The 1,153,433-nt window shown below is 46.1% G+C and overlaps 3 protein-coding genes across 10 annotated transcripts in view; 1 reads left to right on the forward strand and 2 right to left on the reverse strand.

The window, feature by feature from the left end:
- Positions 1–8,439: 8,439 nt before the first annotated feature.
- Positions 8,440–691,878, reverse strand: UNK (unk zinc finger). Of its 6 annotated transcripts, none has more exons than XM_085616970.1 (16): positions 691,626–691,878; positions 569,027–569,236; positions 511,508–511,684; positions 511,111–511,241; positions 497,130–497,265; positions 418,199–418,316; positions 334,024–334,108; positions 293,655–293,797; positions 220,709–220,912; positions 164,740–164,805; positions 139,323–139,497; positions 130,630–130,731; positions 125,074–125,262; positions 69,400–69,581; positions 51,755–52,012; positions 8,440–23,504 (listed from the first exon to the last, which is right to left on the reverse strand). In XM_085616970.1, exons 1-16 carry the CDS (start codon positions 691,721–691,723, stop codon positions 23,349–23,351), a joined length of 2,430 nt encoding a protein of 809 aa, XP_085473096.1. In that variant the 5' UTR covers positions 691,724–691,878; the 3' UTR covers positions 8,440–23,348. The 6 variants fall into 6 exon arrangements, with proteins under 6 accessions (XP_085473096.1, XP_085473095.1, XP_085473100.1 ...); XM_085616969.1 differs by having other exon boundaries at positions 418,190–418,316; XM_085616974.1 differs by lacking the exon at positions 691,626–691,878 and adding an exon at positions 690,198–691,618.
- Positions 691,879–764,533: 72,655 nt separating this feature from the next.
- H3-3B (H3.3 histone B) lies at positions 764,534–767,068 on the forward strand. The gene is made up of 4 exons (XM_085616977.1): positions 764,534–764,766; positions 765,591–765,723; positions 766,305–766,458; positions 766,565–767,068. Exons 2-4 carry the CDS (start codon positions 765,596–765,598, stop codon positions 766,691–766,693), a joined length of 411 nt encoding a protein of 136 aa, XP_085473103.1. The 5' UTR covers positions 764,534–764,766; positions 765,591–765,595; the 3' UTR covers positions 766,694–767,068.
- Positions 767,069–779,215: 12,147 nt separating this feature from the next.
- The window catches only part of LOC146810068 (uncharacterized), a 431,592-nt gene continuing 57,374 nt past the window's right edge, over positions 779,216–1,153,433 (reverse strand). The window contains exons 1-16 of one of the 3 annotated variants that reach the window (XM_085616979.1): positions 1,152,276–1,152,394; positions 1,133,053–1,133,163; positions 1,127,617–1,127,692; positions 1,125,595–1,125,751; positions 1,088,860–1,088,905; positions 1,025,629–1,025,687; positions 1,021,208–1,021,243; positions 958,736–958,788; positions 866,483–866,615; positions 865,500–865,696; positions 863,974–864,019; positions 863,820–863,885; positions 863,043–863,102; positions 800,860–800,942; positions 779,938–780,032; positions 779,216–779,554 (exon numbers count right to left, since the gene is read on the reverse strand). In XM_085616979.1, coding sequence (XP_085473105.1) covers positions 779,520–779,554; positions 779,938–780,032; positions 800,860–800,942; positions 863,043–863,102; positions 863,820–863,885; positions 863,974–864,019; positions 865,500–865,696; positions 866,483–866,615; positions 958,736–958,788; positions 1,021,208–1,021,243; positions 1,025,629–1,025,687; positions 1,088,860–1,088,905; positions 1,125,595–1,125,751; positions 1,127,617–1,127,692; positions 1,133,053–1,133,149 — 1,239 coding nt within the window. In that variant the 5' untranslated portion in view covers positions 1,133,150–1,133,163; positions 1,152,276–1,152,394 and the 3' untranslated portion in view covers positions 779,216–779,519. Of the gene's footprint in view, positions 779,555–779,937; positions 780,033–800,859; positions 800,943–863,042; positions 863,103–863,819; positions 863,886–863,973; positions 864,020–865,499; positions 865,697–866,482; positions 866,616–958,735; positions 958,789–1,021,207; positions 1,021,244–1,025,628; positions 1,025,688–1,088,859; positions 1,088,906–1,125,594; positions 1,125,752–1,127,616; positions 1,127,693–1,133,052; positions 1,133,164–1,152,275; positions 1,152,395–1,153,433 lie in introns of those variants that run through there. The other 2 variants (XM_085616978.1, XM_085616980.1) reach the window with 2 other exon arrangements.

Genomic DNA, 1,153,433 nt, shown 5'->3' on the forward strand with positions numbered 1-1,153,433 from the left:
ATCTTTCGTTGTCGAATGTCCATTGTTTCAAGGATAAGCTCGACAGAAGGCATAGAAACTGAGGAATGCCTCGAGATTTTGGTCTCCAATGGTTTTGGAACTGAAGGTTTCGGGGCATATAAATGTTTTTTGCTTGGTACCGAGGTAGATGTGGTCGGTTGCCGAGTCGGCCCTGAATGTTGGTTGAAGACCTAAGCATGCTCTTGATCCGAGGACGTCGATACCAAGGCCTTAGCCTCAGTGGGCACTTTTGGATGACGGGCCCCAAGACGGGGCATCCTAAGTATGTTTTTGGGTCCGACCATGACAAGATAGTGGTGGTGGCCCAGTGACCTCTAAGTTGGGGAAGGGAGAGTGTTTTAAGGTCTGCTTGGGTTGTGGAGCAGGGTCCTGGGCGATAGTACTCCTGCTCTTCTCAGGTGGCAGGGGGCACTCTAATTCCTCCTCCATGTCGGAGCTGGAGATTTCTTCAATAGAAAAAGCCCCTTCTTGTTTCACAGCAGGCTCCTCTTGGGCGGGATTCTTCCCAAAAATGTCGGGAGTGTCATCTTCACTCTGACAAGACATCTGCCACTAACGAGTCCTTCGGTCACGGAGAGTCCTTTTGGAACAGAAAGACTTGCAAGCATCACACTCAGCCGTGCAGTGGTCGCGTAAGAGGCAGAGGTTGCACACGGAGTGATGATCAGTGTGCAGATATAAGGAGTGGGACTGCGGGCAAAATCAAAAAGGTGTTTATTCCATCAAGAACATATCTTCTACTGCAACTGGATGCGAGATCGTAGGCAAGAGATGGGCGGCGCCCCAAAGAGTGATCGGTTGGTGATCGAACCGACAAAGTTGTAGAGCAGCACATTAATGGAAAAGCACGATCAAGACAAACTATACAGTTGGAAACAGGAAATGACGGAAGTCTTGCACTGAATGGAGTTGAACACATAGGAGCGGCACGCACGTCTGAACCAGACGCTGGAGAGAAAACAATTTAACAAAGGAGTCGATGCCCATGCGCATTATCACGAGAGGAGGATTCACTTGATCTCATGACTTGAAAATCTTCTTCGAATCCAACACTAGATAGCAAGAGTATGCTGAGCATGTGCATCTACAGCCACACATGCCATCGAACTTGAAATTCCTTGTTAATAAACAGGCCATTAGTTGTGTGGACTGAACAATGAATGGGTCCACAATCATCCCTTTCTTGGAAACCAAACATCCCATTGTAGCCCTTGACTTTCTCAGGGTAACAAAGTGGAGCAGTCAAGGCCTACAAAGGGGAGGTGGTGTGGGCTAGTAATCATCATTCACTGGAAAGTCATAATAACAGTCAATAAAGTATTGTCCAGTCTATGGCTCTTTAGTACATTTATTACACACAGACCATTTAATACTACGCAGTAATTTACAAATATTTTTGGAAATCCAGATATTTGCATATTGTCTCTCTCTGAGAATTTTCCTAAAGGAAAAGTCACAGTCTTCTCTTATGTGCTTAGAACAAACATTCTATCTTCACACGGTCAGACAGTGCACCCTCCGTTAATTTCTTAGTATCTAATTCTTCATTTTCATTTCTTTGTCTCTTTGGCATTAGCTATATCAAGGGTGGCGTGGTCCAACCAAGTTATCAGTTTGTACGGGAGAAACGGTTAATCAGCTGTAGTACTCTGATCAATCACAGGCTTGGTTCTTTTTGCTATTATTTCTCATCTATTTTCCCAGTTAAATTTAGTCTTGACCTTTTCCTACACAATACAACCTACAGTTTGCTGCCTTGATGTACCCAGATGCTGAAATTAACTGCCTACCACTTCCAGTTAAGAATGTTATATACTGTCACCAGTTCTCTCGAACACGAATGTATCTACTCTGTCTCAATATTTGACTCTGCCGTGGTTGTGCAGTGACTTGTTTGTTACCTACTAAGGTATGTTTAAAATGACAAATAAAAAATTTTAAAAATGTGTCTTGATCTTCTAGAATTCTATTTATTTTTAGGAAAAATGATTTAGTGGAAAAAAGGAAACACTGTTCTATTACTCTTAGGGTTCCCAATTTTATGGTATTTATTTTTTTAGATATTTTTGTCTGCAACTATCTGTTTTATTTTTTGCTCTTTGTATCTTTATTCATCTGTATTTAATTTACTTAACTGTAGTAACTATCGTTCTAGTGGATACGCTTTGTATCTGCTGATTCCTCACCTACAGAACAATTCCCGGGCGTCAGACTGGATCCGGAAACTTCAAATCTCTTACATAACCGGTGGGGGGTGTTGGATTTGTATAGGTGCTGAAAATGGCATGAAATTATGTCCTCAAAGCCATATAGCACCCACCCCAGCGCAACGGCGTCAGTTTTCATCCATATGTCCAAGCCTTTGAGGCAAACAGACTAACAGAGTAGCGCAGTATCAAAACTGATTTGGGATCCTATTAACATTCCCTATAATATTCCATTAAACAGGAAGTCTGGCGAGTTGGCAAGGAATCTGTAGGTAAACAGAGTATACATCAGAAAGACTGTTACCACAGGGAAGTAACTTTTTCTTCTGATACATACTTCTACCTGTAGATTCCACACCTGTACAATAAAGTTCAAAACTAGTTCCCTACCTTGGAGGAGGCTTGGTGCATAATTATATTAGGCAAAGTGGCCATCCCTGCGCACTTCTGAATCAGGGCAGCAATGTTGAGCGAAATTCTGGAGAGATGCCCACATTGCATCCTTACATATCTCATCAATTGAAACTCCTCTGGCCAATGCAGAGGTAGTAGATGCAGCCCTGGTAGAATGGTCTCTAATCCCTTCTGAAGATTCCTTGTTGGTCAAAGAGTAACAAGTCTTAATGCAGAGAATAATCCATCTGGATAAACTCAGTTTTTGTACTGCTTTGCCTTTCTTGGCACCACAGTGTCAAAAGAAATGTTTGACATTCAGCCAAATGTGGTCGGTGTGGGGCTGGTAATTGTAAATGTAAAGAATTTGTATAGCGCATTAAACCAAGAGGCATCATAGCGCAAATAGTTGACAGCCATCCTAGGATCCAACCTGTGCAACCACTCATCCTACAAAGGGGGTTGGAGGATACAGATTTGCTAATTCCTTCAGAAAATGCATCACAATGGGGGAATTTAAACAAGGAGGGCTGGTCTGAAAGACAGAGGAACATCAATAACACAGCCAAATATCACTTGAGAGTACCTACCTCACAACCCTTCTGAGCAAGGGAAAGTGCTAATTGCTAACTGCGACAACTTAACCTGAAGGGGTTTACTTTGTTGTTCGCACAAAAAACAGCAAAGTGGCTCCATCTTCCAGAGTAAGTGGATTTATGGAGAGGCAACGTGCTGTCAAGATTACCCCACCACCTCTGGTGGTAGCTGGAAGGAGGTCTATCTCCATGCATGAAGGTGGAGGTTCTGGAGATTGGGGTGCAGATCACCACCTACCCCCACACCTCAAACAGGAAAGAAGGTCCAGTCTGAATGGCACCTTGTGCCGGACATATGGAGAAGCCCTGAAGGTCTGCAAACCACACCTTCCTTTTTATTTATTGGCATTTAGAAATGAACAAACATTCAGCAATTAAGCATATGCTGCCAAGCATTACAGCTATAAAATGACTTTTATAGCTGAACAAACGAAAATTGTAACCAAAGCAGAAGCATCACATTTGACCGAATACATATGTGAGATTCAACATTATAAAGTAACAATCAGGGCACTAGATAACATAGGCGGGTTATATTACAGCAGTCAGCGGGGAGGGGTTGTATGAAAGTGGCACTGAGTGATGACAAAGAGTGACTCATGGGGTCAAAACATGATTAGTAGTGGACTCCTGGTGGGATTCAGTGGAAACCTCGGGGTCCTGGGCAGTATCTGAACTACGAGCTGCCAGCCAAGCCAAAAACGGACTCCAGATATCTTTTGTCCTAGATGCCTGTGGCAGTAATTCCCAATATATGTTTAACTGTTCTTGGCAAAACGTGGAGTCCAGGATCCAGGCCTTAATGGCGGGTGGTTTGCGTTTACCCCAATGCATCGCAACCCGCCGCCTAGCCAGGAGTAGCAGCATGGCAAGTAGCCTACGATGCCCCAGTGGGGCCTCTTTAACATATCCTAGGAGGCATAGTTTGGGAGAGGGAGTTAGATGAGTTGCTAGAATCTCATTAATAGATTCAAGAACTTCTTTCCAGAAGTGTTCTATGCCGGTACAGTTCCAGGCCATGTGTAGAAATGAAGCATCTGGAGATGTACATCTCCAGCAATTCACCTCGGGACAGATCCCCATGCGCTTAAGCTGCAGAGGAGTTCTGTAGATGCGGTGTAAGTACTTAAAATGTATATCTACCACACTTTCCTTGATCAATCTGGGGCTATGAGAATTACGTTGGCTCGGTCTTAACAAATCTTCCTAAAGAACGTGAGGAATCAAGAGTATAAAGGGGGTGGGGAACACATATAGTGCAGCTTAAAGTTCCACCTTAACTGAAATGTGTACCCCCAAGTCTCCCCTCAACGGATACTGGAGGACACACAACTGTTGGCATGGAGCATTTCTGAAGAGACAAACAGTCCACCTGAGGGCTTCCCTACTGGGCGAAAATGTTCTGAACTACCCCAGTAGAAGACGCCACTTTTGGTAAGCAAGATAAAGTTGGCTCAGGCCATCAGGTCTCACTCAGAGACCCTGTAGGTGATTGTTGGTAATCCAGCTCTCTTGTCGGGGAGGCCCACACCACAGTCTCAACACTTCCAAGCAAAGGAGGCGATACCCTATTCCCCCTTGTTAGTTGATGTAGCATATCACTGTTGTGTTGTTTGTCAGCATTTAGACGGACCAACCTTGGATGGAGAGAAGGCCTTCAGCATCAGCCAAATCGCCCTGTCTAACAAATTGATATGAAAAATCTGGTCTTCCGGAGACCAAAGACCCTGATCTCCAGATCCTCCAGGTGAGCCCCACCCTGCGGTGGTCATCTGTCACTATTGTTGGCACGGTTGGAAGGGGAGAGGTGGTCATCCTGCAACTCATTATACCACCAAACCACTTTTGCAGTTGTTAAGTCGTAGGAGATTACATGCTGCCCCCATTCTGTAGCCACTGCTTGTGAAGACACCACTGCAAGGCCCTCATGTGCCAACCTGTGTATGTGAATAGAAGAATACAGGAAGCCAGCAGACCTAGAAATTGCAGGACTACAGCAGTCCTAGAAATGGCAGGTCTCTCAGAACTGGAACTTGCTCTGTTGGAAGAATGGGACCATTTCCAGACTGTCGACAATCGTCTAGGGTGGAAGAAAGGCACTGAGAAGGGTGGTGTCCAGTACTGACTATATGAACTGGAATTATTGGGAGAGCTTCAGAGGTTGGATTTGGGTTAATTGATTGAAAAGCGCAGATCAAACAGCAGGTATACTGTTGACTGCAGATGGCACACCATCAGTTGCAGTGTCTAGGTTTTGATTAGCCAGGTGTCCAGGTACTGGAAAATGGGGATGCCCAACTTTGAGGTGAGCAGTAAACACTGCCATCACCTTTGTGAAGACTCAAAGTGCCAATGTTAATTGAAACGGGAACGCTGCAAACTGGTAGTGCCTGGAACCCACTACAAATCACACATACTTCACTTCAGATGTGGCTGTAGGATTGGGATGTGTAAGTACACATTCTGCAGGTTGAGTGACACCATCCAGTCTCCACCTTCCAACATCAGTAATACTTATGCAAGCGTCAGCATTTTTAACTTTTCATTTCAGAGGAAGAATTTCAATTCTCTGTGGTCCAGGATTGGATATAGACAGCTGTTTTTCTTCAGAACAAGTAATTTTCTGGAGTAACATGGTTGACCCCTTTCCTGCTCTGGCACTAGTTTCACTGCCCTTTTGCAAAGGAGTGCTGCCACTTGGTGTTGCAAGATGGTAAGGTGGTCTGAAGGGTGAGGTGCGGGGGTGGGGTAAGAAGGCATGGGGAAATGAGGGGCGGAGCCCAAAGGAAAGGATGAGTTTAACCTCTTTCTTCCATTTGGGGGACCCACTGGTCTGAATAGTCTTCCCGGACGAAAGAAGGACACTCGCACTAGGCCTGCATCCCTGGTGGTGCACAGGAGGGGATGGCTTGCTGGGTGGATCGGCGGCCCTTGCCTCTGGCTCTGCCCCTATACTGCTTGACCAGTGAATCTTGCTGATGAGATTGGTAGGGTTGGCGAAAACAATCCCCTGAAGAAGGCACGAAACACCAAAATTGGTGGTAATCTCTGAATGGGGGAAGACAGTTGTAGCCCCAGGGAGTGGGCTGTAGCCTTGCTGGTCTTGAACTTTCCAAGGTGGGGGTCAGCCATGTTACCAAACAGGCGGGCTTCGTCAAACGGAAAGTCGGTAAGGTTAGCCTGAAGATCAGTTACAAAATTAGAAGCATGTTAAGGAAGCATGGTGTCATATTTTGATAGAAGTGCCCATGGCGTGCTGTTGGAGAAGCTGTGTCCATCCCAGACTTGATAATGTGTTGTGAGGCTTTCTGACCATTTTAAATAACTTCTTGGAAATGGGACTCATGTCTCTGGAATGCTTCGTGTCATCATCTGGGCCATGTCCCACGGTGCATGGATGTAGTGTGCAAGGAGGCAGGTGGCATTTAAGACGTTTTAGGCCATGCTGCCCAAGGAGAAGTTCTAGCAGCAGTTTTGATTCCCAGTCTGAAGGGACCGTTAGGTAGGTGCTAGCTGATTGCTCTGAAGGACAGGAGGCTCACATAACATTCTAGCAAGAAGTGTTGTGATAGGAAAGATGGGTCACCCAGGGCAGGTCGATATCTGGATTCTAATACTTATTGCGCTTCATGTATTTAACAACTGAGTAGTGGGAGGACGGCAACCAGGAACATGGCCCAGAATACCAACTTTTCCTTTTGTATTAGGTGAGAGCAATGAAGAGCTCGGCTTCAATTTCTTAAATGTCCTTTAGGTGAATGCTCTGACAAAGATTCACAAGAGCGTGAGTCGTGGTCCAATCCAAAGAAAGATAAAATGGGGATCAGTGATCAACATCTGACTCTGACAGTCCCTACAGAACATAAAGCCGGAACGCTTGGGTGGTAACAGCACCTCACTATTAACCTTTTTTTGTGAGGAAAAACTCACAACTTGAGAGAGCAAGCTCTGGATCCGCTTAGAGGGTGAGGAAAAAAGGGAACAGATTTTGCATTGCTCTGGGTGCTATATGGCTTTGATGAAGTCATCTGATGCCACTTCCCAGGTTGATGCGAAGCCAGCGCCCCTGGTGACATAAAAGCTCTGATGTTCTAGATCCAGTCTGATGCCTGGGGATGGTTCTATAAGTGAAGAATCTGCAGGAAGAAGTATCCATCAGAAACCAGTATATTTCAACCCTTATTTAACCCTGAAATGTACATTTACAATTCGATTTTTTATAGGTTTAGTGCTGTAAGAAGCCAATAATGCAAAACTAATATGTGACACTTCCATTACAGTAGCATTTTAGTACACTTGTAAATGTTTAATGCTTTATTAGGAAAACGTGTACCTTTATAGCAACTCCACTGGGTGTCAATCTGCACAGTTATTGGTCTAACAGTCATGACCATTGGCTTAAAAGAGCACTAAAGAAATTCTAATTTCAGTTTCTTTTTTAAATCATATTTAAAAATAAAATAGAAAGATGCTTTTCTTTCTATGTATCTATAAAAATCAGTAAAAATTGAATACTAGGAGCCTTAACTGCAATAGCTTTTCAAAGAGTTATGGCATTTGTGTAGTTTCTTCATTTAAAGAGAAAGGTGAATCTTAGATTGTCAGGGATATAAACTTCTTGTCATTTGGTTGGTAATTTAGACTACAATGTGCTGCATTTTGATTTTTACTTTCTCTCCAGACCAACTGCCTCTCGAATCGCTGTATTGACTGTTCAATTTTCAACACTAATTTAAAGTATTTGTACCAAAAGCGCTGCCAAGGTCTTACCTGGCCAAAACCATTTTGAGTTTGCTGACGTTAGTTTTGCTTTTCTGTTAGTAACATCAATTGCTTTCTTAAAGGCAGTGCTATCCACAGTCTAGTGTCAAGCTGCTTCTTAGCTCTTATAGCCACATACTTGTCAAATAAGTAGGCTTCCCATTTGTAGGACTAAAGAGAACTTAAGAATTTAGAGAGGTGGAGCTGGGCGCAAGGCATGTGCTGCATGCCCCTTCATTTTCTTTAAATACTTATGTCTTATGAAAGAGTATCTGGTCTTAGTTTCAGTGAAAGTAACCAGACACTAAACAAGGCTGAGTACAAGGGAAAAATGGTGAATATCAAAAGAATTTTTACCATGGCTGCAGGATAAAATGCATATCAAAATAATTATGGCCAATAAATAAATGATTCAAAAGGGAGGCATTCCTCCACAAAACAGAGAGAGGCGCAAACACAAGTCAGGCTTGGGTATTCAGTAACATTTTATTTACCAGAATCCAAAGATAGTTCCTTCTTTTAAAAAACACAAAAATTCACATATATAAAATCTTTAGTAATTAAATTCAAAGTTCTCACATTCAGGTTAAAATATGCTGGTTTCTAGAGACTCCAGCTCCGGATGTTGTGGGAGTTGCACATTTGAGGACAAGAAACGGAGAGCACCAGAAAATAAAACCACAAGTAAAACAAACAGCATCTGGCCACAGAAACCTTTTTACAAAAACAGATACTATGACAGAGGTGAGAAAAATTAGGTTCAGTCAATAAAAAGGCTCAGCAAAAATGAGAACTTCACAGAATGAGATGGAATTAAAGGCCATAAACCGAATAGGACGGTTGCCAATCAAGCAGACTCACTCGGTGCCACTCCTGCTCAGGGGGATAGTGGAAATACTAAGGCAAGCAGGCAGGAAACAAGCAAAAACACTGATACAAGCATCTCCCACTCCTGCCTGTAGGAATTGAGAATGCAGAGGTGAGCTTTTCAACTCCTAGGTGGGAGCACATGGAAATACTGTGCTATCTGCAATATACATCTTCCATTTGTGTCTTTGAGAGAGTTGGAATCCTTTAAGACAGCCATGGAGCAAGCATGAACGGTTAGGTGAGCATCTCTGAATGTAAGGGAACATATTGAACTGAGAAATCATATTGATCTGAGCATCACCTACACCTGGCATGGATGAAAAATACTGAGGTTATTTTCTTCCACTCCTGGCTGGGGAGGACATGACCACTGAAGATGAAGTCAAGCAACACTGTATGTGTAGACCCTCCTGGAAAACAATTTATATTAGTCTCTGGTACCTCCCATGAGTAAAAAGCAATCAGGGGATATGCCCTCAAGTCCAGGTTGAAGATAGAAGGGAATACAAGCCTTGTTTAAATCGGTCAGCCTGGCCTGGGAGACCTACCTGCACAAGCAGAGCCACATAACAAACTGGCCGAGGTGCTTAGATAGAGTCAGTCAAGCTGGAAACAACAATAGAAGGCAGGACCAGAAGGCCAGAGACACATCAGCTCGCACAGTTGAAGGCAATAGGTCGCTTCTGGTTCTGCAAACAACTGTATGTTGGATGGTACAAAAGAGCAGTATTCCCCATAGTATATGAGTCGGTCAAGGAGATTTCCCCTTTTTCTGAATTTTCGAGACATACCGGAAAACAGCAAAATACTGGGCTTAAAAAGTGATGGTTATCCATGAAAGTACTTAGCTAAGAGCAGTAAGATGACATGGTTTTCATGCCAAGAGCAGGTCTGGGACATCTTGATGAGTTCAAGTGCATTGTAAAGCATTCCCTGTGTGTTCCTAAGAGGATGTTTACATGTGGGAACAAGACCTTTAGTGCAAGATGCCCCTGAGAAGAAAAAGGCACAAATGACGATCCGGTAGCCTCAGGGTTTGTTGATATTAAAGCTGTTTTGAAAATACTAGCGGAAAGCAAGAGTGAAGAAGGAAAATTACCTACTTGTAATCCCAGTTTTCCACCCAGGGTATATTTGTTGAAATCATTAGCATTAAATATCTGTGCCTAAATGTGGGATTCCAGAAAGCTTTACAAAGAAAAGAAAAATGGATTCCAATAAAAAGGCACCATTTGCTTTTACTTTATAAATGAGCCACACAGACATTAAATTGTTTTTTGAAGGATAAAACATGTGACATTGTTTCAATTTCCGTTCTTTAAAAAGGAAAATATGACAACATAGACATGAAAAACTACACTGTCAGTTTAAGACACTATGGCTGACCCACTACGCACAGTATATAGTAAAGTTACATTTGAAAGGCACTTAACTTTCCAACTGAGTGCTGATCTTAAAAATGGACATTGTGACCATTACGGGAAATTGGAAAGGTTGTTTATGAAATTAAAAGGCGATGCAGAACTAGGATTACAAGTAATGTTTCATTCTCCATCCTGGGATTAACTCCTTCATAAAACACTGAATTGATGAGCAACATCATCCTCGACTCTTTGGGGTAGAGGAAAGGGGGAAGTCAGTGAATAGTGTATTGGACAGCACATTAGGGATAGTTATATTGTAAATAAGGTCCGCAGTTTCACATTGAAACTTGGTCCACTTGGGTGTTTTCTCCTAAATCAGGTTCCAGGAAGCAAGACCTTGGCTGCACATGTTTCTAAGGTAGCTGCTCTAAATATTAAGCCATGAAGGATATTTTGGTGGACTCCGGTAGCCACTTATTCTCTGGTGGAATTGTTGCGGGACAATAAAACGGGTTGTTTCAATGTTGCTAAGTTTGTGCAACACGCACCATAATTGACAAATAATTGCTTAGATTTCCTCCCAATAAAGGACCTTTTATGAATCCAATGGACGGAACAACCTTTCTGATGTGAGAAATAGTTGAAAAATATGGTCAGACCAGAAATAGATGCATTTACCTGGAAATCTAATGCCTTACGGGGGAAATGCGAATGACAGTAAAAGCCTGTAAATGGCTTATCCTACAGACTTGATATTATAGTAACCAAAATTAGTTTTTTACCTTTGGTAACACTCTTTCTAGTGGATACGCCACGTAAATACAGATTCCTCATCTTCAAAATATCCCAAGATACCAGACTCGATTCAGGGAATTCTTTAGCAATGCTTCTGCGTGCCCATCAGTGGTGTCATATGGCTCAGCTTTGACTAAGTACTGCCCCGAAGTAACAGAGAGGTCCATATATAAGCACCAAACCTGCGTGATGACATCCATTTCTTTTTCCTTCTGTGCCCTCCCATACGGAGTGTAGAACAAATTATCTGAGACATTGTGCTGAATCCTAACTTGGAACCTTTTTAGGTGGTAAAGGACACTCCACAAAAAAGAAGTGGTGAGGGGGGCACCGAAGACTGCAATTAGATTATCCTCCTGGAAGAGTGTTACCCAAGGTGCATAACTTGTTCTAATGGTTACAATCAATAGCAGATTTCTCACCTATAGAATAAATACCACAGATGTATCTCCCAAATGTGGGAGTGGACTCAGACCAAAATGTCCTGCAGAAGTGAGCAAGCAACGTGACTTCCTGCCGGATCTGTAAAGACAGTAATGTTTTGTGGACGTATGCACTGACAACCACGTCGCAGCCTGGCAGATGTCTAGAATAGGTACATCTCTCACCAAAGTCGTTATAGCAGCCTTGGCCCTGGTGGAATTTGTCTGCAATCTTTCAGGTGACTGCTTTTTGGCTTTTGCTTTTGAATTGCAGAGCGTAATACAGATGACTACCCATCTGAACGCGGTTTTCTTCTGCAGCGCTTCGCCATTCTTTGCAGCAAAAAAACACCCACAAAGAGCAGGTCATACACACAATGATCCTCTGTGCGGTTGATGTAGCCCCTCCTCCTCCCTTGAGAGTAACAGTGGTACAAACAATTTTGCCAGAGTAATCAACTTGCCAACGTGGGAGTGATGGCTTTGAGTAGAAGGTCGCTCTAGTCCTCAGCACCAGTTTGTCTAGAAAGGAGGAGGATCAGAGGGCAGATGGATCACAAAGTCCTGCAATACAGTGTGTTGACATAATGGGAAAGACCATCTTTATTGTTAGCAGCCTTACAAAACAGCTGTGCATATGGTCAAGTCATGCACATAAGAAATGTTAAGACCAAATTCAGCACAACAAAAGGTTTTGGGGAGAAACATGTAAGTCAGACCCAGCCAGTGACTGAAAGACGATTGGTCATGTAAATAGCGAGGCTGAAAGGGTCGACAAATAACCTTTCACTGCACCTAATGAACGTGTTACTTACCTTTGGTAATGTCTTATCTGGTAGAGACTATCTAGCCACAGATTCCTTACCTTGGAATATTCCCCAGGCGTCACACTCGATCTGGAAAATATTGAGCAGTACCTCTGCATGCTGGTAGTGGGTGTCAAACTGCTCCGCATTGGCGCTGTAGGCATCATCCCCACCAGATGTGACATGCGTGGCACCTATATTGGTGCCACCCCCAGTTCATGACTATTTCTGCACCCGAAGCACGGAGCTACATAGGAAGGTTTCTTCAGCATGATGATTCTAGGGCCTACAAGAACATGGTTAGGTGGAAAGTCCAGTTCACAGAATGGGTGGTTCAGTAAAGGGTCTGCGGCTAGATAGAGTCTCTCCCAGATAAGGCATTACCCAAGGTGAGTAACTTGTTCATCTGATAGAGACTTCTAGTCACATATTCCTTACCTTAGAATAGATACCAAAGCAATACCTCCCTGGAGGTGGGCCTGCAAACTGGCTCAGACCAAAACCCCTTGGAGGACCTGACTATCAAGGCAGAAGTGTTTGGTAAACATGTGCAAAGATGCTCACACATTAGGTTGGCTCAGGAACTGCACAAGCTAATGCAGTAGCTGCCACTTTTACTCTGGTGGACTGAACCCTCAAGCACTTGGGACTTTGCTTCAAGTACAATCCATCTGAAGATTGTCCTCCATTTCTGCACTGCTTTCCTCTTTTTTGCTTCAGTAAATCCCACAAAGGGTGTTCATCCACCCAGTGTTCTCTGGTGAGATCGATTTAGAATGACTGTGCCCTTTTAGGATCCAGACTGTGGAGTCTCTCTTCATCCTTGGAGGGGTGAGGCGGAACAAAGAAAGTCGGCAGTATGATGTTTTGGCCAACATGGAAAGGTGTCACCAGCTTCGGCAGTACAAGGCATCAGGTCAGAGAACCAGTTAGCCTAGAAGAAGCTGGTATGTGGAGGGTGAACAGAAAAAGCCTGTAGCTCGCGGAACCTCCTGGCCCTTGTGATGGCCACAAAGAAGACTGTCTTGATTGCCAGAAGACATAGAGGGAAGCTATGCATGGTTTTAAAGGAGGAACACATAAATTAGGTTAAAGCTAAAATAAGATCTCATTGGGGCATAACAAAAGGTTTAGGAGGAAACATGCTAAAGACCTTCCAGGAAATGGGTGATTTAAACAGGGAGGGTTGTTCTGGCAACTTCAAGAAAAAGCTGAGATGGCCTAAAAGATACCCCTTTTAACTGTGCCCAGAACACAACCTTGCCGCGCTAAGGACAGAACAAACACCACCCACTTTGGACAAAGTGCAGAAATAGGTTGATGTGTTTCTCAGTGCATCTGGCCACAAAGTTGTCTCAATGGCAATCAAACAGTTTTTGTTGGACGCCTGGCTAAAGGGATTACCTAACAGACTTCAGGAGGAAGATCGCCAAGCATGAAGGTGGAGTGTGTACAGGTTCCGATGTAGAGCTCTCCCCTCCCATGTTGCTGCAACAGGAGATCGTCCTGGAAAGGCAGCCTGATCTGAGGACAGATGCTCTTGCCCAGGAGTCCTGGATACCATACTCTCCTCACCCAATCCGGAGCCATGAAGATGGCATGGGCCAGGCTGTTTCTGATCTTTTTCAGAACTTGGGGAAGGAGCGATATAGGAGTCCAGTATTCCAGTCTAGTCAGAATGAGCCTCCGAGCAAGAGCTACTTTGGGAACTCCAGGGCAGAAGTACTGACATAACGCTTTTTTGGCAGTGGCAAATAGATCTAGCCAAAGTTCTCCCCAGTCCTGAAAAAGACCTTGAGGCACCTCCGGGTGCAGATGCCATTTATGGCCTGTGAGACATTGACAGCTGAGTTTGTTTGCTCTGGCATTTAGAGATCCCACCATGTACTGCATGACCAGAAACATTTCCTGACTTTCCAGCCATGTCCCAGGGGCACAGAGCCTCCTGGCACAGGGCCTACGACCCCACTACATCCTGCTTGTTGCAATACCACATGGTGATAGTGTTGTCTGTGTACACCAGGACAAGCTTCCCTTTGATGGAGGGCAGGATAGCTTTCAAAGCCAAGTGAATCTCCCTCGGCTCTGGAAGACTGATGTGGAGCTGGAGACCAGAGGCCTCTCATCGCCACTTCTCCCAAACGGCTGCCTCAGCTCAGAAGTGATGCATCGTCACTACTTTCAACTCTGGCATGGGAAGAAGATAGAAGGGGGGGGGGGGTCTACCACAAACCTAATCAGGTTCTGTTAGCCACCACTGCAGATCTTTCGCAGTCTCCTTCAAAATCTGTATCAGATTGAAGAGATTTTCCTGATGCTGTACCCACTGGGACTTCAGATCCCACTACAGAGCACACATGTGATCGAGCGTTCTTCCCCTGTAGGAGGCCATCAGACCCGGCAGTCTGAGGTAAAAACATCAGGATCCTAGCATGAATGTTCTGGACGCTCAGCTCCAGAGGACAGGGGTGGTACTGCACTGCATCCAGATTAGCTCAGATGAAAGGGAGCATATGAGGAGGAGTTGGTGCGATTTTGGCATGCGGATAGTAAACCCCTGTGAATGAAGGAGGTCCGCTGTAGTCTGAAGGTGGGTAACGACTGCCTGTGGCGAGCCCGCCTTCAGCAGCTAGTCATCAAGGTAGGGGAAGATTGGTACCCCTGATCTCTGAGCATATGCTGCAACTACCCACATCACCTTCATGAACACCTGAAGGACACTGGTGAGACCAAAGGGGAGCACAACAAACTAATGATACTGACCCGCTGTAGGTAACACCAATGGGCCTGCACGGCAGAGATGTGAAAATAGTCATCTTGCAGGTCAAACGCTACCATCCAGTCTTAAGAGTCTAACACAGACAGAGCCTGGATATGCGTAAGCATCTTGAATTTCTTATTCTTCAGGAAAGTATTTAGAGGGCACAGATCTAGGGCAGGGTGGAGACCTCCGTCCTTCTTTGGCATCAGAAAGGAGCGGGAATAGCATCCACAACCTACTTTTGATGCTGGCACCCTCTCAATGGCTCTTTTGACCAAAAGAGTCTGCACTGACATAGCATGAAGAGGTGGTCCTTCATCCGAACTGAGGACAGTGATAGGGATGGCAGATTTTCTAGGAGTGGAAGGGCCTTACCACGCTGGACAATTTGGAGCACCCACTTGTTCAATGTTATGGCTTGCCACTGAGGGCAGGTGGTACCTGATCCTGCCTCCAGAAGGGTGCCTGTGTTGCTGAAAGAGTACATTAAAGAGGTTTGGAGGCTGTGGCTGGTTGCGCAGATCTCTGGCCTTGGTTCCAACAGGATCTGTGAGAGCTGCGCCCATAGCAATGAAAAGGCTGGGAATCCCGTTGGCCGCTGTGGATCTGCTGGAAAGCATGCGCCCAGTAGTCTTTACCATAGCCATGGAAGAAGCAAAAGGAAGAATGCGGTTGGCATTGGGCCATGAAAAGCCCCAACGACTGGGCGGTGATCCTACTCTCATTGAAGCCGAACAGGTGAATGACACAGAAGGGCAGGTATATAAGGGATGACTGGAGATCATCCCGGCTGAGTTCCACCGACGAAGCAAGGACCCTGCCCAGTGAGTGTCATGTCCATCCTGCATTTGATAGCAAACTTTGCTGTATACCGACCATCTGTGATAGCCTGGTTCAGGATGGCTCAGGCTTCCTCAGACTATACGAGCACCTGCGTAATCGAGTCTCACACAGTGTGGGTTTATCATCCCAAGAGGCACCCAGTGTTCATCCACACCAGTGTAAGGCTGTCGGAAGAGAAGATTCTCTTTCCGAAGGTATCCAGCCTCTTGAAATCCCTATGTAGTGAAGTGAAAGGGAATGCATCGGGATTTACTTTGGAGCTTGAGGCCTGCACCACCAGGCTCTCAGGGGTGGGGTCTGGCTGAGGAAAGCCGGGTCCCTAGGAGAGGGGTGGTGCCAATGGACAAGGGCATCACAGGAGAGCAGTAGGGGTACTGTGTAGAATACCCACACTAAAGCATCTCCGTCAAGAATTGGTCTTGACTTACGCAGAGAGTAGCTGGAGGGTGAGCACCTCAGTCACCCTCCTCACCACCATTGGAATGGATGCCCCCTCCTCCACACCCACACTAGGAGGAGCGGCCAGACCAGTGTCTGGTGAGGTGCCACAAGCTTCAGCTAGCTCCACTTACCAGTTGTCATCATCCAATGGGGCCAAATGGTATGGGGGGGGAGGGGTATAAGGATAGTTCTAAGAAGCCTCAGATCTACCTCAGTCAAAGTCCCCACAGGGCCTGTGAAAGAAAGGAGGCACTGTCTCTGACTCAGAAGGTTATTTGGGTCTAGTTGACGCCATTGGGAATGGCAGCACGGAGTCAAACTTCGGCAAAGCTCTTGAATTTTCGATCGGAGTCAGTCCAGATCCAGGAACAAATCCAAAGGGCCCGACTGGAGCTCAGGGTTAATCAGCTGGCAAAAATCCAGTTGGAGTACCACCTTGATCCGTGGGGCCCGAAAGCGCTCCAGCGGGATCAGTCCGCCTAAATATGAGGTACATGGCTTAATAAAACTCTTAGACAAGGGTTACTGCGCTTCCAAGAAATTCAGAGGCGCGGAGTGGACCCAGGCTCCGGCTCTGTAGGGGGAGTGCTGCAGCTGGGTCTCGAAGAGCGTGATGACTTCTTATCTTTGTGGGACTTACACGACGAGGAAAACAACTCCAAGAGCGGGCTCAGGACCTTTCACGTAATTGGGACAGGGAGTGGTGCAGAGTCTTCAAATGTCTGGCCACCAGTAGCCTTCTCTTGCTCCTGAATCACCTTTGGGTTCATGATGCGGCTGTTGGGACAGTTCCTAGAGTCGGTGTCTGGCTCCAGTCAAAAATAGTCAAAGGAGAAGGCAGTCTGTCACAGACATTTGCTTGTGGCAGGCCCCACAGAGTTTAAAACCCACTGGTTACTTAGAGGACATCTCTAAGGCACACTGGGAGCAAAATGCTCAAAAGAATTTTAAAATAAGTAAAACACAAAAGTGGTCAAGTAGTGACTGAGTTAACTCTTCCGGATCCGCACTGTTGGTGCAAAAAGAAAGGAATGTAAGTCAGCACCTGGGGGTGGCGCCTATATAGGCACTGTGCTGGTCACATCTTGGGTGGATGACACCTACAACAACGAGCTGTTTGATGTAACCTACTGGCACACAGAATACTGATCACAATTTTCTGGATCCAGTCTGACGCCTGGGGAATATTCCAAGGTTAGGAATCTGTGGTTAGAAGTCTCTATCTGATGCAAGGTTTTGCTGCACTAGCAAAAGAACAAACAAAAGAACAGAAGATCTAGCCTGCAAGGGGTCAGTCTTTCAGGCACCATATCAGACAATAAATTTGGCCACAGTGTCCAACACCGATTTTGTGGATGGTGGTTTGGCAGCGAGGATCACATCCACCACCTTGTCCGGCAAGTCAATAGCATTTAACTGCAGTTACTCAATCTCCACACATGGAGGTATAACTTGTGGAATACCTTCCCTGTTATGGAGATAGGAGGTCCTCCTGAACCAGAAGAGTCATCAGAGGGCAAATGCTGAGCAGCTCTGGTACCACACTCAACTGTCCCAGCCTGGGACGATAAGAATGACTTAGTCCTGGTCAGTCTTGATCTTTCTCAGAACTCAAGGGTAAGTAGTGGTGAAAAAGCATACAAGAGTCCTTCTTCCATTCCGGACAAAATGCATCTCCTAACAAGTGCTGTGGGGGAAACGCCAGCTCACAGAACTGTTGACACTGCACTTTTCTCAATAATGGCCTCAGTAGTCAAACATTCTGCGCCACTTCGCAATTAAGGCGCCCTTTGTGGTTTACCAGATGATGCCTGCTCAGTTAATTCGGTCTGGCATTCAGCAACTTGTCAGGTGGTTGCAGACCAGGAAGATATTATGCTGGTCAGCCACCGCCAAAGGCACAGTGCCTTCTGACACAGAATCCAGCACTCTACTTTGCCCTTCTAATTGTAATACCACATGGCGGTCTTATTGTCCTTGAGGACCTGCACCAGCTTTTTTTATGGACATCAGGCAGATTAGTAGAACTAGATGAATCACCTAAACCTCCAGCAAATTGATTTGGAGCAGACGCTTCTCTGGAGACCAGAGGATTCTGATTTCCACCTCTCCCATGCCTCCCCAAAGCATCTGAGATTTGTTGGTCACCACTGTGAACTGTGGCTGGGGGAGGGAGATTGGCTGGCCTGAGGTCAGTTTGGCGTTGGCTAGCCACCACTGCAGATCCTGTGTTGTCTGCCTCAAGATTTGAATGAAGTCGGATAGGCAGCCCTGATGATGGACCCACTGGAATCAGAGGTTCCACTGCAGGGTTCTAATGTGCCTCTTGACATTCAGGGTGAGGAGGATACAAAAGGTCAAGAAGGCTCAAAGCATTCCTCACCAAAACCCAGGAATGATCCAGAAATATAGGGATAATCTCCTAAATATCCTGGAGGCACTGAATCAGAGGAAAAGCCTTGAATGCCAACATGTCCAGAACTGCCCCTATGAATGGAATTATCTGTGTGGGTCTCACATGGGATTTCGGCTCCATGGTGAGAATCAACGATGTCTGAAATTATATCATCAGCTTTAGCAGCCGATCATCAAGGGAGGGGTATGTGTGTACCCCGACAGCTCAGGATGGGCCGTGATCACCATCACTTTCATGAACAATGGAGGAGCCAAAGTGAGGCTAATGAGGGGCATTATAAATTGAAAGTCTTCCTGGCTCATCTTGAGCCGTAGATAACGCCTGCGAGCCTGCAGGGCAGCTGTATGGAAATACATGTTCTGCAAGTTCAAGGTCCATTCAGTCTCCCAGATCTACAGCTGATAGGATCTAAGCCAAAGTGAGTATTTTCAACCTGTCCTTCCTCAGAGAGGGATTTAGTAGGCAAAGATCCGTCCTTCTTTAGAAAAATTAAGTAATGCGAGTAGCATCCTCCTCCTCTCCGAGACTGGTACACCTTTGGACCACAAAAGGTTGACTTTCTACAGAATTGCTAAGTGCTCGTCCAAAAAATTGCTTTGGTAGGAAGATGGGGTGGGGAGGAAATGAGAAGCAGGGCACAGACCTTTTGGACAATCTTTAAGACCTCTCTGATGTGATAGGTTCTGCAGCCAGGGACAAAGGCCATAGTCTTTCTCAGGCATGTACCTGAGAAGGAAAACTAAAGCAGCTTGATAGTCTTTACAGCAGGGGAGAAACAACTGGAGGATTGCTGGATGATATGGTTGTGACACGTCTGTTCCCTCGAAAGGACTGAATTGCTGCTGAACAGGGTAGGAGCCTCTGAATTTCCTCTACTGGTGGGCAAATTGCTTGGTTGATGTCAAAAGCTCCAAGGACTGCTGTGGCGCAACCATCCTTGGATCTTTCTATGGCCAAATCAGCCTTTATTCGAAACAGCCTAAAGCTGCCAAAGGGAATGTACATTAAGGGTGCTTACATGTCTCTTAAAAATACAGTTAATCACATCCAGTCTTGAATCCTGAGCACAACACTGGTGCCATTAGCTCTGTTCCGCTAATGCACTGTAGTATCCAGGCCAGTTTGGAGAATGTTCTTGGCTGCATCCAGACTAACTGGTATAGCTTGGATTAGTGATGCCTGAGTCCCCTTGGAACAGTTGGCAAGATGTTGCTGGCCATGTCCCAAAATGCATGACGGAACCTGCTCACAAGGAAAATAACGTTAATAGATTGGAGCGCTAGGCTGCCAAAAGAAAACAGTCTGTTTCTGAAAGAATCAATGATTTTCAATTTCCTGTCTTGAGGGTTGGTCGGGAAGGAATCCGGATTAACATTTCATGTTGAGGCCTGACAATCAGGGTCTCTAGAGTATGGTCCTTAGTTAGGGAGTCTTGGGTCACCGATGGCTGGACTTTGTCGTCTAGTCACAGGCTGGCTCACTGGAGGTAATGAGCATTGCTTAGGACATATAGCCAGAAGGGCATCAGTAACGGCTTCATTAAATGGCAATATTGCCTCAGAAGTAGCGGGACTTGGGTGAAGAATCGAAGTCAATGCAACTACCACTGCAAATGAGGTCTTTCTTCCGCCGTTGGTGGACCAGGGGACAAGTCTAGATCAGGGGACAAGTCTAGATCAGTTTGCAGGAGATGTATCTAGACCCCTGGTGTTCTGTAAGTCCACATACAGTGACACCTTAGAATAAGGAGGGGGGAGCAACCAATACCCTTCCTTGATCATCATCAATGTCTTGAGGGAGACTATGTGCCCTTTGCACTGGGCCCAAACAAGAGCCAAAAATAATGTGAATCATCTGCTGACAGGGCCCAGAGCCAGGGTAGGACGGATGCAAGTTGTTCTGTCTCCAGGCTAATAGGAGCAACTACGTGCTCTACCTCCCCGTCAGCCATTGACCTTAATTTCTTTGGTCTTTTCACCCTGGTATGAATTGTTCTGGGGTGTTCTACTGCTTCTGGCTATCAGTACCAATTAACTGAACCAGACCTGCAGTAGTGCTCAACAACTACAGCTTTTAAACTACACTTACGGTCCTGATGAAGTGCCATTAGACCCGTTAGGGGCTCGACAGGCACAAAACATGTCGACCTATAGCACCACTTTAGCCCTATAGTACCATCATATCCTATTACTTTTAAGCAGGCTAGTGCTCCCACAGAATAAACACATCAGTTGGACTGCCCTAGACCTATTTTAACTCACCTCTCTCACTGCACTACCCAGCCCACACACCTGCACTCACCCTACGGCTTCATCAAAAGATCTCCGCAAAAGAGCCCTATTCGCGGGTGCCCGTCGGGCATTGCAGCACCGGCCCGACGAGAAGCATGCCGTATGATGAAGCATGACATCCCTCGGGGTGTGTGAGGGCACTACTTAAAACAACCTCCCCTTCCCTAGGACTGCACATTACTTTGATAATTAATAATCATCTGCTGGTACCAGCATCTGGGCAGAGGCAATGGATTTCAATTGGGCTGTATAACCATTGGTTGTGCTTTTGTAATTTCATAATGAACACAGGCCTGGATTGAGTGATTTCCCTTTAAAGGCTGTTCGGGATCCCTTACGTAAGTGGAGATATTTAGTGTTTATGAATGTCAGTATGTTCCCATGAAGGGAGAGGGGGGAGTATTTGGAGACATTTCATAAATCAGAGCCGTAAAAACACATAAAATGGATATGATGGAGAAGGTTTTTGTCTCACAAAGGCATCTTGGCCAAAACAATGCTCAGTTCTTTCTAGTCTCCAATTTCCGGACATCTAAAGATGATATCTACTTTCTCTCCATTTAGTCTCTCTGGTTTCCAACCACGCAGTGCAGACCATGCTCAATTACTTTAGCTTCTCAGTATAATCCACTCATATGCAAACCACATAACTCATACAAATACAAATTAAGTTGAAAATATTTAACTTGGCTGTCAATGAACTCTAGGATTCTGTGGCAGAAACCAGGAGTAGAAGCAGACTAGAATACAGAATGAATAACAGCAGTGTGTGTGTGTGTGTGGGGAGGGAGGGGGGTTGTCCTTGGATGATCCAATAACCATGCTTTGTATGAAGTCTGAAACCAGAGCTCCCTAAACATAATTAAAAAACAATTAAATTTTTCTAATCACATGATTTTAAAACTACCCCAATCTTTATCAGTGTTCTCATTCAACAAGAACGATGAAGACGGAGGATTTGCTGCAATTACTTTTAAATTTAAGATGTGTGAAAAAGATAAGTGTTCACATAATTTTGCAGAGGCAGTAGTGTGCTTTGTTCCATTATCTCTAAACGTGGGTAATGGCACACAGATGCTGCCACCATGCCTTGGGGTTAATTCCCATGTTTGGGAAAGTGATACCACTGAAGTCATTGGAGGTTTCATGGGGGAGACACCCCAGTTAGGCATATGGGGAAGGGAGCCATTGATTTGATTATTTTTTGGGGGGCCTTAAGATGATGCTAAAGAGAGTGAGACCCTCAAGATGAGGGTGAGAGGTGTGGGACTACTTAGAGTACCAGGCCTCACTACCACATGTCTATTACACTTGGACCTATTGAGATGATCAGATCTAAACCAAAACACTGCCCTGTAATCCCAGGACTGAAAGGGAGAAAGTGGAATGTAATTTTAAGCTTATGGCAGCAATACTTTCAAAGGTTCCACTCATTCTCAGTTCTACTAATCATAAGTTTTGTGCTTGTCTTGCTTCTCTGGATTTGTTTGCACAATCGGATTCCATTTTATGTGCATATACTCTCTCTGCAATAAAATATGTACATGTTGAAGCACTGACACAGCTAAAATGAATAAAATCCTTACAGGAGGTCCATCTACAACTTTTCATAGTAGTGTTCATAATTATGATGGGTTAGACTGGTACAATAACAGACACCTCAAACAGTAGAGAACGCACCACACTTGATTGAGATCTTGACTTGGCACTTTCAAAACGGTCACATTTCTATTTTCCATATGAAGCAATATACACAGCAGTCGGGGGAGGGGGTAAAGAGAACTGCCAATGTTCTCACATCAAGATTTTTTTGGCCATGGTTCGGAACTGCTTCTTGTAAAGTCAAATAACTCATGGTTCACCTGTGTGCACATCTCAAGTTCCTTGCAGTGGCAGTGGAGATATCATCTTTTCAGGCCTTCTGCGAATGGCCACTGAGTTGTACTGCCCAGAAGAGGAACCACCCAAAGCCAACATGCAGTTACCTCATATGAAGAAAGCTAGAAATCCATTTACACTTTAAGGAACATCTCCAAAGAGTAACTTCAGCCTTAACTCGTATGCACTGGTTCAATCCGACTTCTGGAAAACAAATCAAAGGGTTCTTTCAATGGGAGTAACCGCTCCCTAGCTTGTGATATAAGTAATCACGTTTCATTGGTCTGAAGGTCAGTCACTACTTCTACTACTGTTCCTTAATGTTGCAAAGTAAATATGTTAAAAGGGGCCTTCTCAGGCAATGAAAAATGGAAATATTCTTTTTAAAAAGTGCATGTCCACAAAGGGTCCTCTGTATATATGTACAAATATAAATTGCATTAAGAGCTGTCCTTTATGTGGTCCTCTGGATGTCCCCAGGGGTCATGACTGGGCAGCATGTGACCGGTTGGGGTGGCAGATAGGGCAGTCACTGTCCTCGGCACACTGGTCACACAGCACGGCATGCTGGCAGGGTAGCACCACACGGTTCTGTTCCTGACACTTAAGACACTTCACTGACTGCATCTGGAACACTGCCTGAGGGAGAAGAGAAAGATGACATCAAAATTCTGCTGGATCCAAGAGTAAAAGAGGACTGAAACAGGAATGGTCAGGGTGTGTCCTGTGTATTAAAAAAAGAGAGCAGGGACAGGAGAGCGATTAAGTGTAACAGCAATAATGAGAAAAGACAGGGAAATGGGTACATCAAAGCCTACCACAGGTATTTGCAAAGGAGAAAAGTCAGACTTTGGTCTTACCTGGGAAAAAAGGCGATGTAAAGGGGTCAATGGAAGACCCATGTTTTGAGCAGGATTGAGCAACACTGAGTAGCACATTACAAGTGTGGTGGTTTTGGGCCTGGTATATGGGAACTATAACTAATGCATGCTTCAGTAATTTCTGGGAGAGGGGGAATTACCTCATATTGCAAGGTAAGGGGGGGAAATGTGGTAATTGGTGTTTCCGTAACTACTTTCACGCTTTTGACCGATTTTACCCCGATTTTCAAGAAGACATTTTTCATGCCTTCAGCAGGCAACATTTCATGGTGAAACATGTGGGAAACAAAGTCTTCCTATGGATCCTGTAATCTCTACGGGTATTAAGCACCTGTTCCTTGAACCATCAGGATTATAGGGGCACTCAAAATGAGGCCCTCAGAGATTAAGAAGAGGGTCCAAGTGAGATAAAAGAGAGCAATGGGGAGGATACAAGTTGAATCTGAGCTTAAATGGGTTAGAGCAACAGGAGGAGATCCGTATGGAGCCCATCTGGAAAAAGAAGCCTTAAGGAATGCCAAAAGAACTGTCATTCACTATGACCATCATCCCCATATGATGTGCAGCCACACATTAGACAAATAAAGATGTGTGTGTGTAAGCGTGCTCACACAATGCTTCATTAAGCAACTGTACTTTTTAGGCCTCGCGCCTGCGAAGCAGTGCTCGCGCAGCACGAGACCTTTAGTGGGTGAAAAACGGGGTTTCAGTACTGACGCACAAGTTACTTACCTTCGGTAACGATATATCTGTAAGAAACATTAGTTAGTTAGATTCCTTACCTTAGAATATCCCCAGGCGTCAGGCTGGATCCGGAAAGATTTTTCGTCAGCAGTACCCCTGCGCTTCGGTAGGCGTCGTCTGCGGCTCCACGTCCGTCGTCGGCGTCGTGATCGCCGCGATTACGTCGTCAGAGTACTTAGGTGCCGCCCTCGCGCGCTGACGTCACTTCTGTACATAGCTTTCCGCGCCAGGAACGCAGAGCCATGCAAGAAACCGACACTGGTGCCATGAAACTAGGGTCCTGAAAGGGATGACCTTAACCCTAGATATCGGTTCGCAGAACGGGGAGGATGGGTGGGGCGGTAAGGAATCTAACTAACTAATGTATCTTACAGATATATCGTTAACGAAGGTAAGTAACTTGTGCATCTGAAAGAAACACGTTAGTTAGATTCCTTAGCTTAGAATAGATACCCCAGCAATACCAACCCTGGTGGTGGGTCTGCGAACCAAGATCACACCAGGAAGTCCTGGAGAACGGAACGGCCAAAGAAGCCGTCTCTCCGGACTTGGCTGTCCAGGCAGTAATGCTTGGCAAACGTGTGCAGCGAGGCCCACGTAGCTGCCTGACAAACGTCCTGCAGAGGGACTCCCCGTCCCAAGGCAGTAGGCCGCTGTGGCCTGAGTGGAATGGGCCCTCAGCCCCACAGGAGGATCCTTCTTAGCCAAGGATTAACAGACCTTAATGCACAAAACGACCCACCGAGAGATGATTCGCTTGTGCACCGCCCGTCCCTTCTTAGCGCCCACGTAGCTAACAAAGAGTTGGTCGTCCACCCGGAACTGTTTTGTGCGGTCCAGATAAAAGGAGAGCGCACGTTTTGGGTCCAGACGGTGGAGCCTCTCTTCCTCTTTCGAGGGATGCAGAGGCGGAAAGAAGGTGGGCAAGTTAATGGACTGCCCGATGTGAAAGGCAGGAACCACCTTAGGAAGAAAAGAAGGACGAGTCCTCAGAACAACCTTGTCCGGAAGGACAGAAAGGAAAGGAGGTTTCGATGAAAGAGCCTGGAACTCACTCACTCTTCTGGCAGAGGTGATGGCAACCAGGAAAGCGGTTTTAAGAGTCAGAAGATGGAGAGGGCAATTATGGAGTGGCTCAAAGGGAGCGCACATCAGGAAAGTTAGAACCAGATTCAAGTCCCACTGAGGGATCACAAAAGGAACTGGAGGAAACGTGCGTGATGCCTTTCAAGAATCTATTGACAACAGGGGACTTGAAAAGAGAAGGCTGATCAGGAAGCCTCAAGAAGGCTGGAACAGCTGAAAGATATTCCTTGATGGTGCCCAGAGCAGAGCCCTGCTGGGCCAGGGAAAGGAGAAAGAGGAGAACCTCAGAAAGAGGGGCGGAAAGGGGATCCACAGCCTTTGCTGTGCACCATGCCACAAATTTGTTCCACCTGCAGGCGTATACCGTTTTAGTGGAGGGACGCCTGGCTGCCAGAATGACATCACAGACTTCAGGAGGCAAGTCATATGGCATCAACTGCCGCCGCTCAATCTCCACGCATGGAGGTGGAGGCTGGACAGGTTCGGGTGCAGGACCGTCCCCTGCTGCTGCGACAGAAAGTCCTCCTGAAGAGGCGGTCAAATCGGGGGATCAATTGACAGACTGAGTGCTATAGGCGGAAAGGCGTATAACAGACCGCAACTCCACTCGCGACGAAAAGCGTCTCTGAGCGAGTGCCGCCTTGGAAATTCCAACTCGCAGAACTGATGACATTGCGCATTCTCTTCGGTGGCGAATAGATCTAACCAAGGCTCTCCCCACTGCCGAAAGAGACCTTGTGCCACGTCTGAGTTTAGACGCCACTCGTGATCCATCATGCACCAACGGCTGAGTTTGTCCGCCCTGGCGTTCAGAGAGCCCGCCAGGTGTTGAACCACCAGGGTGATGCCCTGATGTTCCAGCCATGTCCAGAGGCGCAGAGCCTCCTGACAAAGGGTCCACGACCCCACCCCGCCCTGTTTGTTGCAAAACCACATGGCGGTGGTGTTGTCTGTGAACACCTGCACTACACTTCCCCGGACAGAGGGAAGCAATGCTTTCAGTGCAAGCCGGATCGCCCGCAGCTCCAATAGGTTGATATGGAGTCGGGACTTCACCGGAGACCAGAGGCCTCTGATCTCCGCCTCTCCCATGTGGCCCCCCTCATCCCAGGAGGGACGCATCCGTCACCACTACGTGCTCCGGTTGGGATAGGGAGAGGGATCTGCCACTGACCCAATCGCGGTCCGTGAGCAACCACTGCAACTGTCTTGCAGTGCCCTCCGAGATCAGGACGTGGTTGGACAGGTTGCCCTGATGTTGAGCCCACTGGAACTTCAGGTCCCACTGCAGAGCCCGCATCCGCCACCTGGCGTGATGTACCAGCAGGATGCAGGAGGCCATCAGACCCAGCAGCCGTAGGGCCATCCTGACCGAAACTCGGGATAAAGGCTGAAAGATCGTAATCAGAGCCTGAATATCCCGAACCCGCTGTTCGGGAGGATAGACCCGAAACTGCGCAGAGTCCAAAACCGCTCCGATGAAGAGGAGCTTCTGGGAGGGACCCAGATGTGACTTTGGCACGTTGATGGAGAACCCCAGCGAAAGCAGGAGGTCGGCCGTAGTCTGGAGGTGGGAGACGACTGTTCGGGGCGAGCCCGCCTTCAACAACCAGTCGTCGAGATAGGGGAAGACTGGAACCCCTAATCTGCGCAGATGAGCTGCGACCACCGCCTTCACTTTCGTGAACACCCGAGGGGCACTGGTGAGGCCGAAGGGGAGCATGGTAAACTGAAAGTGCTCGTGGCCTACCGTGAACCGCAGGTAACGCCGGTGAGCCGGCAGGACGGGGATGTGGAAATATGCGTCCTGCAAGTCCAACGCTACCATCCAGTCTCCAGGGTCTAGGGCAGACAGAACCAGAGCCAATGTCAGCATCTTGAACTTCTCCTTCCGGAGGAAGGCGTTGACGCTTCTGAGGTCCAAGATAGGGCGTAGGCCCCCTTTGCCCTTCTTGGGAACCAGAAAGTAGTGGGAGTAACAACCCCGTCCTACTTCTGGGCCAGGAACGCGCTCAATGGCCCCCCTTGGACAAGAGGGCCATAACTTCCTCCTGCAGAAGTTGCAAGTGATCCACCGACATGCGGTGGTACTGCGGTGGCATGGCTGGAGGGGTCGCCTCGAAGGGGAGGGAGTAGCCCCTTCGGACGATTTGCAGCACCCACCTGTCCGAAGTGATGGTACGCCAGTGGAGCAGGTGATGGCGAACTCTGCCTCCCACTGGCGTGGAATGGGCTTGAAAGCTCGGACTAGGAAGGCTTTGAGGCAGATGCTGCGGGAGCGGATGTGGACTGACCGGCTCTCTGTCCCCCTGCTCCGCCACGGCTCTGCTTTGTCGCCAAAAAGGCGACGGTCATCAAAGGGCATGTCCATGAGAGTGCTCTGGACCTCCCCTGAAAAGTTTGTGGACCTCAGCCAGGCGTGAAGACGAATCGCCACCGTCATTGCAATCGCTCTGCCCAGCGAGTTCGTGGTGTCAAGTCCACATCTAATGGAATACCGTGCTGCATCCCGCCCCTCAGCAAGAGCCTGGGCGAGCCGTGTCCTGGCCTCCTCTGGACACTGGGGCAGCACGTCCGCCACCGTATCCCACAGAGAGCGGGTGTAACGGTCCACAAGGCATGCGGTATTAATGGACCGCAACCCAAGACTGAGTGAGGAAAACAGTTTCTTACCAAACTGTTCTATCCTTTTGGATTCCCGGTCCGGACGGGAAGGCGGTTTGGGACGTGGAGGCCTGGATAACCAGATTCTCAGGGGTGGGGTGTACGGACAGAAACCAGGGGTCGCCCGGAGCTGGGCTGTGGCGCCGGGCCACGTTCCGATCCACAGGAGAGACTGTGGAGGGCTTGGACCATGTGCCCATCAGAACGTCGGTGAGGGCCTCGTTAAACTGCAGCAGAGGCTCCGAAGCGCTTATTGGCGGTTGAAGCACCTCAGTGAAGAGGTTAGTCCTCACGGCCGCTGCAGGGAGCTCCAGGCGCAAGGTCTTGGCCGCCTTGCGCAGCACCACAGCATAAGTAGCACCCTCCTCCATAGCCACAGAAGGTGGAGAGATGAAACCAGTGTCAGGCGAAGCGTCTAGACCACTGGCCTCCCCCAGCTCATTTGCCCAGTCCTGACTTAACTGGCACTGCTGTGCCAGAGGGTCCTCAGATCCCTCCCAGCCTCCCCTTCATCCGTGTCCTGATAAACAGGCAGAAATGACGGAGCCGGGTCATAGGTGAATCCCCCACCCATTGACGCCGTAGACGGCACCAAGCGGCGCCGCTCCAACACCAGACCCGGGCTGAAACCAGGGACGGCGGCGTCCGAGGGCGCCGGGAGCGACTCCATGGGGGTCGGAGCCAGCGGAGTCGTGAGGTCAACTGGCGACGACCGGGATCCAGTCCTGGATCCCACGGGGTCCTGTGCCGTCGGGACCGAAGTCGACAGGCCTCGACGGCGGGAAGAGAGTCCTCATGGCCACGAGGAAGTCTCGAATCTCTCCCGAAGTCGCATGAAGCCCAGGGACCGGAGGGTGTGGGGCCGGATGCGATTTCTGTGGCTCCGCTGGAGCCGCACGGGTGGTGTCACCCGAACCCTCGGCCGAGTCGCGCGACCGGCAAGGGGAGTCAGAAGAGCGATGTCGTTTCTTCGACTTCTTTTTGTCATGCCTCGACTTACCTGAGTGCGAGGACTTGGATCCCGACGAGCGGTGATGACTGCGGCTCTGCGACCGGTCTCTCGATTTCCTCCTCGACCGGGACCTCGAGCGACGCGGAGCCGACTGCCGGATCTCAAGGAGCTTGCAGGACCGCTCCCGCCTAGCTTTCGACGTCAAGGCCCGGCAGTCGGGGCACGACTTGTCATCGTGGTCGGCCCCAAGACAGTAGAGACACCGATGGTGGGGGTCGGTAACCGACATCGGTCGGTGACAGACGTCACACGGCTTGAACCCGGGCATCCCTACCGGCACCAGGAGTCGAAGTCGACTCGTAAAAGATGAACAAAATGTCCAAAAGGTTAGTCAAAAAATTACTAAGGGTGCGCTCTTCCCGGATTTTGCTACTTCTATCATTACATCCAGATATATAATGCAGCAAGTAACATTATACTTACAATATGCCAGTACTATTGGCTTTGTGAATGGTTGTTAGTTACATAACATAAATAAGCAACAACCATGGCTTCGTAGTATAGCATATTGAAAATGCTTCAGTTCTAAAATGATGAGACTATGAACAAACTATAGCAAGTCTCTTTGAAGGTTCATCAAAGGCAGTGAAGGGGGGCACTGCTGCAGAGTTAAGATGTATTTTTTTCACCCTGTGGGCCGGGTTAAAATGGAGAGGCCGATAGCGACCCGTCTCATCACCTGATTTTTAGTCGGCACCAGCAAGACATGGCCCATTTAAAGCCATGTGTGCAACACTTTAAATGGGGATAATAAGTGCAGGTACTCATCAAATTAAGTGGCAGAGCTGGGGGCAGGACATGATTAAATAAAGACACTACTGCCATCTGACAAGTATTCATTTTGCCATTGTTGATGGTCTCAAATTTCCTGTATGTGCAAATTCCCCCTGCACTGTGGTCAAGGCATATATAGACAATTCATATCCTGGAAGGTCAGAGCAGGTACAATTGATATTGTAAAGACGTATAGATACTTAGGGGTGATATTTGACAATCACGTCTTTTAAATTACACCTTAAAGATCTAAGGGCCAAGGCTGTGACATTGATCCATGCTTTTAAATGTTTAAAGAAATCACTGAACTGTCAATCATATGAGTTTATTCTTAAAGTAATCAAAGCCAAGTTACAACCAACCCTCATTTATGTTTCCCCGATTACTAGAGGAAAATATGTGAATGTGCTTGACTTACTGATTGTTAAGGTTTTTAAAGCAACCTTTAGAATTGCCAGGTCAGTGTGTCAAGCAGCAATTGGATTGGAATTCGGTCTCCAAAGACAGTGCCTAGTATCAAAAGGATCTTTCCTAAAATGTATGGCTGCATTGTCAACATCAGCCCCTGCATCTTTAGGGAATATTTGTTGGCAAGAAATTGATAAATCTGCTTACACGGTTAAATGGAGAGCTTATATTTTAACTGCCTTTCGAGATATCGGCCTGCAAATTGAACTGCCAGCTTTGAAAATGCCCAACTATAAATTCATTCTAAAAAGGCATATTAAAGTTGAATCGTTTAAATTGGATAAAATTGCATTAGCTGAGAAAAACTATGCATGGTACGTGATCAATTCATACCAATCCCCGCGTGTTCAGCCGTATTTAAATGTTTTCTTTTCCGTAAAATTAAAAAAAATGTTTTTAAGGCTACGTATGGGTATAAACCCAACAAAGGAGGGCACTCGATCTTGGATCAAACAGTGGCCGGATTCTAATTGTAGATTTTGCGGATGGCCACAGGAAACTCTTGTACATATAATATGTGTATGCCCGGAGCTGATTAATCTTAGACGTTTCGTTTTGAGACCTTATTTTCTGATGAGTGGCGTGAGATCTGCCCGACAGGCATTAATCATGTCATTGTCTGGTGAATCGGTTCCATTACTATGTCCACTGGTAACATTTTTAATGGCAGTTGAAAAATGTCTAATATAGGGCAGATCCCCTCTAATTTTATGGCCTTGGTGCTATTAGTTTTAACGGCTTATACATTTTATTACTTAATAATTTTTGTTGCGACGGTATTAATTCGAAATGTAACAATAGCTGGGTTATCATCGCAGCAAACTGATGCATTTTTTGCTCAGTAGCACTTTGAAAGGAAGGGGAAATGAATGTTTATTGGTCAGAATATTTCTCTGCTATATCCATGGAAATAGTATGTAATGCACACCGTCACTTTAAAATGTATAATGTGCAATAATATTCTGTGATTAACGATGCAAGCTGGCTAGATTTGGGCTTAACGACAAGTTTTTGAATTGTATTTATGGGACAGTTTTTTGTATTATGTGATGAGATGATCTTTTGTTTGTAATGTAAATCTGTTTTTCTTGGAGACATAAGATGTTGTGATTGCAATGATTTTAATTAATCAAGCAATAAAGATTATATATACATAACCTGTCTTCTTCTATGACCCTCTCAAATGTGTAAGCCATCCATCTCGTTTAAAGGGACATGTTATGTTTCGACTAAGCTTTCTAAGTCACAGGATTTCCGGTAAAAATGTACGAGGTTTAGAAATGTTTATAATCTGCTCAGTGTGATTTTAGTACTATCATGACCTTGGCCAAGTACTGTTTGATCTTGGGCTCTCGCTGTTTGATTAAGGACCAGCAGTGTTTGATTCTGTGCTGATGTGTGTTAAGCAAGGGATGTATGATCTTGCGCTGGTGCTGAGTAAAATTGGATCAGTGAGAGGCTAGACTGAGCCCCACTATGCTGAATTGACTCAGTGCTTTGAGAGCTTGACTCAGTCATGCATGATTTTGACTGTACTTTTGCTGTCCAGTGTTTGGTCTTGGCTAAGCTCTGTGTGATGTTGATTCAGCATCACCTGACCTTGGGCCATCAACTAGTTGAATTTGGCCAAGCAGTGTCTGATATTGGTTCAGTACTGTGTGACCTTGACTCAGTGTGTAATCCTTGGACAGTAATGTGTGTTCTTGGCTCAGCACTGTGTGATCTTAAGCCATCCTGGCCTGATCGTGAGCCATTGCTGTGATATAGGCCAGTACTGGATGATATCTGGTCCAGTCCTGTGGGGTGTTGGCTCGGTCCTGTCTAATCTCGGCTCAGTCATTTCAGATCTCTACCCAGTGCTTTGTTCCCCATAGAGGCCCAGCCAGTTCTTTAAATGGGCTGCTACCGTCCGGTACGGAGTACCAGCACTTTTGTCTGTTCTGAGAGGGAGAGTACCAGCACTTCTCAAGAGAAATATAATCCTTTTAATTGGAGAGTACTGGTGCTTCTTGGAAACAAGCAGGTACTGTGTTACAGAGTACCAGCACTTCTATTTTTCCATTTCAAGCACTGGGCACAGCCTATAAAAATGTAAGGGTTAGCTTACAGAAAGCAGCACTCCTTTCCTAATGGAAAAAACTCATGATGTAGATGGGAGATTGTTAGCTTCGAATTATATTTTAACCCCTTCAGCGCGGCGCGGATTTCCGCGCCACGCTGAAGATTCCGTGCGCGGGCGGGGCCATGACGGAACGGTTCCGTCATAAGCACAGCCCAACCGACTAGCATGACGGAACCGTTCCGTCAAGCGCGTCGAAGGGCTTAAGGCTCTCATAATTTTCTCTTCCTTCTGATAAAAGTTAACTGGAAAATAAAATTATTGAAACTTACCATGTCTAAAAGTATCCCCAAGTATTCCCTCTCTACTGCCATGTATACAGTGGGCTCTATTGTTGTGAGGTGTTATGGTCCTTTCACCTACCGTTACTACCATGTAGGGGGTTGCAGGGGCAGTTCCTACAGAACAGCTTCAACGCACATACACACATCACTGCATTGTCAAGTGTTTAATTTTCGCTAGATAATACCTGTACACCTCCCCCACCTGCCTCCCAGTTTTCAAGTGATCCTCATTTGACGGTCTCCATCCTCAGTATCTCCTATACACACTGGGCATATTCATGCAGCCCGCTGTGTGTCTGGGGGGCGTACCACACCAGACCGGGCCAAAGGATCCTCAAATCACTTTGACAGATTAAGAGCTGTGCACATTGGTCATCATTGTGGGTGGTGTTGGGCCTGCACAGTGTTGTAGCCAGCATATGTGACCCTAGGACCTAGGGTATTGGGCGTTGGTGAGATGGTTTGTGAAGTTGGGACACTGATATACTTTGAACGAGTGCTGTTCCATAGTGGGGCTCTGCTTTGTAATACCAGGCCTGCGCCTTGTGATACTGCCACAACGCTGTGTGACCTTGGCCTAACTCTGTGTATTTAGATGGACTGGGCCAACACAGTGTATTGAGATTGATCGTTTTAATAACATTATGTACAGAGAATTGTTTTTACACCCCATTAAATGCTGAGAAGCGCCGCTTTGATTACTTGTACAACTCTGGTCTATTTGAAGAGCCTTTGTTCTTTTATGGTTCATTCCAAATGGAGAGTTATTATAATTACTGTTTGTGCACATTTCCTATCCAGTGATGTTCTGTAGACAATATATATATAAATGTGGATTATTTCAGGCCGTCATTGTATACCAAGCATAGATATTGTGATAAAATAAGTTATTTTTGCACCAGATGTATCCTCATGACAGAAAAGCATTTGAGTTACCCAGATGCACTGATTGTTTCAGTTATTGTTATGAACTTACACTATAACTGGCATTATAATGAGTTGGTTTATTAAAATTGAACAAAAATGCATCTCTGATTCTCTATTGAATTTGAAAGCCACCTGCAGAGGTTGACCAAACTGTTCCAAGAAGATGTAGCTACACAGTGTGAATGAAGCGTGAAAGGATGCCTTCCAGGGCCCAACCCTCCTTTACACGGTGACATGGAGAACGGTTTAACTTTAGATATGCTAAAGAGGGGTGTGAACACCTGCTGGGAAGAGGCCCCAACCCAGAAGAGAAGGAGCCTCTTAACCCTCAGTGCAGCCACGCCCTCCCAGCAGCAGCACTATTGAGTTTATGGTGAGACACCTCCATGCATCAAGTGAAAGACTTCAGAATAGCAAAAATGAGTTAAAGCAATTTCAGCCCATTCCAAAACACATGATTAATGTATTAACATAAACTGGTTAACTCCTTACAAAAAATGAAATGAAGGCGAAACAATAGGTTATGCTTGAGGTTCTGCGTTTTGTGATATGTGCAGCTTCGGTTCTTATTTGTTTGTATTAGGCACAATGTTCATACATTATCTTGCCCATGAGCGCACACGTACTCGTAGGCACAAGAGCAAGCAGACGTGTACACACAGCATTCCTCACTTTTTCTGTAAAATACATTCTGAGAATGTCCCAATGCTCACACTGTCATTTCCACTCTCACACAAAAGGCTCACAGCAGGATTAAAAATGTTGTTTTTAATTCTTACCTCCCACAGCTTTCTTTGTTCCGACTCGGAGCCGACCGCCTGGCCTTCCAGTGGGTGCACTACTTAACACCTGTGATTTACAGTACCGGGCCTGATTGGACCCTGTTCTGTCACTCACAGTGTGATCCTGAGCTTGCCAGCACCTGGACACACTAACATAATGTAAATGAGCCGCTCCTGAATAATTCAGCAGCGGCTCGGCATCAATTACAATACAAATAGCTCAAACTCGCATGAATGCGAGACCTATTGCATTGCAAATGCTTGTTTTAGTTGATGTTCTACCAGCCCCTATTAACTTGATGTGAATTTGCTCAACATATTGCCAATTACACTGCACTGTGCCAGCTCTCACTACTAAGCAATATGAAAAGGTTCCTTTCAGAAAGCTACTAAAGATCAGCAGTTTTAGTCTTCGTACTCTTGCATCTGGCTGGTGCATACAACCTAATCCACACTCAGCAGCTACAGTTAGTTCTGAGTTTCCAATGAATAGGCAATATTTGTTTTGCTTTTAACTTTGGCCCATCAATACAAAATTTTCTAATCTAATAGGAAAAGTGGCTAAATTTAAGCATGCCAAGTTCTGAGCATGTACCAGGGGAGGCGGGTATAGGGTTAAGGGGGAAGGGGTGGTTTAAAGAATGAGATCTATCCCTTTTAACTCACACTGTTATTAATTCTCAGAAAATCCGCAATTCAATTGATGTAAATGAAGACAAGCCAATGGAAGAGAAGCTTTCCTCCAATGTTGATTTCTGGATCTACAAAATCTGCACGTTCTGATTGGCTGGTCATGACAGAAATACAAGAGTTGCAACCACCATTAATCAAAGCGATGCATTGAGCACTGTACTGCAGGGGGGTTAACAGAGAGTAGAAGGGCAGAGAAAGCAAACCCGGATGACCAGCACAACATTGAAGACATTAATTTAATTTTAATATCTTCTTCAATCGAGCCAAGATTTATGCCTCTTTTCTTAAACCTCTAATCCGTCTTTTCAAATAGGCTCTACACTGAGCCAATTGAGCCGATCCCTGTCTGAGTTTTCTTTCTAATCTGGTTTGAGAATAGAAAAAGTCATTTACCTTTGGTAATGTACTTCCTGGTGAATACCCTACCTAACAGCAGAATCCTAACCTTTTGAATATTCCCCAGGTGTCATACTGGGTTTGGGAGTTTTCAAGCAGCACTCCTGGGTGCCAGTAGGTGGCATCGCGTGGCTACAAGTCTATGTCGGTCTGCTCTGGAAGTGGCGTGCGGGCCATATATAAGCACCTCCCAAGCATGCCAATGTAGTGGCTTTTTAGTCCATACACAAGGTAGTGGTGGATAATGAGTCGCACAATCACTTGAGCTATTTGGTTCAGATAGTGGGGCAGTTCAATACAATAAATATATCCAACTGAAACACAATATAAGGAAGGTGCCAATCGAGGTCAGATATCCCACTACCAAGGATATCAATTAAACAGGCCACATGGCCTGTAATAGAAGCAAGAGGGGAAGACCCCGACACTCTTCAACTAATTTACACACAATACACATTCGTTAGAAATTAATCACACACACTATAAGTACCAAGTCATAGAGAGAAGAACCAATTCACATGGGGAATATCAGAAAACCAACAAATATATGCTGTGAGTTTAGTTTAATGGTTTTTAAACACAGAGCATTTCATCTAGCATATTGCATCAAATATTGAACAGAACATCAGACAGAGAAAAATATCTCCCTTGTTATCATGTATGTCCCAAATCTTGCAGTTCTTGTGAATGCTAAGTTTTGACACGTAGAGGGTTCTCTCTGAAACAGCCAACGCGCGTTTCGTCACCACCGTGACTTCCTCAAGGCTGTAAGGTAATAGTAAAGCAAACATTGAAGTGTCCTGAAATTAATGCCCAAACTGCTGTAACAGTCCTTTATAGAAATTGTTTTTCTTTAAATGAATTTAATTTAAAAATTCAAATACTGAAAAAAGCACTGAACGTCATTGACAAGAAGACTAGTTAAAAACAAGTCCTATATACAATGTCACCCTCAGTGTGTGAACCAAAAAGTGAATAATAAAGACATGCAAAGAAAAGAAAAGGAGTAATATGTGAAGCATAGAACAAACTCCAGTTTTAGAAGAAACAGTGATTCCAAATAGTGACACAGTCAGACTGACCGGAAAAGTGTTCATACCTACGCAAGAAAAAGTAGGTAAACCAGTCAAAGAAAGATAGAATCTATGAATCCGTGTTCACTTCCTGAATAAGTTACAGAAAGACGGCTCCATTATTAAGAGACCAAGAAAGACAAAGAGAATTATAGATCAAATTCTTGTATGTTGTTATATCACCTTCAGATATGATGTTTGCATAAATGTTAGCAATGGCTATGGTAGGCCCGATCCCCTATATATCTCCGCGGTCCCCAGGGAGTGATTCGATGAATCCAGATATCCACTAGCTCCTAAAGTTGCAAGAGTCGTGGCTAGAAAAGGAAAGAGAGCGCAGCAGTCCTCGCAATATTAGATAATTCAGTCTAATTAGCAATTAAAGAGCTTAGGTATTCTAATGTCTATGTCAATGGCCATTGTCTTTCTTGGTCTCTTAATAATGGAGCCGTCTTTCTGTAACTTATTCAGGAAGTGAACACGGATTCATAGATTCTATCTTTCTTTGACTGGTTTACCTACTTTTTCTTGCGTAGGTATGAACACTTTTCCGGTCAGTCTGACTGTGTCACTATTTGGAATCACTGTTTCTTCTAAAACTGGAGTTTGTTCTATGCTTCACATATTACTCCTTTTCTTTTCTTTGCATGTCTTTATTATTCACTTTTTGGTTCACACACTGAGGGTGACATTGTATATAGGACTTGTTTTTAACTAGTCTTCTTGTCAATGACGTTCAGTGCTTTTTTCAGTATTTGAATTTTTAAATTAAATTCATTTAAAGAATTTTTTTTCTATAAAGGACTGTTACAGCAGTTTGGGCATTAATTTCAGGACACTTCAATGTTTGCTTTACTATTACCTTACAGCCTTGAGGAAGTCACGGTGGTGATGAAACGCGCGTTGGCTGTTTCAGAGAGAACCCTCTACGTGTCAAAACTTAGCATTCACAAGAACTGCAAGATTTGGGACATACATGATAACAAGGGAGATATTCTTCTCTGTCTGATGTTCTGTTCAATATCTGATGCAATATGCTAGATGAAATGCTCTGTGTTTAAAAACCATTAAACTAAACTCACAGCATATATTTGTTGGTTTTCTGATATTCCCCATGTAGTGGCTTTTTAGGCTGCCAAGCCCCCAGATGGAGAGACCAACAGCAGACGGGTTCTGACCAGTGTGCAGATCTCTATACTTGGGACCGTCTTAGATTGAAGAGTGTCCAGTTCATAAATAGGGAGGGTGAGTGAGTAATCTGCATGTTAAAGTAACCACCAGAAAGAGTTTTACCGAAGGTAACTTGTTCTACTGATGGATACTTTTAACTGCGGATTCCTCAACTTTTGAATAGATACCGAAGCAGTACCTACCAGGTGGTGAGTCTAAACTGGCTCAGATCAAAAAATCCTGTAGGACTGAGCAGACAAAGTGACCCTCTGCTTGGACTTGGCTGTCCAGAAATTAGTGCTTCATGTTCGTGTGAGTGGTACAGTAAGTTTGTGTCCCAGTGGAGCTCAATTAGAACAGACCAATCAGTACAGTGTATTAATCAATAGTATCTAATCAAAGTCAGACACCACCATATAGTCTTTCCAACAATGGATGTGCTTTAATTACATCATAGTATTTGAATTAATCAATTTATAAAGTACAAAACAAATCCTAAATGGATATATTCTTTAACCCCTTCCTGCGGCGCGAATTCCGCCGCAGCGCTGGGGGGGTTTGGGGGCTTGACGGCGCCGTTGTGCTCATGACGGAACCACGCCGTCATGAGTCACGGGTGAGCTGTGCTCATGACGGCGTGGTTCCGTCATGACTCCACCCACTTGCGCTAATCGCCCGCACAGGCGGCGAATTAGCGCCGCGTGGGAGGAGCGGCCGCCAACGGCCGCGGCATGACGGAACCACTCCGTCATGAGCACACGGCGCCCGTGGCTCATGACGGAGTGGTTCCGTCATGAGCGGGGAACGGGTTAAAGAACAGGTGCACAGAAGAGTGAGGTGATAGGTGGATGGGAAGGATTGGGAAAAAGGACAGTGGTGCGTACATATATACATCAATCAGATAATTGCAAACTATCCTGACAGTGTTTACTGTCCAATCATTAAATGGCAAGTCATAACACAGTTACAGATAAACATTCTCTGTCGTATATGTCTGACAAAAATATAAACAGAAGTGTTGATGAATATTGTAGTTCTTTAAAAACGAGAAAAGAACTCACAGCAAGTGATTTAAACAAAGAGGTCTGGTCTGGAAAACTCAAATAAGATGAACAAGTCGAAAAATGTCCTTTAACTATGCCCAAAGCAAGTGCTTGCTTGACAAAAGAGAACACAAAGAGCAAGACTTTAAATAGTTTGGCTTGAAGTGAGCAAATCTACAGAGTATTGCATCACTCTACAAAATTGTTCCAACAGCAGCCATATATTGATTCTGAGGAAGGACACCTAGCTGCTTGAATGACAACAACTACCTTGGGAGGAAGGTCATCTGTCACCGTTCAATCTCTAAGCATACAGATGAATTCTGTGCAGGCCCGAGTGATGACCCCTGCCCTGCTGCTGCAACAGAAGATCCTACCAAGCGGAATCCTGATCAGAGAACAGATTCTCATGCCTAGGAGTTCCAGGTACTACACTCTCCTTGTCCAGTTTTGTGCACTAAGATGATTAGGGTCTGGTCGTTCCTGATGATCTTCAGAACTTGGGGCAGGAGAGGTAAGGGTTAAAAGGTGAACAGGAATCCTGAGCTCTACTCTTGGTAGAATGAGTCTCAGAAAGAGAGGAATGTCAATGGAACTCAAATGCTCAAATTGATCGCTCTCTGCAGTGGCGAAGAGATCAAGGCAAGGTTCTCCCCATTCGTGGACGAGACGGACATTCCTGCACCTCAGGGTCTGGTTGCCATTCATTATCCGCTAGACAATGATGGCCGAGTTTGTCTACAATGGCCCTGATCCCGCCGGGGATGGGTCACCAAGAAAATTCCCTGGTGTTCTAGCCAATTTCATAAGCATATGGCCTACTGACACAGGGTTCACTACTCCACCCCACTTGTTGCAGTACCACATGCCAATGGTGTTGTCCATGAGCACCTGCACCAGCCTCCCTTTGATGGATGTTATGAAGGCTTTCAATGCCAATCAGATGGCCCGCAGCTCGAGGAGGTTGATGTGGTGCCAGGCATCTAACGGAATCCACCTCTCCAAAATTGACTCCCAGACCCAGAAGCGATGCATCGATCACCACTGTTAGCTCTTGGTGGGGTAGGGGGAGGGGTCTGCTGCTGGCCCAGTTGCAGTCCAACAGCTACCACTGCAGATATTTTGCAGTTTCCTCTGAATAAGGACATAGACAGATCCCACTGCAGAGCCTGCATATGTCATCTGGCATGCTTTACCTGCAGGATACAGGGCTAGGAGTCATCTTCACTATCATCCAGGACAGAGGCTGAAACATAAGGATCATATCCCAAATGTCCTAGAGTCTCTTCTCCTGGGAAAAAGCACAGAACTGTACCTTGTCCGGAGCAGTCCAATAAAGGGGAGCACCGGCGGAGTCAAGTGTGACTTCGGCACATTGATAGTAAACCCCAATGATGTTAAGAGGTCCATTACAGTCTGGCGGTGGGTGAACACTGCCCGAAGCGAATCCGCCCTCAGCAGCCAGTCATCGAGGGATTGGGCGCAAAGAGACTGGAACCCCTGTCCTCCAAAGGTGCCCTGCAACCACCGCCATCACGTTTGTGATGCCAAAGTAGAGCATAGTGAACTGAAAATGCTCCTGCCCCACTGAGAACTGCATGCAACCCCTATAGGTCTGCATGACTGAGGTGTGAAGTCAGCATCCTGCAGGCCCCAAAGCTACCATCCAGCCTCCAGGGTTCAGGAAGGCGTTGAGATGGTGAAGATCTAAAATAACAACAAAGACCTCGTCGTCCTTTGGCACAAGGAAGTAGCGGGAGTAACACCCAGCTCTTACTTCCTTGGCTGGAACTCTCTCTATGGCTCCTTTGGCCTAAATTGTCTGAACATCTGTTGTGAACTCCAAAGTCAGACTCCATTTTTAAAAACATTAAGTTAGCCTGTCTGTCTTTGGTCCAGTCAGCATGTCATTATCTTTTGAAGAATTTGTGAAAATGTCATCTTCATCTAAACACTGGTGAGTTATTACATTGGGTGACACAAACTCTTTATTATCTACATTTCAAGGTTTGACAGTAAATATGTGAGGTAAAACATGTAGTACTGTTTGACGTATTTTCCTCTTGCTGGTTTAGACCAGTTGCATCTTGGATTTTGGAAAATCCATACTAGATTTTGAAATGCAGGCTAAAAGTCAGTAGTCAATATCCTATATTAACCCCAGGAATCGACCATTAACGTGGAGAGGCCTTCGCACTAGGTTATCACAAGAGGTCATGCCAACTTGCATCTACTCTTATGCCAAGTGTCAAACCAATGATTAGAGGAACTGATCCCAGCTGTTGTAGGTTTTCCTGCTGAAAGGCACACTCTCTTCCAAGCTGATAAACACAGCTGTTCCGCTCTGAATAGGTATATAGTGACTGGGTCGCAAGAAACTTTCGAGGCAAGTTAGCTATTCCATGCTTTCATAGTATAGCGCATAGAAACAGCGTTAGGATAGTGGGCTGCTAAGAACACTCTAAAACATACTAGAACTGCTCATTTTATTCCAGCTGCTAGCAACATGCACAAGTGCTGTTTTGATTATATTTTGTGTGGCTATAAACCATGTACTAAGCAACAGAATAAGACTGTTGACATAAACATGTTAAAATATACAGGGTCTTTCTAAGTGTTATGCTTGAGAGTGTCCTTCCAAGAACGAAATTGAGTCTCAATTACCACTGTTTCCCTGAACCCTTCATGGGACTGTTAGTAATCCAGAAAACACAAACACCACACTTGCAAGAATGCTCATTGGGTTGTGTGGGTTGCAGTTTAAATAGACTTTGTTACTCGGTGATGGTGCACTGAAGTAAGCACTTGCACTCGTGGGTTAGGAACCCAAATCCTACAGACCTGGGCCCTAGAACCCTGGGACCGCCAACACTTCCCGCCGCAAAACGGACGATGGCCCTCCTTAAGCCGTCCTGAGGGAGGTTGGGTTGAAATATATGGGAGGGAATAAGCCCAGTGGGCAATTTGCAGGACCCACTTGTCCAAAGTCATTGTTTGCATCCTGTGAGAATGCCAGATCTTGCCTCCGACATAGTGGCCTTTTGTCTGGAAAGACAAACTAAGGCTGTTTTGCCGTTGCAGAAGCTAGGGGGAAGGGGTGTGAGGGAGAGGGCCTGGGCAGAAGCGGCTCCTCCATGTGGGCAGAGGAGTGTCGCCCCACTGCTTTCTAGCAGTACGAGAAGTAGAAACATAAAATGGTATTATAAATACAATTTTATGTTTCTGCTTCTCGCACTGCAAGAAAGCAGAAGGGTTTGGTTGGGGGCGGGCAGGTCTGCTCGAGGTAAGGGGAGGAGTGGCAAGCCCAATGCTGTGGGCCCTGACTGTTTGGTCAGCCCTCTGGTGCCGACCAAACCAGTCATGCGCACTCTGCATCTTCTCCATGTAGGCTGCATGCAGACTACATGGGGAAAAATGGCCTCCCCATAGACGCCTGTGGTCGGCGTCCCAGCCAATCACAACGCTGCCATTACAGCGTTGTGATTGGCTTAGGGGAGGGGAGCGAGGCTGCCTGCTTCCTCTTCCGTGGGACCCGGCTTGGAACTGAGACGGTGCGGGACCCGGGAAGGTAAGTTTAAAAAAAAAATTAACCTTCTTCGTGCGCGAACCCCCCAACCGCGAGTCATGTCGGCCGAGACTGGGCTTGGGGATGGGCTGCTCACCGGCCCCTCTCCACATTTGTCTGTATGTGTCACTGTCTCGGCCGGAAAAGGGCTGTAGAGTCTTCTTGGCTGGGTGCATAGATGGGTGCTTGCTGCATTGAAATACCCTGTCATAGCCATGTGGAGAGGGGGGATGGAGAAGGCATTATTGATGGCGAAACAGATGCATTGGAGCCGACAGGCCCAAGGAGTGCACTGTGGTCCTGCTTTCTTTGAAGCACTAGAGAGTTGAGCCTGCTTACTCGACAAAGAGGAGAGATCCGTTGACTGCACTGTCCATTAGGGAAGATTGGACATCGCTGGAGAAGCACCTAGATCTAATCGAGACATGTCTGCTTAGGGTCACAGTGGCACCAATTGCCCGACTAAGACAATCTGAAGTAAGAGGGGCGCAAGTCTTCCAATACAGCAGGTAGTACCTGGGCACCGGGGTCACAAAGGGCAAGTACATAAGCCCATTAGGCAGCTGACCTTAACAGACCTTAATGCGAGGCTGGTGTAGAAGAACATGCTTTTTCCAAAGGTTTCATTAAAAGGCAACAGGGGCTCAGTAGTGGTCTCTAGGTTAGACGACATCAGTGAGAATATTAGTTTTCATCTCCATAGTAGTCAATTGGAGGTCAAGAACTTTGGCCCCCTTCAAATCACGACTGCAAAGGAGGCACTTTCCTTAGTAGATGGCTCAGGTGGAGAGAACAGACCTGTGTTTGAAGAAGTATCCCGTAGCATGTGTTGTGGCTCATTATACAGATTATCTTCAGTATATGGTTGATCAAACTCATTATCTTCATCATAGCGGTATCAGAATCTGTGCCAAAAAGATTGTGAAGTATTTGAGCCCTTCCTTATGTTAAGGAAAAAGAGTCAAAATCCGATGGGTTGCTGAAAGGCTGGGGCCCAGTGGGATAAGGCCTCAGTTTCGATCGATGTCGAAGCGGAGTCAGCTCAGAGTTGGAGAGTACTATCAGGTGCACTTTGTGGTCCAGCATCGATGCTCCGAGGTCTGTCGTGGGTTGTACTGCATGACCGATGTCAGCCCAGAGTAATTACCAGTGGCTGAGATTAATTCGAGCATTCCAACCATCACTTATTTGTATATTTCAGATGTGGATTCCGTGCCTTTTCCATCACTGGAACCAAGCTGCACCAGACTGAGGAGCCCAAATCAGGGAGAAGCCGGTCTTGGGTTGCTTGTGTTCTGGTTCAGGGAAGATGTGGCCTGGTAGCTCAGTTTGGACTGGTCCTATTTTAGCAGTGTCATGACTGATTTCTATGTGGCTCGGTCCAAACTGAGGTAGCATGGTGTGAAAAATGACGATGGACTGGGGTGTTGCCCAAGTAATTACCAGCAAATGAGATTAATTCAAGCATTCTATCCATCACTTTTTTGTATACTTCAGTGCCATGCCCAGAGTACGACGAGTATGCCCAGATGTGGGTCTCGTTGCCACTGTGCCACTGGAATCAAGATGCACCTGACTCATGAGACCAATATGGGTGAAACTGGTCTTTGGTTGCTTGTGTTCCCATTCAGGGAGGATCTGGTCTGGCAGATCAGACTTGACTGTTACTATTGGAACAGGGCCAAGACTAAATTGTATGTGGCTGGGTCTAAACTGAGGTGGGATGGTGTGCAAAAATAAGGGACTGGGATTCAATCCTGAGTAATTGCAAATGGCTGAAAATAGTTCAAGTTTTCCATCCCTCACTTGTTTGAATATGCCTCAGACCGGTGTCAGCACTGAAGCCCATGCAGGGCGCAAGACTGGTCCGAGATTCCAGCTGGCACAGTCTCAGTCAGATGTCCTTGCGGTTCAATGGGGCACGAAAACCCACCATAGGGAGCTGGCAGCGTGCTGAAGAGACGCAGCATTGTTTTGCAGAACTTATGGATTTGCTGTGGAGTCACTGAAGGACCTGGAAACTGAGGCTGCCTCGGAACGACACTGAATCGACTCTGAAAGAGATATGGGGCAAGAGCAAAACCGAGAGGCGTGTTTAATGCCCTTGAGCCATCTCAGGAGTGCAACAGTGGTTGGAAGGGGCCAAGTACCACTTGTACTTCTTTTTTGACTGGCCAAATGGTTTCAAAAGCGATAAAGATCTGCCTTCTCTTTAATTGGTCATGGTGTGGAGTTTTCCAGTGTTTGGCAACATACAGCTTCCCCTCACAGTCCTGGATGGTCTTTGGATGAGTCAAGGCGTAGTTGCTACAATCCTTTGAGTTGTGGTCCGATCCTAAGCAGAAATGTGGTGGGGATCTGTCACAGACATATGCTTGTGAGAGTCCCAACAAGGCTTGAACCCTGTGGTTTGATGGGGTGACATTTTCCCTTGCACACTGGTATTAAAAATGTCTTCATTTTTGGAAAAGTAGTCTTGTGAAGAGACGAGGGGTAGTTCTGGAACTGCCTCTGGTGAGGCAGAAAGAAAAACTGACATTAGTGCGCATGGGTGGTGCTTATATGCGGCTCCGCATGTCACTTCCAGAGTGGAACAATGTAGACGTGGAGTTGCGTGACGTCAACTTCCAGCACTAAAGGGCCCTGCTTCAAAATGTCCAGATCCAGTCAAAAAGATGAGGAATCTGCTGTTAGAAGTATCCATCAGAAAGAGCATTTTAAAAGAAGTTGATGGTGCCCCTGGCCATTGTGGGGTAGCACAGAACAATATTCACTACCTAGGGCAAATATCTTGAAACTGGGGGGTGCGCACCCCTTCCAAGGTTTTGTGATGCTATTATTAGAGGGGTGGACGTCCTTTAGCAGTTAGAGAAGCCACAAGGTGTGGGGAAGGTCTGAAGGTTTTAAAAATAGAAAAAGACAACTGCCTACTGGGGACCACGTAGCAAGTGCCCATGGTACAGAGCAAGGATAGGACTTCATTGTGATGACGACGACCCTGTCTGCTAGGGCCTCAGATTAGTGGCACAGGGGAGCAACTTCTGCCTGCTGCAGCATGGCAACACATTTGTCCCAGTGAAGAGAGACCTACCCTAATAAGTCCAATATTACACAATAAAAACTTTAGCAACAGATCTCAGATCTGTTTCTTTGAAAAACACACAAAAGCAGCACATTTCAAAGTTGATGCTGTATTAATCGAGAGTGGCAGCATATCTGAACTATGTTTCTTTACCAATAGCTATGTTTACAATAGTTTGTTAAATAAAGGATTGTAAACACACTGAAAAGCAAAAATTAGAAGCAACTTTGTAAAGAAAAGCAGCGATGAGATCTGCTTTTTCTGTCCTCCAATAGATTCTGCCTCTGCTGCAATGAGGTTGAGAGCATTTGGCATGAATCTCAATTTACTGTCTGTTGGAGGGCGTCAAATTCGCTGAACTCATCGCCCTCCAAACAAGGGACATACCTCCCATTCACTTCAAGGGGCTCACATCGACAATCATAGTGACAAATTTTACAGCGGATCCTGCAAGAGCCTACGATGTACCAAAAAATTGTTACTTGCTTGTAGACCTAATCCTACATCGTAATGATCTTGACTGAACGACTCATCTTCTTCCCCAGCACCTTTCTGCCATGGGGATAAATATCAGCAATGTTGGTTCATTAGTTCAAATATACTTACACGTCACAAATAACTGACTCTGAGATGCAGCAGAAGCATCTAGGCTCCTTAAACACACCAGCAGTCTTTTATACTATGCTAATGTAATGACTATAACTCAACCTTTTGCCCTCATTTAACACTTTTTTAGCAGCAGTTCGGTTTAGGATGCTGCAATGTAGTTTTGTAATGACTTTTTTTTTTCAGTGGACTGTGAACGTGGGGATTATCTAAATGGTCACTTTATTACATCTGGATATGACAACTGTGTGAACCCTCTTTGGAAATAATTGTAGATTAGGTGCTCCAGTGTTGCTGCACTCATTGGGGAAACAGTATAATGTTTATGACTATCAATGAAGATCCTACGATGGTGCATTATATTTCCAACACCAAAATTTGCTTTGAGTGACATGGTTGTATGGGCAGTCTGGGTGAGGGTAATCCATATTCAAGTAAACTGCTTGATCAAACCTCAAGCAGTCCACTCTCAAGAAGGATGGGACAATTGAACTTTTTTTTAATACTATGATTAAGAAATTGGGTAGCTCTATGGATGGCCAATGATCGAACTAACTGGTATTCCGGAAACAACTCGAAAGAGCTTACCCGACATATCCATTTTCAGAACAGGGTAGTTAGCTTATATGTTTACAATGTAAACTAGCAAAAATGGGTGGAAGGGTATCAAATGCACTGAGTTGTGTAGAATGACAGTAAGTAAATCAGAATGCTCAAGGATATAGATAGTGGCCACTAGCTGTTACCAACTGCAAAGACACGGGCACACATATAGCGAAACAAAAAGTTAATCGCCTGAGCAAGAAATGTCCATAGTAATCAAAACAGTCCACACAGGTAGTCTCCACAGAATTCTTCTTCTGTTCTTTATTTTCATACGAAAATGTTCAACATGGATGTGATTTCTAGCCAACGCGTGTTTCGTCTATGTGGAGTGAGCCACAGACTTCTTCAGGGCTAGAAACATTAAATACGAAAAAAGGCCCAAATTACAATCCAAGAAATAAGCTAAATTATATTAATCGCAGAAAACAGAATTCATATTTGGAAATTTGTGATAAGGTCGATGAGCAGAGACCCATAGTTAAGAACACCCTCAAGGTGTTGAGAAAGAAAGAGTGAAGATGACATATGTTGGCACGTGAATGTACAGACAATCCATCTCCATGCCTACCCAAAAGGAATGAAACAATTCTCCTAATTAAAAACACACCATTGTGCACCAGGTTGAATAAAGACTCAAAAAACAAAGAAAAAGTGATCAGTGATGTATAACGAACAGGAAAGGTAGGTGAGTGAGAAAAATACATATAAAAGGATATGAGAACACAACCCATGCGTTCCCTTAGCCATGCAAGAGGGATTCTCATAAACTCACCAAACTGTAATAGAGCTTGGTCACAACCGTAGTATGTGAAATACTTTAAGGGTACAATATCCATAACTCCAGTATAGTACATCGCGTAAAAGGCAAGACCTATACCAAAAATTGGAGGAACGCACAGTCACGGTCAAAGTATCTAGCGAAAGATATATAGTCTGCACACACTATTCATTACATTGCACTACTCTGTATATCTAAGTGCTAAGACCAAAAACCATACGCACACGAGTTGGTGAACAATCTCCAAAGCAAAGTGCTAAATTTCCAAAGTAAGTTCATAGGTCATCGGTTGGCATTCATGAGATCTCTTAATAGTAGTGGCAAGAATTACATATATTTATTATCTAAATGTCGAAATAAATCAGGCCATAGTGGTAACAATAATCTGACAGACAATAATGAATCATAAACCGTATAGGCTATTATGTACATTATAAGTAACAATAAGTTTCTCTGTATGTGTAGTGAGGGATCGTAGCCCCTCATCAGCCCAACATAGTAGTCCAATATCAAGCGCAATAATCACAACGGGAGGGTTAAGACAAGGTGTATAGTAACCTCGAGGAATTACTAAATAGGCATGTCAGCACTGCGCTGTCATGTGATAATAATCAAAGGAAATGATGGACGGAGTGTTGAACATTGCAAGCACTCACCCCCAGTCAACTGATCTGGGTTTAATCCATCACCGTTCTTTAGCCCACTCTGCAACCCCAGTTCAGACATGGCCATATGCAAATCAGTCTGACCCTGTGCCTCATGGGAACAGTCCAGCCCGAACTGCCAAGCCATGTCTTCCCTGGACCGGAAACAAGCTTCCTAGGACCGGTTTCTGGCATTTCAGCCGTCTTCAGCCAGGCTTGCTTGAATCCAGTGGCAAAGTGAGCAAGGGATTCACGTCTGAGCATACCCTGCCAACTTATGGCGAACAAAGCAAAAACCAAAGGAAATGATGGACGGAGTGTTGAACATTGCAAGCACTCACCCCCAGTCAACTGTTCTGGGTTTAATCCATCACCGTTCTTTAGCCCACTCTGCCACCCCAGTTCAGACATGGCCATATGCAAATCAGTCTGACCCTGTGCCTCATGGGAACAGTCCAGCCCGAACTGCCAAGCCATGTCTTCCCTGGACCTGAAACAAGCTTCCTAGGACCGGTTTCTGGCATTTCAGCCGTCTTCAGGGTCAAGACTGATTTGCATATGGCTGGGTTCAAACTGGAATGGCATGGTGAGCAAAAAAACGATGGATTTAGGCCCAGATCTCTGTACTGGGGTGAATGTATGACATTGTTCTGCATTCTGTCCATCAATTGTTGTTTTTGCCTTTGTCACCCCGAGTGGGAAGGGTATGCTCAGACGTGAGTCCCGTGCTCTCCATGCCACTGGAATCAAGCTATCCTGGCTGACGAGGGCTGAAAGCCCGAAACCGGTCCAAGGATGCTTGTTTCCAGTCCAGGGAGGACCTGGCTTGGCAGTTCGGGCTGGACTGTTCCCATGGGGCACAGGGTCAAGACTGATTTGCATATGGCTGGGTTCAAACTGGAATGGCATGGTGAGCAAAAAAAGATGGATTTAGGCCCAGATCTCTGTACTGGGGTGAATGTATGACATTGTTCTGCATTCTGTCCATCAATTGTTGTTTTTGCATTTGTCACCCCGAGTGGGAAGGGTATGCTCAGACGTGAGTCCCCTGCTCTCCATGCCACTGGAATCAAGCCATCCTGGCTGACGAGGGCTGAAAGCCCGAAACCGGTCCTAGGATGCTTGTTTCCAGTCCAGGGAGGACCTGGCTTGGCAGTTCGGGCTGGACTGTTCCCATGGGGCACAGGGTCAAGACTGATTTGCATATGGCTGGGTTCAAACTGGAATGGCATGGTGAGCAAAAAAACGATGGATTTAGGCCCACATCTCTGTACTGGGGTGAATGTATGACATTGTTCTGCATTCTGTCCATCAATTGTTGTTTTTGCATGTGATAATAATCAGCACAACAAGCTAGTCAGACGTGAAACGCGCTAATCATAAAGACAGGGATAAATCAGTTGTCACAAAAATCCCAGGTTAGTTTTCTGCCCGTAATGCTATCAGACCTTCTCTGAACTGTAGCTTGCATATTGTCAATTTAACGGGTCTCTTACGAATACTAAACCTGGGATTTTCGTGACAACTGATTTATCCCTTTCTTTATGATTATCGCGTTTCACGTCTGATTAGCTTGTTGTGCTGATTATTATCACATGACAGCGCAGTGCTGACATGCCTATTTAGTAATTCCTCGAGGTTACCATACACCTTGTCTTAACCCTCCCGTTGTGATTATTGCGCTTGATATTGGACTTCTATGTTGGGCTGATGAGGGCCTACGATCCCTCACCAGACATGCAGAGAAACCTATTGTTACTTATAATGTACATAATAGTGTATAAGGTTTTATGATTAATTATTGACTGTCAGATTATTGTTACCACTATGGCATGATTATTTTTTAACACTTAGGTATACATATTTAATTCTTGCCACTATTATTAGGAGATCTCATGAATGCCGACCGATGACCTACAAACTTACTTTGGAAACGTAACACTTTGCTTTGGAGATTGTTCACCAACTCGTGTGAGTATGGTTCTTAGTCCATAGATATACGCAGTAGTGCAATGTAATGAATAGTCTGTGCAGACTATATATCTTTCGCTAGATACTTTGACAGTGACTGTTCTTTCCTCCAATTTTTGGTATAGGTCTTGTCTTTTATGCGATATACGATACTGGAGTTGTTATGGGTATTGAACCCTTCAAGTATTTCACATTCTATGGTTGTGACCAAGCTCTATTACAGTTTGGTGAGTTGATGATAATCCCTCTTGTATGGCTAAGGGAACGCATGGGTTGTGATCTCATATCCTTTTATATTTATTTTTCTCACTCACCTAACTTTCCCGTTCGTTATACATCACGATCACTTTTTCTTTGTTTTTCGAGTCTTTATTCAACCTGGTGTACAATGGTGTGTGTTTTTAGTTAGGTGAATCGTTTAATTCCTTTTGGGTAGGCATGGAGATGGATTGCCTGTACATTCACGTGCCAACGTATGTCATCTTCACTCTTTCTTTCTCAACACCTTGAGGGTGCTCTTAACTATGGGTCTCTGCTCATCGACCTACTCACAAATTCCAAATATGAATTGTTTTCTGCGATTAATATAATTTAGCTTATTTCTTGGATTATAATTTGGGCATTTTTGTATTTAATGTTTCTAGCCCTGAAGAAGTCTGTGGCTCCCTCCACATGTTTCCACGTGTTTGCTAGAAATCCCATCCATGACGAACATTTGCGTATGAAAATAAAGAACATAAGAAGAATTGTATGGAAACTACCTGTGTGGACTGCCTTGATTACTATGGACATATCTTGCTCAGGATATAAACTTTTTGTCATGTTTACTATGTGTAGGCTCCTGTGTATCACTACTGGCAAATTGTAAGGAAGGTAAAAGAAAATCATTTTATTACAGAGGAGCGTTAAACTGAAAGCAAGGACTATGAAAGTCAGAGGCACTATCTTGAAAGTAACAGCAACTCACAGCATCATGCTCACTTTCCTTTGCTGTGTGAACACAATTATGCACCTACAATTGTTTATTGTGTTATAATAGGTTGGCCAGGCCCCTTATGTTGTGTAGCCTAAGGAAGTGCCAGCAAGTGTTTGTGGAATTAAGTCCTTTGCAAATTTCAGTTGTCAGTGAGCTGTGGGCAAGTGTTAATAGGTACTATGCCTTAGAATTAATGTCTTCGCCGATAGCATACAGAGCCTTTACAGCGCCATGAAACCACCCGGTGTATGTGCGCTTTATAAATAATTTTTAACATTAACATGCCACTGCAGATGACTGGTAGGAAGGGCCCTGGAGAAGTTCTCAAAAGTCCAGAGTATCTATTGCTAATTCCAGCAAAGACTGGACCCAGATGATGCAATGGCAATTGCTTGTTCATTTGTTTACACCAATGACAGGAAAAAACAAAGTGTGGAGGGAACGACAGGGAAAAGGGAAACCGAGAAACAACAGATATAAGGACGAACAAGGAGCAAAGCGGAATAGTAAGAGGGCATTAAAAGAGACAAAACCATCTAACTGACCTTATCCACGCGCTCCAAATTGGTACGCAGCTGTTTCTGGATGGTGTAAAGTGCTGAGAGTGGAAGGCCCTCCACATCAATGAAAGAGCGATGTATAGTTGAATCCGGCCCTGCATGGATGCTCTCTAGCTCCTCCTGCAGCTTTTCCACCTGCTGTTCAAGAGCATCCCTCTGATCCCGGGCTAATTCACACTCCACGTTTGCCGTGCTTGCCCGGTCATTGGCTTCCTCAGCTTCTTTTTCCCAAGCATCACAGGCCTGCAACAATAATCCAGGTATGAAAAGTGGCCTCTGAATACTTTGTATTCACTGAAAACAGTTCAACCAATGACACCACGTCCCTAAAAAGCACCCCTGTGAACTGAAATAATAACCCCCAGGTGCTCCGTTGCAGTGTCACCAGCACCCTAACATGATGATGTACTCTGGGACAATTAAACTACAATGTCCTGGAACGATGTCCCAACAGTTCTCTCGAACAACTCCCCGCTAGCTAAAATGAGCTAACTAAAAATGACTACTTTTAGTCCTCAGCCCCTCATCCTCTAAACTCAGGGCAAGTCCTTCAGGTCAACAATGGAAAGGAAAATCTATTGTGACGCATAAAGGACTTTATTTGCATAACAGGCACTTCTGAAAGGGCACCTCAAGCACTCCATCTCTTTAAATGTCATCAAACGAGTAAGATATTATTGTCAGATAATAATAAGCTGCTTAACTTCAGATATGTTTATTGTGGGGTGAATCTTATTTAACCCGGAATTTTTAATTATGTATCTTCTAACTAGGCTGAAGACCAGTTGCAGAAAAGTTTAGCTATACGAGATTAAGGGCGGCAATTGGTGCTGTTGGGGCCTGAATCGTGGATCCTCATGAAATCACTTGAAGAAATGGCAAAGTGGATCAAAGCACCAGAAAACGAATGAAGTCAAGCTTATCCTAATTTCCCTGCTCCAAAGAGGCTACGATGAAAAGAAGACATAGCCGAACAAAATAACCATTCGCAAAACCAATAAGTATGGCTTGTATTGTGATTTACAAGTCACATTCATTGTCTATGCCAATGTCTGTCTGTAGGAGGAGGGAGAGACACTGATGCACTGATCACAATAAAGCCAGTAGATGTGCTGCAAGGATATAGTGGTAGAGGAGATCAGCTGGCACTACATGGGAATGGCGCCATTGAGTACACCTATTCTGTGTGCAGTATCCCAGCAGCAGAAGTGGGAAGCCACTGTATTGCCATTTTAGTGTCAGGTTAACAGTTTAGTGATGTCAAAAAATATAAAGTCAAAATGCTTTAACAAAGAACATTGAACTTTTCATGGCAAACTGCAGGGACGGAAATCACAGGTGTGTTCCTCTGCCCTAAGTGCCTGACTGAAGTGTATCTGGTATCCTGACATTTTAGGTTGAGCCTGGGCAGCGCATGCGCTGCTCAGCGAGGCTTGCTGTATTGAGGTATGGAATAGAAGCTTCGCCCATCTTTTCAAATTGCTCCCATTACGGGCCTTTCGAAATTGTTGCTTTTGATTGATAAATAGGCTTAGTTTCAATCAATCAATCAATCAACTTTATTCGATCTAAATCAATGAGACCATAAAAGCACATAAAAAAAATACGTAAAAAGTCCCACATCATTTACAAGACATATTTTAAAATCAGTTCGTTCATTTTAATAAAATAATCGTCGATTACATCATTTAACTCCGCTTGAAATTTTATACATACAATCAGAAAGTGTATAAAAAGAGTATACAGGAGTGTCAAAAACCTCAATCTGGGTCCGCCAACAATTCCTATTCTATTCACTTGCATTGATTTGTAATAATTAAATTATTCATAAAATCCATATTTTTAATAATTGTCATATGAAAGGAGAGTTAACTAAATGACGTATATCATTTAATCGCTTGTCTATTGTCATATAGGCTTAGTAATCCCTCCTTGGTACCGCATTGTCTGCAATTACAACCTCCCATAAGGACTGGACTTTTTTCTGGTATTGTTACACGGTCTGCTTTATCTAGTCTTTGAGCAATATTTTCTTTAATGATCTTCCACTATTCCACCCACGATGTGCTTTCCTACAAGGCAGCACAGCGCCCGCTTTTATATTTTTAATTGTAGTGGCTGCGGTTCCGCTTTACCTATAACGGCTGCACTTATTTAACTTGCAACGTGGTCCGCTTTAACTATAGGGGACGAGCTTATTTGATTAATCTATAGCGGATGCACTTATTCATTTAATTTTCCAGTGCTGTACGCCTTAACTTTAGCATCTGCACAACAGAACCTTTTTTTATTTAAAAAAAAAATATTGGGTGAAAGCTCTGGATACCACGCTTTCACATTAATGTTGGCCTTGCCCCTTTCTTTAGACGCTACTCACTAACCGATATATGGCGAGCAGCATCTAAAGGAAGGGGTGCGGCCAGGATTAAAGTGGTCTCACATTTGCGAGAGTTTGAGCTATTAGCATTATAAATAACAATGTACTATTATGTGTATTGGTTTTAAAAACACATACATAAAAGGCATTATCATTTACAATGCCATTAGCCTAAACTCTCACATAGGCGAGACCTATTGCATTGAAAATGTTTGCTATTTTTGGCTCTGTCTCTCACTAATCTTGCATGCGAACTGGTCTAAGCCTGTCCGATAATGAGACGTTGTAGACTTATCCTGTGACCGTAAGGGGGCACCCAGGATGCCTTTATTTAAGACACAGAACTACTGTTCCTGACATTTGGTTTAGCTTTGAGCGGTGGTGGCAGCATACCTTGCTTTAAGATTGTAGTAGGCTAACCAGACATTTTTATCTGGCTAAAGTGAAGGCCTGTTTGCCCACTTGTGTAAACTAATTCTTCTTACACACACTAATGCAAGTGCGTTAGTGTGTGGGGCCTGTGTGGTACATACATTTGTGTGAAATTGTGAGCAAAATTAATATAGGCCGTGGGATCAATTCAGATGCCTGTAGTCTAGCTTTGCACAAATTGGAGAGAAAGGACTGTGCTGCCAGACAGCTTATTCCTTACATTCCTGTAGCAAGAGGGAGAAGACAGACACTGAAGCGAGGGGCGTGACCACAGGGCCCCTTTAGATAGCCTATGAAGCTTTCTGGGGAGCAAGGAGCAGCTCATTAGTCTTCATGAACTCTGCCATTTGGTGAATAGAGGAGTGAGACTGCAGACTCTGTTGTAAAAGCTGAGGCCTGCACATTTGTCTCTACCCAATTCCTCTTTCATTTGGGTTGGTGATATCCAGGTGCAGGAGACCAAGTTACTTACCTTTTGTAATAGCTTTTCTATCCAACTGCTCATTCTTCATCCCTAGAATATTTCAAGCCACCGGACTGGACTTGGAAATCTTAAAGCAATAAATCCAATGTTGTTAGTTGGCATGGTCTGACTCTGCGACAGCCTTGCACTGCTCTAGAAGAAATGTAACAGAGCACCATATAGGTACCACTCCTGCACGCTGATGTCAGATTCTACATTGTTCTTCTGTACCATCAGAAGCAGATCAACTCAAATTGCTCGGTTTTACCACCCGAAAGCCTTACGCACTATGGCAGCAGTACCACCAATCATCTATCCTGCAGTGTGCCAAAACTAACTTAGGACCTTTATAAGATGTGCAGATATATATATATATCCAAACGAAATTGCTCCCACATCCTGAGATCCACACAGGTAGGTTTTTATTCTCCCTTTTATAAGAACAGAAAAACAGATTTGACGAGACACGCTCACTGTAGCGACAACATGAACTCAAAGAACCAGAATTACTTGTGAGTTACGCCCACTGGGCGGGATTACAAGGTTATAACCAGGTGAAGAAACAGTCTTGCTTTGGAAAGTATCGCCATAATTAAGGGAATCATCCTGAAACGCGTCGGCGAAATGATACTATTGACTGTTTGGTTCTTGCTTCGGAGGCTGCAGTTTCAAGCACAATAAAAGGGAGAATAAAAACCTACCTGTGTGGATCTCCGCTTGTGGGAGCAATTTTGTTTGGATGTATGAGCGGCTGGCCCCCGGCCGCTGGAGAGCCCCTCCGCATAGCAGCGGTCCCTGAGAGACAGAACTGGAAGTCTCCGCCAATTTGGGAGGTAGTGCCCGTACTTGGAACACAAAATGGCAGCCTTTGGGAGCGGGACTGTACAGCCAACCCACTGTGGTGTTTTAAGAACAGAAAAACAGATTTGACGAGACACGCTCACTGTAGCGACAACATGAACTCAAAGAACCAGAATTCCTTGTGAGTTCCCCCCACTGGGCGGGATTACAATGTTATAACCAGGTGAAGGAACAGTCTTGCTTTGGAAAGTATCGCCATGATTAAGGGAATCATCCTGAAACGCGTCGGCGAAATGATACTATTGGCTGTTTGGTTCTTGCTTCGGAGGCTGCAGTTTCAAGCACTATAAAAGGGAGAATAAAAACCTACCTGTGTGGATCTCCGCTTGTGGGAGCAATTTCTTTTGGATATATATATATATATATATACACATACACACACACACACATATATATATATATATATATACACACACACACACACACACACACATATATACACACATATATGTATACACACACACACACACACACACACACACACACACACACACATATTTAGGAACACATTTCCATAGGAAATAGATTTTTTGGTTAGCTAATAACTTTTGCACCGTTTGACGAATCTTAACAAAATCTACCACAAAGTCTTATCCACCTGATTCTCCACATGCAATGTACCATATGAAAATTAAATACCAGTGCAGCCAAAAAGGCGGATGTGGCAGAAGCTAGATCCTGTTCCAGAAAGCGTGCTTTAGTGTAATCCGTTCAGTAGTTAAGGTTAAAACATTTGTATATCCCCCACATCCAAAAGAGTTAAGTTAGCTGAATTTGTAAAGAGTATCTTATCACCTAGTAGGGTATCCAGATGCTGGAGCAGGTGTATAGGTATGGGTCTGCTGGAGTGGTGAGTGAGTAGCCCACTGGTAGCTATTTGAAGAGCCAGGTCTTCAGTTTCTTGCAGAATTCAAGAAACGAGGATAGGCCCTAATGTATAGAGGGAGATCATTCTAGGTTTGGGTGCGCTGTGTCAAAAAACTAGACCCCCCCCTTTCTCCTTTTGTAGATACGAGGGTGTGTGTGCGAGTGAGAGTTAGAGCATAGGAGTCTGGGGCATTTGTGGAAGCTTAAGCCAGCTATTAAGGTACACTGGTCCTATGTTGTGCAGTGCCCTGTATGCGTGCGTGAGGAATTTGAATAGGCAGAATTTGTGTATAGACAGTGAGTGGGGCTCTCAGAGGTGTGGGGTAATATGGTTGTGACGTGGGAGGTCTAGGATGAGTGTTGCTACGGCTTTCGGGACAGTGTGAAGTTGATGGAGGAGGTGGTTAGAGATTTCAGCGTATAGTGCGTTGCCATAATCTAGTCTGCTTCTGATGAGGGCTCGAGTAGTTCTGGGGAATCCATTTGAAGATTTTTTTAAGCATTCAAAGTAAATGGAAGCAGGAGGAGCTGCCTGTGTTTACCTGTGTTGCCTTGTTGAGTTTGTCGTCTAAGAAGAAACCCAGGTTTCTTGCGAGGTTGGTTGGTGTGAGACCAAACTTTAAGGGCCACAAGGTGGAGCCCCAGGGGGAGTTCCTGTTTCCAAATATCAACACTTCCGTCTTGTTAGAGTGAAGGTTCAGGCAGTTGTATTTCATCCACTCTGGTACGTTTATAATGCATTTGGTGAAATTGGTTCTGACCCCAGGAGAGCTTACCATATTCCTGATCCCAACCCAAGCCGCGAATGCACCTGACATCTTACTTTACATAAAAAAACAGACAATCAATGAAAAAAAAAAATCAAAGGTTAAAGTGACGTTCTAATTAGGGATTGCAATAATATGTGACTTTGCATTTCATAAAACCTAAGAAATCCACTGAAAATAATATGGTTAACGGGACGTTGCGGGTATGTGAAAATATTATATAAAAGACACTGTTTTAAATTAACAAAACTGAAATTCAACAGCTCTAAAGTAACTAACTTGCGCCCTTGCCATGCACTGCTATTTACCTCCCATATAACATCGTTCATAACAAGTTGTATGACATTGAAAATATCACTGCAATAGTTGAACTTATATCATCGATAACACTGTGCACTGCTGGGTGCAAGTTATAGTTACTTGACATAACTATAAGTGGTGAATTTTAGTGGCTTTGTTTAAAACAGTATGTTTTAACTGACATTTAACTTTAGGTTTGCCCTAAGTATGTATCTATCTATCTATCTATCTATCTATATATATATATATATATATATATATATATATATATATATATATATATATATATATATATATATATATCACATACACACGCACACGTACTTCTTCACGGCGTTCAATTTCAAAACCCCAAATGCAGCGGCACAGCATGGAATACCCGCATCCAAGAGGTCTTGATTTGATTCCTCTTTATTTATGTTTCAATTTTCACGTGCTAACTCCAAGAAGCTCACAAGAGCACTAAATAATTAAAATAACATGACCGATGCGTTTCGGCTGACACCTTCAACTGCATTGTGCAACAATTTATTGCCAGTCCTTCCTCCACTTTGATGACCCATGTAACACTAGAGCGGCAATTTCCTTCATTCCACATTGGCAAATCCGTCCCACCATGTTTCTATCAGTATAGATCTAATCACCAAACAGTCCATTTCTTTTAAAAGCATCTCATTTCCATGTGAGTATTATGAATTTTCACTTCAACATAACTATTGTATGATTCCAAATTGCACATTCATTTATAGTTACATTATTAACTACTTCCTTAATTTAAGCAAGAAAAGTATAATCGCAAACAATACCTATTTGTTGTCATAAAACATTCATTTTATGAAAATGTTGCTTGTATAAATCAATGTATATGTGCCCTCAAGGATCTTTCAGGAATGATTCTTATAAAAATCTGTACTTGGTATTCAGGTGTAAACTGTTATTTCCAACTCGTGCTTCTCTCTATACATACACATACACATAAGGCACACGACACAGCTCCTTTCACCCTCGGAGACACCCCCCTATCCAAACCCATAATGAGTGCTATGTACCTGTTCCACACCCTGTCCATATAAGGATGGTCTATCCTACATTTGCACAAAAGTGCAGCAGTTTAGTTTAATTTTTCATCTCATTTTTGACGTGCACAATGCTTGTTTCCAAGTGTTCTTATAATATCAGTACACCCAAGTACTAAGGATCATGCACTTCTCCATTACAAAAGTACATGATGCACGCCATTAGTTCAAATATTCAAAAATGCATCATATTTATAAGGTGCTCAATGGTTTTTGAGGTCCCATGTGGCGATAACGAAAAATGACAGCTGCAACTTTCTGCTCCGGTTGCGGCCAGCCAATTACAGCATTTCTATTGGCGTGCATATTGTCGTAAAATAACTGCAAATTAGTTGCGATCGTAGATGTATCAATTTGGATTTAAATTAACTTCTCAGAAACTACTGAACGGATTTACACCAAAAAAACAAAAAGTGAAATCTGCGAACCAAAACCTACCTTTCTACTAAATTCAGCATTGTTCATGCAGTTATCGTGTCAAAGACTCTAGGGGAATTAACATGGGAAACACTTTTTTTGACCCCCCCCTTTCTTCGACCCTGCTTGACAGATCACCCTGAAACTTTCCGTGCAAAACTACAATTCTTAGTGCATTTTTGGGGGGAAATTATGTTATGATTTGTCAAACGACGCCCAAGTTAAAGGCAAGTCAAAAAAGGCTTTTTCTATGGAAACACGGTCCTAACTAGGACAACCTACTGGCAACCGCAGTAGGTAATATATACCATCATTTTTTACCTTCCCAATAATTGCAATGCATGGTAAAGGCACACATACAAAGCCAGTTCCTTTTTATGATAAAATAAGTGTTAAAGTTTTATACTGTTTATTTGCTTTCCAACTTACCCAAACTTATTTAACCAAGGAGAAGGGTGGGTTTTTGTAACTTCAATGAAGATTTCTACGATGCAGAACAAGGACCAGTAAGTAACCTTTTCTTCTGCATCATAGAATCTTCACTGATAGTCATAAACATGAGAATAGAATAGCAAGTTTAAAACTTTCTTTCGAAACCGGCTGTTGGACAGCTTAAAGAGAATTGCTTGAAAAAATACTGGAAGAATGTGTGTCATAGATAATATAGATTAAAAATACTCTAGATGGATTTAATATGGGTTCCTTTTAGCATCTATTTAAGTGTCAGAATCCAAGAGATAATTTTTTGTGAATTGGTTATTTTCATTTAGCTCCTTTACATATGTCAGCTACTAGTAAATATCTAATCCAAGCTCTAGTAGCTGCTTTCCCTCTGATAGAATGAGCTCTAGGTTTGCCAGGCAGTGGTCTGCTAATTGATTGCGAAAGTTATACATGAAACTCTCCGTCTAGCTATGGATTTTTGGGTGTGGACCTGCCCACTCTAATCTGATCGCAATTAATGAGAAGTTAATTTGTTTCCCTTATTTCCTTCATTTTGTCTAAATAGAAACAGGGAGCCCTTCTGATATCTAGAGAGTGTAGGGCACGTTCTGCAGGTGTTGAATGAAGGTAGGGAGAGTAATAGTCTGATTAAGAAGAGAATTTTAAACTACTTTAAGGAGGAATAAAGTAAGGGTACTCATTAAAACCCTATACGAGTAGAAAATAGTGTAAGAATCTATTTTAGATAAAGACTGCAATTCAAGGATTTATTGCAGATAAAGATTGTACTTCGCTTACTATTCTATCAGAAGCGATAGCTATTAAGAAGGCTATCTTCAATGATAAATGCTGCAATGTAGCCTTGTGTATGGGCTCAGAAGGTGAGCCATTTTTGATCAAACACTCTTTAACTCCCAAGGTGGGGAAGGAGGTCTAATCCAAGGAGAAACTTATTTTTAAGATAATTAATTTGGAGATGTTCTGTATGCTGTAATGGCTACCAGAAAAACTTTTACTGATGAGATTTGAAACTTTGTTTGAGATAAATTAATAAACTAAGATAAATTCACTTTTAGTGATAGGATTGTGTGCTGCTTCTTGACACCAAATACAAAATCTCTTCCACCTTAAGGAACAACAATCTTGTGGAGGGACGACTTGCTTCTTTTTTGATCTCCATACAGTCTTGTGAGAGATTTAAGTGGCGATACTGTCTTACTTCAGCAGCCATGCAGCCAAATTCAATGATGCAACAGCTGAGTGAATTCTCGTTTGCAGGTCCAGACTGTACAGCAGCCTATTGTGTGGTTGTATAGATATTTGTATCAAGCGCGGGTACCACCATGGTCTCGGCCAATCTTGAAAAGTGTACATAAATGCCTTCAGTAAAAAAGCATTAAAAAATGGCTTCAACCACTTGATCAAATGTGCATTCCCTAGAGTTCATTGTTCTGGTAGTCTGGATGTATTTCTTTTCTGCTGTTGCAAAGAGGTTTATCGAAGGTGTTCCCCAGTCTTCAAAAATATTGTTTAAAACTTCGTCCTGCAGTACCTATCCATGAGCACCTTCGTACCATCTGCTGAGAAAATCTGTTTGGACATTTATTTTCCCTAGACTGTGTACTACTGTCAGATTTACACTGTTGTTCAAAGCCAATTCTAGATTGACTGAGCCTGCAGCAAAAGTGTTCTTGATCTGGCGTCTCCTTGTCTGTTTGAATAATGCATGGTGGTGGAGTTGTCTGTTTGTATTTGAATAGTCAATGATGCTTTCAGAGACATGAGAAGGCTTTGCGAGTTAGATGGTCCGCTCCGAGTTTAAGGTAGTTCATGTGGTACAATTTATTTTCCCTCTGTACACTGCCCCTGAATTGTCAGATCTTGCAGATGAGCTCCCCATCACACAAGGGAGGTATCTGTTACTATAATTTGAGATAGAATGGTTTTTGAAAAATTGTCCCTATAAGCCAGTGATTGTTTTGCTTCTATTTTCAGAATTAGGTTATCTTGTCAACTATTTTCTTTCTGACGTCACTGGTCCTCTAAACGTTGTTGGAGAGTTCTCATAAAACAGAAACTCAGTTTAGAAAGGCCTTGAAGACCTGGATCTTCGGATCCTCAGATGAAATCTGCTCATCGCTCATATCGGGCCCGTTCTTGTCACCTAACTCTCGCCCACACAGCGCCAGGATGCTCCTTTCAGAGTGACAGTAGCGCTCTATAAATACCTATTCAAATACACAACAGTGCAATCAGGCCAATATGTATGCAAGAAGCCATAAAGCCTAATAGGGAGGTTATCTGCTTGGCAGCTGGGTATGAAGTTATTTTAGGACAAGGCATTTGTTCTGGATAGATGAAACTCACTTTATCATCCGAAGGAAACGTTGTTGCCTTTATGGTGTCCCCATTGCTTTTAGGTCAGACTATCTTTGAACCAGTGTTGCAGTTGGCTTTTGTTTGTTGACCTGAAGGCCTAGGTTGTTGGTCTGTTTTATGACGGAACCATGCATCCAATTATATCGCATGCCTTAACAGTGCAGTCTTCACCATGACTGCGTCTTTACCGCACATGCCTTTATAACAAATTTAGTTCAGCCATAAAAATACCCAGCCCTGAAACCGGCTCCAAGCCCTACAAAAATAACCAGACCCCAGCCCTAAAATAACCCAGCCCTCTGCCCCAAAACTGGCCCATAGCCCTGAAAACGACCCCAACCTTAAAAACACCCCAGACCCCCGCCCTGATCCCTAAAACTGACCAAACACTAAAAACTACCCTGACATCTCAGCCCTGAGACATTAAACCTAGACCCCAGCCCAAAAATGTACCCAGCCCACTCATCAAGCCGCTTCCTGTTCCTTCCATTCTCCCCGCCCATCCACTCTGAATCTAGAGAGCTGACTGCCTTTACCACGCATATATGCGTGGTAAAGGCAAATGCTTGTTAACGTTTACTTGGTAAGGGAAGGCGTGGTTTTGTCTGTGTTGTAAATGTAGTTTCCGTGTTTGTTCAACAACTTTATTGTGGTTATGTAATCCCGTTTCACTTTCTCCTGGCTACGAGCTTTTAGCACCCAGTTGTCCAGGTGGGGATACATTAATATTAATTTCTTCTCAAGTAGACTGCTACCACTGCCAGACATTTAGAACAAGTGTGTGAAGCTGATTTTAGGCTTAGGGGTAGTACGGTGTACTGATAGGGACTAGAAATCGGAGGAATTTTCTGTGGAGTTGAGCTTTCGGGGTGTGGAAAAATGAATTATTGCACACAATTGTTTTTGGCGTAGATCTGGATGTATGGGACGTTGGGCTAGCATTCAGAATTGTTCCCTCTTGATACATTTGTGTATCGTAGATCTAGTGTCGGTCTGAATTCTTGTTTTTGACCGTTTTCTGAAGTAGAAATTATCAGCAGTAAATTCCTAGACCTTTCAGATCCAATGGAACTTGTTCAATCACCCTTTTTATCAACAGAATTGGAGTTACTTTCCTGAGTTTATAAAGATGGTACTTTGAATTTGGTTTTGGTGGAAATGGAGGTGGAATGATCTTGAAACACAAAGTAGCCACTATCTTCACAAACCTGACACCCGCTTGTCTCTTGTAATTGAAACCTACTATGCCACGTGCAAGGGTACCGCTCCCCCAACTGGAGGGGGTAATGAGAGGTGGTTAGGGTGGAATGGAGATGCAGGGGGTATTAAGCAGTTATTGTCTTGCGCCAGAAGAGTGCATAATTCTAGAAGGAGGCTTTGATGAGGTTCTTTTCAGCTTTGATGCCCATTGCTGGAAAGGATATTGTGGACTCTGAGGGTATTATTGTTGCTGCTGCAGAAAAGACCAGCGAAGAGTGTAAACCCTGGGGGCATGGCTGAGAAATTAAACGTAGCAGACATTTTCTAGAAACGCTTCAAAACCGGCCCGCAACATACTTCATGCTATCGCTATGGGTTATTGCCTTTTGTTCCCGGTGTGCTAGCTATCCCGGAGATGCCGCAATTGATCCCAGAGAGACCTTCTGTTGCTCCCTCGCGGCCGCACAGATCCCAAGCCTGAAGCAGCCTACCTGAGTGGTGTTGGAAGTAGGATGGCAGCCTGGAGTAGTGTGAGCCTAAGATCGCGACCCTGCTGCTGTGAGCAACGCTTGCTCTGACTTCTGCCAGCTGGGCATGAACTGTAGAGACTTCCCAACATGAGCGCTATTCTTTGGCGTACTTCTTGCGCTGCTGCTGCACCCTCATTGCTAGCGATACGCAGGCTTGCTACCTGGGCACATCAATGAGACCTTCCTGTACTCCAGCCGTCAGACTATCCCCGCAGATGTGAGGACTGTGCAGACCCAAGAACTCTTGAGAGCCTGGATGGTATGCCACACTCAAGAGCGCCACAGAGCGGGTAAACAAATGGCTGTGAATCCCTTAGCACATATCCTTAGGTAGATAGGGGTGATCTGGTCCCATCTGATTCAGGCTTAATCCGCCAGGATCTACGCAACACTGTCAAGAGAGAAACCAAGGTGGAAGGACAGATATTTGAAATAGAGAGGACACTGTGAATGCGCTAAACTCCATGGTGACCTGTCTTGTGACGGAATCCAAAGATCTAGCCTTTTGAGTAGAAGACGTTGGTGGCCACTTTCGCTGGAACAATCTTCGATTCATAGGCTTTTCAGAGGGGGATGAAGGAGTCAACCCCATTCGTTTCCTGTCTCTGGCCATTATCTCGAGACAAGCACTCTCTCTGTATTTCGTCCTTGAACTAGTGCATCAGGGCCACGACTGGATCTGCCTGCAAGATTCTTTAGCTACCATGATCGGGACCTGGTCTTGAGTAGGGCTGTAACCTGAAAATAAATCAAATATATTTCTCAAAACATCATGTTTTTTCCTGACTATACTAGACTGCTGCAAAAATAATCGAAAACATTTGATTCAGTAAAACAAAAAATCAAAGCAATGGGGCTTCAATACAAGCCACTCTTCCTGGTGAAGCTTAAAGTGATTCACCATTCCAAATCTTTCTTCTTTGACTCTCCGGAACAAGCGTGAGGTAGGGTGGAGAAGCAGCCCTTCCGATAATATCTTCAATGGCAGGAAACTAAGACATTGGAACAGGATGTCTCAAGGCAAATGTTTGACTGAGGGATGGTGCAGGGGGGGGGGGGGGGGGGGGGGAAGAGAGAAATTCTCTTCCGAATGGGAGAAGGCGGGACGACCAAAGTAAACCGGTGAGAGGGTGGCATGTTGGACTGGCTGGGACACTGGGACCAAACGCTACCCTGAACTGACCCTCTGATAACAGTCAAGTCTGGAGTAGCTACAATTTCTCTCTTGGCTGCACAGATTCTCTACTTGTGGGCCTGGATGCGACTAAATCTTGGACATATATGTATTGTCTGCCATCACCGTTTGTGAAATTACTTAGTTAGGATTTTCAGTGTTAGCCAGACAGCAAATTGAGGTCCGGGTCACAGGATATCGTCCCCAGTTGTTCGACAGGTACTTCATGGTTCAAAGTATGGAGCAGAGGGATGGGATTGTTAAATGTATCTTGTTGGTGGTATGTTTGTCAGATACACTTCTCAAGGCTGTGATCATTTTCCATGAGATGTTGTCCTAATGTATAACACAACTGGTCCTCTACGATACCTTACTTCGGAAAGTCAATGGACTTCTAAACAAGATTAAGTCCGGTGTCACCCTCAAGAGAGCTAAACAGCTTGGGGGAAGACATACTTCTGCTTCAGGAGACACTTGCTAGAGAGTGACTACAGATGCCATAAAAATATGGCTTGATTGTGTACCACGCAGAATTCCACAAAAGCTCCAGAGGAGTCACTACCCTTGTTAATGCACACCTTCCCTTCCTGACAGACCACATCAAGGCGGACAAGACTGGGCTGTTAAACTTGGGCAGCAGTCACATTTAGAGGATCCCCTTTGATGCTTTTGTTCCATCTCCCCCCTTCACATCTGACACAAACCTTCCCTCATTTTAGTACTGCCCTATTATCTGCACTGAAAGGTCCCCTGATAGCAGGGAGTGATTTCAATGGCTTGGCTGATGTGATCCTGCACAGGACAGGGCCACCATCCTCAACACTGCCCACTCGCAGTATACTGGCTCATTTTTGCAGAGCCTTGGATCTCTGTGAAGTTTGGCAACAATCTAACCATACTCAGCGGAAATACACATTTTTCTATGGTGTCCATAACGCGCTGCAGTTCCATGATTATTTCTTTGTTCCATATACTTGTCTCAACCGCATAGGTGACTATCAAACTTCATGCACAGCGTCTGTCCGACTACGCTCTGGTAGAACTCCATATCCAAGGAGATTACCCTGGGTCCCCACTGCTGTGGAAACTAGATACTTGGTGGTTGACTAAAATACACTTCTTAGACAAGCTAAGAGCAATATCCACCTGTTACTTCCAAAAAATACTCGTTCTGTGGGCTCATCTGGAACCTTGTGTTGGGCCTATGAGGCGGTGGACATGTGGTGAAATAATTTCAAAGTTAGCCTACCACAAGTGAGATTTGTACCATTGAACCTCGAACCAGTGGCTGATGCTGAGACGGATTATACACAAACTGGCTCTCCGATATCCCTTCACAGACTTACTATGGCCACCCAAGAGCTGTGACATACTCAACTAGATGAGGCAAAGGAAATATGGCAATCCTCCGAAAGTAAGCCATATGAACTGCACTGGCTCAGCCGCAGGGACAATAAATACACCCATTACTCACATCGCAGATGTGAACAGGACTATTACATTAACCAGGAAATTCAAGGGACGTTTGCGGCTTATGCTTCTCTATATGCTGACCCCTCTTTTACACCATCGACTAATGGTCAGGACTTCTGCACATCTCTACACTATCCGCAACTAACACCAAGCTAGCGCATCACATTAGATGACTTACCACTGGCCAGGTAGTACATGCCATTTCCCAGCTGGCAAAAGGCAAATCTTTGGCCCCTACAGCCTCCTCATTGAGTTCAAGTGCCAGGCTTCCATTCTTGCCCAGCCTCTGCTGAACTTGTATGTGGAGGCCAGAGCCTCAGTTTCCCTTCTCTGCAACCTTGAGGAATCCCATATAATGGCTATACTAAAGGTTGGAAAATCAGCACCCCTGTAATTTGTGATTTAGTACATCTAGACTAGACTGTTTTTTTGCCACATCGTTTACCCCAGACATAATACGAGTTGCCTCCATAATGCAATATTGATTGATGGCCACTTGCAAGGCCCACTGGTTTTATTGTTAATAGACTCTGAGAACACCTTCAATAGCCTACCTCTTTTCCCTTTTGGAGTACCTGTGGTATGGACCCACATATCACTCCTACATCAAAATCCTGTATAATACACCATCAGCCTGTGTCTGACAGGGCAGCGTCCTCGCCCTTCCAACTACGGACAGCTACGTGGCTGAGGTGCCCACAGTCACCTCTGCTTTTCACCTTCGCGGTCAACCCTTAGCACATTTGCTGAGACTGAATGACTATTTGACAAGATTTAAGTGGTGGGACACATATTAACATAGGGCTTCCCTCTACGCAGATGACCTGCCATTTTATGTGGATAAACCTGCAGTGTCTGGCCCTATCATAATGGACATCCTAACTTATTTGGCAATGACTCTGGCTTGTAGGTCAACTGAAGCAAGACGGAACTATTCCCACTGGGACACATGGGAAAGACGCTCAGATGGGCAAGTCGGACAGGCTAAACTGTTACTTATTCTGGTTTCTATTACCTGTGGGTAAAAATCATAGATATTTGTGTGACATTGCTTAAGATGGTTACTCTTCCTATAATTCTATACCTACTCCAAGATTAGCCCTTCTATCTCTTGAGGACATTCCTCACCACCTTCAACAGACTACTTACCATGTTTATGTGGGGGGGGGGGGCACATAGGGTGGCTTTTGGAAAATGTTGCACGTCAAGTTACGATGGTGGGTTGGCAATGATAGATGTGACCTCATACTATGAGGCATCCTATCATCTGGTTCTTAACGGTTGGCTTCACATTCCCACAGATCCCATTTGTAAGCTGGAGTTGCTGCTACTGTGAGAGAAATATCCCCAACACTAACTGCATTAAGGCCAACTGCCCCACCAGCTGCCCTGATGGTTCTAAGACTCGGGCAGACATCTCTCTGGTGCCTGGAATGGGAGGGAAGGATTATGGAAGAAACCCCTGAGGCATTGCACCCACCTATCGCAGGTCACCACCGCCTTTGAGTGGTTTGGCAGGAGGGACTGCCTTGGCATCTCCTTCCGCAGCCACATAGCTAACCTCAAAGGGATCTAATCTTTCAGGACCTCCAGGCAGAATTCGCGCGAAAGAACTCCAAATTTTTCCTGTATCCATTACTTTCACAATGTATGTGCATCTGACATGTTTATTAAGCACACTGTTCTTAATATGAATAGCCATGACAGCTACAGCCAGGTAATACACATTCTGAATGTACTAGTAATGTTTCTCTCGCCTATACTGGGTAAATGTTGTTGCACCTGCTATAATCTAGTAAACAGGAAACTTTTTTTTTTTTTAAAGCAGGTTGTGAACTCCTACACTGATAAAATAAGTGATACCTAGGTTTTTAATGCTGTTCCATTCTTCGAGGCCAACTGCTTTCAGAAGCTCCGCCAAACTTTTACATTTCCTCCTCAGTGTATTGTACAAACGGAGATAATCCTGAATCATGATTTTTAATTGTGCCTCAGGTTTTTAGATTGTGAGTCGCAGCCATGAAGATCGTTGAATGGATATGCCATACATTCAGCATATATGCAATATCCAGTGGCTGCTAGGTCAGCTGAGTCGACCGCAGCAATAACAATCTGGTTAGCTAGCGAGAGTATTTTCTGCAGCATTTCAGTAAAACCCTGCTGACGGGTTTGGCAATTGATGTATGAAGAAACACATATCTTCACATATCTCCCTTTGGTAGTGACCAAGGAGAGTAGTAGCACTTGTGTTTTTAATATGCGTGGCATTCTGCATACAATCTGTCACGCTCAGGAAGAGATGTTTCTGGGCCGGATGCATGTCTCTAGGTGGTTTTGTTTGATTACCACAGAGAGTGATGTGGCTCTGTAGCAGTAAAATGCAAGTTAACACTACAAATCCACTGTCCTGTTTACTTTAAATATGTTGTTTATTTTCAGTTTACTGGCAGTATGCAACTCCAGCGCCCCAGTCCTGTACCTCCACAGTGCACTTCGCCCACAAGAATCCCAGCCCTTTATCCAATGCAGTATCCTCATATTATATCCCTCGACCACCCTACCACACAGGGTCACACTCTAGTGTACTCCAATGCGTTGCATTCTAATGCACTCCTTCAGTGCCCCACTCCATTCTCTTTCATTGTAGCACTCTATTGTTTTCGTACTGTTCCATGTTACTGCCTTCACCTTCTTGTGCCCAAACACTGAACTTCTTCAGTGTGCCATCTAATTTTCTGGCATTCTTTCCCTCCAGAGCACTCCATGTCCCATACCAAGACTCAAACACCTATGCTTCACTTCTTTGGCTCCCCAGCTCTTATCTCTTTGGTTTTAATGCACCATACCTTTTCAATGTGTTGGTTCTGTACCTGTTTGGCCTGTTTCCAGGACTCCTCCCATTGTTTGATTGTGCTGTTGGACTCCTCTAATTCCTGGCGTAGCCTTGTAAGCTCAGCATTACCCGGCCCCGACAGAAACGCAGGCGACGTACTCGGGGAAAAGCTGCCGGAAGCAAAATGTTCCCATATATTGCTATTCATTCCATTCAGACCTGAAAAGACAGATGTAGAAAGATATCATAGATGGTAAACAAAGCCTCCTTAGCATTGTGTAAGAGAAGACAGGCCAAGATGCAGTGACAATGGTCTGCAAGTCTTAATAAATCAAAACAATGGTGAGAAGAGGGGCATTCAAGGAGCCACAGATATTGATATACAGATAAAAGGAATATATTACTTACCCCATAAGCATCTGTTTGTAATGTAATGTAAAGGGCACGTGTATAGCGCTTGGTTACTTCAATTAGTGTCCTCATGCTCTGCCCCACCAAATTTGACTGACTAAAAATACCAAACTATTAATTCTGAATAAAGAGACACGTTTTCACTTTCTTTCGAGACTTGGCAGTGGCTGAAATGGCCAGCAACTCCACAGTTAGTTTGTTCCATGCTGGTGATCCTGAGAAGGAAAAGGACCTCCCTCTGGTTCTGGAGCACTGGATCCAAGGGATTGTGGCCAAAAAAGTGTCGGCTGAGCGAAGGCATCTAGACAGAGAATAGGGAATAATCCTTGCTCTGAGGTACCCTGCTCCAGACTAACGGAGGGCCTTATGTACCAGTACCAGGGACTTGAAAAGAATCCTCTTCTTAATAAGGAGCCAGTGCAACTTCCTTCAAATGTGAAGACACGTGTTCTCAACCGGAGAAACAAGATGGTGCGGGATGCAATGTTTTGAACAATCTGCAATTTATTGGTGAGATAGTTCAGAAGGCCCAGGTAGAATGCATTGCTTTAGTCAAGCCTCGATGTTATTAGGGCCTGTACTGCCTGTTTCCTAGCTAAGAAAGAAAGAGAATGTAAAAACTTTCTTAGCACACGCAGCAGTCCAAAACAAGTCTGCTTCTCAATATTGACCTGAGGTACAAAACAAATGTAATGCCTAAATTCTTTATTGGGTAAGCCTGGTGACCTGGAGGATCAGAATAAACTGGCCAAAATGATTTTCAACGCTAAAGGGCCTTGACATCAAAGAAAAGTAGCTCAGTCTTTTCTGCATTCCATTTGAGCTGGTGGTGTGTGTTAGCCACTGAAAATCTGCTGACAGACAGGCTCTGATTTTTTCACCCGGGAACACTCATAGCTGCCAAGGTTTCAGATTGGCGAGGTGGTTCAGGAAGAGGTGGCGTCAGAGGGCTTATACTCATATTTTGCACTAGAGAGGGCTCACAGGGTTCCAGCTCGACCCCCCTCCACCTGGAGGCCCACCGCTTCCAGTGGTACCCAGTCTATTATCTTATAAGGACAGAGAACTGGCGCGAGCCCGTAAGAAGGAGCCACTGGTAATAGCACAGTCAGATTCTTTCCTGACTTCTCCAGGGAGGTCCAACGACAGAGATCATCTTTCTTGGGGAAAAGAAGAAGCTGCCTCAGATGGAGATCCAGTATGCAATGGTTTTTCTGGCCTGGCTGAGAGTGGTGGCCCCTATGGGTGCTCTATATTTTAGCTTTCCGCAGGAGGCTTGGAACTGGATTGATCAGCAGGCCAAAGGAATTGGCCCACAGGAACAGCGAGGGAAGAAGGACACTCGGGCACGAGGTGGACTGTCGCGGCCCCATCCAGAGCTCAGAAGCAACAGGAGCAAGAAAGGGCTATTGCGGCCGTGGCGTCATTGAGCAGGCCTGGCTCCAGTGGGGCTTCATCCCCTACAAGAGAGGACAACAGAGACTCTGATTCGAACAAGCCAGGAATTACCAGTGGTCACACCTGCTACGGCTGATTAAATTATCTGACTCATGAGCAGCAAGTATTAAAAAAATAAGAAAAGCAGGGGGGGGAGGGGGGGGACTCACCCGAGCTGAAAACACTTACATATGGAACAGAGCACTGGTTGGGTGAGGGGGTGGCAGGGCCATGACGTCGGATCCACCTGATGCGAAGAGGGCAAACTCTACCCCACATGCCTTATAATAGGGCATTGTTTGTGAATGTTTGGCCGAGAATAGTTTTCTTACTTGCCCTAGGGAAGGAGAGTTGGGGGTGTTTTAAGGTTATATTTAGGGGAGGTACATATCTCAGAGACCGGAAACCAAAATGCGGTGACCTAGTCCGCAATCCCACTCACAAGGATGGGAGGTTGGGGGGACGCCCTGGCCCACTGACAGATGCACATGACTCATATCAATGGCTGGTAATCCCATATACAAAATAATATCATGGAACATTAGAGGCATGCACATCATGTCCAAGCAGTACAAAATGTTATCCTACTTAAATAAGCGGGAATCCACATTGCCTTACTACAGGAGTCTCACTTGTCTCTAAAGGAAGGTAAGGCGCTTAGACATAGATGGCGAGCTCAATTATTTCACACATCGTATTCTGCCTTTGCTAGAGGGGTCTTGATTTGGGCTAGGGCAGGAGTCCCTTACCAGTTTACGGGGGAACTGATCGACCAGTAAGGTCGGTATGTGGCAGTGAGGGGGCACTTAGATGGTTGTGATATAGCGATAATGAGCATATATGGCCCTAATGCAGATCAAGAAGTGTTTTTAACTAAGCTCATGGGTGCATAGCGGCGTATCTCCCACACTCGGTAATTATTGGGGGTGACTTTAATTGCATAACTGACCCTGGGAAGGATCGCTCGCATCCGCCTCTGAGGGAAACAACAGTAAGCAGAGTAGCTAAGATATTTAAATATTGGCAGAATAGATGGGGCTCATTGACTCCTGGAGGTGCCTTAACCCCAAAGAAGGGACTACTCCTTTTTCTCTCCGGTATATGACTTACATATACGACTGGATACGTTTTTGTGTTCCCCAGATTTACATGCACAGGCACGAATAGTTGAATATCTTACACGGACTCTGTCGGACCATAATCCGGTCCTTCTTTACTTAAGATGGGGACAGATACGCCAAAGAATACAAACATGGCGCCGTAGACCCGAAGCTTTAGAAGATCAGGTGTTCCTTGAGGAAGTAAGGGAAGGTATTGAGACATATTTTTACACAAATGCAAACACGTCTGGGTCCCGAGTCACAGAATGGGAGGCATTCAAGGTGTTTCTTAGGGGCAAATGCATGGCAACTTCAATAGGGGCAGGACGTTCCCTTGAGACGGACTTTGAGACGGCCGACAGGGCGCTACACGAGCTAGAGGTACGAAGGCATGGCCATCCGGAGGAGGGACATGCATTATTGGAAGCCAAGGAGGAAGTGGCCAAACAGACAGAGAGACTCCACAGTTATGATTATAAAAAATATATGGAGCGCACGCATGCATGCAGAGAGATAGAACTGGGGCATTATTGGCCTGGCTGGCCAACCCAGCCAAGAGGGGCTCCCTGATCCTGGTGATCGAGCATATAGAGGGGTGTATGCTGTATCGGCAGGATGATATAAACAGGAGGTTCCTGGATTTTTACACTACCCTATGTAGCTCTCGAACTAGCCCGGACGCTGACATCATTAGGGATTACCTGGCAGATATACCGCTTCCCACCCTTGAGGCTGAGGAGGCGAAAACACTAGGAGGCGCTATAGATGAACAGGAAAAAAGAGTATCCATCAAGGGTTTAGCTAGGGGTAAAACACCAGGAAGTGATGGACTGCCAGTGGAATTCTATGCAGCGTGTATTGAAGAATTAGCCCCCAAACTGACGGAGGTATACGAGGCAGCACTGTAGGAGGGTATACTCCCAAGCTCTACTCGAGAAGCGCTAATAGTTCCCAAACTCAAACCAGGCACGGCCACGATAAATGTGAAGCCTACAGACCATTATCGATGCTATGAGTTTAAAATACTAAGCAAAATATTGGCCACGAGGCTCCAGCCATTAATGACAGGTCTAGTCCATCAGGACCAAACAGGCTTTATCCTGTGTGCTACACAGCACTTAACATTCGGCAGTTAATGGCCATCATGGCAGGAGGGGGTGAAAGAATAGAAGAGGAAATGGTCTTCGCGGTGGACATAGAGAAGGCCGCCTCAGTGGGAGTTTCTATATGGTGTGCCAAATAGAACGGGGCTTGGGCAGGGTTTTTCTGAATGGGTACAATTACTTTACGCGCGACCAATGGCAATAGTTAAAACAGGGCAGACGATATCAGAGGGCTGTAGAGTCGAGAGAGGGACCCGCCAGGGATGTCCCCCGTTGCCATTACTATCTGTGTTGACGATGGAACCTTTGGCTTCTATGGCCAGATCAGAGGTACATTATCAAGGGATTCGACGGGGACATAATATACATCTCATAGCCCTTTATGCTGATGATCTCCTGTTTTTTATCAGGAGTATAGAGGAGGGTCTGACGGGAGCCAGAGCAATGATGGAGAAGTTTGGAGAAATGTCTAGTTTAAAAATCAATTGGCAGAAATCGAAACTATTCGCGTTGATAATTAACACAGCTCCTCCGATTGGATTAGGGGCCCTCACATGGGAGCCCAGACGTCTTGAATAAAGTAAAGGTATATCATTCCCAAGAGGATATATTCGAAGGGAATTTAAGTAAGGCACATAGATCCTTAAAGACCAATATGGAATTTTGGAAGGGCCTCCCACTGTCTCTGGCGGGAAGAGTAGCTCTCTTAAAGATGGTAGCATTACCGTGATTACTGTATTTCTTCACGGTGCTCCCAATATGGATCCCTTCTACCGGGCATGCAAACTTGCACTCTATCATGACGTCCTTTCTATGGGGCACGGGCCAGAGACGAGTGGCACTGAGAACGATGCAGCGCTCAACAGAGGAGGGTGGGCTTGCAGTCCCAGATTGAGATATGATCTAGCCGCCCAAAAACAAAATCGGAGACGAGATGGGTGGGTGACCTTCAGTCCCAGATACGGGAGGTGTATCCGCTCTCGCCTGATTTAGAAACATTGTGGAAGCTACTTTTAAGAATAGACAGGGCTACAGATGTAGACTCAGATGCGATATTATTGGCAGGCGCTGCTGAAGACGATGTCTTTGAATGACACACACCAAATTCCCATACTCACCGGAATTTCCCATTGCCATTTTAAGGATGCTCCCACGAGGGGCAGACTGGGCAGGTATCGAGGACTGGATGGAAGCAGGGGCAATGAAGATAGGTGACTTATATAATGGGGGAGACCTTCTCCCACTTGAGGACTTCAGAGAGGGCTATGGACTACCCCAGGGACACTTCTTACTCCATGCAGGGATAGTGGGGCGATTCTGCGACACTGGGGGAGGGGATCAATCGAACCACCACAACACGCGACTGGCAGATATGTGGGCACAGGAGGAGGTAGAATTAAAGCAGTTTCCTGCTTATATGAAGTCCTGAGTAAGGACTCGACACAACCATTGGTCAAAATAAGAAGTAGATGGGAAGAAGATCTGAATGCTCCGCAAGAGGGTAAACCATGGGAAATCATTCTAACAGGAACCACCAGAACCTAGAGTAATGCTCGCTTTAGGGTTATTAATTTTTTCATATTACACAGAGCGTACCTCACCCCAGGAAGAATCAATACATTATTTCAAAGAGATGATATGGGTTGCCCGAGATGCGGAGAAAAGGAGGCAGAATTATTACATATGCTGAGGGCATGCCCTGAATTGCAGAATGTTTGGGCGGAGGTTACTGCCATGATAGGAGAAGTAATAGAGCGCCCAGTTCCAAAAACGCCTGTGAATTGTCTCCTGGTATTGTTTCCACACAACTGTGGGTCACTAGTAGGTTACAAGTTTAGCTTTGATCTTAGTTAAGCGGGAGATCACGCAACACTGGAAATCTCCCACAGGGCCCAAGATTACTATACGGAAGACAGAACTAGAGAAATGGGCAGAGTGTGGGGTGGGCTCCTCAGAAATACCAGAAGGGGGATTGGATCACTGGAACGAGCCAGAGCATGGGAAACACTGGTGGAAAGCCTAAAGGAACCGGAGCTCACATCAGGGGAAGCAGAGAAATCCGGAACGTCAGGATGAGAGGGAGGGGAACCCAGACCACCCCTAAGAAGGAGAGGACTAATTGCAGCCTAAGACCGATATCAGAACTATGGAATACCTGAAAACATGAGTGGGAGAGTGAAGAGCTGCAACAAATTAAGATATAATGATTAAAACGGGCTGAATGGGATCAGTACTGGTGGGTGGGAAGAAGGGAGTTGGGGGTTAGACTTAGGTTTAGATATAAGGGAAATGCATCAATCCAGAATAACTTTGTATATTAAATGACTGAATACTAGGCATAAGCAAACTAAAAGACTGTGATATTAAAATGGAATTGTAATTATAATGGAAAAGATTTGGCCATTATGTATGTGCACAAAACCCCAATAAAATTTTTAACAAAAAAAAATGAAAAGTGGGAGAACTTGGAGTAGGAATATAGGGTTAGTCCTGAGAATAACTATTGTTATGAACACAAAAGAAAGGCTCCTCAAGTGTTAGAGCCTGTAATTCACTAATACGCCTCAAAGATGTAATAGTTACAAGGAAGACAACCTTCCATGAGAGGAACTGTAAAGGGGAAGTGTGTAGATGTTTGAAAGGCGGGCCCATGAGTCTGGTAAGGACAACATTAAGTTTTCAGACCAGGACCTGAGGAACCCTAGTTGAGATGACCTTTTGAAGGCCTTTCATAAAAGCCTTGATGATAGGGGTTCTGAAAAGTGTACAGTACTCCTTCTTCTGCATATATGCAGCAATAGCAACTAGGTGCAGGCGTATCAAAGGGTTGGTTAGTCGGATTGCTGTAAACGAAGGAGGTAGCATATAATAAACTGGAACTCTGGTTTAAGGGTGTCTATGTGCTGTGCAATCCAACAGCGGACAAACCTTTTCCACTTGGCAGCATAGCAGGCTAGCGCAGTGGGTGTGTGGGCTTACATTAGTCACCCCCTGCTGGTCTTTAAATCTCCGAGTCGGTTGTCCAGGACATAATGACTGCTCCTAGTCAATTCAAAACAACTACCTCACTGAGCATTACACAGTCTGATGATTGGACTAAGCGAACAAGTTACTTATCTTCGGTAACGATGAATCTGTAAGAGACATATATTATTTATAGAGTCCTTACCTTAGAATTACCCCCAGGCATCAGACTGGAGCTGGAGAATTTATCTTCAGCAATACCCCTGCGTGTCGGTAGGTGGCGTCGGTCGAATCTGCTTCCGTTGTCGTGGTCGTTGGGATGACGTAGCTGTGCCTACTTAGATGCTGCTCCTGCCTGCAGACGTCAGTTCTGACACGACTTTTCACACCAGAAGTGCAGAGCCATGAAAGCCACTGACCACTGTTGCTCTACAACTAGGGCCCTGTAAGGGAGTCCCTATCCCTAGAAGTCAGTTCGCAGAGTGGGGAGGATGGGTGGGGCGGTAAGGAATCTATAACTAGTATACGTCTCTTACAGATAAATCGTTAGCGAAGGTAAGTAACTTGTTCATCTGAAAGAGACTAAGTTATAGATTCCTGATCTTAGAATAGATATCCCAGCAATACAATGCCCGGAGGACGGTCTGCGAGCCAAGTTCGCACCACAAAATCCTGGTGGACAGAACGGGCAAAGTAGCCGTCCCTCCACACTTGACTATCCAGGCAGTAATGTCTGGTGAACGTGTGCATAGAAGCCCACGTGGCCGCCTGGCAGATATCGATGAGTGGAACTCCACGCGACAAAGCAGTGGTTGCTGCCATAGCTCTAGTGGAATGAGCTCACAGCACTGATGAAGGTTCCTTTTTAGCCAAAGCATAACAAATCTTGATACAAAGGACTACCCATCGAAAGATGGTACTCTTTTGCACAGCCTACCCATTTTTGACACCAAAATAACTAACAAAGAGTTGATTTTGCACCCAGAAATACTTTGTGCGGTCAAGGTAGAAAGGAAAGACAGCACACATTTCGGGTCCAGATGGTGGAGACTCTCCTCCTCCTTGGAAGGGTGCGGAGGCGAGAAAAAGATGGGCAGAGTAATAGTCTGTCTGATGTGAAAAGGAATGACAACTTTAGGTAGGAACAAGGGTCTTGTTCGAAGCACCACCATGTACAGATGGATTGAGAAGAAAGGGGGCTTAGAAGAAAGGGCCTGGAGCTCACTCACTCTGTGAGGAGCCTGAGAGGACAGTTGTGAAGAGGCTTGAAGGAAGCGCACATAAGGTAAGTTAAGACAAGGTTCAAGTCCCACTGAGGCATAATGAAAGGAGATGGAGGAAAGAGATGAATAATGCCCTTAACAAACCGACTTACAATTGGGACTTGAACAAAGAGGGCTGAGCTGGTAGCTGAACAAAAGAAGAAATGGCTGCCAGGTAGCCTTTAAGAGTGCCCAGAGAAGAGCCCTGCTGGGCCAAAGAAAGAAGGAACAAAAGAACCTCAGAAAGAGAGGCAGAAAGGGGATCCACAGCCTTTCCTGTGCACCATGCCACAAACTTGTTCCATCGACAGGCGTATACCGTCTTAGGGGAGGGATGCCTGGCTGCCAAGATGACATTACAGACTTCGGGAGGAAGGTCAAAAGCTGTCAACTGTCGCCGCTCAATCGCCACGCAAGGAGGTGGAGGCTGGACAGGTTTGGGAGGAGGACTGTCCCCTGCTTCTGTGACAGATGATGGTCCGGAAAGGGCAGTCTGATCGGAGGATAGATGGCCATGCTCAGGAGCTCAGTTTACCAAACTCTTCGTGCCCAGTCCCGAGTCACAAGAATGACTTGGGCCCCGTTGCACTTTATCTTCTTCAGCACTCTGGGCAGAAGTGGTACAAGCGGAAAAGCATACAGGAGGCCGCAGCTCCACTCGCCATGAAAAGCATCGACACGCAGAACTGCTGACATTGTGCGTTCTCTTCAGTGATGAATAGATCTAACCAAGGCTCTTCCCTACTGCTGAAAGAGACCTTGTACCACCTCCGAGTGAATACGGCATTTGTGATCAAACAGGCACCGATGGCTAAGTTTGGTCGCCCTGGCGTTCAGAGAACCTGCCAAGTGTTGAACCACCGGGGTAATGCCCTGAAATTTCCAGCCATGTCCAAAGGCGAAGAGCCTCTTGACAAAGGGTCCACGACCCCACCCTGCCTTGCTTGTTGCAGTACCAGATGGCAGTGATGTTGTCCGTGAACACCTGCACTGCCTTCCCCTTTGAGGGAGGGAAGGAATGCCTTCAGTGCCAAGCGAATCGCCCGGAGCCCTAACAGGTTGAAATGGAGACCGGATTCTGCCAGAGACCAGACTCCTCTGATGTCCGCCTCTCCCAGGTGACCGCCCCATCCCAGAAGTGATGCATTGGTCACCACGTGAGGTCTGGTAGGGGAAGGGAGAGGGATCTGCATCTGACCCAATCCTGGTTCATCAACCACCACTGCAGTTCTTGCGCAGTCCTCTCAGAGATCTGGACTTAGTCGGAAAGATTCCTCTGATGCTGCGCCCACTGGAACTTCAGGTCCCACTGCAGAGCCCGCATATGCCATCTGGCATGACCCATCAGCAGGATGCAGGAGACCATGAGACCTAGCAGCCTCAGGGTCATTCTCACTGAAATCCAGGATCGAGGCTGAAACATCAGTATCATAGCCCGAATATCCCAGACTCGCTGCTCAGGAGGATAGGCCCGAAACTGCACTGTGTCCAGAACAGCTCCGATGAAAGGGAGCCACTGAGAGGGAGTCAGGTGTGACTTCGGCACATTGATCGTAAACCCCAGAGAATGCAGGAGGTCATCCGTAGCCTGGAGGTGGGAGACGACAGCCTGGGGCGGGCCCGCCTTTAACAGCCTGTCATCGAGTTAGAGGAAGACAGGAAACCCTGATCTGGGCAGATGAGCTGCGAACACCGCCATCACTTTCATAAACATACGAGGTGCACTGGTAAGGCTGAAGGTGAACTGAAAATGCTCGTGGCCTACCATGAACCATAGGCAACGCCTGTGGGCTGGCAGGACAGGGATGTAAAAATAGGCATCCTGCAAGTATAACGCCACCATCCTCCGGGGTCGAGGGCACACAGGACCTGAGCCAAGGTTAGCATTTTGAACTTCTCCTTCCGGAGGAAGGAGTTGAGAGCCTTGAGGTCCAGGATAGGACACAGGCCTTTGTCCTTCTTGGGCACCAGAAAGTAGCGGGAATAGCAACCACAACCTACTTCTGATGCAGGGGCCCTCTTGATAGCTTCCTTGGCCAAGAGAGCTGGAACTTCCTGGCAGAGAAGCGACAAATGATACACGGACATGCGATCGAAAGACGGTGGCATGGAGGTAGGAGTAGTCTAGAAGGGGAGGGAGTAGCTCCTTCCACCTATCTGCAAGACCCACCTGTCTGACGTGATGGATGGCCCTGGAAGGTCTGACTAGGAGGATTTGGAGGCTGCTGCAAGGGGGGGGAAGGGTAGACTGGCCCGCCTGCTGGGTCCCATGTCCACGGCCAGACAGAGGCTGGTTAGCTTGCGTGGGCCAGTGGCTGGACTGGGTCAGACATGATGGGGTGCCCCTTCCGTAACCACGAAAGGCAGACTGTGGGGGACAGGAAGAAGCAGTGAGGCCTAAGGATCTGGCCGAAGCCCGAAAATCCTTAAAATGCTCGAGCGCCAAGCCCGCCTTGTCACCAAAAAGGCAACGGCCATCGAAGGGCATGTCCAGCAAGGTTGCTTGAACATCCCATGAAAAACCAGACGTCCTCAACCAGGCGTAGCGCCGAAGGGCTACAGACGTGGCAATCGTTCTGCCCATAGAGTCGGCAGTATCCAGTCCACCGCGGATTGTGAATTTTGCTACATCTCTTGCATTCACCACTTCCTGGGCGAGAATGGCCCGGGCCTCCTCCGGGCACTGAGGAAGCACTTGTGCACCGTATCCCAGACTGCATGGGTATAGATTCCCTATCAGGGGTGCAGAAGGGAATGCGCACTTGGAAGAAGAGGCTTGGACGAGCACAGTCTCGGGGAAAGGGTGTTAGGAGAGGAAAATGGGATCACCTGGAGGCAGCGGAAGGCAATCGTCTGTTCCACAGGAGCCCCTGTGCTGGGCTTGGACCAAGTGCCCAGAACGACGTCCGAGAGGGCTTCACTGAAGGGCAAGAGGGGTTCAGAGGAAGTTGCCGCCGGTTGAAGCACCTCGGTCAGGAGGTTAGTCCTGACTGCCATAGTAGGGAGCTCCAGGCCCAAAGCCTTGGCTGCCCTACGCACCCATGGTAGGGGGGAGAGGCATGCCAAGGTCTGGGGAGGTATCCAGACAACTGGCGCCACCCAATTCCTCTGTCCAGTCCGGTTCTTCCAGCTGGTCTGTTACAGGGTCCAGCGACCCCTCCCAGTCCTCATCACTATCCTCAGGGTGATAGGGAACACTTGGGATGAACAAGGAAACAAAAGCCCCCTTCGGCATCTGTTTCGATGTCGGCCGACGTCGATCTGACTCAGAGTCCATCTCGGGATTGAGAATGGGGACGGCGTCAGCTGGGGGTGTCGGCATCGGCACCAGGGAAGGTTGAGTAAGGTGGACCAGCGTCGATCCGGATCCAGGCCAGGATCATGGGGACCCTGTGGAGCAGGGGCCAGAGCTGCCGGAATTGAAGTCCCAGGGCCGCCGACCGGTTCCACGGTGCCCAAAGGCACGCCGGCAGAGTCGGGCTGCCCAAAGATGCGGCGGAGGGCTTAGTAGAATGTACGAAACTGGGCTGGGGATGCCCCGGGTCCTGGAAACGGGGGGAGGCGTGGAGTCATCCCTGAGTCAGGCATCAGAGACGGAGCCTTAGAGTGATGACGCTCCGGGTCCTGCGTTGTGTCACCGTACCGATGGGGAGAAGGCAAAGAGCGACGGTGCTTCTTCAGCTTCTTCTTGTGCTTAAACTTTCCCAAAGAGTGCGAAGACTTGGACGAGTTGTGGTGGCTCTGCGACCGGTCTCGAGACCTTCCCCTCGAGCGAGACCGTGAAACGACACAGAGCCGACTGCCGGGCCTCCAAAAGCTTTCGGGACCACTCCCGCAAAGACTTTGGATTCATGGCCCGACAGTTGGAGCACGACTTTGGGTCGTGGTCGTGGTCGCGCTCCAGGCACCAGAGGCGTGGATATGTCAGGGACATCAGTTTGCGACAGGAGTCACAAGGCTTGAATCCGGTTTGACGATGGGACATCCCTCGTGCACCAGGAGTCAGAGACTCGAAAGAAGACATCGACAAAAGTAAAAAAAAGTTCAGTCAAAAAATGACTAAGAGGAAAGCTCTCTCCGGATCTTCGCTAGGGTGGCGTGGAAAAAGAAAGGACTGAAGTCAGCGTCCAGGGGCGGTGTCTAAGTAGGCACCGCGACATCATCCCGGCGACCACGACACCGACGCGGAGTCGACCGACGCCACCTACCAACACGCAGGGGTATTGATAAAAAATTCTCCGGATCCAGTCTGACGCCTGGGGGTAATTCTAAGGTAAGGAATCTATACCTAACAGTCTCTTTCATATTGCTGACTAGGAACACATACTCTTACTCTAACCTACTGGGGAATAATGACAATATTTGAGGGATAATTGCGCTCTGACTGGCTTGATTATCACTAATGCACCACAAATACTCCTTGAAGGTCAGAAGTTCAGAAAAGACTGGTAACTGATCACCTGGCGGTGCACCAGGGACTGGTTGATGCTCATAACAGCACGGCTAAACAAATTGCCGATGTAATTTTGGTTAACATACAATACTTGAAAGTGAGCTGAAAACAAACCTCTCACCTACCCTTTTTATAAAAATAAAAAAAATTGAAGAAACAAATAAAACCAATAAAGATTACAGAGAGGGCCTACTCACATCTAAAAATCAAAAAATTCCAAAAGGATTTGGGATGGATTTCCTCGGAGAAAATGTATCCCTACACATCTGATGACTATAACCCCGAATTAAATTGACAAGGGCGGCTCAAGTTATTCTACATCATACATATCGTTGGTCTAGTGACTCTGAAGCAAGCACCAATGAACTGTTGAAAACAATTTCAAGAAGAGACAAAGGGAGGTGGAAAGGACAGAACTTAGGGCAACCCCACCATCAACAATGGTGTCCTCCCGGACCATGGAATTATTCCATGCCTCCTTACCATCAACTGATGCCACAGTTCCAACCACCGCCACTGCTTTTCCTTGACCCCACTTTTTATTTTTTAGAGCAAGGCTGGGTTTGCTCCAGAGGAAAAAGAAGAAATCAATCACATGTGCACTGGAGCCCCCCGCCCTCCCGACGCAACACGTGGAGCATAAGCAAGACAATTCCTCAACCAGGGATGAGCAACGAAACAACCACATTGTAAATATGAGCAAACTGACCTTCACTAAGACAGAATTGAGCCTTCTCAACAAAAGGGTTAGGATTTGTACCAACCTATCAAGGGGGTTATTCACATCAACCAGGAACTTTCCATATTCTTCAGGAAAATTAGTCTATGGTTTTTCTTCTTCGAGAAAGAAGATAGTGCCATGATGGACGGAATGACGAACACCAACCTATGCAGGAAATCCACATTTATGCCACCCCCACACTTGATAGCCTGCAGAAGTGATCACCTTCGAGAAGACTGTGATGAAGGACATCAACTCTAGAATGACGACCAAGCAATCAACTTTTCAAAATCACTCCAAGGATGACCAACAAGTTCTTGAGGCCCTTATGAAGAACAATCTAATTACTATCAAACCAGCGGACAAAGGAAGTGCCATTGTCATCAAGGACACAACCTCCTACAGGGACGAATGCCTGAGGCAACTAGCAGTAAGAAGTGCTTATCTACCACTCAAAATAGACCCCACAAAGATGGTGGTATGGAAAATTTACTACGCTAATCGGAGAGGTGAAGGACAATCGATGGGTGACTGCCAAGGAGGTAGATTTTCTGGTCAACACTGACCCGACCATGCCGTACTTCTATGTACTGCCGAAAATCCACAAAGATTAGAGGCAACCACCAGGCCGCCAGATCATCTCTGGGATAGGGTCTCTCCTGGAGCCTCTTTCTCAATTTGTAGATTTCTTTTTAAGACCACTGGTTCAAGAGAAGGCCACCTACCTACAGGATACAAGAGACCTACTACCTGTCCTCCAAGACACAGAATTCAACACGGAGACAGATTATCTGGTGTCTTTTGATGTAGAATCTTCGTATACCTGCATCCCACAGGATCAAATCTTATCCGCAATTGAAGCTCTACTCGGATCCAAAGAGCTAGAAACCATAACCCCGGTGCCTTTCATCATGCAGTGTGCCACACTCACAATGAAAGAAAATTTCTTTCAGTTTGAGGACACCCTGTTTTTTACAGATATCTGGAACTTCGATGCGCAGTACATTTGCACCGATTCAAGTGAATCGAGACAGAATCTGTCCTAACCGCCACGAATCCCTTCCTCCAAAATATCCATCTTTGGAAGCGTTACATTGACGATATTTTAGTGATTTAAGGGGGCCAGCAGAAACAACAGATGTTTTCCAACAGTGGCTCAACACTTGCAATGCTTTTCTAAAATTCCCCTGTGAATATAGTCAGAAACGCCTCCTGTCCTTGGACCTGATGATCTAGGTCTCGGCAAGTACCTTACAAAGAGAACTGTACAGAAAACCGATGGCTAGAAACGCTCTTTTAGCCTACTCTAGTTACCATCCAAAATCTCTCCAAGATAATTTACCATTTGGTCAATTTTTGAGACTATGGCATAATTGCTCAAATGTCAGCAAATACATGAGCCATGCAGATGACCTACAAAGACAACTGCTAAATTGACAATACCCGCAATCTTTGGTACGCAGATCTGCAAAGAGAGCCAGAAACAACAACCGGGAGGCACTCCTGGAGGCTCCACCAGCCAAGGAATAAACCAACAGACTAGTTTCTGTCAATACCTTTAGTAATAAATTGGATCTCTAATTCAGGGATCTATTAATAAAAACTGGATGATTCTGAACAAAGGATCACTATGCCTACCCAGACTCATGTTTGCTTTCAAACGGAGAACAAACCTCAAAGACAAATTGGTACACACTACACTGCGGATCTCAGACATGTCCAAACACCTGTGATCCCACAAACTGCTACTAACATCACTCAATACCTCTTCAAGAGGGAACAGCGCTGGGTTTTCAGATTGCATACTGTTAACCAGGGCCTGAACGATGACATTACTTGGTTTAGTCTCACACCATACTGAAACATAATCAAGACTTTGCTACTACCTCACAAAACAGTAGTACCATCACCTAACACATAGCATGGCACTTGTGTGAGCACCTTGACATAATAATCGTTAATGAGATCACCTGCATATACTACCATGGCAGGCTCACACACCTTGTTCTTGATTAGGTGTTTTAGACTTCTCACTTTATTTCTATTTGCATTGTGAATAGACTGCAGTCTGCACTCTAGAAGTCTTAGATAGACCTAAACCTACAAAATATTGATTTTGCCCACGTGTGGTGTATTCTTTGACAGTGCCCCTAAATAATAATCATGCAAGAAATTACCTTTATATTTAATCTAACGGTCCAACACATTGTATTCTCAAATATGGCAAGATCAGTCCCTAATTTTTATTTTTTTAAACAGATTCCAGTGTTAATCTTCGTTATTCCCTGATACATTTGTGCGAACACGATACTCACTACATATGTGCCTTTCAGAAAAATTTGGCAACTTGCTGTAACTACCAGCCCCATGAGGCACTCTTATGATCCATCACGTTACCTTTCCATAGTTCCTTTTCTTTGGCCAGCTATTGGGCTTTCAAATGGGCATAGGCAAACTTTTGACAGCGGTGTTGGTAACTGCAAGGTCAGCCAGGCGCCAGCTAACCTCCTGTGGCAAACTTCAGCTCCCTGTGCATCTCCTGACATGTAGTATGATTAACTTTTATCTCGTCTGCCCCGGCCAACAGTCAAGGGGATAACAGTCATTGCTACACAATGCAACTGGTATTTTCGTTCACCCTGGTGTCAGCAGACCACCATATATGTGATCGGTGTTTAATTCAATTTTTGCTTAAATTGTAGCCGGTTTTCATAAAAGGAAACAGGACTGTATTTAATATATTTATTTACTTATAAAATGTTTAAGAGTTAACAGTGGTTCCTCAGAACACTGCACACTCCCAAACAAACTTTTTTTTTCACATTCACAGTGAATGGGTTACCATCTCATTTGAGAAGTCAATACGCTATCAGGTGCATGCGACCAAAACTATGGTCCCAAACCACTGATGCATAGTTTTCCAATCAAAGTTTAGAGGGGATCACCTTTACTGTCAGCAACAAAGGCACTCTATAATTCACATTTGAACTCAATGACATAGTAAGATCGCAGAGTATGATAATGTCACTGATCAAGCGACAAACAAGGATAATGATCCATTTTAGGATCATAGCTAGAGATGAATCAAGGAAGTGCTGGGCTACATAAAAATAAAGAAAATGTTACTTACCCTGCTAAGCATCTGTTTGTGGCATGTAGTGCTATAGATTCACATGCCGTACTTACTCCTGCCATCTAGTGTTGGGTTCAGACGTGAACAACTTGTTTTTGTTAAAAAAAGAAGTCTTTTGCATCATGAGGTATAGTGACTCCTCCGTTAGTCGGCAAAGCGCATGGGCATCAACTTCATAGTTGGACTGTTTTTTCCCGCACAACGAGTGAGGACGGAGATGGAGCATGAGAATGCATAAAGATGTCCAAGGAAAGGAAAAAGAACAGCTAAAAAAGGAAAAAGCTACCTGCAACATTCAGGGGCCTTCGAGGAGAATGGCAAATGTGAAATTACAGCACTACATGCCACGAAAAGATGTTTACAGGGTAATATTTTCTCTTCTTGGCATGTGTAGCTGAAGATACATATGCTGAGCATAGAAAGTAAAGCAGGTCCTCCTACAAGGCAGTGGCTAACCGAAGCTCTATAATGGCTTAACTCAACATAATGGTGTTTGGTATCAAACACCTTGCCTTAATAAATCCACACTGACGCCAGGGTTGGATTTATTATAACATGCACCCAGAGGGCCCCTTAGAGGTACCCCCTGAAACCTACCAGTCATTTAGTGTGCTGGCTGACTGGACTCTTCCAGCCTGCCACCACAAACTAGTTTCCGACCCCCTGGTCAGGAAAGCCAACGCTCTCAGAGGTAAGAAATAATGCCCGCTGCAGTGAAAGGTGATCACACCTCCTCTAGCAGGATGGCTAATGAATTAGCATACCTAGGCCAGAGGTTTCAAATCCTCTGCCGTCTTTGATATGGACCCCGATTTCCTCCAGAACTGGAGATTGCCACTTCCTCCCTGGGGCCCATTTGGCACCAGAGCAAGCAGGTAAATGTACGAGTTACTTACCTTACCTTCAGTAACGATGAATCTGGTAGAGACGATTCTAGCCGCAGATTCCTTCACGTAGAATTATCCCCAGGCGTGAGACTGGATCCGGAAACTTTTTTGCCACAGCATCCCTGCGCTCCAGGGGCGGGACGGTATCACGCGACTCCGCCCAGGCGTCGTCCGCGTACGTGACGTCAGCGAGGTCACACAAGGCCCGTCCCGGCGCGCCTATGTCATTTTTTTCCTCTACATCAGATGGCCCTTCTTAATAGTGTGCCTAGCCTGATAGTGCAACACGCCTACCAACTAACTCATCTGATAGTCTACTAGCCGCAGATTCCTTCACGTACAATTATCCCCAGGCGTGAGACTGGATCCGTAAACTTTTTTGCCACAGCATCCCTGCGCGCCAGGGGCGGGGCGACATTACGCGACTCCACCCAGGGGTCCGCGTACGTGACATCAGCGAGGTCACATAAGGCCCGCCCCGGCGCACCTATGTCATTTTTTTCCTCTTCCGCGTGCAACGCGGATCCGATCCTTGCTACGGGCCTGTTAGGGCCCCCTTTTTTCTTCCATTTCTTTGGGGAACATTGTGCGAATGCCTTCGGGCTTTAAAACTTGCACGTCATGTGGGCGACAGACCCTTACCTCATTTGTATGTGGTGTTTGGGGGAGGATCACGGCACCACAGATTGTTCGGCGTGCCAACAGTTGGAGCCAAAGTCGCAGCGGGAGCGCCGGATGAAACTTCTCTCGGCGCGCCTCTCCAGGTCGTCGTCCTCGCCCTTCTCCGATGTCACGTAAGTGTCGCAGTTTGTCCCCGGGGGTTGGTTTCCGGCCTACCAGGGGCGTGGACTCTCCGCGGGTGATGCGGCCCCGCGTGTCATCCTATCCACCGTTTCCCGGTGTTGGGGCGTCGACAGTCCGACTGGTTCGGATCCAGGCTTGGAGGATGTGGTGCTGTTGGGGTGCGGCTCCTCCGGGGCATCTCCTTCAGGCCACGGCGTCTCTGCCTCGCCGCAAACTCCTGCGGGGGTTCCTGTGGTGTCGCGGGAGGTCACCGGGGCTCGGGTCGCATCCCCAAGCCCCTCTCGGTCCTTTGAGTGGGTGGTCCTGTGTGAGGCCGAGGTGACGCAGCTACGACGCCGGCAGCAGTTGGACTGTGAGGAGCCACAGGGGTCGGTGGCCCCTCCTCGTCCCATCTCCGGGTCGAGGCCGAGGGAAGACCTCTCGTCCCTCCCCGGGCCCCTCTCGTCCCTCCCCACAGGCGACTGCCTCGTCGGAGGTTGAATCGTCCCTGGCGCCGCCACATGGGTTGCGAGCGATCTTCGCCTCATTCTGGGCCACGGCTGGCGGAGGGCTTCGTGCCACTCCCCAGGCCCGTCTCCTTCCCCCACGCAGGTGGCTGCCTCGCAGGGGTCGGGTCGGCGTCATTCCGGATGGCCGTGTCAGCCGGGGCATGGAACAACAGGCTGCCATCAAACGGAAGGTCGATGAGTCGCTCCCGAATATTATCAGGGAATACTCCGTCCCGAAGCCAAGCATGGCGACGGAGAGCGACTGAGGAAGCCACGGGCCGGCCCCGCACCTTTGAGATGTCCAGAGCGGAGCGGAGAATAAACGCTGCAGGCTCCCGGCCATCCAATGCATGATGCGGTAAGTCCACCAGGCCAGACTCCTGTGACCCTGCAGATCCCAGAGACTCAGCCGAGTCCCACAAACAGGATGAGGCCCTAGCCAGCACACACAAGGTGTTAAGGGTCCACAGGGCCGCGCTGGTCGAGGCGAACATGTTGCGTCCCCAAGAGTCCAGCCAGCGGGCCTCTCGGGACGGCAGAGTCAACAGTGGCGGCAGGGAGGGAAAAGCAGTCCGCAAAAGGGGGCTGGCGGGAGGTGCCGGTGCAGAAGATGCTGAGGCACTGGGTCCCCTGAGGCAGGACGTCTCCAAGCCCCTGTCAAGGAAGAAAGGAGTGAACCCTTAAAGGGAAGTAAGATTTGCCTCCCACCAGAGCCCTGGTGGAGGACCTTCAATAGATGGTCCGCTGGAAAGTGAGCCACCGGTTCACCCAGGTGCAGAATGCTCACAGCCGTGGAAACCGCGTGAGCGAAGGCCGCACCCGCCTCCGTAGGGCCCCGCGGTGGAGAAAGCAGCTCCTCCGTGGGTGACGGCTGCAAACTAAGGCGGCCGTCCCCGAGGCCAAGCAGGGCGGGCAAGGGCTAGACCTGGAAATCAGAAGGAGCCGAAGAATGAAGGACCTGCCGCTCTTCCGACGCACACCTCTGCCTCAGGAAGGACGCCAGTGAAAAAGACACCACACGGCGACCAGTCTCCGGGGAGGACGACACCAATATACAGCCTGCCTCCGGAGAAGGAGCGTCCGAAGACGAATCCGCGGTACGACCCCTGCGCGGAGCCGTAGAGTCCGCTGCTCGAGGTAGGACGTCGGCACTAGCCGGCGTCACCGGACGAGGTACCTCCAAGTCACCCCGCACCGGAGAGGAGACCGGAGTAGAGCTGGAGCCGCACCGGCCTCGGGGCGACGCCGGAATGACGCCGACCCAACCCCTGCGAGGCAGCCACCTGCGTGGGGGAAGGAGACGGGCCTGGGGAGTGGCACGAAGCCCTCCGCCAGCCGTGGCCCAGAATGAGGCGAAGATCGCGCGCAACCCATGTGGCGGCGCCAGGGACGATTCAACCTCCGACTCGCCCTCCGACGAGGCAGTCGCCTGTGGGGAGGGACGAGAGGGGCCCGGAGAGGGACGAGGGGTCTTCCCTCGGCCTGGAGATGGGACGAGGAGGGGCCTCCGACCCCTGTGGCTCCTCACAGTCCAACTGCTGCCGGCGTCGTAGCTGCGTCACCTCGGCCTCACACAGGACCACCCACTCAAAGGACCGAGAGGGGCTTGGGGATGCGACCGGAGCCCCGGTGACCTCCCGCGACACCACAGGAACCCCCGCAGGAGTTTGCGGCGAGGCAGAGACGCCGTGGCCTGAAGGAGATGCCCCGGAGGAGCCGCACCCCAACAGCACCACATCCTCCAAGCCTGGATCCGAACCAGTCGGACTGTCGACGCCCCAACACCGGGAAACGGTGGATAGGATGACACGCGGGGACGCATCACCCGCCGAGAGTCCACGCCCCTGGTAGGCCGGAAACCAACCCCCGGGGACAAACTGCGACACTTACGTGACATCGGAGAAGGGCGAGGACGACGACCTGGAGAGGCGCGCCGAGAGAAGTTTCATCCGGCGCTCCCGCCGCGACTTTGGCTCCAACTGTTGGCACGCCGAACAATCTGTGGTGCCGTGATCCTCCCCCAAACACCACATACAAATGAGGTAAGGGTCTGTCGCCCACATGATGTGCAAGTTTTAAAGCCCGAAGGCATTCGCACAATGTTCCCCAAAAAAATGGAAGAAAAAAGGGGGCCCTAACAGGCCCGTAGCAAGGATCGGATCCGCGTTGCACGCGGAAGAGGAAAAAAATGACATAGGCGCGCCGGGGCGGGCCTTATGTGACCTCGCTGATGTCACGTACGCGGACCCCTGGGTGGAGTCGCGTAATGTCGCCCCGCCCCTGGCGCGCAGGGATGCTGTGGCAAAAAAGTTTACGGATCCAGTCTCACGCCTGGGGATAATTGTACGTGAAGGAATCTGCGGCTAGTAGACTATCAGATGAGTTAGTTGGTAGGCGTGTTGCACTATCAGGCTAGGCACACTATTAAGAAGGGCCATCTGATGTAGACACTAAAAGAAGGGTTTCTCCATCCTGTTTTTGGTGAAAACAGGAATTCTGGGTCATGTCCACTCCCCACAGTCCATTGGCTACTACCTTACACTCCAATACAATTCAGTATTTAGGTGAACTCCTGACACCAGGAATTTAGATTGGTCTACCTGGGAACAAAAGGAGGACAAAGAAGAGCCTACAATGCAAGAACTGTGGACCAGCTCTGAAATTGTGGCCAAACCATGCCTGGCACCTGATCTCCTGACAATTGCAAGAAACGACTCATTCTGCCACTGAACAGCCTCCCCAAACCCTTGGAGGACTGTCCAGTACTTCACCAAGCAAGCAGCATCTCATTGATGTGGAGGAGCCATCTCCCTGCAACTCCCCCCAGGTGACTGAAGCCAAGTGAGAGGCCACTGACTCAAGCGACCCACCAGAAAAAACACCCAAGCCCCTCTGCCTGGGTCCACGTAAACAACTGTGTCTTCGTGCCCCAGAGACCCTCAAGAGCTCGGCCCCTCTTTGGGTTCTGCCGGACTGGTCCTCCAGTCTCCACTTGCAGCCTTTTTTTTTGCAAGTACTTCTCCATTGACATTACTGTGCAGCACTCAAGGCTATCAATGTGACAGGCACCTCTGCACACGGACTCACTAGCACAAGTAAAACCGAACTGCTGGTGGTTTCTTCGACCTTCGCCCAAGAGCACCTTAAGTCCAGGAAAAGAACCCTGAAAAACCATTTGCAAGTATTTCTATGCAGTGAATGCTTCTTTCATAGGATAATATAACTGTGTTCGAGGTTCATACCTCAAAACCGTTATTTGAGCGTATTTTTTCTAATACTACAAAAATCTATAACTCTGAAAGTACTTACCTGATTCTGATGGTCGTGGTATCTAAAATTATATAAAAATCTGTGTTATTTTTCTAAATTGATCTCAAGTTTCTTCTTGAGTGTGTGTCTCATTATTGACTCTGTGTGTACAACAAATGCTTAACACTACCCTCTGATAAGCCTAAACTGCTCAACCACACTACCACAAATAGAGCACCTGCGATTATTCATTTAAGCCCTGTAAATCAATAAGGGTCGTCTGTACTTTTTGCATGGTGTGCCTGTACAATGGCACTACCACATAAAGGCCAGCTTCCTACAGTTGTCCACTCCTGGAAGGTACTCAGTTAGGAGGTGGACCTTGTGATGAATCACCCACCACCAATTGGTCCTGTGCCAACCTTGACAGCTGGAAGGAGTGCGTGACTACATGTTTCTGAAGGTAGTACATGGCAGTCATGTTGTCCGTCTTGATCAGGACTATTTTTTTATGAACACGGCGGAAGAATGCTTTGAGAGCAAACTGGACCACCAACTACTCCAGAAAATGTAAGTGAAAGGTCTGTTGGAGGGGAGTCCACAAACCCTGAAGTGATGTCCTGTAGATTCGTCCCCTCAGCCCGTGAGAGAGGCATCCGTGGTGATAGTCACTTGTGGAAAAGGTCTAGGAAAGTCCTGCCACGCAACAAATTGTTGCTGTTCCACCACTCAGTAAGCGATGGTTCTTGGCCTTTACCAACACTAGATCTTCCCATTGACCCTCGCTTGTGACCACTGTGCTGGCTAGGCACTCTTGGAGTAGATGCATATGTAACCAGGCATGTGGAACTGTGGCGATGCAAAAAGCAATCATGCCAAGAAGGTGCATGACTGTGCATACTGTTGACTGGCGATCCAGCTGAAAAAAGAGGTAGCAGGCACTGAAATGTTTGTACTTGTGCAAGACTGGGGTAAGCCTTTCCAGTGACAGTTTAATATTTCCCATTTCAAGGGTTGTACCTGTAGTGGCTGAGGATGGGATTTGCCCACATTGATGGTGTAGCCCTCATTGTGAAGGAGATCTATATTCATCTGCGTGTGAGCGAGACACTAGTGCTTACTTGCACTCTTTGACGAGGTAAGGGAACACGTGGATACCCCGCCTCTGTAGATGTGCAGTGATCACTGCCAGACATTTGGTGAAAACTCTGGGCACAGTGGTAACAACAAAGGGTAGAACTTTGAATTGAAAGTGCTGGGCACTAACCATGAATCTGAGGTAGTGCCAATATGCAGGGTGGATTGAGATGTGGAGATAGGCTTCCAAGTTGATTGTGATCATAAAGTCGCCTTGCCGCAGAATGGTATGACATCTTGGAGCATGATCATGTGGCAATGCTCTGACAGAATGTACTTGTTGAGGGGGCCAAAGTCTAGAATGGGCCCAAGAGACCCATCTTTTTTGGTACTGAAAAAAACCACAGACAGCACATCCCTGTGACGCGTTGATGAGACGGCACTATCTTTATGCCTCCTTTGAGAAAAAGGGCACCCACCTCCCATTGGAGGAGTTATTGGTGTTAAGGGGAAAGGGAGTGTTTGCATGGTGGGATGTTTGGTGGTGTGGCAGTGAACACCAGTCATTAAAAGTGCTCTACAATGGCGAGGACCCACTGCTCTGAGGTGATGGTGTGCCATTGTGAACGGAACCCCTGCAAATGCCCCATGAGGTGTTGTGTGATTGGGGTGGTAGGAGGGGGGGGGGTCACTGCTTTGGAGGGGTGGCTGTCTTATCCGCTCCACCTCTACCCCTGTCCTTGGGATTGTTTCCCCTGTATGTACCCCTGGAGTAATCTCGGAATGCTTGAGTTGCTGTCTCCGATAGGAGGTGGAAGCCCCAAGGAAGTAGGCTTTGGCACCGTTACGAAACTGTCTGGAGAAAAGTGGAACGAGAGGGTCGTGACTGGACAGCGCTCATTGCTTTGGCTGCATCAATGTCCTGTTTAATTTTCTCCAGCATCTGATCGTGTGGGCCGGACAGGTATTCTTCACTGAACAGCATGTTGATCAGATGCTGTTGAACTTCTGGCTTAAAACCTGAGATACAAATCCAAGCATGCCTTTGTATGCAGACACTGGAGTTTACTTCCCTGGGGAAAGTGTAAACCGTGTCAAGTGCGCATTTAATTGAGATGGTGGAGAGGGTCTGCCCTTCTGACACAATCACCTGAGCCCGCTACCTCTACTGATCATGGAGGTGTTATAGGAACTCCTAATTTTATCCCATTTGGCATGATCATACCTTGCTAACAGCGCCAATGAGTCGCCGACTAGGAGGTAACTTTTACCCGCCAGTGCCCTCGGCACTGGCTCACTTACAGGCAGCATGGACCATCAATGAGTCTGGGGGAGTTGGCTTGTAATGGCGAGGACTTACACTTGTCAACCATCGGGGTGACAACTGTGGCCTTCACTAGCTCTTTAAACACCTACTACGTTGGCTTAAGCATGCCCTTAAGCATTGGCAGGAATTGGGTGGCCCACTGTGTGTGGGAGAGCGTTTCCACCATGAGGTCTTCCTCTTCAGGTATGGAGTGTAAATCCACCTTGTGGAAGGTGGCTGCGTTCTGAATAATCTCATGGTAAGAGGTGGTGTCCTCAGGAGGGGAGGGTATAGGTCAGGGTCATTGGGCCCTGGAGGGATCACTTCGTAATCATACCAGGGGTCATCTTGGGGATCCTGATCCTACTTGACCTAATAGGAATCTAAGGGTGGAGGGCTTCCCTCCCCTATAATGAATGGGAAGACGTCCCGTGGCGAAGAGGGCGTTTGTGGTGGAGGAGTTGGTAGAGGTAGTAGTGGTGGCGAAGGTAGATGCGGTGGGCGAAGGGAATGAGGAGCTGGTCCTGAAGGCAGTGGTCTGGTGCCCCCATCATGTCTTATTTTACTGATCCTCAAATGTGAGATGTCTTTAGCGAGGAAGAGTCTGCTGTACCTGTGGTGGAGTAAGTACAACAATTGGTCCTGACCTCTTTAAAACACTCAGAGTCAAAAGACTTGAAAAATCCATCAAATGAGTCATCAGAAGACTTAATGGATTTTTCGAGTCTTTTGCCTCTTTGGGTATTTTAAGGATGCACGTCAGCTCCAATTGTTGTACTTACTATATTGTTCCCAGGTCCTTTGACACATTCTGGGAGTACCCCGTTAGTATATAATGGGCACTTGTGGTGGAGGCTTGGCAATAATCTTGCTCGTGTGAGGGAGAATAAGGATAAGTTACTTACCTGTAATCCTAGTTCTCTTCCAGGGGTATCCTCATCAAAGTCATAAGCACATGAATATTCCCGCCCATGTGCGGGACCCCGGAAACACATCACATATATGTGAAAACCATATATGTAGCTATATATCTATATTTTTTTTTTTTAAACACACAATGTAGCCTCCCTTAGACATGCTGAGCAATGTTGCAATGAATTCTCATGTACATAAACATATTCCAATAAAGCAGGGAGAAAGAAAGTCTTTGAAAACTGCTTTAAAATACAGCAGAAAAGCACAATCCTGCAAGGAATAATGAAAAACATTGCCAGCACAAGGGCTGCATTGTAGAAACATTATGTGGGTTAGCTTTTCAGCTTTCTACAGTAAACACTCAGATAAACTGGCACTGTGCCTTTAAGGCAGCCATGACCCCCAGCTTCCCATCATGCCTCAGGAGTGACAGTTAGGTCAGTTGTTCTTTGCGGATATCCGCAGACCATTTTTCAAAGAATTGCATGTATCATGTTCACTTGCCCGGGGAGGCGGGTGGGTTGCTTATGACTTTGATGAGGATACCCCTGGAAGAGAACTAGGATTACAGGTAAGTAACTTATCCTTCTCTTCCAGGGGATCCTCATCAATAGTCATAATAATAATAATAATAATAATAATAATAATAATACCGATATTTATATAGCGCGAACAGCTACCTCGCAAGGAGGTGTCCCGGCGCTGAGTAATCATTTTTTTTCCAGGCAAAAGATGGGCGGAGAAAAGGGGAGGGAGTGTTTAGTTATTCTGGGAAAAGAGCCAAGTCTTTAGCTGCCTCTTAAAACTGGCTTCCGTTGGAGCCAATTGGATGTTGGCCGGTAGAGCATTCCAGAGTATCGCCGTGCAGGCAGAGAAGGATCTGCCTCCGAGTCTGGCTCTCCTGGCGCGGGGGATAGAAAGCTGGTGTCGTGAATTAGAGCGCAAACATCTCTCCTGATAGTATCTGGGGAGTCTAAGCTTTAAATAGTTAGGACAGGTCCCCTTTTGGGCTCTAAACGCCAGAGTTAGAGCTTTAAACTTGATTCTGCAGGCTACAGGGAGCCAATGCAGATCGCGCAAGTGCGGAGAGACATGCTGTTTAAAAGGGATGTTTTTTAGCAGTCTCGCAGCCGCGTTCTGCACGATCTGCAATCGTTGCACCAGATATTTGGGTAGGCCAAGGTAGAGGCCGTTTGCGTAATCCAGTCTGGAAGTGACTGTAGCATGGACCACCGTCTTGCGACAGTCTTCAGGCAGAAGGGACAGAAATTTGCGTAGGTTTCTTAGTTTATGGAGACAGCACGCAGAGACCTGCTGTATGTGTGGAGAGAAGGAAAGACTCTCATCCCATCTTACTCCCAGATTTTTCGCATTGGTGCTGGGTAGAGGAGGGAAACCCATTTCGGAGGGCCACCACAGGCTAGGGGGGGGCCGAGTATGTTTGCCAAAGAAGATGACCTCCGTCTTACTCGCATTCAGTTTGAGTTTGTTTGTATTCATCCAATTGGCAACATCTCGCAAGCATCCCTTCATATTGCTGAAGGCTGCCTCTGAAACATCCGAGAAGGGGAAAATTAGTTGTGTGTCATCGGCGTATGAAATCGCCTTGACGCCCCATTTAGCAATAAGAGAAAAGAGTGGAGCCAGATAAATATTAAAAAGTAATGGACTGAGGGCCGAGCCCTGAGGGACACCACACCAGAGGGGTTTGGGTTTAGAAGAAAGGGGGCCCAAGGCTACTTTCTGGGTGCGATCAGTGAGATAAGATTGTAGCCAGCCCAGAGCCTTATCTTCCAGGCCTGAATTTTTTAGCCTTAGCAGTAGCCTCCCGTGATCCACAGTATCAAAAGCGGCAGATAGATCCAGGAGCACCAACATAGCCGATGCTCCTGAATCTAAAGACCACCTGATCGACTCAGCCACTTCTATCAGAGCGGTCTCGGTGCTAAAGCCCGCCCTGAAACCTGACTGGGTTTCATGCAGTATGTCTCTTTCTTCTATGAACCTGTTTAGTTGGCGTTGTATCAGTTTTTCAAGCATTTTGCCGGGGGCTGCCAACAGGGAGATTGGCCGGAGATTGCCAAGATCATCCGGGGCGCCATTTGGTTTCTTTTTTAAAGGCAGGAGTGTGGCATGTTTCCAGCAATCGGGGAATAGACCTGTTGCAATGGATGTGTTCCAGATATGTAACAGTGAGGTGGTAATTGAGTCCGACATCATTTTCCAGAGCTTGGGCGGGCATGGGTCATCAGGAGCCCCTGATTTACATTTTTGTAGTTCCCTTTTGGCCTCGGCGAGGGAAATAGGATGAAATTGAGCCAAGGCGGGGAGGGATGCCACATTATCATTTGTGTCGGACATGATTGTGGGCTCGGGACTGGTGAAGGTGTCGTAGACTTTCTCGATCTTTTTATCAAAAAAGACCGAGATGTCCTCGCAGAGTTTCTCCGACGGAATCACTTCAGTTTCAATTGCCCGAGGTTTAAAAAAGGATTGAACAATTTTAAAAACTTCTTTGCTAGATTGCTCAGCTTGCTGAATGGAGGACATAAGCACATGAATAGAATAGCAAGCCCATCCCCTCATCCTGCGGGCAAGTGAACAGAAGTACCATCAAGATACATAACAGCCATAAGACCTACACAGACTCCAATAGGTCAGCATTGAAATAGATTCCTCAAGGAGGCCGGGCCCACTTGGGTATCTGCCCTGGAGTCCGAATCCAGACAGTAATGCCTGGTAAACGTATCTACAGATTTCCAAGTTGCAGCCTTGCAAATCTCGGCCTTCGGTACATTGTGCAGAAATGGAACCGTAGCAGCCTTGCCCCTAGTAGAGTGAGCTTTAGGGGAGGCAAACAGAGGCTTGTTTGTTATTTGGTAGGCCAACTTTATGCAAGATACTATCCATCTCGGAATTGATCTTTTAGAAGCTGGGAAGCATGTTCTAAGAGAGCCATAGTTTACAAACAATTGATCAGCTTTTCTAATGGATTTCGTTGCATCCAAATAAAACTTAAGAACCCTCTTGAGGTCTAGCGAATGAAGAGACCTTTCCGCTGGAGTGGTAGGATTGGGAAAGAAAGAGGGTAAAGAAATCATTTGATTAACATGGAACTCAGACACAACATTGGGCAGGAAGGAAGGGTGAGTTCGCATAACCACCCTATTATGGTGGAAAACCGTATAGGGTTCTTTAGAACAGAGCGCTTGTATTTCACTCACTCTGCGTGCTGATGTAATTGCTACTAGAAAAGCTGCTTTCCAAGTAAGGTGTTGCAATGTAGCCTTATGAATGGGTTCAAATGGAGGGCCCATCAATTTAGACAAGACTATATTCAACTCCCAAGGAGGAGAAGGAGGTCGGACAGGAGGATAAACCTTCAACCCCTGTAGGAAGTCCTTGACCACATGAAGTTGAAAGAAAGAAGGTTGGTTAGGTGATTTACGATATGCTGTGATGGCCGCCAAATGTACTTTTATGGATGAATACTTCAAACCACATTTGGCCAGGTAGAGTAGATACGGCAAGATTACCTCCTCTTGCCCGTTAACTGGACTCCAACCAATACGGATACACCACAAGTAAAACCTTTTCTACTTAAGAGAGTATGAAGTTCTTGTGGAAGGTCTCTTTGACTCCCTTAAAATGTCCATGCAGCTTTGAGGAAGGTTCAAATGTCCGTACTGCAGGACTTCAGGAGCCATGCTGTTAAGCTGAGCGAGGGAAGGCTGGGATGCAGAATCTTCCCTCCCATTTTGGTGAGAAGGTCCGGCCTGCACAGAAGTCTTCGATGCGGGCGAACCGAGAGTTGCAACAGGTCCGGATACCACCATTGGCGAGGCCAGTCCGGTGCTATGAGTATCATCTTCATCCTGGATCGCAGGAGTTTGGCCACCACCTTCGGAATGAGAGGGAGGGGTGGAAAGGCGTATGCAAACGTCCCTGACCAATTTATCAGAAGGGCATTCCCCCTCGTTCCTGGTCGGTAAAACCTGGATGCGAAGGTGTAGCATTTTCTGTTTTGATCGTCTGCAAAGAGGTCGATGAAGGGATGACCCCATTGATGGAAAATGTCCTCCACCACTTTGTTGTTGAGCACCCAGTCTTCTTGCTCTTGGAAGTGATGACTGAGGGCGTCTGCTCGTACGTTCTGCTCTCCCGGCAGATGGACTGCCGTGATCGATAGGTTCCTGGCTAGCAGCCAGTGCCAGATCGCCTAGTATTCGAGAGACAGAGGGCGAGAGCGTGTTCAACCTTGTTTTTGTTCAGATAATACATGGTGGTTGTATTGTCCGTTTGTACTAGGATCAATCCGGATTGAATTGACGGCTGAAAAGCCTTGAGGGCTAAATGAACCGCCCGCAGTTCCAGCATATTGATGTGATACGTCTGTTCTCTGTTGGTCCATCTGCCTTGAGTTTGCAGATAACCTAGATGTGCTCCCCAGCCCTGAAGTGATGCATCCGTGATCAGGGATTGCTCTGGCAAAGGTTGGTGAAAAGGGACTCCCACCAGAAGGTTCTGTGGTTGCAGCCACCAGAGATGGGACTTCTTTGCTGCAGGAGAGAGGAGAATCCTGTCGTTCCACTGACCCGAGGATTGATCCCATTTGTCATCTAGATCTTGCTGCAACGGTGTCATCCTCAATCTGGCGTTGGGTATGAGAAAAATGCAGGAGGCCATCGAGCCCAGTAGAGAAGCCACCTGTCTCACTGATGGCTGATGAGTTTGAAGGATGATGCTGCCTTTGTCTCTCATTGATGACAGTCTCTCCACCGACGGAAACACTTTTCCGAGGTCGGAGTTGATATTGGCGCCCAGATAGTGGAGTGATTGAGTCGGTTGAAGGATCGATTTGTCCAGATTGACATGCAGGCCTAAGCATTTCAAGGAGATTCATGCAGATGTGAAGGCGTTCCTGCACCATGTGAGAACAGCCATTCGTCTAGGTATGGATACACAAACAGGCCTTGGCGATGTAATGCTGCTGCTACAACTGCCATGTATTTCGTGAATACCCTTGGAGCTGACTTTAGGCCGAAGGGTAAAACTTTGAACTGGTAATGTCTTGTTCCCACCCTGAATCGCAAGAACTTGCGATGTCGTGTTGTGATTGGAATGTGAAAGTATGCATCTTGGAGGTCCACCAAACACATCCAATCGCCTTTTTTTGTAGATGTGGGAATATTTGATGGAGCGCCAACATCCGAAACATTTCCTTTTTGATGTATTTGTTCAGAGCACGTAGATCTAATATAGGTCTGAACATGTTCGGTTGGTCTTTTTTCTGCACAAGGAAGTATCTTGAGTAAACTCCCTTTCCTCTCTGTGCGGGAGGGACCTCTTCTATTGCTTGTTTCTCGAGAAGGGTCGACACTTCCTGACACAGGAAATCTAGATGTAGCTGACGAGAATTTACCGGAAGAATGTCTCTTGGGGACGCACAAAAACGTAGTGCGTACACATTTTCTAGTATATTTAGCACCCACTGATCTCTGGTTATGTTGCGCCACTCTTGAATGTAACTTGCTATACTTCCTCCCACTGGAGTGTGCAACGGTGCTAGAGGAAGCAGAGACTAATTGCTTCCCTGGAGTTTTTGTTGCGGAGGACTGCTGTTGATGTCCTCCTCTTCCCCTTGAGGAGAGTCGGCCTTGGGATTGGGATTTACCCTGTTTGTTTTGCGACCATTGAGGGGTTTGAACCCTCTGTTGGTTACCTTTCCGATTATACGGCCTGTACCACTTCCTAAACTCCTTTTTCTTCTCCAGCCCCACCGCTTTTAAGGTATCCAATTCGAACTTCATTCTCGCCATTTCTTCTTCTGTGTGGGCCCCAAACAGTGAAGTGCCAGAAAAAGGGAGATTCAGTATACGCTGCTGTGCATCCAGTTTTAATTCTGTCAGGCGCAACCAGGAAGATCGTCGTGCACATATGCCATGTGCATAAGAGTGAGCTGCCAAAGATACACCATCTGCTGCAGTGCTGATTACCTGGTTGGCCACCAGAGCACCTTCCTGAATGATTTCAGAGAAGTCCTGCTGATCCTTCTTTGGAAGTTTGTCTCTAAAGCTTTACAGTGAATCCCATAGGGAGCTGTCGTAACGACCCAGCAGGGCCGCAGCGTTGGACACTTGTAGAGAAGACGCTGCCGAGCCACAAGCCTTCCGTCCCCAAGAATCTTGTGCTCTACTCTTTATCCGGAGGAGCGGAGGAGGAAGATGCAACTGCATGCGTCTTTTTCGCTGCTGCAATAATGACAGAATCCGGAGGTGGATCCGATCTAAGGAAAAGAGCATCCGATGCAGCTGGCTTGTATTTTTTTATGATCCACGCTGGAGCTGCTTTAGCCGATGATGGGGCCAGGAAGACATCCATTACCGGCTCAATGATCCCAGGGACCAAAGGGAGCAATGGTCTAGCCGCAGACTTTTGATGGAGTCTCGAAAATAATGGACGTTGTCGTCTGAGTAGTTGACATGGTGATGCCCAGCTTCTGAGCTCCTCTGGTGAGAACCTCATGAAAAGTGTTCACATCATCAATGGGCGACACTCTGGAAGGGGGACTATCCGTCAGGGTAGGTGAGTAATCTGTCTTGGATGAGTGTGTCGAAGAGGACGACCAAGACGGTGTACGCCGTCTTTTGTGATGCCCCTGAGTCGACCTGTGTTCATGGGATCTGCCTCGGTGTTCTCTGGTCTGCGTGGTGGGTGATCTGTCCACTTCCTGCACAAGATGCTGTAAGGGAGATCTGTGCAGTGGGTTGGGGTATTCTGCATGCCGTTGAGCGTGACCTGTGGGTACTGTCTGCCAATGATGAAGAGGTTGCAGCCATCTGGGAGAAAGATGGATGGAAGGAGATCGATGTCTTCTTGGAGAACCACTTGGCGGTGATCTTGTAGGCTCCTGTAAATGAGCAGAAGTACTGCGTGATGACGCAATCGTCTGGGGTGAGCTCCGAATAGAGTGGGAGGACTCTCTGCGGCTTCTGGAGTGCGATCGCCGTCGCGAAGAGCGATGTGATGTCGATGGAGAGTGTCTTGACATTGACTGGCTCTGTGTCACCATTACTGGTGAGTCCCCAGAACCTGATCACCTCCTCGACCTCTCTGTGTGCTTCGACGTTGTATGGCGTGACGTCGAATGCCTGGAGCCCATAGACCTCAGGACACTTCTTGTCGTCGACGGAGATCGAACGACGTTTGGTATATTTCAGCCTTGGTCTCGACGTCGAATGCCTTGTCGTCGGCAAGGATCTAGCCTTCGACGTCAAACGTCGCCTGGACGACGACGGGGGCGAGGAGTGTCTAGCCTCAGGTGATGAGGCGTGTCTCGATGTCGATCATCGCCTGGTTGACGGCGACGGAGATGTATGCTTCGACGCCGATCGCCGTTGACCCCGCGACGGCAGAGCCTGTCTCGACGTCGAACGCCGCCTCGACAGCGACGACGATCTGCCTCTCGACGCTGGGCGAGCCCGCACCAGCGGAGAGCGACTCCTCAACGCCGATCGTCACCGGGTTGACGACGGCGGAGGATTCAACGTACATTTCTTCGACGACGACCGGTGTTCTCTCAACATCGAACCAGCCATCGATGGTCTTCTCGTCAACCTTTTCGATGCCGATGAAGGGATTTGAGGCACCGAGCCCGACGCCGATGGAGAGCATACTGGAATTTTAGATGGAGTGGATGCTCTCTCCTTCCTCTTCATCGGTGACCAGCCTCTAGAAGGTGATCTTCTCTTCTCAGCCAGCCCATAGATGCGAATCCTCTCCCTGTTTTCAGAGTTCTCTTGGACAGCAGCTGGCAATGCTGGCAGGTTTTAGGATCATGATCAGATGGCAGGCATAAAATACAGACAGGATGAGAGTCTGTTTTAGCCTTCTTCTTGCCACAGAATGGGCAAGGGTAAAAAAGAGTGGGCATTTCTGACTAAAAAACAATGCTCAACTCTCTAAAAAACCGTAGAGAAATACTCCAACACCAAAAAGACATCGAAGTAAAAAGGGTTTAACACAAAAATTGAAGTATTTTCTGACAGAAATCAGAGAAAAAATAGAGCTGAAGTAACCAGGGTCCCGACAGAAGGAGCCGGAAAGAACAACTGACCTAACTGTCACCCCTGAGGCATGATGGGAAGCTTGGGGTCATGGCTGCCTTAAAGGCAAGGTGTCAGTTTATCTGAGTGTTTATGTGGGTTAGCTTTTCAGCTTTCTACACATGTTTCTACAATGCAGCCTTTGTGCTGGCAATGTTTCTTTCATTATTCCTTACAGGATTGTGCTTTTCTGCTGTATTTTAAAGCAGTTTTCAAAGACTTTCTTTCTCCCTGCTTTATTGGAATAGGATTATGTACATGAGAATTCATTGCAACATTGCTCAGCAGGTCTATGGAAGGCTGCATTGTGTGTTTTTGTATATACATATGGATATATATATAGAGCTACATATATGGTTTTCACATATATGTGATGTGTTTCCGGGGTCCCGCACATGGGCGGGAATATTCATGTGCTTATGACTATTGATTAGGATACCCTGGAAGAGAAGCAACCTTTTTGGCAGAGAGTCCAATACTGCCTGAATGTCCTGCAAGATGCGAAAGCTCCTGGCTGTCGTGGACGGGCGACTGGGTGCCGCAGTCTGTTTTGGCTTCGAGGCGCTTTCGATGCGTATTTCGGGTTCGAGGAATCGTTCTGTTCCAGGGTTGATTCACTTGAGTGCACCAAGGGCACTCTTGGCATTGAATAAGGCCATGATTTATGCTGATGGCTTGGCACCTGAGTCGGCCCCCGAAGCCTTAGCTCGGTGACTGCCATGGCTAGAAACAGTGGCGGCCCGAAGGCTGTGTCCCTAAATGTGTGTTTGAAGCCCGGCCCCAGGAGGAATGTTGTGCGCCTTGGTATAGTGTGGTCATCACTGCGGGGGTCTTCTGACATTGAGATGCAGTCAGCTGCAGATCTGGGTTTTTGGAGTCTGAGGGGAAATTGGTCTCTGGGCTGAAGGCTGTTAGGCTGTTGCTTGTCCGATGTTGTCGTCTTCCACCCCTTCGACCTCTTCCTCGAAAATGTTGTGTGTATCCCCATTGCGCTGTTGTTCCATGGCACGCTGTATGTCCAGCAGTACTTCGAATGGCTCTATGGACAGTATCAAAAAGGTGTTTTTTTCCATCACGCTGTTAACATTCTTGAGCACAAGACTCGATGAAAGGGGCCAGTCAGGGTCGAGGCCCCGCACAGGTATCAGGAATACTGATGACGCATAACCAAAGCAGTAAACCATGATGGTGACAAGAAACGGAGGTGCACCGAAGGACTGTTCAAGGGCTTCCGGGAGCAGAGTACTTGAGAGGCCCCGATGAAGATCACCATGCGGCAAAGTACGTCCGACCCAGACTGCGGAAGAAAACAATCAAATTATCGAGTCCATGCCCATGCGCATTGCCAACTAAGGGAGGAGTCACTATGCCTCATGACTAGAAAATCTTCTCTGACCAAAAACAAAATGTACACGTCCGAACCCAACAATCTATGGCAGGAGTATACGCAGCATGTGTATCTACAGCTACTCATGCCATAAACTCATATTTGTTAGATGCGATACAGTGCCTGTACTACAGATCGTGATAGTGAGTAGCGAGTTAGCAATTTAATTAAAGGATAGTTGGCTTCCAGACCCATGTCATCTGTTCTTATATCTGCCGCCTTATGAAGAAAAGACTGTCAAAGGTATAGAACCCAAGTAAACAAACACTGGAAATAAGTTTGGGCATGGAAATGCACTTACATAAATGTTTCACTTATTTTATTTACTTTTAAATATTACTATTTTATGTGCTTGTTTTGTGAATGATTTTACACAAAATGAACAATGAATTGAAAAAAGCACTGAATTAAACGGATTTAAGGCGCACCTGACTGTTCGGGCAATAGGTATAGAATAACCATGTGCTGGGAATAGGACAGTGAAGTAGCAACATAGAAATTCCATAGGATGGTTCATGCAGTGGTTCAGGGAGATTTAAAAAAAAAAAAAAAATAAGGAAAATGTTACTAACACTAAGTATCTGTTTGCAGTGAGTAGTGCTGTAGAGTCGTGTGCTGTGTATTTACTGACAGCCTCTAACACTACAACATCCTTTCCGTTGAAGGATATGCTGCAACTCCCCCTGTAGTCCACAATGTGCATGGGCTTTATCCTACATCATTTTCCGCTCAGTGGGAGAGAGGTGAAAGCTGAGAGTGGAGTGAGTTTGCTGTGACGTGCTGTGTGCATTCTATGTTGTTTAAAGAAAATAAGTGTGAGGAAAGTAAACATGTGTCATCACTGCACACTTCTGGAGAGGGTGGGCATACGTGAACCTACAGCACTACATGCTACAGACAGATGATTACAGGATAAAGAACATTTTAAGTTCATAGCTTGTGTTGCTGCAGATGACCACGCTCTACAGCAGCTGTGAAGCAGGTTATATAAGCGGTGGCTAGGGGCGGATGATGCAGACGTTTGGAATAATGTTCTTAACACCTATTGGCCAACTGTAGCCTGTTGGTGAGCTAGAATGTCCACAAAGTAGTGCTATGTGAAAGTGTGTGGTGTTAACCAGGTAGCTGTCCTGCATTTATCTGCTAATTGGATGTTACCTTGAAAGCTATGGCTACCCACTTTTTGCGTGCACGCTCTGGAAGGTCCAATGAAAGCACGTTTGATTTTGTTGTAGCTAGGTTAGATACACTTGGCAATCCATCTGGCAATACTTGCCTTGGAAATCAGGTAACCTTTCTTAGGCTTAGTAAAAGCTACAAAGAGTGGGCTAGTTTTACACAAGGACTGCCAATATAGTGTCTGCTTCACATCTAAGGTGTGTAGAACCCATTCAGCTACCTAATCTGGTTGTGGATATAATACAGGTAGCTCTATAGTCTTGTTTATGTGCAAAAGGGAGAACACTTTGGCAGGAAGTTAGGATTAATTATAAGGACCACTCTATCCTCATGCACCTGAATGAATGGCTCTTCAATGTTGAAGATATGAAACTCGATATGGTTGAGCAAGTTATGGCTATTTAGGAACATGTTACTTATCTTCAGTTATGCCTTATCTGGTAGAGACTATGTAGCTGCAGATTCCTTACCATTATCCCCTGGCATCAGACTGGATAGGGAAATTTTTCTTGAGCAGTACCCCTGAACACCGGTAGGTGGCGTTGTTCTGCTCCGCGTAGCATTAACTGCCCCAGAAGTGACAAGCGCAGTGCCTATATAGGCCCAACCACAGCACGCTGATATCAGTTACTTTTTACGCCAGAAGTGTGGAGCCACAAAGTACACTCACCACTGGTGTGGAATACTAGGGTCCTGAAAGGGAAAAGCACTGTCCCTAGAAATCTGTTGGCAGAGCAGGGAGGATGGGTGGGTTGGTAAGAAATCTGCAGCTAGATAGAGTCTCTGCAAGATAAGGAGTTACTGAAGGTAAATAACTTGCTCATCTGACAGAGACTTCTAGTTGCAGATTCCTTACCATAGAATAGATACCCAAGTAATACATGCCTGAAGGTGGGTCTGCGGACCAATTTCACACGAGGGAGTCCAGCAGGACCGAACAGGCAAAATGCCCATCCCTACAGACCTGACTGTCCAGGCAGTAGTGCTTGGTAAACGTGTGAAGGGAAGCCCACATTGCCGCATGGCAGATGTCCAGGACCTGAACTCTGCGTGCCAACGATGTGGTTGCAGCTTTAGCTCTGGTGGAATGAGCACGCAAACCCTCAGGTGGTTGCTTCATAGCCAATGTGTAGCAGATTTTGATGCAGAGCATGATTCATCATGAGATGGTCCTCTTCAGTACGGCCTGTTCTTTCTTCGCTCCGACATATCCCACAAAGTAATAGTCGTCCACCTGGAACTCTGCTGTTAAGTTAAGGTACACAACAATGCTGTTTTTAGGTCCAGTCGGTGAATTCGCTCCGCTTCCTTGGATGGATGAGGCGGAGCATAAAAAGTAAGCAGAGCGATGGATTGGCCTATGTAAAAGGAAGTGACCAGTTTTGGTAGAAAGAAAGCTCTCGTACGAAGCACCAGTTTGTATGGGTAGGTGTTCAGATAAGGCAGATAAGGAGGCTTGGATGACAACACCTGAAGCTCACTGACCCTCCAGGCAGATATGATAGCCACAAGAAAGGCTGTCTTGATTGTAAGGAGCCTGAGTGGAGAACTATACAGGGGCTTAAAGGGTGTGCACATAAGGAAAGTGAGGATGAGACTTTGGTCCCACTGTGGTAAATATTTCTCCTTTACCGGGACTGAATTTGATACAGGAACATAGTAAAATAGCTCAATAAAATGAGAGGCAGAATCCGTGGTATTAGAGGTTCGGAATGGGCTTTATTCCATTAATTCGATTATAATCGGTTGCTCCCAATGTTCCGTCACCACGAAGGTTCAGGAAGTGAAGCACATACTTTATTGACAAGAAGTAACTTTTATAGTACATACATTATAATGAAGTGAATACAGTAGGCGTAACAATTGATAAGGACATTGACGTTTGGTCTGCGTAACCGAAAATGGGTGTAATAATGAGTAAAAAGGAACATGATTGGTTATGATGTAATACATAGGTGGATCTATAAGATAATACTTGGCATAGATGCGCGCGCAGCAGTATGACGTGTAATTGACGTGTAACTAGGGGGTGAAGGGGACTTGACATTTAGCTCTACATGTGGAGACAAGAAGTCTGGGGGGTCAAGTCAACCTAATCCCAAATCATATCTAACATCCTATGTTTAAAGAACTATGTTATCCATAAAAGAAGGACTCTCGGACAGAATCTATTCTATACTGACTGTGCGTGCATGTACAAGCGTCTAAGTGTCTACACTAAATGCGAGGGGGTAGGAATATTCCATGGTAACAGGGCTATGAATTACTTGCATGAGGACAGAGAAGATGGGCCTTTTTGCTTGGTAACTGGAAGAATGTTTACTTAAACTACTAGGCAGGAATGCATCGGCTGAGGGGGAAGCAGATAATTCGAAGGTGAAATACAGTTCTTGGCAGAGAGTAGGCTGATGTCAGGCTTCGTGAGCCGCGCAGAGAATGAGACAAAGTTCATGGTCACAGATGCAGGCTCGGACTGGAGCTTTCAGAGGCAGAAGGCAAGAGGAGTTTTGATGACAGAATCAGGGCCTACTTGCCTGGACTGTAAAGTGGCATAAGTGAACCATATAAAGCCGGTGGCCTTTCATATTTAGGAATGGAATATCCGGCCTATTCATGGCGGATCTGTCAAAGGACATGTTGACGGTGGACGCACATGTATTTGCGTCTTCATAACTGGAACTGGAGGGAACATACATGTACTTGTGACATGCACATGGAACCGTTGGGGTCCAAGATAGGGGACATAACTGACCAGAAAAATCCATATTTCCACACCACTGGGGCATAATAAAGGGAAAAGGTGGGAACAAATGCTGCAATCCTTTTAGAAACCTATTTGCAATATGGGAATTGAAGAGGAATGGATGGTAAGGCAACCGCAGAAAAGCTGAAATAGCAGAGAAAGCCATTTAGAGTGGTCGTAGCAGAGCCCTGCTGAGCAAGAGAAAGGATGAAAACAGGAACACCAGAAAGGAGGGAAGAGAGGGGATCGATCTGTCTTTCTGTACACCATGCCACAAATCTTCCCCAACAGCAGGCGTAAACCGCCTTGATGGAAGGATGCCTGGCTGCCAAGATAATGTTACAGACTTCAGGAGGAAGGCCGAAAGCTATTAACTGTCATCACTCAATCTACACGCAAGAAGGCAGAGTGTTGACAGGTTCTGGTGGAAAACCCTCCACTGCTGCTGCGACAGAAGATCCTCCCGAAGGGGCAGCCTGATTGGAGAACCGATGGCCTTGCTCTAGAACTTGGGATACCAGACTCTCAAAGTCCAGTCCGGAGCCACAAGAATGACTTGGGCACAGTCATTCCTGTTCTTCTTGAAAAATCGGAGGAGGAGTGGTACTGGCAGAAAGGCGTACAGGAGGCCTGAGTTCCACTTGGGCCGAAAAGCATCTACGAGTGAGCGCCGTCTTGGAAACTCCAGGGCACAGAGCAGCTGACACTGCAAGTTTTTGTCTGTGGTGACTAGATCTAACAAAGGCTCTCACACTGTTGAAAGCGACCTTGCACCACCTTTGCATGGTGACGCCATTTGTGATTCGCTAGGCACCTTCGGATGGGTTTGTCCACTCTGGCGTTCAGGGAGCTCGCCAGATGTTGAACCACCAGGGAAATGCCAAGACGTTCCAATCATGTCCAGAGACGCAGGGATTCTTGACAAAGGGTCCACGACTCCACCCCTCCCTGCTTGTTGCAGTACCATACGGCCGTGGGGTTGTCTGTGTACACCTGCAGTAGCCTTCCCTTGATAGAGGGTAGAAAGGCTTTCAATACCAGCTGGATTACCCGGAGCTTCTACAGATTAATGTGGAGTCCGGATTCTGCCAGAGACAGAAACCTGTGATCTTCACCTCTCCCAGATGGGCGCCCCATCCCGGAGGGATGCATCTGTCAATACTGTCAAATTTGGTTGTGGAAGAGGGAGAGGTCTGGCGCGGACCCAATCATGGTTCTTTAATCACCACTGCAGATCGTACGCAGTTCCCTCCGAGATCAGGACTATGTGAAAGAGATTCCCGTGATGCTGTGCCCACTGGACCTTCAGGTGCCACTGCAGAGCCTGCATATGCTAATGGCCATATGTCACCAGCAGGAGGCCAAGAGGACCAGCAGCCTCAGTGTCAGTCTCACCGAAAGCCAGGATAGAGGCTGAAACACTGTTATCAGCCTGAATATCCTTTACTCGCCATTCTGGAGGATTGGCTCGAAAATGCACCATGCCTAGAACAGCCCAGGTGAAATGGAGCTTAGAAAAGGGAGTCAGGTCAGGTGTGACTTTGGCACATTGATAGTGAAACCTAATGAATGCAGGAAGTCTGCCGTAGTCTGGAGGTGAGAGACAACAGCCTGGGGCAACCTTCAACAGCCTGGGATCAAGACAGGGGAAGACCGGCACCCCTGATCACTGCAGATGAGCTGCAACCACCACCGTCACCTTGGGGAACTCCTGAGGGGCGCTGGTAAGGCCAAAGTAGAGCACGGCTAACTGAAAGTGCTTGTGACCTACCATGAACCGCAGGTATCTAGGACGGGCAGGACAAAATATGCGTCCTGCAACTCCAACACCACCATCCAGCCTTCTGGGTCCAGGGCAGCCAGGACCTGAGCAAGAGTGAGCATTTTAAACTTTTCCTTTTGAGGAAGAAATCAAGAGAGAGCAGGCAGACAAAGACCTCCTTCCTTTTTGGGTACTACAAAGTAGCCAGAATAGCAACCAAGAGAGTAGCCCCTTTGGACGATCTGCAAAACTCACCAGCCCGACGTTATATACTGCCAGTGGGGAAGGTGATGGCGGGTACTGCCCCCCTCCCCCACTTGGTGCCCATGATGGTAAGAGGGCAGACTATAAGGATTTGAAGGCTATGGCTGTGAGGAGAGTGGTGGATTGGCCTGAACTCTGGCTGCCCCACCTACGGGGTCAGTGGGTACTGTGTCCTCGGCCACGCAGAAGCAGGTAAGCGTGTGTGCCTCGGTGACTGGGCAGATAAACACATGGCTGGAATCCCCTTCTGTGGCCACAAAAGGAGCGAAAGACGGATTGGGGGTGACGAGGGGCTATGTAAAGGTTCAAGAACCTGGCCATAGCCCTGCTGTCCTTACAGAGTTCCAGCACAGAATTCCCCTTATATCCGAGGAGACAGAAGTCATTAAAGGGTATGCCCATAAGTGATGTTTGGACATCCCCAGAAAATCCAGTAGTCCTCAACCAGGCCGTAGGGTCGCTGTCGACAAAAGAACTGAGTCGTTGGTGTCCAGTCCACTTATTATGGTAAACGTAGGGTCATCCTTACAGTCAGCAACAGCCTGGGCCTCCTCCGGAACTGTTGGCAGCACCTGCGCAGCCATATCCCACAGAGCGTGGGAACAGCAGCTCGAAAAACATGTGGTGTTCACAGAGCGCAATTCCAGGCAGGTGGAAAAAAACATTTTCTTGCCTAAATTGTCCATCCTCTTTGATTCTCAATCTGGTGGTGCAGTTGGGAATATGCCAGGATTTGTGTGGGAAGTGGGGTAGGGTGTTCTGTGAGGAATTTGGTGTCCCTTGGAGCAGGGCGGTGGCGGTGGACTATTGTCCTGTTCACAGGAGCCCCTGTATTGTGCTTAGACCAAGTCTAAAGTAGGACATCAGTAAGTGCTTTGTTAAATGGGAGAAGCGGTTCTGAAGGGAACACTCCCGGTTGAAGCACTCCCGGCAAGACGTTCGTCTTGACAGCCACTCAGGGCAAACTAAGGTCCAGGACCTCAGCCACCCTCCTCACATCCACTGCAAATAAAGCTCCCTCTGTGGCCACATTATGTGGGAGAAACCATGCCAATATCGGGAGCAGTATTCAGTTTGCAGGTGTCCACCAAATTCTCACACCAGTCCATGTTGATAATATGTCGCTGGTATTCTTCAGGGTCCAGCGACCCCTCCCATTCCTCCCCTAGGCCTAACCCATAAAATGAGGCACAGGCTCTGGTCTGGAAGGCATTGCTCTCTTCGACGTCAGGCTACCCCTCTCTAGCTCAGTGTCAGGGATTTGAATGGGGATGGGAACAAGCTGGCCAAACATGAGGTGCATAGCCTCATAAAATTCTTTCAATTGGGCAGGGGTCGCATTGGCTCCCATGAGTAGTCAGGCCTTGAGTGACGATGGTCGCTTGTTTCGTCTGCTGACGGACGAGGTGAAGTGGAAGCACACTTTGACTTCTTCCTCTTCTTGTGGCGGGACTTACCCGAATGGCCCGATGACTGAGTGCAAAGAGGATCTTGGACTCTGCGATCTTCCTCTCAACCAGGATCTGGATTGTCGCGGCATCACAAGTAGAGTCGCCAGGAGCTTGAGGGATCACTCCCTAAAGGCCTTTGGGTGCATGATGTGGCAATCAAAGCAGGCTTTCGGGTCATGGCTGAGCTCGAGACACCAAAGGCAAACAAGGTGCAGGTTCATCCACGACATCAAACGGTGACAGGCGCCACAGAACTTGAAGCATGCCTTCTTTGATAACATTCCTGCCACACCAGGAGGAAAAAATCTCAAAACACTTCGATAAAATGACAAAAAAAGTTTGTCGGAAATTGACTAGGGGGTAGCTCTTCCCGGATCTGCACTGACTGGCGCGGAAATTTAAAAAACTGACATCAGCGCACCGGAGAGGTACCTAGATAGGCACCATGCAAGTCACTTCTGCTGCAGACGATGCCACGCGGAGCCAAAAGATGCCACCTACTGGAGTGCAGGGGTAATGCTCAAGAAAAATTGCCCTGCCAGCCACATTTCCACCTGATTTATTGAGAAAGGTTGGAGACGCACCTGCACCATGAGCACCCATGCTAAGGACAGGTGAGGGACTATACCAGACTATTGCAGGTACCACCAGTGACTCCACCATCCTGCTAGCCTTGGATCACTGGTTTTGTATCTAATAAATTAGTGGAGAGGGTTCATTTACAGGACAGTCTTTAACGGAATTGAAACCCTTCACCTAAAGCCACACAGAGGCCCTACAGGACATTTTAGACCATATGCATGCAGGAGGGGCGTTCTTGCCGCAATAACGTCCGAGTGGTGGGCCTCCCGTAGGGAGAGGAAGGGCGAAGCCCAGAACTCTACGCAGACCGTTGGCTCAAAAATGTCTACTGCCAGGGACACTGTTGCCACACTTCGTGGTTGAAAGGGCGCACCGAGTGAAGTCCCACAAACCTCCCCAAGGGGTCCTACCACAACCGCTCCTTTTCAAGCTCCTCAATTACAGAGATAGGGACACGGTGTTATGAGAAACCCGTAAGATCACAGATCTCAAGGTCAGCGGAGGCTTGATCATGGTATTTCCAGACTACACGGTGCAGGTGCTGAGGCGCAGAAGCACTTACACAGCCGTGAAACACCAGCTTTGCAAGCTAGAACTCACATACTCCCTGTTGTTCCCTGCCAGGCTGAGGGTAGTGGCGAAAGGCGTGGTCTGCTTCTTTGGTTCACCTGCCGAGGTATGGGACTGGTTGGAGGAGTCAGGACTGTGGACAAGACCCAGACCCTCTGCAGCGGACCCAATCAAGGCATCTGGCAGAAGGAATCGCCGGTGAGGGAGACGCGGGAAGCCCGGAAATATGATTTTAGCTGCAACGGCCCCGAATTCGGAACAGAAGAGAGTGGAAAGTCAAGAAGCCTTGGAGGTTGCTGCAGCACTTGAGACAACGATGCACCAAGAAGGCCGGGATGCGAAATCCTCTGCATCAACGATGGCTAGCGGCTCGTTGACCCCCGGACCTGACGACCTGGACAACATGCAGCTGCCCGATGTCACTCCGCAGACCGCAGATGACATTGTATGACTGAGCATAAACTCCATGAATCGTGAAAGAGACTGCCACACAAGTAGAGACTTTATTGACATGTTGCGCAGAGATACTGGTTATGCATGTGTGTAATGTTGAATGATGGTACCTGAGCTGGTGGCGCGCACACTCCACACGCAAATCCGCAACCAACAATACACGCAACTTGCGAATATATACCCTTGCACACCTGCTGGGAAGGCAGGTGGCAACACTCCGACATAAAGGGATAGCACTCGTAGTCAGGCACACACCACACATCCCCCTACCAGTCACTACACTGGAATAGTTATTGCCATTGTTGGGCATAAGTTTGGACGGACGTCTCCGCAGAGTTCGTCCCCAATAGTTACAAATGTTATGGTTTAAGCTTTAGCTTTTGGTTCAGCAAAGCCAGCCCGGGGTCCCCATATGCATCACATATTCAGTATTGCACTGTCCGCCCCAGGTTCCCCTGAAGCGTGCAATAGCCAAACATGACACAAGTTAACACAATCATGTGGAATATACGTGGTATGCACGCACCCGCACGCAGATACTCAATATTTTCATACCTACAGCGTCGCTCAGCTGGCATCGCCTTGCTGCAGGAAACGCACATGTCACACACTGAATTGGAATGGTTGTGCAGGCGGTGGAGAGGCCAGGTGTTCGGTACCACTTACTCAGCGCATGCGCCAGGCACACTGATATGGATAAGAGTGGGAGTCCCTTTTGTTCACAAAGGGGATAAAATATTGATAGGCTCCATATACGCCCTGAACATAGACCAAGCCTCTTTTCTCATCCGCTTGTCAGGGATACTGGCTCAATGGAATGGAATCCCTTGGTTGGTGGGAGGAGACTTCAGTGCTCGGCGTAGACCTAGATAGGTCATTCCCACCCCTCAACAGAATCCCTGCCACATCCAATGAGCAAGCCCTTACAGACATGCATTGGGCATTACTAGATATATGGCGCACCCTCAACCCCAGGACACGGGTTTATTCGCATTATTCCGCAGTTCATGGGCTTCATGTGCGACTCGACAGGTTGGTGGGATCACAGTCGTTCCTCCCCCTAGTTAAAAAGATAGAGTACCTAGGCCGGACCCATTCCGATCATAACCCCCTGTTAATGTAGCTTGGGTGGGAAATGGATCGTCCCCCAATTCCCACGTGGCGACTCCAGTCTAATGCACCGGAGGACGCAGCATTTCGCTTGTTTCTGGGAACGGCAACTCTCGCATATTTTTAAAGAATGAGAATACGGCCAGCAGCACGCTAATAGAATGGAAGGCATTCAAAGTAACGATTAGAGGGCACTGCATGGGAGCCACGAGGAATGTACGCAAACAGTTGTCTGCCTCCCTTACAAAAATAGAGTCTCAATTACTGCTGTACGAGCAGGAGGGGGAGGGGACGAGCAGAGACCCGCGGCGCCTGGAAACACTGCGTGTGGAGCACGCTGAGCAGCTAGAGCACCTCCGATGCCACAACTACACAGCACACACAGCTCGTATGCACGCCACTGCTGACCGGGCAGGCCGACTGCTCGCTTGGCTGATAAGACAGGAGCACACCTGCGTTCCGATAAGGGCACTAAGGACAGCCACAGGGCTTATGCTATATACGCAGCACAAAATACATATGGCCATGACGCAGCACTATATTCAGCTGTATCAGTCCCAGGGGTGCTGCAACGAGCAGAGCCTGGAAAAGTTTCTGGGCTCCTTACAACTACCTACAGCGACGGACAAACATAAGGTAACACTCAATGAGCAGATCTCGTTAGAGGAGATCAGAGGTGCTATAAAGTCCTTAGCCTCCGGAAATCACCAGGGCCGGATGGCTTGCCGGCAGAATATTATAAGGCGTACCGAGAGTCACTTGCGCAATGACTCCACACTCTATATACCACCACTGTGGAGAGGCGGCAATTTCCCCTCTCCATGCGAGAAGCGCATTTGGTGTCCTTATTAAAGCCCGACAAAGACCCTAGGGAGATGGGTTCCTATAGACCCCTTGCCTGCTCAACACCGATTACAGGATATTTGCAAAGGTGTTGGTGGACTAACACAGGTGGTCCCCACATTGGTTCACACGGACAAGAAAGGCTTCATACCGTCTCGTAGTACTTCTCTCAGTCTGCAGCTTTTTGTTCTTTAGAGTGGCGACAGACGCCGTACAGGAGTGGCCGAGGGCCGGATGTCTTATATTAGACCTGGAGAAGGCGTTCGACTCCTTAGAATGGGACTACCTGTTCGCGACACTTGAGAAATATGACTTAGGTCCAGTGTTCCTTCAAGTAACGCGCCTGCTTTACACTGGCCCAACTGTGGGGTCTAAATAGGCCCCTACATCTCAGATGCTATTACAGTACGGAGAAGAACAAGACAGGGTTGCCCTTTATCCCCCCTTCTCTTCGCACTTGCAATAGAGCCATTAGCAGTGGCAACACGTACCCAACTGGGAGATGCCACACACCAGGTGTCACTCAATGCCGACAATCTTGAGAAGGTCGCTAGTAAGCTGGCGCAATTATTGCGGGACTTTGCCACACTCTACGGGTTAAAGGTAAACATTGATAAGTCCTGCATATACTCATTCAGCGAAGGGAACCGTGATCTGGGCATTACCATCAATGATAGAAAAGTGCAGTGGAGAGAAGACCCGTTCCGCTATCTGGGCATCCAGATCTGCCACCAGCCGAGAGACCTGTTTGACGGGAACCTAGGTAGGGCACTGATGGCAATCAGGTCACAGATGCAGTTCTGGGGCACACTTCCACTTGCCGTAACGGGTAGAGTGGCACCAGCCAAAATGGTAATCCTCCCAAGGCTCTTATACTATTTCACAAACCTACCTGTATATATCCCAGCCTCCTTTTTTGCCACATTAAAGAAGCCGGTAAGAGACTTCATCTGGGGCAGCACCGGACACACAGTGACACTAAAAAAGCTGTACTTACCAACGAACCAGGGAGGTTTAGCAGGTCCTTGCTTTGAACACTACTACTTAGCCGCTCAGCTACAGTGGGTAGCACATTGGCTGTCAGACCGGCATCGCACAGACACAGAGACCACACAGCCGCCCTACCTGCTGGAACAGATTGTCAGACCCTTCCACCCCTGTACAAAGACGAGGCCTCCAGAACCCCTGTTATTTACTGTGGCATATAAATGCTTTCGCAGGACTCTCTATATAACTAAGGGCATTATTCCTTACGCGCCAGCGATACCCTTAGAAGGGCTCCCTGAGTGGTCAGGCAGTGCTCACAGCACAGGCAATCAGGGGATGGCAAGAGAGGGGCATCCAAAAACTCGGAGATCTATATCGAGAGGGGACACTCACACCATATACATCTTTGGTAAAGGAGGAGAGGCTTCCACCAGGGCAGTTCCTAATACACCGTTCACTGACAGCCAAACTCACGGCCAAATGGGGCGACATCCCCACAGAGCCACGATCACACCTCACCATGCAATACTTACATGTTATGGGACAGGGTAGACACCTCACACATTGGTTCGCAGCCTCGCTCGGAACCCACGCAGCGGTAAGCCTGGATTCGCAAATCCAGTTATACATAATTCACAGGGCATATTTCACGCCTGCCAAAATCAATCAGTATTTCAATTGCGAGGACGCAGTGTGTCCGAGATGCAGTGAACTGGGAGCTGATTTGATACATATTCTTTGGAGCTGCGCCCGGATCGGTGCATACTGGAGTGAGGTAGCTACTTTATTACACACCTGTACTGGGCGTGAGTTGCCTTTTGAATGGCCAACGTACTTACTACACAAATTCTGTAGAACACCTAATACCAAAGTAACGTCCAGGTTCCTGGACTTAGGAATGGTGGTAGCCAAGAGGTTGATAACCAAAAGGTGGAAAGCACCAGATGCCCCGCATGCACAGGCATGGCGTAACTCATTGCTAGCATGGGCCAAAGCGTAAAGCCTCGCCATCAGCCGCGAAGAAACCTTGGGTCTGCGCCAGGATCCTACTGCAACATATTGGGATGCGCTCTTGGCTGAGCTGCAGCAGTGTGCGGGTGGGGTCATAGGGGACTCCTCTGCTGAGTAACCTATAGGTAGACACCATAAACACGTGCCGCAATCACGTATACACCACACACTCTGCTAGAAACTATACACTGGTTGAACTAGTGCACAGGTATGGATGCCAAGGCAGGGAGGGAACGAGCAGTCAATAGACATAGAAACAACACACAAGACCTATGTAGGTAAGTGGGAGGGGTGCTACGGGCTAGGCTCATGTTTTAAATGTTCTTTCTTCTTTGTTAATCTATTAGTACTGATTGGACACTTGCACTAACCTGCACTTCCTTTTTTTGTATTTAAACAAAACCAACTGCAAGCAGTATATGGTATGCAATGATAAGAATGGTAAACAATGGTAACGTTTCTACACTCGTAGCAGCCATCAAGATATGCCAGGTAAATGTAAAACGATCCAGGATCAAAATAACGACCATATTTTAACCTGTAGTGTACCTGTGACTTGCTAATGTACATGCACCATATCAAATGTGTTTGCAAAAAGAAAAGTAATGTCTGTACATGCAAATTCTGAAAAAACTGCAAAATTCAATAAAATAGATTTAACAAAAAAAAAACAAAAGGAAAGTCGAAGGTGTTTGTCTGTTGCTGCTCTATTTCCACATATGAATGGGAGAGTACGAAGTCATGGGTGCATAAACTTGCCTTGCTGCTGCGACAGTAGGTCTCACCATAGAGGCACCTGATCGGAGGACATATGCTCAAGCCCTGGAGCTTTGGATACCATACTCTCCATGCCAAATCCATGGCCATTAGGATGACTGGGGCCACGTTGGTCCTGATTTACTTCAGAACTCGAAGCAGAAGAGGTATCGGCAGGAAGACATACAGGAGTCCAGAGTTCCACTCCAGGCAGAATTCATCTCCCAGTGAGAGATGCCTTGGAAACTCCAACACACAAAAGCATGGACAATGCGTGTTCTCGGCGGTGCCGAATAGATCGAACAAAAGTACGCCTCATTTGAAGAAGACATTTGGCACCTCCAGTTGTAACTGCCACTTGTGACTGAACAGGTGTTCACAGCTGAGCTTGTCTACCCTGGCATTTAAAGATCCTGCCACGTGCTTTAACTCTAGGAAAATCCCTTGATGGACCAGCCATTTCCAGAGGCACAGGGCACATTACCCTACTCTGCCTTGCTTGTTGCAATATCACATGGCGGGGGTTTTGTTCATGAGCACCTGTATCAACTTCCACTTGGACGGAATGAAGCCTTTCAATGCCAATCGAATAGTCTGCAGCACTTGGAAGTAGATATGAAGCCGAGCCTCCGCCGGAGACCTCTGACCTCTACCTTTACCTCTCCCATGTGGCCTCCCCAAACCAGAAGGGATGGATCACTCACCATTGTCAATTCTAAGTGGGGTAGGGAGAAGGGTCTGCCGCAGGCTCAATTACGATCCAGTAACCATTACAGCAGATCTTTCGCAGTTTCCTCTGAAATCTGGACGTGGTCGGAAAGGTCCCCTTGATGTTAGGCCCACCAAGACTCCAGATCCCACTGCAGAATGAGCATATACCACCTGGCATGCTTATTCAGCAGGATGTAGGAGGCCATTAGTCCCAGGAGCTTTAGCGTCTACCTCCTTGAAATCCAGGACAGAGGCTGAACGATTAGGTCATAGCCTGAACTCTCCTTTTTAGGGGAAAACATAAAACTCAACCGTTTCCAGAATGCCTCTGATGAAGGGGAGCATCTGCGAAGGTGTCAGGTGTGATTTTCGCACATTGATTGTGAACCTCAAAAATGACAGGAAGTTTGCCATAGTCTGAAGGTGGTTGACGACCACCTGGGTTGAGCCCACCATCAATTGCCAGTTGACAAGGTAGGGGAAGACTGAGACGCATGACCTCCGAAGATGTGCTGCCGCCATCACCGCCATCACTTTTGTGAGCACCCGAGGGGTACTGGTGAGACAAAGGGGATCACAGTGAATTGAAAATGCTCCTGTCCCACCACGAACAGCAGGTCATGCAGGTGGGTCTGTAAGACAGCTATTTGGAAATAGGTGTCCTGCAGGTCTAAAGCAACCATCCAGTCTCCAGGGTTGAGGGTAGACAGGTCTTGGGTCAGAGTAAGCATTTTGCATTTGTTCTTCCAGAGGAAGGCATTGAGAGGGCTTGGGTCTAAAATTGGACGAAGGGAGTAGCAACCACTATGCAATTCCGATGAACACACCATCTCGATCGCCTCCTCGACCAAAGGGACTTGCACTTCCTTCTGTAAAACAGAAACATGGTTCTCTGTCAGTCGTTCTAAGGAAGGTGGACCGTAAGACTAAGGCATACCCCTTCTGGATAATGTGTAGAACCCACCTTTCCGATACTACGAGTTGCCAGCCCGTCAAGAATGTTTGGCTCTTACATCCAACCGGGTGTCTGAGTTTTACTAAGACAATGCTAAAAGAATTTGGCTGGTGAGGCTGTGGTTATTGGGGGATGTGGGTGAGGTAGTCTGACTGGCTCGTTGAGCTTGACCTCTGGGTCAGTGGGCGCCACGCACATGAAAAAGTTTGAGCACCTTGCTTAGGTTGTAATGGTTTCAGGAATGGGGTGCCTCTGCCGATACTGCTAAAGAAACAACAGAGTTGATGAGACTGGCGAGGCGGAGCTAAAAAGCTCAGGAAGCGTCCTGTGTTCCTGCACTTTTTGAACCTCCCCAGAGTGGAAACTGCCATGTCCCCAGAAATGTGTGTTTCATCTAAGGGCATGTTCATAATGGGCAACTGAACATTGTCTGAAAATCCCATCAACAACAGCCAGGCATGGTGACAAATGAAGACAACGCTGCCAATGGCTCGCCCGATCGAATTGGTGGTGTCCAGTCCACAATGAATTGTGAATTTGGCCGTGCTACGGCCGTCTTGTATAGCTTGAGTGAGGACAAGTCCTAGGTCTTCCGGGACACCTCAGAGGGGCTGAGCCCCAAAAATTCCAAAGAGCATGGGAATAGCAGCCCAACAGGCAAAATGACTGATGAACTTCAGGGACAAACAGATGGAAGAAAATATCTTCTTCACACAGAGTTCTACACTTTTGGACTCACAATCGGTGGGGGAGCAGTTGCATAAGTGTTCGGATTAGTTCAACTAGTTGATGCCTGTACTACTAAGCTCTCGGGAGAGGGGGTGCAGAGGCAAAAATGCAGGCTTGCCTGGGGCAGCCCGGTGGCATTGTGCAATTTGGGGGTTAACCGGGGGGGCCAGAAGGAGGATGGCCCAGGCCCCAAAAAGGCTATCAGAGAGGGCCTCATTAAAAGGTAATAGGGACTTGGCATTGGTTTACCCTGGCTGGATAACTTCAGTCAAGGCATTGATTTGCACTTTTAAGGTAAGGAGCTGGAGGTTAAGATATTTGGCTGCACTCCGCATGAACATCACAAAAGCACCCTCTTCAGTGTCAGGGCATGGGGGTGTGAGGAGGCCTGAGTCAGGAGTAGAGTTAAGGTAACTGGCGTCTTGTAGGTCATCATACCATTTGTCTTGGTGGGAGGTTTAGCCGATTTCTTCACCTGTATCATAATTGTCAGAATCTGCACCAAACAAGGATGTATTGTGTGGAATTTCCCTGTTCAGGTGGGACGTCAAGTCATGCAGGGTGTGGTTCAAAAACAAAAGTGCAGTCTCGATTGAGGTTGTTATGCTGCAGATTCAGAGTCGGAGAGCACAATGGACACCTCCTACTCCAGCATAGATGGAGTCGGCGTTGATGTTCCGGGAACTGCCATGGGTTGAAGAGCTGGAGAACGTATGGGCAGCAGAAGTGACCTGCTGACAGGTTTAGAGAGTCCAACTGGTGCCGTGAGCATTATTCACACCAGTGGTAACCGAGATAGAAGGCTTTGCAGCTGCATGGGGCCTGCAGCCAGAGGGAGTAAGGTGGGATTCAAAGAGTTAGAGCATGGTCTTGCAAAACTCTAATCTGCCACGGTGTCAGAGAAGATCCAGAAACTCAAGTTGTACCAAGGACAAGTTGAGGGATTGGCTTCAACGTAGACCAATTTCTGGAGCGAAATCAAGAAGCATTGGACAGTCAGTGTGCTATCTCATAAATTTGAAAGAAACAAGGAGAAGATTTGGAGCGCGAAGACGATCAACCCCAGGATAGACCCCTGTGGCTCCTAGATGGGAAGCAGGATCAAGACCGATGTTTGGACTTAGACCGGCCACGATGTAGGGTCTCCTGATGTTTGGTGATGTAGAGCTTTGCATCCTGTATGGCCTTCGGGTTAATCGACGCGCAGTTACTTAATGTCTTGGATTTGTGGCTCGACCCCAAGGAAAACTGCTGGCACCGGGCAGACATTTGCTTGCGACAGTCCCTACTCGGTTTGAATCATGTAGTCTTAGTAGGTGACATTTTCCTTGCACACTAATAGAATTTTTATCAAAAAAACTGTCTCAAAGAGATGAGAGGTAGATCTGGTTCTGCTTCTGGTGGCGTAGAAAGAAAGGAACTGACATAAGCAGGCAGGAGTGTCACACCTATATGGGCCCTCATGCTATTTTCGAAGCAGAACGGAATCAGCTTGGAGTGGCATTGTGCTACCTAGCGGCGCACAGATGTGCTGCTCAAAGGTTTCTGGGTCCAGTGTGCTGCCTGATATTCAAAGGAGAGGAATCTGCAGTTAGAAGTCTATCAGAAGTCTATCAGAAATGATGTTCCTGTGAAAGCATTTTAACACATCTGTTTTAGTTGGAGGTGGGATTTCTTCACATTTATGGTGAACCGTAGGTGTTGGAGCATGGTCATGGCTGTTTGAGTGTGTGCTAGCCATTGCTGCCTGCTGCTTCTCTTGATCAGACAGTTGTCAAGGTATGGGCAGACAGGACTGCCAACTCTTTGGAGATGTGTGGCCACCAAAGCCAGGCACATGCGTGAACATCCTGGTAGTGACTCGAGGGGTGGGAATTTGAATTGGAAGTGCTGTCCTCTTACCACAAACTAAAGATACCGGTGATGAGCAAGGTGGATAGGGATATGAAGTAGGCATCCTTCAGGTCTAGCACCATCAAGAAGTTCCCTTGGCAAAGTTATGGGATGACATCCTGAAAGGTTGTTATATGAAAGTGCAGAAAGAACGAACGGTTCAGTGGCCTCAGATCTAGAATGAGCATGAAGTGAGGAAGTACAGCAACTAGATGCCTATTCCTTGTTGGTGCTGCGGCTTGAGCCCTAATGAGCGCTTCTGGAGGAGGGCTTGAACTGCATCGAAAAGGGTGAGATGGCCTTGGTGGCATGGGCAAGGCAGAATCCTTTGCCAGAGCTACCTCTAACCCTGCCTTTGTTGATGTTGCCCCGGTAGCAATCCCTTGTATATTCCTTGCCTGCATGTGGCTAATGAAAGGCCTACTGATGGGGCTGGTAGGATTGCACTTGGTCAAGTGGTCTGGTCTTTGCCCCCACCCCCAGGTGGTAGCCTGTGAAAGGTCCCCCTTCGAGAGGCAGATTGTAGTGCATCCATGAACTGCATTTCTGTCTCAGTTACCTTTTCTAAAATGTTATCCACTTGGGATCCAAAGAGATGTTCCCTATCGAATGCGATGTTAAAATGTTGTTGTATCTTCACCTTGAACACAGAGATGGGTAGCCATGCATTGCAGCAAAGCAAGATACTTTATTAATATTAAGAGACACAGCATATGCAGCATCCAGTGCACAGCAGAAATTTGCAATGGAGATAATGTTCCCCTTGGCTACAAGCCCCTCTCCCCTCTTCCTATAGGTCTCAGGAGGTGCTGCACCAGTACATCCATTTCATCCCAGTGAAAACTAGACAGCAAGTCGATTAGGCGAAATGCCAGTTGGTGGCTGCACTGACTGTTAAGTGTTTGCCAGCAGTGTCCAGGTGCTTGCTTCCCTTGTCTAGCGAGGGGAAGGGGGGGGGGTGGTCTAGATGGCTTGTGTAGAGGTGCTTTTCCATGCTGTATGTACCACTAAGGAGTCTGGGGGGGTCTTACCGCAAATGTAGGGTGGGTCATGGAGAGAGTTTTTGAACTTCTTTTTTTGGTTAGTGTTTAGAAAACCTTTACAGGGTTCTTGTTATCTGAGGCTAACTTTAGTATGCCCTTGAGCTAGCGAGGAATGGAACAATGCATTCAGTTTCGGAGAGGGTCTCCATCAGGAAGTCATCGTCCTCCTGCCATACATACATGGTGGTGAACTGCCTTCTGAATCACAGCACGATACACAGGGGTACCATCTGTTCAGGTGGCTTTGCTGGCTATGACTCCAAATCGGTGTAATCATGCTAGGGGTAATACCCATTCCTATAGGCTGGTTATAGGGGTTTGTCTTCCAATAGGGCTTAGCTGGGTTTTAGTAGGAATGCACTGACAGGTCATGTGACTCTGGTGGTGGAAGGTGAGGGAAGTATGGGCATGATGGAAGAGGTGGAGGCTGTGACTGCCTGGGCGGGGGTGGTTAGAGTGGTGGGCTTGTGGACTTGTCCTCTTTTTTTGGGCACCAGAGCTCTTACTTGAGGTTAGTCTGTGGTTTTTTGGAATCCGCTTATGGTTGTCCCGAGGGATGATTAGTGGTGATCTTGCCAGTCTCTAGGAGGATGAGGGGTGCTTCTGTCTGGCATCAAGCTCCTTTGCCACCTTTTGTAGGTTGGGTGCCTCGTAGTCCTCTGATCTTGGTGTCAAAGGGGCCATCAATGCTGACTTGGTCCTCAGGTTTGGAGGGGATCTCAGTGTTGTCTTTGATTCTGAATAAGGGTATTCTGTGTCCTTCTGAGAAGGGGAACAGACTACTACTGTGGCTTGGTGCCCTTCTTCGAAAGCCTGCTTGGCTCCAAAGCCTTCTCTGGTGCCGGACAGAGTCTGATGGCGGCAGAATCCAGGCTCCATGCCAAACTCCCAAGGAAGTGGTACTCTGCCCTGGCCTGAGGATGTTTAGAGGAATAGCTTTGATATGCCGGAGTGATACTCATGCTCCTCTGAGATGTCTTTGTTTGGGGATTAGGACAACCTATCTTGCTCTTCTGCCTTGAATGTACTAAAATACAGCATCTCGTAGATGGGTGCCGGTTTGGCTGCTAAGATGCTGAAGAGGCCTACCTCTTCTACCTAAATGTCAAAAGAGATCTAGTTCTAAAAACATGTCAGGGTTCTCAGAGGATGTCTACTGTGCTATCTTAGTGTAAGACCAGCGCTGTCCCCTTCAAGATTCTTGGGTCATTTTGCAGCAGAAGACCAGACAGAACTTTTAGGATGCTTCATGATTGTGAGACGGACAAAGGTTGCAAAGGCCAAGGATATTTTGCATTGCACCTTGGGCAAAATTGGATGCATGTGCTTTCCATCACCCGCTTCCTATATTCATTCTCTCAGGCTAGTTCGGCAGGAACAAAAGGGCACTCTGTAAGTCAGCAGAGACGAAGGGATGTCAACGCGGAATAGTTATGATCAATGCAGAAGTGAACCTATTTGTTGGCCGGAAGAGCTGCCAGATAGGAGCTGGCCACTTGGTGACAGATAGCGGAGACTTCGGTGCGATTATCACATCTGTCTCAGAGCAGTCACAGGACACGTCTTAAGTTGTTTGAGCCCTAGACTACATTGTAAGAGAATAAAAAGCATGTATATTTACAGCCACACATGATACAAACATACAATTTTGAGGTGCTCTTTCTTTCCTAATCTCTAAGATTTCAAATGCTGTTTTCCTTGCAACTTTCCATTTCTATAGCAACTCAAAACACTTAGATTCCTAATATGATAACAATAGCCAACTACATGGATCAAGCAGTCTAAGAAAGCACCTGGGTACTCCTTCTCCAACCTTCACCACTCTGTGCACTGCATGTGTTGCTACATCTAATAGTTGATTTCTTACCCAATGATCCATGTGAACTTGATGTTCCGAGGAAAGTGCTATCCGATTGGCTAGGTTGTCCCTGGTGCTGTGGAAGGAATTGGGAAGAGAGGCTGACAGGTGGGGATGGTGAAGCAGAGTGAAAGGAGGCAGAGCTTCCAAGCGAACCTGGAATATTTACAGGGGCAGAACTCTGAAGTAAACTGCCACCTGCAGGGATTAAAGAGGAATTAAGTAGGAGTGAACATGAGACAGAATTAGCATAGATGAAAGATATATATACCCAGACAGCAAAAACAGATATTAGGTATACAGGTATATCGGGGAAAAGGCAGCAAGTGAGCCAGGGAAGTAAAGAGAAAAAGTGGATGGGGGCGGATATGGTAGAGGAATTGAAAGGATTGAAGCAAATCACGAAAAGGAAATCAGAAGAAAGAAAAGTGAGGAGATACAAGCAGAAGAAGATATGTTGGGTAACCAGTAGAGACAAAGGTGAGCCAAGAGGATATGTGAGATGAGAAGAAAGAGAGAGAGAGAGAGAAAAATTTAAGTTAGCTCCAGAGTCTGAAATACAACAACACTCACAATCTAGGATAAACCAAATAAAAATATTATTATAAAATGTATGTTATTTATAGTGTACCCAAAACACACATGCACTCACCCAACACACAAACATGTACATATTATAGGTCAACAGTAGCCACTAAAGTATGCAACCCATTTTGATTTGCAGGGAATAAGTTTCAGAAATGCAAAAAGATGACATGGAAAGCTGGTTTATGCTATGCAGCTATAAGGTGTAGAGGAGCCTCACTGAATGGAAACCAAAGTTTTGAGTACCTGAAGATTTTCATCATAATTTCAATTCTAAGGCCTTTACCACATCTCAACAAATGTTTTGTAAGAGAGGAGATTGCCTCTGAGGCCAAGCAAGAGAGGCATTAAATGTCCACTTATCAAGAAGTATCTAGGATACTTGTATTTTATTGAAATGCTAGAATCAGTGTTGTAAGCAGTCCTTGTAAGAAATCAACATCCTCCGCTTGGTCACTGTCCATATCATCCACAGCCAAGGCATCTTAATCTGAACTGAATATTTCCAAACTGAAGAATCTTTGTGACCTGGAGAGAGGATCACATAATGGTTCATCATTAGAATTCACATTCATCTTCTACTTAGAAACATCGATAACGTGTTGGCCTTATAGGCTCTTCGGCCAGCGACAGAGTTGAATCCATGGATGGCATTGTAATCAACTTTGAGACTGGCACTGAAGAAGGGCCCAAATGAATGGGTGGGATTCCCTGGCCATACTGCACTTTGCCTTAGCCACAACGATTGGAGCCCTAGAAGGGACTGTGTACAGCATTGGGAACAGAGCCTCTTCAGCCACCAAACCTGCAGGAATGTACCCCCCTTCTCCCAAAATCCCTGGGAAGTAGCCCAGAGGTTTGCACTGCTATCCTGAAAAGGTAGAGCATAGCTAGCCTGAAGGGCGGCTAAAGGACAAGGTAACTCCAGTCTCAACTTCTTAGGCACATCATAGAGGTAGAATCCAGCACCCAAGAATGATGCCGGGACTTCAAATGGTCTGGAGAACTGGACCACATCTTTGAGGAAGAAGATTTATCCTCCCTATGGTGCTTCTTATGCTGTTTGTGGCAGGATCGATTAAGTAGAACATTTCCTAGTAGGTGACTTACCTTTGGGAGAGGGTACTACCAAACACAACTTGGTCTTCTGATTCAAATTCAAATTCAAAAAAAATTCAAAATTCTGGTCCATGGAGGCACAAGAGTCACAGGTTGTAGTGGCATACCCCAACCCTAAAGCCACCACAAACAATAGCTGGGGGTTACAAAAGCGACATCTTATATCAACGTGTACAAGCTTGAAGCCTGAAGTCTTTAAGGAGACTTTCATGTACTCGACTGTTGAAAGATGAAGAAACAGTTGGTGAGACAAGCAATTCGCACTGAGCCAATGATGCACAGAAAAAAGGAACTGATGCAAGTGCAGTGGTTGGTAGCTAATCTGCTCCAGTCATGTCTAGAGGTAGTAGCAGTTCCAGTTGCAAAGCAACAACTGGTGGTATTGAGGAGATATTATTAGAAAAACTTTTTTAGATCAGTCTGAAGCCTAGGATGAGCATTCATAAGAAGAGGAATCTTGAGGAAGATGTATTCATCAGAAAACCCCTAACACAACATGCCATGTCTAATGTGTCTACCAGTCAGCCAAAGCTACTGCATTCAAATACTTTATTGGCAGAGGGGTACAATCTATAAATATTTAATTCATTAATGGAAATTAATTCTCACCTGCCCTCCAAAAAAGGCAATTTGTTAGGTATATCACCTTTCCCATCACTCTCTGCAGAGCATCAAATAGTGATAGGGACAATAACATAGACAGCTATCAGAGGAGTATAACCTAGAAACCCTTTACAACAAACCACCTCTTCGTATCAACCACCACTTTCTCCATCTCCAGGGAAATGCCTCGTCTTGCCCATATCTGTACACCACAGGAGTAAGAAGAAAGTTCTGTTGCACAAACCCCCTCCTTTTTCACCTCCTGTCTAACCTGCCTGCCTCAACCCATAAAAGGTGGATCTCTTGAAGTAAAGCAATATGCATCCCTCCCGTTTTAGGTAAAACACTATATCACTCTCCATCCCATACACATTCCAATTTAGACATTCATAGCTGTTTACGGGAGGGCCTTAGCACACCCCAGAGCCTTTAAATCATCATTCCCAAATAGCATAATAGCTAAATTTAACATGTATACCAGGATTGATCCATGTGAGACTCATTCAACACGTGAACCGTTTTTAATAGAAGATAAATATCCTAGATTGTATGCCTGCCTTTACTTGACACACTAACTATTCTTGTTATACATATAAATCTGCAATACACAAAACCCTCCTTGAGGTGAGTTTGTGAAGTAGAGCAAACCGATCCCTTAACATAAAATCAAAAGACAATAAATAGCTACCAAATAACAGACACCTTCTACAGGATGGTAGTCCGTTGATGCTGCGCACTACCTAGCAGCCTACTCCAAGTCAAGGTAAAAAGTAGAGGTGGTAATGGGTGGCATATTCCTAAAAGTAGATCCAATGGTGCCAGTACAATAGGAGGAGATCAAAATCACCAATAAATGCCCCAGGCCCTACAATAAAATAACAAGAGACAAATGGACACCCTTTATATCAGTCTCCGTATGACATAACGCACAGCGACTTGCAGTAGGCTACATTTAGCTCCTTCTGAGCAGCACAGTAACAACAAATTCTATGTGCAGAATCCAAAATCATGGGGGTAACCAAAAGATCCATCCAGTGAGATCCCAAAATGTTGTCTGTTTCACCTACTCTACACAACATATTCTGCATTTCCTACCTTTGTAGATAGCTCTAATAACCTCAGTGGCTCCTCCACAATCGCCGTTCGATCCTTTAGGATGTGGGTCTATTTATGTTTCTTATCCCCCCTCTTAAATCTTGGTGGCAGATGAGTTCTTGGGAACGTGGCAGGCAGGATGGGCTCTCACATCCCGCTTTTCTCACCAGTTGCTGCCTGCTGCTCAAATGCCCATAAAGAAGGTGGCTTTACCAATCATCAGGACATTATGCTTGGCTGAGAACAATACAATGTATTGGATAGTCAGTTAGCATAGTTTGCACTTGACCTCGAGAAACAATCATCATTGCTGTTCGACTGCCACAGTGAAATCTGGGAAAATCAAGAATTTCGCATCATCAGTGGTGTAGACACCATTCTTGCAAGCCCTTAGCTGCATGATGTTGTGGTCAAGGTAATACAGTAGTTTAGCTATTATCAGTTATAAAAGGGAGCAGGAGAGGGACAAGGGCCCTCTGAGAAGGACTCAGTAAGACCCATCGGGCCACTGTGGTGTTCTATCATTCCATGTGGAACTTCTGTTCGCTCAAAGGTATGGATCTCTCTCATAATCCACCAATTCTAATATTACTTCTGGGGGCCTTTCCTTTAGTGTAGTTTGCTCTACATTCTAGGAAAAAAGCTCTCATGCAGGCCCATTACCTGACTATAAATGCCTTTCACCTTTGACTGGGCAAACAAACATACATTGGTCAGCTTGCAAAAGACTAACATCTACAACTGTACCTATTTGTGATTCAAGGCCAGTGTGGGAGTTTTACAAGTAGAATGCAGTCCAGATAATTGTTACAGTGCAAGCAAACAACAGCTCACACAGAGGCTGTCTTGGAAGGCTCTAAAGTGTTATTCTACATAGATTCCTCTAGTGCTTGATCTTTGTTGCTTTAGCATGAGACATGGGGAAGCAGGAGACTGAAGGGAGTGTCTGGCAATCATGATGAGATCGAGAACCTTAAGGGGCCTGAAGTTTAGTGCATGACCATCTGCAGACTATAATTCAGAGAACCCATTTGAAAAACTTCTGCATGGTAGGGTAGCTTGCTCTAAACAAGTGAATTAATGGAAAATATTCTAGGTATTGGGCTAGCGATTAAATAAATGGTGATACTTTAAGTAAGGCTGGCCTCTCTTTCACACATTCACGAATGTTCTGTATGCAGATTCAGTACTTTTACATTTTGAGTTCCAGGGACAGTATAAGACTTCCTTAGAGGAAATTTAATCTAGCTCCAGCTGAAAACAAAGCCATGAATGAGGCAGCAGATGGGCTTAGGAATGAAACAAAATTCTAAACACACTCCAAGGGACAAATTATCTTTAGATCAAGAAACAAAGCAGACAAAACACAATCTGTCACCAAAGGGTGTCCGGCATCAGCCTGGCTTTAGCCATAGAGAGGACCTGGCGAATCTGCAGATATTAGTCTAATGGGCAGACTCTAAAAAGGAAAAGCTATCTCAACAGATAATTTCATGTCCTGTTTAACTTTCTTTCAAAAGATCTTCACCAATGAAAAATAAACATGGCACATGCATTAAGTACAACCAATGGGACAACTCCAAGTATTTTCATTACTTATAATGCCGATTAGACACAAAAATCAATGTTGTTTGTTTAAGCGAAAAGACAACTAAATTAAAGGGAGCCAATGCAAAAGGATAATAGAAGGGTATAATAAAGAAAAGCAATCTGCTCAGAAAAATATATCACAAGAGACAGTACGTATTTATTGATAGTAACAGTTAAAATATGAATAAGGTGACAGAAGTTGGCTGTGAGAAGAAGGTGGGAAACGTCCCTTACAGGCTCAGAGTATAAAGGCAGATGAAGACAAGTCCTTTACTGGCCTACATTTGGAGATAATGCAATGGAGTGGAAGATGCTTAAAATAATCTGCTCTTAATATGAAAATAACAAGAGGGACCTCATTGTCAAGGTTTCTTGATTGTTCAATGTCATTTCTTACCCTATCTTACCAGTTGTGCCGGATCTACCCTCTAAAATGCAATACATTTATAAGTAATGCTGGATCATAAACTGGATAATTATGCAGTACAGCAGCAAAGGAATCACAGGATTCACAAACTTGATCAAAGCATTCAGAAAATAAACCAGTCGATCGATGATTACCTGCACACTTACCTCTCATGATGCCACCTGAGTGGGGGGCCGGACTGCTATCAAAGGACTTCTCCAGAGCAGCGACTCCAAACTCATTGAGGTCCAAGTCATCCAATGCAGACTCTGTGGGAGGGGGCAGAGACAAAGGGAACTAAGAAATTTTCAGGGGGTGGACAGAAAAGAAAAGGGAACAGGAGAGGAGTCAGCAGAGGAAGAAAATAGATTAGACAGACATTGAGAAGAAGGGAGGACTGAAGAGCTCTGACGAGAGAGGAGAGAACAGACCAAAGACAGTGAGCAGAAATTAGGGGGAATGATCAGCAACAGCAATCATGGACAAAAAGGAGAAACAGAGAATGATGGAGAGGCCAGGGCTAATCTGGCCGGCAATGAGAAGGAAAGAAGAGATCAAACATGGACAAAGAAGGGAGGAATAAGAGATTGATGGAGAGTCCTGGACTAATCTGACAGGGAAAGAGAATGATAAGAGATCAAAGATGATGAAAACAACAGGAGTGAAAGTAAGGAGGAATGGTCAGAGAGAAATGAGGAGGGAAGAGCTCAGAGAGGTGGTAATGGTGCTCAGATAACAATCAACGAGGCAGGAACGGAGGAGAAAGTAGACAGTAAAGAGGGGAGGGATGAGAACAGTCAAAACTCAACTAGGAAAGAAAGGAGGAAGGATCAGAGACAAGAAGGGGAATCAGAATCAGACATCGAAGGTGACAAAAGGGAATGTGATAAACAATGAAAGAGAAGGAACTATGAAAAACACGGAAGAGAAAGAAGAGATCTTTGACAATGGGGAGGGACTATGAACACAGAGAAATTTGGAGAGGCATAAAAAAAAATATCACAAGGGGAAAGCTCAAGGCAGAAACTAGAACCATGAGACAGGAGGAGAGGTAAGAACCCTGAACTAATGAAGAGGGATCACACAAGGATGGAGGGTAGGGTAAATCAGAAAGACAATTAGTAGGGAAAGGAACACATCTGTCGGGCAATGCCACAACTAAGAAAGGGCAATAAGACAGTGAGCCAGGGAGAGAGATCAGAGTCAAAGAAACAAAGAGGCAGAGTTGCTGACACCATCAGAGCTACCTTTAGTGTGGTCAGGTTCTTGAGCTAACAGCTCTCTGTATTCCACGACTTGAACATTTTTCCCATTATTGGTATGGATCTACAGGTCACAGAATGCAGAGCACCTGTAAACGACTGTGCTAATGGTGATCATCATCTCCTTTGCAGAGGATCTGAGGAAAGGGCGACCCTTTCAGAAGTCACACTGCCTGTCATGTTGTAACACATATTACTGGAAAGTAGTGCCTCAGAGCACTAGTAGAAAAAAGCACACAAAACATCAAGGTACTGGGTACCAATTCTAGGACAGTTCTTTCAAGGCCAAAATTTTGGACCTGCAGAAGGCCTCGAATAGCACATAATTAAAGCTGGCAGGACAAGAGCAGAAGTTGGCAGGACTAAATTAGAGTTAAAGGGCAAAGACTCCAACAGCAGATGTAGGCCTGGGGAGTTGCAATACACTGGTTCAATGATCAAGGGTCCTTTTCACACTGACAGAAAGGACTCTGGAAAGGACCCACCTAACAGGAAGGGGCTGGTTCCAGAACAGCAACCACTTGAGATAAATGGGATGGCTAAACAGAAATGGAGTTAATGTTTGGTGGTCATCATAGAATAGAGTTTGAATTTGTTTGACACATTAGTATAGAGGTACATAAAAAGCTGAACTTTCACAGCTGAGTCTGCTATTGGCTCTGATCCATAACTATATAAGCATGTATTTATCCATGTATATAGTAATTCTATAGCATGAACCTAGCCAAAAGGCAGAGGAGCACTGTAAAGGGTCAAAGACAGGCAAAAACAACCAGTGATACGACTGGTACCTGGGTTATGGGCGAGTAATGCATTGAGATGTAGTGCTCTTTAAAGAGGTTAGTCTTGATCTTTTTCCTAAATTGGAGCAGCGTTGAGGCGGTCCTGATTGCTATCTGGATATTGTTCCAGATCCTGGATGCATAAACAGAAAAGTCCTGTAGTCTTGCTGTTTCTTTTTTACACTTCTTAATCTGCAAGATGATGGTATCCTAGGTGCGGGTGTTTTGTGGATACAAAAACAGAACTGGCTCAAGGTGCCCATGGTAATTGGTAGACTATTAGCAACTCTGGAGAAAAATAGAAGACAAATAATAAGGTAGGCGGGTGGGGGATGGGTGAGGATGTGATTGAAGAAGATGTCTTTTCAAATAAGGCAGTTAAAGGCCTAGACGTTGGCATGTGCAAGAGCGACGCACATGTTAACTCCCTTGACCAATAAGAACAAGTTACTTACCTTCGGCAAAGACTTATATGGTAAACACTTTATATAGCTGCAGATTCCTTACCTTAGAATATTCCCCAGGTGTCAGACTGGATCCAGAAGATTTTTGAGCAGTACACCTGTGGCGTATTCCAGCTCTGCATGGCGTAATCCTCACTAGAAGCGACAAACGTAGTATCTATATAAGCGCCACCTCAGGGTGTTGACGACATACTTTCATGACTCTCCATGCCAGGAGCGCAGTCACAATGAGCAGTGACCACTGGTGTGATGAACTAGGCCTGGTGTTCCCTACACAGTAGTTGATTCGCAAAGCAGGGAGGATCAGTAAGAAATCTGCAGCTAGAGTCTCTGCCAGATAAGGCGTTACCAAAGGTAAGTAACTTGTTCATCTGATAGAGACTCCTAGTCGCATATTCTTCACCTTAAAATAGAAACCCAAGCAATACATCCCAGGAGGTGGGACCGCAAAATCAATATTAGAAACTTCTGCAAGACCAAACAGGCAAAATGCCTGTCACAATGGACCGGACTTTCCAGGTAGTAGTGCTTGGAGAACGTGTGCAGTGAGGCCCAAGTTTTTGCATAACAGATGTGCTAACGCAGTGGTCGCAGCCTTAGCTCTGGTGGAGTGAGCAGATAGTCCTCGAGCGGCTGTTCCTTGTACAATGCATAGCAGATCCTAATGCACAGGACAAGCCATCGTAAGATGGTTCTCTTTTTACAGCTTTCCCTTTTTTTGCTCCCACATAGCCCACGAAGAGTTGATTGCCCACCCGGAACTCTCTTGTGGAGTCAAGGTAGGACGCCAATGCTTTTTGTGCCCAGGCAGTAGTCTCTCCTCTTCTTCAGAGGATGAGGTAGAGCAGAGAAAGTAGGCAGGGTGATGTTCTGGGCTACACAGAATCGAGCCACAACCCTTGGGAGGAACGAGACATGCGTCCGCAGAACCAGTTTGTCTGAGTAAAAGGTGCTATAAAGGAGGGTGCACAGAGAGCGCTTGCAGTTCACCGACTATCCTGGCCAATTCTATGGCCATCAAAAAGGCAGTTTTAATAGTCAAGAGCCTGAGAAAGCAATTGTGCAGAGGATCGAATGGCGCACATATAAAAAGAGTGAGGACTAGATTGAGGCCCCATAGAGGCATGATGAAGTGTGTAGGAGGAAACAGATGCTGCAGGCCTTTAAGGAACCTAGCCACAATAGGTGAGAGAAGGTTGGTCCGAAAACCACAAGAATGAGGAGTTGACAAAAGGTAACCTTAACTGTGCCCAAAGTGGAGCCCTGCTGAGCTACAGACAATGCAAATATGAGAAGTTGTGATAGATGCAGGTAGATGGTCAACGTTATGGGAATCACACAATGACAAACTTGTTCCCACTTGAGGCGTATACCCCGAGCTGGCCTTTGTTAAGATAGTGCCCTGATGCTCCAACCAAAGTTCCTCTCGAAGTGGCAGCCTGATTGTAAGAACGATGGTAAAGCTCAGCAGCTCGGGATACCAGACTCTCCATGCACAATCCAGAGACAGAAGAATGACTTTGGCCCAGTCGTAACTGGTCTTCTTGGGAACTCTGGGCAGGATAGGTATTGGTGCCAACAAGAGGTCTGAGCTCCACTCGAGACGAAAAACATCTCTGAGCGACAGGCCAGTGATCCACTTGAGACAAAAAAGGATCTCTGTTGTAGAGTCTGCTTGGAAACTCCAGCAAACAAACTTGCTGACATTGTGCACTCTTGGAGGTGGTACACAGATCTAACCATGGCTCTCCCCAATCTTGAAAGAGTCCTTGCACCACCTCGAGAAGGAGACTTCATTTATGATCCGCTAGGCATCTGCGGCCGAGTTTGCCCATTCTGGCGTTCAGAAAGCCTACCAGGTGTTGAACCACCAGGGAAATGCCCGGACGTTCCAGCCATGTCCAGAGACGCATGGAATCCTGACAAATGGGTCCACAACTCCACCCCGCTTGCTGCAATACCACATGGCGGTGGTGTTGTCCATGAGCACTTGCACCAGTCTTTCCTTAATCAAAGGAAGAAAGGCTTTCAGAGCCAAGCAAATCGACCAGAGCACCAACAGCCCAGACTCTGCTGGAAACCCAAGGACTCTGATCTCCACCTCTCCCAGGTGACCATCCCAGCCTAGGAGTGATACATCTGTCACTACAGACAGCTCCGGTTGGGGGAAGGGAGAGGGTTCTGGCCTTGACTTAATCGTGCTTCGTTAGCCACCATTGCAGATCTATTGCGGCCCCCTCGTAGATCTAGACAATGTCAAAGAGATTACCCGATGCTGTGCACACTGGGACTTCAGGTCCGCATATGCCAGTGGGCATGAGCAACCAGCAGGATGCAGGAGGCCCTGAGGCCCAAAGGCTTCAGAGTCAGTTTCACCAAAATACAGGATACAGGCTGAAACATTAGTATCATAGCCTGAATATCCTGGACTCGCTGCTCAGGAGGATAGGTCCAAAACTGCACTATGTCCAGAATTACTCCAATAAAAAAAAGAGTATGAGAAGGAGTAAGGAGACTTTGGCACGTTGATAGTAAACTCCAGCGAGTGCAGGAGGTCTGCCGTAGTCTGGAGATGGGAGACTACTGCTTGGGGCTATCCGGCCATCTATAGCCAATATTCGAGGTAGAGGAAGACTGGAAACCCTCACTTCCGCATATGAGCTGCAACCACAGCCAGCACTTTCATGAACACCAAAGGGCCCCTGGGAAGGCCAAAAGGAAGCATGACAAACTGAAAGTGCTCTTGGCCCACTGATAAAAGCAGGTAACCCCTGTGGACAGCTAGCACAGGGATGTAGAAAAATGCATCCTGCAAGTCCAACGCTACCATCTAATCTCCCGAGTCATGGGCAGACAGAACTTGGGTGAGCGTGAGCATTTTGAACTTCTCCTTTTTCACGAAGAGGTTGAGAAGGCTCAGGTCTGGCACCAGAACGTAGCATAAATAACAACAAACCTCTCTATGGTTCCCTTGGCCAAGACAGCCTGCACTGGAGCAAGGAAAGATGGTCCTCTATCTACCGATTGTAAGAGGGTGGTGGGGTAGTCACAGAGAGGAGGGAGTAGCTCGTTTGAACGATCTGTAGAACCTAGCGTTCCGATGTTACTGTCCACAAGTGGGGCAGGTGATGGCGTATCCTGCCTTCAACTGGATGCCCTGATGGTCGGAGGGCAAACTAAAGAGGCTTTGAGGCAGTGGATGTTGAAGAAGAAGTGGACTGACTCAACTGCTTGCCACCTGTCCAATGCGGTCTGTGGGACCTGTGCCCTTGCCATGAAAAAGCCGTGGTGGCGTGGCTGGAGTCCCTTTCTGTGGCCACCAAAGGGGAGGGAAAGGCCAATTGAGGTTGACTAAGGGCTGTAGACAAGCCCTAGGACCTGCTGTCTTTAAAGCACTCCAGCACCAAATCTGCCTTCTCTCCAAAGATGAGAGCCGTTGAAGGGCAGTTCTATGAGGGAAGACTGGACATCCCCTGAAAAACCAGTCGCCCTCAGCCAGGTGTGGCGCCGCAAGGCCACTAAGGATGAAATCGCTCTGCCCAGCGAGTCCCATATAGTATGGGAGTACTGGCCCGAAAGGCATGCAGTGTTCATCAACCGCAGTGCTAGGCTGGCGGAAAATTATTTTGCCAAAGTTGTCCAGCCTCTTGTAGGGCTTGGACCAGGCCCCAAGTAGGATACCCATAAGGGCTTCATTGAATGGGAGAAGAAGCTCAGAAGGGGCAACTCCAAGCTGAAGTACCTTAGTCAAGACATTTGTCTTGATAGTCACTGAGAGCACTGAATGTCCAAGACTTCAGCCACCCTACACACCGCGATCGCAAAAGAGGCAAGAGAGACCACACAAGTGTTGGGTGAGGTGTCTAACCCACTGCCCTTCGTCAGTTCCTCATACCAGTTGTCCTGTTCCTGTTCTTCTTCAGGGTTCTTCTTTCATGTCCTGTTCTTCTTAAGGATCCATAGACCCCTACCATTCGTCTCCCTCTTCAGGCATGTCAAATAAATAAGGCACTGGGGCTCTGGTCCAGGAAGGATGGACCCAGTCGGCTTTGAAGTCGCTTTAGCTCCTTGTCGGATTCGGGAATAACGATGGGGGCAGTGCAGCCTGGGGGCGTAGGCAGCAATGGAACTGGAGAGGAGGCTGAGGAAAGTCTTGGCCCACGGATGCTACTTTAGATCCAGCATGGGATACTTGGGCCCAATTGACGAAGAGGGTGGACCTGCTGGTGTGGATCAAGTTGTGCTCCAGAGGGGACAGGTCGGCAAAGATGAGGTGTATGGCCTCAAAACTCCTTTAACTGGGCTGGGGTCGCTCCGGATCGATGAAGTGTAGAGAGGACCCGGGTTCAGGTTCTCGCTGGGCTTGGAGTGTCGATGCTTCTGCGTCTCATCAGAAGACTTAGACGAACGAAGCGAAGTTGAAGACCTCTTTGACTTCTTGTGTCTGTGGAACTTACCCGATGACTTTGAATGTGAGGACGAACGTCAGAAAGGGCTTTGTAAACGGTCCCCTTTTGAGCAAATTGGACCTTGAGTGTCACGGGGTCGACTGACATCGGATGACGAGGTGCTTAAGGGTTCACTCACTCAGCGCCTTGGGATGCATGGCACAGCTGTCCACGCAGGTCTTGGATTCATGGTCCTGCTCCAGACACCACAAACACACAATGTGGGGGTCTGTCACCAACATCGCCCTGGGGCACGCCCCACATGGTTTGAAAACTGTTTCTTGGGAGACATGTTCACACCAAGGGAAAAATCTCCAAGAAGTTCAACAAAAAAAAAATGACAAAAAACGCCAGTCAAAAAGTGACTGACAGGTTGCTTGGACCGGGTCAGCGCTACCTGGCATGGAAAGAAAGGAACTGATGTCCGTGTCCTGAGGTGGCACCCATATAGGTACCGTGCACGTCACATTTGGTGCAGACAACGCCACGTGCATCCGAACACCACCACCTACCAGCGCAGAAGGTTACTCCTCCAAATGTTTCCGGATCCAGTCTGACGCCTGGGGAATATTCTAAGGCAGGGGTCTCTAACCTTTTTTGTACTGAGTGCTACTAATATTATTAGTGTTGTATAATCTCAATTTTGTCATATGTATATTCATTTAAACAAGCAAAAGCTTTCACATTTAATAAGCTGGGCTGCATACAGGTGAGCTACTTAGACGTAGATGGAGAGCTACAGTAGCTCACTAGCTACTGTCTGGAGACCCCTGTTCTAAGGTAAGGAATCTGCAGCTAGAAGTCTCTATCAGATACCAGCCTTCAATGCTTTTCCCTGGCTCTAAAAAGTGCAACATGTCCACTTTAAGAAAAAGGGCTAATCTTAAGGACAAATGCAAAAATAACAATTGATGGACAGAATGCAGAACAATGTCATACATTCACCCCAGTACAGAGATATGGGCCTAAATCCATCGTTTTTTTGCTCACCATGCCATTACAGTTTGGACCCAGCCATATGCAAATCAGTCTTGACCCTGCACACTGCTGTAACACTTTTCGCCCTAAGTGGGATGGGTATGCCCAGACGTGGGTCCCTTGCTCACTGTGCCACTGGATTCAAATCCAAACTGGGGTGGCGTAGTGCACAAAAGAACGATGGATTTAACCCAGATCTTTTGACTGGGGGAGAATGTTTGCATTGTCAGCATTCCGTCCTTCATTTGTTTGCTGTAACACTAATCTTAAGGACATCATTGACTTAAACTCCATACAATTACCCTGACAAACAAAGACCCACGCCCACAGTCTGCGCCAAAAGAAACCTCTCATGAGCAGCTTATAGTATTTAAATGGGAAACAATCCACTGAACAGCTACAATGCTGTAAAAGGAGGAGACCAATATTCGTTCCACCCTACATGCTCTTAACATTTACAGGCTCAAATAATTCTAAGCTCACTGAAGAATCCAACTGGACCTGTACAATATCATTAACATTACTGCAGCTACCTGTAGGCAATATACATTATATCAAACATTAAAATACGAACTATTTTTAAAACTCCACTCACAGTATAGGCCATTTTCAGTAAACAAACTCCTGCTTGCGCACACAAACACAAGTACACATACTCAGTCTCTCTTGCTCCATCACACGCTTTTTTTTGTTCACCTCTCAACCCATAGACAGAGACCATGCTTTCTTGACCACTACACATTTGTCTCAAGAAGAATTCTCTCTCTGCACACAGGGGATTGTCTGTAAGAGGGAGAAATTCTGATTGGTGACCAGACAAGTTATAAAGAAAATGCATTTCCGTGCCATGACATACAATGAAGCTCTGGCATTTTTAGTTATCAGTTCTCTTTCTTGAGACATTGAGAATTCCTTCGCCCCATTACCTATGACAGACTCAACGGTGTCGCTAGTTGGGTAGAAGGGAAGCGCGTTTGCATTCATTCCTGGTATATTGCTGATCCCGGCTGGACTTGGGGGAGTTGCTGCAAGGCTGGAGGTGATGCTGGAGGAGATGCTGGAGGTGAGTGGGCTGCCCAGAGGAAGAATCCCTAGCACATCCTATAACAGGGAAACATGTTCAGTGAAAAAACAAAGAAAGCCCATTATCGACTGCTCCACCCACCTGCCTCACTCAGCTGTCACACTTTTCTCAACTAGCAATGGAAACATGAAGTTGAAGATTGCACAGTTGATCTTATGACTGAAGGTGCAGAAGGATAATGAGTACATACATTTATTTACTCTTATGTCTCAGCTTTTCAGTCCTACAAATGTAAAACCCAAGGCACGATTTACAACTGGAGATGCAGTGAAACATATACTTATATACAATACTTATTTATGAAGATTCCCTTACTTCAGCCTTATGGAAATGTCTAGGTTGGCAAGCAAAAGCACAGAGATCCTTATTGTCTATTAAAAAATAAGTGAAAGAAAAGGAGGGGCCCATCTAGATCTCATTTTTCATAACCACCATTGTTTGAAAAGCCAAGTCTTTGGCTGTTGTAGAGTTCCTTTAGCTCAGTCTTGGCACTTTTGCATGTTAAAGTATGTATGGTATATTTATAAATAATTCTCATCCCCCGTTTGTGATCCATACATCTTTCAGTCCCTACAAGCCTGGGCTTTGGCTGTGAGAGACCACTTTCCTGTTAACAAAGCGCTATGTTGCATTGATCTTCAGTTTCTAAATGTCAATATTGCGGATACCACACAAGAGACTTGTTTACCAGGTCTGGGAGCTATGGCGCCTCTTTTGGGGTTGCAAAAAGTTTTGTCTTTGATACCATTAAGGGCCTTCCCCAAGGTGACTGATACCTCAAAGAGCCTTTCTTCAAAGAGGGTATACGAAGGTGGTCATGGAAGTATTATCAGTGGAATGACTGTGGAAATGATGTGGTCAGCAGCACAAAGTTCCAACTGCATACTCTTCGTGGGAGAAGGGGGTGTAGACAAGGGATCCAAATCATCTGCATAAAAGATTAACAATGGCCACGAACAAGGTCAGCAATAAAAAGTTCAGCTGAAGCATGTTTGGTAAACTTTTAGGTAGCGCTGTGGACAAATTGCTCATAAGGGCCATGTAAATGCTAAGAGTACAGCTCAGGTTAAGACCTCTTAACCTTTACCCCCTTATGTATGTCCTGACAGTAGTCAGGTAGTCTGGCTAAGTCTGCTGAGCTGTTTGTGATATCTTTGCTACAGAAGGATCTGTGTCATTTCAGAAATACTTGATGAAAAGCTATGGCATATATCACATTCCTCAGTTTTAGCTGAAGTTTCTTTTAGTAAGCACATACAGGAGCAGATCCTAACAAGTAATCTCTGTGCGGCTTCAGTCTTGGGAGAAAGTAAACCCAGGAACACAAACACCTCCTGAAAAGCAAAAGATTCCTTTTATCTGTAGACAATTCTTGAAAGTCTCAAAATAATTACCATTCATTTGTAGAAATTCACACAAACATATAGCTAATGCACAGGAATTCCTAAAATAGGACTTGTGGTAGATGGACTTTAAGTCTATAGAAGCCAATGGTCACAATAGAGTGGATAGGCTACTGTATTAAATGCTTTTCTTTAATACTGCTTTGTTGAACATAATAAGCATTCCTGGCTGAGGGATGGGGAGTAATTATATGGCAAGTGAAGCTATGAGAGATTCAATGTTAAAACAGAGGTTGTTACTTGGGAGCATCATTGGCTCTTTGACGCACAATGATAAGAACAGGTGTGTTGTGTGTAGCGCACCTTGGTGCAAGTTTACATGGTCCATGTTTGTACACTGAGTGATGCTGCAAGTGAGCTTATGTAACGTAACATAAGTGATTTTGGCCTCAAAATACCTATAAGCTTTCTGTATTATTCTGTGCAAGCTAACAAAATGTTGTGTGCGCAAAACTAACCCATGGCTTCTGCTGTAGGTTGCTTCTGCTAAAGGGGTATTTCTCATTATTTTCGTGGATGCTAACAGCGGATGCAGAGAGAGCAGCTTCTCCATAAACTGACCAATGGTTTGAAAACTAATAATAGTAATGCTTTGGAAAGGCTTCAAATGTAAGAACTGTTTTCAGCTTGGTGGTGCAAAGATTGAGTTCTGAGTGAGTAGACCTCCAATTGCTCCATAGAAATAGTAAAAAAGAGAAAGACATATAAACACTCACTAATTAGAAAGGGGGAGAGAGAGCCCTGTAGCTAGGGGGTATGTTGTCTGTTGGGACACTGAACATAGTACCCTCTGGTAAGCAGAAATGAGGGGGTATTGCATGGAATAGCAACAGGCTGTGTGCAAAGGTGATGCTATTGGCAAAAAGTAATTTTTAGAATAACTTGTTAGGAATCTGTGATGAATAATGGGTGGGTTCTATATTTTATGTGCTTTAAAAATAATCATTACCACAGAGGTATTTCATTATTGTGATAATTCTTATGATTTACATAGGAATATAGCACAAGATGAATGCTATTATAAAATACCACATTTTTGTGTATATCAATCTTGGGGGTCCAGGGTGGAGTCCATTATCTACAACCTGCAAGAATAAGAGATTCTCTTAGATGTTGGTTATATTCCAAACACCTTTCACACGTGTAAGTATGCAACCTAAAGGATGGATTGTGAAATACATGTTCATTTTATTTTTTTCACATAGACAGACACCGCTTTGGGGAAGCTATGGGACTCTTCTAGGAGTGTCCTCCGAAATTGTGATGTTTTAACAGCAGGTTGAAAAGGGTTTGCAATAACGCTGAAAGATAAAACTTTGACCCCAGAGAAGATTGAATTCTAATCTGTCAATTGTTGGGAGTATACATGAATTCCAGTACCACCTCAAATGAGTCACCACTTTAATATGGCCTTAGTGAAGATTCTTTTATCCATGTTCCCACAAGGGGAAAACTCACTACTAATAATAACCTTGACTGAAATTGCGTAGATTAGATCAACTGATCTACTAACATCAGGAAAGGGTTCCTGGTTTCCTTTTAATTCTAATCTGATCTCACCCATAAAGTGATTGAGTATTCTGCAGGAGTTACTAACAGTCCACAGTGCCCAGTCCCATTTACAATAGAATGTCTATACTTGCTGCTAATAACCATTTTACGAAGCATTCAACATCTGAGATGTTGGCAGCCTGTCGGCCAAATGATAATGTGTAACTAAATGCCCATTAGATGCACTTTTGGCAGCCAGTCATTCTGGTAAAGAGATTTCACTATCTATACCATAGTTGCCATTTTGAAGTTCTCAGCCTAATACAAATATATTTAATGAGGAAAGGTCCAAAATTCTGCAGAGGCACTTTACTCGTGTAGTAAATAATTCCAAGTAGTAACCTTTCCCTAGGTCCAAATTAAGAATACATCTGCTGCCGGAGGTGCGTCGCTGTGTTCTGAATGTATGGGAGCCCAATGACTATAATGCGGCTCAGGCTCGGTGGGCGGCCTTGGGGAACATGATCGCAAAGAGAGATATAGCGCAGCTTTGGGGTTCCCAACGGCCTCCCACCGTGTCCGTATGTAAGGAGAACATGGACTGGTGCATGTTCAGGGAGAAAACTGTGTATGTGGCTCGTGGTAAACCGGGGGCATGGGGTAGAATTTGGGGGCAGTGGAACGTGTATCGCGGGTCTATCTGTGCTCCCCCCCTGGTGGATACGTCTGGGGTTGCCTCGTCCCCCTGATCCTTGAGGGTTCCTTGCCTATCTCGTACTTCGGAGTACAGATTTGGTTCTCCCGTGGCCCCCCCCCCTCCCTCTCAGGCCTCCTTTTATTGACCGCCCTCGGGTGGTCGGGTTTGGATTCCCCCGGCTGTGGTTCGACGCCCATTTCAAGTCGTTTCGCCTTGCTTTTTGTTTTTCTTTATTTTTGTTGTTATTTATATTAAAAGTGTGTATCCTGACTTCCCTTATGTGCATTCTGATCTACTGTAATATAGCGGAGCCCCTGTGGGCCAGTCATTGTTTTTTGATCTGTTTGACCACTGTAACTACTAGCGGCCGGCCCTGGCGGTTGTAGGCCCGTGCTTGTAACCTTTTCTCTGCACAATAAAAAATTTAAAAAAAAAAAAAAAAAAGAATACATTTTACGAGTTAGAACTGGAATATACAAGTTTTACCTTTTTCTGACTGAATAAGCCTGACTGATTCTGTACTGTGCAGAATGAATGTATAACATGAGTTAGTACCATTGTTGTTCCGTACATGCTGTAAAAAAAATGAGGATCGTTATTATGGAGGTGTGACATTTTGTAAACTGCATAAGGCATATCATTATATAATACTTCAATCTCTTAACTCTAGGGGCTGACATTGTTCATGTGCGGAAGGCAATCTTCTATGATAGATGCTGCAATTAAGCCTTGTAAACGGGGTCAAATGATGGGCCAATCAATTTGGCTAATACCAGTTTCAATTCCCAAGGGGGAGCTGGAGATTCACTAGGAGGAAATACCCTCTTCAGACAACCTATAAAGTCTCTGAAGAATGACAGATGAACCTTTATCGAGGCAAATTTTAATTTTGATTGAGCCAGAAGCAGCAAATATGGAAGAGTGACATCTAGGCAGGTGATGGGGTCACAGCCTTTCTGTTAACACCAGATATAAAATCTCATCCATGTAAAGGAATAAAATGCCCTCAGTGAAGGGCACTCAGCTTACTCCGATATGAACATGCATGCCTGAGATCTGGTCAAGACTTCTGTTTGCATGAAAACCTCTTGTGTGGCCTAAGCTACTTTGTAGAAGGTCCAGAAACCACAATTGCCTGGACCAGTCCGAAGCAATAAAGATCATTGTTGACTGACAATCCCACAGTTTCAGGAGTACTGCAGGAATCAACAAAATTGGAGGAAAAGTGTAAAAGGTTATCCGCGACCAAAGAAAAGGATATTGCCCAATGTCTTTGGCTCCAGTATTCTCAAGGAACAGCCTTGGCATTTTCTGTTTTCTGAAGCAGTGAAAAAAACTAACGGTGGAACGCCCCATGCTACGAAGATTCAATGTAATATTTTGTCTTCCAGGACCCACTTGGGATTCTCTTTGTAGAATCGACAAAGTAAGTCTGATTGATGGCTGTGAGCTCCTGGCAAGTGAATTGCTCTCAGAGATATTCCTCTGGCCAAGGCCTGTGTCCAGATTTACTCAGACTCCAGCAAGAGAGATTTCGATCTTGTGCTGCCCTGCTTGTTCAGGTGTTGTACTGTTGATGTACTGTGCACCTCGATGAGGACCATGCTCACTGCTAGAACAGACAGAAATGCATTGAGAGTCAAGTGGGCTGCTCTCAAGGTCTTCCTATATAGATCTAAATAGATTAAACAATTTCTAAATTTTTCACCTTTGTCCGTGCACTGCCAGAATCCCCAGATTCACTTTCTATCACAATAGCGAGGCATGTGACAATTGCATGTAGTGTTGGTTTCTGTTGAAACAGGAGTCCTCAATTGAAATTCCCTGCCTTACACCACAAAGAGCGTGATTACTTTGCTGCTAATGTGAGATATTGTCATCCTAATTGCCATATCTCAACCCACACCTCAAACCCTTGATCTTCTAGACACAGTTGGACTGGTCTTATATAACCCTACATTTGGAACAATGAATGGAAATGCCTAAAGCCATGAAACCCAGCACAGAGGAAATTTATCTTGCAGATGGACTGCATGTCATTAGGAGATGGCATTTGTCTCAGAATGACAAAACTATCTTCACTTTAGGGAACATTTTATCTAGGCTTGTGTCTAGTGCTGCTCCCAGGTTTATTAATTGAGTTGGTTCGACTTCTGTAGAATTATCTGCAAACCTAAGCGGAGGGGCAATGGTTTTGCAATGTTATTATGTTGCTGTACCTTGCTGTGACTCTGTATTTTTACCAGCTAGTCATCTAGGTAAGGATAGACTAATATACTAATATCCCTTGACATCATAAATGGGCTGATACTACTGCCATGTATTTTGAAAAGGTGCAAGAAGCTGACTTCAGACCAGACTGGTAATGTGCTCCTACTAGAACACATTTCATACTTTCTCTGCATTTTGCAGATGGGAATGTGGAAATGTGCATCTTGGAGGTCTATTATGTGCACATCCATTTGCCCTGCTTGTGGTGAGGAAAGATTTGAAGGAGGGCTAACATACAAAACATTTCTTTTTTGATCCACTTGTTGGTGTTTGGTAGATCAAATATTGAACTGAATTCCCTCTTTGGCCCTTTCTTTTACAAGAGGCAATACCTGCAGTACAACTGGAATATACAAGTTTTCCCTTTTTCTGACTGAATAAGCCTGACTGATTCTGTACTGTGCAGAATGAATGTATAACATGAGTTAGTACCATTGTTGTTCCGTACATGCTGTAAAAAAAATGAGGATCGTTATTATGGAGGTGTGACATTTTGTAAACTGCATAAGGCATATCATTATATAATACTTCAATCTCTTAACTCTAGGGGCTGACATTGTTCATGTGCGGAAGGCAATCTTCTATGATAGATGCTGCAATTAAGCCTTGTAAACGGGGTCAAATGATGGGCCAATCAATTTGGCTAATACCAGTTTCAATTCCCAAGGGGGAGCTGGAGATTCACTAGGAGGAAATACCCTCTTCAGACAACCTATAAAGTCTCTGAAGAATGACAGATGAACCTTTATCGAGGCAAATTTTAATTTTGATTGAGCCAGAAGCAGCAAATATGGAAGAGTGACATCTAGGCAGGTGATGGGGTCACAGCCTTTCTGTTAACACCAGATATAAAATCTCATCCATGTAAAGGAATAAAATGCCCTCAGTGAAGGGCACTCAGCTTACTCCGATATGAACATGCATGCCTGAGATCTGGTCAAGACTTCTGTTTGCATGAAAACCTCTTGTGTGGCCTAAGCTACTTTGTAGAAGGTCCAGAAACCACGATTGCCTGGACCAGTCCGAAGCAATAAAGATCATTGTTGACTGACAATCCCACAGTTTCAGGAGTACTGCAGGAATCAACAAAATTGGAGGAAAAGTGTAAAAGGTTATCCCCGACCAAAGAAAAGGATATTGCCCAATGTCTTTGGCTCCAGTATTCTCAAGGAACAGCCTTGGCATTTTCTGTTTTCTGAAGCAGTGAAAAAAACTAACGGTGGAACGCCCCATGCTACGAAGATTCAATGTAATATTTTGTCTTCCAGGACCCACTTGGGATTCTCTTTGTAGAATCGACAAAGTAAGTCTGATTGATGGCTGTGAGCTCCTGGCAAGTGAATTGCTCTCAGAGATATTCCTCTGGCCAAGGCCTGTGTCCAGATTTACTCAGACTCCAGCAAGAGAGATTTCGATCTTGTGCTGCCCTGCTTGTTCAGGTGTTGTACTGTTGATGTACTGTGCACCTCGATGAGGACCATGCTCACTGCTAGAACAGACAGAAATGCATTGAGAGTCAAGTGGGCTGCTCTCAAGGTCTTCCTATATAGATCTAAATAGATTAAACAATTTCTCAATTTTTCACCTTTGTCCGTGCACTGCCAGAATCCCCAGATTCACTTTCTATCACAATAGCGAGGCATGTGGCAATTGCATGTAGTGTTGGTTTCTGTTGAAACAGGAGTCCTCAATTGAAATTCCCTGCCTTACACCACAAAGAGCGTGATTACTTTGCTGCTAATGTGAGATATTGTCATCCTAATTGCCATATCTCAACCCACACCTCAAACCCTTGATCTTCTAGACACAGCTGGACTGGTCTTATATAACCCTACATTTGGAACAATGAATGGAAATGCCTAAAGCCATGAAACCCAGCACAGAGGAAATTTATCTTGCAGATGGACTGCATGTCATTAGGAGATGGCATTTGTCTCAGAATGACAAAACTATCTTCACTTTAGGGAACATTTTATCTAGGCTTGTGTCTAGTGCTGCTCCCAGGTTTATTAATTGAGTTGGTTCGACTTCTGTAGAATTATCTGCAAACCTAAGCGGAGGGGCAATGGTTTTGCAATGTTATTATGTTGCTGTACCTTGCTGTGACTCTGTATTTTTACCAGCTAGTCATCTAGGTAAGGATAGACTAATATACTAATATCCCTTGACATCATAAATGGGCTGATACTACTGCCATGTATTTTGAAAAGGTGCAAGAAGCTGACTTCAGACCAGACTGGTAATGTGCTCCTACTAGAACACATTTCATACTTTCTCTGCATTTTGCAGATGGGAATGTGGAAATGTGCATCTTGGAGGTCTATTATGTGCACATCCATTTGCCCTGCTTGTGGTGAGGAAAGATTTGAAGGAGGGCTAACATACAAAACATTTCTTTTTTGATCCACTTGTTGGTGTTTCGTAGATCAAATATTGAACTGAATTCCCTCTTTGGCCCTTTCTTTTACAAGAGGCAATACCTGCAGTACATTCCCTTCCCCGTGAGGAGGCACCGGTTTAATCGTGCACTTTTTTTAAACAAGACAGCCGTCTCTCATCTACTGGACAAGATAGTAGCTTGACTAACTTTGGTTAAATTGGAAGTGGTTTACCCTTGAATCGAACAAAGTAGCAATGCTTGACAACAGTCAGCATGCATCTGTCTAGTGGGATTTGTTTCTCACTCTTTCTAGGGAAAGATACTGCTCCCCATACCGGAGTAGCAAATTGAAAGGTGGAAGGCTTGAGGTGTCATTGACAGGTGTTGGAGGCAGAGCTTGTGCAGCTGTTCTCTTCGATTCCTTCTTGTGGTATTGATAACTTCAGCCCCATTACTGATGTTGCTGCTGGTAGGGTCAATAAAAGGACAGAACCTTCCATGAGTAGTAGCACCCATCATTATATTGACTTCTAGAATTTCTTATTTTCTTCTAAACCTACTGCTTTCAATCGTTATTCCTTATTTTTTCATCCTATGCATCTCTTCCTCTGCGTGCTGGCCAAATGAAGAGGAGCCAGAAAAAGGTGAGTTTAGAATCTTCAGTTGAGGGCCTGGGTTTAGTGATGTCAATCTTAGCCATAGCTTGTGTGAGAGTGATGCTTTGCAATAACCCAGTGGTGCTAGTTCCACTGCATTTGAAAGAGCACTGATTACCTGGCTGGAGACCAGTGATCCCTTTTACACAATTTCCTCCAGGTCTTAAATGTGAGGGTTTAGTAGGGCATGGGAAAAAGATTTTAGTTCAGGTTAAATTTCTCATTCACAACAGCTGAGTGAGGCTGTGGGTGCTAGCATTTTTGTAAATGCATTGATTGTTGTCACACACATTTTCTTTAATTCTGCCATGCCCATCCAATTGCTCTTGCTGCTCAAAGGCACAGAATTTTCTTGTGTGAAGCATGTTTACGCATGACCAATGATTCTATGACAGAATTAGCCTTTCGTCACTTTTGGGATGATCTGGTTCTTGATGAGGACACGTATTTCTTAAGCCTGCTTTCATTTGACCAAAATGTGAAATGTTTCTTCTACTAATTCTAGAAAACCTGGAACCAAAGGGAGAAGCATCTCCTTTATCACTGACAGAGGTTTGAGTGATTCAAGAGGAATGCTTATGTTTGTCACTCTCACTAACACATCATGGAAGGTGATATACTTGATGGCAGGGCAGCGTGATGTGGGTGTACAAGAAGATGAAGGATTCTTATCCCTCGACAAACGTTATAATGGAAGTGAAGGAGATTGGTGAAGTGGGATTTCTATGCCTTTTCCATGTACGTGTTGTACTTCTCCCACTAGTGGAATGACGGTTCTGAAGGAAGGTATGAAATGGGCACATAGATGCAGAGTGAGACATCATCGGAGATGGACAAGGTGAATACAGAGGTCCAAGAGGAACTTGAAAAGGGTCTTTGGTTAGCAGTACACATCTTGGTGAACCCAAAGGTTGTAGAGGTATCACAACAGCAGAAGAGAACCTAAATCTTTTTTAGGGTGGGTGTGAAAATGTCGACGTTGAAACCTCCAAATCGGTTTTCCCAGGACTGCTGTGAAAGACATTGACGCGGCTGTAGCCTTTGAGGAATGTTACAGCGATGTTGATCAAATGGATTGTATCAACTGCTTTGAGCTTCAAAGTTGCTGGTGATGATGTGTGCCTAAATCTCGATGACTTTGAGCAGTGGTGGTCAGGATGTCATGGTGGTGTCTACAACGATCCTTTAAATGGTTAGCACGTTGGTGTTGATGGTCTCAACAGCAATGCACTGGTCTTTAACTGCAAATTCGTTAGTTGGTGGTTAGAAGGGAGGCAATACCTTTTTTCGTTGTTCTCACCCTTTACTGTCCCTTGATCGCCCTTCTATGAGGTTCTTAGGCAATATATTCACTTGGCTAATGAGACAGGCATGTTATCGGGAGGTAGCCTAAGGGCTTCTATTCCTCTTGGCCATTAGGCCTTTCAGCTTGCCACTAAGTCGTATGCCTTCTCTGTCCTCAAGTGCCCTTAACATATTTTAAATTCACACTCTTTTACTGAGTGAGAAGAGAGCGGGGACACCACACGGACCTTCTGTTGATCTGAAGCAGGTTTATTCCTCCCACATGTGGGGCACTTCGCAAATAGAGATGACAATTTAACAGAAACATGCCCAGAAGAGCAAGAAGAATGCTTTACACATTAGGTAGTCTTTACAAAATGTCGAGAGAAAACAAGTAAATTAAGTTTCTGTGAGAACATTCTCTCAGAAAATAGAATTAAAACACCCAATGTTCCCCCCTAGATACCAGTTACAAGGGCCAGAAAAACAAAACTGACTTAGTGAGGTGAATGTTAGTACAATATATCATGAGCAGTAGAGGTTCCTGGAGCCTTAAAGGGACAGCACATTTTCAGCACTCTCAAAGGAAGCCTATCAGTCTGCGAATGTATTCACCGCTAATGCATATCCAAGTTGTTTTTTTGTCCATAGGTGGTGTAATGTAGTCTGAGCGAGGTTTCATTTTGCATTCTTTTTAATGCCTTCAATTTGTAAATCCTAGCCTGTGACAGGGTTTCAGCAGCAACATTCAACATGTTGAATTCTTCACCCTTCCTGCTGGATTATACACAAAAGACAGCTAAAGATGTGTATTTGGTTCCTCATTGCAAATATATTACTCTAAATTAAGATCCTACAATGCAGAAATAGCATTTTCTCCTCTGAATCCATTTGAAAGTACGATAAAAAAGTGTGTTGCTTGGGCAGACAAATGAGGCCTGTTTCTATTGCATTTCAGATCCCTTTACTTAACATCCCTTTTGTTATGATTGTGTGGCGCTGCTGGCAAATTGTTTAAATGAGAGTCTTAAAAATATAGGGGAAATGTGAAACGTTTAGCATGTGAGAAGGAATGTGCTACTTACCAGTATGCATCTGTTCTTGGCATGTAGAGCTGCAGATCTACACACTGTGCTTAGATCGCCATCTGGTGTTGGGCCCGGATGTTTGCAGTTGTTTTTCTTCTTGGAAAGTCTTTGGAAGTCACGAGGTATGTGCGTCCTCCTTTGGATCATACTGCGCATGGGCTCCATCCTCAGATTGTTTTTCGCCAGCAGGGAAATGATGGAGCGTAGTGATAAGCAGTGAAGATGCCCATGTGTGCTGTATCTAAATAAGATAAACTGGAACAGATAAAGGTAGCCGGGGAGGCGGGTGGGCGTGTGTAGATCTGCAGCTCTACATGCCAAGAACAGATGCATACTGGTAAATAGCATATTCCGTTCGAGGCATATAAACTGCAGATTACACACTGTGCATAGATTATATAACAAATATAATATACTCGCTCCTAGGGGCAACCACCACTATCTGCTGCAGTTGTTTGAAACAGTGTTTTAAGAACAGCCTGGCCCACACTAGCTTGTTTAGTTCGCTCATCTACACAATAGTGTTTAGTGAAAGTGTGTGGTGTAGACCATGTAGCTGCTTTGCAGATAGCAGCTATGGGGATGTTCCCTAAGAATGCCATGGAAGCCCCTATTTTACATGTAGAGTGGGCTTTAGGGGGAACAGATAGCGTGCGTTTTGCTTTGTGGTAGCAAATCTGTATGCATTTAACAATCCACCTAGCTATCCCAGATTTGGAGATGGGGTTGCCTTTGTGTGGTGGTGAGAAAGACACGAACAGTTGTTTGGTCTTACGAAAGGGTTGTGTCCTTTCGATATAGTAGAGCTCTTTCTGCAATGGTCTGTGGCTGCGAGAAGAATACGGGCAGTTCCACAGATTGGTTTAGGTGAAAGGGAGAAATTACTTTAGGGAGGAATTTTGGATTAGTGCGGAGAACAACCTTGTTATGGTGCATTTGCATAAAAGGTTCTTGAATGGTGAGTGCTTGTATCTCACCGACCCTTCTGAGGGAAGTAATGGCTACAAGAAATGCAGTTTTCCATGTGAGGAATTGAAGTTCACATTTGTGTAGCGGTTCAAAGGGAGTCCCCATTAGTCTTGTGAGAACAAGGTTTAGGTTCCACACAGGTGAGGGTGGCACTCTGGGGGGAATTATTCTCTTGAGGCCTTCCATGAAGGCTTTTATGGCAGGTACTCGAAAAAGTGAGAGATGTTGCCTGTTTTGTAGATAAGCAGCTATGGCTGCAAGGTGCAGTCTAATAGACGTGTAGGCTAGGTTGCATCTTTGTAGGTGTAATAAATAGCCTATGATGTGTTGAATGGACACATCTAGGGTATCGAAGTTATTGTTGTGACAATAGATCACAAAACGTTTCCACTTGGCTGCATAGCAAGCTCTAGTGGTAGGCCGTCTAGCTTCTCTAATGACGTTCATATAGTCAGGGGGAAGATTAAGATAACCGAATTCTAGGATTTCAGGAGCCAAATCGCAAGGTTGAGCTGAGCTGGGTCCGGGTGCCTGATCTCTCCATGGTTCTGGGTTAAGAGGAGTGGAGAGAGGTGTAACTTTTGGTGCGGGACTACACATAGTTCCAGCAGTGTGGTGTACCACGGTTGTCTGGCCCAAGTTGGAGCTATTAGGATGAGAGTGAGGGAATGTTGCTGCAGTTTGCGCACCACTAATGGAATGAGTGGAAGAGGCAGAAAAGCGTACGCAAATCTGCCTGACCAGTTCATCCATATTGCATTGCCTTTGGACAATGGATGTGGATACCTGGCGGCGAGCTTGGAGCATTTGGCCTTTTCGTGTGTGGTGAAGAGGTCTATTTGTGGATGGCCCCAAATTTGAAAGTAAGGGTGAAGAACTTGTGGATGGAGTTCCAACTCATGGATTTGTTGTGTTTGTCTGCTGAGCAGATCGGCCATAGTGTTCTGGACTTCTGGGACATGTTGGGCTAGGAGAACGTTTTTTGGGGTATGGCCCATCTCCATATGCTCTGTGCTAAATGAGAGAGCTGTGGAGAGTGTGTGCCGCCTTGTTTTTGTATATAGTACATGGCTGTCATGTTGTCCGTGCAGATTAGGACGGCCTTGCCGGAGACATGGGTTTGAAAGGCCTTCAGGGCTAAGAATATGGCTAGTAACTCTAGATGGTTGATGTGGAGTAACTTTTGTTGAGGTGTCCACCTGCCCTGTGTGGTGTGATGTAGTAGGTGAGCTCCCCAGCCAGAGAGCGATGCATCCGCTGTCAGTACTATCTGGGCAACCGGGTCCAGGAACGGTCGCCCTTTGGAAAGGTTTTTGGTGGTCCACCACTGCAGAGAGCGATGGGCACGACCGTCTACCAACACCAGATCTGTCAATTGACCCTGGGCCTGGTTTCATTGGCACGCTAAGCACTCTTGGAGAGGACACATCTGGAGTCTTGTGTGAGGTACTATGAATATGCAAGAGGCCATCATTCCTATAAGTTGCATGAACACTCGAGCTGGAAGAGAGTGTTCCGGGTGAAATTTGGCACGTAGAGCCTCAATGTTTGCTATCCTGGCAGGACTGGGATAGACTAGCGCTTTTGAGGTGTCTATGGTGGCACCTAGGTATTGTTTTACGTGGGACGGTTGCAGATGGGACTTGGTATGGTTTACTGTGAAGCCCAGGTGGTGAAGTAGTTGGATAGTGGCATGAGTGTGTTGTACACACTGGTTGTATGAGTTGGCTTTTATGAGCCAGTCGTCTAGGTATGGGAAGACGTGGATGTGTTGTCTTCGCAGGTGTGCTGCCACTACCGCTAGGCACTTGGTAAACACCCGTGGTGCTGTGGTGACTCCGAATGGGAGCACTTTGAAGTGATAGTGTTGGCCGTCCACTACAAATCTGAGAAACCTCCTGTGAGCCTTGTGAACAGGAATGTGGAAATAGGCGTCCTTGAGGTCTAGGGTGGCAAGGAAGTCGTTTTGGGAGAGCAGGGGAAGTACCTGCTGGAGTGTGACCATGTGGAAATGGTCTGAGTGTATATAGTGATTTAGGGGTCTGAGGTCCAGGATGGGCTTTAGAGTGTCGTCCCTTTTTGGTATGAGAAAATATAGGAAGTAAACTTCCATATTTTGTTGGTGGGCAGGAACTAGTTCTATCGCACTCTTTTGTAGGAGGGAGATTACCTCCTGCTTTAGAAGTGACAAATGTTTCTGTGACATTCGGCGTTGTTTGGGTGGAATGTTTGGGGGGTAGATGTTAGTTTGAGGCAGTAGCCTGACCGAATTATCTGTGTTACCCATTTGTCTGAGGTGATAGTAGTCCAGACAGGAAGGAAATTGTGGAGTCTGCCCCCGATTGGAGTGGGATGGTCTGGGGGGAGTGGAGGGAAGTCATTGAGCAGGGGTGGAGGCAGAGCGGGAGGTGTTAATTTTGCCTCTACCCTTATTGTTGTTACCCCTATAGCCGCCTTTCAGGTAACCCCTAGTGAAGGTGGATTGGGTAGGGGCTTTATAGGAAGTGGAGGCGCTGTCGGAGGAGTAGCCTCTGGAGGTGCTTCGAAAGGAAGAACGGCGAAAGGAGCGCCTGGGAGGGTGTGACTGTAGGGCTCCCATAGACTTTGCCGTATCGGTGTCCTTTTTCATTTTTTCCAGGGCAACGTCAACGTTTGGGCCAAACAGATGTTCCTGGTCAAAGGGGTGGCTGAGGATGGAAGCCTGCACCTCGGATTTGAAACCCGAAATTCGTAGCCAGGCATGCCTACGGAGGAGGACGCTGGTGTTAATTGCCCTAGAGGCGGTGTCAGCTACATTGAGGGTGCAGCGAATGGAGGTGTTGGTGATGGTTTTACCCTCCTGTATTAGCTCGTTGGCTCTATTCCTGTATTTGTCAGGGAGGTGTTGCATTATGGCTTCTAATTCGTCATAATGTGCCCTGTCATATCTTGTCAAAAGCGCTTGGGTGTTTGCAATGCGCCATATGCTGGCAGCCTGGGATGCAGTTCGCTTGCCAGAGGCGTCTAGTAGTTTGGACTCCTTATCAGGTGGTGGTGCCTCGCCTGATGCCTGGGAGTTTGCACGCTTCCTTGCAGTGGAGACTACTAGGGAGTCTAGTGGTGTGGACCCTCTGATGTAGGTGGGATCTGTAGGGGCGGCCTTATACTTCTTCTCGATGCGAGGGTTGATGACCCTGGCTCTGACCGGGTCTTTAAAGACCTTCGGCGCCTGCTTGATAACACCCTTAAGCATGGGCAGAATGGAAGTGGCCCTGTGTGTAGTGTCAAAGGTATCTAGGAGGAAGTCCTCCTCCACGGGGTCTGTATGGAGATCAACTCCGTAGTAGTGTGCAGCCCTATGGAGCAGTTGGTTAAACCCCATAGTGTCTTCTGGGGGGGGACGGTCTTGAAGGGTAAAGGTCGTCCTGCGGGACTTTAGGGACGTCTGGGATGTTGTAGTCGTCCCATGGGTCTGGGGAGCCTGTAGGAGTGGGGACCCCTGTGGGTTGGTCATGGGGTCCGTCCCCTGTGTCGTCGTAGACATCGTCATCATCCTCATCCGGAGAGGGTGTGGGGGAATGATGAGGTGGGGGAGGCGGAGGAGAGGGAGGAGGAGGTGGAGGAGGGGGTGAAGGTAGTCTAAAAGGGGAGGTAGCCAAGTCTCTTCTCTTTGGAGGTGGAGCTGGGACAGGCTTGTCCAGCGGTCTCTTTTTGATGCTGAGCATCAAATGTCCAGTTTTAGGGTCTTTGACAAGTGTTTTTTGGAGTGGATCGGGCCAAAATAGTTCCTCTGTGAGGGGCCGATCCGTCGGCGCCGAAGGTGTCGGAGCCGTAGGTTTTTTAGTCTTGGAGTCGGCATTCGTTGTTTTGAACTGTGTGGCTTAGAAATGTCCGGTTGTTTCCTCGGTTCCGAGATGGCTTTCGGCTTCGAGGTGTGGGTATCGAGGGCTTTGGATTTTTTGCTCGGTTCCGGGGATGGTGTCGGTACCGAGGAGCTAGTGCTGGTCTTCGGCGCCGAGTGCTTCGGTGTGGAGCTCGGCGCGGAGGAGGCCATCTTCTTTTTCGGTGCTGGTGCGGAGGAGTGTTTCTCGGCACCGACGGCAGGCTGGCTCGAGCTGCCAGAAGGCTTGATGGGCTTCTTTACCAGGCCCGAAAGCGAGGTATGTGAAGCAGTGACTTTGGTCGTGCCTAGGCCCGAGGGCGAAGGTGTGACCGAAGCCTTTTTTGATGCCGTTGAGGGTGGGGTGTGGGGATCGATGTTAGTACTCACGCACCTCTGTGCCGGAGTGATGTCCTCGCAATCTGAGTCGTCGGCTTCGGAGGCGCTGACGAGGCCCTCTTCGGTGTGCTGGTCTTCGGGAACATCGACACCTTCTCTGAAGATGTCGTCGGGGAATGCAGTCGACGAGTGTGCCATGGTTCTCCTCGCCCTTCGGTCCCGAATGGTCTTTTTTGACTGGAAGGATTTGCAAGCCGGACAGTCTCGTGTTCTGTGGAGAGGAAGAGGTTGCACACCTCATGGAGATCGGTGTGGGGAAACTTTGACCCACATCGAGGACACTTCTTAAATGGAGTCCATTCCATGAGCCAGGACCGGAGCTCAGGTAGGCCCGAAGGCCTTCGTTGACGACCGGAATCGAAGACTTCGAACGATGAGTCGCGTCGAGTGTTGGAGATCGCGATCGAAATAATACCGCGGAAAGGGAAGGATTGCGTGCCGATTAGAAGAACTGAAAACGGTTCGGAACCGGAGCGCGAAGAGCATATCCGAGCCCGATGGCGGAAAAAAACAATCTGAGGATGGAGCCGAAGCCCATGCGCAGAATGATCCAAAGCAGGAGTCACATACCTCGTGACTTCCAAAGACTTTCCAAGAAGAAAAACAACTGCAAACATCCGGGCCCAAAAAAGTAATAATTTTGCTAAGCTTCACACAGAGAAACTCCCCTTCACAAAGATTCCTTTTTCATGATAGAGAGGAAGGGTTGGACAGACAAGCCCCATAGGCTGCCATTACGTGTCTGTAAATGGATACCTTGCCTTTAAGGAACCCTCCAGAGACCCTCGGTATCCCATGATGCACAGCAAAAGGCCAGTTACTTTCAGCTCTTTTTGAAAGTGTATAAAGCCAGGCCTGCTGCATTCAGGATAGTACAGTTTCATCCATCGGGGAGGAGGGCGGGTTGCTTATGACTATAACAGAGATACCCCTACTACAGAACTGGAGTTACAGGTAAGAAACTACTCCTTCTGTAGTAGGGGATCTCTGTGTATAGTCAATCATGTGAATAGAATGGCAAGCCCATCCCAAAAAAAAAAAAAAAAAAAAAAAAAAAACAGCGGTGGAAGAAACAGACAAACCCACTACTGTGCAAATAGATTCCTCAGCGAAGCCCGCCCAACCTGAGCATCTGCCCTGGCATCAGAGTCCAGGCAGTAGTGTTTAGCAAAGATATGGACTGACTTCCAGGTGGCAGCCTTACAGATTTCTGCAATAGGGACATTACGGAGTAAAGCCGCTGTAGCCGCTTTACCTCTGGTAGAGTGAGACTTAGGCTTACTAACTAGAGTCTTGTTAGCTTTCTGATAACACAGTTGAATACAGGCCACAATCCACCTAGAGATGGACTGCTTGGAGGTAGCAAGACCAGTCCTGACAGATCCATAATTAACAAATAATTGATCCGATCTACGAATCTCCTTTGTCTTATCTAAGTAGAATTTCCACACCCTTCTCACATCAAGCGAATGAAGGGACCTCTCCGCCGGAGAGGAAGGATGCTGAAAAAATGTGGGCAAAGTAATTGCCTGATTCACATGGAACTCTGACACCACCTTAAGAAGGAACTTTGGGTGAGTTCTCATGACAACCTTTGATGCATGAAACACAGTATAGGGCTCTTGGCAACAGAGAGCCTGGATCTCACTCACCCTGCGAGCCGATGTTATAGCTACAAGGAAAGCTGCCTTCCAGGACAGATGGGCTCAAAAGGCTCCTTCATTAGTCTAGACAGCACCACATTAAGCGCCCACAGAGGCGAAGGACGCGTAATGGGAGGAAACACCTTCTTCAAACCTTCCAAGGAGGTTTCTGAAAAGCATTTCCTATACGCAGTTAACGCTGCTAGGTGAACCTTAATGGAATGAAAATTAAGGCCAGATTGAGCCAAATGTAGTAAGTATGGGAGAATGACATCCTCCTTTCAGGATGTAGGGTCTGCATCTAGACGCGCACCAAATGCAAAATCTCTTCCATTTGTATACGTAGAAAGTCTTTGTAGACAGTCTTTTCGCTTCTCTTATTATCTCTTAATATCTCCATGCAGTTCCGAGATTTAAATGTCCATACTGCACTAGCGAAGGTCCGGTCGACACGGAAGACGAAGATGTGGCAGGAGAGACCGGTGTAGGAGGTCGGTGAACCAACATTGCCGAGGCCATTCCTGAGCAATGAGGATCATCTTGGCCCGGGACTGGGACAGCTTGATCAACACTGTTAGGATCAGGGGAATGGGTGGAAAAGCGTAGAGAAAGCGGTTAGACCGGTTGATCCACAGTGCATTTCCCAGCATCCCCGGTTGGTAAAACCTGGAGGCGAAGTCTCGGCAATTGCTGTTGTCTGCGGTGGCAAACAGATCGATTTCTGGAGTGCCCCATCTTGCGAAGATTTCTCTTAACACCTCGTCATTTATGATCCATTCGTGATTTTCTTGAACGAGTCTGCTGAGCGAGTCTGCCTGAGCATTCTGCACACCTGGCAGATGAGTCGCCATTATCATCAGGTCCCTGGCCAGCAGCCAGTTCCAGATCATCTGCGCTTCCCGAGACAATGAGCGCGATCTTGAGCCCCCCTGCTTGTTGGGGTAATACATTGTTGCTGTGTTGTCCATCTGTACAAGCAGGTCCGTCTGGGACCACGTGCCCTGTATCTGGAGGTGGTCCGAATGCGCTCCCCAGCCGTGGAGAGATGCATCTGTCACAATGGTCTGAGTCGGTATCTCTTTTTGGAACGGAATCCCTCTTCAGGGACTGGACAGCGTGTTGCGACAATTGGATCCTGTCCTCCCAACTCCCTCGTTTCTGGTCCCACTGATCCTCCAAAGATTCCTGCAGAGGCCGCATGTGGAGGCGTGCATGTGGAGTGAGAAAGATACAAAAGGCCATGGAACACAGGAGAGAGGACACAGTCCTCACCATCGGCGAGGGAATGGACATGAGAGCCTGAGCCTTCCGAAGGATTGATAAGCGTCGCTCCTCCGAAGGACACACGCTTGCCTTGAGTGTATCGATGGAGGCTCCCAGGTACTGCAGACACTGAACAGGAGTCGGGACAGACTGACAGATTGATGTGTTGACCCAAACGATTCAACAGAACGGCCGTCCTGTTGAAATGTAGCTGCGCTTCCTGAAACAAGGCGGCTTTGATCAGCCAGTCGTCCAGGTACGGATATACGAACACCTTGTTCTTCCTCAGGTGCGCTGCAACCACTGCCATGCACTATGGAAAAAGTCCTGGGCGCAGCTTCAGGCCGAATGCAAGCACTGTATATTGGTAATGATTGGTGCCGACTAGGAACCGCAGGAACTTTCGATGCTTCCTTGCAATGGGTACATGGAAGTACGCGTCTTGCAGATCTATGGCGCATAGCCAGTCCCCCTGATGCAGCTGAGGATAAATCTGGTGCAGGGACAGCATGCAGAACTTTCCTCTGCGAATCCATTTGTTCGCTTGTCGCAAATCGAGCATGGGTCTGAATTCGTTTTTGTCCTTTTTGTGTACGAGAAAGAACCTGGAGTATAGACCTTTCCCCCTTTGAGGAGGAGGAACCGGTTCTATCGCCATTTTTCTTAACAGGGTATCGGCCTCCACTTGAAGTTCGCACAACATGTATTGTGAACAAACTGGTGGAATCGATGGAGGAGGGCTGATGAAACGTAGACAGTATCCATTGCGAACAATATTCAGCACCCAATTGTCCTGATTTATCTTTCTCCACTCTGCCAGGTAATTTTGAATGCTTCCCCCCCACCGGAGTGGTAACAGAAGAGGGGGAAGTAACCTCTCAGGGCTTAGAATCAGCGGGGGCCTTGTTCCCCGATGTCGACTGCTAGTTACCCCTGCCTCTCTGACGCCTCTGAAATGGTTGCCGTTGAAACTGCTGCTGCTGTTGCTGCTACTGTCCAGCCTGACGGCCCTGTCCGTGTTGGAACCGCTAGTTAGAGTAACGCCGTTGGTAGGGGTGGAAACTCCTACGCTGCTACTTTAGGCTTTTCCAAGCCAACAGCCTTGAGGGTCTCAACTTCAGCTTTCATTCGAGCCATCTCCTCGTCCGCATGGGAACCAAAGAGGGTGAAACCCGAGAATGGGAGATTAGTGATGCGCTGCTGGGCCTCCGGTTTCAAGGAGGTGAGACGCAACCATGAATGGCGTCGCAGAGTCCCACCATGACAATATCCATGGGCTGCAAGGAGCGAAGTGTCCGCAGCCGCACTGATAATCTGATTAGAGACCATCAGACCTTCATTGAGAACCTCCTGGAAATCTTCATGTTTGTCTCTAGGCAGGAGTTCTATGAACTGTTGAAGGGACTCCCACAAGGAGCGGCCGTATCGGCCCAGGAGGGCAGTAGAGCTCGCTGCCTTCATCGAAGTGGCTGCAGTGCTGCAGACCTTCCTCCCCACAGAATCAATAATACGGCTTTCCTTGTACAGTGGAACTGTGGTCGAAGGGGCTGTAGCGTGCTGCTTCTTCGCCGCCACCACTATGACTGAATCCGGGGGGGAGATTCGCCCGAAGGAATGCAGGGTCCGAGTCTGGGGGGCGGTATTCTTCTGAAGCCTCGAGGGTGCCGATTTCATTGAGGCAGGCGTCAGGAACAATTCCATCGCCGGTTCCTCCAACCCGGGCACTAAAGGAAGTAGAGGCCGAGAGGCTTGCTTTCGCTGTAGTGTCTCAAAGATCACCGATGTAGGGGCAGGCACGGATAGTGCAATGCCCTGTTTCACCGCTCCCCTTACTAGAACCTCCTGAAACGTGGTAATGTCATCAACAGGTGACACTCTTGGAGGTGGAGAATCCGACAGGTTAGGAGAGTATCTTCCTCCAATAGAGGACTCTGTATCTCTAGTATATCTGGAACGTGACCTCTCGTGATGACGACGACGGCGAGATCTGGTAGAAGACCGGTGCAGGCTGCGAGAGCGATGTCTTGGCCTGGATCGAGATCTTGGCCTTCTTGGTTCCGACGGGATCACTGGCACAGGTGGAGCCACCGGTGGCCGAGGAAGAGGCTGAGGTGGAGGAGGAGGAGGAGGAGGATGCGGCGGCTCAGGCGTCCTAGGCGACTGATGAGGAACCACAGGCTGAGCTGGTTCCGGTGACCTGGTCGGAGAATAGGTCCTGGAATACTCTGAGTCCGAGGTAGAAATTACCCTTCTCCGCTTGCGGGCAGGCCTCGAAGAGGAAGCTCTGGAAGCGGTGCCCCTGGATGGCGAACGTCGATGTCGTCGCGATCTTGAACTCTCAGAAGAGGAGAGGCTGACCACAGAAGGTGACAGGTCTCTCGACGTCGAGCTCCGAAGGTACCTCCTCGACGTCGACCGTCTCCTCGACATCGACTTTCTACGTGATGTCGACTTTCCACGTGACGTCAAACTTCTTCTCGTCGACTGTCTTCTCGACGGTGACTTTCTGCACAACGTTGATCTTCTCGTCGACGGCGATCTGCGCGTCGACGGCAAACAGCGGTGTTGCTTCGACAGCGAGCGCCAATATCTCCTGGACCCAGACCGACGACGACGATGATGTGTCGACATCGTCTGTGACGTCCTCGACGTCGACCTCGTCCGAGGTCTCGACATCCTTCCCCTGGACGCTGATCTTCGACATCGTTTAGACCCAGACCCCTGGGTCGACGAGGAGCATATCGTCGTCATAGCTGGTTTCGACGTCGACGCCTTAAACGTCGACCAGGACCAGCCTCGTTTCTGGGCCTTTTTTCGACTGGGGAGCCCCCCTGAGGCCGGTGCCCAGATGCCCCACCTGCAGCCTGTTGTCTTCTCTGTTCAAGGCCCTGAAGGCGTATCTTCTCCCTGTCACGCAGGGTCTTCCTGGAGAAGGAGTTACAGCTGATACAGGAGTCAGGTACATGAGATGTAGGAAGACAGAGTATACAAACTCTGTGAGAGTCCGACTTGGCCTTCTTCCTGCCACATTCTGGGCACTTGTCAAACAAAGATGGCATTTTGACAAGAGAAATGTGGGCTAACTGCCCCAAAAAGACAGCAAAAGGAAGGTAAAGGCCCAAGACGTCGAGTGAAACACAAACTAATAATAAAGCTCAATAATTTGAAGATATACAACAAAAGGTAGAGCTCAATGCTCCAGGGTCCTGCTAGCAGGAGCCGGAAAAAAGAACTGAAAGTAACTGGCCTTTGGCTGTGCATCATGGGATACCGAGGGTCTCTGGAGGGTTCCTTAAAGGCACAGTATCCATTTACAGACACATAATGGCAGCCTCTCTATCATGAAAAAGGGATCTTTGTGAAGGGGAGTTTCTCTTTGTGTGAAACTTAGCAAAATGAATAAATTTAATTGTTACCTGGCTATCTTTTTCACTTCAGGATGAAGTACTGGCCAGCGTAGCCTTGTTGGTTTCAGGGTGCATTATTTGTCTTCTATTTTCTCTTAAGTGTCTATGCAGGATTGCAGAAGAGGACAACTTAAGAGACTATTTCTATTGAAGTGCTCGGAGGTCCACGCACATGGGCGGGACTATTCACATGATTATGACTATACACAGAAATCCCCTACTACAGAAAAGAAAGGCAGAGAATAGCCCTCCTGAATGATCTGCTAGACCCACTTGTCCAATGTTATGGAACGCCAGTGGGGAAGATGATGATAGATTTTCCCACCAACTGGAGTGGTGTGGTTCTACAGAGTCCGACTAGGAGTCCCTGGAGGCTGCGGCTGCCAAGGTTAGGGTGGCTGACGACTTCTGGTTTCCATTCCTAGGCCGGAATGAACCCCATCCACGTCCCTGTCGCAGCTTGAGAAGCCTGCGAAGAACAGTGGCCGGGATAGGGCTGACGCGGCTGGAAACCCCTTCCGTTACGACAAAAGGGGCGAAAGGCAAGACTGGTCGTAGCTCGAGAGTCCTTGAACCTCACTAGGGTCGAATCTGCCTTTTCCCCAAAAAGACGGGTTCCATCAAAGGCCATGTCCATCAGATTTGCCTGGACATCACCCGAAAAGCCAGGTGTGGCATCTCAAGGCCACTGTTGTGGAAATTGATCTGCCCAGCGATTCTGTTGCATCAAGGCCACACCTTATGGTGAATTTTGCTGCATCTCCTTATCCCGAACTGCCTGAGAGAGCAAAGCCAGGGCCTCCTCCTGGACTTGAGGCAGCACTTGCGCAACCGTCTCCCAAAGGGAGTGGGAGAAACGGCCCAATGAGAACTCGGTATTCACCGACCGCAATGCCAGGATGTAGGAAGAAAACATTTTCTTCCCAAATAAATTCAGCCTATTGGATTCCCTATACGGAAGAGCGTAAGGGAACGTGCCCTGTGAGGTGGAGGCCTGCACCATCAAGCTTTCTGGGGTGGAGTGTTGGCTCAAGAACTTTGGTTCTCCCGATGCTGGGCGATGGGGGCGGGCAATTGTCCTATTCACAGGAGCCCTTGTGCTAAGCTTGGATTATGTGCCTAGAAGGACATCAGTAAGCGCTTCATTAAAGGGCAAAAGGGGTTATCTGAGGGGGAAGCACCAGGCTGAATCACTTCAGTCAGGAGATTAGTCCTGACCTCCATTGAGGGCAGCTCCAGTCTAAGGCCTTCAGCTGCCCTCTTAACCACCATGGCATAAGATGCCCTCTCCTCCATAGCCACAGTTGGCGGAGAGAGCATGCCAGTATCTGGAGAAGTGTCCACCCCACTGGCTTCCCCAAGTTCCCCATACCAGTCCAACTGATCTGCAGAGTCATCCTGGTGTTCAAGAGGGTCCAGAGCCCCTCCAATTCCTCTCCTGAGCCTAACACACGCACAAAGTGTTCAAGCGACAACATAGAATTCCTGGGTTCAATCAACGAAATTGGCGTTGAGCGACATCATTCTGACTCCGTGTCATTGGTGATAAGGATGGGGCTGGCATCGGCGGCGCTGCAGGCACAGACTTCGGGTCCGACGCCGGGGGAGGTCGGGGTGGCACGACCAGCATCAACCTAGATCAGTTATCAGATCTCCGAGTCCCTACCAGCACCGTGGCCGGAGCCGACGGCATTGAATAAGAAGGGCCCCTTTCGACCCCGCAGGCCCTGAAGGCTCACCAGAGGGGTCAGTCTTCTCAAATACGTGGCGCGTGGCCTCGTAGAACTGTTTGATCTGAGCGGGAGTTGCTCCGGCTCCTGGAAAAGGAGGAAGGCGAGAAGTCGACCCTGGCACCGGCTCAGAGGTCGAAATAAGAGTAAATTACATATTTAATATGCTTTAACAAGTATTTCCCAACTATAAGGACAATGGTACAAGTCCTCTTGGCTGCTGCTAATACACAGTCTAGATGTGATCACAGTTTTTCAATACTCAAGGTTATATTTTTGTCCTAAAAGCGCTAGGCACTGCTTCTGCTACAGTTCAATGGCACTTAATGTCCCAATGTAGGTCTGAATTGCTGGGACATACAGTTGACAGGTTATAGTACAAACTTGGCTTCTAGAGCAAAGATTAATCTAGACCAGTCTTCAAAAGTACCAAGCATTACCATCAGAAGCTGGAGTTAAATGTACCTAGATGTAGGCAGGATATCTAGAAAGTGGAAGTCTGTTTGAATTGTAGCAGAGCACAGAGTACCTGCTTGGGCAATAGCAGAGGTATATGGAACCATTTATGAGGGACGTGCACTCCTGCAGAAGCCAGCACACCTATCTAAGCCATAGCAAAAGACAACTCAGATTGTAGCAGTGGACAGTGTAACTCAAAATTTAACTATGGAGACCAGATCAAAGATTACGCTTTTCTTTAATAGCAGAGGACATAATACCTGTTTGGGCTGTAAAAGGGGTTGGTCTTGATTTCTGTGCTCCACTGAAAAGGACTTCATCTTTGTCTAAAGTAAAAGCAAACAAATCAGTGAAACCATAAGAAAGAAATCTTTTAAAAATGCTTAACAGACACTTTCTTACCAAAGTAACTTTAGTATGTGTAGTACTTGGTTATACATGTGTTATAAATATATCATTGATAGAATACCAGGTGCAAAGTACTTTAAAAAACACAAAAAAAGGTTGGACATGCACTGGATCAAAGCACCCCTCTCTTTAGTCTCTCTTATTGAGCTAAAGTATAATACCAGGTCAGAGTTGAATGGATTAGAGGGTAGGCTGCTTGGCTAAAGTAACTACAAGACTAAGATACATAAGTTGTTATTGTAAGTAAAAATTACTCAACATAGCAACCTGTATTTTTAGCCTTCTAGTCACACACATGAAAACTCCTAAAGAGGATGGAAGAAAACGAGTTACTTGCCTGTAACTTCAGTTATCCAATATTGGTATCATTCATAGATTCACATGCTTATAATCATCCTCGCTGACGAGGTGGGAGTCTTGCGGTACAATAAAATATATATACATAATAGTCATAAAAAAATTACACAATAGGCTAGTATGTACAATAAAGTTACTACATTAGCCTATCTTAGTCCTTTTGCAAAAAGAACCAAATTTGGGACACAGCCAATCAGGCTGCAGCGCCCTCTTAGAACACTTCACAGAGAGGCAAACCCTCAGATTTTCATAGCACAAGTGACAATAAGTATGTATTAGCAATGAGGTATGCCTCTCCGGGGAGGAGGGTGGGTCGCATGTTAATCTACGAAAGATACCAATACTGGATAACTGAAGTTACAGGTAAGTAACTCGTTTTCTTATCCAGTATTGGGGTATCTTTCATAGATTCACATGCTTAGAATCAGAATAGTTAGCAGTAGAATCGTTAGTTATATAGCGGATGGTGGGTATCATAAGAAATACATAGATACCTCGTAATACCAATACAGTAATTCATAGCAATAAAATAGAAAAGAAACACAATAAATCTTGTATTAGTGAACATGTAATGACATAATCACCTCCTTACAGAGGCTTACCTTATTTAAAGAGGTTTCGTAACACTGCTTGACCAACAGCCGATTCAGCCTATGAAGCCAGATACAGACAGTAATGCAGTGTAAAAGTGTGCACATTTTATCAGGTCGCAGCACGGCAAATCTTCTCCAAAGGTACTCCGGCAAAAAGAGCAGTAGATGAGGACACTGCCCTTGTGGAATGAGCCTTGGGTTTTATAGATAAAGGATGTCCAGCTTTATTTAGAATGGCAGAATTGGATAGTAGATGCAATTCACCTTACAATAGTGGATTTTGTCACAGCTGTTCCTGGCTTTTGACCACCATAAGAAATAAACAATTGATCCGACTTTCTGATGGACACAGTACGTGAAATGTAGAATTTCAGACACCTTTTAACATCCAAGGTAGGTAAAGTCTTTTCAGCAGAGGAAGACAGATTTGGAAAGAAAGAACGCAGTAGAACAGGCTCATTAAGATGGAATGTAGAGGGAACCTTCGTCATAAACGTTGGATTAGTTCTGAGGAGGACATAATCGTTGGTGAATTTCAAATAAGGTTGTTTAGTAGTGAAAGCCTGGATTTCACTGACTCTCCGAGCAGTGGTTAGAGCCACTAGAAGTGCCGTTCTCCAAGAGAGGTACTTGAGTTCACCTTTGTGAACAGGCTCAAATGGATGCTTCATGAGCTGTTGTAACACCAGATTAAGCCTCCATTCTGGAGGAGGAGCTCTGACGGGTGGAAAAGTTCTGAAAAGCCCCTTTAGAAATTGTTTGATCAAGCGATTAGAGCAAAGGGATGAAGCTCCTGCAGAACGTCTGTAGGTCGATATGGCCGCTAAATGTAACTTAACTGATGTAAACATAAGACCAGATCTAGATAGCGAAAGAAGATGAGGCAGAACTTTATCTGGAGAACATCGTAAAGGATGTAAATCCCTGTCACTGCACCAGTCACAGAATCATTTCCATTTCACAGCATACGTCTTTAAAGTAGCTCTTGCCCTAGCAAGAATATCTCTACAATCCTGAGGTAAATCTACCTCCATGAATTCTGTGAATCCAGAAAGCATGCATGAAGATGCAATTGGACTGGACGACGATGAAGAATCTGGCCCTTGCTCATTGATAACAGGGTCGAAACTGCAGGAAGGCGGTATGGTCTGCGTTTGGACAGTAGGAGAAGCTCCGTAAACCAATGCTGACGCGTTCACCGCGGAGCAATGAGAATCATGCAACATGGTTCCATCTTGAGCTTGCGTAGAAGTCTTGGGATCAACGGAAAGGGGGGGAATGCGTAAGCAAAGATCCCTGTCCATCTCATCATGAAGGCGTTCCCCCACGAGCCCTTCTCCGGTTCCCAACTGGCAAAGCATGGGCACTTCCGATTGTTCTTGGAGGCAAAGAGATCCAGATTTGGTTTGCCCCACATCCAAAATTTGTGTTCCACGACTGATTGATCCAACTCCCATTCGTGACAGGACTTCGAAGTCCTGCTCAGAGTGTCCGCTAAAGTGTTGTGAATTCCCGGCAAATGTTCCACCTTGATCGTGATATTGTGAGACAGCAGCCATTCCCAAATGCTTTGGGCTTCTCGAGACAGAATGTGTGAACGGGTACCTCCTTGCTTGTTCAAGTAGTGCATGCAAGTGGTTTTGTCGGTTCTGATAAGAACCGTTGAACCTTGAAGCCTTGGGAGAAAGGACTCCAAAGCCAGGAAAATGTCTCGAAGCTCCAAGAAATTGATATGCATTTTCGCCATCGCAGCGGACCACCTTCCTCTTACGCAAAGATCTTGAAGGTGTGCACCCCACCCTTCTATGGAGGCATCTGTAGTGAGGATGAACTCCGGCATGGAAGGAAGAAAAGTGAGCCCTATTGAGACATTCTTGGAGTGCAGCCACCAAAGCAGGGCTTCTTGCATAACTGGAGTTATTTCCACTAGGTCATCGAACGACCCCGAGATCTGCAGCCACTGACTGTCTAGTTCCTCTTGGATCGACCGCATCCTTAGACGGGTGTGAGGTACCAACAGAATTGCTGAGGATAGTATTCCAAGGAATGATTTGATGATTCTCACAGAAGCAAACCTTCTTCTTTGGAGTTCTGATGCCAGAGAAATCAGACGGGACTGCCTTTCTTTGGACAAGAATGCCTTGTCCTGGATAGTATCCAACACTGCCCCTAGAAATTGAATCCTTTGAGAAGGACAAAGAACTGATTTATGAATGTTCAGGGACAGTCCCAGGGATTGAAATAGTTGGAGGCATGTGGACGTTGCTCGAGAAGCCTGCCGAAAGGAAGGAGCCTTTATTAGCCAATCGTCCAGATTAGGGAATAAGTGTATGCCTTGAAGTCTGAGATGAGCCGCGACTGGGGCCTGGAATTTCGTAAAGACTCTTGGGGCTGAACGTAGGCCGAAGGGGAGGACTTTAAATTGGGAATGAGCACCTGCCACAGTGAAGCGAAGGAATTTCCGATGTTTGGGGTGAATGGGGATGTGGAAGTATGCATCCTGAAGATCCAATGTTGTCATGAAATCTGCATGGTCCACAAGCTGAAGGATTTCTTGAAGCGTGACCATGCGAAAAGATTTCTTTAGAAGATATTTGTTCAGCTTTCTTAAATCCAGGATAAATCTCCATTCCCCTGACTTTTTCTTTATTAGAAAAAAGCGGGAATAAATTACTTTCCCCACCTGAGAGCGAGGCACTCTTTCTATCGCTCCTTTCGAAAGAATGATTTTTGCTTCCTTCTTGAGAAGAGCAAGATGAGGAGGATGTTTCTTTAATGGTGGGTGAGGAGAAGGGATACTGACAAATTTCAGGGTATGCCCAAATTTGAGAATATCCAAGACCCACATGTCTGTGGTTAACTTTTTCCAATTGTTGAGATGTCGGGATACATCCGGAATCCTGTAAATAAGGTGTGGCAGAGCTGCTGCAGGTGCTAACATTTTTTCACTGTTTTCTAGCAGAATCTCTGCCTTGAGACCGTCGTCTTCTATTCTGCTGTCTAAAAGCGGCAGCTGGAGGGTTCCTGTAGGACTGCTGCTATTGATAATTATTTCTTCCCTGATTGCCTTGGTTTTGGTATCTATGATAGCCACCATGAAAGGAATAAGATACTCTGCCCCTATCTCCCCGAAAAGTAGCCGTCCTATATTGTAAGGTACCAATGGCTCTGGCAATGTCAGTATCTTTTTTGATGTCTTGCAAAGCCTCATCTATAGGTTTCCCAAATAACATATCGCCATCGAATGGCATGTCCAAAATCTTTGTTTGGACCTCAGGCCGAAAGATGGTACATTTCAACCATCCCTGACGTCTGAGGACCGCTGCTCCAGCAAGTTGACGAAAGCCCAAGGAAGCTAGGTCCATAGAAATATCAATTATTTCTGATGCAGCCCTTTCGCCTTCAAAAATATTTTTCTTTGCCTCCTGCTTCTTGTCATCAGGTAAGTAATCTAGATATGGACAAATATCCGACCATAGTTGGCGGTCATATCTCCCTAGAATCGCCAGAAAGTTTGCAGAACGAACTGAAGCACCCGCCATGGTGGTAAAACGCTTACCAATATTATCAAGGCGCCTCCCATCTTTATCTGGCGGGGCTGTCACAGGAATGGATGGATTCCGAGACTTACGTTGAGCCGCCTGTGAAATTACAGAGTCTGGTCTAGGATGTCCGGACAGGCAAGCAGGAGCATTATCTGGTGCTCTGTACTTTTAATCGATTCTAGGTAGAATAGCAGGGACTGAAAATGGATTTTTCATTATTTTAGTTCCTTCTTCCCAGAGATGATCTATTATAGGGATAGAACACATGGACTTCCTACTAAAATCGTAAAGGAAACACTGTTTGCTTCACAGATACAGGAAGATGAAACCGGGTTGCTGCCCTCTCCATAATTGCATGAAAACCTCCAATATCTTCAGGAGGGGAATCTACTGCGAAATACACTCACGGAAGGTCTTAAGTCCAAAAATAAAGAACAAAACGCCGCATGATGCTGCATATACCGTGCACACCTCTTCAAAGAATTAGTACATCACTAAGTAAGGAGATTACGAGTCCATCAGCCCACCCTTATTGGCGGAGCTTCGTCATTTGAGACTCTACGGGGTCAAGGTCAGGGCCCACACACTCGAGCCAACCGGCTCTACTGGGTACCCGTCCCAATGATCTCCGAATGGAAAAATCTCCTGCCAAAGTGTGCAATAATATTTAGGAGGATTCAAAAAATTGCAGTGCTATAACGTGATAGTGCTTTAAAAATGACTACGTGGTCAAAAAATATGTTTATTGTGAATTGACCAGGTGTCATATCTAAAAACCAAATTAGTCTGAAAAAAATAAGACTAATTCCTGACTTGGTCTCTTAAGGTCGACATGTTTCAGCCGATATGGTTGTCTAACCCGGCTTTCTTCAGGACCTAATAATGATGGTACTCAAGGCTACCGCAGGAACAATTTGGTAAAATAGTGTACACAAACATTGAATCTCAAATTTTAATCATGATATTATCATCAATATGAGTGTGTGGCCATAGCCACCCTACCAGACTAGCAATGTTTTTGCTTTAGTACTGTCACCTTATCTTCTTTCCCAGCGTTCTGTGGGAGAAAAGCCTCACCTCACCCGGCTGATTGCTCGGTGAAGGAGGCACCGCTCTATCCGTCGAGACCTCGAGCTTGACTACGGGCAGTCTGGGAGGTCACCATCATTATTAGGTCCTGAAGAAAGCCGGGTTAGACAACCATATCGGCTGAAACATGTCGACCTTAAGAGACCAAGTCAGGAATTAGTCTTATTTTTTTCAGACTAATTTGGTTTTTAGATATGACACCTGGTCAATTCACAATAAACATATTTTTTGACCACGTAGTCATTTTTAAAGCACTATCACGTTATAGCACTGCAATTTTTTGAATCCTCCTAAATATTATTGCACACTTTGGCAGGAGATTTTTCCATTCGGGGATCATTGGGACGGGTACCCAGTAGAGCCGGTTGGCTCGAGTGTGTGGGCCCTGACCTTGACCCCGTAGAGTCTCAAATGACGAAGCTCCGCCAATAAGGGTGGGCTGATGGACTCTTAATCTCCTTACTTAGTGATGTACTAATTCTTTGAAGAGGTGTGCACGGTATATGCAGCATCATGCGGCGTTTTGTTCTTTATTTTTGGACTTAAGACCTTCCGTGAGTGTATTTCGGTGTATTCTGGGGATTGAAGGTGCTGTAGTTCTTAAACTAGTTCCCCTAGGACCCTTTTGTAGATTATTGTGAAGGGGAATCTACTGCCTCAGGAACTGGTGAAGATGGCGTAGAAATCAAGTATTCGTCCCATTCATCCACAGTCGTGGGCGAGTTTGGTAATTCCCCATCCTCAGCAACAGTATCGTCATCATCATCCTGGACTAAATGTTGCACCGGTAAAACATCCTGAGGTTCATTGATAGGGGCAGAAGGACCTGCAATCTACAAAACAGGAGGCGTAGTAGGTTGTGTTGGAATAGGCGCTGCTGGTGGAAAGCGTGTATGATAATTCCTTAACATAGCCGTCAGGTCCTGCATCAAGGCAATAGGCATTTGCACCATAGGTTCCTGCTGAAATGAAGTCTCTTGAGGACCTTGCAGAGACTCACAAGGCTCATAGTATTCTTCCTCATCCTCTTCATACTGATATTTAATCTGGAGTTGAGAAGGGTTACGTGCTGGGCTAAAAAGTCCATCATCATCTGACTCCTCCAGATAGTGACTAGGAGGCAAGGGCGAAATATGAGAAACGTCCTGATAATAGTTTCTTGAAGATGGGAACGACGACGATAATTTTGATGTCAAAACTGGTGTGATCTGTAAAGATGTAGGTCTTTTACGCTTCAACGTCCACGATATATACATAGACTGAGTCAGCACCAGCCGAAATAGCCATAACAGAAGCCACCGTCGAAGTTCTCATCAATCACATCGTCGACGGAAAACCCATCGTCGACGATGCTGTCGTCGAAGCCGCTGCTGTCGTTGACGGGAGTAGTATCGTCATCGATGGTGGACTCCTCGACGGGAGTTGAATCGTCGATGACGAGGTAGGCGTCGAAGAGAAATGAGTAGTCGTCGTCGTTGGTGGTGGTATCGTCGGTGGCGACGAAACAGGCAATGATATCATCGTCTATGGTGCAGTCGTCGACGAAGTGATCGTCGACGGGATGTTCTTTGTCGACGACGAGGAAGCACTCACCGTCTGAGGAGATTTCGTCATAGACGGTGCTTTTTTCGACGTCGATGGGATCCTGACAGACTCAGAATGAGTTTTCTGCTGTTTTGACGCAGTTTTCACTGAAATCTTTCCTTTATCTCCAGATTTCACCTCTGAAGCTGTTTCATCTCAGCTTCTCCCACGGTTACAACGAGGTACCAAAGAGGACATGAAAAACCTGTCCCGGCATCAAAGGAGGGAGCCATCACAGACACCTGTCCAGCTGCCCGAGGGGGAGGAATCTGTAAGCAAGGTGCAGGCGGAAAAGAAACACACACACCTTTCATTCACAAATTAAAAAGGGGTCCTGGACAAAATCAAAAGAGCAAAGAAGAAAACGGGAATGAAAGATACGAAATTCATTTCATTTCTGGATCATTGAAGGCGGTGTGTACGGAGCAAACAAAGGCTTGTGCAATAGCAGAACATGACTCTTCCAGAAATCTCAAACTTTCTTACGTTACGTTTTAAAAGCTCCTCCAGTTTTGCATTTTGACCCTGGCTCCTGCAAGTCTTGGTACAGGATGGGGTTGCAAAACAGTATTTGGATGTAAAAAATAGGCCGCATCTACAAATATTCAGCCGAGATGTAAACCGCCCTAGGTGATCACGTTTCCAACTTCCCTCGACTCAGAGCCTTAGAAAGGGTATGCCGGTGGGCAGCGCTAGACAAACATCAAAGTTGTGGGTACTAAAAACGACAAAATAAGCCACACGCATGCGCTCTTCCTAGATTGTGCCTGCTTCGTGCGTGGTCGACGCTAGGTGCTTCACTGGGAGGACAGACGGGAGAGGTGGAGTCCAAAGGAGAATTCCAAAGCCAGCCAATAGCATGCCTCATAGTTAAAGACACTGCTACATCACTGGTTCTCTCTCCAGCAACGTTGTTAGGTTCACCCTCTATGTAAATGAGTACCACTTAGAGTGATTGTATGAAAACCTATGTCCTGTACATGTGGCATGGCTCTGCTGCTGGAAGACCACGGTTGGGCACCAGTGCTTTAGATGAAATCCCCGCAACATTAAAATTACATAATATATTCCCTTATAGGCCCCATGATAACAATTCTCCGCCATGAATGCTTAAAAGGGAGTCCAGCCAAACTTCAAACATCCACACACAGTTCCTAGAAGGCGCATCCGGCCTCTGAGCAGACACTGGGATTCGGGTTCTAAGCCTCAGGCTGGGCCCAGTCTCTGGAAAAGGGTAAGGAATGCGCTGCCAAGTGGAGGTTTCGCTGGACAGGAGTTGGCAGGTTCTCCGCGGGATGCAAGTCAAATCTGCCCATTGTTCCAGGAATGCGGCCACATTGTGTGGTGAGCTGCTGAAAAGAGAAAATAACACTCTGCTATTCTGGGCCGAATCCTAAATCATTTCCAGGCTCCGCCGCTAGCACGTGGAATGCTGTGCCGAAGCCACCGAGTTCCTGCCGCTGACCGAGGCACCCACAGGGGGCCCTGAAGAGGTCGGCGCTATAGTATAGTCTGGGCACCCTACACCCCGCCCCCCTTTGGGAGGGCAGGGACTCCTTTTGGAGTCCCCCCCTACTTCCTGCCTGGTCGTGACGCGAGGGGCGTCACTTCCTGGGCGTCTGGACCTGGGGGAGGGTATATATCCCTCCCCCACCATGTTGGCGACCTCTGCCCTTGGATCGCCTGTAAGATAACCCACCCATTACATAACGGTGTATGTAATAAACCTGCAGCAATTTTACCCAAACAAATATCTGTGTTGTGTGTTTATTCTTGGGAAATGTATACATTGTTGGAGGGGTGTAAAAGGATGCCAATGACGATACTATGCAGTCTGCGTGGATGTTTGTTCAAAAACAGGTATCAGTGCTGGACTGAACTCTCGACTTAAGGCTGGTAGGCACCTCGTGTGATGTGCGACACTTTCAGCAAGCTTTGGATTTCAATTCCATTTCCACCGCTCTTTTGCATGCTGGGAATTGTAGGCACGTACATACAACGTGGGCACCCGAAAAATACAATCCCCAAGACAAAAGAAAAGTTGCTTACAAAGCCAGGATTGGTTGAAGGTGACTTTTGACCTAGAGCTACTCACCAGCCCTGTAAAGCTGCTTTACTTCACTGTCACTGGTGAATGAGCTGGGCGATACCAGCCCCAGATTTGTGGCGCCTCTTGGTTCCCCTTCATTTGTGTTTTCTTGACCCTTGAAATCACTTCCCTCCTGGGTTGCATTTTATAAGGGAAACATGGGAGCACAGGTGCACATTATCCCAGAGAACCTGTGCGTAGTACGGCCGGGACAGCGCCCTGGGAGAAGGAAAAATTGGCATTTGTTGTCAGAGCGGGTGGGGGGCGTTGGGGTGTGACGGCAGGGGCGGTGAAAGCAGGAGGTATGAGGAAGTTGGAAGGAGGGCAGGGGGGTGATGGGGAGCGAACAATTACGAGGAAGTACCTTAAACGCTGATTACAAAGTCTTTAAAGGCACCCAATTGAGACCATTGGAGGAGCGGCTGTTTGGATAACATTAAGTTCGGAGGCTTCCTGCTGCACCCGACGAATATCGGCGCCCCGGGCCTTGACCCAGCTCTCCATGCTCAAGGCCAGCCTTTTGAGCCAGCACTCTCCTGCTAAAACTTATAGTTAAATATTGAATACTGCTGAAAAGGGCTGTACTGTACAGGGGTGCAGGACTAAGTTCCTGCATTTTAAGCTCTACACCAGGGGAGGAAAAGGTGTGTACCTGGCGCCCCTCACCCAAGCCGGCACTTCAACAAATCCAAGAGCAGTAACCTGCCGACGGCCTAATTAGTTCAATGTACAAACATCTGCAGGGATTGTGCACAGCTACTGCGCGCCCTCCAGGTCATGTGTGACCTCCTGCAGCTGTGACCTCAGGCTGTGTAGTCAGCAGAACTTTGCAAGTGAATGGAAAACTGAGAGCCCCGGAGACTGTTTGCTAAAAGCCAGGAGTGGCTGACGGGGTCACGTGACGGGTGCTAGGTTGTTGTGCAGCATGAGGAAGGATTAGTTACTTACCTGTAATCCTAGTTCTCATCCAGGGGTATACTCATCAAAGTCATAATCTATGAATAATCCCCGCCCATGTGCGGGATCCCGGAGCATATAGAAAAAACCATATATATACATATATATGCATATGTGAAAACATACATGCAGCCTAAAATGTTTCAAACATGGTAATGCTGTAAATTACATAGGTTTGCATAGCAGTGCCCCCTAACCCATAAGGAAAAAGGGAAGCACCAAGCCAATTGTAACACAGCACTGCTTTATTGCCATAAAGCAAACTTGTAATTGTAGGCATTCGCCTGTAGGCTGCAGTAGAGTATAAAGAAACAAGAAAAACTGACACCTTGCCTTTAAGGCATTAGAGTAGGGGGACCGTGCCTTTAAGGCCTGCAGGAGACCCCCTGCTCCCATGATGCACTACAGGTGGCAGTTGGGCCAGTTCTTTTTGGCGGTGCATTCGCACCTGTACATATCTGGATTCCAGAAAACAATACCTTAAGGATAACAATGCTCGTCCGGGGTGGTGGGTGGGTCGCTTATGACTTTGATGAGTATACCCCTGGATGAGAACTAGGATTACAGGTAAGTAACTAATCCTTCTCATCCAGGGGATACTCATCAATAGTCATAATCTATGAATAGAGTAGCAAGCCCATACCCAAAGTCTCGCGGACAAGCATCATAGCATTTAAGACTTGCAGTCACATCACATAACATAACCGTCACGCAAACAAGTTCCTCAAAGAAGTCTGCCCCACCTGGGCGTCGGCCTGTGCGTCTGAATCTAGGCAATAATGGCGCGTGAAAGTATGTACTGAGCGCCATGTCGCCGCTTTGCAAATCTCAGACATGGGAACGTTGCGAAGGAGAGCTACAGTCGAAGCCTTCCCTCGAGTAGAGTGTGCCCTAGGTCTACCCTGCAAAACCTTATGGGACAGTTGGTAAGCCAAGGCTATACAGGAGACAATCCATTGCGAAATTGACCTCTTGGAAGCAGCCAGCCCTGTGTTAGTGGGCCCGTAATTAACAAAAAGCCTGTCGGACTTTCTAAGTGAGAGAGTCTTAGCCAGATAAAATTTCAACACCCTCCGGAGATCAAGAGAATGTAAGGCTCTCTCCGGGGGAGTGGTTGGCTGCGGGAAAAAAGTGGGCAACGTGATCACCTGGTTAATCTGGAAGTCCAAGACCACCTTGGGCAGAAAACTCAGATGAGTTCGGAGCACCACTCTATTAGCATGGAAAACCGTGTAAGGTTCCTTGCAGCAGAGGGCCTGAATCTCGCTCACCCTGTGGGCAGAAGTGATGGCCACCAAGAAGGCAGCCTTCCAGGTCAGGTGTTGCATGGATGCCTTATGGATAGGTTCGAAAGGGGACCCCATCAGCTTAGAGAGTACAATGTTGAGTTCCCAGGAGGGAGAAGGAGACCTCACTGGTGGAAATACTTTCTTAAGCCCCTCTAAGAAATCCTTAACCACTGGCATCTGGAAGAATGAGGTCTGGGTAGGAGATTTCCAATAAGCTGTGATCGCAGCTAAATGGACTCTTATGGAAGAATATTTTAACCCAGACTTCGCCAAGTACAGTAAGTAGGGGAGGATAACCTGTTCTTGACCCCGGATCGGATCAAGGGCGTTATCCCTGCACCAAATACAGAATCTCTTCCACTTGAAGCCATAAGACTTCCTGGTAGAGGGTCTTTTCGCTTCACGGAGGATGTTCATACAGTCCGGTGGCAGATCTAAATGTCCATATTGGACGAATTCAGGAGCCATGCTGTCAACCGGAGGGAGGGGAGGTTGGGATGGAACACTCTCCCCTTGTCCTTGGTCAACAAGTCCGGAAGGCAAGGTAACCTCCGGTGTGGCACCTCCGACAGCTGGAGTAGGTCCGGGTACCACCATTGGCGGGGCCACTCCGGGGCTATTAGGATCATCCGAGTCCTGGCCCTGTAGAACTTCTGTATCAGAGCTGGGATGAGGGGGAGAGGAGGAAAAGCTTATAGCAATGTCCTGGACCAGCTGATCAAAAGAGCGTTCCCCTGAGACCCCCGTTGGGAGAACCTGGAGGAGAAGACGGGGCATTTTGTGTTTGTCGCGTCTGCAAAGAGATCGATGTCCGGTACTCCCCACAGCCGGAAGATCTCTTGAGCGATGCCTTCGTTGAGCACCCAGTCGTGCGCTTCGACGAAGTCTCTGCGGAGGCCGTCTGCCTGCACGTTCAGGGTCCCTGGCAGGTGGACGGCGACGATCGACAGGCCTCTCGCCAGAAGCCGTCTCCAGATGGACTGAGCCTCCAGCGACAGCACTCGAGATCTGGTGCCTCCTTGCTTGTTCAGATAGAACATAGTCGTGGTGTTGTCTGTCTGAACCTGCACATGGTTGGTGTGGAGGGATGGGTACAGGGATTTGAGCGCGAGATGAACCGCTCGGAGCTCCAAGAAGTTGATGTGATAACTCTGCTCGATATCGGACCAGAGACCTTGTACTTGAAGCTGGCCCATATGAGCACCTCAGCCCTGCATGGAGGCATCCGTTACCACTGTCTGTGTCGGTGGCGCTTGATGGAAAGGAACGCTGTGAAGTAGATGGGAGCGTTTCATCCACCACCTGATGGAGTCTTTGGCTGCTTGGTGAAGGGAAAGAAGATCGTCCCATCGGCCAGACCTCTGTGACCACTGATCCTCTAGGTCTTGTTGCAGAGGTCGCATGTGAAGACGTGCATTGGGTACAATGTAAATGCACGAAGCCATCGACCCCAGAAGAGAAGACACTTGCCTGGCTGTGGGAAATGCGGTGTTGAGAAGCTTGCGGCATTTCTGAAGCATGGATGATAACCTCTTCTCCGAAGGACACGCGCTTGCCTTTGCGGAGTCCAGAGAGGCGCCCAGGTAGTGAATCCGCTGAGTGGGATTGAGGACAGACTTCTTGTAATTGACCTGTAGACCCAGTGAACGTAGCAGCCGGAGGCAAAATGATAGATGACTCCGGAGACGAGCCGGCGTTGAACTTTTCAGGAGCCAGTCGTCCAGATAAGGGTAGACGAATATCTTCCGCTTGCGGAGGAAGGCAGCCACCACCGCCATACACTTTGAGAATGTTCGTGGAGCGGATTTGAGGCCGAATGGCAGGACTCTGTACTGATAGTGCCGACGAGAGACCTGAAATCTGAGAAATTTTCAATGCTTCGCTGATACAGGGATATGAAAGTAAGCATCCTGAAGGTCGATGGCGCACATCCAGTCCCCCTGGTGGAGATGCGGGAAGATCTGGTGCAGGGCCAGCATTCGGAATTTCTCTTTTCTGACAAATCCGTTCAGGAGCCGGAGATCGAGAATGGGTCTGTACTCCATGACTGCTCCTCGTTTTGGAACTAGAAAATACCGGGAGTACACTCCTTGATTTCTCTGCCCGGGTGGAACTTCCTCTATGGCGTTCTTGGAAAGGAGTGTGGCCACTTCGTCCTGTAAAAGTCGTTTTTGGATTTGAGGGAGTGCCTGCCTCCGTGGTGGTATCTGCGGAGGGGGAGACTTGAACCGCAGCAAGTAGCCATGCTGCACAATATTCAGCACCCATCTGTCTTTTGTAATTGATTCCCACTCTGCCAGGTGAACACTGATACTTCCTCCTACCGGAGTGGCGAACGAGCGCGGAGGAAGTAAGACCTCACTGCTTCGAAGGCTGCTTGGTGGAGGATTGCTGCTGTTTTGCATGTCCCCTCCCTCTGCCGCGGCCCCTTTGCTGGAACTGGGACCTCTGTTGATTTTGGGAGGACCATTGGGGTGTTTGAATGCGCTGATGGAATGCACGTTTGTCGCCCTGACGAAAGCGCTTACGGAACTCCTTCCGCTTTTCCAGCCCCAGAGCCTTAACCGTATCCAACTCCGCCTTCATCTTGCTCATCTGGTCGTCTGCGTGCGCCCCAAACAAAGACGACCCATTAAAGGGGAGATTGAGAATCCTCTTCTGCGCATCCGGCTTGAGGCCCGTTAGCCTCAGCCAGGCCGATCGCCGTGAACAGACGCCCTGCGAGTAGCCATGCGCGGCGAGATCCGAGGCATCAGCAGCCGCGCTGATGATTTGGTTGGCTACCAGCCCACCTTCCTGGAGAATTTCTGTGAAATCCTGCCGGTCCTCTCTCGGCAATTTTTCAGCGAACCTTGTAAGGGAATCCCACAAAGAACGATCATATCGCCCTAGCAGGGCTGAAGCGCTAGCCACCTTCATGTGCGAGGCAGAGGTGCTGCACATTCTTCTGCCGTAAGAGTCCATCAGCTTGCTGGCTTTCTCAGGGGGGAACAGAAGATGACACTGAGGCCGAGTGAGCTTTCATGGCCGCCGCCACGATCACCGAGTCCGCTGGCGGGTCCGCCCTCAAGAACAAGGGATCCTCCGCAGGGGCCTTGTACTTCTTCGCTATTCGGGACGGCACCGCGCCCACCGTAGCCGGAGTAAGGAACGTGGCCATGGCAGGTTCCAACAATCCTGGCACCAAAGGTAGCAGAGGTCTGGGTGCTGACCGGTGGTGCAATGTATCAAAGATGACTGAAGTGGGTGCCAGAGGGGTGTGCAATGTGATGTTCAGTTTTTGCGCACCTCTACCCAGAACGTCGGAGAAAGTGGTGATGTCATCCACCGGGGAAACTCTAGAAGGAGGTGTAGAAGAGAAGGTCGGAGAGTAGTCCCGGACCGAGGACCTTGTAGATGAAGAGCCAGTATACGATTTGCTGCGTCGCCTCTTGTGGGGGCGGTCGCTGTGGTGAGCCCTGGACCGTGACCTTTGCTTTGACGGAGATCTTGGCCATTTGTGCGTGGATCGACGGTCCCTGGAATGAGACCGACGTGGGGGAGGAGGCCTCGGGCTCCCTCGAGGAGACTTACTCCGACGCGGAGAGAAGCGGGATGGAGAATACGTGCGGGAGTATTCCGATCCCGGACTCCTACATGTGCCAGCGCCCACATCGTCCAGCCAGCGAGGTGACAGTCCGAACCTCTCTTGAGCCTTAGGCGACTTCTCCGGAGAGATCTGCACAATGTACAGGCCTGGAGACGATGACCGCTCTTCTGAAGTGACTTGTCTCTCCGCGGGCACTGCGCCTTTATCCTTCGACGTCGACCCCCTCGACGTCGACGACGTTTGCGTCACCATAGGTGCCAAGTGTTGAGTCTGGTGTTCAGACCTCGACGGCGGTCTCGACGCTGAACGCCGACGGCGTTGCGGAGACATAGACGCTGATCGCCTTCGCCCCGGTACCTGACGTCGACCGGAGGACCTCGACGTCGACCTGGTGACTTTGACGGCGACCTCCCTCGACGTCGACTGGGCGACTTAGACGTCGACCTTCTACGACGTCGACCTGGTGACCTCGACGTCGACCTTCCATGGCGCCGAGTGGGGGTTTGTCTGGATGTAGAGCGACCCACTCGCGGCGAAACGTACGTCGCCGCCTCTCTCGACGCCGAACCCCTCGAGGGCGGCGGAGAGTGTCTCGACGTCGACGGAAGCCTCGACGTCGACGGAGACAGTACAGATCTCACCGGACTAGCAGCCTTCGAGCCCGAAGGACTGCGCCTCAACTTACTTTTACGCGGCGGAGAATCTCGACGGTGAGATGACCCTCTTGATGCCGAAGTCGTCCTCTCGTGTGATGACGGTACCTTCGACGTCGACGACGAATGACGTGCAACCTTGGTCTTCCTGGAGTCAGGAGAGTTGGTATGTCGCCGTTTTTGAGCATGGGTAGCTGAAGAAGGTGGTCTAGAAGAAGAATGATCGTCCTCCCGACGGCTTCTTTCCTTCTCCAGCTGGGCATGTAACTTGATGCGCTCTCTGTCCCTCAGAGTGCGCTTGGAGAACTTCTGGCAGTGGGGGCACCGGTCAGGAGTGTGTTTAGATGGCAAACACACGATACACACCGAGTGTGGGTCTGCCAGTGCCATCTTATTTCCACAAGAAGGGCATTTCCTAAATAAAGGAGGCATACTGACTGGAAAAATGTCGAAATTTTACAGTACACCAGTAGAAAATGCCTTCAGGAACCAGAAGCTGTCGAAATTTTTGACAAAAAAATCAAATCTTCAAAACTTTCAGTCAAAGACTGAAGAGCTCAAGTTCCAGGATCCTCACAGAAGGAGCCGGAAAAAAGAACTGGCCCAACTGCCACCTGTAGTGCATCATGGGAGTAGGGGGTCTCCTGCAGGCCTTAAAGGCACGGTCCCCCTACTCTAATGCCTTAAAGGCAAGGTGTCAGTTTTTCTTGTTTCTTTATACTCTACTGCAGCCTACAGGCGAATGCCTACAATTACAAGTTTGCTTTATGGCAATAAAGCAGTGCTGTGTTATAATTGGCTTGGTGCTTCCTTTTTTCCTTATGGGTTAGGGGGCACTGCTATGCAAACCTATGTAATTGAGAGCATTACCATGTTTGAAACATTTTAGGCTGCATGTATAAGTTTTCACATATGCATATATATGTATATATATATGGTTTTTTCTACATGCTCCGGGATCCCGCACATGGGCGGGGATTATTCATAGATTATGACTATTGATGAGTATCCCCTGGATGAGAAGCAATTATACATATATTTACAGTACTGCTGTTTCCTCCGCTTGACGTAAATAACAAACTATGCTGAAAATGCAATAATATTGCCTATGTGTCCTCGTGAAGACTGGATCATAGATCTGTATGAGTGAAATGCCTTGATGTGCATGGATTCATTCGTCCTTCCGTTGCTTCCCTGGGAAATGGATCCAAAAATAAACAATCCCGGGAGTGGTGCGCGCGCGCCACAGGAGACGTGCTTTCAATTATCGCGCCTGTGTCTGCGCACGATAATTGAAACCACACTGCCTATTGGTGTCTATTACACACACCAATATGCCGTGGGCGGAGCAACGCGCCCGCATTTGGTCAATTGCGTGCAGTCTTTTATAAAAAGATGCACACAAAGGCCGATGGGGTAGCACAAAAGGAATCGCACATGCACGAACGTGTGCGATTCCTAGGTCAGTGCTAAATCCCCGTTTTTCACCTACTAAATGTCTCGCTGCGCCTAAAAATCAGTATGGAAATAACAGAGAAACTCAACTAAAGGAGGATCAATACCCATGCTGGCGAGCAGAATCCACAATTTTTGACCTCTTCTCTCGATCCAAGGCCATACCTGGATCCATAAATGATATTTATAAGGTCCCTTGTTTAGCAAAAATGATTGTCCTCCTCCAAACAACGTTGTTTATCTAACTCACCTATGATCTCTACAACAATTCAACAGCTATAATTACTGTAGAAATTATAACTTACACCCTGGTCATGCAGTGTTGCCATCAATTATTTCCTTTCAGATGTCGCATTGATGTTATCAATGATGTAATAGAACATGTCATGGGCGATCTATTATGTGATGCCATAAGCAGGCACGAGTTATAGTCACTTAATTTTAACTGGTGAATCTGTTTTTTGTTGTTGTTTAAAATGCAACATTTTAACAAGCATACTAATCTAATGTCATGGTAACCGTTGTTTTTTTTCCCAAAGAATTTATCAGTATAAAAAAAAAAGCTAAGAAAGATATTATACCACACCTAACTATAACATCACTTTAACCTTTGGCTGTTTTCAGTGAATTTCTAGAGCATTTTAAATAAAGTTATTATGTATCACCATACCTAACAAGTTCTACATCTAAACCTCTGTAGGCGGCCAACCCCCCAACCCCCGCCACGCACGGCCTCTGGCCATGCACTGTGTGGGATTTGGCTCCGTGGACTAAGGCCCCGTTGCAGGCCAACTCCGTGGTGTTGCAGCAACCAAGGCACCGCCTTTTTTTTCTTGCAGTTCTACTGTGAAATGACTTGGGGGCCATGCTGAGTCCCACGGTAGTACTGTGGATAAAAAACAATGTTTAAATTGACCCGTGAGTGTGTCCCTCATAAGGGTCAGGGTACCTCTTCCCCTTATTTTTATTTGTTTTCTATAACACAGGGACCTCCCCAGACCAGGGCCAAAAACTTAATTTTTGAAATATACATATATTCACTGAAAAAACCATAGGTTTCAGGCACGTTATAGTTAGTTGGACATTTCACTCGTACAAAACCATAGAAATTCCGGCGTTATAGTTAGTTCAGCTAACTATAACTCGCGCCCCCGCAATGCACTGCTGATGAACTCACATATTACATCATTCATGACATGGTCAGTGACATCACTGATGACATCTCAAATGACATCACTGATGACATCATCCACGTGAAAATCTGATGCACCTCCTCACACCTGAATATAACCTTTGATACACCCACTCTAAAATACAGACTATCATTTTCGAAAAAATAGACATCAATACCATTTACTAAATGCGCAATGACTGATTCCTAGGTCTACAAAGGTGGGTGTATCAAAGGTTATATTCAGGTGTGAGGAGGTGCATCAGATTTTCACGTGGATGATGTCATCAGTGATGCCATTTGAGATGTCATCAGTGATGTCATCAGTGATGTCACTGACCATGTCATGAATGATGTAATATGTGACGTCATCAGCAGTCGATTGCGGGGGCGCGAGTTATAGTTAGCTGAACTAACTATAACGCCGGAATTTCTAAGGTTTTGTACGAGTGAAATGTCCAACTAACTATAACGTTCCTGAAACACATGTTTTTTTCAGTTCATTTCTATGGTTTTTTAAATGCTAATTTCTAACTATAACGTGCCTGAAACCTTTGGTTTTTCCAGTGAATTTCAAAGGTTTTTTAAATGCTCATTTCTAACAATAACGTGCCTGAAACCTTTGGTTTTTCCAGTGAATTTCAAATGTTTTTTAAATGAAAATTTGTAAGTCTAATGTACCTCAATCCTATGTTTTTTTTATAATATATATATATATATATATATATATATACACACACACACACACACACACGCACACACACACACACACACACACTCACACACATTAAAATAAATTGTGAATAATTCTTAGTTAGGAAAACTATATTCTTTTTTTTTTTTTTAAATACTAAACAGAAGTCGCAAACCCTTCGTACAACCTACATGATGGCTGCCCGCATTCCGGTAGCCATTTTGAAAAGTCGCGCTGTGGTCGCGACTTCGGCGTAATTTGTAAAGTATGAACTATCTTTAAATTAATTATAAATAAAAGTTTTCCTTTAAGTGTTTGTCTAAATTTATTAATAAAAGTATTTTTAAAGTATTATTTTCAATATAATCGACTACAAATTATTCGATTATTATTGGATTCGGAGGTTAGGAGGGATGGCCATTTTGCTCGATCTGTTTTGCAAGATTTTTTGGTCTAGTCAGGTGGACACCCTCCTCCGGGTGTGGTACGGCTTGAGGATTCTATTCAAAAGGTGAGGAATCAACAGGCAGAAGTATCCATCAAAAGAGCAAGTTACTTACCTTCGGTAACGCTTATTCTGGTGGATACTGTATCTGCCTGTGGATTCCTCACTGTCCCACCCGCCTCCCCGTTGTCCACCCGTTTCTACCAAAAAGATGCTTTTACTGTTTGGCATGAATGTTTTTAATATGTCTTAATCATGCCTATGTTTTAATAGTGAGAAATGCTTGATCTGTTGCCATTTCTTTATGCCTTTATTGGTGGTGTGTGATAACTCCTTCGGGTGTGATGTCTTCATCGGGGCACCCTTGTTTTGGAATAATTTTGCGGCTAGTCCGGCCGCGAAGATGTCCCGCCGTTTGCAAGTCGGATTCGAGGTGCTCGCAATCGCGGGCACTGTGTGGAGCGAAGGAGGCCTCACTGCTGGGATATTATTGGGAACAGGACAGCTACTTCCCGACTCATTTCCACCCACATGGGTAGAAACATTGTATTTACGTTCCCACTTGGGTCAATTATTTTACAGAGTACGCGGTACCCACTGGGGTTGATGAAGGATTTGATTAAGTTTGGGCAACCATTCTATGGACTACACTTACCAGGATGCCATGCGCCCATTTGGGCGGGACTTTGAATAAATTGCCATTTCCGCTGAACACCGCTGTCTCCGCGTCTTTGTTTGTACCCCTGATGAAGAGCAAACATATTGCTTGAAACGCGTCTGGCGATTTTGGAATTGAGGTGTGGGGAAAGCTATTACTGTTGCTGCTGGCAGTGGTGTGTGATAACTCCTTCGGGTGTGATGTCTTCATCGGGCACCCTTGTTTTGGAATATATATATATATATATATAGTATACTATGTATACATGTGAAAATGTGTCGGTCCACCTGTTTACCTCGGTGGCACGGAAAAAATGGGTGGAACTGACGTCAGCACGCCGACGAGGTCCTCTTATGGCTCCTATGACGTCATACGGTGTGGTGAGCAGAGCCGTGCTATTATGACATCGGCGTTGACATGGGAGAGCTAGGAAAGAATTTCCGTGGAATGCTGGCGCAGGGGATATTCACCTCAGTGTTCAGGCTAGTCCTTTGGGAGCAACTGTTTATGTTGCCATCCAGAAACCGAAACCAGTGATCCGAGGGCAGAGGCCCTGCAGATGGCACACGAGATGGGGAGCCCAGTCGTGTGCACCGGCGGGGCAGCGAAGTGACATGCACCACTACCCACAGAAACGGTAACGAGGGCACTGAATAACACAGGATCATCTCTTTGTATCTGGCAGGAACAACAAGGGTAAAATTCCCTTGTTCCCAAAATGTAGAATTAGTGCTACAATGGTCTTGAAGAGGACCTACGATGGATTCCGCTTCTGCCTTCCGCACACTGGAGGCGCCACATGGGTCACGCGGTACGGTCATACTGCGGTGGAACGCACACTCGTTGACCTCTCCTGGCACTGCTCCACACTTCGGGGACAATGCTTTCCATTAGCTGTGTTTTCTGATGACGTCTTGTGCCGGCCCCGTCCAACAGCAGAACCCCTTTAGATCCAAACAGACTCTTCCACTCTCTCACCGGAAGTGAAACCAGGCCACGCGGACACTTTCACATTACAACAGCTGGGACTGCACTTTCCGGTAAAAAAAAACACATTCCTTCCTCCTAATTTATTAAAAAAATGACTCACTGAAGAACAGGGGCCAGCTTCGATCGGTAAACAGCTGTTACAACGACTTTTTTACTTTGCGATACCATTACAACGCATGCATTACCAAGCATGCGTTGTACATCGCAAAATCATTCCTACGCATTTTTTTAGAACGCATGGTCATTTACCACGCATGCCTTTACAACAAATTTTGTTGTAAAGGTATGTATGGTAAATGACCATGAGTTCTAAAAAAAATGTAGACGATCCACGTTGTAAGGAAACAGAGGCTGTTTCCTCACAACGACGTGCACCGCCCCTCAGAGACGACATGAAGCAGGAACCACGAGAAGAGGGGACCATGAGGAGTGAAAGGTAAGGGGGATTGTGCATGGGGTGGGGGTTACTTTTCTAGGGTTTAGGGTAGTGCAGTGGTGTTTGGGTAGTGTAGGGGGTCGTGCTGAGGGTAGTGTTTTAGGGATTAGGGTAGGGCAGTGGTGTTTGTATAATGTAGGGGGTCAGCTGGTGGTAGTGTTTTAGGGTTTAGGGTAGTGCAGTGGTGTTTGGGTAGTGTAAGGGGTCGTGCTGGGGGTAGTGATTTAGGGTTTAGGGCAGTGCAGTGGTGTTTGTGTAGTGTAGGGGGTCGTGCTGGGGTAGTGTTTTAGGGTTTAGGGTAGTGCAGTGGTGTTTGGGTAGTGTAGGGGGTCGTACTGGGGGTAGTGTTTTAGGGGTTAAGGTAGTGTAGTGCTGTTTGGGTAGTGTAGGGGGTCCTGCTGGGGTAGTGTTTTGGGGTTAAGGGTAGTGCAGTGGTGTTGGTGTAGTGTAGGGGGTCATGCTGGGGGTAGTGTTTTAGGCTTTAGGGTAGTGCAGTGCTGTTTGGGTAGTGTGGGGGTCGTGCAGAGGGTGGGTTTAGGGTAGTGCAGTGGTGTTTGGGTCGTGCTGGGGGAGTGTTTTAGGGTAGTGCAGTGGTGTTTGGGTAGTGTAGGGGGCATGCTGGGGGTAGTATTTTAGGGTTTAAGGTAGTGCTGTGCTGTTTGGGTAGTGTAGGGGGTCCTGCTGGGGTAGTGTTTTAGGGTTAAGGGTAGTGCAGTGGTGTTGGTGTAGTGTAGGGGGCATGCTGGGGGTAGTGTTTTAGGGTTTAAGGTAGTGCAGTGCTGTTTGGGTAGTGTAGGGGGTCCTGCTGGGGTAGTGTTTTAGGGTTAAGGGCAGTGCAGTGGTGTTGGTGTAGTGTAGGGGGTCGTGCTGGGGGTAGTGCAGTGGTGTTTGGGTAGTGTGGGGGTCGTGCTGAGGGTGGGCTTAGGGTAGTGCAGTGGTGTTTGGGTAGTGTAGGGGGTCGTGCTGGGGGGAGTGTTTTAGGGTTTAGGGTAGTGCAGTGGTGTTTGGGTAGTGTAGGGGGCATGCTGGGGGTAGTATTTTAGGGTTGAAGGTAGTGCAGTGGTGTTTGGGTAGTGTAAGGTGTCGTGCTGGGGTAGTGTTTTAGGGTTAAGGGTAGTGCAGTGGTATTGGTGTAGTGTAGGGGGTCGTGCTGGGGGTAGTGTTTTAGGGTTTAGGGTAGTGCAGTGGTGTTTGGGTAGTGTAGGGGGTACTGCTAGGAGTAGTGGTTTAGGGTAGTGCAGTGGTGATTGGGTAGTGTAGGGGGTACTGCTGGGGGTAGTGCTTTAGGGTTGGGCAATGGTGTTTGGGTAGTGTAGGGGGTCGTGCTGGGGGTAGTGTTTTAGGGTTTAGGGTAGTGCAGTGGTGTTTGGGTAGTGTAGGGGGTCATGCTGGGGGTACTGTTTTAGGATTTCGGGCAGAGCAGTGGTGTTTGGGTAGTGTAGGGGGTCGAGCTGGGGTAGTGTTTTAGGGTTTAGGGCAGTGCAGTGGTGTTTGGGCAGTGTAGGGGGTCGTGCTGGGGGTAGTGGTTTAGGGCAGTGCAGTGGTGTTCGGGCAGTGTAGGGGGTCGTGCAGGAGGTGGTATTTTAGGATTTAGGGCAGTGCAGTGGTGTGCAGTGGTGTTCGGGCAGTGTAGGGGGTTGTGCTGGGGGTGGTGTTTTAGGGTTTAGGGCAGTGCAGTGGTATTCGGGCAGTGTAGGGGGTCGTGCTGGGGCTGGTGGTTTAGGGATTAGAGCAGTGGTGTTCGGGCAGAGTAGAGGGTCGTGCTGGGGGTGGTGTTTAGGGTTTAGGACAGTGCAGTGGTGTTCGGGCAGTGTAGGGGGCCGTGCTTCAGGGTTTAGGGCAGTGCAGTGGTGTTCAGGCAGTGTAGGGGGTTGTGCTTGGGGTAGATTTAGGGTAGTGCAGTGGTGTTTGTGTAGTGTAGGGGGTTGTGCTGGGGTAGTGCTTTAGGGCAGTGCAGTGGTGTTTGTGTAGTTTAGGGGGCGTGCTGGGGGCAGTGTTTTGGGGTTTAGGGTAGTGCAGTGGTGTTTGGGTAGTGTAGGGGGTCGTAGTGGGGGTAGTGTTTTAGGGTTTAGGGTAGTGCAGTGGTGTTTGGGTAGTGTAGGGGGTCGTGCTGGGGGTAGTGGTTTAGGGTAGTGCGGTGGTGTTTGGATAGTGTAGGGGATCGTGCTGGGGTAGTGGTTTTGGGGAGTGCAGTGGTGTTTGGGTAGTGGGGGGGGAACTGCTGGGGGGTAGTGTTTTAGGGTTTAGGGTAGTTAAGTGGTGTTTGTGTAGTGTAGGGGATAGTGTTTTAGGGTAATGAAGTGGGGTTTGTGTAGTGTAGGGGGTAGTGTTTTAGGGTAATGAAGCGGTGTTTGTGTAGTGTAAGGTGTCGTGCTGGGGATAGTGGTTTAAATGTAAATGTAAATGTATGTGTTTTTGTAAAGCGCACTGCTGCCGAGGCGTCGTGGCGCTGTAGACCGCTGGGGAACCCGTCCTGGCTATCCCTGTGAGATGGTCCCTCCTGGGTATCTCCAAGGTGATACCAGGCATCCCCAGCGAATGTGGGGGGCCGTTGTGGAGATGAGGCAAGCTAATGCCCAGAGTTGCCGAGTGTGATCCCTGGTTAGAGTGGGCACCGAGGCGAGAATTATCGAGTCCGCTGGCCCTGGTCCACGACCCTGCCGCATCAGGAATTGAACCCTGGTCCCGGGCCGCCCTCTGCTTCCGGGTCTGCCGCCTCTAACCAGTGAGCCACACTGGTTAGGGTAGTGCAGCGGTGTTTGTGTAGTGTAGGGGGTCGTTTTAGGGTTTATGGTAGTGCAGTGGTGTTTGGGTAGTGTAGGGGGTCGGGCTGGGGGTAGTGTTTTAGGGTTTAGGGTAGTGGTATTTGGGTAGTGTAGGGGGTCGTGCTGGCGGTTAGTGTTTTAGGGTTTAGGTTAGTGCAGTGGTGTTTGGGTAGTGTGGGGGTACTGTTGGGGATAGTGTTTTAGGGTTTAGGGTAGTGCAGTGGTGTTTGGGTAGTGTAGGGGGTCGAGCTGGGGTTAGTGTTTGAGGGTTTAGGGTAGTGCAGTGGTGTTTGTGTAGTGTAAGGGGTCGTGCTGGGGGTAGTGTTTTAGGGTAGTGCAGCGGTGTTTGTGTAGTGTAGGGGGTCGTGGTTTAGGGTAGTGCAGTGGTCTTTGGGAAGTGTAGTGGGTCATGCATGGGGTAGTGTTGTAGGGTTTATGGTAGTGCAGTGGTGTTTGGGTAGTGTAGGGGGTCGTGCTGGGGGTAGTGTTTTAGGGTTTAGGGCAGTGCAGTGGTGTTCGGGCAGTATAGGGGGTCGTGCGGGGGTGGTGTTTCAGGGTTTAGGGCAGTACAGTAGTGTTCGGGCAGTGTAGGGGGTCTTGCTGGGGGTGGTGTTTCAGCAGTGTAGGGGGTCTTGCTGGGGGTGGTGTTTCAGGGTTTAGGGCAGTGCAGTGGTGTTCGGGCAGTGTAGGGGGTCGTGCTGGGGGTGGTGTTTCAGGGTTTAGTGCAGTGGTGTTCGGGCAGTGTAGTTGGTGTTGCTGGGCATGCTGTTTCAGGGTTTAGGGCAGTGCAGTGGTGTTCGGGCAGTGTAGGGGGTCTTGCTGGGGCTGGTGTTTCAGGGATTAGGGCAGTGGTGTTCGGGGAGTGTAGTTGGTGTTGCTGGGGGTGGTGTTTCAGGGTTTAGGGCAGTGCAGTGGTGCTCGGGCAGTGTAGGGGGTCGTGGTGGGACTGGTTTTTCAGGGTTTAGGGCAGTGCAGTGGTGTTTGGGCAGTGAAGGGGGTCTTGCTGGGGATGGTGTTTCAAGGTTTAGGGCAATGGTGTTCGGGCAGTGTAGGGGGTCTTGCTGGGTGTGGTGTTTCAGGGTTTAGGGCAGTGGTGTTCGGGCAGTGTAGGGGGTCTTGCTGGGTGTGGTGTTTCAGGGTTTAGGGCAGTGCAGTGGTGTTTGGGTAGTGTAGGGGGTCGTGCTGGGGGTAGTGTTTTAGGGTGTAGGGCAGTGCAGTGGTGTTCGGGCAGTATAGGGGGTCGTGCAGGGGTGGTGTTTCAGGGTTTAGGGCAGTGCAGTGGTGTTCGGGCATTGTATGGGGTTGTGCGGGGGTGGTGTTTCAGGGTTTAGGGCAGTGCAGCGGTGTTTGGGCAGTGTAGGGGTCGTGCTGGGGCTGGGGTTTCAGGGTTTAGTGCAGTGGTGTTCAGGCAGTGTAGGGGGTCGTGGTGGGGCTGGTGTTTCAGGGTTTAGGGCAGTGCAGTGGTGCTCGGGCAGTGTAGGGGGTCGTGGTGGGGGTGGTGTTTCAGGGTTTAGGGCAGTGCAGTGGTGCTCGGGCAGTGTAGGGGGTCATGGTGGGGGTGGTGTTTCAGGGTTTAGGGCAGTGCAGTGGTGTTCAGGCAGTGTAGGGGGTCTTGCTGGGGGTGGTGTTTCAGCAGTGTAGGGGGTCTTGCTGGGGGTGGTGTTTCAGGGTTTAGAGCAGTGCAGTGGTGTTCAGGCAGTGTAGGGGGTCTTGCTGGGGGTGGTGTTTCAGCAGTGTAGGGGGTCTTGCTGGGGGTGGTGTTTCAGCAGTGTAGGGGGTCGTGCTGGGGGTGGTGTTTCAGGGTGGCAGTGGTGTTTGGGCAGTGTAGTTGGTGTTGCTGGGCATGGTGTTTCAGGGTTTAGGGCAGTGCAGTGGTGTTCGGGCAGTGTAGGGGGTCTTGCTGGGGCTGGTGTTTCAGGGTTTAGGGCAGTGCAGTGGTGTTCAGGCAGTATAGGGGGTCTTGCTGGGGGTGGTGTTTCAGGGTTTAGGGCAGTGGTGTTCGGGGAGTGTAGTTGGTGTTTCAGGGTTTAGGGCAGTGCAGTGGTGCCGATCGTGGTGGGGCTGATTTTTCAGGGTTTAGAGCAGTGCAGTGGTGTTTGGGCAGTGTAGGGGGTCTTGCTGGGGATGGTGTTTCAGGGTTTAGGGCAGTGGTGTTCGGGCAGTGTAGGGGGTGTTGCTGGGTGTGGTGTTTCAGGGTTTAGGGCAGTGCAGTGGTGTTTGGGTACTGCTGGGGGTAGTGTTTTAGGGTAGTGCAGTGATGTTTGTGTAGTGTAGGGGTAGTGTTTTAGGGTTTAGGGTAGTACAGTGTGGTTTGTGTAGTGTAAGCGGTCATGCTGGGGGTAGTGTTCTAGGGTTTAGGGTAGTGCAGTGGTGTTTGTGTAGTGTAGGGGGTCGTGTTTTAGGGTTTAGGGTAGTGCAGTGGTCTTTGGGAAGTGTGAGGGGTCGTGCGGGGGGTAGTGTTTTAGGGTTTATGGTAGTGCAGTGGTGTTTGGGTAGTGTAGCGGGTCGTGCTGGGGGTAGTGTTATAGGGTTTAGGGCAGTGCAGTGGTGTTCGGGCAGTGTAGGGGGTCGTGCTGGGGGTGGTGTTTCAGGGTTTAGGGCAGTGCAGTGGTGTTCGGGCAGTGGTGGGGTCGTGCGGGGGGTGGTGTTTCAGGGTTTAGGGCAGTGCTGTGGTGTTCAGGCAGTGTAAGGGGTCGTGCGGGGGGTGGTGTTTTAGGGTTTAGGGCAGTGCAGTGGTGTTCTGGCAGTGTAGGGGGTTGTGGTGGTGTTTCAGGGTTTAGGACAGTGCAGTGGTGTTCGGGCGTTGTATGGGGTTGTGCGGGTGTGGTGTTTCAGGGTTTAGGGCAGTGCAGTGGTGTTCGGGCAGTGTAGGGGGTTGTGCTGGGTGTGGTGTTTCAGGGTTTAGGGCAGTGCAGTGGTGTTCGGGCAGTGTAGGGGGGTCATGGTGGGGGTGGTGTTTCAGGGTTTAGGGCAGTGCAGTGGTGTTCGGGCAGTGTAGGGGTCATGCAGGGGGTGGTGTTTAGGGCAGTGCAGTGGTGTTCAGGCAGTGTAGGGGGTCGTGCAGAGGGTGGTGTTTCAGGGTTAAGGCAGTGGTGTTCGGGCAGTGCAGGGGGTCCTGCTGGGGGTGATGTTTCAGGGTTTAGGGCAGTGCAGTGGTGTTCGGGCAGTGTAGGGGGTCTTGCTGGGGGTGAAGTTTCAGGATTTAGGGCAGTGGTGTTCGGGCAGTGTAGGGGGTCTTGCTGGGGGTGGTGTTTCAGGGTTTAGGGCAGTGGTGTTCGGGAAGTGTAGTTGGTGTTGCTGGGGGTGGTGTTTCAGGGTTTAGGACAGTGCAGTGGTGTTCGGGCAGTGTACGGGTGTTGCTGGGGCTGGTGTTTCAGTGTTTAGGGTAGTGCAGGGGTGTTCGGGCAGTGAAGGGGGTCGTGCTGGGGCTGGTGTTTCAGGGTTTATGGCAGTGCAGCGGTGTTGGGGCAGTGTAGGAGGTCGTGCTGAGGCTGGTGTTTTATAGTTAAGGGCAGTGCAGCGGTGTTTGGGCAGTGTAGGGGGTCGTGGTGGGGGTGGTGTTTCAGGGTGTAGGGCAGTGCAGGGGTGCTCGGGCAGTGTAGGGGGTCTTGCTGGGGGTGGTGTTTCAGGGTTTAGGGCAGGGGTGCTCGGGCAGTGTAGGGGTCTTGCTGGGGGTGGTCTTTCATGGTTTAGGGCAGTGCAGTCGTGTTCGGGCAGTGTAGGGGGTCTTTCTGGGGGTGGTGTTTCAGGATTTAGGGCAGTGCAGTGGTGTTCGGGCAGTGTAGGGGGTCATGGTGGGGGTGGTGTTTCAGGGTTTAGGGCAGTGCAGTGGTGTTCAGGCAGTGTAGGGGGTCTTGCTGGGGGTGGTGTTTCAGCAGTGTAGGGGGTCTTGCTGGGGGTGGTGTTTCAGGGTTTAGAGCAGTGCAGTGGTGTTCAGGCAGTGTAGGGGGTCTTGCTGGGGGTGGTGTTTCAGCAGTGTAGGGGGTCTTGCTGGGGGTGGTGTTTCAGCAGTGTAGGGGGTCGTGCTGGGGGTGGTGTTTCAGGGTGGCAGTGGTGTTTGGGCAGTGTAGTTGGTGTTGCTGGGCATGGTGTTTCAGGGTTTAGGGCAGTGCAGTGGTGTTCAGGCAGTGTAGGGGGTCTTGCTGGGGCTGGTGTTTCAGGGTTTAGGGCAGTGCAGTGGTGCTCGGGCAGTGTAGGGGGTCGTGGTGGGGGTGGTGTTTCAGGGTTTAGGGCAGGGCAGTGGTGCTCGGGCAGTGTAGGGGGTCATGGTGGGGGTGGTGTTTCAGGGTTTAGGGCAGTGCAGTGGTGTTCAGGCAGTGTAGGGGGTCTTGCTGGGGGTGGTGTTTCAGCAGTGTAGGGGGTCTTGCTGGGGGTGGTGTTTCAGGGTTTAGAGCAGTGCAGTGGTGTTCAGGCAGTGTAGGGGGTCTTGCTGGGGGTGGTGTTTCAGCAGTGTAGGGGGTCTTGCTGGGGGTGGTGTTTCAGCAGTGTAGGGGGTCGTGCTGGGGGTGGTGTTTCAGGGTGGCAGTGGTGTTTGGGCAGTGTAGTTGGTGTTGCTGGGCATGGTGTTTCAGGGTTTAGGGCAGTGCAGTGGTGTTCGGGCAGTGTAGGGGGTCTTGCTGGGGCTGGTGTTTCAGGGTTTAGGGCAGTGCAGTGGTGTTCGGGCAGTATAGGGGGTCTTGCTGGGGGTGGTGTTTCAGGGTTTAGGGCAGTGGTGTTCGGGGAGTGTAGTTGGTGTTTCAGGGTTTAGGGCAGTGCAGTGGTGCCGATCGTGGTGGGGCTGATTTTTCAGGGTTTAGGGCAGTGCAGTGGTGTTTGGGCAGTGTAGGGGGTCTTGCTGGGGATGGTGTTTCAGGGTTTAGGGCAGTGGTGTTCGGGCAGTGTAGGGCGTGTTGCTGGGTGTGGTGTTTCAGGGTTTAGGGCAGTGCAGTGGTGTTTGGGTACTGCTGGGGGTAGTGTTTTAGGGTAGTGCAGTGATGTTTGTGTAGTGTAGGGGTAGTGTTTTAGGGTTTAGGGTAGTACAGTGTGGTTTGTGTAGTGTAAGCGGTCATGCTGGGGGTAGTGTTCTAGGGTTTAGGGTAGTGCAGTGGTGTTTGTGTAGTGTAGGGGGTCGTGTTTTAGGGTTTAGGGTAGTGCAGTGGTCTTTGGGAAGTGTGAGGGGTCGTGCGGGGGGTAGTGTTTTAGGGTTTATGGTAGTGCAGTGGTGTTTGGGTAGTGTAGCGGGTCGTGCTGGGGGTAGTGTTATAGGGTTTAGGGCAGTGCAGTGGTGTTCGGGCAGTGTAGGGGGTCGTGCTGGGGGTGGTGTTTCAGGGTTTAGGGCAGTGCAGTGGTGTTCGGGCAGTGGTGGGGTCGTGCGGGGGGTGGTGTTTCAGGGTTTAGGGCAGTGCTGTGGTGTTCAGGCAGTGTAAGGGGTCGTGCGGGGGGTGGTGTTTTAGGGTTTAGGGCAGTGCAGTGGTGTTCTGGCAGTGTAGGGGGTTGTGGTGGTGTTTCAGGGTTTAGGACAGTGCAGTGGTGTTCGGGCGTTGTATGGGGTTGTGCGGGTGTGGTGTTTCAGGGTTTAGGGCAGTGCAGTGGTGTTCGGGCAGTGTAGGGGGTTGTGCTGGGTGTGGTGTTTCAGGGTTTAGGGCAGTGCAGTGGTGTTCGGGCAGTGTAGGGGGGTCATGGTGGGGGTGGTGTTTCAGGGTTTAGGGCAGTGCAGTGGTGTTCGGGCAGTGTAGGGGTCATGCAGGGGGTGGTGTTTAGGGCAGTGCAGTGGTGTTCAGGCAGTGTAGGGGGTCGTGCAGAGGGTGGTGTTTCAGGGTTAAGGCAGTGGTGTTCGGGCAGTGCAGGGGGTCCTGCTGGGGGTGATGTTTCAGGGTTTAGGGCAGTGCAGTGGTGTTCGGGCAGTGTAGGGGGTCTTGCTGGGGGTGAAGTTTCAGGATTTAGGGCAGTGGTGTTCGGGCAGTGTAGGGGGTCTTGCTGGGGGTGGTGTTTCAGGGTTTAGGGCAGTGGTGTTCGGGAAGTGTAGTTGGTGTTGCTGGGGGTGGTGTTTCAGGGTTTATGGCAGTGCAGCGGTGTTCGGGCAGTGTAGGAGGTCGTGCTGAGGCTGGTGTTTTATGGTTAAGGGCAGTGCAGCGGTGTTTGGGCAGTGTAGGGGGTCGTGGTGGGGGTGGTGTTTCAGGGTGTAGGGCAGTGCAGGGGTGCTCGGGCAGTGTAGGGGGTCTTGCTGGGGGTGGTGTTTCAGGGTTTAGGGCAGGGGTGCTCGGGCAGTGTAGGGGTCTTGCTGGGGGTGGTCTTTCATAGTTTAGGGCAGTGCAGTCGTGTTCGGGCAGTGTAGGGGGTCTTTCTGGGGGTGGTGTTTCAGGATTTAGGGCAGTGCAGTGGTGTTCGGGCAGTGTAGGGGGTCTTGCTGGGGGTGATGTTTCAGGGTTTAGGGCAGTGCAGTGGTGTTCGAGCAGCGTATGGGGTGTTGCTGGCGGTGGTGTTTCAGGGTTTAGGGCAGTGGTTTTCGGGCAGTGTAGGGGGACGTGCAGGGGCTGGTGTTTCAGGGTTTAGGGCAGTGCAGTGGTGTTCGGACAGTGTAGGGAGTCTTGCTAGGGGTGGTGTTTCAGGGTTTAGGGCAGTGCAGTGGTGTTTGGGCAGTGTATGGGGTCGTGCTGGGGGTGGTGTTTCAGGGTTTAGGGCAGTGGTGTTCAGGCAGTGTAGGGGGTCGTACTGGGGGTAGTGTTTCAGGGTTTAGGGTAGTGCAGTGGTGTTTGGGCAGTATAGGGAGTCGTGCTGGGGTGGTGGTTTAGGGCAGTGCAGTGGTGTTCGGGCAGTGTAGGGGGTCTTGTAGGGGGTAGTGTTTCAGGTTTTAGGGCAGTGGTGTTCGGGCAGTGTACTCTTTCAGGTTTTAGGGCAGTGCAGTGGTGTTTGTGCAGTGTAGGGGGTCGTGCTGGGGTAGTGTTTTAGGGCTTAGGGCGGTGCAGTGGTGTTTGTGGAGTGCGCAGCACATGCGCTGCATCGCTAGGCGAGACCTAAAAAGCATTGCACCAAGATGGCTGCCAACACTTCCTGGATTGAAGTGTTGGCAGCCAATTAGAGCCAAACTTGTGCTTGTGTAGTTAGGTCCCGCCCAGATATATAAAGATTTATTTCCTTTAATATCTCTAAAACTACTGAACGGATTTACACCATTAAAAAAAAAAAGGTTGCTTTATGAACCAAGCACTACCTTTTTGCCAAATTTGGTGTAATTCCGTTCAGCAGTTTAGGCTGTAGTCGTGTCTAAATTTTCCAATGGGAAATAACATGGAGAAACATGGAGAAAATCCGTTTTGGAACCCTCCTTTTGTCTCGGCCCCCGCTTGGCGAATCATCCCGAATCTTTCAGGATAGGAGCTGACCGGAGCAGGACCAACGTTTTGCAAATTTCGCGAAGATTCGTCAACCGGCACCAAAGTTATTGGGAAAAGAAAAAAACGCTTTTTGAATAGAAACAAGGTCCTAACTATAACTAGGTAAAATATATATAGGGGCATGATGTTTTTTTTTTTTTTGTTGGGGGGGGGGGGGGGGGGGGGTGTTGTCTCCCTATCCGAGCCTCAAAGGTCCAAGTGATCCGTTTCCCCAGAGCCAATTTGTTTCTTAATTGGGACGTCATAGGCCGCCCCCAGAGACCCCCTCCACCTGTGACACCCAAAATGAAATAATAGATAAAATAATAAATGCGCAGCAGTAGCTCCTTATGTATTATTCACTGCTGCAAGGAGCACAGCCCCCAAAAAATCAATGTTTTGGTTCATGGTAGTGCCCCTAGAAGGGGCAGACACTGCAAAGCATTTTTTCAATGTTGTGGAGGGCTGCAGGGAGTTCAGCAGCCCCCCAACACAAAACAAAATAAACAAGTCACCTGGGTCACGGAATCCATGACCCCCCTAAAGCTGTGTGCTTGTCAGCTGGAGTGCAGGGACCATTTGTGGTTGCTTCTTTGGCTGCACTTTCTGGCCTGAAAAATGTTGGGGGAACGGTGGAAATGTTTAGTGTCCCCCCCCAATGCTTTATTGATATGATAATCACTATTATTAAACATTGCAATGTGTGAACTTACGAAATACATGTAATTGTAGTTATTGGTGACTTTAGGTCGGCCTTACTTAAAATGACACCCTTTATATTGTTACAAGACATAGTCAGCCATGCATGGTGGGAGTCTGGAGGGAGGGGGCGATATGGGCAGCAAGCCATGCCCTGTGCCCAACCCCACGCTGTTGCCCAACATGGGGATAGGCACCCAATGTTACGTTTACGTTAAATAAAACCACAGAAATCCACTGGAAAAAAACAAAAGGTTAAAGTGATGTTATAGTTAGGATCTGCAATAGCTTACTTTACATAAAACAAATCTTAGAAATTCACTGAAAAACCAAAGGTTGAAAGAACGCTCTAGTTATGTGAAAACTTCAGTTAAAACATACCATTTTAAATGAACAAAGCCAAACTGAAATGTATCCGTTTTCTGTATCTCAAGTAACTATAACTCTTGCCCTAAAGTAACTATAACTCTCACCCTCCCCATGCATTGCTAAATATCTCACAAATTACGTCACTCATGACATGTTCTATGACATCACTGCAACATCTAAAACAACATCATTGATAGCACTAGCAGGGCAAGAGCACGAGTTAGTTACTTTAGGGTACACGTTACAGTTACTTAGGATAACTATAATTGGTGAATTTCACTGGTTTTGTTAGGTGAAAATGGCATGTCTAATCTGACATTTTCACCTAACTATAATGTCCCATTAACCTATATATACACATATATACTATAAAAGGATTCTCTGGAAGAGGCTGATGTATTGTTAGAGATGTAAGAAGCAAGAAGGACGAACGCCTCACGAGAGACCATGGAGGTAATTAGGCATAGCTAAGTCAGCAGTACCCTTTACAGCAATGATGCCATTTTGTCAGATGAAATCCTGCTCTCCACGATGAGCTCTTTAACATTTTCTTTTTCCTTTGCAGCACTGATGACATTAGCAGATGAAGTTATGCCCGCCGCAATGAGCTTCTGGAAATCCTTACTTTTTCCCCTTTGAAGATGTTAAACAAATTGTTCCAATGACACTTAATAAAGGAGCCCTAAGACTAGAAACAGCTGAAGGACTGTCTGCTCTTAATATGGTGGAAAGTATCGAACATATCTTATACAAGGAATTCACACATCTACCATTTCTGGGAGAGCCTTTGTCACAGAACCCACAATACTTTTTTTCTTCATGAAAGAGAACCCCATAGAATCAAAAGAGAGTGTCTTTAAGGCACTGTGGTAGCGACTTTGCTGAGCAGTTCTTTACTTTGCTGTGAATAAAAGAGCACACAGAGGGAGGAATGTAGCCATAACTGAACAGGAAGGCTCGAGTATTGGCAACCCTGAGGTACCTAATTATGAGTATGTAACCTTTATGACTGGCAGCCCCAGTGACCATGAGCACCGGAAAACAAGAACAACAAAAAGTGGCAAATTAATATGCATTGTAGTTAGTAAACTGAAAAAGTAATGGGGTGTGTCTCATGGTTTGAAGAATGTGCTTACTTGATCTAGGGAGGTAAGCCGCTATCTTGTTTTAAGGTTAGTAGAGTCAGTCACATAAAATAGGGCTTTCTTGATAAATTGGCCCTCGAGACTCTAGGCTGATGACTCCTCACTCAGGATGTACCAAATGTGATGAGTGGGGCAGACCACAGTTTGGACCACAGCAAACTGCAAGTACACAGATCTAGCTTTATCTGTCTCAATGACAACTAGGTCCTGCATCTCCACAATGGTAGCAGGGTCAAGTGCCAAAATGGCCAGTGTCTACATGAGGCTGACCAGATACACCTTACATGGGGTGCTGCTCTGGTGATAAACATGAAAAAGCAACGGCAGAAGAGTTGGGGGATGAAGTTGTTCTCTGTGTGAAACATTGATACTATGCCTTGTAACTGATATTTCAATTAAAATAAATGGTAAAGGGAAGTATAACAATAGGTGCACCAACAGTGTTTGCAAAGCATTTTCCATGAACACATTTTCCAATAGCAATTCCTCTTACTCAGCCACTACAATAAAGTTACATCACTTGCATGGAGATAGAGGAAAATGTCAACATCTCACTTTTAAGGCTGATGAACTGAACAAAAACTGTGACTGCAGATATCAGGGGAGAACGGACAACTGCCTTTAACATAAGATAGTCGAAAATCCTGATGCATCTTCAGCTACTGGCAGCAAACTACTTCAAAATTCCATAACATTACCAAGGGGATTTCTGGCTTTGTTCTTAATGATGAAATCCTTCCCAGTAGATTGCAGAACAGAGAAACCTTTGGTTTGTCTTCTTTCATGGCCATAGAATCAAAATCTGGACATTAAAGGTAGTCTTAAACAGTAAGGACAGAACTTATTCAACAAACACACAATTGCAAAGCACTTTGATTTAAATGGCATCTATTTTTTACTTTTAATAGCTGGACGTCGAGATGTACCAGCTAACATATGTCAATAGGTGTCTTCAACCCGGAGCTGAGAAGGAGTTGCTAAATTCAAGGATCTAAGGTCTCAATCTCCATAATTAAGAGCAAACTGACTCCTGACAATTTCAGGACTGTAAACTAGGGTTCTCATGCACTTGCATTGATCTATGAATGGTTGTGGAGAGAAGTCTTAGTATGACAGAAAGACTGGGCATATGGTTGAACACAGCCTCTTGTGTATGTTGATAAGCGAATAGTTGTAGGGGTAATAACACCAGTTATTTGACCCATTATTGAATGAGGCGAAATCCAATGTCACTTGTCCATGGAAATGGGAAAACCCCTAACCCATGCATTCAGTAATAGAGGAAGAGGCACCTGGACAAGTGCTATTTTTTGTCAATATTCAATCATATCCATTAGCAATAAGGGTAATCACTGCGGAAACTGGTAAATATTACGGTCAAGAACTCGTTGTTTCTCCAAATTTTATTTGGAGTGTTTCGTGCTCATAATAAAACACTCTTGTTGTGCAGCACAGCCAACACGTGTTTCGCCCCCTTTGTCCCATGAGCCGAGGCTTTTTCAAGGCTGAGATAACCAAAAACAGTGAGCAAACAGCATTCAACAAATACCAAGAGTAAAAACCCAAGACTGAAAGTATGACAATTTTAGAGATATCGTACATTTAGCATCACAATTGTCACATTGTGCAACGGAAAAACCCGTGCCATATTCAGCAGTAAATGACATATATATGAAAATAGGGTAACAACAGAAAATATAATAAAGAAGAAAAAAGATTTGAAAAAGATGAATTACAAACAATGTAGATACGAAAAAATAAAGTCCATAACATGCATCCATATATATAATATGAAATGAATTATCATATTAAGCAACGAACCAAGAGCAGGAAATATTTTTGGAAAAAATAATAATAGTCTTTAGGATAATATGCATAAATCGGGCACAAATGGCAGAGATTACTAGAAAGAAACCATTATTGGCTAATGTGTATAAAGTCAAAATATTTAGGTCAGTACCATAATTATAGCGTAGAACAAATACCCAGCATTGAAATTCAAATGAAAGAGAGCAGCGTAAGTTTTCAACATTTAGTACAGCCAACTAGTGACAATTCATTATTTGGATACAGAAATGACTATTTATCCGTACAGTAATTCAAGTTTGGTAACCGTCTACATACGTACATTGAAGCAGTGTAAGTATCGTCAACCATCAGTACAGTCGAAGGGGTCCAATAAAAACCAGCAAAAAAGGAGGACATAAGACTTTAGAGTTTTGCAGTTTCAATACGAAAGATAGATAGCCATCCATCACCAAGGGCACCTTATAGCTCAATGTATAGTATAAAGAGTCCTTACACTATTAGAACATGTTCCTTTATTATAGATCTCATACTATAGTTGCAAGTCAGTATGTAGGGCATCAAGCACTAATGGCAAACTTAGGTCCGTGACTATTAACACCACGTGTCTGTGTGTGAGGTTGTAGAGAAAGGGTGAAGAATGCTCTTACCGGATGGTCCGAAGGACTGCAACTATAGGTATGTATGATGTCAAGGGTCTAATAGCAAACTGCAAGGGGATGAAAATCCAAAAAAACACAGTCGGGCAAGTTAGAACAGTATCTAGATTAAGAGCGCCTAAGATACAATGTACTCGATATTAGAATCGAGTTGACCGATAAGTCTATCGGGTTCTACCTACAGTGAATCAATAATCGCACGATTATTGATTCACTTTAGGTCGGACCCTACCTCTAAAATGTTAATTTTTTTTTTTTTTTTAAACCGTTTATTACAAGACTCAAAAAATATACAAAGATGGGCCTACAACCTTCCGGCCGGCCGCTAGCAAACAAAAGGAGCATACGATACACATTTATGAAGCACGTGGTGCTGCGGAGGAGCATGCACAGGAGTTAACAGCGTTGAGAGCCACACCATCCGGACCCCACTACACGGTTTCATTTTAAACTTAAAGAACAACAAGAAAAAACAAACCCACAAGGCAATCCACAATCGGAAATAGCAGCATGTGCTCCCCTGGAGGGGGGACCCTAAGCATCCGCAGGAGTCTAAAGAAGGGGAAGAGATCAGGACTAGGGCTGGGTGAACCCAATGCCCGGTACCGGGGGGATGAGTCGGCTAAGGGGACGGGGCAGGCGACGGATCGGGCAATAACGGCGGAGCACAGATTCCCCCGCGGTAGGCGTTCCAGGGGCCCCATACTTTCACCCATGTCCCAGGCTTACCTCTCGCCACATACACCACCTTTTCCCGAAACATGCACCAATCCATATGTTCCTTCCAGGCCGAGACAGTCGGGGGCCTCTGGGATCCCCACAGTTGAGCAATATCGCGCTTGGCCACCATATATCCCAGAGTCACCCACCACGTCTGCAGCGCCGAGTAATCGGTAGGTTCCCACACATTCAACAGGCATCTCCTCGCTTCGGGCAACAGCGCCACATGCGTAACCACTCGCAGCACCTCATGCACACCACGCCAGAACCCCTCCACCTCCGGGCACTCCCACAAGATATGCAGAAACATCCCCAAAGCACCACACCCGCGCTTACACAACCCGTCCACAGCATAGCCCATACGTAGGAGCCTTGGCCCGTCATGTAGACCCTGTGGAGTATCTTGAGCTGGACGAAGCGAAGGCGGGCCGGTATGGCCACCTCTTTCGGGGAGGCCACCGCGGAGATCCAGTCCTCGTCGTCCAGCTCCAGCCCATCGGCCACCCAAGCCTCACGAAGGGCAGTCAGCAAGCCCGAGCGGTCGTTGATCAGTTTTTTGTAGATCAGTGAGATCGTGCTGTCCGGGACGTGTCCATCCAGCACTCTATCCTCCAGGGGGGAATACTCCGGGATGGAGGCAACGTCCGGGAAGACGGAGCCCAGTGCATGACGGACCTGCAAATACCGAAAGTACTCACTGCCCTGCAACTGAAATTCCGTCTGCAGCATCTCGAACGTTTTGAATCCTCCCCTCGTCCAGAGATCCCCCACTTTGCTGATGCCTATTATGTCCCACTTCTCGAAGCCCTTCGAGGTCCACAGGGAGCCCAACCGCTCAGACGCGTATAGTGGTGAAGCCCGGGTCAAACGGTCCTTCCACCCCATAGCTACATTGGCCGCGTGCCACACTCGCACCATGACACGCGTGGGGCCCGTTAGGCGAGCGTCGGGCGCGCTGGAGTAGAGCGCTCGATTATAGTCACCACCTGGGAGTAGCACCTTATACATTTCGAATGCCGGGTTTAAGGCGGGCCCGTATAGGCCGTGATTAATTGCAGCTAGCTGGGAGGCCCAATAGTACCGTTTAATATCCGGGAGGGCAATCCCCCCGTCATACCATGGGAGCGTCAGCTTCGCCAGGGCAATACGCGGCCTCCCGTCCCAGAACAGGCGACGTTGCAAACTCTCCACCTCACGGAAGTAGCGCGCCGGGACTAGGTCCATAGTGTTCTGCAAAGCGTACAGGAAACGCGGCAACGACATCATCTTAAACAATGCCGCCCGGCCGAGCGGCGAAAGCGGCAGGCGCCGCCAGCGCGCGACGTCCTCCTTCAGGCGCTGGAGGGGGGGAAGCAAGTTCCGATTGTAGCGGGCCTCCGGGTCCAGAGTAATGAAGACACCCAGGTACCTGAACCCCCGCGGGGCGATCTGGATCGGACAGCCCCGCGGGAGGTTGGGAGCCTCCCCAGAGAGCACATACACACATGATTTAGCCCAGTTGATGACAAGGCCGGAGTTGCGACCAAATGAATGTAAAACATCAACCAGTACTATCAGTGATTTACGTGGGGAGGCTAGGTACAAGAGGATGTCATCAGCGTATAGGGATACGCGGTCCTCATACTCGGGGGTCCAGCGGAGACCACGGATAGAAGGATGCCACCGCAGCCACTCCGCCAGGGGCTCCAAGGCGAGCGCAAAAAGGAGCGGCGATAAGGGGCAGCCCTGCCGCGTGCCCCGGCCCAGCTCGAACGGAGCCGATACTCTACTGTTCACCACCACCTGCGCCAATGGGCCCGAATACAGCAATTTGACCCAACTGATGAACCCTGGGCCAAATCCAAACTTCGCAAGCATCGCCCAGATGTATGGCCATTCAAGCGTGTCAAACGCCATTGTGGCGTCTAAGGACGCCAAAATGGCCGGCTCCCGTATGAACGGGACACGTGCGAGCACCCCATGCAAACGCCGCAAGTTAAGGGCTGTGTTGCGATGGGGAATAAAGCCGGACTGGTCCTGATGCACCAAATCGCCCACCACGCCGACCAGCCGATTGGCCAGTACCTTGGCGAGGATTTTGGGCTCCGCATTCAGCAGCGAAATGGGCCGATAGGATGTAACCCGGTCCCGAGGTCTCCCCTCCTTGTGGATAACCACGATTGTGGCCAGACGCTGGTCCAATGGGAGGGAGCCCACCGAGTGGGCCGCCAGGAACATAGCCCGGAGGTGTGGTGCCAGCGTATCCGGTCGCCACTTGTACAACTCGATAGGGAGACCATTCGGGCCCATGGCCTTGCCGGAAGCGACCGAGCGTATGGCGAGGGCGATTTCGTCGGAGGTGGGAGCGGCGTCCAGCGACACCCTGTCCTCCCCCGAAAGGGACGGCAGCGCGATATCCCTGAGCAGGGCACGGGAATCCTCTTCAGAGCAGGAAGACACCGGGGTATACACCCCACGGAAATAATCCGCGAAACAGGAGACAATTTCTTCTGGCTCAGTTACACACACACCATCCGTTTTCTCAATCAGCGGGACCACACGATTCGCTCTCTCTTTTTTGTCCAACCACGCTATCAGTTTACCAGCCTTATCACCCACATCATACAGTCGCCCCTGTTGCTCTCTACTGAGGCCCCTGGCCGCCTCCGTGACAAGGGCCCTATAGGCCGCTTGCTTGAGTTGGAGGACATGTAATGCGGCATCCGTCACCCCACCTTCTAGATTACCCTCCAACTCGGCTATTTCAGCTTCCACCCGGGTCACCTCCTCCCGCTCGCGCCTCCGTGCGTGGGAAATAAGGGATAGGGCCTCTCCTCGGAGTACTGCCTTGAAGGCCTCCCATAGTGATACAGCCGAAGGCACGGACCCCACATTCTCGTCAAAATATCGCTGAAGGGATTTAATCAAGTCAGCGCGAATGGTGGGGTCGCGCAGGTACCAGGGATTGATCGGGACCACCCTACCCTCACCCCTCGGAAAGACATCAAAGTGTAACAAGAGCGGGGAGTGGTCCGAGATACCCTGTGCCAAATGGCGCACCTCTCCCACCCTCCCAACATAGGCCGCCGGGACAAGGACATAATCTAGTCGTGAGAGACTACCATGGGCCCCCGAGTGGAAAGTGTACTGCAGCTGCGTGGGGTGTTTTAAACGCCAGCAGTCCACCAATCCCAATGTATCCAAGAGGCCAGATAGCCACGCCTGTGCCCGGGGGAGGTCCCTAGGGGGGTGACGATCCACAGTCCCAGAAACCACCGCATTGAAATCCCCCCCCACCACTAGAAGCCCCCCCGGAAGGCCAAGGAGAAGGCGCCCCAGGTCCGCAAAGGTGGTCGACTGCAGCCCGGGTGGGATGTATACTGACACAAAGACAACCACTTTGCCCTCCATTCTTTCCACCAAGACCGTGTAACGTCCCCTGTCATCGTCGAGCACCTCATCAATCTCCAACGGGAGCGAGTTCTTCACCATGATGCCCACACCCCTTGAGCCAGACGTGAAGCCCGAGTGGGCCACTAGGCGGTAGCCACGCCGATTCATGGCGCAGAAGGAGTTGCCAATGAGGTGTGTCTCCTGCAGAAAAACTACATCGGGCGAGATTCGCTTTAAGAACTGCAGGACCACACCTCGTTTGATCCTGTCCCCCAGTCCATTCACATTCCAAGACAACAAAGTTAATTCCCTACCCCCCATCATATACAGAAGCCATCATTCGTCCCCCCGAGAGCACTTTAGAACTAACACAAAAAAACTTTTGCCTTGTGGTGAAAACAAACAACACCCCATCCCTACCCACCCACCCCAACAAAACTCCCCCCTCCCTGCACCCCTGCATGAGCCCGAACAGCCCCCCCGACGTGCAGTGTGCCTGTCGCCCCATATATAGTTAAACTAACTAAATCCCCTAGAGGAGGAGGGAGAACCCCCAATAGACCCTACACAACCTCCATAGGAGGGGAACTTACACAGACAGACGCATAATCAGAAGTGGCATCTTTTCCGTCCAGAGCGAGGCCTAATATTAAACCCTCAGTCCCGATCCAGTGGGCCGTCTCCCCCCGCCGCCCCCCCCCGCCCCCCCGATCACGATCCCCAGACAGAGTATCCAGCCAGTCCCCGGCCGCTGCGGGACGATCAAAAAAGTGCGTGCGACCTTCCACCTCCACTCGCAGCTTGGCTGGGAAGAGCATGGCGTATTTGAGGTTTAGGTCCCGAAGACGGCGTTTGACGCCTAGGAAGCTCAGTCTCTGCTTCTGGACCGCTGGGGTGAAATCAGGATAAAAATTCACCTCCATATTGTCAAGCTTAACCGGTCCATGCAGTCTGGAGGTTTACAGGATAGCGTCTCTGTCCCGAAAATTGAAAATCCGGGCAATGAGAGGTCTCGGAGGGGCTCCGACCTTCGGCCTTCCCCCGGGAACCCTGTGGGCCCTCTCCACAGCGAAGAATTTACTCAGCCCCCGTGGCTGGAGATGGGTAGCAATGAGGTCCTCCACAAAGAGGTCCGCCGCCGCCTCCTCGCGCCCCTCGGGCACCCCGATGATGCGGATGTTGTTCCTCCGGGCCCGACTCTCGGAGTCCTCCAGGCGTCGATCCATAAGCGCACTCGCCTGACTAAGCCGGCGCACCTCTGTTTGTAGGGCCGCCACATCTGTCGTAAGGCCCGATGCGGTGTGGGCCAAAGAATCAACTCGGTCGTTGGTTTTGGAGAGATCGGCCCTCACCAGGCCAACATCCACGAGGACCGAGTCGATCTTCTGCGCCAGTGTATCGAACCGCTGGCCCACCGAGGCCTTCATCTCGGCAATGGCGCCCATGACATCTCGCAGAGTCAGATCCGTGGGCAGGTCCGGGGCATCAGGAGAGCTCTCAGGGGACTTGTGCGGTCCATCGGGAGATCCCTTCTGGAGGGTATAGCGGTCCATACTGTTGGCCTGATGGACGGCGCCACGCCGGGTCGATTTGATCTTTGCCCGGTCTCCATCTTGTTTCGTGGCCATGGCCACCAGTCTCCCAGTCGCACCAGCCACGTCGTGAAGGGCAGGCAAGCAGGGCCACGAGCTCCGGGGGGGGCCAACACAGATCAGCGGGGTGGATCACAGCCGGCAGGCAGGCAGGGTCTCCCAGCGAGGCCACACTAACACAAAGAGCCCCGCGACCCAACCCCGCAGAGACGGCAAGGGGGTGCGAAAGCGAAAGTGCGGGGTACGCGAGTCGCCAGGCCCTGCCTGCCGCTGTTGTTCGCTTTGTCACTGGATCACCCCTCAGCGCAAATCCGGGGTCCGGCGAGGAGAAGGCCGCAAACCTCAATCGGTGCTCACTCCGGTGTCCGAGGTCCGATTTGGAAACGGGAAACGGGTGCCACCTCAGCTCTGGCTCACCAACACAGTCCCCTCATCCGGGACAGGATAATTTCAGGATAATCGTAGGAGGTTGCGGAGGTCCTCGGGAGCCTCGCACCTACGCGGCCATCTTGGTTGCGCGCTAGGCTCCTCCCCTCCTACCTCTAAAATTGGCATACTTTTGGTCTTGGGATTTTACACTTTTGGCATTTGTTGAATGCTGCTCACTCACTGTTTTTGGTTATCCCAGCCTTGAAAAAGCCCCGGCTCACGTGCCACAGGGGTGAAACACGTGTTGCCTGTGTTGCACAACAAGACTGTTTTATTATGAGCACGAAATACACCAAATAAAACTTGGAGAAACACGAGTTTGCAACCATCTGGCACATGCATCAATAAAGACTTTTGCGATTCCTTAATTGCGATTTGTAAGGAATCCCAATTAAGCCTATGCATGTAGGAATCGCTATAAAAATAGCGATTCCTGCAAATTCCTTAATTGCGACTCGCAAATTGTGAGTCGCAATTAAGGAATGCCGTCCCATTCATTCCTATGGGCCTCCAGGCCCATAGGAATGAATAGGAGATTGCATGAGCAATTTGCGAGTACCAGTAGGTACTCTCAAATTGCTCATGCAATTTCAAGGGTGCAAGGGTGTCAAAATGACACCCTATTGCACCCCTGAAATTGATCTGTGCACATATGTTGCGCACACACATGCTCTAAGGGCATGTGTGTGCGCAACATGAAACTTTGAAAAATGCACAAAAGTGCATTTTTCAAAGTTTTTGCAAATTACCATGAAGTTCAACTTCATGGTAATGTGCTCCCCCTATTAGCGAAATCGCTAATTTTTTCACTTTCATGCATTGCATTTAAGGAATCTATTTGGGATTCCTTAAATGCAATCGCAATTTAAGGAATCGCAATTTAGAGATTCCTTAAATTGCGATTTTTGCATTTGGGATGATGCATCCCAAATGCAAAAATACCGGTCGCAAAGGGGCAGATTCTGAGAATCTGCCCGTTTGCGACCGGTTTTTACATTGATGCATGTGCCTGCATATTATTTACCAGTGTCTGCAGTGATGACCCTTATTGCTAATGGATATGATTGAATATGGAATATACCGTTTTTCTCCCCCTGCTGCCTCCCTCACCAATAATTCGCGTGGATGCTGGATCTTCCTACCAGGTTGCACGAAGTGCTTTTACCATCGTAATGGCTTCAATAGGCGGAAGTGTGACGGAGACAGGATTCTTCTCTACTGCACAGTCCCTCTACCCACCGGGTCGCAACTTACTGCTTTACCGATGGGGAGTGCTACGGTGCTGCTTCCCCATCGTACCTGCTTTCCTGCCTGCAGTCTGCCAACCCGCAGAATTCTCGCTCCTATCTCACGCTGCTGCCTCGATTTTCACCATGCTGGCAATCCATTATGAGGTTCTCTGCCTTGATCCTTTCTGCTACGACCTGGGAGCCCTTTACAGGTACGGGGCGCGGGAGCTACGCCAGGTGGACTGACATCGCCGATGCCCCCGGGATCCGGAGACACTGCATTCTACTTTTCCCTGCCCCCTGCCTCTGACTATGGATCTGCACACCCCCCTTTGACTCCCCCCCCTCTCTGCGTTTAATTTTTACTCCCCGGTCCGTATCGGGCTCTTTTTGTCCCTCTGACTCTTCAGCCATTTTGTTGTTTACTATCAAATATCCCTTGGACCTGGACCCACTATCTTGTTTTTACTTTTGTTACTCCCCTCTCCCCTCCGCTCCCACTCCGGCGATCTTCAAAGTTTATCCCCCTCCCCTGGTCTGCCTTTACTTTATCCTCTCCCTCCTATACCCTCTCCAGCTTCCATAACATTACAGTTGTGCTTTTCTTCCTATCTCCCCTCTTCTTAATTCTCGTCCACCATCCCTATTAATTCCACGCTAGTCTCGCTCCCAATTACTATCCCCTGAACTCATCCCTCTCGTCGCTATGTTTTTCTTTTCCCTTGAGGTAACTTCTTTCTCTTTCTACCTGCTCTGCCCATATCCCCCCCCCCCCCGGGTCTCCCCCCCCTCCTACTCGTCTATCCGTCTAGCCTTACCCTGATTCCCCCTTCCCCCTCTCTGCCGCCCATAATCTCTGCATTCACTTTGAAATGTGCTTGTTTAATGTATAAATGATGATTGTTGTTCCTTGCCGTTTCTCACAATGTAAAGCGCTCCAATACCTTCGGGTCCAGCCAGTGCTATATAAAACTCAATAAACAATGGACAAAAAATAGTACTTGTCCAGGTACCTTCTCTTCTCTTGTGTATGTTGTTTCAGAGAATCCAAGATGGAGCTGTTTTTTTTTTAAATGGAGTAGCACAAGTGAGTTTTTCAGAGGCCAACAGTAATTTGCTGCCAGGCGCTCAATCTTCAATCAATCAGCAGATTTGTAGAGAGCTTCTTGTCACCTGTGAGGGTCTCAAAGCACTGGCAGGGTCCAGCTGATTAGCCAGGTCTTCAAGGACGTTCGGTGCTCTGAAAGAGATGGGGAGGTAGATGGGTAGGTCCGTAGAATATAGGGTAGCTCCTTCCATGTTTTCGCTGCTAGACAGGAGAAGGAGTGACCTGCACATCTGCTACGTCAGATGTTGGGGGGGCGGGTGAGGATTAGAGAAAGGGACTCAGAGCAAGGTGTCTGGTGAGCTGATGGAAGTTCAGGAGCTGGTTCAAGTAGGCAGGTCCGCAGTTGTGTACGGCTTTTATGCATGGGTCAGAAGCTTGAACTAGTATCTTTTCTGTACAGGGAGCCGGTGGAGTTCCCCGAGGTAGGGGGTGATGTGGGTTTTTTGTAGGGAGATACCGGATGAGTATGGCTGTGACATTCTCTATGCTCTGTAGTTAGAAGTGAAAATCATTACTACTATAAATATTATACTGATTTGTAAAGCGCATGGCTACCCAAAAGAGTTTTCCAGTGAAAGGTAAACAGAGATGACAAAAAATAAGAAAGAATTAGAAAAGCCACGTTTTCAAGAGCTTACATACGAAGAGATTGCATGATCTCAAAGAGGCAGGCACAGATCCACAGTTTAGGGTCCAAAAAGGAGAAGGACGACCTTGTCGAGCCTTACCAAACAAAGATTCTGATTACTGGAGCAGAAAGGCCAACTGGGACAATAGGGTGCCACTAGTGACCTGAGGAAGAGTGGACCAGAATTCGCCAAGGCTTTAAACACAACATAGTGCTTTAAATTGAACTCGCTTGCTAATGGGAGTCAAAGAAGATAAAAGGGTGAAGATTGTTTAGGAAGATGAAAAAGCATACCAATTCTGAAGTACCTGTAGGCGTACAAGTGCAACCTTCAACGTCCCCAAGTAGAGAATGTCACCACGGTCGACCCTAGAAATGATTAGTACCTGTACTCCGGTCTTTTGAGCTGAAACCAGTAGGAGCCAGAAAAGTTTCCTTTGCAAACTCAGAACATCAAAACGGGTGCAGGCTACCATAGTAATTTGATGATCCATAGAGAGCTTGTCGTCTAGCCAAAAACCCAAGTTAATTACCCAAGCAGGGGTAGGAGCAATACCCAGAACACTAGGCCAACAATGAGAGCTCCAAGATGGAGAAGATATGAAAGAATAGCCTCTTCTTGACAAGTAAGATGATTAACATTTTTCTGGGAACACCAGATGCAGAATCTATTGCCTTTGAAGGGATAGGAAGTCCTAGTACATGGTCTCTTGGCTTTTCTTAGCAAAACCATGCGTTAATGAGGAAGGTTTAGGTCGCCATATTGTATGAGTTCAGAAGCCATGCAGCAGAGTTCAGTGAGGGAAGGTTAAGATGTTGCCTTTGAACTTCTGAAGATCTAGAATCATTCTGGCTTTCAAGTATGAGAATTCGATGATCATGGTTGGCAGAAGGGAATTGGAGGAAAGGCATAAGGAAATTTGCCTGGCCAGTCAATCCATAGGGAATTTTCCAGTGTGCCCAGTTGGTAGACCCTTAGGCAAAGCCTGTGCATTTTTTGTATAACCCACTGGTGATTTTCTTGAATGACTCAGCTGTATGTGTCCGCCTGAGCATTCTTGATATGGACCACTGTAATCTTGAGATCCCTGGAGATGATGTTGCCAAACATTTGATAATTTTTTTTGTCAGAAAATAATCTAAAAATACTCTGCGCTCAGAGGGATGTTGAGTGAACCAGCTTAAAAAAAGCTTTAGATTAAATTTAGGAGAAAGAAAAACCTTAAAAAAGACACAGCTCAAGGGCGTGACCACCAAAGGGACCCATGAGACGCATCCTACCTGAGCTCTGGGGGAGACGGGCTCCCAACAAGTTAAAATTGCCCCTTTGACTCCCCTCGGATCCTCACAAAAGTCAATGGAGGTGGGGGAAGCGTCTGCTTCATGAAAAGGGCAGGGGTCTGGCCCCCAGGACACGAGGCGAACAGAGGGAGAAACTCGGGATGGACTCCCCTCCGCCACCAACTGGTGAGGTGAGATGGCTGCTGCCGTCAGTGCGGGTGGGGATTCTAGTGCGGAGGCCCAGAGTTTGGTGCTACCGCTGGCCCACTGAGTTTGGGGTCACCCCCCTAGCTCTTTTGCTTCCAACGTCTTTGTATGTGACAATGATAGGCAGATGTGGCACAGAAGATTATTGCGGGGAGTGCTGGCAGTTTGCCCGGCTGCCGAGGCCCTTGCATGTAGAAAGGCAGCAGGGAGGGGCCGCACACCACGCCTGTGGCTCACCACTGTCAGAGGTGGGTGCTGGATTGCCGACAAAGTGCCACCTTGCAATAAGAGGCACCTTTCCCCATCGGCCTGCCTGCACGGGCAAGGGGGAAAGCAGAGAGATCTAACACCTCCTGCCCTGAAGAGGGTGCCGTTGGAGCACAGGAGGCCAGAGGAGGTCAAAGGAGCAGATTGCACCCCTAGGAGGCTGGGGGACCCCCTCTGAGGTAGAGAGTCCGCAGGGAGCATGCTATTGGAGCTGTTGGTTTAGGGCCTAGAAGCACACCTCTCACAACACCACACGCAGAGCTTCGCGGAGGCCCCTGTTTGCCTTGGTAGAACCCTGTGACTGCTACAGACAGGATTCTTGCCTGTGTTGTGCATAAGCTTTGGCACCAGACCCGCAATTGCAGGCATTCGTGCGAAGGAACAAAAAGGGCGCTCCATCAATGACCTCCTAGGGGGTACCAGACAGCCACTGAGTCCCTGCTGACATCCGCTGGTAACGCTGCTCCCCAGGGTGGCCTGTGGAGGAGCATGGACTACTGCATGGTCACCCGCGGTGACATTCGAACAATGATGGCAGCCTTCTCAAAGGAAATAAGTCTCCTGCAAAAGGCCTTTTTCAAATCTGAGCGAGCTGCATCATGTGGTGCAACGACTCGATTCCCAGGTCGATCAGCGACTGCGGAGGGCGCTCATGAGAGAGATGAGATTGACGCGGCTGAGCTCGGCTGATGATGGCAGTGGCTCACCGATAAAGTGGAGGATAGAGAATATCGACCACAGAGAAATAATATCCGGATCTGGAGTATTCCAGAAGTGGTACCGGACTCTGAACCGATGGCTTATTTCCAAACCCCTTTGGATTGGCCCATTGAGCTAGACTCCACTCACAGGGTATTCAACATATTCCAGTCCAAGAATAGGCTCATCAGGGTCCATCATTTTTGACGTAAGGAAGAGATGAGGACGACCAGACAGAGGGAGTCAATAGGCTTATGGGGTCCACCTTGATGCTATTGCAAGACGTGTCTAGCCAGACTCTCGCAAAATGAAAATCTTTGAAAATTGGACTGACTTTTTGTGAGCTCATAAGATTCCCAACAGGTGAGGGTTCCCGGTCCAACTCCTCTTCCAATACAAAGATCGATGGATCTCTCGCTCTCCACCAAGCAGGAGGATCTGGACCTCTTTCAGTTGAGTGATGTCCAAGACACCAAAGGCAATTGCACTGAATCTCTGCAGCCAAAGTGGCAATGACAACAAACCTGAAGATTCAGACACCACGTGGCACAATGAGTGGCTCGAGAGCATTAATGTTCCCCTGGAGTGTCCCCCCTACAAGAGGAGCCCTAAAGTTGCTGTGGGACTTAGATGGAGAGGCCTACAGGATGGTTCCTTCAAAGCACGTCAAGTGGATCATTAGTGGCTTTCTGCCGATATGGTGCAGTCACTGGGAGCTGTGGGTCAAGTATGGCTCTTGTGGACGCATTTGGCAGGTCAATAGCTGTGGTGCGGTTGGGGTATGCCTTTTTTGGTTCGGGATGGGGCCGTAGGACAACATAATGAACCTGAGCTATTCTGCAGTTTGAGGGTCAATGGGGGTGAGGAGGTGGGGGGAGGGGCAATTAAAATGTAGTGCAACAAGCCTAAGTATGGTGGGTGACCAGTTGATGATACCCGGGAAGAGGGAGAGCAATCTCTGGCATTCTTAGGGCATGCAGTATGCAGCAGGCTTGCTCTTTTGGGTCCCTCCGCCACTCCAATGGACCTTTCTTATTATGTTTTTGGTTGCTGTTAATTTTTTCGATATATGTTAGGCCTGACAGCTACTCTATGAGGGGCGATATCCTTTACAGGGCAGATCCAGGGTGTGTGTGTCATACTGGGACACTTATGGGTCAATCACAAGGCTCTTATCACGCTATCACAGACTCAATGCAGGACAAGGGAGGGGTCTTGACGGTGGCTACATTGAATGTCCAAGGCCTAAACTCTCCAGTAAAGCGGAAATCCCTACAGAGGGATTGGTTACACGTAAAGCAGATAGAGGTGGCATTCCTGCAGGAGACACATCTTCTGGCAGGCGACGTTAGGAGGTGCTGGTCCCGATACTTCCCCCATCAGTTCCACTCTAATGCATGCATAAAAGCCAGGGGGTGGCTATACTAGTGGGTCATACGGCATCCTTGCAGGTGCACATGATTAAACGAGATGCATACAGAGTTCCTGGAACTACATACCCTCAATACGGGATGGAGAGTGGCGGAGTTACATGGAAATGTAGAACATCTTACAAGTATTCACAGACTGTTACACCATGTTATTTAGACGCAAAGCTAGAGATGCCACCCTACAGGAAGCCTACCTCACTGAGCTGTGCTTTCCAGATATTGAGGCCTCTCTTGGTTAACACCTCGACAGCCCCATTACTGAAACAGAAGTCCTGCTAGCTGTAAAAATGATTCCCAACAAGGCACCAGGGCCAGATGGCTTTCCAAACTCATTTTACAAAGCCTTTGCAGGATTGGACTCGGGCCCCGTAGTTCCTGATCTTCAAAACAATGGGCAGGATGCTTGTTTCTGGTCCAGAGGGACCTGGCCTGGCAGTTTGTGCTGGACTGTTCTCAAGAGGAGCCGGGTCAACAATGATTTGCATATGGCTGGGTCCTAACTGGGGTGGCATAGTGAGCAAAAGAACAATGGATTAAACCCAGATCTGTGACTGCGGGTGAGTGTCTGAAAAGTTTCAGCACCCTGTCCATCATCTTACTGTGTTTGCATTGTACGCCTTAAGTGGCCAGGGTATGACCAGATGTGGGTTCCTTGCTCACTTTTCCACTCGATTCAAGCTAGCCTGGCTGATGAGGGGTGAAACTCTGAAAGCGGTCCCAGGATATTTGTTTCTGGTCCAGGTAGGACCTGACCTGGCAGTTTGGGCTGGACTGTTCCCCTGAGAAGCAGGGTCAAGACTAAGTTGCATATGGTTGGGTCCAAACTGTAGTGGCTAAAAACAATGATGGATTCAACCCAGATTTGTGACTGGGGACGAGTGTCTGAAAAGTTTCAGCACACCTTCATTCATCTTATTGTGTTTGCGAGACTCCGTTCTGCCATGTTTGCTGCAGTACCACTTAGTAGTGGCACTGTCTGTGAGAACCTGTACCAGCCTACCATTGAAGGATGATAGGAAAACCTTCAGTGCCAGATGACTGGCTTGCAACTCCAACACTGTGATAGGGAGACTGGCTTCTGCTAGAGTCCATTGTCCTCTGATCTCTACTTCTCCCAGATGACCTCCCCAACCCAGCAGTGACATATCTGACAGCACAGTCAGCTCTGTGTGGGGAAGGGGGGGAAGAGTGTGCCACTGGTATAATAGCAGTCTAGCAGCCATCACTGCAGATGGCATGCAGTCACCTCCGAAACATGGATGGCATCTGACAGGTTTCCCTAGAACTGGGCCCACTGGGACTTAACATTCCATTGCAGAGCCTGCCTATGCAACCTAGTGTATTCAGGAGGCTAACAGGCCAAGAAGCCACAGAGCTGCTCTCATCGAAATCCAGGACCAAAGCTAAAACATAGGGATCATAGCCAGAACGTCCTGGAATCATTGCAATGGAGGGAATGCCCTAAACGCCATTATGTCTAAGACAGCTCCTATAAAAGGAAGACTTTACGAAAGGAATCGGGAGCAAATTGGGCTCATTGATCATGAAACATCAATGAAGTCAGGAGGTTTATCATCATCTGGAAGTGGCCTACGACTAACTTTAATGAGCCTGTCTTCAAAAGCAAGTTGTCCAATTTGGGGAAAACTGGTTTTCCCAACCTCTGAAAATAGATGGGGACAACTGCCATCACTTTTGTGAACACCCGAAGCACTGGTGAAGCCAAAGGGGAGCACAGCAAACTGAAAATGTTCCTTGCCTACTTTGAACCGCAGGTAACGTCTGTGGTACTGCATGATGCATACATGAAGGTAGGTGTTCAGCAGGGCCCATGCCAACATTCAGTCACCTGAAACCAGGGCAGATAAAACATGGGCCAATGTGAGCATTTTGAATTTGTCCTTCTTTAGCGGGCATCCAGAGGGAGAAGATTCAAAATAGGCCAAAGGCCTCCATCCTCCTTTTCCACAAGAAAAAAAGAACAGCGCATCCCTATTTCCAACTGTGGAACCCTCTAGATGGCTCCTTTGGATAGTAAAGCTTTCACCTCATTAGCAGAATGGACTGGTGTTACTCGGAGAGCCATTCTGGTATGGGAGAGAGGTGTGGAAAGGCAAAAAGAAACAGCATGGCATAGCCATGCTGAATTGTTTGTAGACCCCCATCTGTTGGATGTGATAGACAGCCACTGAAAAAGAAAGTACTGGATTCTACCTTCCACAGGGTTGTTGTGCATCAGTAATTGCAAGCTAAATTGGCATAGAGGCTGTTGCAGCAGGAAAGGGGGCCTGGGAGGACTGATGCTCGGGATAACCTGTATGCAGCCTGCCAGATCCACAACCCCAGTCACAAAAGAACTGGGTGATGGCAGAGGGGGATGGGGGGACTGGCACGGTCTGTTCGCTAAACCCCTGGAGTAGCTTGGGAATTTCTTTAACGGGTAAGAAAATTGCCTGGAAGGCATCGAAAGACAGGAAGTGTGTGCTGTGACCTACTCTTCTTAAGGCATTCTAAGGCAAAATCAGCTTTTTCGCTAACTGGATGTGAGCCATCGAAAGGCATATCATAAGGGAAGCCTGTACTTCTGCTGAGAAACATGTGGATCACATCCACTCATGGTGATAGAGTACCATATTGGTGCTAACTGCTCACTCCAGAAGTATCAAGGACAGCACAAATCACATATTTGAACACTTCTTGACCATCACAAATGTCTGAGCCAAGGAGGGCCTAAGTTCTTCAGTGCCCGCCGGCAAGATCTCGCTGGCCATGTCCTAGAGGGTGTGCATATTCCAGCCCAATAAACAAACAGGCGCCAATGGTAACCTAACCAAGGAGAACATAAGTTTTCTAAACGCCTTAATCTTCTCCAGCTCCCTGTCCAGGGTGGGGGAGGGGTTGTATGAAATGAATTGGGTTTCACCTTGCTGGTGGAAGCCTAGACCAGCGGACACTCTGAAAGTCGGATTCTATTTCAGGAAATGAGGGTCACCAGGAGCTGATCTAGGACGTCTGGCCACCTATCTATTCAGTGGCGGACATGAACAGGGCTTGGACCTAGTGCCCAATAAGGTGTCAGTAAGGGCTTCTTTAATTAGAAGCAAGGGGTCAGATCAAGCTGACCCCGCTTACAAAACTTCTGTAAGTACATTTGTCTTTACTTCCACTAAATTGAGCTGTAGGTCCAGGATCTCAGTTACTCGTCGAATTACTAAAGCAAAGGAAACACCCTTTTCCATTTGAGACCCAAGAGGAACATTCAACCCTGTATCAGGAGAGGTACCTTCAGTAAGGTAACGTAAATCGTGTTATCATAATGGGGAGGTAAATAATCTCCATCCCTGCCATCGACATCTCTGGGTGGTGGGAAGCTCCCGTGTGAGTCAGAGCCAAACACACAGTGGAACCTCTAAGGTAGTGCAAGCATAGGCTCAGACTCAATTTGGATGGGAACTGGGTGCATTGTAGCAGATTGAGTGTGACCTTGGATTCTCCTCCAGCATCTGCTTTGATGCAAGAGGGACTAAAATGGGTCTCGGAGCTAGGGTGGAAGTCTACACCCGATTTGGTGCTGAATCCGTGATGGGCCAAACAGCTTCAGATGGCACGGAGGATGGATCCGCTAGCGGTAATCTGAATGAGAGCTCCTGAGGATCCTTGGGGCAAAAGGTGCGCCAGGGGGAGCCTGAAGAGTGACAAAGATATGCAGCAGTGTCACCGATGGCCCGGGGAACTTGGGTACATCGAGATAAACCATCAGTTCCTAATAGTAGATCGGGAGCAAGATCAATTGGTACCTTACGCCCTTGAGGCTTTTCATTTGATAGAGCGGCAGGATGGTTGAGTCCCGCTGCGGTTTCTTATGTTCTTATATTTCCACTTGGACTTTGACCAAGAAGAAGACTTTTTGGTGGAGCGGTCTTGGGAGCAGGACTGCACCCTCGGCTTGGAGTGGGATATTCAAGCGGCAAGCTAATTCTTCCAGTATTCAGTGACATACAGTCCAGTATCACCTTTGGATGCATGAGGCCGCATTCATAACACAATCTGAAGCTGTGCCCCAAATCCAAACACACCTTGTGCGGGTCTGTGGCCAACATCTGTTTTCTGCAGGAGGTTGCCAATGTATGAAGTTTAAGACATTCTAATATAAATTTAATTTTTTTTTTTTTAAATCTATACATACAATACAGAAACATTTTATTTGCTGGTGAGGTTATCAAAGCACGGGTTCCATTACAGAGTTTACATTATTAGTTTACTTTAAATGCAAAGCATTGCAAATAGTACCTAATCCATATCCTGAACGCCATAATGACAAAGGTCACATACACTCTCCTTTCCCTGCGGCTTTTACCATGCCGCTGTCATGCAATTTAAGGGCAAACATTTTTGTCGTACTAACATCAAGAATCACTGAACTCCATGATCAATATTAGGCAAATATTTGAGGATTCTTAACTGAACATGAGGTTAATACACCAAATGTATTCTTATTAATACACAATTCAGAAGCCATAATAAAAATGAACTGTCCGACTCTTGTATTAAAAACTTTATAGCTGAATAGACGACCATGAGATAAGAGTTTTCAGCTTTAAATTAAATGCATGTAAAGCATAGGTAAAAAACTGGAGTATTGACTTTTCACTTTCAACTTTAAAGATTTCCAAATGCATAGTCTTAATGAATTTTCGTCACTAAATAACAACCAATATACCCAACATATCACGGCCGCCAGATTCTGTACCTGATCTAACTATCCCACACTCTAATCTTATTGCTTCAACTGCAGCAAGGGTATTTAAATTACAGCTTTTTCTTAAACCTTGACCCTCCACTTTATCTAAAAAGCCCTTTTCCTGATGTATATAATTTTCACTGCATAAAGCAGGGTTGGAGGGACTTTTGCTCAAGTGTAAAAAAAAGTCTACGGCCACCAGCATTATTTAAAGCTTGTAACCCACTGACCTGAGAGGTTGCCCTACTAGAACTGAGTTATGAGGTAATTTACAAGCAAGTTGCTAGAGAAAATCTTTCCTAAATAAAAATAGGATGTCACAACTTCCAGTTTTTCTTTCCAATATACCAATATTCTTTATAGGGCTTTCCAAACCTGGATTTCTCAAAAAATACAATTTTATTCTTGGAGACATTTATTTTTAAGATATGAGAAATCGCAAACTGATGAAGCAGGGATTTATTATTAATGCCCTTTGAGGTTAAACTAAAAATTATGAGATCATTGGCATATAATAAGCACAGGAAGGGGCACCTCCCTATTCTTGGTGGATCTTCTTTAATACCATTAAGCTCTTGAGGCAAATCCATACATACAGCAAGAAATGAATGGCCACCTGAAGATATCCCTTCTTTAATCCATTAGTTGTCACAATTTTGGAAAATAGTCCCAGCCTGAGTAATTTTTTCCATAATGTTGACCGATCCACCCGACAAAGTCCATGGAGAAATCTATAAATGCTGCATAGACCGGTTGCTCTTGAATAAATGTATATTTTTCAGTGATCAATTGAAGCATAGCAACATTACCAAGAGCACTATAATTATACATAAACCCAGCTTGTTCAGTAGAAATTAGATCCCCCCTCTTCTAGTGTGGAGCTGTTTCAAGATACTTTAAAAAAAATCTAACCAACCAAAACAAACAGCACTTTTTGCCTATAGTTTTTCAGTTGATTTCTTTGACCCTTTTTATTAAATGGGACTGTGACACGTCCTGTCCAGGAGGCGTGAACACTACATTGTTGATAGCAATAGCTAAATACTAGAGTTAAGAAAATATACCAGAGCTTGGCCTTTCTTCTTATTATGGAGAAGGGGATTTAATCTCCACCAATTGCCATGGAGAATCTCATATCCTAAAGAAATCTTTCTATTTTTACTTTTACCAGGGGGCCAAATTTAAGACGCGTTTTACAAGGAATATTCTAAAGGTGAGGAATCTGGGTTTAGAAATATACATCAGAAACTCTGTCTGTTAGTGACTTTGGGATGCAGGAATACCAAGCCATTATATATTAGCCCCCTAAAAAATGCAGAATGACATTGAAGAATTGGCGCATTCACACCAAGTCTAGAGGTTTTTTTGTATCCGTTATCACCTAGCCATTTCAATTGCTTTCAGTTTTTAGCTGGTGAAATAGCTAGGAGAGAACAAATGGGATTTTTGTAGCTTGGATGCAACTCCTAAATTGGTCGAACAACGAATGACAGAATTCTTGTAAATGAGCCCCATGTGGAATATCTAGGCTGTGATTGTATGGTTTATGTTCTCGCTAACGTGTTCTGAACAGTGTGTGGTATAGCATGATGGAGAGTATTGCTGCAACAAAAGTAACAGTTAACTGTGGGTATGAGGATAATTGTGCCTATTCTTCTTGAAAATACAGGATTTTATAGCAATCCAATGTTTTATATGCATATTTTTCCAAGAATAGAAGTCTGCTAACCTGGCTTTTCAAACTCTTTAGGTAATCTGCTGCCACTTGGTCTTCTCTCTCAAAACCTGGAGCTTTCTTGTAGTTGCCAGAGGACGCCCCAGATGTTTCTGAGGGGAGGCAGACGCTCTCCCAGCTGTGTGGATTTCCACGTAGGCTAGGTGGTGACCCACAAACATTTGAGGGACTGCCAAAGCTGCTGGTGCTGCACAACATCTGAAAGGAGACAGAACAGTTGCTGTAAGGTGTTAAAAGGAACCCTGAAGACAAGTCAGGCCCATATTGGCAAGTATATAAGGATTAAATCTGAGACAAATCAGAATGCTACATTAACAATTTTTTTCACCTCTCACCACTGCCTTCTGAAATGTTAAAACAGATTTTGAGGCTTCAAATAGATCTTTCACAGGTGGTGCATTTTTGCCATTTGCTGGTCGGAAAAGTGGTACTCTGAAATCTTCCATTGTTAATGTATATTTTAGTGAAATTATTTTTATTGCTCCATGTCACAGGATGTAGAGTAAATGGTATGTGAAAAAATAACTGTGCAAACTTGAAAAATATTGCTACGAGTTTTGACGTAAAAAATAGATTCCTTGGTCCCTTTCATGTAAAGGTATAACAAAGCTTTTACTTCTTCTACCTGCAGTAGAAACTTCTGTGCTGAATATTTTAAAGTGTTGGTCTTTTTTGTGTTTAGGTTTCAACATGTACACACTGCCTAAAACATATCAATATACTTGTTTACAATTACTTAAACCCTAGTGACCACATCTCTAAACTGCAGCATTCGGTTCACTCGTCTAAAGGGATGTAAGGCATGTTTTTTTAATTGTAAGGACAATAAATACCATGTGCAGATACGCTCCCACTGACGCAGATGGGAACAGTAACCTGTTTTCTTCTTGTTGTGTCATAAGAATGAAAATGAAACACTTGACTCAGGGAGAACCTCTAGTATCACAGCATAGATGGTTCACATATAAAACAAGACTCTTGATTGATCTTTCATTATGTTTAATTGCTCTAAAAACTCGTGTGAACAGACCCACAGTTACCAAATGCACTTTCCCTTTGCGTAACAGAGAGCTTTGCAGGGTGAAGGACAGGATATATTCATATCCAACAGTTCATTGTATAACTTGAAGGGCCGTTTTTGCTACACAGTATTTCCAAGTTTAAGTCAGGAAAAATCAACTTTCTTTGGTCCTCAAAGTTCAGCACGTTCTTAAAGGTAGCTGCCCTAAGTGCAGTATTCACAGATTAGCCTGTTAAATAGCCAGCATTGTGGCCATCCTGCTGAACACCACTCGGCCACCATAAAGGGCTGTCTTAACATTTTACTTGCTTGAAAGGGCACATCTCAACCCATGACTTTTCCACTTCACTGCGAGAGGTCTTCACGACCTCCTTCAAATGACGTACCTCAGAAGGGTGTGAATTCAATGGCACCAAATGTAGGTTGTTTAAATCCTACTGTCTTCCTGCTGCACTCGTTTTGTTACGCTATCTATATTATCTGCAGCATTTTGTCGAATTTCAATTCCTTTTCTGCCATGACTTTATTAAATCTCCAGCTGTTAAAGCCAACTTTGCATTTCACAGCTCTCAGTTCAGGATCCATTGTTAGGACTGTAGACCTAGACTTGCCAACTTCCGCTGCAGGCAACATGCTGTATTATGTTGACAGCCTACATGCAAGCAGGCAATGTTTCCACTCCATTTTCCAGGCTACCACAGTCTCTTCTGATGCTTCTCCTTCTTATTCAGAGTGTAGGTGTGGATGGGAGATGGATCTCCAGATTTGAAATATCAGACACTGTAGCTTACTTCTTTACCCCATTACATTGCTGGATTTGTTTGCAACAGTAGTAACAACAATTGAGTACCTTTCCCTAGGAAGAGTATGTACATGTGCATCAGCTCCTCCATCCTCCGGTGTACACCATTCTCCTGTCTGAGACATTAAAACCCAGTCAAGGAAGGCCATCTCTGTGTGGAATTGAGCAAAGACCACTAACACCAGCAAATGTGCTGATGTAGACAACTAAGCCCTACCAGTGCCCATCCTTACACACTAACTGCATCAGACAACCTACAGTTCCAGTCACGCATCTCTTCTCTGGCACAAATAGCTTGCTAAGCACTGACCTCTGGGCACACATCTCCCCACAAGCACCACGGTAAGTCGCCTTAATGCAACAGAAAACTCTAAGCCAGACAAGAGAATTATTGCACCTTATTTCCCTAACTGCATTCCCCAGGGATGCCACAAAAGGGCTGCTGCCTCCGATTGGGGAGATGGGGTCAGTGCTGACTTTTGCTCTCATAACTCTGCTCCCTGTGATTATTCAGGGATACCAGGGTTTGACTCTGCTAACAGCAAAAACATGAGATGCCAAACATGGCACTATATTTGAGGGGCAGGGTATGTTTACTTGCTTAAAGTTTGCAAGGGCTGCTTCAGGAACCGAAAAGTGCAATGGTAGAAGCGCAATCAACTTCTCCAAACATGCCTGATCTCAGACTGCAGGCAATGTTTTACATTCTTCTGGAGCTCACGATTTCCAATCAGTGAAACAAGTATTGGGCGGAGGAAGCATCAAAGACCCACATGTTGATAGTGTTGCCTGATCTTAGCTGCCAAGGGTTCCATAACTAGGGCAAAAAGAAGGGTAGATAGTGGGCACCCCTGGCGCGTGCCCCGAGAGAGGAATATCGAGGATGAAATGTGTCCATTGATCAAAATTTTCACTGTTGGTGAGGTATATAAAAGCCGGACCCATGATATGAAAACGATGGGAAATCCCATACACTGCAAGATGGTGAAAAGATAATCCCATTCCATCTAATCAAAGGCTTTGGAGGCGTCTAGGAACACCACCACCAGCGCTAGCTGTGGGTCTACAGTCTGCAGGATAGAGAAGAGTGTCCTAAGATTGTGGGAGGTAGCTCTTACGGGGATAAACCCAGCCTGTTCTGGGAGGACCAATTTTTCCATCAAAAGGCTGAGACGGTTCGCCAGTAATTTAGCAAGGCTTTTGCATCTGTATTTATGAGAGAAAGTGGTCGGTAAGATTCGCAGCGGTCTGCAGTTTTGCCCGGTTTTAGTAATTATAGCCTCCCTCATCGAGGCAGGTAGGATCTGAGTTTCTTGGGCCTCGAAAAAGACTTCCTTCAGTACCGGGAGCAGCTGATCAAGGTAAGTTTTATAGAAATTAATGGGAAGACCATCGGACACCGGCACTTTTCCTGATTTCATTTGCATGATGGCCTCCCGCAGCTCATCATCACCCAAGAGTTATGTCTTCTAGGTAGGGAGTGAAGTCAGGGGGAGAGTCGCTTTGCGAGCTGTATAGGTCTGTATAGTATGTAGCAAATATGTGCAATATTTTAAGACTATCCCTATGGCGTATCCCGTCACACTCTATCACATCCAGGACGTAGCTGGAAAATCGAGGTTGCCTAATAGTATTCGTCAGTGCTCGATCAGGCCTCTCGCCTTCCCCGTAACGACGGGCAGTAAAATATTTGCCTCTAAATTTAGCTTCCCGTTCTGCAGTAGCAGTGTAGTCCGTGAGTTTCTCGCGGAGCATTGCTTTTTGGGCACCAGAATTGGCGTTCCACATGTATGCTTAAAGTTGTTTGATTTCAGCCTCTAGGCGTCGCAAGTTTCTCCTAATATCCGGAGCACCCCAAAGCTTTTGGACATACATGCACCTCTGACAGTGACTTTAAAAGCCTCCCAAAGTGTATCTACATCCTCAACAGAGCCTTTGCTCCTAGCAAAAAAATCTGCTATTTCTTCCCTTATTTCAGCTTGAAAGACAGTGTCCAAGAGCGCTTCCGGTATGAGCCTCCAACATCGCGGGGTGGCAATTGAGTTAAGGGGGGTGATTTCTAGGTACACCGGCGCATGATCTGAGTATGTGCGAGCCAAATGTTTAGCAGTTTGAATCCAAGGGGTCACCCCACGTGAGCAAACCCAGTAGTCCAACCGCAACCAAGTTGTGTGTCCTGCTGTATAAAAGGTGCCTTCCCCATCAGCGGGGTGTACGTAACGCCATGTAACCACAAGACCATGCTCCGCAAACAATCCAGACGGGGCCTCCCGAGCATTGGTTTAATGGTGAGGAAGGGGGTTAGACCTATCCATGGATGGGCATATAGCAATATTAAAATCCCCACCCCATATGACATGTGTGGAGCCTATCTTTAGTATGCGTCCCCAGAGAGCGGTAAAGTAATCAGGGTCGTCCACAGTAGGATCATTACTATAAGCGTGAGTGATCGATTGTGTGCCCAATGTACCCCAGAGTATGCAACTGCGGCCGGAGGGGTCGCTGTACGTGCCTCCCAGTATGAACGGTGTATTTCTTTTAACTAATATAAGCGTGCCCGTGAGTACGTCGAGTAGGAGGAGAACACTCGTGCAGAGGCCCACTTACTGCCATAGCAGGAAGGACGTCGAGGGTCCAGGTGTGTTTCTTGGAGCATGGCTCTCTGTATTTGATAGCTATCTAAATACGCCAGTATTTGTCTCTGTTTCTGAGGGTCACGAAGGCCCCTGACATTCCATGTGATTAATTTGATACAAGGTTGGTCAGTTTGCGTTGCCATAACAGGTATGATGAAGCATTATGGAGAGTATGTTGTCGTCAAAATGTACCGTGTCCACTCACATAATATCCGTCAGGTCTAGCAGCAATTGTCCAGTATGTAACAGAGCAATGAAAAACATTCCCATCCCGTCCCCTCCCCCCAAAACAAAAAACCCTCAGTGAATAAGCATCAGAACAATCCACTAACAACAATGCCACCCCCACCCACAACAGGGAGGACCTGGCTTGGCAGGTCGGGCTAGACTGTTCCCATGAGGCATAGGGTCAAGACTGATTTGCATATGGCTGGGTTCAAACTGGAATGGCATGGTGAGCAAAAAAACGATGGATATAGGCCCAGATCTCTGTACTGGGGTGAATGTATGACATTGTTCTGCATTCTGTCCATCAATAGTTCTTTTTGCATTCCACAACGGCACCCCAATCATGCCGGCATGTTGTTGCCCACCCAATACCTCCCAACAACGTGGCCAGATTACTCTAACCAGATTAGGCCAGCAGAGCGAGGAATAAACACAACAATAAAAAACAGAAAAGTAAAAGTAGCATGAGGGATCGCCCATGGGGGGCGGGGGCGCCAGTGGGCAGTATTCCCTTCCCATATCACAACTCTAACTGCTTTGCAGTCCCCAGGTGTCAGAACATTTGGGGTAGAGCGAAGTGGGGGGGAAGGGTGCTTGATGATGTATCATTTAGATCTACCAACAATAGAACAAGGCAATTTAAATATTCAGTTATAACCACAGTCAATATTCAAAGCCTACAAGCCACTTATTTGTCCGTGACCAGCCTGAAGGAGAGCAGTTCGATCAGGAGAGGTTAACACAGTCCCCATCAATGAGAGGAAAGTAATGCGCAGGGTAACAGTGTCGCGTTACAGCATGGCGAAGTCCACCAAAGGCGAACATTGCTTGTGACAGTTGATCACAGCTCAGCCAACGGATGGTAAAGGAGATCTGGAAGTGCGGTCTCGACGCGGCGAGCGTTTAGTGGCAGTTTTTAGAAAATCTTCCACTTGTTGCGGATTTGTGCATAAGAAGTGCTGCCTTGGTGTGTAATCCGAAGTCTCGCAGGATACAGGAGGGCATATTCTATTTGAGCCTTGCAAAGTTTCTGCTTAACAGTAAGGAATTTCCAGCGTGCGTCCTGTACTGCCAGAGTGAAATCTGGATAAATGGTAAATGCATTGCCTTCAAATTGCAGTGGCTTCAGTTCGCGGGCCTTCTGCGGTGCAACATCGCGGTCTCGATAATTAAGAAGTCTGGCAATGATGGGTCTCGGGGTGTCACCGGGGGGGGGGGCTCAAGGAGCGATGTGCGCACTCAACCACCAAAGGAGACCTTTAGAAGACGCTCAATATAGTCTTCCATGCGTCCCGTATTCGTACTCTCAGGTATGCCAATTATGCGAATATTATTGTGACAACTTCTAGCTTCAATATCTTCATTCTTGGCCGCAATAACTTTCAGCAGCTTGTCCATCTGCGTCACCTGGGCTTGCACCTGAGAAGTGGCATCCTCATTCTCGGATATGCGGCGTGCAGCCTCCTTCAACTGCCCATCATGCTTGTCCACCTTTTGGACCAGAAAGTCCAGACGATGGTTCATCGTATCCATTTTCCTGGACAGGTCGGAGAGACTATGCTGGACAGCCAGGAGCAGCATCTTAATGCCATCTTCGGAAGATTGTGAGGTTATTTGTGCTTTGTCCATATTGGCCATTTCAGGATCCGCAGAGGCCGATCGCATTGTGGCTTTTTTGGCGTCAAAGGTGAATCTAGGCTGACTGCTATCAGGCTTCCCCATTGCGCCCTTCCACGCGTCTAGGTGGCCCCACAATATAGGTGGACAGATGTCCCTGAACCACTAGGCTGGTTAGGATGTAGGCGGCGTCACATCCGGTCAGTAGAGTGGGATACCGCTTGGAGATGAGGTACCGTACAGAAGATCAGCTGTGGGAGTAGAGAGGCCACCCTCTGGCAGCAGGTAGTTGAGTGCAGGCTCCCGCTTAGACAGCGAGTTTCAAAGTAGGCCTCCGCTTGTGTTCCACAGCCCAGGAAGGTCCCAAATGTCAATGCACCGCAACGGATGCAGAGCGAGCGCCTGGTAGTAAGTAACATGCAGAGCCCAAAATTTCAGGTACAGCCTTGTTGGGTATTAGGAGGGCCACTCATGAATGTCAAGGATGATGCAGACATTGACAGCGACGTTAGCAAAATGAAGATTGTATTGCTGCCAGTCTCCCTGCCACAAAGGAATGAAACCGCATGGCGACTTAGGGGCTATGTTGAGAGGGAAGGCAGTCCGTGCAATATCGCCTAAGCAGGGTGGAGGCGTTGCAGGCCGACCACAGAGGGCCAGTGCGGGGAGATGCGCTGGTCAGACACTCACTAGGGTCCCTCCTAAGGCGGCGTGTCGTGCAGCACATCCCAGAAACGGTATTTCAGGCGGCACTGTACTGGGGCAAGGAGTATCGTATGCGCCGCCACTCACGCGCCTGCTGCAGTTGTGCGGGGTGAAAAAAAATGGTGCAGCACACGCCGATAATTAGCGCACCGAGAATGAATGCCTCGTAGCCCTCATGCACTCTACCATATCCTCACCGGGTGAAGTCACAGACGTCTTGAGAGGAAGGAAATGCCCGCAGCGCAAACAGGGAGCGCTCCAGCGTGAAGGAGGCTGGCTTGTGGAAGGGAAGCTCCGGCGCGGACTTGTCTCGGGCCAGGCCTAGCACCGCGTGGGATCCCCTGGGCTCAAGTGGAAGCGGCAGCCGGCCGGGCCTTCAGCTTTTGCTTCATCTAGGTTCGCCCGCAGCAGGTAGTGTCCCATGGGTGGCTTCCTGTAATCCCCCCAGCTGCAATTTTTATCCCCCAGCATGATCGGATGGTCTAATGAGTAGGTAGACAGTGGCAGAGCTTAGTTCTTGCTGGAAAATATCAGGATAAATGCCGGATTTCTTCGTCAAGCTTCCAGAGCCTCACATATATGCGGCCATCATGGATGTGTGCCACCTAGCACCCCCGTGCTCACATTTCTGGCTAATGTTTTAGCCTCATCTAGTCTAGTCAACTATCAGAAACGGCTTGCTCTCAGTGACTATGTATCAACTCCTGCATTCACTCACTTCATTGTGCAAGGTTATAACGTGCCAGTTATGAAGTGCATTGCTACTCGCAATCAGCAAGTTATATGATGAACGATGGACTTCTCTTCCCACAACTGCATTGCGCTTCCTATTCTCATATTCTGTCAGGTTTAGGGCGGCATGCGCTAAGATCCATTGTGGTAACGCACATGGGGCTGCTTCTTTGGCTCGCTGGTGGGTGCTGTGCTCCCATCGTAGGTAATGGGTTTTGCCTTGCATCAAAAGTGCTCTCATGTTGTTATTTACTTTTGTTTCATTTTACGTGTTTGTTTTTACTTAAATTGTTGCCTTTTTGTAGGAGCTCTTATAACTCTTTCGTGTCTTACAGGAGATTTTTCCCTTGGGAACTACAGTTCCCATCATGCTTAGAGGAAGTTACACGGAGAGCGTGACAGCGCTTATGTCAGCGACCACGCCCCTTCCTCTGTGCTCACTATTCCCTTGGATGTTCCAGAGTACGGAGCTCTCGGCCCTTGTTCCTGGTCTTCTCCTCCTGGAGTTTTGCAGTTCAGGTTTGTGGCCTTGGTGTTGTGTCCTGGGGCTTCCGAACTTGGTTTCGGATCTGTTTAGCTCCGGGGCCCCTGGTGCTCTTTGTTGGTTGGTGCCAGCTCCCGCAGTACACGCTGGGCCTCCTGCTGTCCTCCACAGGTCCGTGCCAGCTCCCGCTGCAGTTTTTTCTTCGCATCTAGCAACTCATTTGATGAGGAGCAGAGTAGGTCGTACTCTGCAGGTAAGAAGAGTATTGTTCATTACGAAAAGCAGCATAACGAGTGACTCTTCGTTCTAGTCAACTCATTTGCATATGCCCTTGTATAAGCTCTTAGAATCTGGGCATCTTCCTTTTCTTTAGTATAAAAGTCTTTGCATATTCTCTGGTACTAAGTGATTGTACGACAAGACAGCAGAAGCTCATTGATGATTTCGCATGTATGTAATGCTACAAGACATGGTATTGTTGTATGGAAAAGGATGACTATTTTGACAGTCATTTCGTTTACTAGTGAGTGCTTTTAACTCATGTGCAACACTTTCTTAGTGATGTAAACTCATGTGCAACACTTTCAATATTTTTGTAAGACAAGACCCTCATGTTTAGAATCATAAAGCACAAAAGATAATAGCGAGATAAACTCTAGGGAGGTTTTGGGCAAACTTGTTTTACTTTTTGCTGAAGTGGTTTTGTTGCATTTTAACATTTTCCTTTATAGATCTCCTTCCCAGCTGTTCCCATCCTAAATTCCCTTCCTCCAGCTTGATCACTTTAATCCTCTGTTATACTAAATCAGAGTTGAAGGTATCGAGAGGTGGGTCATTGTGTCTTCACGTCCAGATCCTGAGGAAGGAAGCTCACCTTGACAGAATAGTGAGCCCATGAATTTTATTCCTCCCGGTCTGCACGAGAGATTACAATGGCCACCTTAGATGACCTTTTAAAGGTTTGTACACAAATGCAGAGGGATTTAGTGGAAGCAAAAAACGTTACAGCAGCTCTTTCTGATAAAGTAGATCGCATGCAGCAACAAGGTACTAGTATTCCTTTTCCTCAAACCACATCTGCGTCTAGAGTGGACTCACAACCCTCCACCAATATTGCTGTGAACATTCCTACGCAAATTCCTTTGGCTACTCCCGAGCGCTTTTCTGGGGACCCTTCTAAGGTGCAAATATTCTTGACTCAGGTGGAATTGCATTTTACGTGTAGACCTGCCGCATTTCCGGATCCTCAATCCATAATCGCCTTTTTGATAACCTATCTGTCGGGAGACGCAGCCACTTAGGCTGTTCCTTTGGTGCGACAAGATAGCCCGCTATTATACAATTAACGAAAATTTGTGGAGGAGTTCGAAAAAATATTTGACAGACCTTATCGGCTAATCGAGAATTATTAGAACTAAGGCAGGGAAACACGGACTTGATTTCATATTTATCACAGTTGAATACGTTGATAGCCGAAACCTCTTGGCCAAAGGAAAAAAGAGCAGCTCTATTTTATCTGGGACTGAAAGACGAGTTAAAAGACGTTCTTGCACAGATTGATCCTCAACCAACAACGTGTCCTGAACTAATAAATCTAACTTTGCGATTAGATCACAGACTCTCTGAAAGAAAGTCAGACAGGAAAAAGCCTGATAAATCCAGTTGGCGTATTGAGAAATCCAAGATACAGCCTCTTCCTTCAGAGGCCACAGTTGAGCCCATGGAAATAGGAACCCTTAGACAACCCTTATCCAAAGACGAAAAAGACACTCGTCGCAAGAATGGGCAGTGTTTGTATTGTGGTCGTAAGGGACATTTCGTTAAGGACGGTCCGATTAAACCTAAAGGGAAGAATCCAAATACCAAAACTGTGGCTGTAACAGATAAGTTGACGGAAAACTAATTTGCCCAAGATGTTTGGAAGGGGATCTCTTGGGTACCCTTGCCTTCCCTTCAATAAATTCTTGCGTTTCAAAAGATAAAACCCATTTTCGTTTATCAGTACAGATCACGCTGAACACCACAGTGCATCAAATGGAGGTTTTAGTGGACTCTAGAGCAACAGGGAATTTTGCTGATTTGGAAACGGCTCAACGCTTACGCATAATATGTGTAAAGAAAGAAACACCTGAAATCGTACAAGCAGTTGATGGGAAAATGTTATCTGGAGGACCGGTAACCATGCAAACTTCCATAATTCTCATGTCCTGTACAGATGCTAAGGAACAAACACATATCGAAGAAGTGCAATTTGATGTTATTCAGGCCCCACAATATGGTTTCATTTTAGGAATGCCGTGGCTCTGTTTACATAATCCTGTGATTGATTGGGAAAAAAGAGAACTCCAGTTTCTTTCCAGTCATTGTTCTTCTCATTGTTTCCTTCAACCAACAAGTGCAAGGACAGATTGCCACAGCAGAAGAAAAAGAAACTACCTTGCTAATCCAATATCAGCAATTTCAAGACGTCTTCAGTGAAGCCAAAGATGCTGTTCTGCCACCACATCGGACATATGATTGTCAGATCTTATACCTGGTTCTTGTGTATCAAATTGTCGCATATACGCTCTATCCGAAACTGAGAACCATCACTTGCGACAATATCTAGATCAATACTTGGAGAACGACTTTATTCGTCCATCTCGGTCTCCAGCAGTGTCTCCTCTTTTTTTTTTATTCCGAAAGCCAATGGTGAATTAAGAACGTGTATTGATTATAGGGCCTTAAACAAGATCACAATAAAAAATAAGTACCCCCTTCCACTGATTCCTGTCCTTTTGGATCAGGTGAAAACAGCAGTCATTTACACTAATTTGGATCTTAGGGGAGCATACCATTAGGTTTGTATTCGACAAGGAGACGAATGGAAGACTGCCTTTAAAACACAATATGGACTCTTCAAGTATTTCGTCATGCCTTTTGGGCTTTGCAACGCCCCAGATGCGTTCCAATTTTTCTTAAATGATGTAATACGAGAATATTTGGACCTGTTTGTCATTGTGTATATTGATGACATTTTGATTTATTCAGACACCGTCAACGCTCATGAAAGCCATGTTAACAAGGTTTTAACCACTGTTCAAAAACATCATCTATACTGTAAGTTATCTAAGTGTGACTTCCATGTTACTCAAGTCGAGTTCTTAGGAGTAATTTTGACACCATCTGGGATGAAAATGACGGCCAGGAAGATACAAGCTTTTGCGGATTGGCCAATCCCCAAATCTGTTAGAGATGTGCAATGCTTTGCAAATTTCTACCGTCGTTTTATCGATCACTTTTTTTCAGTTCACGCATTTGTTGCGAAAAAAGGTGAAGTTTGATTGGACACCTGAAGCTGATTCTGCTTTTCGAGCTCTCAAAGGGGCTTTCACAGCTGCTCCGATTTTAATGCATCCAGATGTTCAAGAACCATTCATTATAGAAGCGGACGCATCAGATGTAGCCATTGGCGCCATTTTGTCCCAAAAACACTCAAACACTGGACAACTACATCCCGTGGCTTATGTCTAGAAAGCTAAATTCGGCTGAACAGAATTACACGAAAGCCGAGAAAGAGTTGCTCGCCATCCACGACGCTTTCAAAGAATGGAGACACTATCTTTTGGGGGCACGTTTTACTGTTAAAGTGTATACAGATCACAGAAACCTTCAGTTTATGAGTGAGCTCGAGTGTTAACACCACGCCAGCTACGTTGGATGATGTTCTTTACCGAATACGATTTTATTGTGACTTATCAACCTGGACTTGACAATAAAAAAGCTGATGCTTTGTCTAGGAAAGAGTCTTCTTTACATAGACTGGAAGGACCACCTCAAACGATTATCACCCCTACCAAGGTGTTATGTGTATTAACAGCAGAACAGTTTTTTTACAACATTCATACACACTTTCCCCCTTCTTCTTGGTCACAGTGGATTAAGCAAAGCAAACCTCAGACTATTAGAGCGGGGATACCTTTTCATGGACAACAAGTGTATTTACCCACCAAAGAATTACAAGAAACAGTGTTCAATTAGCTACATTCAATCCCGTTGGCAGGTCATCCAGGACCCAAAAAGACTGTGGTGAAGATACAAAGAACCTTTTGGTGGCCAACTATGACCAAAGACATTACACGGATGGTTTAGGACTGTGAAATATGTGCACAAAACAAATCTGATCACAGTAAACCAAAAGGATTGTTACAAGTTCTTCCTACACCTTCCACACCGTGGGAACATGTGTCCATGGATTTCATCACAGGCTTGCCTCCAGTGCAACAACATTCAGTTATTTTAGTAGTTATCGACAGCTTAACCAAGTATGCTCATTTTATCGCCTGTAAAACCTAACCAACATCTAGTCAACTGGCACAAATATTTTTATAGCAAATTGTGCAATAACATGGATTGCCTACGGTACTTTTATCAGACCGTGGATCTCAATTTTCTTCTACATTCTGGCAACAATGATGTTGCACCTTACACATCACATCAAATATGTCAACAAGTTACCACCCACAAACAGATGGTCAAACCGAACGTCTCAATCAAACATTACAACAGTATTTACGATGTTATGTCTCAGAAGCAAAACACTCTTGGTTGGACTTACTGTGGATGGCAGAAGTAGCGTACAACACCTCACCACATTCTTCCATTGGTACGTCCCCTTTTGTCAGTTTATACGGATATGTACCCAACACTATTCCAGTGACTCTACCTAAGGCAAGTTCCAATACACCAGCAGTACAGAACTCTGTCCGTCATATGCAACAAGTACATCACCAGATTCACAAGAATCTTCTTCAAGCTAAATGAAAGTATAAACAGCAATACGATAAACACCATAGACCTGGTCCGCTCTATAACCCAGGGGACAAAGTATGGCTTTCCACTAAAAACTTTGTCTTTAAAACAAGAAGTGTTTTCCATCCAAAATTCATTGGGCCATAAAAGACTGAACGTCAAGTCAATCCAGTTACCTATAAATTACCAATTACCCAGTTCCTTACGGATTCATCCGGTGTTTCACACTTCTCTGTTGAATCTGCCAGTAACACATGCCCAGAACGTCCAGCACCTCTTCTGGTTCACGGAGAGTGGGAATACGAAATACGTGACATTTTGGATTCCAAACTCAGAGGTTCTGTGTTGTGGTATTTGATATCCTGGAAAGGGTATGGACCCGAAATTGACTCATGGGAGCCTGCAAGAAATGTTCATGCTCCGCGTTTGGTACGATGCTTCCACCTCCGTAATCCTCTGAAGCCGGGCCCTAGACCGCGCTGGGGAGGGGGAAGTACTGTCAGGTTTAGGGTGGCACGCGGTCTAGGGCCCACCCCACGCATTTCACGTATACCCCTTATCCATCACAGTCATGTACTTATGCCGTCATGCGCTAAGATCCATTGTGGTAAAGCACATGAGGCTGCTTCTTTGGCTCGCTGGTGGGTGCTGTGCTCCCATCGTGGGTAATGGGTTTTGCCTTGCATCAAAAGTGCTCTCATGTTGTTATTTACTTTTGTTTTATTTTATGTGTTTGTTTTTACTTAAATTGTTGCCTTTTTGTAGGAGCTCTTATAGCTCTTTCGTGTCTTTCCGGAGATTTTTCCCTTGGGAACTACAGTTCCCGTCATGCCCTTGGGAACTACAGTTCCCATCATGCTTAGAGGAAGTTACACGGAGAGCGTGACAGCGCTTACTTCAACGGCCACGCCCCTTCCTCTATGCTCACTATTCCCTTGGATGTTCCCAAGTACGGCGCTCTCTGCCCTTGTCCCCGGTCTTCTTCTCCTGGAGTTTTGCAGTTCAGGTTTGTGGCCTTGGTGTTGTGTCCTGGGGCTGCCGAACTTGGTTTCGGATCTGTTTCACTCTGGACCCCCTGGTGCTCTTTTTTGGTTGGTGCCGGCTCCCGCAGTACACGCTGGGCCTCCCGCTGTCCTCCACAGGTCCGTGCCGGCTCCCGCTGCAGTTTTTTCTTCGCATCTTGCAACTCATTTGATGAGGAGTAGAGTAGGTTGTACTCTGCAGGTAAGAAGAGTATTGTTCATTACGAAAAGCAACATAACGACTGACTCTTCTTTCTAGTCAACTCATTTGCATAGGCCCTCGTATAAGCTCTTAGAATCTGGGCATCTTCCTTTTCTTTAGTATAAAAGTCTTTGCATATTCTCTGGTACTAAGAGATTGCACGACAAGACAGTAGAAGCTCATTGATGATTTCGCATGTATGTAATGCTACAAGACCTTGGTATTGTTGTATGGAAAAGGATGACTATTTTGATAGTGTCATTTCATTTACTAGTGAGTGCTTTTAACTCATGTGCAACACTTTGAGTGATGTAAACTCATGTGCAACACTTTCAATATTTTTGTAAGTGCAGACCCTCATGTTTAGAATCATAAAGCGCAAAAGATAATAGCAAGATAAACTCTAGGGAGTTTTTGGGCAAACTTGTTTGAGTTTTTGCTGAAGTGGTTTTGTTGTATTTTAACCTTTTCCTTTATAGATCTACTTCCCAGCTGTTCCCATTCTAAATTCCCTTCCCCCTGCTTGATCACGTCAATGCTCTGCTATACTAAATCAGTGTTGAAGGTATCGAGAGGTGGGTCATTGTGTCTTCACGTCCAGATCCTAAGGAAGGAAGCTCACCTTGACATTCTGAATTTCAGTCCAGTGCATAGGGACATTGTGTGGGCCATGTTAATGACATGTCAGCATACAAGATATTATGTTGCTGGTTTGCATTTATTTTCAAATTAGGCTTCCCAGACTTTACAGGACCCTAGGTTTAGAAACCGTTCATAAGTCTGATTCACTATTTGCTTTCGAATCAACAGACAGCGCATGATGTTTGCAGCTTGAAGATGTCCCTCAACTAAAATGATTTCTCTCTCCTCATCCTCCACTTCTATATCAAAGTTCTGCTTTCCACTGTATAAAAATATCAACTGAGAAATCAGAAAAAATGTGCAATCTTTGCTGGAGAGTCAGCTTTGAAATCATTCCACATACTTTTTGTCTCCTCAATAAAGTGAATCTCCTACTTTGAAAAAATGACTTTTCATAAGTTTTTATGTCTGGGGTAAACACTCTTCTTGGGAGTGTAGCAAAAGTGAAATCCAAGATTTGCTACTTACAGATGGGAGTATAAAATTCTCGGCTCTAATACCTTGCGGTTGGATAGAATATCTACCAGGAAGAGCGTTACTTCTGATTGATACTTCTAAATGCAGATTCCTCACCTTCAGTACTTCTCACAAAGGCAGAGGGTTAGCACCAAAAGGTCCTGCGGCATGGAGTGGGAAAAATTACCCTTTTTATGGACTTTACTGTCTAAACAGTCACACTTAAGGGGAGTTCCGTTTTAGCCATGGCATAGCATGTCTTTATGCATAAGATAATCCACCTGGACAGGGTCCATTTCTGCACTGCCTTCCCCTTCTTAGCACCAACAAAACCTAGAAACAGTTGTTCATCTACAAAGTGGTCCCCCCATGCACCTTAAGTAAATACTGAAAGCTCTTCTCAGTTTAAGCCAGCGTAGTCTCTTCTCTTTCAAGGATGGGATGTCTTCCTATGCTCTGTGGGATAGAGTTTTTCTTCCTACTCCTTGACTGCCTTCAGGTGAATCAGGGCGCATTTGTTACATGACTTCAAATTGTGAACTGAATCTAGACCCCTCAAACAAACGTGGTGTGAAGCCATGACTGGGATTGCTTCCTGCATTTGCGACAACACAAAACTATCTTTTGGTGGGGCTTGTGGCAGAGACATTTTCCCTTGCTCACTGGTAATTGTGAAGCATTTGATGTCGGTAGAACCTATGACGCCGAGAGCTCTGACATCAGTGCAGAGGGTTAGCACCTATATGATACTTATTGCTGTCACTTCAAGGGCCGCTGTGGAGTCTGATGGTGCCACCAGCCAGTGCAATTGCTGCTGAAAATCTGGATTCAGTCTGGAGTCGGGAATTATTCTAAAGTTGAGAAATCAGCAGTTAGAAATACCCATCCGAATATAAAAACGGCTTTTTAGGACATCCATCTTTTTCTAGGCGTTGGCATTTTTGGAGCGGAAATTGGTAGTGTTGATTTTGAAACCATTTCAGAATGAAAATGATTAAGGAAATCAATAAATTGACCATATGCTACTACTTTGTATCCCAATAATGAAGGTCTTCTTTGACCTTGAGTATAGATTCCAGAGCTACTGGGTAACTGACTGACTTAGAAGCCAAAATGGCAATTCATTTATTCCTTTTTTCTTTTATGTGAAGAGCTGTGCAGTCTTGTACAGCGCGTGTTGTACCCACACATTTGATGCCTAGTGAAAATAGTGGGGCCTCTGAGATACCGGAGGTGCTTGAGGTCATTTTTTAATCTTTTTTCCCCAAATGCTCCCCAACCAGTGCCCTTACCTCTACCCCCCGCCCTCGCACTCACCCCACCTTTGGAAAACCCTCCATGCCTTCCTCTTGGCCTGAAGCCTTAGGAAGCACCGCACACAGAGTACACACTTAGAAAAACAAAAAAACGCAAGACATAAAAGCCCAATAGTATCCCTAAGACTCCAAAAACCATAGCATAGAAGAAGCAATACAATTGCAAATCGAGGCAATTGGAAGGCTAGAGCATATCTGATCCACACAATTTCCACCTGCTACATTTATTCTCAGCTAGCACCATTTTGATTTATATCACTGACCAACTCATCAGCCTTCTTACATTCTCCAAAATTATACATCGTTATTGTACGTGACTGAGGGCAGCAAGAAATTCCAGCAGTGTCGTGGCCCCTAATTTTCTTAGTGGGTTTATTCTCTTTCCCAGTGCACACTGCCTGTTAAAGGCAATACAGGATACATCCGATCTGATTTCGAACGCTACCTCATCCTCATGAAGTTTTACGCCACCAAAGGGTAGTTCAAAAGCGGTTGCATGGACATTTGATTATTTTTCTAGATATAACATCTCTGACTCAGTCTCTCTTTATTATAGGCTTGCACAGACACCTGCAAAGACATTTTAACAGACACTAAGCTGATTTACATTTCTTCAACTTTGGAGGGATACAATAGATGGAAACTCTATCTGGGGGGACTAAAGATTAGCAGGTTCAGGGAACTGGGGCTTTATTTAGAGCCTGTTTAATACCACAACAAATGATTTTCCTGAATAAATCTGTGCAATAGACAACATTTCTTGGCCTTGCCAAGATACAAGATTTGAACACACCACCGGTTCCCACTCTTACACGATTTGAGAACCGACAGCAGTTAACACCGTACACTGAAAATACCATAGACGGCATGCTGCATAAGAGTAAACATAACTCCATCAGACCCCAATTGGAAGGGATGGTTAGTCTGGCCGTTAGATACAAACAGATGCCAGGCTCAATTCCTAGGTAACATCATGGGATTTACAAACAATAGGCCCAACACACAACATGTGCACTGATCATTTGGGGGTGGTAACAACGTAGTGCTTTTAAGTTGTGTCTTGATTGGCTAAAAACCTCAACACTGTCTCAGGTACAAATGCACTTGTCCCATTTTAATTGATGACCTGGACCTTTGGGAATTTTATGGGTCCTCGAAAATGATGTCAAAAAAGCTTTCTTTATGTTTTCTATAATGAGATATGGATAATACCTCAACAAGTGGCTGCTAAAAGACTGCGCGTGGTTAATAGGGCATACTTCGAACAGGCTCTTCCAGTAGTGGACAACGGTATGACTACCTTATCTTCCAGAATATATTCCCTGGGTAACATTGAATCATCCACAATAGACGTCATACAGCAAGACATGTCTGCATTACAACCCATATCAAAACCAAAGAAGGGAGAGGTAAGAGATAGTGGGGACCTGTCCTCCACAATTCTATGCAAATGATCAACGAAGGTACCCTCTCAAAGAAGGAGAAGAAAGGGAAAGAAAATAAATCTCCTTGCAGAGAACCAGCTAAAATTTTTTATTTTCTTATTCATAAGACCCTCACCCACCCGGGTTTCCCCTTGGTGACATGCTTCCTCATTGGGTCCATCCCTGCCCTCTACGGACAGGGGCGTATTACGACCTACGGATACGCAGGAGCACTAGTTTTGTAAAAATTGGGGGTGTTCTTATATACCTAACTGCTAATGGTGAATCAGAAGGGAGTGGGTTTTCAATATAAATGGAAAGAAACATTTAAAATTACCAATTTAGTAAGTCCAAAAAACAAACTTCCTACCCCTAAAATGGTATGCTAAAATCTGGGGACGTGTGGAAACCTTCTAGGTGTAATTACCTAAGGTTTCTCTTGGTGGTCAACTAGTTTCATGCCTATCCCCAAGGCATTTCATCGGGACCTTGAAAGGAGAAATGATGTTCCCACTCCAGGTGTTATTATAAACACAATAATAATAAAAATCCAAAATAAACATACAGCACCTAATTGGCTTGTGTTAAATAAAAAATACTCAAAGTGCGACCATCATTGGGCCCCATGAGTCCATCGTGGAGTTTAAAGGAGGGACGCCTGTAGTCAAACCTCAAAATCATTCTCCGCGAAACCCAGGATACAGGCTTAAACATTGGTATCATAGCCTGAATATCCTGGACTCGTTACTCGGAAGGATTAGCCCGAAACTGCAGTGTGTTCAGAACAGCTCTGATGAAAGGGAGCATCTGAAAGGGAGGCAGGTGTGACTACGGCAGATTGATAGTGAACCCCAGCGAATGCAGAAGGTTTGCCGTAATCTGGGGGTGGGAGGTGACAGCCTGGAGAATGTCCGCCTTCAACAGCCAGCCATCGAGATAGGGTAAGACTTGCACCCCTGATCTGCGCAGATGAGCTGCAATCACCTTGGTGAACACCCAAGGGGTGCTGATAAAGCCAAAAGGGAGCACAGTGAACTAAAAATGCTCATGGCCTACCGTAAACAGCAGGTAGCACCAATGAACAGCCAGGATGGACTGTGAAAATAGGCATCCTGCAGGTCCAATGCTACCATCCAGTCTCCATGGTTCAGGGCAGACTAGACCAGAGTCAGAGTGAGCATCTTGATCTTTTTCTTTTTGAGGAAGTAGTAGAGGGCTCGCAGATCTAGGACAGGACAAACACCTTTGTCCTTTTTCGGGACCAGAAAGTAGCGGGAAGAACAACCACAGCATACTTCTGGCAAAGGACCTCTCTCTATGGTTCCCTAGGCTAAGAGAGCCATGACTTCCACCAGAAGCAAAGTCAGGTGATCCTTCAGCAGCTGGTCGTAAGTTGGAAGCATGGAGGCAGTGGTAGTCTTGAAGGGGAGGGAGTAGCCCCTTCAGACTATCTGAAGAATCCACCAGTACAAAGTGATGTTCTGCCAGTGGTGGAGGTGTTGGCTGATCCGGTCACCAACTGGCCGCCCATGATCTTGAAGAGCCAGACTAGGAAGGTTTGGAGGCTGCAGGGGGTTGGGGGTCGAACCTGACCTCTGGCCACTCGACCCACAGGGTCAGAACAAGCTGCACCCACAGGCGCACAGAGGTTTCTGAACTTGCGCAGTCTTGTGGCTGTGGTATGGCTGGCGTGGCTGAAGGCCCCTTCCGTAGCCACAAAAGGGGCGAAAGGTAGATGGGGACGTTTTGCCACTGAGAGGCCCAAGGACTTGGTCATAGCCCGCGAGCCCTTAAAGCGCTCCAGTGTCATGTCTGCCTTGTGTCCGAAGAGATGGGTGCTACTCAAGGGCATGCCCATGAGAGGGGCCTGGACATCCCCTGGAAAGCCAAAAGCTCTCAACCGGGTGTAGCGTCGGACAGTCACTGTCGATGAAATCGCTCTGCCCAGCGAGTTGGTTGTGTTGAGACCATAATAAATGGCGAACTTTGCTGCATCTCTCCCATTTGATACTGTTTGGGAGAGGATAGAACGAACCACCTCTGGGATCTAAGGCAGCACTTGCGCAACCGTTTCCCACAGGGAGTGGGCTTAACGGCCCAATAAGCAAGCAGTGTTCACCGACCACAAAGCAAGGCTGGCAGTAGAAAACATTTTCTTACCCCAGCTGTCCAGCATCTTGGATTTCCTGTCCTGGGGTGCAGAAGGGAATGCAACATGGGAGATAGAGGCTCGGAACCCCAAGCTCTCGGGGGTAGGGTGGTTGGTGAGAACATTTGGGTTGCCTGGTGAAGGATGATGGCAAGAGGCAATTGGCCTATTCACAAGAGTCCCTGTGCAGGGCATGGACCAGGTTCCCAGTAGGACATCAATTAAGGCCTTGTTTAAGGGCAGCAAGGGATCCGAGGAGGAGACACCTGGCAGCAGGATCTCTGTCAAGATATTCGCCTTGACTGCCACGGAAGGTAGCTGAAGGTCCAGGACCTCAGCTGCCCTTCGCACCACCATAGCATATGATCCTCCCTACTCTGTAAACAAGGTAGGGGGAGAAAGCAGGCCAGAATCTGGAAATGTATCCAGTCCGCTGGCCTCACCCAATTTCTTATTCTAGTATGTTTCTTGGTAAGGATGGTCTTGTAAAGGGTCCAGCGATCCCTCCCAATCTTCCTCCATTCCAAGCCCTTCAGAATAAGGCAGAGCAATTGACCTAGCACCCAAGGGTTCTGTCGGTATAGGTAGGCACTGATCCGGCTCTGGGTCGTCAGGGATGAGAATGGGGCTGGCACACTCCACTTACCGGTGTGCAGGGGTATTGCGCTAAGAAAAATCTTCCGGATCCAGTCTGACTGGGAAATTCAAAGGTAAGGAATCTGCGGCTTTATCTCTATAAGATGCATATTGAGGTGCTTGTTACTGAGAGAATGTGTGTAAGATACAAGTACTGTGATGAGTAGAAGGTTAATTCTTTTAAAAAACAAATGTTATGATCTTGCGAGACTCTTACGGTATGATGGAAAAAAGGCAGGAGTGGGTAATCTTTGACTACACTCTGGCATGCACACTGGTTACTGTAGGAAGGAGTCTGTACAGACGGTGTTTCTCAGAGTCCACTATTTATGCCATTCGGCTATGGAAGAGCTGTAAGAGTTAACTGGCTTTCTACACCCTACTATTCATACCCATCATCCAAGAGAGGGGTCTCAGAGGCCTGTTCCTCCCCACATCCTATTTATGCATACCTGTAGTCTGAAAGAGAGGTTTGAAAGGAGAGGGCAGTCCGTCCTCAAACCCTAGTATGCACACCTATTATGCCAGAGAGGGTGGTCATTGGAGAAGCTAGTCCTTTATATATACTACTATTTCTATACAATACTGTTGAGATCTCGGAGGACTCCCACAAGACAAGCTTCTGAGAGTGAAGGTTGCTGCATGGGACTAGTTTGATTCTGCGAGACTCTCACGAGACGCGCATGGAAAATTACTGGGCCTGCTACGAGGTATTTTGTGATCCTGCAAGACTCTCGCAAGATCGCATGGGGAGAAGTACAAAAAAGGGCCAAGGTCAATCAATAGTTAACATTCTTATTACATGGTTGAATAAATGCGGTGATGTGATTGGCTGCAGAGCCAGAGACAGCTCAGGTTGTAATTGGTGCTTTAGAGGAGAAGGAAGTCTCTGAATTGTCCTCAGCCGATATGACTTAGTTTGGAATTGAAAGAGAATGGTATTTTCAGAACCATTTAAGAAACAGCTCCAAGTTCAGGAATGTAATGATATATTTAAGTAACTTTCTTGAGAAGTGCCAGTAAGTGCACTACTATTGGTAGTCATTTTCGACACAAGGTTTACTGAGTGAAAAGTGGTTTATAGGTGTAGATTTGTTAAAAAAATGTAACTTCAAGCTGTATGTAGTTGTAAGTAAAAGAGAGTATATTTCTCAAATTATAAAATAAAGAATCAGCAATCTGTTAACGCAATCCCTAGTGTTTTAATCAATATTACTGTAAACATAGTTTACCCCTACAAGATGCTTTAGTGGAGCTATTGCTATTTCTAGAGTAAAACACCATGCTCACGGTTAGAAAATGTGTAGAAAGAAACGTGTTACTTAAGTAAAACCTTTATGGAACCAGGGTTGATGGCATGTTATAATTTAATTGTGAAAATAAAGAATGTACTGGTTGAGGGTGTGGAATTTATCAGGAGAAAGGAATAATACGTTAGTGGTACACTAGATATAAATATGTGATTGTGGGTGAAAGCTGTAGAAAAAAGTTTAGAGAATATAGTGATGAATCACTGCTATCAATTATTGACCAATTTATTTTGTGGTTATTATGTCTTTTAGTAGGAGGAAAACGGAATACACATATTGTGAAAAATGTAGCCTGTCAAAAAATATATGGAGGAGTTAAAGAAACGTTGTGGAAAAATCAGGGAAAAACCTATTAATGAGAGAAGAGATTATGTTCTTATTGCCTGGGGGAGGGGGGGTTTGCTGTCTTGCACAACCTTGTCCTGTGCAGGTCTACTTGTCTCTAATGAAAAAATTATCTTCTTACATAAGCAGTAAAAAAGAGCCTTATTAAGTGAAGTAGGTTTATCTTGCTGTTCAGCAGTAAGTACCCGAGCAGGCCCAGTGTATCCAGGCTGAAAAGATGTGAAAGCACATGAGGACAGTTTAACAGTAGGAGCATGAACAACTTTGCTGAGACCTTTTTAACACCTGGCCTCATATAAAAAACTGCCATAAAAAAAAATCTTTGGCAGGCTGACACCAGGATGCTCATCATAATTCGATGAAGGCATTATAAATGATTGAAGTTGACTTTTTTTTATTGCTTTACAGTTGAAATAGTTTATTGATATAGTTGTCGTTTTGCTATGTTGTTAAATTATGTTGTTGTATTACTTTTTTTTATAGTTACTGCTGATTTGTTAACTTAATAGTTGTTCTAGAGTTGAACATTATTAAAGTATTGTAATTTTGACAAAAATTGCCGATTCCATCTTCAAGGAGTGCAGACATGCTCCAGCATGTATATTTATCTGTACGGTACTGTGCACACCTTTTATGCTACAGAGAGTTGGTAATGGAGAAGTCATTTTATCTGAATACTAGTAACTTGACTTTTCATACAACAGCGTGGTCTCAGTAGAGGGATCAGTTCTTGTCCAGTGTCGTATAGGGACCTCTTATACAAGAGAGAGGTCTTGGCACAGAGACCAGTGCATCTTCGTACTCTACAACGCACTGCTATTAGATGTTGCAGACGTGATCGTGGAGTGGGGAGTTCTTTTGAACATGTTTGTGACTCAGGGAGAAGTTTCAGCAGAGAGGTCTATCTCAGTCTACACCCTAGCACACATGCCTGTCCTCATAGGGAGATGTTTGAGGAAGAGCTCCGTGTGTACTCACATTCATATATGCATGCCAGCTGTCCAAGAGACAGTTCTCAGTAGAGAGCTTACTCCATTTTAAACCCTACTATGGACATTCATCACCATAAAAAAAAGATATGAGCAAAGCAATGTTCCCTCTAATTTGTTTCCTCTCTGTGCAGCAGGGTAAGATCTCTGTGTTGCAGCCAGGTCTATGTGCACCAAGAAACTGCATTCAGCTATATAAATCTGTGGCAATCAGCTCTCGAAACATTTGTTTGCAACAATTGTGAAAAAGGTGCACTTCACACATACAGCTTCATTTACTAGGGTCTTGTGACAGTTTTGCAAAGCAGATACAGGCTGTCATAACACGCATTGTTTACTCTAGTGGCACATGCAAAATATGTTTAGAAAAGGACAGGACTTTGAGCCATCATTAGATTTTACGGAAGGTACAGTGGTGTCCAGAAGGCAATGACAGGGAAACGTTACAGCTGGTTAATGCAGCCTATACGGCCCCAGAATAAGGGACTTGGGGTGGTGGTATGAACTTCAACAATGTGCAACAGAAATAATCCCTCAAAGTGAGCCTAATGGCAACAAGTCAAAGGGGACTTACGAAGAGGGGAGGGGGGTGGATCTACCTGAAAGAGCATTAGCCTCTTCTCCGTGAAGTTCTTCATCATCAGGGTTATAATGGCCAGGTAGGAGTACAGGCTCTTGGTATGGCGCCATTTGTTTCTCTTCCGCTTTCCTTTGTCTTTCTGGCCTTACTACTCCCGCAGCCTTAAGTCTGGTCCCTTTCTGCCCCTGTGTCCTCTCTCCGTAGTCTCTATTCACTGAATCGCGAACCTCCACAGTTGCTAGGTCTGTGGATCTTGAACTCAACATTACACACTTTCTTATTAAATCTGTTCAGTAACCCCATCAGTGTACCCTCACTTCTGGACAGACCCACTATACCACTCTCTTCAGTAGAGTTACTATTCACTGATTCACCATAAAGCTGGGACCACAGATGAATGTATTGTCTCATAACACTAGTAAAACCTAAATAGGGCAAAGCGTATCTGAGACTGAGAGCTAATTGACTTGGGCTGTCAAAGTCAAGTTTAAGAGGTACTGGCCTCTGACTGTGATATTAAGAGCTTTTGCTTGGAATCCTTGAAGCTAAAAATTGGATTTCCCCAATTCAAAATCTGCATAAGCACCTCTACTTGTGATTTGATTGTGGGGTGAAGTCCTACAAGAAGTTGGATAGGGTTTAAGGGCTATGCTGTATTTGGATAACCATGAGAAGTGTGCCATTTTGTACCAGACATTACTGTGGATGAATTTGTTATGTTCCAGTACTCGCCACTGGAATTGGCTGCTAAATACGAACACAAAGAAATTGTGATTCTAGCTCCCAACTTCACAAATACAATGCTAATTAGGTCACTTTTAACTCTGTCTGCTGTATCACATAGACATGATTTGGTGTACTTTTTACATACACAAGCATGTATTTCCAACTTTGGGCAGGCCTAATATAAAGTAGATAGTGTAAGAAAATTGCATTAATACACACCGGCCTAGTCGTCGTATGTCAGTTCTGACACCTCAACCAGTACTTTATATGCAGGATTTTTTTTTTTGTGCTTTTTTTTTAATCCACACAACCTCAGATTATATGTGTGGGTTTATAATGGGCAATGACAGAGCATTGGAGTCTAGGCTGAGGGATAAGATTTGCACAATACCATTCAGCGGGTAAGAAAGGTGTTTAGAATATTGTGCCTCTAATTCCTGGCTCCTATGCAGAGTGTACAGGGCAATGAGGCCATTATAACTGTGACTATATCAAACAGCAACAGGGTGAAAGTGAATGAAAATCCTGTTCTTACAGGTGAGCGAGTGATTGTGAAATTCTGAAGACCACTACACATTCAACAAACCACAGTAACAGTTACATTTATTTTTGCCATGCCTGTAATAGAGATTTCTCACTTTTCCCCTACCACTGAATGTCAAGGTGACAAGTATGATTTCTCCCTTTGCTGGCAGAACACTTGAAACATCATGAAATAGACTCAGGAGTGCATGAGCTGTGCAATGGTAAGGAATGGAGCACACATTAACAACTGGCTGCACCCTACAGCAGAGAGAGAAGTGAGTAGAGGCGGGCAAGCCATCAAATTACCAGGGAGAGATAAGCTCAGGTTAGGCTATGGCTACAAGTGCGCATGACGAGACAAGACCTCAAAATATTTAACATGTAAATCATACTACAAGAATCACGCTAGAATATGATAAGTTGTCTTCAAGATTCAAGAAATTGTATTTCTTTAACATGCAGAACAGTTTACTAGTACATCTGTCATCTTGGGGAAAGCAGTGATCAGAGTGGTAAGTCCCTTTTTAAACCCTAATTTGTACACCTTCATCCAAAAACAGGCCACAGGAGAGGGGCCAGTGTTTTTCTACCTTCTAGTACGCAGAATAATCATCCAAGAGTGATGTATCCGCAAAAAAGACAGTTTATCCCCATAGCCTACTATGTATACGTGTCCGCTTGGGAAGACCTATGAGCAGAGGTAAGTTTTTTCTCAAAATCTACTACAGACACCTACCATCCTGGGGAGCAGTGTTAGCGGTAAGACCACTTCCTTTACAGACAGTACTGTGTATCCATGTTGTTCTATTAAGAGGTGTCAGCAGAGAGGCCACTAGTTGCCCGACCGCACTGCTCATCCATATTGTCCTGGAGATAGGTGTTAGTGGAGAGGACAATGTTTCCCTACACACTACTGTGTATGTGTGTCATTGGACAGGCTAATCCATTCCCACACCCTAATGTAGAAGGTGTTTGCCCTGGGGAGAGTTCTCAGCCAACTGGGGCCCAATGAAATGTTGGAGGCTTTCTTTAGGACCAAATAGTAAATGAAATCCCTACAATACCTAGTGGGACAATGTCCCACTGGAACTCTGTATTGAATGCTCTAATATGCATTTATTTGGGGGCGTTTCTTGATGTCCCCTGAAATAAAAAGATATATCTGAAAATGCATTATGACCAATATGCATACACAGTTACGTAAATTATTAATTAATATTATTTTCTTGTAATACCTGGTGAAGGTGCCATTTAGAAAGGGAGTCACGTGTTTATGTTTTCATGGGGGATAGCTATTAATATCCAAATGTATGGTGGGGATAACAGGAGGAGTAGAAATGGCAGGGATTTGAAAATGGGAAAATGTGGTAAAAATAGACTCAATAAAGTTCAAAGAGTGAAACGCAGATTGCGAGTCGAGCATACTTTGTCAGGAATGAAACAATTACATATACTCATCCAAAATAATGTACATAGGTAGATAGCTTGTGTTGACCTTGTGATTAAATAACCAAGGTGTAAAGCACAGTGTTGATTTTGATATGATCCTGGTCCTGGGCTTTGTCGGGAAATGTCCTTCGCGATCTGGGTGTGGACAGTGATTAGACGTGGGTTTCAAATAACTGAAATATCGGCGAGGATAACAAGACCTCCCTTCCGTTTCTAGATGTCACAATTTCAAATCAGAACATGAACATTTAAACGAAATCATAGCAAAAACCGACAGATCTAACCAGCCTTTAAAACAGCTTCCATTCACGGTCCCTAAAAGAAAATTTACCGTACAGTCAGTGTTTACACTTGAGACATAACTGTAGCAATGTAGAAGACTATGAATTGCAATTAACTGAACTATCAACCAAACTTGAGAAGCAAAACTATCCAACACAGATCGTTAAGAAGTGTTTCAAAAAAGCAAGGCACCAGAATTGAGAAATACAACAAAAAGAACCCAATAGAACACAAGATGTCCTAACAAGTGTCACCACAAAGAACATTGCTTCTAACCACATGAAAAAAGTAATAAAGGAAAACTGGAGAATAACCACCTCAGGACCATTGGATTGGGAAAAACCAAGGTTTGATCCCAAGAGAGCAAAAAATATGCAGCCCATTCTTGTCCATAGTAGACCAAAAAAACGTAATATATGAGACCAGTACCATTTCTACAGTATGGGGTAATGCTCAAATTGTGGGACATTCATTTTGCTTATGGGTCATGCACAATATGGCACTACCAAAACCACAGACGTTGGGCCTAATTTCACATAGACACTTAGAAAACACACAAATTGCAACACAGCACATGTGATCTATATGATCACATGTACATGAGATTTGTGGTACATCAGAATGACCTGTAAAAAGTTAAAAACACATATAGTGGAATATCGGAGTAATATCAGATGAAAAAAAAATCAATTACACACATGAGCACCCATGTTTTAACTATGGGACAGTCAGAAAAAGTCCTACAATCAGTAGTCCTTGAAACTCTTGATTTCATTGATACACAGGCAGATCACAATCTACTGCAGAAGAAACAACAATGGATTTATCATCTGAAGACTTTCAATGTTGGCCTGAATGACAACATATGCTGATCTCAAAATCAATGACACTGCCCCCTTCCTTCCCTTTCAGTAACCGTTTTTCAGTTTACGGTACACCAACGATGAGAAATGATAATTTCTCGAACTACCTTTGGAATCATAAGGTTATTCTACGAACGTTTGCCATTGATAAGAGGAGATATTTTGGTCATCCATTCCCACCTTGGCCCCCTTTTGACCAATGATCAATGTCTTACGATTAAGACACCTTTTTTATATTTCTACAGTCCCCAACTATGTGCAAACATTTTCTTTTAGTCATCAGAACCATGATCTGACAACTATGTCTTGACCGCTACTAATCGTGTTGCAATGAAGGCAGTTGTAAGTCTGATAAATATGTAGCGACAGACTAGTATCAATTTACAGAAAATAGATTACAAACGGCAAACAACCACAACACTCCTCCCTAATCCAAAATTAATGAAACGCAGATTCAACAACTATGATTTCTATGTTTATATATGTTATGCAACAAAGAACACCTAGAATATTTACATCCACCATTCCCCCTCCTTTTACAAAACTGGGCTGAAAATACCAATTTTTAAAAGCACCTTTGAGACATTGGAAAACAAAAATTCATTTGCAAAATATTTCTTCTATGTCTTTTCCAGAGCGGCACATGCAACCTCTTCTCTGTCGCATAGACACCACACACAGTACTTCTACGCTGTTGAATATCCCCAAATCATGATTGGTTAGTTATACACACATTTGCCGGCATTTCAGATATTTAAACCCACGTCTAACCACTGTTCACACCCAGACCGGGAAGGACGTTTCCAGACAGCACGGGATCAGGATAATACAAGTTAGCGCTCAAGCCCGTTTCCCTGCTTGATCTTCCCTAACAGCGGACTCGCTCGCTGACCCATATTTTTTCTATTCTTTTTCTTCATATTTGGGCAGGAAATGCTTGTTACATATCCGTGCAAACAGCGTAATATTGTCGTCATACAAGTGCATTTTTTCCTTTCTGGGTGCTATAACTTCGATTGCTTACTGTATATAAAACTTTCCTATAGTCTTTAAAAAAAAAAAAACTCGCCTCCTTCCTGGCCCAGAAGGGGCTTCATTCTCTCTACGTCAAGGTATCATATCTAAATATTTCGCATGATTATTTTTAGCTGAAATAAGAATTACTTATTCATTGCAACAGGTTAAACTCATCAACACCGAGCTCTACACATTGGTTATTTAAGCACAAGGTCAGAACAAACCATCTACCTATGTACATTCTTTTTGCTGACTATATACAATTGTTTCATTCCGAACAGTATGCTTGACTCCCAATCTCCGATTCACTCTTTGAATTTTATTGAGCCTTTTTAACTACATTTTCCCATTTTAAAATATAAATTCCGTGCCCTTTCCACTTCTTCTCCTGTTATCCCCACCATACGTTAAATACTAATAGACATCCCCCATGGAAATGTATACATGTGACTCCCTCTCTGTAAGACACCTTCGCCAGGCATTTCAAGAAAATATTACTGAATAATGTATGTAACAATGTGCATATGTATATACATATATATTGCTCAGAATGCATTTTCAGATATATCTTTTTATTTCAGGGGACCTCAAGAAACGCCTCCAGATGAATGCGTATTAGAGCACAATACAGAGTTAGAATCTGATTTGCTATTTGTACCTGAAGAAAGCCTGAGAGCCTTAACTGGGCACCAGTTGTCTGAAACATGTCGACCTCCACCCCTCTGTATCTTTATTTTTCACTGGATGTGCAGGACGGATTAATAGTCTCTATCATATCCTACTACTTTTTAGGTCTCGCCTACGCAGCGCGCATGCACTGCATAGGCAAAGACCTTTAGCAATCGCTTCGGCATTTAAGCCACAAGCGTGCACGCGTTCCAATGCCTTCAATGGCAACGCGTGCACTTTGGCAAGTCACTTGCGGGAGCGAGCAGCGCCATATGGTAGTAATTATCGTGCCTTGCGCCGCTTGCTCCCACAAGGGAAACCTGCGCAGGCCCCCCTCCTCTCTCCCCTCCCCCTGCTCCGGCACGTGCTTGTTTACTTTAAACCTGAGGCGCGGCGCGCGCTCGTTTAGTTCGGAAATGACAATACCAACAATTCTTAGCAGGGGGGCACTGCCTTTTATTGGGAAGGAACTGGCATTATTAAAATCTTCACTTCTATATTACCATCATGTTGACAACGGAGTGAAATTGGCTTCGACACTGAACTTAACTGTGCTGCCCACGTGCACATGGGAAAGAGCATTTGAGGGGCAGCTGAATTTGTGACTTTGTTAGTTGTGTTCGACTCTCGTCCATGGGCCTGCTGATTGACTGACGGTGCTATGGGTGAATGATAAATGCTCTGTCCTGGCGTTAGATGGATGTAGACTGGCAACTCTTTGTGTCTGCTGTTTCGGGTCAGGGGCCATGTAGGACTGATTGTAGTGTTCACCACCGATTTACAAGCTCCACTCCCATGAAACGATACAGCACACTTTGCAGCTATCCAAGCTTCAACTATACAGACTGGGTACGGGTAAACCATGGTTACTAGGTAGCCAGTGTCATGTGCAAACATTTCAACCAGACCAGTCATTTTCTTCAGTAATGCTTTACATTCTCAGACGTGCATTCGAAAAGAATCCTGATGGAGACTTCTAACCATAGATTCCTCACCTTGTGAAACTTCCCAGGCACTAGACTGGATCTGGAAACGTTTGTTAGAAATTCCCTTGTGTGTCGGTAGATATGTTGTATGGCTTCTTGTGGGATCTGTACCGTCGGCTGCTGCCTGCTGTGGGTCCTGAGATATAGACACTAGGGTGCTTAATTCCGATCCCAGGGAAGAAAATACAAGGGTTGCCGATTGGCCCTGCACTTAGAAGATTTGCAGGGTGCTCCTGCCACTGCTGGAGTCTGTGAGCACGTTTGAAGATGGGGGTGATTGCAGTGTGGGAGGGTGCAGCTGGGTGCAATAGAGTCTGAAGCTCCTTTGCTCGTAACCCAGGTCTGGGAGCATAATCAGTGCCTACGCACGGCCACTGTATCACAAAGAGGGCTCGTTGTTCTTCAGCCCAGGGAGACAGGCACCTTCCAGCAGAATAGTTAGTTCCTGGACGTCACTGGAGGAGGAAGGGGCGTCTCTAAAGAAATGGGTGGCCTTTGCACGTGGATTCTGGGCATATGGTTTCCCTTACCTAGGGATGTTTATGTCGGAGGTGAGATCCAGTAAACTAGGTTCCCTGGGAGAAATGTTACATGGGGTCTTTAGACTGAGGGCCCAGGATAACTCCCTGGAGTTTAATGAATTCCCCGTTTATGGTGGAAATAAAGAAAATAATTTTACGCAAGACTGTTGAACGGAATGTTCCTTAAAAATGTCTGTTATTAAATGGTTCTTGTGGTGGACCTCACAACACCTTTCTAAATTATATTTGAAACCTATTTTATTAGCAGCGTGGCGGGTGATATCTACTTAAAAAGTGACTATTTTGTTTTGTTTAAAAAAAATCAGTTAAGTGTTTTTTTCAAGCCTGGGTACTTTGAGCCATTGTGGTAAGTGACGTTTACTTAAAATGCCATTTGTTGCTAGTACATTAAAATATTCTGGGAATACCTCAAGTAACCCATTAAAATAACCTTCTAAGCCTATACACCACAGAACAGTCCCATTGGTACTTACAGAATGCATCAAATGGGTATTACCTTTAAGTAGATTTCGGAAGAGGACATACATTTATTATGTTTTCATTCTTACCTTGCTTCAGCAATAACTACTCCGACACCAGGTCAAACTCTAAAACGTATTTTGGCCCCTTTAGTAAATATTTGTGAGTGGCTCTGTTCTAGCTGAACACGTGTGCCGGGAAATAGAGCGGTTACTGGTATAAATAAAGTATTTGGCCGTATATCATGTTCGTCGAGGAGACCGAGAATTGTTACTCGATCAAAAAGTAAGCAAAATGCTTTTTTAAATATCAAAGCTGGCAGCCTGCGTGACTGACCAAAGAGATGTGAATTTAGGTATTTTTGTAATGTAGAAATTCAATCTGGTAAAAGTGTTTTTGTACTTTTCAAAAACATTTATTGTGGCTGTGCACTTAACTTCCAGCAGATGGTGGTGTGGTCTAACGTTGCATGCTCAACACGCCATGTCTGAGTGCAGTGTGATACGTCTGTTCTCCAGTATTGGGGTGTCTTTCATAGATTCACATGCTTGAATATTCCCCGTCGTCGAAGTGGGAGTCCCACGGTATATAAAAAGCAATAAGTGTCATGTATATATACATACATAAACCACATAAGAGTATATACATATCCAAATAAACTTTATATATATTTCAAAATAACATATCAAGTGAAAATACCATAGGATAGCATAGACACATAGGAAAGCATTGAGAATAAAGAATCACTTTACTGACATATCCCTGTCGTTTTATAGTCCAAACTCTAGCCAATCAGGCGTAAGCACCCTCTAGAACCTTCTCCACAGAGGCTCAGGCCCTCAGATTTTCTACCGCACGTCGTGTGAAGGGAGTCTCCCTGAGCTCTGCTCAGTCTTTGGTCTGGTTTGAGTTTTTCTCATTATGTCTTCAAGTAAGAAGTCTCTTTTCCGTCCCTGTTCCTCTTGTGGGAAGTTAAGGTTTTTTTCTGAGGACCCTCATGAAAAATGTATCTACTGTCTTTACCCTGCCCATAAGGTAGCCAACTGTAAAATTTGTAGAACTTTCTCTCAAAAGACTTTGAAGGACAGGGAGGGTCGCCTATTGTTGTGGCTTCAAAAACTGAAGGATACGGATAGCCCCCTTTCTGAAGTGGAAAGTGTGGCCTCTGCTCGAACAGGAGTCTCCTCCAAGCGTAGTAGTGTTCAGGACTTGCCGTCTCCCTTTCTAAAAAAGAAGAGACTTCATCTTGGGGAAGTGTCTGCAGGCCAAGTCTCTGATACTACGCCAACGCCCCCGAGATCTAGCTCTCAGGCGTCTCTGACTCCGTCGACGAGATCTGCTACTTCATCAACCTCGTCGACGACTGTGACGACAGTTTCGAGCAGATTTCCTGCGTCGTCGCCGACGACTTCGTCGACGTTTTCACCGTCGACAGTGGTGTGTGTTTCCCTAAATACTGTCTCGTCGACGATTCCACTATCTTCTTCTTCGACGACTAGGAAGATTGTGCTTCCGTCGACATCTAAAGCTTCGTCGACGATATTAAAGAAGAAGAAGAAGTCATCCCCGCCGGCGCTTACAACATCGTCGACGACAGCCTCGTCGTCGGCCTCGTCGTCGACGACAGTCTCGTTGGCGCGAGCTTCGTCGACGGCAGCCTCGTCGACGGCAACTTCGTCGACGGCAGCCTCGTCGACGGCAACTTCATTGACGGCGGCCTCGTCGACGGCGACTTCGTCGTCGATCACCTCGACGACGGTGGTGTCAAATTTTGCAACTATGCCATTGGTGCCAATGTCTACACCAGCGTCGATGGACGAATCCTTGCTGCAGCGTCGTCATGCTGTGCTGGACTCTGTCATGATGCCACCGGTCACTCGGCCACCTCATCAGCTATTCCCCTCGGGTGAGGAGGAAGTTTCTGATTCTGATGAGGATGCTCAGTCCACTTTTCGGGATGCTCGTAGTCCTTCTGAGCTCCATATTAAGTGCCAAGATTTCGAGGAGGATGACTATTCGCAGGACTATTACTGTCAAGAGCAGGAGCAACATCCCCCTGCACAAGTTCCTATGGCACAGCTTCCTTTATCGCTCATCTCCAACCTTCAATTTATGTTGGAAGATTACAATCGTCGCTTTCCGCCTTCCTCTCATGGTTGTCCACGTGACACGTCATCTGCCGTTCCGTCTCCTCCTGTGGTGCCAACGGTGCCGGCACCATCCGCACCTGCATTGGATCCCCCTGCAGCAGGTGTGGTTGTGGATAATCTGGATACGGAGGAGGGAGAGCTTCAAGATGAGGACTCTATGGCTGACTGGGATGACTGTCAAATTAATTCGCCCGCATCGCCTCCAACATCGCCAGTGAACTCACCACCTGTCGACATTACAGGATTCCATCAGCTGATGGAAAGGGCGGCTCAACGTTTTCACCATCCCATGGTGGTTAGGGAGGAGGACTGCTTTCTGTACGACTTCAAGTGCCAGCCGCAGAAACAGGTACGGGCCGTGCCCATTATAGACTTTATCTGGAATGAAGGCATTAAGCTAATGAAGATGCCTAACTCCATCCCGGTAGTGCTCCCGCGATTGGAGAAGAAGTACATGGCCCCGGACTCTTCTCCAGCTTGCTTAGTGTCTCAGCCTAAGCCAGACTCGGTGATCACTCAGGCGGCACAACGTCGCTCCAAAAATCCGTCGTCTCCACTTTCGTCACCTCCGGATCGTGACGGCCGCCGCCTGGATGCCATTGGCAAAAAGTTTTCGACCATGGCTTCAACAACAGTCCGAGCAGCAAATTCTTTGGCCACCCTCGGTCGTTACGATCGACAAATGTGGTCGGACATGGCAGCTTTGGTTAAGCTTATTCTAGAAGACTCTAGAGCGGACGCTCTAAAGATCCTGCAAGAGGGTGAGAGGGCATCCTTCGAAATCATCGACTGCTCCGTCGACATTGCCTCCACGGGTTTTCGTCAATTGGCTGGAGCGGCTATTTTAAGAAGACAGGGTTGGCTTCGTTCCACCTCGTTCCGACAGGAGGTCCAGGCCAAGATTCTTGACATGCCTTATGATGGAGAATCTTTGTTCGGCCAACATGTGGAGGACGCTTTACAAGCCATCAAGAAGGACACGGAGACGGCTCGCTCCCTCGGCACTCTCCAGTTCCGGAAGCAGCCCTTTCAGGGTGCGCGCGGTCGCGGCACCTCCTCTTCCTTTCGTGGGTCTTCTTCCCAGTACCGCTCCAACAACCAAGTACAACAACGTTATTCCTCACAGCCGCAGCAGTCTTACAGGCAGCAGTCTGGCAAATCTTATAGAGGAAGGTCCAATTACAGGGGAAACTCTTCCAAAAAACAATGACTGTGTACATCAAGGGTCCCCTCTCTCCAGTTTTTCCCTTTCTCCAGTTGGAGGACGAATCACTTCGGACCGTTGGGTTTTAGACATTATTTCAAGGGGCCATGCCTTAGAGTTTGTAAAGGTCCCCCCACACACCTCTCCATCCGGACCTCCTCCCGCTCACCTCAAAGAACTTTTAAACCAAATCCAGATAATGCTCAAGAAAGGGGCCATCGAAGTGGTTCTGAAATCACAAAAGGGGTTGGGGTTCTATTCCCGTTTTTTCCTCATACTAAAGAAATCTGGGGAGTGGCGCCCCATCCTCGACCTAAGGTCTCTCAACAAATTTCTCAAGGACCAATCATTCCGCATGCTCACGCTAAAGAACATCCTTCAATTCTTCTCTCAGGGCGATTTCATGACGACATTCGACCTTCAGGATGCTTACTTCGATGTGCCCATAATTCCACGCCACAGGAAATACTTACGTTTTCGTGTAGGCCACAGGGATTTCCAATTCAAGGTCCTGCCCTTCGGCCTCCGCTCAGCTCCTCGAGTCTTCACAAAGATCCTGGCCCCGGTGGTGGTCCATTTGAGACTGACGGGCATTCAAATATTCCCATATTTGGACGATTGTCTCATCAAATCTCAGTCCTCCCACCAAGCGGCCCTCGATACTCAGCGCGGTCTCACTCTGTTTCAATCTCTGGGCTTGTCGATCAACGTGCAAAAGTCTCAGCTCACGCCAGCTCTGTACAAGACCTTTCTCGGCGCTACCATCGATACGAGCAGGGCTATGGCCTTTGCCTCTGCAGATCGGCAAACACGAATTCGACAGCTCGCAAGCTCCATCGCAGCAAAGCAGTCAGTTTCAGTCCGCATATTAAAGTCCTTTCTGGGGATTGCGTCCTCCTGCATCGCTTTGATCCCACATTGCAGACTGAAGAGTCGTACCATTCAGGAGGAATTGGACAATCAATGGCGTCAGGTCTCTGGTTCATTCAACGACCAGCTCGTGGTGACAGCTCGCATGGCTCAAGCGCTGCGTTGGTGGACTCGTCCTTCCAACATCGCAGCGTGAACGTCTTTTCTGGCGACAGCCCCAGAGCTCGTTCTTGTGGGAAGTTGGCCTGATGTATGATGTCACTAGTTCTAGTGTACACCTTATATCAGTCCAAACAACCCTTATGGTGATTGGTTGTAAAGTCAACCTTATAGACCAGCTATCCTAGTGGTAGCATGGACAAGAGCAGTCTTAGGCTAAACTCTGAATGGCATGTGAAGCCAGCTGTGATACCATATATAATCCATTGAATACCAAATGAAAGGACACCACAACAGATATATATATATATAAAATAAAGTGTATTTATTCTAGTCAAACCCTCAGCACTCTTTATGAGATTAGAGGTAAGTACAACACAGTCTTATTCAAGCATACATTAAGTCACACAGGTAAGTAATACAGTTAGGCCCTAGGGGCCACGCAAACCATATACTAAAGAAGTGGTATAAGGACCACTGTCACGGAAATAGGATAGGCCTAGGCCTAGGGAATCGCTGGGGCTACACTACACTAGCAACAGTTAGGAAGTGGGAGGCCCACGGGATTCAGGTGCAGAGTGGAAACGCTCACGCGTAATGCGTAAAAGTCGATAGAATTACTAGCAGTTAGAAATTAACAGTTTAAGGACACTTCTGAAGCAGCTAGAGAGTCAAGACTCGGAAACTAGACCCTAGGATAGTCACTACCCCTGTGAGCACCTAAGTACCCAAGTTACCTAGCCCACGGGCTGCGGGTGCATAGGTGTGAACTTGCGTCGGGTTTCGTCGTGGACTTCTATGGATGCCTGAAGGAAAGTTGCTGACAGGCAGTCAGTGAAGAGTGTCCGGTGGATCCCAAGGCTGGGATCAAGAAGAGAGGATACCTGCAAGCAGAAGGGACAGAGTCAGGGTCACTAGCCAGTGACCACATGGAACCAGGAAGGAACCAGGCGATGTCGTGAAGATTGCAGGTGAAAGGTGAAGCTTGTCGCTGCAGCCACGGGTACCAGGAGACGTCGAGAACGACCAGAACCAGGAGGCAAGCTGTCCCACGAAGGCTCTTGCTGTCGGCGGCGTCGAAGTCGAACTAGGACTCACCAAGCCTTGGCAAGCGGAACCCACGAAGAACGGAGGACTTGCTTCTGGTGCAGACCAGGAAGGTCTGGGGTGCTTCTCTTTTGCAAAGAAGCGGGAGCCAGTCTGGAGGAGCCAAACCAGCAGTGAAGATTTCAAGGTGTGTCGTCACAAAGGCGGTTAGCCAACGGGCAAGCAACCGGACAGACGCGGCAAGCAGGAAAATGCAGTAGGGCCCCACGCAGGACTCGTGGAGTGTGGGGGGCTGATCTTCGGTGCAGATGGTGCTTGGGGTTGGGGTTTCTCAATCCCCGGTGCACAACTTCGAGGGTGCCTCAGAAGCTGCGCTGGAAGATACTCGCCACTTTTCCCAGGTAGCCGGTCCCACGTCTCTCGTCGCCTCCACGGATCTCAGCTCGGCTGTGGATGTGGATCAGGGTCGGAGAAGTCTGGAAGTCAAGGCTCTGGTCGGGCTCTGCAGTCGGTCCCTCGTAGAACTTCAGCAAAGCAAAGGGTAGTCTCTTGATGGTGCCTGTTTGCACAGGGTAGCCACTCCTTGGCCACAAAGGAGATTCTTCAGTCTTCTTCTTTCGTCGAATGTCGAAGGTCCAGAGTTTCTGTTCAAGTTGCAGGTTCAGGATAATCTAATCTCCTGGGGCCCAGCTACCACTCTTATACTAATCTGGGGGGCTGGGTTGCCTGCTAGGTCACGCCTTATGGGTGGGACCTGGGAGGGGGGTGGTTACACCCTCTTCCCTTTGTCCAGTTTCGCGCCAGGACTGGGGCTGGAGTGCCCCAGCACCGGTTTGAACTGGAATATGCATGGAGCACCTTGTGTGCCCCAGGCAGTGTCTCGTTTCATTCATCCCTCCCTGCCCCAATACACTAAGGCCTGTCTGGGGTGGTGCTCGCACCTTCCAAGGCAGGAAACCTATTGTCCAAGCCTCCCTTGCCGGGATCACTCCCAGCAGCAGGAGGTCAGACTTGTGTCGTGGCAGCAGCATCCATTTTGTGATGCTGGGGCTCTGGTTAACTTTAACCGGGTATGTAGGTTACAACATGTCTTCTCCCTCTAGAAGGGAGGGATAATATCCTCATCCCCAGAAATGGGATGGGGGTATTATTCCAAAGTGTTAGACACCTTACACGACATGTTTTGATAAAGCCAAACCATAGTTACCATAACCGTTTAAGATTATAAGGCACTTTAAGAGTATATGGTAGGCTATATCATAGAACAGCTATAAGGACATGGTTCCGAAAGCTGCAGACAGGCTCAGCTCATGCTAGAGCACCATCTCACATGTTACCAAGCACTCTGCCTCCAGGATTGTTAAGGCCTGCCATAGGAGTGGCTGATAGGTACACATGTGTCTATATGTAAGATAGGTATAGGAATACTACACCTAAGCAAGGAGTGATTACACGACCTTGCCCCAGCTGAGTGATCAGCCAGTTGTGTCATAATGGAAGGCCAGGCCAGGGGTGGCATAATACATGCTGCAGCCCCTGGTAGGCCTAGGGTACACCTATGCCCTGGGTACCTAAGGTACACTGTACAGGGGCCAATAAGGTGATCCTATCCAAATGGGTTATGCACCTAAAGTACATAGTATCAATTTAGAGAGAGAACAGCAGGGCTGTGGGTCTGATTAGCAGGCCCACAGCCACATCTAAGTCGAAAACCAGTAAAGCAAAAGCAAAAAGTGGGGGTGAACATAGAAAGCAGACCCTACTCTCCTACAGTTCTTACCACGGATGCATCCATGGAAGGATGGGGCGCACATCTTCAAGATCTGTCCGTCAAAGGCAAGTGGACAATGGTTCAGCGTTCCTGGCACATCAACAGATTGGAGCTGATGGCCATTTTCCTGGCGTTGAAATCCTTCCGCCTCCAGCTCCAGGGTGAGTCAGTCCTTATTCAGAAGGACAACACCACCAGCATGCACTACCTGAAAAAGCAGGGCGGGACAAGATCTCCGCTGCTTTCCCGGCTGGCTCAGAGGATTTGGAGTTGGGCCATAGTCCATCGGATTACGCTCCTGGCAGTTCACCTGCCCGGCATTTCCAATATTCTAGCGGATGCACTCAGTCGGTCATCGACCCACGAGTGGGAATTGCACCAGCCGACTCTAGACTTTGTCTTCGGCCTTCGGGGTCGCCCGACTATCGATCTTTTTGCAACCCCACAGAACAGCAAATGCCAGTCCTACACAAGCTGGTTTCCCCACAAAGGGTCGTGTGGAAATGCCCTTTCGATGAATTGGTGCAGGATATTTGCTTACGCTTTGCCGCCGATCCCTCAGATTCCTCGAGTGTTGCGGAAGATGCGGCAACAACGTGACATGTGCTCCTCATAGCTCCACGGTGGCTTCGGCAGGCATGGTTCTCGGAGTTGCTCCTCCTCTCCCAATGCGAACCCATCCTTCTTCACCCGAGGCCGGACCTTCTAACAATGAACGACGGTCGGATATGCCATCCGAATCCCAGTTCACTCAGCTTGTCGGCTTGGAACCTGAGCACCTTGAATTTGCTCATTTGAACATTCCACTGGCCTGCAGGGAGGTGTTAGCTAGGGCGAGGGCGCCCTCCACAGTGAAGACTTATAAGCTAAAGTGGAAGCGATTTTGTCTTTGGTGTGCGTCGGTCCACATCCATCCAGTGCACGCCTCCCCGGAACACATTCTGCCGTTCTTCCTGCAGTTGGCGCAGTCTGGACTGTCGCATTCCACCTTAAAGGTCTTTCTAGCGGCAATATCTCGCTTTCGTCAGGACGGCTCGTCCTCTCTCTATTCATCTAGAGTAATACAGCAATTCTTCAAGGGTCTCTTCCGAATGTTCCCGCCCATTCGGCGTCCTCCACCCACGTGGCGTCTTAACATCATATTGGCTCAGCTCATGAAGGCGCCCTTTGAGCCAATCCATTCGGCGGATTTCAAATTCTTAACATGGAAAGTGGCCCTCCTCCTGGCACTGACTTCCTCCCGCAGAGTAAGTGACATTCACGCCTTTACAATACAACCTCCGTTTCTTCAATTTAGATCGGACTGTGTAATTCTCCGCACTAATCCTGCTTTCATGCCTAAAGTGCCATCCGATTTCCATCTCAATGAACCAGTAATCTTGAAGACCTTTTTCCCGCATCCGCAGTCTCCAGCGGAACAGAGTCTACACTCTTTGGACTTAACGAGGTGCCTTAAATTCTACATCAGCAGAACACAATCCTTTCGCAAGTCGGATCAGCTCTTTGTGGCCTACGGAAGCACTTGTAAAGGACAGTCGGTTACCAAACCCACGATTGCACGTTGGGTTTCTTCAGCAATCTCCTTTTGCCATCAAAAGGCTTGCAAGCCTCTTTCTTCTGGAGTAAGGGCTCATTCTACGAGAGCAATGTCATCTTCCACTGCCCTGTTCGCTGGTGTACCCATCCATAAGATTTGCCGGGCAGCTACGTGGTCCAGCAGGCACACATTCACAAAGCACTACTGCCTGGAGTCGATTAATGAAGCAGACACGGCTGTGGGACAAGCAGTTCTGCGGAATCTGTTTAAATAAGGTGAGCCTCTGCTACTTCCCTCCTCCTTGGGTATTGTCAATTGCGTATTAAATACATTGTCACTGTATTTCATGCAATATTAATACGGCCTTGTCAGCCGGTTGCTGCTTACTGCTCACTATTCTATTCAAGCATGTGAATCTATGAAAGACACCCCAATACTGGAGAAGAACAAATGTTACTTACCTGTAAACTGTGGTTCTCCAGTATTGGTGTCTTTCATAGATTCACATGCGACCCACCCTCCTCCCCTCAGAAGCTCTCTTCTCCTCATCAGACTCTTGGTCACTCTTGTGCTACGAAAATCTGAGGGCCTGAGCCTCTGAGGAGAAGGTTCTAGAGGGTGCTTACGCCTGATTGGCTAGAGTTTGGACTATAAAACGACAGGGATATGTCAGTAAAGTGATTCTTTTTTCTCAATGCTTTCCTATGTGTCTATGCTATCCTATGGTATTTTCACTTGATATGTTATTTTGAAATATATATAAAGTTTATTTGGATATGTATATGCTCTTATGTGGTTTATGTATGTATATATATATACATGACACTTATTGCTTTTTATATACCGTGGGACTCCCACTTCGACGCCGGGGAATATTCAAGCATGTGAATCTATGAAAGACACCAATACTGGAGAACCACAGTTTACAGGTAAGTAACATTAGTTCTTATTGAACAATTCTCTGAGAATCGAAATGTAAGATTTTATTGACACAAAAATAAAAATGTTTGACATTTTCAGTGAAGCTTGAAGACCCTAAAATATTGCTCAGACGTGTGGGGTGAGCAGATTGCTGCCAACAGTGTGTTGAGTTGGTTGTTGGAGTTTATAAAGATGTAGCTGTTTAGCCTATCCTTCAGGTTGTCCATGGATTGTGTGTCTTGAACCTCTACACTATCCTTCATGCTGGAGCACAAATGCAGTTGGGGATTTGTAGCTTTGTCACTTGCCAACCACTGTGACATCTCGCACAAACCCTACACCCGTTTTGTTTTTAGGTCTCGCCTACGCAGCACATATGCGTTGCATAGGAGACGTTTAGCCGCCGTTGAGCTCTTTTTCGAAGCACATACTCGTGCTTGTGGCAGCATACACCTTGCGGGAGCGCGCAGGGGTGCGCCACAAGCACAAGTATGTGCTTCGAAAAACAGCAGACTGCTCTCCCCCGCGTGTGCGCACGCACCACTTGATGGATCACCTCCTACTCCCCCTCTCACAATTAAATTTCGGGGCCGCGTTTGTATTTCAGTGCTTGTTTATTTTTGTTTAAGCACTGAGTATGTATGTGTTTTCCCAATTTCTCCCTCGTGTGCATCTCATCTGCCTCTCCATGATGCTCTTGCCCTTGTGTGCTGCTTCTTTCCCCTAATCCCCAGCCCCGCCAATTTCTCGGCCGAAAACCTCTTTTCCTGCTCCACGTTGCTCTCTCTCTCGTCCATTAGTTTTTCTGCCCCCCATTGCTCTCTCTGTTTCCTGCCTTCCATGCGCCCTCCGTGATGCTTCCTCCCACATGCACCCCCAGTTGCTCCCCAGCCCTCAGCTGCTTTCTCCCACCCGCGACCTCTGTGAGTTCACACAAACCCCCATCCTGTTCCGCGCCCATACACCAGTCTCTCTAGGTCCCCTCTTCATCTCTCTCTCCTCCCCTCACCCCACCTCACTTTTCTACTGCCCTTTCCACCTCAGTCTCCCTCAAACACTCTGCACATTTCCCCAGTGTCAGTGGCTATATAAGCATCTGCAATGTCCGCGGGCTCCTCTGATCTTTCACAAGCATGCTCGCTTCGAAATAATTTTACCCTCTGCTTGCACCCTGGTCACGGGGACTTAACACTGACCGTATCCAGGGGATACGTGTGTTTTCAGCTTCCTCTCTGACTCCTTAGCACTGATGAGCATGCATACCATCGGCAAGTGGAGGGTCGACAACGCACTCTACTGGCCATATTTCGAACTTGCTGCCCAGCACATTTTGCTGATGTTCTTCTAAGGCTCTCTAAAACAAAAAAACAAGGATTGGCAAAGACAATTGTCTCGCCTTTTGTTTGTCAATGTAGACCTATTGTCTTTGCCAATACTTTTTGCATATGTAGTGCAGCATTGGAAACAAAAGCTACAAGCGTATTTTACCCTTACAGCTATAATGACACATGTACATGCACGCATCAAAATTCATGCGCATACATAAGAATTGAGAGATCCTCCATTTTGTTTATTTTTTATATTTACCAATCCATTATGGTAGGCAACGATCTTGGAACGAGGAATAAAAATAAAACGAACCTTTCCAAAAATGCATTGTGTAAAAGGAGCAACCCGGCAGCAAACTGTAGTTGGCAGGCCCTTTAAAAAATAATAATTAAAACAAGAATTGGCATAGCCAATAGGTCTCGCTTTTTGGAGCTTATAAGTATTTAGTTATGCAGCACAATATCCTTGGTGCAACAACATCAACCGCTGCATGGCTAAACACTTATAAGGTCCCAAAGGCGAGACCTATTGGCTATGCCAATGCTTATTAACCTTACGACAGCCCTGCTCATTATAATTAAAATACTTTTTTGGGACAGCACCAATTTTAGTTAACTTTTTTTGCACAGATCCCACCATGTCTCTTAGATAAGGTACTCAACCTACTGGAGGAGGAAAGGTCTGATGATGATGCATGTGGCTACGAGTACACCAGGTGGGAGACTATACCACCGAGGATAGTGGTCATTGAGGGCCTCACTATTATTCTGAGACAAGACATTTTATCATGGATAATGGTGCGGTGTACTCTTTTTGATTACGTCTACGATAAGGATTACCCTGGGAGAGAGCCAGGATTAGAGGTAAGCAACTTTTCCTTCTTTTTCAGCGGATTCTCATCAGCAATAGCTTTAAGCGCTGAATAGAATAGCAAGCCTATCCCACAAAAGGGAGAACAAGAAACAGGGACAGCCTCACCAATTCCCCAAAAAGATTTCTCGAAGATGTCTGCCCTACTTGAGTATCTTCCCTGGAGTTTTAATCGAGACAACAATGCCTAGTAAAAGTGTGGACTGAGCTCCAGGCCGCAGCCTTAAAAATCCCTGAGATGGGATAATTCCTAACAAGGGCTATCTTAATCGCTTTAACTAGAGTAGAATGAGCTTTAGGTCTACCAGGTAAGGGTCTCTTTGCCAACTGGTATGCAAAGATGTACAAGAAACTAGCCATTGTGAAATGGACTGCTTTGTAGAAAGCAAGTCTGTGCTTGTGGGTCCATAATTTATGAAGAGCCTATCATAATGTCTTGTGTCTCTAGTTTTATTTAAATTGAATTAAAAAACCTCTTGATACATCAAATGAATGCAGCAATCTCACAGCTGGAGTTGCTAGATTAGGAAAAACGTTAGGCATGGAAATCATAAGATTAATGTGAAAGTCATACACTACTTTATAGAAAAAGCCAGGATGAGATCTCATTTCTACTCTATTACTGTGAAATACTGTATATGGTTCAGTTGTGCACAAGACTTGGATTTCCCTAACTCTGCATGCTAAAGTAATTACAACTAAGAAAACTACTTTCCATGTAATATGTTGTTAAGAGGCTTTATGAAAGGGTTCAAGCGTGGGTCCAATTTAATTTAGATAAAACAATGTTATGTTCCCACAGAGACGGAGATTTAATCGGAAAGAAAACTTTCTTAACGACTTCCAACCAATCCTTATTTACAGGAATCTTTAAGGAGGTTTGGGAAGGAGAGTTGTTATAGGCAGTTATAGCCGCAAGGGGTCTCTTAATAGATGAGAATGGTAAATTAGACCTTGCCTGATAGAGTAGGTAAGGTAATATCACTTCTTGACACATAGATGGGTCATAGTTCTTTTTTTATACACCAAATACAAAATCTCTTCCACTTAGAAACATAACAATTTCTAGTGGAAGAACACTTGGACTCTCTCAAAATGTCCATGCAGTCCTGTGGTAGGTTTAGATGACCACATTGCAGGAATTCAGGAGTCAAGCAGTCAAACAGAGATGGAAGATTGAGGTTCTGACTTTGGCCTCAGAGCTTGCAAAGGAAGTCCCGTCTGTACAGCAACCTTTTGTGTGGGCTCTCAGAGATTTGAAGATCATCAGTGAACCAAAACTGACATGGCCATTCCAGCACTATCAGTATCATTCTAGTTTTGGATTTGTACATTTCGATCAAGATTGCGAGAATAAGGTTTGACGAAATGCACATAAAGATAATAAAAATATTTTTAAAACAAGCATTGGCATAGCAAATATGTCTCGCCTTTGGGACCTTATAAGTGTTTAGTTATCCAGCACAATATCCTTCGTGTAACAACATCAACTGTTGCATGGCTAAACACTTATAAGGTCCCAAAGGCGAGACCTATTGGCTATGCAAATGCTTGTTTTTACAAGGGGTCACCCCACTCTGTGTTTCCCATGCCCATCGTGTCTTAACTCCCCACCCCCTCGGTCTACTATGTTTTTGTGCAAACTTTCGCCCGGAACTCTTCAATTCGATGGAACAGGAGCGGCACGGTCAATGGGGTCGCGACTCGGAACTGAAGCCCTCTTTGCCTTCTGCAGCCTGCCTTGTGTTGCAGCTCTCATCATTATTTATCCTTGGACTTTGCATAAATATGGAAGTTGCCCTTCCCTCACCTCATTCCGTTATTCTTTTTTAAACGCTGGGTGCCTAGCACCCCCTCCTGACCGTGTACTCGTGTTTAACCAGGGATGAGAGACGGGCAGCTAGTCCATTGACGGCAAGGCGCCGAACATGTTAAATCCTATAGCGCTATATATAAATGTTAGCCAAGGTGCTATGCAGCACCCAACAATATATGGAAATAAGTTATAAGGGCAGGCGAAGAAAGCAAGGTCTCCCTATCCTGCACTTTAGAGCCACGAGCCTCCAAGTTTACCAAGCAGTGATGCTGGGGATGAGACTAAATAGTAAGAGAGGATGTGGCTTATCGGCTATAGCGGCCTACTATGAAGCTGGGAATGGGAAACCACGCTCACGTGTGGCGGGAGGTTTGAGCATCCTGTGATTCTGGGCAAATCACTTAATCTCCCCGTGTCTAAAACATCATTTTGTCTGTCTGTAATGTAACTGGTGGTCATGTAGAGTGCTCTGATACCTTTGGGTCGAATTCGCGCTATATAAAACTGTAACAAAAAAAAGTGAGTCACGGACTGAAACCTTTATAGGAAACAGAGCAGTGACCAGATGAAGGTCAGAAGGGAGGGGAGGGAGGAGGCCACAGCGTCCTTTGGAGAAGGGGTGAGGAAGATTATCTTTTCCCTGCAATTTGTCATGTGCTTGAAACTTTAGGAAGCAGTGACGTCGCATGGAAGTTTAGCAGGAGAGTGGTTAGAGTGGAGTGGGGAGAAGGAGGTAGATTCCTCTTTCCGGGCACTTGAAGTCACATATTGAAAACTTAAGAAGGCGGTGAGGTGCTAGGGTAGGGAGGGGGGACAGGAGGTGGAGTTCTCCTTTACTTACACTGGTCACCTCCCAAAAAATTTAGGAAGCACTGATTCACACGGAATGGTGAACAGACAAGACCGGGACGGCGGTGATGGGAAGAGAAGGGGGCATGTTGGCGTCGGGGAGCTACAGAGGTTTCGAATATCGGGGTGTGCTTTTGGAAGGGTCTGGCCAGTACATCAGATGAAGAGGGTGGTAGGGGAAGGGACTGACGAGTGACCGCAGAGGGCATGATATTTCCACATGCTGAGTCACAGACTGAAACATTTATAGGAAACAGAGTGGTGACCAGATGGAGGTCAGAAGGGAAGGAGGGAGGGAGGGTGGCCACGGCGTCCTTTGTGTGAAGGGTTTGAAACTATAAATAAGCCCGGAAGTGGGGCACGCGCCAGCGCGCTTGTGCCCGCCGCTACAGGAGAAGACTGCCATCTGTTTCCAATTAACGGGCACGATAATTGGAAACAGATGGAACTGATGCTTGCTCCCGAGCACCCTAGTCCAAAGAATAGAGAAGGCGGGACATGCACCCGCCTTGGGCCAATTGTGTGCTGTCTTTCTTAGAAAGACGCATGCAAAGCCCAATAGCAAGTGATAAAAAAAAGCACACGCACGAGCCTGTGTTTGGAGTTTAAAAGCCCTTACTAAATGCCTCGCAGAGCGGCGCATGCGCGCTGGCTCAGGTGAGACCTAAAAAGACTGCAAGAATAAGTGAGATTGCGGGAAAAAAAAATTCCTTAACCAATCGATCAAAAGAGCATTCCCTTTCCACCCTGGTTGGTAAAATCTGAGGACGTAATCTTGGCATTTTTGGTTTTATGCGTCTGCAAATAAGTCTATTTGAGATCAGATCCATTCTTGAAAAATTGCTTCAACTACTTCACCTAGAGGACCCAATCGTGGTTGTCTTGAATAGTCCAACTGAGGGAGTCTGCTTCCACATTCTAAATTCCTCAAATGTGCTCTCTGTATTTGTTAGGTTCCTCTCAATGAGCCATTTCCATATGGTCGGAGATTTGAGGGACAGAGGTCAGGAATGTGTCCCTCCCTGTTTGTTCAGCTAATACAACATTGTTGTATTGTCCGTCTGAATTAACAGGGAGTTCGTCCTGATCGCTAGTTGAACTGCTCTCTCACCCAGCTCGGTCTGGTGGCTCAGTGGACTAATGTGTCCACTACAGGGGCCTGTGTTCGACCTCATGGTCACAGGTCCCAATCCCGGTCGGGTTTTTCATCCACCTGAGGTCTATAAAATAAGTACCATTGAGTTGGGTAACAATGAACATCTGTTATTCAGCGCCAAGATACCTATGGGTGAACGTGCACTTTACAAATACACATTATGTCATGTTTCTCTAGGAGGTTAATATGGTAAGTTTTTTCTTTGTCTAACCACAAACCCGATTCTGCAAATGGTTCATGTGAGCACCCCATCTTTGGGGAGGAGCATCTTCGGCTGGAGTCTGAATTGGGAGCTCTTGGTGAATAGGAATCCTTTCCATTACGTTTTTTGACATGGCCCTCCATGGGAGAGACTGAATTGCAGATTGTGAAAGAGTTCATTTGTTCCCAGCTGTTTCAGAACTGGATCCATGGATCCTCCAGCCATTGTTGCAATAGTCTTATGTGAAGTCTGGTGTGAGAGACCAGGAATATACAAGATGGCATTGACCCTAGAAGAGAAGATAAGATATCTGTCGGGCTGCAAGATGATACTTTTCCAATAGGTTGAGACACTTCAGATGAATAGATGACGGTCTCTCCTCCGAAGGATACACTTTTGCGGACTGGGTATCCGCAACCTCTCCCCGAGAGTGTATTTTTTGTACCGAGTAGGTCATTGACTTCTTTACATTGACTTGAGGATCTAGACTTGAGAGAGCATTGAAACATAATTATTAGCCAGTCTTTTACGTAAGGGTAGACAAAAATATTTTGCTTCCTTAGATGAATTGTAACGACAACCATGCATTTCAAAATAGTTCTGTGTGCTGACTTTATACCAAAGGGTAGAACTCTGTATTGAAGATGGTTGGAACCAATTACGAATTGAAGACATTTTCTATGTTTCTTTAAGATCGGTATATGGAAGTAGCCAACTTGAAGATGTATAGCAGGAGATACAGGTCAGTGAACACGACTCATAACTCAAAATGCAAACAATATGAACGATAAATCAAGGTCCAGCCAAGTACTTGCTTTTATAAGAAAAGTAGTATATTGAATATGCTACTTACTAGTATGCATCTGTTCTTGGCATGTAGGGCTGCTGACATTCATATCTGTGCATAGATCGCCGCCTAGTGTTGGGTCCGGATGTTTGCACGTTGTTGTCCTGGAAGAGTCTTCGAGGTATCCTGGGATAGGTGACTCCTCCCCTGGACTACAGTGCGCATGGGCATCCTCTCCATCCTCAGATTGTTTTTCGCCATTGTGGCAGTGATGGAGTAGATACAGAAAAGTGATGACCATGCTTACAGTAATTCTGAGAGCTGCAGCTGCTACAGGCGCCGGGGAGGAGGGAGGGCGATATGAATGTCAGCAGCCCTACATGCCAAGAACAGATGCATACTGGTAAGTAGCATATTCAGTTCGAGGAATGTGGGCTGCTGAATTCATATCTGTGCATAGAATGTATAGCAGTGCCCTCTATTAGCGGCGGCTACCAGTGCCAGCTGCAGCGGTCTGAAAAAGGGTTTTGAGAACAGCCTGTCCTACAGCTGCCTGCTGTTTTGATTGCACATCTACACAATAGTGTTTGGTAAATGTGTGTGTGGTGGACCAGGTGGCTGCTCTACATATATCATGCAGGGGAATATTTCCTAGAAAAGCCATGGAGGCCCCTAACTTACGTGTTGAGTGGGCTCGTGGGGGAATAGTTAATGTGCGTTTTGCCTTTTGATAACAAATTTGAATACACTTAACTATCCATCTGGCTATCCCTGCTTTGGAGATGGCGTTACCCTTGTGGTGTGGGGCAAAGGCAACGAACAGTTGTTTTGTCTTCCTAAAGGGTTTAGTCCTGTCGATGTAGTACATGAGGGCCCTCCTTACGTCTAGTGTATGGAGTGCTCGTTCCGCGACAGTTTGTGGGTTTTGGAAGAAAACGGGCAGTTCAATAGTTTGATTCATGTGGAACTGCGAGATTACCTTGGGCATGAATTTGGGGTTGGTACGTAGTACGACCCTGTTGGCGTGAACCTGTATAAATGGCTCTTGAACTGTTAGTGCCTGGAGTTCACTAACCCTTCTTAAAGAAGTGATTGCTACTAGGAAAGCTACTTTCCAGGTGAGGAATTGAATCTCGCATGAGTGGAGAGGTTCAAAGGGTGGACCCATCAGGCGTGTGAGTGTGGAAAAGTGGATTTCCCTGATCAGTTATGTCCCCTATCTTGGACCCCAACGGTTCTATATGCATGTTACAAGTACATGTATGTTCTCTCCAGTTCCAGTTTTGAAGACGCAAATACATGTGCGTCCACCGTCAATATGTTCTCTGTCAGATCCGCCATCAATGGGCTGGATAGTCAATTCCTAAGTAGGAAAGGCCACCGACTTTATATGGCTCAGTTACTCCATTTTTACAGTTCAGATGAAGTAGGCCCGATTCTGTCCTCAAAGCCTTTCCCTGCTCTCTGTCTCTGACAAGCGTCAGCTTGAGCTTGCATCTGTATCCATGAACTTTGTCCTATTTCCTGTGCAGCTAACGGTGCCTGCCTCGGCCAGTTTAGCCGGTCTGCCAAGAAGCTGTATTTCACCTTCGAATTATCTACTTTGCTCTTCAGCCGATGCATTCCTGTCTAGTGATTTAGGTAAACATTTCCTTTAGCTCTCGTGCAAAGGGCTGTCCTCCTGCAAGTAATTCATAGCCCAGTTGCCATGGAAAGTTTTCTGCCTCTTGTATTTCACATAGACACTTAGGCGTTCGTGCACGCACACAGTCAGTATAGAATAGATTCTGTTCGAAAGTCCTTCAGTCCTTCCTTGTGGATAACATAGTTCTTTAAACATAGGATGTTAGATATGATTTAGGATTAGGTTGACTTGACCTCTTAGACTTTTCGTCTCCACACGTAGAGTTAGTGACGAGGTCCCTTCACCCCCCCTAGTTACACGTCAAATGCACGTCATGCTGCTGCGCGCGCATCTATGTCAAGCATTATCTTATAGAAACACTTATATTTGATAACTTTAACCAATTATGTTTCTTTTTACTCCTTATTACGCCTAGTTTCGTTTACGTCATTAATATGTCACTTTTCTTATCAAATGTTACGCCTCCTACATTCGTTTCCATTATAATGTAATAACTATAAAAATGTATGTATATCAATAAAGAATCGTACTTCACTTCCTGAACCTTCTTGGTGACGGAACCTGAGGTCCGCCACTCGAGTCGGCCATATTGGAATAAAGCCCATTCAGAAACCTCTTATACCACGGATTCTGCCTCTCATTATTCTGAGCTATTTGTTTAAAGTTCTCGCATGAAATTCAGATCGGTAATGGATAGATATATTTTATTTACCACATAATGGCGCCCGAACAGGGACACTTTCTCATCTCACGCGCCGGCGGTGCGTTGCAGGCCCGGTCTCCTGCCACAGCTGGACGGACCATAACGCGTACCAGCAGGATTTCCTGTAGCTCCCTCCGGTCAAGCGGGGGCGACTGAGGCTGCGATCAACCCAGACGAGGCGGTGAGAAGCGCAAAGTATCCCGACCAGAGCCTAGCTGAGAGAGCAAGATCCGAGGTATACAGAGGCCCACCAGGTTTCCGAAGTCCCGATGTCCAGAAGTTCCGATGTCCGAAATCAAGTCCAGTGTCCGAGGCCTTTCGTTGTGAGCTACTCGGTGAGTACCATCGCCGGGGAGGCGTGTTGACGTGCACATAGGTTGTGCCGGTCAAGACGGATTTGGGTACACAAATCCGGTCTGCACTGTTTAGCAGTGTATATGTACGGTTTAGCCGTATATCAAGTATTCCGAAGTATCTAGTGATTATCAAGAATTCTGCTTGGTGATTAGTTATGCAGACTGTCATCATTGTTGGTTATTTTTAACAAATGTTTAGTATTTTATTTTTTAACGTGCTAAAATGTCCTGCATATTGTGGTATGAATGATTGTTTTACTGTGCTTTGCTCATTATTGTGTTTTTGTCCTAAGTGTGTTTAAGTTTAAGTATCAGATCAGTTCCGTTCAAGAGTAAGTACCAGATTAGCTGTTGTCAATATGCCACTCTTTTCAAAGTTAAGACAAATTACTACTCGAAAAGGGGTGCTTGAAGAGGCAGTCCCTATCCCTCCTAGGGACACTCCAGGCCATTTCATGTACCATAAACATGGCTTAGATGCCATATTATTTCTAGATCTATGGGTGGACTACACCAAAGAGTTACCAGAGAATCAGAGATGGCCCGTAGCTGGGACCTGGGATGCAGACTGTATCATGAAAGTAGAAGAAGAGTTGTGGAAGAGGAAAGCTAGACAGTCACAGAAAGACGCTATTGAATTATGGCGTAAAGAGTCGCATAGGCGCACTGAAAAGGCGCTGAGACAAGAAGAGAGAAGTAAAGAAAGTGCAAATAAGGTTCGAGATAAGCAGTTGATTGAAGAAGGTACAAGAGTACAAACAGAACAAACAGAGAGACAAAGAAATGCCCTTATGAAAGGGATGTATCCCCTTCTGGCCGAAGGATTGCCTCAAGCCATTACGGCCATACCAAAAGACTTGCCACCCCCATTGTTTCCAATAAAGGTACATCCTAAAGGACATCCTAGAACCGCAGAAGATATTTTTCTTTCCTCATATTTAGATGATACAGTTCCCGAATATGCTAACCCCGCACCGCACAGACCGGCTGCTGGGGGGGTTCAACATCAAGATCAAGTTCTTGTCCCTGTACCACAGCAAGCTCCGACACAAGTCACGACACAAGCTTCGGCAAGCACATCTGCTGCCGCGTCTGTCCCCGCAACTGTTTCCACAGCCGTGTCTACACCTGTAGTGGCTGTAGCACGTTCAACGAACCCTTTCACGTCTGACACCTCAGAGGGGGCTACTGGAGGTGCTGCTAGCCTCCATTTTACGCCACCCAAAGGGAGTAAATTTTCTTTCCTGGAATCAGCACATGCACGTACGCCCAAACTTATAAATAACCGTACGCTTAAGGAGCTTATGGTAGATTGTAGATATGATCCGGTGCCTGGTAAAGAGGATGAAATGATTATAACATCATTACGTATTAGACGAGCTGCGACATTTTTAGGAAGGCTGCCAGGAATGGCCGCACATCTAGATAATATATATCATTTTGTGCAAACAGGGAAAGATCCTGAATGTATTAACAGAGCTATGGAATACCAGAAAGTCGAGATACAGGGAGAATTGTTACGTTTTCTTATAAATTGTGTGATCAGAAATCAAGACCGACCGGGGGTAGACCCGGAAGTAATGCAAACTCTTACTAGATGGAGTCAGAATATATCCGAGGGAAAACATGATAAACAGGGAAGTATAGTAGCCATGTGCCGAAAAATTAGGAAAGAAGTAGAACACATACATGCAGAGAGATTGGAAACAGACGAGTTCGAGCAGGATGAAGAGTTCGAATCAGGAGAGTCAGAAAGACAGGCAGACACCATAGCCTATGTAGGCAGAGGAAGGTCCTGTAATAATACCGGAGGTTTTTCTGATCCGATACACTCTACGCGTCCAACAATAATAAATATGAAATCTCCCGAGCGTTTGTTTCAAGCCGCAGATAAAATACTCCGGGAACGAAGGGGTTACCACCTCCTCGATTCTATGGACGAACAAGAATTAGCAAGGGCAGCTGTTCATTGGATGGACAGTCCCGGTAAATATGGTGACGTGACAGTCGCACACGCGTTTTTGAACCTCAGTCCAGACGAACAATGTTTAGCTGGGATTTATATGATCCAGCAACTTCTTATACAATATAAGAGCCAACATGCTGATCCTGGTCCCTTACCTGATATGTTAACCGAACTTCTCACGAATAGATGGAGAGGATCCAGTAACAAGTTAATCAAAGAAATACTAATGTCACGTAAACAGTACATCCTTTTAGGAAATGCGGATCCTTTCTCGATTCCCAACAAAGAAGGAACACCGTACTATATGGATAGACAGAATCCTTTACGAGAAGTCCACCCAATAAAGGGTGATGACAATCAGTTTCATCGTGTATTTGTTTATACACCCATATCAAAAATGGAATTATTAGAAATGAAGAAAGTAGTGCCCAGTCATGATAAAGACCCAGCGGGTTTCCACCGAGAAATTAAAGACATGTTACTGATGGGAGAGTATACCTTTCCTGATATTATGACAATATTAAAGGTGCTTTTACCTGCTGGCATTTATGAAAAATTGAAAGAAAAAGAGTGGGAAGTGGGAGACCAAAAGATAGATTGGACAGCATTAGCAGCGGAGGAAAGGGACCGAACTGCAGGGTCAGGGCTCGGGGATAAAGTTAAACTGTTACCAGGTTTACTAGTACAGGTACTGCCACGTTTACTAGCGACGAAAAAGGAAGATTGGGGTGCAATCTCAGCCTGTAAACAAAAGCAAGATGAAGACACAAGTGATTATTATGCCCGATTTGAAAAATGTTTTGGTATAAATAGTGGTATAAAGGCAAGCAGTGATTCATATCCACATTTATTTGTGACTAAATTGGTGGAAAATGCGTTACCTCCAGTGAAGAATAGAATATTGAAATTCGAGAGTACCTGGCAAAGTAATACTCCGTCACAAATGCTACAAATGTTACAGTATCACCACAATAGAATTAGGGATGAACAAGAACACGAGCATAGACGCATGAAGGATACTAAAATGAAAATGCTAGTTTCTCAGACAGTACCAGCGGATGGTCACAAAAAGGGTGCGACACATTCTGGAGACTCTGCAGTTCCTGTAAAAGGAACCTGCAATTACTGTAAACAACCAGGCCATCATGTACACGATTGTCAAGTCCTGAAACGTAATATAGCCTCAGGTATTGCAAAAGAGAGACCACGATTAGTTAGACAAGATCCGAGTGAACAAGGAACTATGCAGCATGGACAGTCCATGCCAGTCCAGCAACAGTCTATGCCAGCCGCACAACAGTCCATACAGTTCGTGCCAGCCGCACCACCGTTGCCTGCTGCTGCCACACAAGTAACTTCACGACAAATGTATCAGACCGCACAGTACGAATACCCTGAGTATCAACGTTACGCATGAAGCAGCCTAGAGAGGGAAGTTGACTTACCCCTTATCGAGATTCCAGTAGATCAAGAAGGACCTTACGTCCATAGTGAATTACTAGGTCATGACAGAAAATTTTTACTCGATACAGGGGCAAGTCGAACGACAATAAAAAGTAGTGAAGTTCCAGGGGCACCCCTCTCAGGCTCTAAAAATGTTTCCCTTGGTTTTTCAGGAAAGCCTATTGTTAATGAAGTAACACAGCCACTTCCGCTTACGATTGGTCCCTTGACACAAACTACTGACTTATTGCTTACCAAATCATGTCCAGAAAACTTGTTAGGTATAAAGACATTGAAAGCTCTAGGGGCTATTATCTGTTGTTCTCCGGAAGGAGTAAGATTGTTTTTACGTGATTTTAAAGGTCATTATGTATCCAGAGACATGGATTCCCGACTACAGAACTTACCAACGCATCTATGGGCACAAGGCCCTACTGATGTTGGTTGCATGAACATTACACCATATCGAGTCACACTGAAGGCAGGAGTAGTATTGCCACGAATGCGACAATACAAGTTACCTCCGGATGCTGTAGCGGCTTTACTGAAAATCATTGATGAGCTAGTTGCGCAAGGAGTGGTTGTAGAAACCAACTCCAATGTGTGTAATTCACCGATAATTCCGATTCTTAAACGAACTGATCCTATGGCCCCACCAGTATATCGATTAGTTATTGATTTGCGTGAATTAAACAAATGCATTGTGCCACAATTCCCCGTGGTCCCCGATATTTCATCATTACTGACAGCCATTGATTCTCAAGCTACATTCTTTACCGTGATTGATCTCAAGAATGCCTTTTTCAGCGTCCCAATAGATCCGGAAAGCCAATACCTATTCGGATTTAGCTTAAATGGACGAAGCTTTAAATTCACACGCGCTCCCCAAGGATTTACAGAAAGCCCCAGCATCTATAGCCAAGCATTGAAACGAGAACTTGACAGTATACACATGCCCGTTAACACCGCATTGCTTCAATACGTTGATGATCTGCTGATCACCGCACGAAGCGAACCCGAATGTGAAAAAGCATCACTGACGGTTTTACATTTTCTAGCGGACAAGGGGCACAAGGTGTCCCCTTCTAAGCTGCAATTCTGTGTTCAGCGAGTTATTTATCTTGGTCACTCGCTGTCCAAGGAGGGAAGGCAGCTTACACCTGACCGCATTCAGTTAATTGCAAACATGCCAATACCGCAGACGCAAAAGGAAGTGCGGGCTTTCATAGGCCTCACTTCATACTGTAGACAGTGGATTCCCCAATATGCATTTCTAGCAAAGCCACTCATTCAGTTGACAACACAGGAGGCAGCCACATCGACTGTCCTCCCTTGGACTCAGGAACACACACTAGCTTTTGAGAGCTTAAAGAAAGCTCTATGTCAAGCACCAGTTCTAGCGACACCATGTTACAGTAAACATTTTACACTCTTTGTTACAGAACGTGCAGGTACTGCCTTGTCAGTACTCACTCAGGAACAAGCAGGAGCATGTAAGCCATGTGCTTATTTTTCCAGTACATTAGACCCCGTAGCTCAGGCTTTGCCTGCGTGTCTGAAATCAGTAGCAGCAACAGCTTTAGCAATCAGACAAAGCGATGCCATAGTGTTAGGACATCCATTGACAGTACAAGTACCACATGCAGTGGAGGTTCTTGTGAACCGAACGCAAACACAACACTTGACCATAGCAAGACTTACTGGTTACGAATTGACACTGTTTCAGCCACATATAGAAATCAGACGTTGTAATACACTGAATCCTGCTACACTTTTGCCAGTAATTGGAACCGACCCACTAGCCCATGATTGTGTCGAAGTTATTGAAATAAAGACAAAACCCAGACAAGACTTAACAGACGTTCCATTGTTAGATCCAGACCTGACGTTGTATGTAGATGGTTCGTGTATGAGGACAAATACAGGAAATTTAGTTGCCGCATACGCAGTCACTACAGACACCGAAGTTATTGAAACAAACTGTATAGATACTTTGTCAGCCCAAGCAGCAGAACTTGTTGCTCTAACACAAGCCTGTATTCAAGCCACAGACAAGAAAGTCAACATATATACTGATTCACGTTATGCATTTGGAGTCGTACATGACTTCGGGGTGCTTTGGAGAGAGAGAGGTTATTTGACTTCTCATGGAACCCATATTCAGCACGGGTCCCTCATTCATGCTTTGTTAGACTCAATTCATTTACCGACTGCAATATCAATTATGAAATGTAAAGCACACACGAAGGTTACTGATATCATTTCCCAAGGCAATGATTTAGCTGACAGAACAGCCAAACAGACTGCTCAGACTCGTACATCCGACATGACAAAGCCTATAGTTCAGACACCAACACAGTGTATGACAATTAAGGATCCCGCACTTGACGTAATTGACATACAGACACATGCCACAGAGAAAGAAATACAGAAGTGGACTGAACTAGGAGGGATTCAGACAGATCAAGGATGGATGACGAAGGGAAAATCTGTATGGTTTCTCCCTGATTCCATGGTTCAAGTCATTATAGCTACAGTTCACAGTCCCGCACATTTAGGAGAAAAGGCCATGTTAGACAGCATTCAGCACATTTGGTTTAACAAACATTTACGAGCTGCTGCTAAACAAAAAGTCCGTACCTGTATGATATGTTGTCAGTTTAATCCAGGGAAGAGTGTCCCCGTAGAACAGGGTGGATTTCAGCCTCCTGATCATCCTTTTGAAGTCCTCCAGATGGATTATATTCAGATGGAACGTTGTCGAGGATTCAAATATGTTCTCGTAGTTGTTTGCGCTCTCTCCCGTTGGACAGAGGCGTATCCTGTATCAGATTACACTGCCCCAACTACTGCCAAACAGCTAGTTCGAGAATTCTTCCCACGGTACGGTTTACCACGTGTGGTATATTCAGATAACGGCCAACCCTTCTCATCCGAATTAATGAAACATGTTTCGCTTCTGCTGGGATATCAGTGGAAATTCCACTGTGTCCGACACCCCGAGGCAGCAGGTCTCGTGGAACGACATAATCAACTTTTGAAAATCAGATTGTCAAAAATATGTCAGGAAAAAGGTGTTGACTGGATAGTAGCCTTACCAGTTGCACTGTTTTACATGAGAATGGTACCACACTCTCGAACAGGGCTATCCCCGTATGAGGTGATCTTTGGCAGACCACCGAATATGTGGGGGACGCCTATACCGCGTAAAATAACTGATGTTGATTGTAATATGCTGACGGATTACCTGGCTTCCTTGATGTCTGCACTACAATCTTCTCGTTCACAGGTGGTCGCAGCTTTTCCTGACAACACTGAGGTGAAACCCCATGACGTGGTTCCCGGGGATTTCGTACTCGTTCGGAATTTCGATAGGAAAAGCCAACTGGAGCCCAGGTGGAAGTTGCCTAGACAGGTCCTGTTGACAACAAGAACAGCCGTGAAGATCGAAGGGAGGAAGGGCTGGCTCCATTCCAGCCATATTAAGAAATTTCATGGACTTCCTCCTGATATGAACAATACTTCCCGTGCATCTTCTCCCATTGACTCCATTGACTCAAAGCTACCTTTGGCTGAGGCCAGTAGCTCCGAACTTTATAAACAAAAACTTAGGCCCAGGCCTACACTGTCGGACGATTTGATTGTTTAAGTCCTCTCCAAGGTGAAGCGGTTGAATCTGTCCCGACATGTCTTCTTTAGGCCTGAATCATGAAGAGTCCCGAATCATAATGAAAAGACATACATACTGTAAATTACTGCGTAGCCACTGTATTGTGACTTTATTAATTTTGTTTGTCTTAAGTTTTATAATAGTTACTGCAAGTATATTATTGCATATGTATTATCCTGTTTCTAGGCGTGCTATTAATATAACTGATGAACATTCTTTTAGTGACCTACCCCCTCATGAGTTATCCTACAGACTTGCGCTGCGTAATAACACTTTCATTAGTATGTTACATCATTCTCACCAGACTAGTAATGCCACTAATTGTTGGGTGTGTGGTCGACTCCCTCCCTATCAGAATAACAAAGGAGTTCTGCCTTTCTTTCCACATCCGTTCACATATAATGGCACCTGTGGAGCATGGTTTAGTTTATTGAATTCTATAGATTCAAACACAGCAGTTTATCAACACCATTGGATATGGGGAAATCTGAATATAGTGTTATACAAAGTCTGTCATCCTGACAAGGAGGGTCACCCTAGTAGAACGGGAACTGATTTAGAAAATGAAGTATATAGATTGGGTAATTTTACACCTAATCTCATGATTCTGATTGTCAATTCCGAAGTTGAGTTAATTTTGCCCACCATGTCAGTATTCCCAGTTAAAGGTGAATTATGTGTAAGAAAAGTTGGTTCCATACCTATGGGCCATAGCAAATGTGTTACTACAGTAGAATATAGTGATGAAGGAAAATCTACATTTAGAGCTTCTCGCCATTCCTACTTTATATGTGGTCAGACGGCATACATGCGTCTACCTCTAGATTGGGATGGTACCTGTTACATTGCATTCCTTCTGCCACCTGTTTTCTTAGCTCCCCCTGATTATTATCGAAATACTCGTTTAGCACACAATAGAGAGCGAAGAGATCTCCCAGTTGTCGATTATACTGAGACGGCGTGGGATAAGTATGTAGATTTCAATAAAGGTATCTTCCCATATATAGGTACAATTACAAATAGTAAGCTAATACGTAGACTAACCAAGACTCTTGAAGCCGTAGTGAATGAGACTATAGCTGCCCTAGGCAATCTGACAGAGGAACAATCAGTGATGAGGATCGTTGTCCTTCAAAATCGACTTGTCCTTGACGTCATCCTGGCCGATAGGGGCGGAGCTTGTAGGGTCATCGGATCCAGCTGCTGCATATTCATACCAGAAAATTCGCCATCTGTATATAAAGCTATAACCCGCCTTCATAAGATTGTGAGCCAGATACACGAAGACCCAGGCACTTGGACTTGGTCCGGGTGGTTTTGGAGTCTGATATCAGCCTGGGGATGGAGAGTTCTATCCTTCCTAGGTATTGGCCTTCTTATACTATTCAGTTGTTGCTTATGCCTGCAATGTGGACCAGCGATCTGTGGTCTGTGTGCCACATCGTGTATTCCACATCAAGGTTTTCGTTCAAAATCTCGGAAGAAGAAAGAAGAAGAAATGATGCTCCATGAGCAAATCGATGGATTAATGAAGATTGATGTTTCTTGACGGGCAAGTAGGGGAACAAGGAGGGAATGTGGAAAAGTGGATTTCCCTGATCAGTTATGTCCCCTATCTTGGACCCCAACGGTTCTATATGCATGTTACAAGTACATGTATGTTCTCTCCAGTTCCAGTTTTGAAGACGCAAATACATGTGCGTCCACCGTCAATATGTTCTCTGTCAGATCCGCCATCAATGGGCTGGATAGTCAATTCCTAAGTAGGAAAGGCCACCGACTTTATATGGCTCAGTTACTCCATTTTTACAGTTCAGATGAAGTAGGCCCGATTCTGTCCTCAAAGCCTTTCCCTGCTCTCTGTCTCTGACAAGCGTCAGCTTGAGCTTGCATCTGTATCCATGAACTTTGTCCTATTTCCTGTGCAGCTAACGGTGCCTGCCTCGGCCAGTTTAGCCGGTCTGCCAAGAAGCTGTATTTCACCTTCGAATTATCTACTTTGCTCTTCAGCCGATGCATTCCTGTCTAGTGATTTAGGTAAACATTTCCTTTAGCTCTCGTGCAAAGGGCTGTCCTCCTGCAAGTAATTCATAGCCCAGTTGCCATGGAAAGTTTTCTGCCTCTTGTATTTCACATAGACACTTAGGCGTTCGTGCACGCACACAGTCAGTATAGAATAGATTCTGTTCGAAAGTCCTTCAGTCCTTCCTTGTGGATAACATAGTTCTTTAAACATAGGATGTTAGATATGATTTAGGATTAGGTTGACTTGACCTCTTAGACTTTTCGTCTCCACACGTAGAGTTAGTGACGAGGTCCCTTCACCCCCCCTAGTTACACGTCAAATGCACGTCATGCTGCTGCGCGCGCATCTATGTCAAGCATTATCTTATAGAAACACTTATATTTGATAACTTTAACCAATTATGTTTCTTTTTACTCCTTATTACGCCTAGTTTCGTTTACGTCATTAATATGTCACTTTTCTTATCAAATGTTACGCCTCCTACATTCGTTTCCATTATAATGTAATAACTATAAAAATGTATGTATATCAATAAAGAATCGTACTTCACTTCCTGAACCTTCTTGGTGACGGAACCTGAGGTCCGCCACTCGAGTCGGCCATATTGGAATAAAGCCCATTCAGAAACCTCTTATACCACGGATTCTGCCTCTCATTATTCTGAGCTATTTGTTTAAAGTTCTCGCATGAAATTCAGATCGGTAATGGATAGATATATTTTATTTACCACATGAGGACCAGGTTGAGGTTCCACATTGGAGCCGGTGGGTGGCTTGGTGGAATGACTCGTTTGAGTCCTTCCAAGAATGCTTTGATGGCAGGCACTCTGAATAGTGAGAGGTGCTGCCTGGTTTGCAGATAGGCTGATATTGCTGTCAAATGGACACGTATAGAGGTGTACGCCAGATTGCATCGGTATAGGTGTAAGAGGAAACAAATGATGTTTTGGATGGATGCGTCCAGCGGGTTAATGTCATTATTACTGCAATAAATGACGAACCTTTTCCATTTGGCTGCATAGCAAGCTCTTGTAGTGGGTCTCCTGGCCTCCTTGATGATGTCCATACAGTCAGGTGGCAGGTTGAGGTAGCCAAACTCTAGGACTTCAGGAGCCAGATTGCCAGGTTCAGCTGTTGCGGATCTGGGTGCTGAATCTCTCCATGGTTCTGCGTCAAATGCGCGGGTTTGATCCGCAGCCTTTGATGCGGCACCACGGAAAGTTCGAGGAAGGTGGTGTACCATGGCTGGCGTGCCCACGTAGGAGCAACTAGGACGAGTGTCAGGGAGTGTTGTCTGAGTTTGCGAGCCACCAGCGGTATCAACGGCGCTGGAGGAAAAGCGTACGCAAATCTGCCGGACCAGTTCATCCATATCGCATTGCCCTGCGACTGCGGATGTGGGAACCTGGCGGCAAAGCTTTGGCATTTTGCGTTTTCGCTTGTGGCGAAGAGGTCTATCTCTGGATGACCCCACTGCTGGAAGTACGGTTGGAGTACTGATGGGTGTAACTCCCACTCGTGCATCTGGTGGCTGTGTCTGCTGAGCAGATCCGCCATCTGGTTGTCCTTGCCCGGGAGGTGCTCTGCCATGAGGAACATGTTCCTCTGAATGGCCCACTTCCACATGCTCTGAGCCAGATGAGACAACTGTGGAGAGTGTGTTCCTCCCTGCTTCTGTATGTAGTACATGGCAGTCATGTTGTCCGTCCGGATCAACACGACTTTGTTGCACAGATGTACTTTGAATGCCTTCATGGCCAGGAAGATTGCCATCAGTTCCAGAAGGTTGATGTGCATCTTCTTCTGTTGTGTCGTCCATAGTCCCTGCACTGTGTAGTGGAGTACATGAGCTCCCCATCCCTGGAGAGACGCGTCCGCTGTCAGTACTATTTGTGGAACAGGCTCTTGGAACGGTCGGCCCTTGCAAAGGTTTTGAGGATTCCACCAATGCAGAGAGTTGTATGCCCGACCGCTCACCAACACTAGGTCTTTCAACTGTCCTTGAGCCTGATTCCACTGACGTGCTAAGCACTCCTGAAGCGGGCGCATATGTAATCTCACGTGTGGGACTATGAAAATGCAGGAGGCCATCATGCCTATCAACTGCATGAACACTCGTGCTGGAAGTGAGTGTTGGGGTTTGAACCTGGAGATCAGCATTTGCATGCTGTTGATCCTCACTAAATTTGGATGAGCTGTGGCCGCCAGAGTGTCTATAGTCGCACCTAGGTACTGTTGTACGTGTGCGGGCTGGAGATGGGATTTTGGGTAATTTAGTGAGAACCCCAGACTGTGAAGGAGGTGAATGGTGCGGGACATGTGGCTGGCACATTGCTGGGCTGACTTCGCTTGAACGAGCCAGTCGTCCAGGTAAGGGTAGACGTGTATGTGCTGCCTCCGTAGATGTGCCGCCACAGTAGCTAGGCACTTTGTAAACACCCTTGGTGCCGTTGTCACGCCGAAGGGAAGGACTCTGAATTGGTAGTGCTGTCCTTGAACAGTGAACCTGAGGTATTTTATGTGTGATGGGTGAATGGGTATGTGGAAATACGCATCCTTGAGGTCCATTGTGGCTAGAAAGTCTCCCTGCTTGAGCAGCGGGAGGACTTGCTGGAGAGTGAGCATGTGAAAATGCTCGGAAAGAATGTATCTGTTTAGGGGTCTCAGGTCCAATATAGGTCTGAGTGACCCGTCCTTCTTCGGTATTAAAAAGTACAGGGAGTACACCCCCGTACCTTGCTCGTGGACGGGTACGACCTCTATTGCGCCTTTTAGAAGCATGCTTTGCACCTCCTGCTGTAAGAGCGTTAAGTGCTCTGAGGACATAGGACGGTTTCTTGGAGGAATTGTGGGTGGAGTAGAGGTTAGCTCTAGACAGTAACCGTATTTGACAATATCTTTGACCCACCTGTCCGTGGTGATGGAGTTCCACGTGGACAGGAACCTTTGTAGCCTTCCCCCGACAGGTGTTATGTGGTCGGGAGGAAGGGAGAGGGCGTCACTGCTTGTTCTTGGGGGAGGACCTGGAGTTGCCGTAGCCGCGTCCTCTTCCCTTTGTACTGGAGCCACGATATCCACCCGGAGTGTTTTTATCGTAGGTGGTTTGTGTATTGCCCTTGTTGTATGTCTGCTGTGACCCCTGTCCTCTACCTGCTCCTCTATTTCCGGGGCGACGAAAGGAGCTGCTCCGAAAGGACTGAGTCTGGAGAGCCCCCATGGACTTTGCGGTGTCCGTGTCCTTGTTTATTTTCTCAAGGGTGGTGTCAACCTCCGGTCCGAATAAATAGTCGGGGTTGACAGGCTGGTTGAGTATATTATTTTGCACCTCAGGTTTGAATACGGAGATTCGCAACCAGGCATGTCGTCGCAGCATGACGCTTGTGTTAATGGCCCTGGCAGCCGTGTCTGCGGCATCTAGTGCACACTTGATGGAAGCATTTGTGAGTAGCTGTCCCTCTCTGATAAGAATTTCTGCACCTTCTTTGTACTGGTCAGGGAGATGTTGGAGTAGTTGCTCCAATGTGTCATAGTGCGCTCTATCGTAGCGAGCGAGGAGCGCTTGAGTGTTGGCTATGCGCCATATGTTGGCAGCCTGGGCGGCAACTCGCTCGCCGAAGGTCTCTAGCACCTTGGACTCTTTGTCCGGGGGAGGAGCGTCACCTGTCGTCTGCGAGTGTGCCCTCTTGCGAGCATTCGCTACGACAATGGAGTCTAGTGGTAATTGGCCTCTGATGTAAGTAGGGTCCCCAGGCGCCGATCTGTATTTCTTATCGATCCTGGGGTTTATCACTCGTGCCCTGGTGGGTTCTTTGAAGATGTCCTTGGCTGGTTTGAGGACCCCTTTCAACATGGGCAGAGTTTTTACATGTCTTTCTGAGGATGCGAAGGTGTCCATAAGAAAGTCGTCCTCGATGGTGTCAGAGTGAAGCTGCACTCCATGATTATTTGCGGCACGTTCGATAAGAGCGTTGAACGCTGCAGTGTCCTCTGTGGGAGATGTTTTCGCCCCATAGAGTTGTGGGTCCTGTGCATCTAGAGGTGCACCTGGATCTACAGGGTCGCCCCAAGTTTGATCAGGATCCTGTTGGTAATCAGGGTCTATGTCTCCGTGGTAGGGGACTTGGTCGTCCATGTAATCCCCCAACACATCCGTGTCGGAGTGTGTGGGAGAGTATGATTGTGGATCCTGGTAGGGCGAGTGGTAAGATTCGCTTAGGAGAGGTTCTGAGTCCACAGGCAGCTTCCTTTTTAGCGGGATCCGGAAAGGGTCCAAAGGTGGCTCCGAAGTTATCCTTCGTTCGTGGATAACCATCCTGCCGGTGTCGATGACATGTGACGGAGACGCCTCAGCAGGTGTAGTTGTGGTGTGGGTGACCCGTGTCCTGAGTTGGAATATTTTTGGGATCGTGGACGGAGGCAGGCCAAAAGTAATGTTGGCTGGCGCCGAAGAGGCTGCTGGAGCTTTTATTGGGCCGGAGCCCGACGTGTCCTGGAGGACCGTTTTGGTTTTGCTGCTTTGTGCTGCACCAGGTCGCACTTGGAGCGTCTTTGAGGCTTTCGCGCCGACCAGGTCTGTCGAGGCGGTCGTCGACTTTTTCGGCGCCGGCGGGTCATCGAGTCGAGGGGCGGGAATGGCCGTCGACGTCTTCGATGCATGAGGCTTCGGTGTTGCCGTGGAAGCGATGTGAGACGCAGCCGGCAGTGTGACCTTTGGTGTCGGAGTCGATGGCGTCGACGCCGGGAACCGATCAGGTTTGTTGGCACCGAAGGCCTTTTTCCGCATGCCGACTCCGACGTCGGCCGCTTCAAGTTCGGCACCGAAGTCTGGCTTGGTGCGCTCGGTGCCGACGCGCTTCGCTGGCGTCGAAGGTGTGGAAGGCCTCGATCCGACCAGCGCCACTTTTGGTTTCGGTTTCGATTGAACCAGTGCAGCTTTCGGTTTCGGTTTGGAAGAAGGGAAACCAGCCGGTTTAGGTAATAATGGCTGCCGCTGAACGTCCGAGGCCGGGCCCGAGGGCGGGGCCGAAGAACTGCGGGATAGGTCTCGGGTAAGGCCCGAAGGCGATCCCTCGACCGGAGCCATAGACTGTGGCACTGGGCTCTCTTCAGTCTGAACGGGTAGGCCTTGCTCGTCATTGGAGCTACTCTCTTCGGCCCCTAAGGCCTCATCGTAGTCTCCTACCTCGGTGTCGTCTTCATCTCTGCGAAAGAGTGATTCGTCGACGTCGTTCGATCCGGAGTCATGTTCGGAAACGGGACTGGAGGGTAGGATCTCCAATTCTTCGACATCTTCGGTCTCGGTGTTGAAGATGTCTGCCGGGGCCGGTGCCGCGTGCTGCGCTTCGAGTCTTGCCGCACGTCGATTCCGTAGAGTCTTCTTGGAACGGAACCGGGCACAGGCCATGCATGTCGATTCGTCGTGATCCGGCGAAAGGCATTTGTTGCACACCGGATGGACGTCGATGTGGGGATATTTCGCATTGCATACCGGACATCTTTTGAACGGTGTCCTCGATTCCATCGTCGATGTCGTCGATGGGCAGGTAAGAAGCGAAAAGTCGGTGCTGAAAGTTGTTAAACTAACAAAGGAGTATCGAAACCGATCGAGAAAACAGTACCGACGCGAACTAAAGGCCTTTTGGCCTCGATAAAGTTTTTCCTAACTTGAGCTAAGATAGCACATCCGAACCCAATCTGAGGATGGAGAGGATGCCCATGCGCACTGTAGTCCAGGGGAGGAGTCACCTATCCCAGGATACCTCGAAGACTCTTCCAGGACAACAACGTGCAAACATCCGGACCCAACACTAGGCGGCGATCTATGCACAGATATGAATTCAGCAGCCCACATGCCTCGAACTATTTCTAATTCTACACAGGCAAAGAAATGAGACATTCAAATGCAACAACACAACCCCCATGAGGTTGGGGTTCTAGTAGTTGTCAGGAAATCCCTGTCTCACCCTCCTTTGTGTAATGTGCTCAGAAGTTATGCTCCATTCACTGGTGGCTGCATCAGGGAATGCAAACATTTAGGATATACTCAAATGTAAATTTGATACTTGTATAGTGCACTACTCACCCGCAAGGGTCTCAAGGCGCTTGTACGAATACCGCTGTGGAACCCATCCTGGCTTTCCCTGTGAGGCGTCCACTCCTGGGCACCCCCAAGGTGGAGGCCAGGCATCCTTAGCGTTGTGGGGGCCGTTGTGGAGATTAAGCAAGCTATTGCTCAGAGTTGCAGAGTGGGACTCCATGATTGGAATAGGCACCGAGGCGAGAATTATCAGGTCCATGGAATTTTTGAGCCCAAGACCCGCCGAGGCGAGGCGGGGAATTGAACCCTGGTCCCGGGCTAGACCTCTGCATCAGGGTCTGCCGCTCTAATCATTGAGCCACACTTCTCCACTTCTCCCTTCTGACCTTTTAGGGACTTAGTCAAAAATGTCTATGGTGCGCTAGCACCAATTGCAGCGAGTTCCCCCGAGGACTGACAGGCCCAATTCTCAAAGCACTGAAGAATTCAGTGATGCAGCGAGAGCCTTCAAACGCGCATCTACAAGTCCTGCTCAGTTTAGAGAGGTCAGGCTGCTCTGGAACGGCACTGCCGGAAGCCTCTCAGATGCCAGAACAGCTCTCTTCTCCTGAAGCAGCAGCAAGTTGACGCTGTTCAACGGGATGAAGATTCCTTCCTTCGCTACCTAACTGGAGCCAGCGAGGATGCAACGTCGTCCACAGCGTCTCCAGCAGTACTCCGTGGTGAGTCGTGGGCCATTCCCGCACAGCTTAGGCTCGTCATTTCTCGGTCTCTCCTTGGGGCAGCAGCCGTTGGTACAGGTAGCTTTCCATGCATATGGGGTTGATGTGGTTCGTGGTGATACGGGTGTATGCTCTTTCAGTCTAAGTGCTCCGGCCCAGACAGTCATGAGTCTTGGCACTCCTGGAAATTAAACTTTACCTGTGGCCCCCTCTGGGATATGAGGTCACCTCAGCACGGCAATATGGGTGTGGCGAAACCCGCACAGTGCTTTACACAGCTTACTCTACGGCGGCCGTCTCCTGGCATATGGGGGTCACCAAAAATAATCCTGCATACGGGCGACAGCTCAATTAGTGCCTGGAAATATCCCCGCACGGGGAGTCCTCACGGTAGGACGCCACACTGGATCCTGCTCCCTCCAATGCTCTCCTCTTCCCCACAGGGCAAACTGGTCTAGGCAAGTGCGGGGTGCTCCAGGCTAGGTGATCTTGGTTTTACTGTGTGATGTGCAGTTACCCAGCAGGGAGAGTAGCAAAGACTTGGACCCTAGCCCTGGTCACAGGCAGAAGTCTTGCCAATCTGGCTACTCAGCAATTGTCGGGGACTTAACCTCCTCTTCTAACAGTCCTTTTTCAGACACCAAATGTAATTTAGAGTTTGGATCTTTGAAGTTTTGGGGGGTTCTGCTTCTTTTGAAGTAGGCACTTCTTTTCATCTTCCTTCATGAAAGAGGTCTGTCACAGCAGGGCATCCATCTCTCTAGCCGATTATCCACAACATAATTCATGGGAGTGACCAAGTTTACACCTGGATGTCAGCCACAGTGATATGTGCATCAAAGGGTTAATCTCAGACTCCCAAGCCCTGCTCTATAATTCTCTTCTCAGCCCATCTCCCTTCCTGAGATGTGTCCAAGCCCCTTCCTTGTGATCTATCACTGAATCAAAGAGCAGTTCTTTGAGATGTAAATGGAGTCTCTTTCTTCCTTCTAGTGTGTCCCTACCCAGCACACCGGAATGTAGCAATACAAAAATCTGTCTGGGGAGATTCCTCTCTTCTCATGTCTTTACCAGGCAGGCCTGGGCTTCCCAAAATAGAATCCAAGGTTCTCCATACCATTGCAGGCACACTCACTCAGTGTACATTCATAGCACACTTTCTGCTCAGCACAAATATCTCTACACATTGTATCCTTACATGTACATATGCATATATCACACACACTCAGCCTGCATGCAGTTTTCAGCACTGAAGCTTTCCTGACTTTAACCAGGGTGAGTTATTTAAAAACAAAAAACACACACTGCGAGCACACACACACTGTGCACTGCACAGCTCCTCACCATTCATATATTGTACTTTACGCAAGCACATATATACACTCAAGCACATAGCACATATAGTCCCTGAGCACGCACTGCACAGCACTACATCTCTCATGTAATGTAGTACTTATAGGCATACATGTACCACACACATGTACTAACCACAAATGTACTTCTCAGTACTGCCTCTTCCTTGTACTGTACCCTTCCCAGGCACACATACAACCAATGCAATTACCACTCCTGCCCTCTGCAGCACTCCACATCCACCTGATGTAGACCAAAGGTGAATTAAGCAAACAGCAACGGAACTTTGAAAAAGGTAAGTTAGCCTGTAGGCTCATTAGTGTGCCACAGATTAAAAAGGTCTTGTTCCCTACTACTGATCACTACATGGTTGCTGCCACCACCACCGTGCTTGTGCTTCTTAACTCCTGGTATCCTTCCACCACTATGACGGTAACGCTTTAGGCGCACCTCCCAGTGCAGCAAAACCACATTCCATGAGACAGGCCTATGTCTTGGGGCACACGCATGATCCATGTTCGCCTATGACCAACAAAAAAAAATCAGCATTAGGGATCCAGACAACAGTACAGTTGGGCACTCAGGGCAGAGGTACACGTCTTTACCATGCAGAGGATTTTTCTGTCCCAATATGCCACAATAACAGAATCCGAGAGTTTGTACTTCTTCAGTGCTTCTGACTATTGAGGAGGATCCCCTGGAAGAGAAGCCCCTTGTCACCTAAAAACCATAATGCCATTCATGATCCAACAGCTGACATCTACTCAGCTTACCTACTCTGGCATTTAGAGATCCTGCTAGAGGGTTAGCTACCAAAAAGATGCTCTGCTGGTCCAGCCACCTCCTCAGACGCGAAGCCTCTTAGAAGAGGATTCAGGACCCCACTCTGTTCTGCTTGTTGCAGTGCCACATGGTAGCTGCGTTGTCCATAAGGACTTACAAAGGCTTTTGCTAGATGTATGCAGGAAGGCTTTCAAACCCAGGTGGATTGCCTGAAGCTCCAGAAGATTGATATGGAGCTGGCGACCACAGGTATGTGATCTCCACCTTTCCCAGGTGACCCCTCCCTTTTGAACCCAGCAGTGAAGCATCTGTAAGAACCATCGCGTGTGGGTTGGAATGCAAGAGAGAGCGGCTGCTGGCCAAGCTGGTGCTTGTCTGCCACCACAGAGGATCTTGAGCCGTCTCCCGAGAGATCTATATGTAATTAGAGAGGCAGCACTTATTCCAAGCCCACAAAAATCAGGTCTCAATGCAGGGGCCGCAAATACCAACTGTCATTCAGGAAGAAGAGGATGCAGGAGGCAAGGAATTCAAGAAGCCTAAGAGCCGTCCTCTCTGACACCCAGGATTGTGGAAGGGCTTTGAATGCCACTGTGTCTCCGACAGACTCAATAAAGGCAGCGACCGGAGTTGGTCTCAGGTTGGAATTCAGCTAATTGCCAGAAGACTCCATAGGTAAGAGTTCAGTCTTTATCCAAAGGTGTCCCATTACTGACTGCTGCAAGCTCTTTGAGAAGTCCGTCATCGAGGCACAGTGACACATTTACCACTGACCTTTGAAGATGGGCAGTGACCATTGGCTGAAGTGAAGAACAGCAAATTAGAAGTGCTCCAACTCCACCTTGAGAAATAGATAACACTTGTGGGATTGAAGGACGGGTACATGAAAATACACATTCAGCAAGTGCTTGAACACCGTCCAGTCTCCTGGTTCCAGAGCAGAAAGGGTAAACGTTTTAAATTGGTCTTTCCTCAAAAAGGTATTTTGTGGGTGGAAGTACAGTATATGCCTGAGGCCTCTGTCTTGCTACGGGACAAGGAAGCAGCGCAAATAGCACGAGCATAGCCTTGACAGTGAGCTTTACAAATAACCATCACATAACCTTTCTTTTCTCTGAATCTTAAACCCACTTGATGGCACCATTGGCAAGGCAGTAGGTTGAATTTGTGCAACCAGTTTGCAGCATGGTGTGCATAGAGTCACTCTGTTTGGGCTTAGAGGAAATAAAATGCAGGAAGAAAACACTGAATAATTCGCAGACCTATCTGTCCAATGTGATGGATCTCCAGCTAGGGAGGAAATGTCGTATCATGCCTCCTACCAGAAGGGTGTGCGCTTTTTAGAGGGGAAGTGGAGTTAGACAAGAGATGTCCCTGCTGGTGCGAATGGCCTTGACTGCTGCAAAGACCTCTGCCCTGAAAGGACTGGGTCTGCTGTTACTACACAGGTTAGGAGGGCTGGCGTTTGTCAGCTAGCCCCCTGGAATAACGCTTACACTTTCTGTAATGTTGCTGGAACTTCTTGGGAGGAGACAAAAATCAGAAATATCATGCTGTGACTCGAATGTCCTTAAATTGTACTTCTCTCCAAGTCATCAAAGGACATGCCCAACAAGAACGCTTGGACATCTTCTGAAAACACAGATCAACTCGTCCAGATGTACTTTCGAAGCACAACACTTATGCCAATAACTTTGCCAACACAGTCTGCTCTGTTCAAGCCAGCAGGCAAGCTATAGTTTGCTGTGTCCTGATCGTTTGAGCCAGCAAGCCTCAGAGGTCTTCGAGATGGCCAGCATTATCCTACTAGCCTTGTCCCATAAAGCATGGGTGTACCTGCCTAGAAGGCACACAGCGTTCAAGGATCGTAAGGCTAGACTAGCTGAAGAAAACATTTCCTTTCTGAAGGCAGCAAAATGTTTCGACTCTCTACTCGAATGATTGGTCGGAAAGGCTTTACAAGTGAACGATCAATGCCTATACCACCAGGTTTTCTCTTGTAGGATGCCTTGTTAGAAAATTGAGTTCACCAGAGGATGGTCTGAGTCACCTAGGCATAGTTCGACTGACCAAGGAGCCTGAGCACGGTTTAGACCAGGTTACCATGAGTGTGTCTGGCAGGCCTCGTTAAAAGTGGATCAAAAAAGGAAGGACCTCATAGAAGGATGTCAGCCTTCGTTTCAACAGCAGGAAACAGTAAATTAAGCACTTCTGCTGCCCTTCACACTACTACTGTCAAAGGCACTTTCTTCCGTTGATGGCTCAGATGGAGAGTCTAGTTCAGTCTCTGGAGACGTATCTAGCCCACTGGCTTTCTGAAAATACACGTATAGTCCATCATCGATATAATGAAGTGGTAGGTTGTCCGCATCATCTACATTAAACGGGTTGTGGGGGAACATGTTGCATACTTTGAGCTGCATCAGAGTTGGATCCGTAAAAAAATCTCTAGCTTCTGATACTACTGGTGTTAAGGCCGTTAATTCGAGTCTGGTTGCATACTGACTGGTTGCCCTTTTGCATTCTCATAGAGCAACATTGGCCTGGAGGAGGTAAAGCAGTCTCAGGGTTGGAGATTGGCGTGGGAGATGGGACTGGTGCCAAAGCAGGTGGTGGTATTGTCAGCGCCGGCACAGAAGGGAATGGTGTGGAACCAAGGGCTGGGGTGGAAGTGAAAGCAGACAACTGATCCCACTGGGGCAGTTGGTGCTGGGGATGAGCCTGCACGCAAAAGCCCAAATGGAGCCCTTTATGGCTCGGTAGGCCGCAAAGACAGGGCAGAGGAAGTGAGACGCATCTGAAATAGATGTAGCATGGTCTTTTTGAAGGCTGCTATTTGGTGTGGGGATGAGGACTACCTGACGAATTCAGGCACACCAAGACTTGCAGAAGCACCAGATCCAAGTCATAATACTCTCCAAGTCATAATACTCTTGTACATATAATCTTTAGATTGATGCCTTCGCGTCTTCTCCTCTGATTTTGAGTGATGCAAAGTCCCACTAAGCTTCCTTGAGTGTATGGCACATCAACATACTGGAAGACACAGAGCATGAATGGCACTTTGCGCAGGACAAGCTTCTTGAACGAGATTGTGAATGGCCTTTGTGTGCATAAGAAAACATTTATTGCACAGCTTTGTGTCATGACCTTAGTCCAAGCACCAAAAACATGTTGTGTGGATCCATTACTGACATCTGGTTCCGGCGGTCGCGTTAAGTCTTGAATCTTGTTATTTTTGGGAGAGACATCATCCTTGACATAATGCCTAAGGACGCATTTTGGAGTCGGCGGAAAACTGACAAAGTTAGAAGCGAAACACCAGATGCACGTAGAAGGGCACAGAAAGAAAGGAACAGATGTTAGCATGCAGAGTGGCAATTATATTCAGCTCAGATTCGCCCCCTAATGAGCAGTATAGGGTCACTGCAGAGCCATGAGGAGCCACCTATTGGTTTATGGGAACCCCGAAATGAAATTATCCCAATCCTGTCTGGCTGGTACCTGGGGTTATTCTAAAGGGGAGGAATCTGCTGTTAGAAGTATCCATCTGAAACTTTTTATTTGGTAATTTCGGAAATTGGTTTATATGCAAGGATCATCTTGCTATTTATACTTCTGTTATAATGAATTTAAGTTTCCTTTTATGGGAGAGTAGCAAATCTGTTATGCCCAAGCTGCAAACTATGGGTAAGGGAGGAATGAACAAGGCACTGGATTCCTCACTTGAAATTGTAATGCAATCAGAGGCTATTATGAGAGGTTGACAGAACAAGTATTTGGGGGGCTGTTGCAAGCACAATTGTTCGATGCGCCCATATTTAAAAACTTCTGTATACTACAACCCTAGTGTTAATATCCCAAAAATACAAGGTGAGATTACACTACTGATCACATTTACAGTGACGTTAGAATACAAAGGAATTGGCAATGATGGACTGCTTGCTAGAGATGATCTACATACACTGCCAAGGTCCGGGGCATGTGGGCTTGAGGGGCTCACTGGAACAGAATCACCTGCAGCGGATGGCATGTACATGATGGGACCAGTCTGTGTTGGGCTTGACACTGTTGATGAAGACTGCAGGTCCTCACAAAGAAGAGTGTCTGCAAAAAAACAGAAAAATACAAGCATCACTGATTTACTCAAACAAGTTGAGAAGATATAAAAGAATTATTGGTAAGTACAACTCTCCACAGCATTGCTATGTTTCATAAGTTTACATGCAAATAATAGACAGTAAATCCTTCATACTTCCATAAAATAAAAGTACATAAAATAACATGAGGAGCTCATTCAAATCCTTTGGACTGTTCAAGGAAAGAGTGCATAGGCCAAAAGAATGTGCATATAAAAACGGTATGATTATAGCGATATGCATGTGAGTCTATTATAGACAGAAACACTGGAGCAATATACAGGTACATAGATTGTCCTTCTCCAACACAGGATCATTTGTCGACTCCCAGGCTTGGACAAACAACAACAGAATAAGTTATGCACCTTTGATAACCATGGGTACAAAAGAAAGGTGCTCCATTTCAGGTGCAAACTCTTGCTTACACCCAAATGGGAATTTCAACTTTTGGGTGGGATTGTATTCATATGTTAATTCCACATGTGCTATTTACACATGCCTAAGTGCATAACAGGCAGTTGTATGCAGGGTCATCATGTTTGAAATTAGTCCGCAGCAACACAGAACTGCGAAAACTGTTTTAACACACTGTCACAATGCTATGTGGTGCCACTTAAGTCCAAAGTGTCACACGTTCGTAATGCAGTAAACTAGCTTGTCCCTTCAATTCTCATATTTTGAGCAATGTAGGCTTAAGACAATCAGAGGACAGATTTGGTGGATGATGATAAATTTCTTATTGTTACAAACTATTCCACAGAAACTGTGTTCACAAAGAGTTGTTGCCTTTTCTTCTAACAGATACTATTCTCAATAGACATTTTTATGTTTTTTAAACATTTTTGCAAAGCCTAACAATTTCCATGACGGGGCTTCAGACCAGTGAAAAGGTGAAGAACTCAGATCTTCCAACCACGTTTTTCAACCCTTGCAAATGAATCAATACAATAAAGCTTTTCTAAAGTATAGAGGGTAAAGCAAGTGTCTTACAGCCTCTGCAAAAGAACCCCCCTCAAAACTCAGGAGTGGTTGCTATCTCCTCAGGCTGATTCCTGTGAGTTATCACCACAGCACTCATGGATGCAGACCACTATCCATCGGGAAATTTACTGTTTTGTGACAGCTATATATTTAAAAGCACTTCCACAGGTAACAACAGCTGCCAGATAATCCAGGAGAACTTTAGATGTAATGAGTCACTCTATGTAGCCTCTTCACCATCTTAAATGGATGAAGTAGAGCAAAGAGGGCTTGCTATGGAATAGGATTGTTAGGGTGCAATTGTGTCCCTAACTTAGGAAGGAGCGACAGTTTAACCTTCAAAATCCCTTTGTCTTTAGAAAAGATAGTGTGTGGCAAATCTCTGATAGGGTCCACAACATACCCCCCTTCTGGCTGGAACTCCTATTCCCAGAAAAACTGTTCATCAATCCTTTCAACAATGTACAACCCAAAGGATCTCAAAAAGATAAAGATCATTAGACTTCTTAAAAAGATGGGAAGCACAGACAGATTTACATCTAATGGATGACAGCTTCAAATAGTATTTCAGATAATATAGACAATTAGATTCAGACATTTATCATAGTCTAATCAACCTAAGCTAAACAAACAAAATTTATAGGGGAAACATGATGCGATTCGATCTGACATCCAACATTATATCGAGCATAAGAATGTTCATGACCAATAAATGACAGCTGTCCAAAATTAAATTCCAAACTAATATTACTCTTGTAACAGAAGTGAAAGAAAGAGTGGTAGCCGACCACCCTTTTCATAGAAGGCGGAAAATCCACAAATCTCAGCCAATGTGAAGCCTTCAGAAGCATTGTTGTTGGAACTGTCTGAATATGTTCAAGAGCATCTGACTGCTCCTAAAAAGGGGAAGTAATACACTTGCTTGCACATTCTTTCTTGTACACTTCCAAAACCAGAACATACTTTGCATTCCTGCAAGTTCCATCCGTGACTTCACCCACACATGGAAAGGTTTTGCCAGCATATCTGAATGAAGACTCCCTTTGGGTTGCAATATTTGAAGCTCACACAGCTTTAAAGAACCCACTGCCCTGCATACTTTGATGTAGTGCACAGCACTGGGATTCCATTTCAACAAACCATTTGCCGGCCTTGCACTAGTAAAAGGAGGTTAGTGTGAACCATCCTGATAACAAAGAGCTCCAACAAGTTGATATGGAGGTGCCACTGTTAGGGTAATAGGTGACTTACATTCCGTTCCTACAGATCCACCCCAAACCTAATCATGGAAGAAAGGTTCACCACCTGAACTTTACATTTCAGAGTAGCGAAATCCTGGCCAATTAACCGATTGGCATTCATCACACTAATTCTCAGCAAAGCACAGCCGCACCAAAAGCAGGTCTGTATGCTATCAATGACGATGCAAATACTACCACCTCAGTGTTTATGCAAATACCTCATCCTTAGCCCACACGGAGATACTGGTAGTATGTAGGAAGCAATGCAGCATACCAACCTCAAAACCCAAACTTTAATAGACGTCCAGTATGATTCAAAGGATCCATGCCATTTATGTGCTGGCACAAACACCCTTATCTGAAAAGTGTCAGTCAGTGAAGGTATAAACGGAATCTTCTAGTTGGTGTGGGTTTTGAATTGGTCATCTAAAAAGAAGAAAAACTTACCAACCTGTTAACAGTTCTTTTTCATATGGAGTTTCATTAAATTCAGCATCATAAATAGTCAAACCCTCAGAAAACTTTAAATTTATTGAAAGAAGTCTTAAAACTAACCACAAAAAGGCCTATGTAAACGTATAAATTGCTTTCAAGTTTTAATCCTCAAGTAGCTGTAGCGCTAACTATCCAAGGATTTTTTTTTTTTATTTCAGATGAAGTTTATTTTCAGAATGAGAAGGATAGTACCCATCCTATATTAACATAATTTCAATTTGTAAATTAGCTATAAATGCAGCTCTTTATTACTGCAGTACACCTTAACATTTCCCAAATTCCAGGTTTTAAACTGCCTTCAAAATGTTCTTATATTTATAATTTATATTATAATAAAGGAAAGAGCATTATGGGACTTTAGATAGAAACCAATCAGACTCTTTTTATAGCACATTAGTGAAAAGGCTGTCTTGCAAAGTGCTTTAGCAGCCTGGGTATGCATGCATTCAGGGTTTGCCAGATTTAGTATGTCTTGTTCACTTCCATTTTTTAGGGCTTTTCGACTGGCCTTAGGAATGGATAAGCTTACTAATATATTCAGTGTTTATACATATGCATGGAGATCCAATGATATAGAAGAAAAATGTTGATTAGCTGTAACACTAGTTTTCCTTTATTGTCATCTTCTTTAAATTCTAAAATTAGCTCTAACAATCCTAATCCTTCCCAGTAGGTCAACAAAGATGGAAACAAAAGATTTGGAAGTGTGTAGAATGCATTTCAAAAGGGCTAGTACGGTGTCCCAGTGTCAATACGTACACGGTATTGACACTGTTCAGGTGTTGGAGCAGAAGGAATTCTAAAGCAGTTCTGAAGTCATTTTCTGGGAGGAATGCTTTCACTTCTGATAATAGAGAAAACTGGTAGCAGGCAGTCTTGGTTTTCCAGGGGATGTGTTCCTTGAGCGCAAGGTCAGTGTTCAGGGTGACTCCAAGTGACATGGCATTGGGCGCTAGGTGGCTGTCAGATTCATGTGATTGAGCCATGTCTGTACTAGCAGTTGTTTAATACTGTCATAGAGTATTAGGAAATGTACTTTGGTGGGGTTGTGTGATGGAAGAATTGAAATAAGCAACTGGCATATTTATAACAGGAAGCTCATTCAATCACCATCGCTAAAACCAAAATCTCCACCATAAAGCTCACCTTGAATTTTTCTTTCTGATGATTACTTATGCAAGTCCTCGAGACTAAAATCATCCTCTGTAAAGCGCACAACAAATTAGGAGTAACAAAGACTCATGAACCTTGTAGTCTATTTGGATTTCTCAAATTTTTTCAATGTGAGATCCACTTTGTCACAGACCAATTGTTCTTCATCCTGTGTAAAATGTTTATGATTTGCAATAAAGTCCACAACTGCCAGAGCCTTTTCCAATGTGGGGTATAAATTAAAACGACTGAGAAAATCGGTATGTGGGAACCGGATGACCAAAGTCAAGAGAGAGTGGATATCACCATAACAATCACCTCTTCAATTCAGCAGTTCTTTGTGTGTGCAAGGATCACTGCTCTGTGTACCAGCTGTTGCCACAAAGTATAATGATACATTCTGAATTTATTGGCCATATTTACAGATCCTAGAAACTATTCAGCGAGAACATTTCTCATCATTGTGACCATTCTTTGGGAAACAAAGTGTAAGGCTGAGCATGCTTTAGGACTTCTGGAGTTAGCCAAATATGCTCCTAGAGATTCAGCCTAAGAAAGACTGGTTCAGAAAGAGAATCACGCTGAATCAGCCAGTAGTTCTTTAGCTCTGGTCTTGATATTCCAGACACTAGGGGTTGCTTTCTCTAATATGTCCACCATTCCATTCTTAAGAGCCTAATCAAAAGGGAGAAAATAGGCTTCATCTTGATGTCCCTTGTACAAAATGTCTTTAACTTTGTCATGCACAGTAAACTCATGGGCAGTAGTTCACAAACACTAATGTGGGAAACACCTCCTATAAAACAGCAATATATGTGCAAGGGAGCAAAGCAGTAGATCACTATCTACCTATTCATTTCCCCTGCTCACTGCCACATGGATGGGCATTTGTCCTATGCCTATCGTTTCCAGTATAAAGTGGTGAAATGCACTATCCACTGGATATTAGTATCTGCTAATTTGTCTCCTTGATACTTCATGCCTAAGAGAGGCATCAATCTACATGTTTAGAAGCAATCGCCAGCCCTTGTACTCCACGTATGTCACAAAGCTCTTCCTTCATAAGCTTCTCACACCTTCACAGTTTTTCCAGCCACAGATGCAAACTGGCTTGCAGCCACTTCAAACGAAGCTGAGGTACAAGGTCACACAAGTGCTATGTAAATGTCAAGTAGCAACAACAATATAGATTACAGCAATGAAAGGAAGCGGTTGGCACAACTTTATTCACCCCACTACATGGTTATGAGTCTAGTACACTTACAACCACAAACTGTCACACTCACTTCATTAACTCCTTCCTCTAAGCTCTGTTGAACTCTGGCATTTTGAACCAGCAAAATGTGGTGGGAGATTTCTTGAAGGACCTATAACCTTGCACTTTCTTTGGCAAAGACTATGCAATGATGGCATCATGGACCTATTAAGTTCACACACAGCAGTAATGCTTAAGCTGCAGATTTGATACCAGATATCCACTCCTGGCTATGAAGGTAGATGTTCTGGCAGGACGTCCCTGAAGTTATGAACTGTAAGCCCATGCAGTGTTTCAAGACTGTCAGGGAAATAACATTTCATCCCAAAGGAATATGCAACAATGAGAATCAAAGAGATTAACTGCATTCTATTTTTAACCCTAAACGAAAAGAACTATATTTTGAACACGTCTATGTGTACTAGCATAGGTGGGCACCCTGACAGATAAGCTCTCAAAGGGGTACATCAAGCAACTTCAGGACTGGTTCCGCCTCTTCAACAATTGCAGTAGAATGAAATGAAACCTTTTATTATTGTTTTTTTAGTATTGGCAATGCCTAAAGAGTAGTATTGCTACTGAAGGACTACGAAGGGAGCTCCAGTCTCATGAGTGGCGTGAAAGAGTCTATTTATCACTCTCTGGTCCTGCCGGAATCTTAGGGAGAAATCTCCATCCATCAGCAATCAACTCAGTCGTTCCAGAGCACTAGGCTTTAAAGATGATGCCAACGCAAGCATGACTTTTCCAGATGTCCTGGTTGACATAACCTTTGTAGGTGTCAATTGCTACGGCAGCTTCTCAAACTCAGAAAGATATTCAGTCTTATGATGAGGACTTCAGAATTTATGAAAAAAGCTAAATAAAATGTTGCTTCTGTGACAGATTAAAGTTTTAGGCACATCCCTGGACATATTAGGGAATCTGGACACCTTCCTGAGCAAAAGTTAACTAAAACAATTAGTGACAGCATGATTTATATATTGGGTGTCATTACATCTAATAGGCAATGCATGATGGTAGTGCCAGCCTGGATATGATTGACACCATCAGGTATCATGTAAATGTTTTGGGGTCTCCATATGCAACAGATATTTTAAAAATGAAGTCTGCTGAAGTAAGATCAAATAAAAACCATATTTTCACTTGAGAAGAAAGACGTGGGTGTCGAGGGCTGTCCAGATTCTGCCCGGACTTCTTAGAACCAGGAGATGATCCGAGACACTTCTACTCTCCCTCTTCGGGCGGTTACCATCGTACCATTGCTGGTCACCACTGTCCTTGTGCCTGGTTAATGCATGGTCCAGAACTTTCCCCCCGGCCGGCGGTCTTTTAGTAGGACAGTGGCACCCAGCCGGTGTGACCTGGGTGCAGTGTGGCGTTGGACGCTGGCTCGGTAATTCTGCCGCTCCAGTCTTGCTTGGGTCTCCTCGACGTCCGGGGGTGGGGAAGTATACCCTGGACACATAGGGATTAAGTCTCTTCGTGGCCATCTGAACATGAGGGACCAGGGGCTCCGCAGCGTGGTGCAATGTGGGGTGCTTCTGTATTCCCTGAGGAACTCGTGGAGACGCCGTTCCGGATCCGCTTGTTCCACACTGGCAATCCGTAGCATTTTGTTTAAAGTCCTCATAAACCGCTCTACATCCCCGTTGGCTTGGGGCCATTGGGGCGTGGCATGCCGATGATCGATCCCTCGTTGAGAGAGGAAATCAGCAAACTCAGCCCCTTGGAATGGGGGACTCCGTGGGGAACCCAAAAGTGGCAAACACCTTCTCCAAGATGGAAGCCACATGGAAAAAAGGCGGTCAACAGGATTGGTTCCACTATAGGCTATTCAGAGAACCCATCCACGAGGACGAGCGTGTGCTTCTCTCCAGGGAAACTCACAAAATCTATGCTCATTTCCGACCATGGAATGGTGCAGGCCTCTTCAGTGATTACGGGAATCGGCCACTCGGGAGCGCTGGTTATCTGGCAGGCTGGCCACCATAGCCTCAAGTTCTGGAAATCAGACTTTCTCTCTCATCCTTGCCTTCATTTTGGTCACACCTTGGTGTCACCCATGGGCCAGTTGAGTCGCTCGTTGTCGCAGAGATTGTGGTATCACTAACCTCGTGCCTCTTAGGAGTATTCCATCTGCCGTGGCACTCAATTCGCTCCTTACCCTCCATATCTTTGTCAGCTCCCCATGGTCTTCCGGCGCCCACGTGGTAGTCTGTTGAAGATAGTCCTTCCACGACCCTTTTTGAACCACTTGGAGAGTCCGGGAGTATATGGGGTCTTGCTCGGTGGATGCCCTGATTTGCTCGAGCGTCATTGCCTGGGGGCACGTCGCCGACCCTTCAAAATCATCCTTCTCCTTCTGGAGCGCTGGGTGTCGAGGTAAGAAGTCCGCAGGGTTCTTTGCCCCGGGTCGGTATACTACTTCCATCTGGTAGGGCTGGAGATGCACGGCCCATCGCCCAATCCGGGGTGGTGGGTGAGGGGCTGTCCCTTTGAAGAGGGGAACCAACGGCTGGTGGTCAGTTACCACAGTGAATGGTTGGCCCGTCAGGTACAGATGGAAGTGGTTACAGGCCTATTTTATGACGAGCGCTTCTCGTTCAATCTGGGCATATCTCTTTTCGGTAGGAGTCAGGGACATACTGGCAAACGAGAGGGCAGCCAATCGACCTGGCTGTTGTTTCTGGGCAAGGATTACCCCTTGCCCCACTGGACTGGTGTTTACCAGTAGTTCTGTTCGCTTCGCCGGGTCAAAGTATGCAAGGGTGGATTCTCCTAGTAGCGCGTCGTTGATGCTCTGGAAGGCTTCCTCTGCCCGCGGTCCCCATTGCCACTTGACATCTGTTTTTATAAGGGCCCTCAGTGGTTCGGCGCGGGTTGCGAGGTCAGGAATGAACCTCCCACAGTAAGTAGCCATGCCAAGGAAACTCCGCACTTCAGTGTTTGGAGCTGGGCCACTTCGGATGGCTTGCGACTTCTTCTGGTCCACCTGGATGCCTTGCTGACTGAACACGTACCCAAAGAATTCCAGAGATGGTTGGAAAAACAGACACTTCTCTCTGTGGAAGGTCGCACCGTGTTCACGGAGGCGACGCAAGGTACTTCTCAGGTGTCTGTGATGGTCAGCGGCCGTGGTAGAGTGGATCAGGATGTCATTGCTGACGTTTATAACCCCTGGCAGCCCGGACAACATCTTGCGGATAGTGTTCTGGAATACCTCTGCAGCCGAGGATATTTTGAAGTTCAGCCGCTTGTAACGAAGCAGCCCTAAGTGGGTACTAAACGTTGTAATATAGCGGCTTTCCTCCGCTAATTGGTACCCCACGTTCAGATCGATCTTTGAAAACCACCTTGAGCCATTGACATCCGCAATTATATCATCCATCGTTGGTGTGATGTGATGCTCTCTTTTGATGGCTCGGTTGGGTAACCTTATATCGATACAGAGGCGGATGGTGCCCGGCTGCTTGGGTTTTTCCGCAAAGACCATTGGGGAAACCCAGGGTGTCGGTCCCTGGACCTTTTCAATTATGCCTTGATTTCCAGTTCTTTCTCCGCCAAGGGTCTCAGGTGAAAAGGAACTCTCCTATGTCGAAGAGCGACCGGGGTGACGGACTTGTCAATTTGCAGTTTGATGGGGGTCGCACTTGATGCGTCTAGAGTCCTTGGAAAAGTTCGGGGAACCGGTCCAAAATCTCGTCGACCTGGTGTGTCTGGACGCTCCGGGCAAATGACACGAGGCCGAGGTCTTCCGCTGTGAGACTGCTGATTAAAGTGTCCGCTTCAAGATCTATGAAGTGGATGATGGTTGTAACTTCCTGGTCGTTTGACCTGACTGGGACAGATACCTTTCCTTTCAGGGGCAGAGGAGTTTGGCTCCCATAGGCAAATCTCTTGGTCCGGGACAGAGCGATTGGTGGTCGAGGTTGGAGGCACCGGTATTGCTGAAGGCCCATCACGTTGACGACGCCCCGGTATCAATAATTGCCTTTGCCTCCGATCCGGCGATGTTAATCATGCAGGTGGGCTGCGGTCTCCTGCGATGCTTAAGCTCTCGTGTGAATGATATCAGGTAGGTTTCCACTTCATCCTCATCCGTGGATGAATCTTCGGGCCCTTGGTACCTCTGGCTTACTCTATGAGCTTCCTCCATCTGTGCGAAATCTGCTGTGGACAGGTGACGTACCACTCGTGAGGGTGGCTTTTGTCCTTGTGTGTCTCGGCTTCGAATCCGTCTCCTGCACACTGCTCCGCAGTGGTTAGGAATCCCACAGTTTGCGCAGGTTTTCCCTTGCGTGGGGCAGTCCTTTGCTGCATGCGGCTCATGCCCGCAGTACCCACACCGCGTCTTGGGCGTATCGGGCCTTGTCTTCTTGGGTGTGTCACCTCGTACTTTCGTGCGGAGGGTGTCGGCCACTCTATTTTGATGGTCTCTGGTCTTCCTTCGGGCTTTGTGAGAGCATGATCCATTTCGTTAGCTCTTGCCGTGTATAGATCGTGGGTCCTCGCTAATATGAGGATGTCTTCCAATGTAATTCTTGGCTGGCGTAGTATGAGTCTCCTGAGCTTCTTATCTCGGCACCCTTGCATCATCTGGGCCCGTATCTCCTTGGGTTGCTCACCCACTGTACATGTGCTGGCCAGTTTGCGCAGGCGGGCGTAAAATGCATCAATCGACTCTCCTTCTTTGGCTGACCTGGCGCAATTTGAATTGTTCAAAGTCCGGATTCAGTTGGGGATCGAAGTGTGCATCTTAAACCAGCCACCGCAGTGTTCTAGTCCGTAGCGATGCCTGTATTCAATAAGTGTTTGAAAAACGTGAATATTTAATCTACCGTATAGTGGAGAACTAACGACCTCCTTACTGCCCCGTCAGTCTCCCTGTTGGCTACGAAATAGTTATTTAGGCATTCAATACAGATTTTTCACCTTGGGGACGCTGTGGCCGGGTCTTTCAGTTCACTGAATGGTGGCAGTACCCCGGTAAGTGTGTGTTGCCCTGGGATTCTCTGTTGTGCCTGGTCTTCATCACCCATGCTGTCTGTGTTTGGGTGCCTTACATTCCTCTTTCTGTCCTTGCCTCTATGCTATGTGCAGCATCCTATAGCTTGAAATGTTTTCTCTCTCTATGCTGCTATGTCCTCTTCTGGGAGGGCGCCCCTTATCTCCTTCTCTGGTGTGCTGCGTGTCCCGTCTATGGCCCTACTGACTGTTGCTCTGTGGCTGCCTGTGGTGGTGTCTCACTTTGCACTGCACTCTGTGTCCCTTTTCTCCTTCTGAGTTTCCCTTTCTGATTGGGTTGTGTTTATTTTCCCTTTTCCTGTTTTATTTCTCCTTTTTTTTGTCTTTTGTTCTGTGTGGCTGCCTACGTGTGCAGGAAGCAATACTGCTCACTCTCCTGCAGACCTCCTCCCAAGGTGGCAGGCACCTTCGTAGCTCCTTCTCCTCACCTCCGGGCATGCAAGCCCTTCCTGCAGCTGCTTTTGCACCGCGGCACGCTACTCGCGTGTGCACGCTAATCAGGGGCTCCTCGTCACAGCACCAGGCGGGGAAGTCATGGAGCTGAGCAGCGCCGCCTCCGTGGCGATCGCACACATGCGTTAGGAGGCACTGCAGCTGGTCTGAGCAGGGCAGCAGACAGCAACAGGTCTTGGCATGCACCAGGCATCTCTCCTTGGCAGCTGGGCCTGTGGGGCACCACAGCGGGGCAGGATACGCCCGCGGAGCGCAGACATCACTCCCAAAGCGTCCCAGGCGATGTGGCGAAATCCAGCACTGCAGCACGGTGGCAGCGACACCTCTGACGGAGGACCCAGACAGGGGCAGCAGGGTGTACACGAAGGTCACGGCCCCCCTCGTCGCCAATGTGGTATCTGGCGGCATTAATCAGGTAGGCATATAAAATGTAAAAATAAAATGTAAATTCGATACTTGTATAGCGCACTACTCACCCGCAAGGGTCTCAAGGCGCTTGTACGAATACCGCTGTGGAACCCATCCTGGCTTTCCCTGTGAGGCGTCCACTCCTGGGCACCCCCTAAGGTGGAGGCCAGACATCCTTAGCGTTGTGGGGGCCGTTGTGGAGATTAAGCAAGCTAGTGCCCAGAGTTGCAGAGTGGGACTCCATGATTGGAATAGGTACCGAGGCGAGAATTATCAGGTCCGTGGAATTTTTGAGCCCAAGACCCGCCGAGGCGGGGAATTGAACCCTGGTCCCGGGCTAGACCTCTGCATCAGGGTCTGCCGCTCTAATCATTGAGCCACATTTCTCCACCATATCGCAAACTGCAGTGCAGAAATAACGTGGACACATACACTGATTAACTGTGTCGGGGCCTGACCTACGTGAGGTCCTCCCCCTTTTATTAATCCCGCAGGCCACGCCTGGCCTACGGATGTAGTTTCAGCGAACGAGCTGGAACACAAGACCGCTAACCATTACACAGCACACGTCGTATAGGCAGCATGAAGACAAGCATCCTTCACAGCGAAACTAGGTAGAGCAATGTTAGTACATGCTTTCCTCAAGACCAGATATAGCAAAGGTAAACTGAAGGCAAAGTAGTTCACAGGTAGGGGAAATGTAGGCTTGCCTCACACAAACAGCAACACTGCTTGCTTTATTATTACGCTCTCTGACATGCACACAAACACTTGCCCTACAGCCTTTCCCATCTCTTGCGAGAGTAGCTCGGGCAACAGAATGCATGCTGGTCTCATAGAGAACCAGGCACAGCAAAGGCAACATTAGTGAAAGCTTCCTTCATTCCTGTGCAAGAGAATAAACTCCCCTCGCACATTAAACTGGCTGTTACCACAAGTGGCGATGCAAGCGCTCGCCACAAAGAGAGCAAAAGTGAGGGTGCCACCAAGAACTTTGTTAAGCATTAACAATAACTATCAGGTACAGCACACACCATTGCAGTACAAGCTCTCATGCACACACAGAATAGTTTGGAAACAATGCATGCATCACAAACAAGCACTGGCAAAACAGACAGAGCTGAGTTGTGTGTGTTAACGCATATGTATCTTGAAGTGTTGATAAATTGTGACGCAAAAACCTTTTCCATGTTAACTGAATTTGCAAAAACTTATTTTAATTTGGTTATAAAGAAACCGATTGATTGAATTTTTAAGTGGCGTACAGAGACTAAAAAAATTGACTTGTTACAAAAATTGGCCTGTTAGTCAAATGACATTTGATGTGACCACTTTACTCATGACCTACTAATTGATGATACACTGTGTAATGTGTCCTTCATGTATTACTGACTGAGCACTGTGAGAAAAAAAAATTTAACAACAACAAAAATTGGCTCTTAGTAAAAGGTTCGCCAACCCTTTGTTAGTTCTACCGTTGGTCAATGTAGAGATACAATGCATTGAATTATTATACCAGTGCCGAGTTTAAAAAGAGTGAAACACTCTGCATCCCCAAGTCAACATTGTACACCTTGTGATCCAAGAAGGAAGGCTCTACATATTTACTTCATAAGTCATAATCTGGAAGAAAACTACCTGTCTCTGTGCCAATAACCAGAGATATCATATCTAATGTAAAAAAAAAAGGCTCTATATTCATGTATCAATATTCAAGCATTCACTCATTCACTTATTTCTTTGCCAATCATGTACTCATGTGCAAATCCTACGACATTTCGGACGTTCCATTTGAGGGGTCACAAGTGGTATGTCCCTTTGCCACTTCCGAGACATCGCTTGAGATCAAAACCTCTGAATGTTAGGACAGTCCATCTATGATGAACAGTGCAGTCTATATTCTTGTGCTGTTTTAAAACATGCCCGGAATGACATGACGTTCCCAAATGTCTGTACCGGCTTGGGTAACTCCATTTGAGAATTAAAAAGAATTTAAAATTATTTAACAAATCCCACTCAAGAGTTGAACATTCAATAGATCTCTCTGTGAGTAATGTTGCTGTATCTCTTTCAAAGGATGAAATATTTATATTTGAGATACGTTACCTATTTGTAATCATTAAATGTGGAAGAACTGAATATCCCAGTCTGTGCGATGGATCTAGGAACATTTTTTTCACATCTTTATTGAGATTTCAAATCTCAAATAATTTCTCAATGAAGCAATCCAGGCAACGATTGCAAAAACATTTATTTCTTCCATTGCAGCTGCATTTATTCAACACAAATCATGAGATGAGCCCTTTATAAACATCACGAACAGAGCCAGGAGTAACAGGCTCGGTCACAAATTGGCCCCTACTGTCCTGCAGACCATAATCCACTGCATATACTCTTCGTTATAGAAGGCGATAAAAACAGGGAAAGACCCCTACAACTCCAGGGCATGCCTCCACCCATGGGATTAAACAGTGATGTACCAAATACTCTCACTGCAGTAGCTTGAGGAATAAAGCTCAACAAGATATGAGGGGGTAAATGAGCCTTCCTTTTTTCAGAAAGTACCCGACTGCTTCAACCTCTGTAAAGATGTACATTTCCCCCCAAGTGCAAGCCATTTGTTACAACACAATGAACATGAGCAGATTCATCCCCCAGGTGGAAATGAATGTAAAATCTCTTGGTTTCACTGTTGTCGTAAGTCTCTCCTTTGAAAAACATATCACCAAGAAAACCAAGACAGCATGGCATTAACTCTCCATCCTGAAGAACGTGAAACTTTCCCCGTGTAATATGACTTGAGAACGATGGTCCATACCTTAGTCCTCTTGGACAGAGGCAACACTTTCCTAAGAAGCCATCCTACGCATAACACTGGCCCCTCTGAAAGGTCTCCAGCATTCTGCAGTATATTTTAAAGAGGCCAAAAGAAACTTAACACCCACCCTATACTGATGGAACTACGAATGCTCCCTCTCCAAGTCCACATCACCTTCAAGGCCAGCTACATCAACTACAAGGCGACTGCAACTAGTATATCTGCACCCTGGCTGCAAAATTAACCAACTCAGATAAAAGCACCTACCCAGAAGCAGAAAATTGGTTGTCTAGAAGATTAGCCTTTTTGTTCCCATGGTGCGAAGCATTCTCATCCCACCTAAACTGCCCAACACCTCTGTAATACAGAAAGGAGCTCTTCCCGTGTTAGGAGTCGCCGCCTATTAACACACTCCTCCCACTGCAAACAATCCTGAAATGTACCGATGAGTTTATACCCCTGAACCACATTTCACCGCTCTCTAGCTAAGTCCACACTCAAATACCCACATATACATACAATGAAATCAAAAAGTGCCTACTCTGTAAATGAGACCTCTTCCTTTAAAAAGGCTGTCCGCTATAATCGATCTGTGTTTAGCCTGCAGCAACATAACTTTCAGCATTTCCACTCCCTTCCTTTTCCTTTTTTGACAATTTGAAAGCTCTTTTCGACTCCTTGGATTTTGCCAATAGAATACTGGTCAAGGTCTTCTCTAAAGGTTTTTCAGATTTTCTTCCTTTTCTAAAACTGACATCACAAACTCCAATACTGGCAAATCCAGCAATGCCTTCAATATACTCAACCCTATTCTTAACACTGCAGTCAAAGGAGATTGCACAAGGTCTTTAAATCAGTATTGTTTCTCTACCAATGTGTATCACCATCCTTTTAACAAGCTAGCAGCTTTCTCCAGCTCGTTTATTTTTCACTCCGCGCTCTGTTGAACGCACACTCTAGATTCACTTCTACATGTTTATTCTTTTACCCACTACATCCACATTCTGGTGTATAGTTTCCCAAGATTCTATTGCTGCCCTTTCGCTTTTTGTATGTCCCTCCACTTTGGGTACATCATTCTATGATTAATTTTTGTCGCACATTCTGCTCGCAGAGCAATGGTGTAGGAGGCTAGCTTAGCACTTATGTAAGTGTAGCTCTCTGCACTAATCCAGACAATCCTTATGGTGTTTTAGACATCCTTTGAAAGCTCTAGGTGGTAGCTGTGGAGAGCAGCCTTCAGTCTTAGGGCCCGATTCTGATGTCGGACGGACTGGAGTGCATCCGACATCGGTTTGGAACTGGAACCGGACGACCTCCTGTCGTCGGTTCCAGCCAATGAAGTAGGATGCGACAGAACCCTGTTCGGTCGCAATCCTATACTTAACAAAGGGAGCATGCATTACGAACGGAATGCATGCTCTGATTGCAAAGAACAGAGGTGCAGTTCATCCCAGCACCTGGTGGCAGGCACCTCAAGGTCCTTAACTTCCACTCAGATTTTCCATAGAACAAGTGCCAGAGAACATGAAAAAAGGTAAAGGAGAGCATCTCTAGGGAGGAAGGCGGATCGCTTGTGAATCTATGAAAGATTACAATACGTGAGAACTATAGTTACATGTAACTGATTTTCTTACTCCAGTATTGGAACTTTCATAGATTCACATGCTGGAATCAGAGTATCAAGGAGTAGTGAAGCACATTGTGATTTTAGCGGTAAATATCTGAAATGTATATAAGAATATCTGCAAGCATCTCTGTAAATATAGCATACAAAACAGTACCACTATGAATATTAGAGAAAATTTGAACTTGGACAACCCAACAGCGTTATCCCAAATCAATGTGCAGAACAAACAAATGGATGGTGGTAGGATAGAGATAGTTTACTAACCTTTAATGGAAAAGATGCTTTACAACTGCCTGGCCCACTGCTATTTCTGCTTGAGGAGTGACATACAACTCTGTGTGGGCCACGCAGTAATGCTGCTTAAAGGTATACAGATTCTTCCAGGTAGTAGCCCTGCAAATGTCCTGAAGATGCACACCGACAAACAGTGCAGTTGAGGTTGATAGAGCTCTAGTAGAATGGGCATGAACGGATGTCTGTAACGGCTTCCCTGTTGCCTAATGGCAAAACCGGATGGCAGAGGAAATCCACCTGGCGATGCTCTGCTAGGAGAGGGGCTGACCTTTTCTTGGTGCACTGTACGTCAAAGACAATTGATTAGTCTTTCAGAAGGACTTAGTTGTGTCAAGGAAGAACCTGATGCACCTTTTAATGTCCAATGAATGAAGAGCCCTTTCTACAGGTGTTGAAGGATTCGGAAAGAAAGTCTTCAAAATTAAAGGCTCGTTCAGATGGAAATCCAAGGGGACTTTAGGTTTAAATTGAGGATTTGTACGTAGAATAATGCTGTCTGGTCTAATTGGTAAGAAAGGTTCTTGTATCATAAGGGCTTGAACCTCACTGTCACATCTGGCCGATGTGAGAGCCACTAGTAGAGTTACCTTCCAGAATAGGAACTTTAAGGTGGATCTGTGGATGGGCTGTTTTATGCGTTGTGCCAGGACAATGTTGAGTTGCGAGGATGGAGGTGGAGGGCTGAATGGTGGGAAGACCCTGAAAAGTCCCTTCAAAACTGTTGTATTATTCTGGATGACCATAGAGAGACTGTGTTGTGAGATCGTTCAAAACGAGAAATGGCCGCCAGGTGAACTCTGATGGCGGCATGAGCCAAACCTGAACTTGCAATGTGCAGCTTGTAAGGTAATATCGGCTCTGGTGAAGAAGAGAGAGGAAGAATTCTCTGCTCTTAGCACCATAAACAAAATCTCTTCCATTTGTAAGAGTAGGTCTTCATAGTGCTGAAAGCTCTGGCCTTAGAAAGTATGCCTCTCCAATCTGGAGGAATGTTCAGATGCGCGAACTCATTGAGCCATGCTGATCAGTGTAGAGATTGGGGGTTCAGATGCAGGACCTGACCCAGATTCATGGTTAAGAGGTAGGGAAAGATGGTCAATGGAATGTGAGGTCTCTCCGAAAGTTGGAGAACCTCTGTAAAGCAGTGCTGGCGAGGCCATGTCAAGGCTATGAGAATCAATCTGCAAGGCTCGATCTTCATCTTGGTGAGTTGCTTGAGTGGAATGGGCAGAAACGTGTAACCAAAGATTCCGTACCATGCCATCAAAAATGCACTCACGCATTATCCCTAATGGATATGCCAGCTTGCGAAGTATCGGCATTTGGAGTTTTGTGGCTTCACAAAAAGGTCGAGATTTGCAGTCCCCCACCGAGAGAATGTGTGGTCAACCATTTCATTATGTAGCTCCCACTCATGGCAGGCTGATTCAATCTGCTGAGTGTGTCCGCTATCTGGCTTTGTTTTCCAGGGACATGTACTGCTCATAGGTGAACCCCATGTTGGATGGCCCAATTCCAAATGTTCTGTGTGTCTTGTGAAAAGAGCAGAGAGCTGGTATCTGCCAGATTGTTTAGGTAGTGCATTGTTGGTGTATTGTCATTTCTTATGGGAACCTGTGAATTGGTGATCTTGGTGAGGAAAGCTTGCAAGGCTAGATGAACTGCCTTCAGCTCCAGAAGACTGATGTGAGATCTCCGATGGGTCTGTTGCAACTTGATGCTGACCTGTAGGTCTTAAAGATATGCACGCCATCATACCAATGACATGTCGGTGGTTAGGACCAATGGTGATGGTTGAGGAATAAAGGGGAGGCCTATTGAGAGGTGTTCCGCCCCTGCAGTGCATCAAACTAGGGCTTTGAATATAACCGGAAATATGGTTATGAGATCTTTGAAATTCCCTGTAACTTGTGTCCATTGGAGGTTTAGTTGGTCCTGGAGAGAACGCATTGGTAATCTGCAAAATGAGGCTAGTGGAATGCATGTGTAAATCATCCCTTATAATGATTTGTAAAGGTGTATAGAAAAGTTTCTCTGGATGGTTGTGGTCTTGATTTTTCCAACTGAGTGTGAGACCCAGCTCCATGAAGAGGCTCATACATGCCTCTGTGCAGCATCTCAGGAATTTGTCTTGATCAGCCAGTCACCCAAATAGGGAAAGACTTGGTGATTTGTCTTCTTACGAATGCAGTTACCAGTGCTAGACACTTTCTGAAAATCCTGGGGGCTGATTTTAGACCAAAGGGTAGGACTCGAAATTGGTAGTGGCTGCTGGCTAAAGAGAACCTGAGGAATTTCCTGTGGGTAGGATGGATGGGAATATGAAAATATGAATCTTGGAGTTTGAGGGTGGATATAAAATCTCATTGGTTGAGACATAGGAGAAGTGTAGCATAATCTTGAGGAATGATTGCTTTTTGAGATGGATGTTGAGATCTCGAATGTCAAGGATAGGCCGCCATTGCTTCAACAGTATCCTGTACCTTCTGGGACTTTCTCTATTCCACCTATTAGTAACATGTTTCTGACTTCTAATTTGAGTTGCTGTAGATGTCTGGGAATGGATGGAAGTGGAGGGTTGAGAGGAGGAATCTAAAATAATTATTTGGCGTGGTAGTATTGTACAAGCTCCAGGACCCAGTGATCGGATGTTATGTCCCTCCAATGATGTAGGAATTTGGGTATGTTGCCCCCTAGTCCGAGAGGTGACAGGATCGGGGAAGCCAGAGCCTGGAACCGGTCACTGGCATCAATTAGCTTCTTTTCCTTGGCAGGTAGCTCTTCCTCTGGGCGGAGGTCTATTGTAAGCCACTTGAGGAGGTTGTCTTTAGGTGTACTATGGACAATACTGATGGGAGGCCAAGGAGTAGGAGTGATGCCTGTTTTGTTGATATCCTCCCCTACATGCCAGAATACCTCATCCTCTGTGTCCACAAAAGGAAGCCTTTCTGAATTGCAGTATTCAGAGTGACCTGTATCCTTTTTTATGGCCTTTAGGGCCTCATCCACATGTTTGCACAATAAATCTTACCCATCATAGTGGAGGTCTAAGATATTATTCTGTACTTCAGGACGAAAGGGAGAAGCCTTAAACCAGCCTTGATTTCTAAGCAATGCTGAAGCTGCAAGTTGGTGAAATGTAGTTGTGGCAATATCCATGGCGCAGTCAATTTCTGCTAATGCCCTCTGTCCCTCCTGCAAATCCATTTTTGCTTCCAATTTGCCCTCTTCAGAAAGTTGGTCTATGTAGGGGGTGATGTTAGCCCAGAACAATCTATCATATCTGCCCAGTACAGCCAGGGCATTAGCTGCTTTCACTGTCAAATCTGATATAGAAGAAAGTACTTTCCCGATGCTATCTAAACGTCTGCTCTCCTTGTTGGGCGGAGCAGAAATCGGGGTGGAGCGTTTTTGAGCTGCTCGAGGAATTACTGAATACGGCTTGGGATTTCCAGTTAGACTGGCCGGCACATTCTCCTGGGTCATATATTTTTTAGGGTGGAGCCTGAGCCAGAGCGCATGCGCTACTCTAAGAGGCTTCTTGTAATCAGTCTAAACTTTTCTGTGTGGGTCTGACTCCCCCCACGCATTTGGTTGGCTGTTGCCTATCATTTTCTTATTGTAGCCTGCAAATGGCTAAAGGCGGGCGCATGTCCCGCCGTTTTGGCAAATTTTCACTCCCACAGTGTTTTGCTTGCGGGAGCGAGCAGGGGCACGCAGGGTGGCAGCTGCATTCCTCTCCTCGTGGGTCAGGTTACACGCACAGCACCGTGCTTTCGCTTTTTTGTATCTGCTCGTGTTTTTGCATTGCAGTTGAATCTCGTACATTTTTCTCAACCGTAAAACGAAACCTCTCGTTGTACAGAGCTCTCAATCTTCTTGTCATCGAGGACTATGAAGGTTTAACTTGACTTCCAGTTTGCATCCTCTAGCACTGAGCGTGGCGCCCACATTATTGACACAGTGCTCAGTTTTCTTTTTGTTTGTTTTTTAACTTTAGCACTGAGCGCGGCGCAGCCACCCACTTCAGAGACACTGCGCTTGCTCCCATAATTTTAATATGGTTGTGCGCGGAGCTCGGCTCCTAAGAATGATTTCTGAAAGTTGAATACCTCCTATCATTCCGTCGCAGCTGCCCAGACACAGTCGCCCTCGTGGGGCAATAGTAATGGCAGAGTTCCGAGGATCGCTCACTCTGTATAAACAGCAAAAATCCCATACACACTGACACAGTTTAGCCAGCCTACCAAACCACTAGGAAGCCTCACTAAAGCACTTCACTGGAGATTCCTCATGTGCCCTGTGAAGCATCGCCTAAATCACTCCACTGGATGGACCCATGTTTGAGCCCAGGTACCTTTTTATGTCCACTATGATTCGAGCCAATGAGAAATTCCATAACCATGGGAAGAGGTCATACGCAGTGCTCTGCACAAAAGCAGCTAATGCACACATTCACATCATCTGCTCTTCATATTTCAGGTCGTCTCCCACGTCTTCATATTGACTTAGAACTATGAAGGGTGGGGTTGGGGGGAGAGGGGTGTGAACCTGCTAAGGGCAGAAAGGAGCCTGTTTGTTTTCTTCCCAGGTGTAAAATGCTGTCGTGAAAAGCATGCGGAGACGGTGACCAGGAGCTCTGGCCTTTGGACCTAGTGTGCATCATACGGAGTGACTGAACCATGTTTCTCTATGAATACTCACGTCCTCGTGTTTGTTTGAATGTTTGCCATGTGGATGCGTAATCTATTTATTGATGAAGATTGTTCTTTTTTCTGCTGCCGACCATCACCTGCCGTTTGTGCGTGGGGCTGATTGGCAGAGGGGGAGTTGGCATTTGTCCTTTCCAGACTACTACAGGACTATATGTTTTTACAGAACGACTCTTGCTATTTTTATCCATTCCTATTCCACCTTCCTCAGTGCTTCAGGGGCTGCAGTGTTTATTTTCCGTGAGCCACTGTTTCCATAAAGGTCACTTTGCCGTTCCACATATTTTCTGAACTAGAAGCCAAGTGCTATTGACCTTGCAGTCACTTTCACTACCCTAAAGTGGACTTTCCTGTCAATGCATGCCGTCTCGGTAGAAGTTCTATACGTGCGCATTTCGTAACATTCTACTTACCCAACACTTGTACGTGTAGTGGTGCTAGCTTAGCCAAGGCCTCTTTAATAAAAGACATCCTGCTCTACTCTTGGTGTCATGAGGGATAACGTTCTCTCCATAGCACGGCAGCTTGTTAACAGACACCATACCCCGTGCAGAGGTTATCCCAAGGTGTTCAATTCTGTCTGACCGTGAGACTTTTATCATATTGCCAGTAGTAGTAGCCAGACCACAAGGACAGGGCATGCAGCTTTTGCACAAGTGGTGCAGATAAGCCTGATAATGCTTCAATCCATGGCGGGACAGCACCCAGAATAATGTGCTGCATGACTAACCACTTATAAGGTTCCAAAGGCGAGACCTATTGGCTATGCCAATGCTTGTTTAAGACGCCGCAGAAGAACTGCTGTGACTGTACCCCGGTTTTTCATCACTTTTAGACCTTCTTCCCAAATGTAGTCCACAATAGGCATGGAGCATACACTCTTCTGAAACGGTTCCTTGAAGACATATAAAAAACATTGTTTGTTTGGATGGCATGGAAAGCGCAAATCTTTTGGCTGCTCTCCAGTAGATTGTGAAAGCCTCCAATATCTTTTGGAGGTGACTCTGCCGTCAAGGGAGGAGGAGATGATGGGGTTGGGATTATATTGCCATCCCATCCAGCATTGGGCTCTTGAAGTTCAGCCTCCTCTTGTTCGTCATCCAAGGTATTTGAGTCGTGAAGTAGGGTAGTACTGGGTGTATTGGATCCTAGAAGAGGCAAAGATGAAGGTCTTTGTAAAGGCATAGATTGTTGCTGTGGAGGTGACCTGGCAGGCTTATATGGATGGATAGCTGTTGAAGTAGAAGGTGGAAACCTTTTCCCTTAATCCAACAGCATGGATTGCAAGTTGGAGATCAAAGAACTGGGCATACAAACTAGGTCCTCGTGAAATGTTTGTTTGAGTGGCATAATACTGTTGATCATAGTCCTGATCATAATATTCTTCCTCCACCTCCTCCTGGTATTTGACATGTAACTGGGACGGACTGTTTGCCTCTCCAAAGGGACTCATCATCAGAATCCCCAATCCTGTTCTGAAAGGTGAGTAGGTATAAGGGGTGTCGCCTTGCTAGGAGAGGTGTGCGCCGGGGTTACCAGTGGTGATTTTATTTGTTCCAGCCTTTTTTCCTTTGTCGAAGGTGTTGTTGACGAGGTAGTTGACTAGGCTCCCAACGGCATCAAAGATTTAGCCATCGTCCGTGGAGGCATCTGCAGCAAAGCTATTGTCGGCAGAGCTGTCGGCCCTAAGATTAGGGTTGACGGAGGAAACCTTGATGTCACTGTTGACAAGGAGATGCCCAACGGCGAGGGTCTAGCGGTTCAGGTAGTCGACGAGGGTGCTGGAGACAAAAAAGAAACTGATGTTGTTACCTTCGACGACGATGCTGCTGTATACATCTTCATTGTCAAGGGTGCCGGCGACAACACTTTAGTCGACAGAGGAGTAGTCGTCTATGATTTGTCGGAGTGAGAAGCTGAGGAGGACTTCTAAAATTCACAAGAGACTTTGAGAGGTGGTGTAGGCGGCTCGGAAGATGCTTTTTTGGCCCTTTTAGAATAGCTAGGGGCTGTTTAGAAGACCCATGGGTGGTCTTTTTTAGGCTTTCTTAGGCTGTTGCGAAGAAGATCGAGAAGATGGTGATCTCTCTCATTGTCGGATATCCCAGAAGAAGAATCCTCACTGACTGAATCTGAGATGAGCTCCTTTCTTGTTTTGAGCTTCTGGAGACATATCAGCAGCCTACCCTCTATGTCCTTTAACATTTTTGAAGAAAAGCTATGACATACCTTACAGTCTTTTGTGAACTGATTCGGATACAAACAGTAAATACAATCCTGTTGAGGGTCTTCAGAATGTAATCTCTTTTTGCCACAACAGGGTCTCAATAGACTTTTCTTCTCCTTGTCAGGCATGGTGTTTTACTTGAGAAAAATAAAGATGAAAACCTTCACAGTAGTCAAGAAGTAAAGACTGAGGCCTACTATCTGAAGAGAAAGCTGAGCAGAGCTCAGAGGAGACTGCATAGCACGACGTGTGGTAGAAAATCCGAGGTACTGGAGCTTCTCTCAGGAGTGTTCTAAAGGGTGTTGCAGCCTGATTGGCTGGAAGATAAGTTTGGTCTCTATGTTGAAGTGACTGTAAGAGATTACAAAAGTAAAAGGCCTAGGGCCTTCTTGCTTTATAGTTATCACTCTACTATTAACAAAGTACTGGGGAGTCCCATCTCGACAACGGGGAATGATTAAAGCATGTGACTATGAAAGTTCCAATACTGGAGTAACTGCTCTTATTAAGTGTGTATCATGACTGTTGGAAGGTAGGATCCTTCTAGCATGATTACCCCCACTTTTTGCCTGGTGTCAGTGTGTTTTGGGGATGCTGCTCATCAGGACCCCAGTCACTATGCTTTCGCCCTAAATTGACCATGTTAGGTACTTTTGTATATCTACAATTGGCTACTGGTGTACCCTTGCAAGTCTCTAATATATGGTACTAAGGTACCCAGTGCATAGGTACAGCCAGGGTCTCCCATGGGCTGCAGCATGTATTGTGCCACCCATGTGAGTCCACTTAAACTGTAACTACAGGCCTACCATTGCAGCCTGTGTGAGTTGGTGCTTGCACCTCTCATGACAGAAATAAGTTTCCTTATATCGGAGGTCACTACTCTTAAAACCTTTAAGTCACTCCTATGACAGGCTCTTCAATCCTGAGGGCAGGGTGCTTGGTTGGAAGTGTGAGGGTGCCCCTGCATGAGCAGGACACCCCTACAAACTTCAAAGTCGATTCTCCAGGCTTTGTAAGTGTGGTCCCAGTAACTGCCTTTCAGGGTCTGACAGAAAGCTAGTGCTGCTGCCGTCCACAGGCACAATCCTACCTCCTGCTGCTAAGCTGAGCTCGAGCAGGGGAAGGCAGAACAATAGGTTTTCTTTCACAGGGAGGTGTGACCATCTCCCAGACAGGATGTAGTGTTTTGGGCTGGGGGCGGGGGCACTTGCCAGTGCCTCCAGACTGATTTTAAGGGCACATTTGGTGCCCTCATTGCATATTCCAGTTTGAGCAAGTTCAGTGAGACCCTGGCTCCTGCTCTGGCACAAAACTGGACAAAGGACATGGAAGTATCCTTCCCTCTATCCAGCCCCTCCTCTGGGAGGGACCCTTGAGTTGTTCGAACCCTTCCCTTAGGGTACTTAAGGACTCACCTGTGTGAGGGTCCTCAGATTAATTGTAGAACAAAACTCAAGACTGAAACCACGTCACTCTTCGTCCGTCTGGACACTTGGACTTTGTCTGGAAACAAGGATGCACCAAGGGAGACTCCTGCTGCTCCTGGTCTTGCTGTTCTGCAAGTCTTCGTCTGTGTCAGAGCTTCTTCCAGGTTCTTCAACAGACCTGTGAGCATCAAGGACACCTGAGGCAATCTCCCTTGGAGTGAAGGATTCACTTCTCTGCATCCACAGGCACCTCAACAAAGTTGACCAGTCAGCTGCTCCTGTCGTCCTATGGACTTACCGAGGCTCAGCAAGACAGGTGGTGGTTCTGCAACTCCCTTGAGGCCTGACTTGTCCTCTCTGCAATTTTGAGGCCAGTATGCCTCGTCGGAACCGCAGGGACCAAACTTCTGTGCACTGCATCGACTTGCTGTTGCCATGGCTTGTTGGTTCTGCACTCCAGAGATCTTCGGGCAACAAGAAGCTCCATCCTCTAGTATCTCTTATCCCTAAGCTCAGCATTCTCACCAAATCCATTGCACCGTGGGCCTTATTTCTTGGTGAGCTGCTCGAGGGCCTCTTGCGACTCCTGAGACTTTGGCCTGTGGGTCCTCTTGAGGATCCTCTCCTGCTTTAGTGGGATCCCTGCTTGCTTGGGCGTGCTCTGACTCTCCCGCTAGTGGTGAGTGCCTTGGACCTTGCTGGTCCCAAGTTGCTCCTTCTTCATTCCACATGCCAGTTGCGGCTACCAAGGCTTATTGGTACTCCCGCCAGACACCGACCACCTAGTCACTGACATCCAACATAGGACCGCTCGTGCACAGCTCCTGGTCTTCCTCAGCATCGCCTGGTCCTCACAGCTGCAGCTCCTCTGAACGGTCCGACATCGATAGGCATTGCTCTTCCGTCCCTCCTGGTCACTCCTGAGTGGCAAAGACTCTGTCCCCTCTGCATGCATGTTCTTCACTTCTATAATCCACCCTTGGATTCCATTGGACTTCTTCACCTTCTTCTGCAGAGGCAATTTCTTCCTAGTCCTTCGTTATCTACGGAGGTTCCCGACGTCTATTCACCTCTGAGCCCCTGGCTTCTGTGGTGTAGGAAACCTGGTTCCCGGGGCATCTGCGGGTGGGGTGGCTCTTCAACCTTCCATCCTCCAAGGGAATTCTTCAGGGTCCTCTGGGAAGGGCCCTTCCGCAAAACTGCAACCGCGACTTCTCTACTGACTTCTGTTTGTGAAGCAGCTGTGTTCCCATTCTGCACACAACCTCTGTGGGGGTTCTTGGGTACTTACCTTGGGTGTTTCTTTTTGTCCCTGCCTCCCCTGGCTCTTCTGGTCCAGGTGCCGTCCTCCTTTGCAGTTCGCATTCCACTTTCTTAGTATACGGTTTGGTTTCCCCCTGGCAACCACTGTATTTTGTGCTACTTACCTTATTGCATTTGAAGTATTGTTGTGTATTGTGTTGATATCTCCGCGTACGAGATATACCAATGTGTTAGTGAGTGTTGTGTAATAAATATAAGTATTTTTATATATACACTGTGTGGTTCTTTTCATCTAACGTACACCCTAAGACTAAACTGGTAAAATAAGCTGCTTAACACTCCTTCAAAATAAGGCCAAAGGCTACCATTTTGAGAGCCTTCTATGGTTTTCAAACACCACTAAAATAGCCATAAGTGTTGCCTGGATTAGTGCAACGTGCATCAATTAGAGAAGTGTGCACCATATACTAAGCCAGTCTCCTACAAAGACTGTTTGAAAAGCATACCTATAGGAGGCACATCCTCACATACAAAAGGATCAGGGGACGTATCATCAACTTTTGAACATCGTCAGCAACCATGTGCAAGCCCAGGAGTCCATGCACCGTTCTAGTTGCACTGTGCTACTATTATCCTATAAATGAACTCAGAAAATATGTGTGTCAATGTATGAGCTGCACCCAGTACAGTTCAAAAACCTAACCAGGCAATTATTGCTATGTTTCCTTGTATGTGCTGCATACAATGCAGTTTCAGTCAAACAAAGCTGCTTAGACCCAACTCTGGGCTTGCATACTGAGGCTCGATGTTTTTCATGATACAACTCCAAGATAACCTCATTCAACTTTCATTCCTAATGCCTGAATGTGAAAATGAAACTTGGAACCTATGAAGCTGAAACAAGGCTTTGCACTTGGCAACACCACCTGCATTTAGTGGTAACATATTTAGCTGTCATTGTTTTCCCCTCCAAGCCACAATGGAAATGCACTGTAAAAGTGCACACTGAAAAAACACAAAGGAAAAGTGCTGTGTTCAATTGTCACACCTTTCCTGCAGGAAGACAAAACCTCACTGTTTCAAATATACTAAGGGTTGTTTTATTTGCAACAATCAAATAGTAATAAGGTGTAAGAATATCTCTATCCATGAACATCCTTCTCATGGGTGGAACTGGACTGCTTAGAAGAGGAATTTGAGCACTGGTGAAGGGAGGTGGGTGAGAGAACTAGTGAGAGGTTAGTTACAATAGCAAATTCAAGGAAGGGATCCAGGAATTAATTTGGAAGGAAAAGAAGAATCATTTACAAAAGAAGGAATCAAGGTAAGGAAAGAAATAAAAGCACAATTGTTAATAAGTACAGGAAAAGCAGCATCGCGTGATTTTTTAATAGTAAACCGATAATCGCAGATTTTTACATTTTTCCCAAAAAAATAAAGGAAAAAAACAATATAATCAACAAACTAAGAACAGGAAAGCCTATATATTAGTAGTTGGATTCTTAGGCACCTTCAGGAAAGTTGAGATGGAGGAACCTCATAAAATGGGCTGTGGTTCCAGAAATACAGGGTCTAGACTTGTGCGTTTATTTGAGGTGCACACAAAAAATAAAGACATGCATTCTTTGCGCCCAAGCTGTAGGAAAAAGTGATCTACAAAAACTATATTCTTTGAAACTAATGCCTTAGTAGCATAAGAGGATGTCGAAGGAGGAGACTATTCAATGGGAAGATGTATATCCTGCCACAAAAACACTATGAAGCAGTAGAGCAGAAAGTCTTGCAAAACAAATTTCACTACGACGCAAGTGGTCTAGCTCCTTGGCTAAGTGTCAGTCTTTGCTTCTGCTTGATTTGTGTTTTAGTAAAGAAACAGGCGTGTTTGCAAATAAAGGAGCATGTATACCAGAAAAAATATAGATAGCAACTAATCATGGTACAGATCAAATGTACACTATTTAGGTATATTAACAATTGGAAGAGGCATTGGGAACTGAGGGATGGGAAAGAGACATTAACATTACTAAATACAATTAATGTACACATTCTCACTCGTTTCAATTGAATCTGTTGATATGTGAGGTGATGGTACCTTCAAAGACCGAATGGTCACTGTGGTGCATTTGGGAGCATTATTAAGGGAAGGTGGATGGAAGTATATTTCAGTGCTGATGGGTTTGTACCTTTATAAGATGGGATGGGTTGTAAGATCATTCTTGATAGCTACCAGGGAACAATTGGCCCCTAGAATAGCAGGCAAGGTGTTCTAGTTAAGGGCGCCAGGGCCCTCAAATGCCTTGAAGACCAAAATAAGGAGCTTATACTGGCCTTTGAAACTGGAATTTAGATAGCCCTCTCACTGCATGTGGTTGCCAACATGTTAACATGAAAAAGTAACCATGTTGCTAAGTTGGTCACCTTCTCAAGGATGAGGATGAGTGGGAGGGGGGGGGGGGGATGCAGGTGATTGGGCTATTTTAGTAATCCAAATTACTTCTGTAAATGTAGGAATGGGATCAAAACATACCAGTAGGGACAGAGGACAGTAGGCTGGAGCAGTACAGAATACTCTAAAAAGAAATAACCTATGTGATTTTCCAACAAAACGTAACCAACTTTTAAATAATTTTTACATATGAAATGTGTGAATAGCTTACCAGATCCAAAAGTTTTAATGGCGGATGTTGACAGTAGACATTTGTGCCCTACATACAGTCTTAGATGTGTGTATTTCCTACCTAGCTCAACAAATTGGTGAGAAGTGAGTTGTAATCTAGTGCCTTTCTTCACTCAACCGGTCGATGGGGTGAAAGGAATTGAAACCTTGGGTCAATATCCTAACCCAGATGATCTTACTGATTAAAGATAGATGAACAAGTTACTTACCTTCGGTCACACTTTTTCTGGTGGAGACAGTATCTACCTGTGGATTCCTCACCTTTAGAATATCTCAACCCGCCAGAATTCCATGGAAACATTTCTTTACAGCCCTCCCACATCGATGAGGACATCATCCTTCTGAGTGGAGTCTCCGCGACCTATACGTGCACGATCTGCCAGCATGTGGACTCTGGATGGTGGACTTCCAAGGGTTTACTCCGCAAGGTTGGCTGGGGAGCCACCGAATCAATCAGTATATCATGGAACCACGATAGGGCTGATAGTGCAAGGGAAGTTGTACTTTGGTATGACTCATGTAAGTGCTGGATATTGATTGTACTGTTTTTGAGTGATTTAAATGCAAATAAACATATTTTCAACCAAAAAAAATAATCGATGAGGACATCATAATGCCAAGGCTGTGCTCACGGCTCTGCTTAACGTCATCGCAACCATAAGAAGCACTCGTTGGTGGCGTGGCTATCTGGCCAAGATGGCGAACGCACCTAAGCGCGGCTTCTTCCCACAATTCGCAAATTCATTATTTATCCTGCGCGTTGCAGCGCCATCGAGTTGCCTGCACCAGCCCGATAGGACGGCAACGCAGGGGTGGACATGCGCAGCAATTTTGAGATGGCTGAGTGTCGCCGTTGCCATGTAATGGCTGCATACGCAGTAAGAGCGCCGAGGAGGCGAACTGAGTGCTGAGCGGCCCAGTGGGACAGACGACCGCAGGAGCTATGGCTGGGCTGATCTGCTCGAGGCTGGGCTGTAGTGGCCTGGTGAGGCGTGCGGCGACTGCCAGCCTAGGCGAGTAGAGCGAGGATCGGCCCTGAGCAATGTGATGGGGGGTCACTACTGGCCCGACATGGAGTTGCTACGTCTGTCAGGAGCGACGGGTCCCCGGTAGACGTGCATTCGGGCTGCTGGCTGGAAGCGCTTGTGGAGGCCGTGAATAGTGGAGTGCCGGTAACGCGGCGCGGTGAAGCCTATTGAGGGACACGACAGTGCGCTACGGAGTGTGTGGAGTGGCCCCTGCTGGCACTGACTGGACATGGCAGTAGTGCGGTGGGCCGCCTCGGACATTTACGGCCTGCTATCTGCCATTGTTTTGACCTGTAGGGAGTGGCGGAGTTGTGGACTCAGCCTCTGGAGACCAACATCGGGGAGCCCTACAACTTTGCCATCACAGCAGCAAGGCTGAACGGGGGAAGCAGGGTGTGCCCGAGCAGTGCTGCACCTCGAGGAAGTGCATCAGAGGCGTGTTCTTTTTTGCGCAAAGGTACGTGCTGGCCTGGTGATTGCTGCCTGCTGGGATAGCCCAGGCCCTGGCGGGGCGTAGGTGGGAAGCTCCGTAGCTGGCACGCAGGTCACTACACTGCGGCAGCCTGCGGGGACAGGCCACCACAAGACACCACACGCAGGGCGACAACGGATGGTGCGCTCCTGGGGGCGCACGGAACAGAAACGTATATAGCCCCAACGATCGCATTTGAGACAGAGGTGCAGCCCTACATTGCAGTGTGTTAGACAACACGCGGCCCTGCCGCTTTGCCCTCCTACAGAGGTGCAGGCGTTGTGATTCCTATTGTCTCCTGACTGTGGGGGGTCCGGGGTCTTCCTATGCACACTTCAAAAGTGAGAGACACGGGCATAGTCTAACCTGCAACAAGAAAAGCAAGTATACTGTTTGGGATATCATTAGGGACCTCCAGGGACTCATGCTGAACTAACGCAGTGGACGGGTGGACCTGACCCGCGGCCTTGACAGTCTGGAATTAAAGATAGATTCCGTACTTCAGGCAGTGACCCAGATCGGCAAAGCACTGACACAGACCCGCACATCCCTTGAAGGCTGTATCGACAAGGTCACGTCAGACTTCACACTCCTGCACACTGATCACAGGAAGCTGACTGGGAAGGTCCACAAGCTAGAGAAGAAGGTAGTGGAGATCGCACAGGTGGCCACGGAGGTGGCTGCGAAAGTACGCAGCCTAACGGTCAGATTCCAATCCCCAGAGCCCAGAATGGACGACACAGAAGGCCGATCAAGTAGAAATAACGTGCGCGTGGTGGGTCTGACGGAGGGCACAGAAGGCGGAGACGCAGTGAGGTACACTGAAACCTGGTTGAAATCATTGATGCCTGAGGGGTGGAAAAAACGCATAGGGTGCCGTCGGGCCGGCCGCCGCCCGCTGCTGGGTCGAGACCTTTCCTAATTCGTCTCATGAACTTTAAAGACCGGTACGCTGTACTTCGGGAGGCCAGAAAAATGGAAGAGATAAAAGTGGCCAACTCGCAAGTCCTTTTCATTCCAGTATGCACTTGGTGTGCAGCGACAACGGAGTACCTTCCTCACTGGCAAGCGTCGAATGCGAGACTTAAATTTCAAATACTCCCTCATATTTCTGGCCAAGCTGCGGGTGGTCGCAGATGGCTCCACGTAGGATGCATGGGACTGCCTCAAAACCAAAAGTCATCGCACTTCACCGAGTCAGAGACAAGGCGGTGCAGGCCTGCGGTCAGGCACTCAGAGAGAGCACCGTTCCAGACGTGGGCTGCGAACAACGGAGTCATGGGTGCAATCAACAGCAGCTCCTAACCGCGAGCAGGTGCTTCGAGAAAGGAGAGACGCACTGCAGGCGGTGGCGGACTTGAGAGACCGTCAGAGCAGCAGTGATGCAGATGCCTCTTCTGAGCAGTCGCTGAGTGAGGACAGCTCGCAGGCGGTGTGGCCGGTGCACCAGGACTCAGACACTTCCAGTTGTAATGCCCCAGACTGCGGATGATTTGATGTGAAGGTGAAATGCAGCTTATGGTCACGCAAGTATCAGGCTATAGGCCGCATGCTTGCAGTATGTTTGCGCTCCTCATGTGATTAGCGAATGGGTTGCCCTGTAAAAGTAGCTGGAGCATGGTGGTTGGACAGGCCAGTATAGAAATACATGCACTCCATCCTGCAGTCCAAGGATATCAGATAAATGGTGTAGCATAGCGCGCATGTTCACACGCATAAGGCGGGTCCGACCTTGCACATCCTGCTCACTGCTACCTTTAGCCCACCCCACCTTTAGCAGGTTCACAATGGCAAGCATCACCGGGAGTTGCTGAATGGCGTTCTTAACAGTTTGGGGGGGACACACGTTGTCTATCTGCTCTATCCCAGATGAACCATCTTAAGGTTCCCCCATCACCCCTGTTCGAGTTAGCAAACCCCTGCACTCATGGTCATTGCAACTCCATTCCACAACTGCTGGAGGTTACACATATCGCCCTACACCCTCGACATCGTCAGCAGCTCGCGCCAGGTGTCAATATGTCAGCGTTCCCTATGCCTTCCACAAACGTAATTACTTGGAATGTTAGGGGGCTCCATACACCAGCCCGCAGATAGGGAATGTATGCGTACCATAAACGTCATGCCGCTAATGTGGCGCTCCTGCAGGAAATGCATATCTCACAGCCAAAAATTAGTAGGGTGCAGCAGAGGTAGAGAGGTCAAATATTGGCCACAGGCTACTCGGCCTATGCCAGAGGAGCATGGTTATGGCCAGGCACTCAATTCATGTCGGAAGAGATTGAAATAGACACATATGGCAGGTACATGCTTGCAAAGGGCCACCTAAACGGGATACACGTAGTGCTGGGATCCATTTATGCCCCGAATACAGAACAGAGGGTTTTTGGCATACGCTAACAGGCCTACTCTCGCGCTGGTGCGATGTCCCTTGGCAGCTGGGGGGTGACTTTAATTCAGTCTTGGACACAACACTAGATAGATCGTTCCCGCCACTGCCACAGACGGCAGCAGCAACTAACGCTAGGAGGTTGGGGGAATGGTTGCATAGATGGGGTTTATTAGATGTATGTAGGCACTCAGCCCACTGACAGAGGTATTCACACTTCTCACACCCGCACAGGATTCATGTGCGTATAGATCGCTTTGTAGTGAACGCGCCGCTATTGGCGAGGTGCCTCAATGCGGACTATCTTGGCAAGACACATTCTGACCACAACCCACATGTGATCTTGCTGCAGGGTGGAGGAGGCACGACTCAACTATGGAGGCTTCAACCCCTGGCACTGGAGGACCCACCGTTAAGAGAGGCAGTAAATACAGCGATAGAAATGTACTTGCGGACACGGCGGTGGTTAGAGGGTGCTGCATGGGGTTGAGTTGGAGTATTCGGAAACCTCTAGATACAGAAGTGAAGCACATTGAAGACATCTTGACCCGACTTGAAGCTGAATTGGCGCAGGGCGCTGCTGTGCACCAGGACATTGATGCCCAGCGTTCCTAGCTATACTGATGTGATGGAGCGATTATGATGTCTTAACTATGTGACACATGCAGCATGCACGCATGCAATGGCGGATAGAGCGGGCAGATAGCTGGCGCACATGATTTGGCAGGAACACAAGCAGGCTCCCGTGCTGAGGCTGCGGTCTATGGCAGGGCCAATGCTCACTACGCAACATGCAATTCATGGTGAATTCACCGCGCATTACACCAGAGTGTATCAATCGCGAAGTCGTGCCAAACCAACAGAAATAGACATTTTCCTTGCTCCCTTGCCGTTACACCAGATCACAGCAGAGCAATGAGACGAGCTGAGTGAACCACTCACGCTGTCGGAAGTGCAAAATGCTATAAGTTTGTTATCCACGGACAAAGCGTTGGGCCCAGACAGCTATCCGGCAGAATATTAAAAAGCCTATCAGCAGGTCCTGGTACCGTGCTTCCTTGCAATGTATCAAAATGAGCAGGGAATGGGTGTGCTCCCGGAAACGCTTCGCAAGTCTTTGCTAGTGTCCCTGCCCAAGCCACACAGAGATGTGGACTGTTGGGATCGTATGGCCCTCTAGTGCTACTTAATACAGATTATAAGGTGCTAGCTAAAATACTGGCAAATAGATTGGCATGGCTGGTGCCTCAGCTGGTGCATAAGGACAGATCTGTGCCTGCGCGTAACACATCATTAAATCTGCGGCATTTCTTTTGGGTGGCGCGCTACTCTAGGGATAGCTGGACGCATGCTGGATGCTTAGTTCTAGACCTGGAGACGGCGTTTGACACCCTAGAATAGGAGTACCTATTTGCTGCACTGCATATGTATAGATTAGGGGAGGCGTTTCTAGGCCTCGCTAAGTTACTCTACACGGGCCCCACGGCCAGAGTCAAGACAGGCCCATATGTGTCGGAGCGGGTCCCCATAGAACAAGGCATGAGACAAGGCTGTCCACTCTTCTCATTGCTATTCGCACTTGCCATTGAACCGCTAGCTGAGGCACTTCGCAGTACACAAGCTCCCGTTGGGAGATGGCACGCAGGCTGTCTCGCTATACGCGGATGACCTGTTGATATATCTTAGAGACGTGGGGCAACCGTGCGAGGCACTCGAGACCAAGCTGCTAGAGTTCGCCTCAGTGTCCGGGCTGATGGTGAACTGGGAAAAGTCATGCCTGCATCCCTTTGTAGAATCTACCCCTGATCCGCAATTAGTCATCAGCGGTAGGGTGGTGCACTGGCAGATTGAAGCGTTCCTATATCTTGGGGTTCTTATAAACAGGGACCCGCAGGATCTCCTCGAGGGCAACTTGACTCGTGCTGTCACAGTGGTGAAGGCACAGATGTCCTTTTGGCCTACCTTGCCGTTAGCAGTCATGGGCCGGATCCCGTTACTAAAAATGGTGGTCATGCCGCGCCTCCTGTATTACTTTACAAACTTACCATTGCACGTTCGACCTCCATTTTTATAAAGCCTCGAGTCAGATATGCAGCAATTTATCTGGCATGAGTCGTGAAGCAGAGTATCGCTAGCTAGGATGTATCCACAGACCACTCAGGGAGGGCTCTCTCTACCCAACACGGAGCAATACTATTTAGAGGCGCAGCTTCAGTGGTTGGCAAGACGGCGAAGCGTGCGCCAGCTTGAAGACACGGCAGAGCAAACATACGGGTTCACCCATTTCCAAATAGTGGCACTGTTTCATACATGTCGGGTAGGTGGCACATCTACTCAGCTGCTAGTTCGGGTAGCATATCTACGTTACCAGCGTATTCTTCGCATCAAGTGCCAGGTAGCGCCATATGTACCATCGCTTCCTATACTGGGCACGCCCGGGGGATTAGGGCAGTAACCAACGCAGAACTTACGCATTGGGAAGAGGTCGGTATACAGACACTAAGCGATCTCTATAATAAGCAACTCCTCCCATTTGCGGACCTGGCCGAAGGTTCGGGCTTACCGCACGGACAGTTCCTGTTGCATGCTGCGGTGACACAGGCGCTGAGCGTGCTGTGGGGCGATAGGACACAGGAACCTGCCACCCACCTAACTATACAATATCTGCACAAGTTGGGCACAGGTCGTCACCTAACTAAATGGCTGACGGAGACTCTCAGAATCCACACGCCACCGCAATTGCTCTCTCTCCGAGCCCACTGGCACTCGGACTTGCGGCGACCCATCAAAGTCCGGGAATGGGAAAGTATGCTCGAGAGCCCTACACGAATCCCCCGTAATGCCAGATTTGGGCTCATTCAATATTACATCATTCACAAAGCCTATCTGACTCCGGAATGTATAAACAGGTACTTTTGATTGTACAGATGCCAGATGTGCAAGATGTGATGAGGCAGGTGCAGATCTGTTGCACATGCTGTGGTCATGCACTGCTATGCAAGCGTATTGGGGTGCAGTCACCAGCTGTTTATCTCAATGCACAGAGCGCACCCTGGACTGGTCATGGGATATGTGCATTTTGGAGCTGTACCCACGACCCAAAAAGTATAAAGTGACTTCTAGATACACTGATCTGGGCCTCATACTTGCCAAACGTCTACTAACGTTTGACCCCCCCCCCCCAGCATCCAGCCGAGGGGGCCCACACGGAAGTATGGTTGTAACGGTATCCATCCTCTCTCCCCCCTCTTTTCCCCCTTCCCCGTCCCTCCCCCACCTATCGCAATCCCCCCCACACTCCCTTCCCCTCCTCTTCACGTGCTGCACTTCCTCACCCCTGCCTTTCGATTGCTCCCCCGCTCACCTCCCAGATACATATGCAGCCCTCAAGCATCATAATTCACCTTCTAAAATATATTCACTGAGCATTGGCAAGCGTGGGAAACTAGGGGAGCACAGCACACAGTTGAGCTAGATGGCTGGGCTGCCACAATGCAAAGGGGTGCTTACGGATGTGTTGTATGTAATGTTGTGTAGACCGACTGCAAGTGTTCTACGACGCAGGGTAAAATATTATATGTTTGCATTAAGCAACGTTATCTATAGTTAACACTCATATGTTCAAGATGACACACCAACTGTTAATATATAAGGTCTGTAGTGGATGTTAGTGACTGGAATGTCTACCGTCATAACTCCATTGTTTATATACAGCTGAGATGTAAACAGTATTTAAATACAATTGTGACAAATATGATGTAAACTACAAGTGTGAAAATAAAGATAATTATAATAAAAACCAAAGTTAAACAAAAAAAAGAAGCCCTCGGTGTGCTGATGTCAGTTTCCACCCGTTTTTTTCATGCCTTCGAGGCGAGCGGGTGAAACCAACAGTATCCATGTGGAAGCACATGGTAGGTATCAAATAAAAAATTAAACATATATACACGCGCAAATATACTTATATAGATTCAGAAGTATAAACAAAATAAAAAACATACAAATACCTCTGCTTTTGGCATACGCAGACAAGCAACAGGGAGGCGGGTGGGTCAGTGAGGAATCCACAGGTAGATACTGTAACCACCAGAAAAAGCGCTACCGAAGGTAAGTAACAACTTCTGATGTATACATCTACCTGTGGATTCCTCACCTTTTGAATAGAATCCCCAAGCCATCTCGCATCCGGAGGTGGGTGCCTGCCTGCCTATACCAAGAAATCCTGCAACACTGAGCGAGCACATTGACGGTCCCTCCTCACTTCAGAGTCTAAACAATAGTGCTTTGCAAAAGTATGAAGGGAGGCCTAAGTTGCCGCTTTGCAAATGTCAACTACAGGGACACCTTCAGCCAAAGCAGAAGTAAAATATTTAGCTCTAGTAGAATGAGCTTTAATACCATCAGGTTGCTCCTTGTTAGCCATGGGGTAGCAGAAATTGATGCACAGGATAATCCATCTGAATAATGTCCTTTTATCCACCAGATCAGGTGTAAGAGGAAAACGAACTCAGGTTGCCCCGTTAAATCTCCAGACATGTAGGTACAGGCTCTAGAGGTGGAGGTGTAAAACATGCCCCGGCGACTGTGAGAGTAGGGTCTGCCCTGTAAGTTGGGCACACGAGCGGTGGGCACAGAGAGAGGTCAAGGTCTGTATACCATACCGTTTGCAGCCCATCTGGGGCTAATAATATGATTTGTGCCCGGTCTTGGCGAATCTACCTCAGAACCCAAGGAATCAAGGGTCTGGGGGGAAACGCGTAAAACAGCTAGGTGCCCCAGTCCAATTGAAACATGTCCCCCAGAGCTCCCTGCAACGGATACTGAAGGCTGCAGAACGACTGGTAGTGTGTGTTCTCTTAAGTGGCAAATAGATAGATCTATCTGAGAGGGTTGCTTATAACCCCAATATGTATTGTACCACTTCCAGATGGAGAAGCCACTCGTGATCGGCAAAAAAGTATTGACAGACTTCCTGTGCGATTTCAGAATGGGTATGTGAAAATGCACATCTTGTAAATCTATCAAAACCATCCAGTTTTCCTTCTCCAGCGCAAGAAGCACTTGTGTAAGGGTCAGCATCTTTTCCTGCTTGAGGAACCAGTTCAAACTCCTGAGGTCCAGGATCTGCAGCAACCAACTGTCTTTTCTGGGAATCGGGAAATACCTTGAATAGCATTCCTGATCCCAAAACTGCTCTGTTACCAACTCTACTGCGCCCTTCTGAAGCAGAATCTGAACCTCCTGTTAGAGGAGCTGGAAAAGTTCTACTTCACAAAAGCCCTATTGGGGAGGAAAAGGTGGAGGAAAATCTTGTAAGGATAAAGAGTACCCATTTTCCACAATGTCCAAAACCCAAAGATGCGTAGTTACAGATCTCCACTGAGGTAGAAAATAGGCCAACCGTCCTCCCACTGGACAAGCACACCCCAAGATGGAGGAAGTATGGCTGCTTTCCTGCGACACTGGAAGAAGAGGAGAAGGAAGAAGTGTAAGAAGGCTGATAGGCAACTCCACATTGTCCCCGCCCACTATAACCTCTGTAGAGGGGATTGGATGCTTGCCGTTGTGGCTGATATTGGCTTCTGCCTATAAATTTTAACTTCCGGCCAAAGCCCCCGAACCAGCGTAACTACCTATAGTCCTTAGGCTATGTTTGAAGGCCCAAAGACTTCGCCGTCGCTTTACTGTCCTTAAATCTCTCAAGGCAGAATCAGCTTTTGCACCAAAACAGCCATGAACCAGCAAATGGCAAATCCAACTATGTTGCTTGAACATCTGGCAAGAAGCCAGACCCCCTTAAGCCAAGCATGTCTCCTCATGGCAACAGAAGATCACATTGCCCTCGCAACTGAATCCGCAGTGTCCAAGCCTGACTGAATTACCTGGTGGGCTTTGCCTGGCTGTCATTCACCAACTCTGAAAAATGTCCTTGAAGATCACCTGCAAATTTCGAAACAACTCCCTTGGCTGACTCCATCAATGCATGGATAGAACTTCCTAACAGGAATGTTGAGCTGGTAGACTTTAGAGCCATACTATCAGAAGAGAAGACCTTCTTTGCAGACTGCTCCATCCTTTTAGACTCCCTATCAGCAGGAATCGTAGGGAAAAAAACAGGTGTCAACTTTAAAGAGCAGGACGCTTGCACCACCAAACTCGTAGGGGTAGAATGAGTAGACAAAAACAATAGGTTACCTGGAGCAGGCATGTACCGTCTTGCAATAGATCTAGACACTGCTGCTGACAACATAGGTGTCTGCCAAATTTCAAGAATAAGCTAAGTGAGGGCCTCATTAAAAGGTAACATAGGCTCAGATGAGGACATGGAAGCATGAAGCACCTCCATCAACAAATTCGATTTCAGTTCTGTAGATGGCAATGGCAATTCCAGCATCTCTGACCCTTTTCTGATCACAGAATGATAAGGCGAGAAACTCCGGTGGAGCAATACCCTTTGGGGACAACAACTTCCACTCCAGTTAAGTATCAAGGCCACTTGCCACCTCTAAACCTTCATACTCAGGATCAAAGGACACCATCTCACCTTTCCTGATCCTGATTTCCTTCAAACAAGTACTGTTCCTCCTCCAAAAGTCTCCGGATACTCCTGCTCCTGCCTAGGAGGCACAAACCGAGGTGGAGGAAGATCTGGATCCAGTACTGACTCAGACTCCCAGACGGTGTCACTGCTCTCTGACTCGGCGACGCCGGAGTCACATGTGGAGACCGAGTTGGAGAAATCTAACCTCTTTGTTCATGGACTCTCGGAACCGGGGACACCGACTTCAGGGAAACATACTTCGAAGAGTGACGTCGAGAACCATGACGCAGATACTTCTTGTGTTTCCTTCTGGGCAATTTCGAAGCGTGGGCAGGCAGTGACTCTGAACGAGGAGGACATTTCCAACATCCTCTTTTCTCACATCTTTCCTTGATCATAAAAAGCTTAGCCTCCCTCTCCTTCAAAGCCTTTAGATTCATTTTCTGGCAGGAAGAACAGGCATCAACATCATGATCTGAACCAAGACAAAGGCGGTTGTTGGTGGGTCAGTAATTGACATCTGACCTTCACATTCCCTGCAGGGCTTGAATCCAGACTTTCTAGATGAAGACATTATCCACTGCAACAATGTTATTACCAACAAAAGACAAAACTGCTACACTATCGGAGAGCAGAACAAAAAAGTTACGCGTTGAAGGCGTGGGAAAAAGGGAACTGACGTCAGCACACCGACGAGGGCTTCTTATGGCTCCAATGACTTCAAACTGAGATGCGTGGAGAGACGTGGCATTATGACATCCTCCTCCACGTGGGAGAGCTGTAAAGAGACGTTTCCGTAGAAAGCTGGCACATATTCAGAAGGTGAGGAATCCATAGGTAGTTGTATCCATCAGAAATGCAGTTCTACAATTCCTATTCTTGGGTTCTAGAGTTAAAGGATTTGTATACCAGTGTCAATTATCTAATTTCACAAGAAACTGTATTGAATACTAAACTGATGATTTCACAAAGGAACTCCTTACAAGTGCCCTGGTCTAGAGGGTGTTAACTCTGCACCCCAGAAGTTATTGATAACTGAGTCCCTTTATCTCCAGGAGTGCTAAATTAACAGTGATTTAGGTAAAACCTTGGTTCCTTCTGGATAAGTAGGAATTTTGCTTGTGATCTTCAAACACAGGCCCGATTCCCCTACTGGTTCCTCACTCTCCCCAGTTGTTCACCTGGAGATTGTAACTGCTCTCGAAATCCCTGGGGGAAACATGAGATGTCTGTGGTACTTTCGTGCTCCTTGAAATTCTCAATAGGGCTGGTAACATGGCTTAAGGTCCCCCTGGGAATTGTGAGCTTCGCTTAATGAGGGCCAAAGAGTCTTGAAGAATAAATATTTGCAGGCTCATTTTCCAATATAGCCGGTCCAACAGCCTCAGACACGTTATACATTTCCACACATGACAAATTGTAACCAACTCATACTCTTGCAAAATAATTAGCAGTAATTGTCTAGCACTGCAGAAAACTCAAATATATTTTCAGGATATAAATTCACCGGGTGTGGATGAAGGATTCTCTTGACAGGGAATTTTCACAGGATATGTTTACTAAGAACAGGAAGAAAATCTGCAAACTCAACTGGACTTGAAGGTATTTATGTGCCATCCAACACAGTGTTCCTATGTAAAACAATAAAAAGGAAAAAAGCATGCATTGGGTGACTTGAAAAGGAGAGAAAAGCAACATACGTTCTACATGTGCGAATGCACAGAAGGGTCCACGGGGACAGCTGCCAGACTGCTGCATATCATTGCACTTTGTCGATTTGTAGATCTGTGTAAGAAAGAAAGAGACATCACCGGCAGGGAGTGTAAGTCCCAGGCCACAAAACCGACAGGACAGAAAAAATATTACAAGAGAGCAGATTACATCTCAGGCTTGAAAGAGGAACAGTGAGAGAACAGGATGGAGCGTAAATCCCATGCAAGGACATTGACAACTCAATGGTCAATTGTGTAACACAAATCATGAGCTAGAGAAGCGAAAGATATCACAGGATGCGAGCGAAGGCTAAAGTTACATTGACAATTCTATTGCTCCTAGTGCGTATGGATCTTCCCGTATTCAGAGTCTGCAAGCACCCCATGACCTAGTTATGGGACTGGAAAGTGCACCTCTTAGCATTTCAATTCAAGACTTCGTTCAGATGGTACTCTTCCTCCAAAAAATCCATATGCGGCCATGCTCTCTTCTACCACATAGGCACCTGCCATACCAGTTAATGTTTTTGAAATATAATCCATTGGTGCAGTGTGTTGGCTAATGGTGAGGGTAGACAGGTGCCTTTTGAGATCTGCAGATACCCCACGGACTACAGGCTACAGTCACTATGAAGGTTACAATATTCTACTCCTATTTCCAGGTTTTTCTAATTCACCATCTCTATGAAGATTTGAGAACAAGAGAAAAAATAAAGGGGTAGTGTAGAAATGAAAAAATATATAAGCAGCTATCAAATTGATTCTTTAAGACCTTTTGGGAAAATTGTACATGGCTCCTTGGTTACGTATTAAGAGCAAAGTACAGGATGATTCATTTGATGTGGCCAATTTAGCTGCCTTGACTAGCTGGCATGAATATACCTACTGATGTAATCTTTGCGTTTCATGTTTATGTACTTCCCCCATCTGCATTTCATATATTAGAGTGCATATTTTTCATTTATAAATGCATGCAGCATTTAGTATTGTTCGCACAAGTATAACGCATAACATTTGTTTTATTATAGTTTGATAGAGAATCAGTTATTTAAATATGTATTTACATGATTTATGTCTTACAGAATTAATTGAAATAGTAACAATATTAATAAGTCAATTCTTGCATTTGACATTATTCAATACGAGGCCTACTCCTTTCAAAATATTCATAAAAATGCATTTGAGCTGGGTAGAGAATAGTATCAGACAGAGACGAACATCTTCAACTTTCTGTGAGACTTGGATGGCGCACGCAAAGCTGTAAACATCTTTGGTGAACGCCACAGCCACTTTCTCTGAGCCAGCTCAGCCTAACCAATTTGCTGAAACATCATAACTTACTAAGCGCAGAAGCAGAGAACGACCTTCTCAATACACAACAACAGGTTTATTGCTTGACTAAATATATTGGAATTAAAGGCCACCTCAGGAACTCATACAGACCCTTTTAGTACTAAGACAGCTTAGTTAGGGGCAAGATGGGAGGATATGGAAAACAGACTAGTTCTCTCTTCATGCAAGGACATTCTGAAACAGTTACCATGTTGCAATTCATTTTAATATATTTATTAACAGTTCATTGCTACCATTTTTTTCATCTTTATAGTTACATATATTCAGTGTGTGCATTTCTAATCACTGTGAAAATAAATTTGGAACCCACTAACAAAAAATACTCCTGTGAATCGCACAGGACTGATAATTGCCCAGAATCCAACACCCTCATATAATGTGCAGATGTTTTGTGGGTTACAGCGCACCAGGTTTTCTGTTTCAAGGAGATAAGTTGGCATTGAGGCCGAATGTTTTGTCTACAAACCTAATCCCAGGCCGCATTTTACATGAACCAAATAAAAAAAAGAATACGGAACAGCAGAGATCACCATGTTGACTCTGGAAGAACGTGTTCAGAATTTCTATTGAAGAGATTTACCCACTCAGTATGGCGATTGGAGACGCATGCGGGCAGCCATCTGTTGGGATGCAGGCTTTCTGTGTCTGTAGAACAATAGTTGAAAAGAAGTTGTAGACTACGAAGTGCAGATCACCTGTACTGCTGAATAAAATTGCTTCTTATGAATGTTGTGCAAAGATGAGAATTGAGAAAATTATATTTTAACTGAAGCTCTGTCAATACTATGTTGGGAAAGACAGATGTGCTCTGAACACTACTAGTTTACATGTGAGCTGAATGACTCATCGCTAAAAGTTAATACATTTCTGCTTTGCAGAACAATTTTTTATGAAAGTTGCCCAGGGCAGACAAACATTTCAACATTTAATTTCTAAGAGACTGCATGCTGAGTGGATTATGTCCAATCAGTTATTTAAAACTCTCAAATGATGTGCTCTCATGCAGATTTGAAATATATATAACGGGGTAAATGCAGGATCTAGGATTATCTTGCAGATCAATCCTATTATCCCCATTTATGAATGTTTGTTGCATGTTGTGAAAGAGGCAAGGCATGTAGGGCTGGCGATAAATCAATAACAAAAATGTTCCTTTCTTGTAATCCTAGTTCTGTATCATGTCCACCTTGACTTGATATACACACAGCCTTGCAGGCACCCCAGAACACTTATTTTTACAAAGTAAAAAATGATCAGCTGTGTCTTGAATAGGAGGTAAAAGCTAACATTATTCCTAAGTGCAGGGCCAACGAGTTTTTTTAATGAAATGTTTTTTCTTGTAATAACCACTTAAATACAATTCACAATTTTGCATATCTAACAATAACTGTGCTGAAGTGTTAGATTTGAGCTTTAAATGCCTATATAAAAGGAAAACATGAAGGAACAGGCACTGGCAAAGCCAATTGGCCTCGCCTATGCGAGAGCTATTGGCTTTGTCAATGTGTTTTAGCCATGTTGTACAGCTGCGTGGCTGCTGCGCATCATGGCTAAAAGTTAGGAAAAGAAGTGCTATGATACTGCCAACACTGGCAGTGTTTTCTGGCGGGAGGGGACGGGGTAGGGGCAAGGACAGATTTCAGACGTGTGCTGCTGTGCTGTGTTAATGCACACGGCTCCATCTCTTTCTTGTTAACACCAGTCTATTGCTGAGCCCTGTTGCACTTGAGGCTAGGACTGTACTGGATTCAGTTTTGGTTCTTTGCATGGCAAAGTCTCCAATGGTCAAATCAGAGGATACAATATTATCATGCGAGTAAAATTTTGAAACTATGTACCTGTTTTTTTTACCGGGACCTAAGGATTCATGCACCCACATAAAATTAAGGCTGTCTCACACGTAGTGTGCTCTTGATCGCAAAAGAGCATCTGAGAATCCATTCACTCATCAGCAAATGCTGTTGTTTTTGCGTTCTGTAGACAAGGTCGAACAATAATGCCTCTTGTTATTCTGTTTAGGTCAGGCGCTAGAACCTAGACAAAACACGCAAATGCAACTGTTGTTTGGGAACACATACTTTTGTCATATAGGTATGCACAGACAGGTAACACACACTTGGAGGGACCTTTCCAGGAAAAAGATCGGAACAGCATCTGAGATGTAGAACTGAGATGTAGAACTTTCTTCTGCATATACTAAGGTACAGGGTCTGCTGCTAACACCTAGAGATCTTCGGATATACGATCATTTTGCTTCTTTAGAAGGGGAGGGAGGTTAGGCTACACTGTCGTATATAATGACAGCTCCATTTCTGATTTACGGACTGCTTGCTATGCTACCCGTATTTGTGTTAGGCATTTTCCTACTTGTTGTGCACGTATACTGCAAACCAAAGCACAATAGTAAAAATAAACATTTTAAATTTTTCTCGTGTCTCTGTCAGAACCTGTTGTGGACTAGTACGAGTGTGAGAGCGGAAGGGTGTGTCCTGTAACAGTGATTCCTGGAAGGGGCGGGAGTGTTGTGTTCTGGGGTGTCTAATCACTTGTTCCTTTGTGAAAGAGTAGGAGGGCACGTGAGACACTATAGCTAGTCAGTCACGGGCTCATGGGTGCTCGGTTGGTAGGATGACTCAGTCCATGCCTACTAAGGTCCTCTGATCTCAAGCACAGTTCTGTGACTGCGCAGAATCCCTGCAACAAGGATAGGATATGGCGTTTTGGTCAGAGCTGCTGACATCCCCGTTTGTTGCTTAAGCTCCGTTGCTCCAGTATTACTTCCCCTGGAAGTAAAAAAAAAAAAAAGCACTTGACAATTGTAATTGCATTTATATAGCGCTTCCTACCCTGATGAGGTGCCGAAGCACTTTTTTGGAGTAGCACGCTATTCTGGACCCTGAAAATGATTAGTTGGGTGGAGGCGTAACGGGGTGGAGTTAACAGGAGAGGGCATGGGGGAAACGGACAGTTGGAAAAAAGAACGATAAGTGCCCAGCGTTGGCCACCTCATAGCGTTTATTTTTTTTTTGCTCCTGTCAGTGATAAGGAGAGAAGAAATAGGCAGGAAGGAGTAAGAGAAGAAATAGGATGGAGATAGTAAAAAAAAGCGCTATGATGCTGCCAGCATTGACCGCATCATAGAGTTCACTGCGAGCAGTGGATGGCCAGTGGAGGGACACCAATTTAAGTTAATTCATCAGTTCTTGGTTCGTAAGCCAACAAAAGAAAAAGGAAATGACATATCAAGTGCTGCCCAATTCGGAAGCAGCAAAGAAGCGTGGCAAAGCTGCAGATTAATAGTAAGCAATGGGTGGGTTCCAGGCCCCTTACAGAACAAAAGTCTTGCAAGTGAGCGTGCACGCACTAGCACATGCTCATGGCAAGCGAGACCTATAAGGAGCCTGTGAGGTTACAAATGCACAGAGTTCAAAATATGCATTGATTAATTAAGGAGCCAGCAGATTCCCTCTCCCAGCAAGTCTTGTACTGGCAGTTTGCCTCACAGCCTCAGTTATTTTTTTCTGACTCGGGCTGAGTGGGCCTCAGAGCACTTTTTTTCACCCTTTATAATTTATCATGAATGCTTGTTTGATAAATGGGCTTAGTCGCTGAATGCCTGATCTGTTTGGGAGCAGGAAGCGGCGCTCCTACGGCATCAATTTTCCAACAACCTTAATCTGTTACTTCCCATGGCTTAATCATTCCTCATGCCCAAATAATTTCTCCATCTCCATCCTTCCTTTTCCCTGGATGAGTTAAAATGGGCAAATGACGTTGTCCCAAAATGTACATTAACGTGTTATTTTTAGCAGATCGGTTTCCCTCACCGATCTCTCCCTTCAGCTGCCAGACCTCGTTCCTCAGTCTTACGAGCTCATCTATCTCTCACTTCAAGCTAGAGGATTGACATTTACAAATGATGATCTAAAATGCACACTAGGTGGTCCATTTTATGGCATCCTCAGCCCCCATGCCTCACACCTCTTATCCATTCCGTCCTCCTCTAGTCATAAGTTTTTGGTTTTGCGCAAAGCAATCAAGCATTCAATGCTTGCAGGGACTTCTAAAACGGGAAAGTGAAAAAACTGTTTTATGTTATTTAATTGATTTGAAAAATGTCAACACATTAATTTACAAAGAAGGTATAAGGTATACACTCTTTTTTTCAAATGATGTACAATGTCATCTAAAACAGAGGAGGCATGGGAGCCAGATCTGGGCGTGGGAAGTATGAATACCTAGATTCCTTTCCATTATATGTTAGTCTGGTTCTGAGCTCCATAAAGACAAACGTAAGCATATATTTCTTCGAAGAGTTATACCACACATATGGAACATTATAGTCTGATATTGTTCAGAGCGCAAACTCACCGTAATTTTAAGTGCCAATGAAATTGAGGTTTAGAGATTCACATTCAAAACAACGAAGAGATTTACAACTGAAAGCAAACCAAAGAGAGGGAACAGGTATACCACTGAAGTTTTTTTTTTCAGAATGATAACACCCTTTTCATCATTCAGAATTTTAAAATGTATGCACTCTTTCTAAATGCGTGTCAAGAAAACTACTTGAAGCCAACAATGTAAAGCTCCTTCATTTTACTTTGTCTGCGCACCGTTTCCAGCACTGAATGCATTTCCATTGTGAGAACAACTCAATGCCAGCGAAGTCACTCAACAATAGAAACGTGGGGTGGTAGAGAAACAGGAAGAACTGATGAGCAGGAGTGATGGACGAGAAACGAAGCTAATGTGCTAAAAGGAGAGAGTCGCGTTCATTTTAGGACACCATGTTTTCGCTCAATCTTGAAGTTAGGAAGGGTGATCAGAGAGGAATGGTGGCCAAGGGAATTGTATAACCATGAGATTAAAGGGATCAGGGATGAGGGCTGTTATGACTATTGTGCTGTTATACTTCTCTTTTAGCTTACACATGTGAATCTTATAAAAGTCAATGCGTATGATGAATACAAAATGCACTTTTGTTTTAGGTCACTTTTTCTTTTCAACGTAATCGGCTATAATAGAATCACAAAATTTAATCTGAGCTTGCTACTTTGTTCTAAATGATTATTAAGGTGTGATCAGAGTTTCATGGAAAACTGATAACTTCATTTCTTGTTTGTTATTGCTCAAAGAACAGTCTCAGAATGAAAGTAAAGGGGCATCGGGCAATTGTCTGCCAATTGGTCATCTTAAAAGGTTCAAAGACAACTAAACAATGTTATATAAGCACAGAGTGCAAAGGGTTAGCTGCAGATAACTACCTCTTTGAATATTCCCCAGGCGTCAGATCAGGAAACTTGGGCATGCAGCTCTGCACTGGCACGGCTCCGGAAATGACATGCAGAGCCTATAAAGGCACCACTCCATGCGCTGCTGTCAGGTGATTTCCACGTCCCCAGATGCTGAGCCCCAAAAGCAAATTAAGAGCAACCAGGTTGCAGGTTCCTAAACTCGGGATTTTATTAATGGATAGAGCCCAATCCAGGGCCGGACTGGGAACCGAAACCGGCCCTGGCAAACTGCTCGGGCAGCCCCCCTGGGGTGTGAAGGGGTATGCGGCCGAGCAGTTTGCTAGGGCTGGTTTCGGCCGATTTTGTAACAGGGGGCCAATATTACCGACCCCCTGTAACACAAGCATTGGCATAGCCAATAGATCTCGCCTTTGGGACCTTATAAGTGTTTAGACATGCAACAGTTGCATAACTAAATACTTATGAGGTCCCAAAAGCGAGACCTATTGGCTATGCAATGCGGCCGCGAAAGTGATCACGCTCAAACATCAAAGCGAAAGTGAAAGTAATCGCGGTAAAGCGCGGCGCACGCACCCGCGCACATGCACTGTAGCTCTAGGCTGGCCTGATAGCACTTTTTGGAGCCCTCTCAATAAGTCTCGCCAGACTAGCGCATGCTCTGGGTCAGGCGAGACCTAAAAAAGGGGTCCCCAGGGGCACAAAACCGGCTCCCCACCCTGGCGACCCACCGGGGAAACCCCCGGTGCCCGCTACGGCCAGTCCGGCCCTAATCCAATCATAGAACAGGGAGGATGGAAGGGTCAGTGAGGAATCTGTGGCTAGATAGCCTCTCTACAAGAAAGAGCTTTGCCGAAGGTAACTAACTTGTTCTTCTGATAGAGACTTCAAGCTGCAGATTCCTCACCTTTTGAGCATATATCAAAGCAATACCTATTTGGAGGCTGGCCTGCGAATGGACTTAAACTAGAAAGTCCTGCAGGACCCAGCAGGCAAAACGCACCGCTCGGCGGACCTGACTGTCCAGACCATAGCGCCTTGTGAACGTATGGAGGGATACTCGCATAGATCTCTGGCTAATGTCCAGGACAGAGACACTGTGTGCCTATGCAGTGGTAGGAGCCATTGCCCTGAGAATATGAGTACACAGTCTTTCCAGAGGCAAGTGCGATCCAGCAAAGTAGGGTTCTTTCGCACAGCTTTGCCTTTCTTCGCTTCAGAGAAGCCCACAAAGAGCTGATCATCCATTCTGTGTTCTTTGATACAATCTTTGTAAAAGCTCAGCCTTCTCTTGGGGTACAAGCAATGGAGTCTCTGCTTCTCCTTAGAGGGGTGAGGTGGATAATAGAACACGAACAGGGTGATATTTGGTAGAGGAAGGAAACAAATCTAAACCTTTCAAAAATCGCATAAAACATGGAGAATTAAAGAGGGCTGATTCGGCAATCGCAAAACGGACGAAATAACCAAAAGGTACCCTTTTGACTGTGCCCAGGGTAAGGCATTACTGTGCTAAGGACAAAACAGACAACAAACCATCAGGTAACTTCTTTGACCTATGGTCTGCATGCCGAGCACTGCATCAAGCAACAAATGACAGGCATATACAGTTTTTGTTGAGGGATGCCCGGCTGCCAAGATATTCAGCTGTGGCCACTCAAACTCCAAGCATGAAGGTGGAGATTCCAAAGGCCCGGGTGCAAAACCCTCCCCTGTTACTGCGACAGCAGGCCCTCCTCGAGGGGCATCATAATCAGATGACACATGATCAAGCGCAGGAGGTCTGGATACCATGCTATCAGTGCCCTTTCTAGGGACACGAGGATGACTTGGGATCAGTCGACCCTGAATAATTTCTTGAGAAACCAGGGCAGGAGTGGTAACGACGGGAAAGGCATACAGGAGTCCCAAGTTCCAATCACGGTGGAACGCTCTTTAGAGCGAGCACCGCCTTGGAAACTTCAACACAGAGTGCTGACATAGTGAGTTCTAGGCGGTGGCGAACAGATCGAGCCAAGGTTCTCCTCATTTTAAGAAAAGACCTTGTTCCACCTCCGGATGTAACTAAAACTCATGATACACTAGGGATCAACGGTTGAGCTCCATAGTTTTCCGAGGTGGAGGGGGGTAGGGGATGTGGGACCACTTTGGAAGGTCAAGGATGAGTCAGGCAGTTGAATTCTGTATGGTCTGCAGTCTGCTTAAGAGGTGCAAAGTAATTCCTGCATAGAGTGCTTTGCCGTAGTCCAAGTAGCTGGTGAGAGGGTATGCCTGGCGTTGATGGGGAGCCACTTGAAAATCTTACAGAGCATGCGAAGAGTGAGGAAGCAGGCAGAGTAGACTGTGTTGATCTGGCTTCTCATGGTGAGCTTGCTGTCCACGATGATGCCGAGATTGAGGGCATGGTCTAGAGGAGTGGGTGAAGGTCCTAGTTCGGAAGGCCACCAGGAATCGTTCCATGGGAGGAGTTGTTACCGAAGATCAGTAAGATCAGTACTTCCATTTAGTCTGTGTTGAGTTGCAGGTAGTTGTCTTTCATCCAGTTTGTGACGCTCATCATGCACTTTCGGAAGTTGGTCCTCTTAGTGGATGGGTCTCAGATAGCGAGAGGATGATTTGGGTGTCATCAGCATAGGATTCGATGTTTAGTCCATGGGTTCTGATTAAGTTGGCCAGGTGGGTCATGTAGGTGTTGAACAGTGTGGAACTAGGGGGTGAGCCTTAAGGGATGCTTCAGATGATGTTCTTTGGTTCCGAGGTTTAAGGAAAAAGGCAGATTCTCTGAGTTCTTCGGTGAGGAAGGAGGCGATCCAATTGAGGGCCTCTACTTGAATTCCAATGTGATGTTTCTTGATGAGGGTGGTGTAGGATATGGCGTCAAAAGCTGCTGAGAGGTCAAGAAGGATCAGGGCAGCAGGGTCCAGTAGGTTCTGATGTCATCAGTGGCAGTGATCTGGGCTGTTACGGTGCTGTTGCTGGGGCTTAATCCTGACTGGGAGGTGTCCAGAAAGAGGTTGTTCTCCAAGTGTTCATTGAGATGGCAGTTGATGGCTTTTTTGAGGACCTTGGGGTGGGGTAGTTTTTGAGTTCGCTGGGTTTGACGGACGGTTTCTTAAGAAGAGGCTTGACCTCTGTGTTTCCATTCTTCAGGGAAAGTGGCAGAGATGATGGAAGTGTTGAAGATAGCGGTTAGCTCTCTGCTGATGGTCTTACTCATGAGGTTGTAGATATGGTGGGGACATGGGTACATGGTTGTTCCTGAGTGGACTGAGTTCATGATGGCGGTGGGGTTTCGTACGGAGAACGAGATCCAGGTGGTTGGGATTTGCTTCAGGGGGCACAAGTTCGAGGTTTTTGTAGCTGGTTGAGATCTTGTCATGGAAGAAGTCCGCCAGACTGTTGCAGAGTTCCTGGGAGGGTGTGATTTTTTTTGGCTGAGGGGTTGGAGATCTCTTTGACTATGTTGAATAGTTATTTGCTGCAGTTGCAGTTGGCTTCGATGTGTTTGGCGAGGGCGCTCTTTTTAATTTCTTTGAGTAGTCTTTGGTAGTGGCAGAAAGACGTTCTGAATGCGGCTCAGTCTGTGATCTTTTCTGATTCGCCATTTACTTTCAAGTCTTTTGCAGTCGAGTTTGGCGATTCTCAGTTTTGTAGTGTACCAGCTGGCCTGTTTGGGGGATCTCTTAAGTTTGGTGGTCTTAACAGGAGCGACTAGGTCGGCAGAGTCGGTGATCCAGGCGGAGAAGTTCTTGACAGCCTGTTCAAGGTTGTTAGAGGAGTAAGGGTGGGAGGTGTTGAGAACGTTGGTCCACTGGCTCTCTGATACTTTTTTCCAGCTTCGGTGGGTGGTGCTATGTGGTTTGAAGGCAATGCAGGGGGGTCATGTGATGGTAGGAAGTGGTTGATGGCGTGGTCAGTCCAGGTGAGCTTGGTGACATGGCTGTACTTGACTTGGTCACTGGCTGTGAATATGGGGTAGAGTGTGTGTCCTCGGATGTGTGTGGGATTGGTGACTAGTTATACAAGACCGATGTTGCTCATGCTTTTCAGGACGTTGGTGTCGTTAAGGCCGTCGAGGTGAAAGTACAGGTCTCCGAAGAAGATGTAGTGTTTGGATCCAATGGCTAACGGTGCATTGAGTTCTGGGATGCAGTCGCTGAAGGAGGGGCAAGGTCCAAGAGGTTTGTAGATGAGGGTGCCTCTGATGGTGGTTTTGCTATTGATTTGTAGTTGGAAGTTGAGGTGCACCATGATATGGGTGGTGCCGTCTGCAGTGGTGGTGGGGTGGATGTTTTCCTTGTGGATAATGATGATTCTATGTTCGTGTCTGTTGATGCGGTCTCTGTGTACTATTTTCTAACCATCAGCAGTTGTTGTGGCGATGTCGGGCATGGATGCAGGTTCGATCTAGGTCTCAGTGAGGAAGACCACGTCGAGGGTGAGGGAGGTGATGGTGTCCCACATCTCTTTGACGTGCTTGCAGAGAGATCGTGCGTTGTGCCAGAGACAGTGAAGTTGCTCTGAAGCACTCTAGGTCTGCGCGGAGATGGTCACTGTGCATGCGGGTGCTCAGGTGTAGCAGGAGAAGAGACCGTGCCAGCAGGTGAAAGGTCTTACTGTGGATCGAGGTGAGGTGCAGCAGCAGTTGTTGTTGCAGGGCTCGGGGTGCAGAGCTCAGTGGCAATGTATTGTCACGTGGCTGGAGAACTAGAGTTCCTGGAGCTGGGCATGGTCCTGGTGCAGACTGGCTTCTCTTTGGAGCACTAGTGACATGCCGGCTGTGCCTGTATGTCATGCAGCCTCCATAAGTAGGTCCTTGGAGGAGGTGGGCGGGGCTGGCAAGAGGCGGGAAGCTGGAGAGAAGGAGAGGCAATAAAAGGAATGGCGGGAAAGCGAGCGAGGGGAGTGGCAGCCAATGAAGTGGACACAAAATGGCAAAAAATAACTGGTGGAGAGGGTGCTGAGAGAGCGGAAAGCAAATATAGAGCAAGTCCAATGACAGGTGGAGAGGGTGCTAAGAAGTGACTATGCAAGGGGGACGTGGTATAGTTAAAAGTAGCAGTATACTTGCGGTCAAGTGAAGAAAATCAAAAATAGTCACAACAAGTCAAACAAATCAAAAGAGGAACAGAGTCTCGCGAGGGACAAGCAAAAGCAGCAGCGGCGGGGGGGGGGGGGGGGGGGGGGGGGGGCTGGAACAAGACCTGCTCACTGGAGTGGCGCTGCAACCTCTATAAGTAGGTCCTGGGAGATCGAGGGCGCAGCTGACGAGTGGTGGGAAGCGGGAGGGAAGGAGCAGCAGTAAAAAAAATAATTTTAAAAAAAGGCGGAAAAGCGAGCGGCGGACAATGAAAGACACAAAATAGCAACAATAACATGGACTATGTGGGCTTAACACTTATAAATGAGGGAGAGCAGAAATACAGTAAAAGTGCAATAGGTTGGGAGGGCGCTCAGAAAGCAGAGGTACAGCAAGTACAATAACTGGTCGAGAGTGTGCTAATAAATGACTATGCAAGAGGGAAGTGGCATGGTTATAAGTAGCAGAATGCTTGCGGTCAAGTAAGAGAATCAAAAATACAGTCACAACAAGTAGAACAATTCAAAACAGACAACAAGTCTGGATAAGAACAAGTGAACGCAATAACGGGGGGGGGGGGGAGCTGGTATGAGAACCCACTGGCTCAGAGGGTACAGCTGGCGCCAAGGGCCAACCCACTGGCAGTAACCCAGGTGGAGAACCTCTCAGCTCATTGGAGCACCAAAGAACAAAGAATCGGAGCATGGCCGTGCTGGAACAAGTTGCAGAATCGGCTCTGATGTCGAACAACTTCGGGAACGAGATTGAGACGTAGGTGCCACCCCGCGCCTTCTTCGAAGTGTGAGAGTGGCGAGAAGGGGCCCAATTCAGCTTAAATATTTTATGTTTTTATTTAGACTTACCTGAAGAGGTGGATCGAGAGGAAGATAGGCCCCTCAAATGACTTCTGCATCACAAACAGGGTCGAACTTTAGACTTGGACTGGTCTTGATGCGGAGTCTTCCAGTGTTTGGCAATGTAGAGTTTCATCTCTTGGTCTCCAACAGCCTTCAGGTGCATTGACATGCAGTCACTATCCCAGGCTAATTTAGCGAGGATCTGTGGCAGACATTTGCTTTCAACAGTTTTTACAGGGCTTAAAACCTATAATTTTGGGAGGTGTCATGTCCCATGCACACTGTAAAACTATTTTTTGTACGAGGTAAATTTCTCAAACAGATGAGGTAGCTCCAGATCTGCGTCCAGTGGGATAGAAAGAAAGAAACAGACGTCAGCGCAAGGGTGGGCGCCTATACAGGCTCTGCACGTAATTTCTGGAGTTGAGCAGGATCCATGAACAGCCATAAAGTGCCACTTACTGGCGCACATAGGTCCTGGTGAAAAGTTTCTTTATCGAGATTTGATGCCTGGAGAATGATCAAAAGCTGAGAAATCTGCAGCTTGAACTCCTTATCAGAAAAGACAGGCTATGCTGAATCACATCATCCACTCTTTCTGAAGGATAACTGGAGACACTCAGCCGCCACTTGCTGCGCTTTTAAGTGCACTGTAAACCTAGACGAGAACAGGTGACCTTGCACATAAACTGAACGTAAAGCTTTATGGTTCAAACAGGTTTATGGGTGTGAATCATCTAAAACTCAGACTAGATCTTCTTTTAGTGCTAAGATTAGCTTAGAGGTAAAGAAATGAGGGAGGAGTTTGTATAACATACACTGCCAATATGGTAGAATTATTCTTGTTGTTCACGTTTACCACAATGCTGCTTGCATTCTGTTTATTTTTATTGCAGTAATAATTTACATCATATGTACTAGTTTAGAACTTTGATTTTAAAAATAAAGCTTTACATTGTATCAGTTTCCTAGTGTACTTGAGAGTGTTCTTCCTAATTGAATGAGGGTTTGGAGTTCCTCTAGCTATTCCTGTGATTTCACATAGAAATGATTGATATCCAAAACACATCTCATTCAAATTCTGCTCTACAGGTTGCAAGGTTGTTGCAGACCAACTGGCTCTTCGGTCTTGGATTTACGCTTTGAATAAGTCTTTAGTGCCAGGGTGTCTGGAAATCTGAATTCTGGGCCATGTTCTAGATCCTTGAGTAATTGTGAATGGCATACTCAAGAAACCAAGTTTTGCAATTAGCGGAGACGGCAATTGTAATATGGGGTAGCTACTTCAACTTACATAGGTGGTATATAATGTTGTAGGTTTTTCAGGTGTTTGACTAATGAAATGTTATTCCTCATTTTGATTTCTGGTTGGACCTCATGTTTACTAAATCGGTTTGTTGAATATGTTGCAAGCTCAGATTTTGCTAGGCATAATTTCAGGGTACCAGTCACAGTACATCTCCTTGCTAGAGGTGTCCCTAACATGGGCAATGGGGTAACATTTGTTGTAAATGCACATGCTGCATACCGCTTAAAAATATTTCATTCATGGATGGAGTCTGATCCTTTAAATCCTAACTTTCATACAGATCATATAGAGGAGTGAATTATGACCCTGTAATGACTTAAAAGTCTCATTAGGAGATCAAGAACATCAAGAATGGTTTTGTAGTCAATTACCCCATGTAGTGCAAAACATCAGAATGGTTCCCTTAAGTAATGACGGGGCCACCTGGTCCGTACTGCCTGGGTACACACCATATCATGGCACACGGAATTGAACAACTGCAGAAGTAAGACAGTTACTAAGATCGTGGTTCAACACTGTCTGCCACAGGAACATTTGCTCCTGAACCTGTACAAGTGCATGCCGCAGTGAAAGTAATCAGTACACAGAATATTAGCGCCATCATGGAGCAAGGCACCCACAAGACGAGATTAATTTTAATTTTAGGTAGCTTGCAGTCTAACCTTATATGACACCCCAGTTTAGGCATTGAATATGAACTATGCGCCTTCCCCTTGGTATGGTATCACCTGTAGAAGAGTGTACTACTTGGGAAATGGTATTTGTGAGTTTTTATGCAAAAACGCATAGTACACCCTCATTAGAGGTGATAGCGGAGGAGCCAAAACAAGTACAAAATCAGCACAGAGCTAAATCTGCACTGGATTTAGGGAAGAAATTATGGGTAAATTGAGACAGTCTCCGATAATTCTGAGTAATATCCACAGAGAAACTGCAGTTCTGGCACTGCGATAGAGGTTGGCAGCGATTCCCCTTCAAGATCGCGAAAAGGAACTCCCAAAGTTTATTTCCATTGATTATACCTCTATAAACCTTCGGTTTGCAGAAAGCAAAAACAAAAAGAACGACTATCTCCCTCAACGCAGCAATCCAGTAGGGGTGGAAATAGTTTGCAACCCTGACAAAATAAAAAAATCAACAAAAACATCCTGATAGCTGTTCTTTTCAGGACTATCTGCATAGTAAAAGGGCATAAAGAAGTGGACAGACTTAATTATCACAGAAAAGACTCGTATCAAGCAGAAAAGTGAAGCAGGACGTGAAACTGAAGTTGTAAAGAGGTTCAGATTCAAAGACACAGTTAAAAAACAAAAAGCATGCCTTGCAAACTATGGACAATTCTGCGGAATGAGATTTGGAGGGTAGAGCTGTTGGCCAGTGCAGCAGAAGTCAAAATATTTTGCCACACTCTCAGGGAACATCTGGTGGTGATTCAACTAAAGAATACATTCAGCTTGAGACACCAGATGGACATGTAATACCTCCCAAGAGGGTTTATGATTCAGAAATACAAATTAAGGTAGATATACCACACAAGATAAAAGCTATATACTAGCTTTATTTATCGGATGCTTTTGACCTAATTCTTTTAGAGGATGACTGGCCTCCAGTTTGCATAAGGGAAGCACTTTGAGGTGAAAAGGTGGTAAAGCAAGCATTTTTATCTTTAGTACCGGGAGAACTCAGGGGAAAATATGCACAAGATTGGGCTAGGAAATAGAGTCCTGTGCTGTCTAGAAAACAGACGGGCTGGGACCAAAGGTCTGCACCCTTAAAGAATGAGCCACATGTACAGGCTCCGTATTCACTGAAGCCAGAAGTTAAGTGCGATGTCAAGCTTATTTTAGATTAGCTACAGTATAAAAATATAATGGCGCCTTGTCATTCCACAATGAACACCCCTTTTTCAGGTATTTAAACCTGATAATTCATATAGAACAGTCTTAGATTATAGTATTTTAAATGTACATATATGTACACATGGTGTATAAAATGCTCACAATACCAGATCAATGATAAATCCAGTGAGAAAAAAAGTATAAAAATGACCTTATATATACCGAATGGTTTCTTTAATCAACATACAGCACCTAAATCTCAGTCCCTCCCCCCTTTTAATTTGGCGGATTTCAGTATGTGTATACAAAATTGCCTATGGAGTATAAAAGCTCTGCTTTTTGCAGGAAGAATAATGGAGATCTTATAAGATCCCAAGGTGCTATCATATTGATGATTTGTATCTTACTTACACATTGCATATTTAAATATAATTTTCCTTGCTTACAAGATATCTAGTTAGAGTAAAGGCTTGGCACCCGAGTTCCAATAAAAGTGTACTACTTTACAACCTCTGAACACACCAAGGAAGTTATAAACCCACAGCAGAGATCACTTCTCACATAATGCTATGTGAGGGCACCCTTTGCATGATTTAATTTCTCCCATGTTTTCTGAAAAACATTGGATAAAAGCACACATCTATTTTACATGGACTGTAAGCAGACATGATAGAGACTTTGGGACCAATTACGATCTTGGCAGACAAGGTTATTCCATCGCAAAAGTGGCGGATATCGCGTCCGCCAAATTACAATTTCATTATGTCCTATGGAACTTGTAATTTGGCAGATGGGATATCCATCTCGATTGTGATGAAGTATGCCATCGCCAAGATCATAATCAGACCCTAAATATTTACCGACTCGTGGTAACAAAACAAACCTTGTAAGCACCTCAAGCCACACATACGTAGTGTACAACGCAGGTCAAACAACTCAGATAGCTTGCAGATCACATAAATAACCCTCTGCTGAGAGACGCGTCTCTCCAACCAAGAAAATACTCACTAAGGTCTAGACAGCTATACTGAAATAGAACACCAGTTGTGAGCACATGCTGCGATCGGACGCAGGTTGCCGATACCATACTTGCAGCAACCAAAGAGTCATCATAAATAAATGCTGTTTTCCAAATCGGGTATCGGATACCATGGTTTGGGAAGCTAAATACAAGGCAGAACACACTTTAAAGAAGTTCACGGTTCTTAGAGGCATTTGTTGGTATTCTGGAAGGACATGCGTGTATTGTGAACAAATATTGTTTGAACGCCTTGATAAGGATAATGTTACTTACTCAGAAAGCATCTGTTCTTGGCATGTAGAGCTGTAGAGCCACATGTTGTGCATAGCTCGCCATCTAGTGTTGGGTCCGGATGTTTGCACTTATTTTTCTTCGAAGGCCTCTTTCCACACGAGGTAGGTGACTCCTCCTTTCGATGATAGTGCGCATGGGCATTGACTCCATTGTTAGATTGTTTGCCGCAGAGGGTGAGAATGGAGTAGTAGTAAAGAATAGAGATGTCCATGCGTATGTAGGTAAATTAAATAGAGAGCTGCAGCAGCTACAGGTATCCGGGGAGGTGGGCGGGCGCATGTGGCTCTACAGCTCTACATGCCAAGAACAGATGCTTACTGGGTAACTAACATTATCCGTTCGAGGCATGTGAGCTGCAGATCACATGCTGTGCATAGATTACATAGCAGTATCCACCCAAATCGGTGGCTAACATGTGGCTGTTGGAGCTGTCTGATATAGTATCTTAAGTTCTGCTTAAGCCACATTGGTTTGTTGTCTTGCTGACACATCTACACAATAATGTTTAGTGAATGTGTGCAGTGTAGACCATGTTGCAGCTTTGCATATGTCAACAATAGGAATGTTTCCTAAAAAAAGCCATAGTGGCCCCTAACATACGAGTGGAATTTGCCCTAGGGGTACAGTTGGAGTTCTCTTTGCTTTCGCATAGCAGGTTTGAATGCATTTAACAATCCACCTTGCAATACCTGACTTTGAGATAGGATTGCCTTTGTGTGGTGGCGCAAAAGCAACAGAGTTGTTCCGTTTACGAAAAGATTTTGTCCTTTCAGTGTAGTACAAGAGTGCTCTTCTAACATCTAAGGTGTGTAGAGCTCTTTCTGCAATTGAATCAGGGTGAGGAAAGAATACGGGTAATTCTACCAACTGATTTATGTGAAATGCAGATACGACCTTAGGTAAAAATTTTGGATTAGTACGAAGAACCACTTTGTCTTTGTGTAGTTGGAAAAATGGTTCTTGAATGGTTAATGCCTGTAATTCACTCACTCTCCTTAATGATGTGATTGCAATGAGGAAATCTGTTTTCCAAGAGAGTAACTGTAGTTCGCATTTGTGCATGGACTCAAAAGGTGGGCCCATCAACCTTGTAAGGACTATATTAAGGTTCCACAGTGGAGCTGGTGGAAGTTTTGGGGGTATGTAGTCCTTCCATGAAAGCTTTGATCGCAGGTACTCTAAACAACGACAAATGCTGCCTATTTTGGAGATATGCAGCAATTGCCACTAGGTGTAGTCTGATAGAGGTATAAGCCAACGCTGAATGTGGCAAGTGTAACAAATAGCATATGATGTTCTGTATGGAAGCATCAAGAGGGTTGATATGATTGTTAGCACAGTAGATAACACATCTCTTCCACTTGCCTGCATAGCAGGCCCTTGTAGTAGATCTTCTAGCTTCCTTAATGAAATTCATACATTCTGGTGGAAGGTTAAGTAACCAAACGCTAAGATTTCAGGTGCCAGATCGCGAGGTTCAGCTGTTTGGGATCTAGGTGTCTGATTTCTCCATGGCTCTGTTCGAAGAGACTGGAGGTTAAATGCAGCTTTTGATGCAGAACCAGCAATATCTCCAACAGGGTTGTGAACCATGGTTAACGTGCCCATGTGGGAGCTACTAGGATTAGTGTGAGACGTTTGCCTGAGCTTGTGTACCACTAATGGAATGAGTGGGAGAGGTGGAAAAGCATTGGCAAATATCCCTTGGATTGCGGGTATGGGTACCTGGAGGCGAAGCTTCTGCATTTTGCGTTTTGGTATGTGGCGAACAGGTCTATGTGAGGGATTATCCAACTTTGAAGGTATGGGAGGAGAACCTGAGGGTGGAGTTCCCATTCGTGTATTTGCTGCCTCTTCCTGCTGAGGAGATCTACAATCTGATTGTTCACTCCTGGGAGGTGTTCCGCTAGGAGATAAACTTTATGGTGAATAGCCCACCTCCAGATGTCTTGGGCTAAGTGGGACATGTGGAGAGAGTGTGTCCCCCCCTGTTTTAGTATGTAATACATAGCTGTCATGTTGTCTGTACGAACCCTCTTGTGAGTCTGAACACTTTGAGGGCTAAAAATATTGCAAGCAGCTCTATATGATTGATGTGGAGCAACTTCTGCTGTTGACTCCAAAGGCCTTGCACTGTGTGATGTTGTAGGTGAGCTCCCCAGCCAGTGAGGAACGAGTCTGCTGTCAGTACTATTTGTGGAACGGGTCTATGAACGGCCGTCCTTTTGAAAAAATGGGTGTGTTCCACCACTGCAGAGATCGATGAGTACGGCCGCTTACCAACACTAGATCGGTCAACAGACCCTGTGACTAGTTCCACTGACTGGCTTAAAATTCTTTTTTTTTTTTTTTTAAGTTTTATTAATATTTTCCACACAAAAAAGAAACCAAGAATAACGAAACATATCAGTGTATAGTCGGTTCATGTACAAACATTACAATGGAGACACTGTGCAGTTCTTAACATCCTAGGGCGCGGACGAGATTCACATCTGACATTAGACCCATCTTCCTTGTACCTCAGCAGCGTACACACAACTCCTCTAGGGGGTACCCACTGACTGATCATGATCCGTCAGTGAGCAAACTGCGGTAAGTGCTAGTAAGTATGACTTGTATGGTTGCCATATATCTAGTGGCCGTGATCTCGGGGGTTGCGGCTGGGCGTACAATTCACTATTCGTACTACAGTAGGACATGCTAAATAACCAATCCTTCACCTTAGGCGAGTACTTGCTACCCGATTTCAGCGCTACTTCCCTTTTCGCTAATAGCAGCGCTAATGCACAAAAGCGGTGAACAGATCTAGGGAGAGTCTTCAAGAATCCCAATAACGCCATTAATGGTGAAGGTGGAATGGGTATTTCCGCCATTTGCGATAACTCGCCAAACACCCCTATCCAGAATCTGGCTATCTCCCCACACGTCCATGTCATGTGCGCAAAATCGGCCATCGGGGAAGAGCACTTAAGGCAGGCGTGCCGGGTCCATGCGATGCACTCTAACTAGTGTGATATGTGCCCGTCTGATGAACTTGTGCAATATTTTGTGTTTATGATTGAAGGAGACCTTGCATGTTTGTTCGCAGCAGTAATCCCAAATTTCGTCGGTTATTGGCTGTCCTAAGTCTCCCTCCCACGCCGACCTTGTCTTTTCGTCTCTGGGCGGGAGTAGCACAATTGCGGATTTGTACATTTTGGACAATAAGTGCGCCCCCTCGGTGTCCTTAATAATAGCGTCAATGGTGGATATTCTGGAGGTTCTATTGGGTAACTGTGTAATTGTGCTCTAAGGGCTCTTTGCAGTCTGCAGATCGTGAATTGGTCCATGAAAGTGGCCTCACTAAAGCGTGTATCATCTGTTCTGGAGTATATATGGCCATCCGAGAACAAGTCTCCAAATGTATTTAAGTTATATTTGGACAAAGTGCGCTGCACCACTCTTTCCCTGGTTATGGGAACCAGAAGTTTCCCAGGTAGAGGGAGCGATGGAGAATACCCGGTTGTACGGGTCAATTGTTTACAGGCCCAGCTAGTCGTTGATAGCGTTGAAGATCATGCGGGTCCCTGGCTAATCCTACTGGCTACAGCACGGACAGAGAAGTGGAATAAGAAAGGTCAGCTTCTGGGCGAAGGTAAGGCACCCGAGCATCAGCCGTAAACCAGTGTGTAGAAAAACTGCATTGGGCAACTAAGTAGTAGATACGGAAGTTGGGGATCCGAATCCCCCCTTCACATAAGGTTGTGTCAGAACCTCCCAATTGATTCTGGGCTGTTTCCCCCCCCCCCCATACCAGCCGATATAGAAGTGTTCGAAGGGTAGCAAAGGACTTATTTAAAGGTAGCGGTATGTTCTGAAACAGATATAAAAATTGCGGAAGTACCCACATTTTTATTAGGGCAATTCATCCCACCATTGTTAGAGGTAGTTTCAAACATCGCTCCACTCTGTCAGTTTCTCCATCGTGGGGCCATAGTTAAGTTGAAGAATTTGCGCTTGGTCTCTCTGAATTTGTATGCCTAAATATTTGAGCGAATCGTCACACCATTTTAAGGGAAATTCAGTGGGCCGGTCATTGTGGACTGGCTAAACATTCTTGAAGTGGATGCATGTGCAGCCTGGCATGGGGGACGATTATGATGCAAGATGCCATCATTCCCAGCAGTTGCATATAAACTTTAGCTGGAATCCAATGACTGGGTTGAAACTGGAGAACTAAAGTCTGAATATTTCGAATTCTGGCTGCGCTGGGGAAGGCGAGAGCCTTTTGAGTATCTATCGTGGCTCCAAGGTAGTCCTGAGTATTGGCTGGCTGGAGATGTGATTTTGTCACATTGATTTTGAACCCTAGGTGATAGTAACTGCATAATTCTGAAAGTGTGCTGGAGACATTGCTGGTTGATGAGCCAGTCGTCCAAGTATGGGAAGACATGGATGCTTTGTCTTCTTAGGTGAGCAGCTACTACCGCCAGAAACTTTGTGAAGAATCTGGGGGCTGTGGTGACTCCGAACGGGAGTACCTTGAACTGGAAGTGTTGACCCGCTACCACAAACCTGAGGAATTTGCGATGAACGGGGTGGATTGGAATATGAAAATAGGCGTCTTAAATCTAGAGTAGACAGAAAGTCGCCTTTGTTCAGCGGAGGAAGTACTTGTGTTACCATGTGGAAATTATCTGACTGAATGTAAAGATTGAGTTCTCTGAGATCTAATATTGGTCTGAGAGAACCATCTTTTTTGGGTATTAGGAAGTAAAAAGAGAATACGCCCAACCCATGATGTTGCGGTGGTACGGGTTCTATAGCTCCTTTTAAAAGCAGAGACTGAACCTCTTGTTTGAGGTGGTGTATGTGATCTGGTGAAAGTTTGTGTGACTTTGATGAAATGCTTGGAGGAGTGTTGATGAACTCCAGGCAGTAACTAGAACGGATAATTTGTACTGCCCAATTGTCTGTTGTTATTGACTGCCAGATTGGTAGGAAATCTAGCAGCCTTCCCCGACAGGTGTTAGGTGGTCGGGGGAAAGTGGAGGCAAGTCACTGCTTTGTATTGGAAGGAGGTGCGTGTGTTTGAACCCCTGCCCCTGCCTTTGCCGTTGTTACCTCTGTAACCCCCTCTGTAGTAACCCCTAGATGGAGAGGGTTGGTTAATGCCCTTATAGGTGGTGGTCTCCGAGGAGGTATTTTGTTAGCCTCCGCGGCAAAAGGAGCGCCGAAAGGAACCACGACTTTGTGCTGACTGAAGTGCTCCCATGGATTTGGCCACTTCAGTGTCCTCCTTCATTTTCTCTAGTGAAGAATCCACCATTTGGCCAAATAGATGCTCTTTATCAAAGGTAGTGTTTAGAATGGAGGTTTGCACCTCTGGTTTGAACCCTGATATGCGAAGCCAAGCATGTCTTCACAAGAGGACGCTGGTGTTTATCGCTCTAGCAGCAGTGTCTGCAGCATCTAGGGAACATCTTATAGCGTCATTGGAAAAAAGTTGCCCTTCACACACCAGGTCTTGTGCCTTAGATCTATGTTCCTGGGGCAAATATTGTATTAACTGCTACAACTCGTCCAATGTGCGCACAGTCATATCGGCCTAGCAATGGCTGAGTGTTGGAGACATGCCAGAAATTGGCCCCCTGAGAGGCTACCCTTTTCCTGGAAGCATCAATAAGTTTGGATTCCTTATCTGGGGTGGAGCCTCTCCTGTTGTCTGGGAATTGTCCCTCTTCCTTGCATTGGACACAACCAGGGAGTCTAGTGGCAACTGACCTTTATTATATACTGGGTCCGATGGTGCTGGCTTGAATTTCTTGTCTACTCTATGGGTAAGAATACGAGCTCTGACCGGATCGTTAAAAATGTCATCTACATGCCTGATCATCCCTTTAAGCATAGGTAGTGTATGTGATGACCTCAGCGTGGTACTGAGGGTTTCAAAGAGGAAATACTCTTCTAATGATTCCTTATGTAGCTGCACCCCATAGTTGGCAGCTCTACCCAGTAACTCAATGTCGCCTACAATGTCATCTGGTGGAGAGGGCTTGTTAGGATATAAATCAGGATCATTGCCCGTGGGCGAATTGGTATTGTAATCATCCCATGGGTCTTGCATTGGTTGATTATCATCCCCATTGTCATCTCCATCATCCTGGTTGTTAGGTGTATGCGGTGGTGAAATAGGCTGAAACTGAAGTGAAGGAGGTGAAGAAAGAGGAAGAGGAGGAGGGGAAGGGCTAGTTCCAACCGTTCTCTTCTTTAAATGAATGTGGTATTCTTCCTCTGTATTAGTCCCTCTTTTTAAAGTCACTTTAGTGGTGATATGTCCAGTTCGAGGATAAACATACAGCACTTTTTGTTTCGGTCTGGTTTGTTGATTGGAGCATCAAAACTGTGTTTTTTAGGTGATTTCTGCAGATTTGACTGTTTTGGCGCCGAAAGTTTCGGTGCCGAAGTCTTGGATGTTGATGTTTTTGGATCCGACGTGTGTTTCGGTGCCAAATGGGTGGGCTCTATGCCAGACTTGTGTTTCGACCCTGAAGTTCTCGGCTCCGAACTTGATTTGGAGGGAGTCTTTTCAGAGCCGGAAGGCTTTTTGGTTGGCTTCGGTGCCGAGCCGGAAGGCGGGGTGTCGGAAGCATGATCTCGGTGCTGACCGAAGCCCGAGGGCGCGGGTTGGACGGGAGCCTTCTTTTGTGGTGTAGGGTCTTTGGACGAGGGGGGGGGGGGGCTGTACTCACAGTACGTTGTCCATGTGGTATGTCGTCCTCTTGGTCGGAGTGAGCTCTGGAATGGCAATTGGCTCCTGCTCCTCCTCGGTTCCCATGGCCTCGACGGCCTATTCGTCTGATTGCTGTTTGAAGATGTCCGGAATGGAGCTTGTGTGCTGGCTCTGCATGTTGCGATGTCGAGCCCAATGGTTGCGAAGTGTCTTCTTGGAGCGGAAATCCTGGCAAGCGTGGAAGACCTGTTCTCTGTGTTCGGGGGACAAACACAGGTTACATACTCCGTGTGAGCCGGTGCGCGGGTATTTCGCGTGACACCGAGGGCAGAATTTAAAGGGAGTTCGTTCCATCAACTGTGGGTCGGCCTGCCGGGGGTAGGACCAATGGCCTTCCACAAGCTTTCCGATCGAAAGTTTGGTTTTTGCAAGTAAATACGATACGTGATAGAAGGGGAAAACACGATCGAAACCAATACCGTCGAGGGTGCGTAACTTGCACACCGAGGGAATCCGAAGGAACGGTGTCGAACCGGAGAGCAGCGATAGACGTCCGAACCCGATGGAGAAAAAAACAATCTAACAATGGAGTCGATGCCCATGCGCACTATCATCGAAAGGAGGAGTCACCCACCTTGTGACTGGAAAGACTTCTTCGAAGGAAAACAAGTGCAAACATCTGGACCCAACACTAGATGGCAAGCTATGCACAGCATGTGAGCTACAGTTTACATGCCTCGAACAGAGGGTTTTCTCGCAACACATGCCACCTGTTAGAATACTAAAATAATGCATTTTTCGAAAAAGGATGTATCATATCAACTATAAACATTTCTAATGTAGAAACTCACTGGGCTATGGGGGATCAGTAAAATATGGACATATATGAATGAATAATTGGTTAATGATAGAGGGAAATATATAGACCACCTATTTGAGTATATGTATATGCACGTCCTTTGGCAGAGGGAAAACAAATCATTATAGTTTTTACAAAACCTGCATTAGAAGCAGCAACAAAAGTAATGCCTAATACTTGCACCTCTACACCAACATTGGGTGTACTGACCGCTTCTTGAAATGCTGCTGAATTTGGTCCTACACCTACACTTTTTGTCAATGCAACCAAATTATTCCACTTATTCCATATATTTTACCCACACAAAAGTATAAGAACATGTTCTACGCTGATGGCTGTGAACAGTGAGATTGGACTAAACCGAAATACTCCACAGCTTGAACTGCCAAGCCGGGAGTTTTTGAAGAAGGCGATTTCAAGGCGCTATACACAAACAGTTTTTCAGGTGATTCCACTTTATCACCTGCAGAAATGCATGCCCTGTTACCTAATCCACTAAAGGCGATCTGTCAATTCCTAGACTTGTTATGTCTGATTCAACATTTTGCGTCCAAGGATATAGTGTGGATTTACTACAATGGCACTTGAACAGATTCAGAGATTCAATAAAAGGAAGTAAATAAAGCTTCTTTTGGTGTATGAACTACACACCATGCCCCATAAAAGTGAAGGGATTCACGATAAAATTGCCTGCAAAAACAGTGGTTCAAACCTTTACGGTGGCTGCTGTAACTCAATCTCAAACCAAAATTGATGCAGATATTTTAGTAGTGATACAGGTTTAGTTGAAAAGAGAAATACCTCCAGATGGCTTTCCCTTTAAATATTCCTACACCCTTACTAAAGATAATGTTCCTATGGTTTTCATAACTGGAGTAGGAGATAGCCATTCCTAATGAGCAAACTAAATTAGATTTAATGAAGGCAGCTCATGAAAGGATAGCTTCTTCTCTTGCTGGCTTTAGTGCTAATTTATCAATGCTGCAGCAATGATACTGGAGGCCATATTTACCAATGCCTAAAATCAATATATGTTCAGCAATGCACTATTTGCCAACAGATAAAATACACTATTGTTTCCTTTGAGTTTGACAGCAAAAGACTAGCACAGCTCGAGCAGTCATAAGAGACTTTCACTGCCTAGTCACAGTAGCTAAGTTCATACATATCATTCAGACAATAGGCCTACGCTTACTTACCGCTAAGGTGCTCATGGATGCTGTGTCTGCTCTGGGAGTACGAATGCTGTATACGCATATTTTGCCCGTAATCAAACAGGATTTTAGAACGAGTCAAGGTATACTCAAACAAGCCTTAATCGCAAGGGTTACAGGCTTCAGGATTGAGTTGGCTGCATAACCTGTATGGGATTCAGAGAGCACTAAATAACATGCCTAGAGGAGTGTAAGGTGGCCGCACTCCATACAAGATATTCATGTGTGTAAATGATCTTGATGTCTCTAGAAAGGAGGTAGAATCCAAAATACTTTGATTTGATTCACTCAAATGCAGAACATTCCCAAAACAACAAATACATTATCTAAGGTAATAATTCGGACTCTGTCACCATCAGTTAGGATTCCTTAAGCTGCTGATGGGTAGCTCCTGCTTAGACCAGTTTGGGCACACTAAAAACCATGGATCCATGTACAAACAGTATTTTGCGAGTCGCAAATAAATTGCGACTCGCAAAATACTGTTTTGTGAATCGGTTTTTGGAAGGGGTGTTCCCTTCCAAATAGCGACTCCATGACCATGTACGAATGTTTTGCGACCGCAATTGTGATCTCAAAAACACTTGCAAATTACCACCTACTTCAAGTAGGTGGTAATTCATTCGCAAATGGGAAGGGGTCCCCGAGGGACCCCTCCCCCTTTGCAAATGCATGCAAAATTACTTTTTTAATGGCAGGCAGTGGTCCCAGGGTCGTACATCTGGCCCAAACTGTGATATTGCCACCGTTGCCCCATTCACAGAAAAACAAGATGATATCAACTGATCAGAGCAAAAAGAGTTATGTCGCCAATTCTGTTTAGCAGACCCCCACTGACACCAAACGGACCGATACTTTTCTCCAACATGGTCCTACATTTGGATTGCTACTAGATTTCTTTCCTTTTTAATATGGATTATAATGTTAATTTTAATTTTGCTTCTTGACATTGGAAACTATATTCCTGATAAGACAGCGTCAATTCTGTTTAGCAGACCCCCGCTGACGCCAAAGTGCCTCTTGAGTAGACCAGACTACCCTCACTCTACCCTACAAAAGCTATTTCAAGAAGAGTACAGCTACGCTGAAGTTCTGTGCTCCATTCTGGAGACTGAGGAGCATGCTGTGTCTCCAGCTTCAGTTTCAACAAGTGAATCTGATACTGCAAATTCAACAATTCAGACCACTACAACTACTGCTATAGTTTATTATGGCTTGGCAGTTTGGTCTGGACTGTTCCCATGAGGTACAGGGCTGATTTGCATATGGCTGGGTCCAAACTGGGGTGGCGTAGTGGGCAAAAGAACGATGGATTCAACCCAGATCTCTTGACTGGGGGAGAATGTTGGAATCATTCAGCATTCCGTCCATCACTTGTTGCAGTTACACATAGTTTATTATGAGTCACAAACAAAACCAACATCGCCTAAAACGATTCAGTTACAAGAAATTTTGAAATATGAAAACAACTGATACAGACTTTGAAAGAAAAACATTAATCTATTCCAGGTAATCAACACTAGAAGTGGCGTCCTGCTTGCAGTTGGTGTCATGACCGATACCTTTCTCCAACATGGTCCTACATTTGCATTGCTACTAGATTTCTTTCCCTTTTAATATGGATTATAATGTTAATTTTGCTTCTTGACATTGGAAACTATATTCCTGATAAGACGGTGCCATCTCCTGTGGTTCAGTCAGGGCATTCTTTTCACAGAGTATGTTGAGAACATCATGGAGTGAACACCATTGCATGTTGTGTAATAGACGGTGTAATTGGGGGAAAAGGCTCCTATCAAAATATGGGTCCGATAGAAATGATTTAAAACTCCTGGCGTTTTTTTAAAGTTTCCTTAGTTGACATTATAGTTCCTGGCCCGGTTACAATTCATAAGACATAAATGCTGTTAATCGGTTGATATATGATTGAAGTCCTTATGCCATTTTAGGGAATGAGGATCCTAGTTTAAATGCTGAAAATCACCAAGAGCCGTTTTGTTTTCATCATTACGTACATCATTATATTCACAGAAAGAATACCACATGAGAAACAGTGGCAGCATAGTAAGCTCCCACCCATAAATAGCCCCAGAAGTTTCCAGAGAAAGTTCCCTTATTTTAACAGAAATGATCAGATGTGGGCAGAATACGTGGAATTTGGTGACTCCGCATCACTCTTGTAATGCAGAGTTCCAGCCAAATTTTGCAAATCAATGCATGGCAGAATTTATTCCCGATGAGGGTTCAGAAATGCTAACTGGCGAGCGAGATTTGGCAGCCCCTAGCACGATCTGATTTTCTAGCACAGTGCAGGAAAGTGTCTCTGTACATACTGTTCCCAAATAGGTACAATGTGTACAGAGAACACAGCCCCCAGAGGTTTGGCAGAGGCTAAAGTTAGACATAACCTTACTCTCTAAAGTGGTAGCTTGGTCGAGCAGTAAGGCAGCATCAGAGGACAGTGTAAAGCATTTGTTGTACATACTCAGTCAGCAAATGGTCTCACACACTCAAGAACTTAACTCTAGGCCAATGGTTTGTATATAAAAATATATGGTTGTTTTATTTGAGAATCAACAATAGGTATCAAAATATACTTTCTCAAAATGAGATGCTTTAGTTAAATACCTTGCAAAAGGTAATTGACTTGGAATGTAATAGTTACAGTTTGTTGCAATAGGCAACACAATTTCAAACACAATAATACATTGAGCTCAATGGGAATTTTAAACTATATGCAATTGATTACTTTCAGGATTACTTTTCTAACTCCAGGACTGGATCCCAGATTCAGTCCTGGGACAGTTCTTGGAAACAAGTGAGTAAATACGTTTTAGTTACTGTTGTGATTTTTAAGCAATATTTTGCTATTTTAAAAGTTGACACAAACTTTTTCTAATCAAATTACCAATGTTATCCTATGGGAGGAAATTCACTTAGTAGGTTATTGGGGTTATGGTTACTTTTTCTAGGTCAGTGTTGGATCCTGGATCCAGCACGAGTGTACTACCTGTAAACAGTTGAGAAACTGCGTTTAAGTTATACAGGCGATTTTTAACAAATATTTATAAGTTTGCAAAATCGACACTTCGAAGAAATTTCACAGAAAAACAGTCAATGGTTTCCTATGGAAGAAAATTTAGTTAGTGGTAAGTACGGTTGCAAGTACTTTTCAGGGTCAGTGCTGGGCACCAAGATCCAGCACTGGGATCTCTCCTAATAGCAAGTGAGTATTTCCGTTTTCGTTACTCAGTTGATTTTAGGCGAATATTTTAAAGTTTAGAAACTCCACACTTAGAAGAAATTTCAAGAGAAGCCAGTCAATGTTACCCTATGGAAGAAAAGGGAGTTATCGGCTTTTGGGTAAGTACTCGACTGGTAGAGTTAAGGTTCTGGGCATAGACTCAGGGGCCTCCCAGGGTCAGGTAAGTACAGTTGTTACACCCTCAGCGGCACAGGGGCAGCCGGGTGCAGAGTGAGTTCGGCCCAATGTTATCCTACGGGAGGCAGGGGGCCCTTGGTTGGTGGCTGCTGACTAGCAGGCCACGCGGCTGTGAGACTTGGGCTCCTGGTCACTGGCTCAGGGCAAATGGGGAAGTAGGTAGGAGTAGAAGCTGCACTGCCAGGGCCACTCGGGCGGCTGGGTGCAGGGTGCTTTTGAGCCATCGGGCGCTCAATGGATTGCAATGGAAAAGCTCAAGGACGAACAAAGGCTGCAAGCTCGGGAACGAAGATTCTTCAGGTGTGGCCACCACTTTGAGAGGTAAGTTGGGTAGTTGGAGGATAGGTAGGTATCCAGGAGTTGGGCACCGGGGGGCCGCAGGGCGCCGGGGTGCCTTTTGGTGTTGGGAAATCTTACCCTATGTTGATCGCGGTTAGGGGGCTCCCTGGTTCTGAGGCTGCAGGCGTCGTCAGGAGCGTCGAGGTGGGTCCTTGGGTGCTGGATTCGGGGTCACAGTCGCCGGGGGGACGTCCTCGGGGTCTTTGGCCAATCCAGCACAGGCCAGGCTTGGCGGGTGCAGAGTGTGCAGGGTTCGCGGTTCCTGCTTTGAGCAGTGCCACTGCTCGTGGGAATACCAGATGCTCAGAGTCACAAGGTAGCCAGGTCCTCTGGGGTTTGTGAGGTTGCTGGCCACAGGAGGTGCCGGGATTTAGCAGGAGCAGGTTCGAGGGTCGACAGGCTGGTAGGGCTGCGGCCAAAGCAGTTGGTGTCTTCCTCTTGTTAACAGCTGCAGGGCAGGTCTTCTTTCTTCTTAATCTTCTTTGCTGTTTCGGAATCTGGAATCTAAGGAAGGAAGGTTCGGGTGACCCTAAATACTACATTTAGAGGCGTTACAGGTAGGTAAAGGGCAAGGACCACTGGGTCCCTGTCCTGGGGTGGGTACACCCCCTTTCCTGCCACTCTCCTGTGGGAGGTGGCAGTGGCCAAGTCTTGATTGGGCAGGGCTCCCCATCTTCAAGATGGCGAGAGCCCAGGGATGTGCTTCACCTCGCCTCCCCCACCTGAGCGGTGGGGTTGGCAGAGGCTGGCACCCCCCCTTACCTTCCTTGGGGGCCAGTCTTCCTGCCAGAGTGGGGGTTTAGAACCGGTAGGGGCCAGTTGCTGAGTACAGCAAGTGGCCTGGTGAAGCTCACAAAGGCGGCATGCCTTTGAAGCTTCCCCTGCCCATCCTGGGGGAGGAGACCTAGCACCTCGCCCAGGATGTGCATTGTTGCAGGCCCAGGAGAGCGGATGGCTCTCTACCCAGGGGTCAAGCAACATGTCTGCTGTGTGGCAGCCTAGGCAGCCCCTCAGACCAGACGTGGATTGTAGGTTAGGTTCAGGGGGCATCTCTAAGATGCCCTCTGTCGTGCATTGTACATTAAATCCTGCACTGGCATCAGTGCGGGTTTAATGTGCTGAGAAGTTTGATACCAAACTTCCTAGTCTTTCAGTGGAGCCATCATGGTGCTGTGGAGTTCGTGTTTGACGATCTCCCAGCACCATATACTCTTAAATGGCAGCTGATGTATGCCAGGGCAGTGTTTGTTGTGGGCATGGCACACAGGGATGTGTGCCATGTCGACTCTCTGTTTTGTCCTGTACTCAGACACTCAGCCTGCAAGGGCAGTGTGTTTGTGTTAGGGTACAGGTCCTCTAAGGGTGGCACAATAAGTGCTGCAGGCCTTAGAGGCCTTCCCTGGTCACAAGGCCCTGGGTACCTAGGGTACCATTTACCAGGGGCTGACATGTGGCCAGGGTTTGCCAATTTGGGTTTTAGGTTTCAGCATAGTTTTTAGGGAAGGAACATAGGCCCTGGGTGACTGATTGGCAGGAGTCCAGGGCACACTCAGTCAAAGTACATTCAGCAATTCAGCAAAAAGTGGGGGCATACCATGCAAGAAAGATGGCACTTTCTCACACACAGGTAGTCACGGTCAGAGGGATTTTTTGCTTTTTCTACTCAAGCAGCTGTAAAATCACCTTGAAGGGCCGTGCGCTCTTGATTTTTCAGCGCTGCTCATGCTACTGGCGCTAAATTGCAGCACAAAATGCATATTTTCTGTCCGTTGGTGGAACTTTGCAGAATCTGGTAGATTTTTCAAGTAACTCCGCGGAAATCTGCTATGAAATTCCGCAAGTTACACCCACCCCTAGAAAGGATAGGTCAGACCCACTTCCTTTAATTATTATCAAGCACCAGAAACACTTTAAAAAAAAATCTGATCACAGGCTCATATCTGCAGTTTATTGATTCACTTGTTTTTTCAATTTTATCAACACTGGAAAGAAAACAAATTAAAAAAAGTATTTGGGGAACCAAGTTTAGGAAAATTAAAGGTATAGAGACTTTATTCAAGGGACGCATGATGCTTAGAAAATTTATATTTTTGAATGAAACTACCCATTAAAAAACAAGTATGAGGTTTGCATCTATTAGAGACCTAAAGATACTTTCAACTGCAAAAGTTTAATTCCCAGGCATTAAATGTAAAGAAAGCATTACTGATTCTGCCCTGTATAAAATGTTGCAGAGAGCAAGTGCAATTTAACTTTATCTAATTAAGACAGAATTGCCATGAAGCCAATGGTTACTAATAAGTGTATGAACAGATTAACTTCTAAAGCTGTTGGTCTGATAAAAAAACGACCAGGCCCAGGATAAAAAAATTATTCCCCAAGACGGTGCTCACATATAGTGCTGGTAAGGTGTGCTAACGATGGTTGGCTCATGCCAGTACAAGTGCTGTGAAAGAACACTGCTCAAGATTATTGAGGACATATGATTTTAATGATTGCCTCATGGATTCATGTCCAGTGAAAAAACATAGATTTCTGTCCACTCTAATATATGCCATTATTTAATTAAAAACAAATAAAAAGGAGGCATATTAAAGAAAAACTGCAGAAAGAATTAGAGATGCTGATAAAGAAATACTGCAAATAATTTTAAAGATATAGATAATGGTTTCCAAAACATCTGTATACAATTGCAAGAATAACTTCCTCAACTCTAAATCTTCTAAAACAAGATTTAAATCTTTTTATAGCAAAGACAGGCTGAAATCTGTAACAGTTAAATTGGGCGTTATAAACCTTGAAAGCTAATAACATACCTTGACAGTTCATTAATAAAAAAAAGGCCATATTTGACCTTTAGAATTTGACCTGAAGGCAGAGAACGATGATTAAAAGAGAAACCTTGAGATCCGCCGTCCTCTGCCATGTGTCCCCTAAGTTCTTATCGCTTGCCTGTTTTACTATCTCACTGGGATGTGTTTTTTATATCTGCTGTATTATGTGCTGTACCTCGAAATGTGACCACTGTCTGCATATTGTTTAGATTCTTATTTTACCTGCATGTTCCGCAGGGATTGTTTATTTTTATGGAAATGGTTATTGATGCACATATTGCCCGAATGATTCAACGAGCTATTGCAGGACTGCTGCCTGTTGTATCGCAAAATGACCAAATAAAATCGGTTGTTAAAAAAAAAGAGAAGCCGTGTCCACCCTCTTATGCATTGAGGTATTAGAGAGTACCATGTCTTCTGTGGCAGACAAACCACATTTTGTGTATCTCTTGCATGGAGTAGAGTCCTCATCAATCAAGGCCTTTCATTTTTAACATTGTCAGAAATACACATCCCTAGGTTGGTATGAAAAATACACAGTACCTTCCTTTATCATGAATGGAAATTCCCATTTGAATTCCACTGCTTGACAAAAGGCATTCCAGCATTTATGACCAAATCTGCATGCTCTAATTGGCTAGGACATTAACTCATCTATCATTTCATCACTCTGCATGGGGCTTATAACTCTTTGAAACCTGTGTTATCTAGTAAAGTACTTGCAACACCTGCTTCATTCATCCCTTCTTTTCATACACTATTAGGGAGCTGATCCTATCTCACAATGGAAAATGAGAGCTGTTGTGGGATAATTGGCTGTTTCACATTTTTGTTTACCGTTCAAATAACAGTAAAAGGTTGTTGTGTTACCTTGTATCTTCCTTCAAGAACGTTCTTAGAAAGTGATCCATAGTTGAAAATAGAAATCACAGATACGCTTTATTAAGCTAAATAAGCTTCCTACAAAATTAACACAGAAAGAGGTGTCTAACCTCTGTGGCAGAAACGTTTGCCTTACAAACAGCCCAATCTGCATCTGAAATTCAAAGGCTTTTGCAGACACAATATCCAACTCATGTTGCTGACTTACTGAAAGCATCTTCTATTCACCAAACACAGCAGGTACAACTTAAGCTTTTAAAAGCACTGGAACTGGCTTACTGACTGACTTTAAACCTATTTTGGGATTAATCCCTTAAATTCTCAGTTCACGGTTTTCCAGCTGTTTTGTGGATGTTCAAATATTCTGTTGATAGCTGGCTGTGCAATCAATTCTCATTGTTCTTCTAGTGAACAAACAAAGCCAGAATAAATAACAACATGAATTGAAAAGACAACAACCCAACTGAACTACAATGATGTGAAAAAATGGCATCCTACTTTGGAGGAATTTTGAATACAATAAGTGCAAACTGAACTCTAATTTTACAAGTTCTGAACACCTTGAGTGAGATACTCGGTCTGGTGTACAAACGGTTTTGAAACAATCCGCTTGCATACCCACTAGAATTACCATTGTTGGCATCATTAAACATCAGAGAGGCGTTTCAACCAATAAGGTTGCATCAGTTGTACTGAACCACAATGCTGTTGGCGATCATGAAATATATGGTATAGGATAATCCACCAATCCCAGCTCCTTCTGTTCCATAATCAACTCTGGCAAGCATTAGACTGCAAACACTGTCTGCATCCCTGGAATCCACTGGAGTTGCACTTCAACATGTGCATACCCAGTTCAATGACTACAACAAGAGTGATGCTGTTGAGTTCAGCCAGCGCTACTTTACAAGCTATTTCAGTATCGTCATCATCGGCTCCTCTACCATCTGTGTCTTCAACACCTTTCGCTCCTTGAAAGACTTAGGTCAACTACACCATCTGAGAGAAAATAATGGAATTGCACCAAAATATGAAAATTGACAATCCTTAAGGTAAATCCTATGAAGAAAATTCATAAAAAGACAGTTTGTATACGTTTAAAACTTTTTTTTTAAAGCAAATGTTTATACCCAGCAGCAATAATTAATATATTTAGTAGCCTAGCTTCTTTCATTTATCACTGCGCATGTAACCACATGTACGAATATATTCATTGCATATACCTTCGCATTATTCTAAAGATGTTATGCTTTTTCTCTTCTAGGTATTCCCCTTTTATTTTACACATCCAATCATTTAAAAGTGAATATGTGTGATTAATACAAAATGCGCATTTGTCTTTATGTAAATTTCTATGCAAAGTAATAATCAAGCCTGTTCGAATATATTCACACAATTTCCTCTGAGCTATTTTGTTATAAATGATTATTCTTTAGTGAAAACTGATAGCTAGGTTTGTTCTTATTGTTAAACAGCACAATCTCACAGAATCAAAGTAGGTAAAAAGGTACCATGTGTTGTTAGGTCTCGCCTAGCGATGCAGTGCATGCGCTGTCGCCTTGGCGAGATCTATTGTCGTTGGTATTGGTAGCGAAGGGATACAGGCAATGTACTCGGCCGGCCGGACAGGAGATGTGCACGCGTACGGCATCTCTTGCCGCACGGTCCTCGCAGCCTTGTTGCAAGCGCACCATTCGTGGGCTTGTCTGCGCACTACTCGCGGGATGCTGCTTTCTGATGGCGCCCGCTCCTCGAAGGGATCTTGCGGGCTTGTTTTATGTGGAGCAGCTCAACCTGCAAGACATGGGTAAGTGGGTCGTGGAGGCCTCGTTAGGCAGACCGTTGTCAAATCGACTGATGTGTTTGTTATCAGCCAAGAATGTGTCAGGTGTCATTCTGCGGCCAACGCAAATGAACGTACTTTGCAAACTGTGTTGTACGAGCGAAATACACGGAACTAGCCCCCACTGCTCACTGACTATTCCTGGAATTTTGCAATCGACTGTTGACGGATTCTTTTATGGCCTGCATGAATGGGTGGCTTCCTAGCACGGCGTGTCGGAACTTGAAAAGGTAGACCTCTGATGGTGAGTTTCCTAAAGTTTCACTGAAGCCGTCTCAGAGGCTGTTAATTATTACTGGCATGGTGCCACTTTTCCACAACAGCCTAATGCCTGATCTTGCATTGACAACCTCCCTATGGTGTTCACAAATGTTTGCATTACCTTCACTGACGGAGAAGTGAATGTTGTATTCAAAATGACCGAATTGTCCGAAATTATGCTTTAAATCGTCTTCATTACTTGCCTGAATGTTTTTACTCAAAATGCAGTAGTATAAAATCCCTTTGCCCGGTGGTGCAAATGATGTCATTTGACGTCATAAGTGATGTCACGTGTGAGAACATGAGCATCACCTGGCATGGGCATGAGTTAGGGTTTGTGCAGGTTGCCATAACTGCAGAACTTCAATGTTTTTTAAGGGTTTATATTGTAATTAACGGAACGGGGTTTTCTTTATCTTAATCTTCGGGCATAATCATTAAATAACCCACGTATGGACCTTTGATCGTTGATGAAAGAGTTTAAAAGGACCATCTCGGCATGATTACCAACTACATATTTTGCGTATATTATATACGCGTTTTATTTAAATATAGACCTTTGCACAATTCAATTAAAAATGTGCTTTTGTTTACACCTCAAATTACACTGCTGCATATTCAAAACAGCACTTTAGCCTTATGTTTATGTTAATTTGGATTTGTTGAGATGCAAGTTAGTCTTAGCAACAAAAGAAGACCTAATTTGAGTTTCAGGTGGTTTACACCTGCATACCTGTTTAAACAATAGTGCTTTATGTTCAATCTAATTGAAAAGTCTGCTATTCTCGTCAGTACTCACAGTGGGCTGATAAATTAAGCATGTGAAGGCTGAATGCCTCCCGCTATCTTTCAGAAAGTGTGAGTGATGGAATCCAGCAAAGCCTCTCTCGTCTGGTTCGATGTCCCCCTCTAATCCTTCACTGCTGAGCTTATATGACGCTGTTGAACTTTAAAAGATATACTGTTATCAGAACAAGCATTTGCAATGCAATAGGTCTTGCATTTGCAAGAATTTAAGCTGTTGGCATTGTAAATGACAATGCATTTTATTTATCTGTTTTGATAATTAACACACAAATAAAAGGCATTGTCCTTTACGCTGCCAATACCTTCAACTCTTGAAAACGTAAGACCTATTTAATTTCAAAGAACCGGCCGCCATTGTCCCGGACTGCTTGGAAGGTGAAAGCGTTGCAGGAAAGCATGTCATGCCTGCAGTAGGAGAAACTCAAAGAAAATAGAGCTTACTGACTAAACAAGACATACCATGTAACAACAGTAGTGAAAGGGCCAGTCCTATGGGAGGTTATAAATGAAGAAAAGGCAGTACTAAGGTTTAACTAACAAGCCTGAGAACAAATCAGAAGCCAGCATTTACAAAGGACAATGACACAAGCCAATGAAAAATATGGGCGGAGAGTAGGCAGGGCTTCTATTCCATACTCTAATACAGCATGGCTCGCAGTGCAGCGCATGCCCTGCCCAGACTCGACCTAAAAAAATGTTAGGCATTTAAGGGGGCAAGCATAACACCAGCAGGAATGTAGCAGACTCCAAGCATGGTAGACACTGTCCAAAATTAGAACCAGACACCACTTTTGCCACAGGATTGGATTTTCAGATCTCACAGAGCTTTTCCTCAGACTCCTAACAGACAGATCCTATACTCCACTCCTGCTGTGCATGACAGTTTTGATGGTGGGACCCGTAAAAAAAAAGGTGAGTTTTCACCTCTTTTTCTAAAATTCTGCCAACTCGAGCTTGGAGGTTTTCCCGAGATAGTTGCCTCGACAGTAAGATTCATAGTAATCAGGACGTAGGAATTCTTAGGACTCCCTCCGACAGCTGCTTCTGCCACGGACGCCGTCGACACGGGCGAAAGATCCTGATGGAGGCGGTGGGACTGCAGCAGTATTCCTTCCAGTGACCAGCCAACAGGTAAATCCAGCGGGCGGACTGTGAAGGTGGGGGGCAGGAAGACCACCGAAAAAGTGATGGCGGGACCAATTTCGCCAAGATCTAAATCAGGCCCATAGTCTCTATCAGATAAGGCATAACAGAAGTCAAGTAACTTGTTTATCTGATAGAGACTTCTAGCAGCACATTCCTTACCCGAAGGAGGGCCTGCAAACTTATTTCAAAATAAAATATCCTGCAGGACCGAATGGGCAATGTGCCCAACTCCGAGGACCGGACTGTCTAGACAGTAATGTTTAGTGAACGTGTGTAGGGAATCCCATGTTTGTGCCTGGCCGATATCCAGGACCAAAACTCCACGTGTTAAAGCAGTTTTGGCCAGTTCTGCTCTGGTGGAATGAACCCACAAACCTTCAGGAGGCTGCTTCTTGGCCAGTGTGTAGCGAATTTTGATGCAGAGCCCAACCCATCTGGAGATGGTCCGTTTCTGGACTGCCCAAACTTTCTTTGCACTAATATACACCACAAAGAGTATGTCGTTCTCCCAGAACTCTTGTGTGCAGTCAAGGTAGAACAACAACGCTCTTTTGGGGTGCAGATGGTGGAGTTGCTCCTCTTTTTTAGAGGGATATGAAGGATAGATGTGGCCTGACGGCTAGACCAGTCAATCTCGAAGCTAGGGAATCACTTAATCTCCCCATGCCTATCAAAATAAAGGTGTCCATCTGTAAGTCAACTGGTGCTGATGTAGAGCGCTCCAATACCCTCAGGTCGTGTTCACGCTATATATCTCCTCCCCTCCCACCCCCCAAATAAAGAAAAGGAGCATAAAAGATAGTCAAGGTGATAGAATAACCTACATGAAAAGGGGTGACCACTTTGGCAGGAAGGAGGCCTTTGTGCGAAGCCCCACTTTGTCAGGATAGACTGAGAGGTGAGGCGGTTTAGAAAATAAGGCCGGCAGCTCACTTACTCTGCAGGCAGATGTAACTGCCACAAGGAGAATTATGTTATTTACCCAGTAAGCATCTGTTCATGGTATGTAGTGCTGTAGATGCACATGTTTTGCATACTCCTGCCATCTAGTGTTGGGTCTGGATATTTGCAAGTTGTTTTTCTTCAAAGAAGTCTTTTCAGGCACAAGGTAAGGTTACGCCTCCTTTCGGTGACAGTGGTCATGGACATCGACTCGTTCGCCTGCAAGAGGGTGAGGATGGAGTATGTGTATATAATGTAAATAAGGAGAACTGCAACTAATACAGGTGGTCAGGGAGGTGAGAGGGCGCATATGAATCTACAGCTCTACATGCCAAGACCAGATGCTTACTGGGTAAGTAAGATAATCCGTTCGAGACATGTGTGCTGTAGATACACATGCTTTGCATAGACTATATAGCAGTATTCTCCCAAAGCGGTGCCTAATCAGTAGATGTTGCAGTTGTCTGAAAAATAGTCAGTAGCACTGATTGCCCTACATTGTCTTCTTGGTGTGCTAATACATCCACATAATAGTGTTTGGTAAATGTGTGCGGTGTAGACCATGTTGCTGCCTTACATATGTCAGCTATAGGAATGTTGCCTAAAAAGGCCATAGATGCCCCTATTTTGCAAGTGAAATGCGCTCTAGATAAAGTTCTTTTAGCTTTTATATAGCAAGTTGAATACATTTAACAATCCATCTTGAATTGCCAGATTTAGAGATAGGATTGCCCTTGTGAGGTGGTGCAAATGCGACAAACAGTTGCTTTGTTTTACAAAAATCTTATGTACTTTCGATATAATACAATAACGCACTTTTGACATCAAGTGTGTCTAGAGCTCGTTCTGCTACAGAATCAGGTTGAGGGAAAAACACAGGTAACTCAACGGATTGGTTATGATGAAAAGCAGAGACTACTTTAGGGATAAATTATGGGTTAGTGGGAAGAAATACCATATCTTTATGAAGCTGGAAGAAGGGTTCTTCTAAGGTTAATGCCTGTAACACACCAATTATCCTTAATGAAGTGATTGCAACGTGATAGGCAATCTTCTATGAAGGAAACCGTAAAGGACAACTGTGTAATGGTTCAAAGGGTAGGCCCATAAGTCTTGTAAGTACAATGTTGAGATTTTGTACCGGTGCCAGAGGTATTCTGGCCGTTATTACTCTTTTTAAGCCTTCCATAAATGCTTTAATCACAGGGACTTTGAACAAAGATAAATGCTGTCTGTTTTGCAAATATACAGCCACTGCTGCAAGGCGCAATCGAATAGATGTGTAAGCTAGATTAGTTTGCTGTAGCTGTTGAAGGTAAAAAACACTGTTTTGAACAGAAGCATCCAGATGATTAATTTTGTTTTATTACAACAAATAACAAATAGTTTCCATTTGGCTGCATAACAAGCTCTGGTAAAGGACTTTCTGGATTCATTTAGAATAGTCATACAGTCTGTGAGCAGATTTAATCCAAACTCTATGACTTCAGGAGCCAAATCGATACGTTTAGCTCTTTGGGGTTTGGGTGTCCGATTTCTACACTGTCCTGAGTGAGAAGGCTGGAATTGAGGTACCGCTTTTGATGTGGAACTACCAAGAGTTCCAAAAGTGTGGTGTACCAGGGTTGATGTGCCCATGTAGGAGCTTCCAAAATCAGTTTGAGCGATGTTTGCCTGACCTTTCGAACCAGAAACGGAAGGAGTGGGAGAGGCAGAAAAGCATAGGCAAATATCTTTGACCAATTGATCAACAGGGCATTGCCTTGGGAGCGAGGGTGTGGGAACCTGGAGGCGAAGTATGGGCATTTTGCATTGTCCACTGTGGCGAACAGATCTATTTGTGGAAATCCCCAGTGTTGAAAGTATGGAAGTAGAACCTGGGGATGAAGTTCCCACTTGTGTATTTGCTGCCTCCTTCTGCTGAAGCAATTTGATTGTTGACTCCTGGAAGGTGCTCTTCCAGAAGATGAATTTTGTGATGAAATGCCCAGCTCCAGATGGTCTGAGAGAGGCGTGACAGCTGGAGATAACATGTCCTGCCTTGTTTTTGTATATAGTATATGGCTGTCATGTTGTCCGTGTGGACTAGGACAACTTTGTGAATGAGATGAGACTGAAAAGCTTTCAGTGCTAGAAATACTGCTAGAAGCTCTAGATAGTTGATGTGGAGACGTTGGTGCTTGTTGTCCCAGAGACCCTGAATTGTTTAATTGTGGAGATGAGCACCCCAACCTGTGAGAGATGCATCTGCTGTTAGCACGATCTGTGGAACAGGGTCGATGAAGGGCCGCTGTTTTGATCACATTTGTGGGTTCCACCACTGCAGAGAGCAATGGGTGTGGCAGTCTACCAACACTAGATCTGTTAATTGACCCTGTGACTGATTCCACGGATGTGCTAGGCATTGCTGTAATGGACACATGTGTAGTCTTGCTTGAGGCACTATTGCGATGCATGACGCCATCATTCCTAACAGTTGCATAAAAGTTTTGGCTCATAAGGTTTGATTGGCTCAAAACTAATAGTAAGAGTTCGAATACTGCAAATTCTGGCTGCACTGAGAGAGGCTAGAGCTGCATGAGTGTTGAGAGTCACTCCCAGATAAGATTGTATTTGTAAAGCCTGTAGATTAGACTTTTGCGCGCTGATTGTGAAGCCCAATTGGTGCAGTAAGTTTAGCGTGGTCTGGGAGTGTTTTAGACACTTTTGGTGAGTGCTGGCTTTGATGAGCCAGTCGTCTAAGTACTGGAAGACATGAATTTGTTGTCTTCTGAGATGAGCTGCGACTACTGCTAGACATTTGGTAAACACTCTGCAGAGAGAGTGAAGGGTCAGAGGGGGACTCCGTACCAGACGACAGACAAAACACTCTGGGAACACCAGTCAAACGCAAACTTCCTTCAGAGGACACTGCACAAAATCCCTCTGAAGAGCAAAAAGGACATGGCCACCAGCCCTGTTTTTCCTGTCCCATAATCACCTCCACCACCAGCTTCTCCACATTTACCAATTCAAGATCCCTTACATATAAACACCTCAGGGATTTCCACATACAATATGATATTGATGAAGAAGACACTCATTACACATCACAGTTAGGGGTGCTATGTTATTTGAGGGAGCAGGATTGCTTCTGCAGGAAGATTGGTGCCTGATGATTTCAAACAGTTTCTTAGGTCCATTCGAGCCCAGGAGGCGTTAATTATTGGGTGCGATGAGGCGATTATACGGGCATACTTCATTTTCCAAAGTGAAGGGGTGCAGGAGTAGCTGGTGCGAAAGAAGTTTGAGTGAGGTCTCAATGTCGTTCGTGATTTGCGATGTTTTCTCAGCGAAAAACGAAGCAAAGGTTTCACAGTTAGGAGGTGCTTTGTTATTTGTGGAATCAAGATCACTTATGCAGGTAGATTGGTTTCTGACAATTTCTAACAGTTTCTTCGGCCTGTTAGTACCAGCGTCTAGTTAATTTTGAAAGAAAGCTGCTTTGCAGTTCCTATTACAGGTACTATGTTTTTGATGTAGGAGTTTGAGGTTGGCCAAGGAGGGGGTGGGTCTTCATGCTCTTACAGCAAGTCTGAGGTGTTGAGATTCTTAAGGAATATGCTACTTACATCTGTTCTTGGCATGTAGAGCTGCAGATCTACACACTATGCATGGATCGCCATCTGGTTTTGGGCCCGGATGTTTGCACTTGTTTTTGTCTTGGAAAGTCTTTGGAAGTCACGAGATAGGTGACTCCTCCTTAGGATGCTAGTGCGCATGGGCATCGGCTCCATCCTCAGATTGTTTTCGCCAGCAGGGAAATGATGGAGCTTAGTAAGAAACAGGAAATATGCCCATGTATGGTGTATCTAAATAAGATCTTACTGGAACAGATAAAGGTAGCCGGGGAGGCGGGTGTAGATCTGCAGCTCTACATGCCAAGAACAGATGCATACTAGTAAGTAGCATATTCCGTTCGAGGCATATGAGCTGCAGATTACACACTATGCATAGATTGTATAGCAGTACCCCTCCTTAGCGGCGACCACCAGTATCTGTTGCAGTAGTTTGAAATAGTGTTTTGAGTACAGGCTGGCCCACAGTAGCTTGTTGTTTCGTTTGCACATCTACACAATAGTGTTTTGTGAATGTGTGCGGTGTAGACCATGTAGCCGCTCTGCAGATGTCAACTAAGGGAATGTTCCCTAAAAATGCCATGGAAACCCTTTTTTTCGTGTAGAATGGGCTTTAGGAGGAACAGTTAAAGTACGTTTTGCTTTGTGGTAGCAAATTTGTATACATTTAACAATCCATCTAGCTATCCCCGATTTTGATATGGGGTTGCCTTTGTGTGGTGGTGAGAAAGACACGAAAAGTTGTTTTATCTTACGAAAGGGTTGTGTTCTCTCGATGTAATATAGCAATGCTCTCTTAACATCTAAAGTATGAAGAGCTCTTTCTGCGACTGTCTGTGGTTGCGAGAAGAATACGGGCAACTCTACAGACTGATTGAGATGGAAGGGAGAAATGACTTTAGGAAGGAATTTAGGATTTGTTCGGAGAACAACCTTATTATGATGGATTTGCAGAAAAGGTTCCTGAATAGTTAGTGCTTGTAGCTCACTAACTCGCCGTAGAGAGGTAATGGCCACTAGGAAAGCAACTTTCCATGTTAGGAATTGAAGTTCACATTTATGTAAAGGTTCAAAGGGAGGACCCATCAGACATGTGAGAACGATGTTCAAATTCCACACAGGTGAAGGTGGTACTCTAGAAGGAATTATTCTTTTGAGGCTTTCCATGAAGGCTTTTATAGCAGGTACTCTGAAAAGTGATTGATGCTGTCTATTTTGTAGATATTCCGCTACGGCAGCAAGATGTAGCCTAATAGACGTAGAGGCTAAGTTGCATCTTTGAAAGTGTAGTAAGTAACCTAAGATGTGTTGGATAGACACGTCTAGGGGATTGATGTTGAATGTTTCCACTTGGCTGCATAGCCGGCTCTAGTGGTGGGACGTCTGGCTTCTTTAATGACGTTCTTACGTCAGGAGGAAGGTTAAGGTAACCGAATTCTAAGACCTCAGGAGCCAGATCGCAAGGTTGAGCTGAGCTGGGTCCGGGTGTCCGATCTCTCCACGGTTCTGGTTTAGGCGTGGTGAGAGGTGTAATTTTGGTGCGGATCTACGGACAGTTCCAGCAATGTAGTGTACCACGATTGTCTGGCCCAAGTTGGAGCAACTAGAATGAGGGTTAGTGAATGTTGCTGTAGTTTGCGCCCCACCAGTGGAATGAGTGTGAGAGGTGGAAAAGCGTACGCAAATCTGCCTAACCAGTTCATCCCTATCGCATTGCCTTTGGACAATGAGTGTGGATATCTGGCGGCAAAGCTTGGGCATTTGGCATTTTTGTGGGTGGCAAAGAGGTCTATTTGTGGTTGCCAGCCACATTTGAAAGAATGGCTGAAGAACTTGCGGATGAAGTTCCCACTCGTGGATCTGTTGTGTTTGACGACTTAACAGATCGGCGATGGTGTTTTGGACTCCCGGGACATGTAGGGCTAGGAGAAATATATTCTGTGGCATAGCCCATCTCCATATGCTCTGCGCTAGCTGCAGAGAGTGTGTCCCGCCTTGTTTCTGTATGTAGTAAATGGCTGTCATGTTGTCTGTGCGGACTAAGACAGCTTTGCCTAATATTTGCTTTTGGAATGCTTTTAAGGCTAAGAATATGGCTAGTAACTCCAGGTGGTTGATGTTGAGTAACTTTTGTTGAGGTTTCCATCTGCCCTGCTTGGTGTGATGTGATAGGTGAGCTCCCCATCCGGAGAGCGATGCGTTCGCTGTCATGACAATTTGGGGAACTGGCTCTAGGAACAGTCGCCCTTTGGAAAGGTTCTTGGTGTTCCACCACTGCAGAGAGCGATGAGTGCGACCGTCTACCAACTCCAGATCTGTTAGCTGACCTTGAGCCTGGTTCCACTGGCGTGCTAAGCACTCTTGTAGCGGACGCATCTGGAGTCTTGCGTGAGGCACTATAAATATGCAAGAGGCCATCATCCCTATGAGTTGCATGAACACTCGAGCTGGAAGGGAGTGTTGAGGTTGAAATTTGGGGAGAAGAGCCCGCATGCTTGCTATCCTGGCTGGAGTGGGATAGGCTAGCGCTTTTGAGGTGTCTATGATGGCACCGAGGTATTGTTGTGTGTGGGACGGTTGCAGATGAGACTTGGTGTGGTTTACTGTGAACCCCAGGTCGTGGAGTAGTTGGATAGTCGCGTGAGTGTGGTGTACACACTGGTTGTATGAGCTGGCTTTTATAAGCCAGTCGTCGAGATATGGGAAGACGTGAATTTGCTGTCTTCTTAAGTGAGCTGCTACTACCTAGGCACTTGGTGAATACCCTTGGTGCTATTGTGACTCCGAACTGGAGTACTTTGAATTGATAGTGCTGCCCGTTCACTACAAACCTGAGATACTTCCTGTGAGCTGCATGAATGGGAATATGGAAATAGGCGTCCTTGAGATGTATGGTAGCAAGGAAGTCGCCTTGTGAAAGAAGAGGACGGACCTGCTGAAGTGTGACCATGTGGAAATGGTCTGAGTGTATGTATAGGTTTAGGGGTCTGAGGTCTAAAATAGGTCTCAGAGAGCCATCCTTCTTTGGTATGAGAAAATACAGGGAGTATACTCCCGTGTTTTGTTGGCGCAGGGGAACCAGTTCTATTGCATTTTTTTTGTAGAAGGGAGATTACCTCCTGCTTTACCAAAGATATATGTTCTTGTGACATTGGACGCTGTTTGGGTGGTATGTTTGGGGGGGTAGAGGCGAGTTCGAGACAGTAACCTGATTGAACTATCTGTCGCACCCACCTGTCTGTGGTGATGTTGGTCCAGACAGGAAGGAACTGTTGTAGTCTTCCCCCGACAGGAGTGGAATGGTCCGGGGGAAGCGGAGGGAAGTCATTGGGTAGGGGTAGAGGCAGAGCGGGTGTTGTTAGTCTTGCCTCTGCCCTTGGTATTGTTGCCTCTGTACCCTCCTCTCTGGTAACCTCTGGAAAAGGTTGACTGGGTTGAAGCCTTGCAAGAGGTGGAAAGGTTGTCTGATGAGTATCCTCTGGAGTTGCCTCTGTAGGAGGAGCGACGAAAAGAACGTTTGGGAGCTTGCAATTGCAAGGCTCCCATTGACTTGGCTGTGTCCGTGTCCTTTTTCATTTTCTCCACGGAGGAGTCTACATCAGGGCCAAAGAGGTGCTGTTGGTCAAATGGCTGGTTCAGGATCGAACTTTGTACCTCAGGCTTAAAGCCTGAAATGCATAGACAAGCGTGCCTACGCAAAAGCACACTGGTATTTACAGCTCTGGAGGCGGTATCTGCCACATTGAGAGCGCAACGAATGGAGGTATTGGTGATTAGTTTACCCTCCTGTATGAGGTCGTTGGATTTGTTTTTATATGTGTCCGGGAGGTGTTGCAATAGGGACTCTAACTCGTCATAATGTGACCTATCATATCTGGCTTGCTGGGCCTGAGTGTTGGTGATGCGCCATATGTTAGCCACTTGTGAGGCTGTTCTCTTGCCAGAGGCGTCCAAGAGTTTAGACTCTTTATCGGGTGGGGCTGCGTCACCTGATGTTTGAGAGTTAGCTCTCTTCCTGGCATTGGATACCACCATGGAGTCTAATGGAACAGGGCCCTTAATGTAAGCTGGGTCTGTAGGGGCAGCTTTGTATTTCTTTTCTATGCGAGGGTTGATGATCCGAGCCCTAACAGGATCTTTCAATATATCAGGAGCATGATTAATAACCCCTTTGAGCATGGGTAAAGTAGATGTTGACCTTTGTGTGGTGTCAAAAGTGTCCAACAAGAAATCCTCCTTGACGGGGTCTGTGTGTAGGTCGACCTCATGGTACTGGGCAGCTCGTTGTATGAGCTGATTAAAGCCCATGTTGTCCTCTGGTGGGGAAGGCCTAGATGTGTAGATGTCCTCTTGCGGGAGATTTGGGACATCAGGTGTATTATAGTCATTTCAAGGGTCAGGGGAACCAGGTGGGCGCTGGGATCCCCTAGACATACACTCAAGACTTGACTTTTGCTCTCCACTATTTGTTTTGTTTCCGAATTTTAGAGTTGTCCAGGTTATTAGATCGGCTGAGCTATTCATCATCGCATTGAGGTAATCTAAGTTGTTAATAAGATCTCTAATTGCAATAAGAGGATTGGGGCTTCTAGCTATACTGAAAAAGTTTTTTTGCTTTTAGTTTACAGGTCCTGATGAGAGCCCCATGATTGAAGGGGTCTTGAAACGCGTAGACCTTGATATCTTGCCATAAGAATTACGAATCCATTTAAAAAGTGTTGAACACAGTGACGACTTTGTTTAGCATTGTTTCTGTGGCCTATATGAAAATAATTTTATAACATTGGAATCTAGTTATGCTGAATTAAGTTTATGTATGTTTTGAATGCATGAGATGAATGCGAATAAATGACAGATATGTATGAATAGAATGGATGGAGTGAAATAAAGAATGTTGTAGTTTGAAACTTGTATGCACTTAGAGCTTGTTGAGGTTTGATTAATTTCTAAAATGGAAGGTGTTAAGCATGGAAATTAAAAAATAAAAATTCATTGATTAAATCGACGGAAAAAGAGGTCTAAGGTCCATTTTTGTTTTCTTCAAGATGGTCCCTCACAATTGAATATGAGTTTAAAGATGAGTTGAAGTATTGGCATCGTTGTTGTTGTATTATGTTAGAGGCTTAGCTTTACTGCCTTCAGCCTAAACCCAGTTTTGTTATTGGTTTATATAGCAGAGATTTCTGTGCAAGGTTTTTTCTGTGTTTAGTTCAGAGTTGGTGGAATAGAAGACGTTTTTCCCTTCCTCATAAATTCTACCACCAAAAGTGAGACACATTTGTTCCAGTGTGATTGAGAGAATGACTGATAGAGACACTTTTGCCTATAGCGAAGAACATATAAAAAAACTTTTAGATGCCCCCCCCCCCTTTTTGCATCAGCTTCACTTAGCTCCCTAGCAAAAAATCAAAATGAGTCTGATAAACTTCTAAGACTCAAGAAGAAACAAATAAGAACCGATCTACATGGACATTTTTTGATCCAACATTTAAAGGCTGGCACTATCCCAGGAGGACTACAAATTAAAAACATTCCAGTAATTTTCACAGAAGACCCACTATATAAGAAGGGTTATAGTTTGATTGAGACAAAATGTAGCAGAGACCTGATGGTCTTAACAGTGGAAACCGCGCAACGACTTTCCAAACAACAACTTGAGGAAATTGAGATATTGGAATCTGAGATAAAAACAAACCAGATAATTACGGATTCAAAAATACTTTTGGACAAAGTTGAAAAAGAAATATCTGAATTTAAAGACTATACCGTCAACCAAAAAAGTAACAAATTCGAAAAAGACAAAAGAAATTTTTCTCTAGAAAAAGTTTATCCTTATCTACAAACCGAGTCACGTAGATTTATCCCTGAATATCAAGGAAGATCTTCAAAAAATTTCATCACCTTTTCGGAAACATCATCCTCCTCAAGTGGCAGTGAAGGAGAAATGAATGAAGGTTATAAAAATAATAATCGAAGAGGAAATTTCCAACAACAACAACAGCAAACCCCTTTTTTAGGGAGAGGCCAACAAAGATCACGAGGGAGCGTAAGATTCAACACCCAACCATGGGAGATGTCCACCCGCCAACAGAACTACAAAAATTAGAGACATCACTAGTTCATAATTTATCAAAGAGACCATTGACCAAAGATGAACAGAGCATATTAGAAAAAGGTTTATCATTTGTTACTGCAAAAAATACAGATTTTGTTAGACTCAAAACTGAGACCATCGAATACTGCAGAAAAATTAGATTAAAAACATTTTTTTCCATGAATCCATATACAGAAACCGTAGAGAACACCGGATTGAAGAAAAAATCTTCTTTTTGCCCTCCAGCTAATAAAATCCCCAAAGAAGTAGTGATCTTTGAAAAAACCATCCTATCGGCAATCGCAGATATGGAAAATAGAAAAAGATGGGTTAAATTCAATACATCAAAATCCCAAATGGATGCATTAACCAATCTTCAAAATGACAACTCTATTATAATCAAGCAAGCCGATAAAGGCGGATCGATTGTTGTATGGGACACGTCGGACTATACATCTGAAGTAATGAGACAACTGGGAGACATAGAATGATACAGAAAAATCAATAAGGATCCAACGTTTGAACTACAGAACATATTATTTCCAATACTTGAAAAAGGACTACAACAAGGTTTTCTCACTAAAAAAGAATATGATTTTTTTGCAAAATAAAACCCCGAGGACACCTTTATTCTATGTACTTCCTAAAATACATAAAAACGAAACCGCACCACCAGGAAGACCTATTATATCAGGTTGTGATTCTTTAATGGAACCAATTTCTAAATTTGTCGATCATTTTTTGAAACCATTCATTCATGAAGTACCATCTTTTTTACGTGATACAACAGATTTTATCAACAAACTAGCTTCAATTAGTTTTGACCAAAACATACATCATTTGATCACACTAGATGTCGTTTCCTCATATACACAGATACCCCAGGATGATGGCCTGGCAGTGATTCATTCATATTTGGAAAGTAGACCAAGACCTACCAAGATAACAACAGAATTCATTATGAAATTAGCAAGTTTTGCTTTGAAGAAAAATTACTTCAATTTCAATAGAGTTTTCTATTACCAAGTCAAAGGAGTAGCAATGGGATGTCCCTTTGCACCAGAACTAGCAGTACTCTTCATGGCCAAGTATGAAGAAAAATTCATTTATAACGATAATCCTTTCTACCAATTTATTGGAAAATGGACTTGTTATATTGATGACGTGTTCATGACATGGACAAGTACAGAAGATAATCTTAAAAAATTCCATTGTTGGCTTAATGGTCGTACTGAAGATATTAAATTCAGTCTGAATCATTCTAAAATAAAGATCCCTTTCCTAGATGTAGAGGTATATCCAGCTGAAAATGGATTGGTTACTACTTTATTCAAAAAGCCAACTGACCGGAACAAAGCGTTACATTTTACAAGCAGCCAACCTAGGAATTTAAAAGAAAATCTGCCCTACGGGCAATTCCTACGAGTGAGACGCAATTGTTTTTTCAAAGATGAATATATGCTACATGCAACAAAACTACTTGAAAACTTGAAAAAAAGAGGTTACCCTAAGAAACTGTTAAAAAGGGCGATGAAAAGAGCCTGGTGGACTCCAAGAGAAGCCCTACTTGGAAAAAATTAAAAACCACCACTAGAAAGAATCGTCTGTGTCTCCACATTTTGTCCAAATTCAAACATTTTGAAAAAAGTCATTAATCAAAATTGGCATCTGATAAAGAATTTAGATCAATCATTAAAGCTTAATCCACTCTTTGCTTTTAAAAAAGATAGCAATATCGCCAACCAAATAGTGCGAGCAGCAATGCCAAAATCAAAACAAAACACATTACGAGGTTATGTAGGACTCCCACCAGAACTTGGCCACCATAAATGTGGAACCTGTATCTGCTGCGAGTCTACAGAAGAAGGGGTCCTTTTTGAACATAATTCAATCTATTGGAAACATGAATCTTTTACTAATTGTAAAAGTAGGTTTGTCATCTATGGGATTCGTTGCCCCTGTAACCTATTGTATATAGGTCAAACAAACCAAGAGATCCGAATAAGAATTCCCAACATAAATCACGGATCAATAAAAATGTCCAAACAGCACCATTGGTCAACCATTGGAAGATCAATAATCATTCAATCAAGGATCTTAAATGGACAGTAATCTCGAAAGTCGAACAAGATGAGAGAGGAGGAGACCTTGAATTAAAACTGTCAAGAAGAGAAGCCATGTTGATAGTCAAGTTCAACACTGCCACTAATGGACTCAATGAGCTTTCTGAACTTTATAAATTGAGCTAATGTTTAGCTCTTCCCACTCCACCAACCGGGGCCATTCCACCATGTGTCATTTTTTGGTCATAACGCCAATGAACCTACAATTTGTTAGAATACAGGTTTCAATAAAGTTTTTCAAGAAAGGACCAATAATAAACCTGTTTGTATCTCCACACATATTCAAAACTAATATATATCTCTTTCGTAATGTGACAGTATTGAGCAGCTATTTACATACAAACAACAGAGAAAACACCTCTGTACATGTGAAAAACTACAAGTTCCGTCAACCAACTACTATACGTCTTAGGACGTAAAATCACGTGACCGCAAGCGGCGGCAATTGGAGAAATACACCAAAAGAATTTTAGCAAGCACACTCAACAAGATTGGTACATAAGGAATTATAAAAGTAAGATGACAAGCTTAATCAAGTCTTTTTATAGTTGCACCATTAAGACAACTAATCCAAAAAAACGCGAAAGTCTTTCTTCAATTTCCATCAAATTTTCACTTCCGTAAATACAACTGATTCCGCCACGTCGAGTGACACAAATAGAACCGGCACGAATAGGTCCGCCGCACGCAGCAAGAAAGAACAGCTCGTTTAATTTTCAAATGATTCAGGTATGTCCACTACGTCGAGTGCGATTCAAGCTAGCGACTCGAAGTAAAGGCGAAGTTAATATCAACCTTTCATTTTTTTCTTATAGTCGACAATAAAGAACAAATATACAAACGAAGACCAGTCAGTGTGCTTGACTCAACTAAAGGGATTACAATCTGCCGCTTAAAGAATTAAGGTACTTTGTCTAGTGGTACACTCCTTAAGAAGTATAGGTCCGAGGAGGAGCCTAGCGCGCAACCAAGATGGCCGCGTAGGTGCGAAGCTCCCGAGGACCTCCGCGACCTCCTGAATTAATCCTGACTATATCCTGTCTTTGACGAGGGGACTGTGTCTGTGTACCCGAGCTGAGGCGGCACCCGTTTTCCGTTTTCGAATCGGACCCCGGACACTGGTGGGAGCACCGATCGAAGATTGCGGCCTTCTCCGCGCCGGCCCCCCGGATTGGAGTTGTGGGGCGATCCGGGGACAAAGCGAACAACAACGGCGGGCAGGGCTGGGCGACTCGCGTACCCCGCGCTTTCACTTTCGCTTTTGCGCCCTCCTTGCCCTCAAGCGAGGTAGGGTTGCGGAGCGGGGTGCGGTGGTGTGGCCTTGCCCCTGTGCCCGGCTGACCCGCCGGCTGTGAGTTGTCCTGCGGTGCAGTGGTCAACCCCCCCCCGGAACCTGTGAACTGGTTTATCGGCCCTTTCGAGGAGATTGGCACGACTTCGGGAGTGCGACATGTCCACAAAGCAAGATGGCGACCGGGCCAAGGTGAAATCGACCCGCCGCGGCCCGGCACAGCAGTCAAACAGTATGGACCGCTACACCCTCCAGAAGGGATCCCCAGAGGCACAGCGTACATCCCCCGCGGGCCCGGCTGAGGCGTCTGCTCAACCCGCGGATCTGACCCTCCGGGACGTCATGGGCGCCATTGCCGAAATGAAGGCCTCGGTGGACCAGCGCTTTGATACTCTGGCGCAGAAGATAGACTCGGCCCTGGTGGAGGTGGGCCTGGTGAGAGCCGACTTGTCTAAAACAAATGACCGGGTCGATTCCCTGGCCCACACCACCTTAAGTCTCACTACAGACGTGGCGGCCCTTCAAAAGGAGGTGCACCGGCTTGGCCAGGCGAGCGCCATGATGGACCGTCGATTGGAGGACGCCGAGGGTCGGGCCCGGAGGAACAACGTTCGTATTGTCGGGGTGCCGGAGGGACGGGAGGAGGAGGCGGCAGATTTGTTTGTGGAAGACCTGATCCTCGCCCATCTCCAGCCCCGGGGGCTGAGTAAACTTTTTGCGGTGGAACGTGCTCACAGGGTCCCCGGAGGAAGACCTAAGGTCGGAGCTCCGCCGCGGCCTCTCATTGCCCGGATTTTTAACTTTCGGGACAGAGACGCTATCTTGCAGACTTCCAGGCTACAGGGACCGGTCAAGCTTGATAATATGGACGTGAATTTTTACCCTGACTTTACTCCGACGGTCCAAAAGCAGAGACTGAGTTTTCTCGGAGTTAAACGTCGCCTACGGGACATGAACCTTAAGTACTCAATGCTTTTTCCAGCTAAGCTGAGGGTAGAGGTGGATGGTCGCACGCATTTTTTTGACCGTCCCGAGGCGGCTGGGGACTGGTTGGATACTCTGCCTGGGGATCGGGGCCGGGGGGGTGGGGGGGGTGCGGTCGGCGGGGAGGGCGCACCGGATCAGAACTGAGGGGTGAAAAGTAGGCCTTGCTCTGGACAACATTTGGGTTACCATTCACTGATCGTGTATGTTCCCCTCCTATGGAGGTCGTACGGGGTCCGTTGGGGGCTTTCCCTCCTCCTCTGGGGGACTAGTTAGTTTTTCATCTATGGGGCGACAGGCACACTGCACTTTGGGGGGGCTGTCTGGGCTCATGCAGGGGTGCAGGGAGGGGGGAGTTCTGTTGGGATGGGTGGGTGGGGGTGGAGTGTTGTTTGTTTGCACCGCAAGGCGAACCCTTTACTGTATTGTTGTTTTTGAGATGCTCTTTGGGGGACGATTGATGGCTTCCATGTATGATGGGGGGTAGGGACCTGACTGTGTTATCATGGAACGTTAACGGACTGGGGGATAGGATTAAGCGTGGTGTGGTCCTGCAGTATCTGAAACGAATTTCACCAGATGTGATCTTCCTGCAGGAGACACACCTTATAGGTAATTCCTTTCATGCCATGAATCGGAGAGGCTATCGCTTGGTGGCCCATTCGGGCTTCACCTCGGGCTCACGGGGGGTGGGCATCATGATTAAGAACTCTCTCCCATTGGAGATTGATGAGGTGCGCCATGATGAGAGGGGACGTTACACTGTCTTGGTGGGTAGAATGGAGGGCAGAGTGGTCGTTTTTGTATCAGTGTACGTTCCGCCGGGGTTGCAATCTACCACGTTTGCGGACCTGGGGCGCCTCCTCCTTGACCTCCCGGATGGGCTTCTGGTAGTTGGGGGGGACTTCAATGCGGTGGCTTCAGGGTCTATGGATCGTCATCCCCCCAGGGACCTCCCACGGGCACAGGCGTGGCTGTCCGGCCTCTTAGATACACTAGGATTGGTGGATTGCTGGCGACTAAAGCATCCCGCTCAGCTGCAATACACCTTCCACTCGGGTGCCCATGGTAGCCTCTCGCGGCTTGATTATATCCTTGTTCCTGCGGCCTATGCTGGGAGGGTGGGAGAGGTGCGCCATTTGGCGCGGGGTATTTCAGATCACTCCCCACTACTGCTGCATCTGGATGTCTTCCCGAGGGGGGAGGGCAGGGTGGCCCCAATTAATGCCTGGTACCTGCGCGACCCCACTATTCGAGCCGAATTGATCAAATCCTTGCAGCGGTACTTTGAGGAGAATGTGGGGTCCGTCCCTTCTGCCATCTCCCTTTGGGAGGCTTTTAAGGTAGTTCTTAGGGGGGAGGCCCTCTCCTTTATCTCCCATGCCCGGAGGCGCGAGCGGGAGGAGGTAACCCGGGTGGAGGCCGAAATTACTGAACTAGAGGGTGACCTGGGGAGCGGGGTGACGGATGCCACATTGCATGTTCTACACCTCAAGCAGGCGGCCTATAGGGCCCTCGTCACGGAGGCGGCCAGGGGCCTCAGTAGAGAGCAACAGGGGCGACTGTATGATGTGGGTGATAAGGCTGGTAAATTGATAGCGTGGTTGGATAAAAAGGAGAGAGCGAGTCGTGTGGTTCCGTTGATCGAGAGGGTGGATGGTGTATGTGTCACCGAGCCGGACGCCATTGTCTCCTGCTTCGCGGATTATTTCCGCGAGGTATATTCCCCGGTTTCTCCCTGCTCGGAGGAGGATTCCCATGCCCTGCTTCGGGACATCGCGCTGCCCTCCCTTTCGGTGGAGGACAGGGATTCGCTGGACGCTCCTCCCACCTCGGACGAAATTGCCCTTGCTATCCGCTCGGTCGCATCTGGCAAGGCCATGGGCCCCAATGGCATTCCTATCGAGCTGTACAAGCTGCGACCGGATGTGCTGGCGCCCCACCTGCGCGCGATGTTCCTGGCGGCCTGCTCGCGGGGTTCCCTTCCGCCGGACCAGCGTCTGGCCACGATCGTGGTGATCCACAAGGAGGGGAGGCCCCGTGAGCGGGTCACATCCTATAGGCCTATCTCGCTCTTGAATGCGGAGCCCAAAATCCTCGCCAAGGTGCTGGCCAACCGGCTGGTCGGCGTGGTGGGTGACTTGGTCCACCAAGACCAGTCCGGCTTCATACCCCATCGTAACACGGCCCTTAATCTGCGACGCTTGCACGGGGTGCTCGCGCGTGTTCCGTTCGTGCGGGAACCGGCCATCTTGGCGTCCTTGGATGCCACCATGGCGTTTGATACGCTTGAGTGGCCATACATTTGGGCGATGCTGGCGAAGTTTGGCTTCGGACCGGGCTTCATCAGCTGGGTCAAATTGTTGTATTCCGGCCCATTGGCGCAGGTGGTGGTGAATGGACGAGTTTCGGCCCCATTCGCACTGGGACGGGGTACGCGACAGGGCTGCCCCCTGTCGCCTCTCCTGTTTGCACTGGCCCTGGAGCCCCTGGCGGAGTGGCTGCGGTGGCACCCTTCCATCCGTGGTCTCCGTTGGACCCCCGAGCATGAGGACCGTGTGTCCCTCTACGCTGATGATATCCTTCTATATCTTGCCTCCCCGCGTAAATCACTGATCGTCCTAATTGATGTTTTGCGCTCATTCGGTCGCAACTCAGGCCTCGTCATCAACTGGGCGAAATCCTGTGTATATGTGCTTGCCGGGGAGGCTCCGGTCCTACCACGGGACTGTCCGATCCAGATCGCCTCCCAGGGGTTTCGGTACCTGGGTATATATATTACTCTGGACCCGGAGGCCCGCTACGAGCGGAATTTGCTGCCCCCCCTCCAGCGCTTGAAGGAGGACGTGGTGCGTTGGCGGCGTCTGCCGCTTTCGCCGCTTGGCCGAGCGGCCTTGTTTAAAATGATGTCGTTGCCGCGCTTTCTGTACGCTCTCCAGAACACTATGGATTTGGTCCCGGCGCGCTACTTCCGAGAGGTGGAGAGTTTGCAGCGTCGCCTGTTCTGGGACGGGAGGCCACGTATCGCCTTGGCTAAATTGACGCTCCCGTGGTACGATGGGGGGGTTGCCCTCCCGGATATTAAACGGTATTACTGGGCCTCCCAGCTAGCTGCGATTAATCATGGCCTTTACGGGCCCGCCCTGAACCCGGCATTTGAAATGGACAAGATGCTCCTGCCCGGTGGCGACTACAATCGGGCGCTTTACTCTGGCGCGCCGGACCCTCGCCTGACGGGACCGACGCATGTCATGGTGCGTGTATGGCACGCGGCTAACGCAGCTATGGGGTGGAAGGACCGTTTGACCCGGGCGTCACCGCTATATGCATCGGCGAGGCTGGGCTCCTTGTGGACCTCGAAGGGCTTCGAGAAATGGGACACGATCGGCATCAGCACAGTGGGAGATCTCTGGACGAGGGGGGGATTCAAAACTTTCGAGATGCTGCAGACGGAGTTTCAGTTGCAAGGCAGTGAGTACTTCCGGTACTTACAAGTTCGCCACGCGCTGGGCTCCGTCTTCCCGGATGTCGCGTCCATTCCGGAGTCTTCCCCCCTGGAGGACAGAGTGCTGGATGGCCATGTCCCAGACAGCACGATCTCCCTCATATACAAAAAACTGATTAACGACCGATCGGGCCTGCTGACTGGCCTCCGCGAGGCCTGGGTTGCCGATGGGCTGGAATTGGACGACGAGGACTGGATGTCCGCGGTGGCTTCTCCGAAGGAGGTGGCCATCCCGGCTCGCCTTCGCTTCGTCCAGCTTAAGATCCTCCACCGGGTCTATGTGACGGGGCCAAGGCTTCTACGTATGGGCCTAGCTGAGGATGGACTGTGTAAGCGTGGCTGTGGTGCTTTGGCAACTTTCTTGCATATTCTGTGGGAATGCCCAAAGGTGGAGCGATTCTGGCGTGGTGTGCATGAGGTCCTGCGAGTGGTTACGCGTGTCGTGCTGTTGCCTGAAGCGAGGAGATGCTTGCTGAATGTGTGGGAGCCAACTGACTACTCGGTTCCGCAGACGCGGTGGGTGACTCTGGGATACATGATCGCTAAGCGTGACATTGCTCAATTGTGGGGATCCCAGAGGCCTCCGGCGGTGTCGGCCTGGAAAGAACACATGGATTGGTGTATGTTTCGTGAAAAGGTGGTGTATGTTGCGAGGGGTAAGCCTGGGGCGTGGGTGAAAATCTGGGGCCCCTGGAACGCCTATCGCGGGGGTATTTGCGAGCCACCGCTGCTGCCGGCTGCTTCACCAGCTCCGTCCCCCTAGCCGACCCCCTCCCCCAGCCATGGGCACGTGGTTCCCCAGTCCCTGATCTGTTCTCATTCCCCTCTTCAGAGTTTGGCGATTGGTTGGGGTCCCCCACTTAAGGAGCGCGTGCTGTCACTTGGGATTGCGGGTTGCCTTGCGGGTGTGGTTGTTTTTGTGTTGTTGTGTTTTGACAAAAGGAAACCGTATTGTTGGTTCGGAGTTATGTGGCCTGCACTACTGATATCTCCTGATTTACTCTTTTCGCACCGCCAAGAGATTTTCCTGTATGTATGTCATATGCTACTGCTACTCTAGCGGCCGGCCAGAAGGTTGTAGGCCCATACTTGTAACTATTTGAGATTGTAATAAACGGTTTCAAAAAACAAAAAAAAAAAAAAAAAAAAAAAAGAAGTATAGGTCCACTGCAATAAATTAATATACTCAAGGCTTCTTCATAACCTTTACAGCTGGCCCTGAAATTTTGAGATCGTTTTGGTCAACCAAATAAAATCACCTTCCATCAACGCTTGCCCAAGTAACGGCTTTTCAAGTAAGTCATGTGTAAAATTTAGAACAGTACCTTGGTCATAACCGGATGTTAGAAACAAAAGTAAGAAGTTCTCTGTCTAATTGATTATAGGTTCAAAAAACAATAAACGACGCACCCCGATTCAAAGCAAGAAAGCAGACTTACTATGTAAGTAATAAATGAACATAAAAGAATGAATGATAGATCACGTTTGAGACATACACTCAAGACTTGACTTTTGCTCTCCACTATTTGTTTTGTTTCTGAATTTTAGAGTTGTTCAGGTTATTAGATCGGCTGATCTATTCATCATCGCATTGAGGTAATCTAAGTTGTTAATAAGATCTCTAATTGCAATAAGAGGATTGGGGCTTCTAGCTATACTGAAAAAGTTTTTTTGCTTTTAGTTTACAGGTCCTGATGAGAGCCCCATGATTGAAGGGGTCTTGAAACGCGTAGACCTTGATATCTTGCCATAAGAATTACGAATCCATTTAAAATGTGTTGAACACAGTGACGACTTTGTTTAGCATTGTTTCTGTGGCCTATATGAAAAGAATTTTATAACATTGGAATCTAGTTATGCTGAATTAAGTTTATGTATGTTTTGAATGCATGAGATGAATGCGAATAAATGACAGATATGTATGAATAGAATGGATGGAGTGAAATAAAGAATGTTGTAGTTTGAAACTTGTATGCACTTAAAGCTTGTTGAGGTTTGATTAATTTCTAAAATGGAAGGTGTTAAGCATGGAAATTAAAAAATAAAAATTCATTGATTAAATCGACGGAAAAAGAGGTCTAAGGTCCATTTTTGTTTTCTTCAAGATGGTCCCTCACTATTGAATATGAGTTTAAAGATGAGTTGCAGTATTGGCATCGTTGTTGTTGTATTATTGTATTTTGGGATCCCCTAGTGGCACATCGGAGGAGGTGGTGGAGGAGGAGGTGGAGAAGGGACTCCAAGAGGGGATGTGGCAATGACCCTATTTTTAGGTGGTGGAGCAGGTGTAGGCTTGTCCAGTGGTCTTTTCCTGGAGCTTAGTGTCAAATGACCAGTTTTAGGGTCTTTAACCAGAGTTTTTTGTGCAGGATCTGGTCGAAAAAGCTCTTCTGAGGATTCTTGTTTTTTCGTCACCGAGTTTCGGTTCCGAGGACTTTTTAGGCATCGACTCCGGAGTGCCTTTGGACCCGTGTTTTGCAGTCTCTGAATGTTTTTTGGCTGCTGATGATTTTTTCGGCTCCGAAGAGTGTGTGTCCGAACTCTTGGGGAGTGGCATCTTGGTCGGCTCCGAGTGTGTTTTTCAGTGCGGGCGAGTCGGTGCTTGTTGTTTTCGGTGTCGAGGGCTTTGAGGTGGAAGCAGCGGTCGACACAGAGGAGGAGGGCGGTTTCTTTCTCGGTGCCGAAGGCTGAGTTTCGGCACCGGGCGTAGGCTGGCTCGAGCCTGAGTCGCCTGAAGGCTTGGTGGGCTTCTTTGCCGGGCCCGAGGGCGGGGCGTGGGAAGCAGTGTGTCGGTGTGCACCTGGGCCCGAAGGCGAAGGTGTGACCGAAGCCTTTTTGTATGGATGGGGTCGGGGTTGACGTATTTACTTACGACCCTCTGCGCCGGAGTGATTTCTTCGACACCGGAGTCATCGGCTTCGGAAGCGCTGACAAGACCTTCTTCAATCCGCTCCGGAACGTCGACGCCCTCTTGGAAGATGTCTTCGGGGATTGCTGTCGACGAGCGAGCCATGGTCATCTGAGGTCGAAGATCCTGAATGGTCTTCTTGGAGCGGAAAGAGGCACAAGCTGGACAGTCTCTGGCCTCGTGCTCTGGTGACAAGCAGAGGTTACACACCTCATGCAGATCGGTGTGGGGAAACTTCGACCCACATCGAGGACAGTTTTTGAATGGCGTCCTTTCCATGAGTCAGATGCCAAGGCAGGCCCGAAGGCCTTCGTCGACGAACGGAATCGAAGACTTCGACTTGGAGAGATGCACGATGAGTAGGGTTCGCGATTGAGACAATTCCATAGAAAGGGTGAAGGATTGCGCGTCAAAATGGAATGGGTAATGGTTCCGAACTGGAGCGCGAGAAACTCATCCAAGCCCGATGGCGGAAAAAAACAATCTGAGGATGGAGCCGTTGCCCATGCGCACTAGCATCCTAAGGAGGAGTCACCTATCTCATGACTTCCAAAGACTTTCCAGGACAAAAACAAGTGCTAACATCCGGGCCCAAGACCAGATTGCGATCTATGCATAGTGTGTAATCTGCAGCTCATATGCCTCGAACCTAAAGTTACTGTTAAACCAGGGATTGGATCATTTGGACACAATTCTTTTAAGTTGTTTAGGGGCTATGGTGTCCATGATTTCGGATATGGAATTAAAATAGTGATCAGTGAGGTCTTGGGCATCGGTCATGGGGAAAGGCAGGAACAGGGATTTGTAATTAATAGTTGATATAGTGTGTAAGTTAATGTTTCGGGGCAAACACAAGGAGATGATGGACGGAGTGCTGAAACTCAACCCCAGTCACAGATCTGGGTTGAATCCATCATCCTTCTTTAGCTCTCTTCGCCACCCCAGTTCAGACCCAGCCATATGCAAATCAGTCTTGACCCTGTTCCCCATGGGAACAGCCAAGCCCTAAAAGCCAAGCCAGTTCTTCCCTGGACCGGAAACAAGCATCCTGGTATAGGTTTTGGGGTAACACCCCTCATCAGCCAGGCTAGCTTGAATCCAGTGGCAAAGTGAGCAGGGGACCCACATCTGTACATACCCTGCCAACTTTGGGCGAACAAAGCAAACACATGGATATGATGGACAGAGCGCCGAAACCTTTCAGACACTCACCCCCAGTCACAGATCTGTGTTGAATCTATCATCATTCTTTAGCTCACTTCGCCACTCCAGTTCAGACCCAGCCATATGCAAGTCAGTCTTGACCCTGTTCCTCATGGGAACAGTCCAGCCTCGGGTGTCACGGATCCAGTGTTTGGCTTTCTTTGGTTGGCCCTTGGAGGTCATTGCTTTAATATTTAGGGAGAAGGTGACACAATGGGGGTCAGTGAAATCGCACAGGAGAATAGAATCAACCTTTAAAGTGTTCTTTTAAAAAATAACAAGGTCAAAAGTGGCTCCTTTCTCATGGGTCGGACTGTTGTAGGCTTGGTTGAGGTTCCGGCAGAAGGATTTGAAACAGTTTATGAGCGGGTCATTGGTTTTGTTTCAGTGAATGTTGAAGTCACCAAGGAAGAGCTGGTTGGTGTGGTCATCAATCTTGGAGGAGATTATCTTCATGACATGTTCAATGAAGAGGCGATTACTCCCAGTGGGTGATATAACATGTAGAGGGAGCACTTTGAGTTGTTAGTGGTGGATATGTCGATTTCGAGGTGTTCATAAGAGGGCAAAGATGTAGAGTGAGATTGTTTCACAGTGAATGAGACTCTGTATATGCAGGCTAGGCCAACGCGAGCGTCCTGGGCGGTCTAATATAATGATGGCATACCTGGGGGGACAAGAATACCCACAGTGAGAGCAAAAGAGTCGCTTAACCAGGATTCCATCAGCATGAGGATGTCAAGGTCCTGGTCAGGGATAAGAGCAGCTATGTCAACCACGTGTTTCACAGCACAGCGGAAGTTTAGTCATGCGCATTTAAGGGGTGTATTAGAGGAGGGCGTATAAGAGATGGGAACTTGAGTGAAGTTCGATTTGTTGATAGCCCTAGAATTGGCACAGGATGAACTGAAGGGGAGCGAGATGAAAGTCTCGATTTTGGTGGGAGGTCAGGTGAGATCGTCCAGGGTGGGGTTATAGGTGTCTAGAAGGTTGAGTAGATTATTTGATAGCTGTGTGACTAGTCTATTGGGCTGAGAGGAGTGATTTAGGCTGGGTATGGTCCTATAGCTCGGCTGAGTACTCCTTCTGTAGGCAGGATATGCTCAGGGTTGCGGTTGGGGACTCTGGGGGGTGTGGTCAGAAAGGAGAAGAGCCAAGTGTAGGGACCACCTGTGTTTGGGATGATACAAAATAGTTTGAGAATGCCTGCTTGGATCAGATTCAGTTCGGAGTTTATAGTGTCAGGCATGAAGTCATAGGACAGGTTTCTGAGAGGTTCCAAGTTGGGGAAAGCGTCTTAGTGAGGGGGGAGTATCTGGGTGATTGAGGGAGCTGGCATTGGTTAGGTTCACCATTGGAGCCTCAGTAGTGGTTAGTTGAGAGGAGGTAGTGGGTGGGTGGAACTTGTTAATGGGAGTGTGTATGCAGGGGCTTTTAAGCGAGTGGTGAAGGGTGAAGTTAGACAGGTGTGAATGAGTGTTGTCAGTGGTTGGGGGAGTGATGGGAAACAGCGGTGTCTGATGATAGGTGGGTGATTGCTGGGGGTGGAGGAATGGGGGAAATGGTGGACTGGTAGAGTAGAAGCAGGGCTGGGGTTATCGAAGGGGGGAGTTGGAGAAGATAGGTGAGGGGATAGAGATGGAAACTGTGGCATTGCCGTGGTAAAGCATGTACGGTGCGTTAGTAAGTTTATGGCCATGTGAGATTTTCTTGGTTATGGTGGCGTTGAGTAAGGAAGAGAGGACATTCCTCCATTTGGCACGCCAATTGACTGAGAAAATGAGGTCATTCAGTAGGGTGCCCTACTTGAGGCAAAAATAGGGGTCAGTGAAAAGGGTTTCTTTCTTAAGTTTGAGGATTCCATGTTTGAGATTTCTCTTAATCGCAAACAAATCATTTCCTGAGGGCGATAGCAAGCGTTCAATATTCCGGTATCTATTGGGTCCATGATGGGGGTGAGAACAAGGGAACTATGGGGAGCGTAGAAAGGAGTCTTTAAAGGGGGATGTCTAAGCGAGTGGGAGCGTACACCAAAGCTGAGAAAGAAGAGGAAATAATTTACTGTGGTTGATTTAAGGCCCAGTTAAGGAGGTCAGAGGGCCCTATGGCAGAATGACAGTTTATTAACCGAAACCTAACTCGAGGACGAGCCGTCCCCAGAGATTTTTTCAGCCCTTCCGACCGATTTCTATATTTTACAAACAGACCGACATGAAAAATGGGCAGTGGCATAGCCGAAGTAATTAGGAAACATATTAAATTTTCTAAATTGACCTCAATTAGTCTTCCAACAGTCGAAAATCTTGTGATCAAACTTGAGTTCCCTACCTCCTCTTTGACATTTGCCCTTCTGTACAGACCTCCAAATTATATGTGAAACTTTTCGTAACTCCTAGTAGAATTTAAATGTCCTCTAATCATTAATCAAGCCAATTTATTGCCGATAGGTAATTCTATTTATTGGGCAAATGAGGAAAAAGGCAGGCAGCAAGCAGCCGATATCACTGATACCCTCAACCGTTTAAATTTAGAAATATTATTATTAAAGTTCACACCCTGGACGAAATTTGGACCACCAAATTCCCCATGGGAAACCTGACAATTGCCCCTTGTGTATGGTCTCGCCCACCATCTGAGTAAATTTTCGTTATCAGACCTCACCCTTTATAAACTCTTGCCCTGCTCTGGCACTCAATCCAGGAACTGGTCACGAGCTGACAAACTCTTTTTGTAAACAGTTGGAAAACTCCTCTCCAACACCTAAGGAAGATATAGACGGCTATGAGGAAACGATTATTGAATGGCTAGTTAAGGCCAGCAACACTCAGTAAAATTAAACAGACGAGATTTTATGACGCCATCAAATGTTTCTCAGAAAAGTGGAAAGCTGCCAAACTGAACTTCAGCATAGTGAACACAAATGGCATAATAAATACTATTCTGATCTTGAGGAAACCTTCAAGAGACAACTCAAAGAGTACAAACCTCTGATTAAGCAAGCCAAAGCTACCTTTTTCACCAATAAAATTCTGAATTCCTCTGAATTCCTCTATCAAGTCTAAAAAGATATTTAGAATTACCTTGCCTCTATCACACCCTCCCAATATCTCTGACTCTCTCTATTCCCTTTTTATTAACCAGATAAAGACTATTAAAAAAAATGCATCCCCTTCAGTCCTCTACACAACACTATGCCACCTGGTGATGAGAACACATGCAATCTTTCGTCATTTCCTGAGATGAGCAAGGGGTCCTTGTGGACCCACTGATGAAAGTTAAATCAGCCTCCCCCAACAATACCTGCCCCTGAATATATTAAAAACTGTATTTACACTTCTTTCTGAACCAACGCTATCTCTCCTTAACCTGTCCCTTAATAAAGGAATCGTTTCTAGCTCCTTTAAAGAGGCAATATTAGTTCCTTAGCACACAAAAAAAAAAGTAGGAGTGGACCTCTTCGATTTAAAGAACTACCAGCCGATCTCTCTACTCGGCAAAAATATTTGAGCTCATAACCTCTGCTACTTCCTTTAGGATTCAGACTTTCTTGATCTTTGCCAAGTGAGCTTTCGCCCGGTTCATTCTACAAAAAGCAGTTATGCTTTCGGTAGTGGATGTCATGCGGGATGAGACCAAATAGATGCACCACTCAAGCCCTCATCTGCCTCATTCTCTCTGCGGCTTTCAACAAGGTCGACCATAACCTTTTGACTGACCGTGTCAGGGTTGCGGAACTACAGGACTCTGCAAATAATTGGATAGTCTCTCTTTTAAAAGACAGATCACAATCAGTCAGACTCCCACCCCCCACTTAAATTCCCCTAAAGTACAACTAAATTGTGGGGTTACACAAGTTTGTTCTTTCTCCCCACACCTTTTCAACCTATACATCTGCCCCTTATTTCACTCTCTCAGAAATATGAAAAGTTGAAATATATAAATATGCTAACGACATGCAACTTCTCTTCACAATTGACAATATCCCTAATTCCAAGAATCACTTCCAAAACACCATGCTGTTCATCCGGGATTCGATGAACAGTAATCATCTGAAACTAAGCTCTGATGAAACAAAGATAGTAATTACAAAAAAACAAGCCAAGTCTCTGGAGCCCTTCCTCTGGCCCACCGAAATGGCTATTCACCTCCCACACCCCCAAAGAAGTCAGTAAAAAGTCCTGCTTCTTACAACTTCGCAGAATCAAGATAAAGACATTGTTTTCACTGTTGATGCCCTGGTGCAAGTCATAATTACCTTTGCTAGGTCAAGAAGGATTAGTTACTTACCTGGGGCATACTAATCAAAGTCATAATCTGTGAATAATCCCCGCCCACGTGCGGGATCCCGGAGCATACGAAAATACATATATATATCTATATATACATATGTGAAAACATATACATGCAGCCTAAAATGTTTCCAACATGGCAAAAATGCCGAAATTACATAGGTTTGCATTGTAAGAAAAATACCCTCCGAACCCATAAGGAAAAGAGGATATGCACTGAAAAGTTGTCCTACAACAATCCTTTATTGCCATAAGGAAAACCTGTAATTGCAGGCAGTTGCCTGTAGGCTGCATACCAGAGCAATAATGAAACAAAGAAACTGACACCTTGCCTTTAAGGCTTCCAAGAGTTAGGGTACCCTGCCTTTAAGACCTGCAAGGAGACCCTCTGCTCCCATCATGCACAACAGGTGACAGTTAGGTCAGTTCTTTTTGATGGTGCATTGTGTAGAGACACCCGAGTAAAGGAAGCAAATAATATAGAACAACTCCAGTAATGCTCGTCGGGGGAGGAGGGAGGGTCGCTTATGACTTTGATGAGTATACCCCTGGATGAGAACTAGGATTACAGGTAAATAACTAATCCTTCTCATCCAGGAGATACTCATCAATAGTCATAATCTGTGAATAGATTAGCAAGCCCATACCCACTACCTCGCGGACGAGCAACAGAGTATACAGAACATGAAAAACATTACATTCAAATTGCAATCATGCAAACAAATTCCTCAAAGAGGCCTGCCGAACCTGGGCATCGGCCTGTGCATCAGAATCTAGACAGTAATGGCGTGTAAAGGTATGCACCGATCGCCATGTAGCTGCCTTACAGATTTCAGACACTGGAACATTGCGAAGGAGAGCTGTGGTAGAAGCTTTCCCTCTGGTAGAGTGTGCTTTAGGTTTGCCTTGTAATGTCTTGTTAGCTAACTGGTAGGATAAAGCTATACAAGAGACAAACCATTGAGAAATAGATCTTTTAGACGCAGATAGACCGGTGTTAGTGGAACCGTAGTTGATAAAGAGCCGGTCAGATTTCCTAAGTGTGTGAGTTTTGGCAAGGTAAAACTTCAATACTCTCGGGAGATCTAAAGAGTGTAAAGATCTCTCAGGGGGAGTAGAATGTTTAGGAAAGAAGGTGGTTAGAGTAATAACCTGATTGATGTGAAAATCCGAGACCACCTTAGGAAGGAAGCTCGGATGTGTACGTAAGACCACCCTATTGGCATGAAACACAGTATAAGGCTCCTTACAGCACAGCGCCTGAATCTCGCTCACCCTGCGGGCTGAAGTGATGGCTACTAAAAAAAGCAGCCTTCCAGGTCAAATGCTGCAAAGATGCCTTATGAATCGGCTCGAAAGGAGCACCCATCAGTTTAGTAAGAAAAATGTTAAGTTCCCAAGGTGGAGAAGGAGATCTCACTGGGGGATAAACCTTCCCGAGTCCCGCCATAAAGTCCTTGACCACTGGCATTTGAAAGAATGACCCCTGGTTCGGAGACTTCCTGTATGCCGTAATTGCAGCCAGGTGAACCCTGATGGAGGAATATTGCAGGCCGGACTTAGCTAAGTATAACAAGTAAGGAAGGATCACTTGCTCCTGACCCTTGATCGGATCATAAGCGTTGTCCTTACACCACAGGTGAAACCTCTTCCACTTGAAAGCATAAGATTTCCTGGTGGAGGGCCTCTTTGCTTCCTTGAGAATACGCATACAGTCCGCTGAGAGGTCTAAGTGCCCGTACTAGATGACCTCAGGAGCCATGCTGTCAATCGCAGGGACAAGAGGTTGGGATGAAATACTCTCCCTTCGTTCTTGGTCAGCAGGTCCGGGCGGCAGGGCAGCCTCCGGTGTGTGGCCTCGGACAGCTGTAGAAGATCCGGATACCACCACTGGCGCGGTCACTCCGGAGCTATCAGGATCATTCTGGTGTGGATCCTGTAAAATTTCTGCATGACCGCCGGGATCAGAGGGAGTGGTGGAAAAGCTTACAGCAATGTCTGCGACCATTTGATCAAAAGTGTATTACCCCCCCACCCCCCGTGTTCCTTGTTGTGGGAATCTGGACGCGAAGACGGGGCATTTTGTATTTGCCGCGTCTGCGAACAGGTCGATGTCTGGCACTCCCCAATGCCGAAAAGTGTCCTGAGCGACTTCATCGTTTAGCACCCAATAGTGCGGTTCTACGAAGTCCCTTCTGAGAGCATCTGCTTGCACGTTCAAGGTCCCTGGGAGGTGGACAGCCACGATCGTGAGACTCCTCGCCAGAAGCCACTTCCATATGGTCTGGGACTCCAGAGACAGGACAGGACCCTTGACCTGGTGCCTCCCTGCTTGTTCAGATAGTACATAGTAGTAGTGTTGTCTGTCTGAATCTGAATGGAACTGGACTGGAGAGACGGGTACAGAGACTTGAGAGCCAGATGAACTGCCCTTAGCTCCAGGAAGTTGATGTGATAACTTCGCTCTGTCTCGGACCAGAGACCTTGTACCTGAAGCTGGCCCATGTGAGCTTCCCAACCCTGCAGTGAGGCATCCGTAACAATAGTCTAGGTCGGAATGACATGGTGAAAAGGGACCCCTTGTAGAAGGTGCGACTGTTCCATCCACCATTACATGGAGTCCCTGGCAGCCTGAGGAAGAGACACACGATCTTCCCAACAGCCTGACCACTGCGTCCACTGATCTTTGAGGGACTGCTGCAGAGGCCGCATGTGAAGTCTGGCATTGGGAACCATGAAGATGCATGAGGCCATCGATCCCAGCAGCGACGACACCTGTCTGGCTGTAGGAAGTGGAGCGCTGAGAAGAGCACAGCACTTGATCAGCATTTATGACAACCTCTCCTACGAAGGACACACGCATGCCCTTGCGCTGTCCAGGGAAGCGCCCAAGTAGTGTATCTTCTGTGTCGGATTGAGAACTGACTTCTTGTAGTTGACTTGCAACCTCAGGGAGTGAAGAAGTTGGAGACAGTAGGTGAGATGGCTCTGGAGTAGTGAAGGTGTAGAACTCTACAAGGAGCCAGTCGTCTAGTTAGGGATAGACGAAGATTTTCCACTTGCGGAGGAACGCAGCCACCACCGCCATGCACTTGAAGAACGTTCGGGGGGCGGATTTGAGCCCGAACGGAAGTACTCGGTACTGATAGTGTCGTTGAGACACCTGGAACCTGAGGAATTTGCAAAGCTTCACTGACACAGGAATGTGAAAGTAGGCGTCCTGCAGGTCGATGGCACACATCCAGTCCCCCTGGTGAAGATGTGGGAATATCTGGTGCAGGGCTAGCATCCAAAATTTCTCTTTCCTTATAAATTTGATCAGCAGGCGCAAATCGAGGATAGGTCTGTACTCTTTGGTTACTCCTCGTTTTTGGACCAGGAAATACCGTGAGTATACCCCTTGGTTTCGCTGGAGGAGAGGGACCTCTTCTATGGCTCTTTTGGAGAGAAGGGTATACACCTCGCCTTGTAACAGTAGCTTGTGTTTTTGTGGAAGGCACTTCAAATGTGGAGTAACTTGCGGGGGAAGAGACTTGAACCTCAGCAAGTGGCCATGCTGCACAATATTCAGCACCCTTTTGTCTCTCGTTATGGTTTCCCACTCTTCTAGATGAAAAACGATACTTCTTCCTACCGGAGTGGTGAACGGGTGCGAAGGAAGCAATGCTTCACTGCTTTGGAGGCTGCTTGGAGGAGGACTGCTGTTGTTTATTGTTCCCCCTTCCTCTGCTAGGACGCTTCTGCTAGAATTGTGACAGCTGCTGGTTTTGGGAGGACTATTGAGGGGTTTGAACCCTCTGCTGGAAGGGGCGCTTGTCGTATTGACGGAAGCGTTTACGAAACTCCTTCCGCTTTTCTAGTCCAACTGCTTTGACTGTGTCCAGCTCGGTCTTCATCTTCGCCATCTCCTCATCTGCGTGAGAGCAGAATAGGGAGGAGCCGTTGAAAGGCAGGTTGAGAATGCTCTTCTGGGCGTAAGGTTTAAGACCTGTGAGGCACAGCCATCCTGAGCGCCGCGAGCAGATGCTGTGTGCATAGCCATGCGCTGCGAGGTCTGAGGCGTCTGCAGCAGCGCTGATGACCTGGTTTGCTACCAAACTACCCTCCTGCAGGATCTCTTGGAAGTCCTGTCGATCTTCTTTGAGAAGCTTGTCAGTAAACCTAGCCAGGGTGTCCCAAAGAGACCTGTCGTAATGCCCTAGGAGGGCTGATGCACTTGCTATCTTCATAGTCGATGCAGACGTACTACACATCTTCCTGCCACAAGAGTCCATTTGCTTACTGTCCTTTTCTGGGGGGACTGAAGCTGATGAGGCTTGCTGAGTGCGCTTTCCTGGCGGCTGCCACAAAGACTGAATCCGCCAGAGAATCAGACCTAAGGAACAAGGGATCTTGGTCTGGAACCGTGTACTTTTTGCGATCCTTGACGGAACTGACCCCACTGCGGCAGGGGTGAGAAACGCGGCCATAGCTGGTTCTAAAAAAACTGGCACCAGAGGTAGCAGAGGCCTGGGAGCGGTACGATGGTGCAATGTCTCAAAAATGACTGATGTGGTGATTACGGGAGTATACAAACGAATATTCCGTTTCTTAGCTCCTCTGCCAGGTACGTCAGTGAAAGTCCCAATGCCATCTATGGGAGACACCCTTGAAGGTGGCTTAGAAGAAAGGGTTGGTGAGTAGTCCTGAACAGAAGACCTAGTGGAAGAAGACCAGGTGGATGATCTTCGGCGCCTTCTCTTATGTGCAGGTTCGTGGCGCGGGTTGTGACGACCCCGTGACCGTGACCGGTGATTGAAATGCGACTGGGTCGTTTGGGATGAGAATTGGAAGGCTTCTCAGGAACGCCTCTCTCAGGGTCTTTTGTGGTCCTAGAGGCCGAGTATGTCTGTGAGTAGTCCGAGCCCGGACTTCTGCGGACGCCTCCCACTCTGCAGTCCTTCAGCCACCGTGGTGACAGACCGTAAACCTCCTGTTCGCCAGCCCTAGGAGATCTCTCTGAGAAATCTGTACAATATTCAGCCCTGAGGATGATGAATGGGCTCTTGACGTCGACCGGGACCTTGACGTCGATTTGCGCCGAGCCTCCTCCGACGCCGCTCCAGTGTTGTCCCTCGACGTCGAACGCCTCGACGTCGACAAGGTTTGCGCCACCTTCGTCGTCATTCTGTGCGACGATATGCTGTAAGAACGCCATCCTGTCCTCGACGTTGGTCTCGACGTCGACCACCCGCGGTGATGGGGGGACCTAGACGTCGATCTCACATGGCGTCTTCCTGACGTCAATCTCCTCGACGTCGAATGCCTTGACCGCGACAACGCTCTCGACGTCGACAGTCTGTCCAGGGTGGCGGAAAATGGCTCGCCATCGACGGAAGCCTCGACGTCGACGGGGCGTTAACAGGTCTCTCTGGACCCACAGCCTTCGAGCCCGAAGTGCTGTTCCTCGAAGCCAACTTACTGGCATTTGGCGGAGGGTCTCGACATCTAGACGATGACTTGCCCCTCGACGCTGAAGAGTGCCTCAGCCTCTTGGAAGGCTATCTCGACGGCGAACATTCAATCACCTGCTTCTTCCTGGAATCAGGGGAGGTGGAACAACGCCGTTTTCGATGTTGCTTGCTGAAGGAGGAGTCTCTGATGTCTCCATGGCCACTACCATGATGGCTTCTATCCCTCTCCAGTTGGGCATGAAGCTTGATGCATTCTCCGTCACACAGAGTTCTTTTAGAAAACTTCTGGCAATGATAACACGGGTCAGGGTTGTGTGAAGAAGGAAGACACACAATATACACTGTGTGATTCTGACAGTGCCATTTTCTTGCCACAGGAATGACATTTTCGAAATAAAGCAGGCTTTCTGACAAACATTTTTTGTAAAAGTCAGAAAACCAGTAGAATATACGTCAAGGAATAAAGAAATGTCGAATTTTCAAAGAAAATGTCGAATATAACCAAATTCAGTCAAAAACTGAAGAGTTCAAATTCCAGGATCCTCACAGAAGGAGCCAGAAAAAAGAACTGACCTAACTGTCACCTGTGGTGCATGGTGGGAGCAGAGGGTCTCCTTGCAGGTCTTCAAGGCAGGGTACTCTAACCCTTGGAAGACTTAAAGGCAAGGTGTCAGTTTCTTTGTTTCATTATTGCTCTGCTATGCAGCCGACAGGCAACTGCCTACAATTACAAGTTTTCCTTATGGCAATATAGGATTGTTGTATCACAACCTTTCAGAGCATATCCTCTTTTCCTTATGGGTTAGGAGGGTATTTTTCTTACAATGCAAACCTACGTAATTTCGGCATTTTTGACATGTTGGAAACGTTTTAGGCTGCATGTAAATGTTTTCACATATGTATATATATATAGATATATATATGTATTTTCTATATGCTCCGGGATCCCGCACGTGGGCGGGGATTATTCACAGATTATGACTATTGATGAGTATCCCCTGGATGAGAATTGATAACGCCCCTGCCACTGTCCCTAAAGGGCAGAGCAGCCTTATATAAGATGATGACCCTACCACGCCTCCTATATGTTCTGCAAAATACACCCTATCCAGTCCCAGAGGCAAGGGGGTGCACGCCGTATCGCCCTGAATAAACTGCAGAGAGGGGTCTACAAGGGCAGCCCGGCAGTCCCAGATATTAAACTTTATATTAAACTCTACAACTGGGCCTCACAACTCATACTAATAAATGACTAGGTTTATGCAGCTAGGGAGGAACCAGACTATAGAATGGATAGAGAAGTGATGCCAAATGGGAACTGTGAGCCTATCTTATATACTCGTAGGCTACATCAAGACTGGCCAACACATACTGCAACCGTGGCAAAATGCTGGAGAGAGGCAAACAGATACCTGGGCTGGCACTCTAGGCTGACAGGCATGACGCCCCTATGAATTGGGGACCAACTGAGGGAGCTGAACAGTCTGGGGGACTTCTCGCGATGGCAGACCATAGGTGTTGAACACCTGGGGGATATGTAGAGGGATGGGGCGCTCCTACCTTTCGATGACCTGAGACAAGAATACAACATGGCACCCTCCCAGAGATTCCCCTACCTGCGACTTATACATGTCCTAAAGGCGCACATACAACAAGGTACGGTCCTCCCTGACTCCTCCCCTCTAGACAGACTATTAGTAGACCCCATTCCTGACAAAGGGATGTCAACGGTATATCAGAAGCTAATGAATAACGCTCCAGACCTATTAGCCCCCCTTAGATGTGCTTGGACGGACGATCTGGGCAACATTGATGAGAAAGAATGGACAGAGGCATTACAGAGTCCCCGAGACATAGCGATTTGTGAGAGATTCAAACAGATACAGCTTACAGTCCTACACCATTCAGTACTACCTCAGCACATTGCTACACAAATTGGGAAAGATACAGACAGCGCAGTGCGTGAAGGGTTGTCAGCAAGAGGGATCCTTCTTTCATATCTTATGGGAATGCCCAGTAATTGGTTCATTTTGGTGAGGAATGACGGCAGTGATGTCAAGAGTATCGGGGTGGAGGTGCCTATGGATGCCAGATGGCTCCTGTTGATGATTAAGGGAGAGGAGGACTGGCCCTGACTTATTAGACTCTGGCTGGCACTGGCTGCAAGAGTAGCAAAGCATAAAATAGCACGACGGTGAGGGGGGGGGCCTCTCCCCATCAGTGGTAGAGTGGGAGGCCAATCTAAATTGGTGCCAATGAGCAGAGGAAGTAATGTACAAAAAGCAGTGGATGCATGAAGATGTGGAAGAAGATATGGTCTCCCTGGCAGGAATACAGAGGCATGAAGAGGGGGCAGAGAGTTCTCTGGCACACTACTCCACTCACTGAATCGTGATAAGGAAAGCTAAGTACTACTCATACCCACCACAATGCGGATTAACAAGAGAAAATGCTTTGAATGATTCCTAAGGAGCTGCTATTGATTGAGCCCACCATGATGTATCATAATATGTGAATTAACTTTCAGCCTTGTGATGTATAATGAACTTGTTAAATAAAAAGAATAAAAACAAAAAAAGAATGGACTATGCCAATTCTCTTTATTTACGCCTGCAGACTTCAGTTGGTTCAAAACCCGGTCACTTGGCTGATCCACCAACTCTCCAGACACTGCCACTTTTCTCAAGTGACAAAAGATCTTCACTGGCTCCCAGTTGCCCAGAGATCCGTATTCAAAACATGCTGTATAGTATTTAAATCCCTTCACGTGAACAGTCAACCTCGTATTAAATCTCGCATCCAAAAGTACACCTCCATTTGAAATCTTTTCTCGACCCATCTACGCTATCTAGTGAAACCCTCAATTCAATAGAAAAAAAGACAGGCAGAGCCAGATTCTCAGTTATTGTCCCTCGCATATGGAACTCCCTGCCCTTGGAACTTAGGACTTCACCCAAGTATGGATAACTCAGACAGATGCTAAAGACCTAGCTCTTCAAGCAAGCCTATTAACAATAGTATTCTGGGCTGTGCTGAAATAGTTACCTCAGCGCCAAGAAATCGCTTGGTATATGTGAGCTATAGAAGTCATAGTAACATACATAATATGAGCTCCACTTGAGACGAAATGCGCCTCAGAGCGAGTTCCGCCTTAGAAACATCAGCGCGCAGAACTACTGACACTGGGTGATCCCGGCAGCGCTGAACCGATCTAATCAAGGCTCTCCTTGCGCCAACTCTTGGTGGAGACGCCCATGGTGATCCCCCGAGGAGCGCTGGTAGGGCCAAAAGGAAGCACGGTGAACTGAGAGTACTTTTGGCCTATCGTAGACGGCAGATAGAGCCAGTGAGCAGGCAGGACAGGAATAGGAAAGTAAGTGTAATGCAAGTCCTGCTCTGCGTCGTATCCATCTCCTCTGATGTCGGGCCCTCTAGACATATGCCACCATCTGCGTGCTGTCAGTTTTCTCATCTCCACTCCAGCCGTCAGACGAGAAGCCACTGAAATAAGATGGTGCAGTGTGCAGATGTTTTAGATTGACATCTTATTAATGTTCTCAATGAGCCTATTCCACAGAAGAGGGAGGAGGGAGAGTCAGTGAGGAATCTGCAGTTAAATAGATGTCTCTAACTGAATACCTTTTCTGGTAAAGACTAACTGCAGATTACTCACCTAGTGAATAGATACCAAAGCAGTAAACCTCTCCCACCAATATATCTGTAGAATTGTTCCCACCAGTGAATCCTGTAGAACTGATTGGGTAAACTGCCTGTCCAACTGCACCGGACTATCCAGGAAGTAATGCTTGGTGAATGTCTGGAGGGGCGTCCACATAGTGTCCGGCACACTGCACCAATGGAGCGGTAACAGCCTTTGATCTGGTGGAATGAGTATGCAATCCTTCTGGGGGCCTCTTTTTGGCAGATCGTAAAGCATAAAACAATACATCTGGAGATGGTTATTTTTTGCACCAGTTTACCTACCTTAGCACCACAAAAACCGAAGAAAAGTTGGTTATCCTGTCAGTAATCTCTGGTGCAATCGATGTAGAAGATGAGAACCCTTTCTGGGTCAAGGCGATGAAATTGTTCTTCCCCCTTCGAGAGATGAGGTGGTGCGTACAAGGAGGACAAGGTGATGGATTGTTGTAAGTGGAAGGGCGTGACTATCATGGCCAGAAATGCATTTTGCGTTTGGAGGACCAGTGTGTCTGGGAAGAATTATGTATTTGGTATAAGACAGAGAAAGCCTGAAGTTTGTTCACTCCCCTGCTTAATGTTATGGTGGTGAGAAATACGGTCTTGATGGTAAGTATACAAAGAGGAAAACTGTGCATGGGTTCGATGAGAGTGCACACCAGGTTGGGGAGGACCAAAAGATCCCATGTAGAATCAAACAAAGAAAGCGCTTCAAAAAACACATCACAACTGGTGACTTGGAGAGATGGCTAGTTAGGTCAACTTAAGAATGCAAGGCCTTGCTGGGCTAGTTATTGACAAAACAGGAGAACATCCAATAACTGAATACAAGTGTTGAATGTTTCAGGAAGAACACCAGACAAATTTCTCCCAGCGTCTTCAGTAAACAGACTTGGTTGATGGATGCCTGGTTGCTAGGATGACACCAACCACTTCGAGGGGCCAGTTCCAACGCCATGAAATGTCGCTGCTCAATCTACACATAGGGAAGTGGAAGTGGTGCAGGTTCGGGTACAAAACTGGGCCCTTCTTTTGCAAACAGAAGTCCTCCCAAAGGGGCAGGCGGATCAGATGACACATGGTTATGGCCAGAAATTCTGAGTTCCACACTCTTTTTGCTCAGTCTGGCGCCACTAAGATGACTTGGACCTGGTCTCTCGATCTTTTTGAGTACTCTGGGCATAAGAGGTAAGAGTATTAAGGCATACAAGAGTCAAATAAAACTTGTCACCCAAGGTTCTCATCAGCAGATACTGACAGCACAGAACTGTTGGCATTGAGCAGTTTCCAACAAGGTGAACAACTCCACCGGAGGAATGCCCCCACTGGGCGAAGATGTCCTAGACTATCTGATATAAGACGCTATTTATGGTCTGCAAGATAGCCCTGAATCAGGCTTTTGGCTCTGACATTCAGAGAGACGCAAGCTGATTGGGGGTGATCCAGATCACTTGAGGGTGAGACAAGACCACAGTTTCAACACTGTAAACGAAAGGAGGATACCCTATTTCCCCCTTGTTTGCTGACATATCACATCGCTGTTGTCCGTCAAGATCTGAACGGACCAACCATGAATGAAGGGGAGGAAGGCTTTGAGCAACAGCCGACTCGCATACAGTTCTAGCAGGACGACATGAAGAAACAGTTTTTCAAGAGACCAGAGGCCCCTTATCTTCAGATTCTCCAGATGAGCTCCCCACCCTGAGGGGGAGGCATCCATCATTACCCTAGCCAGGGTTGGTGGGGGAGTGTTGGCCATGCTGAAACTCCAGTTTGTTTAATGCACCCACCAAACCACCTCTGCCACAGTGCTCAGGGAGATTACAATGGAGTCTGACTGATCTCCCCCATACTGTGGCCAGAGCCTGTCGAGGCACCACTGAAAGGCCATCACATGCCAACATGCATGTATGGCCAGGAGAATGCAGTAAGCCAGCAGACCCATGAAACTCTCAGACTTTGCATGCCCTGTTGGACCAATGGAACCATTCCAGAATGTCAGCAGTCCTCTTCGGTGGAGCAAAGGTGCGGAGAAGAGTGGTGCGCAGCACTAATCTTATGAACTGAAGTTGTTGGGAGGGCCTCAGGTGAGATTAAGGCTTGTTGATCAAAAAGCCCAGGTCGAACAGCAGGGATACTGTTGCTGCAAATGGCAAGACACCACCTCTGGAGACCCAGTTTTGATCATCCAGGTATGGGGAAATTGGGATGCCTGACCTTCCGAGATGGGATGTAACACTATTATAACCTTTGTGAAGACTCGAGGTGCTAATGTTAAGCCAAGCGGGTGCACCGCAATTGGTAGTGGTTGGAAAAAAACACAAAGTTCAAGCGCTCCCAATGTGACAGCAGGATTGGGAGATGGAAGTACACACCTCGTAGGTCGAGTTATAATATCCTGTCTCCAGCTTCCAATAGCAGTAACATTTGAGTGACTGTCAACATCTTGAACTTTTCCTTGTTGAGGTTCAAGTTCAATTCTGCCATTCAGGATCATACGAGACCACCGTCGTTTTTGGGAACACGGAAGTAACAAGAGTAGCATCATTCCCCTTCTTCCTGTTCCTTCACCAAGTCCACTGCTCCTTTCAATAGGCGTGCTTCCACTTCTTATTTCAGGATGGCAAAGTGATCGGTGAGGGGGGGTGTGGTCATGTAGCCTGAAGGAAGGGAGTTGCCTCTTTCTATGAGCTGAAAGATCCACTGATCTGAAGGCATGGCCTTCCAGGCTTAAAGAAAGGACACCAGACCTCCCACAGGCTCCAAGTGGGCTTGAGGAATCAAACTAGGTTGGCTTGCCTGGTGGTGTGGGACACAAGGGAGAGGGAAGGTTGCTGGGTGCATCCTTGCCTTTTTCCTCTGGCTCTGCCCCTATACTTTTTAACCAGCAGGTTCTGCCGCGGTTGGGTATGGGACCGGTAGAGTTGGCACAGCTGAAAGGAAAACCCCTAGAAAATGTTAAAATTCGGATAATCCTTCATAGGAGGCAGCGATTGAAGCCCCAATGAGCGGGTTGTTGCTTTAGTACTCTTGAATCTTTCCAGTGCTAAATCCGCCTTACCCCCAAACAGGCGAATCCCATCGAACGGGAGGTCCGTAAGGTTGGCTTGGACATCAGAGAAGTAGTTCAATGTATGGAGCCAAACATGCCTGTAGTCCAGATTGTATTATGTGTGCGTGACACATTCAGACTCTCCTCAACTACTTCTTGAAAGTGCACCCTCATCTCTTCTGGTACGTGAAGCCCCATATCCTGAGCCATATCACATAGATTGTGAGGGGGAGTGCTAGGAGGTGAGTCGCATTCAGGGACTTTAAAGTCATACAGCCTGCAGAAAGGAAAATGCTACTTACCAGTATGCATCTGTTCTTGGCATGTAGAGCTGTAAAGTTGTATACTTTAGCATAGATTGCCATCTGGTGTTGGGCTCGGATGTTTGCACTTTGTTTTTGTCGAAGAAGTCTTTGTAGTCACGGGATAGGTGACTCCTCCTTATGGTGATAGTGCGCATGGGCATCGACTCCATCTTCAGATTGTTTTTCGCCATAAATGGTGATGATGGAGTTAGTAAGGGAATAGAAAAGAATGTCCATGTGATGTATCTAAATAAGATAATAATGCAACAGATAGAGGTACCCGGGTAGGTGGGTGGGCGTATACAACTCTTCAGCTCTACATGCCAAGAACAGATGCATACTGGTAAGTAGCATTTTCCGTTCGAGGATACAAAGTGTATATCGTATACTTTAGCATAGACTATAAAGCAGTTTTTCCTTGCTAGTGGTGGCAACCTGTATCCGCTGCAGCAGTTTGAAAAAGTGTTCCTTATACAGCCTGGCCCACAGTAGGTTGCTGCTTTGCTTGCACATCTACACAATAATGTTTAGTGAAAGTATGCAGTGTAGACCAAGTTGCTGCTTTGCAGATGTCATCTAGAGGAATGTTCCCTAAGAATGCCATAGAAGCCCCTAGTTTGCGTGTGGAATGAGCTCTAGGGAGAATAATTAATGTGCGTTTAGCTTTGAGATAGTTATTTGGATGCATTTAACAATCCACCTTGCAATTCCTGTTTTTGAAATGGGATTGCCTTTGTGAGGTGGGGAGAAAGCTACAAAAAGTTGTTTTGTTTTTCTAAAACTTTTAGTTCTTTCGATGTAGTAGAGTATCGCTCTTTTAACGTCTAGCGCGTGGAACGCGCGTTCTGCTACTGAATTTGGTTGAGGGAAAAATACTGGAAGTTCAACCGACTGATTAAGGTGAAAGGCAGATACCACTTTAGGTAGAAATTTTGGATTAGGCCTAAGAACCACTTTACTATGGTGTATTTGTAGAAATGGTTCTTGTATGGTTAAAGCCTGGAGTTCTGTAACACTCCTAAGTGATGTGATAGCTACGAGGAAGGCTACTTTCCAAGTAAGGAACTGTAACTCACATTTGAGCAGAGGTTTGAAATGGGGGACCCATGAGTCTGGTGAGGACTATATTGAGATTCCATACAGGAGAAGGTGGAACTCTAGGTGGAATTATTCTTTTAAGTCCTTCCATAAACGCTTTGATAGCGGGTACTCGAAACAATGACAAATGTTGTCTGTTTTAGAGGTAAGCCGCAATTGCAGCAAGATCTAGCCGTATAGATGTATAAGCTAGGTTACATTGTTGTAGATGCAAAAGACAACAGATAATATTTTGGATGGAAGCATCTAGCGGATGGATTTTGTTATTTGTACAATAAATGAAAAATCGCTTCCACTTTGCTGCATAGCATGCTCTAGTAGTAGGACGTCTAGCCTCTTTAATGATGTTCATGCAGTCTGGCGGGAGATTAAGGTAGCCAAAACTCTAGGACTTCACGAGCCAGATCGCAAGATTGAGTTGATTGGGATCTGGGTGCCTTATTTCGCCATGGTTCTGACTGATGAACTTGGGGAGAGGTGGAGCTTTTGATGAGGCACTACTGAAAGTTCCAACAGGGTTGAGAACCATGGTTGGAGTGCCCATGTTGGACCAACTAGGATCATTGTGAGAGAGTGTTGTTTGAGCTTCCGAACCAGTAACGGAATGAGCGGGAGAGGCGGAAAAGCGTATGCAAATCTGCCTGACCAGTTCATCCATAGCGCATTGCCTTTGGACAATGGGTGTGGGTATCTGGAGGCGAAGCTTGGGCATTTTGCGTTCTGGTGTGGGGCGAACAGATCTATGTCTGGATGACCCCACATGTGAAAGAATGGAAGAACTTGAGGATGAAGTTCCCATTCGTGGATCTGCTGTGTTTGACAACTGAGCAGATCCGCGATCTGATTGAGTACTCCTGGTAGATGTTGTGCAAGAAGGTAAATGTTTTGAGGAATGGCCCATCTCCATATGCTTTGCGCTAGTTGTGAAAGCTGAAGAGAATGTGTCCCCCTGCTTTTGTATGTCATACATAGCTGTCATGTTGTCTGTACGGATCAAGACAGCTTTGCCTACTAGCAAGAGTTGAAAATACTTTAGTGCTAGAAAGATTGCCAGTAACTCCAGGTGATTTATGTGGAGTTGTTTTTGTTGATGGGTCCATATACCCTGAACGGTTTGGTTTTGGAGATGAGCTCCCCAGCCGGTGGGGGATGCATCTGTGGTTAGCACTATCTGTGGAACAGGGTCGAGGAACGGCCGCCCTTTGGATAGGTTGTGTGTGTTCCACCACTGCAGAGAGCGATGCGTGCGGCTGTCCACCAACACCAGATCTGTTAACTGACCTTGAGCTTGGTTCCAGTGATGTGCTGAACATTCTTGGAAGGAACACATCTGAAATCTTGCATAAGGAACGATGAGGATGCAAGTGGCCATCATCCCTATTAGCTGCATGAACACTCGAGCTGGAAGGAGGTGTTGAGGTTGAAATCTTGATATGAGAGCTTGCATGCTGGCTATCCTGACTGGACTGGGATATGCAAGGGCTTTTGAGGTATCTATTGTGGCACCTAGATACTGAAGTAGGTGGGACGGTTGAAGGTGTTACTTGGGTAGGTTTATTGTGAATCCTAAGTCTAGGAGTAGCTGGATTGTTTTGTATGTATTGTGCACACAGTGTGTGTGTGACTTGGCTTTTATGAGCCAGTCATAGACATAAGGAAACACGTGAATGTGTTGTCTCCGCAAATGAGCTGCGACTACCGCGAGACATTTTGTGAAGACTCAGTGTGCTGTACTTACTCCGAATGGGAGGACTTTGAATTGATAGTGCTGACCGTCCACTACAAACCGTAGATACTTTCTGTGAGAGGGGTGAATGGGAATATGAAAGCAGGCATCCTTGAGATCTAGAGTGGTAAGGAAATCGCCCTGTTGGAGCAGTGGGAGGACCTGCTGGAGAGTGACCATATGGAAGTGGTCGGACAGTATGTAGAGATTTAACGGTCGGAGGTCTAGTATTGGCCTGAGAGTACCATCCTTCTTTGGGATTAGAAAGTTAAGGGAGTAAACCCCTGTTCCTTGATGAGGTAAGGGAACCGGTTCTATTGCGTGTTTTTGTAATACATAGAGAACCTCTTGTTTAAACAGTGTCAGATGTTCTGTGAACATTGGCCGTTGTTTGGGGGGTATGAATGGGGGAGTTGAAGGGAGTTCCAGGCAGTAACCATACTGGATAATTTGTCTTACCAACTTGTCTGTGGTGATGGAATTCCAGACAGGTAGGAACCGTGATAGTCTTCCCCCGACTGGAGTGGAATGTTCGGGGGGAAGTGGAGGGAAGTCACTGTTTTGTAGTAGGAGAGGTGCAGGTGTTATTACCGCAACCTCTACCTTTGTTGTTGTTCCCTCTATAACCCCCTCTGAAATAGCCTCTGTTAAGGGAGGTTTGAGAAGTGTTTTTGTAGGACCATGAGGTGTTGTCCATCCCACTAATCTTAGAGGCGCCCCTATAAAAGGAGCGATGAAAAGAGCCTCTAGTGGTTGTTGCCTGCAGGGCAACCATGGACTTAGCAGTTTGAGTCCTTTTTAATTTTTTCCAAAGATGTATCTACAGTGGGTCCAAATAAGTGTTCTTGATCAAAGGGTTGATTAAAAATTGTAGAATGCACGTCCTGTTTCAACCCAGCTAGCGTAGCCAAGTGTGTCTGTGTAGTAGAACGCTTGTGTTAACTGCACGAGACGCTGTGTCGGCTGCATCAAAAGCACACTTTATAGAAGTGTTTGTAATTAACTTTCCCTCTTGTATGAGGTCGTTAGCCTTAGACTTATACTGATCGGGAAGATATTGTATGAGCTTTGCAAGCTCATCGTAATGAGCCCTATCATACCTGGCCAGTAAAGCTTGGGTATTGGCAATGCGCCAGTGATTCGCTTACCAGATGCGGCTAGTAATTTAGACTCCTTATCTGGAGGTGGGGTATCTCCTGATGTTTGGTTATTTGCTTGTTTATGTGCATTTGACACAACCAAGGAATCTAGAGGGAGCTGTGCTTTAATATAAGCTGGATCGTTGGGAGCTGGTTTATATTTTTTCTCAATCCTGGGATTGAGAAATCTAGCCCTGACAGGGCCTTTAAAAACGTCAGATGCATGCTTGATCATATTTTTTATCATAGGTAGAATGCGTGTTGGTTTTGGTGACTGTGTGAAAGTCTCTAATAAAAAATCTTCCTCCAGTGGGTCTGAGTGTAATTCTCCTATTTATGAGCTGTGCAAAACCTATGTTGTCGTCTGGGGGGGATGGCCTAGATGGGTAGAATTCTGGATCGGGGACATCTGGAGCATTATCATAATCCTCCCAAGCATCAGGTGGTGGGAGAGTAGTCATCGTCATTATCCTCTTGTGGGTTTTCATCCCCACCCCACCCCCAAGGTGATCACCATCATCATCTGGTGATGTAGGTGAATATGGAAGTATTGAAGTGTGTGCTGGAGAAAGTGGTGTAGTAGGAATATTTGTAGGAGAGAAGGGTCTGGCTGGCGAAGTACCCATGTCTAATGGTACCTTAGGTTCCTCTGGGGACTCCAAAGGTCTCTTTTTAGATGAAGTTGTCTTGATATGACCTGTTTTAGGGTCAATGTGAAGGGTTTCTTATTTAGGATCCACTGGATCTGGTTGAAATAGGTCTTTTAATCCAGTATCCTTCTTCGGCACCAAGGGTTTGGGTTTAGACTCCTAAGCTTTAGGAGGGTTCTTGGTGTCCTTAAGCTCTGGGGGAGCTGTGGAGTTCGAGGACTTTTTCGGCTCCGAAGATTTATGGTCTTTTTTCGTGTCCGAGGATTTATTGTCTTTTTTTGGTTCCGAAGATTTATGGTCCTTCTTCAGCTCCGAAGTTTTATGGTCTCATTTCAGCTCCGAGGGTTTATCCTGATGGTGTTTCGGTGCCGAATGTTTGGATTTTGGTACCGGGGATGGTATTTCGGTACCGATGCGTGGCTGGCTCGGTCCCAAGTCCCAAGTCGCATGAAGGCTTGTCTTTGGACTTCGGAGCCGGGCCCGAGGGCGGGGCGTCTGAAGGATTATCACGGTGTCAACCTGAGCCGGAAGGCGATGGTGTTACCGGAGCCTTATGTTTTTGAGAAGGGGTAGGGGTTTCGTTGTCGGTACTCACAATCCGTTGACCTGGAGTAACTGTCTGAACTTCGGCCTCAGATTAGTCGGCCTCGGAGATGCTGATGTCTTCATTGTCCAGTTCTTGTTCCTCGGGAACATCGGGGCCTGCATCGAAGATGTCGTCCGGCACCGAGGTAGTGGATCGAGACATTACGTGACGTCGAGCCCGGTGATCACGTATGATATTCTTCGATGGAAGAAATTTAGCACCACACAGGGGGCATTTTTTGAATGGAGTTCTTTCCATTAGCTGAAGGGCCTGATGGGGCAGATAGGCCCAAGGGCCCGCGTTGACGACCGGAATTGAGGGATTTGTTGGATGCTCATCAAGGAGCGTGATCGAAAGAAAATACCGTTGAACGGTGAAGGATTGCACGTTTGAAGGGGAATCGAATACGACACTGTCCCGGAGCGCAGCAGTTTACATCCAAACCCGATGGCGGAAAAAACAATCTGAAGATGGAGTCGATGCCCATGCGCACTATCACCATAAGGAGGAGTCACCTATCCCGTGACTACAAAGATTTCTTCTACAAAAACAAAGTGCAAACATCCGAGCCCAACACCAGATGGCGATCTATGCTAAAGTATACAATCTACAGCTCATATGCCTCGAACTGTATTTTGCCACCCAGGACTCCAAGTGCTTGGACACTGTCTGTAGGGATAGTTGGAAAGGTCCCAAACGATTTTCCGGATGAGCATACGTATGACGAGGCTTTCAGGTGAAGAATGGGAAGAAAGGAATAGAGGGTCTCCCGGGGCAGGATGGCAGAGATGAGCCACAAGCCTACTGACAGCTGGAGCAGAGGTGGGACTCTCCCACGCCACCAGAACGTGATCCAGGAGGGATTTATTGATAGGGAATAAGTGTCTGCCTGTAGGAGTGCTTCTGTGAGGACATTGGACTTGACTTCCACTTTCTGGAGTTGAAGACATCACCTCTAGCTTGGGCAGACTAACTGGTAAATCCATTACTATCTCAGAGGATGTGCCCAGCCCACCTGCAGATGATAGGCCCACACATTCCTGACCAGAGTTATTGCTGTCATCGTCACCTAAGGCATACAAGTTTAAAGGGTCTCAGTCCAAATCTGATAATGTCATTAATCCTGCTTCTATATTCCACTCCATTCATGAATCTCATTGGTTCCTTACATGGTCTCTGTTATTGCGCAAGTTTAGGGATTGGTGCCAATGGAGCCTTAGGTGAAGGTGGGGTCAGACACATAGTAAGTGGATGTAAAGTGGTGCACCAAACAGCCATATCAAAGGAAGGCTGAGTCTGTACTGGTCAAAGTGTAATGGAATCAAACCGTATTGGGGCCAAAGGCATGAACAGCTGAACGCTGTATAGCACCATGGGGCCTGAAGGCGCACCGACTGGCATCAACGCTCTGGTGAAGATGGAATACATGGCATTCAGAAATGCTGCCAGATCAGAGTCTGGAGTCGGGAACTCAGGAAAGGCAAGCACCAGTAACTCAGAGAGGAGGCTGCAGTGTCAAAGGGTCCGAGAAGGACAGAGGTGGAGATCCAGCTGGCTCTGGAGCTAGGTCCAGTGGGGTCACCGGAGCGGGCAGCTCGTAATGGGATCAACCGACTGGAGCGGCCTCAGAGTTTCTCGTTCCAGAAAGGACCATAAATGGTTTCTCCTTCCCCTCCTTAATGGCCTTTGGGTGCATGCTCCAGAAGGATTAACAAGACTGAGTTTGGTAAACGTATTATTTAGTTACAAACGTGACTGATATCCTGTACGCCTTATTATTAGTGCCATAGGCAGACGTGACATCTGAAACGTTTGTGGAGAGTAACCTGTCTGCCAATCTCTTAAATAGTCCCTATCAGAGTTTGTTAATCTGGAATATGCCACTACCTAAGGGAAACTGAGAGTTCTATTAAATATGAAAGAGATCAAGCATCTTCTGTAGTAAATAGATATGTCTCACTACAAGTTATTTTACTATGGGACTCCTCAATTAATTCACCAGAATGGAAGTCAGAAATAAAAACAGTTGTTGACATGGAGGTGAGATATATTTTCTATTTTGTCACATTGTTCTATCAATCATATAGACCCATAATAAAGCAAGCACTGATGACATAGCATGTATCACAAGAAAGACTGCTCACCGCACACACCTCAGGGTGAAACTGCTGCTCCGTGCGAGTGTGACAGTACTGGCACCCATCTCCATGATCACACTTACTTGGGTCTCCCCATTCGTCGCCATGTTTCACACTTGGGCATGGGGATGACCTGTTGAACATCAATCAAGTTCAAATTCAGCAGAGTGCAAGGGCAGATGCAGGTAAAAAGTACAAAGTGTAAAATCTGCAGGTAAAAGTGTGTGCCAAACTACCTTCTAACACAGACATCAATAGCAACAACAGCACCTGTGTGCTGTCAGAAATTAGATGGTGTTTTTGTCTAACTAGTCTTGCCATGTGCTACATTCTGCCCTAACACTCACTGAAATCCTAATTCATGATTTCCCTAGATCTCTCACTATAGCCTAAAGAGCTCTAAACACAAAAACAAAAACCTGTTTTAATTGTGTTCCATGTTTTGACTAAATGTGCATGACAGTTGAGTTCATCTTTGTCATTTTCCTCTCAAGTTTATCTCAACCAATCTAACTAGGAAGTAGTCTCATCCAAGATGCAGCCTGATATTTCTATGGGCTGTTGGCGCGCTAAAAATAATGCCAAAAGCTAGGCAGATGTTAAGGACACTTCAATGCTTTATGATCATTTGAAAGCCAAATGGGGACTATCAAAATAATACCTACCATTGAAACCATATTTCCAATGTGGGTACTTTGGGTAGAGCCACATGCTGTTTGCAATATGTTGCTGTATCTAACAGAGACTCCAAAACATGTTTATTTAGTGTCATGCTTGTCAAGTGACACCTGCTTCGCACCTCACCAGAAGCACATAAATGTTTTTTTAACCAGCTTATTAGACATACTAGAATAATTCAGTGCATCTTGGCATGTCTGATATGCTTTCTGCAGTGAAAAGCGGATGACAGCAGCAAGCAGGAGCATTGGTACATTTTTGGGGAAAACAGTAAGTAGGTAGTAACAACCCAGAAGGATGCGAGCACTAAATAAGTAAACATTGCTCAGTGAATAACTCCTCTACTCTCACTAGTCCTTCCCAGAATTCAGGCATATGCATGGAATGTAAAGCCATATGACAGAACCAAAGAAAATGCAAGAGTAGGTGACAAGTCTCTAAACCAGTAGTCTGCATCCAGCTGACTCTTACCTTAATATCTTTGTCTTCGCCTTCTAGTGGAAGCATATTTTGGACTTGACAGAATCAAGGCCCTGGAAGGTGCTTCGTGTAAATGAGCGCAAGGACTAACGTTTGGTTAGGTTGTAGTGTATTTATATAGTCTACTACAACAGAATACTGCCTAAATACAATGACCAGAGAAGTTACTCTACTAAGGAAGGATCCTTTTTTTAAAATAAATGTTTATTAGATTTTCAAATATAAATATTTGGATGGTCATTAACAAGGACTCTTCAGAGGACAACACACAGTGGAACAGTCACAGATAATTATGAATGCCATAATTTGCGGTAAAATTTAACTAAAAACAAAGGAAAGCTTTTTTTCTTGTAATCCTGGTTCTACTTCGGGGGAAATCTCCACTGAAAGAAATCATACACCCTGAATAGCCCCGTCCATGTGCGGGATTCTGGAGCACCTTAAACAAAGAATAATAATCTTCATTTGTATGGTTAGCTATTTAACCATATAGCAGTATGACAACCACTGTACACTTCCCCATAAGCACAGTCGGTACTCTATGTGGTAAGGGACATTATACAATACAGTGATACACGCACATCCGTTCTAAACAGAATGATGATATATTAAGCTCCGTCCTTGTCTATTTTCCGACCGCCTCCCGCTCCCACCCATTCCAAGAGTCCAGTCTTAGCCATGCACCGGTGCCCCCCAGTACTGCGTTGATCAGCCAGCAGTCCTCTAGGTCTCAGGGCTCCCTGTCATCTTGACCGTGCAAGGAGGTCTAGAGCATGGTCGCCCACCGTGCCATGTCCTCCTTCGCCCCCTCATCTTTGCACATTCTTTTCTGTTGCACTTCTTCAGCAGGCACCCGCTCCTCAATATCCCAGTGCCATTTAGTGAGCGTCCGCCATTTATAGACTGCCAGTGTATTGCTATCTGGCGCTTGGCCAGTAGTAAGCCTAGGGTTGTCAATCTATGCTGATTTTTGCGTGTTTTTTTGAGCTTGGGATCTATCAGTGCTTTAAATGGGCAGGTATTGTCCGGCACGGAGTACCTGCTCGTCTTTAACTCGGGAGCTCGGTTGCACGATGGTACATCGCATGCAATTACTTTGCATGCCTTGTACACGCATTTTTTAGCGCGCATGTTTTTACTGCGAAAATGCATTTAAAACGCATGCCAATACCACACATTATTTTGTATTTAAAAACAATGCATTTGTGGGGGGGATCCCCCCCTCCAAATTACCTCAATTGCGTTGTATTGGCATGCGTTTTAAATGCATATTTGTGGTAAAAATATCCGCGCTAAAAGACAAGTTACTTACCTTCGGTAACGATATATCTGTAAGAAACATTAGTTAGTTAGATTCCTCACCTTAGAATATCCCCAGGCGTAAGGCTGGATCCGGAAAGATTTTTCGTCAGCAATACCCTTGCGCGTCGCTAGGCGTCGTCTGCGGCTCCGCGTCCGTCGTCGGCATCGTGCGCCGGGATGATGGAGTACTTAGACGCCGCCCTCGCGCGCGGATGTCAGTTCTTATACATAGCTTTCCGCGCCAGGAACGCAGAGCCATGCAAGAGACCGACACTGGTGCCAAAAAATGCTAGGGCCCTGGAAGGGATAACCTGAACCCTAGATATCGGTTCGCAGAACAGGGAGGATAGGTGGGTCGGTAAAGAATCTAACTAACTAATGTTTCTTACAGATATATCGGTACCGAAGGTAAGTAACTTGTTCATCTGAAAGAAACACGTTAGTTAGATTCCTCACCTTAGAATAGATACCCCAGCAATACCAACCCCGGTGGTGGGTCTGCGAACCAAGATCACACCAGAAAGTCCTGGAGAACAGAACGGCCAAAGAAGCCGTCTCTCCGGACTTGGCTGTCCAGGCAATAATGTTTAGCAAACGTGTGCAGCGAGGCCCACGTTGCTGCCTGACAGATGTCCTGCAAGGGGACTCCCCGGCCCAGGGCAGTAGTCGCCGCAGTGGTCCGAGTGGAATGGGCCCTCAGCCCTACAGGAGGTTCCTTTTTAGCCAAGGAATAACAAGCTTTGATACACAAAACGACCCACCGAGAGATGGTCTGCTTGTGCACTGCCCGTCCCTTCTTAGCGCCCACGTAGCCAACGAAGAGTTGGTCATCCAGCCGGAACTGCTTGGTGCGGTCCAAATAAAAGGACAGCGCCCGTTTTGTGTCCAGACGGTGGAGCCTCTCTTCCTCTTTCGAAGGATGCGGAGGCCGAAAGAAAGTGGGCAACGTAACAGACTGCCGATGTGAAAGGCAGTTACCACCTTAGGGAGAAAGGAAGGGCGAGTCCTGAGAACAACTTTGTCCGGATGGACAGAAAGAAAAGGAGGCTTAGAAGAGAGAGCCTGGAGCTCACTCACCCTTCTAGCAGAGGTGATGGCTACCAGGAAAGCAGTCTTAAGCGTCAAGAGACGAAGGGGACAATTATGAAGTGGCTCAAAGGGAGCGCACATCAGAAACGTTAAGACCAGATTCAAATCCCACTGAGGCATTACGAAAGGGACAGGAGGAAACATGTGAGTAATGCCCTTAAAGAATCAAGAAATAACAGGGGATTTGAAAAGAGAAGGCTGATCAGGAAGCCGTAAGAAAGCAGAAATAGCAGAGAGATAACCTTTTAGGGTGCCCAGAGCAGAGCCCTGCTGGGCCAAGGAAAGAAGAAAGCCTTTGCTGTGCACCATGCCACAAATTTGTTCCACCTGCAGGCGTATACCGATTTTGTGGAGGGACGCCTGGCTGCCAGAATCACATCACAGACTTCAGGAGGCAAGTCACATGGCATCAACTGTCGCCGCTCAATCTCCACACATGGAGGTGGAGACTGGACAGGTTCGGGTGGAGGACCGTCCCCTGCTGCTGCGACAGAAGGTCCTCCTGAAGAGGCAGTCGTATCGGGGGATCGATTGACAGACTGAGTAGCTCGGGATACCAGTACCTTCGTGCCCAATCCGGAGCCACTAAGATGACTTGGGCCCGGTTGCGCCTGATCTTCAGCACTCTGGGCAGAAGTGGTATAGGCGGAAAGGCGTACAACAGACCGCAACTCCACTCGCGACGAAAGGCGCCCCAGAGCGAGTGCCGCCTTGGAAACTCCAAAGCGCAGAACTGCCGACATTGCGCGTTCTCTTCGGTGGCGAAAAGATCTAACCAAGGCTCTCCCCACTGCCGAAAGAGGCCTTGCGCCACGTCCGAGTTTAGATGCCATTCGTGATCCATCATGCACCGGCGGCTGAGTTTGTCTGCTCTGGCGTTCAGAGAGCCCGCCAGATGTTGAACCACCAGGGTGAGGCCCTGATGTTCCAGCCATGTCCAGAGGCGCAGAGCCTCCTGAGAAAGGGTCCACGACCCCACCCCGCCCTGTTTGTTGCAATACCACATGGCAGTGGTGTTGTCCGTGAACACCTGCACTACACTTCCCCAGACAGAGGGAAGGAATGCCTTCAGTGCAAGTCGGATCGCCCTCAGCTCCAGAAGGTTGATATGGAGCCGGGACTCCGCCGGAGACCAGAGGCCTCTGATCTCCACCTCTCCCATGTGGCCCCCCCATCCCAGGAGGGACGCATCCGTCACTACTACGTGCTCCAGTTGGGGTAGGGAGAGGGATCTGCCACTGACCCCATCGCGGTCCGTGAGCCACCACTGCAACTGTCTTGCAGTGTCTTCCGAGAACAGGACATGGTTGCCCCGATGCTGGGCCCACTGAAACTTCAGGTCCCACTGCAGAGCCCGCATTCGCCATCTGGCGTGATGCACCAAAAGGATGCAGGAGGCCATCAGACACAGAAGCCGCAGCACCAACCTGACCGAAACCCGGGATAGAGGCCGGAAGATGGGAATCAGAGCCTGAATATCCCGGACCCGCTGTTCCGGAGGATAGGCCCGGAACTGCGCCGAGTCCAGAACCGCTCCGATGAAGAGGACCTTCTAGGAGGGACTCAGATGCGACTTTGGCACGTTGATGGAGAACCCCAGAAAATGCAGCAGGTCGGCCGTAGTCTGGAGGTGGGAGACGACTGCCTGGGGCGAGCCCGCCTTCAACAACCAGTCGTCGAGATAGGGGAAGACTGGAACCCCCAATCTGCGCAGTTGAGCTGCGACCACCGCCATCACTTTCGTGAACACCCGGGGGGCACTGGTGAGGCCGAAGGGGAGCACGGTAAACTGAAAATGCTCCTGGCCCACTGTGAACCGCAGGTAACACCGGTGGGCCGGCAGGACGGGGATGTGGAAATAAGCGTCCTGCAAGTCCAACACTACCATCCAGTCTCCAGGGTCTAGGGCAGCCAGAACCTGAGCTAAGGTGAGCATCTTGAACCTCTCCTTCTGGAGGAAGGCGTTGACGCTCCTGAGATCCAAGATAGGGTGTAGGTCCCCTTTGCCCTTCTTGGGAACCAGAAAGTAGTAGGAATAACAACCACGACCTACTTCTGGACCGATGGCCCCTTTGGCCAAGAGGGCCGTAACTTCCTCCTGCAGAAGATTCAAGTGATCCCCCGACATGCGATGGTACTGCGGTGGCATGGCTGGAGGGGTCGCCTCGAAGGGGAGGGAGTAGCCCCTTCGGACGATTTGCAGCACCCACCTGTCCGACGTGATGGAATGCCAGTGGAGCAGGTGATGGCGATCTCTGCCTCCCACTGGCGTGGAATGGGCCTGAAAGCACGGACTAGGAAGGCTTTGAGGCGGATGCTGCTGGGGTGGATGTGGATGGACCGGCACGTAGTCCCCCTGTACCGCCTCGGCGGAATCCACGTCCACGACCGCGTGGAGGTTGGTTCTGCAGTCTGTGGCTAGGCGGATGTGAGGAGGCGCCCCTTCCTTGGCCACGAAAGGGGCAAAAAGCAGTGCGGGTGCGGGCCGAGAGGCCCAAGGACTTGGCCGTAGCCCTGGAGTCCTTAAAGTGCACCAGCGCACTATCCGCTTTGTCGCCAAAAAGGCGACTGCCATCAAAGGGCATGAACATGAGGGTGCTCTGGACATACCCAGAAAAACTTGTGGACCGCAACCAGGCGTGCCGGCTAAGTGCCACCGTGGTCGACATTGCCCGACCTAGCGAGTCCGTAGTGTCCAGTCCACATCGAATTGCATGCCGTGCTGCATCCTGCCCCTCGGCAAGAGCCTGGGCGAGCAGTGTCTGGGCCTCCTCCGGGCACTGGGGCAACACGTCCTCCACCGTATCCCACAGGGAGTGGGAGTAACGGTCCAAGAGACAAGCGGTGTTAATAGAACGCAATCCCAAGCTAAGGGAGGAGAACAGCTTTTTACCAAACTGTTCTAGTCTCTTGGATTCCCGATCTGGGGGAGCGGACGGGAAGGAGGTCTGGGAAGTAGAGGCCTGGATAACCAGGCTCTCGGGTGTGGGGTGCATGGACAGAAAACTGGGGTCGCCCGGTGCAGGGCGGTGGCGCCGGGCCACGTTCCGGTCCACAGGAGGTACTGTGGAGGTCTTGGACCAGGTGCCCTTGAGAACGTCAACCAATGCTTCATTAAACTGCAGCAGAGGCTCCAAGGAGCTTGCTGACGGTTGGAGCACTTCAGTGAGGAGGTTAGTCCTCACGGCCACAGCAGGTAGCTCCAGCCCAAGGGTTTCGGCCGCCTTGCGCAGCACCACAGAGAATGCAGCACCTTCCTCCGAAGCCACGGTCGGAGGAGAGATGAAGCCAGTGTCAGGGGAGGTATCCAGACCACTGGCATCCCCCAGCTCGTCTGCCCAGTTCTAAGATAGCTGACCCTGCTGGGTCAGAGGGTCCCCAGACCCCTCCCAGTCGTCACCATCATTCGATTCCTTGTAGACAGGATGAATGATCAGAGCCGGGCGGAAGATGAAATTGCCACCCATCGGCGTCGGGTGCGGTGCCGGACGGCGCTGCTCCGACGCCGGGCCGGGACCGAGACTAAACTGTGAAACGGCACCGTCCGAAGGCGGCGCCGGGGGTGGTACTGGAGTCGGCGCCAGCGGAGGGGTCGTGAGGTCGACCGGCGCCGACTGGGATCCAAGCCTGCATCCCGCGGGGACTTGCGGCGTCAGGACCGGAGTCGCCAGCTCGCTAGGCCCCCCGGTCGAGCCTGCGGGGCCCGAAGGTGCGCCGGCAGGCGTCGACAGCGGAGCCAGGGTGCTCATGGCCGAGAGGAAGGCACTGACCTCCGCCGGAGTCGTGTCGGTCCCAGAGACCGGGGTGTATGGGGACGGACGCGACTCCGACGGAGCCGCGTGGATGGACCACCCGAAACCTCAGCCGAGTCGCGCGACCGGAGCCCGAAGAGCGATGTCGCCTCTTGGACTTCTTACTGTGCTTCGACTTACCCGAAGACTTGGACCCCGACGAGTAGTGGTGATGGCGGTGGATCCGCGTCCGGTCCCTCAACCTCCTCCTCGACCGGGACCGTGAACGGCGCGGAGCCGACTGCCGGGGCTCGAGTAGCTTGCGGGACCGCTCCCATCTAGCCTTCGAAGTCAAGGTCCGGCAGTCGGGGCACGACTCGGCATCGTGGTCGGGCCCCAGGCAGTAAAGGCACCGGCGGTGGTGGTCTGTTACCGACATCAGTCGGTGACAGGAGACGCAAGCTTTAAAGCCAGGCATCCCTACCGGCACCAGAGTCGAGTCAAGAACGAACCAAAAGAGTTCAAAAAGTTTAGTCAAAAAATGACTAAAGGGTATGCTTCTTCCCGGATCGGCGCTTACTGGCGCAGAAAAAAGAACTGACGTCAGCGCGCGAGGGCGGCGTCTAAGTACTCCGACGACGTCATCCCAGCGCATGACGCCGACGACGGACGCGGAGCCGCAGGCGACGCCTAGCGACGCGCAATGGTATTGCTGACGAAAAATCTTTCCAGATCCAGCCTGACGCCTGGGGATATTCTAAGGTGAGGAATCTAACTAACGTGTTTCTTTCAGATAAATGAGTTCTAAAGGCTTAACGAGGTAAAAACCTCACTGTAAAGGCTGTTTCCCCTTGTTCACTGCAGCAGGGACACTCCGAGGTGCTGGCCAGGTAGGTCCTCTGAAGCCTAGCTGGCATCAAATATGCCATAGAGATAGATTGAGTACACTAATTTGAACCTCCCATGCTCGCAACCTCCCGTGCTTGTGCAAGTCATTATCCATTCTGTGTCTGTCAGTAGGGACGGCAGATCGTCATCCCAAGCTCCTTGAGCCCGCTGATGGCCACTGATTTATCGTTTCTCGGTGCCGTGTAGAGATGGGACATCAGTCTCCTCTCACTTCCCCACCCCACGCCTTCCTCCAGGAGAACCTCAAGGGTGGCGGAGGGGTCCAGCATCTCTGGAAAGCCGGTCCACACCTCTTAGGCCGTACCCGTCAATTTGGCAAACTACAGAAACTACCCTGCTCAGATTCCGAACACCTCTCGCCTCTCCTCGAAAGTTATACTACTAGTCCACGGATTCATATCTCCCATCTAAAGGCATCTCCATCTTCCCACGCAGGGTCTGACTTTGATCACAATTCGGCCCGGGCACTCCCAAAAAGTGGCCCATATGCCTGAAAGGTTAAAAAAAAAATGTAGTTTTATTTAGCGTGAACTCGGTCCAAAATCATTGGAGTTATTACCATGAGCACCAACTACATTGCACAAGTTCATATTCATTTTTATTTTAGGTAGGTAGATTAAGTGTTTAGCCCAGAATCACTGGAAGTTGAGGTGACGCCATAACTTAAACGTACAAACGTGTTCCTGCATCAGCAGCATTGAGACCATAACGCTACAGCCTATGCTTTGTTTTCCTCTGGGAAATGTGACTTCGGCTGTCAGCATTCCGTCCATCATTTGTTTGCTGTATCACCAGGATTTGTTTGCTGTAACACCAGGAGAGTCAGCAACCCATCGATCTCCCAAAAGACCGACCAGCTGATTGGGTACATAGAGTTTTGCAGCATATAAAGGAAGCCTGGTAGCAGGAGATATCCAGAATTGTATGGAGGCTGTAAGCCCCTTGTAATGTCTTGTTCAGATTATGTGCGTAGTGTGAGGCAGCTGTGGGGTTACCCAGAACCCCAGATAACGAAATGTTGAGGCTCTCCATTTAAGACTCAGGGCATGCAGGTGCGATTGCTCCACATCTACCAACCCCACCAGGGGATAGAGCAAAGTTGTGTGTTTGTTAAGGGGCAGGCACGATATCAAACACAGATCTACAGGCCCCGCAGGAGTACAGATACGATTCACTAGGTTGCATAAAAGACCAGCGATTCATCCACATATAAGGATACTACATGTACTCCACCGCCTAAACATGTGCCCCATGGTTACATCATGTGTCGCAGCCAAATCGCCTATAGTTTCATCGGTGAACAGTAGGGAAGATAACTGGAATCCCCGCCTGGTTCTCCTCTGTACTATCTAGCTGCAGGATGTTCGACTCTTGAGAGAACCTGCGCGGCTGGGTCTGTGTATAGAAGTCGTATCCTGTGCAAACAATTAATTTCAAAGGCCATTGCCCTGAGGACCTAAAACATGAATTCCCACGCTAAGGAAACAAACAATTTTTCAATATCAAGAGCCACAAGGGCGCACTCGTCTTGGTGTCCATTCAATTGATATGGCCAAGACGCTGTATACTCATGAGTGTACTGCGACACAGTATAAAGCTGAATTGAATCTCATGTATCAGAGCCCCCACTCTGGGCATCAGTCAGTATGCCAACATTTTGGCGAGGATTTTTGTATCTGTATTTAACATGGACAACGGACGAAACACGTCCAATATTTTTGAGTCTTTGTCATGCTTTGGCACCATTACAGTGGTGGCCTCTCTAAGAGTGTGGTAGGCAACTGTTGTATCTCGCCTCCAAGTAATACTGCGAGGAGCTTGTCCACTAGGATGTCCGGATACAGTTGGTATAATTCATAGGGAAAACTATTGCCACCATGGGTCTTACCCGTAGGCATCGTTCGGATCGCGGCCATCAACTCGCACATGTGATTTCTAGTACCAGCGCATCAATGTCCATTTAGGAGAGCCATGCAAGCCATAGTGGCCCCAGAAACGCCCTGATTCGTGACAGGTCAGGAGGTGCCGGTCTCGCATAGAGGCAGATTAGACAGTCTGCCAGGGATTCATTTATGGCGGACTGCGTAACTGCAGTAGTCCTATCTGGCAAGGTTAAAATAAGCAAAGTGGGAGCTTCCCATTTAAGTAGCCACGCCAAGACCCTCCCTGATGTATCCCCCCCCCTTGGTGCAGTGTCTACCTATAGTCTCTTAAGATGTACTTGTCTACTGTGTCCAATGTTTCTGCTATTTGCCTCCAAAGGGCAAGTCTGTCCTATCAATCCATCCTCCCCACCTTCTCGTGCCTGTAGTTGTTCCATTTAGGACTCCCACCATGTGAGAGTGTACTGAAGATGTCGCTTAGTGCCACACTACAAGGACATGTACTCTTCAGGAAGGACCACCTTCACTGCCTCCCATTCCCCATGTGTCTCTGTGGAACCCCAATTGTCGGCTTTGTATCCACAGATGACAATTTAAGCATAAAGCTTACATTTTGGCATAAAGTTAAATTTCTCTAATCCTGCGTGCGGATGCGATAGCCACAAGGAAAGCGGTTTTCCAGGAAAGGAGTTGAAAGGAGGCGTTATGGATAGTTTTGAATAGAGAACCGATGAGATGTGAAATTACACTGTTAAGCTCCCAGGAGGGAGATGGTCTATATCGGGGGGCAGGGGGAGGACTTTAATGCCTTCTGAGAAGTCCTTAACTACCAGAATCTAGAAAAAAGGAAGTGGATGACATTTTCCTTAGCCAGTAATACCTGCCAAATTAGAATTGTAAACAAGAGTTTGTTTCCTGTTGGCAGGTGGTCAGATGAAAGTTCTTGTCTGAACACCAAATACAGAATGTTTTCCATTTAAAGAAGTAGAAGGTTCTTTTACATGGACGTTTAGCTTCCTTTAGACTGTCCATACGGTTTTGTGGGAGGCTCAGTGGATGAGCTCAGGAGCCGCACAAATACCAACATAACGTGCAAGGGGTGTGGGAGCAGCAAGGAAACAATCGAGCACGTGGTATGTCTTTGTTCTGCACTCCTTGACGATCGAAAGATTCTGCTAAAGAGCGAATGGAACAAACCTGGCATCCGCACTTGTCGACAAGCCATCCTTGCATCTATGAATCAGGAGAATCCGCATCTTAATATCCGGTTCACCGAGTTTGTCACAAGAGCAGTAAAAAGACTTATAAATAGCGAGAGTCAGCAAGCTAACAATTGTTAACAATAACAGGGAGAACAAAGCCTGATGATGTTTTGTCAATTTACTCATCTCACCGTACCATTTAACAGCAGTGGAATATGGCATTTTGCACATTGTTTACTTGCTGTTCTCTGTCTTGTGCGACCTTGGATCCTCTAAATTATTGCATGTAGGGATTTTACTTTATAAATGGAATTGCACCATTAACGGTTTAGCTATCAGCTTTTTAAATAAAACTAATGTCTTGTCGCGTGGCCTTAGCTGATGCCAAATTAGAACGGACCACAACGGCTTTCACCTGCTTCTTAAAAAGTTCAAATCGTCTAGATGAAGTTTACATTTTAACATTATGAATAAATATAGATCGTTAGGTTTTTTTAATTATTTATTGAAGACCTTTACATTTTTCTATTCGCTTGTGACGCCATTAATGCATTTAATGGATGCATTTAGGTGGATTCCAATAAAAGCAAGAGGAAATAATGTCAGCAAAAACACAGGATTAAGCTAACACTTGTTTACTGCTCTATGTGTAAATATTTTAGCAATTGTTTGACATATGTCCCTTTTTTATCATTGGTGCACGCCCACCATTGTATTGATTTTTATTAATCAAACAATAAAGTTCTACTTGTCATGAGTTCAGGAGCCAGAGTGCCAAACTCAAAGATGGGAGGTTGGAATGAACCATTTGGCCTCTGAACTTGATGAGAACGTCCAATCTGCAGGGCAGCCCTATGTGTGGTCATTTTGACATATACAGAAGGCCTGTGAATTGTCACCACTGTTGTGACCACTTTGGGGCTATTAAAAGGATTCTGGCTCTCAAGACAGCTTAACAATTACTGCTGGAATTAGGGTCATCAGCGGAAAAGAGTAGAGAAATTTGCCGGACCAGACAATCCACAAGACATTCCTCTTGTTCCTTGGTTCAAAGACCCTCGAGGCAAAGTCTGGGCATTTTTTTGCTCTTTGCAGTGGCAAACAGATCTATATGAGGAAAACCACGGGTGCAGAACACATAGTAAATGACAGTTGTTGAGACTCACTTGTGGTTCCCTTTAATTGATCTGCTGAGGGAGTTCACTAGAATGTTCTGGACCCCCAGGAAACGGGCTGCAGTGATCCTCTAGTTTCAGGCCAACAACCGATTCCAGATGTTTAGGGCTCCAAGCGACAAGACTCTGGACCTTGTTCTTCCTTGTTTATTCAGATAGTGCATAGCAGTTTTATTGTCTGTCTGAACAAGGAGTAAGGCCATCTTGAGAGAGATTGTAAAGATTTCCAAGCCAAGTGAACTGCTTTTAGTTTCAGTAGAATGATGTGGTATGTCATTTCTTTTCCGGACCATGTTCTTTGAATCTGAAGGTGATCAATGTGTGCAAACCCATCTGAAAGGTAGGCATTCATCACGAAGGTCTGTGACGAGACCCCCTCATAAAAGGTCATTCTGAGGAGGAGAGTCTTCGGTTGACACCACCATATGAAAGACTGCTTTGCACAGTGAGGGAAAGGATGATCTTGTCTTGCCAACTGTCAGAATACTGACTCCACTGGTCTTTCAGGTATTCTTGTAGCAGTCTCATATGTAATTAGAAGTTCAGGGTCAGAAAGACGCATGAGGCAATGAAGTCTAGGAGAAGACACTTGTTATGCTGTCAGATGGGAAGTGTTCACCAGAGACAGCTATTTCAGACTTAAGGATAACAGTCTCTCCTCCGAAGGATATACTTCACTTCTGCTTTAATGGTATTGAGAATCACTCCTAGATAATGAAGTGATTGCACCAGGGATTATGTTTATTTCTGATGATTGATTCTGGAAAAAAGGTACAACCTCCACAGCTTGCTTTTGTAGGAGAACATTTACTTATTGTTGAAGCATTTCTAGATGTTGATTGAATGACTGTTTTTGTACAATAGCTAGTAAGTCTTGTGCAGGAAGACTATATTTTTTCAGCAACCTGACTGGCACATCTTTTGCTGAAGTAGGGGTGAGAAATAATTCCATTATCAGTATTAATAGGATTGGAACCAGTGGTAGGAGTAGCCTTGATGATGAACACTGGAGAAGAGTTTCAAAAATCACAATTGTTCTGGGAGCTCGTAAAGGAATGTTCAGTTCAGTAGCTCACTGGATGAGTATTTCTTGAAATGTGTTAATGTCACTTACTGGTGAAACTCGTGTTGGAGTGGAGTCAGTCAAAGGAGTTGAAATCTTCTTTTGTCTGAGGATGTCATTGTGAAGTAAGAATGCGTCCTGCACCTGGACCTGTGTCTGCGCCTAGATTAATACATTGAAGAGGTTTGTCTAGAAAGTCATGAGCAATGTCTTGACCTTGATGATGATCTTCAGCTGCAGCCAGATCCAGACTTCAGGGGTGGAGACTTAGATCTCCACCTCTATAGCAATAGGTCATCTTGTTGGGGATTGAGACCCCAAAGGCACTGTAGTAAGAGGAGGTGGAGGCAAAGTTGGTAGAAGTGGTGCTGGAAGAACTGGTCTGAAGTTGGTAGAGAAGTATGGTCTTCAGGAGAATCTCGAATGACTACCAGTGAAGATGGTCTGGATGGCGAATATGTTCTTGAGTATTTCGAATCCAAGGTTGTCGGAGTCTACTTGCCTTAATTGTTTTCACCCATTCGTCAAATTTAGTGATGGAGAATGAAGATCCTATTACTGTATGTCTCGGCATCCAATCCCTACTTGGCATCGAAGTCTCCATTGTCTCGAAGTCATGGTTTCTCTAGACATTGAATTATGCCTCAACGTTTAATGGGAAGATTGTCTTTTTTTCTGAGATTTGCCTCTTTCTGGCTCTCCCTCTCAAGGACACATCAGAAAGTGGAGGCAGAGCTCCTCTGGGTAGCTCCTCTTCCATGAAGGCAAATCTTCTCCCTGTCCCTCAGGGTGCATCTGGAACGGTTCCTACAGTGGTGACATTTGTCTGGAATGTGACTGTTGAGAATTTAAAGTAAGTACAGATCATGGGGATCAAATTTTGCCTTTTTTCTTCCACAGGTAGGACATTAAGAAAATAAAGAAGTAGTTGTATTTGTCTTAAATCAAAAATGTACTATAAAATAAAAACGAAAGAAAACTCTAAATGTCAAAGCAGGTCAGGTAAAGCAGTTTAGAATCAAATCTGAAGAGGGGACCATTGTGCTGAGGCATATAGTTGGACATGACTTGATGGTATGGATGGTCTAATAGTGTCTCCAGAGGATCCACAAATGCCCTTAAGCTATGGAGAAGTGAATGCGTATTCCCTGGAACTTTATTAACAGATACAGCCGGAACAAATCACGAGCTACCAGTGCACATATGGTTGTACGACCTAGTGCTTTTGCTTTCCAAGGGGCTACTAACATACATTGCACTTGGTCAAGGTGCTTGGTAGCATGTTCAGTTTCCAAGACACTCAACTTCTTAGCTACTCACCTTACAAAAAAAAAAACTTCGAGTGGAAATGGGGTCTTTACTCTACACGCGGTTCTTTGCGGATTGTGAACCAACAGTAGCACTCAATGCAGACAAAGTGTGCAGCTGTTCCACAAACAAGGCACACAAAGTATGTGGGCACGCTGCTGCAATCTGCTAGTATAACTACCAATATGGCTTCACAGTTTAAGCATATTAGAAGGGGGCGATTAAAAATGGAAATTAACCACAAGTTATACATGGAAAATATAGGAAAAAGGCATGTGGAAACGTCCTACTGAGCAAGAGAAAGGAAAATGTAATTACCATGCAAGCATCTGTTTGTATCATGTAGCACTGAAGTTTTGCAAGGTTTGCAAATTCCTGCCATTTAGTGTTGTGTTTGGATCTGATGAGATGTTCTTTGAAGAAGCTTTGTGCCACATGAAGTTGTAGGACTCCTTCCTTAGTGTTTGAATGCTTACGGACACTGAATCCACCTGTTGATTGTTTTCCACTCGGCAGGTGAAAGTGGAGTGCCGAAAGTACTAGGTATGTGCCCTGCGGTTTATAGAAAACAAATGTATGTTTGTCTTGTATGAAACGTGCTATCATCTCTCTTCCAGGTAGGAAGGTGGGTGCATGTGAATCTATGGCACTACATGCTATAATCAGATGCTTACAGGGTAAGGATATGTTACTTCTAAAGCTACACTGTAGGTATACTCGCTGAGGTCATGAAAGCAGAATATTTTCACCCAAGGGGACCCGGAAACACTTCTTTAAATATTTAGAATCAATCTGCAGATGGAGGTATACACCTCAATATCAATAAACTAGCAATACTTCCATAATTAGCAAGGCAGGGCAGCTGCTACTGCCTTTTCTGAATTGGAAAAAGGTATTTAATGGAGTCAGACCACATTATAGCATCTGACTAAAGGCAATGCAGTAGTCTATTTGAAATAACTCAATAACAAACATATAAAAAGAAAAGTGCTGTAAAAGGGTGCCTGTGAGGTCCAGAGTGCAGAAGCTGCAGAGAAAAATACTATGTGGCAGAGTGGCAAGTTTGCATTCCGTCAGCACTGGGGCGCCCTGGCGTGTCAGCAGGGGGGGTTCTCGAGAGTATGTAGAGGCATATTCCCTTCCTCGCCCAGTTGCCTAGAGCAGAAGCGGAGATCAGGCCACTGCGGGGAGATAGGCATGCTGCGAAGACGCTGGACCTCTTCGGAGTGGAGCGCAGTCTCCTCCACCACACCCCCTTTACACAGTGCGGCCCTCCATGCATTTGGCCATCAGCAGTGCTAGTGCGGTGAATCTCGACTGCACTTTGTGAGGTTTGCCTCCTGAAGATACTGAGGGAGCAGACCTCACAGGAGAAAATGTCCGGTAGTCCAGTGACTTCCTGGAGCGTGCTGCGTGCCAGTAAGCCTGAAGAGCAAGTTACTTACCTTCGGTAACGATATATCTGTAAGAAACATTAGTTAGTGAAAGATTCCTTACCTTAGAATTACCCCCAGGCGTCAGACTGGATCCAGAAAGCTTTCGTCAGCAGTCCCCCTGCACGTCGGTAGGCAACGTCGTGCGGCTTCGTGTACGTCGTTGGCGTTGTAGTCGCTGACATGACGTCGCTGGAGCTACTTATAGGCGCACACACGCGCTGACATCAGTTCTGTACACGACTTTCCGCACCAAGAATGCAGTGCCATGCAAGATACTGACAACTGGTGCATTGAAACTAGGGCCCTGAAAGGGATGACCTTAACCCTAGAAATCAGTTTGCAGAATGGAGAGTATGGGTGGGGCGGTAAGGAATCTATCACTAACTAATGTTTCTTACTGATATATCGTTACCGAAGGTAAGTAACGTGTTCATCTGAAAGAAACACGTTAGTGATAGATTCCTTACCTTAGAGTAGATACCCCAGCAATACCAACCCCGGTGGTGGGTCTGCGAACCAAGATCACACCAGAAAGTCACCAAGAACAGAACGGCCAAAGAAGCCTTCTCTCCAGACTTGACTGTCAAGGCAATAATGCTTAGTAAAAGTGTGCAGCGAGGCCCACGTGGCTGCCTGACAGATGTCCTGCAGAGGGACACCACGTCCCAATGCAGTAGTAGCTGTTGTCGCCCTGGTAGAATGGGCGCGCAACCCCACCGGAGGTTCCTTTTTAACAAGAGAATAACAGGCTTTCATACACAAGACGACCCAGCGGGAGAAAGTCCTCTTGTGTACAGCTAGGCCTTTCTTGGCGCCTACGTAGCCAACAAAGAGCTAGTCATCCACCCGGAAAGGTTGTGTGCAATTCAGGTAAAATGAGAGCACAGGTTTTGGGTCCAGACGGTGGAGCCTCTCTTTCTCTCTGGAAGGGTGCAGAGGCGGAAAGAAAGTGGGCAAGGTGATAGTTTGCCTGATGTTGAAGGCAGTGACAACCTTTGGCAAGAAGGAAGGACGAGTGTGAGGCACAACCTTGTCCAGATAAAGCGACAGAAAAGGAGGCTTACAGGAAAGAGCCTGGAACTCACTCACGCGCCTAGCGGAGGTGATGGCAACCAGGAAAGCAGTCTTCAAAGTCAATAAATGAAGAGGACAGTTGTGAAGAGGCTCAAAAGGAGCGCACATCAAATAAGTATTACAAACGGAATAGGAGGGAAAAGGTGTTTAATGCCTTTGAGGAATCTACTTACAAAAGGGGACTTGAAAAGAGAAGGCTGATCAGGGAGCCTGAGAAAGGCTGAAATTGCAGAAAGGTAGCCCTTAATAGTGCCTAGAGCAGAGCCCTGCTGGGCCAGAGAAAGAAGGAACAAAAGGACTTCCGAAAGAGGGGCAGAAAGGGGGTCCACAGCCTTTGCTGTGCACCATGCCACAAATATTTTCCACCTGCAGGCATATACCGATTTAGTGGAGGGAAGCCTGGCTGCCAGAATGATATCACAGACTTCAGGAGGCAAGTCAAATGGAATCAACTGTCGCCGCTCAATCTCCACGAAAGGAGGTGGAGAGTGGACAGGTTCGGGTGGAGGACCGTCCCCTGCTGCTGCAACAGAAAATCCTCCCAAAGAGGCAGTCGGATCGAGGGATCCACGCTCATACTGAGTAGCTCGGGATACCAACCTCTTCGAGCCCAGTCCGGGGCCACAAGAATGACTTGGGCCCAGTCGCGCCTGATCTTCTTCAGCACTATGGATAGAAGTGGTATAGGCAGAAAAACGTACAACAGACCGCAGCTTCACTCGTGACCAAAGGCGTCGCCGAGCGAGTGCCGCCCTGGAAATCCCAACGCGCAGAAGAGAGGACATTGAGCGTTCTCTTCGGTGGCGAATAGATATAACCAAGGCTCTCCCCACTGTTGAAAGAGGCCTTGCGCCACCTCTGAGTGAAGACGCCATTCGTGATCCATCATGCACCTGCGGCTGATTTCGTCCGCCCTGGCGTTCAAAGAACCTGACAAGTGTTGAACTGTCAAGGAAATGCCTTGACGTTCCAGCCATGTCCAAAAACGCAGAGCCTCCTGACATAGAGTCCACGACCCCACCCCGCTCTGCTTGTTGCAATACCACATGGCGGTGGTGTTGTCTGTGAACACCTGCACTACTCTCCCCCTGACAAAGGGAAGGAATGCCTTCGGTGCAAGTAGGATCGCCCGGAGCTCCAGAAGATTGATATGGAGCCTGGACTCCGCCGGAGACCAGAGGCCTCTGATCTCCGCCTCTCCCATATGGCCGCCCCATCCCAGGAGGGACGCATCCGTCACCACTGTGTGCTCCGGTTGGGGTAGGGAGAGGGATCTACCACTGACCCAATATTGGTCACTGAGCCACCACGGCAACTACTGTGCAGTGCCCTCCGAAATCTGGACGTGCTCTGACAGGTCCCCTTGATGCTGCGCCCACTGGAACTTTGGGTCCCACTGCAGAGCCCGCATATGCCATCTGGCATGATTGCTCAGCAGGATGCAGGAGGCCATGAGGCCCAGCAGCCTCAAGGTCATCCTGATCGAAACCCAGGACCAGGGCCGAAAGATCGGAATCATAGCCCGAATGTCCCAGACTCACTGCTCGGGAGGATAAACCTGAAACTGCGCCGTGTCCAGAACTGCTCCGATAAAGAGGAGCTTCTGAGGGGGAATCAGGAGCGACTTCGGCACGTTGATGGAGAACCCCAGCAAATACAGGTCGGCCGTAGTCTGGATGAGGGAGACAACTGCCTGGGGCAAGCCCGCCATCAACAGCCAGTCGTCGCGATAGGGGAAGACTGAAACCCCTGATCTGCGCAGATGAGCTGCGACCACCGCCATCACTTTCGTGAACACCTGAGGGGCGCTGGTAAGGCCAAAAGGAAGCACGGTGAACTGAAAGTGCTCGTGGTCTACCGTGAACCGCAGGTAACGCCGGTGGGCCAGCAGGACCGGGATATGAAAATAAGCGTCCTGCAAGTCCAACGCTACCAGCCAGTCTTGCAGGTCTAGGGCAGACAGGACCTGAGCAAGTGTGAGCATCTTGAACTTCTCCATCCGGAGGAAGCGATTGACGTTCCGAAGGTCTAAGATAGGACGCAGGCCCATGTCCTTCTTTGGAACCAGGAAGTAGTGGGAGTAACAACTACGACCTACTTCTGGCGTCAAAACGCGCTCGATGGCCCTCTTGGCCAAGAGGGCCGCAACTTCCTGCTGGAGCAGTGCCAAGTGATCCCCCGACATGCGGAGGTACTGAGGTGGCATGGCTGGTGGGGTAGTCTCGAAAGGGAGAGAGTAGCCCCTTCAGACTATCTGTAACACCCACCTGTCCGAAGTGATGGTGTGCCAGTGGGGGAGGTGATGCCGTATCCTGCCACCCACTGGTGTTTGGTGGACCTGAAACACCGGACTAGGAAGGTTTGGAGGCAGTGGCGGCAGGGGAGGTAGTGGACTGACCCCTCTGCTGGCCCCGTGACCCACCTCTGCGGGTCCCGCGGCTGCGCTGAGACTGTAGCTGCGCAGGACTGTGGCTCTGAAACGAACGTGTTTGGGCACCCCTTCCTTGGCCACGAAAGGAACGAAACGCAGAAGCGGAAGGAGTGCGCATGGCCGAAAGACCCAAGGACTTGGCCGTAGCCTGCGCGTTCTTAAAACGCTCCAACGCACTGTCTGCCTTGTCACCAAAAAGGCGAGTGCCATCAAAGGGCATGTCCATCAAAGTGTTCAGGATATACCGGAAAAGCCAGTTGTCCTCAGCCAGGCGAGGCAGCGCAGCGCCACTGTCGTGGAAATCGCCCTGCCCAGCGAGTCGGCTGTGTGAAGACCACAACGAATTGTGAACTTAGCTGCGTCTCTCCCCTCAGCAATAGCCTGGGAGAGCATCGTCCGGGCTTCCGCCGGACACTGAGGCAGCACCTGCGCAACCATGTCCCACACAGAATGTGAATACCGGCCCAAGAGGCATGCAGTGTTCACAGACCTGAACTGGCGGAAGTAAAAGTTTTCTTCCCAAACTGTTCCAGTTTCTTGGAGTCCCTGTCCAGAGGTGCAGAAGGGTATGCGCTTGGGGACGTAGAGGCTTGGACAACCAAGTTCTCAGAGGTAGGGTGTTGGGAGAGGAAAATGGGGTTGCCCAGGGCCAGGCCATGGCGTCGGGCCACGTTCTTATCCATAGGAGCCCCTGTGTTGGGCCTGGACCAGGTGCCCAAAAGAACGTCCGAAAGTGCGTCATTAAATGGCAGCAGAGGCTCCGAGAGGAAGACGCTGGCCGGAGCACTTCTGTCAGGAGGTTAGTCCTGACGGCCACTGTAGGGAGCTCGAGGTGGAGAGCCTCAGCTGCTCTACGCAACACCATAAAATATGTACCACCTTCCTCCGTAGCCACAGTAGAAGGAGACAGTGTGCCAGGTTCTGGAGTAAAATCCAAGTCACATGCATCCTCCAAATCCACTTCCAAGTCCGGGTCTAACTCGCACTGGGCTGCGAGAGGGTCCTCAGACCCCTCCCAGTCCTCCCCAGCCTGCCAGACAGGAGGAAAAGAGGGAGGCGGATGGAGAAAGAGATAGAAATTCCCAAACGGCGTCGGAATCGACACCGATCCGGCACAGTCTCCACGTCGGGGTGGAGGTCATACGAGGCCAACCGACATCGGCTGGGATCCATGCATGGATCCATGGGGGTCTCTCGGCTTCGAGACCGGAGTCGTCGAAGACGTCGGGGCTGGATCAGACAACGCAGAAGAGAGAGGACCCCCAGTCGGACCCGCAGGGCCCGAAGGCGTGCCGACGAGGCCCGACAGCCCAAAGACTCGTGCCATAGCAGACAGGAATTCCTGCAACTGGGCCGGAGTCGCCGATGGACCCGGAAAGGGCGGTTAGGCCATCGGCAACTGCTTAGGCTCCGCCAGAGCCGCGGGGGTGACACCACCTGCACCCTTAGCCGTGTCGCGCGACAGGCTAGGCAAAGAGCGACGACGCTTCTTTGACTTCTTGTGCTTCGCCTTACCTGACTCCGAGTGCGAAGACTTCGTCAAGTGATGGCGGCTACGCGACCGGTCCCTCGACCTCCCACAGGACCAGGACCTTAAACGGCGCGGAGCCGACTCCCAGTGCTCTAGCAACTTTCGGGACCGCTCCCACAAAGTTTTCGGAGCCATGGCCCGTCATTCAGGGCATGACTCAGAGTCGTGGTCGCTCCCCACGCGGTAGAGACACTCACGGTGCGGGTCCGTCACCGACATCGTGCGGGAACAAGCTGCGCAAGACTTAAAACCGGGCATCCCTATACACCAGGAGTCGAAGAGACAAAAGTCTCAAAAATAACTTAGTAAAAAGTGACTGGGGGTACCGCTCTCTCCGGATCTGCGCTTGCTGACACGGAAAAAGAAAGAACTGACATCAGCTCACGTGAGCGCGTCTAAGTAGCTCCAGCGACGTCATCTCGGCGACTACGACACCAGCAACGTACGTGGAGCCACACGACGACGCCTACCAACGCACAGGGGTACTGCTGACGAAAACTTTCCGGATCCAGTCTGACGCCTGGGGGCAATTCTAAGCTAAGGAATCCATCACTAACGTGTTTCTTTCAGATAGGACGAGCATTACCCACAGAATCCTCACTGATAGCCATAAACGTAGAACAGAGTAGCAAGCATATCCATAAACCATGGATGTCAATACAATGGTATAAGGTCTACTGTTAATTTAGTGAGAGATATTTGAACTAACAAACTTTCTAGGAAAAAGGATTATTTAAAGCCGCCTGACTGAATAAAGTGTAAGTTCTTGAATCATCATCCAAACTATAATGCATGGAAAAAGTATATATTTCACCACACCACACTACACAGACCTCACACCCCATATAGCCCCACTTCATCCAACAGCATAATATAAAAGATATCCGCCAAAGAGCCCCTTCGCAGGTGCCCGTCGGGCATTGCAGCACCGGCCCGACAAGGAGCATGCCCAGATGATGAAGCATGACACCTCTCGTGGTGTGTGAGGGCACTTGCTCCTATTGGGGCATATTTCACTGACCTGACTTTCAACTACTAATCATTAACTGGACCTCTATTCCTTTCCAAGGAACTGCACACTTCTGTATTTTAGTTGTTACTGAGGCACTATAAGGCTAATCTTTTCCACTTAAAAACATACCAGGCTATTGTGATAGGACATTTGGCTTCTTTGAGAATGTTCATACACTCCAGTGGAAAGTTCAAACATCCATACTGAATGACCTCAGAAGCCATGCTCGAAAATTCAAACAATCGCCGGGGCGATAGATTTTGCCTTTCATTCTGGATAAGTTAGGTTTGCATGGCAACATCTTCTGAGGTGTTTATGGAAGGGTGAAGGTGCTCTGGATACCACCACTGTCTGGGCCATTCTGGTGCTATCAAAATCATTTTGGAATTCAAACGTTTTATCTGGAGTAGCACTGTTGGAATTAACAGGATCAGAGGAAGTACACACAGAAATCTTTCTGACCAACTGATCAAAAGGACATTGCTCAACTACTCTTGTTCACACATTCTCAATACAAAGTTTTTACGTTTTCTTTTGGAGCAAATAAGTAGGGAAAACTCCGGTCTTAGAAAATGTTGAATAAGACTGACTTGTCTAGGTCCCATTCATGATTGACTATCAAGCATTTGCTTAGGAGATCCTCTTGACAATTTTGAAGACCAGGCAAATTGCTTGAATTGTTACATTTCTCGAAAGTGACCAATTCAAAATTGATTGAGCCTCTTATGACAGAGTCCTTGAACTGGTGCCCCTTGCTTGTTCAAATAGTGAATCTTTATATTGTCTGTTTGAATCAGGATCCTGTCTGTAGTTAGAAATGGCGCAAACATGTTCAAGGCTAGATTAACTGTCTTTAACTCTAGAGCATTTATGCGATATAGTTGCATTCCTTCTAACCACAGTCCTTATACTTTGAGATCCGGCAGATGTGTACCCCATACTGTGAGAAGTGTCAATAACAATTGTTTGGTTTGGAAGATACTGGTAAAAAGGTATTCATTTTAGTAGACTGCTTTTCTTGCACCACCAAGTAAAGTGATTGATTGTTTTTTATTGCGAGAGTTTATTAGTCTTCCCAGATGTCTTTCCATTGGGACCACTAATTTTATAGACAGTGTTGTAAGGGCCCCAAATGAAGACGTGCATGGGGAACTAGGAAAATGTATGATGCCATGGATCTCAGTAAGGAAGAGATTTGTCGAACCATTGGATTCTAAGTCTATAACTGGAGACATTTTTGGAAAACGGTGCAAACACTTTCCTCCAAAGGACACACGTCTCCCTTTTGAGTATCCAGAGTAGTTCCTAGATAGTCGCAAGGGTGTAATGGGGAGGAAATTGACTTCTTGTAGCTGATATGCAAACCCAGATGTTTTAGTAAATTGTCAGAGGTGCTGAAGTCCAATTGCACATGTTGAGAAGATGGTGCCTTTATCAGACAATTGTGCATTTAGGGTTAAATAAAGATCTTTTTACCTTCCGAGGTAAGCCACTTATACAGCCATGCATTTGAAGAATGTTCTCAAGACTGACTTTAGCCCGAAGGGCAGGACTTAGAATAAATAATTAGTCTTGTCCATTGCAAAACTTATAACCTTTCTGAGCTTAACTGTTATGGGCATGCAAACAAAAAAGCATCCTGAAGATCAAGAGAGCACATCCGGTCTCCCTTCATTAGCTGTGGATAAGTTTGGTGCAGGGCTGATCTTTTGCTTTTTGATCCACTTGTTTGCTCGTCTTAGATCGAGGATTGGCCTTTTTCTCTTAGAGATGGAATTGAGGGGATAGCACTCTGTCTGCTTTGGAATCTAGTAGCTCTACATCTATATTAAGAACAGTAGAATTTCCTCTTTTCTTATAACTTATTGGCCTTAGGGGTTTCTGCTGCCTTCTTCATCTGATCCATCTCAATTATTGGTGTGAGGCCAAATAAAGCTTATCCAGTGAAGGGAAGATTCATACTTTTTAGCTGAGTATCTGGTTTCAGAGATGTTAGTCTAAGCCAGAAGAATCATTATGGGAATCTCATTATGGAAATGTCTATTGTTTTCCCCCAAAGCAACAAATGCACACAACAGCAGAGCCACAGACTTTTCTTTCCAGAGCATCAAGTCTCTTGCTCCCTTTCTTTGAAGGGATAATAGTTCTGTAGCCAAAGTGTTTCTCTTCCTCGCAGCTGAAACATCGACAGATTCAGTTTTCGGATCCACTCATAAATAAATTGGATCCTGATTGGAAATTTACATTTTTTAAAAGCCTTGGTGTTGTACATTTCATTTTTGCTGGAGTGACAAAGTTCTTGTCCACCAGTTCTGAAAATCCAGACACCAAAGGCAAAGTGGGTCTTGTAAAAAACCCTTAAAGTGTCTCCCTTATCACTGAAACAACTGTCTGACGCGTCTGAAACTTAACATTCAATTCATTAGCTCATCTCAAGACATTCTGAAAAGTTAGAATGTCATCTACTAGTGATGAAGTTAAAATTAATGCAAGTAAAGAAGTTGGAGTATATGTAGAGTAGAAGTCTGAAGAGTGACACCTGGCTGAAGACGGGGAAAATCATCTTTTACGTCTCTTTGGTGAAGAGGTTATAGGTGATCTAGTTGGAACTGACACGGATGTGCCACCTAGTAACATCAATAGAGTTTTGGTTGAGCGTGTGCAGATGGTACAGGTGGGCAAGAAAGTAAACTAGGTCTAGGAGGAAGATCTAAAGGCGCAACAGGTTTCTGTTATGTCAACTGCTGGTAAAAATCAGGCTTAGTCTTGGCAATAAACCTGAATCTTCCTGGTAAGATTAATGCTGTTCTTCGGAAGAAATGGAGAAAACAGGAGCAATAGAAGTAACAGAGTACCTCAACAGTCTTCTTGACGTCATGTGTCTCGACAGCAATTTTCATGTAAAAATAATAAAGGTTGGTCTCCTTAACGACTGGTGTGGTCACTTTGGTGCCAAATATTCCACCTTTGAGTATATTGCTGTTGAGGGCTGTGGAGTTGGCATGGTTTTCAATGTCGGTGGGGGAAGCGTCAGTCTTGATGGTACTACTGGTAGAAACAGTACCCGTGGCGTCATGGTTGACATCGGTGGCACTGTCGTCTACTCTTTGACGGTGAGCAGGTCAGTGTCAATGCCTGCCTCGACATTGACCCGTGCGCCCAGGAGTGAAAATATTTTTTCCACCTTCTCTTTAGATCTCCCACAATGGGAGTCTTTTCTCACTAGAGTGTCTAGTTTCAGAAGCGGGGGCCCCATCTATGTCCTTTATCATCTGCTTCTTTTCTTCCTCCTGGTGTAGATTCTCAAGTTTCCCTCTGAAACAAATGCTCTCCCTTTCCTTAAGGGTTCTTTTTATCCTCTTTTGACAAAAATTCGTATTCTTTAAGTGAGTGAGAGGGACGACGACATACAAAACACACAGAATGAGGGTCTGAAGACACCTAATTTTGCCTCATGTGGGACATTTAAAGAAGAGCAATGGCATTTCTGTGAAAATATTTCCCCTTTGCTGGAAAAACTGACAGAAAAACGTGAATGGTCCTAAAAGATTTAAACCAAAGTATAAAATGTGTCCATTTAATGTGAAAACCCGACGTAAAATTGGGTAAAGGAACCCAGAGAGTGCTCTGTGATCCACTTAACATGAGTTGTAAAAAAAATAAAAAACAGAGGATGAGAGGCAAATTGCCAGTACAGCGCTTCCAAGGATGTAGAAGCTGCTGACTTCTTAAAGAAACAGCACTTATTGTCGCTGCAGTTTCTGCATCCTTTTACTCCACTTTTCTCTGTCTGTATGTAGGTTAAAGGTTTTTTCAGATTAAATACAACGTTGCATTCAGTCATATGTTGCAATACAATCTTACTCCATTCAAAGAATACCTTTTTTCTGAATCAGAAAACTACAGTAAAAGCTGCCCTGTCTCGCTGATTATGGAGGTATCACCAGTTAACAGATATTGAGGCGACATTTAAGAAGTGAATAAGAATGTGGGCAAGTACAATGTGATGGATTGAAAGCCCTTTTGCCCACAGTGCAATGCCAAGTATCTTTGGAGCGACCACCATGGCGTCTGCCATCTTTGCCTCGGCGCCGAGTAGAACAAGGTCTTGTGCGAGTCTTGTGACAATTTTACATGCAAAAAGAAATTACGTTATAGGAGAAGGAGATGTTAGGCGCATCTCACAGTGTATGAATAGTCAACTGCTGAGATGCCAGATGTATTCAGCAAATAAGACACCTTCGATGCAGAGTAAGGTCCTCGGAGATCCCTGTCCACCAGCTAATGCTCAATCCATAGAAAGTGTGTTCCAACACTTCTGAGGGGTTGGCGATCAAGGGAACAAACTCTGAAGTTGATGCCAGTGGGGCTGAAGACAAAGTCTACTCCAAGACCAAAGGTCGCTTTGAATTCTACCACAGAGCCGGACAGCAGGATAAGACCTCGGAGCCAAGCATGCCACCAAGGAAGGAAGCTGAACACCACCCTTACAAAGGCCCATTGAGCCCCACCTTCAAGACCTAAACCCATGTGAAAACAGTTGAGGCCCACGGCCAGGCCTTCTAAACCAAGACTGGACACTTTTGAGGCACCAATCCTCAAAAGACTAGCAAAGAAACTGGATGCAGGTTTCTGCCAATGATCAAAGGAATGCTTAAACAGCCTTGAGAATTTTAAGCACACAATTAGGGCAAGGGTGGACAGGAAATTTAAAGAGCTCCACAGGGACCTACTGTACATCACAAGACAAGTCCTGCGAATTTCCTGGTCAAGCAAGTAACATGGAAGAGGGCGTTTTTCCACGCAACGGGAGACACCCTCTCCTGCGAACAAGGAAAGCAAGTGTCTTGACTGTGCCCGGAAGAGGGTCGTAATAGGGGTTACTAACCAGTGGCGGATTATTTATTTATTTATTTATTTAAAGATTTGTAAAGCGCCTGGTGACCCGGAGGCATCCCCGCGCTGTGAGAGCTTGAAATTGGCCAAGAGGGGAGGAAAAAACTTATTTAGGGAAAAGCAGAGTTTTAAGCTGCTTGCGAAAACGCAAGTAGCAGGGTTCCAACCGCAAACTGCGGGGAAGCGAATTCCAGCGTGTGGCTGCCTTTACGGAGAAGCGGCGGCCTCCAGCACGCACCCTCCTAAACTTGGGAACATTTGCCAGTCGCTCATTGTCCGAGTGCAGAGATCTCGAGGCTTTGTACGGGGTAACCATATCTCCTAGGATCGAAGGGCCTTGTCCATTGAGGAGCTTGTGAGCGATGCATATTGCCTTAAACTCGATCCTCTCTCGCACTGGCAACCAGTGGAGAGCTTTAAGCGTAGGTCTGGCAGAGGTTCTGGAAGGAAGACCCATCAGCATCCGGGCAGCCGTATTTTGGGTTTGTTGTAGCTTGCCCAGAGTAGCTTCAGGGGCTCCTAAATAGACAGCATTGCTGTAGTCCAATCGTGCAAGGACCAGTCCAGAGTTTCCTGGATTGAAGGGGAAGCAGAGGAAGGATCTTGCGGACTGACCGCATAAGTCCAAAGCAGGTTCCAGCTGTTTTAGTTGCCTGGGTTTTCATTGATAAGTCCGGTTCGAGCCAGACCCCAAGACTCTTGATTTCTTTCTTGGGGGCGGGTACCTCACCCATAATATCGGGCCAAACAGATGATGGAATTGCTGACCACTTCTTGCCCATCAGCATAACTTCTGTTTTGGACCCATTAAGTTTGAGTGAGGACTCGCACATCCAGAGATGGATTTTCTGGAGGCAGTGCAGGAGATTATCTGGGCATTGATCAAGATGTGAGAGAGACGACCAATTGCGTGTCGTCCGCATAACTCACAATCTTGATGCCGAAGGGGGCAACTACATCCTCCAGAGGGGCCATATATGCGTTAAAAAGAGTGGGACTAAGTGAGGAACCCTGGGGAACCCCACTTGTCAAAGGAAGAGAGTCAGAACGGGAGTTGCCATCCCAGACCTGGAACGAACGGCCCGACAGGAATGACTCTATCCAGGCCAACGCAGTGCCCCCGAGTCCTGCCCTGGCCAGCCGGTGGAGCAAGACACGGTGATTCACCGTGTCAAAGGCTGCACTAAGGTCCAGGAGGATCACTGCCACTGACCCCCCCGAATCCAAAATACACCTTGCCTCCTCGATGACGGCGAGGAGGGCAGTGTCCGTACCTTGGCCAGGGCGAAACCCCGTTTGGGAACGTCGCAGCAGATTGTTAGATTCCAGAAACTGGGACAGCTGGACGTTAACCAGTTTTTCAGCAATTTTGCTGATGCCAGGGAGGAGCGAGATCGGCCTGTAGTTGTCCAGTTCAGCGGGGTCCAATTGGTTTTTTTTTAGAAGGGCTTTAACTACCGCCCCCTTTCAACTAGGAGGGACGGAGCCTTGGGACAGTGAGGCATTGATCAACTCCAGAACTGGAGGAACAATCGCAGAGGCGACTGCTTTCAAAAACCTCATGGGAGCAGGGTCACGGGGTAAGCCACTTTTCATCTTGGCCAGTTTTTTCAACTTCGTCCGATGAGACCGCCCTAAAAGCATTAAGCTGCGGGTGAGGGTCGCCTACTGGACAAGTGATAGCCAAATCAGCAAGATTACTGGCCCTCTATGATAGATATGACTGGGAGGAAGTGGAGGCCCACATATACTACCTTCCGTAGTTCTATAAAAAAAAAGGAATATGCTACTTACCAGTGTGCATCTGTTCTTGGCATGTAGAGCTGCAGATCTACACACTTGTGCATAGATCGCCATCTGGTGTTGGGCCCGGATGTTTGCAGTTTATTTTTCCTCTTGGAAAGTCTTTGGAAGTCACGAGGTCGGTGACTCCTCCTTTGGATCGTATTGCGCATGGGCTTCGGCTCCATCCTCAGATTGTTGTACGCCAGCAGGGAAAGATGGAGCGTAGTAATAACAGTGAAGATGCCCATGTGTGTGTTATCTAAATAAGATAAACTGGAACAGATACAGGTAGCCGGGGAGGCGGGTGGGCGTGTGTAGATCTGCAGCTCTACATGCCAAGAACAGATGCATACTGGTAAGTAGCATATTCCGTTCGAGGCATATGAGGTGCAGATTACACACTTGTGCATAGATTATATAGCAGTACCCACCGTTCGCGGCGACCACCCGTCTCTGTTGCAGTGGTTTGAAATAATGTTTTGAGTACAGCCTGGCCCACACTAGCTTGTTGCTTAGTTTGCACATCTACACAATAGTGTTTGGTGAAAGTGTGCGGTGTTGACTATGTAGCTGCTTTGCAGATGTCATCTAATGGGATGTTTCCTAGAAAAGCCATTGAAGCCCCTATTTTACGTGTAGAATGGGCTTTAGGGGGAACGGATAGCGTTCGTTTTGCTTTGTGGTAGCAAATCTGAATGCATTTGACAATCCACCTAGCCATACCCGACTTGGAGATGGGGTTGTCCTTGTGTGGTGGAGAGAAAGAGACAAACGGTTGTTTGGTCTTACGGAACGGTTGTGTTCTCTCGATGTAGTAGAGTAAGGCTCGTTTGACATCTAGTGTGTGTAGAGCTCTTTCTGCAACAGTTTGTGGTTGCGAGAAGAATACTGGTAGTTCTACAGATTGGTTTAGGTGAAAAGGAGAAATGACTTTAGGGAGGAATTTTGGGTTGGTACGGAGAACAACTTTGTTATGGTGCATTTGCAGAAACGGTTCTTGAATGGTAAATGCTTGTATCTCACTGACCCTTCTGAGGGAAGTGATGGCTACGAGAAAAGCGGGTTTCCAGGTTAAAAATTGGAGTTCACATTTATGCAATGGTTCAAAGGGAGGTCCCTTTAGTCTGGTGAGAACGATATTTAGGTTCCACACAGGTGAGGGTGGCACTCTGGGGGGAATTATTCTTTTAAGGCCTTCCATGAAGGCTTTAATGGCAGGTACTCTAAAGAGTGATAGATGTTGCCTGTTTTGTAGATATACAGCTATAGCTGCGAGGTGTAGTCGAATGGACGTATAGGCTAGATTACACCTTTGTAGGTGTAGTAAATAGCCTATGATGTGTTGGATGGAGACGTCTAGGGGATTGATGGTGTTGTTGTGACAATAGACAACAAAACGTTTCCACTTGGCGGCGTAGCACGCTCTAGTGGTGGGTCGTCTAGCTTCCTTGATGACGTTCATACAGTCAGGGGGAAGATTCAGATAACCGAATTCTAGGACTTCAGGAGCCAGATCGCAAGGTTGAGCTGAGCTGGGTCCGGGTGTCTGATCTCTCCATGGTTCTGGGTTAAGAGGTGTGGAGAGAGGCGTAATTTTTGGTGCGGTACTACAGATAGTTCCAGCAGTGTGGTGTACCACGGTTGTCTGGCCCAAGTTTGAGCTACTAGGATCAGTGTGAGGGAGTGTTGCTGTAGTTTGCGCACCACTAGTGGAATGAGTGGGAGAGGCGGAAAAGCGTATGCAAATCTGCCTGACCAGTTCATCCATATCGCATTTCCTTTGGACAATAGGTTGGATATCTGGCGGCGAAGCTTGGGCATTTGGTGTTTTCGTAGGTGGCGAAGAGGTCTATCTGTGGATGCCCCCACATCTGAAAGTACGGGTGTAGAACTTGTGGGTGGAGTACCCACTCGTGGATTTGTTGCGTTTGTCTGCTGAGCAGATATGCCATAGTGTTTTGGACTCCTGGGACATGCTGAGCTAGGAGAAAGATTTTCTGGGGTATGGCCCATCTCCATATGCTGAGAGAGCTGTGGAGAGTGTGTGCCGCCTTGTTTTTGAATATAGTACATGGCTGTCATGTTGTCTTTGCGGATGAGGACTGCCTTGCCTGAAATCTGTGTTTGAAAAGATTTTATGGCTAAGAAGATTGCTAGTAACTCCAGATGGTTGATGTGGAGTAACTTTTGTTGAGGTGTCCATGTGCCCTGCACGGTGAAATGTAATAGATGAGCTCCCCAGCCGGAGAGCGATGCGTCTGTGGTTAGTACTATCTGGGGAACCGGGTCCAGGAACGGTCGACCTGTGGAAAGGTTTGTGGTGGTCCACCACTGCAGAGAGCGATGGGTGCGACCGTCTACCAACACCAGATCTGTTAATTGACCCTGGGCCCGGTTCCATTGGCGGCTAAGCACTCTTGGAGAGGACGCATCTGAAGTCTTGCGTGAGGTACTATGAAGATGCAAGAGGCCATCATCCCTATTAGTTGCATAAACACCCGAGCTGGAATGGAGTGTTGTGCTATGAATTTTGCGCGTAGAGCCTGAATGCTTGCAATCCTGGCAGGATTGGGGTAGGCGAGCGCTTTTGAGGTGTCTATAGTGGCACCTAGATATTGTTTTATGTGGGATGGTTGTAAGATGGGACTTTTCGTGGTTTACCGTGAAGCCTAGCTGGTGAAGTAGCTGGATCGTGGTGTGTGTGTGTTGTACACACTGATTGTATGAACGGGCTTTTATCAACCAGTCGTCTAGGTATGGGAAGACATGAATGTGCTGTCTTCGCAGATGTGCTGCCACCACTGCGAGGCACTTGGTAAATACTCGTGGTGCGGTTGTGACTCCGAACGGGAGTACTTTAAATTGGTAGTGTTGGCCGTCCACTACAAATCTGAGGTACTTCCTGTGAGCGTTGTGCACTGGGATGTGGAAATAAGCGTCTTTGAGGTCTAAAGTTGTGAGGAAGTCGTTTTGGGAAAGTAGCGGAAGTACCTGCTGAAGCATCACCATATGAAAATGGTCTGAGTGTATGTATTTGTTTACGGGCCGAAGGTCTAGGATGGGCCGTAGAGTCTCGTCCCTTTTTGGTATGAGAAAATATAGGGAGTAGACCCCTATATTTTGTTGGTTGGTAGGAACGTATTCTATTGCCTTTTTGTGTAGGAGGGAGATTACCTCCTGCTTGAGTAGCAGTAGATGTTCTGGTGACATTGGGCGTTGTCTGGGTGGAATGTTTGGGGGGGTAGATATTAGTTCTAGGCAGTAGCCTGACCGAATTATTTGTGTTACCCATTTGTCCGAGGTGATAGTCCAGACCGGAAGGAAATGTTGGAGTCTGCCCCCGACCAGAGTGGGATGGTCTGGGGGAAGCGGATGGAAGTCATTGGGTAGGCACGGTGGCAGAGCGGGAGGTGTTTGTTTTGCCTCTGCCTTTGTTATTGTTGCCCCTGTAGCCACCCCTTTGGTAACCCCTTGTCAAGGTGGACTGAGTAGGGGATTTGTATGAAGTGGAAGCGGTGTCTGAGGAGTAGCCTCTGGATGTGCTCCGAAAGGAAGAGCGGCGAAAGGAGCGTCTGGGAGGGTGAGATTGTAAGGCTCCCATGGATTTTGCCGTGTCAGTGTCCTTTTTCGTTTTCTCTAGGGCGTCATCCACTTTTGGGCCAAACAAATGTTCCTGGTCAAAGGGGTGGTTGAGGATGGAGGCTTGTACCTCCGGTTTAAAACCTGATATCCTTAGCCAGGCATGGCGACGGAGGAGGACACTAGTATTGATGGCCCTAGAGGCTGTGTCTGCTACATCTAAGGCACAACGTATGGAGGTGTTAGTAATTGTTTTGCCCTCCTGAATTAGCTCATTGGCCCTAGCTTTATATTTATCAGGGAGATGGTGCATTATGACTTGTAGCTCGTCATAATGGGCCCTGTCATACCTCGCTAGTAGTGCTTGCGTATTGGCGATACGCCATATATTGGCCGCTTGAGATACAGTACGCTTGCCTGATGCGTCCAAGAGTTTAGACTCTTTGTCCGGTGGTGGTGCGTCACCTGACGCCTGGGAGTTGACCCTTTTCCGTGCTGTGGATACTACCAGGGAATCTAGTGGCGCTGGCCCTCTGATGTAGGAGGGATCTGTTGGGGTGGCTTTATATTTCTTTTCAATACGCGGGTTAATGACCCTGGCCCTAACTGGGTCCTTAAAGATCTCCGGCGCATGTTTTATAACACCTTTTAGCATAGGCAATATGGAGGTGGTCCTAAGTGTGGTGTCAAATGTATCTAGAAGGAAATCCTCCTCCACTGGGTCGGTATGTAAATCTGCCCCGTGGTAGTGTGCCGCCCTTTGCAGTAAATGGTTAAACCCCAAGGAGTCTTCTGGTGGAGAAGGTCTTGAGGGGTAAAGATCGTCTTGTGGGACGTTAGGGATATCAGGGACATTATAATCGTCCCATAGGTCTGGGGATCCTGTGGGAGTGGGGTCCCCTGTAGGTATATCTTGGGGCACATCCCCTATGTCATCGTATGGATCCCCTTGATCATCATCATCCGGGGATGGGAACGGGGAATGATGAGGTGGGGGTGGAGGAGGGAAAGGTGGAGGAGGTAGGTGGAGGTGGGGAAGGTATTCTGAAAGGGGAGGTAGCAGAGTCCTTCCTTTTTGGAGGTGGAGGTGGAGCAGGTTTCTCTAACTGTCTCTTTTTGATAGAGAGCATCAAATGTCCAGTTTTGGGATCCTTAGTTAATTTTTTTGTAAGGGATCTGGTGTGAATAGTTCTGGAGAGGTTGGTTGGTCCGTCGGCATCGAAGGCATCGGGGCCGTTGTTTTTTTAGATTTGTCGGTGCTGGCTTGTTGTTTGGAACCATGCTTGGAAAGCTCCGATTGTTTAGTAGGCGCCGAGCTGGATTTCGGCTTCGAAGTGTCTGTGCCGGTGGCCTTGTGGGCTTTTGTCGGTACCGAAGATGGGGTCGGTGCCGAGGAGCTGGGTCTCGACCTCAAGTGTTTCGGTGTGGGGCTCGGTGTCGAGATGGAGGCCGGTTTCTTTTTCAGTGCCGAAGAGTGTTTATCGGCTCCAATGGTGGGCTGGCTCGAGGCTGAGCCGCCTGAAGGCTTAATTAGCTTCTTTACCGGTCCCGAAGGTGCGGTGTGGGAAGCAGTGTCTTTGGTCTTGCTTAGGCCTGAGGGCGAAGGCGTGACCGAAGCCTTTTTTGGTGCCGGTGAGGGTGTGGGGAGGGGGGGGGATAGAGTAGTACTCACGACCCTGTGTGCCGGAGTGATGTCCTCCACATCTGAATCGTCGGCTTCGGAGGCGCTGACGAGTCCCTTGTCGGTGTGTTGTTCTGGAGCGTCGACGCCTTCCCCGAAGATGTCGTCCAGGATCGCCGTAGAAGAGTGTGCCATGGTTCTTCTGGCTCTTCGGTCCCGAATCGTTTTCTTGGACCGAAAGGATTTGCATGCCGGACAGTCTCGAGCCTCGTGTTCGGGGAGAGGCAGAGGTTACACACCTCGTGGAGATCGGTGTGGGGGAATTTGGACCCACATCGAGGGCACTTTTTAAATGGAGTCCTTTCCATTAGCCAGGACCGGAGCTTGGGTAGGCCCGAAGGCCGCCGTCGATGATGGCGACGACTGGAACCGAAGGTCTTGCCGATGAGAGGCGCGTCGAGTGGGGAGATCGCGATCAAAACAATACCGCAAATTGGAGTGAGGATTGCGCATCGATCGTCGAACTGGAAGATGTTCGGAACCAGAGCACGAAGATTACATCCGAGCCCAATGGCGGAAAAAAACTATCTGAGGATGGAGCCGAAGCCCATGTGCAATACGATCTAAAGGAGCAGTCACCGACCTCGTGACTTCCAAAGACTTTCCAAGAGGAAAAACAAACTGCAAACATCCGGGCCCAACACCAGATGGCGATCTATGCACAAGTGTGTAATCTGCAGCTCATTTGCCTCGAACAAGGGGGTTAGTAATTTGTAGCAACCATCAGGGGTGCTCTTGATGCAGCTGACCCCACATCCCATAGTTTCAATAGTAAAGTCCTCCTCCGCCGTCAGGCTTGGCTTTACAACTCCAGTTTTAAGTTAGAGGTGCAGCAACATCTTCTCATTAAAAGGGGGAACAGCTTTTTGGGCCCTATATCACTAAGAATTTAGTTAATATTAAGGCAGACTCTGACATCGCAATGTCCATGGCTGCAATACAATCCTCGGGTCCAATGGGGTCCTTTCGTAGGCACAGGTGAGGAGGGCAACAACACAACACAAACAGCCCAAGCACGGTCATACCACCGATAGCAGCAGGCGTTCCTGGACTCTCATACAAATAAGAATGAGTCATGGGTGGCTATAGGCCGAACAATGGTAAGAGGCAGAGAATGAGGTGGCTGTAACAAAAGAGCCCCAAGTGCTAAGTGCGACTCCCCATAATCATTAAACAGGTGTTGGGGGAAGAATATAAGATTTTAACAACCGCTGGACAGATCACGTTGGATTAGTTGGTTCTAGCAGTAGTCCATCAGGACTACTGACTCAAATTCCACACCACCACACCACCCAGACATCACAGCCTCATTCAAGACCATCTCACTCTTTTTGAGAAGGTCTCAGCCTTGCTTCATAATGGGGCAATACAACCAGTACCCTATAACCAGCGAGTCAAGGAAGTCTGCTTGCTTAACTTAATTCTAAAAAATGACGTATCGCTCCACCCATACTAGATCTGAGGTCGTTCAATCAATACGTCCCATCAGAAAAATTCCATATAAACCATTCTGCAGAATGTCATCCCACTACTTTGGCAGAAAGACTTCATGACCGTGTTAAGATATCAGAGATGCATATTTCTACATCCCCATTCACCCAGCCCACCAAGAGTACCTACGATTCGTGGTACATGGACATCATTACCAGTTCACAATACTACCCTTTGAGGTCACTACAGCCCCAACGTTCTTTACAAATTGTTGATAGTGATGGCTTCACAGCAGGCATCCATGTATTTTCAGTCTAGATGACTTGATCAAGAGCAGCAGCAGACAGCAATGTCTAGCACACACTCAAGTCAAATCAACTTTATTTGGTCATATTAAAATAGACCACAATGGTAAAATCAAGGTGCAGACAAAGTACAGGCACCAAGTTCAAAACATGATGCAGTTCTGCTAAGATAATACATCTGCCATTAAAGTGCTAGAAATAAATGGATTAAAATGCAACACGGCAATAAATAAGGGAAGCAAGATTAAAATGAGTTCACGGCCACGATGCACAAAGGGGTCCTCTTATGTACAGAACTATCCCTGCGATTTCCTTGCCTTGAGCACCAGTCTCAAAACGGCATAAACAGTAAAGACAAACTCCTCTGATCCCAGATATTGTAAAAAGTGCAAGGCTTCTGTGCAGAGACGCAAGGAGTGCTTAATTAAATAAAGCTTTGAGAACCATAGACCTGTAAGCCGAGTAAAAGGTGCAGAAAAAGATTACATGTAACCTCCTTTGTGAAGTCACCTGACTTCACAAAGGCAGGGGCACAAGATTACATGACCAGTCCTAACACTCAGGAAAAGTAACCAATCTATGACATATGTTATGGCAAAACCTGAGCAAAATAAAGTGCGGATAGTGCTGTGCATCATACAATAGGAATGATTGAATGCTCCTAGAGGGGTCAAGCTGCAAATAGCGGGTGACAGAGGGGAGTGTGGACAGCTTACCCATTCTCTCTCCCTCCAAAAATGTATGGAATGTATCCCTAAGTGTTCTTTTGGGTAGTATGAGCAAGGATCTTAAAGGGTCTTCAAAACAGTCTAGCCTGCCCAGGGCCACACTCATGTACTTAACACCCCTAATCCACAGAATATCTAGGGAACATAAGAGTGGCAGGCAGTCCTTGATTAGCAATCTATTTAATGAGAGGGCCTCATTGACCCAAAACCTACACCACAATAACAGTGACCGGGTTCTCAAAATATCCTCGAAATGGGTACGCCCTAGCTCCCTATTAATGATGAATGAGGTAATGGACGGTGGTAAACCTAATAGGCAAAGTGTAAGGATAATGTTACTTACCCAGTAAGCATCTGTTCTTCGCATGGAGAGCTGTAGATTCACATGCTTTGCATACTCCTGCCATCTAGTGTTGGGTCCGGATGTTTGCAAGTTGTTTTTCTTCCACAACGTATTTCCTAGTCACGAGATAAGGCGACTACTCCTATCGGTGATAGTGCGCATGGTCATCGACTCCATTGTTAGACTGTTTTCTCCCAAGAGGGTGAGAGTGCAGTAAGTAAGCGTAGTATAGATGTCCATGTGTATGAATCAATAATGAAGAACTGAAACAATTACAGGTTCGCGGGGAGGCGGGTGGGCCCATGTGAATCTACAGCTCTACATACCAAGAACAGATGCTTACTGGGTAAGTAACATTATCCGTTCGAGGCATGTGTGCTGTAGAAACACATGCTTTGCATGGAATACAAAGCAGGATGCTCCTAAAGAGGTGGCTAACCTATAGATGTTGCAAAGTGTTTTAAGTACTGCTTGGCCAACATTAGCTTGTTAACGTGCTAACACATCTACACAATAGTGTTTGGTAAATGTGTGTGGTGTAGACAACATAGCTGCCTTACATATGTCAGCTAGGGGAATGTTACTTAAAAAGGCCACAGAAGCCCCTATTTTGCAAGTGGAATGCGCTTTAGGGGGTATTGATAAAGTCCTTTTAGTTAAGCATGTTTGAATACATTTAACAATCCATCTTGCAATACCAGATGCCTTTGTGAGGTGGAGCAAATCCAACAAACAGTTATTTTGTTTTGCGAAAGTCTTTTGTCCTATCTATGTAGTACAATAAAGCTCTTTTTACGTCAAGCGTGTGAAGAACGCATTCTGCTACAGAATCAGGTTGAGAATTATGTGGTTTTATTGTTGTATTGTATTTGTAAATCTTACTACTTGTAGATGTTCACCAAATATGATAATGAATGAACTGTTTAACATGTCTGTGCTGACATCTGTATCAATGTATTTGCTATAATGAATACTAAAAGAGTTTTTTTTATAAAAAAAAGAGAACAAGATGAATAAATAATAAAATAATATATTTTTGTATATAAGAATATGGAGGGATTGATTTGTGGGGACTGCCCGAATTAAGCCTTTAGCTGGCCACCAGACAAATTAAGAAGGGTCTGACAGGAGCATTAGTTCATGATAATTTCATCTCCTATTGTTCCCCTGGCTCCTGGACCTCAAAGTATCTGGAGGGGGGTGACCCTTTTTTGATAATTAAGCCGCAACTACTGCCAGACATTTGTTTTTTTTTGTTTTTTTAAAAACCTTTATTTCGTCAAGAGTCTGGACACAGCTATTCAGCCGACAACCCGGAGGTTCGGCAGCTTCGACAGAGAAGGACAAAGAAGCGTCCAAATTGCATTAAAGGAGCAGTGAAAAGATTCCATTTTTAAATAAACACAAACACACAACAAACCCCAGCAAGGCAAAAACACTGAGTGCCCATGGTGAAAGCCCCCCAGGGGAGGTCAGACCCCAATCATCTAACAGTCACAGTTCTATGATAAGAGAAAGAAGGGGGACAGCAGAGGCCCAAGCAGTCAATTAATCACCACATCTTATATACTGAGCTGGAAAGAATATCAAGAAGAAAGTTGTTCCTCGGGGGGATCCAAATCAGGGGCAAGACATATTCCCCCCCTATATTGATTCCACCTCCCCCAGATGGCGTGCCACTTCCGAGGGCGGCCTCTAGCGCAATACACTGTCTTCTCCCTGAGCATACTCCAATCCATATTTTCTTTCCACGCGGTCAATGTGGGGGGCCCCACGGAGCCCCACAATCGCGCTATATCTCTCTTAGCGACCATGTTACCCAGAGTCACCCATTGGGTCTGCGCCGCATTGTGATCAGTGGGCCCCCAGACATTCAGGAGACAACACCGCGCTTCCGGCTGCATAGCAATGCCTGTCACCTCCCCCATCACTGCATGGACTCTCCTCCAGAATTCCGCGATGACACCACATTCCCAGATGATATGCAGGAAGGTACCCACCATACCGCATCCCCTCCTACAGAGGCCTTCCTCAGAGAAACCCATATGAACCAGCCTTGGCCCCGTCACATACACTCGATGCAGTATTTTGAGCTGCACCAACCTCAGACGCGACGGGATCGCAACCTCCTTGGGAGAGGAAACAGCAGACTGCCAATCCTCATCATCCAACTCAAGCCCATCCCTAGTCCACTGGTACCGCAGCCCCAGAAGCGCATCCGCCCGGACGTTTATCAATTTCTTGTAGATGAGCGAGATCGTGCTCTCAGGCATATGGCCATCAAGGATCCGGTCCTCCAAAGGAGAAAACTCAGGCACCTTCTCACCCTCCACGAGGACTGACCGGAGGGCATGACGCACCTGAACATAGCGGAAAAACTCGGAAGCCCCCAGCTCATACTCCTTCTGCAACTCTTCAAAGGACTTCACCCTCCCCTTAATCAGCACATCTCCAACCCTGGAGATGCCGATCAGGTCCCATTTGTCAAAACCTTTCGTATGCCAAAGCCTGCCCAATCTTTCAGATTCAAACAACGGGGTAGCGAGGGTGAGCCTATCCTTCCAGCCCAGGGAGTCAGTTGCCATCTTCCACACACGCACAGCCACCCCAGTAGGCCCCGTGAGGGACGAGTCCAGAGACCGCGAGTACAACGCCCTGTGATAGTTACCACCACGCAGCAACTACCTATCCATGGCATAACCAGGGCTGAGGGCAGGGCCATAGAGACCATGATTAATCGCGCTCAGCTGGGTGGCCCAATAGTAGCGTCGGATGTCTGGAAGCGCAATACCCCCATCATACCATGGTAGCGTCAACTTAGCAATTGCTATTCGAGGCTGCCCGTCCCACAACAACGTTCGTTGGAGGCTTTCGATCTCCCGAAAGTATTTGGCCGGTACCCAATCTAAAGTATTCTGCAATGCGTAGAGGAACCGGGGAAGAGACATCATTTTGAACAAGGCAGCGCGCCCAACGAGGGAGAGCGGCAGCCTCCGCCAGCCCTCTACATCCCGCCGCAGTCGCGCCAAGGGAGGGAGCAGGTTCCTCTCATACCGCAAAGCGGAGTCCGTGGAGATAAAGATCCCCAAATACACGAAGCCCTGCTGAGCGATCTGGATTGAACAAGTTCGCAGGATCGGTGGAACCTCGCCACTCAGAACATATAAGTACGATTTACTCCAGTTGATGACGAGACCCGAATTCCTACCGAAAGATGTAAGAACGTCACAGACCACTATCAGTGATTTCTTGGGCGAGGCAAGATACAACAGGATGTCATCAGCATATAGCGAAATGCGGTCCTCGTGTTCGGGCGACCATCTAAGTCCCCGTATATCCGGGTTCCAGCGTATCCACGCCGCCAATGGCTCAAGGGCGAGGGCGAACAACAACGGCGACAGGGGGCAACCTTGCCGAGTGCCCCTCCCAAGCTGAAACGGAGTCGACGCCCGTCCATTTACCACCACACTCGCAAGGGGTCCCTCATACAGCAGCCTCACCCAGCTCACAAAGCCATGGCCAAAGCCGAACTTGGCCAGCACCGCCCACAAATATGCCCATTCCACCGTATCAAAGGCCATCGTGGCATCGAGAGACGCCACAACGGCTGGTTCACGCAGCGTGCCCGCCCTGGCGATCACGCCATGAAGGCGCCGAAGGTTTAACGCGGTGTTACGGTGCGGAATAAAACCGGATTGATCAGGGTGGACCAAGTCTCCAATCACCCTGACCAATCGGGCCGCCAGGACTTTAGCCAGAATCTTCGGCTCGGCGTTAAGAAGGGAGATAGGCCTATATGAGGCACACTTATCTCGGGGTTTACCATCTTTGTGTATAACAACAATCGTCGCCAGTCGCTGATCCAACGGGAGTGTCCCACTCCCCCGCGCCTCCACGAACATGGCGCGCAGGTGAGGGGCAACCATATCCGGAAACAGCTTATACAGGTCAATTGGCAAGCCGTTCGGGCCCGAGGCCTTGCCCGAGTTCAGCGCGCGTATAGCTCCCGCCACCTCATCGACCGTTATGTCTCCGTCCAAATCGTCCCTATCTACATCGGAAAGACAGGGCATAGCAATATCACGCAAGAGGTCACGCGAGTCCTCGGGCGGCCTATCCGACACTGAGGTATAAACCATACGGAAATAGTCCATGAAGCAATGCACAATCCTCTCAGGTTCCACAATCACCTCTCCCCCCTCTCCCGTCAACTCCGGCACTACTCTATTAACCCGTTCTTTTTTGTCCAGCCAAGCTAGGAGTTTCCCGGTCTTGTCACCAACATCATACAAACGGCCCTGCTGTTCCCTACTGAGGGTCTTAGCGACATTCGTCACCAGGTCCTTATACTCGGCTTGCTTCAAGCTCAGCTCATGCAGTGAGGCCTCTGTAACCTCCTCCTCTAGCGCTCCCTCCAAAGCCACAATCTCCTCCTCAACCTGCATGACCTCGCCATCTCTCCGCCGCTTGGCCGCCACTACAAGGGAGAGAGCCTCCCCGCGCAGCACGGTCTTGAACGCTTCCCACAGCGACACTGCCGAGTCCACGGATCCCTGATTATCCTTGAAATTTTTTTTAACTGTCTTCACCAGTGCGCTGCGCATCTTGGGGTCTCGGAAGTACCAAGGGTTAATAGGAGCCACTCTTCCCCCTCCCTCACGGCCAACATCCAGCCTGACCCACACTGGCGAATGGTCCGATATACCACGCGCCATGTGCCTGGCCTCGGACACCATTGAGGCGTGCGCAGCCAGAGTGAGCAGGTAATCAATCCTAGAGAGGCTACCATGCGCTCCGGAGTGGAAGGTGTATTGGCTCTGTGTGGGGTGCAGGAGCCTCCAGCAGTCTATCAGGCCAAGTGTGTCAAGAAAGTCTGGAAGCCACTTCTGAGCCCCCCCGTGTCTCTGGGCGGGTATCTATCCAGCAGCCCAGAGCCGACAGCATTGAAATCACCCCCCACCACAAGCATACCCCCCGGGAGATCCAGCAAAGCCCTACCCAGATCTGTAAACGTGGAGGCCTGCAGGGCCGGCGGGACATAAACCGAAACTAAAACCAAAGTTCTTCCTTCCCACCGCCCCGCCACCGCCACAAACCTCCCCCTATCGTCAACAATGGTGGAGTCCACCTCAAATGGTAGCGAGGCTCTGACTAGGATGCCCACACCCCTGGACCCAGAGGAAAATCCCGAATGTGCTATGAATTTATAACCCTTCCTATTAAGAGCATAGCACATGTTACCTATAAGGTGCGTCTCCTGCAGTAGGGCGACATCCGGTAATGACCGTTTCAAGAATTGCAAAACAATCCCGCGCTTAATGCGATCCCCCAAACCATTAACATTCCAGCTAATAACACTTAAACCCCTACCCCCCATCCCCAAACGTAAGGAGGCCCACCCCACACCCGAAGAGCCACCATGGAACAGCCCTGAAAATAGTCAATACGCCTTGCATAAACAAACCCCCCAACAACGAACCCAAAATCCCAACTATCCCCCCCACCCTGCACCCCTGCTGCAGCTTACAAAGCCCCCCCAACTTGCAGTGTGCCTGTCGCCCTACCGAACCCATAATCTACAAAAAGTACCCTAAGGGAGGAAAGAGCTCCCCTCGTCCTCCCACAACCCTCCGTATTTACTGCATTCTGTTCAAGTCATTAACTAGAGTCAAAACGAGTCAGTCCGGTTCCGAAGACATCAACCTTGTTCATCCCGGCCACTGTCCCCATCTGCGGCAGTGTCCTCCCCCGTCCGTCGTCGGGGCAGAGCGTCCAGCCATTCCTCGGCCATGACAGGCGACTCAAAAAAGAATGTTCGGTCTTCGTACACCACACGTAGTCTCGCAGGGAAGAGCATGGCATATTTCAGTTCCCTCTCCCGAAGCCGCCTCTTCACCCCCAGGAAGCCCTGCCTCTGCCTCTGCACCTGCTGGGTGAAGTCAGGATAGAAATTCACCGAAGCGTTCTGGAAGGGGACCGGGCCCGTCACCCTCGATGCTTGCAGGATAGCGTCCCGATCTCGAAAGTGAAAGAGCCGGGCGACAATCGGCCTCGGTGGGGCTCCCACCTTGGGCCTACCACCCGGCACCCTATGTGCCCTCTCAACTGCGAAAAACTTTCCAAGACCCTTAGGCTGCAGATGATTAAGCACCAAGTCCTCCACTAGCAGGTCTACAGAAGTCTCGTCCGAGGACTCCGGGACCCCTATAACGCGCACGTTGTTGCGCCTGGCCCGGCTCTCAAAGTCCTCCAGCCGACGGGCGGCGAGATCACTCTCGGTCCGCAACTTACGGACCTCTGTCTGTAGGTCCGAGACATCAGCGGCGAGGCCCGTGGTCTTGAGGTCCAGGGTTTTAACTCGTTCATTCGTTTTGCCCAAATCCGCACGGATCAGATTAACGTCCACCAAGATGGCATCCACTTTGTGCGCCAGGGCATCAAACTGTGTCCCAATCGAAGTCTGCAGTCCGTCGAGCGCTCCCATGACATCCTGGAGCGAGAGCTCCGGGGCCAAGGGTGAGGCAGCCTTCTGTGCATCCGGCGACTGGCTCGGTCCACCCGGTGACCCCTTCTGCTGGGCGTAGCGGTCCATATTGTTGGCCTGAGTATAGGCTCCCCGCCTGGTGGCCTTAGGCTTCGGCCGATCCACCTCTGCCTTGCCCGACATGGTTGGCTCAAGCAGGTCGGTTAAATCAGGACGACCCTCTCTCAGCGAAAGGAGGCAGGAGTGCGCAGTCCTGCGATGGGCCACCAGGGTAGCATGCAGAGCGTCCAAATAATAATAAAGCAGCCAAGAGCACTCCCTGGGCCGGGCCAACAAAGGACGAGAAAGTGAAAGGATGTAGACCTCCGTCCGGTAGTTCACACCTCGCCTGGCCGCTGTTGTTCAATTAGAGGCCGGGCATCCTGCCAACTCCAGCCCCTGGCATCCTTCGGAGATAGGCCTCAATCTTCCGCCATGCATAACTCCGGTTCCCGGTGGGCGATCCGGCCGCGGGTAGCATCAATCGCCTCCCTGACTAGTCATCTGCACGATGCCATGCATGCAAACAGGATTAGAGACAGGATAGTCGACGGAGGGCACGAGGGTCTCGGGAGCTCAAAGCTCACGCGGCCATCTTGGTCAAGCGCTAGGCTCCTCCTGCCAGACATTTGTTAAATACTCTGGCCACGGTCGTCACTCCAAACAAATGTACTTTGAATTGATAATGCTTGCCTGCTATCACTAATCTAAGGTATTTGCGATGAGCTGGGTGAATTTGAAAATATGCATCTTTTAAGTCTAGAGCAGACATAAAATCTGCCTTTTGTAAAAGTGGAAGTATGTGTTGAAGGGTCCCATGTGAAAGTGTTCGGACAGTATATATGGGTTTAACTCTCTGAGATCCAAAATAGGTCTTAAGGAACCGTCCTTTTTGGGAATCAGAAAATACAGAGAATAAACCCATGAACCTTTGTATTGTACTGGAACCGATTCTATAGCTCCTTTTAGTAAGAGGGATTGCACTTCCAGTTCGAGCAATTGCACATGTTGTGGAGACAATTTGTGAGAGTGAGGTGGAATGTTGGGAGGATTGCTGATAAGGTCCAGGCAATAACCATGTGGGATAATTCCAATCACCGATTTTTCGGTTGTTATAGATTGCCAGATGGGGAGAAATTGTTGAAGTCTAGCCCCGACAGGTGTAGTATGGTTGGGGGGGAAGCGTGGGTAAGTCAATGCTTATTAGGGGAGTTACGGGGTGTGTTGCCCTTACCCCTACCTTTAGAGTTGTTCCTTCTAAAACCTCCTCGAAAAAACCCTCTTGAGGGACAGGACTGAATATTACCTTCGTAGGTGGAGGTATTTTGGTCTGAGGGTGTGGTCTTGGATCCCGTTCTATAAAAGGAACGACAAAAGGAGCATCTGTTTGGCTACTTCAGTGTCCTTTTCCATTTTTTCTAATGCCTGATCGACCTCAGGGCCAAAAAGATGTTTCTTATCATATGGTGTGTTTAGAATTAAGTGTTGGACCTCGGGCTTAAACCAGGAGATCCTTAACCAAGTATGTCTCCTAAGCAAAATGCTAGTGTTGACTTCTCTAGCCGCAGTATCAGCAGCATCAAGAGCACACCTTATGGAAGAATTGGAAATTAGTTTTCCCTCATTTACCAAGTCTTGTGCTCTTGTTTTATGCTCATCTGGGAGATATTGGAGCAACTGCTCCATTTCATCCCAGTGTGTCCTGTCATACCTGGCTAAAAGTCCCTACGTATTTGCAAAGCGCCAGTGATTGGCAGCTCGAGCAGCTATGCGCTTGCCAGAAGCGTTTATTAACTTGGACTCTATCTGGTGGAGGAGCGTCCCCTGATGTTTGGGAATTAGCTCGCTCACGAGCATTAGACACTACTAGTGAATCTAATGGCAACTGGCGCTTGATAAATACTGGATCTGATTGGGAGGCCTTATACTTTTTGTCAACTCTAGGAGTCAAGGTGCATGCACACACAGTGTCTTTAAAACTTTCGTCAGCGTGTCTCATCATGCCCTTAAGCATAGGAAGTGCTTGTGACGACCTATGTGTGGATCCTAAGGAAAAACAAAAAATCCTCTTATAATGATTCTTTGTTGTGCAGTGCCACCACATGATATTGTATCGCCCTGGCAATGAGTTCTTGATAAGATACATTGTCTGGAGGAGATAGCTTGGCAGTGTAAAGGTCTAAGTCACTATCTGCTGGAGGATTAATTGTGTAATCAATCCATGGATCTACTAGTAAATGGGAACCCCCATCAACATCATCATCATCATCATCATCATGGTGAGATTGTGGAGAATCCTGAGGTGTGATTTTCGTGGATTTGAAGGTGGGGGGGGGGGGGTTTGGCGGGGGGGGGGTGGATGAAAAGGACTGATAGCAACAGACTTCTTTTTTTTATAGGAATCTTATAATGAGTGTCCTCGTCAGGAAGCTTGTGTGTCTGAGGTAGTTTAGTATGAATACGACCTGTTTCAGGGTTAATATACAGTCTCTTTTGTTTAGGATCTTTTTTCGGTCGAACAATGTCTAGATCCGGATCCGAAGGGGCATCTTTCGGTTTCGGCGCCTGCGTTTTCGGTACCGGTATGGGCTGGCCTTTCGGTACGGAACATTTCGCCTCCGAAGGCGGTTTCGCTTTCGGCAAGAACAACTTCGGCTCTGAGCCAGATTTGTGTTTGGAACCAGAGGGCTTCAGTTCTGACGAGGATTTTTGCCGACTCTGTACAGAGCCGGAAGGCTTAACTGGCTGTTTCGGAGCCAGGCCTGGAGGCAGGGAGTCGGAAACGTAGTCTGGGTGCCAACCTTGACCAGAAGGCAGAGGTGGTGCCGAAGCCTTATGTTTTTTTGTGGGTGAGTTGGTGGGGCAAGTGGTCTTCCGTACTCACGTCACCTTGTCCCTGCAGCAGTTCTTCAGCGTTGAGGTCTATCTGGAGCTCCGAGTCGGAGTCCTGCACAGAGAAGGCTTCTTCCTCCTCTGCCGCTGATGCACCAACATCTTCTTGACCAGTGTCTTCACCGAAGATGTCCGGCGTGTCTTCAATGCTTTGACGCTGCATCTCTCGATGTCGAGCCCAACGATCGCGAAGAGTTTTCTTAGATCAAAACGATCTGGCAGCGTCGCAGTCTTCTTTGTGCTCTGGAGACAAGCGCAAGTTACACACTTTGTGCGAGTCAGTGCGCGGATACTTCGCATGGTACTGAGGGCAGAATTTGAACGGTATCCATTCCATCGACAGAAATCTGATCTGACGCGGTTAGGCCCGAAGACCATTCATGAAGCTTTCCGATTGAAAAGTTGATTCCGTTGATCAAAACGATACGTGGAGAAGTGGGAAACGCGTATGAAACAATACTGTCGGGGATAAAGAGGATTGCGCGTTGAGGGGAACCGAAGAACAGTTTCGAACCAGAGCGCAGCAATACACGTCTGAACCCGATGGCGGAAAAAACACAATCTGACAATGGAGTTGATAACCAAGTGCACCATAACCGAAAGGAATCATCTCCTTACCACATGACTATGAAAGACTTCTTTGAAGAAAAACAACTTGCAAACATTCGAACCTAACACTAAATGGCAGGGGTATGAAAAGCATGTGTATCTACAGCACACATGCCTTGAACATATTTTTTCGGAAATCTGTAGTGGCAAGAACGCCTAAAAGCCCCAGACCCCTGTATCATAGGTAGCCAACCCTACGCATTTAGCACAATAAATAACCAGCAAGTGGGCAAGCGCCCTTTTGCCCAGTTTGACAGCAAAGGAAAAGACTATGTTGGTACTGCTTGATACCGTATAGTTTCTTACCTGTCGGTGTAGTTTTGCAGCTTGAAGACTTTATGGATTCACTATGCTGTGCAATATTCCGCCATCTAGTGGATGGGTCCGGAAATGTAGTCTTCTCTGTTTTTTCGTGGCCCAGGTGGGCATCGACATACCACCATTTGGTGTCCTTCCGGAAGCTCCCACCTTTGGTCACCAACTTCGGATTCTTTTTTCTTGTCTTGTGATACTCTTTCTCTTCTTTTAACCTTTAAAGTTTTATTCCTGTTTTAATCCTTTTCCTCCTGTCTCATTCTTCTGGTGGAGGAGGGTGGGATCGCTAGTGAATCCAGAAAGTCTTCAAGCTGCAAAACTACACCGACCGGTAAGAAACTATACGTTTTGCAGCATGAATCTTTCTGGATTCACTATGTTGTGCATAGACTTTGTAGCCGTTTGTTGTTATTGTGGTGGCTGGGTGGAAGATTAGCTCTGGTTACTGAATATGTGTTGTAAGACTTTGTGTCCCACTTGCGCTTCCTTGTTCATTTGAATATCTACACAGTAGTGCTTAGTGAACTTGTGCACTGAAGACCATGTTGCGGCTTAGCAAATGTCTTGAATAGACCTGTTTGCTAGAAACGCAGTTGTTGCTCCTTTCTTCCTTGTTGAGTGAGCATGAGCTGCTCCTTGTAACTGTTGTCCTGCTTGTTTGTGGCAGAGTTGTATAGTTTGTGCAATCCACCATGCAATGGTATTTTTGGTAACTGGTCGTTCCAAAAAACTGCTGGCAAAGGATACAAAGAACTGCTTTGTCTTTCTGCACTCCTTTGGCCTCTCTATATAGTGCATTACTGCCCTCCTGGCGTCCAGTGTGTGTAGCACCCTTTCTGTGCTTGTGGTTCGTTTTTGGCAAGCACTTGGTATTTGGATTGTCTGATTGATGTGAAACCGTGGCACCACATTTGGCATGAAATGTGGGTCCGTTCTCATTACAATTCTATCATTGTGTATCTGTAGGTAAGGGTCTTGAAGCGTTAGAGCTTGCAATTCACTCACTCTTCGTAGCGATGTGATAGCTACTAAGAAGGCTGTTTTTAGCATGAGCATGTGCAGTGTAGCTTTGTGAATAGGCTCAAATGGTGCTTTCATCAATTGAGTTAGCACTACGTTGAGGTTCCATGCTGGTGCTGGCATTCTGTTTGGAGGTGTGATTCTCTTTGCTCCTTCTAGAAATCTTTTAACTACTTGGGAGGTGAAGAAGATATTTCCTGTTTCTCCTCTTGTGTAAGCCACTATCGCCGCTAAGTGCACCCTTAGGGATGTGTAGCTTAGTTTATTTTGTAGTAGATGCGTTAAGTATTTTAGTACTGTTGATTCCCTTGTAATTTTCTTTTGCAGTTTCTCCCTAATGCACCATTTGGAGAATCTTCTCCACTTTGCTACGTAGCACTTCCTTGTGGTAGGTCTCCTTGCCTCCCTGAGCACCGCCATTGTGCTTGCTGGTAGATTGAGGTATGCAAATTCTAGGTCTTCAGGATCCATGCTGCTAGGCCGTGGCTCTCTGGCTCTGGGTGTAGCACCCTTCCGTCCTGCATCGTTAACAGGTCCCTTCTCTTTGGGAATCTGTGTGCCGGTGCTTGCGCCATTTCTACTATTTGTGAGAACCAAGACGATCTGGCCCACTGAGGTGCTATTAGTATTAGCGTCATGTTGCTGATCCTGCATTTGTTGAGTACCCTGTGTATCAGTGGTATCGGGGGGAAAGCGCATGCAAATGTCTTTGACCAACTTATCTATAAAGCCTTCCCTTGGGACCGATGGTCTGGTTGTCTGGATGCGAAGTGTTGCCATTTTGCATTTTGGTGTGTTGCAAATAGGTCTATTTGCGGTGTACCCCATTTCCGTAATAGTTTCTCTATTTCCTGTTGGTTGAGCTCCTATTCGTTGGATGCTGACGTTTGCCTGCTGAGTCTATCTGCTTCCACATTGTCCTTCCCCGGGAGATGTATTGCTAGTAGGTCTATCCTTAGTGGAATGGCCCATGTCCATATTTCCTGTGCTAGCCCTGATAGTGCTACTGAATGTGTTCCTCCTTGTTTGTTGATGTACAACATGGTAGTTGTGTTGTTTGTCTGGTTCACACCCTGTTTCCGTACAGCTCCTTCTGAAAGGCATTTAACCCCTTCCATGCCCATGACGGAACGGTTCCGTCATGAGCATCGGTTGCGCTGTGCTCATGACGGAACCGTTCCGTCATGGCCCCGCCCGCGCTCGAACCCTTCAGCACCGCGGGGGAATTCCCGCCGCGCTGCAGGGGTTAAAGCTAGGAACACTGTTTTTAGCTCTAGGTAGTTGATGTGTTTGACCGCATCCTGCTGCGACCATAACCCCCTCACCTTGAGTTTGTTCATGTGCGCACCCCACCCCAGCTGGGAGGCGTCTGTTGTGATGGTCACTGTTGGAGTTGGCTGTGTGAATGGTTTCCCCTGTGACATGTTTTCCTTGTTCCACCACACTATTTCCTGATGCGCTGCGTGTGTGACAACCACTAGATCTTCCCAACTCCCTGTTGCCTCTGACCATTGCTGCTGTATCCTATCCTGGAACGGTCTCATGTGGAGGCGAATATTTGGGACCAGGTGTATGCATGACGCCATCATTCCCATTAGCTTGCTCACTGTCCTCACTGACAGAGCTTGCCCCCTGCGGTAAAGACGTGTCTTCTTCAGTATTGCCAAGGTTCTTTTTGTGCTGGGAAACACCTTGCCCCTTTATGGTGTTTATCTCTGCTCCTAGGAATATCTTCACCTGTTGCGGTTCTATTGAAGATTTTCCCCAATGAATTGAAAAACCCAGTTGGATTAGTGTCTGTATCACCTGCTGGATGTGTTGTTTGCATTGGCTGTAAGAGCTTGCCTTTACGAGCCAGTCGTCGAGGTAGAAGTATACATGTATCCCTTGCCTCCTTAGGTGTGCTGCTTCTGCTGCTAGACACTTTGTAAACACCCTTGGTGCGAATTTGAGTCCGAATGCTAGAACTGCTAACTGGTAGTGAGTTTGGTTGATAACAAACCTTAGTAGGCTTTTGTGTTCTTTGTTGATGGGGATGTGTAAGTACGCGTCTTTTAAGTCTATAGTTGCCATGTAATACCCCTCCAGTATCTTGGGTACTACCTCTTGCAGAGATGTCATTTTGAATCTTTGAGTCCTTAAGAACTTGTTTAAGAACCTTAGATCTAGAATAGGTCTTAGTGTTTCATCCACTTTTGGTACGAGGAAGTATGTGGAGTAGACCCCCTTGTTCCTTCCTTGTACGGCACATTTTCTATTGCCTTCTTGCTGAGCAGTTCCTGCGCTTCTAGTAATGTTTGGAGGTTGTTTCTCTAGCTCTATACAGTAGCCGTATTGTATGATGTTTAGTATCAATTTGTCCATTGTGACCATCCTCCATTCCTGGAGGAAGTCCCTTATTCTGCCTCCTACTGGTGTTATATGTTCGAGGAACTGTTTGTTTTGTAAAATCAGATCTTGGTTTTGTCTTCTGTTTTGATGCCCCCCTAGAGGTGTTGTTAGGGTGGGTGTTTGCCTTACGGCGAATTCACTTGGAGTTGGGTTGTTGCCCTCCTCTCTGTGCCTGTCCTCGTCCGATTGAGCGCCCTCGAAAGGACTGGCCTCGTGGCTGGTACTGCCAGTTCTGCTGCTGCTGCTGTCCCTGCTGCTGCTGGCCCTGGCCGTTTCCTTGATAACCTTGTTGGAAGGTTTGGTGCGATGTACTAGGTAGGTTGCCTCCCCTACCATTTGGCCTTCTTGAGGGTGTACCCCTTCTCATCCCTCTGAACTGCAGCGCTCCCATGGAACTTGCTGTCTCGTTGTCCTTCTTGAGCTGAGTCAACTTGTCGTCAACCGGCGTTCCAAAAAGTTGCTCTCCATTGAAGGGACTGTTCAGGATGTTGTTCTGAATCTCCGGCTTGAAGCCTGAAATTCTGAGCCATGCGTGCCTTCTCTCTGTCTCCCCAATCGTCATTTGCCTGCTGGACATCTCCACCGCGTCCAAGGCCGACTTCAAACATGTGTTCGCCATGTTTTTCATTTCCTCTACCAGGTGGGCTGCCCTTTGCTGGTGCTGTTCTTGTAGAAGTTTTAGGAGTTGCCCCACTTCCTCCCAGTGTTGGTATGAATGCCTGTTGATTAGAGCTTTGAGTTGGCGATGCGCCATTGAATCGCTGCACTCCGTTCTACTTTCCTCCCCATGAGGTCAATCCTTCTACTCTCCTTGTCTGGAGGTGGTCCGGCATTTGTGGGTACATTGAACCTCTTCCTAGCCGTTGCTGTTATTATTGAATCGGCTGGCACTGATCCCTGAATGTATGCCAGTCAGTCAGTCAAGCAAGCTTTATTCGACGTATAGTCATAAAAGCACAAAACATTTATAAAGTGTTACAATAATAGAATAAATATCAATGAATTATAAAATAAGCATGTTTGACCAGTAAACAATTATGTACATCATAAAAACAGCAATAGATAGTCATCTTCTGGAACAATCTCCAGTATAGCAGTTGGTCAGACCCTAGCACAAAGATCACATTTCATGAAACACTATGAATGAAAGTTCATACTAAAATGATAAAATCACTGTGTCTGAGAGATGTTTTAATCAATTAAAGAAGCACGTTTTGGGCAGGGCTGGATTTCAACCTGGTTATCCACATCCACCCTAGATATTTTCCAACTGCTATGGAGATAAGGGGTGCGGTATTGGTGCGCAGGATTCTTTCTGCTACCAAACTACTTTTTGTCCCCATGGTCTTGCATATAGGCCTCAACCACACCCTTCGTGGTATTTCATAAGCTGGGCAAACAAATAGCATGTGTGCAACTGATTCATTACATGCCTGGCAACTAGGACACTTACTGTTGCCTGATTTGTTCCACCTTGATGTAAAAGACCTTAAGGGCAGCGAACCTGCTCTCAGCTGAAAATACAGCTTCCTGTCCTGTGGTTTAGTGACAGAATCCCAATAAGATTCCAGACTCAGGGTGATTTTAAAAGAATCTTCCTGTTAATGAGGAAGATTCGCTAGTTATTGATTTGTTGAGTACGACCATTTCCCAATACTTTTCTTTTAGAACCTTTTTTGAGGGAAAACTAGCAGTAGCGGAGTACTCCCAAAACATCAACATACCAATTTTGGCTAAAAAATCTTTAATGCCACGAAGCCAGCTTTTGTGGAAAATGTCAGATTTTATTATATCCGCAAAGCCAGTGGCATATGGTGCCAGTTCTGGTGTAGTTCACAGTCTATGCCAGTATAACACAATACGTAGCTTTGCGGTATCACAAAGGGGTTTTCTCCCAAGATCATAAAACAGCGGGCACAATGGCGTGCTTAGTGGAAGGTTGGTAATACCCCGTAGGAACTTGTTTTCTGACAAACTGAGCTTGGATATGTTATCTAATCCCCATAGTTCAACACTGTATAAAACTGAGCTTACCACTTTAGTGTCATATACCTGGAGCACCAGTCTGATAGGTTTCGTAAAGGACCTGTTGTGCTCGAGACGTAAGGCCCCTGAAAGTTGCCTGTGTTTCAGTGTGGCCACATCAATCTGGTGATTCCACTTGAGATCACTCTGCATGTTCACCCCTAGATATATGAACTCCCTAACTTGCTCCAAAGGGCGATTGTTCATTATGATGCCACCTTTAAAAACTTTGTGTTGGTTAAAAGTCATAAATTTCGTTTGAGACGTTGACTTCAAGACCCCGAGCAGTACAAAAATCGTCAAATATTTTCAGAGCTCGTTGGAGCCCACTTGGGGTCTTCGAAATTATCAAGGTATCGTCCGCGAACATTAAAATCGGGACTTTAGACCCAGCTAAAATCGGAGCATCAGTGTTCACACGGGTCATGGAGTCAACTACACTATTAATAAACACAGTGAACAAGGTCGGCGCCATAACACAACCCTGGCGCACCCCCCGCTCAACAGGGAAAGAGGTAGTAACTTGTCCCTGGGAACCCCATCGTATCTTAGCATAATTACCCTCATGCATTCTCTTTATGAGGGTCAGGAGTTCAGTGGGTATGCTAAGTTCATGGAGGGGTGCCCAGAGGCTAGAGCGGGGAACAAGATCAAAGGCGGATTTTAAGTCGACAAAGGCAGCATACAGACTGCCTTTGCCCAAGACCACCACTTTCCAGTGTATTAAAACAAAACACCTGGTCAATGGTGCTTATGGAAGCACGAAAACCAGCTTGTAAGGGTGACAATATACTGTACTCCTCAACCCAGTCCTGTATTTTGTTGAGGATCAGTCTCCCTAGTATTTTTTGTACTGAGTCAATCAGGCTAATTGGTCGGTAATTCCCCGGCAAGGACTTATCACCTTTTTTGTACACAGGGATTATTTCCGCTCCTTTCCACGAGACCGGTACAGGGGCTCCTTGTGCAATTGCATTAGCCAATAGCATTATGTATTTTCCCCATCTGGTTTTATCATGGAGGAACACATCAGCAGGGATGCCATCTGGGCCAGGTGCTCTCCCTCCTACAACTGCACCAAGAGCTATCTCTATATCCCTGCTGTTAAAGGCCTCCTCTACATAAAACACATGGCTTAGACCTTCCGTGGTTGGCTCTAGTGGGCTACATGTATATTGTGGTTCAAAATGTTTAACCCACTCATCCTGTGAGACATGATTATGTGGAGGGTCTGGAATGCCCTCCCTGTCCCACTTTATGATGTTCCAGAATTGTTTGCGGTCTTTCTTAATACTAGCTTCCTTGAGATCCTGCCATCTTTTATCGTCCCAAGAAAGTCTGGCTATGGACATAGATTTTTTTATATGCCTGCCTAGCTGCACGTACTGCAACTGGTTCGCCACCTCTGATGGCCTTCCCTAGAAAATCTCTTGACTGCCGACAATCAGAATTGTACCAACGGCAGACTTTCTGGTTTATTGCTTTTCTAGGCTTATGTGGTTTAGTGAAATAAGTTTTCATATGAGAAAAGAAAGTATCATGGGACCTGGTAACAATCTCAAAACCTGGACTGGTGCGACATGCGCTATCCAATATTATTAGTGCATGGTCAACATCCTTTGCCATCATTTCTAGGGCCCCTCGGGTTTTCAACTATACTTGACCACTTAAGTCGTCTCGAGTCATTGGTGGGGACAACATCATACGAGTGTAAATCAACCTCTCTACTGGATGATTTTGCCGGCCGCCACCAGCTAGAGGATACACACAGAGGATTATGGTCGCTTTCTAGACGAACCCTTACTTCCATATCATCAATGGTGTGCCAAAGTTTCAGGCTCACAAGTATGTAATCGATCCTACTTGTGCTGGATCCATTACTAAATGTATTTGAGCCTAGTCTATCTAGGGAAGTCCATTCAGAGCCCTAAGCCCTTTCTCTAGGCAAATAGAGTTTATTTGGATTACCGCCTCTGTCCATTTCTTTATTGGAGCAAGCTCCAATTTTGGGATTCCCCACTGGGCATCTTCCTCATCAGTAGTGAGCCATTCATCACTGGTGAGTGGCTCAAATGTTGAGTTAAAATCACCTGAATGTACGCAGGGTCCTTTGAGGAGTGTTTGTACTTCTTTTCTGTCCTCTAGGTCACTGATTTACATTCAGCTGGCTCCCTGAAAGCCTCCCTGCCCTGGTCTAGCACACTAGGGAGCATGGGCAGGAACTGACTCCTTGTTTGTTGAGGTAACAGAGTTTCCAGGAGAAAACACGCCGTGGGCTTCTTCTCCTCCAATTTTACTCCATATGTCTCTGCAGCCTTTTTAACCACCATATTATAGACCCCTATATCGTCTGGTGGTGAAGGCCTCGAAGGGTATATGTCTACTCAGGTCATGCCACTCCAAGTCTTGCGCCTCAGAGGACGTCGCACCCTGGTAGGTTTGCTGATCTTCCTTGCCTTCGGCCTCTAAGTAATACAGGGATTCTTCCTCCTGTTCCTCGACCGGTTCAGGCATTTACGGCGGTTCAGGGTCTTCGATGGCCCTTTCGACCTGGACCGCAGGCTTCGGCGGAATGGTGTACTGGCTCATCTTTTCATCGAAGTCCTTCTTTCGCTGCAGGATGCTCGCCATTTCGGCCTCGAGCCTCCTTATCTTTCTCTCCATCTCGGCAGCTTGTTCGGTGTCGAGAGTTTGAGCGATTCGCTTCGAGGTTGTCGAAGTCGAAGTTGTTGTTGGCCCTTCTTTTCTCGGCTTCGAGGTGTCCTTTTCGGGGGCATCCTTCGACGACCTTGATTTTTCATAGGTTTTTCGCCGACTGGGAGTCCTTTTCAAAGGATCCACTGGACTGCTTGTCCTTGGGTGCTGTTGCTTTCGCCGAGTGCTTGGACGGCAATGCTCCCTTCGAGGACTTTGCTTCACTCTTACGAGTGTCGCTCGAGTGTCTGTGGGTCGGCGACTCTCTTACCTCCTTTGACGTTTTCTTTTGAACTTCGACGACCGTGCAGCCCTCCGGTCCTTCTGCGATGTTGTCCTCCTCTCCACTGGAGAGGCCCAAGTCACAGAGTGATGGAGGTGGCCCCTGCATGGTAAGTTCGCCCTTCTCTGCCTCTCTTACTCTGAGGGTCTTGGGTGTGAACACCGAGCACACGTTGCAGTCCTCGCTGTTGTGGTCGAGCGGCAGGCAGAGGTTGCAGACCAGATGCTGGTCCTTCTGGGCGTATTTGTGGTGGCAATTGGCGCAAAACTTGAAAGGTGTTTTGTCCATACCCGCGCTCAGGGAGCTCCCTGTGTGCGCATTTTCCGTTGAACGTCGAGATCTCGGCTGAAAACCTTCTCCTTCGTCTTCCCGGTTGCCTGACCTGTAGTCGGGGTTGAAATCTGTGATTTTCGACGATTTTCTGCTATTTTTGTCAATTCTCTCTCCAACTCTCTGGAACTCTTCGGTAACGATCCAGACCCAACACCGAAAAAAAGAATCTGAAGATGGCGAGCAAAGGTGGGAGCTTCCAGAGGAAGCACGTCAACGTCACAAAGGACACCAAATGGTGGTATGTAGACGCCCACCTGCGCCACGGAAAAATAAAAAGAGAAGAAAGACTACAATTCTGGACCCAACCACTAGATGGCGGAATAATGCACAGCATAGTGAATCCAGAAAGATTCACGCTGCAAAACTGATTTTTTCTGTTGTCTATCTGAGGGTGTCAGGACCCCCTACAATTATAGGTCACCTCCTTATAGTTGAAGTTAGTCACATGTCCAACAGGGATGGCCTGGAATTTAAAGACAGGTCTCAAGCCCTGCCCCACCTATGGCTGCAGGACATTACAAAAAATGTTGGTAGTGTCGATTTTAATGTCTAGGCTCTCCAAAGTCATCCAAAAGATTATAAATGCAACAGGTGTACACACGATGACCATGTTGATGTACAATAGGGCTGGTATTGAGCACTTTCCAAATCTGGGGCATGTCCCTCCACCTTAGAACTAAATCTCTTTTCAGGTGGTTTATTTAGAAGGAGAATAAGAATGGTGGACAGATGCACCTTTGCCTGACACCCCTGTGTATCCTAAATAATTTGGAGCCCTTTTTTATAATTTCCTCCAGCTCACGATCTCAGCAGCAGACCTAGGATGGACATGAAGTGAGGCTATCAACTCTGTGGGACTTGAAACAAGCTGCGTCAAACCAGTCCCTTATCCTACCAGGCCCCGCATGAGTCGTCCTGTGAAGCGCACATGAAACTACTTCTGAAAGAGTGCTGAATGCATCTTTGACACTGGCTGCTTCAGCCTCAGCATCTAGGCAGGGCTCGAACAAAGCATGATTATCCATAACCAGTTTAGATGTAAAGGTTTCTACATTAAAAACTCCCATTTAATACAAGTGCCCTTGCTCTTGTTTGCAGTAATGACAGTAATTCTTCTAGAACTACCTATCAACAATTGCCAGCAACTGATGTCTACAGCGCGACTTTGGGGAACATAGACACTCAAGGAAAGATTACGAACCAGCTGCTCCTTTGCCCTGCCAGCTAAGATGGGTCATAATAGGATAAAATCAATTCCAGACCCTGGCCCTTTGCCCACAAAAAGAGGGGGGTGGCGGGGGGGGAGAACATTCCTAGAGTTGTAGTAATTTGCTAAACACAAATTAAACATCATCAAATGGTTACTGCAGCTGCCAAATACGTCATCGGAGAAATTAAGTGAAGGGTTCCTTTCGCAATCAGTTATGCCACACGCATCTTTGAGGTCAGGGGGCAGAGATGAACATTGAAGTTGCCTTCTCGGATCATACCCAACTCCTAGAGTTGAGGTGGCCCAGATCAAGGTCCAATTTTTACAGGATACATCGTCTATCCACTGTTGGAATATTGTTGTAGACGTTCACAATACCCAGTCATGAACCGGAGGAGTATTCCAGACCCGAAACCTGATAAAACAAGGTATATGCAATATACTAGAAGAGTTTTACGTTGCCAATAGTTGATATGTCTGTCACTAAGTCCTCTTTTGGATGCCCAAAAGAGGAAAGAATAACCGGTAAGTGGAGTGTTCTGAACCTGTTAATTTGAGCAGTCAAAACAACCCATGTTTTCTGTACACATAGGTTTGAGTGGGTGCTCACTAAGTCAGTCCACATATGTTTCTCAGATTTCCCTTTGATTCCAGCCACATTCCAGACCAGAAAAGAGAACTTGGCAGCATTAACAATTCCGAATATTCCTACCTGGTAGTTGTGTGCCTCCATCTCGAATAGCGATTGAAGCCAAATAATCGAGTTGTCAGACAGATATGAAGTAGAAGTCCTGTCCTCTAAGTGTCGTGGTTAGGATCTTGCTGTGGATGAGAAAGTGTGGGAAGTCCACACAAGAATCCGAAGGCTGTTATGAGAGATGGATACAAGGGTAGGCATGGCACCGGAGATGGGTGACGAGTGAGACCTCCTTTGGTAGTGGAAAAGCTGTGGTCATGTGCGGGGGGGTCATGGGGGATGAGGGGGTGATGGGGTTCTTTTACGTGAGCTTAAGGCTCTCATAAAGAATTGGATTACGTGAGCTTAAGGCTTCACATGAAAGTATAAATACGTGGTGCAACTTGAGTCCTGATGATGGTCTCAGGAAATGAACTTTAAGAGACCGAAACGTCGACGCTGTGACACTTCTTCAACATAAATAATTTTCATGTGTTGTGTTGCATATATTACAAATGTGTAAATTGGTCTAATATCATATGACCAACTGTGTAAGGTGCATATTTTTGTAAAAGTGTCAATGACTACTGCTTAAGTTGTAAAAAAGACAGTAGTCTTGGTTGCCAAGGTTGAAATTGAATGAAGTTTCTGTACTTAATTAATGAAAGGTGTTGAAACATTCTAAAAAAAGATTTATTTTTGATATAAAAAGAACACAAAAGAATGAATTGTGGTCTTGTCTGAGTTCCTTGAAATGTTGTTCACTTCGGTGACGATTCAATTGACAAATATAAGTTAAATAAATCCTCAAGGTTTATTTGTGTGTTAAGATATTATACCCAATCCCTTGGGGTTTACTGGGTTGCCCTATTGTTGTGTACATACTTCAATAAATGGCATCCAACGGTGGTACCAACCACAGTCTGGTCCACCATCTGTGGAAAAAACACAATCATATAAATGCTCAATATATGTGTAGGCATAGCACTATATATCCATCTCCCACGATTGTGTATCACACATCAAAACACCAGTGTAAATACCACTTCCCAGCACACGTGCTTGAACTATATTAAATCTTAAAGTTCAATCATGATTTTCTCACCAAATTGGCACCTTGTGTGTTCCTCCTCCTTCCGGAGGTCTTTTGACACCAGGTCTCTACAATCAGAAGGCTAAGAAAAATAGTACATAGTTAAAATACTTAATTGTAATCTTTAGAGACTCTACAACTGTACTCCCCAGTCTACCAGCTTGCCAGCATTCTCATGTCACTTCCAATTCTCACTGATGTATGAAGTAGAATAACATCTATCCTGAACCCGTTCCAGTGTATTAGTGTGTTATGACTACACTGTGATCTTGCTTTGTAGATAGCCTACTGTGTTCTTTTTAGCACCGAGTTATACAAATGTCTACTCGGGAGAGCCTTCTGAACAAAAGCGCACACCTAGTAATGGACCCGGTGCATGTTTCCATTTATTATGGCTGTCCAATCTCATGTTTAGTGTGTTCCTTGCATAATAAACCTGCTCTATCTCGTTTTCATTATATTGTTGATCGGGGTTTTATTCCACCGGAAATACTACAAAAATTACCCATGTGCCTGCTAAAAGACAAGTGCATCTCACATTAAAATGAAGGGATTTCTACATCGTATGGCGGTATTCCTGCTAGTCACCGCCCTCACGTTTTGTTTCCTAAAGCTTTTCACAACTATACGCCTTGTGATGCCCAGGGCCATGAAGCGTAGTACTCACCCCTCCTTACCTCTAAAGATCCTGTCTATGTCCAGTGTCAAAAGCCGAAGGGGAAAGAGATATTCCTTCTTCTTCGTTTAAAAACACTGTTGAGTGTCATGTGACCCTATGATGGCCCGGAAATAGTTGAATTTCTTGCCGGTCCCGATGTTGATGGGAATTGTAGTCTCACCCTTTGTGAATAATGCGTTACGGTAACAGCCAGTATTTCATTTTTAGACTTGTTACCAACAGATGTACGCAATGTGAATCTATTACGTGATAATACATAGAATTAGAAACTCCTACGCTGACACATTCGGGAACATTAAACTCCGTGCGATGTAACCATATGGTGACCCGGAAAAGGTCAGAAAATCTTCCGGTCCCGGTGTTGCTGGGAGATGTAGTCTCCCCATTCTGGAATAATCGCTACGGTTACCGCCAGTGTGTGGTTATTAAAAAAGTTTACTTAAACTAATTCCAAACACTTGTTCACATTCGTGAGTTCACTGTATGAAAATATGTTAGTGAAGTCTCTTGTGATGGCATTCTTAAAGCCATTATCCTAACAGTCACACAACCCACAAAGTAGAATGTAGTAGTCAGATTATTTTGGGACTATATCTGTTTATTATTAACAACAGGTCACTCAGTATAGAGGTCAGGGGCATAGCAAAACACAACCAACTTGCATATTGTAACAAAATTGGATGTTTACCATTTCCTCAATTAAAATGTTTATGTATTGAAAAAGGTGGCATTCTCAAAGGGAATCCCATGGAATATCCCCATTTAATCCTGAAATGTGGCTCTGGGTCCTAAAGACCCATAGTTGTTCCTGTCGAAAGAGAACTATTTCTAGAGGCCCCATATTGACATTATATTTAGGTTTGTCAATGATGTCCCAAGATAAATCGTTCTCTGAATGGGCCTTTTCAATATAGTGTTTAGTCATGCGTGTATTCGACCTTTTGCATCTGAATGCACTACAATGCTCCACAATTCTGTGTTTAATTTTTCGTGTAATCATCCCGATGTATTTTAATGAACACGGACACGTTATCATGTAGATAACCCCATTCGTGTTATAATTCATGTGGCTATTCAACTTCCAAGGTGTATTCAGGGACATGTCCAATTCTGTAGTGTGTTGAGTGAAAGGGCACACTGAACAAGAGCCACAGGGAAAATGACCTTTCACCGGTGAAGCACCCCATAGTACTTGTTGGCTTGCTTCCATTGATCTTACTCTCAGTCTAGTATGTACTAGCATATCACGTAGATTACTACTACGTTTCAGGGCAAACAATGGTCTCTCCATTGTGAGGTTACCTGTATTTAGTATATGCCAGATTTTTTTAACGGCTTTTTTAATATTGTTAGTTAAGTCACTGAAGGTTGTGACACACACCATCTTGTCGCTTTTAGTTTTCACATGCGATTCAAGTAGCGCTTCTTGGTTATTGCGCGCTCTCTTTGCCTCTCCCTGTATAAGACGGTCTGGATATTTTCTGACCAAAAGGTCATTACTCAGGTTTTTTTGCATGTTTTTTGCACTGGGCTACAATTCCTGCGCAACCTCAAGAATTGACCCACTGGAAGATTAGTAAGTAGTGCCTGTGGGTGAAACCTCTGCAGACTCAGCAGTGAATTGCGTGCCATGGGTTTCTAAAATAGTTCTGTGCGAATCCTACTGTCTTTTGGGTATAGCCGGAGGCCTAGAAAGGAAACACTGGTGGTACTAGCCTCCCCAGTAAATTTCAGATTCACATCACATGTATTCAACCAGCTAGAAAAGGTGTCGAGCGAGTTCTGGTCAGCTTCCGAGATGACCAGAATGTCGTCTATATAACGCCTCCAAAGTTTCACCCTCTGTTGAAAGGGATTGGTGACCGAGTAAATGTGTTTCATCTCAAACCCATGCATATATAAATTGGCCATACTGGGAGCACAGGTACTCCCCATCTAAGTTCCTGTGATCTGCCAGTACATATCGCCTTCAAACCTGAAATAATTTTCTTTTAGTGCCATCCTGGCACAGTGCATTACAAAGGAGTTTGGTGTTTGGTCTTCACGATGGGGACTCTTCAACAACAACCGTATGGTCTCTAAAGTGTCATCATGGGGAATGTTTGTATATAACGATTCTACATTGTATGTCACCAAAATATTATACTGGGGATCAAAAGGAACCGTCTCCAGAAGGGACAGGACATGCTTCGTGTCCTGTATATATGAGGGCATATTTGCTACCATCGGACGGAGAAAATAATCCACAAATTTAGAGAGCAGGTCTAATATTGAGCCAATACCTGACACTATAGGCCTGCCAGGTGGTGGTCTTTGCTCTTTGTGGATTTTTGGTAGTATATAGAATGCTGGAACTCTAGGATTTTTTTTAACCAAAAATTCAGCTTCACTTCTCGTGATCCAGTCCGATTCCAATACCTCATCAACCAAGGTTTTGATTTGGCGTTGTAGACGTTTCGTGGGATCATGCATGATCCGTTTATAGAATCTCTTGTTGTTCAGTTGTTTTAAACATTCATTACGATATACCTCAGTATCCAGAATAACTGTGGCTCCCCCTTTGTATGCTGGTTTTATAGTTATTGTAGCATCATTCCCCAGTGCATCAATATATAGTCTCTCTTCATTAGCGATGTTACAAAACACTCTCTTTGTTTGACTCTTATGTGACTCATATTCTTTGAGCAACGCCTTTTCAAAAGTAAGAACTTCAGGAGGTACTTGTTGTGTGGAAGGCAGGAAAGTGGACTTATTTCTCAATCCGGTATTGACACTGACTTGCGGAACATCCTTCTGTAAATTCGAGAAGAAAAAATGCAAACGCACTTTTTAGAAAAAGTCTGCTAATTCCTTGTGTACAATAAGGTCATCGCCATGCTTAGTAGGGACGGACCCCAAGCCCTTAGACAGGACTCGTACCTCCAAATCATTGAGGGGTTTGGTACTTAGGTTTACAATCAGATTGTCAGATCGCTTGTGGACGCAGTCATGCTCCTCGTCACTCTTTGTTCCAGTGCTGGATCCCAACTCACTGTCCTCTGTTGTCTCCTCTCCGTCCCCTGTCCTGCCCCAAAAAAGGTTGGTATTGTGGGCCTCCAAACGTCGGACCATGGTTGAAAAGTTGAGGTGGAAAAGCCCATGGGTGGGGTGGCCACCAAGTTGCCTGTTGGGGGAACGGTTGTAATGAACCACGTCCTCCTCCTCTACTGTAGAAGTTTCTCATTTCGTAATCCGTGTCAGAATCGTTTGAGTCACTCCACTCATCCGAATTGGATGTCAATTTGTCTGCATCTTTACACCACCCTCTCGTACCTCTCTTGTTCGTCTCTGTGTTAATAGAAGTCTGGTACCCGCCAGCTGTGTATGGATAAACCTTTTCTAAGGAGAATCTATCAAGGTCTTTTTTAAGTTTATTGATCTTAAATCTGACCAAATCGTCTTTAATCTCACTAAGATTCTTAGAGATTTCATCCAATTTCTTCTTATATACGGTTATCTGTATACCAGATTTCAATTGGCTTTCCAAGGTCTGTATTTCAACTAATAATATATCTGCTGTCTTCTTAGCTGTATTTATTATCAGGATTAACCAATCTCTGGCACAGCGCCAGGCTATTTAGGACCAGTTGGTGACAAACAGTTTATTATCAAGCAATAATCCTGTTACTATGAGTCCTGGTGGGGCACTATTGCCTCTTAAATATTCCGTGAGGATAGCAGCATGTAAAATCGTTCTAACTTGTTTTTTGACGTTACTAAGTCTAGTCCAGTCCTCCGTCTGGGACAGTGATTGTGAGATGTGTGTATACAGTATAATGGGGTTTGTAGTATCGCCTGTCCCATACCCTCATCGAAGGCCAGTCCTGTATTCTCCCTCATGTCAAAGGTGTAGTGTCCACGAGGTTTGTAGTGTGCAAATGCTAATTGACTAAAAAGCAAGGTGTGTAATCCCTGTATGTATATGGTCAATTAACAGATCATAAAAACCCTCAGTTGAATAACTGTGCTAATTCTACTCACACTTTGAAGGTAAACAAAGGAGTAATCTGATCTACGGTATCTCTCCACTATAACAAAACTCACAATAAGGAAACCGGATGGTCTAAATATTATTCTCAAAAAGTTGTGTGTGGGGTTAGGGGGGATGGACAATTCATCTTGTAAATACGAGAACCCTCACTCACCTAAAAGTGACATGCTTCATCATTGGGTTCCCTCTTGCACACTGTGCCCGCAAGGTGCACAGTGTGGGCTACAACTCTAATGCAGGAGAGGCGTGTGAGGTGTTTTAAGTCATCCAATGTTTGTGGGGCGTGAGGGGCAGAGTGCAAAATTAATAATAAGTGAATTAAAACTAACTCCTGGCGGACAAAAGCTAATTTTAATAATGTCCCCAGTGGTTAGGATTAAAAAGGCGAAGTGAAAAAGGGTATGGATGTTCCCCTTTAAGTTCTGGTCAACATGTTTCTGCTTATTGACCAACAGGTTCGTAGCATTCTTCAGGATCTACTCATTGTCATTCTGCACGAAATGTGAAAAATTTCAAAAAGGCCATACTTCAATAAATGGCATCCATCGGTGGTACCAACCACAGTCTGGACCACCGTCTGTTGAAAAAACACAATCATGTAAATGCTCAGTTGACTGACATGCCAGGCTGGTCGCATTTTCTAAGGGCTCCTGTTAACCATGCCCCTACTTAAAGTATTGACTAGGTTTGCTTCTGTTCTGGAGGAGATGGAATGGTCGAAAATCTCGCTCCAAGAATGTTAAATTTCTCTCTTGCAGATCTGTGGCATTGACCTGAGCTAAGGTAATCAGCGGTGTGATGCACAGATCCAGGGGGCCTGGTTAGCATGGACGCTTCTTTGTGTGACTCTTCAGGGCGCAAGGGAGTCGCCTGCTGAGGGGCACGATGCAAGGTGTGCGGTTTTCCTACCCCCACCGCTGGGGGTGGGTTTATTAGAAAATAAGTAGTCCATAACCCTAGGGCGCTTAGGTAGAGGTGAGTCCAAAAGTGATATAGAGGTATGCGTGGGGCCAGGTGGGGATGACACTTGCAAAGTCATGGTTTTGCCGATCTCATTGATGGTAGATGTATCTCTCCTCTCTTTGAAGACTGCTTAGCTTGGTGGTGTATTGGCCTGCCCCAGTGTTTTCCCTGAATGCATAATTATGTGGCTGGTTGCGCAAACTCAAATTCTGGGTCAGGGGGACAGGAGCTGGGGTCAAGTGTCTGTGGACTGTAGCGGAATCTAGAGGTGAGTCGATGTACAGCCGGTGGCCAATATCCCAATTCTTACTTCAGGGCCGCCTCACCCCCTTTTTGGTAGAGCATGCTCTATAGCAGTCAGGGTGGGGGAGGGGGGGGCACAAGCATGCTGCACAAGAGTTCTGAGGTGCTCAGGGTTGGTTAATGAGAGTTAATAGACTGTGGCGCAGTGTATAACGAAGGTGCCTGGGCTGCTGAGGCTACCGGGCGAATTAAAGATTCTGCGGGAACCTACTTAAGCTTAGCAGCTGCCGGCTTCTGGCCAGTTATACAGTGTGCAGGTGAGGTCCACAGGTGCCTGATGTTCACGCAGAAATTCACAGAGGCAGCTTCATTTGCTTTATTGGAGCCCTTGCGATTTCCTTATTGCTCTCTTGGTACACCTGGCTCCTGACACCCACTGTTCTAGGTATACTGTCAGCTGCTGGCAGGGCAGAGTGGAGCGGACACCGAAGCGCGCATAAGCCACACTGGCCTAACGCCACTCTTGTCCGTGCAGCACTCTGTGATGCAGTCTAGTGCTTGTTGCAGAACTCCTGTTCAACTTCTTGGCTCCAGCATTCACGGCAGCATTCACTGCGCTTCGCGATGTTCACAGCAAATGCTAGTGGCTAAGAAGTCACTGTCTGGACTCCGATTTTGACACTACATGTGCTGCAGAGTCCAGGCATCACATAGTTCACAGCTCACAGTTTCCCCACATAGCTAGGATCGGGTGTGGTGAGGAGCACACCCCGGCATGTAGGCTGCACCCGAACTATTCAGACTGCCTCTGCAGGCTGAGGACTTAACCCCTAGCCATGACCTAGGCCCGCTGCATCACCTCCCCTGGTTACTCAGCACTGCGGGCCTTACCGGCTCTGGGACAAAAGTTAAGCTGGCTTAAACGAGCACCAGTGCTGGCGCTGAAAGCCATATATGGAGTCAATGAGTGGAGCAAGGCTCAGCAACTGCCTCCTGGCACCGCAAGCTTAGGTGAACAGGATGTTACTGCTTTCGTCTGTCATGCCACATCCACTCCGTGCCAAGCCAAACTGACCTGAGTCACGGGAGTAGCTGGCAACTAGGACAGAGCAGAGGGTTCCAGTGATAGGACTTCCATGTACCTGAGTATGCTGCATGACCACCAAGAACTCGAATGTACTGGGAGGTGACAGGTCAGCACATTAGTGGCTGACAAGTTTGTGGCCAATCCTATTAAAGCTGGTGGGGACAGAACTAACAGCGGCACAGACCCAAAAAACGAGGCGGCGAGAGGATTATCAGGAGAAGGAGCGTGGTATCCTAAGGAAGCCAATGTAGGAAGCTCAGATGGGCAACAGCAGGAATGAGGCACATCTCCCGAGGATGTGAGGAACCCAAGTGGATGCCAGCGGAAGTACACGGTGGGAGAGCGGTTGGCATAACGAGGTGACGCCTGGGGGCAGTTTTGTACTTGGGATATCACGTTCTGGACCACATTACAAGGGGAATTTGATACAGTGCACTTGTGGGTACAGTGTGTGGAAACGTTCCCCCTTATCTTAAATCACAAAACAGTCACTTTGTGGTGTGGTGTTGAGACCAATATTGATCAATAAAAACCTGATTACTAAGCCCTATGTCCTTTTCTCCCCAAGGGTACAAAATGCCTGTGTGCAAGTAACAGAATCCAGGAAATCCTGCTGGTAAAGCTAGAACAAGGCCCCGATGGGTGGTGATTCAACCTTATTTGAGAGCTACCAAACACTTTCTAAATAAAATTCATTATATTTATTCCTCCTCCATAGTCTAGTCCCGTCCATTCTCCTGTTACAGTCCTCCTCAGCAATAACAGACCGCAACAAAGCCAGGTAGGCAAGCAGATTGAGGAAGGGATGATTAGTGCCAAAGTTATCGGGGGCCGCAAAGCAGCAAGGCACGGTTCGGCAGCAGCCGCCTCCTCTCACTTCTCGACATTTAGCGTCCAGAAATTACATATCTGGATTCTTTCACACACTAACACAGCATTAAACTTACTGTAAACCCTAAGCTTCACAGTCAATGCCAAAAAACCTTATATTTAACCTCACCAAAACCAACTCTCCCTACGGTCAATTCTCAATTGTGTCAGGGGGACAGCATACCCAAGTCAGCAGAGGATGATCGCATTTAACCAGCTGCTACCTCTTTTTCACACCACTCGTCCTATAACAGTAAGCATGGTGATAAATGTATAGGTATAAAGGCATGGCAGTTGTTCTACATGCCAGACTACGCATACGCATGTGTCCTCTCCAGTTGTGCCTTGCTAGCCAAAGGTCACAAACGGCAGGTCAATGGGAAGATTTAGTGTTAAGGGCCAGCACTCGGGGCTCTCTGAAATGGTGGCACACCAACTATCTGCTGATGAGCAGGTCTTTTGTGGATGTGTCTCTCATGGGGAGGAGCCACACTGGGACACTGACCATTCAGGGCATTTGGACCTCCCCATAACAGGGGAAGCATATCAGTTATCTGGAACATACGGTCATTTTCTTGGCCCTCAAAGCATTTTACTCCATGGTACGGCATAAGATGGTACTTGTGAAAACAGACCTGACAGCTATGTACTACATTCAGAAGCGGGGCGGCCACTACCCCCTCCTCTCACAGTTGGCGCAAAGGATTTGGCATTGGACAACGTAACAACACATCCATCTAGTGGCAGAGTATCTGACAGAGGTGGACAACTAATTTGCAAACCTCCTAAGCACTACGCATTGACAAGTTCTTGAGTGGGAACTCGACCTACAAATGTTCAGTATGTAGTTCCACCAGTTTGGGACACCAGTCATAGACTATTTCGCCATCTCATAAAATGGAAAATGACAAAGCTTCACCTCAAGGTACCCATACATACAACCCATAGGCAATGCACAAAAGATGTATTGGTCAGGGATATATGCTTACGCTTTTACACCTCACCCACTCATCTCATACATAGTCAGGATCTACCCTCATTCTTATAGTCCAAACTTGGGCCAGACATGGAGAACCTTCTCTCAGCAACAGGTTCAAATCAGACACCCAGACCCCAGGCAGATAGATCTTACCATATGGTACTGAGGCCTTACAGTTTGGAATTTTACAGCTACCAGTGGACTGTATGGCCATACTATAAGAAGTGTACATGCCCACCACTAGGGCCTGTTATGCAGAAAAATGGAACAATTAGTCCACTTATGCATTTCTAAGCAACCAGGCCCATGTAAGGTTTCTGTTCAAGATATAGTTTCATTCCTTTTTCACCTTCACAAGGAAGGCCTACCTTACACCTCTGTTCGCCTTTACTTAGCAGGTACTGTTTAATACATGCAGAACATGAAACATATTTCTCCCTTCAGCATTCCAGTAGTTAAGGAGTTCATGGAAGGGCTCATGAGGGTTATATCTCCCAAGAACACCACCTGCTTGGAACATTATCGTGGTAATGGCACAATCCATGGGACCCTCTTTCAAACCTAGACAGACATTGACCCTGGTCACACGATCTGAATCCCCCCCCGGCGGCTCCTCCGCTCCCGACGTCGCCGCTGAGCCCCTAGCCTGGGGTTCTAGGCTGCTGTCTGCCCTTCGTTGCCGCCTCGTGCTAATAGCTACTTCCTTGGTGCATTTCTTCGTACTTGCTCTCTTTTAAATTGTGCATTTCACTGTGTTCTTATTTTCTGTTGCCATTTCACCGTGTTTTTTTAATTCTGTATTCTGTAATTATTCTGTAACCTCTTTATTGACTGCCCCTCGCCGTTCTTTTTCTCCCTGTTCCCGCCGCTGCTGACCGGCGCCCCCGCCCCCCTGCCCTCACCCGTTTCCCGCCTCCCAGCTGAGCCTCCCTCCCCTCCCCTACAAATTCCGACTGCTGCGGGGAAGCGCTAGTAAGACCTTGACCCCGGTCACAGGCTTGCACTCTCCCCGGCAGCTCCTCCGCTCCCGACATCGCCGCTGAGCCCCTAGCCTAGGGTTCTAGGCTGCTGTCTGCTCTTTGTTGCCGCATCGCGGTAATCGCTACCTCCTTGGTGCATTTCTTCATACTTGCTCTCTTTTAAATTGTGCATTTCACTGTGTTCTTATTTTCTGTTGCCATTTCACCGTGTTTTTTTAATTCTGTAATTATTCTGTAACCGCTTTGTTCACGGCCCCTCACCGTTCCCTTTCTCCCTGTTCCCGCCGCTAATGACCCGCGGCCCCGCCCCCCTGCCCTCGCCCGTTTCCCGCCTTCCAGCTCAGCCTCCCTCCCCTCCCCAACAAATGCCGACCGCTGCGAGGTCGCGCGCAGTGGACGCGTCGAAAGCGTGCCTAAGGCAAATCCGCCTGTGCCCGTCTGTGACCCGCCTGTGACCAGTGCCAGGAACCCTGGCTCTCCAGGGCTCCGCCGATATGACTCCTCCACGCTTTCAACCCCAGAAGACACCCGGACTGCCAGAGCTCCTCACCGAACACCACCCAAGGACCTTTTTCCTGCAGACTCTGCCAACGCTCCTTCACCATCTACAGTGCCCCCACGTCCACCACAGGCTCACGGGATGCCCAGGACACCGAAGGCCTGACGTGCATCCTCCTCAACGTGCGCTCCCTCCACAGACATGCCATAGAGATCTGGGACCTGATCGACGCCCGACGTCGCTTTCTTCATAGAAACCTAGACCAACGCCACCTCCGGTCCCGACATCGCCACCGCAATCCCCGACGGTTACAAGATCCAGAGGAAGGACCACCCACACCGCCCATGAGGAGGACTCGCCATCGCACACAAGACCTCCCTCCGACTCTCCACCTCCAGCACGAGTGACCCCCACTCCAGCACAGAACACCTCCACTTCCAGATCTAGACCTCCCCCAGGACCACACTCCACGGCACCCTCGCCTACAGACCCCCGGGACCCCGCTACCCGGCCACAACAGCAATCACCAACCTAGTTGAACCCCATGGCATCACCTCCACGGACTACATCTTACTCGGAGACCTGAATTTCCCCCTCGACAACCACAGCTACCCTGACTCCACCGTCCTCCTCGACAACCTCTTCAACCTCGGACTGAAGCAGCTGGTCAACACCTTCAAACACAGCGCAGGACACACCCTCGACCCCATCTTCGCAGGAGGATCAAACGTCCACTTCAGCCACACCACGCATCCCCCCTGGGCCAAGCACCACTGCGTACACTTCACCACCGCTCCCAAACCAGTCCCCCGCCCGCCACAAAGGAACTGGAGCAAAATCACAGAGGAACACCAACTCCACCCTCCTCCTAGACCCCCCCCCCCACCACCACGACCGACGCCAACTCTGCAGCCAAGGAACTCCATTGATGGACCTCCAGAAGCACCGGCAAGATCGCCCCCCTCCGCCACCCCGCCAAACAACGCCCCCTGAAGGCCACTTGGTTCAACACCGAACTCCAAGTTGCCAGGCGTACCCACAGACGCCTCGAGAAAATATGGCAAAGCCTGAAGACCACAGAAGACCTAAACAACCATAGGAGCGCCCTGAAGGACTACCACCAGCTCATAAGGGACACCAAACAGACTTTTGTCAAGAACAAAATCGACACCAATGCATCAAACGCCAAATAACTCTTCAACGTCATACAACAATTCACAATACCCCCCAGCGAGGCCACGGACGTCACACCATCCCAGGAACTCTGCCAAAAGCTCAGCGCCTACTTCCATCAGAAGATCAAGACCCTCTACGACCACTTCAGCCACCAGACGTCATTCACCACCTTTTCCCCCTCCGCTAACCACCAGCCGACCATCACCACCTGGACCCCAGCCACGGTGGAACTCATCACCACGACCATGATGAAAACCCGGTCTGGAGCCCCCACGGACCCCTGCCCACCACATATCTACCAGAATGTCGCCATCGCCCCCGAACTAGGCGGACCATCAATGCCTCCCTCCAATCCGGCACCTTCCCTGACTACTGGAAGCAGGCAGAAGTCAAGTCCCCCCTGAAGAAGCCCACGGCCAACCCTACGGACCTGAAGAACTACCGGCCCATCTCTCTGCTCCCGTTCACTGCCAAAGACACCGAAAGAGTTGTAAATGCCCAGCTGACCGCATTCATCGAAGACCACTTCATCCTAGACGCCTCCCAGTCCGGATTCCACAGCAACCACAGCACCGAGAAAGCTCTCCTCGCCGCCACTGACGACTTTCGTATGATACTCGACCAGGGACACACCACAGCCCTCATCCTACTAGACCTCTCCGTGGCCTTCGACACTGTCTCACACCACACCCTCGCAGCCAGAATGCATGACCCTGGGATACAGGGAACCACCCTCAACTGGATCTGATCCTTTCTCTTCGGCAGAACACAGAGTATCAGACTCTCCCCCTTCATCTCCGAACCCACAGAGATCAACTGCGGAGTACCAAAGGGATCATCGCTCAGCCCCACTCTCTTCAACATCTACAAGGCCCCCCACGCCGCCATCGTCAGACAGCATGGGCTCAACATAGTATCTTACGCCGACGACACCCAACTCATCCTCTCCCTCACGAAGGATCCCGAAGACACCAGGCTCAGCTTCCAGGAAGAAATGAGGAACGTCGCAGCCTGGATGAAGGACAGCTGCCTGAAGCTCAACACTGAGAAAACAGAATTCCTCATCCTGGGACCCTCGGCCTCCGCCTGGGATGACACATGGTGGCCCGCCACCCATTGAGAGTCCTCCCACCCCGACAGACCACGCTCGGAACCTCGGCATCATCCTGGACTCCTCTCTCACCATGACCCACCATATCAACGCCGTCGCCTCCACCAGTTTCTACTGCCTCCACATCCTCCGAAAGACCTTCACATTGATCCCCCCCATAACACAGAAAAACCGCCACCCACGCACTCATAACCAGCAGACTGGACTACGGAAACGCCCTCTACGCCAGCATCAACAGGACCCTTCTACACAAGCTCCAAACCATCCAGAACGCCGCGGCCAGACTCGTCCTTGGGACCCCATGGCACGAACGCATGACTCAACACCTTCGAGACCTACACTGGCTCCCAGTCGAGAAGAGAATAACCTACAAGCTTCTCACCCACACCTACAAATCCCTCCACAACATCGGACCCAAATATCTCAACGATAAGTCTGTTTCCTCGCACCCAAAATAACTCTCCGATCCGCCAACCTTACCCTAGCGGAGACCCCCCACATCCGCAGAAGCAGAGCAGGAGGAAGGGCCTTCTCCTACATCGCCGCCAAAACCTCGAACGAGCTCCCGGTCAGCATCAGAAGCTCCCCTAACCTGCACATCTTCAGGAAGGACCTCAAGACCCTGCTCTTCGACTGAGCCAGAGCTGCCTACCCAGGGCCTTGAAACCCTCACGGGTGAGTAGCGCACTTTATAAACCCCTGATTGATTGATTGACTGAAACCTCATGTCCCTTGTAGTTCCTTTCATGGAACGTTACTTTGCTTGTAGCCATATCTTCTCTTAGACAAATTAGTGAAATACAGGTTCACAGGGACAGAATGATGCTTAGGAAAATTTATCACTTAAGGTGGTGCCATATTTTTATGTGAACTAGGCTGCTAATTATGTTGGTTTTCTTTCCACAACCAGAAATGGTTGAGGAGAGAGCATTACATACCTTAGAGGACGCTCATGGATAACATTGGTAGAACTAAACTTTTTCGTGGACCGATTAAATTTGGGCAGCCTTTGCTAAACCTTGGCAGCAGCCTATTTCTAATGCACATACTGCAAAGTGAATTGTTAAATGTAGTCAGACTGCATGCAAAAGCAAAAGGTGGTCTTGATGGAAGCCTAGGTTAAAAAACCTAACAACACACTACTTAATTGCAGAAATTCTTCTCCTGTCAATTTTGATCGTTCTCAGTTTATCAAAAGACCAGAAGGATTGTTTTCCAGACTTGGGTGTCGTAGGTTTCCAACAGTTGCATCCTGGGGAGCCCATCGACCTCAGTCATTACAGAACACATCCGAAAAAAATCAATGTATATTGGAACACAAAAGGAAGAATCACACAATATCCAATGACTCAACAATAGATGGCAGAAGTATACAAATCAAACAAGTTAATTGCCTTTGGTAACAATCTTTCTGGTGGATAATCTATCTAAAAGTAGATTCCTCACCTTGTAAATATTCTTAAGGCCTCAGACTGGTTTTAGAAATTTTTCGAGCAGCAGTCTTGCGTGACGCTAGGTGACATCATACGGCTTTGTGCAAATGTCATTTCCCTATAGATGTGACGAACGGAGCCGAATAGAAGAGGCACCAATGCATGCGACCGTCAGTTGCTTTCTTAGGCTGTCTGCTCCCCTAGATGCAGAGCCTATTGATAGATTGGGATGACCAGTGTGCATCTCTGTTAATTGGGACCCATTTAGATGGGAAAGAGTCCAGTACACACAACAAGAAGGGGGTGGAACAAGGGGGGCAGGGGAGTCCGTGAGAAATCTACAGTTAAATGGGGTGTCCACTAGAAAGATAGTAAACGAAGGTAAGTAACTTGTTCTTCTGATGGACCTCACCTTGTGAAATTATACCATGGCAGTACCACCCCTGGTGGTGAGTTTGAATTGCTTCTGATCAAAAAGCGCTGTTAGGGAGAGCATGCAAAATGCCCCTCTTGACGGACCTGGCTATTTAGGTGGTAGTGCTTGGTGACCGTAAATACCGACCCCCACGTGGCTGCCTGCCAAATATCCAGGACAGACACTCTGCTGCTTGCCAGTGCAGTGGCAGCTGCTTTGGCTCTGGTGAAATAAGCACTCAGATCTTCTGGAGGCTGCTTTGTAGCTAATGCGTAGCACATCTTAATGCAGAGAACAAACCACTGGGAGACGGCCAATTTTTGCACTGCCTTAACTTTCTTTACCCCAGGGAATACAACACAGAATGCCCCCTTGTACAAATGATGTAAAAACTCGGTGCTCTTGTAGGATCCAACTGGAAGGATCCTACAAGAGGGAGGATGAGGCGGTATAAAAAATTTGAGAAGGACAATAACCTGGCTGGCCTGAAACAGAGTGACAACTTTTGAAAGTAACCTGCGTCCTTAACACCAGCTTGTCTGGGAAGAAAGTTGTGTACAGCAGATTAACACAGAGGGCTTAGATCTCACTCTCTTATCTACCTGATGTTACGGCAATGAGGAAGACTATCTTCAAGGTTAGAAGCTGCAATGGATAGCAGTACTAAAAAAAGGGGGACACATCAAAAAGGGTAGGATTAAGTTTAAGTCCCACTGTGCCATCACAAAAGGCTTTGGTGGAAGCAAATGTTGCAAAACTTTTAAGAAGTGCATAACATCATGCAATTTAAATCAAGAAGGGTGATCCAGCATTTGCAATCTAGCAGAAAAAGCAGATATATAAGTTTTAACAGAACCGGAAGCAAGTCCTTGTGAGGCCAGATATAAGACAAACAGCAACACTTTAGACAACATGGCTTGTAGTGGATCAATCCGAAGGGTATCACACCAAGCTACAAACTTGTTCCAACAGCTGGCATATACAGATTTTGCATAGGAATACCACACCTTCAAGAGGTCATCAACGACCTCAAGAGGAAGACTGAATTCATTCAACTGCCGCCTGGAGTTTTAGAGTGCACAGCCCAGAGTGCAGGACTCTGCCCTGCTGTTTGGACAGAAGATCATCCCAAAGCATCAGCTTGATTGAAGGACAGATGCCCATGCCCAGGAGTTTGTTGCCACACACTCCTATCCGGCGCCACTTGGATGATTTGGGCCTGGTCACTCCTCATCTTCAGAACCTGGGGTAGAAGAGGTACTGGAAGGAACGCATACAGAAACCCCGAGCTCCACTCCATAAAGGATGTGCCTCCAAGAGAGTCTTCGTGGAAACTTGAGCGCATAAAAGTGCTGACATTGAGTTTTCTCTGCAGTGGCAAACAGATTGAGCCATGGTTCTCTCCGTTCTAGAAAGATTCCCTGCACCACTTCTGCATGTAACGGCCAATTGTGCTCTGCTTGGTATCAGCAGCTGAGTTTGCCCACTATGGCATTCAAGCATCCCGTCAGGTAGTTCATTACCAGGAAAATCCCTTGGAGGGCCAGCCATTCTAGGAGCGTAAAGCCTCTTGGCACAGGACCCAGGACTCTGCCCTGCTTGTAGCAGTACCACATGGTGGTGACGTTGTCAGTGAGCACCCAAACCAGCCTGTCTTTGATGGTTGGCAAGGTCTCAATGACAACTGAATTGCATGCAACTCTAGCAGATTGATGTGGGGCTGGTTCTATGCCAGAGACCAGAGCCCTCTGATCTACACTTCTTCCAGATGACCTTCCCACCCAGAAGAGATGCATCTGTCACCACTGTCAACTCTGGGTGGAGTGAAGAGAGATGCCTGTCTCTGACACAATCGCGACACCACCACTGTAGGTCTTTTGCAGGTTTCTCCGAAATCAGAACATAATCTGACAGATCCCCTAGTACTGTGCCCACTGAGTCTTCATATCCCACTGTGGAGCCCCCATGTGCCATATTAACGGCATGGTTTACCAGCAGGATTTTGGTAATCCAAGCCTCTATGTCATTCTCACTGAGATCGAGGACAGAGGCTGAAACATCAGGATCATAGCCTTAACATCCTGGATTCTTCACTCAAGAGAAAGACACTAAACTATACCATGTCCAGAATGGCTCTGATGACCAGGAGGGCCTGCAAAGGAGTCAGCTGTGCCATCAGCGTGCTGATAGTGTACCCCCCAATGTTAGGAGGTTTGTCATCCTCTGGATACGGCCTACCCCTGCCTGGGGAAAGCCCACCTTCTACAGGCAGTCAAAGGAAAAGACTGGTACCCACACTCTCGGATAATGTGCTGCAAATACCGCCATCACATTTGCGAGGAGGACTGGTGAGGCCAAAAGGGGAAAAGTGCGAACAGAAACAGCTCCTGGCCGACCTGTGGGCCTGCAGGACAGGGATGTGGAAATAAGCATCCTGCAGGTACAATACTACCATCCCGTATCCTGGGTTCAGGGCAGACAGGAACTGGAACAGAGTGAAAATCTTTCATTTGTAATTTTGCAGGAAGTCATTAAGAGGGCGCAGATCTAAAATAGGATTAAATCCTCCGCCCTTTATTGGCAACAGAAAGTAAAAGTAGTAACATCCAGTTCTGACCTCTGATGCAGAACCCGCTCTACGGCCCCTCAGGCCAAAAGGCCCTGCACTTCCTGCCGCAAGACGGATAGGTGGTCCTCTGTTAGCCGCCTTGATGGTTATTTGAGGTGCAGCAGGGTGGAAATGACCCACTTATCTGAAGTAAGTGCATGCCAACCTGGAAGGAAATGCCAGATCCAGGCTCCCACACGATGACTGTGTCAGGACGGACACGCTAAAGTGGTTTTGTAGCTATGGCAACTGCAGGATCGGGAGATTGAGCAGCATTTTGCCTACGAGAACAAAAAAGCTGGGGGAGGAGTGAGGGCTGCTGGATCAGTGACGTGGACTGACGTCAACAATATTGAGAACCCCTGCCGTAGTCACGGAGGGGGCAAAGTTGCTGCTGAAATAGTCTGACTGTAGCAAACAGGCCCAATGAATGTGCTGTGGCCTGCTATCCAGGGTCAAATGTACTTTCTTATTGAAAAGGAGGATACTATCAGAGGTCATGTCCGTTAAGGACACTTGGACATCCTCAAAGAAACCCGTACATCTCATCAATGTGAGACATCTTGAGGGCCACTCTATTAACCATTGCCCAGCCTAGGTGATTGTCCAGACCACAGCAAACAGAAATTTTGCTGCACCACAGCTGTCTGGGACAACTTGAGTTAGGGATGCCCACAGGTTGGCCGGAACTGCTGGCAAAACGTAGGCCACTGGGTCCCAAAGTACATGGCAGTAACGACCTAAGAGGCAGCTGGCGTTTACAGAGCGCAAGACGAGTGGAAGAGAGCATACGCTTGCCAAATGTTTTGATGTGCTTAGACTTAAATCAGGTGGATTGGTGGGGATGGTGTTAGGTTTTGTCCTACTTGTACTTTTGCCACCCTTCGCATAAGCACATCAAAGGAGGCACTTTCCTTTGTCGCATGGCCCAGGTAGAGACCAAGCTGGAGTCTGTAGAAGTGTCTAGGCCACTAGCATCTGCAACTCTTCATACCAATTATCCTCTAAATATTGGGGAGCAAATGTATCCCCATCATCTAAATTCTCTTCTGAGTCCCTTCCAAAAACATAATGGATTTCTTGGGCCCTGCTGAGTGACAAGGGTAATGTATCCACATCTGATGGGTTTCCTAAGGCTATGTCCCAGTGGGATAGGAGCGCAACTTTGGTTGGGGTAGGGATAGGTTCAGCTCGTATTTGGAGTGCATGACGGGCTGTGTTTACTTCTCCGGCAGGAGCATGGCTGTGTGGAGAGCCTAAATCTGCTGCTACATCACCAATGGACTTGGGAATTAGGATTGTATCAGGACTAAGCTTGGAATCGGCTCCAACAGGTATTGAGAGTGAGACAGAGAGGAACGCTGACACCCTTGTGCCTTCTCTGGATTTTGAAAGAAGCAGAAAGAGCAGAGATCTACTTTAACTTCTTGTGCTTCTTTTAGAACTTTGATCGTGATGCACATCTGCAGAGAGAACAACTTCAGGAACAATACTTTCCCTCTTGACAGCGACTGGACACATGTGAAGTCTAAGTGTCCCGTGACATAAAGCTGCGCCTCACGGCCCCACATGGCTTTCGGATTCATCATGGAGCAGCCATTGCAGGCCTTGGAGTCGTGGTCTGACCCCAAGTGCCAAAGGCATACCTCATGGGGATTCGTCACAGACATCTGCTTGTGACAGTCCCTACAAAGCTTAAACCATGTAGTTTTTCCTTGTACACTGGATTTAAAGACTACCTTTGGGAAAAAACGATTCTCATCAGAAATCAATGAGTAGCTTTGGATCTGCATTTACAGGCGCAGAAAAAAGGGGCTGATCTCAGCAGGCATGGGTGGTGCTTATATGTGGCTCTGCTAGTAACTCCTTTAGTGGAATGAGGTTGATACGGGCAACACAACGCCACCTATCAGTGCAGAGGAATACTGCTCGAAAAGTGTCCAGATATAGTCTGACACCGGGGAAATATTCACAAGGTGAGGAATCTGTGGTTAGAAGTATCCTTCAGAAATGTGTATCTACAGCAAAACATGCTACAAATGGATGGCTCCACTGCACAACATGTAACTGGAAACAAAGAACTGTACAGGGTGAACATCCTTGAAGAGAAAAGGGTATGGCTGCACATACATTCTCTTGTGTGGATTATCCCTGCACAAACCCACATAGAGTTCACATTTGTACTCACAAGTTTGGATGAAGCAGATATTTCAATCATTCTTAACTAGTTTTCGATAAGGCACATACACTTTTTGTGCAACACTGCTTTATGCAGATGAAGCTTGCTTGACTATACTGGTGACCTAGAATCAAACATGTAGCTTTCAGACTTATTTTAGTGAGCCTGATTGAGCATCTCTACTGGTAACTCATGTACCTCTACTCATTACCCTAGTTATGGCAGATAGGCTCTTTTCATCAGTACTGGTAGAACAAATTAGCATGATTCAATAATATGATCTTGTTTGGTGGTTCCAGAAACAGCCCTCCCTTAGTCATTCTGGTTCCAGATGACGCAACAATACTCCACCCATCTGTATTGTAGCTCCTGCATCTCTGCAATTCATAGTGTAGTGGTGTCCGTTCTAATGAGGCAAATATGCTCTACCTAGCTTTAATGGAGACACTGAATTAAGCAGACAGGTTTCCCTATCTGTTCTGTGAATGAAGCAAACCAGACTGTGCTTGCAATCTGGATCATATAGATATGCACTTTCCACATTAGCTGACTGAATATGGTAGATTTGACACTCGTACCTGTACTTATGTTTCCTTGGGCTTCGCCTTCTGTCTTTGCTGTTGTGGTAATAAGGACAGGCATATCCTTGACGACAAAGCCTGGGTGGTTTTTTACATTGCTCAGTCTTGTAGTTTCCTAAGACATATGTTGTGTCTGCAAAAAAATACACATTTGCATGTAAATAAAAGGATAGCAAGAAACAAATGGAGGATAAGAGCGTTGTGGTTTTTAGGAGACAATAAAATATGCTGCTTCTTACATTTTGGGCTTTTCAGTAATGGTTTGACAATTTTTCAAATTTGGTGTGCTGATTTCTCGGGCTGAGTCATAGAAGAACACAGCCTTCACTGCTTTACTGAGAAGCCTGCAACCAGCGTCCAGAACGTTAACCAGAAATAGGCTTGAGGAAAAGGAACTCAAGTTTTGAAGGTCAACAACACTTATAGCTTGATTCACCAAAAGTCTGAAATTTCCTTCTGTAAGTTACCATCTATGTTTGAATTGGGTTTCAGATTTTTGGGAATTCAAAAAGGTTACCAGGAGTATTCTTGGGAATCTGCAACTGTCACAGTCTCCCCTATGGTACTTCTGAAATTCTTTTGAGAATTTCTCTTTCACATGATCAAACATTACGTCCACGTTCAAGTGAAAATCTATGAAAAAGAGCAAATTGACTTGCTGACTTTTCGTTTACTCCATGGAGAAATGTTTTTTCTCCCTGTGGATAAACCCATACCCCAACGCCACCAATAATTTTGGCAAGAGTGAAATCTCTGTTTCCGGAGAGGGAATAGGCTGAGGAAATGTTTGAGAATATCATAACATTAGTGGATGAACTCATACATTCCATGACATCTTGACGCTTGGATGTCCCGTCGCTCATCAAACTTGTAGTATTCCTTTAATGTGTATGTCAAGGGGTACGTTATTCTTTAAAATACAGTAACACCATCCCCTTTAGACACAACCCACTTAAATCTTCGAGGTGTTGCATGCACATCAGAAAGAGATCGGATGTTTATAGACATTAACAATAAAGGTGAATCTGTAAGGTAAACTGAAACACACCAAAGAGCAGATAGGTATCTGTTGCAAAAAGGTATTGGTACCAAATTAATATAAGTTTTATCCAAAACAAACACTATAGTTCAGAATGCATGTACACATGGAGATTCTGTCTTTGTTATAATTAAATAAAAGTATAAAAGATAATTTTTCAGAAATATCTAATTTCTGCTCATCAGTGTTAATCAGGAAAAATAGAGCAGAAGAAACATACATTACATTTTTGCGATTTCTTAAATGCTTACGCAAAATTAAGAAATCGCTAAATTAGCAATTCCTTAATTTTGCGATGGGATTTGGCTCATACATCCCGATTACCGATTTTTTAATCGCAAACGCTGTTATTTTGCGAATCGCAGCGTTTGCGATTAAAAAATCGTTTGATACATATGCCCCTTATTACTGGTGAGCAGTTACATAATTTCTTTATTTCAGGCCACTACAAATGTCACCAGTAATAAGGAAATTAGAGACAGGCTTTTATACAGGGATTGCAGGCTTCCGAGTATTATATATAAATAAATGAATGTAAGTGTAAATTCAAGATTTGTGAAAACAAAATGCATGTTTGCATTTTTAAATCAAATAGTTTTGGGCTTTTAGTAAAACATAAAGGTGCAAACGGCACTATATATGAGACAAGATAACACTTGTTGAAACATTTTGGAACTACACGTTTTTCACCAATGTCTGAACTTGTGAAACGAGCGATCATTTTTATCAAACAGCGATATATTCCCAAATTAAGTATGTTCTTGCTTTGTGTAAGGAAATACCTCTTTTTGTATTGTCAACCCCAGGTTTTTGGATTGATGCTGCTGGTCTCTTGACTCAAAGTGCAACGTGGGCTACTTATCAGACCTCAGTGACTGTGCCCCTACCCTTATAAAATGATATGGGGCAAGATGTACGACCATTCCATTTTGCGACTCGCAATTTGCAACTCGCAAAATGGAATGTACAACTGTGTCTGAGACACTGATTCTCAAATGGGTAACAATGAACCTGCCTCATCAATATTCATGAGGCAGGTCGCAATTTGCGACCCATTGGGAATGTCCGGCACTCAAAGGGTTGGTGGCTTGCTGGGGTCAGCAGACCACCATGTTTGTGACTGTTTTTTTAATAAAACTGTTTTTTTTTTATGAAGCCCGTTTTCCTTAAAGGAAAATGGGATGAGTTTCAAAAAGAAAAATGTAACTTTTCAGTTTCATTTTTTAAGAGCAGGCAGTGGTCCATGGGACCACTGCCTGTTAAAAATATATTTGCACCTACATTCACAAAGATGAAGGGGTCTACCACCAACTTTCCATTGGCGGTAAAATGTGAATGTTTTGCGACCGCTTTACAGTTTCAAAACATTTGTATATGGCACTGCGAGTTACTATTTGGAAGGGACGCCCTTGGCACGCCAATTTCTAATAGCGAGTCGCAAACCCAAGGGTTTGTATATGCCACACAGCTATTTAGCGGTCGCAACGGGCCGATTTCCCATTTGTGACCACTAAAAAGGGTCATAACATCAGACCCTTGCTGAATGGGATTTTACCCCAATTGGCTGGGCTAACTTATCTGTAAGCCCCTAGTAAAAGGTGCCCAGGGTACGCAGGGCATGTAGGTCACAGAGTCCCCCCCAAAGGGATTGCAGCACTGGTTGTGCAACCCTGAGTGGGACACAAGTAAAAAAAGATTCCCAGCCTGCCATTTGCAGACTGACTGCTAGCCGGTCTTTGCCATTTAAAGCACTGGCAAAGCCAGACTGTAAATCACCCCTGTGGCAGGCCTATTGAGTCCTAAGGCAGGGTACAACATATTCGACAGACAGGAAACACAACTTTACAAAAAAGCTGAACTGTCATTTTTACTGTGGTAAAGCTTGCTCGCCCAATTGGCGAGTGCAGTTACACACCGACCCTTCAGCTGTGCTAACTCTGGAGTGGTGCGACCAAAGTGGGTCATACAAGGTATCAAACAAACTGTGACATTAAGCTTGGGTCGAAACTAAGGTTGCCATGTGCAACTTTAGCAAAGTTGCCACTTTGTTGCCTTTAGTTTCCTGTGCCCATACTCACTGTGACCAGGACTGCCTCACCCCCTTTGTGGACCGACAAATTGTTGCAGCAAGACCCCCGTTGACTGCATCACATCTACAGAATCCTTTGAGCCTTTTCAGCTTCCTTCAATCAGGACCAGTTCCGTAAGAAAGCCCTACAAAGAATAAAACTGCCTAGAACTGACTGAAGACGGCATCATCTGCTGAGGTACCTGTCCTGACGTGCTCCCTACTGGAGTTGGTCGCTTAAAGTGACTAAGTGACCACATTATGACTTAGCCTAAAGTTTTGAGTGAAAAAGTTTCCAAGAGTCAAATTTGTTGAATTTGTCAATGCTTGTTTGTGGTTGAGTGAACTATCTTTATTTACTATACCTTGTAAATTCTATATCTATTCTATATCTCTTCAGTGGATCTTTTTTGTTAAGGTGTCTAAAAATACATTAAAAATACAGTCTATTTTTATAAATTAGTGTCCAATTTTTCAGTGGCTTGTCGATTTCTTCTTTGTTTTGGTGCTGTTTCAATGCTTTACGCTTGTTCCTTTGTGTACGCCTTGCTGCTCAAAGCCACAGATACCCAGGTTGAGCTAAAGCGGATGGTAAGTGTATTACATGGTGAGATCGCACAACCACACAATATAATACACCCCATTTCCTAAAATTTTACTTCCCTAAACTGAAGTACAAGTTACTTATCTGTGGTAACCTTTTATCTGGTAGAGATTACCTATCCACCGATTCCTTAACCTTTGAATATCCCCAGGTGTCAGACTGGATCCAGAAGATTCTCAAGCAGTACCCCAGCATGCCGTTAGGTGGTGTCGTTCGGCTCTGGAAGAGTTGTGCAGGGTACCTATATAGGTGCCACATCGTCGCTCTGACTTCAGTTACTTTTGCGACTTTCCACACCAGGAGCATGGAGCCACGATAAGAACTGATCACTGGTGTGGACAAGACTGAGGCCCTGAAAAGGGTGTGCCTGACTCCTGCACCGGTTCATAGAGCAGGGTGGATGGGAGGTTCGGGTAGGAATCAGCAGCTAGATAAGAGTCTCTACCCGTTAAGGAGTTACCTAAGGTGAGTAACCTGTTCATCTGATAGAGAATTCTAGCCACAGATTCCTTACCTCTAAATAGATACTCAAGCAATACCTACTCGTAGGTGGGTCTACGAACCAGATTAAACCAAAAAAGTCCTGCGGGACCGAACAGGTGAAGTGCCCGTCTCGACGAGCATAACAGTGCAGGCAATAATGTTTTGTGAATGTGTGCAGTTATGCCCACGTCGCTGCGTGACAGATGTCCAGGAGAGAAGCGTTGCGCGCAAATGCAGTGGTCACAGACTTGTCTCTGACAGAGTGAGCCCGCAAGTCTTTAGAGGGCTGCATCTTGGCCAATGAGTAGCAAATTGTAATGCACAGGACAATGTATCGAGAGATGGTCCGCTTCTACACAGCCTTCCCTTTTTTGGCTCCGACATAGCCCACAAAGAATTGATCATCCACCCGGAACTCTTGAATGCTCTTTTTGGGTCAAGATGGTGGAGTCTCTCCTCCTCTTTGGAGGGCTGGGGCAGAGCAAAGAAAGTAGGCAGGGTAATGCTCTGGTTTACATGGTAGGAGATGACAACCTTCGGAAGTAAGGAGGCACTAGTCTGGAGGAACAATTTGTCCGGGTTAGAGGTGTAGGGAGGCTGCACAGACAGGGCTTGTAATTCACTGACCTTCCTGGGCGATGTGATGGCCACTAAAAAGGTAGCTTTAATGGACAGCAGCTAAAGGGGGAAATTGTGCAAAGGTTCGAATGGCACACGCATCAGAAAAGTGAGTACACGGTGGAGGTCCCATTGAGGCATGATAAATGGTGTGGGAAGACGTGTTTCAGACCTTTAAGGAAACAGGCTACAACAGGGGATTTGAATAAAGAAGGTTGGAACGGCAACCGCAGGAAGGCAGAAATAGAGTAATACCCTTTGATAGTGCCAGTAGCACAGCCCTAATGGGCTTAAGATAGGGCAAACAAAAGAAACTTGGATAAAGGTGTAGAAAGGTGCTGAACGTTGTGGGAAGCACAGCATGACACAAATGTATGCCAGTGGCTGGTGTATACCGACTTGGTGGAGGTATGCTGGCTGCCAGAATAACATCACAGCCTTTGGTAGGAAAGTCAACAGTGGCCAGTCAACCTCCACACATGCAGATGAAGAGTGTGCAGGTTTGGGTGCAGGACCCTGTACTGTGGGTGAGATGAAGATTCTCCCGAAGATGCAGCCTGACTGGAGGACCGACGGTCATGCTCAATAGCTCGGGATACTAGACTCTCTGTATCCAATCGAGAGCCACAAGAATAACTTGGGCCCCATCGTTCCTGATCTTCTTAAGAACTCTGGGCAGGAGTGATATTGGCAGAAAGGCGTACAGGAGATTAGCACTGCACTCGAGACAACAAGCACACTTCAAGCGAGTCTCGCCTTGGAAAAAGCCAGTGTTCAAAACTGCTGACATTGCACGCTCTCAACGGTGCCGAACAGATCTAACCAAAACTCTCCCCACTGCTGAAAGAAACCTTGCACCACCTCCAGATAGAGATGCCATTCGTGATCCGCTAGGCATCTTCTGCAGAGTTCATTCGCTCTGGCATTAAGAGATACCACCAGATGCTGCACCAACAGGGAAATGCCCGGACATACCAGCCATGTCAAGAGGCACAGAGCCTCTTGACACAGGCTCCACGACTCCACCTCTCCCTGTTTGTTGCAGTACCACATGGCGAAGGTGTTGTCCGTAAACACCTGCACTAGCCCTCCCTTGATCGAAGTAAGAAAGGCTTTTAATGCCAAGAGAATAAAAGGTTTATGTGGAGCTCGGAATCCACTGGAGACTAGAGTTCTCCAATCTCCACCTCTCCCGGATGGCTGGCCGAGGCCAAGAGTGATTAAACTGTCACACCATTAGATCTGTTTAGGGAAGGGAAAGGCGTCTGCTACCGACCCAATCGAGGTTCGTTAGCAACCACTACAGGACCTTTGCAGTTCCCTCTAGGATCTGGGCCATGTCGGAAGGATACACACGATGCTGCGCCTACTGGGCCAGCGGGCAATTGTCGCCAGCAGGATGCAGGAGCCTCCGTCAGTCTTACCGAAATCCAGGCTAGAGGCTGAAACCTCTGTATCATAGCCTGAATATCCTGGAGTCGCCGCTCAGGAGGACAGACCCGTAACTGAATCATGTCCAGAACTGGTCAGATGAAAGGGAGCGTCAGGTGTGACTTCGGCATGTTGATGGTGAACTTCACTGAGTGCAAGAGGTTCGCAGTAGTCTGAAGGTGGTTGTCAACAGCCAGTCGTCAAGGTAAGGGAAGACTGAAATCCCAACCTCCACAGATGAGCTGCGACCACTGCCATCACCTTGGTGAACACCAGAAGGGCGCTGGTAAGGCTGAAAGGTAGTACAGCAAACTGAAAGTGCTATTGGCCCACCATGAACAACAAATTTAGTCTGTGGGCCGACAGGACAGGGTTGTGTAAATATGCACCCTGCAAGTCCTATGCTACCATCCAGTCTCCCGGGACTAGGGCAGACAAAACTTGGGTGAGCATGAGCATTTTGAACTTCTCCTTTTTCTTTTGAAAGAGTGTTTTTATTGGTTTCATAAAGCATAACATGTTACATCAAATAGTCAGCAACAAAAGACAAAATGATCTCACAAAGCACAGAGTACAATTACATTTATGTCACATAGCTTGCAATTAATCTGTAGGACTGTGTTCTATTACACAGCTTATCTCTGGCGTTCACATGTCTGTGGTTGTACAATCCAGCATATGATCCTGGTCCATTTGTATAAAGTTAGGGGATGGTATGAATCCCGGGTTACCTCCTGTACGTGTGGAGTGTAGATCATCAGCTAATGTGCGTCTCTTTTGTGTATACTAAGAGTATGTACTCTTATTGAGGTCTGGTAATTTATCTCGCAGTGTTCGAAACAGCTAAACAGGGGAGGGGGGGTCGTTTTTAATTGGGAACATGCTCTTAAGGGTTATCAGATTAACGCTGCTTGGCCTGCTCTCCTCTCTAGATTTACCCAAAGTTATGGCCTCCCCGATCCGTAATGGGTATTGAATAGCAGCAACATTGCTCCTTTATGGTTAACACCTCATGGCGCATCCTTTGGAGAGTTTGAATAATACTGAGTGCCATTCCAGGCGGCGATGGCACTACCAGTTTATCTGTGACAGTACAGTTCATTTCTCTCTCCTAGTGCTCCTGTGTGACATTCCAAGAGCAAAATGAGGACCCAAAAAAAAAAAGGGTTATCAGATATTTTTTCGTCTGGAGGTAGAGGGTTGAAGTGAGGCATATATGTCACTGGTAGTATCGCAGTCAACCAGTCAGACGAGGTGATGGATAAGCTTGCACTGCAGTGTCGACCAAGACACTATGAATCATTCATAGAAAATACAGTGTGAACTGTGCATATGCATTGAGACCAACAAAGTAAACTAACTAGCATTGCATAAGAAAACAAACAATGTAATATCAAATGTCCCATTACCCCCCTCCCACTTCCAGCAGTGTAAACGCTGCTGCCAGAGAATCGTAACAATCGTTCCCCTTTCAGAAAACAGGACGACATTAAAGGAATCATCCTTTGGGGGATGGGGATGGGGGGGACAACGCCCAAGAAGAGTATCTAACTTCACCATGGGTATGCAGTTACAACCTATTTAGAAAGATAGCATGATGCCCGTTACATCAGCACTGTTTCCTAAACTTAGCTGTGTTTGCTACATTTTCATGAGTGATAAGAAATTGATAGCGTGTGGTAGTCACCAGCAGAGGGGAGGGCCTCCATCACTGTCAAGGTTGACAGAGCAAAATCTGGATCATAGTCTGCTCTCTGTATTTATCAGAAACAGTACGGCGTCACTTGGATGGGTGAGCGAGGCGTCACGGCTGCAGTGTTGAGTTCTGTGCGGTGATGCTTACAAAATTGAGAAGCTTCATCAGCTATTTCAAAAATATGTGCCTTGCCACCAAAGTGAACACGAAGTCTTGCAGGATAGAGCATTGAGTATTGAACATTAGCGTCGTGGAGGGTACGCTTCACTTCTGTGATTTTACGGTGCAGGTCTTCTTTTATTGGGGTATAGTAAGAGTAGAATGCTGGCGCCATGCCCTAGTATTGCAGCGTGCCTTAGCACACTGAGTCCCAGTCTTGATAGTTGATAAGCTTGGTGATGACCAATGTAGGTGGTGCTCCTGGGACAGGCTCGGGTCCAAGGGATCTATGGGCCCTCTCAATTGCAAACAAGGCAGAGAAGCCCACCCTGCCAAAGAGTTCAGTGAGAAAACTCTTTACATAGCTGCACATACGACCCGTATTCATGGATTCGGAGATTCCCGCTATCAGTTTATTGTTTCTGAGGGATCTCGCTTCCAAGTCCTCCGCCTTGGCCGCTGTTTACTTGAGTAGTTTTTCGAGTTTGTCAATCCTCTGAATGTTGGTGGTGCGTGCATCCTCGACGTACGAGATCCGTTGTTCTGTAGTGGAGATACGCCCCTCCTGTTGCTCAAGGTGTTCATGCGTGGCTTCTAATTTTGAGTCAATACCGTCAAGGCGAGCATCCACTGCGTTGAATCCAGCCTTTAATTTACCAAGGATGGCAGCAATCCCCTCAGGAGCCACATTGTCCAATTCCCCGGGACCATGTCTATGCATTCGCGCAGCTCGTCCTCACCGCGTCTGGGGTTTTAGTAGAGTGAAAGGATAATAGACGCTGACGAGGATCCACGTGCCCCATTGTGTAGGGCAGGAGGCTGGGTGGGAGGGGGGCGGTGGACAAGCAAGGTCATGCTTAGTGGCAGAGGTATAGAGAAACGTGTGGGGTTGGGGAAGCTTCTCCTATAGCAGTTGCGGTTCACAATTCTCTTGTAAGCCGTGATTATTCTGATGCACAGTGTCAGCACTTGAAAGTGGCATCACAGTGTCCTCATATGTTGCTTAATGGGGTGCCGCGGCTTATCCCACTCACCAATGTTGTGTCTGTCCCCTCTCACCTCGCAGTGTGCTAAATAACGTTGTGTTCAACAGCGGTGTTTTGGGTTTGGGGTCGAACCATGTGCAATCCGAAGCTGGCAATTATTGAAGTTATTGCAGGGTAGCTCCATAAGTATGCTCATAAAGAAAGTGCTCATAAAGAAAGTGCTTACCACAGGGTCTTGGGTCTTGGGTCTCGGGAGACTCATCCAGCGGCGGGAGACAGCCACGATGCAGCGCCCGCACACTGTGAGCCGCCGATGCACAGCCGGACCCCCGACCAGAGGAGCAGGCCACCAGCGCAGCGGGACTCGATTAAGGCATGGCCGCAGAGCAGAGCCTCGCCCTCATGCTCACCCACAGCCCCCGTCAACGCGGGGCCTCCGAGGGCCGGGTCAGGCCAGCGCTGCCGGCCGCCTCATCTACACTGCACCAGTAGTCCAGGATCTATCCCCCAGCTCCACTGCCTGGAACGTGCAGACATGTTGGATTTAGGGCGCCTGCTAACAGTGCACGCTTCGGAGCGTCAGGTCCGAGCGGCCATCTTGGTTCTTGGTCTGGCCAGGCCCTCAACTTCTCCTTTTTCAAGAAGAGGTTGAGAAGGCGCACATCCAGGATACAACGAAGTCCTCCGCCCTCGTTTGACATCAGAAAGTAGCGGGAATAATAACCACGACCTACTTCTGATGCGTGCACCCTCCATAAGCCTCCCTCGGCCAAGACAGCCTGCACTTCTTGACGGAGCAAAGAGAGATGTCCTCCTTCAGCAGATCATAAGTCGGTGGCATGGGTAGTGGGGGTGTCACAAAGGGGAGGGTGTAGCTTCTTTGGACTACGAGGAGTGTCCAACAGTCTGATGTTACTGACCGCCAGTGGGTGAGGTGATGCTGTATCCTGCCTCCCACTAGATGCCCATGATGGTGGTCTGAGGGTGGACCAAAGAGGTTTGGAGGTAGCAGCTACCAGAGAGGTGGTGGACTGACCTGACCGCTGGTCATCTGTCCAAGGTGGTCTATGGGATCCTCGCCCTCAGCAACGAATCAAATGGAAAGCCTGCTGGCTGTGGTGGCTTGGAGGTTATGGGCACTTTGGAGACCCCTTCCGTAGCCAAGAAAGGGGCAGAAAATGGATAGGGTTTGACAAGGGGCCACAGACCAGTCCAAGGACCTGGCCATAGCCCTGCTGTCCTCAAAGCGATCCAGCGCTGAATCCACCTAGTCTCAAAAAAGGTGAGAGCCAGAGGACATGTCCATGAGGAAAGCCTGGATATTCCCTGAAAAGTCAGAGGTTCTCAGCCAGACATGATGCCGCAAGGCCACCAATGATAAAAAAAAAATCGCTTTTCCCAGAGTAACGTCGTGTCAAGTCCATAGCAAGTGGTGAATTTAAGTGCCGCTGTCCCATCAGCAACAGCTGAGAGACAATGGCTTGGACGTCCTCCAGAACCATAGGCAGCACTTGCACAATCTAATTCCATAGTGTATTGGAATAACGGCTAATAGGCATGTGGTGTTCACCGACTGCAGTGCCAGGCTGGTGTAAGAGAACATTCTCTTATCGAAAATATCCAGCCTCTTGGATTACCTATCAAGTGGAGTGATAGGAAACACGCCAGGCTGGATGAGGGATGAGGAGGCTTGGACCGCCAAGCTCTCCAGGGTGGGTTGCTGGGTAAGGAAACTGGAATATCCAGGAGCGGGGCATTGGCGAGCAAGCGTCCTATTCACAGGAGCCTCTATACATGGCTTGGACCAGGCGCCCAGTAAGACCTCTGAAAGGACTTCATTAAATAAGATTAAGCGTTCTGAGGGGGTGACTCGCAGCTGAAGCTCCTCTGTCAAGACATTAGTCTTGACTGCCACTGAGGGTAGATTAAGGTTCAGGTCCTCAGCCACTTTGCGCAATATCACTGCAAACGAGGCTCCTTCCTTCGAAGCGTAGTAGGAGGGAAAACCATACCAGTGTCAGGTGAGCTGTCCAACCCACTGGCCTCATCCAGGTCATCACCATAAGGGTCCATAGACCCCTCCCAAACATCTCCCTCACCTGGCCTATCCATCGAAAAGGGCACTGGCTCTGACGCCCATCTGGCTCCATGTTGGAGTGGGGAATAACGATGGGGATGGTACAGTCTAGTGGCGTTGGTGACACCAGCACTGGAGCAAGCACCAAGGAAGGTCTCAGGCGCCAGCAACTCTGCTATGGGTCCAGCAACGGATCCTTGGGGCCGGGCTGGCGCCGAAGGGGAACCCACCAGAGTGGTCTCAGAAGGGGTCTCACCTGTGCCAATGGGGCTCAAAGGAGCTCCAGAGGGGCTGGGTCACCCAAAGATGCTCCCTCGTCTCATCGGATAACTTCGACTGAAGCAATGAATGTCTGGGAGGGTCTCAGCAAACGGTCCAGTGACCTCCCACACAAACAAGACCTTGAACATTGCAGAGTCGACCGGCATCCGTAAGCAAGGAGTTTGAGGGATTGCTCTCTTTGCACCTTGGGGTGCATGGCACAGCAGCCCTCATATACCTTGGAGTCATTTCCCGGCTTCAGGCACCACAAACACACCAAGTAAGGTTCTGACATTTGCCTATGACTGGTTTCAAACCAGTCTGTTTCTTTGGTGACATCCTCACACCAGGAGATCAAAATTTCAAAACAGTTGAAAATAAGTTTAAAAAAACAATCAAAAAGCGACTGAGGGGTAGCTCAATTCTGATCCATGCTACCTGGCCCGGAAAGTAAAGCACTGACATCAGCGCACCGAAGAGGCGCTTATATAGGTACAGCGCAAGTCACTTCCAGCGCCGAGCCGAATGACGCCATCTACCAGCGCGCAGGGGTACTGTTAAAAAATCTTCCAGATCCAGTCTGGGGTTTTTCAAAGGTACATAATCTGCGGCTAGAAGTCTATCAGATAATGAATTTATGTATCGCTTAAAACCCTGATAAGGGACTGAAACAGTACTTTGCCGCTTTGAAAGTTATCTTCCTATGTTTCAACAATGAGGATAACCGAAGTTTGTGATTCGTATCTCAATCCAGACTAACTCCCTCACAGTTAGTTTACATGGTGCTTTTGTGCATTCCTCTTCTGCCCTCGTCAGTACACCTGCTTCTTCCCTTCCACTGTCCCAAACTCTCATATGGTTTGCTCTCTCTCCCTTTCCTGTCTATTTTGACAGGTCTGGTTATCTCTGTTCTCACTATATCTCCTCACCCTTTCTGTGCATGTCTCTCTATTAAATCCATATGCTCACATCTCTCTCTGTCACCTGAGCTTCTACTCTCAGTCTTTCTCTCGGTATTGCTGCCCATAACTTTACGTTTCTGTCTTCTAGGTGTCTGAGGTGACCCTTGAGTCCCTCAGCAAGGGGCAATTTGTGGACATGGCCTAGCAGTTGTGGCTGGATTTCTCACTTTGAGGCTTGGGCAGGCTGATTTGTACATGATTTGTCCCCCTTTGTAATGGTACAAACAAGTCAAATACTAAGGAATGCTGCTTCAAGTGTACAGAAAATTGCTGAACAGTAGAAAGGCATTGGCTCATGTCTTTGCATTTTAATAATTTCCTCCCCATTATGTGTATAACACGGCTCCAAGCGCCACAAATGGCTAGGCATTCACAAACTGACCTGCAACACGTACACACCTTAGACACTACACCAGGCATGTGCACGGTACATCAGTTAAAGTTGTACTGACACACCTATATACCAGCACTGATCAACATATTTAGCAAAAGAAGTTAAATTTGGCATTGATGCCCCAAAGTGTGACAATCGCCGTAAACAAAGCAACGGCTAAGAGTACACCCTAGAAGAATGACACAAACAGCAATGTCCTTCGGCCATGCATATAATGCTGTAAACAGATAGATCCATAACAAGATCTAGCCAGGCAATTTCCAATACAAATACATCTCAACATTAAATTAATCCAATCCAATCTTGCCAGCCACAATACAATGAAACCTCTACACAATGCAAGCACAACCAAATACATCAACAGGCCACTTTGATTTCAGGCAACAAGAATCAGGAAACCATAATACAGAGTACCCATAATCTGAAAGTGCTTCGGGAACATCCATCACTTCACTGTCTACTTTTACCTCAGTCTCTCGCTTTCCCTCTATGTGCATGTCCATTTCATGGAGACATCTGCTCTCCCGCATATATTCTTTTACCTGCCCCTTTCATTGTCCATTCTCCCTGTGTATGTTTACCCAATTCTCAACATCTCCCCATCAGTTTTTCTAGCCACTCTTATCCCAGCTCTTCTTTCTTTTTGATTTCTTCATCGCTCTTCTGGCCCTACTTCTACCTTTGTCAGTTTGTTTTCATACTAAGCTCAGCACCTTTTTGTTGCCTTCCCCCCATCAATGACCTTTACCTTTCCTTCTGTCCATCATATGTGGGCATTGATGCTATCTGGGCAAAAACTGTAACCTCCTCAGAACCTGCTTATTATCGCGAATACAGCAATCACAACTTAAAAGATCAGTTAACTTTTGCAAAGCATCTGCACTCAAAAAATTAAAATAATTAGGTGAAATACACAATTTAAGCAGTAGAACGAAATAACAGGAAACCCATACTTTTGTAGAAAGCTCTGCGGCCACCAACTACAATTCCAACAAACTTGCACATGACGTTTAAGTCCTGATAAGGAAGAGGGAGCCCAGGCAGTCTGCCAGAATACAATGTGCCATTACAATGCACAAATGGTTTAAAACACTTATTTAGCACCAAACATTCACTCTGTTCTGTAACGCCTTTACACTCCGGCCAAAACCCCATACAAAAGTTTCCTCCTAAGGAAACTAAAATGAATACTGAGCTTACCTTGCCACCGAGGTTCCTCCGTGAGAATTTTCTCTATCATGGCATGGCTAGCAGCGACTGCAGACTGTCCTTCTATGCTCCCGTCCACCGCTGGCTGTCCGTTCTGTAAAGCCTCCATTGCCTGGAGCTCCCTGAAGGGGGAGAAGCAAATGTCAGAAAGGTGAGGGCTGCCCTGACTTATTATATGCATTCAACAACGGAGTTGAACAGTCACTCATCCTTTTTATCAGGTCTCACAACTAAGATGTAAGCAAGCGCTGTTCGGTACACAGCAATAGCAGCTTTATTCAGCACAGTGGCGTCACTTCACAATTCAAGAGCGTTTCTCGCCATATAAGACAAATTCATGTAACTGCAATGAGAAGAGCGACAGCGCCGAGGCATGCTTGCAGCGCACCTGATGTCATAGACAGGGGAGCGGAGGTCATGGGGTCCATGGGCGAAGGCGCAGTGCAGTCCGTTCTTAGTACAGTTGCCCTTAGAGTCTGTTTCATGGATACATATTCCAGTTTTGTAATAGCGGAGGTGGTATCTTCTCTCTGTGTCACCCGTGGTCCTATGCAAGAAAGGACAACTGGAACAAAGGGAAAGGGAAAAGAGCAAGAAAAAGGTCATCACTTCTAATCCTAGCTCGTCACAGTGTAAAGATTTACGGCAGTCAAAGAGTGAATGGGTCCACCATATCCAGGATCCCTATGCACTTTAACACAAGATCCTTTCCTTCGCAAGCATATTTTAAAAATTTACATAATTACAGCTTATATTTACAGAATTCGGTTTAATTTTTTTTCTTTTAAAAAAAACACAACTAATGAAAAAAAATCTCACTAATGTGAAAAGAAGAGCTGGGGCCTTATTAAACTACTTCACAGATAAAAAAGAAAAAGTAAATCGAGCTGGAAGGGTACCAGCTTAAAGGAGCTGACAATAGAATACTGCACCTTTGTGGTAACCAGCATCTCCACTTTCCCACAGTGGATTGCATGGACAGTTGCTTCAGTTTGTTTTTACAGTAGGATATTGGTTCTGTAAGAGTCACAATCCTGATGGCAATGACTTGAGAGGAGTGCAGAATGTTTTTGGCATCAATAATCGAGAAATTAGATTATCAAGATCGTTTTCTTCTCTAAAATGCAGCCTTTATTTGCTGTCAAAAACTGAATTGATGACAAAAAGGTAGAATAGGTGAGTCAAATAAAATCATACAGAGGCATGACTCTGGCATCTAGCCTGGAGTCCAAATCCATGCATTAGTGCCTAAAAAGTGTGGTTATGGACTGCAAGGTTGCTGCTTTATACACGTCAAATGAAACGTTTTCCAAAAGCCTCAGCACCATCTTTCCCTCGCGAAGTAAGTTGCTGGTTTTCCAAGAAGAGGCATGTTTTAATTTCGGCAACTCAAGTTGACACAGGAAACTGTCCAAATTGTACTGGATTATATTGAAGCAGCCAGATCAATACACTAACTGCTGTTTGGACTTTCGCGATATCTGCTTAAGTTATAAGCATTGGACTCTTTAGAACATTTGAGGGAGAACACAAAATCTTAGGAAACAAGGGGAAGGAAAGAGAAGAGGGGCATGAAACAAATGTGCATCTGGTTGTGGACTTCTGACACAACCTTTGGCTAAAAAAACAAGCATTTCAATGTTATCGGTCCCGCATTTGTGAGCGTTTACACTATTGGCTCTGTAAATGACAATGCCTTTTATTTATGCGCTTTCAAAAGCAACAGATATATAAAAGGCATTGTTATTTTTAATGCCACAGGCTTAAACTTTTGCAAATGCGAGAGCATTTTAATGGAGGCCGCGCTCCTTTTTTTAGACGCTGCGTGCATATTCAGGTTACAGTGATCAGCATCTAAACAAAGGGGTGCAGCCAACATTAAAGTGAAAGCGTGTTTGGTGCATTTAGCCAAAGTGATGAAAAAAGAATTTCAAAAGCTACTGTAGCGCATCCGGTAAAGTGAAAGCGGCCTGCGCTGGTAATTAAATAAGCGCAGACACTAAAGTGAAAGCGGACCGCGTGTATATTAAATAATTAGATAAGCGTGGCTGCTAACTTGAAAGCGGACCGCGTCGTATATTAAATAATGAAAAAAGTGCGGCCGTTATAGTTAAAGTGGACTGCGCTGCAATTTGACTAAATACATTAATATTAAAATAAAAGCGGACGGGTACTGCGATGTTGTGGGTGGAATAGGGGAAGAGCAGTAAAGAAAATAGAGCACACCGACTTATAAAGCAGACCAGGTAACACCACCAGTAAAAGGTCCAGTCGTTATGGGAAGTAACAAATGTAGACGAGGCGGTACCAAGGAGGGACTAACAAGCTTAATAACGACTCAGAAGCCAGTTTTTACGAAGGACAATGACACAAACCAATAAAAAATATGGGTGGGGCTTCAAAGCCATACTACACTACTGCATGCCTCACAGCACTGCATGCACTGCCTAGACTCGACCTAAAAATGGCTGGCCTCTCTTGGGACTGGAGTGAAGTGTGTTAGGAGGCTTCGGCCGGGACGAGAGAGGGCATACGTCAAACACAGATGAAAACAAACTATGTGAATTCCAGGCCAATGAACTGCAATAAAAATCATAGGTTACTAAAAACAAGTAGCTGCCATAAGTAAGGAAAGAGGGCATGAATTGATGGGGTCATAAGCGGAAAAAAGAGAACTTTGGGAGAAAACTAAAGTACTGGTAAAACTAGGAATGGATTCATATAGCAATTCTACAAAGGTCAAAGTTAGAGCTCCACCAAGATGGGTTCTCTGCGCTCTATACAGGCTGCTTTTGTGGTCGAGCTAAAAAATAACACTACACTCCCATATACAATCACTTAAAGGAAAGTCACTAAATAAATAATCACCCATCAGGACCAAAGTGATTCGAGGTTTGGCACACTGTTGAAAATGAAAATCTTGTGTGGCATTCCCCAGATTTTTGCAGTGACGGTCTATGTTGGCCACAGACCTCTATAAACTTTACCTATGCTAACCAGTGGTAAAGTGCTTGTTCCTATGTCTTGTTCTATCATGACCATAGAACATTAGTGGCACTTTGTGCTTCTTGGCGCTATTCCCACTTAAAACCTTTTTACAAATCATACATCCGGTTCTCCATATTGGTTTTTTACTAATTAGTTTGGGGATTTTAATTGTTTTGCATTTAGACTGTATTACTGTTTTCGTACTGCATAAATACGTTACACCTTGCCTCCAAGTTAAGCCTGTGGGCTCTGTGCCATAGCTACCAGGGAACGGAATGCAAGCTTATTTAGTGATTTTAGAGGCTCATCCCGACAAGGATTGTGGTTATCACTTGAGGCGGGTACCTACCCCTCTCAACTAATAATTAAATTTCTTTCATGCACTTGCAGCCGAATGGCTAGCACCTTAGTTTTTCCACACAATCAGTCAGAAAGAATAGGTGTTCCATTTACCCACAAGCTTCTGCTGTCGCTAGTGTGGTTATGAACCTTCTTTGGTTGGTTATCTGAATCACAAGAGCAAGGCTTCCAAAGTAGCCTCACTGCCAAGGTGGACAAAAAAGATTACTGGCTGATTCAACCAACTGGAGACTGTGGTGTTTCTTTAACACAAATGTCTTCTACAGATAAGATTTTGGTTCGTTTTCCCAGGGAGACACAGGACTAGCACAGAAAAACTCAACACTACAGATAGCTGGCTATCTTATTGCCAACACATCCCCAGATTTAAATATTCATCTGAAAACCAAATCAAGGACCACAAGTGTGTGCCTATGACAGCTTGTCTTACCAAATCACACAGAACCTTTTGACTACCTCTAAAATAATTAATGACTAACGCAATACGAGGATGGAGCTTGTCCATTTTGTGAAGCTGGTCAAGATTCACTGGAGGAAATGTTGACCTAAAGTTGGTCTTAAATTATTTACTTAGTTCAAGACAAGAGTTTCTTTTGGCCCAGATCCGCCTCATTTGTAATATTTTGTGACCATAAGTCCCCTCCCTGCCATTAATAGAAGCATAGTGTAGGATTTCACAAGATAGGTTCCTTTATAAAGGGAGGTGTCTCGACTTGTTACATTCAAGCTTTGGAGATCAGAAAATTGGCTTTACTTAAGAGAAGGGAGCCACTGATCTATATAGTTCTGACCAACAACTTGGTGAATACAAAGTTAGTGAATGAAGGCTGACATATCATCCTGTTAAATTACATTTTTTTTTTTTTTTTTACATATTGCGAATTTCTCTTTTTTTTTTTTTTTTAAACAGTAGATTTGGGTTCTTTATATTATATTTAAAACATAATTAATGAAAGATAAAACGTGCTAGCTAATCCAACTATAAAAGTTATGCAAATCAAAATATTTATTTTTTCATTAAAAAGAGCAGGGTTGAAATTTGAAAATAGAAGTAATCTTTCCCTTTTTACTACAAGACCTGACTTCCAAAAAAGGGTTTGCTGGGGAGCAACAGAACAGCAGCGAAAATTGGAAGTTCAAAATAACAGAAAGAGTTGGTGGGAAAGAAAAAGGGTGAGGAATGGAAGCCATAACGAGAGAACAAGCAGTAACTCTGACAATAGGTTTGATACCTGCACTCAACCACATACCAGAGTAATAAAAAGCCTGTTATAGGGTAAAACAATGTAAACAAACAGTAGCAAACCCAATAGGCCTAGCATTGGTTAAAAGTATTTTTGGCTTTGCAAGCGCTTGCTTTGTTTCAACCCTGTTTTTGTAAAACTTTATTGATGGAGGAACTGCTGGATTCTGTCAAATATAAAAATTTCTCTAAAAGTACAAATGTTTTCAAGTTTAAAAAAAAGTACATCGCCATAAAATAGCACCTCATGGATTCTAATGGAGGCAAGACACCACACCCAAGCATCCAGGAAGATGAAACTAATATACTCCTCTCAGTTGACCGAAGATGCAATTGACAATGTCTTAAAAAGCCAATGGTTTAAGGTTTCTCAGGCAAGGAAATCAACGGTGGAAGAAGGCTGATCCAAAGCCCCTCAGAGTATTTATAGTATATGTTTACTGTACATGTTAAACCTAAAAATAAGCAAAACAGAGCACTGTGATGAAGATAGGTCTTGAAACGTGAGACAAAGCATTTTTAAGAGAAAGTCTATTAGTCGTGATCGATTCGACTTCGACCCGACGAAAACCATCACAGTTGTTGATGCTGCAACTCATTACACTCTTGAGCGTCGTTTGTGGGCGAACGGATGTATCACCGAGCGGTAGATAAATTAGACAGGAAGAAACAATGAGTTTAGACTTGAGAGAAGACGTACGGAAGAGGAAGTAAGGGGCAGAGAGGAGATTGACGGAAAAGAGGCATAAAGTGAACCCAGGTGAAAAACTCAAGGCGGATGGTAAAAAATGGGCAACGCGGGAGGATAAAGACGAGAGGGAGTGAAAGCGTTGGAAAAGATAACGGGAAAGAAAGGCAGAGGCGGAAAGTATGACACACGTGAGTGACAAAAACAATATTTCAGCAGGTAGACCATGGAACAAGGTGTTGATTTGCTGTGACAAACCACAGAAGGTAGGTCAAAGGTGTGCACCATGCGCGCAGTGACAACAACTCTTTAATAAACAGGGCGTTTACATTGCAGGCACGCTACTCATGCCCAGAAACAACTTTCAAAACACAGGCGTTGGCAAAACTGGCATTAGTGGATCACTTAATAATAATTTGCTTCCGAAAGGCATTTGCTGCTAAGTCTGGGACTTCATAAAGCAGCAACGTTACTACCACCTCGGTGCAACTCAAGAATAGAAGATTGAGCCAGACCCACTGTGACTCTAACCGGGGACCTGCAGTCTGATTTCAGCAGCGCGTGCACTACCCCACCCGGCTACCGTAAAACATTCAGTTTATTTTACAGGCAGTGCTGTAAGTGGGACCCCATATAACCCGATACCTCTAACATCTGTATTACCAGGAAGGCTTTACCGAGAGGACAGTGTAAAGCTGCTTTATGATGTGCGGTCTAGTCTCCGAAGAAACGCTACCACCTGGCTATATCACATTACAAAACTACAGTAGTCAGTCTGCCCAGCAAAAAGACAGCCTTCCTTTGTCCCTTCTACCTGAAACAACAAGCATTTGCATAGCAATAGGTTTGGCATTTACGAGAGTTTAAGCTATTGTCATTTACAATGGCAATAGCTCAAAATCTTGTAAATGCGAGACCTATTTCACTTTAAAGAAGCGGCCGCCACTGTGTAATGGGGCTGCCTGAAAGTGAAAGCACATGGTGCCTGAAGTACAGGGTCGGATTTGCAAAATGGGCATGTTGTAAAGCACGTAAGCCGGATAGGTATTCAAAGGATTTATTGGTAACACATTTGAAGTACAGGAACAAGCGAGTGCCAGGGACACGACTCCACTCTCCAGCCCGATGCTCTCCACTCTCTCTCTCTGCCCCTCTCGAACCCTCGCTCCACAAACTTCCAACCATGACATATCTGTATTCTATAACTTGTCACACACACAAACTTATAAGGAATCACAGTACTTACATATACACTACACATCCCCCTTCCTTAACAACCCAAAGAAGGAGCCAGGATACAAAATACAACAAACAAAAAAAACAAATAAAAGCGACAAACAGAAAACAAGAAACCTACAATTAATTCTACCAACCCTCATGTCACATAATCCTTTAGCCATACTGAAGGAACCCTATTCCTTTTTGAACAATTTACACTCTGCGTATCAGAAACAGAGAAGTCTTGAACTGCTTCAGAACTAACAGAAAAATCTTTGACAACTTCAGGAACGACGGGAGACCCTTCCCCTCCTGTTGTAACAGAAGCAAAACTGTGTTGAACCTCCTCTCCATTAGAAAGTGCAGCATTGAGATTTCCCTCTATAGGGTTGGACTCTTCCCTCAAATAACCATCCGAAAATAACTTAGATTGTACACCACTGTTTTGAAAAAAATCCTCCACCCAATCATCTTTTGAAGAGGCAATAACTTGTTGATCACCTTGTACATCCATGTTATTTACATCTAATGCCACATTCTTAAGGTTCCACACTCTCCCATCAGTTAATCTCACAGAATTACAAAGAACCTCAACCACTTGTTTCGGTGCCTCAAATCTACTCTCCCCTTTTGATAATTTGATAGGTCTTCTTACTCGGACCCAGTCTCCCACCTTTACAGAAGTAGATTTCACTCTATGACGAATATCATAAAATATTTTACTCTTAGCATGATTGGAATCTAACTCATTTTTAACTTGTACTGGGGACCAATGTTGTACCTCCCCTTGAAAAGACCAAAAAGAATTAAACTTACATCTCGGAATTCTACCCCTCATCATAAGAAAAGGAGACAATCTTGTAGATGTACGAGCAGTGATCCTATAAGCCCAAACAGCCTTCTGTACCTGTAACTTCCAATCCAATTGTTTATTCATGGCCGCTTGAATTATCCCTTTTATCACTCTATTAAATCGCTCCACGGTGCCATTCCCACTAGGATTATACGGTTTTGTGTTTTATACCACACCTTTCAAAATAATCTTTCGCCAATTTTGATGTAAACTGCACACCATTGTCACTAAGTACACAATTTGGGAGTCCTTCTGTAATAAAAATGTCATCTAAAAACTCTAAAACCACACGGGTGTCCACCTTTTCACAATCTTAACAATTGGCCACTTAGAAAAAAGATCAATTAAGACTAATCCATATTCTTTTGAATCACCCACAGGTCCAAAAATGTCAATTGCTACTGTCTCCCAGGGAAGATTGGGGATTAAGCCTTCAGACATAGGAGGTCTTAGTGTCTTGAAGGATTTATCAGCTGAGGAACATACTGGACAGGATCTGACAAACCTCTCAATTTCGTTATCAATCCCAGGCCACCAAAAATCCTTTTTAACCACTAATTTAGTTCTGATAATTCCAGAATGCCCTTCGTGACACAAATGTAAAATTCTCTTCCGCAATGATTTAGGTGGAATAATACGGTCACCTCTCATCAATACATCCTTATCACTTGATAATTCCATACGCACCTCCCAGAAAGGTCTCAAATCCGCTTTAATTCTGTCTTTCCTAGGCCATCCTTTACACATAAAATCATCCACAGAAGTTAAGTCACTGTCTTTGTGACACTCATCTAACCATTCTTCTTTAGCAATAGCTGGAGCACCTGAGTCATGAAAAGAGCTATGCTGTAACTACCCCAAGGATCATCAACACATTCCTCCAAAGGAACCGGTAGTCTGGACAAACAATCCGCCACCACATTATCTCTGCCAGGTACATAACAAATCTTATAGATGAACTCTTTCATGCGCACTGAAATTCTTGCTAATCTGGCTGAAGCTCCCACACTACCCTCCGTGGTTAAAATACGCACTAAAGGTCGATGGTCCGTGCGAATGGTTACCGGTTTTCCCCATAGGAATGCACGAAAATGTTCTAGACCCCATGCACAGGCTAAAGCCTCTCTTTCTATTATTGGGTATTTGCTTTCTGCAGGAGATAAGGCTCTGGAAGCAAATAAGATGATCCTTTCTTTGCCCCCATCACTCTCTTTTTGTGAGAGAACAGCCCCAAGCCCTTTATCACTTGCATCCGTAGTTAGTAAACAATCCAAACTTGGGTCAAAGCTGCTTAACGCACTAACCTGTTGTAAATCACCTTTGATTAGTAAAAACTCCTTTTCGCAATCCAGTGACCACTCAAATTTCACATGTTTCTTTAAAAGAGAACACATTTTAAAACCTTTAGCTGCAAAGTTAGGTATATATTTGGCACAATACTCTGACATACCCAAAAATGATTTAACTTCTTCTTTAGACTTAGGAGCAGGTGTCATCACAATAGTGTTAATCAGTGAAGGTTTTGGTTTTACACCCTCCTCGCTTATAACATGCCCTAAATACGAAACACTTCCTTCTGCAAACTTGCACTTCGATAACTCAACAGATAACCCTGCTTCCTGTAATGTATGTAAAACCTTGTGCAAAATGATATAATGTTCATCCCTATTCCTAGTGGCAATGAGAATATCATCTTGAAAAAAGGAAACTCCTTCTAAATTACCCAAGAGCTTATGCATTAACCGTTGAAAAACAGCGGCTGCTGATGCAAGCTCAAAAGGCATGCGCCTAAACTGATAACAACCAAAAGGAGTGATAAACGCAGTCAACTTCCTCGATTGCGGTTCCAGTATGACCTGATGGTAAGCTTTTGAAAGACCTATCGTTGAGAACCATGTCGCCCCTTTCAATGATGCTACCATCTCATTAATTCTAGGAAGCGGAAACTTCTCAACCACAATATTATTATTTAAATGTCGCAAGTCAATGCAGAGACGGATTTTTCCATTCGATTTCCTTGCGATCACGACTGGAGAAATCCACTCCGAAGTGTCAATTTCCTCGATGACTCCCTTGGATAATAACTCCTGGAGTTCCTTATTAACCTTATCTCTTACTAACATAGGGATTGGTCTTACTCTATGTACCTTAGGTTCTGCACTGTCTTTAAGCACAATACGGTGCTCGAATCCTTTGAGCGCCCCCAACTGCTCACTGAAGACCGTAGGATACTTCTTACAAAGGACATCGCCCATTTTACTCGTTTCATCCATTATCAACACCTTTTCTTGGCTATTAGGGTCTAAAATGATGTGTAAGCTTTTTTGATCATGCCAGCCTAAAACTGACGGTCCAAGCTTAGCAACATAAAGTTTGCCCCTAGCTAACCTTCCTTCAAAAAGAAACGTAAGCCATCTGTAACCCAGCATGTCTATTTTTTCCCCTGTGAAACTTACCGGGCTAACATCAGAAACATTGAGATGATTCCCAATCTTATCCACAAAATTGTTTTTCCATACGTCTTCACATACGATAGTATATGGTGATCCAGAGTCAGCATACACTTTCGTAACTACGCCACCTAAGGACACTTCACATATTGATTTGTTCTTTAAAAAACTCTCATCAATGTTCAAAACAAAATTCTCTTGTAAATTATTAACACCAATGTCCTCTCCTTCTACAACACCCTCTGTGTCATGTTCATCCTCACATACATACTTAACATTACTACGCCTACGACACATTTTGCTAAAATGTCCCAATAAACCACATAATCCACATTTCTTCTTCAAAGCAGGGCAATTCTTGCTAAAAGCTAAATGTTCACTGCTGTCACAACGATAACATTTCCTTGTCTCCAATTTCTTATTGCTGGTGAAAAAATTCTTTGACTGATTAGGCCATCGTCCTGTGGCTCGCAGACTTTGGTTCTTAGGAAGGACTTGTAACTTAAAAACTCCAGAGGTGTCTTTCATTGGGTCTTTCTCAGATTCCTTAAAAACTGTGGCACATCTGCCAGACATTTCTGACTTTCTCATAATGGCTAAAACGCCTTCCAAAGGTGCATCTCCATTCACCCACAATCGATCTTGAATAGGTGAGTTGTTGTTGTGTACAATTAATTGGTCTCTAATTAAATCGTCATGGAGATCACCGAATTTGCACTCAATGGCTAATTGTTTTAGGTCATCAAGCCATTCATCTACTAATTCCTCTTCATTTTGTTTCCTCTGGAAGAATTTATGCCTCGTTACGCCAATGCACACTTTTGGCGCAAAATATTTGTCCATATCTCTAAGTGCACACTCAAAAACGTCCAATCCAGCCACAGTTGCTTTTGTCATGCGAGAATACGTTTTTATTCCCATGGGTCCTAATGAATGAAGAAGAATTCTTTTCTTTTGTTCAGGCTTCATTTTACCTGCCTCATCAATTGCACCCACGTAGTTTATAAAATATTCCTTCCACTCAAGCCATTTCATATCAGGTTGTGGGCCATTAACCCAAAATGGATGAGGAGAGCTGATGCTAAAACTTTGTTGTGCCATTATATTTTCAGTTGAGCTCTCACTTACAGTTGAACATTCACCTTGACCTCCTTTATCCATACAAGTCCTTTATTTATTTATTTCTATCTATATTATTTTTTTTTCTTGCCCAGGATGTTGCATTAAAGTTCTGCTCCCCCTTCACTATGCAGGATTAATGTAAGAAAGTGAGAAAAAAGGCACAAAACAAAATAAATATGTCCCAAAAACACGTGCCCCGACAGTCTCACCTGTTCCTGTTTGTGTCCATTAATACATTTCTTCCTTGAGCACTCAAGTTTAAGCTTCTACTCGCAGCGCTAAAAATTCACCATGCGCATGTTAACACGTACCGTAGACTAGCATCGCCCCATTCAAAAATGGCCGCCATGCAAGGTCATGAAGCGTGAACTAGCGTGCCAACATCATACATCGGTGTTGTCAGCGCACCTCAGTGCGTAGAAGATTGTTCAGTGCGCGTTCAGCTCTGGAACATTATCACCACCTGAATGATGCCTCCAATGGAGGTTACAACTGTTGTTAAGTCAGAGTCAAATAAGGTAATCCTACCTTATAAATCCTTCATACCTCTTCCTTCACATTCCTTTTCTTTTCCAATGTGTGTGATGAGCCCTCACGCTGACGTGCGTTTTGTAAAATGTCTCTGAGACTTGACTCATAAACACGGGATCTTCACCTCCTCGTTCAGAAATAATGCTTCGTAACACTTCCTCTTCTGAAGTTTCGAATCCCGATCGTCGCCAGTTTGTTGTAATGCACGTAAGCCGGATAGGTATTCAAAGGATTTATTGGTAACACATTTGAAGTACAGGAACAAGCGAGTGCCAGGGACACGACTCCACTCTCCAGCCCGATGCTCTCCACTCTCCCTCTCCGCCCCTCTCGAACCCTCGCTCCACAAACTTCCAACCATGACATATCTGTATTCTATAACTTGTCACACACACAAACTTATAAGGAATCACAGTACTTACATATACACTACAGGGCAATCAGCCATTGCCCGAGGGGCCTGTGGCAAGGCCAGCTGGTGAGCCGTTTTGTTTTCATCTTCAAATAACTCCCAACATTTGCCTGGGAAACCTTGGCCTTTTGTACCCAACCCGAAAGGCTGCTAAGGCCTAGAGCAGAGGTCAGACCTCAGTATGACCAAGTGCAGACCCTTGGTGGCTCATTGTCATGCACAGTAGGACAATGGACCAAACTGAGCAGGGACAGCCTCCTCCTCTGAGTCACTGAGCATTAAAATGAGGCCTCAAGGAGTGGCGAAGCTGTTTTTGAGCATCACAACTAGCATTAATGGTCACGTGCCTTGAAAGCGGGTTGTGCAAGTAGTCAGATTACAAGTGGTGGCCTTTTAAGAGCCTGTACTTTTGTCTCCAGCAGCAGAAAACGAGCCTCAGGTGTCTACTGTCACCTTCAAAACTGCAAGGGGCTCCTGTTTTCCAATTAGAGAAAATAAAAAAATAACTTTAACAACAAAATTAAGCAAAAAGACAATTCAAAACTTTTTTTTTTTCGCAACGGGCCTGCGCCTGCTTGGGGTAGCCTGATGCGGTGCTGCGGTTGGCGGTTCCTCTTCCCTGGGTAGCACTTCATCTTCTCGGCCCACAGGTACTCCCTAAGATAAAAACGGGTTGGCCGTGGATGATATTGGGTCCCGGCGCCGAACTCGCTTGCATATTCTGTATTGGGAGTTCGATCAGGAGGTGTATTGGTGACATCTTAACCAACGTTTGCGCCTTTGCTGCTGGGCCTGGGCCCTTGAGGCACCCATAGACCGTCCTGATTCTGTGCCTAAGAGGAGTCCGTGCAGCGCCGACTGGGCCACCTGGGTGATTAGGACCACGCATGGTTGGTGATTCGGCCTCCTATGTGGGGGAGGGGGGGAAAGAGTATACCCAGTATCTTTATCCGGAAGGGGGAGGAGGGAGGAGACTGAACGGAGGTGCCTTGCTTGGGGCCGTAGTCTCTGCCTCCATAATTTTCTACTTCGCGGGCGCTGGTTGTGCCTTGGCCCAGCTGGGTTCCCCCCCTCTATTACCCCTTTGTTGTCCCCACGAATTTGCACCTTCGAATTAAGCTTTCACTAGAGGGCATCTACCACGATAATGCCATACTCCTACAACATGTCTAAAGACAAGAACCCCGGCACGACGGCCCGGCAGAGTACGATGGATAAATATACTGGCACAGCTGCGTCCCCCACCGGATATGCCGAACAACGTCGCCATACTTGCTGCCATAACACAATCCAGGGACATGCTGGAGGCAAAGATTGGGGCCGTTCGATCCTATGTTATGCTTCTCAGACAGGATCTGCGCAATGCAGTGCAATGCATAACTGAAGCCGAGTCTAGGATATTGACGGTGGAAGACTGTCACAACACTTCAGAAGAAGGTAACCGCCCTGAAATCCGTCGCAAAAGGCTTGGTGATGCATGCAGAGGATGCAGAGGGGCGTACCCGCTGAAACAACCTCCGCTTTGTGGGGTTCCCTGAGGGCTGCGAGGGCGGCGATGTGGCGGACTTCCAGGCTAAATGGCTGGCGGACTGCCCCTCCTCCCCCGGGTCTCATGTCCCCTTGCTTTATTATCGAACACGCACATCGGACCCTGCTGCAGAAGCCGCCACCGGGCGCACGACAAAGACCCCTGATTGCACGATTCTTAAACTTCAGGGATAGGGATGTTATCCCACAGCAGGCCAGGCTTAATGATCCTCTCCTGTTCTCCTCACAGAAGATCATGATATTCCCAGACTACTCAAGGCTGGTCCAGCAGCGCTGGCAGTCCTTCACGGAGGCGAAGGCCAAACTGCGCCATCTTAAGAGTCAATACTCCTTGCTGTTTCCTGCCAGGCTCCGAGTTTTCGACAAAGAATGGACACACTTCTTTGATTCCCCCAAATAGGTATTTGCATGAACTGACGAAAATATCAAGCTTAGACCGCACACACCGCCAAGACTGGATTCGGACTCTACATCCGGGGAGACGAGCCGTGGGTCGACCCGGGTCCCTGGTGAGCAATGCCGACGGTCATTATCCAAGAAACGCTCCAAATCTCATACCAAATCACACGTTTGACCCAGAGACACTACTGCATGAAAGACACACCATCTTGTCACTCATCGTAATGAGCGCTCTGAACTTCATTGCTGATGGAATATTGATATGGGCTGCACATTTCAATGCTCTCCCTTGGACCATGAGACATTGTTGTGTCTAGGGGAAGCCACATAGGGATCCATTGGCTGGGTGCTGCCTGAGACCCCTGTTGGGGCTCGGGTAGCCCCCATGGCGCGACAGATGGTTCTATGTTTATGAGGTTATGAGAGGGAGGGAGGGGGGGAATGTTGGGGAAAGTCACTATTTTCTGTTTTTCAGTGTCATATGCATCCCTTCTGCAGCTATGTATAAGCCCATGATCACCATGTGCCGTCCCCCAAATATATACATTGATGTCCACCCTGTCACTAAGCATGTCTAGGTTGGCAGAGCGGCGCCTTCGAGTGGTCAGCTGGAATGTCAGAGGTCTTCTGGATAAGGTTAAGTGAGGGTCCATCTTGCACCAAGTTAAATGATATGGCGCAGACATCCTACTTCTGTAAGAAACGCACTTGCTTCGGAACAGTCTTCCATGTCTGATGCGATTTGGGTTAGTACAGGTCTTCCATTCGGGATTCACTAGAGGCTCACGGGGTGTAGCGATACTAATCCACCGTAGAATCCCCATTGTACATGAGAAAACATGGACGGATCCCCATGGTAGATATGTCATAGTCACGGGTTTGGTGTACGCCAATTGTTTGTCCTCGGATCTATATATGCCCCCCCCCCCCCCGTCACACGGAACTTCACTGAACGCTTGATGTAATTATGGGTTGAAATCCCACCGGGGCTGTCCCTAGTCGGGGGTGATTGGAATGACACGATAAGCCATTCTATAGACAGATGGCGCAGTGCAGGGAATATAGCTGAGCCTCGCGAGTCGAAACGGAGATCCATGATGCAGGGACTAGATTGGGTGGACACCTAGAGACGGCTTAATTCCACTGAACAGGGGTACACCTATTTCTCTAGCGCTCATGGGTCCTTCTCCCGTATAGACTACATTTTCTTGTCAGCAGCGCACCTACACAGACTTGTGGGGGGAGAAATATTTCCCCAGGGCCTTTTGGATCACTCTCCATTGCAGCTGGACCTTTGACTAGACACCAAACGCCCCCCCCCTTCTGTTGGCGCTTATCACCATGGCTCCTGCTCAATGATAAATATAGGTCACATATGCACAACACCCTGGCAGAATTCGCATAATGCTGGATCAGTGGGATTGCCTGCTATCGTGTGGAAGGCAATGAAGCCCACACTGCGAGGGATAGACATTGCATACTGCACGGCACAACGTAAGCTGCACTGGGAAAAACGGATGCAACTGGAGGCCCAGCTGCTGGCTGCGGAGAGTGCAGGTCATGGTGCGAATGGGCTTGACTCGCGCAGACAATTATTCCATACTCAACAGGTTTAAGCCAGTGAGCTGCTGGATGAGGCTCGGGTGGCCTGGTTAGCTTCCCGTAGTAGAATATATCAGTGGGGTGACAAATCACATGCTTTACTGCACCGTTTGTGTCAAAGAGCACTCTGCCCCATTTCCTTCCCGAGTCTGTGCGATCCGGACAGGAGAGTTCTTACGGATCCCCGACAAATAGCCGCAAGCTTCACAGATTATTATGCGGGCTATAAGTCCCCCGGGAGACTATGACCACAGCTAGTTCAGTAGTTTATTGATGACTTGCCTCCGCATGCCCTTTCAGACCAAGTACGAGATGACCTTGATGCCCCAATAACGACAGAGGAGATTCAGGAAGCACTGCCTGGGATGCACTTGGGCAGGGCTCCCGGCCCAAATGGCTTTCCATGCAAATTTTATAAGTACCACCAATCAATACTTACTGCTCATTACCTTGCCGCACTTCATGCCGCTTCTGCCGACCGATCTCTTCCAGTGGATAGGCGTCACGCTGAGATAGTGGTGTTCCTGAAGCTGGGCCGACCCCCGAACTTCACTCTTCATATCGCCCAATATCACTTCTTAACGTCGAAGCTAAGCTACTTGCCAAGTTAATAGCCAATCGTATAGTCCCACACATCTCCGATCTGGTCCATTTGGAACAGGTGGGCTTCATGCCAGGCCATGCCAAGAGCCATAACATCCGACGAGCTCATAATGCCGTTGCCTCGGTGGACCGTCTGGGCGAGCCGGCTGCTCTATTGCTGGCAGACATGGATAGCGCCTTTGATTTCTTGAGCTGGACGTATCTCTTTGTGCTCCTCAGTCGTCTTAATTTTGGCCCTCGTCTTCTGCAATATATCCAACTTCTCTACACTGATATCACCGCCTCCGTCCGTGTGGCGGATGCAGTCTTGCCAACTTTTCATATCAGACGCGGCACCCGCCAGGGCTGCCCTCTCTCTCCATATCTTTTTGCACTTGCTATGGAGCCTCTCGCGGCATGGATGCGGGTTGATGAACAGCTCAGGGGGTTTGAGTGGCCGAGGGCGGTGTCACATCGCATAGCTCTATATGCGGACGATGTATTATTTTTACTTACGAGACCTGACCGATCAGGACCTAGACTCCTAAGGATCTTGCAGATCTTTGGCAAAACATCTGGGTTATATATGCACTCCCATAAATCCTACCTATGGCCCTTCCCCGGGGCAGGCCCGCTGGGCCAATGGTCCGAGGAGGTTATGGTGATGCAGGATGGCTTTAAATATCTGGGGGTCTTCTAAGCCGCCTCGCAACCCCTGTCTTGGGAAAGAAACCTAGCCCCTCTGTGAGTGCAAATCAAGGAACAGACTAACTCTTGGTCACATCTACCACTCACCCTTTTCGGGAGGTCAGTCATCTTCAAGATGGTCTCCCTGCCCCGTTTACTATACCAACTCCAAAATCACCCATATTTGATACCACCTGGTTGGTTAACCCAACTAAACTCTACTCTCCAACATTTTCTTTGGGGGGTGGTTCAGCTCGGGTGGCATTAAAGACGTGCTTTCAATCTATCTATTGCAGCAGACTGGCAACACTAGATGTCCAGTCGTACTATGCGGCATCGCATCTTCTCATATTAAACGATTGGTGGTATGGCAATAGATCGGACCCTGCATATGCACTCGAGCGATGGCTGATGGACACCGTGACCCGTGCCTACAGCAACTGCCACAGTCTTTCAACTGTGGAAAAGCACGCTCCGGCAGCTGGGATGGTGGGGAAGAATAACAAAAGAGGCTCCACTCTGGCACAATGGCCTCATGCCACAGCTCGCTGGGCTTCCTGGCTCCTCGGGAAAGGAGGCTATAGGAATCTCCACTGTGGGAGATTTCCTTCATGGACAGACCCTGAAGTCCTTTCAGGAATTACAGAAAGAGTACGCAATGCCTCAGTCATCATTCTATAAATACCTCCAGTTCAGTCATGCCTTCTCTCCATATCTTGTCCTCCAGGAGATCATACCCGACTTCAGACCTCTTGAACCAAAAGTTTTCATGGGAGAAGTGGGAGGAACACAAGATTGCCAAAATATATCGCACGCTCGTCACAAATAGTCACACAACATTGTATAATACACGGGAGGCTTGGCAGACAGACCTGGGCCCTTTGGGTGATGAGGACTGGACCGAGGCGCTGGCATCCCCTCGAAGTGCCGCCATAGCGACTCGGCTCCGATATATACAGTTTAAATATCTACATAGCGTATACTATACTAGACATCGACCATGGCGGGCTGAACTTATTGCCTCTTCGCTTTGCTTGCGATGCCAGGCGGTGAAGGGTACCTTCATCCATACCGTGTGGTTGTGCACCTCTCTCACGATTTTAGAACAGGGTCATTGAATGTCTGTCGCAGGTTTTGGGTTGGGACATCCCTCATTCACTCAAACTAACCCTTCTGCACATAACGATATTGGGGGAAAAATCTATAAACATCAATTACTGCTATTGGGCCTCATACTTGCGAAGCGAGACATTGCCAAGGCCTGGAAGGGTACCTCCGCGCCCTCTCTCTGGGCTTGGAAAAGGGGTCTGGATTTTTGTAAGGGGCTAGAGATACCCATATTTTCTGTGCTTGGCTGTCCCCAGAGACATCCCAAGATATGGAGGAGATGGGCAGACTTGCGAGGAATTTACTTAGAACCTACTCCAGATCGCAAGATAGATTGACACTATTCACGACTACCACTAGGCTGGATGAACAAGGTACTAGCGATTTAACTCTTTACTCTGGGGTTGACTCAACATGCATCATATCACATACTGGATATATGACACTTCAGTTAATTGTTAATGTAATATGTTGCTATGCATATGATTCTGTTTTGCATATTTGGACACAAAATGTCGACATCAATATTTTTACTATGTCTATTTTGCTGCTAAGGTATATGGCCTTAATGGGCGTATTTTGGCTGTTGACAATAACATTTTGTTGTGAAAAAACAAACAATTTTTCTTTTTTTTTACATAACTGTAAAGAACATTAATCCTGGGACAAAATGACAATGGGAAGGGAGAGTACATATTGGGGGGGGGGGGGGGGGGGGGGAGGGGGGTGGATCAAATAAAAATGAATGAGAAAGGGGTGCAGTGTGGAAACTAAAAGGGAAAAAGTGATACGTGCAATTTAAGTGGAGAAGAATGACAAAAGAGGGGAGTAGAAGAGGAAATTAAGAGAGAGGAAAATAACTTCCCTGATACTAAATAAACAACATTTTAGGAAAAGTCATTTTGCATAAGTGGGGATCACTTTTTCGTTTGGTGCCCAGGCTTAATTGTGATCCCAATCCGACCCTGCTGCAGTAGGAGAAACCCATTAAAGAAAATAGTGCTTACAGACTAAATAAGACATACTGTGTAATAACAGAAGTAAAAGGGCCAGTAGCCAGGGGAGGTTACAAATGCAGACAAGGTGATACCAAGGAGGGACAAAAAAACTTAAAAATGACTGGCAAGCCAGCGTTTACGAAGGGCAATGAGACAAGCCAATGACAATTATGGGCGGAAAGTGGACGGGGCTTCAAAGCCATACTCCAATACTGCATAGCTCGCAGCAGCGCATGCACTGCCCAGGCTTGACCTAAAAAGGAACAGAATAGTGTTCAAGAATGAACAGTAACGTGCTTAGGAACATATATATAGGTAACAGCAACTCAAAGAGCTGAGGTGGTGACCACAACTAGGAAAGCACATTTTCAGTATAGATATACAAGTTATACGTGGGTTCAAAGGTACAGCAGCATGGCCTAACAAGTCGTCTGGCTCGTACACAAATCAAGCCTCAAACTAATGCTAAACTCGGGATTGAACAGTGAAAGCCGAAAACAATCACCACTACCGAATTCCTTAAAAATCTGTATCCTTAGCTCACAACCACTACAACCTGTACGACCTACAACCTTTACCTGGCGATCCCAATAGTGATTTCATCTGCTGTCTATTCCAGGTCAATTATCTCCTCTAGAATGTAAAAATACTTCTAAAATGGCACTGTAAGCCACAGAACAAACATGACTTATCTGTTGTGAGCTGCGGCAACAAAGAAGATAGCTGCTGTTACACCATTTGTAAAATATTTTAGAAAATCGCTGGGGTTCCACATTCATTTTTAGGTTTTGCCTGCACAGTGCTGTGCTTGAGAAATCTATTATTTTTAATATAAACTTAAAAGGGACTTACATCCTGTCTCCTCTCTTTCCTGGCTTCTCATTGGTTCCTGTGCCCGTCACTTACCTTTCTATCATTTCTATGGGCTGTAACATATCTTACTGCATTTACCAATGCTTGTTCCTCATCTGCTTCTCTTATCACTTTCCCGCCACCGAAATACTGTAAACATCCACTTTGGTGGAACTGCCCACAGGCCTCCTGATATCTGGAAGTCAGGCTTTCCTACTCTCCTGGGGACCTTTACAAGGGCAATCACCGCAAGGCCCTAGCAGGCATACAAACTCAAGCTGGCTTCTGGAAGACCGTTCCTTTGGATCCTATCGGGACAATAGCCCTGGCATAGAGGGTCCTAGTACCACGTCTCCTCTACCATTTCACAAACCTCCCAGTCATTACTCTGCTCCTTTTTCCAGGAACTTCACACCTTGCTCTACTCACTTATCTGAGGCAAAAGACTGCGCAGAGTCGCCCTAGCAAAGATGCAAATGCCAATCGACATGTGAGAGTTAGGAGTCCGGTCATTCGAAGCGCATTTCTTGCAGCGCAGCTTCAAAGGCTATCATGATGGATTGCGGGACAACATCCTGGGGAGACAGGCTCGGAAACTGGGCCTTTATCGGTACTTCGCCTGTTGCTCCTGCCGGGAACCTGACCAGCCTCGACAGTGCCCAGATCCTGCATGATACGGGTCCATTGATTGTCTTGCGACACCCAACTGTACACCCATTGCTCGCCTACCCTGTGGCAGAAGCCATTTACCGCCCAAGATCTTCAGAACTGGATGGACCACTCGATTTCTGAGGTAGAATCCCCTTTCATCGATGGTCAACTCCTTTCATTTGACTAACTAGCAGAGGAGAGTGGTCTTCCATAGGGGCAGTTTCTGCTCCACCAACAATTCATCTCAGACTGTCACTGCCTCTGGGATTTATCTGAAGGGGAACCCACAACACAGCCGGTGCTCCATACAATATTGCACATGGGCCCAGGACGCCACTTAATCAGTTGGCTATATAAAGCCATACAAGAGATCACAGCTGTACCCCTCACTCAACTGAGACAAAAATGGGAGGAGGAATTTGAAAGGCCACTACACGACAGGGAATGGCAACAAGCCCTGCAGTACCCAAAGAAAGTGTCCCGTAACGATCGATTTAAAAATATACAACTTCACATCTTACACTGAGCATATTAAACATCGGCGCGCCTCCAGCGGTTCCACCCAGAGTCACAGTTTTCCTGCCCCCGCTGCCCCCGCTACCAGGCCTCTAGCTCAACATTCCACCATATGTTCTGGAGTTGTCCCACCGTACAACATTACTGGGACACTGTTCACAGTACACTGAGGGAGGTTACGGGGTTCGCCGACACCACCACATGGGTAGCCGGTGCGCTGGGAGTATTCCCGCACCGGAACCAGTGCAAAGTCCAAAACATGGTTTGCATCCTTGGCCCTCCTTCTGGCGAAACGGGGAATTGCAATGCACTGGCGTGCATCAGCGGGGTCGCCAAGGGCAGGCTGGTCGGGAGTGGTCAGCAAGTGGGGTGCAGCAGAGGAAGACGCAATTCGGCATGAAGAGGTGCAGGGAAGGATAAGTTACTTACCTGTAATCCTAGTTCTCTTCCAGGGGTATCCTCAAAGTCATAAGCACTGAATATTCCCGCGCATGTGCGGGGACCCCGGAAATAATAAAAATTATATATGAAATATATATATATATATATATATATATATATATATATATACACACACACACAGCTCTATATACATAAAAATATATATAATATTTTTCTCATATCAATGCAGCTTTCATATAGGAGGCTAAAACTGCAATAAAAAACACCATAAACTGCTTTTGCAAATATACATAATATATGTATAAAAAACACATGAGGGCAAGATGCACTTGAACTCTGTTTTTAATGAGTAAAACTCATGAGTAAACTGCAAAAGAAAAGCAGGCATTGTTAGCCTACAGGCTGCATTGTAAACTAGGAGTACAGGAAAGTAACTTATCCTTCTCTTCCAGGGGATCCTCATCAATAGTCATAAGCACTGAATAGAATAGCAAGCCCAACAACTACCTGCAGACAAATGAGAAAACAAAGTGATGCACTTAACAACAACCGAAAAATTCAGCTGTTGAACAGATTCCTCAAGGAGGCTTGGCCTACTTGAGTGTCCGCTCTAGTATCTGAGTCAAGACAGTAATGTCTTGTAAATGTATGCACTGATCTCCAAGTGACTGCTTTGCAGATCTCAGAGAGAGGTACATTATTGAGAAAAGCAATCGTAGCTGCTATTCCTTTCGTGGAATGCGCTTTTGGAGCGGACAAAAGAGGCTTCTGTGCTAACTGGCAAGCCAATTTTATGCATGAGACTATCCATCTGGCGATGGACCGTTTTGATGCTGGAAAACCTGTTCTGACTGCACCATAATTAACAAATAGTCAATTAGACTTTCTCAAGGGCTTCGACCTGTCTAGATAAAACTTCAACACCCTTTTAAGGTCTAACGAATGTAGAGCCCTCTCAGCTGGAGTGGCGGGATTAGCAAAAAAGGTCAGAAGCGAAATGGTCTGATTTACATGAAAATCGGACACCACCTTCGGAACAAAAGAAGGATGTGTTCTGAGGCCTACCCTATTGAGATGAAAAACCAAATAGGGCTCCTTTGAACAGAGGGCCTGAATCTCGCTCACTCTACGAGCTGAGGTGATGGCTACCACGAAAGCTACCTTCCACGTAAGGTGTTGCAAGGTTGCTTTATGGATAGGCTCAAAGGGTGGACCCATCAATTTTGAGAGTACCAAATTCAGCTCCCAAGGAGGCCGGACCGGAGGGTAGACCTTCTTAGGACCCTGCAGGAAATCCTTCACCACCTGTAGCTGAAGAAACAAGGGTTGAGAAGGAGAACGCCTGTACGCCGTAATGGCCGCCATGTGTACCTTGATGGATGAACATTTCAAACCTGCTCGGGCCAGGTGAAGCAAGTAGGGCAAAACTACCTCTTCCTGCCCCTTGGTGGGACTACAATTATTTTGTACACACCAGATGTAAAAACGCTTCCATTTGCAAGCATAAGAGTGCCTTGTAGATGGTCTCCTTGCTTCCTTTAATATAGACATGCAGTCCTGTGGAAGGCCTAGATGCCCATTCTGGAGGACCTCAGGAGCCATGCCGCCAAGTTCAGTGAGGGAAGGTTGGGGTGATGAATCCTCCAGTTCATCTTGGACAGCAGGTCCGGTCTGCACGGCAGTCTCTTGTGTGAACAGATTGACAGATGCAGAAGGTCCGGGTTCCACCACTGTCTCGGTCAGTCTAGAGCAATCAGAATCATTGTGGTGTCCGAGTGTGATAGCTTGGTCACCACCTTCGGGATGAGAGACAGAGGTGGAAAGGCATACACAAATGCCCCTGACCAGTCGATCAAAAGGGTATTCCCCCTTCGACCCTGGTCGGTAGTATCTTGCGGCGAAGTTTCGGCATTTTGTGTTTTGGTCATCTGCAAACAGATCTATGCTTGGACGGCCCCAAGCCCGGAAGATATCTTCGACCACCTCGTTGTTGAGGACCCAGACCTGCTGATCCTCGAAATGGCGGCTGGGGGCATCCGCTTGAACATTCTGCTCTCCCGACAGATGGACTGCTGTGATGGATAGATCCCTCGCCAGAAGCCAGTGCCAGAGGGTCTGCGCCTCCAGAGACAGAGTCCTCGAGTGAGTTCCTCCCTGCTTGTTCAGGTAGTACATGGCGGTGGTATTGTCCGTCTGTACTAGGATGGAACTCGTCTGAATCGAAGGGAGGAAAGCCTTGAGAGCCAGATGAACAGCCCTCAGCTCCAGCATGTTTATGTGGTACAACTGCTCTTTTGAGAACCATAAGCCTTGCGTCTGGAGAGAACCCGTGTGAGCTCCCCATCCTTGCAGGGATGCGTCTGTGATCAGAGTCAGAGATGGAGGAGATTGATGAAACGGTATTCCTACTCTCAGGTTGCCCTTTTTCATCCACCACGGAATGGATGCTCTGGCTGCATGCGATAGACAGATCTTGTCTTCCCAGCAAGAAGACCGCTGATCCTATTTGTCGTCCAGATCTTGCTGCAGAGGACGCATTTTCAATCTGGCATTGGGCACCAGAAAAATGCAGGATGCCATCGACCCCTGCAGAGAGGCGATCTGACGCACCGACGACAGTTGCTCTTTAAAATCTGCCTGCCTTTGTGAATGATCGATAATTGTCTCTCCTCCGAAGGAAACACTTTTCCTCTTTCGGAGTCTATTAGCGCCCCCACATAGTGGATCGTTTGAGTGGGCTGCTGCGTCGACTTCTCGAAGTTCACGCGAAGGCCCAGTTTCTGACAAAGCGTTAAGCACTGCTGGAATTGGCTCATTACACTTTGGGGAGAAGGGCCTTTCAGCAACCAATCGTCCAGGTAGGGGTAGACGAAGATGCCTCTGCGTCGCAGAGCAGCTGCCACTACTGCCATGCACTTTGTGAACACCAGAGGAGCTGACTTCAGCCCGAAGGGCAGAACTGTGAATTGATAATGGGACGTTCCGACTATGAAGCGTAGATATTGCCGGTGATGCTGGTTTATGGGCACATGAAAATAAGCATCTTGCAGACCTAGCGAACACATCCAATCCCCTTTGCGGAGGTGAGGATATATTTGGTGGAGAGCCAGCATGCAAAATATTTCTCATTTGATGGACTTGTTGAGTGCTCGTAGATCCAGAATGGGTCTGTATTCCGACTTTTGCCCTTTTTTCTTTACCAGGAAGTATCTGGAATAAACTCCTCGACCTCTTTGATTTTGTGGGACCTTCTCTATGGCTGACTTTTGGAGAAGGATGCCCACTTCCCTTTGCAGCATGTTGATCTGGTAGCATGATGACGTCACCGGAGGGATCGAGGGAAGCGACACCCATTGGTCTTTTGTGATGGCTCGCCACTCTTGCAGATGATTTTGAACACTTCCTCTTACTGGAGTGGTGAACGGTAAAGGAGGAAGCAGGCACTCATTGCTTGGCTGGAGTTTTTGTTGAGGTAGAGGACTGACGGTTCCCTCCTCTGCCCCTGTTGGATCGTCGGTTTTGATATTGCGATTTTTGCTGACCCCGTTGGTTTTGGTTCTTTTGCCAATTATATGTTTGAACCCTCTGGTGGAAGGAACGGCAATCCGCTTTGCGGTAACAGCGACAAAACTTTTTTCTTTTCTAACCCCACCGCCTTGAGGGTATCTAGCTCAGTCTTCATCCGTGCTATTTCTTCGTGTGTGTGTGCCGAACAACGATGAACCGGAAAATGGCAGTTTGAGAATCCGGGACTGCGCCTCTGGCTTCAGTGCTGTAAGGTGAAGCCATGAAGATCTTCTGGCACATATTCCGTGTGCGTAGGAGTGTGCTGAAAGAGTAGCTCCGTCCGTCACAGCACTAATTACTTGGTTTGCCACCAAGCTGCCTTCCTGTAAAACTTCCTCGAAGTCCTTACGGTCTTCCTTGGGCAGTTTCTCTGTAAACCTCTGCAGAGAATCCCATAAAGCTCTATCGTATCGTCCCAAGAGAGCTGAAGCACTGGAGACCTTAATCATGGAAGCCGAAGTGCCACATACTTTTCTCCCCCATGAGTCTTGTGTCTTACTCTCCTTGTCTGGTGGTACTGTAGACGAGGAGGCTACTGAATGGGTTTTTCTGGCAGCAGCCACAATCACCGAGTCCGGTGGCGGGTCTAACTTTAAGAAAGAGGGATCCCCCTCCGGTGAACAATACTTTTTTAGAATTCATGCCGGGGCAGTCTTGAGAGTGGCCGGCGTGAGGAAAATGTCCATCATAGGTTTAAGAAGACCCGGTACTAATGTAAGTAACAGGCGAGAAGATGTTCTCTGGTTCAAAGTCTCGTAAATAACTGAAGATGTACTCTGCTGAACCGGCATAGGAATTTTCAGTTTGGCCGCCCCCCCCTAGAAAGCACGTCCTGGAATGTGTTTACATCGTCCACAGGAGAGATCCTCGATGGTGGACTGTCAGTAAGGGTGGGCGAGTAGTCTCTTTTTGAAGAATATGTAGAAGAGGAGGGAGGCATTGGAGACCTGCGTCTCCTCCTACTGGTGCGTGATCTTGATCTCCTCCTGGAGGGTCGAGCAGGAGAGCGTGTACGAGCTCTTCCTCTTTGTGGAGAAAGATCTGCATCCTGAGCTAGGCGAGCTAGAGGAGACTTGAGAGCCAGACTCGGAGCTCGTCGAACACCAGTCGTCTGTGTCTTGTCAGCCCAGACATGTAATGGTTGCATCCATCTGGGAGAGAGATGAATGGAAGGAGACCTCTCCTCCCTAACCGGAGAACGACATGGGGATTTCTGTCCTTCTCGATGAGTTTCTTCTACTGAATGTTGATGTCCAGAGGGAGAGTCCTGGCCAGTTGCGGACGAGATAATCACCTCTGGAGAACCGTACCTGGCAAAGGAACGGCGGGAGTCTGCTCTCGACGTCGATGAAGGAGATGGACAGAGACTTACAGGGACTGACACGGACGGAGACCTCTGTCTCGACGTGGTCCTTGACGGAGATCTTTGTCTCGAAGTCGATCTTCTTGATCTCGGCGGGCATGCGCCTCGACACCGACTGCCTCGACGGAGACCTACGTCACCCTTCTTCTCTTCGACGGAGGACTCTGCCTCGACGTCGACCTTCTTCTCACTGACGGAGCCTGCTGCCTCGACGTCGATCGTCTTTGCCTCGACGGAGCCTGCTGCCTCTATGTCGATCATCTTCGCCTCGACGGAGACTCCCTCCTCAACGCCGAACGTCTTCACTTCGACGGAGGCTCCTGTCTCGACGTTGAACGCTTTCCCTGCGACGGAGGATCTTGTCTCGACATCGGCTGTGACGACGACGGAGACGGCGGTCTCGATGTTGAGTGCCTGGTTGACGTCGACGGAAGCTTCTGCCTCGACGCCGACGAATGGATGTCCTTCGACGCTGATCTCTGCTGAGTTGACGACGGGGACTTCGGTCTCGACGTTGAAGATGTAGGCTCACGTCTTGGCGTCAATGATCTGTGTCTTGACGTCGACGGTGGAGGATGTTGTCTCAACGCCGGACGCTTCTCCAACGTCGAAGGAGACTTGTTCTTTGAAGGTGACGAACAGCGCTCCTGCGCCAAGGTCCTCGACGCCGAAGGGGAACACATCGGGACCTTGCTCCTCGACGTCAAACGCGTCCTCTTAGTTTTAAAAGGAGACCTACCTCTTTCTGAGAGGCCATAAAGACGTATTCTCTCCCCTTCTTTTAAGGTTCTCTTGGATAACTTCCTTTAGTGTTGACAGGAGGCAGGAGAGTGAGGCTCAGGGAGGCAGAGAATGCACTCTTCACGAGTGTCTGACTTGGCCTTCTTTTTGCCACAGGAAGGGCAAGGATCAAACAAAGGCATATTTGACAGAAAAAAGTCCCTTCTGCCACAAAAAAATGGTTTAAACCTCACTCTTTTAACAAAAGACGTTGAGTGAAGCCAAGAAAGCCAGGCTGGATGACCTCTGAGCGTGAAAGGGCCACCCACTGGGATCACAAATTGGGGGGGAGGGGGGACAAATGGCAAATGGATGGGGAACGGGAGGAAAAGGAGGTTCACGGGAGCCACAAAACTAGATTAAGGAAAGGGCGCGTCTGGTGGCATGTATGCAATGATGCCATTTTCAGATATAAAAACTATAAGGTATTTTGACAGAAAAGCCCAAAAAGTACAGAGCTGTGAATCCAGGGTCCTAGATGGAGCCGGAAAGAACAACTGACCTAACTGTCGCCCCTGGGGCATGATGGGAAGCTAGGGGTCATGGCTGCCTTAAAGGCACGGTGTCAGTTTGTTAGGAAAGATTGCTTTCATTTTCTATGTTGTTTTACAATGCAGCCTGTAGGTTAACAATGCCTGCTTTTCTTTTGCAGTTTACTCATGAGTTTTACTCATTAAAAACAGAGTTCAAGTGCATCTTGCCCTCATGTGTTTTTTATACATATATTATGTATATTTGCAAAAGCAGTTTATGGTGTTTTTTATTGCAATGTTTTAGCCTCCTATATGAAAGCTGCATTGATATGAGAAAAAATAATATATGTTGTTATATATATAGAGCTGTATATATATATATATGGTTGGCTGTTCCTGAGCCACTTGTACGGCGGGCACACGGCAGGGGTAGCCACCCCCAAATACTCCAATCAATCCACTGCGTCTCACTTTCCCATTCCCGGGACGAAAGAACAAACACTGGAGCCGCGGCCACAATCAAAAAATGTGTTTATTTCAACACTAGGTCCTAGTGTTGAAATAAACACATTTTTTGATTGTGGCCGCGGCTCCAGTGTTTGTTCTTTCGTCCCGGGAATGGGAAAGTGAGACGCAGTGGATTGATTGGAATATATATATATATATATATATATATATATATCTCGTCGTATCTCCACGGAATGGGCCATACTTCTCCAGAGCTTCCAACAAAAGTTAGAAGAGGTGCAACTGCCCCCGACTGCATCGAACCCTGTCACACCCACCCAGCCCTGAGACTTCTCACAAGGCCCCAGGAAGGCCTCTGCTTTTTTGAGGACCCTCACATAACGCACATGCACAAGCATACATGACAACCATCCTCCGAAAGCCGAACTGAGTTACATCCTGACTGAGCCGAAGAACCCAACAACATAGCCGCAAATACACTCCAAAACCCTTCATAACCCTCACAAGGTCGTCCCAGAGTTTACAGTTAGTTAACAGGTCCTAAACCCTTTTCAGGTCTAGCCTACGCAGCGTGCATGCGCTGCGTAGGAGGGCCTTTAGCCGTCGCTTTGCTAATTTTGAAGCACACACTCGTGCTTGTAGCGGCATCCACCTTGAGGGAGCGAGCAGCGGCGCGCCACAAGCACGAGTGCAGTGCTTGAAAATGAGCAGACTGCTCTCCTAAGCACGCACGCGCCACTCGCGGGCTCACCATCTGCTCCCCCTCTCTCTCACGCACGGACCACTCGCGGGTTGTGTATTTTCAGCAAGTGCTCAGGCTTTCTATAGTTTTTATTTCTGAAAATGGCATCATTGCATACATTCCACCAGACGCGCCCTTTCCTTAAACTAATTTTGTGCCTCCCGTGAACCTCCTTTTCCTCCCGTTCCCCATCCATCTGTCCCCCCCCCCCCATGTGTGATCCCAGTGGGTGGCCCTTTCATGCTCAGAGGTCATCCAGCCTGTTTACACACATTTGCCTCTTCTATCTTGTTTACATTTATAGTGGTTCTTGCAATGCATTTGCCAAAGCTATATAAATGGCTTAACGCTCTCTGCACGCCATGATGTAGCTGGACTAGAAACAAACCCGCTGTTGAAGATAGCGTAGTTTTACTCAGGTGTGCCAATTAGCGAGTTTATAATATTTTTTGTCACAAGGAGCGTTCGAATAGTGCTGCGCGGCCTATCCTGTTCTGAACCGGTAGTTTGGAAGCCTCGTACGCCTGGCGCACTTTGATCCCATGTTGTGTGTGTAGGAGAGTAGGGTCTGCTTTCTATGTTCACCCCCACTTTTTGCTTTTGCTTTACTGGTTTTCGACTTAGATGTGGCTGTGGGCCTGCTAATCAGACCCACAGCCCTGCTGTTCTCTCTCTAAATTGATACTATGTACTTTAGGTGCATAACCCATTTGGATAGGATCACCTTATTGGCCCCTGTACAGTGTACCTTAGGTACCCAGGGCATAGGTGTATCCTAGGCCTACCAGGGGCTGCAGCATGTATTATGCCACCCCTGGCCTGGCCTTCCATTATGACACAACTGGCTGATCACTCAGCTGGGGCAAGGTCGTGTAATCACTCCTTGATTAGGTGTAGTATTTCTATACCTATCTTATATATAGACACATGTGTACCTATCAGCCACTCCTATGGCAGGCCTTAACAATCCTGGAGGCAGAGTGCTTGGTAACATGTGAGATGGTGCTCTAGCATGAGCTGAGCCTGTCTGCAGCTTTCGGAACCATGTCCTTATAGCTGTTCTATGATATAGCCTACCATATACTCTTAAAGTGCCTTATAATCTTAAACGGTTATGGTAACTATGGTTTGGCTTTATCAAAACATGTCGTGTAAGGTGTCTAACACTTTGGAATAATACCCCCATCCCATTTCTGGGGATGAGGATATTATCCCTCCCTTCTAGAGGGAGAAGACATGTTGTAACCTACTTACCCGGTTAAAGTTAACCAGAGCCCCAGCATCACAAAATGGATGCTGCTGCCACGACACAAGTCTGACCTCCTGCTGCTGGGAGTGATCCCGGCAAGGGAGGCTTGGACAATAGGTTTCCTGCCTTGGGAGGTGCGAGCACCACCCCAGACAGGCCTTAGTGTATTGGGGCAGGGAGGGATGAATGAAACGAGACACTGCCTGGGGCACACAAGGTGTCCCATGCATAGTCCAGTTCAAACCGGTGCTGGGGCACCCCAGCCCAAGTCCTGGCGCGCAACTGGACAAAGGGAAGGGGGTGTAACCACCCCCCTCCCAGGTCCCACCCATAAGGCGTGACCTAGCAGGCAACCCAGCCCCCCAGATTAGTATAAGAGTGGTAGCTGGGCCCCAGGAGATTAGATTATCCTGAACCTGCAACTTGAACAGAAACTCTGGACCTTCGACATTCGACGAAAGAAGAAGACTGAAGAATCTCCCTTGTGGCCAAGGAGTGGCTACCCTGTGCAAACAGGCACCATCAAGAGACTACCCTTTGCTTTGCTGAAGTTCTACGAGGGACCGACTGCAGAGCCCGACCAGAGCCTTGACTTCCAGACTTCTCCGACCCTGATCCACATCCACAGCCGAGCTGAGATCCATGGAGGCGACGAGAGACGTGGGACCGGCTACCTGGGAAAAGTGGCGAGTATCTTCCAGCGCAGCTTCTGAGGTACCCTCGAAGTTGTGCACCGGGGATTGAGAAGCCCCAACCCCAAGCACCATCTGCACCGAAGATCAGCCCCCCACACTCCACGAGTCCTGCGTGGGGCCCTTCTGCATTTTCCTGCTTGCCGCGTCTGGCCGGTTACTTGCCCGTTGGCTAGCGGCCTTTGTGACGACACACCTTGAAATCTTCACTGCTGGTTTGACTCCCCAGACTGGCTCCCGCTTCTTTGCAAAAGAGAAGCACCCCAGACCTTCCTGGTCTGCACCAGAAGCAAGTCCTCCGTTCTTCGTGGGTTCCGCTTGCCCAGGCTTGGTAAGTCCTAGTTAGACTTAGACGCCGCCGACAGCAAGAGTCTTCGTGGGACAGTTCGCCTCCTGGTCCTGGTCGTCCTCGACGTCTCCTGGTACCCATGGCTGCAGCGACAAGCTTCACCCTTCACCTGCAATCTTCACGACATCGCCTGGTTCCTTCCTGGTTCCACGTGGTCACTGGCTAGTGACCTTGACTCTGTCCCTTCTGCTTGCAGGTACCCTTCCTTCTTGATCCCGGCCTTGGGATCCACCGGACACTCTGCACTGACTGCCTGTCAGCAACTTTCCTTCAGGCATCCATAGAAGTCCACGACGAAACCCGACGCAAGTTCACACCTATGCACCCGCAGCCTGTGGGCTAGGTAACTTGGGTACTTCGGTGCTCACAAGGGTAGTGACTATCCTAGGGTCTAGTTTCCGAGTCTCGACTCTCTAGTTGCTTCAGAAGTGTCCTTAAACTACTTATTTCAAAACTGTACTATTTCTATCGACTATACGCATTACGCGTGAGTGTTTCCACTCTGCACCTGAATCCCGTGGGCCTCCCACTTCCTAACTGTTGGTAGTGTAGTGTAGCCCCAGCGATTCCCTAGGCCTAGGCCTATCCTATTTCCGTGACAGTGGTCCTTATACCACTTCTTTAGTATATGGTTTGCGTGGCCCCTAGGGCCTAACTGTATTACATACCTGTGTGACTTAATGTATGCTTGAATAAGACTGTGTTGTACTTACCTCTGATCTCATAAAGAGTGCTGAGGGTTTGACTAGAATAAATACACTTTATTTTATATATATATCTGTTGTGGTGTCCTTTCATTTGGTATTCAAGGGATTATATATGGTATCACAGCTGGCTTCACATGCCATTCAGAGTTTAGCCTAAGACTGCTCTTGTCCATGCTACCACTAGGATAGCTGGTCTATAAGGTTGACTTTACAACCAATCACCATAAGGGTTGTTTGGACTGATATAAGGTGTACACTAGAACTAGTGACATCATACATCAGGCCAACTTCTCACAGTGTGGAGTCAGGAAGTGTAAGATGTGTGATTTATACCAGGTAAAAGCTGCAGACAAGGGGGCGTGGCTTAGCAAGCCATCATGGCGGACGTGTGCTAAGCGAGCTCCGTCCAGCCAGATTCACATCCTGCAATTATCCTGACTCCTCCTGAACCCCAAGAGATCCTGGAGGCGATTTTGAAGCACCAACCAACTACAGGTGCTATCCGAAGCAAAATTGCGGCACCCGAGACAGCTGGGAGCGGAGAACCTGAGCCGCACACGAGGAGCGGCCTAGCAGCCGGCGGAGGGGCCGGGGCGTTGCGTTGGGCGAGCTCGGAGGGGGCTGAGAGCCGTGGGTGACTCATGGTCCCGCCCACGGGTGCTGTGCACTGCCTGGGGTGCCCCCCGGGTGGCCGCGGACGGAGGCGGCGGCTGAGGGACTGACCGGTCCCCGGAGGCTTAGCGGCACGACTAAGAGACGAGCCGGAGGGAAGAAGCACAGTGGCTGATTTGGGCCAGGCTGGTGAGGAGCGGAGCACCGGGGCGGGAACTGCAGCCTACGGCCGGTTTTCCTGGCTGCCGGAGCGCTCTCCGATGGTGGGAGGTGCGGCAAAGAGAGGATCGGAGACGTGGGCAGCAGGGTGACGTCCCACAGCGCTCCCCCCTGGCTCAGGGCAACATCCGGGGATCGGCAGCACGATCGCACCGCGTGGTGAGGCCACTGGAGAGCTGGCGTTGGATTTTCCCCTTGTCTTCCAGGGGAAGCTATCGGAGACGGCTGGCTGGTTCGCGGCCTTGCCAGCGGATGCAGTAATCGACCTGGGGCACCCTGGTGGCATTGAGTGACGACGTTGGCGGCCCCTGGGATTAGCCAGTGTCCTGAGGCCCTGCAACAGCCTGTGCGAGTTTAGAGGAGGAGGCACGGAGAACGGTTCGTGCTGCTCAGGTCAGGAGGACTGCAGAGAGGTGGGCGCTGTGATCCATGGCTGAGCGACCGGACTATTGGGGCCATTTCTGCCGGGGGAAGGCCTGCTGTGTGTGTTTGGGACGGCCTATTGCAGCGGTATCCCCCCCCCATACCTCTGAGACACAGTGGGGGATCGGCGGCGCAGTCGGGCCACAGGGGAGAGTAGGAGTACTCCAGTATCCTTACTTCTGTCAGCGTAAATCCCCCTCCCTGGGGGCACCCACGTCGACTGTCGGTCAGACCGCAGGGCCCTGAAGTTGGTGATTGCTACAGTCCACTGCTGAACTACGCAGCTTGGGGAGTGTTTGGGGGGGGGGCCCCAATCGCCTAAAAACGTGAGTGCATTGGCGGTTGGTCGGACCGCGCCCACCCTGTAGGGGGGACCTCGATAGACTTGGGCTCCTGACTTGGACTCATGGGGTGGATCGCCGGCCCTGGGTCTGGGGCGATTCCCCATCAGAGACGGACTGGGATCCGGATCGGTCTGTGCGTGCCTGCACTGAGGGAGTCGCTGCTTGGCCTGGCTTTGCCTGGATCTGCGAGGAGATCACAGAGGGCAGATATGACCAGGGCAACAGTGACTCGACTAAACATGGGCCCATCGATAAATTCACTGGTCCGGGAGTAGCGGCTCGTGCTACTGGGGGCCAGCAGGAGGCCATGCCAGACAACGCGGCCCTCATGGCGGCAATCACTCAATCCAGGGACATGCTGGACGCCCAAATCGGGGCGGTGGGCTCGGACGTCATGCTATTGCGGCAAGATCTGCGGAATGCGGTGTCCCGGATCACTGAGGCGGAGACCCGCATTTCGGGAGTAGAAGATGACGTCACGGTTCTGAAGCAAAAGGTGGCGAGTATGGAGACCATTCAGAAGGGCCTGGCGCTCCGAGTTGCGGATGCAGAGGGACGGGCCCGGCGGAATAACCTGCGATTTGTTGGATTTCCGGAGGGCTGCGAAAATGGCAACATGGAACGCTTCCTTGGATAGAAAGTTGGCTCCCTTCAGAGACCATGTCCCGGAGCTTTGTTGTGGAGCAGGCCCATAGAGCGCTTATCCAGAAACCCCCAGTGGGGGCCCGCCCACGGCCAGTAATAGCAAAACTCCTATATTACCTCGACCGCAATGCCATACTGAAGCAGGCCCGGGCCAAAGAACCTCTGCTCTATGATAATGCACGCATCTTAATTTTTCCGGACTACACGCAGCAGGCACAGCAACAGCGCCAATCGTTCATGGCCGCGAAGGCCTGCGTGAGAGACCTCAAGCTCCCGTACGCCCTCCTGTTCCCGCCTCACCTGCGGGTGGTGTACCAATCCCGTACCCACTTCTTTGATACCCCGGAGGAGGTATTCAAATAGAGGGATGAAACGGTTCGAGTGAGGGTGCACGCACCTCCTGGGCGGGAGTCTGATTCCTCAGCGACCGAGGTGGCACCGAGGGGACCCCGAGAACAGCAGCGGAGGGGTAACAGAAGATCTCGATCCCGGCGACGCTCCATGTCCTGTGGAACCTCCTCACGGGGGGCGGGGGCCCCCGCTCCTGGGCAACAGACGTTGGAACCCTAACTTCTGATATCAAGGAGGTGCTGTGGTGCTTCTCTAGCTGAGTTGGTGAATGCTTTGATGTATATTTGTTTTGGGGAGTCCCAACGTGGGCTGGGGCCCCACCTGTCTTGTGCTGGTAGGTGGCATGCCCGGATAACATAGGGTGTAAGTTGGGGATCCACTGGCTGGGGCGGCCCTTGTCCCCCCGTTGGGGACTGGGAGCCAACCCTGCGGCGACATATACTTCAGTGTTCTTGAGGTATGGGGTGGGGGGTTTGTTGGGGGGGGTGTTTCAGGGTACGAGTCGCACTTCCACCATGGGTCCACTACACTACACACGCACATTGTCACGGCCTTCTGTCCGTTGTATGGCAATGCTCGCTCCCTTATGGCTAGTCCGCCTGATAGAGGTCAGGTGACCCAAGGTACTCTCCGCATTATCAGCTGGAACGTGCGCGGGCCCTAGACTAAATTAAACTCGGGCTATACTTCATCAGGCAAAGAGGGCTGGAGCTGATATCCTCTTGCTGCAGGAAACTCATCTCATGGGTACGAAGGCCCTGTGCTTGCAGCGATATTGGTTTCAGCAGGTTTTCCATCCGGGGTTTACGAGGGGTTTGAGGGGAGTAGCAATCCTGGTACATCGCAGAGTCCCATACGTCCATGCGCAACAATGGGCTGACACGCAGGGGCGTTATTTGTTTATCCGAGACAAGATCGGGGGAGACCCCCTGGTACTGGGTTGCGTGTATGCCCCCTTACAGTGGACACTGGTGGAGAGGCTCCATACCTTGTGGGCTGACATGCCAGATGGGATCTCTGTTGTGGGCGGAGACTGGAATGATGTTATGGATGTGGTCAAAGACAGGAGCAGGGCTGGGGGCGGCCCAGGTGGTGGCCAGTCCACAAAACTGCACTCTCTGGTGGTGGGCCTTGACTGGGTGGATGCGTGGCGCAGCGTACATGGGGACAGGCGGGAATACACATATCTTTCGGCGGTACAGAAGTCCTTCTCCAGAATCAACTACATTTGTGTTCCCCGAGTGATGGCTGGTAGGGTGGCGTCAGCTGAATTCTTCCCAGCGGTCTCTCGGATCCCTCCCCGGTGTCCGTTCAACTCCATATAGGCAGGGGGCGACAACCATTCCGTTGGCGCCTCTCGATGCGGCACCTGCAGAATGATGAGTACGGGAAGCATATGAGCGAGGCGATCGCGCAATATCTAATCATTAATGAGGGGTCGGTCTCTAGTGCCGGGATATTATGGGAGGCACTGAAGCCTACTCTGCGGGGTGTAGACATCTCCTGGTGTATGGAGGCTCGTAGGAAGCGCAGGGAAGAATGTGTACGGGCGGAGGCAGATATAGAGGCGCTCCAGCGCCAGAGCCGGGAGGCAGGGGAGGGGCAGGTTGTGAGACAGCTGCTCCTAGCTCAACAGTGCTTTGCTGCTCTTCTGATGGACGAGGCACGCCAGGTTTGGCTGGCAACGTGTAGCAGGATATGCCAATGGGGGGACAAGTCCGGCAAGATGCTGCATCGGCTTTGCCAGGGCACTGTTCACTCCCAGGCCCTTCCGGGTATACTGGACACGGCAGGGGCGCCGATTACGGACCCTATTGCCATAGCGGAGAGTTTCGCTACATATTATGCGTCTCTATATGCCCCCCAGGAGTGTTTGCCGGAATCCACTGTTGACAAGTTCTTAGCAGATTTGCCACCCAAAGCGATATCGGATGAGGTACGTGATAGGCTGGAGTTACCTCTGACGGATGAGGAACTGGGCACGGCATTGGGTGAGCTCAACTCTGGGAAGGCTCCTGGACCCAATGGGTTCCCAAGCAAGTTTTTCAAACGATATAACTTACAGCTGGCCCCTTATTATCGGGCAGTCTTGGAAGAGGCCAGGGAGGAGGGCCGGCTTCCGCCGGACTGGAGGTATGCGGAGGTGGTGGTGTTGCATAAGCCCGGCCGGCCCCCGGAGCAGCACGACTCCTATCGCCCCATTTCTCTCTTGAACGTGGAAGCCAAAATCTTGGCCAAAGCGTTGGCAAACCGCCTCCTACCTCACGTTTCGGCACTTGTACACCCTGATCAGGCCGGGTTAATGCCCCAGAGGGCGACCAGGCAGAACATAAGGCGGGCGCACGTAGCAGTGGTGGGCATCAGACAGACGGGGGAGCCGGCTGCTCTCCTATTGGCTGATATGAACAGGGCGTTTGATTCCCTCAGTTGGGTGTATCTGTTTGCCCTACTGCGCAGACTTAATCTTGGCCTACGCTTCTTGTCGTATTTAATGCTTCTATATACGGACCTGACGGCGTCGGTGTGGGTGGCGGGAGCGGTCTCTTCCAGCTTCTCTATCAGATAGCACCTAGCAGGGATTCGCCCTGTCTATGGAGCCGTTGGCGGCGTGGGTGCGCATGGATGCGCAGGTCAGGGGCTTTGAGTGGGCTCTGGGTCTGTCAGACAGGATCGCACTATACGCGGACGATGTCCTCTTTATCCTCACGGCTTTGGACAGAACGGGGCCACGGCTCTTGCAGATCATGCAGATCTTTGAGAAAACGTCAGGGCTATACATGAACCCCCGCAAATCCACGCTGTGGGCTCTGGGGCATCGGGCGAGAGTAGGCACCTGGGCGTCCACGATTCAGGCGGCAGTGGGGGGATTGAGATACCTAGGGGTGCTCCTCTCGGGTGTGCCGGCCATCTCCTGGGAGCGGAACCTGGCTCCAATATGGGAGCGAATCCGTGCAGATGTTAAATCCTGGTCGCGCATGCCTCTGACACTGTATGGTAGATCAGCAATATTTAAGATAGTAGCGCTTCCTCGGTTGCTATAACAGTTACAGAATCACCCGTACCTGAGCTCACCAAAATGGTTCCGGCGGGTGAATTCTGTGCTTGGGCAGTTCCTGTGGGAGGGGGGGAACAGTGCGAGTAGCACTGCGCACATGCTTTCTATCCACCTACCGTGGAGGACTCGCGACCTCAGACATTCTCTCGTATTACCTGACCTCGCATATGCGTTGGAACGTCGACTCATTGGGCCCCACACGTTACATACTATTCTTTACTCGGCGCCGTTGCGGGGCACGTTGCCACCAGCCACACGGGTAGTGTTCCAAATCTGGAGGCAGGCATTGCAGCGCATGGGTTGGTGGAATACCTTGACTCGAGAGACCCCCCTCTGGTATAATGGGCGCCTGCCCGACCTGGCAGCCCTACAAGGCTTCCGGGGCTGGGATGATATAGGTATTTCAACCCTGGGTGATGTTATGAGGGACACTACACTCAAGTCCTTTCAAGATTTGCAGAAGGAATTCTGTATGCCCCGGTCCCAGTTTTATTGGTACCTTCAATTCCGCCATGCTTTGTCCCCTAGTCTAGAAGGCCTGGAATCTCTCCCTGAATTCAGCCCGTTGGAGGCGAAGGTCTTCATGGGGGATCTGGAGACAAAGAAGATCTCCCGGATTTACCAATCCCTGGTTATTCATTGTTCATTGCCAGGGACTGCCCACGTAAGCATTACAAAATATGGAAACGATGGGCGGACTACCGGGGTCCGTGGCTGGAGCCTCCTAATGTTCTGGAAGATCATTCATTGGAGTAATTGCTGGGACACGTAGGCATGTGCGGGTGCAGGGTGGAGAAGGTCTGGGGGTGTGTGTGTAATACTACTAAGATTCTTTTGTTCTATATAACGATCGTGGACTGGATTCTGTGGACGCTGTGCGACTTTGGGGGGGCGAGGGAGGGGGGCTGTTGGGGGGGGTTTAGAGTCCTTTGTATCCTTTAGCCATGTATTTTTGTTGTAATTCAAAAAAGTGCATTGCTGTCTTGATACTATAAGGTTCGATTCTGCAGCTGTCTCTGGGGTACAGAGCCCTGCAACATATGTGCAATTTGACAAAATCGGTTTATAAAAAAAAAAAGCTGCAGACAAAGCTCAGGTTTCCCGTATAAAACATTTACCCATCTGAAGCGTTTAGACACTTTTCAATATTTAGTGTTTATATATTGGGGTAAAACGGGGTTGGGGTGCAAACATGCAGACAGCGCCGCTTCCCCGCAATTACATTAGAATGCTAAGGTTAGAAGTGTCAGCAGGAAACAGACCAGCGGCGCCAGTGTGGCACAAGCCAGACATAGCCCTCCTCCTTTATTCCCGTTTCCCCTCAGCGGAGACTCTTGTTTACGATTACTTGCTAAAACTCCCATCCCCCCTAAGCCTGTCCTTTCTACTGCCAGACCTTTACCACACTGTTAAATAAGCATTGGCATAGCCAATAGGTCTCGCCTTTGGGCCCTTATAAGTGTTTAGTTATCCAGCACCATATCCTTGCTGCAACAACATCAAGTGTTGCATGGCTAAACACTTATAAGGTCTCAAAGGCGAGACCTATTGGCTATGCCAAAGCTTGTTATTTTTTCCACCACGAGGAAACAAGGGGAGGCCATTCCCCTACTAGATAGAAAAATAGACTCAACTGAAGTTTGATGCAATGTCATCTTATCGTCAGTTTCCTTTTTTATTGTGCTCCTACCCACTTGTAACAAAGACTCTAAAGCTTTGTAATTTCTAACAGTGATATGTAAATGATCTGGAAAACAACGATGTACAATGATCCTACAATGTGGAATACCCCAAAAAATGGTTAAAAAAAAAACCCATCCACTTTGATAGAACTATATTTTCATGAAGTTTTGCCTTTTACGATTGCAGGATATTTTTATGACAATTTATCACTCGCAGAGATTAATAGGCACATGCATCAAAGCAAAAAACGGTCGCAAACGGGCAGATTCTCAGAATCTGCCCCTTTGCGACCGGTATTTTTGCATTTGGGATGCATCATCCCAAATGCAAAAATCGCAATTTAAGTAATCTCTAAATTGCGATTACTTAAATAGCGATTGCATTTAAGGAATCTCAAATTGAGATTCCTTAAATGCAATGCATTAAAGTAAAAAAATTAGCGATTTCGCTAATAGGGGGAGCAAATTACCATGAAGTTGAACTTCATGGTAATTTGCAAAAAGTTTGAAAAATGCACTTTTGTGCATTTTTTCATGTTGCGCACACACATGCCCTTAGGGCATGTGTGTGTGCAACATATGTGCACAGATCAATTTCAAGAGTGCAATAGGGTGTCATTTTGATACCCTTGAAATTGCATGAGCAATTAGCGAGTACCTACTGGTACTCGCAAATTGCTCATGCAATCTCCAGGCCCATAGGAATGAATGGGACGGAATTCCTTAATTGCGACCCGCAATTTGCGAGTCGCAATTAAGGAATGTGTAGGAATCGCTATTTTTATAGCGATTCCTACATGCATAGGCTTTTGCAATTCCTTAATTGCGATTCCTTAATAATCGCAATTAAGGAATTGCAAAAGCCTACGTTGATGCATGTGCCTGCTTGTGATTTGCATAGAATCACAGGATGTTGTGAGGGGCAACAGAGACTCGAACCAGGATCCCCAGCCCTCAAGTCAGCAGCGCCACATCCTCTCCACTCCCGTGTTATCTGTCAGGGAGCTCTTTCCTTTTGACAGACGATGATTGATGATGACAACTCATTACATAGGCGAAACCGATGCATCACCAATGCTTGTTTACAGCTGCCTTGACTGGAGCAATAAAGGAGTATTACATAATGTTGGCCTCCGTGCTTGTCATAAAGTCAGAAACTCAAGTGGAGTACAGGGCATCCGTTGGAAGGAAAAGGATAAATTCAGCTTTGATGTGACTCTGTTACTCATATTTCGAAAGCTCTGATTATCAGGATGTGGCTATTCCAGCAACTTAGGCCTTTATTATGAGCTGGGCAGAGGATACCTCAGTTGGATATACTGCCCAAATTTAAGTTTAACCATTTGTGGGCACAAAAACTCATAATGGCTGATAGCTAGGGTGGCGCTAGTTGGGAATGGTAACTCATTTTGCAGTTACTGGCCACCTAGGAATCAGGGTCCTAGTGGTGTGACAAGAAATTGTCTTTAAAGCTGTTAAAACAGAACTTCGTGGACAGCCATCGCACAATGTGACTGTTAATTAGTCAAACATGGCATTCTATCCTTAACCTGCACATATGCACAGTGCTGACATGGGTCTTCTTAGGAAAAGCCAATTAGTGTACGTTTCTACCTGCTGGTTGGGTAGGATGATCTGAATACTGTAAAAGTTTATAGATTAAATCTAAAGCAGCTACCATAAAGGTAACTACATCTTACTATCAGCTGAAAATGAAAAGGAGAATACAGCAGCAAACATCTTCTACTTTGGCAAACAAGTTCTGAAGAAACGTTTTTAAGTGTGATGCCGGTAGAGGGGGCGTGGCCGGCTGCGCAGCGGAATGGGCGCTTTTTGAGCGTGCTCCGCCGGCCGGGATTAAATCCTCAACTAATCCTACACTCCGGGTGGGTGCAGATCCACCAAAAACCACTGTATGATGAGCTGGTCGTGTGGGGGCTCTGTCGGTAGAAATCCGGAGCTCTGCCTACCAGTCGACGCCGGGACGGACAAAAAGTGAATCGGGGGCCGAGGCCACGCGAGGCCCTGGTGGAGCTGAATGTGGGAAGCGCTGAAATCGAGCCCGCTGCTGCTGTGGATGCGCGGACCCGGCTCCGGTGTGCTGGTCTCCTGCTGTCTCCCGGTGGCGGTGGCGGTGTCCGCGGAGTGGCGCCTTGGAGGCGGAGGGTGCAGAACTGCAGTGAGCCCACACGTTTGTGAAGCGACCGGGAAGATTAGCTGGTGACGGGCCATTGGGGCTCTAAGACGCGCGGACCCAAGTGACGGCCTCAGCGATACCCACGGCTGCTGTGACATTGGAGGTGACGTCGCTGCTCCTGATCGGTCCCGTACAGCGGAGGCAGCGGGGGGGCTGCGGACGACTGGGCGCTGTTCACACACCCCACACCAATATAGAACTGTCTGGACAATCACCGCGACCCTGTGAGTAGCCCCACGGCCGCCATTTTGTATACTGTTTAGCCGGCACTGCTGGAGACTGCTTGGGCGAAGGCCCCGCTGCTCATGGCACCCGGGCTGTGTTATGAATAAGAAGAGTGAGTTAGGAGTTGTTGCCTGCCTGATCTGTGGTGGCCCTGCAGGGGTGCATTTTCCGAGGACTGCCAAGGGCGTAACAGCGTAGATTCCTTATGGTGGTGGTGATTACTGCACTGAGACTCTGAAACACAGGGGCGAACTCGCGAAGGATTGGGGAAGGTAGGTGCCTGTTGTGGTGGTGGAGTGACCCTTGACGCTGCTGGACCTATGATTGGGTGAGATTGATGGGCCAGAGTGGTTAGTAGTCATCGAGGAGCTCTGAGAGTGAAGTTGCCCAGCTGTGCCTAGGAGGTATTGCCGTGGAAGATTGGCTACGTGACTGTGTAGAAACTGTGCAGCTGTTTCCAATATGGGAGGCGGGGATCTGTCCCGGGCGGTTTCGGCAGACTAGCGGAGCATAGAGCAGGATGCAGAGACAACGGGTATTGTCGGAGCGCCATCTGAGCAATATTGCGCTTTGGTGGCATAGGGGACAGGAAGCTGCCTATTGCATTGGCGGGCTGATTCTGTTCTGGGCTCTACGTCTACACTTACAGCGCCATTGCAACCATGGGCAAACAAGACGCCAAACAACCAAAACTGAATTTCGACAGTAAGCGCTCCACCCGCCATGCAGACTTGGAACATGATTCACAGGCTGAGGGCCCACATGACTCACATGCGGAGGATCAAGGGGAGGACCTGAGATCGCTTATGTTAGAGATGCGGTCCAGCCTTCGTACCATAGACACCAAACTGGATAATTTAACTGCACAGCTACATTCAGTCAGGTCGCAGGTTTCTACATATGAGACGCGCCTGGATGCCTTGGAAAATCTTCACACGGAGTATCATGAGTTCCAAGTTGAGACAAAGGAGCAGCTGCTCCACATGGATAAACTGCTGGGGGTCATCAGAGCTAAAAACGAGGATTTAGAAGCGAGATCGAGACGCAGCAATCTTCGCATCACAGGGATTCCGGAAACGACGGCCATTTCTAAAATGGGACTTACGTAACGGAGCTGCTGCATGATCTGTTTGATCCTCACCTTTCCCCAGTTTTTGTGGTAGAAAGAGCCCACAGATCGCTGGGACAGAGGCCTCCGGTCGGTGCACCGCCCAGACCCATCATAGCAAATCTCCTAAACTATCAGGACAGGGATCTTGTTCTCAGGATGGCAAGGGAGAAAGGCAAGATTACACACAAAGGGAACACCATCTCATTTTATCCTGATTTCAACCCGGCGGTGCAGGCAGCGCGACATGAATTTCTCCAGGCAAAGCGGATTCTATTACAGGCACAGATCCCGTACTCACTGTTGTACCCAGCTAAGCTAAAGGTTACTGTCGATGGAACATCCCACTTCTTCACAGACGCAAAATCTGCACTTAAATTTGCTAAACATGTCGGTGGGAAGAAGAAAGGGCATCGTGAAGATGATGGGACAGCAGGAGATGACTTAAGTGACAATGACTAATATGGGTATCATATGGTCTTTATTCTAGCAGATTGCACCATCCAGATGTGAGACTTGTGCTTTGCCGTGTGAGAACTTGCCAGTTGTCCTGAAGCTCTCTTTAACCCCTTCAGCGCGGCGCGGATTTCCGCGCCACGCTGAAGGTTCTGAGCGCGGGCGGGGCCATGACGGAACGGTTCCGTCATGCGCACAGCGCAACCGACGTGCATGACGGAACCGTTCCGTCATGCGCGTCGAAGGGGTTAACGTTGTTTGTCTTCATTTAGTGCATTTGTGGGTTTGTGCGGATAACCTCATCCGCAGTATTCCCTGCCACCTTGTGCAAAGCAAGGTAAGTATGCCAGTGTTGCTGTGCCCTCATGGGAAGAATCCTGGTTTTCATGCTTTTTTTTGTGTGTTCTTGTTCTTCTAGGGTGGGTATGCTACAACCTATTTGGGGGGTTGGAGTGGGTGGAGGGAAGGGGGTAGGGTTTATGTTATTGTTTATTGCCAGTATAGGATGTGATTTGGTGGCGAAACTATGTCATACCTGGTTGAAGTACCAAGTCGTGGATGCATACACAACAACTGTGAGTATATACTTTGCGGATGACGGTTAACACGTTAAACTGCCTTACTTGGAATGTTCATGGGCTAAATGAGAATATGAGATGTTATTTTGCATGCCATTACTTCGCATGCTATTACTACGCGGTTATTACTTAGCAATAACCGTTACTACGCATGTTTTTACTTCGCATACCATTACATTGAAAGCGTAAATGTATGCGAAGTAAAAACGTGCCTATTAATATAAATGGTATGCGGAATAACATGTCATATTTAAAATAGATGTTTAAAACACAACACTATATAAAACACACTACCCTACACATCTAAAAGACTAAAACACTACTAAAACACTAAAACACTACACTACCCTACACTACTGAAACACCACTACACTACCCTAAACCCTAAATCACTACCCCCTGCACTAACATACACATTCCCCTGCTTCGCTCCCTACACTTATTCACTACCCATCACAGCCCCAACACTACACTAAACACTTAAACAGTAAACTACACTACACTAACCCCACAACACTACCCTTAACCCTAAAACACTACCCCAGCACGACCCTGCCCCAAGCCCTACACTAACACAAGTACACACCCCACAACTCTACACTACACTAACACAAGTACGATCCTACACAGCCTTTGCACGACCCTACACAGCCCCACTTACCTCTTACCATGATAGGGGGCTGGAGGGCAGGCGCAGAGAGTGGCACCCGGAAAAGCAGCAGCATACCCCTCACAGGAGCAAATGGCCGCCGTGACGAGCTCAAAGAGCGGCGCACGCCCCCTACTCATGCGGCGTTACTACACATGCGATGTAACAGCACGCGTACTAAAGGCAGTGCGTTGCTACATCGCATGCGTAGTAACGCTTGCGGAGTAATGGCATGAGTACACACAGCCGCGCACTGCTAAAAGATGGTAGAAAATCGCCTATTTATCCCGCCATAATGTAGACATATGCATACTGCAGGAGACACACCTGAATGTAACACCCTCACAGAGACTTCGCCATAGCCGTTGGGGACATATATATTCCTCTGTATAGTCCAATTATGCACGGGGTGGATGGCATGATTAAGCGGGGGTAAGACTGGAGGGAGAGATATACACAAGGAGACCCTGAGGGCAGGTATATCTTGGTGCAGGGACTTTTATGTGGCGTTTCTATGACTATTGTAGCCATCTATGGCCCCAATGTCGACTCTCCAGATTTTTTTAATACCATTTGGTCTAAAATCAGGGCAGCAGGCTGTTCTACTGTACTATGGGGAGGAGGCTTTAATGCCATCCTAGATGACAACTTGGATAGGAGAGGGGCTGCCTGCACCTTGCACCCATCGGCTAGTGCCACCGAGGGCGATAGTGGCTGATGGAGATCTGATTGACATATGGCGCGACAGACATCCCTTGCTCAGGGAGGGCACTTGCATTTCTGATAATCACAGGGCATGGTCCCGTTTGGATTACTGGCTGGTATCACGTGATGTTGCCACTTGGTCAACAAATATTGCACACATGCCTAGATCGCTATCAGACCACTCTCCAGGTCTGTTGAGGCTGGCGATCCCAAACTTGCCAAAGTGCACTTTTGCCTGGCGCCTCCCACCTCATGCTCTCCTAGATGAAGCTTTTAAAGAAGAAATCAGGTCCGATATAACCGAATACTTTGATCTGAATACAGGCTCGGTGGATACTGAAGCCTCGCTCTGGGGGGCTTTTAAAGTGGTAATTAGAGGTAAATTCATCGCCAGGCAGGCGGGAGTGTTGAAGGCAATAAGAGGAACGCTTGCCTCTATACAGGCCAGTATAACGGCGCTGGAGGAGGAATTCTACGTAACTGGGGCACTGGAAATCACTGGACTGCTGAAGGCTAAATTGTTAAGATTACTCCGAAGAAGCGCAGCGGGAGGTCACATTTTTGGGAAAATACACAGAGGCAAGGAGGTACGGGGAGGGAGATAGGCCGGGTCGTACACTGGCTGGTATGATAAAGTCACCCAACTCCATAACGTTCATTCATGAAACACACTGCAACAGGCATTAAGATCAGAGGACAGGAGGACATTTAAACGCTTTTTCCGGCTTCTATTCCCATCTTTACACAGCCATACAGGAGGCCTGCCCTGAGGGAATGCAGTCCTTTATGGACTCATTTGCACTAGCCTGGTTCAATGACAATCACAGAAAATATATGGATCTCCCATATAATGCTGAGGATGTCGCTCAAGTTATTAAGAGCTTGCCCCTTGATGAGGCCTGACGGCCTGACCACATCTTTTTATAAAACCTACGTAGAAGAATTGGCGCCAAGATTACTGGAGGTGTTTCAGTTTTACACTATCTGCATCCAGATGTTCATGCTGCAGTAGTGTTTTTAGACGCTACAAAAGCTTTCGATACATTAGAGTGACCTTATCTGTTCACCATTTTGGGTCGTATGAGGTTCAGCCCGCTTTTCATTAACAGCATACGCCTGCTCTACACTTCCCCCAGCGCCCGGATCAGGGTGAACAGGCTACTTTCTGATCCTTTCCCTATATCACGGGGCAGGAGGCAGGGGTGCCCCCTTTCCCCATTATTGTTAGCAATAGCGATGGAACCACTGGCTGCGCGTGTCCGTCAGCATCACACGGCGCGAGTTATTGGTTTCAGTTCCAGATGTCTTCTGATATCTTTATATGCCGATGACATAACCTTGTGAACCCGGAAAACAATCTAGATCCAGTTTTGCGGGAATTCATACGGTTTGGGGGCTGGCTGGGATCTCTGTGAACTGGTCAAAATCGGTGGTATTCCCCTTAACGGAGAGCACGCCGAGGGCCGCTTCTGAATACCATCTGAAGTGGGAAGTAGAAGCAGTTAAATACCTGGGAATATGGATTAGCCGGATGTGCAGGAAATTTGCAATTTAAACTATGGGAGACCCATGGTATGGTTGGAGAAGGTCAAAATATGGGCGAAGCTTCCCCTGTCCCTCACTGGCAGGTTAGCTTTAGCCAAAATGGTCATCCTGCCCAAATTTCTGTACTTGTTCGCAAATATCCCAATTCCTTAACGTCGCATTTTTCAAGTCACACCTCGTCACGCTGGAGTGGGCGGGTGGTCAGGCGAGGTTATCTTGGGACATGCTAACACTCCCACTACGTCAAGGTGGCATGGGGGCTCCGGATATGCGGTTGTATGCACTTAGCGCTCAGGCCCAAGACTTGCATTTCTGGGTACACCCGACACCCTTTCAACCTCACGTGGCAGTGGAGCAAGATGCAGTTGCGCCTACCCAGCTTAAAGTAGCTATTTGTAAACCAGCACGCCGCCCCAAGGAGGACATAGATACCGCAGGCACGCTGAGATGGGCGTGGGAGGAGCTGCGTAAAAGGGCGGGAGTCCCGGTGTTATATGCCCCTTCGTTATCGCTGATGCAAAACCCACTGCTACCCTGTATCGTGGACGGGATTGGCAAATCCTTTGTACAAAAGTTACATCTTCATACCTTGGCTGACCTATTTCCTGAAAATACATTTAGACCCACCCCCTCCCGGCAGGTGACGACCAGGCTGTGCCCTTCTCCGAGCTTTTCTTGTATCAAACTCCTCGCGGCATGTAGAGCTTTTAGCAGTAACTTCCCGTTGGCTCCCTCAGTGCTGCCCGCTTTGGAAAACTTAGTAGGCTCCCCATCCCCTCGCAAACTGGTAACACGGATCTATAAGCATATGCAGGACTCAGCCCCACTAGTCTACCCCAAATCCCTGCAAAACTGGAACGACGAACTACCCACCCCACTGACCGAGGCACAATGGAAGTTCTGCTGTAGGCAGCTCACGGAGCGGTCACCCAACTATAGGTTGAGACTAATCCATTTCAAATTTCTACTCAGATTCTACAGAATACCCATTGGTCCCTATAGGATGGGGCTCCGTGAAGATGAAAGCTGCTGGCGTTGTGGATTTTCCCCTGCTGCGTTTTTGCACGTGGCGTGGGATTGTCCGACACTCACAGATTATTGGGCTAAGGTTTTTACCTCTGTGAACCAAATTTTCAGAAGATCTGATACTCCATCTCCCATAATGGGCTTATTGGGATATGTTAAAGACACTCTGCCAAAAACACGTGAACTACATGCACTGCTTTTATTATTTGCCAAAAGACAAGTGGCGGTGTGTTGGGGTAAGAGGAGAACGCCATTGATTAGGGGCTGGCTAGCCGCTGTAACATTTGGGCACACACAGCTATCTACTTTTTGAGAGCTTATGCCACCCACCTCCAGGCCTCGTGACATCTGGGAGCCTTTCATGCAATGGGCACAGAATCAGAAAGACGTTGCTGAGTAGATATAGGTGAACTATCCTTAAAAATTGGTACTGGAAGATGGGAATATTGGGCACCAGATGAGCTTTTTTAGCCCCTTAGCTATATTAATAAGTGGTAATTATTGATGCATATGTATAACTGCCTAGGTTGCATGTCTTTTGAAATTCCAACAGACTGTCTTGACGTCGTACACTTGTGTGTATATTCTACAATGTTAATAGCCCTCAAAGTTACATATCTAATGTAGGCTTTATAGAAGTTGCATGCACGGGGTACCCAACCAATGTCTAATTTGATAATGTGTTTTTTTATGACTGCACCAATTTTAAGGAAAGACGTAACATCGCACTGGCTTGTTCTGTTGCTGGAATGTTTTGTATGTTAACAAAATGCTAATAAAACATTTAAAAAAATGTAAAAGTGTGATGTCGGTAGAATACACATGAGAGCAGCCTATATAACTGCCCAGCATACATCTCCAACAGACATGCCTGGAGAATGCCACTCACACAACCTAAATGAAATGTTCTCAGACGCTGCACTGAGGTTAGGTATTGATATAAAGCGTAGCCACTGGTGATATCAAGTTGGCAATGGTGGTTTTAGCAAGTGTTCATTCGGCATGCATCATTGTTTCCACAGGTTTATCTGATCCCTGATGCAACCAGAAGCAATCAAATAGACAACGGCATCTTAAGTAACTCCTCAGCCAGCATCATTGCCTCTACAAGTAGTGGAAAGTTGCTCTGAAGGATGAAGGTCTCGGATTCTATTGAAACAGAAAAGCACAGCAGGCCTGACATTCATGTAGAGTGGTGTTTCCTCAGGCCGGAATGGAGATATAGGTCGGAAAAATGTTTGCGGGACAAGCTCCTTCATGGAATTTTGACAGAACCTTTGGGGCAAATTGAGGTGGAGCCTAAGGTCCACCATATCCTGATGTAATGCAGTTAATTGCTCTGAAGGGTAAAGGGCTTACAGCTCACTTAAGCACCAGCACAAGGTTATGGATACTGAGAAAACATTCCTCCAAGAGAGGCAATTCATGTCACCAGGTCAGTGGCTCAAAAGGTTTATGCACCAATCTGTCTGGAAGTTGATGGAACTTCCAAGAGGCAATGGGACACATGACTGGAAAAAACTGAGGCAAAAGGTCCATCATGTCTTTCGACACTCATTTTCTGTTGAAAATGGCTCCTCCAGGTCTGTCCCGACAGGACCCCATGACCACCAGGTAGGGTGTACATAGACCACCTGTATGTGATCACATCCTCCATCGGACTGATTTCTTTTGAAAGGAATCAATAGCAGACCTATTACATTCCCTTGTGCACTGAGCTTTGGTGAAGGAATTTATGGCAGCTGATAAGACATCCAGGGTCTATACATAGGCCACTACTAGGAGGAGGAGTCGCTTTTAGCTTCTGCTGGACATTCAGAGTCAAAGGAGTATGAAAAAGGAAGCTAGAAGTATCAATATTCAGTGTAAGGTGTCAAGCATCTATGGAAGACATGGATTCATGGTGAGTCACAGCTACCACCAACTGTCTCTGGCGGTATCGTGTATTTTTGATCCTCTACAAGAAAAAGGGGGAAACAAGTGAGACAGACAATGTAGCTCAGGCTGTGCAGGTTGGAGATGGTAGTACCAAGCCTAAAGTATAGTTTGCAGGTCACATTTGGCAAACCCTGACCTGAACTATAGATGACTGATGGATGGGCTCAACACTGTCCGCAAGGTATGCAGTAGTAATCTCTATGAGTGAAAGTGAAGGGAAATAGAAAAATACAAAGTCTCAAAGTGATTGCAATGGTCATGCGAGCAGATGTCGATTTGGATACGGACGATGCTACCAAAGACAGAGAGGCATTTTCTGCAGTGAGACTGGACAAAAAAGATGGTTTTGAGGATTTCCTACTCGTGAAAATGCCTGTTCAGGCTATCTGGTCAGCCGGTGCCCACCCAGCGATGGGAAAGACCAGCATTACATGCTGTGCTTAACTGCCCTTCCCTACAACACTACCAGCTGGCAGAGAAGAAGGGAGTGGATAGCACCTCATTTTCTCAAACAGAAGACAGCCAATGTTTGATTTGAACCCCCTTCAACCCCAAATTAATTGTAGGAAGGCTTTTATTTCAAGGAAGATAACTTTCAGCTCCAGTATGTTTATGCATATGGAAAAACCTGGTCTGTCCCAGAAGCCCCTGATAAAAGAGTTCCTCGCAGTGATCCCACCACCTGTACTCCCAAGAGTTGGCTGTGATGGGTAAAGGTTTGTGTTGGCTTGCCAGGAGAGAAGAGGCAGAAAGGAGAATACCAGAGGTATTCTCATCTGGGTAGTCAGTATCTGGCATTACAGCTAACACCACCACATTTGTATCAAAATACAGCTCTTCAAACCACTGTCCTTGATCAGTGAGGAAAACAACTACAGTGATAAAATATCTGACAATGTAGACAGAGTGCTAAAAAGCCACACTGCACTTGAAGTTCTGCTTCTGAAGCATGAACTTTGGAAGCCATAGCAAACAAGTATTACAGACATTTAACCTAAATGGATTACCACTTTTTTTTAAAAAAAATTTACGGAGTTTTATATAGCGCGAACTTGACCCGAATCGGGTATCAGAGCGCTTTACATAGCACCAGTTGAGTTACAGGAGGACACACATTCATTTGTGTTAGGCACGGGGAGATTAAGTGACTTGCCCAGAATCACAGGATATTCAGCGTCATTGCCGAGACTCGAACCCGGTTCTCCAGATTCAAGGTCGACCGGCCTGGCAGTTAGGCCAACTCCTCTCACTTGAAAAGATTTGCCTCACTCTTGACCCACCAACCCTTGACTATATTCCAAGAGGTTAGACAAACAGCAGCCCTATCAGAGTACTTCGAGTTAATCACAATCTTAGTCCTACTGAAAACCATGTGCATGATACAGCCCTATCTCCTTTCTTTATTTGGGGACCAATATCCTCACTTGTGTTCTAGCAAACCAACTAATTAAAATAATACATTACTTAGTCTATCGGGTCCAAAATGACTTTATGCCAAGCACGAGTATACAGCACAGTATTAGATGTACGCAGGAGGCTCTAGCTTGCAATCATGAACTTCCTGGTCCCATTGGAGCTGGTAAACTTTCAGAAGTTCTTGGATTCCCTTAACTGGAGCTTCTTCGGCCAGGTACTATATAAAATTAACTTTAGCCTTCACTTCCGTTACCATATTAATATGGTTTACCATAATCTACAAGACTGAATTTTAATTAACAGTGTCCTGTGCAGTTCCTATTTTTTTAAATATGTGGATTTCATGCAATGCTTTGGTGCAGGAGAGGGGGCACAGAAGACCTTGTATACCAACCAACATGAGGATGATCTGCATATAATGGACAGTGCACAGCTGATGGAAATCCGTGAATTGTATGGGGAAGGCTACAAACTGGAGGCACACTGTAGTAAATCGATCATATTTCTGAACTGATATGTGAGAGAACTGTGGCAACTTGCATCTGACCAAACTAACCACTCAAGACTATTAACCTGTATGTTGGGGGCAGATTAACGAAGATCTTTTGCTGTTGCGAATCCTGAAATTAGCAAAAACACCCACTTGCAAAGCAGACGTTGCCATCTCCAATGTGCTAAATCCATTTTACGAGTCCAAAGCTTTCTGCACTGTTAAATTAGGTTCTGCAACCCACACTGAATCTCAAGTTGCAAAGGGCATGTCTTCCAAATTCCCTTTCAATACTGAACACAGCAATAGTTTGTGACCCTAATTACATTTGCAAACCATTGACCAGTTACTATCTCCTCGAAGGATGTGGTAACTGATTCACAAATGGGAATTGAACTCCTTGTGACCCGTTCACCTTTAGGATTTTGGGTGGCAAATTTGGGAAAACAGGCAGTGTCTACTGACTGTGCATCCTGATTGTGGGAAGTTGGACATCTCTTTGCAGATGTACCCCCACTTTTTATCCCAAACTGCTAGATGCTAATTTCGACTATGACCGTGCACTGAAGCCTGCTAACCAGGATCCAGTGCCCTTTTACTTTCCCCTAAACTGACATGTTCAATTGTAATTCAATTGGCAAGGACTTTAGCACCCTTGTAAGTCTCTGGTAAATGGTACCTCAATTACCCGGGGCATGGTACTAAAGAGGGTCCCTATTGGCTGCAGCATGTATTATGCCAGCCAAAGGGACCCACACAAAAACTACCTGCAGACTGCCATTGCAGGATGCATTAAAGGGTGCACGCCCTTCTGAAAACCAAACATTGCACACTCGCTGTGTGCGATGCCCAAGTACACTACATGTCTTATATGCAAGTCAACCCGACAGCAGGGAATAAAGCCCTAAGACAGAGTGCATGCATGAGCAGATATGCCCCTGTGATATCTAGCTCAATTAGTAGATACTGCAAGTGATGAGGCAAGCTTTCTTAAGTATATGTACTGAGCACCGGTTATTACGAGTTCCCCATTAAGATGATGGCTTTACTGAAACTAATGGTGTTTGGTATCAAACACCTCACCTTAATAAATCCATACAGATTCCAGTATTGGATTTATTATATCATGGACTTAAAGGTTTCACCTGAAAACCTACCAGTATCTAGTGTGCTGGCTGATGGGTATCTACCAGTCTGCCACCACAGACAAGTTTCTGACCCCCTGCCCAGTGAGCATTCACTCTCAGAGGTCAGACACAATGCCTGCTCTGGCAGGAGGTGTTTACACCTCCTCCAGCAGGGTGGCTAGTTATTTAGAATATCAAAGTCAGAAGCTTCAAAGCCTTCGCTGCCTTTGGTATGCAAACCCGGCTTCTCAAAGACCCAGGGAATGCCAAACCCTGCCCTGGAGCTCATTTGGCACCAGAGCAGGCGGCAAAATTAGCTAGTAAGGAAGAGAGCCACACTCACAGGCCAGGTAGACCCTTAAGGTGGGCCACTTGAAGTTGTCAGCCAGGAAAGGGTTTTACCATTGTGAAAGTGGTCATATAGGAAGTGTAGTCATCCCACGGGTAAGTAGCCCATTGAGTACTAACCTTTACTCTGCTTAATGCTCCTAACTCCAGTATTTTGGGGTTCTCCTGAAACCAGGAACTCAGACTCTTCTACCGGAGAACAGAAGAAGGACAAAGAAGAGCCAACACCACAAGAACTGTGACCAACAATGAAATTGGCGCCAAACCTTGCCTGGCTGCTGCTCTCTCTACAATTGCAGGAAAAGGCTTGTCCTGCTGCTGAACAGCCTCCTCAAACTCTTGGAGGACTGTCCAGTACTTAGTCAACCAAGCAGCATCTTCCTGCATCTGCAGGCACCGACTGCATCCGCCCGGTTCACAGTTTTGCTGGTCAATGGGGCCAACGAAGGAGCAACTCACCAGGAAGAGGTCATCGGGAGTCCAGGTGGTCACCCCGTTGCTTCACCAAGTCTTGAGACGTTGAGCATTCCCGGATCCTCCCTGCACCAATACCCTGGATAACGAGCCCTCGCAAGCACCAAGGCATGTTGTGTGTCCAGCCCTGACACCACCAAGGCCAACATCAACTTGCCGACGAGGGATGACAGGATCTCTAAGGTCAACACAGAGTGGCCCCGCAGTCTTGCTTTCTCCTCCTCTCCAGGTCACCGAAACCAAGTGCGAGCCTCTTGACTCAAACGACACACCGAACAAAACACCTCTGCACCTGAGCCACCCAGCTCGGGTCCACGTAAACTAACTGTGTCCCTGTGTTCCAGAGACCCTTGGGACTATTGTTTTTTTTTTTCATTTCATTTTTTCCAAGCCTTATTAATTTTTTCACTCCAGCATATTCAATATCATGGCTGGTCTACTTAATTATCAAAACTAATTTCTTCCTAATGTAGGTCCTGATGAGATAATGTGTTTTCACAACTTATAATGTTTTATATTGGTGCTTGAAACATGCATGGCATGAAAGAAAGTATTTGTGCAAAGCTTTAAGGAACATTTTATGCGGTTTTGCATATATCCATGTTATGCTGATTTTAGAACTCAAATTATTTTGAATTTAAAGTTTTAGATTTCTTTTCTAGTTTAAGAGCATGGATTTTACTTACTCTCCATTAGTTTTATTTAGGTTACTCATACAAAGCAAGATTTCTAGAATGAGATCAATTCAATTAATTCAATTCAATTGTGTCATACTCAGACTTACAAGCCGGGGATTTCGTAAACTCCCAACGCCAGGATCCATTTTAAGCATGTTAAATTATACTGAATGTGGACCAAAAGCAGACAGGCTGTCATTAGCTTTCGCGGAACTCGTGAAAGTGTCAGTTCATCTAATCAACGACTTTGCTAAAGCATAAGGCGACACAAGTCTGTTACAAGCCCTATGATATATAAACTTTAACGACTAACAATGGATGTTTAAAATAAATATGCAGTTCAAATTGACATATGTTCATCATGCTGGTTCAAACCAGTTATGTCTTGGATTAACAAACTCCCCCAATGTAGGGTAAAAGTCAGTGGTCAACCATATATAAACTATATGATTCATTGAATTAAATAGGCCTTCTTATCAGGTTATCACAAGAGGTTCTGAAAGACTGTCATAGCATCCATTCTTATGCTAAGAGCAGATACGGAGAGGAGCCGAGCTCAGCTGATGTGCGGTTTCCTTTTGAGAGAACATTCTCTCCAGGCTGAAGTCTGAGAGCCACAGCTGATCCCCTGCGAACAAATATGCAGACGTTAGCTACTCCACGCTGTCATAGTTTAGTGCATAGAAGTAGCCTTTAGGGTGTTAGGCTGCTAGGAACAGTCTAATCATGTTTGAACTGTTCATCTTAATCTTGCTGCTAGCAACATGCATTTGTGCTGTTATAACTATATTCGGTGTAGCTATTACTCATGTACTAGGCAACAGGATGAGCCTGTTGAAAGAAACAGTTTTAAAGTCTATAGTGTCTTTTCCTGGTACAGTGCTTGAGTGTGCGACAAAGAATGCAATTAGGTTTTAATTACCACTGCGTCCCTGGCTCTTTTATGGGACTGTTAGTAACACAAAAAGCACAGACACCACACCAGCAGGTATGTGCAGTGGGGTTATGTAGGGCTACAATAACCTGGACGTTCCTACTCATGCTATGAACTGAACTCAGTCCAGGTACCAATGGGTGGGAAAGCCAAACCATGAAGAGCTCGGGCAGAGTCCTTATTTATACAACATGATGACCAACCCAATGCAGCTCCTATTTATGAAAGAATTGAAGACCTCTCTTTAAAGCACACTATTTCATAATGTATTAATAGTCCACTAAACAGACACCTCTCCATTTACTTGCTGACTTTATGCTAGTCTTCGACCCTATATTACGGACCACTAAAAATGTTACTCCTTTAAGTCTAGGTGACTACCATCCTCAGCCGCGGCCCGGGTGAGAGGGGATTTCGACGGATGATGACGAGGGGAAATTAAATAAAGAATTAATTTGCCCTCTTTATCGTCCGCCAAAATCTCCCCCCCCCCCCCTCACCTGGCCCGACCACTCTTACCTCCACGGGCCGCATCTGCCCATCCCCATGACTAGTCTATGATACTTTTGATGGCAGCTGATTACAGTAGTGCGATACAGGCCTTTTTGCCCCGAATACTAGCGGGGGGACTGTATACCAACTCTTCCTGGTAAATACTTGTCTTATGTTAATGGTTGGGTCCCTACATTCAACTGAGTAGAGGTATACCAGTGTTGGGGGGTTACTCCTACATATAACTTGCCACTCAAGTACTCAAGTTAGTGGTAGGCAGTTAGCAGTCTCCTTTCCTCTGCAAGTTCCTTGAGCTGCTCTTTACCCACAACCCCAAGTCCCCCCCGACCCCAAGTCCCCCTAATATCCCACTGGAGCGATGTTGGGCTTTGAATTATTAGTCAGGGGAAAGACTTTTTTTGCAAGTTACTAAAATTGAACCAGTTCGAGAACGTCAATAATGGACCTTGCCGTAGAGAGATACCCCCATGCTGTTGGAACTCCACTGGCTTACCATGCCAGCCCGTACCATCTTCAAAACCAGCTACATCATGTGCAAGCCATCATGACCAGCATCTCTGCTTATCTTACAGAAAAGCTCACCATCTCTGATGGTTCTCAGTACACCTGTAGGCAGAACATCATCAGACTAAAGACTAAGAAGTATAAAAAAAAGTTTTTTAAAGAATAAACAAGGGAGCAGGCCTTTTCCATCTGTGCACCTAGGATCATGAACAATATCTCTGTATCCCTCAGGACCTGCCCCAATGCTGCTTCAATTTAAGAAACTGGTGAAGACCCACCTGTATAACAGGACACTGCTGTTCCATAATACTGCTACCTCTCTTCTATCACTCATGAATTGTATGCTGGCCACTTACTTTATACAGTAGTGCACTGCCTTTTGGCTAGGTTTGAGCTATACAAATAAGACATACATAAATACATACCTGGCAAAACTGTAGCCTGGAAACCAGGCCTCAAACACACCATTCATTAAAAGATTGGGTCATCTCATCACTACCGTGTATCATGTGCTGAGAAGATAAACTAGCTATCAAAAATGGGAAGATCGTAGTGTTACCTCCAAATGGTTGGCATGCAGCAGAGGCCAAACAAATGGAAAATTCACTTCACTGTGCTGCAGAAGCGGTCTTATGTGCCCACGCCAGGTAGCGCAAATTGGTTCTTAAGATTTGAAGCTCCAATCCCATTCAACTACTGCTCAAAGTCCCCATGTGCGATAGTGGCCAGACCATCATTATCACCTCCCCTTGGTCAAAAGATACAAGTTCAGTCAGGTTTCAAACGGTGAAAATCCCAGAATTTGGAATATGGTGCTTTGCTAAGCTACCCCATGTGGATTAGCTAGATCCCAGTTCCGTTATAGATTAACAAGGATACAAAAACAACAACAGTTGTTGATGCAATACACATTTTTTAAGTTACTAGGCATACTTCTTGCATAATAATAAAAGTCTTAAGATGTTTTCTAAAAGAATAACAATAATTTGACAATCTATTTATTGTGCAGGATAAAATTTCATCTGAACTTCACGTTCTATCCAACAATATCCCCCAGGAGCAAGTCTTGACTCTTCAACTGCTGACCTAGGCATTCTCACTTGTCTCTACATGGCCAATTCATTAAATCGCGCCGGCTCTGAAGCATTGCCATATACATGCCAACAAGCTAGAGACAATCTTACTTTCCTTAACCAATTGGGTCAGGTCTTGAGGCCATATGCCTGCAGCATGCAAATATCCTTAGACCTGGTTGACTCCTGGCACGTAGGAAAATTATTGTTAAACAAATGCATTCGTGTTATCCTTTTCATCAAACCAGAATTTCCTGTCCTTACTGCAGTTCAACCGTGAATCTCTCCTCTCCTTTCTGGGGTTTTTGGCAAATCTTGCCTTGCCACCTTAATTAGCGTTCGAAGGATTGCTACTGTCCCAATGTCACTGACTGTCATGGTGATGAACCTGCGCGAGTATACCTCAGGTTGTCAAAAAGACAACATATCAATAACTTTTGACTTTTTTAATTTCCACCCGTAAGGGGAAGATGGAGGGGGGTTAGTCTAGTAATCCCTCTATGATCAAGTATTTAATAAGCATTGTTGATTCTCACATGCTACCTTGTTTTTTCCTGGCACTACTGCACGTTTGAACTACACGAAAACTGTTCAGCCACATTTTAAGCTATTTCAGCTTCCTTTTTTGATTATAGTTTTATGCCTGAACAAAATACAAATTATATAATTTGTCTATTGCTCTTATTTCTGTGTGTGTCCATTATGTGATGTAATATGATGCACTAGACATGTAAAGGTCTTGCGAGGTTCAGTTAACTTACAATTCCCTAAATAGTAATTACTACTTAAATGACATAACTTGGTCCCTAAAAGTCAAAGCTTAAAAATGAGATATTTGGCATTTGAGTGAGCCTGCAGTAATAGCCACTTTCTTAGTTCCCAGGGACAGCAGCAAGACTTCGTACAAGGATTGCCTAAATGCCTTTGAGTTGTCCAGGCACCAGAGAACTGGCCTGACAAAATGGTTTTGAAAAACAAAGTTAGTTCTACTCACTCGTCTCCTTCTGGGCATAGTCCGGTGGTTTCATCATACTTTGTGCAGTAGATGTCAGGGCTGTAGTTGAAGGTCCCATCGCGGCGGCGTACTGATCGCCTCCGGCGTTGATTAACAAAGTGCCAGTGAAAGCAGGTGTAGGGGCGATGCTGCGAACACTTGTGCTGCACAAATAGAGGACACTGCTCAGTGCGGAACTCCTTCAGGTATCTGCTGGTCAGCAATAGAGAATAGTTAGAAACCACAGCATTGTTTGCAAACAATGCCTACTGTCCAACCAACCTCTAAAGAAAACAACAACCATATGTATGAAGAGTGAAAGAAACTGTAAAATATCTTACACCCAACATTATACAAAGACTGCAACCGATTGCGCCCTTCTGTGTAGGAAATCATGATAATTTTAAAGACTAACAGTACGCACAATTACATCGAACATCATTCAATGCAAAAGCAATAATAGAAACGTGATAAATATGTAATCTTGTGCAAAAAGAAACATAGTTAAATGTAAGCCGCTGTAGCCCATGTTGCTTCATTCTTTATGACTGCGAGGCACAGAAAAACAGAAAATCAGATGACCTGATGACACCTACAATGCCAAAAATGGAAACAGCCAAAGTTGTAACTAAATGTTTTTAATTAATTGGACAATAAATTAATTAAAACTAAATTCTCTATCTGATGCAGCTTAGAAGGAAAAACAAACAAAATCAATATTAAAGAGGGTGAAAATTGGGTCTGGATAATTTCACCACGTCTTTAATGAAAGTATAGTTTCCTTCATATAAGGGAAATTAAATGTAGGATCACATTATGCAAGTTCCATGCCTTGCAGCAACCTTTGAAGTTACTTGCTTTCGGTAATGCTTTTCCTGGTGAAAACTGTATCTTTCATCAGAGTCCTAAACTTATACATATCCTAGGAATTAGACTAGATCCGGAAACTCTTGTAAACTATAGCTCCCTAGAACCATCGGACTTCATCCACATCTCAAAATGCCCGTTTACAGGACATCAGGCTTCACAAGACACCACCTGACGCCCTGGCATAAATCCATAACCTTTTCACACTCCAAAGCTCCTGAAGGAGGAAGTAGAGAAGGTCAGAAAATGTGAACATCAAGCAACCAGTCACAGCCCAATTAAATACCATGGTGGGATATTATTAGACTGCCAGCATCGCCTAAGAAGGGTAGAAAGGGGTTCTGAGGGATCAATGGGAAGCTACAGCACCGACCAGACAAAACACATTACTGAAGGTAAGCAACTTGTTGTTCAGATGGATGCTTTTACCTGCAGATTCCTCACCTTAAGTATGTGATAAAGCTATGGAGGACAACATAGCCATAATGGAACGCGTCCTGACACGCTTTTTTTTTGTCAAAGCATAACAGATCTTAATACAAAGGCCGTTCCAGAGAGAAATGTTCCGCTTCATCACAGTCTTAACCCTCTTGGTATCAGCAAAGCCAAAGAAAAGCTGGTCCTCTGTTCAATTTGCTCCTGTTCAGACTCCCCCAGGATATTGCACAACAAAAAGGGAACATTTGCGGCACACTTTTTTTTTTTATGCACCTTTTTTCGCGACATGTAAAACTTAGGACTTAATGAAAAGGCAATCTGCAGGAAAAAAATATGGTGTATGCTCTCCTAATCACAATACTATTCTGCATATCACCAATGCTCTAATCTCATCCTCCAAGACGGAAGGACAAAGCCTTAACCTTTTTATGTCAGGAGATATCCATCCTGTCGCTGAATCGCACAGCATGAATCTAAAAAAAATAAAAATGGGTATCAATCTCGGCTTCCTGCTTGACTAAACGGTGTATCTTAGGCAAATACGCTATTTGACTGAGTCTCCCTTTTGTTCATTACCACTTAGGAGGAATGTATGTCTTTACTACGCATTCCGTTGCAACGCATGCCTTTACCACGCATGCGTTACAACGGAATGATTTTTCTACGCATAACCTTTACCGCGATTATTAATTTACCACGCATAGTTTTACAACGATTTTTCTTTTACATTTATGCATGGTAATGGCATACTCTTGGTAAAGGTTATACCCCTCCCCTGTACCCTTACCTGACCCCCCCAGCCCCCAATACTTATTATAATTACCCCTGCCCGTTACCCTCAATCCATATATTTATTTTTATTTTTTTAATTTATATTCCCCTTACCTCTTCATGTCGTCTCCTCGTTCTTCCTTGTTGACGTTTTACGTCTCAAAGTTCCCTTTCACCTAAAACGACGTCGATTTCCTCCCCGACCCGTCGTTACTTCTTCAAGCCCCCTTTTTTTCTCACTTTTTTTGGGGGGGGGGGGCACCCCCAAGCCCCCTTTTTTCATTTTTTTGCCTTTTACGCACGTCTTCGCCGACACTAAAAAAGGCCTGAATGGGATGAGGAAGGATACGTTCCAGTTCTGCTTGCGTGGTAAAGACGGTCGTGGAAGCAATACGCGTTGTAAAGACGTTTACGTGGTAAGTGTACCGTTGTACACGTAACGCGTAGAAAAGCCTTTGTGGTAAAGGCTGTTTCCCCTTAGGAGAGCACCTTCAAATATGTGAATTTAGAATGTGCACTGTACAATAAGCTCCACCGTGCTTGATATAATCTATAAGAATCCAGGCCACCTATAGAGAACGCACAACAACTGAGTTGCCACTTAGTTACCTAATAGCATTGTATCCGTATTTTCTTAAGGGTTTCTAGAAGATGAGCACGACGGGAATTTCACCTGTACTGAGTTCTGCTTTATATTTGTACTACTCCTCGAACGGACTGAGATGGGTGAGGGAAGGAGGTTAGTATATAGCAGACCTTATTTTATGTGAAAAGATGGAGTTAGTCTTCTGGAAACTAAGCAACTCCAGTAACGGAGAAAGAGCAGAGGAAGGCCATTTTACATTATTTAGAGCACATTTTGGAAAGGTGGGAAAGCAGCGAAAAGACGTGCCACTCCTAGGAATGTCATAGCGTTCTGTGTTCAGAGCCAGGAGGCAATAAAAAACAAGTAAATCAGGGAAGCAAAACCTTTGCTATTTTTCGCGGCATTCGGACAGGAAATTGCAGTTTTGCAGTGGCCAATTTTGCAGCAAAATTGCGATTCGCAAAATTGCAAAAAGCTGAGTGGGGGACTGCTTGTTGAGTCAATGTACAAAGAATGGAACTACTAGATTCCAATCTGTGAAGCCTTGCTTTGGAAGAGTCAGGGGGAGGAAAGAAAGGCGGCAAAGTGACTGACTGATCCATAAGTAATGCAGGCACCACATTGGCAGAAATGAAGGACATGTGAGCACCACTTAGTTCTCTGGGCACTTTTCTTTATATGGAGGGTGGACTAAAAGTGCCAGAGGCTCACAGACCCTACGAGCCAAAGTAATCACCACCACAAAAAGAGTGTCCCAAGTTAATAGTCCTAAAGGACAACTATGAAGTGGCTCTAATAGCAAAGCGATTAGGAATGTCCACCTTGGGGGCGTGGCTTGCAGCCGAACGAAATGGCCGCAACCTAACTGAGCTCCGGCTAGCGCTCAGACATCCCCTAATAATCCGGTCACTAATCAGCCATAATACTGGCTCAGAAGACGTTCTCTCGGCATCGGAGCACTTAGGGCTCTTTCCGACCGAGTTTTGAGCAGAAAGCCGCGTTGAGTCATCGCTCTGCAGACGTCAGACGAGGAGCGGCCTGCGGCCTTGCACGGAGCCACGGACTCTCGTAATCGGACGGCTGGCGGTCTCACCCGGCCCAACGAACCATCCGCACAGCGTTGAGTGGTGAGAAGCGCTGACCAAGCTGCGGAGACTGTGCCCAGATGACGGCGCGCCGCCATCCAACACTGAGGAGGCCACCCGCAAGACCCGCTTACAGCGCGATAGCCCCCAGGCAGCTGGAAGAGGTACGGCCGCGCTCCACGGTCCTCAACCGGCAGACCCTCACGGCTCGGGAAGACGCCGGCGGAGCCCCAACACCTGTGGCACCTTTGATCCTAGCGGGATCTAAGCATTGAACTCCTGAAGCCCCGGGTGCTGTGTGTGAAAGGGGCCAGTGGGACACAATACACCGGAGGCCACGGTAACCCATCATTGCCGCCCGACCTGTGCCCCACACAAACGGACAGAGCAAGACGGAAAGTGAAGCGCTACACCCCCAGACAGTGGGTCTGCACTTTGGCGGCACGATTTCAGCATTCTCTGTGGCATCTCGCCACCCTGGTGACACGGGCAGCTTCCCACTAGGGATTGAGACCGCCTGGCACCCCAACACCATCACCACTTGCACGGATGCTGAAGAAGACAAGAGGCAAAGAGGTACAGATAGGAGGGACAAAAAAAAACACAAAAAAAACACCGCCGGCACTTCCACGCTGCTAAACGTTGCATACTTATAACGCGCCAAGACCACCGGGCAGGGACGCGCTACACGTGGAGGGGGCTGCATGACCTGCGTATTTTAAGGGGACTAGTGCCTCGGGCCACTACTGACGGTAGCGGCAGTGTACAGCATTGGCGATAGAGTGGATCACACCCTGTGGAGCTTAATTTGGGCGCTGGACGGCCTGCTGCTGACCCACAACTCTTGTGCTAAGATAACGCTCTGTCTGCCTTGGGAGCAGTAACATCTTGGGCCCCACATAGTCAAGCAGGAAACCCGACAGGCCGCAAAGTGACATGTAGTCACGAAGCAGGTGGCAGCGAGTACTGCGCAAAACCAGAATTCCCGTGGAGAGGGTCCGATAGGGGGGGGGGATTGGGGGGGGGGGGTCGAGATGCACGAGCGAGCCAGCAAGCAAAACTGGACAAATACGCGTTCTCCAAAGACGCGACGGACACAGCCACCCGACGGGCGCCCACGGAGGTCGGTGTCATGCCCGAGGGCCAACGAGAAGTTACATTGCTGGATATAATGTCCACAGTAGGGTCTATCTCCGCAGATGTATCATTCCTCCGTGCGGACTTCCAGAAAATGGCTTCTAGAGTAACCGACATTGAAACCAAGACGGCGTCTCTAACGAACGACACTGCCAACCTCCAGCGAAAGGTCCAGCAACTAGAAGCTCAAAACCGCCAGATGGCAGCTAAACTGGATGACCAAGAAGGCAGGTCAAGACGTAACAATGTACGTATTATAGGAGTCCCGGAATCCAAGGGGATGCCAGCCATGGACCTCTACATAGAAGACCTAATCAAGAACCAGCTCCAACCCAGAGGACTCTCCACTTTCTTCTCGGTGGAACGGGCGCACAGGATACAGGGAGGTAAACCAAAGCCTGTAGCACCCACTCGACTGATCCTTGCTAGGATTTTCAATTTCAGGTACCCGCGACGCCATGCTCCACCGCTACGCATAGAAAACTCCGTAATCTCGTTCTTCCCAGACTACACGGCGGTGGTCACCAAGCAAAGGAGGAACTTCCTCGAGGTCAAGAAGGAACTCAAACGCAGAGAACTGGCATATTCTATGCTTTTTCCTGCGAAGCTCCGGGTATTAGCAGTCGGAAAAACCTGGTTCTTCAATACACCGGAAGACGCCCACGACTGGCTGGAGGGTTGGTGACGGGTCACCGGACCTAAAAAAGACAGCACACAACAACAACGCCAACATGTGGAAGCAGCTTCACAGGGCCGGAGGCATTGTAGGAGAAGATGACCATCAACAAACGGACACAGAGCAATGAACCACTGGGGATGGTGCTGGCCGGCTTGGCAATGACGAGACCTCGCACTTGAGACATCCATTCACCTCACGCTAGGATGCCCTGCCATAAAATGGATCACCCGAGGTGGTATGGAACTGGCCCACTAGAGACTTGCTATGGCACTTTGTTTCCCAATTCCGATGCCATACTTACTGTAACGCTTTGACTTCACCAACGTCCTCGAGCAAAGGGATGTTCGGGGTGCTCTGGATGTCCTCTCCCCCCGCACACAAGTACTGTTTATGGGACTAAAGCACTCTGCACAGTTGGGGTGGCGGGTAGTTGGGAATGCGCCTAGCAGGGAGGGCGGGTTTTGATTAAGGTATTGTTTAAGTTTGTATTTCCTTTTTTAGATATGTTTAACTGTTTAACGCTGATGCCGTAACACTGTAAGGTTACACCACGGGGAGCCCAACAACTCGCAAGCACGACTCCAATGTCTCAAAGTTGCCTTACCGTTATGGAAGACGTAGTTCCTGATCTCTTACATTCTCGTTTGGAAGATACTCACTAGCCCAGCCCTCCGCTTGCCCTTATATCCTGGAATGTTAATGGCTTAGGTAATAAAATTAAAAGAGGACTGGTACTACAATATCTTAAGAGACATACTCCGTCAGTGGTCTTCCTACAAGAAACTCACTTGGTGGGAACCGCCACCAAAGCACTGGATAGATGGAGGTTCAAAATGATTGTGGACTCTGAATTCACTACGGGCTCTAGGGGGGTAGGAATATTGGTACGAAGGAGCGGCCCACTAATAGTACAGAGCACCCAGACAGATGACCAAGGACACTTTGCGGCACTTACCTGTCAATGGGAGGACCGAGCTTACAACCTGGTTTCTGTATATGTCCCCCCTGCACTACACAGGCTAGCCTTCGCAGCTCTCGGTAAGTTCCTGCTTACTTTGCCATTGGGGGGGAACTAGTTATAGGAGGCGACTTCAACGCCGTTCTTGACGCCTCCTGGGATAGGTTGCCACCGAGAGACCAAGGGAACCCCCCACACAATTGCGAGACTTCACGGAAGCTCTTGGGCTAGTAGACGTTTGGCGCGCACTTCATCCCACAATGCGCCAGTATACATATCACTCAGGAGCCCACAATAGTCTGTCCAGGATAGATTATATATTTTCCCCCACAACAAGCCTAGCAACGGTCGCGGAAATCACGCACCTTCCCAGGGGAATATCCGATCACTCCCCCATATCGGTAACCTACACATCACAACACACTGGACGGCGACACATTTATCCAATATACCCGGGATACTTGAAGGTCCCGACTATTAGGAAACAACTCCACAAAACCACGAAGCACTACTTTCAGGAGAACACGCAAACTGTGGCTTCTCCTTGTTCTCTATGGGAGGCATACAAGACAGTGATACGCGGTCAGGCTATATCCGCAATAACTTCTCACAAGCGGGACAAGGCCCGGCAGGTGCAAGAGCTTGAGAGAGCAGTTAGTCTAGCCGAAGATGAACACACAAGAGCCCCGACTGACGAGACAACACACAAACTAGCCTTAGCTCAACAAGCTTTCAGAGACTATGCATGGGAGGACGCCAGGGCGAGAGCTACCAAAACGCATCACACTATTTATAAGGTGGGAGACAAATCCGGTAAGCTGCCGGCCCGGCTAGACAAGAAAAAACGCGCTAGTCGCTGGGTGGCCCACCTACATTTGGCTTCTGGGAAAGACGTGACAGACCCACAGGACATAGTTACGGCCTTCGCGTGACACTACGAGGCAGTCTACACACCCACCTAAGACGCCACGGTAGAAGAGAACTTGGCCTTTCTCAAGGATATCCGTTTGGCAACTCAGGAAGCGGTTGCACTAGATAAGCCGCTTACGGTAAATGAAATCACAGCTGCACTTAGGGGACTGCAATCGGGCAAAGCACTAGGCCCCAATGGTATTGCCGTGGAACTCTATAAACAAGAAGCAGATAAGCTGGGGCCTCACTTATTAAAACTGTACGAAGACAGTCTAGTTAAGGGAATACTCCCCAAGGATCAGAGGATAGCGACCTTGGTGACAATCCCCAAACCAGGCAAGCCCCCTCAGGACTGCACCTCCTACCGCCCCATTTCACTCCTTAATGCAGAGGCAAAAATATTAGCAAAAGTGCTGGCGTCCAGACTCCAACCGCACCTTGCGTCTCTCATACACCCTGATCAATCCGGTTTTATGCCTGGCCGTATCACAGCAATGAACCTACGATGGCTTCACGGCGTACTGGCACGAATGTCCACCATCCAAGAAGAGGCGGTCTTCCTATCCCAAGATGCCAGTATGGCCTTTGATCGGGTGGAATGGTCCTTCATGTCCGCAGTGCTAAACCATTTTGGTTTTTGGCCCCAACGTTTGCGGTTGGGTCCGGTTATTGTATATGCAACCCATGGCACACGTAGTGGTCAATGGGCGAATATCCGAAGACTTCCCTCTGGGGCGAGGGACAAGACAGGGATGTCCCCTGTCCCCGCTCCTATTTGCCTTGGTGCTTGAGCCCCTAGCGACTTGGATAAGGAACGACCCGGTGATACGGGGATTGAGATGGACAGAAGGGTGGGAGGACCATATATCATTATACGCAGATGATATTTTATTATACATGACCTCCCCCAGCCGCTCAATTAATTGCCTGTTAGATATCTGTGCATCCTATGGCAAATATTCAGGCTACATGATTAACTGGGCGAAATCGGTTCTATTTATTCTTCACGGCCCCCCCCCCACGCTTGCCCAGGGGAGTAATGATACAACTCGGGAGGGATGGTTTCAAATACCTGGGCATCCACATTACACCAGACCATACTCAATTTTACGAGCGCAATCTCGTGCCCCCTCTCCTGAGACTTAAAAATGACGTGAAACACTGGCACGCACTACCCTTGACCCTCCTGGGCCGAGCGGCTTTATTCAAAATGATGGCTCTCCCGCGGTTCTTGTATGCCTTACAAAACACGGCAACCCCCATCCCCAAAACCTATTTCAAAGCCATTGAGGCTGAGGTTAGACTGCTCCTCTGGGATGGAAACCCCCCCCGTAAAGCCCTATCCAAACTCACTCGGAGCTGGTGTGATGGTGGAATTGCCCTGCCCAATATACAACTTTACTATTGGGCCTCACAACTTATAATAGTAAACCAATGGCTCCACGCTCCGCAGGAGGGGCCAGCCCTTCGGCTTGACAGGCACACTATGGGTGCCGACGGACTTCTGATGGCACTCTACAACAAGAGCAAAAATAACGCGTGGATCAGCCCCACAGCACACACAATACATACATGGTTTGCGGCGCAGCGAGTGCTCGGATGGGAGGCAATCCTCACCCAACTCACACCACTGTGGGACACACCACAACTAGGTATGCTCCGCTACAGTAAGAGCTGCGCTCAATGGGACCTTATTGGTATCTCTAGGGTTGGGGACCTCTGGAAGAAGGGAGAGATTGTGACCTTTGCCCACCTGTGCACAATGTATCAAATGGCTGACTCAGAACAGTTTCACTATTCACAAATTAAGCACGCACTTACAAAGGCCGTACCCCGAGGTGCCGATCTCCCCGAATCGTCGCCACTCGAAGATCGCCTCCTCACAGACCAACTCACCAAAAAAGCAATCTCTCTCACTTACCGCAAACTAATCAATAATCAGAAAGATCCCACACACACTACGAGACAAATGGCAGACTGAACTGGGTGACATGGACGAACAGGACTGGCAGGAGGCATTGGCATCCCCGCGAGAGGTGGCAATTCCGTTCCGACTAAAACGAGTGCAATTGAAGATATTACATAGGACGTACTACACTAGAACAATGCTACACAGGATTGGTCGGACTGAGACACCCTTGTGTCTGCGGGGTTGTGTGCAAAAAGGCACGTTTTATCACACGCTATGGGACTGTCCCAACATAACACACTACTGGGAGACAGCCATGGCAACAATTACCCGGGTATGTGGCTTTGAATTCCCCCCCCCCCCCCCCCCCCGAGCCGAGGAGTTGCCTGCTCAATATTTGGGAGCCAACGGACCTCAACCATGTGGCACAGGCCTGGGTGACCCCTGGGATTACACTCGCTAGACGCAATATAGCACAGCACTGGGGCACGTCTACTGCCCCAGACATCAGCAATGGTGTCAAAACCTACATAGAGCAATGGTGGCAGAAAAGGCAATATTTATACACAGAGGGTGTCCAAACAAGTGGGAGCGGGTGTGGGGCAAGGGAAATTTGTTCCGCAGCAACATTTGTACCCCTCCAACTGAGGAATCAGACACAGATTTAAGTGACTAACCCACAGGAACTATCGGGGACCCAGACACCTAGGTATTTTAGGATACGGAATGGGGCAACTGTATATAATTTATTACCTGTGGTACTTCCCCGTAACAAGTGTAACATGACAATCGACATTGGTATGTGTAACCTGTTCTTGGATTTGTGAAAATAAAAATATATATATTTTTTTTTAAAGGAATGTCCACCTCAAATTCAGGTCCCACTGCAACAAAAACAAGAAGGATGAGAACAATGTAGGCAATAAACCATTAGTAAATTTAACTACCCTGGGTGACCTAAACAGAGTCCTGAGCAGAAAGGCAAAAAAGTGGAGACAATATAGCCAAATACCCTTTCACAGGTGAGATCACCAGTCTCTGATGGGCAAGAACAAAACATGTAAAACATCATAAATGCAAGGGCGGACAGAAACTAGCCCCTCCACAGAGCACCTGTACACATATTTTTCCCAACAGGCTTCATAGACCAACTTGATTGAAGGCTTTCTCGCAGCCCAAAAAATCATACACCTCAGAAGGATGGCCGAAATCATTCAGCTGGCCAAACTATCACCATCCATGCAACCTGAGCACTCGAAGATAGGGGTGAACTCAGCTGTGGCAGAAGATATGTCTGGTCGAGAAGAAGAATCATTTGAGCAACACTGAGTTCCAAAAGATCGACATGCCAAACTATCCTACCATTCTGAAATGATGAGCATCAACTGCATTTGAACGGGCCTTTTGGAGAACTCATGCAAGGAACATAACTGAAAGTAAGGCATTGAGAAGGTCGTAGTTTCATTGCAATTGTCACATGTATTTCAGAGATCTCAGTAGCAGAAAGAACTGACATTTTCTGTTGAGGTAGGACAAGAGCAGGTCGACAGGAAGGATCAACCACAGTAAAACATCACTTGCATCACCTTGGGATGAAACCCCCATTAGCGGTCATCTCATGCTGCCCTGTTCAGTGTATCCACTCTCATATTCAGCATCCTTGCCAAGTTCATCACTACTGGGAAAACTCTGTCGTGGGGAATTTACTACCAGACCTTTGACAGTTTGGAAAAAAGGGGAAAGTCAGACTGATGGCCTGAAGTTTCAGCACACAAATGCACAATCGCTACTGCTGAGGGCACCAATGGCCACGCACTATGAAGTCTTCCAGATGACTAACCCACCCCAGAGAGAAGGTATGAGTTATCCCTGTAGGAGGCTGAAACAGCCAATCGTTTATAAGGCTGGAAGGGCACATCCCCCACTACAGAGGTTCTGATCACAGAAGAGAACATTGCTACTGTTGGAAAGAGGTTGCACAGTACTGTAGCCATTGACTATGAAGACACCACGTCAGACCTCATTCTCCATCAAGCATGGAGGAGACACAAGGGCATAAAAACCAACAAGTGGGGAAGTCTCAGAAGAAAAAGAACCACATAAACACTTAACATCAGGATCTATCCTGAAAGTCCAGGATCCTCAGAGACAGTGGACGGCTCTCAGTCAGTTTACCCCTATAAATAAGAAGCACTTAAACAGGGAGAAATGATACTGATGGAGACTGAAGGACCGAATAAGATCCAGCGTCTGTATCAAGTGGTCAGAGACTAACTGGAGTAAGTTTGCCTTTATCAATCATTTGTCTAACTAGGGAAAGACATGAATCCCCAACTTCCTGAGGTAAACACCCATCAGCACCTTGGTAAACACCTGGGGTGCAGTCGTCAGGCTGAAAGGTAACAAATTGGCAGCACTAAGAACCCATTGTGAAGTGCGTGGAGTGCCTATGGGTCGGCATGACTGGGATTTGAAAATACATTGCGATAAAGCCAAGGATATTATGTAGTACTGTTGGCTGAGGGCCAATAACATGTTGCTTGAGAACGTATCTTGATCTTTTCTTGGCTGTAAATAGGATTCAAAATCCTCAGGCTTAATAGGCCCATAGGGACCCTTGACCTTCTTGGGGACAGTGAAGAAGCAAGAGTAAACATCTGTCCCCCTCTCCAACTCTGGCACTGCCACTATGAATACTTTCTGAAGAAGGACAGGGACCACTCCCTCCAAGATCCCAGCATTAGCAAGAGGACAAACTTGGCAGATGTGTGGAAAATTTAAAGGACCAACCAGAAAACGAGGATATAGTCTTGATAAGCCAGTTTAGGCACCACTGATCTGTGGTGATCGCCCTTAACTTAGTGAGGAAAACGGAGATCCTCTGCCAAACTGGTAGATGAAGAATGAGAGAGGACACATTAAAGCAGTTTTGCTGCTGCAGAGCAGGAGCACAATGAACTAGAATGGAGCTGCTGTCTGCCTTTGGAACCCCTTTACCACAGAAAAGACGAAACAATTGTGGACGTGTTTGTGACAGCTGTCTCTGTCTTTCAGGCCATACTCTGGAAGAAAACACAAGAAGATGGACGGAGCGCTGAAACTTTTCAGACACCTACCCCCAGTCACAGATCTGGGTTGAATCCATCATCATTCTTTAGCTCACTTCGCCACCTCAGTTCAGACCCAGCTATATGCAAATCTTTAGCTCACTTCACCAACTCAGTTCAGACCCAGCTATATGTAAATCAGTTTTGACCCTGTGCTTCATGGGAACAGTCCAGCCCGAACTGCCAAGCCAGGTCTTCCCTGAACCGGAAACAAGCATCCTGGGACCGGTTTCTGAGTAACACCCTTCATCAGCCAGGCTAGATTGAATCCAGTGGCAAAGTGAGCAAGGGACCCACATCTGGGCATAACCTGCCAACTAAGGGCGAACAAAGTAAACACAAGGAGATGATGGACAGAGCGCTGAAACTTTTTAGACACTCACCCCCCAGTCACAGATCTGGGTTGAATCCATCATCATTCTTTAGCTCACTTTGCCACCTCAGTTCAGACCCAGCTATATGCAAACCATGAAAGCATAGCTACTGCTCATTAAACTGCCTAGCTACGGAAGCTATCCCCAAGCAGCAAGCCATGGCCCTGCTTTGTTTAAAGCACTTGAAAGAGGAGTCAGCCTTTCCCAGAAGAGCCTTCCTCTTTAAATGGTATATCCAAGAGGGAGAATGCCACTTTCTTGTGGGAGAATCCAGTAGAGGACCACTTCTACATCAGCAACTTACTGGAGGGAAGAAAAAGGGACCACTCTATGTTCTCTTGACAGACTCTGGTTAAGAACAGCTTGGCATCCAGCTCTCGGATGCCCTTCAGCTGCACAAAAGCACATGTGATAGATAGGATACCACATCGCGTGGGCACCAGACACTACATACATAGATCACAGGGATCAGAGATAAATCTGCTTGTGACACTGGTAAAAAGGCATGAATCCTGACACCTTAGGAGGTGACATTTGACTTCAAGTTTGGGGAAAAGCTGGAAACCATATCGGTCATAAGTGGGGGAAAACAGAAAGGATGCCAGTGTGCCAGGTAGTGCCTTAAATAGGGAAAGGTTATCATGTGCAGGAAGGCTGGTAAATTATTGGTTTTGGGAGTTTCCAGATTGCCTTGCTTCCGAAATATTCACAAGGTGAGAAATCTACAAGAAGAAGTATGTATCAGAAGTCGATACAGTTAAAATGCATACCCTGTCATCAGCTAAACTCCAGATGGCATGAAGACCATCATCAAAGCTTTGGAGGCCACAACTTTCAGGACAGAATATGCTCTAAACTTGCTAACCATTAAAACCAGTCTTAACCTTTCAAAGGTGAACCCAACAAGATAAAGGAAACTTGAAAACAAACTAAATGTTGATAACACTCCTGAAGTCAACTGCGTGGCCTTCATACACAGAAAAATCTGGAAACAGTACAAGGTTAACAGGAACGACTGGATAAACAGGCACTGACAAACCCAACTGGTCCGATTTGCCTTTTGTGTCCGGACTAAAACATTTTTTTTAAACTGCTGTAGTGGAACATATGACAAAAATGACTATTCTATGTACACAATTCATTGATAAAATAAAAAATTTAACATGCGACAGCTCAGAGTACGTTTGAGATGTAAAATAGTTCCTCTCGAATTTGTTGTAAGGACTCTACAGTATGTGGAATGATACACCAAGCAGTCAATAATAGAAGGTGAGAGAAATTGTATTCCCCTGGGCAGCGCCCGCAGAGTATGCCCAAAGCATACTCCATGTATATTTAAAGAATTGGTTACGATAAGTTTTGCAGGCAGTTATGCAATCAAGCCGGAACTAAAAATACAACTTGAAAGAATCGTGGTAATCACAGTAAGAGAAAACAACTTCTCATCAAAGCATCAACAGCCCGAATGCACAGATTTCAGTAACAGGGTAGAGATAAAAGAGCTTTGGAAAGTAAAGTATGAGAAACATAGGTCAAACTTCAAAAGGAAGCAGCAGCAGGTAACCCTGCAGATATCAACAGGAGCTAGGCAATCATAAGGTTGGTGGTGTGGAAGAGGGGAACCAACTCTCATGTCAGCAAGACATGTGTGTGGACAGTTTGATGGCTACACACTATCAATATACGCTACACAGTGGACTGATATGTGGTCTTTTATATATTAAAGGTGATTTCACTTGTAGAAGCAGAACTGACAAATTGTGAAAGTTAACTAGCTTTCATATATACTTTTATATAGAGCTTTAAGTGGGTTGAAAAAAGAGGAGACTCCCCAAAAGGGGCATGGCTTCATCATGTAAACTAAGCTTCACAGCAAACCACTCTCCCCATACAACTGCAACCTGTATACATGACTACTGCACAGTGCACCCAGCAGAGAGGCCAAGGATGGGATGATCATGTATTCTAAACACCTTTTTGACCCACTGATGGGTACTGAGAGAAACAAACTTACTTCAGCTACAACTCACTCGCGGCCCAATATAAAAATCTTGTGGCGACTCAATTCAAAGTATGCATTACACACGAGTAATATGCAGCCTGGAAAAAAAATACCGTAACACAACATCCCGGAAATGACAAACACTCTTAGGGAATGTAAGATTAAATAAAGTATGTGAAATTTAAATAGGGACGACATGGATTACCTTAACGTTTTTTACACTCGCCGTTCCGAAATCGAACAGTGTTTTTGCCTGTAAAATAAGGAAATTAATATAGGGCCTGAAAGGGACCCGTTTCCAAGTCCGTTTTTAATTGCTACTGGGTCTGAGATCCGGCCAAGTTAAAGCCCTGCTATTGCTGCATCAGGGGTTTGTTTCTTCTTTTTACTATGGAGACAAACTTTTTTTTACATGTCTTAATTAACGTTTTCAATCATAGAACAGTGTGAGTCAGCAACATGATGCTTACAGCAATGACAGGCTACCATACAGCACGAGGGCATACATCTGGCAGCGGGCCTCCCAGCGCGACACCTAGTAGAACCCCAGAGAAAACAGCCATTAGCGACAACTAGGGCTTCATCATGGAGTCCCCCTGAACGTAGCCCTGAGGGTTGTGCGGCGTAAGGAAATGATAATTCCTACACATACCCCAAACCAGATGGAATTGTCGTGGGCAACCCCTAGCTTCATAAATGAACTTCTCCGCCCCCCCCCCCCCCCCCTACAGACATCCATTCCAGCAATCCATCGGGCTCTCGTTGACAATACAGGTGGCCCGCAACCCTGTATGTCTATCTTTGCCACAATCAGCCTTGGCATGCAGAATATCAGCTTTTTTCTAGGCAGGTCAACATCCCCAAGGATACCGAGGCGTACCAACTGGGGATTATGCTGCGCCGCTTCCCCGATCGCTGTGTCGAGTTCCCGGAGATCATGCCGCAATACACCTGGATCTCCTGATACCTCCAGATAGTATGATAAAACAAATCACTCAGGGGCATCGCATTCAAGACATCCATGTAGGGGTATTCATTCCATGTCATGCAACTTGACCCTCTCCAGATACACCCTACGTAAGATCTTCATCTGAATTAGGCAGAAGCTAGTCCTTATAGCCACCTCTCTGGGATGCTTCAGGGCCGCCTTCCAATCGACGTCCTCCATCTCCCCCAAGTCTCGCTCCCAGCACAACTGCAAGAGTCCAAAGTTGTCTGGGATATTATTTGTAATGGCCTTATGCATGGATGAGATCGCACCGAAGCCCAATAGCTCCCTAGGTAGAAGGATCTCCAGTGGGGCCAAATCAGGCAAGTTATCCCCAATCAACCCTCTCTGCGTGAAGTGTATGTCGGAGTTGTGTATACTTAAAAAAATTCGTATGGGAGAAGCAATACTCGGCCCACAAACTATCAAAGGCTTTAACCTTCCCATCCTCTATAATGTCTCGCACCGCAGTCATCAAGAGGAAGTACTATCTGGGGGAAAAACCCTGAAGGAAGAGGTACCTCCTAGAGTGTCACCCCCACACACAGCGACACAGCCTTCATGACGCTACCAATCTAACCAATACAGGCCTGCATCCTATCCAAGGCTGCCAGGCCCGCCCGGGTGGGAACGGGCAGAATCCTCCCGTCTCAACCACCGTAAAAGTAGTAGACCCAAGAAGGGACCACCATAGTGCATCGATCTGAGCAGACCGCGGGATCATTCATGACCTGCAACTAGGGCGCCCAGTAATAGGCCCGGACGTGAGACAGCGCTATTGCACCATTACAGACGAAGCTATGCAAGGTCTTCAGAGCAATACAGGGAGCTGAACCATCCCACAGCAACAGTCTCACCTTGCTGTCTATCTGGAGGAAATAGGACTCAGCGACCACATAGGGGGTGTTTTGCAGAACCTACAGTAGCTTCGGGAGGGAGATAATTTTATAGATGGCCGCCTGGCTGAACATCAACAGAAACTTACGCCATCTGGAGATGTCTGTCTAAAGTTCAGTCAGAGGTTCTCTAATTTATTCCCCTTGAACAGGTCTCTATTCACTGCAACATAAGTTTCCGAGTAGAAAAAAACACCCTCCATTATACGCAGAGGGGCCATTACCATGGGCGAGGGTCCCACCCACCAAGGCAGTACAGAACCAATTATTGCCAGTTGATTAGCTAACCTATATAGTTCCCAAATGCTTTAAAGATCCATAAAAGAGGATTCAGGCATCTAACAGGGTCCAACACATATAAGAGAACATCGCTGGCGTATGAGGAAATCACATCTCTCTCCCACTCCGCCCAGATGGCGCTGCACTCCCGGGCCTGATCAGTCCTAACCCAGGTCACCAGGAGCTCAACGCAGAGGGAATGAGAAGAGGGTTAGGGGGCACACCTGCCGCGTGTGCATTGCCAATGGAAAGGTCTCCAAAATCTCCCCATTCACTTGCAACCAATGATCCCTCCGATTTCTTTCCTCAGTGTATGGTCTCTGTGCGCTGCAGCCAAGGCTATGTGCGGCAAGTACCCGACCATGTATGCGAGTGCAACATATCAGAGCAAACATTACTCTAAACTTTTACTTAACATGAAAAGACGGTGCATTTCCACACATACAGCACCATAAGAAGGGTCGCCTGCCATGGTCTTGGACTGTCCCTCCAAGAAATGGCAAACCATGAAAGCCCCCACAAAAAGCACTGGTTGAAGTGAGGCAACCCAAAGCCCTCTCTCCGAATTACTTCTGGTAGATCACAGAAACTGCCTAATAGTGCTTATTCGCCAGGATAAAGCTCATGTAATTGGCCTCATAAACATCACTTTGTGGTATGTGGAGAGGCCAAAGTTTAGAGGTGCACGTAGTCTCGCCACCTCTAGGACCCATTGACAGGCACTGTCTGAAACTAGCACTGCATTCTGCCTCAACTCCAGAGCTCTCAATGAAGTCCTGCCATAAAAATGCACCCACAACTTCTTCTCAAAACACCTGAATGTAACACATTCACAGTATGCACTGTACAAGGCATATGCTGCATAAAAACAATAAACAGAAATATCCTGAACTCATGCCGGTGTAATTTTCTGACCCTGGTACACTTTCAGCAGCGCCTGCATGTTGCATGCCTGCATGTTGCATGCATGCAGGGAAGGGGTTTAGCAGAATCCAGTGTTGCCTATAACATAAAAACTTTCTTTTTTTTAAAAAATTCTTTATTGGTTCCGGTCAGCATTGAACATGTCGCACATTTTAGTACATCACAATTATACAGAATATGAAATTATATCACAAGTGTATACAGACTGAAAGAATCTTTCGTTTCCGCATTTGGGGATATCACTGACATGGCATTTCAAACTCTAGTGTCTCGACTTGACTCAATGTTCCTCAAGTGCACTACTATACTATACTATACATGTTAAAAAAAAAAGCATTTCTTGGGAATTCTATTCCAACAGTACTCTCGATCTTCTCCCACCAGGCGGTAAAATATAGGCATCTCACATTCAACTGTCTCACCAGCTCTTTTACCTCACTCTTCCACATGTGCAAGTTGGAGATATTGCATCAGAGGGTCCCAGTAGTCTCTAGGTCTGGATGTATGCAGTAGTTCTTCCGCGTAGACTTCCTAGGTGTCTCTACAATATTACATGTCTTTCAGCCAGACTTTGAATAGGAGGGGGCATCTGCCACCCCATCTCATAGCGACACAGCGTTTAGCCAGCAAAAGCGTCACAGGCAGAAATTTCCTCCTTTTTACAGGTGTAAGTTTATATATACCCAGTAGACCTACAAGTGGGGCATTTGGTATAATTTCAGATAACATAATTGTAAGTGCTCCTGTAATTTCTTCCCAGTATTTATGTATCTGCAGGCAAGCCCACGCCGTATGTAAGAAGTCTGCATGTACAGCCTCGCATTTATAACACTTGTCATTTGGCCGCAGACCGTATCTGTGTAACTGAGCGAGGGTGTGATAAAATTGGTGCAAGAATTTAAAGTGTATTATGCGCAGATTACAATTTGGTGTCATCAATTGTAATTGCGTGCAGCTATATTCCCAATCGTGTTCGCTTAGTGTCACCCAGTAGTATCTACCATTTTTTGAGCGATCTGTTCCCAGTTCCGCTGTGCTCCGCTTGTGCCGCGTTGTATAGGCGGGTGACTAATTTCCGGTGACTAGGTGTAACTATCAATGTTTGTAGTTTTTGTAATTGTGGTGGTTCCTCTGGATATGAGACGTATAGTTCTTTAATCGCCGTCTGTAACCGCATATGGCCAAACAGCTTCATGGGGGTATTGTGTATGCTTAGTGATGGATCTTCTCTCCGGATGAATCTACCATGTGGGAATACATCCGCCATGGTGTTCAATTTCATTTCGCCGAACAGCCGTAGCATACCTCTTTCCTGCGTAACTGACAGTCTCGGGTGGTGCGCGGTGGGTAGTGATGGTGCATAAACGTGAAGTTTATTCGCTCGGTGTGCTAGCATGTACCAAGCTCTAGAGGTGCAATGTAGCCTTTGTATCTTGTCATTGTGGGTAAAGGACCTTGGGTCCGACACATAGGCTGTCAATGGGGTCGGGTCCACACTGTCCCTTTCACTGCCACATGTGGTATGTACACATGTGGCTGCAGCCAATAGTGAGCATGTTGTGCCTGTGCACAATAATAATACAGTTGAAGGTCTGGTGCACCAAAACCTCCTTTATGATATGGTTTCGTTAATATATGCCAGCGTATTCTGGCCTGCTTTCCCACCCACGTCAGCTTCTGCATTGCAGTTCTCAGAGTTGAGAACATTGCCTGTGTTAGCCAAATAGGTATATTGCTAAATAAATATAAGAATTTTGGTAGAACAATCATCTTTTGCAGAGCTATCCGATCTGCCAAAGAAAGGGGCATCTTTATCCATCTGTCTGTTTGTTCATTCAGTTTCATTATTGCTCTTCCATAGTTTTTCCATACCACCAGTTCTGGATCTCTATGTATCCATATGCCCAAGTGCTTTACCAGCTCCGTGTGCCATTTAAGGGGGTAGTCTAAAGTCGGTTGCGTTGTGGCCAGTGTTAGCGGTATGACCACCGACTTGTCCCAGTTTATTCGTAGTCCTGAATATTGTTCGAATCGTACGTATTCCCTAATAACTGTATTTAAGTGAATATTAGGGTGTCGGGTGAAAAGCACCATATCATCAGCATAGAGGGAAATGCTGAGGGGGCGAAGGTGGAATTGCAATGCACTCTGAGTGTCGTTGTCTGATCATAGAGGCCAAGGGTTCTATTATTAACGTGAATAGGATAGGAGTGGGCAACCTTGTCTCGTTCCTCTTCTTATATCGATGGGAGCCGATGTGTGCCCGTTTATTCTAACCTTGGCAATGGAATTGTTATATAATATTTCTATCCATTTCAAAAACGGCTCTGGGAAGCCCATTCTGCGCAACACTGTAACATGTATACCCATTCGATCGAATCAAAGGCTTTCGCCGCATCTAATAGTGCCGCTGCCACTGGTAGATCTGGATCTAAATGGTGGTATAGCGCAAATATGGTTCGGAGAGTGTGAGTCGTGGATCTATTTGGTACGAACCCTGCTTGGTCAGGTAGCACCAGTTTCTCCTGTAGGAGTTGTATCCTGGTTGCAATGATTTTTGCTAAAATCTTCACATCAATATTGATTAAAGATAACGGCCGGTAAGAGTTGCATTTAGTGGGGTCCTTGTCTGGTTTGGGAAGTGCCACTAAGAGGGCTTCCCTTAGTGAAGTGGGTAGCTTGCTTTCGTCATACGCTTCCTCATACATTTCGGCTAAATATGGAATTAGCAGATCCCGGTATTCTTTGTAAAATTCTCCGGGGAGCCCGTCCAAACCAGGTGCTTTATTATTTGGGAGAGAGTTTATTGCATCTGTGATTTCATCTTTTGTGATATGGTGACACAGGAATTTCCGGTGCGTATCCGACAGCCATGCTATGGCAATATCTTGTAGATATTGATTCATTTCTAGTGGGGTGGCGGTTGTTCTTGTGTCACAGAGATGGCAAAAATAGCGCTTGACGCAATCTAAAATAGATGAAGTGTCGTATAGATTGAGGTCGTTGTCATCTACTAGTTGTGTGATGTAAGACGCTGTTGGCGCTGGTTTTATTTTGCATGACAAGGCTCGTCCCGGTCTACCGCCCTCTCCATAGGTACACGCTATGAATCTACTTGATTTATATTTGATTTTGTCCACTGCATATGTTTGATAATCGTCCATCTTTTCTCTCATTTTGGCTAGCAGCGCAGGATTTCGCGTTAGTGTATGTTCGTCCTCAAGTTGTGTTATGTCTTTTTCAATCATGCTCAGGTGTTGCTGAATGTCCTTCAGAATGCCAGCATGTTTGTTAATGCAATATCCCCTGATCGTGACTTTAAACGCTTCCCATAGTGACCCTGCACTATCCACAGATCCCGAATTAAAATCAAAATAATCCATTATGGCTTGATGCAATTCGCTACGAAACATAAGGTCTAATAGGGCGCTTCCCTGTAGCTTCCATGTGAACTGTCTAGGTACATTGGTAGGGACATCTAACTGGAGACGAACAGGTGAGTGATCAGATAGTGTTTTAGGTAGATGTTCAATGGTCCTTGTCCATGTGCATGCATCCTGTGTGATAAGCCAGTAGTCTATTCTAGACCATGTGTTATGCGTTGTTGACATGCAGGTTCCCTCTTTACGTCTTCCGTGCCTCAGTCTCCATATATCCGTCATTTCCCATGAGTCCATGCCCTCCCTCAATGTTCTAGCAGCGTGTTTGCAATATCTTTCGTTACCAGTCGACCTATCGAGAGCGGGTCTAGGAATGTGTTAAAATCTCCTCCCCCATATAACAGTTGTGCAAGGCAGTTCTCCGAGTTTGGACCATATTGGTTCATAGAAATTGGGGTCGTCATTGTTTGGGCCATAAGATGTTATTATTGTCAATATTGTTCCCCCAAAATTTCCGTGTACTATTACATATCGGCCTTGGTCATCTTTAATAGTATTTATAGGTTGAAAGTGAGTGCCACGTCTAATTAACAGCATGACCCCTCTAGCATATGTTGAGAATGAGGCTGCTATACGATATGTCGCCCATATCGCGCCCACACTAGCTTTTGGGGAACTAAGTATGCCAGCACCCTACGTATCTTCTGTGGGTTTCGGAATCCGCGCACATTCCATGTCTTAATCGTCAGCTTTCGGGTATTTGAGTTTTTGTCAGCCATTTCTATCGTTATCCCGACCTGTGACCTCGCGCGCTTTGATGTCAATGTGTTGGTGAAAGAAAACATGTGTGCTTCTGCTCAACGTCAACCGGAATTTTTTTTTGTACAATCCCATCCCCCTCTCTCCTCCCACTCCACCCCGTACCATGCAGCGGAGACATCCCTAGAACATTTTTCAACCTTTTCCCCTTCGTTATCCCCCATCCCCCCAATAACAAAAACAAAGAAAAAAAACAATGAATAAACTGGTGTGGTTCACAGTGAAGGGCAAGAGCTGCCAACCCCTTTTCTTGTGGGTAAACGCCCTGTCAATTAGAATACCAGAAACTCGACATTTTGCAATACTTCCACAACTAATGAGCAATGAGATAGAGAGCAAGAACAATCAGTATTCACTCAGTCAGGAACCCACGTACATAAAAATAGTGTTCCAAGTACGAGCAAGCCTAATCATTTAACTTATCTGGTCGTGCATATCGTCTTGATACTTCTATAAAGTCTTATCAATAGGAGAGTCCTCGTTGCCTCTGAGAAGGCTGCTGCAGTTCGTAGGGTGATCTCCATATCTGTACCAAGCAGCCGGTGGCATTGATGGTCCAGATGTGTGTAGTGACTACTACCTCTTCGTCAGTTCTGTATTATTCCGCTCCCCTGCTTCCGAACATGTAGTCTATCGGTGATGAAGGCAAACTGTACCCATCATTCAACGTCCGATGTGGTGGATTGGTCTTCCGGATCTCCCCTTGGCGTTTTCCTCCGCGTAGTCCACTGCCCTTTCTGTTGGAGGAACTTCATCACTTCCTGAGGGTCATTATAGAGCCTCGATTTCCCCTCATCCGCGACTCTGAGTCTGGCAGGATACAACATAACATATCGTATGTTTAAGTCTCTCAGTTTCTGTTTCGTTATGCCGAACTTTTTACCTCGCTTCTTGAACAGAGGCTGTAAAGTCTGGATAGATCCATTCCTTCGTGTTCAATTTGCCCAATTCTCTTGCCTTTCTGAGCGCCACATCCCTGTCTCTGTAATTCAAAATTCGTGCTATGATCAGTCTTAGCCTCGAGCCAGTCGGCGGTTTCGGTGCCAATGATCTGTGCGCTCTTTCTACTATGAATATATCAGAGAATGTTTCTCGTCCCAGCAGGGTTATGAGCAGCTGTTCAACAAATCTTTCCATTGGACCTGTGTTCGTTGTCTCCGACTCTCCCGTTAAGAGGATGTTGTTTCTTCGAGACCTCGCTTCCAAGTCCTCCGCCTTTGCAGTTATGGCTGCTAGCTGCTTCTCCATCTTAACCTGTTTCGTGTCCATCTGTACCGGATTGTCTTCAGCTTCGGATATTCTGCGCTCTGCCATATCTATTCTTTCTGTGTGTTTGTCTATGCGTTCAGACATCCTGTCGACTCTGTACGTCAGTGAGTCTATCTTTCCATCAATATTTGACAGAGCAGTTTGGATCGTGGCAAACATAGCTTGTATGTCATCGCTCTTTACTCCCCCCTCTGCTCCTATCGCTGATTGCGTCGGTGGTTGGCCATCTGCTCCTTGGTCAGGTTGTTTCTTCGCCTGTTCAAAAGTTAATTTGGGCTGGGTTCGGTCCGATTTGCCCATGATGTGGATGCCTCTGGTCTTCAACTGAGGCTCTATAAGAAATAGTTGCGTACAGATGGGAGACGGCCGGGGTGGTCTTGCACAGAGATCACTTCAGCGCAAAATTTGTTGTGTATCCCCCTTATTCCCGGGTGCTGCTTATCCAGCTTGCGGATATCCAGTGTAGATTTTTGCGTCCCCTTGGTACAGGCCCTCGGTGCGGCTCTCAACGGGCATTCAAATGAAGGGTATAGGAGGATCACTTGATTATAGTAGCTCGCTGCACCGTACACCCACACACCGCTATGTGACAAGCAAGCCAGTGTGTTAGGCCAGACCTCCCACATCGACCCTTCGAGCCTGTCCGCTTTTGCCCAGCACACCTACAAGTGTTGGCTCCGCTTCGTTCACTTGTAGTGTATTTTAAAAGAGCCCATTAGGTCTGATTTGGGTTCAGAACCGGTCTGCACATGGGGGAAGCAGTGGAAAAAACCCTGAGTTCCAGAGGGTCCAAGGGGGATATCACTGTGTTCCCATAAGTCCTAGCAAGTAGTCGCAGGCTCCATTCTAACTAACGCCTGCACAGCTTTAATACCAGTTGCTCTCCCATGAGTAAAAGTCCATGTGTCCGGGTCGCCAGTATGTGTTCTCGCCCAGGTCTGTTCAGCATGTGCGGGGGGCGCGGTGTCTGCGTGTCTGTGATGAGGCTCTATGACGCTCTCCGCTCCACTCGCCCGATCAGCACAGATAATGTCTTTTCACTTCCTGCTGAGTGGTTCTTTCAGCCAGGCATTGTAAAAATGCACATCGCAGCCAGCCTCGCAGGTGAGCGCCTCCTCAAGTCTGTATGCGGACTACGTGGCAGCGCAATATGTTTACTGACTATGTCGTCTGTGCATGCCTCGGTCTCTCTGTTCAGCCGTGCGCTCCTCACCTGCCTCACATTCCGCAACAGCGCTCCCAGGCTGGGGCTTCAAACCGATCACTCGCTGCTCGTTCGTACTAGATTCTGCGTTCCGATTGTAGCGGATCGGTCCCCACCATGTTGCCGTGTGGCGTGCTGTGCGTCACGGACTGATTCGCCACTACAGTCCACGGCTTCAGTTTCGTTTTCTCCAGTAGGGCCCCTGTTCTCCGAGAGCTTCTCCGCAAGGTTTTAACTGCTGCGTAGTCAATGGTCGTGGTTCCTGGCGGCGCCCGATGCCTGCCCTAGTCTCCTCTCACCATATTTCTTCATCGAGTTTCTGTACGTGTAGGATTATTTAAGGATTTTTGCCGGCGTCCGAGAGGAGCTCGCTCAGAACGGGGCCATCTCTCTCCGTGGCTAGCTCCGCTCCCCCCCCCCCCCCCAACAAAAACTCTTTTTGTTGGAGTATTGTGGCTGGGAGCATCACACCTAGATGCAATGGAGGGGAAACAAAAGCTCACATCTCATCACTTCACAGGTACTTAAGGGACAAATGCTTTTTACTTTGCTCAGTCCCTTTATATTGTAATTTTGTGTATATATATATATATTCACTGAAAAAAACATAGGTTTCAAGGGTTTTATAGTTAGCTGGACTTTTCACTTGTACAAAACCATTGAAATTCCCCCATTATAGTTAGTTCAGCTAACTATAACTCGCGCGCCCGCAATGCACTGCTGATGACGTCACATATTACATCACTCATGACATGGTCAGTGACATCACTCATGACATCCCTGATGACATCTCAAATGACATCACTGATGACATCATCCAGTGAATGTGTGTTTTTCTGAAAATTAAATATGTTTTATATATGTATAACTCAAGGTCGATGGAAGAATAAATGGGTATATAAGTGTCTAAATGGATGATTTGTTTTTGAAAAATTGATTGTGTAACTGACTGATTAAGTGTATCATAGTGAATACATGGCTTAGTGAATAATGTTTAAATATGTAAATATCTGTATCAGTCAATCACTTTGTGTATAAGTGGCTGCATGGGTTGGTGAGTAGCTACATGGGTGTCTATATAGGTTATTAGTTGGTTTTTTGAGTATCAGTCTGAGTGTCTGCATGGTTCGGTGGGGGGTATTACGTAGTGCATAGGTGCATGAATGAGTGACTCACTGTTTGTATGTGTTGAAGACAGCATGTGTGCAGGACTGTATGGGTGGATGAGTGTGTGTATGGGTGTGTTAGTGAGTGAATGACTGTCTCAATAGTGTCTTTATGAGTAACTACATATGTTTTAAACTAGTATATGTGACTATTGGTGTATATAAGTGAGTATATGTGAAAGTGAGAGATTGAAAGAGTTCCTGAATGAATAAGTATGTGTTTCTATAAGTGATTGTTTAAAAGACTAAGTATGTGTAAGTTTCCGTAGAAGTAAGTGTGGTGGTGTGTGTATAACTGTATATGCAAGTAAATGTATGTTTGATTCTTTATTAGCATGAGTGACTATGTGTGTGAGTAACTCTATGGATGAGTGGCATTGTGTAACAGGATGTATAGGTGTATGAGTACATATGATGAGTGAGTACATGTATGAGTGACTGTATAGGACTGTTGGTGAATGAGTGGATGTGTATGTGGATCTTAGAATTACTAAAGAGGTTGTTGTAACTGGTATTGGTATATCCATTGTTTTGAAATTTTTAGTCTCTATTTTTAAATGTGCGTATCAAAGGTTATATTAGGATGAGAGGAGGTCTGCCACTCTATCACAAGGATGATGTCATCAGTGATGTCATCAGTGATGTCATTTGAGATGTCATCAGTGATGTCATGAGTGATGTCACGAGTGATGTCACTGACCATGTCATGAGTGATATGTGACGTCATCAGCAGTGCATTGCGGGCGCGCGAGTGATAGTTAGCTGAACTAACTATAACGGGGGAATTTCAATGGTTTTGTACAAGTGAAAAGTCCAGCTAACTATAAAACCCTTGAAACCTATGGTTTTTTCAGTGAATTTCTGAGGTTTTTTAAATGCTAATTCCTAACTATAACGTGCCTGAAACCTATGGTTTTTTCTGTGAATTTCAAAGGTTTTTTAAATGCTAATTTCTAACTATGCCTACAGAGATAGGACATGTGAAGAAAGAAGAAAAAATGCACAGAAAGAAAAAAAAGAAGTGCAGAAAGAAGCAACAGAAGTCCTCAAAGACGAAGAAAAGTGCAGGAAGAAGGATAACGTGCAGAAAGAACAAAAAGAAGAGCAGAAAGAAGCCTTGTTGCAAAATCATCCTGTACCCTCAACTTTTTCAGACGGATACTGGTGGTAACTGAGTCTGACTAACCAGTCCTAGAGCCAGTGCTATGCTAAAAGACACTTAGAATACAGTGAAAACACTAGGGAACATTATGCGTTGGGGTCCCCCTGTGATTAGCCTGACCTCCTCTGTAAGCCCCTAGTATATAATAGGGCAGGTGGATTAAAACTACCTCTTAAAACAGGCCACAGGGCGTTTTTGCACACGTTAACTCAGGCCCCGTCCCCTCCCTTCACCACTGTGTAAACACGCCCTGTGTCCGTTTTTAGTTGGGAGATTAAGTTCATTTGAATCCTGAGGGTCCCTAGGGTCCAACTAGCCCACTAGGTACCTCCAGTAAGTGCCACAGAGCTGCGTTGCAGAGAGGTGTAAAAAGTGGCACGGCCTGGACCACCTCTCTGCAATGCAGCTCAGTGGCGCTTACTGGAAGCACTTGGTGGGCTAGTTAGCCTCCAGGGGCCCTCAGTATTGAAGGGAAATTATATCCCCAATTTAAAACGTGCCATAGTGCGTGTTTGCACACGTCACCTCAGGCTCCGTCCCCTCCCTTCACCACTGTGTAAACGCGCCCTGTGGCTGCTCTAAGTTGAGAGATTAAGTCTCCTTGAATCCTAAGGGTCCCTAGGGTCAAACTAGACCACTAGGTACCTCCAGTAAGCGCCACAGAGCTGCGTTGCAGAGAGGTGTAAAAAGGGGCTTGGCCTCAGAACACCTGTCTGAAGCGCAGCTCCCTGGCACATACTGGAGATGCCTGTTGGGCTAGTTGGCCCTCAGGGACCCTCAGTATTGAAGAGGAATTAATTCCCCAACTTACAACTCGCCAGGGGGCGCGTTTGCAGAGTGCTGCAAGGAGGGGGTATGGCCTCCGGCACGATGCCAGTCTTTTATTTATTTTAATTTTTTAAGAAGGGGGGCTGTGTGGTTCCCCTTCTTATTCTAATTTATTGGCCCCGATGACCCCATCCCCCAGGGCCTGTCTCCCAATTATATTTTTTTGACCCCAATCCCCAGGGCCGGCCACTGTTTTTTATTATTTTTAAAAAATATATATTTATTGACACACCTAGGACATGCTGGACAAACCGTACGTACCTATCACCATGACGATTTGCGTGATATTCATTAAAAGGCGACTATGCATACAATGAATCCACGTGGAATGTATTTACACCACTAGTGAAGCTCTGACATGTCTGATGCCCTACCGTGCCTAATCCCGGTAGACACCCTTGTCGTTTATTTATACAAACATGGGTAGCTATTAACGGGCACATTTAATACACATGCACACCAAGCCATTCAAAGGGGATTCGACCAAAACTATGCAAGAAACCCCCCTCACGGTTAATAAAACACACATCCACTGCCGGATGTGTAATACTTTTTATTTTACTCTCTGGAAAGGGGACGAACATCACTTGAGAGTCACTGCGCGCTCCTGGCAGAGCCCAATGCTGTGTTACACCCACCATTGCCTGCTGAGTGCTACACACCTCTGTGTTGTATTCCACCAGCTAGTGCATATGCTATGACACTCTCTAGCCCATGTGCACTGTAACACCACCCCGTGAATATGTCATGCCACACTTGTCTTTGCACGGGTTATATTGCCCCATCTAACGTGCCTTCCTCAATGCCGATGTTATAACGCACAGTGCTATGCCATACATATTACAATCTGGGATCCATATCTTTGTCACAGTGCATATGCAACGTTACACTCCCCAGCACATATTTTATATTACAACTTTAGAGACTAGTTAGGTTACACAACACTGCCCTGTGCATATTACACTCCAAGGCGCATATCGCATAGCACGCGCTAGTGCCTGTGCTATCTCGCACTCTCCAATGAATCTGTCATTGCGCACAATGTATTGCATATTATATTTCACGCCCGGTTCATCTTATATCACACTTTTTGGTGCATAGTTTATACCATAAACTATATCTAGTTTTCATTTTCAATCGGGCTCTCAGGACTATGTTCTATATAACACTGTGTTCACCTACCCTTTTCACGGGTATTACATTTTGCGATAGGGGGTGGAGGGTCAGGGGGTGTTTCTGCCAAGTGAGCCCGGAGTCACAGTCACAAACGTCCTCTTCTTCCTGAATAAAAGTGAGATTATGCTGCATACTTGTTCATATTTTAAGTAGTTCGCACAGACACACGTTTTAAAAACAATAAAGGTCCTAATACCCGCCTTCTCTGAACAGTTAGCTTGCTGCCCCATCCCCCTCCTCCCTATCCTCTGTTGTGTGAATCCATGGACTAGCCTCCTCCCTCCTGCCATGCATGGTCTGATGTGCTGCCACTGCCCTCAATTTAGTATGATGTACCAGTCCACTCCTCCTGCCCTCCATTGCCCAATTCTATGCCCCATCATTGACCTCCTGCTTAAACTCTGTGCTTAGCTTGCTGCCCCTATTCTCCTTCCCCCTGCCCTCCGATGTCTTTGTGCATGCCCCTGCTCCATCCTTTTTGCCCACCATGTTCCATGGACCTGTCACTCCTATCTACTCTGAGTGTTCTGTTGAGCTGCCACTCCCCTCCCACCTGCCCAGCATTGTCAAATGACTGTAACCTGTCCCTGCCACCTCCACCCTGCCTGTCCACATGCCATGCCCCTATCCTCTTCCTCCTGTCCTACATGGTCATTGTACTGCCACACCCTTCTGCCCTCCCTGGTCTGTTGTGCTGCAACTGCTCCTCCTGCCTGCCCCGTGCGGTCTGTTGTGAGGCCCCTTCCCCTGAACTTTCTTGTCTGTGCACAGGTCCTGACCCTCCCTTCTATCCTCCATCGTCCTTTGTGCATGCCCCTGCACCCTCCTTCTTTCCCATCATAGCCATTGTGCTGCCACTAACCCTCCCACTTGCCATGCATGGTCTTCTGTGCCCCTGACCCCCTCCCACCTTCCCTCCATGGTCTGTGTGTATTCCATCACAGTCTCACTGTTGCTCTTCATGGTGTGTCTTGCTTCTAGTGCCCATCCTGCCTGACCTCCATGGCTATCTTGCTGCTCCTGCCCTGCCCTGCCCCCTTGCCCCCAGCCCTCTGTTTACATGTGCAGACCCCTACTCCCTCCCTCCTGGCTTGTCTGTTCCATTGTAATGCCCCTAATCCGTCCCTCCTACCCTTTATGGTCTGTTATGCTGCAGCTTTCTCTCCTGTCTGTCCATTATGGTCAGCTAGCTACCATTGCCTCTTGCCCCTCTGTTCTCTGTTGTCCATGTGCATGGTCCTGTCCCCTCCCTCTTGCTTTCTATGGATTGTTGTGCTGCACTCCCGTCCCGCATGCCCTGTGTGGTGTATTGTGCTGCTGCAAACCCTGATGCCTGCCCTGCAGGGTCAGTTTGGTGCACCTCTCCATGTCCCTCCTGTCCTCTGTTATCCAAGTCCATGTCCCTACCCCATTTCCTTCCATGATCCAATGTACCATACTTGCGAACATTTTGAACTTGATAAGAGGGAGATTTTGGAAAAAAACTGGGGAATTGATTTTCCCCTTTGAGTTACATTGAAAAAGAGGAGATTGTAGACAGGAGACAGATCAAATAAAGCCCATTTGAGCTTAAAAACATTGGACGTTTCCTGGCTGAATCGGGTCTGTAGGCATGTATGGTTGTACTACCATTGCCTCTTCCTTCTGCCCACAATGGTCTATTACATTGCCACAGCCTCTCTTGCAAGTCCTGTATTGTTGGTTTGTTGCCCCTGCCCCCCTTTCCACTGCCCTCCATAGTCTGTTGTGCTGCCACGGCCCTTCCTGCCTGCTCAGTGTGGTTAAATTGTTGCCTTTGTACCCTCCTACCTGCCTTCAATTTTCAGAGTCCGTGCCCCTGGCCTCTGCCTCTCAACAGTATCCTAATGAACAACTAGATTGCTAACATTCTATATTTATTATAAAAGTGTGGAACGCCTGACGCCATCTTGATGTAATCAAAACTGTAATACCTAGAGCATTTCCTTTAGAAATTACATATATGAGAGCGTCTTATAGGCATCAAAATTATGGTTAGTGCTCTAAAAGACTAAAATAAGGACATATTTTCTGAGTTTTCAAATAGCGAGAAAGCACTTTTAAATTATTTGTTACCTTTATGTTTTTTTATCCAGTTGACCACTTGATTAAATGTTGCACTTAGGGGAGAGGATGTGGTGTTACTTCCAGAACTGCAGACTTTGCAACTGGGGAACCAGGTTGGAGTTTCTGCTTCAGCTCGACATTCTGTGATTCTGGTCAAATCACTTAGTCTCCCCATGTCTACAACCAAAATGAATTTGTTCTTGTGTGATGTAACCAATGCTCATGTAAAGCACTCCAATACCTGACAAGTCTGCACTATATAACACTGCAAAGACACAAAATAATAAGTGTTTTGCACACTTCTGTCATTGGGCTACATCTGGGTGATTTTGGGCTACAGTTGGGCTCTTTTGTCTCCGGTGGCCATCTTGGGAGATTTATTTGTTATGAAGTTTCCTAATTTCCTCATGTACTGCAGTCTCCTCAGTAGGAAATGCTTTCATTTTTTTACTTTGATTCCATCATGAAGGTATTCAGATATGTCACACATTTGCCATAAATTCTGAATGTTAGCACTCTAGTAGCTCATTAGATCACTGTAGTAAAACTACTGTTCACCATGGAAGTCTGCTCCTGATATTAAAAGTGCATGTTTCAGTCTGCATGTCAGAATTTTTTAATGAAATAGAAGAGGATTTGAGGAGTCACTCAAAATGTGCCTTCATTTTCTTTCTTCAGTATTAATCATAATTTCTATGGCAAAATGAACCCCCTCATTGTGTTCCTTTTTAAATTACATGTTTTAAGTGTTACCAGTTTATTCCAATCAAGATGGCTTCAGGTGTGCCATACGTTTATCATAAGTAGGACTGTTAGCGCTCTAGTTGTTCTTTGGAACACTCTGGGAAGCTGCAGTAGAACACAAAGGAATCTACTGACAGTCTCTGCCCTTGTTGGATGTACATGTTTTACTGAGAATGTCAGACTTCATTCTCACATGACTGAGAAAGATAATGTGAATTTACAGAAAATAAGCTCTCAGTTTAGCTTATAGATCACCTTCCAAACCTCTGTGGGAAAAGCATGAGAAAATATTTTTCTCTCAATCATGATATCCCAGCAGAAGTCTTTTTCACATGGTGAAATCACCTTAGAACATACCACAATTCCTAAAATGAGTATGGTACCATCAACAAATGATTTATAATGTAACTAAAGTCTTAAAACCTTCTATTAACTGCAATGCTTTTTAATGAGGTGCTATCATGTATATTGGTACCAAGATGGCTGCCAACACTTCTTGGATGAAGTGCTGACAGCCAATCAGATCTCAGGATGAGATGTGTGGTTAGGCTCCGCCCACATATATATATGATTTTACTTGTGATTTTCTCAGGAACTACTGAACAGATTGACACCAGACCTGCAAAAGGCACATCCCTGACCTGAGGACTACCTCTCTGCCAAATTTCAAGTAATTCTGTTCAGCCGTTCGGGCTGTACCTTGGACTAAAGGTCCCTATGGAAAATTGCATGGGGAAAACGCGTTTTGGGACCCCCCTTTTTTCTCAGCCCCCGCTTGACGAATCCCCCCGAGACTTTCAGAGTAGGAGCGGAGCGCCCCACCTATTTTGAAAATTTAGCGAGGATTCGTCAACCGGCGCAAAAGTTATTCCAAATAGAATGTTGCGGATTTCCTATGGAAACACGGTCCTAACTATAACTATCTACTGGCGACCGCCAGTAGATAATATATTGATATATATATATATATAGCGCTTACTACCCCTGGTGAGGCGTCAAAGCACTTTTTGGCGAGTAGCACGCTACTCTGGAACCAAAAAAGGATTAGTGGTGGTTTAGTATAGGAAAATTGCGAAATATTTGTTAATTTGAGTGGTGGACGTGTGAGTCTGTCAGCTGTATTGAATAGGATAATAGAGGGATAGAAGAGGGAAGAGTCTAGAAAGTGTAATTTAGGAGATTATAGCAGTAAGATGAGGTTTGTGATGTGTAAAAGGAAAAATGGAGGAGAGATGAGTCTCAAGAAAGGGATTAGGGAAACCATAGCAGTAAAATGAGGTTTGGGATACATTAGGGATGGATTCAGAAAGAGTTGCTGGGGAGATCATAGTAGTGAAATAAGGTCTCTTTAAAGTGAATAAACTGAAAACACCACCAAAACATACTGCAACCAATTACGCTTTTAAAGTCTCTGCTCGGTCTAAAACCCATAAGGTGTTTTAAAAATAAACTCAATGAAAGAAATTCAACACTGGAATTTGTGTGCTTTTACGCTGTGAATAAAATATACTCCATGTTAAACCAATCCATGTGCATAAACCAATCGTGACAGCTTAATATGACAACCATTGAACCAACTCAACTATGCACAAAAAAAACTGGTAATTGATTACCCATTTTAAACACTGCAAGTGACGCTAATTCATGCAAACCATGCAGTTTAAATAAAACACATCACCCTGAAGGCTATACAAAACATAAAAAAATACAATCCAAATCGTGAAAAAGGAAAGAAATATTCAGACATTCGTGCACATCATACCCATTAATGAATCAAACGTGTGCAGTAATAAAATGCTGTTAGCTTAAAATTCCACGAATAACAATTGTAGGCCCTAAAATACGATGAGAAATGATAATTGGCAATAAGAAAGTTAACCAAATTTTGTTCAAATGTTGAACTTGACATTAACAAAATCTGTAAATCATTGTTCAAAGCTTTGATGATGTAAAGAGAACTCCTGCTGATGAACTAAGTGCAACCCAGTATTTCCAGGAGGCATTCGACATGGCATTTTCCTGGTTTATTCAGTCTTCTCTTCTGGAGAATGTAAGAATGTCAGATTTGTTGGTTTCCCTGGTATTTACACAAATTACTATTTAAAATACCACTATTTTGTTTTATTTCCTTTATGGCACTTTAGCACTACAGTAGTGCTAAAGTCCTATAAAAGAAAAAGAAAAATAGTGGTATTTAAATTATTAGTGTAAGTGCTCTGACATCAAGGACTGGGATCAGAAGTGCCACTACTCATCCCAATGCTGGAGCGCCTTATATCACACGTCCAGATAATACATTGACAATAAACCATGTGTGTGTGTACATCACTATAAAGGATGTGTTACATAACACAGTGAGGGTTACAAGGTGTAGGTACCACATGTCCTTCATAGCTCACTCTGCTATATTATAAGGATTACAATTTATGAACTGCACCTATGGTCACCAGCAGGTCAGATATAACAACTATCCTTCCACAGGTTGCTGAACTCCTGAAAGTGAGAGCAGCGCGGTCTCAAAGCATGACGCCAACTTTCATGCCATGCAATAATCTGTTTCACCAGCCCCAGCCACGCTCCAATTACTGCATAGAATGCAGGAAGTGGCGTGTGCCCGAGCTACTTGCCTCAGCCCAAGATCGCTGCCACTACTACTTCGTCATATCCTACAAAAAGCAAATGACTGCTTTTTCGCACTGGTCGCGTTTTTAAAGCTGCGGTGCAAACGGTCTCTGTGTGATGGGATGTACAGTTAAGAGTGACCAGCAGGGGTGACTAGTCGAAATACCCCAGGCGAGACGCTCAGCTCCCCTTATGGCCAGAGATGCTCAACTCCCCTTATGGCCAGATGGTCGCCCATGGGTACAAATATATAGTCCAGCCTAGAAAATGTCCCACTGCCCCCAGAGTAGAAGGAGATCCCCCACAGCATAGGGTGGCAGTCTCCACAAATCAGCAAGTTCATCTCCAGGTCAACTGCAACAGTAACGTATGTTGGGGTCAGAGTCCACCGTCGCCGAGACCTGTCCAAGTGTCTGTAATAGTGTAATTAAAGTCCCCGCCTATTATTGGAAGCGTATTGCCCGCCTTCAAGAGTATCAAGAGGATTCTAAGGCAGTGATACTCAAAGGACAGCCCAGGGGCCACATGCAGCCCTTCTGATCTTTACATGCAGCTCCTGTCAGAACAACAGCACTAAGCTGCTGTTTACTTTACAAAACGCTAATGCTTATAAAGATATTAAATAAATAGAAAGTATTTATTTACAATCAAACTGAATTTGCACCACTTGTCTTTAAAAATGAAAGTGTTCTGAAAGGTATTTTTCAACAAAAGTGTAAAAATATGATTAAGTCGCTTCAAAATTAACATCAAATTCTAAAAGTGCATTGCGATGTGTTTTTTTTTTTTTTTTAAATGTGAGTTTTCAAACATGAATTTAGAAACATTTATGCCCCAGCCTCCACATCCCACCGCCTCCATTCCCCCGGACAATAATGCCAAAACGCAAAGCAAAATACAATTGCTCAGGATCACACAGTGTGGTCAAGTGCGGAGCTGGGAGGGCTTCCAGGTGCAATTCAACCACCAGATATTCACGTTAGTTCCCTATGCCCACCTTACACCTCCCAAGCTCTCGACTGCCACCATGCTGGTATCAGTGCAGCCCTCGGTCACATCACACATTAACTTTTTGGGCTTTTGGAAAATGTTTGCGAGTAACCATGGTCTAAGGTATCCCTCTGTAGTCTTGGGAGGTGCATAGACATTTATGAGAGTATAGCACTATATGACCCTGGCACCCTGGACCCCAAGGACAGTTTCAACTGTATACGGCCACATCCTTGTCACCCTAAAAAGAGGAGTCTTCAGTGTCAAAATGGCCACGCCGTGGGCCCCTGATGTGAGACCCAAGTGACAAAGGGACACATTGCCCCACCCAAGAACCTACATTCCGTGCCCAGCGAGGGTAACCTGCAGGAGGACAATTTCCAGGGCCATCCGTTTGATGTACTGTGCCACCACCTCGCTTGATTTTGCTTCCCAACCCATTCACATTCACCGTAAGAATTTTGAGACCATGCTTCCCGCAATCAGCCGTGATCTAGAAACTTGCCACAAGGTGTCCCTCCAGTACCCTCCCCCCCTGTTGCCACCATTCCAACTCCTGCAGCATTACAGGCTGTCTGCACTCGCACAAAAAGCAACACCCCCACCCCGACAAAAGCATCTCCTTCCCCACATTTCCTAGACATAAGCAACAATGCCAACCACACAACTCAGGATAAATCCAGGCCTGCTGTCCCCCCGGCATCCTGGCCCAAAGAATGAAGAGGCTCTGCAGGGGTCAAAAAAAGGAGAGGGTCTCAGGGGGCCCAGAGGCACCCCGCCGTCTGGCTGAGGGGGAGGGGGGCGGGTCCGCAGTCTCAACACGACCAGAGAAGCTGCCAGCAGTCAGCAAGGTGTCCAGGACAACTTAGACCGCCTCGCGGCCCGCAGTCTTGAGAGGGCCAGGCTGCAGTCACCATGGCATGCCAGCCGCTCGTCTGGGCCAGTCTTTATAGAAGAGGGGGAGAACGGTGAGCCCTCACCTCCTGCCGCCGGCTTCGCAGCACGGATGCCACAGCGCGGCTGGGCGATCAAGTGGGCCACTAGGTTGTCGACCTTCGCCTACAGATTTAGGCTGGGGCCACGATCCTCGGGAATGTCTGATACCACAAGGCCCACCCCCAAATTCCTTAGTATGCCATCAAGTGCCTCCAGGGCCGTATATCACTGGATGACTGGGCAGTTGAGGGCCGGCACGTGGGAGCTCAGGCAAACGTTTCTAGCTACATCGCGGTCGACAGCAAACTGATTTTTGGTTTCAAAAACGTAATGCCTGGTAAAGCTGCTTTCTGTGACTGTATTTTCTCATGTGGGATGTTGTACGTGAGGTTGATGCATCTTCTGTAATGTGCAAGCCAGAAATGGAATAGATGTTAAAAGAATTAGTTTTGCAATCCAACTCAAAGAAAGAAAAGTAGTTTTTACTCATCCTTAGTAAAATCTACTTTAATAAAGGATAATGCTCACATAGAAAACATTGTCACTCTGCATAAATACATTTAAGATTATATTGCTTGATTTTTCAGCCAAAGGCACATGCATAAGTGAGTACGCATGCTAAATGACAGCTGTTTTCAGACCAAGGTTTATATACTTTAGGTATGGTCAAGAAGCCGGTTTAGCAAGCCACCCTCATAACAAGCATTGGCATAGCCAATAGGTCTCGCTTTTGGGACCTTATAAGTATTTAGTTATGCAGCACAATATCCTTGGTGCAACAACATCAACTGTTGCATGGCAAAACACTTATAAGGTCCCAAAAGCGAGATCTATTGGCTATGCCAATGCTTGTTTCACAGGCTGTCCATAACTTCTCTAGGAGGTGGAACATTAATGACGGAATGTAACGCAAATGGTTCTTCTGTACAGCGCTCCAACATCTTCGGGTAAAGTACGCGCTAAATAAAAACGCATACATAAACTGAGGCACTTGAAAATTAAAAAGGTGCCAGGCTATCAGCTTTGCAGTGCCCATAGAGTAGTGCCACAAACTGTCAGAACTGCAGCCATTTGAGACTCACTGCATCCTCAATCTAAAGCTTGCCCGCTCTCTGAGAAAGCTTGCATGGATATGGCTAGAGCTGCAGACTTTGGAATTGAAGAACGTTCGATTTTTGGTGGCTGCTCTACACCCTGTGATTCTGGACAAATCGCTTACTCTCCCAGTACCTGCAAAAAGGAAATCGCCCTTGTGTAATGTAACTGGTGCTCATGTAAAGCGCTCCAATCAATACCTTCGGGTCGACTTCGCGCTATAATAAAACTGAAAAATTAAAGATTGAGCTAATCAGCGCCTGCACCGCCCCGAAGGACTAAGCAAAGGATGAAGACTCTTCATCATCGTACGCAGTAGAAGTTGCATCGCATTTCCTGGAGATTAGGCGCGGAGCTCTGGGCATGCGCAATAGAATCTCTACGGTAGTGTCTAAACTCTATTCCTGGTTACTGTGTTTTCGGGGGTGTGTCTGCATCTTTCTGGCGGGGTCAGATGTGCGTTTCGCTGCTTTATTACATTTGACTTATTTCTGCTGGAAACGAGTAAACAAGCTTTAAATTGGTATCTGTACAGAAATGCCCCAACAAGAGTTCGATAAGGTGAGTGACATTGCGTGGGGCGCTCGTGGTAAAAACAAAACAAGCATTGCCCGCGCGTGCGAGAACAAGCATCGCGGTACCGGCGCTTTACTTTGAACATTAAAAGTAAAGCGCGGGTGCCGCGATTATAGCAAAAGTAAAGAAATAGATGTTTTTTTCTATTTTTTTACTTTTGCAAAAGTGAAAGTCATCACGGTTCTAATGACCCGTGAAAGACTGCTGGCGGCCGGCTGTGCGGGTGAACGCAAGCGCTAGGCCAGCCAGCAGCACTTTGAAAACTCATCTACAAAATGTCTCTCCGAGCAGCGCATGCGCGCTGACTCAGCGAGACCTAATAAAAACATAAGCAGAAAAATATATACAAATATATTCTTTTGACTGGAAAAAACACAAAGGTTGCATGGACGTTATAGTTAGGCTGACATTTCACTCGTACAAAACCAGAGAAATTCAGCAGTTATAGTTAGCTGAGCTAACTAACATACGGCCAGGTGCACTGTTTATGACATCATATTACATCACTGATGGCATGGTCGATGACATCTCTGATGACATTTTGTGAGTGTTTTCAAAACGTTACTGCATGTTAAGCATATATACGAAGGTAAATGGCTGTGGGAGAGCCTGTGTGGGTGAGGGAGTGGGCGTGTATGTGGTGTATAGCAGAGTGAGTGGTTATATGAGAGACTGTATACGTGAGTGGGTGTGTACATGGGTGAGAAAATGGGTGTCAGTGGGTGTATGATTAAGTTACTGACTGATTATCATTATGAGTGGGTGGGTGTGTGTAAAAGGGGAGGTAATGGTGAATAAGAGGGTGAATGAGTGGCTATATGGGTGAGTGTCAGTGGCAGTAAATGAATGAGAGTGAATTAGAGACTAAGCAGGTACATAAGTGTCTGTAAAGATGAGTGACTGGCTGTGTAAATGGGTGTATGGGTGAGGGAGTAACTGGGCGTATGGGTGAGTGGCTGTGAGTGGCTCTATGAGCAAGTGAGTATTAAAGGTTGTTAGGGTAGAGCATGTTTTGGTCTCCGTGACTGTATAGGTGACTGAACACGTGTTAGTATATGTATGTGTGTGTGTGTGAGTAACTGCATTGGTGAGCGTGTGGCTGTGTATGTGACTATGGGTGAGTGAGTAGGTGTGTGAGTAGCTGTATGAGTGACTGATTCAATGTGTGAGTGGCTGTATGGGTGTATCAGTGGGTAAGTGTGTGAGCGTGAGTGGCTGTATTGGTCAGTGAGTAATGTGCATAGCTGTGTATATATGAGTTTGGGCTGTATGGCTCAGTGAGTAGGTGTGAGAGTTTGTATGGGTGTCAGTGGTTGTGTCGGTGTGGGTGTATAAGTTGTTGTATAGGGGTGTAAGTGGTTCTGTGGAGGATGCCATCAGTGATGACATTTAAGATGTCATGAGTGATGTAATATGTGATGTCATTGCAGATGCGTAAGTTATAGTTACCTCAGCTAACAACAACTGCTGAATTTCTCTGGTTTGGTACGAGTAAAATGTCAGCCTAACTACAACGCCCCTATAAACTTTGTTTTTTTCCAGTGAATTTCTATGTTTTTTAAAATTCTATTTTCTAACTATAACGTGTCTGTAACCTTTTTTTCCCCCAGTGGATTTCTACGTTTTTATAAGTTTTCACAGTAGAACTTTTTTTTACAATATTGTGTGAATTGTTTTATATTTTATGTACCATTTCAGTAGTAGTGGTGGTTTCAAGAATCCTTCAATATTTTTAAAGCTTTTTTTTTAACTATGTATTTTCTAAATACTTCTAGTGTAAGAATATATAATATCATTTTTTTCTTATAAAGCTAAGTTTTTGGAATATATATTTTTTAAATTGAAAGATTTTTTTTACATTTTATAATACATTTCTAAACTGTTTTTGAAATAAAAACTATTGGCAATTGTTTGCATTATTGAAAATGTTAATGTATTTTATTAAAAATTGTTTTAGTTCCGCGGTACTTCCGCAGTTCTGGCGAGACACTCTAGTAAGCCAAAACTCTATGGTTTTGCACTCCAATAACGTGATCGCAACGGAACCGCAGTGCCGAAACCACAGATTCGTCAAAACTTTATAAGCGTTTGCAAGGGGCTTGACACTAATCGCCATTTCTGTGCTACGGAGTCAACGAGAGACCTGCAGTTACTTCCTGAAGGGTCTATTTCAAAGGGGCACTCACCACACAACCTTTAGCTCCGCCGTGAGGGAAACGGCCGAACCAACGTGAACTACAGCTCCCAGCCTCATCCGAGTGGCGCCGCAGGTGACGTCAGTGGCAGGCGTCACCTGCCTATTTCAACGCTGCACGCCTCCCGCAGCGCGGGACGCGTTTGCAAGGGGCTTGACACTAATCGCCATTTCTGTGCTACGGAGTCAACGAGAGACCTGCAGTTACTTCCTGAAGGGTCTATTTACAAGGGGCACTCACCACACAACCTTTAGCTCCGCCGTGAGGGAAACGGCCGAACCAACGTGAACTACAGCTCCCAGCCTCATCCGAGTGGCGCCGCAGGTGACGTCAGTGGCAGGCGTCACCTGCCTATTTCAACGCTGCACGCCTCCCGCAGCGCGGGACGCGTTTGCAAGGGGCTTGACACTAATCGCCATTTCTGTGCTACGGAGTCAACGAGAGACCTGCAGTTACTTCCCGAAGGGTCTATTTACAAGGGGCACTCACCACACAACCTTTAGCTCCGCCGTGAGGTAAACGGCCGAACCAACGTGAACTACAGCTCCCAGCCTCATCCGAGTGGCGCCGCAGGTGACGTCAGTGGCAGGCGTCACCTGCCTATTTCAACACTGCACGCCTCCCGCAGCGCGGGACACGCGCGGGCAGCGCCCGGGCAAAGCCCGGGCCAAGGGCGGATCCCGTCCTTGACCGTCAAAGACCGGACAAGACTGGACTGGGCCATCCCCCTTACCTTCCAAGTAAGAGCAAATAGAGAAGAGTGTTATACCTACGTTCTGTGATACACCATTGACTGTGATCTTATTGGTATTAGTGATTCGATCTGGAAATTAAGGTAGTTACTCCTTCGCAGGGTGTCTGTGCAATTCTGAGCTCTGACATACTGTCTGGGCTCCTAATACATCGTTGAGACCTTTTATTCTAGACCGATATATATGATATAGTGACAGATTGGCTTTTGAACACATTCCTTGGGGTTAACAGCGTTGCTTCATTGACGGGATTGCGATGGGGAAGCGGAAGGCCACCGAACCCATGATTGGGAAAAGGAAATTAGCCAAAACGCATAAACAAGCAAAAACCGTCGTAAATAATTGTACATTGGCTGAGATTGATAACTTAATTGAAGAAGTAGAGTCCATGTTATCTAGCGACAAGGGGGCTAACAACAAAGGTAATAAAATCTCATCGTACTATAGCAAAAAAGAGAAGGTGTCAAGGGCAAAGTCCCTAGAATCCATTGTCGTAGTACATGAACCCTATTGTCCCCCACAGACACAATCTCAACTATTAACCCCCCAATCCCCAATGCAAAGTAGGGGGCTCAACACAAAGCCCTTATCTGGCCCAGAAATTCCTGACACCACGGAGATAGTGATCAGGCACCCAGACAGCCCCATACGAAGAGAGGTCCCCACAGTCGAGTGCTCAAATAGATTTGCACCTCTTTGTGATGATTTAGTGCCTCCCACTGGAATCCCTATTAGAAATAGTGCTGAAACAACTCCCAACCATCTAGACGTGACGGGGACTTATCCCCAGGCACAGCTATCCATTAACTCAGTAACATTGGACACCTATAGCTTGGTGGCAACCCTAAACACCAAACTTGATGGTCTCCAAGAGGAGGTTAGGACAATCAAAAAAATGCTTGAGACCCTAACGTCCCACTTATCGCATCACAAAGGGGTCCCATCCCCAAATACGGGAATAATTGTTGCACCTGAACCCAAACTAGCAGCCAGGACTGGGGGTAGTCAAACGTCAAAAACCCTGCCTAGAGCATCTAATAGCCAACCAGAGCGCCAGAAACTTATACAGTGCAAAAACCTAAATACACAACAACTTCCCGAGATTAATGAGGGTAGAGTACAGCATAATAACAACAAATACCCCAGAAACACCAAGGTAAACCCGAGTAACCACCTTACAGATAGACCCCTGCGTCCATCCTCTTGGAGGGGGACAATGTACAACGAGCAAGAACAAATCCGACACCTCGACCAGGCCAACCACTCTGTATTAAGGGAGGATCCAGAGTTATGTTGTGTATTTCTCACAAATGTCCCAAGACTGAAGGTGGGCACCAGGGAAGACAAGGATTCCCTACTAAACAAAGTAGTCCACTGGATTAGAAAGGAAAGGCAGTGTCTATCCATAATAAGACCTGACCTAAAAAATGTTGAAAGGATCCAACAAGATAAGGGTGACCTAGATGATATTAAGTTAACCTTTCATTCTAAAAATATCGCTGATAACTTAATAACTATGAATCTGAGATCCCATTCCTTTTTTAATTCTAGTATTGGCAGACAGAAAAGAACTTGTCTAGTTGGTAGGGACATAGCACCCCATACCATTGGGGGGCTCTCGAATTTAGAAGATCTGGACTGACTGACTCAACAGTGGTCTGGTACCCCGCCAACAAGGGAAAAATCTCCTAAAGCCTTGGCACAACAAATTCCTACTGTATTTTCCCTTGTACCAGAGAATGACACACACTGTGAAAAAACTTGCCCTGAGGGAGGATTAGGTTCTACTGCAGAGGAGGCGGGTAATTTGGTCAACATCTCTGAATTATCATCATACCATACCCAGCCAACTCAACCTGTAGTAGACCGTATCCATCTTACTGATACCTCCCCAAACGCCGTGAAGATGGTATGCTGGAATATAGCCGGCCTAAAAAGGAAATTCCAGGAACCTGACTGGCACGAATACATAGACATCTTTGATCTCTGTCTATTTCAAGAAACGTGGGCCAGGGAACCTCTGCATAAGGCGGGCTATAGAACATTCAGTATAGAGGCACGTCAATCAGCTAGGGGCAGACCATCAGGAGGCCTCCTTATTTGGGTTGCAAATAGTATTAACGCGTCAATAGGGATAATACGCTCAGACACAGAGGACATTTTGGCATTAAGCTTCAAATTTAAAAACAATACGAGGTTATTCTTAGTCAATGTATATATTAGGCCTAGAGACAACTCAAAAGAATCAACGACAGTACAGTTACTGGAAGATGTTTTAGTCCCCTTACTCTCCTCTGGCCCCATCCTAATTGGAGGTGATTTTAACTGCTGTTACGAACCCCTGTCAGGCCTGAAAGAAATTTTTGAAGATGAAGACATTGCAATGGGCATACCCATTTTGGGTATACCCAAACCTTCTAGAACCTCTCAATCTGCATTACAGCTATTGAACTTTACCATAGCAAATGGCCTGAGATCATGTAACGGTAGGACACCTTCAGACCCCCTTGGATCAAACACCTTTTCAAGGGGGTCCGCAACATCCAGGATCGACTATATTATGCTAAGCGCAGCTTATTGGGCCTATGTTAAAGACTTCAAAATAGACGCTAGAAGAGAAAGTGACCACTTCCCACTCTGCCTAGATCTCGCAGAAGTATCTTTTCAAAAACATCTAACGACCCAACTGGGATCTGGCCACGAAATAATCCAGCCCATTGTGAGTAACAACAGAAGGGCGGTGAAATGGCCGTCTATAATGGGGAACACTGAATCACTCACTCATATTTACAATAGTTTCAGTGATCTTATGTCGTTGCATTTAAACGAACCCCCAGGGTCTATTCTGATAACACAGACCCACTTAGAACTGGTAAAAAGAATCGAACCAGATTTGACAAAACCTGGGCTTGCTAAACTAAAAAACCCTCTTAAGGTGATGAAATCTAATCCCTGGTTCGACAACGATTGTGCAGAAAAAAAACAACTTCTAATGAAGGCACTCCATACAAAGGATCCTTTGCTCATTAGAGATGCAAGGAAATTATATAACAAAACCTTGAACGCAGCGCGTAGGAGTTGGGAAGACTTGAGTTGGGGAGAACTACTAAAAGCAGCAAAACTGGGCGATCAATCAGCATTTTGGCGAATTATCGCTAAGAGTAAGAATCCAGGTACCCCGGCTCTTGACCTCAACCTGGACCCAGGCACATGGCATAGACATTTTGCTCATCTATACGCTTCCCAAGTTCCTATGACGGGCGGTCATAGCAGTGCCATTGGTAGTCTTATAGCACTAACCACGATTGCCCCATTGTGCTTCACCATCGAAGAAACTAGACTGGCTTTGGACTCAACAAAATCTTCAAAAGCCCCGGGTCCTGATAAAATACCAGGTGACCTTTTTAAACATGCACCAGATGTATGGGTTCCATACATCAATTTGTTAAGTAATGCAATTGCAGGAGGCCAGCCAATTCCTGATTCCTGGAAGGGAGCAGAGATTGTCCCAATCTATAAAAAGGGTGGTAGAGACGACCCGGCTAATTACAGGCCTATCAGCTTGTTGGACATACTACAAAAACTCTATGCAAAACAAATTCTGGGAAAATTAAAAGCCTGGATATTTGCAAACAACATCATTTCCCCCTATCAAGCAGGCTTTAGGGAACGGACAAGCACCATAGATCAGGTGTTTCGTCTGATAGTAATAGCCTGGAAATATACCAGGCTAAGAGACGGTCATTTATATGTGGCCTTTATAGACTTAAAGGCCGCTTTCGATTCAATTCCCAGAGAGCTTTTGTGGTCAAATCTGCTTCAACAGGGAGTTCCCAAAAATATCTTAATACAGCTGGTCAGGCTCCATGAGAATAATTACGCTAGAGTACGTTGGGGACAGGCGGGTGAACTCACCGAAGAAATACCAGTCAACAGAGGCGTGCGCCAGGGATGTGTCCTGGCGCCGACACTCTTCCTCCTTTATGTCAATGATATGGTGGAGTTCCTCCAAAGATCTAACCACGATTCCCCGAAGCTGGGGGGGAACCATGTCTGTGCTCTAACATTCACAGACGACACAATATTATTATCGCAAACACCTAAGGGCCTGCAAAACCTCCTGAACTCACTTAACGACTATTGCACTTTAAAAGGTCTGGAAATTAATCCCACAAAGACTAAATATATGTCAATCAGACCCCATAAATGCTTCAAGCACAACATTAACTTGAATGGAATGAGCTTAGAGTGTGTTCCTAATTTTACTTACCTAGGTGTGAACATTGACTCCAAACTTTCCTGGAGTCCACAGATCACCAAATCAAGTACAATTTTAATGCAAAACTCAGTCCCAATTTTAAAAAAACTGCACGCAACCATGTCTAGGGCAATCACCCCAGCACTGGAAGTCTATAAGGCAAGGGCCCAGACTGCTGCCCTATATGGCTCAGAGTTATGGGGGGGGGGCCCGCTTAGTGTTTTAACCAAGGGGGAAAACAAGATACTAAGGAATTTTGCTACACTTCCACAAAACACTCCATTAACCCCCTTCATGATGGACCTAAGCATAAAACGCTTGGGCCATAGAGCTGTGTGGATGTCCCTGTCTTACTGGATAAGAATCTGGACGACAGAGGAACTCTACGTGTACAGACAAGCCTTAATTGAACTTTTGGCCCTAGACACCAACCTTAGTTTTCCATGGTTGGCACACATTCGCAAATGGTTGCTGGACTTGGGTTTGAGCAGATTCTGGGCTAACCCGAATCTGCTCAATTCGGACTCAAAACAGGAAATAAAAAGTATCTACTGGAACTTTATAATGCACAATGTTGTTTTGAATTGTGATGCTGGCCCCCTCACCTCTCAATTTATAATGTTCAAAACAACCCCCTGTTTTGAACAATTTCTGGATGAGATTGAGCCTCAGCTCGCTAAAGTTTTATACCTTAAATTCAGATACGGCATTCTCCAAATTAAGTCTTTCACATCTAAATGGGGGCTTGCCCAGAGCGAGAGAGGGGATGCTGATGACAGGTGCTCCCAATGCAATATAGGGACCAAAGAGGACGTTGCACACATTTTATTTTTTTGCCCTGTGTACAGAGTACCGAGAAATAAATGGATAAAACCGTTGGCCAGGAAATTAGGTGTTGGAAAATACCTCGAAATGCTACGCATCCTAAAAACTGATTCATCAAGACTCATTGTATTTGGTACCAGTAGATTCTTGTCAGTTTATTTTATTAGGACTAAAAAGGGACTCAGATTTTAGATTTATTTTACTGAGAAATGTGGAATTTCTTCTTTTTTTTAAAATAATTTTAAAATTTGTACTTAGTGTGTACTTAAAGTTTACGTCTGAATGCAATAATTCCTAGCGAAGTCATGTTTACACTTTTTTAAACCATAGAAGCTTAGGACAAAGCACTTTGCACCTTGCACTTTCTTTTTTCTACCTCGCACTCTTCTCTCGATGAAAATTAATTCTGTTTATATATGGATACTTAGCCCACAAGCAAGTAACAAGCATTTTATGTGTCTTTGTTAGGGACTAAACATGTTCCACCATGTATCATCACAGGGCTTTAAATGCTGGTAGGTGTATTTTTTATGAAGGATTAGCACCAGCATTGTAAATAGTTTTTATTATATATTTTATCTTCTTGTTTGTGTAATGCTTTTATGATTCTGTGAATCGAATAAAGATCTATTGACTTGACTTGAAATTCTTTTTATATACTACACTATTTCAGATTTTGTTGGTAGGGTACACGTATTACAGGTGCACAATGTACAACAATATATTTATTTGTAAATATAACTTGCTTGAATTGCTATTTTACAGCACGGCGAATCTGTCGATCGTCACAGCGGATTTACTCGGCAACTGAACAAAATATCCTCGTTTGATTAGACGCATAAGGACCACATCTTTTTCCCCCCCCCCCCCCATTAAACTCCACCCAAAACATCCAACTTTATTGGGAAACAGAGGAAGGAGGACACAACCTGGGAGAGTCTGCTGTTTTCAGTGCTGCAACAGTCAACAACTATTTACAATGGCTGCAAAATCGAGACCTGCTCCTGCTGGAGAATAAGGTGGATGAAGAATAGGTTGCACCAGGGAGGAAGGAAAGAGACATATGGCGATACTTCAGTATACCATCAGGTGAAAAGAACCTTTCAGCTAAAACTGTCAAATGCAACATCTGTGGCAAAGTACTCTCGTGAACAGCATAAAAGCACAGTCACAGCACCTCTTTCATGTGGAAGCATATCAAGACAATCCACAAGAAAAAGTAACAGAGTATGCTGCATGAGAAGGAAGGTGCTTCCCATACTTCTGTTTCATCTGCGACTATTGCAGCCCCATCCACCTCAGCAACCATAACGGCAGCTGCTCTGGCCCCCAATTCGGCGCACATGACCACCCATTGCTTACGGTGTCATATGCCTGTTGGACTAGACACAAAATCTGTTGGAGTATTTACACACTTTTAATACTCCTCCTTGCTAACTTTTTCTTATTACCATCCATATTTGATGCCTGTATTTCTGACGTTGATATCATGTCCGTTAATGGAATTTCGGAATAGTTCAGTACTAAGGATTTTTTTGGGTACATTAATCTTTCAAAAAAAATAATGATAATAAATACAATTCATTTTAAAGGGTTCTTTTTAGAACCTAACCAAATAATCAAAAAAGAGCTCTGCTCTTTGCCTCATTTATTCATTGTAAATATGGGGCATATTGTATGTGTGGATTAGCATATGCATAAGTTAAGTGTCAGCATGTGTTTCTGTGTGTATGAGTAAGGGACTCAGTGAGTGCATTAGCATGTTAAAGAGTCTCAGTGAGTTACTGAGCCACACACTGTGTGTAGAGGTAAGTGTATGCATTAATTAGTCCTAGTGTGTGTCAGGGTGTGCATCAGTAAGTCTTTGAATGTGTTTGTGAAAGGATTAGTGTCTCCATGTGTGCATCAGTTAGTCTAAGGGTATCTCAGTGTGTGTATTTAGCGAGTCCGTGATTTTGTCACAGAATGCATCAGTGTCTTTGTGTGCATATTAGTGAGAGCTTGGGTGTGTCAGTGTGTAGGACTGAGTGAGTAAGTCAGTTAATATATCAGTGTGTCCATGGTATGGGAGTTGTACTGTGGCTGTGTGTATGACTATGTCAGTTATTGCTTTGTGTCATAGGTGTGTCAGCGTATGCATTCGTGAGAGCTAGGGTGTGTCAGAGTCAGTAGGTTACTTGCTTAATCTGTTTGTGTGTGTCAGTGTACATATTAGTGACTTCTAGAGTGGGAAATTATGTATGACAGTGTCAGTTCATGCATCAGTGTGTGCATGGTGTCTCAGTGTATCTATTAGTGAGACCTAGGATGTGTCAGTGTGTCTATGACTGAGTGAGTTTGTCACTTAATGCATCGGTGTGTTCATGGATGTGTCAGTGTATGTTTTACGCAGACCTAGGTTTTGTCAGGGTGTTTAGAAGTACGTGTGAGAGAGTGTTAGTGAATGCATTAGTGAATCCATGGGTGTGTCGGAGTATGTAGTAATTAGTCCTAGAGTGTGTGAATGTGTTTATGAGTAACTGTTTCAATGTGTTAGTGAATGGATTGGTGTGTCCACAAGTGTCACTGTATGAATCAGTTAGTCCCAGAGTGTCTCACTGTGTATGAGTGAGTCAGTGATTTTGTTAAATAATTAATCAGTGTGCGCATGGGTTTGTTAATATATATTAGTGAAACATAGGGTGTCTCAAAGTGTTTCAGTCAGTGAGTATCTTAGTTAATGAATCCGTGTGCACATGGGTGTGTCAGTCTGGGTATTAGTGAGTCCCAGAGTGTGTTTATAAGTGAGTGGGTGAGTATGTGAGTGAATGCATAAGTGTTTGCAAGGGTATTTTTTCTATATGGATGAGCAAGTTCTAGGGTGTCGGTTACTGTACCTATTTGTAAATTTTATAACAATTATATACAGAATTGATTACCAAAACATCTAAAAAAAATTGAATCCATTGATCCGTTATAAAAGAGAAGAAATAGAAGTACATGTTATTAAGAAATATTGAAAAGTTTCAAAGTACATTCTAAATTAGTGAAAAATAAACATTCATGTTAATATACAAGCAGTATACAACTGTTGCACTATAAAACATATTTCCGTAAACATATTTTTTGTTGTCAGCGTTTATACTTGTACATCGCACGCAATGTACTGTATAAATAATTGTGGTTCAACAGTGGGGAAAAACAATCCTATAGTTCGTAGGGAAAAAAAAAACAATAACTGCACAGTATTACACAACAAATAAGTCATACCATGCATCACACTCACTACAACTACATTATTGTAGCTTAAGGTACTCAACTAATATAAACAAATATATTGAAAAAAACTGATATGGTATTGAAATGGTCCAGTACTCGAAATAGATATAATGCATGTTCAAATTTCGGCTCACATTGTGAAGATATCATCCCTGCTAGGCCGTATTATATCTTAGACACTGATCATCCATAAAAAAAAAACACTGTATACTGCTCTTTAAATGCCAATCCTCCTTAAAACCTTAGTTGAAGAAAGAAGAGATATGAATTTGGACGTTTGAAAGGTAGTTTTTGTTTGAAGGTGAGCTTGCTGTCATTGCATTCTGTCCATCCAGTTGATTTTTTTTAAAATACACAGTGTAGGGTCCTGAAGGTATACAAAGTCCACCGTGAAAGAGAAACGTTGTGTACCTTCTTCCAGAAATTGAGATTTGTCTTGCTTTGAAGTTTGTAATTTCAATTTCTATTTTTGATCCATCAGCTTTGCATCGTTGTAACAGCAATATAATGTATTTTCCATTTCTTTGTATCTGCACGGTAGACATACAATCTGATCTACAATTTGAGCAGGTCGTATTTTGGGTTGCATTTTTCATGAGCCAGTCAAAAGACACAGTTTTACAATCTGGTAATGTTAAATACATACATCTTTCCAAATTGATTCGAGTAACTGTTGCAAAGGAGCAATCTTCACAGTGATGGTTCTAAGTGTAACACAATTCAAATAATTCATCATATCTTCTTCTTACAAACATCCTAAAATCACCATAATAAATTCCTGAACTTTTTGTTGACTGTTGAAAGAAACTATTGCAGATTCACTATGCATGCCTACCACATCACAATTGCCTGAAGCAGAATGTACTACAATCCTATCACTACATAAACATTCTAGCAAAGTACACAGATGAGAGCAAATTCTGTTGTCTCTTATGTTGAATTTAATTTACATAAATGAGTTCAATGGAGAGTACATCGAGAACTACATTTGCATAGCAGTTGACACAATTACTGTGTCCCAGCTGAAAACCTACAATTTCACCGTCAATTTTCAATTTTCCAATCTTAACACCTTTCTTATTTTATTTTTTTGCTACTTTAGAGCAACATCCATTGATTGCTTACTAATCATCCGCTTAGGACAGGTTCTTGGGTTTCTCATAGATAGGATAGTGTACTATTTGAGGCGCATATACACTTAACAAATTGTATTGTCTAACATGACTAGTATCAGGACTAACTTTCTTTTCATCAAAATCAATCAAAAACTAACCAGACAATGTTCTAACTCGCGACAATTCTACAGATGACATACCTTCTTTAACCCCTTCAGTGCCCGCCCCTTTCCCCGCCCAGTGCCGGCCGTTGCATTAGCGGGCGGGGTCTATGACGAGCTGGACTCGTCATGGGCACAGCGCCACCGCGGCCCATGACGAGTCCAGCTCGTCATGGGCACTGAAGGGGTTATATTCAGTACTTCCAATATGAATAAAAACTGCATCTATACTGAAACCTTGTCATTTATGAATAGTTACAGCAAACGCTAGAGACAGTGGGAATTGCTGGTGCCGCACACACAAGTCTCACTAGCAAAATCAAACAACGCATCAACCAATCTGTTTGATGGCATTAATCAGATAAAATTTTATAGCCAAGTATTTAAACCTCATTCCAATTTGGAAAATTAATGAAATCAATACCGTTACATATTGCACCATTTACTGATCCTTCCTCAACATTTAAATTACGCCACAAAATTACTCTACAGTAAACACTTCTCTAATCCAGTAGTCTTAGATTTTTCTAATGACTTGATGCGAACGTCTCGTTCTCTTTAGAACTTACATTTTCAGCAACATCAACATTTCTATTGTAAATATTTTTGATAGGTATGATGTTGCTTTTTTGACCTTTTTTGACCTTATTAATATCTACTAACTCTTGCCATATTTTTCTACTCTTTGTTGGAACACCATTTACTAAAATACGAAGATTCTTTAATATCTTTCTTTACCCCTATAGTTTATATATTTTGTTTAAAATCTAAAGGTAAATAACACAACTCTTCCCGTTAGTCCTTTCTGGAGCTCAGTGGGAGGTAATTTTCCTGTCTTTGGCTCCCTACAAACTTGGAACGGATGTATACATACACTGTATTAGAAATGATTCATAAACATGTAATACTTTTTGTTCTTCTGGATCAGACACCAATTCTAACTTATTATATATGGCTCTAGTTGGCATTTTATTATTCTCAAACTTATTAAAGCAGTACTTGCATATTTGTTGTGTGGACAAATTAAATCTTTCCTCAACGAATAAATATGCACCAAATTCTTGCCACTTATCATTGTTCTCTTTTTCAGCTTTAGAGTACACAACTACATTGCGAGGTTGCGTTTGTAGTGAATGCATCGATAACAAATCCAAACAGTTTGGTTTCTCTGAGCAAACTGCTTTAAAGTTATAACCTGTTATGCAAAGTTTTCAGTACTAATTTCTGTATCCTGTTCTTCTACACCTCCAGCAACTCTACATTTTCCCTAGACCCCTCTTATTGGACCAAACAACTGAAACGGAATATCTTCACAAACGTTTTCTACCTCTGCTAGTGAACCACACAATAAAACTCTATTCATCTCTCCTAAAAATAAGGCAGGAGTTTTCACATAGTTAAGTCTTCTAACCAAAGTACAGATTTTGGAGTGGTGAACAGCTAACATCCTAAAACGATGAAAGCTGCTTCTGAAAACTTTACTTGGAAGACATGCCAATGAATGCTCTGTAAAGTATATTTTCTCACTTTGCATGGAGCTAATCCTTGCAAAATTGCAATTTTTGGTTTGAGAATTCTGGATGGTGTCACTTTTAAAATGTTTTAATAAATGAATTGACTCCATTTATATACCAGGGCCTGTGTATGCCTACCTTGCAGCTCTTCAGCTACTACTCCCTCTACATTCCAAGCAACCATCTCCTCTTTTGTAACAGGAATATCATCTTTTACTTCATAACAATGACCAGTTAAATCAACTGCATGCACTACTAGTGTGTTCTCATGGAAATAGCTTTTTCCCTTAAAATAAGCTTCTGTTCTAGAGGTATGCTTCCATTCGCCTTTGAAAAAAATTGGTTCTATTAACAAGCCATTTCCTAACAGTCCTTTTCTTCATACACAACACTGTTTTGTCTAGTGTCCTCATTCTATTAAATATTAATATAAATACTTTCCTCTTCAGAGAAAATGATTTCTCAGCCCTCTCTATGTGTTCTTTTTTCACCAGATTTTGTATTACTCTAGTCTGAAACATTTAAGCTCTTAACTCCTTAAACTTTTTCTGTCTCTAGGACAAAGGCCCTGATTTCTTAGAGCATTTTCAACTTTCAGAAATACGTACTCCTTTTTTTCCACTTGATGAGTAAACATTCATTTTTAGACAAGACTTTAAGCACATTTTGCATTTTACAGTATATTTATTGAGAAACTGCTTAGTACTCTTACCAGCTTCTCGTTTTCCCCTCTATATTATTATCGTCCTTTTTAGGTCTCGCCTAGCGCTGCAGTGCGAAAGCACTGCCATCGCTTTGCGAGGCATGCAGTATACACTATTGTGGGGGAAGCTCCGTTTAAGCTCCGCCCATCTTTTGGATTGGCTTAGATTGTAAATGCTGCCTTCTGATTGGCTTTTAGCTTGTTAGTCCCTCCTCCTGACGGCCATGTTCTGATTTGTATCCTTCCAGGGCTATCAGCCCCTTTACTTTAAAAACAATTTTGTTTCTGTGGCTCACCCCCTTCCCTTTTGCAGTCCATGATTTTTGGGGCCACCCCCACCCACCCCGCACTCCCGTTCATGCCTTTTTGCCCACCCGCACTCCCGTTTTAAATGCAATAGGACTCGGGTAAATGCGAGTACTATTGCATTGCAAATGCTTGTTTTTAAAGTAGTCCCTCCAAATGTCAGCAGCAGTTGCCCGTTTGTGGGCGGCGGCGCGCGTCACTTCCGCCTCACTCGAGCCTCCCTGGAGCCCACACCTTTGTTTAAATATACATTTTACAGCAGCTGCCCGGCAGCATTGAAAGCGAAAGCGCGCATAGCGCGCTCAATATAAACACAACACTTCCTGTTTGTCTAGACTTTTGACGCGCATGCGTACGGCATCGCGCAAATGGTGAACATGCTGGTTTTATATGTAACTTTTTTCACGTGCAACGTGCTTTATATTTGGCGCGCTTTCACTTTCAATGCTGCCGTGACGCTTGCGACCACTTGTTTCCTCTTCATTATTGCACACCCGCTGTCTCCTTCACAGACACCCACACAGATTCTGTTGCACTCTCTCTCTCCCTCGCTCTCTGTGCCTTTCGCCCTGTGTCACTGTTGCTGCTACCTGAGTTCACACGTAGAAAGGCTGGTGTGGTTACAAGCTCAGCTCGTCTGTGACCGAGCATGAGGACACACTAGCTCACAGCCCACCCCTCGAGGGCTGCACAGTGCATTCAATGCAATATACTGGATAAATAGCTGAATCATGCTGTGGGGGCAGCGTGTGTGGTGCAGTCCCGGCCGTGGCCCGTGCATTGCTGGTTGTGTAACGGAATGTGCTGCTGGTGCCTCGGAGCTGTCAGTTGGCGTTCTGTGACTCCTCTCAGGGCAGCCCCTCTCAGAGCAGACCCTCTCATGCTCTCCTCTCAGGGCCGCCATTCTCAGCAGCCATTGTCTGGGGAGTCCCGGGAGTCCCAGGCACTTACACTGCTCTGTCTGTGACGGGACTGCAGGGACAGGCAGGGTCTTTGCTGGTCACACACGCCGTTCGGTATATGCATGAGGATGGAAACCTCAAATGATCAATAGGAAATTACATCAGATGATTTCACTGCTACTGATATGAAGAAACTATTTCGTGGGGTTCTGCAAGAATGGAAAAACAAAGGAGCTGGGCACCTGTTAGTTTCATTTGCTAATAACACATTCATTATCTGAGGGGCTTAGATGGAAGTACATTGATGGGCATGATTCAGACGACAGAAAATAACTTTTGTAAATGACAGTGAGAGACACAGACACATGCCGGAGGAATCTCAGTTTTGCAGTTGGTTTCCAAGTATGCGTTTCTCTTTAATCACGACTGTAGCGCCATCCCCTCTTATTTATTTCTTTCTTCCCCCTCTTTCTCGTTGCATTCTCTAGCTATTTCCATGTCTCACTCTTGCTTTCTCTCTCACCTCATTATTTCTCATTCGATGTTTCCCTTGCTGCTTTTCGCTCTTGTGGTTCTGTTTACTATCCGCCTATTTAAGTCTTGCGCGCCCCCCTCTCTTTCTCGCTTATTTCTGTCTCTCTTCCAGTCTTGCTGTTCTCTCTCTTGCTCTCCTCTTTCATTCTCACTCTTTTCCCCCCTTTCATTCTCACTCTTCTCTTTCATTCTCGCTCTTCTCTCTTTTATTCTCGCTTTTCTCTCTTTCATTCTTGCTTTTCTCTCTCTCCCCCTCTCTCTCTCTCTCTTTCAGTCTCGCTCTCCTAGCACTCACTTGATCTCTTTCACACACAGACTAGCGCCGTCACCAGCTCATGCCTTCGACGGGCGAGTAAGGGGAGGGCCGTGCCCCAACAGGCTGTAACCAGCAGTGACTCCACCGAGGAGCACCGCCTCTTGCAACAATGCAGTAAGTATTGCATAGTTATCAACATTGCCGCAGAGACCTTATTATGTTGCGTTTTATTCCTGAATTAAGGGAGGGGGCTGCATATGAGTGATATGTAGCTATCATTGGGTCCAAATGCCCCGCTCATAAATCGTTTGTGGAAACGATTAGTGCCCGCCACACTCCAGGTCACTGAAGACAGTTTCCAGTCCAAGGCTTTTCTTTCACCTGCAGAGAACTGCTCTCCTGTATGTTGGTCCAATTAAGCCAATGGGCGCTAACCGAGACTGCAGCCAGTCTGACCCAATGAATGCTTTGGAACACACAAACCTCATCATTGAGACATGCACACCCTCAGCGCTGTGTTTACAATAATATCAACATCTCTTCATCTGGTGTCCCTCCCCGTCCTTCCCTCGCTACCTTTTTCTAGTTCCCCTATTAAATTTTATTATTCCACCTTTTATTCACACTGGTGATGCATTTAATCAAGCACCACCCTTAACCACATCTTGGGACACCCTACACGCAGGGGCGTAGCTACCATTGGTGTAGAAGGGGCAGTGGCACCAGGGTTCAGAGCCCTGAGGGGCTCACTGAACACAGACAATTGCTGCATCTTACTACCCCAGCATAACATAACAGGTGTATTTGTAAAGCGTACGTTCACCCCAGCAACGGGGTATCTTGGCGCTGAAATAACAGATGTTTATTGTTACCCAACTCAATGGTACTCATTTTATCGATCTCAAATGGATGAAAGGCTGTGACCAAGAGGTCGAACACAGGCCCCTGCAGTGGATGCATTAGTCCACTGAGCCACCAGACCCGGACGTAAGCAGTCAAAGGGACCATAGTGCTTGCTTGCGTCAGGGCCAATGGCATCCTCGATACGCTACTGCCTCCACGGAGGTTGAGTAAATTCTTCACGTGCTGTAGGAGTGGCCTTAGCAGAGGTGGTACACTGCACCTTCAAGAAACATCTCTTCTCTTTCCCCTTCTTTTGAAGAAGCAGCCATCCCAACAGAACTTCGGACGCTTCTTCAATTCTCCCTTATTCTTGGAGGAAAATGAACACTACATCTCATTGGCAGAGAATGTCTCCCTGGGAGGAAGCAGTATTAACTATTTTTTTTATTTTTTGTGTTTTGGATGTAGTAAGTGCATAGTTTATAACAAAAGAAAATGCCCAAGGGAGTGGCCACAGCTATTTTTAGGAGCCTGCTGCCTGTACTGCTGAATATGGGAGTTACTGAACGCCGAGGCTGCCTAGTTTTCGTACCACCTTATGAGTCGCCACCCTCACTGCAGGTCTCTTCTCTCACTCTTGCCAGTTCATTTTCATACCGGCTTTTTCCCTCTGTCACTGGTGTGCTAGTTTTTGTTTTTTCGTTCTGCCTTTCTTTCACTGAGCGAGATTCTGATTATGAAAAATATTGCAAGTACACAAAATGACTGCGAGTGGGGCCCACCTACAACTACTGGCTCAAATTAAGCACTGATGCAGACTTGCCTGTGAGCCTTCCTTCCAAGAGATGAGGCGGTCCTTGACTATGGTAATTGATTTGTAGGGATATCCCTTGGGGTATGATGAGTTTAGACACAGGAAGAACCACAATGTGACCTAGTCCTATTTTTTAGGTCGAGCATTCAAGACCTCTTGTATACTTTCTGTATATACTTATATGTGTATGTACTTTGTGGGCTCTGGAGACGAGCCCTAGGACTTGTCTGCTTAGGGACTTTTTATTCTGTTCAACTGCCTCTATTTAACTGTGTTGATAGAAAACGACCAGTAGAGGTCAGTAAAATACCAGAATTGCTTTCTGCTTGTTCAACTGCCTCTATTTAACTTTCTTGATAAAAAATTACCAGCAGGGAGAGCGCTAGGTGGCGCAAGCCAAGATGGCCGCGCTTAGGTGAGGCTCCTGGATGCTTGACCCCTCGCATCCGCCCTATATCCGTTGTGGCTGTCCCAGGTGTCCCCCTGCTGACCGCCGAGTGCTGAGGAGCTGCTGCCCCGTCCCCGGTGCGATTTCTGGCCGATTTCCTGCACCGGTGGCCGAGACGCGTCCGACTGGTTCTTAGATCGGCAGTGCCCCCTAATTGAGCCCCCGGCGCACCACGAGGGGTGAAGGCCGCGAGGCCGCCGGAGGCCGGCCTGGGACCGAGGGACCTGCGGAGCAGAGCCTGGGCTGGTGCCGGGTGTTCTCGGGGGGCGGCGGACGGTGAGCGCCCCCCGGTGGTGAGGCGGCCCTGTTCGGCGGGCGGCTCGGCCCGAACGGATTGACTGACTGAGTGGGGCTGCTTGCGGGGCTGAGTCCGACCCCGCCGTTGCTGACGCCTGCTATCTCCTGGTGCTGGGTCACTGCTGCCTGACAGGGGGTGGGGCCCCCCCCGGACCTCTGCTGACTTGGTCCTGGCGCCGTCCCCTCTGGTCGCCCCGGACCCCGTGGCCGATTGCTGTTCCTGGAACGGGGCCGTTCCCTGGCGCCTCCGTGCTGGCCCGTTCCCTGGCGCCTCCGTGCTGGCCCGCGGGGACGACGGTGCCGGACCTCTCCTGCCCTGCGCTGCCACCCGGGGGCCGCTGCCGGCCGGGGGGTCCCCCTCCTCCCGCATCTTGACTGTGCTTGATCCGCTGGAGCCGGACCCCGAGTGGACACGGCGCCCCCTGGTGCCCCGGGCCTACGCACTAGGACACAGACGAAGGACCATCTCTGGCGCAGACCGAGGCGCGAGGCCCGTGGCGCGGTGAGTGCAGCGCGGCCCGGACCACCCGGAGGGGGTGCATGTCGAGCGGGCTCTGGGCCTTCCACTGTTGGGGATCAGACGCGCCTTCGCCCTCCCCCTTCTCCTCGAGTCCCCCCGTTTCTGGCCTGGTGCAGGGGGCGGCTCGGCTTGGCGGGTGGAAGCCGCCTGCTGGTTCACTGCGCCCACCCTCGGGGCCGGCACGTGCTCCCTGGATCCAGCATGGGCAAGGAAAAGGGCTCCAAACCACCGGCGGCGTCCCACCAGACCCGGATTGATCAATTCGCCAACTCGGATCCGCCGGGTGCAGGTGGAGGGGGAGCGCCGACCCCGAACAAAGACTTGGCGGTCATCCTCCAGGCCATCGAGGCCTCCCGCACATCCTTGTGGGGGAGGTGAAGGTCGATGTTGCGCTCCTGCGGCAGGACCTCCGCAACGCAACGGCTCGCATCACCGAAACAGAATCCCGGATCTCTACGGCGGAAGATGACATTCGCTTGCTACAGGACCAGGTCCGGGAGCTCACGACCCACTCCAAGGAACTGCACAGGCGGGCAGAGGATGCCAAGAATCGCGCCCATCGCAATAACCTTCGCCTGGTGGGCTTTCCGGAGGGGGTCGAGTCCAGCCGAGCAGATGATTTCCTTGAAACGTGGTTCAAGTCCTGGATGCCGGCGGCCGGTCTGTCGACCTGGTTTGTGGTGGAACGGGCGCACCGGTCGCTGGCGGCCAAGCCTCCGGTGGGAGCCCCCCAGCGCCCCTTCATTCTTAGGATCCTCAACTTTCGGGATAGAGACGCTATCCTGCGGGAGGCGCGGGTGAGCGGCCCTTTGACTTTCAACAACCACACCATAATGGTCTTCCCAGACTACACCCGGGAGGTCCAGGAGCAACGCCGCTCCTACACGGAGGTCAAGAAAAAGCTGCGTTCCCTGGGCCTTCAATATCAGCTCCAATTCCCAGCCCGCCTTCGTGTCGTTTTCCAGAACACAACGCTGTTCTTTGACACTCCCAGGGCGGCTTGGACATGGCTCACTGAGGAACGACCCCTGCGCCAATCCGGCGAGACGTCCTCCAATCCTGTGCCCCGGGGCCACGGTGCAGCTGGGTCGCAGCGACCACGGTGCAGGAAACGCACACACTCGCGACAACGCCGAGGCGCAGTGACGGCTCGGACCCGGTCTGAGAGTACATCTGGGAGAAGGGTGAGGGACTCTTCGGCCTCCTCCGGCACATCATCCCATGCGGATGGGGGGTCCCAGCGCCGTCTGTCGCCCTGCCCGGTCGGGTCTCAAACCCCCCTCAACGGGCAAGTTGACTTGTCGGACCTCTCCCGCAGCCCTGCTATATGACTTGGGGGGGCTCTGCAGCCTCAAGCTTTCCTGCAACAACCTGGGACGAGACACTGGAAATCCGTGCTTCAGGAGGGGTCCACCACGCTCTTTACACCCGAGCGCTTAGGCTTGGGGTCTTGTAATTGTTGGTTTAGTTAGGGCGACAGATGCTTCCGTTCTTGAAATGTAGGGTGGGGGGTTGGGGTTTGTTGTTTGTGGGTTGTTCCTCCTTGGGGGACTGTTTTGTTTGGTTTGGGTCTGTTTTTCTTTGAGCCTCCTCTGCAGCATCTCACTTAATGTGACTCCGCGCTTCTCCACGCCGCCTCCAACACAGGCGCCGCCGTCAGTTGCCCTCCTGCGCTGCCCGCTGGCTTCCCCTAGAGAGAGATCCATGGCCCTGGCTTTCCCTGGTCACTCCACTCCCAGCGCGCTTAGTTCCCACCACCACCATGGAAGAACTAGCCTCTAAAGCTCAGGTGCCCATCCTGTCCTGGAACGTGAACGGCTTGCTAGATAGACTCAAGCGCACCGCTGTCCTTAAGTACGCCCAGCGCGCGGAGGCCGATGTGCTCTTGCTTCAGGAAACCCATCTGCTTGGTGAGAAATGTCCCTTTCTGGCGCGCTACGGGTACGACCGGGTATGGCACTCGGGGTTCTCGCGCGGCTCACAGGGGGTCACCGTCCTATTGCGCCGCTCCTTTCCTTTTGTGTTCACCCGGGCGATTCACGACCCCCAAGGGATGGGGATTGCCGTTTGCGGCACGCTTGAGGGTCGGCCGCTCAGTCTCCTGTCGCTCTACGCGCCGCCCACCGGGCTATCCCAGGCTTTATCCCACGCCGCATCGTTATTGGCAATTCTCCCGCCGGGCGCTCTGGTTCTGGGGGGGGGGACTTCAATGCTGTCTCGGCTCCGCAGCTTGACTCTTCGGGTCCGGTTTCGGCGCCCCGCACTGCGCGAGCGAAGCAGATGGCGAGCTGGACGGAGGCCCAGGGCTTATGCGATGCGTGACGGATCTGGCACCCACGCGCACGGCAGTACACTCACACCTCGGCCACCCACCACACCCACGCGCGTATTGATGCGATCTGTGTCCCCCCCCTGCCGACTGTGCGGGCATCCAGGATGTCCGCATCCTTCCCAGGGGGATTTCCGATCACTCTCCGGTCCTCCTGGGTTTGGGCCCCCCGCCTCGTGGGGCCCGCCAGATGTGGCGCCTCAACGCCTGGTTCCTCCAGGATAGGAAGCTCCGTAGGGAGGTGGGGTCCGCACTGGCGCAGTATTTTACCGATAACGATGGGTCGGTCTCCTCGGCAGGTACCCTGTGGGAGGCCTGTAAGGCCACCGTCAGGGGGGCTGCCAAGGCACAGGTGGTGCGGCACCGCCGGGCGCAAATCCAGCAGCTCACTGCCTGTGAGGCCCAGGCACTACGACTGGAGCAATCCCTCTCTGAGACCGGGGATCCGGTCGGGACTCGGCAACTACGACTTTTGAGGGAGGAGATCCGTCAGCGGTCGCTTGACGCGGCTAAGCTCCTCTGGCAATCCTCGGTGGCGAGGGTATATGGGTGGGGTGATAAAAATGGTGCGCTGCTGCATCGGCTAGCCACTTACCCCAGGGCCTCGCGCATCATTCCGGCGGTGGTTGACTCCGCTGGCCTGCTTCACTCTTCCTCCGCGGCAATCGCGGACGCCTTTGCTCAGTATTATTCGCAGCTATATCGGGCCCGGGCGTCGGACCTCTCCCTGGCTTCACTGCTTGCCACTAGTAACCTACGACTTCCCCGTCTTCGGCCCAGCGATTGGGAGAGCATGGAGGTGCCCATTTCCCCTGAGGAAATTGGGGACGCGATAGGGCGCACGTCCGCGGGGAAAACTCCGGGTCCGGACGGCTTCCCCCAGGAGTTCTATTCCACCTACAAGGACCACCTGGTCCCGCGGTTGGGTGCCCTCTATGCTGAGGCGGTCGAGAATGGTTCCTTCCCTCCGGAAGCCGACATAGCCACGATCGTGGTCCTGCCCAAGTCTACGCCGCCTTCTTGCGATCGGTCGGCGTACCGGCCGATCTCCCTTATCAATACTGACATCAAACTTTATGCGGCGGTCCTGGCCCAGAGGCTCCGGCCCTTCCTGTCATGCTTGGTGCATCCGGACCAATGCGGTTTCATGCCGGACCGCGGCACTCGCCATTGTCTTCGTCGTCTTCACGTGGCCCTGGCTCACCGCCAGTGCATCTCTCCGTATCTCACCCTTCTCCTTGCCGATTTCGAGAAGGCCTTCGATTCGGTTGGGTGGCCCTATCTCTTTGAGGTCCTGGCCCACATGGGCTTCGGCCCCAAGTTCATTGGAATGGTGCGGGTCCTTTATGCGCGCCCACGCGCCAGAGTGCTGGTTAACGGGGCATTGTCGAGGCCCTTCCGGGTTGGCCGTGGAACACGGCAGGGGTGCCCTTTGTCGCCCCTCCTTTTTGCTCTTGCAATGGAGCCCCTTGCTGCCCTGATCCGCGCGGATCCTCTTCTTCGGGGCTGGGAGTGGCCGGGCCGGGTGTCGGACAGGATAGCTCTTTACGCGGACGACGTTCTGCTGTATCTTAGTGACCCGGCGCGCTCGGGTCCCCGGGCACTTCATATCTTGAGCCGCTTCGGCCGCGCCTCCGGCCTTTACTTGAACCCGAAAAAATCGGTTCTTGTGCCTCTGCACTCCTCCCGGGAGTGCTTCGAATGGCAGGACAGTATTCCCCTCCGTCGGTTGTCCTTCAAGTACCTGGGCATCTGGGTCTCCCTTCTCCCGGAGCTGAGCTGGGCACTCAATGTGGCACCCCTTGTCAAGAAAGCCAAGATGGATCTGGCGCGATGGCAGTCGCTCCCGCTCAATCCACTGGGGAGGGTGGCGCTTTACAAAATGATGATTCTTCCCCGGTTCCTTTATGTACTGCAGAACACTCCCGTGTCCTTCCCGAGGCCTTGGTTCCGCGAGCTGGACGGGTTGGCGACTAGGTTTCTCTGGGGTGGGGGGGGGAGACCGAGGTTGGCCCTGTCGACGTGTCGCCTCCCCACCTTTGATGGCGGGCTCGGCATGACCAACCTTTACCTCTACTATTTGGCCACCCGCCTCCTGGTCATCCACGATTGGTTTGGAGGGGGATGGTCCGATCCGGCCTACAGGGTGGAATTGGAAGACCTGGGTTTCCCCTGTATTTTAGACCGCCTGTATGGCGCCCCCATCCCCGCCTCCTGCCCAGACATCACCAAAGCGGTTTTCCTGGCCTGGCGAGCGGCGCTTCGCCATACCCATTGGACTGGGAGGCTGACTCGCGCCACTCCCCTCTGGCAGGGGACATGGCTGAGAGACGTTGCGGCTCTGGAGGGTTTCAAATCATGGGATCTGCTCGGCATCTCCCAGCTGGGGGACGTCTGGCGGGGGGGGGGGGACGCATGTGCTCGTACTCGGAACTGCAGGCGCGCTTCTCCCTCCACTCCTCTCAATTCTATAAGTACCTCCAACTGCGACACGCCATACGCACCTACACTCCTCTGGATGTTCGGCTGCCGGACCACAATCCCCCAGAGGCGCAGGTTATGCTGGGCAACCTGGGGAGGGGGGGCATATCCCGAATACACCGTTCTCTTATTAATAATACCCCCACGGCCCGGGAAGGCCTGAAGGAACGGTGGAAGGTGTGGGTGGGTCCCCTGGACGAGGTTGACTGGCGGGATGCCCTTATGGCCCCCAGGCTGGTGACGGCCTCTGCCAAACTGAGGCTTGTTCAAATTTACTACCTTCATACTGCCTACCTCACACCGGCCAGTCTACACCGTGCGGGCATCTCCGCTGACGCGGCCTGCCCCCGCTGCGGTTTTGGCCCGGCCGACTTTATTCATATGGTGTGGTCGTGTCCGGATTTGGGGGGCTACTGGAGGGGCATAGAAGCCGATCTAACAGAGGTCTTGGGCTGGGTGGTGCCACATAACCCTAGACACACTCTTCTGGGCATCACTGACGGTCTCGATGGCACACGTGCTGAGAAGCTGTTCCTTATGACGGCATTAATGGTGGCAAAAAGGGACATTGCGGCGGCCTGGAAGCACCCTCAACCGCCTAGCCTGGCCAAGTGGAGTGCTGGAGTGGACTGGTGTGCGGCACAGGAACGGACACTATCAGGTGCGGGGCTGCCTTAAGAAATACCGTAGGATCTGGAGGAAATGGTTGGGCAATGTCTTATGATGATGTGGTTCTGGGGGGAGGAGGCGGGGGGGGGGCTTTGAGTGGGGGCGGGGGGGTGGTGTAGCATTGTGCTGTGCGTTTGTACAGTGGCGGCTTGACAGGCTCAATGTTTCTTGTTGTGTTACTAAAAATAATAAAAACTTGATTATCAAAAAAAAAAAAAAATGACCAGCAGGGGTCAGTAAAATACCAGAATCACTTTAGCATTCTCTAGATTCCAGTCCATAGAAATGGTCTTCCACGAGTACTCGTAGACAATATTTTTTTCAAATCTTGTATTTTCAGTGATATGACCACCGAAGGCCCTTATTTTTATATTAAAAACAGAGCTTTGGACTATACCATTTCCCACTGAAAGGCAACATTTCTTTCCATGTGTTCCCATACCTGGTGTGTCACCAGTTTGGTGCTTACTTTCCCTTCATGTTAAAGAGCAGTAGATGTGTCAGCACCCAGGCTAATGTGCTGCATAGCTAAATACATATAAGGTCCCAAAGGCGAGACCGATTGCATTGCAAATGCTTGTTTGGTTTGTGGCTCTGCATCTGCAGTGTATAGTACTGTTTTCTTTCTTTCGTCTTTCTCTCGTCAGGCATTGTAAATCTTCTTTCACAAATACAATTAGATGAATGTAAAAAAAATAAACAATACATTAACATCTACAACAAATAACTATCGCTAATTTACTGACTGACTGGTTATTCTTTAGTCTAGGGTTCATAATCAGTTATACAAGACATTCGTTCCTTTAATATTTTACTCTGCCTTCCACAGTACATATATATAACTCTGTATCCATTTCCCTCTCTTAGATATATGTATTATAGATATAACGGACTGCATTAATGTGTCCTTGTGTCCAACACCATGTATTCCTCTGTCCCAGGATGTCTCACTGTATTTATCAGAGTTTGTGACTAAGTCAGTGTATCCACATATCTCAGTATATGTATCAGTGTGTCACATAATATCTCACTATCTGTATAAGTGAGTGTGTCAGTGTTTCACTGTATCTAACGGTCTCTCGTGGTATCGGAGTGTGTGTATAAGTGATTGTTTTACTTTTATCACTCAATGCATCAGTGTGTTTATGAGTATCACTGTATGTATTAGTGTCTACAATAGTGGCTGAGTGTATTTATCATGAGTAAGTCGGGGAGAGCATCAGGGTATGCATGGGCGTTCTCGTGTATATATCAAAATACCCAGGATACCTTACTCTGTGTATAAGTGACTGTGTGAGTGTATCAGTGAATGCAACTGTGTGCATGGCTCTATTAGTGTACATTTCCAACTGTCCCAGAGTGTGTAATTGTATATATAAGTTAGTGCATGATTTTAGTGAACATTTTTCCGTGTACATACCTGCCTCAGAGCATTTATTAGTCTGTTCCAAGGTCTTTGAGTGTCTATATAACTGAGTCAATCACTGAGCGTATTAATATGTCCATGAGTGTGTAACTGTATGCATCAATGTCTCCCAGGCTGTATGCATAAGTGGGTGTCAGAGTATTAGTGAACGCATCACTGAGTCCATAGCTTCCCTATAGATCTACTCTACAGTTTGTTCATAGTTATGCAAAAAATATTGCCTTTTATTCTTTCCTCTGCTTTCTCCAGTACACACTTATATCGGTCTCTCCTTCTACCTCTCTCATACATAGGTATTACAGATACAGAGAACGTATTGAACTAGGTATTCATGAGTGCACGTGTATAACTACATACATTACTGTTTCACTTAGTCTATTATTGTGTCTCACTGTATATCTGGTCCTGTAAATACCACTTTTGCTGGGTAGGTTTCTAGGAATGTTGATATATAATTTATAGTGGTTGCCCTAAATTACAGCATACGATTAGGATCTCTCAGTACTTATCTGTATGTTATAACTATTACAGCCCCATCACTTTGTACCTCCGTCTTTAAGTGGGTTACCGCAATATAATTGTGTAGTTTAATTTCTCACTATATCTTCCACTATCTCCACATCCTGCTAAATACTTCAATTTCTCTCTGGGCACCTCAGCTTACATACGACTATGTAGCTACATATACAACTGCGTACATCAATATCTCTGAGTGACTTAGTGCAGACATCAGCTTCCTTTTGACTCTGTAAATATATGCATCACTGTACCCTTTGCTCTGTTACTGTATGCATAGCTATATCAGTATCTGTAAAAAGTATATGTATTTTACTATACCTTGCTGTCTTAGCAAAAGTATCAGTGTAAAGCAGCTCACCTTAATCTATATATCTGTGCATTTGTCCTTGCATAACTGTATACATAATAAAATGACGTACTATCTCACAGCATACATTAGTATTCCACTTATTGTGCCACTCCCTACATTAGTGTATTCCTGTGTTTTCTTTTTCTACATTTTTTTTTAGTTTTCTCAAATATCCTGCTCAGGTTCATCTACCTTACTGGCACTCATTCATTTTCTATCAACTTTTATTTCTCGTATACTACTGCTTAATTCACATACCTGTTATATGTGATTGTTGGTGAGGGTTTTCTTTCTCAGTATCAGCTTGTCAAATTTGTTTCAAGAAAGCACACAAAAACCAAGCAGAAGAATGGTAGACCACTCTCATACAAGGCAACATTAATGGCACCCTATTCAACTTTGCTTTCAAGGTTACAGAGGCTGCAAACAAACAGAAACACAGCTTTCCTTTCATTTCACTTCCTTACTAATCATACAGCTCTTCTGAATGGTCACATTTCTTAACCCCTTGACTCCTAAAGAGAGCCCAATTCAGTAGAGGTTTTGGGCGGATCTGCGGATCCAAGAAAAAATCTGCAGCACTCAGCAAGGCCCCCCGTGTGTAACCTCGAAGTTGATCCACGGGGCAAACCCAATTTTTTTTTTTTTAAACTATTCCTAAACACTACCACTTTCACCCAACTGCCTACAAATTCCTAAATTTAGACCCAAAAACTCTATTATGTCTTTCATGAACAAGGTCTCCTTACATTGACATTTTAGGCTTTTTTTGCTTCCCTCCCCGCATACTTCTGTAGCTCTGTTTCCACGGTGACCAAAAATGTAACATTCTCTGCTAGCAGTAGGTCATAAGTTCATAACAGTCTCTACAACAGCGTACTCACTCCTAAACCCAAGTCAGCAGGTGTGATTGACTGGATGCAAATAGAAACATATCCCACATAGCCACTCACATATGTACTTACTTTAAATTTGAACCACATTTTAAACGGTACCATAATTACAGCATCCAATCAAATGTAGTCTTTTACATTTTACTTGCTAGGGTCCCTTAACTGACTTCATTTTGAAAACTGCCTTATTCAGCTGCAGCCTTCTCCAGTCTTCTGTGTGCTACTGCTCCATCCTTCAAAATGGTTAGTGTGTGGATTGTAGGTCATAGCTTTGTGTTCTGGGCCTAGAGAGTTTGCTAGAAAGAGTGGAATTAACAGGGACTTTGGCCTGCCTAATGTAGATATTACTTGGTTTGGCCAGAGAGGGTTAAATTGGCAGCAATTTCATCCATTGGTTGAAAGCATTATGGAGTACCAACATCCAGAACTCAAAATTGAGAACTAAGGTGGCAATGACCTGGGCACACTGACTGGGGTAGGACTGGAAATCCTAATGAAGAATACCTTTGAACAATTAATATAACTTTTCCCTCACACCGCCTTGGTTTTTTCTCTAACATATGCCAGAGGCAGAAATGAAAGTTGTCTTCTGCATTTTATCCACAGACAGAGAAAGTCACATGTTAATAAACAGTAACCTGCGATTCAACATGAATGGAATGTACAGGAGAGATGGTGTTCACCTCACGGACGAAAGCAACAGAGTATTTCTGAGCAGCTTCAAACTCTGCATCCGCTCATATATGTAGTCATTATATACACACACAACGGCTCTTCTAAGAGCCACCCTATGTCCCACACAGTTGTTTTTTTTATCTTGGAACACTTTTATTTTTTTAGTTTTGAATCCAGGAAGCTGCAAACCAAACGCACACATTCAATGCAAAGCAGCTAATGTAATATCTCTAGTACACAGTTCTGAATGGATCTCACAGTGGGTATAAAAGAGTCTAAATGGCTATGAGTTTAGGAGCATAAGTGTCTCAATGCATATCTTAGCTCTTGTAAGTGTATCAGTATGTCAGTAGGTGTGAAACTCTCTACATTAATATCCGAGTGGCTACGAAAGTGTCTATATAGGTGTAACTCTGGATGAGTGTGTGTCTGTAAGGGTTACGGAATAGGCGTAACAGTGTATGAACAATATTTGAATAGGTGTGACACTGTCCGTATGGATATGTTAGTGGCTGAAAAAAGGGTTTATATAGTCATAAGTGTGGAAGTGAAAGTATCTTTATGGGTTTGCAAATGGGTGTGTCAGTGTCTGCATGGTTGTAAGAGTGGACGTGAGAGGGTTTATATAAGTATATCAGTAGGTGTGAAAGTCTGTAGGGATGTAAAGTGGGTGTAACAGTGTCTGCATAAGTGTAAGAGTGGGTGCTAGTGGTCTGTATGGGTATGTGACTGGGTGTGAAAGTCTCAGTTCGGATGTGTGTGTGCGCGAGACTGTTTGTGAAGGGGTGTAATAGTGTCTGCAAGATATCTGAATGGATGTGAAAGTATCTATGGTACGACAGCGGACGTAAAGCTCTATGTAGGTGTACATGTGGTTGTGAGAGTCTTTATGGGTTTTTGAATGGGTGTAACAATGTCTATAAGATACGTGAATGGTTATGACAGTGTCTGTATGGGTATGTGAGTGGATGTTAAAGTGTCTATATAGGTGTAAGTGTGGGTGTGAGAAGGTCTGTATGGATACATGAGTATGTGAAAAGTGTCTACATGGATGTAAGTATGTTTGAGAATCTGTATGGGTCTGTCAATGGGTGCAAGTTTCTGTGCGATATCTGAATGGGTGTAACACTGTATGGGTATGTGAGCGGCTGTAAAAGTGTCTATATAGGTTTAACTGTGGGTGTAAGTGCCTCTATGGGTTTGTGAATGGGTGGGAAAGTCTGTATGGGCTTTTGAATGGGTGCGACAGTATCTTTAAGGGTGTAAGTGAATGTGAGAGTGTCTGTATGGGTATGTGTGCGGTGTGTCAGTATCAGTCTGGTATGTGTGTAGCTGTAAGAGGATTAGTGTATAAAATATATATATATATCTTTTTCCAGCCGCACTAAATCCGCGGATCCCCCATGGAGTTGCACGGGGGCCGCGCTGAGCCCTGTGAGGAATCCACAGACCAAGCAAGTGCCCCCCCCCCAAAAAAAAATCACATTTCAGACCCCAGGACACATGCTTAGCCCTCTTTTATACCATGTAAAAGGGGTCAGGAAACATCTCACCCGGCCCCTTTATTCAATTTGCAAACATTTTCTGCCTTGGGGACCGTTTTCCTGACACAAAATGACAGCCGCAACTTTTCTGTGAAGGTGCCAATCAGGACTTTGCTGTAGCATTTGAATTCGCAGATCCACAGAGGATACACATCCCTATCTATACAAATTTGCTCTAAAACAACTGAACGGATTTACACCAAATAAGTGAAAGCATGATCTGCGTAACCAAATTTACCTTCGTGCCAAATTTGGTGTAATTCAGTACAGCAGTTCAGGCTGTAGGCTTGTTCACAGGTCCTATGGAAATTAACATACGGAAAACACTTTTTGGGACCCGCCCTTGCTCTCAGCCCCTGCTTGTCGGGCCACCCTGAATCTTTCCAGACATAGGCTGACGTGAGTGTCCAAGGTTTGGGTAAAATTTCGTGAAGATTTCCTCAACTGGCACCAAAGAAACAGCTAACTATAACTACCTACTGATGATCGCCATTTGGTAAATATATATATATATATATATTAGCTGAAAAAAACCACAGGTTTCAGGGTTGTTCTAGTTAGTTGGACATTTCACTCGTACAAAACCAGAGAAATTCAGCTGTTATAGTTAGAGTTAACTATAACTCACAACCTCGCAATGCACTGCTGATGACGTCACATCTTACATCACTCGTGACATGGTCAGTGACATCACTGATGACATCATCCAGTGACTGTGTTTCTGTAAAGTTTAAATACGTTATATATATATATATATATATATATATATAGGCCAAGGTGTATTGAAGAATGAGTGGGTCTGAATGGATGATTTAGTAGGTGCGTGACTAACTGTATAAGTGAGTGATTAAATGTGTCTTACTGAATGCATGGGTTAGTGACTGATACAGACAGTTTAGTTTGTCCGTTGGTGTGTAAGTGGTTGCATGGGTTGGGGAGTAGCTAAATGAGGGTCTATATGGGATAATGATTGGTTGTCTTGAGTATCTGTATGGGTGCCTGAGTGTCTGTGTGGGTGGGTGGGGGGGCAACTGTGCATAGATGTGTGAGTGGGTGAGTCGCTGGGTGTATGGGTTCAAGAGTGCATCTGTGAAGGGCTGTATGGGTGGGTGAGTTTGTGTATGTGTGTGTTGGTGAGTGAATGCATGCCTCAGTGGTACATGTGTGAGTAACTGCATATGTGAAAGGCAGTATATGCGAGTGTTGGAGAATATAAATGACTATATGTGAGAGTGAGTGATTGTGAGAGTGGCTGTATGGATGAATGTGTGCTTGTATTAGTTATTGTATAAGAGTGTAAGTATGTGTTAGTATATGTTTGAATAAGTGAGGTGGAGTGTGTATAACTGGATAGGTGAGTAAATGGGAGTGTGACTGATTCTTTGCATGACTGACTGGGTGTGTGAGTAACTATGGATGAGTGGCAGTGTGTGTGTCGGTATAGATAAGAGAGTGCATATGATAGTGTTGTATTGATGAGTGACTACATGCAAGAGTGACTGTATGGGTGAATGAGTGGATGTGTGTGTAGACCTGGGAATTAGTGAGTGGGTATGTACTAACTGGTATTGGTGTGTCTATGGTTTTGAAAATGGAATTCTGTATTTTAGAGTGGGTGTATCAAAGGTTATATTAGGATGTGAGGAGGTGCATCAGATCACATGGATGTCATCAGTGATGTCACTTGCGATGTCATCAGTGATGTCACTGACCATGTCATGAGTGATGTAATATGTGACATCATCAGCAGTGCATTGTGGGGGTGCGAGTTATAGTTAGCTCTACTAACTAGAACGGCCGTATTTCTCTGGTTTTGTAGGAGTGAAATGTCCAACTAACTAGAATGTCCCTGAAATCTGTCGTTTTTTCAGTGAATTTTAAAGGTTTTTTAAATGCTAATTTCGAACTATAACGTCCATGAAACCTGTGATTTCTTCATTAAATTTCAAAGGTTTTTTTAAATGCTAATTTCTAACTATGCCTACAAAAGGTAGGGCATGTGCAGAAAGAGGAAGGCGCATAAAAAAGCAAGAGAAATGCAGAAAGAGGCAACAGAAGTCCAGAAAGACGAAGAAAGGTGCAGAAAGAAGCAAGAGATGTGCACAAAGAACCAACCGAGGAGCAGAAAGAGGCCTTGTTGCAAAGCCATCCTGTGCCTCCAACTTTTCCTGACGGGTACTGCTGGTAACTGACTAACCAGGCCTGGAGCCAGTGCTATGCTGAAAGACATTTAGAATACAGTGAAAACACCTACATACACTAGGGTACACTATGGGTTGGGGTACCCCTGTGATTGACATGACCTCCCTGTATGGCCCTAGTACATAATAGGGCAGGGGGATTAAAACTACCCCTAACTAAGAGGTGCAAAAGGAGACCAGAGAAGTGCTGAAAGAAGCAGCACAGGTGTTGAAAGAGGCAAGAGCGGTGCAGAAAAAGGCAAGTGAAGTGCAGAAAGAGGCAAGTGAGGTGCAGAAAGAAGCAAGAACAGTGCAGAAAGAACCAACAGAGGTTTAAAAAGAGGCAAAAGGGGTTCAGAAAGGGGTAGGAGAGGTGCAGAAAAAGGCAAGAAAAGTGCAGAAAGAGGCAACAGAGGTACATAAAGAGACAACAGGGGCGCAGAAAGAAGCAAGATAGGTGCAGAAAGAAGCATGAAAAGTACAGAATGAAGCAACAGGGGTGCAGAAAGAGGCAAGAGAATTGCTGAAAGAAACAACCATGGTATAGAAAGCAGCAAGAAAAGTGCAGAAAGAGGCAAGTAAGGTTGATAGAAGAGCAGTGCACAAAACCAACAGAGGTGCAGAAAAAGGGAAGGGGTGGAGAGAGAGGCAAGAGGGGTGCAGTAAAAGGTAGGATGGGTGCACAAAGAGACAAGACCGGTGCAGAAAGAAGCATGGAAAGTGCAGAATGAAGCAACAGGGATGCTGAAAGAGGCAAGAGAAGTGCAGAAACAGGCAAGAGCGGTGCAGAAAAAGGCAAAGAAAGTGCAGAAAGAGGCAAAAGAGGTACATAAAGAGACAACAGGGGTGCAGAAAGAAGCAAGACAGGTGCAGAAAGAAGCATGGAAAGTACAGAATGAAGCATCAGGGGTGCAGAAAGAGGCAAGATAAGTGTAGAAAGGAGCAAGTGAGATGCAGAAAGAGCCAACAGAGGTGCAAAAAGATGCAAGAGATGTGAAGAAACAGGCAAGAGAAGTGCACAAAGAGGCAAGAGAATTGCTGAAAGGTGTAGAAAGAAACAAGAAAAGTGCAGAAAGAGGCAGGAAAGGTACAGAAAGAGGGAAGACGAGTGCAGAAAGAGACAACACGGGTGCAGAAATAAGCAAATGAGGTGCAGAAAGAGGCAACAGATGTGCATAAAGAGCGAAGAGACGTGCAGAAAAAGGCAAGTAAAGTGCAGAAAGAGGCAAAAGAGGTACATAAAGAGACAACAGGGGAGCAGAAAGAAGCAAGACAGGTGCAGAAAGAAGCATGGAAAGTGCAGAATGAAGCAACAGGGGTGCAAAAAGAGGCAATAAAAGTAGGCAGTGACCAAGAGTAGGGACCCTGTTACCAGCAGTCTGTATATTCAATGTACTTCTCAGTGAGTGCGCATATGCACAACTTTTGTTTGACCCTTGACAGAAACCGTAGTGTTTGTGCACAAAGGCACACGTCAAGCTTCCTTTCTACAGTGAATCACAGTGAGTGTCTTCTTCCAAATCTATCTACCCTAAAACTGAAATTAGGGACAAAGAAATTCGAGTAAAATATGCTTTTTCAGCTGTAAATCTGATTTTGGCGGTAGGAGCCAAGATGGCGACCGGAGCAGACGCTTGAGCGCCCGGCTCCGTCGGCCCGTGGCCTCGGACTACTATCCTGATGCCCATCCTCGCCGAATTTCGAGGTGCAACGTATGCGAAGACGCGCTGACCGCGCTGCCGCTTTCCCGGAGTCTCAGCCCGCCCGGATGCCCGAGTTGTGGGTGCTTTTGTCCTCTGCACTAAACCCCTGCGCCATTATGGCCTTTGCCGGCCCCCTGGAAGCTCCGCAGTTACCGGACCAGCTAGCGCTAACCTGAGCCCCGCGGTCCCGATCTCACCTCGCACCACGGATCGTTGCCGGATGAGCCCGGGGAGAGACGGCCGGACACCTTCTGCACCCTGTGCCTGACGGGCTGGAGCTGTGGGGTGGGCCCCGGTGCGGCGGGTCTCCTGCCCCGCTCTGAGGACCGCGCTGTGGGAGGCTGCTGACCCCCTTCACCTATTGCCTAGCCGGCGGCAAAGAGAACCTGCGAGAAGAGAAGCGACTGTCGGCCTTCCCTGCTGCGGCGTAGACCTGAGGGGAATTGACTCCTTGCCACGACCCCCCCCCTGGCCTTTGCAACGTACAGCGGCAAAACATGGCGTTGAGTGCCTGCTCGCGGCTGGGGGGTGATACTCCGGTCTCGCCCGCTGCCCACTTCGCCCTCCCTCTTCCGGACACCAGCTCCACAGTGCCGTCCCGGATTGCTGCCGATGTGGGGGCCCGGCTTCCGCTGACATGCGGCTCCGTTCTGGCTGTCCTGCGGGACTTTCAACTACAAATGTGCGCTGGCCTGCAGGCGCTGAGTGAGCGGTTTGACCCCATACTGTCGGCTGCGGGTCGTGAGCGCTTTGTTTGTCATCCACAGGGCGTGGGTCTCCCGGTGCTTTTGTCCTCTTGCGGGGACACAACGGCGGTGTATGATTGTGCTACACTGGTGCCTTCATCCGGCGTTCCCGGCACCCGGGATCCACCGCTCTCCACCTCAACTGCGGATACTTTGTCCCCCTGGTCATGGCTGCCTGCTTCATTGTTGCCTGCCTCACCGCGTCCGCAAGAGTATCCTGCTGAGCGACACCTAACGGCTTCGAGGAACCGTCCGCGGTGGCCTACTGCTTCCTTTTTGTGGAACTCCTGTTCTTTACTTGCCAGGTTTGGATTTTATGTGGTGCAAAGAGGGACCTCAATAGATGGTCGGCGGCCATTTCGTGATCCTACTTCACCATCTTCTCACAAGCGGCCATCTTGTCTTTGTCTGCTCGGGACACGGGGCCTTCATGTAGGGGCTGGTTTAATCCCAAGCCCGCGATCGGGCCAGGGCTAGATTGACTTCTATCGCCAGGGTTCATGGACGGGCTGGCCTGGGACTGGAACTGTATGTATGTTTTGTGCGCACTCGTCGCGACTTGTCTTCCTTCGCTTAAATTGTGGTGACATGGTATCTTCGCATGCAGTTTTTTGGCGTAGTGGGCTCTCAGTTTGTGGAGGCCATAACTGGCTGATGGTTTGGGGCGCTCTGGTGTCCCGTGGGCTCCTCCCCACCTTCTTTTCTGTTTTCTTAATTTCTTTATTCTATTCCTACTTTCTCTCTTGTCTATATTTCGGGTTCATTGGGCGACAGGCACTATGCCGGGGGGGGGGCAGGCCGTAGCCTCCGCATTGGTGTAGGGTGGGGGGGTAATACTCTGTTCTTAATTAGTTCTATGGGCCTTTTTCTTTTATGTCTCTGTGCTCTACTTGCCTCGATTCGGGGTCCGGGTGTGGGGTGGATCGAGTGGGGGCGGCTCTGGAGGGGTGCGTACTTGCTCATGTGACTATCCTGTTATATCTCTGCACCGCCTCACTGCTTGAGATTTTACTTCCATTGTTGTTTTTACTGATGTTGCTGCTCTCCCATGTGGTGAAGCTATCTTGCGGACTCGAATCTCCTTTGTTCTTATCCTTCACTGACCTTTTTTTCCCTGATAAAATTATCTTAAAAACTTAAAATTAACCTTCACTTCTCCTTCCCCGGGTGTCAAAGATATCTCTAGTATGTAACTCATAACTCGTTGCTAATCTTGACCGTTGACGCACGGGGGATGTAATGTGGGTATCAGTGCTTTACTGTATCGTGGCCGGCCTGACGGTTGTAGGCCCGTATTTGTTCTTTTAAGATGCACGAATAAAGGTTTTTAAAAAAAAAAAAAAAAAAAAAAAAATCTGATTTTGGCAAACAATATATTTTCAAACTAGGATAAACACAGGGTTTATTTGTGCTCACCACCTCACTGATAACCCATGTAATCTCGGAAACTGGGATCGAGTCGCCACAAGCACAAAGACGCAAGGCACTTCCCTAAGTAGTACAAATTATGGTATCTCAAGTGCACTACCTAGAAAAAGAAAATGTGGGTAATTGAACCTCCACTGCCTATTCCATATTTCATGAATGACTTCTAGTAAATGATTAGGCTACAGCTAGCAATAGTGAATGTAAATATAGAACAGCCTTTATAATTATGCATCAGTAAGGTAAACCTAAGGCCATGAGCACTTTCAACATTTTAATATATTGATGAACAGAGAGCCGATTGGTCAGTGTGAATTATGTTTAAATTTAAACATAAATGAATTGGTAAATAGCAATAAGTTCTTTGAGTATAAAAATGTTGACGGTCACCAGGCAAAAAACCAAAATACCTCTGTCTTCAAGGCCTGAGCAACCACACAGCTTACGACCAAAAGGAAAATGGAAGCAGGTAATTTAATTTTAATTGAATGGATAAAATTATTTTAAATATGCAGTATTTTCAAACAAAGCGCTCTAGTTTCTGTCCAAACATGTAAATACTGAAGATGTGCAACATCACTTTTTTTTATTATTGCACTGTCTTTAATTAAGACCTGCACTGCTACCAAGAACACCTAAATGGCACCGTTTATTCCAAGTATCTTAGTGTCTCTCTCTTTAGGTTGTGTTCAAGGTGGCTTGTCTGTTTTCTCCTAAAACTATTTCTGCATCCTAAATGTAATTGTTTTATGAACTAACAGAAGAGAACGTTATATTCCCCACAAGTTTTCTCGAGCATAAAGCAGCTACAAGAAATCCATGTTTTTAGTTATGCTTTCAGGAAAAGTTCATTTCATGCAAGAAAGACACAGTAACACTAACGGTGAGATTGCATAAATCTGCTCTCTTGGGTGCTGGACTGGGGTCAAAGAGCATTTAGACCTTTAACCTTGTATTATTCTCATGTTATGCTGTAATGTTCCCTTTCACCTTGTCCCTAACTGCTCAGCCAGTGTGAGTGTTCCGTGTAGAATGTTGGTGTGATTGACATGAATGGAATGCTTGGGTGCCTGGTGTGTGAGTGTTGTCAGTTGGAAGATGGGTTGAGCAGCTAGTAGGCTGCTCCTGGTGGGGCTTGCTGTAACTTCTACTTATGGTCTTAATAAACTACAAGAAACTCAGCTCTGCTACGTCTACTATGTCACCTGAACACTTGGGGCCAGCCCACTAAATTTTTGGCGACGATCTGGAGCTTATCTCACGCACTAAAGGTAGTTTGATGCCATCTAAGGATGTGGAGTACAGCAGAACTACGTGTAGGAAAGGACCTACTACATTTACTAACATAGACTAACAAGAATCAAGTGACTCAAGGAAAATAAACCGGTCAAGCACGCCTCACAGCCCCACCAGTGTCCACTACACCTTACAGCCCAGGCGTGCTGTGCATTGATCTCAGCATCAACATCATCTTTAAATACGTTATAAAAAGGCTGCCTACATCTTGCAGAAGATCCTATGCCACAACAAATGTCTACAGTGCCTCAACACACGTCTACAATGCCACAACAAACGTCTACAGTGCCTCATAAAGCAAGGTAATCAGTGGCTGCCTGTGTTTCTGTCCCCAGTGCAGGGTTAAATGATTGTTTGGCGAAAGGCACTTTGGTTCACGTTTTTCATTTGTGGCTGTGCGCTTGTTCAAGACTTTTTTTCTGCATGGGTTCTGCTTGTGTTTCATATTCAGTGGGTCTCTCTACAGCTTCTCGGGACTTATGGTTTCAATCATCATGTGCTACTTCGTGCACAAGAGAAATGCTGATGTCATTGCAACTTGCTGTGTGTGTGTTCTTTCGTTGTGCAAAAGGACATTTTCATAGAAGTGGGAGTTTGCCTATGACGCTGCCTCTGTGTCTTCGTTGGATCTGAGGGAAGCCCACTTGTGTCTGTTTCAGGATGCTTGTTGTTCGTATTCCCGAATTTGTACACTTGTCAATGAGGGCACGCTCGTTTTTAATCAACATTTGTGGGACTTTAGGCGAGTGTTCTTTTGTTATTCAATTTGATTTGGGAAGGCACATTGACTTTTGTCAGTTAAACCGCCGAGTTGCGGTTTAAACAGGAGGCGATGGCGCGCTCTTACCTTCTCCATGTCAGGGAATCTTCAAATATGACTGGCATGTGATTGTTCTTTTCCTGACATACATGCCTCGCTGCGCAGCATATTGAGGTGCACACACGCCGTGAGCCACCTGGTGCTGGCGTGCTAAGCGTGCTGCAATCTTAGGTTTGGAGGCTGCAGCCAGTTTGAGCAAGATGTTTTGGACTGTACTCCTGTGTATTTTGCCAACCACGTGATGTTCGTGCAATAAAGTTTTCACCTCCTGGTTGATTCAGCTGTCTTCGTGGTAATCTCTGGGTTTAGACTTCGTTTCGAGTTCAGAGGACACTGGACCTTGCTGTAGTTTGTGTGGTGAGTTACAAGCTCTTCAACTTCAGTGGGTGTCGTCTCTCCTGCAATGTGCCATCTTTTTGCAAGTCTCTGGGATCTGGTTCATCTCCACGTTTTTCTGTTTGGATTCCATAACTACCTGTCCCTCATCTTTGCGGTGACAGGCACACCAGTGACATTTTAAGATTTTCTAATGTTGTATCCCTGCCTAAGGGATGGGAGTGGGTCCCATGTCTCTTATTTACTTATTTTCTCATTTCAGATGTTGTATCCCCGCTTATGGGATGGGAGTAGGTCGTGGTCCCATGTCTCTTTTCCACGTTATTGACATTGTTTAAGGGGTGTTTACCTTTGCTACTTTTGGTATGGGTGTCAGCCCCATATGCATGCCATTAGTCTTCACAGTTTTACCGTTAACCCTCTTACTTTTGTGGCCACCTCGTTTTGTGTCCAGTGTGTAAGCCGCCCCGCGCCTCAACTTGCCTTGTTGCGTTTAAGTAGTCCTGCGCTTCACCCTGTGCTTTTGCGTCAACCTGTTGTGTGTAAGTCACCCTGTGCTTCACGTTGACGTAATGTGTGAGAGTGTCACACTGTGCTGTATCTGCGTTCTCTCATGCTGCACATGTTCTTGGATGCTAGTCCCATATAACATTAGTCTTTACCCTGCTTAGCCTATGGTTTAGTCCCATCTTAGCATTGTCCCTTACATGTGGGGTGGCATTTTTGGCCACAGTCTCCTTAGCTGAGGAGTACTACTTGGGGTGTAGTTCACCCTTAGTGTCTTAGTCTTGGGGTATGTTTTCCCCTTTATTTTCAATGTCACTTACTTGGTGGATGGTGGTGGTGATGGGGTTAGTATGTGTTTCTATTCTTTCATCCTTCTTTCCTCCTTTGCTCGTCTGTTTTCCCTCGTGATGTGGTTTTACCATTCATACCAGTGTTTATGGACTATTTACATATTTCGTACATTGCTGTGTATAGTTGTATTCATTTTAATGTTGTTCCATTTATTTTTCAATATAAAAGGGAGAGGATATGTAGTATTCTCGTGTTATGCTGTAATGTTTTCTTTCACCTTGTCCCTAGCTGCTCAGCCAGTGTGAGTGTTCCATGTAGAATGTTGGTGTGATTGACATGAATGGAATGCTTAGGTGCCTGGTGTGTGAGTGCTGTCAGTTGGAAGATGGCCTGAGCAGCTAGTAGGCTGCTCCTGGGGGGGGGGGGGGGGGGGGGGGGGGGGGGGGCTTGCTGTTACTTCTACTTATGGTCTTAATAAATAAACCAAAAACCAAAGGAAATGATGGACGGAGTGTTGAACATTGCAAGTGCCCCCCCCCCCCCCCCAGTCAACTGATCTGGTTTTCTGGCCCAGGGAAGAAATGGTTTGGCAGTTCGGGCTGGACTGTTCCCATGAGGTTAGTCAAGAGAATAAAGCCTCCTTGCCACCAAGACACTTCGATCAACACACCTTTCACACTGAGGGGATGAGGATGGACAGCATGAACATAATCAAAACAGAGAAGAAATAAATCAAAAATATTTATTCAAAAATTCATAAAAGAGAATACATATTAAACAGTGCACATTGTCATGTAGCCATTTATGAAGCAAAAACAATGTCAACATATCAATGCACAAATGATCATACATTTGATGATCATTTGTGCATTGATATGTTGACATTGTTTTTGCTTCATAAATAGCTTTGTTCGCCATAAGTTGGCAGGGTATGCTCAGACGTGAGTCCCTTGCTCACTTTGCCACTGGATTCAAGCAAGCCTGGCTGAAGACGGCTGAAATGCCAGAAACCGGTCCTAGGAAGCTTGTTTCTGGTTCAGGGAAGACATGGCTTGGCAGTTCGGGCTGGACTGTTCCCATGAGGCACAGGGTCAGATTGATTTGCATATGGCCATGTCTGAACTGGGGTGGCAGAGTGGGCTAAAGAACGGTGATGGATTAAACCCAGATCAGTTGACTGGGGGTGAATGCTTGCAATGTTCAACACTCAGTCCATCATTTCCTTTGGTTTTTGCTTAATAAATAAACTACAAGAAACTCAACTAGACTACGTCTACTATGTCACCTGAACACTTGGGGCCAGCCCACTACGAACAGTTCTTGTTTTAGGAGTGAAATATAATTCTGTTTATTGAGGTGCCAACAAGTCTGTTTTTGAATAACACCTCATAGAAACACTGACTTTAGCTTCATAGAAACACTGACTTGAACGCATCAAAGAACTGAATCCACCATCCAGAAGTGAGCACAAAGAGCATAGGCAGAGGTGCCTATACAGAAAACCAGATTTCCAGACTGCCCCAGAACTCTGACGGGTGGGTGCTCAAATAGCACTTTCCGATGACAAAGAAACCAATTCATGGCAACTAAGGTCCTTCACCAGTCTGGGTCAGAATACCGCACACATCCACGCTACCCCAAACATGGACCCTTCAAACAACGTGTTAAACTAAAGTCTTCTTAGAGGCTAGACCACTGCCATCCTACACAACAGGAGCTCATATGTTAACGGATTCACTGTAAACAAAAACACCCAAGACACATCTCAGGGCTTCGACCCATTGAACAGCGACACTTTCCTCCCGTTAGGTCCACCAATATTTCAGCACCCGTTTGCAGGTTTACTGGCCCACAAGCGACTACATCCACTTACAACCCCATCTTTCATGATTCTGTGACTCGAGAGCTGGGGTTTGACAGGTGAATGCTGCCACTTTCACACCCCACTTCCGAGGTGCAGAAATAGCTTTCCAAATCAGGACCAAAGGTATGCTTGAAAACACTGTGCTGGCTGGGCCGTGCATGCCTGTGCTATTCGGACAGCTTTATTTATTGGCAGGGTTGTGCTTCTCTCCCGTGCTCCTCGCGGTCTTTGCCTTAAAACTGCAGCATCATCAGGAGGTGTCAGATTTCCCTTGCGTGTCCCTGACAAATCTCTTAAATAACTCGGTGATCAGGCGCAACAATTACACTCCCTCACCGCCAACATATACCAAGAGTTTGTAGTATGGCTGCAGATTTCTTTTGCAAGGTGCGTTTTCTGTGATTTGTACAGTAATGAGCTTCTGTGACTGTCTTTGAAGGAGAATGTAATGACTTCACTGTTCCTAGAAAGCGCGCCAGTGCCAGGTTACAAAGGGAGCAATAGAGAATGCTGAGCGCGCGACTGAATACAGTGCAGCTGTGCTGACAGAGGTCAACTACACTAAGAGTGCGAGTACTACACGTGGAGCTCGGAGATGCCGAACAGCACTGGTGACCGCCTAGTCATTGCTGGAACATGCAGGCCAAATCGGAGTATGTTTTGTTTGTTTATATTGCACTTCAACACTCGACTGCTTCTTGGTGCAGAGTATTCAGTACAGAAGGGAACAGACTACGAGTTACCTAGTTCCATGGGATACACAAAGATATAAAGTTTCAGATGTCACACATTGCCCCCGGGACCTGGCCCACCCGGGGGCTTATAGAAAACGAAGAGCGGGAGCCCGCGCATCGGTTTTTAAAAATATGTTCTTGCCCAGATTTGCGTCCCCGGCGCAAATTCGGCCTTTTTTGGGGGGGGCTTTTTGTGGCCCTGGGGGACCTTGTGGGACCCCTGAGCAGGCCTAGGGGGTTAGGGTGTTTCTACCCTGCCCCCTGGTCTTGTTTTTCAACCTCTTTTTCCACTGTTTTCTTGTGACTCGGTTCTACCGAGTCACAAGATGGCTGAAAACACTTCCTGGTTTGGAGTGTTGGCAGCCAATCAGAGTGAAGCTCGTGCCCGGGAGGGTTCACGAATCCACTGCTGCCCTAGATATCGAAACTTTTTCTAATTTCTCAGGAACTACTGAACGGATTAACACCATTTAACAACAAGCATTCACAATGCAATAGGTCTCGCATTTACAAGAGTTTGAGCTATTGGCAATGTAAATGACAATGCCTTCTTATTTATGTGTTGTTTTTAAAAACAACACAAATAAAAGGCATTGTCATTTACAATGCCAATAGCTCAAACTCTCGCAAATGCAATAAATATTGCATTGCAAATGCGTGCTATAAAGATTTATACCCCCCTTTCCTCTTCTAAAATGTTGGCATGTATGTAATTCACGCAAGCGAAGGCAAAGTGTTCGGTAAGGGGATATTTTCTCTAGATGCCAAGGTGCATGTAGTCCTGCAAACGGAAACATTCACTCAGTAACTTAGACTCTTCAACAGGATTTAAACCTCTCACAACATAGCAGATGGACTGTCCTCTAGGAATTGCAATATCTCATCTCATTCATTTACCTATATGTTATCAGTGAATAGCAAGCAAGTATTGGGTGTGGGGGTGGGGGGGCATAGGATATACTGAACTCAAGTGGTTAACTAACTCATTTGGGTAGCTCATGCAAATAGCAGAATATTGTGGCTGGTTGTGGGAGTTCAAAATTATAAGCCGGCTCATAGTACAGCCGAAATGCATGCCTACACCACGTAAACCAATACACAGAGCGCTAGGCACATACAGCAGTGCCACAAAGGTGAATGGCAGCAGCATCTCTGTCGGTGTGCACACATCGCGGCCTCGGCCGTCCCCGCGTCCATTATGGTGTCTATTTGAATAAACATTGGAATACCTCGCGCCGGTGCATTTGGTAGCATTCATGCGCAGCCCATGCGGTCAAGAGTAAATAAAGGCTCACGAGAGCGAGGCCAGCTAGTTCCACGTTGACTGGGAGAGAAAAAATAATGCTAGGCGCGAGAGCACGCGCGCCACAGCGAGCCATGTGGTTTCAATTATCTCGCCCTTGTCTGGGCACGATAATTGAAACCACATGGCGGCCGTGCAGGTAACCGCCACCAATAGGCCATGGGCGGAGCAATGAGCCCGCCTTTGGCCAACTGCGTGCTGCCTTTGTTTAAAAGACGCAAGCAAAGGCCAATAGCGTAGGACAAAAGAAAAAGCACATGCACGAGCGTGTGGGCAGATTTCAAAAGCCCCTCCATAAAGTCTTCACCAGAACAGCGCATGCGCGCGGTTACAGGCTCGACCTAAAAAGGACTCTTTCTGAATCAAGGGTTACCTTTTTGCCAACTTTGGTGTAATTCCATTCAGCAGTTCGGGCTATAGCTTTGTCTAAAGTTTCCTATGGAAAAGAACATGGGGAAAACGCGTTTTTAGGACCCCCCTTTTTTCTCTGTCCCCGCTTGACGAATCACCCTGAAACTTTCAAGACAGGAGTTGACGGGAGCGGATCACAAGTTGAGAAATTCTCGAAGATTCGCCAACCGGCACCAAAGTTATTAGGAAAACAAAAAACGCTTTTCCTATGGAAACTAGGTCCCAACTATAACTATCTACTGGCGACCACCAGTAAGTAATATATATATATAAAACCAAAAGGATCACAACACCGCACTCCAGGAGATCAAGTTACCTTAATGACTCTTATTTGCATTTGTGCAAATTCCAAAACAACCACCACCAAATTCAAATAAAATCGCAATTGAGGCTACTTTTTTTTTTTTAAACAATTATTAGTTTTTTCCCAACTATAGCATCATGAGATCAGCGTTACATACAGTAATCCCGTGTATGAGAACTAGGCAATTAACGACAATACAGGATAAAGTAGTTCCGCAACAGTGCCATTCCCAACACCCCACCCCGCTCCCTCTCTACCCCCACCCCCCCTGTCAGTGTGCCCACAGCGGTCCCCCCCCTGGTAATGCGTAGAGTGCCCCATGCAGCCAGGGAGCTGAACTCAGAATCATGGGATGAACCCCATCAGTGTTCTCAAAAGTAACAAAGGCTGCACTCTACCGCTCATATGCATACCACCCCGGAGCTCGACCACCATGCACATCCTAATAAAGTTACACAAATAGCGATTATTCTCGGAGAATATTCAAGCGGGCAATTGAGGCAACTTGATCTCCTGGAGTGCGGTGTTGGGATCTTTTGATCCTTTTGGTTTTTCAAAAAAAAAAAAAAAACAAGGGACAGTCCTCCCTCGACACTGACACCCACCGTGAATAGTGTGCACTACTACGGACTATTCAGTGATTAGAAGAAAATATATATTTACATATACACACACACACACATATGCATACATAGGGAAGCGTTCGCACTCAATACCTTTGGTTGTTTAACTGTCATTCACCTTTTTGCAATCACCTATCACAGCATCAGCCCTTTTTAACGACTGACTCTTGCAGAGTTTTGGCAATATGGAGAAAGAAAGAAAAAAATACTGCTAGCATTTAGCTGCCGGATTTAGGCTGCAGCATTTTGTTCCTTTTCATTTATGCATAATCTGCTTTCAATGTGTTTCTAAATGATTATTCCTACTAAATAAACATAACCATGTGATAATGAGCCAATAAATGTCAATTTTTCTGTTGAATTAAGAATACCACTTCGTCCTTTTGCACATGGAAGACCACGTGCACATGTAACTATATAAAATCTGGCAATGCTATTTAAGGCCATGCCTCTTAACCTCACCCTTTGATCCTTCTATGTCCCGCCTCCTTAATTCTGGCCCTTTCACAAAGGGCTAAGTACACTCTGCACTTCATTTTCCCTATTTAAACCATAGTAGTCACACGCACCCTGTCTTGCAGGGTAACCAACATTTTGCTGTAGGTGGGAAGATGTGACCTGAAGTTTACACCTCAGGAATTTACATTACCCTGTGAAAGATTTTACTTGGAGAGATTGCATGTAGTTTCTGCAGCACATGCATACTCCCTTGTCCCATCGCGCTGGCACTGGAAAATTCAAAGTACAAGTTACAGCAGGTACATTAACGCTATACAAATCTCAAATTATAAGTCTCTGCAGCAGGTGCATTACTCAGACAATCAATACCATTGATCTCGGAACATATGAACGGCAGATTAAGATTTCTTTGGTTTGTCAAGTTGCCAAATATTTTTTTTGTTTTGTAAAAGAGCCCCATGTCGTGCTTTCACTTTAATGTTGGCCACACCCCTTTCTTTAGGCACGGCTCGGCTAAAGAAAGGTGCGAGGCCACTATTAATGTGAAAACGGAATATGGGGTGCTTTTACCAAAAAAAAAAGCATTTGTTAAGCAGCATAGCATGTGCAGAAGTGCGGCCCTGTAAAAGGAGCATGCTTCAAAGATAAAGCGCAGCGTCCATGATCGGGAGCCAGTCAGGAAAACAGGGTGGATTAGGGAGAGCCTGTCATGCCTGCAATAGCAGCTGGAATAAAGACATTAAAGAAAATAGTGAGAGGTTACAGATGCAGACAAGGGGGTACTAAGGATGGACTACTAAGCCTATTCATGAATAAAAAGCAACAATTTAGAAGGACAGTAAAAGACGCCAATTGAAAAGATGCGCGGAAAATGGGAAGAGCTTCGAGTCCATACCAGAATACAGCATCCCTTGCAGCGCATGCGCTGCCCAGACTCGACCTAAAACACCTGGTTGGGGCTCCCGAGATTGGAAACTATGAGTATGCAGGTTAAGCACCTGAACATGTTAACTGGACTAACTGCCAGGTCAAACAGGGACCCACTCCCTACTGGAATCTGGTATACCAAATACATTTAAGTGCCCAGTGAACCTATCTGCATAACAGAACAGACCTGAACAGCAAGATCTTCAGTGCAGAAGCCTAGCAGCGTATATTACGTAAGCGTATTGCAGGAATTGGGTGCCTATCCTGCTGCTGTGATGGTAGGACGCGCTGTGAATTAGGGTAAATGTCGTCCACAGTGGCTCTTTGAATGTCTCAATTGTGTTGTAGAATAACATACTTGGGCGAGAGTTGAGGTATTTTCTTTACAAGAGCGGTGGATTTTTAGATTTTGGAGTCGGTGTTTATAAGGGACAGTGGACAATAAGAGTCTACATTATGCGGATCCTTGCCAGGTTTTAATAGGGTGAGAGAGGGCTTCATGGAAGGAGGGAGCGAGCCCTCCCATGCCTCCAGATATACAAGTTGAAGTTTGGATTCCAGAATATTAGTGCTAGCTGTCTAAAATTCACCCGTAAAGTGGTCTCCTCCCGGTGCCCTACCTATGTGGAAACCAGAAATGGCCTCGGCAATTTCATCAAGCGTAATAGGCTCTCTAAGAAAAAGGTTACCTATTCAAGATAAGCAGTGGCAATTAAATAACATGTGAATAAATTCATAATCCTTTGCGCATTATAATATAATGTATACATTAGACTTTATAGCTGTTGTATTACAATGCGCTATGGATTATGAACCTCACTTACATTATATGGAAATGCTACTGCTCACCTTGAAAGGTTTGATAGATTTTTTAATTTGTACTAAACAATATATAATTACTACAACAATCATATCACTACTGTCATGTGATTTCCTATGGAATTAGAAACCGGCCTGACTTATTTAATTAATTTGGTTTTGGTATTATACGCAGGTTGGATGAGAGGTAACGCGATCGAACGGCAAGTAAACAGATTTAACACAGAAAAAAAAGGGGTCGACGGCAGAGGGTCTTTTTTGTAATTTTATTTCAAGGGCGCTTAGTTTGTATTCATTTGGAACAGCCAACGCGTTTCGTCCAAACAGAGGCTTCTTCAGGGCTGTAATGGCATACAATATACATGTGTTTTAAAAGCTATAGGTAAAAGACCACAGTATTTGGTGCACGAGTTGACAAGGAGTCATAGGTATGATTAAAGAGAAGAGTTAGAGTAAAATTGGGAGAAGGGCAGGGGAAAAAGCGAGGGAGAAAGAGAAAAGAAAAAGGTGAGATTGGGACAAGTGTGATTCGGGTGTGAGCCCGTTTGGGCGAATCGCGTTGGCTGTTCCAAATGAATACAAACCAAGCGCACGTGAAATAAAACTACAAAAAAGACTCTGCCGACGACAGCTACATGCAGTTATGGTACAATTGAGTAGCTAAACTTTTAATCGAATTATGATAAAATATGGATTGGTCCAAAAGGGTTGAAATGGGGTTTTGCTCGAAGATAGTACAGTTTAAATATGGAGGGACCTAGTCTGGATTCACACCCGACACGTACTCTTTTGACGCTTTAAGTACACGCTCTCACCGGTCCATGGCGTTTCTCTCCTCCGGGAAATGCGGATCTACACGACGTGTTGGAGGCTTTACAGGCGTTGGCCTGTACTTAGGTAAGTTCTTATTGTAGGTTTAAGTTTTACTTTTAGAACCGTTTATTTTGGGGCAGGTTTTCGATACAGTGTTATTAACTTAGCAGTAGGATTACGTAGAAAATAGTGGTCCACACTCGGGATGTAACAGGCATTATCCTCAGCCACAGAGGCAGCTTACATAGGCTCCGTAGGCTTGCACATTATTATTGCTTCAGCCGATTAAGATGCGGTGAAGTTAGCAATGTAGACTACTAATAGGTCTATAGGCTTTTACTGAAGACATTATGGAATTTATATAGCTGACCATTTTGGTTTTATATAGGAGACGAGATTGAGAATATATTACAACAGAGGACATACTTGAAAGTAAGACGTCATTACAGCAAACTTATTGGCAACGAAACAGCACACTGTAGTGTGGTTCTGGTATAATTTATAAAGTTTCATACTAGAACAAAATGACATAGGTAACATACATTAAGAATTCAGTTTGTGATTTCCTTCAAGTGAAGATCTCCGATTTACAGGTAACTTTAAATCTTGGGTGACTCCCAGTATTTGGGAGCATGAGCATACTATGGCTGCACTACACTGGGGTAAAGTGCATGAACATATGGCCACATGATACTTCATGACTATCTTACCATTTCTGTGGTGGTAGTGGCAACTGAAGCATAGGAATGTGCACATCTTATCTCTGATGGTATATCAATAATGTTTTGTAACTGAAGGCCATTTAATTTTCCTTATATGAGACTGTGCATGTGATAAATAATATTACGTTCCATTGAGAGGAGTACAGGGATGTACTGAGATTGAACCTATAAACGTGGTTTCTCCTGTTTCTGAGTGTGGGGGGCACACCTGGCTAATGTCTTAGTGGACAATTGTAATATCTGAATGTAATTGAAGGACAATCCTATATGGATTTAATATTCAAGCTCTGAGAAAGTCATAGGGTGACTTACCCAAATATGAAATACGTGTTATCGGGTGCAAGTACCACCAATTGATTAAAGAAAAAAATTTAATGAACATGACGACTGTCGGATGACTTTCTTTGGTCTTACAATCGCATGTGCTCAGAGCTCTTTCTTCAAGAACAGCAACAGTAAATGACATGTACAACTTCGGTGAGTATACAGAAGCCAGAAACCAACAAGAAAAACAACTACGTGCCATTGTATAACATTGATTCGAGGATGCATTGGGGTGAACGCAGGCCGACACCAGCGCCCGCACAGTCCAGTTCACTTAGGATCGTTTTGAATGGGCTCCTCTGGAGGCAGTCCTCCTCACTCAGCGTTGGCCCAGTCAGAGCCGCTTCAACAGCCTTGCGCCCACCGCCACACCCCGGCTAGACAGGGGCAAAGGCAATGAGGGCAGATGCTGCCGAATCTTGGAAATGAATCAGGATATTTGTGCCTAGCGTGAGGGGCCTCACGCTAGTGCAGCCATCCTGTAGCCGGGTACTAGCACCTCCCCTTCTCGCTCACATTCACTCATTCTTATTCACAAATGCTCACTCACTTATTGATTCTCACGCTCACCATCATCCTCACTCACTCATTCAGACTCACAAAGACTCTTTCACACTTTCTCATTCAACTCAGTTACACTATACCACTCACTTTAACTCTCACACTCCCCTCATCACTCACTCTCTTCCTCACTCATACTAATCACTCACAAACACTCATTCTAACACGGATCGTCACTGACCCTTTCTCACACAGTCACTCTCAAACGCACAGAGCAACAACTTTGGAATTGTGCTTCACTTACCTTTCCTCTGCAGGCCAATCGTCCATTGCAGCAGTTTAGGAATCCGGCACTTGAAATAGGCCTCAGCAACACATGGTACAAATGAGGAGCCAGACAGGACAGAGGAGGCACAAGGAAGACCTACCTGTAGCCATCACCCAGCTTATTGCTGTGCTCGAATCGAAGCTCAATTACAAGATAGCACAGAGCTTAGCATTCAGCCCCTGGTCTCTTTTTTGTGTGGATTCTTGTTCGGCACAGGGTTCCCCTATGTGAACCCAAACAGCCTCTTATTAGGAGACATATTGTGCTTCTTCAGACAGGCACAGTAGAGCTGCTACATAAAATGGGACTCTGTGTGTGAGGGGAACAGTTAAATAATGTGTGCAATTCAGACATCCACCTACAGTCTTCTTAAACAGCACTCTGCAGATAGATTATGGCATACACAAATCAGCCCACCCCTGTTCCTCCTCTTCCTGTCATCAGGAGCTTAGAGAGGATGAGAGGGCAGAACTGTGCACCAGGACAGATTATGATAACACAAAAGTTGTATTTTTATGAAGACTGAAGTTAGATAAAGATTAGTGTGGACACAGGCAATGGGCAGTATGAGGTCGCTCATGGGTGGTAAAGCTGCGCCCTTACGTCCAGGGCCAGACTGGTAATTCCAGGCACCGGGCAATCCCCTGGTAGGCTGGATGGGGTGAGGCCGGTTTTGTGACAGGGGGCCGGTTTTGTTGCTGAGGCCGATTTGGACCCTGACCGAGTGACCGTGACCGAGCGCGACGAGTCAGAGAGTCAGTCAGTTTAGTAGTCTGACTGTTGACATACAGACTTCTAGGACTCCGCATCTCTCCTCGTGACCTGATTTCATTTAGGTCATTATCAAATAATTTATCAAATTATCAGGGATTATTAAAAATCCATGCTGGCTGTGCGTAGCGCGCAGTGATGTCTCCGCCGACGCATCTGCATGCAGTGTCACCCTTATGGTGGGGGTCTGGAGTGGACCTGGTGATCATGCACATTGGGACTCGTGCAATAAAAAGTGCGCGTGACTGTAGAGGCAAGGTGGAGGAAGCAGGCATCTCAGAGCCAGAGAGATGACTGCCCATAATTTAATTATTTCTAGCCTGCCCCTGTGTCTGCCGCCCACAGGTGAGTCTCCCGAGTGTCCGTCCAGTCGTTTGCATGCAATCCCTAATCATAGCACTGTCTGGGGGCGTCGCGACCGGGCCGGAATTAAACGCAATTAAGCAAAAGGTTAGGCCCCGGCCCGGTTCCGCAGCGGATTTGTGAGCAGGGCGGAGCGAGGTGGTGGTGGCTGGCCTGCAGGCTATGAGGTCGGAGCAGCACAGCAGCGATGATATGTACACTAGCAGTCATCTGGGTGACCCAGATGCTAGTGTTTACATCGATCCATGGAAACTCAGTCGTGACTGAAGTCCCATGTAGCAGGTGTCCGAAATCCTTGCAGACATGCCCCCGATCCATGGGATAAATCGTTCGTGGTGGCCTAAGGCTTCCCATTTATCTGGGAGCCGGAGCAAAGGTTTGTACTTGTCGCCGATCTTGACATTGGTGCGTGCATGTCCTGTGACCTGCTACCTGCACATGTACTATCCCTCAGAGCGCACCCGCACCATTGAGTGACATTGACAACAGCACTAAACTCCCACTGCGTCACAGAACACTTGTAAAGCAGCAGCGCACATCCGGGACTTTCATTGCTGCAGCCTACTAGTCATGGAGCGCAGTGCAGAGTGTGAATGACGTGCCACTGCCAGCAGAAGCAGACTGATGTACATGCAGTGTGATGTGGTGGATCTGTGAATCACAGATCCACCACGTCACACTGCATGTACACCAGTCTGCTTCTGTGAACTCTGGTGTTGCCTCAATGCCATTTCCTTCTGCTTCGCCCTGAAAGTCCACCAACTCCTCTCCCGGCCTTCAATCAGCCAAAACTGCATCACATAGAGGTGCCGTCCTCCCCTCCCTCCCTGCGCCATTTGTGAGAGTGTGACCCTTTTACAGTAGGAGTACTGGCAGCCAGTAGGCCTCTCCAGTCTCACCCTGGATGTAATGACAAACGGATTAGCTTTGTGCTGGTTGTATAAATTGAATTTATGTTTGAGAGACTCCCTCGCCTGTGTTGGTTTGGACCACACGTCGGCAATAGATCCCGGTGTGTGGGAAGCATTACCCACAGCAGCATGAACTGAGGCATAGGGAAGAAGACATTCACATTTAGTTTTATTTTAAATTTGAAGTAGAACTGGTGGTCACAATCACAGACCCTGCATCAAATTGACTTAAAGCAGGGACAGGCGGTTCAAAGCATCTGTTTTTAACAGCGTGCAGAGATAAGGAGGTAGTCATAAATTCACAAATCGAGGTATGAAAAAAAGACTCCCGAAGTTGTGCTGAATTAAGAGATAAGGTGAAGTTTTAACAGCTTTTGTTAGGATGGATGGTGCAGGAATTCACCGAGAGAGAGATCTCAGGTCATTTCCACTTTGTTTTGCTTGCAAATTGCCCCTTTCTCTTTTCTACAATGACTTTGGGAATTTAAATATGAGAAAGAAAGAGAAAAAGAGAAGGAAAGAGAAAGAGAGAAAGAAAGAGAAAGAGAGAAAGAACTGCTTAGGAAAGTCCCTTACTGTAAATGCTTTCTGGGCACTTTATTATTGCTTAATCAAAAAGAAAGGATTGCTTTATGTTTGTGCCGCTTGGCAAATGACGTCTGTTGATACATTTACAGCTTGGTGCATTTAATAAGGCTTGTGTGGTATAAACACTTCGGGCAAATCCTTCGTGTTATCTTTTGACATACACATCCTTCGGTAGATCTACAGATGGCAGAGCACATGCGTCTTTCCCATAAATGAATAACAGGAACTCAAACATACCCTAAGAGATCTGTATAAAAAAAGTGAGGGTGAACTTTCGCTCTAAAGTCACACAGGCTTTTCGAATAATATTTTGCCTAAAACTATTAGTTATACTCTTTAGTGAACCCACTTGACAAAGAGACTGCAAACTTCAAAGATCTTCAGGTACTCTTTGTTATAGGGCTCTGGAAAGTTTTGCTGGCATTGTCTAGTGTGCGTAAGAGGAGTTGGCTGAGCTGTCTTGAAGGCTGCATTAGTTCTGGAAGTGTTTCATTCTCTTATCTAGTGAATGTCCATATATGTGCTCCAATACCTTGTTTGTGACCTGTGCCCATCATCAGGATATCCTTGCGTGCTCACTTGTAATCTGGGAGGTGTGTGCTACAGTCTGTAGTCCCGATAGACATCTTCTGATATTGCGTTGCTCTACTAACCCATGTGCTTGCCCCATTTTCTTTTATTGTTTAACTTGTAGATGCGGTTTTGATCGCCAAGGCGTGTCAGCCTTTGAAAAAGATATGATGACTTCTAATTGTTTCCTTAGTAGCTTTTCATCAGCATCTTAACTTCAAGCACCACTGGTGCAAGCAACAAACTTTCCTTTTCTGTCACTGTGTAGCAATTTAGAGACTGCTCCTACTCTTACACAGTGATTCTGAAGGGCCACAGTGCAGCAGTCTATCTCTGGCTTCGCCCAAGCTGCACCTATGATGATTAGAGCCACGGGGGGGGGGGGGCATCGTGCAGTTTGAGGGCTACTCCCTCACTGGGGCCGGCCCGCGCAGGCAGGGACACTGCCTCATGATTTATGTGCTGCAACAATTTTAGTTATCCTGGACGCCCCCCAGGACAAAGCTCCTCCTGTTGCCTCATCACTTTCATTAACCTGGAAACTAAACTCGTGGCCAAAATTCTGGCAACTAGATTGTGCAAAGCTGCTCAGTCACTGATACACAGTGACCAGAATGCCGTAGCCTTTATATCCGGTCGCAGTATGAGAGATTCTCTAGACTAAGACGTCTAATTATCATCCTGGAATGATCCTAGTACTGCAATAAGAGCGGGCCCTTGTCTTAATTTATTTAAAGAAGGCTTTGACTCAATACACTGGTTTGTTCCAACTACCAGCCCGGATTAATTTTGGTAAACTTTTTCAGAGGCATGTGAGGGTCCTCACTAAGGACACCTAGGCGGCGGTCTGGGTTAATAGGACCTTGTCTGTCTTCCCCCTGCCTCATCTAAAGTGGGTCAAGGCAGTGGTGCCCCCGCCTGCCCCTTCTGTTTACACAGGTTATTGAACAATCAGTCACATGGGTCCGGTGCTATTGTGTGGATCATTTGTTTCGGTGAAGGGTCATCCAAGGAAGACAGAATTTTGCTAAATGCGAATAATATTTTAATATGCACAGGAGACCCTGAACGATCTTTGCCCAGATATGCAAATATGGGATATATGTGGGGACACATCTGAATTCTTAGTTAAATGGGAGAAAAAGATGTATATGCTGAAAGCAGGTGACCATATAGACGTAGAAAAAGTGTCTACCCTTCTAAGGGCAAATGATCATTTTAAATACCTTGGCAATGTGACAATTATCATAATTACAGTTTTTGATTTGGTGCGTGCAGGCATTGTGTCCGCCCTAACAAGTGGAGATGGCTACTACGCTTTTATTCGGCTTTGTACGGGTGGCAAACAGAACAGATAAGCCGGATTGTAAACCCATATTCTTTAATTGAATGCATTAACAGAATGAGTGCATAGGCAGTGCAATTATAATATATGATGGTGCACTGTTTGTATTTTGAACCTGCGTGGGCTTTATCTTAGATATACTGTGATAAAGCTGTCCGCCTAACTCTTACAATGTCCTTGACCTTCGCAGACATCTTTGTCCTCTCAAAGCCCATCCATCCATCTATCCATTCATTCATTCATCCAGCCATCCATATATATATCCATCCATTTAAATGGAATTACTCTCCTGTAGTCCCCTCCAGGTTCTTTTGAGATTCAAAAGCTTGCGCACATGCGATGCACATGTAAAGCACATGCCGGTCATAAAGTGTCCTACAAGTTGTCAAACAAGTGAATTGTCACATAAGTGCCCTTGAGACAACCTATGCTTCATGTTCATGGTTGGGCTAAATGGTTGGTGGTAGGGTCTGTAACTATTTGCTGCTGAGGCAGTGGGATATGCCAATTATTAACTCCTCAAAGTAAATGGACATACGTATCTGCTAATCTGCTTCACATAACACTCCGAATAGTTTAAAAGAACTTTAAAAAATATGCATTCGTAAACTCTCTCCTGTGTTAAACATTCAAAATGATAATGGACTTCATGGGGAGATGCTCCTCAAGGATGGTGAGAGCTGTAGCACTAGTCTTCCACAGGCCTCCCTTGTGAAGGGTTTTTTAAATACATATTGTTCATACTGACTGCTGAGACATGGTTAGATAAGTTCTGGTCGGCCTCAGATTCCTCCAAATTAAATTAAGGTTTGATCTGCTTTATTACATCAAAAAAGGTCATTTTTGTTGGCTCTTGGGGCTCCGTGCACTTTACCACCGCTAACCAGCGCTAAAGTGCTTACGCTCTTTCCTTTAAACATGGTAAAATTGGTTTACACCGAATCGGCAAATTTAATTTACTTGTAAGTCCCTAGAAATGTGGTTCTACGTGTACCCAAGGAATGTAAATTAAATGCTGCTATTGGGCCTGCAACACTTATTGTGCCACCCACGTAAGTAGCCTATTTAAACATGTGTCAAGGTGAGGGCCTGTCATTGCAGTCTGCCTGTGCAGTTGTAAAACTGCCATTTTGGCCTGGCAAAAGGAACCTTTTGCCAGGCCTAAAAATATTTTCACTTTTACCACATATGTCAGGACTAGCGCAAGCCCTTTCCATAAAGTAGGGTGCAGTATGCAGAGTATTTAAATGGTTTGGCATATATTTTTACGCTTTATATGTCCCGGAATAGCCAAGGCTAAATTGCGACCCTTGTTCTTTGTGCAATTCATGAATTATTCACAATACCATGACTTCAGTGATGTACAGAAAACATTGATGGCAGCACCCACACTCTGAAAAGTGTTCCAGTGCCACTGGCCTGGGTGCCTTTGTGTGAATTTTTCATGCTTTCTGGCTAGGGTGCCATGTGAGACATTTCCATGCTTTTTGGCCTGGGTGCTTATGTGTGATATTTCCATTCTTTCTGGCCTGGGTGCTTATGTGTGCTATTTTCATAGTTTTTGGCCTCAGTGACCTGGAGGCTCATGTGTGACTTTCCATGCTTACTGGCCTAGGTGCTTATGTGTGACGTTTCCGTGCTTTCTGGCCTGGTGTGACCAGGCCTGGGTCAGTGCCTAGGCACTTGTGTGACATTTCCACAGTTTCTGGCCTCAGTGGCCTGTGTGCACATGCCTATTTTTGGTTCTCTCTGAAAGAATGTCTATGGGTACATATGACTGGGTGGGTAACCTGGTGCTCTTTAAGGTCATCATCCACTAATTACTATCCTATGAAAGTTGACACAATTGAACATGGAATGAAAAATGTGCTGTAAAATTCACCATTTTGGTCTGTCTTTTTTCAAAATCTTCTTTGGGGCGCGGGGGGGGGGGGGGGGGGGGGGGCGAGGAGAACCCCCCAAAGCCACCCTAGTAGTGGCCAGGCTCACTCGCTGTGCTCGCTCACTACGCGCCGGACAGGGGCTGGTCTGGCAAAATTTTCCAGGGCTGCTTTCAGTTCCCAGTCCAGCCCTACTTACGTCCCTGTTGATGAGCCGCCGGTTTAGGTGACATTGTAAACCGCAAGGCAGAAGTATCACCAGAGCACTGAGATGGCAACAAAGGTCCATATTACCCGTTACGAATTGTTTTATTACATGTTAATTTGGGGTCATTTTCAGAAACAATGGGCACCGATTGGAATTTGAGGTTTAGAAGAATGGACAATGGTGAAGGCCGTTGGTTTATGCAATACTGTGGCTGCTGTGTTTACCGAACAATTATGGATTTATCATATTTGCCATAGTTTGCAAATTAGACAAAAAAATATTCAGCTGCATTTATAGTTAGGCAGGCAGCTGGGCATCTGCGATTGTGGTGGTCATCATTACCTCAACCACCCAGACAGACTACCGGCCACCATATTTAGAGACCAAGATGGGCCTGGCAGAAATCTGTGTGCATACAAACGAGGTGCTGCCAGGACAATATTGTGACACATAGCAAAAACCTATGAAGAGCACAATGTCAGAGTATAGAATGTCACATGCTTTGATTAGGACGGGTTAACATGGAAACCTAAGATGCATTGTTTTGGAAAAGAGTAGATCAACTATGTGAGACACTGCATAACAGCAGTAGGTGTAAAATCTAAGGAGTTAGTGGACACAATTTGTAAGCTCAACACACAGCAAAACAAGGAAGAACTGCCATTTCTAGGAATGGTGGAATTCTACAGCAGACCTGAAACAATACTGGCGAAGACTCAAATGTTTTGGAATTTGCAGTCAAGGAATATTGAATTTGCTTGAAACGTGAGCTGGTGCTTCAATCTGTCAAAGAAAGTCTGGAAATGCTCATGATTTAAAAACCTTTATTCCATTTATATTCCAGTTTTCTTCCTGGTATAGTGAACACAAATCCAAGTTCGAAGGCACTAGGCACAGCTCTAATGCAGGCTGATGATGGCAAGCATTGCATTTACGTCAAGTGCATCAAGTAGAGCGGAGTTTAACTAATCCATTCCTGAGAAGGCAGCTTTGGTAGTGCACTGGGCAATCAACTGGTATCAGTTTCCTGTGGGGACAAAAAGTAACCATAAACGTTTGCGGACAATTTTCAAGAGGAACAGGTTTGAAAGATGCAGTCTCGGTTTGAAAAAGTAAGTGGGCTACAGAAATAAACTTTTTCATGTTTAGTACATTTCAGGTGTGAAAACGTGTGTCTCGTTTGGTATCTGAGGAGGAAAATACGGAGGAGGTTGAGGAGACCCGTTACGGGAAAGAGTTTGCACCATTACAGGTGGGGCTATTCTTCAAAGTGAACGAAATTGCAAAAGATTTGGTGGACAAAGTTTCTAGATGTATGAGCTAAGCTGGACGAATAAAACCATGGTTCACCCTTAAATTAATCCCTAGTGAAAAATAATAAGGAAAGAATTAGCTTAGAGGAAAGGGCTAATTTCTAACAGACAAGATTTAAACCTCCAGGTTCTTTGCATAAAAGGCTGACAAAGGAATTGTTAAAGATGGAGAGAAAAAAAAAAAATTCCAGTGGCTTGGGCTAGATCTGGATGCTGAAAGGCCAATAAAAGAATATTCGGAATGCTACAAGAGTGACAAAATTCTCAAAACATCCATTCCTCCTATGCAGTGAAGGGAGTTACACAAAGCCTTGTGGGAAGAAGTGGACTTGAATTTGATGGGTTCTTTAAAAAGTTGGGGTGGCTACTTTGTACATGATGATGTAAGTGAATTTACTCTCCAGATAACCTGACATGCAATGGTTTGGAGACATCAGTTTGGGAAGGTTCATAAAGTTTTAAAGAGTACTTTTAGCACATATGGTTTTTCTAAGAAAATTGATGGATTATGTGGTGCACTTCTGCTCTTTGAGAAATGGGAGGTCTCACACAGGATGTGTATTTTAAGGTATAATGGAAAGGTTTAACCGCAAGTTTAAGTAAAGGACTCAATTGGTAAGAGCAAGGGATTTGCCCTGGGAAAAAAATTGCTGCAAAGAGGGTGTTGGTGGTTGGATGGAAGGACATTCTGTACGCCAAGAAAACAAATGCAAAATCGTTTTAGGGTTGAAACAGCAAACTGGTTCTAGAATGAATGGAGTAATGAAAAGTGTGGCTTGCGGTGTCAGTGAATGATCTGAGATGAAGAGAACTAGCTATGAAAATTGAAGGAAGAAAAATGTATGATGCGAGGAAAGCAGTGAAAGAGATGGAGGTGAGTGATGGTGTTAGACTGGACATCCTTAGGGTGGTCTTCCCTCAATCTTGGCTTTTTACCTCCACGTTTTGCTGTATCTCTTTGCTGGTCTTAGGACTGAGCACTTTACCACTGCTAATCAGCGCTAGAGTAAACATGCTTCTTCCCTAAACATACATGCAATTGGTGCACACCTGACTGGCATATTTAAAATTACATACAAGTCCCTTATAAAGTGGTAGAACATATTCCCAGGTCCTGTAAAATGAAATGCTACTAGTGGGCTGCAGCACTGATTGTGCCACCCACAGAAGTACACTTTCAAACATAGCTCAGGCCTGCCATTGCAGGGCATGTGTGTGCAGTTAACTGACACTTTGACTTGCCATTTAAAACTACTCGCAAATCCTTAAAATCCCCTTTTATTGCATACAAGTCACTCCTATGGTAGGTCCCACGGGTAGGGTGCTATGTAAGTAAAAAGTAGGACATGTACAATTGTGGTTTACATGTCCTGGTAGTGACAAACTGCCCATTTAGTTTTTTTCTACTTTGAGGCATGGCCTTCTCATAGGTTAGCATTGGGACTACCCTTATACCTTATTAGGTGGTAATTCCTGATCAGAGAAGAGTCGTTTTTTCATGTTTTAGATCTTTGGATTGGCAACGATAAATCCTTCTTGCTGGTGCAGTTGGTTTAAACCGGTTTTAGAAATGCCACTTTTAGAAAGTAGGCATTTATCTGCACTTATTGCTCTGTGTGTCTAACAGCCTGTCTGTAATACACGTTTGGGTTGGGCTGGGTGACAGTTACATTTGTGCATTCCCTCTAGACAGCCACAACACAGGTCAATGAACTGCATCTGTAGTCATCTGCATTCCAATGGGTCTTCCAGGGCTAGGAGGGTTGGGAGGGGAATCACACTCCAAATGAATAGGTAGTGTCCTGCCAACACACAAGGTACGGATAACCCATCCACCGATAGCCAGACCGAACTGGGCTGAAAGGGATCCTTGTGCACTTCAGAGAACTCCTTTAAAGCCAACCCTACATCAAAGGCACTTTTGGGTATAAGTACTGGGGCTCTGACCCCCTAAAATTAGACACTGAATGTGGCTTGTAACCACCTTTTGTTGTGCTGCAAGTTCTCCAAGGGCTTGTTGGCTTGCCTCCGTTCCTAAACGTTTAAGGCTCAAAGACTTATGACATACCAGCTCTCTCATGGGACTTCGAGTCCGGCAGCTAAAACCTCCTAAAACTCCACGCTTGACTTCTCTAAAGACAAGTGCTCCACCGTGGGAGGCCGATGTTCTGTGCTCCACCACGTTCTCGCCCTGTGCATAGACTCGAGACGAGAGCTGCGCCTCAGGTTGAGTGCCAACCAGATCAGCTGTATTGCCTTAGAATGCGTTGCCTAGGCAAAGTGGAGTGCAGCAACTACATCACCCCAGCTGCCTTGGGCCATCCAATGCCAGTTTAATGCTACAGGCAATTATACATTTGTGAGACAGTGTATTGACCATTGACTACATGTTGCTTAAACTACATTTGCAAGCACGATTTCATCTTGTTCCTGCCGGACCCTGCCTTTCAGCTGCAAACGCAGGCAGGCCCAGGTTACTTGCGCAGACACAGATTGTTTATATTTCTCACTTCACCGAGCAAGAAAGATAAGCTGTTAGACACTGTACACACCCCACACTGTCTGTTCTAAGGTTTTGAATGTGAAGAATTTTGCCTCCGCTCTCATCAAGGTGTAGCCAGCACAGATTAAGGAAGGGGGAGCTTCTAGAAGTCTCGCTCTGTGTTAATGAAGGAGTTTAAAGACAGAGGACTTGGCACTTTTGACAGGAACTCTCCTGGAAGTGGATGCACTGCCCAGGGTTTTGTGCAAGGTTGAGACCTCCTGCTGAGACTGTCAGGTTCCCCAGTTGTGCTGGCAAGCATGATGCTAAACAAACAGCCGGTGAAGTATTCCAAGTTCTAATGATTTATTCTTGTGTACATGCAGTTATCCTTCTATGCATTTATTCTTGTGTATATACATTCACTATATGCATTTATTTTGCATGTGCATTATTGAGATCTGATATATGGAAACTTGCAGAAATAAATATTCCTCTTTACTTGGCAAATGAGTATTGAGCTTTGTTCATGTTGTATTTTGGGAGTATAAAGTGTGAAGAGTCCTATTTTGAAGAGTGTTCCCGTTGTGTACTGGCATTTTGAAGTGTTGCTTGGGTATTCTGAAGAAAATGCAAGACATCTTGGCGTCACGAACAGGCTACGAAGTGAAAGGGCAGAATGTTTGGTAGAAAAACAAAAATGTATAAAGCAGGTTCCCAGATACCAAATGTAATACCAGGATGAGAATTAGTTCCATATAGTTAGCTTGCTCGTATTATGCTCGGTTGAGTGAGAGCTGGAGTGCGTGCATGTCTGATGCACAGCCAGATGTATGTATTTGCTTGCAAAAAGGGCCAACTGAAAAAGGGAAAGAGTTTTGTACATTGGGTCAAAGAGGCTGGATCCTCTTAAATGCTTATAGGAAAATGCATGAAAAAATTCAGTTAGAAAAGGAGTATGAAGCAAAGGAAAAACAGTTAAGGGAAGCCAAGAATACTTCCGTAATGTTATGTCAGAATAAATTGTTGCAAGATAAGTTGGAAACTTATTAGATTGTCGCTGAAAAAGTGGCAAAATGGGTAGCACTGTATAAGTGGAAGAAGCGAAGAGGAAGGGTTAACAAGAGAATGGTGCATTTGGATATTGCTAAGGCTGGTTTAAATTGGAACCCAGAGGAGTGGGATTGTAACATATGGGATTCATCAGAGCTTTCGTCAAACCTTGGGGGAAGAGTGTTTTCAAGGTATTAGTCAGAATGAGACGGAGGGTCGGAAGACTATCGAGGCACAGTCAATATACCGGCAAAAGTTGCAGCAACATCCACAGGGGCTTGCGCTGAACTCCTTGGAGGATTTCACACAGCAGGAGATTAGTGATATCATAGATTCCGAAAGAGGTCGGATGAAACATTGATTGCATGGATGGTGCGCCTGTTTGATTTAGTGTATCAGGGAGTGATTTAGATCAGGGAGAAGCGGTGAAGTTTAGTATATGAAGCAACAATCCTTTTGTGCAAGATGGGTTTAGGAAGTTCCAGAGAAATGCTCCGACCACTTTACTGCGGTTAGCAGCAGAAAGATTCACGCAAATACCCAAATGAGTCAGATTGGCCATCAACTGATAATCTCTGGTTTACACTGAGGGATGCGATACAGAGAATGAAAGAAGGTGATTAACACTGCAATTCTCATGGGTGCTCCTATTAATTTGATGTTCTCGTTTACGCCTCCCAGCTTACAAACATGTTATAATGACATTGATTAATCAAACCGAAAATCCCTTGTTTCAGGTGCTGGAGGTAGTACGTGACTTGGGTGAGTTGGGGAAGTGGAACAAGACAGAGGTGCTCCCACTCTGAAACTCGTACTGATAGAGTGTCCAGGAGAAACAGGTTTATGGCATTGCTGAAAGACGGCGTGTCAAGTGAAGAAATTGATGGCATTGATACCAAGAGTATGTGGGAGATGTATCAGAGGCGAGGCTTCTATAAAAAGGAAGTAGAAATGTGAATAAGAAGGATAATAAGCAGGTGAAGGAGGAGTGAAAGTGAGAGCACGCCTGGGAAAAAGAGTCATGTCTGATGGGGTGGGTATCAGTTATGACCATGCAGACGAGGAAAAGAGCAGCAGAGGGAACAGAGATGAGGAGCATCCTGAAGATTAAAGAGTTAATCCGGATTTGACATGGGCAAAAGAGAGCAGGGCGAATTCAGATTAGGGAAGTGGCCAAGCTCCAATGTAGGGGGGGGGGGGACTTGCAAGGATAACAGACCCCTGGTTACAATTGAGATTTATTGGAAGAATGGGAACATCCCAAATGTGCTAGCCCTAGTGGATACCGGAGACGAGGCCGCTTTAATACATGGAAATCAAAAACAAATCAAAGGACAGTATTTAACAATTACAGGTTCGGGTGGAAAGGACACACCAGCAGTACAACTGCTGCCTATATGAGACTTGGTAAGGAGTTGGGAAATGTTACCGCAAAGCAAAGTTACTGTATATCATGTAGATGCCCACTGCCCAACAGACTCCGAACGGTGGAGTCATTCCTTTGCAGATAAAAAAGCCAAACTTTTGGAGGCTGAGGTGGCGACACAGGGTTCTGATTTAGTGGTAATGGCTAAGTGGGGACACAAAAAATATGGACAGTTGGTAGAGAAAGCCATTAACGGGTGGGCAGAGACTAGAGGGATGCATATTCCCCTAGATTTGATCAAAACTGCGATTATGCAATGTCCCTTTTGTCAGCATACACAACACAGACCAGTCCCACAGGTGGTGCGAGGTTAGCTAGGTAGGGGAAAGCTGACAGGACAGATATGGCAGATCAACTACATTGGGCCAATGTCAATTATTAGTCGGGGTTGTCAATATGCATCTAAGGAGGTGGATACTGACTCTGGCTACTTGATGGCCTTTCCTTGTAAACGTGTCACTCAGCAGAATACTAAAAAACATTTGAATCTACTTATTTTGTATTATAGTATTCCATTGCAGATCCAAAATGACAAGGTTTCCCATTTCAATGCAAATTAGTGCAGTATCATTGTGCACAGCACAATATAGAGTGGATATATAATATCTCTTATTACCCGCAAGCTCCGGGCTGGATTTAGAGGATGAATGGATTATTGAAAGCTCATCTAAAAAACTGTCAGCTGGGTCATTAAAAGGTTGGAGGGATAACTTGCACGATGCATTGTCATTTTTGAACAACAGACCTTTCACAAAAGAAGAAACTCCATTAATGTGAATGGTGACACCAGCTTTGCCGTTTCAGCCTCACGTGGCCACTAACACTATCTTGTACTGGGAGACAACTCCCGGAGCTTTGGCACCATTATCGGGCCACCATAGAGGCTGCAGATCTTGATTTACATGCTTTACAGATGCACAGACTGATATCCGGAAATACGGCTTTACTTGAAACTGGGGTTGGAATTCAGATTTCCCCAGAGCATTTTGGATTGATTGCCCCTCAATCCGGGCTTGCCTTAAAAGGTATCAACATTCTGGGAGGGATAACAGACTAATCACCAAGGAGATAAAAATGATACTGTTGAACAGTAGACACTGATTTAGTAGTACAACTCAGAGATAGAGTTGCCTAGATTATCATCATGACAGTTTATGGAGGAATTGTTAAGAAGGAGACTACCCCAGCCCTTCTTACCGTATGAGTAAAGGTAGGGTTCGGCTCCGCTGATAATCCAGGAGCCAAAGTATGGATTGTATTCCCCAACAACACCCCTAATCCTGCTGAAATCATAGCTACAGGAAAAGACCACTTTCTAGTTGTAATGATACAGGGAGATGAGAAATGGAACAGGTGCCTGCTGATATATAGGTATTAACTGTAGAAATGCCATATACATTTAGCGCTTCGCTGCCTTTCGCTCTATACAGATACTTAATACATATGCCAGTCATCATTTGGACCAGCACTAAAAGCCGTCAACATCACTTAAAAATGTGAGGGTTAAGGTTAATAAGTATAGATCTTACACATAACCCCTCATGCCCCTGCCCTCCTACACACTGCATCTTAATGTCTCACCCTTCGTTCCAATTTCTTTCAGTTTCGGGTGTGCCCCCACCCTCTTTCGAGCACGAACAAAAATCTATTTTTAGGCTACATCGACTAGGCTATGCCTTCTTGAATATTTGCAGTGTTTTTCTGATGTTTATAAAACAAAGTCTATCTATTTGTATGTGGTTGGCAGACGGTGAAATCGTTAAGCTTCACAGCAGACAACATTCGTAGCATATACATTGTCACCCATGGAGGTTGCTTTGGTCAGCGCCTGGCTTCCTTCCAGAATCAGCTGTAGCAGATACCCAGACTGTGTCCGATTCCTCGGAAGGCAGATCTGCTCTTTAAGTAAAGTCAACAGCAAGGGCGTTTCAAACTCTTCAGGAAGACAACAGCAACCGCAACAGGCACCACATTTCAGTGTTTTCAACACCTGTTCTAAGTGAATGGGAGTAACCTTGATGATACCAATGGGACTAGTGCTCCTGAGAGAATAGCACTGATGATAACAATGGGACTAGAGCCAATGATAACAATGAGAATAGCACTGATGATAATGGGACGAGTGCCGATGCCAACAATGAGAATAGCACGGATGATAACAATGGGACTAGCGCTGATGCCAACAATGAGATTAGCACTGATAACCATGGGACTAGTGGCGATGCCAACAATGAGAATAGCGCTGATGATACCAATGGGACTAGTGCAGATGCCAAAAATGAGAATAGCACTGATGATACCAATTGGACTAGTGCCCATGACAACAATGAGAATAGCGCTGATGACACCAATGGGACTAGTGCCCATGACAACAATGAGAATAGCGCTCCTGACAACAATGAGAACAGCACTGATGATACTAATGGGACTAGTGCCCATGACAACAATGAGAATAGCCATGATGACAACAATGAAAATAGCGCGATAATGAGCCTAGCGCCATGACGACGACACTAGCGCCATGACGACGAGACTAGGCGCCATGACGACGAGACTAGCGCCGATGACAACGTGACTAGCGCCGATGACAACGAGACTAGCGCAGATGGCAAAACTGCATGATTAAGAGACTGTTACTCAGGGTCCGCACTGCTCATTCATAGGAGACACTGTCCTGGACTCACATGCCTTTCATCAGTGTATACACTGGTCTTTAACCATATTCCTCCAACAGAATCTAGCACATTATTACAGGTTAATATGTTCCTTGTGAGGCCTCCTGACTCCTGCCATTGAGATTTAAGTTCTGCCACTATGTGGATTATAATTCCAGTGCTGGAGCATTGTGCTTTTGGTAACACAAAGCCATTTCGTGCTTTACCTGTACTTGTTTGTTTTTGGGAGTAACGTTAAAGGAGCCAGTATGCGCTGTGGAAAGGGCTTTTCGGTAACAACAAGCATTTGCAATGCAATAGGTCTCGCATTTACGCGAGTTTGACCTATTGGCATTGTAAATGACAATGGCTTTTATGTTTCAAAAACCAAAACAAATAAAAGGCAATGTCATTTACAATAAAAATAGATCAAACTCTCGCAAACGCAAGACCTATTGTATTGCAAATGCTTGTTAATATTACCCAACGCTGAGGAGGTGGTGGTGGAGAGCCATGTCAGAACCAACCTCTCACTATAGGAGTACTGCAAGCTTTGCCCTGAGGTAAAAGGAAATCTGTGGAAAAATATGACTTGTATCATAACTTTCGATATCTCTGTTGGGGACATATGTTTCAACCTTACATGTGATCCTGCTAAAATAGGCAAGTGTCAGTAGCTAAAGCTTGATGGTTCTATAAATAACATCTCTAGAGATGAATGTACATTGTGGGGTTACAGAGCGACAGTATGTGTACCACTGTAAATAACAATGTGTCTTGCAAACACAGTGTATGTTGCTAGTCACTTTAGGCATTTTTGATTTATCCAAGAGATGGCTCTTTTCGTGGGGCAACACATTCCAGCGAACCCGACTGGTGGACTGTGTGCCTTAACACAATTAGGACTTATGTTTGCATTCAGCTTTACATTCTCACTATGCTAGCTGCGCATTTCAATTGTCTAAATACTGAGATTCTGAAATTACTTTGTTATCTAAAACTGATAACTGTCTAGCTACATCCATAGTAGGCATTCCTGAGTTGACTATGTATAATTCTAGAATATTAAACAAGTTTGTATGTCTAAGGCTGAAACATATAAATGAAACTTCTACTACTTTAGCTAAATTGCTATTGGATATTCAGGGAACAAGAAAAGCAGCTATACAAAATATGGCTGCTATTGACTATTTGCTTTTAAAAACTATGACTTTGCAGATTTTAATGGATGGTGTTTCAATTTGTTTGACCATTACACATCCATCTATTTGCACCATAATACACTGCATGAATTAGTCAACGAAGTAAAGCAGGAGGTGGTCATGGGTGGTGGGATTGGTTATTTGGATGTTTGCCTGATATTGGGCAACATCGCTATATTTTCAGTGTCATTTTCATTATAATTTGTATTTTGACATCTATTTGTTGCTGTATGCAATGTGTGCCTAATCTTATATAGTCCTAAACCCATAACTTTTACACCTATACGTTATGCTAATTATTAGTCAATGGTCAAGGAGTGGAGTGTAATGCTCCAGGGAATTATGCATGGTGAGATAGTCTATGGACCATTGACACCATGTTGCTTGAACTATATTTGAAAGCACAGTTTCATCTTGGGTCTGTCTGACCCTGCCTTTCAGCTGTGAACACAGGCAGGCCCAGGTTACTTGCACACACACATATTGCTTATGTCACCAAGTGAGAAAGATAAGCTGTTAGAACAGACAGTGTGGGATACATACAGTGTCCAAAGATGTGTGAAGAATTCTGACTCCGCTATCATCAGAACCTGGCCAGCTGTGTTGAGTGACCTTGACGCAGTGTATAGCCAGCACCTACAGTGCAGATGAAGGGAGGGGTATCTTCTAGAAGTCTCTCGCTGGGTTAGCAAAGATTATAAAGATGGAGACCTCTTGGCGCTTTGACAAACTCTCCTAGCAGTAGACACTGCCTAGGTTTTTTGTGCCCGATTAGGACATCTTGCTGAGACCGTCGACAGGTTCCCCAGTTGTACTGTCTAGGATGATGCTGAACAGACAGCAGGTTAAGTATTCCAAGTTCTAATGCAGACCTCTGAGGTCCCGTCAGCTTTCGGGCTCCCATTGACGGGGCTGAGGAGTCTGCCTCAGTAGCGGGACTGTGTTGCTCAAACTCCTCTGTTTGCGCTGGGTAGTAGAAACCAGTCAGCGATACTGTGACTACCCGATCCAACTTAAGTGTTCTTACGGCACTCCAGTGTTTGCTAATCTTGCATTTTTGCCTACTTCGAACAAAATGCTTTGAATGAGAGTGCCCCTTCGACATTCAAGAACGATTCAACCCAGTGGTTCTTGGTATTCTTCAAATGTGCATATCTTGAGAAATGTTTTGGTCTCATTTTGCTATTACTGACCTGTGTGGATTGTTTTTGGTGTATTCATTGCATTACTGTGTGTGCTGCACAAATACTTAACGCATTGCCTCTTCAGATGAGCCCGACTGATCTGTACCAAGCTACCAGTGGGTGAGCACAGGTTATCTTTTAGTGTGTACTTAGCTTACTCTGACTAGTGGTGGTTCCTGCCTGATGTGGGTGTATACCTCAGCCAACCAGGAATCCCATTTCTAACAGTGGGTGAGGATTAGGGAATCAGTAGGGAGGGAGAAATAGGCAGTTTACAAGACCTTTGGAGGTGGTAAACTGTTCAAGAATGCCATTAAGACAGGAATGGAAGAGCATGGGACATGCGTCATTGGCATACTTGGGCAAATGTGGAAGGTGATATGGAATGTGCCAGGGATTAAGGAATCTCGAAGTTGGAAAGCTTGAAGAGGGATGTAGTTGATGTGAGGTTTGCACATGGTGAAGAACGATATGATATATATTTATATATACACACACACACACACACACACACACACACACCGCACAAACTGCACGCGTGCACTCCTTCCGATACACATGCAGAAATCCAAAGCGCTTGGGAAAAGTTTTTTATTTTTCGGTACCAAGCCGGAACAAATCCCAACGCGTTTCGGCGACAAATGCCTTGATCACGGGTGATTTTACGGAAGGAGTGCACGCGTGCAGTTTGTGCGGCGATTTAAATTGAATACAGGGCCAACCTCGGACACTGACATGCACCACCGCGTAAGTGTCCCGGCACAACTCGAGGAGGTGGAAAGGCTATATATTAATTAAAAAAAAAATTAAAAAAAAGGGGACCATGCATAAGAAACCAGCTTTCTTTGGGAAAAATCAGCCATTATCTCTTTGATTCAAGGGACTATTGTCTATGGGCATATTGCAGTTTGCCTTTCACTAATATTGTACTGTTAAACACCTATGTTGTTCTTAAAGACATTCAATTGTTTAAAAACTATTAGATCACTTATGTTTTGGTTTTCAAATGTAGTTTTAGGTTAAGCAGTATGGGTTTGCATTTTAGTAAGGGAAAAACCAAAAAGGGTATTTTTCTCCTCCATGCATGGTGAGATTTCAACTTGGAAGGCTTTCACTCAAACAGGATTGAATAGTCTGTTGCAGGAGACTGTGGCATCAATCAATTTCAAACCTATCTTTGCCCAGTGAGGTGTTTTTCAATACTGTTACACTGACCAACAGCTAACATGCTCACAAAATTAAGAACACTGGATCTTGCTTACAGTAATTTCAAGTTTTTTTAAATGGTTTCAGGTGTTACTAAAACGATTCCAAAATAGAGAAAATGGTTAGAGCACACACACCAATATTAAGTGAGTAGGGGGAAATTAAATCATTTTGTTGACAAGTGCACTAGGTTACCAGGTAGCTTTGTTTTGGCTATACTGGACTACTATCACACAACTCATATCCAAAAGAGAACAAGCAAAAGCAATGAACAAGCTTTTACGTTGACTTCAACAAATAGTTAAAACATTCAAAGCACTGTTCCACATAGATCATTTGGACATCCACAGCACACTTAACTGCCATCAGTGAGCCATGGATTGGTTCTAACGACTTTTGCCACTACCTCCTACAGCATCCAAGCCACCTTCATTCACACACTACAAAACAACTGCATATGTGGAGGAGTCGGTATTGCGATAATCATAATGCATACAAATACTATGGATGGTGACACTGCACCAATCAAACCTGTTACCTTCTTTTAATTTCACTTCACTTCCATTGTTGATCCTTTAAAAGCAAATATTCTAGCTCTCGACTGCTCACCAGCCACCACTGGTTAGTTCTTCATGAACCTTGACATGGTCACAGATCTATCTGAAACCACCTCACCCCACACCCACTTGGGGACTTAAACCTAAATCCCCACCAGCCAATTACAGAATAGGCCATCTCCCAGTTAATTTCAGACCAATCACCACTCAACCAACGCTCTGGAGCTACTAAACGCGAAAACCAGTCGGTTTTATCATAATTTCTGACTAGCAATCAATCCATCTTTACTTTAACCACTACGCACTGTGACGAACGTCCATCCTCCAAAACCTATGGATAGATCGTACCGCACTGCCATGCAAACTGGGTACAGCTATTTTCGTGGGTTTTGTGCTCTTTCTAAAAAGAAATTGCATTTCAAACATTTAACTAATTTTCATGAGTATCTTGAAGTTTGGTATATTCTTCAATAAGATCCAGGGACTTTCAAAAGTAAATGACATTTTCTTTAATTATAAATTCTATGTCAGGACTGGAGGCGAGGATCATGCCTTCTCTCTTCACTTTTATTAACAGTAGCCAAATTTAACAAACAAGATCACATTTCACATGAACCCTTGAGAAAAATGTAGTAAAGAAAAGTGTCTAATCAGGAACAGTCCTGAGGCCTCCAATCAGGGACACTCCAGCCCCAACATAGTCGGTCCTCACTGGCCCTTCATCTTCTTTCTTCGCTGCTGCGTAGCCGAGATAAGTGCCTTTCCTACTCTGTGGGAATTTTTTGTCTTTCAGTTGTGCTCTATCTTGTTTAATTGCTTGTATGGAATTGCTTGTATATCTTCTGCGTAGCTCTGCCCGTGTTAATGAGGCTCTGCCAAATTCCTTTGGTTATTTGAGGGTGTGCACTCGCTTTATTGCTTTACCGCTGTGCTTGTTTTCCTTATTGCTGTGCCGCTGTGCTTATCTGTCATTTCAACGTTTCCCGCTGTGCCGCTGTTTTTATTTTAGCATTTCGGCGTATCCGTTATTTCCACTGAACGCTCAGGATGTGCCTGCGTTCTTGTTGGCAAGCCGCGTCTCCGCTCCTACGCAGCTTTTTCCTGGTACACTCGTTACTGACCTCCCGCCGCCAGGGGCCATGTGAGGCAGCGGGACGAGGCGCACGGTTAAATTCCTGAGGGATTGAACAGCGCGCCATAGTACCTGCGAGCACCCGGCCCAAGGAGGACGCCTTTGCAGTGTATTTGATTGCATCGCGCAATCTTTATCGTCCGATCTTTCATTAATTATGCTCTGCTGCACAGGCACCGTTTAATTTAGGCAGCAAAGTCGGTAATGGTGACACTTGAACGCCTGTTGGGCACATATCCAGGGCAGATTATCATCAAGAGAGAAAATATATATTTTGTGCCAGGTATTACTGTGCACGGTTCTAGGAAAGTGGCTCTGTATATACTGTTCCCAAATAGGTACAGTGAGTACAGAGTCCACAGTCCCCAGAGGTTTGGCAGAGGCTAAAGTTAGATATAACCTTACTCTCTAAAGTGGTAGCTTGGTCGAGCAGTAAGGCAGTATCAGAGGACAGTGTAAAGTATTTGTTGTACACAGTCAGCAAATTGTCTCACACACTCAAGAACTGAACTCTAGGCCAATGGTTTGTATATAAAAATATATGGTTGTTTTATTTTAGAACCAACAATAGGTATCAAAATATACTTTCTCAGAATGAGATGCTTTAGTTAAATACTTTGCAATAGGCAATTGACTTTTGAACGCAATAGTTTGTTGCACTAGGCAACACAATTTCAAACACAATAAAACATTGAGCTCAATGGGAATTTCAAGTTAAATGCAATTGATTACTTTTAGGATTACTTTTCTAACTCCAGGACTGGATCCTAGATACAGTCCTGGGACAGTCCCTCGAAACAGGTGAGTAAATACGATTTAGTTACTGTTGTGATTTTTAAGCAATATTTTGGTATTCTAAAAGTTGACACTCAGAAACTTTTCCTAATGAAATCACCACTGTTATCCTATGGGAGGAAATTCACTTAGCAGGTAAGTGGGGTTATTGTTACTTTTTCTAGCTCGGTGTTGGATCCTGTACTAGTGTACCACCTGTAAGCAGTTGAGAGAATGCATTTAGGTTATACAGGCGATTTGTAACGAATATTTGTAAGTTTGCAAAATAGACACTTTGAAACTTTTTCAGCAAAAACTAGGCAATGTTATCCTACGGGAGGAAATTCAAGTTGCAGGTATGATCTCGTTACTTTTGTAATCCAGTGCTCGGCTCCTAGGCTCAGTACTGGGACATCTACCTAAAACAGGTAGATGTCTCTCCCCTGAGGCGGAAGCCGGGGGTTTTGCTCTGCTGTATTTTAAATCTGTGATTTTTTAGATACATTGTATTTGCATCCTGGGCATTGTTGGTAGAAGGGAAACCTACCTGCACGCCTCTTCGCTCCTCGAGCCCGATTCCCAGCGCACGCTCACAGTTCCTGGCGCTTGGGGAGAAGGGGTTCGGCCATCTTGGGTGAGGGAGGGGTAGCGCTGCAGATGCTGGCCGCCTCCTGCCCTCCCAGAGTACTTAAACACCTGTAAAACGCTTCGCGTTGACCTCCTTAGATGTCTCTCCCCTGAGGCGGAAGCCGGGGGTTTTGTTCTGCTGTATTTTTAATCTGTGATTTTTTAGATACATTGTATTTGCATCCTGGGCATTGTTGGTAGAAGGGAAACCTACCTGCACGCCTCTTCGCTCCTCGAGCCCGATTCCCAGCGCACGCTCACAGTTCCTGGAGCTTGGGGAGAAGGGGTTCGGCCATCTTGGGTGAGCGAGGGGTAGCGCTGCAGATGCTGGCCGCCTCCCACCCTCCTCACACCGGATATTAAGGACATGAACATCCGTCCGCGCAGCGGGCGGGCGCAGCGGGCGCACCGCAGGCGCGCCAAATGCAAGCCCGTCTGCGCCTGGCCCGTGCCCAGGGCCAACAACTCTGCTTCAGCCCCCTTATACTCTAAGCTAGTCTATACACCCATGGCTTTGATGAAGCTCCAACCTACCTCCTCATCTCGATGCACCAAACACGACTTATCACAAACACCTATGGTCGCTAAACTTAGCTGCTCCCACTGTAACAGCGTGATTGTCATTGACAATACGAACTTCAAGCCCAAAAGGCAAATTGATGCCACTGAGGTGGTTATTCATATGGCCCTCATTAACGCTCGATCACTGGGTAGACACAGACAAGAAATAGCGGACCTTATCATTGACAACAACCTAGACACTCTCTACATCACCGAAACGTGGACTGATGATGCTTCAGCCCCTGATCTAGTGGTAGCATTGCCTCCTGGCTATAAAGCCTATCGACAGGATAGGGTCGGTAAAAAGGGAGGAGGTCTAGCAATTATAACTAGAGACCAGTTCGAAGTCCGAACATCACCTATTCCCAGTGCTTCATGTGAAGCTATGCACTTTGACATTAAGTTCTCAGCTCTTTTTAATTTTGAGGGAGTTCTCCTTTACCGCCCTCCTGGGTCGAGAGCAGCCTTCCTGACTAATTTACACGTCATAACTGAATTGATAGCTACGGAAGACTCCACAACTATAATGGGCGACATGAACTTCCACTTGGATCTAGAAAACGATAAAGATACTGCCGCCCTTACATCGGACCTAGAAACAATGGGCCTCAGACAACTGGTCACCTCCCCTACCCATCAGGCAGGACATACATTGGACGGTATATTTTCCAACGTAGAGGGCCTACACATAATTAACATTCTTCCTATTTCATGGACTGATCATTTCGCTATTTTTAGCAGCCTGACTATACAGGCACAATGGAGGAAGAAGCCCACAGCTATAGTGCCAGGCCCCTTTAAAGTATGGAAGAATCTCAACCATACTGAATTAAAATCACTACTGGACAATACATGCCCAGAGATATCCGATGATCCCAATACTGCCACCCGTCAATTTCATGAATGGATAGGTGCCGCTACTAATCAGTTAGTACCTACTAAATTCCATTCTAGAAACAGAAGCTCACCAACCGCACCGTGGTACACAGAGGAACTGCGTATTCAAAAACAGCTGACTCGGAACAGGGAAAGGCACTGGCGTAGAAATTACAATAATGAAAGTAAGATTAAATATAAAGAATCGTTATCCATTTACAAAATCTTGATCACTGCTGCCAAAAAAACCTTCTTTTCAGAACAAATTGAAAAAGCCAAAAACTCCAGTAGACAACTCTATGATATCACCAAAACTTTGTCCGGCAACGTACCTGATTTACATCCGTCCCCGTCTCAATCACTTTGCGACGCATTGTCTGAATTCTTTTATTCCAAAGTTAACAACATTTACCAAGCGTTCATTTCAACCACCCTCACCTCCAGAGCCCCTACCTTTCATACCACCTCAGGAAACATCCTGTCCAGTTTTCAGCCTCTTACCATTGAACAAACAAAAATCATTATCAGATCTATCAAAATCGGATCGGCCTTGGACCCCTGTCCGTCTTCAGTGCTCTCCAATGTGATAGATGTAACCGCTCCTGTTCTTACTCAGGTTTGTAATATCATCTTTAGTTCCGGGACTTATCCAGACTCCTTAAAAAACACTCTGATTAAGCCCTTGCTTAAGAAATCCAACTTAAATAAGGAGGAACTAAAGAATTACAGACCTATAGCAAGCCTCCCTTTCTTAGCTAAGGTGACGGAGAAAGCCATGAACCAGCAGCTCTCAGAATACGTAGAGAAACATCAGCTGCTGGATGACACACAGTTTGGCTTTCGAAAGTATCACGGAACCGAAACCGCCCTTCTCAAGGCAGCGGACGACATTAGAATTGTCCGTGACCAGGGAGGGACAGCATTACTTGTATTGCTAGACTTCTCGGCAGCCTTCGACACGGTCGACCATAAGATCTTAGTGGACCGTGTCGGACGGATGGGGATTCTTCACACTGCGAGAGATCTGCTTTCCTCCTTCCTGGCCGACAGAACGCAAGTGGTCACACTGGGGCCATATCAATCGGCCAAGCGTTCACTTCCGTGTGGGGTTCCTCAAGGCTCCTCCCTTAGTCCGACACTTTTCAATATCTATGTGTCGGACCTTGCGGGTGTGATCAAAGCATTCGGGATGAGCCTAACCTCATATGCTGATGATACGCAACTAGTGCTGGCCATTAAAGGTGACGGACAGGAGGTGGCAGAACGCTTTAAAAACGGTATGGTAGCAATCGGAGAGTGGATGACAGACAACTGTCTGAAACTTAACTCCGATAAAACGGAGGTGATCATCTTTGGCTCCCTTTCCCCGAGCTGGCCTATATCCTGGTGGCCACCAGCCTTTGGTACTCCCCCCAGCCCGACCCTCAAGGTCAGGAATCTGGGAGTCATTTTTGACAACCATCTTAATTTCATGGCACATGCAAACAAGGTAGCAGCCACTGCCCATCATAAACTCCGAATGATAAGGAAAATCATTCCTTTTCTGCCAGACACTGCCGCTAAAACAATGGTCAGTTCTCTAGTTCTTTCATCACTAGACTACTGTAACTCACTTTTTCTAAATGCCCAAGCTAGGGTAACAAAAAAATTGCAGACTATACAAAATGCATCAGCACGTCTTGTCCAGAACACCCAAGTTTGCACCTATCACGGATACCATAAGAACATTCCACTGGTTGACCATCCAAAACAGGATTAAGTTCAAGTCACTCTGTATAATTTACAAAGCGCTTCACGATCAGGGACCACGCCTCCTTAAGGACAAGCTTATACCTTATAGACCGTCCAGACAGCTTCGTTCTACTACTCTGAACCAATTAGTGGTTCCGCGCTCCAAAACAGTGTCATGGGGTGACCGTCGGTTTCTAGTCGCAGCCCCAAAGATATGGAACACTCTGCCTCAACATGTTAGAACCTGCCCCTCACTTTTACAGTTTCGGAAGAAGCTGAAAACTTGGCTGTTTAATCAGTGATAGTATTCCTATCTCCCGATGTTTCCCACACCTCGGTAAGAGACAGCTACTAAGGTCTAGCGCCGAGACGCCTACGGGTATTCGTTCGCGCTTAACAAATGTAAATAAATAAATAAATAAATAAAGGTGGGTACACCCCCTATCCTGCCACTCTCCTGTGAGTGGGGGGGGGCAGTGGCCTAGTCCTGATTGGGCAGGTCTCCCCATCTTCAAGATGGCGAGAGCCCGGAGATGTGTTTCACCTCGCCTCCCCCACCTGAGGGGTGGGGTTGGCAGAGGCTGGCACACTCCCTGTCCTTCCTTGGGGTTTCCGGTCAGTCTTCTCGCCAGAGCGGGGGGTTTAGAACCTGTAGGGGCCAGTTGCTGAGTACAGCAAGTGGCCTGGAGAAGCTTACAAAGGTGGCATGCCTCTGAAGCTTCCCCTGCCCAACTTGGGGGAGGAGACCTAGCACCTCGCCCAGGATGTGCATTGTTGCAGGCCCAGGAGAGCGGATGGCTCTCTACCCAGGGGTCCAGCAACATGTCTGCTGTGTGGCAGCCTAGGCAGCCCCTCAGACCAGACGTGGATTGTAGGTTAGGTTCAGTGGGGCATCTCTAAGATGCCCTCTGTCGTGCATTGTACATTAAATCCTGCACTGGCATTAGTGCGGGTTTGTGCTGGAATGTCTGATACTTCTCAGTCTTCAGTGGAGCCATCATGGTGCTGTGGAGTTTGTGTTGATGATCTCCCAGCACCATATACTCTTAAATGGCAGCACTGCACTTACAGTGCCCAGGAATGGACCTGGATACAGTAGGGGCACAGGGCTCATGCTCCTGTACCCACACCACTGGCATAGGGCACCCAGCTAGAGGGGTGGCTGATGTATGCCACGGCAGTGTATTGTTGTGGGCATGGTGCCATGTCGACACTGTTTTGTTCTATACCCAGACAGTCAGCCTGCAAGGGCAGTGTGTTTGCGTCAGGGTACAGGGCCTCTAAGGGTGGCACAATAAGTGATTCAGCCCTTAGTGGCCTTCCCTGGTCACAAGGCCCGGGGGACCTAGTGTACCATTTACCAGGGGCTGACATGTGGCCAGGGTTTGCCAATTTGGGTTTTAGATTTCAGCACAGTTTTTAGGGAAGGAACATAGGTCCTGGGCACCTGATTGGCAGGAGCCCAGGACACACTCAGTCAAAGTACATTCGGCAATGCAGCAAAAAGTGGGGGCATACCATGCAAGAAAGATGGCCCTTTCTTACAACAGGACCTGGTCCCTTTTGAGTCAGCGAAAGCCTCGCACATCAGATTAAGCTGACAACCAGCCATGCAAGGTAAAGTCTTTCAAGATAAGGCACCTCGGTCTGTCACCCAAACCCCCATTAATAACACTCATCTACCCTCATTATTGTCCAATGAGTATGGAAGACTACCAGGGAGGGGAAAACACCCTGGCAGACCTCCCTTGGGACAATGAGTTCGATGAAGCAGTAGCTACTTTAATCTATGGTGGCCGAAGCCATGTCGCCCCTAGAGGAGAGGCTACCACAAAAAATAGACCAAGCCTTAGCACGACTGTCTAGCCTCCCTATGGTCCAAGCCCCCCAGTCTGGGCCCCCAGGGATTACCCCGACATCAGACCCCGTTCCCACCCCCTGCCAAGCGCGCACGCTACACGGGGTGGATCTTAGCGCCATTGACAGGCTCAAACAAGCCTTTCTAGCTACCCAACCAAATTTGCCACCTGCAAGAGACAGTCTCTGCCCACCACCGATGCAGGGGAAGCAGTCTGGCGCTTCAAGACCGTGGCTCCCTTCCCGTCCATCTCAGGACACCGCTGTCATGTTTCATCCCAATGAGATCATCCACCCCCGCCCATCGGATTAGGCCCCAGCCGATATGGTTGCCAGCTATGTGGGGATGCGCATACTGGGGAAGCTTTGGAAAAAAAGAGGCCCGTAATTGTCTCCGGGCAGAATGCCCTCGACCTTCCCAGGAGGGTAAATTCGCCCTCACTCCAGAGATTGATACCCGCATGGCCACTTTATTACAAAAATGTATGAAGGATCCTAGAAAAGGGATCAACAGGTCCTGGCGAGCATGCCAGGACAAGCTCTTGGATGTTTTAGGCCCCTCACAAAGATCTTGAACATGGCCGAGGAGGCCAAGATGTCAGGTTCCCTGATCTCCCCAGAGTCTCTTTCAGGGTGGGCAGAAAGGGCTATTGTATTTTTGGGCAACACCAACCAGCTGTCGCTCCCTTCTTATCAAGGTAGATCCCAAGCTTGGGGGATCTTGCTGACTCAGAGGCGGAGCAGTGGCTCAAGGAGGTCTCTTTGGTGAGCCATTCGTCAAGGAGCTTGGTAAAATTTGTCAACATCTTTACCTCCCTTGACAAGGCACAGTCACCCATTAAGAAGGTGTTCCCCCGTCCCCCAGGTTTCTGCCTGGCCAGTCGAGGTAGGGGCCGCTCGACCAGCCGCCCTTCCAATTGGATTGGATTTTTGATATCATAAGGGATACCCTATACTTTAAGGGTGACTGAGATTGGCCCTTCCGGCAGTGGCTGCCCTGCTCGATGCCACTAAGGCTTTCAATACCCTGGAGTGGCCTTTTCTATTCTACCTCCTCCCTCGTTTGGGCTTCAGTCAGATCTTTATACGCAAGGTGCTACTATTATATACACTTCCCACCGCTCGCCTACGTATTAACGGTCAGATCTCCGAACCCATTTGTCGGGCGTGGCACGCGACAGGGTTGCCCACTCTCCCCCATGCTCTTTGCTGTCGCTATGGAGCCCCTTGCGGCTCGTCTCCGGCAGCATCATACTCAGAGGCATTGGCTTCATGGCGCGGGCATTACTAGTCTTCATGTATGCGGATGAGATCACCCTTTATGTTGATCACCCCAGGAGAATCTCAGTCCTCTTGTCCGAGAGGTGATACGCTTTGGTGGCTATTCCGGTATCCCGGTTAACTGGAACAAATCTGTATTCTTTCCTCTTACGGATGTCACAACCCCTTTTGACTCAGACTATCCTTTTGTGTGGGCCTCGGAGCCAACGAGATATCTGGGCGTTTGGTTGAGCAGGGATGTAGATGAGCTCTGGAGGGCCAACTTCGGCCGCGCGGTTAATTGGTTTGAGTCCAAGATCCCCCTTTGGAACAGACTGCCGCTCTCCCTGGCTGGACGCATAGCGATCGCGAAGATGGTGGTGCTCCCAAAATTCTTATAACTTTCCGTCAACATCCCCATCCCTCTCACTGCTCATTTTTTTTCGCAAGTCCGCTCACTGCTCATTACTCTGGTTTGGGCGGGACGACAACCAGGATTGCTTACGAAATTCTGACCCTTCCAATGTCGAGTGGCGGGCTGGAAGCCCCGTATTTTAAGCTCTATGCTCTTAGACCTCAGGCCAGTTTTCTTCATTTCTGGCTCCACCCTACTCCGTTCCAACCCCATGTGGCAGTGGAGGCTGACCTTGCTACCCCGTGGCCCCTCACAATTGCACTCTTCACCCCGGCGAAGCTTCTACGTACCAAGATAGATACGGTTGAGACCTTGCGCTGGGCCTGGGATGGCATTCGTAAGATTTCCGGCACGGATTTGCTTTCGGCAGACGCCATGCCCATCGCCCGGCACCCAGCTTTCCCTTCGCCAGGGATGGCTAAACACGCTGCTCGCCTCGGTCTCCTCACAATTTCGGATCTGTATCCTGGGGAGACCCTTTTCATGCTTGCTCCCGATGCTGGCCCCATGGACACTAATTTTTTACCAGCTCCGGGTGACCTGCAGAAAACTTCATTGTACTTCCCCCCCCCCCCCCCCAATCGTTGGCTCCTCTCAATATGCTCTACGCTTCACCCTCTCCAAAGAAATTGGTCACTAAGATCCACTAAGATCTATGCTTACACACTTGCGGCTTCCTCCATTTCCAGCGATCGGGTGTGCATTGCGTGGGGCAAGGACCTGGGAGTTGAGATCTCACAAGCGGAGATCTGTGGCTGTACAGTTGCACTCCGATCAAGCGCCTCCCCTCCCCCCGCCCCCCCAACTACCGTCTGCGTCAGATTCACTTCAAATATATACACAGACTATATCGCACCCCTGCCCAGCTCCACAGATTAGGCCTTGTGGCCAGTGACAGATGCCTGCGATGCTCTGCACCTGTGGCTGATTTTGCTCATCTCGCCTGGTTATGCCCTCTAATCTCTGCATATTGGCAGGAGGTCTGTGCAATTATCTCAGAAATCACCTCTTCACCGCTCCAACCTGACCCCACGATCTGCCTCCTAGGCTTCGTTAAATTCTGTCCGGACGCCTCCCGTCGTTTGACAGCCATGCTGTTGGTTCTGGCGAGGCGCAGGGTCTCCATGTGTTGGGGTCGCAGACTCACGCTCAGGGTGCCGCTCTGGCTTGAAGACGCATCTCGCTGCCATACCCTACTGTCTGAGTTCTGGGATCTCCTGCCAGCTAAAACCCGTCCACTGGATATATGGGGCCCACTTGTCACCTATCTCTCAAGCCGTGACTCTCAGCAATCTGCGACCCCTCCCGCGCTCCCCGCCCACGGCTGCCGCCGCTGCTGGTCCGTAAGCCGGTCCCTTTTGTTCCATGGCATCCCCCCCCTCTGCCCACCCCTTTTGTGTTTGGTGTTTCCCCCTGAGCGTTTGCTTTTGCCCCCCTCTGCCCACCCCTTTTGTGTTTGGTGTTTCCCCCGGAGCATTTGCTCTTGCCCCAATCAACGAGTCCCTGACACCTCTTCATGGCATGGTCTATATTGACACATGGACGTGCAAGTATCTCTGTTGTGCTGCAATGTATTGATGTGCCTCATTTTCTGCATTTGTGGTAACTACGTAATTGTACTGTGCATACTTTTTACTTAAAGGCTTTTTGAAAATCAAAAAAAAAAAAAAAACATTCCCACTTTCCTGTGAGCTCTACTGGATCACTGTCTCCACCACAGCACCCTTTGTTTTTGTTTTTAACAAGAGGTCCTATGTATAAAAATGTTCAGGGTCTCTCCAAGTTATTTTTATACTACACTTACACCAATCTACACACAGCACCCTCACTCACACTTCATCACAGCGTCTTATTTTAATAAACTACCGGCAAATGCCTGTCGGGCATTGCAGCACCAGCCCAATGATGAAGCATGACACCCATCTGGGTGCATGAGGGCTCCTGCTTCTGAGCAATCAGATCCCCAACGATTTGCTTGCTCAGACCCATCAAAACCTACTGCCTGTTCTGCTACCTTTTTTGATTCTTTTAGGAACTGCATACTCCACTTGTATACATGATAAATAGAAACATTTTGTACTACACTTTAAAGATTGTATACAGTATCTATTAGTGGTACACTATTGCTGTATCATAACATTTTCGAAATAGACCTTTTCGACAGAAAAACATGAAAGGGTGCCACTTAATCTTACTATCTCCCACATAAACTTGCTGACTAGAACAGAGAGGACTCTCTAGGAAGCTTGGGGCTTTAGATAAATCATAATTTGTAACTAGAGTTTCCTGCCACATGTCTTGAGCCCAATGATCCTGGAAAATAGGTTTCTCTGCCTTTGCATGCACCTGGAAAACAGTTGTTAGCGTAGCCAAGAAAAGAACGGCATCAGGAAAGGATATGCATGCTCCCTTTCACAACAAAAACTGTCTGTGTTGTCTACCACTAGAAAAAAAACTGAGGAATGGAACCACAAATAAGCAACATATTAGGATGCCGCAAGCAATATTCAGCTCATGAGCTACATTTTGGAATCACTGCATTTCATCCTCAACCTACTGCAATCTTCACTATTTTTTCCAAAGCTGTTCTTTCCCCAACTTCATTTCTCAGTCGCTGCACTTGTAAATGTTTCAAATCAGTTGGGGTACGGTCTCTACTGAAAAACAAACTGCTGGCCTTTGATACTCGTCTATCAACCAGTATCACTCCTCTCTTTCTTCTCTAAGACACTGGAATGTCTAGCCTCCAAGCAACTCACCATTCGTCTATTTTCTAACAACCAACTAACTTCTTCTAATTTGGCTTATATGCCCTTTATTTAACAGACATAGCACTCATGCATTCCCGACGCCAATCACAATTACAAATCTTCAGCGCTCACTTAAGGACTTACTCAGCTCGTTCATGATGTGGGCTTCCCTCAATATTCCTTCTCCCTACTGGGCCTACTTTGCTGCCAGGACCTTACTTGACTTTCTCAACCTTCCACCACAGCCTTTCGACCTGAAGTTGAGTGGCTCTATGCTAAAAACAGGGCCTCTACAAGCTACTGAGAACAATTTCAAACCGGTAAATGATATTCCCATGCACTACCTTGCCAACACCATAATCTGCTGTACACCCTCAAAGAATTTGCGAGCGGCCAGCCAGAAATGGTTGGTCACACTAAAACCACTTTTTACGGCATCCAGATTGCTATATCTTCTACAGCACAATCACTGGATCACACTACCTGCCGATACACGCAAACTACCACACACTAAACAAATTTAAAACTAAATGGAATGGTCATCACAGGAGATCAGAGAGAAGAATATGTAACGACACATTAACTTCTGTAACTCAATCTATCTGGGACTGCCTGATATCACCTTCAAATGATTCTGAAAGGGGGAAAAAAAAAAAAAGACTTTTAATCATGAATTGGTCTTCAGTAGCTCCACTTGCTCATCGTCCATAAGACACTAACCTTCAAATATGCATGTAGATGCACAAGACCTATTACGGAAAAGGAATCAGTTTTGATCTACTTCCCCACCATAACCTGGGTATCACACTATGTTAAAAATGAAAGGTTGCTCCTAATATATTAATAAACAATGGCACTGTAAGTAAGCAAGCAGAGTCTGAACCGCCCCAAGCCCCACATGCACTTCATAATCACCTATTTTCAGTCATGCACAGTTTACCAACGCTAAACTGGCACATGCATGCTAAATTCAATTCACATTACAGTAGAAACCAAAAAAGAAAGAGGAGATGGTGCATGCACATATGACTACACTAATAGGTGTAGCATGTGATTAGTTTCCCAGACAAAATCTAGGAAAGTGTCCGCAGAAACACATGGAACTCAAAATTGATGAGTTGAATACAGAAAGATACAGACATGCATTTGTCTGCATGAAGTGCGAGTTGAAGACAAGAATGTCCAATTACTAGGAATAATGACTACTTTACATCATAGACAACACAGAGCTTGCATTAGAGTTCATACAGACGTGCACACTTACCACTGCTTTTTTCCTAACTACATTATAAGTCAGTCTGAGGACATACACTTTTACATGCACTGAAACATCATTTTGTGCACCATTTGCTAATTAAACGAGCGGTGGACAGACTCATTTGACAACACGCTTGAAGTGAATCACCCATTTCTCCAACACTCCAAACCGATTACATTGTTTTAGATATTAAAAACTGGTACAGCACTTTGTGTTCCAAACTATAATCACCTGGTCCAGTGATGCAAGGAGCCATGCTCCTCCGAACCCTCAGAGACCATATCCAGATAGTGTTAGCTCCGAGTTCCGAATCCAGCCAATTACCAATCCTCAGGACTTGTTCTTCTGCAGCAAGACTACACAACGAAAAACTTACTACTACGACTGTCAGGGCAGGACAATATTGAGTAAAGACAGATGTTTGCGACTGCCTACAAGCCAATTCTCCGGTACTTTAAAATTTAGATCATTAAAACAGCATGCTAAGCACCTCCCTCAATATTTATTCTCCCTCCTGGGCAAGGCGCTTTACTTTGCCACCAGGACGAACATCACACGTCAGTCAAAGCAGGTTGTAATACTTAATCAGTCACTCAAAATATGTAAAATGGTGTGACAAAACACCCATGGGCTCTTATTTCCCATCGAAAGAGTAGTGGTAACAACTAACATAATTCATGACAAGAAGCCAGGAAAGAACAGTTAGCGTTGCAGGTGCAACAGAACCGTTTATAAAGAGTATGGGTTACACATCCTTACTGAATGAGCAGTATAGCTTTTCGCCATAATCAGGGATTTAAAAAAAAACTGCAAAGTGAGCAGATTGAGGTCAGAATACATGTTTAACTATTTTATAGAATTTCCAAGAACCCACTAATTGTCTAATGAAAGAACTCTGTTCAAGACTAGCGAGGCAAAAAAATAAAATGCGAAGTCAAGAACTTCACTGGCTGACAAAGAACTCGTAAACTAAGACAACTAAAACGAATTCTCTTGCGTATCCCTCCATCTTTTCCATTGGCATTAGAATCATTTCTCCAATGCCCTTCAAATAAAAGCACCTAGTCAATGCACATCAGTAAAATCGCAAGAGTCCCACACAGCACTTTTGTCATTGAGATGGTGACGAGTTTATTAAAGTCATACCAAGAGGTATCAAGAGGCTTCGACGACATAACAGGAGTGAGTTCAAAACAGACCAGGTTTAATGACATACGTCAATAACTAGGTAGTACCGAGTTTGATGACAAACATCAAATAGGTGGGGGACAATGGCTACTTTAGGGTTTGATGGTTGGGTGTCTTCTTTGGCAGAGGAAAAGAATGGGCCTGTCTTGGATACCGAAAAGAGGGAGCATGGCACCTGCTGTGAGCCCCAACCCTGTGCACTCTGAATGAGGAGGCTCTCTTTGCCCTATGTCTGAGAGACAGGTTGCTTGTGGAGACCGGATAGCCCTAATGTTACCAGACGGATCTAGCGGAGTCTGCCAAGGACCCGTATGTTTCCCGCGCTGTAGAGCTGGCTGGAGCTGGTCTTAACCGGAAGGACGCTGCCTCCTTCGCCTTCTGGCTCTTCAGTCGCTCAATAACGCTCGCTCCCTCTGCTACCGCCGCTGCGCGTGACGTCAGCCGTGCGCGCGGGCCCTGCTGGTTACGTACGTGTAGTGCTGGGGTTTCTCGGGCTGCGCGGGTAGAGCGCCGCCGACTGGGGGCGTCGTAGAACCTGCGAGGGGGCTGGGCAGGGTACCCCGCGACATCTTCCTCCTCCCTGCACACTCTGCGGATCCGTTTTATTATTCGCTCAACTCGCTCCGAGCGCCGACGCCGAGGCGCCTGCGCCAACGCCATTGTTTGATGCCCCCCGCCCTCCCCGTGTACAGTAGACTACGGGCTGCTGGGGCTTGTGGTCCAAACTGTGACTGGAATTCTGATTGAGTGGAAGAAGAGAACTGAAAAACCCAGAAAGGTAGCGCCGTATGGACTCTGTGAGGAATTGGCTGTGGATCCCGGGATGTGTAGTTCTAAGATTATACTTTCTCCCTGCGGTCCTTGTGTTTCTTTTTTTGATTTCAGAAATATTTTATTATGCATTTTTCAAAAAAAAAAAAAAAAGGGGGGGAAAAACCCAGGGGTTTGATACATGGGTTACATTTAGAGGAGTTCTTGTCTGATATGCAAAGCTCTGGATGGATAGTTAGGGCGCAAAGGTCTAAAAGTCCAGGAGCACATAACCCATAAGACAAGAATAACATACGATATGTGTATGAAAATATGTGAATAAGCGGATCAGAAAGAAAGTGAATTAATGGGGATAGAATAAAGAAAAGAAGGGCTAATAGGTGTAGAGTCAAGAGGTTGTAGGATACTTAGGTGAAGGTGTATTTCGGGGATGTATGTTCTCGGCAAGATAGGAGTCAAGCACCAGGCTTTTTGAGATGGTAGAGTCAATTGTTGTTGATTCAGATTTTTTTTTCATATAGTTAGGATACAAACTTGAGAAGGAAAGCGCCAAGGAGTTTTGGGGGAGGTTCCCTTGTTAGAGCTTCACAGCGGTTTAGTGCTTTCAAAATAGTTGTCAAGGGAGTCCCAAATAGAAGTGTTGGGAACTATCCACGGAGAATACAACATTTTCCAGCTATCGTGACAACATTTTTAGATTCTATTAAGGACACGGAGGTGAGGATTATGCTTTCTCATTTTTTTTACTGACTCAACAGCAGCCAATGAAAATAAAGTACTTTTAGTAAAAAACATCATTTCCCATGAGGTTTTGAACCACGCCTCCTCAAACAGCCAATGGCAACACATCATAATGAACAAAATAGAGAGACACCATCTTGGCTTCCTCTTTCTTTGCAAAACCAGTCTATAAAGTCCGAACGAAGAACAGTTCCAACTCACAACGGAGAATAACAGCAGATCCAATTCTCAACGGAGAAAATATTCCATGAATCCTGGGAGCAACAGCCATCCACCAACAACGAGGTGGTCCATCTCCAGAAGAATCATCAACTTAGTTCTGTTTAGAATCGTTCCCTGAAACCGAAACAAATTTGAAAATAGGGAACCCAAAAGGTTCGACTTCTCAGGGTGGGTATTAACAAATATATGAATATAGCAATCATACAACAAAGCAGTTGTTATTAACTGTCCCAACGGGTGGGATAATCCTTGCCTCCGTGTCCTTAATAGAATCTAAAATTCTAATCACGATAGCTGGAAAATGTTGTATTCTATGTCCGGACACTTCAGATTATGCTGGTTCAAAGCTCTTCAATAACAACAGCTGAAACATGTGAAATAGGTTTGTAATAAAACACCTTAAACATTGAATCGGAGGACCAGTCAGTAGCTTTCGTGATATCTTCTAAACAAGATCCTAACATGTATGCTTTAGAGGCCATGGCGCCTCTGGCGGAGTGAGCACCATACACCGAAATATCAATGCCTGCTTCTGACATAACCCATCTGACCGACCTTGCCAAGGTAGCAGCTGAGACCGGTCTAAAAGGTTTTTGAATTGCTAACAATAATTGACCCAACGGTTCAGACCTATGTGCAAGAGTGCGTTTCTCATAAACCTTTAAACATTGTAAAACACATAATTTAACATTGTGTGGAAAAGCAGGATACTCAACCGAACGTGACATAGTCTTGGTTCGTCTCGTTATGATGAAAGAGACACCTTGTGGGGAAAAAATTCTTCCCGCCAGATCCAAAGCCCGCACATCAGACACTCTTCGACATGAGATCAAACATAACAACGTAGTGAGTTTGGCCGATAACTGCTTCAATGATAAATCTTTATTGTCTGGCCAAGATTCGAGTAAGGAGAGAACTCTAGTAACGTCCCATAACGTTGAATACCTGGGGCGGGGTGGATTAGTCACCCTAATACCTTTAAGCAACTTACACACTAGGGGATGCATTCCCACAGGCTTACCATCAATGGGATTATGTCCTGCCAAATGTGCTGATCTGAAGTTGTTAACTGAGCTGTATGAAAGACCAGATTCAGCACATTCTGACAGAAAATTCAACACTTCTTTTACATCTGATCCCACGGGATCCACCTGCCGTTGAAGGCACCAACCCACCCATCGCTTCCAGGAAGCTGAATACCGTTTGCGGGTAAATGGGGCCCAAGCCTGTTGTATAAAGCTGGCAGCCGCCGGTAAAAGGCCATCAATGCTCTCATGTCTCCTGAGAGCGTCCACACCATGAGGGACAATTGATTCTGCAGGACCAGCGGATGGGGCTCTCCCACTGGGTCCTGGAGAAGCGTCGAGAATACCGGGAGCTGAAAGGGTAAATCCACTGACCACTCCAATAGAGTGGGAAACCAGGACTGAGTCTTCCACAAGGGTGTCACCAACACTACTGAAGCCACCTGTCGACTGACCAGGGCCGCCACTCTCGGAATCAGAGCAAAGGGAGGAAAAGCATCATTCTGAACTGAAGGAATTCCTGATGAGAGGGGCACATCGGAACCGTGAGATAGGCATCCTTCAGATCCAGACGGACCATCCAGTCCTGCTCTAACAAGAGATCTCACAATAGATGGATTCCCTCCATCTTGAAATGCCTGTACATCACAAAGGGGTTGAATTCTCTGAGATTCACAACCAGCCTTTGACCTCCTCCTTTCTTTTGCACCAGGAAAACGTTGCTGCAAAACCCTCCGGGAATGAAGGGTCCTACTGCAATAGCTTGCTTGGCCAAAAGATCTTGAAGTTCGGAGTCTCTAAAATTCTGTTCTTGAAGGGAAAAAAGTAGAGGACGAGGAGGAGTCACCTGAAAGGGGGAGTCTAGAAGTTCTATCTGGTACCCTTGGACCGTGTGGAGAATCCACGTGTCCGTGGTCAGACGTGTCCAATTCACAACAAAATGTAACAGCCTGCCCCCGAAGGGGGATCATTGGAAACAACAATGGACTTACCAGAGGATTGGTTGTCAAAGTTTTTGTCGGGTGGGTAGAAGCCCGCTTGGTCTGGCTCTTGTGTGAATCCCATGCGCCGGGGAGCGAAACCTCTCTGAGGACTGGGATTGACGTAGCGGCCGGTCGAGCATCCCCTGCCACGACCGGCCCTACCAGAGGCCTGGTGGAAGACTCTCTTCAAAGAAGATTGGGACTTATCCAATGCGGCAAAGGTACTCACAAACTTGGCTATGTCTTTAACAAACTTTTTGCCAAAAAGTTGTCCTTCGGCCAGCGGGCCCGGTTCGGCCGTAGCTAGCTCCACAAGCTGTGGGTCAATTCTCAGGAGCACAGATTTGCGATGTTCTGAGGACAAGGCGTAATTAGCATTGCCAAGGAGGCAGATCGCCCTTTGGGTCTACCCAGCCAGGACCTCGGGATGAATAGCGGCCCCCGTCTCCTGTGCTTGTAGGGCTAGCTCAAGAATTTTGGCTAGGGGGTCTGCAATTTCCAACAGTTTATCTTGGCACGCCCCGAGGGCGCAGTCAATGCCTTTTTAAAAATCTTTTTTGTATTTCTTTAAAAAGGTGGTCATTGAAGAGTCAATGTCCGGGGTAACTGCCACCTTGTGTGCTAAATCAGAGCGTGGACATTCGGATTTAAGACGAGCCCTAACCTCCTTATCAAAACTTCTCCTTAAGTGAGTTTGCATATACTCCGCTACAGCCGGGGGGGGAAGGGCCCAGTCAGCCGAGCGAGGGTGGACAATGTCTGAGGGGTTGAAGGAGAAGAGGGATGGGTGGACGGGGGAGAGGAGTGTTTGCGCTTCTTAGCGCATTTGCGAGGCCTAGACTCTTGGGAAGAGTCAGTGTCAGTACAAGTGTCGGTGGTGGTGTCCGGAATTGGAGTAGGGATGGGCGGGGTAGGGGAAGGAGAAAGGGAAGGGGTCGAGGCGTCATCCAGTGCCTGCTCCTTGGACTTATAGAGCGAAGAGTATACTTGTGCATGGGGCCATGAAAGACAGAGAGGAGGGAGGGGTGCCGGGGCTGAAGGAGCACCAGAGGGGGGAAGATTATTCGCTACCAGAAGGTCTAAACGCTGGGAGAGAGGTAATAAGGCAGAAAAGAGAACCTTATCTAGCTTGGCATCTAACTTTTTTATCTATAATGCCCTCCTTGGACTCATCATAGTAGTATGCATCATCATCAAGGGCATCACACACAGCTACCTCTTCTTCGTAGACCTCGCAGTCTGACATGACTCAACAGAATATACAAAAATATTCAATCAAAATCCCCAGTGGGAGGCACAAATTATCAGCCCACCACTCTCAACAAGTTGGTGTGTCAGATGGGAGCCAAGCCGGGGCAGTGGAGCAAAAGAGATACCACCAAAATGCAGAATGCGCAGGACTAATGGAGGGGGATAAACCCCCACCTGCCTGTGCAGAACAGGGGTGCCAAAAATTAGATTCCAGACAAGTTGGAAAGTCAAGGGTTAATGTCCTCAAGCTCCTTTATACAAACGCTGCCTTTATTATTTAAATCAGGCCAGGTATCCGCTCCGATCTGCCAGCTGCGTAAGACCCACGATCTAGCCTGGGGCAAGTAGTCTGTCCGGCTGTTCACATGAGCTTCTCGCGCACACGTGCAGGCTCCCGAGACGCACGCAGGCCGCCTGGACGGGTTCCGGCGTGCGTCTCGCTCCCTGTGGGGGGGGGGGGGGGGGCAGTCCCTGCCCGAATGCAGGAGGCGAACGGGTGAGCGCCAGCAGCACTGAAGGCAGCGAGCGACAAGGGAAAACAACAAAGGGGTGAGAAAAGCCTCTAGCGCAACACACGCTCAATGGGAATGACAAAGATCAAAGGGCGCGCGTGAAGCGTAGCACGAGCCACAAGATCAGACAAAGCAATGAAACGCGCTGCAAAACACCGCACATAGCGTAGAAAAGCTCATTTCCATAAAATACGATCAATGCATATAATGCAATTAAACATCAAGGTAATCAGACATCAATGCAATAGATGACAAAAAGTGTAACTAAATAGAGAGGCACTTATCTTGACTGCGGAGCAGCAAAGAAAGAGGAAGCCAAGATGGTGCTTCTCTATTTTGTTCATTATGATGTGTTGCTATTGGCTGTGTGAGGAGGCGTGGCTCAAAGCCTCATGGGAAATTATGTTTTTTACTAAAATAACTTTATTTTCATTGGCTGCTGTTGAATCAGTAAAGAAATTGAGAAAGCATAATCTGAAGCCTCCGGTCCTGACATCGAATTTTGCAGGGAGGGGTTATCTGCACCTCTCAGGAAGAAGACCCAGTTTAACCAGGAGTGAAAGGAGGTGGCCACTGTGTTCTTCCAGTTAGCTAAAACTCTTTTACAGGCAGCAGTAAGAAGGATGTCAATTAAGAGGCTATCTTTACGGGATCTAATATTTGGGTCAAGGAAGCCATTGATTAGGAAGTTCTTTTCCAGTTAAAACCCGCAGATGGAGAGAATAAAGCTGAATACAGAGTCCCAGCATGTAGAGGCCGCGCTACAGTGAAGAAGAGGTGGGGGAGATCTTCAGTAGGATCATTACAGTTCCAACAAGATGGAATCTCTCTGAGGGAGAGTTTGCGAAGACGGGCCGAAGTCCAAAAGTTCCTGCGTAGTAGCCAAAATTTTGTCTGTGAGAGGGAGGGTGAGATCTTAAATGAGACCACTGACTTCCATATTAGGTGCTAGGACTCTATCATAACCACCCTGTGGAGTCTCATTTTGTTTGGAGTCTTGAGGCCAGGATAGAGGACTTTGGATGTAGGAGGTGATAGAATTTGGAGGCCTGATGGCTGGATTAATTGAAGGTTAGGATGGTTTTGGTAAGAGAACAGTCTTTATGTTGGAGTTTTAGTTTAGATACCCTGACTTTAAGCTTCAGGCAATTATTGAAGTCTAAGGGCCAGATGTACGACCAGCAAAATTGCGCCTCGCAAATTGCGACTCATTTGCGAGTCGCAATTTGCGAGTTGCAATTTGCCATGTACAACAGTGTGTTTAACACTGTTTGCGATTCCCACTGGGGTCGCAAATTGCGAGGCTCGTTAATAATAATGAGCCTCTCGCAATTTGCGAGCCCATTGGGAATGACAGGCCCTCCCAGGTATGATGGCCTGCTGGGCTCAGCAGACCACCATGTCTGGGTCTGCTTTTAAATAAAGCAGTTTTTTTTTTAAAATGCAGCCCGTTTTCCTTAAAGGAAACTTTTTCGTTAATTTTTTTAAGGGCAGGTAGTGGTCCCTGGGACCACTGCCTGCCCTTAAAAAATATTTTTAGAGACAGTCACAAAGTAGAAGGGGTCCCCTGGGGACCCCTTCCGAATTGCGACTGCATTACCACCCACTTGAAGAGGGTGGTAATTTGCGAGTGTTTTGCAACCTCAATTGCGGTCACAAAACATTCGTACATTGATTTGCAGACGCAATTAGGAAGGGAACGCCCCTTCCTAATTGTGACTCACAATTCCTAAATAGCGATTCGCAAATAAATTGCGACTCGCTATTTAGGAATTGTACATGCCTCTGGGCCATTTTGCTACCGCAAACGGTTCGCAAACCTGTTTGCGCATGCAATTTAGGGTCGTACATATGGCCCTCAGTTCTATAAATTGAAATGGCTTTGTAATTCCCTAAATGATAGAGGGGATTGTGGAGGTCCTAGGGCCTCCAAGAAGTGAATGCCCCTAGAGGCCCAGTGCGGCCAGCAGACTGGGAAGCCTTTGATTTTAATTTCAGGGTTGTTCCATATGGAAGCCATATTCAAGTTGGAGATCAGGGTTTCCAGAGTTCTATCAATTTTTAAGAGTGCCCTTTTGGTATTGTTGACAATGTATTTTCCAGAGGGTGGTGGTTTAGGATTGCTGGTTAAGAGAGTTATTGGGTGGATATCATCTCAATTGTTAGCCAAGTAGGAGTATAGTCTGGATATTGAGTGAACCAAAGGGAGCCCTGTCTGGCCAGGAAGGCGGTTTGATCGTTTTTAATGTCAGCCAGATTAACGCCTCCAAGCTGAACCGGTAAACACAGTTTTTTTAGAGAAATTCTGGGCCGTTTATTTTGCCAAATGAATTCATTTTTTAGTCGATTGGTCTTTTGATGGAAATCATTTGATAAGGTTAGAGGCAACATGTTTGCGAGGTAGGTGATTATGGGCATGATCATCATTTTGATGGTCTCAATACGGCCCCATCATGTGAGGAATGTAGGATTCCAGCTCTCTAGCAGAGATTCTACCTTCAGTGTCTGGGCCTCATTATAGTGTAGAGATGATAAGATATCTGAGTTGAACTCTAGTCCCAAATATTTAACTAACTTCGGTTGCCAGAATAGACCTGTGGAGGCGAAGAGGGCGCTGGAGCAGAGATTATTCACAGTGAGGATTTCAGATTTGTCTTTAAGTGTATAGTTCAAAACTTGAGCGTATTCTTCTATTGTCTGTAGCAAAGCAGGAATAGATTGGGTAGCCTTTTCAGACGCAATTAAGATATCGTCAGCGTAAGCCATGACCTTCACTGTAGCGTTCTTGAAGGAGACACCATGTATGTTGGGGTTATTTCTGATCTTATGGAGTAAGGGTTCTAGGCTTAGGATGAATAGTGAGGGAGAGAGAGAGAGCCTCTTGTCTTGTGCCCCTTTCTAATTTAAACTCTGGAGAGATTAGACCTCGGGTTCTAATTTTAGCTAACAGGCCACTGTAAAGAGCCATGATCGTTTTGGTGAAGGAATCTCCTAAATTCAAACTGGAGAGATTCGCTTAGAAAGGTCCAAGAGACCCTAACGGATGCTTTTTCAGCATTGAGGGTAACTGCAACCGCTTCGGTGAGGGCTATCTTAGCCTTTTCAATAATGTGGCAGAGGAGACGAGCATTGTCATTTGATAGCCAGTGTTTCATAAAACCCACTTGCAAAATGCTCATTTAGGTGTGGGAGGAGCGGTTCCAGCCTCTTGCAGAGTAACTTGGCGTAGATGTTTGCATCTAGGTTAATTAGGGAGATGGGTCTATAGTTTTTGACCTGTGTCGTGTCTTTCCCTTCTTTGGGGATTACGACTATAGTGGCTTCAATAGTAGTGTCAGATATAAGCCCAGAATCAGCAAAGTGTTGGAAAAGCATCAGAAGGGTTGGATTAAGTTTATGAGCAAAAGTTTCGAAAAAGGTAGCTGTGTATCCATCTGGGCCAGGGGCTTTGTGGGATTTTAGAGAGCGGATTGCTATATCGACTTTTTTAGGAGTAAATGGCGAGCTCAGGTCAATTTTTTCTTAGTCCGAGATGGTTGGGAGGGGTATGTCCCTGATGTAGTCTGCACAGGCGGATGCTGTGATCATGGAGTCTTCTGTGTATAAAGATTGGTAGAAATCCTTGAGTATTTCTAGAATTTTCTGTGGTCTAGTATGGGTTACATTATCTTTGTCAGAGAGGGAATACATTCCCATGCTGTTCTGTTTGTGTTTTAGGTAGGAGGCAAGTGTTTTCCCTGCCTTGTTTGTATCACAAGTTTTTAAGCCTTTGTATTTGTTGACCCATACTCCCACTCTTTCGCTTAGGATTCTGTTGTATTCATGCTTTTTGTTAGTGAGGATTAATAGAGTTTGGCAATACGAGCGAAAAATGGGTATCCAGTGTTTTGATTTATTTTTCTAGGTACAATAGTTCTTTATTATGCTCCTTGTTAATTTTGGTGTGAATGTTGATAAGGGCCCCTCTTACTGTACCTTTCAGGGCGTCCCCGTGGTTGGACGGAGAGGTATAAGTGACTAGATTGTCATTTAGGTAATTTAGAATAGTTTTTTCAATCGCCTCCCTTGAAGCAGCATCTCTAATTTACTCATCATTGAATCGCCAAATCTTATTTTGGAAGTCGCATTAGTACCAATAAGAGAAAGAGCTTTGGCTGAACGGTCTGAAATTAATCTTGTTAATATGTCGGTTTGATCGATTAGGTGAATATGGGGCTTGTATATCATTAGGTAGTCTATTCTGGAGTAGGAGTTATGAGGATTAGAGAAGAAGGTGTAGTCTCTGGTATCTGGGTGTTGGAGTCTCCAAAAATCGTATAGACTGAACCTAGTGCATAGTTTGTGTAGTTATTTGTGTGCTGTAGATGGTTGGAGAGAGGACTTGGATTGCCTGTCAATGGTAACATCCGTGGGTAGGTTGAAGTCGTCACCCAGAATAACAAGATCATCAGTAGGTATTTTGCTCAGAGGTAGTGTGAGAGAGTCCTAGAACTCAGGGTCGTCCGTGTTCGGGTCGTATACATTGAGTACATGAAAATGACCTGAATTTTTTGCAAGCTTTGTTAGGAGCCATCCTCCGTTATTATCAATCAAGTTTGATTTGGTGGACAGACCTGAGTTCTTAGAGATTAATGTGGCGACCCCACTCCTCTTACTTTCAGCGATCCAGGTCTTTCCAAAGTTTGCAAGCCTTTCCTTGTTTCCTGTAGCAGAATTACGTCCGGTTTCAACCTAAAGAGGTAGTTTTCTATTTTTTCCATTGGATTCGGTGGTTAAGACCCTTCACGTTTAAAGATATAATTTTTAAGTTTCTATCTAGTGGGGAGTTATTCATAGCTTCGGAATGAGTTGAGAATAAAGCAGAGGGCACCTGGTGCAAGATGTGAATGTAGTCTAGTAATGTGTGATGGGGAGCCAGTATAACTGATGGGAACTCAGTGGGGAATATAATACGTTCCATAGGCATAGCCAAAACACATCCTCAGCACAGTGCAAATGTACGTCTATGCTAGCAGTAAACCTACAGCTGGAGGAGAGAAGAATGAAAATAAAAGGGAAAAAGAAAAAAACAAAAGAGGAAGATAACCCAAACACCCACAAACCCACACCATGCTGCCCACCCACCGCGTTGTAAGAGAGGGAGAAGACAACGGTTAAGAACCACCGTCTTGGCAGTGACAAACATCAATCAGGTAACCGGAGCATGGAATCATGCAAGCGGATAGAAGAACAAACAGTGTGTTGCAGCAGAATGCTATATAGAAGGGCAACAGGCCCTAAATCTCACACATTTTATCTCATAGTACATCTGTAGTTCAACAGTCCAAGCGTCAGACCATGTGGGGCCTCTGAACAATGTAAAGCCTGTAACAGTGTAAACAGAGTGAAGCCTGCTAGGCTGTGTAAGTGTGATTCAGAACGGATCAGTAAGATTCAGAGAGATAATAAAGCATAGACCACGATTTGTGTGGGTTACAGTAAACTAGAAGACATGTGCCTAATGTGTTATTAGGAAAGGATACAGGACATATACAGTGTCTGTATGGAATAAATCATGTCTTGGCAGGAGGAGGAGGTCCTGTATCGATCATACAGATGGACACACCGGTTTTATAAAAATAAGTATTTTTTTATATAGACTTAACACAAGACCAAAACGACAAAAATCCAAAATACAGTATTAAGAAAATGACTTTAAGATGGTAGAAATAGGGGGCGTGGCTACGAGCTTCAAGATGGCGGTCGCACCTTAGGTGTGCTCCGGACCCCTCCGTCATCTGCTCAGCCATCCACTGCCATCGAGACCGCCTGGCACCTTGCGTCACATACCTTGATGCCTGGGGGCCTCCGGAGCTTTCTCTGGGTCGTTGGGCATTGAGTTTGGGGCTGGGCGGGCTGCCCCAGCCTCCCTGACCTGCCGTGCGCCATTCTCAAGATGGCGGCTGCTGCCGCGAAGATTCTCGGCCCATCACTGGTCCGATGTTCATGACCGGCCCTGCTTGACTGTGCTGTGGGGCTCCCGGTGTGGCGGGCATCCCCCGAGCCTATTGGATCACCGTTCCCCCTGCAGGGCCCGCTGGCCCCGAGTTTGGTACTTTACAGTTTGGTACTATGCAGCCGATGAGAGACGGCGGAGGACTGGCGCTGTCGCCCTTGGCTTGCCAGCTCTCCCGAGGTGGAACCAATAGTGTTTGCTGCAGCGCAGCTCTGCGGGGTGCTCCTGTGCCCGCTGGCCGCTTGTAACGCTCCTGCTGAACCCTACTGGACCTGCGGGGGGGCCAGGGGGCGCCTGGACCTTCTTTGTTGCTCCCGAGGCATGGACTGACGTGACTGGCGCTGCGGGCCTTCCTCCATGGTGCAGCTTACCAGTACCAACGATCCCCTGTCGGCCCTGAGGCCCGGACCGTCATTGCCTGTGCTGAGGGCCTCCATCAGCAGTGTGTGCGACAGGATGTGGTGATCCCTTGTTGCCCTCCGGCCCAGACTGATTTCGCCGGCACCGCGGGCCCCATCGGGGACGTGGCCTGCTGGGGCAGCAATCCCCTGTTGATCCCAGGGCCCCGGCCTGTGCCTGCTGAGAGTCCCAGACAGATGTCATTGGCGCTGTGGGCCTTCACCTGCTGTGCGACCTGCTGAGGAAGTGGTTTCTTGTTGCCCCTGAGGCCCAAATGGACATCGCCTGCGCCATGGGCTGCCACCCGCTGAGCGCCCCCTGGGGCCCAGACAGACGCCTCTGACATCACAGGCCTTCGTCTGCTGTGGGGCCCACCGGGAGCGGGGGGCCACGGAATCCACGAGAGAGAGGCCTGACTACGCCCCTGCTGTGCCCTGCGGCCTTAGCCGGCGCTGAAGGCGCCGCCGGTTGTCGTTTGGTGGGTGGAGTGCTCCTGTGAACCGGCCTGAAGGTAAGGAGTGGGGGTGCGGTGGCATCTGGTCCTTTGGTATGGGTTCGGCCGTCGATTGGGCAGCAGGCGGGGTGAGGGGGGGGCCCCCTGGTTGGCACGGCTCCTCTCTCCCCCCACCTCCTCCCCCACCTCCTCGCACACCTCCTGAGACTTGCTGTTAGGGTGAGCCAACCCCTCCTGCGCGGTGGTTGTGGTGGCACAACCCTCTGGGCTTCTTCTCTCTGGCCCGGGGTGTGGACAGGAGCGCCTCAGCCACCATTTCGGGTGGCGGTGTCCCTCTGAGGGGTATATCCGAGCTCGACACGGAGATCTAATGGCTCCCTGGGGGTTACAGCTGTAGCTACATGAGGCAGGACTTGCATGGCCCTCTAATCCTCTCCTTGGGCCACCAATACATCCCGGGGGACATCTGCCCACATCGACCCTCCAGTCCTGGACCCGCTGCTATTCTTAGACCTCTTCGTCTGCTCTGGGTCGTTGCCCCGGCGGACCGCTCTGTGGCCCTGGTGAAAGGGGACCCGCATACGGCCCTGGATCGAGACCCTTCTCCTTTCTCCCTCTCCTGCGGCCGCACCTCTCGAGAAGCAGATTGGTCCGTGCCAAGTCTTCGCGCCGACTGCTTGCACCTGCTGGCCTCCTGGTCCACCTGCGTTGCTTTGTCGGCTTCCCACTGTGGGGTCCAGTTGTGGGTACTTTGGGAACCCGCGACTCCCCGGGGCTTACCATGGGCGGAACGGACAGATCGGCGAAGGCCCCTGCCACCCAGACAAAAATGGATAGCTTCACCACCTTGGATGTGGGGGCAACCAGGGGAGTGGCTGAACAAGAGGCTCCTCCATCTGCGGACTTGGCCACCATCCTCCAGGCCATCCACGCATCACAGACCTCGGTGGAGGGCAAGATAGCTGAAGTGCGAGTAGACATGACTCTCATCAGGCAGGACCTCCGCAACGCGACTGCCCGGATTAAAAAGACTGAAACCCAGGCGCCAGCAGCGATGGCCGCTTGAACAGAGAGCTCCGCCGTAGCCGGGGTCCCAACCCCTCCCTACCTCCGTAAGACATCCGCAGGCAGAACCCCCAGGGGGCCCCCAGGCGTGCGAAGACCCGGGGGACACTGCGCCACCGAAATCGCGGCGATAAACGGATGCCGGTGGCTGCGTTGAGGTCCAGGGCTGAGAGGCGCCATTGGAGAGGGCGGTGCTAGCCGCCGAGTGCCGGCACGATCGAGCGGAGACCTGGCCTGTGAGCGGAGCGGTGTCGCGGGCCCCCGGTGGCGGCCTCCGGAGCAGCGGACCTCGCGAGGGCGGCTGGGCTGTGGCAGCGACCTGGACGCCGGGAGAGACGTGGGTGGCCACGGGAGGACGGCGCGAATGCCAGAAAGCTCAGGAAGGTATGGAGAAGGCCCGCTAACATCGAGGGGGCGGCGGCGGACCTGCGGTGCGGACCACACGGCCGAGGGTGCACACGACAACAGTGAATGCTTGGGGTGGATTCCCCCCCCCCCCACGGGCAGAAGGTGAATGAGGATTGAATCCAGTAATCCGTCCTGGCTGATTAGTTTGTCTCGCTGGTCACAGTCACTATGTTGGACACTCAGGATTGAGATTTTCACACTTTGAATCTCCATACAGTTTGTACCATCTAATGGAAATATGCATAATGTGTGCCTGTGCACTGGACAGTGACTGAGGAGCTAATGTCTGGAAAATGGCGCCGGGAGAGGCGGAGATGAAAGGGTGAACCCTGGCAAATTACAGAAGTGGGGGCAGACCAGTGAACACACGCAGCCCGACAGGGGTTGCCGCTTCCTCCGGGGTCTGCTCGTGCCCTGGAGCCCGGACTGACCGCACTGGATCAATTTGCGCCGCCAGTGGGCCAAAGAAGAGCGGAGGACCGCCCCTGTGGAGGTGGAGTGCAGGGGATGCCGGCTCCCCAAAGGAAGCTGGGCCTGACGAGGCGATTTTGACCGCTGGGGCGCCACAGGCCGGGCGGGTGGACGGAGGCGGAGCCAAGTGCGCGTCGGCGGCGTGGGGCCCGGTGCGGACCGGGGGAACGGCGGGCCCGGAGCCGGGGGGCCCTCGAAGGCCATCAGTGTGAAACAGGCAGGGAAGGAAAGTGCGCTTCCGGGAGTCCCGGCCCGCCCGGCCTGCTGAGTGTTCCGCCAAGTGAGCTCGGTGCGGGTGCCTGCACGGTGGGTGGGCCCTCGTGGCGGGGCCTGGGAGGCGGCGCGACGCGATGAAGCCCAAAAACGCGGCGCCGGTACAGTCGAACAAACTGGACAAATACGCAGTCGCCAAGCCGGCGCCGCAGGACAGTGGGCCGCAGGGAGAGCAGTCTGCAGAGGGGGAACCGTCCTTACACTCAATAATGGCGGCCATCAAAGGGCTGGGTACTACCCTCGAAACCAAGATGGATAAAATGTCCATTGAAATTAACCTAATGCGGGCGGACATGAACAAGACGGCCGAAAAAGTCAGAGTGAATGAGGCCAGCGTGCTTGAGCTCCAGACCACCACGAAAGGCCTGGAGGAGCGCATAAATACTCTCACTCACCAGCACCGCCAGATGGCCCTAAGACTTGAGGATCAGGAAGGACGGGCCCGTCGAAGTAACGTGCGAGTGGTGGGGGTCCAGGAGGGCCTAGAAGGGCAGAGCGTGGACCTCTTCCTCGAGGACCTCATCATCAATCACCTGAAACCAAAACGTCTCTCCTCATTCTTTACCATCGAGAGGGCGCACCGGGCGCCGGTTCCCAGGCCCAAGCCGGGGGCGCCCCCTAGGACCATTATCGCCAAGATCCTTAACTACAGAGACCGGGACGCCATTCTTCAAGCAGCCCGGACCCAGGGAGATCTTCGCTACGAAAACTCCACCATTCGCTTCTTCCCTGACTTCACACTAAAGGTACAGCAGGAGCGACGTTCCTTTGAAGGGGTGAAAGCGACCCTGCGGCAACGAGGACTGAAATACACGATGTTCTTCCCTGCAAAACTCAGAGTCATAGCAGATGGGAAGACGCTGTTCTTTTCCACACCAACGGAGGCGCAGGACTGGTTGGATGGGCAAGCGACGCAGCAGAAGATCGCCGGGGCGGGTCGCAGGAGCCCCTGGCCCCGCGGGTCAGAATCGGCTGGAGGGGGGTCGGGTACGGAAGGAGGTGGTGCCCGCTCCTGGAGGTCGAGTTCTAGCAGCCCTGGGACACGTGCGGCGCTGAAGGACTGATTGGACCTGGGGTCTTTACCCGGACCAGGAAAACTGACCCCTACAAACCGTAATGTACACACAGTTCTTGATCACAAGTGTTGGTGCTGTTAAATTGAGCGTCCTGTCTCCCTGAGGGGGGACCGCCTCGCTCCTGTGCTGTCCGTTGGGATGCAGGGGGGGTTGAATTGACTGGTGTGGGGGAGTCCGCTCCTGCTCGGATGAGGTGGGGTGAGGGCTTCCTGGACACTATAACAAGGGACCCTAAGGACGGGCGTTGGGAGGGCCGACATCGCCGGGAGCTCAACTGCCTGCTGACAATTGGAATGAGAGGGGGGGGGCTCTGGGCGGCTGGGGTTGGTTCTCGCCCGCCTCCTCGCAGCACAGTCAACTAGTTTGTGGGGCGATAGGCGCTCTGCTAGTTGGGGATGTGGGTAGTTTCAGACCTACGTGGCAGGGTGGCAGGGAGGGGGGGGAGTTGGGGAGGGGTGTTTCGGTAGGGGGGGAAATGGGGAAGTTGTTCAGTGGCCAGGCAACATACAAAACGTGACAAAGCGGGATGAACGCAGGGGACGCTTATTGGTCAGGGACAGTCAATATCAAGTCTGGGATGCACTGGGATAAAAGTTTGAAACTATTGAGTTGGAACGTGAACGGGCTGGGGGACAAGGTGAAGCGTAGTATAGTGTTGCAGTACCTCAAGCGGCAGCTTTCGGATGTAGCACTGCTCCAGGAGACACACCTGATTGGTAACACCTGCAAAGCACTGAACAGATGGGGTTACATGATGGTGTCACACGCCGGGTTCACGTCTGGATCCAGGGGAGTGGGCATCATGTTAAAACGTACCTTCCCTTTCCATCTCCAACATTCATGGGCGGATCCGCTGGGGCGCTTTACAGCCGTAGCGGGGCAATGGGAAGGACAAACACTGATTCTGTTAGCAGTCTACATCCCTCCGGGACTTCAAGCCCAATCCTACAAGGACCTGGGTGGTTTCATGCTTTACCTACCAGAGGGGGTACTTATAACTGGAGGAGACTTTAACTCGGTTGTGTCGGGGGCGACGGACCGACTTCCACCACGAGACATTGGCGCAAGCCAGAGCTGGCTCCCGAACTTTCTGGAGGCTTTCGGCCTTGTTGATCTATGGAGACAGCAGCACCCCTCCTTGCGAGAATACACTTTCCTGTCGGGGGCGCACAACACCCTTTCTAGAATAGATTACATCCTTATGCACCTGCATCAGGGAGTGAGCACCCAAGAAATTAGGCACCTGGCGCGCGGCATTTCTGATCACTCCCCATTGTGGGTCCACCTCGCGTTCGAGGACAAGAGGGTGGGACATGTACAAGCGATAAATCCCTGGTACCTTAAGAACCAAGACATTAAGGCAACCCTCACGCGGGCCATTGACCATTACTTTACAGATAACGAAGGTACGGTCGAATCCTCCACCTCACTCTGGGAAGCCTTTAAAACGGTAATAAGGGGACAAGCCCTGTCAACAATTGTGGGGACGTGTAAAGAGAACAGGAAACAAATGGTAAACATCGAACAGGACCTTACTCGTCTCGAGGAGGAGGCGGGAGAGGGCGCAGACCAAGACGCCATCCATCGACTGCAGATAAAGGTAGCCGAGTACCAGGCCTTAGCCGCTGACGCCGCGAGGACCCTAGCCAAGGACAGGGATGGGCGGATCTACGATCAGGGAGATAAAGCAGGGAAAATGATAGCCTGGTTAGATAAGAAAGAAAGGGCAAACAGAGTGGTGCCAGAGCTTAAAACCGGAGCGGGGACGGTTCTCACTGAGCCCCATGACATCGCCAGGGAGTTTGCGGCCCACTTCCGAGAGGTGTACAGGAAGGGGTCGGAGCGTACGGAAGAAGACTCAACCGATCTACTAGCGAATATACGGCTGTCGACCCTCACGGACGCGGACAGGGACACGTTAGAAACGGCGCCCACGAATGATGAAGTGGCTAGGGCTATTCGCGACCTCCGCCCCGGTAAAGCGTCGGGCCCAAATGGTCTACCTATAGAGCTGTACAAACTCAAACCTGATAAACTTGCACCTTATCTCAAAAACATGTACGAAGACAGTCGACGATTAGGGCGGCTGCCCAGGGACCAACGTGTGGCAACACTGGTGGTCATCCCTAAGGAAGGGAAGCCTAGAGATGTTTGTGCTTCCTACAGACCTATCTCCCTGCTTAATGCAGAGCCAAAGATACTGGCGAAGCTTCTGGCTAACAGACTCCGCCCAGTACTGACCAAGCTGGTGCACCCAGATCAATCGGGCTTTATGCCACACCGCAATACCGCCCTCAATTTGAGACGTCTGAATGGAGTACTGGGACGCAGGCACACAATACAAGAAGATGCAGTGGTGGTCTCCTTGGACGCCACCATGGCTTTCGATACGTTAGAATGGGCATACCTTGTGGCGGTACTCAAACGGATGGGTTTTGGACCTAATTTTGTCAGGTGGGTGCAACTACTGTATGCTGAGCCTCTGGCACAAGTGGTGGTTAACAACAAGATATTGGAAGCATTCACACTCGAGAGGGGAACAAGGCAGGGGTGTCCGCTGTCGCCGTTGCTTTTCGCGCTCTCCCTCGAGCCGCTGGCGGCTTGGATACGGGACGACGCGTCGATCAGGGGACTGAAATGGGCCGAAGGGTGGGAGGACCGGATATCCCTCTACGCAGATGACATCCTCCTTTATCTGGCCTTCCCCCGAAAGTCCTTAAGAGTGGTGTTGGACATCTTCACCAGCTTTGGGAAGAACTCGGGCTACAAAATTAACTGGGGCAAATCAGTGATCTATGCCATACACGGTGAACCCCCTGCCCTGCCGGCTGACTGCCCTATCCAGGTGGCGAGGGAAGGGTTCAAGTATTTGGGGGTATTCGTCGCCACCGACGCTGCGACCCGCTATGAGCGGAACCTTACTCCACCCCTGCAGAGACTCTGACGCGATGCCAGTGCATGGAAGATGCTCCCTATATCATTACTGGGAAGAGCCGCGCTCTTTAAAATGATGGCGTTGCCCAGGTTTCTTTATGCCCTACAAAACTACCCTGACCCGGTTCCGGATTCCTACTTTGCAGCCATAGAAACCGCACAACGGGACCTACTGTGGGATGGGAAACCGCAAATAGCTTTTAGAAAGTTAACCTTGGGATGGTACGATGGAGGTATTGCCCTCCCTGACATTAGGAAGTATTACTGGGCAGCCCACCTTTCGGCCATCAATCAGTGTAGGTATAGCGACGGGGGTGATCCAGCGTACAGTATGGATAAGTGGCTCCTCCCGGGGGGCGATTTCGCCGGGGCGCTATATGCAAAACAGAAGCGGTACCCCCTCACGGGGCCGACAAGGCACACAGTGCATCTCTGGCATGCGGTTAACCGCAACCTGGGGTGGACGAATCGGCTTACACTGGCGACACCACTCTGGGACTCAGAGATACTGGGAACGCTGAGACGGACGAAAGAGTTCGACAAGTGGGATCTCATCGGGATCTCACGTATAGGGGATCTCTGGGGGAAGAATGGAATGGTATCGTTTGAGTCGCTGCAGCAGACATATGACATGGCACCCTCAGAGCACTTCAGATACGTGCAAGTTAGACACTCCCTGCAGGCCAATATTCCAAAGGGATCGACACTGCCAGAGTCCTCCCCACTTGAGGACCGGCTCTTAGACGGGCACCTTCTCGAAAGGAGTATCTCCCTCACGTACAAAAAACTAATACACCATACTCCAGACCCCCTGCTGGCACTGAGGGAGAAATGGGGCAGAGATGGACTTGAAATAGACGACGAGGAGTGGCAAGAGGCTTTGTCCTCCCCTAGGGAAGTGGCCATATCGGCAAGACTACGACTGGTGCAATTGAAAATTCTCCACCGGGTTTACTTTTCCGAACGCCAATTATTACATATGGGGAGGAGCGCAGATGGGAGGTGCAGGAGAAAATGTGGCCAAGAGGGAACATTTCTACATACGATCTGGGAGTGTCCATTGATCCAAAACTATTGGGGGAAAATACATGAATGCATGGAGGAGATTTGGGGGGTGCGGCTGCGGCCTGAGGCTAAAAGATGTCTTCTAAATATCTGGGAGCCCACGGACCTAAACACTAGAGGTAGGACCTGGGTGACGCTGGGGCAGATGGTCGCCAAAAGGAACATTGCAAGGAATTGGGGAGCGGCAGCGCCACCAAAGGTCAGTGCCTGGAAACAGGACATGGACTGGTGTATGGCGAGGGAAAAAACGGTGTATGTGGCCCGTGTATGTCCCCAAAAATGGACACAGTTATGGACTAAGTGGAATGTATACCGTGGAAATATATGTGAGCCCCCACTGGCCCCCTCCCTGGAAGAACTAGCAATACTTAGCAGTCCCAGAACCGAGATGGAACAATAGTGTGAACACGATGTTATAGAACTGTTACAATTCTGTGACCTAAACTGTACCTTGCGGAAAGGAATTTACGCCTGTATGCCACTGTCTTTTGTTATTTGTTTAATAAAAAAGATATTTATTATAAAAAGACTGACACCCGGATCTCCAGTGTGGAGGATGACGTGCAGCAACTTAAGGGGCAGGTGGCCCGTCTTCAGTCCCATACTCAGGAGTTGCATTGTCGGACGGAAGATGCCGAAAACAGGTCCCGACGCAACAATCTCCGCCTGTTGGGCTTCCAGGAGGAAGTGGAGCAGGGCCGCGCGGTGGACTTCCTAGAGAAGTGGTTGAAGTCATGGGTCCCCGGGGGCTCTCTATCTCCTTGGTTCGCGATTTAGCCGGCTTACCGGTCCTTGGCCCCCAAACCGGCGCCGGGTGCATCCCCCCGCCCGATCATAATGCAGGTTCTTAAATTCAAAGACCGCGATGCCATCTTGTCTGAAGCCCGCAAGCTCCACCATGAAAATTGTGCTATCATGATCTTCCCAGATTTCACCCGCGAGGTCCAGGGCCAGCGTCGCTCTTTTGGAGAGGTTAAGCAAAAATTGAGGGCACTTAACATTCAGTATCGGCTCTTCTTCCCGGCTTGCCTGCGAGTGGTGTTCGCAAACAAGACATTGTTCTTTGACAACCCGACGGAGGCCTGGACCTGGGCAACGGAGGAGCGCCCTCTGCGGGCTGAGGACCGAACCCTGGGCTTGGGGGGAGCGAAGGGCGGACTTGGCCATCTCACTCCCTTTGCTCCTCAGCCTCAACGTAACCGATCCCGCAGGCGCCGTGAGCGAAGACGGGCCAGCTCGGATTCCCCGCCGGACCACTCACAGCAGTCAATCTTGATCGCGGAGGGACCTTCGACTGGGAGGCGCTCTGGCTCTTCCGGCCGCCTGGTCAACAGAGGTGCTTCGCCCCGGTCTTCTGCGATTGATCTCCCAGACACGGACCTCTCGCATAGCCCGATGCTCCTGAAGGACCCTGCTTGAGCCAGTCTCTGCCTGCCGGGCCTGGCTTCGCGGCCAGAGACAGCGCTCTGGATCAGAACAGTTCTTACTTTCTCAATGGTCTCGTAAATATGCATCCGGACAAGAGGAGGGGTCCTCCACGCTTCCCCATTCCCAAGCGTTTTAGTTTGGTTGTTCACTCATTGAAGTTGGGTATAGTTCACATGGGGGGTCGACAGATGCTTCCGTTCTTGAAGTGTAGGGTGGGGGGTGGGGGCAAGGGGGTGGTTTGGGAAGGTTTTTTTCCCTATGTTAGTTTCTTGATGTTTTTTGTTTCAGCTATCACGGAATGACACAAGCTACCTTTGAGAGGGCAGGTTGTGCCCATGTAGCAAGCGAATGCTCACATCACTGCGGGCTCCCACACGCTTCTGCATACCCATTTCAATATACACGTCCTAGACCAGGTAACACCTACCATGACCGCTAATACTTCACCTAGGGCGTCTCTCCACGTGCTGTCATGGAACGTCAGCGGCCTGCTGGACCGGCACAAACGCACGGCGGTCCTAAGATATGCGCAATGTCTCCGCATAGATATTCTCATGCTCCAGGAAACGCACCTCCTAGGTAACTGCTGCCCCTTCTTAGCTCGCTATGGGTACGATAGAGTATGGCACTCTGGCTTCTCCAGGGGCTCACGAGGGGTGGCCATCCTCCTGAGACGCACCCTGCCCGTCGTCCTCTCCCAAGTGATTCACGATCCTCAAGGTTCGTCCGTGACAGTTTGTGGGTCGCTGGCTGGCTCACTCTCATGTCTGTATGTGCCTCCCGATGCTCACGTCCACACTTGCACACACTGCTGCTCTGCTGAACAATACGCCCACAGGCAACACGGTTGTTGCGGGCAATTTTAATTTTAGCCCCGGCCCTTGACACAACGAGTCCTCCCTCCGCTGCCCGAATGGCACGCGTGAAACAGCTGAAGAACTGGTCCAAATCCCTGGGACTCTGCGATGCATGGTGTGCATGGCACCCCGCAGCACTCAATTCATGCATACCTCCATGGCCCACCACTCACAAGCGCGCATAGATGCGATCTTTGTCCCAGCGTCCGACTGTTCTGAGATTCTAGACGTCCGTATTCTACCCAGAGGCATTTCGGACCACTCTCCAATACTCCTTAGCACAGAGGCTCCCCCTCCTTCGGCCCGCCAAACATGGAGGATGAACGCTTGGTTTCTCCAAGATAAAAACTTTAAAAAAGTGGTGGGGAATGAGCTTAAACAATACTTTGCTACTAATGGTGGTTCTGTAGCCTCCCTGGGTACCCTATGGGAAGCGGGGAAGGCAACCATACGGGGCGTCGCTAAAGGGCAGCTTAAGATCCAGAGGCAAGCGCAGTTGCACGAGATCTCCTCCAAGGAAGCGCAGGCGCTCCGCTTGGAACAGCTATTATTCATATCAGATGATGCCGCCCAGGCCTGACAGCTTGCCCACATTCGGGACGACATTAGACAACTATCCCTGCTAAGCTCCTCTGGAGGTCTTCGGTGGCAAGAGTCTATGGTTGGGGGGACAAGAATGGCACGATCCTGCACAGGCTGGCCACATACCCCAGGGTGAACCGTATTATCCCATAGGTGGTTGATGAGGCTGGAGCGGTGCAACGTGCCCCTGTGACAATGGCCAACACCTTTGCTTCCTACTACCGGAGGCTGTACACAGCGCACACCCCAAGCTGTCAATCTCAGCTCTCCTTGACCGGGGAAGGGTGCATCTCCCTAGGCTAGAAATGGCCGCTCAGAAGGACCTAGATCGCCCCATCTCACTGAAAGAAATCGAAGAAGCGATCACCCTCACCTCCTCGGGTAAGACCCCAGGCCCCGATGGCCTTCCTCAGGAGTATTATGCGGAGTACCGAGACACCCTAACACCCCACCTGGTCAGCTTATTTCCTGAAGCCGTGGAGAGAGGTTCCTTTCCGCCAGAAACGGATATCGCCACCATCGTGGGTCTCCCGAAATCCCAGCCTCCCTCTTGTAGATACGTAGACTATCGTCCCAGCTCCCTCCTCAACACCGAAACTAAGCTGTACGCCACCATTCTCGCTCAACAATTGAAACCCTACTTAACCCTGCTGATCCATCCAGACCAATGTGGGTTCATGCCTCAACATGGGACCCGCCACTGCCTCCGGAGGCTGCAGCTGGCTCTAGCCCATCGGCACTTGCTTACCCCATACTTAGCCCTCTTGTCCGTAGATTTTGAAAAAGCATATGATTCGGTGGACTGGACATATTTACAGGGTGTGCTGGCCGAGATGGGGTTCGGGCCCCAATTCAGATCTCTGGTTCGTGTCCTTTACGCTCGCCCGAGAGCACGAGTGCTGGTCAATGAGGTAGTATCATAGGCCTTTCCCATTGCCAGGGGCACTAGGCAGGGTTGCCCCCTTTCCCCTTTGTTATTCGCCCTGACGATGGAGCCGTTGGCTTCCCTAGTGCGGGCTGAGGACCGCATCCGTGGCCCAATACCAAAACGGACAAGATCGCATTATATGCGGATGACGTCCTGGTCTTCCTGGCTGAACCAGCCTCCTCCGGGCCATATTGCCTCCAGATCTTGCATTCTCTTGAGCAAGCCTCAGGTCTGCGGCTAAACCCCGGGAAATCAGTTCTCGTCCCCCTGCATCTCTCTAGGGATTGCTTTGATTGGCAGTCCACCATTCCACTTTGGTGACAATCCTTTAAATACTTGGGGATATGGATTACCCTCCTTCCCGAGCTGGGCTGGTCCCTCAACGTAGCCCCGTTGGTAAGGAAGGCCAAGGAAGACCTCCATAAATGGAAACTGCTACCTTTGAACCCCCTGGGGAGGATGGCCTTGTTTAAAATGATGATCCTCCCCAGGTTTCCTTATGTCCTCCAGAATACCCCCTTCTGTTTTCCTAGGACTTGGTTCCGGGAGCTGGACAGTCTCACTACCACGTTTCTCTGAAGCGGAGGAAGGGCGCGCCTGGCTCTGTCTGCATGCCAGATTCCCTCCTTTGATGGGAGTATGGGGATGACACACTTGTATCTTTATTGTTTGGCGGTACGTCTCCTGGTAGTCCACGACTGGTTCAATGGGAGCTGGTCTGACCCGGCCTACAGGCTTGAGCTGAGCGAACTAGGTCTAACTAAAATCCAGGCCATGATGTATGTGGGGCCCATTCCATCCCGATTGCCTGAAGTGACACGCTCCGTTTTATTGGCCTGGTGGGCCTTGTTGCCTCAAACCGGATGGACGTGTAAGCTGACCCAATGTACTCCCCTCTGGCATGGGGCATGGCTCCGGGAGGTTAGCGGACTACAGGGATTTAAAACTTGGGACCTCATTGGCATCTTACAGCTAGGGGATGTATGGGCTAGGGGCCATATGCTGTCCTTCCAGGAGCTCCAAACCCGCTACTCCTTACATTCGTCCCAATTTTATAAAATTTTTCAGTTGAGACACGCCCTCCATATGCACATCGTGGACGACACGAGGCTCCCCGAATATAGCCCCACTGAGGCCCAGACGATGATGGGAGACTTAGGTAAGGGGGGTATCTCCCGCATTTATCGCACTTTAGTTAACAACACCCCCACCTCTTTAGATAAGTTTAGGAATCAATGGGTGGAATGGTTGGGCCACCTCGATGACGTGGATTGGCGCGATGCCCTCATGGCCCCCAGAACAGTCACCGTCTCCGCCAAACTTAAGCTGATTCAGCTCTACTACCTGCATGCTGCGTATCTCACTCCCCTGTGCCTTTACCGAGCAGGCTTGCACCCAGGCGCGTCATGTGCGAAATGTACTCATGCCCCGGCTGACTTCCTCCACATAGTTTGGTCGTGCCCCCGCTTGGAGCAATTCTGGGGATCTATCGAGGTGGAACTAACAGAGGTATTGGGCTGGGAGGTTCCTCATGATCCACGTCACTCACTACTGGGGAACACGGACGGGCTGGATGGGTCCAGAAATGAAAAGTTTTTCTTTAATACAGCCATGATTGTGGCCAAGCGGGACATAGCGGCGGCTTGGAAAAGCCCTGACCCACCTGACCTGGAGAGGTGGCGTAGAGGGGTGGACTGGTGCACGACCCAGGAGAAAGCCCTTTACACGGCCAAGGGGTGCGGCAAAAAGTATCGTAGAGTGTGGGGGAAGTGGTTGGGGAATGTGGAGGGTTTTGATTAACCTGGTCCCATACCTCGTCTGTGTTTGCTTATAGGAATGTATTTGAATTAATGATTTCCGTGTATTAGCTGATTTGTTTTACGTGTTTGAAAACAATAACATTTGATTATCAAAAAAAGATGGTAGAAATAACTCAGTTCACTTTAGATGGTAAATGCAACACATTTCACACAAAGTACCTTTGACTGCGTCACGCAAGTTAAACAAAAGGTTCTCAGGGAGAACGATGCGTCGGTTCCTTGCTTCGGGGGAGGCGATGCGTCTGTTCCTCAGTGCTTGGTCAAAGTAGGCGATGCGTCTGTTCCTTACCGGAGAGGAGGTGATGCGACGATCTCGAGGTGCGGCCCGGTTGCGATGTGACAAAATGGCGCCTTGCTGCAATGCGACGATCCGGTGCGATGTGAGAAGATGGCGCCCTTCATGCGATGCTACGACGTGAAGATGATGCGTGCATGCTTCTCCAGTGATGCGACGGCGACCCTTGCGATAGCGACGCGCTTCTCCGGTGCTGCGACGACACACAGCTGCGACGGAGACACGCTTCTCCGGTGATGTGACAGCGACCCTTGCGGTGGCAACACGCTTCTCCGATGATGCAACGGCGACAGCTGCGGATGCGACACACTTCTTCTTGTTGAGCCGCACTTCCAACTCCCCCAACAACACGCAGGCTTCTGCAGACAGAATTCCCAGCAAGGAAATTCAGGGGGGAGCTGGTGGTGAAGTCTTGTATCCCTGAGACTTCAGCAGGAGGCAAGCACAGTTCAAGCCCTTGGAGATTCTTCTTCTAGATGATAAAAGTTGTAAATAAAAGTCTTTCTCCTTTCCTTGGCAATAAAGAAACCACTGCAGGCCAACCCCAGCAATTACAAATGGCACAGGGGAAGTCAAAAACTCCTACAGATTCTCTGGTTCTTCTCCTTGGCAAAAGGTCCGTCTTAATTTCCAGAAGTGATCTAAAGTTCCGGGGTCTGGGTCCCCCTTTTTATATACACAAATCCTTTGTCTCTGGAGGCAGAGAGTGTCTGTACCTAGTCCAAACCAGTTCTGGGTGCATTCTGCCAGTGCGCTACTTCTTCCTTTGTCAGTGTGGACCAGGGTCATCAGACGCATCACAGGAGGTGGAGCCAGCATTGTGGAAGGCAGGCACAGCCCTATTCAGGCCCAGGTGCTACTCCTCCCACCACTCCCGATGCAGATAGGTCTATTCAGCCTAGTGCTGACTCACCCTGCCTCCTGGAGCCACCCCAGTCCCTGTCACTCACAAACCAGACATGAAATGGCTGGATGGTTAGGCAAGAAAATACCTACTTTCTAAAAGTGGTATTTTCAAACACAGAATGTTAAAAACAACTTCACTAAAAGATGTATTTTATCATCCTGAGTTCAGGCATACTAAATGTGTTTTTCTACCATGTTCCCTGGGTCACTCAGGATTATAAGATGTTATAATCAAACTGCCCATTCTGGCCTATGGAGGCAGGTAGCCTTGCAATAGTGAAAAACAAAATTGGCTGTAATTCACTATCAGGACATGCCACACACATCAGGGCATGTCCTACCTTTCACATACAATGCACCCTGCCCTAGGGCTTACCTTAGGGTTGGCTAACATGTAGAAAAGGGAAGGTCCAGGGACTGGTAAGTAGGTGCACTTACCAAGTCGACATGGCAGGACTAGACTGCACACGAGTTCTGCAACGGCAGGCCTGAGACACACTTTACAAGCTGCTTCTGTGGGTGGCACAACCAGTGCTGCAAGCCCACTAGCAGCATTTGATCTACAGGCCCTGGCCACACATGGTGCACTGTACTAGGGTCTGACAAGTAAATCAAATAAACCAATCATGGAGTCACTAATCCATTACATCAATTTAACATAGGGAGCACTTGCACTATGGCACTGAATAGCAGTCGCACAGTGCCCAAAGCATCTAAAACCAGCAAAACATATTAAAAACAGAGGAGGCAACAACGAAAAATGGAAGGGAGACTCACTCCAATGGTACCAGGTCTAACACGTGTCCCCTCCAGCTGAAATGCGAGGAGAACTACCCAACCTCTTGAGAGTCCTCTTCACTAAGGCGGAAAAATCTGGAGAGACCATCAGCATTGGCGTGTTCTGTACCAGGGTGGTGTTCCACCGTGAAGTCCATCCCCTGTAGGGAAATGGACCACCTCATCAACTTTGGATTCTCACCCCTCATCTGCATCAACCATCTGAGAGGCCTGTGGTCTGTCTGAACCCGGAAGTGAGTCCCAAACAAGTATGGTCTCAACTTCTTCAGTGCCCAGACCACAGCAAATGCCTCACGCTCAATTGCACTCCACCTCTGTTCCCATGGAAGTAACCTCCTACTGATGAAGGCTACAGGTTGGTCTAGGGTCTAGGCCCTCCTCATTTATCTGTGAAAGAACAGCCCCCACACCATGCTCTGAAGCGTCTGTTTGGACAATTAATTATTTTGAGAAGTTGGGCGCATGAAGCACGGTTGCTGTGAAGGGAGACTCACGCCAATGGTACCAGGTCTAACAAGCCCGTCCCTAGTGATTTGTAGATTTTGGATGTCTCTTATTAAGAGATTGGACTTGTCTTCTAGTGTGCTGATGCGGCCCCCATCTCTGATACTCTGTTGTTGATGGAACTAAGTTCGGTTTTGATGGAGCACAGATCTTGTTGTATGACGTCCGTGTTGAGTTTGGTGGATTTCATTGAACCACGTCCAGTTTTTTAAGGATCATGTCCATTGTGTTGCTCCCTATGCTCTTATTCTTGATTGGCAAGTCAGGTAGTGGTGGTTCCACTTTGGTACGTTTATTCCCTGGCTTGGACTCCTTATCGTTCATGGTTTTCCCTGAGGTGGGCCGAGTGTGGTCGCACGCCAGATTGTCACTTTTTGTTGGTGAGTGCCGGGCAGAAGAGGTTGAAGCGCAGCAGGTGGGTTGTCACCCCCGTGGAAGAGAACACAGATGCCCTGCGGGATAGTCTTCTCAGAGATACAAGATTCACTAGATCGGCAGGTTTGTTGTGGCGTATGTTGTGGCGTATGCACTGGTATACCGGAGCACTGAAGGCATAGGCTTGTACAGTGGCAAAGCGTTTGGGTGATCTGCTATGAGATGACAGATTAGCCTGTCCCCCAGCCGGCATGTTGAGCAAGTTCAGTTCCGGAATATCCTCTGTGGTTTCTAAAGTTTATGAGCCATGAGGGCAGCGGCCCTCTTGGGTCAGTGAGAGCGAGATATCCTCTAGTGTGAATTGTCTTTTGATTATAGTTCAGTAGAACCTGTTGAGTAAACAGACCAATGGACAGTTTAGCCTGAGGACTGCTGAGTATGTAGAGCACTGGGATGATCCTCTAAGGGCATCTATGAGCAGGTCCTATGGTGATCCTCTGTGAGCAGGTCCAGGACAAAGGGGGGTGTCTCCACCAGCATGCACCCTGTGCTTTTATTTCTTGTTGAGAGGGAAAGGTAGGGGACCCCCAGGCTCTGGAGCTCCCCTCCCCCACAGGCGTGTTAAACAAGATCAGCTCTCACAGCCTGTAGTCATGAGGGCGGAGGACATCTTAGGGTCAGGCAAAGCGAGATTCCATCAGTGTGGCCTGACTCTGACTGCAGGAGAATAGGACCTTAGAGAAGTTAAAGGAAAAAGGGAACTGCTGCAAGAGAGAAAGGCCCACAGGCCGGAGACCTTGCTTGGCACCAGCGGGAGTCGTGGACTGCCTGAGGCAGCGCTGGGGTATCCGCCATTTTGAAGAGGCAGGCATGCCGAGCCCTGTGGTCACGGTGGACACTTATGAGTTTGGCATGAAAGGAGATGCTGTTCGTGGCGGTATCTGTATAAATCAATACCCTCAGCCCTCCGCCACTTGAGTAAGTTGTTTCCTCACTCCGCTCGCATCTTAATCCGGTGAGAAATCACTAGTTGTCTGCCGTGACAGCGGGGACCGCGCGTCTAAGCTGCCATCCAAGCCACGCCCTGTGGTCCTTGTATTTTTAATCCTTTTTGTCTATCACTGTGAGTGATGGTTTATTGAGAACCATTCAACATAGAAGATATGGAGAGAATGTGGCCTAACGGTGAGCGCTGTCGACTTGGGCACTGGGGAACCAGGTTAGAGTTTTAACGTGGGCTCAACATCAAGTGATTCTGGGCAATCACTTAACTTCCCCGTGCCTTAGAAAATAAGCATTGGCAAAGCCAATAGGTTTTGCTTATACAAGAGCTAATGGCTTACCCAATGTGTTTTAGCCTTGTTGTACACCAGCGTGGCTGCTGTTCAGCATGGCTAAAAGTGACAGAGGAGAGTGGTGGGTTGTGGAGTGGAGCAAAGAGTCATAGTCTGAGGGTCGTGGAGTAAAGTAGCGTGAAGTAGAGTGACGTGGAGGGGCATAGAGTGGATTAGAGTCGTAGATTAGCACAGAGTAGTGTGGAGTAAAGTGTTGTGGAGTAGAGTGGCCAACAGTTTAAATTTAAATTACCATTACATTTGCGCAGACATACAGTTTTACTGGTTAAAAAGACACAGCGCACAAACGATAATGTGTGGAAATGGCATCACCTAGTGTATTGATTTGTTTTGATCATATTAAAATATTTCTTTCCAGCACACTTCAGAATTACAAAAAAAGCGCTTCATTTGTGAGTTACTAATTCTGATATATTCTAAAATATTTTCACATCGCATTTACAGACATTTACATTTCGTTGTGTTCTAGAAAAAAACATTTCCGTTCACACCTCCAGATCATCCGATAAATCCTGTCACTTTAAAGTCAAGAGTAACAAAACAAAACACCAAGCTCCTTTGAGAGACAGAATGACACTTGACTGCTGTCTTTGAATGCACAGTAGATGTGACAAGATAAGAACAAAATGTAAAGGCCTGTTTACAGAGAAGGGAGAACTTGTTGTAGAATACAGTAAAAAGGCTATGCTCTACGGGACAGATAAAAACATGCTGGACACCCTGAAACAAATAAAGCCAGCAAATAGAAAGTAAGCAAATGTAATATACAAACTACAAAGCCAATAGTAAGCAATGGGCATAATGCATTCCTACGGAAGCTTTCAGAATGTCCCCAAGAAGTCCATGAAAAACAGACATCTGTGCTGTCTGGTAGGCTTCGACCTAAAAAACGAAAAAGACACGTTGTGTGCCCTAAGCACTCAGGGCTGCATTTGTTCAGTGAAAGTAGAGTCCATAGTCATGGTGCACCCAGTACTACTGCATGTGTATTCTTCATGATGAGTCAAAATCCAAAAATAACACAGAACCTATATTTTGTATACACGGAGCATTCAATTCAAATTATGCAGAGAACACTTTCTCACACAATGTGATGCAAATATCTCTGTGTAATTAGTGTAAATAGTATTCACTTCGGTTGAAACCAAAGAGATCAAGCAATTCCATTTTCACTGACCTGTACATTGGTTTGAATAACTCTATTATGCCTAAACCAAACTCTATTGCCAACCTTCAAACCAAGGGAGTAACCAGAAAAACAAAATACCTCAACTTAGAGCCATATACTGAATGGTATTTACCGAGCAGTGCAAATTACCCCAATCTTTATGTTTAAGGTTTCTTTCTTGGCCGCTGCCCAACTTACTGTTACTTTTTTTGCTGCTAACTTATTTTTCTTACATTTTCACTTCTGTTTTTTCCTTCTTTCTTTCCCGCTTTTGATTTTATTTCTACCCATCTTCCTTCTTTAAATTTTTTCTTGCAATTAATTGTAGCTTTCTTCTTTCTTAACATTTTCCTACTTTTATGTTCCTTTTTTTAACCTTTTTTTGTTTTTCTGCCTTTGTCCTTCTTTTGGAAAAAAAGGTATTACTTTATTTTATTTTTAGAACCAAGAGGAACTCAGTTGCTGGAAAGTAACAGTTTCAAGAATAGCAGTGATACTTTTCAAGATGCAGTAGGTATTGTTTTGCAAGGCAGTATAAATGCTTTACAGTAATAGAAATACTTCTGTATATTCAGTCACTAGAACTCAGCAGTTGTAAAGGATAGACTTTTAAATGCAATAGAAGTAAATGCAATGCAATGCTATGGGAGGAAAACAGGTATATGCATTAACAGGTAAGTACACAACTTACTCTTCCAGTCTTCGGGGGTGTAGACCAACACTAGGCAAAGTTCAGTGTAAGGTGGATACTGCACTAACAGCAATATTGGGGCGGCTGGGTGCAGAGGTCACTGGGCACAATGTTAGTCAATGGAGATGATTGAAGCTAGATACCAGCAGTTTCAGGGCACGGTCCGAGGGTTTCAGGTGAGCACACGAGGGGCACGAGGCACCACCAAAGCTACAGGGGTGGCAGAGTGCAAATCAGCGTCGGGTGCCCAATGTAAATGAATGGAGGATCTTGGTTGCACAAAGAAGCTACAGGCTCGGACCAGGAGACTGGGTGAAGGTGACCACCAGCTGGACAGGTAAGTTGTGATGTTGAGGGAGGTCTGGGCACCGTTGGTTGGTCTCCTCAATGCCGGGGGCTGAGGATGCAAGTGTACCTTTTGGTGTTGGATTTTCTTTAGCAGAGCCGGTCGCAAAAAGGAGGACCCTTCATGTAGAGGCTGCAGACGACTGTGTGGGGTCCAGGATAAGTCAACGACCGAAGGAGTCGAGGTCTGGAACGCTGGGGAGACGTCACTGGACAAGTGAGCCACTCAGACTCGGGACATTGGTGTTGTGTACAAATTGGGCTGGGGTGACGGAGCTGCCTGGATTCGGAGTATTGAAGTTGGAGTTTTCTGGACAGGGCTGCTGTCCTTGGGAGATCTGGTCTTTGTTGAAAGGTGTCAGTCTTCCTGGGGTTCTTGGAAGTTTCTGGGCACAGGACAGGCATTGTCTTCTTCGCGGGGTCTTGAAGCAGGAGACAGGCCAGTAGGGCTGGGGGCAAAATCAGTAGTCATCTTCTAGGCTCTGCTGCACAGCGTCTTCTTCATCGTTTTCTCCTTAGAGTGCAGGAATCTGAGGGTCAAGGTTCAGGTGTGCCCCTAAATACTGAATTTTGAGGTGTTACAGGGACTGGCAGATGGTAGCCAATGGGCTACTTGCCTTTATGGTGACTACACCCTTTGGTGTCCCTTCCATTTGGGCAGGGTGTATCCCCTAACCTGATTGGGTAGAATCCTTCCATTCAAGATGGAGGATTTTCTATGAAGGGGTCACCTCGGTCCAGGGCACCATAGGGTTGATCCTGACTGAGGGGACACGCTTCTCCTGACTACTAATTTTCCTGCTGACCTTGCTGCCAAAAGGAGTGTTTGTTCAGGGGGCGGCATTTCCACTAGCTGGAGAGACCCTGGTCAGCATAACAAAGGGCAGGAAGCCCTTGAGGCTCACTGAATGCTGTTCCTGCTTGGGGGTATGTGGGAAGCACCTCCACCCCAAGCATGCTTTGTTGCCAACCCACAAGAGCACAAGGGCTCCAACCTCAGGGGGTCAGAAACATGTCTGCGTGTGGCAGGCTGGTGCAGACCAGTTTGATGCACACTAGAGAGTGGGTCGTTCTTTAGGGGACATCTCTAAGATGCCCTCTGATGCCAGTGTTGGATTTATTAGAAAATGCACTCAATGTGGATTTATTATGCTGAGGAGTTTGATACCAAACTCCTTAGCATTCAGTAAAGCCATCATGGAGCTGTGGCGTTCGTAATGACAAACTCCCAGCCCATGTACTCAATATGGCTCCATTGTACCTACAATGTCTGTGAATGGGCACAGACACTGTAGGGGCATATTGTTCACAAATGGAAATATAGGGGTTCCTCCGGTACTTAAAGGGGTACCTAAGTCAGGGAATCAAAAGCAATTATATGAAAAAATACTAAGGCAACTACAATGAATGGGGTCACCAAAGCTTAAATACCAAAACCCAGATCACAAAATGAAATAGAATATTTTAATTATATAAAAAGGGAATAGAAAATGATCATAACCTGATTACTCCTGAGGCGGAAGCCGGGAGCTCACCTTTTAAAAATATATTGTATTTTCTGTGTCACCCTTCGCCGTAATTATCACTTTAAATCCCTCTCACCTGCCTGGCTTCTCCAGACACGAGGGACAGAAACCCCTTAACAGCGCATCTCGCTGCAACAAACACTTGGCAGAAGCACTTGCCTGCCGCCATTGACGGCGAGGACACGAGGCCACGCCTCCCCTAGGCGACGCCCACCGCCCAATCCAGTATAAAACGCCGCTCGCAGCGCCACAGAAACAGAACCTGATTACTCCTGAGGCGGAAGCCGGGAGCTCACCTTTTTAAAAATATATTGTATTTTCTGTGTCACCCTTCGCCGTAATTATCACTTTAAATCCCTCTCACCTGCCTGGCTTCTCCAGACACGAGGGACAGAAACCCCTTAACAGCGCATCTCGCTGCAACAAACACTTGGCAGAAGCACTTGCCTGCCGCCATTGACGGCGAGGACACGAGGCCACGCCTCCCCTAGGCGACGCCCACCGCCCAATCCAGTATAAAACGCCGCTCGCAGCGCCACAGAAACAGAACCTGATTACTCCTGAGGCGGAAGCCGGGAGCTCACCTTTTTAAAAATATATTGTATTTTCTGTGTCACCCTTCGCCGTAATTATCACTTTAAATCCCACTCACCTGCCTGGCTTCTCCAGACACGAGGGACAGAAACCCCTTAACAGCGCATCTCGCTGCAACAAACACTTGGCAGAAGCACTTGCCTGCCGCCATTGACGGCGAGGACACGAGGCCACGCCTCCCCTAGGCGACGCCCACCGCCCAATCCAGTATAAAACGCCGCTCGCAGCGCCACAGAAACAGAACCTGATTACTCCTGAGGCGGAAGCCGGGAGCTCACCTTTTTAAAAATATATTGTATTTTCTGTGTCACCCTTCGCCGTAATTATCACTTTAAATCCCACTCACCTGCCTGGCTTCTCCAGACACGAGGGACAGAAACCCCTTAACAGCGCATCTCGCTGCAACAAACACTTGGCAGAAGCACTTGCCTGCCGCCATTGACGGCGAGGACACGAGGCCACGCCTCCCCTAGGCGACGCCCACCGCCCCTTTCCTCACCCTTAAAAATGTGCAACCACCGGACGCGCAGCGGACAGGCGCAGCGGGCGCGCCGTCAGCGCGCCGAAGGCGCGCCAAAGGCAAGCCCGTCTGCGCCCGTCATCGCCAAATCATCGCCTCTCGCCAGACCCCCTGGACATTCCCCGTCACCGCCCCTTGCCTACGATAGTAAGACACTTCATAGCTGGAACCCAGGAAGAACCTGCATTAACATTACAGGTAAGCCCGGTTTCACGTGCCTGAAATGCCAAACTTGCAATTTCTCCACTACTAAACCCCACGCCATTCGACAGCTCCTAGGATCGGATAAATTAACCTCCATCACGATATTTCACCTCAATGTAAGATCACTAGCTAAACATCACCTTGAAGTTAATACACTAATCCTGGATGAAAATCCAGATATCCTCTTCCTCTGCGAAACATGGCTTCGCGATGGTATCTCCACCATTCCTAACCTTACGATACCAGACGACTATTTGATGTCGACCATCAACAGAGAGGGAAGAGGTGGTGGTCTCGCTATAATCCACAAAAAAACACTCTCCTGTTCTTTTGTCAAGGGAGATCTGACAGACTCCGAATGCGCCCATTTCAAAATTTTCATAAATCCTAACTTCACCGTGTCGGGTCTCTACATCTACCGCCCACCTGGCCCCTCTTCAAAATTCATTGAGGCCCTTCTTGAGTCAACTACCTTTCTAATAACCAAAAGCCCCAATTTTACCATTCTGGGAGACCTTAATCTTCATTTTGATCTACTCAATGACCCCACGATCAAAACACTCCTTGCAGACCTCTCCGCACTACAACTCAACCCCCTCATCTCCACTCCAACTCACCTAGCTGCGCACATCCTAGACCCAGTTTTCTCAAACTTAGAAGAACTCACCTCAGAGCCACCCCTTCCTATGGGATGGACAGATCACTCCCTTATTAAACTGGCCTTACCGGTCAACAAAAGCAGGCTCAATACGGCTTCGACCAACCGACTAAAAAGACCTTGGCATAAACTGTCTCAAGAGGACTTTCATAAGACCCTAGGGGACTTCCACCTTGACAACAACTCTGATATAAATACCAACTACAGCATGTTTCATGAGTGGATTTCAGGCGGACTAGACAGCCTCATTCCAGCAAAATGGACAAAGGGTCGTAACTCTCCATCTAACCCCTGGTACAACGACACACTCAAAAATCTACGGAAAGAGTGCAAAAAGGCAGAACGCCTCTGGCGTAGGGAATATAACAGAGAAGACAAAGCTAAATACCTTCTGTTACAGAAAACCTACCACAAAGCCATCCGTGCTGCACGGACCGCTTTCTACGCCGACAAAATCGAATCTAGTCCCACCCCCGCTAAAGAAATCTTTAAACTTGTCCAAGAACTACAAAGCAACAAAACACCCCTCCCTACTATTTCCTCTGAGCAACAATGCGAAGAACTTGCCAAGTTCTTCATTGACAAGGTACGGAATATCTACACCTCCTTCCCCCAGCATGTCCCTAGTATTATCAGCAATCTTTCTGTCTCTCCTAACTACTCGACCATGTCCTACATCCCAGAAATCTCCGAAGACACCCTAATCAGACTATGCAACAAAGTCAAATCTGGCTCCCCCGCAGACCCCATGCGCCCGGCCCAATTCCTAGAGTCACTCAACTTCCTCCTACCAGCATTAACTGCCATCCTGAACCTCTCATTCACCTCAGCGTGTGTACCTTCTGCCTGGAAGCAAGCGTGGGTCTCGCCTATCATCAAGAAACCCACCCTAGATCCATCCAAACCGGAGAATTTTCGTCCAATCTCCCTGCTCCCATGGCTATCCAAACTCGCTGAAGCGCATGTCAACAGCACTCTATCCCAGCATATGGTCAAAAACAACATTTTGGACCCATCACAAAATGGGTTCAGACCAGGCCACAGCACTGAGTCTGCTCTCTTAGCCACCACAGAGCACCTCCGCACGATTTTAGATACCGGTCAAAGTGCTGCACTGATCCTCTTGGATCTCAGCGCGGCATTTGACACGGTATCCCATGTCATCCTCCTTAATCGTCTGGAGACATTTGGAGTAACTGGTCATGCCTTGGAGTGGTTCAGATCCTTTCTTGAGAACAGGTCCTTTTGAGTCTCTGCCCCCCCTTTTCTATCCAAACCCCACCCTATTGAACAGGGAGTCCCGCAGGGCTCTGCGTTAAGCCCCTCTCTTTTCAATCTTTATGTTCAGCCTCTGGCGGCAGTGGCCAAAGAATGGGGCTTGACATTAGTATCGTATGCTGACGATACACAACTGGCCATCGATCTCTCAGATGGTCCTTCCAACTTTTCCTCTAACTTTAAAAACGGACTCTCTGCGATCGCCCAATGGATGACAACGAACTGTTTACAACTTAATGGCGGAAAAACAGAGGTGCTTCTCCTTGGCAAAAACACCAGCTTTTGGAATGAGCACTGGTGGCCGTCCTCCCTTGGCACCATCCCTCCCCCCAAAACCCTAGTGAAAAACTTGGGTGTCTGGATGGACGACTCACTCAACTTCCGAACCCACACCAAAAAAGTTGCCGGCACCTGCATTGGCCTACTGAGAAGCCTTAGCCACATACTAGGCTTCTTCGACGCAAAGACCCGCCAACTCATCATACAAGCCACCATCCTCTCGCGCCTAGACTATGCCAATGTGCTCCTTCTCGGTGCCAACAAATGTGAGTTAGCACGACTCCAGCGTGTGCAGAACTCTGCGGCTAGAACTTTGGTCGGCCTTCCCCGCAGATGCTCAGCCAGAGCGACCATCAGAAAACTGCACTGGCTCCCTGTGGACTCCAGAATCAAGTTCAAGACCCTCATTATGACCTTCAAAATCCTCAAACTCAATACCCCCCCTCTGCTTCAACCCCTTCTCACTCCCTACGCGCCGTCACGGAACCTAAGATCTTCCAACCAAAACCTTCTATGCGTCCCACGCATAAAACTCTGCCGCATGGGCGGCCGCTCCTTTGGGTTCCTGGGTGCCAAGATGTGGAATGAACTACCACATCATATTCGCTCGATAGACAACTTATCAGCTTTCCGGAAAGCAGTGAAAACCTTTCTATTCCCTTGCCTGTAAACCCCTTCTTTGTACATGGACTTTCCACGCTTAGGATCTGATCTAGGTTCCAGCGCCGGGACGCCTCATTGCTGGGGCAGCTGTAGCGCTTTACCAAAACAATAAGATAAGATAAGATAAGATAAATACATTTATTTCAAACAATATATCAAACAATTAGCTAAAAATACCTTGTTATTGCTATTTGACATAACAACCCTAACATTCAGTCATTCTTCATTCATCCTTCACTATTTTTTGAGCTATCCAATATTTCAATATTACATCATTATAATGATAAACGCATAAATGTGTTGTATATTCACATTTGCTTCTCACATGGAGGACATATTCTGTTATTGTTCATATAATGACAGTGTTCTTTTTTCTCATGAAATATCAATTCTTTTTTAACTTTTTGACAGTATACGATTGGTTGTTTCATCAACTGTGAAGGTTATTTTGGACTGGTTTTTCATCTTCATCATGGCTTGTTATTCCCATCACTATGCGTGTTTCGGCTTGACAGCCTTCCTCAGGAAGCCATGTATATTAAAAACCTACAAAAATATATATATTGAAAACTATCTGGATTTGGGTCTATCAGCCCGCCAACATAATTCTTTAATCTACATAATTTAGTAAGTGCGTCACATACCAGGTGTGCCACCTGTTATCCCATCATTGTGGATAAATACCCATTGATACAATCAAACTTAACTCCTCATGTGTACGTGCCACCTTATATCCCATGCTCACAGTGAACACACTTTGCATTTATCGCTAGGTCCAACTCCCAGTGTGTGAGAAATGAAGGTTAACAACTGAGAACCAGAAAGATAACCGTGAATTTTTTGGGGAAAAAGAATGAAGCTGTGAATGCAATGAGCTTCCCAATTTACAAAGCCAATAGAGAACAACTGTAATGTTGTTTTTGTATTTTTATTAATTAATGCAGTGACAAAGCGGATAGGTATCTAGCTAGCTAGTGACAAAAACCTCATCTAGCGGTATTAGGCTGCTGCCACGACTTGTGGCATTAAGGTACAGTGCTTACCGGGCATATCTTGATACTTCCAGGTGTGAGACAATCTTTGATGGAGAGTTTATGTTAAACAGGACTGATGTTCTAGCAGGGACAAACAAAGAGTACATTCAAGAATTCCTCAGTGAATAGTATTAAAATAAGAGGGGAGGGGTTTGTTCCCCATTATGTGGGCACCACCATATTCCCGTTGTGGTTTACACTTACCCTGACACTATACCAGGCAGAGTCAATTCGCAGTGGAGCTCAATGCGATATGCTCCTGAGTATTGAAAATGGAAAAATTAAGAGAAAATGTACTTAGGATCCAGAATGATAAAAATTGAATTTGTTACAGTATCAATCCTACTTAATTAGGGGCTTTGAGCGTAGGAGTCTTTTACCTGAAAGTCATTCTTTGGCCCAGCAAGAAGCTGATCCAGAGTGTCTCAAAGATCAGGGATTCAGACCTTGAATGCACCAAAAAAGAGAGAACACCATGTCTCTGTGGCTGAGACCGGTGTGCTGGTATCATTACGCGGGGGCGCGACCGTGATGCGGTCTACCTGTTAGTATCGCCACTCGACCGTGCATCTGGGGTGGAGGGCTCCCATTTAGCATACACACGGGTGCATTGACAGCGTATCACCATCAAAGGTGTCTAACCTGCATTACTTAAATGGGTGCAAAAGCTGGTTTAACAGCCACAATTTGAAAACAACCAGGTATGTTGTGTATTAACAACAGAAAGCTGGACTGAATATTTGTCTTCTCAGGTGCTCTCCTGGGCGTAATTATGTTGGCCATATTGGAATGGTCTATTGAATTCAGAAGAGGTTGTTAGAGCCAATTCAATTTCAAAATATTGATACTTATAAAGGGTATTACTAATAAAACAAATAGGTATTGTATCCCTGTCTGAAGAATTTTTATAACGTACTGCTTTAAGCTCGACTATGATCCTAACAGTACACTAAGATCTAAATCAGTCATTTGACCATTCAGTAATGGTGGCCATTTTGAAAAAGCTTTATTGACAACCAGAAACATGGAGAAAATCCCATGAATGAGAGTATGTAATGGAAAAGTATAAGACTCGATAGTGTCAGTAGTATATATAAATTATTCTGATGCCTTGTTGAAGAACCTCCGATCAAAATATGAATTTATATAGGAACTTAGTGTATCAATAATAGCTGATGTTATCATACTGTACATTGAATCAGGCTGAACATATCATACCCACATTTTTTAATGGTGCATGCAAGTAATTCAGACACCTTGTTAATGAACACACATGGTTTGAGTCTGAATTCATATTAGGACTTTTAATACCAGTAGTTACCGGATGTTATCATACTGTGCATTGTATCAAGCTGCAATAGAGGCTATCCAAGATATAGTATATTGTCATATCTAAATAACTGATGGGATACAGCAGGAAGGCTCACTGGGGTGGGTGTTGGTTGGCAAACCATCAAAGAAATGATAGGTGAATGGAAATTCAGTTAGTTCATTTAGAATTATATCTGATTGCCCATTCCCATGGGATTTCGCTGTTCAGGCCTCTTTTATAAGTATCCACTGTAAAGATCCAGTAGACTTCTCTTCGTTTCCTAATTTCTGTACTTAAGCACCCTGTGTTCTTGTCGATTTCTTTCCAGGATTATCTATTGTATCTCATTGGGTGTATGTTGTGCCTCTATGTAATGTTTAACCAAGGGTGTAGCTGATTTTTTTTGTACGTATGATGGCTGACCTTTGTTCTGTCAGCCTCGTAGCCATGGTGCGTGAAGTTTCTCCCACATACCCTAATTTGTAGGGGCACAACAGCAAATATATGATGTTACTGGTTTTACAGTTTGTTAGACTGTTCAATGAGACACTCATACCATTGATGTTCCATTTAGTTGTTTCAATGGCAAAATCGCATGCTTTACATAAAGTATATTTGAAGTTTCCTAGAGGGGTGGTGCTGTTATCTATGGTGGTTTGAATGGCAGGCTTCTTTTGTGTCATGCGTGATCTAATGACATAATCCTTAAGATTTTTATTCCTGCTAGTGGTCTAGTTATGTGATACTCTCTTTCTCTTTCTGCATTTAAGATATGCCAATTAGAGTTGATTATTATCTTCTCGTTCTTAGTGGAGTGGCGTGTGATAAATATCAAGTTTGATATCTGTTTGGGGTCATGGTTACTTAAAAGGTGCTGTCTGCCATATAATACTGTGTCCTTTTGTAAGAATCATGTATTAACTGCTTCGGATACCCACTTTCTTAGAAATGGGGATCTCTAGTTGGCAGTGGCTGGCGCCAATGTCCAAATAGGGACCCTTCTTCCTAATTCAGAGTAAGGGGGCTACACCCTTTGATAACCCCTGCTCAACCCTGTGGTAATGTAGCACGAGCGCACAGGTCTATCTCAGAGGCAGTGTGTGAAGCATTTATGACCATACACAATAACGCAGTGAAGACACTACAAAGGGACACCACACAAGTAGTTATAGAAAACTGAGTATCTTTATATAGGCTTAACACAAGGCTCAAAAGCGATCAAGAAGCCACAATGCACGTAAATATAAATTCACTTGAAAAGCAATAAAAGCAATCAAAAGCGTGTGAAACGAACTTAGTTCGAGGCGGTGGTCTACTCGACACGGTGATGCACAATGTACCTGAAGTTTAAAGAGGCACGGCACGCAGCTTCGTGAGGAAGCCGTGATGATGACAGGCGGACTCGCAGCAGCCACAGCCCCCAGCTGCAGCGGTCCGCGGCGTGCACTCCCGATGATCCTGAGACGGTGATTAAAGGCGGGCACTCAGCGGCACAGCTCCTCAGCTGCAGCGGCCCACCGTAGCGATAGCGATGATTCTCGTAGCACAGACAGATGCGATCTCTCAGCGGCAACAGTTCCTCAGCTGCAGCAGCCCACAATAGTGATAGCGATGATTCTCGTAGCACAGGCAAATGTGGGCTCTCAGCGGCAACAGCTCCTCAGCTGCGGCGGCCCACAATAGCGATATCGATGATTCTCGTAGCACAGGCAAATGAGGGCTCTCAGCGGCAACAGCTTCTCAGCTGCGGCGGCCCACAATATCGATAGCGATGATTCTCGTAGCACAGGCAAATGCGGGCTCTCAGCGGCAATTGCTCCTCAGCTGTGGCAGTCCACAATAGCGATAGCGATGATTCCCGTAGCACAGGTAAATGCGGGCTCTCAGCGGCAACAGCTCCTCAGCTGCGGCGGCCCACAATAACGATAGCGCTGATTCTCTTAGCACAGACAGATGCGGGCTCTCAGAGGCAACAGCTCCTCAGCTGCAGCGGCCCACTATAGCGATAGTGCTCATTCTTGTAGCACAAACAGATGCGGGCTCTCAGCGGCAACAGCTCCTCAGCTGCAGCGGCCCACAATAGCGATAGCGATAATTCTCATAGCACGGATAAATGCGGGCTCTCAGTGGCAACAGCTCCTCAGCTGCAGCGGCCCACAGTAGCGATAGCGATGGTTCTCAGCACGCATTCCCCGCAGTAGACCCAGAGGCTCTGGAATTCTGGACAGAAGCCTCACCTGCGAGTAGAATCCCCCTGAATAGGAATTCGGAAGGCTGATGGGTGAAGTCTAATGTCCCTGAGACTTCAGCAGAAGGCAAGCTCAAATCAGGCCCTTGGGTAGTTGCTTCAGAAAGATGGATAGAAGTTTCAAAGTCCTTTCCCTCTAGTTACATGGACAGAGGTTTGTCTTGACATCCAGAAGTAACACACCGTGTAGGGGTTTTAGCACAGATATTTACACCCAAAAAGTATTTGTTCTCACAAGTCACTGAACCCAGCCAGAACCAGTTCGGTGTGGTCCTGGAGCACTTTGTTTACAAGGCGGCATCCTGCCTTTCAGGAAGAGGGGGTCTGCCATCAGACGCACAGTGGGAGGTGGAGCCATCATTCTCCTTGCCAGGCACAGCCCTGCTCAGATCAAAGGGTCACCTCTCCCCATACTCCAAATGCAGATCTCTCTGTTCAATCCAGGTTGGGCTCAGCATGCCCTGTCCCTCCAAAACCAGACAGTCAATACACATAACAGCAGAGCACACTGGAAGACTTGAGCAAGAAAATACCTGCTTTCTAAAAGTGGTATTTTAAAAAACAGGATATAAAAATAATCCTCACTACAAGATGTACTCTAATATTCTGAGCTCAGGCATACTAAATTCGACTTTCCAAACATGTTCCTTGGGTCAGCTAGGATTATAGGGAATACCAATTCATACAGTCATTTTACAACTGGGAGCATTTACGCTGTGGCACTGAATGGCAGTGGCACAGCGCCCAGAGCATCTAACACCAGCAAACACAGAGGAGACAAAAGCGAAAGATGGCAGGGAAACCGACGCCAATGGTGCCAGGTCTAACACGTGTCCCCTCCAGGTACCGTACAGCCCCTAGCCGATCGATGAGCTCATCAGCTCTTGGGTTGGGGTGCGCGTCAGTCTTTGTGACTGAATTGATACCTCGGTAGTCCACGCACAACCGAAGTTCGGCAGTGGCACCAGGCGCTGCAGCTTTTGGTACCAAGACCAATGGGCTGGACCAAGGGTTGCTAGAGGACTCAATCACCCCTAAAGCAAACATTTTGGAAACCTCCTCCTTAATGCATGACCTAACCCGGTCAGTCACTCGGTAAGCCTTGTGCTTAACAGGAGGATTGTCCCCAGTGTCCACTTCATGGACACACCAATCAGTGACACTAGGCACTAGGGAGAACAGATCACTGAATTGCCCCAACAGTTGGCAACAATCACTTTGCTGCTCAGGGGTCAGTGTGGTGTAGAGGACCACACCCTCCACTGACCCATCTTGCTCCTTTGCACACAGGAGGTCAGGAAGAGGCTCACTCTCCTCCTCCATCCCAGCATCTGTGGCCAGGAGCATGCCCACTTCGGACCTCTCAAAGTGTGGATTCAGGCGGTTGACATGCAGGACCCGCAAGGGGTTCCGGGGAGACCGCAAGTCCACCAAGTAGGTAACAGGACTCTTGCACTTCACCACCTCAAACGGTCCGGTCCACTTATCTTGGAGCGCACAGGGCTTCACTGGGGCCATGACCCAAACCTATTGATCAGGCTGAATCTCAATCAGAGTGGCATTCTGATCGTGCCAACGTTTCATCTCTTCCTGGCTGGCTTCCAGGTTTGCCTCAGCAAGCTTTCTGAAACGCCGAGTTCCTGAAGGCCATCATGTAACTAAACACATCCTGGGGAGGTTTCCTGGGAGATTGCTTCCAGCCTTCCTTGACCAGACTCAGAAGCCCTCCTACCAGGTGACCATAGAGCAGTTCAAAGGGCCTGAACCCTAGGGACTTCTGTGGCACCTCACGGTAAGCAAACAACAGGCATGGCAAGAGGACGTCCCACTTGCGCCTCATGGACTCTTCCAGGCCCATAATCATGCCTTTGAGGGTCCGGTTGAATCTTCCAACCAGCCCATTACATTGGGGGTGGTAAGGGGTGGTAAACTTATAAGTTACCCCACACTCCTCTCACAGAGACTTCATATATTTGGAAATTAAGTTAGTACCCCTATCAGACATCACCTCTCTGGGGAACCCCACACGGGAGAAAATCCCCATCAGTGCACGTCCCACCACGGGGGCCGTCACTGTCCTGAGTGGGATACCTTCAGGGTACCGGGTGGCATGGTCCACCAAGACCAGGATGAACCTGTTGCCATGGCTGTCTTGGGGTCCAGAGGACCCACAATGTCAATGTCCACCCACCCCCCAAATGGGTACTGACAACTGGAAAGGGCTAGAGTGGGGCTTTGATCTTCCCCCCACTCTTCCCACTTGCCTGGCAAGTTTCACATGTCCTGAAGTGAGCATCAGATCTCCTGCATACCTTGGGCCAATAAAAGTGGGTGTCCAGCCTCTCGAAGGTCTTGGTCTGCCCCAGATGTCCCGCCAATGGCACATCATGAGCCAACCCCAGTAGGAAGGCTCTGAAGCACTGGGGTACCACCAGCACATGGGCTGACCCAGGCTCAGCAACCTTAGGCTCGCTGTAAAGGAGGTCATTCAACCAATAGATCAGATGTGACCCTGACTGATCACCTGCTGCCTGGGCTGCAGCCTGTCGCCGCAGCCCCTTAAGAGAAGGGCACCTTCTCTGCTGTTCACAAAATTCTTCCCTGGTGGGCTCCCCTTCCTGGTGCCAATGGGTAAGCTCAGGCAGGTCCCCGAGTTCGGCTACTTGTTCCCCTGTAGGCACCAGGGCATCCCCCTCAAGGTCTGCTCCCTCCTGGACCGTGGGAACTATGGGGGCCGGTTTCCCACGCCCCCCTACCCCTTCTCTTGAAGGCAAAGGCCTGGGCCATACTTTTAGGCTCCAGGTCCTTCTGAACATCCTTACTGGCTGCCATGGAGTGAGTGGTCGTGCACGCCCACTCAGGCAGACCCAAAATTTCCAAGTGAGATTTCCTCTCCACTGTAGCCCACGGGGAGTTTTCTAAATCGTTGCCCAACAGACAGTCTATCGGCATGACTGGCCTCACAGCTACTTGAAGAGTTCCTGAGACCTTCCCCACTCAAAGGGAACTTCAGCCACCTCACTCTGGCTCTCAGAGTTGTCTGCTGACACTACTGGGCAGAATGCATGGGGGACAACCTGCTCTTGGGACACCAATCGGGAGCTGACAGCAGTCACACTAGCTCCTGTGTCCCTCAGAGCCTCCACCCTATGGCCATTGATGGTCACCCACTGCATGTACTTCTTAGTGTTATCAGTCAGCGTGGGGTTAGGGACCTTCTCAAAGTCTCCTAGCGAGACAAGGGTCAATTCTACGGGATCCCACCCACCTTGGGCACCCATCTCCTCCCCTCCCAGGGCTACACAAGCAAGCTGGCGGGTTGGTGCACGGGGTGGTGCATTGAGGTCCCTCTGGGGACACGGAGGATCATAATACCAGTGGCCCACTTGACCACACTTAAAACAAGTAAGGGGCCCCTATGAACAGGCCTACCTGTCGGGGGCATTGGCTTCTTCTCAGGGGGAGACTGGGACACCACTCCCTGGTTCCCTTGGGAATTACTTTGGGGCCCTCTATGGAACTCCCTCTGTTTACCCCTGTCCCCCTCCACTTCTCTACTGGGGACCCTGCCCACCTTTGGTGAAGTCTCCCACATGACCCTTGCAAACCCGGATGCTCACCCAGTGGTCCGCCTCCACAGCAAGCTTCCTAGGGTTAGTTAGCTTGCTATCAATAAGGTGCTGGCGTAGCTCTGGAAAACAGTTACTAGCTAAATGCTCCCACGCAAACAAATCATACAGTTGCTCAAACGTTTCCACTTTGCTACCTTTTACCCAGCGATCCATTGCTCTGCAAAAAAAAAGACACATATTCAACCCAAGTGGTACCCTCTAACTTTTTACAGGTTCTAAATCTCTGCCTGTACATTTCTGGGGTCAAACCATATCACGTCATCAAGGCCTATTTCATATGGGCATACACCATCCTGCTCTCTTCAGGCAGATCCAACAGGGCATCCCTCCCATCACTCACAAAGCGTCCCCACAACCCCGCTCCCCAATCCTTCTCAGGGACCCGGTGGGACACAATTGCTATCTCGTAGGCGGAAAACCATTGCCCAATATCCTCACTCTTATGGAAATCCTTGATGACATCCTTGGGTATATAAACTCTACTCTCAGTAGGTACTAAAGGTATGCTGCCACCAGAGGGGGAGATCTCTAAACTCTTAGCCTTGATCTCCAGCGCCCTCAATACTCTCTCATGCTCCAGTTTCATTTTCTCAAGTTCAATTGCCAACCTGTTATTCTCAATATCCAACTTTTTACTCTCTAGGTCGTTCTGACCTTCTAATTTGGCCATCTGCAAACTATGCGCCCTCCATCTCTTCTGGAGACAGGCCCTTTGAGGACACACTAGTACCTCGACTGGAAAGTGCTTTACCTCCCACTAAATCCACTTCGTCATCCTGCTACCCTCCAGCCTTCTCTCCCCCGTCCACAGGCTCTCCCCCATTCCTAGGGGACTCCCTCGCCTCTAACCAGGCCTTTAGCACCTTCCTATTCTCCTCCTTCCTAGAGAGACCTGCAATAGGGACGGTGAATTGCTTGCAAAAAGACTTTAGCTGTTTGGCAGTGTAGGTTTCTAACCTCTCTTCCTCAAAGGTGAGATCCTCCGAAGAATTGGATGTTGGCTTACCCATTGTAGACATAACTGGCAATTACGATCAAAAATATTACAAAATCAAGAATGTATGTGGTTGTGTTTTAGTTCTGCACTCACTAGTAGTGTACACCAGTTATTGTATGTGGATCACAAATGCAAGTCCTGATCCTCACCGCTGACCACCAATGTTAGAAATGTGGATCTCTAGTTGGCAGTGGCTGGCGCCAATGTCCAAATAGGGACCCTTCTTCCTAAGTCAGAGTAAGGGAGCTACACCCTTTGATAACCCCTGCTCAACCCTGTGATAACGTAGCACGAGCAGACGGGCCTATCTCAGAGGCAGTGTGTGAAGCATTTATGACCATACACAATAGCGCAGTGAAGACACTACAAAGGGACACCACACAAGTAGTTATAGAAAACTGAGTATCTTTATATAGGCTTAACACAAGGCTCAAAAGCGATCAAGAAGCCACAATGCACGTAAATATAGATTCACTTGAAAAGCAATCAAAAGCGTGTGAAATGAACTTAGTTCGAGGCCGGGGTTTCAGCGACCCCGTGATGCACAATGTACCCGAAGTTTAAAGGGGCACGGCACGCAGCTTTGTGAGAAAGCCGCGATGATGACAGGCGGACTCGCAGCAGACACAGCCCCCAGCTGCAGCGGTCCGCGGCGTTCACTCACGATGATCCTGAGACGGTGATTAAAGGCGGGCACTCAGCGGCACAGCTCCTCAGCTGCAGCGGCACACTGTAGCGATAGCGATGAATCTCGTAGCACAGACAGATGTGGGCTCTCAGCGGCAACAGCTCCTCAGCTGCAGCGGCCCACAATAGCGATAGCGATGATTCTCGTAGCACAGGCAAATGCGGGTTCTCTGCGGCAACAGCTCCTCGGCTGTGGCGGCTCACAATAGCGATACCGATGATTCTCGTAGCACAGGCAAATGCGGGCTCTCAGCGGCAAAAGCTCAGGTGTGGCGGCCCACGATAGTGATGATTCTCATAGCACAGGCAAATGCGGGCTCTCAGAGGCAACAGCTCCTCAGCTGCAGCGGCCCACTATAGCGATAGTGCTGATTCTCATAGCACAGACAGATGCGGGCTCTCAGCGGCAATATCTCCTCAGCTGCAGCGGGCCACAATAGCGATAGCGATGGTTCTCAGCCCGCGTTCCCCGCAGTAGACCCAGAGACTCTGGAATTCTCGACAGAAGCCTCACCTGCGAGTAGAATCCGCCTCAATAGGAATTCGGAAGGCTGATGGGTGAAGTCTAATGTCCCTGAGACTTCAGCAGGAGGCAAGCTCAAATCAGGCCCTTGGGTAGTTGCTTCAGAAAGATGGATAGAAGTTTCAAAGTCCTTTCCCTCTAGTTACATGGACAGAGGTTTGTCTTGACATCCAGAAGTAACACACCGTGTAGGGGTTTTAGCACAGATATTTATACCCAAAAAGTCTTTGTTCTCAAAAGTCACAAGTCACTGAACCCAGCCAGAACCAGTTCGGTGTGGTCCTGGAGCACTTTGTTTACAAGGCGGCATCCTGCCTTTCAGGAAGAGGGGGTCTGCCATCAGACGCACAGTGGGAGGTGGAGCCATCATTCACCTTGCCAGGCACAGCCCTGCTCCAATCAAACGGTCACCCCTCCCCATACTCACACTGCAGATCTCTCTGTTCAATCCAGGTCGGGTTCAGCCTGCCCTGTCCCTCCAAAACCAGACAGCCAATACACATAACAGCAGAGCACACTGGAAGACTTGGGCAAGAAAATACCTGCTTTCTAAAAGTGGTATTTTCAAACACAGCATATAAAAATAATCCTCACTACAAGATGTACTCTAATATTCTGAGCTCAGGCATACTAAATTCGACTTTCCAAACATGTTCCTTGGGTCAGCTAGGATTATAGGGAATAACAATTCATACAGTCATTTTACAATAGGGAGCATTCGCACTGTGGCACTGAATGGCAGTGGCACAGCGCCCAGAGCACCTAACACCAGCAAACACAGAGGAGACAAAAGCGAAAGATGGCAGGGAGACCCACACCAATGGTGCCAGGTCTAACACACTTGCTATGAACTTCTCTTTCATCTCTATGGCCCGCAAGTCAAAATCCACTATATTGGTACAATTCCTGTGTAGATGCAGGAATTGGCCAAATGGGATGCTAGTTTTATGAGATTGTGGATGGAAACTCTCAAAATGTAATAAAGTGTTTATAGGGGGTGTGGCCTGCAGGGGCAAAATGGCAGACGCGTTTTGAGTTTGCTCCACTACTGATTCCCTTTATTCGATGCAGTTCTCCGTTATGGAAGCAGCGTCCACAGTACTGAGCTGTGGTGGGCGGATGTGTGTGCCCCCGGGAGCCGAATAGAGTGCAAATACTAGTGTACTGGCAACTGCCGGAGTGTTTGAAGCCAGGTATGGGAATCCAGTTGGAAACACTCGGCCTGGGAGAAGCTGACTGACTCGCCTGAGCAGCGGATATGGCTGCTGCCAAGTATTCGACCGGATAAGAAGGCACACGTCGCACCACTCAATGTGGAGATGCGGCACACAAGAGGACACTCCGGGCGAGTAGCTTGTGAAGCAACGGGGCGTGTGACGCAGTGCCCTGAGGCCCTTGAGAACGCCCGGCATTGGGACCCGATCTCCCGCAGGAAGCGATCGGTGTGGGCAGAGGCGGCTTGCCTCATCGGAGGCGACTAGCTGCGGTGTCTCTCGGAGAGAGTAGGGTCGGTAAGTACTGTTGCCGCGAGCTGATCACGGCTTTGGGAGCGATCCCGATCTGGACCTGCTCAGGCTGCCTTTGCGATGCGCAGGAAGAGAAATGGCCGCACCTGTGGACGTGTCGGTAGTGGGCCCCATAGCGCGCTCCCATACACTGGAAGGGGAGTGTTGCTACATGAAGAGCGGGCTGATGAGAGGAGCGACGAGCGGCAGTACGGCCCGAACACAGTTGCGGGAGCGGCATGGGCCAGCCTACACCAGCTGGAGTGGCGGTTATGTGCAGGGGAGGCCTGAATGGCGTCGACGGCACAACTGCGCACACCCCTTTATGCACAAAGAGCGGGGCGAGTAAAGTAAAGTGCTCGGTAGTGGCTGGCTGTGGGCCTCTATTTGTACGACGCTGCCATGTGAAGGCCCGACCATGGAGGACAGTAGAGGTGACGGATATAGCCCGGTGAGGAGGGGCGACTTTGCAGCAAGGTATATATGGGTGAAAGCACTGGTGGAGATTGGGCCTGGGCCCTGCCGGAATTGACCACAACAGACATAGAGGGAAACTGGAGGGTCTAGGAAGGGGGTACGGACCACTGGAGGGACTCGTTGGAGTGAGCTGTGCTGCTGCAGAGAGGTGTGGGAGCAGGAGCTGAGGGGTGGCTGCGGATGTGACAGTAGCTGAAAAATATCTTCAAATCACGACACCTGGCCACCCTAGTGGAGTGACTGTGGGGCTCCGTTCGCCCCTTCTGTCATTGGGTCCAGAACCGAGAACCAGGAAGACTTTCCAATCACACTGCCCTGCTCTACTGGGAGCATCTGGTGTACATTGTAAATATTGGCTGGGCTGATGGGTCGCACTAAAGGCACTTGGTCTCGGGCCTAGTTGCAAGCTCGGCAGACATGGACCAGATGCAACCATCTACGCGACAGGACTCCCCGTATGCCCGATTAGATGCCATATTACATGCCATAGAATGAACCAGGGAATCTATGAAATCCAAATTAGACAAAGTGGCACTGGATCTTACGCTACTGCACGCAGATCATCAGAAGCTGCAAGATCGTGTCACTACAGTGGAACAGGATGTTACAGAATCGAAGCCGGCAACTGACTTCCTAGAGAAGCAGCAGAATGCACATGAAGCTCGAATCAGATACCCAGAGGATAGAGTGGAAGATGCGGAGGGCCGCTCCAGAAGAAATAATGTCCGCCTGATTAGTTTGCCAGAAGGGGCAGAGGGACAGGATGCAGTGAAATTTTTGGAAAGATGGCTCAAGGACATTCTTCCCTCCTCCTCCTTTTCTCCCTTCTTCACCATAGAGAGAGCACACTACGTTGCTGACAGAAAACCGGCACCGGGCACTGTGGCGCGCCCACTAATCTTTAAATTCCTGAACTCAAAGATAGAGACATGATCTTGCATGAAACCAGGAAGCTAGCGGAAGTCAAATTCGACGATATTGAGATCCTCTTTTTCCTGGACTATACGCTCAGGGTGCAGTGCCAACGAGGGTCTTTCCTCCAAGTTAAGCAGAAGCTCCGCCAGATGAAAAGTATATATTCATTGCTTTATCCTGCAAGACTCCGAGTGTTTTCCGATGGGAAAACAAGATTCTTCGATACCCCGCAAGACACTTGAGACTGGCTTGAAACTACAGGCCAGTTTTCGGGTCCTAGACCTAAAGGTATGTCAGTCACCAGGATGGGTGAGGCGAGCAGAACACAGAATCGTCGAAGATTCAAGAGGCGGGGCCCCGGCCTCTCGGCGGCGCATGGTCAGGACCAAATTAGACAGGAAAGACAGGCAGCAGTCCGTGAAGTGGGGCGGATAGCGGAGGCTGCAGAGTCGCTCAGCAAAAAGAGAACTCCGTCTTGTTCTCCGGAGGATGATGGCTCATCGGCAGTGGGACTGTCGGAAGTGGTGTTGTTGCATATGCCTAATGTCACGCCACAGACTTCTGATGGTATCATATAATTGCTGGGGTTCCGGTGCTGGCATAACGAACTTGTACAGAACTGAACCCCAGAAACTCTTGGCTTTGATATTTTTATGATGTTGGCTATGCTGGGGGGGTTGCACATCTGCCATTGCATTCAGGCTTACAAATGATGTTCACAGATTATTTCAGATGTCTGCAAATCTATATGTAAAACTATGAGTCACTTGGGGATTTGGGCAGCATCCCTTGTTCATGGGGGCCGCCCTGGTAAAGTTTACCTATTGCCATGTTGGCGTTTTCACATTCCCTTTTGGCTACAGAGGTCTTCTTGGGGGGGAACAGGTGTAGATACAGAGTTCTGTTACACCATACACCTTACTACGGGCGCTGGCTGGGCCATACTCTAAAAATACACACTGCAGTGTCATGACAGATCATACGATACTTACCTGGAATGTGAGGGGCCTCTGCACACCTTCTTGTAGATATGCAGTCAATTCATATCTTAAGATACACAACATACGTATTGCTTTGTTGCAAGAGACACATTTAAATAGTGCTGGAGCTGGCAGGCTACAGAGAAAATGGAGATGTAAAGTTTATGCTACTGATTACTCACTTGTTGCACGAGTGGCCCTAATCTGGATCCGCCCAGGCACACCCTTTACAGTGGAGGAGGTTCTTGTCGATAAGGACAGTAGATATGTGTTTTTGAACGGTAGGCTAGACAGGCGTTATATACTGTTGGGTAATGTGTACACCCCTAATACTTATCAAGGTCTGTTGCTTAGATCACTTTCGCTAATATTAAGTAAGTGGTGCGACATACTGTGGGTCATTGGAGGAGATTTCAATAGTGTCATGGATACCGGATTATGTAGATCCTCGCCCCCCCCCTTAAAAACACAGCGGCCACAGCCAACTCTGTGATTCTGAATGCTTGGGTGTGTGGGTGGGATCTGGTTGATGTCTGGAGACATCGGAATCCCGCAGTGAGAATATATTCCTTTCACTTAATACCACATGATTTACACGTTCGGTTGGACAGATTTGTCAGTTCACCTTCCTTACTTCCTTACGTGACAGGTTCAGATTACCGGGGTTGTACGCATTCCGACCATAATCCACATTACGTTACACTGACATGGAAGAGCGGACCTCCTAGTATCCCCGCGTGGCAGCTACAGCCGTCTACGCTGGAGGACCCGCTATTCAGAGACACAATAGGGGAAGCCCTTAGCGAGTACTTAATAGACAACACGGGGACGGCTTCATCCAGCATGGTGGAATGGGCAGCCATGAAGGTCACGATATGTGGGAAATGCTTGGGGTTGGGCTGTGGTCTGAAGAGGCAAGTGAAATTGGAGCTGCTTGCAGTGGAAAAGGATTTACTAAAATTAGAATTTCGGGAACTTGATACCGGCCCAGATTCGGCATTGCTGCTAGAGGCTCGTAAAAAGCACACGGCACTTCTAGAGTGTCAGCAGTGTTTAAATTACGTAGCGCATTCAGCATTAGCACATGCTAAAGCTGATCAGTCTGGGGCATTATTGGCCTGGCTGATCAAGCGAGACCAGACCACAAGCCTCATTACTGCGCTTCAGTCCCTGGATGACGGACTTAAATACACGCAGCACGAGATTCACAGCGAATTGACCACGCACTTCACCCGGCTATATAAGTCTGCCTTGAGCATCTCTCATACGGACATACACTCCTTTCTGGATAGGCTCACCTTCCCCACACTCACACCTGAATAGCGCAGGGAACTAGATATACCTCCTACACTGGAGGAAGGGAAAGGCACAATGCACGCGCTGCCTTCTCGAAAGGTCACAGGACCAGATAGCTTCCCCTATGAATTTTATAAGGCATATGCCGATCTTCTAGGTCCACAGTTATTGGTAGTATATATGGAAGCATTAGAGGGCGCTGCCCTTCCAGCCTCTTTAACAGAGGCCACTCTGATTTCCCTCCCGAAGCCAGACAGGGATGCCATGTGCACAAGCGCCTATCATCCTTTGGCGCTGTTGAATGGGGATTACAAGATACTGGCAGGAGTTCTGGTGGGTAGACTGGCCCTGGTCACTCCGCACCTGGTCAATCAGAATCAGTCTGGCTTTGTCCCAGCCCAAAACCCTTCCCTAAACATTTGTAGGCTATTCCGGGTGATGCGCAGTGCTGTGGAGGTTTGGCCAGCATCGGGTTGTCTGGTACTGGATTTAGAGAAAGCCTCAGATACAGTGGAATGGCTGTTTAGGTTTGCGGAGTTATGTCGATTTGGTTTTAGGCCTTACTTTCTAAGTTTAGTCAAACTGCTGTACGAAACACCCACCGTACGGGTCGGTTTAAGAACCCTATTCTAAAAAACCCATACTAATTCGGAGGGGAACCAGACAGAGATGCCCTCTTTCCCCACTGATAGTTTCCCCGGCCATATAGCCACTGGCAATGGCTCTGCGCCAATCAGCAGCTCATTGGGGTATACAATTGGGGGAAGAGACTCATGCCATATCGTTATATGCAGACGATATCTTGCTTTATATTAGAGATTTACAGGCGATACCCCCGGTCATACACAACACACTTAAATTATTTGCTGAAGTGTCAGGATTGGGTGTAAATTGTGGTAAATCATGTTTATTTCCCTTCAATCCTGGCGCAAATGCACCACAATTGATAGTGGATGGTGCATTGGTAGCTTGACAACCAGCTGTGTTTCGATATTTAGGCGTTCGTATATACCACACAGATCGGGATCTTTTGGATGGTAATCTATCCAGGAGCATCACAGCTTTAAGATCCCGAATTTTGGAAAATGCTCAACCTCTCTGTGGCACGTAAGGGGCGCTTATTAAAATGGTGATGCTGCCCCGTCTGCTATATTATTTTGCGAACCTTCCACTATAATTACCAGGGGCATTCTTTCGACCATTGGAGGGGAAGATGAGGGACCTCATTTGGAATAACATGCGATGCAGGGTGGCCCTTGTCAAACTGTACTTGCCCCAGGCGCAGGGTAGGCTGACCTTGCCTAACATGGAACATTACTACCTGGCATCCCAAATACAATGGGTTGCACAGTGGATGGGGGAGCTCTGCCTTAATGATACAGCGGAAGGTGGGTCTCCATCCACGTGGACAGGATTTTATATCTTTTTCATTTGTGTACTAGATTACACAGGCCTCTCCCACTCCTGGTACAGATAGCTCAGAAATGCCTCCGTAGGGCCTTACATCTCACTAAACATGTTACCCCATATGCACCCATGATACCGATTTTAGGAATGCCAAAATGGAAAGGCAGTGTCAATACACCAGCGCTTTTAGTTTGGCAGGACGCTGACATACATACACTGGGAGACCTATATATGGGAGGTGAGTTGCGGCCGTTCCTCTCATTGACAGAGGAGGAGGGTGTCCCTCCGGGGCAGTTCCCAAACCATGCTTCCTTGATAGCCACACTAAGACGTCAATGGGGTGACATCTTGCAGGAACACCTGACACACCTCCTGATGCAATATATTTATTTGTTGGGAACGCGACGACACCTTATAAAATGGTTCGCGGAATCCATCCGAATGTATACTGTTGTCGATTTAACACCTTTCCGTAACAAATGGGAGGTAGGCCTGGCAAGACCCTGCACACCCAAAGAGTGGGGAATATGGTTGAATAGCCCTAGACAAATCCATAGAAATACAAGTGAGGAAATTTGATTACGGCTCCATCTTGCGTATTGACACCATTGTGATGTTGCCCTCACTCAGGCACCAACGACCTTCGTAGCGTTTCTTTCATACTCTGTACTGTAACATGTTAAACGACCTTTTCCTGTCTCTCTGAGCAAAGTACATTCTGAGACCCGGCTCGAAGTAACTAATTCCCGTGATAACCATCTATTGACCCTTGGTGATCCTTCTATGCCTCTCCAATTGTTTAACGAATCACCACCTGCAACACGCAAACACAGCCTGTTGTAAATTAATTTAACTTAGGAATGCTCATGCCACCTGGCCTATAGGGTCAGGTAGAGAACACGACCCTAGGGAAGGAATTTCTATTACCTATTATCCTGTATCTTGTACAAAGAATGTTTGCTAGTGGAGGATTTGTTTGTTTTCATTGCACATTGAGGGGGTTGTTGCTTTAGGGGATTCAAGCACTATAAAAGACTGTGAGCCACGGATTGAAGTGGCAGTCTTCTGAGAACCTTCCACTGATGTACTTCTAGGACAAGTGTACCTAGCTGCAGCTAATAAATTGAAGTTCCTATGCCAACAGAGTGTTCCGTGTCTCTGTACAGTGTGAAGACGAACTCAGAAGATTTCAGGCGTACCCTGCGCCGCCAGGCCTAATTCAGCCTGGTTCTTCACAAGGTTTAGACTCATTCAATTCTACATAGTCAACAGAGCCTATTTATCACCAGATAAAATTAACAGATTCTTTAACAGAGCGGATGCCTGTTGCCCGCGTTGCAGTCTGGTGGATGCTGACCTTTTACATATGTTGTGGTCATGCCCCAGGCTGCAAAGCTATTGGCGTTGTGTGATCCAATTGTTGAATACAAGCACAGATAGGACACTGCCGAACACATGGGAGGCTTGCATAACAGATAGATTTCTCCCAAAAAAGGAACAGAAGGCTTCCTCCAGATTTTTAGGTCTCGCCTGACCCAGCGCATGCGCTGGTCTGGCGAGACTTTTTGTGAGGGCTCAAAAAAGTGCTACCACTGTAGCCTAGAGCTACAGTGCATGTGCGCGGGCGCTGGCGCGCGCGCCTCACTTTCACGGCCGCTTTGATGTTTGATCGCGATCACTTTCACTTTCGCAGCCGCACGGCCGCTTTGATGTTCTTTGTGAGCCCGTTTTTTTCCCCTGTTTATTACTTCTATGTGGTAATTGTGGCACCTGTGCTTTAGCTTAAACATCTTAGGCTAAAGTCGGGTGCTGAGATTGCTTCAAAAGTAAAGAAATAGACAATTCTTTACTTTTGAAGCAATCTCGGCGCCCGACTTTAGCTTAAGATGTTTAAGCTAAAGCACGGGTGCTGCCATTACTACAGAGCAGTAATAAACAGAAACCACCATTGGCATAGCCAATAGGTCTCGCTTTTGGGACCTTATAAGTATTTAGTTGTGCAACTGTTGCTTGGCTAAACACTTATAAGGTCCCAAAAGCGAGACCTATTGGCTATGCCAATGCTTGTTAGTCCTGGTTCTAGTGGTAGCTAAAAGGCTTATCACGTGCCGCTGGAAAGCAGTTGACCCCCCTTCACTTACAGCCCGGGCTAATTCCATATTAAACTGGGCCAAGGCTGAGGCAGTCTCACTGTTAAGAGAAGACATGCTGGGGCTTCGTAAGTATCTCATTTCAGCACCCTAGTGTACGATTCTGGCGGCGCTTCAAGTGGCATTGACTCCGGGTGACCCTCCAGATGTTCCTAGTACTAATTATTCCAGCCCATGCATGGGATGTGGAATGAACTGTTGTTAGAATCCGGGGTCTCTGGTTGGCGCAGGTATGCACTTGCGACAAGCAGGGACCCTTCCCTCTAAGTCAGGGCGTAGGATTACCTCTTTAAAAATAACCCCTGCTCACCCTCTAGGTAACGTGGCGCGAGCAGTCAGGCTAGATTTCCAGAGGGCATTAGGTTAAGCGTTCAAGATATCTCACACAATAATCACCACCCCACCACACAAAGACACAAGGCTGTATTTATATCAAAATAAAGTTCTTTATATAAAAGATTTCTTCAAGCAGGATGTCAAAATACAGTTCTTTCACTTAAATAACGTTCCAGTTACTTTAAATGCTTTTAGGCAGTCCACAGTTCTTAAAATGGCACTTTTTTATTCAAAACAAGCTTCTTTGGGGTTCTGTGCGCCTCGTAGCGCCTTCGGTACGCTTCGTACTAAGTTTTGGACGTCTCTTACCGTTTCTCACGCTTCTCGCGTGAGCACGCGTACTCGGGACGTGAACCGTACGGACCATACCCTCGTAGGTACGTGTCGTACGCGTTCGGTACGCCTCTTCCCAAACCTCACGCTTCTCGCGTGAGCAACGCACTATACTTTCAATGGGGGACGATTCGTACCTTTCCGGATCGCTTCGTACGGCCGCTACGAGGGTTGCCGAAGCTCACGCTTCCCGCGTGAACAGCGTAGCGGGTCTAAAGCGCCAGTACGGTCCGAACAAAGCAACGGACGGGCCGTACAAAAGCACGCTGCACACAGTACCTGAAATGTCTTGAAGGGCAAAGGTCCTGGCGGCTCCAGAAGTCGGTGAGGGGTGTCCCACGTCGCGGTGCTGTCCCTGGAGGTCAGAGGATGGCGATGCTTCGTGAGGCACGTCTAGGCTTCCGGACATGCACCAGAGGTCAGAAGCAGGAGGGGCAGCTCGGGGGCAATTTCTTCAGCGCGTCGCGCTGCCTGCTTCACAGGGAGGACACACAGTGCGTCGTAGGTCCTTACAGGGGCTTCCACGGCCAGGGGGGTCGCAGAGGCTCGGCGCTCAGACCCTAACCAGACTCTTCGTTGCGGTGCGAGCTACGGCTCGGGGGGCAGATGCTTGCGGTGCTTGGACCAGGTAGACAGGTCTTTGCGGTGCTCGCAGTAGCCCCGGTGGCAGATGCCGCGGTGCTCAGAGGAGGGTCACACAGGTCCTCAGGGGTCAGCATCACAGGATCGCCTCCAGCAGCTTCTCCTCTTCTTGGGGGAAGGTAGCGCCCACTGTTCCTGGGGCGCAGTTCAGGGGGCAAGTTCACTAGCAAGCCCTTGGAGATTGTTCAAAGCACAAGTTGATTCAAAAGTCTTTTCCTTTAGTCTTTTCCTCTCCTTCCAGCAGTCAGGCACCCACCGCAAGCCAGTCTCTCAGGCATAGAGACAGTACTCCTCCATGCAGCTTTTCCAGGTCCTTCTCCTTCAGGCAGAGTTTCTTCTTGGCGTAAACAGGATCTGATTTCTTAGGAGCAGGGCTCCTTCTTTTATAGCACAATTCTTTTGTTCTTTGTCGCCAGGGGGCCTGGGCCTGGCTCAGTCCAGTTTTGGAGCACTTTGTTGTGGTGACTCTGCTCTTTCCTTTCAGCAGCAGGGCAGAGACATCAGCCGCTCCACAGGGGGGAAGCCGGCATTGTGGTGGCAGAGCACAGGTCTATTCAGAGTCAAAGGTGTACTCCTCCCACCCATCCTGGTGTAATCTCTCTACCCACCACCTGGCAGCCAGCCTGTCTCCTGGAATTCCCCAGCCCTGCTCCTTTACTGTTACTAGGCAGAACACACACACACAGCAGAGGCGGACTGAAATGGCCAGGTCAGTAAATACTAACTTTCTAAAAGTAGTATTTACAAACACAGGATATTAAAATAAACTTTACTAAAAGAAGTATTTTATTATTCTGAGTTCAGGCATACTAAACTTGACTTTCTTCCATGCTCTCTGAGTCCACTGGGATTACAGCGTGTAGTAATTCCAGCAGGCTATTCTGGCCTATGGAGAGCAGGTAGCCTTCAATAGTGAAAAACGAAAATGGCTGTAATTCACTATTAGGACATGCCACACACATCAGGGCATGTCCTACCTTATACCTACAATGCACCCTGCCCTTGGGCCTACCAGAGGGGTGACTAATATGTAGTTAAGTGAAGGTTTGGGGACTGGCAAGTAGGTGCACTTGCGCAATCAGCGCGACAGTACCAGACCGCGCGCAGGTTCTGCAGTGGCAGACTCTAGACACATTTTACTAGGCCGCTTCTGTGGGTGGCACAACCAGTGCTGCAAGCCCACCAGCAGCATTTGTATTTACAAGCCCTGGCACTCCTGGTGCACTTTACTAGGGGCTGATAGTAAACAAAATAAGCCAAACATGGACACCAATCAATGTATACATTTTACCATACGGAGAGCATATGCACCTTAGCACTGATCAGCAGTGGTAAGGTGCCCAGAGTCATAAAACAGCCAACACCAGGTCAGAAAAAATACAGGAGGAAGGCAAAAAGTTTAGGGATGACCCTGCAAAAAGGGCCAAGTCCAACAACTGTTAATAATGTGCTCTGTAGTGCATTTAATATTTATCATGCAATGGACCATTATGCAGTAATATGGCATTGAGAGTGATGCAGCTGGGCCAGTGTTGGTATAGTTATGGTGGCAGATACGACTATTTTCCCTTCTTTTCCCAACCTCCATTATTCCCTCTGGTTGTCCCCTTTTAGCTGGACTTAGTAGTTTTACTGTTTCAGACATAGTAGCTTGCTCATCAGATGTGACTTCATGGCATCGCCAGGAGGAGTCATTAGAGTAATGTATAGGAGGAATACCTCTGGATTCGTAATGTGCAATTGTACTATGATTATATGTTGGATCAGTAGCTAGCCCTGAATGCTGTTCTATATTGGTTGTATCAACTCCATATTAACATGCTGTTCGGCTCTGGTTGGAGTGGCCATTGTTTATTCATGCACTGATACAATCTAACGTATAATTTGTGATGTGACGCCAACTTATTCTGCAAAATATTGTGTATGTCTGTACCATATTTTGCATACTTGAAAAAAGTTAAACAGATCAAACAAAAAAACATGGAATAAAGTGTTTCTAGATGTGGGTTTAACAAACAGATCAACCTCTATATGCTGTTGGTTATGTTTGATAATAATGTCTAGAAATTCTACTTGATTATTACTCATAGATTCAGTGAAGAACATGTTGATATCGCATACGTTTAGCCCAATCACAAATTCCGGTAGGTCTAGGATATGTCCTCCAGGTGAGATGCAAATGTGAATATACAACACATTTATGCATTTATCATTATAATGATGCAATATTAAAATATTGGATCGCTCAAAAAATGGTGAAGGATGAATGAAAAAGAATGACTGAATGTTAGGGTTCTTACGTTAAATAGCAATAACAAGGTATTTTTAGCTAATTGTATGATATGTAGATTGAGATATAAGTATTTATGATCTTTTTCTATTCCCTTTTGTTATGATTAAAATATTCTATTTCATTTTGTGATCTGGGTTTTGGTATTTAAGTTGTGGTGCTCCCATTCATTGTAGTTGCCTAAGTATTTTTTCATACAAGGGGTATATTGTAATGTAGCGAGCCCTCACCTGCGGTATGGTGCACTCTGCCTTGGGGCTCTGAAGCCTGCTAGAGGGATGACTTACCTATGTCACAGGGCGCTTGGTACCAGTGGTACCTTGATAAGGGACTTACATGTGGGCTATAGGTCGGCCAGTTGTGAGAACAAAGGTACAGTTTTGGGAAAGAACACAGGCACTGGGAACCTGATTGGCAGGGACCCAGTGCACACTCAGTCAAAGTGCATTACAAATCTGCAGAGGTGGGGAGTTACTGCAACAGAAACCCACTTTCCTACACACACGGAGCACATTTTTGGGGAATTCTAACTGTGGTGGAAACAAATATTTTAATACGATCAAAACAAACCAATACACAAGGGAATGCCATTTCTACACATTATCGTTTGTGCACTGTACAGATTTATCAGTAAAATCGTATGTCTGTGCAAATGTAATGGCCATTTCAAAGTTATATGTGTTGTCTGTAATGACATTTTACTACCACACCTTGCATACTCCACTCTACACCACTATACGGCACTCCACTCTCCTTCACTCTATTCTATTCTACACCACTTTGCTCCACTCTACGTCACTCAAATCCATTCTACGTCCCTCAAGTCCTGCCTATGCCACTCCATCCTAAGACACTCTATGCCACTTAACTTGACACCGCTCCTGTCTACTCTATGACACTGCAGTCTACTACACTCTACTCTATGATAGCCCAATGTAGGAAACTCTGTGAACTCTATGCCACTCTATTCTACACCACTTAACTTGTCGCTTTGCCCCTCCACCCTGTGCCACTCCACTCTATGACACTTTATGCCACTCTACACCATTCCACTCTACTACACTTTATTTCATTCTATGCTGCACCATTGTGCTGTTCGTCATGACACTCTGACACTCCCCTCTATGACACTCTACCTCACTTTACGCCACTCCACTTTAAGACACTCTGTGCCACTTAACTCTAGACTACTGCGCTCAACCCTACAGCTCTACTCAACTCTACTTCCCTCTACGACACTCAATGCCACTCTACGTTACTTTACACCATTCTACTCCACTCCATGCCATTCCACCCTACAACTTTACTGCACTCTATGGTACACCACTACACTCTACAACACCTTACTCCACTCTACGTCCCTCCTATGCTCTTCCGTTCCACAACCCTCCACTCTACACACCTCCACCCCCCTCCAAGCCACTCTACGACACTCTGCTCCACTCTGTGCCACTCCACACCACTTTACTCCACTCTGTGCAATTCCCTGTACGCCACTGCACTTTACTCCCCAACACACTCTACACCTTCCCACTCTACTCCACTTAATTCCAACCCATTCTACAACACTTTTATGCTACTCCACAACACTCCACTCTCCTTTACACCGCCAACTTTTAGACATGCTGGAACAGCAGCCAAACTAGTGTACAACTTGGCTAAAAAACATTAGCAAAGCCAATAGCTCTAGCTTAGGCTGGACTTTTTGGCCTTGCCAATGCTTGCTTATGAATGAACTTGAGAATTACTTTAATTGCGAGAGGCGTGTTACGTCATCATCTAAACACGTTGTGGCGCAAGGTTATATAAATAAGGTACTAATTTACAGTTTGTCACTAATAGCAACCATCCTGTGTTTTTTATCTTACTTTCTCAAAGCTTCTCTCATTTTGAAAACTCCGTTCTTCCCACGCCTTTCTCCACCCCCCATTCTCCTTCTAACTATGTGTTCTCTTCTTTCTTATTTGAGACTAGGGTGATCAACCGTCCGTAAATTTCACGGACCGTCCGTAAATTGGACCTCGCGTCCGTTGTCCGTTAGGATCCCTTTTACGGACGCCTTTTGTCCGTAATTTGGGGCCTTTCAGGCAGGGAACAGAGCTGTTCCCCTGTGAAAGGACTCTGCTCCCTGAGGGGCAGAGGCGTAGCTAGGGGGGGGCGGTCTGCCCCAGGCGGCACTATTTTGTGGGCGGCACAGAGGCGGCTGCGCTGCACACGTGTATGACGTGCAAGCGCAAATGCTTGCGAATGCTGCTGCACGCACGTTTCCAGGCCGGCCTGAGATTTCATGCCAAAGAGCTTTAATCGTTTTGGATGGTAAAAAGAAGTGGGGATAGTCGAATAGATCCCTGTGAGACACCCTGTTTTATGCTCTTAACTTTGTAGCTGCCTGCGTAGAGGTGAACCGCCCTGAATATCCTCCCGCCCGGCGTTCTGCGGCCCGCGGGAGAATCGGAGTCGTACTTCTGATTGGCCACAAGTGCCTTTACCGAATTGCCACGCTCTCAAGCTTTAAATTGCAGCAAAAAGTAAGTAGAGCAGGGAATTCTCTGCTTTTGTTTTCTGAGTCATAATTTAAATAGGCAGCCGCCGGCCGGTAACTGTTAGGATATAAATAAATAATTCTCGTTTATTGTCAGGGCAGGCTCCTTTCAATGCACTCATGCATGCCTCCACAGCCTGGCTGGCTCCGTCAGTGGATGGCGCCTGACTAACTCCAGACAGGATCAGGTATTTTTTTACTAGTCCTGCCGGGCCCCCACGAAGACATTGCTGCGACCCGGCTAGGGCCTTGGCAAAATAAAGTACTCCACTTGTTTCCTGTTATGTTACGGTGAGCGCTGTTTTTAAAGACACCCACCGCGCACACTGCAGTTCTGCTGCTGAGAGCATTTGCCCTTTCTGCCCCGGTCAGAGCACCGTGGTGTATGGACTGCCCCACAGACTCGAGCACAGCACTGTCTGTGAACAGCTGAGCAGAGCAGCTGTCAGCAGCGAGTTCGCCACTGCAGCTTAGAAACTACAGCCCCAGGCAGGATTTTCCTATTGGTAAGTGGCCTGTTACACTACGGCGCAAGCACTAGAATCAGTGCAGTGATGTTTGTGTTTAGGAAGAGAGCACGCAATAAGGTTCAGATTGCAATAAGAAAATGAGTTGAGTTGCTGAACTAAGTGCGATAAGGTGTTCCGTAGCCAAACATGAGCTGGCAATTTTACACTGTCAAATGTAATTTGTCTGTGGCTTTGCAAGAAGCAGTAATGATTATAAGTGCAAAATCATGTAAGATGTGAGTAGTTTGTGGGTATATAATCGTTTTACAGTAGGATCAGGTGTTTTGCAGAAGTTTCAAGTTCTTTTCATAACTTGTCCCTGCTCAAATGAGTGCAATTTCTTAACGTTTATCTGTTTCTATGTACTTAATTTGTTGATTTTGCTCGAAACATAGTGTCATACATTTAGTAGTTGAATGTATGTCGTGAAACCTTGAAAATGTCACACATAAGCACTCTTAAAACGTGGCAGCTATGCAGTCTGTGTTCCTTGTCAGAAAGTGCCCTTCCATTTCTGGTGCTTTGCAATAGTTTTAAGATCTTTGTAGAGTTTTTCGTTGCTGAAATGGCTGTAATTTCTGATATATATGTTTCACTCATCTTCATTGCTTGATTTTTGCTGGCGAAAAAGTGTCACTCATAGTTGTTAAATGTCACTCATAAATAATTACATTGAAAATAGGAAAATGTCACACATTAGCAATCTGAAACCTTGGCGGCTATGAAGTCCATGCTGGAGGTGGGACTGGAGCGCCGACTGCTGCTCCCTGTAACTGTCCGGTGAGAGACAAGCCGGGGCTGTCCGATCTGCAGGCGGACGGCAGTCCTGAGCCCTGCCCGCGACCTCGGGTTTAACTTTGGGCCAGCAGCAGGGCATCGTTGACTTTTTAACCCTTAAGTAATATACAAACTCACCCTGAGCTCTGCACCACCACCAACCTGTTTATTGTAGGCTGTTTGGCCGCAACCCATAGCAACCCCCTGGTCCGGGATCAATGTGCGAGGCTCCCGGGGAGGTCGGGGTGAGAAAGAGCGATACATCCTGAGATTCAGGGCCGGGGCGGAGCCAGGCCTTAGCGAGTCCGAACACCTGCAGCCAGGCCACGGGCGCGCTCGAGTCCAGCGCGATTTCATCTCTTCTAGCCACCCTAGACCACGCTCCATTGCAGCCATCCTAAACAGTCGCCTGTAAACACCATCATAGCATCTCCTATTCTCAGCCTCCCCCACCCCGGCACCCCCACACCCCTAACTAATTTCTAAATTGTAATCTTCTTGAATTCAAGCCGTGCCACTCTCCTTCAGTAATAGATTTCTTGACCTCTGTTACAGATGACCTGATCTCTCACATGTTTTTCTTCTTCTCTCAAACCATCACCAGTCACCTTTGCCTGCCTCCACTCACCCACTCACGATGACCCCCCCTTACCTTCACTGGGCTCTTCACACTCTTCCCCCCTTGTGCATGGGTGACCTGTGACGTTTGTGGCACCCAAACACATCCTTTTTTCCCTTCCTATTGCGCACTGCGTCATTCATAAATAGGGCTCCCGGTTTTATGGTATTTATTTTTTTGCCATTTCCGTCTATTTATCCATATTTATTTTTGGGGCATTTTTTCTGTATTTATCCACATTTATTTTTGCCACAAGCAAAAGACGACGCTACAGCTAGTATTTTTCCACATTTATTTAAATTGACAATGCACACATGCGCTCAGTTGTTATTGGTCAACACTATACATTCATCAGAAAACTTTGCCATTTGCAGAACGTCCCAAATATGCTTCAAAGGGCTATCGCAAGCCATTTGTCTCAGAGCCTTACAGTTTCTGTCATCTGCAGAGTGCCACATCCTCTCCCCCCCTGAAAACCATACTGCCCCACTGAGAGAAACTCACACAGCCTTCAGCTGCAACCCAATTGTGCCCCGCTATAAACACATGGAAGCAATTGAATTCAAATTATGCATTAGACTACAGTAATATGCTGCCTGAAAAAAAGTAACAACATACAAGAAAAAAGCAAACACTCATAGTGAATACAACTTAAAGCTTTTACACTCATTATTCAGAAATCAATGAGCGTTTTTGCTTGAAAATCTAACAACATGAAAAGAAAAGTAGTACTTCACTGGCAAATTCTGTAAAGGTGGTGCTAATGTGTTTGAGTGTAAATAAAACCAATCTGGCCACTTTGCGACTACTCTGTCTTGCATTATTTAGTTATGTATTTATTGTTTGTATTTTAAAATCTTTTTTTCTCTCCTCCTGAGGCTGCATTTTGGAGTAGAAAAATGTCTGACAAAGACATTTGCTATAAAAGTGTTTCTTCTTTGTTTGGATCCATTTCACAGAGGAACAAATGACAGAAAGGAAAGCAAAGAACAATCACGGTTTTCTACAAGTGAGGAGGAGCGCAACAGAAAGAGAGAGAAGAAGAGGAAGAAAGAGTGGGGGCAGCAGAAGTGGAAACTGTCCTTGACCTTGTCTGGGGGAAAAAAGGAAGAGGCCGCCGCTGTGTAACTTTGAAGTGGCTTTGAATCATATCTGTGAGTGACCCGCTAATGCTAGACACAAAACGCTAGAGTAGGTACCTTAATACTTTTACTCACACACTCACTGACGGCCCATGGCCTGTGGCGAGCTGCTGCACTCCTCCTCCTCAGTTATGCAACATCCAATGGCACAGTAGGGACCGTTCCCTGCTTGTCTCTGGCACCAGTGACCTTTCCACCCTCACCTGTTGGGCTACTGCTACCTGCACAACAAACGCGCTCTTCAGATAACACAGGCAGCAAGTGCCCACTCAGTGCCAGACCGTGTTTAATTCAATAGGCTTTGCCGCCTCACGGGGTGCTGGCATTCGATTCCTGCTTTTGCCGCCCCCAAAACTGCATACGCCACTGACTCCAGCCCCCCACCCCCTTCCCTGAGGGCACCTACTTTTGTTTTGAAATGGCTGCATATGCTGCAATTAGGCAGGTCTGGGGTCCGACCGTCAGCCTCTTGGCCACTCTGGGCGGCTTCTTTCTATTACTGAAGGGATGAAAGAACAACAAAGCCTCATTAACAAATAAATGGTCTTTCAAAGACCTGTGAAGTACTCGGGTGCGCTGCTGTGTATGCCAGGGAAGCTGTCTCAGTCCGAGCTGACACCTGACACCATCAGTATTTTGATGTCCTGCCCTGTACAGAAATATGTAAAATGACTAAAAGCCGGTATTTTTATCCTTTATCTGTACACACTTCAGGAAATAGAAATTATTTTAAATGTGTTCTACAGCAGTGTTAATGAACCATGACTAATAATTAAAGTAAAAAAGCAGTCAAGTGATTGTTACAAATGGATACATACATTTTTATTTCGAGTCGCATTTAATATCACGTCCCGTCCTTTGCAGGCTCTTAAAACAACACTAAATGACCGGAATGTTTCTCTTGGAAAGGTGGCAGCCCTAGGTGGAGTCCTACTTTGAGTGCAAAGCTAGGTCTCTCCCCTTCCTTTTTGTGTTCTTTCTCCTGTGAGAATTTAAAACCAACGCAAATTTTTTTTTTAAAAGCTGCCGACAGTCTTCGTTTCCCCCTTTCAACCCTCGCGCTAGGTGTTAAGTGTTGGAGTGCGGGAAGGTGTTGCCAAGGATGTTGGTGGGTTCACAGGGGGGAATAGGGGCGCCGCAGTTTTGGGAGGAGGAAGTTCATGCGAAGTACGGGGGTGTTATCCTGTCCTGCCATTGTTGGTGTCTGGGTACCCCTCCCTTTTCTCACCATTCACTGGTGCTCTGGAGAAGGCCTCCTCCCTGGGGGAGGCAAGTGAACTACGAAGAGGGTCATTGTAAGAAGTGTGGAAGGATGGGGGGGCTGGTCTTTGGGCAAAGGCATTCCATGCTTGCTCCATAATGGACCACTCACTGACCCCCGGCAGGACAAGCTCTGACCCAGTATCGGGCCGGAATACATAGCTCTGCTGGGGCATCTCAATCCTCACGCTGATACATCACCCCCGTACCGTTCCAGTACTTAGAAAGCGTTTGATGTTACTGTAGGCAGGTCTGCTAGAGCACGGCAGCGCGGCCAAATGTACTAGTATTTTCCCGTTTTTATATATAAATACAGATAAAGGAAAACTTGTTTTCCGTCTGTATTTATATGTAAAAATCCGTTTAACGGAAAACCGGGAGCCGTATTCATAAAGCATGCTGTGGAAACTTCAAACCCACCACCACCCCAAATTATTGCTAGAGCTCCTATTGCTTCTGCCCAACACCCACCTTGGTAGCCTTTAGGAAAACAACCTTTAACAAACAAGCCCCCCTCCGAGGTTAGAAGAGAGTAATTCTCGCAGTTTTGACTGTTTAGTTACTGACCTCTGTTACTTCAGCAATACTGGAAGTTATACAGTTCTTTTACCAGGAGTGCAGGCCTTTGGAAGGCATGTGGATGAGAGAGCATGAAACCTCCTGCGCTGTAAGCAAAAATAAGTACATTGTATTTTTTTTACTCTTGAAAGTAATGGGGGGAAATTTTGGGAAAAAAATGGCAATGCAGGTTTTGTTTTTGGGTAAAATTATTCCTTCCTAAAATGGAATGCCTTGAAGCTGTGGACTTTCTTGCAGCTCCAGCACATGGGCGGGGACTAACCTAGTTAGTCAGTATGCAAGTGACATCATGGTGTGTGCCATCACAGTCAGTGATGTCACAATGCAAGACATCACACATGGCATCACAGTAACTGATACCAAAGGGGATGATGGACGGAGCGTTTGAGCAAATCAAACACTCACCCCCAGTCAACTGATCTGGGTTTAATCCATCATCATTCTTTAGCTCACTCCACCACCCCAGTTCAGACATGGCCATATGAAAATCAGTCTGACCCTGTGCCTCATGGGAACAGTCCAGCCCGAACTGCCAAGCCATGTCTTCCCTGGACCGGAAACAAGCATCCTGGGACCGGTTTCGGGTTCATAACCCTCGTCAGCTAGGCTATCGTGAATCCAGTGGCAAAGTGAGCAAGGGACCCACGTCTTTGAGCAAATCAAACACTCACCCCCAGTCAACTGATCTGGGTTTAATCCATCATCATTCTTTAGCTCACTCCACCACCCCAGTTCAGACATGGCCATATGCAAATCAGTCTGACCCTGTGCCACATGGGAACAGTCCAGCCCGAACTGCCAAGCCATGTCTTCCCTGGACCGAAAACAAGCATCCTGGGACCGGTTTCGGGTTCATAACCCTCGTCAGCCAGGCTATCTTGAATCCAGTGGCAAAGTGAGCAAGGGACCCACGTCTGGGCATACCCTGCCAACTTAGGGCAAACAAAGCGATACCAAAGGGGATGATGGACGGAGCGTTTGAGCAAATCAAACACTCACCCCCAGTCAACTGATCTGGGTTTCATCCATCATCATTCTTTAGCTCACTCCACCACCCCAGTTCAGACATGGCCATATGCAAATCAGTCTGACCCTGTGCCTCATGAGAACAGTCCAGCCCGAACTGCCAAGCCATGTCTTCCCTGGACCGGAAACAAGCATCCTGGGACCGGTTTCGGGTTCATAACCCTCGTCAGCCAGGCTATCTTGAATCCAGTGGCAAAGTGAGCAAGGGACCCACGTCTGGGCATACACTGTTATCATAATACATTTCCATCTCGAGCCTTTACGCACTGAAGAAAGCAGCAGATTGAGGAGACGTTCAGGCTGACCCATGGGCGTAGGAAGTGTGGGGGATGCGGGGGATATATCCCCCCCAGATTTTGGAGTGGGGGGGACACGGGGGACAAGGGTGGGAGGGACGAGGGGACAAAGGAATTTCCCCTCTCCCTTCTGTTATCGCAGGGCCATTAGCACGCGAAAGCGCTACCTAATGGCCCTGCACTTGACCTGCCTGGAGTCAGAGGCCACCCGCCCTCTGCCTTTTGTTATGCTGCAGGAAGGCTCAGCCGTTCTGGGAAGGGCAGAGAACGGAGAAAAAATAAACGCTGTCTCTTTTCCTTCATGGGAAGGACCGTGTCCACTACTCCTGATCTGCCTCTGGCGGCTGCCCTCCTCTCTTTATTCCTCCATCTCTTTCTGTCTCTGTCTCGCTCCTGCTTACGTGCTGATTTCAAGAGGCAGCTCTTAAGGTACTCTCTCTTGCCTCTCCTTTTCTTTATTTGTTCCCCTGTGAAATTGATCCAAAAAAGGCTGAACACTTTGGCTGTAAATGTCCTCATTTTCTGACCGTTTTCTATTGAAAAGAAAAACCTCGGAATGGAGAGAAAAAATAGTTAAATACCTAAATAAAGCAATACAGAGTGGACAGCAGACAGGCCAGACTGGTATTTACACCCACACACATTAGCGCCACTTTACAGAGTTTGCCAGTGAAAGCGCTACTTTCTTTTTATCTTCTTTCTTTGAACAACATTGTTTTCCCAGGGTGGGTAAGTGCGCCATTCCTAAAGGGACTGCAATACCTGGTTGATGGGTAGAGTGGAAACGTTTAATATGATCGTTTTAAACTTTTTAATTATTTTAGCTTATAAAATGCGGCTCTATGTTTGGGGATGTGGTCTTTTTTAAACCAAACGGCATACATTTTGAAAGGATATAAGCAATGGACATTGAAAGGGGTCCCTTCCTGGTCATGTAGCCATGTCTTGAACTTTTCAGGCACAATCACTTACTGATTTCTGAATAATGAGTTTAAAACCGTTAAGGTAACCATGTTTTTTTCTGATTACAGTTCACATGCTTTGCTTATTCTTGCATTCCCTATGAGTGTTTGCTTTTTCCAGGGTGTTATTCATTTTTTTTCAGGCAGCATTTTACTGTTGTCTAGTGCATAATTTGAATTTAGTCGCAGCACAATTGAGTTGTGCTGAAGGCAGTGCGAGTTTCTCTCAGTGGGGCAGTATGGTGTTCAGTGTGGGAGAGAATGTGGCACTCTGGCCAGAGCTGCTGAATTTGGAACTGGAGAACCATGTTCAGACCTTCATGACCAGTTCACCATACCACACTGACAGAGCTTATTCCGATGCTACACCTTAGAAGGCCCGATAGACCTTAGAAGCCCAGGTATCTTAGCACCCGCAGGTGGACCTGTCCACCACAATCCATACTGCAGTTCACTTCCAGTCTTACGGGCAGGCATATGAAGAAGCACATCCTAGATCGACAGTGAATCTGTCACTGAGGTCACAAGCCCCTTGAGGCCAGTCCACCTCACCCATTGGTACCTCCATTGGCCTTTTTCCAGCACTAGCAGTGCAACTTGCCAGGGGTTGGCAATGTAAGATTTGCATGCACACCAAACTTAGGGGGTGATTATAATGGCAGTGGGACCGCCACGTCACCCCGTCGGTGGCGGTCCAACCGCCATTGGTGACTGCATCACAGCCCACCATATTACAATGGCGGGTGGTTACCTGGCGGTCGGAAAGACCAAACACTACGCACCCGACGGGCTTCTTGAGCCCGCCGGTGTGGTGGAGGGGCTCGTGGTTCCTACAATGCTGGTGGTGCCTACCATGCACCGCAGCAGGGATTACGATGTCCCTTACCCGCCAGCTTATCAATGGCGGTTCACCTGCCATGGAAATGCTGGCGAAAGGGACATTGGGGGCCCGTAGCAGGCCCCTTTACCCCTGTGTAGTAAGTAGATTATATTGTATTGGTAAATGTGTTGTGTTTCTTTATGGAATGTATCTAGGTGAGCAGTAGGTAGAATGTTACTGGGGATCTAGAATCTCTGTGGAAAGGCAGATGAAGACTGGATCTTGTTGGGATATGTCGTGGGTTCTTTGCTCTGATAATAAATACTACATTTATTGAATATACTGTTCCTGAGACTTCATTTTATGCTCTGAAGGTGAAGAGAGCATACTACATACTGGCCCTCAGACATGGGTCCTGGAGGGCATCTATGATGCCCCACAACATATCACTGCACCATGTGGCAGGCACCGATATATTTAACATGTTCCTTTTTTTTTACTTTGCGGCGGATGATGCGGCCAGCAGCACCTGCTGCAATGTAAAAGATAGGCACTGCGAACACCGTAGTGGCAGTCGCATTGTAATGCCTATCGTGGGGCCTCCACCTTGAAGGCCAGCTGTCCCATTCCCCGATTCGATGGCGGTGGTACTGAAGTCCGCCTGCCATCGTAGTCAGCCCCTAAGTTTGCATTTTATGAATATGATTCAGCGGGAAATAAATTGATGTTTGCAATTTAATTGACTTTGGTTGGCCTCTTATCTATGAGATTTCCCGGTTGAATGTGCCTTTACATTATTCATTTTTGGTTGTATGAATTGATTGCATACTACACTCTCCTACAGGTATTAATTTGAGTGTCATTAGGAGTGTCTGGGACCAATTGTTTTCTTAGGAATTGTTTTCTTTACTAACCTTTGCAAAGGGCCCTAAACTTCACAGCAACACAAGTCACATTTCTTTTAGTAATTTGGGATCCGTTTGAGCTACAAAATTGTTTTGGAGGAAATCGTTAGATTATGCAGCAGATGATGTATTATGTGGCAAATATGATACAGCCATAGTTAAGTGGAAAACATTTTTCCACTTAATTTTGCCCCAACATTGTAGTTGATCAATTTGTAAGTTCCCCAAACCCAAAAGTCGAGTTTGGGCACAATTTGCATTTTAAAAGCAGCCCTATAACACAGGGCTACTTTTAAACTGATCTCAGGCTTCAACAGTGCACACATGCAAGCGCAGAAAGGGCTGCTGGCCTCTAAACTGCCATGCCTTATTATATTCTAGGGACTTAAAAGTAGTTCTAATCACCCTGCCCTATTATGTACTAGGGCCTTATAGGAGAGGTCATGCCAATCATAGGGGTACCCTAACCCATAGTGCACCCTAGTGTATGTAGGTGTTTTCACTGTATTTTTAAGTGCCTCTTTCAGAATAGCACTGGCTGTTTAGGCAGAGGCCAGGGTCAGTCAGTCAGGTACCACCAGTACCAGTCAGAAAAAAGTTGGGGAGTGCCCAGGGCGGCTTTGCAACACTAGAGAAACACAAACTCAGAATGTAAAACATAACACCATGGTTGGGGGGTTCTCTTCAATAATCAGAATTGATTTCTATCCTAATGAACCCATTTTCCAACATTAGGATAGGGAAAGACTGGGGAAAAATCATAACGTTCTAATCTATACATTGAAGTTTTTATGCAGCTCTTTGATGACGGTTAATAGCTCACTGTTCAATGTTAGGATTTTAACTTATAAACTTCAAATACCAAAAGAATATCTCAGACAAAAGCAGTAACTCACTGACCTATTGAATTAAAACTTTCACTAGACAAGCCTTCGATCTCTCTCAAAAAAAGAACATTAATCACCAAAGTTATCTTCACATTTTTATTGTTGCCTGAAAATTGCTGGAGACCAGGAATGCAGCAGCAGGTACTTTTCAAACCCTAATGCACTTGCAAACACGACGCCCCCACCCTAAGTCAGCGGCCTTTGTTTGCTTTGTGCATTAAGATGCAAGATTCATATATATGTTTTTTTAAACATTTGGTCTCATTACTATATGAATGTAAATAACAATAAAGCATACATGCAAACTGTGACTACATGCCTGCTTTTCTCAATATTTCACTTCGAAAGTATGCGATTGTATTTGTTTAACGGGCGGTGATTTGTATAGGGTCACTGGAAAGTGCACAAGGTTGTCCCTGTCCCCCCCCGAATTTTAGTGTCTCCTACGCCCCTGGGCTGACCCCTCTACATTGCTGTCTATATAATTAGATTAAATAACCAAAAGACCAATTCTTCTAACTGCATTTATTTTTACAGCATGTTATTTAATAGTTTTTTCGCCGCAGAGTTGTCTCCATTGTCGTCTGACCGTACTCTATATTTATCCTCTAGCCAGTATTGTATTCTACTCTTTGCTTAGAGCTTCTGCTGCTCTCATTTCCTGTGCTGAGCTTGGTGGCATAACGCGGGATACAAAGATGTACTGTTCTCGACCAATCATGGGCCTTTGCTGTGCTTTTAATTGATTGGCTCTTTTGTGTTACAGTGTAACCAATGAGCAGGCAAGTTTAAAGACCAATCAAACGCCAGAGTTTCGACCAATCAGCATGGGCTCGTCAAATTTGTTTAGTATTGTGGGACGTCACCGTGCAGGCTGCGAGCACGGGCCAATTGGAGGACGCAGTGGGTTGTGCTGGTTTAACGCGCTTTATAAGGCGGCATTTCACGCATTTATACTCAGTGTTTGAGCTAAGCTGGAGGCGTGTGGGTCTGTAGAAGAGTGATCTGAATAGTATTTGTGTGGACGAAGGAGTTCGCCGTTTGGAAATTATCGGTACGCAGTTAACTGAACACGGTTTGAAGCAGTTACTGGTCTACTGAAAAGGTGAGACGCGCACCTTTGGTTTTCAGGGAAATGAGTCGTACTGATTCAGACTAAGTTAAATGATGATTGAGTGAATATAATATACTGAAGTACGATTAAGTGGCATAGCCTTGTACGCCCTATATGAGTCCTAATGACCAAATATACCACTGTTTATGTGGGATTGAGAGATTCAATCTTCCCAAACGATGGCTTATCTGTTGCTAATGGGGGGAGGGGGGAAATCGTCGACGGTTTGGATGGCATGGAGGGTAGTCTGGCGTGGAGAGAGGAGTTAGTGACAGCATTTGTGAATTGTATCTCTGTTCCGCATACTCCTCATGACGAGGCGTTTTAACCGAGCCTGTAATCTATATTTAAATGTTGGGTATATTACAGTAAGGTCTGGTGACGAGAAAGGGAAAAGCTTCACTTTCTGGAAGTCCATTCGGTTTAGTTGGATGGAAAAAAATGTACACTTCGATTTTTGGGGAGAAAGGAGACCCAGACCCCCTACTGACGTTAAGTGGTGTCATGGCTGACTGGTTTGAGGAATGGCGCTAGTAAAACTTAGATTGATCTTCTAATGCAACGCCTTAATTGGAGCAAAAGTAGTCTAAATTCCTGTTACAGTTCAACATTTGTACCCAATAAGCCAAATTGTTTTAAAATTAACTCCTCGTGGTTTTGGTTTCTTAATGTACTGTCCGCAATTAAACAGTTGGCCCTGCACGTTGGTCTGTAAATTTAGCGACTGAAGTCCTTATGTTTTTATTACACACACCTACTACCAATCCCTGCCAATAGTTCAGTAGTATTTACTTTCTTACTTGCTTTTTCAACAGGAGGCATGGCCAGAACAAAGCAGACTGCTCGTAAATCCACTGGTGGGAAAGCCCCCAGGAAGCAACTGGCAACCAAAGCAGCAAGGAAGAGCGCTCCCTCTACCGGAGGTGTAAAAAAGCCCCATCGTTATAGGTAAGCTCGGGCGTTCAACTTGTACGACCCATGATAGCGGCACTCTTTGATTTGTTTACATTTATTACGTAATTGTTAATGTCAAAGACTCTTCTCTCCCCCCTCCAACACCCCTGAAGTTTCTTGGCGCCTCTGGGCATTTGTTAGCGCTCTATAAATGTTTAAAGCAATTCATTGTGTAAATTCAGTAACTTCTCTATTAGTGTGCTCTCATGCCACTCAAATCTTGTTCTGACACCGCACATTATTAATGCCCAGGGCAAGCCGTCCGTTATTTTACATCTGCACAGTGTCTTTTAATGGTTTTCATAGATGCAAATGTGTTCAGATTTATAAAGAGGGATGCACACTTACAAGTCAATACCCCCCCCCCCCCCCCCCCCAATTTTTTTAAGGCTTACGTTGTTGGCATTAAGTACGGGTTAATTGGTGTGCTAACCCTAGTCTTTCGGGTGTTGTCATATGACAGTGTTCGGCTGGTAACTTTCGTAGGGAATGGGAGCAGTAGATAACTCGCAAGCTAGGGGTGGAGACTGCTGTTCACGGCCCCTTCACGCCAATCTTTACTTAACCCTTCGTAGGCCTGGTACTGTAGCCCTCCGGGAGATTCGTCGTTACCAGAAGTCCACAGAGCTGCTGATCCGAAAACTCCCCTTTCAGAGGCTGGTGAGGGAAATTGCCCAGGACTTCAAGACTGACCTGCGGTTCCAAAGCGCAGCTATTGGCGCCCTGCAGGTGAGATTAACTGCACTGCAATTTAAATGGGGGGGTTTTAATGCGGCATTGACATGGCCTCGGTTTTGTACCGTTCTAATTGGCTTTGTCCTGTTCCAAATTGCAGGAAGCAAGCGAAGCCTACCTTGTGGGTCTGTTTGAGGACACCAATCTGTGCGCCATCCATGCCAAGAGGGTTACCATCATGCCAAAAGACATACAGTTGGCTCGTAGGATACGAGGCGAACGAGCATAAATCTGTTAATAGTAAAACCTGTAAAATACTTTTTTTTAATTTTACGTGATCTTTTGTACGAAATTGTTAATTTTGCGTTTTTACTCGAAGTGTTCAGCATTTGTCATGCTTTTCGTGCACGTTTGTCGTTCATAAATCTAGGTACTGTCTTTGGCCATGTACAGGATCCTCTGCAATAATTATCACTTAATTGTGGTGTAACTTTGGTGCTGCACTGGCAAACCACTGGGATTTGGGCCTATAAAAAGGGATGCCAGTGACCCTTCAGGTTCTCGAAATGTAAATAAGGCAGCTGTAAGACTTGAGCATTTATTATCTTTTATATTGTAGTTTTCCTTTTATTTTTTTTAATTAAATGTTTTACATTACACCCCACTCCTGTTTGTCTTGGTTTGCAATGGTATCTGCATGCAAGGTGGGAATGAGTGTCCAGTGTAGTTGTGGACCGATGCACTGACGTTATTGTTGGGATGCATCCACTGCGCTTGCATGTCGGCAAATCCTGCCTTTTTGGAGAAGCAAGCCTGAATTTCAGAGTGGAAACAAGCTAGGCTTCATTGCTTGGTAAAATAATTTAAAAGGTGAACTTATTGTACCATAGGGACCTCTCGTACGGAGCATCTTGTACCTTTCCAGCGTTGGATCTGTTTTACTTGAGTCATCCCGTGGCATTTCGTGGTGTGGGGTTTTTATTTAAGGGAAGGGTGCTTGTGAAAGGTTGTAATCATGACTGAACTCTAAATGCTTGGGTCATTACTAGGACACGTCATAACTTGGTCTGATTCTTGTAGTTGCCATGGCAATACAAGGGCATGCCACTAAGAGCATTAACTCGTTGCTACCGTAGTTGGAATCTTTTTACATGTTGGTGTTGTAATGTCATGAAGTGCAAATGGTATCGCAGAAGAAAACGCTTGCATGTCAAATTCCACTGAAGTAGTGGGCCTGGCAATGTTGCCCCCCCTCCCCGAGACTCTTGGTTTGGATGACTGCAGTTTAACCATTGGACTTGCTTGTGCATGATCCGTATGAAAAGGCACACTGAACAACCGGAGTCTGTTTGGGTTTCATCAGCTGTAGGAGTACAAGTTTATTGATCAAACGGTTTCCCGTGTCTTCAGTATACACTTATGCCCATAAGTAATACTTTAGATACCGTGGGAAAGGGCCCGGCGCTGCATGGTTTTGCATTCTGGTTAACAAAGGCGCACTTGGGCTTTAAGGATACCCCCTCCCCCGAATTTACAGGAATGCATTTGGGACACTTATGGGGAAGTTGGCAGATAAATGCCTGTAGACACACATGAAAACGTCACCGTAGAGCTGTAACTGCATTATGCCAATGGCTCATAACTCCATTTTCTTGTGTTTGATACTTAGTTGACAAAGGTTACATGTGTATTATATAGTTAAAATCGGGATTTGGTAGTGCGATGGCTAGAATTTTGTCTGAGGGAGCTGCTTGCCTGCAGTGATGAATTCATTTAGAACAAATTGTGGCATGATTAAAAGTGTCAGACTTCCTGTCTCTGCTCAGGCCATTCTTGTGCATATGATGACCCAGAGAACGTTTCAGTGTCACATTTTAGGGTGGCTGATTTACTAGCTTGGTGACAAAAAATCAAGACCATATGGGCTTGGAAATTGCAATGGGCACGTGTAGTTGTTAAAAACTATGGGTGCTTAGTGAACAGGCTAGCATGCCAGACACTGAATTTACCTTGGACTCATTTTAATTTCTCCACCATGAAGCCCATGCAAATGGTTGGAGCTCCTCTAGAGGAGGATCCCGCTCTTATTCCCTATAATCAAAATTAGAGCATTATGGGGCATACAAAGAATTTCAGCTGTGATCGATTGATAGTCATACCCCTAAGATTAGGGCGGATCTCTTGAAGTAGTCTTTAGCAAGCTCCACAGGTGAGTTGCCTTGATGGTCCTACTTTGACACCTGACACCAGCTTCATGGGTTGAACTTAATACTTGGATAGAATATTCATCTTCATATTGTGCTACTGCTTACCAGTTTGAATGGGACAGCCTACTCCTGTCATTGATTATCTTCACTGTGAGTGGCAGCATTTTGTTTTTGCATTTACCTAAAATGCAGTCCGCTGAATTGGCACAGCTCCTAGACCACTACTTTCATTTTTTCAATGTATAATTTTTCTTTTGCTTTGCAAATCTGTGCACCAGCATTTTTACATACCTTGACTTAAAACCAATGGCTATGGCAACAAGCATTTGCAATGCAAAAGGTCTCGCAGTTCCGAGAGTTTAAGCTATTGGTATTGTAAATAACAATTTTATTTGTTTTTAAAAAGAAATCAAAAATAAAAGGCATTGTTGTGCAATGCCAATAGCTCAAACTCGCGTCAATGCGAGACCTATTGCATTGCAAATGCTTGTTATTTGATGCTGATGGGTACGAGAGGAGGATGTGAAATCAAGCACATTGAAATGTGCTGGCTATTAGGGATCATTCCTGATGAAAGTCCCCCACTTGGTTATAGAGCCGCCACAAATTGCTCAAGGGACTTACAAGACCCTTTCAGCCATCATTGCGATAGATTGTTTTTTTGCATTTGTCATCCCGAGTGGGACGGGGATGCCCAGACGTTGGGGCCTGTGCTCTCCATGCCACTGGAATCAAGCTATCCTGGCTGAAGAGGGTTGAAACCTATGACATTGTTCTGCATTCTGTCCAACTGTTTTTTTGCATCATTGCGATAGTGGTCATGTGTGGATTGAAAAATTACTTTTTAAATAGCTTATTTATTTGGAAGTCTACCGTTTTATTGGTATGCTTGGGCCACTCTCTTTTTTTTTTTTTTGTTTTTTTGTTTATGGTATCCTTTTAGAATACATTGTGGGGTATTCCACGTTACCGAAGATGGTGTCCAAAGAAGGTTGCATCACATGATTTTGTTGTAAGGTTGCAGACCCCTTTGCTCTTTCCCTTAATCAAAGTAATTGCATTACAAATCCAACGGGGTATAGCTATTTAAGTTTTTCTTTGTCTGCCAATGAGTTTGAACTGTCAGACGGTTTGCCTGTAAATAATTTAAAGGGAAAGCCACCTTTTTAATAAATGCCACCCAGGGGTGGATGAAACATCACATACCAAAAGCATATGGGTCAAAACCATGCCAACCAGTAAATGATTTGCTGATTGGCATTTTAGGCGATCCTTATTTGTAGAAATTTCGAACTTCGTGCTGTTACTAGAGGGGGACAAGCCAGCAAATGAACAAGGAGAGCCGAGCTAGAGCATTGCCAGGCGTCGGTCTGGGTTTAATGAGCCCAAGCACGAGCCAGCAAAATATTTGGCAAGTAACTAGTGCAACAACTACAGAACAAAAAAGTTTCACGTTTCAAAAATGTTTTCCCTCTAACCTGGGAGCGTTTCAATTTAGTATCTTAGTTTAAGTAGCCTAACTTAGTCATTTGCTAGAAGTGATACTTTTCTGATGAACTTGGACCCGCCATAACAACGATGCCAGTAGCGAACCAAGTTGCAAGTCGGGTGCCTTCTGCCTCCTATATGTAGCTCACATAGAAAAGAGTATTTTCTAGAGTGGATATTCTGGACTAATGTCGTTCATGGTATTGTGAAATGCGCCGATAAACGAAAAACAAGCATTGGCCGCGCGGCCGTAACAGGAACACCGCGCGGCCACGAAATGCATTGCCAGGCGTCGGTCTGGGTTTAATGTGCACGAGCCAAGCCAGCAAAATATTTGGCAAGTAACTAGTGCAACAACTACAGTACAAAAGTTTCCCGTTTCAAAAATGTTTTCCCTCTAACCTGGGAGCGTTTCAATTTAGAATCTGTCAGCGAAGGAAAGCGGCTGAAAAACTGTCGGAGTGGTGAAATGTTGAGCGACCATCTGGGCCTCATTCACAAGGTTTTCTGCGCCATGCACATGCACAATCTTAGTAAAATTCCAAACTCTCTCCCGATTTGTGGAGTTTTAGACCTGAAATTCTAGTCTGCTTCCCTGGTTGACTTCTCTGCGTGAGTAACTCTGCAGGGCCACCTCTAAACTCCATTAATTCTTTTCCGGTGCAAACTCCTGTGAATGTCCATGAAGTGAGAAATGTATGGAAGCCACTCATGTTTACGTGAACAGAAGCTTATGGAAAACTACTCGTCAAAAGGCATGAACTAATGGGGCTCAAGGTGGGAATTAAAACAAACATTGCAGTTTTGGGGAACAGGAGTTTTGACAATGTGGGTTTATCGTTTCCACAAAGGCTAGTGAGGTTTTGTGGGAAAAGGAATAAATTCTGCGACCTACCACTGTGGGGAGCAGTCATTTTGAGCTGCTCACTTCAAAACATGGTAAATACCAACAGGATGCAAGCGCTCTATAGACAAACCAGTGGAAAGGAATGTGGCATTCCAACGGTTCACTTTAGAAAGCACTTTTTTTTCTGCTTGTCACGTACCCTAGGTATTACATTTATTTAGCTGTCCGAATACATAATATTCTTTTATAGATTTCAGTTTTCACCCTCTAAGTTGCATTGACTCCTCACTTATTTATACTTTAATTACTGCAGCACGAAGGAGCAACAGTCAAAACAAATGAGCAGAGAAGCAAAGACTTTCCAGTTCTTAACAGGTCTTTTCACTTTCACATGGTTAATAGCGCAAACTCCCTACGAGGATAAACTGTCATGATAAAAACTGAGTTTCATATGAGATCTGCTGATTAGCTTCCTCTTATGGGAAGACCGAAAAAGGCAACTGGAGGAGGGCAAGGGCCCAATGGCCTGTGGTTGAAATATTCAAGTGCTTACTGAGTAAGATGCCAGGGGTGGCGGGCAGGGGAAGGTGGTGGCGGGGGATGTAAATTAAAAAAATTTTTTTAAAACTTCCCTTCAGGCCTGCCACGCGGCAGGCTGTTACTTCAGTCCGCTTGCTGCCACCGCTTGCTCCTGGGAAGCAGGAACGAGGAAGCACCCAGGCTCCTGAATCCCCTAGCCAATCACAACGCCATCCTTGTGCTTAGTCTGTGTGCCATGCTCCAGCGCTCATATGGGGAATTGGGGCCTGGGCAGATTATGTACCCAGGCTGTAATGCAGCCTGGGTGAGGAACACGCAACATGCGCATGACTTTTATGGTCAGCCCGAGAGAGCCATCCAAACAGTTATGCGCACTTAAGAGAGGAGCAACCTCTCCTCATCCTGGGCCCTGCCAGTACAACCCTGCCAACTCCAGGAAACAAACTAAATGATGACGCTGGTTATCATTTTAGTTTTCTTTTAATTACTGCTGGCAGAGCAGTAGGTCGACGCTCCTCCACCTTAGCGTAGGTGCTGCCCCTGGGTGCAGAGACATTTAAATAAATCAATTGGTGTAGTTGGGCTAATTACCCGAGACTAGAATGGACAAACCAGGTACTAAGCAAATACCACATTGACTTCATATGGTCATAGCCTTCATTCTTACCTGAAGCAGATGATGGGCCATCCACACAAGTGTGGTGCCATTTTCTATTCTATTTCTGCATGGTCAGTTCAAAATTAAGTATTGTGAACTTCAGCAGAGTTGCTGGCTCTGGCTAGCACGTGTTTTGGACACCCCCAAAAAACACTATATATCCCTGCAACAAGAAGGGTCTCACGGATGTAACTTTTAATTATATTTATAGCATAAGTAATAAAAAAAATAGTACACATGTTAGTTACCCATTAAGATATGTACTTAAAACAGTCATACTTGAGTCGGATCGGTCAAGGTTACTCGTTACCCTTGGCAATTAACACATTAAATAAGGTTTGTCTTGATAGATGCAATTCACCTGTCAGTCAATATAAACATCTTAATTTGAGCATTTTGATGGTCGGTCTGATTAGGGCCCAATGTGCTGACTGGGCTCAGTATTCCCAGATTTCTTTTTATCTAGATTATACATGTCTTTGCTCTCACTAGACTTCCATGCTACTTTTATAAACCTAATAAAAGCACTGGAGAGATGCAGAATATAAATGGACACTGAAGCCCTCTTTGACAGCTGATTCACGTTTTTTTATTCCCAGAAGTCTGAACAGTGGGAGTAATAAGCCAGCACAATCTTCAGACAAACCTGGACAGCAGCAGGGGATGTCAGTCATAGTGTCAGATTTATAGCAGCACAGTCTCCACCCGATCGGATACAGGTGCTTCTCCACTTTTGTTTCACCTATGTAAAAACTCACAAAGTCTAGCACAAACCCTTTTAAGCGACAGTGGCAAAGTCTCTGTTATATATGGTTTAAGTCGACCTAGTATTTAAGAGGTTAGCAGCATTTCATAATGCTTGACTGCTCTTTGAATATTGCTTAAAACAAGCATTTGCAAAGCACTAGGTCTCGCATTTAAGCGAGTTTGAGCTATTGACATTGCACATAATCTTACATTTTTTTATTCGTTTTTAAAACCTAAATAAAAGGCATTGAAAGTTATAATGCCAATAGCTTAAACTCGTGCAAATGCTTGTTAATTTTCTGGTTCCTTCACATCTACAGAACGTAGTACATTTTTAAATTTTACGTAATTGATATACACTTCAGTGATGTGTTACTTAATTTTCAAAGTGGTTGCAGACCCCCAGGGGGGTTGCTTAGGAATCATTGCTCTATCATATTTATAATTCTTCCTCCAGTATCAGCCGAAGAAGTCAAACTGCTTCTCTCCCCCCCCCTTTGCTGGGAGGAAGGACACTGGCTTCAATTTCCCGTGGATCAGCCTATGAAGATTAAAGGCAGTACTGCCACAGTTCCCGTATCGCCTCCCGCAACCTGAAATGCCAATGATTTACGACGTATCTTGGTACGGGGTCTATAAGAGCGTGTGATCTCTGTATTCCACCTGCTTTCAACATGAGACAGATAATGTCTTAACGTATAGTAAGGGGAGGACTCCACAGCGTCCTCCCCGGCTCGGCAGACGTCACAAAAGTACGCCCCCAGAGTATCCAAAATGTCCCGACGGCCTGTAACCAACCTTTTACCTGGGGTCTGAAAGTGAAGGATGGGCGAGCTCTCTGGGCAGGCGCTGTAATTCCTTCTTCACGACCAGCTATACATCCATCTTAACGTACCGCGGTCCGCTCCTACCCACCGCTGCACATTGCGTCCCGCGCCTTCCCGTGGACACCTAACTCGTGTCCTTATACGAGTTGCAGCTTCTCTATTTCGGCAGGTTTGATATACGGTCTTTTGACAGTTCACCGGCACATTTTTGAGCCCCACCAAACTTGGTCTCGATTTGACGACATCCACTCTTTATTCTTCTAAACACTCGTGCCTTTAAGGACGATACTTGATCCACTCGGGTCTCTACATGCCGCAAAGTCTCCTCGCAAGCAGGCCACATTTACCTTAAAATGTATCTATAATGTAACATCTAATTGTATTGTGATTCTCTCAGGCTATACATTGCTCTAGTCCTGATGATTTTTCTGTGGGGTCGAAATGCCGTTGACTCTAGCACCCTTACACTAAAATGTTCTATAAAAACGATTTCATAAATGTGCATCTAATATGTTGTTTGGCCTAACTATTTGTTTATGTTTTGACCGCAGTGTTTTTGCTTTGCAGCAGTAAGTGTGCACTGGATTTAAGCAACCTGACTGACGTGGGGTGATGCCCTGAAACCTGTTCCAGGATGCTTGTTTCTGGCTCAGGGAGGACCTGGCTTGGAAGTTCTGGCTGGGCTGTTCTCATATGGCTGAGTCTAAACTGAGGTGCCATGCTGAACATAAGAACGATTGATTTCACCCAGATCTCGACTAGGGGTGAATGTTTTATTTGTTCCGCATTCCGTGCATCATTTCTGTATCTTTTGCTGGAGCAATAAGTAGCAGCCCTCTATGTCCGCCTCACTGTAGGTATGATGAAATGACACACATGGAGAAATCTAAATACTCACCCCTCTAGCATACAAGGAATATTTAGCCAGTAGAGCTGGCCTCTCCACTTCTTTGCTAAACTCTAGGCCTCATCATTCGTCAGATGAGTCTCCTGTAAACATGCAATCTGGACCTGACTGTAGCACACTATGGACCATAATAAGAACCCAAATTACCTCCAGAATCTCGAAGCACAAACATCCCCACCCTGGACAAACAGCACAACAACAAACTGTCTCGTTCACCCATTAAAGCAATGTTGACAGGACCAGCAGCCTAACAGCCTAAACCTTCCCTTATTAAACAGTCTACAACAAAAAATGTGGCAGTAACCCCCCAGAGTCCCGTTGCATTCAGCATATGCTTGGGCCATGTTGTAGATGTGCATGAGACCTCACACAGACTAAAACAGAACTGCCTCTGCACTTACATTGCCCCCCCCCCCCCCCCCTCACCACAACACCCTCAGTCCCAAAATCACCAAGAACACAGATTCTCATATCAAGCCGATGTGTACCTCCTCTCTAGGGGTAGGAGGCCTTTGTGCCATCCCCCTGAATCGCCACTCTCAGGGTTCCAGAGTCACCATCCCCACTGCACTGTCTCTCTTCTGACCCGCCAATCATGACTGTGAGACCCCCTCATTACAGGGGCCCTTCCTCCAGAACCCCATGTTGTCTTTAGGAACTCCAGACATTTCAGGTGAATCGAAGAAATGGGACCTTCCCTCTGACATTACCCACAGTCTAGCAGGGTGCAACAACATGTATTTGAGGCCCATGTCCCTCAACTTTCTCTTCACCTCCAGAAAAGATTTTCTGTCCCCTTGTACTCTGTGTGTAGTCTGGGTAAATGGAAATTCGGTCGCCTTCAAATTGGGTAGTATCAGTTTCTCAAACCGCACGCAGGACGCGGTCTCTATCTTCGCAGTTCAGCAACTGAACAATGATTGGCTGTGGCGGTGTTCCAGGCACGGCGGGGGCACCAAAGCCCTGTGCACCCTATTGCTCACGAAGAAGGCAGACAGATCATTCACCATTGTTTTCCCTTGCGTGAGAGCAAGAGGCACCCCCCTCCCTATGATGAATGCAGCTCAAGGAGCACTTCAGTCTCGTGTAGCAGCATCGGGGAGGGGGGCGCAGGTGGGAGCACGTCTCCCTGAGTGCTTCTGCTATTGTGCCCTCCTGCACTATACCAATGTCGTACTAGGTGGTTGATCTGGGTCTTCTGTCTCCAGGAGAGAAAGTCAGCAAGTTGCCGCTCCCAGGCCCTCAGGCATCCAGGTCATTATAATTTAGACCCACCCAGTTCTCTGATAAAAAGGGGGAGAGCCGCCCTGCACCCCATGGCACAGGCCTCATCTCAATGGTCAGGTTGGTGTGCCCCAAGGCCCACACTGGCAGTTTTCAAGTCCACCTCAGGTACCTCCTGCTCACCAGTTAGACTCCAGGAGGAGGGCCAAAGGAGGGGAAGCCCGGGAGCCCCCAGGCTAGCACAGTCCCATCTACCTCGGTTCGTCCAGTCCAGGCGGCACCCCCATGCTGAGTGCCGCAGCTGCCCTGCACAATGTGGCCCGCACCAGCCGAACATCATGCTCTCTTCCTAGCGCGACCCAAAACGTTCGAGGAATGCAGCCTGTGCTGGCAGATCACATTCGCACATGTGCAGGCCTTGGCTCAGAAGGATCGGAAAAAGGAGGTCATGGGGGGGACAGCAATCCACCACAGCAAGACACTGCAAGATTTCTCTTGGGCCCGTGAGGAGCCTCTCACAGGTGCGCCCCGTCTTGCATGGCCACATCTTCCGCATTGCACTTGGTTCACACCTGGACATTCAATTCAGTAAAAACAGCAGCACTTTGAACTCACAGGTTTCTGCCTCCAACTTTCAATCTGAGAAACCTCTTGTGCAAGGAGTAGTAAGCCCTATATAAAAGCAATTGCAATACAATATGTTATTTTTCTGGTACTTCATGGTTAACAGTGCTGGCAATACAAAGCAGACTCGACAGGGCATCGCACCACAGCAGTTGTAGACCAGTATTCCAGATGTATGTATGACATAACCACACTGTGCCTTTACCAGGCAGTTGCTTTACCACACATGCCTTTACAATGAAAATGTACGCATGTATCAGGTAAGTGAAACCCTATTATATATATATTCACTTAAAAAACCATAGGCTTCACACATGTTATAGTTAGCTGGACATTTCACTCGTAAAAAACCAATGAAATTCCCCCGTTATAGTTAGTGCAGGCAACTATAACTCACGCGACCGCAATCCTCTGCTGATGACGTCAGATATTACATCACTGTATTTAGACACTTATTTACCCATGTCTTCTTCCATTAATCTTTAGCTATACATATATTACAAATATTTATTTTTCAGAAAGACACATATGTCATCAGTGATGTAATATCTGACGTCATCAGCAGAGGATTGCGGTCGCGTGAGTTATAGTTGCCTGCACTAACTATAACGGGGGAATTTCATTGTTTTTTTACGAGTGAAATGTCCAGCTAACTATAACATGTGTGAAACCTATGGTTTTTTTAAGTGAATTTGCAAGGTTTTTTAAATGCTAATTTGTAACTATAACGTGTGTGAAACCTATGGTTTTTTCAGTGAATTTGTACGGTTTTTTAAATGCTAAGTTATGTATTTATTAAATTTTTTTTTCTTTCAGGTTTTTCAAAAACAATTTTTTTTTTAAATCGCGAAGTGCGCGCACCGAGCGAGCGCTGTGGGCGCTTGGTGCGCTTAGCGCACCGAGCGCCCACGGTGCGTAGTGTATTCGATTTAAAAAAAAAATGTGTTTTTTCCTCCCTTGGGGGTCCTTCTGTGAACTGTCCACTCTGCCCCCGTTTCACGTTCTCCACCTTTGTTTTTCACCCCCTCAGACTGCGAGAGACAAAATGGCGGCCGACACTTCCTGGTTTCGACCGATTCGAATGTTTACCGACATCTAACAACCAATCAGAATTGCGCACGGCAGGGAGCGCGCACGGTGTGCGCGTATAGATATTGATATGCTTTTAAATACTATTTTCTCAGGAAATACTGAACAGATTTACACAAGACCTGCAAAAGGCACTTCCTTGACCTTATGGCTACCTCTCTGCCAAATTTCACGTAATTCTGTTCAGCCGTTAGGGCTGTAGCTGCGACTAAAGGTCCCATGGAAAAATGCATGGGGAAAACGCGTTTTGGGATCCCCCCTTTTTCTCGGCCCCCGCTTGACTAATCACCCCGAGACTTTCAGGGTAGGAGCTGAACGGAGCGCCCCATTTGTTTTGAAAATTTCGCGAGGATTCGTCAACCGGCGCCAAAGTTATTCAAAATAGAATTTTGAGATTTCCTATGGAAACTAGGTTGTAACTATAGTATATAGATATATGTGTATATATATATGTATGTGTATATATCAACCCGTACTTACCTTCGTAGCGCTCTCATGTCGACAAGGACGTCACAATAGCATGTCTCCGCTCATGACTTCGTATGATGTCACCGGAGCCATAAGAAGACCTCGTCGCAGTGCTGACGTCAGTTCCACCCATTTTGTTTTGGTGCCTTGGAGGCTAACGGGTAGACCGACAACAATACAATATATACAGAAATATGCACAGCATATGAATGACATAAGAAGGAAAACAGGAAAAGCTAAAGTCAGGACATTTCCTAACAACAAGCATCATAGCAAGAAATACAAGAATGTACATGTACAATAAAACCTTTTCGGTATACTTGGGTAGACAACAGGGAGATGGGTGGGTCAGTGAGAAATTCACAGGCAGATACTGCATCTACCAGAAAAAGAGTTACCGAAGGTAAGTAACTTGTTCTTCTGATGGATACATCTGCCTGTGGATTCCTCACCTTTTGAATTAAATCCCCAAGCAGTCCTTCTCGCGGCAGAGGGTGTCCACCTACTCATATCAAAAAGTCCTGCAGCACAGAACGTGCAAACTGCCCGTCCCTCCTCACCTCTGAATCCAAGCAATAATGCATCTTGAACTTCTCCTGTTTGAGGTAAAAATTCAAGACCCTGAGGTCCAGGATCAGTCTCAATCGCCCGTCCTTTTTGGAGATCAGGAAATATCGGGAGTAACACCCCTGTCTCCTTTCCTGTTCCGGAACCACCTCTAGCGCACCTTTCTGAAGCAAGGCCAGGACCTCTTGCTGAAGACGCAGCATATGATAGAAAAGGAAATATAAGTTTTTGAGGGTATTTGCGGTTGGACTCACTGATAGGGCTTTTTGGACCTACTCAACGTGCTGGCTACTCCATCAAGGTAACTAGATAACTAGTTTCACTCTTTCAGTAGTCTGGACCTGCTTCTAGATGGGAAGGATTCTACACAATATTATGGCAGACTTATGCTGCAACTCTGTTCTCGTCAGTCAGTGATACTGTTTTATTTTCATTTCAACCATTTTCAGACTTGAGGATCATAAGAAGGGATAGGAGGCCGCTGGCAGTAGTATCCTCACTGCAGAGCTAAAGACTGTAGGAATGCTTGGTTTTAAACCCATCACTTCTGTTCCAGAATGTAGTATTTGAGATTGTTGTTATTATCTTTTGATAGTTGAATGCCTTGTTTAAATTATATTTTATCCCAGCGGTTTTATTTTTTAACATTTGTACATTTAATACTCTATAGTCTGCACTGCAGATAAATTATCAACAACATTCCTCACTTGAGGTGTATGCCACAGAGTCGTGTTGAGGCATTGAAATTACTAGTCCCAAAGCCAACTGAAAGCAGGCATTGCCTCATCAATTCATGCTGCTTCCTTCACCATGCCCCGTTCTGTAAGAATTTCCTGATGCATGTGTGGTATCCGTGTGTATCAGCTGCTCCACAGCGCACATCCTCTGGGTATCCAGGCAGTACTGGCTGAAGGACCACTCCTCAGACGAACCACTCTGTGTGTTTAAATCCAGTAGCTGGGGAAGCACAACATTTGGATATATGATTACCAAATCTTATTATATTTGTTATGGTTATTCAAAAACAGGAGAAAAAAATCCTATGATTTCTGAACTGACAAACTACATGTATGCTCAATTTTCATTTCTGGTCTCTGATGGTGTATCAATAAGCTACAGAGGTCCGTGGGCTACAGCAATTCCACCCCAAAAAATCTTTAAGTATAATATTTAACCATTACAAAATACTGGACGGATCCAGTGGGATTGTTCTTGGTAAAAGACATGCAAGTTCAAACTATTACATCAGCTGCATCTGTGGCACAAGTGCTGCTTCACAATAGCTTCTATAATTACTTTCACCCTTACTGCATCTCATGACCATTAAACCAAGAACTCACCAATTCTTTTTATTATTTCTTCACACTCATCTGAAGTGTTTGTCTGGAACACCAAGCAGTTGAAGGCGGTGTCTGATGGAAACGCTTTCGACTCTCTATCAAATTGAGAAAAAAGCATTGATAAGTATTTTTTTTAAATAATTCCCAATTCTGCTTTGGGGTGGTGAGTACAGTGGTGCTGAAAACACTGCACCTCCTCCTAATTACAGTGCAACATTTTTCCACAATTGAAGTTACTTATCTGTAACAGCTGTAATCTGCCTTAGAAAAAGACCACAGTGTCTAATAGCACATTCACCTCACTGGATAAAACTTTAACTTCAGCCAACAAGGTAGAAGTGTTCTGAACTCAAGTCTCCCAACCCCCAATAGATCACTATAGGTCATATTTCAATAAAAAAAGTGTAACTAAGAGGTGAGCCTCTAAATGGGGAGGGTCACGTGAATTTATAAAGGATACCAACCCTGGAGACCTATAGTCACAGGCAGGTAACTTGTTTCTTCTCCAGCACTGGATCTTTAATAGTCACATGGTTATTTTAGTAGATTATGAAGGTCTGTCCCACTGCTGCTTCTGTATATAAGCAGCAGTGCTTTGTGAACATGTGGTGTTTTTTCACCATGGACAACCTGCAGGTTTAAACTAATCCTTCCACTTCCCTTCTGGAATGCATCATGACTTTGCCGCCAGAGTGCAATTGCCTTTGGCTTGACCGAAGTCGATGGTTGCTGCTTTTCATCTTGCAATCCCCTGATTGGCCAGCGGACAACCCTTGTTTGGGTAAGTGAAGTAAACAAACAACTGATTTCTATCCCTGTAGAGCAAGTTATTTACCTTCGGAAACACTTATTGGTGGATACTCTATCCAACTTCAGGTTCCTCCTCTTTAGTATATCCCGAGGCAACAGACTGGATCCTGAAGATTGTTAGAGCATGGCCCCCACATGCCAGTATGTGGCAAGCCAAGAGAGCAATGGCAGCAAAGCGGCGATGTGTTATAGGGATGGTCAGAAATTGCCCAGCAATGCCATGGAACGTGAGGGATTCAGTGCTAGGGAGACCATTAGGGATAGGTTACTAATCACAGTACATTGCAGTAACTGGACAGGTCCAGGTCAGGTGTGGGAAGTCTGCTTCAAGGGATCAGCACTTAGGACAAAGTGATGACCTAGCGGGGTCAATCCTGGTAAGTCCTGCTGGAGTGGTATACGATCTATTTAGGAATCGGAAGTGAAGCAATTTGGGTTGGTGGTTAGGGGGGGGGGGGCATATTTAATCTGTGCACAACTGAAAGCCCAGTCCTATACTGGCATTCTTTAAGTGTGTGGAAGCCACACCACACATTTCCCATCGGTTGCGTCCAATCTCTTGCGGTCTCTCTTGAGAGGAGTTGCTGACTGGTACAGCTGGATGCTTTTGCCTCACTGCTTTAACTATAAATGAATCTTGCTTACTATCAGCCCTGAGAAATTCTAGGTCTTGCTGTGGTAGTTTATTTGGCTGTGAATGCTGAGAGGATTGTTGGTGAGTGGTACAATATTTTTAGATTGAAGGCAGAGACATTATTCTCGTCGTCTATCTTAAATAACATGATGCCGAAGACTAAGAACGTCACCTGTGGCTGGGACGCTGCTGAACCATCCTTTGATTATGAACATGATGGCGTGGAGCCTCTTTGCGGTGATGTCAACGTTTTCTATCAATTTTCTATGACACTGTGAATGGTGACGATGTTTGTCTCAGCCAATGGACCTCTTTCCTCTAGATCTCCCTCCCACACTCAAAGAGATCATTTAGGGGCCAGATCTTTCAAGCCATTTCCTTTTTTTCATCCCTTATGTCCTGCATGAGCCTGATGCCTTCACTGTCCTGGAGTGTTCTCTGGACATTTTCTTTAAAATGTTGCAGTCTCTGACAGTGAGAGACAGTGTGGCAGACAACACCGGCCATCTGAGCATTTGTAAATGCCTTCTTCCTTCTACATGAAAAGCACTTGGATTGCAAGGATGGCATTCTGCCGAAAAACAACCGTCAGAATCAAGAAATAAAATCAGTGCATTCGACAAGAGATGATTTAATAATAAAAAATAAAATCCGGTTCAGTGAAAAAGATGAAATATGCTTTCTGACAAAAAAAAAAAGTTTTTCAGAGGTGTTCAGGTATCCTTCTCTTACAAGCCGGAAAAGGGAACTGGCTCGGGGATGCCACTGCTAGTGAAATGCACTGTAGGAAAGGGAGCCTCCTAGGTAAAAGAGACACATCACTTTACTGTCTATTCTTAATATAAGCCTATCGGGCTTCAGTTTTTTTATTTGATGTATGCTATGTTTTAAAGGGGTTTGCATGTCAGATTCTGCAATTCAGTTCTGAATACACGATCTGTGGCGGTGCGTCCATTAGGGCGCTGGGGCGTTGCCGCACTACACACGCATCGCCCCGCTGCCAGTATCACCTAAATTAACTTAAAGTTAATTTAATGACACTGACAGCGCTCAAATAATTAATCTGGGCTGGCCGGTCACTGAGGCAGTCAGGCTCTGAAGGGGGTGGGGCACGCACTGGCAGCAGGTTTGACTGACTGACAGTGAACAACATGCAAGGTCAGTGGTGGTGGTCTAGCGGCGCAGCAGCAAGAGTGCGCATATTCGGTTTTGGGATTATCATTTTTATGAACAGACCGAACATGCGCACTAGCTGCACATTAGGAGCCCGAGGGTTGTTTCATGCCGCAGCCTCCGGTCTCCTATTGGGCGGGGAGTATCCCTGCTCAAGCCAATCCTGGCGCTGCTGGAGCAGCGTTTGGATTGGCTGAGAGGCATGCGTTTTACCAAAGCCAGGCCTCTCCGGACTCAGTCAACTGCCCTGAGCATTGGGTGCCGCATTTGGACAGGTTTAAATGCGTCTATGCTCCCGGCCATTTTTACTTCCTGTATCGGTTCGGTGTGTTGTCGCCGTTTGATTTCTCAGGTAAGCTGTCAGCACAATAGTCGTTTATTTTTTTTTTTAGGGAATAGTCAAGCTGTTAAGCGGCCGGTTATTGAAGGACATTATTATGTTTTGCAGCATTTCAAGCACGTTATTATTGAGGCGCAGACGATTGAAGTACCTTACATTGGGTGGTTTGCTACAGAACAGGAAACCCACGGGCCGTGATTATAGCGGACTCTCGGCAGCAATTTTTGTGTCATACGCAGTTGCTCCCGTTCGATTTTACAGGTAAACTGCCAGTATCTGTGAGTTCTGCAGGGATTATTAGAATCGCTAGTACCTGTCAGCCTTTTCAGGGATTAGTCAAGCCGTCAGCCGGCTGGTTGTTTACGGACATTATCATGTTTTGCAGTTTATCGAGTACGTTATTATTGAAGAGCAGATCATTGAAGAACTTCACACTGGGTGTTTCGCCAGGTATTTATGGAATACGATTGTTGTTGATGCGCACACGCATATTTCGCATTGGTGCAGTTTCGTTTTTTAAAGACCGATTCCATGCATGTAGGTTGTTGTTTGGAATTCATCTACGGCGGGCACCGGACAGAGTGTACATCATTACGAAATGTGAGTCATGGTTCGCAGTTTTGATATTCTTTTGGGTGAGTTGGTGGTTGGACGCTGTCACAAATCACACCTATTGGTGAAGGGTTTCTTATCAAAACGTGTTTTTATCTCTAAATTATTTGGTGTTTGCAGACACCATATTGTAACATCTCAGTACGTGGTCATGTTGTTATAATTGACAAAGTACATTGAGAATTGTTTACTCCCTGTATCCATGGCAGAGATGCGTGCTGTAATTTAAAATAAACTTTTAGCACCAGCTGTGCTCCTTATCATTTTGATTCATCTAGTTTATAATCTATTCATTATCACTCAAAGTTTTAGCTCGGTGCTACAGAAGATCATTAATCATGAATATAATTTAATGACTGCGGGGCCATGTCCCACTAACTACACCTTTGTTTGCCTCAAATGCTAATCACTCCTCTGCAGCATTAATAAGGGGCTCTGGTTATCAAATGTGATAATAATGTGTGGTCTTGTTAAAATGCGTTTAAAGTGCAGTAGATTATAAAATTACAAGGCAAACACAAGGTGATTCAATGCACTTAAAACATTGATGCTGGCATTGGCTAATAACTTTTTCTATAATTACTCACATATTTTCTATATATTGTGTGTCAAAGGAATAGAGTAACATGTAACCATGTTAATACAAACTCTTAATGGAGAGAAATAACTTAAGGATTAGTTTTACAGGATATCTATAAATAAATAAATATGTGAGGTACCCAGCATTATTTAGCTAATTCATACAAAATCTCTATATTGATGTAATTGCTACACTTTCCCAATTGCTTTAACATTCTTGCTTTCTGAAATATCCTTGAAAATGCACCATTTGGCCGCTCTTTTTTTCAAAATTTTCGAAATGCTCGGGCTCGCTCGCCACAGTGCTGAATATATTATGGACATTCAAGGAGAAGTGACACCTCGGATTGACTTCCATTATCTCAGACTGCGAATGGCTCATGGACAGAGACATTCACTGATGTTATTTCCATAGACAAAAAAACTACACAAAGAGATGTTCCGGAGTCCACACACTCAGTGAGAAATTATTCAAGTATTTAGGACTACTAGTGAAGATCCTATGATGGAGAGTTTCTCTACCTATTCTAAGTACTCCTGCTAAAAAGAAACCATATCGTTCTATTCAAGTCTACAAATTATATGCAATGTTTTTTTTTTAAATTTGACTGCAAGCATATTTTGTGTTATATGCTTGCAATAGTAAATTAAAAAAAATACCATTGCACCAAATTCCCAAGGCCAGACCTAGCAGCTTTGCCAATGCTTGGTAAAATATGTACAGTGGCCATTTAGTGTTAGGGTAGTGGTTTCCGTGCATATAGGCCTAGCTTCTTTGCAGTTATAGCCAAAGTACAACAAAAAATTAGGCTGTATGGCACCACTGTCGTTCACTGCAGCACTAGTCAGTGCTGGAGCTCATTACCGTTATTTTGACCACATGCAGTTGCAGTCCGTAGCTTTTAATGCCATATTGTTTTATTTTTATTTTGACATACTGTTAATCAGATATTTTAACCATTTAACAGTATAGCCTGAGGTAACACACATAGACTTAACTAATGGTCAGTGTTGCTCAGGATTTTTGCTCTGTTACTGGGAGCATGTGATCTAAATCTAACGAAGGAGATCTGCACACCCAATTCTCTTGCCTGGATCTGGAGAAAATGGCAAATATATGCATTCCTGCCCTTTGTCATTATTACTTTTTTGCTATTCCGAAATATATATATATACGCGTCTGGTTCTTTGTGCAAGTTGGAAGCTGAGCACTTTGCTTACTGCCACGACCATTGGTGGAAGTGCTGTCAACACCTACAGGTGTGACTTCCTTAGTGGGGACACTTTGGTTTTGTTTGTATAGCGGTTTATAGAGTATTACAGTGGCAGCGAGACACACTTGGGTAGATGGAACGTCAGGAGCAGGCGCACGGACTGCAACACCCATAATGCCAAGCCTGCGTACGCCCATTGGGGCAGGACTGAGCAATCCAATAAAAATGTTCCAAAATGCTTTGATGCCTGTTACTTTTCTTGCATGCCACTGAAGAAGGGCTACGGCTTGAAACGCGCCTGGTTCTTTGTGCAAGTTGGAACCTGAGAACTTTGCTTACTGCCACGACCATTGGTGGAAGTGCTGTCAACCCCTACAGGTGTGACTTCTGACTTCCTTAGTGGGGGCACTTTGGTTTTGTGTGTGTGTATGTATATATATATATATATATATATATATATATATATATACACATATACACACACACATAAAACTGAGTAGCAGGAAGCTACTCTGTTATAGTTAGGGTTGGCAGAGATAGGAATTCCTCTGATTTTTAACCATTAACAACTTAGCGCCTGTTTGACGAATCGCCACGAAAACCTGCAACCCTATTAATTTTTCTACATTGACGAATGATGCAAAGTTTCACTGTGAGTGGTAGTAGTCAAAGGGGTGCAAATATAAATGGGTGTCCTAAAACTAATTTTGACACAATGCATTTGCCACAGACTTTGTACTCACACGTAGCGGCCAAACTCCCAGTTTGATTTGCATGAAATTTGGCTGGATTGTACATCATGGAGTACTGATGATCCTTGGGGGACTAAATGTAAGTAGGATAAGTATAAGGTATTTAAGTTGTAAGGCATTTAAACTTAGTGATATCTCTTGTCACAGTAGTTTCGCAAACTTTTGCAGTAGTTCGCAAAACTACTGCGGTACATGGCAATCACAAGGCATTATGTGATTGGGTTATGACCACCTTCACAACAATTAAATGCAGCCATGTTGTTTTCACTACACTAGGGTTGTGGTCTGTGTTACTCCCTTAGATATAGGTAAGTATTAGGTCTGATATGTTTTACCTACCTATACCATGTTATTATACTAGGCATCAGACTGTATCTAGAAACCTTTCAGCGGCCAGTGGCAATGCTTTGGATTTACCTCATGGACTGGGGAGACCGCCGAACCACCGCATCTCGCAGCTGTGAACCCACCATTTGTTTGGACCGTGACTGCACGAGGGAGCGTCTCACACTGAGGTGATGCTCCGGGGATTGAGCTGTGTCCTGCGGGGGGGTGAATGTTCCAAGTCACCCGCTTTTTCCACAAAGATCTGGGTGCAAGGTGAGAGGAGGCAGTCATCACCCACTTGGGGGAGTACCTACGATGTATAACTGCCTCTTTTGGAAACTTGGAGTGCCAAGTTTTCATGACGCTCCCTAGTACCTGCCTGAAGGCTTCACCCAATCGTAGCGAGGCTAACAGATTTTAAATAAAAGGTGGACTTTTCAAGCATCTCCGAATCTTTTGGGCATTTGAAAAAGTCATTCGACGAAACGCGTCATGCCTGGAATGCTGAATAAAGCGTATTTTTGACTTGCTGGACTGGTACGGCTCGTTCTTTTCCTTAGGAGGGGAACTTGGTTTGGATATATATATATATATACACATATACACACACATAAAACTGAGTAGCAGGAAGCTACTCTGTTATAGTTAGGGTTGGCAGAGATAGGAATTCCTCTGATTTTTAACCATTAACAACTTAGCGCCTGTTTGACGAATCGCCACGAAAACCTGCAACCCTATTAATTTTTCTACATTGACGAATGATGCAAAGTTTCACTGTGAGTGGTAGTAGTCAAAGGGGTGCAAATATAAATGGGTGTCCTAAAACTAATTTTGACACAATGCATTTGCCACAGACTTTGTACTCACACGTAGCGGCCAAACTCCCAGTTTGATTTGCATGAAATTTGGCTGGATTGTACATCATGGAGTACTGATGATCCTTGGGGGACTAAATGTAAGTAGGATAAGTATAAGGTATTTAAGTTGTAAGGCATTTAAACTTAGTGATATCTCTTGTCACAGTAGTTTCGCAAACTTTTGCAGTAGTTCGCAAAACTACTGCGGTACATGGCAATCACAAGGCATTATGTGATTGGGTTATGACCACCTTCACAACAATTAAATGCAGCCATGTTGTTTTCACTACACTAGGGTTGTGGTCTGTGTTACTCCCTTAGATATAGGTAAGTATTAGGTCTGATATGTTTTACCTACCTATACCATGTTATTATACTAGGCATCAGACTGTATCTAGAAACCTTTCAGCAATGCCTCTGCGTGCTGGAAGGTGACACCTTGCAGCTCCGCACCGATGTGTTCCACTCTGGAAAAAAAATGCGGGGCCTGTATAGGTGTCACTCTAGTGCTCTGACGTCAGTTGCTTTCAAGACTGTCTGCGCCCCCAGACACAACAGTGTAGAGATTCCTAGACTTGAGATTTTATGAGTCCAACCACAGAATGCAGAGGATGGGAGGAATCTGTGGCTAGGTAGTCGTTACCAGAAAAAGTATTAGCAAAGGTAAGTAACTTGTACTTCTGATAGAGACTTCTAGTCGCCAGTTACTCACCTCTTGAATAGATGCCAGAGCAGTACATAAGGAGAGGAGAGCTGTGGATGGACTCCTACCAGGAAGTCCAGCAGAACTGAGCAGGCAAAATACCCTTCTCAGATGACTTGGCTATCCAGAAAATTGCGCTTCATGAATGTATGGAGGGGCACTGACATAGCTGCCTGGCAGATTTCTAGGCCAGGGACTACACATACTAATGCAGTACTAGCAGCTTTGGTCCTTGTGGAATGGGCACGCAGTCCATCCAGTGCGTAGTAGATCTTAATGCAGAGTACGATCCAGTGTGAGATAACATGCTTCTCCACAACTATGCCTTTTTTCCCTTCGGAGAGCCCACGAAGAGTTGATCGTACCCCCAGTGGTTCTTGGTGCAATTGATGTAGAAGCTTGGAGGTCCAAGTGAAGGACCCTTCTTAGAGGGGTGAGGGGGAGCACAGAATGTCAACAGTGATGGATTGGCCAATGTGGATCAGCGTCACAACTTTAGGGAGAAAGGATGCCTTAATACATAGAACGAGCTTGTTGGAGAAGAAGGTGGTGTATGGTAGATGAACATACAAAGCCTGAAGCCCACTCACAAGCCATGCTGAAGGAACACAGTTTTGATCACGAGGAGCAGTAAAGGACAACTGTGCAGTGGCACGAATGGAGTACAGATCAGATATGTAGAACAAGATTGAGATCCCATTGGGGCATCACAAACGAAGGGGAAATATATGTTGCAGCCCTTTTAAAAAATGCATTACAACAGGTGATTTAAATAAAGAGGGCTGATTGAGAATCATAAGAAGGTGGAGAGGACTGTAAGATAACGTTTCACTATGCCCAGAGCAAGGCGTTGCTCGGTGAGGGACAGAACAAACAATAAAACATTAGACAGTTTGGCCTGGAGGGGGTCAATCTGGCGTGTGCCGCTCCAAACCGTAAATATGTCCCAACATCAGACATATACAGTATTTGTCAAGGGTCACGTGGCTGCCATAATGACATCAACCACATGTGGAGGAAGGTTGAGGGTGTTCAGGTGATGCCGCTGAATCTCCATGCATTAATGTGGAGGTTGCAATGGCTGGGGTGGAGAACCAGACCGTTCTGGGGCGACATCCCTTGCACACAAAAAAAGTGGTCTCTGAGAGACGAGAGAAGCTCTGGATCCACACATGAAAAGAATGGAACTGATATTAGAATGGAAATAGTGCTTAATGGGCCCTGCACATCATTTTCGGAGCAGATGAGGTCAGTGCCCAGCTGCAAGGCAACACCTTCCGGCATGCAGAAGCTTTGCCAAAATGTTTCCAGATCCAGTCGGATTCCTGGGGAATATTAAAAAAATTAGGAATCTGCGGCTTGAAGATTCTATCAGAAACAGGATACTGATTAAGCTACAAAGGTATGTTTATTGGTTGACATCTTTTAATAATATATACAAATTATTAGGGATGTATTGGCCAAGTTGCCACATACAATGTATGTTTTTAGGTCTCGCCTGACCCAGCGCATACGCTGGTCTGGCGAGACTTATTGAGAGGGCTCCAAAAAGTGCTACCAGGCCAGCCTAGAGCTGCAGTGCATGTGCGCGGGTGCGCGCGCTTTACCTCGATTACTTTCACTTTCGCGGCCGTACGGCCGCTTTGATGTTTGCTCGCGATCACTTTCGCGGCCGCTTGGCATAGCCAATAGGTCTCGCTTTTGGGACCTTATAAGTATTTAGTTATGCAACTGTTGCATGGCTAAACACTTATAAGGTTCCAAAGGCGAGACCTATTGGCTATGCCAATGCTTGTTATTATATCTTGGTGGGGAAGGTGGTATCGATTCTTTTTCTTTCAAAAACATATTTTGTAAGTAGAAATCTAAGATATGAGAGAACTCTCTTGTTTCTACTTCGCTCCTCTATTCTAACATATTATGATAGGAGGCATTTCCATGATGAACGAGCAATAGCAGAATCCAAAATGCATTGAAAGTATTGTGATAATCAAATACTAAAATATGTATACTATATAAATAACTGAGGATTTACATCTTGTGGAATTGGTAGAATATAGCATCAAGTCTACATCTGCAATTAAAAAAAGATGTTCGAGGTTTGTTTGAAATATGAATTTCATTAACGAATTGATTTAAAACTGAAAACATATTTTACTTTTTATGAAACTGATTAGCACGTGTCCCTGTGATCGCTGTAAGCATACCACAAAAGGTACATCATACTATGCATATGTTAATGTTTTACACTGACGGCATAGTTGGTGTAAGCCTGGACGAATATCACACATTTTTGATAACAAATCAATTGAAACGCAAAAACATTTAATGAAATGCTGCAGGAACTGGTGTCTGGACAATGCAGACAAGACCGCTTCCAAAGTCCCACCTGGCCAGATGAATTATCTCCTCCATCTGTAATTACTTTGGTTTGTAATGGAAATATATTCTATTTTATGCTTAGGCACATTCCACTGCAGCCAAGTGGCATCGGTGGTATTTATAAGGAAGGGTAGCTCTGAGGACCAATTCAAAAACATTTAATCAGAAACACAATGCTTGATGTTATTCCTGGAGCAATGCACGATTTTACAAAGCCATCTTCATATTTTTCTTGCTGTGTTCTCCTTCAACATGTTTGGATTGGAGAGACGAGGACATATTACTAAGCTACAGATACATTTAAAGTCATGCTGCTACTCCGATTCTGTGATTCTCTATTCCCAACATCCTTCCAACTACCCCTCTACCATCGGGTAAAACAATCACACCAGCTGGCTGCATTTCTAAAGCAGGAAATGGTAATAATGCAGACACGTTAGGAGAGGAAGGAAGGAGCAGGCGTAAGGAGTGAGCCATTATACTACAGGACACATGAATAACACTACCGGGGCAAAGATCTGAATGTAACAGCTTTAAGAGCCGTGTCCATTTCTGTCCGAAGGGTTTCCACAACTTTGAGAACAGTACATCCCCTACAATATACAAGTAATAAATGCCAATACCCCTTTCGCCAAACGAGTCTCTAGATCTTCTTTGCCACCTAATCTCGGTGTAAGGAATTGTTTTCCCAATATGCGCTAGTATAAATCCCAAACTGCACTTAGACTCACACTTCTGACATAGTTTAGCAGGGAATGCCATTGCAACCCTGGTAACGTGTAGTATAGGTATACATTTGGGAGCTGTGTTATGCAGATAGTTCCCAAAGTGACCAGCGCTGGACCGAAGGGCACTTCTCAGTGCCTTAGCCACATTACCAAGGATTATAACATGACTAAAGGCTCCCCCGCTCTCCAACTCCGTCTTTATCCATTGTGGCACATTAACAATTGTAGGCTCAGGTTGGCTATTCCTCAACAGTGACCTCAGTTCTGCCCAATTATAGTGCTTAAAAATGTTCTACACATTATCTAGGAAGACAGCAGGATGGCCACCACTTGCTCCTATATAAATCATATACAAATCAGCTCACTTTTGTAGTCTGTCCCCCCTAGATCTCCCAGACTGTGAGAGCGCACTTTTTAAAATCACATTGAGCGCAAACTTCACCTTCACTGGCCTCATCATCTACCGACCTCCTGGCCCATTAAAAATCTTTAGAGAAGCCCTGATAAACACTGTCACAGCTCTAGCTCTGCAGACCGCCAAGTTTAATATTATAGGAGATCTGAACCTCCACCTAGAGCTACAAGAATCCCCGGAGATTCTCAGCTTCTTAGGGGACCTGGCAGCTTGCCAGCTGACTCAATTGGCCCCTAGTGCTACGCACAGAGTGGGACATCTCCTTGACCCTATATTTTCTAACCTAGAGTCACTGGAAGTTCTTTCACCGCTTCCTATGATCTGGACAGATCATTTCCTCATTCTAATGCGGTTAACGATAGCTGGACCCAAGTCCCAGCCTAACCAACATCCCTCACTAAAACGGCCCTGGCATAAATTGAATCAAGCTGACCTCCTTACAGCTTTGAGCGCAAAGCCTCTGGTAAAATCTAACAACATGGAAGAGGCTGACGCGCTCTTTGAAAGGTGGATAACCCAAGCCTTAGACACTTGCATTCCCCTCAAACTCACTCACTCCAAAAGTACCCGGGCCAACGCCTGGTTTAATGAAGACCTGACCCTTGCCAGAAAAAACGGTAACATTTTGGAAAGATCCTGGAGGAGATCATATGACCCCCAGGCTAAAAGACTATATAGAGCGACTATTAAATCCTACCATAAGCTGGTGCGCAAAACCAGAGCAGCTCATTACTCTAGCTTGATCACCACACGCACCAATCGTAGCAAAACTACATTCTCTCTACTGAAGGATTTGATCTCCTCCCCAGCGGAATCGGGCAATATTATTTCCTCCAACCAACACTGTGATGAGCAGGCGACCTTCTTCCTGAAGAAGGTCGACGATATCTACCAAAAGTTCGGTCATGGTACATCCTCCAGTGTCTGTGGGAAGAATGTTCACGTAGGCCCTGAGACTGTCCTTCTCGCATCACATCCCTCTATCCCCCTTAATGAGCTAGAGAGACTAACAGTCAAAATCAAATCAGGATCTCCAGACGACCCCCTTAAACCAGACACTTTCAGGAAAATTCAACAAGGTCTTCTACCTGAATGTCTGGAGCTACTTAATCTATCCCTTTCTACAGCGGTAATGCCTAAGTCATGGAAGCATGCTAAAGTAGTTCCTTTACTCAAAAAACCAACACTTGACATCTCTAAACCGGAAAACTACCGCCCGATTTCACTGCTCCCTTTTCTTTCCAAAATCCTGGAAGCACACGTGAACTCTACGCTAACGCACTTCTTAGAAACCAACCATATACTCGAGAATTCACAGAACGGTTTCAAACCACGGTATAGTACAGAGTCGGCTCTATTGGCTGTGGTAGAACAAGTCAAATCCGTGCTAGATGCCGGCAGTACATCAGCACTGGTGCTGCTGGATCTAAGTGCGGCATTTGACACAGTCTCCCACGAAATCCTGCTCCTCCGTTTGGAGGAGATAAGAATTGGAAATAAAGCTTTATTGTGGTTCTCCTCCATCTTGGCCGACAGGACGATCCAAGTGACCGCTCCCCCTTTCTCCTCCCATGTCCACCCTCTCCGCTGTGGGGTTCCCCAGGGCTCTTCATTGAGCCCTACGCTCTTCAATATATATATATATATATATATATATATATATGAGACCTTTGGCACAGATGGCCGAAGCACGAGGAATCTCCCTGGTGTCATACGCCGACGACACCCAACTGGTGATCGCCTTGTCCAATAATCCCAATCAAGACAAAATAAAATTTAAGGAAGATATCTCTGCTATCGCAGAATGGATGACAGCTAACTGTCTGCATTTGAACTTCACCAAATCGGAGATTCTCCTGGTTGGCAGAGAATCCCATCTCTGGACGAATGAATGGTGGCCTCTGGCACTTTGTGACCCCCCTGATCCTAAACCTGTGGTGAAAAATTTGGGCTTCATACTTGATAAAGATCTTAATCTTGAAATGCATGCCAAATCAGTGGACGGGAAGTGTTTCAGAACTACTGCGTGGCCTCAGACCGATTTTGGGTCTTTTTGATGCCCAAACACGCCAGTTGATTATTCAAGTCTCTATCCTGGCCCGCCTGGACTAGTGCAATGTGCTTCTTCTCGGCTCTAATAAATCCGTGCTTAATAGATTGCATCGGGTCCAGAATGCGGCAGTACGCGCCATCTTTGCCCTCCCTAAATTCAGCCATGCCTCTAATCTAATCTAATCTCCTCCGTCTACACTGATTGGGAAGAGGTGCGGTGCAGTGGCCAGGGCGACTGACACCAGACGCTGGGGATCACGGTTCGATCCCCGGCACCGGCGGCAGGTCAGCCCAGCACCATGTGACTCTGGGCCAGTGGCGTAGCTAGGGGGGGGCGAGGGGGGCGGACCGCCCCAGGCGGCACTGGTTTGGGAGCGGCTGCCGCGCGGCACTGGCAGCCCGTTGCGGCAGCCTTTCTAATTTATTTGGGGACACTCACTGTCTGACACTTTGTCAGTCAGTGTCCCCAGTCCCCAAATAAATTATAAAGGCTGCCGCAACGGTCCGCCAGTGCCGCGCGGCCGTTTGCAGGGTAAGCACATTAGACCCCCCCCCCTCCTTCTGTCCCGCCCCTCCCGCGCCCTGTCTCATAATGTAAACAAAGGGTCTTTGCAAGGCATCCGGGCGCTAAAATTTACGTCGTGCGTGAGCTCGCTGTCGCTGCAGTGCGTCGCCCGCACTTGAGGACCACAATGGGCCGTAACCTTCTGACACCCCCAGTTTGTTGTCAGACACGCGGCGTTTTTAACACCCCATCAGCCCTCTTCTTACCCCCTCAACTCCGTCTAACCCCTCGCTGTCAGCCTGTCACACAGCAACAACACCCCCGCTCCATCGGGACTGGGCTAACCTGCACGATCCGGGTGAGTTGGGGGGAGGAGTGAATATATTTTCGTAAGAATTCAGTCACTCCTCTGGCGTAATGAGCCAGGGACTGACTTGGGAACCGAACACGAAAATGCTGTACCAGAGCATACGTGCATTTAAATCACGTGTAACTGTACACGAGCATCGTTACCTCTATATGCACATGTACGTATACACATAAGTACTTGAGCATATGTACATTTTAATCAAGTGTACCTGTGCTCACTCGCACCTATGCAACACTGTATGCACGTAAGTACTGGAGCTTCTGTGCATTTAAATCACTTGTGCCTGTAGTTATGGTAATGCTCAGTTCTGTGTATGTTTTCCTGTACATGTAACCTATGGACTAACATCTATAGAGTGACATGCCTGTGTACCTCTACATATTTGTGCTGTCCCATGTGCATGCGCATACGAGGAGACGTACATAAGAACTTGTGCTAACATACATTCTATTGTGCAATTCTGCGGCCATGTACCTGTGCATACTTACTATGGGATGTGCATATGTACCCATACCGAACATATGAACTTGGTACATGTATATATGCACATAAGTTCTCCCACCAGTGTGCATTTGATCCTGTGAAGTGCCCCTGCATCGGCAGTTTTGTGCCTAAATGCCGGCGCATATGTTCCTGTATACCAATGTACGCATATAGCTTTATACATACAGATAAGCACCTGTATATGTTAACTGTAGAGGTGGACCTGAAGAACAGCCCTTAGTTATCTGCTACTGTGCATTAGTATATCTGTAAGATGAACCTTTACCTGTACGTGTCTAGTAAGCTCGTTATTGTGCACATGTGAATGTTTGCACGAGTAAGTGTTACAGGTTCTGTCCAGATCTGTACCTGTGCACGCTATTTAATCGGACTAAACTTTACCCAGCACTTCCTTACGCACTAAACCCATTCCAAAGGGCCGCGCGCCTCTCTACATACGCCCATATGAACGTGCACCTGTACATATTTATCTGTACTTATATATGTGTGCATCTGTGCACGTGCCACTTTACAGCGCTAACGTAACTGTAGCCACGTGCACGTGTTGTTCGTCCTGTGTACATTTTTATGCTCTCGGCACAGCTTTAAAGTTGCGTCGACGGCACTCAGTGGCGTAGCTAGGGGGGGGGGGGGGGGTGAGGGGGGCGGACCGCCCCAGGAGGCACTGTTTTGGGAGCGGCTGCCGCGCGGCCTGTTGCGGCGGCCTTTATAATTTATTTGGGGACACTCACTGTCTGACACTTTGTCAGTCAGTGTCCCCAGTCCCCAAATAAATTATAAAGGCTGCCGCAACGGTCCGCCAGTGCCGCGCGGCCGTTTGCAGTGCAAGCACATTAGACCCCTTCTCCTTCTGTCCCGCCCCTCCCGCGCCCTGTCTCATAATGTTAAGCACAGGGTCTTCTGAGACGCCACCCCAGGCTGGCTGCAAGGCATCCTTCACGCGGCATTATGGGCGCTAATCTTTACATTGTGCGTGCGTCAGCTCGCTGTCGCTGCAGTGCGTCGCCCGCACTTGAGGACCACAATTGGCCGTTACCTTCTGACACCCCCAGTTTGTTGTCAGGTGCACTGATCTATGTATCCCCCTCATGTGCATCACTACTTCATGCACTGCCACTTCCTCTCATAAAGCGCCTAGAAGCAATTACGTTTAGCAGTCTGTGCTAGACAAGATAAACATAAACGTGCGCCGCCTATCATGGCAGTGATGCAAGCGATGTGCATTTCTTAAAAAGTGGAACCAAAGAGGAAGGTGTTGTTTACCAAGAATGTTGTGTCATCACAGGGGACCACAAGTCCCGTGTTAAAAAATAAAATACAACTTGACCCATGACCTCAGGCCTACCTATGGCTTACTCGAGTGAGGCAGGCCTTCTGAGTCACCGGCGAACCTGTGCAGAAGTATAGGAGCTGTCTAAGCTTCTCTTGTCGGCACCTGCACTTGGGATCCGATGCACAGCTGCCACAAGATGTCATTCATCTTCAGGAGTCAGTACGAGTGCCGGTATGTTTTAAAGCAAACACTTCTGTGCAGTGCCATATGTATTTTTTAGACTACTTTTTCAGCCTGCTGCATAACACGCACTGGTGCAAGTACTCTTAGATAGCGCGGGCTTTTTAATGCTCACTCTTTCAAAAAGTATATATTTGAAATAAAACTGCCTACAGCGGAGTTGTGACCCCTAGACTATGTGTACTTTAATCAAACTTTTCTCCTGAGGCTTGCACGCACCCCCATGCTTAATTGTGTCTCAATGTTAATTGCTTAGACTAGCAATGCAACGTAGCTTCAGATTATTAATAAATAACAGGTGGCGACGCACACCCTGCTGTTATCAGCGAATTGATTTTTATCAAATTGCTCAGTGTGTCCTTTTGAGATAAATTACAGTCTTCAGAGGGGTTGGGACCTCTAAGCTAAGCGTGTACCCTTCCATTTCCAGTGCTTTGCAGCCGTTTTAAAATCTTCTTACAGTTTCTTCGTTGCTCAGATGGGTGTAATTTCTGATATTTATGTTACCTTTGTTTTTATTGCTTGATTTTCCTTGCAAAAAAAGTGTCACTCATAATTACGCTGATATTATAAAAATGTCACACTTAGCAATCTGAAACCTTGGCAGCTATGCTTCCTTTATGTCCGGCCTGCTGCTGTTAGCTGTACTTCCGGTGCCAGCTGCGCCCCTCCACATGCACAAACCATGAACTGAACATTGCAGGCATTGCCCTGTAGAAACATAGACATGGCCGCCGGTTGTACAGTAGGGTGTCGGAGAACATTCCATAAAGTATAGAACCCTGCTAATGCTGGTAATTTCTACGTTTTTATTTCTTTATTTGAAATTTTATACCACACGCAGACGACGTTAAAGTACTCTACAGTGTTTTATTTTTACAAAAAAAATGTGAGAAATGATTCCAAATAATAAACATACATATTTACAAAGAAATGTTCAGTATGATGTTAGAGCATTTTGCAATTTGTAGGTACATATTTTGAGAAATGCATCCAAGTCATATAAATCCATGTTAGCAAAGACGTGTTGTCTTATAATGAACGTTAAGTCGTCAGTTTGTTCTTCACGCTACAATATTTGATTTAAGAATGACACTGCATATGTGGCGGTGCAGGTGCTGGAGAGAGCTGCAATTAAATGTCACAAACGTTAGTGTTAGGTGTTATGAGGCATGAATATGGAGTTTTATTGGATAAATAAAAAATCCATATTCTGGGTGCTGTAATTGAGATGGAGTAAGGGCCTAGTTTGGAGTTTGGCCGATGGGATACTCAGACACAAATGTATTACAGGTGCATGGTAGCCTATAGCCTTTGTATACAGAGCACAGGATATGTGCCACTGTGTGGCAGAGTATTCCATTCACCAATCTCTAAATAAGGCCATATGATTTTTTAATGTCGAATTTCAGAGCTACAAGCATCAGTGCTTCTTTGTTTCTGGGGTTTCTGTTTTGCCCAGTGACGTATAATTGCTGATGCTAGGTAGGTTGGTGAAGGGCTTTGAAGGTTATGCACACTGTCCTGAGTATGCAGTGTTTCTCTACTGGGAGCGAGCTCAGACATTCTCTAACTGATGAGCTGTGGTCTGCCCTTTTCCATGTTTGCAGTAAGCCTTGCTGCTGAGATAAATAATAATGTTGAGGAAGCCAGGCTTGATAGGCCAGTGAGTAGGGCAGTTTCACATACCTACCTGGTGACATCTAGAGAATGGACTAAGGTTTGCAGATCTTGTTTTTAACATAAGGCACCACAGCATGCACAAATCTTGCACTGAAACGAGATCTGCTATTCTCGAGTTAGAGCACGAGATAGGGGTTGCCTTAAAGCTGGTATTAGTGTTTGAGTTGGAGTGACAGTCAATATTAGTGTTAGAAAGAATTAGGTTACAACTAGGATGAGGGTGATGGTTAGATGAATGGGATAGGGGTGGAACGAGGACTGGAGTTATTAGCATCGCTTGGATTAACAATAGGTTTAGAGATACATGTATGATTATGCTTAGATTGCGGGTTAGTTTTAAGGTTTGGCTGAACATAAGTGTTTCGATTGGGTCTTACCGCAGGTTTGTGGTTAGGGTTTGTGTTCTAGGTTTAGAGTTACAGTTAAAGTAATTGAGCCAACAATTGTGCAAGGAGGAATCCAGACTGCTTAACACCCAGCCTTAGCACAGAGGCCAGCAATTTACAAATAAACATAGAATTCAAGCTCTGAAAACTATAAAGGGCCTACCACAGCAGGCTTCTTTTTTGGCCACTCTGGTGAGACACTAAAAACACACACAACATGCACCCTTCTTTAAAAATGCAAATGAGTAAAATATCTGGTTACCACATTATCAGGCCAATACCTGCCTTAATAATGTCCAGAGGGCTTGTGACACATTCATATGGGAGGGGGACTAGAATTTCGTTGAGTCAGAGAAGGTAATAAGCAAGAGAAACAGGATTGGGAACACCCAGTGGTGCTCGAACAATTTTCAGAGTGGCGTCGCTGCCATCAGTGCTTCATCACTGAACTCACAATGTTGAACATATATCATTAAAGCATGGTGTGTTCGCGCAGTGTCATTTATAGACAGCACAATCTCCAGTGAAGTAGTCACTTAACTTGCGAAGGCATACAATTTTACAGATAAAACTAATGTAGCGCACAAACAGTGTGTGGAAATCGGGTGTCAATCAATCAAACAAACAGGATTTGCATAGCGCTACATATCACCTGTGAGGGTATCTAGGCACTTGAGTGTGGGGGCGGTGCTGCTGATTAGGGAGGTTAATCGAATAACCATGTTTTTAGGCCCTTCCTGAAATCCTGCAGGGTGGCAGTCTGTGTTCTCCTTTGTACTGCCGGTCACCAGTGTATTTAACTGTGTAGCCTTGGACAGTGTCATGTATGTGCATGTAACTTGCATGATCGAGGTAACTATTAGCGGCGATACTACATGTCTCTCGGTCCTTTTTCCCCAGCACCCCTCATCCCCCTCTCCAGGGGCGGCAATCTGAGGGATAGCCCCGGGCGCCACAAGCTCTAGCTACGCCTCTGCTCTGGGCAATAGCTTGCTTAATCTTCCCGACGGCCCCTAGCGCAGGGATGCCTACGGGTAGCTGTGTGCTTTACAAAAAATACTGGATTTACACTGGCTACCCATCGAACAGCGTGTTTGCTTTAGGACGCTTTGCATCACACACAAGATACTGACAGGAATCGCCCCAGACATTCTAGGCGATCTGTGCCCTCTGTACACCCCATCGCGTGCACGGAGTTCGGCGAAACAGTGTCTTGCACGTATCCCTTGTATACGTAGAATTAGATCGGGTGGCCGCTCTTTCAGACGTCTCGCCCCCGCTCTTTGGAATTCTCTTCCCCTACACATTCGCAGTAACCCCGACCATCAGGCCTTCAGACGTATTGTGAAGACCTGGCTCTTTTCTCAGGTCTAACCCCTTGATTCTGTCACCTGCCTAGTCTTCCTCCAGCGCTGCGACGCCTCTTTGCCGAGGCAGCCATGCGCTTTATAAATCTTTTAATCTAATCTAATCTCCTCCTGGCTAGAGGAGATTATAATGTTTTCCCTTTTCATTGCTTCCTAGAGTCCCCACATAACTTCCTTTCATCTTCCGAAATAGCTTTGGACCGCATATAGATACGACGTTAAGAACATCAGACAAAGTGACAGACAAAAAACAGCAGCTTGATGTGGAGAGTCGAGCCACAACTATCATTATTACTGTTGAGTGCAGCACTGGTAAATCAAAAATGTTGATGTATTAATACTGCTGTAAGCATTAGTCTCTCCTGGAATTATTAAAATGTTTTATTAATGTATTATTTTACTGTACACTGCACCTTGTTCCTCTACTAAATACCATCTTCCTGTTCAATTTTTCATGCATCCTTATGAGGAAAATTCCACCTCCTATCTTTTTCTTTTGCCTAGCTTCTGTATCTTCCATTTCTTTTGTGAGTGCATAACCTAAACACACGTTGGTTTCACTTTCCAGTCCAAATCTACTCTTGGCTTGCCCTAAACATTGCTTTTTCTCTTGTTTTTGAGCCTAGTTTTTATTTCTGACACGTGTTTGATACATGCCTCTTCTCTACCATCCTTACACTGTCTCTTCAGATACTTTACCTGCAGGACTGCAAGCCACTGTTGAATGTGGCAGCCATTTTTTCAAAGTTTTGCTTTCTTAATTTTTCAATTTGGAAATGCAGCAGCTTTCTTTTGCAAGGCACACATTTTCTTGATTTCTTTGGATCCGCAACCTTTTGCTATTTAATTTCTTTACAATACTTTTTTGTTACAAATTTGTGGTTTTACAACTTTTTATGAAAACCTCTTTCACACTGTACATCTTTGATACCCCACTAGTTTGCATTATCTCTATACAAGAAACAGACACAAGTACACAATTCAGAGCATAAAATCTTTTGTTTTATAATACTTACGCAGCACAAAGTGCAAACATATTTGCTTTGTCCAGGCGTCGTCCGACGCTTGAGATCTCTGGATAGGAGTGACGAAACAACATCTAGAGTTTAAAAATGAGAAGCAATTTTAGGGAGAACCCCTGGAATTGCACGTTTGATCTTAAGTGTTATTATCTTCAGTCCATAGTGCATTATGCCATGATGGAAATCCAGTCCCCCCCCCGCCCCCCCCCCCTTCCCTGCTACTTGGAATATCTTTGGACACTTTTTATTAAAACTTTGCATCACTAAGTTCATGATTATGAAAGGCCTGATGTTTTCCAATGTCTGAGTACTTACTGGGTGCATAAAGTTTGCATGACCACTTGAACTGCGGCAGGTAAAACCTGCCACAATTTAACAGAGGAAATTTGGTATACAGGTTGTAATATATGCCATTTATCGTGTCCTCCTCGAGGACACTTGTAATGAGGGATTTAAATGACACTATACATCATCAGTTCCATCTCTAGTTCCCATTAAGACAGTTCAGTAATCACTAAATATAGATCAGCCTACATGTGTAAACTGATAATACTGCTAAGTCTTGTCTAAAACTACTTTGCATCACCTTCTTTGTTTATAGGATTTCTGCACTTCTTTAGCTGCCCTTTCTTTAGGGGATCACTCAAATTTCCAGCAGTGCAGTTGGCTCCAATATCTTTTCCATGGATTTATGTATAACACTGAGAAGTCACAGCCGAGATCTTCAATAGTCAATGCCTGATCTGCTTGAACATAGCAACAAGCATCAGCCTTAGTATTTACACATGGCGGGAGATTTAAAATCAGGGTAATTCAGCTAACCACTGTTTACTCTTGTATAAGGAGATTTTAATTAATTCAGGGTAATTCAGCTAACCACTGTTTTCTCCTATATAAACAGCTGACTTTGCAATGATTATTTAAATCAGTATAGCACCATTCATAATGCATGAGCCAGGGTTACTTAACTAAGGGTCCAACTATGGAAGCCTAAGAGCCACAATCGAGTACAGCTTCTCAAATTACACACTGAAAGTGACTTGAGATACTCAGTTAGGTGACCTAGAAGGTCACATTGTTCTGTGAGAGTCAAATGGGACTGCATACTGATCTTGTTTTTACACGGGTGGTTAGTAAGCACACTCACCCGTACTGAGGAGCAGTTACATTACCAATGCGCAGTGCATGTTGTCCTCCTTTTTAACAATAACAAAGGCCAAGTCTCTCTCTACACATTTCCTTGTTTATGTCAGCAGTTTCTTTTTATTACACTGTAATTCTGGTCTTCCTGAATGCAGCTTTGCTTTCCCACCTGAAGTCTGCTGAAGCCATACCATCACATCATCTGTGCTTGCAGCTACAGGTACGCTAGTGCCTTCTTGATTCTGCTTCCACTTGGAATCCTTTTAAAGACACACGATAAGAGCAGAATGCAGCTAAATATGCAGTAATAAAACTAAAGGGGATTATATGTTAGGGAGCAACTTAACTTTGACATGCAATATATTGGAAGACAAGATGTGCTGAGCTGTGACTTGACATGTGTGCACAAATCTTTAGGAAATTCAATGTGAAGTGTACCTTCAAAATTTCATTATCAACGCGTCATTAACCAGATGCTAATCGTTATCAAAAATATTTTTATTTATTCAACAATTTTATCTTTTTCTTAAAAATCAATACACATACATTATATACCTATACAAAAGCTCATATTTAGTTAATTGTATACCACATGATTGATATATTTCTATAATGGTTGTCACTAGATCCTTTCAGACATACTCCTACATTCATCCACTGCCTATCTTATCATTGATTTGATACCGATATGATACATACATTTTAAGCAGTTTTTATACTTTCGGCAAACAATGGATTGTTCATTATATTCATTGCAAGTTGCTTCTAGTCATTGCTAAGAATATTTAAAAACTTTCTTCATATGGGGTATGTTATAATTTTGTTAAGGATTTAGTATCACCAATTCGGGTATGGCCTCTATTTCAGTCGAGAAGAACATTAATTATAATCAAGGCTGTAATAAGTTGTATCCTACGCACGTTTCGGCTTTGAGCCTTCATCAGGAAGCCTTGTTTGGTATGAATCCTAAAAACATGTGAAAAAACATCTGGGTTACCAATTATTTGTCCTACTTATATATATCCTTAACTACGAATTAAAAAACATGGTGTGCCACAGAAAAAAGAGGAATATAGTGTACGTTCCTCAACCAAATGTGAATAAAGGAAAATAGAGCCCAATTATAGCCCATGTCGTGCTCACCAAAACAATCCAAGAAAGATATGTGAACTGAAAAGTTTTTAGAGTGCCAGATTCAAGCATACATTATTGTTGCAACGTCATCCTGTGCCCTGGGCACCCCCAACATTTTGCTGACTGATGCTGGTGGTAACTGACTCTGGGCTCTGCCTAACCAGGCCCAGGGCCAGTGCTATGCTGAAAGAAACACATTAGAATACAGTTAAAACACCTACATACACTAGGGTACACAATGGTATGGTGGGGTACCCCCTGTGATTGGCATGCCCTACCCTATAAGCCCCTAGTATATAATAGGGCAGGGGTATTGAAACTAACTAGAAGTCCCTAGTACCCTGGGGCATGGCAGTTTAAAGGCCAGCAGCTATTTTTGCACTTGCATGTGTGCACTGCTGAAGCCCGAGGTCAGTTTAAAAGCAGCACTGGGTGCCAGGACTGCTTTTAAAAAGTAAATTGTGCCTAAACTCTACGTTGGCGTTTAGGGCACTTAAAAATGGATAACCTACAATGTTGTGGCATATTAGGGACCCCAGGATCTCCCCTAGGTATCCAAGGGATGGGGGGGTCAGGTATTTATAAGGTACACCCTTATAAAATGAGTTTATATATGCCTGGGTAAAGTGAAATTTCACATTTCACTCCCCACATTGTGGTACAGTGTTACTCAAACTCGACTTTGATGCTAGGAGCACTGTAGAGGGAGAGTCTGCAATCCTTCTACAGATTGAGAACACCTAAAGTCTCCCCTAGTTGCACATGGGGTGGGGTTCCTGTAGATATAAGGCAAGTACTTATAAAATATGTTTTTGTAAGTCCCAGTGCTGGAAAAATGGCCCAAGTCATTTTTCCCATTGCAAATCCCCTGTTACATAGGTTAACATGGTAGGCAGTTATTGATGAATAACTGTGGATAGGAGAGGGATAGAAATGCCATTCAAAGACTTCCCAGAATGGTATTAATAAATCCAACAATATCATATTGTTGAATGTCTCCTAAAGTGTACATACAAGAAGTTATAAGACTTTCCTGTTTGTAAGTCCAAATTCAGCCTTCCAGTGGTCTGCCCTGATTGGTCAAGAGTTAAGTGGATTAGCCAGGCTGCCTTGAAGAGGTGATAAAGAGCCCCTGGGGTTAACCAGCTCTGCTGGCATGGCAGTGTGCTGTTCCATAGGAATGCCAGGCCAGGGGAGGAGTCTTAAACTATGCTCTTCAAAGGGGAGAGTAGAGACCATTGTCATTTACAGCTCAGAACTTCCCACCTTAGGCAGATGGTAGGATTAAGGAAGGTATGAGCAGATGCAAGGGGGAGAGTCTAAGTAAATTAGCCATCCTAGGGGTGTGTTTAGCCAGCTCTTACCTCCTTGCTGGAAATATCAGCCATTATGGATTTGGAAGAATTGATGCACTCTGGGACAAAATAATGCCACACTACAGGATGTGATCATAACTTTGAGGAGTTACCCTGCTCCCATTGGTCAGAAGTGACCTCCTGCATGACCTAGAGAACTTGGAATAAGTATCTGAGAGGGATAGAGCCCTCCAGATCTGCTGCTTGAAACTTACTGAAGCAAGAAGTGCCCTGCTGTGAAGTTTTGCTGTGCAAAGATTTCTAAGGCCTGACCTCTGAAAACTGCACCATCTGAAACTACAGCCCTGTGCATTATTTTGCTGAAAAAGAACAAAAGAGTGGACTCCCTGAAAGCTACAGGTTAAAAGAGCTCAAATGGAACATCACCAACTAAATCTACACCTTGGAGAACCATCAGTGGATTTGTAAGGGTTTTGTACCAGTGGATTGTGGGAACTGACGTCCTCAACTTTCAAGGACCATCCTAGAGCTTCCAGGCCCTTGGAATAAGTTTGAGACACTTTGGGACCCATTGAGAAACTGCAGGAAGAAGTTCAATAAGTTTGGAGAGCTTTGGAGCAACTTTGAAAAAAAGCTCCATAGAGGGACCGACTCAACCTGGTCAGCGAGGCCGCCTGCCTTCAACCGAGAGCCGGCCAAGCCATCCAGGTTCGTCCCGCTAAAAGCTCCATGGGTCCAACTTCCAGAGTTTGGGGACTAGAAGAAAACTGAAGCCGGCGAACCCTCACCGGATCCGGCTACATGAGGAGCATCGAGAGACCCCACGAGGAAAAGCTCCAGAAAAGTTTTTAAGTCCGCTCGTAGAAAAGGTGACCGGAAGCAACCGCGAGAGCCAAGCCGCCTGCCTTCCATCGCGTGTCGGCCTGGGTTCCTGGGTTGTCCCGCTGAAGCAATCTTGAAATATTTTCTAAGTCCACTCCAGGGAAGTTGACCAGGACCTCGTCACAAGTCAAGCCGGTGAACCCTCACCAGATCCGGACTGGCTGGGAGCTTTGAGGACCCTCGTGAAGAAAAGTTCCAGAAAAGTTTTTAAGTTTGAAGGTAAAAACTGAGACCGGGACATGCCAGGAGCTGTAGCCACTCAGGGCTCCATCGGGCCCAGCCTGAAACTTTGACTTTGCCCCGGTCTATCGCGAGCAGGTATCACAGTATGGTGCTATAATCTTCTAAGTGCTATATTTTATTAAATCTTTGAAAATTCATATATCCGGTTCCCTACATTGGATTTTTGTCGTTTTGGTGTAATTTAAAAGATTCAAATATTTCCTATTTTTATAAATTGGTGTTGGATTTTATTATGTGTTGTGTCTTAATTATTTACTGAAATGTTGTTTTTAAATGCTTCACATACCTGTCTGAAGTTAAGCCCGTCTGCTCGCAGCCACGTTACCAAGCGTTGAGCATAAGAATAAGACCTATGCTGAGTCCTATCGTGTTAGTGGCCTTATTGCCAGTGGCAGACCTACATTTGCCCCTACCAATAACCCACTTTCCAACAATTATCCATTCAAAAAGACTGTTAAAAAGAAGGAAAGAGATACAGAATAGGGCTTCATGGCTCCCAGGTATTGTGTGCAGCATGCGTCTTAGTTGTAACACACTATTACCATATGACTGTCAGTTGAACTTATGATCTTTAGGAAGATATGTGACTCGTTGATGTTCTAAAACTGTCTATGGGACCTGACAGAAGAAAGATGGCTTAGTAGTGACTAGATGCATCCGATGCTAAACAAATGTGGGCTCAAATTGAAGGGATTACCGGTAAAAAGAATGTAAAAATTGCATCTATCACAGAAGGTGGTACAAGATTAAGTCCCCTACAGAGAGAGGCAAATGCATGATATTCGCGACTGCATTGTATATTTTCTGGTGGAGATCGTCTTAGGTTCTCCTAATTTAAGTTTTCACGTAAACAGTGTGAAAGTCTGAGTTTCACTTTTGTAAAGGCCCAATGGCTATATGGACTAACCAAGTGATAGCTACTGATGTGCAGGTGGTTCTTACCCGATTTTATCGTCCCTCATGCTGCGAAGGTGTGATGCGAATATCGCACCGGAAAAGTCGCGGGTGCTCCGGTGTTTCGGGATCCCTTTCCCTACCCGTGCTCCACGTAGGCAGTGTTTTGGGCAAATGCAACCGCGTTCAACACGCGGGGTGCGTATGTCCTAAGCGTCCGCCTACAACATAGTACCGTCTAGTGATCGAATGGCGTGCACATGCCGTTAGAGAAAGGTGTGTTATTTGAAACAAAGACGAATGCCCTGATTGGCTGGGTGGTGTGGGTAGGGCCATAGTGATGTTTTCATGTCTTTGGATTTGATGGCGTACGATGGCAGCCATCTTCACATGGTGTATGGCAGCCATCTTCACATGGTGTTTAGATTAGGTGACCTTTGACATCTCGAAGTATGTGGGTATTCTGCAGGGCTAGGAGCATATGGCATATCCTTAAAATGTACATATTTATAACATTGATATCTACGGTGAAGAGATTATTTTATTTTGGTATGTTTCCGTACAAAGGGTATAAACAATGTATGTTCCAATGTTGCTAAATAATAACAACGCCTAAAATCTATGCTTCTTTTTAAAAAGAGAGCCGTGCAAGATGAACATCTATGCATAGTAATTCGAGCATGTTGCGATCTAAGGCTACTGTAAGATCAAGTACTGTCTTTAGATGTGATGGTGTAAGATGGCCGCCATCTTACCATGGTGTTCAAAGGTTACGTAGCCTTTGAAATCTCGAAGTGGATAACTGTTCTGGAGGGCTATGAGTGACTACTAGTCACAACTATTTGTTACGAATACTATTCAACATACCAATATGGCCAAACTACAAACCTTCGGATTTTCAGACAAAGATTTTGCCTCTCTGGTGGGAGAAATAGCTCGAGGGGGAAACTTAACTAACTGCCACGATAGCAAGTGAAGATATACAAAAATGAACAGCTTGTAGGAAAAAAATTAAACGGATAGAGCTGCATGGGCATTTCATGCTCGAATATTTAATAGCAGGGGTAATCCCACAAGGGCTTCGAGTAAAGAACATACCGGGTCTATTTGTACAAATAATGAAATTTCTCGAACGCTTGTCTCTGATAGTGAACAGATGTTCCAGAGATCTCATAATCTTAATAGGTGAAACAGCTAAGGAGCTAGTTCAAACCCTCTTAGGAAGTACAAGAGCTTGAGACAAAGATTAAGAACAGTCAGGCTCTCGACGAAGCCAAAAAGAAACTGGAGGAGGTAGAGAAGGACTTCGCCTCCTACAATGATTACTTACTGAAGAGGAAAACAGAAAAACTTTAAAAAGATGTTAGATTTGCCAGCCAAAAGAAAATATATCTGTATTTAGCCGATAATTAGTACCAACAGGAGTCTAGCTACTTGGAATTACATAACCCCACATACAATCAACCACCCAAAAAGATCACCACCTTCTCCGACACCTCAGACTCAGGAGAAGAATATATTAACACCTATGACCATGGCCCAGGCCGGAATATGTCCGGAGGAGCCAGGGAAGATCCTCCCCTTTTTTTAGCCAGGCGAGGGAACCAAAAGAACTGATGGCGTACGAGATATCAACCAAGGTTCCGAGGGAATTACCAACAACCTCAGAACTAGTACCAGCAAGGACAGAACCAGTACCTGTTGACCAGACATGGCCAATATTGGCGAGATTACCAAATACCTATTTTTAATCTCAGCAATCAAACGACAGATCTGTTCACTGAATCCCTCCATAAAAAAGGTTTATCCTTTATCCTCCATACCAGAGCTAATAAATTTGAAATCTTCCAAGACTTAATGACCTTTTATAGGAAAATCGTGCTTCGAGTCTTCTTTAAAGGCCATCAAAAGTTGTGATAAGGGTAGAGGGATAGTCCTACTGGACACTGACCAATATGTCCTCAAAATGCAGGACATGTTACAAAATAGGGAGCGCTATATACCGATTAAAATTGACCCCACTAAGCGTGTCAAAAAACGAATCCTAGATATAACCACACAGGCGCTGACAGAAAACTAGATTTGTGAGAAGGAATGGGAATATCTCAATGTTGAAAAACTCAAAATGGCCGCAATTTATGGAGTTCTGAAAATCCATAAACACAGCACGGATCCACCCTACAGACCCATAGTTACCACAGTTGGGTCTGCAACAGAGCCCCTATCAAAATACGTGTATGTTATACTCACATCCACAAAACACAGTCATATATCCGGGACAAATGTGATATCATCAACAAAGTGGAACATCTACCATTTAATGCCACAAGACACACCATGGTAACCATGGACATTGAAGCCCACTATAGTAACATCCCCCAAATAGGAGCCATGAAGGCTGTGTCATGGTTCATGGAGGTGTGGCATATAGATTGCCTGAGGATATTTATCTTGGAATGTCTAAAGATTGTTTTACAAGAGGACATCTTTGAATTCAATGGGTCATTATATAAGCAAACCAAGGGAGTCAGCATGGGGGCGTCCTGTGCCCCCACAGTTGCTAATATATATATGGCCCATTTTGAATTCAGATATGTCTATAACTCGATTGCCCGTTCAGTGACTCCATTAGTAATTGGTCCAGATTCATAGACAATGTCTTTTTTTATCTGGACACTGATCAAGAAGAACTTTCCGAATTCATACCATGGCTCAACCTATGCAACAGTAATCTTTTTTTCACAGCCAACTACAGCAACACCAGTGTAGAATTTTTGCACATAGTTATTATGCATAATGCACAGCATTTGGAAGTGGATCTTTATACAAAACCCACGGCTCGTAACACACTGCTCCATTTTAATTGTTACCACCCCATATCACAGAAAACACGTATTCCCTCTGGACAGTTCCTGCGTCTCCGTAGGAACTGCACCAATCTTGAGGATTTTGACATACAAGCCATCAAAATGAAAGCGAAATTTATTACCAGGGGCTACCCAAGAAGGTTAGTACGTGACACTTAAAAGGGTGCATGTTACTACGATAGGCATCATCTACTAACCCAACGTAATCCCAAACAGAATTCTAATTTGGTATTTGTCAAACGTCATTCAACTATGAATGCAAAAAATTGCCATATTGTCAATTCCAACTGGCACATTCTAAATGCAACTAGAGAAATAGAGACATACATACCAAAACCTCTCTTTGCGCACAGAAAGAAAAAATATCTCAAAGACCTCATAGTACGATCCTGTATGACCAATACACACAAACGTACCATCCAAACATCAATACTGGGCAGTAAACACCCGGATGGGAACTACAAATGCATAGCGTGCGTAGCATGCCAATTTGCTGTAGAAACCCAAACCTACACCCTCAATGGTACCAATTTCTCTCTCAAAACTCTGACCAACTGTAAGACTACCAACATTATATACTTAATCTTGTGCCCCTGTAATAAGGGATATGTGGGGGAAACCTTCCGCACCATGACAACAAGACTTACAGAACATAGGTCAGCCATCCGAACCAAGAAAATTAATGTCCCACTAGTTAAGACACTTTACGGAGGCACAGCATACCACCCAAGACATAAAATGGCTTATCCTTGAGAAAATACGTATCAACACAGGAAGTTTAAGTTCAGAAGTACGGAAACGGAGAGAGGTCTATTGGACTTGTATGTTAGACACCTATAAAAATGGGATGAATAACGAAATCCCATGGGATCAGGCTATCAAATATAATAACATCTAAATATTGGCCTGCACTGCTTCAGACCCTGACTACCCATGGTACCTTTACATATCCCCCAGTTAGACCACATTCATTTGTTTATATGGTTGCCATAGTAAATAGAACTTGATCTTAAAGTAGCCTTAAATCGCAACAGGCTCGGATTACTAAGCATCGATTGTCCATCTTGCAACGCTCTATTTCAAAAGAAGCATCGATATTTGGCTTTGTTACTATTTAGTATCACTGGGACATACATTGTTCATATTTTGTGCACAGACACATACCGAAATAAAATGATCTTTTCCTCGTAGATATCAATTTTATACATTTCAAAGAGATATCATATGCTCATAGCCCTCCAGAACACCTATCCACTTCGATATTTCAAAGGCTACGTAACCTTTGAACACCATGGTGAGATGGCCGCCATCGTACACCATCACATCCAAAGACAGTACTTGATCTTACAGTAGCCTTAGATCGCTACATGCTCCAATTACTATGCATAGATTGTTCATCCTGCACGGTTCTCTTTTTAAAAAGAAGCATAGATATAAGGCTTTGTTACTATTTAGCAACATTGTGACATACATTGTTTATACCCTTTGTACAGAAACATACCAAAATAAAATTATCTGTTCACCGTAGATATAAATATGTAAATTTTAGGGAGATACCATATGCTCAGCCCTGCAGAATACCTATCTACTTCGAGATGTCAACGGTCACCTAATCTTTAAACACCATGTCAAGATGGCTGCCATCGAACGCCATCAAATCCAAAGACATGAAAACATCACTATGGCCCTACCCACACCACCCAGCCAATCAGGGCACTCATCTTTATTTCAAATAACACACCTTTCTCTAAAGGCGTGTGCACGCCATTCGATCACTAGACGGTACTATGTTGTAGGCGGAGGCTTAGGAAATACGCACGCCCACGTTTCTTCTGTCAGGTCCCATAGACCGTTTTAGAACATCAACGAGTCACATATCTTCCTAAAGATCATAAGTTCAACTAACAGTCATAAGATAATAGTGTGTTACAACTAAGAGGTATGCTGCACACAATTCCCTGGGAGCCATGACGCCCTATTCTGTGTCTCTTTCCTTCATTTTAACGGTCTTTTTGCGTGCATAATATATGCATGAATCTGGCACTCTATAAACGTTTTAGTTGGATTCTTTTGGTGAGCACGACTTGGGCTATAATTGGGCACTATTTTCCTTTATTCACGTTTGGTTGAGGAACTTACACTATATTCCTCTTTTTTCTGTGGCACACCATGTTTTTAGTTCATAGTTAAGCATATATAGAAGTAGGACCAATAATTGGTAACCCGATGTTTTTCCACATGTTTTTAGGATTCATACCAAACATGGCTTCCCTTTGAAGGCTCAAAGCTGAAACGCACGTAGGATACAACTTATTCCAGCCATGAGTATAATGAATGTTCTTTTCGACTGAAATTGAGGCCATACCCGAATTGGTGATAGTAAATCCAGAACAAAATTATAAGATACCCCATATATAGAAAGTTTTTAAATATTCCTAGCAATGACTAGAAGCAACTTGCATTGAATATTATGATCAATCCACTGTTTGCCTAAAGTTTAAAAACTGCTTAGAATTTATGTATCATATCGGTATCAAATCCATAATAAGATAGGCAGTGGGTGAATGTGGGAGTACGCCTGAAAGGATCTAGTGAGAACCATTATAGAAATAGATCAAATATGTGGTATGCAATGAACTAAATATGAGCATTTGTATATGTATATAATGTATTTGTATTGATTTTTAACAAACAAAATATAAGAAAAAGATAAAATTGTTGAATGAATACAAATATTTTTGATAACGATTAGCATCTGGTCAATGACACGTTGATATTGAAATCTTGAAGGTCCACTTCACATTGAATTTCCCAAAGATTTGTGCACACATGTCATTTTTCCGATTTAGAAAATATTCTCACTTTCAGGGGTACTCCTATTTTTTCATTTACTGAGCTGTGATCTGTCCAATGTAAGCAGAATCCTTAGGAAAAATTAACAGAAACTCCTAGGTAAAGCTGTATCTGAAATACTTAAAGAAGGTAAGCAGAAAAAAGTAACATCTGAGGAATCTAGTGGTCCCCCTGATGGTCTTCAGGGTTTCCCAATAAAGGCAGCCAAACTCCTTTCTAAGCACTTCCGAATAACAGAAGAAATATCTTGGGTGTGTAAGAAAAGTGTAATATTATGATCCTGATTAGAGGGACAATCAGTAACCATCATCTGGGGTTCATTTTCAGAATATAGGTCTAATAAGTGAGAACAATAAATTAAAAACACAACTACTGGAACAATATGACCCTGAACAGGCAGCACAAAAGTAAAAGTGAGTAAACATTATTTGGTTGCACTATCTGGAATGCCATGGAACACAGAGGGATTACTGTTCCATCTTGACAATAAGGAATTTGAGGAAAATCTAGGTACTTCATTTATTTTATTTTGTCGAAGGGAACCTGGGAGTTAAACTCGATAATGATGAGTTTGTTAGTTCAGACAGTAAAGAATTAAGGTGTATCAAGGGGAGTCTAATGACTACAAAAGTAAAGAATGTAGACTGTAATTCTACAACATCAATTATTTAGCTTTGAAGTGCAGCTGTGTGAAGATCAAGGACACGTCTAATGCTTGGGAACTATACTCCTGACAAGGCAGTGCCGTTTCCTGAAGATCAGAAATGCCAATCACATGTTTCATCTCACAGAGCCTATATGGATTATCAGGCCAAGAATATCACTGCGTATCGTAAGCTGGATGGCGTGGTTTGGGGTGGAAAAATCCATATCAAATTATGGATTCTACAGAAATTATTCAAATTCTGCATTTTTAAATCCCTACAGCACCTGGACACATTAGCGCCCACAGGAGAGCTGGGATAGGCCCCACCCGATGAGAACCACACCGAACCCCAAACGCCGCAGGGCCCCTTCAAACACAACGAACAATCGGAACCCCGCCAACAGGTCCAACACGGATAGAATCGCCATGAACAGTCCTAAGCCCCATTAAGTCCTAAGCCAAAACCATTCGAGATAACAGCTGCTCACCCACACGAACCCTTCCCCTCCCAATCAGTCCTACCCAGTTTAGAACTCAAAGTGAATAATAAACCGAATATTTTGGTAGTTCTATATACCAGACTTGACATAAGATGGATGATTCCCCACGAGGCGTGAACAAGATCATCACTGCAGCAAGCATTCATACAAACCAACACAATTATCGGAAATAAAATGTACATTGTGTAACACGATGCTATGTGATGAAAATGTAACATGAACAAGGATAAAACAACAAAATCTAATAAAATGGTTTAATTAAAAAATAAATCTGCATTTTTAAATGTCTCGAGACTATTTTAATTACTAATCTTAGTATTGCACACTATGTATATTATCCTTTGTTTATGTATAGTATGTGCTTGAAATTGATGTTAAGATCAATGCATTAGCACTTTATTATTTACTTGACTATTTTAGCTATCGTTTTTAGCATCTTGACAATGTATATCATGTGCTCGAAATTGATATTGTAATTGTTGCATTAGCACCCTATTATTTACATGATTGATTTTGCACTTTAGTGACTTCAACTAAGAATAGGCACAAGGCTCAAAGTGCCACAAATAACGCCTCCCAGGAAATGGAGAAAGTGATTAACGCATTTGCACTTGACAAATTTGAGGGTTACTCCCGTACTCAAGTTGTAGGACTTTTTATAAACTATCTGTGTTTTACAATAAGCTTATACTGTCATTCAAACGATGATAACCATGTCTGGATTGATTTTATTAATTCAAGAACAGATGCTGGGTAAAAATCTTGCAACCATTATGTGTGGGTCTGGATTATCATATTATACTACACAATGGACCTGGTATGTGATCGATATGTATGAAATGTTGGAAATTGTTTCTTTTATGATTTTTTTAAATCGAACAAAGAATTGATTGTTGTAAAAAAAAGAAAAAAAAGGTCTCTTGAGATGATGGTATATTTACAACTCTCTTTGTGAATACATGGACATAAATACTGGTAACCATTTGATCTCTGACTGGTGCTCATATTTGACCTTGGATATTGAAGATCCTTATTTAAAGCCAGACAATTACCAATAATTGTTCTGTTTTCATTATTATGGACATCATTACATTCATAGAACAAGCAGCCTCGAGATATCTGTAACTGTACACAATTTTAGAATTAGAGGTAACTACCCATAACTGGTCCCAAAAATTTCCAGGCAAAGTTTCCTTATTTTTATAGTGAGGACAGATCAGATCCACCTGCTTCTTATTGTTAAAAACCAGAGAGACTTCAGAAAAATCTATTTACCAATCACAGGCTCATATAGTCTACAAAATGTTTTGAAGCACTTGCTGTCCAAGGTTATAAATATTGGAAAGAATTTATAAATGAAAAAAGTACTTGGGGTCCCATGTTTTGGCAGATTAAAGGTACAAAGGCGTTGTTAAAAAGTTAATTGCTGAGTTGGCAGTAGAGAGAAAACATTACTAATGCTGAACTGAATGTTATGATACAAAATAGTAATTTGACTGCATTTAGTTCAGATGGAATTGCCTTGTGGTAAATAAATACTGATGTGTGCATGAAAAGGTTTCTTTCTAAAGCGTTTGGTCCCGTGACAAATAGATTAGTTCAGAGATATAGCACATATTCTCCCTTTACAGCAACCACCTACAGTGTGGGTAAATTGTGCCAGCGGTGTTAACTCATCCTAGTTTGACAGCTGTTAAAGAACATCTGTCTTAAACGAGTTAAAATATAAAATTCAATGAATTCCTTCTGGGTCCCTATCTGGGAAAAACACAATTAAAGACTTATGTCCACTCTTCTATATTCCATTAATAAAAGAGCGGGCATACTCAATGGAAAGCTGCAGGAAGAATTATTGAAACTGACAGAGAAATAATGCAGACCACGTTTAAATTTATAGATAATAGCTTTCATACTCTCTTAAAACGAGTGTCCACAATCTCCACCATAATTATCAGCCCTGAATCTTTTAACAGAAGATGTAAGTCTTTTACAACAAGGCAAGCTCAGATGCATGCGATAACACAGTTAAATTGAGAATTACACAGCTTATAGCTAGTTAAGTGCCCTGGCACCTTATAAACAACAGTGCTGTGTTTAATTCTTACAATTTGACCTCAGCTCAGAGAACAATGGCTTAAAAAGAGGCATAAGCACTGACGAAACAGAGACCTCTTAATTTCATTTTCTGTGGCAGACGATCCAAATATTACCTGACCCTTACATGGAATAATTTCCTTGCCAAATTCTGCCTTTTATTTTCAGAACTGTAAAGTGAGGAGACAGGAGGTGATATGCAGCTTTTGGTGTGGAACTACTGACCGCTCCATCAGGGTGTTGAACCAGGGTTGACGTGCCATGTTGGAGCTATGAGAATTAGAGTGAGGGATGTTTGCCTGAGATTCCATACTACTAGTGGAATGAGTGGTGGGAGAGGCGGAACCGCATAGGCAAATATCCCTGACCAGTTGATACATAGCTTTACAACAAGCAAATGATGGACGGAATGCTGACAATGCAGACATTCTCCCCCAGTCAAGAGATCTGGGTTAAATCCATCGTTCTTTTGCCCACTACGCCACCCCAGTTCAGACATGGCCATATGCAAATCAGTCTTGACCCTGTGCCTCATGGGAACAGTCCAGCCCGAACTGCCAAGCCATGTCTTCCCTGGACTGGAATCAAGCATCCTAGGACCGGTTTCTGGCTATCAGCCGTCATCAGCCAGGATAGCTTGACTCCAGTGGCGTAGTGAGCACGGGTCCCACGTCTGGGAATACCCATCCCACTTAGGGCGAAAAGCTTTACAACAAACAAATGATGGACGGAATGCTGACAATGCAGACATTCTCCCCCAGTCAAGAGATCTGGGTTAAATCCATCGTTCTTTTGCCCACTACGCCACCCCAGTTCAGACATGGCCATATGCAAATCAGTCTTGACCCTGTGCCTCATGGGAACAGTCCAGCCCGAACTGCCAGTTGATACATAGGGCATTGCCTTTGTAGAGCGGGTGTGGGAACCTGGAGGCGAAGCTTGGGCATTTTGTGTTTTCTGCTGTGGCGAACAGGTCTATTTGAGGAAATCCCCATTCCTGAAAGTAGGGGAAGAGAACCTGAGGATGAAGTTCCCCTTCGTGGATTTGTTGCTTCTGCTGCTGAGAAGGGCTGCAATCTGATTGTTTACTCCTGGAAGGTGCTCTGCTAGGAGTTACATCTTGTGGTGTATAGCCAATTCCCAAATGGCTTGTGCTAGGCGTGACAGTTCGAAAGAGTGCCCCCTCTCCATGTTTTTGTATATATCACTGTAGATGTCCTTCCTGTATTTGATGTTCTGGCTTTGCATTTCATGATCGCGGAGTGTTTTCTTGGATCACACGTGTCACAGTTTTGTTCGTTGTGCTCTGGAGATAAGCACAAGTTGCACACTTTGTGTGAGTCGGTGCACGGATATTTCGAGTGGCACGGAGGGCAGAATTTGAATGGAGTCCATTCCATCGACTGTGATGTGGACCAACGCGGTTAGGCCAGACGGCCTTCCACGAGTTTTCTGATCGAAATTGAATTTTTGTTGACCGATACGATACGTGGAGAAGTGGGATACGTGGACGAAACAATACCAACGCGGGTATAGTGGATTACGCACTGAGGAGAACCCGAAGAACGGTTTTGAACCGGAGCGCAGCAATTCACGTCCGAACTCGATGGCAGAAAAAAAAAAATAACAATGGAGTTGATGCCCATGCGCACTATCGCCGAAAGCAGGAGTCACCTTACCTTGTGGATGGAGAGACTTTTTGGAAGAAAAACAACTTGCAAACATCCGGACCCAACACTAGATGGCAGGAGTATGCAAAACTGATAAAAATATTACTCATATAAATGGCGTATTGACCCTGTCTACTCTTATAAATGGCGTGCAGTCCCTGTATTGCTGACACTTTGCTGCACCAATGAGGATAAGAACAAATGGTGAAACTGTGCACTGTAAAAAGGAGCACAGTAAACGTTTGAGTATGTAGTAAAGCTTAAACCACATAGGAGGCTACAGGAACAGATGTGCTGAGCAGCCTAACTTTGAAAGCAGTACCCTGACAGTGGCTGTGAGGTTTGTTGTCCTAAAAAATTATCCGGACATGGAATTACCTTGAAGGTTATCTTGGGTCTTGTATTAAAAAAGGGGCATTTAAAGACCTTGGTAACTTACAACATTCCATGCAGTTTTAAGTCATTGAGATCTTTGCCAAGTTTTTGGACAAAGAATTTCTCATTTGGGCATTAGTTTTCTCTATTAAACTGGATTCCCAAACAAGTTTTATGAAAGGAATGTATACAATGCACAATGTAATGGACCTCATGCTGATTGCCACTCGAGCTCTCAATGCAGATGGGTCACCACTGCATTGTGAATTTGGGGATTACAGCATCACTGTTGATGAACAAGATCTTTCCCTTCTCTGGCAAAAACTGTTTAAGTAGGGTGCACGCATAATCTTGTGATACTTATACAATAAGACATGGCTTCTATTGTGTTTTTGCCAGATGATGAAACTGAATGTGGTGGAATGAATTGGCACTAATTAGAAGTAGATCTTGATCTTTCTCTCTGCTGGCTAAAACTGTTTAAATTGGAAGTATCACATAGTCTTCTGATACTTATACTATAACGTATAAGACCTGGGCTTCTAGGGTGTCCTTGCCAGATGCCCAAACTGAATATGAACTGAGTTTTGTCCTTGTCCCTCTCCGCTTCAATCTTTATTTATCTGACTTTCATGTAGAATTAGTAAACTCCAGACTGGTTAGGTGTAGGAGAGTAGGATCTGCACTTATGTTGCCCCCACTTTTTTTCTGATGTATACACTGGTTTCTGGCTATAGTCTGGCTGGGTCCCTGCTAATCAGGGCCCCTGCTAATCAGGGCCTCAGTCTCTCTGTTCTCTCTAAACAACTTGGTGTGCATATTAGATGCACTAGTGATTGGATACTGTGGTACCTTATGAGCCCCTAGTATATGGTACCTTAGGTACCTAGGGCATTGGTACTTCACAGGCCTACCAGGGGCTGAAGCATGTATTATGCCACCTCTGGGAAGCAGACTCAATCTGACACTACAGGCCTGCTACTGCAGCCTGTGTGAGGTAGTGTTAGCACTCCTCACTGAGATATAGGTTCCTATATCTCACCATACACACACATAAACCTATCAGCCACCCCTATGGCAGGCCCTATCAATCCTGAGGGCAGGGTGCTTGGTTTACAATGTGAGGGGGTGCCTCTGCCTGAGCAGGGCCCCTCTGCAGCTACCAGAGGCTATTCTCTATGGCTGTTTGTGGATGCAGTTAAACCATATACTCTTAAGTGCATTAAAATGCTAACTTTGGTATGACTGCATCAAAACATGTCGTGTTTGGTGTCAAACAACTTGGAATCATACCCCCACATCAGTCCATGATGTGGGAGCATGATCCCACCCTTCTAGAGGGGACGACATGTAAAACGAAAGAAATCCTATAGAGCCCTAGCATCACAAAATGGATGCCACCAGCACAGACACTGGGCTGCCCTCCTGCTGCTGACTGAAACTCGCAGTGGAGGAGGCCCAACAAAAGGCATCCTGTCACCACCTTCCAGACAGGATTTAGGGTATTGGAGCTGGGTGGGTGCACTCCTAGAGTGCTTTGAAGTCCTGCACTGGGGGAGCAGTAGCTCCTCTGTGCATATGCCAGCTCAAACCGGTTCAGGGGCTACCTGTCCCTGCTCTGGCGCGAAACTGGACAAAGGGAAGTGGGTGTAACCACCCACTCCCCTGACCCTCCTAGAGGAGTGGTCCTAGAGCTAGTCCCTCCCCTATCTTCACTATAAGATAGCAAGCATTGCCCTTACAAATCAGATAACCCTGGACGACGCTCTACAAAGAAGAATCCTGGCCCTTCGACGTTCCACTACCTTTGGAAGACAGAAGAATCTCCCTTGGAGTCAAGGAGTGACTCCCCTGCTTGGCAGGCACCAAAAACCTTAATCAACGGTTGCAAACTTTCCCGCTCCCACCGGAGTCCGAAGTCCCTGCGACCCCGGAAGCAGATTTCCTGACTTCTCGACGGCCATTTTGAGTCCCCGGCGAAGCTGTGGCGTCTGGACCCCACGAGTGACGAGGAACAGCAATACCCGGGGACCGTGCACTATTGTCGAGTGCAAACCCTAAACAACGTTCTACGAACTTGTGCATTGGACCATTTGTGGCCCAAGCCCCCAGCAGGTCTTGCACCAAAAATCAGCGGCCTACCCCGTCCCGAGTGACCGTGGGCTCCTGTGAAGCATTTCCTGTGGCGGCGTCTTCGCAATCACTTGCCCGTTGGCTAGTGGGTCCCCGAAGACTTTCTCATCGACTCAAAGGGCTCTCCTGGTTGCTCCGGGCCTGCCCTCACTTACCCTCGCTGGGTGAGTCCCTCAGACCTTGCTGGTCTGCACCACCGACTTGCATTTGCCAAGGCTTGTTGGCTCCAATCCGGTTGCCGACACCGCCATCAGCTGCAGACGTCGTGGGACACTCCAAATCCAGCTGCTGGTCATCGTCGATCTCTCCTGGACCTCGTGAGCGAAGAGTCAAAACACCATCAACCACCTGAATCGACGCGACATCTGTGGTCATCCATCTTGCTGGCCACCTGTGACTGGCAAGTGACTTTGAACACCGTCCCCTCAATTTTCAGGTCTCATCCATCTTGAATCCACCTTCGGATTCCACCGGACACTTCTTCAGACGACGCAAGCAGCAAGTCTTCTTTGGTCTCCATAGAAAACAGCGACACGACCCGACACCTATGCACCCGGCTTCCCTGGGTGAGGTAACTCGTGCACTCCGGTGCCCAAGTGTGTGTTGGCTCTCGAAATACTTACCTTGTAAGTGGCTTGCTTGTAGTCTTCCTAGAAGTACCCTAGAACTGTAAAAATCTAACCTCGACTTGCACCATTATAACCAATAGGAAACCCGCGGCTGTGTTCACACACTGCACGCGTCTCCCGTGGGCCTGTTACTTACCTGCTAACACTGCAGTAGTGAAGCCTCAGCGATTCCCCAGGCCCTAGGCCTTGTTATTTTGCAAGTCGACATCCTTATACCACTTTTTTAGTATATGGTCTGGTACGGCCTTAGGGCTACAGCCATATTTGTGCTTAATTTATTGTGAAACGTTGACATATTGAATGTGTACCTGGTTCTAATCTCATAAAGAGATTAGTAGAGTAGGTCTAGTAATAAATACATATATATATTTGATATATATACCTGTGTGGTGTCCTTTCATTTGGTAATTCAAGAGATTATAAGGTAAAACAAGCTGCTTTACATTTCTCTGAGACTTAGCCTGAAGGCTGCTCTCCACAGCTACCACTAGGATAGCTAAAACCCAAACATTGGGGCTCATTACGATGGGGGACGGACTTCCGTCCGTTCGCCATCGTTTCGGATTTGGGACCGGCTGCCCATGAGTGGGCCCTCCCACAATCCGAATTACGATGCGACCGCCACCATGGCGGTCGCATCACCTATATTTTGCATTGTGGCGGGGATGCGTTCAACAGCCCCCGCCGCAATGCAAAAATAAAAGCACTTGCATATTCCTGCACTACGTGGCAGGCACCATGCGGTGCCTGCCACATGGTGCAGGAATATGTAGGGGCAGTGCCCTTGACCCATTCCCAGGGATTAATGGGGGCCTGTTACGGGCCCCCAAATCCATTTCCGCCATTCGTTTTGCGGCAGTTTGTCCACCGCAAAACGAATGGAGGAAAGGGATATCATAATTCACCACAATGTTGGTCTATGTTTCTGTTCTGACAGGCGGTCGGAAAAGGACTGCCTGTCAGAACCGTGGCAGACGGTCTTTACGACCGCCATGCATACCCAACGATTCCCCCCACCATCATAATATGGCGGGGTGAAAACAGCAGTACAATGGGGGAAGGCCCGCCACTGACCGGCTGTCGGTGGCGGGCCGTCCGCCATCGTATTGAGCCCCTATGTATTTTGGTCATGGACATCATTTAGGAGTCGCAGCTGTGACCTCTGACTTGCCTCTAATGACCCCTGGAAGTGCCTTTGCGACCCTTGGGCTCAGAGGTGGCAAATGAGTGCCTGGATTACAGAGACAGCTTGTCCTAATTGATATCAGTTGGAGTTCCACTTTCCTGGATTTCCGATCAAATTTTTATTACACATATATGTGAGAAGTTGGCCTGATATATGATGTCACTAATTCTAGTGTACACCTTGTATCAGTCCAAACAACCCTTATGGTGATTGGTTGTAAAGTCAACCTTATAGACCAGCTATCCTAGTGGTAGCATGGACAAGAGCAGTCTTAGGCTAAACTCTGAATGGCATGTGAAGCCAGCTGTTATACCATATGTAATCCCTTGAATACCAAATTAAAGGACACCACAACAGATATATATATAAAAATAGAATGTATTTATTTTAGTCAAACCCTCAGCACTCTTTATGAGATTCGAGGTAAGTACAACACAGTCTTATTTAAGCATACATCAAGTCACACAGGTAAGTGATACAGTTAGGCCCTAGGGGCCACGCAAACCATATACTAAGTAAGTGGTATAAGAACCACTGTCACAAACACAGGATAGGCCTCGGCCTAGGGAATCGCTGGGGCTACACTATACTACCAAAGGTTAGGAAGTGGGAGGCCCACGGGATTCAGGTGCAGAGTGGAAACACTCACGCGTAATGCGTAAAAGTCGATAGAAATGGAAGTTGTTAGAAATTAACAGTTTTAGGACACTTCTGGTATAGCTAGGAAGTCGAGACTCGGAAACTGGACCCTTGGATAGTCAGTACCCTTGCGAGCACCGAAATGCTCAAGTTACCTAGCCCACGGGCTGCGGGTGCATAGGTGTGAACTTGCGTCGGGTTTCGTCGTCGACTCGTATGGATGCCTGAAGGAAAGTTGCTGACAGGCAGTCAGTGAAGAGTGTCCGGTGGATCCCAAGGAGGGGATCAGGAAGGAAGGAACCTGCAAGCAGAAGGGACAGAGTCTAGGTCACCAGCCAGGAGCCGGGAAGGAACCAGGCGATGTCGTGAAGATGCAAGTGAAGAGGTGAAGCTTGTTGCAGCAGTCCCGGGTACCAGGAGGCGACGAGGACGACCAGGACCAGGAGGTGAGCTGTCCAACGAAGGCTCTTGCTGTCGGCGGCATCGAAGTCGAGTCAGGACCCAACAAGCCTTGGCAAGCGGAACCCACGCAGGATGGAGGACTTGCTTCTGGTGCAGACCAGGAAGGTCTGGGGTGCTTCTCTTTCACAGAGGAGCGGGTGCCAGCCTGGAGGAGCTGGACCAGCAAGATGAAAACAAATGTTCGTCGTCGCAGAAGTCACTAGCCAACGGGCCAGCAACTGAACAACACGTCAAGCAACTCAGGTGCAGAAGGGCCCCACGCAGAACACGTGAAGTGTGGGGAGCTGGTCTTCTTTGCAGATGGTGCTCGGGATGGGGGCTTCTCAATTCCCCAAACACAGCCTCGAGGGAGCCTCAGAAGTCGCGCTAGTCAGGTACTAGCCACTTTTCCCAAGTCGCCGGTCCCACGTCCCTCGTCGCCTCCACGGGTCTCAGCTTCGCTGGAGATGTGGATCTGAGTCAGAGGTGTCTGGAAGTCTCGGCACTGGTCAGTCTCTGCAGTCGTCCCTCGTAGGATCAGTCGCAAAGCAAGCAGCGGTCGCTGGATGGTGCCTGGTTGCCCAGGGTGGTCACTCCTTGGCCACAAGGGAGATTTCTTCAGTCTTCTACCTGAGGTCGAATGTCCAGAGTTTCTGTACAAGTTGCAGATTCAGATTAATCTAATTTAGCAGGGCTCAGCTACCTACTGATATACTCGGCTAGTGGGCTGGGCTACCTGCAAGGTCCCTCCTATGGGTGGGACCAGGAAGGGGAGTGGTTACACCCCCTTTCCTTTGTCCAGTTTCGCGCCAGAGCTGGGGCTGGAGTGCCCCAGCGCCGGTTTGAACTGGACTATGCATGGGACACCTTGTGTGCCCCAGGCAGTGTCTAGTTTCTTTCATCCCTCCCTGCCCCAATACACTAAGGCCTGTCTGGGGTGGTGGTAGCACCTCCCAAGGCAGGAAACCTATTGTCCAAGCCTCCCTTGCCGGGATCACTCCCAGCAGCAGGAGGTCAGACTTGTGTCGTGGCAGCAGCATCCATTTTGTGATGCTGGGGCTCTGGTTAACTTTAACCGGGTAAGTAGGTTTCAACATGTCTTCTCCCTCTAGAAGGGAGGAATAATATCCTCATTGCCAGAAATGGTATGGGGGTATTATTCCAAAGTGTTAGACACCTTACACGACATGTTTTGATAAAGCCAAACCATAGTTACCATAACCGTTTAAGATTATAAGGTACTTTAAGAGTATATGGTAGGTTATAGTATAGAACAGCTATAAGGACATGGTTCCGAAAGCTGTAGACAGGCTCAGCTCATGCTAGAGCACCATCTCACATGTTACCAAGCACTCTGCCTCCAGGATTGTTAAGGCCTGCCATAGGAGTGGCTTATAGGTACACATGTGTCTATATATAGGGTAGGTATAGGACTACTACACCTAAGCAAGGGGTGATTACACGACCTTGCCCCAGCTGAGTGATCAGCCAGTTGTGTCTGATTGGAAGGCCAGACCAGGGGTGGCATAATACATGCTGCAGCCCCTGGGAGGCCTAGGGTACACCTATGCCCTGGGTACCTAGGGTACACTGTACAGGGTCCAATAAGGTGATCCTTATTGGGTATGTACCTAGGGTACATGGAGTCCATTTTAAAGAGAGAGCAGACAGCCTGCGACCCTGAATGGCAGGATCTCAGGCCAACTAAGTCGAAAAACCAGCTAGACACTAGGCAAAAAGTTGGGGGTAACCATAGTCAGATATCCAACTTCCTACAATATAATATTATTATTCACTAGTACTGTAAAGAATGGAGGACAATTAGCTGGATTATGACCCTATCTGGCAAATAAGGTAAGCAAAAAATGCTTTTAAATGTCCGTTGTATGTATGCTTGCAGGTGAGAGTGTTTTTATGTGAGTGTGTGTGTAAGCATTTGTGTGTGAGACAAGGTAAAGCTCAAATGGCGTATGATGTCACTTCTGCTACCCCTGGCATTATGGCGAATTGACGCCTATGATTTTGGTACCCCAAGCTATATGGTAAATGTGCTAATAATGGCACAAGGCTGCAGCTTATTGACTTAAAAGTACCTAAAAATATCATTTGATTGTAGAATGAAGCAGAACTTATAATGAGAAAGAAAAGTAGAACCGGTGGAGGGGAGTCATAGCTGCAAGACTTGTTGGACAGATGTCTCTTTCTGAGCTCCACATGGACTGATACTCTCATGGGTGACTGCAGTGCACTGAGGGTACTTCTCCAGTGGAGTTAACACTTTGGTGTCTGAAGCAGCGACTGACTGTGGAGGCGCACAGTACGAAATATTGATTGGTTACGTAGCTCTCTGTTGTCTGCTGAAGGAAGGCCGTAAGTGGAGCTTTGGTGGTGTTTTGTTTTTTTTTAACATATTTTATTTGTCAAAAACACAGAGCAGAGCTCTGTAACCCAGAGGCTTCCGTAGCATTAATATACATTTATCATGACTTTGACACTTTTCTCATATATGGAAAGAATATTGAAAGGACTTGCAATTAAAGCAAAACAAAAGAGAACAAAGAACAAACAATACCCCTCGCCCCCCACCCCATCGCACTTTTAACCAAGCAAGATCAGTATATACAATCAGAGCAGCAGTCCTACGCTCACTACAGTACATTACTAAGAAGGCTCTATCCTTTCGTGGTGTTTTGAGCCCATTTAGCTACTAATAACTGGAGGGTCGCTCAGCAACATGCAACTCTGGTGAACCTGCAGTACACCTGTGGGAGAAGGATTTCATCCATTTTGCGGGTCTCCCAGCTAGGGGATTCCTTGTTCAATAGTGTTGACGCTCAACCATGCATTCAATGATCCCATCCTCCCTATTTAGCGTGGGTGTCACAGCAGTCTGGTACACAAAAGCGCTACCTTTTAATAAGCACCACCCACAGCGGTATACTGAAGTGAAAATGGGGATGCGGCAGAACAGTAGTTCCTTGAAGTGTGAAACTATGCCAGCTCTGAGCACTGATGGCAGGCTATTTTCACCTCACAAGAAGAACGAAAGAAGCAATTAGTTGCAATGCAACTGAACTTTTCAACAGGAAGAAGGCTTTGATGGAACTAGAGGGTCTTCATAAAAAAGTGGACCGCTCAGATATTAAGGTAACCACAAAGCTTTATCATTTGGATGATATATTGGCGAGTGTGTGTGTAGAAAAGGATATCCAAACTTGTCACAGTGCAAACAGTAACAAATAAAGAGTTGAGTGGATTTCATTGCTGCTTGGTTATTTCTTTGGTGACTGTGGAAGACAGGCTGGAGAACGTATGGAAAATCCCCAATGTCTACCTGTTACACTAGCGTGCGAGAGAAGTAGGGGCTGATCTGAGGATGCAGTTTTGTCCTGTCCCCGAAGTGTGCAGTGAGACTACTTGCAAGAGGAACGGCTGGCACCCGAGGCACTGTCCTACTGACTCTCAATGATGAACCTCACAAAGATAAACTGTTGCAATAGACTACAAAAAAGGAGAGTAATGCACCTCGGTCAGACTGTTTATCTTTCCGTACATCTGTCCTGTGCCAGTTCACAGGAATGCAAATCTGTAGGAGATGTGCAAAGAGTTTATTGGGTGGGGCTCAGGCTAATGTTTAACACCCTGCTGAAGTGATGGTAGTTCTTGATGAGAAGACTGTGGTGTTTATGCAAGTGGAGGGGGCCTCTATCTCCTGGAATTCCTCAATTTAGAAAATAAAACTGCTGAATAGTTAAAGTTCTGCTCCCTTTTCTCTCCGGGCAGTGTGCTGTTCAAATGCTGCTGGACCAGGCTGTTCTTGCATTGGCCCTTTCTCACTTAGAAGGAATTGCATTTTTTTTAAATATCTTTCTTTCCTTAGAGGCTCGCTCTCATCATTACACTCCCAATCGAAGAGGTTTATTGTATTGCAAGAATTTCACCTCTGTATTTTCGCTAATTCAATTATTGTGTCTTCATATTTCTGCGGACTTCTCAAGTCCTTTTCCTATGCTACACCTTGTAGTTTTTAGAAATGTCATTGGTCAAAAGCCTTCAATGATCAATCCACCACATTACCAATGACAAATGAAAACATTTTGACTACAAAAGTAATGAGTTATTGTGCGCACTGCAAGCCATAACTGGAGAAAGTCAGGGGTTTTACAGATTTGTATTCACTGAATCATAGATAACCATAAATTATATTTTTCTTCAGTCACTACAGTAGTTGGTTAAAGCATATGGGGCATAGGTTAAACCACATACTGATTAATGCTTGCAGTTCTAGTTTCCTAAAATAATTCAGAAGACGTGTGCAAACCTGTTTTTTAAAGTGGGATTTAGTGGTAGATAGAGAACAAAAACAAATACTACACTCCTGCTGGAAGACTAAAACCAAAAACAGAATTACTTTGTATTATGACTCTGCTCATCCAGTAGCAGTACCATGAGGGAATCATAGCTCTTTGGTTCAACATAATATACCCTACTAGCATTATTCTCCACCCTGATATGATAGCTCATGCAAACACACTTTAGACAAATCGAGCTCCATACTATAATCTCCCTTTACAAAGAAGACCATTCTACTTTGTTAGTATTAAAGCTACAAAATGGGAACTAAGCGGCCATTCCATATATTACCCCTGGACATTTTTTTTTTTTTTTTTTACAATTACTGCTTTTGATAGAACCACTAAATGGTGACCACTGCGGTATATCCATCTTTTTGCTGACATCGAAGGTTGCAATGCGAGTCTCTTGTCTATGTCTATTACCAAATAAAAACACTCATGTCCATTTTTAGTTTTGCAGATTTGTTGGGCTAACAAAATATTTTCTCCTTTTCTCGAACCTCATAATTTGAGTTTTTCTTAAGTTAATGGGTCAGTTTTCTTCTGCAATGAATCTCTGTTACACAGATGATAAAAAAGAGGGCGAGTACGCAAAATTGTCTTGCTACATATCTATTTAATTTACTAAACGTTAAATCACGGTCCAGCATTTTAAAACAAGACCAGGTGTTTAAATGAATCTGAGAGAGCACAGGTGTCGGCCATCACGTTTTCACTTTGTCCCATAATTTATCACTTCTACCTGATTAAAGGCAGTGGAGAGGTCAAGAAAAGCACAGTACAGAGACCCTACCCACTGCCATGTCTGTGTTGGGAACAAAATGTTGTCACTTTGGCCAATTCAAGCAGTTGACCTCGCAACCCTTCCATTTTGGCACACAATATTGGCATGCTCCTCCTTTTGCCCCTTCTTATGGACTGGCACAAACTCTGCACCCTCCCGTAGTGTTGGGATTCTGCTTGTTCCAGGGATTGCTGGAAACAAATAGTTCATCCATTCAGCTCACAAGTAATCATACGTTTTTCTTTTTGCATCAACACCTTGCCAAATTGCCAGACGCATTATGATATACCCCAAAGCACAGAACCCCAAAGGGGACCAACACACACACACAGTAAAGCACTGGGATAATTTAACAAACCTACAAGTAAATAAGACAGTAGCTAAGAATCAGTCATAAATTCAGAGTGGTTCAACTGAAGCCAAGAAGGAAGAAGAAAAATAATGGAGGAAAATACTTCAATAGAAATGCAAGAAAATCCCTACTCATGAATCTTCATACACACAGACCTCTCTTCTTTTTGCCAAATAGAGTAAGCACTAAGGCCAATAACAGAGTAAACTGCACTACTGCCCCCACCCACTCACCCCCCAAAAACTCGAGCTACGGATGAATGTTTTCACCGTCTCAGCATATTTTTTGGGGGTTGCGTACAGTCTCTCGCATAAGGAGAACAACAGACATTTGTATTCCCTTATATCACCTAACTGACGAGCTTGGAACTGTCATTACTGTTGCCCCAGCAGGCGTATCTCTACACCTGTTGCCAGAAGCTAAAAGTTGCACTTTCTGGAACAGGTGCAGGGCCCCCACTGCTCTATATCCAGCCAACCACAAAGAACTGCATCTATTACATCAATGAGGCATTCCACAATAACTGAAGATGAGCGAACAAGAACAACTAGATAATTAAATCAAACTATCATATATAAGACCTTGTCTAATGCTCCTCCTGACAAGAGTTCTGAAGCCCCACTGATCTTTTGCATCTCAATCTTACACTATTTCCATGAGATTTCTAAAATTGGCTAGCCTAAAAATCTGCCACAATAGTTGCTAAATGAGCTAAAAGATTTTCCACACCTTTCAGAACAATATTAAATTCCTATTTATAATGACCATAAAAAAACATGTTACAACTTTGGTAAAAATCAGTGCGTAATTTGAAGAGTGCTGGTGCCCGAAGCTCTGCTCAAAAACGTACCGCTGGTGCCATTAAACGTCGAGGGCGCCGATTACCAAGACTGAGGTATTAAATCCAACTCATGCCTCTTTACTTCACTACCAGACATTTCCTGTCCCTTTATCTCACTCTTGCTGGTCCCTGCTTCCTCTCTTTGTGCCGGTATTACAGTCTTTCTCTTCATCTGTCTTTCAGACCTGTGTTTTTTTCCCTCTTTTGCACCTGCAAATTTCTGGTGCAGGAAAATAATTGCCGGTCTGTACAAATAAATGCTGGTGGCCCCCACCAGCAACCACCTGTTCAAATTATGCTCAAATTAAGCACTGGCAAATTATAACTGCAGATTCCTCGTTGCGACGCGACCTCGCCTCCAGGTCCTCCGCTTTGGAGGCTGTTGTTTTGAGGAGGCATTCCACACGGTCCAGACCCTTGTTCATGGCTGTCTGTGCATCCTCCGTATCGGAAATGAGCTTTTCGGCGGACTCCATGCAGGCCTCATGTGGCTCCAGGCGGTCATGCATGGTATCAAGGCGCGCCGCCAGACTATCCAAATGTGAATCAATAGCTGAAAATCCAGCACGCAGCTCTGCCACTATGACCGCCGTCCCTTCCATCAGGTGGATCTGCGTGGTTTGGGAGGTCCCCTCGTGCCATGGTGTCACCGCCTTCCCGTCTAGGAGTTTTAGTGGGCTCAAACGGCAGCTAGTGCTGTTTAGGGTCCTCACCGACCAAAAGTGAGGCAGGTAAGAGCTGGCAGGGGGTGCTGGCAGGATAGCAATTAGCGGAGGAGCTATGGCGCAGGTCACTATAGATCTAGGGGGTAATGTCCAGCTACTCACAGACCATAAATTGGGATTGACAGTTAAAGATACAGCAGCGAGCACCCCACAATTGAAACGCGCTGTGGAAGGGCCTGGAAGTTAGTGATAGCCGTACCTGTGTTGTTTCCAATTTAAGTGCCAGGGAAACAGTGTCTAAGCATGAGTCCTGCTGCGCCTCAAATGGGCAGAAATTGCACTTAGTGGCCAAAGCCCGCCGTGTAGACCGCGGGAGGGCAAATGTCAATGGAGCGCAGCGTCACACGGGAGATGAGGATCTATTCTACGCTGGCATCCCAGTGCAGTGCATCGCCAGAGTAGCAACAGAAGGCATGATGCGGCCGCAGGAGAGCCCAGTGCGTTATTCATCACCTCGCAGGGCTTTGGGGGAATGGGCCCGACGCAGAACCATGCCAGGCCAGAAGGCCCTAGCCTCAGTTGCTCAGGGACGCCGTGCCGCGCGGCAGAGACCCCGCCTCCAGGCTCGCCCCCAGCGCCTGTCGCCGTGGGGCCTCCGTAGGATGCGTCAGGCTGCCGCGGGGCCTCCAACCGTGAGCAAAGCCGCCCCCGGTGGCCCCGCCGGCCTCAGCACACGCCGCCCGCTGCCAGTGGTGCGTGCCTGCCATCAACAGCAAAGATTGCACCTCCGGGGCCAAGAAAGGCAGTCAGATCTGCGCGGCCGCTCCAAAGTTCCATGATCAAGCCGCCATCACTGGGGAGAGGGGCTTCTGGAGCCTACTACTTCCGCGGCTTGCCAGTATACCATGATGTCTGCTGGCACTTATAAAGCGGTAACTTGTCTGTACTCCAGAATGCTGCGCGAAACCTTGCAGCCGCTGGCGGCGCTGAAGGCAAAATGGGAGCTGGATATACAAACTGAGATCCCTGACACCACGTGGGCGGGTATAGTGCGGAGGGCCAGGAAAAGTACCAGGAACGCACGCTTCCAGTTGATACACTTTTATATCCTCCACAGGGCCTACCTCACACCGGGTAAACTTGGGAAGTATTTCGGGGTGGCGGATGCGGCGTGCCCTAGATGCGGGGTTGTAGGAGCGGAGCTCGGACATATGCTATGGGACTGCCCTCACCTGCGCGCATACTGGAGGGACGTGGGCGAAACACTGACTGAGGTGACGCACAGGTTTGTGTCCTGCACTGGTTTCCTCATACGCCCAAGAACAAGACCACAAGTAAATTTATTGATATGGGCCTCCTCTTGGCAAAGAGAGAGGTGACGCGACTCTGGAAGTCGAAGGCGGGCCCCACACATGGGAGGTGGATTAAAGAACTGCAGAAATGGGCGGCGAGTGAAAGCACGCTTAGATACCAGCGAGCGACTCGCAGAGCTGATGATAAAGCACTGGCGGCGGCCGCAGCGTGGGAGGGGTTGGTGCAGGCCCTGCGCAGCAGCGTGGCGGAGGAGGATGAGGCGCCCTCTGAGCCTGATGTTGTTCCCCGGAGCATTCCAACCACACAAACACAGTAAATGGTTAAGTACCCCTGAGATGTACCCCAGACTATACATTAAGGCCGGGGACAGTCACAGTCGTAGGCGTGGGCACTGGAGGGTGGAGAGGGTGGGGGCTGGGGGATAGGGACTGGGATGGGGGGGGAGGAGGGGGGAGGAAACTTCAAAGTGGAACGCAGACACCCTACTATGTTCGCGGCACAGTACAGATTGCAATATGGTTCAATACAGTGATTTCCTTACCACCGCTGCCCGGCCTCAGGGATGTGGGCTCACCAGCTGTGTACGACTGCTTAAATAACCACGTACGATATGGCACTGGCAATAGCGGTGCAGGAATGTTATGGCTGTACAATGCTTATTACATTACATTGTTCTGCAATAAAAACGGTTTTACAAAAAAAAAAAAAAAAAATCAAGCCGCCATTTCGGTGCTTGGTCAGGCCATGCCCCGAGCTAATTGGCAACTTGATAATCTTTTAGGGTCCAAAGAGTCTCTCTTCTTTCTTAGAGGGGTGAAGCGCAGCAAAGAAGGCCAGATTGGTGATAGCCTGGCCGACATTAAAAAAAGTAACCACTTACAGTTGAAATTGAGCTCTGATCCTAAAAACCAACTTATCATAGAAGAAGGTAGTATAAAGTGGATTTATACAGAGATCCAGAAGTTTGCTCACACGCCTAGTCAATGTTATGGTGGTGGAAAAAAGTAGTCTTTAAGGTTAGAATCCTTAAGGGACAAATAACTGTGTTTTAGCTTAAAAGAGGTACATTTCAAGAATGTGAGGGGTAAGTTCAAGTCATAGTGGAGCATCCAAAGAAACTTCGGTGTAAACACATCTTGCAAAAACATCATCACAACAGGTGATTTAAATAAATACAAGAAGGCCAAACGAGCTGATAAGTAGCCCTTAACAGTGCCGAGGGCAAGTCCTTCCTGGACTAGGAACAGAATAAACAGTAAATCTTCAGACGACTCTCCCCGTGAAGGATCACTTTATCAGATTGTTTGGAAGACAGATGCTCACGCCCAGGAGTTCTGGGTACCACACTATCCTGGTCCAATCAAGTGTCACTAGAATGACTTATGCCCAGTTGTTTCTGGTCTTCTTCAGAACTTTGGGCAGGAGAAGCTGTGGCGAGAAGGCACACAGGCGTCGTGAACTCCATTCTAGACAGAATGCTTCTCAGAGTGAAAGCTGCTTTGGAAACTCCGGCTCGCAAGTGCTTTTGTGCATTCTCTGAGGAGGCGAAAAGATCCAGCCAGTGGCTCTTTTCATTGGTGGAAGATAGTGTGTGGAACCACCAGATGCAACTGCCATTCATAATCAGTTAAACGCCCGCGGCTGAGTTTGACCGCCCTGGTGTTCCCGAAGGTGGACCAGTCCATTGGCAGTCCAGTCACTTCCAGAAGTGCAAAGCCTCCTGGCACAGGACCCACAACCCCCCTTCCCTGCTTGTTGCAGTACCACATGGTGGTGATGTTGTCCGTGAGCACCGACACCAGCTTCCCTTTGATGATAAGGAGTAATGCCTTCAATGCAGAGTGAATTGCCCTTACCTGCAAAAAGCTGATATGGAGTTATGTCTTCAACGGCGACCAGAGAGGCCTCTAATCTCCACCTCTCCCAGATGGTCGCTGCAACCCAGCAGTGATGTAACCATTACCACCGTCAGCTCTGGGTGGGTTAGGAGCGGAGCCTGCCAGTGACTCAAACATGGTATATTAACCGTCACTGAAGACCTTTTGCAGTCCCTTCCTAAATCTGTATCCAATCTAACAGATTTTCCTGATGCTGTGACGACTGAACTTTTAGGTTCCTCTGCAGAACCTGCATGATCTGGCATGCAACACCAGCAGGATGCAGGAGGGCAACAATCTCAGCAACCTCAGAGTTACCTGCACTGAGATCCAGGACAAACAATGAAACATTGGGATCATAGCCTGAATGTCCTGGACTCTCCTTTATATGGGAAAGGAACAAAACCATATGGTATCCAGAACAGCTTCAATGAAAAGGAGCGTCTATGAAGGAGTCAGGTGTGACTTCAGCACATTGATAGTGAACCCCAATGATATTAGGAGGTTCGCCATCATCTGGAGGTGGTTGACTACTGCCTGGGGCGGATCTGCCTTCCACAGTTGTCGAGGTAGGGAAAGACTTACACCCCTGACTTCTGTACATGTACTGCAACCACCACCATCACTTCTGTGCACACCTGAGGGGCACTGTTGAGGTCAGGGATAAGCACGGGGAGCCAGAAATTCTCCTGGCCCACCATAAACCACAGGTATTGCCTGTTGGCTTAGAGGACAGGGATGTGGAAATACAGGTCTTGCAGGTCCAACGCCACCATCCAGTCTCCATCGTCTAGGGTAGACAGAACCTGGACTACCGTGAGCATCTTGAACTTGCCCTTACGCAAGAAGGAGCTGAGAGGGCCAAGATCTAATCTAGGATGAAGGCCTCAGTCTTTCTTCAGTGCAAGGAAGTAGTGGGAGTAACACCCAGTTACTACTTCGGAGGCCAGTACTCTCTCTATGCCCCCCTTTAACTAAAACAGCCTGCACTTCCTGCAGTAATACTGACAAAGGTATAGCAGTGTAGAAAGGAATGAGTGGTAGGGCATAGCGACAGACAATTTGTCTGTTATGATGGCCTGCACCCCTGGACGAAATATTTTGGATCCTGCCTCTGACAGGGTGGCTGTGTGCTAGGAAGGACATACAAAAGCTGTTTTGTTGTTGTAGCCCCTGGGTGGGGTAATGAGCTGCATGTTATCTTTACTGTCCTCGTGGTCTCTGAGAGCTCCAGCCTCGGCCACAAAAGGGCTTAAAAGCTTGTTATGCTGGTGGAGGGATCAGGCACTGAGGGAAAACCTCTACTGTAGCCTTAAAAAAGGACGAAATTATTGGTGAATTTGCCTTATGGGGACAGAAAGGTCCAAGGAACATGTGGCTCTGCTCTCCTTAAACACGCTCCAAAGCTGAGTCTGCTTTATCCCTAAAAAGGCGCGATCCATCAAAGGGCATGTCCATTATCAATGCCTGGGCATTCCAGGAGGAGCCTGATGACCTCATTCCAGCAGACCATTAGAGACCCACACTGGTCCCCATGGCATGTCCTAGGTAATCAGTTGTGTCCAATCCTGTGCGTATTATAAACTTTGCGGCATCGCCGTCTTGAATAGCCTCCGTGAGAGATGCCCAAAGAACATCCGGAACAGCAGGTAAAATTTGGGCCACTGTTTCCGAAAGCACATGAGAGTAAGGGTTTAGAAGACAGCAGACATGAACTGATCTCAAAGAAAGCTCGTGTAAGAGAAAATTCTCTTGCCAAAACTCTTTATTCGCTTGGACTCACTGATGGGAGGAGCGGTAGGAAAAGTATTTGGATTAACCCTGCTTGGTGGAAGTCTGAACTACCAGACTCTCTAGAGTGGGATGTTGTGTTAGGAAGGCAGGGTCGCCACGTGTAGAGTAATGTGATGGGCAATCTGTCTATTGACGAGTAGCCCTGAACAGAGCTTAGCCCAGACACCCAGAAGGGTGTTAATGCTTCATTAAATAGTAACAGTGGCTCAGTTGGGCCTGCCCAGGTTGTAGACCTGCTGTTAGCGCCATGGTCGGTCGGTACTGCAAATCTATCCCCTCCGCTGCACTTTGTATCACTACAGTGACAGAGATTCTAGGGGAGATACTAGGCCAGTATTCGGGGGGGCCAGAGGGGAGTCTGTGCCTAATTTGAGCTGGTGGTTGCCGGTGTGGCCACCAGCAGTTATGTTTTGGGACCAACACTTATTTCTCCTAATCAGACATTTCCAGAGAGCCAGTGAGGGATAGACACACAGGAAAGAAGGATGAAGAGAAAGATGGAAAGGGTGTCACAAAGGGAGAAAGCAGGGACCTGTAGGAGGGAGATAAAGGCGGAGGGATTGCTTGGCAGTCGATTAAAGAGGCCAGAGGTGCGCTCGGGGCTGCACAGCCTTGGTATTCGGCATGCCAACATTTTATTACACTGGCTGCAGGCTTCTGAGCAGAGCTTCGGGCACCGGCACTTTTTCTCTTACCAATTAGGCACTGGAGGAAGTGTCAAGGTCCAGCTTTATCCCCAAAACCAGTCATACTCACATCGACGCAGATACTGGATGATGATGTACAGCCTATAATGTTATCCATCTTGAATTGAATCCGCCACAACCTCGACTTAAGTCGCCCCTGGCACCGACCAACACGCAATTGTTCGGCAACCCTTCAGATTCTGAAAACTGGTCCACACAACATGTAAGGGCACAGTCTCTAAATCATCTTTTGGTCAAAGATGCTGACAATTATTTCTATGATGATTGGGACACTTATGTTCCCAAGTATGAGGAAGACAAGAGGTATGACGAACTGCAGAGTGCCAGATAAAGAAGATATGGAAGCACAGCTTCTTCTTTGTAGATATTAGGGTCAAAAGTGTTCTCTGCACACCATATGCTGAACCTCTTCTACTTAAAGGAATAGGAAACTCTTGTAGATGGTCTTCTAGCAACCTTTAACAAACCCGTGCACTCCTGAGGGAGATTCAAGAAGCCACATTGAACAAGTTCAAGAGCCAGGCTGCCATGTGTTTTTGCTTTTGAACCAATTTGTATAAATGTTCTCATAACAATACATAATCATATCATTAACATGCGGATACAAGAGACTAGATCATGTCCATTGTTTCCAAAGAGGGACGAAACGTTACATGATGACAAATATCATACAACAGGACGTCTTGGTTCTGAGTTTACATTCAGTAGGCGTAGGTAAGGAGTGGTGAACATGCAGGCTGGGCCCCAAGAGCGAAACTTACCGTCTATGGGAGCCTTTGTTGTACACCGGAGCAGTGCAATGCATATAGTACATCAGACCTTGGGCCAGATGTATGACCATTCAGTTTAGCAAGTTGCAAATTGAGCAGAATTGCGACTCTCTAAACTGAATGCACAACAGTGTCAGACACTGTTTGCGATTCCCAAAGGGGTCGCAAAATGCATGCCTCATTAATATTGATGAGGCACGCGCAATTTGCGACCCCATTGGGAATGGCTAGCTCTCACAGGGATGGTGGCCTGCTGGGGTCAGCAGACCACTATATCTGTGACTGCTTTTTCAATAAAGCAATGTTTTTAAAAACGCAGCCTGTTTTCCTCAAAGAAAAACGGAATGCATTTGAAAATGAAAAATAAAACTTTTCAGTTTCATTTTTTAAGTGCAAGCAGTGGTCCCTGGGACCACTGCCGCTCTTAAAATATATTTTCGCAGCCATTCACAAAGGGGAAGTGGTCCCCTGGGGACCTCTTCCCGTTTACGAGTGGTTTACCACCTACTTGAAGTAGGTGGTAAACTGCGATTGTTTTACGACTGCAAATGCGGTCGCAAAACAATCATACATTGCATTGTGACTCGCTATTAGGAAGGGAGGCCTAGGCACGCCCCTTCCTAATACCGAGTCGCAAACCATATTTTGCGAGTCGCTAATAGGTTAGCGACTCACAAAATATGGTGTGTGCATGGGGCAGACCAATTTTGCGGTCGCAAATGGGCCAAATTCCTGTTTGCGACCACAAAAAAACGTCGTACATCTGCCCCCTTGTCTCATATGTTAACAATCTTGAGGGGAGACCCAGTTCAGTGAGAGTGCAAACCAGTAAGTAGCACAGGGCAACAGAATACCAGGACGGGGGACCAGCCTAATAAGCATTCTCTCTGCCCTTGAGGGCCTCTGCAAGTTCGTGGAGTAGTGCATTCAATTCCATTGCTCTGGGGACCTTGCCAAGGCTGCAGGCCTCTTCAGACCTAGGGGCCACGGATTCAGCCTTGCCCTGTTTGAGAGTTGGTGCACACCAATACTTTACACATGGCAGCGTGTTGGCCTTCCAGGGCAAAGCTGCCATGTTTAAGGATTGAAGAAGCTTGGGTGCAGTATCTGCCCTACAAACTTGTGCAAAAGGTCTGTTCTGCACAGCAACCTTTTGTGTGGTTATTCCGATACATGGAGAAGTTCCGTGAAGCACCACTGACAAGGCCACTATGGTGCAATTAGAATCATTCTGACCCTTGAGTAAGAAAAATTTGATGAAAACTGCTGGTATCAGGGGAATAGGAGGAATGGTGTAGAGAAAACTGCCTGAAAAGTTGATCCATAGGATATTCCCCATCATGCCTGGTTGGTAAAATCTGAAAGTGAAATTTGGGCATTTTTTGTTTCCTTTTTTTGCAAGGAGGTCTAGTATGTCTATTTGAGCTAAACACCAATTGCAGAAGACATCTCGCAGAACAGCATCCCTTATAAGCCATTTGTAGTTCTTTTTGATGGTTTTGCTCAGAGTCCACTTGAGCATTCTGGAACCCTGGCAGATGAACTTCTGTTATCCTGATGTTTCCGTCTGTTAGCCATCTCTAGACTGTTCAAGTCTTCAGGGATAGGGCTCTGAATCTCTCCCCTCCCTGATTATTAATGTAATGCACAGTTGTTGTAAGGTCTGTCTGAACAAGCGGGGAGTCTGTCTTGAAGGAAGGAAGGGATGTGTGCAGGGCTAAGTGTACTGTCCTCAACTAGATTAATGTGATATGTCTGTTCTTTCAGAGAACAAGTGCTTTGAATCAGTTACTATCGTCTGCTTTGGAATATCTTAATGAACACTCATCATTCTGCAAAACAGGTTCTCAGGACGGCGCCGCCAACTGGGAGATCTGGCTGCCTGCAGTGGTAGAGTTAGTCTGTCCTTCAATTTTCCTGAAAACTGGTCCCATTGATCCTCCAGATATTATTGTAGAAGCCTTCTATTCAGGCATGCATTTGGAACTAGGAAGATACAGAAAGCCACTGAAAATAGTAGAGATGATAACTGCCTCATTGTTGGATTGGCTCCTTTCTTCAAACTGCAACATTACAGAAGAATGGATAAATGTCTTTCTTCAAAAGAAACTCTTATTTCTGCCTTGTCCAAAACTGCTTCCAGATAATGTAGAGACTGCACTGGGATGGAAATAATTTTTGGGTGACGGACATGCAGCAGGCCTAATTGCTTGAAAGTATCAATCGAAAACTGGTAATGACGGCGAGCATGCTGATATGTTGACGCTTTGATCACCCAGTCGTCTAGGTATGGGTAGATGAAGAACTTCTTTAGAAATACTGTAGTAACCACCATGCATTTTGAAAAGGTCCTGGGCGCAGACTTTAGACCAAAAGGAAGGACCTTGTACTTGTAAAGGTCGCTTCCCACTGTAAATCTCAGGATTTGCTGTTGTTGTTAGCTACCGTTATATGGAAATAGGCATCTTGATGTCTATAGAACATAGCCAATGCCTCTGAAGGAGATGTAGGGTAAATCTGATGCAGTGCCAACATCTGGAATTATCCTTTGCGAATCCACTTGTCAGAATGGATCTGAATTTGTTCTCTGGTCCTATTTTCTTCACCAGAAAGTGTGACTAAATTCTTATCCCTTTCTACTGAATAGGGGCCAGCCTTCTCCACAGCCTGTTTTCACAAGAGGATGGAGACATCTTACTTAAGTTTCCCCTGATGTAAAGATAATTACTTCTTTAGGAAAATCAGTGGAAGAGGGTATCTTACATTGAGACAGTATACATTTAGCACAATATTAAGAACCTATTTGTAGCTGGTTATGGATTTTTACTCTTCCAGGTGAAACAAAATTCTTCCCCCTACCGGAGTGGGTAACTGAAGAAGGGCAATGGCAATGTAATTAGGGACAGTGTGCAGCAAACGACTTGTATTCTGAAGGTCAGCACTGCCATGCTGCTCTGTACACATTTGTTACAATCTTAAAATCAGAGGTTCAGAACAAGGTAACCAGGAGAACTATTTACGGGACAACAGTTCTCGAGGGCTAGGAGGGAGTGGTTGCGTAGATTATTAATACAGACTTATGAACTTCCGCCATTCCTGTAGACTGTTCAACCCTTTCCTTATTGAATTGCATTTGTCAATCCATTTGCATTCTAACAATTGAAGGATCAGGGAGATGTTCCCTCCTCTTTGAGGAACTCTCGCTTTCTCTATAACCTGTCACAGTATCTCATCTGCTGAGTGGTGGTTGTCTCTGTAGTGCTGGGCCAGTGGTGTGTTTTCTACCAGAGAACATATCCTGCTTCTATGCTGCCCAATTTGTGTTTTGACCGGTTGATGTGTCTCACCTATGTATATTAGGTTACAAGGGCACCATATGCAGTAAATTACATTTGGGGTAGCATATTTGGTATGGTCATGTAAAGTCATTGTTGTTCCCTCCTGTACAAATTGTTTTGTGTTTGTAGTGTACAGATCCCACACTTAAAATGTCCTTTGATAGGTTGTAGTCACCAGATGTTTTGGATGGTGTTTTCTGGTCTCAAAATGCTAGTGTCAGAATGTACAAGATGATCTCTTATATTTTCTTCCTTTCTATATGAGAACTTAGGTAGTTCTTTGCATGTCTCTAGGGTATTGAGAGTTGGCCAATGTCTTATTGATGGTTTTCACAATCTGTGTACTGTGTGGGCAGTATGTTGTGACACAGATGTTTTTTAAACACAGAAGCAAGTATACAATATTCACTAAATTTTCCAGGTGAGTTAAGAGGAAGTTTCACACTCTGCTTTCCTACTATGAAATTAACGTGATGAGAGACATTAATGGTTCACCATTGTTTTAGTTACCTTCTAGGACAATCTAGGAAGTCCACCTTAGAAGGCACCCACTATTATTCCTTGACGTTGGATGTCTTTACTTCATTGCGCCTACTGCATAAAGCAGGTGCCATAGGTAAGCTTATGCCACCCTTAATTACTTACAACCCACCTTATTGCTACCTTTCTGCAACCTATTAATTCATTACCACTCTTACAGTCCCCAGAATTTCTGACCTGAAGAGACCCCAATAATGATAGAGGGTTGAAACGTCGTTGACAATCACAAAGGATAGTCCAGAACACTAGAATACTCTCTAGAACACATGATTCATTCTGAAATCCTAAAGGACATCCTTTGAATTCCAATAACCAATCCTTTTTTAATAATTGTCACTTTAGCTTTACTCACCGTTTGGTTATGGCCACTCCACTAGGGTCACATGAGTCACAATCTTTTTTCCTAATGTATTTGTAAATAGTGTGAATACCCAGCAAAGTTCAATGTGTATATTTTTCTAATCTTCATCGTTCTTGATTAGAAATAAAGAGCGCTAGCTTCAGCTGGAGTATTTTTTTCTGTCCTCATTAGCCTCAGATTTGCCTTTTATGCTACTCCGTCCATAACCGCCCTTTATCGTGGAGTGAGAGCAAAAGAGCAAGGTTCTGATAATCGCCTTACTTATCAAGAGACCTTTCCATTGCAATTCATAAATCCAGGCTTCCTGTCTATCGACTCTCTCACCCAACAACCATTTCTTAGAAACTGGCCCTCCATGAGAGATATGTAAAGATTTAGGATTGGCTTGTGCATTTTTCCAAGGCCTGCTTTTTAGGCATAATCATTGGACCGCCCTTCCTACCTCTCCAGGCATTCCACTACCGGGCGCCAAAATGCGTACCTTCTCCTATCTAAGGAGGTTGCATCCAAATTGAAATTGTATCTCAGTGATGATTTCCACTCTATATAAGTAGGAGAAAGGGGGCTGCTCAACCTTTTACATAACTCTCTTCTCGCCAACAGCATAGCATAAAAAATGAATTTCTGTTCATCCCCAACTACCTCACTATCCACCCCATAAAATATTAGGAGAGGGCTTACCTGAATCTGTTCCTTCAGAATTTCAGCAACAGCTCTATACAACTTTCCCCAAAATACCTGAATTTCTGGCCCCCCATGAACATATGAATATCATTCGCCAGCTTCAGACGGCATTTGGTGCACGCCATCTCTCCTCTGTTCCCAACCTTCGATAGCTTATTTGGAGTCCACTAAACTCTATAGATAGAAAAAAGGTGGTTTCTCTTTAAATAGGCTGGTTTGATCATTTTATAAAGTGTAGTACAGGATACTTGCCATAATTTCTCCAACATTGCTCCTGGCAAGTCCCTCTCCCATAGCTTTTGTGGTTGGGTGAACTTCCCCTCCATCTCTTCCATCATTCGCCAGTACCAATGTGAAGTTTCCTTCCTCCTGGGGTCGTCCAGAATCAGCATTTCCTCAAGTTCGTTGGCTCCTCCTATCTTATTTTCTAATGGTTGGACCCAACTTTGGATTTGAAGATACTTAAATCTTGAAACACTATGGTTTGTTTTGCTTTGAAAACTCTCCCATGAAATCATCCTTTTCCCTTCCAATAGATCCACCCATCTTTCCACTCCAGCTCTCCTTAGAAAGCCCCGGCAAGATTGTCCTTTGTCCATTCCGGTGATCCGGGCGAGTCCCAAATAGGAGCCATGTTACTATAATACATCCTCTTCTATCTCCTTCTAATCCTGTCCCAAGTTTCTGCCACTCCTCTAAGAATCTTCAGCCTAACTTTTTTGAAGTATCTAGGATCTGCATATTTCATCATAAATCCCGAGGTCTCTCCTACTACTACTTCTTTTAGCAGTCCTGTGAACAGCTTACCAATTTCTGAATCTGATGCCCTATCCAGGAGCATCCTATTATTCTTAAGCTGGAACGCCCATGCGTATAGTTGCAATTCTGGCAGAGTCAGGCCTCCTTTCTCTTTCCTCCTCCGCAGCTTGTTCCATGATATTTGGGGACCTTTTCCTGCCCAGATGAAAGACCCAATCTTACCCTGCAGCTTCATAAGCCCTGCTTCTTTAAATGGCAAAGGTATGGCATTAAAAGGAAGGTCAACTTTGGTAATAAAATCATTTTTACTAAATTCATTCCACCAAAGATAGTCAGGGGTAAATCCATCCAACTTGACATTAAATCACAGATTTCTTTTTTTACCCTGTAAAAATTAGTTTCTGCTAGTTGTTTGATATCTTGAGTTACTCTCACTCCCAAATGAACAAGTTACTTACCTTCGGTAACGCTTTTTCTGGTGGATACAGGCTCTGCCTGTGGATTCCTCACCTTGTGAATATCCCCTGCGCCAGCATTCCACGGAATTTTTCCTAGCTCTCCACGCCGACGTGGACGTCATAATTCCACGGCTCCGCTCGCGACTCCGTATGACGTCACCGGAGCCATAAGAGAGCCACGTCGGCGTGATGACATCAGTTCCACCCATTTTTTCCGTGCTTCCGAGGCCAACAGGTGGACTGATACAGACTCAAGTATACATAGTACACAACATTTGAACCAATATATACAGCACAAAGTCAAAAAGGGAAGCTAAAAACATCAGCATTTCCTATAAATGTACTAGATAGAAAAAAACAATGAATAAACAACCAGCCAAAAAAGGGAACTTTTTAGGTATACAAAGGTGGACAACGGGGTGGCGGTGGGTCAGTGAGGAATCCGCAGGCAGATACTGTATCCACCAGAAAAAGCGTTACCAAAGATAAGTAACCTTGTGAATAGATTCCCACAGCAGTCCCACTCCGGGAGGAGGGTGTCCACCTTCCTATACCAAAAAGTCCTGCAAGACAGAGCACGCAAAATGGCCCTCCCTCCTCATCTCAGAGTCTAAGCAATAATGCTTTGCAAAAGTATGGAGCAAGGCCCAAGTCGCGGCCTTACAAATGTCTGCAACTGGAACACCCCTGGCCAAAGCAGAGGTGGAAGACTTAGCTATAGTAGAATGAGCTCTAATGCCCTCGGGTGGAACCTTACCAGCCAGGGCGTAGCAGATCTTGATGGTTAGGATGATCCACCTGGACAGAGTGTGCTTGTGCACAGCTGTGCCCTTTGAGTGTCCAATATAGCCCCCGAAGAGCTGATCTTCCAAACGAAAATCTTTTGTTCTGTCCAAATAAAAGCTCACTGCTCTTTTAGGGTCCAATCGGTGAAGTCTCTCCTCCTCCTTGGAAGGGGGAGGATAAAACACAGGGAGAGTAATGGATTGCCCCAGATGAAAGGGAGTAACTACCTTAGGAAGGAAAGCAGCCCTGGTCCTGAGGACCATCCTTTCAGCATGTAAGGTTAAAAACGGGAGTTTTGAACTAAGAGCTTGAAGCTCACTCACTCTCGTTGCCGAGGTTATGGTTACAAGAAAGACCGTTTTAAAGGACAACAGCTTCAAAGGGCAGCTATGAAGGGGTTCAAAAGCGGACCCCATCAAAAAAGTTAAAACAGGATTAAGGTCCCATTGTGGCATTACATAGGGAGTAGGTGGAAACCTGTAAGTAAGACCTTTGATAAATCTTAAAACAATAGGAGATTTAAATAACGACGGCTGATCTGGAAGACACAGAAAAGCCGACAAGGCTGATAAATAGCCCTTAACCATGGCCACGGCACAACCCTGCTGAGCCAAGGAAAGAGCAAACTGAAGCACATTAGACAAGTGGGCCTTTAAAGGGTCAATGGATCTCTCTCCACACCATTTTACAAACTTAGACCATCTATAGGAATACAATACATTGACTTAATGGAGTGTCGCCTGGATGATAAAATAACATCCACTACGTCTGGAGGGAGAGAGAAAGAACTCAGGTTGCCCCGTTCAATCTCCAGGCATGAAGGTGCAGGCTCCGGAGGTGGGGGTGAAGTACCTGCCCCTTCGACTGTGAGAGGAGTTCTGCCCTGAGAGGGAGACGGAGCGGAGGGTGCGACGAAAGGTGAAGTAGATCTGTGTACCACACCCTTCTTGGCCAATCCGGGGCGATCAATATAACTTGGGCCCGGTCTTGGCGAATCTTCCTCAGAACCCGAGGAATCAAGGGTATGGGAGGAAACTCTTAAAGGAGTTGTGAGCCTCAACTCAACTGAAACGCGTCCCCCAACGCCCCCTGCATCGGAAACTGGAGACTGCAGAATGACAGGCAATGCGCGTTCTCTTGAGTGGCAAACAGGTCCACCCGAGGAGTCCCCCACGTCCGGAAGATGTGCTGAACTACCTCTGGATGAAGCCTCCACTCGTGGTCGGCGGAAAACTGTCAACTGAGACTGGCCAGATGATTCACCATTAAGCAAATCCGATGGTCTTGAGCCCAGGACCAGAGTTGCAAAGCCTCTCTGCAGAGACGGTACAACTCTACTCCTCCTTGCTTGTTGACATACCACATCGCGGTAGTGTTGTCCGTCAGGACTTGAACTGACTGACCGCGAAGGGAAGGGAGAAAAGCCTGTGGAGAAGTGTGGCTCAATGATTAGAGCGGCAGACCCTGATGCAGAGGTCTAGCCCGGGACCAGGGTTCAATTCCCCGCCTCGGTGGGTCTTGGGCTCAAAAATTCCACGGACCTGAAAATTCTCGCCAGGCAAGAGTAAAAATATTTGTGAATCTTATAGGCCGGTATCGTTTTTAAATTGCGATTACAAGATCTTTTCCAAAATCATGGCAGATAGACTTAAAGGCCTAATGGGGGATTTGATACACACAGCTCAAAAAGGCTTTATGCAAGGAAGGTCGCTACATGAGTTAACCTACTCCCTGATATGGGCAATAGATCTGGCGGAAACAAATAATATACCTCTAGCGGTCATTGCTGATATACACCATTTGCTGCACCCATTTTTGGGACTTAAATACTTCCTTACACACAAATCTGAGCATTACAATCTTTTAAATACTGGAGGATACGCTCTCTTCTTGGCCTCACCCATAACCCATTAACGTTCCAAGATAAGATTTTCAAACTCCATCCTTGTCTCTCTCCCATATTCCTGTTCTAAAAAGCAACTTAACTAGCAAACCTGACGCTTTAGTGGATTTGTTTTCTTATTTCCCTAATGCTCCCCACCCTGTGACCCCTATCTTTCCCCCTCCTCCCCCATGAATAACCTTCCCCCCTTTTTAATGACCTAGACTTAAACCTAAGCCTAAGCCTATGGGTTTTCCCCCAGGTGTGTTTCACTCTTTATCTTACCTCTAACATCTAATTTCACATTGCAACCACTATTCGTTACTATTCCTACTTAACTACCTTAAAACATCTGTTGAGGATTAATTCTAAACTATTTGCTAGACCTTATATCTGTTGAGACTTTATTTACAAACTATTTACAAGACTTTACAAAGTCATCTACTTCGCTCACCACTCTAAAATTATGCATTTTATTATTCAACATAACGTTTAGTACAGCCGGGAATTTTATCTGCACACTAGCTCCTTCAACTGGTCCATTCTCTTTCCCAACTCCCACTGTCTGTTGGAAGTGATATAAGAAATGTCTGACCTAATTTCGCAGGATATTCCATCTACCTTTACTGTTTTCATTTTCAGAGCTCGGGATAACACCTTTCCTTTCAGGGAGTAAGTAAGAAAATGTACCAACATGTTTCTGGGCTTTCTTCTATTTGGATTGAGCCTGAAAGGATCCCTATGTATTCTCTAATCCAGAACACTAGAATACTCTCTAGAACACACGATTCATTCTAAAATCCTAAAGGACATCCTTTCAATTCCAATTACAAATCCTTTTTTAATAATTGTCACTTTAGCTTTACTCACCATTTGGTTATGGTCACTCCACTGGGGTCACATGAGTCACTATCTTTCTACCCAATGTATTCGTAAATAGTGTTCAATTTGTACATTTTTCAAATCTTCATCGTTCTTGGTTGCAAATAAAGAGCACTAGCTTCGGCTGAAGTGAGTGTTGTATATGATCCAGTTTCATTGCGTTGTTTCTCCCCAGTCAAATGTGAAGTTACACATTAATGTAAATCATAGAGGCAATTAAGTATTGAACGTATTAGTAGCTTTGTGTGCTTAAATCACTGCAAAATATTTAAAACTTGCTTAAAGCAATTTTAAAAAATTGTTGCGTGAATGAGTTCCTTGTGAACAACTGAACAAGCTGACGATCTTCCAATCCAAGGCTGCAGTGACCAATGACCCACTTTGTCTTCCACATCTGCTTGACACCTGATCATTGGGGATACCCTCATCTATTATGTCACCACAATATCCTATACATCTTCCTTGGTCCTTAATTCTTACCCATACTTGGTAAAATGTAAACTTTTCATTTGCAGTTTAGGATGGGACATCCACAGAACAATCACTTCATTATCACTACTTTGTTTTTTTTCCTTCAACAACTTTGCTACTACTTTCCCCTAAGTTTTTATTCATTCATTCCCCAGTACTAGTAGTATACTTTTTGCTTATGTAGCCATGAACACCTTATCTGTTACATAGCTCATCTGAACCTTAGTAAAGTCTGAACATTAGGGTGCACTTAAATATATCTCACCAGTTTCATGCCATCACCACTAATAACGCTTAGCTGTGATGCTGTGCGACGTGAAATTGTACGTTTAGAGACTGACTTATCTTTCTTGGCTCCAGCAAAGCCCACAAATATCTAATTAGTCAAAAATCTTTTCTTCGGCACTAGGCCATAAAAGCACATAAAACAATAAACGTCACACAATAAGAACATTAAAGGCAAATAAAGCAATATATATTACAAGATAATCAATCACTCGATAGCACTTGAAGTCAATAGTAATCAACATACACAACCATTCATAAGTTAATTCCTCCAAGGTTCAATAGACAATAAATAAAGTACAATCCACAAACCTAGAATGTCCAGGACCAGTGCTGGAGAACTTAATTTGTACGGCTTACCGGCAAAAAAATATATAAAACAGATAAATAGATGTAACGAACAAGTTACCTACCTTCGGTAACGCTTTTTCTGGTGGATACAGTATCTGCCTGTGGATTCCTCACCTTGTGAATATCCCCTGCGCCAGCAACATTCGGAAACTTTTGTAGCAGTCCACGCCGATGAGGTCGAAGACGACGTCACAGAGACATGGCTCCGCTGACGACACCGGCTCCATAAGAAGACCTCGTCGACGTGATGATGTCAGTTCCGCCCTTTTTTTCCGTGCCTTCGAGGCACATGGACGGACTGACAGCAATATATACACAGTACATAATATACAAGCAACACACACAGTGTGGAGAATAAATAGAAAGGCAAAATAAATAACACAATGCCTTAGACAGTAACAAATACATTTTGAAACACCATTATCATAATTGTAGGTATACAAGGGTGGACAACGGGGAGGCGGGTGGGTCAGTGAGGAATCCACAGGCAGATACTGTATCCACCAGAAAAAGCGTTACCGAAGGTAAGTAACTTGTTCTTCTGATGGATACATCTGCCAGTGGATTCCTCACCTTGTGAAAAGATTCCCACAGCAGTCCCACTCCCGGATGAGGGTGTCCACCCTTCTATACCAAAAAGTCCTGAAGGACGGAACGAGCAAAATGTCCGCCCCTCCTCACCTCGGTATCCAAGCAATAATGCTTTGCGAAAGTGTGAAGGGAGGCCCAAGTTGCCGCCCTACAAATGTCCTCCACAGGAACACCTCTAGACAAAGCAGAAGTGGAAGACTTAGCTCTAGTGGAATGAGCCCTTAAACCCTCTGGAGGTTCCTTACCAGCCAAAGAGTAGCATATCTTGATGCACAAGACAATCCATCTGGAAAAGGTGCGCTTGTGCACCGCTCTGCCTTTCCTGCAGCCAACAAAGCCCACAAAGAGCTGGTCATCAACTCGAAAGTCTTTTGTCCTGTCAAGGTAGAAGCTCACCGCCCTCTTAGGGTCCAAGCGGTGAAGTCTCTCCTCCTCCTTGGAAGGGTGAGGGGGAGGATAGAAGGTAGGAAGGGTAATGGACTGCCCCAGATGGAAAGGAGTTACCACCTTTGGCAGAAAAGCATCCCTGGTCCTGAGTACCATTCTTTCAGCATGAATGGTCAAGAACGGGGGTTTTGAACTCAGAGCTTGAAGCTCACTTACCCTCCTTGCTGAGGTGATCGCAATGAGAAAAACCGTCTTAAAGGACAACAACCTCAAGGGACACTTGTGCAAGGGCTCGAAGGGAGAACCCATCAGATAAGTTAAGACAAGATTTAAGTCTCATTGAGGCACAATAAAAGGAGTAGGAGGAAACTTGTTTGTAAGGCCTTTCAGAAATCGTAAAACAATAGGTGATTTGAACAAAGACGGCTGATCCGGCAAGCAAAGGAAATCCGACAAAGCCGATAAGTATCCCTTTACAGTGGCCACAGCAAAGCCATGCTGAGCAAGAGAAAGGGCAAATTGCAGAATGTCAGATAAACAAGCCCTCAAAGGATCAATTGACTTCTCTCCACACCAGAGAACAAATTTAGACCACCTATAGGAATAGATAGACTTAGTGGAATGACGTCTGGCAGACAAAATTACATCTACCACATCTGGCGGGAGAGAAAAAGAATTCAGGTTGCCCCGTTCAATCTCCAGGCATGAAGGTGTAAGCTCTGGAGGTGGGGGCGTAGAACCTGCCCCTCCGACTGCAAGAGGAGGTCTGCTCTCAAAGGGAGACGGAGCGGAGGGCACGAGGAGAGGTGGAGAAGATCTGTATACCACACCCTTCTTGGCCAATCCGGGGCGATCAATATGACTTGGGCCCGGTCTTGGCGAATCTTCCTCAGCACCCGAGGAATCAAGGGTATAGGAGGAAATGCGTAAAGGAGATGTGAGTCCCACCTCAACTGAAACGCGTCCCCAAAGCTCCCTCCAACGGATACTAGGAGGCTGCAGAATGATGGGCAGTGAGCGTTCTCGTGAGTGGCAAACAGGTCCACCCGAGGAGTTCCCCACATCCGAAAGACGTGAAAAAACCACCTCCGGGTGAAGGCTCGACTCGTGGTTGGCGGAGAACTGCCGACTGAGACTGTCTGCACGTACGTTCAGAACCCCGGCCAGATGATTTGTCATCAGACAAATCTGATGATCCTGAGCCCAGGACCAGAGACGCAGAGCCTCTCTGCAGAGACAATGAGACCCCACTCCTCCCTGCTGTTGACATACCAGATCGCGGTAGTGTTGTCCGTCAGGACTTGAACCGACTGACTGCGAAGGGAAGGGAGGAAGGCCTTGAGCACCAAACGTATCGCCCGCAATTCCAGAAGATTGATGTGCAGCAACATTTCCTCTGGAGACCAAAGACCCTTGATCTCCAGATCCCCCAGATGAGCACCCCACCCTAAAGTGGATGCATCCGTTATTACTGTGGACACCGATGGAGGTAGATGAAAGGGCTTTCCTTGAGACAGATTGCCCTCCACGCTCCACCAAGACAGATCCGCCGCAGTTTCTCTGTAGATCCTCACATCCTCTCTGCCTGCGGAGGCACCACTGGAGCGCCCTCATGTGCCAGCGTGCATGGTTGACCAACAGAATGCAGGAAGCAAACAGACCGAGCAGGCAAAGGACCTTCAGGACTGGAACGACCGCTCCATTGTAAAATATAGGAATCAATTCCTGTATGTCGAGAATCCTCTGTGGAGGTGGGAATGCCCGACACACAGTAGTGTCCAGTACCACACCTATGAACAGGTTGCGCCGAGAGGGCACCAGGTGAGATTTGGGCATGTTTATTGAGAAACCCAATTTGTACAACAGCCGAGTTGTATCCTGCAGATGATAAAGCACCTTCTCTGGCGACTCCGCTTTGATCACCCAGTCGTCCAGATAGGGGAAAACTGAAATCCCCGACCTTCTGAGATGGGCTGCCACCACTGCCATCACCTTCGTGAAGACTCGAGGTGCAGTAGTAAGAACAAACGGAAGGACCGCAAACTGATAATGCTGCGACCCTACCGTAAACCGGAGATACTTCCTGTGCGACTTCAGGATGGGGATGTGAAAATACGCATTCTGCAAGTCGATCGACACCATCCAGTCCTCCTGATTCAGCGCTTGAAGAACCTGCACAAGTGTGAGCATCTTGAACTTCTCTTGCTTCAAATAAAGATTCAAGATCCTGAGGTCCAATATCGGACGCAATCTGCCGTTCTTTTTCGGAATCAGAAAATACTGGGAGTAGCATCCCTGACCCCACTCCTGCTCTGGAACCCCCTCTATCACACCTTTCTCTAGTAACTTCTGGACTTCCTCCTGTAGGAGAAGATGGTGGTTCTCTGAGCAAGCCCCTTGACAAGGAGGATAATTTGGATGGAATTCCCGAAAGGAAGTGCGTACCCATTTTCTACAAGATCTAGAACCCAAAGGTCTGTAGTAACCGATTCCCAATCTTGTAGAAAATGGGTAAGCCGGCCCCCCACAGGACCAACATGATCCAGAATGGTGGATGTAGGGCTGCTTTGCGGTGGTGGGAGGGGCTGAAGAAGAGGAAAAGGAGGAGGAGGAGAACTGTCGGCCACGAGTGCGACCCCCGATTCTGCCTCTGTACCACTTATACAGAGTGCTCTGCTGCTGCTGTTGCCGCTGTGGCTGTCCATATGAACGAAAGGTAGACCTTCCAAAGCCCCTGTACCTCTTGAAAGAGCCCCTTGGCTGAATTTGAAGGCCCAAAGATTTAGCCGTGGCCTTACTCTCCTTAAATCTTTCCAGCGCAGAATCCGCTTTTTTGCCAAAAAGACCAGAGCCATCAAAAGGCAAGTCCAAGAGCGTTGACTGGACATCAGGGGAAAATTCCGATGATTTCAGCCACGCACCTCTCCTAGTGGCAACAGATGATCCCATGACTCTTGCCACAGAGTCAGCAGTGTCCAATCCACTCTGGATCATCTGACGCGCCGCCGCCTAGGCATCCAAAAGGATCTCATTAAAACCAACCCTATCCTCCTCTGATAGTTTCGGGGCTAGTTGTTTAACTGAGTCCATGAGAGCATGTACATAACGTCCCAAGAGACAGGTAGCATTCGTTGATTTAAGAGCCATGCTGGCCGAAGAAAAGACCTTCTTGGCCGATTGATCCAGCTTTTTTGCATCCCTATCACTCGGGACCTGGGGAAATGAACCCGAAGATTTCCTTGAACATGCAGCCTGAACAACCAGACTCTCAGGAGACGGGTGAGATGTTAAAAATTCCGGGTCTCCCGGAGCTGCCCGAAACCTCCTGGCGACGACTTTTGAAACTGCCGGAGCAGAAAAGGGCTTACGCCACACCTCCATCACTGGCTCTAAGATGGCATCTTTAAAAGGAAGCAGAGGTTCAGAAACAGCAGAAGGAGAGTGCAGAACTTCCGTTAAAATGTTCAGCTTGAACTCAGCAGACGGTAGCTGCAGATCTAAAAGTTCAGCCGCTTTTCTTATAACGGCATGGTATGGCGCCACATCCTTTGAAGGGACATCAGAAGGAGGAGAAATCTCCCATTCGGGTGACAAGTCCAGGCCACAAGCCTCCTCCAACTCCTCAAAAACATCGTCCGACTCCATGAGTTCCCCTTCTTCTACCTCCTCCATAAGGTAACTTTGCTCATCCAGTATCCTCTGAACCTCCCTCCTAGATCTAATTCTCACAACCGGCGTTGGCGGCGCCGTGATCGAATCCGACGGCGCCGGTGCCGAACGCGGATCCACAGGAGCAGCCGGCGTCGAGCGAGGTCGAGTCGGCGCCGGTGAAGAAGGGAGCGGCGTCGAAGTCCTTGGCGCCGGTAGATGCCAAGACGGCGTGGCCGGAAAAAATGGCATGAATGGAGCCTGAGGATAGGCTTGAGGGACTCCCGAACTAAAAGCCATAGGACCCATAGGACCCGAAGGTGCACCAGAGGGGTACATGGCTCTGGAGAAGACTCCATACATCGCATTAAGATAATGCGTGGGGTCCTGACCTGGTCCTGGGAACGCAGGATACTGTTCAGGCATCACCGGACTCGGGCCAACCGGCGCCGACGGGGGAATGCGGGGCCGAAGGCTCACCCGGAACTGGAAGCTCCTCAATCGGAGCCGGGGACGAAGCCGGAGCTGGAGATGGAGCCGGCGTCGGAGATGGAGCCGGGGCCGGAGCCGGAGAATGTTCCGGTGAAGCCACAGGTGAAGACAGGCCAACAGGTGAATCCGGAACGGGTGAGGGAGACACAAAGTCCTTTCGGCGTCGGGAGGGTGACGTCGACCTCGGAGCCGCATTCTTATCCGAGTGAATCCGAGAGGAATGCCTCTTCTTCTTCTTGTGCTTCCTGGATTAGGAAGCATGCCCCGAAGTCGACTTCGACGCCGATCTCGACCTCGATCTTGACCTCGATTTTCTCCGGCCTCTTTTCTCTTTCTTCATACTCGCGATGAAACGCTTTGCCTCCCTCTTCTTGAGAGCCTTGGAACTCATCTTGCGGCAGCAAGAACATCCCTCAACATCATGGTCCGATGACAGGCACCATACGCAGTCGTCATGTGGATCCGTAATGGACATATGCTTCCCACACTCACGACAGGGTTTAAATCCTGACATCTTCGTCGACATTTCTACAGAAGAAGACAAAGAGAAGCAGTAGAAAACAAAGTAACAGTAAAGCTACAGATAGAGATTCCCAAAATCCGTTGGCGTCGACGGTGCGGAAAAAAGGGAACTGACACGCCGACGAGGTCTTCTTATGGAGCCGGTGACGTCAGCGGAGTCGCGAGCGGAGCCGTGTCTCCGTGACGTCGTCTTCGACCTCATCGGCGTGGACTGCTACAAAAGTTTCCGAATGTTGCTGGCGCAGGGGATATTCACAAGGTGAGGAATCCACTGGCAGATGTATCCATCAGAAACAACATTATATTGATTATAATCAAGAAGTGATAACAGCAATCGATTATTTGGTCACCACCAAACTTACTGACAGGGGGGTGGCACACACCTTGTGTCTCATTCTCCACATTCACATCAAATACCAGGTGAGTGCATATACTAACAGTTTGCTGGTGTCAGATCTCAGTATCCTAAGGGCCTCTTTATGTTCCCTAACGCCCAAATTCCGACACAGTGGAATTATCCAACACCTCCTGCTATTCTTATAAACCAGACAAAAAACAGGATGTGCTCAATGGTTTCTTTGGTAGCACCGCAGGCTGGGCAGCGCCTATCGGGATCCCTCGAAGCACGAGACTACTTAACAGTAAAAGAATGGGGAGGCAGGGTTTCATAGCGAAACTGCAAATAGAGTCGCCTAGCTAGGCGTGGCTCTATCTGGTCCAGAAAATCCTCCTTCAAGTAGATGTCCTTGACCTAGACAAAGGCATCAGTTAAAGTACCATGGCTCGCCTGCATATTAAGGACGGAGTATATGGGACTTAGAAATAGCCCCTGCCACACCAAGTGTACTCTCTAAGTTAGTAATGCCAGCCTCCTGCAAGGTGGCCATCACACATTTAATCCATGGAATACTACAAAAGCCACCATTGAAAAGAATTTCCTTCAAACCTTGCTAGTAGGATTCTAGCCCCGGAATCACTCGGATCCTCTTCCAGCAGAGCACAGGGTGCAATCTCACACTATCAGATAATGTTCTTAGTCTGATGTCCAGCCTAAGGGGAAGCAATGGGGTGCTTATTGGGATACCAACCAGCTGTCACATAAACCTATTTTCCACCACAGTTAGTATAGTATGGTCACAACCAAAGAGCCCCACTGTGTCTCACCATCCAAAGCTGCCCCTAGGACCTGATGTCTCCAGAGCAGGTTGTATAGGAACTGAGAGCCCAGTTACATCTTAATAATTCCACTCATAGCTTGTTCCATCTTTAACCTACGGTTCATAATGTGAGCTTGCCATCCCATATGCTCTGTTAGTGCCATGCCTAAGTACACAAATGTGCGCAGGCGCTCTAGTAGGACCGCTGATAGCGTTGGCCCTGGTTGTGTGCCCCGGATTCAGGATCATATATAGGGTCTAGCTCACAATTATTTCTAGATTACTCATCTTGCAAAAACACTCAAATCCGTCCAGCAATTTTGGAATCCCATAGGGGATCTGGAGAGAAGGCTGTCATCAACAAACATGAGGGCAGAAACCCTCATGTTTGCTAATCTAGGTGCATCATTATCACACTGATCTAAGAAATCAACAAGCCCATGCGTTACCACACCTTACCTGCGCATAATTTCTAAGGTGCAGTCTCACTATAATGTCAATTTGGTAACGGGGCACACCCATCCCAGCAAGCACCGTCCAGAGTGACATTCTGGGTACCAAATCAAAAGCTAAGTGCAGGTCTACGAAAATAACGTAATGTCGACCCCCCCACTGAGAGTGATGGTCTTCCAGTAGACCATCTGTAAACAGAACACGATCAATGGTGTGAATGCACTCTCTAAATCCCGCCTGGAAAGGGGTCAATATTTCCGTAGCTGAAATTCAGTTTAAGTATGCCCAAGATTACTACAAAACAAATTTTGTGAGCATTCAATCAGACTTATGAGTCTGTAAAATGTGGGTGAGTCATGTGATCCCTTTTTAAAAATGGGGATGATTTCGGCAATGACCATGTTGGTGGGATGGGTGCCCCTTTCGTGATGGCTGTAAATATTACTGAGAAGAATGTGCTCCTAATACCCATCTCACTCACAAACAGGTCAAGAAGCATCTTGTCTAACCTAGGGGCTTTATTTAAAACAATTTCCCTGATGGCCTGGCTTATTTCCTGCAATGAAACCACCTGGACGTCAGTTTCTTCTGGTTGAACTACAGACCTAGAGATACCACCTTAAAACTTGGAGACAACTCTGTAAGACTGTCTTGACTCCTCAGAACCCAGTGAATTGCCTTGGGGGGTCCTGATGATCGCCCATAGGCATATATAAATTAGAAATATGTTTAACCCAATCGCTGGCTGCAATATTTTCTACAGAGCAAAATCCTACCTTACTACTGGAGGATACCGGATTCCAGAAGGAGTGATGATCCTCTGATCTGGCAGCATCTAAAAGACCCTCCCAGATTTCTCGCTCCCACTTTCTTTTGATATCAGATACCGCTTTTTATTAGAACTGCCTGGAGGCCTGTCCCAAGGGCCTATCTTGATTCTTAATCTCTAGAACTAGCTTGGTCTTGGCGTCTCTGCGTGACTTGTTATACCAGGATAAAGGGCACTTGCCCTCCACTATTCGCATGCTTTCAATGTAAAAAAAGATTCCTCAAATTTTGGAACATCTGGTTATGTGCCTCTGAGATCGCCCCAACGGGGTCAACTTGATAATCAGGGCATTGAGATCACTATCAGAATGGGGAAGCACCATCATATCAATCAAGTACCGCCATATTTTGACATCCAATATTATGTTGTCAATTAGACTGGTATGGTTTAGCCTATTGTATGCATGTTTGCCTGACCTGTCAGAGCAAGATCTACCTTTGCAGGCAAGAAGGCCATGATTTAAAGTGAGGGATTAATTTGGACAGCTACGGGAGACCATTTCTTAATGTAGGGGGATCCATAATTCTGGGATTGACCAGACTGCATCTTCCTCTGCCATAAGCGATTGGTTTTCGATGCACAGGGGTTCGATCTGGCAGTTAGTCACCCGCACTATTTTTTTTGCAGAGGCTGGGAGTATGGCTTGATGTTCACTCAAACGATCTATGACAGTAGATTCTATCTTATTACCAGTAGCCCACTATAAACGTTATAAATATAATAATCAGGAGAAGCATCCAAGCTGAGGCATAAAATGTCAGGAGAATTCCCCTTGACCTCTCTTATCGGTCTCGTCATGGTAGTTTTGACTCCGGTCATAAGATCTCCAGAGGGGCTGCCCACCTCTAATGTCACTGCGGCCTTACATAAATTTACATATTCTGCGCAGTGTATTGGCTGCAGGGACCATGTCTCTTGAAAGAGACAGAGATTGTAATGATCAACAAATTTGCACTACTCTGGGCTGTTTTAAGTGCCAAACCCGCTACATTCCAAGTGATAAAATTGATTTGAGGGGCAATTTTTGAGACTGCCCTAGTTTCTTCCTCAGTTAAAGTCAGGGTAGGAGGATGCGACTATTTCAACTATTTGCAATGGCATTGGGTTTTTATTAATAGCTCCTTGCAATGAGAGGCCCCCTGGTGAGCTAAGAAGAGAAGTACTCTTGATATACCCTCTATGGTGTTGGTAAAATTGATAGTGTGCACTGGCAACTGTATACTATTTAAGAGTCAATCTACATCTGCTAGGGATTCATAGCGGTTGGAAGTTAGACTTGAGCGGGTTTCACTGAAGGTCATCTCTATTGGTTGTGCGGTGGCTAAGGTCTAGCTGTATCTCTGTGGCTGATAGTGTGATAAAGGACCCAACCGGGCAGCTGGCCTGTAATTGTAGCCCCGAGGCGGTAGCTCGATGATACTCCTTGCTAATACATTACTGCCTTCATAACCAAATAGCACTTTTTGGGCCCTGGAAAGAAATCAAAAATTTATTACAACTTACTCCATCCCGATCTACCCTACCAGGCACAATCCAAGAAACGTTTGAATAAATAATGTTATTGGCCTGTGACAAGGAGAGGTTTCTATGCTATCATGAGCCAGCTCAGTGTTTTATTAAAGATCTCCTCGTATGACTTGTTCTGCCCTGCATTCAAATGCGGGACTCTAGTTAAGATTGCTACTTAGGAGCATGATTCTGAGGGAAGGTTCTTTGTTGGTAAGTTTGGGCTTCCCATAGGACCGATAGATACAATGTTAAAGGGGCCTTCCCCCTGGTATGTTTCCCGCTTTGCTATAATGTGATTTTCCTGATAGCAGAGGAGGAGGAGGAGGAGGCAAGCGGTCAGCACCAGTCAGATCATGAGCCTGATAAGAAGGATCAACTGCTGGTCTGGCTCTAGGGTCAATTGTGCCTTGGGAGGGCCTGGATCTTTTAGCACTAGGACACTCCTTAATCATTCTAGCTTTGGCAACCCTATTGTTCCCGCATTCAGAGGAATTTACTGTTGCAGAGGTGCCTTATCCTGTCTTAGTAGGGCAAACTCACTCTCAATGGCTGTCAGACGGCCACAGAAATGGGGAAAGTTTGCTCCGAATGATGTCTTTGACTTTATGCATGTAATCCTCAATGAGCTGCTCTACCCACTCAGGCATGGGTATGGAGACTTTCCCATAGGATCCTTATGAAATGCACTGGGCAGAGCCTTAGTAGGGTACATGGGACTAAGGTGAATGTCACGAATGGCCTGTTTTGGATGCCCTGCTGGTTGTTTGGTTCTCTTAGCGCCCTTAGCAATTTTAGCAGCTCCCTTAGTGGATGGCCCTGTGTTGGATGCAGAGTCTGCAACACAGTCCCTTGAGAAAGGGCAGTGAGGGGTAAGCATGGGCTCTATAGTGTTCTGTGAGGATGGAACTAGTGCTCAGCCCTGCCATGGGGATTGCCCGGATTGTAAGGAGAGGCAGTGTTCCGTAAGCTCTATCTCTGTACTATTAACTTCCAGGGCCCTATGGAGCATCCTGTCTATGGAAGTGCACTTTCCAGGGTACGTAGCAGCAGGCAAAGTGTCAGTGGCATTCCCCTTTACCATCCTGTCGAAAGCAGTAGCTAAAGCCACTGAGCTGTCGGAATAAAGAGCTGAGTGAAGGGATGTATCAAACAAGGATCCAGTAAGTTAATAGGTCCCAGTGAAGAGATCAACAATGTATTTAGTTATTTAGGCCTACCCTTATGGACTAGTGTGTTTATGGGCATCTAACACTACTGAATCATACAAAAGCAAAGGGGGGAACCCCAAGATCTGATTATGAAGCTACAATTCTGGGACTAAAATTCCCTCCCAGCAGAGCCCTACCTATCACCCAATTCTGCCTTACAGCCCGCTTAAGACACGGAGTGGTCTACTGGGCTTCCCCCTACCTTAATAGATTGAGGGTTGTCTGCTCGTGACTATAGTAGTCCACATGAAGACAGAAGTAATTCCAGGTAGTTTATTGAGAACACAAGAAGTACGTCCTCACAAAAATAAATCCCAACTGAAAACTCCAGTTCCAACCGTCCTACTAGAATCCCCACTGGCGAACCGGAGTACATCACAATGCCACTCAGAAGGCTCGTTATGTAAACTGCTTTGCCCATTACAACACATCTTCCCTTCACACAACTGAAACAATAAGAATATATACATAGAGGAGTTCAACAGTGAAATGATAACACAAAAATGAAAGAATATACAGAAAATAGGATGCAATATATTATAAGTTAAAGACAGGGATCATTAGAACTAACTTTAAAAATGTGTAATCAACAGGTCATATAGATTGCCACTGATTCACAAGTTGACAACAAGGTCATCAAGTTTCTTTGGCTTGTTGACAGTCCTTCCAAAACTACTCATCCTGCTTCCACAGGGGAAATTATCACGGGGTTTTTCAGATAAAATAGAACCATTTGCTGACGCACAATTGCTGCTTGACAAAGCACTGAGCATGACACCTGAATCGGCACCCATGTTATCATTCACTTCACTTAAAGCAGTAGGCACCACACCTGAATCGGCACACACTTTATCATTCACTTCACTTGACCCATCTACAGTATCATCAAAATCCAGCCAATCATCACAATTGAGTTTGCAGCCCGAAACATTGTCTGCTGATGAACATTTGCAATCCTTCTCATGTGCCAAACTTTCCCATTGCTAAGTTTAACAGAGTTGCAAAAGATCTCACTCATACATAATGGTTGTAAAAACCTGCTCTCACCCTTTCTAACATTCTTTTCTTTCCTCACTCTTAACAATCACCACATTTAAATTCTATAGTTTTAGAACCATGTTTTTTGTCATACTACTCTTTGTATGATTTTTGGGCTAAAGCAAATTTCTCTCTGACCCGTTCTGGAGACCATTTTTTTTTTTTTTAGAGGAATCCAACCAACACATATCCTTGCCAACAGTCAGTCTTCCAAGCATCACCACAAATGGACTGTTGCCTGTAACGAGACTGGGGGTGATTCTATAGCCCAAATCAATTAGCACATCTCAACTTCCCAATTACGTCTATTGCTTTTTGACTATTGTATACAACCCTTGAGCCCTCTATTAAAGCGCTCCACTAAACCATTACTGTTGGGATCATACACTGAAGTGGTCCTGTGCACAATCCCATTACGCTCAAGTCATTTTTTAAAAGATGAGACTAATTGTGGGCCATAATACGTGATGATGTATTTTGACAAGCCCTCACTCATGAAAATTCTGTCCAGGGAAGTAATAATACCAGCACAGTCTGCATTTCGTACAATATTGATAACCGGCCATTTTGTGAAGTAATCAACAAGAACTAAAATGTATATGTACAATACGTCAGCACCTTCAACTGGTCCCACAACATCCACACCTATCATTTCCCAAGACATACTCGGACTGTCAATAGGACACAAAGGCTTTTTGAAGGTCTTTTGACATTTATCTGAGTTGTTGCACTGTATGGATTCACGGACTAGTACTTCAATCGGTTTGTCAAGACCAGGCCACCAATAATTACATTTCATTCTTTGCTTGGTTTTAGATACACCAAGATGACCTTTGAGGCTTAATTATAGTATCTTGCTCCTTAAAGTACTTGGTGGATCTACTTTTCCACATCTGAACATGAGGTCATTCTCAACATCCAGCTCATTCCTAACCACCCAAAACATTCTTTCTTCGGCTTGGAGATTACTTTTATTAGGCCAACTATTTTTTACAAAGCTAACAATTTTTTTCTAAACAGTTATCATTACTCATGTGGAGCTTCCACTCATCAAGTGAAATACCTTCCAAGCCACCATCAAACAGCAAAGCAATTTTGTTATCCTCATGCAACAACAAGTCATCATCTAAGGGTGGTAAAGGCAACCTACTTAGAAAGTCAGCCACCTTGTTCTTGACACTAGGCCAGCATTCAATATCATGCATGCAGTCCAGTAGTTTCATTGACATTCTGCTTAACTTTGGAGAAGCATTCTGTTAGCCTGTGCTAGTCAAAATTTTCATTAGAGGCTTATGGTCAGACCTTTACAGAATGTGGAATTCCCACACATACTGACGGAAGTGATTGAGTGCCTATGCACACGCTAAAGTCTCACGTTCAATTACAGAGTATTTTTCCTCTGCTAAAGTAAGTGAGCGTGATGCGAACGCAACCACCTTCTCCTTGCGTTCCTCATCACACTGAGAAAGCACTGTGCCCAAGCCTTTATTGCTGGCATCGGTGGTTACGATTATTTGGGATTTAGGATCAAAACTGTGCTGGCATTATTACTTTCCTGGACAGAATTTTCATGAGTGAGGGCTTGTCAAAATTCATCATCACAGATTATGGCCCACAATTAGTCTCTTCTTCTGTTAAAAAATATTCTTGAGCGTAATGGTTGGCCCTGTGGGCGTGGCTCGCACGCGACCCGCGGGGCTGCGACATGCTTTGAATAGCACTAATCTCCAACAGCTGCAGGTTCAGGGAGGGATTGTGGGAAATGTGGTTCCCAGTGGCCATGGTCCCTTGGCGGCTCAACCATCAAACCAAAACTGATGGCCTGGAAGCCAAGTTGAAGTGGCCCCCATTACTCAAGGTCAGGAAAGTCACTGCACAAAGCACCCCGGCATCAGGAAAGGTAAACTGAAGTTCGGCACAGTCCGTGCATCACAGGGCTGTGACGTGCTTTAAATAGCGCTAATCTCCAACAGCTGCAGGTCCAGGGAGGGGTTCTGGGACATATGGTCCCAGCGGCCCTGATGGCTCATCCTTCAAACCAAAACCGATGGCCGGAAGGCCAAGTTGAAGTGATTCTAGTTTCTGTGATCGAATACACCCATCGGCAGCACCAGCCCCTTCGACAGAACAAGCTCCATCTCCTAGCTTTCCATAACAACCACCCGCTCCATTCTAGTATACTATGACCTCAGGAGCTGGTTGCTACCTAACTTGACATCACATTGAAGACCCTTTCCTCAAAACAGTATAAACATAATTGAAACAAATACAGATGGCATAATATTGCTAACAATATATAGCTAGAGATAGACATGCATTAAACACACTTATAAAGGATGTATGCTAATAACTAATTTAACTTCTTACATTTCTAATACTAGTAATACATTAACTGGTCATTCAAATCTAATGGTGCAGAAAACTTAATGGTACAGAACTATTCGCACACATAGTATTCAAACTTCTTGGGCCACATCCTGTTCCATGAGCTGGCCCTAACGTCAGCCTCCTGTGGTTTAAACTGACATGCTCTCTTGATCCAGGCTTGCCTTTGCAACTCAATAAACTTTATTACTCTCCTAAGATTCCACTTCGTACTATCTTCCAACACCACTGAATACTTCTTCACTTCATGTATCTTCTTGCACTCACAGGCAAGACAAAATAAGCTATTGCTTCAATAAAGACCGCATTGCTTATCCCATCATAAGCTGAACTATATAGGACATCAGCCCCCTTCAATTAATTACACTAATTTACGACTGCTGTCTTGAAGCATTTACTATTTTTGGCACTGCTACAGAATAGTCGCTGTACAATTGATATCTAAATTTATGCATTGTCCGTTTAACAATGAAATGCTAATAAGGTTGCTTTAAAAATAAAAACATTACAAAAACTGATGAGGAAGAACTAGGGAGTGAACTCAGGATACTGGTATAAAAGGTGCAGAAAGAAAGGAACTTATTTCGACATGCAGGGGTTGCGCTCATTTGCGGCTCTCTCGTGACTTTCAGGCGGGAACAATGTCAACATGGAGCCGCAGGGAGGCACCTACCGGGACATGGGAACAATGCTGTTAAATCTACCAGATCCAGTCTAGTGCCTCGGGATACTCTAAAGGCCAGATGTCATACTGTTGCAGTAGCTGCCATTGCTTTCATAATGTTGCTACCCACATCCAGGCATTTCATGTTGCTTGGGAGTCTGAGACCACCTGTGAAGGTTGACTGTGAAGTCTGACAAACACTACATTTGAGTGACCCTGTTCCTGCTGCTCTAGTGTTACTGCAATTAAAGGAGTGTTTAACTGGGTCAAACAATAACATTTTCTAGGAATCGACTCAGAATGTTGTTTTTTGACTTTTTTGGCACCATATTCTTTGTAGCATTTCAGATCCTAGGTACCAGGTTCTTTCGAAAATGCTAATGCTGAAGACACTAAGTGGCATTGAACTTTTAAGGCCACTCGGTTGGTCTAGTCTTTCCCTTGATGTATTTTGCCCCAAAGGCCTTGCTTCCATGGGACATTTTAGGTTTGAAGTGTTTTGATAAGATTAAAATAAACAAGAGCACCAGTTTTTGTGGGTCCACAACCTGGTACTTCGGTGTGGTCCTTTCACAGGATCCAAAATGTATTGTTCTAACAATGCCTGTTTAACACCTGACACCTGAAGTTTAGTCACTGGTGCTAAAGATAGACTTTGTGTAGCTGACTCCGAAAGCAGCACATTACTGTAATCAGGCTTCAACACCACGCTTGAAATATTCAGAAGTTTGAGCTGCAGATTTTCAGCTTGAAAACTGCACAAGCCTAACATGGAGTTTCGCTCTTGTCCAGAGGCAGACACAAATTATGGTGAGAGTCCATCAACAGTGATGTTTCAAGCAGAATTTAAAACACCGTTTTATTCAAAAAACTGCGGCAAAACAGTCAGAAAATATAGTAAACACAAATCTCATGACCACTGATGACCTGCACAGCCGCAGAGTCCCAAAGTCTGCAGTACGCAAAGGACCACAAGTCTGTAGTCTGAAACCCTGCTCTAACAATGTCTGTTTCTTTTTCTATGCTGGAGTGAAAACACATGCAAAGCATTTGTTGTCTTCCAGACGTCCTAATGAGGTTTACAAACCTGAATGGCATAAAATAGAATTTGAAGATAGCAGATATGTTGTAAGGCATTGAGGACGTCTGGCTCAAACCATTAGGAGTCATACTAACTGTTGGTTTGGCCCCAAAAAGGTCCATAAGATTATTTTCCCAACCATGATTTGGCAAAATAGTGAAAAGTATGTGAGACTATAATACATAAGTTTGATCGATAATGGATTTTGTCTTGTAGAGGTTGTGATTCGACGTTGTTTTGCCAAGGTGAAGAACCTGGGGGCCCTCTAAATAAATCACTGTGGTAAATTGAAAGAAAACATCTATTGCTCACCTTGTAGGTTTTCTTTTCCTTCACAATTACTTCAGTCTCTTTCACATCCAACATGACCTCCTGTAAAACACAGACATTTACTGACTATAATAAATCAACAGGGGTTTCAAAAAAGAGCAAATATATCTTTAATAGACTACCTTTACAAGGAACTACTGCTTGTGAAAATAACTTGAAGCTATCAATTCTGAGAAAGAGGAAAATTAAGATTAGCATTCATTGGTACTGTAGACCTTTTTGTAAATAAACTGTATTATCTAATATTGTGCCGCCTAAACCTATTGATTGACTGCAAGCTTTCAACAGTGAACTCCCATGACTGGACACATTTGCACATCCTAACTCCATTGAGTGAAAACATGACACACACTCCTCGAGTGGAGGATAAGACATCACAAGTTCACTTCTGTAAGTGAAGTGGTTAGCCACACCCTTAAGTCCATGAATGGATAGCTTGGCACATCTGTAGTCCAGTGAACATCAAGCCTGCCAAACCCATCCTCCTTCGAGTGGAGAAGAACCTGCTGCACCCTAACTTCATTAAGGGAAGAGAAATTGCAACATCCTTTGTCACACTCACTCCAGAGTGCAGCCTCCCACAAGTTCAATCCCAATTAAGAACAGTCTGCAAAACACTCAGTCACATGAATGGAAAGCCTGCTGACATACCTCATCATCCCCCTTCTATCAGCTTATCTTCTCCTCTCTAGACATGCCTGGCATGCGCTTATACTTCAAAAAGAACCAGGAGAAACATGAGCATTTCTTGTATTGTACCTTGGGAGGCAAACGCTGCTCTAAAACCATCAAGATGCCACGGTCCAATACTTCCTTACCGCCATACTGCAAAGGAGAGAGGAGAAAGTGGGTGTTATAAAGAGAAGGCTCTAATATCCCTCGACCCTTCCCAGTCCAAATCTCCAGTACTTACCGATCCAACATTGGCTTGGCCAAGGTATCGCACCCTGTACAAAAGCCTGCCAGAGAGGGGAGATAATATTACAGACGTTGCAAACACTGACCCAATCTTAAACCCTGAAGCCTGCAACCTTTGCAGGCAGTCAGATCCTCTGGTGGTAGAACTTGATAAGGCGATCACAGATGCAATGTATCACGCCACCATGGGGCATCGTGACAGCATAGAAAAGCTCTCTCTAACAGTTATATCAAACTTTGCAACCACAAAAACTGGTAGGTAAAATGCACAGAAAGTATCAAGTGACTCTACATATTTTATTTATTACTTAGAACCATTATTTACAAATGGCGTCACCTTGCCACAGAACATGAAATGGTAGAGCTATAGCAAACTATACTATGGCACATTGTGCACTATACAAGAGCTAATTAACAAATCACAAGGACACTTTCCATACATTGCTGTCTGCAGGCTTTAGATGTGTTGAAAGGTGATGTATTGTGTATGCATAAGACTGAAGTCCTCATACAAGCATGAGCTCCTTGCATAGTCTATTCATAGGCGACAAGAACCTCAAAGTGTTTGTTCAAGCACCCAAACTTACTCACATGGTCTGCCCTTGTTGCCCAAATTCCTTGTATGATCTGTGAATGTGCCCTGAACTCCTTAATCATCTGTCCATGTACCAGCGATCTGTCATTTGCATCAGACTCCTACTGATGCCTTATCCTGAGCCCCAGGACAATCACAGGGCTTATCAATGAGTCTTAAACTCCTTTTATGTATTACAGGATCCTCATATATTGTTGACACAATGGAGGCCGAAGTTTCTAATGTGGTCTGTTCATGTGCTCCAAGACTGACACAAACTATCAATATCCTGCGGTCTACTTAGTTTGTGTCCTTGGATCCTAATCTCTGCTCAAGTGACTAAAAGGGGGTTCTGTTAAAAGGCCTGCCTTGAAAGGTAAGTTGAAGTCCTCTCAAAAGGGAGATAGAGAAAGGAAGAAACTAATAGAGAAGAAAATGAGAGACAGAGAGAAGGATGGGGGTTGTATAAGTGATTATACTCATCCATTATTCGGAGGTAGAGGCAGCTGACATTCTACTCACCATCCACCAGTAGGGAAATACATTCCATTATTCCATGCACAGAAAGACTAGTGAAAGTCATTCTAAAGACTCAAAGATACCCAAAGTCACTCAAATCCAATATTTAGAATGGTCAAACACTGAAAACTATTGTGCCTGCTACATCAGACTGTGCACCTTTGGGTCCCTATCTTACTGGCCACTGTGAACGGACTACATGATGCCTTATGTGGCATGCAATAGACATAACTCTCTCTCCCTTACTGGACGCCCTGAAAGTGCACTACACATACTTTATCAACCGTTCTGCAGAGCAAACCCCCATGCATGCACAAATCTGCCCTACAGTTCATAATGTAGAACCACTCAATCATAGGCCATCCTGGAGCTGCCATGCTCAGACCCATGGCATGATTCTAAATCACAGAAAATCAACCCTTCAATACCTGCCATCCTGCAGGCAACGGTCTTCGCAGGATTCTAAATGCCTGGGTTCTTCCTGCAGCTGGAATGAAGGCACCTTCTCTCTCAGAACCTTCAAGTATGGCAGCAGTGGTCGGTAGACACTTCCATCATGCCACTTCCAGCGGATAAGTCTGAAACTCAATGGTGTGTCCTTCAAATTGCCCAGCACAGTCCCAGCCTGAAAGGCAAAATTGTTACAGCTGTGTTTATAAGATGTCGTGAAAAACCAAGATGGACCAACAGGGCGAGGCTAGTTGTAGCATGATAAACAATCTGCTTCAGAGCAGGTCCACAACAATCACACCTGACATAAAGTGGGGTGCAAGATACCAGTTACTCCTCTATCAAACACACGGTATCAATTTGTGAAAGGCACTTTTCTCTTCAATTGCCATAACATCTACCACAATATTGCTTCTATCAAGAACTGTGCAAAGTTACAAAATAATTCAATGTGTAAATCTTATCCTCCAAGTTAATGTGTTGCCCTGGACTGAAGAAACATGAATCATGAAGCAGCAGGCTTAGAATCATTTGTATCTGTATAGTGACGTACTGAGGAGGGATTACCTGTTTGGTAACTGAATCCTTCGCATAGTAGCATGGCTGGTTCAGATAGTCTGGTTGGATAATGATTTATAAAATATAATTTGTATAGTAGCAGACAGAGAGGGCAAGGCTGGTTGGACCCTGTATTACCTACATGGCCATATGCATGGGCCATGAATTGCTAGATCTGTATAGCAGCATTTCTGGTGGCTGGATGGGTTGCCTGGGGGAGAACAGCAGAGCTGGTTGAGCTGGACACTGAATTCTCTGTACCAGTCTTGATGGTAGCATGAATATATGGAACAAGTTGGTTGAATCCTGGATACTTATGTGGTAATGTACTCCGGAGGGATACAGCTAGTCTTTAATGGGCCTTCTACCCCGAGCCATAACTAAATATGAATATACACTCCACCTGCCCATTGACTGCGTAACGCAAGGAGATGCCGTTGATTTCATCGATGATGTCGCCTGTCAGCACCACTTCATCCACTTCCATCTGACTCCCAGGTAGCACCTCCGACACAAATATCCTCCCTTCTAAATACCTGGAAAAGGGTTCACAGGTAAAAAATTAGAGAAAGAACCAAATGGCTGCAGTTCAGGCAAGGCATCCCGCTATACCCTAAAACATTCAATAAGATCAGGTCACAGGTGCAGAGAAGGTATAAAGAATATCTGGCAGGCTCCCCAGGTCCTGGAGCAGTCAAGGGTTAATAAGCATCACTCCGAGTACCGGTCACTTACCACTGGCCCCCAGTTTGTTAGAGAAAATGTGGCACAAAGGAGCTATTAACCTAGCAAGTATGTTGTGAAACACTAGACTTCTGCCTTAATTTTTAATCTGCTACTGCCTTAATTTTTAATCGGCTATAGGTGCAACGTGCTCTAATTTTTATTTTTTGGGGGGATCTGTTTTGCATTAACTAATACAATTGAAGACATAGATATTACTACATAGAACCAGTAGGTATTCCTCAAGATAGAGAGTCCAACATCACATTGCAGGGACATGGTGACCCAGTGTCCATCAGTTCGAGTTCAGTAACAGAATAGCATAGCTTACCCTAGGTTGCATATACAATGAATAGGACAGGGAAATAAAAAAACAGCCCCCTCTTTTTTTCCATTCGCAATCGCTTGTCCCGGTTGCAATGTATTATGAGCATATTGTACGTGCACATATTGGTTGTATATACACATTATCGTATATTAACTGAACATTCAAACGATCTTTTAGATAATATAAACCCACACAAAACCAGAACTGAGTGGAGGGGTAAGGAAGGGAAGCAGGACCCCACATAGGTGGGTAACAGGAAGGGACATTATCATATATCAGTGCAAAAAAAAAAAACGTTATACATATAATCGTGTGTTTACAGAATGTTGATACCCGAGACTAACAAATAGCTATTATTATTAGTATTCGGGGCATATGGGATACTGCAGAATGTTCAGTTCACAGATAAGGCCACATTGTGATACGTACAAAAGAAAGAAAAAATAAATACATAAACAGATACATAAATAATGCTAAGTATTGATAGGAGTGTCAAGTGGATCATCCAGAGTCAGCATCCCTTGTAACGAGCACACCATTACATTCCATACCACAGATATGGGAAATTTACGAAGACCTTATGTATCTTCTTTTATTAACGAAACCGCCTCAGCCTTGACCCAGTGCAACGTGGTCTAATAAACAAAAATGTGATAACCCAGGAGCACACCCACTCTGCATGTTAGTGATTATGCTAGTCCCAAATATACATGCTTGTATTTGTAGTTTAGAACCTGCTTAATCCACATCAACTAGAATGTATTCTCCATTTGTAGTCTCCAGTTTTCCCCTCAATTTAAAATGAGGCCACATTAAGAAGGCTATAGTACAGAAAATATGTGGGCTACTGTAGCTGGAAGCATTGATTAAACCCCTTATTCTATCTGACACACATTCGAAGAGAGGCATGCTAAGATTTCAGATGGAGGGGGCCTATCTAGTGGGATCAACCTCTCTTTAAGGGGAGAACAGGTTCAATTTTCACAAGATAAACAAATAAACAGTGTGGTTGTCACAACTTTCTTTCTTCAATAGTTATTTATTGGTTCCCTTCATATGGAAAAATATATCAATGAAATCAAGGATAAGATCCAGTAGCCAACACGTTTCGTCCACACAGGACTTCTTAGATGAGTGATTTAAATACAATGAGGTTGCTGGGTGTGTTTTGAATCTGACAGTTCACCATAAAGTTTATGACTCATAACGGTGTCCGGATGACAGGAAATTGAATTTATGTCAATGTTTTTGACATAACGAAAAGGAGCGACATCTTGGAGTTGTTCAAGAGATATGAACAAACCCGTCAAGCTACTCCGATGAGGCAAACGTTTGGTGTCTGGTTTACATGAAGTCCAAAATTGGCACCTGCTAAACTCATCGATGGACTTATGTGAATTTCACAAATATCTGATCTAAGACTTCCTGAGTTCTTAATTTCTTTTCAAAAATGGATTGTTAGGCAGCCTACTACATAGAGCTAACTAATTAAGAAAAAAACATGAGACTTAATCTTTATTGCATTATTTAAAAAGAAACCTTTGCAAGGTACATGAGATAAAATTATGACACTATCTGTCACAGAGTATATTAGTTTATTAAGTGTTGCATACTCAGGCAACATTTTAAAGGTTAACTTGCAACAAAATTACAAGTTACTTTGTCACTTCTAATGGTTGCATTCAGAACACAGACACAGCATGCGAATAACTAAGGAAGGGATATATACTTCTCTTCAGGTATTACCTATGATCAGAGCATCTTAATGACAAGAGAATGATAGTGCCAGTGTTGCTTAGAAATGTTTATGTTTTATATAAAAAAATATATGTCTTAGAACTTGTTACGCAGCAAAAAATAACTTTCTCATGTACTGTCTCTGACCAGAGTTGGTAAAATATAAAAGGTAAAATATAGCGCCTGTATCTCTAAAAAATAAGCATGTTACAAGAAAAGATACAATACTTGAAGTTTTCATGTATAAACAATATGTCCTCATTAAGCATATATCGTTTGGTCAAAGTTTAAATTCCAAAGAATGTGACATTTTTTAATATGAATCTTTTCTCCCTCTCTCTTAGGCTACACTCTTCGTCTTCTCTCTTGCGTTTCCTTTTTCTTTTTTCTTTTATTTGATATTGTAATTTCATGATGAATGTATAAGGTTTTAAAAATACTTATTTGGTCTTTACAGAATATTTGCATGTTTTAAACTAAAGAAACAAGGATGTTCTAAATTGCCATTAAACATTAAGGAATTGATGAATCCAATGCATAAGCTGAAGGTTTGCTAAATGTAATGTGTCTTTATTAGTAATAGACATACAGAATCTATGAAATTGTATCCCATATTCTCGCCCTTGGTAGAAAGATTATAGAAACCTAACCGTTATATGAGCTACATTTTGAACAAATTTGTCAATTGTGCACATTATGAAAGACTATGTATTATCTTTTTTACATGTCATACAGCTGCTAGCTACTACTTAAAAGGACAAAGATAGATCATCACTCATCTAATTCGCTGACATACCACATGCAATTTAAATTGGTGATCTGTTTTGGGTTCTGCAACATTATTGTAACAATACTTAGTACATGTGCTCTGATTTTTTTACTTTTTTAATCTGTCTTTTATATGTACATATTGTAGTATTGGTTTATGTGTTGTGTGTATCTTTTGTAGCCCTGAAAAAGTCCTGTGTGGACGAAAGGCGTCGGCTACTGGATCTTATCCTTGATTTAATAGATGTATTTTTCCATATGAAGGGAACCAATAAAGAAATATTGAAGAAAGAAAGTTGTGACAACCACACTGTTTATTTGTTTATCTGCTGCATACATATGCACCGTGATTACTGTGTCTGTTAATGAAAAAGGTACTTGCTAAACTCATATGCAATCTACCCAATATATCACTAAAATTTGAGTGCTGTACAACTGTTCGCTAACCTTGAAAAACACGTAATCAGTGCTGAATTTGTTAAAAAAGGGCCAGGGACTTCGTCACGAGGACACTTCCACTTGCAACCACTGTTCGCTAATATTGTTTTGGAAGTCTTTCCATTTGGAGTACAGAGGGGCAGTACTCCAGGGTTCGCTGCACCATAGAGAATAATTTACTTTCCCAAAAATATTAGTGTGACAAGTGCGGTACATCTTTGCCTCAGCCCTCTGTTCTTTATTGCATTCTTTGTGCTTTTTCAAGGTTGTGAATCACTTTGCCATTAGTCACACATGTCTAATCTCGGGGTGGTTGAGATTCCTTTTTCATGTTTCATTTTATTTTATATCTCTGGTCCTTAAGTGGTTGTTGGATCTTGAAATTACTATTCACATTTTTAGGTCTCGCATAGGCAGCGCATGCGCTGTTTCTTTCAGACATGTTGTATCTACTCTGTAGGCTAAGTGCACGCCCATTGCTGCCTGTTGCTTTAAATTGGTTCTTTGAAGTGCCTCTCGTAAATGTATGTTTTTTACTGGTCACTTATTTGTATTTGCCCCTCTTTTTGTTGCTTGGTTTCCTCCCATGGAGCCTGCCCCATTTACATGTACACTTCCTCTGTTCTTAATGTATGTGTTTGTCAGCACACTTTTTTTTTGTTCAGTTTGGCTCCTTTTCAGGCTCAGAATGCCAAAAGAGATGCTCTGGTCTTGTTTTATTTACTTTACATTTACTTCCCAAACCTAATGTTATTCATGTATACCGATGGCTGTAACAGACAGACACGGCACCTCTATGCAGTAGTATTATGTAGTCATATGATTGTAAAATTAAGAGATGCAAAACAACAAAAGTAGGAATGCCATTAGGGTAAACGGAGAAATTGGGGAAATACTGCAGACTTAGGTACCAATACAGCCCACATGTCCTTATTTAAGCATTGTTTGATGTCATGACGTCCCCCACAGTTAGGAGCTTTCCCCTCTATAGTTTGCTGCTAGCTATTATTCGCTTCAAGAACTTCTTAGAAATGGCTGTGCCTCTAAATCCTGGCTTCAGCGCTCTGCCCGCCTTCCACCCAGCCCCTTTAATTTACAGCCAAGTGATTGACCAGAGCTGCGCTGAGCGGGGATGATTCTTCTGTGAGTGTCCTTGTTGCTCGTGTTGACTTGGACTAGTCTAGATTTATTTATCGTGTAACATTTGGTGTAATCTAGTATAAACATTTTAAAGTGTTCCTTTGGGGTCTGTTTTTTTCATTTGAAACAAAAATCCACATTTAGCCATTATGATTTTTTATCATGGAGAGTCAATTCTGTGACCTTATAAGTCTGTAACAAGGACAAGTTCATATGTAACAAAGCATAGGATCCTCTTGTTTTATCACACTGTGTCACAAGTCCGTCTAACTGCCCGGCTCTGGCACTCTGCCCCCTCTCTTTCACCGTTGTGCGGTGCTGCGTAGCTCTGAATGAAGTACATGCCCGAGCTTGTTGGACGGAGCGCGAAGCACCATGCATGCATGCATGCATGCAGGACCAAGCCTCTACTGGGTACGCGCATGCAACTTCGGTATTAAGATCTAGTTTCTGCCTACATGTGGTGTGGCTGAGAGGTGTGCCATTTGCCTGTCACGGATGCTGCCTGTGCTGGAACTAAAAGGTGTCAGCAAAATGAGGGGTACCCACTGATTTCTGGTTAAATTGCAAGTGTCATTTGACTGAGGTGCGTGTTTGCTGCCTTTGCAATTACTGCTGTGTACTAGTTGCCTGTCTTGGCTCTGCTGGTGAGGAGACGAGCGTCTCTCTGCTGGCGCCTTACACATGCATGCTGAAATTGTATATGCAGCCTGTACCGAGGTGTGCATCCTCCATTAAGGCACAGGCGTGCTTATGTGCTTCCTGGTAGTCTTTGCTGTAGCCTGTACTGGTTGGGATTGTGAGGGGTTTGTTATGATGGGGCTTAATTTTATGTCAGTCATTAATGGGGTTAATTCGGTGTTGCCTGGCAGCTGACATTTGTGGTTCTCTGTACAAGTGTCTGCCTGTAACCTAGCACTGCCTTCTCTTATGTCTGCTTAGTCTGTTTTTCCTGTATCACTTCCACAAACTCTGTAGAGGCTAAAGAATGTCTGCTAGCTGGGCAAAGCTTATTTAAGGTTAGGCCTTTTTGCTACCTATGTTTACTCAAGATTACTGCTTTACTGAACGTGGTAGAAGCAAGACCAGGCCAAGCTCTCCCAGTGCTGCTTCATCACTCCTGCTCCTGTCTTCCCCTTGCTTCTTCCCAGAGAGCTTTCTCCTTGCTTTTTCCTAATTTTTCACTGCTTTCTCCTTCACTTTCCCCTATTTCTGAGTGCTTTCTCCCTGCTTTTCTCCCATTTTTCATTGCCCCCCCGTTTCTCCTTGCTTTTCCTTGTTTTATTTCATCTTTTATCACAGAATGACCATAAAGGTTTAGTAAGGCTTCAAATTCAACAAATGCTGTACTTGTGCTACAGCTCTCGTAATAACTTCCTGGGAAGTAATGTTATCTAAATTCTGAATTAAATTCAGGTGAAGCAAAATACATTACCTGACTTCCCCCACACATCCACTGCCCCCTCATCTCTCCCTCACACTCACGCTACCCCCTAATCTCGTAATTCCATTGCCTCCTCTCTTCCCTCCCTCACACTCCCTGTCTCCTCTCTATACTGCATGCTCACACGTGCTACCTTCCTATATTTCCTCGCACTGTGCACTAGTCCACCTCTAGACCCCGTGCCCCTCCACTTATCTGTCTCTTGTACTCCCTCTCACACTACTCTCTCTCTCTCTAACGCACTCTTCCTACCTCTCTAATGTGGTTTACTGTGGGTCTTCAAGCACAGTTTCTTTCCTGTGCCTTATCAGCATACACATCACTCAAACCCACACTCTCCTCCTCCTCTCCTCCTCTTCTTGAGGTATCTTCTGCTTACACAGGTGCTTCCTTCATATGAGCCTATGGCCTGCACTTCCCTTCTTTCTCACATACTCTTTCTGCTCCTCTGTCTTGAGTCCATTCACCACTTCGTGCACAAACTACCTATCCCTCTCTATCTTCCTTATCTATTCTGTGCAGCCCTCAACCCTACCTATTCACAAGGCCACAGCAGACAGTTGGGGGGGAACTAGACATGACTACCTAGATCACCTCACTTTAACGACAATGTCAGAGGAAGATCAAGTAGCAATGGGGGCCTCCATAGATAGATAAGAGCTGCAAGAAGCACTACAACTAATGGCCATGGCGAAAACACCGGGTGGGTATGAGCTCTCAGCCGAGATCTACAAAACCTTCCAGATTATTATAATTGACAGATTAGTCATGGTGTTTGCTGAAGCATACCAGCAACGAGAGCTCCCACAGTCGATGTCTGAATCCCTGATCGCCCTGATACTTAAACAAGGAAAAGCTCCTCTTAAACCAGGTTTATATTGTCCCATATCAATGCTCAAAGTTGACCTTAACCTCCTTAGTAAGGTGCTTGCGGCACGCCTCCTACCCCACCTCCTACAACTGAGCCATGTGGATCCGTCTGGATTTATTCCAAATTGAAATATGCAACGTAATCTACGAAGAATGGTTCATGTAATGACTGCTCCAGCCATTTCTGGGGGAACCTTGCTTTCCTGGATATTGAGCAAACTTTTGACTCCCTGGATTAGGAGTATATGTGGATGGGACTGGCCAAAGTGGGACTGGGAGCCACGTATATAAAATGGGTTAAGCTGTTATATTCCACCCCAAGGGTGAGGATCCGTACTGGTAGATTTGTCTCAGAAGCAACAGCCTTATAATGGGGAACAAGGCAGGGATGTCCCCTGTCTCCTTTCCTTTTTGCCATGGCGATTGAACCCCTGGCCTGTAAACGTCGGCAGACCCTCCAGGGTTGGGGAATTCCCGTGGGCAGCACAGAACATATAATTTCGCTGTATGTAGACGATGGCTTGCTTTAGCTCCAACAACTGGTAACCTAGGTTCTAATTCTATTGGAGGTAATGAGAGAATTCGGGCAGATCTCAGGGCTTCGGGTAAATGCTCAAAAATTGATATTATTTTCCCTCAGCCTTCTAGCCAACCATCAGGTGGAAGCGCTGCCAGATCTTGGCCTCCGGTGGGAGAGAGACAGCATTAAATATCTAGGTATTCATTTAGCCGTCATGAAAAGCAATTCTTCGATCTCAATATGGGGAAGGTTATTGTGGGGTTTAAATTATCTATACAATTCTGGAACTCCCTCCAACTATCTCTTATGACGAAAATTGCACTTTTCAAGATGGTGGTACTCCCACACTGTCTATACGTAATGCAAGACACCTTTTATGAGCTCCCGCATAAAGTATATGAAGAGCTCAATAAATTGACTACATCGCTGCTTTGGCAGGGTAGGAGATGCAGAGGGAGTCTGGCTACCCTGAGGCGAGAATGGGAAAAAGAGGGCATGGAAGTTCCGGACTTTAAGCTGTATTACTTCGCAGTGCAACTGCAGTATGCGGTTCATTGGCTGGATGGCGAGCCAAACTGGGACTGAAACTTGCTTGATGGTACTCACCCCGTATACCAACTGGGGGAGCTCCTGATGAAGGGGCCTGGGACTCCACAGACTCTCCCCCATGTAATTCTGTTCATGGGGAGAATATGGGTAAGAGTGGTCAGGCGCATACTTCGAAGAGCCCCATATGCCCCAGACATGGATATTTGGCTACTGGTACCCATCACACAAATAGCACAGACTATGGCTATAGACAAATGGCAAGAGGGGTGTTGTTTGATGTTGTCCGACTTATACCCTGAGGATAGCTTTATTTCCACGTAAGAGGCTCAAGAATCATTTAATCTAGGTACAGGCCAATTCTTACAGTAGGCAACGGCATGACAAATTGGGCCCACCTTCCCGTAGGCACCAAAGCGTACACACATACTGGCTACGTTGCTAGAGATGGCAGGGGGTCGTAAATTAATAACCCATCTTTAACGGGTCTTACGGGCGGATAGCCAGCTGCAACCCCTCTCACTAGAAGATGCCTGGCAATGCCATGTTGAGGATCCAATTTCTCAATGGGATTGGCTCAAAATACAGTGGGTTAAAAGGGTGTTGGTGAGTGTCTGTTTAAAATTGATTCAATATAATTAAGTACACATGACCTATCTATCCCCTTAACGTCTACATGATATGTACACCATCAGAGACCAAAAATGCCCTAGGTGTCATTTTGAACCAGACAACTTTTTGCACATGACATGGTACTGCCCTGTAGTACATTATTTATGGGCAGAAATTTTGGACCAGCTGCAAGAAACCACGGGTGGAAGATCCTGCAGACTGTGAGGATATGTCTGTTGGGCCTTCTCCCCGAGAATCCTAAAAGAAAGCTCAGTAGGCAATACACTATTTTGGGCCTCATTATTGCAAAAAGGAGAACTGCAATTCACTGGATAAGTCCCTGAGCGCCGGCTAAGGATGCTTGGGAGAATGATCTCATAGAATGCGCAGGGGCAGAGGAAATACATATGAGGCACACAGAGACCCGAGGGCACAAGAGACCTTAACAGCATGGGCGGAGATTACTCGGTGTCTACTCACTTATACACATTCCCAGAAGGGGGGTCTCTCCTGAGGGATTGGGACAAATACGTAAGATCCGGGATAGTAAAGGGGAAACACCCCTACAGTATGTAGGATACGAATCAGTGGGAGCTATGATGAATACAGGACTCGATGGTGGACATGACCCAACATGTAATCCTCCTAAAGGTTACCTAACATGGAAGCTCTGGGGGTTGGAATGTTAACTATAATGTTTGGTCTAACAGACCTGGATGGATCGAGGGGGAGAATCACCAACAGGTCACGGACCGTAATACTGAATCACCTAATGTATGATCCTGAAAGACCGGTAAAAGGAATGTCTCCCTAATTCTATCCAAATAAAAATAATGATTTTAAAAAACCCTACCTATTCACCATGCCACATGAATTCCACTACACAAATACACTACACACCACACAAGTCCACAACTAACAATTCAAATTCAATCCACATAATTCCACTCTACACCACATACATCCAATCCACTCCAAACAAAAGCACATAGGTAAAAGACATTGTCATTAAAAACGCCAATAGCTCTAACTCTCACAAATGCAAGACATATTGCATTGCGACATTGCAATTGCTTGTTTTAATTACCGGCAAAGACACAACCTTACTGCTCACTTCCCTCATCCTTAACCTCTACATTGTTCATATTCCACACAGAACCCTAAATTATTTTTTATGTCCTTGCTTTTATTTTAGTTTTAATTTATGGAATGCACCGTTACTTCCTTCCTTCATTTTAAGACTTTCCTTTATCTTTTTTAAACTAAACCATTCTTCTTTCCATATACTTTACCCTTTCAATTACCATTAAGTAACGCTTAGTACTGATTTGTATTCCTCCATTCCTTTCATCCAATGATTTTGATGCTCCGATTTGATTTCTTTGAGATGTTCGTATATTGAGAGAATTACATTGACAAAAGTGCATGTCACTTCTTGACTACTGTGAAACAGCTTGTTGCCCTCTTAAGTCCTTGAGAGGTGTAACAGACAAGAAAAAAGGAATCTTGCTATAAAAAGGCCTTATGTCCCATGAAGGCATCAGCAGGAATCTTCCAAGCAACAGCCTGGCTGCTGATAATTTTAAGTCCAAAGAGGCACAAGGGAACATGACCAGGGAAAACAAATGAATTAGTCTTATCAGATGTCTTGACAAATTCTTTGGTTGCAACGAGGGCTACCCAGGCATGTTTCCATGATCCTCAAGAGCTGCAAGCTAAACCTTGCAGGTGCCCTCCTGAATCCAATCTCATTCAGGTGATGCAGAAAAGACACCATTCCATTCACTGAGTGTGCAAGTGATTTGATCCTCATCTATTGCACAGAGCCTGTTCATCTGGCCTCTGGTCTGCAATGGAATCTGCAGCACAGGCACTAGACTGTGTGGTTTTCTCTAGTCTTTAACTTCTCGCCCAGAGAATTCAAGAAAGCAGTCTGAGCTGAGGATCGGGGACAGCGTTGGAGCAAAACCTGCAGCTAGATCTTCTGGGAGGACTTTGCTACCTCCTTGTGGAGAGTCCAAAAGCGCATGAGTCTTAAGGGGATGGACCACTAATAATGGAATGGGCTCCTGCAAGCACAACTGTGAGACTGGAGAGACTAGTGTACCTTCTCCAAAAACTGGACCATCATAGAAGGAGGGTCAAACTCCTTGGTGCTGTATATATCTTGTGTCAGTGCAACCTCCCAACAGGACTGTCACATCTGGGTACCAGAGACAAGCACAGGAGGTTCAGGTGTCAATGTTTTGCCTCAAAGAAAGCCAGCGCACGAGTGCCCGGTCCAAGTGTCCAGAGAAAAGTGAGGCTGAGCATCCACAACTTGTACCCCTAGAGGCAGAATGACTTGAACTCTTGTTCAATGAAACTGCAGTTCCAAGGTAGTAGGAGTGACTGGCTCAACCCTCAATGCTACAGTGGTTTGGAAGCCTGTGTCAATATGAGGAACTGAACTCAACAGTTTCTTCGGAACATTTCACACTCCTTCCTTGGCACATAAAAAACAGCTTTGCTGGAACAAGTTGTCTGGAAGCAGGGAAAAATGGTTTTGCAATCAGAAACTTTCACCTTTACTGGAGGTACTGACACCAATTGCACAGGGCCAGTGACGCTAACCTCCAGGGAAAACGTTTGTGTGGAAAATAATTCACTACTGCACTGGAAGAAACAGTGGAGTGCCTGGTAGCTTAGATATAGTACTTAACGCATGGCTCTTTTCCTCATGCTTAACTCCAACATCTCTTAAAGGATCAGGGACTCTCCATCTGCATGCATTTTTATTCTTAACTTTTTGTCCTCAATTCATTTTTTATAGAGGACACACTCAATGACTCTTGAACAGAACTAGACCCAAGACAAATTAACAAGCCAAGAAGAATCTTAAAGCTGGTGGTAGAACTCAGAGTGCAAGCATTCACTGTATGATTGTTCAGCGAACCTGTAGAGGCTGTTCACAAAATAATTAATTTGTGCTTTTCCCTTTAGCGGTAGTACCTTCTTCGTTCCCTGAGACACACACTGTCTTTTATCGTCTTTCAAAATGCTTTGCCCATAGAAGAAACAGGGGGAAATCCTCAAAGAAAACAGCCTATCACCGCCAGGAAGGACTCCCCTCACGAATCATAACTGTGGAGTGGCAAGTCTCTTACCAAGCCTATTCAGTCCATTGCCCCTCAGGAGGAGAGTGAACAGAAGCCACAAGTGCAGCGGGCACCTACTCAGGTTGGCTGCAGTGATTGCTCGGGTTACACACTTTAGTTCCCTGCTGTTGGTGTGGCATGGCATACCACCTTGACTACTGGCTGTCACAAGAAGGTTTTCAACAGACTCATTAAGATTATTGGCTTACCATTAGCACTTCCAAATAAGTCCTTGCATGGCCTTCTCCAGCCACACCGGCTGGGGCAGAGGTTCAAGAGCTCGAGCCCAGTCACTCTGCAATATCCCCCGTAATACCTAGAGCTCCTGAAATCAAAATCAGTTTACCTACAATATCATGAAGGAAGGAGCTATTATAGTGCCCCTCCCACTGTGGCAGCCCTGGATTTTGGATTAACTAATGAATACAATGAGTACAATACATTGGTGAATTACCAGGAATACATTTTCAGTTTGAAATCGCTTGGAAATTTGACTTACTTTCACACTTTGGATTGCGATGAATTTGCACGCTATTGGTTGTGCTTAAGGAGGGACACTACCCACACAGGATAGTGCAACTGCAGTGATTATTTTTACGTCTTGGTTTAGAGGACGACTCCTCCCAGCATGCCCACGAACATTTAATATCACCATAGAACTAGTGAAAAAATTGGAGTGCGTGGTACATTACCATTTGATCATTCACTTCACGCTAAACCAGTACTATTGCACCCGCTCCTAAACAATGGCTTACCAAGACATTATCAACCTTACGGATAAACGAGCAGACACTTTTGCTTACGGAGAGGAAGAAGCACAACATATTTATTCTTTGATAGGAGACATCGAGACGACCACTGCCGGAACCGGTACAGTACATAGCAACATTAAGCAACTGATATACCTAACCAAACGTGAAATTAACCAACGACTCCACGCTATCACACTCATCCAATATCATCGTGCTCAACGTATACCCTGAGGATTAAGAATTTTGCTCAAACCATCACTATGTAAAAATGATCCCAAATTCATTGATGGTATGGAATTCTTAACAAGTGTTTGTTGGACCTTATCTTATTGATAATTGAAGAGTTATCTAAAATTCTGGATGAGTTAAATACAGAGATAACCCAGCTTAAGAGTGAATTATCTTCAAAGATGAGTTCAGAGGAACTGTCACAGACACTTATAGACATCAATGAACAACTCAAAAGACACACAAGAAATCAACGAACGAAAACTCCGCAAATTTCGCAGAGACACAATAGATTATAAATTGGGGGAAGTATACAATTGGGCTGAAGTGTACGCCAGAAGGAGACAGAACAAACCTCCTGGCAAACCATCCGGCACCGACACTTCACCTGCCAGTAGTGACTCAGAGACCAACAGAGGTAGATTCAGAACAACAAGTCACAAGGAACAACCTACTTCAGAAGTCACATGGGCTACAGACATTCCATCGACCTCTACTTCCACTTCTACATCTGCGGTTCCTTTTTTAGGAACAGGACATCAAGGCAACGAAGACCCAGGAGGGGCAAGAAAAGGGGTATCCTCCGAGACCACCATAGACAAGAGAATAACAAGGAGTCAGAGATGAGTGACTCAAATTGCTTCAGAAGGGATCTTCATTTGTACCAACGTATTCTTCCAATAGCCTAGAGGCGGAAGTGAGTTTATACAAGTTTATGCGGACTTTAAGATTGAGACATTTTTTTGACAATGTTGTGACAGAACCTTTAGAGAAGATGGATAATACCCTTGCGGGTTTAAAAACCAGAAGCACATACATGGCTCCAGTCAGCCACAAAGTATTGGATACTTATGAAAAACTGGACAAACGTGATTTACAATACATCTTCAAACATCATAAAATCAACTAACCTAACCTGACTGTGAAAGACAAGGCCTTATTGAGACACCTGGCTGATAACCCAAACATCAGATTTGTTAATGCAGACAAAGGTGGAACATTAGTCATAATGGACACCACACATTATAATCGCAAACTTGATGAACATGTACAGCATACCACAACCTATTCTAAAGTGGAGTTTAACCCCACTGTACAATTTCAATCGGTTCTTCAAAACATTCTTGATAAAGCAGTCCGTGACGGTACTATTGGTGACAAAGAAAGCAAATTTCTCACACAAGAATTTCCTATGTCCTACACTCAGGATGTTACCTAAGATTAATAAAAATCTTTCAGACCCCCCTATGAGACCTATAGTCTCCACCCGAGGATCCATCCATGAACCAGTGGGTAAATACCTAGATAAACATCTACAGCCGCTAGTACAACAAATGTCCACGTACATTAGAGACACCACCGATTTTCTGAATAAAGTTCAAAACATCTCAACAGAGTGGAATGAAGACATGTTTTTTTGAACTATTGATGTAACGGCTTTATACACTTCAATACCACACAATCTTGGCATAGAAGCAATTGAATTCTTTATACCACGATCAGAATTGGAACAGGATTTCAAAGTTTTCCTACTGGAACTACTTCATTTTACTTTATACCAGTTATTTTTCCTACAATAATCAAAATTTTATACAACTCAACGGTACATCCATGGGAAATTGCGCAGCCCCCAGCTATGCTAATCTTTTCATGCACAAATTCGAACTAGACAACATCAACAATGAAATATGGAAGACTCATATGGTACTATTTCTCCGCAACATTGACGACATTCTTCTCATTTGGAGCGGTCCCAAACACGTTCTAACCAATGCCATTGACCAACTCAATAAAGTTGATGAAAAACTCACATTTTCACATAACATTCACGAGTCTCAAATTAATTACCTGGACTTTCTGGTGTACATCAAAGACAACAACATAGAAACTACCCTATACAGAAAGGATACAGACAGGAACAACCTGTTGCACTTCACCAGTTTCCACCAACCAGCACTCAAGACACATCTACCATATTCCCAACTTCTTAGGATTAAAAGAATTATTTCAGAACCTGAACAACTTTCACATAACGTGTCAATGATGGAGCATCGATTTCTTAACAGAGGATATTCCCAAGAAATCATCACCAAAGCAACAAATCGAGTATCATTAACATCTAGATCTCAGCTTCTGATCACCAAAAACGCGCCAAAACAACATCCAGAGCAGTTATGTTTACCAAGTTTTCAACCGAAAGTTTTAACTTCAAAAGAATTATCTTGAAACATTGGCCCATGCTACAGGTTGAACCAGATTTCAAGAACATTTTCTCTGACAGACCATTGTTCGCCTACGAGAGAAGTAAGAGTTTAATGGAATTACTCAAACCGCATTCAAAGCAAGATCTAATCAAGATATACAAAGGCACCATGCCTTGCCACAATTGTGGCAATTGTAATAACATCATTAGGGGCAATTACACACAACATCCAACACAAGGTTGCAATATCAAATTGTATGTAACAGCCACATGTGATTCCAAGAATCTCGTATATATGCTCAAGTGCCCATGTGGCCTAGCATATATAGGCAAGACTGAGAGGAAGATCAAAACCAGACTCAACGAGCATTAAAGTAATATTCGCAACAAGAACATGAAATCAGCAGTGGCAGCACATTTCATTAACAATAATCACAACATCAGTCAACTAAGATTTCTGATATGCGAAACAGTGCCCATTAAAGAAGGAAGAGACAAACGCAAATTTCTTCTTCAGAGAGAGACTTTCTGGATTAACAGAATGAACTCACTGGCGCCCCACGGACTCAATGACCGCATTGAATTTAGTTGTTTTTTGTAAACAACAACATTGACTTTGTACTGTTTCTTGGTTTCAGTTAAACCTTCTTTCAGACTTGTCTTTAACTATCTTTTCATCAACTTTTTACCCACTCTATATCTTTATTCAACTTTTATTTTCTAATTCTCATTTTTTAATTCTTATTTTTCACATTTTTTACTTCACAATTATTTGTTCATACTGTATTATTCTCTGTCCACAATTCATATTCTTATTGTCACTCATTTATCAGCTCACTCTGTTGAACTAACACACCCTTTTTCGCTTTCTATTTTTTTAATTCCTATTTTTCACATTTTTCATTTCACGTTTATCATTCCCTGCTTTTACCCGCAATTTATATTCTTACTGTCACTTTTTCATTAGTCTTCTATTGTTTTACCTTCGCACATTACACTGTTTTGTTTCTCTATCTCACTCCTCAGCAGTATCATACACACACACAATTTCCCATTTCAAAATGGCCACTACTCTTTCGAACTGTGTTGATACACCCTTTTTCGCTTTCTACTGTCTATAACTGAGGGAATAGCAATGGCCGCCAATTGATTTTGTTCAACCACGGGAGCATGCAGAACGTTTAACTGACTAACATTGAGGTATGAGCATTTTCAGTGATTCTGGATATACTTACGACACCGGTTACACGGTGTTTTTAAAGTCGCGGTTGTCGGATTGGCTTTTCGGCAGCATAATGTAACGTGGTGACAATTTTTCAATGCATTTTGTTTTATTCCCGATTCACAATTTGTTTTTCGTTATATTCACCAACTGCTTTTTTAATGTTGCGATATGCATTTCACCCTCGAGTTATCATTTGTTCTTGGTCACGTTTACTAACCTTATTTATTCGTTTTTTAACTCAATAAATGGTTCCTTTTCTTTGAAGCGATTTAACGCTATTCAAACAACCGGTCACGTCGGGTGTTACTTTCCGTATTTTCCCACATTATGTATCATCACCATGATACTGATTTTCATCTCTAAGTGTGTTTCGACATGATCCGTTTGGGCTATCGTCCATTGGTTACTCACACACATTTTCATTTATTCGACTTTTATAATTTTCACAACTTTATTAACACACAGGAGCGACGTGTCTGGGATAATGCACATGCATGAGCTAATATTAGCTTGATCAAATAGGCCGCTTGAATCCCTCCTATCTTTATGCTTTTAGGAACACTCTCCCTGACGAAGGGTAGTCATTATACCCGAAATGCATTGGGGTTCATCCTTCAGATGTATGCAGGATTGTTTAATCCTTTGAATCTTGGATTTTGGATTAACTCATGAATACAATGAGTACAATACATTGGTGAATTACCAGGAATACATTTTCAGTTTGAAATCGCTTGGAACTTTGACTTACTTTCACACTTTGAATTGTGCTGAATTCGCACGCTATTGGTTGTGCTTAAGGAGGGACACTACCCACACAGGATAGTGCAACTGCAGCCCTGCAATCTGAGCAACTGGAATAATCTGGAAATGAGCCTAACCTAATACCTGCTCACACCACCTTGACCTGGGCTCCATTATTAAATGACCAATTGCAACATCAATTCTAGTTGGGAAAATAACACACTGGTAAAATTAACTGCTGTCAATATTGGCATCTGGAATCAGCTTTTAAAGCAATCTGTCAACAGGTTGGAACCCAGTTGGGAATTATCATGTAACTAAGAAAGGACTTTTAACTCTTCACCGTTCCTTCTATGTGAGCACTAGCAAAGAACAATTTGCCACGGCAGACCATGATCACACGTCCAGGTGCAAAGAAACAGTAACACTAACAGTGCTACAAGTTCATAAATAGCCTAAACCTCTGACTGCCAAAGGTTTTCTGCCTCTCAACCACTTACATCCTCAGTTGACAGTATACAGATATAAGGTAGCCCCAAGATGAGACTGAGTAGCATTTAGGTTGCTGTCATAAGCAGTGTAGGTCTCCATAAGGTCTTGATGAAGAGGGCATCCAAGACGACCTCCTGGGTAGGGTGGTCTTTGATGATGATGAACCAATGAAGGAGCTCATCAGGCAACCACACCAGTGGTATGTAATTAGTTGCCTTGCTCTTCCGTGAGGTAAGCGCATGTGGTCTTCTCAAGGCCAACATTGTATTGTTATGGTTCTTGCTTACTTTTAACTATTGTTCCACACTCTGGAAGTGGAACGGCATCTGCAGGTTTCTCGGCAACTTGGTCAGTTGTGGTGGAAACTTGTGGACGTCGAATGCTCCCCAACGTGGGTGTGAACTACATTTAATAAATCTTCTCTTTTGAACGTTTACCTGCCTTTGTCTGTATTACTACATATTGGCCGCAATTTGGCACAATTTCACACCCATTGACTTACAGAATTATTCCTCTGGATCATGCTACTTTCAACAGCTCTTTGCCTCGTCGAAGTGACCCCCTTCAAGTTTCCTGGTCTGGATTTCGACCGTATTTATGCAGCAAGAATCCCTCAGTCTCCCGATGGAGTCCTGCTATGCTTATTGCAACTCGCTTTGGTATAGCAAGATTTCATCTTACGAGGCTACTTGCTGGCATGTCGCATTTCTTGAGAGCGTGCGCGCGCCTGCTATCTTATGTTTAGCCTCCAGCTCATGCCCCTTCCAGCAAGCGCAAGCACAAGCGCACTGCTACCTGGGAGCTGCACAGCCTTGGATAAGCGAGTGCACGCCACGTTTTCCTAATACTGTGAGTGCTCGCATTTGCGCTCTGTTATCCTCAGTGTGCCCCTTCATATGCATGCATTCATCAGCACAAGTCTTCCTGGCTACATTTTAAGGAAAACAGGTAAATGTTCTTTATTATTTTACTCTGTTTATAAGCTGGAGGTCATTGTATTGCTTCCTCCTTCAGACAGTTAGAAAGATAGCTGATATTTATTCAACTATTTATCCCTATGTTCTTTCAAATGTATCAATCCAGCAGTCAAATTTCTGGCTTTACTCGGATTGCCCACAAGAATTCTGTCGTTTTTCATTGTCATCTTGCAATTTGTTCAAGTCAATTCAATTTAAATTTAAATTATGGCTTCAAATACCTCAGGCAACCCAAACGGTATTCCGACTGTAGAAACAAACATTGAAACGGATGGGGTGGTGGGCCAGATTAGTCCAGATGACTTAGTTATAGGGTTCGTAGGGGGACCTTTATGACCAAGGTGGCTACCCTTTCAGGATTCCGGCAGTGGGATGCCACTGGCATCGCAACCCTAGGGGATATCATGCATGGCCCAACCCTTAAATCCTTTCAGGAATTGCAGGATGATTTTCAATTGACCCGCCAACAATTGTATAGATATTTTCAAATATGACATACCATGACTCCCTATATACAGGGCTTGCAGGAACTGCCAGAATTCAACCCACTAGAGGGCAGATTACTGACAGGAGCCCTGGGTAATCATGAAATAAGGCAAGTATGTCAGACACTAGTGTCACATAGTACCTCCTCACTCACAGCCCTGGAACAGACTTGGCAGGAGGACATACCCACACTGAACAATAACGATTGGACAGAGGCTCTGATGGCCCCACGTGAAGTGGTGATATCTGCCAGGCTGTGCCTTATTCAATTATAATTCATTCATTGAGTCTACTTCATTAGATGTCACTTATGGGAGTCATTGCCTCGCCGCAGTGTCTGAGGTGTGAATTGACCTACGGCACCTTTATACATACATTCTGGGAGTGTACTTCCCTGACGAGCTTCTGGAGAGGGGTCATATTTGGAGAGGGTGCTGTCATGGGAAATTCCCTTCCACATAAAGACAATACTTCTCCCCAGCACAAATGTCATTGGAGGTAATACATATAAAAGGCACTTACTTTTCCTGAGCCTAACCCTGGTAAAGCACAAGTTACTACTTGTGTAACGATATATCTGTAAGAGACATTAGTTAGTGATAGATTCCTTACCTTAGAATAATCCCCAGGCGTCAGACTGGATCCGGAAAGTTTTGCTAGCAGTACCCCCGCGCGTCAATAGGTGGTGTTGTACGGCTACACGTCCGTCGCTGGCATCGTAAGCGCCGAGAAGACGTCACGGAGACTACTTAGGCACCACCCATGTGCACTGACGTCAGTTCTGTACACGACTTTCCGCGCCAGGAACGCAGAGCCATGCAGGAAATTGACCACTGGTGCAAAGAAACTAGGGCCCTGAAAGGGATGACCTTAACCCTAGAAATCAGGTCGCAGAACGGGGAGGATGGGTGGGGCGGTAAGAAATCTATCACTAACTATTGTCTCTTACAGATATATCGTTACACAATGAGTAACTTGTGCATCTGAAAGAGACACGTTAGTGATAGATTCCTTACCTTGGAATAGATACCCCAGCAATACCAAACCCGGTGGTGGGTCTGCGAACAAGATCACACCAGAAAGTCACAGAGAACAGAACGGCCAAAGAAGCCATCTCTCCGGACTTGACTGTCAAGGCAGTAATGTTTGGTAAACGTGTGCAGCGAGGCCCACGTAGCCTGACAAATGTTCTGCAAGGGGACGCCGCGTCCCAAGCAGTAGTGGTTGCCCTGGTAGAATGGGCACGCAGCCCCACAGGAGGCTCCTTCTTGGCCAACGAGTAACAGGCCTTGATGCAGAGAGCGACCCACCAAGAGATGGTCCGTTTGTGCACAGCCTGACCTTTTTTGGCGCCCACGTAGCCAACAAAGAGCTGGTCATCCACCCGGAACTGTCGAGTGCGCTGCAGGTAGAACGACAGTGCACGTTTTGGGTCCAGACGGTAGAGCCTCTCTTCCTCTTTCAAAGGATGCGGAGGCGGAAAGAAGGTGGGCAAAGTGATGGTCTGCCTGATGTGGAAGAGCGTGACAACCTTTGGCAAGAAAGAAGGACGGGTCCTTAAAACCACCTTGTCCGGATGAACAGAAAGGAAAGGAGGTTTGGAAGAAAGAGCCTGGAGCTTACTCACTCTTCTGGCAGAGGTGATAGCTACCAGGAAGGCTGTCTTGAGAGTGGGAAGACGCAAAGGACAGAAATGAAGGGGCTCGAAGGGAGCGCATATTAGATATGTCAAGACAAGGTTTAAGTCCCATTGAGGCATTTTGAACGGCACGGGAGGAAACGTGTGCATAATACCTTTGAGGAAACGGCTAACAACCGGGGACTTGAAAAGAGAAGGCTGATCTGGAATCCGTAAAAAGGCGGAGATGGCCGAAAGATATCCTTTGATAGTGCCCAGAGCAGAGCCCTGCTGGGGCAAAGAAAGAAGGAACAGAAGGACCTCAGAAAGAGGGGCAGAAAGGGGATCCACAGCTTTAGCTCCGCACCATGCCACAAACTTGTTCCACCTGCAGGCGTATACCATCTTAGTGGAGGGACGCCTGGCTGCCAGAATGACATCACAGACTTCGGGAGGAAGATCAAAAGCTGTCAACTGTCGCCGCTCAATCTCCACGCATGGAGGTGGAGGCTGGACAGGTTCGGGTGGAGGACCGTCCCCTGCTGCTGCGACAGAAGATCCTCCCGAAGAGGCAATCGGATCAGGGGGTCGATCGCCATGCTGAGTAGCTTGGGATACCAGTATCTTCGTGCCCAATCCAGAGCCACCAGGATACTTCACCTACGCATCATCATCCTTGGAACAATTTCTCGTCATCCGTATTAACTCTCCATATGGTATGCACTTTATAAGTAATTTTGGATGGAAGCTGTGTGAGATATACATCTATTATACATGCACAATAAAACCATAAAAATACAAAATAGGATAACATATATGAATGATTGTACACAAATAAAATATGAAAAATTGAAAAATCTAAAAAACACATTTACAAAAAATACTATCAACATTAAAATAAATAAATAAAATAAACAAATAATGTTAAATATATAAAAAAACAATTAATGCTATAAACTCTATTTAACCAACATTATTAAACATTGTTAAAACCACTGATTCTAAGAATATTAAATATACTATTCACATTCTCGTTTATGCAAAGTTAGGGAACATGTAGGACTTAGGAGGGGTAAAAGTTACTATTGCAATTCCAGTCTGTGAAACAGTAGGGAAAGAGTTGGATTTCAGAGGGGTGACATTTACTATTTCCACTCCAGTCTGTGCAACAAATGGGAAAGAGCTGGATTTCGGAGGGGTGAAAGTTACTATTCCCCCTTCAAACTGTGCAACAGTAGGGAAAGTCTCAAATGGCAAAGAGGTGAATTTTACTATTCGTACTGCAGTCTAACCAAGAGTTGGGAAAGTTCTTCACTTCAAACACATTACACGTATAAGTAACACAATGAATGTGAAAAATATTACACTCAAAAAAAATATTAGTTAACAAATATAAATGTAATAATAAAAAAAAAACACAATTTTAGATAATTACTGTTAACTGAAATAACTATCAATAATTAATTGGTGTTCAATTATTAACTTCCCACCCTATAACCCCACAAACCTTGGAGCCTGCACCTAAAATAAAAAACTTAAAATAAATATTTCATAATTTCCATATATTCGAAAATCAATGAATTAAATAATTAACAATAATTAACTGTTTATTATTATTTAACTTCACAGCCTGTAGCCCTGCAAACCTAGCAACCCCAAACTAATACATTATTAAAACAATTAAGTAGTGCATAATTTAAATATTTAAAATTCAATTAAATTATTTAATTACAGATAATCAATAATAAATTAGTAATTTTAAAACTTTCCTGCAAACCTAGCATCCTGTAACTACAATATTAGTATTCCATATTTTACATAATTACAAATTAATTAATTGCATTAAAATTAAATTAATAATTATGACGTAACTTCTCACCCTAGACCCCTACAAATCTAGCAGCCCACAACTAAAATATAAGTACAATAAAAAAGTATTTCATAAATTACATAATTGAAATCAATTATTCAACAATAATTACTTAATTTACTGCCCACCCTACTCCCCTACAAACCTCACAACCAGCTACATTATAAATTACTACAAAAAATGAAATATAACATTCTAAATCACAACCTCTTCGGTGCTCAGGACAGCCCCCAGCCGTCCGATGTCACGGTGGGTGTGTGCGGAGGACGGCCGGGGGCCGTCCATACCCCGCCCGCTCATTAATTCTCCCGCACAGCGCCGAAGGGGTTAAAATGACAAGCAGTATTAAAAAAATAATAACCTTTATATAAACAATAGTAACAAATAAAATATATCAACAGAAACACATTCAAATAATTAGAAAATGATATTTTTTACCACTATAATATTGAAAACGCTATGACCTAAAAATATAATATTCTTGTCATTAGTGTTTGAACATCATAATATTTGTGTATCACAATATTTATATTTCGATATTTCTGCCTCCCGATATTTATAATCAGATATTTTGTCCAAATACCGAAAGAGTGAATGACCTGCAACAAACCCCAAAAACATTCGAAGCCTCTTCATAACTGGAAAGGGGAACTATACATCTTATGGGTCCCCAGCAGTCCCCTTGCCAGAGGAGAGCAAAGATTTGATGGAGCATTAGCCTTTTTCTGAAGCAAACATTTCTTGAATATATCTCTTTTCCCCTGATGGGACGGATACTGGTTAAATTGCTCCTTTTTCCAATAACTAAGCTGTGCGCAGATAGGCCAAATGGACTTTCCAAGCTGGCTTTGTTAAAACAGCTGAAGAAAGTGCCTTGAAAGCCATCTCTTACAATAGTTGTCACCCACCCGTCATTTGTTATATTTTTCCATTCTTCTTATTGCAGAGACTTAGTGACCCCACCCCACTGAAGTGGATAACAAAAGGGGGCAGTGTGAGAAAGAAGGTAATGGTGACTGCTGGAGGGATAACAAAGATGAATTGGCAGATTGGGACTGCGCCATTTGTTTTTCGATTCCCATCATTGCTGGTAAAAAATCTCTGACTCTGCTGATGTTTAAACTGCTATTTATGATGACATGGCCAATGAGGGGATTGAATGCTCTGTCAATGATCAGAACTGTGTTCTGTCTTACTGTACAGTGATGTGAAGAAATTCTTTTCTCCCTCCAGTCCAACTGCCTTTAGCATTCCAGGCACATTACTATTTCTTCCTCACTATTTTGGGCAGTCATGAAATAACAGAAAGGAAGATAGAGGGGCCTATTACATTGTCGGTGGGACCAACATCTAAATCCCCGTTCAGACCGCCGCATTGCTGCAGGGACCGACCAACAGCTTCCGACAGGCACAAGGAGCCATTCGGACGGTCGGTCGGATCGCATTCTCCACAATGGAGGCCGTGCCTTCTCAGGCACCTCTGTGGGGGTTACGATCCACCTTTCTGCCAACCATTTCACGTCTGTTCTTCCTGTCCCCCCGTGGCCCTCCACTATAGGTATCTAACTCTAGGTGGTAGTGTTTAGTGAATGTGTGAACAGATTTTCACATATAGCCGCTCTAGAGATTTCAGGGATGGGGACATTTCTAATCGCAGCTTTAGAAGCTGTTTTTCTAGTGGAATAGGCCTTAGGCCTACCAAGTAAGGGTCTATTCGCTAGCTGGTAACTAATGAGATAAATGCTACTAACGATCTTGCAATTCCTTATTTAGAAGAAGCTAAAGCTTGTCTGATGTGACCATAGCCAACGTATAACAGTTTTGTTTTTCTGATGACCTTAGTTCTGTCCAAGTCAAATCTTAAGACTCTCTTAACATCAAATGAATGTAGTGTCCTTCCTGCTAGAGTAGATGAGTTAGGAAGAGTAATTGTTTGGCTGATGTGAAAATCTGACACTACTTTCAATAGAAAAGAGTGAGGAGTCCTTAAAACTACTCTACTAGAGTGAATAACTGTAAAAGGCACACCAGCTGATAAAGCCTGCTATTGGCTGATCCTTCTACCAGAAGTGATTGAAGTAAGAAAAGTAGTCTTCCATGAAAAGTGCTGCAATACAGACGTATCTATAGGTTCGAATGATGCACCCATTAAAATTTGGAGAGAACTAGGTTGCGGTCCCAAGGTGAAGGAGGTACCTTTCATAGCAGATAGGCGTTGAGACATTCAAGTGATTTTCCACTGGAATTTAGAAAAAAGAAATCTGTTTAGGAGAATTTCTGTAGCTGCAAGATAGATTTTAATGGAGGAGATCTGAAGTTTTGATTTTGCTAGAAAAAAAGTAGATGAGGTCAAATTACTTCTTCTTGACACAACATAGGGTTTTGACCTTTGTTAAGGTACCAAATACAGAATCTTTACTATTTCCAGGCACAGCAAGATCTTTTTGAGGAATGTTTAGCTTCTTTTCAAATCTGCATATATTCTAGAGGAATCCTCATATGTCCATATTGTCTGACTTCAGGAGCTATGCAGCCAAATGCAAAGATTGCAGGGTCGGTGATGGATTTGGCCCTGCAGTTTGGTTAGGATGTCTAATCTGCACAGCAATCTTCTTTGTTGAATGAGCAATAATTCCGGGAGATCTGGGTACCACTGTCTCGGACAATCAGGTGCTAATAGTATCATATTTTTGCAGTGTCTCTGTCAATCGGTTGCTATTAGTATCCTCTTCTTGCTTGATCTGTACAGCTTAACACTCACCGGTGGGATTGGAGGAAAGGTATGGACAAATTTAGCTGCCCATTGCATCAAAAGGGCATTGCCCACTGAATTGCAATCTGGAACCCTGGACACAAAATATGTGCACTTTTTTTTCCCATTGCGGACAGGTCTGCCTATTGAAAGGGTACCCCATTCTTTGAAGATTAATGCTAAAACGTTGTTGTTGAGGACACATTCATGATTTTCCTCATATCTGCTGAGGAAATCTTCTTTATTTAGGAATCCTGGAATGTGTGTGGCAGTCACTGTGATCCCTCTGGCTAGGGCCCAATGACACATCTGTTATGCTTGTTGGGAAGTTTATTTGACCTGGTTCCTTCATTTGTTTATGTTGTGCATTGTGGTACTATCATCCATTTGAATCATGATTTACTTCAATTCTATGGATGGATGAAGGCTTTCAAGGTAATATGTACTGCATTTAGTTCCAGAAAATTGATGTGATAGTTTTTTTTATATGTGGGTCCAAATGTCTTGAATGGTCAACTAGTTGAGATGGGCTCCCCAGCCTGTCAAAGATATGTTTGTTACTATTATATGCCTCGGAATCTTCGTTTGAAAATAAACTCCTTAGGAGATTTTTCTTGTTGCACCATCCTGCCAGTGACCAGGACCGATTTAGTTAGTTGGAGAGCTTCCTTCCAATTGCTGTTTATTAGGATCCTTGGACTTTGAGACATTGTTACAGAGGTCTAATGAAAGCTGCGCATTCTGAACTTTGTAGACGCAGGATGCCCTGGTTTCTTGGAGGGAAGCAATCTGCAAGCACACAGATTCTGGGTGTTTTTTAGGGTATCTCACTTCTGCTGAACTTTTTTTTTGTGTGCCTAGTTTCGCCTCCAAATACATTATACTTTGCTCAGGGTGATTTATGGGTTTGTTCATTTTGATTTGTTATCAGTATTTGTAAAATATTTTGTAAATGATTTACAGTTTCTTGGAATTCGGTTTTGTTTTTAGTTGCATGCTTGCCTTTATAAGCCTTTAGAGAGATACATATTTTTTTTTTCTGTAAATGTGCTGTGACAACTTTCATACATTATGAGATAGTTTGGTGAGCTAATTTTAGACTAAAAGGAAGGACAGTATATAGGTAATGATTTTCTCCCCCCTGGATTCTTAAAAATCTTCTGAGATTATGAGAAATTGGAATGTGAAAAATAAGCATCCTGGAGGTCAGTCCATTTTTGTGTGGAAAAATTTGATGTAATCATAGAATTCTGAAATTTTCTTTGAGGACGAATCTGTAGACCAACCAGAAGTCTAGAATAGGACAGAATTGCTGAGATTGGCTTCTCTTTAGAACTAAGGGGTCTATTATGATGTAGGGCGGATCGCCACTGCCATGCGGGCGGTGGTGATCTGCCCTATATCATACCCCGCCCGCCACCCATTTCCCCCCACCATATTAGTATGGCGGGGGGGACCCGGCGGACAGAAAGACCGTCTGCTGGTTTTCCGCCAGACACACAGGTGACTGGGTGGAAAAGCGGCCTGATATGGTGGCAGTGTCTGCTAGACACCGCCATCCATATTAGGATGGCAGCGGGAAGCAGCCTTTCAGGCATGCAGTTGCCTCAGTTGGGGGCCAGTTGCGGGCCCCCTGGATATTGGGGGGGCACATGGGGGTACCTATGGTACCCCCCTGCATTGGCACGGACAAGGTGGCAGGCACCGCACGGTGCCGGTCACCTTGTGCATGCCAATGCACACAGTGCATTCCCAGCATTGTGGTCGTCCTATTTGCCGGTGTGGGACCACCGCACCACTGGCGGCTGGTCCCAGCACCGCTAGGGTGGCGGGCAGACAAAAGTCTGCCCCCATCCTAAGAGGCCCCTAAGTATCTGGAGTACACTCCCTGATTTTGGTGATTTATTGGGACTTTTTCTATTGCACATTTCTTAAGTAGAATGAATGCTTCCCATTTAATGTCGGCAGTTGGTGCGACACTAAAGGTTTTTGAGGGACAGGACGCAAATTTGTTTTGAAGCCTACCATGTATCCCCTTGATACTATGTTTAGTCTCCATATGTCGGTGTTAATTGATGTCAACTTTTTCAGGTGAGACATCACTGCTCTTCCTACAAGAGTAGGTAACTGTAGGAAGGTGTTAGAATCTTATTGTCGAATTCCGGAGGAGCTTTTTCGTTTGGAATTAGTTGCTTTTTGATGCGATGTCTGTTTAAAAAAAAAAATCTTTTTGCAATATTGCGGTCTTTGACCCAGATTTTGGCATTGCTGGGATTGGTACAACTATCATGGGGATTGAACTCTCTGAAGAAAATGTTGTCTTTGCATGGGTCAGTAGTGCTGTTTGAAGAATGTATTTTGTTCTTCTAACCTAACAACTTTTCATATCTCTTCTTCATTTTTTATGCACAACATTTCTTGCGCCAGGAGAGAAGATCTAGAAAAAGGCAGATTTGCTACCTGCTATTGTGCATCAGGCTCTAAAAATGATAGTCACAGCCATAAATGTAGTCTTATTGTGCTACCATTGGACTATCCTGTGGTAAGTAATTCAGCCCAATGCTTCGCTGCACTTATATATCGATTTGCCAAGGAGGTTTCTTTCACCATTTCTATATAGTCCTGTTTAGGCAAATCTGAAAAACTGCATGTCGTCCCGTATTTCGCAGTGGTACCATCCCAATAGCACAGTTGTATTGGCAATTTTCAAGTATGCAGACACCACGCCACACATCTTCTTACCAATGGAATGTATTTGTTTGCCTTCCCTTTCTGTGGGGTAGAAGTTTCCAATGCCGAGGCATGTTTTCTCTGGACTGCTGGCACAATGACTGAATCTGGTTTCAGAGAAGTATTCTAAAAATCTGAGTTCTGTTGAAGAGGTCTAATTGCAGCTGGCTCTAAGAATACTTTTTGTGCTATTGCTAGAAGGCATGGTACTGGTGATAATAGAGGTTTTGGAGTTGCTCTTGGTTGTAAAGTCTCAAGTATCACAGAGATTGATGGTTGAAGAGTCTCTAGTGGGATGTTAAGCTTAGCAGCTTTTCACTTCTTGGAGAGTTAGCATGTTGTCCACTAGTGATGCCCTTGTTGGAGACTGAGGAGGAGATGTAAATGCATAAGTTACATCTGTTTCAGGAGATTGTGTCTTGTGTATTATCTTCTGCTTCTAGCCTTAGTACTTTGAGAGATAGATTTGCTCCTAATAGATTCTTGCGAAAGAGGAGGCTTCCATTTTCTTATTGGTGATATGGAAATCTCTTTATTTATTTTTTGGAGGAGAAAACAAAGTTTTGGGAGGAGATAGTAAAAGAGTTTGCTTAGGATCCTCGAAAGAGATGATTGGTTGGCTAGGACTATTAGGCAAAGTAGCCAGATCTGGAGATGCAGTCAGTACTGAATGGCAAGAAGGAGAATAAGTCCCCTCTCTTTGCCTCTTGACGAGGGTGATCTGTCCAGTGAGGCATGCAGAAAATGTGATTAGGGGATGGTGTGGACCAGACTGTAGGAAATACCGGTGAAGACGGTGATGCTTCTTGTCTCTGACATGGTATCACCAGAGATTCTATTGTTAATGGCAAGCACCGCTGATGTTTTGATGTCGGCAGTGAAGGTTTCTTTGATTATAACCTCAAGTATATCGACGTCAAATGACGGGAACGAAGACAGCAACTCGAGGAACCATCCTTTAATAGCAAACATGCTCAGGCGGATGCTCTCAGCTTTGGAGACATTGTTTTTTTAAGATATCAAGAATTGTGGTGCTCTCTTTCTTTTTCACGTAATTTTCTATCCCAGGATCTCACTACATAAAGTCCTTGGGAGGAGGTAGGGTTGTTGGAGCAAATTGGGAGGCTGATCATTGTAGCCTTTTTTTCTCCTCTTCTTCTGCTTGAATGTTTTCCACCATGTCTCTCAGTCTAAAAACCTTCTTTTTGTTTCATAGCTCTTTTTGGATTTTTTTTTACAAATGTCACAATCCTCAACAGTGTGTTGGAGGGAGACAGACTACACAGAGCTTATGAGCATATGAGATCACCTTTTTTCTCCCGCAGAAGGGGCATTTTGAAAAAGTGAAGGCATTCTCACAAAAATTCTTGTCAGTATTTGATTTAAACTGGTACACTCAATGTAAGATACAGTAAAATGTTAAGTGAAACATTGAAAAATGATTTCTTAACAGCAAAAATAAATATTTGAGGGTTACATTCCTCACAGGTGTTCAGAGATCTTTCCCTCAGGAGCCGAAAAAACAGAACTGGCTCTGGGAGGCAACCTGCCAGTACAAAGCAACGTAGTGAAGATGTCCCTGCCAGGTTCTTAAAGACACAGTCTCCTTTTTTTCTCTTTACCTGGAGTCTAGGCCTATCTGACTATATCCTCATGTATTCTTTAGATGCTGCAATGCAGTCCTTTCTAATATACTACAGTTGTATGTGCACATTAAGAAGAGATCCAGCTAAACTGCTGATTCACAAAGTACTTTGATAAAGTGGCAGAAAGACTTAAGCTCTTGTTACAAACGACACAAGAACAGAAGACAGCTGGCTCACCCTGATTGAGAATTTTAATAGCCGATAATAATTGCACTATTGAAGTACAAGCACTTTATCCACGTTTTTTATATACGTTAAGAGGCTTGAACAGAAACTCTGATTTATTGGCATTTGTTTATATTTTTATCCATTACAAAAGGTCTGAATAGACATTAACATCGAGATTTAAAGCATAATAGTTGAAGATCGGATTTTAAAGGTTATAATGTAAATTGTGATAATGGTTTTTACTCTCCTCATTCATTTTTTAACTTGTATTGTCTCAATGGGGTCTCTTTTGTTTTGAAAATTGTGAGTTTTAATTAACTGTACAATAAATAATTCTTTCTTTCTAATTCTTTCTTATGTGCACATTCAGGAAAAGAGTGACCTCTCATGGGCTTCCATTGCATGTTCCTATTATTAGAGAGCGATGCTTATGAATATAATTAAGATTCCCCTGGAAGAGAACTAGGATTTCAGGTAAGAAACTATTCATTTACCTCTATGAGATTTTCATTAAAAGTCATGAGCACTGATTGGAATAGCAAGCCCATCCCGATAAAAGGCAGAGAAGAGGAGACAAACGCAAAAGATCTACAGAGCTATGGGACAGAAAAGTTCTCTGCATGGTAAAGCCATGTACTCCTGACCAGAGTGCCCAAATGTACTGTTGCCTGGGTCCCTAATGCTGATTTGTTTTTGCCATATGCAAATATGGATCATGCTTGTGCGCCATGACATAGGCCTGTCTCACGGATTGCAATCTTGCTCGACTGGGGAGGGGAGCCCAAAGAACTACACTCATAGTGGTGGAAGGCTACTGCTTTCACCAGGAGTCAAGCAGTGAAGCGTGGATGTGGCAGCATACCATGTAGCAATCACTAGCAGTGAGCAGGACCTATTTACCCTGTGTCATTGGAGTGAGGCCTACAGGAGCACTCACATTTTTAAAAGTTCCACTGCTGTATGCTTAACTCACTCTTGGTCTACATCAGGTAAATTGTAAAGGTAAAAGCAGTCAAACATCCCTGGACGACAGAGTCCTTGAGCAGCTGGAGTCAGAAGACCATGGGACTCTTCTTTTCTTTAGAATACGCAAACCCAGTCAGAAGAATAGTGGGAAGATGTGCTATGGGACAGGTCCCTTGATGAAAAACTAAAATGGATTATTGCCTTTGGGGAACTAAGAAGCACTAGACATATTTGTAGCAAGGATATTAGTTTGAGACTGAAAACTAAACCATTACCAAAAGATCTGAAGATTGCGGGTATCCCATTTCAGTACTAAAAAAGGCAGTGGAAAGGATTAAAGAAACATCAAGACTGGATGTTCACCACAGCAACAGTTGTAAGAGAATAAGGGGAATCCTCAATAAACATTGTGGAACAATGATATTATAGTTGATGAAAGACTATCAACTCATTACATATAGAAAAAATAAATGTATTAATGGCAAACTGGTGAGGAGAGAATTTAAGAACAAAGAGAAAGACGAGACTTGAAACAGAAAGATTTTTTGTTTAAGTTAAGAGAAGTATATTAGAACATCAGAGAGACAAATTGCTAAGGTTTTTCATAGGGACAGAATAACAAAGAGTAACAAGAGTAACAGGGAGCTTGGTTTACGACGACTAGAATCAAGGCATATCCTAGATTTGGAAATAAAGATACCATTTGAAATGAATACGGAGGAAAAAAGGAGGGTACACCTACAGAATGAATTTATCATCTAGTACTAATTTTGCCACTTGTGTGTACTGAAGTAAATTGTAATATTATGTATCATATATGCACACATACATAAATACACATAAATCTTGGATGTTATCAATCAGCTTTTTATTGTATTTTTAGAACATTGCACAGCCAAACCAAATCGATTTTTCTACTGATCATATTTAGATATTGATATTTTCAAACTGTATCGAAACTGTCACAAGGAAATTATATGGTGAAGTGTCAGTAGAGGAGGGAGGGATACATAAACTGGATTAAATCATTGCCCACTGGGTTTTAATGGAAATTAATAATAAATAATAGGAGATTGTGAATATGAATATAAATAAAAAGACAAAAACAAGGAATAACTGGAAACTGATTAATTTTATGGATATGATTGACAGCATGTTGTGACTTTCCTCGAAACTATGGAAGAAGGGTACACCTGAGATACAACAATGTAGCTAATTAGGAGACAGAATGGCAAATATACTTGAACTGAAAATGTGTAGAACATTGAAAGCAATCTATTCCAATATTGTGACCACAATATTTCATTATGGTGGGTAAGTATTATCTTTACTGTATATGGTTATAAAAAAATAAAAACCTTTACAAATGAGCAAGAAGGGCATCAGCATTAAAAAGTACAAAACATTTGTAGTAAAAGCAAATTTTTAAATAAATACGTAACATTCGGATAATATTTAAGTGCCTTTAGGCACATGCAGCATTATTACATTAAACAAGAATGGCAAAAGATAAAAGGGTATCACAAGTGGTCCACCAAGAAGACTGTCCGTATTATAAACTGACTAAATATAATATAAAGCAGATTATAAATGAATGCTTAAAATTCCAATCAAATGTCTAAAACACCTTCTAAAAGTTAACAGCAATGTGGAGAGGGCGCTAGGTGGCGCTAGCCAAGATGGCCGCGCCGAGGTAGAGCTCCGTGCTACCTGACCCCTCACATCCGTTCTTCCTCCGTTGCTGCTGTCCTGGCTGCACTCCGCCTCCTGCCACTTGCTGCGGAGTTGTAGCCCTACCCTCGCTGCGACTTTTGGCTGCCCCTGAGCCTTGGGGACTGAGCTTTGCCGCCTGCCAGAGTCACCGCGGTGAAGGTGCGCACTCGGCCGGTTCCTCGGCCGGCGGCGCCTGCTACCAGCGCCCGCGGCGCTCCACGAGGGGCGCAGGCCTCTGTCTGCTGGCAGCTGTCCGGACGCGAGAGAAGTCCGTGGAGAGGCACGCCGGTCTGCGACACATCGCGGGTGAGTCGGGGGGGGGCGATAGATCCCGAGCGCCTCCCTGGACCTTCCCCGGCCGCGGGGCCCTGATCGGCGGGCGGATCGGCCCGAGTAGTGGTGAGAGCTCGTGGGGCTGGGCCCGGATCGGTGACTGCCGCCACCCACCAGATTGTCGCGCCCTGGCCTGGGAACCGGTGCATCCTCCTGAGGACTGTCCTCCTCCGCCCCCTACGGCCCCCCCCTGAGCGTATGGTAGTGATTGCTGCTGGCGAGGACCCCCGTGGAGGCTCGGCCCCCCCCTGGATCTTGTGGAAGGCCCCCGCACAGCGCGCTCTGGTGCCGCGGCGGCGACCTGACGGGGGGGGCGACGTCGAACTGGTTCCGCCTGGTGCCGCCTGCTGGGAGGCTGCTGCCGAGGGGGCCCCTCTGCCCATTGCTCCTTGTCCCCCCCGCCTGGCGAGGTGGCCCACGGGGCTGCGGTGGGCTGGAGGGGGGCACCCTGTGACCTCTGCATCCTGGGAGCGGGGGCAGTAGCGGTGCTCCGAGCTGCTGGACTGGCCCAGCAGATTGAGGCCGTGGACGGCGTTGGTGCGGCCCGAGTGTCGCGGCTTGCCCGGGGGCCTCCTTCTGGGACTGCCCGCGGCACGGGACGTGGAGCGGTGCTGGCCCGGCCCCGGCCTCGGAGGGCGCGACGCGTTGCTCCATCATGGGCAAGGACAAAGGCTCTAAGCAGCTGGCGGCATCCCACCAAACGAAGATTGACCGCTTCGCGACACCGGACCCCCCGGGTGCCGGCGGAGGGGAGGCGCCCGCCCCCAACAAAGACTTGGCCACCATCCTACACGCGATCGATGCCTCTCGCACCTCGTTGGAGGGGATGGTGGGAGAGGTGAAGATAGATGTTGCGCTCCTGAGGCAGGATCTCCGCAACGCCACGGCCCGCATCACGGAGGCCGAATCGCGGATCTCCGCGACGGAGGACGACATCCATCAATTACAAGACCAGGTCCGGGAGCTCACGACCCACTCCAAAGAACTACACAGGCGGGCGGAGGATGCCGAAAATCGCGCCCGCCGCAATAACCTTCGCTTGGTGGGCTTCCCGGAGGGGGTCGAGTCGGGCCGGGCTGACGACTTCCTGGAGGCCTGGTTTAAATCCTGGATGCCGGCGGGCAGCTTGTCAACCTGGTTCGTGGTGGAGAGGGCGCACCGGTCGCTGGCGTCCAAGCCTCCGGTAGGGGCCCCCCCGCGCCCCTTCATTCTTCGGATCCTTAACTTCAGGGACAGAGATGCCATTCTGCGGGAGGCTCGGGTGAGCGGCAAACTGGCCTACGACAATCACACCATTATGATTTTCCCAGACTACACCCGGGAGGTCCAGGAGCAGCGCCGTTCATACACGGAGGTGAAGCAGCAGCTGCGCTCCCTGGGCCTTCAGTACCAGCTCCAGTTCCCGGCCCGCCTCCGACTTGTCTATCAGGGTAAGACGCTGTTCTTTGATACCCCCAGGGCGGCCTGGACATGGATTACCGAGGAGCGGCCTCTGCGGCAGCCGGGCGGGGGGCCGCCCGCTGCAAGGCCCGGGTGCCCCGTTGTGGCTGGGTCCCAGCGGCCGCGGCGCGGGAAGCGCACACGCTCCCGGCAGCGGCGAGGTGCCACAGTCCTCAAGGCCCGATCTGTGAGCGCCTCTGGCAGACCGATGAGAGACTCCTCCGCCTCTTCTGAAGCCTCCTCCCGGGCGGCCGGGGGATCCCGGGGCCGAGCATCACCTGGGCCGACCGGATCTCCGGCCCCCCTCAACACGCACATTGACTCATCAGACCTTTCTCGCAGTCCCGCTATCTGACTTCTTTCTTTGTCTCTTGTAGTTGCGGGGAAGGTAACAGCCTTGCCCGAGGGCGGGGGTGGGGGGCTCCACATTCTTGTGCTCCCCAGTGCCAGCCCAGGTCCGCACATTGTAATCCGTACTTCAGGAGGGGTCCACTACGCTCTTCATACCCGAGCACCTGAGCTTGGGGTCTTGTGACTGTTGGTTCTGTTCGGGCGACAGATGCTTCTGGTTTTGAAGTGTAGGGTGGGGGGTGGGGGGTTGGGGTTGGGGGTTCGTTTGGGGTTTCTCTTCACGAGACTGTTTTGTTTGCGTTTGCACTGTTACTTATTGAGCCTTTCACACAGCGCTGCGCGGCGCGAGGCGTCGTATCCCTTCACTCAGCTCCATTTGCGCGCTCTACTGCCGCTCACCCTCCGTCACCGTCCGCTCGCTTCCCCCGGTGGGGGCTCCATGGTCCTTCAGGGGCCCACACGCTCCGTGCCCCCTCTGCTGAAACCTGGGTTCAAGGGTGTCCACCCGGTGCCCCCCGCCTGCCCTCTCCCCGGCGCGCTCCATTCCCACTGCTGCCATGGCTGATTTAACCCCCAAAGCCCAAGTGCGCATCCTGTCCTGGAATGTGAACGGCCTGCTGGACCGGCTTAAGCGCACTGCTGTCCTTAAATACGCCCAGCGCGCGGGTGCGGACGTGCTCCTGCTTCAAGAAACCCACCTCCTTGGTGAGAACTGTCCCTTTCTGGCGCGCTTCGGCTTCGACCGGGTGTGGCACTCCGGGTTCTCGCGCGGGTCGCGGGGAGTTGCGGTCCTCCTGCGCCGTTCCTTCCCTTTTGTGCTGGCCCGAGTGGTCCATGACTCCCAGGGGAGGGGGGTTGCGATTAGCGGCACGCTCGAGGGCCGGCCACTCAGCCTCCTGTCACTTTACGTGCCGTCCACGGGGCTGTCCTCGGCCTTATCTCTGACCGCGTCCTGGCTAGCTGCTTTTCCACCTGGTACTGTTGTTCTCGGAGGAGACTTTAACGCCGTCTCGGCCCCGCACCTCGACTCTTCGGGTCCGGTCTCGGACTCCCGCGCGGCGCGGGCGAAGCAGCTGGCCGGGTGGGCAGAGGCACAGGGCCTCTGTGACGTGTGGCGGCTCTGGCACCCACGCACGCGACAATATACCCACACCTCGGCCGCCCACCACACTCAGGCACGCATTGACGCGATCTTTGTCCCCTCGGCCGACTGTCTGGGTATCCAAGACGTCCGCATCCTTCCCCGGGGGATATCCGACCATTCTCCGCTTTTGCTGGGTTTGGGCTCCCCGCCTCACGGTGCTCGCCAATTGTGGCGTTTTAATGCATGGTTCCTGCAAGACAAGGCGCTCCGTAAGGAAGTGGGGACCGCGCTGGCACTTTATTTTGGCGACAACGACGGGTCGGTCTCCTCGGCGGGCACCCTCTGGGAAGCTTGTAAGGCCACGGTTAGGGGGGTCGCTAAGGCACAGGTGATGAAACACCGCCTGACGCAGCTGCAGCAGCTCACGGCCTGTGAGGCTCAGGCGCTGCGCCTGGAGCAATCCGTCTCTGACTCTGGCGACCCGGCCGAGACCCGGCAACTACGGCTCCTACGCGAAGAGATTCGTCAGCGGTCGCTTGACGCAGCTAAGCTTCTTTGGCAATCCTCGGTGGCGCGGGTATACGGCTGGGGCGACAAAAACGGGGCACTTCTGCACCGGCTGGCCACTTACCCCAGGGCATCGCGCATCATCCCGGCGGTGACCGACTCGAGTGGCGCGCTTCAGTCTTCATCCGTGGCTATAGCGGACGCTTTCGCTCAGTATTACTCGCAACTCTACCGGGCACGGGCATCGGATCTGTCTTTGGCTTCCTTGCTCGCCGCTGGTGCCCTCAGCCTTCCCCGGCTGGGGCCGAGTGATTGGGAGAGCCTGGAGGCTCCCATCTCCCCTGCGGAGATCGGAGATGCGATAGGGCGCACGTCCGCAGGGAAGACCCCCGGCCCGGACGGGTTCCCGCAGGAGTTTTATGCCACCTACAAGGAGCACTTGGTTCCACGGCTGGGTGCCCTGTACGCGGAGGCGGTCGAGAGAGGCTCCTTCCCTCCGGAGGCCGACATTGCCACGATTGTGGTCCTGCCTAAATCCATTCCGCCGCCCAGTGACAGGTCGGCCTACCGGCCGATCTCTCTGATCAATACCGATATCAAACTATATGCCGCGGTCCTTGCCCAGCGGCTCCGGCCCCTCCTGTCGCGTTTAGTGCACCCAGACCAATGCGGCTTCATGCCGGATCGAGGCACTCGCCATTGCCTCCGCCGCCTCCATGTGGCTCTGGCGCACCGCCACCGTCTATCTCCATACCTCACTCTCCTGCTGGCCGACTTCGAGAAAGCCTTCGACTCGGTGGGGTGGCCTTACTTGTTCGACGTCTTGGCTCATGTGGGTTTTGGTCCCAAGTTTGTTGGGATGGTGCGGGTTCTGTACGCGCGCCCTCGCGCCAGAGTGTTGGTTAATGGGGCGCTGTCAGGAACGTTCCGGATCGGCCGGGGCACGCGGCAGGGGTGCCCGCTCTCACCCCTCCTTTTCGCGCTCGCAATGGAGCCCCTTGCCGCCCTCATCAGAGCGGATCCTCTCATTCGGGGATGGGGGTGGCCGGGCCTCGAGGAGGACAGGATCGCCCTCTACGCGGACGATGTCCTGCTGTACCTTGGTGACCCAGCGCGCTCGGGTCCTCGGGCTCTCCACATTTTGGGCCGCTTTGCCCGCGCCTCTGGCCTCTGCCTCAACTCGCACAAGTCGGTCCTCGTGCCTCTCCACCCCTCCCGCGAATGCTTCGATTGGCAGACTACGATTCCCCTCCGCCGACTGTCTTTCAAATACCTGGGCATCTGGGTTTCCCTCCTCCCGGAATTGAGCTGGGCACTCAACGTGGCCCCTTTGGTCAAAAAAGCCAAAGCGGACCTCACCCGGTGGCACTCGCTCCCGCTGAACCCGCTGGGGCGCGTGGCGCTCTACAAAATGATGATCCTCCCTCGGTTTTTGTATGTATTGCAGAACACCCCGGTGTCCTTTCCGAGGTCGTGGTTTCGCGAGTTGGACGGGATGGCCACCAGGTTCCTCTGGGGTGGTGGACGGCCGAGGTTGGCCCTGCCGATCTGCCGCCTCCCCACCTTTGATGGGGGGCTTGGTATGACCAACCTCTACCTTTATTACCTGGCCACCCGGCTTCTGGTCATCCACGACTGGTTTGGGGGGGGATGGTCCGATCCGGCCTACAGGGTGGAACTGGCAGCCCTGGGTCTCTCCAGCGTTCAGGACCGCATGTACGGCGCCCCGGTTCCCACCTCCTGCCCCGACATCACTAGGGCGGTCTTCCTGGCTTGGCGGGCTGCGCTCCGCCACACTGGATGGACCGGGACATTGACGCGCGCCACCCCTCTCTGGCATGGGACATGGTTGCGGGAGGTTGTGGGGCTGGAGGGCTTCGGATCGTGGGATCTGCTCGGTATCTCCCAGCTGGGGGACGTGTGGCGAGGGGGGCGCATGTGCTCATACTCTGAACTGCGGGCGCGCTTTTCTCTCCACTCATCCCAATTCTATAGATACCTCCAATTGCGACACGCCATACGGGTACACACCCCGCTTGACATCCGGCTGCCGGACCATAGCCCCCCGGAGGCTCAGGTTCTGATGGGTAACCTAGGAAAGGGAGGCATATCCAGAATATATCGTTCCCTTGTTAACAATACCCCTGTGCCCCAGGAGGGTCTGAAGGAGCGATGGGAGGAATGGGTGGGTCCCTTGGACGAGATCGACTGGCGGGACGCCCTTATGGCCCCCAGGCTGGTGACTGCCTCCGCCAAGCTGAGGCTCATTCAAATCTATTATCTACATGCGGCATACCTTACACCAGCGCGCATGCGCCGTGCGGGTCTCTCCACCGACGCAGCCTGCCCTCGCTGTGGATTTGACCCGGCCGACTTCATCCCTATGGTATGGTCATGCCCGGAACTGGAGGGGTACTGGCGTAGCATTGAAACTGACTTGACGGATGTCCTGGGGTGGGAGGTGCCGCACGACCCCAAGCACATCCTCTTGGGTATCACTGATGGACTGGACGGCTCCCGCGCTGAAAAACTGTTCCTTATGACAGCGCTAATGGTGGCAAAGCGGGACATTGCGGCAGCCTGGAAACAGCCGCAGCCGCCCAGTCTGACCAGGTGGAGCGCGGGAGTGGACTGGTGTGCGGCGCAGGAGCGGTCTCTCTACCAAGCTCGGGGCTGCCACAAAAAATACCGTAGGGTGTGGGGGAAATGGTTAGGAAATGTAATGTGATCTGGTGGGGCGGGATGGGGGGCGGGGTGGTACGGGGGGGGGCTGAGAGGGGTAATGATTCCCAGATGGGACGAATGTATATTGTTGGTCTGAAAGGCTCACTGTTTTTGTTGCAAAAAAGAACAATAAAAACTTGTTTATCAAAAAAAAAAGTTAACAGCAATGTGTTTGTATGTAACCATTCTGAAGGGATGCCAAACGTGGGTGTAACAGATATTTATTTGTCAGGCTGGACTTCGGGGCCTGAACTTTGTATAGGCAAGTTGAATACATTTAATCAAACTGATATTTAGGGCCGCATTTTAAGGGTTTAATGCCGTTATGATGCTCTGCCGACTGGTTCAGAATCCCAGTTTATTGCACTCAGCTCTTAGATTTGATTTACTTAAGTCCTTCATCGCTGAGCAGATGCACAGTACATGCTCCAAGGATTCGTCTGTCATGCCACAGCCCCTACATATGATGTCTTCTGATGGACGATGCCAGTGGGCTAATGTTTCAAGAAGAGCAACTCACCCAGTCTGAGAGTCATGAATCTTAGTTTTGAGTGCAAAGAATATGTGCATACAAGGTATGACTGTGGGTTAGCCGGCTAGTACGAGTTAATTAATGCCCATGCATGCTTGCGTTTGGCTAGGATTGCTCTGTCTGCGTAATAGGAACAAAGATAAATAAGTTTCTTTACACTTAGTTTAAAAGCCTTTTGTCCTAGGTTTAGGTCCCACAATCCAATTGTGGACAATTGCAACATTCAGTCATTTAAAAAATGACGGTGTGATCCGTCTGACCCACAGGAGCTAGTATCTGTCCATAGCAGGGACTCCAGACAGTCGACTTTAGCCTGTCTTAGCTTTTGACATAAGCCCAACACCTACCACTTGGTGGTTGAGAAGGCCAAGCTCCAGTCGGATCTGGGCAGCAGATGAGGTTTTTGGCAGCAGCAGCACAGATTTGTAAATCTCGTTGCGTGTTGGTTCAGTGCGATACTAATCTTACCCATAAGGATTTAAAAGCCGTAGGATAAAGTAGGGAGCTATCTTAGCTCACATGACTTACAGCATTGGAGCTAGACGTGAACCAGACAGCTTTTTTGAAAGTTTGGATAAGCTGACTTGAGCAGCAATGGGATTTGCAGCGATTTCTGTCCAGTGATTAGTAATCTGGAAGTTATTATATGACAAGTCACCTGCTATGTACATTTTTCTCCCGAATATGACCACTTGCGTCTTCTTCAGGTTAAACTCTAAGTTGTTACTGATTGTGTATCTGTATAATTGATTCAGCAACCGTTGCAACCCTACCCTCATAAGGGTAAAGAGGACGAGGTCGTTAGCATATAGAAGGGTACTCATCTGGGCACTGCCAATCTTTGGTGGATGACAATTTACTGTATCAAGTGCCTGCGGAAGGTCGGCTATAAACAAATTGAAAAGCAGGGGAGACGCTTAACTTCCTGTGATGTGGGGATTGTTCTTGACAGATGTGAGCCATTCCCCCGCTTGACCTGAATCCAGGTGTTAGTGTGCAGCTGGATAATTGGATCCAAAAGCTTAGGGGGGATTTCCTATTTTGTTAACTTATGCCAGAGTGCCTCCATCGGTACACAATCAAAAGCTGCTTTGAGGTCCACAAAGCAGCAATGTAATAATGTGGATGAAGTTTTTGCTTTGTTGATCAAAATTGATATGACTAATAGGTTGGTTAGTGTACCTGACTTTATTACGAAGCAGGTTTGGTTTCTTGGAATCAGTCCTTTTAATTCTGCCCAGTGTCACAAATCCTCAAGGAAAAGACTGGCAAAGTACTTGGCACAAACCAGGTACACCTCCGAAAGGTAGACCCATCATTGCCAGGATAGATTCCATTTGTTATAACCTTGGATCATTCATCGATGCCGAATTGCAAACAAAAGCACCAATGTAATCTATCCGATTTCCTGTCCCTGTGACCAACATTATATAGGTAGCACAATCAGGCCATTAAAAACTGGAATTCTGTATCATAACTGTAACATACATAAAAATGATGAATGTTGAAAAGCAACCTTTAGTTGAACATTTTGAAAAACATCATCCTCATCAGCGTACCTTCAGCTTCTGTGGCCTGATCAAAATGAAACATCACGTGAGAGGAGGAAATCTGGACCTAAAATTACGTCAACAAGAAAGCACCTTAATGATTCGCTTTGACACAGTAGCTATAGGTCTAAACAGAGACTCTGAGTGGCACTACTGGCTTTGACAAGGAACATGAATAATACAATCATATTCCAAGGTTCCATTCCTTGGTTTGTCTGATGGACTTTAACTTCTTTAAGTCTCTACTGTTTTTTTTTCACTGGTTTGTCTGACGGATTTCGCTTTACATAAGTCTTTTCTGTTCTATTTTGTAATGTCAAATGCTCTCTGTCTAGGGTTTGCCCTTGAAGAATCCTACTTATTATCACTGCCTCACTCTGTGATGGTTGCTTAACAATTTTATAATTATTTCTTGGCTCTTACTAACGTAGTCTTTTTTCAATAGCAAATGCTTTATGCTTAGGACTTGCACCTGAAAAATTATTTTTATTGTTACTGTCTCGCTCTGTGACAGTTGTCTAACAATCTTATAATTAATTCTTTGCTTCTATTAACTAAACCTTATAATTATGTTTTTTTTTTTTGTAACCTTTTTGGATCTCCTAATCATGTACTAGCAAATACTCATAATTCCTATTGGGCGGCTGCCTCTTACAAGATGTCAAATGCCTTTCTGCATAAAGCTGCAATCTAAATAATTCATTTTTCAGTGCACCTAATGCCACGGCCTTTTTGTAATGGCTGGTCCTAACATTTAAACATGGCAATGTGTTTTTAGGTGTCCTACAGTTTGGACGCAAATAACGCGCCATATGTTTATAATGAGGTATCATTACCATTGAACATTTCCCTCCACACTGAGCTGATGTAGTATTAACTCACTATGTCTCTACCTGCAACTTGTAAATTAGTCATTCATCCTTCTAATGCATATATCTCTTTAGCCATAATGGGGAAACATCGTTTACAACGCATTTCATTAAAACGCAAGTCGTTACAACGACGCGTTGTTGCATCGCATGCCATTACAACGCAAGTCGTTACTACGTTAGGCACAGCACTTGGCGACGGTTACGAGTGTTCCTATAAAACTGTGAATAATAGATTTCTTATTATATTTATTACAGCCTTGAGGAAGCCCTGGTTCTGATGACCTTTTAAGTGCGAAACACGTGTCAGCTGTGAAAGTCTCACACTGAATATTGTAACCTCTTGAAAAAACGATGAAAATTATGAATTAACGGAAAACAGAAAATCATAATCTGACACCTTGAAGCATTTTTCATGTATTAACATTGAACAAGGAAGAGGATGCACTCATATACTCATATACTTTAAACCAATGTGGTAAGGTATCTAGTGGGAACCTTTCGTTCAATACAGTGAAGCCAAACTTTGGAGCTGTAAAACCAGGAATTCGCCTAAGTTGCAGCACAATTGGCCCTTTGGTTTTACCTGGAGAATATCTTGTGATTCTAAAGCACCAAACACAGGTATTACTTTTAGTAATTTAAGGATGTTGTTCCTGTTAAGAAAGTCATGCAAGCCTTTCCAATGATACTCTGGTATCAGTAGTAACTTGACTTTTGCATGGTCAGAGTGCCCTTCCGGTTCCTGGTCACTTATCCTAAGTATGCCTGGATCTTCCAGAGATGGTTTTGATATATTTCCTGGTCACAATACACCTTGGTATATATATTTAACACAATCTTTTTAAAAACACTTACAGTCACTGGATGATGTCATGAGTGATGACATTTGAGATAGCATCGGTGATGCCACTGACCATGTCATGAGTGATGTTATGTGTGAGGTCATAAGCTGTGCACTGCGTGTGCACGAGTTATAGTTGTTGGCTCACTAACGATAAGGTTGAATTTCACTGGTTTTGTATGAGTAAAACCTGAGCCCAACTATAACGTCCCTGTAACAGTTTTTCTTTTCTTGAAAATCTTTTTAATAAACAATTGCTCAATACTTCTTCATATTCATCATCAATACAGGGTATAATAGGGCAGCATTAATTAAAGGAGTAGTACATTTTCACGCAAAAAGGTCTCGCTAATCCTGAACCCCTCATCTTGGATTCAAATCTCTCCTGTTGTAAGAATGCCTGACTCTATAAGGTTAGCTTCTATATTTTTCCCAATGGGTCCAGATCTTCTCCCATTTTTTGGGGCACCCTCTACTGTGGTAACCCACTTTTTTCGCCTGTTGACACCAGTCTAACTCTTGTTTCCAGGCTCCCACCCTTGGTGGATCTGCCGCGCCCCATTATCTTGAAATGTTTCTCTTTGCCATTCCAGAGGCCAGCATAAGCCATGTTTTAATGTGTTTGGGCCAGGTTAACTCTCCTGTCGCTCCCAGTAGGTTCAATTGTGCCTCGAATGGAACCTGCATTCCCACTACTGTGGCCATCACTCAGGATAACCCCTCCCAGTATTGTGGAATTTTAGGCCAGTTCCAGATGTGAAAAAAGGTTCCCACTTCCCCGCAGCCCCTAGTGTATTGATTGGAATTGCACCGGCCCCACTTCTGTTGGAGTGTTCGGGTAATGTATGACCTCTGTAAGATCCTCAGCTGGATCAGTCTAAATCTTGCTCGTATAGCGACTTCCCAGGACTCTGAATGGCCTGCACCCAGTCGTCATCTTCTAGGAGTCCCAGATCCATCTCCCACGCCTCCCTCAAGGGAGCCAGAGGATACAGATTATTCATAATCTTGCGTTATGTAAGAGAGACAGCCTTGCCCACCACTGGATCCAGTAACAACCTATCTTCTAGTGGGGAATAGTCTGGCAGGAGCTCTCCCTCCGGTATGTGGCACCTTAGGGCATGCCTCAGCTGTAGATATCGGAACCGCTCCCCATCTGCTAGCTGATACTCTAGTTGCAAATCTTCAAATTTAATCATGGCCCTATTCCGCCAGACGTCTCCGAGGTAGTAGATCTCAATGAGACCCCACCCGCGGAAGCCAATTAGATGACTGACTTGTCTGAGCTGGTCATAGTCCCATGACGGAGTTGAGTTCGTTAACTTGGATTCCCACCCCAATAGTTTTGTGGCGACCCGCCATGCCTGGGTCACAGTCCTCGTGTGTGCGGGGAAAAGTGTCTTGTGTCCCCTCCGATACAATGCCGCTGGGTAACCCCTAGGACCCATGATATGGCGGTCCACCCGGTACGCTGGTTCAGTATATGGCGCAAAAACCTAGTCATTTACGTTAATGAGCTGGGCCACCAAACAGTAACTCCTGACATTCGGTACCGCCAGTCCTCCCTCATAGATTCCCCGTTGCAACTCACGTAGTGCGATTCGAGGGCTGCCCCCCGCCCATAAAAGGGCACCTAATTCTCCATAAATCTTTAAAAAAAACTGCACTCTGGATCTGGTACAGGGTGTTTTGGAGCACATAGAGCAGGCATGGGAGGGTCATCATCTTGAATATGACAGCCCTTCCCATAAGAGAGACCGGAAGCTTCTGCCAATTAGCCAAATCTCTTTGCAGTCTTTCCAGTTGAGAATATAGATTTAGCTTTAGAAATCTCTTCTCCGATTTAGTGACCCAGATACCCAACTATTTGAATTCCTCCTGCTGCATCAATGCCGCACAGGCCGACTTGAGGGGGGGGGGATCTCACCAGTTAGGGGAAAAACTAGTGATTTAACACAGTTGATCTGGTACCAAATGTTCTAAAGATGTGCATGAGTCTATGGAATGTTTGTCGTGGCTTTTGTGCATAGAGCAGCATATCATCTGCATATAGGGAGATGCGTTCCTCCCAGTCACCCCCAACTTCTATCCCATATACTAGAGGGTCTCTATGCACCCACACCACAAGTGGCTCAAGGGCCATTGCAAAGACCATAGGGGAGAGCAGGCATCCCAGACATGTGCCCCTGTGGAGTGCGAACAGTCTGGATATTGCCCCATTGACATGGACTCTTGCTAACAGGTCGGAGTACAGGAGACAGACACAAGCACAGAACTGTGGACCAAAGCCCAGCCGGGGAAAACTGCAAACAAGTATGGCCACACAATACTATCAAATGCCATACAGGCATCTAGTTATGTTATGTTATCAGGAATTTATAAAGCGCGCGTACACCAGAAGGTTTCATGGCGCTGAGTTGAGGTCTGGTGGCACGGCAGGGAGGCTAATTGTAAGATAGAGTAAACAGCTGTGTTTTGAGAGCTTTCCTAAAGCCCATGAGGTTGTCCTGAGTTCTGATGTCTAAGGGCAGCGAGTTCCAAAAGCAGGGAGCGAGGTAAGAGAATTTGAGCCCTCCTTGGCGTTTGAGTTTGATGGTCGGAGTGGCAAGCAACCTAAGGTTGCCAGACCGAAGGGTGCGACTGGGGGTGTATTTCACAATGCGGCTGCTGAGGAATTTGGGGCTCCTACAATGCAAGGCTTTGAAGAGGAGGCACCCAGTCTTGAAAGCAGCACGTTGTGCAACTGGGGGCCAGTGCAATTTAGCCAGAAGGGGCCTGGCGGAATGCCATTTGGGTTGTTTGAGGATAAACCTGGCTGCCTGGTTCTGTACCATTTGAAGACGTTTGAGCAGATAAATGGGCAGGCCAAAGTAAATAGAATTGGAAAAGTCAAGGCGCGATAAAACTAGAGCTATAACTGCCTGAGTGAGAGCCGAGGGAGTGAGAAGGTAAGCTATTTTCCTAATTTTCCTGAGTTGGAAGACGCATGAGGAAACCACCGACCCAACCTGACCTCTCAGCGAGAGATCGGAATTAAGTGTCACTCCTAGACTTTTCACTGAGGGGGAAGGGGTGGGGGGTAGTCCGAGATCAGAGGGCCAGAAATGGGGGCCCCACGTGTTTGCGCTGTTTCCCGGCAAGATTAGTTCAGTTTTGCCGGGATTAAGTTTAAGGTGGTTGGAGTTCATCCAGCGCTGGATGTGGAGCATGGTGGCTTGAAAATCGGAGACAGAGTTAGGTCCACTAAGAGTAAAGACAAGCTGGAGATCGTCTGCGTAATTAAATGTAGTGACCTTCATATGTTTTAGAGAACTGATAAGGGGTCTCAGGTAAAGATTGAATAAGAGAGGGGAAAGGGAAGATCCCTGGGGAACCCCGCAGGGAAAGTCCACCATGGATGCGGTGAAAGGGCCGAGGCGAACTGCCTGCGTTCTGTTCTCAAGGAATGACTTGATCCAGTTGAGTGCAGAGCCTTGTATGCCCGCCTGTTTGACACGGGACAGGAGGATGTGATGGTCCACCGTGTCAAACGCGGCGGACAGATCAAGGAGGACGAGGGCCTGATGGATGCCCTTGTCTGCATTGGATCGTAAAGTGTCTAATACAGCAAGGATGACTGATTCGGTGGAGTGGGCAGGGCGAAAGCCGGCTTGGTTGGGTTCCAGATAGTCAGATAGCTCAATAAAATTGGATAGAGACTTGGTGACGTGAGCCTCGAGGATCTTAGCTAGGTAAGGGAGCAGAGATATGGGACGATAATTAGAGTGGTAGAGGGGGTCCGCTCCAGGTTTTTTTTAAAATAGGCACCACTATAGCCTTCTTAAAAGCAGAGGGGACCTTACCTTGAGATAGGGATTCATTTAGGAGTGGGAGCACACAGTGAGGAAGGTGAGAGAAAGCCTCTTTAAGAATATGAGGGGGACAGTGATCATTGGGGAACCGGATTTCACTCGAGACAGTAGTGCTGAAAGGGTCTGAGGGCATAGAGCAAGGAGGCGATCCAGAGTAAAAGGGCTGGTAGTGGTAAAATCCACATTGTCAGGGCAGTGTTGAACAGGGATACTGGCTTTTATGATGGAAATTTTATCCAAGAAGTAGGAATTCAACGAGTTACAGAGCTCCTGAGTGGGTGACTGAGCAGGGTGAATGCGATCTGAGTTGCATAAGTCGTTGATTATGGCGAAGATCTCTTGAGATTTATTTTGCGCATTCAGGATTTTAGTGGAGAAGTATGCGGCTTTAACTTCCCGTATGGCATTTTTATAGTCCGTGAGGGGTGAGGAGAACAGGAGTTTGTCCTCTGAGCTGTAGTGTAATCGCCATTTCCTTTCTTTTTGCCGTAGCTCAAGTTTCTGTTTTTTTAGCTCCGCAGAAAACCATTTGTGAGCATCAGAGTGGCGGGAACGGGTGAAGTTGGTGAGAGGAGCATGGGAGTCAGAGGCCTCAAGTAGCCAATCAGTAATTGCCGAGTTCATGACCTCGACATCTGAATTGAAGGTGGGCGTGGACCTAGCTAAGAAGTTAATGAAGCCGGGTTTATCAATGGAGCTCCATCTCCTGGAAAAGCCACCGCCAGTGGGGGGCAGGTACTGGTTGGGAATGGTGGTGATAGTGAAATTAATGAGGTGATGATCAGACCAGATGCAAGGTGCGACCATAAGGGCAGAGAGAGTGAGATTTGAGGACCAAATTTGGTCAAGGATGTGTCCTTTAGCGTGGGTGGGTGTAGAGATTTGTTGGATAAGATTCAAGCTGACAAGCAGTTCTGACAGTTCTGTGGCGTGGGGGCCACCCCGGGCGTCATTGAACCAGTAGTTCATGTCGCCGATGAGCACAATACTTGCGTGATTGGTGATCAGATCAGTCATCTGTTCGCTAAGGGCTGAAGGGAAAGTAGGCATGGCAGAAGGGGGACGATACAATAGTACCAAGACAATAGAGCCAGTGTTGGCCTCAAGTTGAATCACTAAATTCTCCACCTCTGGGAGAATCAGAGGGGTGAGGGTAGTAAAAGTGTGATCTTTATGAGTAATGGCGGCGACTCCGCCACCATTTTTCCCCGAAGAACGGTTGGCTGTAAGTATGTAATATTCTGAGGGGAGAGCTGCTAATATGTCCGGAGCAGAATCCTGAGTGAGCCAAGTTTCCGTGACCAAAAGTAAGTCGGGTTTTTTTTTTACTAAGTAGCAGGAAAATGTCCAATTGGTGTTTGACCAATGATCGAGTGTTTAAGTAAAGTATGTTCAAGGCGGTCTGCCTGCTGGTTTTGTGTGGGTAGGTAATGGTAGTTGAAGAACTGAGGACAGGGGGGGAATAAGGTAGGGGGGTTGAACAAAAAGGTTGAGCTCCTTCAGACGGTTTTCACATGAGTAATTGAGGGAAGAGCCGAAATTAGCTAGCGAGCGCAGATGGTTAGAGGTATACGTAGTGAATTGGCCAGAGTCTGTAGCCCTTGGGCCCGGGCAGGCGCGGACGGGCGCAGACGGGCTTGCCTCAGGCGCATCTTCGGCGCGCCCGCTGCACGCGTCCGCTGCGCTGCCGCGTTATTGCAGGCATTTAGTGCTAAGCCCCGCCCTTAAGCTCCTCCTCCTTACGGCCGATAGGCTGGGGCCTGGGGAGGAGAGTGAGAGGAAGAGAACAGCGAAAGCGAGGAGGCGAGCGCCGTGATTGTTCAGGAAGCAGCCTCTCAGTGAATTTCTGACCTCGTTTTTTTAAAAAAAGATACAGTTTTAAAATACAATTATTAAGGTAAAACAATGCAGAGCAAAGCACAGGTATAGCGGCTGTCTGCGCGTTTCAGGCAACAATTCCCTTTCCCGCGCTGACCACCAGTATTTGTTGCTAAGCCCCGCCCTTAAGCTCCTCCTCCTTGCGGCCGATAGGCTGGGGCCTGGGGAGGGGAGTGAGAGGAAGAGAACAGCGAAAGCGAGGAGGCGAGCGGCGTGATTGTTCAGGAAGCAGCCTCTCAGTGAGTTGCTGCAACCTCTGTCAGATAGTTTGTCGCCACTTGCATTATCCCATATAGGCGATGCAGGTTCAGTCTAGTACTCCTTTGTGGCATAAACCTGGATTGGCCCGGATGTATGATACTGGAAATAATGGAATGCACTCAATTAGCTAGTACCTTTGTCAGTACCTTGGCTTAGAAGTTAAGAAGGGAAACAGGTCTATATGAGCTACATAATTCTGGAGGTTTGGCCATTTTCGAAATAACCACTACTGTGGCTAGTCTGGTAGTCGTCCTTCTCACCGCGCAATTTGGAACATGTTAAACATGGGCTGAGCCACCTCTTCTGTAACACATTTATACATTTCTGCCTCCCACAGAACGCATTGTGAGCTAACCGAGCCGGTGTTTTCTACAAAATATTGTTTGGTGGTGCGTTACCTGAACTTATCTTGAAATTTGCAGTCTCTTAAGAGCCAGGGATCTATGCGGGGTGCAAAGACTTGGTCCCGGGCCAACACCTAAGGTACACCTCAACTGGGGTGTGGGCTGATATACCCCTTGCTTTATGTTGCGCATCTCGGAACTTCCCCACATGCACAGACCGTGTAAAAATACCGTCCAGTCTTGCCCCACTACCATGTGCTGTTGATATGAGTGTGTACTGACTAGTGGATGGGTTGTGTGCTCTCCACAAGTCAGTAAGCCCCAACGCTTCCACATACACCCGCAGTGGTTCCGGGCCCTTCGCCCGGGGGGATGGCGTTACTCTATCCCGTTCTGGGGACATTGGGCCATACGTTTCAAAATCAGATTTTGCGATTCCTAAAATGCGATTTTTAGCGAATCACATTTTGAGAATCGTAATACCCGATGTAATAAAAGTTCGCTAATATTTAGCGATTTCCAAAAATTCGCAGAATTTAATGCAAATACCAAAATTGTGATTCCTTAATTGCGAATTCGCAAATAAGGAATCGCAAATCGGCGAATCTGAAATTCAGGTGCAGCTTGATGACATCACAACCAGGAAGTGTGACTACCCATGCTACACCTGAGTTTCAGAGGCAGAGTGAGAGTTGGAAGGAGGGCTGAGTCACCAGTGCACTGCTACAGAGAGAGGAGAAATGGCCACACAGGATAAGCAGCAGGGGGAAACAACCAGGAAGAGAAAACAAAAGTTCTCTGAAAGGGAGCAGGAGGTGCTCATCCAGGAGATGGTGGTTAGCCATGAGCTGCTTTTTGGGAAAAAATCCCTGCGTGTGCCAGAGACCCGCAAACGCAGAATCTGGGCTGATATCCAGGATAAGGTCAACTCCATTGGTGTCACCCACCACAGCGTAGAAGACCTGAGAAAACGCTGGTTTGATCTGCGCCAGAGGTCTAAGGAAAAGGTTGCTGCCAGGCTGGAGGAGGCAAGAAAGACCGGTGGTGGGACGTCCACCGCCACTGGAAGAATTGGTCGAGGGGACCCTGCTGCCAGAGAGTGTGAGTGGCGTGGCAAACCTGGACAGCTCCGAACCCCCAAACCAGGTAAGAAGCATGCCATCACACCCCTGATACCTCTCTACTTCACCCACACACCCAGGAGAGACCCAGGAACCCAACAGAAATGCAAGTCCAGTGCATGCGTACTAGCACATACATCAATGCATTATGGGAGATGTAGTCACATGCACCAAATAGTGGAGCAGTGACACCCAGCAAGGGTCAACCAGTATGTGTGTATCAGGAAAGGCAAAATACAGACAGTTAGGACCCATGTTACTCCAAACAGTGTAATTTATTGCATGACAAGGTAGGACACCAAATTAATGTGTGCATTTACGTCCACAGCACCCCCAGAAACACAGGGACCGATGGCAGGAGGGGAGGATGAATCCCACAGCGCGGAAATGTCAGGGCAAGAGGTGGAGGAGGAAGGCAGCCCAGTGATCCCAGCGAAACTCCCACGCGCATCACAGTACCATCATTGCCACCACTGGAGGTGGAAACACTGGACACAGAGGAGGATGGGCATCAAGTCCAGGGCCAGTCTGACCCACACCACAGAGCTGGCCCCTCCTCTTCTGATGATTCCGAATCTGTGAGCTCCACTGGGGTGCCTTTCCTGGTGGTGATATTGTGTAGCATGGCACACGCAACCACAATCTTGCAACAGGTCTCGGGCTGTACTGTAGTGCCCCTCCACTCTTATGTAGGCAGCGGAAACGGCTCTGGAGTATTCCAAAGGTCCTCTCAATGGTACAGCGTATGGCTGTGTGGGCACTGTTGTACCTCCGCGGTGGCAGGATTCAGGTACGGAGTCAGTATGTAGTCACGGAGAGCATATGCACTGTCACCTGTAGGATAAAGAATCAGGTTAAACACTGTCCTGCCGCTGCTGCGCTTCGCTGGTGTGTCCTTGTTACCAAAGTGTTTACCTAGTAAGTAGCCATCAGCAAATTCACCATTTGTGAGTCGTCGGTGAATCCTACTTTGGCGGAAGATGAATGAGTCGTGGGTGCTGCCTGGGTATTTCGCTATGATGTCAGTGATGATATGCTTGGCATTGCAAACTACCTGTATGTTCAGGGAATGGTAGAACTTGTGATTCCTGAACACATACTCGTTCTGAGAGGGTGGGGATATAGAGACATGGGTCCCATCTATGAAGCCAATGATGTGGGGGAATTGTGAAATCTGATAGAACTCCTGCTTGGTTTGGTCTAGTGCCTGTTGTGTGCTGGGGAATTGGGTGCGGTGATGCAGCCTCTGTACCATTGCTTCAATGAATGCGTGGAAGAAGAGCGACAGCGCACTCTGAGAGACCCCTCCTGCTGTGGCTATCATCCCCTGGAAACTCCCTGATGCCAGTAGATGCAGTGAGCACAAGACCTGTACATGGGTGGGGATAGTGTGTGTCCTGCGTGTGGGGTGTTCAAGTATGGGTTTGAGCTCTGCTATTAAGTCCACGATGCTGTGTTCATCCAGCCTGTAGTTTACATGGATCTCCTCCACAGTCCGCTGGAAAAGGGTGATACGCGCTCTGAAGATCCTTTCCTGGCGGCTCCTCCTCTGTGCAGAAGCTCCGATTAGCAGCCTCCTGGCTATCACATACAGCCCAGCCATTGTTGAACAGGCCTGTGGCATTGTGGGACTCTTTAAATAGGTTGCACCTGGTTACCACCTGCTCAGACTTGGTAGTAATTGTGATTAGCAAAATTGCGAATTTCGGGAATTCTCAATTTGCGATTTTTCCATGCATTTCGTTTTGCAAATTCGCAATTTGAGATTCCTTATTTGCGATTTTCGCTATGTGCGTGGCTGAGATAGCGATTCCACAAATTTATTCACAGAATCGAGCAATTTCGCGATCGCTATGGCTCTCATACATAGGGTATCTGTTTTACGATTGCAAACACCTTTTTTTGCGATTCGCAGTGTTTACCATCGCAAAACTGCTTCATACATATGGCCCAAAGTATCATTCATATCCCCACCCTGCGGAAAAGTCAAGCAGCAATTTGCTGAGCTGCGGAAGCGTATTAGCATGTAACTTCAGGGGTATATAAGTGGAGCATAGATTCAGAGCGAGTCCTTCCCAAGTCCTTGTCATTGCCACGTATCTTCCCATGGGGTCATGCCATATATAACTCTGTATAAAGGGCTCTGTATTTCTGTCTAGGATCACAGCCCCCCAGAGCATGAAGTAAATCCCGCGTGTGAACAATTGTTTTTTTTAGTGAATTTTTAAGGTTTTTCAAATTCTAATTCCTAACTATAACATCCCTGTAACCTTAGTTTTTATCAGCAAATTTCTGTTTTTTTTTTTTTAAGTAGCAGTCACGTTTGCAGAGTAGTGGAGAAAGGCAGCGGGACTCCGAACAGCTCATAGGAATCCCCCTGTTTAGGACTTACAGGGGGTACCAGGAGGGCTTCTTGGCCTCCAAGGTCCCTCAAGTGTAAAGTGGGCTTCTTCCCCCAACAAGTAGCGCACTAGGAGGCTTGTTTGAAGAGTGGTGAAGAAAGGGGGCGTGGCCCCCGAAGACATCTCAGCAATGCCGCCGTCTGGAGGTAACAGAAGGGGTTCCTGGACTCCAAGAACCCTTAGCATCCAAGTGTCCTTACTCTCCAAACCAGCAGTGCGGTAGGAAGTGTGTCTGTAGAGGGGTGGTGAATGTGGTGTGACCTCTGGCAACTCACAGGAGAATGTATTTTTCCTTTAAAAAATGTTTTTTAAAGGAGGGTGGCTACGTGGCCCCACCTTCCCTGGGCCATTTACCACCATAGGGACAACATCCCCCAGGGCCGGGCATTTTTTCCAGAGGAAAGGGGGCAGCGGGACCAACCCCTCCCCAGGCCAATTTCAGCCCCAGTACCCCCATCCTCCGGGGCCCATCCTTTAATTTTTTTTTTTTTTTTTAAATAATGGGAGGCGGTCCACACAGCTCTTCTCTCAGGCCGATTTTGGCCGAGAGGACCCCATCCCCTGGGGCCAGCTTGCATTTTTTTTTAAACAGGAGTGGGGATGCCGGGCCCCCCTCCCAGTCCAATTTCGGCCCCTGGGACCCCATTCCCTGGGGTCTGCCCCCATTTTTTCTTTTAACTAAAAGAAAAAAAGGGAGGGGGGCTGCAGCACCCCTTCCGAGATGATTTTGGCCCCGTGGACCCCATCCATCCCACTGGTACTGGGCTCTCTAATGGGTGCCCTGGTCTCATCCAGGGCACCCAGTCATTTTCGTTGGGGACCGTGGAGGGAGCCCCCGCTGTCCAAAAGCAATTGTGCTCTGCTTCGTGCTAGCGAGAGCATTTTCCTGCTCTTGCTAGCATGAAGCGGAGCAGTGTTTGCTATGGCTATGGTGGGCGCCCTGGGACACTGCAGGAGTCGGCGGGGAGGGGGGGTTGGGGTGCCCCCAAGGCCATTATTGGCTCAAGGAGAGAGCCACATGCCCCCCTTTGTTTGCAACTGACCTGGGGAAGTGGTGGTGGTGCCCAGGGCTGCGAGGGTAGGAGCATGCAGCCTCTGTATTTTTTTTGACATTAAAGACCCAGGAATGTGGCGCACCTCCCCCACATTTTAACAATAAGCCCTGGGGAGGAGGCGGCCCCAGAACCACCCCCCCCCCAGCTTCATTTTAACGTGAGCCCCAGGGAGGTAGGAGCCCCCGGGTCTGCGGGGTTGTTCGTGAGGCCCCCCGTACTTAGTAGTAGTAAAGCCCTGGGGAGGTGGCGGTCCTCAGGGCTGGAGGGGGTCAGTGCGGGTCCGCACACGCCTCCTCCACATATTTTGTGGGGAGGTGGTGGGTCCCAGGGCAATATTGGGACCTAGGAGGGAGGGCTTATGCGCCCCCTAACCCTTATGAAAACAATTCCCCCCAGGACCTGGCCCACCTAGGGGCCAATTAAAAATTAAGTGCAGGAGCCCCTGCTTCGCTTTAACAACAGCAGTTAGGCAGATCCACAGACCTCGCCAAATTTTCTTTTTTAAAAAAAAATCTTTTGGGGCCCTGGATGGCCAAAGAGGCCTAGGAGGTCAGGGTGTTACTACTTTGCCCCCTTTTCTTTTTTCTTTTTACTCTTTTTGTGGGACTCTGCTCAACCGAGTCCCAAGATGTTTGCTGACACTTCCTGGTTGAAGTGTTGGCAGCCAATTACATTTCAATAGGGTTTTAGTAGACTGTTTGGCTGCCAGATATCTATATTTTTTAAACATTTCTGAAACTACTGAAAGTACTTACACCAAATCACAAAAAGCCCTTTTCTGGACCAACATCTAACTTTGTGCCAAATTTGGTGTAATTCCATTCAGCAGTTCGGGTTTTAGTCAAGTAAAAAAAAAAATGGGGAAAACACATTTTGGGAAGCCCCTATTTTCTCGGCTCCCGCTTGAAGGATCACCCTGAAACTATCAACACAACAGCTAAACCAAAAAGGGGAAGTTTTTTGAACATTTCATGAAGATTCATCAAGCGGCTCCCAAGTTATTGGCAAAATAAAAAACGCTTTTCCTATGGAAACCTTGGTCCTAAGTATAACTACCTAATGGAGACAGCTATATATATATATATATATACTTACAAGTGTTGTATGAATATATGTGTAGGTATGTAGGTGTGTGTGTATGTAAATGTAAATGTTGTAGACTTGTAAAGCGCACAGCTGCCCCAGCAACGGGGCGTCCCGGCGCTGTAGACCGCTGGGGCACCCGTCCTGGCTATCCCTGTGAGATGGTCCCTTTCTGGGTATCTCCAAGGTGAAACCAGGCATCCCCGGCGTCTGTGGGGGGCCGTTGTAGAGATGAGGCAAGCTTAATGCCCAGAGTTGCCGAGTGTGTTCCTGGTTAGAGTAGGTACCGAGGCGAGAATTATCGAGTCCGTTTTGACCCTGGTCCACGACCCTGCCGCGTCGGGAATTGAACCCTGGTCCCTGGCCGATTCTCTGCTTACGGGTCTGCCGCCTCTAACTAGTGAGCCACCCCTCTCCACATATCGTTGATGTATCAATGAGAGAGGACACATACATACACAAATATACTCATACATGTCCTCTCTCATTGATACATCAATGAACAACTACGCCACTCCAGGGTTGCTGATATCATTAGCCTATTCTTATGCTACAAGGACACGGACCAGACGTGTTTCGACCCAGAAGGGTCTTGATTACTTCATCATTTTAGAAAACAACTGTGTATAAAAAAACAATAGTCATTGAGGAGAGACCAAAAAAGCGTCAGTAAAATAGTCTGTAAGTGCAAAATAAGGTTGACCAGTAACAAAATATTTATGTCTGATTAATCAATTTCAACATTGTTTCGCAGTGATACTACATTATACTTTTTCAACTGCCGTCAGGATTATTTTCCTCGCTTTGTTATCAAAACATATACCATCATTTTCCTAGTTGATTCACTTCTTCAATTTTGTCATCATGGATTTAATAAAAGACTGTCAGTTTTAACCAGGGTATTTATTTAGTGAGGCCAGTACGTTCTAAATCATAACATTTCATCAAGTTATGAAAATAAGACTCTGCAGTCGAAAGACCAATACCACATTGATGTCTTTTGTGATTGTGAATTAGAAACTTGATGGTAAACCAAATGCTAGCAGGGGTAAGGTAAATTCCATTTCATTTGTCAATATACCCACTAAGTATATATCTGTATGCTTTTGCTAATAAATTTGGTGGAGTTTGATACATTTTTTAATATAGAAAAAGTTCATCCACCTCCGCTCCTTCCTGGGAAGATTTGGGGTGTTCCATCAAGCAAGGGGCAAGAAAAAGGGGAGAGGGAAGAACTAAAAAAATATTGTACTCACATGTTAATTCCCATAGGAAGGTTTGGGAAGCACTACAGACAAAATGATTGAAGGTAAAGACACCAAATTTAGTAAAGAGTGATAACTTTACTCAGAAAGCATGCTTTTCAATATTTGGAGTAAATCCATCCAGCAGTTTGAGAAATTTGCCTTTATGAGATGCTAGGGTGATCATGAAGGGCTTACAAATATAGTGATATCTAGAAGGTTGGTCTCGCGGGAGCATCGAGTTACCAAACATTTTAATAACATGGTCCTGTAATTGGGCAAGGAAGCTTTTACTCCTGTTGACCTTTTCATTACTGAGAAGTGAAACTGGCTGCAGCCACTACTGGACTTGGGAATTCATTCACTATGTCTTGAACTGTTTGTAAAAAAACATACACATGGGCAGGACACAGAATAAAAGTATTTCAAAATAAAGTGAGGCCCTCCCATAAGGTACCGCAGTACTTCTGAGGGAGGTACTGCAAGACCGTGTTGTGTAAGCTTCATTAAATTAAGCATACATGGTTCAGCAGTAACATGTATGTGATACATTGGGTGGTATTACTCTAGTGCACTACAGCGCAGTAAAAAGTAAAAAACAAAACAAAAAAACCTTCAAATGTGGAGAGGGAGTTAGCAGGGAAATTCACGGCCAAGGAGGGTTGGCCACAATACTTTGCGAGAGGTTAAGTTGTGCGCCCACCTTCCCCACTGCGCATGACCTTTGGCCATAAGCAGTGGGAGTTGGCCGCCTGCAGGAGGGTGGGCCAGGCCCTGCAGTTGAGCCTCCGCACCTCCTCCATGTGCACAGACTTCAGTCGTGCTCGGCAGGAAGTTGGCTAATGGTCGTAACTTTTCACAACATGCTCGAGATGAAGCATATATATGTATTCATCACATTTAGTAAATATTATACTTCTTTTATACTACTACTCAGGTGCGTAAGAAATGTAATATCTCTCTAGACATTAATGCTATCAGCAATTTACTAAACATTAAATACCATTCAAAAGAATGCTGTTACATGACCAGAAGGATGGGACCAGTGTGAAAACTAGTCTCTCTTTGGAGCACAGCTTGCGCCACACTAAAGAGACCATGGACGGCAGCAAGGTAAAGTGATTTCTTCTTTGGCTGAAAGCTATATACTAAATGGAAAGCGCTTAGCTTCAAATTGTATATTTTGTTTTGAGCAGGTTCAGGTTGTGAATAGGCATCAGTGTATGTCTTTTTTAACTTAACCAAGGACAAAGAAAGAAAAATATTGTTGCTGATTTATTTACTAATTTAAACAATGTATTTCTCTCTGTAGAGAGAGAGAGGATGCTTATCTGACACAATGTAACAAACAAAAACTGCTGGTCAAAAATAAAGCTTTGAGAGATATTGCTGTATAAAGCACTTTAGGCCTTGCAGGGTTAGAGCTATCTATACCAATGAAATTCTGCATATCTTCATGGATACGACTGCGGCGCACTTTTGTGAAAGTGGTAGATTTGTAGAAGGATCCCAACAGAAGGGTCTGTACCTGCTTGCGAGCACAAACAACCCCTGTGGCTTTACCTGAAAAATCAGTCCAGTTTTGGAAGCCATTTTATCATTTGCTTTTTTCAGCATGCTTTTTCTTATCATTGAATTCTATTGCAAGTATTATAAAGCAAGATGTGCTTTCATGGAAAGGAATGTTTCACCTTTGTACAACATAATCTCACTCATGGAAATTTCCATTAAATGTGATCATAACGTGGATATTTGAAGAAACGTAGTTGCACTGCATGTCAGTTGCAACTACAGTGTGGAATCACATACTTCTTTGTGTTGTGATTAATATGTTTAAACCCTATATTAACCACATACCATTCAATGTTGAAGAATTCCTCCCTTTACTTTTTGAGTGTATTCATTACATTTATGTGAGGGGATTCTCACATTTCATGGTTGCGACAATGCTACCACAATCTCAACATTTCTAAGATTTATAGTTAGCAATGGTTGTTTTGTTGCTGATATGACTCCAATACTCTTCTTGATTTGTATATGTGTTTTTTATGCTTCTGATTTACATTCCCACCCCATCTACTACCATACCATGTAATACTATATGGTTTCTAGCTACATTGTTGTGGACTTTGCACTGTAAGTTAGTCAGTGCTTGGAGCAACTCGCACTCTCAGAGCATTATCTGGTTAAAAGCAGCAACATCTTCTGAATCATGTTTAAAGTATGGCTATCCTCTGCACCAGTCTCGGGTAGATCTCCGAGGTAGAGAAAGGCAGAGGTATTATAGACCATGCACCTCCTATGTAGACCCAAACCCATTAAGTGCAGCGCTACTTCCACACTCCTTAATCACCTAGTAAAATGTGCAGCGATCTCGTGCCTGCTTGAGAACTCGGGTTGGGGGGGGGGGCGGGGGCATATGCCTGCTGCAAGAAACACACTTCCTACCAAGGGATACTGCAAGTATGCGCTCTGACGGTTTCCGCACCAGCTCTGGACCTCAAGAGCTCAACCAATAAGAATGGAGTCACCATCCTCCTGGGCACGAAATTCAGTGGCAAGATAGTCTCAACTATATCAGAGGTCAAGGGGCACCTATTAGCGGTTAGGGTTTAGTGGGGATGGGATAAAGGACGCTCGGAGTGATGCTGGAGGGCATGCGGTGCTGTGGCACTGCCCAAAACTGATGTGCTTCTGGGAACGTTTTAGACGACACAGACAGGGCATTCAATACCACTGTCCCGCGCTTTCTGGTATAAACCATCCTGGGTCAAACCTTCTAATGTTTCCCCTGCGCTCCTTGAGGAGTAGACAGATAGCCATAGTGCTGCTAGAAGCGAGACAAATAATCTTGTCCAGGTGGGGTTCGTCGACTATCCCGGACCGCACAGCATGGTTGCACAAACTTTGGCTAATACTAGCAATGGAACGCATGTCTTTAGTAGTAGAGGTATATGCAGCACTGTGGACCCCTTTCATTACTACGGGTGATCTCATGCCCCAAATATTGCGACTACACCCAACATGTGGGGCGGAACCGCCATTACCTTCCCAGGTGGAAATCTTGGAACAACCCAGGTCTTAAATAGGCCTCCTCTTTACTCATGGCTTAGGCGAATTGTGACTGATGCGGGGGATGGGTGGGTACAGGGAGGAACCCGGTGGGGGAAGTTACTTTAATTGTTTATGTTGAGTTGTTTTGACCTCACACTATACGATCCATCTATCGCTGCCGGCCTCAAGGTTTTAGGTGCAAAGATGTGTATGACTATATTCTATGATATAAGCGAGAAGACATGTAAAAAGGTGAAGAAAAGGATACAAACGGATTGTATGCAAACAGAGAAGGATAGTGGGAGATATGTAAAAAGTTGGAAAAGAAAGGAGACAAAGAATGAGAGAACAAGCAGAATACTGAGGGATGTCTAAAGGAGAGGGTACATAGTATAGACGGGAAGGAGGCAGAACCGTGACAAAGAAGACACAGGAGGAGATGAATAAAGGGGCTGAAAAGAAATTAAAGACTCTTTCTCTCATTCTGCCACTAATTTTCATAGCTTGCACAATAGCATAGTAAATCCTTGCATGTCTTTGGTGCTTGTAAGTTTAGCTGCAGCACACAGAGGACATTCATTGCAGCACACAAAGAAACAAAATTAGAGAGAACATTGCTTACGACATCTGTAATGACGCACATGCAATTACAAATGTTTTACATCACTATACAGATATCAGACATCACATTATCTGTTCCACTTTGGCACAGACAGCTATAAATGTAATATCATTTATTGGGTTGAGCATATGTTGCTGTTCAATCACATTTTGCTTTTAGGTGTTATATTTATTGGCATAAATAATTGGAAGTCATAAGCCTTGCTGTTGGTGTGCAAATTATGGTCTGCAAAAACTGCCTTACTGGATGTCTCTCAGAAATCATATCCAACTTCTTGAAAAGTCTTCAGAGGGGTGTGGTTTCGGTGCCGGATGAGATGGCCGCCTGAAGGGGAAGCTCAGTTCCATCGGGACTTCTGAAGATCCGCTGGTACATCTTTTCGCACTCTTTATTCCCGATAACCTCCGCTTCTGAAACCGGACAATGTCGGGACTCCGGTGAGTTGTTTCCTCCGTCAAGCACACTGCGCGTTCATTATTTATAGCTGTGGACGGCTATTCTAAAATGCGTCCGCCATTTTAGGCGCTCGCCGGCTCCTCAACATTTCTTCTTACGTAGTGCCTACATTTTTCCCGTTTCAGCGCTCTGTCCCTGATTTATAGCCCTCATGGCTGCAGCCGATTTCTAGTGGGGAAAAAGCATTATACCTTTTAACTCACAGCATTGACTGACAACTACCCTGCTGTTTTACTCACCTGAGAGCACCCTCCATTTTGTCCTCAATGTTCAGTCAGCTGCTTTACTGAAGGATATGAAGCGCTGCATTTTTCTAGATATTTCTCCTTTTTTCAAGGATTCTATTATTCTTCTATGACTTATCTGACTGGAGTTTTGCTGCGTTACATTTCATGTTATCATTTGCTTGCATAATTTTTTGACGCTTTTCAGTCAAGTTTTTTCCAGATATAAGTTATACCACACCCTCCATCTTGTGACAAATTAAGCAGCATTTCAGTTATTTCTAATGGTCATCCAGCACCACCTCTCTTGTGAATGTTTAAATATCACGACTTTTGTTAGTTCATGCAACAAACTCGGCACTACTTTGGAGACTCCTATAAATGAGTATTCTGTGTAAACCGCAATTTGTCTTCGTGCCTAAAAAGACGTGCCTTATCAGCATCTTTTCTTCATGCTTCTACTTTAGACTCACCCTTTACCGCAGGATCGATGGCTGGGGTGTCTTCCAATCGCTCTTCCTCATCACAGTCTTTATCGAAATCATCTCCACCGTCTTCAGCTTCTAAAAGTCTAAAGCAGGGTATTCCTTCTCCTGATAATGCATCCCCTCCCATCTCCATGGAGCTGCTGTTGGAGGAAATTTGCGCCTTGCGTCCGTTTGTAGAGGAAACAAACAACAAAATGCAATTCCTGGAGGAGATATGGTCTTCAATGGAACAGCAACTTTCGGTGGTCCAGGGTGACTCCCAGAGACTCTTCTTTAGAAAAAGAAATCCGTAATTTGAAACAACATACTGAAGATTTGGAAAATCGAAATAGGAGGAATAATCTATGCATTTATGGTCTGCCTGAAGATTTGACGGGGGACGATCCGGTCTCCTTTTTTTCAACCTTCTTGCCAAAACTCTTAGACATGCCTTCTACCACTTTCCTCCACATTCAGAGGGCACACAGACTTGGTCCTCGTCCTCCACTCTCTACGTCTCCGGTCAGACGAAGAGGAGTCATCATTCTTTTTTTTAAATTCACAAATCTGCTTTCAGTCCTCTCTGCAGCTAGAACCAAACGACAAATTTCTTGGCTTGGTCAGAAGGTGTTTCTTTCTCAAGATGTCTCCAACGCTACGGCAGCTAGGAGGAAGGAGTTCCTAAGTCTTCGTCCGCCTCTTCGATCTCTTGGAGCCAGGTATGGCCTTTTTCATCCCTGCATATTTAAGGTGATGTTTCAAAATTGAACTTGGTCCTTTGAAGACCCTGCGGAACTCAAAAATGTTCTTCAATCTCACACTGCAAGCAACATGGACACTGCTGGCCCTTCTAATGGTTGATTCGTTTTTACTTCTTTAATTGTAATGTTACTTTTTCAATACGTTCGAAATGTTTTATGACATGGTTCATTCTGTTGACTTAGTCATGTAATTTTTTTAATTGTTTTCTCTAGTTTCCTAGTGGATGGTGCCGATCCTTCCCAGGATCCATGAATTGTCTCTTCGCTGTTCTCTTTGTGTTTTTATTTCTTTCTTTCTTGGTTGTATTTCTTCAAATATTGTTCAATTAAGATTTTATCTGTTGCTTATGTTGGTTTTTCTTGCCCATATGTATGATGCTTACCGTATTTCCTTTGTTTCCCCCTATAGGTTCGTTCGTGTTCCATAACATGGTTATGTTTCTCTTCTCTTCCTTGTCCCGATGTGATTCCGACTCCCTGTGTTCGGGTGTCCCATCTTTTCATATGTCATTCATGCTCCAGTTTTCTTTCGTTTTCTGTCCCTTCAGGTATGTTTTCTCAGTCGTCCTTTTTGGATATGTACTGTCTCTTCTTCTTGTTGTTCTCTCTTCTTTTTCCATTTCCCTTTTTCCTTATACTCTTCTTTTCTCTTCTATTGTCTGATTCTCTCTTATTCATATCCTGTCTTCTTCTTTCTAAATACCTTCTGTTTTTTCTGTTATTGATGCTGAAAGATTTCGCTATTTTCTTACCTTTCCTTTATTTTTCACCTTTCTCATTTCACTTCTTTACTTTTTACCATTTCACCATATTACTATTACCTATTTCTTCCAATTTTTCAATTGCTCATTATGCATTTAATGCTCATTTGCATTTTTTCTCAATATTATACTGTTGTTTTTACAATGTTAATCTTTTCCATTCAGAGTTATTACATGGAATGTAAAAGGTTTCAATATTCCCATAAAGAGGCAGAGAATTCTCTCACATCTAGCCTCATATAAACCTGATTTAGTTCTGTTAAAAGAAACTCACTTATATGAGGCCGAAGCTCTCAAACTTAAGTGTAATTGGGTTGGCTCGGTATTGATCTCTCCTACCAACACAAAAAAGAATGGGGTTGTTATTTTATGCCATAAAAAATTTAAATGCACTGTTATTGCACAAGATACCGACTCCGATGGAAGGTGGATTCTGGTTAAACTATTAATTAATAATATCCCTCTTACTGGGTTTAACCTCTATGGTCCAACTCAACCTGATTCTTCTTTTTGGCCCACTATGACAGACAAGTTTTTTCAAAACAAAGATGAATTTTTTATACTTTGAGGTGATTGCAATCAAGTTGTAGACCCTTTTATTGATCGCAAATCTCAGGTACGTTTTATCCCTCACAAAACACACAAACAATTTCTTAACACTATCACTCAGACTCACTTGGTTGATGCCTGGAGGTTATGCAATCTAGACCAATCAGAATTTTCCTTTTTTTTCTCCTCCACATGGATCTCTATCCTGGATTGATTACATATTTCTTTCAAAATCCTTGGCCCAGAACCTCGATTCCTCCTCAATTGAGCCCATTTTGATTTCTGATCATGCTCCAGTGTTTGCTGACTTTGATTTACTTCCTCCCCACTCTAAAATGTCTAGGTGGAGATTCAATAATTATCTCTTACAAGATTCCGTTTTTTCTTCTTCTTTCACCTCCTTTGCTGAAGAATTTTTCTCTATAAATGAAGATGCTTCTATATCTCCTGTTTCGGTGTGGTATAGTTTTAAAGCCACTACTTGAAGTTTTATTATAGATTTTGTTTCTACGAAAAAGAAACAGTCCTCTAACAAACATAAAGCTTTATTATCTTCCATTAAACACTTAGGACATCAGTTTTAGAATTCATCGGACTCTACTCTGCAACTAGTTAGCCATGCTAAGATGGAATTTAATAAAATTTCTACTGATAAGGCCTCCTTCACTATGCTTCGTAGTAGTGCTAGATACTATGGTGGTCGAAACAAGGTTGGCTCACTTCTTGCTAATTATTTAAAATCTAGAAAAGAGAAATCATTAATCGAATCCATTCAATCTACTGACGGTAAACACCTTTTCAAAGATAAAGATATATTTCAGCCGAATTTTCAAAATTTTATACCGCTCTATACACTCCTGAGTTGCCCCCAACTGATACTTATTAATGATCATCTTAGTACAATTCCTCCTCCTTCCTCATCTGATTTAGATTTCTCCTCTATTGATACGGATCTTTCATTACAGGAAATCTCCTCCTCCTTGAATTCTTTAAAAAAGAATAAGTACCCTGGCCCTGATGGTTTCTCCGTAGAATTTTATCTTCATTTTTCCAATCTGTTATTACCAAAACTTTTTAACCTTTTCCAACATTTTTGCTCCACAGGTGCAGCAAGTGGTACTTTTCTAGAAGCTTCCATTTGTCTTATTCATAAGGAAGACAAGGATCACAAATTTTGTAAAAACTATCGCCCCATCTCTTTGATAAATGTTGATTATAAGATCTTTGCTAAACTCTTAGCAATACACCTCCCTCATTTAATAGGCCCTGAACACTGTGGATTTGTTAAAGGTAGACTAACCTCTGATAACGCTCGTCTATTTTTCAATGTTCTTAATAAAGCTCCTTCTTTATCTTTTCCTCTTGCGGCGATTTCCATTGATGCAGAAAAAGCTTTTGACTGGGTAGATTGGTCCTTTTTGTTTTAATCTCTTCGATGGTACGGTTTTGGTACTAAATACATCTCTCTTATCTCTCTTCTTTACTCTACCCCCTCTGCTTCTACTATCGTGAATGGTCAAATTTCGCACCATTTTTCACTTCATCGAGCTGTTAGGCAAGGTTGTCCATTATCCTCCCTTTTGTTTGTTCTTTCTCTTGAACCTTTTCTTTCCCGTATTCGTCAAAATTCCTCTATTTTTGGATTTCCATATGGAGATCACCATCTGAAATTATCTGCTTATGCTGATGATATTTTGCTTTTCATTTCCAACCCGGAGTCTTCTACCCCTTCGTTATTACAAGAAATCTCCGATTTCTTAGCGGTATCAGGCTATAAGATCAACTCTGATAAAACAGAAGTTTTACCAATTACAAACTATTGTCTCAAACAACAATTTGAATCTACTGGCTTTCATTGGAACAGCTCTAAAATCTAGTATCTTGGTATTTGTTTTTCCAACTCTATTACTGACTCGGTTAAACTGAACATGAATGTTGCCACAGACCATATCTCCAAACTCTTCTCATCCTGGAATACTCTTTTTCTCTCCTGGTGCGGTCGTCTGGACTCCATTAAGATGATGATTACTCCTATCTTATTAAATTACTTTTCAATGATTCCTATTTGTATCCCCGTAACCTTTTTTTTAAAAAAATAGACTCTTCTTTCTCAATTTCTATGGAAGAACAAAAAATCTAGAATTTCTTTACTTCATCTCAGAAAACCAAGACTTGTTGGTGGGGTTAACTTTCCAGATTTTTGATTATATCATAAAGCTTTTAGCTTAAAACAAGCTTCTCATTGGCTTCTTACAGAACCCTCTATGGGTCACTTTTGAACGTTGTATGTTTACTCATTTCTCTACAAATTAAGTTCTTTCTTTTACTGCTAATAATGCCCTCACATCCCTTCTACTACTTAAACACACTTGTTCTATGTTAAAACCCCACTTTCACCCAAAATTAATATCCAGAAATACCTTTCTACATTCTCCTTTGTGGCATAATTGTCTTATAACCATCAATAAGACCTCTATATTGGGCCTCTTGGAGAATTAGGGGGATTGCCTGGGTTAATGATTTATTTGATGGCACTTCTTTTCCTGATTTTCAAGCTACATTCAATTGCCCTCGATCGTTTTTACATAAATTTTCCATACTTATGGAATTACTTTTAAGCATTTTTTATTCCCTCCCTTCTGTTGAAGCTTCTATCACTCAGGACTCGCTCCTTAAAATCTTAGCATCTGTTCCAAAAGCCTCCTTAATTTATAAATTATTTTACACCACAAATCCAGAACGAGACAAAACCAAGTTGGAACTGGCTTGGGAATCAGATATAGGTTTTCAGTGGAACACTGACATATGGAACAAGATTTGGGCTCGATCGCTGAGGATTTCAAGATCCGCTTCCGCCACTCAATCTATGTTTTTTCTATATCATGGATTATATTTCACTCCCATTTCTTTAGCTACTTTCACACACACTGATAATAAGAAATGTTGGTCCTGTGATTTTCCATCAGCAGATCTCTCACATCTCCTTTTTTCATGTCCCCCGGTTCATTCTTTTTGGACACAAATATGGGATCGTATGTCTAAAATATTTTTGATCCACACACCACTTTCCAATTCTCTTCTCTTTATGGGAAGTCTTTCAGAATCCATTCCTTTGCCTCCCAATGCTATGTACATGTAAATAGAGATATTTTTTGGCTGCCATTAACTACTTATTTAAACATGATTTCAATTTATAATGTCTCTCATTATCGTTCTGAAAACGTCCAACCCCCTTGAATTCCTTCCTCTTGGTATTATCTTACATCTTCTTTTACTATTTAGCAAAGTTTTTAAGCAAGTTATTTGTTTTCACATTTTACAATTTTTATGAGCATAATTTTAATCTTTATTTTAGTGTTTATGATTATAAACATATTCTATACCCGTCTTTTCCCTTCCTCTTCTTTCCTTCCCCTTATTTTCCCAAAATATAAATAGCTTTCTACTATGATTTACTGCCTACTGTATTTTGCTTAAAAGATATTCTTACATTGTTATTCTCTAGCCCTTTAATGTATGTTATTGATTTCTTTATGATTAAATAAAGCTTATTAAACTCAAGCAAAGTCTTCAGAAAGCTGCACTACCTCAAGTCATTACTAGATGTACATCTGCTTTTTGGCACGTTTTGGACTATGCAAAAACCACAAACATACATGAATGTACTTCTCAGTCAGATGCAACTGCTTAAATGATCCTTCACAAAGATGAGGGCGGGGGTTGGTTTCAACATATAAATTTGTATATACACTTTTGCTACTCCAATGATTTGTACTTGTTTTCTATAGGCTAAAGAAATATTGCAAAGATGGTTTACAAGGAGTCAACGTTGCAACTTTCAATAAATCCCCCCCCCAAAAAGGTACTTTGACATTGTATCAACATGTGGATAAATGTATAGCTATATTGTAGTATATTTCAGTATTTTAATTCAACCATCACCCCAGACCATATATGTAATTTTGGAAAAAATCTGGTCCATGTGCCTAAAGTTCATCTTAACAACATTCCAGCCGTTTAAATATCTTAGTATCTCTGCATGACATCATACTATAAATAGGTAATAACAGTCACTGGACTACACCGGCCAAACCAACCTACAAATCCTAATGGTTTGCCTTGTTTGTGTTCACCTACAGTACCCAGCCTACACCGCTTCATTGCTTGGCACGCTATTACAATCAGTTGTTTGTTGGAACTCTTCGTTACACAGTACTCTGCCCACTGGTATTCGGGCTTGGGCACCCTCATTTTATCTTCCCTTCTGTCTGCTGGGCTCAGCCCAGGCTCCTCTTCCATGCGCAGCCACATTGCGTTTAGAGGACTGACGTGAGGACATCAGGATTATACGAGTCATCGTACAGTGGCACTGCACCAGCTTGCTCCCAGAGAATCCACTGGCCTCCCGACTCAGGTCCTGGCGGCATGGTCATCTACGTTGAGGTCACCCTGCTGCTTCGGGGGCTTTCCCCATCCTGTCACTGAGTCTCACCTATCCCGGGGAGTCTGATGTGGCAGGGAGGTCAGGGGCAACCTGCTTTGGACTGGTGATCCCTTGGCAACCAGTGTGGACGCAACACTGGATAGAATTATTGCATCTTTGCTTTCTTTGCCCCTGTCTTGTCTGAGACCCAGAAAGGTTAATGGATTGGCAAGCCTGTTAAATTCACATTTGGACAAACTGGAAAGTTTTAGAACTTGTTTTGAAAAACAAAAACATTTCGCTGATGGGGTATATTTATGTCCAAGCCAGTCCGAGCTGGACACCCAGAACCTTTTAACAGTGCTACAGAGTCCATGAAGGCCAAAAACACTTTCATTTTGATCCTAAAAGGCCTCCAAGGTTCTACCACCATCAGCCCTCCTATAAATGATTCAACCATTAAATGATCTTTGAGAACAGGGAGACGTGTGAAGTTTTATCAAAACATAAGCCAATTGCAATATAAGGCAGAGGATTGGGGCTGGCTCGCAACAACCTTTAATTGAAGCTTGACACATTCAGGATAGCAATGAAGAACTTCATAATAAGAGGGTCATTTGGGTCGGCCAATGCCTATAATCAGTTCATGTGGATAAGAATCAAATGCTTACCTTGCTTTTCTCGAACATCGTAGGTTTGTTAAAATTACTTACAGTGCAGCTTGCTCTTCTATTTTTTTTATAGCAAACAACAATATTATTTGCATTAAGAAATCATGGTATTGCCATCCGTCTGCCCTTTCAGGCTACCCAAGCTATCATATAAATGACATAAAAGGGAAGAGGTGGGAGTAGAGTAAAAGGGGACTCGTGTCTTTATCTCGAATACACTTGACTGCACGACCATCTCATTAGGAACGGAATGCGTCAATATTAAGGCAACACAGCTCAACTTGAAACAGGGTAGTATGCTTATTCCCAATACTTAGTCTAAACCGATGACTATAAAGAAATTGCTTTCAGTCCTCAATACAATCACCACTGGACAGTTAAACGTTAATACCGCCCTAACATCTAACTTCAATCTAAAGTTAGCATGTAATATAGAGGATGATCCATTGTACGCCCACACATATTGTATTTAGGGAATCCTATTAACATGTGGGTGAATATTTATCTATATTGCAGTAGATTTTAATATTGTGATTGAAACATTACCCCAGACCATTCATGTAACTTTTGGAAAAATCTAACATATGGACATGCATAAAATTAATCGACACTACATTATAGTAGTTTAAATATCTTAGTATCCCTCCATGACACCCTAACATAAATAGAAAGTAGTAGCTGGACTAGACTGGTCAAAACCATTGTAGGGATCTGAATGGTCTCAAGCCATTAAACATTTTACACTCATTTAATCTTCGTTCACTTAATAGAAGCTTTCGGGAGATATCCTTCTGAAATAAACTCATGTGGAGAAGTGTGGCTCAATGATTAGAGCGGCAGACCCTGATGCAGAGGTCTAGCCCGGGACCAGTGTTCAGTTCCCCGCCTCGGCGGGTCTTGGGCTCAAAAAATCCACGGACCTGATAATTCTCGCCTCGGTGCCATTCCAATCATGGAGTCCCACTCTGCAACTCTGGGCAATAGCTTGCTTAATCTCCACAACGGCCCCCACAACGTTAAGGATGCCTGGCCTCCACCTTGGGGGTGCCCAGGAGTGGACGCCTCACAGGGAAAGCCAGGATGGGTTCCACAGCGGTATTCATACAAGCGCCTTGAGACCCTTGCGGGTGAGTAGTGCGCTATACAAGTATCAATTTACATTACATTACATTACATTTACATTTTTCAAGCCCGTGGAAGGCTGTTAGACTATACTTGTGTCATGGCTGAGCACTTTCATTATTTCACTTCCTTTGATATCACAAGAATAGAGGCTGATCATGCAGCCAAACAGGCACAAGCGTTCCATTCCCCACCTAGACATCAAACCTTTTAAGCATTAAGAGCTCCTGCAAGGTGCCAAGATTTAAAGCGCCTTTCCTGGACTACCGCAATGAGTGATCAAATCAATCACTGGATTGTTGCGGAGAACAGCAAGAGTCTAATAAACGCCCTATTAACCCTGGATCCCTGCACTAAGACCAGTGCGATATATGGGCCTGTACATCAAAATCTTCATTGATTCTTTAAAGGCAGACGTTTAAGGCACCCCCGCTTCACTTTGGGTGCCAACCTTCAGCACCCATGGTTTAATCACAAACTCAGCTCTTTAAAGAACTTAAATCAGCATCTCAAACAAAACAGACCCCTTTCATTTGACATTGTGTGTATGGCTGGCAAAACAAAACTGTAAATATTACAAGCAGATATTAGGAGAAGCAAAGAATCTATATAGAAAATCAACGATTACAAAATCATAGAAATGAGCAAGTCGGAGCCGTCAAAAATATTTTGCCACAACATACATTTAACTTGGGTAATGCCATTTCAGAATCAACTTGGGTCAACCATATTGAGACATTATATATTGACCAGATCAAGGGCTGGGACTTCCCATTTACACTTGTCTATGCAGTCTCGATCGTGGATTATGAACTAGGGCAAAGAAAAATGTAAGTAACACCTGGCACTAATGGTCTTCCAAATGCTCTATTCAAACACAACTCCTATTATTGGGCACAGATTTAGTCGTTTGAAACCTAGGTTTGTACATCGTGGCAGGGTTCTATCCTTCATCCAATTTTGAGGAAGGGTGACCCTTCCATAGCACTGAACTACAGGCAGTTTGCATTACTCAACATAGAATCCAATTATTAGGCTAAAATCCTTTTAAAAAGAATTAGAATCCTGGGCAGAATTCAATATGGCACATCAAACAGGTTTCAGGGAACCTCCTTAACACTTCACATAACATCCTTAGTCCCTCTCAATTGTTTTAATTTATATACAGCAGATTTGCCTGACGTTATTAAGGCCAAAGGGTCCCATCCACCTTAGCTTGCCTCTCTGGTTCGTCAATCTTTGCAATATCCTGATGACACTTATCTTAGATCACATGGCTGCAGGTCCTTCAGCCAATAAACTGAGCATTAATCCAAAAAACTGCAGTGTTAGTTTTCAGCAACGAGCACTGTAAATTGAACAGGTGACAAATAGGGGAAATCTAGTAGACAGACCATGAAAGTATTGTTATCGGAGGGTCTGGTTTGACGACAGAGGTTCTCCAAAAGAACATCAGGCACACTTTAAATGTAAGATGAATGCAGACTTTCAGGCCTGACCTTCTCCTTCCTTACCAACGACGCCTTTAAGATCGTTGCTTGTATTCCCTTGGAAAACCTCAGGACACTCCTCAGGGATTGGGCCAACTCCTACTCGTAGGTAAACTTGTATTGTGCTGAGTGTGTAGGTAAACTTGTAGTGTGCAGAGTGTGACTTTTCCTGTTAATTGTATTTTCTTGTTCTCAGAAATAATAACGGGTTTGAACATCCAAGTAAAGAGAAAATCACTTCCGCACAGAGGCTTGTGTTTTATATCCTTTACTTTCATACATATTTGAAGACCGTCCTGCATTTTTTCATACTAAGTTTTTGCAGCCAACATGTGTTTCACCCCTTACAGTGTCTGTGTGGCGGCGGCTTTCTCAAGGCTGAAAATCCAAAACAAAAACATTGTGGCTTTTATTATATGCATCACAGCTCTTATGAGCCGTGGTATTAAGACAGGCTCATAGACTTGTTTTAAATGCTCGCGGTGGCGCTCAAAATGGTGAATTGTGTCCATATCACCATTAGGTTAGACAAAGGGAGTCAAAATATAAGAAGCCACATGATACAGACTGTAGTATAAAATATAATAATTGAAGCATATAGTAAGTGGGCCATGCAATTAGTCCAGTCCTAATTGTTGTTGCTTGAATACGTGCACTGCCATTCAAAAGGGGACTTTTAGCTCTTTAAATGCAAATCGAGGTCCTCAGTATGTTCTGGTTTAGGATCAGGTCAATGTCCTGGGTAAATCCTGATTGGTTAGTTCAAACTGTCGACTTGCCGAATGCTATTTAAGGCTAAGGGTCTCATCCACCTAAGCTTACCTCTCTAGCTCTTCGATCTCTGCAATATGCTGATGACACAGTTATCTTAGATCATATGGTTACAGGCTTTCCGAAACCCCTCATTGCCTTGAATATTTGTAACTCGCCCAATAAATTGAGAATTAATCAAAAGAAATCTGCAGGTTTAGTTGTCAGCAATAAGCACTGTAAGTTAAATAGGTGGCAAATTGGGGAAATCACAATAGAGAGACAAAGAAAGTATTGTTACCCGAGAGTCTGGTTTGATGACAGAAGTTCTTCAAAAGAACATCAGGCATACTTAAAGTGTAAGCTGTTTCTGTAACTTCTACCACGAAACAACTTAACAATACATTTGGAATCTCCTTCACTACTACCTTATTGTCATCTGAGGCAATTCTTCCTTTATATAGAGTGCGGCCTGTTGGTGTTTCCAGGGAAGTTGGCATTGTGGTTTAATAGAACTCAATCTAATTTAATTAGGCATATTTTTTACCTTCCTAATTCTGTAAGACAATCGCTGTTGGACTTAAATTGACATTACAGCAGCCATCACTAGGGCTGATGCTTCAGTTCTTAGCTAATTGCCACAGGCTGTTGATTGCCAAGCACACATCATTTAAGGCTGAGATCTGGTCTGCTCTATCCACAAATTTGGCTAACTTTGACCCCTGGATGGATTATTTTAACATTGTAAAAAACACACTGCAACTAGAAGCCCCATGGATTTTACCGCTGTCAGTTAAGCAGCCCAGAAGGTGGCAAAAAAGCAACCAGCGTCGTACGTGCCGGTCCCAAATTATTGAGGGAAAGAAGAAAATATATTCTTCTTAAAAGAGGCTGTAACCATGGGTAAGAGGCAGTGGGCTATGCACTGAGTGGCACAAATGTGATAGCTTGGTCTAGTGCTTGAATGCGGCTATCCTCATGTTGGGAACTAAGGATGAGATGGTCTCTCCAGGATGAACAGTTTTTTTTTTGTATGTTGAGAAAGTTTTATTGCAATATTAGCATATTTTCAATTTTGAGAATACAATGAATTTGAACTGAATTGAATGACACACAAAATTAAATAGATCTATCTATCTATATATCTATCTATATGAATTAAATAGATACATTGCTGTTTTAACTTTCGTACTGATGGTTTAAGGAGGTTTAATCTTTAAGGACATGCGTCAACATGTCCTCGTTTTTTATTTATCACTGGTAGATTTGGATTTTATCTCTTTTTTCTCCTTTTCCCATTGTATGGATTGACTTGTCATTTGTGGTTTTAACTAGCCTAAAGAAAGGCTGATTAACAAAAATAAAAAATAAATCAGCCACTGGAAAGTAAGAGTATCTACAAAATGTTATCCTTAACAGACTACTTTTTAAGTGGATGCATGCATGTGTGCCAGCAAACTGCAGAACCGTGCTGATCCATTGTCCTATACGGTGTTCTGCTTTAGGAATAAGCAAAATATTAATAACAGCCGAAAAAACAACATATACACACACGGTCGATTTTTTAACTATAGAAGAAATGCTACAAGACCTTCACAACCAGACTTGTGGAAAGGCTCCATCCTCTAACCCATTTACAAGAAAGGAAAAGCTTCACAGCCAGAGAATTACAGACTAATTGCATTGCTAGACATTGACGGGAAGGCATATGCAAAAGTGCTCCTGAAAGAGCTAGAAGCATGGATAACAGATAACCAAATTATACCGCAATACCAGACAGGATTTCGGCCGAATGCATCAACAATGAACAATGCCATTGCATTATCATACCTGGCAAATAAGGCCATAGAGGGTGCAACCACACCCCTATACACATGTTTTGTCGACTACAGCGTGGACTTTGATAGTGAATCCCGTCATTAATAGGATTGTGAATTCCTCGCTGTCCTCTGACATAGTGCCTGATGTGTGGAAATTCCGATAGTGAAGCCCTTAAAGAAAAAACAAAACATCGACTCTTCCAATCTCTCCAACTATAGGCCCATATCCTTACTACCAATCTTGGGTAAGGTCACTGAAAACATGGTCTATAAGGAACTCTAATTTTGTCGAGTCAGCCCAGAGCCTCCATCCTCGACAATATGGCTTCCGCCCGAAACATTCCACGGAATCAGCCCATTTGGGGATATCTGACACTCTGAAATTCATCACCGACAATGGTAGGAAGGCAGTTCTGATCCTTTTAGATCTGTTGGCTGCTTTTGATACCATATCTCATGACATCCTTCTGGCCAGATTAAAATCTTGTGGCATTTCCAACACAGCTCTGGCCCGGATCACATCCTTCCTGTCCAATCGCAAGCAAGCAGTCTCCTTGGGCACCTTTCTTTCTTCAGCACGTACTATCAACACAGGAGTCCCCCAGGGGGCCTCACTTAGTCCACTCTTGTTTAATATATATATGGCCCCACTCATTTCCCTCATTTCGGCCTATGGGATTGAAACAACATCCTATGCGGACTATACTCCGCTGATCTTGTCCCTTGAGAAAAACTCTACAGAGGCTGAAGAAAATGTTAAATTCTGTCTCACAGCGGTCATCACATGGATGAAAGACAGAAATCCTGTTAATCGGGAAAGACAATCCCTTTCAACTGAAGGATTGGTGGCCGGAAGAGGCAGTAGCTCCCCCTGCCACAGTGGAGGTGGCCAAAAATTTGGGAGTGTGGTTTGAGTACTCTCTTTCCTTCAAATAACATACCCTTAAGGTGGGTACTTGCTTTGGAATGATTAAAACCATGAAAAAATCCTTTGAGTGGATTCCACTGGCTGCAAGGAAAACAGTGGCTGTGGCGTTAATACTTTCACGACTAGACTACTGTAACAGCCTGCTAGTAGGGGTTAATAAATCCACCTTGAAGAGACTAAAGGTAGTAAAACACGCAGCGGCTAGACTTCTTTTGAAACTTCCACGTAGGTCATCAGCATCAGAAGCTCTGAAAACTCTTCATTGGCTTCCGCTACACAAGAGAATTCTATTCAAACTCTTGGTCATCCCCTTCAGAGCTACCCGCCAAATCGGACCAGATTATCTCTCTAGGAGATTTACACCATACATTCCAGGGAGGACACTTAGATCCACATCTGCTAACCTCCTCAAATTACCTGGTTTTAAACTTAAAACCAGGGGAGGGAAAATTGCTACAGTATTAGGTCTAAAAGCCTGGAATTTTATGCCTAACAAACTGAGAACGATGGCATCAGAAAAAACTGTTTAGGAAAGCTCGAAAGACCTGGATCTATGGAATAAGTGATGTATCCAGTCTTACCCTTATCTAGGCTCTAACTCCTTACTAGTTTGCCAGTTATCTGTATAGCGCCAGGAGGCTCCTTTGGGAGCGACAGTTTGCGCTCGATAAATATTTCATTTCATTAACCGCAACATATTGTGGGCAAAACTTACAAAGTGGGGGTATACCAAAGAAACTCCTGGCGGCTATCACATCTCTCCATACCGACACTTGGATCCGCACTAAGCTCACACAGACAAATGCAACTGCTAAGATCTACACAAATAAATGCCTAAAACAGGACTGTGTGATTGCACCAACTTTGTTCAACTTATATACTGCGGACCTGGGAGATGCACTTTTGAAAACCAACACCTTCCCACATAAACTGGGTCACCTTAGATTGCCCATCATGCAATACGCGTACGACCTTGTCATTTTGAACCAAACCAGAATAGGCATGAAAAGGGCATTGGAGACACTACATCGCTACAACATGGAAAATAAACTCCAAACCAATGCTACTAAAACCAAGGTATTGGTCTTTGGACATAAACCAAAAACATCCCTGCTGGGCTGGTATCTGACCATTAAGAATTGCCACCGCAAACAAGTATACCTACCTGGGAGTACAATTCTCAGATACTGGCAGAACAACACTACAGGCCAAAACACTGGAGGCAAAAACGGCCAAGGTCACACATGGCCTATGCAGATTACACCAGAAGCTTGTGAGCCATTCAACGGAGGGCATACGAAGAGTAATGCAAGCCAAACTAGTTCCAACAATAAGCTATGGCCTTCTTGCTTTCCCGGGCCTATTGTCCAACAAGTTGGAGCATTTGCACATTATGGCCTTCAGAAAGGTTTTTAGGTTACCATTCTCGACAAGGCGCACATTGATTTGACTTGAGTTTAACTTAACCACAATGGACATAGAATGCAAAAAAGATATAGTGAAACTGCATCATCATGTGACTAAAGCAAGCCCAGGCACTTTGAGGGAAGCACTTCAAATAGTTTTCGCGGACAATACTAGTCGACGGGCAAGGTACCTTATGTCAGCCAATAATACACTGGGCCCGACAGCTGATCTCACAACGGTCAATCAATTGACAACGGGCAGTTTAAAGAACCTGCTAAAAAAAGCAGGGAAAGATCATTTTGAGATATCAGGACATCGAAAGGATCAGAGCCATCCATGGCGCTGAGGGTCTTGTCCACTAAACATGACGCTACCCTATGCCAACCATACCTGAAAGCTGGTCTGGGCAGACATACTCTTCAAAATGTTCTGAAGACCAGGCTTCTAACTTTACCTATACAGGTCTACAGGGCACACTGGAAAACTACCCCAGCTGGAAACAGCGGATGTCGCCTATGTAAATACCATACAGAATCTGCAGAGCATGTGATCTGTTGCTGTCCAGCTTTAAGTCCAAGGCGCTTATACCTAAGAACAATGTTCCTTTGAAACAAAGTAAGAACATACAAGGAGGCCTTACCATTTATTTATACCACAGCAGTACCAACGGAGCTTGCACGTGCTGGGAAGTTCTTTGCTGCAGCTGGAAAGACTTTTTGCCAAATGCAAGAACAAACAAAAAACAACAACAAAAAAAACCAGCAGAATAATACACTAATTATATGGTAACTGCCGGTGTGCACTAACATTACCGCATAGCACACCATTAGTAACCCTGCATTAACCCTTACAGCTAAGATTTACTAATTACAGCTCTCTGTTGTATATCACAAACTCATCACCTTGCACTATGGCTTATTTATTAGATGCATTAAAATCTGCACAATCCTACCAGTGTATGAAAGAATACTACAAAACAGGGATGACACCCTCATATACCTATGTACTTGCTGTTAGAAACTGGGTTCCTTATTGTCTGAAGTATGAGCCCTGGTCAAGCAGTAACCACAATCCTAGTCAAGGTAAATGGCATACGCAAACCCTAAATTAACCTGTGCTCACCGTCTGTTAGCTCGGCACAGAGCAGTCAGGCTAACATTTTGAGGCAATGTGTAAAGTATTTGTGCAACACTTCAAACAGTAAAACAGTCAAAACGCCACTCAAAAAGACAAATAAATAGAGCTTTATTTAATACATAAAAGAGCAAGCGACAAAAACCCAATGAATAGAAAAAAATAGCATTCAGAAGCAAAAAAATTGGACAAAAAAAATACTATTTGGGATATCGCGCTGGACTGGGACACAGTCAAAACGTTCAGGCCGACCGCAATGGAGTGCAGGCTGGCTACATGCACCCAGTTAGACCCGCTGAACAAAAGTATCTTACTAATGGTTGCGGAGAGATGAGTGGATCTGCGTCACGCAGCAGGGGGAATGTGGCAGTTTTGAGATGGAACAATGCTGTGGTGCACAGTTCTTATGTGATGGAGTTGAGAATCCTTCCGATTGGGCATGTGATGTGAAGGCTGGTGTCCAGGATGTGATCGGCAGTGGAGACTATGCGTTGGTTCTGGTGAGCGGTGAAGCTGAAAAGCGGAGGTTCGTCATAATTGAGGGTACCGCCAACGAGAGATGCGAGGAGCTTGCGCCGAGCAAAGCGGCGTGCAGTGGTGGTTCTGAAGGTGATGCGTTGGTCCCAAGATGAAAGATGCAGCAATGATGCAAGTCTTTTCATCGGGTGCAATCTATGCAACAGTGGCGATGTGTCCGTTCTGCTCGAAGATGTGCTGTGCAACTGAGGAGATGCGTCGGTTCTGCATTACCCAGCATAGGATGCACCGGTTTCTCTGGAGAGACACCTTAGGCCCACGTCCAAGGGTCCAGGGCTTGGAAAGGCACCACTTGGCAGGGTAGACTCAAAGATGGTAGAGTCCTAGGTGCAGAAGCAGGTTCGTTGGAAATCTTTTATGTTCCTGAGACTTCATATCAGGCCAGACAGCTAGCCCTCTGAGTCACTCAAGGTTCAAGTGATGCAGGTCCTGTTCCCTCACCCAGGCAAGAGGCAGCAAGCAACAGGTCAGTACGGCTGGAGTACAGCAAAATAGCAGTCCAGCAGAGTGGCAGTCCTTTCCGCAGCACAACAGTCAAATTTCCTGGCAGAGTCTTCACAGGTCCAGACGTGTACTGAAGTGGTGGTGCCTGAGGTCCAGTACTAATACCCAGTGGCACCTTTGAAGTGGAGAACTTCAAAGACAGGCCTTTGAAGTGCATAGAGGCCCTGCCCTTCCTGCACTGGCTCCAGACCCACTACAGGGTGATATGTAGCCCTTTGTGTGGGGGCAGGACACAGCCTATTCAGGTATAAGTGAGGCCGGGTCCAGCTCCTCCCTCCCATCAAGTCACACCTAACCTTCCATTGTGTGTGGCTGTCTAGGTGGAATACACAAAGCCCAGCTGTCACCCACCTCCGACATACGATCAGAGACAAGCAGTAGGAGCCAAATGGCTAAAGTCATAAAATGACAAATTTCTAAGAGTGGCATTTTCAGAATTGTAATTTAAAATTAGATTTTACCATAAATTTGGATTTTAAATTGTGATTCCAGAACACCAAATGTGAATCAATTATATCTTCTCATGTGGGTAAGACTCTTATAAAGGAATATGCTACTTACCAGTATGCATCTGTTCTTGGCATGTAGAGCTGCAGATCTACACACTTTTGCATAGATCGCCATCTGGTGTTGGGCCCGGATGTTTGCAGTTTGTTTTTCCTCTTGGAAAGTCTTTGGAAGTCACAAGGTCGGTGACTCCTCCCTTGGTTCGTATTGCGCATGGGCTTCGGCTCCATCCTCAGATTGTTTTTCGCCAACAGGGAAAGATGGAGCGTAGTAATAACAGTGAAGAAACCCATGTGTGTTGTATCTAAATAAGATAGACTGGAACAGATACAGGTAGCCGGGGAGGCGGGTGGGCGTGTGTATATCTGCAGCTCTACATGCCAAGAACAGATGCATACTGGTAAGTAGCATATTCCGTTCGAGGCATATGAGCTGCAGATTACACACTTTTGCATAGACTATATAGCAGTTCCCAACCTTAGCGGCGACCACCGGTATCTGATGCAGTGGTTTGAAATAGTGTTTTTAGTACAGCCTGGCCCACACTAGCTTGTTGCTTGGTTTGCACATCTACACAGTAATGTTTAGTGAAAGTGTGCGGTGTTGACCATGAAGCTGCCTTGCAGATATCATCTAATGGGATGTTCCCTAGAAAAGCCATAGAAGCCCCTATCTTTCTTGTAGAGTGGGCTTTAGGGGGAACAGATAGCGTGCGTTTTGCTTTGTGGTAGCAAATCTGTATCCCTGATTTAGAGATGGGGTTGCCTTTATGAGGTGGAGAGAAAGAGACAAACAGTTGCTTTGTCTTTCTGAAAGGTTGTGTTCTCTGGATATAGTAAAGCAAGGCCCTTTTAACATCCAGTGTGTGTAGAGCCCTTTCTGCAACCGTTTGAGGTTGCGAGAAAAAAAATGGTAATTCTACCGATTGGTTTAGATGAAACGGTGAGATGACTTTGGGTAGGAATTTTGGGTTGGTACGTAGGACAACCTTGTTCGGGTGCATTTGGAGAAAAGGTTCTTGTATAGTAAGTGCTTGTATTTCACTGACCCTTCTAAGGGAGGTGATGGCTACAAGGAAAGCTGTTTTCCATGTGAGGAATTGCAGTTCGCATTTATGCAAGGGTTCAAAAGGCGGTCCCATTAGCCTTGTGAGCACTATATTTAAGTTCCACACAGGTGAGGGTGGCACTCTGGGGGGAATTATTCGTTTTAGGCCTTCCATGAAGGCTTTAATGGCAGGCACTCTGAAAAGTGATAGGTGCTGTCTGTTTTGTAGGTAAGCGGCAATTGCTGCGAGGTGTAGCCGAATGGATGTATATGCTAGGTTACATTTTTGTAGATGTAGTAAGTAGCATGTGATGTGCTGTATGGATGCGTCTAGAGGGTTGATTGTGTTGTTATGGCAATAAACAACAAATCTTTTCCACTTGGCAGCGTAGCAGGCTCTAGTGGTAGGGCGTCTAGCTTCTCTGATAACGTTTATACAGTCGGGGGGAAGGTTAAGGTATCCGAATTCTAGGATCTCAGGAGCCAGATCGCAAGGTTGAGCTGAGCTGGGTCCGGGTGTCTGATCTCTCCATGGTTCTGGGTTAGGAGGCATGGTGAGTGGTGTAATTTTTGGTGTGGCACTACTGAGAGTTCCAGCAGCGTGGTGTACCACGGTTGTCTGGCCCATGTTGGAGCTACTAGAATGAGTGTGAGTGAGTGCTGTTGTAGCTTTCGCACCACTAATGGAATTAGTGGGAGAGGTGGAAAGGCGTATGCAAATTTGCCTGACCAGTTCATCCATATCGCATTGCCTGTGGACAATGGGTGTGGGTATCTGGCGGCGAAGCTTGGGCATTTTTTGTTTTCGTGGGTGGCGAATAGGTCGAGACTGTGGATGTCCCCACATCTGAAAGAACGGGTGAAGAACCTGCGGGTGAAGTTCCCACTCGTGGATCTGTTGGGTCTGTCTGCTGAGCAGATCTGCCATGGGGTTTTGGACTCCTGGGACATGCTGGGCTAGGAGAAAGATTTTGTGTGGAATTGCCCATCTCCATATGCTCTGTGCTAGTTGAGAGAGCTGTGGAGAGTGTGTGCCGCCTTGTTTTTGGATGTAGTACATGGCGGTCATGTTGTCTGTGCGGATAAGGACTGCCTTGCCTAAAATCTGTGTGTGAAAGGATTTTAGGGCTATAAAGATTGCCAGTAACTCCAGATGATTGATGTGGAGTAACTTTTGTTGCGGCGTCCATGTGCCCTGCACTGTGAGGTGTAGTAGATGAGCTCCCCAGCCGGAGAGCGATGCGTCTGTTGTCAGGATTATTTGTGGAACCGGGTCCAGGAACGGTCGACCTCTTGAAAGATTTGTGGTGTTCCACCACTGCAGAGAGCGATGGGTGCGACCGTCTACCAACACCAGATCTGTCAGTTGCCCCTGGGCCTGGTTCCATTGGCGTGCTAAGCACTCTTGGAGTGGACGCATCTGGAGTCTTGCATGAGGCACTATGAAAATGCAAGAGGCCATCATCCCTATCAGTTGCATAAACACTCTTGCTGGGAGGGAGTGTTGAAGTATGAATTTTTGACGCAAAGCCTGAATGCTTGCAATCCTGGCCAGATTGGGGTAGGCTATGGCTTTTGAGGTGTCTATGGTGGCACCGAGGTATTGCTTTATGTGGGATGATGTTAGCTGGGACTTTTGGTGGTTCACCGTGAAGCCTAGTTGGTGAAGTAGCTGGATTGTAGTGGCGGTGTGGTGTACACATTGGTTGTAGGACGCTGCTTTTATCAGCCAGTCGTCCAGATACGGGAAGACGTGAATGTGCTGTCTTCTGAGATGTGCCGCCACTACCGCTAGGCACTTGGTGAATACCCGTGGTGCTGTTGTGACCCCAAATGGGAGCACCTTGAACTGGTAGTGTTGCCCGTCCACTACGAATCTGAGGTACTTTCGGTGGGCATGGTGTACCGGAATGTGAAAGTACGCGTCTTTCAAGTCCAGTGTGGTGAGAAAGTCGTTCTGGGAGAGGAGCGGAAGTACCTGCTGAAGTGTTACCATGTGAAAATGGTCCGAATGTATGTATGTGTTTAGAGGCCGGAGATCTAAGATAGGACGTAGAGTCTCGTCTCTTTTTGGAAAAATAGGGAGTAGACCCCTACATTTTGCTGATCGTGGGGGACCTGTTCTATTGTGTGTTTTTGTAGGAGGGAGATTACCTCCTGTTTCAGTAACGTGGAATGTTCTTGTGACATTGAACGTTGCCTGGGTGGAATGTTGGGGGGGTAGATGTGAGTTCTAGGCAGTACCCTGAACGAAAAATTTGGGTCACCCATTTGTCTGATGTGATGGACTCCCAGATGTGAAGGAAATTTTGTAGTCTGCCCCCGACCGGAGTAGGATGGTCTGGAGGGAGCAGGGGAAAGTCATTGGGTAGGCGGTGTGGCAGAGCGGGCGGTATTTGTTTTGCCTCTGCCTTTATTGTTATTGCCTCTATAGCCGGCTCTTTGATAACCTTTTGTGAAGGTGGACTGAGGAGGGGATTTGTAGGACGTGGACGCGCTATCTGAGGAGTAGCCTCTGCCCGTGCCCCGAAAGGAAGAGCGGCGACAGGAGCGCCTAGGAGGGTGTGACTGTAGGGCTCCCATAGATTTCGCGGTATCTGTGTCTTTCTTCATCTTCGAGGGCCTCATCTATCTTTGGACCGAATAAATGTTCTTGATCAAATGGATGGTTTAATATGGAGGCTTGTACCTCAGGTTTAAAGCCTGAAACTCTCAGCCAAGCGTGTCGACGGAGGAGGACACTGGTGTTAATGGCCCTGGAGGCTGTGTCTGCTGCGTCCAAGGCACAGCGTATAGAGGTATTAGTTATGGTCTTACCCTCTTGAATTAATTCATTGGCCCTATTTTTATATTTTTCTGGGAGATGTGCATGATGGTTTCGAATTCATCATAATGCGCTCTGTCGTATCTGGCCAATAGCGCTTGAGTGTTGGCGATACGCCATATATTGGCTGTCTGTGACGCAGTGCGTTTTCCTGACGCATCCAGGAGCTTTGACTCTTTGTCAGGCGGTGGTGCTTCGCCTGACGCCTGGGAATTTGATCTCTTTCTTGCAGTGGATACCACTAGGGAATCCAGTGGCGCTGGCCCTTTGATGTAGGCAGGAGCTGTGGGGGCAGCTTTATACTTTCTCTATGCGTGGGTTTAGGACCCTAGCCCTGACTCGGTCTTTAAAAACCTCTGGCGCATGTTTTATTACCCCTATGAGCATAGGTAGTAGAGCAGTAGACCTATGTGCAGTATCAAAGGTGTCTAGAAGGAAATCTTCCTCTACTGGGTCAGTGTGTAGCTCTACCCCGTGATAATGTGCCGCCCTCTGAAGTAGGTGGTGAAAACCTAGTGAGTCTTCTGGTGGAGATGGCCTGGATGGATAAAGGTCATCTTGTGGGACATCTGGAATGTCTGGATTATTATAATCATCCCAGGGGTCTGGGGATCCTGTAGGGGTGGGGTCTTGTGGCACATCTGCTGGGTCGTAGTATGGGTCGCCCTGAGCATCATGGTCTGGAGACGGGGTCGGAGAGCGATGAGGCAGGGGTGGAGAAGGTGGAGGGGGCGGAGGTGGAGAGGGTGGGAGGAGGTGGGGACGGCACTCTGAAAGGGGAGGTAGCACAGTCCTTCCTCTTTGGAGGTGGAGGTGGAGCTGGTTTGTCCAAATGTCTCTTTTTAGAAGACAGTGCCAAATGTCCAGTTTTTGGATCCTTGGTAAGTGTCTTTTGCAAAGGATCCGGTGTAAAAAGTTCTTGCGACACTGGTTGTTCTGTCGGCGCCGACGTTTTCGGGGCCGATGGCTTTTTAGGCTTGTCTGTGCCTTGCTTTTTTGGAACCTCCGATTTTTTGTTCGGTGCCGAGACAGGCTTCGGCGCGGGAGTGTCGGTGCCGAGGGCCTTATGATGATTGGTCGGCACCGAGAGGCTGGGTTTGGACACCGAGGGCTTTGGTGCGGAGCTCGGTGTCGAGGTAGAGGCCGATCTCTTCTTCGGTGCCGAAGGGTGTTTTTGGGCACCGCTGGCAGGCTGGCTCGAGCCCGAGCCGCCGGAAGGCCTACTTGGCTTCTTCACCGGGCCCGAAGGTGGGGTGTTGGAAGCAGTATCTTTGGTCTTGCCTAGGCCCGGACGCGAAGGAGTGACCGAAGCCTTTTTGGGTGTCGGCGCGGGTGTGGGAGGGGGTATTTTACTCACGACCCTCTGCGCCGGGGTAATGTCCTCCACATCCGAGTCGTCGGCTTCGGAAGCACTGACGAGGTCCTCTTCGGTGTGCTGCTGTCCCGGAGCTTCGACGTCGTCCCCGAAGATGTCGACTGGAACGGAAGTCGAGGAGTGCGCCATTTTTCATCTGGCTCTTCGATCTCGAATAGTCTTTTTGGATCTAAAAGACTTGCAGGCGGGACAGTCTCGAGCCTCGTGTTCAGGGGAGAGGCAGAGGTTGCACACCTCATGAAGATCGGTGTGGGGGAATTTGGACCCACATCGAGGGCACTTCTTGAATGGAGTTCTTTCCATCAGCCGGGACCGGAGCCTGGATAGGCCCGAAGGCTGCCGTCGATGACTGGAATCGAAGGTGCGTCGAAGAAGAAGGTGATTGAGGAGATCAGTATCTAAACAATACCACGGAGAGCGAGGATTCCGCTTCGATCGTCGAACTGGAATGTTCGGAACCGGAGCGCGAAGTATTACATCCGAGCCCGATGGCGGAAAAAAACAATCTGAGGATGGAGCTGAAGCCCATGCGCAATACGAACCAAGGGAGGAGTCACCGACCTCGTCACTTCCAAAGACTTTCCAAGAGGAAAATCAAACTGCAAACATCCGGGCCCAACACCAGATGGCGATCTATGCAAAAGTGTGTAATCTGCAGCTCATATGCCTCGAACATGTATTACGGTAATCCCAATGTTATCCTATGGGAGATATATGCCTTGCAGTAGTGAAGAACAAACTTAAGAGTTTTTCACTACCAGGAAATGTACAACATCCTGCCCTCTGAGTTTCCCAGGGCGTACCTTTGGGGTGACTTATATTCTTATATGTATAATAAGGGAAGGTTTAGGACCTGGAAAAAGGTTTATTTTGCCAAGTCCAAATGGCAGAGTAAACTGGACACACAGGCTCTGCAATGGCAGGCCTGAGACATTGTTAGAGTGGGCTGTACAAGCAGTGCTGCGGGCCCACTAGCAGATTCAATTTACCGGCCCTGGGCACATGTAGTGCACTTTACTTGGGACTTATAAGTAAACTAATATGCCAATTGGGAAAGAGCCCAAATTACCAATTTTGCGGACAGAGCACAATTATTTTAGCACTGGTTAACAGTGGTTAAGTGCGCAGAGTCCCAAGGCCGGCAAAAAGTGGAAAAAGTTTGGGGGTGACCTTGTAAAGAGGGCCATTTCCAACACAACTCCCCCTCCAGGCTAAAGCCAGGGGAGACTAAACAATACCTTGATCGACTTCACTGCATAGGCTATAGAACGTATCCTTTTTCTGATGTACAATGCTCCGATACCCTTTTTCGGGTCATGTTCACGCTTTATAACACTCTTCAAATAAATAAATGAATAAACATGGACAATGGCTCTCTACTGCAGGTGCACTTGCCAGTTCTATGCTTCTCTGAAATTAGTTGGATCCCTCGGTCTAGATTCTCTTGGGCCACTTAACTCACCATTGGGTAACCTATCTCCTCACATGTGGACCCCATCTGTGAAACCCCTAAACTGAATTTGCTCACAGATGCTTCCTAGTAGGCAGGCAGTACCACCGCTGTCAACAAACACTGCACCTCTGGGATCAGACTTCCATCTACTCAAACCAAGAAAAACTCTGTCCATAAGGATAGTAAGCAACAGAGGCCACTGACAGCTGTCAATGTCAAGAGCCAGGCCCCCGGCGATCCACTGCTGGGTGGAGGCCCTAATCAGGGATATGGGTTAGGCTTCTCTTGAAGCTTTGGGGCTGCCAAGGAGTTCTCTAAGGGCTCCCAAGGATTCTCTAACCTCTGAGGTGTCTCAGAGTGGTGGTAGTAGCCTCAGGTATTTTGCTCCCTACTTCCACTCTACCTCCCACCAGTATAGGAGTGGTATCCTGACACCGGCCAATCAACCCAGAGTCTGTACTCGGAGGCTAAATAGAGGACAGCGATGAGTCCTCCCTCATCCTGCCCCACCAGGGCTCCCGTACCATCCGATTGGGAGTGGTACCCCACAGAACTGAACTGTCAGGGCATCCTTGCCGGCTGCCTCTTTCTGTCCTCCTGACACCTGGGGCAACTCATTCCCCAGAATGCATTCTATGGGCATCTGAGGACTAATTATGACCCTCCTCTGGGTCACCAGCACACACCATTCCAGGCATACCAGGGCCATTGGGCGGAAGAAGTCCTGCCCATGGACCGGAGCTACCTTACACACCTGGCTGGTGTACTGCTCCCGGGTAACTAGCCCTTTCTTTAACATGGTTTGGCTAGCCCCAATGTCCCTTAGAGTAGTGGCTGGGACCCCATTTACTTTCACCTGGTGGAAGTGACTTCCACCTCCCCCACGGATCAACAGCTCACCTGCTGAGTCCATCTCCCAACAAGGGGAGATCATGGCATGGTCTATGACCTGCCCCAGGGGACTGCTTACCCCTAAGGCTTTATTGGCGAACCATGTAGAAGTCCCACCAGTGGGTGGTTACTTTGGACAGAGTCCCCCGCTTGTGTTCTAACTGGGAACACTGAAGGCAGAGGGGTTGGAAATGGGGCACCCTGGGCCACAGCCCACTAAAACCTCCCCCTTGTTTCCCGTATGGGGCATGGAAACCCTTTCTTCCCCCTTACTCTAGGACTTGTCTGGGTCATCTTTAACCTACCCCTCTCTCTGCTGGGGGGGGTGGGGGGGGAGGGGAAGCTGAACCACCCCTTCTTGGGGTAACTCCCAGGTACCATCTTGGACACTCTAGTACAGGCCCAGAGGTCCGATTCCTCAGGGAAGAGGTGTGGCGCAGCGGCCAGGCAGCTGACTACGGAACCTGGGAGCTCACAGTTCGATCCCCAATGCCAGCGGCAGATCAGCCCAGCACCATGTAACTCTGGGCAATAGCTGGCTTAATCTTCCCAACTGCCCCCAGCGCCTTGACACCCTTGGGTAATTGTTTGCGCTTTACAAAATACTTGACAGCAAGCCTCCTGGCCTCAGTCAGCTGGCTGTGAGCTAGGTGCTGGTGCAACTCTGTAAAACAGATACTGAGCATGTGCTCTCATGATTAAATTATGCAACCCAAAATAATCATTAACCCTGCTACCCTGCACCCACCCATTCAGTGCCTTGCTGGAGTAGTCCACAAAAATCTACCTAGGATTGGTTGGGGAGTCTTCTGGCTGTCCCTGAACGTTTGGCGGTACTTTTCAGGGGTCAGCCAAAATTTGGCAACTAAAATGGCCTTCATGGGGGTGTACTTAGTTTGGTCCTCAACCTCTAGTGTTAGAAATGTGTCCCTCCCAACAGAAGGACTGTTTCCACAGGCCATCCCTTCAGTGCTCTTCAGGTAATTTGTGAACCCTCAGTGCAACCTCAAAAGCAGAACTCCATTTGTCTATGTCATCTACCATCAAATAACTGGACACCAAATCCTTAGGTATGCACATCCTTTTCTCTATTTCATGTACTGCAGGTATGCTGCCACCATCACTGCTGGAATTTGCCTGTCTGGCCTGGGTCCTCTCACGAGCCTGTGAAATCTTTATTTCCTTCAAGGCCCTTTGAGACTTTTTCTCCTCGGTCTTCATGTTTTGTTTAGCAATGTGCAGTTTGAATTCTTACTCCCTCCTCTCTCCCAGTTCCTCTGGGGACAGCCGTAGGAAGAGACCCTGCTCCCTACCAGGCAAGTAGCTCCTCCTCCACTGCAGGCGATTCCTCAAAAGGGCCATTCTCCAGCCCATCATCCTCAGTTTTGGTTTCATCCAGTAAGGAGCGAGCTTCTGCCCAGGCCCTCTGTGCCTTTTGGGACTCCACCTTCCTGGTGGTGCTTTTGGCAGGAAGCCCAAACTCCTTGTACAAGTCTCTGAGCTGGGCCACAGTGTATTCCTCAATGATGGCCAGGTCAAATTGCATGCTGGTGGTTGTATGTCAAGCAGCCAAAGACTTGATTTTTAAAAACAAATCAAAATGTCAATTACGGAGAATTTAAAATGTGGAATAGTTGTGTACACTAAATCACTGTATGGCACTGAACAAACACGAGTCTTATCTCTCCGCTGATCACCAATGTTAGAATTTGGACCGGTCAACTGGTATATGAGCCCCGATCAAGCAGTAACCACAATCCTGGTACGGGTAAGGCACAAGAAAACCATAAATTAACCTGTACTCACCCTCTGGTAGCGTGGCACAGAGCAGTCATTCTTAATTCGAGAGGCAATGTGTAAAGTATTTGTGCAACACTTCAAACAGTAAAAACACCATTTAAAAAAGTTTCTACGCCACGTTAGAAAAATAGAGTGTAATTTCATAAATAAAAAAACAACAAAACGAAGAAACAAAACAAGATACTGAATTTCAAAGTTTACAGTGAAAAACAGCACTTAGAACCAAATAGCGTAATTTGGGATATCGGGTTGCACTGGACCTGGACAAATTCAAATGTTCAGGCCGACTGCCATGGAGCACGGGCCTGCTACAGGCACCTAGTTAGGTCTGCTGAACAAAAGTACCTTAATCCTGGTTGAGGAGTGATGCATGGATCCACGCTGAAGATGCGTCACGTAGGACAGGCAATGTGTAATTTCTGCGATGCGACGCAACAAGACTGCTGTGCAAGCCCCTGATGTGTCGGCGTTGGGAATCCGGTCAACGGGGCTTGCAATGCAAAGGCCGGTGTAGAGTATCCGAGGCGCTGTGGAGACTATGGGTCGGTTTCAATGAGCAGTGAAACCACGATCTGGAGGTTCAGTGTGGAGGTTGCAGCCGACGAGAGTTGTGAGGAGCTTGTGCTGGGAAAAGCGCCATGCAGTGGCAGTTCCGAAGGTGATACGTTGGTCTCAAGATGCGGGATGCAGCAGCGGCGCAAGTCTTTTGCGACAGGTCCAATCCACTCAACAGCAGCAATGCATTGGTGCTCCTCGAAGATGTGCTCCTCAGCTGAGATATGTTGGTTCTGCTAGTGGATGCATCGCTCAATCGAGGATGAGTCAGTTCCACTGGAGAAACACATTAGGCCCATTTCCAAGGGTCCAGGACGGCACCACTTGGCAGGTTAGACTCACAGATAGAGTCTTAGGTACAGAAGCACATTGGTTGAAAGTTGATTTTGTCGCTGAGACTTCAGAACAGAAGTCCAGCTAGCCCTTGGAGTCACTCTGGGTTCAAGTGATGCAGGACCAGTCACCCCACCCAGGCAAGAGGCATCAGGTCAGCTCAGCAAGGCAGGAGTACAGCAAAAACAGCAGTCCAGCAGAGTGGCAGTCCTTTCAGCAACACAGCAGTCCTTCTTCCTGGCTGAGTCTTCACCACTTCAGTACACTTCTGGAACTGTGGTGTCTGAGGTCCTGTATTTGTACCCAGTGGTGACTTTCAAGAGGGGCAGACTTCAAACACATGCCTTTGAAATGTACAGAGGCCCTGCTGTGCCTGCCCAGACTCACTACAGGGGGTATGCAGCCCTTTGTGTGGGGACAGGACACAGCCTAGTCAGGTGTAAGTGAGGCTGGGTCCAGTTCCTCCCTCCCATTCCACCAGGATGGCCCATCAAGTCACACCCAAGCTCCCATTATGTGTGGCTGGGAAGGGGGACTACACAAAGCCCAGCTTTCACCCATCCTAGACGTGATAAGAGACAGGCAGCAGGCACCAAATGGCTAAAGTCAGAAAAAGCCAACTTTCTAAAAGTGAATAAACAGGTAGAAGGGTGCCTTCAAGGGATTTGTTTAACAATTAGTTTGTATAGTTCCAATAATCAATTAGATGTAGGTTAATTATATACCTACAATTTTATTTATTGTCACTTTTTATATCCTTAAATAAGTTCAGTTTAACTGAATAAAGGTTAAAGATAGTGCGAATGTATCATCACATATCAACGTAAATAAAATGAATGAATCAAAAGGAGGAGAGAAAGGAAAAGATAAAGTCGGGTGTATACGTAAAAATTGAATTTATATTCACAGTACAAAAGGGTACTTCAAATAACAATTATTCATACAATGGAAGGAAATAAATCAATTCTTCATGCCTTCACTTTCAAATTTGTCAAACACTTTTTCACAACAATAAAATAATTTTTCGCTGGAAAACAGTGTGAGAGTCGACGTTTCGGTCTTTAAGTTTTCTTTAACAAGACCATCCTCAGGACAATATTATTTAAAAGGTTGACCCCTTAATATCTTGACTCTATGCCAAATGAATAAGTCGAACTAAAGGCTTCGATCGTCCAAGAATATTGTAATGTTGGTCTAAAAAAACGTTTCGTTTCTTTAACCAGTGGACAATATCGTGGGACGTATAGTCATCAATTCATTACTGTCCCAATATATCGCAGTCATATAATCAGAAGTTTAAGCGGTTGTATAGACGCCCACAAATTGATCTGTGGTCTAGTCTGAGAGTTTTAATCACGTGCGAACGTCTGTGCGGCAAAGGCAGCAGGCACCAAATGGCTAAAGTCAGAAAAAGCCAACTTTCTAAAAGTGGCATTTTCAGAATTTCAATTTAAAATCAGACTTCACCATAAGTTTGGATTTTAAATTGTGATTCCAAAGACACCAAACTTAAATCAATTATGTCTTCCCATTTGAGAATTATCGTATAAAATGAAATAAAGTAATCCCAATGTTATCCTATAGGAGATATAGGCCTTGCAGTAGCGAAAAACAAACTTAAGAGTTTTTCACTACCAGGAGTGTAAAACTGAAAACAACATGTCCTGCCTTTTAAATACAAAGCACCCTGCCCTCTAGGTTCTCCAGGCCCTACCTTAAGAGTTATTTATATTTATAAAAACGTTTTGTTTTGCCAGGTCGAAATGACATGGTAAACTGCACACATGCTCTGCATTGCCAGGCATGAGACATGGTTAGAGGGCTACTTAAGTGGGTAGAACAAGCAGTACTGAAAGCACACTAGTAACATTTAAATTAAAGGCCTGGGCACATTCAGTGCACTTTGCTAGGGACTTATAAGTAAATTAAATATGCCAATTGGGCATGTGCCAATAATACTATGTTTAGGGAGAGAGCAAAAGCACTTTAGCACTGGTTAGCAGTGGTAAAGTGGTCATAGCCCTAAAGCCAGTAAAAACAAATTCTAGAAAAAGTGGAGGAGGAAGGCAAAAGGTTTGGGGGTGACACTGCAAATTAGGTAATTTCTAAGACTAGCAGTCACTGCTAAATTCAGGTGGCTACAAACTTGTGGCTAGCAGACTACTTCTGAAGTGGAGGATTGCATGTATGCTTGCAAACTGCAGTTGTTTGAAGTGAGGTGAACTTATTGCTGTGTCGATTGACTGTGCTAGAAGGAAGCAAAACGTCAGTGGCAGTTGTATAAATCAATGGATAAAGGAATTTGACCAACAAACACATATGTGTGTTTTTTTGGTCAAATTCCTTTATCCATTGGTTTAACGTAGAGACATATTTTATTACCATACGTAAAGCCAACCCCCGCAGGTAGCCAACCCCATTGCCAGGCTCTGTGTCCAACCCATTAGCCAAACCACCTCCTCGAGCCAATTTGGGCCCTGGGGCCCCATCCCCCCCCCGAGGCCAAAAGTAATTTGTAAAAGGGGTGGGGCACGAGGCACCACTCCCCGAACCATGAAGGTCCCAGGGCCATTAGGGGGCAAAGGGTGCATGGGCCCCCCCTCCCTGAGCCAATAGCCGCTCCGGTGAACCGATCTCCCTGGGCCATTACTTAATTTTAGGAGAGGGGTGCGATAACCCACTCCTGAGCACTAAAAGGCCCAAGACATACGCATCCTGGGGAGACTGCCATAAAAAAGGGGATGTGAGGCCACATGGCCTCCTCTCTGACTCTTAGTAGGTCCCACCGACCCGATCCCTCCGAGGTCTATCTTTTTATTCAAGGGGAGGGAAGTATGTGGCTCCCTCCCTGAGCCTCTTTTGGCCCTGGGGACCATATCTTCAGGAGCCCCTTACCCTTATTTTATTGTGTGAGTGAGGGCTCGAGGCAGGTCTCACCTTGGAAGAATCATTGGTGAACAAAGCAACTGTGAGTAATATAAGAGTGGCTGTGTTCCCAGGTGCAGAATGCATTTGAAGAGAAAGTTGTCAAAAAACAGCCATAAAAATCACTTCACTCGAAAAAATGATATTAAAGACAATAAGTGAAACTGAAGAAAACAAAGATTCAAAATCACTTTTTAGTCAAATCGTAGAGGTGTGAAACTTCATATGTGTTGCCACATTCTACTCACAGGAGCCGGACAAAAAGAACTGATGAACTCTCAGTAGAGTGCATGATGGAAAGGAGAAGGTGTGGGAGTCTTTTAGGGCCAGGGCATTTTTTTCCTCATCATTTAATGTAAGCCTAGCAGGTTAATTTTTTCCTACTTTTTGTATATACTTTCATCTCTTTCTTGCATAGCCCAACTGTTCAGAGGTTCATCGCCTTATTTTCAGGAAAAAAACTTTAGTCTCGGTTAGGCTGTTACTGGATACTGTTTACCATGAGGAGAGATAGGCACCGAGACCCTATGTGACATTTAAATGGACAATACATCCATGGAAAGTGCTCCGAGTAACACACTGGGAATTATTTTAACATTTATGAGCTTAATGGAGATACTACGATGCATAAGTTCCAAATTCCTTTTCTGCCTGGGCACGTTCTTCTAGCGTTTGTTCCTGCTGCCTTTTCACTGTCCTTGCAATTTCTTACTGCTTCCCCGTGGCAATCGAATAGTACTCTTGCATATTTCTGGTGCACTCTACCAGCAGTCTTCAACATTTGTTTCTTGCAAATCTTACTATCTGCTCCTTTTCGCAACTCACTTTTATCAGAACATTGATTCTGCAGTCCATTATCACATCTCCTCCAAGTGGCTGTGACAGCATACAAAGCAAAACGCTTTACAATAAAAGCTCTTAGGCTGTTGTACTGGCACAAGAAGGTCTGTTGGTATATCTTACCTCAGCTCCATTCCAAGCTCCTTGCAAGGCACAGTCTCATAAGTGTGACACACCTGTAACACACAAAAAAAAATTGTAACCTAGTTATCCCGGTAATTTTAAGAGCTAGCAACCTTAAAGAAATAATTCACACATTAACTAAAAGAACTGCAACCAAAATGTTGATGCACTGCTTTTTAGACAGTTCTTTTCATTTACAGGAGTGCATCGGCCCTATCTACAATAATAAGGTGATCTGTGAGCCTAGGGCATTGAGAAAGCGATTCCGACAGACTAATTGCTCTATAAGATTTCCTACTAGCTGCTCTGGAAGTGATCTACAGATGGGCACTTAATTGTAATCACTTTCCCACTGTAGTGTCTTCTGTAAGTCACTACAATGTGGAAGTGATTACAATCAAGTGCCCTTTTGATTAACAGCACAACTTAAAATTGCAAATCTGTCCCTGTAATAATATCTGCAAACAGTCTATGCTCCAATTTACTTTTTTTGTACCTTTTATCTGAAATATGCTAACATGTTTTTAATTCCATTTATCAAATCTAGAAATCTGACAAATTGCATGCAGACATTTATTTTTCTGAAACAGATGGAGGAGGATGAAACATGCTTTCATGTAAGCCTATTTTTAAGGGTAGCTGTGCGATCCAGACGCTCTATGCACTCTGATTCAGCACACAGCACTGTATTTAAACTGTGTTATCACGGGATATGCAGATTTATACTAAACAACATTTGTATGTGATTTTATGGTAAGAATCTGTTTTATATTGTATTATTGTTGTATTTGGTACTTTTATAGCTAAATGTTCAGCCGAATAAAGTTGATCTGATTCTGATAAGCATTTCAGTTTTTTTGCATGTAAATATTACAATAGTATACTCATATCTTCAACTGGTACATAACACCAACTAACCACTAAGCCACAGAGTGATTAAATCAGAGGCATCTATGACTGAAGATCCCCAACATGAACGGGATGGCAAACACAGACAATAATGAACCGCAAATAATACTAACCAATCCGTTTTAGTTTAAGGATGCATGATGATTTTTCTAACAGTACAGATTCACCTAAAATTGATGAATCAGCCTTTTCCCCACAGTAACTGAAACACTAAAACAGTTTGACATCCTATATGCCATGATCAATGTAAAGGTTCTTGTGGAGAGTAAATATTTATATAGGACTAGCATATTTATGCACCTCGACACGTTTTCTAGCCACGGAACATGGACATCCCTGATCATTGTTGAGAATATTCAAGGTATAGCTGCTAATACAAACAAAAGGAACGTGAATTGATAGTTGGAGAACTCACTACTAAGCGCAGGTATACAAAATGTAAACTTTTGGGGAAAACTTTCCTGGGAGAGCAAGTCCTGATACACATCAAAGGACATAGAACGAAAGAAAAGAAAATATACAGAAATTTGAATAAGGGGAGGGGGTTGTGAAGGGAGGGTGGGGGGGGGGGGGGGGGGGGAGTGTGCGTGTGCTTTATTTTTTGTTGGCAAAAGTCTCTGCTTCCTAAACAGTTATAACATTTGAAAGATTCCACTAAGATCTATGTTTATTATCTAGCAAGGTAGAGGTTGGAAAATAACAGAGTGACAGATGTAAATTGAAGCTTAAAAGCAGAAGTTTCAGTTGAATTATTGATCACAGGGAGAGAGGAGATGGAGTGGATAGAGGGAGAAGTTCAGTTTCACATTTTGGGAACACAGCTAAAGAATGGCTGATTAAGTGTACATTTTCTTGTTAAGAGTTGTTCACAGAAATAAATCTGTGTTGCGAAGGCAGCATGATGCACTGGAGCTTTTTGCTTCCATGTAAGCAGTGAGGGGTTTAAGAATTAATTCTGTGCACTAAGCAAGGCAATTTGTTGATGCATCAGCTCTCAATGCCACTCTAAAGAGATACACACTGGAGTAATGTCAAATATTTGACTTGGAGGTGAGTTGGGAAGAACATGAAAAGTGCGTTTGATGGGCACCTCGACGATTTTAGGGATCACTATGGGAATTGTGTTCCTATAATACAGTTATGAAAAAAGAAATGGATACTTCCTACAGCCACAATTCAATGCTGCTTTAATGCAAGTTTGTCTCAGATCTACGTGGCTCAGAGTTTAAAGTTGCAACAGTAATTTGAAAAAGTCCCTGTACCAGGTCCATGTTCTTTGTAGCAAGCTCTCATTGCTTACTCACTCTGAACCACTCCCTTTGCACACAGGATCTCATCCCCCACCACATTCAAAGACTTCAGGAATACTATTATTTTCCACAGGGCAGCACCTTACAGCAGACCTGTCATAATCTGTGGTTCACATTACAACACTTGGTGGGTGCATCAGCCTCTTATTCCAAACTCACTGATACTGTGATCATTTAAAGGATGAAAAGGCTTTCCATCTCAAACTACGTGTCTCAATTTTCCATGTAAGTCTCACTTTGTGTGGAAATAGCAGAGGCCATTTGAAGGCATTTGGGTACGTATATTTTTTTGCCTCCTTGATAGGCAATTAAGATAATTTGTTGCTACTGCTGGGACCTGGATTCCAGTTGTTGTGGATATATTAGAGACTTTTTACTTTTTCTTGAAGTGTGTTTGGAAAAATGGAATCTGAACAGAGAAGTGTTCTAAGGAAGTGTTGTCATTTTGGGGGGGACAAAACAAATAGTTTAAAGTAATGTACCTGAACTCTGTTCAAGAAGTACAGATTAATATTATATTTGAATACCGGACCCGAATATGTTTAGCATGAGAAGGGTTTTTTCCTATTTTTAAAAGACTTGCTATTTTCGAAAGATATGCGAGGTATTCAGAATGAGATTGTCCAAATGGGAATTGGACCGTCGCACTCTTTAGTAAGAGTTTGAGCTGTGTAATAAAACGGTATGTGGGTTCATCAATTTCAAATGAAATTGATGTACTCATCTACCGTTTTACTACAAAGCTCAAACTCTTACTAAAGAGTGCGACGGTCCAATTCCCATTTGGCCAATCTCATATACGTGTATAGAGTAAACCGGACCACACACCAAACAAAACATGTCTTTCGAAGACATATCAAACCTAACCAAACACAGAGTGGAAACTTTTGGTTTTTACAAATGATGAAATTCACATATTTACTCACTCATAGAAGAGCCAGAAGGCATCAGTACCAGCACAGGATCTATACAATCCAATATTAAGCAATTATTATACATGTCCAAGAGAACCATTAACCAACGTTTGCATGCAAGTACGCTTATAAAATACCACAAGGCGCAATGCTTACCTAGGGGTTTGGGGATATCTTTAAAATCAACTCTACAAACATAACACCCGATTCACCGAAAAATGGTATGCAATATTAAACAAGTGCTTGTTAGACCCAATATTACTAATTATAGAAATTATCCAAACTTACTTGTCGAAATGTCGAAAGAAGACTGGGAAGAAACTCTTAAAGACATCTACAAACAATTGGAGACGTACACCAAAGAAATAAATGAAAGAAAGATCAGAAAATGTAAAAGAGATACTCTGGATTACAAACTTGGAGAAGTTTACAACTGGGCAGACATTTATGCGTGCCGCCGACAACAAAAACCTAATACTGGAAGGTTTACAGACACTGATGCATCATCTTCCAATGACTCACAACATCAAAGTAAGTCACTAATGCGAAGGGAAGACAGCGACAAATAAATTCCATCAACTTCAACAATGACTACGACATCAACTGAAGCATCAAACACCATTCCTTTTTTAGAGCAGGGCCAAGGACCACAAGGAGAACCAGGAGGGGGATGTTCAAAAACAAAAGGATCATCAAATATAGTAGTGAAAAACACGAGAAGCCAGAGGTCTTAGTCATTAACATATCCAAAGAGAAATTGACAGAATTTCAAATTAACACACTGCAAAAAGGAACAACCTTTGTTCCCACTTACCATTCCAATAATTTGGAGACCTGTATCAGTAAATACAAATTCACACGTTTATGGAGACTCAGACACTTCTTTGACAACGTAGTTGAAAATGGGAAGAACCAAGAACGGACACACTGTTGGGATTACGTAACAAGAGTAAGTTCCTAGCACCTACCAGTCACAAGGTTTTGGACGCCTTTGAAGCAGTGAAATTGAAGGATATGGACACTAATTTTAAGCAACCAAGATCGAGATCATCGAATATTACCCAAAAACAAAAGCCAAGCATTAACACAAATAGCTTCCAATCCAAGAATAACCATCCGTCAAGCGGATAAAGGGGGTGCACTGGTGGTTATGGACACAAACTTTTATCTTGAAAATGTCAACGCCCATGTACAGGATGAGAACACATACACCAAAATAACATTTGACCCAACTAAAGAATTTCCACAAATTCTTTCCAGAATCATCAACAAAGCCATGGAGAAAGGCACTATTGGAAACAATGAAAAAATGTATCTAATCAAAGCAAATTCAGCATTACCATACATATTTAAGATTCCAAAAATTCATAAACACCCCAGGACACCGCAATTTAGACCGACAGTATCTACCATCAATTCAATTCACGAACCCATAGTAAAGTACCTGGACAAACACCCACAGTCTATTGTCCAAAGTATGTCCACATACATAAAGGATACAACGGATTTTCTTAACTCATGTAGAAAGCTAAATCAAAGTGTATTGAAAATATGATCCTGTGTACTATAGATGTAAAATCACTCTTTACCTCAATCCCACACAACTTGGGCATACAAGCAGTGGAATCTTTTTTAATGGAGACTGAGAAAGAGGAAGATCTAAAAATATTTCTCATGGAATTACTACATTTTACATTATTTCATAGTTATTTTGACTGGCAAGGAAGATTTGTTTTCCAATCCTCAGGCACATCTACGGGAAACTGCGCTGCTCCAGCATATGCCAATAAATTCATGCACAGATATGATTTAGACCATATACTCAGTCAACAGGAATGTATAAACAATCTAATAATGTATAAGAGATATATTGACATTTTCATCCTTTGGAAAGGAACACAGCAAGAAGTAATGAAAGCGATTGAAAACCTTGACACTATAAAAATAAAGAATTGTTTTCACAAGTACCATCCATGAAGAAGAGATTACATTTCTTGACGTTTAGATCCGAAGCCAACAAGGGCAATTGATTACGAGCGTATATACAAAGCCCACTGATCGTACTAATCGCTTACACTTTAGAAGCTTTCATCAACCATCCCTAAAAAAACATTTACCTTCTTCACAACTTCTGAGATTAAAGAGAATTTCATCAACTGAGGAACTATACACGGAAAGCATGAACACAACAGTCAAGAAATTTCGACAACGAGGATACCCAGAAACGATCTTACAGGAAGCAATCAGTAAGGTACATAAGGAGCCACGAGGCAATTTACTCACCATTAAAAAGGTCAACAAGGATGATGGCAGATTGGTATTTGGGTCTAAATTCTCAACCAGAAGTTTCAGAATAAAGAATCCGATATTAAAACATTGGCCAATGTTAGCACTGGAAGAAGACTTTAAAGGCATCTTCAAACAACAAACCAGATTTGCATACCTACGTACACGTAATTTAAAGGAGATACTCAACAAAAAAACTGACCAGAAAGAATTAAACTACAGGGGAACCCTTCCCTGTCTTAATTGTGGAAATTGCAATGCCATCATCAAAGGTAATATGATTCCACATCCCACACGAGGAACAAATGTTAAGTTACGAGTAACAGCCACTTGCAACAGTAGCAACGTAGTGTACATGTTAAAGTGTCCATGTGGATATGCTTACGTGGAGAAAACGGAAAGAAAAGTTAAGATATGTTTGAATGAACATAAAAGTAACATACGCTTAAAAAACCTCAAATCTACAGTGGCTTGTCACTTTAACTCTCACAATCATAACACGAGTCAATTAAGATTCTTGGTATTGGAGCAAGTACTTATTCTTCCTGGAAGAGGTAACACACAATTTTTATTACAGAGAGACATTTTGGATTAATCAACCAAATACAGTCAATCCAAAAGGACTCAATGAGCGATTGGATTTAAGTTGCTTCTTATAAATGAACCCTGTTAAACGTCACCATCACAATTTTCAGTAATCTCATTTTTTTAAGTTCAGTTTGTTTCACCATTAATATACCATGTGTTATTATTGGTTTGCTTACACACACATATCTTTAAGAAGTGAATAACACAGTATACATAAGTGTATCATTTTTTGCCTACTAATGAATGGGTTTAAAGTTTTAAGTTGCACAATTGAGAAATCATGTAACTATCTTAGCACATGTACGTTTTTCCATCAACTGTTTTCAATTCATTTTTTTATAAAAAATGTTATCCACTTTTTAAGGGTTATTCAATTTAATTTTCTCACCCCAATTTTACACCTTATCACCTTGTATTAAAATATCACCTCACGTTCAAAAGACTCTGTTAGTCTTTTTTTCATTTCACTACGCCGTTCATGTTTACTTGAATTCAGTCCGTTTTCCACTCTTATTTACCAAGCTTGTACCCACAATGAAAAACTTCCGGGGCACTAGGGATAAATAGGGAGTTCACTTCCTTGCTAAGTAACACGCAGAATGAAATTGTGGGAAATTTGTTTACTTCATTTTCGATAGTCAAGGTAAGCAGAACTCTCTATACAAGAGCTCTCACTATTTCACTATGTGTTTGGTTTAGCACTTAACATACGCATATTTTAACAGGTCTTAATTTATTCTGAACTGTCCCAAGGGACCGGAATATTGAAATTATTGAAGACCTCCTGAGTCTCATTCCATAATTTTTTCACCGTGAGAATGTTTTTCACTAGACTAATATGCGCATAGCACGTAATCACGCCCGGTGTTCGACCACGATTCACTATCAGTCAAGGTAAATTATTCTTAAAGTTTCTCACCACCAACCACAGTGATTATTCACCATCACAAGTCATCCTAATCACTCGTGTTCGCTTGTAATGCGCTCGTTTTGACTTGATCACTAACCACTCGTACACACTATTTTCGCTTTTGCGGTCAGTCACTTATCATTTTGACGTTTATATGACACGCATGTTATCATTTAGAGACAACCGTTGATCCTACTGATCGTCACTCTAAAAATGTTGAATACAGGATTGCATGTTACAATGTTCTGGATGCAGTGAAAGAGAGATGTACTGAGCTGATGTCAATTGTATGTTTGCAGAATAAGTCCCCTGATAAAGGGTAATGCCCGAAATGCATTGGGCGCAAATTCATGTATTGAACGAATGTTACTGAGGAAAGTAAAATCCAATGAATCAAAGAAGGGAACAATGAAAAAGAATACATAAGTAAAGAACTCATTCATTAAAGATTCAACAAATAGCTTGTATAAATTTATTGAACATCTTGCATCTGAGTGCGATTGGGAGACGCTTCCCCAACTGGGGATAGCGCTTGTTCTCACAGGTATTCAGAATGCACATAATGTTTATGTTTAGGGAAGAAAATAATTTGTATTCAATGTGAGTTTTATAACGCATTTTCGTTATATTACAGTTTGCTAGAGAATGCCTCAAATATATATTCTAACAGTTCTCTGGCAGCCAGTCAAGAATTCTTTTGTGCAGTATACAGGCAAGTTATTTTTTCCAGCTACAAGCTGGCTCTCTACTTCCAATATTTCAAGATTCATTTTGGAAATGGTAAAGTTGTTATTAGTAGGGAGGCCTATATCAAGCTAAACAAAATTCCCACACTTTTAAGTCCTACTATTGTGACAGTATGATGCACTTCATGAATTCTCCTTTATTAATTTCCCTACTGTGCATTCTGTACGAGTCATGTGGAGGGCCTGCTGGAGATCAATGTCATTAAGAGGTATGAAGTGACTTTGAACTCCAGGAGTAAATGTGTACATCAGGAGAATGCACTCTGGCTGAGTTAAGGCAGATATTTTACAGCTCCTAAATGTTTAAATAGTACATGGTAACTGGAATCTAACTTGATCAATGGTGTATTAAAATCAACTTATCTGTACCCTCTGAATTTGGTTCTGTTCAAATTTGTCATTCAAAGATTACATGCTAACACCAATATTACATTTGTCTCACAAGTGAACAACTCTGCAGTGTAACTTGCAAACATTGCATTAAGAAACCAGCCATATCCGATGTGTAAGGTGAGCAGCTGCTCAGAAGATAGGGGTACTGACAGCAGTGTTATCACAGTAACATATACAATTTAACAAATATTAACAACCAGCAATTCAGAAACAAACATGTACTTCAACACAGCACATGTGCCAGGAACAAGACTTAAGGCTTCAGAAATAACTAAACAGATTTATAGTGCAAAACAACAAGGTGAACAACCCAAAAAGACAGAATTCCTCAGTCTCCATAAAGAAATTCTTACTAACCATGTAGTGCTGTGGATTCACATGCTTGGACATTTGCAAGTTGTTTTTCTTCGACAAAGTCTTCAAACTCAAGATATATAAGGACTCATTTGGGAAGCCACAATAGATCACGACAAAGATTCCACCTCAAATGCTTTTTTTCCCCAGTGGGCGATTAATTAGAGTGGAGGGATGCTAAATAGAATTGTAAGTACCAACAGTAAATGTGAAACTAGTGTGAATCAGGGAGGACGTATGCGAAACTATAATTGAAATACAAGCTACAGACAGTCGGATACAGGGTCACATTTTCTGTTTGTAGCATAAGTTGCTGGAGATGCAGATGCACAGCATAGACTATTCAGTGACTCTTGTGTTGCCATTTTCTGAACTAGTGCCAACAGCTGGTCATGCCTGGTTTCTGGATAGAATACATGGTGGCCATGTTGTCTACCTTTATGAGCAAAAGACACACAATTGATGGTCGGAATGCAGAACAAATCAAAACATTCACCCCCATCCAAGAGATCTGGGTTAAATCCATCATTATTTTGCTCACCATGCCACCCCAGTTTAGACCTGGCCATATGCAAATCAGTCTTGACCCTGTGCCTCATGAGAACAGTCTAGCCCGAACTGCCAAGCCAGGTCCTCCCTGGACCGGAAACAAGCATCCTAGGACCGGTTTTGGTGTTTCACCCCTCTTCAGCCAGGATAACTTGATTCCAGTGGCACAGTGAGCCCAGGACCCACGTCTGGCCATACCTGGCGCACTTAGGGCGAGAAAGCAAAAGACACACAATTGATGGAAGGAATGCAGAACAAATCAAAACATTCACCCCCAGTCAAGAGATCTGGGTTAAATCCACCATTATTTTGCTCACCATGCCACCCCAGTTTAGACCTGGCCATATGCAAATCAGTCTTGATCCTGTGCCTCATGGGACCAGCCCAGCTCGAACTGCCAAGCCAGGTACTCCCTGGACCGGAAACAAGCATCCTAGGACCGGTTTCGGGGTTTCACCCCTTTTCAGCCAGGATAGCTTGATTCCAGTGGCACAGTGAGCCCATGAGGCACAGGGTCAAGACTGATTTGCATATGGCTGGGTTCAAACTGGAATGGCATAGTGAGCAAAAAAACGATGGATTTAGGCCCAGATCTCTGTATTGGGGTGAATGTATGACATTGTTCTGCATTCTGTCCATCAACTGTTGTTTTTGCATTTTCCACCCCGAGTGGGACGGGTATGCTCAGACGAGAGTCCTGTGCTCTCCATGCCACTGGAATCAAGCTATCCTGGCTGAAGAGGGGTGAAACCCCGAAACCGGTCCTAGGATGCTTGCTTCCAGTCCAGGGAGGACCTGGCTTGGCAGTTCGGGCTGGACTGTTCCCATGAGGCACAGGGTCAAGACTGATTTGCATATGGCTGGGTTCAAACTGGAATAGCATGGTGAGCAAAAAAACGATGGATTTAGGCCCAGATCTCTGTATTGGGGTGAATGTATGACATTGTTCTGCATTCTGTCCATCAACTGTTATTTTTATGTCTACCTTTATGAGGACTTTGTTCCCTCGAATCCGGGTGTAAAGCACCATAGGTGCCAAGTGGAATGCTGCCAATTAGCAGTTGATTTGGCAACCCTGTTGTTGCATTCAGCTACCCTAAACCATCATGTGGCTGAGGTGTGCCCTCTAGCCCATGAAGGAGGCATCCATGCTAATGGTTGCAATTGAGGGTCAGCAAATGGCAGGCCCAGCAACAAGCTCCTCTCGTTCCACCATTTTAGTATTACTGAATACTTTGCTCCACCAACACTATGTCTTCCAATTGAACCTCTACTTGGGACTATTGTTTCAATAAACACTCATGTAGTAGACACATATGCAATCTTGCATGAGGCACAATTCCAATGCATGAAGCCATTATCCCCAACAGTTTCAGGAGCATCTTTCCTGTGATGGAATGGGAAGTCTTAAAAAAAAAAACTTTAAAAAAAAGAGGCTGTAACGTTTGAAATGCTATCCCCTCTCTTGGTTGATTAGGCATCCCCTGTCGCAGAATTTAGTACAATTTCAAGAAAAAGTTGGGTTTGGTGAAGCAACTTTATCACACTGAAGGTGAACCCTAGTGTGGGCAACAGACACTACCAGTTGAATGTGAGCTATGCATTGTTTTTGGATGCGGCTCTCCTTAGTCAGTCATCCAAATGCAGAAATACAAGGCACAAGTATGCATCTGCCAAACACTTGATGCATAGTCTGGTGGCTTTGGGAGAACTGTGAAATGGTGGTGGTGTCCACTCTCAGTAGAGTACAGAAAGTGGTTACACCTGGATGGATGGGGATGTAGTAGTGGGTGTCCTGGAGTTCGAGGGTCCCAGGTGGAGTCTTTGCTCTGGTGCATTGTGGGCCAAGGGAGGAGTCTAAAGACGTCTTAGAAGAAAAACAACTTGCAAACATCTGCTTCCAACTCTTGATGGCAGGAGTATGCTGGCCATATGTATCTACTGCAAAACATACAACAAACCAAAGTTTCGCTTCTCAGAAGCTTTTCAGAATGTTTTAGTTGGGATTTTCTGTCATCAACATGCAAGCAGGCATTTAGCATTCCATACAAAAAAATAATTTTCACTTACAGATATCTGCTGCTGCAACAAACTGCTTCTCAGTCATAAAAAGCTAAATCGGGTTCAATGTATTTTGGACAGTTCAAGCACCATATTTTGTGTTCAATCTATTTTATTAAAATCAAGCACATCATATTTAAACATTGCTGCAATGATTAACAAGTAGTGAGCAGTACAAAGTAGGGTGGGGAGATTACCAGGAAAACAAGGTGTTACCCAGCTAATAGAAAGAGGGAGAGACCAAAGACCCCAGTATCATAAACCTGGTGAGACAACGTAGGGCGTAGGGTAAAATCTTCCCGGGATACAAGTAATAAGACAAAAGGGCCAGAGTCCATTAAGGGCCTATGAGACAGGTCGAGGGAAGGCTGCCTGTAAAGGGCCTGAACATCCGGTAAATGGAAAGTCCACATGGCTATTTGAATGGGCATGCAGTAGAAACCATTCGGCTAAGACTTCGATGTCCCAAGCGTTACCCCCACCCGATGAATAACCATAACACTGTGCAGCAACAAAAAACAAGCTGTGTTTTACAGAAGAATCCCAAACCAAAACAGTCCCAAGGAGGAGACAAAGAATGCAGAGAATGAAGAAGGAATAACCGAGGAAGGAGAGAAGAAAGTCAACGGGGAGTAGTGGCAATCCCCAATCCGGGGGAGGGAGCAAGAGAAGTAGCGGGGGGTTGGGTCAAAGCTAGGTGTGCCATGGGGTCAGGACATGAGTCGAGGAGTCTGGGGTGGGGCAGGTCCCCCCATTAGGCAGAGGTAGGGCTGCTCGGAGAGTCCGGTGCCCGACCCTGAGAGATAGGCACCAGGGAATCCTCAAAGAGTTGCAGGGTGCGTAGCTTGGGGGGCATGAGGCGGGAGTGCTCAGTTTTAGTAAAATGTCAAATAAGTAGTTGCCAGACAAGGTCAAATCGGGTGTCGGTGTGGTTAAGACACGCTGTGAGAAGTTCTAGGCCCAAGACATCCCACAGTCGCAGGAACCAGGTCGCTATGGAAGGGGGGTGAGGCTTCTTCCATGCAGCTGCACTGAACCGCCTCGCTGCCCCCAGTAAATGGAGGATCAGGTGCCACTCCGCTACGGTCATAGCTTTAAGCGCACCTGGTTTAATGCTCAGGAGCACTAAGGATGGGTCAGAGGGAGTCGGGAATTCCACCACGTCTTTAATATGGCTGAGGACTACCTTCCAAAACAGTGTAAGGACCGAGCAGGACGACCAGATGTGCAGGAAGTTCCCCTCAGAATTCTGGCATCTCCAGCACAGCGAAGGAGAGTTCGGAAACATCCGATGCAAGCGAGGACCATCGTGTCATCAACTTGTAAGCCGATTCACGTTGGGGAATACTACGATACACCTTGGGGCTATCCCTCCACAGGAGAGTCCATGCCTCTGGAGCGACCTCAGACGCCAAGTCAGACGCCCACCGCGTCCGATAGCCGTGGGGAGAAAGCTGCCGAGAGTGTTGCAGAACAGAGTAAGTTCTAGAGATCAGTCCCCGTGAACCATCAAATCTGCGGACCAAAGACTCAAAGGGGGTAAGCCGACGGGTTGCCTCCCGGATATAGTCCGGCAAGCTAAGCCAATGGCACAACTGATAATTGCAAGTGCACGGTATCCGAAAGGGCCGTTTACACTGCTCAAAGGTGCGGAGGCTCGGGCCCTGAAAAAAATCTTGGATGGCGCGGTGCCCCTCCAGCGTCCAAGTGGCGAAGGCAGTAGGCGATAAGGCAGGAGGAAATAGAGGGTTGCGCGTTAGAGGCGTATTCGGAGAGGGGAACGTCGTCAGGCCCCGGGAGACGGCCTCCCAGTCCCAGATTTCCAGCACTGTTCTCATTGGGGTGGCTATGTAGGCACTTCGGGGACGGGACCCAGGCATGGTCCCACAAGGGCCGGCAGGCCGTCACCCAATCCAGATGGAACCAATGTTTCTCATTTTCAGGGACAATCCATTCAGAGAGGAACCGAAGGTGGAAGGCCTGGTAGAATTCCAGCAGGTTAGGGCAAGCCAGACCCCCCCCCGGGACCTAGGGAGCATGAGAATTTTGTGAGAAGCACGGTCGCGATTTCCCCCAGATGAATCTTGTAAAAATCTCTTTGAAGAGCCAGAATGTCCGTCCACGGTATATGGGTAGGAAGGGTTTGAAAGAGGTTAAGTATTTTGGGAAGAGGAGACATTTTAATGGTGCTGAGGCGCCCCAACCACACCAAGGGAAGACCCTCCCAGCGACGCATCTCGTCTCAAATGGATTTCCTATACCTGGGCCAATTAGCCGAAGTCCAAGACTCCAGCTTAGGAGTGAGGTCCAGACCGAGATATCGGATTGAGTCGTCAGACCACTGGACAGGGAGAAGGTCCTGTAGTCCCTGGATCACCGGGGCCGGAAGCGTAAGATTAAGGGCGTGGGATTTGGTAAGGTTTATCCGGTAGCCAGAAGCAGCCACAAAGGTCCCCAAAAGAGACGCCACAGCAGGAAGGGAGAACTCCGGAGAGGACAGGGACAGTAAAAGATCATCAGCGAAGAGGGAGGCTTTATGCTCAGTGCCCACCATACCTATGCCCCGGATGTCTTGGCTACAGCGTATAGCAATAGCTAGGGGTTCAACCGCAAGGGCGAATAAGAGAGGAGAAAGGGGACACCCCTGCCTGGTACTGCGGTGGAGAGGGATAGGGTTAGTTAAAAAGCCGTTGAATCTGATGCGAGTGACAGGCCGCGCATAGGGGGCCATCAATTTAGAGATCATACCCGGCCCCAGGCCCACTTTCCGAAGGACCGCCCGAAGGAAGCCCCAGTCAACAAGATCAAATGCCTTTTCGGCGTCTAAGGACACCAGACAAGCAGGGATGTTCCTGATGCGTGCTTTCTCTATCAGGTGAGCTATCCGGCGGATATTATCTAGCCCTTGACGAGGACGTATAAAACAGACCTGGTCGGGGTCAATAAGGCCCGGTAAGAGGGGCTCCAACCGATTCGCTAAGATCTTCGTGTAAATTTTGGCGTCCGTATTTAGTAGTGCAATGGGCAAGAAGGATGCAGGCTGTTCTTTCAGTTGTGGATAAAAGACTCGATAGAAGGTGACCGGTAGACCATCAGGGCCTGGAGTTTTGCCCACCGAGAGCTGTTTCAATGCCTTGGCGATCTCATCGTGGGAGATTGGGTCGTCCAGCAGCTTCGCAAATTAGGGATCGATGGGGTTCCAAGGGCAGGAATCGAGAAAGGCCGCGACAAGTTCCGGAGAACAAGGAACCAAAGTATATAGGTCCCTATAGAAGTCCTCGAGCGTAGGGCCCTTGTCGGCACTCTTAAGTTTGGCAATGTGAGATCTTGCAGTCTGGGCCCAGAGGCGCCGGGCGAGGCACGCCTCGACCTTATCGCCACCTGTATAGAACTTTTGTTTAAGAGTTAGAAGAAGTCGTTCTGCCTTGTTAGTGCACTGAAGACGCAACTGGCCGCGGAGGTCTGCCAGACGTCTCTTATTGCGAAGGGATGGGTGGGTAGGATCCTTGCGCTCCAGGTCTTTAATGTCCCTGGAGAGGTTGGATTCGACTAAGTGGGCCTCCCTGGAACGGGCTATGGTAATGCGAGGTGATAACTCCGCGAACGGTGGCTTTGAAGGCATCCCACCCGGTGTCTGTCGGGGTGTCAGAGAGCGAGTTGGTGAGGAAGAAGGCCTCAATTTCCTTGCACACCTCCACCACATCAACAGGGTCTCGGAGCACTTGGGGAAGTAGCCGCCAGCGAGGAAGAGGTGCACACCGGGCATCTAGCGGCTGTAGCATAAGCGAGACATGAGCGTGGTCTGAGATCGAGATATCGGAGATTTCAGCCCCGTAGGGCTGACGAATGAGGGAGAGTGATAGAAAAAAATAACCTATACGGGAATAAGAGCGATGTACGTGAGAGAAAAAAGTATAATCGCGAGAATCCGGATGTATGCGTCGACAAGGCCCGAATCAGTGAGGACATCACGCAATGCGGCCGACATTGCCCCGATCGCATGGTGAGCCTGTGCAGTGCGGTCCCTTTCAGGGTCCCAGACCAGGTTAAAGTCGCCGCCAAGGACAATAGGGGTGGTAAGGGAGCGGAGAAGGGCTCCCAAGTGCAAACGAAGGAACGAGTCTTGTTTTTGGTTGGGAGCATATACATTAATGAAGGCATAAGATTCTCGTCCCCGATCCATATGAACCATGAGAAACCTCCCCTCCGCATCAGCTGTACATTTGAGAGACGCACCTCGCCAGCCTGCCTTAAAAAAAATGGCCACACCGCAAGTCTTGGAAGGAGAGCACACCCAATTTTGGATAGGGCATCTGCGATGGGACATGAGGTGGGTGTCAGAGGAGAGCAGGTGGGTTTCCTGAAGGAAGACCACATCAGGATCGTGGTGGAGCAAATAGCGCCAAATCTGGTGGCGCTTATTGGGAGAGTTCAGCCCCTTCACATTGAGTGAAAGAAATTTGACCGTGCGTCATGGCATAGAGAGAAAAGGAGCTTGTGCCGCCGCTACTTCCCGGGGAACCAAATCAGTCCAGGCTGCAACAGTCTCCATGCGAGCCTCGATCACCCCTGGTAGTGTAATCTCCAGAACCGGGGAAGAACCAAACCCCCATGGGCGTGCAGCGGTGAGGGAAATGCGTGGGGGCAGGGGGAGGAGAGAGAGAAGCAGGCAAAGGAGAAAGGAAAGGAGATGGAAAAAAAGAGAAAGAAAGGAAATGGAAAAGAAAAACCATCAACTGGCCAACCGGGCCAAAGGAGTACAGAGTCAATTGGAAGCAGTCCAGGATCCTGAAGGTGGACCATTCCGGAGGTGTCACTCTCCTATGGGACTCCGGCGAGGGGGGCAGTAGGCACACAAAGGGGTGAGAACTGCTGCTGTCCGCATCCCGTGCAGCAGTAGAACAAGCAAAGGTCAACCGGACCACCGGGGCCGGGCTTTGGAGGACTCTAAGTGAGGGATTGAGGCAGAGTCACCAGGAAAAAAAAGAGGCGCGAGTCCCAACACCTAGATCGGAAGTACTGGGGAGCTGCTCAAGGATCGGATGTGGCAGATTATATCCTGCTTGGCCTGCGAGGAGTCCAGACCCACTGGTCGACGTCTAGATTTGGGGGGAGGGACTGTAGACCATTCAGGACGAAGACCGCCGGACCTCCGCCCTTGGGAGGGAAGGGGGATCCTCATCCCCGGCCTCAGTAGGAAGATGAAGAAGTTGCTGGGCCTCCCGCAAGGACCGAAGGACCCTCGGTCGACCCTCCCAGGTGAACATCAGGGCAAATGGGTGGCCCCATTGGTATTTAATCCCAATGTCTCTGAGCTTGTCTGTGACGGGTTTGAACTCCTTCCGTCTACGGAGCATGGAGGGGGCCAGGTCCTGAAAGATTTAGATGGTCAAACCATTGTAGGAGATCGACTTGACCCCCTGCACTTTGCAAAGGATGGCCTCCTCGTCAGCAAAGACGTAGATTCTGGTGATAATGTCTGGGACAAAGGCCAGGGCGATCGCGGGGGCCAGACACCCGATGCGCACTGTCAAGCATTGGCGGGGAGGACCCCTCCCGCACAGCATGGAGGAGGTCAGCAGTGTATGACAGGATGTCTGCACCCACTGTTCCCAGTGGGACACCTCTAATTATTTTGCTGGCTTCGGTTCTCCAAATCCTCGTGCTTCAGCTGCAGGGAGATGTTCTGGTCTTCCAGCTCAGACACCTTATGCCAGAGGTGCTCCAGGTCTTCTGTTCGGGTGTCCATTGTACGTTCCAAGCCATCCACCCTGTCCCCTATTTCTGCAACCTCTTTACGAATTTCCTGAAGCCCAGACTTGAAGTCCTGCTGGAGAGCGCTGATCTCTTCTTTAATCTCCTGTAGAAAGGAGGACATAAAGGCTTGGGTGACCGGGGCGCTAGAGGCGGTCAGTCCCGCAAGTGTCGAGGAGGAATCATCTTGCGAGTGTGGAGCCGCCTTGGACCACAGGGAGGTGACACGGTTTCCTCGGAGGGCTGTAGAGTCCGCATCTTTGTTGTTCCTGTTCTTGGGAGGCATGTCCACCACGGGGAGAAAGATCAGGACCCCACCGGAGGGGAAATGAGCAGAAGGGCCAGGATATCAAGCTCAGAAGAGATGTGGAGAGGGGCCTCTGGGGAGGCAGACGACCAGAGGCCACGAGGAAGAGGGCCCACAGCAGGACGGTGCAAGACAGACCCAGCCTCCAAGACGAGAAGAAGAGGTACCCAACGTATTCGGGCAGGCAGGGCCGACTAAGGAAGAGAGGCAGGCAGGCCAGTCCTTCACAGGGAGCACCGGGCAGGCAGAGTTTGTATGGGCCCACTCACCAGGGTCTGCTCAAGTGCGTCGTTCAATAGCGTAGACACTAGTGCCGGGGGAGAGCGAAGGCACCAGGAGACCGCCAGCCCCGACGCGGAGAATGGAGGCAAAGGCAGGAGCCCAAGGGTCACAAAGCTCCCGCCGTCACCCAGCAGGACCGCCGGGCTCCCCCCGCGGCCGCCAATGTGCTGCCCAGGGCCACTAGATGAGGGCCGCCCTCGTCAGTGCAGGGGAAGTGCACTAGTGTCGACCCCTAGCAAGTAGAGGGGTGAGAGGGTGGGTGGCCAGGCAGATGAGGCGTGCCCCCGTGAGGCCCTGATCAGCAGACGACTCCCCGGAGGTCTGTAGTGGTCCCAGGAGCCGGGCAACGACCCCCCTCAAGGTTACAACCAGCACCAGCGCCAGCAGCCCCCCGACCCACTCAGGCAACAGTCCAGGCAGGACGTGGTCGAGGGAGGGGGGGGGGGGGGGTTCAGAGGGCAAGTAGGTGCAGGAATCCAAGCTGCATCTCACAGGAGAGGGCCCAGCAACAGGGTCTAGTCTGGCACGCTCAGGCAGCAGCCAGAGGCACGGGCAGCAGTCGGAGCCAAGGCGAGAGAGAACCAGGGGCCCAGATCCAGCCAGGTGGGGACAGCAGAGGCCCAGCCGGGCTCAGGCAGGCGAACCCAGTCCAGGCAGTAGGTGGGCAAGGGGGACCAGCAGGTAGAGGCAAGCGAAGCAGGTGCAGGGCTCTAAGGGGCACAACGCGGGAGAGGGCCCAACCACAGGGCCTAGTCCAGCGCACTCAGGCAGCAGTCTGAGGTGCAGGCAGAGCCAAAGCGGAAAAAGTAACTGGGGCCCAGATCCGGCAAGATAGGGACAGAAGAGGCCTGGCCAGGCTCAGGCAGGCGTAGACACCACTCACCCAGTGTCTGCGTTGGTGCGGCAGCAGGCCTCCCAGGAACAAGGGCGCCAGGCGATCTGAAGGCCCCAAGTGACGTCAGGGCCGGGCAGCGCTGAAGATGAAGAGGATCCAAGTTGCCCGCAAGGGATCAACCTGGCTCGGCGCCGCCAGGTGCCTTCAACAACACTCCAATGGAGGTAGGACTCCCCAGCACTCTAGGACCAGGTCACCAGGCTAGCCTCCCAGGCAATCTCCGCCGCCATTCAAGATGGCGCCGGGAATCGCCAGAAGATCTGCGTCTCACGGAGCGATCCGTCGGATCTCCGTTGCTCCAGGCAGCACCGCTACAGCACTGCAGCAGAGTAACTCGCCCGGGGTCAGAAACGGGCCCTGCAGCTGGGATTTCAGATTACGGGATGCGCCGGAGCAGAGCAGAGACCTAGCAAAACACATCTCGCTCCATGTGCGTCCTAGCCACGCCCCCCAAATTGTGAGAATTTTGTTGCTTTTTACAAATCTGAACTATGAAGTTACAAAAAAAAAAAATTTTGAAACAGATGTATGACGTTACAACGCATGCTTTTACAACGCATGCCGTTACAATGCATTTTTTTCAACGCAAAATCTGTTACAAGGCATGCCATTACAACGCAAGTCTTTACATCGACTTGCAGTAGATGGCGTGCTAACATTAAAAAAGGGTATTTTACTATTCTAACTCCAGTCCACGTTGCAGTAGGGAAGGTGTTTGGATAGTAAACTACTCTATTTTTAATGTTAGCACGCCATCTAGTGCAAGTCGATGTAAAGACTTGCGTTGTAATGGCATGCGTTGTAACAGATTTTGCGTTGTAATAGTTTCGTTGTAATGGTAGTGCGTTGTAAAAGTTGCGTTGTAAAGGTTGTTCCCCTTTTGAAACACAATGGTATTCCCCCGTATTCTAAAACTACCCAGCCTTTGCCCAATTAAATTTCCACCTCATCAAATACTGCTGCTAAATTATGTAAATATCATTTATAATAGTCTTCTCAGAAAATATTACCCATTTGCTATTTGAATTGGGATTATGCTGTTTTTGCACTCTAATACAAACCTATATAGATTTACAATGAACTTTTAGTTTCTTTATCGTTTTCTTTATAATAATTCAATTTACTAATAACAGATAAAAACTACAAGAGCATGGCAGTCCGTTTTTTTTTGCCAGCTAAAAAAATACAATTGTAATTTGCAGTTCGATTGCTTGTTTGCCATGACAAATAATTATCATAACCTGTTTTCACATAACACTTCTTACCACATCGTTGACATTTCTAAGGCTGTGAATGAAAGTGTTTCTGTTACTCAATTTAATGATACAGACTTTGTCAACCTTGAATAACGAAAGGTGGATTTGGTGGACTTCAAGCTTTTTATTTTTACGTTTTATTGCAATTACGGTAAATTAATATGCCTCCAGATACATAAATAGCCACTGGATCTAAAATGCAACCAACATTTTACATGCAGGTCACCAAACCTGTAGTTTCTTGATTAGTGACAGAACAAGGTATTCTTAACCAGTTCTCTTTGTTCATCAGGTAAATATGCCACTAATTGTAATGTTCACCATTTGGATGGGATCAGCACAACCTATCTATATTTTGGTCAACAGATGATAGCAGGCTGCTGCACATATAAAAGAACTGGGGTGGCCAACACCGGAGGGTATTTTCTGTAAATCTGGCAAAACAGTTTAGGCTGTGCTGTAAAGACAGGAACATGCAAATCCACTGAAAGCTAGAAGCTGGTAGCTATCCATGTTTATTTTTGTTTGTGCACTGTACTGAAAATGTTTTGGGTCTGATGTGTCGGGTAAAAGAGTAGCATATGTCTCAGTGTACTCAATAGGTACAGCAGCATATTTTAACCAGTCTTTGTCCCTAGGAAGAGAGCATTTTATCCAGGCCATTGACAAGACCAGCTGTTCTGTCATGAGCTTTGTACATCTTTTGGGAATGTCATCTAAATATACCAGTAGCGTCAATAGCGGGATATGGCACAATCCTTAAAATTATGTTTGATATTTCAGACCAGTATATTCGTATAGAGGAACAAGGCAGTGCCAGATGTAGAAAGTTAACATATGGGGACCCACATCTGCAACAGGTATGACCAGCTGTAGAACACACCTTGTAGGTGTGTAATAAAGGCTGAATTTAAAATGTAGTAGCTTATGTCTATGGTTTATGGATATTTGTGATATCTGCAAGCAGCAATGTTACCAGCATTAATCTGGGATTCCAATAAAAAAATGAACCTCCCATCTGTGTCTTGTAGGAATACAGATATATTCCATAAGATTTTTCACTAATGCTTATAGTCTGGAGCAGTGGCAGCCGACTCGGATCTGGGATGGTGTGGGTGGGGGGGGGGGTGGGGGGGGGGGGCGAGGGAAGGAAGGAATAAAAAAAGTGAAAAAGACACTTGCCTCCTCGCCGCTCAACAGCAAGCAGCCAGGCTCCCCTGAGCCTATCACAACGGTGCAATGCAACGTTGTGATCAGTCTGAGCGCTCAGACTGGGGCTGGGGGCCTGGGCACGTTCTCCCCCCAGGCTGTAATGCTGCCTGGGTGGAGAACATGCTAAGTGAGCATGACTGTTTTGCTGGCCCGAGACAGCTGGCCAAAGCGTCATGCGCACTTCAGTGTACCCACCAATCTTCCCCTGCCCTGCTCTTTGAGCAAAGCAGCCCCGCCCCCATGCTGCTGCAGCAGGATCAAATAAAATGATAATACCATCAAGTTATTATCATTTTATTTTTCCTTTCTATCATTGCTGCAAAGCAGTGGGGCGACGCTCCTCTGCCTTAGCAGAGGAGCTGCCACTGGTCTAGAGGCCATTTTTAGGTCTCGCCTTGCTATCACGTAAGCGATCGCAAAGCGAGACTATTGTAAAAGGGCATTTCAAAGTGCTCCCAAAAAGCGGATTGCATTGCTAGCACGCGCACAATCACGCTCTTGGTGCCGCCATGCACTCCGCTTTTTGAGAGCACTTCAAAGGGTCCGCTCCCCCGCCTGGAATGCGCTCCCCCCCCGCCAAGCGCGCGCGCCACGCTCCGCCGGGCTTGTTTATTTTCCTTTCACTGCCGTGTCACTTTCAGTGAAAGCCCCTCCCACTCCCTCCTCGTCAGCTTCATGTTTTTTTTCAGCGCCGGGCTTGTTATCACAGGCTCCTATAGATGCAGCCTGGACTGAAACACTTGTTTCTAAACGAACATTTAGAGTTCATTTCTCTTTAATAGAAAAAAACAATTCTCACTTGCCACTCAAGCGCACGCCTTTCAACCAGATCGAACAAAGCAACCCGAGCGACAGTCGAGCATTGTTACTGGTAAGAGTTTTCTAGTGGCTGTAGGGAATTGAAGCTTTGTGTGTCTTTGACATTACTGTTCTCCAGTACATGCTGCAAAGTGCTTCCCGTCTGCAGTGCTCCTATCTTTAGCGCGGCAGCGACTATTCTGCTTTTTCATACACTGCTTCACTCTGCAGCCTCCAGTAGGAAGCTCAGTTCCTGCTCTCCCTGCAGCGGTGACTTGCAGCTGGATCCTGACTTCAAAAGAGCTCTGTAGGATTCATGTGCAAATGGGGCTCGCAATTTGCATATTTGCCCAGTTTTTTTCTCAGAAAGGTGGCAACTCTTCTTTGATATTGTCATGACCATGATCTCAGCAGGTAGTGCTTTTTCATGCATAGTTGGAAATGATCTTCTTGTGCGCACTTCTCTATCTTTACCTCACCTTTTGGAAGCAGTTCTTTGATAGATGCGCCTGCCGGGTCTCCTAAGAAGAGTCCCTGTCTAGATGTGCACAGAATAGTACCTGCGACTCACAGCAAATAGTCCCTAAATCTTTCGGACACTATACCTGCAAGCTTCGCTGCCATGCTTAAGTAAAGTGTTTATTTCTCTGAAACTGGATCCACTGTGCTCAAGTCAATGGTTCCGCGAAAATATTTCCAATAAACTTATGACCGATAAGTAACATTTTCCATGTTTCCCCATCATTCATTAATGAACGTTGCCGTTTGGGCAAGGTCATTGTTCAAGCCCTGGCGTTTCAGTCTTGATTTCATTGCAAGACCGGAGGCTATCATCATGCAGCCCTCTAGTGAACGTTCTATAAAATACATCATAAAACATATTTCAAAACTGGAATCTTGAAGCAGAGTTTATAAGCTCCTGCCACACAAACACATCCCTCCTTTATTGGCTGCTCCTAACAAGATAAGTACTGTTTTCTCTATTCATCAATGTTTACTTTGTATTCCGGTGGTTCTCTCTCTTTTCTGTGTTCTTTGACCCTTCTAATTTATGGTTGGGTCACATTCATGTTTTCTTTTTTTCTTCATGTACATTTATTGTTCCTTTAAAGTGCAGGTTGTACAGTGTGGCGCTTAGTTAAAGCTTTGAGTCCTTGCTCGCTCTGCAGGGTGATGTCTAAATTCTGCACTGAATTTCAGGACGTCACACGCTGCTTTTGGACGAGCACAAGCCCATTTGTCGATGTGGACAATCAGAGGGGGAGGTGCTTTTAAGGCGTGGGCGCTATTTCACTTTTTCCCCGTTTGCTGGAGGTGAAGGGAGAAAGGCGCGGTTGTGTTTTTGGTGCCACCCCCCCCCCCCCTCCCCCGGCCTCAGCCACACACATGACGTGTAATGGCAATAAAGAGAGAACTGAGGCCTGACAAACTACAGTCTGCATTTTCCTTTGGGAACATTGTAATGGGGCCGTTTTGTTTATCGTGTCGGCACGTGCTCAGCGTTGGTGGGACAACGCAATCTTGTAGATACGGCGCATTCCTCCCTTTTATTTTAATGCATGGCAGCGCAGCAGGAAGGCATGCTGCGCTGCTGTGCGTCAAAATATAGTAAATGAGGCTAAAGGGTTTAGTGTGGTTTTTTTCTCAGTAGGCTTCATATCACCTCACACTTCCCAACTTTACCAACTTTTAAAGACAACAAAAGTAACCTTTTCTTTATAAGCTCGTGTTGGTTTCACTCAAGAGCAAATTATGAGGCACAATCACGTTAGCTCCCTTTTTCCCAACGCCTCACTTTGCATCTCCAATGAGATGCAAAGCGGGCATTACTGGGCGTACCCAAGATGGACTACCATGCAAATATCGCTGATGTTTACATAGCGATATTTACAAGGCAGCCCACATGATTTTAGCACACATTAGATTTTGGCGAAAACAGCAGTTTTCGCCAAAACCCAACGTCTGCTAAATCCTGATTTAGCCATCCCGAACATAGGGGGTGGATTATGCGGATATGACCCTGTGGGTCGTATCAGCAAGGTTATCGCCCTTTTGCAGGGAACATCGCTGGAAAACCGGCAATGTTCTCTGCAAAAGGGCGATAACCTCGCTATCTCTGGAATTTATATCGCCCTGGAGTAACGCGTTGTTAATAACGCGCTACCAGGGTGGTAAATGCCAGAGATAGCCTGCGATAATATAATTATCGCTAAGCACGGCCAGTGATAATTATCACTGGCCGTTGTTAATATACCCCTAAGGTTTTTCACAAGAAATGCTCCTGATAGGCTGAATCCACATCAAAAACAAAATTAAACAAGAAAAGCTTCTGACTGCGAAGTAAAAATCTGTACTTCATATCCAATCAGTTCCAGAAGTATTTCCACTTAACAGTTTTACCCATTCAAAGTTTTAAACAAAATGTCTCTTCCCTTCTTTACAGATTTTCTACGCCTCAAGAAAAGAAAACCTGTCTAGCGGGAATGCACTTCAAACGCCGTAAACAACATGCTTCCAGTAAATAGTTAATTGTTTTCTTCTCGCTGTTATTGATTTATGAGCTTCCACGAAGAGTCCTTCAGCTAAGAATCGCTTTTCAAAATATAAGAGTCTGCGTCTTGCCTTAAACATCTCGCGAGATTTCCGAGTTCTTACTTTCAGTTCGATTGTCTGTGACTATAGATAGGTTGCTCCGAGGATAAGACACGAGTCTGCAGAGACTCTGGAACAGCTGTTGTGAACGTGAGTGTCAAGGGCTTTTTAGGTCTCGCCTGAGACAGCGCTTTAGCGCTGCTCTCGCGAGAGCTTTTGTTAAAGGGGGATCTGGAAGTGCAAACAAGTGCTTTTCAGGCCTCCAAATACAGTGCATGTGCGCCGGGCGCGCGCACCATTTGGCAGCCTGAAAAGCACTGCCTGATCACTTTCACGGCCGCTTTGATGTCCTCAGTGAGCCGCGCGGACACTGAGGACATCAAAGCGGCCGTGAAAGTGCACACTATTTGCCACCCCCTTCCTGCTTGTTGCCTTTGCTTCCCGTCACGCTACACTCCTTTACTCTCCCACCCAGACATCTTACACAAACCAACAGGGTGTCTTACACTTTTTTTTGTCATTTCTCATCGTGATTCCCTTTTCCCCCCACTTTTCATCTGGCATAACTCAACCACCCCCCCTCCTCTCTCTCTGATATAGCTTTCAATAGTAGCGATTTTTTTTTTCCTTCAACCGCATTTCAAAGGTAGTTCCAAGGGCCCATTTGAGGCCGAAAAGCGATCTATAAATGACTGACCTTTCTCTGGGGTTTGTTCAAATTCTGTAGGATTTCTTTCACCTCCTTCGTCCACGTCCCGTCTCTATGTCCCATATCTCCTTCATTCATTTACACCTCACACCCTCTACTCCCTGACTCGTCTTCACTCCCTCACATTTTCTGTCTCCCTCTTTCTCCCTTCATTTCTACACTTTCTTCTCTATTTATCAGCAAGTCTTTTTGTGTGTGGCTTTTTTGCAGTTTTATTTACTGCTGACTCGACCCGAAGGTATTGGAGTGCTTTACAACTCCCCCACTTCTTTCCTCTTTAATGATCTTTCGCCTGCCACTGCCTCCTCTATGATGTGCCTCCCAACTTCTCTGCTACCACCCTTGCGCCTTCTCCCGACTAGACACCCTTACTGTCATTTCCTATGTTTCTCTCCCCATCCTTTTATCTCCTGTACCCAGCACTTCTACTTCCTTTCCCCCTTCCCTTCTCGTGACCTCCACCAGGTCAGTTCCCTCTCCCCGCACTCCTCTTTCTTTTTAACTTTTTCCTACCTCACTTACCATCCCGCCTTCTTCTCCTCCACTACTCTCCCCCTGCATTAGTCCATCCCCTCGCTACCCATCAACGCTCCCTCCTTCCCCTGCTGTCCCCTTTTCGGAGAGTTCCAATGTTTTCATCTCTCCTTTTATCACCTCTACCCTCAGCCCCCCTCTTCATCTCTTCCCTCTTCATCTCCTTCCCCCCCATAAGCCTCACTGACCTGCACTCTCCCTCGTCAGCATACTTCCCTCCTTTACTCTGATTTTATTTATGCTTTTTGCATTGTCTTTATTGCGATTAAAGTCTAAACTCTTTAAATCTGGGGTGATGAAAGACGGCTTGTCAGCCTACTTCAAAGCCGCGAACTCCCTGCACGCATGAGCGGCTTCACAAAGGAATCAGGCAGCCTCCCCGGTAGATAATGGGGGGCGGGGGGCTCTTGTACTGTTGATGAAGACTTTGTTGGGGGAGGGAGCAGATCACCGACAGTTCGTTTTACCAACGCAGGTCCTTAATACACATTTTTTTGCCCAGCCTTATTTCAATATAGCCTTTCCCCTGCGCCTGCTATGGCACTCTTTTGAAGGGCACAGTACTACCCCAGCAGTCCATAGGGAGTACATTCGACACTTGTATGCACCTGGAATCGCTTTTAGGCGCTTCTCCTCGAGACAAGCTCTTTTTTCTCTTCTTTTTACGTACATTGCATACTTACTAATTTTACATTCTAAATCCTCCGATGTTGGCAAGTTGTATAATTGGGGCAGAGGGAGTCAAAAACACGCGCTTCTCGGCGCTATTCGGGGGTATGTAGCGCTATATCATTTAAATCTCGCAGCGCTTCGAACAAGCATTTGCAATGCAATAGGTCTCGCAGTTATACGAGTTTGAGCTATTGGCATTATAAATGACAGTGCCTTTTATTTAGGTTTTAAAAAAACCAAACTTAAATAAAAAGCATTGTCATTTACAATGCCATTAGCTCAAACTCCTATAAATGCAAGACCTATTGCATTGCAAATGCTTGTTTTGGTTTCTTCAGATGTAAGAGGAAAATATTTGATGGGCTCGTCAGTTTGAGCCAGGTTCATAGCTTGCATAGTTACATTGAGCACACAATATGTGAATAAATCCAACGTTGTGGTTTGTCCTTTCTCTTCAAATTGCTCTATATGTTTCCTCTCGTTAAGTCCTAAGACAATAATTCAGATTCATCAAGTGCATCAGTCACCACTTGCTCAGCAGGAAGCCAAGGCTTATTTTGAGCCATTGAGGCTGGGGAATATGCATTGATCCTTCAAAGTGTGCAATACTTTAGAGCAACAGTAAACACGATTTGTACTGTAGCTGTCACTAAATCCTTTTTTGCTACTGTATATGGTGGGTGCGAGTCTGTGTGGCACCAACTGACTGCAAAGTGGGCCTGTGCAATGTAGAAATATAGCTCTGCATCTCGTACAGAATACCCCCTGAACCCCAATCATCCAACAACGTCCATCATCCAGCTGTTCATCTGACTTTCCAAGGTCTCCATCTCCAAGTCATATTTAGCAGTAATTATCACTACCCTTTATCTATAAATGTTTTATAGAACCTGGACAACATTATAGTAGGTATTCTGTCTCAAATTGTGATGTATTAAAAGTAAGCGGCATAAGCACTTACTGCTTCCAGTTTATCTGAAAACCAAGGAGAGACTTAAATAGCATTACTTTGCGGATAACTGGCGACAGGTTTTCTTTTGGGTGTTTAATTAACAGCAAAATATTACTAACATACCTAGATACTATCAGTCAGCCAGGGGTAAAGGGTATCACTCTGCATAGTATTCCTGTAAGTGACAAGCAGTGACTCCATGGCAATAACAAGCATTGACAAAGCCAATAGGTGTGGCGTTGGACACCAGCCTTTGTGCAATTCTTAATTTGTGAAGGTTTTTACAACACTTGGTTTGGGAATTGAGATTTTCTTGAGTTTATTATGGTTCCAACAGCTAGACAATTGTATATCAAGTTCCGGTATGGCACTCTAGCAGTCAATTGTTTTTGCACTAAATGGAAAGATATCCATGATTTGAGTAATGTGTGTTCAGCATGTCTTCAGGCAGATGAACGGTATTGCAGTTTCTTTTTTTTTCCCAGGCCATGAGCGCCTGAGGAAGCAACGGATACTGCCAATTTGTAGGTAGCTTGGAATTAGACAGTGTCACGTGGCACTTAGACTTGTGCGCTGAGACTAAAGAGTCGTTGCCATATTTTTATATTGGAGCTGCGCTGCTGAGCTAATTCGAATAGGCCTTTTTTCCCGTCCTTTGCAGCACCCGGTAGTGTCTTTCACTGTGCTGGAAGCAGATCAAAGAGGGGTTATTCTGCACTTTCGATTAAATCTGATGCATCGGACTCTTGGTTGAGCAAGTCAAATGATGCAATATTTCCTTTATTTGGGGGGGGGGGGGTTTATTTATTGATGGTTTGAAAAATAGAAAAAACCTTCAACGGCAAAGGAGCACAACCACAGATGTCCAATTAATAGGTGATCAACAAGTTTCCATATGCAGAATGCACATAGCCTAACAATTAGAATAGTAGGGACGCTATGAGCGGGGTCTACATATTCATAGAGATGTATACATTTCCACCCAACTACTGATGCATGCCAATTGAAATAGACAACTACACTCAAGCACTTTAGCAGAATGGCAGGGTGGAGACAGCCATAACTCTACTCTTAGGGAGTTAAGTGATGTAGTTTGGAGTTGGCCTATGTGTTAGAGGGCTCCGAGTCCATCTCGCCATTTGACGTTAACAAGGAGTCTTGTCGGAGAAGGAAGGAGAGTAAGGGCTCCCAGATATCTTTGGGGCAAGAGCATATGGGCATGAGCTCCCAGTAGTTGGTTAATTGTTCTTGGCAGTACGTGACATCTTGCAACCAGGTCTTGTAAGTCGGACCGGGCTTACTCCCCGAATGTACCAGGACTCTATGCTTAGCAAGTAATAATAGCATGGCAGTGAGGTGGCGACAGGAGGAAGGCATGTTTGCCACATAACAGGGGAGCCCAAAGAAGGGGGAGTAAAGTGGCTGGTGCCCAGTGATATCACGTATAGCCTTGTAGACTTCCCTCTAAAACAGGACCAACTTCGGGTAAAACCACGCCAAATAGATGCAATAGGCCAGGGGGAAACCACAGTGCAGACAGCGTGGATCAGGCACTAACCTAATCTTGAATAACTGAAGCGGAATTTGAAGTGTATGAGCCGATGTTTGTATTTAGAGGAAAGGTCAATGTCATCAGCCCAGGCCAATCCTGACTTTGGAGTGGTAATCAGCAAGGTGCTTTGTATTCTGTTGTATAGACATGCAATAAGCTTATGTGAGGAAGGGGAGGCGTATATGAGCTCCAACGCTGGGAGGATGGGCGAGGGAGCTGGAAAAGTGTCATGAATAGCGTGACAAGCCGTCTCATGTTGGTAATAAAGAAGAGTATCTAATGGGCTCGGTCTAGGGTTAGCCTCAAATGGAGCGATGAACCGGCCGCCAGGATAGAAGTTTGAAAAAGTTCAAATTTGGCGCTTGTGCACTCGCAGCACAGCTCCCCAGTCCTGGAGTGGCGGGATCAGAGTATTATGAGCGACTGATGCAGAGGGGACGTATAAACACTCCAGCCCCACGCGTCTACACAGTCCACCCCAAGCCCAAAGGACACACTCCACTGTGTCTATTTCATATCTTGATGCTTTATGGAGCAAGCACTACTGTAGAAAATGGCCAGGGGAGGCATGGTCAAGTTCAATAGCAGTATGGGGTTGAAAAGGTGTATGGTGAAGCCAATAATGTTGATATTGCACCTGTGCGCACCAGGCGTAGAGAATAATATGTGGCTCCCCCAGCCTCCCCCACACCCAGCACAAGTGGTAAGGTAAGGAGACCCCAGATGGGAAACAGCCCTTTTCAACGTGGTTTTTACCAAGTTGTACCTTCACCACAGTTTGTTTACCAAGCATATTTTTAGAGCGCATATGTTTTTACAACGTATGCCTTTACTAAGCATTTAAATACTTTCGGGGCCTTGGGGGGGGGGGGGTCTCCCCCACAAATACATTGTTTATATATATAAATATATACATAAACAATGTGAGGTAAACATTAAGGGAATACCACGGACACCGGGGGATTCGCTTTCCAAAGTACAATCTCATAGTATCGTCCTAAGCGGATGATACTCTTCTGTATATTGGGGATCCAGAGTCCAATCTGTCCCCAGTGATGGAGGAGGTGGTAAGATACGGTGAGGTTTCAGGCCTCAAAATTAAACTAAGTTAACTATTTTCCCATTGACCCCGGCCGGCCATGGAGCGTATGGACTTAGATTACCCCCATTATGGATCACTGAGCCAGTGCGCTACTTTGGTGTGAAAGTTCATACAGATTCTGAGTTGGTCCTCAGTGAGAATTATGGTAAAGCGATTGCTTAACTAGAAGATGTGGAACGCTGGATCCGCTTACCCTCGTTTATATTGGGTCGCATATCTCTCATGAAGTTGGTGGTGCTCCCAAGGTTTTTATTCCTGTTCTTGAATGTTCCAATGGTGCTTCCCGCGCACATCTTCATGGTCATTCGTTCATTGTTGGTAAAGTTAGCCGGGGCTGGGAAACACTCGCGTGTCGAGTGAGACATTCTTGCACTACCCTACTCCATGGGAGCGCTGGGGCCCCGGATTTAGAATTATACTATTGTGCGGCGCAAAGTTCACATGATTACTACTGACTTCACGAGCAAGCTGGCCTCCCACATTTGCAGATTGAAAGGGTATTCGGTATCTATTCCTGAAGGCATGGTTCCCGGCTGGGCTGAGATTGAGGCGGAGGGACACTTTAAGACACCACTTGCGCGTTTTCACTTCCAGAGGGTCACTTGGGGAAGACTTGTTGGAACCACCGGAGGTCGCTTCCTTCTATTTCCTTCTGTTTACGGATTCTCCCAGTAAGATATTTTCTCGTATTTATAACAGATCACAAGACTACCGTAGGAATCACTTCACCAAGGCTAGATTGGAATGGCAAAATGATCTTGGGGAGGCTCTCGATGACACCACTTGGCATGAATAGCATGACAAGCAGTCTTAAGTTGGTAATAAAGAAGAGTATCTAATGGGCTCAGTTTAGGGTCAGCCTCAAATGGAGCGATGAACTAGGATAGAAGTTTGAAAAAGTTCAAATTTGGCGCTTGTGCACTCGCAGCACAGCTCCCCAGTCCTGGAGTGGCGGGATCAGAGTATTATGAGCGACTGATGCAGAGGGGGCGTATAAACACTCCAGCCCCATGCGTCTACACAGTCAATCCCAAGACCAACAGACAAGCTCCACTTTGTCTATTTCATATCTTGGTGCTTTATGGAACAAGCACTACTGTAGAAAATGGCCAGGGGGAGGCATGGTCAAGTTCAATAGCAGTATGGGGTTGAAAAGGTGTTGGGTGAAGCCAATAATGTAGATATTGCACCTGAACGCACCAGGCGTAGAGCATCATATGTGGCTCCCCCAGACAAATACACCCAGCACAAGTGGTAAGGTAAGGAGACCCCAGATGGGAAAAAGCCTTTTTAATATGGTTTTTAACATGTTGTACCTTTACCACTCTTTTTTTCCAAGCATGTTTTTAGAACACATATGCTTTTAACAACATATGCCTTTACCACACACAAATACGTTCGGGGTGTAGTGGGGGGTCTTCCCCACAAATACAATACTATATATATATATATATATATATCCATATATCCAACACCTCGCTGCCACTTCACCTCCAAGGAAAACGAGCGCGGACCCAAATAAGTACAATTATAATTTTATTGCCAAAAATAGTCTGCCATGGCGCGTGTCTGCCAAACTAGCGGCCTTGATCACATGACAAAGCTTAGACTATACAACCGTCTTTTAAAGTGCTAGTGCAACCAATTAAACAATGGATATAGAAGACATATTTCATGCATAAACTTCTTTCTGTGCTTCAATGCCGGATTAACTGTTACATTTTCGATACTATAAATAACTGTAAAATAACTGTATAATACACAGACATTTCTAAACCAGATAAGACATTTGTCAGTTTATATTATACCATAAAGATATCAATGATGTCAGTTTAGACCCATAACAGCTTAAATGCTAGTCTGATAAATCTCCTTAGTTGAAATAAGTGAATTATAAAAAGTGCTCCTTCCAAATGTGGTGAAATAAATAGATTAAAACCAGGTACCTGTCCTTACCGTCACTAAAAATCTGAATCCAGAGCACCAAATTACTGACGCTCTGTGATATGTAAGGCTTAAATGATGGACAAGATCCGTTTAATAACTCTTTCCATTCCCTATGGGCCTTTATTTGTGACCCTATAATTATTACGCCCTACATATAACTTAAAATAAAGTGACGATGTGCTACAGTACCGATTTCAAACTGCCAGTATAGCTATAAAGTGCTAATTGCTGGAGAATTTTGGGTCAGAGCTACACTATGTATGAAACAGGATGTGGACCCAATAATTGCCATTTGACAAGGATAACCATACAAGTGCAAAATAGAGCAAAAAATGTGCTAGTACAAGGGGTTCATGGGAACTGGGAGTCATCCATAAATATATCAATAAACATCACTAATGTAACAAATCACAGCTGATTCCCAAAGAGACGCATAAAATGATGACAATATGTCCTGGACCAACTGTTAAAATACACAAATATAGATATAAATATTAATAAAACCCCCAAAAAGATATTTATAGAAAGTATATATGAAAAAACTGTTTTGGACCAATGCATCTTATTTCTCAGATTGTGAACAGGAGGATATGATCAAAATATTGTGCTTTTTTAGTGGCTTGAAATTACGGATATTGAAAATTCTAAATCAGGCCACTGCATCCTCATAAATGCATACACATAATTAACATCACCCATACAGTCATGTTCCAACTCTTTGGAACAAATTCATAACAGAGTAAAACACTATTTTTATATATAGATTTCATAAAGTATCTATTCATAAAAACGTGTGCAGGTCCTCAGTAGTATTGAGTCCACCTGGCTGAAACTTGTTTCCAGGCGTCTCAATTTGGCTTCCCGATTTCCACCTCTTTTTGATAATGGGATTGCCTCTATGACATAATATTTTAGATGTCTAGAATTACTGTCATGAGTTGCCTTAAAGTGCCTAGCTACTGGGTAGCTCGGGTCATTATTGTAATGGCCCGAATGTGCTGTAAGATTCTTTTGTGTACGGCTAGTTTTGTACTTCCTATATATTTGAGGTTACAACTGCATTCTAATACATAAACAGAGAATTCTGTTTTACAAGTAAGGTGCTGGTTGATCTCACATACCTTAGTAGAAAAAGCAGTTGTATAGGAATTTTTGTTTATGCCATATTGGCAGGCTTTACATGTAGAACACTTAAAAAAGCCCTTTCTAGCCATAAGCCACATATCCTTATGATGTTCTTCTTGGCTGTTACTCACTAACCTATTACCCATACTCATGGTTTTCCTAAATGTTATTGATGGATTGGATAGTTCTAACTTACCAATCACCGGGTCATCCTGAATGAAATGCCAGTTACGCCTAACTATAGCCCTTATTTGCTTTTCCTGTCTGGAGTACGATAGAATGAGCCTAGTGGGTTGTTGTATTTCAGTTTCTTTATTGGCATCCCCAATTCCCTCTTTAACCCTATATACCAATAGGTCATCGCAGGCCCACTCTTTGGACCCAGTTGTTGCTGCGTCCACAATTTCCGTTCTGTACCCTCTGGCCAGAAACCGAGTCCGTCTTTCTGCCTGATTTATTTTGGTATCCTCATTGTTGCTGCAAATGTGTTGAATGCGTAACATCTCCCCATAAGGGATACTTTTTACAAGATGAGGAGGATGAGCACTCGACGCATGCAACACCGTATTGCCGGCCGTAGGCTTTCTAAAAAGGGTAGTTGATAAACAGTTATTTCTGACTTGGACCTGCACATCTAAAAATGTTACTGTGTCTCTACTGATGGTAGATGTCAATTTCAAGTTGATGTCATTATGGTTGATCTGATCAATAAACTCAATGGCACTTTCTTCACTCCCTATCCACACTATGACTGGATCATCAATGAAACGCAACCAGGAAATAATCTTGGTATCGTAAATATCCTCATATTGCTACATGAGGACCAGCTCCTCCCACCAGCCCATAAACAAGCAGGCATAGCTGGGGGAGAAGCTGGCCTCCATCCCCACTCCCTGTGTCTGTTGAAACATCGGACCATTAAACAAAAAGAAATTATTCTCCAAACACAAGAGCAACATGTTAAGTATCATTTTAGTATGTTGTGCATATATGATAGCCCTAGTGTTTAAAAAGTACTCCACAGCTCTAATACCATCCTTATTCCTTATACATGTGTAAAGAGAGGATATGTCTAGGGCTATAAGCAAATATTCTGGCCTCGAACATATATCCTTATTTTTTCTTTAAAAAAATCACATGTATCCTGCATAGGACTTCAAGTTCCTAATATACACCTGCCGGAAAAAGTCTATATATCTGGACATATTATCCAAGGGTCCATCGCAGGCTGCAATGATGGGCCTCCTCGGTGGTCTCTTAATGTTCTTATGTATTTTTGGAATAAAATAGTTCACCGGGACCATGGAATGCTACTTTTTGATAAATTAATACTCCTCCCAACTGAGAAGTCCCAGACTCTTCCATGCTAATAGGTGTTTAAAAAATGAGTCCTGTGTATTTTTAAATTTAAGTGGAGAACTTTTCTTGTAACACTACTTTTCTTGTAACACTCCTGGTCATTCAATTGACTGTACGCCTCCTTCATGTATTCCTCCAATGGCCATAGTACGATATTACCGCCCTTGTCGGAGTTCCTAATCACCACATTTTTTTCTTAACTTGGTAATTAGTTGATTATATTTCCTTTCCTGGTTGGTATATTTTCTAGTTGATCCATTGGTAGTGATATTCAATTTCTTTATTTGAGCTACAATGTGTTCGCTGAAAACATCCACGGCATCGTGAGCCATAATGGGGACAAATTTGGATTTAGTCCTGAAAGGAGTAATCGGTCTTGTACCTACTCCTGAAGGAAAATGGTGCTGGTCTCTATTTATGGTCTCGGTTCCACTTTCCAATTCTCGCAAATCCTGGAGCAGTCCAACATCCGAGACCGTTAAACCCAAAGGACCCTTAATAGTCTGCAATGGTGTAATAGTGTCCATTTGATAAAGGGTTGGTCGTTGTTGATATTTATTGATCTTCAGTTTCCTGATGTCTTTACAAATATCGGCTCTGGTCCGTGTATAATCGGCTCTGGTCCGTGTATAATTAAAGTTTGTCTCGGGGCAGTAAGATAATCCAAGAGATAATAACTGGGTTTCTGCGGCTGTGAGGTCAATTTTGGCTAAGTTGATGATGGTGTTAGCCTCTTGTATCCCCGTATGTCTTTGGAGATTACCAGTGGCCTCGCCTGCTGCATTGGTTACTGGCGCTGGTCTCGCCCTCAACCCAGTTTTCTTGGCCTCCGCGCCTCCTACAGGCCTGACGTCTCCCCCTTCTCCTTTGTGCACTGGTGTTACGGCAGGACCCTTGTTGCGAGGCAGCAGTGTTTCTCTTCTGCCCCGTTTTACAAAATCCAACTCTTCTCCCAGAGTGAACTTAATACCACCTTGCTACAATGCGTGGTAAACATTAAAGGGAATACCACGGTCACAGGGGGATTTGCCTTCCGAAGTACAATCTCATAGTATCGTCCTACGCGATTATACTCTTCTGTATATTAGGGATCTGGAGCCCAATCTGTCCCCAGTGCTCGAGGAGGTGGTAAGATATGGCGAGTTTTCAGGCCTCAAAATTAATTGGAATACATCAACTATTTTCCCATTGAACCCGGCCATGGAGCCTATTGACTTAGATTACCCCTATAATGGACCACTGAGCCGGTGCGCTATTAGGTGTGAAATTTCATACAGATTCCGAGTTCGTCCTCAGCAAGAATTATGGTAAAGTGATTGCTAAACTCACCGGACCCCTCATAGGCTGCGGCTGGTGCCCCGGCCCCCCCGGCGCGCTCCCCCCTCCCGGCGTCCGCGCCCCCCTGGCTTCCCCCCCCCCCCTTTTCTGTCCTTGCTCTCTCACGCTGGTCCAGCTCTCGAGCGCATAGTTACAAGCATTCCTGATAGCCGACATAGTGCACCCTTCCCAACCCCCTGGTTCCTTGCCCCCAGTTTGTTCATAGTTATCCACTGGCTGCATTTCTCTCGCCTTCGCGACACTACGCACAAGGGTCCAAACACACTGCGCGGCGCCCCTGCGGCGCAGAGATCAGGCCGCGCTCCGGTAGGACACGCACAATGGCTGCTCCCGGGACCACACACCGGTGGCCCTACTCAGGATAGGGCTGGGTGGCCTGGGTGCCCTGGGTGCCCACAAGACTGTGAGGTCCAGAAGGCTACGACTGAGCGCGCTTGCTATGTAAATCTCTGTGCTGATGGCGTTACCACCTGTGCCTGTGTATGTCTTTCCATATAAATGCCAATAAAAACGTTTTTCAAAAAAAAAAAAAGTGATTGCTAAACTAGAAGAAGATATGGAACGCTGGATCCACTTGCCCTTGTCTCTACTGGGTCGCATTTCTCTCATGAAGATGGTGGTGCTCCCAAGGTTTTTATTCCTGTTGTTGAATGTTCCGATGGTGCTTCCCGCGCACATCTTCAGGGTCATTAGTTCATTGTTGGAGTTACCCTGGGCCGGGAAACGCTCACGTGTCGAGTGAGACATTATTGCACTACCCTACTCCATGAAGGGCCTTGGGACCCCAGATTTAGAATATTACAGTGCGGCACAAAGTTCACATGCGTACTACTGGGTTCACGAGTAAGCTGGCCTCCCAGATTTACAGATTGAAAGGGTTGGGATGGCGCCCTCTCCTCTCCCGTTGTTTCATGCTCCATCCAGGCGTGCTGCTATTTTGGACTCCGTTAATTCTACTTCTCATTCATGGCACAACTTGTTAAAAAAAAGCAGACGGGCACTATCCTGTACTCCCCCTCGACTCCGGTGGAGTGGTGCCACTGGTTGCCAGTATGCCGAGAAACGGAGGTGGTCCGTGCTTTGCGGACAATTAACATCATCAAAATTGGGGATCTATTTTCTGAAGGTATGGCTCGCGGCTGGGCGGAGATTGAGGCGGATGGACAAGTTCACACACCACTTGCACGGTTTCACTTCCACAGGGTGAGGCATGCCCTTCGTGGGTCACTTGGGGTGGACATGTTGGAACTACCAGAGGTCGCTTCCTTCTCTTTCCTACTGCATACGGATTCTCTCAGTAAGATAGTTTCTAGTATTTAGAACATATCACAAGACTACCATAGGAATCACTTCACCAAGGCTAGATTGGGATGGCAAAATGATGTTGGGGAGGCTCTTGATGACAACTTGGCAATATTGGTGTCTCCTTGAATGGGAGACATGGTCTCATACATTTTAAGTTCCTCAATTGAGCTTATTACACTCATGACAGTTTGCATCGATATGGCCTCCGTGACTCCGCAGAATATGAGCAATGTAGGTTCAGCCCAGCTCGGTTCTTGCATATCGCTTGGTCGTGCCGAGTGATCGCGAAATACTGGAGATCAATTTTTCATACGCTGAGCGAAATCACAGGTCTGCCGCTGCCATTGGACCCACTATTGGCATTGCTGGGTTGTACAAGGCGATTGCGGAAATATGCTCGGCGATTAATAGACGGGTTTATTACTTGCAAAATGTAGAGTTGCGATGGGCCAGCACCTACTGTTGAAGACTGGTCAATACGCAATCAGAATTGTATAGCGAATTACTACCGCCCCTGAATCGCCATAAAAGCTTTTAGGGTTTGTATCAGCGTTACTTAGCTGGAAAGGAGACAGATGTGACTGAAGGAGATTGCCCTGCCTGATTGTGTTGATTAGGTCAGGGGTCTTATACTGTGGATCGAGCTGAAGACTGTCTGGTTATCCCCTGCATGTGTGGAAGTTCTGTACGCACTAGGCTCTGCTAGTAGTAGATAAAACATCGTGGGTTGCATATTCATGCATATATTATGCTCCAGATCGCATTGATGTACCTTCATATAACGTAAATGCTTTGTATTATTTTTATGGCTGCATTTCCTGCTCAACACTGATGTACCACTGCAATTGGTTTTTGTGATTGTTTACAAGGAAAATTAATAAAAAATAAAATAAAAAAATGCATGGTAAAGGCATCAGTTATAAAAGTATATGCGTTCTAAGAAAATGCGGGTAAAGAATTTGTTGTAAAGGCATGCGGAGTACAACCTCCCAGGATACTCAAGGTGGTTGTTGGTGTGCCCAAATAAGTGTAGTTAAGATGGATTTAATACGTTGTGCGGTAATGAAACATTAAGAAATATATATAAAAATGTAGGGAGTACGGTCATCTTGGCAATAGCAATGCGGCCTGATAGCGACAGCAGCAATCTGGACCAGATCGGGACTGTCCTCCAGCCAGTCAATCGCTCGACTGTAATTAGCTAGCCATAGCTTTTCGAGGTCGTGGCTGAGCCATATGCTGAGATAATGAACCGGTTCAGAGGGCCACATAAAAGATAAGGTAGTGTCCTGTCTGTGAGGGGAAACAAAACAGATTTGGCCCAGTTTACCTGTATACCCGAGTACCCACCGAAGTGTACCACCTCAGGTGGGACGGGGAAGGAGGAAAGGGGGGGTTCACGTGTGGGTTGTTCATATAGAGAGTAACATTGTTTGCATACATAGAGACAATTTGTCCCATGGGTGAAAATCCAATGCCTCCACATTGTCTGAACTGAGCCTGCAAAGGTTCCATAGCTATCGTGGCGATAATGGACAGCCTTGTCTCGTACCACGGGTAATATTGAAGGGTTCTGAAAGTAGCCCAACTGGACCCTGGTCATTGGTCATTGGTAAAGTGTAGAGTAACTTTATCTGCTTAATGAATAGAGGACTAAGGCCAAGTTGTGCCATGAATGGAAACGAGTATGCCCAGTCTAAAGACTCAAAGGCCTTGGTGGCATCTGAAAGAGGAGCGATTGCAGAGACCTGAGGGTACAGTAGGCGAATCAGTGCAAATAGTGTGCGCAAGTTGTGCGATGTGGATTGATAAAGGGCAGAAGGGGCTGCAATTGGTTTGCTAGTAGCTTGGCGTAGATTTTGCTGTCCACATGAATTAAAGATAGAGGACTGTAGGAGTCACACAGGTTAGCCCTTTTGTCTGGTTTTAATAGCACGATTACCACACCATCTGGTACCAAAGGCGGTAGATATTGGGTCTCAAGCGAGTCTTGGAACATAGCTAACAGGTAAGGGGCAGGCCATAGTAAAGGCCAGGTGCCTTGTACCCAGGGACACAGCCAAAAATCTGATCTATTTCAACTCCAGTGATAGGCGAGTTTAAGTATTTTCAATGCGCCAGGTCAAGCCAAAGTAGCTGTATAGTGTTAAAATAGGTTGTGAACTTGTCTGAGCCAAGCACAGGTGAGGCCTCATACAAGCGAGAATAGAAAGACATAATTCTTTGGAGTAGGTCAGACGGGGAAGAAGTAGGGTAAGATTCCTCATCCAGTTGTTCCACAACATAAGTGTAAGTTCGCAGTTTACAGGGTCTTACCTGGGCAGTCACCCTCGCCGTATCTCCGAGCCTGGGCAACGCGGTGAAGTTGGCAGGTTTCCCTTTCCACCTCCTCCTGACACTCAGACTGAGCCTCCTAAATGTGGGTGAGCACAGTAGCATCAGAGGTGCGGAAATATTCAGTTTTCCAAATATGGATGTCTTTTTCAGTGCGGAACAGGTGATCACATATGGCCCTCAGCACCCCCGAATGACCACCTTAAAGGCCACCTTGGGTGTGGAAGGCGATTTAACAGAAGCTATATTGGTAGCAAAAAAGTCCACAATGGCACCACAAATCTCCTCCCAAAACACCGCATCTCAAAGTGCATCAGGAGGCAAATGCCAGGCGAACGCCTGAGGCACTGCCTGAGGAAACCGCAGCTTCAGCAGGACTAAGGCATGGTCCGACAGAGTACGAGAAAATTGCGTCACTATGGCGGGCCACGTCTGAACCTCCCTGGAGATTAGCCAGTAATCTATCCTGGACTAGGCATTAAAATGAGTAGTAACATAAGTGCTTTCCGAGATGTTGCCGTGTGCCCGCCTCTGTGCAGCGTTACAGTGAGGCCGCCTGGAGGTCCCGAATCGATCTAAGTGAACGTCAAGAGCCACATTAAAATCTCCGCCCCCAGATCAGTGCAAGAGGGCCCAAATTGGAGATCAATCTCCTGATTTCAGCAAAAAACTCAGGGTTGTCAGTATTTTGGCTGAAAATGGCTGCTAAGATTACAGGGTGTTTGTTTAGCAGACCAGCCAAATTACGTATCTCTCCACACTATCGATGAGAGTGGGACAGTTGCCAGGTAAGTCCCTGCAGAGTACGACGCGACGCCTCTGGCGTAGTTGGAGAATGTGGCAGCGTATATATCCTGAAAACAAAAAACAAAAAAAACTGAGAAAACCCTTTGACCCAGTTGGGTAAATGTGTGGAACAAGGCAACAATGTCTCAAATGGTAATCATTTGGTGAGCCAAATTCATAAAGAAAACATGTCAATTTTTTCGCAAAGGAAAGCAAGGGAGACCACAATAATTAAGAAGAAACATATAAATGGTCTGTATTTAAGTAAGGGAAGGAATAAATATGGGAAAGGTAAATGCACTCCCTTTTCTTCCTTTACTGTTCTATACAGCACTGATTGAATCTCAGTAACCCGGTCATGATGATGACCTGAAATTTTACAGGTTGAAACGCCGTTGACCATTCAGCGCATCCTTGGGCGTGATCTTGGTTTCTCAAAACAGTTGCAACTTTTCATGAATTATCTATTGACTGTTCCGCAACCATTCCTCAAATGGTTTCTTGCGCCGCCTTTCGTTGTTACTTCACACCTTTGTCTCGTGTCACCTGGGCTGTTCACCTTCTACATGAGCATGTATGTGCACACAAACATTTGGGTTACACTTGCAATGTAATGGGAGTGCTGATATAACGATTATTACTTAAATACAGACCATTTAAATCAATCAATCAATCAATCAGGGGATCGTAAAGCGCGCTACTTATCCTGGAGGGTCTCAAGGTGCTTGGTAGAAGAGCCAGGTCTTGATTGTCTTCCGGAAAATGTTCAGAGAGGGGGGCGTGTCAGATCGGGAGCTCGTTCCAGGTCTTGTCGGCGATGTAGGAGAAGGCTCTTCCACCTGTTCTGGCTCTGCAGATGTGTGGGGTGTTGGCGAGGGCGGCGGATCAGAGGTTTCTCTTGGGTACGTGAAAGGAGATTCCCTCGTTGAGGTATTGGGGTCCAGTGTTTGAGGCATTTGAAAGCTTGGGTGAGTATCTTGAAAGTTATTCTCTTCTCAACGGGGAGCCAGTGGAGGTTCCAAGGTGTTGGGTGATGGGATCGTGTCAAGGGATGCAGAGGACGAGTCTGGCTGTGGTGTTCTGTATGGTCTGGAGTTTGCGGAGCAGAGACTTGTTGATCTCAGCGTAGAGGGCATTACCGTAGTCCAGTCTGCCGGTTATGAGTGCGTGGGTGGGCGGTTGGTTGGTTGGTTGGTTGACGGTGTTCCTCGATTTGGGGGGATCCATTTGAAGGTCTTTCGGAGGACGCAGAGGATGCTGAAGCAGCTGGAGGCGAAGGCGTTGACCTGTCGGGTCATGGAGAGGGAGGAGTCGAGTACAATGCAGAGGTTTGGGGCGTGCTCCGTGGGGATGGGAGGGCTGCCGAGGGCGATGAACCACCAGATGTTATCCCATGCTGAGGGGGAGGGTTGGAGAACAAGGACCTCTGTCTCTTCTGAGTTGAGCTTCAGGCAGCTGCTGCTCATCCAGGATGTGACGTCCTTCATTTCTTGCGGGAAGTGGAGTCTGGTGGTGATGGGGTCCTTGGTGAGGGGGAGGATGAGCTGGGCGTCGCTCCACTGAAAAACCCCACCAACACAGACACCAGCAGAAGAGTCAGCTGGTTCACCCCGGAACTCCTCAACTCCAAACGCACCTGCCGAAAACTGGAAAACACATGGCACAATGAAAAGACGCCAGACAGCCGCACTGCCCACAAAGACGCCATCCACAACCACCACCACCTCATCAGGACCGCCAAAAGAACCTCCTTCACGGACCGGCTTGACAACAACGCACACAACAGCAAGGAGCTCTTCACCATCGTGAAGGAACTCTCCACTCCAAGCTCCAACGCCAATGACATCCCACCATCGCAAGCCCTGTGCGACTCCCTCGCCACCTTCTTTCACCGGAAAATCACCGACATCCATGACAGCTTCAGACCCCGGACAACCCCTACTGACGACACCGCATCGAACCCACCGCACCCCACCGCCCACGACACCCTGACATCCTGGGCCAACGTGAGCATCGAGGACACAATCAAGACCATGGGAACAATCCACTCCGGATCCCCATCGGACCCTCTCCCGCACCACATCTTCAATAAAGCCAGCAAGTCCATCACTCCCCACCTGCACAAAATCATCAACCTCTCCTTCGAGACCGCCACCTTCCCTGAGGTCTGGAAGCACGCAGAGATCAACGCCCTACTGAAGAAACCTAAGGCGGACCCGAGCGACCTCAAGAACTTCCGGCCCATCTCCTTGCTTCCATCCAGCTAAGGTCATCGAGAAGATAGTAAATACCCAGCTCACCCAGCACCTCGAAGACAACAACATCCTAGACCCGTCCCAATCAGGATTCCGCAGCAACCACAGCACCGAGACCGCCCTCATCGCCGCCACAGACATCAGGATCCTGCTGGACAACGGCAAGACGGTGGCCCTCATCCTCCTGGACCTCTCCGCCGCCTTCGACACCTTCTGCCACCACACACTATGCACACGCCTCCACGACGCAGGGATCCGTAACAAGGCCCTGGACTGGACCACCTCCTTCCTCTCCGGCAGAACGCAGAGAGTCCGCCTCCCCCCGTTCCGATCCGAGGCCTCCGAGGTAATCTGTGGCGTCCCTCAAGGATCCTCCCTCAGCCAGACGCTGTTCAACGTCTACATGGCACCACTAGCACGCATCGCCCAACAGCACGACCTCAACATAATCTCCTACGCCGACGACACTCAGCTGATCCTCTCCCTCACAAAGGACCCCCTCACCACCAAATCAAACCTCCACCAGGGAATGAAGGCCATCGCCGACTGGATGGAGGACAGCCGCCTCAAACTGAACACAGACAAGACGGAAATCCTCATCCTCGGATCCAACCCCTCCGCATGGGACGACTCCTGGTGGCCCACGTCACTGGGGTCCCCCCCGGCCCCCACCGACCACGCACGCAACCTGAGAATCATCCTCGACTCAAAACTCTCCATGACCAAACAAGTCAACGCAGTCTCCTCCACCTGTTTCTACATCCTCTGCATGCTCCGCAAGATCTACAGATGGATTCCGACCAACACGAGGAAAACAGTCACCCAGGCCCTAGTGAGCAGCAGACTCGACTACGGAAACACCCTCTACGCCGGAGCCCCGTCCAAGCTCAACAGACTACAGAGAATCCAGAATGCCTCCGCACGCCTGATCCTCGACATCCCACGCCGCGACCACATCAACCCCCACCGGAGGAACCTGCACTGGCTCCCCGTCGACAAAAGAATCTCCTTCAAGCTCCTGATCCACGCACACAAAGCACTCCACAAAACCGGCCCAGCCTATCTCAACAGTTGACTCTCCTTCTACGTACCAAACAGGAATCTCCGCTCCGCAGACCACGCCCTGGCCACGGTCCCACGCATCCGGAGAACCACTTCCGGAGGCAGGTCCTTTTCCCATCGCGCCGCTAAGACCTGGAACACCCTCCCCCTCGACCTGCGACAAACCGAAGACCTGCTGACCTTCTGGAGACAACTCAAGACCTGGCTCTTCGACCAGTAACAGCACCCCCCCCCGCGCCTTGAAACCCTACCGGGTATGTAGTGCGCTTTACAAATTATGTGATTGATTGGTGTTGTCGCATTGGATATTATGCGGAGTCCATGCTGTTGGACGATGGAGGCGAGGGGGGCCATGTAGATGTTGAAGAGAGTGGGGCTGAGTGACTATCCTTGGGGTACTCCGCAGTTGATTTCCATGGGTTCGGAAAGGAGGGGTGGTAGTCGGATTCTTTGGGTTCTGCTGGTGAGGAAGTCAGTTGAGGGCGGTTCCTCGTATGCCGAAGTCGTGGAGTCTGGCGGTGAGTGTGCGGTGGGAGACGGTGTCGAATGCTGCTGAAAGGTCGAGTAGGATCAGAGCGGCGGTATGTCCTTGGTCGAGGAGGGTGCAGATGTCATCTGTGGCGGCGAGTATTGATAGGTTTCCTCTTAATTACTGTGGTATCCCTTGCTTTCCTTTGTGCGAAATTGACATGTTTTCATTATGAATTTGTCCAAGTAAATAATTACCGGTTGAGACCTTGTTACAGCATATATACCCTGGCACCATCTGTATCGCAACCCCAACGCCAATGGGTTCACCAAGTGTGTCTCCTGTAGTAAACACATATCTACTTGTGCCTTATGAGATAAGCGTGAACTAATTGCATTTTCCTATAGTCATTGAGACCCTGTATATTCCATGTGACACAAGTGGTAGTAGTCATGTTATTAGTGGGAAGTGGGCAAGTGATTTGTGTGGACATAATATTGTGAAATTAGCAATGTGTGCAATTGCAGCATGATCTGTGTAGTGGCTGGATCCCAAAAACAGCAACAATATACCCTGAGAAGAAACATGCAAAACAAACAGACCCCCCCCAACCAGTACCCCAGGTTGAGAATAACCATCCCATACCCGACCCAACAAAAATTCCCACAATTCAGAAACAGGAGGAGGAATCATCCCTGAGGGCAGAGAGAAGCCAGGTGGACAAACCCTACAAAGTGTGGCAGGGTGGCCGAGCCAACATTATTGTAGTTGAAAATTGAAGGTTGCTCATGGGTAGAGATCAGTTAAAAGGGTACCACCTACTGTGAGCAGTACTTGCCAACAGGATGCAGAAGGCGGCAACTTCAGTCAGGGTTGCTAAGTGAGTTTCTATCTCCAGCATGTGGTAAAGCCCTCTGGGAGCGCTTATCCTTGGTGATGTTTTTAGTAACTATCAAGGCAGAGTTGGCATCCAAGAAAAAGTGCCCCCTCCCCCCCAGGATGCCCGTAGTTAACAGCATAGGGCATTTCTGCTTCCTGCAGAAACCGTTTAGCTGGCAGAAACTCTTGGTGAGCAGCCTGTACCAGCAGTGTGAAATCAGGATAAAATGACAGATTGTTCCCTTGGAATTGGATGGATCTGCGATCCCGTGTCAGTCGCAAGATAGCATTGCGGTCCCAGTAGTTGAGCAGGCGCACACCTATGGGACGTGCCTATGCTCCCGGGGGCAGCCTGGGACCCAGCAAGCGATGCACACACTCCACAATATGTACAGGAGACAGACCATCTGCAGAAAGTTCCAGTAGCATACTCTTAATGTAGTTTTCCACTTTTGTGATGTTGGTAGACTACGGTACTCCGGAGGTTGTTGCGCCGAGAGTGCATCTCTAGATCTTTGCTTTTGGCCTCTATAATTTCGAGCACTCTGCCCATCCTGAGTAGCTGCTCTATGGATTTCGATTGCGCATCATCCACGTCGGACTCACACATCTCTAGATGATGGATGCGATCGTCTCATTTGTCAACTCTCTTTAACCGGGTCCCGGCGGGTGGTGAGGGTGTCAAGTTTAGTGTCTATGGACCTAAGGCTGGATCACACTTAGACCAAAAGTTCCTTCACATCAATGTCCTGCAATGGATCTGGGTCAGAGTGCTCCTGGGGCGTCTCGGACAGTGGCATCTGATCCCCTTGCCTGGTAAGGCATCTGTTCTCAAAGGGGAGTGTCTATTGATTAATATCATGTTTCCCCATGATGTAAATTGGTACCAGTAACAAGCGAGAGACAATGCAGAGTGCAGGTGTGTGAGGAGATTTAGCTCTTGTGCCTGGCCGTGATGAGCAGGGCAGGATATGTGATGGCATGGCTTACACCTCTCAGCAGTGCGTTAGGGGCCCCGCCACGCCAGGGCCATGTCTAAAGCCAAGGGGCACAAGCAGGCCCAGGATCAGGACCAACGACCATGCAGGAAGGGGATGGCTTCCCCTTATATGGTGCAGCAGCAGTTTGAGGAGAATCACATCCAGAAAAATGGGGGCACAAACTCCTGGAGCAGCACAGCCCCGCCGCATTACCTCCAATATCGCACACCCGGACCACAAATAGGGATCACGGTTCCACAAGTGAGCAAGAGTAGGAGCGTATCTCACACCATGAGGCACCCCCGTGGCCGCAACAGACCAGACGCAGGACACGCACCGGCTACGTAGCAGTACAGAAGGTAGCTATGTAAAGGAGGACAAGGTGCAGCACTATTGCTAGCATCCTCTGTGTCCAATGCACTGCCTCCTGGAATGATCAGTGATCTGTCCCTCCCCCTGCACACATCCACAATGGCCTGGCAGCGTTAACTCCAGGCCTCCACCATGGAGGCTGCAGTCCCTTGTCCAGGTCCTCTCTCACCTTATGGTCTAAGACGGGGAGAGGGGGGGCTTCGCCACACACAGCCACTCCAGTGGCAGCAGCTGATGCAATGTTTCCTTAGTGTTCAATGTTTTATTGTACTATCATAATAACTTCAATATGCCAAAAATGTTGCACTGATCTAGTAGGTACATCATTTTATGAGTTGCTGATGTCTCAGTATTTTTAGGGTATACTTTTAGGGTTTTGTGAACCGAAATAAAGGGCATTAATATAGTTTCAAATGGACGCAATCTGATCTGCTATGCTGTGAAATAACAACAGTCACAAAAACAAAATACTCCAAAAAGAATTTACAACAGCACTGGTGAGGAGATGGTATATAATAAAGATGGAATATTCATCAGAAGCAACCTGCTATCAAGTTCACAAAGGAACAGTAAAGCAAAGCAAAACGCAGTCAAAGTGAAGTTAACCATTGGTTTATGCCCCATGCTATATGCTGCAGTGGGTGTAAACAAAATGTGAATGGCACAACAGGCCAATGGATGAAGCAAGGCAGCTGAAAGCTCCTCTATGAAAGTATATTATACGTATTTTAGTCAAATCAAACATTCTTGGCTAATGCCAGACCGAAAAATAAGTGTGGGGGTGGTATTTGAATCCACCTGCTGCCCCAGAGTATCACAATACCAGTTATTGTCATCCTCGCCACGGTTCCAGAGTATAACAAGTCAATCAATCAGAGTAGATACACTCACCTCCGCCCTAGCAAGGGTAACTTTCAGAAAGACCATTCTAGAGGACCAAATGACTTCATGGAACTTTTTTTTTTTTTTTTTTTTTAAAGACCTTTATTGTGCAAAGGAATGGTTACACTGCGTCACGCCAACAACCCGGAGGCAGGCCGCGATATCGACAAATGTTTCCAATGGAGGTGTACCATATCAGGAGTCATAAACAATATCAGCATCCTAACATACAGGGAGAGACACACCCTCGGCCCTGGTGAGGAGTACAACGGCGCGACCAGTGAAGAGTGGAGGGTCTTACATTTTCTGGGTTTTGTGAACTGGAATCGAATCCTAGGCACACGGTCCCGTCCTGACACTCCGGCGAGTACTAGGACCGCAGCTCATGGAGAGGGTAACTTATAGGTAAATCGTCCACTACCACCTTTTCTCCCAACCCCCCCGCAACAATCGGAGGGAAACAGCAAACTTTCGGTGCGGAGCTATTGCAGAAAACCAACAGACATCTCAGCTCGCTTACGCAGGGGCTAACATACCAGGACCCGTCCGTCATAGAGGGACGACTACAAGCAGCATTGGTGGCTGCAGGAGGTTCGCAAAGCAGCAGCTATAGGGCGGGGGCGGGGGGCGGGGGACACAGCAGGACAAAGCAGCAAGACGCCCGGACGGGGAGGGGGGCAACACGTCAAATCCTACAGGCATGCAGCAGGCACGGGATCCGGCAGGAGCAACACACGACTTCATGGAACTTAAGAACACTGCAACTGTGTTCATCACAGGGGTTCAGCTAATAAATTAAATCAAATAAGCTGCATTAACTATTCAGAGTCGTTCTTCCAGGCATAAATCCAGCCTAGTCAGGTAAAACAAACCTGTTCACCAGTGGGCTGCATCACTTTGCCACAAATCTTGTTAAAAATCATTTTGGCCAAATCTATAAGTAACAGCGGTCTGTATGAATAGCTCTGCATGTTATTTCTACGTGGTTTCAGTAGAGTCATACTACCACCCTCTCAGGCAGCTAAAGATAGAAAACCATTCTCAAGGGCTTCTTCGTGCATTAATACAAATAATTCTTATTGACTATGTTCTTATATACCTTGTGAAAGTCTGTGGCGAGGCCATCTGAACACAGGGGCTTTATTGCATACCAAGTCATGTAGGTCCTCCATAACTTACCTGGAGAAGCTCCACTGTCCGCAGTTCAGTAAATATGGAGAGGACCAGGGTGCAGTCCACTACCTTTTGTTTGCTACTCCATCAGATTAATGCTAGAATCACATTATGCATTGAAGGACTACAAAGGAGCCAAGCTAATGTCTTCTCAGGGTGGTCACCCTCACCAAATTTCAATGCAACAGCATTCGTGCCTAGGATGGCCACCTCACAACTGGAATATCTCAGATCTCCAATACCGCAGATGCAGAGCCTCCTGTTTCTCTCTCTATATATATACACATATACACACACTCTAGATGGCAGTACAGATTTTTGATTGACTGTGTATTTATTCATTTTAAGAGGTCTGCCTATTTTGGAATGCACACTTCTCTAACGCATGCTTTAAATTTCATATTGTGTCGTATGTCTGGACGGATCCTACATTTAGGTCAAAATACTCCATGATGGCATCTCAGGACTCTAGTCTAAAAATAGTGTCCCACAGGGCTTCTGCCCTAAGCTGCTGAAGGCTTCCTAGGAAATTTGTGAGGCATCTGTAGGGTTTGCTCCACTGGGGAATGATCTGATAAAGAGATCTTGAAAATCTGTAATTTTTATGGAATGTAACCGTGCTTTGAGGAAATACTGTTGCTGAATTTGTTGATTAGCCTGGGAGGTGGGGATTGACACTTCCGGGACTTTTTGAGTAGTCCTGACTCTTTCTACTGGTCTAGGACACTGACCGGCGACATTTTTGGCTGTGTGCACTCTAATCTTCATGTTTAAAAGCAGAGGCGCTGCGCAGACACAGTTGGCCTCTTTCTAATTTTTAATCTGCACACCCTTGCTGCTATGCTTGTGTTTTACGTTTTATATTGAAAATCTGTAACTTTAATGGAATGTGACAGTACTTTGAGGAAATAGTGTTGCTGAATTTGTTGTTTCGCCTGGGAGGTGGGGATTGTCATCACCGGGATTATTTCAATTGTCCTGATTCTTTCTACTCAGCTAGCACACTGAGTGGCGCCATTTTTGGTTGTGTGCGCTCTAGTCCTCATGTTTAAAAGCAGAGCCACTGCGCGGAAGCGCAGCGGCCGCGCGCAGTGGGCGCATCTAAGGCAAGCCTGTCTGCGCTGGTCAGCGTCCTGGAGGAGACCGGCGACAGCCACGCTGCTTGTTCGGCTAGGGGTTCTGAGCAGAGAATACAGTGTGAGGGAGCTACCCTTCACAAACTAGGTATGGTTCTGCACTGCCAGTGATGTTGCGGACTGTGGGAAGTGGGGCGTTTTCAAATGTGCTCGCTGTAACTGGGTCTTACCTTGCGGGGATAAGGATTTCCCATTGGCGTCAGTTAACAGTGATTTGAGCTGCAGTAAGGTCAAGCATGGGGGAACATTTTATGCAGTAGCATGAATCTAAGGTTCTTGATCTTCTGCAAGACTCGCTCCCTGATCTGCTGTTTTTAAAAGAAACTGGCTTACAAAATGTTCGAATCCTACCCTCGTCGCAGCTATTCCTCCTGGATATAAGGTTCTTAGGAAAGATCGCCCGGTCGGAAAAGGAGGGGTGAGTGGCCATTATTTTTTAGCAAGAATATGCCTGCACCACCATTACCCTAGGAGACTTGAAGGACGTAGAATGCCTTGGCTTTCACTGCTCTTTATCAGCTCATCAATCCTTGGCAGGTGCCCTTATATACAGGCTACCTGGACTTGTGGGTTCATTTTTGAGATCCATTAAGGAGGTGACTGCACCCAGGCCCTTAGATACAGTCACTTTCACGTTTTAGGCGATCTCAATTTTCATATGGATAAACCTATGGAGTCCGAGGTCATTTCCCTGACTGACTCAGTTCTCAACCTCGTTTCCTTTGTGTCGCATCCTACGCATAGGATGGGCCACACCCTTGACCAGATTTTCTCAAATGCAGAGCTGGAGGTTGATCTACCTCTACCTCTAGTATGGTCGGACCACTGTCTTATCAGTTTTAGGGTGCCTAGCACTTAGAGGGGCGGCCAGAATCTTGCTTACAGAGTGGAAAGCAAGTTCAGAGCTTTTCACAGCGTTTCACCATCCGCTCTAGGGGACACTCTGGAAACCTTTATCCCCCTTCTTTCAGGGATCCAGAGAGGGATGCACTTCAATTAGATGCTTGGCTGCGGCAGAGCACCCATGAGTTAGCTCCGCTGACTATATGTACTACCAAGAAAGCTAGGCCCTCAGCTCCTTGGTTCAATGATCTTTTGAGAACTAGCAAAAGCGCCTGTAAATGCTTAGAAAGGAAATGGCTGAAAAACTATAATCTGGATGACAAACTTGAGTATAAGTTGGCCTTCAAGTCCCATTATACCCAAGTCCATGATGCTAAGAAAAGCTATCTGGAAGATAAAATTGAGACTTCAAACAATAGAGGAAAGGAGATCTTTAAAACCGAAAACCTTCTTTACCCAGACGTCCGTTCCAAGCATCTCCCGCATTCTACAGAACGGACTAACAATTTAGCGAATTTTTTTCATGAAAAAATCATGACTATCAGGATTCCTTCTCAAGGCGATCTCCAGATGATTACGCAGACTTGTTAGTTCCTGCTGTGGAGCTTAATTCACGAGAAATTTCTGCTCTCTTGCAGATACCTCTGCTGCAACCCAACGTATCCCTAGATATCAAGGGTTTTAAGTCAGGCTCCCCTGTGGACCTTTGTCCAGCAGAGCTGCTGGCTTCGGCGGCCACGGTCATTAATCCAGTGGTATATAAGGTACTAAATACCTCTTTGTTTGCCGGCCGTATGCCTTCTATTTGGAAACACGCTAAAATTCTTCCCCTACTTAAGAAGCCCTTAGCTGATCCCAGTGTGCTAGCTACTTACATGCCCATATCTCAACTGTTGTCTTTCTCTAAGGTGCTGGAGAAATATGTGAATACAGTCATATCAGACCATGTTGAAAAAAATAACCCTTTGCACATTGGCCAGTCAGGCTTCAGAGCTAACTATTGCACAGAAACCACACTGGCTTTAGGTCTCAGAACATATTAAAGAGAAGCTTGATCAAGGTGGTAAAGCTTTTCTAAATTTAATGGAACTGTCAGCGGCCTTTGATACAGTCCTTCACGTAACTTGGAATAGTTGCATTAGAATGGCTGACCTCCTTCCTAGAGGACAGAAGTCAGGAAGTTTGGACTCCTCCCTTTTTGGCTTCCATCCCCAGTCTGAAAGTGGGGGTCCCGCAGAGCTCTGTACTGAGCCCCACTCTTTTCAATCTATATATTTCCCCCTTGGCACCACTGGAAGAAGCTTTCGGGGCAAAAATAATTTCATATGCCGATGATACACAGCTTCTTTTCACCTGTGATAAGGGAGCAGACTTTGCGGGCGAGAAGATTAGAATTTGCCTTACTAAGGTGTTTAAGTGGCTAAGGAGTAATCAATTGAAATGTAATCCGGAGAAGTCTGAATTTATCTATTTTGGCTCCCTGCCCTCTGAAGAGTGGAGATGCTAGTGGCCTGGGGGTTATGTCACCTCCTCTCTCTGCGCAAATCACTGCAAAGAATCTGGGCATCCCGATTGATGGCACTCTCTCGATCATATCCCAAGTCCAGTCAGTAGTAGGCACCGGCTTTGGCCTACTTCGAATGCTGAGAAAATTTCTTCCCCTTCTACCATTGGATTCCAGGAAAAGTGGTCCAGACGTTGGTCACTTCCAGACTGGACTATGCTAATGTCCTGTACCTAGGCCTTCCTGAGTGTCTTCTCAATTTCTTGCAGGTGGCTCAAAATACACCCGCTAGAATGGTACTCATGCTTAAGCCCAGGACTCAAATCCACGCACCTGAAGGCATTACACTGGCTTGCAATAAAAAAGAGAATTAGGTTTAAGGCTCTCGTGTTGTTTTTCAAGGCTATTCAAGGTAGTGGTGCTCGCTATCTCAGAAGGAGAGTAATCCAGTACATGCCTTAAAGAACTTTTAGGTCATCCTCTTTGGGCCTTGCCTCCGTTTATAGATTACGCCAACTCCGTTCTGGAGGTAGAACCTTCAGTTTCTGGGGAGCCCAAGCCTGGAACCTTCTTCTGGTGACTCTTAGATCAGTGACTGACCTAGCTGTTCTTAGAAACTGCTCAAAACCTGGTTATTCCACAACTAAGGGAGTTATTACGGACAATGGAGACTATTAGCGCCGGGACATTCTTGTTGAGTAGCCGTGTGCTCTATAAATGCACTCATTCATTCATTCATTCATATGATATGTCAGGGATACAAGCAGATAAAGACTTTGTTATTAACCAGTAGTCTATGCAAAAATGTTGTGTGTACTGTAGAATGGTATGAGAAGGTTGTCTTTCTCTGACCCAATTCTCCATATTGCTACCCGATCAAACACATTCATAACTTATAACAGTACCCAAGTCACCTGTACCATTGGAGCTGCTGTAGAGTTCAATCTGTACACATCACTAAATGGAGGCATCTGCCTCATAGAAAAAGATATGCAATATACTTCCTGCACACAAGTATTTATTCTTTATCCGAACACTAAATACAGGCTCTATTCCCCTCTAAGAACATCATAACCTTGTGGAGGGATGTTTCACTCCTTTTAAAATCTCCATCTTGGCGGGTGGGACATTTATTTACCATACTCTTGGACATTAGGATACATGCAGTCAAATTCAATGATGCAAGGGTAGGGTGCTGGATTTGTCCCTGAAGTCTAGTCAGTAGGCCTGGTCTGTAGGCCTCTTGTGCGTTCTATGGACTTTTGGACTAAATCCAGGTGCCCCCATTGCCTTTGCCAATCTGGTGCAAGCAGTATCATCTTCGATAGATACCTTTAAAGCTTCAGTATCACAGATACAATTAGTGTAATCAGTGAAAAAGTGTAAAGAAATGGCCTCAACCAACTGATCAAAGGGCATTCCATAGAGACCCCTGTTTTGGAAGCCTGGAATCTAAGTCTTTGCTTTTTTTTTTTCCACTGCTGCAAACTGGTCTACCAAAGGTGTTCCCAACTTTTCGAAAATGTTGCCCGATATTTTGTAGCCCAGTACCCATTTGTGAGACTCTTAATACTGACCTCTTGGATATTCATTCTCCATAGATTGTGTTCTGCTGTTAGGTGCAGTCTCTTGGCTAAAGACCAAGCCAGAAAGCTTGAGCTTGCATCGAAAGAGGACTTGATTTGATGCCTCCTTGTCGGTTTAGATAATGAATGGTGGAAGTGTTGTCGGTTTGTATCTGTATAATCAATATCACTTTCAAAGATGAAAAAAAGCTTTGACATGTAGATGGAAGGCCCTTAGTTCATGCGACATGAGGCTTCCCTCCATGTCCTTTGCCACTAATTTGTCAGGTGTTGGAGATGAGCTCTCCATTCCACAAGAACGATATCCATTCCTTTTTATTTATTTTTAGAGTTTTATATAGCGCGAACAAGACCCGAAGATATCAGGTATCAGAGTGCTTTACATGAGCACCAGATGGACACATTCATCTTGGTTAGGCACGGGGAGATTAAGTGATTTGCTAAGAATCACAGGATATTGAGCGTCGTTGCCAAGACTCGAACCCGGTTCCCCAGCTTCGAGGCTGACCCCCCTAGCAGTAAGGCTTCATCCTCTCCCCAATTACTATGCTCTGAGATTGAAGTGTTTTCTGAAAAGGTACTCCTACGAGCAAATTGTCTCTTTTGCCTTACAAAGTCAGCAATTGTTTTGCAACTGTGGTCAGGATCAAGTTCTCTTCTCAATTGTCCTTCCCCCGACACCATTGGTCCTCTAGACATTGTTTCACAGGTCTCATGCGCAACTTAGCATTTAAGACAATGTACATGCATGATGCCATTCAGCCTAGCAGTGGGACTATTTTCCTCACCGTTCGATTGGAGGTTAATCTGCAAGATTTGTCTCAGATTTATGAAAAACTCTCCTCCAAAGGAAACATTCCTGCCTTTATTGTGTCTACAGTTGCCACAGATATACATTTCTGAACTGATGTTGGAGACTGAATTTGGATCACTGATCTGAAGACCTAGGCTGTTCAGTCATTACACTGTTGTCAGGAAATCACATTTTACTTTTTCCTGTGAGCATTTAGCAGCCAGCCGTCAAGGTAGGATAAATGAAAATTCCATTCCTTCTTACATGGGTTGCTACCACAGCCATGCATTTAAAAAAAGCATGTGGAGCAGATTTGAGGCCAAACAGTAGGACTGTGTACGGATAGTGATTGTTTCCAATTACAAAACCTGGAAATGACCTGTGGGGCTGCTCCTATAATGTGGAAACAGGAGTCCTGCAAATCTTTTGCACACATACATTCTTTTTGTCATACATGTGGCTACAACTGATGTAGGGCTAACGTTTTTTGTGAAACATTTGCTTGTGAACTGTAGATCTATTGTCAATATGAATTCTTCATTCTGGCCTTTTTTCTAAACATGAAAATATCTGGAGTAAACCCTTAAACATTTTGAGATGATGAAACTGGATGTTTCTCTCCTGAGGCTGGATAATTGGTGCTTTGATGTTGGCGCTGGCAGTAGAGTCGTCTTGAAATGTAAAAAGTATCCAAGAGCTACAAGATTTAGCACCCATTTGTCTCGTTTTCAAAGTCCACTTCCCCAGATGCGAGGATACTCCTTCCCCCCACAAGAGTGGGCAACAGAATGGAGGGGAGGTATTAATATATCAATGGCATGTGCCAGAGAACAGTCTGCCTGTAGAGGAAGGAGACTTTGTCAAGGTTGTGTTTAGATATGAAGTTTACCTCTGGTAAGAGTACCTTTGACACTGGGAGCATGGTTATTAGTGAAATGGTTTCAACCTTGTGCTAATAACATCTGCAATCTTTAGCCCCGTACTGATGTCTGAAGAACTGTATTTCCTCAAGGTTGAAAGCCTTCAGGGTCTCATTTTTACATTTTCAGCCTTTCTACCTCCATATGCTGATCAAACAGTGCAGGAAAAGGGAAGATTCGTTATGTTTAGTAGTGTCACTGGTTTCACAGTTGTGAGTTGAAGTACGGGTGATTTACAAATGGATATCCCAGGACAACAGTAGCCAACAATGCCAAGTGAACAGCAGCTCAAATGATCTGATTAGCAACCAGAGAGTTCTACTGTAACATCTCAGTGAAGTCTTGCTGCTGGTGCTTTTGTAGCTCTTGTATGAAGGAGAGAATACCTTTACACATTCCGCTTTGATATTGACCAAGAAGAGCAGTAGCACTAGTATTTTTTATATGCGTGGCAATTGTGCTGTACAACGTCCACCCCTGGCACCTATGAGTAAGCTTTTGTGCTCTGGTGGAGCTCTTTCATGGAGCTGAAGCATGTCTCCTTTTTACAGGAGTCACTATAACAGAGTCCAATTTAGGTTCTAATTTTAATAAGTCAAGCACATGTTGTGAGGCCTTTTATTTGTTAACCAAACTTAGGATAGCTACTCTGGGGTAAGACCTTTGTCTTCTGCTATATCAAGCAGTTCATAAAGGCAGAAGAGACTTTCGAGCCACTGAATCAAATCCGTTTGTGGCTCCTCTAGATAAAAGTTCAACTCTGTAGCACTTCTGGTTAAAACCTTGTGAAAGGTAGAAATGTCATTAACCAAAGAGATATGGTATGGAGCTGCAGCTAGTGACGGTGTGCAGAAAGTAGTGTAATAGGAGACTAAAGAATGTGATTCGGAACTTGAAGGAAATCTGAATCATCTTTTTTTTCAGTGGTTCAATGAGGGTAATCTAGTGATCCTCAAGAAGAGGCATGAGAAAGTTTACTTTTATCAGAAACCTAGAAGCAGGTCTCTACAACCATTTCAACTATCTCCTAGAATGGTGTTAAGGTTCCTGAAGAGAATTCTCAAAAGATATAATAGGTTTTAATGGCCTGAACGCCAAAGGATGAAGATCCAGGGCAAATAAAAGTAATTTGAAAGGAGTAGGCTTGTTATTTACTGAGTGTGTAGAAGTGATGGTGCCGAAGACACAACTGATGGGGATGGAGTGCCTGTCCTGGCTATAATTTTTATGAGTTGGAGCCAAATGTAATCCATTTGACATCGATAGCTACTTTGCATGAGGTCTATGACTTTTCTTTGGCAGCAAGTGAATCAATGTCGAGGGGGGATTAAACGTCTTTGACGAAGCAGAGAGATCGACCATCATAGAGTTTCAGATACTGCTGTTGATGGTATCGGCATCTTCGTCGAGTGGGAGACATGTTTCGACATCGAACAGTGAAAACTTTTTAATGAAGATCTGTGTTCATGACGTCATTTAATAAGCGCAGAGTCCTCATGAAACGGAGAACAAGCAGTAGCCAAAGCTTTCAACATTGACACTTTTTTCATCTATCTGGAATGACGTCGAGAGTGAAGTTGTCTATATTTCGAAGACGACCTCCAATCTCTAGATCTCCCTTCGTGGGAGTTTTTGTCAGAAGGAGACTGCTTCCTGGAAGAGAACATGAGAAGATGATATCTCCAGTCTTTTCTGTTTTTTTCTTTCCCCACTCTTATATCTTGCATGAGTCCGCTCAACCCAATAACATCTTGGCCCCTTCAAGTTATTTTGGACATCATTTTCACAGATTTCACAGTACTTCAACCAAGTGAGAGCTAAGTAAACACCACACAGACCCTGAGGGGGTCAGAAACAGCTCACACAATGGTCACTTCAAAAACAGAGAAAGCATTTTCTGTGCGGAAACTAGCAAAAAAATGAGTTTCACTCAACAGAAATGAGTTAAAAATATAGAGTGAAGCTACAAAATTTGAAATTAGTTTAGAAACGTAATTAAAAATAAAGGTGTGAAAAAACTTCTCACATGAGACAGAAAAAAAATAAAAAATCTATGAGATAAATGGCAGTAGAGTGCACTATTCAAGCGCAACCTACTACATTTAAGAGACGAGGCCCTCTTCTCCTCCTACAATGTAAGCCTGTCAAGACTATTTCCTTTTTCACCCTTTCATACATTTCACCTTCCTGCACATTAAAATCTGCAATGCAGGCTTGAAACAAATTTCACATTCAATATGTTGTCTCAGGAAAAATATTTTGAGCCTCTGATAGGCAGTCACAGGGCCTGGCGAATCATGCAGACAGATGTACATGGCCACCTTTGTGAATTTTAAATGAACAATGCATTTATGACAAGTGCTCAGGGGTCCACGCAGGCTGGACACAATGATTCTGGTGTTTATGACTATCAATGAAGATCCTATGGAGTAGAAAGCTCATACTCCCTACATTAGAATGGATAAGTTGGATGTGATGGATCACCACCCTGGATGAAAGTACTGGCTTCGGTCTTCAACATCCTGGTTGTGCGCCACTAGAGGCAAGTTAAAGTGGCTAGGAGGCTGTCTGCAGGGGAGGAGGATTGAGAGGTTTGATGCCCCAAATTACCTTTGTGCTGCCTGCCAGATCCACGTCCCCGTCGACAAGGACTGGGATGACTGCAAGTAGTCTTAGAATTTCTTGAACCAGTGAGGACACTGTGTGCCGTGGCCCTACTTTCAATAAAGTGCTTTAGGCCTGAATCAACTTTGTCATGGAACATACGCAAGCTATCACAAGGCATATCCATAAGAGAGGTACAGTCTACTAAGAAACCTCTGGATTGCAACCACACATGCCAAAGAAGCACTACACTGGTGCCAGCTGCCCTGGCCATGCAATCAGTAGTATGAAGGCTAGCATTAATCACATTTGATCACATCTTGCCCATCTTATATAGTTTGCATCAAGGAGGCCCCAAGTTCTTGAGGGACTGCCGGCAAGATCTCGCTGGCCATGTCCCAGAAGGAGCCTGTATGATCGGTCCAATAAACAAACAATATTGATATACCTCAATGCTAAGCTGAAAGATGGGAAAATAGGTTTCCCAAAAATCTCAGTCCTTTGATTCCCTGCCTGGGGGAGACTTGGGTAAAGAATTGGGGTTCACCTTACAGGTGGAAGCCTGGAGCACCAGACTCTCTGGTGTAGTATGCAGAGTAAGTAAAGTAGGATCACTGGGAGCCGACCTATGGAGTCTGGCCACCAGCGTATTTACCAGTGGATACGAACAGGGTTTTGACCAAGTGCCCATTGAAGTATTGGTAAGGGCTTCATTAAACTGAAACAAGGGCTCTAATGAGGCGGGCACAAGTTCCAAAGCATCAGTAAGGACATTTGTCTTGACGTCAACTGAAGGCAAGTCCTCAGCTGCTTGCCCAACTACTACAGCAAAGGAAGCACCCTCTCCCATTGGGTGCACTAAAAGGCATATTCAGCCGTGTATAGGGGAAGTATCATTCCCACTGACCTCCTGTAGCTCCATGTAGACCTGGTCATTATCACAGGGAGGGGTGCGGAGGAGGGGGAGGGAGGCAGTGGGGGAATCATCCCCATCATTGTCAACTCTAGGTAGTGGCAAGCTGTGGTCAGAGTCTGAGGCAATAAGGTAGTGGAGCCTCGGAGGATGCCTCTGTGGTAGTGGAGGCATAGGATCATACTTGGGCTGCATATGGATTGGGTGTGATGTAAGGAATTAAGCGCTCAACATTGCTCGGGGTAGAGTCAACACTGGTTTGGGATCAGACATCAGAGCTGGAACCAGATTTGCACCCAGCATTGATTAAAGTGGCACATCCTGGGAGCCGGGATAGTAGTCTCCACTGGAATCCGTGCTAAACCAGCAACTTGTCCAAAGAGTTCAGACGGCACAGAGGATGGATCTGCTGGTGGTAACCCAAATGTGAACCCCTGGGAATCCTTGAGGTACAATGGCAAGCCGGAAGGAGCATGAACAGTGCCACAGATAAAGAGCATGATGTTATTAAAGGACTTGAGCTCGTCCAGCATCGCCAATAGCCCGGGGAATTCAGGGAGCATTGGGATCCACTTTGGAATAGCCTCCTCAATCAGAGATCAGGAGTGAGACTGACTGGCACTTTTACGCCCTTGTGACTTCTCATTAGATACAGAGTGGTGAGATAGAGTCCCGATTCACCTTCTTATACTTCTTGGACTTTGACTAATAGGATTTACTGGAGGACTTTGACTGTTTAGACCACTTCTCATGGGAGCGGGTCTGTGCCCTCAACATGGTGTAGGAGCGGGACTTACTCTAGGCCCACAACTTCTTGTATTTGGCGACGTACAGTTTTGCGGTCCTGGACTGCCATCAGGTGCATGAGGGCAAAGTTATTGCACAACTGGGTCATGCCATAAATTCAAGCTTCAAGGACACAACTCGTGCACATCCATGGCAAACATACCATGGTTTGAAGCTTGTGGTTTTAGGAGGAAGGATCATTCCCTTGCACACTCAATTTAGTTTTGAGGGTTGTTAATAAGCTAAAGAAAGAGGGAGTAGAGCTACGGTTCAGAGTTCGAAGGCACGGAGAGGAAAGAACAGAGGTAGGGACATGGAGGTGGCAATTATATACGGGTCAACTCTGTCACTCCCGGGGCACAACAAAGCTTATGTGGAGTCACACAGTGCCACCTAGAAGTGCACAGGAGCATGGCTATGAAATGTTTTCTGATTCAGTCTGGTACTTGGGAATATTTTAAAATTGAGGAATCCAGCAGAATTGCTATTAAATAACACCTTTTTGAAAACAAATATATATATCTGTGTCTTCGTGTGGAAGTTGTTTGGAAAACACTTCAAAATATGTGGACTTCTTTTTGCAACATGCAGTAAAAAAACTGCCTTCGTACATAAAGGACACAGGTGATTTTTTAAGGTGTCTTGAAACATTTCAGTGGAGAGATAGTTATTCATTACTCTCACTTGATGTTATGAGTTTATACACCTGTATTCCTCATGATCTTGGTCTTATTGCATGCAGGCATTTTCTCAATGAGAGATCTATTTCATTTCTATTTCATACAGAAATGTTGATTGAGATGATGTCTGTATGTTTGAAGCAAAACTACTTTCTCTTTGACAATAAAATCTTTAAACAAATCCTCGGTATTTCAATGGGGACTTGCTTTGCTCCTGGCTTTGCGGGTCTCTATTTAGGGTACTGGGAGGAGAACGTAGTTAGGACATCAAGTATCTTCAAAGACAAAGTGGCCCTATGGGTCCGCTATATTGATGATATTTTGTGTGTGTGGGAAGGCACAGAGATTGAAGCAAATGAGTATGTAAAGAACTTGAATGATAACAGCTATAACCTACAATTTACAAGTAATTGGTCAAAAGAATCTTTGGAGTTTTTAGATCTTGAACTCACAATTAATGGAGACAGTTTGAAAAGCTCTTTATTCAGAAAAAATACAGCAGGAAATAGTCTCCTACATGCCCGAAGTTGTCACCCAAACACACTCATCAACAGTATACCTTTAGGAGAACTACTTAGAGCTAAACGTAATTGCAGTACGGTCAAAAAATTCAAAGAGGAAGAGAAAAGAATGACGGTTAGATTTTTGGAAAGAGGTTACTCTCTATCAGTCATCAATAAAGCTAAAATTGAAGTATCTAAAAGAACAAGATCCTCCCTACTCATCCAAAAAGAAGAAAAAGTCAAAGAAGTTAAGCAAGATGAAAATATTAGATTCATTACTACTTTCAGCAAGCAAGCACAGTTAATCCGTAAAAGCTTGAATAAATTCTGGCCAGTGTTGCAAACTGATAAAGACCTAGTAGAAAGTATAGAAAGTGCGCCACAGATTACTTTCAGAAAAGCGAGATCACTGAAAGATATTTTATGCAGAGCAGTAGAACCTGCTATCTCAAAAGATGCGGGGATTCACGGATTCTACACATGTATAAATTGCAAAGCATGCAGAAATAGTAAGAACAAAAAAAGAAGTCACACTTTCCCCCAACTGCAAACCATTTAAAATTTTAAAACACACGTCATGCAATACTGAGTTTGCAGTATATGCTTTATTATGTCCATGTCATAAAGCATATATTGGAAGTACCATCCACAAAGCTAAGAAAAGAGTGCTTGAGCATCTTCGAGCAATAAAAATTTTTTTTTTAAAAAAATGGGAACAAACAGTATCCCATGGCTCGGCACTTTCAAAGTCATCATGGGCGAAACAGCAACTTATTGAGCTTTTGTGTATTGGATACTGTGAAATTCAATGAAAGAGGTGGCAAAATCTTCGCCGCCTTGATTCTAAATTGATCATTCAGTATAGAACTCTAGCCCCTATAGGTCATAATTGTGACGAGGAACTTGCAGTACATTTAGGGTGATTTGTTGAGTCTTGATCTTTCTGGGATTAGAAAGATTTTTTCTAAAGAAAAATATGTGTCCGTTATGCTTTATTGATTCTTCAAAATTACATCTTGAAGACAATTCATTTGTATCTCATTTATATGCTTGTTTTCTAATGTTAATTATTAGTTGTGGAATCTTGAAATGATTTTTTATACTGCTTAAGAGCTATTGTGTTTTTAACGTCACTTTGTTTGTGTGTGGTAATAAGTAATATAATTTATTAATTATTTTTTGTTTTTGTTTTATTACAGACAACTTCTTTGCTGTCTAAATGGTGAAAACGCTCAAAAGCTATAGTATCTTTTATAATAAGAAAAGAGCCCATTTTGGGGTTAATGGAGGGATTCAATTTAAAAATTACTAATGCGGATGTTAAGAGCGAATTTTCATGTAATGAATGCCCACTTGGGCTTGAAAACTAATGAAAAGAAAGACTCAAATTGATAGACAAAATCTCAAACGGAAATTATTTGTGAAATATTTGGGTAAATCGCGTTTTGGACATGATTAGAAGAGCATCCGTCTCCCCATATGTTTATTTAAAGGAAATTAGCAAAGCGCATTTTTTCAGCTTATATGCAGGAATGAAAGAATTCTTGTGTAACACGGAAGTCTGTTTTCACGTTCTATTATTGTTTGTGTCACATGATTATTTATTGACTTTCTATCACTCAGCAACAATACTCGTGAACAAGGGTGGTGTACCCGAAACGCGTCGAGTTCCTTTAAAAACTGCTTTAATAAATAAACTGCTGAAAAGTTTGTCGTCCGTGGCTGCTGTTACTGGATTGAATACAGCATTTGGATTGATTTACGAGGCTCGCCTCCTCGTCACGGACCGCCGTCGAAAGAGGAAAGGGATCGGCGATGCTCTTGTGTGTTACACGAGAACTCAGGTCTGGAGATATATATATATATATATATATATATATATATATATATATAAATATAATAATAATATGGATCATGGCTAGGGTTGTCTCAGAATTTACAGGTGCTCTGCCTATATTGACTAGAAATTAAAACACGGCAACAAATTTTACTTTAAATATCTTAATATATTAAGGCAATGTAATATTTTTAGAAGATTTAAAATTGTAAGCACAGAATCAATTAAACAGGGCTTACTTATACCATCTAATGAACCTAGAAGACAAAGGCGTGAGGGAAGATGTGGTATCATTTAACAAGGCCATATCTATGTAAACAGATAGTATATATATTTTTTAAAGATTACAGATTTTACACATTAAAATTAAGAAACGAAAATTTAAATTAATTGACAAAACTTACTCCTAGGAAAATGTAATGAATGATTAAAATACATATATCTTTGTTTAAAAGGTCACTTACTGGCAACAGCCAACTCTCATCCAAGAAGCTGCAGTTCTATAAATGCAAAAACAAATAAACTGTAGAATTCAAGTCACTAAAACATATCGTGCATATGAAAACTGGCTGTAGAGACAAAGCAAGTTCGACATGGGTAATTTTCTCTATAGAGCTTTAGACATGCTAGTTAACTTTGGGCCCGATTACGACTTTGGCGGTGTGGGAGCAGGGCTGCCACATCACCATACCGCTCCCAAACTGCCAAAGCTATGTGAGCACCGCCCACCAGATTACGAGTTTTCTCGTGTCTGGCGGGCATTTCTTAGGCGGTTACACAGCAGTGCCTCTGAAAATGGGCACTGCAATGGGAGCACCAAAGGGAGTTCCTGCACGGCATGGACTCTGCAGTCCATGACGTGCAGTAAGGAATGCGTTACTTACCTGTAACTGCAGTTATCCAGTATTGGTATCTTTCATAGATTCACATGCCTGAATCATTACCCCTAGTCTGGATGGGAGTCCCCGGTACATAAATAAAGCAATGTCCCATTAGACATATATAGTAATAGGCCAAGGGTCTCACATTAGTAACATCTCCAGGTCCCTTTGTAAAAAGGACCAAAATCAAGAGAAGAGCCAATCAGCTATCACCACCCTCTGGAACCCACCTGGAAGGAGCTCTAGTCCCTCAGATTTTAGTAAGCACAGTGCTAAGAAGGTGTATCACAGAGAACTAGGAGAGCCCTTCCAGGGGAGGCGGGTGGGTTGCATGTGAATCTATGAAAGATACCAATACTGGATAACTGCAGTTACAGGTAACGCATTCCTTATGCAGTATTAGGGTATCTTTCATAGATTCACATGCCTGAATCAGAGTAGTAAGCAATGATAAGCACATTTCGGATGGTACAGCATATAAAAATTCACTGGATAATAACATATCAATGTAATACATAGAAAGTACCAAAGGTCAATCAAAGAAACCATTATGGAACACAATAGAGAAATATGCGTATTAAAGAAAGGATGGAGGAATGAAAAAAGGGCTCACCTCTAGCGAAATAGCTGACGCAACACAGCCTGTCCCACTGCAGCATCCTTCATGAGTTCCATATCCAAGCAGTAATGCTTGGTAAATGTATGCGGCGTCTTCCATGTTGCCTCTCTGAAAATGTCTGTGATAGGGACACCCACAAAGAGTGCCATGGAAGTAGACATCGCCCTACTGGAATGGGCTCGAACCGTGGAACACAAGGGGTGGCCTGCTTGCTGGTGACAGAAAGTAATAGCTCCAGAGATCCAACGAGAGATACTTTGTTTAGTCAGTGGAAGACCTTTCCTAGGTCGACTGTAAGCCACAAAGAGTTGGTTGGATTTGCGGAACGATTTTGTCCTCTGAAGGTAGAATTTAAGGCAACGTTTAAGGTCTAGAGAGTGTAGAGCTCTTTCTGCCGCCGTTTGAGGATTCAGAAAAAGGTCCGCAAGACTATAGGTTAATTGAGGTGAAAGTGACAGGACTTTGGGCACAAACTTAGGATTAGTCCGCAGTATGACCCGGTCATGTTTGAACTGAAGAAAAGGGTCTTGAACTGAGAATGCATGGAGCTCACTTACTCGCCTGGCAGAGGTAAGGGCTAGAAGGAGTGCCGTCTTCCAAGATAGATATTAAAGATCAGCTCTGTGTATCGGCTCAAAATGGTGTTTCATAAGCTGAGCAAGAACTGTGTTGAGCTGCCAAGTGGGAGGCAGAGACTTCACTGGAGGAAAAGTCCTGAATAGGCCTTTGAGAAATTGTTTAATCAACCTACTAGACCAAAGACAAGGGCCTGCAGAAGATCTCCTGAAAGGGGATATTGCTGCTAGATAAACTTTAATAGAGGCGTGAGCAAGACCTGAAGTTGCCAGATGGAGAAGGTAAGGCAGTATTTGTTCTGGGGAAGACGAAAGAGGGTGTATTTTCGCTGACCTTCACCAGATGCAGAATCTCTTCCATTTTAAGGAATAGGTCTTGTTAGTACTGTCGGCTCGAGACCGAGCCAGAACCGCCCTGCAGTCTAGAGGAATGTCTAGGCCATGGAACTCTTGGAACTCAGGAGCCAAGCCGATAACTTGAGAGATGCTGGATCCGGATGCAGGACTTGTTCCCGGTTCATTGTGAGGAGAGAGGGAAACGGTTTCAAAGAGATCGGCGGTTCCAGAGAGAGAAGATGGAGCTCCGTGAACCAATGGTGACGCGGCCACACCAGAGCTATTAGGATTAGCGTGCAGGGTTCTGTCTTCATTTTCCTGAGGACCCTGGGAATCAGGGAAATCGGTGGAAAAGCGTATGCAAAGACGTTGAACCATGCGATCGAAAATGCATTCCCTAGAGATCCCCGTTGGGGATGCCAGCTTGCGAGGTTTTGGCATTTGGCGTTCTGCTTGGTAGCACAAAGGTCCAAGAGAGGAGTGCCCCATTGGGAGAATATGCGGTCGAAAGTCCGCTGGTTCAACTCCCATTCATGGCATGTTGGTTGCCTGCTTAGAGAAATCGGCCAGTACGTTGTCTGTTCCTGGAACATATTCCGCTCAAAGAGAAATGTGATGGAGTAACCAATTCCAGATTTTTTGAGATTCGTAAGATAGTGTCAGTGAGGTTTTGAAGTGGACATACGCACTCTCCACTTTAGACTCTGGTGTCGTCGACGAGCCCGTCGTCGGTGTAGTAGTCGACGGTGAAGCACCAACTGGCAAAACTGAAGGAAACCTCGACAAAACTCCCGTCGACGGAGCAGTCGTCGACTGTCGTCGGCATTGGAAACGTCGGCGGCGGTGTCGTAGTCGACAGAGCCCTCGTCGACGGTGTCTTCTTCGACGGGGTAGACTTTGACGAAACACCTTCGTCGAAGTAGGTGTCGACGCGCTCGTCGGCGATCGTAGCCTCGACGCTGGCTTGGACGTCGATGATTTTTTAATTTTAATCGTCGACGATACAGGTTTAGCAGCCGTCGACGATGAAGTCGACGTGGACGAGGCAGAAGATGCCAAAGAGATGGAGCCGGTCGTCATCAACAAAGTAATCCCCACAGCTGTAGACGGGGATTTTCTCACGGTCTACGCCACGGTCGACGAAGCAGTCATCGACGAGGTGGAACCAGGCTTTTTAAAGGTGTGTGGAGCCTCCTGTGGAGAAACCTTTGGTGGGAAAGCCTTAAGGGATACCTCTGAAGACTTTTTGTGCGCCTTCTTTTGAGGGGGCTGCGACGAAGGTCCTGGAGAAGCAACTCTGGGCCTTTTTTGAGAGGATTTTGAAGATGTAGAGTAGCCTTCACTCTTCTCAGAAAACAGGACGTGGTCGTTATCTTTAAGCCTCTGCAGCCAAATTGGAAGGCGTCCCTCCCGACCTTTAAGAGTCTTTGAAGAAAAGGTACGACATACCTTACAGTCCTTTGAGGAGTGGTCCTGGTAAAGACAATAGAGGTAGTCTTTGTGTTGGTCATCAACATGAAGCCGTTTTTTTACCACAGGAAGGCACAGGAGTATCTGCCATGAAGATATTGAGAACTGCACACAGAAGAAGGAATCCTGAAGAAAATAAATCACTGGAAATCCAGAAAACAAGGAAAACTGAGCAGAGCTCAGGGGAGACTCCCTTAGCACGACGTGCGGTAGAAAATCTGAGTGACTAGAGCTCCTTCCAGATGGGTTCCAGAGGGTGGTGATAGCTGATTGGCTCTTCTCTAGAGTTTGGTCCTTTTTACAAAAGGACATGGAGATGTTACTAATGTGAGGCCCTTGGCCTATTATTATACATGTCTAATGGGACATTACTTTATTTATGTACCGGGGACTCCCATCCCGACGACGGGGAATGATTCAGGCATGTGAATCTATGAAATATACCCTAATACTGGATAACTGGGGTGCATGCACACAGAGGGGCACAACATGGCCCCCCTGCTTGCGCCCTATGGCCCAGTATCCGCTCCGCCACAGTTTTAATGGCTGGCTCGCCGCCATGAAAACTGTGGAGGGGAAAAAAACTCGTACTATGGAAGCAAATTGGGGCCTCAAGACTGCAGCAAAACCTCCAGGGATCAGAGGGTTGCAGAGGTCCTCTGGCGGTCTAACCCCCCAAATTGTAATAGGGCGGTCGGACTATTGGTGCAGCAGTGTCAGCACCTCTGCCGTGGCTACGGCGGTCTATTGGACCACCGTAGACATAATTTGGCCCTATGTCTTCTGCATCAGAAAGATACAAAGGACTAGTGTTATACCAATCAGCTGTCAAGTATATGCCTCCAAAGGCAGGTAAGGATGCAATAGAACTGTCCATATTGTAGGCTAGAGTCTGAACGTAGCCAACGTGTTCCACCCGACTGAACTTTTCAATGGTTGGTTCTAGATCACATTCACACTCACCCACTCAGATTACTGAATTCTATATGTCCACAAACATTTACCTCCAGGTCCAGTACGAAGGACATCTCAGAAACGACCAGCATCAGGGAAAGGAAAGGCTCTATAAATAAAGATGAGAGTTTCACTGTTCTTCTCTCAAGGCCATCCATCAACAAGCAACTTACGTACCCAATGACAGACATATTATGAAATAAAATTTTCTCTACAAAAATATGCTGCTACAAACCACCTAAATCCTGCAAATGATTGGCTGGGTAGTTAATTAGCTCGGTTAGCAAATGCTTGTAACAAATGATTTGTTCTCTAAACAAAAAACTGCTAAACTTGGGAAGTAATTTTCTGTTTTTCATTGCTTCGGTATAAACAAGGTTGCGGGTATGTTATATCATCAGCCTAGATTTGTAAGCAGAACATTTAAATTTATCTAGCAAACATATGCAAAGAAAAAGTGAGGAACAGTAAATAAAATGTGTAAGGGGTGATCCTATTTAATAGAGATCAGTTTGCAGATTTTCAGAGGTCCAGTTGAGGAGATACGTACCTGTGAGAAAACTGCCTTTAAGTGCTGCAGCACACTTTCTCAGGAGAGGTATTTGTGCTGGGGACATAAAACGATGCAGTTGACACAATAGAGGGTAAGCATGATGTTGTCGGAATTTATTTTTCCCCTGCTCTCAGCCCAAACATCCTCCCTTACAGTGTCTCGTAAAACAGGGGGTAAGTTAGGAGAGAGGGAAACACAAAGACAGAGAATGAATGGAGGTGGGGCAGTGACTGTGTGGGGTGGAGGATTTGAGCACTGTACTTGTGAATTAGAGAAAGTGAGCCACTTAACATTACCTTAGGTATAAGTACAAGACGAAACAGGTTCTCCCTTACAAATCCCCCCTTCCCTCATGCAGACATTCTCCCATATCTGTTTCATTAATCAATGCAAAGTAGTTTGTTGGCAAACAATGGGTGACTCTGATTGCCAATAAAAATACATAAAGCACAGTATAAAAAAGATTCTTAATGATAATTTTGAATGTAGTCACTGCAGGCATCTTCCTGGGCACAGATTTGCTTTTCTTTATCTACCTTTCCTCTCTCCTGGCATCATAAAGGAATGTGCTCTTTTTTGTATGTGTGCAATGACAAGAAACGTTTTTCCACTCCTACCTTTCCCTGTATATTTTCTTTGCACAATGTGGATCAAAGAATACCCTGAATGTCTCTGTATGTGTGGTACTGAAGTAGTAAGTGGACGTCTCTACATCCGTCATCTCACACTGTTGGCACATGCTGGCCTCACTAGGTTTAATATGGGATCAGCGTCAGACAGTCTCCATTGTGCGTTTGAATTTGGTGACTGCTAGACTATAGTTTGCTTATCAGTCCACTGAAGGTGATATGCAGTAGTGTTATAGATGCGCCATTCAGTAAGTCCGATATGGTCCTAGCTGTGTCTCACAAACCTATTACTGATCTTGCTACCCTAACTTTACCATTAGCTATGGTATTAACCTCCTTGTGTCTGTCTGTGGGCCTTCTACTTTATTAGCTGTGTCACGTAGGTCTTTTGTTGCAATAGCTGTGTATCAAAGCAGGGCCTCTATTTTCCCATCTTTCTCTCCTAGATGTTCTATTGTACACAGAGCATCTTTTATAAGGTCCTGGGTATTTCTAGCTGAAGCTTCTCTAGGGGATCTTCCATTGCTTCCAGGAGACATTTTACTTGCTTAATGTAGTCTCTCATAAAGTCTTGGTTTCCTATAGATGTACTCTCTAACAGGTCTTTGTTGTCTCCAGCTGTCACACCCAGCAGTGTCTCTAATGCTCAACTAAGAGTTCAATTTGGCTACATGAGGGAATCCTCTTTGTGAATGTTGTCTCCAGGATCACAGACCCTAGCTTCAAACACCACACTTCTGATGGGAACACCAAAGGAGTAGCCTTTCACAATGAAGGACTTCCAACAGCCGGTCCTTGAGATAGCAGCTGGTCATCGAGGTGGACAATGGCCCCCTTCTGCCCACCACCACCCATCAAAAACTCTGAAGCATTGGACTCCCAGGGTAAGCAAGATAGTCCAGCAGACCACGGACCCAGACATGGTCTATGCATGAAAGCAACTAATAAAAATTCTAGCCGAGAGCAGGGTGGCTATGCTATCTTTTGCAGCATAAAATAACACAGATACAGAATTAAAAAGAAGAAACTGCTTAAGGAGACATGTTTACAGGCAAAGGTCAGGATCTGCAAATCTATATGTAATTTCTGATTTTAAAAAACATAGGTTTAAGATTAGTTATAGTTAGAAAAACTTTTTATTTTATTATTTCTATACAAAACCAACTTAAACTACACAAACATTAGATAATTCTTAAGTTATAGTTCCAACTTTAAGTTACATTTTGCACTCCACCCAAAACGTAATGTAGCTCGTACACCTTTATAGACCGTGTTGTCAACTCGCTAGCCACAGTTAATTAACTGCCTCGTAAATGAATGAGTCTCGAGGAGCATAGTGGTGTGGGATCAATTGGCAAACAGGGGAGTGGAGTGTTATAGAGTGGAGTGGCAGAGTGGAGTAGAGTGATGTAGAGTGTTGTAGAGTTTAGTGCCATGGATTGGACAGCTGTAGAGTGGTGTGGAGTGGCGTGTCGTAGAGTGGTGTGGACTGGCATGTCAGAGTTAGGTGGACTAGCATGTCGTACAGTGGACTGCCTTGTGTAGAGCATGAGGTGATGAAGTATCATTGTTAATCTCTGTGTAAAGCATTTGAAGAAATGCAACTGTGTTGCTTTCCAACAGTCAGCAGAGTCTCTATGGTTGTTGGTGTTATTTAGTAGTAATGGGCTGCGGTTATAGGACACTATGTTAATAACCAATGACATAATGCTTTACTTAATAAATGTACTTCTTGTCTAGTTTTCAATTGGTTTTTAGTGTCACGTGACCTCTAATGTGCGTTTGAGATGCCTTTCTAATACTTGTTTTTTGTTTAACTTTATTTTCATTTTGAAAACAAACATATCTGCTGTTCATTGCATTTTATATGGGGGAGGACTCCGGAAAAGAAAATAATTTTAACCATAGCAGCTAAGTTAATATACACATCTTACATTAAGAACTGGTGATGGATTCCTATTATACATTTGTCCTTATACAGCTCAATAAACAAAATCAGGGAATAAATCACCATTCCTTCCGCTGCAACATAGCCCATCCCCCACACAGTAATCGGCAGCACCGATAGGACAACACACGGCCCACTAGGCCAACATTAATTCAACCTATCCCTGCTCTGTCATGATCTTCAGCTACTTCTGCATCAGTGGTATTGCGGGCCAGATATGCCTCGTATGGATCCCATATGTTTTTAGGTCTACAGCGTGCAGGCATGAGAGCATTATAATTTTCTGAGTGTGCGTTACAACCACTTCCGGGGAGGTTCAGAGCTCTGGGAGCACCATGCGCTGCCTCCTAATCCCCTTGTCTGGAGAGACCAAATCCCTATGACTGAAGGGAGAAGAGATGTGGAGTTCACAAGACCCCTATCTGTGTTGACTGCAGGAGAGAGAATAAGCTGTGCTAGACAAAGACATAGTGCCGCTAACACGAATAAGTCAGACCAGGGACCATGCAATAACCATATAGACTGACATGATCCCTGGTTAGATACGTTTTGGTCACGGGCACTAGGCCAAGGCACCCAAAGTGTGGGGGGGGGGGGTGTTATCAGAAGAGTGGGGCCACTAGAGGTAGGAATTTTGTGGATCCCCGCAGATTCCAGAATTTTCGGTCCCTTAAACATGAGGAAAATTAATTGCGTAATTCTAGGCAAACTGTGAGGTTTGCAGGACACTGATGGTAAGAAAACATTGTGGAATCCACACAGAGCACACCACTATGGACTTTCCTGGGTATCTAGTTATAAAAAATGTCTTGGTTTGGTACGTTTCCCTGGGAGAGCACAAATACAGCAGCTACAGCTAGAGACAAATCAGGTCATTTCCTTGACCAGAAAAATTCATGTCTCCATGTTGCGTTTTTCTGGCTTGAGTTATGCCTTTGGCTCAAACTATTGAAATTTGCCAGTTATGAGTAAAAACATATGCAACTCACCATAAGAAAACAAGTTACTTACCTGTAACTGTAGTTCTCCAGTATTGGACCTTTCATAGATTCACATGCCTGGAGCTTTCATAGATTCACATGCCTGAATCATTCCCCGTCGTCGAGACGGGAGTCTCTGGTACATAAAAAAGCATTGCTTAGTAGTATAGCAAACTGAAAAAAGGCCTGGGCCCATTTTCCTTTGCAACCCATAACCTTCGTTATGTAAAAAATGACTAAACTTGTCCCTGAACCAATCAGAGCCTCTCACCCTCCAGAACACTCCTGAGAAAACCTTCTGCCCCTCAGATTTTCGTGCACTTGTGCAATAACACTCTTTGTGCTAAATCCGAGGTGAGTCTATCAGGGGAGGACGGTGGGTTGCATGTGAATCTATGAAAGGTCCAATACTGGAGAACTACAGTTACAGGTAAGTAACTTGTTTTCTTACTCCAGTATTGGAGCTTTCATAGATTCACATGCCTGAATCAGAATAGCGAGCAGTAAATAAATGCACATTTTTTGTTACCCAGCACCTGAAACAAGGGAACATATATAGCGTGATAAAGATGGTATCTGTAAAACCAAATTCCACATATCAAAAATCCCTTGCAAATGGCAACCAATACAATAAACAACAATAAAATGTGCAAAAGTAGACAATAAAGGAAGGAGGGATGGTAGAGAAGGCTCACCGTTACTGGATAAGGTTCCTCAGCACCGCTTCTCCCACCGCCACCTCTCTCCCTGTGGCCGCATCCAAGCAGTAATGCCTGGTGAATGTGTGCGTACTCGTCCAGGTCGCCGCCCTGCAGATATCCTGGATCGGTACGCCTGCAAATAGAGCAGTAGAGGTGGAGACTGCTCTTGTCGAATGTGCACGGACTCGTGCATTCAGAGGTCGACCAGCTGCCTGATGACAATACTCTATGGCACTGGAAATCCATCTGGCAATACCCCTTTTTGACAAAGGGAAACCCTTCCTGGGTGCGCTAAAGGCAACAAAAAGTTGTGAAGACTTGCGGAAAGGCTTAGTTTTCTGCAAATAGAACTTCAAACAACGCTGGACATCCAGCGAGTGGAGAGCTCTTTCCGCCGCTGTTGATGGTTGTGGAAAAAATAGTTTGAGAATTAATGGTTCGTTCAGATGAAAGTCAGTTGGAACTTTTGGAATAAATCTTGGATTAGTCCTGAGTATTATTCTGTCCTCTTTGAATTGTAAGAAAGGCTCCTGGACTCTCCTGGCTGAAGTGAGCGCAATGTGAAGCACAACTTTCCACGATAGAAATTTCAGCTCTGCCCTGTGAATTGGCTCAAAGGGCTGTTTCATTAACTGGGAAAGAACAAAGTTCAATTGCCAGAGAGGTGGTGGAGGTTTTATTGGAGGGAAAACTCGGAACAGTCATTTCATAAATTGTTTGATGACTCTAGCAGACCACAGAGACGGACCAGAGGCAGTTCTTCTGAAGCGTGAAATTGCAGCTAGGTGTACCTTTATAGATGCATGAGCTAAACCTGACTTAGCCAAAAGCAAGATGTATGGAATAATCTCGTGAGCTTCCAAAAGCAACGGATGAATGTTAGACCTCTTGCACCATAAACAGAACCTCTTCCACTTCATCCGGTATGTTTTGTTTGTACTATCCGCTCTGGCTCTAGATAGAAACTCCCTGCACTCTGTAGGGATGTCCAGATGTTGAAATTCGCAGTATTCAGGAGCCAGGCTGCTAAATGCAGAGATTTCGGATCCGGATGAAGAACTTCTCCCTGGCACATCGTCAGAAGAGACGGTATCGGCTGCAGGCAAATCGGGCGCTCCTCTAACAGTAGAAGAAGCTCCGTAAACCAATGCTGTCTGGGCCACCACGGAGCTATCAGGATTATTCTGCATGGTTCTTTCTTGATCTTCATAAGAACCTGCAGCAGGAGGCGAATTGGAGGAAAGGCGTAGGTAAAGATGCCTGACCATGCCATCAAAAACACATTCCCCCAAGATCCCCGTTGGGGAAGCCAGCTTGCGAAGAACTGGCATTTCTTGTTCTCCCTTGTCGCGAAGAGGTCTACTGTCGGAGTTCCCCAGTTCTGGAAGATGTTGCTCAAAATCTCTTTGTCGATCTCCCATTCGTGACAGACAGACTTTAGTCTGCTTAGAGTATCCGCCTTGGTGTTCTGGTCCCCTGGAAGATGTTCCGCTGTAATGGATACTTCGTGTCGTAGAGCCCATTCCCATATAAACTGGGCTTCTCGAGACAGGGAAGAGTGATCTTGTTCCTCCCTGTTTGTTCAAATAGTGCATTGCTGTTGTGTTGTCTGTTCTTACCAACACGGCTGCACCTTGAATCCTTGGCAGGAACGCCAACAATGCTAAGCGGACAGCTCTGAGCTCCAAGAGGTTGATATGCAATTGCTGTTCGTTCAATTTCCAGCGACCGCTGACCTGCAGATCCTGAAGGAATGCTCCCCAGCCTTCCAAGGACGCATCTGTCGTAACCACTAAAGGAGCTGGTTGAGTCAGGAAAGAAAGACCCTGAGAAATGTTTCGATTCCGGGTTCACCATGTTGCCGCGTGGATCATTATCGGCGTCACTTTGAGTATATCGTCGAAGGATCCTGTCGCTTGATGCCACTGAAGATCCAGCTGCTCTTGTAACGGACGCATCCGTAGTCTGCAGAAAGGTACGAGGGGAATGCAAGATGACATCGTTCCCAGCAATGACTTGTACTTGCGTACTGAAAGAGACTTTCTTTTTATAAAAGCCTGGGATAGATATATTATTCCCCGCTATCTTTCCTCTGAGGTGAACGCTCTGTTTACCTCCGTATCCAGAATTGCTCCCAAGAAAGTGATATTTCTTGACGGTTGCAGAGTTGACTTCTCCTCGTTTAGAGTGAGGCCTAATCTGGCAAATAGTTCTACGCAAGTCCCTGTTGACAACCGGGCTGCCGCTGCCGATGGAGCCTTGACTAGCCAGTCGTCGAGGTAAGGAAATACTTGGTGTTTCTGTCTTCTTAGAACCGCTGCCAATGGAGCCAGGCATTTTGTAAAAATCCTCGGGGCTGATATCAGACCAAAAGGAAGCACCTTGAATTGGTAATGATCTTCGGCCACCACGAACTGAAGGTACTGCCTGTGTAAAGGATAGATTGGGATATGAAAATACGCATCTCGTAAGTCCAGTTTGGTCATATAATCCCCTGGGTTGAATAGCAGCAGAATATCCTGGAGGGAGATCATTCTGAAGGATTGATCCTTGAGGTAAGTATTTAGGGATGCGAGATCCAAAATGGGGCACCATTGAAGAACGTTTTTCTTGATCAGAAAAAAACAGGAATAAAATCCCCTTCCTCTCTGGGAATTCGGTACCAGTTCTATTGCTCCCTTTCGGAGCATTGTCCGAATTTCTTGACGCATCGGATGTAAATACTTGACCTCTTGATATCTTGGTGGTGTACAAGGGGGGATTTCCAGAAACTCTAGAGTATGACCGAATTGTATTATGTTGAGGACCCATTGGTCCGTCGTTATTTGCTGCCAATTTTGAAGATGATAGGAAATTCTTCCACCCAGGGGAATATGCGACATATGAGGAATAGGTGTCACCAGACTGTCATTGCCTCCGGGTGGTGTCTTTCCCTTGGCGACCTCCTTGACCTCTAGGAGTAGATTTTGTGAAACCTCCCGTTTATCTCTGTGAATATTGTTGGCGATATGGCTGAGATGATGTGGAGTAGGAAGAATACCGGCCCTGTTGATAACCCCCTCTATAAGAGGCTTGGCCCCTATCTCTTGAGCCACGAAAAGGAACTTTTCTATATTGTAATGTTCCCAGAGATTTCGCTGTTTCCGTATCCTTCTTGATACTCTGTAAGGCCTCATCAACATGCTTCCCAAACAGATCTTCTCCATTGAACGGAAGATCCAAGATCTTATTCTAGACTTCAGGTCTAAAAGATGTTGCTCTCAACCATCCTGGTCTGCGCAAAACAGCCGCTCCTCCCAAAGATCTGAAGCCCGTGGTCGCAATGTCCATTGCGCAATCTAGGACTTCAGCCGAAGTCCTTTCACCTTCTTGGAGGATTTTGCTGACTTCCTGTCTTGTCAGCCTCAGGTATGCTGTCTATGTATGGTGATAGGTCGCACCACATTTGCCTATCATACCTTCCCAGGATGGCTAGGGCATTTGCCACCTTGACCAGAAGGGCAGACATGGACGAAAACCTCTTCCCTGCATTATCCAAGCGCCTACCCTCTCTGTCCGGTGGCGCTGAAATTGGAGCGGACGGATTTCTCGATTTTTGTTGCGCCGCTTGAGTTATAACGGAGTCCAGTTTGGGGTGACCTAATAAACAAGCCGGAGCATCTGAAGGCGCTTTGTATTTCTTGTCCAGTCTAGCAAGCACTGGAGTAACCGTTGCCGGCGTCTCCATAACTTTGAGACCTTCTTCCCATAGATGACTCACAATTGGAAGAGATCTAACCGTCTTGCGAAACGGCTCTTTGAAATCATATAAAAAGCATTCTGCTTTATCGGATGACATACTGAGCGCAAATCTCTGCGCGGCTCTCTCCATCAGATTATGGAACCCTCCAATGTCCTCCGGAGGAGAATCCACAGGCCTCGGTGAAGGAGATGAAGGGGACGGAATTAGATAACCGTCCCATTCCTTACTAGGTTCCGTTATCTCCCCCTCCTCCTGCTCCTCATCGTCAGATGTGTCTAGAACCGGTTGCGGCAATGGTGATATTGGCACAGGAACCGGTACCTCTTCTCTTCGCACCGGTGTACACGGAACAGAGTGCGACGTAGCCACTGGAATCCTTTGGGTAGAATGAGGTAAAGGATGCCTCCTCTTATAGTCGTCCAACATGAACTGCAAATCCATCAGTAGAGAAGCTGGAACACTCACCAGCTCTTCCTGATCATGTTGTCGGGGGCGGTCCTGATAACCCCCATAATCATCCTCCCAGTCATCTTCCTGACATTTAACGTGCAACTGAGAGGGGCTACTTTCCTAACCAAAAGGACCCTCATTATCTTCCTCCTGCGAGTCCTCCTCCTCCAACAAGTGGGATGGAACCAGAGGCATTACCTTACTAGGAGATGTAATGTCCGGGGTAATCCTATTCCTGGCAAAATCCCGTTTTTCTGGGGTTTTTTCCCTCGTCGACGAGCCCGTCGACGAGATTGCCATAGTAACCGCCGACGACACCGTCGTCGCCGATGCAGCCGTTGACGCTGTAGTCATAATTGCCGTTGTCTTAGTCGACGATGCAGTTGTCACCGTCATCGACGGTGCCGTCGACGACGTAGTTGTGGTCGTCGACGTTCATCGTCGACAAGGGTGCAGGTTTAATATTGACCTTTATCTCACTTTTCTTCGTCGACTACGCTACTTTCTTCGTCGGCGATGCAGATTTTTCTCATTTCTCTTCAGGCGAGGTAGAAGCTGGTTTTTTAAGTGTATGTTTAATTTTAAGGGGTGATTTTGAAGGCTCTGAACTGGTCTTCTTTGAATGCTTTACCCCTGAAGCATGACCCTTACTCTCCTTTTCCTTAATTTGAGGAGATTTTGAGGGACTGCGCTCTGAAGAACCAGAGGTGATCTTTTTAAGAGCCTTCTGAGGTTTCTCTCCTGAGGTATGAGCCTGAGGATATCTACCTCTCTTCTGAGACCTCCTTGAAACAGTTGACGCCTCATCACTGTCACTAGACACAACGTCCTTCCTGGTCTTAAGTTTTTGGAGCCAAAGTCTTATTAGAAAAGGTACGACATACCTTACACTCCTTCGCCTGGTGGTGTGGGTAAAGGCAGTATATACAATCTTTATGAGGATCGTCAGTATATAACCTCTTCTTTGAACAGGTGGCACAGGCTCTAAACAAGCCCTTCTTCTCCTCATCAGCCATTCTCCAAAAGATGTAGAAAAATCAGTTGAAAAATCTCCTCAATCTAGAACCAACTGTAGAATTTGAGCAGAGCTCAAAGGAGACTCCCTAGCACAACGTGTGGTAGAAAATCTGAGGGGCAGAAGGTTCTCTCAGGAGTTCTAGAGGGTGAGAGGCTCTGATTGGTTCAGGGACAAGTATAGTCCTTTTTTACATAAAGAAGGTTATGGGTTGCAAAGGAAAATGGGCCAAGGCCTTTTTTCAGTTTGCTATACTACTAAGCAATGCTTTTTTATGTACCGGAGACTCCCGTCTCGACGACGGGGAATGATTCAGGCATGTGAATCTATGAAAGCTCCAGGCATGTGAATCTATGAAAGCTCCAATACTGGAGTAAATTGCAACATCCGTGTCACGCTCAAAGCACTAATTTGGCAATGGTACAGAAACCAATATAAAAGCAATCAAAATAACTACATGACGGATGGGAACGAACAGAAAAACCCATTTTCATTTTAAGGATTGCAATTAGAGTTTAAGGAATGCCTAACTGCACCATACTTGTGATGTACCTCATTGAATGTTCATGTGATTTGATCTCCATAGGTAGCACCATATGCCCATCAAATAGAGAAGCAGGCAGTTTTGTTTTTAATGTTATGCCACTGCACACTCTGCATTAGCTGGGTTGGGAGGGGCTCATTGAAGTAGGGGCACAACAAGTGGCCTCAGTAAGGTGGAGCGCCTGCAGGGCAAGAAGAGTGCACAAGTGCACTCTAGTGATTGGCTTGCGGATGCATACAGTGTTGAAAATAACAATACTTTCATGCTTGCTGTGGCACCCATAATTTATATTTTCATGACATCAGTACTATATAAAACTACTTTTAAATTTCAGCCTTGACAAAGCTCTGGCACCATTGCTGAGGCTGTGAAATGTGTTGGCTATGTGCTTCAATGTCTAAAATTGTGGTCAATTATGAAGCAACTGTTGGATCTTGAATAAAACAATTATATTACAACTATCCAAAGTATTGGATGTTTCAACAACTGATTAAAAAAAGTTTTAATAGAGGGTACGGTTTCCTTAAAATAACACTTGCGGAAATATTCTCATCCATATGCGGTTTCAATATTACGGCTAATTGTGACCATTTTTAAATCCAAGTCAATCCTTAGCATATTTAATTACTGGGATAGCAGTCATTGCTCTCTGAAAATCACTATTGTGTGCAAATATAAACGGTTTACTTGATGCAAGAGAAGTGAGAGCAGGAGCAAGAGAGAAAGGAGTGGGTGAAAAAAGGGCATGTTATAAATTATCGCTGTTCATTTATGCAGCACCTCATTAACTTTACCAATTGTACAATAAATACAGTTCTCATTTAAAGATATAAAGAGCATATCATCACGGAGTTAAAGACAATTCTTTTTTGCACTTTTTGTATTAGTAGTCGCAATATTATGTTCTAAGTAGTACAGCTACATTAACAAGCATTTGCAAAGCCAATATGTTTCGCCTATGTCAGACCCACTGACATTGTCAAAGTTTTTCAGGCATGTTGCACAGCAGCACGGTCTGCTGTGCAACATGGCTTAACGTAAATAAAAATAAAGCGCTATGGCGCGGCTAGCATTGGTCACGTCCGTCATACTGCTTTCTTTCGTTGCCTTTAAGCCATGTTGAACAGCTCTCTGTGCTGCTTTGCAACAGCTCTAAAAAGGAGGCAGGACAAGTGGAGGGTACAAAAAAACAAGGAGGGGGAGAGAAGCAAGCAACACAAAAAGGGTGGGGGAGGATTGGGCAAGATCACAGATAGCAGGTGGTGGGAGGGAGTCAGATAAATCACGGACAGCAGGAGAGGATGATCGGACTGCAGACACATGCAGTTTTAGAGAGTGCATGTCTAAAAGTAAAAAAGTGAAGTACCTCAGGAATGAGATTATCAATTGGAAGGACAATGGCCACAGATTAGAAACTGTAGTTGGTCCATGCTCCACTCTAGGGATAGAAACTTGAATCTCAAGAGAAAGCAGTGAACCACTGACCAATAAGGAGCAAAGAAATGAGTGGCGTGCAAGACAACCACGCATGAGTAATGGGTGGACTACAAGCCCCCTTTAAGTTTTTAGCCTACAAGCGATTTTCCCTGCAGATAGCGCAAGCCCGAACCAGCAGGCGAAATCTAAAAATGACCTAAATGTATGTAGGACAGGCACACCACAGAATGTATTTTTAAATAAACGTCAAATTCAACACAGTGGTTTAGACCAAGAAACTAAATAATATTGGAAGGGCTTATTTATTTGTGTCTGGATAGCACTGCTGTCCTGTTAACTTCTTCAAAAGAGATTTGCCACTTGTTGCAAGAGACCCCAAAAGTTGATAGCTTCAGGCAGGGAAACAAAACCCACTGAAAATGACAACCACCACATGCATATCTGATTTAGTGGAGGAATGCAGCTCTCTCCCTTAAGAAGGAAGAAAAGGTTATTCCTTGTAGTCCTGGTTCTGCAAGGTAGAAATCTTCACTGAAGTCAAATACTAGAATAATTTGGTGCTGCCTGGTTGGATCTCCGAGAACTTCTTAGATTATTGTTCATTCAAAATATCACATAGGGTGTCAGTGTCCTTTTGTGATCATTATGAGCCACGCTCTATGACAGCCTATTCAAGTTAATTACTTTTTCCTGAGAGAATATGATGGATGTGAAATAAGTTTCAAGCCTGCACTGCAGCATTTAATGTGCCAGTTCGTTTTTCCCCAGTAACTTGGGTCATAAGAGTTATACATTCCTTTTTCACTTTCCAGTGCCCAACTTTACAGGTGCGTGGTTTACGACTTCAATGAAGATTCCTGCAATGCAAACCTAGGACTACAAGTAGATAACATTTTCTTCTGCATCGTATTTTATTTGATAGCCAAAAACACTAGAATAGAATAGCAATCTAAAATCCAAACGAAAAACATAAAATTCAAATGTGCAAGGAATGATACAGAGAGAGATTCTCTATTTAAAGAAGATTTTTCAGGGCCTCCTGACACAATCTAGCACCTACCAGAGTGTCGGAATCCAAGCAATAAAGTCCTGTAAATTTGTATACTGATTCCATGTAGCTGCTTTACATATATCAGCTACTGGCATGTGTCTGATCCAAGCTGTAGTAGCCATTTTCCCTCTGGTAGAATGAGTTTTATGTTTATCAGGTAGAGGTTTGTTTGCTAATTGACAGCATAATGTGTTACAAGATACTATCAATTTAGTTATGGATCATTTGGATGTGGCCATGCCTGACCGGACATAATTGTAGTTAATAAAACGTTGATTAGTCTTCCTCTTATTCCTTTGTCATATTTAAAGAGAAATGAAGAATGCTTGCACTATCTAGAGAATGTAGGGCATGTTTTGCAGGTGCTGAAGAATTATGAACAAAACAAGTAAGCAGAGTAATAATCCGATTAATATGAAAGAGAAAATCACCTTCAGGAGGAAACAAGGATGGGTTCTTATTACCACTCTTAAAATGGATGATAATGTTGAGTTCTGCCACAGATAGGGTCCATAGTTCACTTAATCTATGAGTGGAGGTAATGGTTATTAACAAGACTGTCTTCCATGACAAATGCTGCAGTGAAGCCTTGTGTAACGTCTCAAAAATAGAGTCCATTATTTTTGATAGAACAGTGTTTTAACTCCCATGGTGTAGAAAGAAGTCTAATTAAAGGAGCCACTTTACGATCACCTTTCTGTATGCTGTAATGATGGCCAGATTAATCTTTAGTGATGTAAATTGAAGCTTTGCTTGGGCTGAACTGAGAAAATAAGGTACAATCTCTTTCACCAAATTAATCGATTGTGACCTTTATCTGGACACTAAATACAGAATCTTCTCCACTTTACGTAATCCCACAACCCTGTGGAGAGATGTTTTGTTCATTTCAAAATGTCCAGCTAGGCTGGTGGAAGATTTAGAGGACCATACAATCCGACGTCTGGAGCCATGTAGCCAAATCCAATGATGCAAGGGTCATGAATGAATGTGCCATTTATAAAGCATGCAGTAGTCAGTGGATGCCCCAGTGCTCTAAAGCATATAGAAGGTTAAAATGGCTGTTTAACGAGACTCAGCACAACTGAAATAACCAGATTTTAAGCCTTTTCTTAAATGAGCATTCATCAGGCGAGGTCTGGTAAAAAAAAGAGGCAAAGCAGTCCAAGGTTTGGGGGCCAGGTAGGAGAACAAACAGCCTGCCAGGCAAGCATGCTTCACCGAAGGAACCACAAGCCTGAACAGATTGTGGAATCTTCGTGATCTAGCAATGTCATACTGCTGAATTCTGTCCCATTTTGATAAAAAGTGTGAAACGTGAACAGCAAACATTAAAAGAAATTAATTTGCAAACATGAAGACAATGCAGAGATCTTAATTGAGCACCAACTTGGACATGTCTGGGGATATCAAGGAGCAACCGAGCAGGAGCATTCTGAATCAGCTGCAAGTGCTGGTGGGGGCAGTCAGACCAAGTTAAAGAATGCTCACATCCTTAAGTAGGGAGGTGGTTAGAGTATGTATAACAGATTTCTTGGCTCATTGAGGGACTAGGAGCAAATACGTTTTAAAGGTTTTTCACATGGAAAAACAAGTACCAATCACAGTTTCACTTGAGGGGCAAACAAGAGATCATTGTCCAATCTGACACCCATGCTCCTGACCTACTTCCCCGGAGTTGGATGGGAGACAAGTTCCACAGGCCACCCAGCACTACTCCAAAGGGAAGGGTAGCAGCAAAAAAGTAGGACCTCAGTTTTAGTTTTAAGCAACTTTGTTTCATTCAATTAGCCACTCGCACTAGACTAGATTGAAAGGATTGTTGAGCAATTTGCCTCAGTGAAAGACAGCAAGAGCTGCATATCATCCACATAGGGCACCATCTTAAACCTCAGAGGATGAATAATTTTGATCAGCTGTGCCACATGAGACGTTAAAAAGAGATGGACTGAGGGCAGACCCCTGTAGAACCCCATAAGGAAGAGGCTTTGATGAAGACAGGAAAAGAGGAATAAAGACAGATTGAAAGTGATCAGCTATGAAGAACCAAATCCATTGTAGGGCTAGACTGCCAACGCCACATTCAGAGAGCCGCTGCAGCAGTATCTGATATGAAACCATATGAAAGGTGGCAGACAGATCCAATGGACCAATATCTCTGCATGCCCTTGATCTAGGTTGCACTGAAGTGGCTGGCAGACTTCCTAACGGACAGAACTCAAACTGTCATTATGGCCACTTTCAGATTCAAGACCACTAAAGTAAGCAAGGGAGTACCACAGGGCTCATGTTTGAGCCCTACCCTTTTTAACATATACGTCACTCCCTTGGCCAAACGAATGAAGACTCTTGGGTTTAGTACCATCTCCTACACGGACGACACCCAGCTCTTACTCTCATTCGATAAAACCAGCCACAACACCAAACTCATCTTTTCAGAAGGCTTGAAGACCGTAGTCGCATGGATGAGGGCCAACTTCCTCCAAATGAATGCAGAGAAATCGGAGATTATGTTTGGAGGCGTGGCAAAAAGCTGGTCACCTACTTGGTGGCCGGAGGAACTAGGCCCGGTACCCTCCCCGAAAACAATGATCAAGAATCTGGGAATTCGCACTGACCAAAAATTTACGCTAGAAGCACACGCCACCACCACTGCAGGTACTTGCTTTTAAAATGATCAGACCATTTAGATTGAAGAGTCTTTATTCAAGTTGGTAGGAACAACCCCCAGATACTTCCTCTCTCTCCAACCACCAGTACTTCTCTCCCCTGCTCCCATTCTATTTACCATGGAAACCCTTGCGGAATGTAGAGTCTGTCGCTAAGGCAACATGGTAGATTGCAGGATACAAGAACATAACACATCTCCTTTCTTTACAATACAATTAGATTAGAAAATACTAAATATATACAATTGATTAAAACTATTATAAAACACTTATAATATGCATTTTTAACAAACACAAAATACTCAATAGGTTACATAATCACTGAACCATCTTGGAGTCGATCGGACACGTTTGTCCTTGTTTGTATCCTCATGTTCTGTGACTGTCTTATGAACAGTATTCCTTGATGAACAGGTTTTCGCTTCCAACTCGTTACACAATGTGACACTACGAGTATTCCACACCCTGCCATCACTTAACCACATACTGTTACCTTTAATCTTGGTGATTTGTTTGGGTACTGACCATTTTGACAAACCCCTCCTTTGTGATCCTACGCTGTATGTTCTTACCCAGTCACCAATGGTGAAACTTCGTGCATTTCTTTTTAATCTTTCATTGTGTCTTTGTACATACTTGTCCTGTTGTTTCTTAACTCGGCATTCTAAATTCTTTGTGCACACGGATCGTGAGAACCCCTTAAACATCCATCCTGGAGTAGCTCTTGTACCTGGTTGTCTTCCTTTCAAGAGTTTGAAAGGTGACTCATTTGTTACCGAGTGAGGCGTGGTACGGTAGTTCCATAACATGTCCTTCACTGTTTCCTTACAGTCACCACCACTTTCCTCCGCTAATTGTATGCAATCCTTCAACACTCTATTAAATCTTTCTACCAGACCATTTTCTCTCGGATTGTACACAGCAGTAGTGTGATGATTGATACCCATGCTGTCAAGATATGTGTTGAATTCATTTGAAACAAACTGTGGCCCATTGTCTGTGATTAATTTATCTGGACAGCCTTCTCTGCGAAATATTTGGTCGCAGAACTCTATAATGTTGCATGCTTTAATATCACTTGTAAATGCCACTTCTGGCCACTTAGAGTAGTAGTCTATTAATACTAAGGCATATTTATTAATGATGCCCTTGGATGAGAATGGACCACAAATGTCCATCGCAACCTTTTCCCAGGGTTTGCTTGGAAATTGGGTTGAGGAAATAGGTGACTCTTGTACTCTGTGGGTTTTGTCACTACACATACATTCAATGCAATCTGGTACATGTTCTTCTATGTTTTTGTCCATACCTGGCCACCAAAATGTTTCCCTAGCTCTTCTCTTCATTCCTGACATTCCACTGTGACCTTCATGTAGTAATGTGAGTAATCTATTGTATAGGCTTTCAGGAACAACTAATCTGCCATTCCTTCGTAATACTCCTTCCACTACAGAAAGTTCTGTCCAAACTGTCCAGAATTCTCCAAAACTTTTTTTAAGAATAGCATCAGGAACAGATGGTTTTGATAGTTCAACCATTACCTCTACAAAGGTGTTGTCATTGTTTATGGCTGCTTTCCATTCTTCACATGAAATAGCACCTTTACATGACCCCTCAACTTCTGCTACCACACAATCATCGTTGACATCTACCTCATTGTCCTTGCATTCTAATGGTAATCGTGAAAGGCAGTCAGCATTGACATTGCGGTTCCCTGGTACATACTTTAGTGAGAAATCATACCCTTGCAATCTGTACAACCACTTGGCTATTCTGGGAGTAGCTTTGGCTGCTCCTTTAGTGGTAAACAATTCCATAAGTGGTTTGTGGTCTGATCTGATTTCAAAACGTGTACCCCATATGTAGTTCCTAAAATATGTCACTCCCCACCAACAAGCAAGTGCCTCCTTCTCAATTACAGAGTAGGTAGCTTCTGCTCCTTTCAAAGTGCGTGACGCAAATGCTACTACTCGTTCTTGGTCCAAGTGCTTTTGCATGAGAACAGCACCTAGACCATAAGCACTCGCATCTACTACTATTATACTTTGGTGCAAGGGATTGAATGGTTTCAAATGGACTGACTTAACGATTTGTTCTTTGATGAATGTAAAGTAATTCTGACATTCATCTGTCCAATTGAATTTTGAACCCTTCTTCATTAACAATCTAAGTCTGTGAACTTTGTCGGCAAATTGATGAACAAATTTGGAATAGAATTCCGCAAGACCCAAAAAGGAACGTAGTTGATCCTTGTCTTGCGGTGGTGGTGCATTTGTGATTGCTTCTAGTAATTTTTTTTTTGGCTTAACTCCATCTTTAGATAGAGTATGTCCCAAATACTCAATTTCTTGCACACCAAATCTGCACTTTTTAATTCCTACTGTAAGACCTGCTTGTTGTAATTTCTCTAAGGTCTTGGTTAAAGTCTCATCATGTTCTTGATGATTGGCTCCCCATACTAACACATCGTCTTGGAATACTAATACTCTTTGTAACCCTGTCAAAATTTTTGACATTACCCTCTGAAAAACTGCTGCTGCGGAAGCTAATCCAAATGGCATTCTTATAAATTGGAAAGCTCCCTCAGGTGTGATAAACGAAGTAAGATGTTTAGATGCAGGATTTAATTTGATCTGATGATATGCATTGGATAAATCGATTAATGAAAAATATGCTGCATTATTCACTGAAGATATCATTTCATTTATGTGCGGCAGTGGGTGTCTGTCTATAAGGATATTACGATTTAAGTCCCTCAAATCAACACACATGCGCAAATTTCCGTCCGGTTTTTGCGCTAAAACTATCGGACTAAGCCATTCTGATGATTCGATGGGTTCTATTACTTGGGCTTCACATAATCTTTGTAATTCTGTTTTTAATTTGTCTCTTAGGGTGAATGGTACACTTCTTACTTTATGAACACATGGTACATTGCATGCTTTAAGTACAATGCGGTGTTCAAATTTTTGTAAACAACCTAAACTCTTGCTAAATAATTTAGGAAATTTAGTTGACCATTTGATGGTTTCAGCATCTTCAGTGACCAGAACTTGTTGTGGGTGGTTGGGATTTAATGTAATTCCCAATTTCTTTTGCTCACACCTCCCCAACAATGCTCTTCCCTTTTCCACCACATATACCTTGCTGACCGCTGTCTTATTTTTGTGAGATAAAGTACATTCAAAATATCCTAGCAGTGGCAGTTTAATTCCACAATATCCTACTGGTTCGACATCAGGGATCTTTAATTTATGACCTCCCATTCATTAATCGATTTATCCAATGCATATCATCAGATCAAATTAAATCCTGCATCTAAACATCTTACTTCGTTTATCACACCTGAGGGAGCTTTCCAATTTATAAGAATGCCATTTGGATTAGCTTCCGCAGCAGCAGTTTTTCAGAGGGTAATGTCAAAACTTTTGACAGGGTTACAAAGAGTATTAGTATTCCAAGACGATGTGTTAGTATGGGGAGCCAATCATCAAGAACATGATGAGACTTTAACCAAGACCTTAGAGAAATTACACCTCCCACCTCTTCCCATGCATGTCTGTCTATGATGGTGTATGGGGAGCACGAATCCGCCCACACTGTTATTTTAGTGCCATCGATTCCTAAATCGCATTTTGGCGGATTGTAATTTTCAGATACTTCTTTTATGGTGTTGTCACATATGACCATTATTTCTATTTCCCCTTCGTTTTCAGAACTATCATTTTCTACATTTTCATTTATAGCATTCACAGGGTGTTTCCATTTTGGATTGAAAACAGTTCCCGCTTTACACATGCGTGCCAAATGACCTATTTTTTTGCATTTGTAGCACTTCTCTTTGACCGCATAGCATCTTTCAGAATCTGCGGTATGTCTCGTGCTGCCACACCTGTAACATATTTTGTTGATTTTTTGATTATTGTATGTGTTGCTAGTGTTGTTTTCTTTTTTATTAGTTTGTTGTTGGGTTTTCTTTTTGTCTACCACACAAACTTTTGTCGTGACTCCCTTATCTGAACTTAATTCCTTAACATATTTGGACGTGTTTTCAATCCTTCTTGCTGTGTCTATAGTTTTTTTAAGGGTAGGATTATTCATGTCTAGTAGTCTCTCTTGGATTTTTGTGTTGCTTGTTCTGTTTATGAATTGATCTCTTATGATTTCTTCATGAAGATCTCTAAACTTGCACGTAGCTGCAAGTGTCCTCAAGACAGAAATGTATTGTTCAACCGTTTCGCCCGGTTGTTGAGATCGTGAAAAAAATTTGTGCCTTTCTACTACTATGCTAGTTTTTTTTCCAAAATTTTCCTCTAATGCGTTTTTTACACTAAGATATTCATCTCTGAGGTCTGTCTCTTGGTACTGTATTTCTGTTTCCTCGCTGTCTTCCTTAATTTCATCATCATTGTTTTTCTCATCTATAACAATTTGTCTTTGAATGGTACCAATAGGTAATGTTTTTAATACTTTCCTGCCCTCGATGCCTAAATTGTGTTTTAATATAGCTACTTTCCGAGACGCAAGAAAATCTTCACCCCCAATAGCCTCTAAGTAAGTTTCAAATGATTCTATCCAATCCTCCCAAGGCAAGGTGGGTTCTCCAGGGTTTTGTAGAAATTTAGGTGGAGCTACGATAGATGACATATCCATTTTGCCAGTGTTAGAATTAAAATAACAAGTAACTGGTGAATTATACTCTATGTATAACAATGTGTAAAATTCTTGGAAATTATGCTGCACTTATCTTTGATTACATTACTACATATTACATTCACAAAATTTTGACAATTAGTTGGAGAATAACTTGTTAAAAGAATAAACTAACATAAATAATGTAGTCACCGTCGACTTAAGTACTTCCCTTGTTTCTTCAGATTGTGGTTTGGATATTTATGTAGTCCACGTCGTTTTATTTGCTTCACTAGTGTTTCCTTCTTCCAGATTGTGATGATATTCCTGTTAATTGTTTTTAGTTTTTTTTTTTTTATTGTGAGACAACCAATAAAGTTTTCTCCTGCTGGTCTTCCCTTCGTGAACGCGTTCTAGCGCGTATAACGGTTGTTATAGCAACCTTGTGTTGATGTTCACAGATCGTGTGATGTTCGTAACGTTATGACGTATTGCCGCTCCCACAATGCATTGCGCGCGCTGAGAACGAGAAGGAAGAACAATGCTGAAAGTTCCTCGTGACACTGCGAGTCTTAGATGGCTGAGTAATTCCGTTCAAAGGTAAACACGAGTGCTGTTTACTTACGTTTGCTGACAGTTTAAGCTTGTAACGTTGTTATGACTGTAACGGAAGTTAACAACAGTGTGTTCCTTTCCCACATAGTCTCACAATGCGCGCGTGACTCTCACTCCAATCCCCGTTGGTCCAATTGTATGGCCCTTTTTTCAAAACAATTCAGTCCTGCATTTAGCAACTAGTCTCTTCAAGTATGCTCGCTCCCACTCGCACGTTGTCTTGCGCAGTCAACCAGTTTCAACAGGGCAATACTTTCACATTTTATGCTTTTCCTTTTTGTGTCACTCACGTTGTTGTAGCTTCACAAAACTCCACATGGTAGTCGCGTTCGTACTGATGACCTTCTCCACTGCCTCCACGATGTTGATGATTGCAGATCTGTCAAAGATGTTGTGACTACAGCAGTTTCATTCTCACTAGAAGACTCCTGTGTGTCCTCAATTCTCTGTAGCAGGAAACTGCAGCGCTGATGTTGTCTGGTTGATGGTTCGTGAAACTTAGTTTTTCCGGTCTGTTTTGTAATGAAGTTTTCCTTCTTGTTCCAGTCTGAAGTATATATATGTATATATATATATATCCCTCGCTCGTCGCCACTTTTAAAACGATCAGACCATTTAGATTGAAGAGTCTTTATTCAAGTTGGTAGGAACAACCCCCAGATACTTCCTCTCTCTCCAACCACCAGTACTTCTCTCCCCTGCTCCCATTCTATTCTATTTACCATGGAAACCCTTGCGGAATGTAGAGTCTGTCGCTAAGGCAACATGGTAGATTGCAGGATGCAAGAATATAACACTTGCTACCACATACTTAGTCTTCTTAGAAGAGTGTTCCCTCTACTACCACCTTTCATCACGAAAAACACTGATGCAAGCTTTAGTGGTAAGCCGATTGGACTACTGCAATGCATTGTTGGCCTCGGCCAACGAGGCTTCCCTGGACAAATAGCAAATAGTCCAGAACACCGCGTCCCGATTAGTGACAAATTCCCCTCCCAGAACAGCCTTGATAACGCTTCTAAACAAGCTCCACTGGCTTCCAGTGAGAAAGCGAGTGAAATTCAAGATCTGTTGCACTGTTTTCAAAGCTCTTAACGGGCTGGGACCCCCATACCTGTCCAACAAACTGTCAAGGTATATTCCCTCTAGGCCTCTCCGGTCAGGATCCAAGTCACTTCTCTGCACCCCGTGAATTAAAAAGCTCATATGGGTGGCAAAGCGTTTACTTACCATGCCCCTTCCCTCTGGAACGAAATTCCCTGCCAATTACGCGGATGTCAAAACCTTCTACATTTCAGGAAACTGCTAAAAACCTATCTCTTCTGAGGTGTGTTCGTCTGGCTGAAGCACGCTACCACAGCGCAGAGATACCCCTGTCGGGGTGATTTGGACGCTATAAAAATTCATAAATATCAAATCTGACAAATTTTGAAACTTCCAGCAGCGCCAATTCAGTGCTGTAACAAGGTTAAAAGCAAGACAGCCATGTAGAAGATTATTAGCTTCTGAGAACTAGTTGAGCTCACTATTCAATGCCTTTGTTGTCTTCGTAGTCTGGTCAGTAGGTCTGGTGTATACGGTAGCTTCTTGTAAGGTTCTATGGACATTTGAGTAAATCCAGGTAAACCATTGCCTTGGTCAAAATGGTGCCATAAGTATAATTTTTATAGATACCTCCTTCGAGGTTTCAGTATCACAGAGAATTAGTAGAATTGGTGGAAAGCTTACAGAAATTGCCTTGACCACCTGATCAAAAGGGCAATCCCTAAAGGCCCCTGCTCTAGGAGTCAGGTGGCAAAGGGCCTCATTTGGATGTTGGTCGAAAAGCCTTTGAGTGCAGGTCGTAGGCTTTTTGACAAACATCCAAGGTTTAAACTCCGACCGCCCTATTACAAAGAATTGGCGGGTAAGTGTGCCCACAAGGGACTTACTAGATTATTTGGTCTGTGAACTTTGATAGAGTTTGCTAAACATTGATTGAAGTAACTATACGAACAATTAATCTAGTAAATCCCTTGTAAACACACTTACCCGCTAATACTGGTTTGCCCAAGCCGTCAAGGGTCAATTGGGTTCCCCATTTACATTTAAGAACTATTACAAAGAAGGCGGCTGAAGTTTATACCGGCCGATCAGACCGACTCGCTTCAGAAGGGCTCAAGGAACCCATCGGCCAGTCATAAACTACACATAATCCCTGATGGACGGCGTCGCTGCTGTCGGGATTATGTCGTCTGTATCAGACAGGCTATTCAGTTCCAGTTCTCTAGCTTGTGTCTCTTTGTCTGTTTAGATAATGCATGGTGGTGGTACTGTCCATTTGTTTCTGTATGCTCAACATCACTTGAGGCTTTAAGATCTAGATGGACTGCCCTTGGTTCGAGATTGTTAATGAGTCACAAGGCTTCCCTTCGTGTCCATTGCCCCTGAACTGTAAAGTCTTGAAATAGAGTTCTCCGTACCACAAGAGAGGCATTAGTTTTTGTACACGAAGATGAAAAATCTTTCTGAAAAGGTATTCCTGTGACCTAATTGTCTCTTTTGCACCACCAGGCCAGTAATTGGTTTGCTACTGTGGTCAGGATCAAGTTTTCTTCCCAACTGCTCTTCCTCGGACACACCGGTCCTCGAGACATTGTTGCAGGTGTCTCATGCACAACTGTGCATTTTGTTTTTAATGAGATTGTTAATGTATATATTTTTTTTATTCAGCAAACCTAGCCATATAAAAATGCCATAATACAGAGAATGGTTAAAATGCAGATTATACAAGCAATGCAACCATAAAAATGATAAAAAAACACGATAAAATCCTGATAAAATATACGAGCTGTACCACTCTATAAAAAAACCTCTTAATTCATAGCCAAATACGGAAAGGATCACATATACTTTAAATATACATTTCTACATACATTCGGACTTCCAGAGCTCAAAATGTCCTTGAGAGGTGGCTAACATCGTGTTTCTACCCCATAACCCATTTTAGATTATTACCAATTCATTCAATGACTCCTGTATTGCAATTAGAAATCTTTCTATTGCACAGGTCACATTTAGAAATCTCGCATTTATCAATAGGCTGAGAGCTTGATCCCTACTCTCAATTGTATAGGCAATAAAAAGAGGTTTTAAAAGTTCTTTCCGTTCTTCTAGGAACCACAAGCAATCCAACAAAATATGTGGGCCGCTGCATTTTACTTGTAATCCACATGTACACAGATCCAGTTTATTCATCATTGCAGTTTTTATCTTCCTATCTGCGTTACATGGGTTCAGGCCAACTCTAAATTTCAATACTGTATTTCTAAGCTTCGGGTTAGGCATGGCCTCGATATGGGGTAACGTATGATCATTAATCCATCCGTTTACCAAAAACTGGGTGGACGATTTGCTCCCCAAGTAACATAAATCTTCTTCTCAGGCCTTAGTGTTGCTAATAGCGCGTAGCACCTGCTTGGGGATCTGCTGCCCTGATTTCCATTGATCTGGTTCTAAAGAAAGTTTAGAACATAACTTATCTAACTTATGTCTAACTTGGGACGCCCAGTTAAGTTCACTTCCCTCCATTTCTCTTTTACGAAGGTTTGATATTTTGGAGGGCCCTTCTCTATTCAGTCTCTGCCAGAAGTTCAATGTTGCTTGCATTCTCTGAAAGTTCCAGGCTGTAAGTTGACATTCTACTTTCACCGCCTGTATAATAGTTGATGGAGGGAGAGCAAGGAGCTGTTTCACGCATTTACCCTCCTCTCAATTCCAATCCAATTTGCCGCCTAAGAATAAAACATCCTCACCATATTGGAATTGTGGGTGGACCATTGTTTTAAAAGCCGATAGAATTGGCTGAAAGGAGGGGCCTCCATACTTTTGCTTAAATTGTTTAAGACCCCATACTGTGGAGAGAACAATTTAACTTGCTGTCGAACCACATACCCAAGTATTTATATTTGTCCACTTCTTCGATTCTGACCTCTCCCTGTTGCCAGTAAAAAGAACTTTGCTTTCCCCAACACCATTATTTTAGTTTTTTCTAAATTGACCGTGAGGAGTTTCTTTAGACAATAATCATAGAAAGAGTCCAGTTTTTTTTGTAAACCCAGCTCTGTCATATCTGATTGTCAGCGTATAGCAGACTTGATATATGGGTCCCCCCCCCAATCTTAGGGCTTAACCCACCAGCCTTACTCAATATATTTGGTCAGAAAGGAACAAAGAAAATAACAATGGGGCCAAGACACAACCCTGACGCAATCCATTCTTTATCTGAATTTTCTTGGATAAAGTTCCAAGGGTATCCAAAATTACCCTGGCCCAATTCAGTGAATGTATTTCCTGAATTAGTGAAAGTACTGTATTGTGGATTCCGAGCTTTGCCAGCATGTTCCACAGTAGACTACGATCCACTGAATCGAAGGCAGCTCGTAAATCAACAAAACAGAAGAACAGATTACCTCGCACTGACATTGCCTTTTTTGCCATTGCCCATAAACTAAAGCAATGGTCTATAGTAGAATAACCCTCTTTGAACCCTCCTTGCTCTATCAGTATCAAATTGTACTGTTCTACCAAGGACTTCAATACGCCTAACAATATCTTAGAGAATACTTTCTTCCCCACATCCAGCAGACTTATATGGTGATAATTATGGGGCAGTGTGGCGTCCTCCTTTTTACTTATTGACCTTACAATGGCCCCCCCTACAACTTTCTGGGAAAATCCCAGAAGTTAAAATATTTTGGAAGGTCACATTTAGAAAGCTTGCCCACCAGTCAGTATTATTTTTTAATATAATTGCTGGTAGGTATTCGGGCCCTGCGGCTTTTGTTAGTTTTAAAGATCGAATGGTTTCTTTTATATTTTTAAAAGAGAAGTGCGGCTTTAATTGTTCCACATCCTTGGACCTTATTTCCAGGGTCTTCTCCCTCCTCTTACCATTATAAAAGTTACTCAAGTGGTTAAGCCAATCATCTTCTCCCACTAAACACAGCATTTCCCCTTGTACATTTCCTTCTTTTACCAATCGCCAGAATAATCTTATGTTATTTGTGTTTATCACTTCTAACATTGTTTGCCAATTTTTGGACATATATTCCATTTTCCTTCAACTTATTTTTATACACATGTTTTTCCACACGGAGGCTCTCCATTGTTTCCTTATCCTGTCTTTTTCTTAGCTGTCTTTCCCATTTTTGTACCCTCAATTTTAGGTTCCTACACTCATTATTAAACCAACCATTAGTTTTTATCATTTTTCTTGGGTGCAGGCCCTGATTTCACGTGTCCTTAAACAGTTTACCATCTGCTCAATTTCCTGGTAATACCATGATAAGGTTTCCTCACTTTTCTTCACAATATCAAGAGATGTACAATCAATCATCAGGTCATTGACCAATGTCAGGCTGTCCTTGGTTACACGGGTGGTTATGCGTCTGGGGTGTTGAGGTCTGTAAAGGGACCACTCTTTCCGACTTTTGTTCCACCCTAATTAATAGTTGTAGGGGCCAGTGGTCACTGCCTTCACTCTGCAATACCTCAAAACCATCTACTTCCTTAAAATACCAAGCATTTATAAAAGCATAATCAATTGGGCAATTCTGATTCCCTATGCGAAAGGTCTTTCTTGCGGGGCGGTCCGTATTAACCCGTCTGTTGGCAGAAAATAGCCCTATGGATCCGAGAAACTTTGCTAGATTGCTGGGGGTACCTGTGCCATGGTTAATAGATCTTTTTAAAACTTTCCGCTAGGGGAAGAGTCCAATTTATGATTAAAATCTCCTAGGGTCATTATCAATTGTGATGCTTTTGTTGTACAGATGAGCTCCAGATCTACCTCTAGCAATCCCAGTTGCTCTTCATAGTCTGTTATGGCTCCTGGCTGAATGTATATATTGATCACTATTATTTGTCTTTCTGCCCATGTGCCACTATAGAGTTCTACCTGACTAGCGAAAAGCCACCTACATTTCACATTTAACTTGGTTACTTTGTTGGCTATTACTGATGATACTAACGTAATCAACCCCCCTAAAGGGCGCCTTAAATTCTTACGTACTGGCTCTTTGGTAGGCATAAAAAAACTTGGTTTGGGTACCTCACACATTATTTCATAACTACCAAGCATTTCTCTAAAGGCGTCTTGGGTTAACTGTCTCTTATATCCCCCTATATTTCCATGACAATATCCGTAGGCTGTGCGAGAACCCCACTTCCTAATCAAGGTCGCTCAACCCTTCAATCGTATTATCATCCCAACGTATTAAAGTGTCAGATAATGGTTCAAACGGATTGCTCAACACAGGACCCTTTGCAGCATTTGCTATTGTTACTTTTATCCCGCCCTGATTTGATCAGAACAAATTCTTCTATGCTGGGCACCTAGTATATCATACTGTATTTGCTCCGGGCATAGTCCTGCATGGTAGGTAAGGGACCCCGAGTTCCCTGGGTTACTCCCGATTATACCCAGTTCACCATCATGCACGAGGCTTATCCCCTCCTTTTCCAATTCTCCCTCTGCCCTTACCACCATCTGCTTTACACATTCGGAATAGAAGAGGACCTTTGTCACCTCATTTCCTTCCAAATTAGTTGCAAAGCCTATTTGCCTTATATCATCAGATGTAACCTCACCCAAAGTGGGTATCTGTAGTAGGTTTGAGCGATCCATAAACACCCATAGGCTATCTCTGTTACTATACTTCCCTTTTACTCCTCCCGACTGTAGGTACTATCTCCGACCTTGGGCAGACTCTTGTCTTGGGTTGATCAGAAGAGGATTCTCCCCTTAGACTTATGCCGGACGGCTCACCACCAGCCCTGCTCCCCATGGTTTCCTCCTTTCTCTGTACTACAAGGCCTTGGGATTGCATACTTCCAAACGAGGTATTCATCCTCTTCACAGTTCTTATGTCTTTTCTATTTAAATTCCCCCTTGGTCCCTTGTTGCTTCTGGTTCCATCTGTCAATCGCCTCTCTAAATCTGGTGCCACCACGCCCTGCCCTTTCCTCCAACTTGGTTTTAGGCCCCTTTTCTTTTTCAACATTTTCTGCGGACTCCTTCTAATCTTATACTCTGATATGTACCTCTTAATTCTTCCATAGGGCCTTCTCTTTGTTACCAACATTGGGCACTTTGAGATATATCCATCGGGGGATTTTCGGGCTGTATGGATTCTCCCTCATCAGTGCATGATGACACATATACCTTCTGATCTCTCTTCTCTATTACTGGTCGTACTATGGTAGGCATACAGTTGTTAATTTGTTTTAGCTCCTCTGCGATCTGCTGTAATTGGGCTTTATGGGTTTTCCCTTGTCCATTATTCTCGACTAGAGCTTCTAATATCGCCTGAAGGATCTTTTGCATAGTAATGACGAGGCTGAGGTTGCTGTCATATCGAGTGCCAAGGACGACTGTGGGGTATCAGGGGAGATCGTGCCTTGCTAGAGGGTATCAGTTCCCATCCTCCCCTGCCTAATATAGGTTTGTTGCGATGCTTCACTATCTACTGCGGGGCTATCAATTCCACTACGGGAAAGGCGGGGTGATGACGATAACCTAGGTTCCAGTAAAAACAGCCCCCCTTCATTAATCTCCCCTTGATCTCGCAAAGCTTAGTCCAGAACTTGGATCTATAAGCTCTCTTTACCATCTTTTCCTTGGGTAACCCCCCCTCCCCCCGACGCAGAGGAATGATCACAAACATCAAGTTTCCTTTTAAAATATTTTCCCACAAATATAGATTGCCCCAGGGAAGTCCCACTCCCTTCTGCTGCAGGGAGTGACAAAGGATCTTGCCTACCGGATGTCGACATTTCTTCTGGGGAATCAATGATTGTATTCTCCAACGACTTTTGATGCTGGTCCTTCTGCACTTTTAGTGCGACAACTTTCGGGTCCCTTTTTAACCCTGCGTGATTTCCCTTTTGGTGGCATTTCCCTTTGTAACCTCTGGGTCTACAGCTTTCAAAATCACCCGTGACACACACGGGTCTCTGTCTTTTGTCCTCCGGTGCGGTCAATAGCCGCTGTCTTTCTAACCATCGCAGCAGCTGCACCCTTTGTCACTACTCCTCCTTGCTGTTATCTCTGAGGTCCTAGGTGATTGTTGATCCAGGAGAGAATATGCCGTGTTTGCCTCCCAACACATACAAGGATCCTTTCGGTCGGTCTTTTCTCTCTCTTTAAGCCTTAGAAAGGCTAATCTAGAATGTCCCACTCCCCTGTCCGAATCTTTCAGTAAATCTCTGTAGCTTGGGTAAGGGGAGGTCCCAACGATAGGAGAAATAGTGGGGCAATTATGGGGGCCGTGAGTGGGGACGGCAAAGGGGAGGCAGGTGAAGACACCACAGGGGGCAAAAGCAAACAGGCAGGCAAGCAAGCCAGTTATAGCTGGCACGATCAGAACGGACCGCGGGCCGGGAGACAGAGGAGGGGACTAGGGCTGCCCTGCCCGGCCCAGGTAATGCGCCCGCTTACTTGTTACTCTTGCTTTCGGCACTCCGTGCTGTGTTGCCGCCAATTCCCAGTATTGCCTGCCTGCTCCTGCACGGCTCAGCACAGTTCTATCAGCTCTCGTCCTCGTTCCTTGCCGCTCTCACACAACTCTCCCGACTCCGCTCGGTGCTTGGCCCTCGCCTCCATGGCACCTCTTCCTCCAGGTGGCGGGAGTGCAACAGAGGTGAAGTCAGCTCACCTTCCCTCCTTGTCCGTGCCCCCGCCCTGGAACTCCTGCTTTCGGCAGGAGGGAGAGGGCAGATAGACTGTCACCCACAATGGGGGCCGGGGTGGAGCTAGGGCCCAGCGGGTTAGTGGGAGAGAGAGCAGGTGGGAGACTCGTGGCGGGCGACCTGTTCCGGGAGACTCGTAGCGGGCCAGTGGGCTGCTGAGAGCCGAGAGCCACCCGGTCCTGGCGTCGAAAACGTGAATCAAGTGAGCAACAAGTCTCATTTGTGCATTTGGCAGAATATATATGCATGATGCTACAGGAGGTTGTCTCTTTTGCACCACCTGGCCAGTAATTGTTTTGCTACTGTGGTCAGGATCACATGTTCTTCCCAAATGCTCTTCCTCTGACATACCAGTCCTCTAGACATTGTTGCAGAGGTCTCATACACAACTGTGCATTTGGGACAATATATATGCATGATGCCATAGGAGGTTAATCTGAGCATGCAGCATTTGGCCAGGATAGATAAAACTCTTTTCTCTGAAGGAAACACTCTTGCCTTCATAGTGTCTAATGTTGGCCCTCGATATGTTTGTGAAGTGGTGTTGGGACTTTTTGTCGTTGATCTACAGACAAACTGTTCAGCAGTTTCCTTTTTGCCAAGTAATTCAGTTTTACTTTTTCCTGACTTTAAGCTTTCAGCAACCAGTAGTCCATATAGGAATACATGAAGCCTTCATTCCTTGAGTACGCTGCTAGCACAGCCATGCTTTTCAAAAAAGTGTGTGGAGAAGATTTGAGGCCAAAAGGTAGTAGGTCTGTGTATCGATAGTGATTATTCCCTACTACATAAAGGAGGAATTCCCTGTGAGGCTGTGCTACTGGAATGTGGAAATATGCATCTAGTAAATCTACTGCACACATTCATTCTTTTCATCATAAATGTGGATACACCTGATGTTGGCTAATATTTGAAATTGATAAATTTGGTTGTGAACCACTGATGTAGCATTGGTCTGAATTCTTCTTTCTAGCTTTTTTTTTATGTACTACGAACTATCTGGCATAAAAGTCTACATTTTTCTGAGTCAATAGAGCTGGTATGATCGCCTTTTTAAAAGGAATATGCTACTTACCAGTATGCATCTGTTCTTGGCATGTAGAGCTGCAGATCTACACACTTGTGCATAGATCGCCATCTGGTGTTGGGCCCGGATGTTTGCAGTTTGTTTTTCCTCTTGGAAAGTCTTTGGAAGTCACAAGATCGGTGACTCCTCCTTTGGATCGTATCCTCAGATTGTTTTTCGCCAGCAGGGAAAGATGGAGCGTAGTAATAACAGTGAAGATGCCCATGTGTGTGCTATCTAAATAGGATAAACTGGGACAGATACAGGTAGCTGGGGAGGCGTGTATAGATCTGCAGCTCTACATGCCAAGAACAGATGCATACTGGTAAGTAGCATATTCCGTACGAGGCATATGAGCTGCAGATTACACACTTGTGCATTGATTATATAGCAGTACCCACCGTTAGCGGCGACCACCCGTATCTGTTGCAGTGGTTTGAAATAATGTTTTGAGTACAGCCTGGCCCACACTAGCTTGTTGCTTAGTTTGCACATCTACACAATAGTAATGGTGAGAGTGTGCGGTGTTGACCATGTAACTGCTTTGCAGAGATCATCTAATGGGATGTTCCCTAAGAACGCCATGGAAGCCCCTATTTTCCGTGTAGAATGGGCTTTCGGGGGAATGGATAGCATTCGCTTTGCTTTATGGTAAGCAGATTTGAATGCATTTTACAATCCACCTAGCTATCCCTGATTTTGAGATGGGGTTGCCTTTGTGCGGTGGAGAGAAAGAAACAAACAGTTGTTTGGTCTTACGGAAAGGTTGTGTTCTTTGAATGTAGTAGAGTAAGGCACGTTTGACATCCAGTGTGTGAAGAGCCCTTTCCGCAACGGTCTGTGGTTGCGAGAAAAAAACTGATAGTTCTACTGTTTGGTTTAGGTTAAAGGGAGAAATGACTTTAGGGAGGAATTGTGGGTTGGTACGGAGAACAACCTTGTTGTGGTGCATTTGGAGAAAGGGTTCTTGAGTGGTAAGTGCTTGTATCCCACAGTCCCTTCTAAGGGATGTGATGGCTACAAGAAAAGCGGTTTTCCATGTTAGGAATTGTAGTTCGCATTTGTGCAGAGGTTCGAAGGAAGGCCCCATTAGCCTTGTGAGAACGATATTTAAGTTCCACACAGGTGAGGGTGGCACTCTGGGGGGAATTATTCTTTTAAGGCCTTCCTTGGAAGGCTTTGATGGCAGGCACTCTTTAGAGTGATAGATGTTGCCTGTTTTGTAGGTAAGCTGCAATAGCTGCGAGGTGTAGTCGAATGGACGTGTAGGCTAGATTGCACCTTTGTAGGTGGAGTAAGTAGCCTATGATGTGTTGAATGGACACGTCCAGTGGATTGATGGTGTTGTTATGGCAATAAACAACAACACGTTTCCACTTAGCGGCGTAGCATGCTCTAGTGGTAGGTCTTCTAGCTTCTCTGATGACGTTTATACAGTAAGGGGGAAGATTTAGGTATCTGAATTCTAGGATTTCAGGAGCCAGATCGCAAGGTTGAGCTGCGCTGGGTCCGGGTGTTTGATCTCTCCATTGTTCTGGGTTAAGAGGTGTGGAGAGAGGTATAGTTTTTTGTGCGGTACTACAGATAGTTCCAGCAGTGTGGTATACCACGGTTGTCTGGCCCACGTTGGAGCTACTAGGATTAGTGTGAGGGAGTGTTGTTGTAGTTTGCGCACCACTAGTGGAATGAGTGGGAGAGGCGGAAAAGCGTACGCAAATCTGCCTGACCAGTTCATCCATATCGCTCTTCCTTTGGACAATAGGTGTGGGTATCTGGCGGCAAAGCTTGGGCATTTGGCATTTTCATGGGTGGCAAAGAGGTCTATCTGTGGATGCCCCCACATTTGAAAGTACGGGTGAAGAACTTGCGGGTGAAGCTCCCACTCGTGGATCTGTTGTGTCTGCCTGCTGAGCAGATCTGCCACTGTGTTTTGGACTCCTGGGACATGCTGAGCTAGGAGAAAGATTTTCTGGGGTATTGCCCATCTCCATATGCTCTGTGCTAGGTGAGAGCTGTGGAGAGTGTGTGCCGCCTTGTTTTTGAATATAATACATGGCTGTCATGTTGTCTGTTAGGATCAGGACTGCCTTGCCTGAAATTTGAGTTTGAAAAGATTTTAGGGCTAAGAAGATTGCTAGTAACTCCAGATGGTTGATATGGAGTAACTTTTGTTGAGGTGTCCACTTGCCCTGTGTGGTGAGATGTAGTAGATGAGCTCTCCAGCTGGAGAGCGATGCGTCCGTTGTCAGTACTATTTGAGGAACCGGGTCTAGGAACGGTCGACCTTTGGAAAGGTTTGTGGTGTTCCACCACTGCAGAGAGCGATGGGTGCGACCGTCTACCAACACCAGATCTGTTAATTGACCCTGGGCCTGGTTCCATTGGCACGCTAAGCACTCTTGGAGAGGACGCATCTGGAGTCTTGCGTGAGGTACTATGAAAATGCAAGGAGGCCATCATCCCCATTAGTTGCATAAACACCCGAGCTGGAAGGGAGTGTTGTGCTATGAATTTTGCGCATAGAGCTTGAATGCTTGCAATCCTGGCAGGATTGGGGTAGGCTAGCGCTCTTGAGGTGTCTATGGTGGCACAGAGGTATTGTTTTATGTGGGATGATTGGAGATGGGACTTCTGGTGGTTTACTGTGAAGCCCAGCTGGTGGAGTAGTTGAATGGTGGTAGACGTGTGTTGTACACACTGATTGTTTGACCTGGCTTTTATCAGCCAGTCGTCTAAGTATGGGAAGACGTGGATGTGTTGTCTTCGCAAATGTGCTGCCACCACTGCTAGGCACTAGGTGAATACCCATGGCGCTGTTGTGACTCCGAACGGTAGCACTTTGAATTGGAAGTGTTGTCCGTCCACTACAAATCTGAGGTACTTCCGGTGAGCTTTGTGCACTGGAATGTGGAAATAAGCATCTTTTAGGTCTAAGGTGGTCAAAAAGTCGTTTTGGGAGAGGAGCGGAAGTACCTGCTGAAGCGTCACCATATGAAAATGGTCTGAGTGTATGTATGTGTTTAGGGGACGGAGATCTAGGATGGGTCGCAGAGTCTCGTCCCTTTTTGGTATGAGAAAATATAGGGAGTAGACTCCCATGTTTTGTTGGTTGGTGGGAACGGGTTCTATTGCCTGTTTCTGTAGGAGGGAGATTACCTCCTGCTTTAGGAGTATTAAATGTTCTTGTGACATTGGGAGCTGCCTGGCTGGAATGTTTGGGGGGGGGTAGATATTCGTTCTAGGCAGTAGCCTGACCAAATTATTTGTGTTACCCATTTGTCTGAGGTGATGGTAGCCCAGACAGGAAGGAATTGTTGGAGTCTGCCCCCGACCAGAGTGGAATGGTCTGGGGGGGGAGCGGGGGAAGTCATTGGGTAGGCGTTGTGGCAGAGCGGGCGTTGTTTGTTTTGCCTCTGCCTTTATTATTGTTACCCCTATAGCCGCCTCTTTGATAACCCCTCGTGAAGGTGGACTGAGTAGGGGATTTGTATGAAGTGGACGCGGTGTCTGAGGAGTAGCCTTTAGATGTACTTCGAAAGGAAGAGCGGCAAAAGGAGCGTCTAGGAGTGTGCGACTGTAAGGCTCCCATGGATTTCGCCGTATCCTTCTTTTTTTCTAGGGCCTCATCCACTTTTGGGCCAAATAGATGTTCCTGGTCAAAGGAGTGGTTAAGGATGGAGGCCTGTACCTCCGGTTTAAACCCTGATATTCTTAGCCAAGCATGGCGACGGAGGAGGACGCTGGTATCGATGGCCCTGGAAGCTGTGTCTGCTGCATCTAGGGCACAGCGTATAGAGGTGTTAGTAATAGTCTTACCCTCTTGAATTAGTTTGTTGGCCCTAGCTTTATATTTTTCAGGGAGGTGGCGCATTATGCTTTCTAACTCGTCATAATGTGCACTGTCATATCTGGCCAATAGCGCTTGAGTATTGGCGATACGCCACATAGTGGCTGCTTGTGACGCAGTGCACTTTCCTGATGCGTCCAGAAGCTTTGACTCTTTGTCAGGTGGTGGTGCTTCGCCTGACGCCTGGGAACTTGCCCTTTTACGTGCAGTGGATACCACTAGAGAATCTAGTGGCGCTGGCCCTCTGATGTAGGAGGGATCTGTGGGGCAGCTTTGTATTTTTTCTCGATGCGCGGATTAATGACCCTGGCCCTAACTGGGTCCTTAAAAACTTCAGGCGCATGCTTTACCACACCTTTAAGCATAGGTAATATGGAGGTAGACCTATGTGTGGTGTCGAATGTGTCGAGGAGGAAATCTTCCTCCACGGAGTCGGTATGCAAGTCTACCCCGTGATAGTGTGCCGCCCTGTGCAGTAGATGGTGGAACCCCAATGAGTCTTCTGGTGGAGATGGTCTGGAGGGGTAAAGATCATCTTGTGGGACGTTGGGGATATCAGGGATATTGTAGTCGTCCCATGGGTCTGGGGATCCTCTAGGGGTGAGTCCCCTGTGGGTAGGTCCTGGGGGACATCCCATATGTCGTCATATGGGTCCCCGTGATCATCATCGTGTGGAGAAGGGGTGGGAGAATGATGAGGTTGGGGTGGAGAAGAAAGAGGGTATGAAGGTGTTGAAGGTGGAGGAGGTGGAAGAGGTGGGGAAGGTATTCTGAACGGAGAGGTAGCAGAGTCCTTCGTCTTTGGAGGCGGAGGTGAAGCAGGCTTCTCCAAATGTCTCTTTTTGGAAGAAAGTGTCAAATGTCCAGTTTTTGGATCCTTGGTGAGTGTCTTTTGCAAGGGATCCGGTGTAAATAAGTCCGGTGACGCTGGTCGGTCCGTCGGCGCCGGAGGCGTCGGGCCGTTGGCTTTTTAGGCTTTTCTGTGCCGGTTCGTTGTTTGGAACCTGGTTTGGGAACCTCCGGACGTTTGGTCGGCGCCGAGATGGGTTTCAGCCTTGAAGTGTCGGTGCCGGTGGCCTTGTGTGCTTTGGTCGGCACCGAAAGTGGTGTCGGTGCCGAAGAGCTGGGTTTCGACCCAGAGTGCTTCGGTGCGGGGCTCGGTGTCAATATGGAGGTCTGCTTCTTTTTCAGTGCCGAAGCTTGTTTATCGGCACCGACGATAGGCTGGCTCGAGCCCGAGCCACCGGAAGGCTTGCTTGGCTTCTTTACCGGGCCCGAAGTTGCGGGGTTGGAAGCAGTGTCCTTGGTCCTGCCTAGGCCCGGAGGCCAAGGTGTGACTGGAGTCTTTTTCGGTGCCGGCAGGGATGTGGGGGGTGGGGGTGGGATCAGTACTCACGACCCTCTGCGCCGGGGTGATGTCCTCCACATCTGAGTCGTCAGCTTCGGAAGCGCTGACGAGGCCCTAGTCGGTGTAACGCTCTGGAGCGTTGATGCCTTCTCCGAAGATGTCGTCCGGAATCGTCGTCGAGGAATGCACCATAGTTCTTCTGGCTCTTCGGTCCCGAATAGTCTTTTTGGACCAGAAGGACTTACACGCCGGACAGTCTCGAGCCTCGTGTTCAGGGGAGAGGCAGAGATTGCATACCTCGTGGAGATCGGTGTGGGGAAATTTGGACCCACATCGAGGGCACTTTTTAAATGGAGTCCTTTCCATTAGCCAGGACCGAAGCTTGGAGAGGCCCGAAGGCCGCCGTCGACGACTGGAACCGAAGGTCTGCGTCGATGAGAAGGCGCGTCGACTAGGGGAGATCGCGATCGAAACAATACCGCGGTTTGGGGTGAGGATTGTGCGTCGATCATCGAACTGGAAGCTGTTCGGAACCGGAGCGCGAAGATTACATCCGAGCCCGATGGTGGAAAAAAACAATCTGAGGATGGAGCCGAAGCCCATGCGCAATACGATCCAAAGGAGGAGTCACCGACCTTGTGACTTCCAAAGACTTTCCAAGAGGAAAAACAAACTGCAAACATCCGGGCCCAACACAAGATGGCGATCTATGCACAAGTGTGTAATCTGCAGCTCATATGCCTCGAACATAGATGTTTCTTGACATTTCTACATTTGTTTACAAATTTTATTATTATGCATTTTTTCTTGACAATATAAGTTATTTGGGGCTGCTTCAACTAATCACAAATTTCTCAGGGCAAAGGCAATGCTGACTGCTAAATCTCTCAGAAGTTGAGGAGAATATTCTCGATGAACTGTGTTGTAAACTAATAAAATTGTCCCTTATTACATGGATAGTGTTCCCCTGCAGTTAATAATTCGCTTTCTCACAATCTTCCACACAGAAAGTTTATGAATGTCAGATACTGTTGTATCAGTGGAAAGTTTCAACATCAGCACATTTGGAGGCATTAAAATGCTTGAAATTTTACAACTATCCTTGGACTCCATCATACCTACTCTTTGTTGCCTTTCCCCTAGCCCACAAAAACGCGCTATAACTAACCATCTGGGACAGAGACCAATTAAGATAATAAGGTCCAGAAAACAGATCATAACTACTTCTGTGTACCTATTAAATAAGCTTTGAGTACTCTAAATAAGTTCTGTCCAGATGGGTCAGTATAAAAAAAAATAAAAAAAACTCTTACATTCCTATTAGCTAATGACTTTAGTATTGCTTGTGTTTTCCGCTAAGTGTTAAGGGGACTAGCATCTGAAATTTTGTGCTGCAGTCTAAAACTGCATCAGTGGGCAGATTTGTAGGTGAAATGATTTTTGGAAAGTGGGTCACCCAAGCGTCCACTGTGATTAAAGTTTCTATTTTGGGTGACTAGCACGAAAAAAGGCCGATTGACGACTTCCCATCCTTCGACCTGTCCCTGGACTTCCCTGCCACTAGGAATTCACAGACTTTAATCCTAATTACAGTTTTTCTTTCCTCTAAATTCAATTTATATAACCTTCTTGACTCCTTAACATCGGATGCTACACGAGGGAAAGCTGCAAATAGCGGTTCTTGGGCAGCAGAACAAGCCGTATTAAACCACCAAAATAGCGGCTCGATCTACTGGAGGTTAGATTCAGATAGACCTGAAAATATTAGTCAGATTGTATTTTAGCTGGCCCCAACTCGTCAGTTAGACAAATTAAGATAGAACCTATAGTATCTTTCAAATCCTTTATTTTGACCAAGTCTAGGCAGGAAGTTTGTTGTACAGTTTCGTTCAGAAAAATAATTTGTCTTGGTATTAGACATGCTCCAAACAACCCTAATTTACCTTGAACTTGCCAGTCTTTGGTTCCCCAAACACATTTTAAATCAATATGGTCTTTCTAAAAGTTGTACCTCTTGTATTGACTACTGGGAAAGAAAGGGGACCGAATAAATACATTTTGTGTTGGTCAGCATATTTTTTTTTGCCGGCAGAAGGGAGAAGTTGATAATAAGACTCGGGATGTATGGGATTATGGCTAGAAAAATATGCAAATTACTTTGAGTATGGTTTAGAGCTATCTAAAAACGTAGTGTAGGGCAATGTTCCTATTGTGTATAATTAAATACTGCATGTGGAGTACTAGCTCTGTCTAAGTAATGGTGCACATAGGAATAACAAAACATCTCATCATGAAGAATTTTGGTTCTCCGTATTTAAACAGGAAACCCTCCCGAGACCGACTAGCACCCTTTAGCATTGCGGAGAACATTGCATCTACCCCATTCCTCCCTGGAGTTTTTAAGAACATCCCACAATGGGATAGCTGAAAGTCCCAGGCGCAGCATTGCAGATCCGGCAGCGAGAGTCCTCCCTTCTCCCTCCTACGTCTCAACTTCTTCCAGGCGATTTTGGTCCCCCTATAGGCTCAAATGAATGAATTGATGGCCTGCTGAAGCTGATCTATGAGCGATTTGTCAAAGTGTAGCGGGATGACACTGAAGAGGAAGGTGATTTTAGGAAGTACTACCATCTTGACCAGGTTTACCCTACCAAAGATGGAAAGAGGGAGGTGGAGCCAGGACTTCATGAGCCTCTGACACTTTGTTACATTGGCCAAAGATCACAAGATCTGTGTATGTTTTAGTGTCCAATGTGTGCTTGAGAAGTCTGTATGGATTCGTTCACAGAACAGTTTTACCCATTGTGTATAATCTGATATGTTCTTCCAAAATGTAGAAATCCCAAGAGTGATTGTAGCTTTATTGTGTTTGGAGGTTGCAAGAGTGCACATTTCTTTAGGAAATGTGGCACTAAGCCTTGCCGTCATTAAATACCTTGTATACTAAAGAAAACACAATGATAAAAGCAATTCTGGATTTCTGGAAATAAAATTTTTAGCCTATTTGAGCAAATCCACTACAATGCAATCTACTGTGGCCAGGTGTGCTTCTAAGTCATCATTTATACGGTATAGGTCATCAACATAGGACAATGCTTCTCGGTAAAACTTTTGAAACAGTCTCGTTACACGGGCAGAGAACAAGCCTGAGCTGTTCTTTTACCCCTGTGGGAGTTGACAGAATTGTTTTGGTGACCCCAGCGTAGTAAAAGCGTTTGAACATCTGCTTTCAGATGCTATGTTTTGGCAATAAAAGCCATTTGAAATGTCTATGTTTTGTATTTTTTGTGCACAATGGTATTCATTATTGCGGCACTGGGTGTATTTTGTGCTGCATATGTGAGAGTGTGACTATTTAATTGTCTATAGTCTATGACTAAATGGTAGGAATGATCTGCTTTTGCTACAGGAAACAACGTATTCTTCATTGGTGAGATACAAGGCTTAATTATGCCTTGATAATCAAGTTGTGTTAGAATTTCTCTAGCTTCAGGTTTTATGGGGTATTGCTATTGCACTTGTGGGCTGGACTTATGGGAATTAAATGGTAAGGTGAATTTTCATCCTAGCCCACGTGGTTGTGATACAATGCTGCGTCTTGTGCCAGGGCCCACTCTTTGGCATAAGCATGTTTAACTGATTCTGGAACGAGAACATAGAAAGCTGGTACTATCACGTTTTCCCCTGGTGGGACTTTTCGTATAAACTCAGGTGGCCCTTTTTTTCCAGCCAAGACAATTTCATAGCCAAATGTTAAGTTCTCCCAGAAGAGAACTTTAATATTACGGGGTGTATGAACCCTCAATTTGGAGCTTAAAATGATATAATTAGCCTGGAGAACTAACTCGGATCTGGTGTTTCCACCGGAACAAATTCATTAGTTGCTCTCGCTATCAAAAACTCTGGAAGATTCTGGCAAACTATCATGACTTCTACTGCGCTGTCTAGCAGAGTCCGAGCCCACTCTTCGTCTAGAAGCAGGGCCCTAAATATATTTGTGTTATATACAAGTACGATACTAGCCACCTTTTCCTTCATTTATTGAGGATGCTTTTCTTGGGGAAGTGTTTCTTCCCTTTTTATGGTGATGGCAGAAGAGCGTCGAGTCCTTCTTAGGTTTCACGTCCTCCTCTGATCCACACTCTGACAGTTTTCCTATCTCTGATCGTTTGTCAGATGACTCCTGAAAGAAACGAGAAGGATGTGTATCAGTATACTGATACTTTTCAGGCTGTTTAATTGTTTCAAGGTTGCACAGATTCTAACACTTTTCAGAGGACTCCTCTGGAGGACAGCCGCCCAGTGTTCTAACTTTTTCCTTATTTTTGTTATTATCCCAGCATTTTTTTTTTTTTTTTTTTTTAAAGATTATGGTTCCTGTTCGGACTTATCCTTTTCAGAATTACCAAGTTGTGATTTATTAGGTCTGGTCCTCAAATTATGTCGACTTATTGATGTATAGGTATCAGAAATAATTTTAGGCCGTTCATGCTCTCGGTCCACCAGTGTGATCAGCGTGAAGCGCAATGCCAAAGCTGCTGCTTCTCCTTTAACCCCTTCAGCGCTGCGCGGATTCCCCCGCGGTGCTGAAGGGTTCGAGCGCGGGCGGGGCCATGACGGAACGGTTCCGTCATGAGCACAGCTCAACCGATGCTCATGACGGAATCGTTCCGTCATGAGCATGGAAGGGGTTAATAATGCTCAAAATAACAGTGGTAAATTGACAATAAGTTTCATCCCCAAATCCAGGGCAGTGTCTGACCCATATTCGTTTTGAATTTGCTTAAGTACTTCAGGCAAAACAGCTATGGATGGTGTACCAGGAGTGATGGTATACATTGCAGCAAATACTGTGGCCCATTTGGCACACTCTTCTACTGGGAGAACCACCCCTAAAGGTAGGTACATTGTAAGAATTCTATGTTTATCTGGAAGTCCTTTATGGGGAAACCCTTATTCTAGCTGGTTTATTTTTTGTGCAATCCAAAACGGAATCGTCTCCCGTCTGGTGGGAACCTTTCCCATTATGGAATTAATGGTTACTGGACTAATCGCTGGCATTGCCAATGCGGTTGTACAGCTGGAGTAGTTCCTCATTGGGTTTGTTATTGTTTGCTTAACGAACGGTTATATGTCTGTATAATCTAACTAGACCAGTATAAAGTGTACGCCCCACTCAGCTGCTGTGAGTGCTGTCATTTGTGGATATGGTGTGTAGCCAGCTAGGCCCAACATTGTTGAGGGGATCCAGTCTAAGGTTTGGTAATGGATGTGGTAGGGCACCTTGGAACCAATTTGTGTGTTCCCGAAATGATAGTGGAATTTCGAAATCTTCATAAGCTTGTGAATTGTTTGGTAAAGCTGCTTCAGTGTATGTGTGAAAATGTCTTGCATTGGTGTCTGCTGCCGGAACTATTACCCATGAATGAATCTGTTTCATACACTTTTTGGGCCTCTACCACTAAGATAACATATCCTCCAATAAGAGGAAGCCCTTGTTGTAACATTTGTGCTACTGTATGTCTGCAATTTAGTGGTATACCCACAGCTAATGGATTAGCCATTTTAATTAATGGAGTTCAGAGAAGGTAAACTATAGTGAGTTGATCTTTTTAAAGCTTCAAGCTTGATTAACCTACAGCCAGAAATAGGGGTTAACTATTTTGCTGAGCTGGAGCTTTCCGTAACACCATGGACATCTCTTTTAGGATGGAGACTAGGAGCTTTGGGCACATGTAAGAAAACTCCTCAGGAGACCCATTTAATAAGTGCCTGACCTAGAACATTGGTAGCGCCATGTCAAACGATTCCTACTAATTCAGTAAGACTGTGTGTTTAGGCAATATAAGCGTCAACACTATGGGGGACTGAGTCCATTCATACCTTCAGAATATGTTGACCTAGTTCCTGGCTAACTCACAGGGACCCATCTAGACCTCTAAATATTACAAGGTAGTGGATGGTGTCTGCAACGGCAGAACAGGACAATCCTGATCCTCCCATGGAAACCGATCTATCCTTTTGTTTTTAACTTATGCATGCCCAAAAGGACACACCTGGAAAACTTGGCTTTAAAACATTTATCGAAGCAATTTGATTCTTGTGTAAGATACGCAAGCTACAATTAGGAGTAGAATAAAGTAGCGCATTGTATCCAAGAATGGTAAAAAAGATGAACAATACAACCATTAAACATTTATACTGATTAGACGACTATGTATAATTGTACTCCTATTTAGAACTATCTAGCCTAGCGAGCACTGAGTGGATACTATTCTGCCAGATACTTTAGAGTAATCTAACTCCCCATTTACCCATGTACGGAGGTCCTTTGGTAGCCAGTCTTGGTGTAGAGCAGGCCTCCATCCCTCTCGGGATAGTGTTGGAATTCAGCTGGGCTAGAATTCAGGCATGCAGGGACTACGAAAATTCATTGCAGTGCTCCTCTGCCTAAAGAAAGGCTTGGTGTAGAGTGTATATAATAAAACGGAGCCCATTTGTACTGTGCCGAAGTTGTGGTCTGGCTGTCATGTTGATTCTAGCCCCCAGAGCGGTCACCAAATAAACAAGGACAGTGTGTCCAGTGTACCGGGTCCTTGACCAGAATGTTCTAAGATATGGTAATGTGCCTGTGAGGAAATTTGATTGTAAGCAAACCTTTTCTGAGTACACTATCTCATACGGGTATGCAAGCAAATGTGTTCTAAAGGTAATCGTTAAAAAAAGATCTACATTTTAAAATGTGAACATGTACAACAGAAATGTTTAGTGCACAGGGCTTACAAACCTTACAACATCATTTGTCACAGAGCGGAACAAGACCCTAAAATATTAATCTTAGGGGTGATGGACAGTAGGGAGGGTATGATTAGCTCCAAGATCCTAGTGGTTGTTATCTTTGGAGTGCATCTCTCGGCATTTCCAGTTGCAATTACATACTTTTGGATATCGGATGCTTTGAGCTAAAGACTTACGCCATTTTATTCACTTTTACATATACTTTGGAGGAAACTGATAGCACCTTTTATGAACCACAGGGTCGGGATTATCACCGGTGTTTAGGTCTAAGACGCTACTTAATTCGCAACAGTCCTGAAGAAGTCAAGGGTTACGCCCCATTGATGAAACACGTATTGGCTGGACTTTGGGTTTCATTTGAATAAAGACAAGAGAACACACCAAGAACTATTACTTGTCTCGCTCTTCACTTTGCACACACATACAAGTAAAATGAAAGTTCAAAGGAACTGGTTTCACCTTAGGTTATATTGTCTGAAGTCAAGGAAAACAAGCCATCATAAACATTTGGCGGTCAATTTACAGCATCACAATATGGAGCAGGGATAGGATTTGCCTGCAGTTGAGGTAATATTTATGCTTTTACTAAGCAATGTTCCTTTATCCTAAAAGAAGAACTTGCAAGCAAAGTAGCATTCAAATAATGCAAACATACTCTGAGGCAGAACAATCCTTCAACTTGCTGAAGCACCCGATTACTCCAAGAGTAGATCAAAGAGTCACAATAAACCAGTCTACAACTGACATAACCATATGGCTCTAAAAGAACACTTAGAAAGCCATGCAACTTGGAAACTGAACTGCTTCGAAAAGCATGTAACAGACCCGCTTCCATACAGGAAGACTCCTCTTAATAATAGCCTCTTGAGCTGAAGGCTAACCCGCAAAGGCCAAGAAACAAAGGGTACTTTCCTTACTCATTTAAATCAGTACGCAACTAAAAAAGAAAATGGTACTGGGGTTATAACCACTCCTCCTCACCAGAGTACACGTGGTAATACTGAAACCAAAAACTGGAAATATACAACGTCCTAACAAGGCTATTTCTTGTCCAACAAAGACATATATCCCAAGCCTAGTTATAAGCAAAGCACACAGGCAGAAAATGTAAGACTACAACTCTGTAGTTCTCAGTCTTTCATGGAAGCTTCTTAATGCCACATCTGCTTGATCACCAAAACGACGGGCACCGTCAAATGGTATATCGGCTAAAGCAGACTGGACAGCTTCTGAGAAACCCAAAGATACCAACCAAGCCCGACATCTTAGCGCTACTGCAGACGCAACGGCCCGACCCACAGAATCTGTTGTGTCCATGCCACACCTTATGGTAAGCCTAACGGCCTGCTGGCCATCTCTAATCAAGTTGCCTATCTCAGCACGGAGGTTATCCAGACAAGATGAGAGCATTTTCTGTAAGAATCCCATAATGTATAGAAATAGCACCCCATCACACAAGACGTGTTGGTGGCTCTCCATGCTGAGCTGGCTGAAGCAAATCTATGCTTACCACAAGCATCATCACCCATAGCATTCTTACCTAACCGAGTCTTAGGAGTAGAATCTACATCCTGTCTGTGAAGACGCTGCAGCCAGGCAACTGGTGGAAGGGCGTCTTTGCAAACAAACTGGGTCCCCAGGTGCAGGCAAATGCCTAGGTGCAGCATAATGGTCCACTGAGGACCCCTCCCAATTCCCCCTCACCTCACCTCACCTCCCCTCCCCTCCCCCCCCCCCCCACCCCCCACCCGACTCAGGCTTGGACCAAGCACCTAATAAAACATCAAATAGGGTCTCACTATACGGAAGAACAGGCTCTTCTCCTGTCTGTCCCTGGCAAAGGATTTCAAACAAAGGGTCTGTTGACCTCTGCACCGTGGGCAGTGACAAGTCTAAGACTGCAGCCACTCTTCTCAGGATGTCTGCAAAGGAGGAACTTGAATCCGTGGCAAGACTAGGGGGAGAAAGCAGTCCAGTGGCTGGTGAAGGATCCAACCCACTAGCCTAACAAGCTCTACTCCACCTGAAACACATTGGTGTTGAAAATGGGCTGAAAAAGTCGAGCCCCAGTCGATACAGGTGGACCTCCCAAAGCCTCTTCCTGGAAAGGGGCCACAAATTGTACAATCCCCACAGTTTGCACGTCTGAATCCTTATCCGATGCCCTATGATGCCAAAGTGGCAACTTCACAACGTCAACTGGGGGAGGAGAGGAGACTTCGATCGGCGCCACCGGTGTCAATTTAGATGTCAGTTGGTCAAAGACCGGCGTTGTAGGCAACGATCCAGAAAGAATGTGAACCTGCGCTCAGGAGATGTCAGCCAACGTCGACTGGCGCCGATCCATCGACTCCGATAGCCCAATGATCACAGAGGACAAATCCTCCAACGGTGTCCCACTTGCCTCCTTGGGGCCTAAAGTCGCTCCAGAGGGAGGTAGGGTTCCAAAAATCAGGTGTAAGGCATCATAATATTCCCTCAACTCAACCAGCGAGGCACTGGCTCCTGGAAACATGGGGAGACGTGGTGCGGTGTCGTGTATGGCTTCCTCAAAAGTTAAGCGCGAGTAGCCAAGGGAGACAGTCTCCATGTGGTGAAGTCCAAGAATGCCGCTACTTCAACCACCCCTTACCTTTCAACTTCCCTGGAGAACAAAGTCCCCCAGACCGGTTTCAGCTCCTAGATCGACCCCTCAAATGTTCCTCCCAGGGCAACGAAGACAAAGGCTGGGTAGACTCTGAGGATCGCGATACACGTGCCACAATCAACTTTAAACACCACTCCTTCAACGACTTTGGTTTTAGCTTTAGGCAGGAAGCAAAATCCTCGGCGTCGTGATGCTCACCTAGACCCCACATACAAATTGTATGTGGTGTCGTCACTGACATATGTCGGCTACAAGACCCACAAGGTTGGGGGCGCTAGGTGGCGCACACGCAAGATGGCCGCACTAACGTGGGGCTCCTGCAGCCCGGCGCCAAGATTCGTTATTTATCCTGCCCATCTGCATCTGTAACAACACAAACCGCAACCACCAAGAGTTCAAGATCAACTGCAACTCTGGTGCAAGTTTGAATTTGTTCGCGCTCTCCTGGCCGCTGCTAAGGGATCCTCCTTCCTGCACCTCAGTGGCTGGCTAAGATGTGTGGAGCGACAGGCCGGTGGGCAGAGTCACGCGAGGCTGCAGCTCCCCACGTGGAGACTGGGCCTCACTGCACAGCGAGGAAGGTGACATCGCATCTCGCGGCTTACAGCTGTAACACCAGCATAACCTCTGGCGCGGAGCTGCGAGTGTGAGGCATTTTGAACGGACCTCGGAGGGCCCATATGCGGTAAGAGGCGCGACGCACCGGTGGAGTCTGCAGGCCTCTCCCCTCTCATCGAGCATAACGAACGGTAGTGTACGATATCGCTGCACTGCCAAGCGACGCATATGATTAGCTCTCTGAGCCTGTGGCTGCAAAAGCAGGATAATGTGTATGTTGGCACTGCCCCCATAGCATTGCCGCTGGGCCTGATCTGTGAGCTTAGAGGGACAGCTCCCACGCAGCACTAGTCTCTCCTGGCCAACCGCTGACAGCACCGCTACCCCGTATCTGCGTCCTGGGAAAAGCATGGACATTGAGGTGACTGTGCCTCGCAGGCAGGCAGTACTTGTGGCTGACGCCTTCTAAGCGCTGCGCATCAACCATAACTGAAGCACTGGAACAGCAGGCCTCCCTGCTGTATGGTTTTAGAGGGGCATAGCTTAGAGCACTGGAAACGCACCGACATCTCCCCTCAGCTGACTCGGAGAGCGCATCAAGAGACATTAATACTGTATTGCACGCGGGGGACGTTGACACAGCGGACCGCGCTGACGACTTTTATAGGGGCCTGCAATGGGGAAGCCAGACACAAGACAACCACGGCTCACTTTTGAGGCAAAGAAAAATACGTGCACATCGCAAGACATGCAGAATGCGACCGGAGGGGAAACCGCACTGGATGTCCCCACCACACAGAGTGAAGACATGAAAACTATTCTTCAAGAGGTTAGACAGGGCTTTGCCACCATAGCTGACAAAGTGGACAGTATGTCAACGCGAATGGACGCCATTGTTCACAAACTCAAGGGTCACGTGGAGCACCTCAAATAGGCGGAGCGCCGCATTTCGGACACTGAAGACACCACATCTCGGGTCACGGCACAAGTTGCCCAGATGGACAAACTGCTGAAAATTATAGCAGCTAAGAATGAGGATTTATAGGCGAGAAGTCGGCACAATAATGTACGTGTCCTCGGTATTCCTGAAACTACAAACAGTGGGAAGATGGAGGAGTACGTCGAAAAACTATTGATATCATCCATAGGCACAGAGTCCTTCTCGCCTCAGTTCATTGTCGAACATGCGCACCGCACTTTGGGTCCTCGACCACCCCTGGGGAGCACGCCTCGGTCCATTATCGCCAGATTCTTGAATTATAGGGACCGGGACACAGCACTTTGAGTGGCAAGAAACAAGCAATAATTGAACTTTGATGGCATCACGTTCTCCATACATCCTGATTTATGGACGACGACGGTGCAGGAAGAGAGGCGCAAACTTACCGCTGTGAAAAACAAACTGCGACTGCCCAAATCGACTATGCACTGCTCTATCAAGCACGCCTCAGGATCACTTATCAAGGCAAGCAACGCTTTTTCACTAAGCAAAAGGAGGTGGATGAATTCTTAAAACATCTCAAACGCACCACTTGCAATAAGGATTCACCAACTGCATCTCCACATTCCGCCTCGCCGCCTGTAGAACCTGATCCACACTGAAAGCTGGCAAATCACTAACGATGCGGTTAGGTAACAAGATGAGCCATGATAGTAGGAGACTCATAATATTTACAAGTACTCTCCAAAAACCCTAACTCTGAACATTTAGTCGGCACCAGATGTCGCGGTGGGTTTTCACTTTAATGTAGCGCCGGGCACCCTCTGCCCTCTCTGAGATCAACCACAGAAACTACCACGATCTCGGTCAGTGAGGTACACTTGTGCCAGCACCTAGGAGTTCCCTCCAACGGGCAATCCCCACTGTTTTCAACTAAATACAATGTGTAGAATGTATTGTTTTGTTGTTGGGATATAGGGAGGGGGGTGGGGAATGTAATACTGGCATGTTGGGGTTGCTTCAGTGGGTGGGGGTCAGTAGGGGGGGATAGTTCCCAGTTTTAGCACACTCACAGTATGGCAGCATAATTTGGAAAGCAGTTCCATGTTCACGATCACATTCATTGCACCACTATTGCGCCTTTCACCGCAACCTCACTGTGCTCATGACTGACACAATCTCTTCTGGGAAAATAAATATTGTCACCTGGAACGTGAGGGGGTTACGAGATCCAAGGAAGAGACGCCTGATATTAGCCTATTTAAACAGGCATCACACCAGCATAGCAATGTTACAAGAAACACACATAGTAACCCCGCATATATCAATAACTTTGCGCAGAAGTGAGCCGACCATAGAATCTTCTCCTCTTATTCATCCTATGCCAGGGGCACGGCCATTCACGTAAAAAAACGCACACCCTTTGCCCTAGCAGGCGCAATATGTGATCCTGAGGGGTAATACTGCCTCGCATGGGGAAGACTGGGCACGGACTCTAACACTGGCATGTTGCTATGGCCCAAACGTAGACACCCCAGACTTCTTCACAACCCTATGGGGCAAGATAGTGGAAATAGGATACACCCACATAATTTGGTGGGGGAGGGGATTTTAACGTTGCACATGACCCTTCCCTCGACCGCTCCAATCCTGCCCCACATCACTACAAGGGATACTGCACGGCCCTACAAGGCATAACCACAACCATCCTCCTCATTGACGCATGGCGATACACGCACCCGTATAAAAGCGAAGGCACCCATTTTACTACACAGGCTGCATCATGGGTGCGACTGGATTACTGGTTTCTTTCACGGGGACTCGGACCTGCTATAACGAGCGTCACACACTTGGCACATACAAACTCAGACCATTCTCCAGTCTTATTGATGCTGGTCTCACTAGGCTACGGCACCCCATGCTGTGGCTGGCGCTTGCAGCCTGCAACACTATTAGACACAGCTTTCCATACTGAATTAGGAGAAGAAATACAAGACTTCTTCTGCAGGAATAAGGACTCCGTGGAGGAAGTGGGCACCATTTGGGAAGCCTTTAAAGTTACCATAAGGGGTATTTGCATATCCAAGGGTGCTGGAGTGCTTAAGGACATACAAAACACACTGAGAAAGCTGGAAACTGCGACCCGACAGGAGAGGTGCGGAGTAAATTTCGCAAGACCCTCTCGGACCATACGAACACTGCTAACCGTGAAGCCAAATTCAGGGGCAAATATTGGGTGGCCAGGAGATATGGAGAAGGAGACCGCCCTGGGAAAGCGCTAGCAGAAACTATACGAAAGCCACGTTTCTCCAATTACGTTCTAGAAATACATGGGCCGGACGGGTTGCTTCATCGCCACACAGCAGACGTTCTCAACATATTCACTGAGCACTATTCTAAGCATTACACCTCCACTAGGACTGACCACCCTGACCTAGAAGAGTATCTGGACAACGTAGCGCTGGGATGGTTAGGAGATGCACAACATGAATTCTTATGCGCCCCTTTCGTATTAGACAAAGTGCGCGAGGCCATAATGCACACACAGTCCGGTAAAGCTGCGGGCATGGATGGTATACCTATGGAATTTTACAAGACATACATAGAGCACTTAGCTCCTATTCTTCGTGAGGTATATGAAGACTCCCTGGAATCTGCCATGCTCCCCTCTTCTATGAGGGCAGCTTTGGTGACATCCTTGCTCAAACCTGGTAAATCACCAACTAATTGTGACTCGTATAGACCGCTGTCCCTGATTAATTGCGACACAAAAATCCTAGCGAAACTCCTAACCAACAGGCTCAGTCTCCTCATGGACAACTTAGTACTTCCTGACCAATCAGGCTTTATAGCCAGCAGAGCTACTACCCATAATTTGCGGACCCTCTTCACAGTTCTTAATAACGTGGCGCCGGAACTCCCCTTAGCTGCAGTCTTCCTGGATGCCACTAAGGCATTCGATTAAGTCGAATGGGATTATCTATTTGGGGTGATGCAATGAATACGATTCCCCCCCACTATTCCTTTCATGGACACAACTTTTCTACCACGGACCCACAGCCGAAGTTCTTAATAACGGTCACATATCCCCAGCCCTGGATATATCCAGAGGCAATAGGCATTACTCTTCGCCCTAGCAGTAGAACCATTAGCGGCTAAGCTCCGGCAACATCACCAACACAGAGCGCTCCGCTGTAATCTGCGGCAGATTCTAGTGTCTTTTTGAGATGATCTCATCCTCTACATCAGAGACCCGCTGGTGAATCTGAATCCCATTTTACGTGAATTCATAGTATCTGGGAAGCTATCTGGTATACATATTAATTGGATAAAATCCAATTTCTTCCTACTCACCATATCAACTAATAGATTACCCCTAGATTTTCCATTAGAATGGTGTGACACCGACGTGAAGTACCAGGGTATTCGCATCTCTCGTGATATGGAGGAACTGATGCGCCTCAACTATGGCACAGCAATCGAGCGCGTCAATGAAAGCGTCAACCGCTGGATTACATTACCGCTATCCTTAAAAGGGCGAGCGTCCTTAATAAAAATGGTGATACTCCCACAATTACTCTATCTATTCTTAAATATTCCTTATTACCCCGGGAGATGTTTTTTTTTTTAAAAGGTTGCAAACTGAAATGATCCGATTGGTGTGGGGAGGCAAACAGCCGAGACTGAACTGGAATATCCTTACCAGACCATATGCAGGGGCGCTTTGACATTCCTGATTTTGAATTATATTATCTCAGTGCGCAAGCTCACTATGCTTATTATTGGATATACACCCCCCCCCCCCCCCCCCCCAGTACATGCCACAAGTAGCGGCAGAACATTGGTTAGCCGACCCCATACCCATTGAAGGAGCACTTTACACTGAGGTGCACTCGCGAGACAAAGAACCCACTACACTCACGTGCACGATAACGGCCTGGAATCGTATAAATGGTATTATGCACAGCCCCATGTAATATTCCCCAGCACTCTCCCTTGCATACCTCCCCAATATGCCACTGTTTTAAGAGACTGCTATCCGGCGACTCAAAGAACGCACTCGCATCATTACAAGGGGAGACCTGTACTAGGCGGGGGGTAAATTCCGAAACTCTGACCTTATTTTTCAAGAGCAACAGCCAACCCCCCTGGATATTTTTCTCTATGTGCACCTCCTACAGGGCATACGATCCAACACCCCGGAGTTCCCACAGGAACCCCCCTGTCTCACCCCTCTCCATTTGATGCTAAGCACGACCTCCCCATAGCAACTAGTTTCCATGATATATCACACCACGCACAATCAGCGCAAGACGTCCCCATACCCTGCACGCGTGTACTGGGATTCAGAACTCGGCTATGCTTTGTCAGACGACCAATGGTCATTTTGCTGCATGCAGACGGAGCGGATCTCTGTCAGCAGTAGGCTTCGCATCACACACTTCAAATTCCTCCACCGCCTGTACTACACCCCCGCTAAGATGTGTAGATATAAACTTAGGGAAACAGATTGCTGTGGGTCCTCGAGTGCGGATTTCCTATATCTGGCCTGGGAATGCCCTGGTGTACATGACTATTGGGGACCGGTCCTGGAATCCATCGGACATATGACGACAACACTGACTTATTGAGAAAACCCCTTTACTTGATTTGCTGGGGTACACCAAACACATTCCTAAACCACACCGTAAATACGTCTCCCTAGGACTCTTAATGGCCAAAAGACGTGTTGCATGCCGCTGGGGCACCTAAGTTCAAATATTGGTTAAAGGACCTAACATATTGCCAGGAGTAACTATCCCATTATGCAGAGCTAATCCCCAGCACCTCACGACCCAGAGATATCTGGGCCCCCCCCTCACAAATTACCCTCACACATCCCGGAATGGACCCGGCTGATAATGCCACATCTGATGTCTTGCACACTTTGTCTCAAGGGAGTCACAAGGATCAATGATGGAGTACACAACACATATTCTGCCTAGAACTCCTCCCCTATAAAAAAAAAAAAAAAGTCCATGTTCTCATTCATCCCATTCACATATGGCCTTCAGACATACCGGTCCCATGGCGCTCCGAATAGTAGTTAATTGTTCCACTTTCACTCTCTGCAATGTTACTACTGTAAATACTGGGTACAGTAATAGGTGTATGAACGGACTGCGAATGAAATGTAACGACTGCGTTGAACCACACACGAGGGTACGCTAATATGCTCCTGCAGCAAGTTAACAAATTTGTTGTTGAGAATGTGCTTATATGCTTTGTATTGTTCTTAAGGAAAATGGAAAAAAAAAAGAGAAAAAAAAAGACCCACAAGGTTTGAAACCTGTCAACATTTGACAAAGGCATACTGTTCCACTGACATCAGGTGTCGAAGTAGGTCAAGAAAAACAACCTGAGAAACCGCTTCTCAGGATCCACGTTACAGAGCGGAAAAGAAGAACTGACGTCCGTGCACCGGAGGGGACTTATATGGCTCCACAGACGTCATCGCAGAGCCGTATGACACCTTGCCCTGGCGCGCAGAGGAACTGCTGAAAAAATTCTGGATCCAGACTGGCACCTGGGGAGAATTCACAAGTTAAGGAATCTGCGGCTAGATGTCTCTATAAGATACAATTATCCACAAGCTACAAAATTTCGCACCCACTTGTCTCTTGTAATTGTTCTCCATTCTGCCAGATGAAAGGATACCGCTCCCCCACTGGACATTGAAACCGGGTGGAAGATGTTGACAAGTCACGGGCATGTGCCAGAGGAGTGTCTGCCTCTAGAGGAAGGAGGTTTCATTTAGGTTGTTTTTTGGTTTTGAAGTTTCTCAGATAAGAGTACCTTCGAATGCTGAAAGTATTGTAGATGAAAGGGCCAGCAAGTTGTTTAAACATTGGGTAGGCTAAATCCGCAATCTCTAGCCCTGCACTGCTGCCTGAAAAACATTTTCCTCAAGACCGACTGACTTCAGGGTCTCGGACGCATTTTTCATTTTCAGTAAATCCTCCTCGAGCGGACTCTGAAAAGACAAGATTCATTTATTTGGGTTTGTGCCTCTGGTATCAGAGTTAGGATTTGGAGCTATGATGATTTAAGAATGGATATGCCATGGCCATGGCAATGGCAATATACAGTAGATGCTAACTCCATCTATTTGTCCTGTAGTATCTCAAAGTCTTGCCAGTGTTTTGGTAGATATTCTATATCCCTTTCTTTGATAGCGACTGAGTGCTAGCATTTTATTAGATGTGTGGCAGTTGTGCCACACATCTTCCATCCTAGGTCTATGTGTTTGCTTTAGTGCTCTGGTGGAGCGGTTATTCCAGGTTTCTTTCTTACAGAAGTCACTATAACAGTCTGGTTTAAGTTCTAAGTCAAGATCGTGATGTGGGGCCTCGTATTTTAAGCAAGTTTGGCATGGCTGCTTTGACTGTTTGATACTGCAGAAGACAGATTTCTTACTCCTAACAAACCAGGAACTTAAGAAAAAAAGAGGCTGAGGAGCCACTCTTGTTTGCAGCGTTTCCAGAAACATCAACATTGTTGATTGTAGTGAATGTTTCCCTGGCTAAACCCTTGTGAATGGTAGAAACGTCACCAAATTGAAGAGGTGCGAGATGGAGATAGTGAAGCTGGTATGAAGGAAGTAGTGCCATCTGAGACTGAGAAGGTGATCTTGACGGAGATCTGAACTGTCTTTTTCGGGGGTTCGATGAGAGGAAACTAGTGATCCACGAAAAGGTTTGATTTTCCTTAGTGGAGACATAGAAATAAGTCAACACAGTTCTAGGACATAGCTGCAGGGGTTGTAAAGGTTCCTAAAGCTTATCCTCAAAAGGCATAGTTGGTTTTATTGGCTAAATGGCAGTGGATGAGGATCCGGGCTGTGTTGTAATGTAGTGAGAGGAGGCATACATAAGCTCTCTTCTTTGGAGTTGTGGTTGAAGAAGTGGAAAATCTAGATGTAGCTATCCCCAGTTGTTCTAGTGTCATTAGAATCAGAGAATGCAGAGGCAATTATGAAGATGCCAAAGACACAACTGACAATGATGGGGCACAAGTCAACACTACTAATTTTGAAGGAGTTTGAGTCAAACGTAACCTCTTGAAAGTCAATGGAGACAAAGACATCACATGAGGTCTTTTGTTCAATGGCAAGTGAATTAACATTTAGCGAGGATCAGTTTTTAACGTCACACATGGAATCATGTAAAGGAACAGTGTTTTGGATTCTGCCATCAATGTGATGAATATTTGTATTTATTTTATTTATAAAGTTTTGTACAGCGCAAACATGGCCCAGGTGGGTATCAGAGCGCTTCATAGTTAGGCTAGGTAGGATACAAAAGTGGGACAAGAGCAATCGTTACAAATAGGTTCAAGGCGCGAGCAGGACTTCAGCGCGATTCAATATTGTAAATTGAATTGAATGTTTGAAAGTCGAATGATGTGTAGTCTTCAATTAAGAGCTATGTTCATGATATCCTTCAATAAGCATCAAGCCCTCATGTGACAGGGAACAAGTAGGAGCTGACGGCGTACACATTATTGAAGTTGAGGTAGAAGGGCGTGAGTGATGTCGCTGATGTTCCAAAGACAATCTCATTTCTCTAGATGACCCTTTGCTGGATTATTTGTCAGAAATAGGTTGCTTCTCTGAGGGGGCATGAGAAGATCTCTAGCCTTCTCTTTTTCTTATTCCCACTCATATCATGAGCCCCCTCAATTGGTTACCTTCTCGGCCCCCTTAAGGTCCTTTCGGACATTTTTTTTTACAGATATCAGTCCGTCACCAAGAGAGAGCTTGGTAAGCACATAGTAGAGGCCTTGTAGGGGATCAGAAACAGCCTTTTCTCTTACATGATGGGCTCTTTTTTAAAGAGAGAAGGCATTTTTGTGGATACATTCTCTCAGGAATCAGAAAAAAGGGTTTTACTCAACAGAAATGAGTTTAAAGAGTTAAAAACATTGAGTAAAGCTGTAAAATTCTGATTTTTGTTATAAGTTTTAATCAGAAATAGAGTTGTGAAACCTCCCAGATGCTCTGTAGGTCTTGCTCATGTGAGCTGATAAAAAGAACTCTCTCTATAGAGACTGCCAGTAGAGTGCACTAGGGGTAGTGGAACCTCCTGGACTCTAAGACAGGCCACTTTTCTTATCTAAAGCCTGCCTATCAGGCTGTATTTTCCTTTCCTTCATACATTTTCACCTTCCTGCACTTTGGTGTTCAAACATTTTTTTATTGGTTGTTTTCATCAACAATGATACATATACTAAAATCAAGCACAAAAAATTACTCACATGAAATCAATAAACGGACATTATACAATGATACGCGAGGTTAAGGTGGCGTCATGGCATAGTATGTTCCTAAACCTATGAGACACCCTTTGAGAGGATACATAAAGAGCTGTAAGGGCCACCTTAATGCTAATCACATGATATAATAAACTTTAAATACAGAAAATATAGAAAAGAAAAAATACCATAATACAGATTATACATTGATGGTATGCATCTACTAATATTATACAACAGCACTGTTCAGGTTCGTCCCCTTAGGGGATTATTTGGCTGAACAGATATTACCATGATGTGGACAGGCGGTGGGCCTACCCCCTACGCTTAGATCCGTTGTTCATGGCAGTTTATGTGATTTGAAATATAGATCAAGGCTGTCCCACATATGTCTGATGGGGGGGGGGGGGGGGGTTTCATGGTGAACTTTGGAGAGCAATGTTGTCAGCACCCCTAAGATTGGAGACCCAGTTTATCCAGCAGTTAAGACGCTTTTTGTGTGTCCTTCCAATTATTCAAGATGACCTTAACCGCTGCTGTCAGGAGCAGGTCCAAAAGGGCACAGTCCTTATTGTTCAAGGAATCTACCTCGAGGACGCCAAATGAATACCCGGTCCCAAAAGGTTCCACACATTTGCAGAACAGTATCAGATGTGCAAGTTCCCCTCTCTCTTCCATACAATTCCAGCAGCTAGGGTCCTCACGAATCTTGTGTAAGTGTAGCAGGCTGGTGTTCAATAAGCCTTATTGTGAACGGGCTGGTGAAACTTTATTCTTGGAGACAGAACTCCATGTTTTGGTCCAATCAGCTTCGGATATGAGGGAAGAGGAGAGCAAGTCCCAAAATGAGATAAGCTTCTTATTAAGAGCAGATTGTTTTGGGCGGAGGAGCCTGTAGACCCAAGAAACCTGGTGACCCAACTTATTTATCTTCTCTACGTACTGTGGGAGGGAAGGGGGTGAGGGCAGTAAGTTATCTTTCGTTAGTGCTGCCTTTACTTTTAAAAAGTTGTAAAACTCCAGGGAGTCCAGATTATATTTAGACTGTAGGTCTTTGAATGTAAAGGGGTATGCTGAGTCAAATAGTTGGTGTGGAAGGAAGCTACCTCTAGCAATCCAGGCCTCATTATGTAAAATACTCCCTTTATATAAAATATTATGGTTGTCCCATAATGACTCAAGATTAGATCGTTTTATGCTGATGTATAATTTTTTATCCAAATTTCAGTAGGGCAGATTGTTTGTTCATAAATATGGATTTTGAACAGTTGACATTCGAGAAGTTGGAGGTAAGAAGGGCTGCTGGGGCATTTTATTAAGCAAGGAGTTTCAATTTCTAGCCAGACGAACAAGTTACTTACCTTCGGTAACGCTTTTTCTGGTGGATACAGTATCTGCCTGTGGATTCCTCACCTTGTGAATATCCCCTGCGCCAGCAACATTCGGAAACTTTTGTAGCAGTCCACGCCGATGAGGTCAAAGACAACGTCACAGAGACACGGCTCCGCTCGCGACTCCGCTGACGTCACCGCCTCCATAAGAAGACCTCGTCGGCGTGATGACATCAGTTCCGCCCTTTTTTCCGTGCCTTCGAGGCACACGGACGGACTGACAACAATATATACACAGTACATAATATACAAATCAACACACACAGTGTGGAAAATAAATAGAAAGGCAAAAGAAATAACACAATGCCTTTGACAGAAAAAATACATTTTGAAACATCACTATTAAAATTGTAGGTATACAAGGGTGGACAACGGGGAGGCGGGTGGGTCAGTGAGGAATCCACAGGCAGATACTGTATCCACCAGAAAAAGCGTTACCGAAGGTAAGTAACTTGTTCTTCTGATGGATACATCTGCCAATGGATTCCTCACCTTGTGAAAAGATTCCCACAGCAGTCCCACTCCTGGAGGAGGATGTCCCTTCTATACCAGAAAGTCCTGAAGGACGGAACAAGCAAAGTGTCCGTCCCTCCTCACCTCGGTGTTTAAGCAGTAATGCTTTGCGAAAGTGTGAAGGGAGGCCCAAGTTGCCGCCCTACAAATGTCCTCCACAGGAACACCTCTAGACAAAGCAGACGTGGAAGACTTAGCTCTAGTGGAATGAGGCCTTAAACCCTCTGGAGTTTCCTTACCAGCCAAAGAGTAGCATATCTTGATGCACAAGACGATCCATCTGGAAAGGGTGCGCTTGTGCACTGCTCTGCCTTTCCTGCAGCCAACAAAGCCCTCGAAGAGCTGGTCGTCAACTCGAAAGTCTTTTGTCCTGTCAAGGTAGAAGCTCACCGCCCTCTTAGGGTCCAAGCGGTGAAGTCTCTCCTCCTCCTTGGAAGGGTGAGAGGGGAGGATAGAAGGTAGGAAGGGTAATGGACTGCCCCAAATGGAAAGGAGTTACCACCTTTGGCAGAAAAGCAGCCCTGGTCCCGAGTACCAATTTTTCAGCATGAATGGTCAAGAACGGGAGTTTTGAACTCAGAGCTTGAAGCTGACTTACCCTCCTTGCCGAGGTGATCGCAATGAGAAAAACCGTCTTGAAAGACAACATTCTCAAGGGACACTTGTGCAAGGGCTCGAAGGGAAATCGTAAAACAATAGGTGATTTGAACAAAGACGGCTGATCCGGCAAACAAAGGAAAGCCGACAAAGCCGATAAATATCCCTTTAAGTGGCCACAGCAAAGCCTTGCTGAGCAAGAGAAAGGGCAAACTGCAGAATGTCAGATAAACAAGCCCTCAAAGGATCAATTGACTTCTCTCCACACCAGAGAACAAATTTAGACCACCTATAGGAATAGATAGATTTAGTGGAATGACTTCTGGCAGACAAAATTACATCTACCACATCTGGCGGGAGAGAGAAAGAATTCAGGTTGCCCCGTTCAATCTCCAGGCATGAAGGTGTAAGCTCTGGAGGTGTAGGTGTAGAACCTGCCCCTGCGACTGCAAGAGGAGGTCTGCCCTGAGCGGGAGACGGAGCGGAGGGCACGAGGAGAGGTGGAGAAGATCTGTATACCACACCCTTCTTGGCCAATCCGGGGCGTCTTGGCGAATCTTCCTCAGAACCCGAGGAATCAAGGGTATGGGAGGAAACGCGTAAAGTAGATTTGAGTCCCATCTCAACTGAAACTAGTCCCCCAAAGCTCCCTGCATCGGATACGGGAGACTGCAGAATGACGGGCAGTGAGCGTTCTCGTGAGTGGCAAACAGATCCACCCGAGGAGTTCCCCACATCCGAAAGACGTGACGAACCACCTCCAGATGAAGCCTCCACTCGTGGTCAGTGAAGAACTGCCGACTGAGATGGTCTGCACGTACGTTCAGAACTCCGGCCAGATGATGTGCCATCAGACAAATCTTTTTGCCCAGGACCAGAGACGCAGAGCCTCTCTGCAGAGACAATGCGACCCCACTCCTCCCTGCTTGTCGACATACCACATCGCGGTAGTGTTGTCCGTCAGGACTTGAACCGACTGACTGCGAAGGGAAGGAAGGCCTTGAGCGCCAAACGTATCGCCCGCAAATCCAGAAGGTTGATGTGAAGCAACCTTTCTTCTGGAGACCAAAGACCCTTGATTTCCAGATCCCCCAGATGAGCACCCCACCCTAAAGTGGATGCATCCGTTATTACTGTGGCCACCGACGGAGGTAGATGGAAGGGCTTTCCTTGAGACAGATTGCCCTCCACGCTCCACCAAGACAGATACGCCGCAGCTTCTCTGGAGATCCTCACAGACTCCCTGAGATATCCTTTGTGCTGATACCACTGCCTGCGGAGGCACCACTGGAGCGCCCTCATGTGCCAGCGTGCATGGTTGACCAACAGAATGCAGGAAGCAAACAGACCGAGCAGGCGAAGGACCTTCAGGACTGGAACGACCGCTCCATTGTAAAATAAAGTAATCAATTCCTGTATGTTGAGAATCCTCTGTGGAGGTGGGAATGCCCGACACACAGTAGTGTCCAAAACCGCACCTATGAACAGGTTGCGCTGAGAGGGAACCCAATTTGTACAACAGCTGAGTTGTATCCTGCAGATGATGAAGCACCTTCTCTGGCGACTCCGCTTTGATCAGCCAGTCGTCCAGAGAGGGGAAGACTGAAATCCCCGACCTGAGATGGGCTGCCACCACTGCCATCACCTTTGTGAAGACTCTAGGTGCAGTAGTAAGACCAAACGGAAGGACAGCAAACTGATAATGTTGCGACCCTACCGTAAAGCAGAGATACTTCCTGTGCGACTTCAGGATGGGCATGTGAAAATACGCATCCTGCAAGTCGATCAACACCATCCAGTCCTCCTGATTCAGCGCTTGAAGAACCTGCGCAAGGGTGAGCATCTTGAACTACTCTTGCTTCAGATAAAGATTCAAGATCCTGAGTTCCAATATCGGACGCAATCTGCAGTCCTTTTTCAGAATCAGAAAATACCGGGAGTAGCATCCCTGACCCCACTCCTGCTCCGGAACCACCTCTATCGCACCTTTCTCTATTAACTTTTGGACTTCCTCCTGTAGGAGAAGACGGTGGTTCTCGGAGCAAACCCCTTGTCAAGGAGGGTAATTTGGAGGGAATTCCCGAAAGGGAAGGGCATACCCATTTTCTACAAGATCTAGAACCCAAAGGTCTGTAGTAACCGATTCCCAATCTTGTAGAAAATGGGTAAGCCGGGCCCCCACAGGACCAACATGATCCAAAATGGTGGATCTAGGGCTGCTTTGCGGTGGTGGGAGGGGCTGAGGAAGAGGAGGAGGAAGAGAGCTGCCGGCCACGAGTGCGACCCCTGATTCTGCCTCTGTACCCCTTATACAGAGTGCTCTGCTGCTGCTGCTGCTGCTGCTGCTGTTGCCGCTGTTGCTGTCCCTATGAACGAAAGGTAGACCTTCCGAAGCCCCTGTACCTCTTGAAAGAGCCTCTTGGCGGAGTTTGAAGGCCCAAAGATTTAGCCGTGGCCTTACTCTCCTTAAACCTTTCCAGCGCAGCATCCGCTTTCTTGCCAAAAAGACCAGAGCCTTCAAAAGGCAAGTCCAAGAGCCTTGACTGGTCATCAGAGGAAAATTCCGATGATTTCAGCCACGCACCTCTCCTAGTGGCAACAGATGATCCCATGACTCTTGCCACAGAGTCAGCAGTGTCCAACCCACTCTGGATCACCTGACGCGCCGCCGCCTGGGCATCCGGAAGGATCTCATTAAAACCAATCCTATCCTCCTCTGATAGCTTCGGGGCTAGTTGTTTAGCTGAGTCCATGAGAGCATGTACATAACGTCCCAAGAGACAGGTAGCATTCGTTGATTTAAGAGCCATGCTGGCCGAAGAAAAGACCTTCTTGGCCGATTGATCCAGCTTTTTTGCTTCCCTATCATGCAGCCTGAGCAACCAGACTCTCAGGAGACGGGTGAGATGTTAAAAATTCTGGGTCTCCCGGAGCTGTCCGATACCTCCTGGCGACGACTTTTGAAACTGCCGGAGCAGAAAAGGGCCTACGCCACACCTCCATCACTGGCTCTAAGATGGCAGCGTTAAAAGGAAGCAGAGGTTCAGAAACAGCAGCAGGAGAGTGCAGAACTTACGTCAAAATGTTCGGCTTGAACTCAGCAGACGGCAGCTGCAGATCTAAAAGTTCAGCCGCTTTTCTTATAACGGCATGGTATGACGCCACATCCTTCAAAGGGAAATCAGAAGGAGGAGTAATCTCCCATTCGGGTGACAAGTCCAGGCCACTAGCCTCCTTCAACTCCTCAAAAACATTGTCCGAACCATGAGTTTGCCTTCTTCTACCTCCTCCATAAGGTAACTTCGCTCATCCAGTATCCTCGGAGTCTCCCTCCTAGATCTAATTCTCACAACCAGCGTCGGCGGCGCCGTGATCGAATCAGACGGCGCCAGTGCCAGCGTCGAACGTGGATCCACAGGAGCAGCCAGCATCGAGCGAGGTCGAGTCGGTGCCGGTGAAGAAGGGAGCGGCGTCAAAGCCTTCGGCGCCGGTAGATGCCAAAACGGCGTTGCCGGAAAAAATGGCATGAAGGGAGCCTGAGGACAGGCTTGAGGAACTCCCAAACTAAACGCCATAGGACCCATAGGTGCACCAGAGGGGTATATGGCTCTGGAGAAGACTCCATACATCGCATTAAGATAATGCGTGGGGTCCTGACCTGGTCCTGGGAACGCAGGATACTGTTCAGGCATCACCGGACTCGGGCCAACCGGCGCAGACGGTGAAATCTGCGGGGCCGAAGGCTCACCCGGAACTGGAAGCTCCTCAATCGGAGCCGGGGACGAAGCCGGAGCCGGCGTCAGAGATGGAGCCGGCGTCGGAGAATGTTCCGGTGAAGCCACAGGTGAAGACAGGCCAACAAGTGAATCCGGAACGGGTGAGAGAGACACAAAGTCCTTACGGCGTCGGAAGGGCGACGTCGATCTCGGAGCCGCATTCTTATCCGAATGACGCCGAGAGGAATGCCTCCTCTTCTTCTTATGCTTCCTGGACTTGGAAGCATGCCCCGAAGTCGACTTTGACGCCGACCTCTATCTCGACCTCGATCTTGACCTCGTCCTCGATTTTCTCCTGCCTCTTTTCTCTTTCTTCATCCTCGCGATGAACAGTTTTGCTTTCCTCTCCTTGAGAGCCTTGGTCAGATGACAGGCACCATACGCAGTCGTCATGTGGATCGGTAATGGACATATGCTTCCCACATTCACAACAGGGTTTGAATCCTGACTTCTTCGTCGACATTACTACAGACGAAGGCAAAGAGAAGCAGTAGAAAAACAAAGTAACAGTATAGCTACAGATAGAGATTCCCGAAATCCGTTGGCGTCGACGGCGCGGAAAAAAGGGAACTGACGTCATCACGCGGAGTCGCGAGCGGAGCCGTGTCTCTGTGATGTCGTCTTCGACCTCATCGGCGTGGACTGCTACAAAAGTTTCCGAATGTTGCTGGCGTAGGGGATATTCACAAGGTGAGGAATCCACTGGCAGATGTATCCATCAGAATGGTGTATACTCCGCAGGTGGTACAAGCCAGTACAAACCCTGTTTAGCCAAGAACGCTGTTTGGTAAAGTCTGCTTTTTCTCTTGCCATAGAAATTTGGATATGAGGATGTCTAACTTACGGTGGAAATCCTCAGTCAATAAGAGAGGGAGCATTGTGATTAGGTAATTCACTAAGGGCATAATCATCATCTTGATGGTTTCGATTCTGCCCCACCATGTGATTAAATATCTTGGGGACCATGCGTCTAGGAGATCTTTAATTTTCCCCAGGGTGATGGATTAATTCTGTTGAAGAGAGCAAGATAGTGCTGCCGAATTCTATCTCTAGATATTTGATAAATCCCGGCTGCCACGCAAGGCCAGAGTCTCCCAGTATCTCCCTGGTACAGTGAATGTTCAAGGGCTTAACTTCAGATTTGTCTCTGTTTAACTTATAACCCGAGTGGGATGAATAAACTTCTATGGATCGCATCAGGGCCTTAACAGAAGAGCTTGGATCCTCCATGACAATGAGAATATCATCCACATAGGCGGCCAATTTCACCCGAGAGTCCTTAAAATGTACTCCTTTTATTTTGTTAGTACACTTAATATCCTGAATTAATGTCTCAAGGGCTGGGAGAAACAGGGAGGGAGAAAGAGGACAACCCTGCCTAGTTCCTTCCTAGAGTGTAAAGGACATCTTCCTGCACCTTAAATGCTACAATGCAGGCTTGAAACTGTTGGGAGTCATCATATTCTCTGAGAAAAATTAAATTGAGCCTTTGATAGGGCTATAACATGGTGTGGCTTATCATAACAGATCACTGACACACAGTGTGAATTTTAAATGAACATTAATCTATGACAAGTGCTCCAGGGTCCAAGCAGGTAACGCAGAATTATTCTAGTGTTTATGACAATCACTGACGATCATACAATGCAGATTATAACTCTCTGGTCATACCAATGACAGTCATGAGCAAAGCTTGCCAACTTCAGTCAAGAGAATTTTTCCCAAACGGGAAACGGTTCTACCACAAAGAGACATTAACACAAGGAATCAAGTAGCTACATTTTCACCTAGAACTGTAGAAAAGCCACTTACCACGGAGGTCTTCATTGCCCAAAACAGATCCATGCAGGTCGTACCACTGCAAAAAACAGAAGAGTGAGAAAACTCTATAAAAATGGGATTCTTATTAATTTTATGAGATAATTGCTTCTTTAAAGTGCATAATTACACAATATTAAATACTTATTCACAGAACAGGTACAATATAGGTATAAGTACAAGCCTTCACTGGAGAGTAAGAATCAATCTATCAGGGGGTTGTAAGGCGCGCTACTCACCCGTGAAGGTCTCAAGACGCTGTGGCCCTAGACAGGGGGGTGGGGGGGCTTAGTGAAGCAGCTCTGGGCTGTTTCTTCCTGAACTTCTTATGGGTTGTGGCTGTTCGGAGGTGGAGGGGAGGTTGTTCCAGTGTTTAGCAGCCAAATGGGAGAAGGTACCGCGGATGCGCAGTGTGTGTGCAAATTAGAGCGGCGGAGAGTAATAGTATGGTGGGTTGATGGAAGTTTACTCTGTGGTCGAGGTAGGTTGGGCCAGTGCGGTGTTTCTAGTGTCGGTGGGAGCCATTTGATCATTTTCTTCCGTATGCAGAGGATGCCAAGGCATTTCCAAGAGACGGCATTCACCTGTTTTTCTCATTGTGAGCTTGTAGTCGAGTAGGACGCCTAGGTTTTTAGCATGTTCTGTGGGTTGGAGGTGAGGTTCAGCTGGTTACTAGGTGTCATTCCAGGGGAAGGTGGTGCCTCGGTTTTGTCAGTGTTAAGCTTGAGGCACTTGCTCTGCATCTAACTGTGAAAGTTAGCTTTGGTGCTGGAGGGGTCTGAGGAGAGGAACAGGATGAGTTGAGTGTCATCATCGTAGGATATGATGTTCATGTTGCGAGATCTGACCAGGGCAGCTAGCGGGGCCATACAGGTGTGGAAGAGAATGGGGCTTCGGGATGACCCTTGAGGGACGCTGCAGATGATGTCGAGGAGTATGGTGGGAGATGTGTAGAAGGGTGTAGTGAGTCACAGTGTCGAATGATGCAGAGAGGTCGTTGAGGATAAGGGAAGCAGTCTCTCCCTTGTCCATGAGCGCTCTTATGTAAACAGTGTTTGCCATGAGGGCTGTGTCTGTGCTGTGGTTAGCACGGAACCATGAATGAGAGGGGTCCAGGAGTTTGTCGGTTTCCAGATGGTTGGTAAATCGGATGTTTACTGCTTTTTCCAGGACTTTGACTGGAAAGGGGGTTAGGGAGATTGGTCGTTAGTTCGAGGTTTTCAGACTCTGCAAAGTTTTCTTCCCCCCAGAGGGGTTTGACCTTGCGTGATTCCAGCCTGCTATGAAGTATCCGAGGCTTTGGAGGTGTTGAGGATGGTGGTGAGCTCCTGGCTGCTGGAGCTGATCCCTTTGTTGAACATATGGTGGGGCAAGGGTCTCTGGGTGCTCCCGAGTGTATGGAGCTCATGATGTTGGAGGTGCTCTGTGTTTTGCGAGGGTGTCCCATGTAGTGATAGTTGCTGTGAAGTGGTGTTTGTTGGTGGAGAGGTTGTTGATGCTGTCTAGGGGCAGTTGGAGGTCGAAATGTTCGTGGACAGTAGTGATTCTGTTGTGAAAAAACTCTGCGAGGGAGTCGCAGAGATCGTGGCAGGGGGTGGTGTTCTCTGTAGCTGTGGGTTTGGAGAACTCCTTGACGATGCAGAAGAGTTCTTTGCTGCAGCTGGCTTCGAGGCAGGTGTTAAGAGCGTCTTCCTTGCTACACTAAAGTACAAAATACAGCACATACAGACACAGCAAGAAAATCAGCAGCAATAGAGTCCCACTGTCCTGGTGCACTAAACTAGTGAGACCCTGCCTGACCATGATTTCAGAATTTCTGGCAGATCATTACAATGTCCTTCTCAGGAGACCCTGTCACAAGTCTCGCCCTCTCTAGTCTCGTGACAGGGTGGTATGGTGTCAAGAACCGGACTGAACTCACTCAACCCTGGAAGGGAGTTGGGAGAGGGTTAGCAAAAAAAAACAGTAAGAGGCAAAGCAGGCTGCTGAAATCTTGAACCTAGGTGGAACGTCAAGTTGGTGTATGCATTCTGCAGGCTTGAGCTTTCGGGTTCTTGCATAAGTGTTCAGGTGGGAAGGAGCTATGCTTGTGCTCTGATGGTGTATGAAGATCTCTCCAGCAGGTGGGTGTGGGTATGTAAGAGTGCATCTGTGTGTGTGTGTGTGTGAATGAATTAGCGACCTGGGGAGTGTGTGGAAAGAACAGAGAGTGAGTGGCATAATTGTATATGATTGAGAATGAGTTAGTACCGGTCAGTGACTGAGAATAAATGGCAATGAGTGACTAGGTGAGAGAGAGTGAGAAATGTGCGTTTGTGTTATGCTTGGGATTCTGCCACTCACCATAGCATGCTGGAAGTTGTTCTTGGCTCATGGAGCCAACCATGGCAAAATGTTGGCATACTGGAGGTACTTCTTGGCAATACAGGGCATCCATGCATAATGCAGGCACACTACAGGGTATTATTGGCACAAGGGGCACCTATGGTAAAAAGCTGCTGCTGGGACATTGGAGGAAATTCTTACAATATGGGACACCTGTGCAAAATGCAGGTGTTGGCATTCTGTAGATACTTTTTGGCATTAGAAAGGTGAACATGGCATATTTGGGGATAGGGGTAGGCAACCACCACACAATACTGGCCTCTTATACTAGAGGTAATTTAGCACAAATAAATATACGGATACGGATGGCACTGATGACAAAATTCTAGCACTGGCATATTGAGAGCAATTCTTGGCCCAAGGGGACAACCATGGCATATGGGGAGCACCCATGACAAAATGTTTGGCTTAAATAGAGTATAGGTAATCACGGACATTATATCCTCTGCAAATTTCTTTAAATAAATGGAGCTAACTCCCGGGAAGCATCAGGTTTCAATGGCTTAGCACACAAATAAAATGATTGATTTTTTTTTAATTGTGTGCCATGTCAGAGCCTAAGGGCTTTAAAACACATTTATGTGAAAATTAGGTTTTCGAATGCACTAGGACTGCATTTCTCCAACTTTTTTCAGGGAAAGAAATAAATCCTCCTAGGAGGAGTCAGGATTGCCTACATGAATTTGGGACAGGTAATATGCCCCTCCATTTACAAAGATCGCCTGCTTCCAATGTCATATTATAGATTAGAGGAAAGTCAGAAGTATGATCATAGGGACAGTATGGCACTGGCTGAAGGAGAAATTTATAAATCAAGTCAATGCCAATCGGGTAAGTTTTTGGATGAACTATCTGTGCTGGACGGGCTTCTGTGGGAATTACTAATATAGAATGACATATGATTTTAGTGAAATGAAATGGACTTTCTGGGAGTATATGACATGTGATATGCCTACAGGTGTGTGCTCTGTAGAACAGTATGGTTTAATGATGCAAAAGGGTGCTTAGGAAGGGACTTTAGTGGCAAGTCTGAAATTCTGATTGGAAGAATAGTCTCTGGGAGTATTGTAAAATGCTTGACAAGAATAGTGGGACATTCCTTACTGACTGATGAGAAAATACAGATGTTTGAAGCAATCTTAATTGGGTCGGATGTCCAAGAGAGATGGTAATAATGTGAACAGCCAATTAGGTCTAAATGACAAAGAAAATACTGTTGACCAGAACATGCATGCAAAGACAACGATTGATTTAATGCAGACAACGAAGTGAGGGGTGGAACATCAAGATCTGTGAGAAACAGGTTGTTTTCATAGCCCTTTTAAGTCCTTCTCAGTAGGAGCCAACGTAGCCTGAACTTGACATCAAAAGGAGGTTATTTTCTACTTTTTCTTCCAAAATGGCTAAGGATAACCTCCTTTCTCCATCTTTTAAAGGTTTTGCAGAAAAGCGTAATACATTTTTTTCAGTTACAGCTGGGATGAAGGCAGTACAGGCATTTTGAATGTGGATCATCCATAGTTTTTCTACATTCCTTCCATGTCCTGAATAGAGATTGCTTCTGAACAAGTTTAGCCAGGTTGATAAAAGGAGGCTTATGAAAAAATGCTGAAAATGTTCTTGACAAAGCTTCTCCACCGCGTTCTACACTGACATGCAGTCGAAAATCTGGCAGTTGGAAGCTTCTGACAAGGGACGAGCTACAGGTGCTGGTCTCAGATTGGCTGTAGTGTGTATCATTTCTAATAATGTGGATAAGTTGCAGATAATCTATTAAATGTCTGTGTTATTGAGAGTAAGACTCACATTGCTGTTTTAACATTGTTATTGAGGGATCCCAGTCTGACAACAAAAATAATTCAAGCATGTGAATCTATGAAAGATCCAATGCTGGAGAGCAGGAGAAGAAAAGGTAACTTGCAGTCCTGTTCTGCATCACTGGAGTCAAACTCTAGATGCATTCTGTGTTGTCTGCGTGGCATGCTGAGAAAATCTGCTTGTACATACATAGTTTTCGCAGGATCTCTAATCTGTTTTAAAATTAAATTTTAATTATCTGTGGTTAAATTGTTTGCACTCACTATTTGCACATCTTGAGGGCTGTGTTTTAACATAGGCAAGGGTGGTTGAGAGCAGCTAAATATATATATATATTTTTTCTTTTACTCCGTTATTCTCCCCCTCACATCGCTAATCCACATGGACACCCCGTGCAGCACTTACCTGGGCAATGGATTCTGGGGCTTGTAGTTCCCATGAACAGCAAGCAGTGAGCAGACATCTAATGAGGGGGTGTGGCGATCTCCATCCAATGGGACAGTGGCAGGGTGATTAAAAAACAGGCGAATGAGTCTCCAGAAACACCTGATGGCATCTGAGTAATGCCGTATTCCGGCCGAAATGCATTATGCCCTTTCATCAAATAAAGAGCTTCCACCAATTTCCCCGCTGTGGCCTCTGCTTCTTCGCTTGTTGGAGGAGTTGTAGTGATATATATAAAAATAAAAACACACATACACACACACACTGTAAGGATCGCTGAGTATGTTCCACAGGAGCGTCAGGAATCCTGGAGAGAAGTCCTCAGTCGTCCCCCACGGCTCTCCGACTCTATCAGACTCTAGAGTAACGGAGGGCACACTAGGGGAAAACAGGGAAACAAAACAAGGGTAGGCGGGGAGAAAGGCAGGTTGTGTTGGTGGACCACGTCAGGGTTAAAAGGCAGGAACTCCCAGCTGTAAAACAAAGTCTTAATTAACGTGCATCAATTTCCAATGACCTCAATTGTATGGACCCTCTAGATAGGGAAACCTACCATGGTTATCTTTCACCTCTCGAGGAACTCTCAGCACGGTTCTATTTGCCTCACAATGCTAGAAATCCCTATGACAAGACACAAGTTTAATAACAAGCAATCTCTCGGAGATGGGGCTTAAACAATGAATGTGCCGGGCTCACCCCGCAAGTATCCAAGCGAACTGGGAGGGAGGCAAAATAACGTCTTCTTCTAATAATCTCCTAAGGTGAGTGGTTTGCATAAGGGCTAAAGGGAAAAGATATTCATAGGTCAGGAATTCATGAAGGATAATCATAAGTAAACCCCACCCTATCTCTATGACAAGTGTTGCAAAGAAAGATTACGGTGTTTTCTGTAAAGCACTGCTGCCTCCTAAATGGTGCGCGATGGTCCACGCTAGTTAACCCCACCTACCATACGTATAGGAGAACGTAGTGCAGGATATAGATCGGGAATACCTTTCTAATTCAATGGGAGATCTTTGATATCAAAGGAAGAGTGATATTTAAGAATAAACAATAACAGAAACAGGTATCTCTCCGGCCTGTCAATGACCGAGAGGCGCCTTAACTGCAGGCTCCGTTACTGAACAACAAAATACCAATGCAGGGTTCAACACAGGAGTCCACACAGAAGAACAGCGTGTGGTACGGGACCCACGGTAACACCATAGGACTTGAGACGGGATCCTGGACCTTACTTGGTAACGGGACTTCAATCGGGTAAAGCAACACCAACCAGATGGAATCGCGCGTCTACTGTGCCGCTTCTGTAAACACGGTAACGCCAACGCCACGCCAGACAAGGAACAACGAGTCCGCCAGCACTCGTTCACTTCGGATTGGCTGCAACCGGAAACAGGAAATACGAACTAACAGGAAGTCAGGCAAACACCAAGGGGACGGAAATGGGGCTAAGTGCAAGAACGCTAAGCAGCGTTTGCACGCCCTTCGCTCCTTATATACATCTCAGGGGCAGGACCGCGGGGCATGACAGCACACTCCCCCCACAATGCTCTCCCCTCGGCTTGGGTTTATTTGGGTGCCTTTGATGAAAAAGCTGTACTAACTGGGGAGCATGCACATCACAAGCAGACTCCCAGGTGCGTTCCTCCACCCCATACCCTTTCCAATGCAGAAGATATTGGAGAGATCTACCAACGGTGCGAGAGTCTACTATGGCTTCGACTTCATATTCGTCACCATCTTGGATGGCAACAGGAGCAGGTTTCTTAGGGATCTTAGTGCCAGGTTCAACAGGTTTTACCAACGATATGTGGAATACTGGATGGATCCTAAAGGAAGCGGGTAATTCAAGCTTCAGAGCCACCGGATTGACCACCCTAATCACCTTGTAAGGACCGATGTATTTGGGGTTGAACTTGCGAGGACCACTGAGCGCTATGTGTTTTGTGGAAAGCCACACCTTATCCCCGGGAGTATAAATAGGCTCCAACCTCCTGAGTAAATCTGCCCCCTCCTTGTATCTCACCTTGGCCAAGTCTAGGTCTTCCAATGTTTTCTTGTGTATGTCCTGTAGCTTCAGTACCAAATCATTGGCAGCAGGAGTCGGGCTGTCAATAGGGACCCCTTCAGGTAACAACTTGGGGTGGAAACCGTGAGAACAAAAGAAAGGGGTATGGCTGATGGAAGAATGTGGGCTGTTATACGAGATTTCCGCCACCCACACCCACTCATCCCATTCTGCTAAGGAGTGCAGGGCTTGATTCCTCACATATTGCTCGAAGCACTGATTAACCCTCTCGGTCTGGCCATCCGACTGAGGATGATGACTAGAGGATAGTCGAACATCGATCTGCAGCATGGCACATAAATACCTCCAAAACCGAGACACAAATTGGGCCCCCCTATCTGAGACCAAGACAGAAGGGAAACCATGGAGGCGGACAACCTGTTGCAAAAATAGAGGCCAATTCTGACGCTGTGGGCAACCCAGGCAACCCAGTCAAAGGGACAAAATGAGCAGTCTTCGTGAAATGATCCACCACCACAAGCAAGGTATTATTCATTTGTTTGGTTACCGGCAGTTCCACTATAAAATCTAGGGACACCGTATGCCATGGGCCAGGTGGAGAGGCGAGTGGTAGAAGCAGGCCCACTGGGTTCTGATGGGACACCTAGGTTTGGGCACATACAAGACACGTTCTCACATGCTTCTCTATGTCCTTCAGCATAGTTGGCCACCAAAACCGTTCACGTATGACCTTGGTAGACTTTTTTATTCCCGGATGACCTGACATGGGGTGCGAATGATACCAGTCCAATACCTGGGCTTGTAAGCCTGGAGTGGGCAACACCACTCCTCCTTGAACGCAAACACACCCATCTTTAGTGACCGACTCATTGGACCCTACGATTTCTTGCATGTTCGCTGAGAGTTGACCCCGTCTGATCTGATCCCTAAAACTTTCTTCCGTGAGTACCCCCCCCTATGATGAAATCACTGGGAATGACGGGGGGTGCGTCTACTGTCTCTTCAGGTTGCTTAAATCCCAGCCGGGATAGGGCATCTGCTTTACCATTTCTTCTCCCTGGGCGGTACTGTATAGTGAACTCATAGTCGCAGAAGAATTGGGACCAGCGGAGTTGTCTCATGGACAGGGCTTTGGCCAACTTAAGGTATTGGAGGTTGCGATGGTCTGTGTATACTACAGCTGGATAACGGGCGCCTAGGAGATACTGCCTCCACTCCTCAAAAGCCTTCTTTATCGCCAGGAGTTCTTTGTCTCCCACCGCATAATTATATTCCGCAGGAGTGAATTTGTGGGAGAAATAAGCTACTGGGTGACACTCGCCGCCCTCTGGATCTGTTTGACTCAGAACCCCTCCCACTGCCACTTGAGAGGCGTCCACCTCCACCACAAAGGGCAAGGCTGGATCCGGATGCCTTAAAACGGGAATGCGCGTGAAGGCCACCTTCAAGTGCTGAAATGACGCTTCCGCTTCCTCCGACCATACATATGGAACTCCCTTTCGCAAGAGGGCAGTGATGGGATCCGCCAATTCGGAATATTTCTGGATAAAACGCCTATAAAAATTGGCAAAACCCAGAAAGCTCTGTAGTTCTTTGACAGTACCAGGTGCCGGCCAAGAGAGAACGGCCTTGACTTTGACAGGATCCATACTGAGTCCGCGAGGTGAAACAATAAAACCCAAAAAAGGCACTTCTTGTGTATGGAAGGTACATTTTTCCAATTTGCAATAAAGGTGGTTATCGCGTAAGCGCTCCAACACCTTTCGTACGTGGCCTACATGTTCAGACATGGATGGAGAGTAGATCAACAAATCGTCAATATAGGCGATTACATGTAAATCAAGCATATCCCAGAGTACTTCGTTTATGAAGAATTGAAACGCGGCGGGGGCGTTACAAAGCCCAAAGGGCATCACTAAATACTCATATAACCCGTATTTAGTGTAGAAGGCTGTCTTCCACTCGTCTCCCTCCTTGACACGCACTAAATGGTAGGCGCCACGCAGGTCTAGCTTGGTAAAAAACTTAGCATTGCGTACTCTGTCAAGGAGAGAGGCTATCAGAGGCAAGGGATAACGGTTCTTAATAGTGACATTATTTAATCTCCTGTAATCGATACAACATCGAAGACCCCCTTCACGCTTAGGAATGAAAAACAAAGATGAAGAGGCAGGAGATCTGGAAGGAGTCATGAACCCTTTCTCTAACATTGTATCTAAATATTCCCCGAGGTATACGTTTTCTTTTTCTGTGAGGGCATAAACCCTACTGCACGGGATTCTGGCTCCTGTCTCTAGATCTATTCGACAGTCGTACACCCTATGCGGGGGAAGGACTTCCGCTTCTTTGGGATCGAAAACCGTGTACAAATCTCTGTAACAGGAAGGTAACTCAGGTACAGGGTCCTTCTGGTCTGCCTCGAGTATCGATTGAGCGACCGCTATCCTGGAGTCATGGTGTGTAACCTGACGAAACGTGAGTGTAGCTTTCTTCCAGTCAATGATAGGGTTATGTGTCTGCAACCATGGGATGCCTCAGAGCACTGGTATCTGTGGTGAACAGATTAAATCAAATTCGATATCTTCTTGATGGTCAGGGTCTATCTGCATATGGAGACTAACAGTCCTGTGGGTTACTGGTCCTGAAATGAGGGAACTGCCGTCTATAGTAATAACCTTATTGGACACGTCTTTCTTAGCACAGGGTATTAAATTGTCTCTCGCCCATTCCGCATCCATAAAGTTCCCAGAGGCACCTGAATCAATCATGATAGCTACATGTAGACCTAGTTGTTCCACGGAGAGGTAAGCTGACACATAGAGGTGATTAGTGGGTTTTTGATCGTGTTCAGAGGAGGAGACTGTCAGTCCGGAATTGCCCAGGATTCCCATCTCAACGAACCCCAGGCTTTCTAGTTTCCCGAGCTCTTAGATGGAGCCGGTTTAATCAGGCATGACCGTAGGAAATGACCACCCTTTCCGCAGTATAGACAGAGCCTATTTGTTCTTCTTCGTTGCCTCTCCTCCGGCGCTAACGGCCCTCTCACTATGCCTATCTGCATAGGCTCACTCTCTTCAAGACTTAACGGACTCTCCTTGCTTTTCCTTGGCAGGTATGTATCGTGGTTCACCCTTACCCTTCTCTTGCTTCCTTTCTTGGATACGGTGTTCAATCTTAACCATCAGATCTATAAGATCCGTACAAGCCGCGGGTAGGTCCACTATCTGTGAAAGGGCGTCCTTTAAATCATCGCGCAACCCCCTGTAAAACAACATACTACGCTTTTCTTCCGGCCAATTGGACTCCACCACCAATCTTTGGAATGAAGTAATGTATGAAACCAATTCCTGGCTACCCTGTTTCAAGGCCAATAGTTCCGTATCAGCGGAGTGTGTGTACATATGCCTGTCAAACAATTTACGGAACTCCCTCTTGAAAGCAGGGTAATTGTACAATAGAGGGTCGTCACGGTCTACCAAAGGTATGTCCCAGTCTGCCGCCGACCCGCTAAGGTAGGACACCATAAAGGCAACCCGGGCCTGATCTGTTGGAAAGCAAGTAGCTTTACAAGAAAAATGCAGCTGACAGTGACTAAGGAAGGCGGCACACCTAGAAGCATCTCCTGAAAACCTCTCGGGGGGGGAGCTAAAGGGATGGAAGTAGGTGTAGTGACCTGTATCACTGGGGGTGCTGCGTCAGACCTCCCCCCCCCATAGCCGCCAACTCATGTCGTTGCTGGAGTGTGTCTATTCTGGCTGACAAAGCATGAGTTTCCGCCTGCAAGTTGCCTAACATACCAGCAACATCTGCAAGCGTAACTACTCCTAGTTCCATGACGCTCGGGCAGAACCCACTGCTTAGGGCTTAGCGTTCTGTAAGGATCGCGGAGTATGTTCCACAGGAGCGTCAGGAATCCTGAAGAGAAGTCCTCAGTCAACCCCCACGGCTCTCCGACTCTATCAGACTCTAGAGTAACGGAGGGCACGCTAGGGGAAAACAGGGAAACAAAACAAGGGTAGGCGGGGAGAAAGGCAGGTTGTGTTGGTGGACCACGTCAGGGTTAAAAGGCAGGAACTCCCAGCTGTAAAACAAAGTCTTAATTAATGTGCATCAATTTCCAATGACCTCAATTGTATGGACCCTCTAGATAGGGAAACCTACCACGGTTATCTTTCACTTCTCGAGGAACTCTCAGCACGGTTCTATTTGCCTCACAGTGCTAGAAATCCCTATGACAAGACACAGGTTTAATAACAAGCAATCTCTCGGAGATGGTGCTTAACCAATGAATGTGCCGGGCTCACCCCGTAAGTATCCAAGCGAACTGGGAGGGAGGCAAAATAACGTCTTCTTCTAATAATCTCCTAAGGTGAGTGGTTTGCATAAGGGCTAAAGGGAAAAGATATTCATAGGTCAGGAATTCATGAAGGATAATCATAAGTAAACCCCACCCTATCTCTATGACAAGTGTTGCAAAGAAAGATTACCGTGTTTTCTGTAAAGCACTGCTGCCTCCTAAATGGTGCGCGATGGTCCACGCTAGTTAACCCCACCTACCATACGTATAGGGGAACGTAGTGCAGGATATAGATCGGGAATACCTTTCTAATTCAATGGGAGATCTTTGATATCAAAGCAAGAGTGATATTTAAGAATAAACAATAACAGAAACAGGTATCTCTCCGGCCTGTCAATGACCGAGAGGCGCCTTAACTGCAGGCTCCGTTACTGAACAACAAAATACTAATGCAGGGTTCAACACAGGAGTCCACACAGAAGAACAGCGTGTGGTACGGGACCCACGGTAACACCATAGGACTTGAGACGGGATCCTGGACCTTACTTGGTAACGGGACTTCAATCGGGTAAAGCAACACCAACCAGATGGAATCGCGCGTCTACTGTGCCGCTTCTGTAAACACGGTAACGCCAACGCCACGACAGACAAGGAACAACGAGTCCGCCAGCACTCGTTCACTTCGGATTGGCTGCAACCGGAAACAGGAAATACGAACTAACAGGAAGTCAGGCAAACACCAAGGGGACGGAAATGGGGCTAAGTGCAAGAACGCTAAGCAGCGTTTGCACGCCCTTCGCTCCTTATATACATCTCAGGGGCAGGACCGCGGGGCATGACACACTGACACACACACTGACACACACACTGACACACACACTGACACACACACTGACACACACACACACACACACACACACACACACAGACACACAGACACACAGACACACAGACACACAGACACACACACACAGACACACACACACACACACACACACTTAAAATTCCTTCGGTTGTTGATGTCCATCTGATGTCTTTGAGGAAAAAACACCCTGTGATTGCCTATTAGAGGCTCAATATATGATTCTACTAAAAAGCTATGACTGAATAGCAATTTAAAATCTACATTGCAGCATTACTGCTCATGACAGTGACATTTTATGAAGAAGGGAAAGAGGAATGCAGCCAGATGGACCTTTATCGTAAAGAGATGAGAAACAGTACTGCCCCTTTCCAAATCCATGAGGCTTGTCTGCTCACAGTGCACCCTACTTACTGGCAGTTTGCCACAAACAGCTAGTTCTTTTTTGTTTGTTTTTAAAGTCTATATTTGAAGATTCATTTTCCAATGCCAACAATAAAAGCTGGGGAGGCAGGTGGGTTGTTTATGACATCCTTGAAATTATTATGATGCAGAAACAGGACTACTACTCCTTTGCATCATAGAATCTTCATTGATAGTCAAACACTGAAAAGAATAGTAAGCCTATTCAAGCCTCTACTGCGGCTGTTGGGCAGCAGGAAAAGTATGCCCCATTTAAAAAGATTTCTTAATGTGTCTTGGCCCATCTTTGCATCCACCTGCGCATCAGAATCGAAACAATTTAGTGAGTGCGCGATGGGACTTCCAAGTAGCTGTTTTACATAGGTCAACTATAGGTACATTTCTAAGCCACGCTATAGTAGCTGCTTTTCCTCTGGGTAAGTGTGCTCTAGGTTTGCCCGGTAATTATTAGTTTGCTAATTGATAACAATGTGATTCAAAACGTTATCCATCTAACTATAGTTGGTTTAGAAGTGCATGTCTTAAAGAGTTGAGATGTCACTCTCGAATATTTTGTTTTATCCTGGTAGAATCGTAAAACCCTTCTAACATCTAAAGAGTGCAGTGCCCTTTCTGCAGGAGTCGAAAGATTGGGAAAAATGTAGGGAGAGTAAGAGTTTGATATGAAAATTAGAAACCACTTTAGTTAGAAGCAATGGGTAATTTCTCATCTTAATTCTGTTAAAGTGGAAAATAGTGTATGGTTCAAATACCAAAAGTGCTTATAATTCACTTATTAACAAAATAACTATGTTCCACGATGAATGCTGTAATGTAAATTTATGTAGAGGTTTGAAATGTGACCCTATAATTTTTGGAGAGTACTGTATCGAATTCCCAAAGTGGAGAGGGATGTCGAACCAGAGGATAAACTTTTTGCAGTCCCCACAAAACAAAAAAAATAAGCCTTTGACAACTGGTATCATTGTAAAGAGGCACTACGGCTGGAGATTTTCTGTATGCTGGAATGGCTGCCAGATGTACTTTGACCTACGAAAATTGCAACTTAGATTGAGCTAAAAATAATAAATATAAAGTATAACATCTTGACATGTGATCAGACTATATATTTCTGCGGACACCAAAAACAGAACCTCTTCCACTCGACAGCATGCTCTTTTCAATGGACGCTTAGCTCCTTTTAAGATTTCCATACAAGCTGGTGTTAGATTCAGATGGGCATAGTGCCTGATCTCAGGAGTCAAGTAACCAAATTCTATGATGCCTGAATAAGAGTAGATAGCAGTACGTAACATCATGCTCATAAGACGCTGTTTTTGTATCATAGACAATATACATTATCAAACAGTATAATGATAGAGAAATACATGTGTGCTTCAACATATGCAGAACAATTTCAAGATAGAGATAGAAAGGAAAAGCGTCTCATAGAAAAGCATAGTGGAGGAGGGAGAACAGAGGCTCACCTTATTTGAAAAGATTGCGCAGAACAGCTTGTCCCACTGATGCATCTGCATCGCTTGCAGCTTCCAAACAGTAGTGTTTGGTAAAAGTGTGTACAGTTCTGGTGAAGAGGCACACCGGTAAAAAGAGCTGTGGATGAAGAAATTGCTCTTGTAGAGTGCGCTCTTGGGTATGCTTGCAATGGTCTTCCCGCTTTATCATGGCATAAGCAAATTGCAGCAGAGATCCATCGAGCAATGGTTGGTTTTGAGACCGAATGTCCTTGGCGTGGTTTGCCATATGCCACAAAGAGTTGGTCTGATTTGCGTATTGTGGCTGTCCGTTGTAAGTAGAACTTGAGACATCTTTTGATGTCAAGGGAATGCAAAGCCCTTTCTGCAGCCGTGAGCGGATTTGGGAAAAAAGATTTTAAAATTAAAAGGTTCATTAAGGTGGAATTCCGCAGGGACCTTTGGCATGAACTTTGGGTTAGTGCGCAGCACTACGGATTTGGATGTAAAGTGTAGAAAAGGTGGATGAATAGTGAACGCTTGGAGGCCACTAACTCTTCTGGTTGATGTTAAAGCTAGTAACAAAGAAACCTTCCAAGAAAGGAACTTTAAATCCACCTTGTGAATGGGTTCGAAAGGGTGCCGCATTAGTTGTGTAAGCACTATATTAAGGTGCCAAGAAGGAGGTGGACGTCGAATAGGGGGGGGGGGGGTCAACAACCCCTTAAACTGTTGAATGACTATTCGAATAAAGAGAGTCAACACCATCCTGCCAAAACCTTGAAATTGCAGCCAAGAACACCTTCAGAGTAGAATGGGAGACGCCGGACCTAGCCAACTGTAGAAAGAATGGCAGAATTTGTTCTGGTCTTGCCTGAATAGGGTGGAGATTGGCAGACTGACAACACATGCAAAATCTCTTCCATTTTAGTTTGTAAGTTTTAATCATTGCAGGTGCTCAAGCATTAGCCAAACCCTCTTGACAGTCTGGAGGAATATCAAGGTGAGCAACTTCAAGGTGTTGAGGAGCCATGCCACTAATCTCAGCGAGGCTGGGTCCGGATGACAAATTTGTCCGTTCTGGAGGGTCAGAAGATTCGGAATTGGCCGGAACTGGGTGGGCTCGCACTCCGAAAGGAGAAGTTCCGTAAACCAGCACTGGCGAGGCCACCTGGGAGCAATTAATATCATGCGGCAAGGTTGTTTCTTGATCTTGTGCAGAACTCGTGGAACCAACGGAATCCGTGGAAAAGCGTAGGCATATATTGGTGACCAATTCATCAAAAATGCATTTCCGAGTGAGTCTTTGTGGGGAACCCAACTTGCAAAGAATGGGCATTTGCGGTTCTGGCTGGTTACAAAGAGGTCTAGATCGGGATGCCCCCATTTTCGAAACATCCTGTCTAGGGATGGTTGATGCAGTTCCCATTCGTGGTTTGATGTTGTGGATCTACTGAGGGAATCCGCCAGAACATTGGTGACTCCTGGGACATGAATGGCTTTGAGGCTGATTTTGTGACTAATCGCTCAATCCCAAATCTCTTGCGCTTGCTGAGATAACAGGGCTGACTTTGTCCCACCTTGCTTGTTCAAGTAATGCATACTTGTCGTATTGTCCGTTCGTATTAGTATGCATGCTCCTCTGATGATGGTTCGAAAGGATTTTAGAGCCAAGAAAATGGTTCGCAACTCTAGAAGGTTGATATGCCACCTTTTTGGTTCCAAAGTCCACTTGCCGTTGACTGTCATCCCTTGAACGTGTGCCCCCATCCCTCGAGGGAAGCATCTGTGGTTATGGTGAAATCCGGCATTTCGACTAGAAATGCACATCCTTCTTTCAAGTTCTTCATCTGGCTCCACCAATGAAAGGCTTCCTGCATCCGTAGGGTGATGCGAACGATGTCCTCGAACAATCCCGAAATCTGGAGCCATTGAAGGTTGAGCTCCTCCTGAAGTGGCCTCATTCTGTAACGGCAGTTGGGAATCAGATGAATGCAGGACGAAATCATTCCTAAGAAGGACTTGTACAAACTGACTGAAACGCACTCTTTTGACAGCAGTGAGCGCGCAAGGTTGCATATCTTGATTTGTCTTTCTTTGGAGACAAAAGCGTGGGTCAGTTTTGTGTCTAGTGTTGCTCCTAGAAAAGTTCTTCTCTGCGATGGAGTCAGATGAGTCCCAGAGACTGGAAAAGCAGGAGACACTTCTGAACATGTTCGGATGTTGTTTTGAGAGAATTCGCATTGATAAGACAGTCGTCTTAAGTACGGGAAAATTTGAATGCTCTGCAGGCGAAGGTGTGCACTGACAGGCGCTATGACCTTTGTAAATACCCGGGGTGCTGAACGGAGTCCAAATGGAAGGACTCTGTATTGAAAGTCTCTGCCAGCCACTCTGAACCGTAGAAATTTTCTGTGTCTGGGAAGGATCCGCACATGAAAATAAACGTCCTGGAGGTAGAGGGTGGCCATGTGATCCCCCGCCGAAAGTAACTGTAGAATTTCTTGAAGTGTTAACATTAGGAAGGACAGCTTCTTTAAGAATTTGTTGAGGGCGCGAAGGTCGAGAATTGGGAGCCATTCTCCCGACTTTTTCCGGATGAGGAAAAATCTTGAATAGAAACCTGTTCCTCTTTGTAACAGAGACTTTTTCGATTACCCCCTTCCGGATCATCACATTTATTTGGGAAAAAAGCTCCTTGAGATGAGCAGGGGGTGGACCCTTGGGAGGAAAATTTGGGGTAATCTTTGTGAATACCAGAGCATGGCCTCTGGTAACTATATCCAAAACCCACTTGTCTGTAGTAATTTTGGACCAGTTTGAATAGAAGTGGGATATTCTTCCTCCAATTTTTATCTGGGTCAACGGTAGAAATGGTGGCAGGTGGCTGACCTCATTGTTTTTTATTGGACTCTCGTCTATGAAAGTATTGCTTCTTTCTTGACTGCGAACAAGAATGACTTCGCTGTCCATAAGATTGCTGTCTGTAGTTTTGTAATCTTTGACTAGTTTGGGAGGATTGATAAGAACGTTGCTGATTATAACCTCCCCTGTTGGAGAAGGATCCATGTCCTTTGGCACCACAGAAAGAAGATTTTCGGAACTGTAGGCTGCCAAGAGACCTCGCCGTCTCTGTATCTTTAATAGCCTGAAGGGCTTCATCAACATGCTGTCCGAACAGAGACTCTCCATTGAACGGAATATTGATGATCTTCGTTTGGACCTCTTGACGGAAAGATGTTGACTTCAGCCAACCTGGTCTCCTCAATACTGCTGCACCCGCCAATTGCCTAAGTCCAGTAGATGCCACATCCACTGCTGCATCGATGATTTCAGCCGAGGTATATTCCCCCTCTTGTAGGATTTTCAAGGCCTCGGACTTTGAAGGCTCCGGCAGCATATTAATATAGGGGGAGATGTCGGACCACATTTGACGATCGTATCTCCCTAATATGGCTAGGGAGTTTGCAGCCCGAACCGTGGTCGCCGCCATCGTGGAGACCTTTCTCCTAATTGCATCCAATCGTCTGCCATCCATGTCAGGTGGAGCTGATATAGGAGACGAGGGGTTCCTGGCCTGTCTCTGCGCCGCCTGGGCGATGACAGATTCAGCTTTAGGCTGGCCGATGAGACATGCCGGTGAGTCGCTTGGTGCTTTATATTTTTTGTCTAACCGTGGTAAGACTGCTGGGAGAAAATTTGGTGTAGCCATGATCTTTAAGCCTTCTTTCCAGATAAAATCTATAATCGGAATTGTCCTAATCTGTTTTCTTGGTTGGTCCTTAAAATCGTAAAGGAAGCAGTCATCCTTTTTTGCTTCCATTGGGATAAGAAATCTCCTTGTTGCTCTCTCCATAAGGAGATGAAAACTTCCGATATCCACCGGAGGAGAGTCCACGGGGGCCGGAGCGGTTGGTGATGGAGTTTGGATTTGATATTCGTCCCACTCCGACAGCACTGAACGGTCATCCACCTCTCCCTCTTCCCTGTCCTCATCCGTAGTATTTGCGTCATGTGAATGACGAGATGGCAGTGGAGAAGGTGGTCTGGGAGATCTGAAAGAGGGTATGGGAACCCTTGGCATAGACGTAGAGAGAAGACTCCGCCGATTCCGAAGGAGGAAAGCGCTGATAATAGTCCTGTAACATATATTGTAAGTTGTTCAGCAGGTCTAAAGGCATTTGTGCTGAAGGAACTGATACAGGAGGTGGAGGTTGTGGTTCAGAACCTGGATCTTCCTCCTGGTCGTCATCCTGGTACTTAATAAATAGTTCTGATGGACTCCTTGTAGTGCGGAATCTGTCATCCTCTCCAGATTCGTCCTCCTCATCCTCCTCCTCAGAATCTAAGAGTTGTTCCAGAAGCTTTAATGGGGATAGGGCTTCCAAAGAGGAGCCACGACGTTGAAGAAGAGAAGCCACCGTCAACGGCTGGATAGATGAAGCAGACGCCGATGTTGCAGTCCAAACCTGCATATCTGTGCAGGTAGATAAAAGAGGCGTCGACGAGTGTGCCGTCGACGGACCATCGACGATGGCGGTGGTGGCAATAATACGTGGGCTGATGCGGAAGCCGTCTTAGACGACGAGGCAGGTAGACGACGAGGCAATCTTCGTCGACGAGGTGGGCGTCGACGCAGCAGTCGATGAAATCTTCTTTGTCCTTACCGTTGACGGAGCGGAGACGAGAGATGACACCTCCTTCGTCGACGAGATGGGTCTAACAGCCACAGAGACCAGCGTCGACGGAGACGAAGCCGACGTCATAAGCATCTTAGTTTTCGGAGACGAGAATGTAACCGTCGACGTTGAAGTAGCGTCGCCGATGATAATAGTCGACGAAGGAGCAGTCGACGACGCGGTTGACGACGGCATTTTTACCGGAGGTAAATCTTTGTCAGGAAATCGTTTAGGTGCCAGAGACTTTCCTGATTTCCTCGGGGGCGTAGCAGGCTTGAATTTGGAAGGTGGAGAAGTCTTCTTTGAAGAAGTAGAGGAAGACTGGCCAGAGCCCTTAGCAGGCTGAACTTTCCTCAACACCTTCGCCCCAGGAGAAGATAATTCTTCTTCAGCCATCCTCTTCCTGGAGGATACAGAGGACCCAGAGGCTGCACTTTCTACCTCAGATAAAGGATTATCCTTGTCCTTAATCTTCTGTAGCCACAGAAGTAGGCGCCCTTCTCTATCCTTGAGGGTCTTCTGAGGAAAGGTCCTGCAGATATTACAATCCCCCACCTCATGGTCCAGATAGAGGCAGTAGATACACTTCTTGTGAGGATCTTCAGAAAAAAGCCGAAGCTTTCCACAGGATTCACAAGGACTAAAGAGAGACCTCTTAGAAGTTGACATCATGAAGCAAAAAAAAAAACAGCAGAAATGAAGTATGAAGTACTGAGCAGAGCTCAGGGAGACGTGCGGTGGAAAATCTGAGAGACTGAGCCTCTGAGGAGAACATTCTGGTGGGTGCTGTCGCCTGATTGGCTGCAGTTTGGACTGTACATAATGACTGTGATAGTCATAGGTGTGGAAGTTTTTTCCTTGTAGCTTAGGCTACGTTACTTCCTGGTTTCAGGTTACCAAAGTTTTTTGGTTATTATATGCATGATTATTGCTTTTCTATGTACCATGAGACTCCCACTCCGACGACGGGGAATGATTCAGGCATGTGAATCTATGAAAGACACCCCAAATACTGGAGAACTGACGGTACCACCACTGTCTTGGCCAATCTGGAGCTATTAGAATCACCTTCAATGTGAATCTTTAAAGTTTGAGAATCACCTTTGGTATTAATGAGATTCCTTGAAAGGTGTAGAATAATGGCTTTAATCATTCGATCAAAAGAGCATTCCATACGGATCCCCATTCTGTGAGCCTGGATGCGAAATCTCAGCATTTTTTATTTTCTCTTGTTGGGAGGACATCCACAGAAGTAATTTCCCATTCTTGGGAAATATCCCATAAGACTTTGTTGTGTATTACCCACTCGTGAGACTCATCGAAGGGCCAGCTGAGAAAATCTGCTTGTACATACATAGTTTGCACAGGATCGCAAATCTGTTTTAAAATTTAATTTTAATTATATGTGTTAAAATGGTTTGCACTCACACTATTTGCACATCTTGAGGGCTGTGTTTTAACATAGTCAAGGGTGGTTGAGAGCAGCTAAAAACCTTTTTTCCTGGGAAGTTGGCCATTTTTCCCCACCCGGGGGACAGCCAGATGTGCCTTTTTTTGGCAGTGTGGGCTTTACCGGTCTGCGAGGCCGTGTGTCAGACAAGCCCTTCTGCAACTGTCAGCGTCCCCACAGCGACCAGCGACAGCCACCCTGCCCATAGTCTACCAGGAGGTAACTAACAAATGTGTGATAATAAGGCCCTACTGTGTAGCCTAACCCCTGTGCAAAAATGCACTTTACAAATCCCACCACTCTCACTAAAGGATGGCCATTCCTGTCCTCAGTGTGGTTTCCAAGTAAAACCTCCACAGCGTGGGAAAGTCACCGCCTTCACTCTAGAGGTATGAAAAAATAACGTACAGGTCTCTGCAGCTCTGATCAATGTTCGCTCACTGCAGCAACATGTCACCACCATTTTAAATCTTCTTAGTGGAAAAAATCCAGACCGGATTATGACAGAAACCTGGTAACCAGAGATCTCTACCGCCTCAATTGCCACAGTTATCCCCAAAGGCTATAAAATGCATAATATGACCTTATGAGGGGAAGAGGAGGTTGGATAGCCATGGTTTAGAAGAAACATTATGACTGCCTGATCTTTCCTATTAATGACCTTGAAGGAGCAGATGCATTGGGGTTCTGCCTCATCTAGTCTCCTCAATCTACTGCTGGGGTATTGATAGATTGATCCCCGGGCCCAGTAGGACCGTTCCTTAATTCCCCGGGCAATGCTCTTGCACATTTGGTCATAAGATATGCACATATGATAATTGGTGATCACAATTTACATTTTAAAGAGTAAGATAGTGAGGTGGCTGCAAGTCTGGACGGATCACTATATCATCAAGTTCAGCTGGTCTGGCTTAGTGAAGGTGCAAGCCCTGACAGTCAGAGCTCCATGTGCTTCAAGAGCATTTCATAGAGTCCAGCCATTGGAGTTCACTCGCTCCCTATTAGAGTGTGTCCCTCTCTTTCAGGCTCAGTGGAGGAAGATACCACCTTGCTTGACAGCTGGATCGTAATACGACAAATAAGCTTGCACACATCTCTCGACGCAGACCCTGCAGATATAAGCCATCTGGCTCCTGGTTCGCAGATAGTCTCAAGGAAGAGAAGAAACATTGTAAAACTCTTGGGACACATGTTATATATAAAGCAGGTCTAAAAAAATACTATGCAGCAGTCAAAAGAGCCAAGAAGCTCAATTTTGTAGAAAAGATAGAGAGGGCAGAAAATAAATCAAAGGAAATATTTAATGTAGTAAAAAACGATGTCCCCGGAGGCCTGCGCTAAAGTCCAGCAACTATTGGGGGAATGGTGCGATCAGCTGGCTTACTATTTTCAAAACAATATCTCAGTCATCCAAGCTAGTCTTAACTCTGGCACGCAGTCAGTAGAGGGTTTGATGCACACAGTGTACTCAAGGACGGCCACTACGACTGAGGCCACACACTCAAGCTTCCATCACATCCCCTTGGAGTGGTCACTAGCAGCTATACGCAGCCTTAAATCAGGATCGGACATCCGGGGTACCTCGGGGCTCGGCCTTAAACCCTACTCTGTTTAACGTGCATCCTCGGCCACTAGCCCTATTGGCAGATGGCCTAGGGGCAAAAGTAATATCATATGCTAAAAACACTCAGCTGCTGTTCCCCTGTGAAAATGGAGACGAGATTGCAGTCCATCAAATCCTGACTAACAGTTGTATTTCACCAACCAACTAAAAATGTAACATAGTAAAAATGGAAATTCTATCCTTCTGTCAAAACTCCCAGGAAACATGGCAGCTCTTCTGGCCTGAAGGTGGCCCTCGGGGGGAGGGGGGGGGGGGGGGCACAGACAGTCCAGAATCAGAGTTTCAAATTTGAGAACCATCTAACTTTCCAACCAGAAATTAATTCTGTGGTAGGTGCATGCTTTGGTATGCTGCACATTCTGTAAACGTTCTTGCATTTCGTCTTATTCTCTGCGACAAATCCGGTCTTCAAGCACTCATAACTTCGAGGTTGGACTTTGGAAACGCTCTGTACCTGAAACTCCCTGACTACCGGACCAATAGACTTCAATTAGTCCAGAACATGGCAGCCTGCATTCTTTTTGGCCTATCTTCAAGAAAGCACCTATGTGCCCTGCACTGGCTTCCAATAAGGAAGTGAATCCGGTTTAAAGCACTAATCCTAGTCCACAAAGAACTTCATCAAACAGGAACAGGCTACCTTTGGGCAAGAGTCAGCCTCTATGTAGCCACCAGAAACATGCGATAAGCCAACAGCTTCCAAGCCAGGATTCCCAAGTTTCACCGTCCCAGAGTTAGGGGACGGGCCTTCTCCTTTTTCGGGCTGTCTACATGGAACAAGCTCGCTCAGTAGACTAGCTCTGTTAAAAAAAAGGCTTAAAATGTGAGTTTTTACGTAAGAATGAGCAGTTTTGCTATAAGCAACAAAGTCATCCATGATGTGAGCGACGGAACACTTCTTGGACTAGCAGTGCGTCATACAAATCTCATTTATTTATTCATTTTTTCTAGAATGTGAATTGCTGATAAATTTGAATTGTTGGATGGGCCCAATTCCAATTCAACTGATCTTGCAATGACAGAAGTCTCGCTCTGGTGCCTCCTTGTCGATTAATATAATGCAGGATTGTGGTATTGTCGGTCTGAATGGTAGACTAGTCTGTTAGAGACTGAAGAAAAGTGTTGAGAGCTCAATTAACAGTTCTAAAGTTCCAGATAATTTATGTGGTATGATCTTTCTTTATTTGACCACTAACCCTAAATTGTTAAGTTCAAGTGTTGAAGATGCACTCCCCAACGTGTTAGGGAGGCATCTGATTTTATTTGACATTGAAGTGGTTTTTGAAAAGGAGTTCCCATTAGCAGATTCTGCCTCTGGCACCACCATGCTAGAGATTGCTTTGCTGACAGTGTCAATGACACTGTCTTCTTAATTGTTTCCTCTTTCAGACCATTTGTCCTTTAGACATTGTTGGAGTGGTCACATCTGTAACCCTGCACTGGGGACAATATCTAAATAGGAAGCCATTAATCCCGGAAGGAATAGAATCTCTCTCATAGTTGGCTAAGGTGTTGGTTTGAGGATGTGGCATTTGCTCTGGATAGTAGAAACTTATTCTGCTGAAACAAAATGCTCTTGCCTTTATCGTGTCCACTTTTGCCCCTAGAAATGACCACTTTTGAACGGTTCTTTGACCTGAAGACCTAATCGTTTTAATAGTCGCAGTGTAATTGAGAAACCCATTTGTACTTTCTTGGACGGTGAGCTTTTAGAAAGAAGCCATCCATGTATGGGCAGACGAAAAATCCTTTTCTTCTTAAGTGGGCTATTACTACAGCCATGCATTTGGAAAATGTGAGTGGAGCAGACCTCAGGCAGAACAGACAGAAGCACTGTGTATGGATAGTGCTCCCTTCCTACTAGGAACCACAGAAAATTCCTGTAGGGATATAAAAGCATGATTTTCATAAGACTATTGTGCAAACCTATTCTTTTTCTCTCAGGTGTGGATACAGTTGAAGGCCTAACTTCTGGAACTTTTCCTTTTTTTATACATTTGTTTGTGTGTCTGAGATCCAATATGGATCTTAAATCTCTTGCTGGGCATTTTTTCCTGATAAAAAAATATCTGGAGTATACCCCCTGTCCTTTGCGGCCTCAAAGCCAATCCTCCTCCGGCCCCACCAAAAACCAGCTGTAAAATAGCAGAGTGCTGGAAAAAAAAAAAAAAAGCAAACTGTGGTAGGGTGCATTGTGGGTAGAGAAGCCTCATGGATTCCTAAATGGGCAGAATCTTTTTTCCATCTCTTTACAACATGGGCCTATCAGGCTGCATTTCTTTTTCCCTTCATACAATTCCACCTTTGCGAGCAATAATAATGCAGCGCAGGTTTTAAAACGGTATTCAGGGTCATTGTATTGTTTTAAATAAAATAGAAAAATTCCTCATATAACCTCCGTAGCCATAGCAACCTCTCGACCTGATCCACCACTAATGCTGATGACTTGGTGGTTTCAATCTCAGCTGTTATTTCTTCGGGGACCGCCCAAAGTACACATGAGCTGACCAAGAGGTTTTAATCATTGGAATTCGACCTTAACCAATCAATCTCTATCCGTTATATTCCCGTCCAACAAATTCCAAAATAACCCAGGAGCAGGCCTACCTCTAGATATTCACCCTTTGATCCAGAGCTCTAAAATAAGTAACTGAATTCCACCAGGCATTCCAAGACGGTGGTGCCATCTGGCGCCAGAGTTTACATATCTCTCTCCTGGCCAGAAGTATCATATAAAACACCAACTTATATTGCAATACATTCATGTCTTGCCTCCTCCCAGGTTAAAGAATTATCCCAAAATGTATAAGAGATGGCCTTACCTCTACATCTGAACCAAGCACCCTCAAAATACTCTTACCCACATCTTTCCAATATTCAAATAGCTTGGGGCAGGAGGCAAATATATGGATATCCTCTGCATTCAGGGAGCCACACCTATTACATCTTGCTTCTCCTCCGCCTTTCATTCTTGAAATTTTCAAAGGGGACCAATATACTCTGTGAATTGTAAAAAAATGGTTCTTTGAGTGGAGCAGATTTGATTATCGTATAAAGAGTGTCTATTGATACTTGCCATAATTGATCTAACTCCTCTCTCTGCAAGTAGTTTTCCAAAACTCGAGTTGGTTTGTCGATCTTCCCGTCAGCTGCAGCTAGAAGATACCCGTACCAAAGAGCCACCTCCTTCTTCCTTAGGGCCACGTCCTGTAAGTCACTTTCCATTGGACATTCCTCAGGAGGCGGCCAACATTGGTTCTTACACCAGGAAACCATCTGATAGTATTTAAACCTGGACAAAGTGCCTCTAGTGATGGAATTCCAATACTCCCATGAGAAGCATTCATTGTATAGAACAATATCCTTCCAGAACGTGACACCGGCCTCTAACAAGGGACGAGCTAAAGCATCTAGGAGGCACTCCGGAGTTCCAGGGGATCCCCACACAGGCGCCCACTCACTATAGTATGAGAGGCCAAGACAGTCACGACAACTTAACCATAGTTTTGCCGTCATTTGTAAAGTCTTCAAACGCACTTTTTTGAAGAATTTGAAAGAACCGAATTTGTACATGAATCCGAATGTCTCTATGCCATTTAACATGGCAGAAAACATACTCCCTATTAATGAATTATCTGGGGAAAGCAGTAGCATCCTGCAGTTCTTTAACTGGTAGGCCCAACAATAGAGTTGAAGGTTGGGTAGACCCATACCCCCTTGCTTCAGTTTGCGCCTTAAGTTTTTTCCAGGATAGACGGATCCCCTTACTTGCCCATATAAAAGATGAAATCTTGCCTTGGATTTTAAGCAGGTCCGTTTTTGCAAATGCTAAAGGAATATTGTTGAACAGATAAGTAAATTTTGGTAATATGGAAATTTTTATGAGGTTCACCCTTCCATAGTGTGAGAGAGGTATACTCTTGCCACCTTTTCAGCAGAACGTCGACCTCTTTAGAAACCCTGTCTAAGTTTGTTTTAGGAATTTTTTCCAGGTCTTGAGTGATTGTGACTCCTAAATATCTGAGCTCCCTGACAGGCTTACTTTCATGATCTGGAATATTCCAAACCACAATCTCCGTTTTATCTTCATTCACTTCGTATCCTGAGAATTTCCCGAACACCTGTGCTTCAGCCATAAGCTCTGGGAGTGCGACAGTGACATTTGAAGACATTAGCACTAAGTCATCCGCATAAAGGGCGACTTTCCTCTCAAACCCATTTATGACAAAGGGAGTTATCTTCTGATTCTGGCGGAGACTTTGGGCAAGGGGCTCAATATATAAGTAAAAAAAAATAGGTGACAAAGGGCAACCCTGCCTAGTTCCTCTACTTATTTTAACAATTGGGGAGGGGCTTCCATTAACTAGTATCTGGGCATAGGGTGGCCTATATATTTTCTTGCGTACATCCCTGAACTCGTCACCGAATCCAAATACCTTCAATACCCTATCTAGGAAATGCCAATTTACACGGTCGAAGGCTTTGGCAGCGTCTACAGTAATGATGGAAAAAAGCATATTCTGTGACACTGCCAAGTCAGCTGCCCCAATTAGAGTGTTTACCAATTCTGACATCTGCCTACCAGGAATGAAACCCTTCTGGCCTTCACGTATAATGGGACCTATAATTTTAGACAAGCGATTGTTCAGTATCCCTGCAAATACTTTATAGTCAGTATTTAATAAAGAGATCGGCCGATATGACTGGCATTGGGTGGGGTCCTTCCCTGGTTTTAAGATAAGTGATACGAGTGCTCCATTCCAAGAGTCTGATAGGGGGGAAATACCACCTAGGATATCATTAAATAGGTTCAGCCAAACTGGAATAATCTGGTCCCTTAATATGGAGTAAACTTCGATTGGGATCGAATCTGGGCCAGGGGCCTTTCCCATCTTAGATTTATCTAATACCGCCATAATCTCACTTCGTTATTTTTGACTTTAGAAAGTTTTGGCTATCCTCTGATAGCTTCGGGAGTAGTTCCTCAGTAAGCCAACAGTCTATGTGTTCTTCCACTGTACAGGAATCTTCTTGATATAGCTCTTGAAAGAACTGCACAAAAGACTGTTCAAGCTCATCTTTATCCTTGGTAATATGTGCATGTAATTTGATCCTGCTAATGTAGTTATAGGATCTATTAATTCGGCTCTTTATCGCCAAAAATTTACCGCAGTTCTCCCCCTGCTCAAAATCAGACATCTTACTCGCTTCCCATTTTTGAAGCATGATCTCTTCAGATTTAAGCCTAAAATTTAACTGTGCTTCCTCAAGTCTCCTTACTAAGTTTTCCTTCACTGTAGCGGTTATATTCCTAGAATTAAGCTCTACCTCTACTTTTTTTTATTTGTGACTCTAAACTGGCCAACTCACTCTTCTCTGCCCTAGACCAACCCACTACTGCCCCCTTTAGAGTTCCTCTCAGCCAAGCTTTATAAGGATCCCATACATTATGCAGGGAAGTCGATCCAAGGTTATCTTGTAAGAAACCGTCAGTTTTGGATTTCAAGAGATCAGGGGTAGAAGATTGCAGTAGAAATCTCCTATTTAAAGTCCATCTCTTCATCGGAGATTTTTGAGGGAGCTCCAAATTAAAGACTATAGCCCCATGGTCAGAAATATGAATGGGCATATACTCTATATGACTTACTTTGTCCGCCTCAGAGCAATCCAGAAATATATAATCTAACCTAGAGAAGTGTAGATTCTTTTTGCTAAAAAAGGAATACTCTCTCGACTCGCCCTTTATCTTCTGCCATATATCGGATAAATTCAAATTTTTTAGAGTAGTCATAAGATGGGCTTTGACACGAGGAGCCGCAATCTGTTTCCAAATGGAAGATCTATCCAGCCTATTATTCATAAGGACATTAAAATCACCACCCAGTATAAGTGGGGAGTCAAAGTCAGCCAGAGCAAAGCAGAGATTATTTAGTGGCCCTATATCCTCCTCATTCGGGCCGTAAAAACTAACTATAGTATATTTACACGCCTGAGATTTTATTTCCGCTATGACCCAACGCCCCATTGTGTCTACCTGGGATTTAACAAGCTCAATCCCTGAATTTGATTTCAAGATAATGGCTACCCCTTTCAAACAACACTGTTGGTCTGAAGCAATAATCTTGTCTACCCATCTTTCCTTATCAAATAGGGCCCTGCACTCGGATTGTAAAAGATGAGTTTCCTGAATCATACAGATTACAGCCGAGCTATTTTTTAGATATTGAAGGATCAGACGCTTTCTTCTCTTAATTCTCAGGCCATTAACATTCCAACATAAAAACCCCAGATTCCGTCTTGATCCACCATCATTGTCATTATCCTGCCCCCCACCTCTGCTAGGGCTACTGAAGGTCATTATATCAAAAAAAGTTTAACTTTTTTCCCCCCCAATGCTCCCCACCAACACATGTGGAACCCCCCACCCCCACACCATCCCTTCCCCCTATTCACTGGGACACCCACCCCCAGGAACCCTCCCCATCTAACCGTGGCAATAGTTATTGCCCTATGAGTCGTAGCTCTCCCTTCTCTCCCCAAAAAAGACAAGAGAAATATATAAGGTGTATATGGTACCAACATTCCTTTACCTTTACCTTAATTACTAGTTTTGACTTGTTCTAAAATGTTGTCTACTTCTTCCGGGAACCTAAAATTGAACATCTTATTGGCCCAGAGAACTTTCAGGAAGGCTGGAAATCTCAACTGCACCTTAGCCCCCATCTCTCTCAATGCATCCATCCGCTTCCCTAATTCCCATCTCCTATCTTCTGTTACCCTAGAGAGGTCAGACCTAATCTTAAAGGAGAGGTCGTTAACCTCTATAGACTTAAGTTTAAGGGCTGCCCCCAGTAACTGCTCTTTCAGAGGATAGGATTGGATGCATACTAAGATCTTCCTTGGCTTCTTTCTTGCGGGATTGATCCTAAAGGGGTCCCTATGAATGCGCTGTATTTCTTTTTCCCATATTGGTGCTGAGGCAAGCTGGGGGAATGCTTTGACAAGAGTATCTATAACATATGCTTTCAGGTTATCCCCTTCCAGTCCTTCTTTTAGATCTAGTATTCTTATATTGTTCCTTCTGGATACATTTTCAAGTCTCTCCAGCCTCTCAACAACATCACGCTCTCTTTTAACCTGACCACTTCCTGTGCATTATCCTTGACCTCCTGACCAAGTTCTCCTACCTTACTTTCCAATGCCTCCAGCCTTTGTGTTAATGCATCCAGATTCTCTTCTAGGCTGGTGCATGGGTCTTGTATCCTCCTCTGATTGACCTCAGAGGTGGAGAAACGAGTGCTCATCTCTGCAGAAATCTGCCTCAACATCCCTTGTATTGAGTCTGTAGCGGGGCTTAGCTCCACTCCATCTGTACTCTGCCTCAAGCCTTCCAAGCTGTGTTCTGTATCTTCCACCGCACATCCCCAAGTTCAGTTTGGCTTTCATGCCGAGCTTCCATAGTAGTACAGGGGTGGGGAATTCCTATCGCCCGACGCCCGAGACATCTAGATTTCTTACAAGGGCAAGAGGTTTTAATTTCTAACTTGTCCAAAGGACAAGTAGACAGGTTTACGGTAATCTGATACACAACTGTTTAACCCTCTTGGTCACAGCCAGTTAATAAGGAGCTCTGAGCAGTTTATTGGCAGTGAAAGGGGCAATTCAAAAGCTGGGGCCTGCACTTTAATTTCACCAGAGCAGAACAACATGAGTGAGCTGAGCTCAAAGTTCGAGCTCCATATAAAACATCCACAGCACTGTCAGGCAAGTCAGAGTCATTTTGCTTTCTCCCCGAGGCTTCCAGGCCCTCCTCTGGCCCTTTCCTTTTCTTCGAGCACAAGATGCAGCTCCAGAACACTCACATCACTGAAATGTAAGAGGCTGGGCCTCTTGGCTCATGCTCTGACTTTAACCTTGTGACCCGTGCCTTTTGTTCTGTGCTTCACCCTTCAGCCTCAAATCGGCCCCAAGATCCCTCCTGCCCTCATCTCCGGGGGCCTACAGTAAAGCCCATGCTTTCTCTTCTCTTGCAGCCCCTGCATAACCCTCCTTTGCACTTTGCCTTTCCTGTGCACCTTATGTTTCACCCAGTGCCTGTACTTGCTAACCCCGCTCCCCTTGGCCTCTCATATCTTACATCATCCAGGGCTTACATTAATGTTCATTAGTTTACCCATGGGGAATTCATGCAATCCTCAGGTGCACCCTAATTTCTCTCCTTGCACTGGGCCTCTCCTCTCACTTTGTGCTTGCACCAGGGGCATCTGAACACGCCACTGTAGCTAACAGCAGCTGTGGAGTTCTTGATGGGCCTCTTCTTTCTGCAGTTCCATACAAAGGTTCATAATTTACTTGAAAGGGTTGATGGATATATACATGGGTGGATATAAGGCTGGATGCGTGAAAGGATGGATGGATGAGTGGATGGATGGATGAGTGCAAGAATGGATGGATGAGTGCAAGGGTGAATGGATGGATGTGGTGAAAGTGAATAGATGTGTGTGGATGGATGAGTGAAAGGGTGAATGGATGGGGTGAAAGTGGATGGATGAGTGAAAGGATGGATGAGTGAAGGGATGGATGGTTGAATGAAAGGGTGGATTAATGGATGAGAGAGAGTGAATGAATGGCTGATGGAATGGGTGGGTGGGTGGGTGGATGGCTGGGTGGAAGGATGGATGGTTGGATGGCTAGCTTGGTGGATGGATGGATGGATGGGTGGAAGGATGGATGGATGGATGGATGGATGGCTGGGGGGAAGGATGGATGGCTGGGTGGAAGGATGGATGGATGGCTGGGTGGAAGGATGGATGGATGGCTGGGTGGAAGGATGGATGGATGGCTGGGTGGATGGGTGGAAGGATGGATGGATGGGTGGATGGATGGATGGCTGGGTGGATGGATGGATGGGTGGATGGGTGGATGGCTGGGTGGAAGGATGTGAAGATTGATGGGTGGAAGGATGTGAAGATTGATGGGTGGAAGGATGTGAAGATTGATGGGTGGAAGGATGAGTGAAACGGTGGATGGATGAGTCAAATGGTGGATGGATGGATGAGTCAAATGGTGGATGGATGGATTTGAGTGAAAGGGTGAATGGATTTGAGTGAAAGACGGAAGAGCAAAAGGATGGATGGATGAATGGAGGGATGAGTGAAAGGGTGGGTGGATTTGAGTGAAAAGGATGATGGATGGGGTGAAAGACGGAAGAGCAAAAGGATGAATGATGGGATGAGTGAAAGGGTGGATGGATTTGAGTGGGATGGAGGAGTGAAAGATGGAAGAGCACAGGATGGCTGGATGGAGGGATGAGTGAAAGAGTGGATGGATAGGAGTGAAAAGGTGGATGGAGGGGGTGAAAGTGGATGAATGGATGCGCGAAAGGATGGATGGAGGGATGGATGAGTTTGAATGGTCGATTTGGAGCTGGAAGGATAGGTTTGGATGAGCCTCTTCTGTCTGGAGCTCGGCAGACAAAAGCCCATAATTAACGTGTAAGGATGAGTGAGTGAAAGGATGGATGCGAGTGAAAGGGTGGATGAGTGACAGGGATGTTGGATGGATGGACGATGGATGTGTTGATGAAGGAAAGGGTGAAAAGATAGATGGGTTGCAGGGTGGATGGATCAGTAAGCGAAAAGATGGATGAGTGAAAGGGTAAATTGATGGATGAGTGGAAGGATGGATGAGTGAAAGGGTAAATTGATGGATGAGAGGAAGAATGGGTGAGCGAAAAGATGGATAGATGGCATTGTTTGAAAGGATAAATGTGTAGGTCTGCAGAAAAGAGGCAAAATACGGAAATCACTAGTTTTCAAATCCTTCTATACTATGAGCCTGACATAACCAGAGAGGCTATTATCCGAGCTCTTCTATAATGAGTGCTGCCATTATTTGACGGTGCACATCAAGGCACCAAAGGGACAAGTGGATTTTGTACAGGACATGTAGATTTATGACATTACCTGTCCCATGGACAAGTAGATATTTTACTAAATTCCACACCCCTGGTAGTAGATACTGTGCCATTAATCTTGTCTAGTACGGAGTATCTGTTTGACAGAAGGATGGCAGGATTCAGCGCTGAAGCTGAATCTGCCACTAAAGTCCTTTTACTTAAATCCCTTTTCCCCTGTGAATTAGACATAAAGTACTCCTTTAAAGAGGGCGTTATTTCTGTACTGGGATGGATTTTATCTCTCTTCCTACCCTTCACAGGGGCTGGCTTCCCTGTCCTAGAAACCGGCTTCTTACACTTAAGGACACTTATTAGGACCTCCATGAGCTGGGGTGGCTGCGTAGGCTGTATATACTGTACTGGCTGTGCTGGCTTTTGTGCAAGGGGCTCTATCCCAAGACAATTTCGCGATCTTAACTTGTGTCTCCTTCCCTGAGAAGTTGTAGTAGCAGTGCTGAGCATCTGTTTAGTGAAGTTTAGTTCTTCCCCCTTATTCGGTTGTGTCCTTCTCCCTCCCAATAAAGCTGGGTCCTGCTCAAGCTGCTGCTTGTCTGCCTCCATGTAGTGGCAAATATCTTCATTACCTATCTTAACCGCCTCAAAAGATGTAGTATAAGGATTACGCTGTTTTGTAGTAGGAAGATTAGGCCCTATATAGGCACTTCCCAAGATGGGTTTCACCTCTGCAACAACCTCTGTATTATATTTGGAGCAGCTTTTCGGGAGAGATATACATAGCCCACCTGACGCTCCGGGGGGAGGGCCAGTCCAATGTACGAGATTACAGCTAACACACTGTGCTCGATTGTAACGCTGCGCATGTCTGTTTATAGCTAGTGCCAACGCTGCCCTGAAAAAAGTAAATGTGAGTCTTGCACACATTCAGACTGTCACCTCAGACCCTCCAGAGCTCCTCCGGATCTTTTACCTGCCTAGCGCCACTTCATCTGTTCACCTTCTGTTTTCCCAGCTCCTACTAAAGCTGCAGCCGCCCCCACTCTCCCACCGCAGCCTGGGACATCTGGGACGCCTAGAGACCGACAAAGCAGATTCCAAAAACGGCCTTCAGTCCTGACCCGCCGGCTCCGACACCATTCTGGCGGCAAGAGAGTAGACCGCAGACAGTAACAATCAATCAATCGCAGATGCTGAGAGTCAGCCTCATACCAACCGTGGGGGGGGAGAGAACCCCTCCTCCGAAGGACAGAGGTGGAGCCGAGAAGCCGTCCGAGCCGCAAAGCTGCTGAAACCTCCCGAACCAAGCAGGGCGGCAGAGAATGCAAAATGCACAGAAGACTAGACCGCGCGCAAATACCTAGGATCGGATGGTTCCGGTGCAGCACAAATCATGGAAAAGGAAGCGAAATCATTTTACTTCCCTCCCTCTGTCCAGGTATGATGGTTATGCATTTTTCGTTGGTCGGTACCAAAAAAGAAGAGAGCGGACGACTCGCGACCTGCTAGTTAGCTGGCCGCCATGTTCCCGAGCACCTCCTTGAACAGGGTGATTGTATTCTATCAGAAAAGTAAACTGAGCTCTGATAGGCTCTCACAGGGTGTTTGTTATCAAGAAAATAGATGAACATCACTGCCCTATGGGATTTTAAGATGGAATAAAAAACAGAAGCAGAGAGTTCTGTATAGTTGCCAAGTTTAGATGGCGAGTAGTTTGTATATAAAGCACCCTACAACACACCAGTGACACTCTAAATGTGCTCACCTCAAATGCAGTGGCAGCTTCTGGCATTCGTAAGTAGTGGGGTGGGGAGGAGGGACTACAAATAAAATGGAACAAAATTCAATAAATAAAATTGAACTTACCTGCTGCTACGACGGACGCCACCTCGCTCCTCTCTGACCATCATCGACTCCAGCTGCACAGGCTCCCAGCGCTTCTCTCATACTGGGAATATAATTCCCATCATGAGAGAAGCTCCTTCTTTATACTGGGAATATAATTCACAGCATGAGAGAAGCTCTGGAAATGGTCTGAGCGGCCTGATTATTATTATTTATCTGATCTATATATCAAAGCGCCTACTCCTTCCAAAGGAATAAGCACCCGCGGGGGTGAGTTCAATTAGTTGTGGTATTCTTAACAACGCATGCAGAGTCTCAGTCAGTCAGTCAGTCAGTCTCACTCTCTCTCTCTCTCTCTCTCAACACTAACTAATGTAATATTTGGTAAGAAGCTAGACTTTTAGATCAGAATATCAGATAGATTATTCATTTCAGTGATGCTCTGTGCCCCACCACAAACAAAAGTACAGGGCTTGGGGCAGGACTTAGTTGCTGTCCTCTTAAAAGCCAGGAATTCGAAATCAGCATGCTTCTGCTGTAACCAGAGGAGCTGCTAGACAGCCATGAATGATTTCAAACTAAAGAAACACATTAGAACTGCGAAGGTCTTGCCACTTTGAGTCCTGCTGAGAGGACCAAATACATGAGAGAGAAGTCCGGATTAAAACAAGGCCGCTGATGCAGCTGGACATCCAAGTCTAGTTAAAACATACTGTAACGACACAAAGACTATTTCGCTAACCCTTTCTCAACTCCTCCCCTGCGAGAGTGGATTTTCCACTTTGCTGTTATGTTGCAGATGACCACAGGAGGAGGCAGTCAAGAATCTTTGAGATGATCTAGTGTCTTTAAGTGGGGTACCCATGCTGCGCTCACCTCCTCCTTCAGAAAATACTCATTTTTGTTCCTATTGCTGTGTGATTTGATTTCCAAGGGTCTTGACTCACTGCAACTACCACCATTCAGGTGCACAGCTGCAGAAGGTTGCAGCTTAAGACTAGTCCCCCAGGCGGTCTGACTTGCATGTGTTTGTGATCCCTTGGAATTTCTTGCCAAAAGTGAACCACCCTTGGACACAACCAGTCTAGATACAAAATGCATACTGAGTAAGGGTTATGAGGCCCCAAAACCTTAAAAACCAAACTACAATGCCAGATAAGTTGAGAAGTACTTATGGTTAGTGTCTATATGCATTCCAAAGACCATTGGTAGATCCCCAAGAGATAGATCTGCAATTGAACATAGAATGCAGACACTGCGATGTCAAATACTGATAATCACTTCATCGGCTTTAAATTAACATCAGAGAAACAACATGTCATTCAGCGGTTTTTAATCATTGTGGGGGTTAGTTTGTCAAAAAATGTATGTTGAGTCTACCGGCAGGATTTCGTTCCAATCAGACACTAACCAAAAAGCCTACAACTGTTTCACCATGTAAGTATTTTTCAAGACAGATGTGTCACGGGAGGGTGGTCGCGTAGGGGGCAAAACATGTGTTGACTGCTCATCGATACAACTAATTCATACTTAAAAATTCAACAAAGTTATTGAAGAACAAACAATAAAACTACAACGATTATAATGCCTGGCACCTGAACTGCAAGCATCGACCAAGGTCGCAAAGTAACGGCCTTTGGTGTTACAGCGTATGTACACCTGACCATAAACACTTAATCTGTACCAACCATATACGTATACCTCAGCTACACGACAATTACTAATGTGTAATTTTTTCCTGCACTTTAATAATGTTTGTGCTTTCAGGACTGAGTTCTTACTTGCTAAAGAGTCAGGTTCAGCTGCTTTGATTTTAAAACTTCATGTGACCAACAGTACTTTTAAATTCTTAATCTTTCAACTGGACACATATAGTCACCATTTCCAGTCTACAGCCTGTGATTCTTAGTGAGGTGACATGAAATTGTTATATACTAAAGAATTCATAATCTGGAAGATTCTGTTTGTCGTAATGATTAATTGTACACATACATGATATAGACTAAGTTAATCCTATTCAAATTTGCTGTAGCCGGTGTTCAACAATATTATTTGAAAGCCTGCAACTCTGCCTGGTCACGTGCAGTACATGCACCAGCTTTTCTCATTACCTCATGCAAGCTTCCAGCGAGAGAGGTGAAAAATACATTTCTAGAGCAGGCAAGTGTATTACACCATGGGATTTAGTCACTCAGCAGAAGATATTTGACTCCACTACGTTGGTCAGCCGCACACCTTGCTCCCAAACTCTTAATACGTACTCTATTAAAGTTAGGCCCACCATTCCTGACCCAATGAGAAGTGGAAGTGGATTTGTTGGTCTACATTGCTAGCAGATCAGCAGAATTTCAAATACAGATCTTAGAAGACCCTTACTAAAATGTTGGGAATATGCTATCTGTTTCCTTTCCCAATACTTGCTTGTCTTAATATTTTTATTAGAATTACTTTGTCTCTCTTATGGTCTAAAGGTTAGTGTTAAATAAGGAATTGTAAAATACATCATTTCAGCTGTTTTGACTCCACAGAGCACAGCAGGAATCCCACATTTGTAAATTACCCTCCCTGGCAGATCTAAGGTAGTCTCCAAATCAGCTCAACCTTCAGAACTACATCCAAGGGAGGGTTGGGGAGAACAAATTAGATGTCCCTGCTCTGCAGATCGACAGGCTAGCAACACACCTTCAAGGTCCAAAAGAAATCTAATCACGGACAAAACATCTTTTGGCTCATGTCAGAATAAAAGTCAAATTTCTTTTATTAAAGTATTAACAGTGAACATTCAAGTTTGTGTGTTATTTTACAGTTGTGTCTACGTTCCTAAACCAGCATCACACTTCAGTAGTAACCCTTGCCTGAATAATCCGCGCTGCCGCTCACCTATCTTATTAAGTCAGTGTCAAAGTTAAAAAAAGAGGTCATCTGATTTTCAGTGAGCAGCACATGTCCAGAGATAAGAGGCAATACTTGTGGCAGGGATTGCCCAGTACCACCCTAGGTGCAGTTGGACTAGCCTGATGTCAGTTTAAACCAACACACTAAATACACACATACAGCAGATGCAGAAGTGAGGGCTTCCCTCAAGCACAGAGAACGAATACAGCACAGACAGCATAGAGGTGAAGTGCTTTCTTACAACCTGTAAAACATAGGTAGCAGCAAAATAAACCTCCTCCACCAATAGACTTGGCATTGTGGCTGCAGGGTTGGCAACGCAGGCTGAATGTACTGATCGGACATGGCTGTGAAAAATGACACTTCTATTTTTTAAAGTACCGGTCATCAGTTTGTTGAGTAGACCACATGGCTACACCTAGGTTGTATGTGTCAGTCAGTCAGTCAGTCAGTCATATGCGACCATAGTGCTTCTAAAAGGTCAGTTACACCACACCAGTTGCAAGCCAATATGCCCTGCACTCATCTCTTTAACTCCAGATTACTCGCACCTCTGCAGCTGGCACATTAACCACTGGCGGTTTCACTAGATGATATTGGTTAAGGCCTACCTCTTGTAGTCTAGGGGTGCTAACCAGGTGACGGAGGGTGACACCCAATGACTTCCTATTTAGTGACAGACGCAAGAAATACCGGCCCCTGCCCTGAGCACTCCGCAACTTCTCACAGGAGTTGGTCTTCTCCACCATAACAGACAGCTGTGGCAACCTGTAGAAGAAAAAATATATATGTTGATCCTGGTCACAATACTACAAATCACAAGCTCAGCAGAGCACAAAGGCTCCAAGTCACTAAGTGTTGGCAGCAGACGTTCTAGTGGCAGATGCGGGATGAATTTCAAAATGTATCCAAAAACATTAAAACCGGTCCAGGAAATGGTTTGCTGAGAAAGGTATAAGAAACTGAAAGTGTGTGCAACTGGGGCCAGTCATTAGAAGTGGTTGCAGCCCAAACGCCACCAAAGCATGTTTGTCTTTCTCCCATTACCTATAGTTTAGGAAAGCATCCGGTGCACCTGCCTGGTGAACATTTGTGACTATATTCTGTACCTCCACCCAAAGGCCATTTGTTTCTCTGCGTCATTTCTATTTCATGTATGAGAGGTAGGTGCCCTATATCAATGTTATTTTGGAAGGACTATTACCAGACACTGAACAAGGAACACAATCTGTCCCAGAAATGATGGCGCTCATGACCTTTTACATCTTGTGATGTGGCTTTGTGCAAGATTCCATAATTCCTTCAGTGTGAATTTGGGCAGCCATGTTTTCTGGTGGCCTGGGCAAAATACTACAGAACAGACAGAACAGCAAGTCAGTAATAATATAAACAGCACAGTTATTTACTAAATACTCCCAAACAGAAAAATATGAAATACTGAACACAAAGTTGCACACTAGAAGTGAGATTATAAATGTGTGTAAGGAGGGAAAGTAGACAGCCCTGTACCATGGTGTCGGTTCTAATGAAGGATTATGCCCTATGTGGTTCTATTAAGAAAATCTTCTCTTGAGTGGCTGACAGCCTTGTAACTTATGCTTCTCTCTATATGAACTGTCCCTCACCAGATCCGGCAGAGGAAGATAAGTTCGCATTTTATCCAGCATCGTTTAAGATCACAGAGGGGAGACGTTGCAAACACTCTTGTTCTGTGCTTTAGGACTCCTCTACTGAGGTCACCATAGCTTTGGCCACAGCTCCATCTTGGACTGGACTGGCTTTATCAAGAAGCATAGAGCCACAAACACAAAACCCAAAGTCATATCAGATACTCATCAGTAGGAACAGGTATTAATGTTCGTACCATCCACAGGAATAGGATGTAATCCATTAGCAGTCCATAATGATAAGGTACTGCTATCTACTAGGCTTCAATGGGCCTAGATCTTCTAGGTTAAAGGGTACATGCCAGCTCTCTAAATTTGGTTCTACTTTAAACACCAGAAACAATTCAGAATGGTGGTCCCCAACAACCAGGGAACATTCAATATTCTACATGTCTTTGCCCATGCTCCGACTGCAGTGGACCCTGTAACTTTTCTACAGGCGTAAACTACACACTGTGGGCCTTCTATGCGGAGGAAAATAAGGATTAGTATAACTACAGGTCCCAGGAAACGGCTTTTTCACTACTCTAACCTTAATGATGGATAGGTTGGGCTGGTAGCTTATTTCACAATGCAAGCCTAAGATCAATATACAACACAAAGGCTTCCACTACAGGGTCACAGTTCTGTATCAAGCAGTCATTTTTCTGTAGAAAATAAGGACTTAAACAATAGTATTCCTCAGGAATAGTAGGATTCAGCCATCCTGCTGAGGAGCAGGAGGACTCCACTTGTACAATTCTCAAGCTAAGAGGAAATGGACTCAAGTGGCACAAATATCCTGCAGAGGAAGAGGACTCAATTGACAGTCATGTTGCTGGGGATTGTGCAAATTAAATCATCTAGTTTCACAGAAGTCACGTAACAGCTGCCCTGCTGAAGAGAACTAGGGTAATCCAAACCTGCTGCCAAGTGGACGGGGGACTCACTTGACTCAGTCATCTGACATGGTGAAGAACAACTCACCTGACACAGTTATACTGTTGAGAGCACTCCTCCAGACAGCTCCAGTAATCTCGTTTCTTAAAACCCAAAACTGGCTCTACAAAAACATAAGAGAGAATGCATCTATCATTGGGCATGTCACATTTTCCCTGGATTTTGCAAGCGGAGTCATCCCTCCTCATCTATGTTTGCAGGGTACACTGTTCCACCTTAACTGGGGTATTTTCTATGACCCTTGTTGGGTTATGTTTGCAAGCCACAACTGGGCAAAATCCTTTTCTCTCCCCCTAGTCTTCAAAGCCACATTTGCATGGTTGTTCTGGGACCCTGCTGTACCCCCAGGAATCCCCAATTGTGCAATTCCTTTTTTGTTTGCTATCTGCATTGCCAAAAGGCTTTGCTGGCCGGGTTTTAAATATGGAAAATGTTGTTGGTCTTCACAGGCAAATTCCCGGTTTTAAGTGGAAGAATTTCCTATATACTGGCTGCATTTTCCCCAGTCATCGTTGGTCATGTATTATGGATTATTGTTCATATTCCCAATCCTTTGTATGAGCCAAGTACCCAGACTATTGCTGAGGCCTGAAGCACTGCAACATTTCCGGAGATTTTAAGTACCCAGACCTCCTCTAATTGCCAAAGTACCTAGCCTTTGTTGGAGCCTGAAGTACTTGGACCTTTTCTGACCACCTACCCCCAAAATCTCCTGACCTCTGCTAGGGTCCTCCAGTACCATAAACTTTTCTGGAGCTCAAGTCCCCAAATAACTTTTGCAGCTTAAGCTATCTGTACTTTCCGCAGCCACGGTCGCTCACGTGTTTACTGGTGTCAATAAACTGGTGATTATTGGCCCTGTTCAGAGTCCTTTGCTGGTACCAGAAACCCAGGCTGCTGCTCGGCACAACTACCCGGACTGCCTTTGGGACCATCTGCGAACTCAAAGGTATTTTACCCGAGACCACAAACTACAATCCTCATTGGGGCCATGGACCAATATTTTCACAGGGTCACAGAAGGCACTCCCCCTGGTTTGTCAGTGGTTGATTTCCCTTCAGACCCTTCTGCCTGCTTTCCCATGGTTTGCTGTTGGCCACGTTATATCATAATTTCCGGAACCTATTCTCCCCACACTCCCTTCCCATTACAATCAGGTTTTGTCCAAGAATTTCTGGCCCCATTACGCCTTCTGAATGTTGGTAGTGTTGCTTGTTCTGTGCTGGGGGGGGGGGGGGGGGGGGGGGGGCGGGGGGAGGGGGGGTTATCAACTAGCATAATTACAAAATGTGCTCCACTAATGTAAATTGTTTGTGGGCTCTATTTCTAGCTTTAGTCTCCTGCACATTTGCTGGAATTCATACCATGACCATCGTTGCCCTCAGACATCACTTAGCACTCTTCCATTAGCCACTGGATAACAGTCCCCCAGGCATCGAGGACAAGCATACTGTAGGCAAAGCTGTCCAATCTCCCACTCGGGGGATTACTTGCTCCAGTATCCTTGTACCAGTATCCTGGTCCTTAATTCGTGCTGTCATGCCTCCTGCAGGTGTCGTGAATATTACAGTGACTAGACCCCTCCCCCTTCATCATGATGCACACCTTCCCCACAAATATTTCATGGTATTATGGCTGTGCATGAATTACCCGATCTAATTAGGTTCATTGTAGATACTGTATCACATACCATCTTCAATTATAGATTGGCAGGAGGGGGGCAGTGGATATAAGGTGCAATCATTTATAAGATTATTCTGCCTATAATAAAAATTAAATTGCAATACAATATTTCGAGCGGGCTTGGTAGTATAAACTGATCTTTTGGCACAGGTGATGTCAATTTGAATTATTTGTTAATATATAACCCCTGGATATAGTCTAACTAGAATCCAAACTTCCTTTGATTATTTGGGTGCACTACCACCACAGGCTTGCCATCTCCTATACATGAAATAGGATTCCATCATGTACCAGATGTTGCTATTTATTGAATATTCATGGGATACCACAGATATAGAGCAGCCTCTTTCTGATCAGATCACTTCATAGGTTGGTTTATCATGTTGGCTCAACCCTGTAATTACCCTAAAACGAACCTCAATAGATCTCCTCCAAAAATATCTTCCCATAAGACTTAATCAACTTATCTAACAAGCATTGGCAAAGCCAACAGGTCTCACCTATGCGATTTGTACAAAAACACATACAAGTTTGTAAAATGTAACAATTTGAGGTTATTTTTAATGGTTCCAGAATGCTCTCGTTAAATGCATCTACATGCATAAGTGTGATTGTTTGCTTTCTGTAGGACTTGGCCCTTTTTCCCTCATTTGTTTTCGTTTTTGTAGTGTTGCTGCAGATTCAGGGAGCCATTTTATCTACCCCTGAAACTTCTGTCTAAGGGCCTGGAGCACAAAATGGTGGCCACCTGTGACATCACCAGCATCCACTGGAACCTACTAGCACCTTCCAGAACATTCCAGAACCCTGTGACCGTTGGAGGCGGTTTAGAATGTTGGGAAGCTAAGACAGAGAGTTGGCAGTTGGAGCTGGCAGTTGGCACCTGACTGGTGAAGAGAGAGGAGCAGAAACCTGAAGGAGGAAGGAGTGAGGCAGCAGGGGTGGAAACTTGTGCCTGGAGTGGGGTCCATAAACCCACCCTCGATACTAGTCCCTACTGACTGAGCCCAGCCTGGAGCCCTGTGTGGGAAGAAGCAAGAAAAACCAACTTAAGGACCTGGACAGCAGGAACAGGCCTTAGAAGTCAAGAAAGCAAGTACCTGACCTGGATACTGGTTTCCCTAGAGCCGGACGTCGAGTAGCATGGAGACCTGGAGCCTGAGGTGGAGAAGCGGCGCTGACTGGAAAAGCAGACGTCGTGCCCAGAGCCGCCAGAGATCGTGAGAGGGCGCCGACGGAGGACGTGAGGTGTACCAGAGGTCGAGGAGGAAGTTAACCAAGGTCGAGTGAGCGGTGTCAACGGGGGAGTGAAGTCCGCCCTCCGGAGTCGCCGGAGACCGAGGTGAAGTGTACCGGAGGTCGGGAGTGGAGATCGCACTCCGGAGTCGCCGGAACCTGAGAGAAACGTGCCGGAGGTCGGGAGTGGAGGTCGCACTCCGGAGTCGCCGGAAACCTGAGGAGAGGAGCACCGGAGGTCGGGAGTGAGGATCGCACTCCGGAGTCGCCGGAAGTCGACATCGTGCCAAGGCCGGCCGACGTCATCGAAACAGAGGTCGCCATCGGACCGGAGCCGCCCGAAGTCGACATCGAGTCAAGTCTGCCCGACGCCACCGAATCGGAGGTCGAGATCGAGCCGAGGCCGCCGACATCGAGCCGGAGCCGCCTACCGGCGTCGTCAGGAACTGACATTGTGCCGAGGCCGCCGACGTCGAACCGGATCCGCCTCACGGCGTCGACACGACTCCAGCGGCGTCGGAACATCAGAAAAAGGGCAGTAAGTGGAATAGAGGGCGCCAAAGGCCCTGTGGAATCCTAAGAGACTACTCTAGGGGTTAGAGAGGTGCTGGAACCAGCTGGACTGTGCCAGGGGTGAGCTGGGACTAATCTAGAGGGGTTGTGTGGAGTGAGAGAGCCAGGTCTCTGGTATTCCCCCCCTGATCTACCTCAGTTTAGGCCTCAGCCTTGTCCAAGCCAGGGAGTAGACACCCTCAAGCCTTCCACATCCCCACAAGCTGTGCCTGGGCCAAATCAGCCCTTAGGAATTCAAATGTGATCTGATTCTATGAGTGTCACTGTCAGCTTTTAATTATTTATTAGGGGCACTGTATTTATTGTATTTAACCTATTTATTGCTTCACTGTATTTATTGGTCCACAGTATTTATTGATGCACAATATTTATTGGTTTACAGTATTTATTGCCTCAGAATATTTAATTGCCTGTATGTATTGCACTTATATTTATGCCTTCATTATTTATGATCACCCCTATTTATTGAATCATTAAGCCAGTATTTATTTGACCTGCACTATTTAAAACGTTTGTATATTGCGATTGTTATTTATTTATCTAATCAGCAACTAAGAGAAATAGAAGATAAAGAAAGATATTTTCATAATTTTTACGGTGTAGAGTCGTTTTTGGAACGGATGCACGCATGGTTATTGTATGGGTATGACGTATGCTTAGCACGGTGCCTGATTCCTGACCACTCGAGCCAAGCTACCACAGTGTATGTCTGGGAGAACACCACCACCCTTCCAGTGTGGGAGTGTTTTTCTAACACTTTCAAAATAAAAATCAACAATAAATAACAGAAACGTTTTGCTACAACTGAGCAATTTTAAATATAATTTATCTGGAGCATCGTTTAGTAAAATGTGCTTGGTGCATGCCAGTATATATAAAAAAGATATAATAATGGATAAGTAGTTTAAAATCTACATGAGCAACATAAAAATAAAATTGGGGCCCACTTCTTAAAGCAAGTCACAAAAGTGAACCGGCAGGTGTATGTTCTAGCTCTGGTGTAAATTTACAACTTTCAGGAATTCGCAGGAGTTTACAGTAGTAGGTCTGGCAATAGTTTCCTAGCAAACGTTTGTTACTTTCATTTTCTTAAGTGCACATATACATGTGCACATATACATGCAATGTACACTCATGCAAAACTCAGCTGAGTACTGCATATTCACATTCTCTAACCCCATTATTTTGCCCACCCTGACAATTTGTGTTGCTCATGCCTTTGTCAGCAGTACATTTCAAACCTTTTACAGTTCAAAACCGACTGGAGAGATATCAGTGAATACCCTTGTACAGGTTAGTTTGTGGGTTTGCAAAGAGTCTTATAGCATTCCAAACATGGAATTCCCATTTCTCTCCTTGCTTTTCGCCACTGTACGTAGTTACAGAAATGTGATTAAATCAGAGCCTTACCAGAATCTAAACCCGGATATAATGTGAGCCCCAAAAATCAGGGAAGCTATTATCAGAGCTTTGATGTAATGGGAATGCGGCCATAATTTTTCAACTCGCCGAGTAGCACCAAAAGGGACAGGTGGATTTATTTTGATCAGACAAGTATATTTCTGAAGCATCCAGTCCCTTAAACAAGTAAGTGTTTTATAAAATTCCACCCCTAAAACACTGTGCCGATGCCAGAATAGAACACTGAGGAAGAGCAGCATTCACTCCTCTCTCGCCTCACCAGCAGTTTCTTTGCGAAACAGTGAGAATGGCAGCCTGGTCTCCCTAGAAACCCTGTGCAAAATGCTATGAAAAGGGCACCCTGCACACCACTAGTCTCCAGTAGATGTATTTAGGGGCTCAAAGGCACAGCACAGTATACCCTTCACAATCCCAACAAATGACTGCAGACAGGCTCAAAGATAAACGGACGCCAGCACTTTATTCAGATACCTGAAAGGGGCATTATGGGAAAGGGCCACATGCACTTCTCTCCCAACCCATCCATCTCCAGAAGAATCACATACTCACGTATCAGTCCTTTCCGCAGGATCATCTCCAGGACCTCACAGAAGGATGAGAGGTGCAGTGAAGTGTCCGTGATGGGGTCATTTCCTGCTGCCTGCATGCTCAAGATGGTGGCTGTGGAGAGACATAAAAATAGGGGGAGAGAGAGCCAGAGATAGAACTGAAGCCACACAAGACAGTTCACAAATCACAATTGTGATTGCGCAATAAGTAACAAGGCAAACACCAGCTCACACGCTCACTGTAGGTACATCAGCGTCTGGAGCCCAAAGCTTGGGTACTCTATTTTTAGACTGGAGTTTTGCATAGTGTGTGAGGTGAAATACCACAGTGAAAGAGGATAGCTGCTGGCAGACCACCCTGTGAGGACAAACGTCTGCCATAGAGTTCCAAGGGACAACAATTCACTCTTCAGTTTCATCGGTTTGAATATTATGTAACAGTGTCTAATGCGTCTCTCCACCGACAGACTGCTTCAGTTCCCATTCCTCCCCGAAAAGAACGTGTTTATTGCTGCCTACAGAGCCCTCTTCAGTTCCAATTTAGAAATTCTTCTCTTGGACGTACTTCTTTCTTCCTACCTGTATTTACATAACTTTCTTTGGTTTCTGCTAAAGTTTGTTAGTCAAGCGCCGTGAAATCTACTGTCTGCTAATCTGCCCCTGCTTACACCAAGATCATACTGATCTCGCTATCTGAAACTATATTATTAGAGTGATCAACTGGTGTCCTTACCAATGCGAGAACCTATACCCAAGATGTCCTGCTGAACTTCCTACCTGCTGGGTAGGCCCATATCACCATAGGGTCATAGGGAAGTTACTGCCTGGTCTGTTTCTGGGACTTCCAGGAGTGTCGGGACGCAGGCCCAATTACTTCTGTGCTCCACTCAAAATCCTCTGCTTCCTTTCCCCTGGGTACATTTCTCATGAACCTCTACAGCCCTACTCTAATTGGTAAACAAGCCAATTGGGTGATACTAGCAGATAGGCGCATTTCAACTAGAATGTTTTCTCTTTAAAATAGGAATACGACTCTCCACTTATCCATACGATGCCCCCTAACATTTTGCCATACTGGTTTAGAGATCATACAGGGCAGAGAGGTTAGGCCATTCTGAATCTGTGCCTTTTCAACTTTAACAGGCACATCTGGGTTAAGGGGACCTGGAATAAAATCTTTTAAAGTGGTATCAAAGCTACTACTTTGAGAAAAACATTGTTAATACTAGGTGGAAGCATAAATGGCATGCTGTAAACCTTAGGTCGGTCCATAACCAAAAAACACGTTTACATTCCTGTTTTTATTATCTTTTATCAAAGACTTAAATCCGAATATACGGTCTTAAATTAAGAAGCATTACGTTACAGTTTTTGACAAAGTTAGAACAGTCCTAACACAGCCCTTGGCTTTAGATAGTTTTAACACGGTCTTAAATGAGAGAAAATAAATACTAAATCAAGTGCCATGTATTTACTTCATAGTCATTACTTTAGCTTCATAAAGATGTGATGGAGGGAGGGAGCCTTTCTCAAACTAGCATTGGGAAAGTCAATGCTCGGCTGTAATGTACCAACAAATGTAAACTCAGGCACTCACCAATGCTGTTTGCATGCATTCTGTAGAACTGGATACCCAAACTGGAGACCTTCAAATAGAAGCGACAATCACAGCATCTGCCTTCGATCTACTGACCTAAGATAAAGGTTTTCCAATCACGGCAAATGGTGGGAACACATAACCGTTTTCCTAGCTACAGTTCTGAAGGAAGGTGTCGGTCGCCGCTGCATGCGGGTCTAGTCTCCATGTGAAGTGATTGTTGATTTGCTGGTCTGGTTGTGATGTGAATAGATCAGAAGAAAAAGGCCCTCATGTCAGATACAGGGCATGGAATACTTCAGGATCCAGTTTCTACATGCTTGTATTCTGAAGATGTTTTAAGCTCCAGTCCACCGCAATAGTCTTCTTTATGGGAAGATACTTCATGTTCACTGCCACCTGATTCTATAGGCAGAAGTGCCAGACGTCCTCGGTTATTTTGGTCAGAACCGACGACTACATTCCACCCAGATGGTTCACGTTTTGCACAGACGAGATGCTGTCCATCTTGTGTAATACAAAACACTTTACCCTCTCTCCAGTCCATTTGATTGCAAAGAACCTAGTCAGGAGGTTCATGCAGTTGATGTGTAACTTGCGTTCCTGTTCTCACCATCCCACTTCTGTAGTTAATTTTCCACATCTTGCACCCCTAGCCTGTCCTGCTGACATCTGACTAGAATGAGTGCCGGGTCAGATCTCAAACAAGCCCCCTCAATCCACATTTCCGTATGTGCCAACCACTAACAGATCTTATCTTTGGCCTCTTCAGTAAGAAGTACGGATTCACAGTAAGTGAGGCCTCATCCAAAGGGTGAAGCTTTTAGTTTCTGGAGGACTCTGTAGTGGAGAGGGACCAGGAAGATTACCTGTATAGAGGATAAGAACAGGCCAGCTATTCTCAAGATCTGTTTTAGTGACATTCTGGGTCTGGACAGAGCCCTCCTGGCATATTCAGGCCATCTTCTAGGAAAAGAGGCGTAGAGTGTCCCTGACCGAGTCTATGACAAACCCCATGAATGTTACTGCCTAAAGCGGGATCAATGTGGATTTCCGCCTGTTGAAAACAGACCCCAGACCCTCCAAGAGTCAGACTCCCTTCTTCAGTTGCTAGGTCAGACTCTCCGGAGACTCATACATAAGGATATCATCTAGGTATACTGCAAGGCAAATGGCCTGCATCCAGAGCGATTCCCTAACCGGTTTCAGGACCTTCATAAGAGATTTAAGTCTGGGATAAGAGATCATACTAAGGGAAGAGTTTTTTTTAAAAATGTATCTTTATTAATTGTCTGGGAATGTATGACACAGCAAGCATATCATTGTTTACATCTGGTGCTACAAAAACAATGTTAGAATGATCGGCCAGCAGAGCAGATTTGACAATATTTACCCTCATTTGCACAGCCTTGGCATATTTCATGACGCCCAAAACCATTCTCCAAAAACACATTTCGCCCGGGTCCCAAACCATAGCACATATATCATTGTTCAGGAATGTCTTCTTCCAGTTCTATACCATAGTATTCAAACCATGGGGTCCATTCTTACGAACCTTCCTCAGGCACCCTCCCAACTTATGTGCGACGTTTTCTGCTACTAATGTAGAGGTCCATGGCATTTATCAATTTCTTAAAAGTTGATGTATCTGACAACCCCCACTTCCTCGCTAGCTCTCTCTTGGCTATTGGCAGGCCTAGGCTGGCAAAAAGAATCTTGGCCCTGGGGAGGTCTACTTCAGTTGGCACACCCAGGAGTATATATTTAGGATCAGGTGGTATAGTATCTTAATATTAGTATATCTCTCCAGTATTCCTGTATCCTTGAACACTCCCATAGTGTGTGTATGTATGTTCCCCTTTCCATTTGGCATCGGAGGCACTTCGGATCTTCTTCCCTACCCATTTTATGTAGCCAGGCCCTGTCGTAGTATACGCAATGTAAAATTTTATATTGCATTAGTCAGAGCCGGGATTTTACAAATGGAAGAGTTTTGAACTCAAAGACCTGTAACTTCCTGATGATCTCAACTGCTGGAATCTGCAATGGGGCTTGAATATCGGGATCATCAAATATGTGTCCTTGAGGTCTAAACATACAAACCAATCTCCCAAACTCAAAATATCCCTAAAGAGTTGACTGCCTTCCATCTTGAAGCAGTGATATACTAGCCACCAGTTAAATGCTCTGTGGTTTATTACTAGGCAGAGACCGTGGTCCTTTTTTTTGTCCACAGGAATAGGTTGCCAACAAATCCCATGGGATACATGCAAGATCGCCTCTTTTGCTGCCAATTCAGTTATCAGCCGATTTATTAGAAGCTACTTCTCTTCTGAGAAGACCAAAGGGGTCATGTAGGGGGTATCTGTCTGGGGAGCTGTAAAAGACTGTGGAAGCCATTGATAGCTTACAGAGATTAGTTTAAGACAGCTGTGAGAGAACTTGCCAATCAGCCCTTTTGCATGTGAAGAAATGGAAGGATTTACTGGAATTATATCCTGCGATGGAGTTCTTTCAGGATAATCCTGGTTATCCCGGCTCCTCTCGAAGGGTAAAGGCCTCAAATTCGGGTTAGGTCTTGCCAGTGTCATGATAGAGATATAGATATATTACAAACAAAGAAACCCTGGCACTCACAATATTTCAGATTAAATTAATGACAGTAATCTGTCAGTCTAACCCAAAAAAAGAAGGGAAACTCCTCCTGACCTAGGAAACACGGGAAGTGCATTCATCTGGACAATCATCTATTTATTTCATAAAAGATAAAGTACCCTATTCAGTCTTGTTAACACAGTCATAAAATCTCTACAACGATGGAGATAGTAGTCCAGTCCTTGTTGCAAAGAGCATTAAAAACAGCCAACACGCGTTTTGTCACCACTGACTTTCTCAAGGTTCAAAAGTGTACAATTTGTAAAGAGAAGTTGGACGGCTCAAAAAACGTAATAAAATGATTCTGTACAATCAGCATACAAAGTTTATTAGTAGTATCTAGGTCATCTTCGGTCTCCGTTGCCGTAGAGGATACATGAAATCGTTACGTGGGAGGATCGTATTCATGAACTTTGTATAAACAGTATTCCTAGTAGAGTTGGAGATAATCAGTACGGCATCTGAGGCGCTATGATAAGTCCATCATTTCCTCGTCGATCTCTATTGAAAAAAAGTCTCCTCCCGCCTCTGCTGTTAAGTTCAGCTTTTTGATCAAGGATTGTCCAGATGAATGCACTTGCCATGTTTCATGTGTCATGAGGAATTTCCCTTCTTTTTTGGGTTTAGACGGACAAGTTACTTACCTTCGGTAGCGCTTTTTCTGGTGGATACAGTATCTGCCTGTGGATTCCTCACCTTTTGAAAACCCCCTGCGCCAGCATTCCGCAGAAATTCTTTTCCTAGCTCTCCCACGTCGATGAGGACGTCATTATAGCAAGCCTCCACTCGCGACTCCGTATGACGTCATCAGAGCCATAAGAAGACCTCATCGGCGTGCTGACGTCAGTTCCACCAATTTTTTCCGTGCCTTCGAGGCAAACGAGTGGACCGACACATTTTCACAGGTATACACAGTATACAAAATATAAATATATACACAATTGCAAGCACACATAGTATAACTGATAATAGCATGGAAAAAGGGCAAGAGACCAAGCATTTCCCACTATCAAAACATAAGCATGAAAAAGACATATTAAAAACATTCATGTCAAACAGTTGAAGCATGTTTGGTAGAAACTGGTGGACAACGGGGAGGCAGGTGGGACAGTGAGGAATCCGCAGGCAGATACTGTATCCACCAGAAAAAGCGCTACTGAAGGTAAGTAACTTATTCTTCTGATGGATACATCTGCCAGTGGATTCCTCACCTTTTGAATAGAATCCCTAAACCGAACCTCTCCCGGAGGTGGGTGTCCTCATGACTAGACCAGAAAATCTTGCAGAACAGAACGTGCAAAAGGGCCGTACCTCCTAACTTCCAAATCCTAGCAGTAATGCTTTGCAAAAGTATGGAGGGAGGCCCAAGTTGCTGCCTTACAAATATCAATAACAGGAACACCTCTAGCCAAAGCAGAAGAAGATTACTTAGCTTTGGTAGAATGAGCTCTGATCCCTTCAGGCGGGCTCTTCTTGGCCAAGGCGTAGCAGATCTTGATGCACAAGATGATCCACCTGGAGAGAGTCCGCTTGTGCACAGCCTTGCCTTTCATCCGCCCAACGTAGCCCACAAAGAGCTGATCGTCCAGTCTCAGATCCTTTGTTCTGTCCAAATAAAAACTGACAACTCTTTTAGGATCCAAACGATGAAGTCTCTCCTCCTCCTTGGAAGAGTGAGGGGGAGGATAGAAGGTAGGTATGGTAATGGACTGTCCCAAATGGAATGGAGTAACCACCTTAGGAAGGAAAGCAGCCCTGGTCCTAAGAACCAACTTATCTGCACGAATGGTCAAGAATGGAGGATTAGAACTAATAGCCTGAAGCTCACTTACCCTCCTGGTCGAGGTAATGGCAATCAAGAAAAACATTTTAAGAGAGAGGGAAGCCTCAAAGGACAATTATGAAGGGGCTCAAATGGAAAACCCATTGAAAAGGTAAGAAGGAGATTTAAATCCCACTGAGGCATAATGAAAGTAGTGGGAGGAAACTTATTTGTAAGGCCCTTAATGAACCTCATAACTACAGGAGATTTGAATAAAGACGGCTGATCCGGCAAACAAATAAAAGCCAACAAATAACCTTTAACTGTATCCACAGCACAACCCTGCTGGGCCAAGGAAAGAGAAAAACGTAGCACATGAGACAAACAAGCCTTCAAAGGATCAATGGACCTCTCTCCACACCATTTCACAAATTTGGACCACCTGGAAGAATATACAGATTTGGTGGAGTGTCTCCTGGATGATAAAATAACATCCACCACATCCGGTGGGAGAGGGAAAGAACTCAGGTGGCCCCGTTCAATCTCCAGGCATTAAGGTGCAGACTCCAGAGGTGGTGGTGTAGAACCTGCCCCTCTGATTGCGAGAGGAGGTCTGCCCTGAAAGGGAGATGCAGCTGAGGGTGCGATGAGAGGTAAAGAAGATCTGTGTACCACACCCTTCTTGGCCAATCTGGGGTGATCAATATGACTTGGGCCCGGTCTTGGCGAATCTTCCTCAGAACCCGAGGAATGAAAGGTATGGGAGGAAACGCGTAAAGGAGTTGCGAGCTCCAATCCAATTGAAACGCGTCCCCCAGCGCTCCCTGCATCGGATACTGGAGACTGCAGGACAATGTGCAGTGCACGTTCTCATTAGTGGCAAATAGGTCCAACCGAGGAAATCCCCACATCTCGAAGATGTGATGGATGAAGCTGCCACTCGTGATCGGCCGAGTAATGCCGACTGAGACTGTCCGCTCGAACATTCAGCACACCGGCTAGATGATTTGCAAAAACACACAAATCTGATGTTCCGGAGCCCAGGACCAGAGGCGCAGAGCCTCTCGACAGAGGCGATACTACCCTACACCTCCCGGTTTGTTGATGTACCACATCCTGGTAGTGTTGTCTGTCAGGACCTGAACTGACTGACCGCGAAGGGAAGAAAGGAGAGCTTTCAGTGCCAAATGTATCCCCACAATTCCAGAAGGTTGATGTGAAGCAACCTTTCCTCTGCAGACCAAAGACCTTTGACCTCCAGATACCACAGATGAGCACCCCACCCTAGAGTGGAGACATCCGTGATCACTGTGGCCACCGGCGGAGGAGGCAGAAAAGGCTTTCCCGGAGACAGGTTGCCTTGCACACCCCACCAAGTCAGGTCCGCTGCAGCGTCTCTGGAGATTCTGACCTTCTCCCCGAGATCTCTGTTGTGTTGATACCACTGCCTGCGGAGGCACCACTGGAGTGCCCTCATGTGCTAGCGTGCATGACTGACCAACAGTATGCAGGAAGAGAAAGAGACCGAGTAGACGTAGAACCTTCAGGACTGGAACAACCGCTCCATCGTGAAACAAAGGAATCATCTGCTAAATGTCGAGAAACCTCTGCGGGGGCGGGAATGCTCGACACACAGTAGTGTCCAGTATTGCCCCTATGAATAGGCTGCGCTGAGAAGGCACCAGGTGAGATTTGGGTACATTTATCGAGAAACCCAAGTTGAACAACAGTTGCGTTGTTGCTTGCAAGTGGTGCAACACCAACTCCGGAGACTCTGCTTTCAACAGCCAGTCGTCCAGGTAGGGGAAAACAGGAACCCCTGACCTTCTGAGATGTGCCGCTACCAACGCCATCACCTTCGTAAAGACTCGAGGTGCGGAAGTCAGACCGAACGGGAGGACCGCAAACTGGTAATGTTGCGATCCTACCGTGAACCGGAGATACTTCCGATGCAACTTCAGGATGGGAAGATGAAAATACGCATCCTGCAGATCGATGGACACCATCCAATCTTCCTGTTGCAGAGCGAGGAGAACCTGAGCCAGGGTCAATATTTTGAACTTTTCCTGTCTGAGGTAAAGATTCAAAATCCTGAGTTCCAGGATCGGTCTCAACCGACCGTCCTTTTTAGGTATCAGGAAATACCGGGAGTAGCACCCCTGACCCCTTTCCTGCTCTGGAACGACCTCTATCGCACCTTTTTGTAGCAAGGCAAGAACCTCCAGCTGCAAAAGCAGCAAGTGGTCCTCTGAACACCAACCGTGGCGAGGTAGGTAAGGAGGAGGAAACTCTAAAAAAGGGAGGGTGTACCCATTCTCTACAAGATTCAAAACCCAACAGTCTGAAGTAATAGATTTCCAATCTTGTAGAAAGAGGGACACTTGACCCCCTACAGGACCAGCATGCTCTAAGATGGGGGATCTAGAGCTGCTTTCCTGAGGCACCAACGGTGGGGGGAGGAGAAGAGGAGGACGACTGCTGGCGAGCGGCTCCTCGAAGGGGACTCCTATTTTTACCCCTGTACGATTTGTACAAAGGGTTCTGCTGCGGACTCTGCTGAGGCTGTTGGCAGCCCCGAAAGGAAGCGGCCCTTCTAAACCCTCGATACTGCTTGTAGCCGTATCCTCTAGACTGCGTTTGAAGGCCCAGAGATCTTGCAGTCGCTCTGCGATCTTTAAAGCGTTGCAATGCAGAGTCAGCCTTAGTGCCAAACAGTCTTGCACTATCAAAGGGCAAATCCAACAGGGTTGCCTGAACATCAGGAGAAAATCCAGATGACCTTAGCCAAGCTGGTCTTCTTGTTGCCACAGAAGATCCCATTACACGTGCCACCGAGTCAGCTGTATCCAAACCGGACTGTAGAACTTGTCAGGCTGAGGCCTGAGAGTCAGAAAGTGCCTCAAGGAAATTAACCCGATCATTCTCAGGTAGCTTTGGGGCTAGCTGTTTGACAGAGTCCATAAGAGCATGTAAACAGGTAGCATTAGTAAATTTCAATGCCATATTTGCAAATGAAAATACTTTCTTTGCCGCCTGCTCCATTTTTTAGAATACCTATCTCCCCGGATGGTGGGGAAGGAACCGGATGACTGTTTCGAGCAAGAAGCTTGGACCACCAACTTTCAGGTGAAGGATGAGTGGACAGAAATGCAGGATCCCCAGGAGCCGGTTTGTACCTCCTTGCAATAGACCAGAAAATGGCTGGAGCAGTCAAAGGTCTTTTTCAAACTTCTAAAATAGGTTCTGTCAAAGCCTCATTGAAGGGCAGAAGAGGCTCAGATACTGCAGTGGATGTATTAAGAACCTCAGTCAGAATGTTAGACTTTATTTCAGCTGAAGGTAATTGCAGGTCAAGCAACTCAGCTGCTTTCCTTACAACAACATAAGGCGCAACATCCTGTGAAATCCCAGCTTTAGGTGATGAGTTCCCATTCCGGGGAAGTATCCAACCCACTAGCCTCCTGTAAGCCTTCAAATTCGTCGACAGAGTCGACAATTTCTCCTTCCTCTTGATCTTGCCTATATTCCTCCTCTTCAAGCAGTCTCTGCGCATCCCTCCTAGAGTGCTGCATCCGAATCGGCGTCGCCGGACATCGTGCCGGTGACGATGGCATCGGGGGTCGATGGAGGACCTTCAGGATCAAGCATCGGTGCCGATCGAATCTGCGGTGGCGCCGGCTCGACAACATATGTGGTCAGAGGAACCGGAGTGGAAGACCTCGGCACCGGAAAATGCATAGCCGGAGTCGTAGGCAAGAATGGCACGAAAGGTGCCTGGGCATATTGATGAGGAACACCCAAATTAAAAGGCGCACCAGCAGGATGGGAGGCCCTGCCAAACATAGCATTTAAACAATGCGTAGGATCCATTCCAGGGCCAGAAAAAGGAGGATAAGAATCCGTACCTTCCTGTACAGGTTACACCTGAGGCCGAACTGGAAGCTGTGGAGCCGGTGGAGACTGTGTCCGCACAGGCGAAGCCACATGAACAGGTGAAGACTCCCTGGGCATCGGCGACCTCCTGGGTGTCGCAGTACCTTTAGGCGTCAAAGAGCCCCTCGACGCCGGGGATCTCAGAGCCGGTGAAGGAATTGGATTCACCTGTGGAGAAGAAGGTGGTGATGGAGACACAAAGTCTTTTCTCTGAAGGCTACCTCGATACCTTGTTCTTCGAAGAACGGCGCCGCAAACTATGCCTCTTCCCCTCTACTCCTTCTTTGCTTTAGCCATGAAGAGCTTTGCCTCACGTTCCTTTAAAGCCTTAGGATTCATTTTCCTGCAGCTTTGATACACCTCGACGTTGTGGTCGGAAGACAAGCACCAAAGGCAATCATCGTGGGGATCAGTCATGGACATGGGACCACCACACTCCCTGCAGGGCTTCAATCCGGATTTCTTAGAAGTAGCCATATCTTAATAATTTGAAGAAACAAAGTAATCGCGAAGAAAATTGAGAGTTCCTAGAAAAAACTGTTACACGTTGACGGCGCGGAAAAAGAGAACTGGCGTCAGCACGCCGACGGGGTTTTCTTATGGCTCCGATGACGTCATACGGAGTCACAAGCGGAGCAGTGTTATTATGACGTCCTCATCGACGTGGGAGAGCTAGGAAAAGAATTTCCGCGGAATGCTGGCGCAGGGGGTATTCAAAAGGTGAAGAATCCACAGGTAGATGTATCCGTCAGATTACCATCATTAATTTAATCTGAAATATTGTGAGTGCCAGGGTCTCTTTGTTTGTATCATTTCACAAGTTACTGCTGCTTCTTGTGCGGTTTCTTTTGTGTTTTCCACACCTTAGGTAGTGGGGTATTATATATATATTTTCCAACTTCCCCATTTCGTAGAGGAAATGAGCACACGTGGGACTCCAGGAGAACTGCACATTTCCTTCTTTATTCAGGCGTAAGCATGACGCGTTTCATTTTATGTAAAACTTCCTCAACGCAGTTAGGCAAATGACAAGTGTCTCTCCTGCCCAGTTTATGACCTAGTTTCCATAGGAAAAGCATTTTTTGTTTTGTCAATAACTTTAGCGCAGTTTGACGAATCTTCACGAAGTTTTCAAAATTAGTACAACAGTCTGGTTGCGGTGTTGAAAGTTTAGGGGTGATTCGTCAAGTGGGGGCTGAGAAAAAGGGTCTCAAAATTAGTTTCTCATGCAATTTCCCATATAGATTTTAGACAGGACTACAGCCTGAACTGCTGAATAAAATTACACCAAATTTGGCAGAAAGGTAGCTCCTAGTCTAGAAAGCAACCTTGTTACAAATTGGTGTAAATCCGTTCAGGAGTTTCCGGGATAATAAAAGAAAAACAAACTCCCCCCACTTCTACACCAATCAGACAGCGCCACCTCTCATACCTTTGGAGTCTCCCACTCCCACATCAACAGGACCAACTCATCCCCTACCCCACAACCAACCACTACCAAGCTTCTGACAATGAACCACACTAATGCCAGCTCCCTCAACTGCTCTACTATTCCTCTACACTCCAATGCCTCCCCCCAACTAAGAAACTCCTAAAAACCTCTTGAAATTATGAGCTGCAATTAAATCGAGCTGACATTCTCAAACCAGTTCGTATCACCCACAACCTTGAGCACAAGAATTCCTCCCACCTAACTCACCTCCAGGCTAAAAACTTCCTAATCCCCAACTATCACTCTGACCCCATCTCTGCTTAAACAGATCTCACACCCTTTCTGGAGATACACACCCAATATTAACCACTTCTCCCAGCCCAATAGGCTAGTAGACATGTATCAAGCGGCAATATACTCTCCCTCCTTAACACCTACAGCTTTGCTCCTGCCGCTCACACTCTTCTCACTTCACAATTAGAGACTATTATGACACACCCTATCAGGACATCCTACCGCAGCACTAGGTTTAACATAACAAACCTCACAAAAGTTCCCATCTCACATATGTCCTCAAACACCTCTAAAACAACCCTGAAATGTGCGTTGCTAAACTGCTGTGAAGCATGCAGCAGACATAGCTGATCTTATACTTAACTTGGACCTAGACATCCACATGCTCACTGAAACCTGGTTGAATAGATCCTCTAATCCTATCCTAGACACTCTAGTGCCCCCCCCCCCCCCCCCCCACCCCCCCATGGTCATTACATCATTCGAAGTGACCGCTCAGGACGTGGACTAACCTGTATTTACAGATTCTTATTCTCTATGAAACAATCACATACAATATACCTTCCTTCCTGCAAATACCTCAGGATAGACATCACCACTAACAATGCAAGGTGATCCCTCCACACGTTTTATTGTATTGTATAATCTTTTGTAAAGCGCTACCTGCCACCTTACCGGTATCCTGGCGCTGAGAGACTATGATAACATGAAACAACACAGAACGAATAGCCAGTGGTCAAGATTGATGCCAACTATTCCTGGCGAAATAGCCATGTCTTGAGATCCTTCCTGAAGCCCAGCAGCGTTTTAGCCTGACGCAGCTCTTGGGGGATCTGCTTCCAGAGGCGTGCTGCCGCTGTGCTGAAAGCCCTGCCTCCCATCTTGGTGAGTTTTACTCTGGCGACAGCTGCCAGGCTTTGACTAGTGGACCGGCGGAGTCTTTTTGGTTCGTACCAGGAGAATCGTTCGTGCAATGGTAATGGGCCGGTGTTATGTAGGGCCTTGCAGACCATGACCAACGACTTGAACTCAATCCTCTTTTTAACAGGGAGCCAATGGAGGTCCCTTAATGCCAGCGTTACAGATGAATCACGCTGTCTCCTGAGGGCCAATTTGGCTGCAGTAGACTGTATTCTTTGCAATCCCTGTACAATATAGAGGGGAGCACCCAGGTACAGTGAATTACAATAGTCCAGTCTACTCAGGATCACACTCTGGACCACCAGAGACCTTGCCTCATTAGGGAGTAGCGGGAGAATTTGACGAAGAGCTCTCAGCAAAGCAATACAGGTACCAACTGTTTTATTAACCCGAGATTGCAGCTGGAGGTCTTCGTCCAACATGACCCCCAGGTTACGGACTGATTTTGCTGAAACTATAGGGGCATCCTCTGGCGAAAGCCGGAACTCGGCCAAAGGAAGTTTAGACATTTTGGCTGCGCAGCAGTGTAGTAGCTCCGTTTTTCCGGCGTTCAGCTGCAGTGAGTTGGCCCTCAGCCAGTCAGAGACCTTCCTCATGCATGCCTGGAAAGAGCTCAGAGGGACTACATGCTCTCCTTCCATGGAGAACATCAACTGAATATCGTCCGCATAGTTAACTACCTCGATCCCATAAGATTTTATTAGAGGGATCAGGGGCCCTAAATAGACATTGAAGAGGATTGGGCTAATGGCTGAGCCCTGAGGTACTCCATGGCATACCCGGGACCAAGGGGAGACAAATGGCGTCAGGGTCACTGCCTGTTGACGGTCAGTCAGATAAGACTGTAACCATTCCAGGGCATGGCCTGTCACCCCCAGACCTTCCAATCTTGCCAGCAACACCGAGTGACTAACCGTGTCGAAAGCGGCCGACTTGTCCAACAGCACCAAAACTGAGGAGCTGCCACTGTCGGCTCGCATTCGAAGTTTATCCAGGACGGTTGTCAGCGCGGTTTCCGTCCCATGCCCTGGCCGGAAGCCAAACTGGTCCTTATCCAGGAGCAGATGTTCTTCCAGGAAATTAGACAAGGACTTGCTGACCAATTTCTCCAAGATTTTAACTGGAAATGGTAGAAGGGATATTGGACGGAAATTGGCCGGCAACGATGGATCTAAGGAAGGTTTCTTCAGTAATGGAGTGACTATCGCCTGCTTCCAGCTACATGGTACAATTCCTTCTTTCAGAGATTGGCAGCAGATTCGCCACAAATCCGAGAATAGGTCGGGGCTAAATTCCTTCCAGATCTTGTGAGGAAGGGGATCAAGAGGTGACCCAGATGATATCTCCCGCGCTATGCTATTGAAGGAGTCCTCCGTGGGGAGTTGGAAATAGCTCAGAGAAATCTCTCCTGATGTCTGCCATGGTCAGGGGGATCTCAATGACACTCTGATCAAACCCACCCACGATGTTATTGACCTTGTCAATGAAAAATGTAGCAATTTCATTGCACAGGTTTTGTGATGGCTGGACAGTGCTAGCCAGGCATCCCGGATTACTAAGGTCTCCAACGGAATTAAAGAGAGCCCTGGTTCCATTAGATGCCTGCAGAATGGAGTTAGCGTAGAATTGCGACTTGGCCTCCCGGATAGCCGTCTTGTATGGATGTTGTATTATTTTTAGGGCTTTTTGGTCTGCTTCTAAATACCGCCTACGCCAGCTTTTTTCGGCCTGGCGGCGCGCTAAGCGTAGCGCTTTAAGCTCCTCACTGAACCAAGGGGCTGATGGAGTATTACGCATTCTAAGCTTTTTATTTGGTATAAATCCCTCCAGCACTTGGTTGATGGAGTTACTGTAGCTATTATAGTTCTCTCCAGGCGTCTTCTCTGGGTCAAACAAATTCAGTCTAGAGAAAAGGGGGGCTACGCCCCTCTTGGAGAGCTTAGCCCAATCCCTTCCCCACCTGAAGTTAGCTGGTTTGTTCCCTCCCGATTTGTCTCCTTGTAAAATCAACCCGAATTGTATTAAGAAGTGGTCAGTCCAGTTTAAAGGAGAGATGCTAAGTACCTCTGTTTCAGACGGTTTGGCAAACACTAAGTCAAGCGTATGGACTCCCTCATGTGTCGATTGTTGGATAAGCTGATGGAGGCCGCAATTCTCACAAGTATGGTTCAGGGTTTGTAAGTGATTCCCAAGACTCCCTGTCTCCCATAGATTGAAGTCCCCCAAAAGCAGCAATCTAGAAAGTGTGGAAGCCAAGTCGACGATGGTATCCAATAGTGCCCGACGGTTAAAGTCCATGCCTGGGGGTCTGTAACAGACCATCCCAGTCAGCATTCTCCCTTTAGCCTCCTGTAGGGCAAAGCCCAGGATCTCATATCCTGCTATGTCTTTGATCGGAAGTGGGGCGCAATCCCACTTCTTCTTAAAGATTAGTCCTACCCCCCCCTCCTCTCCCCGTTAAGCGTGGTTTCTGAAGAATCTTATAGCCAGCAGGGCATGCCATTCCTAGTTCCACTGAAGAGTTCGCGTTTATCCAGGTCTCAGTTATGAACAGCAGATCCAGGTCTAGATCTTCCAGCAGGTTACAGACGTCTTGATAGTGCTTTATGAGAGACCTGCTATTGATCAAGCCGCATGTCAGGACCTGCTGACAATCCTTCTGGTGCCTGTTGCCTAATTTTAAAAGAGTGTCTCTAGAGTAGCAACATCTGCCTGTGCAGTTTAGGGCAGCATTACTGGCGCTGAGCGCGACCGAGGCGCGGACGGGCGCAGACGGGCTTGCCTCCGGCGCTACCGGCGCGCCCGCTGCGCGCGCGCGTTCCTCTCATTTAAATACAGTGGTCCGCTAGAGCGCTAACAAAGATGGCGCCCGTAGGATGTCCCTACGATGGTGGAATATCGCCAAGAGCGAAATGGTGGTTGTTTAAGGTGCAAGTAAGTGGGCACAGTAATTATAAAATACAATACCACAGTATTACAGTTTATTTTTAAAAAAGATTGTCTCAAGGCTGGCTAATCACATAAAATTATCGGCAACAACAAAATAGATACACCGTACTTGTGCAGCTCGGCAGAGCGTTCTGCGGTCACAGTTAGGTGTAGAATAACGTCTCTTTGGTGCTGCGCGCTAGCGTTCCTTTCATTTAAATACAGTGGTCCGCTAGAGCGCTAACAAAGATGGCGCCCGTAGGATGTCCCTACGACGGTGGAATATCGCCAAGAGCGAAATGGTGGTTGTTTTAAGGTGCAAGTAAGTGGGCACAGTAATTATAAAATGCAATACCACAGTATTACAGTTTATTTTTAAAAAAAGATTGTCTCAAGGCTGGCTAATCACATAAAATTATCGGCAACAACAAAATAGATACACCGTACTTGTGCAGCTCGGCAGAGCGTTCTGCGGTCACAGTTAGGTGTAGAATAACGTCTCTTTGGTGCTGCGCGCTTGCGTTCCTTTCATTTAAATACAGTGGTCCGCTAGAGCGCTAACAAAGATGGCGCCCGTAGGATGTCCCTACGACGGTGGAATATCGCCAAGAGCGAAATGGTGGTTGTTTTAAGGTGCAAGTAAGTGGGCACAGTAATTATAAAATACAATACCACAGTATTACAGTTTATTTTTAAAAAAGATTGTCTCAAGGCTGGCTAATCACATAAAATTATCGGCAACAAAATAGATACACCGTACTTGTGCCCCTCGGCAGAGCGTTCTGCGGTCACAGTTGGGTGTAGAATAACGTCTCTTTTATCACTCACCAGGAGAGAAATCACATGTTAATCGTTACTGTGCTCAGCCCACCTCAAGTAAGTCAGTTGAGTTATTCAAGGAAGCAGCTATTAAAAGGTAGGATCTGACTGCATAGTCCTCCTTTATTCAATTAACATTTCCATTGCCCATTCCCCTGTGAATTTGGTGGAAATTCTGCTCCAACTAATGTAGAAGGAGAGGTTACATTCTCTGCATCTTCAACCAGTGGTCTTTTAACATGAGGCCATTTAATGCCTACTCACTGGTAAAACATGCGGTAGAAACTAACCTGACATTGCTTTCAGTTACACTGGACCTGTTATTTGTTATGGGAACCTGGTTTATTAATGAATCGAACACTGAATTAGGATTAGCTTGACCTGATGGCTAATAAATTACTTGTCTCCTATGTCCCCTCTGTAGAGGGAGCAAACTTGCTGTTATTCTTAGAGAGATGTGGGGGTTTAAATCTCTGCAAGCGAGGGATTTTTTTCAGGCTTTTCACTTAATATTTTCAAATCCAGCTCCATCACTGGTCTTGTTGGCTACTGACCCTGGCCCATTTGTTAACTTTGTACAATCCCTGTCGGACTTTTAGTCTTTAATTAATTCTTACTCATTTCTTATTGTGATCAGTGATTTGAACATTTGGGCTTATGTATTGATAAATCCTTCTGCTTCAGACCGAATGAATTCCTTGCCCACCTTAGGGCTCCAGCAATTAGTACTGGGCCCCACTCATGAACATGGGCATACACTTAATTTAATATTCACCCAGAAGACCCGATTTCGGTGACTGAAGTCGTATCCCAGACCTGGACAGACCATTCACCAATCGTCTTTCAGATCTTGAAAATAAAATCTCAATTGCCCAGTGCGCCCTAGGACCAAAATATTTCAGGAGGTCTTTGCTAAACTCCTTGTGTCCCTACCCTCCTTACAATTGAACAGTACTGTGGCAGAGGAGTTTGATAAACCTTCATACCCGAGTAGCCAGGGATTTAGACATTGCTTTACCACCACACCAGCAATCTTCTGCTTCTTGGTTTAATGAATCTCTCAGGGTGCGGAGCAAAAATAATGGGGTGACCCGGTGTCCCTCAGAACCTGGGTGGGCGTATTATATAAATACAATGGTTCTGTCGGGAATTTCTAATTTCTTTTAGAAAGTTCAAAAAATATTCATTACATGTAACAGATATCAGATAAATGAGGAAAGAGGCACACACCAATAAAAAGTTTGCAATTTGGTAATTTAAGGGAATAAAGTATTATGGGCTGTCGTAATACACAAGTTCAAAAGAGCAAAATATTGGTGACTTGTGGTGATAAATATTATATACAATATATTTCAAATGCGGCAAAAGTGAATAAATAAAACAGAAAGGTACATTATTTCTTGATATGTCTTTATGGTTTCTCACATATGCTACAAGATCCTATGTGAAAGGCTACAGCTGCAAGCTGTGGGATGTACTCAAAGGGGCCCCTCTCATGTGTGTCCGGAGAACCATTAAGTACACATCAGAGTAATGTTTCACTGACTCATAGAGAACAGCCCTTTTCTGCCTGATCTCTGAGCACACACCCTAAACTAGCTTTTATTCATTCTGTAGGCTGAATACCCATCTGCACTGTCCTGAGGAAGACCCACTGTGACGCTTATTATATTTTGCGCAGTACACGGGGTCGAAACATCGACGCTCTTTATATGTCTACACAATGCTTCTGATCACAGATTAATTCACATAGGATCTTGGAATTAAAGCAGAAGTTTAAGGTTGCCCTGAAGGGGTACAAAAAGCTGATCAGAGCTACTAAAGCAGAGTACTGAATTACTCACTCTGGACTTTGCAATTGGTTATGTTAATATCGGTGAAAACTATGTCAATGTACATCATAATTAGGCTTTCCTGCTATCAGTTTCTATTTTTAGTAAATGCTGGTGGGTTTTTTCCCCCAGTGTTTGAGTGATTTCAATACCTTAAAAAATCAGTGGTTATCAGTGGTTACACATTTTGCGCCATTAAAAACGTAAAGTGTTTTACTGGTGTTTATGGAACTTTTTGCTTTTATTATTGCTTGCTTTCTGCACGGATAGTGCATGGTATATAGACATACAGTATATATGTGGTCCAAATAATTTTTTTTTGCAAATCAAACTTATCGTAGTACACCATACAATACTTCTTCAGTGAGTCTTTGGTCATGCAAACTCGCTCTTTCCTTCTCATCTAAACTTTTATCTGTGAAAAGGCCCTTTCAACATTGGCACTTGAGACAGGCAACGCCAAAATAGCCAGTACACAATTTGCTAACTCTGGCCACTGGCATAGCTTTCCATGCCAATACTGGTGCACCTGAAGATTGCGATTCTCTGCGACAGGTTCTGCAACATATGCGTTGAACTGGGCGCATATGCCCTCCGAGTTATTGAAGCCGTAAAAAATGAGGCAGCACTTTTAAGTCTCCAGGGAGGTAAAACTTCTCTTTACGGAAGGGATCTATAACTTGTGCTGAGTACCACAATGAGGCTTCATTGACTTCAAATACATGGTTGTTGAAAGGCTATTTCTCATACATTGTAAAATAAAAGATCCTAAATTGCTCCTCAACATTTCTTTGCTTACCAAGTGGCAAGTGCTCTAACATGGAACATGTTGTAGTGCCAAAGTCACTAAAAGTGTCACCCAACTTACTCTCAAGGAGATGTTTCACATCTACACGAATTATGCTAAACACTTGGCAGACAAGGGTGTTTTCAGACTCTAGTTTTTTTATTATGTCCACTACAGCAGTCATGCTTTCCTGTAAAAATCTAAAAATGAAGTAGAATATACTTTTTTTCAAATCACTATCAATATGTGACCAAAGATACTCACATTTCTTGCAGTTTGCATCACTCAGCAAAACTTCTGTAAACAATTGCCATCATGGATAATATAGCATTCATGGCCTCTAGGACTGAGAACCACCAGCTAAGTGACACAGTTGGGATGACTCTTTCTTTGATGCCACACAAAGCACAAAATGAGAAATATTTGTGTTTTAGTTCCCACGCATAACAAAACCGTGCAGCAGATTGGATTAAAAAGTCAATAGCATTCTTCATTAACTCTGAAGATTGTAAAGATGATTCAGATTGCCATCTAACAAGTGGCAAGGATCTCTTACAGGGAAGCACTTCAGCTCAGGTATCAATGTTGACAGGTCATCACACAACTTTAATATACGTAGCTGAATCACTGTAAATACAATCACTCCAATCTTTGTTGAACGTGGTAAGACCTTTTTACAGCAGCATTCCAAGTGACACTGCATTCTATGTTTTCCAAAAGTCTGGTATCATGTTTTCGCCAGTATCCCAGATGCTACGTGACTGCACTCTTTTCACCTATACCTGTCACTATACCTCGCATTGAAGGTTTAAAGCCTGGGGTGTTTGGCAATTCACCTACTATCAACACTGAGTCACTAGAAAAGGAGGATAATATATCAAGGGTTTTTACCCATTCTCTGTGGGTAAATGTGATGGTACATATTGTGAAAGATTACAATGAAACCTAAATTTTTCCTATCAGTGAAAGGCTCAAACGAAGCCAAAAAAATCAAATATGATTTAGACATTTCCTGATTCGCTACAGTTTTTTAAAATAAATAAACAACACCTAAAACATGTTTCTAAACCCTGTATCTTTAGACCAAAGATCACAAAACAGAAAAAAGGAAGAAGAAACTATTTTAGTGACATCCCTAAACAACAAAACTCAAGCAGAATAAGGTCAGCCCAGTCTTTCTTACTGCTACCTTATATAACAAAATTAGATTGTATTGGCTAATTCAGGAAGAAATAAAAATGACTCTTTCACTCTCCTTTTCCTTTCTTTGAATGGCATTTAGTTTGTGGCTGTGCAGTTTTTTCCCCCCAGTGTTTATATATTTACACTGGTGAGGGCTACTTCCCTTCCGGTGGGGTTTTATCAGTTATTATAGGTTTAAACCTAAAACCAGACAGCCTAATCATAATATATGCATGCACA

This window comes from Triturus cristatus, chromosome 7 (genome assembly GCF_964204655.1).
Source record: "Triturus cristatus chromosome 7, aTriCri1.1, whole genome shotgun sequence".
Taxonomy (NCBI): domain Eukaryota; kingdom Metazoa; phylum Chordata; class Amphibia; order Caudata; family Salamandridae; genus Triturus; species Triturus cristatus.

Coding starts and splice junctions, on each gene's coding strand:
- UNK (XM_085616969.1), bottom strand. CDS start 691,723: ATGTCGCGGGGTACCCTGCCCAGCCCCCTCGCAGGTTCTACGACGCCC. Junction 511,685..569,026: donor CTATGCCCAGAAGGAGACGA/GTGAGTAGAACT, acceptor CCTTTGTTCCAG/TTGTCCTTTCTTGCATAGGA. Junction 334,109..418,189: donor TTCACCCTGAGGTGTGTGCG/GTGAGCAGTCTT, acceptor TTTCTTACACAG/ATCTACAAATCGACAAAGTG.
- H3-3B (XM_085616977.1), top strand. CDS start 765,596: ATGGCCAGAACAAAGCAGACTGCTCGTAAATCCACTGGTGGGAAAGCC. Junction 765,724..766,304: donor AAAAAGCCCCATCGTTATAG/GTAAGCTCGGGC, acceptor AACCCTTCGTAG/GCCTGGTACTGTAGCCCTCC. Junction 766,459..766,564: donor CAGCTATTGGCGCCCTGCAG/GTGAGATTAACT, acceptor TCCAAATTGCAG/GAAGCAAGCGAAGCCTACCT.